The 1,153,433-nt window shown below is 44.2% G+C and overlaps 4 protein-coding genes and 2 long non-coding RNA genes across 17 annotated transcripts; 3 read left to right on the top strand and 3 right to left on the bottom strand.

Annotated features, from left to right (window-relative positions):
* Nucleotides 1-76,436: 76,436 nt before the first annotated feature.
* On the bottom strand, nt 76,437-201,812 carry LOC143766062 (uncharacterized). 6 transcript variants are annotated; one of them, XR_013213511.1, is made up of 4 exons: nt 200,939-201,321; nt 189,461-189,626; nt 107,149-107,235; nt 76,437-76,912 (listed from the first exon to the last, which is right to left on the bottom strand). XR_013213511.1 is itself a non-coding variant. In XM_077253437.1 (4 exons), the coding sequence occupies exons 1-4, from the start codon at nt 200,980-200,982 to the stop codon at nt 76,857-76,859; spliced, it is 345 nt and encodes a 114-aa protein (XP_077109552.1). In that variant the 5' UTR covers nt 200,983-201,321; the 3' UTR covers nt 76,437-76,856. The 6 variants fall into 6 exon arrangements, 2 of the variants coding, with proteins under 2 accessions (XP_077109552.1, XP_077109553.1); XM_077253437.1 differs by having other exon boundaries at nt 189,469-189,626; XM_077253438.1 differs by having other exon boundaries at nt 189,510-189,626.
* Nucleotides 156,782-181,917, top strand: LOC143769250 (uncharacterized). Of its 2 annotated transcripts, none has more exons than XR_013214300.1 (4): nt 156,782-156,836; nt 176,074-176,166; nt 178,716-178,830; nt 181,749-181,917. It is a non-coding gene; the product is annotated as an uncharacterized LOC143769250 (long non-coding RNA). The 2 variants fall into 2 exon arrangements; XR_013214299.1 differs by having other exon boundaries at nt 176,074-176,178.
* An 11,393-nt stretch (nt 201,813-213,205) lies between the features above and the next one.
* LOC143766061 (uncharacterized) lies at nt 213,206-247,295 on the top strand. Its single transcript, XR_013213509.1, has 3 exons — nt 213,206-214,707; nt 239,233-239,317; nt 247,177-247,295. It is a non-coding gene; the product is annotated as an uncharacterized LOC143766061 (long non-coding RNA).
* On the bottom strand, nt 244,498-863,267 carry SLC39A11 (solute carrier family 39 member 11). 6 transcript variants are annotated; one of them, XM_077253431.1, is made up of 10 exons: nt 863,151-863,267; nt 793,884-794,000; nt 777,065-777,103; nt 686,278-686,427; nt 548,665-548,782; nt 416,370-416,537; nt 273,572-273,641; nt 251,154-251,252; nt 247,244-247,402; nt 244,498-245,359 (listed from the first exon to the last, which is right to left on the bottom strand). In XM_077253431.1, the coding sequence occupies exons 2-10, from the start codon at nt 793,989-793,991 to the stop codon at nt 245,281-245,283; spliced, it is 990 nt and encodes a 329-aa protein (XP_077109546.1). In that variant the 5' UTR covers nt 793,992-794,000; nt 863,151-863,267; the 3' UTR covers nt 244,498-245,280. The 6 variants fall into 6 exon arrangements, with proteins under 6 accessions (XP_077109546.1, XP_077109548.1, XP_077109544.1 ...); XM_077253433.1 differs by having other exon boundaries at nt 548,686-548,782; XM_077253429.1 differs by lacking the exon at nt 863,151-863,267 and adding an exon at nt 863,067-863,138.
* On the bottom strand, nt 653,836-654,875 carry LOC143766060 (chromobox protein homolog 5-like). The gene is made up of 2 exons (XM_077253435.1): nt 654,745-654,875; nt 653,836-654,540 (listed from the first exon to the last, which is right to left on the bottom strand). Exons 1-2 carry the CDS (start codon nt 654,844-654,846, stop codon nt 654,307-654,309), a joined length of 336 nt encoding a protein of 111 aa, XP_077109550.1. The 5' UTR covers nt 654,847-654,875; the 3' UTR covers nt 653,836-654,306.
* A 199,130-nt stretch (nt 863,268-1,062,397) lies between the features above and the next one.
* SSTR2 (somatostatin receptor 2) lies at nt 1,062,398-1,091,789 on the top strand. The gene is made up of 2 exons (XM_077253428.1): nt 1,062,398-1,062,706; nt 1,085,687-1,091,789. Exon 2 carries the CDS (start codon nt 1,085,774-1,085,776, stop codon nt 1,086,884-1,086,886), a length of 1,113 nt encoding a protein of 370 aa, XP_077109543.1. The 5' UTR covers nt 1,062,398-1,062,706; nt 1,085,687-1,085,773; the 3' UTR covers nt 1,086,887-1,091,789.
* Nucleotides 1,091,790-1,153,433: the final 61,644 nt, after the last annotated feature.

Below are 1,153,433 nucleotides of genomic sequence, written 5' to 3'. Positions count from 1 at the left end.
CAGGTGGAAATCAGTAGCCTACCTACTAGCGCCTGGGTGTTGTAGTACTTCCCTGCTGAGCACCCCGGGATAGTCCTCACAACTGTCGTGTATGTTTCTGTTCTTTCTCACTCCGTCCCCCAGATGATATGGATAGGACGCACCCGTATGACGGGGTAGGCCTGGAGTTATTTTATAGGGACTCTGGAGACGCCCCTCTCCCACAATTGCCTCCGTTGTCTTCATTAGGTGAAAAAGGTGAGACAGCCAACCTAAAGTTAACTGTCCTGCCGTTGGTTCAAAGTAATGCATAGAGTCTGTTACTTTCTCGGCGTTCCGGCCACCGGCTACGCGCCTCAGTAGAATGTTGCCGATCTCGGGGCACGACTCCTACTGGTTCTATCGCCTTTGGGCTGTGATCTCGTTTCTCACTTCTCCACAATATCCTTCGCTTCATGTCCTTTCTTAAGATGCCGCCGCAATGAGGTGCAGGCATGGCTCCGTAACCATCTGTCCTTTCGCTAGGCCTCTGTCAGGATCCCACCCCTGACAGGGACCCCCCTGAATCTTCCCAAGCAACGCTCTCCTCTCACTAGATGTTACCTGGGCAAAACCCAGTCAGCTTCTCCCTAACTTCCTATCCAACCCCCAGTTTTACCAGAGTGTGAGGAGTGGCCTAATACATAGAACCCTTTGCTCCCCCTGGTGGCCGGAGTGTGAAGTGTAATGTGTGACTGTGATACCTGGTCAGGTGAACTCCTTTAGTGCAATCAGACGTAACATCGCTCCCCTTAGTGGCAGAGCGACATTACTGCAACGACCAGGACTCTGGGGCGCTGCACATACAGAGCTCCAGTGTACCATGCCATTAGTGATCACTGTATTACCTGTACACTGACACTATCTACCGAGCTCCTGTGTATAGTGTCACTGGAGATCACTGTATTACATGTAGACTATACACTATATACAGAGCTCCTGTGAGTAATATAACCAGTGATCCCTGTAGTAACTGTACACTGACACTATATGCAGATCTCCTGTGTATAATATCACTGGTGATCACTGTATTACCTGTACACTGACACTATATACAGAGCTCCTGTGTATAATGTCACTGATGATCACTGTATTACTTGTACACTATATACTGTATACTATATACACAGCTCATGTGTATAATGTAACCATTGGTAATAAAAGTGTTGTTAGTATTGTGCTTTTCATTAACGATCTATATTGTAATATTTGCTCACTATGTCATATGTTGTCTGGTCATAGTGCTGCAATATTTATCTCTGTTTGTGTTATTATTCGGTCACTATGTGCGGGTAATATGTGGTCCAGTCATGGTGTGGCTGTATTTCTCCCTTGTACAGTCTGTAGTATTATTCAGTCACTATGTGGGGGTAATATGTAGTCCAATCATGGTGTGGCTGTATTTCTCCTTTGTATGTGGTATTATTGGTCTTGGACTAGTGGCTTGTGTTGTCTATAGCGGTCAATTGTTCACTTTGATATTAATTAGGAGAAGATTCATTATTTCCATTAGTGATTAAATATTTGGAACAAGATGCACTTACAGGGGTTTTCTGGTGAATCACCTCTCCACTGGATAAGTGATAACTTATTGATTGGTGGGGGTCCGACTGCTGGGACCTGCACCGATCAGCAGAATGTAGAGCTTTTATCCCCATTAGACTGGAGCGGCATTTGCGGCTTGACCGCTAATCCATTGATTCCCTCAGTGGCTGCGAGCGCTGCGCTTGTTTTTTTCTGGAAGCCTCAAAAAGAATGAATGGAGCTGCGGTCAGACATCCCACCTACCGCATCATGGGGATAAAAGTGCCCTGACAAGTATAAAAGTTCCCCATTCGTCTGATCAGTGCTATTTCCAATGGTCGGACCCAAACGATCAATAAGATATCACGGATCCTGTGGAGCCCATGGATCGGTGATAACTTGTCTAACCAAATAAGCCCTTTAATGCAAACTACTATAAGTGTACATCCCAGTTATGGGGCGCATAGTAGATGTGCAGGAGCCGCCTGTGTTTTACAGTTGACACTTCACTATAACTTGGATAATGGCTAACAGGTATTTGCATATAGCGGTAGGGTGGGCCCCTAGTGTCAATTCCCCCTGCGGGCTCCAGACACCCATGTCCAACACTGCAAGTATAATTATTATCCATGGAGGTTTTCATGTATACGTGCTCTTTTCATGATCAACAGTCCACAAATTAAATCAGACATTCATTTTTCATCTGAGTCCAGAAACTGTGGGTCTAGATGCTTTTTTGAAAGGGTTAGTAGTGACATCTCCAACCATTTTAGGGACACGAGTTTTGCATTCGGTTAGATGTGCGTTATGTTCGGGCCATGTTAGTGACTTTGTTAAAAGCCCTAAAAAGTGTGACTCAATAAGGCACATGAAGTCACTTTGTGCTCTCTGACCTCCAGGCCTAGTCTTCGATGGATGGCCATGCTTTTGCTTCCGCCTAAGAAGATGGACAGTGCCAAAAACAGCGGCCAAACAGTGTACAAAGTGACACTGAATCATGGCTTCAACAGGGTTTTGTCAAGATCCCATTTTTTTGAGGGATACAGACAAAATCCTCCACTTAGCCGCAAATGCGTGACCCAACCATAATGTGAACCCGGCCTTAGTCATCGGAGTACAGCTTGCCTTTGTTTTATACCTTGCATTTTCTTCTGTGAGGTTAGCGCTCCCGTTACCAGAAGCATTCTCCGAGATTTGGGGTTATGCCACAGCGCGGAGTCCCCAGCACATGAGGGGGGAGATCTTCACTCCTCTCCTTCCTTCTTTATCTCTAACATCTGTCTCTGGCTTCGCTTCCAGCTCCCTCTGAGCCATTTCCATGACATGAGAGGCTCACGCTGCTATGGGCTTAATGAACAAACAGACCACATTTGTCCTGCAAAATAAGTTGTCAGACAGTTGAGATCAGTGGGGGAAATGGGACAATCTGTAACAGAACAGCAGCGGTTCCTGCCTGGCTGCCCACATTGTGTTTATTTGCAGTGTCACCATGTAACGCTCCATGGACCGATGTGAAATCTAAACATAGAGGACAACACAGACATGGAAATCAGCGCGGTTCACATCAGTAAATTGCAAGCTCTTTAGATCATTTTTTTAACATTCCTTCCACCAATAATCGTAATACAGAAGCAGTTTAGAATCCGTTATTAAATTTTTTGGTACCATTCCATAAAATTGGATCTGCCCTGTGAGCCTATAGATGGGTGCTGGATTACAAATCTGTACCACATCATACCTCCCAAGAACAGAAAGAGGGACAAATAATGTGGCGCGAGCCATCTGGGGCATATTTTGGCCACGCCCCAATCCACGCCCATTTACCATTGTTTTCTACCTTGGCAGGAAGAGATATCAGAAGCAAAATTAAAGCTTAAACACGTTGTGTGAACAACTATCTGAACTCTATGGAGTAGGAGCTGAGACCCTTGTTCAGTGATTGATGTGTACACAGCAATCTGCTAATCGGTTGTGTGGGCCAAGTTATACACAGCTCAGTATTCAGAGCTCTGCTAGATCTGCAGCACAGAAAACTTTGATTCTATTACAACTGCTCCTCCCAATAAACTAAGTGACACATTTCTGGAATCAGGGTCTCTATCCTCATATCATCCTGCTGTCAGATTACATAGCAAAAATCTGCTGACATACTCCCTTTAACAGACCAAGATCATCTTTGCCGATGACTAAGAGAAAGTTTTCCACTGTAACTGGGCTCCTACCGAGCAAAATAAAAAGTGGACGAGTAAAATTATCAAATGAAATACAGATAAAGAGATATCACCATAGCCAACCTGTATGCCAAACACACACGTGTAAATATACACTACAGACCAGAAGATTGGACACATCTTCTCATTTAAAGGGAACCGGTCACCCGTTTTTTCGATATGAGATAAAAATATGGTTCAATAGGGCCTGAGCTCAGCTTTACATCATATTTCCCGATTCCCCACCTTTGCTGCCAAAATACGTTAATAATCTATTCGTTTTCGTATGTCAATCACCCCGGTCCGGTCCGATGGGTGGGGCCTAATCGCCGATTCTCCCCACCTCCGGCTTTGCTCTACGAATCTTCTTTCCTGCTGTTGCGTAGTTTTCTGCACCTGCGCTTTCCAGTGTCCGCGTGTGCGCAGAATGTTTTGCCCAACAGTGGGCAAAGCATTCAACTCATTATTGCACATGCGCTGGTATTTTCCTTGACGTTCTGTGCCCCGAAAGTCTTTCTATGCTTCCGGGGCACAGATCATAGGGTCAAAAGCCGGCACATGCCCAATAATGATTTCATGCTTTGCCCACAGTTGGTCAAAGCATACTGCGCAGGCGCTAGAGGCTAATTGAATGCGCAACCGCAGAAACTGACCAGGATCTGTGGTATTCACAGATCTAGTTGCGTCTGACATGCCAAGGAGCGGGGGGAGAGACAGCGATAAGGCCCCACCCATCGGACCGGACTGGACCGGGGTGATTGACATACAAAAACGGAGAGATTACTAAGATATTTTGGCAGCAAAGGTGGGGAATCGGGATATATGAAAGGTACTGATGTAAAGCTGAGCTCAGGCCCTATTGAACCATATTTTTTTCTCATATAAAAAAACGGGGTGACAGGTTCCCTTTAAAGATTTTTCTGTATTTTCATGACTTTGAAAATTGTATATTCACACTGAAGGCATCAAAACTATGAATTAACACATGTGGAATTATATACTTAACAAAAAAGTGTGAAACAACTGAAATTATGTCTTATATTCTAGGATCTTCAAAGTAGCCACCTTTTGCTTTGATGGCTGCTTTGCACACTCTTGGCATTCTCTTGATGAGTTTCAAGAGGTAGTCACCGGGAATGGTTTTCACTTCACCGGTGTGCCCTGTCAGGTTTAATAAGTGGGATTTCTTGCCTTATAAATTGTGTTGGGACCATCAGTTGTGTTGTGCAGAAGTCTGGTGAATACACAGCTGATAGTCCTATACTGAATAGACTGTTAGAATTTGTATTATGGCAAGAAAAATGAGTGGCCATCATTACTTTAAGAAATGAAGGTCAGTCTGTCCGAAAAATTGGGAAAACTTTGAAAGTGTCCCCAAGTGCAGTTGCAAAAACCATCAAGTGCTACAAAGAAACTGGCTCACATGAGGACCGCCCCAGGAAAGGAAGACCAAGAGTCACCTCTGCTTCTGAGGATAAGTTTATCCAGGTCCCCAGCCTCAGAAATCGCAGGTTAACAGCAGCTCAGATTAGAGACCAGGTCAATGCCACACAGAGTTCTAGCAGCAGACACATCTCTACAACAACTGTTAAGAGGAGACTTTGTGCAGCAGGCCTTCATGGTAAAATAGCTGCTAGGAAACCACTGCTAAGGACAGGCAACAAGCAGAAGAGACTTGTTTGGGCTAAAGAACACAAGGAATGGACATTAGACCAGTGGAAATGTGTGCTTTGGTCTGATGAGTCCAAATTTGAGATCTTTGGTTCCAACCACCGTGTCTTTGTGCAACGCAGAAAAGGTGAACAGATGGACTCTACATGCCTGGTTCCCACCGTGAAGCATGGAGGAGGAGGTGTGATGGTGTGGGGGTGCTTTGCTGGTGACACTGTTGGGGATTTATTCAAAATTGAAGGCATACTGAACCAGCATGGCTACCACAGCATCTTGCAGCGGCATGCTATTCCATCCGGTTCGCGTTTAGCTGGACCATCATTTATTTTTCTACAGGACAATGACCCCAAACACACCTCCAGGCTGTGTAAGGGCTATTTGACCAAGAAGGTGAGTGATGGGGTGCTACGCCAGATGACCTGGCCTCCACAGTTACCAGACCTGAACCCAATCGAGATGGTTTGGGGTGAGCTGGACCGCAGAGTGAAGGCAAAAGGGCCAACAAGTGCTAAGCATCTCTGGGAACTGCTTCAAGATTGTTGGAAGACCATTCCCGGTGACTACTTCTTGAAGCTCATCAAGAGAATGCCAAGAGTCTGCAAAGCAGTCATCAAAGCAAAAGGTGGCTACTTTGAAGAACCTAGAATGTAAGACATCATTTCAGTTGTTTCACACTTATTTGGTAAGTATATACACTCACCGGCCACTTTATTAGGTACACCTGTCCAACTTCTTGTTAACACTTAATTTCTAATCAGCCAATCACATGGCGGCAACTCAGTGCATTTAGGCATGTAGACATGGTCAAGACAATCTCCTGCAGTTCAAACCGAGCATCAGTATGGGGAAGAAAGGTGATTTGAGTGCCTTTGAACGTGGCATGGTTGTTGGTGCCAGAAGGGCTGGTCTGAGTATTTCAGAAACTGCTGATCTACTGGTATTTTCACGCACAACCATCTCTAGGGTTTACAGAGAATGGTCCGAAAAAAAAAAAAAATCCAGTGAGCGGCAGTTCTGTGGGCGGAAATGCCTTGTTGATGCCAGAGGTCAGAGGAGAATGGGCAGACTGGTTCGAGCTGATAGAAAGGCAACAGTGACTCAAATCGCCACCCGTTACAACCAAGGTAGGCCTAAGAGCATCTCTGAACGCACAGTGCGTCGAACTTTGAGGCAGATGGGCTACAGCAGCAGAAGACCACACCGGGTACCACTCCTTTCAGCTAAGAACAGGAAACTGAGGCTACAATTTGTACAAGCTCATCGAAATTGGACAGTAGAAGATTGGAAAAACGTTGCTTGGTCTGATGAGTCTCGATTTCTGCTGCGACATTCGGATGGTAGGGTCAGAATTTGGCGTAAACAACATGAAAGCATGGATCCATCCTGCCTTGTATGGAGCATCTTTGGGATGTGCAGCCGACAAATCTGCGGCAACTGTGTGATGCCATCATGTCAATATGGACCAAAATCTCTGAGGAATGCTTCCAGCACTTTGTTGAATCTATGCCACGAAGAATTGAGGCAGTTCTGAAGGCAAAAGGGGGTCCAACCCGTTACTAGCATGGTGTACCTAATAAAGTGGCCGGTGAGTGTAATTCCACATGTGTTAATTCATAGTTTTGATGCCTTCAGTGTAAATGTACAATTTTCATAGTCATGAAAATACAGAAAAATCTTTAAATGAGAAGATGTGTCCAAACTTTTGGTCTGTACTGTATATATACTTTATATATATTAAACGGACTGAATCAAACATGGGAAAAATCTATTACGGTACTTTCTTTTAGTGTACATTTAAAAATGTATGCATTTTTTTCACCTGGTGTAAATGCTGCAGTTCTGTATCTGGCGATGTTTTTCTCTTGTTCCTGAGCCTCTCCATCCCCGAAATATGGCCTCCTCCTCTCTATAAATAAATCTGCTCCCACACTTTAATGATTAATGCAAAAGATAAATAATTAAATAAATGTTGCACCATTAAAAACTACAGCACTGCAAGTAAAAAATTAGCCCTCGATAGAAAAAATAAAAACGTTACAGGGTTTTTTTCCATCTCATTTGTTTTCCCCCCATTTTTCACATTATATGGTAAAATGATTGGTGTCATTCAAAACTACAAATAAATAAGTCATCATATGGCCATGTAGATGGAAAAATTAAAAATTTTGGCTCTTAGAAGAATGGGAGAAAAAATTAAAGTGCAAAAAAATGAAAATTGACAGTGATTGAATCGGGATAAAGTATAAGGCACTCCAAATATATTATTCATAGTACTTTCCAATTAAAACTTTTTAAAAAATTACATTTTTTTACTTGATGAAAGATAAAAAAACAGTCTTTAATGGCGGTAGCTCATTAAACATAAAAAAGCTAGGACTGTTAAAACCACCAGCTGCACAAAATGTACCAAAACACTCTGTTTTTTTAAGATTAACCATTGGTTTCTTTATTTATTTTTAGATAAATTAATAGTACAAGTGAAAATAAGAAACTTTGTAATATATATTATCAGAAAATTCTGCTTCTTTTTTCTCCTGGACTGATCATTCACTCTCAGTTCATGGGTAAAATCTGTAGTCAGTGATGACACAATTTCCTCTTACTATGATAGGAGATGACAGTTGGTGTTTTTAAAATTCTATGGAGGGGGAGGAGCTAGAGGCCGACACAGACATTCTGCTGCAAGTTCAACAACAACAACAACAGTAACAGTCACCATAGAACCTTATAAGCACCAACTGCCATCTCTTATGTCAGAAATGGGAAAATCTGGATTCACTGAAGACACATTTTGATAATAAAAAATCAGTCCAGGAGGAGAAAGCAGATTTCTCCAATAAGAAATATTATAAAGCTACTAATTTTCATGTGTAATTTACGGACAAATAAAATAAAGCGATGGTTAGTCAAAATAAAAGTCAGGAATCAGGATTAGAGAACAGCACCACTCTTGTCCATGGCTATGCCTGGTACTGCACCATTCAACTCAATGCAACAGACCTGCAATACCAGACACACAAGAGTGGTGCTGTTTCTTCTGCATCACTATTCGACCAGGTTCGCATCTCCTGTATTTTTGGTCCATGAAAAAAACAGACAGCACTCAGACATGTTATTCCATGTGGCAGTGCAGACGAACCATTTATTTTTATTTTATTTTTTAAATTTTTTTTTCTTTACAGATTGATTATGAGTGTGAAAAAAACATAAGTTGCTTCCACGTGTCTGATGAGACTCGTCCATGGGTGTGCAAAATAAACACAAAACCAGATTTTATACAGAGCCGCCATGTAGCATCCAATTTTTACAGATACATTGTGTTTCATTGATAAAGGTATTAGTATTAAGGATAAAGTATTTAGTCTTAAACATTTTTAATAACTGCTGCTGCATAATAACCGGTTGCCCGCGGATTCCATAGAAATTATCTAAAAACTGTCTTGAGTTTTCAGGATGAAACGCTCTTCTGACCGTAGCCTTGAGATGATTGGTTTCTCTGGTTCTTCTCTTTTCCGTCCCCTTTATTATCAGGACTGGATCGTGCTCTATAAATCTCAGCCAGCGAGTATTTGTGTCTTGTCCAAAATCTGCACATAGCCTTATCTCTGCCCTCTCTGTGCCAGCGCTTTTTCTTTTCCGGTGTGAGTCGCTGGCCGGTGCCGCTGGTCGGAGTCGCTGGCCGGTGCCTCCAGTAGCAGAAAGGTTAATGCAAACCATTGTATTGTGTTACATTCAGTCTGGTTTTGCTTAAATTGCTGGGGAAAAAAAACCACAGTGCAGAGAGAGCCAGAAACTGGTTTTAGGAGTTTGCCTCGCTCAGACTATTCCGGCTTTTATATGATATCTCCTAGATCTGATGAGCAGGTCGGAGGCTGAATTACAACACGTCAAGCAGCAGAACAGGAACAGATACCAAGAAGGCTTTAGATAAGAATCGCTCGTCGCTGCCCCCTTCTGCCCCAGATTATTTTCAGATTGGTTTTAGCAGGAAACAATGATCCTATTCTCTTTTAGGCTCGCTGGGGGAAAGTGAGACATTACATGCTAAGGAAGAGCGAGCTCACCTGCTTATCCGTGTCACCGATAGTGGTCCTGGTGAAATCGTTATTATGGGACTGTATAATAGGAAATCCAACACTTCGTAGATTATAGGGCCACATACACGTGGTAGGGCCACTCCTATTATTAGGGCTCCCCTTCCAGTGCACGGGGTCTGTGCTGTAGCTCCATCTGTCTCCAGTTTTACACCATTTATTGCATTCACATCCAGCAGAAAAACTTATGGCTTGCTCTATCGGAGGAGAAAAATGGCATCCAACAGAGCTTGTAAGGCAAGAAGCACACAGAGGCCGCGCGTCCTTGGTTCTGCCATGTGCGTGAGGCATCATGTTGACACACACACACCATTACCTCGGGGTCCTCTCCTATCCTCATCAGGTAAAAGATTACTTGGGCACTGTAAGGTCCTCTTGTTGGAAATGTTGCCCTTCTACAGGCCATGACCATTCTCCGCTACTCTACAACCATCTTCCCCCCTCTCAACGCTCTGATTTTAGTCTCTGCTCGCCAGCCTGATTTCCAGAAAGTTTCATCAGGACCTACAAAATTTGCCCTTCTTCTTCCAGGAGTCCGTTGGATCTCTTAGTTTCTGATGCTGTTTCTTTTTCTTCTCAGATCTTTTTCTCGCAAGGGCTCTCCTTATTTCTCCAGGAGGGCTCTTCTTTTTCAAAAACGATCTCTTCTTTTTCCAAGCTGGACTTTACTTTTTTTTTCTCGATCAAGTCCTCTTCTCTTTACTGGAGCCTTCGGGGAGTTTCAGGAAAGTTGGAGAAAAAAAATGCACTGTTGTGCTACTAATATTTGCATAGATTTTATCCATATATTTTCCATAATTGACCCAATAGCCTGTTGTATTTATTCTCATCTGATGTCTCTTTTACTCTTTTCAAAATATTCAGGAACCATCCACATGATGGGGTTTTTTTTTCACCAAGCTCCACCAAGCTCGTCCTGGTGGTGCAAGAGGAAATCTATCATGGTGCCAAGTCTAAGGCTACTTTCACACTAGCGTTAACTGCAATACGTTGCAAATGCGTCGTTTTGCCGAAAATACGCATCCAGCAAAAGTTCTTGCTGGATACGTTTTTTCGTCATAGACTAACATTAGCGACGCATTTGCGACGCATTGCCAAACGTCGCGTCCGTTTTGCGACGCTTGGGCGTGTGGTAGCGGACCGTCGTGAGAAAAAAACGTTACATGTAACGTTTTTTGCTCACGACGGTCCGCTTTTTCCGACCGCGCATGCGCGGCCGGAACTCCGCCCCCACCTCCCCGCACTTCCCCGCACCTCACAATGGGGCAGCGGATGCGTTGGAAAAATACATCCGCTGCCCCCGTTGTGCGGCGGAGACCACGCTAGCGTCGGGAACATCGGCCCGACGCACAGCGACGGGTCTTTCCCGACGCTAGTGTGAAAGTAGCCTAAGAGATGAGAGACGATCCTGGGCGAAGCTCTCCATGCTGGTCAATACAGGGTGGTCCTGAATGAAGAACTCTCCCTGGTGACACAAATAATTGGGGGTTGTCATAACTGGTCATCTTGTATCTGCCTCATCAGTAATTATATCGAACATCTAAGGTCAGTGGTGAGGATGTGGGCTCAATAACACAAGGGTCACATTTTTTTTATACTTATATAATGGTAAATTAATCCATATAAGGGGCTTTGCCTAAAGTCATATAATATACAGTATATATGGGGAAAAGAATCCTATTGATACCCGATTGACAAGCCCTTATTCCCTAGATCTAGGCAGTCACATTTCTTCAAGCATTGCCTTCCAGTAAGGAGGACTCCCGCATCTTGTTTGCTGTTCTTGCATTTAAAGTTAGGGAACGTTGCTTAGGTTTGTGTCCCTTCATTACCATAGCCAGGTCGGTAAGAGGAGCAGGTCAGCGGGATCTTATACAGGAGAGGGCACATAACGTCAGGTGTGCTGCAAGGGAGCAAGCTCGGTCCGAACAGACGGTCGATTCTGTGCCTGCCAAAAACTGCTGAGCCTCATAGGTGGCCACAATATAGGATTACATGTCTGTTTGGGGTCAGGCTGTGCACTTCCTATCCCTGCAGGTTACATCCTGGTTTTTACAATATCTTTTTTTCTATTTTTACTCCTTTTCTCATTTTGTATTATTATTTTGACGAACAGTATGAATCTCGGTGGTCCGATGGTGGAATATAGCCTTACGCCGAGAGTCCACAAAGCTCAACTGTCAACCCTTGCTAACAAGTCCTGATAGTGTCCCACAAATAAAAGGGTATATCGCCATATAAATCATGTATGTAACTGATACTCGGAACACCATCAAGCTGAATTTCACATGTGAATTCTTACCTAGAACCCTGATGTCTTGACTACTATGTTGTCTCCTCCGACTTGTTTCCAATAAGATGTTGATGTAGCTAGGAAAAGATGGTGTGGCACCCCTACCTACTACTTCCACACACCAAGAACTTCACAAAATTTGACCCCACAAATGTAAATTAACCTACACAGTACTCTACTATACAATGTAAATAGCCCTGCTATACAAAATCTCAGGAAAAAAATTGAGACGTCAAACTAAGCCTCCGATTTAATTCAGACCTTAGCACCCAAAGTATTTGAAGGATTAGACCAGACTCCAAAAATAAATCAGACCAATTCCAATTTGGTAGCCATTATTTTTTTTATTATTTATTTTTAAAATGTAAAATTACACAACCTTCCGAATGGTTTTAATTATGAATTTTACTGCTGTAGAGTTTGTCTAACTCCTATACATAGCTGGCTGTCCTGCTGCTAAGTCCTTTCTGTGTTAGAGATTGCAGCAGGGAGAGGAAGTAGATTGTACACACATACTTGGAGGCATCTATGCTTCTTAGACCTTCAAGGACGGTAGATCACGTAGGCTGTGCAATTTCAATGCATATGGAGAGAAAAGAGCACGCACAGTGCAGTCTGCAAGGACAGAGCATTAATAACAGACTCTGTATCCGGTCAGAGAGTGAGGAATGCACCCACTGCAGACTCTGCAGGGGAGGGGGAAATCACACACTTCTTAGCACCAATGTCTGCCAGGATAAGTTCAGTTTCACATGTCCATGAAACATGGACTGTGTTTGGATTAAAATACTCCACCTAACTAGCTCAGATCAGGAGACGCAGCATCTCAGTATTGCCAGTGTTTCACAGACGAGTGAGATTGGATAAGGAGTAAAAAAATGAAGCTGTGCTGATACATGAGAGCTAGTGAAGGTGGCAGCAAACAAACCTCAAATTCAGCCTATATTACCGGGAGGACACATCCACATTAGAAATGTCTCAACAAGTAGAAAGGGGGTCTGAAAATTCATTAAAAGGGTTTTCCCTTTTCAGAAAATTGTGGTCCCCAAGTGCAGATTGTTTAAAAATTTCCATACTCAATGTTCCCATGCCCAACGGTAAGTCTCCGCTGCTGCTCCTGGTATAGCATCGGAGAGTCTGTGCTGGAACTGGGGAGGGTGACTAAATTATGGTTTGTTTGTATTTATAACACACTGTGCATGGGTATTGGTGTTTTCTAAAAGGGGACAACCCCTTTAACTTTGCAGACTGAAACTCGGTGCAACTTTTTTAACCCTAAGTAAAAAAAAAATCCATTTTATAAGCCAAAAGTGTCTCAAGAATTAGAAAAACATGGCTGATCTTTTCCAACAGCGACACCTATGTCTACAGGTTGAGTGTGGTATTTCAGCTTGGCTATTTGCCTTATATACAGTACCCTGTAAAAGTATTCAGCCCCCTGGAACTTTTCAACCTTTTCCCACATATCATGCTTCAAACATAAAGACACCAAATGTAATTTTTTTGGTGAAGAATCACCAACAAGTGGAACACAATTGTGAAGTTGAACAAAATTTATTGGTTATTTAAAATTTTTGTGGAAATTCAAAAACTGAAAAGTGGGGCGTGCAATATTATTCTGCCCCTTTAACTTAATACTTTGTTGCGCCACTTTTTGCTGCGAGTACAGCTGCAGGTCGCTTGGGGTATGTCTCTATCAGTTTTGTACATCGAGAGACTGAAATTCTTGCCCATTCTTCCTTGGCAAACAGCTCGAGCTCAGTGAGATTTGATGGAGAACGTTTGTGAACAGCAGTTTTCACAGATTCTCGATTGGATTGAGGTCTGGACTCTGACTTGGCCATTCTAACACTTGGATACATTTATTTGTGAACCATTCCATTGTAGATTTTGCTTTATGTTTGGGATCATTGTCTTGTTGGAAGACAAATCTCCATCCCAGTCTCAGGTCTTTTGCAGACTCCAACAGGTTTTCTTTAAGAATGGTCCTGTATTTGGCTCCATCCATCTTCCCATCAATTTTAACCATCTTCCCTGTCCCTGCTGAAGAAAAGCAGGCACAAACCATGATGCAGCCACCACCATGTTTGACAGTGGGGATGGTGTGTTCAGGGTGATGAGCTGTGTTACCTTTACCCCAAACATATCGTTTGGCATTGTTGCCAAAAAGTTCGATTTTGGTTTCAACTGACCAGAGCACCTTCTTCCACATGTTTGGTGTGTCTCCCAGGTGGCTTGTTGCAAACTTTAAACAACACTTTTTATGGATATCTTTGAGAAATGGCTTTCTTTTTGCCACTCTTCCATAAAGGCCAGATTGTGCAGTGTACGACTGATTGTTGTCCTATGGACAGACTGTCCCACCTCAGCTGTAGATCTCTGCAGCTCATCCAGAGTGATCATGGGCCTTATGGCTGCATCTCTGATCAGTCTTCTCCTTGTTTGAGATGAAAGTTTAGAGGGACGGCCGGGTCTTGGTAGATTTGCAGTGGTATGATACTCCATCCATTCAATATGATCGCTTGCAGTGCTCCTTGGGATGTTTAAAGTTTTGGAAATCAGTTTGTATCCAAATCCGGCTTTAAACTTCTCCACAACAGTATCACGGACCTGCCTGTTGTGTTCCTTGGTCTTCATGATGCTCTCTGTGCTTCAACCAGAACCCTGAGACTATCACAGAGCAGGTGCATTTATACGGAGACTTGATTACACACAGGTGGGTTATATTTATCATCATTAGGCATTTAGGACAACATTGGATCATTCAGAGATCCACAATGAGCTTCTGGAGTGAGTTTGCTGCCCTGAAAGTAAAGGGGCCGAATAATATTGCACGCCCCACTTTTCAGTTTTTGAATTTCCACAAAAATTTAAAATAACCAATAAATTTTGTTCAACTTCACAGTTGTGTTCCACTTGTTGTTGTTTCTTCACCAAAAATTTACATTTGGTATCTTTATGTTTGAAGCATGATATGTGGGAAAAGGTTGAAAGGTTCCAGGGGGCCGAATACTTTCGCAAGACACTGTAAGTTGTACTAATTATATACTTTCTGTGCATCTAATAGTAAGCGTCCCTTGAGACAAGAAGTATATAAAAGTCAGATTTCGAGTCACACACCTGAGAGGTGGCACCATGCCCAGCCGCCAGAGGCTGTTCCAAAACCCTTATCAGCCCCTAGTTTCCGCGTATCAATCATCGGTTTGTTTCCATGTATCTCTCATCCGCAGACTTTAGTTCAGAGCTCTCTGGCACAGGGGCCTGGGAGGAATTTGTTCCCTCTGTCTCTCCCTGTTTGTTTATCCGTTGTAATTATACACGGTGCAAAGTGTTCACTTGGGGGATAATGAGTCAAGGCATAATTATCACTCGGGCCCCCGCAGCGCTGCAAACATTTCATGTTTTATTAACACACAATATTCCAACCTGTAGCCCCATGAGGTGGGTTATAAATGTGGATATCGGCTCGAAATAGGATTACTTCTGTAAGGTCAGTAACTATCCTGAATCATCATTTTCATCCCAGCTCTGTGATTTCAGGATTTAAGGCCCATTTATTTGGGCCAATAATCAGAAAATGTCTATAAGAGCACTCGTTCCTGATCATTGATCCGGCCGATCAGCTGGCAAACAAGCAAAACCCTTGTTTATGGTGGCGATCAAATCATCATTGTCAGCACCACATTGCCATGTGTTAACAGAAGATGTGCTGCTGACAAGAATTGTGCTGTATGGGGGACATAATTGTGCTGTATCGGGGGTGACTGAATTGTGCCGATTGCAGGGACAGAATTGTGCCGATTGCAGGGACAGAATTGTGCTATATTGGGGGTACATAATTGTGCTGTATGGGGGATAGAATTGTGCTGTATGGGGGGTGACTGAATTGTGCCGATTGCAGGGATATAATTGTGCTATATTGGGGGTACATAATTGTGCTGTATGGGGGATAGAATTGTGCTGTATAGGGGGACAAAATTGTGCTGATTGCAGGGACAGAATTGAGCTGTATTGGGGGGAAAAAATTGTGCTGTATGAAGGGGACTGAATTACAGTTAGGTCCATATATATTTGGACAGAGACAACATTTTTCTCATTTTGGTTATAGACATTACCACAATTTAATTTTAAACAAAACAATTCAGATGCAGTTGAAGTTCAGACTTTTAGCTTTCATTTGAGGGTATCCATATAAAAATTGGATGAAGAGTTTAGGAGTTTCAGCTCCTTAACCTGTGCCACCCTGTTTTTTAAAGGGACCAAAAGTAATTGGACAATTGACTCCAAGGCTATTTCATGGACAGGTGTGGGTAATCCCTTCATTATGTCATTCTCAACTAAGCAGATAAAAGGCCTGGAGTTGATTTGAGATGTGGTGCTTGCATTTGGAAGGTTTTCCTATGAAGTAAGCATGCGGTCAAAAGTGCTCTCCATGAAGGTGAAACAAGCCATTCTTAAGCTGTGAAAACAGAGAAAAAACCCATCCGAGAAATTGCTACAATATTAGGAGTGGCAAAATGTACAGTTTGGTACATCCTGAGAAGGAAAGAAAGCACTGGTGATCTCATCAATGCAAAAAGACCTGGGCGCCCACGGAAGACAACAGTGGTGGGTGATCGCAGAATAATCTCCATGGTGAAGAGAAACCCCTTCACAACAGCCAACCAAGTGAACAACACTCTCCAGGAGGTCGGCGTATCAATATCCAAATCTATCATAAAGAGAAGACTGCATGAAAGTAAATACAGAGGGTTCACTGCACGGTGCAAGCCACTCATAAGCATCAAGAATAAAAAGGCTAGACTGGACTTTGCTAAAAAACATCTAAAAAAGCCAGCACAGTTCAGGAAGAACATTCTTTGGACAGATGAAACCAAGATCAACCTCTACCAGAATGATGGAAAGAGAAAAGTATGGCGAAGGCTTGGTACAGCTCATGATCCAAAGCATACCACATCATCTGTAAAACACGGCGGAGGCAATGTGATGGCTTGGGCATGCATGGCTGCCAGTGGCACTGGGTCACTAGTGTTTATTGATGATGTGACACGGGACAGAAGCAGCCAAATGAATTCTGAGGTATTCAGAGCCATACTGTGTGCTCAGATCCAGCCAAATGCAGCAAAACTGATTGGTCGTCGTTTCATACTACAGATGGACAATGACCCAAAACATGAAGCCAAAGCAACCCAGGAGTCTATTAAAGCAAAGAAGTGGAATATTCTTGAATGGCCAAGTCAGTCACCTGATCTCAACCCAATTGAGCATGAATTTCACTTGTTAAAGACTAAACTTCAGACAGAAAGGCCCACAAACAAACAGCAACTGAAAACCACCGCAGTGAAGGCCTGGCAGAGCATCAAAAAGGAGGAAACACAGCGTCTGGTGATGTCCATGAGTTCAAGACTTCAGGCAGTCATTGCCAACAAAGGGTTTTCAACCAAGTACAAGAAATGAACATTTTATTTAAAATTATTGAATCTGTCCAATTACTTTTGGTCCCTTTAAAAACAGGGTGGCACATGTTAAGGAGCTGAAACTCCTAAACCCTTCATCCAATTTTAATGTGGATACCCTCAAATGAAAGCTGAAAGTCTGAACTTCAACTGCATCTGAATTGTTTTGTTTAAAATTCATTGTGGTAATGTCTATAACCAAAATGAGAAAAATGTTGTCTCTGTCCAAATATATATGGACCTAACTGTATGCTGTATGTGGGGACAGAATTGTGCTGCATAGGGGGCGACATAATTGTGCTGTATTGGGGGACAGAATTATGCTGTATGTTGGGGACAGAATTGTGCTGTATGTGGGGACAGAATTGTGCTGTATGAAGGGGACTGAATTGTGCTGTATGTGGGGACAGAATTGTACTGTATGGGGGGGACAGAATTGTACTGTATGTGGGGACAGAATTGTACAGTATGGGGGAGACAGAATTGTGCTGTATTGGGGAGACAACAGAATTGTGCTGTATGAAGGGGATTGAATTATGCTGTATGTGGGGACAGAATTGTGCTTTATTGGGGGACAGAATTGTGCTGTATGGGGGAGACAGAATTGTGCTGTATTAGGGGACTGAATTATGCTGTATGTGGGGACAGAATTGTGCGGTATGGGGGGGGCAGAATTGTGCTGTATTAGGGACAGAATTGTGCTGTATGGGGGAGTGAGAATTGTGCTTTATGGGGGAGACAGAATTGTGCTGTATGTGGGGACAGAATTGTGCTGTATGGGTGAACATAATTGTTCTGTATGGGGAGATATTATTGTGCTGCATAGGGTGACCGAATCATGCTGTAGTGAAGGGACAGAATGATCCTATTAACCCCCTTTCTGTCCTCTTACAGTTATGTCATTCACTGTCAATGGCACCATAAACGACTACTGATCAACTTGTATATAGTCAATTGGTCATCATTTATGGGGAGAAATGTAAGCATTTAAATGCCCCTCTAGTCTTCAAACGCTCAGTGGTGGCACAATGGTTTGCACTGTTGCCATTGTACACGACTGGGTAATCCGACGGGGGAACATCATCAGGCCCCTGCTGTAGGGGGAGCCACAGGTAGGATTTCCAGTTTATGGTAGTGACATTAATGCGTAGTATTGCTGCCTGCAATGAATCTGTACGGTTATTTGTACGCTATATTACATACCATCATAATGGGTGGAGCACACCTGCAGAAGGAACAGCACAGTTCCTTCTCAAAAGTTTATGTAGTGATTGTAAAGGAAGTATTTTTATTGAGGTGAGTCATCAAGGTTTGGTTTACGGATAAGTCAAATAGACCATAGCATTGCATGGCGGCAGCTTTTGTGTTTGTTTGTTTTTCTCCTGTTTTACTTTTTTTTTAAACCAACCACTAGCTGGCTTATTTATCACTTTTAGTAGATTTTGTCTTTCTATTATCGTTTTCTGACAATTTATCTTTTGGCTACAAAAAGGTTGAAAGTTGGAGGGAAACGTATCATTCTTCCCCAAACATGATTGTATGGACTTTCAGAATGTGGAATCCCAGTTGTCCTCTCTGAGTAGTTTTAAGTAGTTACAGTTGCTTGTGAAAGTATTCACCCCCTTTGAATTTTTGGTGATTTGCTACCTAACAATCTGGAATTTCATTTTATTTTTAGGTTTTGCATCAGTTCATGTAAAGAACATGCATACAACTGTGAACATTTGTTTTTTATTTTATTATGAAACAAACAAATAGGACAAAATAGCTGAAAACTCCAGTGCTCATAACCATTCATCCCACTTAAGTCAGTACTTTGTAGAGCATCCTTTTGCGGCAATTACAGCTGCAAGTCATTTTAGATAAGTCTATGAGCTTTCTACATCTTGCCACTGGGATTTTTTACCATTTCTCAAGACAAAACTGCTGCAGCTCCTTCAAGTTAGATGGTTTCCTCTGATGAATAACAATCTTCAAGTCTGACCACAAATTCTCAATTGGATTAACGTCTGGACTTTGACTAGGCCACTCCAAAACATATACGTTTCCCCATAAACCATAAATTGTTGCTTTAGCTGTATGTGTTGGGTCATTGTCTTGTTGGAAGGTGAAACTCCATCCCAGTCTCAAATCACTGACAGACTGAAACAGGTTTTTCTCAAGAATATCCCTATATTTTACACCATCTATCCTCCCCTCAACTTGGACCATTTTCCCTGTCCCTGCTGCTGAAAAACATCCCTACTGCATATTGTTGCCACCACTATGTTTCACTGTGAGGATCGTGTTCTTGGGGTGATGAGCTGTGTTTGATTTGCACCAGACATAGCATTTACCTTGGTGTCCACAAAGTTAAATTTTGGCCTCATCTGACCATAACACCTTCCTCCATACATTTCAGGAGTTTCCCACATGTCTTTTGGCAAACTCAAAACAAGTCATATGTGTAAGGGCTTTTTCCGTCCCTCTCTTCCATAAAAGTTACCTCTATGGAGTGTACGGCTTATTGTTGTCATATGGACATGTAACACCCAAGGTAACGGGTTGTTACTGCAGCGCCCCAGAGTCCTGGTCGTTGCAGTATTGTCACTCTGCCACAAGGGGGAGTGATGGTATGTCTGATGGCACTAAAAGAGTTCACCTGACCAGGTATCACAGTCACACACTACACTTCACACTCCGGCCACCAGGGGGAGCAAAAGGTTCTATGTATTAGGCCACTCTTCACACTCTGGTAAAACTGGGAGTCGGATAGGAAGTTAGGGAGAAGCTGACTGGGTTTTGCCCAGGTAACATCTAGTGAGAGAGAGAGTTGCTTGGGAAGACTCAGGGAGGTCCCTGTCAGGGGTGGGATCCTGGCAGTGGCCTAGCACGAGACAGATCGTTACGGAGCTGCGGCGGCATCCTAAGAAAGGACACGAAGCGAAGTATATTGTGGAGAAGTGAGAAACGAGATCACAGCACAAAGGCGATAGAACCAGGAGGAGTCGTGCCCCAAGATCGGCAACATCCTTCTGAGGCGCGTAGCCGGCGGCCGGAACGCCGAGGAAGTAATAGGCTCTACGCATTACTCTGAACTACGGCAGGGCAGTTAACTCTAGGTTGGCTGTCTCACCTTTACACCTAATGAAGACAACGGAGGCAATTGTGGGAGAGGGGCGTTTCTAGGGTCCCTATAAAATAACTCCAGGCCTAACCCGTCATACGGGTGCGTCCTATCCAAACCATCTGAGGGACGGAGAGAAAGAACAGAAACATACACGACAGTTGTGAGGACTATCACGTGGTGCTCAGCAGGGAGGTACTACAACACACAGGCGCTAGTAGGAAGGCTACTGATTTCCACCTGCAAAGGGAACTCTGGATGTGCCTTCGGACCGGCCGGTCTCAGCCAGCCCTGTTAGCAGTGCTCTGGATTGTGGATGCCAAAGCCTTCAGTAAAAAGGTAAAGAGACTGCAACCCTGTGTCCTCGTCATTTACTGCGACCTACACCATTACCATCTACTCATCAATGGAAGCCCTGGGGACATACTTCACCTGTGGGAAGTTACACCATCTAGCTGTCATTCCATCACCCCAGCGGACCCCTAGCAGCGTCGGTCACCCTGACCGAATACCACAGGTGGCGTCACGAACACTTGACAAACTTTCACCTACACCTTTATTTGGGCGCCCCTTGGCAGGGCCACGGACCGGGTCGGGCCACCGTGAAACCCCTAGAACCGAGACGGAGGGACCCGGTACCGAGTTCCCCGCTGTCCTGCGTTTGGGGGCCGCTCCATTACAGTGGCACTGCTTTCCTCACGGGGAGAGTGATGTCATGCTTGGAAGCAAGGAAGGATCTCTTTAACAGGTATTCAGCGCATGCAACACTGTTTTGACTCCAGGCCAGAAGAGGGAGCTCTGATCCAGTTTGTGGGGAGCTTCCCTAGATATTGATATATATATATATATATATATATATATATATATATATATATATATATTCTGTTCTGGGGGAGTAGTTAGGCAGATTGTGAGAGGAGAGAGAAGAGAGAGGAAGCAGAGAGAGAGTTTGAGATTTGTTGGACCAGTTTGTGGTGATCTATTTGGACCATATACTAATCTTTTCTGACTCTTTAAAGGAACATGAAGAACATGTCAAAACTGTTTTAAGACATCTGAAAGAGAACCATCTGTATATTAAGCCGGAGAAATGCGAATTCCATCGTTCTAAGATACAGTTCTTAGGTTATATCATCTCTCCCCAGGGGCTGAACATGGAATCTGGTAAGATTCAGGCTATCCTTGACTGGCCGGTACCCAAGAACGTTAAGGAGGTCCAACGTTTTATTGGTTTTGCTAATTTCTACAGACGCTTCATTCGAAATTTTTCTGATATTGTCCATCCCATTACTTCCTTGACAAAGAAGGAAAAGCCCTTTAAGTGGTCATCACAGGCTCAAGAAGCTTTTGATCGGCTTAAGATCTGTTTCACATCAGCACCGCTATTGATACACCCAGATCCAACATTTTCTTTCATTGTGGAAGTGGACGCTTCTGATAATGCTTTGGGGGCTATTCTCTCCCAAAGAACTGGAGAGAAGGGTCTGCTACATCCTTGTGCTTTCTTTTCCCGTAGACTAACCTCAGCAGAGAAGAATTACGACGTGGGAGACAAGGAATTGCTGGCTATTATTGCGGCTTTCAAAGAATGGAGGCATCATCTGCAAGGAGCTGCACAACAGATCATAGTGCTAACTGACCATCGCAATTTAGAGTTCCTTAGATCCGCTAGATGTCTTTCTCCTCGTCAGGCTCGTTGGAACTTATTTTTAAATCAATTTAACTTTGTTATCTCGTACCGTCCAGGTCCTCATAATGGGAAGGCTAATGCTTTATCCCGAATCCATGCTGCGGATTCTGTACCTGGAGCCCCGTCCAAGACCATTCTATCTGATGCCAATTTCATCGGAGTTATCCACGATCAGGACTTGTGGAAGGAGTGCAGGGAGGCCTATGATGATGTATTTCTGGCCAACCCACCTGTGGATATTAATCTTGTCTTTAAGGGTGGCATGTGGTTCAGAGATCGACGTATCTACGTCCCTGAGGTCGTCCGTGTGCAGATCCTTAAGTTGGTGCATGACTCCAAGTTGGGTGGTCACAGGGGGGTACAGAAGACACAAGAGTTCCTGAGCCGATTCTTCTGGTGGCCAACTTGCCTGAAGGATACCAAGGACTATGTTCTCTCTTGCGAGGTATGTGCTCGTTACAAGACTCCTCATGTGGCACCTACGGGTCTTCTACAACCATTACCTGTTCCGTCCCGCCCTTGGGGCTCTATATCAATGGACTTTATTGTGGAGCTGCCTACATCGGGGGGCATGAATACAATCATGGTGGTAGTTGATCGCCTGACTAAAGCTGCTCATTTTGTTCCGTGCACCGGCCTCCCCTCAGCTAAAGATACAGTGAACTTGGATATACAGAATGTCTTTCGGTTGCATGGGGTTCCGGATGAGATCATCTCTGACCGTGGAGTACAGTTCACTTCAAGATTCTGGAAGGGGTTTTGCTCTGCACTCAATATTAATGTCTGTCTCTCTTCCGCTTACCATCCCCAGACAAATGGTCAGAATGAGCGTACCAACCAGACGCTGGAACAATATCTAAGATGCTATGTCAGCCATCTCCAGGATGATTGGTTGGAGTTGCTGCCGTTAGCCGAATTTTCATATAACAATTCTCAGAGCGCCTCCACTAAATTTACACCTTTCTTTGCCAATCTGGGTTATCATCCGTGTATCTTACCTAGGTCTCCAATTAATTCTCCGGTTCCGGCAGTGGAGGAAAGGCTGACTGCGATGAGGCAAAATCTGGAGGTTCTGAAGGAATCCCTGACCACAGCTCAAGAACGTTATAAGAGATCGGCTGATAGATTCCGTAAACCTGCACCCATGTTCAAGGTACGAGATTCCGTGTGGTTAGCAACTAAGAATCTGAAGCTAAACGTTACTTCACAAAAACTTGGACAGAAATTCATTGGCCCTTTCAAGATCAACGGTATTGTGAGCTCTGTGACCTGCCGGCTGAAGCTGCCCAGGACTATGAAGGTACACCCAGTTTTTCATGTATCTTTACTAAAGCCTGTATCTCCTAATACCTTCCAGGGATGTGTTGTGCCACCTCCGCAGCCTGTGGTGATTGATGGCCAAGAACAATTTGTGGTGGAGGAAATTGTTGATTCCAGGATTCGCAGGAATCGGCTCCAATATCTGATAAGATGGCAGGGATATCCCCATTAGGAAGACTCTTGGGAACCTGTGGAAAACATCAATGCCCAACAGAAGATTTCTCGTTTTCATCAGAGATTCCCTGAGAAACCAGGTCCAGGATCGTCCTGAGGCCGCTTCTAAGGAGGGAGTAATGTCAGGACTCTGAACATTTTTTATTACCTCTTGTGCATTACTGCCCTTTTCCAAGATGGCGTCTTTGGTCTCATGTGCACTGTGTCTTCCTGCTATAAAACTCCACCCCAGCCTTCAGTCTGTGCTAGAGTATTCTGCCTTGCATCCAGCTCCTGACTCTAGTGACTCCCTGGCTATATACCTGCTCCTGTGAACCTGTGTGGTGATCCTGCTACTCTGCTCTGAGTTCCTGCTGCATACACCAGTTTCCAGTAATCCTCCTTCATCTGCTGCTCGTGTTTACTTCCATCTGCATTTGCTGGACATGTAAGCTGTTGCTGCTCTGCAAAGACCTGAGACTTTTACCCAGGCTTCCCTGGTTGAGCTAAGATATTATATGAACTGCCTTATAAGCATATCTATCTGTGTTTGGACTAAAACATGAACTTATTCGTGTCAAGTATCCTCAAGAATAATTGTGCTTCATAGACTTTCTGCGTGATTGCATTTTCCTCTGAAGTTTCCTATAGACTGCTAAGCTGCGTTTAATATTTACACCAAGTGTTGTGGACTTGAGTTTCTCTCTGCACCTGTTTGAATCACCGTGTGATAATATAGACTTTACCACTTATAAAACTGTGTCCTGTAGTTGTCTTGTTCCATGCAAAGAGTCTCCTGAGTTATCCCCTATAATTATTACAAGAAGTAAGGAGCTGGAGGGAAGCTGCGACTGAGCTTCCTCCATGCTGAAGCGCAGAATTCCGGTAGCCGGAAGACCGAGGTTGTGGGGGTAACTCTATGCCCTATGCCAGAAACTGACGGACAGGAGATTGCAGGTCGCCTGTCCACCATTAACATCCAAAGGCACAGTAACAGATAGAGCCTGGAGCCATCCTGAGAGGCCCTGTAAAAAGGCTCAAGTTACCTGCCATGCAGGTAGTGTCCTACCAACAAGGAGGACAGAGAGAACCCTTGTGTGAGGTGCAGCGCCCCAGAGTCCTGGTCGTTGCAGTACTGTGGCTCCGCCACTATGGGGAGCTATGGTGCGTCTGATGGCACTGAAGGAGTTCATCTGATCAGGTATCACAGACACCAATACATTTCACAGCCGGGCCTCCGGGGGGAGCTAAGGGTTCTATTCACTAGGCCACTCCCCACCATAGTGGGTAAACTGGGGGTCAGGCAGGAAGTTAGATCAGAAAGCTGACTGGGTTGGAACCAGGCAACACCTTGTGGCAGAGGGTGTTGTGGGGGAAGATACAGTAGGGTCTCTGTCAGGGGTGGGATCCTGACAGAGGCTTGGCAACTTGAGCGAACGTAACGGGACCGTGCCTGCTCAGGATAGCGGCGGTGCCCAAGGAAGGACGAGAAGCGAGATAGATTGTGCTGAGTGAGAAACGAGATCAAGCAATAGGAGAATACCAGTAGGGGTCGTGCTGTAAGACCGAAGCAACACCCTACTGAGGCGCACTACCGGTGGCCGGAACGCCGAGGGAGTATTACAACATCCAGCTTCAAGCGATACTCTAAACAGCGGCAGGAGTCAGTCTAAGGCGGGCTGTCTAACTTAAATCACCTATGCAGTCTTGGGGGGCAACTTGTGGAGAGGGGCGACTCTAGGGTCCCGGAAGAGCTCCGAGCCTACCCGTCAAACGGGTGCCGTCCCAACCAGAACATCAGGGAGGGACGGAGGATTAGCAGAACATCATCTAATCGAGTTGTGAGGGAACTTAAGAAACAGACACAACAGTTGTGGGGACTTTCCGTAAGCACAGCAGGGAAGGACCGCAACACATAGCGCTAGAAGGAAGGCACAGATTTCCACCTGCTAAGAGAACTCTGGAGGTGTCATTGGACCGGCCGGACTTGCGCAGCCTGGTTATCCAGATTCTGGACTGAGGACCCAGAGATCTTCAGTAAAGAGGTAAAGAGACTGCAACCTGGTGTCCTCATTATTTACTGCACCGCACCACTACCGCTTCACCACCATCATCATCCATCATATCTATCACTGTACGCCCCTCGGCAGGGTCACGGACCGGGCCTAGCCACCGTGACAACCCCAGAGCAGAGACTCGCAGGCCCGGTACCGGGTACCCCTCGGCCCTGCGGCGGTGGGGGCGCTACAGAGGCCTAAGGCAGCAAGGGAATACAACATAGCGCAGAAGGGAAGGCTTCCAACCCTACCTGGCTAGAGGGATTCCTGAGTCGCTTCCAAGCAGGCCGGACCATACCAGTGCCTGTGATCTGGTACCCTGGACTGTGGCTGCCTTACACCAGTAAAGAGGTAAAGAGACTGCAACCTTGTGTCCTCTGTTTTCTTACTACATCGGGAGCCCTGGGAACCCAGGTTCACCTGTGGGAAGCCATGCCATCCCAGCTGCCATAACATCACCCCAGAGGACCCCTTTAAGCAGCGTCGGTCATCCCTGACCGAATACCACAGGTGGCGTCACGAACATTCTTATTCCTAAAAATCACTTTAAAGACCTTTCCTTTAATTTGGACACCCAGGGCCACGGATCTGTTATGATCCGGTGACCTTGGAGCCGCATGAGAGACTTTCTCAGGAGTAGGTGGTACCTGTACTGACCGCAAACCCTAAACTGACACCGCAACTAGAAGTAGCCGTGGGGTGTACCTAACATGTCCTAGACACCTCGACACAGCCCGAGGACTAAATACCCCTATAGGTGGAAATGGGAATTCTATCTTGCCTCAGAGCAGAACCCCAAAGGATAGGCAGCCCCCCACAAATATTGACTGTGAGTATAAGAGGAAAGACACACGCAGGCAGAAAAACAGAATTTAGCAAAAGAGGCACTTCTAGCTAAATAGAAAAGGATAGGACAGAATTCTAAGCGGTCAGTAGTAAAATCCTAAAAATATCCACGGCAGAAAATACAAATATACTACATCTAACTAAAGACATAGCAAGTATATCTGCAACTCCTGAGAATCCAGCATGACTGAAAAATCCAAACAAAGTCTAAGCTGGACAAAAACACAATGAATTGCACTGAATTGCAAAGCACACTGCATGTGTGCACAGAGACAAAAAACCAGACACTTATCTTAGCTGAATTGGCAGCAGAGCATGAGGAACCAGAGAGAGATGCAATCCCTCCAAGAACAATGGACAACTGGCCAGGAGTAATGGATCCTGCACACCTAAATACCTAGTAGAGCTGCAATCAGCAGAAACACCTGCCCTGGATTACAACCCCAAGACAACTGCACTACCACTAACAACCACCGGAGGGAGCCCAAGAGCAGAATTCACAACACGGATCGAGTTGCTGCCACCGTGGACACACTTTTAATGAAGACCGGACATGGTACCGAGTACCCCTAGGCCTTGTGAGGGGCGCTCCAGACAGCTACTCTAGTCTCTGCTTGGGAAATCTGCAGCTGTTGGTCTCTATGCTGTTTCTCTGATTAATGCCATCCTTTCCCCTTGCATGGGGGTTTTAGCAGGCATCTTCTCTTTTGTCACGTTTGTTGTGGTACTATGTTCTTTCCATTTGATGATAATGGATTTGATGGGGATCATCAGAGATTGTGAATTTTTTTATAGCCCAACTGACTTATACTTGTCAACAACTTTGTCCCTGACTTGTTTGGAGATCTCCTTGGTCTTCATGGTTTTGTTTGGTTAGTGGTGGCTCTTACTTAATGGTGTTGCAGTCTCTGTCGCCTTACAGAAAAGGTACAGTGTATATACTGTTGTGAACTCTATTTTTGGGCTCCCTCTAGTGGTCACAAGCGGTACTGTGTAGTGTTGTCTTTCTGCAGGTTGCAGCATCAGCTGGTTCGTTATCCTTGGTTGGTTTCCTATTTTGCCCACCTGGATACTCAGTTCCTTGCCTGCTATCAATGTATTCAGTGCTCTTCAGATTCCTTGTGTCTACCTTGCTCCCAGTCTCTCCAAGACAAGCTAAGTTTTTGTTTGATCATTTTTTGATTATCAGCGTTCATTATGTTTTTAGTCCAGCTCGCTAAAATGTGATTTCCTCGCTTGCTGGTTGCTCTAGGGGACTGAGTTTCTCCCCCCACACCGTTAGTTGGTGTGGGGGTTCTTGAAATCTCAGAGTGGATATGTTGTAAGGGTTTTTACTGACCGCATAGATTCCCTTTTCTATTTTCTGCTATCTAGTATTAGTGGGCCTCATTTGCTGAATCTGCTTTCACCCCTGTGTATGTGCCTTCCTCTTACCTCACCGTTATTGATTGTTGGGGGCTTCTATATCTTTGGGGATTATTTCTCTGGAGGCAAGAGAGGTCTTTCTTTCTCTCTAGGGGTAGTTAGTTCCTCAGGCTGGCTCGAGACGTCTAGGATTTTTAGGCACGTTCACCGGCTACTTCTAGTGTGTTTGGATAGGTTCAGATTTGCGGTCAGTCCAGTTTTCCACCTCCCTAGAGCTTGTCCTATGTTTGTTACTTAGCTGGAGTAATTTGTGATCCTCAACCACTAAGGATCATAACAGTATAGCAGGCCAAAAAGTGTTTAATGCATCGCAGAAGTGGGATAAAAAGAAGACCTGAATACATTTTTTTTTTTTCCCTCCCGCTTTTCCTTTGCTGCAGTCTGTTTAGCTTCTTTCATCCCCTTGAACTCTGGGTGGTTTTGAGCTCAGCTGTAGACATGAATGTTCAGACTCTGACTTCTAGTGTGGATCATCTTACTGCACGGGTGCAAAGTATTCAGGATTTTGTTATTCATAGCCTTATGTCAGAACCAAAGATACCCATTCCTGAGTTGTTTTCTGGAGATAGATCTAGGTTTCTAAATTTTAAGAATAAATGTAAGTTATTTCTATCTCTGAGACCTCGTTCCTCTGGTGATTCCGCTCAGCAAGTTAAAATTGTTATCTCCTTGTTGCGTGGCGACCCTCAAGATTGGGCTTTCTCTCTGGCGCCAGGAGTTCCTGCATTGCTTAATGTAGATGCATTTTTTCTGGCTCTTGGACTGCTTTATGAGGAGCCTAATCTTGAGAATCAGGCAGAAAAAGCGTTGCTGGCTATCTCTCAAGGTCAGGATGAAGAAGAGGTGTATTGTCAAAAATTTCGGAAATGGTCGGTGCTTACTCAATGGAATGAGTGTGCCCTGGCTGCAAATTTCAGAGAAGGTCTTTCTGAGGCCGTTAAGAATGTTATGGTGGGGTTTCCCACCCCTACAAGTCTGAGTGATTCTATGGCGTTAGCCATTGAGGTTGATCGGCATTTGCGGGAGCGCAAATCTGCTCATCCTTTGGCGGTATTTTCTGGACAGAGACCTGAGTCTATGCAATGTGACCGAACTCTGACCAGAATTGAGCGACAAAGTCATAGACGTCAAAATGGGTTGTGCTTTTACTGTGGTGATTCTACTCATGTTATCTCAGCATGCTCTAAACGCTTAAAAAAAATCACTAAACCTGTCACCATTGGTACTATACAGCCTAAATTTATTTTGTCTGTTACTTTGATTTGTTCTTTGTCGTCCTATCCGGTTATGGCTTTTGTGGATTCGGGTGCTGCCCTGAATCTGATGGATTTGTCGTTTGCCAGGCGCTGTGGTTTTGTCCTGGAGCCTTTGGAATTTCCTATTTCTCTGAGGGGAATTGATGCTACGCCATTGGCTGAGAATAAGCCTCAGTATTGGACGCAAATGACCATGTGCATGACTCCCGTACATCAGGAGGTGATTCGCTTTCTTGTTCTGCATAATTTGCATGATGTTATCGTTTTGGGTCTGCCATGGCTGCAAGCTCATAATCCAGTTTTAGATTGGAAAGCTATGTCTGTGTCGAGTTGGGGATTTGGTGTGGCTGTCTTCTCGGTATGTTCCTATGAAGGTCTCCTCTCCTAAATTCAAGCCTCGCTTCATCGGTCCTTATAAGATCTTGGAAATCCTTAACCCGGTGTCTTTTCATTTGGATCTCCCAGCATCGTTTGCCATTCATAATGTGTTCCATAGGTCTTTGTTGCGGAGGTATGTGGTACCTGTGGTTCCTTCTGTTGAGCCTCCTGCTCCGGTGCTGGTCGAGGGCGAATTGGAGTACGTGGTGGAGAAGATTTTGGATTCTCGTATCTCTAGACGGAGGCTGCAGTATTTGGTTAAGTGGAAGGGCTATGGTCAGGAGGATAATTCCTGGGTTGTCGCCTCTGATGTTCATGCGGCCAATTTGGTTCGTGCCTTCCACGCGGCTCATCCTGATCGCCCTGGGGGTCTTGATGAGGGTTCGGTGACCCCTCCTCAAGGGGGGGGGTACTGTTGTGAACTCTATTTTTGGGCTCCCTCTAGTGGTCACAAGCGGTACTGTGTAGTGTTGTCTTTCTGCAGGTTGCAGCATCAGCTGGTTCGTTATCCTTGGTTGGTTTTCTATTTTGCCCACCTGGATACTCAGTTCCTTGCCTGCTATCAATGTATTCAGTGCTCTTCAGATTCCTTGTGTCTACCTTGCTCCCAGTCTCTCCAAGACAAGCTAAGTTTTTGTTTGATCATTTTTTGATTATCAGCGTTCATTATGTTTTTAGTCCAGCTCGCTAAAATGTGATTTCCTCGCTTGCTGGTTGCTCTAGGGGACTGAGTTTCTCCCCCCACACCGTTAGTTGGTGTGGGGGTTCTTGAAATCTCAGAGTGGATATGTTGTAAGGGTTTTTACAGACCGCATAGATTCCCTTTTCTATTTTCTGCTATCTAGTATTAGTGGGCCTCATTTGCTGAATCTGCTTTCACCCCTGTGTATGTGCCTTCCTCACCGTTATTGATTGTTGGGGGCTTCTATATCTTTGGGGATTATTTCTCTGGAGGCAAGAGAGGTCTTTCTTTCTCTCTAAGGGTAGTTAGTTCCTCAGGCTGGCTCGAGACGTCTAGGATTTTTAGGCACGTTCACCGGCTACTTCTAGTGTGTTTGGATAGGTTCAGATTTGCGGTCAGTCCAGTTTGCCTAGAGCTTGTCCTATGTTTGTTACTTAGCTGGAGTAATTTGTGATCCTCAACCACTAAGGATCATAACAATATACTAAAAAACTATGTGACACTTAGATTGCAAACAGGTGGACTTCTTATCACTAGGAATGTGACTTAGGAAGGTAACTGCTTGCACCAGCAATTTTTAGGGGCTTCATCACAAAAGGGGTGAATACATATGCACATGCCAATTTTTAGTTATTTCATTCCATAAATGTAATTTATGCCTATATTTTCTCACTACACTTCACCAATAGACTATTTAGTGCTGATCCATTACACACAAATCGTATTACAAAAATATTTAAACACAGGTTGTAATGTACTCAACCTCCGTGATCAACATCGCACATGATTGTATGAACTTTTCTTATTTGCATAGTGTAGGAGCTGTAGTTTTGCAACTACTGCATAACAACAGCTAGTAGCTCACCACTATACAGGATACAACCGTTTTCGCTATTTGCAACTTTTCATAGTTTGACAGTTGCGTTTTTCTGCAAAATGTGTACAATTGCAGCTCGGAGATCACTACCATCCGTAGTAGCCTGGACTTGTTGGCACAGGATGAGAGCTGTAGTTTTGCAACAGCTGGAATCAGGGCTGTGGAGTTGGAGTAGTGGAGTCGGTGTCATGGAGATTGAGGAGTCGGAGGTTTGGTTTACCGACTTCACAGCCCTGGCTGAAATTAGATTTATGGGGGCCTAGATTGTTAAACTTTGACTTCTGCTGTGATTTTTTTTTTTCTTGTAACTTATGTAAATTTTTATTTATAAAAAAAAAAAAAAAAAGAGATGAATATTCATGTTTTTCCAGCACTAACTCTGCACTTTTTTTTTGCATGTGATTAGTCATTGTCTGGACGGGCTGCAAACAATGCATCACCGGCACAATGAGATTACTTCCAAAATCCGATTAATGACCATATCAATCAAATTAAATCACTTTGTGAAAACTTTTTCATCCTTTTTCTTGCCTCCACAATTAATGCATGCGGGTTGATGCCCTCCATCCCCCCCAGAATGCCACCTCGATACAATCATCATAACACTATATGTACGTGCTGGTGTGAAATGAGCGCAACTGAAATCTATCCCACCGTGCCCCCTCCTCCCGACATTTCTGCATTCCTTGGGAATCTTGTAATTAATTCAGGAGAAAATTAATTACTGTCGGATTATGCAACAATAGGATGCTTTAGAATTGAAGAGGCCCAAGACGCACCAGATCTGAGGACCTCTTATCCTCTTTAAAGCTGCGTTAACCCATTCCGCGCCCTAAATGCTAACGTTAGTAGGTGCTATGGACGTTATGACGGAACTTTAACTAGAAAATGGAGCAACCTGTTATCCTGAGCTCTGCGCATGAATTAGACAGGTGATGTATGGCCAGACACCTAATCTATGATATTGAGAGGGCGTAAGCCTCGATTTATCCTGGCAGCATGGTGCATGTCCCCCCCTGCTTACTCCGCATATCCCCCTAATCGTATGTATGGTTTGTGCCGGATTATCCTTTTCTACATGGCTAAGCCCAATTAGGCGGCACCAAAGAGGCTATAAAACTAAGTGGCAGGATGACGGTCACCATGTCCTACCTTCCAGACCTAGCGACGTGCCGGTCCTGATGAGAGTCCACAAAGTGAACAAAAGTTCCCCAAAAGGGTTAATTGAAATATTTGCAGTGTTTACTCAACACCCCCCCAACACTGTCCTTTTTCCCATGTCTGTCGCTTTCCGACCTATGAATTAGTTGCCATGGTGACTATGTGTACCCCCCCCTTTTCTTCCTCAACCCCAAAGAACTGGAAAAAAAAAGTTCTTGAGGACTCATTTTAGCAGAAATAATTCTCACCCCCTGGAGCCTGGCGTCCAATCAGAGAGCCAGAATGTGATGTCATATCATTCCTCCGTTACCATGTGTGAAGGGTGCATGAAAGCTGGGGGACTTGGAAATGCCCAGTCTACGTGTTGCCGTATTTGGCTGACTGTGCATTACTAAGCAGCAGCGAGAGAAGCGAAAGATGAAGGATGGAGTCTGCTGCAGTGTAGGAATAGCACTTAAAGGGACATTTCACTGGATTTTTTCAATTTAAACTGAGTGTCTCCTCCAATTGCCTCTGTTCCACCGATTCTGGAACAGTTTTTCTTTTTCTTCTGTGCCATTCCATTCCAAAGTTATGCCCCATGGAAATAAAAATGCAGATTTTTCTCTTCAACTAACGTGACCATGTTTTGCTTGGTCAGTGTCACAATATATAAAGAAAACGCCCATAGTTCTGTGGTATATGCCCAATTGCTTAAAGGGAAAATGAGCATCTTTATTTCCTGGGGGCATAACTTTGTATGGAAGCGCACAGAAGAAAAAGAAAAACTGTTCAAGAATCAGTGGAGAAGCGGCTACTGGAGGAAGTTCTTAGATTACATTAAAAGGACTTTGTAAGCATTTTTTTGCTATGGAATATGAGGGCACCATAATGTAGGGATGAAGACCCTGATTCCAGGAATGTGTCATTTACTTGGCTCTTGCTGTTATTTTAATACAATCACAGTTTTCTCTGCTGCAGATCTAGCAGAGCTTGAATGCTGAGCTTTGTATAACCCCGCCCACAAAACTGATTGTCAGCTTTCTGTTAACATACAGTGCACATAGAAAGCAGCCAATCAGTGTTGGAGCATGGTTAGACCAGAAGGCACAAGACACCTTGTCCTCTAGTGATAATCTCCTGCTGATAAAACACAGATTTTACGAAAATAGCAGTATATGTCCCCACAAAATCCCTTTAATGGCACAGCTACACGACTGAATAACTCAGAGGAGAAGCCCAATGCGATGCTCGGACTGGCTGTCGGCTTGACAGCATGTATTCCTATGCAGCTATTATGCTCTGGTCGGGAGTGCCAATGGCCAGTATGAGCACTATGTTGCGATCATTGGCTGTTATACGGCCATATGACCGCCCTAAGGCTTGTGTCCTTGTGTTTAGAATATACTGTACACAATGGGGCAATGTTTCATTAGCGAAATCCTGTAAACTGTTGCCAGAGTAGTGTTCCATATTCATGAGCTGTGTATAACCCCGCCCCACCACTGATTGGCAGCATGTTGTGTACAATGTGCATAGGCAGAAAGCATTCAGAGAACTGGTCCATCTGCAGCAGATCAAAAAGGGATTTGACCAAAATTTGACTAAACAGCCCAGTAGGTGACACATCGTTGGAATCAGGGTCTCTACCACTACATTATGCTGCTCTCAGATGGGATAGCAAAAACCTGATAGATTCCTTTTATTTACATGCTTGGTGTTCAGAAGGTATGGAAATGTGCACATCCATCTACTGAGCTGCGTGTTGGAGGACGCACTTGATCAATTCCTGTCCTGTCTGCCAAGTCAGTGCTTAGTGATCCTAAGAGACTATATTGTCAGATGTCTGAGGGGAAAAGAGACTCATTTTGACCAGAGCCCACCCCCCCACCTCCGGCATCAGAACAGCCAGTGGAAATGGATTTCTGCCTTGCTTGTCATGAAAGTAGCAATGTCTGTGCAATGCATGACAGTGCAAATTTTTCGGAAAGGAAAGTAATAAGGAACTGTGTTGTTAGCTGCCAGAAGGAGAAGGAGACTGATTTTGTCTGGAGCCCACCCCTAAAAGCAGAACAGCCAATGGAAACGATTTGCTCCTCTGCTTGTCAGGAAAGCGGCATACCACATGCAGCAGGGATGTCAGTATAGTTGAAAGGCTTTCTTCTACAGAGCTAAGTAAGAAGTGGCTATATTGTCAGCTACCAAGGGGAGAAGGAGACTGATTCTAATTAAAAAATGAACGTTGTGCAGTGTAGTTTATCCTAATCCTCCTGTTTCAAGCCTCTCGCTACCCTCTGCTGTTCAGTAACATTATAGTATTATTTCAGGTGACAGAATATTGTTTCTGGAGTTTGGATGTAACACTGTGTTATTATTTTTGTCTTTACAGGAATAGAAGAGCTCACTTTCCAACCAAACATGATCTGCAGGTATGTGGGAATTTAATGAGCTCATTGTATAAACATGGTAAGAAGTGAAGGTAACCTCGCTGAAAACACCTGCCAGTGGCAGCTCCGTAACTGTATGTATACATATATGGGTGGATGTTTGGGAAGCAAATAGGCCATCAAGATTAGATTGAAGAGGTCCGACTCCCATCACCCCCCACAATCAGCTGCAATGCAGAAGTACTTTGTGCAGTGGCTGTGGGTGGTACTATATGGAAGAGAGATTGCAGTACCAATCACGGCCACTACACAATGTATGGAGCTGTGCCGCTTCTGGTCAGCTGTGGGTCTGACGCCTAACACCTTCACCGATCAGATGATTGAAGGATAGGGTATCAATATTAAAGAAAATGTGTCAGAAGAAATCAGTTTTTTTCATGTTCCTTATTTTGGTTTTTTTTATTGCAATGTTTTTATTCTCATCAAAATATTTATTACAAAAAAAAAGAATCTTGCAATTCTCACGCTGGCCACTGGGGCTTTTTCTAGACTCTATCTTCATATGGTTTCAGGAAATTTACATGTAGATTAGCAGCAAATTCACACATACATTAACAGCAATGACCAGACAACGACCTGTTTTATATTAAAGTCTTTAATGAGAGTTTGCAAAGGTCATTCTGGAGGGAGCGCAAGGGACAAGGGAGCTGTAATATCGCTTATTGTGATTGGTGGATCCTGTGTTATCAGCTGTGTATAGAGGAGTTGCCTGTCATTGTAATTCTGCCTCTGATGATAATGAGACTGCTGAATACTCTTCCTGAAATTACTGGAAGTATGAGTCTAAAATAATCCCAGTGGCCAGAGTGAAAATTGCAGGATTACAACTTTTGATTTTAATTAGATATCACAATATAACAATAAAAACATTGCGAAATTCATTTTCTGATGACACATTTCTTTTAAAGTCCCTGAAAAACCCTTTAAGGCACCGTATAAATGATAACACATAACAGATTTATCCATATTTTTCTATTTGATTTCTGCAAGATCTCTTTCATTTTTGGAGGTTGCACTATGACAATAAAGGACCCCCAAATAACTGTAATGGGTAGAACAAGCTGCAAATAGGCTGAAAACCATATTATCAGAAAGGTGTAAAGTGTGAACTAGGCCGTATAGAGCGTGTATGGAGCAGTACCCAGGCAGTCAACATTTCTCTATCATGTCAGTGGCTTTAGCACTTGGGCCGGAGAGCGCTCGGGATGAATGGGTGCTGGCCTCGGCCTATTATGCACTCATTCATATTCATCTGATGATTTGGGGAAGGCGAGGACGGAAGCGTATCTCCGAGAAAGAGAGGGCAAGTACAAGATTTCATGCTGAGAACCTGTAGTTCAGAGGAAATTGGAGGAATCGTTTCTTTCTATACAGTGAAAAAAAAAACAATGAGAGGTTTGTGAAGGAAATCCCCCTATAGATGTAATGTGACCACCATGGGGCTCACTGAACCTATATACATGTATACATGTCCTCCCTCCTTATGTACCCGTGTGCCTTGTTTTTTGCTCATTAATTTAATGTATTTGTCTATATTTGTCCCCTTTTTCACATGTAAAGCGCCATGGAATAAATGGCGCTATCAAAATGTATAATAATAATAATAATAAATAATAATACAACCACACGATATGGAGAAAAGTATTGGGTCTCGATGAGTGCTGACTGCTGAGGCGTACAGGGCATAAAATATGCCAACACCCTGCTGACTCCATAACTGCAGAGTCCAAAGGGGTATTCTCATCATATAAAGGATAACTTACCAATTGCAGGGCGTTCAACCTCTGGGACTCCCACCGATCCCAAAAAACAGTGCTCTGAAGAGCCCCGAGCTGTGGTCGATCATGAGCATTGCCTCTTAATTCACTCTTATGGGAGTGCCGAAGGCCAGCCGAGCCCTGCGTTTGGCTAACTCCATTAAGAATGAATGGAGCCGCAGTGCACACGATCAACACCCTTCCCATTCAGATGGGTGGTTTTCGCGATCTGAGAAAGAGATATCCTCAAGTTTGGAAGTTATCCCCTAACATCAGCACAAAAACTGCACTTCTACGTAATTAATAATAAGTCCTTTTGGTTTCTCTTGGAGTCCATGGCCTCTTTTCCCAAATTTGGCACGTAACGAGACAAATGGTAAATTTCTTACGTCATTGCAGTTACTAAAAAAAATAAAAAAAATGGCGTATTGATATTCTCATAGAGGACGAGTAAAAAATTCTCCGAGAAATAGTTTTATGTATCTTGAGCGGCACCTATTTTGACTATTCTGCCTTCCACAGGAAAAATGAGCATTTAGGATGCCCAGGTTGTGAAAACTGAAGATGTGGTTCACGTCTAATAGGAAAGAAAGAGGCCTTTTATTAATGAAATCGTGTTCTTCCTACTTCCCGAATAAAATGCTAAAACTTCAGTAAAACTGACTCGCAGTAGATAAAGGCTAGAGGGCCAAAAAGCTGCAGATTTGACCTAAAAATCTGTCTCGTGCTGCGGAATATTCCAGTACTGAATGCGACCCGTGGTGCAAATGTTAAAATCCGCAACAAATCGTTCATGACAGCGGCATTTAGGAGGTTAGGAAGAGAGTGTTGCCCCATGTCTGTCACGTTGGGACACTTATGGGCGCCACAGAGAAGGGATAATATAATAGTCTGCAATATTGCTTGTACTGTATAGGTGATCAAGCGATCACGGGTTCAAGTTATCCGCCGTAACTAATAAAAAGTGTAAAAATAAATAAAAAATTAAAGAACATTTAAAAAAAAGTGTTTAAATCACCAATTTTCTTGTACGCCAAATAGCGAAATCTAACATACAGTATTTGGTATTGCCACCTGTGTAGCTGTCCAAACAAATAAAATGTAAAAAAATGTTTCACCTATGAAGAAAAAAATCAAAATAGCAGAAATGGAATAAAATGAGACCAAAATGATAGCAATAAAAACTACACCTCACAGCACAAGATACAACCCTGAAAAAAAAAGTTATGGTTCCCAGAATATAGCAAGTAAAGTCATTTAAAAAAAACAAAAAACTGCAATGTGTTGGTGGGTTTTAAACAAAAAAAAAAACCTGTATAAATTTGGCATCGCCCTACTGACCCATTGATGAAATATGTCAAGTCATTATTACTGCAAAGTGGACAATGGAAGAACAACACGGCAAAATTGTAAAATTGTGTGTGTGTGTGGGGGAGTCAAGGAAAGCAGAACTTAAAACAAAAAAAAAATTGTCACATCTCCAAGGGGTTAATAATTTCCAATTTACTGAAAATCTATAGGAAAGCTTAGGAACATGCCCCCTCTCTTTTGGTGAATATTCTGCTCCTTGTATAATAAAAGGATTCCTAATATTTGTAAGGTTCCACTAGATCCACCATATAAATACGGTATGTCTGCTTGCTGTCAGTGAATAGAACCTGTCCCCGGCAATGGAGCTGTACACTATGTACAACCAATCCTATGGAAATCATGGGAGGACTGGCGGTCGGGTCCAGCCCTCCTGCATCGGAGGAGCCTCGAGGCGTTGGGCAATGTGTTTCATTTCATGGCGGCTCGTTCTGCTTCTGATTTCAGATAGGAGCTAATTGTCTGGCGCACCGGCCTCCAGCTTCTGCAAAACTACAACTTCCAGGGTGCACTGAGTAGTAGTTTTGCAAAAGAAGCCCCCTGAGGAAGGTGTGCGACCGAAACGCGCGTCGGGGTAGGCGCACAGACCCGTGGGAGGTTAACACATTGCTCTCTACTAAGAGGTAAGGTCCATTCCAAATGTCCATAGGTGTACAGGTTATGTAGCTTTATTGCCATATTACATGCAGGGCTACGGTTAATTATATTTAGGCATTATGCACCTTTGCCTCTGTTAAAAGATCGGCATTGCTACTTATACAGATTATATGCTATTTTGGTATTTGGTTGTGGTAAGCTTCAGCATCGTTACGGTAGGTTGTTTTTATATATATGCAGGTATTTTCTTTCCTTGGCTCTGTGCGCCTGTGGTGGATCACACGTCGGTGAGGTGTTTGTTACACCATGTGGTATTCCACCTTACCTGTTCTGTATTGTCCTAAAATATAGTTTTAATGATTAATAAAGATTTTTTGATATGTAATACTTTATATGGACTTTGAGGTCGTTTTTTCGGGCCCTTGTGGCTCATGCTTCGTCCTTTTGCAAAATAAGTAGAGGAGGAGGACAGGTTGGTGACCACCATCTTGGAGAGCGAAGGAGTTAACAGGAATGCCTGGAGCACCTTGCTGACGGTATTGCGGAGAATGCCGGATCTGGGCAGAGCTCGGGCAGAAGTGCATCGTTTAGGAATGAATTAGTAATGTAAACATTCTGCCCTCATCCTTCACCGCTGGCTGAATGTCACGTTTCACTTGTTTCTTGGCTTTCCCTCTCTCAGTATCTTCTCCATGGTCTTCCCCTTCAGGCCTCGGCCCGTTCAGACTCCTCTCAGTAGCTTATCTAAACAGCACGGTTTTATTCCGGATAATTATCTTTATCTGATTCCCCATGAGCCGAGATTGTGGGATCCCCGGGGCACGGCATCTATAATGGGTGTAGTAACCCCACCAGGTTCAGCCGTAGTTCACACGCTCTGTATACATGACTGTAAACATTTTGGAGGAGCAGAAAAAGAAATTCTGTAGATCTAGTTGGAGCTATTGAGCTCTAGTAATTTTATAATGAACAAAAAAAGGGGTGCAAAGAGGGACGGGAGGATTTGGGAAGAGTAGGGACTGTTCCCCAGAAGAGAGACACTAGGGAGTAATGTCTTCTGTGGTGGGGCTGGATGGTCACTTCATGTCAGGTGCAGATGTCTAGACATTACTCCTGATCGTAGAAGATAACCATCTAAGTACAGAAGCTGCAGGGCCACGGTTTGCACCAGATCAAACTGGCAGATTACAAAGTAAACATGGGTTGGGGGCAGTGGCGTAACTATGACTAGAGTCCCAAGGGCCTCATTGCAAGATTTTGAACTGGGCCCGCATCTCAATGTTGGTCAGGTGTAAGGGCCCTTGTAGTGCTCTAGATCCTATAAAGACATACGTTTTTACCCTCCATTTAATGGCATCCCCATCCTGGCCCCTTCTTGTAATAACGTGCCCCATCCTGGCTCTTTTCTGTCATATTATCCCCCATCCTAGTATAAAGAGCCACAACCAGCTGTAATAGGCACTGGCAAGAATCCATTATGAATGTACCTTTGTATGATGCAGAAGAGTTCTTGAAGAGTACGGTTGGCTACCTTCTATACCTGAACTTGTTTTCAAGTAAAAAAGAAATTTGTTTCAATCAACTCGTCTGGTTTCCTCATCCTGGGGATTTAGGGATCTGATGCTGTACAGTGCGCGGCAGGCCGGAATGTGAAGGTGTCCACTGTAACAGCGGCATCACACACACCCAAGAACCTCTTATTACTGTACCTTTCCAGGGCGCAGATACTGTAGTACTGGCCCATCGCTATCACCCCGTGCCACGTTACATATGTGTCCGAAAACCATACCCACCTTGATGGCCCAATGGCTGCACAATTTTCCAAAGTTTTGAGGCCAAGTTTTGAGCAGAACACTGTAGCCAGCCTCTGCATGTGGTTTCATCCTTTGGATGGCAAGACCTGAAATGAGCAGTTCATCTACGACATCCATGCCTGCACTAAAGAAAGGGATAAATTGAAAGGGGTTCGATGGCGAATATTGCAATGTCCACGGCCGATACGGTTATTGTGGTGTTACGTCTTGTAGTCTTTTGCCGAATCCTTGTGAATTATCTGAGCTTCCCTTTCTACTTTGAAGGAAACAAATACTTTTTCACAGTACTCTCTATACCATTGTGTTTTCGTCTGAATACATTGGTGAAATGCGTCGCTTCTTGTGAACTTCTGTCTGCCTCTCGCCCTGCTCACTTCCTCCAGGATGATGTTTGTGGTCGGTTCCAGCTTTGTTTGCCAGGGCTTATATGGGTACACAGTGAAACGTTCCGATTCTGCAACCACTTCAAGCACAGAGCGGAGTAACACGTTTACCTGGAGGAATGCTCCCAGTCTCCACCTCCGCTGTCAGAGCCAGCTCCTTGTCGATTCTCCTGTCGTAACATGCAGTTCCACTGAACCAGGAGAAAACCGTATACATATATACTGTTGTTTTAACTGTTAAGATCATGGGTGCAAGAAGATTCAATTTCATGCAGTTCTTGATCTTCACGAGCAATGAACCCATGTAGTGCGGTCATGCACAGTCCTGTGTCCTGGTAACACATTCTCCCTCATGTTTGTACAGATTATTCACAGTCTATCCCTCATCCCATCCAACATTCTTCTGCAAAATCACGGGTCCACTTTCTACTACTTGGCCCTAGCAATTTTTTTAATATCCGTAGACTCCGCCATCTTTTGCTGAGCTTGGAATATTATTTACAAAGAACACCATAAACATGTAAGATATTACATTACTTCTCAGGGATCTCTATACTTCACCCTGTGGTGGGAAGGGGCCTCCGGGATCTGCACCTGCAGCACGGAGAGAGCGCGCTAGGAGTCAAGGAGGATACAACAGTCTATAAACAATGATGTTACTAAGGTATTGGAAGTTTACAACCGCCCTTCTCCCTAAGCAACAAGACAGGAGAATAACACAACAGGTGAGTCAGTGGGCACTCAGACCGTAGACACTGCCCCCCAACCACCATGCCGTAAACATCTGTGAGCCATGCTCTGACTATGCCAATAAAATGCAGGAAGAGAGGATAGAATGTGTGTCAGCCGTGAGAACGCCTGGGACAAAGGGTCAGGCATTACCATCACAGGGGTCTCACACATAGGATTATTTTTCCTATATGTGGATGATGAACCAGTGACTTTTTGGGGGTCTATTGGGCCCAACAGAGAAAACTTTCAATGGCCTCCTAAACGTTGACATTATTGTTGCATTGACAGGTCATAATAATCATGATACATTTTATAGATAATTTATGTGATAGATAAGAAATCTGCAAATCACTTTATTTATTATGTCTTATCTGAGAAAAAATGCTCCAAAGTGCCGGTCACTAGATGCCTCACTTCCCGCTGCCTGTTGTCAAGTGTAATCCGTCTCAAGCAGCAGAGAAGATGGAGCTGGTTTTTGTCCTTCTACAAGTGTGGTGGAACTTCTCACAACTACTACTCAAGTTTCACTACTAAAATGCATCCTGGAAATTGAATTAAAAAAGAAGTCCCAGCACCTACAGTGCTGGTAGAATGCTGCTCACTACTATGACTACTACTCAACTCTACTACTTGAAGTGGGAGAGGGTCTTTGTCTAGGAAGTGACAGTGGGTTTTGGACTTTCTTCTTCTCCTTACCTGCTTGTCTTACAGACAGCACTGAGAAGCAGGATTTCAGTTCAGTGCAGTTTAGCCATTGAAGAATGACAGAATTAATGCATTCTGGGAATTGAATGCAGTAAAGTTCCAGCACTTATAGAGCTGGTAGAATGCTGCTCACTGCTACTACCTCAAGTCTTACTACTTGAAGCGGAAAAACGTCCTTGTCAATCTATAGCAAGTGGGTGTCTTTTTCTCTCTACAGGAAGCAGTGGGTTTTACACTTTCTTCGCCTTACCTGCTTGTCAAACTACATACAGCCAGCATAGAAGCAGGCTTTCAAATCAAAGCAGACTAGGCATTGGAGAATGAAGAAGCAATGCATTTTGATAATTGAATATAGAAAAATTCCCTGACCAAGCGGGACCACCAACTCAAAAAGTTTGGATTGCAGGTTACAGAGCATGAGAATCTGGACAGGTTTAGTACATATTAGGATGATATGTGCAACTCAGTTTCAACTTGTTGGGCATGAGGGAAGCAAGACTTTTTTTTTCTGAAATGACAGTTTTGTCTGAAATGACAGATGGATTGGAAGAATAAACTCTAGTTATCTGTCTAAGAAAATCACGCTGTATGTATCACAGGAACTGGATGGAGGAAACCTTTTTTAAATGGGATGGGGTAAATCATGAAGCCATTGTCTACAGTGGTATGCTGGGGTCTGAAGAAATGCATGTTGTAGAAGAAGCAAGGAGCCTTCCTGAGATCATGCACTGTGGCTGGGGCATTTCTTAGTTCGGCACTACCTGGGTACGGACTGCACACACAGCTGTCAGGGCAGGCGCTCTGTTTAGACAGGCATTATATCTGATGTATGACTGACTGGCATTTGGTGGAAATCCCCAACCTGCAAAACTTTATGTCATCCCTAAAGAATGAAGAGTAAAATCTCTAATGTGAACATCTTCACGGCTAAGAATAGATCCCAGAATCTTGTGCTGCCAAGGCTCTCATTAATCATTTCCTGAGATTCACATATTTCAAATATATTGCAAAATTATTGTAAGATAACCTGAGAATAACGCTCCTAAGGCTTGTACCCCTTGCAGGCTTTATAATGACCGGGTCAAGCCAATCAGGCCTAGGAAATGATCTGGAGATGGTCTATGGGACAAATGCCCCAATGCTTCCAAGCGCTTTCATTGAGCCACTAATACAGAAATCATCTAAGGATATATCCGATAAAATGTAATCCAAAGTAGTATCATTTTGGCCCCAGTGAAGTTGGAATGTATTAAAAAAAAAATGCAGTATACTTTTATTTTTACATTGTCCATTCTATTGGGTGGTTCCTTTTCATAAGCATTCGGCCAGTACTATATGTACTGGAACTTCCTTTACCTAACTTCCCAACATGCATTCCTTCTGTAATTGTCCAACAACAATGCCAGCCCGAAACTAAAAGCCTCTCTGTTATGGTTGTATGAAGTTTAAAATTTGAGGAAAAATTACCAACTCAGCTTTTCCATTCCGAATAACAAGGAAGCATGAGGTCACACCACCGCCCAGCATTTGTAGATGCGCATTGGGAGGGGAAAAGGTTGAAATTCCAAATCCAATTGAACATAAAAGGAGTATAGCAACGAAGACTGACCCTGTTTCCTGCAGAGGGACAAAGACTGACCCTGTTTCCTGTAGAGGGACAAAAACCCTTCTCTGCTTCCTGTACAGGGACAAAGACCCTCCCCCGCTTCCTGTAGAGGGACAAAGGCCCTCCCCCACTTCCTGTAGAGTGACAAAGATCCTCCCCTGCTTCCTGTAGAGAGACAACGTGCCTTCACTGCTTCCTGTAGAGGGACAAAGTTTTACCCCTGCTTCCTGCAGAGGGACAAAGACCCTCCCCCACTTCCTGTAGAGAGGCAAAGACCCTCCCTTGCTTCCTGTAGGGGGGCAAAGTCCCAACCCCTCTTCCTGTATAGGGGCACAGACCCTTCCCCTCTTCAACCCTTCACCCCTTCCTGTAGAGGGACAAAGTCCTCCCCCTGCTTCCTGTAGAGGGATAAGGTCCCACTCCTGCTTCATGTAAAGGGACAAAGTCCCACCCCTGCTCCTTGTAGAAGTACAAAGTCCCGCCCCTGCTTCCTGTGGAGGGACAAAGACCCTTCCTACTTACTGTAGAGGGACAAAGTCCCAACCCTGCTTCCTGTAGAGCTACAAAGTCCCTCCCTTGCTTCCTGTAGAGGGATAAAATGCCACCCCTGCTTCCTGTGAAAGGGACAAAGTCCCAACTCTGATTCCTGTAGATGGAAAAAGTCCCAACCTTGCTTCCTGTAGAAAGACAAAGACCCTCCCTTCATGTAGAGGAACAAAGAGCCTTCACCGCTTCCTGTAGAGGGACAAAGTCCCACCCCTGCTTGCTGCAGAGGGACAAATACCCTCCCTTGCTTCCTGTAGGGGAGCAAAGTCCCAACCCCGCTTCCTGTAAAGGGGCACAAACCCTTCCCCTCTTCCTGTAGAGGGATAAAGACCTCCCCCCTGCTTCCTGTAGAGGGACAAGGTCCCACCCCTGCTTCATGTAAAGGGACAAAGTCCCACCCCTGCTCCTTGTAGAAGTACAAAGTCCCGCCCCTGCTTCCTGTGAAGGGACAAAGACCCTCCCTACTTACTGTAGCGGGACAAAGTCCCAACCCTGCTTCCTGTAGAGCTACAAAGTCCCTCCCCTGCTTCCTGTAGAGGGATAAAATGCCACCCCTGCTTCCTGTGAAAGGGAAAAAGTCCCAACCTTGCTTCCTGTAGAAAGACAAAGACCCTCCCCCGCTTCCTGTAGAGGGACAAGGTCTCACCCCTGATTCCTGTAGAGGGTTAAAAGTACCTCCCCTGCTTCCTATAGAGGGACAAAGACCCTCCTCTGATTCCTGTAGAGAAACAAAGGACCTCCCCTACTTCCTGTAGAGGGAAAAAGGTCCCCCACTTCCTGTAGAGACACGAAGGCTCACCCCTGCTTCCTTTAGAGAGACAAAAGCCCACCCCCAATTCGTGTCTTTGCTGCTAGAGACAACTTACACTTGACAACAGACATTTTTGGGGTAAGACAATATCATTTATCCATGAAGCGATTTGTAGAATATATTTTTTATCTCAATATTTATCACACGAGATCGTTATTTTAAGATAAATCATAGAATGTTAGAATTGGATGCGACTTCAAGGGTCATCGTGTCCAACCCCTGTTCAGTGCAGCACAGGATTCACTAAACTATCTCAGACAGATGTCTGTCTAGCCTATGTTTGAAGACTTCCATTGAAAGAGAACTCCCCACCTCTCGTGGCAGCCTGCTTCACTCATTGATCACCTTCACGGTCAAAAAGTTTTTCTAATATCTAATCTGTATCTTCACCCTTTCAGTTTAATTCCATTGCTTCTTGTGTTTCCATGAGCAAATGACAATAAGGATGATCCTTCTTCATTGTGACATCCCTTCAGACAGGGGCGGACATACTGCCAGTGCAGCTGCTCTGGGGCCCAGAGGTGGACTGGTGCACTTGCAAGCAGGCAAGGACAGCGTCACCAACCAGAGCCCAATCGCCATTGGGGACACAGGTTCGCTATGGGGCCTGTGAGTCAAGGGGGCACGGTGAGAGTGCGGGTGCTGGCACTGGGCCCTCTTCCTGTACTTTAATCTGTTGAAACACTCACCGCTCCCTGTCCCTGCCCAGCTCCGGTCTCTTATATGAGACCCATTATTCTGTATTGAGCATCATATGGGGCCCATTATATTGTATGATGTATTATGAGGCATTGGGGCCCATTATACTGCGTGGAGCATTATATGGGGCCCAGTAAACTGTATGGAGCATTATATGGAACCCATTATTCTGTATGGAGCAATATATGAGGCCCATTATTCTGTATGGAGCAATATATGGGGCTCATTATACTATATGGAGCAATATATTGGGCTTATCCTGTATGGAGCACTATATAGATCTCATTATACTGAATGGAGCAATATACGGGGCTCATTATTCTGTATGGAGGACTACATAGGGTATAGTATACTGTATGGAGCAATATATGGGGCTCATTATACTATATGGAGAAATATATGGGGTACATTATACTGTATGGAGGACTATATAGGAAGAAATTGACTTTTGTAAAATGAACACTGCTGAGGACACTTATACCTATATTTCTCTGTCGTATCTGTGCATGGTATGTGTTAAAGGGGCCCACTGAGACTCTTTCGCCCGGGGCCCACGAAAACCTGGAGCCAGCCCAGTGTGTCTGTCTGTGCATGTGTTTATACATGTGTGTGCATGTGTTTATGAATGTGTGTGTGTATGCATACTGTATGTGTGTGGCGTGTGTGTGTATGTATACATGTGTGTTTATGCATGTGCATGTACACGTGATCAAAATTATTGGTAATAATAAAAACCCACAATGGTTACAGAAATAACTTGAATCTGACAAAAGTAATAATAAATAAAAGATCTATTAAAATGAACAAATGAAAGTCAGACATTGCTTTTCAACCATGCTTCCACAGAATTAAAAAAAAAATAAATAAAACTCATGAAATCGGCCTGGACAGAAATGATGGCCTCTGCAGGATAGCATAGGGGGTGGCAGTAACTTATGTCTCCCTTTTGAGCACTATCTCTATAATCAAGCAGGTCCCCTGATGATTGGCTTGGAGGAAACGCGTCGGGACTGACCACAGGGAGAGTGCAGGGCATGTTTGTGCAGGGGTAGCTGTGGACTGCCCTTGTAAGGGCAGGAGTTTTTGGGGATAGACTACTGTTAGCCCCATAGGGAATGACAGGGTATTGTCAGTTCCCGTTTTTCAAACTCCGGACCGCGGCCTAAACAAGAGGTGTTCCGGGTCTCCTGCTTATTTATCCTGGAGTTGGTGAGAATGTTCCATTTTTTTTACCATGACTCTAACTAATGACACCGTGGTATAGGTGCTATGTTTTTTGCCATTGTGCAATATCTCTCTATTTACATGCAACCAATTCACTGGCCAACAGTGAAAATGTTTCTGAAATGAAAATAGCTGGTTTGTAATAATTTTAGCATCCTAAAAACGAATATGTTACTTAAAAATCATTATTAGCTCTTGTTGCTGAGATACAGGTCATTTAAGATTATTATGCAGGAAAATAGGGAAATTTTGAATTTTCAACAAATGTGTATTGGTAAACCTGATTACAGACCTGTTGAACCAATGTCAGCCATTTTATAAATTGTGTCTGCATAGTTTGTACTAATTGAAGTCTCTTTCTCTTGTTGCAGTAATTTTGTGGAGAGAATTTACACTTTGAAAATGCCTCGTAAATGTGCAAATATTGTTAACAATTTTTGTTACGTGTGTGGTTATGTGACATTTGCCAACCAAAGAAGACCAATTACTCCACTTGTGAAGACTGCTTACCATCATTACTTTGCTTATACGTGGCACTTAAATACGTGGCACTTATACGTGGCACTTAAATACGTGGCACTTATATACGTGGCATTTTGAGACCTATAATTTTTCCACATTTTGGTCCACAGAGTCATGTGAGGTCTTGTTTTTTGCGGGACGAGTTGACGTTTTTATTGGTAACATTTTCGGACACGTGACCATTTTTTATCACTTTTTATTCCGTTTTTTGTGAGGCAGAATAACCAAAAACCAGCTATTCATGAATTTCTTTATACCGTTCTGCGTTTGGTAAAATTGATAAAGCAGTTTTATTCGTCGGGTCAGTACGATTACAGCGATACCTCATTTATATCATTTTTTAATGTTTTGGCGCTTTTATACGATAAAAACTATTTTATAGAAAAAATAATTATTTTGGCATCGCTTTATTCTGAGGACTATAACTTTTTTATTTTTTTGCTGATGATGCTGTATGGTGGCTTGTTTTTTGCGGGACAAGATGACGTTTTCAGCGGTACCATGGTTATTTATATCCATCTTTTTGATCGCGTGTTATTCCACTTTTTGTTCGGCGGTATGGTAATAAAGCGTTGTTTTTTGCCTCGTTTTTTTTTTTTTTTTCTTACGGTGTTTACTGAAGGGGTTAACTAGTGGGACAGTTTTATAGGTTGGGTCGTTACGGACGCGGCGATACTAAATATGTGTACTGTACTGTGCAATTTATACTCTTGTAATGAATTCTTCTCGCTACCTACAGCACATACTTCCATGGCGTGTATCTAAAAAACGAGAGCTAATTAAACAATTCTGTGGGTATATTTGAGTTTCTCGACCCAAAATTAGTAATATTTGCCTATTTTCATCAAAGAAACATAAAAAAAGTTGTTTTTTGTTGGCCTGTGTTATATGTACTATTGCTTCATGACTCATATGTATTTGTTTCTTGTAGCTAATTTCTAAATCATATATTGGTCTGCTTTTCATCTGCAAGCGCCTTTGCGGGCGGTGTTTTTTGAATCCTTTTAGGGGTTTTTCTGTTAGGTCCCTTTGTTGAGACCTTTCCCCATTTGGTTTTATATCACTTTTTTTGGGTGGCGTTTTTTTGAATTGTACTTTTATATTATCTTAGTAAAAGTTACGTTTTAATTCCACTTGCGCTGTATTTAGTTAATTGTTCTAGTGGTTACATCTGTGTGGCTCATCTATATACAGAGTTATTTGCTATTTTTTGTACAGAAATGATGGTACCCTTAACTTAATATTTTGTTGCACAACCTTTTGAGGCAATCACTGCAGTCAAACAATTCCTGTAACTGTCAATGAGAATTCTGCACCCCTCGACAGGTATTTCGGCCCACTCCTCAAGAGCAAACTGGTCCAGTTGTCTTGTTTTTAAAGGTTGCCTTTTCCAAGACAGCATGTTTCAGTTCTTTCCAAAGATGCTCAATAGGATTTAGGCCAGGGCTCATAGAAGGCCACTTCAGAATAGTCCAATGTTTTCCTCTTAGCCATTTTTGGGTGATTTTAGTTGTGTGTTTTGGCTCATTATCCTGTTGCAAGACCCATGACCTGCGACTGAGACCAAGCTTTCTGACACTGGGCAGCACATTTCTCTCTAGAATCTCTTGATAATCTTTAGAGTTCATTGTACCCTGCACAGATTTTAGACACCCTGTGCCAGATGCAGCAAAGCAGGCCCAGAACATAACAGAGCCTCCTCCATGTTTCACAGTAGGGACACTGTTCTTTTCTTGATATGCTTCATTTTTCTGTCTGTGAACATAGAGCTGATGTGCCTTGCCAATAAGTTCTATTTGTGTCCCATCTGTCCATAGGACATTCTCCCAGAAGCATTGTGGCTTGTCAAGATGTAGTTTGGCAAATTCCAGTCTGGCTTTTTATGATTTTTTTTCAACAATGGTGTCCTACTTGGTCGTCTCCCATGAAGTCCACTTTGGCTCAGACAACGACGGATGGTGCCATCTGACACTGATGTTCCTTGAGCTTGAAGATCTGTTTAGAAGTTTTTCTGGGCTCTTTTGTTACCATTCATATTATCCATCTCTTTGATGTGTCATTAATTTTCCTCCTGCGGCCACATCCAGGGAGGTTGACTACAGTCCCATGGATCTTAAATTTCTGAATAATATGTACATCTGTAGTCACAAGAACATAAAGCTGTTTGGAAATGGTCTTATAACTTTTACCTTTAACATGTTTGTCTATAATTTTCTTTCCAATCTCCTGAGACAACTCTTTCCTTCGCTTCCTCTGGTCCATGTTGAGCGTGATACACACCATGTCACCAAACAGCACACTGAGTACCTGTAGCCCTATATGCAGGCCCACTTACTGATTCCAAGATTGTAGACACCTGTGATGCTAGTTAGTGGACACACCTTGATTTAACATGTCCCTTTTGTCACATTATTTTCAGGGGTACCATCATTTCTGTCCAGGCCTATTTCATGAGTTTTTTTTTTTTTTTTAATTCTGTGGAAGCATGGATGAAAAGCAATGTCTGACTTCAATTGTTCGTTTTCATAGATCTTTTATTATTACTTTTGTCAGATTCAAGTTATTTCTGTGACCATTGTGGGTTTATATGTCATTAAATGAGAGTTACCAACAATTTTGACCACGTGTGTATGTATATGTGTGTCTATCTATGTGTATATGAGTGTATGTATGGGTGTGCATGTATGTGTGTGTGTGTTAGTGTGAACATATTTGTTTTGGCTCATGTATGATACTGTAAATGTAAAGAATATGAAAATCAACCAAGCTCTTTAAAGTTTATTCACCAAATAGTAAAAAAATAGAAATATATTTATTTTAAAAGGTGTGCGTAGACCCAAAAAGAACTATTATTATGGTGCCCTGTGAACTCTGTGTACGCAGGGTGGTGATAATGAGGGCACTCTGGCATGTTGCTCAGAGCCCAAGGCTTTGGGGGTTCCATGGCCAGATTGTCCTCATCATAAGCGGCATGCCAGGCAGGGAGGAGGGCCCAGACACATTTCTTGCACAGGGACCCCAAGCTGTCAGTGTCCGCCCCTGCCTTCAGATATTTGTAGACAGCTATTAAGTCTCCTCTTAGCCTTCTTTTTTGGAAGCTAAACATTCCCAGATCCTTTAAATGTTTCTCGTAGGACATACTTTGCAGTCTGCTCACCATCCTGGTAGCTCTCCTCTGAACTGGCTACAGTTTTTCAATGTATTTTTTTTAAATGTGGTGCTCAGAACTGGACACAGTATTCCAGATGAAGCCTGACCAAGGAGGAGTAGAGAGGGGTAATTACTTCACGTGATCAAGACTCTATGCTTCTCTTGATACATCCTAGAACTGTGTTTGTCTGTTTTGCCGCTGCATCACACTGTTGACTCATGTGCAGTCTGCAACCTATTGTCTTTTTCACACGTGCTGTTGCTTAGTTCTGTTCCTCCCATTCTATAGATGTAATTTTCGTTTTTCTGACGCAGATGTAGAATCTTGCATTTCTCCTTGTTAAATACCATTCTACTAGTCGCTGCCCATTCTTCAAGCTTATCTAGATCCTGCTGAATCCTTTCTCTGTCTTCTCTAGTGTTAGCTATCCCACCTAGCTTTGTGCCATCTGCAAATCTGATTAGTTTACCTTCGGTTCCCTTATCTAGATCATTTTTGAAAATGTTGAACAACACTGGGGCCAGAAAAATAAGGTAGCAAGGAAGAAAACATGCGCACGCCCAATATAAGAATTAATAAGTTTTATTGGAGACAATTATCAGCAAACATTCAAAAGTCAACAGGCTGTGCCCACTTTTTTCATTAGCTTTGAGATCAGAATTTAATCATTTATCTCTTTGTAAAGGCAAGATGTAGATTTGGAGCTCTGTTTAATAAAAAAAAAACGACAGACCCTCCATTTGGTTGATAAATTATGGAGCTCCTGGCAGCTGTCCCAATGGTACCTACTCCTGTGTATCTTGACTATATGTGAGCCCCAGGTCTAAGGAATTCATATTATTTATTTGGAGACTTCAGGGATTCATTATCATGTATGCTATATCAATGCAGACTTTGCCTTTATCTCCTCTAGGGCAGTGACACCCATCGATGACCCAATGTTATGGGAGCACACACATCACTTCGGGTATATGGATGACTTGGCTGCTCTCAGTCACTTATTCCAGTGCATTAGTAGCATGCGCTGGATGTTTCCGCAGATTCCCAGCATGCTAGGACTAGCCATTTTTTTTATTTATGTTTTATATCCTTATACGTATGTGTCTTGTAGCTGGCTCCTCTTAATTAATATGACTCTTCACTCTGCAGCCATGGATATTAATTATTACAACGCCATGTGTCAGCTTCAGCCCGGCACGTAGACACTGTCAGGAGAGTGAGAGTGGATCTGGGGCCACGCCTGTGCTGCACACCTTGCCAAAAATGTGATGCGGATAAAGGCATTGGAACGGCAATAGAGAATGTAGAGGAAGTTAGGAATACCTGAGCCCACCACCAGAGATGGAGCGTGGCACAGCTCCAGTATGAGGATCCCAAACATTCTATCATGGCATGCATGAACTTCTAATAGAAAAAAAGAACAGCCCATAAAATAGTATATATATATATATATATATATATATATATATATATATATATATATATATATATATACATACAGTACAGACCAAAAGTTTGGACACACCTTCTCACTTACAGATTTTTCTGTATTTTCATGACTATGAAAATTGTAAATTCACACTGAAGGCATCAAAACTATGAATTAACACATGTGGAATTATATACTTAACAAAAAAGTGTGAAACAACTGAAATTATGTCATATTCTAGGTTCTTCAAAGTAGCCACCATTTGCTTTGATGACTGCTTTGCACACTCTTGGCTTTCTCTTGATGAGCTTCAAGAGGTAGTCACCGGAAATGGTCTTCCAACAATCTTGAAGGAGTTCCCAGAGATGCTTAGCACTTGTTGGCCCTTTTGCCTTCACTCTGCGGTCCAGCTCACCCCAAACCATCTCGATTGAGTTCAGGTCCGGTGACTGTGGAGGCCAGGTCATCTGGCGTAGCACTCCATCACTCTCCTTATTGGTCAAATAGCCCTTACACAGCCAGTGTGTTTGAGGTCATTGTCCTGTTGAAAAATAAATGATGGTCCAACTAAACGCAAACCGGATGGAATAGCATGCCGCTGCAAGATGCTGTGGTAGCCATGCTGGTTCAGTATGCCTTCAATTTTGAATAAATCCCCAACAGTGTCACCAGAAAAGCACCCCCACATCATCACACCTCCTCCATGCTTCACGGTGGGAACCAGGCATGTAGAGTCCATCCGTTCACCTTTTCTGCGTCGCACAAAGACACGGTGGTTGGAACCAAAGATCTCAAATTTGGACTCATCAGACTAAAGCACAGATTTCCACTGGTCTAATGTCCATTCCTTGTGTTCTTTAGCCCAAACAAGTCTCTTCTGCTTGTTGTCTGTCCTTAGCAGTGGTTTCCTAGCAGCTATTTTACCATGAAGGCCTGCTGCACCAAGTCTCCTCTTAACAGTTGTTGTAGAGATGTGTCTGCTGCTAGAACTCTGTGTGGCATTGACCTGGTCTCTAATCTGAGCTGCTGTTATCCTGCGATTTCTGAGGCTGGTGACTCAGATAAACTTATCCTGAGAAGCAGAGGTGACTCTTGGTCTTCCTTTCCTGGGGCGGTCCTCATGTGAGCCAGTTTCTTTGTAGCGCTTGATGGCTTTTGCAACTGCACTTGGGGACACTTTCAAAGTTTTCCCAATTTTTCGGACTGACTGACCTTCATTTCTTAAAGTAATGATGGCCCCTTGTTTTTCTTTACTTAGGTGCTTATTTCTTCCATAATACAAATTCTAACAATCTATTCAGTAGGACTATCAGCTATGTATCCACCAGACTTCTGCTCAACACAACTGATGGTCCCAACCCCATTTATAAGGCAAGAAATCCCACTTATTAAACCTGACAGGGCACACCTGTGAAGTGAAAACCATTTCCGGTGACTACCTCTTGAAGCTCATCAAGAGAATGCCAAGAGTGTGCAAAGCAGTCATCAAAGCAAAAGGTGGCTACTTTAAATAACTTAGAATATAAGACATATTTTCAGTTGTTTCACACTTTTTTGTTAATAATTGTGTATAATTCCACATGTGTTAATTCATAGTTTTGATGCCTTCAGTGTGAATTTACAATTTTCATAGTAATGAAAATACAGAAAAATCTTTAAATGAGAAGGTGTGTCCAAAGTTTTGGTCTGTACTGTATGTATATATATATATATATATATATATATATATATATATATATATAAATATATATATATATATATATATATATATATATATACACTGTTTATATAAATGTAAAAAAAAATTCAGACCTTTTTTACAAAGCTGTTACACAGCATACGTAGTAACTATTCTATGGGGCTGTTCTTTTTTTCTGTTAGAAGTTCATGCATGCCATGATAGAATGTTTGGGATCCTCATACTGGAGCTGTGCCGCGCTCCATCTCTGGTGGTGGGCTCAGGTATTCCTAACTTCCTCTACATTCTCTATTGCCGTATTGTTAAGTGTATAATTCCACATGTGTTAATTCATAGTTTTGATGCCTTCAGTGTGAATTTACAAATTTCATAGTCATGAAAATACAGAAAAATCTTTAAATGAGAAGGTGTGTCCAAACTTTTGGTCTGTACTGTATATATATATACTATAATATACATACAGTGTCACTTATGTATACATCAGATATTGCAGTATTAGACAGAGTATGGCTGCATTATTAAACCAAGCCTTTGGATAAGAAGGGGCCATTGTGCAGCACCAGGATCTTCAGTTATACTTTGTCATCTTCATTTTCCGGACCTTTTATCGACAGCTGACGTTCTTTGTTGTTTTGCTATCTAGCGCTTGATTGGTTAAATTCAATGTTAAAATTGAAATTGCAAATGTCCCTTCTCCAGGAGACCAGAGGAATAATGGCTTTTACATAGATGCCCTATCAAGTCTACTTAAAGGGGCTGTTCACCCTTTTTTTTCCAAGGCATCAAGTGTGTATTCAAGATAATAGAAAACACCTGCTCACCTGACGATCCTCTGATGCCTGGTGAATAGTTACCTGGTCCCCCCACTTGTCTCTTCTCTACCTCATTTAGAGTGGTTGCCTGAAACCGCTGCGTCTACTGATTAGAAGGAAAATGTTTGTTTTTTTGTTATCTTTTAATACACCCTTAGGCCCTTGATAAAGCAAAAAAAAGGGTGAATGACCCCTTTAAACTTGTGGGTCCACTACGGAATTATTCTTTTAGATAAGTTCTTGCTTTTCTAGGAAAGCTACATCCATACATTTCCCTGGGAGCGTGATGTCTCTCTGCCTTCCTGACTGTCCCTTACTGGCGTTGTCTAGAAAACCCTATTGCTGAATTCTTAGTTTATTAGTGGGTTCCCTCATTCAGGACCCTTATCTAGAGTTATGTAAAAAAGTGTTTGCTCCTTCCTGATTTCCTACTCTTTTGCATGTTTGTCACACTTAAATGTTTCAGATCACCAAACAAATGTAAATATTAGACAAAGATAACACAAGTAATCACAAAATGCAGTTTTACATGAAGGTCTTTATTATTAAGGGAAAGAGAAATTCAAACCTACAGGGCACTGTGTGAAAAAGTTTCCCTTGAAACATAAATGAACTGTGATTTATCACATCTTTGGGAAGCTCAGTTCAAATTCCCCATCCACACCCAGACCTGATTACTGCCACACCTGTTCTCAATCAAGAAATCACTTAAATAGGACCTGCCTGACAAAGTGAAGTGGACCAAAAGTTCCTCAAAAGCTAGACATCATGCCATGATCCAAAGATATTCTGGAAAAAATGAGAAACAAATTAGTTGAGATCTATCAGTCTGGAAAATATTATAAAGCCATTTCTAAACCTTTGGGACGTCAGCAAACCACAGTGAGAGCCAATATCCACAAATGGCGAAAACATGGAACAGTGGTGAACCTTCCCAAGAGTGGCCGGCCGACCAAAATTACCCCAAATCGCAGCAACGACTCATTCAAGAGGTCATAATACACAAAAGACCTCACAACAGCATCCGATGAACTGCAGGTCTCACTTGTCTTAGTTAAGGTCAGTGTTCATGACTCCACCATAAGAAAGAGACTGGGCAAAATGCTTAATTGCAGATGCTGCTGCTAAGGGTGGCCTTATTAGGTTTAGGGTACAATCACTTTTTTTATACAGGGCCCTGTAGGTTTGGATTTCTTTTTCCTTTAATAATAATGACCTTAATTTAAAAACTGTATTTTATGTTTACTTGTGTTATCTTTCTCTATTAACACATCCGTGCCACTTTTGCCCCTGTGCTGTATCTGGTAATGCAGCTCAACTTACCTGAATACTGCACAGACACAGCCATTGGAAAAGGTAGTGCTGTATCACAATTTTTTCTAATCCTGGACAGCCCCCTGGTTGTGAAACCTTTCAACCCATAGAGAATTATTTCCGGCGGATAATCCCTTTATAATTCAGCATTGTAGTCTAGTGAATCATTAGTCAGGGTTAAGTTAAGGTTTTCATTAGGTTCCAATATACCGTAGCTCCAAGATTGGTTATTTCTAATGCATCAATGTTAAATCTCCATTTTTATCAAAACAAGGCAGTTAAAAGTTACCAAAATGCATTTTCGACGATTGGTCAGGACCAATGAATGACGATCATGGTGCAGAGCACTAATTAATGGCGTAGCAGGTTGGCAGCTGGGTTCTTCTAGACTGCAGCTGAAAAGAGAAAGCAGTATAAACAGAGGCAATTTAGAGATTAGCGTATGTACCACAGTATGTTGGCTGCGTGCTCCCATCTCCAAGCCTGGCACCGTTGGCGGCCCCTCTCCGGTTTTACATTCCTTCAATAATGATATGTAATTTCGGCACGCAGAGGGGAGGGGAGGACCCTACTTGAATGTCGGAGGGACCGTGGGAAACAAAGAGCTCATCTGTACACAGAAATGCACTAAGCAGAAAGTCATCATGTCTCGGAGATAAATCTGGGGCATTCGTACCTGTGCTAACAGGTCTCCAAAGATGAATGAGCACTGATAATGGGCACCTCTTCCCTGGGCAGATATCAGTCGAAATGAAGTTGGCCAACTTGTTTTATCATAGTTTTTGGTAAATCATAAGTATGAGGCCAGAGAAGATTGTTATATTAGAGGGAGATAGGTAGGATATGCGATCACATCAACGTTGTGACATGTTCGACCACGACACCCAGCCAAGATGCGTTATGAAATTTTTGTAAGCTATACCTTTAGACTGGTACCTAAAACTCAATAATATTAACCATTTGGCCTACATATGAAGAAATTATGAAATTATCTCATGTCTGATCGTTAGAGGTAGATTTATCACATTTTATATAGGTGGTCAATATGAATGAGGGAATCGATTCGCAAGACTCTGGACCATCAGTATTCAGTGGCCACTGGTCAGGAACTCTCTTAACCTCCTTATACCTCGAACCATTAGTATTCACTGATTGCAGGTTGGGAGCCCTGTGAACCTCCTTATACATGCCAGACTCTCAGATACCTCTTCCGATCCTTAGACCCAGCATGAGGTCATCAATGCAATGTTAGACAAACATGACATCACTTATCAAAAGAGGAGCCAGGGATACCAACAAATAGGATGCAGTTCACTGGGCTCCCATCCATTAGCCACTCATCCTCCTCATTGTTCTCCACCTAGTATAACCTTCAAAGGTATGATTGACTTATGTTCGGTGCTGCCATATTATGGCTGTTAGCACCACTAACCAGACAACTATCAAACCTTTATCAAAAGGAGAATGAGAACTTAAACTTGTTGGAAAATGTTTCCATTCTCTGAGATACCATCTTTCTTTCACTCAAAAAAGATGAACGGAAGAGTGGATCAAGTGCAAGGAGCCCCACATAATATTAGAAGAGTCTATACTCCATTCTGCTGTTTTGAATGGAGTACCACTTTTTGGTAGTAAAGTCCATATTTGTACCTAGAGTATTCTTATAGCTGCTGGGAATAGAATGTATACTTCACTCTTAAGATTTTCCTCAAGTCCTACTGTCTTCTACGGACAAAGGTGCTTACTGTAACTTTGTTTTTTTGTTTTTTTTTTACTAAATACTACATTTCTGATACCTCACCCTTAACGTATGTCCAATATAGTAAACATTTATGGGTCTATTCATGAAGTTAATTGAGCCCTCCTAAGTCTTTGTTTTCTAAGGAGGCCTCAATAAGGTGCAGATGGTTCACTCCTAATTTATTCATGAAGTTCTAGACTCGAACACATATCTAGAGATGGGAAATGAGGAGGTGCTGAAAGTACCCTTTATCTTTCCCTCTCTCCCCCCAATAACAAACTTCCTCTACATCCTGGAGAAAAAAAATTGTAAAAAAAAACCCATATCAAAGTATCCGAATGGCATCCTGCATGGAACTATTGGAGCGAAGGGTGAACGTCTGGATCAGGTTCCTTCAGAAACGGACATAAGGGAGATGGGAGAGCCAGCACACGGCATGTCTGCGTCAGCTCTGACAGCTCGCACTGGGGCACGGCGCCTCTGAAGTAGAAGGAAGGAGGGGGTCCCAGGACCTGTAGGGAAATGATTAGGGGGAGGTGAGAAATCTGAGTAAACATAGCTGGTGAAAATGAATAAGGGAGGAAGCAGGAGGAAAATGAAAACCGGACTTCAGGTCCCATGGTAATCCCTGAACATGCTGCAGGATACCACCATACAAAGTGTAAATCTAGCACAGTTGGTCTACTCTGCAACAGCGTCCAGATGAGATAAAGCAAGACGTCTGGGATTACTGGCTCATATGCAAGAGTACTCCAGTTCAGTTCTTCATGCACCATTATATGATGGTGGACCAGCACATCTTGGCTTTACTGCACCATGTGGACCTCTATAAAATTTCTTTATACTCCAACTGAGAACTTCTAAACTTTTTTTTAATGACAGTTCCTCCAAAGTACGAGGAAAATTCCTGCTCATGTAGATGGAGGCCAACCATGGCCGTAATTGGAGATGATGTTCTCCTATCTACTATCTAGATCTTTTGTAGGCTACATTCACACATCATTGTCAACTTTTAAAACTTGTGAGAAATAGACCGTTTTTTTCTTCCGTGTGGCATCCAGCTTTTTTCATCCATTTCTATAAAGTGAAGATTTCCTAAACTTTTATTTATCCATTGACTCTAAAGGCCCCGTCTCACATAGCGAGATCGCTAGCGAGATCGCTGCTGAGTCACAAGTTTTGTGACGCAACAGCGACCTCCATAGCGATCTCGCTATGTGTGACACGTACCAGCGATCAGGCCCCTGCTGCGAGATCGCTGGTCGTGTCAGAATGGCCTGGACCTTTTTTTGGTCGTTGAGGCCCCGCTGACATCGCTGAATCGGTGTGTGTGACACCGATCCAGCGATGTCTTCACTGGTAACCAGGGTAAACATCGGGTTACTAAGCGCAGGGCCGCGCTTAGTAACCCGATGTTTACCCTGGTTACCAAAAAAAACAAACAGTACATACTCGCCTTTCGGTGTCCCTTGCCGTCTGCTTCCTGCTCTCACTGACTCCCGGCCGTACAGTGAGAAGTGAGAGCACAGCAGTGACGTCACCGCTGCGCTCTGCTCTCACTGTACGGCGGCTCAGTCAGAGCAGGAAGCAGACGGCAAGGGACACCGAAAGGCGAGTATGTACTGTTTGTTTTTTTTGGTAACCAGGGTAAACATCGGGTTACTAAGCGCGGCCCTGCGCTTAGTAACCCGATGTTTACCCTGGTTACCCGGGTGCTGCAGGGGGACTTCGGCATCGTTGAAGACAGTTTCAACGATGCCGAAGTCGTTCCCCTGATCGTTGGTCGCTGGGGAGAGCTGTCTGTGTGACAGCTCCCCAGCGACCACACAGCGACTTACCAACGATCACGGCCAGGTCGTATCGCTGGTCGTGATCGTTGGTAAATCGCTTAGTGAGACGGGGCCTTTAATACATCAGGGAAGTCCAGATAGAGAACTGAAGAACCATGTATGTCTTCCATGATACATCCATTGTATATGAAACTTTAGAGACACTAATGGCCAAGTCCGATCCGCAAAATGGGGGTGAATAGAACATGATCCGACTCTCACAAATCGGATGCACAGATCCTTTTTTCCCCCTAAACTAATGTGAGTATGGAACAATGAAACTGAGTCCAAGTGCTGTCCGAGAAAAAAACGGATGTGTCCCAGTAGATAAGTACTGTATGATTTTAACATTTTGATTTAAAGGGGTCGTTCAAAATTAGAAAACATGGCTGTCATAGTCATACATATTCAGTAGTGGCACACCTGATCACTGGTTGTGTCTCCGATCTGCCGCTCCATTTTATAAAGAGGATATATGTGCACTGTCGGGGCGTAATCACCTATCCTGTTTGGCTTTCACAAGACAACCCCTTAAGTTTACAAATATATTCAGAAGAGGGCTGGCTAGGCGATTGAATCAGTCAGACAACCCTTTACGCCCAACACTGGTCACATGCTGTCCTAGGAAACCCTTCTTTGTGTCACGTATAAAACCCAAAGAGGAGTCGCTACAGTCGAGACCAGAGCGGAGGTCCGGGCATCGGTTAAAGAAATAATAGAAAATTGTATAACTTACCATTTAAAGCCTCATTTAAACTAGACAACCCCTTTAATTAAATCTTTAGATTGGAAATGCCACAATAAAGATCTCTTGAAGAACTGCCCTTTAATTTCAAAAGCTAAAATCACAAAGAAAATAAAGGATATGAAAGTTCTCATCGATAAGTGGTCATCATGTTTTGCTGGGGAAGTGGCTACTTCCAAGTGGTCACAGTAAAATCCCTGAAATAGTTATCCTTCCCTGTGTGACTGTGTCTACAGGGATAACAGTCAATCACAGATTAGGACCTCCCACTGGACTCCTAAGCATAAAAAGTAAATAAATAATAATAAAAATGTAAGTTCTAATTAATCTTTTTCCACAAAACTACATATCTGTCTGCTCTATGAAATACTGCCAGCAGATCGGACAGGTTCTCTTTAAATCTTTGGCTATGTAATGGATTAGGAGCTCTGTATTAGAAAAAAAAACAACTGCTATAAAATATACTAAGAAATTACAATCTGTACAGGATTACCAGATTGGGACATTCACTTTTAGCATAAAATCCCAGATCGCTCTTAGATCCCAAAAATCTTTTTCTAAAGGGCCACATGGTGCTTGAAGTTGAACTGGCACCACCATCCAGGGCAGCAACTTAGACAAAGGTCCACATTTTTATTTATTTTTTTAAGTTAGTTTTCGTCCCGTTCTGTGAATTTCTCATTGTCTTACTGTTGTGATTGTCATTTGTGTAAGCACGAATACATGAATACAAATCATCCTCCAAAAAACCCAGTTTTAGGCCAGGCTTGTTTTTTGTGCCTCCTGGATTGGCTGACTCCATCACAAAGTGCACTGCTCCCGTGTAGAATGGAGGAACTGTCCAAACATCGCTCTCCGAATGACAGCCGCCTCTTCTGTATTAGGAGTGGGGAGTCTGTGGGATGTTTCCCCCGCTCACAGCAGGCCCCTCATTGTGAAGCAGGTCAACAGGAAGCGAAAAGATACTTTTCAGCACTTTCTGTAAACTCATCCAAAAATTCTTATCTCCTATAAAGAAGAGCTGAAAGATAAAGGACGACTGATTGTTCCTGTTCATCGGTTATGCTGGTTATGTGCCGAGCAGCCTCTGCAGAGGATCGGAGGTCATTACTGCCGAACTCTATGGAGTACTGTCCCTCTGGAGACTGTATTGTGTGCAATGCATCACTCTTGTCGTGTAGTCCAAAAAATGCTCCCAATGTATAGGCCAAATAAGTCTTGTTAACCGTTTGGTCAGTAAACGTCAGCAGACCGAAGAGTATACTTTACAAAGATACATGCTGCAGAACGCGAATGGACGGATTTGTCTGGAGCTTTTCCTATTTTGTATCTCTGACTGCTCTGAAGGGCAGGGAACAAAGTCTCCATACAGCCCACCATCATCCTGCACCATCACAATAGTAATTGTAGCGCCGCCACCGCCGCAGGGCCGAGGGGTACCCGGTACCGGGCCTCTGAGTCTCTGCTCTGGGGTTGTCACGGTGGCTAGGCCCCGGTCCGTGACCCTGCCGTGGGGCGCACAGTGAATGGGTAGGTAGATGTAGATGGTGGTGACTGTAACGGTGCAGTTGTGGGGTGCAAGTCGCAGTAAATAACGAGGACACCAGGTTGCAGTCTCTTTACCTCTTTACTGAAGATCTCTGGGTCCTCAGTCCGGAATACGGTTCCCCAGGCTGCGCAAGTCCGGCCGGTCCAATGGCACCTCCAGAGTTCTCCTCCAGGTGGAAATCTGTGCCTTCCTACTTGCGCTATGTGTTGCGGTCCTTCCCTGCTGTGCTTACGGAAAGTACCCCACAACTGTTGTGTCTGTTTCTTAAGTTCCCTCACAACTCGATTAGATGATCTTCTGCTAATCCTCCGTCCCTCCCTGATATTCTGGTTGGGACGGCACCCGTTTGACGGGTAGGCTCGGAGCTCTTCCGGGACCCTAGAGTCGCCCCTCTCCACAAGTTGCCCCCCAAGACTGCATAGGTGATTTGAGTTAGACAGCCCGCCTTAGACTGACTGTCCTGCCGCTGTTTAGAGTATTGCTTGAAGCTGGATATTATAATACTCCCTCGGCGTTCCGGCCACCGGTTATGCGCCTCAGTAGGGTGTTGCCTCGGTCTTACAGCACGACTCCTACTGGCATTCTCCTATTGCTATGATCTAGTTTCTCACTCAGCACAATCTATCTCGCTTCTGATCCCTCCTTGGGCACCGCCGCTATCCTGAGCAGGCACGGTCCCGTTACGTTCGTTCAAGTTGCCGAGCCTCTGTCAGGATCCCACCCCTGACAGAGACCCTACTGTATCTTCCCCCACAACACCCTCTGCCACAAGGTGTTGCCTGGTTCCAACCCAGTCAGCTTCTGCCTAACTTCCTGCCTGACCCCCAGTTTACCCACTATGGTGGGGAGTGGCCTAGTGAATAGAACCCTTAGCTCCCCCCGGAGGCCCGGCTGTGAAATGTATTGGTGTCTGTGATACCTGGTCAGATGAACTCCTTCAGTGCCATCAGACGTACCATAGCTCCCCTTAGTGGCGGAGCCACAGTACTGCAACGACCAGGACTCTGGGGCGCTGCATAATACACCATGCGTATGCGGACATCTGTTGGGTGAAAGTTTCTAGGTGGAGATTTAAAAAAAAAAAAAAATCATATTACGTAAAAAACTAACACGCCGATGGCACATGGACTTGAAAAATGGACACACCAATGGCACGCAGATGTAAAAAGTAGAAATGCAGATGGCACACGGAAGTTAAAAAAAGGGACATTCGGATGGCGCATAGATGTCAAAAACGGATCTGCGGATGGATGGCACACAGATATCGAAAACAGATACAAGGATGGAAAGCACACTGACATACAAAATGGCTACACAGATACGTGGCAAATGGATGTAAAGCGTAAACACGGATCGATGGCAAAATGACATAAAAACCGCATAGGGAATGGATGTTACACGGACGTAAAAAACACACATGCAAGTCATACACAGACGTAAAATACTGGCACAAGGATGAAAATTAGTTGAAAATCGTCCGAATAGTCTCGATGAAAGCTGACAAATTTTTGTACACTCGTCTGCAGCCGGGCTTGGCCTTAGATAGTAAGAGGGTTGTATAGATTATGTACCCCACTTTTGGATAATTTGCAGCCTATTGATCTATACCTCCAATACATAATGCACAATGTGATGTGATAAGGGTCTAACTCATGTAACGACGTAAAAGGAGTGAGCAGGGGCTGGTATTTCTAGGAAGCCTCATTGACCCTGTGATGATGCAAAATGTGGCCACCATCACTAAGCTCCTGCCTGGAAGGGGCTTGTGGAGAAGCAGCAGTGACTGTATAATCCCTCTGCATAGATTTTATGACTGATGGAACTGTCGTCGTTGAGGTCGGGCCGTCACCCCGGCGCTCCTGCATACTACACATGGAGTAGGCCGCTCGGTGTATTTTGCTGTTTGTTTTTGCAGAATGGAGGAGGTGGTTCAGATTTTCTGTACAAGTAGAAAGAGATTGAAGTGAACCTTTCTGCGGCGCCCCCTCCCACCTCTTATCTGAGGCACAAGGCGCCAGGTGTGGAGGGACGCACAAAAGCAAGGGTGAAAAATCAGAGAATGGCCAGCCGACAACTAATATTTGACTTTGTAAAAAGTAAACGAACGAAAAGCCTTCCAGGTCTGCGACACACGTGGTTATGAAAGCCTCGCATGGCCATAAAAACGAGCTGCATGGTAACCACACGTCACCGCCAGGCACACAGGGAGAAGCGGCATCATAGGAGCCCTTACAGCCCCCATTATCCAATTATCAAACATAAAAATAGCACAAAAAGTTGAAAAATAATAAAGGGGGTTTTTACCTTTCGAGACAATTTTCTTTGTTTAACTTAAATCTAAAAACTATTATTGCATGTGGGTTTCGGTAAAAGTGTTGCCTTCTCTGGCCTCAGTGTTGCACTGTACAGGGATGGCTGCAGAATGAGCTGATAATCCATTAGTGAGCTCACTATGACTGCTTCTCTGAGCTTCTCTCAGACGATTTATGACCAGAGACCACATCAAAGTTGAATGTGTGGAGAAAATAAATCGCCTATAAAAGCAAAGTGGTGCAAAATTTTTAATAAAACCCAATTGTAAAAAAATGTTTTGCACTAAATATATGCATTTAAGTAAAAAGAAAACAGTCGCCAAAAGTGGACAACTCCTTTATGATGGTCTTTAAATGTAAAGGACCCATAACAGTTATGACTTACCTGGTGATAAGGTATATTGTCCCGTGCAGAGAGGCCCATGAATGGTGCCCAGAGGCCAGTGCCAACAACCTCTCCGTTTGTCTAAAGCACGGCGATGTCTATTCAAAGGGTGGGGAGGTTTAGGGAGGAAGGGGCAATGTGTGTGTCATGCCACCCTGTAGATTGGCTTTATTAAGGTACCTTTTATTTTTAGAGGACTTCATGAAAGTAGCTGTTTGGCGCACCACATCTAGGGACAGAGCCCCTGCCCGAGGCTCTGCTTGCCAGCTCCACCACCTTTTTCCTTGGCTTCACTTGGGCCAGTGCTGTCTCGACTAAAATCTCACCAATATACAATCTCTGTATCAGCACATGTGCACATCTGTCTTGCAACTGGCCATCTCTCTGTTCTAACAAACCATGCTCATAGAAACGCCCCTGGAAGAAGCAGGAGGCGAAACGCGCGTCAGGGTGAGGGGACGCCATCAGCACAAGGAAATACCATCTCCTCACTACTTTATGGATTCAGCGGTTTGTTAGTTCGCCCCCATGTGTGCATTTTTATTGCCTATAATTTCTGTATCTGATAATGTAACTACCGTGTGCATCACTATTGAGGTTGTCCTTTGATAGGTAGATGGGATTATCTGATACCGCTATTTGCATTGCATTGCATATTTATTAAGCCACTGAGCTAATTATTTGGGGGTCTTTCAGCCACTGTTATTATCCGTATTTCTATGAGTATGGTTTGTTAAATTTTTCCCTTGTCTCTTGGTGTCCCCTATGGTATTTTTGCTTTTTTATTCTGTTAATTTTAAACTAATACCAATAAACATGTGGTTTTAATTATAGGATCTCTTTGTTCTTCCCACTGAAATTGTGTGGGATTAGTTGAGTATAGTGTTGTGAAGTGCCCTCCTTACTATATTTAGACATATATAGAGGTCCACTATAGCTGACAACTTGCTGCATCAGCCACGATCACTGTACCATCCAAATCTGTTTAACCCTGCTGTTCTGTTTAGATTTCACATACACTTGTACTGTTCCCGGTCATTTTTGACCGTCCTTATAAAATAATCATTTTTAGCTAATCTAAGTGGTTTTTTTAAACAGTTTTTGCACTATTATATTGCTTGTGAAGATGGTTGTTCAAATACCAGAAAAAAAAATAAATACAAAGCTTGTTTTATATTTTTTTTATATCCAAAAGGGAACATGGTATTTTTTCGATTTTTGTAAAAATTGATTATTTTTGCAGATAAAAAAAAAATCTTGATCTAAATGTTAACTATAAGTAATAATATCAAACATTATGTAGATATACTTTTTTCAAAGGCAAAAAAAAAAAAAAAAAAAGCTTTTTTCTCTATAAAATGGCAAAAAACGTTGTTTTTTATACACTTATACTGTTCCCGGTCATTTTTGACCGGACCTAACAAAGTTGTGATTTGTACCTAATTCAAGTGTTATTTGATTACCTGTTGCATTGTTTTACTGTATGTGAACATGGTTTTCAATAATCAGATGAAAAATTAAATCAAAAACTTTTATTTTTTGAATCAAATAAATTAACATTTATGTACAGTGTAATACTGTACAACCAGCAAACACATGGAAAATCAGAAAATCATGATTTACAATATGAAATGTTGACAACTGAATGGAACTAGATCTATATGAACAGCAGGGTAAATAAAAACCAGTGAAATAAATTGCGCATAGCTATACTGGATGCGAATCCGTCGGCTGTATCGCAACTTGAAAATGTTGGTATGTGTAAATCTGTTCTGACCAAAAGTAGTCAGATACATTGATAAATAGTAGTAGATGCAATATATAGTTCAAAATGAGGTGATAGCACCTTTATTTTTGTCAAAAATTGTCTGGAGAGCTGAATAAAGGCCTATCGGTCATTTTTGACCGAACAGTACAAGTGTAAAAAAAATTGTACCAAATAAAGTAAACAAAAATTAAAAAAAAAAAAAATTCCCACAGAGAGTACCCCCCTAATGACGAAAAGTCAGGGAGCCTCAAGTCTCAGAATCACACGCTGAATTTTTATAACATTATAGAATTTCAAAAACGGTCATTTTTGACCTAACAGAACAGCAGGGTTAACCCCTTAAAAACTGCTGTCAATTGTGACTACATCATTATAAATAGTTAACAGAGTGTGGGGGCTTCCCCTTTATCCCAATTGGTGCCCTCAGATCATGATTGTGTGGTCCTGATGTTTGCAATGGCATTTCACGGCCAAATAGTGGCCTTAGAGTCTGAAGGCTGTTGTAATCTGTTCAGAAGTTAGAGGCATTTAGGTGGTAACAATACACATTTTCATTTCTGTCATGCTACTTTTGTATTAATTCCTGAAAAGCACCTGAATGGTTAATAAACTACCTGACAACAGTTTTCAGTATGTCAGGGGGTGCTGTTTTTAAAATGATATAACTTTTGGGGGTTTCCCAATATCTGGGACCCCTAACGGCACTTCAAACATAGATAGGTCCCTAAAAAAATAAATTTTGTAAATTTCCTTGAAAAAATGAAAAATGACTGCTACATTATTAAACCTCCTAAAATGCAAACAAAATAAAATAACATTTTACAAATGGTGCAGATGTAAAGCCGACATGAGGGAAATGTTATTTATTAATGTTTTGCTGTGTTATGACTACCTGGATTAAAGGGATAATCATTCAAAGTTTGAAAATTGCAAATTTTTTTACATTTTTCTCAAATTTCTGATATTTTTTATAAATAAACACAAAACATAACAACCTAAATTTACCATTATCATAAAGTATAATGTGTCACGAAAAAACAGTCTCAAAATCACTGGGATTTGTTGAAGCGTTCCAGAGTTATTACCACATAAAGTGACACTGGTCAGATTTTAAAAATTTGGCTCCGTCACTAAGGGGTTAAAAAAAAAAAGGGGGGGCAGAAATGGAAGATTTTTTTTCTGCAGACCTATGTCGTGTGAGAAATTAAATCTTGGGTTTAAGAACTTTGGAACCGATCCATCATTTGCGGGGAGAGACGTTTAGGTCACTTTCCTTTTTTTCTTGTGGGGTTAGTTTTTTTAACCCCTTAACGACCGCCGATACGCCTTTTAACGGCGGCCGCTAAGGGTACTTAAACCACAGCGCCGTTAATTGACGGTGCTGTGGAAAAAGTGAATAGCGCCCCCCAGAGTCGGATTTTCTCTGGGGTCTCGGTTGCCGAGGGTAGCCGAGACCCCAGAGAACATGATTCGGGTTTTTTTTACCGACCCCCGAGTTGTGATAGCCGGTAATTAACCGTTTACCGGTGGTCGCAACAAAAACAAACAAACCGCGATTTGCCATTTAATTTCTCTGTCCTCCGATGTGATCGCACATCGGAGGACAGAGAAATGTGGTCCCCGATAGCCCCCCAATACTCACCTACCTCCCCCGGTGCTCCTCGTGGCTCCCGATGGGCGCCGCCATCTTTTTCCGGGGAAATAATGGCGGGCGCATGCGCAGTGCGCCCGCCGCCCGGCACCCGGATGTTCTTTGGGGTCTCGGCTGCCGGGGGTAGCCGAGACTCCAAAGAACATGATCGGGGTCGGTTTTTACCGACCCCTGTTTTGCGATCGCTGGTAATTAACGGTTTACCGGCGACCGCAAAAAAAAAAAAAAAAAAAGCGATGTCATTCTCTGTCCTCTGATGTGATCGCACATCAGAGGACAGAGAAATAGGGGGATTCGGGTCCCTGTTATACTTATCGGTGTCCCTGGGTCCTCCTGCTTCTTCTGCTGGCCGCCGGCTTCTTGCTCCGGTAAGAAAATGGCGGGCGCATGCGCAGTACGCCCGCCATGATCTGCCGGCCGGCAGAAGAAAATTCTTCCTCTTTTTTTATTTTGGTCACTGTGAGATCCTATCACAGTGATCAAAATAAAAAAAATAGTAAATAACCCCCCCCCTTTATCACCCCCTTAGTAAGAAAAAAATAATAAAATAAAAAAAATGTATGAATTTCTATTTTCCAAATAGGGTTAGGGGTAGGGTTAGGGGTAGGGTTAGGGGTAGGGTTAGGATATGTGCACACATAGAATGGTTCTCTGCGGATTTTTCCGCAGCGGATTTGATAAATCCGCAGGACCAAAAAGCTGCATTTTTCCTGCGGATTTATCGCGGATGTACCGCGGTTTTTGTGCGGATTCCACTGCGGTTTTACACCTGCGGTTTTCTATTATGGAGCAGGTGTAAAACCGCTGCGGAATCAGCAGAAAGAATTGACATGCTGCGGAATGTAATCCGCTGCGTTTCCGTGTGTTTTTTTCCGCAGCATGGGCACAGCGTTTTATGTTTCCCATAGGTTTACATTGTACTGTAAACTCATGGAAAACTGCTGCGGACCCACAGCTGCGGAAACGCTGCGGATCCGCAGCAAAATCCGCAACATGTGCACATAGCCTTAGGGTTAGGGTTAGGGCTTGGGTTAGGGTTAGAGCTAGGATTAGGGTTAGAGCTAGGGTTAGGGTTGGGGCTAAAGTTAGGGTTAGGGTTAGGGTTGGGGCTAGGTTTAGGGCTAAAGTTAAGGTTTGGGCTAAAGTTAGGGTTAGGGCTAGGGTTGGGGCTAAAGTTAGGGTTAGAGTTGGGATTAGGATTTGGATTGGCATTAGGGTTACATTTGAGATTAGGGTTAGGTTTGGGATTAGGGTTAAGGCTAGGGTTGGGATTAAGGATAGGGGTGTATTGGGATTAGGGTTAGGTTTTGAGGTTAGGGTTGAGATTAGGATTAGGGGGGTGTTGGGTTTAGGGTTTTGATTAGGGTTATGGTTAGCTTTGGGATTAGGGTTAGGGGTGTTTTGGGGGTTAGGGTTGTGATTAGGATTATGGATCGGGTTGGGATTAGGGTTAGGGGTGTGTTGGGGTTAGGGTTGGAGTTAGAATTGGGGGGTTTCCACTGTTTAGGTACATCAGGGGGTCTCTAAACGCCACAGCCAATTTTGTGCTCAAAAAGTAAAATGGTGCTCCCTACCTTCTGAGCTCTGCCGTGCGCCCAAACAGTGGTTTACCCCCACATATGGGGCATCAGCGTACTCGGGATAAATTGGACAACAACTTTTGGGGTCCAATTTCTCCTGATACCCTTGTGAAAATAAAAACTTGGGGGCTAAAAAATCTTTTTTTGTGGAAAAAAAAAATATTTTTTATTTTCACGACTCTGCATTATAAACTTCTGTGAAGCACTTGGGCATTCAAAGTTCTCACCACACATCTAGATAAGTTCCTTGGGGGGTCTAGTTTCCAAAATGGGGTCACTTCTGGGGGTCTCTACTGTTTAGGTATATCTGGGGCTCTGCAAATGCAACATAACGCCCGCAGACCATTCTATCAAAGTCTGCATTCCAAAACGGCACTCCTTCCCCTCCGAGCTCAGCCATGCGCCCAAACAGTGGTCCCCCCCACACATGGGGAATCAGTGTACTCAGGACAAATTGGACAACAACTTTTGGGGTCCAATTTCTCTTGTTACCCTTGTGAAAATAAAAATTGGGGGGCTAAAAAAATCTTTTTTGTGAAAAAAATATTTTTTTTTGTTTTCACGACTCTGCATTATAAACTTCTGTGAAGCACTTGGGCATTCAAAGTTCTCACAACACATCTAGATAAGTTCCTTGGGGGGTCTAGTTTCCAAAATGAGGTCACTTGTGGGGGGTTTCTACTGTTTAGGTACATCGGGGGCTCTGCAAACGCAACATAATGCCTGCAGACCATTCTATCAAAGTCTGCATTCCAAAACGGCGCTCCTTCCCTTCCAAGCTCTGCCATGCGCCCAAACAGTGGTTTATCCCCCACATATGGGGTATCAGCCTACTCAGCATAAATTGCACAATAAATTTTGGGGTCCAATTTCTCCTGTTACCCTTGTGAAAGTAAAAATTTGGGGGTGAAAAGATCATTTTTGTGGAAAAAATATGATTTTTTTTATTTTCATGGCTCTACATTATAAACTTCTGTGAAGCAGTTGGGGGTTCCTAGTGCTCACCACACATCTAGATAAGCTCTTTGGGGGGGTCTAGTTTCCAAAATGGAGTCACTTGTGGGGGGTTTCTACTGTTTAGGTACATCAGGATCTCTGCAAATGCAACATGACACCTGCAGACCATCCCATCAAAGTCTGCATTCCAAGCGGCACTCCTTCCCTTCCAAGCCCTGATGGGTGCCCAAACAGTGCCCTCCCCCCACATATGGGGTATCAGCGTACTCAGGACAAACTGGTCAACAGATTTTGTGGTCCAATGTCTCCTGTTACCCTTGATAAAATAAAAAATTGCAGGCTAAAAAATCATTTTGAGTGAAAAAAAAGGATTTTTTATTTTCACGCCTCTACGTTATAAACTTCCGTGAAGCACCTGGGGGTTTAAAGTGCTCACCACACATCTAGATAAGTTCCTTAAGGGGTCTAGTTTCCAAAATGGTGTCATTTGTGGGGGGTTTCCACTGTTTAGGCACATCAGGGGCTCTCCAAACGCGACATGGCATCCGATCTCAATTCCAGCCAATTCTACATTGAAAAAGTAAAACGGCACTCCTTCTCTTCCAAGCTCTGCAGTGCGCCCAAACAGTGGTTTACCCCCACATATGGGGTATCGACGTACTCAGGAGAGGTTGCACAACAACATTTGTTGTCTAATTTCTCCTGTTACCCTTGTGAAAATAAAAATTTGGGGGCAAAAAGATAATTTTTGTAGAAAAAATGCGACTTTTTTATTTTCACGGCTCTACGTTATAAACTTCCGGGAAGCACCTGGGGGTTTAAAGTGCTCACCACACATCTAGATAAGTTCCTTAAGGGGTCTAGTTTCCAAAATGGTGTCACTTGTGGGGGGTTTCCACTATTTAGGCACATCAGGGGCTCTCCAAACGCGACATGGCGTCCGATCTCAATTCCAGCCAATTCTACATTGAAAAAGTAAAACGGCACTCCTTCTCTTCCAAGCTCTGCGGTGCTCCCAAACAGTGGTTTACCCCCACATATGGGGTATCGACGTACTCAGGAGAAATTGCACAACAACTTTTGTGGTCTAATTTCTCCTGTTACCCTTGTGAAAATAAGAATTTGTGGGCGAAAATATCATTTTTGTGTAAACAAATGCGATTTTTTATTTTCACGGCTCTACGTTATAAACTTCTGTGAAGCACTTTGGGGCTCAAAGTGCTCACCACACATCTAGTTAAGTTCCTTAAGGGGTCTAGTTTCCAAAATGGTGTCACTTGTGGGGGGTTTCCACTGTTTAGGCACATCAGGGGCTCTCCAAACGTGACATGGCATCCGATCTCAATTCCAGCCAATTCTGCATTGAAAAAGTCAAACGGCGCTCCTTCTCTTCCAAGCTCTGCGGTGCGCCCAAACAGTGGTTTACCCCCACATATGGGGTATCAGCGTATTCAGGAGAAATTGCACAACAAAATGTATGGTTAAATTTCTGTTTTTACACTTGTGAAAATAAAAAAATATGGTTCTGAATTAAAGTGTTTGCAAAAAAAGTTAAATGTTCATTTTTTCCTTCCACATTGTTTGAGTTCCTGTGAAGCACGTAAAGGGTTAATAAACTTCTTGAATGTGGTTTTAAGTACCTTGAGGGGTGCAGTTTTTAGAATGGTGTCACACTTGGTTATTTTCTATCATATAAACCCCTCAAAATGACTTCAAATGTGATGTGGTCCCTAAAAAAAAATGGTGTTGTAAAAATGAGAAATTGCTGGTCAAATTTTAACCCTTATAACTCCCTAACAAAAAAAAATTTTGTTTCCAAAATTGTGCTGATGTCAAGTAGACATGTCGGAAATGTTATTTATTAACTATTTTGTGTGACATATCTCTCTGATTTAAGGGCATAAAAATACAAAATTTGAAAATTGCAAAATTTTAAAAATTTTCACCATATTTCCATTTTTTTCATAAATAATCGCAAGTAATATCGAAGAAATGTTACCACTAGCATGAAGTACAACATGTCACGAAAAAACAATCTCAGAATCAGCAGGATCCGTTAAAGCGTTCCAGAGTTATAACCTCATAAAGTGACAGTGGTCAGAATTGTAAAAATTGGCTCGGTCATTAAGTACCAAATTGGCTCTGTCACTAAGGGGTTAAAGCCGAATTCTTCAAAATGGCACACAAGATCCAAGAATTTGGTGCAAAGTGGTGCCAAGAGTCACAAAAATTGAGCTAAAATGTTAGCATACTTGAAAACATTCCAGACGGGGGGGACTGCAGTGAAATTGTGGCAAATTTTGTGATAAAAAAAAAAGTTTCAATTGATGAATGAAGCAAAAACATCTGGAAATCCCAAACTCCGGGGGAAAAAAAAAACACAGGTAAGAACATATAAAATGGACGTTAAAAAAAGGTCAAATAGAATAATGAGTTGGGGCAAACAAAAAAAAAAAGGAGCAAAACTCACAAAAAAGAGGCACAAAGGCAATGATGAATTGAGGCCGTAGTGTTGATAAATTCTGACCAACACATAATCAAATTAGAAATCTTGGGAATTTTTTACTTCCACATTAAAAAAAAATGACCAACACCTCCTAACAGAATGAAGCAAATGTGAACAGGTGCAAGCTGCTGTTACTGTAACATATACAATCCAAAGAATACATGCGTGTGATCTGATGTCTTCAGACATTGAATATATGAAATGTAAACTGCATTGCTGCCAGATACACTATACGTGTAAAATTGAGGTTCTTGGTGCACAAACTGGCCAATTTGTGTGCGCCCATCAGCCACAACAAGGATTTCAACCTTTGCCATCTGACATGCTTCTCCTGTCCCAAAAGTGTACAAATTTAAAATACCAGGAAGGATCCAACACTACATAAAAACAGGCCAAGGGCTAATTACGACAGGTTTTTATCAGTCAGTGTGCCCACCGGACAACACAGTAAGAATAAGCAGTGTGCCTGCGCCCAGCAACCATTTTTCACATCAACAGTCCAGACAAGTTGCATGTCAATAACTTGCTGATTTTGGGCTGTGTGGACAATCACATGGAGCCAGACTGATTTTAGTACTGCTGTCTGAACAGGGCTTTATACTAATGGGACTACCTTTAATTGTACGCCATAAAAAGAAAGTTGGGGGCTCATCCAAGAAATGTACACCTTGCCATGTCTGGTGGTCACTTATGAATTTGCCAGTTTGGTTACATTTTATATGCATATTGTATATGACAATAATATATTTTCCCAGTGTTCGTGTGGATTTCCTCTGGGTACACCGTTTTCCCCCACACTCCAAAGACATACTGATAGGGAATCTAGATTGTGAGCCCCAATGGGGACAGTGATGATAATGTCTGTGCTGCGGAATATGATAGCGGTATATAAGCAAACATAATAATATATTCAATGTCTGCATAGATCTTGGCGCATATAGTGTCTACTGCGCTCTTTGGTTGGCATATATTACTGCGTCTTGGAGTTGGTTGCAGATATACTCAATAGTTCAGGTAGTTTCTGAGTCAAGAAAAGTCTTGCAGTCATTTTGGCTGTCATGTACGATGCTGAATGAGATGCATGGAGTAACTTCCCAGTAGAGATGTAGCCCAATATTAATCCATCCTTCTATCATAGCCCAACGAGCGACATTTTCTTCATATGCACAATACAAATATTATGGTAGTAAGCAGAAACTGAATCAACATTGACCTATTTGGGTACTTAAGATTTTTAGGATCCTCATAAAAGTCTGAATTTGGGGCACTACAATCCAAGAATAACATTGAAAATGCTCTCTGGAGCCATGTCTTGCATGTACCGCAAGAAATGTTCCATTACCCCTCCCCCTTCATACGCACACCTCCGTTAACCTATCGTCTTCCAAAAGGAACTGTGCCTCAATTATGTAATTTCCGTCACCTTACAGACTGGTAAATTTACACTCAACAAACCTGTATACATGTAACCAATAAGAAACCTTTTCCAGCGTCATTATATTATCACTGATCGGACTGGTCATTAACTGGTCGTGTCCAAACTGATGCAAACATATGCATCTAATACAGGTCTTCCATCTTGTACCTACGTACATATCCTAAAAGATCTTAAAGAGATGGCAAAATTCGAACAATCCTATCTTGGTGGACAAGCCATTGCCGACAGGTAACCATAACTTGTATGATATAATTTGGGGAAGGTGGGGCCGATGCAATAATCGTTATAAGTATTTCATGGAGAATGCAGAATATTGTTCACTCATGTAATAGTGGCCAACAGCAACTTATATATAGGAGAAAGGGCCCATAATGATGAAAAATAAGTCATCCCAATGTCAGGAGGCCACCATGCTTGGGTATACAACTTCCTGATCTTTGAAGAAGAGATCAACCCTTGACTTCTCCATTGACTTCATTTCTCCATTTTTGGGGATTGTGGAACTAACAGAATTTTCATATCACCCATAGGAAGTAAGAATATGGCTACATGATAGTTCATCCTACATTAGCCACTTAACAGTCTCATACTCTTCCAGGATATGTACAGATTTGGTGGCCATATGTAATCCAAAGGTCTTCTGGCACCAGCTCTCTTCTATAACAACAAAGGGATTGAATTTAAGCTTGGACAATGCTTCCCTCCTGCACAGAAGGTTCTCCATATGCTCAACCACTCTTGCCAAAATTGTCATGTTCAGCTAACTTTATTCCAATGTGTGGATGTCCTAAAGGGGCTAATCTTAATTTAATAGATTGTTTTTACAACCACTATTCAATAAGGTCAAACACTTTTGGAATTTAATGCTTATTAAAGTGTATAGCCGTTCTTGGGATAGTAAGAATTTGCTTTTGCTTACAGCTCGTTGCCATGGAGACAGACCACCACTACTGTCTAGATTGTAAGAACTGTGCATAAGATGGAAGAGATTGGGAGGCAACAGCGTGCTCCAGAGATCCCAGCCAGCTACAAAATAGGTGTTACTAGCTGAATATAAAAAAAAAAAACTTGTAAGCATGGCACATGTTCTATGTTCTGTTGTTTAGAAGTGGTGGTCGGTCTCCTAGGCAACGAGCTCTAAATAAAAGTGTTAATATATCAAGAACGGCTAAACATTTTAATAAGCAGTAAATTGCAAAATTGTTTATTTTTTACAACCACTGTCTGACATAATCCATCTATGAAGATGGGAATAACCCAGTTGAAGAAAACAAAATATATTATGCAACATTCATAAATTACAGATAAACTTTGGTCCTCATTTCCAGTTGATGCTTGCAATTTGGAGAGGTTTGCATGCCACATGACTAACTGAACATGTCAGTCGATGGAGGTAGGAGGTCGAAAATTGGAACTCATAGGATACCTGCAAAAAACATACTGGGTTTATAAAATGGTCCGATTCGTGAAAGGGCAGATCCATGCAAAATCTTGGAGCAACTCAAGGCTGGGCTAAAATTTGGCGATTTATGCCCAGCTTCGAGAATGTGAACAGATCTGAGTCGGGATGGTGGCATGGCGTCTGTCGATCGTCAAATTTATGATCAGCGGCGGCATTCACTAAGTCAGAAATTTTACTCCAGCAGGGACAAGAGTAGGATTAGTGGCGAAGTGAAGGCCACTTGTCCTACACTCCCGATTCACTAAGAGGTGTGTGTCGCATGACTCCAGCATGCCCCCTCAACAACACCGGCGTGATCAAGGCTCTACATTCTTGACAGGAGTTTTCTGCAAATTTTTACAGATAGAATATCTCACCTCTTGCTACAGACGTCCACACACAAACTGCCCAGCGCTGGATTATCAGGTGATGTTGACTTTGGTTAGCCATTTAACCATAATCAATGGAGATCATAAAACGCAAAATTTACAGTTCTGAGGAATTATTTAATGAACCTGAGCTGAATGTCTTGTGTGTATACCACTGCTTGACATTACCTGAGGTGAGCTCTATACGGGGTGATACTTCCCTACCAACTAAAATCTCAGCGCATGTATGGTTCGCGGGTGGTTGGGTGCTGACATGATCCATCCTGTGCACTTGGCCAATTGTATTGGATTCCTTTTCTTATTTGCAGAGAAATAAGTGAAAGGTACCAAATATTTTTCCTTTTTTAAAAAATATTTATTTAAAAGTCTCCGCAAATCAAATAAATCAATATATAAGACGGAGAAAATATTTCTAATAGAGGGACTAAGCACCCAAGTTTGGATCCACCACACAGGATAAAAGGACAGCTGGATCCTCTGCAAGTGCTCCTCCCATTTCTTCAAGTCTTTATGGATAGTAAGGATCTCAACTGTTCTTGTAAAATTGGATGTGGTCCTTAATGTACAAGACAATACGGCAACTTTCTTTTCGAGCATGTAATATCCATCCTGTAGTGGCAGAGCTCCATCCATTGTAAACCAAGTGCAATACTCAACCACTAAGTAGATGTTCAACCATCAACTTTACTTGTGTCTTATCCAACATGAGATGTTTCATATCCTCGTATGTCAGGGTCTCCGGTATAATGATCTTCAGTCTTGTGCGCAGATGGATCTGCAGAAACCATACTTGTTATTTGGTCCATAACCTGAGAAGTAACATAGCAAAAAGAGAACGCTGTCATTATTTTTCATATTTTACAGCTCATATTGACATTTCAGGCTAAATTTTGAGTTCAAGAGTGACCTAAGAATCAAAAGCATCCTCAAGCATTTCCATAAATTTGGTTTGCAAATAACTAAATTCAAAATTCAATCTCAGGTAATGCTGAACCCTGTACAAAACAAGTACCCCGGCATAACATACCAAAAGTTTGGACACGTTTTGGAGATGAGTGCATCGCTTTGCTGGTGATTAAATTCATTGCAAATTTTAATACATTTGAAAAATATTTGATTTGTGCAAAAAAAAAAAAAAGGCTACTACTTTACACTTTGCATTGGCCAAAGAAGGCGCACATGATCTTGGGAGTGGCTGAACTTCTCCATCATGCCTTGCAGCGATAACAAAACATGGAATAATGCATGGAATATTGTAGCCCATATAAAAGTCAATGCAAGGAATGCAGCAGCCACACCGTGGTGAATAGAGGACATAACAGCTCATATCTTACCAATAGAGGTAGGGAGAGAAAGCTGTAAAACTCGGAATAAACTGTACAGATAATGTGTGACAGCACAGCAGTATGAACAGTTGCCATTGTCTACACGATGGACCCATTACCTTGAATTAGATTTAGATTTATCAGGTTTCTGTCAATATGGTGGCTATTTTATCCCGCATGTTGGAGGATGGAGTCTCCAATGTAGATGTGAATATTGTATAATCTCATACAATAGGAAAGATTTTACTTGGCAGAAGGAAAAGATTCATCATGCGACCTAACCAAGATACTAAGAAAGAAATGTTGATATCCATTTTAACCTTTTTAAACTAAGTCATCATTGCTTTCTATAGGAGGTTGATACATTTTGGGGTCTGTACTATTTAGGGCCTGTAGGCACTAGTCGGTATGCTTGCCATATGGCGCCTATGTGAGAATTGGTACAAGAATACCTCCATCATATGTCATGCAATTAAATAAAATTGAAAAGTTTTTGTATGCCTTCATTTACAATCCGATGTACATATAGGTGCAGTGTAGGCCCACCTGTATTATGGCAGTACGGCCCAAGACCATGAAGCTTTTCCAGTTTTACTAGAATCATTGACAGATCGATAATGTGCATAAGGGCCATAAGTTTGTTTTGCCCTTCTTTTCTACAATTTCCTTTGTTATAGGCCATTTGACACTACAGATGTCTGCCCTTAGCTGTGAACCCTATGTGTAAAACAATTAATGCCTCCCACACAGTAGATGCCGATGGGTTAATGCATACATATGATATCATGAAGTTTTATTTTTTCTTTTTGTATTTCTTTTTTTTTTTTTTTTTAAAGGGGATTGTAAAGAGTTCCCGCAAAGTGTCTGGATCTTTAAAAACACACAGAGTGGCTGGAATGAAGCCCGCTCATCGTACCAGTGTGTTTGGAAAGACAAGAGGCCGGCCCTCAACCTGACAACTCACACAAAGGAAACGAATCCCGAGTAAACGAGGAAATTAAAAGTGCTTCCTACAGGTTGCCAGGAAACTTGGGCACTTGGCTGAAGATTGTACTTGAAGTGTGTACGGTTATAGGGGCGGGAGATGGCAACCTAGATTCCTTCGTAACAGAAAATGCACTACAGAGCGGAGTTTACTTTTACTTTTTTTAAGAGGATTTTATGTGAGACTCGGTAGTAGTTAGAAGAAGCAAATCTAAAAAACTTAAAAAAAAAAAAATCAAAACTGACGACTCTAAACATGACTTTCAATATGAACATACACAAAAATTCAAAGCAGTTACAAATTAAAGGGCTATGTCTAACTTTGTATCTTAGCATTTATGCACAAGATGGCAAATAACTTCTTGATCGTTGGCAGTCTGATCACTGGGACCCCCACTGGAGACTCCTGTTCTCCACTAATCCATTGTCTACGAGACAGCAGCGTACCAAGCGCTGGTCCCATAGACAACGTAGCGGTGATACACATGCTTGCATCTCGTAAAAAGAGAAGAACTCTAAGTAGTAGTAATACACATTTCGATAACCAAAAAAGTCCCTTAAGTCCAGAAGTGAGCAATAATCACTAGGTCTCCTGATCCATCAGGACTAGTATTTCGCCTGCTGGTCTCAATGAAGGATCCGCTGGAGTAAGGTGCACCACATAATAAGTTTGGCACATGGTTTTATCCAACATGAAGCTGAACAGGTGACTCGGGGCACATTTCTGTTGTACATTTTGTGGCTATATTATGATGGCTACTCCCCTTCGTCATTAAACTTTATAACTTTTTTCAAAAAGTTGGCAGAGCAGGCTGGAGGCGATCTAGAAACACCAAAAGTTGAAAAATGTTTTTCGTAACGGTGATTTCTGGTGAAAACTATTTGAATGGGGGGCATAAGTGCGATGAATAAAAAGGAGATGTCATTCCCACCCATCCCAGGGTAATTGGTAGTAGAGAGAACATGACTTTGGAGTATATCCGCTGAGAAGCTCGGAGTGTGATATCACTGAGTGTCATAGTCCCGAAATGCTGAAAACAAGAACTTGTTTTGCGTTATCCAGAAATTTTATGTTATTATTGTCTTTTTGGCACGAATTTTGGCTTTTTTATTACTTAAAGTTTTTATGTCAGCAAAGAGGGTTCAGTGGTAAAATTAATGACTGACGAAAGAAAGGTTCATAGTGTCTACGTTTCAAGTAATCTTTTTTTTTTCATTCCCGGATAATAACAAACCAGATGACCATCTGAAGATAGGCAAGGCCAGGACATCGGGACCAGTCAAAGCTTGTCAAATCGCTTACAACACTAGACTTTTTGGAAGTGGGGGGCCGTCATGATCTTAATGTTTATCAAAACATGGGTGGGTTACACTCTGTGACTCTAGGAGTGCTCATAATAGACACATAGCTGGGTATTACGTGATGTACTTTGACATAATGCATATGATTCAATTTGATAAATTGAGACACCAGAGACTTTGGATTAATGTGAAACGTCTAAGTTCCTGGCAAATATGCATCTTTCTCCGCCTCAGATATTTTCATTTTTGCCCATCCTGAGTTACCGTTTCCAGTTCTCATGCATCCAGTTGACATCATGGGTTCCCTTAATCGACACTCAGTTGAAGAAGTCTAGTGGACAAGCCTTTAGAGAGTCTGTATTGATCTTCCACGGTGTCGGGACATTGGGTAAAGACAAGGGTGTTTACTTAGGAACCGGTAATGACTAATAAATACATCAGAGCCCCCTCCAGAAACATTATGGAACCATTAATCTCAATAAAAACAGATATGTGAAGGCGGACACTCAAGGCCAATAAGACGCAAACACTTGTGTAGTCACAGAAAGCCAACTGCAGCCATCTGTGTGCTGGATTTTAGCCTTTATTACTCATGGTTATCCATTTCTAGTGGGATGCGCAGAGGTTTTAAAAAGGTTGTCTGGATTAGATAAGCCATATTAAGAGAAGGGGATCTGCTTATTTCCCTGAGCACGTCTTTAGCTTTGGAGGACCTAATACTTGAATACATTACACAGACAGCGTGTTGATTTCAGAGGAGTAAGCCATGTAATACTCAATTTTCCCTGTAGAGGAGCTGTAGTAGAATTAAACCCTTGTTACCAGGTCCATCTACAGATTACAGCTGATTGATGTGGCTCCCAGTAGAACACAATATGATTATCTTATTATGGAAGGCCTCTTCTAACTAAAAAAGAATGTCCTAGGTAGGACTAACTCTAAATACATGGAAAATGAAGACCTAACTATTCTATTGCAGTCTTGCTATTTTCTTTCAACAATTAATTACCTATTGCAGATTTACAAGTTAGATTATTTTAAGAAGGGTTTTATTTAGGGTACACCCTGAATAGTTTGTCATTTTATTAGCAGAGACATTTCATATCTTGCCTTAACATATTGGTATGAGTCCCCGAAATAATGCCCTTGAAGGTTGAATAACGAGGTCATAGAGGAACAATGGTTCAAGCCAATTTGCAGGGATACTAATACCAGGCAGATCTATCAGACCATGGATATGCCACAGAGCAAAGGAAATGTGCTATGTAGTATTCATATGCTTGTATTGGTTTGGCTAATATATCTGGTCTTGGCTCACTAAATGCTTGGCCATTGACTTATAGAGTTCTTCAAATAAGTCACTCTTGCAATAAAAACAATTTTCAGTTAGAATTTTTTTTTTTTTACAATTAGGGCATTGTGAAAAAAGGGTCTATACACAACCAGTCTCCATTAAGGGAGCCTATCAGCCTAAAATAACGTACTGTTTAGATCCGTTTTTTGTTTTCCAAGTATTTTTTTTTTTAATTATTGTTTTTTTTTCATATGATCATTATTTAAAAAAAAATCGTAATCTTGCAATTTTCACTCTGGCCACTTTGTCTATTTTTAGACTGCCATTTCCTTTTCAGCAGTCTCATTATCATCACAGGTATGTGTGCAATGATAGGTAAAACCTCTATATACAGCTGATAACACAGGATCCACCAATCACAATAGGTGATGTCACAGCTCACCTTCCCTTCACAATGAACTCTGCACACGCTCATTAGATGTTTCAATACAAAAGATAGGGTCAGGGTCTGACCATTGTGGCTAATGTACATATGTTTGTCACAGTGTGACTGTGGGATAGCAAATGGGCTCCCCTATGATGTTGCTCAAGCTAGGGTTCCTTAGCTATCCCTGTCCCCAAGATTACCCCTGATGGTGGGGACGCCTGGGACTCATTCCTCACTATGCTCCTGAGTAGCACTAATCTGCTAAGTATATGGGGAGAACATAAAGCAGAAGCACAGTCACATAGCACTTTCACAGGGAAAAGCACTAAGGTACAAAAGTGTAAAACCTGTGAGGCAACAAAGTAACAAAAAGACACCATGGGAAAAGGAAAGGCTTTACCAAATACCCCTCACAACAACTTTGGAATAATCACCCGTTATTCAGGATGTGTCCACCTTTCTAGACCAGGATAGACTAACTATAGCTGGTATTACCTGCCAGCAAAGCCAGCATATGTAGAGGAGAGCAGACATGACTGGTGTGCCCACAGCATGTGACTAAAGGAGATTAACAACCCCCGCCCAGCAACAATTTAACTCTAGCTAACCTGCCTAGGAGCAGCAGCTCTTAGGCAAAGTTCACACATTGAATTTTTGGTGAGTTTTTTACCTCAGTATTTGGAAGCCAAAACCAGGAGTGGATGAAAAATACAGGAGTGGTGCATATGTTTCTATTATACATTTCCTCTGATTGTTCCTCTCCTGGTTTTGGCTTACAGATATTGAGGTAAAAGACTGACCATATACTGCTAGTGTGAACGTGGCCATAGAGTGGACACCCAAGTCACCCTGTGCTGATCATAACTACCACTAGAGTTAGAAGGAAGAGTGTAAGAATCTGTGGATTGCACCGACCCAGACGCTGCCATAACAGTTGGTGATACTGGCAAAAACCTCCTTCTGACAGTGTTATTTCCTGAAAAGACAGGAAGTTAGAGTCTAAAAAGCGCCAGTGGTCAGTGTGAAAATTGCAAGATTATTAATTTTGTTTTTTAATAAAGAAAATATTGGCAACATTTAAAAAAATACATGTAACACGAAATCCTGATCCTTGCACTGAAATCAGATCTAAATCTCAGTGGCAACCAAAAGTAAAATAACAGTATGTGATGTCAATGTGCGGAATGTGCTCTGTGTAACCAGATGTGTCGGCCCGATGTGTGGGAGAGAAGAGGCAGCAGTGACCTTGTACCTCTGGCTTCTCTACTTTGTGTACATGAAAACAGGGTCCTGGCTGGTTTCCTTTCCAGCTGTCTGCCTAATTCTTTATTTCCACAAACACCCTGTAAGTAAGTAATCTGTTAATAGCCGGCCCTGTCTGGGACAGGTGCCGCGAGCTTAGCCCTAGGAGCATCCTGAGTCACTACCCAGGTATGGCTTTTAGCAGTGAGTAATGCTTCTCTCCCGAGAGGGCTGGACCACCTCCGTAGTATTACACACTGCATCTAACCAGCTGATAATTAAAGGGGTTTATTCTCAGAAGTGCCCACCAACCCACGCTCTACCTCTCAGAAGGCCGTGAACTATAAATTACCTAAAATTAGGAGCAATTTTTGAGCTACGTCCTTGGAAATGAGAAGTGTCTTAGTGCAACATCTGTAAAGCGTCCGTTATCGTATCCCCTATTTTATTTCTTAAAAAAGTTGGGTTTGGTACCGTTCTCCCATCTGTAGTTTATGTGGAGCAATTCCAGATTAACACACACACAAAATGCTATTTGGTGTTATGTGGGATGTCTTGGTTCCTAATAGAGGAGAATAATTTTTTCTTTTACGGATTTATGATCAATGATATCTACAATATACGAAGGGAACTCGGAGAACAGAATATAGGAATTCCCATAAAAAGGGCTTTATTCACCAGGAGACTTGTCTATGTTTCTTCTTGTGGAGACAGCAGGCTGGCATATGGAGGACTGTCAATACTTTTTGGGGGATAAATGTATGCAAGTTAGCTCTTTTCCAGAAGAAAGAAAGATGCCTTTCTAGTAACAGCTATTGGGCGCACTTTAGAGATTAAATCGCAAACAAGGTCAATCAGCTGCTCTTAAAGCCAGCAGAATATTGTAATGTATTCATAGAGGCATGGGCTTGCAAGTCCGAGACGTTATCTAGAATAAACTCTGACAACACGAGGCCCTGAAGTTAGAACAAGTCTCCAAATCAGTCAAGTCTGAACATAGCCCGAATCCATGTCAGTAACAGTTCTGTAGAGGTGCCAGAACTTACTAAGTACTAGGGCTCTAGGGGTCAGCAGCTGCAGTACCGGCAGCTACCTACAGCCCAGTCTGTCTCCACCATCAGGAGATTCCTAGTGCAGGCCTGGTCCAGTGGCACAGTGGGTCCACAAATCCACGTGAGCCACCATTGGGTATAACAGTTATCTGTTATCCAGTGTTTTTGGGGTTCAAAATCGACGTTCTCGAGATCGCTAATTTGAACCCAGCAGGAATAACTTGATTTTTTGGGGAATAACCCTTTAACTGATACAAGCACATAAATGTCCTATATAAAAATATGGTCAATGTCTGACACTTTAACAAGTCTTGCTATGTGGCTAAGGGGACAAATCAAACCAGATTCTCCTCTAAAAGAAAGTAAATCTTTCGGGGGGCTTTTGGCCCTCATCACTGCAAAAACAACTCCAACAATAACGCTTCAATATAATACATTTTAAAACAAATGAATTTTATTATTACAGTAAATATAAAAGAAACCACACGGGTTTATAAAAGCATAAATGACAAGACTGGTGGAGAAGAGAAACCAAAATACAGGAAAAAAGGGGTGGGTATGGCTTAAAGTGGCATAGCATATAGTATATATATAAAGCAAAACAAAAGGGGAGTACATACAAACCTTCATGCTATAAAGTGCAAGTGCACACATAGACTACCATGTAATATCTCAGTAAGTAAATATGCATACAAATGCTATTAATATGTAATTCACAAGCTCATTCCATGGAGATGACCACCACCCATGTGGTTTCTTTTATATTTATTGTAATAATAAAATAATTTGTTTTAAAAATTTATTATATTCGAGCGTTATTGTTGGAGTTGTTTATGCATATTTTTCGCTTCTTGTTGGTATATATATATATATATATATATATATATATATATATATATATATATATATATATATATATGAGATTGAGTCCACTTGTTGGTGTTCCTCGTCACTGCAAAGCAAAATTGTTTCACTCGTATTATGTCTTAAGAATTGGAAGAAGTACAGGACAATTCATTGACCCAACGGTCCACAAGCAGGACGAGCCTGGCTAGGTGGTTTCCTATGGTTAGAAGATAGTAAAAGGTTTGTGGCTGGGAACAGATTGTCTAGGGGTGTGGGAGTGATGAGTTTTAGCTCATTATATAATAATAATTTTATAAATACCACTTCCCATGATCTGTCATAATTTCTCACTGTCGGGATGGTTGTGGTTACCTCATTGTTCTTGTAATCTCTCTACAGCCTCATTCTTTTGGCCATTTCCTGACATACAGACAGATTGAACTCACAGTCATTCTTCTTCTGCACTGGAAATGTAAATTGTTACCCTCAGGTCGTAGAAGATACACCCACTCTAGGTGACAAGTGTCTTGTCACTGTCAATACATTGTGCTAGATTTCTCTACATTCACCTGTTTTATACATCTATATATATATATAATTGTCTAAGGGGTACGTCCGTCTTTCTGTCCTCAACTTCCGTAACGGAAATTCCGCATCGCTGATTGGTCTCGCCAGCTGCCTGTCATGGCTGCCGCGACCAATCAGCGACGGGCACAGTCCGATTAGTCCCTCCCTACTCCCCTGCAGTCAGTGCCCGGCGCTCGCATACTCCCCTCCAGTCACCGCTAACACAGGGTTAATGCCAGCGGTAACGGACCGGGTTATGGCACAGGTAACGCACTCCGTTATTGCTGCTATTAACCCTGTGGGTGCCCAACTTTTTACTATTGATGCTGCCTATGCAGCATCAATAGTAAAAAGATGTAATGTTAAAAATAATAAAAAACAAAAAACAGCTATTCTCACCCTCCGTAGTCCGCCGAGGCGCGCGCGGCTCCCGCCATCTTCCGTTCCCAGAGATGCATTACGAAATTACCCAGAAGACTTAGTCATGTGGGTAATTTCGCAATGCATCCTGGGAACAGAAGATAGCGGCTGCCGCGCACGCATCTCCAGAGCTTCGATGGATCCCGGCAGGTGAGTATATAACTATTTTTTATTTTAATTATTTTTTTTTAAATAGGGATATGGTGCCAACACTGCTGTATACTACATGGGCTGTGTTATATACCGCGTGGCTGCTATATACTACCTGGCCAGTGTTAGATACTATGTGGGCTGTGTTTTGTACTGCGTGGGCTGTGCTATATATTACGTGGCCTGTGTTATATACTGCGTGGCTGCTATATACTGCGTCGCCTGTGTTATATACTGCGTGGCTGCTATATACTGTGTGGGCTGTGTTATATAGTACATGGGCTGTGTTATATACTGTTTGGCCTGTGTTATATACTGCGTGGTCTGTATTAACGCATCGGGTATTCTACAATATGTATGTATGTATATAGCAGCCACATAGTACGTGGCCTGTGCTATATACTATGTGGCTGCTATATACTACATGGCTCCTATATACTACGTGGCCTGTGCTATATACTATTTGGCTGCTATATACATACATACATATTCTAGAATACCCGATGCGTTAGAATCGGGCCACCATCTAGTTTTATCATAATTCATAACCCAAGAGTATGCTGCTGTGCAGAAGTGGTTATTGGTAGCTTTAGTATAACAAATGATCCCTGTACTGTCAGACAACCTGAGATTGTTTGATAAATAGGCACATTGCTAATTACTTTATATAAAAATTTTGTGTTTAGCCACCAAAAAATTACTAAAAAGTGGACCCTTTCCATCTCTAGTCGCAGAGACACTAATACGGGGTGCAGGAAGTGGGGACAGGTCTGTCTCCCTACAGGAAGTGAGGGCGAGTCTGTATCTCTACAGGAAGTCAGAGCAGGTCTGTCTTTCTACAGAAAGTCAGGGTGGGTCTGTCTCTACAGGAAGTGATGGCGGGTGTCTCTACAGAAAGTGAGGGCGGGTCTGTCTCTATACAGGAAGTGAGGGCCGGTGTGTCTCTATACAGGAAGTGAGGGCGGCTGTTTCTCTACATAAAATGAGGGCGGGTGTCTCTACAGAAAGTGAGGGCGGGTGTCTCTCTACAGAAAGTGAGGGCGGGTCTGTCTCTCTACAGGAAGTGAGGGCGGATCTGCCTCTCTACAGGAAGTGAGGGCGAGTCTGCCTCTCTACAGGAAGTGAGGGCGAGTCTGCCTCTCTACAGGAGGTGAGGGCGAGTGCCTCTCTACAGGAAGTGAGGGCGAGTCTGCCTCTCTACAGGAAGTGAGGGCGAGTCTGCCTCTCTACAGGAAGTGAGGGCGAGTCTGCCTCTCTACAGGAAGTGAGGGCGAGTCTGCCTCTCTACAGGAAGTGAGGGCGAGTCTGCCTCTCTACAGGAAGTGAGGGCGAGTCTGCCTCTCTACAGGAAGTGAGGGCGAGTGCCTCTCTACAGGAAGTGAGGGTGGGTCTGCCTCTCTACAGGAAGTGAGGGCGGGTCTGTCTCTATACAGGAAGTGAGGGCGGTCTGTCTCTATACAGGAAGTGAGGGCGGCTGTTTCTCTACATAAAATGAGGGCGGGTGTCTCTCTACAGAAAGTGAGGGCGGATCTGTCTCTATACAGGAAGTGAGGGTGGGTCTGCCTCTCTACAGGAAGTGAGGGCGAGTCTGCCTCTCTACAAGAAGTGAGGGCGAGTCTGCCTCTCTACAGGAAGTGAGGGCGAGTCTGCCTCTACAGGAAGTGAGGGCGAGTCTGCCTCTCTACAGGAAGTGAGGGCGAGTCTGCCTCTCTACAGGAAGTGAGGGTGGGTCTGTCTCTATACAGGAAGTGAGGGATGGTCTGTCTCTATACAGGAAGTGAGGGTGGCTGTTTCTCTACAGAAAGTGAGGGCGGGTGTCTCTACAGAAAGTGAGGGCGGGTCTGTCTCTATACAGGAAGTGAGGGTGGGTCTGCCTCTCTACAGGAAGTGAGTGTGGGTCTGTCTCTCTATAGGAAGTGAGGGCCGGTCTGCCTCTCTACAGGAAGTGAGGGTGGGTCTGCCTCTCTACAGGAAGTGAGGGCGGGTCTGCCTCTCTACAGGAAGGGAGGGCGGGTCTTTCTCGCTACATGAAATGATGGTGGGTCTGTCTCTCTACAGGAAAAGAGGACGGTTTGTCTTTTTACAGGAAGTTGGGTTGGGTCTGTCTCTCTAAAGGAAGTGAGGGCTAGTCTGTCTCTCTACAGGAAACGGAGGTGGGTCTCTACAGGAAATGGAGGAGGATCTGTTTCTCTACAGGAAGTGGAGGCGGGTCTGTGTTTGTAGGATATTAGGGTGGATCTATCTCTACAGGAAGGGTGGATGGGTCTTTGTCTCTACAGGAAGTGAGAGCCAGTCTGTCTCTACTAGTAGTTGGGTCAGGTCTGTCTCTCTATAGGAAGTGACAGCAGGTCTGTTTCTCTACAAGAAGTGAGGGTGGGTCTGTTTGTACAGGATGTGAGGGTGGGTCTGTCTCTACAGGAAGTTAGGATGAGTATGTCTCTACAGGAAGTGAGGACGGGTCTGTCTTTACAGGAAGTCAGTACGAGTCTGTCTCTACAGGAAGTGAAGGTGGATCTATCTCTCTACAGAAAGTGAAGGTGGGTCTGTCTCTACAGGAAGTGGAGGTCGGTCTGTCTCTACAGGAAGTGAAGGTGGGTTTGTCTCTACAGGAACTGGAATTAAATCTGTCTCTCTACAGGAAGAGATGGCGGGTGTTTCTCTACAGACTGGGGTGGGTCTGTCTCTCTACAGGAGGTGGGGGTGGGTCTGACTCTCTACAGGAAGTGGGAGTGGGTCTGTCTCTCTAAAGGAAGTGGGGCCGGGTCTGATATCTACAGGAAATGGGGGGCATGTCTGTCTCTCTACAGGAATTGGAGTATGTCTCTACAGAAAGTGGGGGCAGATCTGTTTTCTCTATAGCTAGTGAGGGCAGGTCTGTCTCTACAGTTAGTGAGGGTGGGTCTATCTACAGTTAGTGAGTGGGTATGTCTCTACAAGAAGTGGAGGCTGATCTGTCTCTCTATAGAAAGTGAGGGTGGGTCTATTTGTAGTTAGCGGGGGCGGATCTCTATAGGAAGTGGCTGTGGTCTCTGCCTCTATGAGAAGATGGGACTGGTCTTTGACTTTATTGAAAGTGAGGTGGGCCTTTGTCTATAATGGAAGTGAGGGTGTTTTTTCTCTACATGAAATATGGCTGTTTTCTGTCTCTACAGGATGTGGGGGCGTCTGTCTTTACAGGAAGTCAGTACAAGTCTGTCTCTACAGGAAGTGAGGACGAGTCTGTCTCTACAGGAAGTGAGGACGAGTCTGTCTCTACAGGAAGTGAGGACAAGTCTGTCTCTCTACTGGAAGTGAAGGTGTGGAGGCCTCTACAGGAAGTGAAGGTGGGTCTGTCTACAGGAAGTGAGGGTGGGTCTGTCTCTACAGAAAGTGAGGGTAGGTCTGTCTCTACAGGAAGTGAGGGTAGGTCTGTCTCTACAAGAAGTGGAGGTGGGTCTGTCTCTCTACAGGAACTGGAGTTTAATCTGTCTCTCTACAGGAAGTGATGGCGGGTCTGTTTCTCTACAGAAAGTGGGGACGGGTCTGTCTCTCTACAGGTGGTGTGGGCAGGTCTGACTCAACAGGAAGTGGGGTGGGTCTGTCTCTCTAAAGGAAGTGGGGCCGGGTCAGATATCTACAGGAAATGGGGGTTGTGTCTGTCTCTCTACAGAAAGTGAGGGCAGATTTGTTTTCTCTATAGCTAGTGAGGGCATGTCTGTCTCTACAGTTAGTGAGGGTGGGTCTATCTACAGTTAGTGAGAGCGGGTATGTCTCTACAAGAAGTGGAGGCTGATCTGCCTCTCTATAGAAAGTGAGGGTGGATCTCTATAGGAAGAGGCTGTGGTCTCTGCCTCTATGAGAAGTTGGGATGGGTCTTTGTCTTTATGGAAAGTGAGGTGGGTCTTTGTCTATAATGGAAGTGAGGGTGTTTTTCTCTACATGAAATATTGCTGTTTTTTGTCTCTACAGGATTTGAGGTGTGTCTGTATCTACAGGAAGTGGGGGATGGGTCTGTATCTCTTCAGGAGGTGGAAGGGTGGGTCTTTTTCTCTACAGGAAGGGAGGGGGAATTGTCTACAGGAAGCAGAGGTGTGTCTTTAGCTCTCTACAGGAAATAAGGGAGGGTTTTTGTGTCTACAGGAAGCAGAAATGGGTCTTTAGCGCTCTACAGGAAGTGAGGAAGGGTTTTTATTGCTACAGAAATTGGTAGTGAGTCTTTGCCTTTCTATAAGAAGTGGGGTGAGTTTTTGTTTATTTACAGGAATTGGAAGTAGGTATTTGTCTCTTTGCTCCTGCTATCCTGTTAATCATGTATGCAGATTGACAGAATTGAACTATCAGCTTAGGACATGCAATGGCAGGAGCAATGCATCCTGGGAAGAGAAGACGAAAGTTACCACACCTATTGTGCTGGCAGAATGACAACAAAGATAAATCGGCCACTCAAAAAAAAATTGATGGCATGAGAATCAGGACACTACTTGTGACATATTAGGCTGGGATGTGCAGAAAAAAAACCAGCTTTATCTTGTTGTGGGGGATGATGGCAGAAAGCCCCTGCTTTTCTGCAGCTGTTCTATGAAAGTACAAATTATATGGCCCTCAATAAAATCAATGTACAAGTCTTTCCCCTTATGATTAATAGAGAGGTTCCCAATCCTTTATAAGTCTGTATAGCCCAAAAAGACATGTTATAGTGGCCAAAAGTCATCAAGTTTCTTGCAGTAAGGGCTGAAGAACAAGACAAAAATGTGCAAAGTAATTATTCTGTTCAGGGTGCTTGATCACACACAATGATAATTTATTATTTAAATGTGCTAACAAGCACTGTCCTACTATCCGGGGTGGGGGGGGGGGGAAAGCATAACTCATCACTTCAGCAGTATCGTACACAAAGCTCCTTGTCGCTAACGACAAAAACAAAAACTTTAGGTCTCCAACGAGGCTCATGTCCCAGCCTTTACAGCAGCAGACTGACCTTCTTCCCCTGAAGGCAAAGCCTGCCATGTAATGATGACACTTGTCCTGTGCGCTGGATGGTTGGCTTAAAAAAAGATGATACCTAATGTAACAGCTGGTGTGATGGATGGGACTAGGAAATTGCCCTTAGGGGACAATTTCTGAAAAAGAAAAATAGATTTTAACCCTTACGGGGCTATAGAAAGTAGAGTGGATGTTTATACCTGAGAAATGATAAACCTGTCTCTCTGAGTTGGTCTTTTGTTGTTGTTTTTTTTGTGTGTGAAGGGGTAAATAGATAACAAGGCGATGTTGATATTGATGTTTTTTTTTAGAGTTCAAAAAGCAAGCGGAAGCTGCATTAAGAAAAATTTTTAAGAGGTCAAAAAGCAAGCAGAAACCACTTCAGGAAACTCTTGCTTCGGAACAATTTTGATTGGACACTTGTTTTTTTTAAAACCTCTTTAGAAAAAAAAAGTAAAAAAACCCCTAATTTTTGGACAGCAAACTAGAATTCTCATAAAAATGAATTGGAAGCATTTTCCAAGAGTTTTTAAAGCAGATTTTGAGAAGCATTTTGGAGCGTTAAAAAACTCCTGAAAAAAACTCATGCCATAATGGTATTGTACGTATACACTTTTTTTCCCCAGGAGATTAGGAGCAGAAGCTCTTTGGGTATGTGCACACATTGTGGATTTGGCTGCGGATTCACATCAGTTTTCCATGCGTTGTACAGTACCATGTATATAGTTACATAGTTATTGAGGTTGAAGGAAGACTTTAAGTCCATCTAGTTCAACCCATAGCCTAACCTAACATGCCCTAACATGTTGATCCAGAGGAAGGCAAAAAAAACCCATGTGGCAAGGAGTAACTCCACCATGGGGAAAAAAATTCCTTCCCGACTCCACATACGGCAATCAGACTAGTTCCCTGGATCAACGCCTTATCAAGGAATCTAGTGTATATACCCTGTAATATTATACTTTTCCAGAAAGGTATCCAGTCCCCTCTTAAATTTAAGTAATGAATCACTCATTACAACATCATACGGCAGAGAGTTCCATAGTCTCACTGCTCTTACAGTAAAGAATCCGCGTCTGTTATTATGCTTAAACCTTCTTTCCTCCAGACGTAGAGGATGCCCCCTTGTCCCTGTCTCAGGTCTATGATTAAAAAGATCACCAGAAAGGTCTTTGTACTGTCCCCTCATATATTTATACATTAAAATAAGATCACCCCTTAGTCTTCGTTTTTCCAAACTAAATAGCCCCAAGTGTAATAACCTATCTTGGTATTGCAGACCCCCCAGTCCTCTAATAACCTTGGTCGCTCTTCTCTGCACCCGCTCTAGTTCAGCTATGTCTTTCTGTATGTAAACGTATGGAAAACAAAATCTGCAGTGCACATGCCACGGAAAATACCGCGTGGAAATGCAGCGGTTTATTTTCCGCAGCATGTCAATTCTATGTGCGGATTCCGCAGCTTTTTACACCTGCTCAGAGATCCAAGAAGTATCGTTTCTCCTTGCGGAGAGTGACATGTTAAGCATATCGAGGTGAGGAGACTTAAAGCCACAATGCTCCTCTGGGAAATATGCAAATTGTCTCTTCAGAGAGGAAGTGGACTAGAACTCTAGTGCCACCTATTGGAAGTAGCAATCCTAACAGTCAATGTCGACCCTTTAACGAGAGTTGTCACGTGACTTAGGATAATAACCAAACCAGAATCTCAATTTGCAGACACTGTGTTTCGGGGTACTGCCCCTCGTCAGTGCAAAGTGGAGATCTGGTTTGGCTGAGTGAGAGGCGTCTGACCGGGATCCAAGAAGTATCATCTCTCCTTGCGGAAAGTGACATGTTAAGCATGTCGAGATGAGAAGACTTAAAGCCGCAATGCTCCTCTGGGAGCTACTTCCAATAGATGGCACTAGAGTTCTAGTCCACTTCCTCTCTGAAGAGACAATTTGCATATTTCCCAGAGGAGCATTGCGGCTTTAAGTCTCCTCACCTCGACATGCTTAACATGTCACTCTCCGCAAGGAGAAATGATACTTCTTGGATCCCGGTCAGACGCCTCTCAATCAGCCAAACCAGATCTCCACTTTGCACTGACGAGGGGCAGTACCCCGAAACATAGTGTCTGCAAATTGAGATTCTGGTTTGGCTATTACCCTAAGTCATGTGACAAGGCTCGTTAAAGGGTCGATATTGACTGTTAGGATTGCTACTTCCAATAGGTGGCACTAGAGTTCTAGTCCTCTTCCTCTCTGAAGAGACGATTTATACCTGCTCCATAATTGGAATCTGCAGGTGTAAAAACGCATGTGAAAACCGCACAAAAAACAGCGGTAAATCCGCAGGTAAAAAGCAGGGCGCTTTACCTGCGGATTTTTAAGAATCTGAGCAGAGAAATCTGCACACGAATCCGCAACGTGTGCACATAGCCTTTCTGGTCAGTTTATGCCTCAAAAACGCAGTGTGGACATAGCCTAAGAGTGGATCCAATTTATAAGTCGGGTGGTTTACCGCATACAGAGTGGTCACTCATAGACTCCTAGAGGGGCTTAAATGACTTATATAATACGATTATACATATTTCCTCATGCATATGCCAAGCCAACACAGTAGTGTGAATAGACCTTATTATTTTGTCTTTGCTTCATTATTTTTTACACATTCTTCCTTCTTTTTTGTGTTTTTGGCGCGGATTCCAAGCAGATTTTTTTTTAATGCTTTTTATTATATTATTCTGATTAATATTATTATAGATCTGCTGAAATTCTGCACTTAAAGCCAGAATTACATTTTTTACAAGTATTTTTTAAGCTCACCATAGGAAAAAAAAATAAAAATGCACAAAACCCCGACCCCACAAACTTCCACAGGGTCTTTAACGGCAAAGTGCACATAAGTTTTCATGTAATCGCATCCATTTTGCTTGAACTGGTAAATGCAGGGATCCCGTTTTTCTGGCGTATTCTTATAAGAACCTACTTTTTTTTTAAGCTGCTTTGGTGCCGTTTTTGATGCAGTTTTTCAGTGAGGTTTTAACATGTTTTTAATTCTAACACAGGTGCTCAGCAGTTTAATGTACTTTTTGTTGCAAACCATTATGAAAAACTGCAACAAAAATGTTTTTGTTTTTTTTGCTATTTGTGCACTATAAATGCTTTCTCCCATTCAAATGTATGGAAAGCTTGTTACAGGCCGATTTTAAGCATTTTTTCCTCTTTTGGCAGAGAATTTTATCTTAACACTATGTGTGAACATACCCTAACTTATGCTATTCATTAATATAGTTCAATTAAGTCTGATGCCCCCATCATTATGTTGGTGGCACGGTACCAGCAGATCACAAGATGGCGTTTTCTGTGTTGGTACAATAACAGAGCAGTGTATGAAGGAGGCAGGCTGACTGTTCTTTTCAATAGCTAAGCCAGCCCCCTTCACCACAACTGATACATAGACAGCAATGTTTGGCCTAATTTTCGAATATGAGCAGACAGTCCTCATATGTGCCCACACAGGAACAGGAAATTCTGTCCTGTACTAAGCACAGAAACATAAGTGGAGCTGTCAGGAAGGGAAGTGGAGCTGCCAGGAACGAAAGTGGAGCAGCCAGGAACGGAAGTGGAACTGCCGGGAACAGAAGTGAAGCTGCCGGAAACAGAAGTAGAGCAGCCCAGGAACGGAAGTGGGCTGCCGGGAACGGAAGTGGAGCTGCCGGGAACGAAAGTGGAGCAGCCAGGAACGGAAGTGGAACGGCCGGGAACGGAAGTGGAACTGCCGGGAACAGAAGTGAAGCTGCCGGAAACAGAAGTAGAGCAGCCCAGGAACGGAAGTGGGCTGCCGGGAACGGAAGTGGAGCTGCCGGGATTGGAAGTGGACTGCCGGGAACGGAAGTGGACTGCCGGGAACAGAAGTGGAGCTGCCGGAAACGGAAGTGGAGCTGCCGGGAACGGAAGTGGGGTTGCTGGGAACGGAAGTGGGGCTGCCGGGAACAGAAGTGGAGCTGCCAGGAACGGAAGTGGACTGCCGGGAACGGAAGTGGGCTGCCGGGAACAGAAGTGGAGCTGCCGGAAACGGAAGTGGAGCTGCCGGGAACGGAAGTGGAGCTGCCGGGAACGGAAGTGGAGCTGCTGGGAACGGAAGTTGAGCTGCCGGGAACGGAAGTGGGGCTGCCGGGAACGGAAGTGGGGCTGCTGGGAACGGAAGTGGGCTGCCCGGAAAGGAAGTGGAGCAGCCAGGAACGAAAGTGGAGCAGCCAGGAACGGAAGTGGAACGGCCGGGAACGGAAGTGGAGCGGCCGGGAACGGAAGTGGAGCGGCCGGGAACAGAAGTGGAACTGCCGGGAATGGAAGTGGAGCGGCCGGGAACAGAAGTGAAGATGCTGGGAACAGAAGTGGAGCGGCCGGGAACGGAAGTAGAGCAGCCCAGGAACGGAAGTGGGCTGCCGGGAACGAAAGTTGAGCTGCCGGGAACAGAAGTGAAGATGCCGGGAACAGAAGTGGAGCGGCCGGGAACGGAAGTAGAGCAGCCCAGGAACGGAAGTGGGCTGCCGGGAATGGAATTGGAGCTGCCGGGAACGGAAGTGGAGCTGCCGGGAACAGAGTGGCTACCGGAGATTGGGACACCTGGTGTAACTTAACTACATTAATAAATTATACAGTATAATTTACTCCTTGTAAAGGGATTTTCCTATTTCGGAAAATGGTAGTTTGTTTTAAAAAACAATCTGCGCTTTACTGATCCTCTGTAGGTCCAGCAATGAGTCTCTGCTGCTAATCCCAGTCTTATTATATGTAGCGCTGCAATCAATCAGTGAGTTCAACGACTTTGAGCAGCTCGTGGTGTCAACTCTGATGATGTGACGTCAGCACTGCAGAAAAATAACAGACACATTGCAGCGGTGGAGACTCTGCGCTGAACCCGGGAAGGGCAAGTAAAGCTTTGTTTGCTTTACGCCTATTTATGTATTTTTATGGTCTGAACAGTCCCATATGATACTGCCAAATAGTGTCTAATAAAAATATCATAGTGCCAACAGTTTTAACTGTGCCTTACACTGGCCAGATCTCATTGCCATTCAGTGCAAGAAAAACAGGCCCATGAAGAGGTCCAATAATCATTCACCCCAGCTGCCATGATGCATGTTAGGGCCATGGGGCAAGTGATCTTTCTGCCTATATCATAAGGACGACTATGAAATCTATAAAAAGCCATTCTTCTCTGCTGCAAATAAAACCCTATAATCTGCTGCCGGGCCCATAAAGGTTTAACACACTGACGTAGGTGTTCTATCTGTTTGCTGATTTGTATTTTGCGGGATTACCAGCATAAGTACAGATGTTTCTTCCTCCTTTTGATGGTAAAATGATTTAAATCTCCCACATCTTGAGCACATAACTTTCCCCGGGTGTTTGTTTCTTTTCTTGGTTACATTTATTCTTTTTTTGCGGTCCATACATTACATGATACAGAATGTGGACAAGACCCGGCGTGTTACAACACCGGCAAATAGCAGATCATCATTTAATATCAGACTCCGAGCAAAAGCATTCACCTGTCACAAGGGAAATCTGATTGTCATGGCTCATTTATAAACGGCAGAGAATGGAAATGAAGGCTTAGCTGCCGTGTTCTTAAAATGTACGGATACAACTTATACCCTTAAAGGGAGGGACCTTAAACTTGAAAGTGTGCACTACCCAGTTAAAGGTACACTCAATTGTTCCATGCTACCCCCAAAGAGGACTTATTTCTTACCATAAATATATGTAGAATTGAGAGTCCTCAGTGGTTGATACCTTTTAATGGCTAACTGAAAAGATGGTAACAAATTGCAAGCTTTCGAGACTACACAGGTCTCTTCATCAGGCAAAGACTAAAAGAAATTCTGAAGAATCGCATATTTATACACAACACAGCACTGAACTCTCATTATGGGAGAGTGATAAGTGATAAACAGTTGTGTCCCATAATGACAGTTCTGTGATGTGTTGTGTATAAATATGCGATTCTTCAGAATTTCTTTTAGTCTTTGCCTGATGAAGAGACCTGTGTAGTCTCGAAAGCTTGCAATTTGTTACCATCTTTTCAGTTAGCCATTAAAAGGTATCAACCACTGAGGACTCTCAATTCTAAACATCTTTCTATCTGCTGGCTAACACGGTACCAACATATCTTTCCTTGCCATAAATATTTAATTATTTTTATCCGGTATAAATGCCGCTGTTCTACTGAATCCGGCGTTGTTTTTCTTTTGTTCCTACTACTCTCCATTCCTGAGATATGGCCTCCTCTTTTTTAAATAAAAATGTAGAACTTTTTAGCCAAATGGGTGTGGCCTTTAAGGAGACACCCACTGAGAAGAGCTGATGACCACACCCAGTTTGCTAAACATTACTAGATCTACATACTGGGAGGATGGGGCCATATCTCATGAGCGGAGGTGCAGGAACAAAAGAAAAATAACGCCGGATTCAGGAGAACTGCAGCATTAAAGGGAATCTGTCGTTTGATTTATGGACAGGATGCAACAAAACCCAATTGTGTGATTTTAGCCAGATATGTCTTACTCTTAAATACCGCATAGTTTGAAAAGCCCTCCGGACCTGACTAGTCTGGTGTGGTCCCTGGCTATCTTCTCTCCGCCCCACTCCAGTTGATTTACCTTATGTATATACACAGGCAGTAAGTATCTGAGACAGGTTCCCTTTAACAATGTAAAAAAAGCCATATTTATGCCAAGTGACACGTCCTTTTTAAAGGGATTGTTTTATCTTTTAGCATGTAGCCACCATGATGATCAGATCTTGGCACTCCGTGCAAACAGCAGATTTTGCCAGGGAAGCCTTGTCAGTCCAGACTGAGAAATGTACTATTACAGGTCAGCCATTCAAATATGTGGGAGTCATGTAGATCCACCAGAGTCAGAACCACTCTTACAGGTCTTCTCTCTGGCTCACAGATGGGGATGTCCTTATATAAGATTTACATGCCAAAACAGCAAATGTGCGAATGCTACCAAAACATCTAGGAGGCTTCTGAGCTGCCAAAACATTTTTCAGGGAAGCAATATTTTTAACCCTGATGTGATATGTAAAAAAGGGGTTGTAGCTATGTAAAACTATATTTACTAAACCCCACAATCCCCTTTCTACTTGGAAACTATTTAAAAAAGTTGCCAAGTATGCCTAAAAGATCAGACGAGCAGATATGTCTTCATGAGAGGATACCTTTCATTCCGTGCTCCTTGGCATCTGTCCAGTGGCTGACGTAGGCAGATGGGTAACATCGATTCTACCAGACTGGACAAACGGTATGTTTACATTGCGATTTTGCCACACATCAGTGTCTCTGTTGGAGCTTCTGTCTGAAGCCCTCAAAAACAGGATTTAGGTGGAACCCCCTGATGGATGTTGTATTTACTTTAATGAGGAACACAAGTTACTTTGTGTTTTGTTTGGCTTCCATTTCGGCAGTGTCCACCTTCTTAAGGTGGCCAGTTAGGCATAGTCAACTGTGCTTTTGTGCCTGTCCAAACAAAAGCCAGGTAGATCATAAAATGACTCTGTTTGCCTCTACGTCAATGGGTTTCGTCCATCTCCTGTTTTTTTAGGATTTTGGATGAAAACCCCAAAGGATTCTCTGGCGTGTGGCCCAAAAGCAATGCCCTTGGAGCATGGAGTCTTTGGTGGGTGCCAGTGTTTATTTTCCACTTCAAGAAAGTGGAGCAGCTTTTGCCTCAACGTCTCTATTTGTGCTGGTTATTTTACTGCCCCAAGTCCAATATTACTGTGAAGCAATCTGTTTTAGTGCTTGGGATTTACCGAGTACAAACTAGATTATTTGGCAAGGAGGATTATAGGTTAGACCCTCAACCTTATCAACTTTCAAGTATGTAAGGCCCTGTGCAGACCTGGCGTAATTGTTGCATTAATTAGAAGAGGCTCTGGGTTTGCTTGCAGGTAGGAGTTAGTTCATAGGGTTACTATCCAGTGTCTGCAAATTACTGACCAGGGTTCTGCAAATGGATTTGGTCATCTCTACTGGCCATGGCACTCGGGTGACCAGCTAACAGAGAAACTAGCCAGTATAGGAACGAACGGGGTGACATGGTTGCTGCCAGGCAGCTACTTACTGTCCTTGCGAACAAAACAAAAAAGGAGAATCATGAGCATTACTACAGAGAGTTCCTACATAGGAAGAATTCTGAGCTTGGTCAAGGTTACCTTTTTTTTGTCTGAAAGTACGTTTTAACCACCTTGCAGTTTAACGATAGCATTTAGAAAACCAGTCCTCGCTATTCTATCCGACGTACCAAAAAAAGTGTACCTAAACTTTGATGATTTTTGATATTCTACCAGCTTTCAGAAAAGGAACCAGAGTCTCCATTTGAACATCCTAATAGTTCCCTGAAAATCTTCATTGTTGGCTTGTAGGTTCACTGGACAGAAGACTGAAGCAATAGACGAGGAGAATTACAGAAGGAGCAATAGTGACTACAAGTTTTGCATAAAATACTGGAAAGATAACTCAATTAATCTGTCAAGTCAGAGGCTCAAAAAAGGTTAAATTACATCCAGAGAGGAAACCCATCACAGCTTATTTTTTCCCTTCCATGTTTGACTAGTTGTTTACCATGGGAGGGCAGAAGCTGGACTGTGCCAAAGTCAAGGACTAAGCGTCCCTTTGGCAGCACAGTTACATAAAATGCAAGTAAATGAACCAGAAATTGAAACGGGATCTCATCCTCATCCAAGGGTGCTCTCACCGAGGTCACCACTGCTCTCCTTGCTCCAGGACTCGCTGCTCAGTCTCAGCCCAGACAGCAGGAACAGAATAGTCAGTGGTAATGACGGTGGCTCCAATCGGTTTTAGTTTACATGAATAATGCCTAATACTAAAAGGGAAGCCAAGCTAGCTAATCGACTTACAAAATAAAAAAAAAAACGAACTGCTGAGAAGTCTCAAAGGAGATTAGGCAACGTGGCTGTGCCGGAATAATATGCTTATTTCAGTGTTCAAAAATAAATATATTTGTGTGTACCTAGTAAGCGATCTACACCCTGTAGTGTCCAACACTGCAGGCCCCCCCAAGAGGCTAATCGGACAGTCCTTATTTGTTAGGGTCCCCTGATGATAAATAAACACAGCTGAGACCTCCAGCGATCAACTGGAATCGGCATGAGAGCCCACAGCTGTGTAATTCTTCTGCAGCGCCTTCAGAGGGAGAATGAAGTATTACACAATTCCTTTTGACCATAGCGTTCATGAAATGTGTGAACATGCCAGATCCTTCAGGGAAAAAAAAACTTCATGGTTTATAGATGGTGGGGTGCTAAATGGGGGAAATCCTGTCTTTAAAAATGGACACTAGACAACAAAATAATGGGACATAGCAAAGGGAGAGTTGAGTTTTCCTATTGCCCATGAATGTGGGGAGAGGGGGTTGAGTTGTATAGAAAAATTGTCCATTGTGGTTGTATTCTAGGGTGTAAGTAGAATATATAGGGCCCCTTAGCAAAATGCTATGAAACCAATAAATAAAGGTATATGTGATAGCGCCATGTATCACAGAGTTCACATAAAATTTCTAGAAAGCAGAAACCATTACAAAATATTGTACCGGAGTATGCTCCCTTAACCCCTGTAACCCACAGCAGCTACTATGACTAGTACAGTTATAAATACTAATAATACAATAGTTGGTCCAATTTGATTCGCAGGACTTGGTGCATCGGCCACGTCATTAATCTGTCGTCTCAGCGTGGGAGCCCTGAGAACCTGATGGCATCCGTGTCTTCTGTTTTGAGAATCCTGCAACAATGATATCATGCAAGGCCAGCTAATCAATAAAGAAGCCGTGGATGCTGGGAAGAAATAGGCATTTCTTAGGTTTTTCCATCAAGCGGCCATATTACAGATTTGCCGATGGACTGCGTCCAACTCAAATAGTCTTTCTTGTTGATGTCTAGGTAGCAGTAGTGTTCGCACTCCCATGTATCATTTCTCTGAAGTTTTCTGATTTTATTATTCTTTTTGTCCGTTAAGTGTGCTCTCCTTAGGGGGTTTCCAGGACTACAAAATTTGAAAGGTTAGGCCATCAATATCAGATAGGAAGGGGCCTATTTCTCAGCAACACCTTAGACAAGGCAAAGTTCTGTAGTTTTGGTAGTGGCTTTACCTTGAGTTTACAACTTGAAGCAGTCCAGTCGCATTCTTTTGAATATGGCTGAGCTGCCTGAATGCCAGGCACAACCGCTACTAAAATAGGGATACAGCATTTATTAAGCACCACTGTCCTGTCCCTTTAGCCAGATGACCAGTATGGGCACCCCGTATTGGGTTCTCTAGGATCAGGTATGATGATCTAGGTCACTGTCCCCAAACTGCAATTCTCAAGAGCCAGGAACAGATCATTTGTACAGGATTTCACAAGTTATGGAATTATCACCTCAGCAATAATAAGAAAATCTGGAAAACCATCTGTTGGTGCCACATGAGGACTGAAGATGGGACACACTGGTCTAAAAGGACAGAACATCAATTTAATAACCCACTTAAAAAGTAAATAAACTTTTGGTTATTTTTGTATATGTTTTAGGGCCTTTAGTAAATCCGGTGGTGCACACTATGGAGAAACGGTGGTGCACACTATGAAGAAATGGTGGTGCGCACTACGGAGAAATGGTGGTGCACACTACAGAGAAACGGTGGTGCACACTACAGAGAAACGGTGGTGCACACTACAGAGAAACGGTGGTGCACACTACAGAGAAACGGTGGTGCACACTATGGAGAAACGGTGGTGCACACTATGGAGAAATGGTGGTGCGCACTACGGAGAAACGGTGGTGCACACTATGAAGAAATGGTGGTGCCCACTACAGAGAAACGATGGTGCACACTACGGAGAAACGATGGTGCACACTACGGAGAAACGGTAGTGCACATTACGGAGAAACGGTGGTGCACACTACAGAGAAACGGTGGTGCACATTACGGAGAAACGGTGGTGCACACTACAGAGAAACGATGGTGCACACTACAGAGAAACGGTGGTGCACACTACAGAGAAACGATGGTGCACACTACGGAGAAATGGTGGTGCACATTACGGAGAAACGGTGGTGCACACTATGGAGAAACGGTGGTGCACACTATGAAGAAATGGTGGTCCGCACTACAGAGAAACGGTGGTGCACACTATGAAGAAATGATGGTGCACACTACAGAGAAACGGTGGTGCACACTACAGAGAAACGGTGGTGCACACTATGGAGAAACGGTGGTGCACACTATGGAGAAATGGTGGTGCGCACTACGGAGAAACGGTGGTGCACACTATGAAGAAATGGTGGTGCGCACTACAGAGAAACGATGGTGCACACTACGGAGAAACGGTGGTGCACACTATGGAGAAATGGTGGTGCACACTATGAACAAATGGTGGTGCGCACTACGGAGAAACGGTGGAGCACACTACTAAGAAACGGTGGTGCACATTACGGAGAAACAGTGGTGCACACTATGGAGAAACGGTGGTGCACACTATGAAGAAATGGTGGTGCGCACTACAGAGAAACGGTGGTGCACACTATGAAGAAATGGTGGTGCGCACTACTAAGAAAAGGTGGTGCACACTATGAAGAAATGGTGGTGCGCACTACGGAGAAATGGTGGTGCACACTATGGAGAAATGGTGGTGCACACTATGGAGAAATGGTGGTGCACACTATGGAGAAATGGTGGTGCACACTATGAAGAAATGGTGGTTCGCACTACGGAGAAACGATGGTGCACACTATGAAGAAATGGTGGTACGCACTACGGAGAAACGGTGGTGCACACTACAGAGAAACGGTGGTGCACATTACGGAGAAACGGTGGTGCACACTATGAAGAAATGGTGGTGCGCACTATGAAGAAATGGTGCGCACTACGGAGAAACGGTGGTGCACACTATGAAGAAATGGTGGTGCCCACTACAGAGAAACGGTGGTGCACATTACGGAGAAACGGTGGTGCACACTATGAAGAAATGGTGCGCACTACGGAGAAACGGTTGTGCACACTACAGAGAAACGGTGGTGCACACTATGGAGAAACGGTGGTGCACACTATGAAGAAATGGTGGTGCGCACTACAGAGAAACGATGGTGCACACTACGGAGAAACGGTGGTGCACACTACGGAGAAACGGTGGTGCACACTATGGAGAAATGGTGGTGCACACTATGAAGAAATGGTGGTGCACACTATGAAGAAATTGTGGTGCGCACTACGGAGAAACGGTGGTGCACACTATGAAGAAATGGTTGTGCCCACTACAGAGAAACGGTGGTGCACATTACGGAGAAACGGTGGTGCGCACTATGAAGAAATGGTGCGCACTACGGAGAAACGGTGGTGCACACTACAGAGAAACGGTGGTGCACATTACGGAGAAACGGTGGTGCGCACTATGAAGAAATGGTGCGCACTACGGAGAAACGGTGGTGCACACTATGAAGAAATGGTGGTGCCCACTACAGAGAAACGGTGGTGCACATTACGGAGAAACGGTGGTGCACACTATGAAGAAATGGTGGTGCGCACTATGAAGAAATGGTGCGCACTACGGAGAAACGGTGGTGCACACTACAGAGAAACGGTGGTGCACACTACAGAGAAACGGTGGTGCACACTATGAAGAAATGGTGGTGCACACTACAGAGAAACGATGGTGCACACTACGGAGAAACGGTGGTGCACACTACGGAGAAACGGTGGTGCACACTATGGAGAAATGGTGGTGCACACTATGGAGAAATGGTGGTGCGCACTATGAAGAAATTGTGGTGCGCACTACGGAGAAACAGTGGCGCACACTATGGAGAAACTGTGGTGCACACTATGGAGAAACTGTGGTGCACATGCGCAGTGACATCAGAGATCCGATGATATTGGCTGTGAGGCTGAATGACAGATAGTTATGAACCAATTGGATGTACATACATAGAGAACTGTCATTGGGCAATGTAAGTAGCCAATGATTAGGCAGATGGACAGTGTGCAGAGGTAATTATTTTCTGTCTGTTCTCATTGGCCGGTCAGTAATGTATCCTGCGTCAAGACTCAGTGGTGACACTGTCAGTGTCTGACGCTGAAGAATAGGATTGGCCATTTTTTTCTCCCTAGTAAATACATCGTTAAATAAGAGTATATAGGCACTTGTGTGACTGACTGGCTATGAAAATGATATGAGCACCAATTGATTTATTGCTTTTATTGGATATGCAATAGGGATTATCTTATTGGTTTTCATGGGCCCTATGGCGTCAAAGTGAAGGCTTTAAAAGGTCCATTTCATCACTCAATATAGCCCCAGCCCCCTGAGGAAGCCCATTTAGGCGAAACTTGTTGGGGTGGCTATGTACTTATTTTAGTTAGCACTAGTGAAACCTATGTATATCATAGATTACAAATACTTTGATTATGCAGTATCAACCCATGGACTGCAGCCATGGTATCGATAGGGTAGCAGAGCTTCAGCAATACATTTAGGTAGATCAGCTAAATGTATAGGATCTAAAGATCATACTTTATATAGAAATAACACAGGCTCACTATTGGAATTTTAATCAGACTTTACCTCTTTAATTAAACATAATAAAAGTCATGTTCTAATACATCCCTTAATTAGGGTTTATTTACCTTCTGGGTAATTTGCTAATGTGTGATCTTATAGAAGAGCGGTGCACGTCTTAAAGGTCTTTGCAGCGAAGGTTGGGGTTCTCAGGACCTGGATCATCACTGATTTGCTCATAATTAAAGGCCCTAAAATATATTTTAAAAATATACCCAAAAGTTTACTTACTCTTAATAGAACTATCCAGGTTCAGAGCCAACTTTTTCCCTTCACCGTGCATGATCAGCAGTCCTTGCTATCAGCTATTACTGGAAGAGAGGGGAGCGTCTATATAATGATGACACTTGGTACATCTCTTGGCTCTCACTTATGGATAAAATAGGGTACATGAGAAAGCTGAGTAAAGCTTTCCCTATAAATTAATGGAATATATCTAGAAGTTTAGTGCTTGAGTACAGTAGTCTTGACCTTATGATGTTTGGTTGCTGCTTGTCACCATGGCTGACCTATTTTCTCATGTCTGGTCCCACCTATATCCTACAAACCCTCTGATGGCACTGGTGATGAATACGGCAATAGCGTTGAGTACTACTAGATCCATTCTTCACATTTCTAGCTGTACAACCACCCTTTATCTCACGTTGTCCGGGCTTTTCGGTATGAAACTTGCCTGTCTGGTTCTTCTACCCTTACTTTTTGTGATGGATCTGTCACTGAACCAAGTTTTTTTTTCCCTTCTGACCTTGCTACTGTGCCCAATGTCCCGCCTTCATCTCTGTATTGTGCCTTGATTGAGGGGACGTGTCACTTGACATCACCTTACAGGATCCAACCCAACCTGTAGTGGATCCTATTGTCCCCACACATTTCCCTCCTTGACTACTCGCCTAACCAGTCTGCAATTCTTGATGTACTGATGCATCGGCTTTAAATCCCGGAACTATCGCTGGCAACACTACGTACTCCAAACTACATGAGGGTTATAACAGTGACTTTTAGGCATTAAACAGTGTGACCTCCTGCTCAGCAAGTCAAGGTGGTGACGTAGATTTCATCCTATATATCATATATAGGGGTTGTCCAGTCACATACGATTCTCAAGACAGGTCATCAATATCAGACTGCCAATATTTTAGGATTTTTAGAGTAAATACACTTTTTATTAAATGATTTTATCTAGCATAGAAAGTTATGAAACTTTGCAAATCACTTTATTAGGGTATTTGTCTTCCTTCCCGTAAAAAAATTAAATGTAAGTGGTTCCCAAACGCCTGTTGTTCCCCAGTCTATCTCCCTGTCTTCAGCTGCATTGATATCAGAACGTACTCCCTTGGAGTATAGATGATGGCAGTGATGGGTCAGCTCCAGTCTCCTCCTCTGAGTGTTGTGCTTATCTATTACGACAGCTTATCCCCCAGGGTTAGTGAGACACGGGTGCTGACCCATCACTGCCATCATCTGTACTCCAAATGAGCGCTTTCTGATATTAATACAGCTAAAGGCAGGAAAGCAGACTGAGGAAAAAAACGGGATTTGGAAGCCACTGACATGCTTTTTTTTGTAACTAGATTGAAGAATCACCTAATAAAGTGATTTTCACAGTGTCATAACTTGGTCAAAACTCTAAAAAAATAAGAGTTTAATTACTTTTTAAAATATGTCATCAATTGTGGGGGGGTCAGACACCGTGCAACACCCCCAGTCAGCTGTTTGCAGCTCCAGCTGTAGACAGATGTACACAGTATACAGAACAGCACAGTGTAGTGGCCGTTCTCAGGTACTGCAGCTCAGCTACCATTCACTTCAACAGGATTGCTACACATTGTACAGAGCGGAGCTGTACCGACTCCAGTGTGAGCCAGAAATAGCTGATCAGAAGGGGGTGTCAGACCAATCTGGTATTGATGACCTGTCATTAATATCTAAGTCCTGAACATCCCCTTTAACAATCACACTTGGTCCATACAGGAATGTGCCAATAAATGGGGTCTTTTAAAGCAACATTTTCAGGGTAGTGCTCAAAGACCATGCAGACAAATAAAAAAGGGTTTGTTGGTGCTACCTTCTACCAAACACTTGTGCATTCATCACCCGCACACGTGGGCGAGATCTGTGACTGCTACACAGTGAAGCCCCCAATGGGTGTGCAATATCCTACAGAAGCCCAATCCTCAGTGGAGGTCCAATCTCTCACCCTCGGACCCACCAATAATCTGCCCCCCAAAAATCGATGCATCATTTCAGGCACCGATCTGCCATGGATGTGGTGGGGCTGAGCAGCAGAGCTACCATTCAGTGGGTCCAATCCTTGACTTTTCTGTGTGTAACTCACAGAAATAACGTGATCGGGTTTTTTTCAGCAGCACAAGCAACAATTTCCATAGCATGAGAGCGGAGCGGCGGAAACCACATTCACATGGATAGGGCTCGGATTGTCGCCAGCGAATATCAGTGCAGAGTTTGAGACGAAATCTGCATCAAATCCAACACGCACACGTGCCCAAGCCCTGCTCAGTAAGAATAGAGGTGGCACGTGTCGTGTCGGCTGCCATTTTGGTTGCTTTCCGCACACTCGCTGTGATAATTGAAGACCTGAGTGAGAGGAACATTTGGCCACGAGATGGAAGCGGGCAAAACTTCCATAAACCGAAACAACAACCCTGCACGGAGCGATCCGAGGAGCAGAACAGGCTGTATGTTTCCAGTAATGTCCTCTGAAATAATCCACTTACAATAGGGGAAAGTTTTTTTCTCTCTTTTTTTCCCCCCCTCAATTCGTCTACCAAACGTCAAGCTTACCAAACACTCTTTTTCTTTAGGACAAGGTTTCAAAGGTATCCATTTCATAAGTGGTACTTACATCTGTCAGAGCGGCTCCGTCCGACGCGGCTTAATGACCTCCCATTACGTGGCGTCCATGTGGAGGGAGACGAGGAAACAATGACGGCTGAAATGGAAAGGGATAAACATCAGTTTAATATGTTCCTCTCGTCCTGATCACCTGACCGCGGTATCGGTAGAGATGACTCTCCTTTTAAAGGGGTTGTTCACAGGCCGCTATAATGCGAGAGTAAATAAGGCAATGTAAAACGACCAGCGAGGGAGATTGGGATGCAGCATGGATTAAATAGGTTAATATCACTTATATGTCTTTAATTAGAGGTTTTCCAAAATCGGAAAAACTTTGGTCCCCACCACACTGCAGTTTGATGATAAAAAAAACAACAACAACAAAAAAAAACACGCTTTACTCACCCTCCCCGGGTCCAGAAACGAGTCTCTCCTGCTGTTCCAAATGTCTGCTATTGTCTGCAGAGCTGACATCACTTGGCGCTGCAGCCAATCAGTGAGCTGTGCGGACCATGCTGTCTACAGGCATTGAGATCGGTTATTGGTTGCAGTGATGTTGATGTGACATGAGCGCTGCAGACAATAACAGACATTGCGAGCAGCAGCAGAGGATCAGTGTTGGACCCGGGGAGGGTGAGTAAAGTTCATTTTTGCTTATTTGTTTGTTTTTTAAAACAGTGTATGTCTGAAACTGGAAATGCCCTTTAATGATTAGTTTACACCACATTTCGATATGATTTTCTGCCACGTGTGACCACCATCAGTGGACCTGTGCTGGACGTTCTGCAAGGGAGTCAAAGGAACAGTAAGGGGAGACAATAAAAGTATGTAACAGCGATAGCCGGACACAGGAGTGTTCTTTTTATTTTCCCAATTTAAAAAATCTCATTTTTATTTGTGAAACCACCCCTCTTAAAGCAACATACACAAGACTAGAAGACATCAGGCCCTGCCCAATTCATCATCTGTGTATAAGAAGCCAGCACCTAAATGAATGTAACATCTAATATTATACTAGGCGTTTCCTCAGGTCCACGACCGCACTCAGTCTATATAAATATATGTATGTTATAGTTGTGCCATCTTATCTGGTATTGGAGACTTTCTACCATTATACTCTTGATTCATCATGGTGTAGTCCTTGGAGTAAAAGGAGCAGAACGCGTCACCTCTACGGGGGAGATGATGGACATGAACCCTAGTGGTGTCACCCACATCTACCAGGAGTTTATGACATACCTTGTGAAAGGTCAGAATACCACTTTTTGGAGCAATTCCTAAACGACCCAATTTACCATAAAGTGGGAAACACTGGGATTCTGTGCTTTGAAAATAGAAATGTGTTTTTTCAGTTGGGCCATTGAAACCTATAGGGGGAAAAACAGCACTAAAAATGCACCATTTAACAGCAGCTAAACACACAGTGGGTAGGAGTTTTCATGAGGCACCCACTTTACTTGAATTGTTACCCAAATGCTATTAACCTGTAGTTATAAGGTAAATTGGAAGAAAATAGCGTTTCAATGATGTCCGGCCACCGTACTGAAAGGGCGGCTACTGGGAGAAAATGAGCCTTATTCTGCCTGGGAGCTGCCAGCTACAGTCACCGCTCATCACCACTACACTCTATACTGTGAGCGGCAATTTTATGGAGAGGCACAGGCAATGCTCCATGGGAGAAAATACAAATTAGCTCTCTAATTAGCATACGTTTCTCCCATGGAGCATTGCCTGATAGACTAAATACTCAGCTCATCACTTGGAGTAGAACCAGTCCTTCCCTCTCATTACAAAGCACGTCCCAGAACGTGGTCCTTTACAGGAGAAACGGAAACATGCGGACAAGCCTTTTAATTTTGTCTTCTTTTTGTCTTTGGATGCATAATTGCAGTCCAGTCATCCATGATGATCTCTTACCTTCCCGAGAACTGGGAATTTGTAAACCCAATGTTGTGGTCCTGCCCGGCTCAAATAACGGTGCTTATTGAGACCATTGGTGAAGTAGGAAGGTCTACACCGGCCACACAACCCTTACTACTAATACAGTACTGTCCAAGCAGAACCACGGTCCAACATTACTAGGTGGCACAAAAAAGCACCAGATCCAAGACCATCAAAAATGTAAAGAGCGAAAGCATGAGGTGCAAAGCACCAGAACCAAGACCATCAAGAATGTAAAAAGCAAAAGCTTGAGGTGCCAAGAAGTCAATGGTAATTTATTACAAATTGGGTGGTAGGGTTCATGTTACTATGAACATAGTTGGAGGCCACAGGGTCATCCACTGATCCCTATATGTGGTATAGGACACTCAGCTGCTGGTACGTGTCATTAGGGTTGGATGGAAAACTCCTTAAAGAGAATCTGTCAGTAGGATGAAGCCTCCTAAGCCATCTATTAGGGCACACATATCAAAGGAAGCTAATAAAATGACACCTTGAAAGAAAAAGAAATCCAAAGAAATCCCCCTTTTTCTTAATATGTAAATGAGCTGTTAAGATTATCTCCCTGACAATCTGCCTCCATAAATTATTTTAAATGATAGGGGGTGTTACCAGTGTGAGACATGTAGATCAGGAGAGCAGACTGTCAGTCATTACATGTCTCACACTTGTAACCTCCCCCGTCATTTAAAATATGTATACAGAACAAGGCCTCTTTTTCCTCATACAGCATCAGTCTTGGTCATGCCTGATATTGCAGTATACAAGTAAATGGGAATGAGCTGCAATACTAAACACGGCCCTTAAACTAAGAGCTGTGCTGTTTCAGGGAGAAATCCTCTTTTCTAATCCTAAATACCCTTTTATGTACCACATGCTGCCTTGAGGATTCAATAGGGTGCCATGTTGTATGTGACATTATTCTTGCTCACCACATGTTGGGGCATTAGTTTTAGCACCCCTAAACTGATAAGAACATTTGTTCTCATTTACTTATTTTCAGCTTGTAATGGATCGGCCTTTCTCAGATACAATAGCGCCTGCACGGGATGTGGCAGATCCTTTAATTCTTTTCCTGGAAGGAATGAAAGTGGATTTCTTTCTGAAGTCCCGTCCTGGATGGGTGCGACTTATTTATTCTCCATATCTGCCTAACCTATTCTGTGATATGCAGTCTGGCACCGCTCTTGTCGGATCTATTTGGTCAGTGGTATAGCATGGAATTTGGAAATATTTTTCTGGCTAAATAAACACCTTTATCCAATGTTTTAATCGGCAACTGATTTTTTTTTTTAATGAAAGGAAAGTCACTTCTTAAGAAACTTATGTTGGGAAAGCTGAAAGAGCCTGGGCTTAACTATAAATGCTAAAGGGGGTGACCATGCAGAGAAAAGTCATTTTCATACATAAATCCTATGTTAATACACAGGACGGAGTCCTCTTTTCTGTGTCTCCTCGTACAGAGTGGAGAGTGGTTACACAAGAGCGTCTCTTGCTCTGGAGCACCTCTCCTGTCCTATCCATTGATGTGAATGGACATGGTGTAATACTTCATTTCTCCAGTGGTGAAAAGTGCAGGGAAACTGAGCACATTCTGCCAAATTTTCCAACAGATCACAGCTGATCACTGGTGGTCCTAACAGGGAGACACTCTACAATCCATAAAATGAGCGAATATCTCCGTACCTCCATAATTGTGTACTACGCTGGCTCATATAAACCAGTCCTGGATGGGAAAAGCACTATTGGTACTACTATTGGATGTTTCAGAAGATAAAGACTTTTAGGATAAGGCCACACGGCACAATGTCTTACGACTGTGAAACTAATCATGCGGCCATTGACTGGCCATGGGTTGGTGGAGTTTCAGCCGTGAAGCTACCGTGTGGTCACACTCTTACATGGGCAGATAATCAGCTGAATGAGTATTTATGAAAATTCTCGTTCCCAATCATTGGCCCGTAGCACCATACTACTGATGAGTGAACAAATAAGCAAAACGCTAGATCATATGGTGATTGGATCGATTATGTGGTCCTAAAGTCATCTCTGTCGGTAGCAGCTCTCCCCATGTAAACATTGGTTGTGCTGCTGAAAGTATGCAAACTGTACGGACTCCCTAAGGTTAATACTATCGTTCTTCCAGTTTGCAACGACCGATGTAAAGCGGCTTTAAATGATCGCTGATCACCATGCTTTATCTTCGATAGGGGCAGAAACTACGTTTTAGCTTGTGAACTTAGTCAAGATAGGTGGTGGATGAAACATTTAATTACCCCCACCAATTGCTAGTAATCCTTTTTACAAGGTGGACACCACACGGCACCATGGACACATGGATGGCATTTGGGGAATGCACTTTGGAAGGTTAGTCCTGCTCACTTCCACATTGGGTGGGTGTGGGGCAGGTGAAGTTACATCTACAGATTCCGGCTAGGACACCTCCATGATGCCTGCCTATTGCTCCAACGTCCTGGCTGGTATCCGTGGATGTGACATCACCTGTGTGCTCACCTGTCGATGAGAAAGTAAGAGGAGCAGGACCAAGAGCTAAGTGCTATAGCCACACAAACGGATCCTGAGCATAGAAGGATAGTGATAACTCCACCGATTCACTTTTCCAGTAAATACTAAGTAATGAAGCAGATAGAAAACATGGAGACTTACTGAGCTCCCAGTGTTATACAGAGGCACCTAAAATTGATGCATGGTCCATCACGTGCTGCACTATGGGGGTATTCTCTCTGGAAGGACTTCCATTGGCATGGACCATGTCTTGGAACCCTTTGAGATGTGAAGGAGTCTGGGCAGCAGTTACCAATAGATCCTATCCCGAAAAATGTCCCGTTACTTCATGTAGTTGTTGAGGGGAGAGGGAATTAATACCTCGGAGTCTGGCTCTCATTAGCAGCTCCTCTGATTTACTATTTAACAAATTCCTATTTAATGAACTACCCACTTTCACAATGTGAGACTGCAGCTCTGTGAGCGAAAAACAAGAATCCCCTCTATGGAGACGGGGGAATATTATGTGACACATTGTGGGTTAATTATTCACAAGGAATGAAAATCACACCATGGGGCCATGTAATCAGTCACAGAGACCCCAATGTGTGCAGACTGTAAACATGATGGCAACCAATAAGGTATATAGAAATATAGACCAACCAATAAAGACTGTATACATATACAGGCCGAACAATAAAGACTGTATACACATAATGACCATATAGTATAGTCCGAAATTGGCTCAGGAATAGCATATATAGTAAGTCTCGGTGCCCACAGCCTCATCTGATCTGATAGACTGCTGGTGGTCAAAAAGGTTGTGTTCACCAAGGCTTTTATTTGAAGCGGTCAAAAACCACATGTTTTTTAATCAGGAACCGCTCCTTTTTTTGCCATTTTTGTTTTCCTGAAGTGGTTTTGAAGTGTTCTTTGCAGCCCTTTCATTGGACAGTGCCTAGTCTGGAGAGGTTTTCTTAGGGATCTGCATAAAAAAAAAGTGACACATTTTCTTTATTCCACCCATGTTTTTTCCAAACCTCTTCAGGAGAAAATGAAACATTAAAAACCTAAATGGAACAAAGTAGATTTTTTTTATACAAAGGATATTTTCAAGTAATTTTTGAGGTGGCTTTTGGGAAGGATCTGCTTCAAAAAAAGCTTCTATGAACAAAGGGGGGCGATTTATCAAAGTGTTTTTACTAGAAAACTGGCATAAAACACTTTGAAAAGTCACCAAATTTTTGAACAATGCAAAGTTGCACAACAACTTTGTATCTTTTGAATTTTGGGCAGAGACCTCGGATTCCAGCGATGTGTTACTTACTAGGATGTGTTTTGCTTTTTCAACACATTGAGTGTTTTATCAGCAGGAGATTATTATTACAGGACTAGGTGTCTCGTGCCTCCTGGTCCAGCCACGCCCCAAACACTGATTAGCAGCTTTCTGTCTCTATACATTGTAGAAATCTGCCAATTGGTGGTGTGGGCGGGGTTATACACGGTTCAGCATTCAGAGTTCTGCTAGATCTGCAGAAGAGAAAACTGTGATTCTATCACAACTGCTGCACCCAGTAAACTAAGTGATATATCGCTGGAATCAGGGTCTCTGTCCCTACATCATGCTGCTATCAGATTCCCTTTAAGTGGCTTGGACCTAGTAATAAATTCAGCACATCTTTTCCTGCATGTCTCTGGTGTATGAGAAGCTAGTCTTAATGAATTGGAGGCATACTGTATGCTAATGATTCTGGACCCCATACCACCCACCCTTATGATAAACTCTTATCTGTTTTACCTAATAAAAACTTATGGACTTACTTAGGCTCTGATCAAATGCCCATAAGGTTAGGGCATCCCAGTTGAAGAAGAGTAGATATAGTGGTAAAGAGACGGTGCCAAAGCTGGGGTGCAATGAAGAAATTATTATTTATTTATATAGCAGTATTAATTCCATGGTGCTGTACATGAGAAAGGGATTACATACAGAGTTATAGATATCGTTTACAGTAACCAAATTTACAATGACAGACTGGTACAGAGGGGGGAGGAACCTGTCCTTGTGCCCTTACATTCTACAAAATGCACATTGTGATCTCTCATAAGCAAGCTATACTATGCTATGGTAGTCATGGCCCACCCATCTCATTGCCCACCCATTCCTGACTGCAGGAATATCCCAGCTTTAGTGTTAGCTACGAGGCCCAATAGTTGCTCAGTATGTCGATGTAGGTTATGGGCACTGGTGACTTCCAGATCAAAGGTCTCAATATATTTATTCCCAAGTGGCCAAAACTCTGTTGTTGATATCTTTTAACTTAAGGGTTAATGGGCAGATATTCTCGCCCTTCTAGATTTGCTTCTTGGAAACCTTAGAGCATGTGGGTCTAAAAATGCATTATTTTTAGGTTGTAGAAAAATCTATCAGCTCTTTGACATACAGAATGCACCTGCCATCACTCAAACTTGACAGTGCAAATATATTGTTCCATCGCTTTGCCGAACACTACAGTCCGCTGAGAAAAAGTGTGGATCGCCATTAATAATCATGATCGATGCACCGGCTGACAGAAGACGATGTAGTGCACGCAGCAAAATTCAGGTTTGGTGGAGACTGCTGTCTAAATTTCAGTGCCTGAGTCACAATTATAAAGCAAACAGCCCACGGGTATAAGAAGCAGACATGGGAAAGGAGCGCAGCTTATTTGCTTAAAGATACATTAACACCAAAAATATAAACTGTAAACGTGTTGGAACGGATGTGTTCACATAGCTGGATAACAAAGGAGTGGCAGTGCCTCCGGTAATGCTGCGGCTACGCTGGTGATAAAGCTGGGGTCAACAGCAGGGCTCTCTGGTATGGTCAATAATAAAGAAGGACTCTAATGGCAAAAAGAGGTCAGGAGGACCTCTTTACTGGTGCCTAATCCATGCTATAATCCCAAGCCAAGGCCAAATTCCTTGTAGGACAAATTTGGGACATAACCCTTCCTTCTCTCCGTAGAGTAGTCAGAGCGGAGCCTCCTCCTTTTCATGGACCTCATGATCTACGCCGGATGTGTTGATGGTGCATACTTCGGATTGAAGTCTTGGCACACAGAATCATGATCTGCTGTAGTCTGTCATTGTATGCTTAGAAAATTTGCAGTGTACGTCCATGTCATGACAACTTATGGAGAAGAAAGTTTGGAAGGTTCTTGATTGCAGTGAGCAAAGCGCTCCACCAAATTTTTATTTTCCGTAACCATAACCCCTTTTTTAGTCCATATTTCCACCATAAACCAAAAGAAAAAGAAAAATGGTGCTACGAAATATCTAACAAAACATCATACAAGATTTTGTTAAAAAAAAAAAGGCACCTTGATGAAGCTGAATGAAACGCACGTTGGGGCACAGTTGGCATCTTATACTCTACTACTTGATGTTTATGTTAATCACTAGGGAATGTACTTCAATAGATATGTGGAAATATTAACTGTATACTGTTTATAGCCTTGCGAGGTTTGTTGTTAGCCCTCCATTGAGCTACTCTGTTTTCTCACAAAATCCGTTACATCTGGTAAATTTTATATTTAATAAAGTTGATATATTCGTGAGATATTTTGTAGCACCATTTTTCTTTTTCTTTTGGATTATTGAAGGAACATAGACTAAAAGAAAAGGGGGTATGGTTATGAAAAATAAAAATTTGGTGATGCAATTTGCTCACTGCACTCAAGAACCTTCCAAACTTTCATCCCCATAAGTGATCATACCATGGACATACACAGCAAATGTCTAAGCATACAATGGCAGACTACAGCAGATCATCACACAACCCAAAAAGAGTATTTTAAGACACAAGATCAATCTTATACAGAAAATATTTTATTACACAAATTACAGCAGGTCATCATCCCGTGTGCTGAGACCTCAAGCAGAAATATACACCACCACCACCAACGCAGACCATGAGGTCCATGAAAAGGAGGAGGCTCCTTTCTGATTACTCTACAGAGAGAATGAAGGGTTATCTTGTTATACCTAGGTGCATTTCTCTTATTCAGACAGATACTTTTGGTTATTAGTTATATGAATATTGCTTGGTCCTAATCATGTTCCCGCCATACTAGTTACCCACCCAAAGGATGTGCATTTGGATGCCAGGCTGATATTCTCTATCATCAGACGTAGGCCTGGCAACCAAATGTGCATCCATTGGGTAACTAGTATGGCGGTGATTTGGAGCAACCAATACTCCTATAACCTTCAGGAAAAGCTATTTTCTGGGTTGTTTTGGTCAACTACTGGGAGATTTGGCAACTCTTCCAAGAGTCCAGGGAGATCACCCTTTTTTTTCCTACTAGACATTTTACGAGATATCATACCAAGGATGAAAAGTACTTTTTTGTAAATTAAGCAAACATCCAGAGTGTTCCACATTAGGCCTCCATGACCTTGTACGTGGTGGTCTGGGCCATGTTCCAGACTATGAAATGTAGAGCGGTAGAGAACTTATTACAATGTATGTTCTAGATCATATGATTCTGCCAGGATGGTAGACAAGTGTTAATAAATAGAGTGGTTTGGTTAAATGTCCGCCATAAAGTTGGAGCCCGGTATCGCTCCGTCATGAAGTCGGAGTGCGGTATGGCTATGTTGTGAGACAGAAAGTGTTAAATGTGTTTTGGATTTCTAAAAAAAAAAAAAAGAGAGAAAGCTGGAGGAGGAAGTGATATTAATGAAGCGTTGAATGACAAACAGCGTCCTGGTCTCCCTGTCTCTCCTGTAACCTCAGGTGACAGGTCTGGAATGCTCCTGTGTCATGCTTTTCCACATGTTAACTCATTCAAGGCTAAGCCATGATACATTTCCAACTGTAAATGATTAATAAACCAGAATTCACCAAATTTCCCACCTACTGTGAAAGAGCCAATCTGTAATATGTAGCCTTTAAAAAGGCGTCTTGTCAAAGGCAAGCTGCCTGGGTGACCAGCTGATCGAGCTGGCTCCTGTTCCAGGTACCAAGGCAAAGGACTCATTTAGGCCAGAGAAGCTACAGTCAAGCATATTACCTGTAGATGAGGGGGCCCGCTATGATTTCTGATAAGACCACCCCTCTGACTTCATTTTGTGGTCTAATCAGTGCTGGTTAGTCAGTATAAAATGGACCGACTCCGACTCCTACAATAATAAATTGGGTTCAGGAGTTCAGAGCAGTATGAACTGTATATTTTTTCATAATTTGGGAAAGTTATGAAATGTCCTATAAATGTCAGTTCTATTCCGCATCTAAGGATCTCGGCTTTTAGTTGAAATGAATCTGTTCTGCACTTTATATACATGCTCAGTAGTGAGTCAGGGCTGTGGAGTCGGAGACATGGAGTTGGAATAACTTAGAAGTTGGAGTTGGAGGTTTTGGCTTACTGACTCCACAGTGCTGGTATCTCATATTCAGTCTATATTAGTGGGCAATGATAACACAGACCTAATATCCAACCTATATTCCTAGGAGACACACAGAACTCACATCCAGCCTGTATTACCAGGAGGAGCACTCCCAGGAGAGAAAAATCTGAAACCCGGAAAAGGCTGCAATCCTACATTTAAAGGGATCAGAAAATAAAAGATTGCAGACTGTTACTTCCAATGCAAATAAATGTATAATTCTATTAATTAAATGTACCCACTATAAGTAACAAATCATTCCATGCTCCTCCAATGTCAAGGTGTCCATAGTTTTAAAGATATGAGCAGGTCCCATTAGCCAACCAGAGGAACTTCACCTTTTATAGGAGTCCGGAAAAAACCCCCATAAGATCCAACTTTCTCATTGAACAACCCATGTGGAGCTGACAGGGGAGCAGATGTTATGGTTTTACAAATAACCAATTGGTGGCCTCTAGGTGCAGCCCCCTGACACTGTGTATTACACATTCACTTCAGGCAGTTGTCTTAGACTTGAAACCTTTCAAGATTCCATGTGGAACACTATCTGTCTTGTACAAGGTGGGTGTAATGCTTCAGGTGACACTTAAGCACTATGGGACAGAGTGTGACACAGGGACTCTGGAGTTTTTGCATCTTGGTGCCCTTCTCCACCGTCTCGGACCCTCCACTAGTCAAAACCTGGTGTATGAGTTTTGCCTATTATTCAAATACTCCCTTAAACATAACTTATCACATATTACATTTATGTACATTTGCTATCACAGTGGAATCTTTCCTGGTGAAAAATGTATAAATGAGGTATCTGAATTTTAAGAGAAGGGTGTTGTGCCTTATACACATGCAAACTATGCGTGTAATCCTAGCCATGCATGCTGCAGTACAATGCTCCTTGTTTTTACACAGTGTACTTTTAGTTTCATGGAGAACAATTTGATCACCTTATAGGAACTCTAGCTTTTCTCACAGGTGGTGAATGTACTTATATTCATTCCATCCGTGCTGTAAAGGAAAGTGACTCTACATTGTCTTTCTGGTGGGAGTTAGGATTATGCTCATCAGCAAGCAAAGATGCAGGGTAAAGCACGGAGGAGACACATCGCAGCTTAGAGCTGTCTTTACATGTCTGATAGTTGTCGCCAAACATTTGATGGATGTTTTTTCCTCCTGTCCCCCTTTATTACACATACTCACTTAATCTGACCAATCTATTGGGTATTTTCAGTAAGCATAGGGGGAAAAAACCGCTACCAAACATATCTGGTGGTAGCAGATTTCCTAGGAGGAGTAAAGGACTAAACAGAACTAAAGAATCGGACATATTAAAATCCTTTAGCACCAGAGGATTTGACATATTGAAGCCCAGTAGAATTAAAGGATCAGAATTTTGAAATCCAGTAGAACTAAAGGATCGGTGTTGAAATCCAGTAGAACTAAAGGATCGGAATGTTGAAATCCAGTAGAACTAAAGGATCGGTGTTGAAATCCAGTAAAAGTAATGGAGTGGGCATGTTGAAATCCTGCAAAACTAAAGGATCGGACAAGTTGAAATTCTATAAAACTAGAGGATCAGACATGATAAAATCCAGTAGAACTAAAGGTTCGAACAGGTTGAAATCAAGTAGAACTAAAGGATCGGACAAGTTGAAATCCTGTAAAACTAGAGGGTCCTACATGATGCAATCCAGTAGAAATAAAGGATCAGCCAGGTTAAAATCGAGTAGAACTAAAGGATCGGACAGGTTGAAGCCCAGTAGAACTAAAGGATCGGGCTTGTTGAACTCTAGCAAAACTAAAGGATTGGACATGTTAAAATCCAATAGAAGTAAAAGATCAGACATGTTGAAATCCAGTAAAACTGAAATATTGGACGAGTTGAAATCCAGTAGAACTAATGGATCGGAAATGTTGAAACCAGATGGATGGAGAGTGGAGACACCCCCATAAGGAGGAAGAGTTCTGACTCGGGCAGACTCCAATAGATATTACACTAAGCTGGACTCTCTGTTTATTATTGTACCCTAAAGCAACCACTCGATCTATGCTGAGCAAGAAAACAGCAGGAAAGCATTGCAATCGTGATACTACTGTAATGCAACTGCAAGGCAATTGCACGCAACCTCCACCAGGGGGCACAGGTAAGGGGAAAAAATGTAGCACTCACCGTGTAGCACCACAGTGTAAATCGCGGAGAACCACTAGAAGGCGGCAGAGTAGTCAGACAGGCCGGTCAGCAACAAACAGGAAGACAAAGTACCAGAGGTCACAGCAATGCACGTGGTCAGAGACAAGCCAGAAATCGGAACCAGACGGGAGCGTGCGATCCAAAAAGTGAGACAGTAGACATAGTCGGGGTACGAGCTAAAGCCAGATGGGAAACGTAGTAAGAGACGGAAAGCAGGAGGCAGGGTTCAGAATTCAAGCCGAATCATACACTGTAGGAAACCGCCAAACCCACACAAAGTCAGGGATAGGGAACGGGTCAGGCACAAATATGGGTAGTCAAAGGCACTAGGGTATACGTGTCAGCTGCTCAAGCCAGAGACTGGAACTATCACTGACAAATGCTACCAGAAATGGCACCAATAAATAGCCACCCATGAACCAAAGAGAGGCAGGAAAGGTTATCCCCACCATAACCAGGCCGGGGAAAGAAAAGCAAGAAGTAAACCCCGACCTGGATCATGACAACTACTTTACAGTTGTCTTCTAGCCCCATGCAATGAGCTGGTCTGCGTCATGCTCCTGGGCTTTGGAGTACTCAGAGAGATGGGAGGAAGCTATTCTGCCCTCAATGCAATAATTCAGTGATGTCTTTGCTGTGGATTTGCAAGGATGGATAGCTTAGTGAGGGAACTTGCAAAGGAAAGTTTGAAATACAATCATGTGTTTCCTTTATGTAGCTTTGTAAATTTCTGGTCACAGCTGATACATTCCCAGGTATGTAGTGACCAATAACCATTTCTGCTGCTATTACCCTGCACATACCAGGAGATAATCCTATGACTGGTATAATGGTGTCCTGTGCAGTACCTAGTCCTGTTATAAATGGTTGAACATTAACTTGTAGGGTACCTATGTGTTATAGGTGGCACTAACAATATACATTTTCTTTCCTTCTGGGAGAGAGCTCATTTGCATGTATTTCACACAGAGAAAGCCAATGATATTCCATACTTAGTTGATGTCCTTAAAGGGGTTTTGTGATGTCAGAAACCCCTTCGTCAGTTGCACAGTTTATTTAAACACAAACTGTACCTTACTCACCCACCCCGGGTCCAGCACTGAGTCGCTACCGCAGCTCCCAGTCTCTGTTACTGTCTGCAGCACTGACGTCAGGTTGACAGCACTGTAGCAGTTAAATAAGATGCTGCCTTTGTCTGTACATAGTGAATCAAGTGTATTGGGCCAACTACTGCTCATATAAGTGGGTTGTGGCCCACCAGAGGATTTTCCTTTTCTCCTGTGGGCCAGTCCAAGCCTGAGTACAGGCAATGGAGCAAAGCAAACATGGAACATCAGTTGTCTCAATGCTAAGACACAGGTGTGTTTCCTAATGGGCCTTAAATAGGATAATGGAGACGATATCACTGTGCCATGCCAGGCAACCTGTAAAACCAGTCGCAGAGCACAACAGAGGGCAGCAGAATGAGGTGAAGGAAACACAGGGCTCTGGAGTCGGTAAGCTAAACCTCCAACTCCTCAATTTCCCTGACTCCCGACTCAGACTTTCCAGCACTGCCTCACTACTGAGCATGTACATAAAGTGCAGCACAGATTTATCTCAGCTAAAAGCCGAGATCTCAGAAACAGAACAGACATTTATAGAACATGTCTTAAATTTCCTAAATTCTTATGAAAAAATTTACATCACATACTGCATTATACTACTGTATCCACTTTACTATATATTTTAGGAGTCGAAGTCGGTCCATTTTATACAGTCTCCACAATTTCGACTCCACAACCCTGGGAAACAGAGCCCGTGATACCCAGGACAGGTATGACACCCAATTAATAAATTAAAAGTTATAGCTGTAACCATGTGACCTTCATTATTGGCAAGCAAAGCACCCCAAAACCACAGTGGAGCAAGGTTGTCCAGGCAGGCATATCTTTTATTACTACTCCGTCAGCGAGTATGAAGTCTCCCAATTATTACAGCAAATAGTATGAGTCAAGCTCGTCAGTCTATACCCACCCAATCCACTAGTCTTCATGCCAATTAGACTTTACTGGTCCAACCTTGCTGGGACATGGTCCTGAGAAGTGACTGTCAGATATGTCAGGCAAGTGAACCTAATAGTTGGGCTTACAGGAGAACTAAATGCCATGTAAAGAATAGGAATTACAGAAGAGGGTGAGGAGGGACAAAACCAAGTAGGAAATCTGGGGATTTATAGGTTTAAGTAGGATTTCAGCCACCCCCACAAGCACGGGCTATTAGCCTTAGTAACTTGTGAAGCGTTAACATAATCCACAATTCTTTTCAACTTTCTAAAATCCAGAATTTGAGGGGCTGGAGAGGGTGTTGCTGCTAAAACATAGAAGATAAAGCATAACAATGAATCATATTAATCCCATCGCCAAATTTTGAGGAGGTCGCATCCTGTCATAGCCCGTAGACAACGCATTACATCTCACCTGACAGAGAAGTGGATGCGATACGGTTGTGAGATCCTGACAAAAAGGATATCCCATTATTAAATACCATTTACATACAATGTATCCCGTACATTCAATCCGTTTTGAGGCCCAAACTTTGTTTTGGGTCCAAGGTACAAATGTTACCTCTACAACCAGTATAATTACATCTGTGAACCACCTAAATAGCCACTTGTCTTAATAAGCGTGTACTCATCCGATAGCCAACGCAACTACAAAAATTCTGCAAAATACGTTATTAACAAAAAATGATGTGAAATAACTCCACTAGATGTTCCACTTTATGTGTAACCTACTCTTGTTGTCTACAGACTGTTGACAAGTCTAATCCTTGTTTAGCAACAGAGACGGATTACAGAAAGTGGGTGTGGGTCTGTGTCTCTCCACAGGAAGTGGGGGCAAGCATTGGCCTCTCTACAGGCCATGGGGGCGGATCTTTGTGTCTCTACAGAGAGTGGGGGTGGGTCTGTTTGTCTCTCTACAGGAAGTGGAGACGGGTTTTTGTGTCTACAGGAAGTGGGGGCGGGTCTGTGACTCTACAAGAAGGGGGTGGGTCTGTGCAGGTTTCTACAGGAAGTGGGGGTGGATCTTTGCATCTCTACAGGAAGTGAGGGCAGGTCTCTGCCTACAGGAAGTGAGGGCAGGTCTCTGCCTACAGGAAGTGACGGCAGGTCTCTGCCTACAGGAAGTGAGGGCAGGTCTCTATCTACAGGAAGTGAGGGCAGGTCTCTGGCTACAGGAAGTGAAGGCAGGTCTCTGTCTACAGGAAGTGAGGGCAGGTCTCTGTCTACAGGAAGTGAGGGCCGGTCTCTGTCTACGGGAAGTGAGGGCCGGTCTCTGTCTATGGGAAGTGAGGGCCGGTCTCTGTCTATGGGAAGTGAGGGCCGGTCTCTGTCTATGGGAAGTGAGGGCCGGTCTCTGTCTTTCTTCTCCATTTATCAAATGCATACTCGCTTTTCAGAGAGGTGGGCTTTCATTTCAAGGCAGGGCAGCCATTGGATAACAGCAGATTCAGTACATGCTGGGAGGTGTTGGGAAAAAACTTCCAGCTCCTATAGTACTGGCAGAATATTGATAAAGAGGTATCACCCTCTGGAAAAACAAATGGATGGCAAGTTACACTGCATGAGATTCTGTCTAATTCCTGGACATATGAGACAACATAAACATTTTTCAAAGAACATACATGAATGGGACATATTACACGTAATTGCTTAATTTTTCCAATTGGGTGGTATCATTGACCTCACACAAGGGCAAAAGGATTTTCTGCATCAGAGGCGACATGGGGTGCTACATACTGTATGTATTCAGTGTGAACAGGTAGACCCCTCCCAATACATCACTATTAGCTAGAAGGAAGGTCGATGCAGGACACATCAACCATAAGTGTCAGCCAGCGGTGACAAACTGCAACTCCCACAATCCCTTTTTTAAGGAAATGCTAATCCACACTTCGACCTTGGCATAAGTGGATAGAGATAACATCACTACCATTACATAAGGTCTGTCCGGGTCTCACTATTTGCCAAAGGGATTTCATTAGACAGCAGCACACAAAACACACAAGGCCTGCAGGTCTCCTGGCAGATCTGCCTTCTACCTCTGTTTGTTTCTTGGGTCATCATAGTAACCAGAACTCTCATGTATTTCTAGATTTAGGCTAGAAATGAATATGACTGACACTCCAGAGTGCATCACAGCCAATGGCACAATTCAAGGAATGTCTAACTTCTCATTATACCCTCCTGGCCCAGGGGAGCTTGCATTGCAACTTTCCCCTCTGCAGGTTCACAGATACCAAAGGAGCTACATAGAGTTATATATTAAAATTTTGGCACCATGTAGTCACCACTAGGGGGAGATAGAGAACAGACTGCATACAACGGGGCTGACCCGACTTTAGTCACCACATGCATGCTTAGCCACTGATTTCTAGGCAGCAGAGCAGCAGATGGGACAGTCTACATTTAGTCTGCATGCATTAAAATAATTTTCTGTAATAAAAGGGAAAGAAAAACATGGCCATATTCTTTCAAAAACAGCGCCGTCTTCTTTCAAAAACAGCACAGCCTTCTTCCAAAAACAGCACTGCCTTCTTTGAAAAACAGCGCCCTCTTCTTTGAAAAACAGCACCGTCTTCTTTGAAAAACAGAGCCCAAAAACAGTGCCGTCTACAGATTGTAGCTGGTACTGCAACTTCAATATTACAATGACAATCTGTGGACAGGGGTGGCGCTGCTTATAGAAGTAGCCATTTAAAAAAAAAAAAAAAAAAACTAAAATACCCCTTTAAAACTTAATCACCGCACAATAAAATGTTCTGTTATTTCCAATATATTTTCAATGTGCTTTCAATAGCTTTGCTTTGAAATTAAAGCCAATGAAAGAAAACATTTCATGATTATTTATTTATTATGCTTACTTATACAGTGCCATCATTTTCGGCAGTGCTGTAGAGACCTCATTATCGCTGTCTCTATCAGTATGTCTTCGGGAGGAAATCGGAGGAAACCAGGACTGTGGATGAAGCTAGCCAAACCTCCAACTCCACAGCACTGGTCACTACTGAGCATGTGCATAAAGTGCAGCACAGATTCCTTAGATCAGGAATTGAGCAGACATTTTAGGACATTTCATAACTTTCCCAACTTCAACAATATCAAATCAATAGGGATCGGACACCGATCAGCTGTTATCATCTGCTCCAGCAGCGGACAGAGGTAGAGTGTACAGAACCAGAACAGCACAGCTTCAAACACTGTGTACTGGCCACAGTGTGGCTCCCATTCACTTTAATGGGAGCTGAGCTGCAGTACATGATAATGGCCATTACGAGTGCATATCGCTTTGCTATTTGGCTCTGCTTACGTTTTACAAGCACTTTGCTATACAGCTTGCAAGTGCTGCTGTGAAGCAAGCGGGATCCACCCAACTCCAGTGCCCCTGCACTCAGCTAGTGTTTGATAACGTTCACATTTGCGTTGTTGGGCGCAGCGTCGTCGACTGATACCGTCGCATGCGTCACGCGCCCCTATCTTTAACATGGGGGGCGCATGGACATGCGCCGGTATGCGTTGTCAAGCGTTTTGTGACGCATGTGTCATTTGGGCGCAACAGTCAGGCCGCAGCCGACGCTACATGATGCCGTTTTTTGAGAGTCAAATTTCATGCAAACGTCGGACGCATGCGTCACAAAACACTGCGTCGTGCATGCGTTTTGCGCTGCGCCGCCGACGCTGCGCCCAACAACGCAAATGTGAACGTAGCCTTTCTGTGAATCTGTCCGAAATCACTGGATCCACCCTGCTCCAGTGCTCTTGCGCTCCGCCAGTGCTACCATGAAGCTGTCTGAAATCACTGGCTCCACAGCACTGCCTCAATACTGAGTATGTGCATAAAGTGCAGCACAGATTAATCTCAACTAAAAGCCTAGATCCTTAAATCAGGAATAGAACAGACATTTATAGGATATTTCAAAACTTCCCAAATTATGAGAACATTTACAGCACATCCTGCACTGAACTACTGAACTTAATTCATTATATATTTTAGTAGTCGGTCCATTTTATACCAAATCCACAGCCCTGGCTCCGAAAGCGCTGTGCAGGCAAAGCTATCTCAGCTTTCTCCATCAGAGCACACAGATCGGACCAGCGGTTCAACCGCGTCGCCAGCCTGAACAGTCAATGATCAGGAGCACACTGCCCCCAGGCAAGCAAGAAGCCATAAGGCAGGTGAGCGATGTGCTCCTGAAGACAGAAGATGAGCAGTGTACACTGGAATAGTGAGTCCCTGTAAGGAGCACATCATTGTTAGCTTCAATAAGGCTACGTTCACATTAGCGTTAAGCTAATGTGCGTCGGGTTTGCGTCGGCGACGCAGCGGCGACGCATGCGTCATGCGCCCCCTATACTTAACATGGGGGACGCATGCGTTTTTTTTTGTTGCGTTGTGCAACACATGCGTCTTTTTTGCCGCAAGCGTCGGACCAAGAAAACGCAACAAGTTGCATTTTTCTTGCGTCCGATTTTCGGCAAAAACCGACGCATGCGTCGCAAAACGCAGCGTTTTTGCGTACGTTTTGACGCAATTTTGCGTGCCTTGTGCGTTGCGTCGCCGACGCAACGGCGCACAACGCTAGTGTGAACGTAGCCTAACATTTACTAAGGCTACTTTCACACTAGCGTTAACTGCAATCCGTCACAATGCGTCGTTTTGCAGAAAAACGCATCCTGCAAAAGTGCTTGCAGGATGCGTTTTTTCTCCATTGACTAACATTAGCGACGCATTGCGACGGATTGCCACACGTCGCAACCGTCGTGAGACGGTTGCGCCATGTTGTGGCGGTCCGCCGGGAGCAAAAAATGTTACATGTAACGTTTTTTGCTCCCGACGGTCCGCTTTTTCCGACCGCGCATGCGCGGCCGGAACTCCGCCCCCACCTCCCCGCACTTCCCCGCACCTCACAATGGGGCAGCGGATGCGCTGGAAAAATGCATCCGATGCCCCCGTTGTGCGGCTGAGACAACGCTAGCGTCGGTGACCTCGGCCCGACGCACTGCGACGGGCCGAGCCCGACGCTAGTGTGAAAGTAGCCTAAGGTTGTAAAAAATTGAAACAAAGTATACAAGAAAGTTTCACCAATAGAATAAAAACCCTTTAAGCCAAGCTCAGATTTCCGTTCGGATGTTCCGCTTTATGACTTAATGACTTAGGGAGTTAATGTCTAAAACGGACCTGTTGCCTAACTGATGCAAATCGAAGTACGTTGCTTATCATGGGGTCCTCCTAGGCATCATGCAGAAATTTTCCTTTTGTTCTAAACACTAAGACATAAAAGAATCCGAAAGGACCTCATCATAATCAGTCTCCGCTCCGTCACTTATGCAACGTATCCATTTTGAACATTAATTCTGTTGGCCCGTTCCTAAAATCAAACAAGTGGAATATCCGAACAAATGTGAACATAGCCCGACTATTAAGTTCTGGTGATAATATTAAAAGTGGTTGTCTCCTGTTTTTTTCTTAAATGCATGTATTTTTGGCTACAAAGAATATTTGCAGTTTTATTTAATTAAAAATGTTGCACCATTTTGCTTTTGAAGGTTGTTTATTTCCTGCACATTCAACTTTAATGTGGTCTGAAGTCATAAATCATGTGACAGGAGCTCCGAAAAATGACAGATAAGGGAGTTACAAACTCCTGTCAGAATGAGCTCACTGGTAGATTGTCAGTTAACTCGAAATTAATACTGCAACATAAACGTTATAATAGGCAACATTTTTAATGAAACCTAATTGCAAAAAATATTTTTAGCTTAAAATACATACAACAAATTATCCTAAAAAGATGAACAATACTTTTTACTGGATTTACTCCTCCGCAGAAAAGCTCATATTCCTGGTCACTGCTGAGGATAGGGACCGTTTACAGCAGCTTGTATTCTCAGAATGATTGGCTCAGGGAGGCCGTGGGCCTGGTGACATCTCCCATGTATTGCCTATTGACTCCTGACTAATCTCTTTTATCAGTCCTGCAATTTTGTGTCGGTCTCCCCACGACATTGCACATTACCTGGCATGGTGGAACTCATCTGGTGGTCACACAGAAATAAAACCAAGGCTATTGGCCTGCCTAAAAAGTTAGAAGAGAAATATCTATATCTATGGTCGTGCCTAGAAAAGATTGGCAATGGCCACCACCCGATTGCCCTCGATACTCCGCCTGTTTGCTTTTTCGCATTCTTTTGCCTCTCTAAACTTTTAGCACGTCTGTTATTCTCTCCTCCGTCCTACCTCTCTCCTCTTCTTGCCCATCCCGTCTCTCGCACCACTCTCTGCCCAACCGGTTCTTCCATCGTTCTGTTTCTGAGAGGATTATAGCCATGGCAACTACCAGGTAACAGCGGCAACTAGAAACCCACCAGTGTCCACCCCTAATCCACCCGCTCTGGTCACAGGACGCTTAGTTTTAAAAAGGTAGAATACTTTTTTTTGTAACAACGACAGAAACATCTCTCATGTTGCAGATTATAAAGGGGTAAAAAAAAAAAAAGAAAGCAAAGAGAGGAGACGTGTCATTTAGCAACTTTTCTTCTATCCGGAAATTTGTAAGACAATTTGGTGGAATATTGATCATTCTGGATTATCAGAGAGTAAAAAAAAAAAGTTTAAAAAGGTAAAAAAAAAAAAAAAAAAAGGAAAAAATCTACTTTGTCAGGGTACAGTCAAAATCCCCCAATCCAAGCAAAGAGTCACTCTCCTCAGTCGTCTTCTCTGTGGATCACACAGGTGGCAGCAGTTGCTAAGAGTCCTATGAATCAGACCACAAAAGGGGTTTTAAAAGAGCCGTATTGGACTAGTTTTGGGGGCAGTTTTATATGCACACAGATTGTTTTTTTGGCTGCTGAAGATTTTTCTCCTTGGAAAGACTGCAGTATATATGAGTACTTGAACATACTGTACCTTAACTCCTTCCTGACCGGGTCTATTTTCGTTTTTTGCACTTTTATTGTTTCCTCTCCCAAGAGTCATACTTTTTTTCCGTCTACATAACCGTATTAGGGCTTGTTTTTTTTCTGCAAGATGAGGTGCAGTGTCGAATATCACAATTTGGTTTACCATATAATGTGTAGATAAATGGGGAAAAAATTACAAGTTGGGTGAAATAGTGAAAAAAACACATTTTTAAGGTTTTGTTTTTATGTCTTTTTCTTATAATTTTGTGTGAGGGCTTGTTTTTTACACGGTGAGCTGTAGTATTAGTTGATACCATTTTGGGATATATACAGTGTATATGGATCGCCCCTCAAGGGCCGTGGGGTACTAGGTACCGGGTCCGATGTTCACTGGGGGATGTCACGGTGGCTGACCAGCCCGTGGCCCTGGGACGTCCGTATAAAAGGGAAAGGTCTTTAAAGGGATAAAGTTTATGTTCGTGACGCCACCTGTGGTATTCGGTCAGGGTGACCGACGCTGCTTTATGGGGTCCACTGGGGTGATGTTACGGCAGCTAGATGGTATACCTTCCCACAGGTGAAGTATGTCCCCAGGGCTTCCCGGTGTGTAGATGGTGGATGGTGAGAGGCGCAGTGAAGAACGAGGACACAAGGTTGCAGTCTCTTTACCTTTACTGAAGACTTCAGCATCCACAGTCCAGGGTACCAGACCACAGGGCAGGCAGAGTCCGGCCGGCTTGGAGGCAAGTCCAGAGTTCCTTTGTCCAGGTGGAAATCAGTAGCCTTCCCTTGCGCTGTGGTGGTGTAGTCCCTTACTGCCTATGGCTTCACATAAGGGTCTCACAGATGCAATGGTTCGCTCTCTCTGTCCCCGTATAGGATAGGACAAAACCCGTATGACTGGTGACTTGAGCCTGTTTATAGGATCTCTTAGATAACCCGGCTCCGCGTGGTGTCACCGTGCCTCCTGGGTGTAGGTGCGGACAGGTAACCTGCAATTAGCTGTCCTGCCGTTCTCTGAAATAAGGCGTAGAGGTCCTTACTCCCTCGGTGTTCCGGCTACTGGGATTCTGCGCCTAAGAAGGAGGCAGCCTGTTCGGGGCTGGTCCCCTTCTAGTATCCTCTCCTTTTGCTTCGACTTCTTTCACGCTCGCTGCAATACAATTCTGCCTTTCAATGTCTCTTTCTGGGAGCTGCAGCTCTGAGGGCATGCACAGCTCCGTTAACCTTCTGTCCTCCTCAGTCTACTGTCTGGAACTTTCTCCTAACTTTCCCTACAGACTACCAGTTATATGTATATATATATGGGGAGTGACCTAATAAATAGGAGCAAAAGCTCCCCCTGGTGGCCTGGAGTGTGAATGTGTTGCATGTTTGTGATACCTGGATGCAGTTATCCGTTCTTGCCTCCAAACGTAGCATCGCTTTCCCTGAGAGGAAAGCAATACCACTGCGACGACCAGGACCCTGGGGCGCCGCATATATATACATATATATATTATATATATATTGCTTATTAGATTTTTTTATTGCATTTTTTGGGGGAGGTGCCACAACAAAAAATTTCGATTTTGCAATTTTGATTTTGCTAAGCTATATCGTTTTCTATTTTAATTGGACTTATTTCGGATGGGTCTAATATATATTTTTTTATTTCTTTATTTTTGTATTGGGGGAAAAAAATAATAATAATAATAATTTTTATTTATATAGCGCCAACATATTCCGCAGCGCTTTACAACTTACCCCTTAAAAAAAGGGGTGATTCACTTTTTTTCAGTATTATTGTTGCAAGAAATTAGGGATCTTGAACCCGAGATCGTTTGCACTATATGCAAGTAAGTATTGCAATAGATAGTGAAATTAAAGATCTCCTATAAAGCCCAGCTATAGGCTCTGATCACTGCAGCTAAAGGCAGCTGCCAGCTGTATGTGTATGGTACAGGCTCAGCTTCTGAGCTGCTCTAACAGCACACACTATATTCACTGCGGAAGATGCCTGGAAGGGGTTATTGGGAGCTTGTCAGGTTTTAAACTTAATAAACTGAGGGAAAACACCGATTCCAGTGCTAGGTCACATACTGGACTTACTGCTGCAGTTTTTATAAAAATCACTATTTTATTTCCAGCATCTCAGCTAGTATTCTCAATGCAGAGCTCTACATAGTCCAGCACCTCACCACTGATTGACAGCTTTCTGGCTACACTGTTCACAGTTGCCAATTAGGAGTGATCTTACTGGCAACACTATTAACAGCTGTGACAGAGCACAGAGCACCAGCTTTGCACTCCATCACTTAAAACAGCAGGATGAAGGATACTTTTAGCCTGCGGCCTACTGGGGTCCAGTGCCCCACAGGGGACACCAGTCGGCACGATAATGTCACTGCATTGCGCCACCCACGTTTACTGCAAGCAAGACAGGATAGAAAAGGAGACAGAGACTGAAGCTGGATTGGGCGTGTATAAGATTTCATCTTGGTGAGCTGTGGTGGACCATCATACTATATGGGGGTTGTGTGTGAACCATCATACTGTGGGTGAACTATCATACTATATAAGGGCTGTGGTGGAACATCATACTATATGGAGGGCTTTGAGGACCATCACACTCCATGGGGAGCGAACGGGACCATCATATGGCATGGGGTGAAGATGATACGATATGATGGTTGTGTGTGGACCATCATACTGTGGGGAGACAATCAAAATATATGGGGGCTCTGAGGGGGACCATCATACGACATGGGGGGCGGTGAGGGAACATCATACTATATGGTGGCTGTGTGTGGACCATCATACTAAATAGGGGCTGTGGGAGAACCTCATACTACATGGGGAGCAGCGGGGGACCATCATACTATATGGTGGCTTTGTGTGAATCATCACACTATATGAGGGGACTCATTGTACTATATGGTGGCTTTGTGTGGACCATCATACTGTGGGGACACCATTATACTATATGGGGGCTGTGAGGGGTCCCATCATACTACATGGGGGGACTGTGGGGAGTCCATGATACTATATTGCAATACTATTATTGTTGAATCTTACAAATTATGTTTGTTAATATAGGCAAGTCTTGATTTCCTGCAGGCACGATAATACAAGTAATAGAGGTCCCAATCTGAGAAAGGAGACAGGGCCAGCGTGGGGCTGTGTGCTTTCAAATGCCAGGGCTGAATTTTAGTCCCAGTCCATCCTTGCCCAGACCTCATGAATATTGAGGACTACATCACAGGAACTCAGCATTGAGAGGACTAGCAGAGCAGCTGCAAGAAGCCCAGTTAGTGTCCCACCGCTTGAATTAGGGTCTCTGCCGTTACTTCATGATGCACATATGTGGAGCAGCATAAACCTGCTGACGGATTCATTATAAAATGGACTACGCCTTGGACATATGTTGCCTGGTATGACAGACTCTCGCAGGAGAATGACTCTCAAATTGCTCACAGGAAGTTCTCTCTGCTACGTAATACACTGCCTCTCAGTGCTACACTGGCTGGTTTAGGTCATGTCAGAGTCAGTAACGGGAATAAAAACTGGGGAGTTTCTATAGGGGGTGCAAAGGTGGCAGCTACAGTACATGAAAGAAGATCTGACGATTGGTTGGTGACGGTATGGGTGGGCTGAGTGGTCTCTGCCTATTGTCACGTTTCATATTTGTCAGCTGTTCGCTCAAGGTGTAATGCAAATGCTGAATAGAGGTGGAAAAACACAAAGCCGAGGTCATCGTATCCAGTGCTGAGAACCAGTCCTGCCTCTTTAATTTGTGACTCAGGTCTGTAGGGGGTCAGCTCCCAGCTAAGCCCGGATTACTGGGGGCATTGAATCTTATGTACAGCAGGCCGCAAAATTAGCAGACTGCTCAAGCCGCAGCCCTGATCTGCTGAAATATTTGGCATGTGAATGGCCACAAGGACCCCAGGACCGATAAACACGCAGAGGATTAACTCCAAGAGCAGCCGCACCTAGCACTGCTTGCTCCTACAACACCGCGTGCTGTGCGCTCCACCAGAAACGTGTCCCCAAATATCCCGGGACTAGATTGTAAGCCTGCGAGCCTAGGTACTCGGTTAAAGTGACATAGAACCTTATCTCTTCTTATCTGAAGTGGAGTGCAGATTATTGTTCCCTGTTATCAGCCATTACCAGATACGATGTAAATAAATTTGCTTTATCAGAATTTATGATTCATCCTCTATCTCTGGAGTGCAAGCTCCTAAGAAAAGTAGGCAAGTAGCCTCTTCAGAGAGAAAGAGGACTCCAGTGTCACCTATTGGACACTGCAATCCTAAAAAGTCACTATTGACCCTTTAATGAGCCTTAAGTTTGGATAACAAGCCAAACCAGAAACTTTATTTGCAGACAAGTGTTTTGAGCGGTTTGCCCTTCATCAGGGCAAAGCAGGAGAGCTGACCTGGCTGGGTGAGATGCCTCGGATGGGGGTCTAAAAAGGCTATTTGCATAGGGAACTTCACAGAGGAGCAATGCATGGCCTATAAGTCTCTTAACGCCAGCTTCACACTCTCCATAAGACTAAATGTTCCCCCATAGACACCCGAAAAAGAGCGTTATACATTTTTATGGAGCGCTCGGCCCACTGTAGTGACGTAGTACTTTATTGAGGGGTTTAACTTGTTTTGTAGCTGAAAAAAGTTGCATTTTGTTGCATGGCATTTTTGTGCCAAACAGTTGCAAAGCAGCATGAAAAAAATTCTCCCTAGAGATGAGCTGAAGTATCTGCCAATCTCCATTACTCTTAAACTTTGACACTTAAAAAAAAAAAACATGTATTCTCCTTGACATGTAACATGTGGGGGTATAATGTCCTCTCTACACTTCATTTTTGCTCAGTCTCCATATCAAGTCACAACGATAAACCAAGGTTTAGCCAAGTCTCTGACCTCCGTATCTGGCAGCGATCCTTCTCCTTTACATCCCATTTCCAGTTTTGTATCCTGTTTTTGCATATGTCAGCTATAGGATGTGCGCCAAGGTACAACTTGCATAGACCTGCTCACATCCAGGGGCTGCGCTCACTGGTTGGATGGATGAGTCGGAGACCGTTGTGTGCACTCTATCGTGCGAACTCCAGGTACACACCCCAGTATCCACACTAAAGAATACTGCGGGGGGGTTTATTTGAAAAGGGGATTTGGGAATAGATCGCTCCCTAGATATGACCGTCAACATAAATTGACATTATATATTTCCCGGATCCGCGCATTCCTCGACAACGAAACCACAAAAACACTAGTGCACGCCCTTATCATCTCCCGCCTTGATTACTGCAACCTCATACTCATTGGCCTCCCCTCTAGCACCACCCCAATCCATCCTACACTCTGCTGCCTGACTAATCTACCTGTCTCCCCGCTATTCCCCAGCCTCTCCCCTATGCCAAGCCCTTCACTGGCTTCCGATCATCCAGAGGCTACAGTTCAAAACCCTTACTATGACATACAAAGCCATCCACATCCAGTCTCCTCCATACATCTGCGACATGGTCTCCTGGTACTTACCTACATGCAACCTTTGATCCTCACAAGATCTCCTTCTCTACTCCCCTCTTATCTCTTCTTCCTATCCAAGACTTCTCCCGTGCTTCCCCCATACTCTGGAACTCTCTACCCCAACATATCAGACTCTCAACTACCACAGAAACCTTCAACAAGAACCTGAAGATTTACCTCTTCCGACAAGCCTACAGCCTGCCGTGATCCTCAACCTACTGACCGCCGCACGACCAGCTCTACCCTCTCCTAGTGTATCCTCACCCATCCCTTGCAGACTGTGAGCCCTCGCGGGCAGGGTCCTCCCTCCTTCTGTACCTGTTAGTGCCTTGTTTTTTGCTCATGTTTATTGTATTAGTCTAGCTTTGCCCCCTTTTCACATGTAAAGCAGCATGGAATAAATGGCGCTATAAACATTTTCCATGGTTCCATAAGCCGAAACTGGGAAAGAGGGCTAGGTGAAGTAGGCAGAAAACACTTATTGAAGGAGAGGTGGTTATAAATTACTTTTGCAATCTATCAGACAATGCGGGGGGGTGTCTACCGTGTAGCACAACCAAAAACCATCTGTGCAACTTGCGATTATTCTTCTGATGTGCGATATTTCTGTAAAGAAATGGCTAAATCGCAGACAAGTCTCAGAACTCAATGCAAGCCGTCTATAGTGACCAGCGACAACAAATCCGAAACATTTGTGATTCCGAGCCACAGTCGTGGTAGGTCGCAATCATTAGATTCAATACCACGATCTCAATGTTGCCCTAACCTAAGGGGTGCACATCCTAAACCCGGAAAATCTCAAACACATTACATTTAGTTGCGCCAAGATTTCTGTAAAGCGTCACTTATTATTTAATATTAAGAATAAAAGTACATGCACTGGAGAAGCATGAGTCCAGTGGTAACACAGCAAATTCTGAGCTGGGGACCACTTACATTCAGAAATCAAACCTTGAACTAGTTACATTCAGCAATCAAACCTTGAACTAGTTGTGCAGAGCTCGGCTGCCACCGAAACAGCTACCCATCCTCCAAAATCACCTAAGAACTGTCTACAACGTGTCTTCCCCATGTGAAAGTCCACCCCGCCATGGAGCTAACCTGTTACGATCACTGATACGCCAAATATTGCAATAAATGGGATGAGTTGTGTGCGTCTTCAACATCCCACCCATAATGAAGTCATCAACAACCTAGTCCCTACTCCAGACTTTACTACTAATCTCTTCCTAATCTTCCCAAAATTTCAAGATCTTATCCAGGTGATACAAGACCTTCTCTCCCTAATGTCCATTGAAATCGAACCCTACTTTAACTCACTACTAAACCTACTCTATCCATCCTAGGGTTCCTCTGACCCATTTATGGCTCCTTTGGTTTAGTCTCTCATACCAAATTACTGTGTGTGGCTACTGAGTATGGTATAGTGCCAGGGTAAGAGGCATGTAGAATAGAATTTTACTGATCGATGGGCACCCACTGTACCTCAATCTCCAACATTAGACCCTACAACAGATATATTCAGCCACCAGCTGACCCTGTACTGGAAAGGGAGGACGTGGAAAACGGGGAGCATGTATTGTATTTGGTGTTGAAGTAGGGGCCAGGCTGCAATTGAATGAGCAATTTTCCATCAGACATGTCTCAAACTTAATTTAGACATTAAGGCTGTGAGGCGAGTTTTCTAAGCTCCCCAATCTTGGGTGTTATGAGAGCTTGTTTGCCCTGTGATCCAGCAGATTTCTATTCGTTGCGGCAGATATTTCAGGTACAACAGATCTAGCGATTATTGTGGACAAACTTATGTACCAAAGTAGTAATCAAGAAGGTTTCCATTCACAGACCGCAAACTGAAATCTTAAAAACGAAGACGATCAAAAAGTGGTAAAACTTCTAATTCCTACCATGACCAAGCTTCGAAACGATTCGAACATGATATAATCCCACCAAGTAGTGCACTGCCATCCAAAATAATTTGGTTACATATTTTATGTATCTCTGGCTGATTCCTTCTCCTCCTAAATTTTGTTCTGCCAATTCCCCCTCCATCATCATCAGCCGGCTCTGCTCGTCCATGCACGAGCAACGTCGGGACCTGAAAATTGATGGGAACAGCGAAACAACAAGGAAAAGCTCCAGAGAGGGCAAGCGCTGAAAGTTTAATAGAGGCAGCATTCAACGCCGTGTCAGAGAGCAATATATCGATACGACAGATTAATACCATGGTGGAAGCTAAGGAAATCTATCACAAGCTGCAAATGTGACCTAAGGGGCAGCACAATGAGACTGGACCAGACCTGCCGATACCTCGCTACACACAGGATATTAGACTATAAAGTGTGTGCAGCACAAATCCTTTACCACTGATACGTTTCACATAATCAGATATTCTGGGGACAGCTCTGAAAAGAGTAACTAAATTCAAAATATAGTCAACATCCACTACTGTAATTGTAAAAATATAGTAAATTGTGCCTCTGTTTTTTATATCGTGTTACATTCATTTTTGCTTTTAACTTCTTAGTTGCTTATGCCACAAAGTATAGGAAACTTCTTTTAATCCCCACAAACTTTGCTTTTGCTACCAATATTTTAAAATGTCCTCAATTTTCAAGGCGAAAACGACCAAAATTTTCTATCAATATCAAAACAGTAAAATAATCACAGACTTCAGTATAGTTCCATTTATGACACATCCCAGGGCAGTTTTACCAATTTTCTTACCATCTTTGGTTTTGGGATAGCAAGGACTCCAAAGAGGACAATGAGATTGTGTACATTTTCTGTAAGAGCACCCCCATAGACTGTCAATGTCATCAAATCACAGCCTTCGAGTACCTTCAAGACTTTTTCCCTAAGTTGTCAGAAGAAAAGGTCAAAGCAGATGTAGTCTTCTGTCTAAATTTGAGAAGATCCTGGTGTGAAGATTTCCCACAATGGTCGCTAGTGGAAGGGAATTTGGGACAAATTTGTTGCTGTGGTTCAGGGCAATCACGTGGTAGAAGACAATGTGGAGCTTCTTGAGACCCTGGTGAAGCTCTGTGGCACAGTGGTCTGCAGGATGTCCCAAAATTTAATGTCCATCTGGACATGGGAAAGTTCACAGAGGAGCCGGGCGAGAGCTTCACGAATATATTGGACTTTGCCCATCGCTACATTAGGTGACCACATGGGTACCAATGGGAGATAATTGCAGTTTGGTGAACATCCAGATGCATAATTGCCATTTGTAGATCATTCCTCTCCACCCCAAAAAAATTGTGATCAAAACTTTTTTGTATCCCAAAATTGTGCTAATAAACTAGTCCTCCCACTGCTCCATAGGCAAAAAAGTAAGTAGGTTATGGGGGCAGGAATGCAGCGACACAAGGCAAAATCATTTTTGTAAAAATAAAATGTCTTTTTATTCTGTAAATCTAGTAAAAGATAATTATAGCAACACCACATTTATGTCATATTTCCTTCCCCTTAGAGGATAAAGATGTCATGATATTTATACCACACAGTGAACAACAAAACCTCCAAAACTATAAAAAAAAATAAATCCCTAAATATACTAGACAAACCTGGACATACGGTAATCAATGCGCTGTGGGAGCTGAAGAGTGAGCCTAAAATCAACCTCCATTTCTAAGGATGCTCTGATTAAAACGCCTTTTCTCAACATCTAATTTTGGAGAGCTGTCCCCAAATGTTGTATCTAAGAGGTTTTGGTGACAATCTTGGGGGCTTTACAACCATATTTACATCTATCTATGTATCCATCTCTGTATCTATCCATCCATCTCTGTATCTATCCATCCATCTCGGTATTTATCCCCGTATCTATCGCTGTCTCTGTATCTATCTCTATCTGTATCCCTGTATCTATCTGATATACTGCAGCAGTATTGAGTAGAAATGTATACACATAAGCAGATGCTGAGTCTCTGTGAAGACTATAATAGGGGATAGATTGATGGAGGACTGGCAGCTCAGTGGGAAGATCACTGGTGGTCTCCCGCACAGAGTCTGGACACATAATTCACTTTGAACTATGGGGTATAAGCCTATTCACTTACAGGAAAAGCTGCCCAATGGGGTCAGGACAAGAGGTTATGTTGGGTTCATACTGGGGGATGGGCACAAACGGTGGGAACAGGCCACACTATAGACCCCATCTACCTCTGGGCCTGGACGCTGGTGCCCTCAGGCAGCCTTTAACTCTTTGCCCTGTAGTCTGCAGGGTTGGAATTCGGCTATTTGTGGCTGATGGCGTCCCGCTGTGTCCAGCATTTTGTGTGAGTATATGAGGCAAGCATTGTGCCAGGGGATACATGGTGATATAGGATGAGAGGCCATCACATCATAATATTCTGATGGTAACTCACGTGTAGCATTTAGGACATTACATTTGCATCATTTATTTCTTTAATGGATGATCACTTATTAGGGGACTCCCAAAATAACCAGTACAGGTGCCCATCTAAGCTTCAGCCGGCACCCCTATAAGTTCTGGCCATAATCCGTCCTCGGTATCACTGCCTCACTAATTGTCAGCCACAGTGCTCCAGTAGTAAATGCCAGGTAGGGTGCCCCCAGAAAGACCACAAGTGCCCAATTTACTTGAAATAAGTTGAGCCTCAATACCAGACAGGATCTGTAGGCAGGAGTGGCTCTGTTTCATTGGTTTCAATAGAAGAAATCATCTTTTTTTTTTTTTACATTTTGCACAATTTTTTCCAGTGCCCCTTTCAAATGCCAACCATAGCGCTCGAAAGACTAGTAATTGTGCTCCCAGGCGTGCCATCTAAATTCTCTTATCACTTGCCCAATCTCCATTCTCTATGCCACTGCCATAAGTATAGGAGTGCTATGGTGGTTGTCTCCGCAGTCCCAAAAACTAAGAATGGAATGGAGGGGTTTCCGGGATCGCTGAGGGTCCCAGCAGTCAGTAAAGTGTCCTCTTTCCCGCTGAAAGGGGATAACGCACTATCTTGGGAATAACCCACGGAGTCGAACCTTTACTGAACCAGAAAATAAAGGGGCCACAGCTCTGATTCAGAACATTTTTTCTCTACACAGTGGTCCCAGACGTTGGACCCCCAAGAGACACATCCTCGCTCTCCCCATATGCCCTTAGAAATGCCAGCACAAGAATGGCATTTTCTAAATTTTCTGCTCTACGCCTTCAGCTTTCAGCAAGTCTCATAGTGAGGAACTGAAGAAAGTGGTAAGAGAAGGTGCCGCTCGAAGGCACAGATGCTACTGCACTTCTTCCCTGGATTCACGTGGGGGGTCTATAGGAATACCCCGATAACGGAGGTGGATGTACAGCCTGATCACGGATTTATGACTATTCATAGGTAGGAAAATATCATACACGGGACTCCGATGATTGACCTCCATGATTTTATATTTTTTTTGGTGGGGTGTTAGGGGGCTCTCCATGTCTGCAGTCTTAGCTTAGTGTATCCCAGCGCTCGCCCTGAGCAGACATTTTTAATGAAAAGCAAGTTATATGACTTTTAATTAAATGCGTTTATTAGGAGGGTGAAATATTTGGAAAAGCCGCTTTTTTAGCTCCTTGGAACACATTTTCCAGAACCAGGCGATGCTGTCTGCATCCGCTCGCCTCAGGCTGGTTTTAGTGCACAAATAAATCCGAGGCAGCAAGTGCTGACAGATTATTATGCAGTGTGACAGCAGGGGCGCAGATCGCCTCCTCCTCCTCCCCGCAGCCTCTGTACTAGAAAGATGTGGTGGGGGACATGTAAGTGTCAGCGGTAACGAAGGGGGGGTGGGAGGTTATGATGGCACAAGACAATGATAGACGACTGAAGGATGACTCTGAGCACAAACTGGAAAAACCTGTGTGATATCAGAAATGTGAAGTCACCGCCTCGGTGCATTTCAGAAATCCCCCTTTAAGGTCTCCTAAATAAATCGGGGGCACTGCATTCATAGGAATGAATGGAGGAGCAGAAATCAGCAGGGAGGTGCTAGGGTATGTGCAGACGGGAAGTATTTGGTGCAGAAAGTTCTGCATCTGTTGGCAGGAAAAACTCTGCGTAAAACTGGCGTGTTTTTGATGCGCTTTTTACATGTGTTTTTGGTGCTGATTTTTCCGTATTCATTAGTATAGGTGAAATCTGCAGCAAAAACACTGAAAGAATTAACATTCTGCACCAGATCTGCAATTAAAAATAAGCAAAGTGTGTATCACACTTTAGGATTCTCACTTGGGATCAGGAAACCCTTCAGGTTTTGTGACAAATCTGCAATGTGTGCACAGGCCCAAAGCCTGTGTCCAATTCTCTAATTATGGGGAAAAAAAACCCTAAATCTTCTAGGTAACCGGACTATGTAAAACACAAGAACAATAAAAAAAATTCCCATGCAGCAAAAAAGCAGCAGATTTGCTTGCGGAAAATATGCTGCATTTTACATTGGCAGCATCGTACACGAGATTTTACAAAAAATCATGGTGTGAAAAATATCTGCAGTGTAAATCGATGAGCTGTGGGTTTACGATTTACCGCATGTCAATTTATGCTGCAGGTCCAGTTGCGAGGATCGCCCTTCGCATGGCTTCCTTGTTCTTATTTCACAACTAGATGGAGGCCCGATGCTATTGCATCGGGAGGGCGGTAATGTCACGATGGGGGCAGGCATGTGGCGCTGTTGTTGCCTAATGGCATCCTGTGATAATCTAATGACTTTTGCATCAGGGGACTCATGTGCTTGACGCCTACGCTTATATACATTGTTTTTGTCCCAGTGATGCTGTTGCTCTTCAAGAGTCTCATTTGCCCTTTGTCTTCGACGTTGTGCCTTTGCTGCTTTCCTTTCATTGTCATACTTTTTAGGAGGAGCCATGTTGGCGCTGATATTTGCTTTTTAAAGGGGTTTTCCCATGAACAAAAGTTCATTTAAAAAATTGTCTGTGTCTGACCGTGTACAGAACATACTACAGCTCCTGGGCAGGGGAGGAAGCAAAAGACAATTCTGACATTACAGCAGGAGATCGCAGAGGAAACATTTTGTTAGGCAAAATATTGTTTAAAAACAGTCAGTGAAATATTTTACCTCACAAAATGAATCCACTGTGATTCCCTGCTGTAATGTCAGTATTATCTTTTGCTTCCTCCACTGCCCAGGAGATATGGTATGCTCCGTACACGGTCAGACACAGTCAATTTTTAAAAATGGCAAAACCTCTTTAATGTGACAGACTTCCTCCTTCTGTAGACACGTCGTGCATCTGCCGCCGGGATCAGCTGAATGATTCACTGTACCTGCGCGTAATTCGCCCAGGCGCAGTAAATCAGACCGCCGCTATCTTTGTGCAGAGAGATAGCGGCGGTCACATTAAAACTGCGCTCCTCCTGTACAAAGATGGCGGCAGTCAGTGAATCATTTGGCTGATCTCGGCAGCGGCCTGTTCTGCTGGTGGTACCGCGCAAGAGGCTGCTTGAGTGTGTGTGTGTGGTGCGACGGTGTTCCACTAGTGGTACCGCGCAATAGGTTGGTACCAGCAGCAGTTTCCATATTGAGACACCCATCACTTGGGTGTCCCAATATGGCGGTCGGTGAACTTCCGCCGCTTGGAATTCAGGGATACGGTGACATCTGGACAGAACAGGAAATTAAAACATTACAAGGCAATTATATAAATAGATGCCACTGCCGGTATTACTATCAGACCTCCGCTACCACCGTAAATACATCCAGTGGGGACATAACCTGGGTTTTTTTCCGTTTTTTTGTGCAGAAAAACTACAGTGAAGTACAGTTCAAGAAAAATGGATGAGATTTATGTGATGTTTTTTATATTTTTAAGGTTGCGCAAATATTCCATTTCCAAAGCAGAAACGCAGTAAACACACTTGCAATCCGCACATGAGATAAAGGTAGAAAGATAAAGTTTTATCAAGACAGTTTTATTTTGACCACAAAGAGACAGAAAAAACGTGAAAAAAAACATGCTAAAAACGCATGTAATTTTTTTTTAAAAAGTAAGTAAATTAATTGGTCCAGAAATGCTGCTGAAAAAGTGCAGGATCAAAAGTACAACAAATGCCCATTGTGGAAATGTAGCCTTAATCTTAGGCGTGATCGCTACCATTATACCAATAGCTATACTAAAAGAATATATAAAATATGTAGAGTATTAGTTCTATACAAATGCCATATATTCAATGTATATATATATATATATATATATATATATATATATATATATATATATATATATATATATATATACATATATATATACATACATACACACACACACACGTAAATACACTAGCAAGCATTCATATATATATATTATACATACATACACATATATAAATATACATACATGTTTTTAAGTAGAGAAAAATGTATACATAATTTTTATATATTTTTTGCTCTCTCTATATATATATATGTACACACATATGTACAGTATAATATTTATATATGGTATGTATATATAAGAAAAAATATATTAAAACATTATATTTTTTCATATATATCACACACAAATTTCATAGTAGGGAGTGTCGCTTAATTTAGTTTTGGACTGATACTGTATTTTTTTTATGTATTTTTTATTTTATTTTTTTATAAAACTGGTCCTACCACTGATTTTAAGCTGCTGCATTAGAAAAAAAAGGGTATAGATCCACATGTGAACACGGCCTTATGCTTCCGGTCCCTAATGTGCTTTACAAGATAGAAAATGTAATATATATTTCTATACACAATTTTTTTTTCTTGTAATGGTTGATATACGATAGTGATTCTGTCATGTCCAACCCTTAGATACTCTTCTGGCCAGTTCTCGCAAAGCTTCCTTGATGGTACCCAGCTACCGGGCATTTCATCCGAGTTGCAGAATATAAATATATCTTGAAAATGTTTTTTCATCATTTCAATCTTTAGAATGTTTTTCTTCCTTGTTTTTGATTTGTATATTGATTTTACTATGTAATCCACAGAACATTGTGAGGTGTAGCATAGCCTCGCTCTTTAGGACAGCGCCTCCGCTCACCTCCCACCACACTGACATGGTAGTTGCCCACCAGGCTGACAGTAGCCGCCGCTTATCCAGTTTCTTGTTTATGGAGCGCAGCTGATAATTAAGTGGTATCTTAAAATACCACCCAGGTGTGTCCCACCCCCTCTAAATCCTGCAGCACTCACCACCGCAGCTCAGGCGAGTTTATTTTTCCGAGCGCTGAACACGTACCTCAGCATTACAGTATATTTCCAGCGTGAGATGCCATTCTGCCGGTGATTAAAAGGATTCCCAGGGGGCTACATTTAGACCATACGGAGGACGGTGCAGCCTCTACACATCTGATGTGGCTCCCAGCCGCCTGCCCCAGGTTGGACCCAAAAAATCCCCCCCCTAAATTAATCACAGACCTGTACTTTGTAGGTTTGTTCTAGGACTGATCTTGGTGAAATCTTTCTAAACCGAGACGCTTTCCCTGATCAAATAAAAACATGCTTGTCTTTCCGAGGCTCGCGGGTCATGGAGTACACAGGGGCTCTCTTTACTCATCATGTCTCCGGGGCATCGCGTTCACCGCTATTTTGGACACGGTCTCATTTTTTGGGAAAGACAACTAGCAGTATACAAGCATTCTTTCGCACTTTTCTACAAATTCATGCCCTAAATAAACTAGTAGGATTAAGTAGAAAGCTCCTTTAGTAGGCCAGCGTCTCAATGCCTACCGAACCCTCTTTTCACAAATAATTGCAAGCCCCCAAAATATTTCCCTGATGACAAAATCAAGTCTTGTTTGGAAAGTGTAAAGGGGTCTTCCAACAACAGACTTTTATATAGCATAAAATACAGCTCTGGCAATAATTAAGAGACCACTGCAAAATGTTCAGTTCCTCTGATTTTTCTCTTTATAGGTATATTTTTGAGTACCGTAAATTGTTCTTTTAGTCTATAAACTTCTGACAACATGTCTCCGAATTTCCAAGCAATAAATTTTGTATTTTTTTCTGAAAAAGAAAAATGGTCAAAATTAAAAAACAAACAAACAGTGCTTTCAGACCTCAAATAATGCTAAGAAAACAAGTTTGTAATCATTTAGAAACAACAATACTAATGTATTAACTCAGGAAGAGTTCAGAAATCAATATTTTGTGGAATAACCATGATTGTTAATCACAGCTTTCATGCGTCTTGGCATGCTTTCCACCAGTCTTTCACACTGCTTCTGGAGCAAAAATGTAAGCAGGTCTTCTTTGTTTGATGGCTTGTGACTATCCATCATCCTCTTGATTACATTCCAGAGGTTTTCAATAGGGTTCAGGTCTGGAGATTGGGCTGCCCATGACAGGGTTTTGATGTGATGGTCTCTTAATTTTTGCCAGAGCTGTATATACATCAATTCAGGCTGATGGTTGCCCAGGAAAGTCCGGTGCCCAATCTCAGAACAGAATGTATGGTCATCTCTACTGATCTGCATACAAGTTACCACCATTAATTCAGTCGAAACTAATGGCCCAATGTTGGGGATTGTAGTGTTCTATGTATGGAGTAATTGTAGGGTCATGTGCCGTGATTATAATGACAGGATTTGCCATAAAGGGAGAGAACAGGGGTCTTCTCCTGTTCTTTCTTCGGGAGCGCACTACTCCTCCGCCTCCTGCACTCCTGAATGCCGGGGAGCGGTATGCTCCTGAAGATTACCTGCATGGGCCAGTGGTATAGTTGAGCCGCAGATCTGATCCAGCATTTGAGATGTGTACAGTCCCTTGAGAGCAGCGCTTACAAACTCTACAGTAAAGAAGTAAAGAGCTTGTAAGCGCTGAGGTCCTTGTCTAAGTACCTTTCCTCCTCTGATAAACTGCATGTGGCCAGTAACCTAGGCAATGAGAAGTAAATTAATTGACAATCTCTTCATTCTTGAGAACGGAGAGGATTTTCAATAGGATTTGAATTGCAAAGCTGCTTGTTTTTACCGGCCACTTTGCAATTTTACCCATTTATCCAGATGAGACAACCCCTATAATGCAGTGTCCGCCACATCCAGGTAGGGGTGGACAATCATGTCAGCTTCGCTCCTTCACGGTTAGACACAGCCGAGCATGTCGGGCAACGTAAATTTTCCCCCTGACAGCAGCCAGCTGCCATCTCACCGGGCAAGGGGGATGTGCCCTGGAAACGCCATAAAGTCTAATAATCTGGTGCCAGTCCATTCCTTCCAGGCCACATATATACATATGACATACTGCGTCCGTCCGTCCGTCCTAGCGCTCCATATTGGCCAATTACCAATTGAACAAGCAGCTAATCATCCAGTGCCGCGTCTGCGAGTGAAATTATGGACGCAGGAACTGCCTCCAAAACACACAGTCCAAATAATTCTGCCACATTTTTTCATATTTTTTTTTCCACCGCAGAGGCGTCAGCGAGGCCTTTCCAGCCCAACCGAACGGGGGGCACTTTTCCCTTAGTCCCCCCACCCCTCCTCAGCCTACCTGTGACATGCATGAAAATGAAAGCTGTGGGGGTTAGCCGATATCCCCCGTGAGCGGCCTCACCAGAGCTACTGCACGCAGTAGATAAAGGCCCCTTTGAGAGGTAAGGGGGCAGCGGCCAGCATTGGCTCTCTATTTTGGGACAATGCCACATTCGGAGACGTAAAGACAGAAAAGGATCACCAAATACTGATGTACCGGCACTGTAACCAGGTCACCCTCCACCGGATCGCCCCAAGCACACATACATGTGAAATCTAAGTTCACTATTGGCAAAATATAACCTAACCCATCTCCTACTGTATGTCCCCGAGGGTCTGTCACCGGCCCTTGCCCCTCAGACCACAGCAGGACCCAAAGACCGTCCAGAGCTACAGAGGGGTTAAAAAGGAGACATGGCAGGGGGTTCGAGAGTATTATTTATCCTTCTCTCAAACTCCATCGTATCAGTTTAGTTTTCAGAAGCCGAGCTGAAAGGAAGGCCTGTGTGAGCGGCCATGCTGCAGGCTGCGTGTTTGCTGTCCTGTCACTGCTACTTAGCCAGGACATTAATCTTGGTTAGTCCTGAATCACAAGCTCTGACTCCCGGCTTCACGCTGGGGCTCTGGCCTTCAGCAGGATACAGGGAGCCCTCAATCCCCTCTACTAGCCCCATTACCCTCCTCGCCCCCTGCCCCATGCAAGAAGCCGCTACTGGGACTGGTGGGGTGGGGGAAGGGGGGACAAAAGGGGAGATTATCATCAGTCATTATATCGGGGTCACTGGTAATTATACTGCAAAGGAAACGAAGAATTGAGAGTTGTAAATGTGAGGAATGCAGAAAAAAGTCACTAGAAACTTCCATCTATCCCATATCTATCTATTATATATCCCATATCTATTTATCTATCTCATATCTATCCCATATCTATTGATCCCATATCTATCTATCTATCTATCTATCTATTATCTATATCGCTTATCTATCTATCCCATATCTATCGATCCCATATCTATCTATTATCTATCTATTATTTATCTATCTATCTATCTATCTATCTATCTATCTATCCCATATCTATCTATCTATCTATCTATCCCATATCTATCTATCTATCCCATATCTATCTATCCATCCCATATCTATCTATCTATCTATCCATCCCATATCTATCTATCTATCTATCTATCTATCTATCTATCTATCTATCTATCTATCTATCCCATATCTATCTATCTATCCCATATCTATCTATCTATCTATCTATCCCATATTTATCTATCTATCTATCTATCTATCCCATATCTATCCCATATCTATCCCATATCTATCTATCGATCCCATATCTATCGATCCCATATCTATCTATCGATCCCATATCTATCTATCCCATATCTATCTATCTATCCCATATCTATCTATCTATCTATCCCATATCTATCTATCTATCTATCCCATATCTATCTATCTATCTATCTATCTATCCATCCCATATCTATCTATCTATCTATCTATCTATCTATCTATCTATCTATCCCATATCTATCTACTATCTACACACCTGGTCAAAATTGTTGGTACCCTTAATTTAATGACAGAAAAACCCACAATGGTCACAGAAATAACGAATCTGACAAAAGTAATAATAAAAGATCTATGAAAATGAACAAATGAAAGTCAGACATTGATTTTCAACCATGCTTCCACAGAATTAAAAAAAAAAACAACTCATGAAATAGGCCTGGACAGAAATGATAGTACCCCTGAAACTAATGTGACAAAAGGGACATGTTAAATCACAGAGTGTCCACTAACTAGCATCACAGGTGTCTACAATCTTGGAATCAGTGAGTGGGCCTGTATATAGGGCTACAGATACTGCCTGTGCTGTTTGGTGACATGGTGTGTATCACACTCAACATGGACCAGAGGAAGCGAAGGAAAGAGTTGTCTCAGGAGATTAGAAAGAAAATTATAGACAAACATGTTAAAGGTAAAAGTTATAAGACCATCTCCAAGCAGCTTGATGTTCCTGTGACTACAGTTGCACATATTATTCAGAAATTTAAGATCAATGGGACTGTAGCCAACTTCCCTGGAAGTGGCCGCAGGATGAAAATTTATGGCAAATCAAAGAGACGGATAATACAAATGGTAACAAAAGAGCCCAGAAAAACTTCTAAACAGATTAAAGGTGAATTTTAAGCTAAAGGAACATTAGTGTCAGATCGCACTACCCGTTGTTGTATGAACCAAAGTGGACTTCATGGGAGACGACCAAGGAGGACACCATTGTTGAAAAAAATCATAAAAAAGTCAGACTGGAATTTGCCAAACTACATCTTGCCAAGCCACAAAGCTCCTGGGAGAATGTCCTATGGACAGATGAGACAAAAATGGAACTTTTTAGCAAGGCACATCAGATCTATGTTCACAGATGGAAAAATGAAGCATATCAAGAAAAGAACACTGTCCCTACTGTGAAACATGGAGGAGGCTCTGTTATGTTCTGGGGCTACTTTGCTGCATCTGGCACAGGGTGTCTAGAATCTGTGCAGGGTACAATGAAATTTCAAATCAAGGGATTCTAGAGAGAAATGTGCTGCTCAATGTCAGAAAACTTGGTCTCAGTCGCAGGTCTCACAACAAGATAATGACCCATAACACACAGCTAAAAGCACCCAAGAATGGCTAAGAGGAAAACATTGGACTATTCTGAAGTGGCCTTCTATGAGCCCTGACCTAAATCATATTGAGCATCTTTGGAAAGAGCTGAAACATGCCGTCTGGAAAAGGCAACCTTCAAACATGAGACAACTGGAGCAGTTTGCTCTTGAGGAGTGGGACAAAATACCTGTTGAGAGGTGCAGAAGTCTCATTGACAGTTACAGGAATCATTTGATTGCAGTGATTTCCTCAAAAGGTCAAAATATTAAGTTAAGGGTACCATCATTTCTGACTTCCATTTGTTCATTTTAATGGATATTTGATTTATTATGACTTTTGTCAGATTCAAGTTATTTTTGGGACCATTGTAGGCTTTTCTGTCATTAAACCAGGGGTACCATCAATTTTGACCACATGTGTATCTATTATCTAATTTCTATTGTAGGGGTTGTACTCGCTCAGGTGCGACGGCTGACACTCAGGAGGCACGTTCCATTAAAAGTTCACAGGGTTTATTGCTCCATAAACCACATAGCAACAGGAACAACAGGTAAACAGTCTTACATCAGACAGATGAATCCTCAACGTCCATAGTAGAGCTCCGTTCTCTCAGGTCTGTGGTCACTCAGACTGAGCTATGTCCAGCACGCAGGCTCTCCAGCCTAAATATTGTCTCTGTGTGCTGTTCAGGACGTCTGTCCCCTCGTGGAACCATTCAACACACAGGCCACTCTGCAGTGTCCAGCCAGGACACATGGAAGTGTGTCCACCCTGACACACTCCCACACACTCCCACCATGTGCTACACACACTTCCTTTACATAGGTGTAACCACACCCAGGTACCTGTCACATGGCCAGTCAGGTGAGCGTGACATCACCACAGGTCCTTCAACACAAAACCATCTTATGTGTTCAGACACGCCTCTTTGGGTGGGTTTGTAGGTGACTGGACCCACCCATCTCTCCAATCACCTGGAAGCCTTCCCAATGTAAACAAATCCCTCAGCAGTAGATCTGCTTGAGCAAAACATACCGAGGCTTCCATCACAGGGCCACCCACCTCTGCGATACATACCGCTAATTAATCACATGACCAGTCGCTATGCCACACTATCTATCTATCTATTTATCTATCTATCTATCTATCTATCTATCTATCTATCTATCTATCTATCTATCTATCTATCTATCTATCATCTATCCCATATCTATCTATCTATCTCCTCTATCTTTCCCATATCAATCTGTCTGTCTTTATATCATTGGGGCAATGTGATTCACTTGATGGTTTTCTTCCTATTCCAGCATCACTTGGGGTAATTATTTGTGAGATTAATGACAATAGGTGAGAAATCTGGGGTAATATGTGTCGACAACCTATCATACCTGCCGAGCTTCACATTTCTGGGTTTTATTTGGCAAGTAAAAGGGTGATGGGATAACCTGAACAGAGCACAGCTCAGTATGAAAAGGGGTGGTTTTGGATGCCATGCAGCAAAATTTGTGGTACAATTGTGGCACAAACTACGTGACCTGAACGATGCTCACAATACAAATGCATCATCCAGCATGGAACCTACTAATCTTCTGAGAACTATAAGATCACTTGAAACTTCATTTTCTGACATAATTCCAGATGTACGAATATACTGCAGCCAAACTGAAGAAGCAGAGCTGCAGTGTAAAGAAGGGGCAAATGTCAACTGAATGAATGTGACAAGGTGCAGTTATACATGGAGCTAAGTGACTTCTAACAAGTCTTCATTTGTGCCAAGGAAAAGGTTTCCATGTATGAGGCTTTGTAGTATATGAGGCAGGCATGCAATATGACATTCTGCAGCAGCTAAGGTGTATTATGAGGTTCCGCAGCAGCTGAGGTGTGTATGGTGAGGCTCTGCAGCAGCTGTGTTGCGTATGGTGAGGCTCTGCAGCAGCTGAGGTGTGTATGGCGAGGCTCTGCAGCAGCTGGGGTGTGTATGGCGAGGCTCTGCAGCAGCTGGGGTGTGTATGGTGAGTTTCTGCAGCATCTGAGGTATATTATGAAGTTCCACAGCAGCTGAGGTGTGTATGGTGAGGTTGTGCAGCAGCTGAGGTGTGTATGGTAAGGTTCTGCAGCAGCTGAGGTGAGTATGGTAAGGTTCTGCAGCAGCTGAGGTGTATTAGGAGGTTCTGCAGCAGCTGAGGTGTATTATGAGGTTCTGCAGCAGGTGAGGTATATTATTAGGTTCCGCAGCAGCTGAGGTGTGTATGGTGATGCACTGCAGCAGCTGAGGAGTGTATGGTGAGGTTGTGCAGCAGCTGAGGTGTGTATGGTAAGGTTTGGCAGCAGCTGAGGTGTATTATGAGGTTCTGCAGCAGCTGAGGTGTATTATGAGGTTCTGCACCAGCTGAGGTGTATTACGAGGTTCCACAGCAGCTGAGGTCTGTATGTGAGGTCCTGCAGCAGCTGAGGTGTGTATGGTGATGCACTGCAGCAGCTGAGGTGTGTATGGTGAGGCTCTGCAGCAGCTGGGTTGTGTATGGTGAGTTTCTGCAGCAGCTGCAGTGTGCATGGTGAGGTTCTGCAGCAGATGAAGTGTATTATGAGTTTCTGCAGCAGCTGAGGTGTGCATGCTGAGGTTCTGCAGCAGCTGAGGTGTATTATGAGGTTCTGCAGCAGCTGAGGTGTATTATGAGGTTCTGCAGCAGCTGAGGTGTGCATGGTGAGGTTCTGCAGCAGCTGAGGTATATTATGAGGTTCTGCCGCAGCTGAGGTGTGCATGGTGAGGTTCTGAAGCGGCTGAGGTGTATTACGAGGTTCTTCAGCAGCTGAGGTATATTATGAGGTTATGCAGTGGCTGAGGTGTGTATGGTGAGGTTCTGCAGCAGCTGAGGTGTGTATGGTAAGGTCCTGCAGGCTCTTGATGTCTGTGGGTGGCATACAATACTACACAGGACTTGCCTAAGGGCCCCTTCACACTGTGCAATCAAAGTCTGAACGAGCGTTCGATTTGTGAAGTTTATCCGTCCTCGTTCCGAGGTTGCAAAGTGTGACATGGCGTTACGATTTGCGACGCAGCCCAGCATCGTACGATGTGAAAGAAAGAGCAGAACTTTCTTTCGTCGTAAATGTCTCGCTGTGGCGGTCGAAATCGTAGTATGTGACGGCGGTCATACGAGCTCGTAATGCGACTACGTGGGTTGGGCTTCCGCATACCTGTCTCCTGATTGGGCGTGACGTTTTAGCACGCCCATGCTGGTAATACGTCACGCTCGGAGTCGTAGGACTATGGCGGTGTGAAGGGTAGCGTACGATTGCGACGCGTGACGTTCACATCGCAACTACGTCAGAAAAAGCGTTAACATCGTAGAGTGTGACCGCTGGCTACGAGCTCGTACTGCGATGTCGAATATGACGCAAATGCGTCGTAATCGTAGCAGAATCGACCAGTGTGAAGGGGCCCTAACCTCAGGGCTCTGATGAATGGGTTAACAAGATGAAGTGAGGCCGCTGCTGGTGCAGAGGGTGGGGGAATTAGCAGCTTTTCCTGCACCTGCCGGGTTTATGGCTGGCAGGTGAGCACAGATAAGGGCCTGGTGCCAAGGTCAGGGCAGACTGCGACCCAAGAGGAGGGCGCTGAGGGCCGCAATGGTGCCGACCTGGGAATGGGAATCCACACAACTGCCGCAGGTACAGAGCGCAGCTACCTATGACAACTACGACATGTCGCCTAGAAGGAAAAATGCAGAAATATGCATATCATAGGCTCAGGGTCCAAACAATAAACTTCTCTAAAAGTGACAATAAGTGAATCGATAAAACTTTATCGCTGCACTTCAGTAAGTTCCCTGGTGTTAGTACACTGCTGTAGTGCTGCAGTCGCACCGGTCACGTTGTATACAATAGCTGCCCCGGCCGCCATAGAAAGCCTTTCTGACAGAACTGCTGCCGCCTCTAAAAACAAGCGTGGAGCAACACTGCCACCCAGTGGCCATCTGTGGTGACTGCAGGGGAAAAATTAAACTGCTAGAATTGCGACATCCTGGAAACATGTTGTGTACTCTTTTACACAGTTTTCTTTGGTGTATATAGAGAATAATTTATTACAAACAAATAAACAGTTAACCAGAGGGCGCTGCACTGAAGCCTGAAAATAATTTGCAGCAAATATAAGAATGAAAACCACTCAATTCATCCGGAAAATAAAGAATATCAAGATATTAAAAATATTTGCACAAAAATTTCAGTAAAAAATAAATATAGACATAACACCGTATTAACCTCTAACAGGTAATGACGTAGGTGCAAAGCTATGGTACCTCGATCCTGTAGACTGTATATGGATAATCACCCCTGCGTCCTGGAAGGTCCTTCAGGTGGCGTCCATTCGGTTTCGGTGTCCCACTTAGGCCAAATGCCGAGAGGTAGTGGTATGGTTAAAAAAGGACAATTTGTCCGGGTAATGCCGGGACGGCACCCTAAAACAAATTAGCATCAGTAGGCGCACAAGCCGTGCCCATAGCTGTCCCTTTTGTTTGATGATGGAATTTACTAAACAAAAATAACTTGTTAGTAAGAACAAGGTGTAAGAATACATGGGACACCAAATATATCTAAATCATGCCTAAAATTGCTATAAAGCGTTTTGATATTGAAGCTAATTTACATTGTAGTATCCGTGTCCCCTCATATATTAGTGACTGTATCTTTTGAGTCTGTGATGTAGGACAGCAGTGCGTAATACCGCATCAATGTATTACTAGCACCCTGAGTCAGAACGGTCAAATCTTATTATTAGTGATGGGCGAGCATGCTCGGATGCTTTCTGAGCATGCTCGTGTGCTGAGTGTCTTCGGCATTCTCAAAAAATATGTCCAAGTCCCAGTGGCAGCATGTCTCGCGGCTGTCCGACAGCAGCAACACATACAGAGATTGTGTTGTAATTATGTACTCAACGTCGATTGTGATTTTGTCATAAAGAATAAACACCAGGGTTGCACCTTTTAAAGGCTGCTGTAAAATAGCACTGATTGGAGACAGGTATGATTGCTGCTGTTAGAGGCATAGTTGCCACCTGCCCTGAGCAGAAGGGGCTCAGCTGCTGTGCATACACCTGCCCTGAGCAGAAGGGGCTCAGCTGCTGTGCATACACCTGCCCTGAGCAGAAGGGGCTCAGCTGCTGTGCATACACCTGCCCTGAGCAGAAGGGGATCAGCTCCTGTGCATACACCTGCCCTGAGCAGAAGGGGCTCAGCTCCTGTGCATACACCTGCCCTGAGCAGAAGGGGCTCAGCTCCTGTGCATACACCTGCCCTGAGCAGAATGGGCTCAGCACCTGTGCATACACCTGCCCTGAGCAGAAGGGGCTCAGCTCCTGTGCATACACCTGCCCTGAGCAGAAGGGGCTCAGCTCCTGTGCATACACCTGCCCTGAGCAGAAGGGGCTCAGCTCCTGTGCATACACCTGCCCTGAGCAGAAGGGGCTCAGCTCCTGTGCATACACCTGCCCTGAGCAGAAGGGGATCAGCTCCTGTGCATACACCTGCCCTGAGCAGAAGGGGCTCAGCTCCTGCGCATACACCTGCCCTGAGCAGAAGGGGCTCAGCTCCTGCGCATACACCTGCCCTGAGCAGAAGGGGCTCAGCTCCTGCGCATACACCTGCCCTGAGCAGAAGGGGCTCAGCTCCTGCGCATACACCTGCCCTGAGCAGAAGGGGCTCAGCTCCTGCGCATACACCTGCCCTGAGCAGAAGGGGCTCAGCTCCTGTGCATACACCTGCCCTGAGCAGAAGGGGCTCAGCTCCTGTGCATACACCTGCCCTGAGCAGAAGGGGCTCAGCTCCTGTGCATACACCTGCCCTGAGCAGAAGGGGCTCAGCTCCTGTGCATACACCTGCCCTGAGCAGACGGGGATCAGCTCCTGTGCATACACCTGCCCTGAGCAGAAGGGGCTCAGCTCCTGTGCATACACCTGCCCTGAGCAGAAGGGGCTCAGCTCCTGTGCATACACCTGCATGACATCATAAACACAGTCTTAGCCTTTCTTCACACAAGTTTTTTTATTTAACTAAAGGGAATGTGGCAGAAAAAATCCCCAGCATGCTGCATTAAATGAAACTACAAAAAATAACATCAAATGTTAAAGCTGTAACAAAAAAAGTGTATTATTACTAAATTTGGTTTGTATTATATCACTGCTGAGGGTGGTTTCACACATTGCCTTTGGTGCAAAACACAGTGCAGCATGTCGCAAGGAAAAAAAAACAGCCTATTTCTCAGGCCGATGCAACTCCTCTACCCCGCCAGTCTCCTGATACTGCAACTTTCATAATTCCATCCTAAGCAGAAAAACAAAGTTTCTTCCGCTAGGTAGGAAATATGAAGGCTACAGCGGATCAGTGGTTACATGTCACTGCTTATGTAAGGAGAATGGTGGGGGACACAGTAAGGCTACGTTCACATTTGCGTTGCGTCAGGCGCAGGTTCGGCGACGCATAGCGACGCATACGTCATGCGCCCCTATATTTAACATGGGGGCGCATGGACATGCGTTTGCGTTTTGTGACGCATGCGTCTTTTTTGGCGCATGCGTCGGGGCGCAGAGGACGCAGCAAGTTGCATTTTTTGTGCGTCAAAAATCATGCCAAAAATGGACGCATGCGTCACAAAACAATGCGTTTTGCATGCGTTGTGCGTTGTGTCCCCGATGCAACGCCCAACAAAGCAAATGTGAACATAGCCTAAGCAGCGTGGAGGAGCAGCACCAATCTGGACGTAAGTACAGATATTTTTATTTCCCAATAATGCAGCACCCTGGGGCCCTTTATACGGGTTTATCCAGTAGTGGACACTGCCTTTAAGCTTTTTTTATGTAATTAGTTAATCTGACCAGCAGATGTCCCCACACGTGAACTGAATGGACCTGACTATGCACAGATATGGGGCATTGGGGTTATACATAGATTATAATTCCTTGCATGTGCTGACATTGGCAATCACTGTCATGAAGTTCCCATATCAGTCCCAACAGATGGGAGTCAGCCCCCACAAGACTATCAGATGGGCAATATCTGCCATGGACTTTGCAGCGAATACAGAAAGAAAATCCTATGTTACATACAATATTTGTTGCTCGTTTTGAAGCAGATTTAACCCTCTAATGGAAAATCCGCTGTGAAATAGCATGGCTATTCACAGATTTTTTTCAACATCAGTAAAATCCGCAGAAATGTAGTGTAGAATCCACACTGCAAATCTGAGACAATTCAGCCACTTGGGAACTCAGCTATTTGTGAAACGAAAAATAATGTTTCCCATGTCAGAATCTCCTTGGTAAAAGCCAGGGACAATTATACAGAACTGTCACACAGTTGTACATGTCCTGCAGAGCTGTGATAATAGTGCACTTTACAGATTGTACACTGGAAGGAAGCAGAGAGCCTCTAAACTCCCCCTTTTCCTCATAGTTTGTAAGCTTGTGAGCAGGGCCCTCATTCCTCTTGGTATCTGTTTTGAACTGTGATTTCTGTTATGCTGTAATGTCTATTGTCTGTACAAATCCCATCTAGAATTTGTAAAGCGCTGCGGAATATGTTGGCGCTATATAAATAAAATTATTTTTAAATTATTAATTCTCACAAGTGTCCACTAGGCGGCGACAAAAGACCATGATATAAAATGATAGATTTTCTCAATCACAGCGTTCTGAATTGTCGAGATTTCAGGAAAGAATTTTTGCCTTTTTATTATATTTGACTATTATTGTATTAAATTAAAATGTAAGCAATTTATTTTTGTCATTATGAAAAGCGTGAGATTATAATGCTATCATATATAAGAACGATATGAATGATAACAGCGAGTCTGTGAGGTTGGGGGTTTATAGCTTCGTTTTCTGTTTTTTTTTTCTTCATTTATTCCAATAACAAAAATTTTTAAAAATGCTAGGAGCAGTCTCTCCCCCAACTCTGTATGAAAGATGCAAAGGCAACGCTTGAAATAAAACTTTGCAGTTCTTGAATCAAATGCTCCCCGTACTTAAAGACAACTTGATCTCATGTGACAAAAAATGTGATAAAAAGTTAAATTTGCAAATCACTTAATTTATAAATTATGCGGTCTCATCCCATAAAAATCACTGCAGTGTTGGCCACGACGATTCTCCGCGTGGCATTCCACTGTCGGTTGTCAGGTGTAATCCTTTTCCAGCAGCCGTGACTGATTACAGGAAGTGGGTCCTTGTCGCAATAGGAAGTGGAGGTGGGCCCTTGTCAACAGGGAATAGGAGTGAGTTGTCAACAGGAAGTGAAGGCGGTCATTGTCTCAATAGGAAGTGGGCACAGGGACTTGTCCCAGGAAGTGAAGGCGGTCCTTGTCCCAATAAAAAGTGGGGGAGGGTCCTTGTGACAATAGGAAGTGGAGGCGGGTCCTTGTCTCAATAGGAAGTGAAGGCGGTCTTTGTCTCAATAGGAATTGGGAGCAGGGTCTTGTCTCAATAGGAAGTGGAGGTGGGTCCTTGTCAATAGGGAATAGGAGTGGGTTGTTGTCAATAGGAAGTGAAGGCGGGTCCTTGTCTCAACAAGAAGTGAAGGCAGTCCATGTCTCAATAGGAAGTGGGGCAGGGTCTTGTCTCAATAGGAAGTGGAGGTGGGTCCTTGTCAACAGGAAGTGGGAGAGGGTTCTTGTTTCAAAAGGAAGGAGTGGGTTATTGTCAATAGGAAGTGGAGGCGGGTCACTGTTGCAATAGGAAGTGGAGGCAGGTCCTTGTCTCAATAGGAAGTGGAGGCGGGTCATTGTCTCAATAGGAAGTGGAGGCGGGTCATTGTCTCAATAGGAAGTGGAGGCGGGTCATTGTCTCAACAGGAAGTGGAGGCGGGTCATTGTCTCAACAGGAAGTGGAGGCGGGTCATTGTCTCAACAGGAAGTGGAGGCGGGTCATTGTCTCAACAGGAAGTGGAGGCGGGTCATTGTCTCAACAGGAAGTGGAGGCGGGTCATTGTCTCAACAGGAAGTGGAGGTGGGTCACTGTTGCAATAGGAAGTGGAGGCAGGTCCTTGTCTCAATAAGAAAATGGGGGTGAGTTCTTGTATCAACATGAACTGGGAGGGGCTTTGTCTCAATACAAGTGGGGGCGTGTCCTTGTCAACAGGTATTGGAAGCAGGTCGTTGTCAACAGGTAATGGGAGCGGGTCCTTGTCAACAGGTAGTGGGAGAGGGTCTTTGTCAACAGGTAGTGGGAGCAGATACTTGTCTTGATAGGAAGTGGGAGCCAGGCCTTGTCTGTTTACATTAAGTGGGGGCAAGTCTTATTTCTACAGGATGTGAGGGCAAGTCTGTTTACAGGAAGTGGGGGCGGGTCTTTGTCTCAATAGGAAATGGGGGTGGGTCTGTTTACTACATGATAAAGGGGAAGTACTGTAGTACAGAATCTTACCAATTATGAGAAAGAAGCTAACAGAATTCTGACTAATGCTATACCATAAAATGATACATTCCCAACCACAAAGCTCTACATGATGAGCTCATTAACCCCTTCACAACATGCGTGGTGTATATATGGCAGAAGTCAGAAGTGGGTGCATGGAGCAGGCTCACACAGTGAACCTGCCCCATACCCAGGACCTGTCGCTAACAATCGCAGGTGGAGTGGAGCTCTGTCTGCAATTGTTAACCTGTTAAATGCCACTGTCAATCTCTGACAGCGGCATTTAACATGCAGTGACATGCCCACTCTTCATTACCTCCTTCTATTGGTGCGCCCTTGATGTGATGGTAGGTCGATCGTTTGTCATGACGGCGGGGGGTGGGGGGGGGGGGTGGAGAGGTCAGCTATTGACCCCTGTGCGGTCATTATGGAGAAACCTTGAAAGCCAGTCTGTGCAGTCTGTGGCAGAGTTTCAAAAGAGACTGATTTCTCCTATATGCAGCGATGCTGTGGCATAGCTGTACATGGCAAAAGTGATAGGAAAATTCATCTTCAAGCCACCTAGGGGGGCTAACAAGAACAGTAAAAAGTTTTTAAAAAAATTAAAAATATGAAAAAATACAGAAAACCTAAAAGTTCAAATCACCCCCTTTCCATCCATTGAAAATAAAGAAATTTTAAAAATAAAATAAATACATATATGTGGTATAGCTGGTTTCAGAAAAGTCTGATCGATCAAAATATAAAAACAATTAACCTGATCGGTAAACATCCTAAACAGAAAAAATTCAAGAACGGCAAAATTACCTATTTTTGGTCGCAACAATTCCACAAAAAAAATGCTGGAACAAGCAATCAAAAGGTCACCTGTATCCCAAAATGGTACTGATAAAAACATTGTCTCGCCCCGCAAGAAATAAGCTCTCACACAGCTCCATCGGACGGAAAATAAAAATGTTACGAGTCTCGGAAAATGGCGGCAAGTGCAAAAATTTTATTTTTGCAAACTTCAGATTTTTTTTTCATCACTAAAATAATAAAAAAGCTGGACATGTTTGGTATTGCCGTAATTGTACTGATGAAGGGAATCATACTGGTCAATTTTACCATAAAATGTACACCATAAAAACAATTCCCAACAACAATGTCACAATTGTGTGTTGTTTTGTTTTCACAATTTCACCGCACTTGGAATTTTTTTCCCCGTTTTTGGTAAAATGAATGGTGTCATTCAAAAGTACAGGTCGTCCTGCAAAAAAAAAAAAAACCCTCATATGTTATGTGCACAGAAAAATAAAAAGAGTTATGGCCCTGGGAAGTAGGGGAGAAAACAATGGAAACGAAAATGGTCTGCGTGGTGAAGGGGTTAATTGGGCACAAAACCTAATATTGGCAAAAATGTCATTTGTCAATTCTGACAATACCGTACTTCTAACATCTTCCCAAAATTCACAAGAGTCTGCTGGATCCACCGGAGACATCAACAGTCTCTCACACTGCACCTATGAGCAACTTATCTCAATATTTGCACAGATTTTCCCAACTATATGTTAAATCCCAGATAATCACGGAGTTGGAATTAGCAGACTGTAAGAATAGTTATATACTGCTTATTATGGATGGATGTCACATCATTATACACAACTATAAACCATGAGATTGGTCTACATGAGTCTAAAAATTTCATGATTAAGATCTTACTATTCCATCGCCTCAAATGATTATTCTGTTGGAAGGTCTAAACTGCACTGGGAACAACTACTGTACATGTAAATTAAAAATATTTAATCAGCTCCTTGGTACGGCAATGGGTAACAACATAAACACCACATTATTATGCATATATGGGAAGGAAAGAAGGAAGGCATCGCCTATTATGTGAAAAAATCAATAACACTCCTTGGGATATTCACCTGTCACCAACCATCAACAAGGACAGGACTGAGTTTCTAGATCTAGTTATTCGCTAAACCGTTAAATTATTACAGAGACCAATAAGTTAGCTGTTAGCACCTACTGACTTTAGCTCCTATATTATAGTAACCATTATTAAAAAAAATGAAATGGCTACAAAATATACCGTATAGTCAGTTAAAAAATATTAGAAAAAATTCCACTGATACAATGTCCTAAAAAAAAATCAACAATGCTTACCAAGGTGCAAACACAGTCTTAAAAGTGTAGTGAGCAGAAACTCAACAAAAACTAAAATATTAATTGCGTTACCAGATACAATGACTAGCACAAGTAAAAATTGGCACCTCCTCAAGAGACCCACTTCTCTCATCCATTCTAAATCCCATAAAATCACTTACTGCAGACACCCTACCCCAAAGGTTATTTTGGCTCCAAATTAAAGAAACACTCCTCCTCCCATCAAAATGTATATCCTTTTAATATATTGCAATCATCATATTATATAGCACTGTGTACTTACAATTGCTCATTTTGCTCTTCTACCCTGTTAATTCTTCTCCTTTCCATTAGGTCTATGAGATCACAATTAAAAACTGACTAGATGAATCCTTCTAAGCTCTATGTAGGAACAGGAGGATCATTTTCCCTGTATGAGTCTTTAGTCACTACAAAAGTCTATGACGGGGGAGAAGGGAGCAGCTGAGTCAGGAGTTGAAGAGGGAAATGATTTCTGCAGGGACAAGAGACTTCCAGTTTCTACATAGAGCTGAGAAAAGAGAATAATTATCTGGGTAGAAAGGGAAAATGAGCAATTGTAGGTACACAATAATATGATGACTGCAATATATTAAGAGGATAAACACTCTGATGGGAGGAGAAGGGCTTCTTTAAATGATGGCAAGCTTCAGGTTTATGTTGCAGCACACATTACCAGGTACATATTCCAACTCATCATTATTTAATATGTCATGGCAGTTATGTCATGTACCTATGAGAATGTCCTTGTATGTGGGGCGCACAATAGAAATGCTACACAATTGTATCAAGAAACATCCCTCAAACAGAGGAAAAAAACATAGTGTTCCGAAACAATATGCCACACACCATATGCAAAAAGAGAACAAAACTGAAAGGAAAATGATACCAACTGATTTTGTAGCCGAAAAGACTTGATTCTCAAAAAACAAGAATTATAAACTACGAACACTCTCCCCACAAAGTTTCAACTAAATGGTTAAATTGATCCAATAATCTGAATAATTACACAAAAATCAAATAGTAGACTTACCCACACTTTGAGATGGATCCTTTGGCCAGACTACAGCGATACATTTTAACTCCTTAACGTCCAATGATGGACAGAGTCCGTCATCGGACGCCTTTCACTGTTTGGTGCGGGCACCGGCAACGAGCCCGCACCTTTTCTGGCACATGACAGCTGATCTGACCAGCTGACATGTGCGCGGAACAGACGCAGGGGGAATCACGATTCCCCCTGCTGTTAACATGTTAAATGCTGCTGTCAAATGCTTACAGCGGCATTTAATGTGCACGTGCAGGAAACACGTCATTACCTCCTCCCATCGGCGCCCATGTCACATGACCGCTGGTCGCTGATGGGTTGGCATGACAACCTGGGGTCAGCAGGAGACCCGTGTGGTTGTCATAGCCAGTGGTCGGCGCTCATAGCAAGTGAAGTATTCTTCTGATCATCGCCTGCATGTAGCAGAGCCGATCGGGTTATGGCATCTTCTAGTCTTCCATAGAGACTATTGAAGCATGCCAAAAGTTTAAAAAAAAAATAAAAGTTCAAATCCCCCCTTTTGCCCCATTCAAAATAAAAAAATATATAAAAAACATACACATATTTTGTATCGCCGCATAGAGATTCGACGAATCCAATCGGTAAATGGCATAGCGTGAAAAAAAATTGAAATTGGTTCTCCTCCTACCTCTCTGACAGCTCCTTCACTGTATCCTTTGCCGGCTCCTCTTCCTCTCCTCGTCCCCTTACTATCGGGGTTCCGCAGGGCTCAGTCCTAGGCCCCCTCCTCTTCTCTCTATACACGGCCCCATCAGACAAACAATCAGCAGATTTGGGTTCCAGTATCATCTCTATGCTGATGACACCCAATTATACACTTCTTCCCCTGACATCACCCCTACCCTAATTCAAGATACCAAGGATTGTCTGTCTGCTGTCTCTAACATCATGTCCTCCCTCTATCTGAAACTAAATCTCTCCAAAACGGAACTTCTTGTGTTTCTCCCTTCTACTAACCTCACTCTACTGTTGTGAATTCCATCTGGGCTCCCTCTGGTGGCCTTTAGCGATACTGCGGGTCTGGAGCTGGGCTCAGTTGCCTCATTTCCTGCTATGCTGGTTCCTATTTAACTCCACCTGGACCTTTACTTGTTGCCTGCTGTCGTTGTATTCAGTACTGGTTCTGACCTCTCCTGGATCTCCCTAGTGACCTGTCTCTTTCTGAGAAGCTAAGTCTTGCTAGTTCTTTTTTCTCATTGTTTCCTTGAATATGTTTCTCAGTATATGATGTGTTCAGTCCAGCTTGCTTATATGTGATTTTTCGCTTGCTGGTAAGCTCTGGGGTGCAGAGTGCGCCCCTCACATCGTGAGTCGGTGTGGGGGTTCTTGTACTTTCTGCGTGGATAGTTTTTGATAGTTTTTGTACCGACCGCACAGATCCCTTGCTTTCTTCTGTCTATTTAGTGTTAGCGGGCCTCATTTGCTTAAACCTGTTTTTCATTCCTACGTTTGTATTTTCCCCTTAACTCACCGTTATTATTTCTGGGGTCTGTCTAAACTTTGGGGTTATTTCTCTGAGGCAAGTGAGGCTTGCTTTCTCTCTAGGGGTAGCCAGTTTCTTAAGCTGTGAAGAGGCGTCTAGGTTTTTAGGTAACGCTCCACGGCTGCCTTTAGTGTGTGTGGATAGGTTCAGGATTGCGGTCGGTATAGTTCCCACATTCCCGGAGCTAGTCCTACTATTCAGGTTTACCTATCAGGTCAGTTTGGTGATCCTACCACCGGATCATAACACTCTACCCAACATCGAATAGGGTTCAACCATAACTCCCAAGCAGCATGCCCGCTGTCTTGGGGTCATATTCGACACCGAACTTTCCTTTACTCCCTATATCCGATCACTCACTCGCTCTTGTCACCTGCATCTTAAAAACATCTCCAGAATCCGACCTTTTCTCACCTTTGAAACTGCTAAGACTCTTACTGTCGCTCTTATTCATCCCCGTCTGGACTACTGCAACTCTCTTCTGATCGGTCTCCCTCATACCAAACTTTCTCCTCTTCAATCCATCTTGAATGCGGCAGCCAGGGTCATATTTCTGTACAGCAGCTTCACCGATGCCTCCATCTTGTGCCAGTCATTACACTGGCTACCCATTCGCTACAGGGTCCAGTACAAACTCATCTCTCTCACCCACAAAGCTCTCCACAGTTCTGCACCGCCTGATATCTCCTGTCTCATCTCTGTCTATCGCCCTACACGTGCCCTCCATTCTACAAATGACCTAAGACTAACATCCCCCGTAATCCAAACCTCGCACCTCCGTCTCCAAGACTTCTCTCGTGCTGCGCCAGCTCTCTGGAATGCACTTCCCCAGACGATCAGACTGATACCTAGCCCCGACCTATTCAAGCGAGCTTTAAAAACCCATCTCTTCAAATAAGCCTACCACATCAACTACTCAGTAAACTAACTTTGCCCTGTTCCCTCCTTCCAAATATTATTCTGAATCTGCACCCTACTATTCATCTGTCTCCACACACTCCATGCACATGATAACTGCACTTGATACTTGACTATTGAAACACACGGGCTGATGACCGGATCATGCAGCTTTATATGAAAATCCCTATGTATTATAATTGCCAGACCTGAAATAACAAGCAGTTTTCACCTATTATGTCCCCCCATTTCCTTGTAGATTGTTAACTTGCGAGCAGGGACCTCACTCCTAATGTCACTGTTTAAATTGTCTTAACTTGTATTGAATTTGTCTGTACATGTCCCCACTAATTGTAAAGTGCTGCGGAATATGTTGGGGCTATATAAATAAAAATTATTATTATTATTAATAAACGCCAGAATTACGTTTTTAAAGTGCTGCGGAATATGTTGGCGCTATATAAATAAAAAGTATTATTATTATTATTATTATTAAACGCCAGAATTACGTTTTTTTGGTCACTGCAACATTGCAATAAAATATAGTAACAGGCGGTCAAAAGATCGTCTACACACCAAAATGGCATCAATAAAAACGTCATCTCAGCACACAAAATATAAGCCCTCATCCAGCCTCACATCCCAAAAAATGGCTTTTTTTTTTTTTTTTTTACAAACTTTGGAATTTTTTTTCATCACTTAAATAAAAAAGAACCTAGACATGTTTGGTGTTCGTGAACTCATAATGACCTGGAGAATCATAATGACAGGCCAGTTTTAGTATTTAGTGAACATGGTAAAAAAAAATGTGAAATAAATTGTGGATTTGCACTTTATTTTGCAATTTCATCGCATTTGGAATTTTTTTCCTGTTTTCCAGTACATGATATGGTAAAATCAATGGTGCCATTCAAAAGTACAACTTGTCCCGCAAAAAAAAAACAAGCCCGCACATGGCCTTATTGACGGAAAAATAAAAAAGTTATGGCCGTGGGAAGAAGGGGAACAAAAAATGGAAACGCAAAAATGAAAATACCCCTAGTCCTTAAGGCGTGTATCACTGAGATCTAGTGGTGAAAAATGGGAACTACACTCTAATTATTTAGCAACTCACCCAGATTTTCTGGGACTCTGCGTGTTAATCCAAAAGAGAACTGCATTTATACTACATAATGTGATGTCAGTAAATACTGGAAAAGTAACTAGCAAAACTAAACTATACACAGTAAGCACATATTCACTAAATGTTGAATAATTATACTAACATATCTAACTAAAGATTTGAAATCACTCATGAGGGCCTCAGGACTCTCAGGGCTGGGTTTATCCAGATGGGCCAAATGAAAGGACAGTATCCTTACCCTCAGATGCCAGCACTCACATACTTTCCTCCAGACCATACCCCTTCCAATGTACCAGGTACTGTAAAGAGTAGCGAACCATACGGGAATCAGTGATTTTCACTACCTCAAATTCTAAATTGCCATCAATAAAAACAAGTGGCGGTGGTAAAAGTGATGGTTCCACAGGCACAACAAATTTTTTGAGCAATGACCTCTGGAAAACATTATGGATCTTTAGAGTCAGACAAAAAGCTACAGGGTTGATAATGGCGACCACCTTAGAAGAACTAATAAATCTAGGACCTAATTTCCAAGAAGGAACTTTCAAGAGGTACAAACAGCTTCCCTGAAGGACCACCGGGGAGTCCCCCTGAGCCCTCAATACCTCACCCACAAGTTGAGAACACACTGCGGAGATGACCACCCCTTCTTATAAAATAGGGACGGCATCATCAGTACTCCCACCCCCAGGGAAACTCAGAGACAAAGAATCCGCTTTGACGTTCTTAATCCCAGGATGGTAAGCAACCAAAAAATTAAACCTGGTGAAAAATAAAGACCATCTAGCTTGTCCCGTCTAGCAGATTCAAAGTGCATTACATTTTTGTATCTAGTAACAGCAAAAAATGGGCACTAAAATGTAACATTTAATATATATGATTAAAAGGTTGTCACCTGGTATGCTCCACATGTGAAAAATATAAACAAGACAGTATTTTTTAAAAAAAAAACAGGACAACACTCAAAGAGTGTGAATTCACTCAAAATAGGTTGGACTGGACACTGATTGCAATCACATTCTATTCATTGATATGCAATCGAAACATAACAGATTGCTGAGTAAATGCAGTTATCTCAATGCCAGTCACAACATCATAACGTATTCAATAGAAATTTGCAAGGAGAGAATAAATACAGTCATAAACTGGTTTCACACGTCCTGATGTTTCCAGTACCGGAAAAAACAGTACCAGAAATATCAGTGTCCGTGTGTATAGTACTTGTGGCATACATGTGGCAACCGTGTGCTGCATCAGTACCACATGTACCGACACCTGGGATGCAGCGGTACAGATAGGCTGGTTTCACACTTGCGTTTGGCTGGTCTGCCTATGGCTGCGTACATCCTCCCTTAAACTCCGCCTACTTCCGCATGCGTCCTGTGTCTTTAACATTGGGTACGCAGGGACACGCGTTGTATGCGGATGTGTCCGCATGCAGCGTTTTGATGTGCCCGCCGACCGCACGAGAACGCAACTTTTTGCGGAAGTAGAAGCTTAACGGAGGATGTACAGAGCCATACGCAGACCAGCCAAACGCAAGTGTGAAACCAGCCTTAGCGGGTGCTTTTCTCCTGAGCCGGGTGCTCTGCCAGCAATCAGAACAAGCAGGGGAGACTGTTGAGAGTGATATTCCACTGATAACAGTGAGAGCAGGCAGCGGCTGATGGGAGTATTCATCAGCCGCTGCCTGAGCTATAAATAAGCAAATTTCAAAAACAGCATTGGTTCCCCTGTATTTCTGATAACCAGCCAGGAAAAAATGACAGCTGCGGGCTGCAACTCTCAGCTGTCAGTGTTAGCAATGGTGATTATCAAGAATAGACGGGTCCCCATGTCGTTTTTCTAAATTATTTAAATAATTTAAAAACATGGCATGGGGTCCCTCAATTTTGCCCGTCTCTTCCCATTTGCCCTGTAGCGGTGGCAAGTGGGGCAATATTTCTTTTGTTGATGTCACCTTTGTATTGTATCAAGCACACCGATTAGTAATGGAGAGGCGTCTATAAGACACCTATCCATTACTTATCCTATAGTTGTATGGTAAATAAAGACACAGCAAGAATAAAGTCCTTTATTTGAAATAAAACAAAACATACTTTTCCATTTTTATTTAAAAGAACAAACACAGTTATACTCACCTAATGCCCATTCCATAGAACCCAACATCTCCGGTAATAAAACAATCATAAAAAAACAACAATATCCCTCACCTGTGCAACGTTCTGTCCCATGCCGTAATCCATGTTTGGGGATTAATCATTTTCAACCTGGACAGTGCCAGGATGCGACCGTCCAGGCTGAGAACCACTCATGAATGAGCTGCTGCAAGCGCAGCATCAGTGAGCAGCGGTGACTTCATTGAGGTTACAGAGGGTCACTGAAGCTGCGTTCCCAGATCGAAGATTAGCGATGAACTCACTGAGCTGAATCGCGGTGAAATCAGTGACTTTTTCTCACGGTGCTGACGTTACCGCAGTTCAGCCCGGCTGGGAACACAGCCTCAGTGACCTGCAGTAACCTCAATGATGTCACAGCTGCTCACTCATGCTGCACTCGCAGCAGCTCATTCATGAGTGGTTCTCAGCCTGGACGGTAGCATCTTAGCACCGTCCAGGTTGAAAACTGTTAATCCCCAGATATGGATTACGGCATTTTTGTTTTATTACAGGAGATGAGGGCTTCAGTGTAATAGGTGTTATATTCACCTGTGTTTGTTATTTTTAAATAACATTTGAAAAGTGTGTTTTGTTTTCATTTCAAACAAAAGACTTTAGTCTTGCTGTGTCTATATTTACAATACAACCACATAGGATTAGTAATGGATAGGCGTCTTAAAAACGTCTCTCCATTACTAAGCCATGGGGCTTGATGTCACCAGACAATTCAAAGGTGACATCAATCCCACAAATATTACCCTAATTGTCACGCCTACAGGGCAAGTGGGAAGAGCCGGACAACGCTTTAGAATTGGAGCATCTAATAGATGATCCATAGCCCCTTACCAGCGTGAGAATACCAGCCCCCAGCTGACTGCTTTAGCAAGTCTGGTTGTCTAAAATGGGAGGATCCCACATTGGGTTTATTTATTTAAATAATTAAAAAAAAACACAGTGGGGACACATCTACTCTTGATAACCAGCCTTGCTGAAGCAGAGAGCTGAGGGTTGTAGCCCGCAGCTGTCAGTTTTGGTTGGCTGGTTATTAAAAATACAGGGGAACCCATGCCGGTTTATTTATAGCGCATGCCGCAGCTGAATATTCCCATGAGCCGCCACCCGTTCTTACTGTTATTAGCGGCAGGAGGTGTAGGCAAATGGGAGTAACAGTCCTATCAGCCATCACCTGCTCTAGCTGTTATCAGTTGAATACAACTTTTATCATTCTTCCCTGCTAGCACTGATTGCAGGCAGAGCAGGGGATAATAATGCACGAGGTCTTTAGAACCTGGTACAGGGAAATAGTGCCAACAGTACCGCTGTTTCCCAGGAGTCGGTACGTGCTGGTACGTGTCACACTGATGACACACAGATGTCATGCATGTGCACATGTGTGGGATGTTTTGAGGCCCATGCTGCTGTTAAAAATGGACATGTCAGTGTATTTTGTCCGTGGAAACACACTGAGACGTGCACAGACCCATTAATTTGAATGGGTCTACGTGTGTAAGTGTCTCCGGTACGTGTGAAAACTGTCTCCAAACGTTCTGGACACATTGATGTCTGAAAGAGCCCATAGTCTGTAAACCATGCCCTATGGATAAGTACTCAAGGCCACAACAGACTGTTAAATAATGTCAATGACAATCAAGATAGAGCAAAAAAACAGCAGATGCTATGGTTGTGGCAGCATAAGATCATAAAGCAGCTTTAAGGCTGATTGCTCCATTAATTTTCTGTGATCAGTGATGACTGTGACCGGGTGAATGGCCTCCTCCAAAAAAAATGACGCTATTCCTTAAATGCCAACTTAATGCCCAATAGTTCCCTGTTGCCTACATCATAGTTTCTTTCGGCTGATGACAACTTTTTAGAGAAGGCACATGAATGCCATTTACCAGGCAGCAACCCTTGAGACAATAAAGCCCCGACCCCCCACCTCTGAAGCATCAATCTCGACAATAAATGAAAAATATTGGGTTGGATGAGTTCTGGTACAGTGGGAAAACATCTCTTCAAATAACAAAATGCCTGCCAAGCGCAGTCGGACCACCTCAAGAAGTCTGTACCTTTCCTAATCATGTCAGGAAGGGTTCTGACAATAGACGAGAAGTTTCAAATACATTTCCGATAATAGTTTGCAAACCTCAAAAAGTGTTGCAATGCTTTCAGATTTTCTGGGAGGTTCCATTCCAGGACTGCTCGGAAACCCGCAGCTGACACTAGGAAACCCAAGAACTGAACCTCCTGTGCGGCGAATACACACTTCTCCAATTTAGCATACAGTTTATTATCCTGTAGAACCTGTAACACCAGCCTGACATGTACCTGATGAGACTGGAGATCTGGTGAGTAGATTGAAATATCTCCAAGACATACTACTGCAAATCTACCCACGAGGTGACAGAAGATGTCATTAATGAAACATTGGAGAAAGCATTAGTCAAGCCAAATGGCATGACAAGATTTTCACAATGCCCTTCTGGGGTGTTAAACACCATCTTCCACTCATCCCCCTCCTCAATCCCAATCAGATTATAAGCTCCCCTGAGATCCAACTTGGAGAATCATTTTGCACCAATAATATGATTGAACAAATCAGATAAGAGGTGGGAGTGGATCAGTGGGAGGGGATACGGGTCCCTGATAGTAATCCGATTTATTTCTCGAAAGACTAAATCGGTTTCTAACCAGCATAGAAAGGGTCGTTAACCTCTGCAGCACCAAAGTAAACTAAATCCATTTAATATGAAGCACAAACACATTGGCTAAATGAAAGATCTGCAATTCACAATATGTAGTGACCACCAGATCAGCACATAAAATATACAACTCCTGCTATATACAGTACTATCTACATAGAAGCCCCCATGTTTTTCTGATTTTCCTTTTTACAATTTTAACATCTTTTTCCCTCTACAGGAAGTGGAGGTTCTTTGCCCCTCAACAGGAAGTGGAGGGTCTTTGTCCGTCTACAGGAAGTGGAGGGTCTTTGCCCCTCTACAGGAGGTGGAGGGCCTTTGTCCCTCTACAGGAAGTGGAGGGTCTTTGCCCCTCTACAGGACGTGGAGGGTCTTTGTCCCTCTACAGGACGTGGAGGGTCTTTGTCCCTCTACAGGAACTGCAGGGTCTTTGCCCCTCTACAGGAAGTGGAGGGTCTTTGCCCCTCTACAGGACGTGGAGGGTCTTTGCCCCTCTACAGGAAGTGGAGGGTCTTTGCCCCTCTACAGGAAGTGGAGGGTCTTTGCCCCTCTACAGGAGGTGGAGGGTCTTTGCCCCTCTACAGGAAGTGGAGGGTCTTTGCCCCTCTACAGGAAGTGGAGGGTCTTTGTCCCTCTACAGGACGTGGAGGGTCTTTGTCCCTCTACAGGACGTGGAGGGTCTTTGCCCCTCTACAGGAACTGCAGGGTCTTTGCCCCTCTACAGGAAGTGGAGGGTCTTTGCCCCTCTACAGGAGGTGGAGGGTCTTTGCCCCTCTACAGGAAGTGGAGGGTCTTTGCCCCTCTACAGGAAGTGGAGGGTCTTTGTCCCTCTACAGGACGTGGAGGGTCTTTGTCCCTCTACAGGACGTGGAGGGTCTTTGTCCCTCTACAGGAACTGCAGGGTCTTTGCCCCTCTACAGGAAGTGGAGGGTCTTTGCCCCTCTACAGGAAGTGGAGTGTCTTTGCCCCTCTACAGGAAGTGGAGGGTCTTTGTCCCTCTACAGGAAGTGTGGAGGAGGGTCTGTGTCTCTTTGCTCCCACTCTCCTGTTTTTCAGCCTGCATGTAGATATAATAGAGGTGACTAGAATTGGACAATGGCAAAACAAGTGAAAGGAAGGAGGTCCCTACACTCATGCATGTGTGCAGGCAGACTACAAAATTTGGAGAAGCTGCCCACTTAGAAAAGAGTGGGTGGCAAATTACAGAGCATGAGAATTGGGACAGTTCCTGGACACATTACACTGGTATGTGAACGAAAAAAAAGTTTGATCTTGTTGTTAGGTACAAGGGTAGCAAGATCATACTTTCCTATAGGTTTTGTACATAAGCACACCTTAAGTATAATTTTACATGCAGTACAATAATTTCAAACTTGAGGTGGAAAGTCATTGCTTAGAGGAGCTTTCATATTGCCAGAATGTATAAAACTGGGGAATTGAAACCGATAATTTTCTGCCCATGCTAGTCCATATCCACTATTTGTGCAGGTGAACATGGCCCAAATTGAAATGTAAATATCAGTAGAGTAACACTTATTCAAAAAAACTTTGGTTTGCAGTATATTCATGATTTATCACAAGTTGTAAAAAAAGGGGTTATTAAAAAAAATTAGCAACAAAGGCATAGTGCCCTTGTGGACTCATTACCCTCTCTTTGCTTTGGAGAACTAGGACAGTAATAAATATCCAGCAGAGATGATAATGCTGCAGTCTTACAATTTAAACACTAGAGGGCAGCAAACAGTCTGAAAACTTGAATCATATATCACAGACAGTTCTCAGAAGTGTCCATTAGGGGGAGACAAGAAATCATGATAAACCACTATATTTACTCAACAGCGCATTGTTGATTTCAGGAATGAATCTTTGCTGTTCCGTAACTTATCACAGTCATGTGTAATAGCTTATTATTAGACATTCCCTTTTCTCATCCTGGGAAGCATTGGATTGGAAACTGATCACATACAGTATAAGGCCATGTTCACACTTTGCGGTTTTTACCACGGAACCACCGCGATTTTGATGCTGCGGGTCCGCAGCAGTTTCCATAGCATTTCCATTTACATGTAAACCCTATGGAAACCGCAAACCGCAGTGCACATGCTGCGGGAAAAACCGCGCAGAAACGCAGCGGTTTACAACCCGCAGCATGTCACTTCTTTGTGCAGAATCGCTGCGATTCTGCACCCATAGGAATGCATTGAACCGCTTACTTCCCGCATGGGGCTGTGCCCACGTTGCGGGAAGTAAGCGGCTAATGTGTGGGTGGTACCCGGGGTGGAGGAGAGGAGACTCTCCTCCAGGCCCTGGGAACCATATTTTGGGTAAAAAAAAAGAATAAAAATAAAAAATCATGTTATACTCACCTCTCAGCGCTGCACGCGGCCGGCCGCAGTTGCTGTGCGAACAGGACCTGCGGTGACGTCGCGGTCACATGACCGTGATGTCACGAAGGGTCCTTCTCGCACATCATCTTTGGAACCGGACTGCCGGGTGCAGCGCCGAGGAGATCCGGACATCGGAGGGTGAGTATAACCAATTTTTATTATTTTTAACATTACTATTGATGCTGCATATTGCTGCATATGCAGCATCAATAGTATAGGCGGAAACCCGCAGCGGAAACCGCGGAACAAACCGCGATAAATCTGCAGGGATAACCGCAGCGGTTTTGCCCTGCAGATTTATCAAATCCGCTGCGGGAGAACCTGCAGAGGTCACCCGCAAAGTGTGAACATGGCCTAAGAAAGGTTTCTTTCTTATAGTGACTGGTGGATATCACAAAAGAAAAAAGTACCCGTAGCTATTGTATTACAGCTGGGCTGGGGGGTATAGATCTGTGTAATGGTCATATTGGGAGTTGTAGTGCTCTAGCTATAGAGTATAATAGAATTATGTTAAGGTCATTGCTAGTGATCGAAAGATGTTGGGTTATATAAGTTCACTTTCTGCCTTTTATCCTGCCACAGAAGTTAGCAGGCTCCTCACTTCTTCTCGCCCTACAACCTGCACCTGTGACCCCATTTTCTCACCTCCTCCAGACCTTCTCCCAGGCTGTCACTACCTACCATCCTTTGACCAGAACTATGCTGCTAGCTACAGACGTGTCTCCAAACTCCTGGAGGGTCCTATCCGCTCTCTCTCAGATCACTCTCTTCTTGACCCTTTACAATCCTATTTCCGCTCCTTACACTCTACAAAACTGCCCTCACTAAAGCCTCTAATGATCTAAGGGTATGTGCACACGTCAGGATTTCTTCAGGAATTTTAGCGTTTTTTTGGCGGATTTCCCCGATAAAAACGCTATAATTCTGCACAAAAAACGCTTACATTATGCATTCTATCATTTAGAATGCATTCCGCATTTTTTGTGCAGATGTTGCGTTTTTTTCCGCAAAAAAAGCAATCTGCAAAAAGAATGAACTTGTTCATTCTTTTTGCGGATTTTTTGCAGATTTCCCATGATTTTGGAGTGTCAGGAGAAAAACGCAAAAAATCCGCAAATTTTCCGCAAAAAAACCGCGTCAAAAACACGCAAAAAAGTGCAAAAAACGCATGCGGATTTCTGGCAGAAATTTCCGGATTTTTGTCAGGAAAATTTCTGCAAGAAATCCTGACGTGTGCACATACCCTAACAGCTAAATCTAATGGTCACTACTCCCTGCTGATTCTCCTGGATCTCTCTACGGCATTCAACAATGTGGATCACCAGCTACTCCTCACTATGCTCCGCTCTATCGGCCTCAAGCACACCCTTCTCTCCTGGTTCATCTCCTATCTCTCTGGCTCCTCTTCCTCTTGCGTCAGGGTTTCTCAGGGTTCAGTCCTAGGTCCCCTTCTCTTCCCCTTGCTATCAGGGTTCCTCAGGGTTTAGTCCTATGTCCCCTTCTCTTCCCCTTGCTGTCAGGGTTCATTCCTCGGTCCCTTTCTCTTCCCTTTGCTGTCAGGGTTAAGTCCTAGGTCCCTTTCTCTTCCCCTTGCTGTCAGGGTTCATTCCTAGGTCCCTTTCTCTTCCCCTTGCTATCAGGGTTCCTCAGGGTTCAGTCCTATGTCCCCTTCTCTTCCCCTTGCTGTCGGTGTTCCTCAGGATTCAGTCCTAGGTCCCCTTCTCTTCCCCTTGCTGTCAGGGTTCAGTCCTAGATCCCTTTCTCTTCCCCTTGCTGTCAGGGTTCAGTCCTAGGTCCCTTTCTCTTCCCCTTGCTATCAGGGTTCCTCAGGGTTCAGTCCTATGTCCCCTTCTCTTCCCCTTGCTATCAGGGTTCCTCAGGGTTTAGTCCTATGTCCCCTTCTCTTCCCCTTGCTGTCAGGGTTCAGTCCTAGATCCCTTTCTCTTCCCCTTGCTGTCAGGGTTCAGTCCTAGGTCCCTTTCTCTTCCCCTTGCTATCAGGGTTCCTCAGGGTTCAGTCCTATGTCCCCTTCTCTTCCCCTTGCTGTCAGGGTTCAGTCCTAGATCCTTTTCTCTTCCCCTTGCTGTCAGGGTTCATTCCTAGTTCCCTTTCTCTTCCCCTTGCTATCTGGGTTCCTCAGGGTTCAGTCCTATGTCCCCTTCTCTTCCCCTTGCTGTCAGGGTTTCCAAGGGTTCAGTCCTAGGCCCCTTCTCTTCACCTTGCTGTCAGGGTTCCTCAGGGTTCAGTCCTAGGTCCTCTTCACTTCCCCTTGCAGTCAGGGTTCCTCCGGGTTCAGTTCTAGGTCCCCTTCTCTTCCTCTTTGGGTTCCTCAGGTATCAGTCCTAGTTCCCCTCTTCCCCTTACTGTCGGGGTTCCTAAGGGCTCAGTCCTATGCCCCCTCGTCTTCTCTCTATACACTTCCCCCATTGGACAAACCATCAGTAGATTTGGTTTTCAGTACCATGTCTATGCTGATGACACCCAATTATACACATTGCCTTCTGACATCACCTGCGCAGTACTATAAAATTACCTGCTGTCTCTAAGACCATGTGCTTCCTTTATCTAAAACTGAATATTTCCAAAACTGAACTTCTTGTGTTTCCTCCCTTAATGAACCTACCTATATTTGATATTTCATTTCCATGTGTTGCTCTACCATAATTCCCTGGCAGCACGCTCACTGTCTTGTTAAATCTGACTCAGATCTTTTCACTCCCTGTATCTGATCTCTCGCTCATGTCACCTGCTCCTCAAAAACATCTCCAAAATCTAATCTTTTTTACCATGGAAACCACAAAAAAATAATATTTTTGCTCTGACTCATCTCATCCTTGTCTGCACTACTGCAACTCTCTACTAATCGTTCTCCACTAAACTCTCCCCTCTCTTAACTATCCTAAATACAGCAGCCAGGATCATGTTTCTGTCCTGCTGTTACACCGATGCCTCCACCCTGTGCCAGCTATTGTACTGTTTGCTCATCTGCAACAGAATCCAATAAGCCCTTCAAAGTGCTGCACCTCCCTAAATCTCCTCCCTCATCTGTCTATCACCCTATCCATCTACACAATGCTGCACCATCCTACATTTCCTCCCTCATCTGTCTACCACTTTACCCTCTTCTCCACAGTGCTGCACCTCCCTACATCTCCTCCATCATGTCTACCACCCTATCCATCTACACAATGCTGCATCGCCCTACATCTCCTCCCTCATCTGTCTACCTCTTTATCCCTCTTCCCCACAGTGCTGCACCTCCCTACATCTTCTCCCTCATCTATCACCCTATCCATCTACACAATGCTGCACAGCTCTACATCTCCTCCCTCATCTGTCTACTGCTTTATCCCTCTTCTCCACAGTGCTGCACCTCCCTAAATCTCCTCCCTCATCTATCACCCTATCCATCTACACAATGCTGCACTGCCCTACATCTCCTCCCTCATCTGTCTACCACTTTATCCCTCTTCCCACAGTGCTGCACCTCCCTACATCTCCTCCCTCATCTGTCTACCAAGCTACTCCTCTTCTACACAGTGCTGCACCACCATACATCTCCTTCATCTTTATCTACCACCATACAGTCCTCTCCACAGTGCTGCACCCCGCATCTCTATCTACCACCCTACCAGACCTCTGTTTTGCTGTTGATTTAAGACTAAAATCCTCAATAACTGGAATCTCCCATTCCAGTTTCAAAAACTTTTCTTTGGATATGTTTCCACGGTAAGTATTGGCAGCGCTTTGGACGCAGCTCTGTCCAAAGCGCTGCCGGCTTTTGTATGCGCGATGATTCCACATGTGTTCATTGAACCATGCCAAATCACTGCATCCTACACATAGGACAGTGATATTTATCTTGTGGACACTGAGCGTCTACACAAGATAAATAGACATGCTGCAGTCGATAAAGAAGTGCCGAATGTGCGTATACGCACGGAATCCGGAGGCGTCCCTGTACACATAGTGTAGATGGGATTTCATAAAATCTCATCCACTATGCTGTATCATCTGGCCGCCGCGGATTGGGCGCTGTGGCTGTACGCAGCGTCCAATCCGCAGCAATACTGACCGTGGAAACATACCCTTATGCTGCAATACATATTACACTGCCCCAGACAATCTGATTTTCCGTTCTCTCTTCCTACATTTTTCCTCCTGGCCTCTCACTAAACTCTCCTTTCTCCAATCGATCCTAAATGCAGCAGCCAGGCGCATAATTCTGTCCAGCTGCTACACCGATGCCTCCACCCTGACAGTCTTTGCACTGGTTGCCCATCTGCTATTGAATACAACAAACCTCCAACTCCCGTCTCAAAGATTTCTCTTCTGCTGCATCAATTCTCTAGAACGTACTGTCCCAGACAATCTGATTCTCAGTTCTCCCTTAGTACATTTTTCCTCCTGCTCCTTACTTTAATTAGATTCCCACACCTTTCATGCACTGTTGTGATGACTATATGTTACTCTGTAATGTCTGTCATTGTTTGTACCTATATAAAGTGCAGCGGAATATGTCAGCACTTTAGAAATAAAATTATTCTTCCTATTATTTATCTATAGAGTGTACAAAAAAATATAATATGGACACGCCCAGTGGAAAAATAGTTAGAGGTTCTAGTGTTTTAAGGATAGAGTGTATCTGCATTGTTTTACGGTCATATACAATGTCTGGAGGCATAGAGTTTATTAGAATTATATTATACTCATGTTCATGGTCAGTGAATGCTGGGGGTTGTAGCATAGAGTATAAAATATAATCCTAAATCACATAATACTAAAAAGATATACAGGTATCACTTATGATTTCACAGCTTTCCTCTAGAGGGCAGCAAATGACTTCTGAAAGTTGCTGCACATCCCAATCCCAGCAGTTTTATTTTTTGACACTAGGTGGAGACAAAGGCCGATAACATCTTTAATCTGCAAATTATAAAGCACCATTGGAAAAACCAGATCATTATGTACGAGACGCCATAATTCAGGGTAAATTTACAGGTAGATACAATAAGAAATGTAATTGTTACATATGAGTATATTCAGAAAAATGTATATAAAACACAGCAACTAAGACGTCTGTTGAAGCAAACACTTCATTTTCTCTAAAAGTGTGGAGTGGTGGATAATAAATTCTTATATTAAATCTGTGCTCAATATAATCTGCATTAAAAGCAAAGTAAGATAGAAAACACAGCTACTGATCCTGAGTTACATTCTGTGCTATATTCTCGAGCTGCACTCACAATTCTGCTGGTGCAGTCACTGTGTACATACATTACATTATTTATCCTGTACTGATCCTGAGTTACATCCTGTATTATACTCTAGAGCTGCACTCACTATTCTGCTGGTGCAGTCACTGTGTACATACATTACATTACTTATCCTGTACTGATCCTGAGTTACATCCTGTATTATACCCCAGAGCTGCACTCACTATTCTGCTGGTGCAGTCACTGTGTACATACATTACATTATTTATCCTGTACTGATCCTGAGTTACATCCTGTATTATACTCCAGAGCTACACTCACTATTCTGCTGGTACAGTCACTGTGTACATACCTTACATTACTTATCCTGTACTGATCCTGAGTTACATCCTGTATTATACTCCAGAGCTGCACTCACTATTCTGCTGGTGCAGTCACTGTGTACATATATTACATTACTTATCCTGTACTGATCCCGAGTTACATCCTGTATTATACCCCAGACCTGCACTCACTATTCTGCTGGTGCAGTCACTGTGTACATACATTACATATCCTGTACTGATCCTGAGATACATCCTGTATTATACTCCAGAGCTGCACTCACTATTCTGCTGGTGCAGTCACTGTGTACATACATTACATTACTTATCCTGTACTGATCCTGAGTTACATCCTGTGTTATTCCCCAGAGCTGCACTCACTATTCTGCTGGAGCAGTCACTGCGTACATACATTACTGATCCTGTACTGATCCTGAGTTACATTCTGTATAATGTTCCAGAGCTGCACTCACTATTCTGCTGGTGCAGTCAGTGTGCAAACATTACTTATCCTGTACTGATCCTGAGTTACATACTGTATTATACTCCAGAGCTGCACTCACTACTCTGCTGGTGCAGTCACTCTGTATATACATTACATTACTTATCTTGCACTGATCCTGAGTTACATCCTGTATTACACTGCAGAGCTGCACTCACTATTATGATGGTGCAGTCAATATGCACATACATTACATTATTGATCCAGAACAGATCCTGAGTTACATCCTGTATTATACCCCAGAGCTGCACTCACAATTCTGCTGGTGCAGTCACTGTGTAAAATACATTACATTACTTATCCTGCACTGATCCTGAGTTACATCCTGTATTATACTCCAGAGCTGCACTCACTATTCTGCTGGTGCAGTCACTGTGTTCATACATTACATTACTTATCCTGTACTGACAAAAACCACAGCAAACAACGATCAAAAAAAACCCCAAGAGACTTTGTTGTGTCAATACATGTAAAAATGCTTTTATTTAGAAAAATGATCAGGGTAGGAGACATAGGGAAAAGACAAGGCACATGCCGTTTCACACATGTTTGGAAACGCAGGGGTGCATACTGTACAGCTGGCTTGAAATATACAGAGGGATGAAACCAATCATGATTGAAATATACGTGCACAATACAATCCTCTGAAATGGCAGCGCAGGTAACTATATAAATATATAATAGCCAATTGCGAAATAAATAGTACACAAATTTACCTGAGAAGCACAAGAATCAAGACCGCCGCAGCATGCACCCGCCCCGACGCGCGTTTCGGCGTGATGGCCTTTGTCAAGGGGTGACGTGAGAGGGGAACAGGAAGTGTATAAAAAGCAGCCGACCACCAATGGCAGGTTAATCTCGTGATCATGTGATACATCCGCACCAATAATGACGAGGAAAGGATTTCACCAATGCATACACCGCTCCCGACTGCCCGCGCCTATCACCAATGGTCATGTGATATAGTTGAATCGAATTCCTGCGACACACCGTCCACCAGATGTGACGCATGCACTGCTACGGTGGCCGAAGACACAAGTCGGCGCCGGCGTCATGCGCACGGCGCCGGAGCGCCATGGCAACAGAGACGCCGGAAACCGACAAGCGTGCAGGGGCCTGTAGCACGCATGCGCACAGGTTGGATACGGTGCCATGATGGAGAGCAGGAATTATATGGCAGCAGCGTACATATCCCATAAAACAATACAGTGGGTATGTATAGCGGTGAGAGCCAAGAAACAAAATAACAAATAACATCATAATGATCACGAGAAATGACAATAAGGCGATAGTTAATAATATCTGCTGGATGGAGGGATGTGGTAGAGGACATAACAATTGGGGGCAGAATTTGTACATAATAGATTATTGTTAATGTACTGACCACCCATATAAACAAGAATGTTGTGAATCATAACATCTGATTATATACATATAGAATGGTCAAAATGAATCCATATATAATAATATTCACACACTCTCTACTTTTGCCAACAGAAGATGAATCAAAGTCTGGCTTCTTAGAATCAGAAATGTCGGCTGGAAGAAGAATTCATATGTCCAGTCATCCCCATCATCCGGAAAACCGCCCGTAGGAACCCGGCAAAAGGTGGTAGGTACTCCCTCACCAAGTCTGATCCTGTACTGATCCTGAGTTACATCCTGTATTATACCCCAGAGCTGCACTCACTATTCTGCTGGTGCAGTCACTGTGTACATACATTACATTACTTATCCTGTACTGATCCTGAGTTACATCCTGCATTATACCCGAGAGCTGCACTCACTATTCTGCTGGTGCAGTCACTGTGTACATACATTACATTACTGATCCTGTACTGATCCTGAGTTACATCCTGCATTATACTGCAGAGCTGCACTCACTATTCTGCTGGTGCAGTCAATATGTACATACATTACATTTCTTATCCTGTACTGATCCTGAGTTACTTCCTGTATTATACTGCAGAGCTGCACTCACTATTCTGCTGGTGCAGTCAATATGTACATACATTACATTACTTATCCTGTACTGATCCTGAGTTACATCCTGTATTATACTGCAGAGCTGCACTCACTATTCTGCTGGTGCAGTCAATACGTACATAGGCCTATGAACCCATATACTTCTACAGTCTCTCTGGATGTCAACTTTTTTTTCCTGAATTTCAATGATCAGGAACACAACCTCAAGAATCAAAACTTCACACAAGGACCCATAATATGTCAAAAGTTATATATATTATTTATACATATATATATACATACATACATACATACATACACACACGTTACACATTAATCACAACATATATTTCATATAGTTGCGCTTGCTGCAGAACCCCAAAATATCATGGAAAGATACTGATTACAGCTCTGCAGGGTGGGGGTAGCATTCACCTGGCAGACATCTGGAGTCGTGATCTCCAGGAAAATCAGACAAAAAAAAAAAAAGATTAAGTGTGGATCCCGGCATTTGTGCTGCCAAATTGGGGCAACTTCATGTAGACTGTAGCGGATACTGCTGCTCTGTGGATACCCCCATGTGTATAGATGGGAGAAGCACAGAAGTGAAGGTGGGGACCACCCCACTTCTCTATACATGGCCCATCTGTTGGGCACGGTGGTGGTGCCCTCGCCAGCTGTTATTCTGAGCTCCAGAGTCCAAACTCTCAGCACCCCCCACACATTTGCCAGTTCTGTGCTCCAGGCCGTGATGAGAGGAGACCATTATTTATAACCCAACTATTTCAATCCTACTTTACCCCCCTTCTGCCTCTCCTCTCAAACAAACGTGTTGTGTTAGTAGCCGTCTCCGCAGGACAAAGTGTGCGTTTGTCTCCCCTCTGGGGAGAAATGAAAGAGACTCTGTCTCCTCAGTACCATGCTGGGACCTCAGCTCTTTATACTCCCAGCTCCGCAGGACAAATGCTATCTGAGGAGACATAGAGACCCTCTTCAGAGCAGAAAGGGGGGCTTGTTCTGATGGTCCTTTAATGGTGAGCTAGGAGTGAACATTAGGACAGAGGGTCTGTGTCCTGGCCTTACAATGGGATGAATTATTACAGGCCCAGCCTGGGAAGGGGGGAAGCCGAGCATTCACATTATTAGAGGAGGGGGCTGCACCAAACAATTAGAGAAGCCCTTCTTCTTGCCTCTGGAGTATTTTTTGTGGGATTTCCAAAAGGAAGCTATTCTTTCCAAAAGGAGATCTCAGCAATGAGGAAGAGAAATGGCGGAGCCTGACTGTGGGGAGATGGGGCAACTAGGGGCCAGGGCCATATATGAGCATATTAGAATCCTTCTCTATCCTCTGATATATATAGTCATAGTATCAATAGTTCCGTCCGCCCAATATCTGAAAGAGAAGCCCCCTCGTCATTATATGGCCCATAAGTGCGAGGACGGGGCATGGGATGGTAGCCTCCTTAGGTACCTCTACATTAGCCACATTGATGAGGGGACCATTTGGCTTTATGTAATGCTGCACATAAGTACTCATGCAACTATTTCAGCCCAATATCGGATGGCAATGCACGGACTAGACACAGGTTTTCTGACCCGAGCGTGACAGCCTCATAGAAATATATGAAGTGGTCACACTTGGGTCTGGAGATTCTCCACCAGTCCCTGCCCTAGTGGTCCATGCTCGGACCAAATGGGACAGACGTCTGAATGAGCCCTTATAGAGATCTTGCTGCTTTCCACAGCAATACATCAAATAGGACCAGTCACTTGTCATAAATATGTACATTTTGTACTCTGTAAATGCCGCTGTTCTCCTGAATCCGGTGTTGTTTTTCTTTTGTTCCTGTGCCTCTCTGTTCCTGAGATATGGCCTCCTCTTCTTTGTATATAAATCTAGTCTTGTTTGCCAAGTGGGCAAGGTTTTCTTCTTGAGGACCAAACCCTGTTGACCAGCAAGACTATGTTTACATTTATATATGGGGAACAGAGGGCCATATCTCAGGAACAGAGAGGTGCAGGAACAAGTGAAAAATTACACTGGATTCAGGAGAACAGCCCCATTTACACCAAGTAAAAAATTACACATTTATGGTAAATAACAGGTCATCTTTATATATATTTAATTTCCATGTCGCTTGTGCATGGCAGATGATCAAATATGAAGAGGAGTGCCTAATAAGTATAGACGGTTATTAAGGCTCAGTTCACACCTGCTTTTGACATATGATTGGAAAACGAGCACCAATTGGATTGCTATTATCCTGCAAAGTATGGAACCAGACAGGCCTTAAATATCTTCTAGACCAGTGTTCCCCAACTCCGGTCCTCAAGAGCCACCAACAGGTTATGTTTTCAGGATTTCCTTAGTATTGCCCAGGTAATAATTGCATTACCTGGAAAGGCAAGAATTACATCACCTGGGCAATACTAAGGAAATCCTGAAAACAGGATCTGTTGGTGGCTCTTGAGGACCAGAGTTGGGGAGCACTGTTCTAGACCAATTTTTCTTGTTCCTCAGTTTGTGCAGATTTTAATTATACTTTGTGTTTCATCATTTCTAAGATCTCTGCCTGCTGTCAGTGAACGTGAACCTTCTTCTTTACATCCAGGAGACTGAAGATCCAGCAGATGCAGATTTTTTCCAATGTGGTTTCCAAACCATGTGACATGTCAGAGACTGTAGTAGCTAGCCATGAGAGAGTCAGCCTTATTGAGTATGGACCTGCGGAAATGCATTCTTTAAATCTAGAATTAGAAACCTGGAGGTCAACCTTGGATATGCTGTGGCAAAATAGAATGGGATCTTATAAGCTCACACATGTAGATCTCATTCTTCTTGTGCGCTTTCTCTGTAGACATTTCCCAGTGCTTTCCCTCTATATTTACAGTACACACAATACAGGTCCATTCCCTACCAGTCAATCACAGTTATTTCCAAATTCAACAAATTCTTCATGAGTGAGTAACTGTTACGACACAAGGAAGGAATAGAAGGTAGAAGAGGTGACTCAGGCTGACATGTAAATTGTAAAAGGAGACTCCTGTACTGGAGTAATCCCAGCTGTGACTAACAGGAGGTCAATGTCCCCATCAGCCATAGGAAGAGACATTGAGGGGAGCCCCATAGCCTGGAGTGTCCTTCATTCCTTTTGCAATTTTCAAGGAGTGGTATATAAATATGGCTGATCACTGGAGAGGTGTAATGTAAGGCTTATGGGCCCCAATGCGACCTTGTGCCATTTCTGACACTGGTGTCTTCTTACGAGGCAGACCGACACCAGGACCCAGGTGTAACCAATACCTCTACAACCGATATAGCTAATACATAGGCTAAATGCCAGAAAACATGCAAGGAATGGAACAAAAGTAGCGGTCAATAAAATAACTGAAAATATTGAGGCCACAGCTGGGCTAGAATAATAATGGTAAAGGAGTTGTGCAAAAATGTGCAAATACAAAAAGACCACTACTTAGTTAATGAATGGCAGACCATTCGGTATGAGAGTGAAATAAAGAACCTAGGGTATGGAAATCAAGATATATGATAAAACTATGTGAAAATATATGAAAAAAATATATAATAAAAAATACCCAAAAAAATTTTCTTTGATAAAAAATGTACTAGGGAAAGGTACAATGAATTAAAATGCCTTTATTACATAGTTATATAATTCCATATTATACAGGGCAACAATAGGCAACACAAGTGTGCCTGTAACCGGAGGACAGAATAATAAAATTTACCAGCAAAAATAGCAACAATATTGTAACGGACACAAAGAGGGCTAGGTGTGATATAACAGGAAATACAAAAAATTATTAAAATACATATATGTATATGCTATGTATATAGATGGCAATTTGGATAAAATATACGTATGTATAAAAATGGCCGTAAAAAAAGGGGAGGGGGAATTTGAACACTGAGCAAGCTAAACACAATTATAAAATATATATACACGAGAGCGTGTATAATAAAAACACTACGTGTAAAGTGCGTGCGATGGGTAATAAGGTGCAAATGAGAGTGCAAAATAAGAGTGCAAAATAAAATAAAATAATACAGGCTAGTGTGAACAGGAATATATGTATAATATATAAGGCCAACTAAGTGGTCGAGCATAAATGAGCACACAGAGTGTAAGAGTGGTGAGGAATAAACCCAAAATCACAGAAGTTGCTCAATGTAAAAATTACATACAGGCCACAAAGGATATATTTACCAGTGCCAACGATGTGTCCGGTCCTCCAGGTACAGCGCACCCCGACGCGCGTTTCGGACTGTGTCCTTCGTCAGGGGGTGGTGTACTGGAAGAACCGGGGGTCTATATATACATGTGGAGGGACATACCGCCGATGAGCGAGGTCGACGCTGGAGCGGCGCATGCGTCGCCCGAAGGACCCGGAAGTGCGCGGAGCCCGCGCCCCGCGACCCGGCAGAAAAGCGTTGCCAAGGTAGCGAGGACGCAGGACGCGCAACAAGAGGGACCCGAGCGGCGCATGCGCACGGCGGCGGCCCCGTGTCATCGGAGGAGAATACAACTGTCGATGAGGGAGCCGAAGCAGAGCGACGCATGTGTCATCAGGAGGCCTCAAAGATGCGCGAACCAGGGCCTGGAACTGGCATTACAAGCGCTATCTATAGCGGCGGATTTTGCGCCTGCACCCAGCACAGCCTCCTCAGGAATACAGAGGCTATCTGCCTCTCTCCAATTGGTCCCGGGGTACTCAGCTCAGGCCTATCTGGCCTTGATATTTTACGTGCAATTGTCCAGTTTGATAAAAAGGAGTTTCTGATGAAGGTCTGATGTATGGACCGAAAACGTTTACTCTTTAACTGGATGCACAAATAAAATGGAATAATCATCTTGCAAATATTCTTCTGAGTGCCAAGTTTATTTTGATCATTGGATTTACGGGCTGGAAACCTGACTTGAGCACCACATAGGAACCTTGAGTGCCGTGTACATTTTCCTTGTCATGAGACCATGTCAGAACACATAGCTTCTCGTCATCGTTGGGTAATATAAATGATTCATACATTAAGCCTAGACTGTCAATCTATCACCTATCTACTTTTGCGGAAAGTGTAGCTATCGAAGCCTAGAAAGTTGAACAAATAAAAAGGGGAGATCTTGAGAATGAAGGAGCGACCATTGACCATAGCATATCCCAATGACTGGTATTTATCTCCCTCCCCCAAAAAAAGACAGAGGATCTCAGCGACTGGTGAAGATCTCTACTTGCATAAACCCCACCAATTATAACCCCCAGAGATGTAAGAAGTTGAGGAAAAGATAATTACGCTTTATTCTGGCTTCACTTTTGTAAAGGAAGCCAGACATATTACTTCAAAATCCTCTTAGAAAATCTTTAAGATGAGATTCTTCTCAGACATGTCCTAACCACATCTTGTAGAAAATGCCCAGACCTGTCACAAACTTTGTCCAAAAGTTGTAGCAATTTGTGCAGTGAAGGTCTTGGAGGATTAAATCTACCCATGTACATCTGGAAGCCCCCATCTACCAAAGTAGATCTGGAAGAACACATGTACAAAAGTAGATCTGGAGGAACAAATCTACCAAAACTCATTAAAACTCATTGTGGGAACTTAACCCAAGAGTCCTTTTCCATGGACAGATAATAACTTGCTTGCATCATCGATCACAGCTTGTTTAACCAATTACCAGATGATCACAAGACATTTAACGTATATGCTACAATAATCCTATATCATTTTGCCATTGCTCGTGATATTAAAGATCACATGCGCACTATGTTCCCGATTCATCAAAATTTGTTCTCCAGAATTCTGGATTAAAGGCTTTGAAAAAAAATATCACAAAATGTAAGTGTAACTCGGAGTTGCATCAAAATTGTGACTTTTGGCATTTTCAAGAGTTTCTCCCAGCTCTGACAAAAGGGGTGGAGCTGGGGCGCGGTAGCGGTGGGACACCACAGCTCATCTACTTCATGACGAGATTTGGAATTCCCTAGTCCAAAAAGGCACATGCCACTCGTAAGATGCTTCAAATTCATGAATAGGCAGGCAACTTTTCATGAATCAGGAGAGTTTCACTCCAGCAGGCCTTTCGCATGAACACTGCCGATCTTGATGAATCGGGCTATAGGTGTGACCCCACAAGATGGAACAGAAGTTATGCAAGTGAGGAGAGCACCAGGGCTGGAAACTGGTGAAGACTGCAATCAGGGAGTATATTATTGTACGAAACGTTACCCCTTAGACCCCAGTCCAGAGCCTCTCACCTAGCCAAATCAGTTCTCATGCTTCGTACTGACGAGGGCCAACAGCCCGAAACACCGTGTCTGCAAATTGAGATACTGATTTGGCTTTTATCCTCAGTTCTATTGCACGACTCGTTAAAGGGTTGATTGTGACTTGTAGGATCGCTACTTCCAACAGGTGGCGCTATAGAGTTAAGTCCTCTTTTTCTCAGAAGAGGCAATTTGCATATATTACTGTAATTACTCTACATTGCATGCACATTTATATGGGTTTATGAAAAGTATCTCTATAGACTTACTGATCACTGTGGGTCTGTCCAGTAGGACACTTGCTAATCCACTGAATGGGGCTGAAAAGAACAGAGTACAATAACAAGCACCAATTCACTCACTATGGGACTACTGTACAGAAACTCAAATCCCAGTAAATGCATCCTTATACACAAAATAGAGATAGGGGATAACTTTCAATCTTGGTAAAACCCTTTTCAGTGTAAAACATAAAAGGTGTCTGTCACAGAGTCTCCGCTAAGCCGGAGAAGCTCGTCCTCCCTAATCTACAGTAATGGGCTGATGGTTAGTTGTGTGCACACGCTGCATATTTCCACTTCACTCCATTAGTGACTAATAGGTGGCTTTAGTTAGTATTATCTGTTAATGCCCCCATCCCCTTTGTACAATCTCTTACAGATAAAATTAAGCCTCTGTTCCTACCCTGTCACTTTCATTGACAGATCTGTCAGCTTCAATCTGCCTATTTTGCAGTTGCGAGTGCTTAGGCTATGGGAAGTGATGGAAACCAGCAAATTGAGTATCTGTCCAAGGTCTATAGCATCCGACACATACACGATGAACGCCTACTTGGTCTAGCGTGCATTAATTCCAAACCAAAGACAGGAATAAATGTCCACTTTAAAGAGCTGGTAATTGGCAAATGTGTATTCATAAGAATACTTGTTCCAGATGATAGGCCAGTGTATGGCTGCGTTCATACGTTCAGTTTTTTTCTTTTTTTTAAAGCCAAAAGTGGATTCAAGGGAAGGAGAAATTTCATGCCCTGATTCATCAAAGCAATTTCAACAGAATTCTGGAGTTAAATTGCTTTGAAAAGTCCCAAAAGTTTTGAACCATTCGGAATTGTGCAAAAATTTTGTGACTTTTGGCGTTTCTTCCACCTCCACCAAAATGTACGGAACAGTGGCGTGCTTGGAGGGGGGGACGAGATAGCTCATCTAATTCCAAATCATGACCAGCAATGGTGTTCCTTACTTTCTGGCATGATGCACTCTCAATGGTTTAGCGATTCGCAATGACTCAGGTGTGCCCGACTCCTACACTCCGCCTCATAAAGAACAACGAGAAAATTGCTCATCCTTATGGATCTGGACCTCATTCTGTTCTTAATTTTTCCCATGAGGTTTCTGATTTTCACATAAAAACTGACCACAGAAACCCAGCTTAAACATGCTGCCAACGAACAAGCAAAAGGGACGTTAATCGGGTAATCAGGTGGTTTATATCAGCATGAAACTTATTATTCTTGGCAGCACATTGCCAAGTGTCTGTCCAGGGAAATGGGACAGTAAATGAGTGCCGAGTGTTTTGAAAACATTCATTTGGTGCTCGTTAGCTGGCTAAAATCGGCCAATACAAATGGGCCCTAAGTTCCTACTGGATATCCAATATCACCAATGCCTCTTCCCCGGGCATCTGTGGTGAGGAGGAGACTAGGCGGTCCTCCATACACATGAGATTGGCTGCCATTCCTGGCATGGGTTAGGTCAGCTTTCCTCTTATGTACATAACTGGGAACAACCAGTCCTACTGATACTGGATTAATTTTCCACAAATGTAGTCCGTGTTACATCAAGTTCCTGCTCGACAATGGGTCTTGTGGCCCAAACTAATATCACATTATTGGGCTGGGACTTATGGCCGGAATACGGAAGCAAAAATGTGTTTCTGTAAATTTGTCAACACAATCGACAATATGAGCTCATGACAACTGCTAAGTGATGAGGATTTCCAGTAACTCGTCCACCTCTCCTAGCTCTTGTCAACCTACAAGGACCTCTCACTTTACAGACCTCTGGTTCTAAGCCAACCACTGAAGATCAATATCCAAACATGGAGAGGCCAAATGGACCATTGAGGGCTGGCAATAAAAAAAAGCTTGTGCTGTCCCCGAATAAGAAGTGGAGTCTAGAGTGACTAGCTGGTAATCCTCAGGAGATGGAGACACTTAATGAGAATACTACTCAATATGAGTCCTTAGTGGTAAGCGATATTATTTAAAGTGGTTTTCTACCTGGTATGGACCCAATTAGGGCATCTTGAGCTACAGGCCTGTTTATTTTGAAACCAGGAACTTTCACCTCTAAAGTCATGGTGCTGACTTAAAGTCTTCCTTCAACCTTAAAAACTATGTTACTTGGCTGCTCGATGGCACAGATAGCATGTACTGCACTGCGCAACCTAAATATGCCCATAAACAGATAAAAATCACAAGAAAACCCACTAATATTGGTGAACACTCTAATCAACCATCTATTGTGTATGGTCACCAGGCATCAGGGGAATGTAGGATTGGACATGTTGGATTCAAACATGCATGATCCTTTTTTTTCTCATGGGAGATAAGCTGTCAGGGATGTATGACAGCAAATTATTTACCCTTTACTATTGAAAGTATATGCATGCTCAGACAAGTCGTGTGTGCATGTGTACGGTGCAGTTGGGAAGATTAGCTGCCTGGCTGTGTCTTTATCATTCTACATTATCAGCCATTATAAGGAATCACTGAGAATAATCCCCATAGCCACAGATTTGCAGCTCCAGAGACATTGGTATCCGTCAATGAGACTGATATCAGTGGCACAGGCTTTAGTGCTGGCGAGATGTCCTTGCACGGATATTGATGGCACAGGATTTGGTGCTGGCAAGATGTTTTTGCACTGATTCTAGATGACGCACAGATCTGTCAGGACATCTGGATAGTTGTAATGACACTTTGTGCAGATTCTGTGGTGCCCAAAGCAGAACGCACACAAGGTAATTCTTGAAATGATGTTGAGATAAAGGCAAAGTGATAACAGAGCATTAGTGACCTTTCCTTCTGGAGTAATATGGTTCCTTATCAACAAAGCATCATTGTGCACAAAAGAAAGACTGAATTGTGTTGTCCTAAGGGAAACAGCTGCATATTTCAGTTATCGATAGTAGAATATTGGAACGGACAGGGGTCCGGGAACGGCTTCCTATAGGGACCCAAATATCATGGATACATGGGCTCAGTGGAAATTGAATGCATCATTTGTCCGCAGCGTGCACAGACATCTGTCCCTGGTCTTTGTGCCTTTATTCTTCTTGACATTGGCTCAAAGAGTCATTGTCTAGAGAAAAGTAGAGTCTTAACCCTTGCAGCACCACAATGTGAGAGACTAGACCCAGCGTCACCAGTGATTGTAACCCTGGAGGGGGCACTACGTGGTGGGCAATGTGGTAGAGAAAGCGCAAATCACATGTCCGAATGACCTTGAACAGTGGGGTACTTAATAGGCAAAGTACTTCGGAGTCTGTGAGAAGTTCGGCGATTGCTGCTTTCTCCAGATACTAACTTTTATTCTTGGCTGTGCCCATTTTTCACAACTACCTGGCAGCGTGGTCCGCTCACGTCTATTGGATGACAGATGCATGACAATAGTCGTATTGGCAGCTGTCTATGGAGGGCATTATCATCACCATGTCAAGATCACCTGCATCCTTTTTCAAGATCATGCCCTGTGGCCTGTACAGGAGACTTTTTTGCTGGTACCAATCTCAAGCTGCTACTTATATCATTAACCAAAGCTACAGATCCATGAAACATCCATAGTCACAGAGAACAAGTGTAAAAAAGTATTAGGACTGGGAACCAACCAGTAAGAAGATGTTCAGACACCATTCATCACAATGTACTCAGATACTGCACTTCCACTAAAACAATCCATTAGCACGAGATTCATCAAGACAGACGGGGATTACTTTACCTATTCACCTAATAGTAAAGTACAAATCCACATGTTTAAGCGTCCTAACCGAGTGGGTGGTGGAACGGCATCATACAGCGCAGGTGTCCTCCATGGAGCTCCAGAGAAAGCCAGGTAAGCACTGCCAAGTGACGGCTCGTGGCACACAGCCCGACAGAAAACTGCTCTGAAAGTTACAAATGGCGACATTATGGAGAGTCTAACAAATAGTGATATACACTACATTGGCATGTAAACGTTTGGGCCCCCTGGTGAAAATTACTGTTATTGAGAACAGTTAGGCAAGTTGAAGATCAAATGATCTCTAAAGGGGCTAAAGTTACAGATGATACATTTCCTTTGGTATTTAAGTAAAAAAAAAATATTGTCATTTATAACATTTAAAAAATTTACATAAACTACCATATATACTCGAGTATAAGCCGAGATTTTCAAGATTTTCAGCCCACTTTTTTGGGCTGAAAGTAACCCTCTTGGTTTATACTCGAGTCATACCCAGGGGTCGGCTGGGGAGGGGGAGCGGAGCTATGTAATAATACTCACCTGCTCCTGGCCCGGTCCCTGCACATCTTTTCCCCGGCGTTGGCAGCTTCTTCCTGTAGTGAGTCGTCACATGGTACCGCTCATTACAGTAATGAATATGGACCCCACTGTCATAGGGGTGGAGCCGCATATTCATTACTGTAATGAGCGGTACCATGTGACCGCTCACTACAGGAAGAAGCTGCCGGCGCCAGGGAACAGACGTGCAGGGACCGCGCCAGGAGCAGGTGAGTATAACTAAGTGCGCTATATTCACCTGCTCCCCGTTCCACCGTCAGCGCCGCTGTGTCTTCTGCGTCCTCTGCAGTGACGCTCAGGTCAGAGGACGCGCTGAAACGATTAGTGCACGCCGCCCTCTGCCTGAACATCAGTGCAGAGGATGGGAAGACACAGCAGCGGTCAGCGGTGGAATGCGGAGCAGGTGAATATAGCAAGTGTCGGGGACCTGAGAGGTGAGTATGTGATTTTTTGATTTTTTTTAATCGCAGCAACAGCATATGGGGCACATATCTGTATGGAGCATCTTATGGGGCCATGTGAAGCATTATATGGGACAAATATCTGTATGGGGCCATATGCAGCATTATATGGGGAAAATATCTGTATAGGGCCATGTGCAGCATTATATGGGGAAAATATCTGTATGGATCATCTTATGGGGCCATGTGCAGCATTATATGGGACAAATATCTGTATGGGGCCATGTGCAGCATTATATGGGGCAAATATCTGTATGGAGCATCTCATGGGGCTATGTGCAACATTATATGGAGCAATTATCTGTATGGAGCATCTTATGGGGCTATGTGCAGCATTATATGGGGCAATTATCTGTATGGAGCATCTTATGGGGCCATGTGCAGCATTATATAGGGCAATTATCTGTATGGAGCATCTTATGGGGCCATAATCCACATTTGTGGAGCATTATACGGGGCAAATATGTCTATGGAGCATCTTATGGGGCCATAATCAGAATTTGTGCAGCACTGTATGGGGCAAATGTCTGTATGGAGCATCTTATGGGGTCATAATCAACATTTGTGCAGCATTATATGGGGCATATTTTAATATGGAGCATCTTATGGAGCCCATCATAAACTGTATGGAGCATTATATGGGGCGTATTTTGTATGGAGCATCTTATGGGGCCATCATGAACTGCATGGAGCATTATATGGGGCTCCTGATTCAATATGGATATTCAAAAACACTTAAACTACTGATGTCTCAATTAATTTTACTTTTATTGGTATCATTAAGTTTTCCCAGTTTTTTGTGGCAAAATTAGGGGGGTCGGCTTATACTCGAGTATATACGGTAAAATGGTCGAATGCAAAAGTTTGGGCACCCTGCATGGTTAGTACCTAGTAGCACCCCCCTTTTGAAAGTGTTGAAATTTCATTGAATCCATTTTTCCCTCTACCCGTCAAATGTTCCCTGTGCCATTGGCTGCAATAAAACCTCAAAACACGATCAATCCACCCCCATACTTAGTGGTTGGTGAGATGTTCTTCTGAAATTCGGTGCTCCTTTTTTCTCCACACATATCTTTGATCGTTGAGACCAAAGAGTTCTATTTTAACCTCATCGGTCCACAGGACTCGTTTCCAAGTGCATCAGGTTTGTTTTAATGTTCTTTTGTATACTTCTGAGGCTGTATTTTCAACTGAGGACGCAGGAGATTACTTCTGATGACTCTTCCATAAAGGCCAATTTCTGATTTGCCTCTCTAGCAATTCTACAAGCAGCTCTCACTGAAATTTTGTCTTGGTCTTCCAGACCTTATCTTGGCTTCCACTGTTCCTCTTAAAGAGCACCTGTCAGGTTCCCCAAGAACTACCAGGAGTTGTGTCTGCATATATAAATACCCTGCAGAAGAGTTCAGATCATGCGCAGTGAGTCTCTATGAAACATCAAAATGTACACCTGGTTTCAGAGGTTGAATGCAGTGAGGGAAAGAAGCTGTGAGCATGGGCAAGGTAAGTATAGCGCTAACGATGACACCGATGCTTGCAAGTTATATTATCATGCCCACAGGGGAGTGATAACATGTAAGTGGGTCAACTAGTCTGAGGACACTAACACACCATCGACTAGTCAAAGCCCTCTTACATATAATACACGGACTTTAGAAATACACATAAAACCAGATCTTTAGAAAAAGTTACGGAATAAAGGGACTGTTGAGCAGGGTATTTACATTTACAGACACAACTGCTGGTGGTTCTTAGGACTCGGGAGAGTTGACAGGTTCCCTTTTACTATCATTTCTTAATTCATTTCGAAATGCGGAATGGGCAACTTGAAAACGCTTTGCTATCTTCTTATAGCCTTCTCCCAATTTGTGGACCTCCACCATTTTCAAAGTGCTAGGCAGCTGACTAGAAGAACCCATGACTGCTGTTTTTGGCACAAGGTGAGAGGAGGCTGGATTTTTATACAGCTGGGAAATTTGCATCACCTTGCCTTTCCAAATGATGAAAGTGAACAAACCATAACTGTAACAAGCCAATTAAGGTCTGAATCCTTGGTCAAAGTTATCTAAGCACACAAATCTCCAGGGGTGACCAAACATTTGCATTGGTCATTTTCTTTCTAAAATACAGAGGAAATGTGTCATCTTTAATTTCAGGCCTTTCAGAAATAATTTTATATTTAACTTGCTTGACTTTACACAATAACAGTAATTTTGACCGGGGGCCCAAACTTTTACATGCCACTGTATATACATAGTGCAGTGTAACCAGTGCCAATAACTAGTATATACATATAGTAACACACCTGATCCTATAAATACATAGTAGTACACCTGAACCCATAGATATACACTCACCGGCCACTTTATTAGGTACACCTGTCCAACTTCTTGTTAACACTTAATTTCTAATCAGCCAATCACATGGCGGCAACTCAGTGCATTTAGGCATGTAGACATGGTCAAGACAATCTCCTGCAGTTCAAACCGAGCATCAGTATGGGGAAGAAAGGTGATTTGAGTGCCTTGAACGTGGCATGGTTGTTGGTGCCAGAAGGGCTGGTCTGAGTATTTCAGAAACTGCTGATCTACTGGGATTTTCACGCACAACCATCTCTAGGGTTTACAGAGAATGGTCCGAAAAAGAAAAAAAATCCAGTGAGCGGCAGTTCTGTGGGCGGAAATGCCTTGTTGATGTCAGAGGTCAGATGAGAATGGGCAGACTGGTTCGAGCTGATAGAAAGGCAACAGTGACTCAAATCGCCACCCGTTACAACCAAGGTAGGCCTAAGAGCATCTCTGAACGCACAGTGCGTCGAACTTTGAGGCAGATGGGCTACAGCAGCAGAAGACCACACCGGGTACCACTCCTTTCAGCTAAGAACAGGAAACTGAGGCTACAATTTGTACAAGCTCATCGAAATTGGACAGTAGAAGATTGGAAAAACGTTGCTTGGTCTGATGAGTCTCGATTTCTGCTGCGACATTCGGATGGTAGGGTCAGAATTTGGCGTAAACAACATGAAAGCATGGATCCATCCTGCCTTGTATGGAGCATCTTTGGGATGTGCAGCCAACAAATCTGCGGCAACTGTGTGATGCCATCATGTCAATATGGACCAAAATCTCTGAGGAATGCTTCCAGCACCTTGTTGAATCTATGCCACGAAGAATTGAGGCAGTTCTGAAGGCAAAAGGGGGTCCAACCCGTTACTAGCATGGTGTACCTAATAAAGTGGCCGGTGAGTGTATAGTAGCACACTCTATCCCATAGATACATAGTAGTACACCTCATCCCATACACACACATATATATTTTATATACAGTGGGTACGGAAAGTATTCAGTAGTTCTACTCCTTCATTGGAGTCCAGCTGTGTTTAATTAAACTGATAGGACTTGATTTGGAAAGGCGCACACCTGTCTATATAAGACCTCTCGGCTCACAGTGCATGTCAGACCAAATGAGAATCATGAGGTCAAAGGAACTGGCCAAGGAGCTCAGAGACAATCTAGCCAAAATTACAACAAAATTTCTGCAGTACTCAAGGTTCCTAAGAGCACAGTGACCTCCATAATCCTTAAATGGAAGACGTTTGGGACCACCAAAAGTCTTCCTAGACCTGGCCGTCCAGCCAAACTGAGCAACTGTGGGAGAAGAGCCTTGGTGAGAGAGGTAAAGAACCCCAAGATCACTGTGGCTAAGCTACAGAGATGCAGTAGGGAGATGGGAGAAAGTTCCACAAAGTTAACTATCTGAATACTTATGACCATGTGAGATTTCAGTTTTTCTTCTTTTAATAAATTTGCAAAAATGTCTACATTTCTGTTTCTTTTCATTCAAGAAGGGGTGCAGAGTGTACATTAATGAGAAAAAAAAATGAACTGTATTGAATTTACCAAATGTCTGCAATGAAACAAAAAGTGAAAAATTAAAAGGGGTCTGAATACATTCCGTACTCACTATATATATATATATACACTCACCGGCCACTTTATTAGGTACACCATGCTAGTAACGGGTTGGACCCCCTTTTGCCTTCAGAACTGCCTCAATTCTTCGTGGCATAGATTCAACAAGGTGCTGGAAGCATTCCTCAGAGATTTTGGTCCATATTGACATGATGGCATCACACAGTTGCCGCAGATTTGTCGGCTGCACATCCCAAAGATGCTCCATACAAGGCAGGATGGATCCATGCTTTCATGTTGTTTACGCCAAATTCTGACCCTACCATCCGAATGTCGCAGTAGAAATCGAGACTCATCAGACCAAGCAACGTTTTTCCAATCTTCTACTGTCCAATTTCGATGAGCTTGTACAAATTGTAGCCTCAGTTTCCTGTTCTTAGCTGAAAGGAGTGGTACCCGGTGTGGTCTTCTGCTGCTGTAGCCCATCTGCCTCAAAGTTCGACGCACTGTGCGTTCAGAGATGCTCTTAGGCCTACCTTGGTTGTAATGGGTGGCGATTTGAGTCACTGTTGCCTTTCTATCAGCTCGAACCAGTCTGCCCATTCTCATCTGACCTCTGGCATCAACAAGGCATTTCCGCCCACAGAACTGCCGCTCACTGGATTTTTTTTCTTTTTCGGACCATTCTCTGTAAACCCTAGAGATGGTTGTGCGTGAAAATCCCAGTAGATCAGCAGTTTCTGAAATACTCAGACCAGCCCTTCTGGCACCAACAACCATGCCACGTTCAAAGGCACTCAAATCACCTTTCTTCCCCATACTGATGCTCGGTTTGAACTGCAGGAGATTGTCTTGACCATGTCTACATGCCTAAATGCACTGAGTTGCCGCCATGTGATTGGCTGATTAGAAATTAAGTGTTAACAAGAAGTTGGACAGGTGTACCTAATAAAGTGGCCGGTGAGTGTATATACTAGATGGTTGCCCGATTCTAATGCATCGGGTATTCTAGAATATGTATGTCCACGTAGTATATTGCACAGCCACGTAGTATATTGCCCAGCTACGTAGTAGATTGCCCAGCCACGTAGTATATTGCCCAGCCACGTAGTATATTGCCTAGTGACGTAGTATACAGCAGAGCCACATAGTATATTGCTCAGTGACGTAGTATATTGCCCAGTGACGTAGTATGTTGCCCAGTGACGTAGTATATTGCCCAGTGACGTAGTATACAGCAGCCATGTAGTATATTGCCCAGTGACGTAGTATGTTGCCCAGTGACGTAGTAATTGCCCAGTGACGTAGTATACAGCAGAGCCACATAGTATATTGCCCAGTGACGTAGTATATTGCCCAGTGACATAGTATATTGCCCAGTGACATAGTATATTGCCCAGTGACGTAGTATACAGCAGAGCCACATAGTATATTGCCCAGTGACGTAGTATATTGCCCAGTGACGTAGTATATTGCCCAGTGACGTAGTATATTGCCCAGTGACGTAGTATACAGCACAGAGCCACATAGTATATTGCACAGCCCATGTAGTATATTGCCCAGCTATGTAGTATATTGCCCAGCTATGTAGTATATTGCCCAGCCACGTATGACACAGGTTAAAAAAATAAACATATACTCACCTTCCGCAGGCGCATTGTAGCACTGTCGCCTGTGTGGGGTGCAGGCGGCATCTTCCGGTCCCAGGGTATGATGACGTCGCGGTCACGTGACCGTGTCACGGTCACATGACCGTGACGTCACGGCAGGTCCTTCTGCCAGACCACCCGTGCGACCGGAACGTGCCGGTTGCATCACGAGGAGCGGGAAAGGTGGCGTAGGTGAGTATATAATCATTTTTCATTTTTTTATCATTTTTAACATTAGATGTTTTTACTATTGGCGCTGCATAGGCTGCGTCAATAGTAAAAAACTTGGTCACACAGGGTTAATAGCAGTGGTAACGGAGTGCGTTACCCACAGCACAACGCGGTCCGTTACCGCCAGCAATAACCCTGTGTGAGCGGAGGGGTGTATGCGGGCGCCGGGAAGGGAGTGCGGGGAGTAAAGAGCGGCCATTTTCTTCCGGACTGTGCGCATCGCTGATTGGTCGCGGCAGCCATGACAGGCAGCTGGCGAGACCAATCAGCGAACGAATAACCGTTACAGACAGAAGGACAGACGGAAGTGACCCTTAGACAATTATATAGTAGATATATATATATATATATATATATATATATATATATATATACAGTTATGGCCAAAAGTATTCACACCCCTGCAATTCTGTCAGATAATACTCAGTTTCTTCCTGAAAATGATTGCAAACACAAATTCTTTGGTATTATTATCTTCATTTAATTTGTCTTAAATGAAAAAAACACAAAAAGAATTGTTCTAAAGCAAAATTGGATAGAATTCCACACCAAACATAAAAAAGGTGGTGTGGTTTTCACTTCACAGGTGTGCCCCGTCAGGTTTAATAAGTGGGATTTCTTGCCTTATAAATGGTGTTGGGACCATCAGTTGTGTTGAGCAGAAGTCTGGTGGATACACAGCTGATAGTCCTACTGAATAGACTGTTAGCATTTGTATTATGGCAAGAAAAAAGCAGCTAAGTAAAGAAAAACGAGTGGCCATCATTACTTCATTTCTTAAAGGTCAGTCAGTCTGAAAAATTGGGAAAACTTTGAAAGTGTCCCCAAGTGCAGTTGCAAAAACCATCAAGCGCTACAAAGAAACTGGCTCACATGAGGACCGCCCCAGGAAAGGAAGACAAAGAGTCACCTCTGCTTCTGAGGATAAGTTTATCCGAGTCACCAGCCTCAGAAATCGCAGGTTAACAGCAGCTCAGATTAGAGACCAGGTCAATGCCACACAGAGTTCTAGCAGCAGACGCATCTCTACAAAAACTGTTAAGAGGAGACTTTGTGCAGCAGGCCTTCATGGTAAAACAGCTGCTAGGAAACCACTGCTAAGGACAGGCAACAAGCAGAAGAGACTTGTTTGGGCTGAAGAACACAAGGAATGGACATTAGACCAGTGGAAATCTGCGCTTTGGTCTGATGAGTCCAAATTTGAGATCTTTGGTTCCAACCACCGTGTCTTTGTGCGACGCAGAAAAGGTGATCGGATGGACTCTACATGCCTGGTTCCCACCGTGAAGCATGGAGGAGGAGGTGTGATGGTGCTTTGCTGGTGACACTGTTGGGGATTTATTCAAAATTGAAGGCATACTGAACCAGCATGACTACCACAGCATATTGCAGCGGCATGCTATTCCATCCAGTTCAGACCTGAACCCAATCGAGATGGTTTGGGGTGAGCTGGACCGCAGAGTGAAGGCAAAAGGGCCAACAAGTGCTAAGCATCTCTGGGAACTCCTTCAAGATTGTTGGAAAACCATTTCTGGTGACTACCTCTTGAAGCTCATCAAGAGAATGCCAAGAGTGTGCAAAGCAGTCATCAAAGCAAAAGGTGGCTTCTTTGAAGAACCTAAAATATAAGACATATTTTCAGTTGTTTCACACTTTTTTGTTAAGTATATAATTCCACATGTGTTAATTCATAGTTTTGATGCCTTCAGTGTGAATCTACAATTTTCATAGTCAGAAAAATACAGAAAAATCTTTAAATGAGAAAGTGTGTCCAAACTTTTGGTCTGTACTGTACATACAGTGGGTATGGAAAATATTCATACCCCTTTAAATTTTTCACTCTGTTTCATTGCAGCCATTTGGTAAACTCAGAAAAGTTCATTTTTTCTCATTAATGTTACACTCTGCACCCCATCTTGACTGAAAAAAACAGAAATGTAGTAATTTTTGCAAATTTAATAAAAAAGAAAAACTGAAATGTCACATGGTCATAAGTATTCAGACCCTTTGCACAGACACTCATATTTAAGTCACATGCTGTCCATTTCCTTGTGATCCTCGTTGGGATGGTTCAACTCTTTCATTGGGGCCCAGCTGTGTTTATTTAAACTGATAGGACTTGATTTGGAAAGGCGCACACCTGTCTATATAAGACCTCACAGCTCACAGTGCATGTCAGACCAAATGAGAATCATGAGGTCAAAGGAACTGGCCAAGGAGCTCAGAGACAGAATTGTGGCAAGGCACAGATCTGGCCAAGGTTACAACAGAATTTCTGCAGTACTCAAGATTCCTAGCAGCACAGTGGCCACAATAATCCTTAAATGGAAGAAGTTTAGGACCACCAGAAATCTTCCTAGACCTGGCCGTCCAGGCAAACTGACCAATTGTGGGAGAAGAGCCATGGTGAAAGAGATAAAGAAGAACCCCAAGATCACTGTGGCTGAGCTCCAGACATGCAGTAGGGAGATGGGAGAAAGTTCCACAAAGTCAACTATCACTGCAGCCCTCCACCAGTCACGCATTTATGGCAGAGTGGCCCGACGGAAGCTTCTCAGTGCAAGACATATGAAAGCCTGCATAGAGTTTGCTAAAAACACATGAAAGACTCCCAAACTATAAGAAATAAGTTTCTCTGGTCTGATGAGAAGAAGATAGACCTTTTTGGTGATAATTCTAGGCGGCATGTGTGGAGAAAACCAGGCACTGCTCATCACCTGCCCAATACAATCCCAACAGTGAAACATGGTGGAGGCAGCATCATGCTATGGGGGTGCTTTTCAGCTGCAGGGACAGGACAACTGGTTGTCATTGAAGGAAACATGAATGCGGCCAAGTACAGACATATACTGGATGAAAACCTCTTCCATACGCACAGTCCATACAGAATATACGCAGTCCATATGCACAGTCCATACAGAGTATACGCAGTCCATACACAGTCCATAGAGTATACGCAGTCCATAAACACAGTCCATACAGAGTATATGCAGTCCATACGCACAGTCCATACAGAGTACACGCAGTCCATATGCAATCCATACAGAGTATGCACAGTCCATACAGAGTATACAGTCTATATGCTCAGTCCATACAGAGAATCCACAGTCCATATACACAGTCCATACAGATAATCCACAGTCCATACAGAGTATACAGTCCATATGCTCAGTCCAGAGTATACACAGTCCACACAGAGTATAAACAGTCCATACGCAGAGCCCATAGAGTATACGCAGTCCATAAAGTATACTCAGTCCATACGCACAGTCCATACAGAGTACAGGCAGTCCATACAGTACATGCAGTCCATACGCACAGTCCATAGAGTATACAGTCTATATGCCCAGTCCATACAGAGAATCCACAGTCCATACAGATAATCCAGTCCATAGAGTATACACAGTCCATATAGAGTATATGCAGTGCATACGCAGTCCATACAGAGCACACGCAGTCCATACAGAGTACACACAGTCCATAGAGTACACGCAGTCCATACGCACAGTCGAGTACACGCAGTCCATAAGAGTACATGCAGTCCATAGAGTACATGCAGTCCATAGAGTACACGCAGTCCATACAGAGTACACACAGTCCATACACAGCATATAGTCTATATACACATTCCATACAGAGTACACGCAGTCCATACAGAGTACACGCAGTCCAGAGTACACGCAGTCCATACAGACTACAGTTTATACAGAGCATATACAGTCTATATACACAGTCCATACAGAGTACACGCAGTCCAGAGTACACGCAGTCTATGCACAGTCCATACAGAGTACACGCAGTCCATACGCAGTCCATACAGAGTACACGCAGTCCATAGACACAGTCCATACAGATTACACGCAGTCCATAGACACAGTCCATACAGAGTACACGCAGTGTATACGCAGTCCATAGAGTACACGCAGTCCATAGACACAGTCCATACAGAGTACACGCAGTGTATACGCACAGTCCATACAGAGTACACGCAGTCCATAGACACAGTCCATACAGAGTACACGCAGTCCATAGACACAGTCCATAGACACAGTCCATACAGAATACACGCAGTGTATATGCAAGTCCATACAGAGTACACACAGTCCATACAGAGTACACGCAGTCCATACAGAGTACAACGCAGTCCAGAGTACACGCAGTCCATACAAAGTACACGCAGTCCATACAGAGTACACGCAGTCCATACAGAGTACACGCAGTCCATATGCACAGTCCACAGAGTATACAGTCTATATACAGTCCACAAAGTGACAAGAGTATACAGTCTATATACACAGTCCACATAGAGCGTAGTCTATATACACAGTCCAGAGTGTACACAGTCCATAGAGTATACACAGTCCATAGAGTATACGCAGTCCATAGAGTATACGCAGTCCAAAGAGTATACGCAGTCTATAAACACAGTCCATACAGAGTGTACAGTCTATATACACAGTCCATAGAGTATACACAGTTCATACAGAGTATACACAGTCTATATACAGAGTATATACTGTCTATATACAGAGTATACACAGTCTATATGCACAGACTATGGGCAGCTCCAACATGCATGATACCATAGAGGGGTTATCTAACCAAAATTACCAGTGACCAGGCAGTGCCTCCACCTGCCAGAAGTTCTCATGGTCTTGCTCTCACCTGCCAGTGTCATTGGTCCCATTAGTCCAATAATCCACTTCCATGAGAATAAATCCAGTTATATCCACAAACAGCTCTCCAGTATTCCCCTAGTGAGGCAAAGCTCCTAATATCCCCAGTAGTGACAGCAGAGCAATCCTGTATTTCCATGATCCAGTGCTGAGCCCATAGTATCCATGCAGGGTGAGGAGGATGCGATGCTGTGCAGGGTCCCACAGGCTGAGGTGCGTCCGGCAGCTGGCTGGTCCTCAGCCCCTCTGCTCACAACTGTGCCAGTACTGGAGGTAGGAGCACAATGCACTCCCCTCCTTCCAGGGACTGGCTGCCAACTACCTCCCACAGCACAGGCGCAGAGCTCCAGCTCCTGCACTGTCTGCTGCTGTGGAAAGTGAGTTTCCTCCACTGTCCCTGGGAGGCTTAACCCATTCATTATTGCAAGCTGCTCATGCAGTGAGTCTGCAGCAAAATGCTTACCTGCACATGAGCCACGACAGCCAGAGAGGACAGTGGCTGCACCACAATGTGGCTTTACCTTTGTAGCCACTTTTAATAATGAATTTATTTGTATAAAGTCACTGTACCACTATAGACCCTATAACATAGGGCATTCCAGTTATCAGAGCTGGGAATTCCAGATTTCCCAGCAGGCTGGGTCAGGACAGGGGATGGTTCTGGGCCACTACCACATTACAGCACAAGGTAGATAATGGGGTCTTAGGGTACTGCAAAAAGTCAAAACCAGATTTTTTGCCCCTTGCTTGTCGTATTACCTTGGTGGTCTCAATGCATCCCCCATTCACCTACCTTATTCTGTGACTTTGCAGGGGCACAGAGCGATCTTCAGTCACACAACCTGTGCTGTGGCCAAAGTGACCATCTATCCCAAGTACTCTGCTGAGAGCTCCTAATAAGGGGCTGCAACTATGGAGTGTGGGCATGAGGGTCTTTATACACAGGCGGATTTTGTGCCCGAATCCAGAGACATAGAAGGTCACTCAAAGTTTGTAAAGCTCCAAGAGCGGACACGGACAGAAGACCCTTGCACAATGGACCTTTACAGTCCAATAGCTCATCATGAGGCACAATTCCACTTGCTTTGGAAGTGGTAGTGGCTCCGACTGCACAGGTTGCACCAATATTATGTCCGTCCCTGTATAGCTCCCCTTTAATAAGGCCGATGTTTGGAAGGATGAATACTTTGTTCCCACCATTGTCCATGTAGAAGCAACCACCAATCAACTGATGAAACATGTGGACACTATAATCGCCGCTTGTTGGCTGAACGTTTCTCCGTGTAATCAAGAATCTGCTGCCAGCAATAATGGATCTGTATGTGCGCCAACAGTCATCCAGTCACATATGACCATCACTCCATGTAGAGCTAAGGGAATGGGGGCCCATGGGCAATGAATAAAGGGGTGACACCAATGTGTAGCCATCACTGTATCCTACAGGGCAATTCAGAACCCAGTTCTCGGGATTAGTGGCGTATACAACGATCAGCAGGTTATCAAGAAGGTTAAGTGTCTCTGGAACTATGTGTAGTGTCACACGATCGAGAAAAACGGTCCGATTTCATTGATCAGAGGGGCATCAGTTTTTCTTGAACATAGAGAAAAAAACTAAACATTTCTCCACCTTCTCCTTTTTCAGTCTGTGAAAATTGGACCACACTTGGATGTCAACCAAGTGCTGTCCGATTTTTTTTTCAGACCCATAGACTTGCATTGCTGATTTTGATCCGACACTTTTATCAAAATCAGGCATGACTGCAATTTGCACTTGATCTGAGCAAAAAAAATCAGAAGTGCACAGCCCCATAGGATATCATAGGTGCGAGTTTTATCAGTGAAAACTATGGATAACATTCGTCCAAGAAAATCGATCTTGTGCACAAGCTCTATCTTTCATTAGCAATCTCTATATTCACAGTGAAACAAGTGATGGTAGGTGTGAAGATGTGACATTGAAAGCGACCTCGGAGAAAGCTTTGCCGAGTCACTGTACAGGGTGGGCCATGCATATGGATACACCTAAATAAAATGGGAATGATTGGTGATATCAACTTACTGTTTGTGGCACATTAGTATATGGGAGGGGGAAAACTTTTCAGGATGGTGTTGGCCATGGTGGCCATTTTGGATCCAACTTTATTTTTTCCAATGGGAAGCGGGTCATGTGACACGTCAAACTTATTGAGAATTTCATAAGAAAAATAATGGTGTGTTTGGTTTTAACGTAACTTTTTTCTTTCATGAGTTATTTACAAGTTTCTCTTTGTTTACAGCCATTGACACGTCGCAGAGGTTAACACGTGAGGAGCGGATAGAAATTGTGTTGATGTCTGGTGAACGCAGTACCCGGGTCATTGCAGCAGACTTAAATGCAAGACACCCTACGCAAGAAAACTGTCACCATTCCCATGGTATTTAGGTGTATCCATATAAATGGCCCACCCAAAAAAGTTTGCCTCATCACTGAACATAATGTTCTGTGTAAACTGAGGGTCCTGTTCACATTTTTGTTTTGCCCTTTCTGCGCCGATCTGGGTCATCCTCGTTCAGATGCTGCAGCAGCTGGATTTTGTAAGGGTGCCATTTGTGAGTAGCTAATATCCGCAGAAGGGATGTTCGACTGATGCCAGATCGGAGCTCTGAATTTGCATAATGGGCAAAACAAAAATTGAAACAGGACCCTCAGTTTACACAGAACATGTCAATGCGACATGTCAATGGCTGTAAACAAAGAGAAACTTGTAAATAACTCATGAAAGAATAAAGTTACATTAAAACCAAGCACACCATTGTTTTGTTTTTCTTGTGAAATTCTCAATAAGTTTGATGTGTCACATGACCCTCTTCCCATTGGAAAAAATAAAGCTGGATCCAGAATGGCCAACTTCAAAATGGCTGCCATGGTCACCACCCATCTTGAAAAGTTTTCCCCCTCCCATATACTATTGTGCCACAAACAGGAAGTTGATATCACCAACTATTCCCATTTTATTTAGGTGTATCCATATACATAGCCCACCCTGTAGTTTCACAGGTTTCGACCTTTCATTGTGACACTTAAAAGGGTTATCCACCTTTTGGAGACTTTTTTAACTTAAATGTATGTATTTGGTTGGGAAAAAAAATAATTTTTGCAATTGAGTTTCAATCAAATGTTTTGATTAGTAGAGAATAGGAGACTCTTAGTAATCGGGAAGGGGCAGAAGTGCTCACCTTCAGCTGAGGTCAGCTTTCCTCTGATAGACAAGGTTAGCGCTGAACAGACCAAAGCATTTTCATGAGGCCAGTACATTGTCAAACTGAGGAGAAACGAGGCAATCACAACCAAAGAACTTCTACCTCTGAATTTTGTCGATTGGTGGAGGTCGATCAAAACTTCTGACACGTGAAATGTTTGATGATGCATACTTTATGGTCTCAATTTATCAAGAATGGTCTTTTGCATGCTAGTTTTGCTAAAGGATCCACTCACGAAGATGGGCCAAATTTATTAAGACTTGTTTCTCTTAATGAATTTTATGCATTTTTCGTTGACGTAAGAAATGTGCTCCAGAATAATTGTTGCCTTAGAGTTTTCTGGTCCCATCCTCATCCTACAGTCCATTGATTATTCTGAAAAATATAGGGTCAGCCATATTGATCACTTTCATCTGAACCTCAGTCAAAAACATGGAGATCTTCTGGATCAGTAGGTATATACACCTGTGCTCCTATATAAACTATGGAATGTCACAGTAGATAAACCATGATGTCTACTCTGTTTCTCTAATAGTCAGTGTCTTCATGACCACGGGGTTTATCTAGGATTGTAGAGCTCAGCCTCATTCACTGCAATACCAGACACAGCCTATAGGCAAGAGTGTTGCTGTTTTAGGAAAAAATAGGCAACTTATTTTCTAATCTTACTATTTAAGCTGTTGGATTATGTCTGTGTAGCATGCGTAGGCAGTCTATTGTGTAGTAGAGCCTCATGCAGTCCAGTTCATAGAGTACATGTAGCTACAGACACTAAAATAGTGACCTCAAGTGAAATACTGATTAATGCGTAAGCCACTAAGTGGTTAGGTTCTCAATAACTGTGAAACAATGGCCCTATGGCCATCTGTATCTATTCCAAAGCGGTTGAATTGGTTCTGTGCTATGATGAAAGTCTTCAAGTCCAGGCATTGGTTTGTGTGATTTCTGGTTGACCTTGAATATACCGTACTTTGCTCCAGGCTTAATGGATCTTGAGATAACTGCCATGAAATAAGCAGCTTTGAAAAAAACCAAACATGAATTTGAGAAACTCTGTATAGAGATGTTTATGTTATATAGTGACTAAAGGTAGCCACCCAAAGGATATAATGGTAATTGTAGGCTGTAGAGCATTTTCCTATTGAAAATGTATCATGGGAAATCAAAGTCCATAATGAAATTCGAGCAAAGGTAAGGTTGGACGGCTCTGTAGTGCTTAGCAGTATCCTCGCCCACACATATATGCAGAGTTGGACTGGCCCACTGGAGAGTCCACCAGTGGGCCCTGGTTTTTCATTTAGAATAGCCTATAGTGCAGACCTTGCAGATGCTACAGGGCTCTTGAGTTGGGAGAACCTAGTGTCATCATTTGGATTTCAACGGTATCTGAGCAATCATGTGATAACCGATGAAATCAGCAAGCAGAGCCGAATCCTACCATTGTGTATCTTACGGCTATACCACTTGATACAGTGCTTGATGAAAATTAGCCAAGATTTGAAAAACTCCATTAATGATAATGCATTGGTTTTGTATGGATGAAAGGTGGGCCCTTAGAATCTAGTCCTCTGGAGGACCCAATGTTCCTCAGTTTGATACTGCATATATGTATTCTTTACTTGGCCATACTTTCTCAATTAGCAGAGGTGAGTAAGCCACTGGTGGCGACCAATCCAGCTTGCCGAATCCAATGGAGGACAGTCTGGGCACCTCCCTATATATTATAAGGTTGCCCCAACTCAGCCATGTATATGGGGACCTTTAGAACTGGAGAATTGTCCTGGGTGAAAATTCTGACAAGAGGTAATTTGTGCAAAGCGCAGGAGGATTGTTTGTAGAAGGGGCCTATTGTGTACGTTGCTCCTGAATACCCCCATTGTGTTCCTACAAGGTGCATTCCTCAGAGTTCCTGTTCAGTCCATGTCCGTACATCACCCTCTCCCCTGTGCCTATATAAGTGATGTCATTATCACCGTGAATTCTGTCCATCTTCATATTTGTCTGAACATCCATCATTGTTATAGAGACAGACCCGTGATACTGTAGTAGTTTTAGTTACACAGTACCTGTATAACTCAGTAATACCTGCTCTGCCTCTTTTATGGCTTCCAGGAATCATTGCTGTCCTGTGCCAGGTTGACTCTGGGCACCTTTCTGGCATTCACTTCTTTGCAGTCTGTGATAGTGCCTGGCGTTGACTAATATATTGTTCTTTGACCTTGTAAAGAGACATTGATGCTGCATCGTACAACAACCTCTCATTAAATTCACACCTTTCTAGTCATTCTATTATATTATTTATGGAACCAATATTTAGTTATTTATTTTGCTCACTTACATAGAGCCATACAGACATTATCATCACTGTCCCCATTGGGGCTCACAATCTAAATTCCATATCAGTATTTCTTTGGGGTGTGGAAGAAAACCCGGAGAACCCGCAATAAAACCCATGCAAAACACAGGGAGAACATACAAACTCCCTCCTAGACCAGTAGTCAGCAACCTGCGATACTCCTGAGGCATGTCAGGAGCTTCCTTACTTCCAGGCGGAAGATTTAACATTATGCTTTAGCAACCATGCCAGCAGTACAATACTAGCACGGACACAGACCCAAATCTTCTGTACTGAAGGATGGAGTGACCACAAGATGATGACTTCTGCCATCCCTTCATTCTGTGATCATGGCTACTGGGACCAGGGCACGATATCAAGAGATGTTCCCATGAATGCTGGATAGAGACAGGTATTGGGATGCTGCCACAACCCTGAGCAGTGCTGGATAACAATAATACCATTGTAATGCGAGTTTCCTTGCCATTGACCTTGTTGCCCTTTTCCATTTTAAACACTTAAAGCCATTGAAGCCCATGACCCATCCACTTATATGATGACATTGGAAATAGAAAGAACAGGGAAGAATCCAATTCTTTTTTCTTTATCTTGAATTGCTTTATATTAATTTCTAGAAGTTCGTATTGCCAAACCATCAATCTACAATTGTACCGAGGCTCAAACATTTACACCACTGATTTCTCCTTTTAATATGTCATTATAGCAAGATGATATTACAAATAGATATTCAGGATGTTGAGAATCTCCGACAATGAAGTGTGTAGTATATCGGAACTCATATGTTTGATACACAGAAAAGCACAAGACACAAAAATAAATAACAAAAGAAAAACTTGGCAAGAGAAAAATAAGGTACAATGCCAGGAAGCAATTACTTGGCACCTTTTATGCAGCTTGAAATAAAGTCAGAATAACCTGTCATTTATTAGAAATGAGACTCACTGGTTCTCACATTCTCAGTACTCGCATAACGTTATCCTAGGAATGATGTTTTTGATGTTTAAAAAGACAAGTTTTATTCCTTGTTCACAATGGCAAAGACAAAAGAGTTGTCTGAGGAGACCAGAAATGCTATTCTCACCAAGCACAAGCAGTCTACAATAGTACTATCTCCAAAGCACTTAGCATTTCGGATTCAACAGTGAGAAATTTCATCAAGAAGTTTGCTAGCCAAGGAACAGTCACAACCATTCCAGGATTAGGTGGAATGAGGACAATAGATGAAAGAACATTAGGAGAGTTGGTTCAAATTGTGGCAAAGAAACCGCATACAACTAAAGACCAGTTTGTGTTGGAGTCATATAGTGTGATAATTTCAACCCGTACATTACGCCAAAACAGGGCCCCATTTGTGAAGGCCAATAAGGACTCACTGCTTAAAGGAAGGAATGCAAAAGGGTGACTGAACTTTGCCAAAAGTTACATAGGTAAACTAAAATCTTTCTGGGGAAATGTTCCACAGACAGATGCAACCAAAACCAGAGCTCTTTGGCAATGCATGTACATGACAAAATGAGGCCTATAAAGATCAGGAGGAGACATGGTGGAGGAGCCTATAAAGAAAAGTGTCTCTTACCGATGGGGATACATGGTGGAGGAGTCCATAGAAAAAAGTGCCATCAATTTACAGTGACACATGGTGGAGGATCCTATAAAGAGCAATTTTCCCAACATAGAGTGACACGTAGGGAAAAGTGTCCCTGGTGAAACCTGGAAACATTCACGATCTCGAGATAATTGCAGCACAAGAGACTCCTATCAGACAGGATTGTAGCATCTAGTTTCTGAAGATATTGGCTATTTTTATAATAAATAATCTAGGGTGCCAATAATGTTGACCACAACTGTAGGTATATGTAGCAGATCCCTCTGACCTTTCTTATTATGCTTTACAGAATATTATAATATTCTGCAACAAAGTTGGAAAATTAAACATTTCTCCACCTTATACAACAAAAATGCTGCACATTGGGCAATGACAACACTCAGCAAACCCTGACAGTCAGAAGGAATTGTAGTTTCACAGTAGACGGCGTACCACAGGTGGCGGATTACTTTGTGATCATTGGGGGATCTGAACTCTTCAGTCATTCCTTTCAGCACAGCAGTGCCCGGCTATCCACCATGAAGCTCCATAGAAGTGAACGGGGCTTTCTGCGTTTCCTTGTCAGGATGCCGTTTCATTTTCAGGATTGCTGGGGGTCCCAAAGGTTGTGAATTGATGCAATATGCTACTGAATGGGAATAAGCCTTAAACTGCCATCCAATTTCCATGATTATTTACAGGCGGTAAATACTCGCCGCCGCCTATTCTGGAGATTATGGCTTACTCTTCCAATATACTCTTGGGATATTAGTGCTTTGTGGTGTTGCGGTGACTTTATGAAGTTTGCTGTTCCACTAATTGGTGTCTGGGCGAGCGCCAGGCTATGAGTGTCATGGAGAACAAGTAGTTGGTGGTGCTGCTTGTTAATGCTGTTTTATCAGATACAACGTGCAGATCGTTGCACGCCAGGGATGCGGTTTCTGACTGTGTGCCCAGAGACGATGTGGCGGTGTGATCGAGGCGCTTGTCTGCATGTAGCGGTTGTTAGCGTGACAGGAAACTTATACACCTGTTTCACACACAAGGCAGGGCCCACGCACGCAGGGACTTGTAGGCAGAGAACAATGCTGTGCATTGTTGTAGAAGCACCTGGGCCATCCCCGAGGATCACTCAGCGCTTGTCAGAGTCTCTGAGACACACACACAAAGCCGAGCGCAGAGCCTGGGGCACAGCGTATCATCTCTCCTTAGCACGCAAGGTGTCAGTCAGGGCCCTGCAGCCTGTTTACATGGAACGTCACGCGGGAATGCGTGTCACACACCAAGGAAGCAGACCTGAAATCCTGGATAGCCGACATAGCAGAGCAGGATGGCAGCACTATTCTGCAGATGGCACCATTTTTGTGAGTTTAGATAAGAAAAAGCGACACTTTTCCTTTGCACCAGATTTGCAAAATCTCCCCCTTTTGGTTGTACTTTTTAACCATCTTAAAGGTATTGCTGCTGCCATCATTGAATAAGGCCATTCCTTACAGGTTACAGAAGCTAAAAAAACCATACAGATACTTCACAGCTGAGGGTTTGTTACACTTGTATTTAATCTTGACAATAATTAAGACAAATGTTCACCATCTGCATGTAAGCAAGGTGTAGTGAGACTTTGAAACAGCAGGAAGACCAAAATCCCATTATTTATAGAAAATACATGAACTCCTTGAAGCTAAAAACTGGGAAGCCTTTAGGGCACTGCTTTACACTTTTTGCCTTTTTAATTTTCCATAGGAACTGTTATAAGAAAATGTCCATAACTGACGTACTAGAACAATAAAAATATGGTAAAAATAGATGGATTTGTTAAGACACGCTGATGTGGCCATACTGTAGTGATACGACTTCCTGTGCATACAGGGAAAAGGATGTAGCCATGGCAACCTGAAACAATCTTCCTGCGCTTTCGGCGCCGCCCCCTCAGCGCTGTTTACGCTTCAAAACCGGCACCTGTGCTGTGTACTACTGTGCTGCGCAGACGCAGTAAGCTCTGGCCGTCTGACGTCCCAGCCAGGCTTGCACACTGCGCCTGCGCGGGCATTGCGGCCACCCACCTTTGGAATCCCCGCCCCGCACTGTGCATAATGCATAACACAGTGCGGGGATTCCAAAGGTGGCTGGCCGCAATGCCCGCGCAGGCGCAGTGTGCAAGCCTGGCTGGGACGTCAGACGGCCAGAGCTTACTGCGTCTGCGCAGGACACCAGTACACAGCGCAGGCGCTGGTTTTGAAACAATAACAGCGCTGAGGGGGCGGCGCCGAAAGCGCAGGAAGATTGGAGTGACGGCAGAGGAGCTGGTCAAGCTGGGGAGTGAGGACCCGCCTCCCTGGCTAGAGACAGGAATTGTGGCTAAGTATAAAAACGCTTTATTTGGGGTATACTTGAACCTAAAACTAAAAGAGCCACCTTGTTAGAATGCAGCATTACTGCTGCACAAGGTGGCTCTTTTAGTTTATAACGGCTGGAGGGGGGTGACAGTGGCCCTTTAATGGCTGAGTTGCTGCTGTTCCCACTTCTCAATAATATAATACACAGGTGATTGGGGAAAAATTAGGAGGGAAGAAATGGGCTTATTACACCGGTGGCTCCTACTACAGGACCGCGCTGGTATCAGTGAGCTTTTTAACACCAGCCATTCTGTCACAATAGGCAGATAGCATGAAGTGAGGGCCGCACATTATACATCAGGAGGACAAAAGGCCAGATGTTATACACCAGGGCCAAAAGAACTGAATAGGAAACAGGAATTTACACGTGTCCCAACACTTTTGTCCATGTGAAATAAAGTAGTGATCATGATCTGGACTTCCTGCTGAAATGGCTGATAACAGGCAGCAATAGATGATATACACCTGGAAATGGTTGAGTATTTCAATAACAGTCTAATAGCTTCAGTCTTTGACATTCTCTAGTCAGAGCATACTGGGAGATGTAGTTTTGCAGCAGCTTGAGATCCACTGGTTGTAGAGCACATGTACGTAACCGGGCTGTAGAGTGCTGGCTGTGTACACTGGACGAGGCCCCCAGAGACATAATCACTTGGCTCTGCAGTTGTGGAGAACAATAGGAATGTATAGAAAGTTTAGAGAATGTCAGTTGTAATTGCATAACAAGTCTCTTGGGTCTATAGAAAGTGACAGGTGACATGGAGACAATATCTGGGGATAAGCGCTGCACTTTTCTTAAGTGGCTAAATGGGAGACGTCACAAATAAAGCACGGAATTATCCTTCTGTCCATCACCCTGGCTGTGACTGATGTGTTCTCTGTTGTGTGACAATATTAAGCTAAAGGATCTCTAGATCTACTGAAACCAAGACTTAGTATTTGTGTGTGAGTGTCATAAAACTATAGTGGGTGCAGAAGTTACAAAAGTGCCACAAAACTCCCAATAAAGACTTTGCATCAGGTCCAGGTGCTTCAAATGACACCTCTGTGCGAATGAGAGTGTCTGGCCAGTTTTCTGTAAAATCTTGCAATATAAAGAATACATATCTGAACCAGAAACTCATTCTGAAATCGTGAAATCTACCAACTTTAAGAAATTTGTTGTAAGCTCTAGTACGTGATGTTTCACACTGGGAGCTTTCCAATAGACTCCTGCTCACCTGACAAAGGCCAAAAAGTGTACTTTTTATCATCTTTCGTGCTACTATATAAACCTATCTCCATTTTAGCTTGGGCAGAGTCTTGAGAGATTGTGCTAACACGTAGAGTGGCATCCAGTAAAGAATGAATACCATCTGGTAAATACAGTTGTGCTCAAAAGTTTACATACCCCGGCAGAATTTTTGCTTGAAATCTTGGCCTTTTTTCAGAGAATATGAATGATAACACCAAAACTTTTTCTCCACTCATGGTTAGTGGTTGGGTGAAGCCATTTATTGTCAGTACTGTGTTTTCTCTTTTTAAGACATAATGACAACCCAAAACATCCAAATGACCCTGATCAAAAGTTCACATACCCTGGTGATTTTGGCCTGATAACATGCACAGAAGTTGACACAAATGGGTTTGAATGGCTACTAAAGGTAACAACCTCACCTGTGACCTGTTTGCTTGTAATCAGTGTGTGTGCATATAAAAGCTGAGTGAGTTTCTGGGATCCAGACAGACTCTTGCATCTTTCATCCAGCCACTGACGTTTCTGGATTGTGAGTAATGGGAAAAGCAAAATAATTGTCAATGGATCTATGGGAAAAGTTAGCTGATCTGTATAAAACAGGAAAGGGATACAAAAAGATATCCAAGGAATTGATAATGCCAGTCAGCAGCGGTCAAACTGTGATTAACAGAAAATCAGGGACTCTGTAAAAAAAAAGTATCTCACCTACAATACGCAAAACAGCACAGAGACCAGCCTCAAAACTTCTGGAACAAGGTAATTTGGAGTGATGAGACCAAAATGTAACTTTTTGGCCACAACCATAGACGTTAAATTTGGAGAGAGGTCAACAAGGCCTATGATGAAAGGAACACCATTCCTACTGTAAAGCACGGAGATAGATCGCTGATGTTTTGGGGACGTGTGAGCTACACAGGCAGAGGAAACTTGGTCAAAGTTGAAGGAAACATGAATGCAGCACGTTATCAGCAAATACTGAAGGCAAATTTGCACTCATCAGCCCGGAAGCTGCGCATGGGACGTACTTGGACATTCCAACATGACAACCATCCAAAACACAAGGCCAAGTCAACCTGTCATTGGCTACAGCAGAACAAAGTGAAGGTTCTGGAGTGGCCATCTCAGTCTCCTGACCTCAATATAATTGAGCCACTCTGGGGAAATCTCAAGTGCGCAATTCATTATAGACAGCCCAGGAATTTACAGGAACTGGAGGCTGATCAGGATAATTTGGATGTTTTGGGTTGTTATTATGATTTAAAAAGAGAAAACACAGTAGTCTGAAAATATATGGCTTCACCCAACCACTAACCATGAGTGGAGAAAACGTTTTTGTGCTATCATTCATATTCTCTGAAAAAAAGTCCAAGAAAGCAAAAATTCTCCTGGGGTATGTAAGCTTTTAAGCACAACTGTTTATATACATATTTGTAACACTATTTCCCATAGGATCCCATAGTATGTCTTTAGAGATGCATCCATTGGCGGTATAGACTGGGAAATCCTCCTGTCCTACACCCTGAAAAGACCCTTGTAGCATTGTTTACACTGAGAGTTTTTTTGCCGAGAGCTTGGAGCAAAAACTCTTCAATCAAAACTTGTGGTTTTTGGAGAGTTTCTGTGCTAAAAACACGTCAATGTGAACACACCCTTTCTTTGGTTATGGTAACACGTAGTAACTGCACATCGGAAAAACTCTGACTTGCGTTTGCTTCAGAATCTGCACGAATTAGCATTATTTCCACATGTAAGTGTTCACCATAGTTTTCAAGCAGAATTTGCACAGAAACCACTTTAAAAAATGACATGTTAGTAGCTTGGGAACCTGCCTAGGGGACACTCCTGACAGTATGAACATTAACACAGTTCTCCTACTGTAACAAGGAGGCTCATTTTGTAAGCATTCCTGGCGCACGACTATTTGGGAGCTCTGATTTTGCTGCAAATAAAATAGCCAAGTTGCAGAGACGTCGCGCACAAGTCTCATGTCGAGTGTGACTTGTGCCAAAGTCTGCGGCAAGTTTGTCATGTGTAACTTACAACCAACATCAAAAAATCCGACACATGTGAAAACATTTGTGAGAATGCGACACTATAGGAAATCATTATATCCAATGTTGCAATGTGTCGATACGATTTCAGCTTCACCGTGTAGCTCTTGCTTTTTTCAGATGGATTTTGGAGAGGAAAACAGGAGCAAAAAAAAAAAAAAAACCCTGTAAAAATTGCCATAAGTTTCTCATTTCGATGATCTCAAAATGAGCAGAAAAAAACAAAAGTTTAATAATGGGCAAGCACGGTGGCGCAGTGGATAGCACAGCAGCCTTGCAGTGCTGGAGTCCTGGGTTCAAGCCCCACTAAGGACAACATCTCCAAAGAGTTTGTATGTTCTCCCTGTGTTTGCGTGGGTTTCCTCCGGGTACTCCGGTTTCCTCCCACATTCCAAAGACATACTGATAGGGAATTTAGATTGTGAGCCCCAACAGGGACAGTGACGATAATGTGTGTGCAACCTGTAAAGCGCTGCGGAATATGTTAGAGCTATATAAAAATAAAGATTATTATAATAAAAAAGCTATGGGTTCTGAAATGTATCCTTTTAGCAGAATAAATGGAATAGAATTATTAGAAGCAGCTCGGTTAGCGTCTATCACACAATCTACACGGTAAGCGATGGAGAGACGAGACCAGAGTCGTGTCTTCGGATGATCTGCTTCGCTTTGCACAGCAGGGCTAGTTCCGGCTTGAAGCAATTCAGGTGTACGGACGTGAGCCAACAGTTTTCCCAGACCCGTTCTTTCCTGGATCTTACAAGAATAGCAGCATTGTTCCTGTGCGTGCAGAGCTCCTGCTTGGCTTTTGGGTTCCGCCCTTGCTCACAAACCGCAATTACACCCAGCTGCACCTTGTCCCTTCTGTCTGCCTTGCTCTCTTTTGGCATCAGGTAAATATAGGCATCTGCACGCGATCCCCGGGGAAAGTGAGGGAGGGAAGTCAGGTTTCCACATTACTGTAACATCCTCCCCCTCTGCACACCTCCCTGTACATGTGTTCTCTAAGAGAAAGGGAAAGGCAAAAAAGAAAGAGCATTCCTCTGACCTGACTCAGCACTTGTGTGGAAGCAGAGGGAATATTAACCCAGTCTCCGCTGTGCTTTCCGACTCCATTCCATTGCAGACTTTTGCCCACAGACCCATTTCCGATCGTTGGACTAAGATTTTATTCACATTGCGATTCGGACATTCAGGAAAGTTATCCTGTAGTAGAGGTGCAGCACAAGAGAAGTTTTCAGCCAAAAGTTGTAGAAAAAGATATAGCTCAGTGGTTAGCTTTTGGGCTATGAACAGCCCTATAGTCCTATAACTTATCTATTATTCATTTTACTAACTTATATAGCGCCATTAATGCCACAACTCTTTACAGACATTACTGGCCCTGTCCCCATTGGGGCTCCCAATATAGAGTCCCCATCAATAAGTCTTTGGAGTGTGGGAGAAAACCCACTCGAATCTACAATGCTTACTTCAGGTCTTGTATCTTCCTATTTAAAGGCAACCTTTACAATTAAAGGGCCACTGTCACCCCCCTCCAGCCGTTATAAACTAAAAGAGCCACCTTGTGCAGCAGTAATGCTGCATTCTAACAAGGTGGCTCTTTTAGTTTTTGGTTCAAGTATTCCCAAAATAAAGCGTTTTGAAACTTATCCAAAGTACCTGTCTTTAGCCAGGGAGGCGGGTCCTCACTCCCCAGCTTGAACCGCTACTCTGCCGTCACTCCAATCTTCAGGGGCTTTCGGCGCCGCCCCCTCAGCGCTGTTTACGCTTCAAAACCGGCGCCTGCGCTGTGTACTACTGTGCTGCGCATAATGCATAACACACAGTGCGGGGCTGGGATTCCAAAGGTGGGTGGCCGCACTGCCCGCACAGGCGCAGTCTGCAAGCCTGGCTGGGACGCCAGACGGCCAGAGCTTACTGCGTCTGCGCAGCACAGTAGTACACAGCACAGGTGCCGGTTTTGAAGCGTAAACAGCGCTGAGGGGGGCGGCGCCGAAAGCCCCTGAAGATTGGAGTGACGGCAGAGTAGCGGTTCAAGCTGGGGTGTGAGGACCCGCCTCCCTGGCTAAAGACAGGTATTTTGGATAAGTTTCAAAACGCTTTATTTTGCAAATACTAGAACCAAAATCTAAAAGAGCCACCTTGTTAGAATGCAGCATTACTGCTGCACAAGGTGGCTCTTTTAGTTTATAACGGCTGGAGGGGGTGACAGTGGCCCTTTAAGTTCACACTAGCTGTTTTTGCAGGGTTTTTTAATGCAAATTTTCAGCTACATTTTACAATACCAGCAAAGTTTGAGATTTCAGAAATCTCATGCACACAGCTTGTTTTTTTTTTTTTGTCATCAGGATTTTATGCTTTGCATCTTTTTTTTCCACAATGGAGCATGTCATTTCTTTCACCATTTTTTCAGTGTGTTTCACCCATTGCAATGAATGGATGGTGGAAAAATGCAGGTATCAGGTTTTGCTGCATTTTTGTGCCAAAACATGAGTTATAATAGGACTTTTTTTTAACACTAAACTATCAGCATGCATAAGAGACAAATCTAGCATGCCAAAACCGTAGCAAAAGATCAGATTTTTACTGAGGACAAAAACCATTGAAAAAAGATGCCTAATGTGAATTTACCCTTAAGGTACCTTCACACATAACGATTTCGTTAACGATATCGTTGCAACGTGACGCTTTTTTGTGACGTAGCAACGATCCCGCTAACAATCTCGTTATGTGTGACAGCGACCAACGATCAGGCCCCTGCTGGGAGATCGTTGGTCGTAGGGAATGATCAGGACCTTTATTTGGTCGCTGATCACCCGCTGTCATCGCTGGATCGGCGTGTGTGACGCCGATCCAGCGATGTGTTCACTTGTAACCAGGGTAAATATCGGGTTACTAAGCGCAGGGCCGTGCTTAGTAACCCGATATTTACCCTGGTTACCATTGTAAAAGTAAAAAAAAAACAAAAAACACACTACATACTCACATTCCCATGTCTGTCACGTCCCCCGCCGTCAGCTTCCCACACTGACTGTCAGTGCCGGCCGTAAAGCAGAGCACAGCGGTGACGTCACCGCTGTGCTCTGCTTTACGGCCGGCGCTGACACAGTCAGTGCGAAAAGCTGACGGCGGGGGACGTGACAGACATCGGAATGTGAGTATGTAGTGTGTTTTTTTTTTTTTTTTAACTTTTACAATGGTAACCAGGGTAAATATCGGGTTACTAAGCGCGGCCCTGCACTTAGTAACCCGATGTTTACCCTGGTTACCCGGGTGCTGCAGGGGGACTTCGGCATCGTTGAAGACAGTTTCAACGATGCCGAAGTCGTTCCCCTGATCGTTGGTCGCTGGAGAGAGCTGTCTGTGTGACAGCTCCCCAGCGACCACACAACGACTTACCAACGATCACGGCCAGGTCGTATCGCTGGTCGTGATCATTGGTAAGTCGTTTAGTGTAACGGTACCTTTACTCTAAAATGCTCTGTCTGTTTCAGAGAAAATATAGGTCACTATCTATTGTCCCCAGCCAACGTTTCGAACTGAGTAGTCCGGAACAGCACTTAGTAGTGGGCTTCTCCTCATCCCACCTTGGCTGATTGATGGATATACCACCATTGTGTACATAAAAACCTGTCAATCAAGTGAAGTGGGGCAAGGAGAAGGTGGCTGGGACATGATTGGACTAGTCAGGTCTCTCCCTATAGACCCTGGTTGGCTCTTCGAACTATGTTTAGTCTGAAAGCTGCAGCATTACAGAGCAAGTCCGCCTGGATTGGATTAATGCTCCCTGTGGTTAGGGTAGCATGAATCTAGTGACAGTTCGCATTTGAGATGCGGGCGAGACATGTTAACAAGGGAAAAAGATCTTAATCATTTTGAGACAGATAGTTGGAGTAAAGCATTTAAGATAATATTATTATTATTTATTATTATAGCGCCATTTATTCCATGGCGCTTTGCATGTGAGGAGGGGTATACATAATAAAAACAAGTACAGTAATCTTAATCAATACAAGTCACGACTGGTACAGTAGGAGAGAGGACCCTGCCCTCGAGGGCTCACAATTATTCCTCTACTTCTTGTGCTCTTCTACATGAAGCGTATTTTAAATTATTATCTAGGTGGTACTTCACACCAGTAAAACTGCACAAAGTCTTTCCAACACAATCAAGATTTGCTGTAGGGAATGTGGCCATCATGGCCGTTTACAGATTTGTTTGGGAATGTCCTGTAATTAAGGTCTCTGTGGATTGATATATCTGAGCTCATTTCAAGAATCACCAAACTTAATGTTAATCTTACACCACACTTTGCATTGCTATCTCTTGGTATTCAAGATATTCCTTTCCAATTTCCACATAAAATGTTTCATATTTTATTGGTCACTAAATTACTGATTGCTTCAAGGTGAAAACAGACGGATATTCCCAAAATTTCAGATATTGTAGAGAGAATTTCTACTCAGAGTTTTTTGAATTATCGCTTGCTTTAACCCCTTCATGACCCAGCCTATTTTGACCTTAACCCCTTCACCCCCAAGGGTGGTTTGCACGTTATGGACCAGGCCAATTTTTACAATTCTGACCACTGTCCCTTTATGAGGTTATAACTCTGGAACGCTTCAACGGATCCCGGTGATTCTGACACTGTTTTCTCGTGACATATTGTACTTCATGATAGTGGTAAAATTTCTTTGCTATTACCTGCGTTTATTTGTGAAAAAAAGGGAAATTTGTCGAAAATTTTGAAAATTTTGCAATTTTCCAACTTTGAATTTTTATGCAATTAACCCCTTCATGACCCAGCCTATTTTGGCCTTAATGACCTTGCCATTTTTTGCAATTCTGACCAGTGTCCCTTTATGAGGTAATAACTCAGGAACGCTTCAACGGATCCTTGCGGTTCTGAGATTGTTTTTTCGTGACATATTGGGCTTCATGTTAGTGGTAAATTTAGGTCGATAATTTCTGAGTTTATTTGTGAAAAAAACGGAAATTTGGCGAAAAATTTGAAAATTTAGCAATTTTCACATTTTGAATTTTTATTCTATTAAACCAGAGAGTTATGTGACACAAAATAGTTAATAAATAACATTTCCCACATGTCCACTTTACATCAGCACAATTTTGGAAACAAATTTTTTTTTTGCTAGGAAGTTATAAGGGTTAAAATTTGACCAGTGATTTCTCATTTTTACAACAAAATTTACAAAACCATTTTTTTTAGGGACCACCTCACATTTGAAGTCAGTTTGAGGGTTCTATATGGCTGAAAATACCCAAAAGTGACACCATTCTAAAAACTGCACCCCTCAAGGTGCTCAAAACCACATTCAAGAAGTTTATTAACCCTTCAGGTGTTTCACAGCAGCAGAAGCAACAAGGAGGGGAAAAATGAACATTTAACTTTTTAGTCACAAAAATGATCTTTTCGCAACAATTTTTTTATTTTCCCAAGGGTAAAAGGAGAAACTGGAACACGAATGTTGTTGTCCAATTTGTCCTGAGTACGCTGATACCTCATATGTGGGGGTAAACCACTGTTTGGGCGCACGGCAGGGCTCGGAAGGGAAGGAGCGCCATTTGACTTTTTGAATGAAAAATTGGCTCCAATCTTTAGCGGACACCATGTCGCGTTTGGAGAGCCCCCGTGTGCCTAAACATTGGAGCTCCCCCACAAGTGACCCCAATTTGGAAACTAGACCCCCCAAGGAACTTATCTAGAAGCATAGTGAGCACTTTAAACCCCCAGGTGCTTCACAAATTAATCCGTAAAAATGCAAAAGTACTTTTTTTTCCACACAAATTTTCTTTTAGCCTCACTTTTTTCATTTTCACATGGGCAACAGGATAAAATGGATCCTAAAATTTGTTGGGCAATTTCTCCTGAGTACGCCGATACCTCATATGTGGGGGTAAACCACTGTTTGGGTGCACGGCAAGGCTTGGAAGGGAAGGCGCGCCATTTGACTTTTTGAATGGAAAATTAGCTCCAATCGTTAGTGGACACCATGTTGCGTTCGGAGAGCCCCTGTGTGCCTAAACATTGGAGTTCCCCTACAAGTGACCCCATTTTGGAAACTAGACCCCCCAAGGAACTAATCTAGATGTATAGTGAGCACTTAAAACCCCCAGGTGCCTCACAGAAGTTTATAACGCAGAGCCATGAAAATAAAAAAATATTTTTCTTTCCTCAAAAATGATTTTTAGCCCGGAGTTTTTTTATTTTCCCAAGGATAATAGGAGAAATTGGACCCCAAATGTTGTTGTCCAGTTTGTCCTGAGTACGATGATACCCCATATGTGGGGGTAAACCACTGTTTGGGTGCACGGCAGGGCTCGGAAGGGAAGGCACGCCATTTGGCTTTTTGAATGGAAAATTAGCTTCAATCATTAGCGGACACCATGTCGCGTTTGGAGAGCCCCTGTGTGCCTAAACATTGGAGCTCCCGCACAAGTGACCCCATTTTGGAAACTAGACCTCCCAAGGAACTAATCTAGATGTGTGGTGAGCACTTTGAACCCTCAAGTGCTTCACAGAAGTTTATAACGCAGAGCCATGAAAATAAAAAAATTATTTTTCTTTCCTCAAAAATGATTTTTTAACCCACAATTTTTTATTTTCCCAAGGGTAACAGGAGAAATTGTACCCCAAAAGTTGTTGTGCAGTTTCTCCTGAGTACGCTGATACCCCATATGTGGGGGTAAACCACTGTTTTGGCACACGTCGGGGAGCGGAAGGGAAGTAGTGACGTTTTGAAATGCAGACTTTAATGGAATGCTCTGCGGGTGTCACGTTGCGTTTGCAGAGCCCCTGATGTGCCTAAACAGTAGGAACTCCCCACAATTGACCCCACTTTGGAAACTAGACCCCAAGGGAACTTATCTAGATGTGTGGTGAGCACTTTGAACCCCCAAGTGCTTCACAGAAGTTTATAACGCAGAGCCGTGAAAATAAAAAATGTGTTTTCTTTCCTTAAAAATATTTTTTTAGCCCAGAATTTTTTAATTTTCCCAAGGGTAACAGGAAAAATTTGACCCCAAAAGTTGTTGTCCAGTTTCTCCTGAGTACGCTGATACCCCATATGTGGGGGTAAACCACTGTTTGGGCACATGGCGGGGCTCGGAAGGGAAGTAGTGACGATTTGGAATGCAGACTTTGATGGAATGGTCTGCGGGGATCATGTTACGTTTGCAGAGCCCCTGATGTGCCTAAACAGTAGAAACCCCCCACAAGTGACCCCATTTTGGAAACTAGACCCCCCAAGGAACTTATCTAGATGTGTGGTGAGCACGTTCAACCCCCAAGTGCTTCACAGAAGTTTACAACGCAGAGCCGTGAAAATAAAAAATCATTTTTCTTTCCTCAAAAAAGATGTTTTAGCAAGCAATTGTTTATTTTCACAAGGGTAACAGGAGAAATTGGAACCCAATATTTGTTGCCCAGTTTGTTGTGAGTACGCTGATACCTCATATGTGGGGGTAAACCACTGTTTGGGCGCACGTCAGGGCTCGGAAGGGAAGTAGTGACATTTGAAATGCAGACTTTGATGGAATGGTCTGCGGGCGTCACGTTGCATTTGCAGAGCCCCTGATGTGCCTAAACAGTAGAAACACCCCACAAGTGACCCCATTTTGGAAACTAGACCCCAAAAGGATCTTATCTAGATGTGTGGTGAGCACTTTCAACCCCCAAGTGTTTCACATAAGTTTATAACGTAGAGCCGTGAAAATAAAAAATAATTGTTCTTTCCTCAAAATTATGTTCTAGCAAGTAATTTTTTATTTTTGCAAGGGTAACAGGAGAAATTGGACCCCAATAGTTGTTGCCCAGTTTGTCTTGAGTACGCTGGTATCCCATATGTGGGGGTAAACCACTGTTTGGGCGCACGTCGGGGCTTGGAAGGGAGGGCGCACCATTTGACTTTTTGAACGCAAGATTGGCTGGAATCAATGGTGGCGCCATGTTGCGTTTGGAGACCCCTGATGTGCCTAAACAGTGGGAACCCCTCAATTCTAACTTCAACACTAACCCCAACACACCCCTAACCCTAATCCCAACTGTAGCCATAACCCTAACCACAACCCTAACCCCAACACACCCGTAACCCTAAATCCAACCCTAATCCCAACCCTACCCACAACTGTAACCCCAACACAACCCTAACCCTATCCTTAACCCTAACCACAAGCCTAATCTTAACCCTATTTCCAACCCTAGCCCTAATTCCAACCCTAAGGGTACCGTCTCACAAAACGATTTACCAACGATCACGACCAGCGATACGACCTGGCCGTGATCGTTGGAAAGTCATTGTGTGGTCGCTCGGGAGCTGTCACACAGACCGCTCTCCAGCGACCAACGATGCCAAGGTCCCGGGTAACCAGGGTAAACATCGGGTTACTAAGCGCGGCCCTGCGCTTAGTAACCCGATGTTTACCCTGGTTACAAGTGAACGCATCGCTGGATAGCTGTCACACACAACGATCCAGCGATGACAGCGGGAGATCCAGCGACGAAAGAAAGTTCCAAACGATCTGCTACGACGTACGATTCTCAGCAGGGTCCCTGATCGCTGCTGCGTGTCAGACACAGCGATATCGTATGGATATCGCTGGAACGTCACGGATCGTACCGTCGTAGCGATCAAAGTGCCACTGTGAGACGGTACCCTAACTCTAATTCCAACCCTAACCCTAAGGCTATGTGCCCACTTTGCGGATTCGTGTGAGATTTTTCCGCACCATTTTTGAAAAATCCGCAGGTAAAAGGCACTGCGTTTTACCTACGGATTTACAGCGGATTTCCAGTGTTTTTTTGTGCGGATTTCACCTGCGGATTCCTATTGAGGAACAGGTGTAAAACGCTGCGGAATCAGGTGTAAAACGCTGCGGAATCCGCACAAAATTGACAAGCTGCGGAAAATACACAGCGTTTCCGCACGGTATTTTCCGCACCATGGGCACAGCGGATTTGGTTTTCCATAGGTGTACATGGTACTGTAAACCTGATGGAAAACTGCTACGAATTCGCAGCGGCCAATCCGCGGCCAATCCGCTGCGGATCCGCGGCCGATCCGCTGCGGATCCGCGGCCGATCCGCTGCGGATTCACAGCCAAATCCGCACTGTGTGCACATGCCCTAACCCTACCCCTAACCCTACCCCTAATTCTAACCCTAATTCTAACCCTAGTTCTAACCCTAACCCTAGCAGAAAAAAAAATAAAAAAAAAATATTTTATTTATTTTTATTATTGTCCCTATGGGGGTGATAAAGGGGGGTCATTTACTATTTTTTTTATTTTGATCACTGTGATAGGCTATATCGCAGTGATCAAAATACATCTGAAACAAATCTGCCAGCCGGCAGATTCGGCGGGCGCACTGCGCATGCGCCCGCCATATTGGAAGATGGCGGCGCCCATGGAGAAGCCGGACGGACACCGGGAGGCCCGGTAAGTATGAAGGGGGGGTGATCGGATCACGGGGGGGGGGGGAGACCGGAGCACAGGGAGGGGGCACCGGAGCACGGGGGCAGCGGACAGGAGGACGGAGGAGCGGACAGGACGAATTAGGGGGGTGGCCACGTAACGGAGCACTGGGGGGGCGATCGGTGGGGTGGGGGGGAGGCAGATTAGGTTCTCCAGCCATGGCCGATGATATTGCAGCATCGGCCATGGCTGGATTGTAATATTTCACCGTTTTTTGGGGTGAAATATTACAAATCGCTCTGATTGGCAGTTTCACTTTCAACTGCCAATCAGAGCGATCGTAGCCACGAGGGGGTGAAGCCACCCCCCCTGGGCTGAAGAACCACTCCCCCTGTTCCTGCAGATCGGGTGAAATTGGAGTTAACCCTTTCACCCGATCTGCAGGAGCGCGATCTTTCCATGACGCATACGCTGCGTCACAGGTCGGGAAGGCACCGACTTTCATGACGCAGCGTATGCGTCAAAGGTCGGGAAGGGGTTAAATCAGTGATATGTCACACAAAATACTTAATAAGTAACATTTCCCACATGTCTACTTTACATCAGCACAATTTTGTAACCAAAATTTTTTTTTGTTAGGGAGTTATAAGGGTTAAAATTTGACCAGCAATTTCTCATTTTCACAACACCATTTTTTTTTAGGGACCACATCTCATTTGAAGTCATTTTGAGGGGTCTATATGATAGAAAATACCCAAGTGTGACACCATTCTAAAAACTGCACCCCTCAAGGTGCTCAAAACCACATTCAAGAAGTTTATTAACCCTTTAGGTGTTTCACAGGAAATTTTGGAATGTTTAAATAAAAATGAGCATTTAACTTTTTTTTCACACAAAATTTACTTCAGCTCCAATTTGTTTTATTTTACCAAGGGTAACAGGAGAAAATGGACCCCAAAAGATGTTGTACAATTTGTCCTGAGTACGCTGATACCCCATATGTGGGGGTAAACCACTGTTTGGGCGCATGACAGAGCTCGGAAGCGAAGGAGCGCCATTTTACTTTTCAATGCAAAATTGACTGGAATTGAGATGGGACGCCATGTTGCGTTTGGAGAGCCCCTGATATGCCTAAACATTGAAACCCCCCACAAGTGACACCATTTTGGAAAGTAGACCCCCTAAGGAGCTTATCTAGAGGTGTGGTGAGCACTTTGACTCACCAAGTGCTTCACAGAAGTTTATAATGCAGAACCGTAAAAATAAAAAATCATATTTTTTCACAAAAATGATCTTTTCACCCCCAATTTTTTATTTTCCCAAGGGTAAGAGAAGAAATTGGACCCCAAAAGTTGTTGTACAATTTGTCCTGAGTACGCTGATACCCCATATGTGGGGGTAAACCACTGTTTGGGCGCATGGGAGAGCTCGGAAGGGAAGGAGCGCCGTTTGACTTTTCAATGCAAAATTGACAGGAATTGAGGTGGGACGCCATGTTGCGTTTGGAGAGCCACTAATGTGCCTAAACATTGAAACCCCCCACAAGTGACACCATTTTGGAAAGTAGACCCCCTAAGGAACTTATCTAGATGTGTGGTGAGCACTTTGACCCACCAAGTGCTTCACAGAAGTTTATAATGCAGAGCCATAAAAATAAAACAAACATTTTTTTCCCACAAAAATTATTTTTTAGCCCCCAGTTTTGTATTTTCCCGAGGGTAACAGGAGAAATTGGACCCCAAATGTTGTTGTCCAATTTGTTCTGAGTACGCTGATACCCCATATGTGGGGGGGAACCACCGTTTGGGCACATGGGAGGGCTCGGACGGGAAGGAGCGCCATTTGGAATGCAGACTTAGATGGAATGGTCTGCAGGCGTCACATTGCGTTTGCAGAGGCCCTAATGTTCCTAAACAGTAGAAACCCCCCACAAGTGACACCATTTTGGAAAGTAGACCCCCTAAGGAACTCATCTAGATGTGTTGTGAGAGCTTTGAACCCCCAATTGTTTCACTACAGTTTATAACGCAGAGCCATGCAAATAAAAAATATTTTTTTTCCACAAAAATTATTTTTTAGCCCCCAGTTTTGTATTTTCCCGAGGGTAACAGGAGAAATTGGACCCCAAAAGTTGTTGTCCAATTTGTCCTGAGTACGCTGATACCCCATATGTGGGGGGGAACCACTGTTTGGGCGCATGGGAGGGCTCGGAAGGGATGGAGCGCCATTTTGAATGTAGACTTAGATGGAATGGTCTGCAGGCGTCACATTGCGTTTGCAGAGCCCTAATGTACCTAAACAGTAAAAAAAAAACACAAGTGACACCATTTTGGAAAGTAGACCCCCTAAGCAACTCATATAGAGTTGTGTTGTGAGAGTTTTGAACCCTCAAGTGTTTCACTACAGTTTATAACGCATAGCCGTGAAAATAAAAAAATAAAAATTTCCCCCCAAAATTATTTTTTAGCCCCCAGTTTTGTATTTTCCCAAGGGTAACAGGAGAAATTGGACCCCAAAAGTTGTTCTCCAATGTGTTCCGAGTACGCTGATACCCCATATGTTGGGGTAAACCCCTGTTTGGGTGCACGGGAGAGCTCGGAAGGGAAGGAGCATTGTTTTACTTTTTCAACGCAAAATTGGCTGAAATTGAGATCGGACGCCATGTCGCATTTGGAGAGCCCCTGATGTGCCTAAACAGTGGAAACCTGTTGTGAACTCTGTTTTCAGGCTCCCTCGTGTGGTCACTGGTGGTATGGTGTGACTTTTGCTTTGGGCTCCCCCTGGTGGCTTTGTTTGTTATCCTGCTGGTCTCTGGCTATCAGCTGGTTCGTTATCCTCTGGGAGGTTCCTATTTAGCTCTGTTTTACTTCCACTTGTTGCCGGCTGTCGATGTAATCAGTGCTACTCAGATTCCTTCTGACTACCTTGCTCCCAGTCCATCCAGGACAAGCTAAGTTTTGTTTGCTCATTTTTTGATCAGCAGTGTTTATCATGTTGTCTTGTCCAGCTTGCTAAAATGTGATTCCCTCGCTTGCTGGATGCTCTAGTGGACTGAGTTTCTCCCCACACACCATTAGTTGGTGCGTGGGTTCTTGAAATCTCAGGATGGATATTTTGTAAGGGTTTTTTATTGATCGCATAGACCCCTGCTCTATTTTCTGCTTTCTAGTACTAGTGGGCCTCTTTTGCTGAATCTTATTTCATCCCTACGTATGTGCCTTCTTCTTACTTCACCGTTAATATTTGTTGGGGGCTTCTATATCTTTGGGGATTGTTTCTCTGGAAGCAAGCGAGGTCTCTCTTTCTCTTTAGGGGTAGCTAGTTCCTCAGGCTGGCTCGAGACGTCTAGGAAATTTTTAGGCACGTTCACCGGCTACTTCTAGTTGTGTTGCATAGGTTCAGATTTGCGATCAGTTCAGTTACCATCTCCCTAGAGCTTGTCCTTAGTTTATTCACTTGCTGGTCTATTCGTGATCCTCAGCCACTAAGGATCATAACAGTACAGCCGGCCACCAAAGTGTTAATTGCATGGAAGAAGCAGGAGAAAAGAAGCCTTGAGAATTTTTTTTTTTTTTTTGCCGTGTGTCTAGCTGCTGTGGCTAGCTTCTCTCCTCCTCTTAATCTTGGTGTGGCTCTGAGTTCAGCTGCTGACATGGATGTCCAGAGCTTGGCTTCCAGTCTGGATCATCTTGCTGCTAGGGTTCAAAGTATTCAGGATTTTGTTGTTCACAGTCCTATGTCAGAGCCTAGAATACCTATTCTGGAGTTGTTTTCTGGAGATAGATCTAGGTTCCTGAATTTTAAGAACAATTGTAAATTGTTTCTTTCTTTGAAACCTCGTTCCTCTGGTGATTCCGTTCAGCAAGTTAAGATTATTTCTTTCTTGCGCGGCGACCCTCAAGATTGGGCCTTCGCATTGGCGCCAGGGGATCCTGCATTGCTTAGTGTAGATGCGTTTTTTCTAGCCCTTGGATTGCTCTATGAGGAACCTAATCTTGAGAACCAGGCTGAAAAAACGTTATTGGCCCTCTCGCAGGGGCAAGATGAAGCAGAGGTGTACTGCCAGAAATTTCGGAAATGGTCGGTGCTTACTCAGTGGAATGAGTGTGCCCTGGCTGCAAATTTCAGAGGTGGTCTTTCTGAAGCCATTAAGAATGTCATGGTGGGGTTCCCTACGCCTGCAGGTCTGAATGAGTCAATGACTCTGGCCATTCAGATTGATCGGCGTTTGCGGGAGCGCAAACCTGTGCACCATTTGGCGGTGTCTTCTGAACAGACACCTGAATCTATGCAATGTGACAGAATTCTGACCAGAAGTGAACGGCAAAATTATAGATGGCAAAATGGGTTGTGCTTTTACTGTGGTGACTCAGCTCATGTTATCTTAGCATGCTCTAAGCGCAAAAAAAGGTTGATAAATCTGTCACCATTGGTACTTTACAGCCTAAGTTCATTTTGTCTGTTACCCTGATTTGTTCCCTGTCATCTTACCCGGTTAATGCTTTTGTAGATTCAGGTGCCGCCCTGAGTCTGATGGATTGGTCATTTGCCAGGCGCTGTGGTTTTGATTTGGAGCCTTTAAAATTCCCTATTCCACTAAGGGGAATTGATTCTACACCATTGGCTACGAATAGACCTCAGTACTGGACACAAGTGACCATGTGCATGACTCCTGTTCATCAGGAGGTGATTCGCTTTCTTGTACTGCATAATTTGCATGATGTCGTCGTGTTGGGTCTACCATGGTTGCAGACTCATAATCCAGTCCTGGATTGGAAAGCTATGTCGGTGTCAAGTTGGGGTTGTCAGGGATTTCATGGTGACGCTCCTGTGGTGTCAATTGCTTCGTCCACTCCTTCTGAAGTCCCTACGTTTTTGTCAGACTACCAGGATGTATTTGAGGAGCCCAAACTCAATTCTCTACCTCCTCATAGGGACTGTGATTGTGCTATAAATTTGATTCCTGGTAGTAAGTTTCCTAAGGGACGACTTTTCAATTTATCTGTGCCGGAGCATGCTGCCATGCGGAGTTATATAAAGGAGTCTTTAGAGAAGGGACATATTCGCCCGTCCTCATCCCCTCTTGGTGCAGGATTCTTTTTTGTGGCTAAAAAGGATGGTTCCGAGACCCTGTATTGATTATCGCCTTTTGAATAAAATCACGGTCAAATTTCAGTATCCTTTGCCATTGTTAACTGATTTGTTTGCTCGCATTAGGAGGTCTAGTTGGTTCACCAAAATAGATCTTAGTGGTGCGTATAACCTTGTGCGTATAAAACAGGGTGATGAATGGAAAACTGCATTTAATACGCCTGAAGGCCATTTTGAGTACTTGGTGATGCCTTTTGGACTTTCTAATGCTCCTTCAGTCTTTCAGTCCTTTATGCATGACATCTTCCGTGAATATCTGGATAAGTTTATGATTGTGTATCTGGATGATATTCTGTTTTTTTCGGATGATTGGGAGTCTCATGTTAAGCAGGTCAGGATGGTCTTTCAGGTCCTGCGTGACAATGCTTTATTTGTGAAGGGCTCAAAATGTCTTTTTGGAGTCCAGAAGATTTCTTTTTTGGGTTTCATTTTTTCTCCTTCTACTATTGAGATGGACCCAGTCAAGGTTCAGGCTATTCATGACTGGACGCAGCCTACATCTGTTAAGATTCTTCAGAAGTTCTTGGGTTTTGCTAATTTTTACCGTCGCTTCATAGCTAATTTTTCTGGCGTTGTTAAGCCTTTGACGGATTTGACCAAGAAGGGTTCTGATGTGACTAATTGGTCTTCTGCGGCTGTGGAGGCTTTTCGGGAGCTGAAGCGTCGGTTTTCTTCGGCTCCGGTCTTATGTCAGCCAGATGTCTCACTTCCCTTCCAGGTGGAGGTTGATGCTTCCGAGATTGGAGCGGGGGCTGTTTTGTCGCAGAGAAGCCCCGATGGCTCTGTGATGAAGCCATGTGCTTTCTTTTCAAGAAAGTTTTCGCCTGCCGAGCGGAATTATGATGTCGGTAATCGGGAGCTGTTGGCTATGAAGTGGGCATTTGAGGAGTGGCTCGAGGGAGCTAAACATCGTGTGGTGGTCTTGACTGATCACAAGAATTTGATTTATCTCGAGTCGGCCAAGCGGCTGAATCCCAGACAGGCTCGTTGGTCGTTGTTTTTCTCTCGTTTTGATTTCATGGTCTCGTACCTGCCGGGTTCGAAGAATGTGATGGCTGATGCTCTTTCTAGGAGTTTTGTGCCTGACTCTCCTGGAGATTCAGAGCCGGCTGGTATCCTTAGAGAAGGGGTGATTTTGTCTGCCATCTCCCCAGATTTGCGACGTGTGCTGCAAGAGTTTCAGGCGGATAGACCTGACCGCTGTCCACCAGAGAGACTGTTTGTCCCGGATAGATGGACCAACAGAGTCATCTCCGAGGTTCATTCTTCGGTGTTGGCGGGCCATCCTGGAATATTTGGTACCAGAGACTTGGTGGCCAGGTCTTTTCGGTGGCCTTCCTTGTCGCGGGATGTGCGTTCCTTTGTGCAGTCTTGTGGAATTTGTGCTCGGGCGAAGCCTTGCTGTTCTCGTGCCAGTGGTTTGCTGTTACCTTTGCCTGTCCCGAAGAGGCCTTGGATGCACATTTCCATGGATTTTATTTCAGATCTCCCTGTCTCTCAGAGAATGTCTGTCATCTGGGTGGTGTGTGATCGTTTTTCTAAGATGGTCCATTTGGTGCCCTTGCCTAAGTTGCCTTCCTCCTCCGAGTTGGTTCCACTGTTTTTTCAAAATGTGGTTCGTTTGCACGGGATTCCTGAGAACATTGTTTCTGACAGAGGATCCCAGTTTGTGTCTAGATTTTGGCGGACCTTTTGTGCTAAGTTGGGCATTGAATTGTCTTTTTCGTCGGCCTTCCATCCTCAGACGAATGGCCAAACTGAGCGAACTAATCAGACCTTGGAGACTTATTTAAGATGTTTTGTTTCTGCTGACCAGGACGACTGGGTTACTTTTTTGCCGTTGGCCGAGTTTGCCCTTAATAACCGGGCTAGTTCTGCTACTTTGGTTTCTCCTTTTTTTTGTAATTCGGGGTTTCATCCTCGTTTTTCCTCGGGTCAGGTGGAGCCTTCTAACTGTCCTGGAGTGGATGTTGTGGTGGATAGGTTGCATCAGATTTGGAATCATGTGGTGGACAATTTGAAGTTGTCACAAGAGAAGGCTCAGCTCTTTGCCAACCGCCGTCGCTGTGTGGGTCCCCGACTTCGCGTTGGGGACTTGGTGTGGTTGTCTTCTCGCTTCGTTCCTATGAAGGTCTCCTCTCCTAAGTTCAAGCCTCGGTTTATCGGTCCTTATAAGATTCTGGAAGTCCTTGGCCCTGTGTCATTCCGTCTGGACCTCCCGGCATCATTTGCTATTCATAATGTGTTCCATCGCTCGCTGTTGCGGAGGTATGTGGTACCTGTGGTTCCTCCGGTTGAGCCTCCTGCCCTGTGGAGGTTGAGGGAGAATTGGAATACGTGGTGGAGAAGATCTTGGATTCTCGTGTTTCTAGACGGAGGCTCCAGTATTTGGTCAAGTGGAAGGGCTATGGTCAGGAGGATAATTCTTGGGTTGTCGCCTCTGATGTTCATGCGGCCGATTTGGTTCGTGCCTTCCATGTGGCTCATCCTGATCGCCCTGGGGGTTTTCATGAGGGTTCGGTGACCCCTCCTTAAGGGGGGGGGTACTGTTGTGAACTCTGTTTTCAGGCTCCCTCTTGTGGTCACTGGTGGTATGGTGTGACTTTTGCTTTGGGCTCCCCCTGGTGGCTTTGTTTGTTATCCTGCTGGTCTCTGGCTATCAGCTGGTTCGTTATCCTCTGGGAGGTTCCTATTTAGCTCTGTTTTACTTCCACTTGTTGCCGGCTGTCGATGTAATCAGTGCTACTCAGATTCCTTCTGACTACCTTGCTCCCAGTCCATCCAGGACAAGCTAAGTTTTGTTTGCTCATTTTTTGATCAGCAGTGTTTATCATGTTGTCTTGTCCAGCTTGCTAAAATGTGATTCCCTCGCTTGCTGGATGCTCTAGTGGACTGAGTTTCTCCCCACACACCATTAGTTGGTGCGTGGGTTCTTGAAATCTCAGGATGGATATTTTGTAAGGGTTTTTTATTGATCGCATAGACCCCTGCTCTATTTTCTGCTTTCTAGTACTAGTGGGCCTCTTTTGCTGAATCTTATTTCATCCCTACGTATGTGCCTTCTTCTTACTTCACCGTTAATATTTGTTGGGGGCTTCTATATCTTTGGGGATTGTTTCTCTGGAGGCAAGCGAGGTCTCTCTTTCTCTTTAGGGGTAGCTAGTTCCTCAGGCTGGCTCGAGACGTCTAGGAAATTTTTAGGCACGTTCACCGGCTACTTCTAGTTGTGTTGCATAGGTTCAGATTTGCGATCAGTCCAGTTACCATCTCCCTAGAGCTTGTCCTTAGTTTATTCACTTGCTGGTCTATTCGTGATCCTCAGCCACTAAGGATCATAACAGAAACCCCCCCAATTATAACTGAAACCCTAATCCAAACACACCCCTAACCCTAATCCCAATGGAAACCCTAACCACACCTCTAAGCCAGACACACCCCTAACCCTAATCCCAACCCTATTCCCAACCGTAGATGTAATCCAAACCCTAACCCTAACTTTAGCCCCAACCCTAACCCTAACTTTAGCCCCAACCCTAACTATAGCCTTAACCCTAACCCTAGCCCCAACCCGAACCCTAGCCCCAACCCTAACCCTAGCCCCAACCCTAACCCAAGCCCCAACCCTAGCCCTAACCCTAACCCTAGCCCTAACCCTAATGGTAAAATGGAAATAAATACATTTTTTAAATTTTTTTATTTTTCCCTAACTAAGGGGGTGATGAAGGGAGGTTTGATTTACTTTTATAGCGGGTTTTTTAGCTGATTTTTATGATTGGCAGCCGTCACACACTGAAAGAAGCTTTTTATTGCAAAAAATATTTTTTGTGTTACCACATTTTGAGAGCTATAATTTTTCCATATTTGAGTCCACAGAGTCATGTGAGGTCTTGTTTTTTGCGGAACAAGTTGACGTTTTTATTGGTAACATGCTCGGGCACGGGAGATTTTTTGATCGCTTTTTATTCCGATTTTTGTGAGGCAGAATGACCAAAAACCAGCTATTCATGAATTTATTTTGGGGGAGGCGTTTATACCATTCCGCGTTTGGTAAAATTGATAAAGCAGTTTTATTCTTCGGGTCAGTACGATTACAGCGATACCTCATTTATATAATTTTTTTTATGTTTTGGCGCTTTTATACGATAAAAACTATTTTATAGAAAAAATAATTATTTTGGCATCGCTTTATTCTGAGGACTATAACTTTTTTATTTTTTCGCTGATGATGCTATATGGTGGCTCGTTTTTGCGGGACAAGATGACGTTTTCAGCGGTACCATGGTTATTTATATCCGTCTTTTTGATCACGTGTTATTCTACTTTTTGTTTGGCGGTATGAGAATAAAGCGTTGTTTTTTGCCTCGTTTTTTTTTTTTTTTACGGTGTTCACTGAAGGGGTTAACTAGTGATATAGTTTTATAGGTCGGGTCGTTACGGACGCGGCGATACTAAATATGTGTACTTTTATTGTTTGATTTTTTTAAATTTAGATAAAGGAATGTATTTATGGGAATAATATATATTTTTTTTTCTTTATTTAGGAATTTTTTTTTTTATTTTTTTTACACATGTGGGAATTTTTTTTTTACTTTTTTACTTTGTCACAGGGGGGGACATTACAGATCGTTGATCTGACAGTGTGTACAGCACTCTGTCAGATCACCGATCTCACTTACAGCCGTGCAGGCTGCAGCTTTCATCTGCAGCCTGCACGGCACCCGGAAGTAATCCCTGCAGGACCCGGATGCAGCCCCGCGGCCATTTTGGATCCGGGGCCTGCAGGGATAGGAGGTAGGAGACCCTCGCAGCAATGCGATCACATCGCGTTGCTCCGGGGGTCTCAGGGAAGCCCGCAGGGAGCCCCCTCCCTGCGCGATGCTTCCCTGTACCGCCGGCACACCGCGATCATGTTTGATCGCGGTGTGCCGGGGGTTAATGTGCCGGGGGCGGTCCGTGACCGCTCCTGGCACATAGTGTCGGATGTCAGCTGCGATAGGCAGCTGACACCCGGCCGCGATCGGCCGCGCTCCCCCCGTGAGAGCGGCCGATCGTGCTGGACGTACTATTCCGTCCTTGGGAATTAGGGCCCACCCCACATGGACGGAATAGTACGTCCAATGGCAGAAAGGGGTTAATGAACTGGCCGTTTTTTGCAATTCTGACCAGTGTCCCTTTATGAGGTAATAACTCAGGAACGCTTCAACGGATCCTTGCGGTTCTGAGATTGTTTTTTTGTGACATATTGGGCTTCATGTTAGACAAAAATGGAAATTTGGCTAAAATTTGAAAATTTCGCAATTTTCACATTTTGAATTTTTATTCTGGTAAACGAGAGAGTTAGGCTAGTTTCACATTTGCGTTTAAATCAGCAGCGTCTAAAACGCATCCGCAAGTGGTGGAAAAAACGCATATAAACGCGTACAAACGCGGCGGGGTTTTTTACGCATGCGTTGCACGCGTTTATATGCGTTTTTTCCTGCGTTTCGTTTGCGTTTATGGTGCGCATGATGAGAAATTTCACAAGAGAAAAATCAAGCCGGTAATTCAGCGCGGTGTACAGTAAAATCACACTGACAGGTTAGAATAGAGTAGATATATACACATAGAATAGGTAGGTATATATACATATGAGACACCTATATATGTATATTTATATTTAATGCAGCGCTAGATAGCATAAAAGCCGCTTATTCAATTACCGGCTTCTGCTATCTCCTTCACAAATCCGACAGGATATGAGACATGGTTTACATACAGTAAACCATCTCATATCCCTTCTGTTATTACATATTCCTCTTCAGTAATGTAAGAAGTGTCTGTGTCAAATTTGGGGGCTCCAGCTATTAAATTAAAGGGTTAAATGGCGGAAAAAATTGGCGTGGGCTCCCGCACAATTTTCTCCGCCAGAGTGGTAAAGCCAGTTTCTGGGGGCAGATATTAATAGCCTAGACAGGGTCCATGGTTATTGGCCCCCCATGGCTACAAACAACTGCCCCCAGCCACCCCAGAAAAGGCACATCTGGAAAATGCGCCTATTCTGGCACTTAGCCCCTCTCTTCCCACTCCCGTGTAGCGGTGGGATATGGGGTAATGAAGGGTTAATGTCACCTTGCTATTGGAAGGTGACTTTAAGCCAGATTAATAATGGAGGGGCGTGAATTATGACACCTATCCATTATTAATCCAATAGTACAAAATGGTTAAGAAAACACACACACATTACAAAGTCCTTTAATGAAATAAAGACACAGGTTGTTGTAATATTTTATTATACTGGTAATCCACCTGAAGACCCTCGTTCTGTAACAAAGGAAAAATAAAAAAACAACAATATCTCATACCTTCCCTCGCTCAGGTCAAGTCCCACGAAGTAAATCCATCTGAAGGGGTTAAATCATTTTACAGCCAGAAGCTCTGCTAAAGCAGTGCTCGTGCCTGTAAAACCCCCGGGAATGAATGGATTGGAGGGGAATGACCTGTAGTTACCTTGAGTCGCGGTGAGGCACCCTCTGCTGGATGTCCTCATATGAACTCGAGCCTGGTAAAAGTTCCCACGCTCGAGTTCATATGAGGACATCCAGCAGAGGGCGCATCACCGCGACTCAAGGTAACTACAGGTCATTCCCCTCCAATCCATTCATTCCCTGGGTTTTTACAGGCAGGGGCGGCTGCATTAACAGGCTTCTGCTTGTAAAACTAGTTAACCCTTTCAGATGGATTTACAACGTGGGACAGAACTACGGAAGATAAGGAATATTGTTGTTTGTTTTTTTAAACTTTGTTTCAGGTGACAAAGGGTCTTCAGGTGGATTAAGAGTCTAATAAAATATTACAACAACATGTGTCTTTATTTCATTAAAATACTTTGAAATAATGTGTGTGTGTGTTTTATTAACCATTTCGTACGATTGGATTAATAATGGATAGGTGTCATAATTGACGCCTCTCCATTATTAATCTGGCTTAATGTCACCTTCCAATAGCAAGGTAACATTAACCCTTCATTACCCCATATCCCACCGCTACACGGGAGTGGGAAGAGAGTGGCCAAGTGCCAGAATAGGTGCATCTTCAAGATGTGCCTTTTCTGGGGTGGCTGGGGGCAGATGTTTGTAGCCAGGGGGGCCAATAACCATGGACCCTCTCTAGGCTATTAATATCTGCCCCCAGTCACTGGCTTTACCACTCTGGCGGAGAAAATTGCGCGGGAGCCCACGCCAATTTTTTTCGCCATTTAACCCTTTAATTTAATAGCTAGAGCCCCCAAATTTGACACACAGACACTTCTTACATTACTGAAGAGGAATATGTAATAACAGAAGGGATATGAGATGGTTTACTGTATGTAAACCATGTCTCATATCCTGTCGGGTTTGTGAAGGAGATAGCAGAAGCCGGTAATTGAATTACCGGCTTTTATGCTATCTAGCGCTGCATTAAATATAAATATATATACATAGGTGTCTCACTGACATATATATATGTATATATACCTATTCTATGTGTATATATCTACTCTATTGTAACCTGTCAGTGTGATTTTACTGTACATCACATGCGTTCAAAAAAGCAAATGTGCTTAAAAACGCATGTGTTTACATTGACAGCAATGCGTTTTTTTGTCGCAATCCTTGCGCGATCGAACGCATGCGTTTCCTGGCGGCAAATAGACGCCTCTAGAAATTACTACATGTTGCATTTCCATGCCAAGCCGCAAACGACGAGACGACGCATGCGTCGTCAAACGCGGCAAAACGCGAACAAAAAAAAACGCATGCGTTTTCAATGTTAAATATAGGAAAACATGCGTTTATATGCGGTACAAATGCTGCGGCCACAAACGCAAATGTGAAACCAGCCTTATGTGACACAAAATAGTTAATAAATAACATTACCCACATGTCTACTTTACATCAGCACAATTTTGGAAACAATTTTTTTTTTTTTGTTAGGAAGTTATAAGGGTTACAATTTCACCAGTGATTTCTCATTTTTACAACGAAATTTACAAAACCATTTTTTTTAGGGACCACCTCACATTTTAAGTCAGTTTGAGGGGTCTATATGGCTGAAAATACCCAAAAGTGACACCATTCTAAAAACTGCACCCATCAAGGTACTCAAAACCACATTCAAGAAGTTTATTAACCCTTCAGATGCTTCACAGCAGCAGAAGCAACATGGAAGGAAAAAATTAACATTTAACTTTTTAGTCACAAAAATGATCTTTTAGCAACAATTTTTTTTATTTTCCCAAGGGTAAAAAGAGAAACTGGACCCCAAAAGTTATTGTACAATTTGTCCTGAGTACGCCAATACCCCATATGTGGGGGGGAACCACTGTTTGGGCGCATGACAGGGCTCGGAAGGGAAGGAGCGCCAATTGACTATTTCAACGAAAAATTGGTTCCAATCTTTAGCGGACACCATGTCGCGTTTGTAGAGCCCCTGTGTGCCTAAACATTGGAGCTCCCCCACATGTGACCCCATTTTGGAAACTAGACCCCCCAAGGAACTTACCTAGATGCATAGTGAGCACTTTGAACCCCCAGGTGCTTCACAAATTGATCCGTAAAAATGAAACAGTACTTTTTTTTCACAAAAACATTCTTTTAGCCTCAATTTGTTCATTTCCACATGGGCAACAGGATAAAATGGATCCTAAAATTTATTGGGCAATTTCTCCTGAGTACACCGATACCTCACATGTGGGGGTAAACCACTGTTTGGGCACACGGCAGGGCTCGGAAGGGAAGGAGCGCCATTTGACTTTTTGAATGAAAAATTAGCTCCAATCGTTAGCGGACACCATGTCGCTTTTGGAGAGCCCCTGTGTGCCTAAACATTGGAGCTCCCCCACATGTGACCCCATTTTGGAAACTAGACCTCCCATGGAACTAATCTAGATGTGCGGTGACCACTTTAAACACCAAAGTGCTTCACAGAAGTTTATAACGCAGAGCCGTGAAAATAAAAAATCATTTTTCATTCCTCAAAAATTATTTTTTTAGCCTGCAATTTTTTATTTTCGCAAGGGTAACAGGAGAAATTGGACCCCAATAATTGTTGCCCAGTTTGTCCTGAGTATGTTGGTACCCCATATGTGGGGGTAAACCACTGTTTGGGCGCACGTCAGGGCTCGGAAGGGAGGGAGCACCATTTGACTTTTTGAACGCAAGATTGGCTGGAATCAATGGTGGCGCCATGTTGCGTTTGGAGACCCCTGGTGTGCCTAAACAGTGGAAACCCCTCAATTCTAACTCCAACACACCCCAAACCCTAATCCCAACTCTAGATATAACCCTAATCACATCCCTAACCCCAACACACCCCTAACCACAACCCTAACCTCAACACACCCCTAACCCTAATCCCAACCCTAATCCTAACCCTAATCCCAACCCTAACCACAACCCTAACCCCAACACAACCCTAACCACAAGCCTAATCTTAACCCTATTTCCAACCCTAGCCCTAATTCCAACCCTAACTCTAATTCCAACCCTAACCCTAAGGCTATGTGCCCACATTGCGGATTCGTGAGATTTTTCCCGCACCATTTTTGAAAAATCCGCAGGTAAAAGGCACTGCGTATTACCTGCGGATTTACCGCGGATTTCCAGTGTTTTTTGTGCGGATTTCACCTGCGGATTCCTATTGAGGAACAGGTGTAAAACGGAATCCGCACAAAGAATTGACATGCTGCGGAAAATACAACACAGCGTTTCCGCATGGTATTTTCAGCACCATGGGCACAGCGGATTTGGTTTTCCATAGGTTTACATGGTACTGTAAACCCGATGGAAAACTGCTACGAATCCGCAGCGGCCAATCCGCAGCCAAATCCGTACCATGTGCACATAGCCTAATTCTAACCCTAACTCTAGTTCTAACCCTAATTCTAACCCTAGCCATAACCCTAACCCTAGTGGGGGAATAAAAAAAAAATATTTTCTTTATTTTATTATTGTCCCTACCTATGGGGGTGATAAAGGGGGGGGGGGGTTAATTTACAATTTTGTTATTTTGATCACTGTGATAGGTTTTATCACAGTGATCAATATGTACCTGGAACGAATCTGCCGTCAGGCAGATCCGGCAAGCGCACTGCGCATGCGCCCGCCATTTTGGAAGATGGCGGCACCCATGAAGACAGATGGACACCGGGAGGCTCGGTAAGTATGAGGGAGGGGAGAACGGAGCATGGGGGGATGGGGATCGGAGCACGGGGGGGTGGACAGGAGGACGGGGGGGTGGACAGGAGGACGGAGGGGAGCGGACCACAGTACGGGGCAGAAAGGAGGACTGGGGAGGAGATCGGTGGCGGTGGGGGGGGGCAGATCAGGGTTTCCAGCTATGGCCGATGATATTGCAGCCATGGCTGGATTGTAATATTTCACCACTTTTCATAGGTGAAATATTACAAATTGCTCTGATTGGCTGTTTCACTTTCAACAGCCAATCAGAGCGATCGTAGCCACGGGGGGGCGAAGCCACCCCTCGCCCCCCTGGGCTGAAGTACCACTCCCCCTGTCCCTGCAGATCGGGTGAAATTGGAGTTAGCCCTTTCACCTGATCGGCAAGGGCCGCAATCCCTCAATGATGCCACATAGGCGTCACAGGTCGGATTGGCACCGACTTTCATGACGCCTACGTGGCGTCACAGGTCGGGAAGGGGTTAAGAGAACAGATTTATAATGTATACCAAGAGATGGCACATTTGGAATAACGTTTTTCCTCCTTCCCCTTAGCTTGATACATGTACGTGTATATACTGTATATGTGTATATATGTGTATATATATATATATGTTGATTGTTTGATTAACTTAGAACAGGACAAGACAAGACAAGTTTCATCATCCTCGACAAACTCAACTATTAAAGGACTTCTTCGGAATCTAAGTTTAATATATCGGTAAGACATATGATACCTAATGATACATGCAGTACTTGACTTTCTTAAATTAAATTGGTTATAGAACGCAAATTTACCAGTAGGACCTTAGTAGTTAGTTTCCCCCTTCCTATTCCTTGCCTTTTTCCTTACCCCACCTTATTCCCTCCATTCTGTTAGTATTAATTATATTGTTTTGTATTGTATTATAAAAACTTCATAAAAATTCAGCTGGAAAAAAGGGATGCTAGTTCACTTCAGTGGAGCCATAAAAACATTAATTAGACAGCATTCTTACTCTATAACTAGGTTGTGAGTCTGGGGCTCTTGAGACAGCATTACTATGGATGTCTTTATTGAACTAGTACTCACACCAAGAGATTTCATCAGATAGCTTAACTCGACTGCAGAGGCACGTAAGAAGATTCCAGAAGAAGTTTTATTTTCAAGCTGAACACTTGTATTATGTAAAGGTAGTTGTAGCTGCAACAGTAGCGGCAGCTGCAGTAGGTAAAAAGACAATTCTTAACCAGAAACATATAGAGATGAACCTCAGCCAAAGATGGATGACAAACAAACAATGGCACCAGAGGAAGAGAGGGGTTACTTATGCCAAAGCTGGGCTACAGGGAGAGAGACAGGACAAACTTCTATTAGGCAACAATAAAATGACAATATAACGTATTTTTCGGACTATAAGACACCCTGGACCATAAGACGCACCCCAAATTTTCAGAAGGAAAATGGGGAAAAAATTAATGCGTCAAATGGAGGTCCGTCCTACAGTCCTGAATTCAGCTAACCGGGGGGAATCGGAAGCGCTGGTGGAGCGGAGTCACAGGGGGTGTTTGGTGGTCCGGTGATATGACCCAGACTGGTGTGCAGGTTCGGTAGTGCGGGGGGCTACGGCGACATTTTGTGAAAGCTGGAAGCTCCAACACATCCATTGCTGCAATGCGGTGGTCTCCGGAAAATTCCATCCCAGTTTGGTGATGCAGGGGCCACAGCGACATTTTGTGAAAGCCCGAAGCCCCCGCACTTCTATTGCCTTGATGTTGTGGCCTCCTAGAAAATGGCCGCCGGAGACAGAGCATGCGCAGTTAGAAATCTCGGCAACGAGATCTCAAAGCCGAGATGTCAATCTGCGCATGCGCCGCCTCCAGCGGCCATTTCCAGGAGGCCAGATTGATTCCCCATGCACAGATTGAGCTCTCAGCAACGAGATCTCGGGAGCCGAGATCTCAATCTGCGCATGCGCCACCTCCAGCGGCCATTTTCCAGGAGGCCAGATTGATTCCCCATGCGCAGACTGAGCTCTCGGCAATGAGATCTCGGGAGCTGAGATCTCAATCTGCGCATGCGCCGCCTCCAGCGGCCATTTTCCAGGAGGCCAGATTGATTCCCCATGCGCAGACTGAGCTCTCGGCAACGAGATCTCAGAAGCCGAGATCTCAATCTGCGCACGCGCCACTTCCGGAGGACATTTTCCCGGAGGCCACAGCATCATGTCAACAGAAGTTCGAGGGCTCAGGGCTTTCACAAAATGTCACCAGAGCCCCCCGCACCACGGGAACAATCGCCCGACTCCTGCCACCACGCTAACTGTTAAGTACATTCTGACTATAATACGCACCCCCGCTTTCCCCAAAACATTTTTTGGGGAAAAAGTGCGTCTTAGAGTCTGAAAAATACGGTAATACTGCATGATTCCAAAGTCATTGGACATGACATAGACAGATTTTACACCAATAATAAGTCCTTGTGGATGCTGTATATTGGACCAAGTTCTCTATAAAATTGCCTCCTTACCTTGACAAGCCAGAGCTGGTATGTCACTCTCCATAAGGAGAAACCTTACCCCTTAGACCTCAGTCCAAAGCCTCTCACCTAGCCAAATCAGTTCTCATGCTTCGCACTGACGAGGATCAACAGCCCGAAACACCGTGTCTGCGAATTGAGATACTGATTTGGCTTTTATCCTAAGTCATATTACAAAACTCGTTACAGGGTTTTCTCTGAAGAGGCAGTTTGCAGATTAAATTTCCCATATAAGCATTGCACAGCGAATAAGCCTCATCTTGACAAGCCAGAGCTGGTATGTTAAGGTACCTTCACACTAAACGACTTTGCAGCGATAACGATAGCGATCCGTGACGTTGCAGCGTCCTGGATAGCGATCTCGTTGTGTTTGACACGCAGCAGCGATCAGGATCCTGCTGTGATATCGCTGGTCGTTGCTGAAAGTTCAGAACTTTATTTGGTCGTCAGATCGGCGTGCATCGTCGTGTTTGACAGCAAAAGCAACGATGCCAGCAATGTTTTACAATGGTAACCAGGGTAAATATCGGGTTACTAAGCGCAGGGCCGCGCTTAGTAACCCGATATTTACCCTGGTTACCATTGTAAAAGTAAAAAAAAAAACCACTACATACTCACCCTCTGATGTCTGTCACGTCCCCCGGCGTCCGCGCTGCTGCTCAGAGCTTCCTGCACTGAATGTGTCAGTGCCGGCCGGAAAGCAAAGCACAGCGGTGACGTCACCACTGTGCTCTGTACTGCCGGCGCTTACACAGTGCAGGGAAGCGGACGCCGGGGGACGCGAATGTAAGTATGTAGTGTTTGTTTTTTTACATTTACACTGGTAACCAGGGTAAACAACGGGTTACTAAGCGCGGCCCTGCACTTAGCAACCCGATGTTTACCCTGGTTACCCGGGGACTTCGGCATCGTTGGTCGCTGGAGAGCTGTCTGTGTGACAGCTTTCCAGCGACCAAACAGCGACGCTGCAGCGATCGGCATCGTTGTCGATATCGCTGCAGCGTCGTTTAGTGTGAAGGTACCTTTACTTTCCATCTGGCGAATATAAGAAACTTTTAAATATATCTTATCAGCTATCAAAGTTATTAGACACTTTCCGCCCCATTTCCCAAACTCACCATCCACACTAAATACCTGTTAGAATCCTTCCTGCTTAAGTCAAGATGGACTTCCAGATCAGTGAAGGACCATGTTACAGCTGCCTATTGAAATCTATGGAAAAGGGAGCAGAAAGAGGCACAGAAAAAAGTTTAGCCGAACCTTTTCGGTTAGTGTTTGATCTCACTCCAGAGCTGGATTCACAGTAACACTGCTCAATACTGCTATATAATGTCCTCTATGTTGCTGCTGATTCAAAATATGTGATATACATAGATAGTGAAGCAAGAATCCCTTATATTTCTATGGGTGCAGTGTATGGGAGACATCATTGAGCTCTAGGCTAGCTGCTGAGACAACTGGAAATTAAAAAATAGAGGAAAAAATTGTGAAAAATACAGGATACAAGTCATATACTGTCCAGAAATGGTGTTATGCCTCATAGACACTCACCCCAGCTTATTATAAACAGTAAACTGCACTGACAGGCACGCTTTTAGAACTTTAATTTCTCACTATACAACTTGAATATATTTTCATGCAACCATTGTGTTTAGTGAAGACCTTCCTGATGCTCAGGTAATTGCATCCTTTATTTACCAGGCACAGCTCCATACTGGTAAACTAGTACCAGTATTAGAGTTTAGCAAAGCTATATTGAATGCATGAAGCGGAGCTTTAATACTAGGCACATCCACTAATAAAAAGATGGAGGCCATTGGATTAAAAAATAAAAAAATGGATAACCCCTTTAAGGAAAATCCCTGATTTAAAAATGAACCATCTGTCCTCGTTATGATGAGGACATCAGACGACAGCTTCCCTGACTCCTCTTCTCGAGGAAAATTAGTCTGTGAGTACTTTATTGCATTCGGCAGACCAATGGCTGAGAGAAGAAAGCAGACATCTGAGCTAAATAATAGGGGCTGATAATGGTATAGGAATACAACGTCTTTTAAACTCGGGAAGTGAAAACTTTTTTTAAAGTGGAACCAGCTTTAGGAAACTCAGACGGTTTTAAAATGCTAAAAAAGATGTCAAGCGACTTTCATCTGTATATTTGGACTCTCCGTAGACTTCTTTATTTCAAGCAGAACTTGCCTAAAGAATCATCCGCTTTCTTCTTTAACCATTTTGCATAGTCTGAAGCTGTTAAAAGATGATCAATAGATTGAACATCGTATGGAGCGATATGACATAGAAATCAATCTTTTGAGCTTTTTTTTTCAGGCATATTTCAAAGCAGACACACCTAAAAGACGTCATGTGCACATACCCTAATATAAGGCCTATAATGCTGTCCGTTCGGCTCTGTAGGCCTGCAGCTGAGCCAGTACTCGCGTCTGAGACTGGCCTTAAACATCTGATCTGGGGTAGTTCCCAGTTGTTTCCCCATAGACTGTAGATACAGATAAGGCTACTTTCACACTAGCGTTAACTGCAATCCGTCACAATGCGTCGTTTTGCAGAAAAAACGCATCCTGCAAAAGTGCTTGCAGGATGCGTTTTTTCTCCATTGACTAACATTAGCGACGGATTGCCACACGTTGCAACCGTCATGAGACGGTTGCGCCGTGTTGTGGCGGTCCGCCGGGAGCAAAAAACGTTACATGTAACGTTTTTTGCTCCCGACGGTCCGCTTTTTCCGACCGCACATGCGCGGCCGGAACTCCGCCCCCACCTCCCCGCACTTCCCCGCATCTCACAATGGGGCAGCGGATGCGCTGGAAAAATGCATCCGCTGCCCCCGTTGTGCGGCGGAGACAACGCTAGCGTTGGTGACCTCAGCCCGACGCACTGCGACGGGCCGAGCCCGACGCTAGTGTGAAAGTAGCCTAAATCATGTAGATAATGGCCCTGAAGCTCGTGACGGGTAAGATCACTATGCAGATGTGAGGGCTCTCCTACTTAGTTGTAGAGATCAAGGGTAGGAAGAACAACAGGACATATGTCTGTAACCTTTCACTTTTGTTTAGGAATTCACTTTGTTACTATTGTATCTGATTTAATCAAAGAAACATGCAGATAGATCACCGTGACTGAATGATGGCGGGAAGGATAAAAACTACAATTATGTTATATTCGTCTATACCAGGGGTCTTTACTTACCTTATGAGCCACATTCAGCCCAAGTAAGAAGATCCTTATGATGTTTTGTCTAATGTCTATGTATAAGAGTCTATGGCTTTCTAGCTGAGGTGACACTACAGCTCCCAGCATTTACTGACCACTGTCATTACAGGATTGGGTGATGCACAATGTACAGAACAAACACAATGACGACATAAAACTCTGCAGCTTTTATTTGGTCCCTCACATCACTGGTGTCCGTATATTCCAGGGCCTCCATGTAGTAGAGATGAAACATTCGAGGACAAGTCATACAGTTCTGTTGTTGTACGGCATACTCTTGTTCACACGTAGTAGGCCAAAGCAAATAAATAAAACCGCCACATAACATATAGAAGCCTGGACGTGTGATCATGGAAGAAGACATGGTTTCCTTCTATCTTCCAAGCCTGAAATAGCGGATATCATGGAGGAATGTACAAATCATGGTTCCTCTCTGGCCCAATAATAAAACTTCATGAGCTTGTCAGTGTTCTGGTCCGATGTCGGGACGGTTTTGATCTAACAATAGTCTGGAAATTGCTGCCATTTTGGAGAGTTCTTTTTGGTCACTCAATTTGCATACTTATGATGTCTCTGGTGTGAATTAATCCACCAGGTTGATGCGTACATCTGGTGGTCCATAAATTGGTGGCACATCCTGACATGGCTGCACCTAGTACCGTCCCATTAACTTAGTACAACAGCTCGGTCTGGCGGAATGAACGGACCGCATGGTCTTACACATTTCATCACCTTCTATAAATCATCCCCCAACTAATAATATATTACACCCAAAATATTATATCAATCAACGCAACCCAACATTCATTTCTGCAGAAATCAACTCTGATCTGCGATCGCTCCTCCAATCATCACCGTTCATTTATAAAACTACTATTGTTCACAAAGTGTAAACATGAGGGACATGGCGCCCAGCACCTCCTCTTCTCCTGTCATTAACTCAGGCCGACATCCAAGGACATCATCACTACAAAGCCCAGGATACAGGTCCATGAGGCCAGCTTACCATTACCTCTGCAATAAAAGGAAAGATGCATCAGTTATGGTGTATGATCACAAACATATATGTGTAATGTACAACCTCGGTATCAGAGCATAGGATGCGCTACTGACAACTATATGCAAAGTGTATTGGGACTGAGCATTCACTCTCTTTAAATGTGCGGTGTAAAAAGCTTCTTAAAGGGAATGACCTTATGTAAAAATCAGGTTTCAGAGTCTAAAATCCAGGATCCTCCTCTTTCTGTACAATGACTGATAACACTTCTATATACAGTACATAACATGATCCACCATTGACAATAGATGATGTCACAGCTCACCTCCTCCCCCTCCTGTACAATGACTGATAACACCTCTATACACAGTAGATAATACATGGTCCACCATTCACAATAGGTGATGTCACAGCTCACCTCCTCCCCCCTCTTGTACAATGACAGATAACACCTCTAAATAAAGTAGATAGCACAGGATCTACCATTCACAATAGGTGATGTCACAGCTCACCTCCTCCTGTACAATGACTGATAACACCTCTATATACAGTAGATAACTCAGGGTCCACCATTCACAATAGGTGATGTCACAGCTCACCTCCTCCCCCTCCTGTACAATGACTAATAATACCTCTATATACAGTAGATAACACAGGATCCACCATTCACAATAGGTGATATCACAGCTCACCTCCTCTACAATGACAGATAACACCTCTATATACAGTAGATAACACAGGATCCACCATCCACAGTAGGTGATGTCACAGCTCACCTTCTCCTCATGTACAATGACTGGTAACACCTCTATATACAGTAGATAATACATGATCCATGATTCACAATAGGTGGTGTCACAGCTCACCTCCTCCTCCTCCTGTACGATGACTGATAACACCTCTATATACAGTAGATAACAAAATCCACCATTCACAGTAGGTGGTGTCACAGCACACCTCCCCCCCTTCTGTATAATGACTGATAACACCTCTATATACAGCAGATAATGTATGGTCCACCATTCACAATAGGTGATGTCACAGTTCACCTCCTCCCCCCTCTTGTACAATGACAGATAACACCTCTATATACAGTAGAAAATACAGGATCCACCATTCACAATAGATGATGTCACAGCTCACCTCCTCCTGTACAATGACTGATAACACCTCTATATACAGTAGATAACTCAGGGTCCACCATTCACAATAGGTGATGTCACAGCTCACCTCCTCCCCCTCCTGTACTATGACTGATAACACCTCCATATACAGTAAATAACTCAGGGTCCACCATTCACAATAGGTGGTGTCACAGCTCACCTCCTCCCCCTCCTGTACAATGACTGATAAAACCTCTTTATACAGTGGAATAGACAAGATCTATCATTCACATTAGATGATGTCACAGCTCACCTCCTCCTCCTGTACAATGACTGATAACACTTCTATATAGAATAATGCAGGGTCCATCATACCAGTCACTATCACTGCTAATGTGCATGTGTTCAACAAAGAAGTAGGACTCTGATATTACTCATATATTAGGCCAAGTGAGCAATGTGAGAATTTGCAAGATTTTTCTTTTAGTACAAATATCAAATAAAAAAAAAAAAAAAAAAAAAAAATGTAATATAAAAAAATTACATTTCACAGAAAAACCTGGTGTAAACAATAGGCGATTTTGTGACGTCCCATGTCCTGTAAATAAGCTCTGGTCCATGTTACACTGGTAATTGTTGCTTGTTCTGAACAGAAATAGCCGTTGCCCTGTGTATGATCTGCACCGGCCATTTCGGTAAATATGATGAATAATGATCTCTCTCATTCGCAGGGCGACTGTATAACCCGGACCCTAGGTGTTACCCTGGAAAGTCTCCAGCTGCTTCCTGTATTCTTACCCAGTTTGTGCTTCCGGAATAATGTCATCCATTACCACGTACACCATGGCGCCTGCAGCGAAGGCTAAAGCGTACGGCAACAGTGGTTCCGCCAGGGATATGGCTACAGCTCCTAGTACACCAGCAATGGGCTCAACCATGCCGCTGAGCTGCCCGTACCTGTCAACGAGAGGACATGATCACTTAACATCTTTACTGCTATACTAGACTGTGGTGGCCTGTGGGCAAGCATTATAATAATGTATCCAGGTGACGTGATATACGGAAGCGGAGTTACTAATCCGGTCCTACATTTACACAGCCTACAAATGCGCCAAATTCACAGTGACTGATGCGTGATGACACGTGGTGCATCTTCAGACACTAACTTTACATCAGTTCTTAGTTGGCTTAGGCTACTTTCACACTTCTCCGTCGGTACGGGCCCGTCGCCATGCGTCGGGCTGACGTACCGACGGACGCTGTGAAATAACTGCAAGACGAGGGCAGCGGATGCAGTTTTACAACGCATCCGCTGCCCATTCTGCAGTCCGGGGAGGAGGGGGCAGAGTTTCGGCCGCGACGCACAAAAAAAGTCACATGGAACTTTTTTTGGGCCGACAAACCGCCAAAACACGACGCATCCGTCGCACGACAGATTCGACGTGTGGCAATCCGTAGCAATGCGTCGCTAATGCAAGTCTATGGAGAAAAAACGCATCCTGCGGGCAACTTTGCAGGATGCATTTTTTCTCCAAAACGACGCATTGCTACGTCCGCCAGAAGATGCAAGTGTGAAAGTAGCCTTACTTTGTTCCACTTTTTTTGTGCATTTTGGCCTTTTAACTTACCCTTTTTACTTTTTTGTGACTCATTTGACAAAGACATAGTGTCTAAAACACAACATAAGGAAAGGTTCATATTTTTTTTTGCCCCCAGGTCTAGGCTTGAATAAACAAGTGTGATGCAGTGACCCCTGCTACAGGTAGGGGGCGCTGCATGGTCTTCTCGGGATATGCATGGAGGCCATAGGAACGCATGGCAATTGCAGGCATAACTGTGATGATGAGTTAAAGTCCGGCATTATTGTGAATGGCTGGTATGTGTGTCACAGAGGAAGATACTCTGCACTGTCAGCCTGAGGTAAGGATGTTCTGGGACCTGTAGTCCCACAAGTAACTGTGTTGTGTTTGTATAATTATGAAGGGAGGCTGGCAGGGCAAGTTATGAGATATGGGCGGGTCAAACTAGCCACACACACACACTCCCATCTAGGGGAGTGGCTACAGCTTGATAATATGACCAGGGTGTGGGTCACATGTTCCTGTATGGTCTCTGAGTGTGGACCTGAATGGTCTATGCTGGAAGGTCCTGGAGAGCCTTTGTGTTGGGAGTGCCGTCTCCCTGAATGGCACATGGTGGGGCTTTGGACCTGGTGGCCTGGGGTGTTGGACAAATGTACTGAATAGCTCCTGGAAAGGCCACATGCCTCTGTGTTGGACGGTCCCAGGTGGGATGGACGTCCTGAAGAGCACAGTGTGATCGTGGACCTGGACGGTCTGTGTTGGGGAAGCTACCGTCCTTCGTTGGGTCTGGACTGACTGAGGTGTGCCAGTCAGGCAAGTTGGTGATCCCTGTGAGGCAGCTTTTCCCAGGAGAGAGGACTGACAAGGAGTCAGCATGTGGAGCAGGAGCTCCCGTAAGGTACCTCAATAGACTGTTGGTGCTTATGATGTTCTATGAACTGTGTGGTAACCCACGGCAACTGGTCAGGAGAGGACCAGCGTGTTTAGTTGCCGCAGATTAATGATGCAAGCTAATGATGAAGTAACGGACTATGTGTAAGCCAATGATGTGTAACCTGACTTACGGTGTGGTTTATGCTGTATAAAATAAACCATATGGATTGTTTTTGTGGAGAAAACCGTGCTTGAGTGCTTGAATCCCGTGCCAAGCGAGTATTCCCCAACGTGTTAGTGAGCGCTATCTCACACAAGGAAATCTCAATGGTCCGAGAGTGAGAAGCTGAGACTAATAAATGCAAAATGAATGAACAAATTAGAAATGTGAATCACATCGATATTTGGTGATCACCCTTTGCCTGCATCAATTCTTCTAGGTACTTGTCAGTTGCACACAATTTCTGAAGGAGCTCAGCAGGAGGATGCTCCAAACTTCTTGAGAAGTAATTACAAATCTTCTGTGGATGTCACTTGAACAAATTCTTCTATCTCTTCATGTGATCCCAGACAGACTGGATGATGTAAGATCAGGGCTCTGTGGGGCCAGATGATCACTTCCAGGACTCATTCTTCTTTATGCTGAGGATATTTGTTAATTACATTGGCTGGATGTTTGGGGCCGTTGTCCCACTGCAGAATAAGTTTGGAGCCAATCAGACGCCTCACTGATGGTATTTCATGCTGGATAAGTATCTGGCAGTATTTTGCAGCCTTGAGGACACAATTAATCCTAAAAAAACCCCAATTCCATATGCTCTTCAGTCTTTCAGTGAAGAAACTGCCTTCTCTTACAGCCAAATATTTTACATTTTGACTTCAGTCTTGAGCACCTGCGGCCATATTTCTGCATGCCAGTTTCTGTTTTCCGGTATAGTTGAGTTGCTTGGTCTTGTTTCCATGTTGAAGATATGGGTTTTTGTCTGCAATTCTTCCATGAAGACCATTTGTGGCCAGACTTCACCAAGCTGTATATGGGTCCCGCTGGTTGCTGCCAGTTCTCAGCTGATGGCACTGCTGGACATCTTCAAATTTCGAAGGGAAGTTTACTTGGGTGACCATTGCATTAATCACACTTAACACTGCCCATTTTTTATGGCTGAGAAATACAGGCGGATAGTCACCCATTATGTAATACCATCAGGGGGCATCTGATTTGTCTCCAAATTTATTTTACAGCAGGACAATGACCCCAGTCACCAGTTTTTCATGTATGAACCAATTCCAGGACTTCCCTCAGTGCCTGTGCTGCACTCCAGAAAGTTGTATATTATGACCTGACTCCCTTTTACATTCCCCAAAAGACCATTTGCCGTGCCCCAGCGAAGTATGCAAATTCGACGGTCTGGTCTGATGAGCGTCATCTGTCTCTCCACTCCCCTGCTAAACACTGTCTTCCCGCTGTGATTAATGTGGATGACGCCTAAAACTTAACTGCGCATGCGCCATCATGTCTTTCTGACTCCTACTTACTAAAACCATTTCACCCATGTTGTTTTGTTGACTGCCACCGGAATTAAACTCTATTCCAGCAGCCGAGAACAAAACATGTGAAATATGGTTCCGGTAAGCATGAACTGGAAAGATATGTTGTGCCACATGCGCAGTTAGGTTTTAGGCTCTGCCCTCAGTAGGCAGAGCAAAGTGCGCCTGTGTGAGGTGGTGATGTCCCTGCGCAGGTGCAAGATTTCATTCGGCTATCTGGATGACGCAGGACATGTCATCCACATCAATCACAGCGTGACGACGGCGTTTAGCAGTGGAGAGGAGGGACAGGCAATGCTGCAATGGCTCCCATCGTAACAGAACAAAACTGTGTGCAAGTGATGAATGCAAGGGGCGGTCACCAAATCTTCATGTGATTTCTGTTTTGTTTGCTGATAAAAATAAACTATTAACACTTCTATTTTTTTAATCATTCATAGTTTGAGCATTTTTTTCCACATTTGCCTAAAACTTTTGCACAGTAGTGTTATATTCATTATGAACTAACTTGGTAACAGTCTTCATTTTGCCGGAATAATCTTGTTTACCAAATTGCAAAAAAGAAGCAGGGTTTTAGGAAATTAATGCCCAAAAGTGTAGGTTTTGGGGTGTGTTTTGCCATTGTTTAAGTGTTCTGAATTTGACACTTGACTGTAGATTGCAATAGATCTGATGAAGCAAAAATATAGTGAACAGAGTGAACTTACCAAAATGCCTTCCATGTAGACACTCCTGCCCCTCGGAGCGGAAGGCTGACTGCAAGGCCTTCTGGGAAATTCTGTATCCCTATTCCCACAGCTAAATTCCTAAAAAATAATAATACAATCTAATGATGTACACGACCTGTCACATATACCGTCTGGCACAATCTCATACGCTAGATCACGTCATTATTTGAATTCTCTACATGTAGTGTTAGTGTGATGATCCCTGCAGACAAGGCTTCTCCTCAGGGTGACCCCGATGTGGAGGACGTGCTAACTGACATCACCTCCTCTCGTAGTCTCTCCTTCGCACGTCTCCAGGTGAGTTTCGCTGTATCACGTAAGCCAGGCCTACATTTTGGCATCTGCAGTGTATTTATGGTGTATGGAGACACCTCCCATTACCTGGAGACTGCACCCTATGACACCTGAGATGGGACGTTAGAGATGTAGCGCACTAGATTCCTTCTAAGACAATCTACTAATATCTATCTTGACAGAAGTTGCTAGAAAGGGACATTTGTGCCTTGTCCAAATCCTTGGGTTGTGCTACTGCAAAAACAATTAGTTGGAAAAAAAAAACCTGGGCAATGTAAAATGAAAACGAACAGATGAGGCCATTTGCCGGCCAGCGCTCACCACAGCTGACAGAGTCACTCAGAGTGCAGTGGAAATAACCTCAGGGAACCGCACTTCCACAATGGCCTCCGCCCATCAAAGGGGTTAATTATACGGTCCTGTTACCCAAAGTGCAGCTGATTACAGCTCCGAGTCACAGAGCTTTCACTCCTGGCTTCGTTCACAATGAGCCTGTTCTTCCAGACAGGATCCAGACCACGGAGGAATCTAAATATCCCTCCTTTTCTCTCACATCTGAAATAACATGCGGGTTCCGCTCCGCCATCTTTCTCTCAAAGGCCGGCCCGGCTCCCATCACCTGAACTAACACAACATGCACTGAGTCTCACCCTGCTGCTCCCAGTGCCACCTCCTGCCACAGGAAGCCTGAGGTTGGATACTCTGGGCAAATGGTTACTAAAACATCTGGATTTCCTGGCATATAGGACCGTATTGTTAGTGGAGTGAGTATGAGCGCGGATGAGGGGACGAATATATCTACAGAAGGAGAGCAGGTGTAGAGAGCGGGAGGAGGTCACAAGAATATCTACACATTACGGTACCTGGGAATCAAAGATGTCCACTAAATAATTGCACAAATTTTACTACTTTAAGGCTGTATGCACACGTTCAGGATTTTTCAAGTTTTTTTTCACTATAAAAATGCGATAGAACCGCAAAAAACGCATACATTAAGCATCCTATTATTAGAATGCAATCCGCAATTTTTCTGCACATGTTGCGTTTTTTTCCACGGCGGAATCGCATTCCAGAAAAAAACGCAGCATGTTCATTCTTTGTGCGGAATCGCTGGGATTCCGCACACATAGGAATGCATTGATCTGCTTACTTTCCGCATGTGGCTATGCCCACCATGTGGGAAGTAAGCGGATCATGTGCAGTTGGTACCCAGGGTGGAGGAGAGGAGACTCTCCTCCAGGCCCTGGGAACCTTATAATTGTTAAAAAAAAAGAATTAAAATAAAAAATCGTGATATTCTCACCTTCCGGCATCCCTCGCAGTGTTCCCGCTCCTCACGATGCTTCCGTTCCCAGTGATGCTTTGCGGCAATGACCTGTGATGACGTAGCGGTCTCGCGAGACCGCTACGTCATCTGGGGTAATTGCCGCGAGGCATTACTGGGAACTGGAGCATCGCGAGGAGCGGGAACACTGCGAGGGATGCCGGAAGGTGAGAATATCACGATTTATTATTTTTAAAATTATTTTTAACATATCTTTTTACTTTTGATGCTGCATAGGAAGCATCAATAGTGAAAAGTTGGTCACACTTGTCAAACACTATGTTTGACAAGTGTGACCAACCTGTCAATCAGTTTTCCAAGCGATGCTACAGATCGCTTGGAAAACGCTAACATTCTGCAAGCTAGTTACGCTTGTAAAACGCTACTGTTTAGCGGGAAAACGCATGCCAATTCCGCATGCGTTTTACCTGCGGCACAGTAGCGGAATTGCCCCGGAAATTTTGGACGTGTGCACATACCCTAAAGCTTCGTGTTCATTCCTAATCTGTATCGAACACCAACCATAACCACAGAGTAGAACGCCCATAATCTAAAGTAATGTTCGATGGCTTATCTTCAAATACTCATGTCATTTCCTACTTATGGAATTGGCCAAAATGCTTAGGGTATATGTGCACATGATGTATTTTTCAGGCGGCTTCTGCCTTGAAGCCACCTGAAAAAGCGCTAAAATGCATAAAAAAAGAATTACCATATGCACAACAATATCAAGACATATTCCATCTTTTGTCACTTCTTTTAACTTCTTCAGGACTCAAAAAGCCATGAAGATGCTAAAAAGAAGTGATCGGACCATTTTTTTGGCGGCTTCCGCTTTAAAGCCGTCACTACGTTATATATGGAATTTAAAACAAAACATTGGCAGCAAATTTACCACAAAATGCGTCCAAGGAGATGTCAGAGCAGACACCAACAGCATTTCCCTGAAGCGCCTTCTGCTTGAAAAACAATGTGGGTATACCAGCATCAAAAACTACTGCACATCCCTTAACTCCTTCATGACCCAGGCTATTTTGGCCTTAATGACCTTGCCGTTTTTTGCAATTCTGACCAGTGTCCCTTTATGAGGTAATAACTCAGGAACGCTTCAACAGATCCTAGCAATTCTGAGATTGTTTTTTCGTGACATATTGGGCTTCATGTAAGTGGTAAATTTAGGTCGATAATTTCTGAGTTTATTTGTGAAAAAAATGGAAATTTGGCAAAAATTTTGAAAATTTCGCCATTTTCACATTTTGAATTTTTATTCTGTTAAACCAGAGAGTTATGTGATACAAAATAGGTAATAAATAACGTTTCCCACATGTCTACTTTACATCAGCACAATTTTGGAAACAAATTTTTTTTTTGCTAGGAAGTTATAAGGGTTAAAATTTGACCAGTGATTTCTCATTTTTACAACAAAATTTACAAAACCATTTTTTTTAGGGACCACATCACATTTGAAGTCAGTTTGGGGGTTCTAAATGGCTGAAAATACCCAAAAGTGACACCATTCTAAAAACTGCACCCCTCAAGGTGCTCAAAACCACATTCAAGAGGTTTATTAACCCTTCAGGTGTTTCACAGCAGCAGAAGCAACATGGAAGTAAAAATTAACTTTTTAGTCACAAAAATGATCTTTTAGCGAAATTTTTTTTATTTTCCCAAGGGTAAAAGGAGAAACTGGACCACGAACGTTGTTGTCCAATTTGTCCTGAGTACGCTGATACCTCATATGTGGGGGTAAACCACTGTTTGGGCGCACGGCAGGGCTCGGAAGGGAAGGAGCGCCATTTGACTTTTTCAATGAAAAATTGGCTCCAATCTTTAGCGGACACCATGTCGCGTTTGGAGAGCCCCCGTGTGCCTAAACATTGGAGCTCCCCCACAAGTGACCCCATTTTGGAAACTAGACCCCCCAAGGAACTTATCTAGAAGCATATTGAGCACTTTAAACCCCCAGGTGCTTCACAAATTGATCCGTAAAAATGAAACAGTACTTTTTTTTCACAAAAAAATTATTTTAGCCTCAGTTTTTTCATTTTCACATGGGCAACAGGATAAAATGGATCCTAAAATTTGTTGTTTTCTCCTGAGTACACCGATACTTCACATGTGGGGGTAAACCACTGTTTGGGCACATGGTAAGGCTCGGAAGGGAAGGAGCACCATTTGACTTTTTGAATGGAAAATTAGCTCCAATCGTTAGCGGACACCATGTCGCATTTGGAGAGCCCCTGTGTGCCTAAACATTGGAGCTCCCCTACAAGTGACCCCATTTTGGAAACTAGACCCCCCAAGGAACTTATCTAGATGCATAGTGAGCACTTATAACCCCCAGGTGCTTCACAGAAGTTTATAACGCAGAGCCGTCAAAATAAAAAATAATTTTTCTTTCCTCAAAAATGATTTTTAGCCCAGAATTTTTTATTTTCCCAAGGGTAATAGGAGAAATTGGACCCCAAATGTTGTTGTCCAGTTTGTCCTGAGTACGATGATACCCCATATGTGGGGGTAAACCACTGTTTGGGCGCACCGCAGGGCTCGGAAGGGAAGGCACGCCATTTGGCTTTTTGAATGGAAAATTAGCTCCAATCATTAGCGGACACCATGTCGCGTTTGGAGAGCCCCTGTGTGCCTAAACATTGGAGCTCCCGCACAAGTGACCCCATTTTGGAAACTAGACCCCCCAAGGAACTTATCTAGAAGCATAGTGAGCACTTTGAACCCCCAAGTGCTTCACAGAAGTTTATAACGCAGAGCCATGAAAATAAAAAATAATTTTTCTTTTCTCAAAAATGATTTTTTAAGCCCACAATTTTTTATTTTCCCAAGGGTAACAGGAGAAATTGGACCCCAAAAGTTGTTGTCCAGTTTCTCCTGAGTACGCTGATACCCCATATGTGGGGGTAAACCACTGTTTTGGCACACGTCGGGGTTTGGAAGGGAAGTAGTGACGTTTTGAAATGCAGACTTTGATGGAACGCTCTGCGGGCGTCAGGTTGTGTTTGCAGAGCCCCTGATGTGCCTAAACAGTAGGAACTCCCCACAAGTGACTCCATTTTGGAAACTAGACCCCCAAGGGAACTTATCTAGATGTGTGGTGAGCACTTTGAACCCCCAAGTGCTTCACAGAAGTTTATAACGCAGAGCCGTGAAAATAATAAATGTGTTTCCTTTCCTCAAAAATATTTTTTTAGCCCAGAATTTTTTATTTTTGCAAGGGTAACAGGAGAAATTTGACCCCAAAAGTTGTTGTCCAGTTTCTCCTGAGTACGCTGATACCCCATATGTGGGGGTAAACCACTGTTTGGGCACATGCTGGGGCTCGGAAGGGAAGTAGTGACGTTTTGGAATGCAGACTTTGATGGAATGGTCTGCGGGCATCATGTTACGTTTGCAGAGCCCCTGATATGCCTAAACAGTAGAAACCCCCCACAAGTGACCCCATTTTGGAAACTAGACCCCCCAAGGAACTTATCTAGATGTGTGGTGAGCACGTTCAACCCCCAAGAGCTTCACAGAAGTTTACAACGCAGGGCCGTGAAAACAAAAAATCATTTTGTTTTCCTCAAAAAAGATGTTTTAGCAAGCAATTTTTTATTTTCACAAGGGTAACAGGAGAAATTGGGCCCCAATATTTGTTGCCCAGTTTGTTGTGAGTGTGCTGGTACCCCATATGTAAGGGTAAACCACTGTTTGGGCACAAGTCAGGGCTCGGAAGGGAAGTAGTGACATTTGAAATGCAGACTTTGATGGAATGGTCTGCGGGCATCACGTTGCATTTGCAGAGCCCCTGATGTGCCTAAATAGTAGAAACACCCCACAAGTGACCCCATTTTGGAAACTAGACCCCCGAAGGATCTTATCTAGATGTGTGGTGAGCACTTTCAACCCCCAAGTGCTTCACAGAAGTTAATAACGCAGAGCCGTGAAAATAAAAAAATAATTGTTCTTTCCTCAAAAATGATGTTTTAGCAAGTAATTTTTTATTTTTGCAAGGGTAACAGGAAAAATTGGACCCCAACAGTTGTTGCCCAGTTTGTCCTGAGTACGCTGGTACCCCAAATGTGGGGGTACACCACTGTTTGGGCGCACGTCGGGGCTTGGAAGGGAGGGAGCACCATTTGACTTTTTGAACGCAAGATTGGCTGGAATCAATGGTGGCGCCATGTTGCGTTTGGAGACCCCTGATGTGCCTAATCAGTGGAAACCCCTCAATTCTAACTTCAACACTAACCCCAACACACCCCTAATCCTAATCCCAACTGTAGCCATAACCCTAATCACAACCCTAACCCCAACACACCCCTAACCACAACCCTAACCCCAACACACCCGTAACCCTAATTCCAACCCTAACCCTAACCCTAATCCCAACCCCAACCCTAACCACAACTGTAACCCCAACACACCCCTAACCTTATCCGTAACCCTAACCACAAGCCTAATCTTAACCCTATTTCCAACCCTAGCCCTAATTCCAACCCTAACTCTAATTCCAACCCTAACCCTAAGGCTATGTGCCCACGTTGCGGATTCGTGTGAGATTTTTCCGCATGATTTTTGAAAAATCTGCAGGTAAAAGGCACTGCGTTTTACCTGCGGATTTACAGCAGATTTCCAGTGTTTTTTTTGTGCGGATTTCACCTGCGGATTCCTATTGAGGAACAGGTGTAAAACGCTGCGGAATCCTCACAAAGAATTGACATGCTGCGGAAAATACAACGCAGCGTTTCTGCACGGAATTTTCCGCACCATGGGCACAGCGGATTTGGTTTTCCATAGGTGTACATGGTACTGTAAACCTGATGGAAAACTGCTACAAATTCGCAGCGGCCAATCCGTTGCGGATCCGCGGCCAATCCGCTGCGGATCCGCGGCCAAATCCGCACTGTGTGCACATGCCATAACCCTAACCCTACCCCTAACCCTAACCCTAGTTCTAACCCTAGTTCTAACCCTAACCCTAGTGGAAAAAGAAAAAAAAAATATTTTCTTTATTTTATTATTGTCCCTACCTATGGGGGTGATAAAGGGGGGTTTTTATTTATTATTTTTTAATTTTGATCGCTGTGATAGAACCTACCACAGCGATCAAAATGTACTTTGTAATGAATCTGCCGGCCGGCAGATTCGGCGGGCGCACTGCGCATGCGCCCGCCATTTTGGAAGATGGCGGCGCCCAGGGAGAAGACGGACCGACTTCGGGAGGCTCGGTAAGTATGAGGGGGTGGTGGGGGGGTGGATCGGAGCACAGGGGGGGGGGATCGGAGGTTGGGGGGAGCGGACAGGAGCACGGGGGAGCGGACAGGGGGACGGAGGGGGGTACCGGATAGAACGGAGGACTGGGGAGGAGATCGGGGGCGGTGGGGGGGGCAGAACATGATTTCCAGCCATGGCAGATGCTATTGCAGCATCGGCCATGGCTGGATTGCAAAATTTCACCATTTTCATAGGTGAAATATTGCAATTTGCTCTGATTGGCTGTTGCACTTTCAACAGCCAATCAGAGCGATCGTAGCCACGTGGGGGCAAAGCCACCCCCCCTGGGCTGAAGTACAACTCCCCCTCTCCCTGCAGATCGGGTGAAATAGGAGTTAACCCTTTCACCCGATCTGCAGGGACGCGATCATTCCATGACGCCACATAGGCGTCATGGGTCGGATTGGCACCGACTTTCATGACGCCTACGTGGCGTCAAAGGTCGGGAAGGGGTTAAGGGTATGTTCACACGGCATCTTTTAGCAGAATATTTGGGAGCGAAAAAACACCTGAAAAAATCACTCAAAAAAAGCTTAAAAGACTCTTCCTATTCCCATCTATTGTACGATGAGTTTGCTAGTCACACTGTACAGTGTTTTGAGCACTTTTCTTCCATTTCAGGTTTTAAGAAACACCTGATGGGAGAAAAGAAAGGTAATTTCACTTCTTTGAAGCGTCTTCAGACTAGGTACTGTCCAATCAAAAGGTTGCAAAAAAAAAAAAGCTTCAGGAAAGAAGATCTGTGCAAAAATGCTTGAAAAACTTTTCAAACCCTCTTGTGAAAATGAAAAACTCCTCAAAATATTCCCCAGAGAAAGAGCATTTCCTGAAGTGGTTTCCACTAGAAATATCTTTCTGTGCAGATTGACAATAAGACTGACTCTCTATTATTTTGACTCACTACTCACTGTACCCCTCTCCAATCTATTATGAATGCAGCAGCCAGGTTCATATTTCTGTCCAGCTGCTACACCGATGCCTCCACTGCCAGCCATTGCAATGGTTGTCCATATGCTACCACACAATATGCAGCGGCTTGCAGAAGTATTCATCCTCATTGGCTTTTTACTTATTTTGCTACATTGCAACCTTTGTTTAAATATTTTTGTATTCCGACTTGTGTGTGATGCATCTGCACTATCTTTATATTCAGTCTGTCAGTGAACCTCTGTCCCAGACTGAAAAATCTGTTTCAGTCTGGGACAGAGGTTCCCCTTCCAACAAGACAATGACCCAAAAGCATACTGCTAAAACAACACTCGTATGGCTCTACAAAATACTGACTTTAAGGAGGTGAATAGTTATGCACATTGAAGTTTTCAGGTATTTTGTCCTATTTGTTTGCTTCACAATAAAAAGAAAACCAAATGTTTACAGTTGTACGCTTGTTCTTTACATGAAATGATGCAAACCCTCAAAAAAACACCGTGAAATTCCAGGTTGCGAGGTAGCAAAACACAAAAAATACCAAGGGGGTGAATAATTTTGCAATCCACCGTATAAACCTATTACACACAACCACAAAGATTTCCACAGTGCAGCACTGCCCTATATCTCCTCCCTCATCTCTGTCTACCACCCTACCCTTTCCACAGTGCTGCACCTCACAATATCACCTCCCTCATCTGTCCATCCCCCTACCTGATCTCTCCCTTCTGCTGTTGATATAAACCTCCCACTCTCATATCCAAGACTTTTCTCATGCTGCATTATTTGCCTGACATGGATGGACCCGAGAGTTGTTAACTTGCTTTGATGACTTCTGCCAAAAATATCATTTTACCAACACATTATGCCATTCCTTGGGATGACTGCAGCAGCCCATCACCTATGCCAATTAGAGGTCTCCAACAAGTGGTTCTCCCATCATTGGTGCCATTTGGTACAGGGCTTGTTCAGATGAAAGTATTATACGTATGTGTGCTTTCCGATGGACCAATATTACTCAATATTACACATAGGCAGAGTGTAAATGTGTGAAAAAAATACACAACATGCATTAGTTTCTTCCTTATTTTGGATGAAACTCGCCTATTCAAGTCTATGAGTGCCCAAAAACAAAAAATTAGATCCCATACACAGGGCCGGCGTTAGCACCCGGCGTACCTGGGCAAGTGCCGGGGCCCTGGGGAGACGGGGGGCCCACTCTCGCTGTCTGGGATACAGCGCACACACACTGGTGTAAGGGACCCAGGAGCTGGAGGGGCCCGCGGTCAGAATTTTTACAAACCAGAGCGGTGTGTGTGCGGAGGAAGCAGGAGTCAGCATTGTGACAGACAGCTGGGAGAGGCAGCCAGTGCTGAGCAACAGGAGGGCGGGACTTTCCAGCATCCAATCCCGGCTGAGCGGGCTTAGTGCAGTTCCAGTGTGCTGTGCTCCCGTCCCGTCACACAGTACAGTCAGGAGTGAGTCACGGAGCAGCCCCCCTCCCCCGGTGAGTGTTGTCTGAGCCTGTGTTGTTTAAGTTTATGGACGGTGTCCTGACAGGCTCTAGTCCCTGCAGCCGACCATCATCAGTGAGTTGGCTACTGTGCTCATTGACAGCGTTAATCAGCACAGCAGCTGCCACAGTATGTCCTGAGTCTGACCCGTCTATCATGAAAATAGCAGAGCTGAGTGCACCTTCACCTCCTGCAGAGAAGCATAACCTGCCCCCTGACAGGACACAGCAGCCCCCTCTCAAAATTCCCTGCACTTCTCCAAACTTCAGTCTTCAGAATGGAGCTGTGGTGTCCTGTCAGGGGGCAGCTGTGAGGCACAGAAGCCTTATCCTTCTCTGTTCTCTGGAGGGGGCTCGTCAGGATTTATAGCCACCGAACAGGCTCCTCTTCTAGAGATGTTATGTAACATGACTACACACTGTATAAATATATATATATATAGATAGAGATAAATATAGATAGACATATATATATATATATAGATATATATAGATATATATATAGATAGATACAAACACAGTATATGGTAAAAGTATGCCACAAATTCCACAGTACTATAGAAAAGTAATTGAGGCCGGACTTAGCATGAGAGGCTAATGAGAGAAGATCTGCAGGGGGAATAAAGGGTCTTAGTCCTCGCTCACACAAGCGTATAACACAGCTGAGGACGTGTGGAAAAATCGTCTGTGGAAAAATCTGCAGCACGCTTCGAGTGGCTCTGGAATTCGGATTACACGGACCCATTGAAATCTATGGATGCATGTGAAACTTCAGGCTGCACTCAGCTGTCATCTGAGTGCAGTCTGACATCCACGGCCTCAGACAGTAGAGAAGATGTAGAAATTAAGTGTCCTTGTCTTCTCAATATGCTCCGATTATCTCATGCAAGAGAATCAGATGACACTCAGATGAGAGTTTGATCCGAGTGTCAGTGGCATAATTGAGCCGATTCTCTCACATGAGAGAATCATCACTCGTGGGACCCCGGCCTTACACTTTTTTCAGCTGGACAATTATTTTATATATTTTAATTATTCCTAATATTCCCGAAAACTTTATAATATAAGTATCCTTCTTCCCAAACCCACTGACCTAAGCAGGGCCGCCATCAGGGCATCCTTACTGGATGGGGCCCGATGAGCAAATGGGCCCCCTCTCCTCTGCTCAGCGGGCCCCAGCTAAGGCTATGTGCACACTTTGCGGATTCTGCTGCGGATTTTTCCACAGCAGATTTGCTAAATCCACAGTGCAAAACCGCTGCGGTTTTTCACTGCGGATTTATCGCGGTTTTTAGTGCGGTTTCCTCTGCGGGTTTTCACCTGCAGTTTCCTATTGGAGCAGGTGAAAACCCGCAACGGAATCCGCACAAAGAAGTGACATGCTGCGGAATGTAATCCGCTGCGTTTCCGCGTGTTTTTTTCCGCAGCATGTGCACAGCGGTTTTCATTTCCCATAGGTTTACATTGCACTGTAAACTCATGGGAAACTGCTGCGGACCTGCAGCGGTCAAATCCGCTGCGGATCTGCAGTGGAATCCGCAAAGTGTGCACATAGCCTAAAGGCTTCTGCCACCTCAGCATCTGATCGGGTGTCCTCAGACGCACAGGCAGTTAAAATTTGTTCCTGTGTGGGAGATTGCTACTGCACGGCAACAGTTAACATCTGCCAGCCAATCACAGGCCAGCAGCTGACATCAGGAGGCCCTTAGCCGGCATATGACATCACTGTCATACGCCGGAGCGAAGGTCCGGGCCTCAGATGCATCGAGTGGAGGACACTTGGATTTTTTTTGTAAAGCCGCGCTATGGGGCATATTATACACTATGGGGGTGCATTATACCGCTATGGCGCTGAATTATACTACTATATATAGTAGTGTATATACTTGCAAGAACCTCGCATCACTTCACCCTGCACAGCCGCCCGTTCTTTGGACAGGAGTGTGCAGCTGCATAGAAAAACGGACGATTTGGGTGAGGCAATGCAAGGCTCGCGCATCGCTCTCGCATAATTGGCATATAAGGGGATGACTTATATAAAGCCCCTCTGCTGTGTGGTATTGTAGAATTTACAATAGCTATCACTCATGTAAGAAGTGAAATCTGGCATTGTACTATATCTATATTTTGCTGCTGTATCTGTGCATCATGAATCGTGGTATGTGTTAAAGGGGGGGCCCACTGAGACTCTTTCGCCCGGGGCCCTCAAAAACCTGGAGCCGGCCCTGCCCATACAGATCATCTGATATTTACAGGTACATTGTAATTATTAACATAGAAAACTCTTTGGTCTTGTAAAATTTATTAACTGCTGATGTATAAAAATGGATGCCATATGGATGTAAAAAACGAACAAACGTATGTATGACACACAGAGGTTAATGGTCTGTTTTTTTCTAAATGAAAATCAGATGCTTTTCATAAGTTGGTCCAAAACCAAGCATACAACGAGACAGATGTATAGGGTTAGCAGGTATGTACTTACACCGTTTTCAGGTTAAGAGCAGACAATACACAGAATGGGGTTCTGCAAAGAATGTTATGAGGGACCAGAAAGAAATCACAGCCACAGGGCACAATGACCTCTATTCAGTCCTTCACTGCCCAGCCACATCCTGCAGGACAGGCAGCGGCCGACTCACAAAGTAACATTTTCCATGTGGGATTTCTGGACTGAGAGAATTTACTAATAACGCATTTTATCTCGAGACATAAACACTATAGAGCACACGAGGAAACGCTGCACGGCAGAAAGTGACGCCATCTTCACAGTCTGCTGCCAACCTAATCCTGGACGTTCTATGAAGATCCACAGCCTGAGATGATGCACAATGTGGACTGAATGTGGCCAAAAAAACATCTTGAGCAAAAAGTGAATGTAAAAGGGTAAAGATGACTTATTCCAGAGCTCTAGGGTCAAATGCATCCCACATATCCTGCGGTAAGAAGACCACCATTCTCCGCAGTGCATGTTCTGTTACTGAAGTGACCGCAGTAATAACCACTCCCTGCTTCTAGATTGTAAGCTCACATGGACAAATGTTTTCTCATCTAAGTAACCAAAGGGAATTAGCTGGCCAGTTTCTCATGTGCAGCAGGGGTAAATAAAATGTGTATGGGGGGTCCTAAATGTAAAGCATATGGACAAGGAGATGCTTAAAGAGATTCTCATCGCCAGTCCTCAACTATCCCCAACAGGTTTGGAACGTGTACGTAGCAATTTCAGATTTACTGAGAATTAGTGACATTTTCTGATTTGTGAAGTCCCCTGAAAACATGACGTGCTTGAGGGCCAGAGTGTCACAATGAACATTAAAGCAGATGAGTCTTTCGACAGAGTCCTTACGCTAAGAGCTCATGCACATAGAATCATAGAATGTTAGAGTTGGAATGGACCTCCTGGGTCATCTGGGCCAACTCCCTGCTCAAAGCAGGATTCAGTGATCCCAGACAGATGTCTGTCCAGCCTCTGTTTGAAGACTTCCATTGAAGGAGAACTCACCACCTCTCGTGGCAGCCTGTTCCACTCATTGATCACCCTAACTGTCAAAAAGTTTTTTCTAATATCTAATGTGTCTCCTCAGTTTCATCCTATTGTTTCTAGTATTTCCTTGTGCAAATGAGAATAATGAGAATAAAGATGATCCTTCTACAATGTGACAGCCCTTGAGATATTTGTAGACAGCTATTAAGTCTCCTCTCAATCTTCTCTTTTGCAAGCTAAACATTCCCAAATCCTGTAAACATTGCTCATTGGACATGGTTTGCAGACCGGTCACCATTCTGGTTGCTCTTCTCTGAACTTGCTCCAGTTTGTTGATGTCTTTTTTAAAATGTGGTGCCCAAAACTGGACACAGTATTCCAGATGAGGTCTGACCAAAGAGGAGTAGAGGGGGATAATGACTTCACGTGATCTAGACTGTATGCTTCTGTTAATACATCCTAGAATTGCATTTGCCTGTTTTGCTGCTGCATCACACTGTTGACTCATGTTCAGTTTGTGATCTATTAGTATACCCAACTCTTTTTCACATGTGCTGTTGCTTAGCCCTATTGCTCCCATTCTATATATGCTTTTTTTTCATTTTTATTGCCCAGATGTAGTACTTTGCATTTTTCCCTATTAACTATTCTGTGTCAGTGATTTTTTTCGTATGAGTATTTCTGATCAGATTTTCATCAAAGTGTCATCAAAGCTTCATCAGTTTTTCTCCAATAGGAAAATATAATATGTTTTTCTTTTTTTCTCATCAGTCAGTGAAAAAATGGATGGCTGTTCAAATTTTTGATAAAGCCATAGACTTTCCTTGTCAGATTTGATCCAACAGTTGGATCAACATTGGACATGTCTACACGATTCTGCACGAACCACTTGGTCCATAAAAAATCACGGACATGTGATAGTCTATGGGGCTATTCACAGGTACGCGTGCTATCCAGGAAAACCATAAATAACACTCGTACGAAAAAAGCTCACGTGAGATTGAGCCGTAAAACCATAGTCATCTCAAAAAGCAGCTTTGTAGAGTAGAAAAGTCCATTACTGAATTTTTTTCATGCAGATAAAAACAAACCTCACAATGTCACCATTTGTTAAGGATCCGTAATTTGGGGGTGTAATGAATATAGAGCAGATGTCTACAGGACACCTGTTCCTAAAACTGTGGACTTGCACAAAACCCAATGAGACACCGTCTGCCTTCTATATAAAAGCGCATCCACCCTGACAATGGGACCTGTGTATAGAGCGGCCTATGTGTTAGGTGGAGGATTAACCATTAACAGGAGCACAGCCGGGTTACTGACACTTCTCAGACCTGACATACGTTGTATATGGAGGCACAGGGCTCCTTTTGAAGCTGGTGTTCGGGGACTGGGAGTGGGGATCCGACTCCTTTACCCAGCGATGTCATTCATATACAGACATCGTATGGAAGAGACACCTCTGTGGCCAGGAATGGGTTACATTAATATCCCTTTCCCATTACTGAAGAGTACAAGAATGTGCTGGTAGTCAGATTCCTGCCCCCCTGGTTTGGCACGAAGAGCCTCTGGTGACTGGATTTAAAGCCTTGTCGCCACAAAGACTTCTTTCTTATGGAGCAGAACAGAGGCTTCCAGTGTCCCACCGGACGCTCGCTTTATGTATGAGGCTCATACAACTATGTGACCAAGGACGGCCGCTAGTCATGACGAAGTGATGAAATAGAACAGTCCTGAGCCGTAGCTTCCAGAGCCGGGGTGCACAAACTTTCCTGGTCCACGAACAGCATAGTCGGGCTGTTTCTCTCCCATAATAAAACTTGCACCTGTCCAGACATGATTGTATACTGTCTATATACCATGTATCAAAAGATCCTGACAGCAGGACGCAGTGAGTTGTCTAGACTGGATACAATTGTAGCAAACCCTCAATTGTGAGAAGTGCTAGATTTTCATTGAGCGCACGCCTTTTACTACATTTGGCGGATCTTTCATTGTTGTGTGCCAGAAAGTCTACACTATAATGTAAGCCAACTCCTATTGTAAGTATAGGAACACCTCGCCCCTTTCACTTTTTTTTTTTTTTTAAAAAAAAGGTAAAAAATTAATGACCATTTTCTGGCAAAACTTTGGTGATAAAGTTACAGAATTGCAGAAAGTTATAATCCCAAGTGTACGAGACTTCCCAATACTAATGATCACTGGTGTCTCGCTGTCATCATTTTCCTGTAGTGTGGACATGCTGTGGAGCTCCATCAAGAGTTGGAGATACTCCTAGGCTGGTAATATTACATTTGAGCCACACAATTGTGGCTGTCAGGGCATCTGTCTGAAGCCCTAAAGGACAGGATTAGGACGGAAATCCCAGCACAGACAAATGAGGTGGACGGGAGTCACTTACCGAATGAGATAATTGTACATTTTGATGAATCAGACATGGATGTGACGTCATCAAATATGCTTATGTTGTATTTCTTTATTTTAATCACATCCCACTCCCCCACTTTTAATAATAATTATATATATATATATATATATATATATATATATATATATTTTTTTTTTTATTTATTTTTTTAATATGGAAACAAATGGATAAGCAGCAACAATCCAAGTTAGCAATTCTTCTTCGCTGCTTCTTCTCCCCTGGTCTTAGCTGATCGGCTGCAGCAATGGCGTCACAATTACAATGCAGGTGACCGCTGCCTCTTCTTGGGCTCACTGGTGATGTGGAGGTAGTTGGCACAGGATCACTGAGCCCAGAGATTTGCTGCAGCAGTCGCATGTATTGTAGTTGTGAGAGCACCAGTGAAGCCATGTCAGGAGCAGTGATGGGAGGATAACATTCAGTTTATTTTTCATTTTTTACAGCCTAGGGAATACAGAAATAAAAATGTTGGAAAACCCCTTCATAAGGATTGTCTGGTGAAAACAAGTTATCTCCTATCCATTGGGTAGGTGATAACATGTCGATGGGTGCCCGTCTGCTGGGATCCATACCGATTGGCTGGATGGACCACATTTATCCCTATTGGAATGGAGCAGCCATGTGCATGTGCGACCTGTGCTTCATTCATTCCCTAATGGGCTGCAGGTGCTCTGGGCATTTTCCATCAGCCCCCTAGAGAATGAATGGAGCGGCGGTCGTGCCTCCAACCTGCTGCGCTATTATGTAATGGCGTTAAAAGTTTCCCATTGGGGATAAAAATTCCCTGTTCTGCTGATTGATGCGGTCATCCACCAATCAGCAAGTTGTCACCTATCCAATGAACAAGTCCTTTAAGTCTGAATTCCCTGGTAAAAAAGCTTACATCTGCACATGTAATGAGATAACCTTTTTAATATATTACCCTCCTCCTTACTTTGCCGATTTTCTGTAGATGTTTAAAAAATTCTTCACCCCACCCCCCTACAAAAAAATGTTTCCAGAATAAAGCAAAACATTGGGGTGTGGGGTAGAAGCTAGACCACAGTGCCATCATTTACTCTTCACTTCTAGGACACTACTATACACATACAGGATCTTGCAGTTGTCAGACTGGTGACATGAGGTGCATGGCAAGCAGATGCCAGTCAATATGTAAGATGGAAGCTCTGCCCTTCCATTATTTGACCATCAGAAGGTGTATAAGTGGTCATGGAATATGGAAATGGCCAGGCTGCAGTAACCACACACAACACCTGGTGGCAGCAGAGATACACAAATCCAAGCTCTTCCGTCTCCCGTCCTGCTGTGTGCAGGGAAATGAGCATCTTGGGTACCGCGCGGTGCTGACTGCTGATAAACTGCGTATACTACATACAGATACATTATATATATTTATTATAGATAGATTATATGTATTATAAGTGCGTTTAGTATCATGTATGTATTTTGTTTCTTTTTTATTACAGCATTACATACCATGATTTTATAGGCCCCCAGGTTGCAGTTCAGACTGCACATATAACCTAAAGTCATAAGGTTGTGAATATTAGAGAATAGTCGGTAGGTATTATTACTGTACTTTATAGCTTTATTACACACCGCTGGTCCCACTCCTACAAGGGATAGGGTAAAAATTACCATCTTGAGGCTGCAGATCTGGTCCCAGCAGCACAGGGGTTAAGCTGCACATATGGCTGCAATATGAGACGATTCGGTAACTGGATCCGAGCCCAGCTGTTCCATACATCCCACCTGTTCTGCAGAGGGAACTCCGACATGGGACAACCTGTACAGCCAGCAGCCTACACACTGGGGTAATGGATACCACACTGGGGGATGAGGCGGGGTGCGCACGGAAGGCAGAAGGAGGGTCTGAATGTCTGCTCTATGGTGCCCAGTGACCAGAATACTCGGAGACATCAGAACACTTAGGAAATTGCTACAGCCCCATACATGTTAAGTTTTATACCATAAGCTTCAGGGCTGCAAACTCCCTGGTTATCCAGAATACCCACTGCAGCACTGAGTGAGAAATCATTGTATTGTTTAAGGTCAGGGAAAACAGTATGGGGAATCACGCAGATCCCACCGCTGCCACCAATTTGTCTGGAAAACAACTCCACCACCTCCATTCGTCAGGACAATTACACAATTGACTGACGACTGATGGACGAGTTCGTGGCTGCATCCTCTACTAGACTGGTTATTGGGGAACTCACAGTGAGCGTATGGTAAATACACCTCCAATTCCAACCCATGGAATATAAAGCTCTGGCAAAAATTAAGAGACCACCACATCAAAACCCTGTCATGGCCAGCCCAATCTCCAGACCTGAACCCCATTGTAAACATTGTAATCAAGAGGATGATGGATAGTCACAAGCCATCAAACAAAGAAGAACTTCTTACATTTGTGTGCTAGAAGCAGTGTGAAAGACTGGAGGAAAGTATGCCAAGACACATGAAAGCTGTGATTAAAAACCATGGCTATTCCACAAAATATTGATTTCTGAACTCTTCCCGAGTTAAAACATTACTATTGTTGTTTCTAAATGATTATGAACTTGTTTTCTATGCATTATTTGAGGTCTGCAAGCAATGAATTTTTTTTCAATTTTGACCATTTCTTCTTTTCGGAAAAAAAATACAAAATTTATTGCTTGGAAATTCGGAGACATGTTGTCAGAAGTTTATAGAATAAGTGAACAATTTACATTTTACTCAAAAATATACCTATAAAGAGAAAATCAGACAAACTGAACATTTTGCAGTGGTCTCTTAATTTTTGCCATAGCTGTATACCTGGTACGGTCACTACCAGCTCCACTATAAACAAAAGGGAATTACTAGCTGCCAACACCAATCGTTCACACAAACCGATTGGACATCCGTTACAGGTAGCATATAGCTTCACGGGTGCGGTTTACAGAGCAAGAGGAACGGAGCTATTACATTTTATATATTTAATCCAGGAAAGGTAGGCAGTGTTTATATAAAAATATACAAAGATGATACAAAATGGCAACAAAAGAATACAGTATATACAATTATATAAAATAAAAGGGATAACAAAAGAAAAGTATTAAGCCTGATGTTGATGGAATGGCTCTACTCTTAATGGAAAAAAAATGCTCCGATTAGGAAAATAGAACACTCTCACAGAGAACTGTGTCTTTTAGAAATGAACAATGACAGAAACCTAACCTCTGCGTTTTATTAGATCAAGGTTATGCCCTCATATCTCCCCTTGGTGAGCTCGTATGGGGCTGGTCGTGGGATGTGCTAGGTCTTTTAGCAGATTATGATATCCCCAACTTTCAGAATATCTTCGCTCCTGGAGGTCCCTGTTGGGAGATATCGTTGTCATGATTTTACCATAGTGGTGAAACATGGCATGGATACCATCATCCATTGGACCAATATTAAGTTGGAGGCGTCATTGTAACAATGGCCTTACAGTGAAGTGAGTGAATGAATTATGTTCACCGACGCTGAAAATATACCTCCTCTAAATATCGGATCGATGCAAACCTCAATATTGATGACTGACCACTGGCTACAGAAAGTCTGAGATTAGCTCTTTGAACAAAGGAAGCTCTTGCCTCGGAATTTTTAATTCTCTGCCTCTGAATATATGAATCTGAGCCTTGGTGTCTTGTTCTCAGAGCAGATCTCCTGTTGTAGTTACCTGGTGACTGCAGGAGGTCCTACTTCACTGGAGGTTGAAGTGTGAGATCTCAGTTCCCCAGTTATAATTAGTAGTTATAATTAATCCCATATGTTCAATGTGAGGGTGATATGTTCCCTCTCTAAGAATATCTTTATGGATTTAAAATTTTTCTCTACATCTAACAAGAAACAAGCTTGACCTCCGACTTAAGCTGTTCAGACAATGATTTTTAGGCGCTGCGTATTTTTTCAGCCGCAGGGTAGTTACAACAAATCTCATCAAAGCAATTGGTTCAACGCTGCACTCAGATAGAGCCAGCATATCTGCAGAGAGTTGTCATCACTACAAATAACCAGGGATCTTACCAGCCTCATAATATCAGCCCCCAGGTGTCTGCTTTACCTTTGCTGGTTATCAAAAAATGGCGGAGACCCCACGTTATTTTTTAAAATTAATTATTTAGTTCCCAGCAGAGACTTGGGAGTCAGAGATACTCCCAGGTGTCTTCCCTATGCTTTGCCCATTCAATTTGAGAGCCATTTCCATCCATTTCAGTGATTTTCCTGCCCTCCCAACCCTCTTGTTAGGGTCTTCTGGAAAAATGCTTGAGTTTCCCATTGACTTCCATTACACTTGTTACTCAAGTTCAGCCTGTCCGAATGTCTGAGCTGCTCGAATCGAGTACCAAGCACTTGAGCATATAAGTGCTTGCTCATCACTAATCGGCAGCATTATTCCCATAATTATATCAGAGGTGCTGAGTGACACTCCAAAGAGAAGTAGTGCAGCAAGCAGAGGAGATTGCAGCCCGGAAAATGAGGAATAGAAATCTAGAAACGTATGCTAATTTCCAACGCCTCACATCTACACATCATCACGGGAAGTCATCTATTACCATCCATAGAATTAAACACTATTTTGATAACAAATTCTCTTTAAAGCCAAAAAACTTTCTTTAGGTAAATTATTTAACGGAGTGAATGAAAAATACTGCAGGAGCTTGTGTGCATACATGGATCTAATGTTTACTATCAGAAATGTGTTATTAACCCCTTAATGACCGCCAATAAGCCTTTTAACGGTGGCAGTTAAGGGGCCTTAGGCTTCTTTCACACTTCAGTTTTTTGGCGTCAGTCACTTCCGACATAATGACGGATCGACGGATCCGTCACAATAGGTGAAAAAACGGATCCGTTACTCGGGGGTTGTATATACTTTTTGGAGCATGCGCAATTGAAAAAAATGGAAAAAACGGATTGGGGCGACGGATCCGCCGAAATGACGGTCGCGACGGATCCGTCGCCCATAGGTGGCCATTCTATGAAATGACGGACGCGACGGATCCGTCATTTCAACGCAGACAAAAAACGTTGCAATGACCGTCAATGTCTAGATGACGTCCGCCAAATTTTGACGGATCCGTCGCATGACGGATGGAACGGACGACCATCCGTCACAATCCGTCGCTAATGCAAGTCTATGGGGAAAAAAACGGATCCGTCGAAAAAAAAAACGGATCCGTTTTTTGAGGAAAATGGCGGATTTAGACTGACGCCAAACAACTGAAGTGTGAAAGAGGCCTTACTCCTCAGCGCTATTCACAATAGGTGATGTCACAGCTCACCTCCTCCTCCTGCACAATGACTGATAACACCTCTATGTACAGTAGATAACATAGAATCCACCATTCACAATAGGTTATGTCACAGCTCACCTCCTCCTGTACAATGACTGATAACACCTCTATGGACAGTAGATAACACAGGATCTACCATTTACAATAGGTGATGTCACAGCTCACCTCCTCCTCCTGTACAATAACTGATTACACCTCTATATACAGTATATAACACAGGATCCACCATTCACAATAGGTGATGTCGCAGCTCACCTCCTCCTCCTGTACAATAACTTATTACACCTCTATATACAGTATATAACACAGGATCCACCATTCACAATAGGTGATATCACAGCTCACCTCCTCCTCCTGTACAATGACTGATAACACCTCTATATACAGAAGATAACACGGGATCCACCATTCACAATAGGTGATGTCACAGCTCACCTCCTCCTCCTGTACAATGACTGATAACACCTCTATATACAGTAGATAACATAGAATCCACCATTCACAATAGGTGACAGTCACAGCTCACCTCCTCTTCCTGTGCAATGACAGATAACACCTCTATATACAGTAGATAACACGGGATCCACCATTCACAATAGGTGATGTCACAGCTCACCTCCTCCTCCTGTACAATGACTGATAACACCTCTATATACAGTAGATAACATAGAATCCACCATTCACAATAGGTGACAGTCACAGCTCTCCTCCTCTTCCTGTACAATGACAGATAACACCTCTATATACAGTAGATTACACAGGATCCACCATTCACAATAGGTGATGTCACAGCTCACGTCCTCCTCCTGTACAATGACTGATAACACCTCTATATACAGTAAATAACACAGGATCCACAATTCACAATAGGTGATATCACAGCTCACCTCCTCCTCCTGTACAATAACTGATTACACCTCTATATACAGTATATAACACAGGATCCACCATTCACAATAGGTGATGTCACAGCTCACTTCCTCCTCCTGTACAATAACTGATTACACCTCTATATACAGTATATAACACAGGATCCACCATTCACAATAGGTGATATCACAGCTCCCCTCCTGTACAATGACTGATGACTCCTCTATATACAGTAGATAACACAGGATCCACCATTCACAATAGGTGATGTCACAGCTCACCTCCTCCTCCTGCACAATGACTGATAAAACCTCTATGTACAGTAGATAACATAGAATCCACCATTCACAATAGGTTATGTCACAGCTCACCTCCTCCTGTACAATGACTGATAACACCTCTATGGACAGTAGATAACACAGGATCCACCATTCACAATAGGTGATATCACAGATCACCTCCTCCTGTACAGTGACTGATAACATAGTAGCTAATACAGGACTTCCTGTGTACAAATGACTTTTCAGCAATCTAATTATCATCACAGACAGGATTATGACAGATGACATGTCTATACACAGGAGATAACACTGGATCCACCATTCACAATAAATAATGTCACAAGCAGAATGACTGATAACATAGGATCCAACATTCAGAATAGCTGATGGTCACATTTCAACTGTCCCCCATACCTACACAACGACCTTTGTCTTGATGAAAGCATACTCAGAAAACGCTTCTATACAAACAAATAGGGTCTGCGTCAATCTACTGCTGCTAATGTCCATGTGAAGAACAAGAAATAGGAGTCAGATATTAAACTTAGTGGCCAGTGTGAAAATTGCAAGATTTTTTAAATTGTATACAAGTTGTGTCTGATGTATTTGGTGTGCCTTGGAGAAACCCATCCAGGGAACGGTGGATTGGTCGACCACCTTCACCTGGCACTATATATTGTACATGTTTGCCCACAATGTTACCTTGCGCTCTCGAATGTTGCTGATGCAGTTTTCCCAATAGCACCAAAGCCTACTCCAACTGCCAGGCCCTCTGAAAAGGAGAAGAAAAAAGCAGATTTATATAAAGGAAACAGCTTTTTGTCTCTTAGCACAGCAAACCATGACAATATTTAACATTGCTACGTCTTCATATGTTATGACAGCCCCACAATGAGAGCCTGAGTACATTACTGTAGATACTACCTAGTAAAGGTGTACTTACAATAGATTTGTTATGGCTTTTTTTTGTCAGAATTCTCATTATTGCAGCATAACAATAGAGGCTTTGACAAAAATATTCACTCTTACATATATTCACCCTTTCAGTAGAAAGAGGCGAATAGCACAATGCCAGAGACCCTTGCAGCAGTTGTGAAAAAAAAGGATTGGGCATGTTGAAATCCAACAGCCTGATCCTTCTTTTTCCTGCTGTCAGCAGATTTGGCCGACGTTTATCTAAAGTGCGTGGCCATACATGAGACCTTTGTCTGCAGATGATTGTTGGGATAGCAACTGGTGTTGATCGTCTGTGTTTGAACATTGCAGACATCGGATTGTTAAGAAATTTTCCCAAAATCCCCAACCCCAAAAACAAACTTTCAAAAAAACATGTATGTCTGGATAAAGTAATGTAGCTGTCCCCTAGACATTGTATTAAAAGTGTGCCCAAAATTATCTTAAGAGAGAAGGGAACTCGTCTACTGGACCCTAGCCACTCTTCTCAATCACTACCATGGTCCCTTGCCAGTCTCCTCGCTTCCTCTTCCATAGGGGGACTACTCCAGAAAATCAATGGCAAATAATAGGTGCCTTCTTCCGACCTTCCAGCTCAGATGGAACATCAAGGCTGCAGGCGATCAATGGCTGCTGATTGGTTGCAGTGGTCACATGTCACCTGCCAGGAGAGGAAGCGAGGAGATCAGAACTGGAGTTAAACTAAGCAAAATTTGGGAGGAAACTGCAGACCCATGTAACTTTTTTCCAGCATTTCGATCATGCACAGGAAGCTTTAGAAATTATTTTTAGCAGGGCACAGTCATACATTGTAAGGGGTCAGGGATGAGACACACTGGGGGGCACGGACAGATGTGTCACAACATCAGAACAGTGACATAAAGTGTCTTATAACTGCACAGACTTTCATGGGAATGAGTCACAAGCCATCCCATGAAGCAAAGGTTACACTGACCTTTCCCATGCAATTATCATATGCACATTAAAGGAATTTAATTAGTAAGAAATGGACGCCGGTGGAGTAAATTAGCATTACAAACATCTCAGAGAAGATCACTTGCTTGTCACTCCGTTTCAGTCCCTGGTTTAGTCACAGTGTCAGGTTGACACCAAATGCTTCAGCGTGGCTGATAATGGTCCTCAGCGTTAGAGAAAGACTGGAAACCTGCAGAAGACTGCTAAGTATAGTTCTACCTGTGCAGGAAACAGAAGCCCAACAGTCCTGGCGGGGGAACATATCAGGAGCCAGGACCTCAAGGCTGGGTCCAGGTCTAGATTAGGGCTGTGTATCAGCAGTCACAGCACAATATAGATTAGAAGAACATCAGTAGCAAGGATTACACTGCTTGGTCCACTTCTACAGTAGGGATAAGATAAGGAGTCAGAGAACACTGCTGGGTTCACGTCTAGAGTAGGAGCTTAGGTGAAGAGTCGGGAACAGTACTAGAGTAGGAGCTTAAATGAGGAGTCGTTCACAGTACTACGTACAGATCTATAGTAGAGGCACATCAGTAGCCAGGGTTGCACTGCTGGGTCCACGTCTACAGTAGGTCTCAGATAAGGAGTCGGGCCACACTGCTGAGTCCACGTGTACAGTAGGGCTCAGGTAAGGAGTCAAGCACACTGCTTGGTCCACGTCTAGAGTAGGAGCTTAGGTGAGAAGTCAGATGATTGGCCTCGGGGAGACCAAAACATCCAACACCGCGGAGACACCATCACGTGTTTCTCAACGCAGTGATCCAGAACACTGCCCCCATCCCTTATGGGAAATATGCAAATGCATGTAGGATAGCTGCGGAGACATCATCACGTGTTTCTCGACGCAAGCAGTGAATAGCCAGACCTTTCCCCGGGAAGGAACAACCACGGGAAGGGCAGCATCCAATAAAGGACAACATCCAATACAGGAAAACCACCTATGCCAAGCATGGTATCCATCCACAGACAGCTGTTTCGGGGTGTTTGCCCCTCATCAGTGTGGAGTAGGAATCTGGCTATTAGGAGCAGTGCCTAGTAAAAGGCTGTGAAGGAACAGACGATTGGCCTCGGGGAGACCAAAACATCCAACACCGCGGAGACACCATCACGTGTTTCTCAACACAGTGATCCAGAACACTGCCCCCATCCCTTATGGGAAATATGCAAATGCATGTAGGATAGCTGCGGAGACACCATCACGTGTTTCTCGACGCAAGCAGTGAATAGCCAGACCTTTCCCCGGGAAGGAACAACCACGGGAAGAGCAGCACCCAATAAAGGATGTTTTGGTCTCCCCGAGGCCAATCATCTGTTCCTTCACAGCCTTTTACTAGGCACTGCTCCTAATAGTAAATGTATCAACATTGACATCCTATATGTGCAGGGAAAGAAGACCTAAGTACAGGGCCCAACATTAGAGCCAAGAATATAATATATGGTCCCCCTCACATATATGGACCATATTGGGATAAACTACAATAAACACTAAGCAAACAAAAAAGCACCACAGCAGTTTAAATATCCAAAGTAGCAAAAAGGTATATTTTATTTATAAAAAATAGAGAAACAGGTACATTTGAAAGCATGGGAACACATATAACAACACAGCACTATAGTGCCCAAAGAGAGCTGTGGACGGTATCCATATAGTATATTAAAAAAAGGTAATGGTAGAAGCAAGGATTTAACATGGCGTAATCCCTTATGAAGCCATGCTTGGCTCCCCAGGTACTAGTAATAGGAAATACATAAGGCAATGTAGTGAATACGCTAGGATAGCAACATACCAGGGTATAATGTCCGTCACCACGCCGTCCACTGCGATCCCCGACGCGCGTTTCGGTTAAGAAACCTTCCTCAGGGGGCATGTCTAACAACTAAAAAGTGCTGTCTTATATAGTGTAGATGTATACCGCCAAAGCGGAACCGGAAATCCATCACCATTCACAAAGCACCGCCAACGTAAACCGGAAGTAGTGGGACATCACTACAGCGTCGCCATGGCGACGCCAGAAGGGCGTCGCTGAAGCGTCACAAACTCATCGCCAAAGCGTCACAAAGGCGTCGCTGCCGCGTCACAAAATCATCGCCGAAGCGTCACAATAAAGACCACTACTTCCGGTTTACGTTGGCGGTGCTTTGTGAATGGTGATGGATTTCCGGTTCCGCTTTGGCGGTATACATCTACACTATATAAGACAGCACTTTTTAGTTGTTAGACATGCCCCCTGAGGAAGGTTTCTTAACCGAAACGCGCGTCGGGGATCGCAGTGGACGGCGTGGTGACGGACATTATACCCTGGTATGTTGCTATCCTAGCGTATTCACTACATTGCCTTATGTATTTCCTATTACTAGTACCTGGGGAGCCAAGCATGGCTTCATAAGGGATTACGCCATGTTAAATCCTTGCTTCTACCATTACCTTTTTTTAATATACTATATGGATACCGTCCACAGCTCTCTTTGGGCACTATAGTGCTGTGTTGTTATATGTGTTCCCATGCTTTCAAATGTACCTGTTTCTCTATTTTTTATAAATAAAATATACCTTTTTGCTACTTTGGATATTTAAACTGCTGTGGTGCTTTTTTGTTTGCTTACTGCTCCTAATAGCCAGATTCCTACTCCACACTGATGAGGGGCAAACACCCCGAAACAGCTGTCTGTGGATGGATACCATGCTTGGCATAGGTGGTTTTCCTGTATTGGATGTTTTCCTTTATTGGATGCTGCCCTTCCCGTGGTTGTTCCTTCCCAGGGAAAGGTCTGGCTATTCACTGCTTGCGTCGAGAAACACGTGATGGTGTCTCCGCAGCTATCCTACATGCATTTGCATATTTCCCATAAGGGATGGGGGCAGTGTTCTGGATCACTGCGTTGAGAAACACGTGATGGTGTCTCCGCGGTGTTGGATGTTTTGGTCTCCCCGAGGCCAATCATCTGTTCCTTCACAGCCTTTTACTAGGCACTGCTCCTAATAGCCAGATTCCTACTCCACACTGATGAGGGGCAAACACCCCGAAACAGCTGTCTGTGGATGGATACCATGCTTGGCATAGGTGGTTTTCCTGTATTGGATGTTTTCCTTTATTGGATGCTGCCCTTCCCGTGGTTGTTCCTTCCCGGGGAAAGGTCTGGCTATTCACTGCTTGCGTCGAGAAACACGTGATGGTGTCTCCGCAGCTATCCTACATGCATTTGCATATTTCCCATAAGGGATGGGGGCAGTGTTCTGGATCACTGCGTTGAGAAACACGTGGTGTCTCCGCGGTGTTGGATGTTTTGGTCTCCCCGAGGCCAATCATCTGTTCCTTCACAGCCTTTTACTAGGCACTGCTCCTAATAGCCAGATTCCTACTCCACACTGATGAGGGGCAAACACCCCGAAACAGCTGTCTGTGGATGGACACCATGCTTGGCATAGGTGGTTTTCCTGTATTGGATGTTTTCCTTTATTGGATGCTGCCCTTCCCGTGGTTGTTCCTTCCCGGGGAAAGGTCTGGCTATTCACTGCTTGCGTCGAGAAACACGTGATGGTGTCTCCGCAGCTATCCTACATAGGTGAGAAGTCAGGCACAGTACTAGAGTAGGAGCTTAAATGAGGAGTCTTTCACAATACTAGGTACAGATCTATAGCAGAAGCACATCAGTAGCCAGGGTTGCACTCCTGGGTTAACGTCTACAGTAGGAAACACATTAGAAGCTGAGGACCACTGCTAAGTCAAGGTCTAAGGCAGGTACTTAGATTAAGAAAAGGAGCACACTGCTCGGTCCAGGTCTAGAGTAAAAGCACATATTAGAGCACTGCAGGATGTTAATCAAGTGTAGGGCTAGGTATTAGAAGCTGAGGACCACTTTGGAGTCTGGGTCTAAAGTAGCAATGTATATTAGAAGCCGAGGAGCGCTGCTGGTTCCAGATCTACAGAACGTGTCAACAGAAATAGTGGTTTTACAATAGAGATAGATAGGAAAAAGTTTTTAAATGATTTTTCAGTTATTTTCTGCCTGAAAGAACTCTTCAAAAAACTGATATGAAGATAGCCTTAGAAGCTGAAGGTAGCCTTAGGAGTGAAGAGTAGTGTTGGATATACCGTAGGTTTAGAGTAAAAACATACACTCACCGGCCACTTTATTAGGTACACCTGTCCAACTTCTTGTTAACACTTAATTTCTAATCAGCCAATCACATGGCGGCAACTCAGTGCATTTAGGCATGTAGACATGGTCAAGACAATCTCCTGCAGTTCAAACCGAGCATCAGTATGGGGAAGAAAGGTGATTTGAGTGCCTTTGAACGTGGCATGGTTGTTGGTGCCAGAAGGGCTGGTCTGAGTATTTCAGAAACTGCTGATCTACTGGGATTTTCACGCACAACCATCTCTAGGGTTTACAGAGAATGGTCCGAAAAAGAAAAAAAATCCAGTGAGCGGCAGTTCTGTGGGCGGAAATGCCTTGTTGATGCCAGAGGTCAGAGGAGAATGGGCAGACTGGTTCGAGCTGATAGAAAGGCAACAGTGACTCAAATCGCCACCCGTTACAACCAAGGTAGGCCTAAGAGCATCTCTGAACGCACAGTGCGTCGAACTTTGAGGCAGATGGGCTACAGCAGCAGAAGACCACACCGGGTACCACTCCTTTCAGCTAAGAACAGGAAACTGAGGCTAGAATTTGTACAAGCTCATCGAAATTGGACAGTAGAAGATTGGAAAAACGTTGCTTGGTCTGATGAGTCTTGATTTCTGCTGCGACATTCGGATGGTAGGGTCAGAATTTGGCGTAAACAACATGAAAGCATGGATCTATCCTGCCTTGTATGGAGCATCTTTGGGATGTGCAGCCGACAAATCTGCGGCAACTGTGTGATGCCATCATGTCAATATGGACCAAAATCTCTGAGGAATGCTTCCAGCACCTTGTTGAATCTATGCCACGAAGAATTGAGGCAGTTCTGAAGGCAAAAGGGGGTCCAACCCGTTACTAGCATGGTGTACCTAATAAAGTGGCCGGTGAGTGTATATTAAAAGCAGAGGTGTCACTGCTGAGTCTAGGAAAAAGAGTAGGGCTAAGTATTAGAAGCCTGGGAACACTGATGGCTTCATATCTGGAGTAGTGATAGAGAAATTGAGGAGAACTGAGCCGTATAGATCTACAGAAGTAACATTTTAGAAGCAGAGGAGCTCTATTGGGTCCAAGTAAAGAGTAACTACACATATTAGAAGATGGGGAGAGCTGCTTGGTCTACATCTAGAGTATAAACACATATTCGAAGGTGAGGTAGGCTGATGGAGGCAGGTCTAGCGTAGAAAAGCATATTAGATGAGGAGCACTGCTGGGACGTAGTCGAGAGCATGGACAGAGATCAGAAGCCGAGGAGTGCTGCTAGGTCTAGATCTAGAATAAAAACACATACAGGTGCTTCTTACAAAATTAGAATATCATCAAAAAGTTAATTTATTTCAGTTTATCAGTGCAAAAAGTGTAACTCATATATTATATAGAGTCAATACAAACAGAGTGATCTATTTCAAGTGTTTATTTCTGTTAATGTTGATGATTATGGCTTACAGCCAATGAAAACCCAAAAGCCATTATCTCAGTAAATTAGAATAATTAACTAAAAACACCTGTAAAGGCTTCCTAAGCGTTTAAAAAGATCCCTTAGTCTGTTTCAGTAGCCAATCATGGGGAAGACTGCTGACTTGACTGATGTCCAGAAGGCAAACACTTGAAACAGATCACTCTGTTTGTAATGACTGTATGATTTCTGAGTTTGCATTTTTGTACTGAAGAACTGAAATAAATTGACTTTTAGATGATATTCTAATTTTGTGAGAAGTACCTGTATAAGAAGCTGGGGAGCACTGCTGGGACCTAGTCTAGAGTAGGGACAGAGATTAGACGCCGAGGAGTGTTGCTGGGTCTAGATCTAGAAAGAAAAAACATATTAGAAGCCGAGGAGTGCAGCTGGGTCCAGGTCTAAAGTAGAAACACATATTAGAAGCCAGGGCTCACAGCTATGTAGAGTGAAGGCATACATCAGACCTTGGTTGCAGGTCTCATGGAATTGCCTTATCAGTTCTTCAGCTTTCAACATTATAAAAACTGCTTTGTACAAAAAGAAAAAAAAAGAGCATGAACCGCACCTCCAAAAATCATACGTTGATCTAAAGCCGCTAGGAAAAAATTTATATAACTGAACATGAGGTTTTCAGTTTAACATTCTGATCAGACTGTATGAAGCCCACTGCCACGTCATGGCAAACCTTGTAGTGGGTCCTACCGCCCTAACGGAGCCATGCAGTGACCACCGCTACAGCGGCAATGCACCAGCAGGGCAGACGGCCTGTTGCCCCACAGCACCTATGCTGCAAGACTGAGCCCCCATGACTCCAGACCGCGCCGCCCCACCAGCACAAAGCCACGGCAACAATGGCCGCCACACAGCACCAAAATGAAAGGAGCATTTGGTGTGGGTGCTGTGTGGCGGCCGTTGTTGCTGCAGTTTTGTGCTGGTGGGGCGGCGCGGTCTGAATTCATGGGGGCTCAGTCTTGCAGCATGGGTGCTGTGGGGCACCAGACCGTCTGCCCTGCTGGTGCATTGCCGCTGTGGCGATGGTTGGCGCATGGCTCCGCTCCGTTAGGGCGGTAGTACCGACTACAAGGTTTGCCGTGACGTGGCAGTGGGCTTCATACAGTCTGATCAGAATGTTAAACTAAGAACCTCATGTTCAGTTATATATATTTTTGCCGAGAGGCATTAGATCATTGTATGATTTTTGGAGGTGCTGTCCTTTCTCTTTTTTGAGCACATTCTAGAAACTTCTAACATGAATTTAATGTCCAGTTAAGAGAAAACAACCATCTTAAACATTATATTAAATGCCTCTCATTGCACACTATAGATTTGAAAAGCCCAACTACAGTATATTCCAAAGACTTCTGCATAAGAGCCTCACCACGCTTGTCAGTATTGCCACTACATTGGTATAATGGCATTGTTCCCTCAAATACAGTGCATTAAGGTGTAGCATCTGTGTAATACATGTGTATGGTAAAAACACAGTGATCGTAGCCAATACTACATACCGTATATACTCGAGTATAAGCCGACCCCCCTAATTTTGCCACAAAAAACTGGGAAAACTTAATGACTCAAGTATAAGCCTAGGGTGGGAAATGCAGCAGCTACTGGTAAATGTGAAAAGTAAAAATAGATACCAATAAAAGTAAAATTAATTGAGACATCAGTAGGTTAAGTGTTTTTGAATATTGATATTGAATCAAGAGCCCTGTCAGGACTCTGAACATTTTTTACCTTTTGTGCATTACTACCCTTCTCCAAGATGGCGTCTTTGGTCTCATGTGCACTGTGTCTTCCTGCTATAAAACTCCACCCCAGCCTTCAGTCTGTGCTAGAGTATTCTGCCTTGCTTCCAGCTCTTGACCTCTGATTACTTCCTGGCTATATACCTGCTCCTGTGAACCTGTGTGGTGATCCTGCTACTCTGCTCTGAGTTCCTGCTGCATACACCAGTTTCCAGTAATCCTCCTTCATCTGCTGCTCGTGTTTACTTCCATCTGCATTTGCTGGACATGTAAGCTGTTTCTGCTCTGCAAAAACCTGAGACTATTAACCAGGCCTCCCTGGTTGAGTGAGCTAAGATATGATTTGAACTGCCTTATAAGCTTATCTATCTGTGTTTGGACTAAGACAAGGATTTATTAGTGTCAAGTATCCTCAAGAATAACTGTGCTTCATAGACTTTCTGCTTGATTGCATTTTCCTCTGAAGTTTCCTATAGACTGCTAAGCTGCATTTAATATTTACACCAAGTGTTATGGACTTGAGCTTCTCTCTGCACATGTTTGAATCACCGTGTGATAATATAGACTTTACCACTTATAAAACTGTGTCCTGTAGTTGTCTTGTTCCACGCAAAGAGTCTCCTGAGTTATCCACTATAATTATTACAAGCCCCATATAATGCTCCATAAAGTTTATGATGGGCCACATAAGATGCTACATATTAAAATATGCTCCATATAATCCTGCATAAAGGTTAATAATGGCCCCATAAGATGCTCCAAAGACACATTTGCCCCATATAGTGCTGCACAAACGTTGATTATGGCCCCATAAGATGCTCCATACAGACACTTGCCCCATACAATGCTCCACAAACGTTAATTATGGCCCCATAAGATGCGCCATAAAGATATTTGCCCCATACAGTGCTGCACAAACGTTAATTATGGCCCCATAAGATGCTCCATACAGACACTTGCCCCATTTGCTGTTGCTGCGATAAAAAAAAAAATCACATACTCACCTCTCGTGGCTCAGGCCCCCGGCACTTGCTATATTCACCTTTCCTCGTTTTGGTGCCGCTCCGTGTTCAGCGTCTTCTGCACTGACGTTCAGGCAGAGGGCACGCACTAACCACGTCACCGCGCCCTCTGACCTGAGCATCACTGCAGAAGACGCTGAAGACGGAGCGGCGCCCGGAACGAGGAGCAGGTGAATATCGTACAGCGCTCCCCCACCCCATTATACTCACCTGCTCCTGGCGAAGTCCCTCCAGGTCCCCGGTGTCACAGCTTATTCCTGTATTGAGCGGACACCGTTACCGCTCATTACAGTAATAAATATGCAGCTCCACCCTTATGGGAGGTGGAGCCGCATATTCATTACAGTAATGAGCGGTACCATGTGACCGCTCAGTACAGGAAGAAGCTGCGGCGCCGGGGAACCAGGGACCTGCAGGGACCGCGCCAGGAGCAGGTGAGTATAATTAGACAGCCCCGGCTCCCCCTCCCCTGCCGACCCCTGGGTATGACTCGAGTATAAGCCGAGAGGGGGACTTTCAGCCCCAAAAAATGGGCTGAAAATCACGGCTTATACTCGAGTATATACGGTAAGTTGATTACACCTTTCAGATCCGAGCTGCAAGATTTTCACTTGTCAGAGTGTGTATCTGCTACATGCAACATTTTCTTCCCAGATTGAGAGCTGAGCCCAGAACGCTTCCAGCTTGATAGCCTAACCTTTGGTGGTGAAACTTCTCTTTTAGTCAGCCGTTCACTTCTCCCGACAGGTGACTGTGACATTCATTTTCCCCATTTATGTTAACAGTTTTTGAAAAACTTCCAACAGTGACCTATAAGTCCTGTATTTGTTACCTTCGGCTTTGCTGAAAACGTTCAGAATTGCTTCCTGATATCAGTCATTTCAGACAGGGTAGAAGATGACTGTAGTGTTGTTCGCTGGGATATCAAACAAGACGTCTTAACAAACGAGATAAAAAAGGTTCCACCTCATGATAAATTAACGATATATGACACGTCTCCAAGCAACCTGTGTTATAACGCGGACGATGTGCTCTCCTTTCAGGCAGAAGTCTGCCAGTTCAAAACCAGCATAAACCACATTTATTGGGCAGGCTGAAAGCTGCCTGATATTATATATTAATAATCATATATTATGGAGCAGCCAGAAGTAATTCTTCTATTGCACGATGTTCCTGTCTCACTCCTCTGGTGATAAAACAGAAACCAAGTAAAGGAGGTGACTGTGTGGGAGGGAGCAACACAGCAAAAACACGAGACCTAATTGTGTTAACTGAAGCTGTATTGTCACCCTCCAAAAAATGGAGAAAATACATTTATGTTTACACCTCGCTATCTGGCATTATGTTTACTCCACACCTTCTATCAGGGAGAAGTAAAGGAAAATAGCACGACATGGAGGTGGCAAGAGGGTCCCAAATGTATACTGTGCACATGGATTCTCTTTACTCTTTTCACAAGTTTGCATTTACACCACCTGAATTTTCGGCTTTAAATTCTGGCTGATTGGTAAGTAATTACTATTGGCGATCACTTAGTGGTCTGTCCACACAGGCAGACTGCACTTCAAATAAATAAGATCTCTAAGTGAGCATAGGCTGCCCTTGTTCTTGGCGAAGTGAGTTCGATGCAGCGCAGAGAACGATGATCTTCTATGGAGCACAAAGAATCATTGCACCTGATAAACATTAGTTTCGCTTGTTTAAACAGGGTTACGATCACCTGACAGACTACAAGATTATCGTGAAAAGAGCGCTCCGAGTAAATGGGTCAGAAAGGGGAAGTCTCAAGCTTGGAAGTTATCTTCCATCCAGAGGATAACTTCCTGATCACTGGGGATCCAACAGCTGGGAACCTCAATGATCCTGAGAACCCATGTGAATGGAGCTGTGGACAATCATCTACACTGCTGCTCCATTCATTCCTATGGGAATGCCAAAGAACAGCCAAGCTCAGCACTCAGCTATCTCCAACGGTCCCATTAAGAATGAATGGAGTGGCAGCAGGCTTGAACTGACCCACAGGAAAACTGGTGAATCCCCCTGTGGGCCCCTGGGCAGGACTGTACACAATTGACTATGTGCAGACAAAGGCAGCATCTCATCATTCATTTGACAAAATGCTAAATTTATGAACGAGGGTAATCAAGCTGCACTTCGTCTCCCTGAATCAATGTTACTGATGGGCTCTAGGTAGCTGGCATGGTCACCCACCGCCCCTTTCACACGGGGCTCTTCAAAGAACAAAAGAATTTGGAGACCCTAGTTGGACATGCCAGATCCCCAACTCCTCCAAGAATTATCTGTATGGGACCCCAATACATATTAGACTGTCAGCCAAATCCAACTATATTGGATGATGTTAGTCTAAGGCCGGCGTCACACTGGCGTTTTAAACGGCCGAGTGCAATGCGATAAAAAATCACATTGCACTCGGACCAATGTTAACATATGGGGCAGCTCCCAGCAGCCGACTTTTTGTCGGCCGTTTTCCTCGGTCCGAGACAATCACAGCATGCTGCGATTGTCTCGGACCGAGGAAAACTCTCGGCTCACTCGCACCCATATAAGCCTATGGATGCGAGTGAGACAGCGCACACCACTCGGATATCATCCGAGCGCTGTGCATTATAAGCGGACCCCAGCAATGGAGGAGATGGAGAAATTAATTTCTCCGCCTCCTCCAAAGCTGTGCTCCGATCCTCCCTGTGCGGGAGAATCGGAGCACAGACGCATGACACTCGGCTCCTGCTCTGCTGCGAGCAGGAGCCGAGTGTCATTAGCATATCGCATACGATGCTCTCGCATCGGATGCAATACGCCAGTGTGATGCCGGCCTTATGAGTATGGTGGCCTTTTGGTTTTTATTTTGCATCAATTTCTACTCCATTTGTAAATGGATTTGTATTTTTTTTCTTTAATACTGGGCTTGTACAAAAGGATGGCAACTGGACATGTGAACAGAATAATGTAATGTATATACACAAGAAGCACCACCATGACAGCATAGTCAGTCGATTATGCCCTTTACGTATAGTATCAGTGTGAGCACTATATAAGCTATGTCAGTAGATCAGGTACCCCCTGAATCGCTTCAGTTCAATCTCAATAGATAGCAAGGTGTAGGGGTCTTACACAGAACTTTCACAAATAATGTGGGGCTGAGCATTTTGCATAGTTCGCTGATATAATTAGCTCACCCATCAAACTCAATTAGGTTGATTTCTGCAGATGCTGCAGCTCCGATGAGATGTTATAGATTGAAATCTTGACTAAAGGTGGGAGGTATCTTCTCTAGGAAACACAAAAACACAACAACTGGGGAAACACGAACTTCTCAGAATTCTGGTGACTCTATATCTCGATAACATAAACTGACCACCCGTCCTGACAACGTGATGATCCAATACTGTGTGTTAAAAAGTGGTCCTGGAACATTAGAGATATAGAAGCTTTCACAAGCTTCTATTATTTTACAATAATACTGCTACATAACTTACAGGGATATTACATATCTTTAGAATGGTGTTGTCATGGGTTTCCCACCACAGAGAGGAGCCAGAAGACCGCAGCGTTGGAGTTCTCCTACTCCTGCGCTGAATAGAAGCTCTTCGTCTTCTAATTAAATGGTGTAAATTTCTTTGGGCAGTGCAAGGGTTAATCTGCTCTGTTGAGAGATCTTGGAGCTAAGGCTCTCAGCTGTGCACTGCCAGCCACTCCCATCTCCTCTATAATCTGGGTCCTGACTAACACACATTGTCAGAGCTAGTTTATGCTGCATGGCTGGGAGGATAGGTCTTGGCTATTTGAGTAGTAAGTTGGTGGATTTATCTGTGACAGTTGCTTGGTTTTGTGAGTGTGATAATTCCCTTGCTTCTCCTACTCCTCGATGCATATCTCTGTTATATATGAGTGTATATTTGTATGTTTTATATTTTCTGTTATCCCTGTTTGTACTACCTTGTTAGTCTGGTTGGTGTACTACGGTGCATTATTACTCCCCTCTCCTGTGTGGGGGAAGGGTACAGACTGAGGGCGAATTCAGGAGCTAAGGCAAGGTACGTGGCCCCGTGATCTTCACCTTCGAAGCAACCCGGGGAACAGTGTGAGCTAGAGCGCCCACTAGCCTTAGGGACAGGGAAGGAGCCCCTGGTCCCGGAACACCCGATAACAGAGTCATGACAGATGAGCTGCCAATAGTGGAAGACCACGCGGCATCCTGCAGAAACCACTGAAATCAATTCTGGAAAAGGGAGGCATCAGCTCTCTGCTTCAACATACAGCCTATGCTTCTGAGTCTCAATGCAGCAGGCATAATGGCCTCAAGAGACTGCATCTACTGCGTGGAGCCTCAGGCAACACTCTGCACACAGCAGCAGCACATTAGGTGACCAAAGATAGGAGAGTAGTTTTATGGTTTTCTTCCAATCATACTGTGTGTGGAAGATTGCGAATACCATCGGTCTTTGAGGGGGTGAGGGCGTGGAGAGCTTTGGTGGCTATCATACTGGGTAGTAGGCTCTCCAAGACCCATCATACTATATGCATTTACCGTGAGGCGAGGCTGTGGGGGAATCATTCATGTGGGGAGGAGACTGTGTTGGCATTATTTTGTGGGTGCTGTTGGAGCCATCATACTGTATAGGGGACAGTTGAAGTATCACATTGTGTGTGATAGGAATCATACTGTGGGCTATGGGGTCATCACACTGACTGTGGGCAGGTGTGGTGGGACCATATTGTATGGGATTGTTGGGGCCATCATACTGTATAGGGGGACTATGTGAACATCAAACTGTGTGGGTAGAATCATACTGCATGTGAGGGGGTACTGTGTTGTGAAATTGTGTGGGGGAATTCGCTGTGGGGACATCATACTGTGTATTGGCAGGTGTGAGGAGCTTTTTTTATTCTTCATGTGGGCCTTGAAGGCGGTATCTTAATAGGTGATAACACTAAGGAGCCTCAATAGGGTCACAACTGTGTATGTGCCGAAATACATGTCCCTGTCCATGTATAACGAAAGATGTGTAAGGCTAGTTTCATCATCCACAACAGCAAACACATGCAAAAAAGCATGCTAACGCAGCGTTTTTTATCCGCATCAGCTTACACAAGACGGCAAAAATAAGCAGCTTTTGCATGCGTTTGCGCTTTTTATGCACATGCGTTTGATGTTTCCAGGAGGGCATGTCTCAATGGGCGTGTCTCAAACATTTCCTGGACATGCACAGTCTGAAGTACCTAAGCACATCAAACGCATGCGTACGCAAGGACATGAATACACGTGCGTTCCCATAGACAGTAATGCGTTTTTTAACGCACTCATCTGTATGCGCATGCCTGTGCATATTTGATGGATTTTTTACCGCTCCAAAAATGCAACATGTTGCGTTCGCCACGCCAAGACGCACACTGCGAAAAAACGCATACATACACAAAACAATGCGAACGCATGTCCATGCGTACACCATGTTAAATATATGTACGCATGACGCATGCGGATCAAACGCTGCGCGCACAGACGCAAATATGAAACCAGCCTAATATTAACCAGCAATAATATTCTAGCAGAAACAATTCACTTTCAGGAACCATTTCAAGAGTGCCAACTCTTTTGGCCAAGACTGTATATGTATGTACAGTACATCTGTCTTTGGGTTGCGTGCGCGTGCACGCGTGTGTGTATATATATATATACACAGTCCAGAGACAGATGTCTAAATCTTGTAGGTGAGACATTAGTTATACGCTGTCAGTGTTGGCTTTGTTTATATAGTAGAGAGAGATGCCAGAGGCAATATATATCTATAACATGTGAATGCTTTTGTTTACTTGTATCTGTAAATGATGCTGATGCTGTTCATCAGCTGTGACTACGAGATGACAGATAAAAATGTTCCGCCTAAAATCCAAAAAAGGAACATTGCTATTGAAAAAATTTCATAAACAAAAAAAAACAAATAAAAAACACAACACAATAGTGTGCAAGATAGAAAGAGTCTGAGGTATAACAACCTCTGTGATACACCACATAAGCTGGTGCTATGTAGATAGGAAAAATTATAAAGCTATGACTATATGCATCTCCCTGTAATACAAAGTTTGTGTAGCTCCAATTCGTATTGTCTCCGGAAGAGAGCCCCTATAGATATGCTTTCTTAGGACATAGACATCATAGAGAGGGTCTTGCCTCAACGGAGAGTCATTCTGTAAGACTCGCTATATTCATTTAATACTAAAGCCAAATAAAACATTTTTTTCACCTCTCTGTTGCAGAGATATCAAAGTATTTGGTACCTAGCGATTAAACTTTTGTGAAGTCCAAGTGGGTGTATTAGCCAGTTTTCGCTGTGGGCGTGCACTTCTTCTCCCTGTATGAGTTGCCCAATCATAAGCAATACTGCAGGAAAATAATAAACCCCCCCCCACAGCAGCTCAAGTTTCACAGTGTGTGACATGTAATGATACATCTCTGATCTCCAGATATAACCTCCTGCATCCAAAGAAAAAAGAAAAAAAGCTGCACCACTCCAACTTTCCGTATAGTTAAAAAACCTTTGTCCTTAATTTCTTTCAATGTGGTATGGACAAATGCCGGTACAAGGAGAGAATGCCAGTACAAGGAGAGGACCTCTCCTTGTACCGGCATTTTCTGCAAACGTACTGCCCTCTGTAACCATGTCCATACCACATTGAAAGAAATAAAGGACAAAGGTTTTTTAACTATACGGAAAGTTGGAGTGGTGCGGCTTTTTTTCTTTTTTATTTGGATCTTTGTACATGTGTCTCCAAGCAAGTACACCCAGTACCGTGGATTCACCGGGCAAGGTGACGCTAACTCAGAAATTACCTTCTCCACCAGTGAGTATAAACGGTTTTCTTAGTGCCATTCTGTTTTTTTTTTCTGTTTTTTTTTCACTTTATATAACCTCCTGCATGATCAGTAAGTGCTTGAGATTAGAGCACAGGTGAGGTCCCTGTGCTGGAAGGTGCAGCACAGGTGAGTTTAGCAGTGTCACATTACAAACCCCTTTATGAGCTCTCCTTCTCTAACAACACTGTTGGATCTGCTGTGCCACTCCTCTCCCCTACACTGCCTGTCCAAAGCTATGTCAGTATTCACAATTTTGCTGAAGACAACAAACAGAGGTGTGAATAAACTCTGGACAGGCAGTGTGGAAGGAGGGGCAGTACAATGGAGCTGACAGTGCTATGAAAGGAGGAGGAGAACTGGTAAAAGTTTATCTAAGGGCCCCTTCACACTGTGCAATCAAAGTCTGAACGAGCGTTCGATTTGTGACGTTTATCCGTCCTCGTTCCGAGGTTGCAAAGTGTGACATGGCGTTACGATTTGCGACGCAGCCCAGCATCGTACGATGTGAAAGAAAGAGCAGAACTTTCTTTCGTCGTAAATGTCTCGCTGTGGCGGTCGAAATCGTAGTATGTGACGGCGGTCATACGAGCTCGTAATGCGACTACGTGGGTTGGGCTTCCGCATACCTGTCTCCTGATTGGGCGTGACGTTTTAGCACGCCCATGCTGGTAATACGTCACGCTCGGAGTCGTAGGACTATGGCGGTGTGAAGGGTAGCGTACGATTGCGACGCGTGACGTTCACATCGCAACTACGTCAGAAAAAGCGTTAACATCGTAGAGTGTGACTGCTGGCTACGAGCTCGTACTGCGATGTCGAATATGACGCAAATGCGTCGTAATCGTAGCAGAATCGACCAGTGTGAAGGGGCCCTAAGGCGATACAGCTAATCTCAGTGGTGCTGCCTCTCCCCCTTAACTAACACATGCAAGAGGTTAACCTGGAGATCATAGCTGTATCATTACATCTCACACTTAGAAACCTAAACTTTTGTGCTCTGATGCTGACGATTGGACAACTCATACAGGGGAGAAAAAGAATACCACCCCAGTGAAAACTGTCTAATAAAAGCCGCTTGGACTTAACAAAATGAACACATTAGGTGCCAAATACTTTGATTGGTAATATTACATTAATGACAGGAATGTTAGTCTTTATGGGCTAAATTGGCAATATCTGTCACGATCCTACCAGGGGGTCGGTCAGAGGACGGCACGACACGCACAAAACGGGTTGGAAATTGGGGGAGGAAGGCCCTACCGATAGGAGGTGTCCCATCCATCTTTCCCTAAGCTCCAACCTGAGCCTGTCCTGCACTCCCCTACAGCCCTAGGCGGGTCCTTCTCCTCCCCGCCGCTGTCACGAACCTCGTCCCTCACTGTCACCCCGCACTGCCCTGGCTAGTGCACTGGCGGGCAAGGGCGCTAGCCTCACCACTGCAGATGGTACAACACAGTGGGTGGTGACAAGTCAGAGACAGACAAGGTATAAACACAACACTCAGCTTCCAGACTCCGCTACCAAGCTCCACACTGCAGATGACACAGAAACAGGACTCCAAACTCCAGAAGTAGCTGACACCAGAGAGATGCAACTGCAAGGCTGGTCTCCATAGAGAAACTATCACCAACAGTCAGCTGATGCATCAGGTGACTATTTAAAGGATAGTGGGAGTGGTCACCACCCACATCAGCTGACCTGGCCACCCTGCAATTGCAGCAGGCTTCCAGCAAGGGAAACTGACATTAACCCCTGCTGGTCCTGAAAGGAAAAAAGCTACATTTAAAACATAGTGGAACCAGAGCTGCCATGAATCCAAAAATCCAATATCAATCCAAGATGGAGCTTTAATATTAAGGTTTTATATGCACCATTAATCTCTCTGTGGAATTAGCTACATGGAGGTGTTTAATGTACTGTTCAGATCTCTGACATGAGATCAGTTGTGCTAAGAGACATGGCAATGATTGAGCAGTACATATTGTAGTGCAGCGGGGTTGGTTCATTGTGACAGACAATGACCACAGGATAAGTTCACAGCAAACTTGTTTAATGTCCACACTCACACAGTGTACAGCATACGGTATCCTATGGATCGCAGCCGGGAAACAAAACAGTCCATGAGAGTCCAGTTGCTGAGGGCGATGGCTCCACCATATAATGCTGCGGGGAGCCAGGAGTTTGCTCAGCTGGCTCTGTGTCAACTCACAAAGGATGAGCTTCTGCAGAGCCAACTGCTCCGCAAGTTGCAAACTAACACACCCACCCCTCTGCTGCAGGGGTTTTAACAATCAACTTGTGGCCGTAGGCCACATGGAAAACCCAGCCGGGGGAGGAAATGGACCGCCCCGCTACCTTCATGTAGTCCCGTTTAAAAAATAAAAGCCTATGGCAGGTTTTCCTAAATCTGCCCTGGACAAATAGCTTGTCCAAGACTACACTTGCTTTTATTCTACATTGCAATCACAGCTATACCTGTGACTGCAATGCACTCCCGCGGCCTCAATACGCTTCTGAGAGCATCCTGATGTACACATAGCGACCCTCGCAAATAACACCGGTCGCTGCCTCACAATATGTTGACAATATCTGGTCACAGCAATCATCTCCAATTATCATATCACATAACTCAGGTAGCTGCCACTAGGTAATGTCCATGATAAACAACCCTCCATCAGTCAAGCATTTTGGTAAATCACCTCTTGTATTCTCTATACTTATTAACCGAATGCATTTTATTTTTCATTTCCATTTCATAAAAAATAGGATCTGGTCAGGACGGACGGCTGCCCGAAACATGTCAACTGTCAAATCAAGGACAGGTCAGATAACCTGGGCTGTGGAGTCGGTATAAAATGAACCAACTCCTAAAATATATAATAAATTGGGTACAGTAGTACAGTAAAGGATGTGCTGTAAATAGAATTTGGGAAACGCTAAACGTCACATGTAAACAGCCAGTTGACTATTAGATGATGATCATGTATGTTCTACTGCCAATTAGAAGGGTGTGGAGCCACTTGCAGACATATTGGTTTATTTATTATTTAATGGCCTTCAGCTCGATTTTGAGTCATGGCGAATTGATGGATGGATGTTCTGTAGGTAGAACAGTGCCCTGCCTAGGATCCGAGCTGTAAGGCTACTTTCACACATCAGGTTTTTGCCATCAGGCACAATCCGGTGAGTTTTGAAAAAATCGGATCCGTTTTTTTTCTGCCGGATCCGTTTTTTTCTCATAGAGTTGTATTAGTTGCGGATTGCGCCTGATGGTCAAACATTTCATCCATTTTTTGCCGGATCCGTAAAAAAAATTCTATTCCGGTGTATGGAGAAAACGTTCATAGGAATATTTTTTCTGTCTGGCGAAAAAACGCCCAGCAACGGTTCCAGCGATAATCGGATGAAACTGAGAAATTACAAATCTGGCCTCCGAATCCGTTTTTCCAGGCATTTCCCATTGAAATCATGCACATTTTCCGGTCTCTCTCTGTCAGAACCAATTCTAGGCTGGTGACTAGCAACGCCAGGCATGGCCTGGACCCGCTGATTGGCGCGATCGATGATTACATTGATCGTGCCAATCACAGGGCACAGCCGCCCTGTGACCTGCCGAGGATAGAAAATGTGAGCTCCGATCCCAGGCTGTTGCCCGGCAACGCCAGCGTCACCAGGGCCAGCTCTGATTGGTGCTATCAATGTCCTCATCGATTGCACCAATGACAGGGCAGAGCGGTATGACCGGTCTGTGACCTGTCTGTGACCGCGCTACAGGTCCTCACAGTAGCTGAGGATTTCTGCAGTGCGGTCACGCTACAGGATCTGCTGCTGTGCTGGGCCTTGAAGTGCCACAGAAGCCTGTGACACCACAATCCCTGCTGAAGAAAGAAGAACAAAGAACAGAAGTGTTTTGATCCCTGCCCAATCTCTTCTCATCCACCCCAATCCCCCTCTTCCTCATGCTTCCCATTCCTTATACCACCCTCCATCCTCCTTTGCGCCACCCCCGTGCGCACATCCAGCAGCTAATGAGCTTTGATAAGTGACGCAGTTCACTCATCAGAGCTCGTGCCTGCGGTTATCCACTTTTCTTTTTCACTCCCCTTTTGCGCCACCATCTTGCGCACATCCAGCAGCCACCGATCTTTGATTAGTGATGCAGTTCACTCATCAGAGCTCGTGTCTGCTGTTGTCCACTTTTCTTTTTCACCCCCCCTTTGCGCCACCCCCGTTCGTACATCCAGCAGCCGCCGAGTTTTGATTAGTGATGCAGTTCACTCATCAGAGCTCGTGCCTGCTGTTTCACACTTTTCTTTTCACTGATATTTTTTTCTCCCTGGTTGCTTTTTTCTTTTTGCTTCTTCTTTTCAGACAAATAAGTTTACACCAAGCACTATCTCACACACAAACAGTTAAACAAAGTACTGACACAATCACCACATGCATAAAAAAAAATGTCATCCTGCTCCTCTCAAAACCGCTATTCAGTGGAGGAGGCATATGCTTTCCTTGCCTCTGACACTGATAAGGAGGGAGAGGATCGCACATTTCTTTATTTTTCAGATTCATCCTCCTCATCCTCTTTCTCCTCCTCCTCAGGTGCTGCTAAACCACCACGCAGATGTCCCAGGACAGAAGATGAAGCAGTGCCCCCTACTCCAAAACATGAACCAGCGCACCCCATTACGAACCCCATATGAACCTTGCTCCCCAAAAATTATGAGCCACTGATTCCTGATTTTGTGGCAGAATCATGAATTAAGTTTGACACCACCGGCCTCACAGAACTAAACTTTTTCAGTCTTTTACTCTGAGGATTTTGTTAACCTCATGGTGGGCTAAACTAATTTGCATGCTCATCAATTTTTAGCACAAAACCCTGGTTCATCATTTTCTAATTCATCTCCTGTAGACGCAGTTGAAATGATGCAGTTTTGAGGCCTGGTCCTTCACATGGGGAACCTGAAGAAGCCAGAACTTCAGCAATATTGGAGTGTTGATGTTTTATACAACACTCCAGTGTTCAGAATGGTCATGGCCCAGACATGTTTTGAGGCCATTTACAAATTCCTGCATTATAACGATAATGCACAGTGTCCACCCAAGATGACCCTAACTTTGAACGTCTGTTCAAAGTTTGGCCGGTCATCGAACACTTCAACAAAAAGTTTGCTGCAGTGTACGTGTACCAAAGGGACATCTGCGTGGCTGAGCCCCTAATTCATTTCAAGGGGAGGCTCAAATTTTGTCAGTACCTGCCCAGTAAGAGGGCAAGGTATAAGAGGGCAAGGAATACCTCAGGGTACTGAGTTTATGAAGGGAAGGACACCAGGATTGAACCCCCTGAATGCTCCCCTGTCCTAGGAGTGGGAACATTGTGTGGGATTTGATGCACCCACTGCAGGATAAAGGTTATCACCTCTAAGTGGATAACTTTTATACCAGTATCTTACTCTTCAAAACGCTCTACTGTCCGCAAAAATCAGAGAGGCCTCCCGAAAAAGCTAATTGGGCAGATGCTCAGAAGGGGTGACAGCAGAGCCCAATGTAGCGACCACCTGCTGGTGCTCAACAACAAGAGGGATGTCTTTTTCTTGACCACCATACATGGTGATGGCAGTGACCTCGGCACTGTATGAGGTACCTCTGCACAGATCAGCAAACCAGACTGTGTACTGGGTACAACAAAAACATGGGGCGTTGATCTCTCTGATCAACTCCCCCAGCCGTACAGTGCTTTGAGAAAGGCCAAGGTGTGGTACAAGCTGGCCGTTCACATCGTACAGATGGCAATGCACAATGATTATCTTCTGTCACGATGTGCAGGCCAGACCGATATGTCATACCTTCAGTTCCAGGAGGTAGTGATTGAGGCCTTAATCTTTGGAGATCAGGAAGGAGCGGGCCACAGTACTTCCGGAACTGAAGGTGCTCATATTGTAGCAGGTCAACATTTCCCGGGGGAGGCCCCTCAAAGTGGGAAAAAAGGCAAGTCACAAAAGAGGTGCAGAGTGTGTTACAAAAAGGGAATACGTAAGGAAACCATTTATCAATGCGACACCTGCTCCAAGAAACCTGGCCTGTGTATGAAACAATGCTTCACAGTGTACCGCACTTCCATGCACTACTAAATTCATTTCTGACTTACCCAACTGACGTATGACAACCTGACAAACACTACACAAGTCACGTATGCCACTACATTATAAAATTCACATACCAAGAAAAAGTAGATTAGTTCCAAACAGGGGCATTTGCTGGGCATTGCCACTGTTAGACTACGTTCACATTTGCGTTCGGCGCCGCAGCATGCGTCATGCACCCCTATATTTAACATGGGGGCGCATGGACATGCGTTGCATTTGCGCTTTGTGACGCATGCGTCGCTGTGGTGCATGCGTCAGGGCGCAGAGAACGCAGCAAGTTGCAGTTTTTTCTGCGCCCAAAACCATGCAAAAGTGGACGCATATGTCAATAAATGCTGCGTTGTGCATGCGTTCACATTAGCGTTGTGCGTTGCGTCGCCGATGCTGCGGCGCACAACGCAAATGTGAACATAGCCTTAAGGCACATCTAGATAAGTTCCTTAGGGGGTCTAGTTACCAAAAGGGGGTCTACTATTTAGGAACATCAGGGGCTCTTAAAACGCAACATGACGCCCGCAGACCATTCCATCAAAGTCTGCATTCCAAAACGTCATTACTTCCCTTCCGAGCCCCGACGTGTGCCCAAACAGTAGTTTTCTTCCACATATGGGGTATCAGCGTACTCAGGACAAATTGTACCACAACTTTTGGGATCCAATTTCTCCTGTTACCCATGTGAAAATAAAAAATTTGGGGCTAAAAGATCATTTTTGTGGAAAAAAATGTGATTTTTTTATTTTCATGACTCTACATTATAAACTTTAGTGAAACACTTGGGGATTCAAAGTTCTCACCACACATCTAGATAAGTTCCTTGGGGGGTCTTATTTCCAAAATGGGGTCACGTGTGGGGGGTTTCCACTGTTTAGGCACATCAGGGGCTCTCCAAACGCGACATGGCGTCCGATCTCAATTCCAGCCAATTTTGGTTTGATAAAGTCAAAGGCGTTCCTTCCCTTCCGAGCTCTGGCATGCACCCAAACAGTGGACCCATCCACATGTGGGGTTATCAGCGTACTCAGGACAAATTGACAACTTTTGGGGTCCAATTTCTCCTGTTACCCTTGGGAAAATAAAAAATTGGGGGCAAAAAAAATCATTTTTGTGGAAAAAATATGATTTTTTATTTTCACGGCTCTACATTATAAACTTTAGTGAAACACTTAGGGAGTCTAGTTTCCAAAATGGGGTCACTTGTGGGGGGTTTCCACTGTTTAAGCAAATGTGACATGGCATCCGATCTCAATTCCAGCCAATTTTGCGTTGAAAAAGTCAAACCGCTCATTCTCTTCCGAGCTCTGCCGTCCACCTAAACAGTGGTTTTTCCCCATATCAGAATGTTCAGGAGAAATTGCATTATAAATTTTGGGGTTCATTTTTTCCTGCTACCCTTGAGAAAATAAAAAAAATAGTTTAAAGTTACATTTTAGTAAAAAAAAGTTAAATGTTAACTTTTTCCTTTCACATCTCATTCATTTCTATGAAGCAGCTAAAGTGTTAATGAACTTCTTGAATGTGGTTTGGGTCAGATTGAGGGGTGCAGTTTTTAGAATGGAGGTTACTTTTGGGTATATTCTGCCATATAGACCCCTCAAAGTGACTTCAAACGCGAGGTGGTCCCTAAAAAAAATAGTTTTGTAAATTTTGTTGCAAAAATAAGAAATTGATAGTCAAATTTAACCCTTAAAACTTTCTATTGAAAAAAAATTTTGTTTCCAAAATTGTGCTGATAAGAAGTGGACATGTGGTAAATGTTATATATGAACTATTTTGTGTGACCCAAATTTCTCTGATTTAAGGGCATGAAAATTCAGAGTTTAAAAATTGCAAAATATGCCATATTTTTACCATATATCCATTCTTTACACAAATAAACACAAGTTATATTGAAGAAATTTTACCACTAATGTGAAGTACAATATGTCACGAAAAAACAATGTCAGAATTGCCAAGATCCGTTAATGCGTTTCAGAGCTATTACATCAGAACATGACAGCAGCAAAGCAACACATGAAGGGATGTTTTCCTTAGCATGTCATGTCCAATTTACAGAACAAGTAACCAAAAAGATATATCACTTGATATTCTTTGGTATGGTAGTCTTGGTTGTAAGTATCATATTTACAGAGGGCTTGTATGAGATTAGAAACAAAAATACTAAAATGTTGGGACTGCGTCAAAATCAACAGGGTCCTGTTGTTGACGTAAACCATGCCATGTTTATTTTCCATGTCATAATAAAAAATAAATAATACTGGCGTGTTTAATTCCACTTTGCTCTGCTGACTCGACTTGTTGTTATTAACTTCCCGTTAATAATGATATCACATACATTCATGCGATGCTGCATCCAATCACTAGCCTCAAAGGTCTTGTACTTTACATGCAAGTGTTTGGCTGAAATGGTCACATGAATATATGTTATGTCTCATACTAGCTTACCAAATATTCTTTTACGAATGTGAAGCCCAAAACTAGATCAAATATACAAGATGTGGCCTTACAAGTGATTTGTAGAAGGGTAACAATACATTGGGATTGCAGGATTTTATCTTTTTTTATACATACTAATTTCTTACTTGCTTTTGCAGCTGCTGCTTGACATTGAGAACTGCTGCTCAGCTTACTTGTAACTAGAATACCCAAGTCCTTCCACTGTTAGTCCTGAGTATATTTCCATTGAATATATATGCAGCAATACGATTACAGCAGCCTAGGTTGAAGATCTTTTTCTTCAGTTTTCAGTAAGTTAATGCTCATCCTCAGGGCAGTGTTACTTTCATTGTCCATAATATCAGGTTATAATCGGAGTGAAGAGTTGAGGCTGCGAGAGTGGTGGCAACAGTGAATGAAAGTAAAACCAATCTTGAGAAAGTGTGATTATCCTGAGAGGTACTTACTTACTATTGACTAAACCAAGGTGCACAGAAAAACTGAGTAATTATCACGTACCATTATAAGTTCCAGATAAAGACAACACTTATGCGTTCTACTGTAGAAATGTAACTTGCCCCAAGCACAGACCTAAAATGTGCGTCATTTATAGAAAATTCATACAAAGGGAATGTGCATGATGACAGCAGCAGAAGGGCAAAAGGAAAGTGGTCTCCAATTTCACAAAATGCACAACACTGAAAATCAGGCTTATTTGCATCAGGTCTGATCTTGCGTAGGACAAACTGGAGGAGATGTTTGGTACAGTGATTTGTATACTTATAAAACCAGTAAGAGAAGAACTGATTTATACTGGGTATCAAGTGACAATGGCACCTGTTAGGGTCAGGATATATTAGGTAGCAAGTAAACAGAAAGAATGTGAAGCTAAAGGGGTTGTCTAATGAAAACAATTTATTACTTATCCATAGAATGGGTGATAACTTACTGATTGGTGGGTGTCTCAACGCTGAGACTTCCACCAATTGGCAGAGCGTGGAACTTTTAAACAAATAATTCCCACTGTGACCAGATCCTGTGGTCGACTGTTCCACCGACTAAGGCCGGCGTCACACTCAGCGTATGTAAATACGGTCCGTTTTTTACGGCCGTAATACACAGAAAAGTCCCCAAAATAGTGATCCGTATGTCATCCGTAGGCAGGGTGTGTCAGCGTATTTTGCGCATGGCATCCTCCGTATGTAATCCGTATGGCATTCGTACTGCGATATTTTCTCGCAGGCTTGCAAAACCCACATCTAATGGATTTATGTGCTCAAATGTTCGTTAAAACATATATACAGTATATATATATATATATATATATATGTCATTGAGACACATATATATATATATTCTGTATTTATATTTAATTCAGCGTGATATATGTGAAAAGCCGGTAATTCAATTGCCGGCTTTTCATTTCTACTTCCCAAACCCGACAGGATATGAGACATGGATTACATACAGTAAACCATCTCATATCCCTTTTTTTTTGCATATTTCACAGTACTAATGTTAGTAGTGTGTATGTGCAAAATTTGGGCACTGTAGCTTGTAAAATAAAGGGTTAAATCGCTGAAAAAATTGGCGTGAGCTCCCGCGCAATTTTCTCCGCCAGAGTGGTAAAGCCAGTGACTGAGGGCAGATATTAATAGCCTAGAGAGGGTCCATGGTTATTGGCCCCCCCTGGCTACAAACATCTGCCCCCAGAAACCCCAGAAAAGGCACATCTGGAAGATGCGCCTATTCTGGCACTTGGCCACTCTCTTCCCACTCCCGTGTAGCGGTGGGATATGGGGTAATGAAGGGTTAATGCCACCTTGCTATTGTAAGGTGACATTAAGCCAGATTAATAATGGAGAGGCGTCAATTATGACACCTATCCATTATTAATCCAATAGTACGAAATGGTTAATAAAACACACACACATTAATACAAAGTCCTTTAACCCCTTCACCACCAAGGGTGGTTTGCACGTTAATGACCGGGCCAATTTTTACAATTCTGACCACTGTCCCTTTATGAGGTTATAACTCTGGAACGCTTCAACGGATCTTGGCGATTCTGACATTGTTTTCTCGTGACATATTGTACTTCATGTTAGTGGTAAAATTTCTTCGATATAACTTGCGTTTATTTGTGAAAAAAACGAATATTTGGCGAAAATTTTGAAAATTTCGCAATTTTCCAACTTTGAATTTTTATGCCCTTAAATCACAGACATATGTCACACAAAATACTTAATAAATAACATTTCCCACATGTCTACTTTACATCAGCACAATTTTGGAAACAAAATTTTTTTTTGTGACGGAGTTATAAGGGTTAAAAGTTGACCAGCAATTTCTCATTTTTACAACACCATTTTTTTTTAGGGACCACATCTCATTTGAAGTCATTTTGACGGGTCTATATGATAGAAAATACCCAAGTGTGACACCATTCTAAAAACTGCACCCCTCAAGGTACTCAAAACCACTTTCAAGAAGTTTATTAACCCTTCAGGTGTTTCACAGGAATTTTTGGAATGTTTAAATAAAAATGAACATTTAACTTTTTTTCACACAAAATTTATTTCAGCTCCAATTTGTTTTATTTTACCAAGGGTAACAGGAGAAAATAGACCCCAAAAGTTGTTGTGCAATTTGTCCTGAGTACGCTGATACCCCATATGTGGGGGTAAACCACAGTTTGGGCGCATGGCAGAGCTTGGAAGCAAAGGAGCGCCATTTGACTTTTCAATGCAAAATTGACTGGAATTGAGATGGGACGCCATGTTGCATTTGGAGAGCCCCTGATGTGCCTAAACATTGAAACCCCTAACAAGTGACACCATTTTGGAAAGTAGACCCCCTAAGGAACTTATCTAGATGTGTGGTGAGCACTTTGACCCAACAAGTGCTTTACAGAAGTTTATAATGCAGAGCCGTAAAAATAAAAAAATCATATTTTTTCACAAAAATGATCTTTTCACCCCCAATTTTTTATTTTCCCAAGGGTGAGAGAAGAAATTGGACGCCAAAAATTGTTGTGCAATTTGTCCTGAGTACGCTGATACCCCATATGTGGGTGTAAACCATTGTTTGGGCGCAGGGCAGAGCTCGGAAGGGAAGGAGCGCCATTTGACTTTTCAATGCAAAATTGACTGGAATTGAGATGGGACGCCATGTTGCATTTAGAGAGCCCTTGATGTGCCTAAACATTGAAACCCCTAACAAGTGACACCATTTTGGAAAGTAGACCCCCTAAGGAACTTATCTAGATGTGTGGTGAGCACTTTGACCCAACAAGTGCTTTACAGAAGTTTATAATGCAGAGCCGTAAAAATAAAAAATCATATTTTTTCACAAAAATGATCTTTTCACCCCCAATTTTTTATTTTCCCAAGGGTAAGAGAAGAAATTGGACCCCAAAAATTGTTGTGCAATTTGTCCTGAGTACACTGATACCCCATATGTGGGTGTAAACCATTGTTTGGGCGCAGGGCAGAGCTCAGAAGGGAAGAAGCGCCATTTGACTTTTCAATGCAAAATTGACTGGAATTGAGATGGGACGCCATGTTGCGTTTGGAGAGCCCCTAATGTGCCTAAACATTGAAACCCCCCACGAGTGACACCATTTTGGAAAGTAGACCCCTTAAGGAACTTATCTAGATGTGTGTTGAGCACTTTGACCCAACAAGTGCTTCACAGAAGTTTATAATGCAGAGCCGTAAAAATAAAAATTCATATTTTTTCACAAAAATGATCTTTTCACCCCCATTTTTTTATTTCCCCAAGGGTAAGAGAAGAAATTAGACCACAAAAGTTGTTGTGCAATTTGTCCTGAGTACGACGATACCCTATATGTGGGTGTAAACCATTGTTTGGGCGCATAGCAGAGCTCAGAAGGGAAGAAGCGCCATTTGACTTTTCAATGCAAAATTGACTGGAATTGAGATGGGACGCCATGTTGCGTTTGGAGAGCCCCTAATGTGCCTAAACATTGAAACCCCCCACGAGTGACACCATTTTGGAAAGTAGACCCCTTAAGGAACTTATCTAGATGTGTGTTGAGCACTTTGACCCAACAAGTGCTTCACAGAAGTTTATAATGCAGAGCCGTAAAAATAAAAATTCATATTTTTTCACAAAAATGATCTTTTCACCCCCATTTTTTTATTTCCCCAAGGGTAAGAGAAGAAATTAGACCACAAAAGTTGTTGTGCAATTTGTCCTGAGTACGACGATACCCTATATGTGGGTGTAAACCATTGTTTGGGCGCATAGCAGAGCTCAGAAGGGAAGAAGCGCTATTTTACTTTTCAATGCAAAATTGACTGGAATTAAGATGGGATGCCATGTTGCGTTTGGAGAGCCCCTGATGTGCCTAAACATTAAACCCCCCCACAAGTGACACCATTTTGGAAAGTAGACCCCCTAAGGAACTAATCTAGATGTGTTTTGAGAGCTTTGAACCCCCAAGTGTTTCACTACAGTTTATAACGCAGAGCCGTGAAAATAAAAATTATTTTTTTTTTTCACAAAAATGATTTTTTAGCCCCCAGTTTTGTATTTTCACAAGGGTATCAGGATAAATTGGACCCCAAAAGTTGTTGTCCAATTTGTCTGGAGTACGCTGATACCCCATTTGTGGGGGGGGACCACTGTTTGGGCGCATGACAGAGCTCGGAAGGGAAGGAGCGCCATTTGGAATGCAGACAAATGGATTGGTCTGCAGGCGTCAACATTGTTGCATTTGCAGAGCCCCTGATGTACCCAAACAGTACAAACCCCCCACAAGTGACCCCATATTGGAAACTAGACCCCCCAAGGAACTTATCTAGATGTGTTGTGAGAACTTTGAACCCCCAAGTGTTTCACTACAGTTTATAACGCAGAGCCGTGAAAATAATATTTTTTTTTTTTTCACAAAAATGAAATTTAGCCCCCAGTTTTGTATTTTCACAAGGGTATCAGGATAAATTGGACCCTAAAAGTTGTTGTCCAATTTGTCCTGAGTACGCTGATACCCCCTATGTGGGGGGGAACCACTGTTTGGGCGCATGACAGAGCTCGGAAAAGAAGGAGCGCCATTTGGAATGCAGACTTAAATGGATTGGTCTGCAGGCGTCACGTTGCATTTGCAGAGCCCCTGATGTACCCAAACAGTACAAACCCCCCACAAGTGACCCCATATTGGAAACTAGACCCCCCAAGGAACTTATCTAGATGTGTTGTGAGAACTTTGAACCCCCAAGTGTTTCACTACAGTTTATAACGCAGAGCCGTGAAAATAAAAATTATTATTTTTTTTCACAAAAATGATTTTTTAGCCCCCAGTTTTGTATTTTCACAAGGGTATCAGGATAAATTGGACCCTAAAAGTTGTTGTCCAATTTGTCCTGAGTATGCTGATACCCCCTATGTGGGGGGGAACCACTGTTTGGGCGCATGACAGAGCTCGGAAGGGAAGGAGCGCCATTTGGAATGCAGACTTAAATGGATTGGTCTGCAGGCGTCACGTTGCATTTGCAGAGCCCCTGATGTACCCAAACAGTACAAACCCCCCACAAGTGACCCCATATTGGAAACTAGACCCCCCAAGGAACTTATCTAGATGTGTTGTGAGAACTTTGAACCCCCAAGTGTTTCACTACAGTTTATAACGCAGAGCCGTGAAAATAAAAATTATTATTTTTTTTCACAAAAATGATTTTTTAGCCCCCAGTTTTGTATTTTCACAAGGGTATCAGGATAAATTGGACCCTAAAAGTTGTTGTCCAATTTGTCCTGAGTACGCTGATACCCCCTATGTGGGGGGGAACCACTGTTTGGGCGCATGACAGAGCTCGGAAGGGAAGGAGCGCCATTTGGAATGCAGACTTAAATGGATTGGTCTGCAGGCGTCACGTTGCATTTGCAGAGCCCCTGATGTACCCAAATAGTACAAACCCCCCACAAGTGACCCCATATTGGAAACTAGACCTCCCAAGGAACTTATCTAGATGTGTTTTGAGAACTTTGAACCCCCAAGTGTTTCACTACAGTTTACAACGCAGAGCCGTGAAAATAAAACATTTTTTTTCCCACAAAAATGATTTTTAGCCCCCCAAATTTTTATTTTCCCAAGGATAACAAGAGAACTTGGACCCCAGAAGTTGTTGTTCAATTTGTCCCTAGTACGCTGATACCCCATATGTTGGGGTAAACCCCTTTTTGGACGCACGGGAGAGCTCGGAAGAGAAGGAGCACTGTTTTACTTTTTCAACGCAGAATTGGCTGGAATTGAGATTGGACGCCATGTCGCGTTTGGAGAGCCCCTGATGTGCCTGAACAGTGGAAACTCCCCAATTCTACCTGAAACCCTACCCCTAACCTCACCCGTTTACTGAACATTTTCTGACAGTCATAAGTGCCACGTATATAAGTGCCACGTATTTAAGTGCCACATATTTAAGTGCCACGTATTTAAGTGCCACGTATTTCAGTGCCACGATATTTCAGTGCCACGATAATTCAGTGCCACGTATTTCAGTGCCACGTATTTCAGTGCCACGTATTTCAGGCACTGAAAAATACGTGGCACGTAAATACTTCAGTGCCACGATATTTCAGTGCCACGATATTTCAGTGCCACGTATTTCAGTGCCACGTGTTTCAGGCACTGAAAAATACGTGGCACGTAAATACGTGGCACGTAAATACGTGGCACTTAAATACGTGGCACTTAAATACGTGGCACTTAAATACGTGGCACTTAAATACGTGGCACTTAAATACGTGGCACTTATATACGTGGCACTTATATACGTGGCACTTATATACGTGGCACTTATATACGTGGCCACTGAAATATCGTGGCACTTATATACGTATATACACGTATATTTCAGTGCCACGTATTTCAGTGCCACGTATTTCAGGTTAGGGGTAGGGTTAGGGGTAGGGTTAGGGTTTTTTGTTTTTTTCTTGTTTTCTTGTGTTTTTCTATAAAAACGCATGCGTTTTACCGCGTTTACATGCATTTTTTCACACATGTGGTTTTTTTAAAAAACGCATGCAGATAAAAACGCAAGTGTGAAACCAGACTAAAAGACGCTTTTTATAGCAAAAAAGTTTTTGCGTCTCCACATTTTGAGACCTATAATTTTTCCACATTTTGGTCCACAGAGTCATGTGAGGTCTTGTTTTTTGCGGGACGAGTTGACGTTTTTATTGGTAACATTTTCGGACACGTGACCATTTTTTATCACTTTTTATTCCGATTTTTGTGAGGCAGAATAACCAAAAACCAGCTATTCATGAATTTCTTTTGGGAGAGGCGTTTATACCGTTCTGCGCTTGGTAAAATTGATAAAGCAGTTTTATTCGTCGGGTCAGTACGATTACAGCGATATCTCATTTTTTTATGTTTTGGTGCTTTTATACGATAAAAACTATTTTATAGAAAAAATAATTATTTTGGCATCGCTTTATTCTGAGGACTATAACTTTTTTATTTTTTTGCTGATGATGCTGTATGGCGGCTCGTTTTTTGCGGGACAAGATGACGCTTTCAGCGGTAACATGGTTATTTATATCCGTCTTTTTGATCGCGTGTTATTCCACTTTTTGTTCGGCGGTATGGTAATAAAGCGTTGTTTTTTGCCTCGTTTTTTTTTTTTTTTCTTACGGTGTTTACTGAAGGGGTTAACTAGTGGGCCAGTTTTATAGGTTGGGTCGTTACGGACGCGGCGATACTAAATATGTGTACTTTTATTGTTTTTGTTTGTTTTGTTTAGATAAAGAAATGTATTTATGGGAATAATATTTTTTTATTATTATTATTTATTTAGGAATTTTTTTTTTTTTTTTTTACACATGTGGAAATTTTTTTTTTTACTTTTTTACTTTGTCCCAGGGGGGGACATCACAGATCGCAGATCTGATAGTGTGCACAGCACTCTATCAGATCGGCGATCATACTTTCATCGGAGCAGGCTGCAGCTTTCATCTGCAGCCTGCTCCGACCCGGAAGTGCTCCCTGCAGGACCCGGATACAGCCCCTCGGCCATTTTGGATCCGGGGCCTGCAGGGAGAAGACGTTCGGTACGAGGTGAGTACATCACCTTGTACCGATCGTCTCAGGGAAGCACGCAGGGAGCCCCCTCCCTGCACGATGCTTCCCTGTACCGCCGGTACACCGCGATCATGTTTGATCGCGGTGTGCCGGGGGTTAATGTGCCGGGGGCGGTCCGTGACCGCTCCTGGCACATAGTGCCGGATGTCAGCTGCGATATGCAGCCGACACCCGGCCGCGATCGGCCGCGCTCCCCCCGTGAGCGCGGCCGATCGCGTATGACGTACTATCCCGTCGGCGGTCATGGGGGCCCACCCCACCTCGACGGGATAGTACGTCAAATGTCGGGAAAGGGTTAATGAAATAAAGACACAGGTTTTTGTAATATTTTATTAGACTCTTAATCCACCTGAAGACCATCGTCCTGAAACAAAGTTAAAAAAACAAACAACAATATTCCATACCTTCCGTCGTTATGTCCCACGATGTAAATCCATCTGAAGGGGTTAAATCATTTTACAGCCAGGAGCTGTGCTAAAGCACTCGCTCCTGCCTGTAAAGCCCCGGGTACTGAATGGAAAGCAGTTTGATCTGCAGTTACCTTGAATTGCGGTGAGGCGCCCTCTGCTGGATGTCTTCATATGAACTCGAGAGTGGGAACTTCTCCAAGGCTCCAGTTCATGAGGACATCCAGCAGAGGGCGCATCACCGCAACTCAAGGTAACTACAGATCACCCTGCTTTCCATTCAGTACCCGGGGCTTTAGCACAGCTCCTGGCTGTAAAATGATTTAACCCCTTCAGATGGATTTACTTCGTGGGACGTGACTGTTCATCGGAAGGTATGAGATATTGTTGATTTGTTATTTTTACTTTTTCACAGAACGAGGGTCTTCAGCTGGATTAAGAGAATAATAAAATATTACAACAACCTGTGTCTTTAATTCATTAAAGGACTTTGTAATAATGTGTGTGTTTTATTAACCATTTCGTACTATTGGATTAATAATGGATAGGTGTCATAATTGACGCCTCTCCATTTTTAATCTGGCTTAATGTCACCTTACAATAGCAAGGTGACATTAACCCTTCATTACCCCATATCCCACCGCTACACGGGAGTGGGAAGAGAGTGGCCAAGTGCCAGAATAGGCGCATCTTCCAGATGTGCCTTTTCTGGGGTGGCTGGGGGCAGATGTTTTTAGCCAGGGGGGCCAATAACCATGGACCCTCTCTAGGCTATTAATATCTGCCCTCAGTCACTGGCTTTACCACTCTGGCGGAGAAAATTGCGCGGGAGCCCACGCCAATTTTTTCCGCCATTTAACCCTTTATTTTAGCAGCTACAGCGCCAAAATTTTGCACATACACACTACTAACATTAGTAGTGTGGAATATGCAAAAAAAAGGGATATGAGATGGTTTACTGTATGTAAACCATGTCTCATATCCTGTCGGGTTTGGGAAGGAGAAATGAAAAGCCGGCAATTGAATTACTGGCTTTTCTCTCTAACACCGCTGCGTATTTCTCGCAAGTCACACTGCTGGTCCGTGTGTAATCCGTATTTTTCTCGCCCCCATAGACTTTCATTGGCGATTTTTTTGCGCATTACGGTGACAAACACAGCATGCTGCGATTTTGTACGGCCGTACAAGACCGTATAATACGGATCAGTAAAATACGGCTGATAGGAGCTGGGACATAGGGAATCATTGGGCCGTGTGTTATGCATATTTTACGGGTGTATTTTCTGCGCTCATACGTCCGTAAAACTCGCCAGTGTGACGCCGGCCTAATAGTTCTCAGGGTAAAGAAGCCTGGTCTCCTTTCATCAATAAACTATGGGATGTGGTGGGAAAAGAAGTATGATCGATGTAAGCTCCACTGAACAACTTCCAGGATCTGCTGCCACCATCTTGGTGTCAGATACCACAGGACACTTCGGAGGACTTGTGGAATCCATGCCTTAAAGTGTCAGAGCTATTTTGGAGGTACAAAGGAGATTCATATAATATTAGGCAGCTAGTTACACTGTTATAGCTGATTGGTGTATATATCTTTTTCCCACCCTCCTCTACCTGGACACAATTTGATGAATGAGCAACTGATGATCTGTCGTGGATTACAGCATGAAGAGGTTGAATTTCCCTGTTGGGGAGATCCTTCGGAATCCACAACTTTCTCTTTTATCAAAATATTAACTCTATTTTAGTAGGTGGAAAACATGAAAGACTTTACTTCTATAGAAGTTTTTATAAAACACTCAAAGGGGAAATGAAATATTGGCTTTGTCATCCGTTTAAGCACACTGAGGCTCGAACATGAACTTCTATTACTCTGAACTTCTTTGACTCTTCTTGTTTGTTCTCATTATTCCAGAAAGTTTATGGAGAAATTAAAGCTGAAAGGTTTTGCGGAGAGATAAAAAGAAAAAAATGAGGAGTGTAAATGGCTCTTAGTGTGCCTTAGCTGCCTGTTTACCATCCTGCATCTAGGAGATTTACAGCTATGTTTTTTTTGTGTGCCATCATGCAGATTCGTACTTTAAGTATCACCTTAAAGTTTATGAAGCATCTTAGAGAATCAGGCAGCAGATGTCCAGGGCCATTCATCAACAAACTCAACATTGAGATAATAATTCTTGTATTCTAGAGGGTTCATTCATTTTATACCTGCCACATGCTGAAATACACAACATCTGTCATCACCTAGTCTCCTCTTGGCTCCCGCCGCCTGGGGTTGCAGCCTTTGCTTCTGCATTTTGGCAGGAAATTATAGAACTGGTTTTCTCTCCAGGCACAAGGAGTTTTGAGGTTGTCACTTCCTATAAGTAGCTTGGGTGTAGGATCTGCTGACCAACACTTCTCAGAGAGACTTCCATGGCTCCCTTGAAGGCAAGCACAGCAGTGACAAAAGAAGTGAAGAGACAAATTGATCTTTCTTCTCTTCTATGGAAGAACCTGCCCATAGGGTGGTTAAGGGAGATCATGGTCCTTTACTGTAGAAAGTGAACAAAAAAAGGGAGAATTAATTTAAATGCTAAATGCTATAAAGCAGAGATGCCAAACTCAATGCCCACAGGCCAAATCTGGCTCGCCATGACAATCTATGTTGCCCGCGAGGTAAGGAAACACTTCAACACTGCACAGACCGGCGCTCAGTACGGGGGAAAGTGCAGAGCAGGTCGAAGCAGTGTTGAAGTGTGTGGCTGAGCTCAAAATCTAAGATGGCACCCGCCATCTGTGCTGGCACCATCCCCTCTACTAAGTACTGACTGCCTTCTATGTCCACACAGCTGATGTTTAACAGAATGGGTGGGGCCAAAACAAGGAGCTGATGCGATCTTAGAAACTGAGCAGATACAGACAACGCTTAGTAGAAGGGGCTGCTTTGATACATAAAATGAGAATAATGGGGATAGGGGAAAATATGTGTAAGTGGGTTAAGAGCTGGCTCAGGGATAGGAAACAAAGGGTGGTTATTAATGGAGCACACTCGGACTGGGTCGCGGTTAGCAGTGGGGTACCACAGGGGTCAGTATTGGGCCCTCTTCTTTTTAACATATTTATTAATGACTTTGTAGGGGCATACAGAGCAGAATATCAATATTTGCAGATGACACTAAACTCTGCAGGGTAATCAATACAGAGGAGGACAATTTTATATTACAGGATGATTTATGTAAACTAGAAGCTTGGGCTTATAAATGGCAAATGAGCTTTAATGGGGATAAATGTAAGGTCATGCACTTGGGTAGATGTAATAAGATGTATATGGATCGCCCCCAGAGTAGGGCAATGGGGTACTCGGCACCGGGTCCTTCGGTTCGGGGGATGTCACGGTGGCTGACCCGGTCCGTGGCCCTCAGGGGTGTCCAGTAAAAGAGTTTATATATGGGCAAGGTGCAGTAAAGAACGAGGAGATGGGTTTGCAGTATTTTACCTTGTTTACTGAAGACTTCAGATGGTATCCTCAGCCCGGAGTGCCAGATGACAGGGCAGGCAGAGTCCGGTCGGTCTGAAGGCAATTCCAGAGTCCCCTTGTCCAGGTGGAAATCAGTAGCCTTCCTCTAGCGCCTGTGTGTTGTAGTACCTCCCTGCTGAGCTTCTCGGTAAGGTCCTCATAACTATTGTAGATGGAATGTCTCTTTCTCTCTGTCCCCCAGATGGTATGGATAGGACAAACCCGTATGGCTGGTGGCTTGAGACTTTGGTTAGGGACTCTAGCACGCCCCGGCCTCTGAGCGGTGTCACCGTGCCTCCTAGGTGTACAAGGGCGGACAGGCAACTTGGAATCACCTGCCCTGCCAGTCTCTGAAGCAAGGCGTAGAGCACTTACATCCACGGTGCGCTGGCTACCGGATTCTGCGCCTCAGAGGGAAGCAGCTTGCTCCTGGCTGAACTCCCCCTGATATTCCTCTCCTGTGCTCTGCTTTCCTGCACACTCTCTGCAATATATTCACTTTAGTGTCTTCTTCCAGGAGCTGCAGCCCTTCAGGCTCCAGGACTCCTGTCTCTCCTTCTGTCCTCCTGACAGGAACAGAACCCTGACTTTCTCCAGCCAGGATGTTAAATAGGGGAGTTCACCCTAAACAGGCTTAGAGCTCCCCCTTCTGGTCTGGAGTGTGAACATGTGTGTGATACCTGAATGTGGTTGTCTTTCATTGCCTTCAGACATGACATCACTTCTCCCCCTGAAAGGATAATGACATCACTGTGACGACCAGGACACTGGGGCGCCGCATATAACTATGTGCTTAATTCTAAAACTCTGTGCAAAACCGTCAATGAAAAAGACCTGGGTGTATGGGTGCATGACAAACTCACATTTAGTGGCCAGTGTCAGGCAGCTGCTACAAAGGCAAATAAAATAATGGGATGCATTAAAAGAGGCATAGATGCTCATGAGGAGAACATAATTTTACCTCTATACAAGTCACTAGTTCGACCACACTTAGAATACTGTGCACAGTTCTGATCTCCGGTGTATAAGAAAGACATAGCTGAACTAGAGTGGGTGCAGAGAAGAGCGAACAAGGTTATTAGAGGACTGGGGGTGTCTGCAATACCAAGATAGGTTATTACACTAGGGGCTATTTAGTGTGGAAAAACGAAGGCTAAGGGGTGATCTTATTACAATGTATAAATATATAAGGGGACAGTACAAAGACCTTTCTGATGATCTTTCTAATCATAGACCTGAGACAGGGACAAGGGGGCATCCTCTACGTTTGGAGGAAAGAAGGTTTAAGCATAATAACAGACGCGGATTCTTTACCATAAGAGCAGTGAGACTATGGAACTCTCTGCTGTATGATGTTGTAATGAGTGATTCATTACTTAAATTTAAGAGGGGACTGGATGCCTTTCTTGAAAAGTATAATGTTACAGGTTATATATACTAGATTCCTTGTTAGGACGTTGATCCAGGGAACTAATCACCGTATGTGGAGTCGGGAAGGAATTTTTTTTCCTCAATGTGGAGCTTACTGTTTGCCACATGTTTTTTTTTTTTTTGCCTTCCTCTGGATCAACATGTTAGGGCATGTTTGGTTAGACTATGGGTTGAACTAGATGGACTTACAAGTCTTCCTTCAACCTTAATAACTATGTTACCAGAACAAGGAGCAGGTGCCATCTTTGTGAGTGAACAGTGCCCACTACGAATGCTGTCATCTGCACAAACAATGAACAGAGTGATCGCAGTCAGCCAGCACAACAGGTGAAGGCTGAGAACACAGCCAGCACAAAAAGTGAATGTAGTCAGCCAGCACAAACAGTGAACGCAGTCAGCCAGCACAAACAGTGAAGGCTGAAAATGTAGTCAGCCTGCACAAAGTGAACGTAGTCAGCCAGCACAAAAAAATGAATGCAGTCAGCCAGCACAAAAAATAAATGCAGTCAGCCAGCACAAACAGTGAACGCAGTCAGCCAGCAAAAACCGTGAACGCAGTCAACCAGCACAAAAAGCAAACTGTTGTGAATTTGGATTCTGGGCTCCCCCGGTGGCCGCTTGTGGAATTGGACTTGTCATCCTCTTTCCTGTTTCACCTGGTTCCATCAGTAGTGGGTGTCGCTATTTAAGCTCATTTCTCTGGTGGTTTCTTGCCGGTCAACAATGTTATCTGATGCCTCTCAGTGCTTGTTCCTGCTTCTAGACAACTACTAGATAAGTTGGACTTTTGTCCATGTTTTGTTTTGCCTATTTGTTCCAGTTCACAGCTGAAGTTTTGTTACTGTGTCTGGAAAGCTCTCGTTGATCAGGGATTGCTACTCTGGCGTTATGAGTTAATGCCAGAGTTTAAGGTAATCTCTGGATGGTGTTTTGTTAGTGTTTTTCTGCTGACCATGAAAGTATACTATCTGTCTTCTGCTATCTAGTAAGCGGACCTCAAATTTGCTAAGACTATTTTCCTGCTGCGTTTGTTGTTTCATCTGAACTCACCGTCATTATATGTGGGGGGCTACTGTCTTCTTTGGAATATTTCTCTAGAGGTGAGCCAGGTCTTATATTTCCCTCTGCTAGCTATTTAGGTCTTAGGCCAGAGCTGGGCATCTAGCGATAAATAGGAAATGCTACCTGGCTATTTCTAGTTGCGCGGCAGGCTTAGTTCATGGTCAGTATAGTTCCATCTTCCGAGAGCTTGTCCCTCTATAGGCTTGCTATGATCTCTGCCTGCAGAGATCATGACAGTTTGACCGGCCAATAAAGTGTTAAAGACCCAGGTTGAGAAAGGAGAGTTATAAGAAGTCTGCTGGAATTTTTTTTTTTTTTTTTTTTTTTCCTTCAGTCTGCCTTGCTGCAGTCTTTTTTCTCTCTCTCCTCCTAATCTCTGTATGCTCTGTGTGCACCTGACAATAATGGATCTCCAGAGTGTAACTGTGGGTTTGAATAATCTCATCACGAAAGTACAAAATTTACAAGATTTTGTGGTACATGCTCCGGTATCTGAGCCGAGAATTCCTTTGCCGGAGTTCTTTACAGGGAATAGAGCTAGCTTCCAGAATTTCCGAAATAATTGTAAGCTTTATTTGTCCCTGAAGTCTCGTTCAGCTGGAGACCCTGCTCAGCAGGTTAGGATTGTGATTTCCTTGCTCAGGGGTGACCCTCAAGATTGGGCCTTCTCATTGCCAGCAGGGGATCCTGCGTTACGCGATGTGGATGCGTTTTTTCTGGCCTTGGGCTTGCTTTATGAGGAACCTCATTTGGAACTTCAGGCAGAAAAAACTTTGATGGCACTATCTCAGGGGCAAGACGAAGCTGAAGTTTTCTGCCAAAAATTCCGTAAATGGTCTGTGCTTACTCAGTGGAATGAGTGCGCCCTGGCGGCAACTTTCAGAGAAGGTCTCTCTGATGCCGTTAAGGATGTTATGGTGGGGTTCCCTTTGCCTGCAGGTCTGAATGAGTCCATGACAATGGCTATTCAGATTGATAGGCGTCTGCGGGAGCGCAAACCGGTGCACCATCTGGCGGTGTCTATGGAAAAGACGCCAGAAAGTATGCAGTGTGATAGAATTCTGTCCAGGAGCGAGCGACAGAATTTTAGACGGAAGAATGGATTGTGTTTCTATTGTGGGGATTCTACTCATGTTATATCAGCATGCTCTAGGCGTACAAAGAAGCTTGATAAGTCTGTTTCCATTGGCACCATTCAGTCTAAGTTTATTTTGTCTGTAACCCTGATTTGCTCTTTGTCATCCATTGCCACGGACGCCTATGTTGACTCTGGCGCCGCTCTGAGTCTTATGGATTGGTCCTTTGCCAATCGTTGTGGTTTTGATTTAGAGCCTTTGGAGACTCTTATTCCTCTGAAGGGGATTGACTCCACCCCATTGGCTAATAATAAACCACAATACTGGACACAAGTAACCATGCGTATCAATCCGGATCACCAGGAGATTATTCGTTTCCTGGTGCTGTATAATTTACATGACGATTTGGTACTGGGATTGCCATGGTTGCAGTCTCACAACCCAGTCTTGGACTGGAGAGCAATGTCTGTGTTGAGCTGGGGATGTAAGGGTATTCATGGGGACGTACCTTTGGTTTCTATTTCGTCGTCCATTCCCTCTGAAGTCCCTGAGTTCCTCTCTGATTATCAAGACGTCTTTGACGAACCCAAGCTTGGGTCGTTACCTCCGCACCGTGAGTGCGATTGTGCCATAGATTTGATACCGGGTTGTAAATATCCAAAGGGTCGTTTGTTTAATTTGTCTGTGCCGGAACATGCTGCTATGCGGGAATATATAAAGGAGTCTTTGGAAAAGGGACATATTCGTCCATCTTCTTCTCCCTTGGGAGCTGGGTTTTTCTTTGTCTCAAAAAAAGACGGCTCTTTGAGACCATGTATTGATTATCGGCTTCTGAATAAGATCACTGTTAAGTATCAATACCCATTGCCATTGCTTACTGATTTGTTTGCTCGTATAGAGGGTGCTAAGTGGTTCTCTAAAATTGATCTTCGTGGGGCGTATAATTTGGTGCGGATCAGGCAGGGGGATGAGTGGAAGACCGCATTTAATACGCCCGAGGGCCACTTTGAGTATTTGGTCATGCCTTTTGGTCTTTCTAATGCCCCTTCAGTTTTCCAGTCTTTTATGCATGATATTTTCCGCGATTTTCTGGATAAATTTATGATAATATATCTGGATGATATTCTGATTTTTTCTGATGACTGGGACTCTCATGTCCAGCAGGTCAGGAGAGTTTTTCAGGTTCTGCGGTCTAATTCTTTATGTGTGAAGGGGTCTAAGTGTGTTTTTGGGGTCCAGAAAATTTCCTTTTTGGGGTATATTTTTTCTCCCTCTTCCATTGAGATGGATCCCGTCAAGGTGCAAGCTATTTGTGACTGGACTCAGCCCTCCTCTCTTAAGGGTCTTCAGAGATTTTTGGGCTTTGCCAACTTTTACCGCCGATTTATTGCTGGTTTTTCGGATGTCGTTAAACCACTGACTGATTTGACCAGACAAGGCGCTGATGTTGCTAATTGGTCCTCTCATGCTGTAGAGGCCTTTCAGGAGCTTAAGCGCCGTTTTGCCTCTGCCCCTGTGTTGCGTCAGCCTGATGTGAATCTGCCTTTTCAGGTTGAGGTTGACGCTTCGGAGATCGGAGCTGGGGCAGTGTTGTCGCAGAAAGGTTCCGACTGCTCCGTCATTAGGCCTTGTGCCTTCTTTTCTCGCAAATTTTCGCCCGCAGAGCGGAATTATGATGTTGGGAATCGGGAGCTTTTGGCCATGAAGTGGGCGTTTGAGGAGTGGCGCCATTGGCTCGAGGGGGCTAGGCATCAGGTGGTGGTATTGACTGACCACAAAAATTTGATTTATCTTGAGACTGCCAGACGCCTGAATCCTAGACAGGCGCGCTGGTCTTTATTTTTTTCTCGCTTTAATTTTGTGGTGTCATACCTACCGGGTTCTAAGAATGTTAAGGCAGATGCCCTTTCTAGGAGTTTTGACCCGGACTCTCCTGGTAATTCTGAACCCACAGGTATCCTTAGGGAGGGAGTAATTTTGTCGGCCGTTTCTCCTGATCTGCGGCGGTCCTTGCAAGAGTTTCAGGCGGATAGACCGGATCGTTGTCCGCCTGATAGACTGTTTGTTCCGGATGATTGGACCAGCAGAGTCATCTCTGAGGTACATTCTTCTGCATTGGCAGGTCATCCCGGAATTTTTGGTACCAGGGATTTGGTGGCAAGATCCTTCTGGTGGCCTTCCCTGTCACGAGATGTGCGAGTCTTTGTGCAGTCATGTGACGTTTGTGCTCGGGCCAAGTCTTGTAGTTCTCGGGCTAGCGGACTGCTGTTGCCCTTGCCTATTCCTAAGAGGCCTTGGACACACATCTCGATGGATTTTATTTCAGATCTGCCTGTTTCCCAGAAGATGTCTGTCATCTGGGTGGTCTGTGACCGTTTCTCTAAAATGGTCCATTTGGTTCCTCTGCCCAAGTTGCCTTCTTCTTCTGAGTTGGTTCCTCTGTTTTTTCAGAATGTTGTCCGATTGCACGGTATTCCTGAGAATATTGTTTCTGACAGAGGTACCCAATTTGTGTCTAGATTTTGGCGGGCATTCTGTGCTAGGATGGGCATAGATTTGTCTTTTTCATCTGCTTTTCACCCTCAGACTAATGGCCAGACCGAGCGGACTAATCAGACCCTTGAGACATATCTGAGGTGTTTTGTCTCTGCTGACCAGGATGATTGGGTTGCTTTTTTGCCATTGGCAGAGTTCGCCCTCAATAATCGGGCCGGTTCTTCCACCTTGGTGTCCCCGTTTTTCTGTAATTCGGGGTTTCACCCTCGATTTTCCTCCGGTCAGGTGGAATCCTCGGATTGTCCTGGAGTGGATGCGGTGGTGGAGAGATTGCATCACATCTGGGGGCAGGTTATGGACAATTTGAAGTTGTCCCAGGAGAAGACTCAGCGTTTTGCCAACCGTCATCGTCGTGTTGGTTCTCGGCTTTGTGTTGGAGATTTAGTGTGGTTGTCTTCTCGTTTTGTCCCTATGAGGGTCTCTTCTCCTAAGTTTAAACCTCGGTTCATCGGCCCTTATAGAATATTGGAGATTCTTAATCCTGTTTCTTTCCGTTTGGACCTCCCTGCGTCCTTTTCCATTCATAACGTTTTTCATCGGTCGTTATTGCGCAGGTATGAGGTACCTGTTGTACCTTCAGTTGAGCCTCCTGCTCCGGTGTTGGTTGAGGGTGAGTTGGAGTACGTTGTGGAGAAAATTTTGGACTCTCGTGTTTCCAGACGGAAACTCCAGTATCTGGTCAACTGGAAGGGTTACGGCCAGGAGGATAATTCTTGGGTCAATGCATCTGATGTTCATGCTTCTGATCTTGTTCGTGCCTTCCATAGGGCTCATCCTGGTCGCCCTGGTGGATCTGGTGAGGGTTCGGTGCCCCCTCCTTGAGGGGGGGGTACTGTTGTGAATTTGGATTCTGGGCTCCCCCGGTGGCCGCTTGTGGAATTGGACTTGTCATCCTCTTTCCTGTTTCACCTGGTTCCATCAGTAGTGGGTGTCGCTATTTAAGCTCATTTCTCTGGTGGTTTCTTGCCGGTCAACAATGTTATCTGATGCCTCTCAGTGCTTGTTCCTGCTTCTAGACAACTACTAGATAAGTTGGACTTTTGTCCATGTTTTGTTTTGCCTATTTGTTCCAGTTCACAGCTGAAGTTTTGTTACTGTGTCTGGAAAGCTCTCGTTGATCAGGGATTGCTACTCTGGCGTTATGAGTTAATGCCAGAGTTTAAGGTAATCTCTGGATGGTGTTTTGTTAGTGTTTTTCTGCTGACCATGAAAGTATACTATCTGTCTTCTGCTATCTAGTAAGCGGACCTCAAATTTGCTAAGACTATTTTCCTGCTGCGTTTGTTGTTTCATCTGAACTCACCGTCATTATATGTGGGGGGCTACTGTCTTCTTTGGAATATTTCTCTAGAGGTGAGCCAGGTCTTATATTTCCCTCTGCTAGCTATTTAGGTCTTAGGCCAGAGCTGGGCATCTAGCGATAAATAGGAAATGCTACCTGGCTATTTCTAGTTGCGCGGCAGGCTTAGTTCATGGTCAGTATAGTTCCATCTTCCGAGAGCTTGTCCCTCTATAGGCTTGCTATGATCTCTGCCTGCAGAGATCATGACAGCAAACGCAGTCAGTCAGCACAAACAGTGAACGCAGTCAACCAACACAAAAAGTGAACGCAGTCAGCCAGCACAAACAGTTATCGCAGTCAGCCAGCACAAACAGTGAACGCAGTCAGCCAGCACAAACAGTGAACGCAGTCAGCCAGCACAAACAGTGAACGCAGACAGCCAGCAAAAAAAGTGAACACAGTCAGCCAGCACAAACAGTGAAAGCAGTCAGCCAGCACAAAAAGTGAAAGCACTCTGCCAGCACAGTGAACGCAGTCAGCCAGCTCAAACAGTGAACACAGTCAGCCAGCAAAAACAGTGAATGAAATCAGCCAAAACAGTGAACAGTCAGACAGCACAAACATTGAATGCAGTCAGCCAGCACAAACATTGAACGCAGTCAGCCAGAACAAAAAGTGAATGCAGTCAGCCAGCAGAAACATTGAACGTAGTCAGCCAGAACAAAAAGTTCAAGCAGGCAGCCAGAAAAAAACAAACAAAAAGTAAATGTAGTCAGCCAGCACAAAAAGTGAATGCAGTCAGCAGCGCAAAAAGTGAATGCAGTCAGCGAACAGAGTCAGCACAAACAGTGAATGCAGTAAGAAAGCACAAACAGTGAATGCAGTAAGAAAGCACAAACAGTGAATGCAGTAAGAAAGCACAAAAAGTGAATGTAGTCAGCCAGCACAAAATGTGAATGCAGTAAGCCAGCAAAAAAAGTGAACGCAGTCAGCCAGCACTGTGAACGCAGCTAGCCAGCACAAACAGCGAATGCAGTCAGCCAACACAAACAGCAAACGCAGTCAGCCAGCACAATGGATGCAGTAAGCCAGCACAAAAAGTGAGTGCAGTCAGCCAGTACATTTGTGTGGTTCCATGTTTGAATCATAGCAGACGCAGCCAGTACTTAGCATAGGGACCAGTCAATCATGGACTCTGTGGTATGGCACAGCTCTCTTAGCCCTATTACCCAAGGACATCTCACTTAGTCATACTATCTAGGGACAGCGCTCTTAGCCCTACTACCCAGGTACAGCACTTAGTCCTACTACTCAAAAACAACTGTATTAGCTTTACTACCCAGGAACACAGCTCTTAGCCCCACAATCCAAGGACAGCGATCTTAGTCCTACTACCAAGGGACAGGGCTCTTAGCTCTACAGCCTAAAAACAACTCTCTTAACCCTATTACCAGGAACAGTTCTCTTAGCCATACTACCCAGGGACAGCTCTCTTGGACCTACTACCCATGGACAGGTCTCTTGGCCTTTCTACCTAGGGACAGCTCTCTTAGCCCTACTAGTCAGGGACAGCTCTATTAGCCCTACTACACAGGGACAGATTTCTTAACCCTACTACCTAGGAACAGCTCTCTTAGACCTACTACTCGGGACAGTGCTCTTACCTTTACTACCTATGAACAGCTCTCTTAGCTCTACTACATCTGGATAGTTCTCGCAGCCCTACTACCCAGCGAACACCTCTTATCATGGCTAGTCTGTGCACTGCAGACCATGTTCAAACCATGTTGCATTTTCATCTACATGAGCCCTTACAAGTGGCCCTTTGAAGGCAATCATAATGCTGATGTGGTCTTTGGTGAAAATGAGTCTGACACACCTGCTATAAGGTACAGCAGCAATTTTTACAGTCCTTAAAAGTGCAGACACATCATTTTATGGGTGAGATGAAATATTAACTGTGAATGTAGCAACAATCATTTTCATGTTTATATCACATGGTGCTTTTTTGCCGTCCATGCTGTGATGCAGAATATATGAGGTCCTGTACACTGCTGAGTCCAGAAAAGAAGGCCGATGCAGATCAGTGGTGTAACATATTGTGCTCTTTTACTGGATGACTAGTAATACAGGGTCATGAACAATAATGTTTGCTGATATGCTGATTACACATTGTCCAGGCCAGCTAGTTTATTTACTTTTTAAAAAAAGAAAAACTATACAAATAGATGAAATAATCAAATAATGCGACTTGATCTCATCACCATTCTTCCCCTTATCTGTGAATGCTGGATGCCTCTGTATGGAGAGTCAGATATTCAGCTAAGAGATCCAGACAAAAAAATCCAGAGATTCTCTACAGGACAGCTGCCAAGACATCACGGCTCCAACACGAATACAGATCTGCTCCATTGACCATTGCAAATCAATGCATACATTTGTAGAAAACCAGGATAGGGACCCGGCGGTCTCATGCCTCCATGGAGATGGTCAGAGAAGCCAGGTTGTGATCCTCCATTCAACTGGCCTTGTACCTCAATGGACTGTTATCTTCACAAGCTTGTTGTTAACTCCTCTCTGTGTGCATGCTACAGGTGGTGTAGTCGGCCCTGGAAGCCCTAAAGCAGTGGTGGGGAATCTTTTTTCTGCCAAGAACCATTTGGATATTTATACCATCCTTTGGGGGCCATAAAAACTCCACCCACAAAGTGCATCATGACTGTGACACTGGTTTCAGGATGTAATCTTTCATTGCATGCCTCTCAGTGTTCAGTAGTGAACTCTGTGTGTGTGTGTGCTAACAGAGCAAGAAGAAATTAATGAGCTGGTTGTAATCAAAATACACCTTCCTGCCCAAGAATGCGGTCCCTGAGAATCTGCTCAGGGGTCTGATAAAAGGTCATCGAGGGCCTGAGGTTCCTCACCGCTGCCCTAAAGTAACAGCTGCTCTTATTCTGGCGAGTCAGCACTTATTCTGGCGAGTGAGACTTTGCAATGTGCACCATTTTGGATATTTTGCTGGGACTGCTATATGTTTTATCTGTCTGTTTTGTGGTTCAATAAAGTAGTGCCACACTGATTGTCCATCACCCTGTGTTGTCCAAGTAGCTTTATGCCCATGCTGGAAGGAGAGCGGGAGTTCGGTGGGAAAATCCCTAGTCCATGCGGTTTCCACTAGCCGTCCAGGGCACCCACTGATCCCCCATGTCTCCACAAGTGGAAATCTCAAAATTGAATGCGGTGATGTCATATGATCTGGAAATGTGACATTGCTGTCCCAGAGTATCTCAAGCTTTGCTCCCTTCACCTTGATCCGCTACCCTCTGTTGTGCTCCATGTCAGGTTTTGTAGGTTGTTCGGTGTTGCTCTGTGATGTCATCGCCATGATCTTATTTAAAGCCCATTAGGACACATACCGGTGACTTCGGATTGTGATTCAAGACTCTTGTTTGGTTCTTAGATTCCTGAGCATACCACGTCCTTGCTTCTCACATGCCAATCTTCCAGCTACACCAATGCTCGGGGACCATGTACCAGCCCATGCCTGAGACTTAGTAGGTCCACTTCACAAAGTGAGCCTGACAAGAAACTGGCAAAGCAATAAGTATATCTTAAAACTATTTTTTTAAGCATCACAGAAGGAATTTAAATTTTAGGTGAAAAACTACTTTAATAGGTTACATAAATAGTGTGTAAGAAAAAAAATGAAATTGCTCCGGGTACCATTTTTTATGAGCAACACTTTCCCTTTCCTACATGGAAGTATATGATGCACCGAAAAGCAACCACAATTTCCTTATTGAGAGTTGAGCGCCTTCATTAACTGTTCTGTGGCGAGTATATCAATGGATATCAAGCTTGTGAGATCATACGTCCTAAGATAGTTGGTTGTAGAAGTATTGAGGTATACATTATAGTACGGAAACACTTGTGGTCAAATTCTATTATTCATGATACAATACACTATACAAGAAAAATAGTTAAGAACCAGACAAACTGTCATGACCAAAAAAAATAAGAAGAGCTGCCGTATGTCACTGGGAAACAATGGGCATTATTTACAACTTTTAGAGAGAATTACTCCTCACTTGAGACAAGAATTTATCTTGAAGAGAAGTACAATTATAATGAGGAAAGAGAATGGTTTTAATCAGTCATCTCTCGTAAAGAAAACAACCTTTGTGTGGTAGTGCTGTGCCGCCAATCACGCGGAATTGTATGAAGACAGCGCTCACTGTTCAAGTGTATGCACAGAAGAGAGACTGCACTCGTTAATCCTGATCTGGGGAAGAAAGTAGGAATGCCTGCTGTGTGAGCACAAGAAATAATCTCTTATCTATCTAGCTGCCAATAAAGTTGCAGGAAATATTTTGGAATTGCCCAAACTTCTGTACTGATTACTAAGAAAATATAGTCTGATAGTTACTGAAATGCCAGCATACAAACTAGAAGAAGGTCATCCTCACTTGCCGATTTCAGCAGGACCAGCTGACCATCTGATTGTGTATGAGAGCCTACGGACTCTCACCTGACAGGTGATGTTGGGGGAATTTTAACGCCTGATCCTTTCATTTTCAGGGGAGACCAGCTGCTCCCATATGTGTCTGGCAGATACATTCACCTCTCTTACCATTAAAAACATCTGAAAGCCGAGCCGAGTGTTCATGTGTATGGGGAAGATAGCAGTCAGCCAAACAATTCTTTGGCTGACCATTATCTCACGTATATGGACAGTTTAAAGGATACCTTTCAGTAGATTCATGCTGCCCAAAACCACCGGCATATATGAGATTATTGAACTGAACTTAGGTGTCAAATGGCTGGTCTGGAAATCACAATCCATAAGCGGACTGTTAAACTCTGACGTGAAGCTGACCTTAAAAAGAACCTGTCACTCGATTTATGTTGCCCAAATCTACGGCGTTTAAGAAGAAATCTAGTTAGTTTAAAGAGCCCGACAGGGACCATAGGCAGAGACAAGACTAGTCCAGAGCTGACCACTGCTGGCTTTTCCCAGCTTTGCTCCAGTTTATTGACAGATCTTCATCAATGTTCACTTCTGTCATATGCACCCTGTATTCAAATTTAAATGCCCCAACACACATTTGTCTAATGTTGGCTGAAACAGCCAATATCGACGGGAACAGCTAACGTTCTAATGTGTATGGGGGCACTGGCTGACTGATGTCAGAAGCGATGTTTATCGTGTATGTTCAATTTTAGACTGCTGATCGCAATGTTCTCCAAGAAATAAGACGCCGTCTGATGCATCATTTGGTGACCTTCTCATAGAGCACAAATGAACGCTCGTCCAAGTGGGCGCTCTTATGTATGGTGTCTGCCGAGATGGCTGTTGGCCAAACTATCAGTTGAAGCATCATTCAGTGAATGGCATGTGTATAGCCGGCTTAACACTTGTTCATGTAAGGGTACCGTCACACATTGAAATTTCCATCGCTACGACGTTACGATTCGTGACGTTCTAGCGATATCGTTACGATATCGCTGTGTCTGACACGCTACTGCGATCAGACACCCTGCTGAGAATCGTACGTCGTAGCAGATCGTTTGGAACTTTCTTTCGTCGCTTGATCACCCGCTGACATCGCTGGATCGTTGTGTGTGACAGCGATCCAGCGATGTCTTCGCTTGTAACCAGGGTAAACATCGGGTAACTAAGCGCAGGGCCGCGCTTAGTAACCCGATGTTTACCCTGGTTACAAGCGTAAACGTAAAAAAACAAACCGTACATACTCACCCGTCGGTGTCCTTCAGGTCCCTTGCCGTCTGCTTCCTGCTCTGAGTGCCGGCCGGAAAGTGAGAGCAGAGCGCAGCGGTGCTGCGCTCTGCTCTCACTGTACGGCTGCACTCAGAGCAGGAAGCAGACGGCAAGGGACCTGAAGGACACCGACGGGTGAGTATGTACTGTTTGTTTTTTTACGTTTACGCTTGTAACCAGGGTAAACATCGGGTTACTAAGCGCGGCCCTGCGCTTAGTTACCCGATGTTTACCCTGGTTACCCGGGGACTTCGGCATCGCTCCAGCGCCGTGATTGCAACGTGTGACCGCAGTCTACGACGCTGGAGCGATGATTATACGACGCTGCGACGTCACGAATCGTGCCGTCGCAGCGATGAAAATTTCAATGTGTGACGGTACCCTAAACCTGAACATCTTGGAACACTGGAATGGGGTGTTTCAGTTAATTACAGATAAGACCTGATAACAAGTCAGACACATGTTCTCTCATGAGTCATTATCCATATGGAAGACCTGATGCTTAGATCACAGACCGCTCTATGACAGACTTCAGCACCTGGACAGAAAGCTTTACCGTCTTCCACATTTATATCTGCTCATCTAAGGGTGAAAGTCAGTGATGGAAAATCTGATCATCTATATATATAATTGTCTAAGGGGTACTTCCATCTTTCTGTCGGCAACTTCCATCACGGATATTCATTCGCTGATTGGTCTCGCCAGCTGCCTGTCATGGCTGCCGCGACCAATCAGCGACGGGCACAGTCCGATTAGTCCCTCCCTACTCCCCTGCAGTCAGTGCCCGGCGCCCGCTCCATACTCCCCGCAGTCACGGCTCACACAGGGTTAATGCCAGCCATACTCCGTTACCGCCGCTATTAACCCTGTGTGACCAAGTTTTTACTATTGAGGCTGCCTATGCAGCCTCAATAGTAAAAACATCTAATGTTAAAAATAATTTAAAAAATAACAAATCATTATATACTCACCTTCCGCCGCCTTTCCGACGCTCCGGTGACCGGTCCATTCAAGCGTCAGGTTCCGGTGCTAAGGTTGGTGTGCGACAAGGACCTGCCATGACGTCACGGTCATGTGACCGCGACGTCATCACAGGCCCTGCGCGCCTGCGTGAGAAGGACCTGCCATGACGTCACAGTCATGTGACCGCGATGTCATCGCAGTCGCTGCACGATAATGCGCCATAATGTATGGAGCATCTCATGGGGCATTAATGTGTGGAGCATCTTATTGGGCCATCAACCTTTTATACAGCATTGTATGGGGCAAATGTTTCTATGGAGCATCTTATGGGGCCATTATTAACCCCTTTCTGCCAGCTGATGGAATAGTACGTCAGCTGACAGGTCCCCTGCTTTAAGGTGGGCTCCGGCGGTGAGCCCACCTTAAAGCCGCGACATGTCAGCTGTTTTGTACAGCTGACATGTGCGCGCAATGAGCCCGAGCGGAATCACGATCCGCCCGCGCCCATTAACTAGTTAAATGCCGCCGTCAAGCGCTGACAGCGGCATTTAACTAGCGCTCCCGGCCGCGCGGCCGGAAGTGCTCGCACCGCTGACCCCCGTCACATGATCGGGGGTCAGCGGTGCATTGCCATAACAACCAGAGGTCTCCTTGAGACCTCTATGGTTGTTGATGGCCGATTGCTTTGAGCGCCACCCTGTGGTCGGCGCTCAAGGTACACCTGCCTTTCTGCTACATAGAGGTGATCTGTATTTCACTTCTATGTAGCAGAGCCGATCGTGTAGTGCATGCTTCTAGCCTCCTATGGAGGCTATTGAAGCATGCCAAAATTAAGAAAAAAAAGTGTTTAAAAATATAAAAAAAATAAAACATATATAAAAGTTCAAATCACCCCCCTTTCGCCCCAATCAAAATAAAACAATTAAAAAAAAATTAAACCTACACATATTTGGTATCGCCGCGTTCAGAATCGCCCGATCTATCAATAAAAACAAAGGATTAACCTGACCGCTAAATGGCGTAGCGAGAAAAAAAATCAAAACGCCAAAATTACGTTTTTTTGGTCGCCGCGACATTGCATTAAAATGCAATAACGGACGATCAAAAGAATGTATGTACACCAAAATGGTATCATTAAAAACGCCAGCTCGGCACGCAAAAAATAAGCCCTCACCCGACCCCAGATCATGAAAATTGGAGACGCTACGGGTATCGGAAAATCGCGCAATTTTTTTTTTTTTTTAGCAAACTTTGGAAATTTTTTTCACCACTTAGATAAAAAATAACCTTGACATGTTAGGTGTCTATGAACTCGTAATGACCTGGAGAATCATAATGGCAGGTCAGTTTTAGCATTTGGTGAACCTAGCAAAAAAGCCAAACAAAAAACAAGTGTGAGATTGCACTTTTTTTGCAATTTCATCACACTTGGAATTTTTTTCCCGTTTTTTTGTTACACGGCATGGTAAAACCAATGGTATCGTTCAAAAGTACATCTCGTCCCGCAAAAAATAAGCCCTCACATGGCCATATTGACAGAAAAATAAAAAAGTTATGGCTCTGGGAAGGAGGGGAGCGAAAAACGAAAACGAAAAAAGCTCCGGGGGTGAAGGGGTTAACCTTTGTGCAGCATTATATGGGGCATATTTTAATATGGAGCATTATATGGGGCCCATCATGAACTGTATGGAGCATTATATGGGGCTCCTGATTCAATATGGATATTCAAAAACATTTAACCTACTGATGTCTCTATTAATTTTACTTTTATTGGTATCTGTTTTTATTTTTGAAATTTACCAGTAGCTGCTGCATTTTCCCACCCTAGGCTTATACTCCAGTCAATACATTTTCCCAGTTTTTTGTGGCAAAATTAGGGGTCTCGGCTTATACTCGGGTCGGCTTATACTCGAGTATATACGGGTAAGTCCCATGCTGTCCATTTCCTTATGATCCTCCTTGAGATGGTTCTACTCCTTCACTGGAGTCCAGCTGTTTTTAATTAAACTGATAGGACTTGATTTGGAAAGGCACACACCTGTCTATGTAAGACCTCACAGCTCACAGTGCATGTCAGACCAAAAGAGAATTATGAGGTCAAAGGAAATGGCCAAGGAGCTTAGAGACAGAATTATGGCATTGGCAAGGGACAGATCTGGCCAAGGTTACAACAGAATTTCTGCAGTACTCAAGGTTTCTAAGAGGACAGTGGCCTCCATAATCCTTAAATGGAAAAACTGAGCAATCGTGGGAGAAGAACCTTGGTGAGAGAGGTAAAGAAGAACCTCATGATCACTGTGGCTGAGCTCCAGAGATGCAGTAGGGAGATGAGAAAAAGTTTCACAAAGTCAAATATCACTGCAGCCCTCCACCATTCGGGCCTTTATGGCAGAGTGGCCCGACGGAAGCCTCTCCTCAGTGCAAGACATATGAAAGCCCGCATAGAGTTTGCTAAAAAACACATGAAGGACTCCCAGACTATGAGAAATAAGATTCTCTGGTCTGATGAGATGAAGATAGACCTTTTTGTTGATAATTCTAAGCGATATGTGTGGAGAAAACCAGGAGCTGCTCATCACCTGCCCAATACAATCCCAACAGTGAAACATGGTATGTCATGATATGGGGGTGTTTCTCAGCTGCAGGGACAGGATGAATGGCTGTCATTGAAGGAAACATGAATGCTGCCAAGTACAGAGATATCCTGGATGAAAACCTCTTCCAGAGTGCTCTGGATCTCAGACTTGGCCGAAGGTTCACTTCCAACAAGAGACTGACCCTAAGCGCACAGCTAAAATAGCAAAGGAGTGGCTTCAGAACAACTCTGTGACCATTCTTGACTGGCCCAGCCAGAGCCCTGACCTAAACCCAATTGAGCATCTCTGGAGAGACCTGAAAATGGCTGTCCACCAATGTTCACCATCCAACCTGACGGAACTGGAGAGGATCTGCAAGGAAGAATGGCCGAGGATCCCCAAATCCAGGTGTGAAAAACTTGTTGCATCATTCCCAAGAAGACTCATGGCTCTACTAGCTCAAAAGGGTGGAAAGCTGTATGATGACTAGTGTTGAGCATTCCGATACCGCAAGTATCGGGTATCGGCCGATATTTGCTGTATCGGAATTCCGATACCGAGATCCGATACTTTTGTGGTATCGGGTATCGGTATCGAAACAACATTAATGTAAAAATGTGTAAAAGAGAGAATTAAAATAAAAAATATTGCTATACTCACCTCTCCGACGCAGCCTGCACCTTACCGAGGGAAGCGGCAGCGTTCTTTGTTTAAAATTCGCGCTTTTCTTTCCTTACGTGAAGTCCCGGCTTTGTGATTGGTTGCGTCACAGTCACATGGGCGACGCAACCAATCACAGCAAGCCGTGACGTAATTTCAGGTCCTTAAGGATTTTAAAATTACGTCCCGGCTTTGTGATTGGTTGCGTCGCAGTCACATGGGCGACGCAACCAATCACAAGCCGTGACGTCACGGGAGGCTGGACACGCGCGCATTTTAAAATGCGCGCTTGTCCAGCCTCCCGTGACTGTTGTGAAATTGGATTCTGGGCTCCCCCGGTGGCCACTTGTGGAATTGTACTTGTGTGCATCATCCCCTCTGTTCACCTGCTCCTATCAGGATGTGGGAGTCGCTATATAACCTTGCTCCTCTGTCAGTTTCATGCCGGTCAACAATGTAATCAGAAGCCTTTCTGTGCATGTTCCTGCTACTAGACAACTCCCAGCTAAGTTGGACTTTTGTCCTTGTGTGTTTTTGCATTTTGTTCCTGTTCACAGCTGCTGTTTCGTTACTGTGTCTGGAAAGCTCTTGTGAGCGGAAATTGCCACTCTGGTGTTATGAGTTAATGCTAGAGTCTTAAAGTAATTTCTGGATGGTGTTTTGATAGAGTTTTCTGCTGACCATGAAAGTGCCCTTTCTGTCTTCTTGCTATCTAGAAAGCGGACCTCGATTTTTGCTAAACCTATTTTCATACTACGTTTGTCATTTCATCTAAAATCACCGCCAATATATGTGGGGGCCTCGGTCTGCCTTTTGGGAAAATTTCTCTAGAGGTGAGCCAGGACTGTCTTTTCCTCTGCTAGGATTAGGTAGTTCTCCGGCTGGCGCTGGGCATCTAGGGATAAAAAAACGTAGGCATGCTACCCGGCCACTTCTAGTTGTGCGGCAGGTTTAGTTCATGGTCAGTATAGTTTCCATCTTCCAAGAGCTAGTTCTCATATATGCTGGGCTATGTTCTCTCGCCATTGAGAATCATGACAGTTTGACCGGCCCAAAAAAAAGGGTTAAATTACTGGCTGAGAAAGGAGAGAAAAAAGAAGTCTGCTACAATTTTTTTTTTTTTTTTTTTCCTCTAGTTCTGAGTGTGCTCTTAATTGAATCACTTGCTAGTCTGCCTATACTGCAGCCTTCCTCTCTTTCTCTCCTTCTAATCCTTGAATGGCTCTGTGTTCACCTGTTTCAAATGGATCTTCAGAGTGTAGCTACAGGTTTGAATAATCTCGCCACAAAGGTACAAAATTTGCAAGATTTTGTTGTTCATGCACCTATGTCTGAGCCTAGAATTCCTTTGCCTGAATTCTTCTCGGGGAATAGATCTCACTTTCAAAATTTTAAAAATAATTGCAAATTGTTTTTGTCCCTGAAGTCTCGCTCTGCCGGAGACCCTGCACAGCAGGTCAGGATTGTAATTTCCTTGCTCCGGGGCGACCCTCAGGACTGGGCTTTTGCATTGGCACCAGGGGATCCTGCGTTGCTCAATGTGGATGCGTTTTTTCTGGCCTTGGGGTTGCTTTATGAGGAACCTCATTTAGAGCTTCAGGCGGAAAAGGCCTTGATGTCCTTGTCTCAGGGGCAAGATGAAGCTGAAATATACTGCCAAAAATTCCGCAAATGGTCTGTGCTTGCTCAGTGGAATGAGTGCGCCCTGGCGGCGATTTTCAGAGAAGGTCTCTCTGATGCCATTAAGGATGTTATGGTGGGGTTCCCTGTGCCTGCGAGTCTGAATGAGTCCATGACGATGGCTATTCAGATCGATAGGCGTCTGCGGGAGCGCAAACCTGTGCACCATTTGGCGGTGTCTACTGAGAAAACGCCAGAAAATATGCAATGTGATAGGATTCTGCCCAGAAGCGAGCGGCAGAATTTTAGACGAAAAAATGGGTTGTGCTTCTATTGTGGTGATTCAACTCATGTTATATCAGCATGCTTTAAGCGTACTAAGAAGCCTGACAGGTCTGTTTCAATTAGCACTTTACAGTCTAAGTTTATTCTATCTGTGACCCTGATTTGTTCTTTGTCATCTATTACCGCGGACGCCTATGTCGACTCTGGCGCTGCTTTGAGTCTTATGGATTGGTCCTTTGCCAAACGCTGTGGGTATGATTTGGAGCCATTGGAGGCTCCGATACCTCTGAAAGGGATTGACTCCACCCCATTGGCTAGTAATAAACCACAATACTGGACACAAGTGACTATGCGTGTTAATCCGGATCACCAGGAGGTTATTCGCTTTCTGGTGCTGTATAATCTACATGATGTTTTGGTGCTGGGATTGCCATGGCTGCAATCTCATAACCCAGTCCTCGACTGGAGAGCTATGTCTGTGTTAAGCTGGGGATGTAAAGGAACTCATGGGGACGTACCTTTGGTTTCCATTTCATCATCTATTCCCTCTGAGATTCCTGAATTCTTGTCTGACTTTCGTGACGTTTTTGAAGAACCCAAGGTTGGTTCACTACCTCCGCACCGGGAGTGCGATTGTGCCATAGACTTGATTCCGGGTAGTAAATACCCTAAGGGTCGTTTATTTAATCTGTCTGTGCCTGAACACGCGGCTATGCGAGAATATATAAAGGAGTCCTTGGAAAAGGGACATATTCGTCCTTCGTCATCTCCCTTAGGAGCCGGTTTTTTCTTTGTGTCTAAGAAAGACGGCTCTTTGAGGCCGTGTATTGATTATCGACTTTTGAATAAAATCACGGTTAAATATCAATATCCGTTACCACTGCTTACTGATTTGTTTGCTCGTATAAAGGGGGCCAAGTGGTTCTCTAAGATTGATCTCCGTGGGGCGTATAATTTGGTGCGAATCAAGCAGGGGGATGAGTGGAAAACCGCATTTAATACGCCCGAGGGCCATTTTGAGTATTTGGTGATGCCTTTTGGTCTTTCAAATGCCCCTTCAGTCTTCCAGTCCTTTATGCATGACATTTTCCGCGATTATTTGGATAAATTTATGATTGTGTATCTGGATGATATTCTGATTTTTTCGGATGACTGGGACTCTCATGTCCAGCAGGTCAGGAGGGTTTTTCAGGTTTTGCGGTCTAATTCCTTGTGTGTGAAGGGTTCTAAGTGTGTTTTTGGGGTTCAAAAGATTTCCTTCTTGGGATACATTTTTTCCCCCTCTTCCATCGAGATGGATCCTGTCAAGGTTCAGGCTATTGGTGATTGGACGCAACCCTCTTCTCTTAAGAGTCTTCAGAAATTTTTGGGCTTTGCTAACTTTTATCGTCGATTTATTGCTGGTTTTTCTGATGTTGTAAAACCATTGACTGATTTGACTAAGAAGGGTGCTGATGTTGCTGATTGGTCCCCTGATGCTGTGGAGGCCTTTCGGGAGCTCAAGCGCCGCTTTTCTTCCGCCCCAGTGTTGCGTCAGCCTGATGTTGCTCTTCCTTTTCAGGTTGAGGTCGACGCTTCTGAAATCGGAGCTGGGGCGGTGTTGTCGCAGAGAAGTTCCGACTGCTCCGTGATGAGACCTTGTGCTTTTTTTTCCCGTAAATTTTCGCCCGCCGAGCGGAATTATGATATTGGGAATCGGGAGCTTTTGGCCATGAAGTGGGCTTTTGAGGAGTGGCGTCACTGGCTTGAGGGGGCCAGACATCAGGTGGTGGTATTGACTGACCACAAAAATTTAATTTACCTTGAGTCTGCCAGGCGCCTGAATCCTAGACAGGCGCGCTGGTCGTTGTTTTTCTCTCGGTTTAATTTTGTGGTGTCTTACCTACCGGGTTCTAAGAATGTTAAGGCGGATGCCCTTTCTAGGAGTTTTGAGCCTGACTCCCCTGGTAATTCTGAGCCCACAGGTATCCTTAAAGATGGAGTGATATTGTCTGCCGTTTCTCCAGACCTGCGGCGGGCCTTGCAGGAGTTTCAGGCGGATAGACCTGATCGTTGCCCACCTGGTAGACTGTTTGTTCCTGATGATTGGACCAGTAGAGTCATCTCTGAGGTTCATTCTTCTGCGTTGGCAGGTCATCCTGGAATCTTTGGTACCAGGGATTTGGTGGCAAGGTCCTTCTGGTGGCCTTCCCTGTCACGAGATGTGCGAGGCTTTGTGCAGTCTTGTGACGTTTGTGCTCGGGCCAAGCCTTGTTGTTCTCGGGCTAGTGGATTGTTGTTACCCTTGCCTATCCCGAAGAGGCCTTGGACGCACATCTCGATGGATTTTATTTCGGATCTGCCTGTTTCTCATAAGATGTCTGTCATCTGGGTGGTGTGTGACCGTTTCTCTAAGATGGTCCATCTGGTTCCCTTGCCTAAGTTGCCTTCTTCTTCCGAGTTGGTTCCTCTGTTTTTTCAAAATGTTGTTCGTTTGCATGGTATTCCGGAGAATATCGTTTCTGACAGAGGGACCCAATTCGTGTCTAGATTTTGGCGGGCATTCTGTGCTAGGATGGGCATAGATTTGTCTTTTTCGTCTGCTTTCCATCCTCAGACTAATGGCCAGACCGAGCGGACTAATCAGACCTTGGAGACATATTTGAGGTGTTTTGTGTCTGCGGATCAGGATGATTGGGTTGCTTTTTTGCCTTTGGCGGAGTTCGCCCTCAATAATCGGGCCAGCTCTGCCACCTTGGTGTCCCCGTTTTTCTGTAATTCGGGGTTTCATCCTCGATTTTCCTCCGGTCAAGTGGAATCTTCGGATTGTCCTGGAGTGGATGCTGTGGTGGAGAGGTTGCATCAGATTTGGGGGCAGGTGGTGGACAATTTGAAGTTGTCCCAGGAGAAGACTCAGCTTTTTGCCAACCGCCGTCGTCGTGTTGGTCCTCGGCTTTGTGTTGGGGACTTGGTGTGGTTGTCTTCTCGTTTTGTCCCTATGAGGGTTTCTTCTCCTAAGTTTAAGCCTCGGTTCATCGGCCCGTACAAGATATTGGAGATTCTTAACCCTGTGTCCTTCCGTTTGGACCTCCCTGCATCCTTTTCGATTCATAATGTTTTTCATCGGTCATTGTTGCGCAGGTATGAGGTACCGGCTGTGCCTTCCGTTGAGCCTCCTGCTCCGGTGTTGGTTGAGGGTGAGTTGGAGTACGTTGTGGAAAAGATCTTGGACTCTCGTGTTTCCAGACGGAAACTCCAGTATCTGGTCAAATGGAAGGGATACGGTCAGGAGGATAATTCTTGGGTCACTGCCTCTGATGTTCATGCCTCCGATCTTGTCCGTGCCTTTCATAGGGCTCATCCTGATCGCCCTGGTGGTTCTGGTGAGGGTTCGGTGCCCCCTCCTTGAGGGGGGGGTACTGTTGTGAAATTGGATTCTGGGCTCCCCCGGTGGCCACTTGTGGAATTGTACTTGTGTGCATCATCCCCTCTGTTCACCTGCTCCTATCAGGATGTGGGAGTCGCTATATAACCTTGCTCCTCTGTCAGTTTCATGCCGGTCAACAATGTAATCAGAAGCCTTTCTGTGCATGTTCCTGCTACTAGACAACTCCCAGCTAAGTTGGACTTTTGTCCTTGTGTGTTTTTGCATTTTGTTCCTGTTCACAGCTGCTGTTTCGTTACTGTGTCTGGAAAGCTCTTGTGAGCGGAAATTGCCACTCTGGTGTTATGAGTTAATGCTAGAGTCTTAAAGTAATTTCTGGATGGTGTTTTGATAGAGTTTTCTGCTGACCATGAAAGTGCCCTTTCTGTCTTCTTGCTATCTAGAAAGCGGACCTCGATTTTTGCTAAACCTATTTTCATACTACGTTTGTCATTTCATCTAAAATCACCGCCAATATATGTGGGGGCCTCTGTCTGCCTTTTGGGAAAATTTCTCTAGAGGTGAGCCAGGACTGTCTTTTCCTCTGCTAGGATTAGGTAGTTCTCCGGCTGGCGCTGGGCATCTAGGGATAAAAAAACGTAGGCATGCTACCCGGCCACTTCTAGTTGTGCGGCAGGTTTAGTTCATGGTCAGTATAGTTTCCATCTTCCAAGAGCTAGTTCTCATATATGCTGGGCTATGTTCTCTCGCCATTGAGAATCATGACACGTGACGTCCCGGCTTGTGATTGGTTGCGTCGCGATCAACCAATCACAAGCCGGGAGGCTGGACACGTGCACATTTTAAAATGCGCGCTTGTCCAGCCTCCCGTGACGTCCCGGCTTGTGATTGGTTGCGTCGCGATCAACCAATCACAAGCCGGGAGGCTGGACAAGCGCGCATTTTAAAATGCGCGCGTGTCCAGCCTCCCGGCTTGTGATTGGTTGACCGCGAAGCAACCAATCACAAGCCGGGACGTCACGGGAGGTTGGACAAGCGCGCATTTTAAAATGCGCGCGTGTCCAGCCTCCCGGCTTGTGATTGGTTGACCGCGAAGCAACCAATCACAAGCCGGGACGTCACGGGAGGTTGGACAAGCGCGCATTTTAAAATGCGCGCGTGTCCAGCCTCCCAGCTTGTGATTGGTTGACCGCGACGCAACCAATCACAAAGCCGGGACGTAATTTTAAAATCCTGAAGGACTTGAAATTACGTCACGGCTTGCTGTGATTGGTTGCGTCGCCCATGTGACTGTGACGCAACCAATCACAACGCCGGAACGTAATTTTAAAATCCTGAAGGACCTGAAATTACGTCACGGCTTGCTGTGATTGGTTGCGTCCCGGCCACATGGGCGGCACGCGACCAATCACAAGCCGGGACTTCACGTAAAGGAAAGAAAAGCGCGAATTTTAAACAAAGAACGCTGCCGCTTCCCTCGGTAAGGTGCAGGCTGCGTTGGAGAGGTGAGTATAGCAATATTTTTTATTTTAATTCTTTCTTTTACACATTAATATGGTTCCCAGGGCCTGAAGGAGAGTTTCCTCTCCTTCAGACCCTGGGAACCATCAGGGATACCGTCCGATACATGAGTCCCATTGACTTGTATTGGTATCGGGTATCGGTATCGGATTGGATCCGATACTTTGCCGGTATCGGCCGATACTTTCCGATACCGATACTTTCAAGTATCGGACGGTATCGCTCAACACTAATGATGACATAATTTTGTCAACACTGTATACACAGGAGGTGTTACCGCACCACACACTGCTCACTTCCACTATAATGGATAAACCAGAAAACCAGAGTATAATTTTTTTTTCACATTTATCTGACCTTATTTGCAGTAACTTACACTGATCACAACATAAGGCAGAGGGCCGAAAGTAATGGGAGGAGAGTTGTATGGCTCTCAGATTTTAGTCCATTCTTCAGAGCCTCTTGTAAAGGGGTATTCCCATCTCCAAGATCCTATCCTAACATGTAGTAAGTGTAATAATAATATTAGCAAATAACTCGAATTAGAAATGTAGCATAGTTCTTCTAAATCGATATCATCATATGCAGGTATTAGGTTATCCATGGTTACGACCACTAGCAACTAGCTAACTGTCACTGTGGTCATAACCATGGATACCTAAGGTCCTGCAATGTCTGCACATGAGGAAAGAGACATAGCGAATCAGAAGAACTATGCTACATTTGTAATTGGAGGTATTTGCTAATATTATTATTATTACACCTGCTACATATTGGGATAGGATCTTGGAGATGGGAATACCCATTTAAGTCCGTGTTTCTATATTTCTTAAAACTGCAAATGGCACCTGCCAAGGGAAATAGCCATTCATACTTTACTTGTATCGGTCATTGAAAAAAAATTGAAAAAAACACAATAAAAAATATTGTAGTCGAGCACAGGCCTCCGACTGTCTCATTCCAACTCTACAGAAGAATCAGAAGAGCTTTTTCTCTCTTCAGAACTTGCAAAATAATTCTTTTGAATACGACCACAATGGCTTTCTGCTTCTATCACCTCATCTTCCAGTGCTCACAGTACGAGTCCATTATTCTAAAATCTCTTTTTCCGAGGTCTAGATTTTACTCATACATCCGGCTCATCTAATGTACTGAGAGAAAGCTCTACAGGTGGCAACTAAATTGCCACAAAATGACAAATATCTGCACTTCTCATCTGATTTCTCTTTCATTTTCACCATTTATATGCGGGCACTTGTTGATTCTGGACTAGGAGAGCAGGTAATATGGTGTGCAGGATTAGATGGGCAATTATACTGACACCGCTGATAGTCATCCTCCTCTGTCAGGTTATACATATCCATCTCTGCCCATCCCCAATGGGGGCTGGAATGGCCAATGGGTTGTCACTGTGGTTATTCATTGATATGAGCAAAGATATTAGCTTTTTTTCAGGATGTTAAAACTATAAGGTTCACATTTAGCAAAAATGCTGTGGATACTTTGTCTGTATTTGCGGTAGAAATATTGCAGCAATTTTTCATCAAAGTGGTTGAAAATTTAAAGGAAGCCTGTCAGCACATTTTTATATATGGAAAACATATATGCTAACCACTGAGCCACAGTGCTGCATCATGGGTATTCCGCATTTACACGGCTGCAGTTTGATTAAAAAACAAAATTTCTCAACTTAGCCTCCCAGGGTCCGACACGGAGTCACTTCTCTTGGTGTCTGTTATTGGCTGCCGGGCTAACAATAAGTCGAATGTGCTGCAGCCAGTCACTCAGCTTAGAACCCCTTCCATGAGAAGACTGCACAAACCTCTGAGCTAATTAGGTGTAGCGCTGTCGACATGGCGCCAGATTGCAGATAATAACAAACACCGGACACTCAGCGCTGGACCAGGAGAGGGTTAGCACAGAACAGTTTGTTACTTTTACAACAAAGTGCAGCCAGAGTAGACAGGTTATCTGTAACCAGAAAAACGCTTTAAGGCGTTCAAATAAAAATCCACAAAAAGTAAAATATTCAAGTAAAATCAGAAAAGCATCTTTTTTTTTGCAGAGATGTGATGAGCGAACGTGCTGGGATAAGGGGTTATCCGAGCAAGCTCAGGTACTAACCGAGTGATTTCGATGTGCTTGAGTCCGCGCAGCTGTTTAACAGACGCTACAGATGCCGGGATAGGATTGCCAGACAGTCAATCAGGTGTTGCGGCTGTCCAACAGCCTGGAGACATGCAGCCGCGGGGACTCAAACATATTTTTGGAGCACACCGAAGACACTCGATTAGCACCAGAGCACGCTCCGATAACACCTTATCCTAGCACGTTCACATCACTACTGCAGAAGTGTAGATCAACCAAGAGGCGAGTGATAAAATTCTAGTTGCCTTTTCTCAGGGCCGCCATCAGCATTACTGCCCTTACTGGAGTATGGGGCCCGGTGAGAAGGGGGGCCCGATCGGCGCCCCCTCTTCACCGGGCCCCAGGGGCAGGATTCGGCCGTTCGCTAATAACTAAACGTGCATCCAAGGACACACGTTCAGTTCCAACCTATTGCCGTGCAAACAAATGCTAGCAGCTGACTTCACTATAATGCGCCAGTGTGTCTGTGCCTCAAATGGACCTTGGCTAGGTAAGGAGGACTTTTTTTTACTCAAATACGCAATATGGGGTGACATATAGGACGGCAGGATGGAGACATATGAGGGGACAGGATGGAGATATATGAGAGGGCAGGATGGAGACATATGAGAGGACAGGATGGAGACATATGGGAGACAGAATAAGAGGACATAAATGGGTGCAAGATGGAGAGATGGGGGGCAGGATAGAGACATATGAGGGGGCAGGATGGAGACATATGAGAGGGCAGGATGGAGACATATGGGGGGACAGGATAAGAAGACATATTTGATGGCACGATGGAGACATATGGGGCAGGATAAAAGAACATATATGGGTCAGGAAGAGAGGACATATATGGGGCAGGATCAGAGGACATACATGGGGCAGGATGAAAGAACATATATGGGGCACGATGAGAGGACATACATGGGGCAGGATGAAAGAACATATATGGGGCAGGATGAGAGGACATATATGGGGCAGGATGAGAGGACATATATGGGGCAGGATGAGAGGACATACATGGGGCAGGATGAAAGAACATATATGGGGCAGGATGAAAGAACATATATGGGGCAGGATGAGAGGACATATATGGGGCAGGATGAGAGGACATATATGGGGCAGGAAGAGAGGATTGGAGGACATATATGTGGTCAGGATGAAAGGACATATATGGGGGCAGGATGAGAGGACATATATGGGGCAGGATGAAAGAACATATATGGTGGCAGGATGAGAGGACATATATGGGGCAGGATGAGAGGACATATATGGGGCAGGATGAGAGGACATATATGGGGCAGGAAGAGAGGATTAGAGAACATATATGTGGTCAGGATGAAAGGACATATATGGAGAGGGATGAGAGGACATATATGGGGCAGGATGAGAGGACATATATGGGGGCAGGATGAGAGGACATATATGGGGGCAGGATGAGAGGACATATATGGGGCCGGATGAAAGAACATATATGGTGGCAGGATGAGAGGACATATATGGGGGCAGGATGAGAGGACATACAGGGGAGCAGGATGAGAGGACATATATGGGGCAGGATGAGAGGACATACAGTGGGGCAAAAAAGTATTTAGTCAGTCAGCAATAGTGCAGGTTCCACCACTTAAAAAGATGAGAGGCGTCTGTAATTTACATCATAGGTAGACCTCAACTATGGGAGACAAACTGAGCAAAAAAAATCCAGAAAATCACATTGTCTGTTTTTTTATCATTTTATTTGCATATTATGGTGGAAAATAAGTATTTGGTCAGAAACAAAATTTCATCTCAATACTTTGTAATATATCCTTTGTTGGCAATGACATAGGTCAAACGTTTTCTGTAAGTCTTCACAAGGTTGCCACACACTGTTGTTGGTATGTTGGCCCATTCCTCCATGCAGATCTCCTCTAGAGCAGTGATGTTTTTGGCTTTTCGCTTGGCAACACGGACTTTCAACTCCCTCCAAAGGTTTTCTATAGGGTTGAGATCTGGAGACTGGCTAGGCCACTCCAGGACCTTGAAATGCTTCTTACGAAGCCACTCCTTCGTTGCCCTGGCGGTGTGCTTTGGATCATTGTCATGTTGAAAGACGCAGCCACGTTTCATCTTCAATGCCCTTGCTGATGGAAGGAGGTTTGCACTCAAAATCTCACGATACATGGCCCCATTCATTCTTTCATGTACCCGGATCAGTCGTCCTGGCCCCTTTGCAGAGAAACAGCCCCAAAGCATGATGTTTCCACCACCATGCTTTACAGTAGGTATGGTGTTTGATGGATGCAACTCAGTATTCTTTTTCCTCCAAACACGACAAGTTGTGTTTCTACCAAACAGTTCCAGTTTGGTTTCATCAGACCATAGGACATTCTCCCAAAACTCCTCTGGATCATCCAAATGCTCTCTACCAAACTTCAGACGGGCCCGGACATGTACTGGCTTAAGCAGTGGGACACGTCTGGCACTGCAGGATCTGAGTCCATGGTGGCGTAGTGTGTTACTTATGGTAGGCCTTGTTACATTGGTCCCAGCTCTCTGCAGTTCATTCACTAGGTCCCCCCGCGTGGTTCTGGGATTTTTGCTCACCGTTCTTGTGATCATTCTGACCCCACGGGATGGGATTTTGCGTGGAGCCCCAGATCGAGGGAGATTATCAGTGGTCTTGAATGTCTTCCATTTTCTAATTATTGCTCCCACTGTTGATTTCTTCACTCCAAGCTGGTTGGCTATTGCAGATTCTGTCTTCCCAGCCTGGTGCAGGGCTACAATTTTGTTTCTGGTGTCCTTTGACAGCTCTTTGGTCTTCACCATAGTGGAGTTTGGAGTCAGACTGTTTGAGGGTGTGCACAGGTGTCTTTTTATACTGATAACAAGTTTAAACAGGTGCCATTACTACAGGTAATGAGTGGAGGAAAGAGGAGACTCTTAAAGAAGAAGTTACAGGTCTGTGAGAGCCAGAAATCTTGATTGTTTGTTTCTGACCAAATACTTATTTTCCACCATAAAATGCAAATAAAATGATAAAAAAACAGACAATGTGATTTTCTGGATTTTTTTTTCTCAGTTTGTCTCCCATAGTTGAGGTCTAACTATGATGTAAATTACAGACGCCTCTCATCTTTTTAAGTGGTGGAACTTGCACTATTGCTGACTGACTAAATACTTTTTTGCCCCACTGTATATGGCGTCAGGATGAGAGGACATACGGGGAGCAGGATGAGAGGACATATATGGGGCAGGATGAGAGGACATATATGGGGGCAGGATGAGAGGACATATATGGGGGCAGGATGAGAGGACATATATGGGGCAGGATGAGAGGACATATATGGGGCAGGAAGAGAGGATTAGAGAACATATATGTGGTCAGGATGAAAGGACATATATGGGGGCAGGATGAGAGGACATACGGGGAGCAGGATGAGAGAACATATATGGAGAAGGATGAGAGGACATATATGGGGCAGGATGAGAGGACATATATGGGGCCGGATGAAAGAACATATATGGTGGCAGGATGAGAGGACATATATGGGGGCAGGATGAGAGGACAAACAGGGGAGCAGGATGAGAGGACATATATGGGGCAGGATGAGAGGACATATATGGCGTCAGGATGAGAGGACATACGGGGAGCAGGATGAGAGGACATATATGGGGCAGGATGAGAGGACATATATGGGGGCAGGATGAGAAGACATATATGGGGGCAGGATGAGAGGACATATATGGGGCAGGATGAGAGGACATATATGGGGCAGGATGAGAGGACATATATGGGGCAGGAAGAGAGGATTAGAGGACATATATGTGGTCAGGATGAAAGGACATATATGGGGGCAGGATGAGAGGACATATATGGAGAAGGATGAGAGGACATATATGGGGCAGGATGAGAGGACATATATGGGGGCAGGATGAGAGGACATATATGGGGGCAGGATGAGAGGACATACAGGGGAGCAGGATGAGAGGACATATATGGGGCAGGATGAGAGGACATATATGGCGTCAGGATGAGAGGACATACGGGGAGCAGGATGAGAGGACATATATGGGGCAGGATGAGAGGACATATATGGGGGCAGGATGAGAGGACATATATGGGGGCAGGATGAGAGGACATATATGGGGCAGGATGAGAGGACATATATGGGGCAGGAAGAGAGGATTAGAGAACATATATGTGATCAGGATGAAAGGACATATATGGGGGCAGGATGAGAGGACATACGGGGAGCAGGATGAGAGGACATATATGGAGAAGGATGAGAGGACATATATGGGGCAGGATGAGAGGACATATATGGGGCCGGATGAAAGAACATATATGGTGGCAGGATGAGAGGACATATATGGGGGCAGGATGAGAGGACATAAAGGGGAGCAGGATGAGAGGACATATATGGGGCAGGATGAGAGGACATATATGGCGTCAGGATGAGAGGACATACGGGGAGCAGGATGAGAGGACATATATGGGGCAGGATGAGAGGACATATATGGGGGCAGGATGAGAGGACATATATGGGGGCAGGATGAGAGGACATATATGGGGCAGGATGAGAGGACATATATGGGGCAGGAAGAGAGGATTAGAGGACATATATGTGGTCAGGATGAAAGGACATATATGGGGGCAGGATGAGAGGACATATATGGGGCAGGATGAGAGAACATATATGGGGCAGGATGAGAGGACATATATGGGGCAGGATGAGAGGACATATATGGGGCAGGAAGAGAGGATTAGAGGACATATATGTAGTCAGGATGAAAGGACATATATGGGGGCAGGATGAGAGGACATACGGGGAGCAGGATGAGAGGACATATATGGAGAAGGATGAGAGGACATATATGGGGCAGGATGAGAGGACATATATGGGGGCAGGATGAGAGGACATATATGGGGGCAGGATGAGAGGACATATATGGGGGCAGGATGAGAGGACATTTATGGGGCCGGATGAAAGAACATATATGGTGGCAGGATGAGAGGACATATATGGGGGCAGGATGAGAGGACATACAGGGGAGCAGGATGAGAGGACATATATGGGGCAGGATGAGAGGACATATACGGCGTCAGGATGAGAGGACATATATGGGGCCGGATGAAAGAACATATATGGTGGCAGGATGAGAGGACATATATGGGGGCAGGATGAGAGGACATACAGGGGAGCAGGATGAGAGGACATATATGGGGCAGGATGAGAGGACATATATGGCGTCAGGATGAGAGGACATACGGGGAGCAGGATGAGAGGACATATATGGGGCAGGATGAGAGGACATATATGGGGGCAGGATGAGAGGACATATATGGGGGCAGGATGAGAGGACATATATGGGGCAGGATGAGAGGACATATATGGGGCAGGAAGAGAGGATTAGAGAACATATATGTGGTCAGGATGAAAGGACATATATGGGGGCAGGATGAGAGGACATACGGGGAGCAGGATGAGAGGACATATATGGAGAAGGATGAGAGGACATATATGGGGCAGGATGAGAGGACATATATGGGGCCGGATGAAAGAACATATATGGTGGCAGGATGAGAGGACATATATGGGGGCAGGATGAGAGGACATACAGGGGAGCAGGATGAGAGGACATATATGGGGCAGGATGAGAGGACATATATGGCGTCAGGATGAGAGGACATACGGGGAGCAGGATGAGAGGACATATATGGGGCAGGATGAGAGGACATAAATGGGGGCAGGATGAGAGGACATATATGGGGGCAGGATGAGAGGACATATATGGGGCAGGATGAGAGAACATATATGGGGCAGGAAGAGAGGATTAGAGGACATATATGTGGTCAGGATGAAAGGACATATATGGGGGCAGGATGAGAGGACATATATGGGGCAGGATGAGAGAACATATATGGGGCAGGATGAGAGGACATATATGGGGCAGGATGAGAGGACATATATGGGGCAGGAAGAGAGGATTAGAGGACATATATGTAGTCAGGATGAAAGGACATATATGGGGGCAGGATGAGAGGACATACGGGGAGCAGGATGAGAGGACATATATGGAGAAGGATGAGAGGACATATATGGGGCAGGATGAGAGGACATATATGGGGGCAGGATGAGAGGACATATATGGGGGCAGGATGAGAGGACATTTATGGGGCCGGATGAAAGAACATATATGGTGGCAGGATGAGAGGACATATATGGGGGCAGGATGAGAGGACATACAGGGGAGCAGGATGAGAGGACATATATGGGGCAGGATGAGAGGACATATATGGCGTCAGGATGAGAGGACATACGGGGAGCAGGATGAGAGGACTTATGTGGGGCAGGATGAGAGGACATATATGGGGGCAGGATGAGAGGACATATATGGGGGCAGGATGAGAGGACATATATGGGGGCAGGATGAGAGGACATACAGTTATATGAAAAAGTTTGGGCACCCCTATTAATCTTAGGCTTAATGTTTTATAAAAATAGGTTTTTTTGCAACAGCTATTTCAGTTTCATATATCTAATAACTGTTGGACACAGTAATGTTTCTGCCTTGAAATGAGGTTTATTGTACTAACAGAAAATGTGCAATCTGCATTCAAACAAAATTTGACAGGTGCATAAGTATGGGCACCCTTAGGCTATGTCTCCACGCTCAGGATGGCCGGCGGTATCGCCGCAGCGGCGAAGCCGCTCGGCGCTAAGCCCCGCCCCCTTTCTGGGACGCGATGGTGCCGGATGTGTACAGTACACATCCGGGATCATCGCACCCCTCGCCATAGGGCCCTGTGATATGCCTTGTGGGGACGCTGCGTCCCCGCAAGGTGTACGGACATGCTGCGATCTGAAAAGACGCGCAGCATGTCCGTAGTCGCAGGGCCGCCGCGTGCGGGTTTCCACGCATAGTGGAGACGGGATTTCATCAAATCCCCTCCACTATGCTGGAACATCTGGACGCTGCTTGTTTGACGCTGCAGCTCTGCGCAGCGTCAAACAAGCAGCGTTTCCTGACCGTGGAAACATACCCTTATCATTTTCTTGTTTTAAATACTCCTACCTACTTTTTACTGACTTACTAAAGCACTTTTTTTGGTTTTGTAACCTCATTGAGCTTTGAACTTCATAGCCAGGTGTATGCAATCATGAGAAAAGCTACTTAAAGTGGCCACTTGCAAGTTGTTCTCCTGTTTGAATCTCCTCTGAAGAGTGACATCATGGGCTCCTCAAAACAGCTGTCAAATGAACTGAAAACAAAGATTAGTCAACATAGTTGTTCAGGGGAAGGATACAAAAAGCTGTCTAAGAGATTTAACCTGTCAATTTCCACTGTGAGGAACATAGTAAGGAAATGGAAGAACACAGGTACAGTTCTTGTTAAGGCCAGAAGTGGCAGGCCAAGAAAAACATCAGAAAGGCAGAGAAGAAGAATGGTGAGATCAGTCAAGGACAATCCTCAGACCACCTCCAGAGAGCTGCAGCATCAACTTGCTGCAGATGGTGTCACTGTGCATCGGTCAACTATACAACGCACTTTGCACAAGGAGAAGCTGTATTGGAGAGTGATGCGAAAGAAGCCGTTTCTGCAAGGACGCCACAAACAGAGTCGGCTGAGGTATGCAAAAGCACATTTGGAGAAGCCAATTTCTTTTTGGAAGAAGGTCCTGTGGACTGATGAAACCAAGATTGAGTTGTTTGGTCATATAAAAAGGCGTTATGCATTGCGGCAAAAAAACACAGCATTCCAAAAAAAACACTTGCTACCCACAGTAAAATTTGGTGGAGGTTCCATCATGCTTTGGGGCTGTGTGGCCAATGCCGGCACCGGGAATCTTGTTAAAGTTGAGGGACGCATGGATTCCTCTCAGTATCAGCAGATTCTTGACAATAATGTTCAAGAATCGTGACAAAGTTGAAGTTACGCAGGGGATGGATCTTTCAGCAAGACAATGATCCAAAACACCACTCCAAATCTACTCAGGCATTCATGCAGAGGAACAATTACACTGTTCTAGAATGGCCATCCCAGTCCCCAGACCTGAATATCATTGAGCATCATCTGTGGGATCACTTGAAGAGGGCTGTCCATGCTCGGCGACCATAAAACTTAACTGCACTGGAATTGTTTTGTAAAGAGGAATGGTCAAAAATACCTTCATCCAGGATCCAGGAACTCGTTAAAAGCTACAGGAAGCGACTAGAGGCTGTTATTTTTGCAAAAGGAGGATCTACTAAATATTAATGTCACTTTTCTGGTGAGGTGCCCATACTTATGCACCTGTCAAATTTTGTTTGAATGCAGATTGCACATTTTCTGTTAGTACAATAAACCTCATTTCAAAGCAGAACCATTACTGTGTCCAACAGTTATTAGATATATGAAACTGAAATAGCTGTTGCAAAAAAAACTATTTTTATAAAACATTAAGCTCAAGATTAATAGGGGTGCCCAAACTTTTCCATATAACTGTATATGGCGTCAGGATGAGAGGACATATATGGGGCAGGATGAGAGGACATATATGGGGGCAGGATGAGAGGACATATAAGGGGGCAGGATGAGAGGACATATATGGGGTCAGGATGAGAGGACATATATGGGGTCAGGATGAGAGGACATATATGTGGACAGGATGAGAGGACATATGTGGACAGGATGAGAGGACATATATGTGGTCAGGATGAGAGGACATATATAGGGGAAGGATGAGAGGACATATATGGGGCAGGATGAGAGGATTAGAGGACATATATATGGTCAGGATGAGAGGACATATATGGGGGCAGGATGAGAGGACATATATGGGGCAGGATGAGAGGACATATATGGGGCAGGATGAGAGGACATATATGGGGCAGGATGAGAGGACATATATGGGGCAGGATGAGAGTACATATAAGGGGGCAGGATGAGAGGACATATATGGGGGCAGGATGAGAGGACATATATGGGGTCAGGATGAGAGGACATATATGGGGGCAGGATGAGAGGACATATATGGGGGCAGGATGAGAGGACATATATGGGGTCAGGATGAGAGGACAAACAGGGGAGCAGAATGAGAGGACATATATGGTGCAGGATCAGAGGACATATAGGGGAGCAGGATGAGAGGACATATATGGGGGCAGGATGAGAGGACATATAGGGGAGCAGGATGAGAGGACATATATGGGGCAGGATGAGAGGACATATATGGGGCAGGACGAATGGACATATATGGGGGCAGGATGAGAGGACATATAGGGCAGCAGGATGAGAGGACATATTTGGGGGCAGGATGAGAGGACATATATGGGGGCAGGATGAGAGTACATATATGGGGCAGGATAAGAGTACATATATGTGGGCAGGATGAGAGGACATATATGGGGTCAGGATGAGAGGACATACGGGGAGCAGGATGAGAGGACATATATGGGGCAGGATGAGAGGACATACAGGGGAGCAGGATGAGAGGACATATATGGGGGCAGAATGAGAGGACATACAGGGGGGCAGGATGAGAAGACTTATATGGGGTCAGGATGAGAGGACATACAGGGGAGCAGAATGAGAGGACATATATGGGGCAGGATCAGAGGACATATAGGGGAGCAGGATGAGAGGACATATATGGTGGCAGGATGAGAGGACATATAGGGGAGCAGGATGAGAGGACATATATGGGGCAGGATGAGAGGACATATATGGGGGCAGGATGAATGGACATATATGGGGGCAGGATGAGAGGACATATAGGGGAGCAGGATGAGAGGACATATATGGGGCAGGATGAGAGGACATATTTGGGGGCAGGATGAGAGGACATATATGGGGGCAGGATGAGAGTACATATATGGGGCAGGATGAGAGTACATATATGGGGCAGGATGAGAGGACATACATGGGGGCAGGATGAGAGGACATACGGGGAGCAGGATGAGAGGACATATATGGGGGCAGGAAGAGAGGACATATATGGGGGAAGGATGAGAGGACATATATGGTGCAGGATGAGAGGACATATATGGGGGCAGGATGAGAGGACATATATGGGGGCAGGATAAGAGTACATATATGGGGCAGGATGAGAGGACATACAGGGGAGCAGGATGAGAGGACATACAGGGGAGCAGGATGAGAGGACATATATGGGGGCAGGATGAGAGGACATACAGGGGAGCAGGATGAGAGGACATATATGGGGCAGGGTGAGAGGACATATAGGGGAGCAGGATGAGAGGACATATAGTGGAGGAGGATGAGAGGACATATATGGGGCAGGATCAGAGGACATATAGGGGAGCAGGATGAGAGGACATATATGGTGGCAGGATGAGAGGACATATAGGGGAGCAGGATGAGAGGACATATATGGGGCAGGATGAGAGGACATATATGGGGGCAGGATGAATGGACATATATGGGGGCAGGATGAGAGGACATATTTGGGGGCAGGATGAGAGGACATATATGGGGGCAGGATGAGAGTACATATATGGGGCAGGATGAGAGTACATATATGGGGCAGGATGAGAGGACATATATGGGGGCAGGATGAGAGGACATACGGGGAGCAGGATGAGAGGACATATATGGGGCAGGAAGAGAGGATTAGAGGATATATATATGGTCAGGATGAGAGGACATATGGGGGCAGGATGAGAGGACATATATGGGGCAGGATGAGAGGACACATATGGGGCAGGATGAGAGGACACATATGGGGGCAGGATGACAGGACATATATGCGGGCAGGATGAGAGGACATATATAGGGGCAGGATGACAGGACATATATGGGGGCAGGATGAGAGGACATATATGGGGGCAGGATGACAGGACATATATGGGGGCAGGATGAGAGGACATATATAGGGGCAGGATGAGAGGACATATAGGGAAGCAGGATGAGAGGACATATATGGGGCAGGATGAGAGGACATATTTGGGGGCAGGATGAGAGGACATATATGGGGGCAGGATGAGAGGACATATATGGGGCAGGATGAGAGGACATATATGGGGCAGGATGAGAGGACATATATGGGGGCAGGATGAGAGGACATATATGGGGGCAGGATGAGAGGACATATATGGGGCAGGATGAGAGGACATATATGGGGGCAGGATGAGAGGACATACAGGGGAGCAGGATGAGAGGACATACAGTTAGGTCCATATATATTTGGACAGAGACAAAATTTTTCTAATTTTGGTTATAGACATCACCACAATGAATTTTAAACAAAACAATTCAGATGCAGTTGAAGTTCAGACTTTCAGCTTTCATTTGAGGGTATCCACATTAAAATTGGATGAAGGGTTTAGGAGTTTCAGCTCCTTAACATGTGCCACCCTGTTTTTAGAGGGACCAAAAGTAATTGGACAATTGACTCCAAGGCTATTTCATGGACAGGTGTGGGCAATCCCTTCGTTATGTCATTCTCAATTAAGCAGATAAAAGGCCTGGAGTTTATTTGAGGTGTGGTGCTTGCATTTGGAAGGTTTTGCTGTGAAGTAAACATGCGGTCAAAGGAGCTCTCCATGCAGGTGAAACAAGCCATCCTTAAGCTACGAAAACAGAAAAAACCCATCCGAGAAATTGCTACAATATTAGGAGTGGCAAAATCTACAGTTTGGTATATCCTGAGAAAGAAAGAAAGCACTGGTGAACTCATCAATGCAAAAAGACCTGGGCGCCCACGGAAGACAACAGTGGTGGGTGATCGCAGAGTAATCTCCATGGTGAAGAGAAACCCCTTCACAATAGCCAACCAAGTGAACAACACTCTCCCGGAGGTCGGCATATCAATATCCAAACCTACCATAAAGAGAAGACTGCATGAAAGTAAATACAGAGGGTTCACTGCACGGTGCAAGCCACTCATAAGCATCAAGAATAAAAAGGCTAGACTGGACTTTGCTAAAAAACATCTAAAAAAGCCAGCACAGTTCTGGAAGAACATTCTTTGGACAAATGAAACCAAGATCAACCTCTACCAGAATGATGGAAAGAGAAAAGTATGGCGAAGGCGTGGTACAGCTCATGATCCAAAGCATACCACATCCTCTGTAAAACACGGCGGAGGCAGTGTGATGGCTTGGGCATGCATGGCTGCCAGTGGCACTGGGTCACTAGTGTTTATTGATGATGTGACACAGGACAGAAGCAGCCGAATGAATTCTGAGATATTCAGAGCCATACTGTGTGCTCAGATCCAGCCAAATGCAGCCAAACTGATTGGTCGTCATTTCATTGTACAGATGGAGTATGACCCAAAACATAAAGCCAAAGCAACCCAGGAGTTTATTAAAGCAAAGAAGTGGAATATTCTTGAATGGCCAAGTCAGTCACCTGATCTCAACCCAATTGAGCATGTATTTCACTTGTTAAAGACTAAACTTCAGACAGAAAGGCCCACAAACAAACAGCAACTGAAAACCACCGCAGTGAAGGCCTGGCAGAGCATCAAAAAGGTGGAAACACAGCGTCTGGTGATGTTCATGAGTTCAAGACTTCAGGCAGTCATTGCCAACAAAGGATTTTCAACCAAGTACTAGAAATGAACATTTTATTTAAAATTATTGAATCTGTCCAATTACTTTTGGTCCTTTTAAAAACAGGGTGGCACATGTTAAGGAGCTGAAACTCCCAAACCCTTCATCCAATTTTAATGTGGATACCCTCAAATGAAAGCTGAAAGTCTGAACTACAACTGCATCTGAATTGTTTTGTTTAAAATTCATTGTGGTAATGTCTATAACCAAAATTAGAAAAATGTTGTCTCTGTCCAAATATATATGGACCTAACTGTATATGGGGCAGGATGAGAGGACATATAGGGGAGCAGGATGAGAGGACATATATGGGGGCAGGATGAGAGGACATATAGGGGAGCAGGATGAGAGTACATATATGGGGCAGGATGAAAGAACATATATGGGGCAGGATGAGAGGACATACAGGGGAGCAGGATGAGAGGACATATATGGGGCAGGATGAGAGGACATATAGGGGAGCAGGATGAGAGGACATACATGGGGGCAGGATGAGAGGACATATAGGGGAGCAGGATGAGAGTACATATATGGGGCAGGATGAGAGGACATTCAGGGGAGCAGGATGAGAGGACATATATGGGGCAGGATGAGAGGACATATAGGGGAGCAGGATGAGAGTACATATATGGGGCAGGATGAGAGGACATACAGGGGAGCAGGATGAGAGGACATATATGGGGCAGGGTGAGAGGACATATATGGGGCAGGAAGAGAGGATTAGAGGACATATATGTGGTCAGGATGAGAGGACATATATGGGGGCAGGATGAGAGGACATATATGGGGCAGGATGAGAGGACATATATGGGGCAGGAAGAGAGGACATATATGGGGCAGGAAGAGAGGATTAGAGGACATATATGTGGTCAGGATGAGAGGACATATATGGGGGCAGGATGAGAGGACATATATGGGGCAGGATGAGAGGACATATATGGGGCAGGATGAAAGTACATACAGTGGTTGGACAAAATAATGGAAACACCTAACGTTTTGGCATCATAATCTTCGAACATGTGATAAACATGCAAACTGTGACATATGGTAATGTTTTGTAGTTGATTATTTGTGCTATGTGATATGTGTATGTAAATTAACTGCTTGTTTTGCATAATTCTAAGAATATTGATGAGAACCTGATACCAATGGCAGACCTCTCGGATTTTCAAAGAGGCCAAATTGTTGGTGCTCGTATGGCAGGCGCTAGTGTAACAGAAAGTGCCCGAATGCTTGGCGTGTCAAGAGGTACTGTCTCCAAAGTAATAACTGCGTTTAAAAGAGAAGGAAAAACGTCCGCAGCAAAGCACCGCCGAAAGTCAAAGTTGACTGAGAGAGATCGTCGGACTCTAAAGCGAATTGTGAGAGAGGATCGCAAGACCACGGATCCGAAAATCACTGCTGAGCTCAATGAACACCAACAGAACCCAGTTTCCACGAAAATTGTTCGTCGGGAGCTGTACAAATCTGGATTCCACAGATGAGCTGCAATTAGAAAACCGATGCTCTCAATAACAAATGTTTCCAAGCGTTTAAAGTGGTGTAGAAACCTCCAGAATTGGTCTCTCGAGCAGTGGAAACATGTGATATTCTCAGACGAATCATCGTTTACCCTATTTCCGACCTCCGGCCGAGTGTACGTTTGGAGACAGCCGAAAGAAGCATTCCATCCAGACTGCCTTCTCCCAACCGTAAAACATGGCGGAGGTTCTGTGATGATCTGGGGTGCTATTTCGTGGAGATCCACCAGGCCAATGATATCCCTTCATGGAAGGATTAACAGCCGAGATTATTTAGGCATTTTGGGGCGACCAAGTGCATCCAGTGGTTCAAGCACTGTTCCTGGAGGGGAACGCCATCTTTCAGGATGATAATGCACCAATTCATACAGCTAGAATCGTTAAAGCATGGCACGATGAACATTCTAATGAAGTTGAGCATCTCATCTGGCCCCCACAATCCCCAGACCTCAACATTTTGAGCATTTATGGTCGATTTTAGAGATTCAAGTTAGACGTCAATTTCCGCCGCCATCGTCACTCAAAGAACTGGAGGGTGTTTTAACTGCAGAATGGGCTAAAATTCCTTTGGAAACAATTCACACCTTGTATGAATCCATACCTCGGAGAACTGAGGCTGCAATTGCCGCAAAAGGTGGACATACACCATATTAAACTAACTTTTGTTATTGTTTCCAGGTGTTTCTATTACTTTGTCCAACCCCTGTATATGGGGGCAGGAAGAGAGGACAAACAGGGGAGCAGGATGAGAGGACATATATGGGGGCAGGATGAGAGGACATATATGGGGCAGGATGAGAGGACATATATGGGGCAGGATGAGAGGACATATATGGGGCAGGATGAGAGGACATATAGGGGAGCAGGATGAGAGGACATATATGGGGGCAGGATGAGAGGATATATATGGGGGCAGGATGAGAGGACATATATGGGGGCAGGATGAATGGACATATAGGGGGGCAGGATGAGAGAAAATATATGAGGAAATGATGAGAGGACATATAAGGAGACAGGATGGAGACCAATAATGAGACACATGGGGGCCAGGATGGGGGACGCTATTACAGGAAGGTAACAGGATATAAGACATTATTACTATAGGGGTTAATTAAGGAATATTATTACTGCTGTGATATATTTTATTTTTAAGACTACTGTTTTCAGTGAGGGGAGGTAGGTCCTGTTAGGCTACGTGAACGCGTTGAATATTTGCTTGCAGAAATGTCTACGGCAAAGTCTGCGGCATGCGTTTTTGTACCTGTCAAAAACTGAACTCCTTGTGTTTCCTCCCTCTACTAATGTACCTATGCCCGACATTGCCATTTGCGTGTGTGGTTCCACCATTACTCCCCAGCAACATGCCCGCTGCCTTGGGGGTCATACTTAGATTCCGAGCTTTCATTCACCCCCCACATCCAATCACTGGCTCGCTCTTGTTATCTGCACCTCAAAACCATTTCTAGAATTCGACCTCTTCTTACTTTCGACTCTGCAAAAACTCGAACTGTTTCTTATTCATTCTCGTCTGGACTATTGTGACTCTCTACTAATCGGCCACCCTCTTACCAAACTCTCCCCTCTCCAATCTGTCCTGAATGCTGCAGCCAGGATCATATTCCTCACCAATCGTTATACCGATGCCTCTACCCTGTGCCAGTCATTACACTGGTTACCCATCCACTCCAGAATCCAGTACAAACTTACTACCCTCATCCACGAAGCATTCCATGGCTCAGCACCGCCCTACATCTCCTCCCTGGTCTCAGCCTACCACCCTACCCGTGCCCTCCGTTCTGCTAGTGACCTGAGGTTAGCATCCTCAAAAATTAGAACCTAACACTCCTGTCTCCAAAACTTTTCACGTGCTGCGCTAATTCTCTGGAATGCACTACCCAGGTTAATAAGATTAATGCCCAATCCCCAAAGTTTTAAGTGTGTCCTAAAAATGCATTTGTTCAGACTGGCCTACTGCATAAACGCATTAACCTAACTATCCCTGTGTGGCCCATTCAAAAAAATTAAACCATAGTCAGGTTCCTCGCATCATGTTCTCAGACGCTTTATGCATTTAATAGCCCTCTGTGTCTGTACTGTTACATAATTAGGCTGATAACTGGTTTATGCAGCATTACATGAACACCCGAATGTTACACTATGGCTGGACCAAACAACGAGAGGAATTGTTACCATCCACCTCTCGTGTCTCCTCTTTTTCCTCATAGACTGTAAGCTTGGGAGCAGGGTCCTCATTCCTGTTGGTATCTGTTTTGATCTGTGTTTATTGTTATGCTGTAATGTCTATTGTCTGTACAAGTCCCCTCTATAATGTAAAGTGCTGCGGAATATGTTGGCGCTATATAAATTAAATTTTTAGTATTATTACAGCAATAAAGGCTTTTTTGAGCTAAATAAAGATATTTAAAAAAAAAAAGTTTTGTGATCTAATTTCTTGGTTCAACACCACCTTTTTCATGCTGATGCAGCAGCATCAGGGTAATGGGATTAGGGCTTAGTGTCAGCAGTTGTCAGTGACATCTAGCCCTACCTAGGCTTAAAGGCCCCGTCTCACTAAGCGATTTACCAACGATCACGACCAGCGATATGACCTGGCCGTGATCGTTGGTAAGTCGCTGTGTGGTCGCTGGGGAGCTGTCACACAGACAGCTCTCCCCAGCGACCAACGATCAGGGGAACGACTTCGGCATCGTTGAAACTGTCTTCAACGATGCCGAAGTCCCCCTGCAGCACCCGGGTAACCAGGGTAAACATCGGGTTACTAAGCGCAGGGCCGCGCTTAGTAACCCGATGTTTACCCTGGTTACCAAAAAAAACAAACACTACATACTCGCCTTTCGGTGTCCAGGTCCCTTGCCGTCTGCTTCCTGCTCTGACTGAGCCGCCGTACTGTGAGAGCAGAGCGCAGCGGTGACGTCACTGCTGTGCTCTCACTTCTCACTGTACGGCCGGGAGTCAGTGAGAGCAGGAAGCAGACGGCAAGGGACCTGGACACCGAAAGGCGAGTATGTACTGTTTGTTTTTTTTGGTAACCAGGGTAAACATCGGGTTACTAAGCGCGGCCCTGCGCTTAGTAACCCGATGTTTACCCTGGTTACCAGTGAAGACATCGCTGGATCGGTGTCACACACACCGATTCAGCGATGTCAGCGGGGCCTCAACGACCAAAAAAAGGTCCAGGCCATTCCGACACGACCAGCGATCTCGCAGCAGGGGCCTGATCGCTGGTACGTGTCACACATAGCGAGATCGCTATGGAGGTCGCTGTTGCGTCACAAAACTTGTGACTCAGCAGCGATCTCGCTAGCGATCTCGCTATGTGAGACGGGGCCTTAAGGCCCCGTCTCACATAGCGAGATCGCTAGCGAGATCGCTGCTGAGTCACAAGTTTTGTGACGCAACAGCGACCTCAGTAGCGATCTCGCTATGTTTGACACGTACCAGCGACCCGGCCCCTGCTGTGAGATCGTTGGTCGTGTCGGAATGGCCTGGACCTTTTTTTGGTCGTTGAGGTCTTGCTGACATCGCTGAATCGGTGTGTGTGACACGGATTCAGCGATGTCTTCACTGGTAACCAGGGTAAACATCGGGTTACTAAGTGCAGGGCCGCGCTTAGTAACCCGATGTTTACCCTGGTTACCATCGTAAATGTAAAAAAAAACAGTACATACTCACATTCCGGTGTCCGTCAGGTCCCTTGCCGTCCGCTTCCCGCACTGACTGACTGCCGGCCGTGAAGTGAAAGTACAGCACAGCGGTGACGTCACCGCTCTGCTGTTAGGGCCGGCGCTCAGTCAGTGCAGGAAGCGGACGCCGGGGGACGCGCAGGTGAGCATGTACTGTTTGTTATTTTACATTTTACACTGGTAACCAGGGTAAACATCGGGTTACTAAGCGCGGCCCTGCGCTTAGCAACCCGATGTTTACCCTGGTTACCCGGGGACCTCGGAATCGTTGGTCGCTGGAGAGCGGTCTGTGTGACAGCTCTCCAGCGACCACACAGCGACTAAACAGCGACGCTGCAGCGATCGGCATCGTTGTCTGTATCGCTGTAGCGTCGCTATGTGTGACGGGGCCTTAAGCAATGAAATGGTGTCAGCCCAACACCCTCATTACTAAGACGATAAGAAAACACAAACACACATTGTCACCAGCCTATGTTGGAGCGTTAACGGAACGAACTTGCATAGGCTGTAATCAAACAGCAAATGTTAATTTTAACCCCTTCATGACCCAGCCTATTTTGACCTTAATGACCTGGCCATTTTTTGCAATTCTGACCAGTGTCCCTTTATGAGGTAATAACTCAGGAACGCTTCAACGGATCCTAGCGATTCTGAGATTGTTTTTTCGTGACATATTGGGCTTCATGTTAGTGGTAAATTTAGGTCGATAATTTCTGCGTTTATTTATGAAAAAAAAAATGGAAATTTGGCGAAAATTTTGAAAATTCCTTAATTTTCACATTTTGAATTTTTATTCTGTTAAACCAGAGAGTTATGTGACACAAAATAATTAATAAATAACATTTCCCACATGTCTACTTTACATCAGCACAATTTTGGAAACAAAATTTTTTTTTTGCTAGGAAGTTATAAGGGTTAAAATTTGACCAGTGATTTCTCATTTTTACAACAAAATTTACAAAACCATTTTTTTAAGGGACCACCTCACATTTGAAGTCAGTTTGAGGGTTCTATATGGCTGAAAATACCCAAAAGTGACACCATTCTAAAAACTGCACCCCTCAAGGTGCTCAAAACCACATTCAAGAAGTTTATTAACCCTTCAGGTGTTTCACAGCAGCAGAAGCAACATGGAAGGAAAAAATGAACATTTAACTTTTTAGTCACAAAAATGATCTTTTAGCAACAATTTTTTTATTTTCCCAAGGGTAAAAGGAGAAACTGGACCACGAAAGTTGTTGTCCAATTTGTACTAAGTACGCGGATACCTCATATGTGGGGGTAAACCACTGTTTGGGCACACAGCAGGGCTCGGAAGGGAAGGAGCGCCATTTGACTTTTTGAATGAAAAATTATCTCCATCGTTAGCGGACACCATGTCACGTTTGGAGAGCCCCTGTGTGCCTAAACATTGGAGCTCCCCCACAAGTGACCCCATTTTGGAAACTAGACCCCCCAAGGAACTTATATAGAGGAATAGTGAGCACTTTAAACCCTCAGGTGCTTCACAAATTGATCCGTAAAAATGAAAAAGTACTTTTTTTTCACAAAAAAAATTATTTTAGCCTCAATTTTTTCATTTTCACATGGGCAACAGGATAAAATGGATCCTAAAATTTGTTGGGCAATTTCTCCTGAGTACGCTGATACCTCATATGTGGGGGTAAAGCACTGTTTGGGCGCACGGCAAGGCTCGGAAGGGAAGGCGCGCCATTTGACTTTTTGAATGGAAAATTAGCTCCAATCGTTAGCAGACACCATGTCGCGTTTGGAGAGCCCCTGTGTGCCTAAACATTGGAGCTCCCCCACAAGTGATGCCATTTTGGAAACTAGACCCCCCAAGGAACTTATCTAGATGCATAGTGAGCACTTTAAACCCCCAGGTGCTTCACAGAAGTTTATAACGCAGAGCCATGAAAATAAAAAATAATTTTTCTTTTCTCAAAAATGATTTTTTAGCCCGCAATTTTTTATTTTCCCAAGGCTAACAGGAGAAATTTGACCCCAAAAGTTGTTGTCCAGTTTCTCCTGAGTACGCGGATACCCCATATGTGGGGGTAAACCACTGTTTGGGCACATGTCGGGGCTCGGAAGTGAAGTAGTGACGTTTTGAAATGCAGACTTTGATGGAATTCTCTGCGGGCGTCACGTTGCGTTTGCAAAGCCCCTGATGTGCCTAAACAGTAGAAACCCCCCACAAGTGACCCCATTTTGGAAACTAGATCCCCAAAAGGAACTTATCTAGATGTGTGGTGAGCACTTTGAACCCCCAAGTGCTTCACAGAAGTTTATAACGCAGAGCCGTGAAAATAAAAAAAATCATTTTTCTTCCTTCAAAAATAATTTTTTAGCCCACAATTTTTTATTTTCCCAAGGGTTACAGGAGAAATTGGACCCCAAAAGTTGTTGTCCAGTTTCTCCTGAGTACGCTGGTACCCCATATGTGGGGGTAAACCACTGTTTGGGCACATGTCGGGCTCGGAAGGGAGAGAGCACCATTTGACTTTTTCAACGCAAGATTGGCTAGAATCAATCGTGGCGCCATGTCGCGTTTGGAGACCCCCTGATGTGCCTAAACAGTGGAAACCCCTCAATTCTAACTCCAACACTAACCCCAACACACCCCTAACCCTAATCCCAACCCTAACCCCAACACACCCCTAACCCTAGTCTTAACTCTAATTCCAACCCTAACCCTAAGGCTATGTGCCCACGTTGCGGATTTGTGTGTGGATTTTTCCGCACCGTTTTTGAAAAATCTGCAGGTAAAAAGCACTGCGCTTTACCTGCGGATTTACCACGGATTTCCAGTGTTTTTTGTGTGGATTTCACCTGCAGAATCCTATTATGGAGCAGGTGTAAAACACTGCGGAATCCGCACAAAGAATTGACATGCTGCGGAAAATACAACGCAGCGTTTCCGCGCTGTATTTTCCGCACCATGGGCACAGCGGATTTGGTTTTCCATAGGTTTACGTGGTACTGTAAACGTCATGGAAAACTGCTGCGGATCCGCAGCCAAATCCGCACCGTGTGCACATAGCCTAATTCTAAACCTAATTCCAACCCTAACCCTAATTGTAACCCTAACCCTAATTGCAACCCTAATTCTAACCCTAATCCTAATTCTAACCCTAGCCCTAAGTGCAACCCTAGCCCTAAGTGCAACCCTATCCCTAAGTGCAACCCTAAGTGCAACCCTAAGTGCAACCCTATCCCTAAGTGCAACCCTAAGTGCAACCCTATCCCTAAGTGCAACCCTAAGTGCAACACTAACCCTAAGTGCAACCCTAACCCTAAGTGCAACCCTAACCCTACCCCTAACCCTACCCCTAATGGAAAAACAAAAATAAATATATTTTCTGTATTTTATTATTGTCCCTACCTATGGGGGTGATAAAGGGGGGTGTTTATTTACTATTTTTTTTATTTTGATCGCTGTGATAGAACCTATCACAGCGATCAAAATGTACAGGCAACAAATCTACCGGCCGGCAGATTTGGCGGGCGCACTGCGCATGCGCCCGCCATTTTAAAAGATGGCGGCGCCCATGCAAGACCGAGGACACCGGGACTACGTAAGTATGGCGGGATGCGATCGGACAGCGGGGGGCGGAGCGGAGGACGGGGGAGGGGCGGAGGGGAGAGGAAGGCGCTTGGGACAGGACGGAGGGGTACGGAACACTGACGGCGGCTGCAGATCGCCGCCGTCAGTCGCTGGGGGGGCCAAATCGGGGTCTCCAGCCATGGTCGATGCTATTGCAGCATCAGCCATGGCTGGATTGTAATATTTCACCAATTTTCATTGGTGAAATATTACAGATTGCTCTGATTGGCTGTTGAAAGTGAAACAGCCAATCAGAACGATCGTAGCCATGGGGGGGGGGGGGGGCCAAGCCACCCCCCCTGGGCTGTAGTACCACTCCCCCTGTCCCTGCATGTCGGGTGAAATTGGCGTTAACCCTTTCACCCGGCCTGCAGGGACGCGATCCGACCATGACGCATATGCTGCGTCACAGGTCGGATTGGCACAGGTTTTCATGACGCATACGCTGCGTCAAAGGTCGGGAAAGGGTTAAAGAAAAAAAAATTGTGTGGGCTCCTGCGTAATTTCTATAACCAACAGAGGGAAAGCCGACGGCTGATGTTAACCCCTTCCCGACATGTGACGGAATAGTACGTCACATGTCGGGACCCCTGCTTTGATGTGCGCTCCGGCGGTGAGCGCACATCAAAGTTGCGACATGTCAGCTGTTTTTTACAGCTGACATGTGCGCGCAATAGCGGCGGATGAAATCGCGATCACCCGCCGCTATTAACTAGTTAAATGCCGCTGTCAAACGCAGACAGCGGCATTTAACTACCGCATCCGGCCGTGCGGCCGGATATGAGCGCATCGCCGACCCCCGTCACATGATCGGGGGTCGGCGATGCTCCTCCATTGTAACCATAGAGGTCCTTGAGACCTCTATGGTTACTGATTGCCGGTAGCTGTGAGCGCCCCCCTGTGGTCGGCGCTCACAGCACACCTGCATTTTAGCTACATAACAGCGATCTGATGATCGCTGTTATGTAGCAAAGCCGATCGGGCTGTGCCTGCTTCTAGCCTCCCATGGAGGCTATAGAAGCATGGCAAAAGTAAAAAAAAAAAGTTTTTAAAAATGTGAAAAAAATAAAAAAAACATAAAAGTTTAAATCACCCCCCTTTCGCCCCAATCAAAATAAATCAATAAAAAAAACCCCCAACCTACACATATTTGGTATCGCCGCGTTCAGAATCGCCCGATCTATCAATAAAAAAAAAGCATTAACCTGATCGCTAAATGGCGTAAAGAGAAAAAAATTCGAAACGCCAGATTTACGTTTTTTTGGTCGCCACGACATTGCATTAAAATGCAATAACGGGCGATCAAAAGAACGTATCTACACCAAAATGCTATCATTAAAAACGCCAGCTCGGCACGCAAAAAATAAGCCCTCACCTGACCCCAGATCACGAAAAATGGAGACGCTACGAGTATCGGAAAATGGCGCAATTTTGTTTTGTTTTTTGCAAAGTTTGGAATTTTTTTTCACCACTTAGGTGAAAAATAACCTAGTCATGTTAGGTGTCTATGAACTCGTAGTGACCTGGAGAATCATAATGGCAGGTCAGTTTTAGCATTTAGTGAACCTAGCAAAATAGGCAAGCAAAAAACAAGTGTGGGATTGCACTTTTTTTGCAATTTCACTGCACTTGGAATTTTTTTCCCGTTTTCTAGTACACGACATGCTAAAACCAATGATGTCGTTCAAAAGTACAACTCGTCCCGCAAAAAATAAGCCCTTACATGGCCAAATTGACGGAAAAATAAAAAAGTTATGGCTCTGGGAAGGAGGGGAGCGAAAAACGAAAACGGAAAAAGCTCCGGGGGTGAAGGGGTTAATATTCTGGGAAGCCAATAGCCATAAAGGTTCCCAGGCTATTAATATCAACTCACAGCTGTTTGCTTAGGTTTTACTGGCTAGTTTATAGGGGGACCCAAAAAAATTTGACTTGGGGTCCCCCTATAAATTCTAACCAGCAAAGGCTGAAAGCTGCGGGCTGATATTAATAGCCTAGGAAGGGGCCATGGATATTGTTCCCCTCCCAAATTAAAAACATCAGCTCTCAGCCGCCCCAGAAAAGGAGCATCTATAAGATGTGTCAAATCTGGCGCTTAGCCTCGCTCTTCCCACTTGCCCTGTAACGGTGGCAAGTGGGGTTCATATTTCTGGGGTTGGTGTCACCTTTGTATTGTCAGGTGACATCAAGCCCACGGATTAGTAATGGAGAGGCATCTATAAGACACCTATCCATTAGTAACCCCATAATGATATGGTATAAATACACAGACACCTAGAATAAAGTCCTTTATTTGAAATAATGACACACACTTTAATGAATCTTAATTAAACCATACTGACCGAACGCCTAATGCACCGATGCCAACATCTGCAACAACAAAAAATAATAAACCACAATATTCCTCACCTGTCCGCAGAGAAGATAAGGTCGCACAATGATCCTGATGACTTTGAGAGTAGTCACTGATGTGGTTCACTCAGATAATCACTCCTGCAGTGTATAGCACTGAGCTGCCGTGAGAAAGTTTTATGCAGCGGTGCCGTAAGTGAGCATCGGAGCTGATCAGCTGATGAACTCTGGTGAACTATCTCACGGCAGCTCATTGATACTCTGGGGGAGCGATTACCTCCTGTCAGTGTATCACCAGCGTCCGGGTAGAGCAGTCACATCTTCCAATGTGACTGTTCTACTTGTGAGATTGCCGTGGGACACTCGGGGTTATGTGGACTATGGCGGACAGGTGAGTGTATGTTGGTTTATTATTTTACTTTTTTTTAAATTTATTTATTTTTTTTTAACTGTGATTAAATCACATTACATCCACAGTGATGACAGAGCTTCACATGTCCCCAAATCACATCCACAGTGGTGACAGAGCTTCACATGTCCCCACATCACATTCACAGTGGTGACAGAGCTTCACATGTCCTCAAATTACCCCTGACATACAATTACTGTGAAGAGTCTATAGTGATGTGTATCTACATAGATACCACATACATACACTTCAGCTGCTGCAGAACCTCAGTCTATAGTGGTGGATGCATGGATGGATGAGGAAGGGATGGACGGATGGTTAAGGGAGAGATGGATGGATGATGAAAGGATGGATAGATAGTTGAGGGAGGGATGGATGGATGCACACAGCACATTATACTCACCTATGTAGAAGCCTTTTCCTTCCTGGTTCCTCCAATCAGCTGAGTGATTCCCCTTCAGCCTAGTGCCTTGTCCTGTGAGCTGCATGGGTATGCTGGAGCAAGAGGCAGGAAGGGGAGGTTCTGGCAGAACCTGAGGGCAGTTACCACTAGTCTCTGCCAGACAGGAGAACTCTAGTGGGTGACTGAGCAGCTCTTGCAGAATCAGGAGGCAGCTGCTCACTTCACTAGGTGTGCTATCTAGGACATAATGCAGAATGCAGACAGGAATATATATTACACACTGTCAGCATTCTGCTACCTAGGTACACACACAAATTATACAGAAAGCCTGGACAACCCCTTTAATGTATATTTACTACTGTATATACTCGTGTATACGCCAAGATTTTCAGCACATTTTTTGTGCTGAAAACGCCCCACTCGGATTATACACGAGTCAATTGTCCAGAAACCTGGCGCGGGAGGGGGAGCGGTGGAGCAGTGGCAGGAGCCGGCGGCTGTGGCACAGTGACAGCTGCAGCCATCGGCTAACAGAAGACATCATACTCACCCTCTGTCGCTGCATCTCCATTATCTCGGCGCTGGCAGCTCTCCCTTTCTGGGCTGAGCGGTCACGTGGAACCGCTCATTAAGGTCGCGTCTCCACTCTCATAGGGGTGAAGAGCATATTCATTACCTTAATGAGCGGTACCACGTGACCGCTCAGCAAAGGAGAGGAGAGCTGCCGGCGCTGGGACAACGGAGATGCAGCGATGGCGCGAGGAGGGTAAGTAAGACAGGGAGGGTTAGGAGGGGTTTAATGTGAGCCATGCATACAACGATGGGACGGGGGGGAGCCGAGCCAGTGGGACCGGGGGGGCAAAGCCATGCGGGAGCGGGGGAGCTGAGCCTTGTGGGATCGGGGAGCCGAGCCTTGCGGGACCGGGGGAGCCGAGCGATGTGGGCTGGGGAAGCCGAGCCATGCGGGACCGCGGAAGCCATGCATACCACAGGGGGAGCCACACATACCAGGACAGGACGGGGGGGAGCCACATACCAGGACAGGATGGGGGAGCCACACCTACCAGGACAGGGGGAGCCACGCATAGCAGGACAGGACAAGGGGAGCAACACATAAGGACAGGGGGAGCCACGCATAGGAAGACAGGAATGAGGGGACAATGCATACCCGGCTTATACTCGAGTCAATAAGCTTACCCAGTTTTCCGTGGCAAAAGTAGGTGCCTCGGCTTATATCCGAGTATATACGGTAATAATGGAGTTCAATGAAAGCTTTTATAAATCAGTCTTCAGTAAAATATTCGGCAGCAAAATAATTTACAAAATAGATTTCTGACCTGCAAAAAAATTATAAATAATTTGCACAGACTAGATCATAGCGACGTTTTTTTTTCACCATTCCTGTCCGAGCAATAAATGAACCAAATTCCATATAAATAACTTTCAGTCATTTACAAGCTAAACAATCAGCAGCTTTTCCTGTCAAATACTTGTGCATAAAAGCAATGGGAATTTGCGACCAACAGAAATTAGTCTCCATTTTGTCTGTTACCTTCAATAACAGCAGAGAAGCCCTCTTCATGTACAGAAACGGGCAGTCTAACATTTACTGACGGGGGTAACTAGAGTTTGCGAATATGGATTTTAACCACTTCCCACCGCAGACATTTTTTTTTTGCAAATCATTAATTAAAAGGGGTCCAAAATCACACTGAAACCAATCGGAATCCATTTTTTTTCCAGTACAAGAAATTAAACAAACTTTTTAATGCTGTGACCTAACAGGAAGTGTTAATAGAGGAGCACAGAAGAAAATAACGTACATTCCAGCTGATCAGACCTGAGACTCTCCTAAAGTTTATTCTATTCAGTCAGGTGTATAACAGCACCCAGGAGACTGTGTGAGGTCACTTCCTAAACGTCACCTGTCACTTAGAGTCATTCTTTCTGCCATTAGAGAAATATTTCGGGACCCAGAGACTCTTATGGCTTTTAGATCAGATCATAAGGGACGCTCCATGGAAAACAGATTATGAAAAGTGTTGGGTATTTCCATGTAACAAGGTCTGTGATATCCTGAGCTACAATACGTCCAACTGTTCAAACATTTCCAACAATAGATGTGAGCATGGACTGGGGTGTGAGAATGGAAAAATCCCAGTGTGCCCAAGGAGTGACGTCAGAAACACTTCTCTGTGGATTTGGTCACTTCAGAACTGGATAAAGGTAGTAAGACAGCTTCGGCTGCAGAGCGCTGATAACATGAGACAACTGTGATACTACAAATTGTGTTTTCTAACACACATCAAAAAGCAACCTCATTAAAAATACACATCTTCAAAAAGTACCCAGATATTACAAGCACCTATACATAACTTGATGGCTAATGATGGTTGCATCCTGTATTATACTCCAGAGCTGCACTCACAATTCTACTGGTACAGTCACTGTGTACATACATTACATTACTTATCCTGTACTGATCCTGAGTTACATCCTGTATTATCCTCCAGAGCTGCCCTCACTATTCTGCTGGTACAGTCACTGTGTACATACATTACATTACTTATCCTGTACTGATCCTGAGTTACATCCTGTATTATACCCCAGAGCTGCACTTACTATTCTGCTGGTGCAGTCACTGTGTACATACATTACATTACTTATCCTGTACTGATCCTGAGTTACATCCTGTATTATACCCCAGAGCTGCACTTCCTATTCTGCTGGTGCAGTCACTGTGTACATACATTACATTACTTATCTTGTACTGATCCTGACTTACATCCAGTATTATACTCCAGAGCTGCACTCACTATTCTGCTGGTTGTTATGGACCTGGTGGTTAGGAGCACCCGAAATGACCTGGTGGTTAAAACCGAAAACCTGGGACAAGCTCTGAGGAGGTGGAAACTCTACTGAAAGCAATCCCTAATCCTATCACAAACACTAGAAATAGCCGTGGAGCGTGCCTAACTCTCCCTAGACACCTCTTCACAGCCTAAGAGCTAACTACCCCTAAAGATAGAAATAGCAGCCTACCTTGCCTCAGAGAAATTTACCAAAGTAAAGGTAGCCCCCCACAAATATTGACTGTGAGTTAAGAGGGAAGTAACAAACACAGGAATGAAACAGATTTTAGCAAAGGAGGCCGAATCTTCTCTAGATAGACAGAGGATAGGAAAGGGAACTATGCGGTCAGTATTAAAAAACTACAAAAACCACGCAGAGTGTGCAAAAAGACCTCCACACCGACTCACGGTGTGGAGGTGCAGCTCTGCACCCCCAGAGCTTCCACCTAGCAAGGAAATATCATAATAGCAAGCTGGACTAAAAACATAGCAGGTACTGAGAAATATATTCAAAAACCAATAAACAGCAAATGAACTAGCAGGGACTTAGCTTCTGCTGGAGTAGACAGGTCATCTGAGAAATCCAAGAGAGATCTGAACCAGTACTGAGACATTGACAGCTGGCATGAACTAACGACCTGGGCAGAGTTAAATAGGGAAGCCAGCAGAAGCAATAAGCGAGGGCAGCTGAGAAAGCCAACCTCAAAGATCAGCAGTTCCACTCAAAGTCACCAGAGGGTGTCCAAGGACAGAACTCACCAAAGTACCATTCACGACCACAGGAGGGAGCCCGAGAACGGAATTCACAACAGTACCCCCCCTTGAGGAGCGGTCACCGAACCCTCACCAGAGCCCCCAGGCCGATCAGGACGAGCCAAATGAAAGGCACGAACCAAATCGGCAGCATGGACATCGGAGGCAACAACCCAGGAATTATCCTCCTGACCATAGCCCTTCCATTTAACCAGGTACTGAAGCTTCCGTCTCGAAATACGAGAATCCAAAATGTTCTCCACCACATACTCCAACTCCCCCTCAACCAACACCGGCGCAGGAGGATCAACGGAAGGAACCATAGGCGCCACATATCTCCGCAACAACGACCTATGGAACACATTATGGATGGCAAAAGAAGCTGGAAGGGCCAAACGAAACGACACAGGATTGATAATTTCAGAAATCTTATAAGGACCAATGAAACGAGGCTTGAACTTAGGAGAAGAAACCTTCATAGGAACATAACGAGAAGACAACCAAACCAAATCCCCAACACGAAGTCGGGGACCAACACAGCGACGGCGGTTAGCAAAACGTTGCGCCTTCTCCTGAGACAACGTCAAATTGTCCACCACGTGAGTCCAAATTTGCTGCAACCTGTCCACCACAGAATCCACACCAGGACAGTCAGAAGGCTCAACCTGCCCTGAAGAAAAACGAGGATGAAAACCAGAATTACAAAAAAAAGGCGAAACCAAAGTAGCAGAACTAGCCCGATTATTAAGGGCGAACTCGGCCAATGGCAAGAAGGTCACCCAATCATCCTGTTCAGTAGAAACAAAGCATCTCATGTAGGTTTCCAAGGTCTGATTGGTTCGTTCGGTTTGGCCATTTGTCTGAGGATGGAACGCTGAAGAAAATGACAAATCAATGCCCATCTTAGGACAAAAGGACCGCCAAAACCTAGAAACAAACTGGGAACCTCTGTCCGACACAATGTTCTCCGGAATGCCATGCAAACGAACCACATGCTGAAAAAATAATGGAACCAAATCAGAGGAAGAAGGCAATTTAGGCAAGGGTACCAAATGGACCATCTTAGAAAACCGATCACAAACCACCCAGATGACGGACATCCTTTGAGAGACAGGAAGATCAGAAATAAAATCCATGGAAATATGCGTCCAGGGCCTCTTCGGGACAGGCAAAGGCAAAAGCAACCCACTGGTACGAGAACAGCAAGGCTTGGCCCGAGCACAAGTCCCACAGGACTGCACAAAAGAACGCACATCCCGTGACAAGGAAGGCCACCAAAAGGATCTAGCAACCAAATCTCTGGTACCAAAAATCCCAGGATGACCAGCCAATACTGAACAATGAACTTCAGAAATAACTTTACTAGTCCATCTATCAGGGACAAACAGTTTGTCCACTGGACAGCGGTCAGGTCTATGAGCCTGAAACTCCTGCAGCACCCGCCGCAAATCAGGGGAAATGGCAGACAGAATCACCCCCTCTTTGAGAATACCAGCCAGCTCAGGGACTCCCGGAGAATCAGGTAAAAAACTCCTAGAAAGGGCATTAGCCTTCACATTCTTAGATCCCGGAAGGTATGAGACCACAAAATCGAACCAGGAGAAAAACAGCGACCATCGAGCCTGTCTAGGATTCAACCGCTTGGCAGACTCGAGGTAAGTCAGATTCTTGTGATCAGTCAAGACCACCACGCGGTGTTTGGCTCCCTCAAGCCAATGTCGCCACTCCTCAAATGCCCACTTCATAGCCAACAACTCCCGATTGCCGACATCATAATTACGCTCAGCAGGCGAAAACTTTCTAGAAAAGAAAGCACATGGCTTCATCAAAGAGCCATCCGAACTTCTCTGAGACAAAACAGCCCCTGCCCCAATCTCAGAAGCATCAACCTCGACCTGAAAAGGGAGAAAAAACATCTGGCTGACGCAACACAGGGGCCGAAGTAAAGCGACGTTTAAGCTCCTGAAAAGCCTCAACGGCCGCAGGGGACCAATTCACCACATCAGCGCCTTTCTTCGTCAAATCAGTCAAAGGCTTAACCACACTAGAAAAATTAGCGATGAAGCGACGGTAAAAATTAGCAAAGCCCAGAAACTTCTGAAGACTCTTCACAGATGTAGGTTGAGTCCAATCATAAATGGCCTGAACTTTAACAGGGTCCATCTCGATAGTAGAAGGGGAAAAAATGAAGCCCAAAAAGGAAACCTTCTGAACTCCAAAGAGGCATTTAGACCCCTTCACAAACAACGCATTAGCACGAAGGACCTGGAATACCATCCTGACCTGCCTCACATGAGACTCCCAATCATCCGAAAAGACCAAAATATCATCCAAATATACAATCATGAACCTATCCAGATACTTCCGGAAGATGTCGTGCATAAAGGACTGAAACACAGATGGAGCATTAGAAAGCCCGAATGGCATCACCAGGTACTCAAAATGGCCCTCGGGCGTATTAAATGCTGTTTTCCATTCATCGCCCTGTTTAATACGCACAAGATTATACGCCCCTCGAAGGTCAATCTTGGTAAACCAACTAGCCCCCTTAATCCGAGGAAACAAATCAGACAACAGAGGCAAAGGGTACTGAAATTTGACCGTGATTTTATTGAGAAGGCGGTAATCTATACAGGGTCTCAGAGAGCCATCCTTCTTGGCCACAAAAAAGAACCCTGCTCCCAACGGTGACGAAGACGGGCGAATATGCCCTTTCTCCAAGGACTCCTTTACATAACTCCGCATAGCGGCATGTTCTGGCACAGATAAATTGAACAGTCGACCCTTAGGGAACTTACTACCAGGAATCAAATTAATAGCGCAATCACAGTCCCTATGAGGAGGTAGGGCACTGGACTTGGGCTCATCAAATACATCCTGGTAATCCGACAAAAACTCACGGACTTCAGAAGGAGTGGAAGAAGAAATTGACATCAAAGGAACATCACTATGTATCCCTTGACAACCCCAACTAGACACAGACATTGATTTCCAATCCAGTACTGGATTATGAACCTGTAACCATGGCAAACCCAATACGACAACATCATGCAAATTATGCAACACCAAAAAGCTAATATTTTCCTGATGTGTGGGAGCCATGTACATGGTCAGCTGAGTCCAGTACTGAGGTTTTATCTTGGCCAATGGCGTAGCATCAATCCCCCTTAAGGGAATAGGACTCTGCAAAGGCTCCAAGGAAAAACCACAGCGCCTGGCAAACTCCAACTCCATCAAGTTCAGGGCAGCGCCCGAATCCACAAACGCCATAACAGAGTAGGATGACAATGAGCAAATCAGAGTAGCAGATAAGAGAAATTTAGGCTGCACAGTACTAATGGTGACAGATCTAGCGAACCTGTTAGTGCGCTTAGGACAAACAGAGATAGCATGAGAGGAGTCACCACAGTAAAAACACAGCCCCTTCTGACGTCTATGTTCTTGCCGTTCAGCTCTGGTCAAAGTCCTATCACATTGCATAGGCTCAGGCCACTGCTCAGAAGACACCGCCAAATGGTGCACAACTTTGCGCTCGCACAAACGCCGATCTATCTGAATGGCCAAAGACATTGATTCATTCAGACCAGCAAGCGTGGGGAACCCCACCATAACATCTTTAAGTGCTTCAGAAAGACCCTTTCTGAAAATTGCTGCCAGGGCACACTCATTCCATTGTGTAAGCACAGACCACTTTCTAAACTTCTGGCAATATACTTCTGCTTCATCCTGACAATGACATAGAGTCAGCAAGATCTTTTCTGCCTGATCCACAGAATTTGGTTCGTCATAAAGCAATCCAAGCGCTAGAAAAAATGCATCTACATTAAGCAATGCAGGATTTCCTGGCTCAAGGGAGAATGCCCAGTCTTGCGGGTCGCCACGCAACAAAGAAATAATAATCTTTACTTGCTGAATGGGGTCGCCAGAGGAGCGGGGTTTCAGAGCAAGAAACAGTCTGCAATTATTTTTGAAATTCAAAAATTTAGATCTATCCCCAGAAAACAAATCAGGAATTGGAATTCTAGGCTCCAACATCGGATTCTGAACTACATAATCTTGAATACATTGTACCCTTGCAGTGAGTTGATCCACACAAGAGGACAAACCTTGAATATCCATATCTACACCTGAGTCCTGAACCACCCAGAGGTTAAGGGGAAAAGAAAGACAAAACAAGCTGCAAAGAAAAAAAAATTGACTCAGAACTTCTCTTATCCCTCTTTTGAGATGCATTAACACTTTACGGGCCTGCTGTACTGCTATGGACCTGGTGGTTAGGAGCACCCGAAATGACCTGGTGGTTAAAACCGAAAACCTGGGACAAGCTCTGAGGAGGTGGAAACTCTACTGACCGCAATCCCTAATCCTATCACAAACACTAGAAATAGCCGTGGAGCGTGCCTAACTCTCCCTAGACGCCTCTTCACAGCCTAAGAGCTAACTACCCCTAAAGATAGAAATAGCAGCATACCTTGCCTCAGAGAAATTTACCAAAGTAAAGGTAGCCCCCCACAAATATTGACTGTGAGTTAAGAGGGAAGTAACAAACACAGGAATGAAACAGATTTTAGCAAAGGAGGCCGAATCTTCTCTAGATAGACAGAGGATAGGAAAGGGAACTATGCGGTCAGTATTAAAAAACTACAAAAACCACGCAGAGTGTGCAAAAAGACCTCCACACCGACTCACGGTGTGGAGGTGCAGCTCTGCACCCCCAGAGCTTCCAGCTAGCAAGGAAATATCATAATAGCAAGCTGGACTAAAAACATAGCAGGTACTGAGAAATATATTCAAAAACCAATAAACAGCAAATGAACTAGCAGGGACTTAGCTTCTGCTGGAGTAGACAGGTCATCTGAGAAATCCAAGAGAGATCTGAACCAGTACTGAGACATTGACAGCTGGTATGAACTAACGACCTGGGCAGTTAAATAGGGAAGCCAGCAGAAGCAATAAGTGAGGGCAGCTGAGAAAGCCAACCTCAAAGATCAGCAGTTCCACTCAAAGCCACCAGAGGGTGTCCAAGGACAGAACTCACCAAAGTACCATTCACGACCACAGGAGGGAGCCCGAGAACGGAATTCACAACAGCTGGTGCAGTCATTGTGTACACACATTACATTACTTATCCTGTACTGATCCTGAGTTACATCCTGGATTACACTCCAGAGCTGCACTCACTATTCTGCTGGTGCAGTCATTGTGTACACATATTACATTACTTATCCTGTACTGATCCTGAGTTACATCCTGGATTATACTCCAGAGCTGCACTCACTATTCTGCTGGTGCAGTCACTGTGTACTTACATTACTTACCGTATTTTTCGGACCATAAGACGAACTTTTTTTCTTCCAAATTTGGGAGGAAAGAGTGGATGCTCCTTATGGTCCGGATGTACCATGTGGGAAGGGGGCAGAGCGAGTGGGATCCACTGTGATTCCACTCACAGGAGGCAGAAAAATGTCCCCGCTGACTGGCTGCAGCGCTGGGGAAACCATGTGATCCCGCTGATTAAAGTGCAGTGAATATTCATTAGCCGCTTCCCCGCCCAACTGTCAGCTGAGCAGTGAGCGGGAGCAGCCATTGAATACTCCTTCACTTAAGCAGCTACACACATGGTTTCCTCAGCGCTGGATTCCTGCTGCGGCTGGGGAGATCTATGTCTAGTGGCGGAGGAGGCAGCAGCAGGGGCAGGGGGAGACTAGATCACCGCACACCTGCCTGGCTGTGCTGGATGCTGAGGCATAAGGACCTGTGTGATGTCAGGAAGTGGGCGGGCTGGAGCATCACATGGCAGTACAGAGCCCTCCCTCTTCTGATGTCATCACAGGTCCTTCAGCACCGCAGTCGTACTACAATCTGCTGGCTTCCTGTTATGACCTTTGCTGTGGAGAGGCAACAAGAGAAAGAGCTCTGTGTGTAGTCATGGGATGCTCCATCTTTTTACCTCACCACAGTGTGGCTGGCTGGCTGCCACAATTAAAAGGTTAATCACTACAACACACAATAAAGCACTCTGCCACTCCTGTGGTGAACTATAACTCCCAGCATGCCATAGCATCTGCAGGACATGCTGGGAGTTATAGTTCTCCAATGGGATCTCAAAGCAGCACTCCAGTATTAGTTTTCAGTGCTGGAAAATATAAGCCCTGTGCCCCCATTCTTATACTCACCCGCCAGCGTCTTCATACAGTACTTTACAGACACCACACTGGTCCCACAGCACCATCTTCTACCCGCAGCTTCCAACATAATAATGAACTATTATATATAATAACAACACATATAATAGTATGTAATTTATGTTACTAAATATTTTACCACTTTCTTGCTTCAAATATTTTTTTCCCTATTTTCCACCTCTAAAACCTGGGTGCGTCTTATAGTCCAGTGCGTTTTATAGTCCGAAAAATACGGTATCCTCTACTGATCCTGAGTTACATCCTGTATTATACTCCAGAGCTGCACTCACTATTCTGCTGGTGCAGTCACTGTGTACACACATTACATTACTTATCCTGTACTGATCCTGAGTTACATCCTGTATTTTACTCCAGAGCTGCTCTCTCTATTCTGCTGGTGCAGTCACTGTGTACACGCATTACATTACTTATCCTGTACTGATCCTGAGTTACATCCTATATTATTCTCCAGAGCTGCTCTCTCTATTCTGCTGGTGCAGTCACTGTGTACATACATTACTTATCCTGCACTAATCCTGAGTTACTTCCTGTATTATACCCCAGAGCTGCACTCTGCATACTATTCTGCTGGTGCAGTCACCGTGGACAGTTGATGTGGGGATAAGACTTTAATACATTCCTTCTGGTCCACATGCACAGAAATCCTTATGGGCACATTCCAGTACATAGACAAGCAATACATCACATGTTACCCCATTAGAGTTGTCTAGTTCTCTGTTATTTTAGTTTTATTACATGCTGCCAGTATTGCTGTACATCCCATCCATCTGTAAGGACTTTGTGATCCCTGTATTCTCTGTTACATGTATGACTTCTACAGTGTAGTCAAATGACAATATTTACAGTTTATATATATATATATATATATATATATATATATATATATATATATATATACACTCACTGGCCACTTTATTAGGTACACCTGTTCAACTTCTTGTTAACACTTAATTTCTAATCAGCCAATCACATGGCGGCAACTCAGTGCATTTAGGCATGTAGACATGGTCAAGACAATCTCCTGCAGTTCAAACCGAGCATCAGTATGGGGAAGAAAGGTGATTTGAGTGCCTTTGAACGTGGCATGGTTGTTGGTGCCAGAAGGGCTGGTCTGAGTATTTCAGAAACTGCTGATCTACTGGGATTTTCACGCACAACCATCTCTAGGGTTTACAGAGAATGGTCCGAAAAAGAAAAAAAATCCAGTGAGCGGCAGTTCTGTGGGCGGAAATGCCTTGTTGATGCCAGAGGTCAGAGGAGAATGGGCAGACTGGTTCGAGCTGATAGAAAGGCAACAGTGACTCAAATCGCCACCCGTTACAACCAAGGTAGGCCTAAGAGCATCTCTGAACGCACAGTGCGTCGAACATTGAGGCAGATGGGCTACAGCAGCAGAAGACCACACCGGGTACCACTCCTTTCAGCTAAGAACAGGAAACTGAGGCTACAATTTGTACAAGCTCATCGAAATTGGACAGTAGAAGATTGGAAAAACGTTGCTTGGTCTGATGAGTCTCGATTTCTGCTGCGACATTCGGATGGTAGGGTCAGAATTTGGCGTAAACAACATGAAAGCATGGATCCATCCTGCCTTGTATGGAGCATCTTTGGGATGTGCAGCCGACAAATCTGCGGCAACTGTGTGATGCCATCATGTCAATATGGACCAAAATCTCTGAGGAATGCTTCCAGCACCTTGTTGAATCTATGCCACGAAGAATTGAGGCAGTTCTGAAGGCAAAAGGGGTCCAACCCGTTACTAGCATGGTGTACCTAATAAAGTGGCCGGTGAGTGTATATATATATATATATATATATATATATATATATATATATATATATATATATATATATATATATATATATATTTTATAAAATCCAGCTAGAAATGATGTATTGTGTGACCTAAAGTGAAAAACAAGTAATCTGTTCATTTGTAATTTCTCCAGCAATTATTTAACTCCTCAGCAGGAGCCAGAGTCTGGTGGCAGCGTCACGGCAGCTGTAGAGCCGCAGGTTGGAGCTCCCTGCTATAGTGAATTCATTATGTAAGGACTAAAAAAATACACAAAATGACATGTGATATGAGTTGTATTGAAGTCTTCCTGCAGAATCTATTACAAAAGTGGAAGGAAAACAGGTGTAGAGATCGGACAGAGAGCGGGATGTACAGATCTGAAAAGACAAATCCATTAACCAAAACAAGAGTGATCATTATGGGACGCTTCAAAGAGAACGGGATAACATTGCACGGTTTGTTCCTTAAATGGCCAATGCTGTGGCTTTTTTGATGCATTTCCTCTGAAATCTCAGCAAAATTGCAACATGTTCGTTACAATTTTAAAAAATTGCAGAAAAAATGCAGCATGGGTGCTGACTCCGACAATGAGAGCTTATTTGAAAGATAATATTACAGACAATCTGCAACTAGATGTCTCCAGTCTGTGCAACTTGCTGGACACTGCCTGTTATCAGGTGTCATCTGTCTCAAGGGGAGAGATGCAGAGAGGAAGTGAGGACTGGTCTTCAGAGGGGGCAGGGTTGTGTTCCTGTCTCTTCACTTAACAGTGCTATCTTTGTCTTGGGACATACATCTTAGGGTACCGTCTCACAGTAGCACTTTTGTCGCTACGACGGCACGATTCGTGACGTTCTAGCGATATCGTTACAATATCGCTGTGTCTGACACGCAGCAGCGATCAGGGACCCTGCTGAGAATCGTACGTCGTAGCAGATCGTTTGGAACTTTATTTCGTCGCTGGATCTCCCGCTGTCATCGCTGGATCGGTGTGTGTGACACCGATCCAGCGATGCGTTCGTTTGTAACCAGGGTAAACATCGGGTTACTAAGCGCAGGGCCGCGCTTAGTAATCCGATGTTTACCCTGGTTACCATCGTAAATGTAAAAATAAAAAAAAAACGTACATACTTACATTCCGGTGTCCGTCAGGTCCCTTGCCGTCTGCTTCCCGCACTGACTGACTGCCGGCCGGAAAGTAAAAGCAGAGCACAGCGGTGACGTCACCGCTGTGCTCTGCTTTCACTTTACGGCCGGCAGTCAGTGCGGGAAGCAGACGGCTAGGGACCTGACGGACACCGGAATGTGAGTATGTACGGTTTGGTTTTTTTACATTTACGATGGTAACCAGGGTAAACATCGGGTTACTAAGCGCGGCCCTGCGCTTAGTAACCCGATGTTTACCCTGGTTACCCGGGGACTTCGGCATCGTTGGTCGCTGGAGAGCTGTCTGTGTGACAGCTCCCCAGCGACCACACAACGACTTACCAACGATCTCGGCCAGGTCGTATCGCTGGTCGTGATCGTTGGTAAATAGTTTTGTGTAACGGTACCCTTAAACATCAGGACTAATAGGGGAAGAATTTGCATATTTTTTCTTAACTGTGAGACATGCCAATCAGCCCCGAATCAATAGTGGCTAGTTAGGAAACATTGCATGGCTGTTGTCAGCTATCTATGAAAAGATAAAATTACAATAAAAAATATGAAGGTGATATCGATTGCCTGTGATCGTCAGGAGTGAAGATATCATGAATATTGGGAATCTTATAGTCTTCTGAAACTGAAGCCATATCCCATGACCAGCCCTGTTATGAGACATTAATGGGCGGATGTTTTTGTAACTTAGGTGCTTATAAAAAGACAAGGCAAATTATGATCTGTGCTCAATGCCGGAAGATACATCGCTGTGTAGGCTTGATCCACATCTACGGACATTCTCAATGGGATTGCTTTCATCCGGTAAGCTCTGAAGACATTGCATTGACATTAGGTTTAGTTATTTTCTTTTGTTTATCGCTTTGTTTTATGTAATTATATATGCTTAATTGTGTTGTCCCCTTTGTAAAATATTTTTTGTAAACACTGCATCTTTTTAGATTAAATATAAAATGTAATAGTTCTTTTCCTTTTGTTTTGTAAACCACACTACTGAAAGCCATACACTATCTGTGCGGTGTCCAATCGGCCTATAAACAATTGCTGGTGGCAGAGAGTAGATATTTTGTTATTGTGAAGTTGGTGGTGACCGTACTGGGGTATATACATATATTCTATGCGTTGGAACCGGAGGTGTATATACAGTACCATATAGTGGTGCACATACCTTATGTTGTATATACCATATAGTGGTGTATATACCATATATACACACCATAGCATATCATATCGTTCTCCACTAACTGCCTTAGTAGTGGAAGCAGCCTGCGGCCTCCTCCATTAATTAATTAGTTAATTGTGTAATTGTCCTGACTATAGGGGGCAGCTGAGGGCTGTTCATGACAAAAAGATAACAGTGTGGTGGGTTCAGCGTGACCTTCCTGGCTGTGATCTTTGACAGGTGGTCTACAGTGGTGGTGGTCTACACTCAATATGGCGGCCAGGAAGGTAAAAAAAGACATTACGGAATAATACATAACTTAACACATAAACCAAGAGGAGCGAGGGCCCTGCTCACAAGCTTACAATCTGGGCAAAACAGAGATAGTTAGATAAGTGTGGCGAGGCAATAGGCAAGTGCATACTGAAAAGTGAGATAAAAGGAAGTTCCTGCACCTACAGACCTGGCAGAATGCAGATGAATAAGAACTGCTTACTCATAGAGAGTGAACAACAAGTTTCAGAACAGTTCCTGGACCCCATATGTGCACCAAAAGCAATTTTTACCATGTGAGAATGAGAGCAGCAGGCCAATATTTTTCTATAGGTTTGTGTGAAAGGACAGATACGCTTTAAAAGTAGCTTGGAAGCGGTTATTCCTCCTATATTGCTGGTTCTCCAGAACGCTAATAGATTTCACAAGCTCATTCATGGTGGTAATCACTTTTCTACGGAGGAGAGAGTTTTATTTCATATAGGACAATCTAAAGTCCTTCTCAAGAGACCCCAGGGCAGCAACAGAGATCTCTCTGCATTCATGGCTGAAACTAATCAGTGCATGGTAACAGCTGATGAGACATGGGCAGAAAGATAGCAGGAAGAGAGGGTTAGAGATTCAAAAAGGATGGGAAAAAAACATAAAAAACGAGAGGTGGGGAATAGCTGAGCGCGGAATGAGAGCCACATGAGGATACTGGAGAGTGCAGAAACCGGGAGAATGACAGTCACAGTAATAACCTACCACATGAGACGACAGTTCTAGAACGTGCTGAATCCTAAGAATGTTCCGCAGTTTCAGGAGGGTTCTGTGTTTACAGACAAAACATAGGAGCGATGTGTCGCCATTCATTACCTGAATTACAGCCCAATGCTCAGCACAAGCAACACAGACATGGAAGGCTATAGATAATGCATGCTGTGCACTGCTGGAAGCCAGGGAACAGAATTTACTCATTAGTTTATATCCAGAAACTACATAGATCAAATACTTCTCACAGCTGAGAGTTTGCTGCGGTTGTTATTCAATCTACACAATCCTCTGTGAGCTGAACACATCAGCACCACAAGGTTCTCTATGGATTAGTGCAGGTCTAGTATGGATGAGGAGCGTCATGTATTGTGTGGCTCACAAGCCACATCTGGCTCTCTGCCCGTTTCAGTCCGGCCAGAGGGCTGAGACAACCGAAGGTTTGAAAACAATGGCCCACAGGCAGCACCATAGGCCAATGTTGCAGCTATTTGCATCTTTACGATGCAGATAGCAGTGAATACAATGGTGGAGGAGGGAGTCGTCTGCTCCTTCTTTCAAAATTCAGGGTGTTCACCAAAGAGCAGATGAGATAACATTACTGCACTACGTGGGCTGTGCAATATACTACGTGGACATGCATATTCTAGAATACCCGATGCGTTGGAATCTGGCCACCATCTAGTTACGGTGTATTATATATATACAGTACAGACCAAAAGTTTGGACACACCTTCTCATTTAAAGATTTTTCTGTATTTTCATGACTATGAAAATAGTACATTCACACTGAAGGCATCAAAACTATGAAATAACACATGTGGAATTATATACTTAAAAAAGTGTGAAACAACTGAAATTATGTCTTATATTCTAGTTTCTTCAAAGTAGCCACCTTTTGCTTTGATGACTGCTTTGCACACTCTTGGCATTCACTTGATGAGCTTCAAGAGGTAGTCACCAGGAATGGTCTTCCAACAATCTTGAAGGAGTTCCCAGAGATGCTTAGCACTTGTTGGCCCTTTCGCCTTCACTCTGCGGTCCAGCTCACCCCAAACCATCTCGATTGGGTTCAGGTCTGGTGACTGTGGAGGCCAGGTCATCTGGCGTAGCATCCCATCACTCTCCTTCTTGGTCAAATATCCCTTACACAGCCTGGAGGTGTGTGTTTGGGGTCATTGTCCTGTTGAAAAATAAATGATGGTCCAACTAAACGCAAACCGGATGGAATAACATGCCACTGCAAGATGCTGTATGTTGTGAATTCCGTTCTCGGGCTCACTCCTGTGGTCGTGAATGGTACTTTGGTGAGTTCTGTCCTTGGACACCCTCTGGTTGCTTTGAGTGGAACTGCTGATCTTTGAGGTTGGCTTTCTCAGCTGCCCTCGTTTATTGCTGCTGCTGGCTTCCCTATTTAACTCTGCCCAGGTCGTTAGTCCATGTCAGCTGTCAATGTCTCAGTACTGGTTCAGATCTCTCTTGGAATTCTCAGATGACCTGACTACTCCAGCAGAAGCTAAGTCCTTGCTAGTCATTTGCTGTTCATTGGTTTTTGAATATATTTTTCAGTACATGCTATGTTTCAGTCCAGCCTGCTATTATGATATTTCCTTGCTAGCTGGAAGCTCTGGGGGTGCAGAGCTGCACCTCCACACTGTGAGTCGGTGTGGAGGTCTTTTTGCACACTCTGCGTGGTTTTTGTAGTTTTTTATACTGACCGCATAGTTCCCTTTCTTATCCTCTGTCTTTCTAGAGAAGATTCGGCCTCCTTTGCTAAAATCTGTTTCATTCCTGTGTTTGTTACTTCCCTCTTAACTCACAGTTAATATTTGTGGGGGGCTACCTTTACCTTGGGGAATTTCTCTGAGGCAAGGTAGGCTGCTATTTCTATCTTTAGGGGTAGTTAGCTCTTAGGCTGTGAAGAGGCGTCTAGGGAGAGTTAGGTACGCTCCACGGCCATTTCTAGTGTGTGTGATAGGATTAGGGATTGCGGTCAGTAGAGTTACCACTTCCTCAGAGCATGTCCTAGGTTTTCTGTTTTAACCATCAGGTCACTTCGGGTGCTCCTAACCACCAGGTCATAACAGTACAGCTGGCCCACAAAGTGTTAATGCATCTCAAAAGAGGGATAAGAGAAGTTCTGAGTCAATTTTTTTTTCTTTGCAGCTTGTTTTGTCTTTCTTTTCCCCTTAACCTCTGGGTGGTTCAGGACTCAGGTGTAGATATGGATATTCAAGGTTTGTCCTCTTGTGTGGATCAACTCACTGCTAGGGTACAGAGTATTCAAGATTATGTAGTTCAGAATCCGAAGTTAGAGCCTAGAATTCCAATTCCTGATTTGTTTTCTGGGGATAGATCTAAATTTTTGAATTTCAAAAATAATTGCAGACTGTTTCTTGCTCTGAAACCCCGCTCCTCTGGTGATCCCATTCAGCAAGTAAAGATTGTTATTTCTTTGTTGCGTGGTGACCCGCAAGACTGGGCATTCTCCCTTGAGCCAGGAAATCCTGCATTGCTTAATGTGGATGCATTTTTTCTAGAGCTTGGATTGCTTTATGACGAACCTAATTCTGTGGATCAGGCAGAAAAGCTTGCTGACTCTATGTCAGGGTCAGGATGAGGCAGAAGTATATTGCCAGAAGTTTAGAAAGTGGTCTGTGCTTACTCAATGGATTGAGTGTGCCCTGGCAGCAATTTTCAGAAAGGGTCTTTCTGAAGCCCTTAAGGATGTTATGGTGGGGTTCCCCACGCCTGCTGGTCTGAATGAGTCAATGTCATTGGCCATTTAGATTGATCGGCGTTTGCGCGAGCACAAAGTTGTGCACCATTTGGCGGTGTCCTCTGAGCGGAGGCCTGAGCCTATGCAATGTGACAGGACTTTGACCAGAGCTGAACAGCAAAAACACAGACGTCAGAATGGGCTGTGTTTTTACTGTGGTGACTCCTCTCATGCTATCTCTGATTGTCCTAAGCGCACTAAGAGGTTCGCTAGGTCTGTCACCATTAGTACTTTGCAGCCTAAATTTCTCTTATCTGTTACTCGGATTTGCTCACTGTCGTCCTACTCTGTTATGGCATTTGTGGATTCGGGCGCTGCCCTGAACTTGATGGACTTGGAGTTTGCCAGGCGCTGTGGTTTTTCCTTGGAGCCTTTGCAGAGTCCTATTCCCTTAAGGGGGATTGATGCTACGCCATTGGCCAAGAATAAACCTCAGTACTGGACTCAGCTGACCATGTACATGGCTCCCGAACATCAGGAAAATATTCGCTTTTTGGTGTTGCATAATTTGCATGATGTTGTTGTGTTGGGTTTGCCATGGTTACAGGTTCATAATCCAGTACTGGATTGGAAATCAATGTCTGTGTCTAGTTGGGGTTGTCAAGGGATACATAGTGATGTTCCTTTGACGTCAATTTCTTCTTCCACTCCTTCTGAAGTCCCTGAGTTTTTGTCAGATTACCAGGATGTATTTGATGAGCCCAAGTCCAGTGCCCTACCTCCTCATAGGGACTGTGATTGCGCTATTAATTTGATTCCTGGTAGTAAGTTCCCTAAGGGCTGACTGTTCAATTTATCTGTGCCAGAACATGCCGCTATGCGGAGTTATGTAAAGGAGTCCTTGGAGAAAGGGCATATTCGCCCGTCTTTATCGCCGTTGGGAGCAGGGTTCTTTTTTGTGGCCAAGAAGGATGGCTCTCTGAGACCCTGTATAGATTACCGCCTTCTCAATAAAATCACGGTCAAATTTCAGTACCCTTTGCCTCTGTTGTCTGATTTGTTTGCTCGGATTAAGGGGGCTAGTTGGTTTACCAAGATTGACCTTCAAGGGGCGTATAATCTTGTGCGTATTAAACAGGGCGATGAATGGAAAACAGCATTTAATATGCCCGAGGGCCATTTTGAGTACCTGGTGATGCCATTCGGGCTTGCTAATGCTCCATCTGTGTTTCAGTCCTTTATGCACGACATCTTCCGGAAGTATCTGGATAGGTTCATGATCGTAAATTTGGATGATATTTTGGTCTTTTCAGATGATTGGAAGTCTCATGTAAGGCAGGTCAAGATGGTGTTCCAGGTCCTTCGTGCTAATGCGTTGTTTGTGAAGGGCTCTAAATGCCTCTTTGGAGTTCAGAAGGTTTCCTTTTTGGGCTTCATTTTTTCCCCTTCTACTATCGAGATGGATCCTGTTAAAGTTCAGGCCATTTATGATTGGACTCAACCTACATCTGTGAAGAGTCTTCAGAAGTTCCTGGGCTTTGCTAATTTTTACCGTCGCTTCATCGCTAATTTTTCTAGTGTGGTTAAGCCTTTGACTGATTTGACGAAGAAAGGCGCTGATGTGGTGAATTGGTCCCCTGCGGCTGTTGAGGCCTTTCAGGAGCTTAAACGTCGTTTTAATTCGGCCCCTGTGTTGCGTCAGCCAGATGTTTTGCTCCCTTTTCAGGTCGAGGTTGATGCTTCTGAGATTGGGGCAGGGGCTGTTTTGTCTCAGAGAAGTTATGATGGCTCCTTGATGAAGCCGTGTGCTTTCTTTTCTAGAAAGTTTTCGCCTGCCGAGCGTAATTATGATGTCGGCAATTGGGAGTTCTTGGCTATGAAGTGGGCATTTGAGGAGTGGCGACATTGGCTTGAGGAAGCCAAACATCTCGTGGTGGTCCTGACTGATCACAATAATCTGACTTACCTCGAGTCCGCCAAGCGGTTGAACCCTAGACAGGCTCGATGGTCACTGTTTTTCTCCCGTTTCGATTTTGTGGTCTCATACCTTACGGGATCTAAGAATGTGAAGGCTGATGCCCTTTCTAGGAGTTTTTTGCCTGATTCTCCGGGAGTCCCTGAGCCGGCTGGTATTCTTAAAGAGGGGGTGATTCTGTCTGCCATCTCCCCTGATTTGCGGCGGGTGCTGCAGGAGTTTCAGGCTGATAGACCTGACCACTGCCCAGTGGAGAAACTGTTTGTCCCTGATAGATGGACTAGTAGGGTTATTTCTGAGGTTCTTTGTTCAGTGTTGGCTGGTCATCCGGGGATTTTTGGTACCAGAGATTTGGTTGCCAGGTCCTTTTGGTGGCCATCCTTGTCACGGGATGTGCGTTCTTTTGTGCAGTCCTGTGGGACTTGTGCTCGGGCCAAACCTTGCTGTTCTCGTGCCAGTGGGTTGATTTTGCCTTTGCCTGTCCCAAAGAGGCCCTGGACACATATTTCCATGGATTTTATTTCTGATCTTCCTGTCTCTCAAAGGATGTCTGTCATCTGGGTGGTTTGTGATCGGTTTTCTAAGATGGTCCATTTGGTACCCTTGCCTAAATTGCCTTCCTCCTCTGATTTGATTCCATTATTTTTTCAGCATGTGGTTCGTTTGCATGGCATTCCGGAGAACATTGTGTCGGACAGAGGTTCCCAATTTGTTTCTAGGTTTTGGCGGTCCTTTTGTGCTAAGATGGGCATTGATTTGTCTTTTTCTTCAGCGTTCCATCCTCAGACAAATGGCCAAACCGAACGAACCAATCAGACCTTGGAAACCTATCTGAGATGCTTTGTTTCTGCTGATCAGGATGATTGGGTGACCTTCTTGCCATTGGCCAAGTTCGCCCTTAATAATCGGGCTAGTTCTGCTACTTTGGTTTCGCCTTTTTTTTGTAATTCTGGTTTTCATCCTCGTTTTTCTTCAGGGCAGGTTGAGCCTTCTGACTGTCCTGGTGTGGATTCTGTGGTGGACAGGTTGCAACAAATTTGGACTCACGTGGTGGACAATTTGACGTTGTCTCAGGAGAAGGTGCAACGTTTTGCTAACCGCCGTTGCTGTGTTGGTCCCCGACTTCGCGTTGGGGATTTGGTTTGGTTGTCTTCTCGTTATGTTCCTATGAAGGTTTCTTCTCCTAAGTTCAAGCCTCGTTTCATTGGTCCTTATAAGATTTCTGAAATTATCAATCCTGTGTCGTTTCGTTTGGCCCTTCCAGCTTCTTTTGCCATCCATAATGTGTTCCATAGGTCGTTGTTGCGGAGATATGTGGCGCCTATGGTTCCTTCCGTTGATCCTCCTGCTCCGGTGTTGGTTGAGGGGGAGTTGGAGTATGTGGTGGAGAAGATTTTAGATTCTCGTATTTCGAGACGGAAGCTTCAGTACCTGGTTAAAAGTCAGGTACAGGATCTGAAATCGCGTTTTAGTAAGAGAGGATACCCTAAAGATATTTTGCAGCAGGCCGAATCACGGGCAGCAAATCTCTCCCAACTAGAACTCCTGAAAAAAGGGAGAAATAAAAAAAGAAAAAAAACTAACGGAAACGATAGGGAAAAGAGAGAAGGGATTTTCACCTTTATCTTTAAACATAGTCCACTGGACAAGGAAATCTACTCAGTGATACGAAAAAATTGGCACATTATAAAAAATGATGCAGATTTTAGGAACTTGCCCGATTGCCGCCCACGTTTTGCGTACAAACGCTCGAGAAATATAGGTGACTTAGTGGTAAAGAATAAAATCACAATAGATAATCCAGATTGGATTAAAAAGTCACGTCCACAGGGAAATTTCAAATGTGGGAATTGTAGTATGTGCCACTTGCATTGTACTAATAATCCTCTTAAAATAGGCACGATAACCCATTCCGTAAGAGACTTCATCACATGTAAAACTAAATTTGTCGTGTACGTGATCCTCTGCCCCTGTAATAAATTCTATATAGGGAAAACAATTAGGCCTCTTATGGTCCGCTTCCGAGAGCACTACAATTCAGTGCTCACAGGGAAGGGACGTGTTCGTTTAATTAAACACATCCAAGAAGTTCATGGAGGAGATCCTAATCAGCTAAAATTTGCAGGGTTAGAAATGGTTAAGTTTCCACCCCATGGAGGAGATCACAATAAATTACTCCTCCAGAGTGAAGCTAAATGGATCCTTAAAACTAACGCTCAGGGTCCCTGGGGATTAAACGACAAATTAGATATGGCCATTTTCATTTAAATCCGAAAGAAATAGATAAAAGAATGCAATGTTGTTTTTAATGATATATGTATTTATTCAGCACGTGTTACGTCTCTTACCTGATAAAGGAAATGACGTTGTTGCACAAGCACACATGGACCCGTAGAAGCTCGTAAGAGCGAAACGGCCGTCGTCCGTCTTGTCATCACCGCTCCCTCTCCACTCCTATGCCCTAGCCAACCCCGCATTTGTTTGTAAAGTCTGACCTTTATGGATTAAAGAAACTTTTTCAACAGAAGCATACAAGGGTGAGTGCTGCCTTTCTTTTTCTACTACACCACTGCAGATTGAATGTGTTGTCTTTCATGGCTTAAGCACCGCCCGAGCTCTTGAAGTAAGCATTAACCCCCGGACATCTGTGCTCCATAACTGCAACAGTTAAGCAGGAACATTTGAAGTATATTCAGTGCCAACCAATCCTTTCTTCTCTCATATAACTTTAGGTTAAATGGAAGGGCTATGGTCAGGAGGAAAATTCCTGGGTTGTTGCCTCCGATGTCCATGCTGCCGATTTGGTTCGTGCCTTTCATTTGGCTCGTCCTGATCGGCCTGGGGGCTCTGGTGAGGGTTCGGTGACCCCTCCTCAAGGGGGGGGGTACTGTTGTGAATTCCGTTCTCGGGCTCCCTCCTGTGGTCGTGAATGGTACTTTGGTGAGTTCTGTCCTTGGACACCCTCTGGTGGCTTTGAGTGGAACTGCTGATCTTTGAGGTTGGCTTTCTCAGCTGCCCTCGTTTATTGCTGCTGCTGGCTTCCCTATTTAACTCTGCCCAGGTCGTTAGTCCATGCCAGCTGTCAATGTCTCAGTACTGGTTCAGATCTCTCTTGGAATTCTCAGATGACCTGACTACTCCAGCAGAAGCTAAGTCCTTGCTAGTCATTTGCTGTTCATTGGTTTTTGAATATATTTTTCAGTACATGCTATGTTTCAGTCCAGCCTGCTATTACGATATTTCCTTGCTAGCTGGAAGCTCTGGTGGTGCAGAGCTGCACCTCCACACCGTGAGTCGGTGTGGAGGTCTTTTTGCACACTCTGCGTGGTTTTTGTAGTTTTTTTATACTGACCGCATAGTTCCCTTTCCTATCCTCTGTCTTTCTAGAGAAGATTCGGCCTCCTTTGCTAAAATCTGTTTCATTCCTGTGTTTGTTACTTCCCTCTTAACTCACAGTTAATATTTGTGGGGGGCTACCTTTATTTTGGGGAATTTCTCTGAGGCAAGGTAGGCTGCTATTTCTATCTTTAGGGGTAGTTAGCTCTTAGGCTGTGAAGAGGCGTCTAGGGAGAGTTAGGTACGCTCCACGGCTATTTCTAGTGTGTGTGATAGGATTAGGGATTGCGGTCAGTAGAGTTACCACTTCCTCAGAGCTTGTCCCAGGTTTTCTGTTTTAACCATCAGGTCACTTCGGGTGCTCCTAACCACCAGGTCATAACAGCTGTAGTAGCCATGGTGGTTCAGTATGCCTTCAATTTTGGATAAATCCCCAACAGTGTCACCAGCAAAGCACCCCCACACCATCACACCTCCTCCTCCATGCTTCACGGTGGGAACCGGGCATGTAGAGTCCATCCGTTCACCCTTTCTGCGTCGCACAAAGACACGGTGGTTGGAACCAAAGATCTCAAATTTGGACTCATCAGACCAAAGCACAGATTTCCACTGGTCTAATGTCCATTCCTTGTGTTCTTTAGCCCAAACAAGTCTCTTCTGCTTGTTGCCTGTCCTTAGCAGTGGTTTGCTAGCAGCTATTTTACCATGAAGGTCTGCTGCACAAAGTCTCCTCTTAACAGTTGTTGTAGAGATGTGTCTGCTGCTAGAACTCTGTGTGGCATTGACCTGATCTCTAATCTGAGCTGCTGTTAACCTGCGATTTCTGAGGCTGGTGACTCGGATAAACTTATCCTCAGAAGCAGAGGTGACTCTTGGTCTTCCTTTCCTGGGGCGGTCCTCATGTGAGCCAGTTTCTTTGTAGCGCTTGATGGTTTTTGCCACTGCACTTGGGGACTCTTTCAAAGTTTTCACAATTTTTCGGACTGACTGACCTTCATTTCTTAAAGTAATGATGGCCACTCGTTTTTCTTTACTTAGCTGCTCTTTTCTTGCCATAATACAAATTCTAACAGTCTATTCAGTAGGACTATCAGCTGTGTATCCACCAGACGTCTGCACAACACAACTGATGGTCCCAACCCCCATTAAAGTGAACACTAAAATACCATAACCTAGATATCACTGAATGAAATATTTCAGTTGAAAATTTTAATCATTGCATAGTGGAATGTGTTCAGAACAATAAAACCTAAAAATTATCAATGTAAATCAATGTAAATCAATGCAAATTAGGTCTGGATTTGGAATGATACTCAAAATCAAAGTGGAAAATCAAAATTACAGGCTGATCCAACTTCAGTGGAAATGCCTCATGACAAGGAAAATATGTTCAGTATTGTGTGTGGCCTCCATGAGCCTGTATGACCTCCCTACTGTACAATGCCTGGGCATGGTCCTGATGAGGCGGCGGATGGTCTCCTGAGGGATCTCCTCCCAGACCTGGACTAAAGCATCCGCCCACTCCAGGACAGTCTGTGGTGCAATGTGACGTTGGTGGATGGTTCGAGACATCACTGGCCCTGTAGAGATTATGACTCAATCTAATTTTTGGAGATTCAGATGGAAGCCCCAGACTTAGGCATTAATGGGAGACACAGACTTGATGTAAATCTGGCCTTATATTGCAGATGTGATCCCAGATTTTCAGCCTCAAACGAATTCCCATTCACTGACAGCAAGCTGAATCCTCCTTGCTAGGAAGGCACAGTTACATGGGTAATTATGACCCCGTATATATTGCAATAATCTATTTCTGTGTGTTTATTGTCGGGCGACTATGCATTCTTGCGGATTCCAGTAAGATCCTGGATTACAATGTTATCAATCATTCCGGTACACGCAGAAAGTAAAGTTCAATACATAATTAATGCACTATCCCCCGCCAACACTTCATGAATATATTAACTACTCATTTGGTCTTAGAAGGATTTCTGATCATCCGATGGCTGTCAGAGTTCATTTTGGTTGTCTGATTCTTTCCTTTGCTCTCCTTTTGTGATGAGAAAATCCTAAATTTCCAGTCATGGCAGAACTCCGAATCAATACTCATCAGTGCACTTAATTTGCAGACAGACGGTTCGATAGAAGGCAAAGATCTGATTCTAGAAAGGAGAAAGACCGAGCATTGTGCCAGACAAACACAACTTCACTCCAGGGACCAACCAATGCCAAAAGAAATCTAAAGCGATTACCATATATTCCATGGGTATAATGTACGGAGGGACAGAGATGTGGCCACAGGGTCGATGTCGGGAGTCCGCTCCTCACTGGTTCCTTGTCTCAAGGAGGCAAAAACTAAGAAATCCATTCCCAAAATAGACAGAAATTTGTGAGGACACAGAGCATCAGAGCTATGATAGAAAGGTGTCAGCACACAGAGCATCACAGCTATGATAGAAAGGTGTCAGCACACAAAGCATCGCAGCTATGATAGAAAGGTGTCAGCACACAAAGCATCGCAGCTATGATAGAAAGGTGTCAGGATATGTGGAGCATGGAGCTATGATAGAAAGGTGTCAGGACATGAAGAGCATTGCAGCTAGTATAGAAAGATGTCAGAACACTCATAGCATCGCAGCTATGAAAAAAAAGTGTCAGGACATAGAGAATCGCAGATATAATAGAAAGGTGTCAGAATATGCAGAACATCACAGTGATGATAAAAAGGAATCACGACAAAGAAATGTAGCGATTATAAAAAGTGTCAGGACACACAGCATTGCAGCTATGATAGAGAGGTATCAGGACACGCAGAGCATCACAGCTTTGATAGGTGTCAGGACACAGAACCGCAGCTATGATAGAGAAGTGACAGGGCATGCAGAGCATCGCAGCTATGATAAAAGGTGTCAGGAAAGAGCTTCACAGTTATGATAGAAAGGTGTCAAGACACACAAAGCATCGCAGCTATGATAGAGAGGTGTCAGGAAAGAGCTTCACAGCTATGATAGAAAGGTATATATAACCTAAAAAGCTCACTAGGTTGCAGGTTGGAAAAATCAATATATACACACAAATTCGCAACCAGGTGAGAGGAGGTGTCCAAAATAGTAAATAATTTTATTAAAGTATCAAAATGTACACCAATATAAACATTACATACGGACAAATACGGTGAGAGGAAAAGTGTGCCAAATGACACCAGCAACAGAAGATGTTAAAAGGTGCTGGAAAAAGAACACACCAAAAGCAGGCCTCCTGATATCACAACCACGCTGGAGAATGCCTATAAATTGTTATGGCAGTCTATAGTAAAGCAGTCAAACTTCAACAAAGTAGAAGAAATAAAGAACATAAAAATAACCAATAGACCCTTGAAGTGAATATGTCACAAGAGACTAAAGACCGCATGTAGAGTGAACATGTTGCTACACTCAGTAATAGCAAGGCATGCAGATGTACTACACACTGGCACCACCAAGTTCTGAGGAAAATGTAAGCATGTTAAAGTGTATCAAGAATATTTACCTTGAGACATGGTGGAAACCGTGGATCAGCGTGGTGTGAGCAGGAGGAGGCCTCGACGTACGTTTCGCCCTGGGGGGCTTCGTCAGGAGGCGTGGCTTAATGTGGCAGAGCTGGGGTATAAATATGAGAGGGAGGGGGTATATTGGCCAATCGGCGCACACCCATCATGCCGTGGAGGTCCCCGGCCGGCGGATGCAGCGGCGCACCACGGGACATGGGCGGGAGGACAGACGTCATCTCCGCCCATCCCCGCGGCAACGCCGCAAACACCCGACACGGCCGGGGACACCACAGCGCATGCGTGGGGCGCGCTCAGGCCAAGAGGATGGATAACAGAAACATCGATACCGCAGTGGGAACAATATGAGAGGGAGGGGGTATATTGGCCAAACGGCGCGCACCCATCATGTTGTGGGGGTCCCCGGCCGGCGGATGCAGCGGCGCACCACGGTACATGGGCGGGAGGACTGACGTCATCTCCGCCCATCCCCGCGGCAACGCCGCGAACATCCGACACGGCCGGGGACGCCACAGCGCATGCGTGGGGCGCGCACAGGCCAAAAGGATGGATAGCAGAGACATAAATGCCACAGTGGAAACAACAACTAACGGAGAAGGATGTCAGGTTGGATCAGAAAATAATCAGGCATCTTATTCTCAAAAATAGAGGCCGAACCACCCATAGAAGGGAAAACATAAACCAATTGATATATAAAATGTAAACTAGGGAAAAGCATTAAATAATGATATGCCCAGACACTGACGCAAGAACATAGGGTAAAGTGATATATATAGAGCCTGGGTAAATGAGAATAAACAAATGCCCGATGCTAAAATAAATAGTTGCAGCCATGCGCCATAACACATAAGTGTGCACAACCCATCAAGTTGGTATGTTAGTATCCACGCACACTCCTATGGAGTAAATGACATGTATAATATAATAATAATTATAACGTACATCTGAGTCCAAAGAGTAACCCCAAAAATGAGTTACGGGGCCATAAATGTCCATATAGGCCCATAAAAGGAAGTATGGTACCCCAATAAAGATGGGTATGCCGTGGCAGTCTCGTGAATGATGGAATTCTTTTGATGATCCAATAGGTGCAGTGATCTCCTGTTAGCTGATGTCCACCGCAGAGTCCCACCAGGAAGACGGACACAAACGGAATACAGGTGAGTGTCTAAACAAGGATTAAAGTATAAAGTTAAAAACAAATAAAAAAACAAACACAAAATATAACTTAAAAACAGAAAAATGAAAAAACCCCAACACACAAGATTTAAAAACAACCTGCCTTTAAAGAAAAGACTTGAAGCTGATGGCCTCATTGAGGCCTATCGGTGAGAGTGTGCCCAGATTAACCATCCAACGTGTCTCTTTTTGGAGGAGTTTTTGTTTGACGTTGCCACCGCGAATCCCCGTATAAACATGGTCAATGCCACGAAAGTTTAAGCCTTTGGGGTTACTCTGGTGGACATCAAAAAAATGTCTAGGAATTGACTTGAGTAAAAGAGGCTCAGAACATGTAGCCGAGTTTTTGATATCCCTGATGTGCTCCTGGACACGGACCTTAAAAGCCCGCGTTGTCATGCCAATATAAATACGATCACACGGACATTTAGCGTAGTACACGATGGCCTCTGTATTACAAGTTATATGATGTACAATCTTGTACGTCCTATCTCCAGTGGAGTTAGTAAACTCTTTAGTTCTGGGGATGTACTTGCAGGCAGAGCAGCTGCCACATGGAAAGCAGCCCCACGGAGGGCCTTTGGAGTTGATGCCAAAGGGGTTGCTTTTGGGAGGGACATAATGGCTGTTACAGAGGGCATCGCGTAGCGTGCGAGATCTCCGCCACGTAATTAGTGGATACGGCGTCAATTGTCCAGACAGGTCTTTGTCCGTCAGGAGGACCGACCAGTGTTTTTTAAAAATGTCATTAATTTTGGTCCAATTAGAGTTGAATTGGGTAATAAACCGTGGTGCGGACGCATTATTGGTTGCAGACCTTCTGGATGGACCTGCCAAGAGCGAGGGCCTGTCTGAACATAAAGCCCGCGAATACCCTCTCTGAATATCAGCCTGTTTATAGCCCCTATCCCTAAACCGACTGGCAAGTACGCCTGCCTGTCTGAGAAAAGTGTCATCACTGGAACAGATTCTGCGTGCCCGCAGAAACTGTCCAATGGGTATGGAGCCCTTGAGTTTAGGCGGATGGGAGGAGGAAAAATGTAAAAGAGCGTTGGTGGCAGTGCTCTTGCGGAAAACATCAGTGGCTATTGAGCCATCAGACAGCCTGGAGATAGCCAAATCCAAAAAATCAATGGAAACCTGGCTATACTTCCAAGTTAGTCTAATATTGAATGTGTTGTTATTGAGATGGCCCAAGAAGGTTTCCAGGTGCGACGCGGAGCCCTGCCAGATGAAGAAAATGTCGTCGATATACCGAAGCCACGAGACAACGGAGCTGTGACCGGGTGTGTCAAGGACCACATCCCTCTCCCACAGCCCCAGGAACAAATTAGCATACGAGGGCGCACAGGACGCCCCCATAGCAGTGCCCTGGAGCTGTAGGAAAGGACGGTCCTTGAACACAAAAAAATTATGAGTCAAAATGAACTCCAATAACTCCAAAATAAAATTAATGAGTTCCGGTCCAAGGTTGGTCATATCGAGAAAAAATCTAACAGCCCGCATCCCGTGGCCATGGCATATCGACGTATACAGGGACTCCACGTCGCAGGTCACCATCCACATGTCGTCCTCAAGAGCAAGGCCATCGAGCCTCCTCAACACATCCGTGGTGTCCTTTACAAAAGATGGCAGGGTCTCCACACATTGTTTCAAATAAAAATCAACAAATTGGCAAGAAGGTTCACAAAGACCCCCCATGCCCGAGACGATGGGTCTGCCTGGTGGGCATGTGGGATCCTTGTGAACCTTGGGCAACAAATAAAAAGTTGGCACAACAGGAAACTCGGGAAAAAGAGCATCTCTCATCTTGGGAGTGATAGCTGAACACTCAACACCCTCATCAAGTAGAGATTTTAGTCTCCGTTGGAAACCTGGTAGGGGTATACTGTCCAGCCTTCTATAGTGTTCAGGTCTCAACAACTGGCGAAAAGCCTCCGCCTCATAGAGTGAAACCGGCCAGATCACAACATTGCCGCCCTTGTCCGCCTGCTTGATGACAACATCTTTCATGTTGCTCAACTCCTTAATAGCCTTCCTTAGTGGAGGGGTCAGGTTATCTTGTGTAGGGTCAGTACTCAATTGATCAAACTCTTTCCCCACCAACTTGACAAATATCTCCACCGATGGGCAGGCGGACAAGGGCGGAAAGGTAAGTGATCGCCGATGAAGATGTACAGGAGCAGATGGAGACAGAGTACAGGCATTCTCTGCCTCCAAGAGTACTGACCCTACACAAGATAACCTGACCCCTCCACTAAGGAAGGCTATTAAGGAGTTGAGCAACATGAAAGATGTTGTCATCAAGCAGGCGGACAAGGGCGGCAATGTTGTGATCTGGCCGGTTTCACTCTATGAGGCGGAGGCTTTTCGCCAGTTGTTGAGACCTGAACACTATAGAAGGCTGGACAGTATACCCCTACCAGGTTTCCAACGGAGACTAAAATCTCTACTTGATGAGGGTGTTGAGTGTTCAGCTATCACTCCCAAGATGAGAGATGCTCTTTTTCCCGAGTTTCCTGTTGTGCCAACTTTTTATTTGTTGCCCAAGGTTCACAAGGATCCCACATGCCCACCAGGCAGACCCATCGTCTCGGGCATGGGGGGTCTTTGTGAACCTTCTTGCCAATTTGTTGATTTTTATTTGAAACAATGTGTGGAGACCCTGCCATCTTTTGTAAAGGACACCACGGATGTGTTGAGGAGGCTCGATGGCCTTGCTCTTGAGGACGACATGTGGATGGTGACCTGCGACGTGGAGTCCCTGTATACGTCGATATGCCATGGCCACGGGATGCGGGCTGTTAGATTTTTTCTCGATATGACCAACCTTGGACCGGAACTCATTAATTTTATTTTGGAGTTATTGGAGTTCATTTTGACTCATAATTTTTTTGTGTTCAAGGACCGTCCTTTCCTACAGCTCCAGGGCACTGCTATGGGGGCGTCCTGTGCGCCCTCGTATGCTAATTTGTTCCTGGGGCTGTGGGAGAGGGATGTGGTCCTTGACACACCCGGTCACAGCTCCGTTGTCTCGTGGCTTCGGTATATCGACGACATTTTCTTCATCTGGCAGGGCTCCGCGTCGCACCTGGAAACCTTCTTGGGCCATCTCAATAACAACACATTCAATATTAGACTAACTTGGAAGTATAGCCAGGTTTCCATTGATTTTTTGGATTTGGCTATCTCCAGGCTGTCTGATGGCTCAATAGCCACTGATGTTTTCCGCAAGAGCACTGCCACCAACGCTCTTTTACATTTTTCCTCCTCCCATCCGCCTAAACTCAAGGGCTCCATACCCATTGGACAGTTTCTGCGGGCACGCAGAATCTGTTCCAGTGATGACACTTTTCTCAGACAGGCAGGCGTACTTGCCAGTCGGTTTAGGGATAGGGGCTATAAACAGGCTGATATTCAGAGAGGGTATTCGCGGGCTTTATGTTCAGACAGGCCCTCGCTCTTGGCAGGTCCATCCAGAAGGTCTGCAACCAATAATGCGTCCGCACCACGGTTTATTACCCAATTCAACTCTAATTGGACCAAAATTAATGACATTTTTAAAAAACACTGGTCGGTCCTCCTGACGGACAAAGACCTGTCTGGACAATTGACGCCGTATCCACTAATTACGTGGCGGAGATCTCGCACGCTACGCGATGCCCTCTGTAACAGCCATTATGTCCCTCCCAAAAGCAACCCCTTTGGCATCAACTCCAAAGGCCCTCCGTGGGGCTGCTTTCCATGTGGCAGCTGCTCTGCCTGCAAGTACATCCCCAGAACTAAAGAGTTTACTAACTCCACTGGAGATAGGACGTACAAGATTGTACATCATATAACTTGTAATACAGAGGCCATCGTGTACTACGCTAAATGTCCGTGTGATCGTATTTATATTGGCATGACAACGCGGGCTTTTAAGGTCCGTGTCCAGGAGCACATCAGGGATATCAAAAACTCGGCTACATGTTCTGAGCCTCTTTTACTCAAGTCAATTCCTAGACATTTTTTTGATGTCCACCAGAGTAACCCCAAAGGCTTAAACTTTCGTGGCATTGACCATGTTTATACGGGGATTCGCGGTGGCAACGTCAAACAAAAACTCCTCCAAAAAGAGACACGTTGGATGGTTAATCTGGGCACACTCTCACCGATAGGCCTCAATGAGGCCATCAGCTTCAAGTCTTTTCTTTAAAGGCAGGTTGTTTTTAAATCTTGTGTGTTGGGGTTTTTTCATTTTTCTGTTTTTAAGTTATATTTTGTGTTTGTTTTTTTATTTGTTTTTAACTTTATACTTTAATCCTTGTTTAGACACTCACCTGTATTCCGTTTGTGTCCGTCTTCCTGGTGGGACTCTGCGGTGGACATCAGCTAACAGGAGATCACTGCACCTATTGGATCATCAAAAGAATTCCATCATTCACGAGACTGCCACGGCATACCCATCTTTATTGGGGTACCATACTTCCTTTTATGGGCCTATATGGACATTTATGGCCCCGTAACTCATTTTTGGGGTTACTCTTTGGACTCAGATGTACGTTATAATTATTATTATATTATACATGTCATTTACTCCATAGGAGTGTGCGTGGATACTAACATACCAACTTGATGGGTTGTGCACACTTATGTGTTATGGCGCATGGCTGCAACTATTTATTTTAGCATCGGGCATTTGTTTATTCTCATTTACCCAGGCTCTATATATATCACTTTACCCTATGTTCTTGCGTCAGTGTCTGGGCATATCATTATTTAATGCTTTTCCCTAGTTTACATTTTATATATCAATTGGTTTATGTTTTCCCTTCTATGGGTGGTTCGGCCTCTATTTTTGAGAATAAGATGCCCGATTATTTTCTGATCCAACCTGACATCCTTCTCCGTTAGTTGTTGTTTCCACTGTGGCATTTATGTCTCTGCTATCCATCCTTTTGGCCTGTGCGCGCCCCACGCATGCGCTGTGGCGTCCCCGGCCGTGTCGGATGTTCGCGGCGTTGCCGCGGGGATGGGCGGAGATGACGTCAGTCCTCCCGCCCATGTACCGTGGTGCGCCGCTGCATCCGCCGGCCGGGGACCCCCACAACATGATGGGTGCGCGCCGTTTGGCCAATATACCCCCTCCCTCTCATATTGTTCCCACTGCGGTATCGATGTTTCTGTTATCCATCCTCTTGGCCTGAGCGCGCCCCACGCATGCGCTGTGGTGTCCCCGGCCGTGTCGGGTGTTTGCGGCGTTGCCGCGGGGATGGGCGGAGATGACGTCTGTCCTCCCGCCCATGTCCCGTGGTGCGCCGCTGCATCCGCCGGCCGGGGACCTCCACGGCATGATGGGTGTGCGCCGATTGGCCAATATACCCCCTCCCTCTCATATTTATACCCCAGCTCTGCCACATTAAGCCACGCCTCCTGACGAAGCCCCCCAGGGCGAAACGTACGTCGAGGCCTCCTCCTGCTCACACCACGCTGATCCACGGTTTCCACCATGTCTCAAGGTAAATATTCTTGATACACTTTAACATGCTTACATTTTCCTCAGAACTTGGTGGTGCCAGTGTGTAGTACATCTGCATGCCTTGCTATTACTGAGTGTAGCAACATGTTCACTCTACATGCGGTCTTTAGTCTCTTGTGACATATTCACTTCAAGGGTCTATTGGTTATTTTTATGTTCTTTATTTCTTCTACTTTGTTGAAGTTTGACTGCTTTACTATAGACTGCCATAACAATTTATAGGCATTCTCCAGCGTGGTTGTGATATCAGGAGGCCTGCTTTTGGTGTGTTCTTTTTCCAGCACCTTTTAACATCTTCTGTTGCTGGTGTCATTTGGCACACTTTTCCTCTCACCGTATTTGTCCGTATGTAATGTTTATATTGGTGTACATTTTGATACTTTAATAAAATTATTTACTATTTTGGACACCTCCTCTCACCTGGTTGCGAATTTGTGTGTATATATTGATTTTTCAAACCTGCAACCTAGTGAGCTTTTTAGGTTATATGTTCTGGCTTAGAGGTGTCTCCTCTATTGGCCGAGAGGGTTCTTTTTGGTTTAGGCGTCTTATGATAGAAAGGTGTCAGGACACACAGAGCATCGCAGCTACGACATAAAAATGTCAAGACTCGTAAAGCATCACAGCTATGATAAAAAAGTATCAGGACAGGCAGAGCATTGAAGCTATGATACAAAGGTATCTGGACACAATTGCAGCTATGATAGATAGGTGTCAGGAGTCAGACAGCGTTGCAGCTACAGTGGGGAAAATAAATATTTGATTCACTTCCAATTTTACAAGTTTTCTCACCTACAAAGAATGGAGAGGTCTGTAATTTTTATCGTAGGTACCTTTCAACTGTGAGAGATAGAATCTAAAAAAAAATCCAGAAAATCACACGGTATGATTTTTACATAATTAATTTGCATTTTATTGCATGAACTAAGTATTTGATACAATAGAAAAACAGAAGTTAATATTTGGTACAGAAAGCTTTGTTTGCAATTAAAGAGGTCAGACGTTTCCTGTAGTTCTTGACCAAGTTTTCACACACGGCACAGGAATTTTGCCCATATCTTCCAGTTTTCGGGGATGTTGTGGGCAACATTGAGTTTCAGCTCCCTCCAAAGATTTTCTATCTGGTTCAGGTCTGGAGACTGGCTAGGACACTCCTGGACCTTGACATGCCACGCCTTAGTTGCCTTGACAGTGCGTTTTAGGTCATTGTCATGCTAGAAGATCCAGCCACGACACATCTTCAATGCTCTTAATGAGGGAATGATGTTGTAGGCCAAAATCTCACAATACATGACCCCATCCATCCTTCCTTCAAAATGGTGCAGTTGAGCTGTCCCATTTGAAGAAAAGTACCCTTAAAGTGTAATATTTTCCCCAACATGCTTCACGGTTGGAACGGTGTTCTTGGGGTTGTACACATTATTCTTCTTCCTCCAAGCGGAGTGGATACAAAAAAGTTCTATTTTGTTCTCATCTGACCACATGATCTTCTCCCATGCTTCCTCTGAATCTTCCAGATGGTCACTGGCTAACTTCAAATGGGCATGGACATGTGCTGATGTGAGTAGGGGGACCCTTGTGTGCCCTGCAGGATTTTAATCCATGATGGCTTAGTGTATTACTGAAGATAACGTTTGAGACTGTGGTCCCGGCTCTCTTCAAGTCATTGACCAGGTTCTCTGGTGTAGTTCTGGGCCGATTCCTGACCAGTCTCAGAAACATTCTTACCCCACAATGAGAGATCTTGCATGGAGTCTCAGACCAAGGAAGATTGAATGTCATCTTGTGTAGGAGGGCTTCTTAAAGAAAAACTAACAGGTCTGTGAGAGACAGAATTCTTGCTGGTTGGTAGGTGATCAAATACTAAAAATAACAGACCTGTCCATTCTTTGTAGGTGGGAAAACTTGCAAAATCGGCAGTGTATCAAATACTTAATTTCCCCACTGTATCATTGAAAGGTGTCAGGATATACGGAGCATTGCTCCTTGCTGTGCACGAGTTGTGTAGCTGAAGATCATCAGAGTGCCCTTGCTGACTCCTATCCATCACCGAAAGCTCATACAATGGCCATATGTGCAGAAGAACTGGAGCATGCAGCAATGAAAAAACAAGTCAGACCTCAAAGTCCAAAAAATATCAAACTTTATTAAGAACCAAAGTTACGAAAGACAACAGTGATGGTAACAAATACAAATGCGATTGACACCATAGACCTGAGGCACGTGTTAAAGCCAATTATCCCTACTGCCATATATATAAATCTCCCATGAGAGATCAACTTGTTACGCCCAGTGGCATGTTAACATTGTTCCCATAATGCTAAATCTCTAATATGGCATAATAGTGGAATACTAAAAACTATCTGCTGTCTGATGGTGCCATGTCCCCTACGCGCGTTGCGGCCGCGTGAGCCTTCTTCCGGGGGGCTACAGAGACAGCAGCCAAAATCCCTATGGGGGTGTAAACCCTGTGGGAAATGTATAGCATGCCCCAATATTGATACAGCAACTGACTTTGTGTCTTCTGATGGACGAAAATTTAAAATTACACATACAATAACGTGCACTACTACTGCAGTAGTGTATTATGCGTATTGTACATGCACCAAAATCTATGTAGGATTGACTACAAGAGCCCTGAAGATACGAGTCAGGGAACATGTGAGGGATATCATTGCTGGGAAGGAGGAAGAAAATTTGGATTTACTAAAAAGCGTCCCGAGGCACTTTAAACAGTTTCACGCTAGTGACCCTTCTTGTTTGAAGGTAAAGGGGATAGATTGTATCCCTTTGAATCCACGAGGAGGTAATGTGAGCAGAGTGTTGGCCCAAAAAGAATCCCGTTGGATCTGGGAACTACGAACCCTGAAACCTGATGGTTTGAACGAAACTCTGAGTTTTGCACCTTTTCTTTAATGTTGTTGCTGTTTTAATGTGTGGTTCATTGGATTTTATTGTTTTTAAGTTTATTTTATAACTATTTCTCTTGTATTTTTAGTTTTCGCCATGTTTGTTGTCCCTTTTTTGAATATGGTTGGACGAAAATGGAAGAATCCTGTATAGGATGCTCTTTAAATAATTATATTGCACTTTTTATATAATGGATGTATACATAGTATTTTATGTTTTTCACACATGTTGAGTGGTAATCTGGTTGATTCATTTTTTTTCCTCTGCATAGGAATTTTTTAGTATAATGGTCACCAATATTTGGTAACACTTGTAGCCCTTATTAGGCTATTTTATTTCAGCATGTTGATTGTAAAAGATTATTGCCTTAATAATGCAATTTTAATATGTATTTCTTATGTATAATAATTGTTGCTCTTATAATGCACTTTTTGTATGTGTAGTCTACTAATTTATACCATTATGCATTATTGTACCTGTTTTGCAGCACTTTGTATAGGGATATATAGATATTTGGAGTTTGGGGGATTTCTTCCATGTTCGCCGTTATTATATGATGTTTGGGTTAAAAATTAAATGTTAATGTGATCTGTTTTATCATGGTTGTCTTAGCTCCGTATATGACCTGCTTCTGTGCGCGTGCGCGTCCCCCGCCGCTGGACTGTGCGTTGTCCACTGGCGTCTCTATCGGGTCTTGCGCTCACGTGATTACCTATATGGGCGGTCACGTGGGCATGGGTATCTGATGACGCTGTGGAGGACTCGGGTCTCGTGGCGGCGGTCGGAGCATGCGCTGCAACAAGGAAGCGGCTATATGACGTTGAGCATTCTTTTAATATGATTGGATGAGAGCAGTATTTAAACCAGTTAGTGATCTGATGATGCCACTCCCCCGGAAGAAGGCTCACGAGGCCGAAACGCGCGTAAAGACTCCCCCGGAAGAAGGCTCACGCGGCCGAAACGCGCGTAGGGGACGTGGCACCATCAGACTTGAGGTAATGTAGCAGATAGTTTTTAGTATTCCACTATTATGCCATATTAGAAATTTAGCATTATGGGAACAATGTTAACATGCCACTGGGCGTAACAAGTTGATCTCTCATGGGAGATTTATATATATATGGCAGTAGGGATAATTGGCTTTAACACGTGCCTCGGGTCTATGGTGTCAATCGCATTTGTATTTGTTACCATCACTGTTGTCTTTCGTAACTTTGGTTCTTAATAAAATTTTATATTTTTTTGACTTTGAGGTCTGATTCGTACATATTATTTATAGGTTTATATGTGTTTTTTGTACAGGACCGTTTTTGGTTGTAACATCTCCCAACGGGCACAGGGGTTAATTTTTCTTTTAAACCTGTGTTTTTGTTTGTCTGATTGGTGTAAATTAAAAAACAAGGCCTGGTCATGTTTTCCATAATATGGTCGGCTGAGTCTGTGTATGTTACTTACCTGGAGAAGAGACGGCATTAAGGCCATGTTTACAAGTTTAATATTTGGTCAGTATTTTACATGAGTATTTGTAAGCAAAGTATAAATATTGCAAAGTCATCAAAAATCAAGTGCCATAAAAGAAAACTTTCAAAATAATAATTTTTATTAAACAGGCTTTCAAAATATGAGAGTATCAGTATTTGTAAGCCAAAACCAGGAGTGAATAGAAAATGCAGAAACGGTGCATGTGTTTCTATTCTACTTTTCCTCTGATTGTTCCCCTGCTGATTTTGGCTTACACACACTGATGTAAAATACTAACAAAATACTGAACATGTCCTTAGATACACTAAAGGGAAGAAGACAAGCCAACAGAGCCAGTGTAAAAGGGCGATGTTCTGCTGAGAAATCCTGGGTCCTGGCATCATGTGAATGCAACAAGTACCAACTACCTACACACCAGTCAGGATATCGTCCTTGGCAGTGCCTCTTCCAGCAAGATAACAGTCAGTCAGGAAAGGTCTGAGGAACATGATAATGAAAGGATTGTGATAACATGTCTCCAAATTCCCAGATTTCAATCTGATGGAATATCTCCGATCCGCTGAAAGACACGGCACTTCACATCATACAACACTTAAAGGATCTGCTGCTAATGTCTTGGTGCAAGATACTCCTTCAGAGGTCTTGTGGAGTCCAAGCCTCAATGGGTCAGAGGGTACAAAGGAAACCTACACAATATGGTGGCTTTAATATTGTGGAAAAGCTCTATAAGCAGCACACAAAAAAGGAGCAGTCTGACACATTGGGTAATATTTTAAGGCTGAGTTTCTTTTCCATAACAAAATAGGAATTTATACTGTGTGATTTATAGTGCTATCCATTGTGTGAAGATCCAGTGCTGGCAATGTATGGGTTAGTCGCTGGTAGAAGGTGAGGAGGCGTCTGGCTGTTGATGATCAGCATGGTCTGACTCACAGGTTTTACACATCACGAAGACAACAATTTGTGCAGGGAAATGTTCCTCTAAATGAAATAGAAATTCCCATGCAAAAAAAGGAAGCCCTGAATCTTGCTTTTGGGGTGTTATGTTTCTGCATCTTTCTGCTGAGACCTTGCGTAAAAACAAAAGCAAGCCTGAGGGTACAGGAGAGATCTATAGGTGGCCTCAGGGTGGTGCCGATGCACAGAGGCGCAAATGAACGGCAGACAATTCACACCAGTGGATTATAAAACTCCACTCGACACGACATCTGTGCCGTCTATATTATGCTCGCATTTTGGTTGACAAGGAGTTAATGAGGCAGAGAAAGACTCTATGAAGAGCAGCACACACTGCTTGATATATTAGGCAACATGTCATTACTCACAGGAGCAGCATTAATTACAATGTCAGGGCTCCCACTTATCTTATAATTAAGAGACTGCATTATACATTTAATCCCTCTAATCCCAGAGGTGGCAAGCACGCTCACTGCATGCATGGGTGTGAGGGAGTGTATGCTCACTGCATGAAGGGGGGCGAGGGAGAGTATGCTCACTGCATGCAGGGGGGGGAGGGCGAGGGAGAGTATGCTCACTGCATGCAGGGGGCGAGGGAGAGTATGCTCACTGCATGCAGGGGAGGCGTGGGAGAGTATGCTCACTGCATGCAGGGGGGGCGAGAGAGAGTATGCTCACTGCATGCAGGGGGGCAGGGAGAGTATGCTCACTGCATGCAGGGGGGGCGAGGGAGAGTATGCTCACTGCATGCAGGGGGGGCGAGGGAGAGTATGCTCACTGCATGCAGGGGGCGAGGGAGAGTATGCTCACTGCATGCAGGGGGACGAGGGAGAGTATGCTCACTGCATGCAGGGGGGCGAGGGAGAGTATGCTCACTGCATGAAGGGGGGCGAGGGAGAGTATGCTCACTGCATGAAGGGGGCGAGGGAGAGTATGCTCACTGCATGCAGGGGGGGAGGGCGAGGGAGAGTATGCTCACTGCATGCAGGGGGCGAGGGAGAGTATGCTCACTGCATGCAGGGGAGGCGTGGGAGAGTATGCTCACTGCATGCAGGGGGGGCGAGAGAGAGTATGCTCACTGCATGCAGGGGAGGGCGAGGGAGAGTATGCTCACTGCATGCAGGGGGTCAGGGAGAGTATGCTCACTGCATGCAGGGGGGGCGAGGAAGAGTATGCTCACTGCATGCAGGGGGGGCGAGGGAGAGTATGCTCACTGCATGCAGGGGGCGAGGGAGAGTATGCTCACTGCATGCAGGGGGGACGAGGGAGAGAATGCTCAATGCATGCAGGGGGGCGAGGGAGAGTATGCTCACTGCATGCAGGGGGGCGAGGGAGAGTATGCTCACTGCATGCAGGGGGGGCGAGGGAGAGTATGCTCACTGCATGAAGGGGGGCGAGGGAGAGTATGCTCACTGCATGCAGGGGGGGCGAGGGAGAGTATGCTCACTGCATGCAGGGGGGGCGAGGGAGAGTATGCTCACTTCATGAAAGGGGGGGAGCATGCACATGATGGAAAAGTCTACAGGGAAGGAGGATCTAGAAGGACGTTGCAGGAAATCGAAGTGGGGAGACAAGTTAGGGCATCATGTTAGGTTAGGCTATGGGTTGAACTAGATGGACTTACAGTCTTCCTTCAACCTTAATAACTATGTAACTAAGTTATCTGTAGGATTCTCTACATGCAGCTGGAGGGGCCTGCTGGGAAGACAAACCTCCTGTACTAAGGGCTGTAGCCAAAAGCATAGGAAAGGGGCTCAGAGCGAATTTGATGAGTGACTGGCATAGGATGGGTGCTCAGAGTGAATATGAAGAGTGAATGGCATAAGAAGTGGCTCAGAGCGAATGTGAAGAGTGAATGGGCATAGGAAGGGGGCTCAGAGTGAATGTGAAGAGTGAGTGACATAGGAAGGGGGCTCAGAGCGAATGTGAGGAGTGAGTGACATAGGAAGGGGGCTCAGAGCAAATGTGAAAAATGAATGGACATAGGAAGGGGGCTCAGAGCGAATGTGAAGAGTGAGTGACATAGGAAGGGGGCTCAGAGCGAATGTGAAGAGTGAGTGACATAGGAAGGGGGCTCAGAGCAAATGTGAAAAATGAATGGACATAGGAAGGGGGCTCAGAGTGAATGTCAAGAGTGAATGGCATAGGAAGGGGGCTCAGAGCGAGTGGCATAGGAAGGGGGCTCAGAGCGAGTGGCATAGGAAGGGGGCTCAGAGCGAATGTAAAGAGTGAAAGGCATAGGAATGGGGCTCAGAGCAAGTGGCATAGGAAGGGGGCTCAGAGTGAATGTGAAGAGTGAATGGCATACGAAGGGGGCTCAGAGCAAATGTGAAGAGTGAATGGCATAGGAATGGGGCTCAGACTGAATGTGAAGAGTGAATGAACACAGTTTGTACATAGGGAAGATTTTCCATGTGGATTTGCACGCAGAAAATCCATGCCAGTGCAGTAAATGAGATTTTAAAAATTGCGTCCACGCTTTGCAGAAATGTTTAAAGTGACCTGTGGTGCAAATTTTAAAGATTTTGTACATTTTTTCATTGTTAATTTCATCCTTTGTAATATGTAGGGTTAAACTCGCATGTAACACAAGCTGATTTGGGTGCATTCACTTTGGCAGATTTGCAGAGGAAAATCAGCAGTGAAAACTTTTCTGTTTGCATTTATCATATGTTCACACACAATTTAGATGTGTACTTTAGAGCGCGTTTTGCTCTACAATCCACATGGAGAAAAATAACTTTAAATACTATTTGAAAAAGCTTCCTATTGCTTCCAATAAGAAAGCATACCCATAGTGCACATATTGAGTTTTTATCCACATAAAAAAGCAAAATGTTAATTTTTGATCTGCTTCAGCTTACAAAATTGTGCAGTGTTTCAAAAATACTGTCAAACTATGCACCAAAAAACATGTACTCAGTGGGGTTGATGTTTCAGCAACAAAAATGAAAAAACCTTCCCATAAAATAACTTGGTGCAGGTTGTATTTACACAGGATTTATTTTTCCACCGAAGATTTATCTACACATGATGCAAAATCTGCATGTGATGAGCTAAGTTCAGTCAAATCCGCAACAGAAAAATATCTGGCCCAAGTGGTTATGTTGAAATGTAATGGATTTGAGAAGGGCGAGGTGCAGGATACACAATTTCTCTGCTCATCTGCACGAGCCTTAAAAATGAGACACATTCAGTATAAAAAAATACTGTAAGAAGAGTGGCCCTGATCAGATCTCTCCATAGTCCTCCAGTCACTTCTGATTTGGGATGAAGCGGTCATCAGGGAATAGAGAGCGCGACAAGAGCGTCCCTTGATCCTAAACATGTGAGACACTGGGATGCAAAGAAAGAGCCAGACAATGAGAGTCGGAGGGAGGGAAACCATGCGACAGATACATATTTTACTATTTGCATATAATGTCAGTGTTCACAGTGTTGGTGAGAACACATTAATCACTTCCTGATGACAGCCGCTGCCTACTCTGAATTCGGCTCCTGGAAGAGATGCCCAGAGGTCAGTAATTCGTATCACCATAGCAATGCTGCGCAGAGGCAACACGCAGGAAGGTCTGAAGTCCACACACCATTTATTTCACCCATTACCTTTTGTAAAAAGAAAGCTGCTCTGGATTATTTGAATTAAAGCTGAATTCTGCTTAAGGTGGACAAGAACGCAACAAACACCATAATGGATGCTCCCCTGCAAGACAGATGATAAGAGTCCAGATGGCCATCTGGCCACTGACCTATAGATCTAGCGTAGCCCCTCCGCCCAGCCACTGACATACAGATCCCGCGTAGCCCCTCTGCCTGGCCACTGACATACAGATCCCGCGTAGCCCCTCTGCCTGACTACTAACATACAGATCCAGTGTAGCCCCTCCGCCTGGCCACTGACATACAGATCTGGCATAGCTCCTCCACCTGGCCACTGATATACAGATCCAGCGTAGCCCCTCCGCCTGGCCACTGACATACAGATCCAGCGTAGCCCCTCTGCCTTGCCACTGATATACAGATCCCGCGTAGCCCCTCTGCCTGGCCACTGACATACAGATCCCGCGTAGCCCCTCTGCCTGACCACTAACATACAGATCCAGTGTAGCCCCTCCGCCTGGCCACTGACATACAGATCTGGCATAGCTCCTCCACCTGGCCACTGACATACAGATCCCGTGTAGCCCCTCTGCCTGGCCACTGACATACAGATCTAGCATAGCCCCTGCATCTGGCCACTGACATACAGGTCCAGCGTAGCCCCTCTGCCTGGCCACTGACATACAGATCCAGCATAGCCCCTCCATCTGGCCACTGACATACAGGTCCAGCATAGCCCTTCCGCCTGGCCACTGACATACAGATCTGGCATAGCCCCTCCCCGCCTGGCCACTGACATACAAATCCGGCATAGCTCCTCCGCCTGGCCACTGACACACAGGTCCAGCGTAGCCCCTCCGCCTGGCCACTGACATACAGTTCCGGCGTAGCCCCTCCGCCTGGCCACCGACATACAGATCCGGCATAGCCCCTCCGCCTGGCCACTGACATACAGGTCCAGCGTAGCCCCTCCTCCTGGCCACTGACATACAGGTCCAGCATAGCCCCTTATATAACGTAGACACGCTGATAGTAAAAAAAGTGCCACTAGTTCTCCCAACCCTGCAGTGTGAAGGAGAAGAGAGCAATAGGTTTAAGAGAATTCTTCCCAAGATTTGATGTAAACCCATCAAGTTCCATGCTACTCGTGTATACACGCAGTTAAAACTGCTACTACAAACAGACATATGTATGGTGCGACGTGCGGGTCATTTAAGCCTTTAAACACTGTAGTTAAAAGGGAATTCCCATTTTTTATAAAGTGGCGGCATATCACCATTTGGCATCCCAGATACCAGCTTGCAGAGCCAAATAGCCGAAGCACCACGGAGCGAGGAAAACTAAAGCCAGCGCTGTATTCCTGTTCATTCGCAGGATCGATTCAGAGGTTTCCAAAGAGATCAATTTAGCACAGCACACTCTATTATTTATAACATAATATTTTTTTATAGTCTACCTTCTGTATAATCGGCAGAGTACAGGCTATCAACCATTTAATGACCATCAAAACGCCTTTTTACTATACTGAAAAATTAGCGAATAGCATTCTCTGACAGGTCAAAATCTAGCAGGTGTCAATTGCATGCTATAGTTGACACACTGCAGAAATGGTCACAAGCGGGAGTTGGCACTGATCGCAGCCGTTTAACTCCCTGGATGCTGCTGTCAACAGCGACAGCAGCAGCTAGATGGTTAACAAAGGCAGGGGGCTCCTTCTATAACCCCGTCTGCACCGCAATATCGCGATTGTGTGGTCTCGATGGTTGCCTAGCAGTCCGACGCCAGCTAGTAGCCTTGGGGTCTGCCAGATATAGTGGTCTGTATGGATACTAGCAAAATTTTAGCGGAAAAAATGTATCATTTTTCATTTTACTCATTCCACTTTGCAACTCTGAAGCATCTGAAGGGTTAGCAAAGTTCCTGACAGCAGTTTTGAATTCTTTGAGGGGTGCTGTTTTTAAAATGGTATCAATTTTAGGGGTCATCCAATATATAGTCCTCTTAAAGGGAATCTGTCTGCTGCATGATGTATTGGCAAAGACCCTGGTTCCAGTGATGTGTCAATAAATTGCTGTTTCAATAAAATAAGTGTTATACAGCCAATCAGTGGTGGGGGTGGTGTTATACACAGCTCAGCATTTAGAGCTCTGCTAGATTTCCAGCAGAGAAAAGTGTTATTCTATCTAAACTGCTGTACCCAGTAAATGAAATAACATAGCGCTGAAAATCAGGGTCCCAGCCTCTACACTATGCTGCTGTCAGATTACATATCAACAGATTCCTTTTAAAGTCCATTAAAAACTGAATAGATCTCTTAAAAATAAAGAGTTTTGTAAATTTCCTTGAAAAAAAATGAATACCGTAATTGCTGCTGAACTTTTAAACCTTATAACACACTGCAAAGATTAAAGGGCATTTGAAAAATGATTGTGAAGTAAAGTAGAAATACGATAAAAGTTATACTACACAAAAAAGTTACTAATTAAAACATCTGATGTAAGGGTATAGACATTCAAAGTTTGAAAGTTGCTAATTGTTCAAAATTTTCATCAAATGTCTGTTACACAAAATATATTGATCTAAATTTACCACTAGAATAAAGTGCAATGTGTCAAAAAAAACGATCTCAGGATCACTGAAAAATGTAGAAACATTCCAGAGCTATTAGGCTGCCGTCACACTAGCGAGTTTTACGGACGTAAGAGCGCATAAAATACGTCCGTAAAACACGCCTAACAAACGGCCCAATTATTCCAAATGGGTCAGGTCCTATCAGCCGTATATAACGCATCCGTAATATACGCCTTTCTATGGCCGTACAAAATCGCAGCATGCTGCGTTTGTCAGCGTATTGCGCAAAAAATACGCCAATGAAAGTCTATGGGGGCGAGAAAAATACGGATTCCACACGGAACAGCAGTGTGACTTGCGAGAAATACGCAGCGGTGTTAGTGAAAAGCCAGTAATTCAATTGCCGGCTTTTCATTTCTCCTTCCCCAACCCGACAGGATATGAGACATGGTTTACATACAGTAAACCATCTCATATCCCCCTTTTCTTTTGCATATTCCACACTACTAATGTTAGTAGTGTGTATGTGCAAAATTTGGGCGCTGTAGCTTGTAAAATAAAGGGATAAATCGCGGAAAAAATTGGCGTGGGCTCCCGCGCAATTTTCTCCGCCAGAGTGGTAAAGCCAGTGACTGAGGGCAGATATTAATAGCCAGGAGAGGGTCCATGGTTATTGGCCCCCCCTGGCTACAAACATCTGCCCCCAGACACCCCAGAAAAGGCACATCTGGAAGATGCGCCTATTCTGGCACTTGGCCACTCTCTTCCCACTCCCGTGTAGCGGTGGGATATGGGGTAATGAAGGATTAATGTCACCTTGCTATTGTAAGGTGACATTAAGCCAGATTAATAATGGAGAGGCGTCAATTATGTCACCTATCCATTATTAATCCAATTGTATGAAAGGATTAAAAAACACAAACACACGTTATTAAAAAGTATTTTAATGAAATAAACAAACAGGTTGTTTTAGTATTTTATTGCTCTCTCAATCCATCCGGAAGACCCTCGCTTGGCAAAATAATAAACCAACAATATACATACCTTCTGATGAACTGTCAGGTCCCACGAAGTAAATCCATCTGAAGGGGTTAAATCATTTTACAGCCAGGAGCTGCGCTAAAGCACTCGCACGTGGCTGTAAAAACCCCGGGTGCTGAAAGGAAAGCTGGGTGATCTGTACTTACATTGAGTCGCGGTGAGGCGCCCTCTGGTGGATGTTCTCATGAACTGCAGCCTTGGAAAAATTTCCACGCTCGAGTTCATATGAGTTCATCCACCAGAGGGCGCCTCACCGCGACTCAATGTAAGTACAGATCACCCAGCTTTCCTTTCAGCACCCGGGGTTTTTACAGCCACGAGCGAGTGCTTTAGCGCAGCTCCTGGCTGTAAAATGATTTAACCCCTTCAGATGGATTTACTTCGTGGGACCCGACAGTTCATCCGAAGGTATGTACACTCACCGGCCACTTTATTAGGTACACCATGCTAGTAACGGGTTGGACCCCCTTTTGCCTTCAGAACTGCCTCAATTCTTCGTGGCATAGATTCAACAAGGTGCTGGAAGCATTCCTCAGAGATTTTGGTCCATATTGACATGATTGCATCACACAGTTGCCGCAGATTTGTCGGCTGCACATCCCAAAGATGCTCCATACAAGGCAGGATGGATCCATGCTTTCATGTTGTTTACGCCAAATTCTGACCCTACCATCCGAATGTCGCAGCAGAAATCGAGACTCATCAGACCAAGCAACGTTTTTCCAATCTTCTACTGTCCAATTTCGATGAGCTTGTACAAATTGTAGCCTCAGTTTCCTGTTCTTAGCTGAAAGGAGTGGTACCCGGTGTGGTCTTCTGCTGCTGTAGCCCATCTGCCTCAAAGTTCGACGCACTGTGCGTTCAGAGATGCTCTTAGGCCTACCTTGGTTGTAACGGGTGGCGATTTGAGTCACTGTTGCCTTTCTATCAGCTCGAACCAGTCTGCCCATTCTCCTCTGACCTCTGGCATCAACAAGGCATTTCCGCCCACAGAACTGCCGCTCACTGGATTTTTTTTCTTTTTCGGACCATTCTCTGTAAACCCTAGAGATGGTTGTGCGTGAAAATCCCAGTAGATCAGCAGTTTCTGAAATACTCAGACCAGCCCTTCTGGCACCAACAACCATGCCACGTTCAAGGCACTCAAATCACCTTTCTTCCCCATACTGATGCTCGGTTTGAACTGCAGGAGATTGTCTTGACCATGTCTACATGCCTAAATGCACTGAGTTGCCGCCATGTGATTGGCTGATTAGAAATTAAGTGTTAACAAGAAGTTGGACAGGTGTACCTAATAAAGTGGCCGGTGAGTGTATATTGTTGGTTTAATATTTTGCCAAGCGAGGGTCTTCCGGATGGATTGAGAGAGCAATAAAATACTAAAACAACCTGTTTGTTTATTTCATTAAAATACTTTTTAATAATGTGTGTGTGTTTTTTAACCCTTTCATACAATTGGATTAATAATGGATAGGTGTCATAATTGACGCCTCTCCATTATTAATCTGGCTTAATGTCACCTTACAATAGCAAGGTGACATTAACCCTTCATTACCCCATATCCCACCGCTACACGGGAGTGGGAAGAGAGTGGCTAAGTGCCAGAATAGGCGCATCTTCCAGATGTGCCTTTTCTGGGGTGGCTGGGGGCAGATGTTTGTAGCCAGGGGGGGCCAATAACCATGGACCCTCTCTAGGCTATTAATATCTGCCCTCAGTCACTGGCTTTACCACTCTGGCGGAGAAAATTGCGCCCACGCCAATTTTTTCCGCGATTTAACCCTTTATTTTAGCAGCTACAGCACCCAAATTTTGCACATACACACTACTAACATTACAAAGACCGGAGAATAACACACGGAGTTTCAGTCCCATTTTTAGAAGATAAAAAATAGAGTTTTTATTTTTAAAAAAAGTACAGAGCAATTAATATACACTAATAACTAGAGACAATGAGGAGACCTTCAGAGAACACTGAAAAATAACAGCAGGGAAAACCTCAATAACACAGACAGTATTAATCCAAAAAATGCTAATAGTGCATGTTTCAGATAAAAGAGCCTATTACATTATATAAATAGCTTAGCGGAATATGCCAGGTCCACAACAGGGTACCCTTTAGCCCAGTCGGCGTGCATAACATCCCACATAGTTAAATTAGCTCTTACCCATAGGAGTCCGGTATCAGGGAAATCACCGCCGCAGCCCCAATGCACGTTTCGCGTTGGCTTCGTCAGGGGGCAGTGAGGTGCTTTTTATCGGGCTAGATTATATAGTGCCGATGAGTCCGGATCATGTGCGCCTAATTGCGGCGCATGTAACGCGTCAGCCGCGCCAGGACTTGCATCATGTTCAGCGCCAAAGAAGGCGCCGCGGTTCACAGCCGCGTCCTAACATTAGTAGTGTGGAATATGCAAAAAAAAAAAGGGGATATGAGATGGTTTACTGTATGTAAACCATGTCTCATATCATGTCGGGTTTGTGAAGGAGAAATGAAAAGCCGGCAATTGATTTACCGGCTTTTCACATATATCGCGCTGAATTAAATATAAATACAGAATATATATATATGTGTCTCAATGACATATATATATATATATATATATATATATATATATATATATATATATATATATATATATATATATATACTGTATATATGTTTTACCGAACATTTGAGCACATAAATCCATTAGATGTCGGTTTTGCAAGCCTGCGAGAAAATATCGCAGTACGGATGCCATACGGATTACATACGGAGGATGCCATGCGCAAAATACGCTGACACACCCAGCCTACGGATGACATACGGACCACTATTTATGGGAACATTTCTCCGTATTACGGCCGTAAAAAACGGACCGTGTTGTCTTACGCTGAGTGTGACGCCGGCCTTAAAGTAAATGGACACATGTCACTAAGGAGAACTAAACACTTGCTGCTTGTGATTTTTTCTTGATCTTGGGACCCTTCTAAGAAAAAGATGAAGTTTATCTTCTTTTTATTCTTGGATTCTGAACTTTTAGTTATTTTGTACACCTAAGACTTTTGAGTAAAGGTTCAGTGACCATGACATTTCTCTACACCTGACCACATACCACTCCCTGTCTGTTTACTGTCTCTAATTTCTAGCAGCCATAGACAAAACAGGAAGACAAGAAATCACACACCTTCCCCAGCTGCTAAATGTTCACAATGCCAATTGCTAATTTAATGAACAACTAGACCAGGGAAAAAAAACAAAGATCATTGCTACTTAGTGATGTATTGTTCAGAGACGCACCCGGATGGCTGAAGCAGCTGCTCACTATTTCCAGTCTCAGAGATTAACAGAAAAGCTCCAGCTTAGTTTTCCACTTTTGGACAATCCTTACTTGTTAGGATAGTCCTTTGACAATAAGCTGGTTAGAAAAGTATCCTCCATGCTGGGCCCCCTAGTGATAGGCTGTGATTGAGAGGGGAAATGTCCTGGCAGTAAGAGTTCAATTTCCCTGCAGTGACACCACTGGAGAAATGAAGTATTACATGATATTTGTCAAAATCCATGGGTTGACTGTATAATGTAGAACAAGACCGGTCCTCCTGAACAAGAGAGTCGCTTTGTTACAACTTTGTACTTTGGTCAAAAGGTGAGGATCCTGAACAAGAGGACCCCCACAATTAACTCAGGACCCCTTAACACTCCATGATGTAACATTACATAACAGAGCATCAGGGACTTTGGAGCAGGCTGAAAAGAAGCAGAGCTCTCCACATGGGCAGATGTCGGCTAAATTACATAAACGGCATCTGCCTCTAACAGTGCACCTGCCAATTGCTGCTCTTAACCTCTTAAATGCTGCTGCCAATCACTGGCATTTGTCGTGATCCAGCCCAGATGTTAGTTCAAGCACCCATTGGCCCCTCCGCAACACGATAGCAGGGAGTCGATGGGCTGGTAGGAAAGCCTGGGGCCATCTGAATGCCCTAGTGCCTATGTTGAGATCTTTTCTATGATGATCAGCCTGTGGCTGGATGTCATAGAAAACTCGGATTTACAGGTTAATTCTGACAAAGCATTTTACAGATCAGCTTTTGGGATTTGTGCCGTACCCATGACTGACCCACCACCCACTTATCCCAAAGTTATCAGATATTCATATGGATTGAAGAAAACACAAATGAACCAAAAAATCTAATAAGTCAGATACATTACGTATAAAAATAAAAATCACAGAAATGCCTTTTTAGGTAAAACTAGGTGTGCATGTCACATTCATTATATATCATTACGAAGTCTGCCTTAAAATCATAGGAGAAGAGAATCCCAGCCGTGTGCTTCATATATGTCATCATCTATGCATTAAAGTATACGGGAGTCACAATCTCCGATTTCTCAGGACTAACTGCAGACAGGGATCACGAGCTTTCCAAGGCAAACCAATTACGTGGGATTTATGGGTTATAGATCGGTCTGCAGCTATTAAAAAGCATAGACTGACGCCAAATGATATCACAATGTATTAAGGATTTATTATAATGGAGGGTATATTGTAATCACATATCTGCATACATTACTGGGTGAAGTTATAAATTACACATCATTTATACTGTACTCTATGCAAATGTAAGCGTGTGAGCAGGAATGAGAGATGAGAACAGATGATGCCATCATGTGTCACCTCCATGTAAAGATTGACTTCATGAAGGACTGAGATAAAGCGCCAGTCAAAAAGTTTGGTCTAATAATATACGGTCTTCTTGATTAACACTGTAGAGTAAGTGGTTCCCAATTGCTCCCAATGTTTGGGGGTGGGGGGACAAAGAAGGAATCCAAAATATAGCCATATAAGCCACTGAATCAATTTTTAATTCTCCGGCGGTCATACCATAAGAAAATGGTCATATTCCTAAGTCCCGCCATACCCATTAAATGGCTGTCACACAAATAAGGGTCTGGCTGATTGTTTGGCCGGCAGCTCACGTCTCCTCTACCAGACATCTCAGGCAGAAGCTTAGCTTTTAAAGAAAAGAAGGATTGGCAGTCTGTGACTGGTCAAGCCTGACCCTGATCTTCCTATCATCAATTGTTGGGAAGCCCCCATAACCACTGAACAGTTGGCTAAACAAGGCGATATCGGCATATCTAATGTGCATAGGGGCATTAAAGGGAATCTCTCAGTGGGATCAACCCTCCTAAGCCGTCTATATGGGTATGCAGGTCATAGAAAGATGAATAAAATGATACCCTGATATTTGTGATCAAATGTCTTATTCCAGAGAAATCCATGCCTTTTTTAATATGTAAATGAGAATCTGCCTCCAGAGCTTATCTTTGTGATGAGTATGTTTAGATGTAATTTCTAAGTTTTTAGGCTTCATAGCAGAAATGTTAAAGGGAACCTGTCACCCCCAAAATCGATGATGAGGTAAGCTCACCGTCATCAGGGGCTTATCTACAGCATTCTGTAATGCTGTAGATAAGCCCCCGATGTTACCTGAAAGAGGAGAAAAAGAGGTTAGATTATACTCACCCAGGGGTGGTCCTGCTGCGGTCCGGTCCGATGGGTGTCTCAGGTCCACTCCGGCGCCTCCTATCTTCATTCCATGACGTCCTCTTCTGGTCTTCACCCCGCGGCTCCGGCGCCTCTCTGACCTTTCCGGCGCCTTGCCGTAGTTCATTTGCCACAGAACACCAGGATTGGCAAATTCACCACTGGCGCCTTGTGCTCTTCACAGATGAAAGCATGTTCACACTGAGCACATGTGACAGACATGACAGTCTGGAGATGCCGTGGAGAGCGATCTGCTGCCTGCAACATCCTTCAGTATGTCCAGTATCGCAGTGGGTCAGTAATGGCGTGGGGTGGCATTTCTTTGGAGGGCCGCACAGCCCTCCATGTGCTCGCCAGAGGTAGCCTGACTGCCATTAAGTACTGAGAAGAGATCCTCAGACCCATTGTGAGACCATATGCTGGTGCGGTTGGCCCTGGGTTCCGCCTAATGCAGGACAATGCCAGACCTCATGTGGCTGGAGTGTGTCAGCAGTTCCTGCAATATGAAGGCATTGAAGCTATGGACTGGCCCGCCCGTTCCCCAGACCTGAATCCAATTGAACACATCTGGTACACCATGTCTCGCACCATCCACCATCCACCACAGACTGTCCAGGAGTTGGTGGATGCTTTAGTCCAGTCTGGGAGGAGATCCCTCAGGAGATCATCGGGAGCATGCCTAGGCATTGTAGGGAGGTCATACAGGCACATGGAGGCAACACACACACAACTGAACATTATTCTGTCTTGAGGCATTTTCACTGAAGTTAAATCAGCCTGTAATTTGATTTTCCACTTTGATTTTGAGTATCATTCCAAATCTAGACCTCCATGGGATATTTATTTTGATTTACATTGATCATTTTTATATTTTATTGTTCTCAACACATTCCACTATGTAATGAATAAAGATTTACAACTGGAATATTTCATTCAGTGATATCTTGGATATGGTATTTTAGTGTTCCCTTTATTTTTTTGAGCAGTGTATTTCCAAAGAAACAGTTTTTCAATACATTAATTCTATTCACATATAGATGCACTTGTTCTTTATTTATCTTCCTTTATTCAGAGGTTGGGCCATCACTGAGCTTATTATAGGAAATATCCTTAAGGGAAAGGGAATGTCAAAGCATGAAATCGCAAAATGACATCTTCCGGGTCATATGATAAGTGTAGGATCCATTTCATCCAGGCAAAAGATATTCTGAGCTACTTACCTCCAGCTTAATCTACAGTATATGGCAATCTGCTGGTGGTTTATAAATAAAAACAACAATAACCCAGGAGCTACAGATGAGAGATCAGAAAGAGGAGCTGGGATAAAAGGCGGCCAAGAAAAACAAGGGGTTTTCTTTTCCAAGCGGTGTCTGCATGACAAGTGCACAATACACTGCTGCTGACTGCCAGGCTTCTGCCAGCCAAACAAGCCTTTTAAACAGGCAAATTGGAGCTGGATGGGTATTCCTGGGTCTGGCGCAGATTGGGTTGTGTGCCTTATGTATGAACTGCTCTAATAAGGAGCTTGGTGTTTACTCTGTGCACAATCAAAGCCGTGGAGCCTAAAGACAGACGGGAGCAGCTGCTGACAAGAAGAAGGACGCGGCAGCAGGATGTGGCCAATCTACCTGAGGGGATCCGCAGCCCCAACTATGATTTACTGCACCGATATAAACATCTGCAGAAAAACAGCTGCCTGGTTATGTGCCGCTGATCTGTGCAACACCATTGCTCACATAAGCCGAGCTCATAGAGATTACTTCTCACAGCATGAAGAGAGAGCTGGAGATGGATGGATACCAGAGGCATACCACCCATAACGGCAAACCTCGTGGCCACTATAAGGCCCGTGAGCAGAAGGGGCTTGGTGCCAAGAAGCACCACCCTCTGCCCCTTTCCCATTTCAATGATCTATATACTTGGGAGGCAGATACAGTTGAATACAGGGAGTTATTGGCTCATTGTTCTATCATTCTCCCTATCTATCCGAGCTCTCAGTCTCAGCGCAGCAGGCGCCATGCTGCTGTTACATCCCGCCTACTCGGGAAGCCTCAATCTTTTATATTTTAATGAAAAGGTACTGTTGTTAGGGAACTTTGTAGTCCATTATACTGTGTTAGGGAACGGTGTGGTCCATCATACTGTGTTAGGGAACTGTGTGGTCCATCATACTGTGTTAGGGAACTGTGCAATCCATCATACTGTGTTAGGGAACTGTGTGGTCCGCCATACTGTGTTAGGGAACCGTGCGGTCCATCATACTGTGTTAGGGAACCGTGTGGTCCGTCATACTGTGTTAGGGAACCATGCGGTCCATCATACTGTGTTCGGGAACTGTGTGGTCCATCATACTGTGTTCGGGAACTGTGTGGTCCATCATACTGTGTTAGGGAACTGTTTGGTCCATCATACTGTGTTAGGGAACTGTGTGGTCCATCACACTGTTGTTAGGGAACTGTGTGGTCCATCATACTGTGTTAGGGAACGGTGTGGCCCATCATACTGTGTTAGGGAACTGTTTGGTCCATCATACTGTGTTAGGGAACTGTGTGGTCCATCATACTGTGCTAGGGAACTGTAAGGTCCGTCATACTGTATAGAGAGCTGTGGGGGCCATCATACTGTACAAGGGTGGTGGGGGCACTCATACTGTAGGAGGGAACTGAGAGGTCCATCATACTGTATGATGCGCTCTGGGACTATTATACTGTGTAGAGGGCTGTTAGGCCTTTATATTGTTTGAGGGAAATGGGGAGTCATTACAATGCATATGGTGCTGTGGGGTCCATAATACTGTATTGGTGGCTATGTGGTCTATTATACTGTGAACAGGTACTGTGGAGTCCATCTTACCGTGTATAGAGTGCAATGGGGTCCATCATACTACGTTATAGGGTGCTCTGGGGGCCATCATATTGTATGGATGGGATAAGGGGTCCATCATACTGTGTGGGGTGGTGCTGTATAGGCAACATAATGTGTGTGTGTGTATGTGTGGGTGAGGGATTGTGGGTGCATTATATTAGTGCAGGTTGCTGTGGGGTGATCATATTGAGCGTGTGGGAGATAATTATGTGAGGGGATTCACTGTGAGGCATACTTTTTGTGGGGACATTTTTGAGGTCATGATCCTCTATAGGGGCTATGAAAGGGGGTTCCATAGTGGGTGATAGAGTTGCAATCAAAATGATTGAAACCCATCCTCTACTGGCGCAACAGCCATGTCTATCAAGCCCTTCAGATGCCACAGGGGAGCAGAGTCGCACGCTAATGCCAGCCCCACATCCTTGAAACTTCACAATAGAACTGTGAGGCTCATATATTATCAGTCCTTTCTTTATTGTAACAGGGTGGCAGATCTATTTTTCAACCTTCTTGCAACAATGAGACAATCAAAGCTGATGTATATTCAGTCATGAATGTAACACACATTAATAGCTCTGCAGATATAACAACAGCTGGACTTTAGAACTGTAATGTTTGGCTGGAAGAAAATCTCTAACATAAGTATGCAGTCTGTCCCAGATCCCAGATCATACTGAGAGTAAATACTATTGGTAATGTATATCTACAGAAATAATCTCTTACCTGGAATGTTGTGAATTGTAATTGCGAGGATCAGCAGCATAATCCGTCTCCAGCTGCTGCCCACTTCTTTGTGTGGTGAATCCCGAGTGCCCAGTGCAGACGGATCTTCGGCTAGGGGAGAATGAGCCCCTCTCTTTCTCTGGTAGACATCTCCATTCTCTATTTTATCTACAGGAGACATAAACATGAACCATCAGAAAATTCAGACATGATGAATACAAAGAACTGGAAATACTCTGAATAATTTTGCTATGGGGGTCTTATCGATTGGCTACAGCTGTCAGGCGCCAACCAGGCTGGAAGAGAAGAATTGGAGATCATGGGGGACATGGGCAATGGGACGAAGGAACGCTGTGGGGTCGATAGGTATTTTCTCCTATTATATTACCCCACTGACTGTAAAGTCAAAGAAAGGGGCAGAAAACTTTTCAACATTACTAAAATCCATCCATTTACTGTCTATAGCATGCATATTACCGTTTAATTCACACAGAACACTTTAGCCCCCTATTCTCAGGATCACTGGAGATCTCAGCAGCCGGACCCCTTCCAATCATAAATTTATCAAGTATCCCATGGATAGGTGATACATTTTTGATATATGGGACAACCCCTAAGGCTATAGGGCCACATGACCGTTTTTCTCTCATCCGAGAAAATGGTAATCACATTCTGATTCTAATGAGAGTTTGAGCAGACTGGGATCCAATATTTTTGGATGACAAGAATAAAAAATAAAAAAATGCTAATTTTCCACATTCTGTCAGTCTGTGAAAATAGGACCGCACTGGGATGTCCAATCTTTTTCTACAGATCCATAGACATGAATGACCGAGTGTGACAATCGGATGCAACTAGTGCATGCTGTGATTTTTTTCCTAAGGCTGACTGACATAGACTAACACGGGGACAAGTGTTACCCGTCAAAACGATGGATAGCACTTGTCTGATTTTTACGGTCGTGTGCACGAGCTCTTAAAGTTAGAATTTTGACCTAAAAACTCTTCAGATCAAATGAACCCTCCAGATATTTTAGCACATCCACCATTTATGGCAAGCGATAAGCAATATCCCTGCTCGGACTAAGCCACATATATAACAATTTGCAGATGTCTATATTACTGCATAGGGTGGCTGTGGGGGCCATCACACTGTATGGGGGCTGTGCGGGCCTTAATACTGTTGGAGGGAACTGTAGGGGCCATCATACTGTATGGGGGCTGTGTGGGCCCAATTACTGTTGGAAGGAACTGTAGGGGCCATCATACTGTATGGGGGCTGTGCGGGCTTTAATACTGTTGGAGGGAACTGTAGGGGCCATCATACTGTATGGGGGCTGTGCGGGCTTTAATAATGTTGAAGGGAACTGTGGGGGCCATCATACTGTATGGGGGCTGTGTGGGCTTTAATACTGTTGGAGGGAACTGTAGGGGCCATCATACTGTATGGGGGCTGTGTGGGCCCTATTACTGTTGGAGGGAACTGTGGGGGCCATCATACTGTATGGGGGCTGTGTGGGCCCTATTACTGTTGGAGGGAACTGTGGGGGCCATCATACTGTATGGGGGCTGTGTGGGTCCTATTACTGCTGGAGGGAACTGTGGGGTACATCATACTGTATAAGGGGTTCTGGGACCATTATACATTGTGAGGGGCCTTTATATTGTTTGAGGGAAAAGGGGCGTGGGGGTCATTATACTGGTTTCATGAGGGTCAGCCACTCAGGTACTGTATAAACCCAGCTCCTGACCTGGAGACTCCAGGTCATACTGTTCAATACGTTCAGGCACATTGTGCATTCCTCTCTCAGCTGAAGACTAGACAGGGAAGTGAGCTCAAGCAGCACTGTAATGCTGATGCCGGTGACAGGCACTAGACAGCTGTGTTTTCCCACTATCGGGGCTTGTGAAGTTGAAACAGACAGTGTTTTGATCCGGTGCCAATTAGCCTACCATCCGGGTGACTCATGGGGGTAATGTGATAATGCTTCACTTTTCAGCTTCCAATAGAGATGGGAAATATGCAAGTAACCTGCAGCCTACAAGCTGGGGAAGATCGGAGAAGAGATCAGTCTTTATTGCGCTATTTTTGCCGAGTCTTCCATGAATTTAGAGTAGATTTAACAAGGAAAGCAAGACAAAGCATTCATTACACCGCTTCTCAGATTCCTCAGCACTAGATGTCACTTTGATGGTCACCTCCACTGGCCACAATCAAGTAGAAATAATACAATTGCTGCTAGAATCATTAGCAGGTGGAGCTTTTTATGTACTGGAGCATCAAAAGGGCTGAAAATCATCCAATTTGTATCCTCCTTGTACTAATATAGATTTTATAGTGTTTTCAGACTTGATAGCGGCTATAAAAGCCTGGCAGCTATTCCAAAATCACACATCACCCATTATCGTAATGTGCCCTCCTGCTGCTGATTCATCATATATAACGTAAAGTAAAAGAAGCAATCAGTAAGTTGAAGACTAACGTCTTGGTATTTTCCTTGTAAGCCATTAACTAAGTATAGTGTTTTCATTAGCGGTGGCCTCTTTAATACTGGTGCAGGAAACTTTGGCTCTTATTCCTTTTATGAGGTCACTTTTCTTTTTAGTCTTTACATTCTTTTTGCACCAAATTCTTCTTGCTGGTTGATTAATTTTGTACATAAATCCAGATTCAGATTTATCATTATCTATGCACCTTTTTTTCCTGTAGTAAAATTGTTTAAGATAAAAACTGGGCATGGGTTTTATTATCCACATGTTTGAACCCAATTCATCATTTGCGACTTTTTGAAATGTGGCAAAACTTTTGTGCAACTGTACTCCTGTACCTTACTGGAGTCCAAAATCTGTCTTATTTTATTTTGGTCTTACTGAAGACTGACATGCAACATTTTAAAGGATCAGGTGACTTTTACCTTTTTGTGTCCTTTTAGAGTAAAAGACAAGAAAAAAGAGAAAATTTTATTTTACAAAAAAATGTATCAACCCTTGGGCACAATTTTGAAGAGTTTGATTCAAAAAAAGCAAAAATATTCTACAAGATAAAAAATAAATCACTTTTGCGCCTTTTTAGAGCAAAAAGTTGCATGCTCTTCTAAAATGTTGTTTGTCTTCATCTGCACAAAAATAAAATTAGAGGACAGAACGCCTGTTTGCTGCATTCAGTCATGAACATTTCTGAAAAAAGACTAATCAATTTTCAGTGGATGTTGGTTGAAATGGGCTAACAAGTCAACAAGGCTGGCCCAATAGATGACCATCAAGTGGATCCAGGTCCTAATGGACAAAGTGAACTGAGTGAAGTGAAGTTTATACTGCAACCAGGGTGTAGGACCAGGCCAATGGGCTTTCATAGATCAGAAGCTCTCTGGTGGCGACACCATAATAGGCGGAGGCTGGCTGGAGATGACGTGGCACTGGCAACGCCATGAAGCTGCATTCATGAGGAAATGACATACTGATCCTACTACTGGGATTAAGGTGTGGGGTGGCATTATGTACAATAGCTGGACTTCTCAAATCTTCATTCCAGGTTTGGTGGTGGAGTCAGTGGTGCAGCCATTTTTCCAAAGTGTTCAAGTAGCAGTTTTTCAACATGCAAACGCCAGGAACCTTGAGTACGGCAGAAATTCTTTTGTAACCTTTGCCAGATCTGTGCCTTGCCACAAATCTGTCTCTGAGCTCCTTGGCCAGTTCCTTTGACCTCATGATTCTCATTTGGTCTGACATGCACTGTGAGCTGTGAGGTCTTATATAGACAGGTGTGTGCCTTTCCAAATTAAGTCCTATCAGTTTAATTAAACACAGCTGGACTCTAATGAAGGAGGATCACAAGGAAATGGACAGCATGTGACTTAAATATGAGTGTCTGAGCAAAGGGTCTGAATACTTATGACCATGTGATATTTCAGTTTTTCTTTTTTAATAAATTTGCAAAAATTTCTACATTTCTGTTTTTTTTTTTTTCAGTCAAGATGGGGTGCAGAGTGTACATTAATGAGAAACAAATGAACTTTTTTGAATTTACCAAATGGCTGCAATGAAACAAAGAGTGAAAAATTTAAAGGGGTCTGAATACTTTCCGCACCCACTGTATGTTACTTGTACTGCTGCGTGCACTGTGAGCAGCCTGTGTGGCCTAAATGTGCCACCATGGGCTGCAGCATCTCCAGACTTACTTCACATCAAGCACATTAGGGCCGTCAGTGGTCTGCAACTGGTCAGGGAGCTGCCATCAGCGGATCTTGATGATTTGCCCAAGTGCAGTCAGTGGGGCAGAACCTTCCTCAGTCAACTATTAATAACCTCATTGATAGCAGGTGAAGCTGTAAGTGAGGGATTTCTGCACGTGGCGCTCATACTCCATACTGAATAAATCTAAAAATTTTGAAAATGTTGTTTTCACATTTTCAGATCACGGTCTATCCATCCTCTTGGTGTTGCAATTTTAATGATGAGGAGTGTACTTAGGCCAGGTTTGAAATAATCATTCACAAATAAGAGAAGTTCCGTTCGCAAGTCCACTCTGCACATGGGTTCAGGAGACGCTGGCAATTACATGCAATATTCGCCTTCATAAAACAGACTAGAGAGGTGCATGCTGCGAGTTTTAGATCCATATGGAAAACCACACGTATGCACTAGCACAAGGACTGGTCAGCGTGCAGTCTGCAGCATCATTATACCCTGCTAGTGCTTCAGGTTCATGGTGCATTCTGGGAGCCATACTCATTTGTTTCCTTTCAGATGGATGGGACTTTGTGACTTGTTAATGGCGTGTGGCAACTTTTTCTATGATTTCAATTACATTGATCGTTCGCTCTCAGCCATGGATTTCTTACATTACACATGACAGCGATTTAATGAGATGCTTGCCCTGCAAACTGCTGAACACAGGGAAAATGTCAAGCAAGTAGCGTCCCGGGGGTGGCCAAAATATAGAAGACAGTCAGATAATGTCAAACTATAAAATGACGAAGGACAGGGGTGACTTCAATGCTCAGAGCAGCACTGGAAATAGTTTGCATCATAGGCAGATACAATGGAAAATGTGTTCTTGCAACCGCCACAATGTAGCGTTTTTGCAGGTGGTAGACACAATAATAATAAGTTGGCGCCAGTTTGGCGCTTTTCACATCAGCAACATGCCAATTTATGCAGAAGATTTTCACTTTGGATTTCAGTCTTTGTAATGCTGCAAATTTACAGTAGTTCTGCATTAACGTAAGAAACTAAACTGGCTGCAGATTTGCTGACAGTGGACATGTAAACTATGGCTATGTTCATGAGCTCAGAATTTGCTGCAGATTTCACACAGCAGATATGTTAGTATAGAAATTATATGCTATTTGCCCTGTTTAGTCGGCCATCTCCGCTGTATTGCAGCAGCCGAGCTTTGCATATAGCGTAGGGGCCATACTATGGTAAATTTACTGTAACACATGAAGACTTTATTCAGCAGTGTTGTGGGCAAGGTTGGACCAGGAGGCACAAGACACCTAGTCCTGCAGTGATAAAACACTGATTTTATTAAACAGCAACACACAGCCTAATAAGTGACACATCGCTGGAATCAGGGTCTCAGACTCTACACCATACTGCTCTCAGATTACCCAGCAAAAACCTGCTGACTGATTCCCTTTAAATATGCCTTGTTGGTTGGATTCCTTTGACCAACTAGGAATTGTATTCGCTCAAATTAGCTTTCTTTATTTCTCTTTATTACTAGTACAGTTATCCTGTGACTCTTGAGATGACGCACTACAGATTGATCAAGCAATATATACCCATTTTTGCGGATTCTCACACTCAAGTCCCATGATACCTGAAATCCATACAGAACTATCCCTCTCGGCTATAAGAATCGCATTGAGCTCGGTCACCAAAAGGTGTCTATAATTAATTCTCACGTTAGTAGAAGAATCTGCACTGTCTAAAACTGCATTATCAGCAGGGATTATGCAGACGGGTCATCTTCTAAGACAGAAAAGACCATGACGTTAACCACCAGTACAAGTTCATCAAGGCAAGCCTAGCACTAAGGCCATGTGCAAACGTTCAGTATTTTTTGCGTTTTTTTGCTATAAAAACGCGAAAAAAACGCTAACATATGCCTCCTATTATTTACAGTGTATTCCGCATTTTGTGTGCAAATGTTGCATTTTTTTTGCGCGAAAAAATCGCATCGTGGAAAAAAAGGCAACATGTTCATTAAAAATGTGGAATTGTGGGGATTCCGCACACCTAGGAGTGCATTGATCTGCTTACTTCCCGCACAGGGCTGTGCACACCATGCGGGAAGTAAGCAGATTATGTGCGGTTGGTACCCAGGGTGGACGAGAGGAAACTCTCCTCCACGGACTGGGCACCATATAATTGGTCAAAAAAAAAGAATTAAAATAAAAAATAGTCATATACTCACCTTCGATGGCCTCCGGAGTGTTCCCGCCTCTCACCGCTGCATGTTGCCGCTTCGGTTCCTAAAGATGGTGTGGTTTAGGACCTGCGATGACGTCGCTGTCTTGTGATTGGTCGCGAGACCGCTCATGTGACCGCCCACGTGACCGCGACGTCATCGAAGGTCCTGAACCACACCATCTATAGGAACGGACGCCGCTGAGGAGATCAGCTGTCTGCAGGTGAGTATAACCATTTTTTTATTTTTTTTATTATTTTTAAACATTCTATCTTTTACTATTGATGCTGCATAAGCAGCATCTATAGTAAAAAGTTGGTCACTCTTGTCAAACACTATGTTTGACAAGTGTGACCAACCTGTCAGTCAGTTTTCCAAGCGATGCTACAGATCGCTTGAAAAACTTTAGCATTCTGCAAGCTAATTACGCTTGCAAAATGCTAAAAAAAAAACGGGAAAAAAACGCAAAAAAAAATGCGGATTTCTTGCAGAAAATTTCCGTTTTTCTTCAGGAAATTTCTGCAAGAAATCCTGACGTGTGCACATACCCTTAGCGTCAGCACGACTGAGTCAGAGCAAATCCCCACCCAACTGCACTTTCAGACCTGTATGTTCAGTGAAAAGAGTCAAAGAGTGACACTGAAAAGCATAAAGTGGTTATAGCAACTGGAGATATTTAGGGGATAAGCATTAAAAGGAAGCAGCACACTTTCATATATGGAATTAATGGTGACGCACTTGTCACCCAGTAAAAATGATACCTTTTTTGTAGAGATCCCATGTGCCAGTTCTGAGATATCTAGCTTAGAAGGCATATGCAAATCACGCTGGGGGAGTGTCAGACTACTTTTTCTCAGTGCACTTGCAGCCTGATTTGCATATTTTTTCTGTTTGTTTTAAACATCTTTTTATTAAGGTTAATACAATTAACAATTCAAAAGCGTTAATAAAGAGATAACAAAAATAGAATTGGGAGTCATCTGTTAATTAATACAATAACATAAAATTGTGGGGCCACTTTATAATGGAAACAGAAAGAACAGTATTCGTTTGTAGTGCAGTCGGTGGCCAGCAGGGTATAACAAAACAGAGACTAGCATATTTTTTCTACTATAGATTTGTCATGACTAGTACATCAGATCTCTACAAAAAAGGTGTCATTTTTATTGGGGGATAAGCATCTATACAACTATACCACTACTTCCATATGTAAAATCATGATGACAGGGTCCTTTAACCTTTATTAGAGGGAGGTAACTTTATAACAAGGGAGGTTATGCTCAGCGCATGTGTCTGAGCCTTTCAATGGAGTTATACCTCCAATGTATGACGCTATATAAGCATCTAGTGGTATCAGTCGCCCATACTGTCCCTGTATCAAATCCCACCAAGGACAACATCTGCAAGAAGTTTGTATGTTCTCTCCTTCTTTGCGTGGGTTTCCTCCGGGTACTCCGGTTTCCTCCCACACTGCAAAGACATACTGATAGTGAATTTAGATTGTGAGCCCCATCGGGGACAGCGATGATAATGTGTGCAAACTGTAAAGCGCTGCGGAATATGTTAGCGCTATATAAAAATAAAAAGAGAAAAAAAAAGAGAGAAGAGAAGATGACAAAAAGGAATGCTGACACTTACTGGCCCGACAGGGACTAAAAGACACTCTTTTGGCCTCCATTGCATGAATGACAACCAAGGGGTACATTTACAGACCCTTTCCTAACACATATGCCAAAAGTAAGGCTTAAAACTATTTTTAGTATCTCTCTTTTTTTGGTAGTCTTTAACCTCATTCCTACAATTTTACTCCGGAGGAGACGAGCGAGAGACAGGATAAACGATGTCCTAGTACATTCATTTACCAACTCAAGGACATGGAGGGAGATGATAAATTACCACTTTACAGTCAGGGGCCTCAGAGTCTCAGAGATCTCAGTTTGAAGAGGAAACGGCAAAAGGAGCAAAAGCTTAAGTCAGCCAAGGTAGCGAAGACTAATCTCAGATGCCGATTGTGCTTATTCTGTTCCTGACAACTTAGAATTATAAGTACAATATAGGCATATAATATTGTCAGCCTCATTGTGTGTTTCAGGACAGTGTCTGTACTGCACCGCAGAATATGCAAGCCAAAAAATTATTTAAATGCAGAACAAGCAACACTGTGAAACCAGAACACATGAACTGCGCGCATAGTGAACAAGCCCGTAGAGACATGTTCACACCACCAAGAGACTTGAAAACAGAAAAAAGCACAGTAAAGCCAAAAACACTATGTTGCAAAAAAAATCACAGTAGACAGCAAATGCTGGTAAAAAGATGGAAAAAACAGGGTATTTGGTTGATACGTTTTTTGCAAAAAATGTATAATAAGCCGCTCTACCAAATGTCAAGGTATACATATATACATGTGTTCTGGTTTCACATAATTGTTTTCTTGTGTCCACAAGACTGGGGAGGCCTCCACCCCTCTTTTTTTGAGCTGTGCGCACAGGAGCCGTTCTGTCCAGCGTGTCCACATGGACATTCCTTTTCTTAATCCTGCTCATACAGGTATTGTACATATGACCAGGTTTTAAATACATCAGATAGGGATTACATACATTAGCTAGGACTGCTCTGATATGGGTATACCTTGACGTTTGGTAGAGCGGCTTAATATATATTTTTTGCAAAAAACTTATCAACCAAATACCCTGTTTTTTCCATCTTTTTACCAGCATTTGCTGTCTACTGTGATTTTTTTTTTTTGCAACAGAGTGTTTTTTGGTTTTACTGTGCTTTTTTGTGTTTTCAGAACAAGCATCACGTCACAAGTTTCCTCCCTGCCCGGCTGTGCCGCTGATTGCAAGTCGCCATATAGTGCAATGCACTAGTACCAAATGTCAGCTTAGAAATCTTGGTTATAAGGGATATTCAGGACAACAGAAAATGATGGCACAACTCACTATGTGCTGGCTAAGTAAAAATTAAATCAGTAAGTGGCACACAAGGGTCCTAGGATAATTAAAGGGAAAGATGAGTGGCGCCAAGAGTATCGACTTATTCCCTTTATTTAAAGGACTGTGGTCTTAACGTAAGGACAGCACATAGTAATTAGTAGGAGTTTGTCACGTTGAATGATCTCTTGCTAAGAGGGCAGTAAAAGTATGTGAGCAGCAATATTAACCGATCAATGAATTGTCCTAAAGACAGATTATATTCTAACAAAGGAGATGTTACCGAATGTGGATGATGGATAGGACACTGGTGGTGGATGCTATTGGATGTAGGGGAGGGATTCATTTGGAGAAAAAAAAAAAGAAGAAAAGACTCTACTATATATTTACCTTGAGATTTTAATTTCACCATCACCTTTTAGAGCTAATAACCTGCAGATATAGGGCCATTCTGATACGGCTCCTTGAGAGGTCTGGCACATCTGATGCGCGGGATGAATGAGAATTTTTAGTTTTCTTTTAAAGGTGAACTTGACTCATTTGGATGTAGCCCTTTTACACTAAGATTTCAGAAGAGTCAGTTGTTCTTTAGAGTCATATGAATGGACACACCAGTCTAAGCAAAAAATCTCTGCTCTCCTGGATGCTTTCCTCAGGGAGTGAACCGGCAAACTGTACTAAACGTGACAAATTGCTCACATGAATCTTACATAATGTGGCGCCTTCACTTTCTAAAAGATTGCTGCCACAGTAAATCCACCTCCTCCTTGAGCTGTCGGTGGGGATTACTTGTAATTTGTGTAAATGATTAAAGCCAAAATTTGATCTGTTTTAATGGGATCTGAACAAGTGGAGAGAAAGCTACAAAAATGTGCTCTTGTACAAACAGATGCAAAAAGATGTAAATATAGTAAAGTCTAATTTTGGATATCAGGCGGTCAAATGGTTAAAAAAAAGTCAGCTGCACAGAGGTGTATTGAGCTGTATAATGAAAGCCCATTACTAAGATATTACAGCACTTAACTCTGCAAGGAGCCTTTCATCAAGATGTGAAACCAGGTCAATGACAGAAGAAGCAAACGACAGTAAATTTGCATCAATCCAGAATCCACAGGACTCTATTGTTTCTGGATTATCAAACATTGAGGATTAAAGGTTGGGAAATTTAAGGGGAATATCCACCAGATATCGAAATCGGTACAAGGCACTCCACAATGAATTTTGGTTTTGTGGTCTCTCTTCAGGACGTAGGAGTGGGCATATCTGCCTCTCATTTCATGCTCTCCTGCCTGCATCTCATGCTCTCCTGTCCGACAAAATGCACACAAGCATAACAGAGAGGCAGAACTTCAGGACAGGCAAGCCATTGGTCAGTGGCAGACGCTGTGCATATTGGGAAGTAAGGAAATAAAGTTCCAGCACTTACAGTGCTGGCAGGATGCTACCGATGAGGAACTACCCACTCAATAAGAGTGACTGGCAAGTTACACAAAATGAAAAATCAGGAACATTCCTAAAGAGAAATGGAGGTCAATATCGCAATGTGAATATATAGTCTCTCAGACATCACTGTCTGTAATCCTTGACTTTATATTTATACCTTTTAATTTGGGAAGATTTCTACAGACTATTAATGTGCACCACCATGTCTGTGCAGGGGCCTCATTAATCTTTTACTTTTGTTTAAAAAGACATACTCGGCATAATGATCCACTCAGCTAATGAATAAAGTGCATTGTCAGTAAATTGTTGTATCCTCAAGTACAATAGTCTATAATGATCATATCTCTGCATGATAAAAAAAAACTGAAAATGTGTATAGAATATACTGAGCTGCATAATGAAGGCTCACTGCAAATAAAATATTGCTGCACTATTATCTTAGGTGCATTTGGCCTCCCTACTTTATATTAATCCAAGTCTCTACCAAGCCATCAACATTTCACAACCAACATTAATGACTGTAGGACAATGGCTTTACTCTGTTCTCAAAGATCTCATGCACGGGGCTGTATTACAGAATCATTAAAGAGTATCCACCGCCTAGAATGAGCCTATGCTATAACTCCATGGACATAATGCCTTCCATATAAAACTCCCTACGGCAGCTGGAGGTCTCCATTCTTATTATTATTACTTCCCTAGACCCACTATGGCAAGTGTGGGAATATAGCTCAGCAGGGATCTTTGCTTTGGCCCAAGCAGGTGGCTATGGAGTCACAACGGACAATAGCAGGTTAGCGAGTTCCAGACAGGTATGTGTCAGGTGTATTTATTGTACACATTTGCCGTACAATGTTACACATGCCAAACATGAAATAAAATATCTAAGGCCGTCTGGCCACTAACTAACATTAAGATTCTAACTACAAAATAAACCTACACAACAACAAAGAAGTTCGTGCAGCCTTACTGTGTCAGTTTCCCAGACCAGCAGATGAGTGAGTGAGATCCCAGCAGTTCCTGATTATATCAGCTGAAGCAGTCAGGAGTCAAAAGCTGGATTGCATGTGTGGAAGGGAAGCACCAGTCCTTTCAGGCTGATCACTAAAGAAACCAGGAGCGGATTACAGTGAAATAAACAGCTTCACAATCAATACCGTGATACATATGAAATGAAACGGGGAGAAACATATCTGATTTCTAGTATTTCTCCCCTTGGCACCTCACATACCCCCTCTTCCTCTGTTCGAGCCCGTAGGTTCGGACACAACGAGCTGCCAAGCAATGTGTCCTAGACAACGTATCTGCATTACCGTGCGCTGCGCCTGCCCTGTGCTCAACGGAAAAGTTAAAAGCTTGTAATGCCAAGAACCAGCGTGTCACCCTCGCATTGCCCTCTTTTGCGCGAGACATTCATGTTAGGGGTGAATGGTCCGTTACTAGCCTAAACTGGCAACCTAGTAAATAAGAGCGTAAGGTGTATAGGGCCCATTTCACAGCCAGGGCTTCCCGTTCAACCACGCTATAATTCTTTTCTGCCCTAGTAAGCTTTCTGCTTAGATAGACCACTGGGTGCTCCTCACCATTCACTTCCTGTGACAACACTGCACCGAGGCCGACACCAGAGGCGTCCGTTTGGACAATAAACTCCCGTTTAAAGTCAGGGGCAACCAACACTGGTTGGTCACAGAGGACCGTTTTCAAATACTGAAAGGCCTTCTCTGCTTCTGCGTTCCACTTTATTGTGATAGATTCGAGCCCTTGGTAAGATCTGTAAGAGGGGCTGCGATGGTGGCAAAATGTTTGATGAACCGCCTATAATAACCAACGATCCCCAAAAAGGCTTCGACTTCCTTTTTGGTGACCGGTCGTGGCCAATTCTGAATAGCGTCCACCTTATTGGTCTGTGGCTTTACGACTCCTCGCCCTATGCTATATCCCAGATAGCGAGCTTCTTCCAATCCCAAAGTACATTTCTTAGGATTGGCAGTTAACCCAGCAGTTTTTATCGAGTCCAAGACGGCTTGTACTTTTGACAAATGTGTGTCCCAGTCATCACTAAAGACAATGATATCGTCCAAGTATGCGGACGCATACTGGACGTGGGGTTTTAGTTTCAATATGTTTATTTGAAATTTTCAACATAACATAATATAACATAGATAATCCTCCATGCAGAAAAATAAGCAAATTATTGGTAAGTACATTTGTTAAATGGAGGCAACAATTAGTCTTGGGGGGAGTCAGACATAAAGACATATTAGGTACAAGACAAACACAGACTGAGGGTAATAACAACAGGGCATAGGGACGTGGGGTTTTAGGACAATATCCATTAGACGTTGGAAGGTGGCTGCAGCACCATGCAACCCAAATGGCATATCACGGTACTGGAACAGTCCCTGGGGCGTTACAAAGGCCGTTTTCTCTTTGGCTGAATCCGTGAGGGGAATCTGCCAATAACCTTTTGTTAAGTCGATAGTGGATATGTACCTGGCCGAACCCAGTCTCTCTATAAGTTCATCAACTCTCGGCATCGGGTAGGCATCAAATTTCGATACCTCATTTAATTTCTGAAAATCATTACAAAATCGAATAGTCCCATTGGGTTTGGGCACCAGCAGGATTGGGCTAGCCCAACCACTCCGGGACTCATCAATGACTCCAAGTTCTAACATTTTCTCAACTTCCTGGGCAATGGCTTGTCTCCGAGCCTCCGGAATTCGATATGGTTTTAGTCGTACCCGGGCCTGTGGATCAGTAACGATATCATGTTTAATTGAGTACGGCCAGGAAGCTCTGAAAAAACCTCTGCATTTTTCTGTATAAATTCCTTGGTCTCTAATTTTTGACTTTCGGATAGTGTCTCTGCAATACCCACCTCTGGCAGTGCTACCTGGGGGTCATTTATCATAGATGGTGATGTCCTTCGAGGTCCATCATTAAGGGTGGCTTCTGTCATTAGACTCTCCCTGTCCCGCCAGGCCTTAAGCAAGTTTATGTGGTAGATTTGTTCGGTTTTCCTCTTGTCTGGTTGATATATCTTATAATTCACTTCACCTATTCTTTCCAACACCTCGTATGGGCCCTGCCACTTTGCAAGAATTTTTTTTCTACAGTAGGTACCAATACTAACACCCTGTCTCCGGGTTGAAAGACTCGTGTTTTAGCCGCTCGGTTGTATACCGTGCTTTGGGCCTGTTGCGCACGTTCTAAACATTCTTTAACTATTGGCATGACTGCCTCAATTCTATCTTGCATAAGCATTACGTGTTCAATTACACTACGATAAGGAGTCACCTCTTGTTCCCAAGTCTCTTTAGCAATATCTAACAGGCCTCTAAGACATCGCCCGTAAACTAACTCAAAAGGTGAAAAGCCTGTGGAGGATTGGGGTACTTCACGTATAGCGAACAGGAGATATGGTATGAGAGCATCCCAATCCCTCCCGTCCTTATCTACCTCCCTTTTCAACATTCCCTTCAGGGTTTTATTAAATCGCTCCACCAATCCGTCAGTCTGAGGGTGATATACTGAAGTACACAAGTGGGAGATTTTTAGTAGTTTACATAAGTCCTTAAGTATTCGAGACATAAAGGGGGTTCCCTGATCCGTTAGTATTTCATTCGGAATGCCGGTGCGAGAAAACATATTAACAAGCTCCTTTGAAATTGCTTTCGCATTGGCATTCCGCAGAGGTACTGCTTCAGGGTAACAAGTGGCATAATCTAGTACAACCAAAATGTACTGATGACCCCTGGCAGATTTAACTAATGGACCAACTATATCCATTGCTATCCTCTTGAAGGGCACCTCTATTATCGGTAAGGGCACAAGGGGGCTTCTAAAATGTGACATAGGTGTGGTCAATTGACATGTAGGGCAGGACTGACAATACCGGGTCACGTCCCCCCCTAGACCCGGCCAAAAGAAACGTTGTAGAATACGGTGTTTTGTTTTTTCTCCGGCCAGGTGTCCCCCCAAGGGATGTTTATGTGCTAGTTCCAAAACTACCTGGCGAAAGGACTTGGGCACCACTAGTTGCTCTACCACCAGCCCTCGCACTTTGTCTATGTGATACAACATACCCTGTTGCACCGCTACATGTGGGAACTCATTTTGAGCCCCTGGGTACAATGGTCTTCCCTCAGAGACCTTTACATTTTCCCATGCCCTTGCCAAAGTAGGATCCTGGTGCTGAGCGGTCCCGAACTTACCACGGGCCACCTCAAGACCTGGCATTTCTATAGCCTCCTCTAGTTCACTTGTGTCGCCTGCATATACAGCCAGAGGTGAGTCTACAGATTCTGGAGTTTCCTCTGAGATGGACCCCCCCCCCCCCCCATCTTGCTGCAATGGCTCAGGGGTTAGCCCCACGGCACACTCCTCAACTGGAGTGTTCATGCCATTTTTAAGGCTCCACAAGTCCCAAAATAAGGGAAAGTCTCTCCCCAATATTATGTCATGTCCCATAGACTTTAGGACTGCCACTTGATGTCTTTTGGTTCCTACTGGCGTGGCAAGGGTGACCCAGGCAGTGGGGTAGTTTTTTATATCGCCATGGATGCAACTAATGCCCAGGGTTAAGTTCGTTAGGGCTCTAGGGTCCACCAAACTGGCATGTACCAGAGTTACTTGACTGCCGGAATCCAAGACGGCATTCACACTATGGCCTTCGACCTCGAGGCAACACACGTGTCGTTCATTTCCTGTGAGGATCTCTGCAACACAGACTGACTGTACATATAACGAAAGCGTCTCATAGCGTTACACTCCATTGGTGTTATGATCCGGTGACCTTGGAGCCGCATGAGAGACTTTCTCAGGAGTAGGTGGTACCTGTACTGACCGCAAACCCTAAACTAACACCGCAACTAGAAGTAGCCGTAGGATGTACCTAACACACTAGACACCTCGACACAGCCGGAGGACTAAATACCCCTATAGATGGAAATGGGAATTCTATCTTGCCTCAAAGCAGAACCCCAGAGGATAGGCAGCCCCCCACAAATATTGACTGTGAGTATAAGAGGAAAAACACACGCAGGCAGAAAAACAGGATTTAGCAAAAGAGGCACTTCTAGCTAAACAGAAAAGGATAGGACAGAATTCTAAGCGGTCAGTATTAAAATCCTAAAAATATCCACAGCAGATAATACAAATAAACTACATCTAACTAAAGACATAGAAGGTATATCTGCATCTCCTGAGAATCCAGCATGACTGAAAAATCCAAACAAAGTCTAAGCTGGACAAAAACACAATGAATTGCACTGAATTGCAAAGCACACTGCATGTGTGCACAGAGACAAAAAACAGACACTTATCTTAGCTGAATTGCAGCAGGGCATGAGGAGCCAGAGAGAGATGCAATCCCTCCAAGTACAACGGACAACTGGCATGGACTCATGGATCCTGCACACCTAAATACCTAATAGAGCTGCAATCAGCAGACACACCTGCGAGGATTACAACCCCAAGACACTGCACTACCACCAACAACCACCGGAGGGAGCCCAAGAGCAGAATTCACAACAATTGGCTCTGTAGTCATTGGGCAGTTAGCTGCTACATGGCCAAGCCCGCGACATCGCCAACATTGTATAGGTCCTTGCTTCCTCGCTGGAGAAACCTGATAGGGTCTGCTGATTTGCTGTGAGACCGTACTGCCTCCATAGTCCTTTGTGGGTCTGCTACCCTTTATTGCAACGTTCTCTTCTTTTGAAGATGACGTAGGTTTTGCAGTATTTTCTGGCGATTTCTTGGTAGCCCAGCGAGGTGATAACGTCCCGTGGAGTAGGCTCTCGGAAGCATTGTAGCGTTCGACCACAATCACCAACTGGTCGGCTGTAGATGGGTCACCTTGTCCAACCCACCTCTGTATCTTAGGGGGTAAGGACCGCAGGTACTTGTCTAGAACAACACGTTCCACCATCTCCAGATGTCAAAATCTCTGGTTGCAGCCATTTTTTTACTAGATGGATAAGATCATGCATTTGTGAGCGGGCTGGCTGATGTTCCACAAAAGTCCATAAATGTACCCTCTGTGCTCGTACATATGTGTTTACTCCCAGCCTTGCCAGGATTTCACCTTTTAATTTGTTATAGTCCATAGCATCCACTCCACTTAGATCGTAATAGGCCTTTTGTGGATCTCCACTCAGAAATGGAGCAACCACTTCAGCCCATCCGTCCACCGGTAAATGCTCACGTTCTGCAATACGTTCAAATACGGTGAGATATGCTTCTACATCATCGTCAGCAGTCATTTTAAGCAGGGTTTTTTGTACGGCTTTCTGTGCACTAGCAACACTTTGTGCATGATCCCTCTCATCTCGGGGCTTCCGAATCAAAGCCTGCTTTATTGCATTCAACTGCTCTTGCTGAATCTGGTTTTGCTGGTCCAGGGCTTGCTGGAAGTAAGTATTAGTCTGCTATTGTTGAACATTTGCCTGCAGTAACTGTTTCACTAGTTCCTCCATATTACTGGACTCTTGGCTCTTCAAAAGCACAGGAGCTTTCAGCCAGGACATACACAGAGCACTTTCTCTGCAGTCACAGTCCAATAGCCACAAGTGCCCGCATTCGAAACACCATTTGTGGGAATATAGCTCAGCAGGGATCTTTGCTTTGGCCCAAGCAGGTGGCTATGGAGTCACAACGGACAATAGCAGGCTAGCGAGTTCCAGACGGTATGTGTCAGGTGTATTTATTGTACACATTTGCCGTACAATGTTACACATGCCAAACATGAAATAAAATATCTAAGGCCGTCTGGCCACTAACTAACATTAAGATTCTAACTACAAAATAAACCTACACAACAACAAAGAAGTTCGTGCAGCCTTACTGTGTCAGCTTCCCAGACCAGCAGATGAGTGAGTGAGATCCCAGCAGTTCCTGATTATATCAGCTGAAGCAGTCAGGAGTCAAAAGCTGCATTGCATGTGTGGAAGGGAAGCACCAGTCCTTTCAGGCTGATCACTAAAGAAACCAGGAGCGGATTACAGTGAAATAAACAGCTTCACAATCAATAACGTGATACATATGAAATGAAACGGGGAGAAACATATCCGTTTTCTAGTATTTCTCCCCTTGGCACCTCACACAAGGAACGTAAAGAATCTCATACTTTAGTAAGGTCTTGCCCTTTAAAATGATTTAGGATTTACATTAACCGATCTGCAGCACTACACTAAGAACTAAGCGTTGATCAATTTATTTACCGACTGGCTACCATTGTTCTCGTGAGTACAAATCCTGTTTATACAACACTGTGCTGCTGGGAAAGATTATTTTTTCATATAGCTTAAAAATCATTTCATCCAACGAATGAGTGTTTTGCTCGTTCATTTGGTGATCAACAGCCTGTTTACAACGCAAGATTATCGTTAAACAAGTGTTAAGCCTCCTTACCTTGACAAGCCAGAGCTGGTATGTTACTCTCCACAAGGAGAAACCTTACCCCTTAGACCTAAGAATTCACTAATTCACAATAATCTTTCAGTGTAAATGCACCCATTGCATATGTCAGGATCATCTGCTCAGTGACTGATTGTTATGCTACCCTATGGAAACTCGGTCATGCTGAGTTGTCAGTGTTTTGATTGACAGCTCGACTGTCCAATCTTGAGACGGGCGCTCTGAGCTGTCGATGCTTTGATTGACAGCTCAGCTGTCCAATCTGGGACTGGGAGGTGCAGGACTTTCTCCAGGTGTTCTCTGTTCTGGAGATTGCCCAAGCTATTAAACTGAGCAGTTTGTCTCTAATCCCTGCCAGATGTAGTTTGTGCTTCCTGGTGACTGTTTGCCTGGTTCTGTTGTTCTGAGTTCTGATCGTCTGCTGCCTGACCCTTGGACAGTATTCTGAGTATCCCTTTGTCTTGTCCTTTTGCTTTGATCAGCTATCTCCTGGTATTTTGACCCCAGACCGTGACCTGACTTACGCCTTTGTCTTTTCCCTTGGTTTTCTACGTGCTTGGAACGTTTGACTTCTCTGACTTACGGTCTGTCCGTGAGTAGTAACTACCATCACAGCGTAGTTCAAAACCATCAGTGGTCCTTCAAAATATCTCACACCCTACAAAAGATCAGCAACTTGTTTCCAATGTCCGTAAATGAATCAATACCATGCATCAAGCCCTAAATCCAGGACTTGAGAATACTTTAGGCCTCGTCCAGACAGCTGTTGTTCTTCCAACTGATCCGCAAAAACAGAAAACAACTAGTCGGAGTCGTGTATCAAAATCACCCACAAATGTCTACGGCTGTGTGAAAGAGTGCAATCTGTGTGGTGTCAATTATTACCATTATAATGAAGAAGCTTACTTGTTTCATATGAGAAAATTATGGATGAAAGTCTGATAGTAAAAACTGACAATAATTGATGAAAATCTGATCCAAAACACTGATCACGGACATCTAAATGAGTTCTTAGACAAAGGTGCTTAATATTTGTTGCCAAAGATAAAAACCTTTAAGATTAAGAGAAATGTTTAAAAAAAATTCCATTACAGGGCCACTAGAAAAGCTAAAATGGGACCCTGGGTTATCTTATGGCTTGATTTCTACACTGTTATCTTCTACCACTATCTTATTCTTCTCCTCTCAAAACGTTAAAAATTCTGCTGACGCCTTGCAGGTTGATGAACGCCTCAACTCCAGTTGGTCCCACAGAAACCAATTTCACACCTAGGTGGCTTCATTCCCCACTGAGACTAATAAATATTTAAGTATCTGCAATTACAGTGACAGCTTAACCAAGCTAAGTGGAATAATCACTTCCGGATTTCGGCAACCATTACATTTTTATAGCTGGAAAAGCCTGCAATCACCTTTAGCATAGAAGAATATTAGCGCATAGACTACAAAACTAGAGAGATAGCCCAAGTCTAGTATGAAACGCAAAATGCACTCAAACTGTAATGATAAAACATCATTATGGACACAGAGCATGCTACTTGAAAACACCAAAACGCACAATTGACAATGGACTAAACTTGGAGAAAACATACAATAACGATGAAGATATTACTCTTGTTTAGATTTAATGTTAATTATTGGTATAAATGGAAACTGTAATGGCAGACAGATAGGATGTCCTCTAAACTTCCCAAACAAAGTTATAGCAAAGTTTTTTGTGACACTTTACAAATGTGTAAACGATGTGCAGTCACATGTTTGTTACGCCATATCTTGCCCCCTTTTTTTCCTAACTTGATGTGACAATGCAGGATAGGACAATACTGTCATGTCGGACGCTGTTCAGACCAGGTCGTTCGACAGACAGCGGTAATTCCGCTTTTGACCACTATTTGCTCATTGGCGTCGGCTAGGTTTTGTCCAGCTGTTCCAGGGTTAATTTTCCTGATCCTCGGATTGGAAGCTGGGCCATGCCCATGGCCTTTAAATAGTTCTCCGGATCATTGGGCGTCGCCGATTATAGCTTCTGTCTTGCGTTGTTATCTCGGTCTGGAGTGGAGAGCTGGTTGTTGGAGAATCGTTGCTGGTGGTGTATTTTCCTTTGTCTTATTTACTCCTTCCTATATTTGTGTTTATTTTGCCCTGCACATTTATAGTGTATTCCTGAGTGACTGCGGCGTGGTGTATATTTTCCTTTATCCTTGTCTGTGCTAACTGTGGGTATTGGTGTATTACATTCACTGGGTGGAGGGCGCAGGTTTTCAGCTTAGGGTTGTAACAGGAGGCAGGGTGAGGTTCGAGGCCTGGACATGCACACCATCAGTGTAAACTTCAGGTAGAGGGCCAGTCAGCATTTCCCTAGTCTGAGGGAAATTGCAGGGGCCCGGGTTATTAGCTCTCACCCACCTAGTCTCCCCGTGACAAATACACAAGATTGTATTGTGGACTGTAACCATACAGATTCATCGATCTGCAGAAGAGCGGAGTACAGTAGTATATTTAATTAAAAAATATTTTCAAAGTTTTCATCTATTACTTATTCCTTACAGTCCTACTTTTGCTTAATTGGCAGACATGCTTTAGGCTATGGCTTCACCTCAAATTTGAATGAGTGATTTATCGCTTGAGATAATCCATTGTACAACTACTACTAAATGTTTTAGGTATACCATTAGATCGAAAGTTAGGTTACGTCGCTTTTGCCTGTGCACCTAAATGGCAGGCAAATTGTTCATCTACCAGGAGCTACCTGTGAAAATGAAGGAAGTGCCAAATCAAAAGTGAGTGATGAAATCCCATTAAGGGGCACAAACAAAGATTTCAATGCTACTTAAGTATGCAAATTGTCTCTTCAGAAAAAACTCTACCTCCACCTACTGGAAGAAGCCATCCTAAAAGTCAATATTGACTCTCTAACGAGTCGTGCAATATGACTTAGGATAAAAGCCAAACCAAAATCTCAATTTGCAGACACAGTGTTTCGGGGTGTTGCCCCTCATCAGTGCAAAGTATAACATCTGATTTTGCTAGGTGAGAGGCTCTGGACTGGGGTCTAAGGGGTAATGTCTCTCTTTGTGGAAAGTGACAAGCCAAACCTGGCATGTCAGATCGAGTGCATAATGGGTGCAAACTGCAAACGCAGCATTTAACTTCCAACATAAGATCCAACAGAGCTGGATTTTTTGTGACGACAATGTGGCTCACTATGTAAGCTCATAGAAACCAAAACGAAATCACAAACTTCCTGTTGCACAACCAGTGTCATTGTGTAGCCCTACCCCTACCTCCGTCAACTATGCTCAGTGTCAGGATTACAACACCCAGATGGTATTCCACCAATGACGATGGCAAGATTCATTCCGAGCAGAAGTGAAAAGCAAATTATTAATTGGCATTACCTTTTTTGGGGGGGACAAGGAAAACATTTAGGCATCTTCCACAAAGACAATTTAGGTTGGAGATGATAGCGTAATTCTGGCTCGGTCTTCCATGTGACAGACACAAAATTGATTTAACACCATGGGGCTACGATGTAGCTTGTTGTGAGCTGGATGCAGCACAGCAGAGCACTGACTGAGCACAGGAGCCATCTGCTCTTTGCCGAGACGTCTCAAAGCCTTAAGTATGGGCAAAGTGAAATGTAGAATGAGATATTTATGTAACCCGTCTATTCTCCACTCGATTTGCTCCATTTCCTTACAACAACGAAGTGCTTTTAGAATCAAGCATCTGCAGAGATCTATCCATGGAAACTGCATGCGTGATTACTGAAAGCCCAACTTATGCGCATCACCAAATTCACTGCTTACAGAGATTTCTCTCCTACTGTGATGTGCTGGCCTCCTACAAGTGGTCCAGACAAAACACAACTCTATAAATATGTTTGGATGTTACTGCGGTGATGGCGGCAGCGTTAATAAACCAGGGCATTGATCTTTTAAGTGACACTATAGGGCAATAATATTGTAAGCACAATATAAACACTTCATCTCATGAATTAATAGATTGCGTCTATGAGGTCAACAGGGTAAAAAACGGTGGAAATCTTCAGTGGAGCGTTCATGTGGCTCTCGACACGTCTTGAGTTGGAACTATTATGATCTATGTTTGGGAACAAGACATAGAAGAAAACACTGAAGAATACCTGCTTCATTGTACTGAGGTTACGGAGGAAAGCGTTGCCGTCACCAACACAAAACAATACATAGTAAATGATCTTAGCCCTTCTTAGATGACCCTACGGGACAGCATTCATCAGCTGTTAGGCTGATATCTACCCAGGTCCTTCAGGATTAGAAAAACATGTCTGCTCTCTTCCAGAAACAGCGCAACATGTGGCCCTAGTTGCGGATGATATTGCATGGTGGAAAAGTGTCAACTTTTCCGCTAGGAAATTATACTTGCCATTACCTTTGCCTTAATTTCTCGTTAAAGTCAAAGTGAGAAACTTGGGGCCAACTGACTCTGCTACTCGGGGTAGTTGAGACCCTGTAAAAGGTGATCAGGGCCAGTTTTTCAATGAATAACTGCAATCACATTAAAAAAAATTGTGATTTGCTATTAAAATAATTTCTCCCTCTTCTCATATGATATAACATATCAGAAGAGAGAAAAACGATATCCTCAAACCACCACTGGTATCTCCGCCATATCACGGCCCTCCTGTGTCATTCCCGAGCCTTCTGCTTCTTGTTCATGAAGAAAAATGGAAGGCGCATGCGCAGTGCACCTGCTGAGATCTGCCTGCTGGCAACAGCAGGGATCTTTCTTATTGGATGACGATATGATGACGTATTCAATAAGACAACCTACCGTAATGTTCTCAAATTCTGTGTAGTACTTGTGGGTTAAAACTAGTGCTCACAATACCCGTGGATAAAATCGGTGAGGGGTTGGTTTAGTTTCCAAAATGTGGTCAGTTGTGTGGGGTTTCTGCAGTTTGGGCACCTTAGGGGCCTGTGCAAATACAACATAGGGCCCGCAATCTATTTCAGCCAATTTGTGTTACAAAATTCAAATATTGTTTTTCCGTTCCCAGCCCTGACGTTTGTCCAAACAAAACTTTTTGATAACGCATGGGGTATCGCTGTGCTAGAAAGAAAGTGGGTAACAAACGCTGGGGTCCACTTTTTGGTGTTGTATCTTGCAAAAGTGAAAAAAAGCAATATTTTAGAAGTAAGATTTATTTTTTTATTTATTTTTTTCATTTTATCTTGCATTAATTCCTGTGTAGCACGTGAAGGGTTAAAACATTTCCTGACAACAGTTTTGAAGAATTTGAGGAGTTCGGTTTTTAAAATGGTATCACTTTTAGGGAGCTTCCAATATATAGGCCCCTCAAGGTGCATTGAAATCTGAATAGCTCCCTAAAGAAACAGGTTTTGTAAATTTGTTGAAAAAATTAGAAATTGCTGCTAAACTTTTAGCCCCTCTAACAGCCTAACAAAATAAAATGATGTTTGAAAAATGATGCAGATGTGAAGTAGACATGTGGGAAACGTTCTTTATTATTTTGTATAACATGACTAACTAGTTTAAGGATATGAAGATTGAAAGTTTGAAAATTGTGATGTGTTTTGTTTAAAATTTTTTGCCAAAACTGCAATATTTACACAAATAAACGGAAGACATATCGAACAAGTTTTGCCACTATCATGAAGTACAATATGCCACAAATAAACAATTTTAGAATCACTGGGAACCATTGAAGCGTTCCAGTTATTACCGCATAAATTGACACTGGTCATTAAGGTCAAAATTAGCTCCGTCACTAAAGGGTTAAATAATGTGACATTAGAAAACTAACTATTGTTTAATTCAAGTTTTTAAGTTTGATTTTTATTCCCACTATCTATATACAAAAAAGCAACAAGAAAACCCCAGAAATCTTACAATTTTCACAATGTCCACTAGACCTTATTCTAAGGTCATACTTCCTGTTCTGTACAAACAATTGTTCTGCATTCTCATTGTCTGCAGGGACAGGTGATACCTCTATGTACATATGTGGCCACTAATAGTAAACGGGTCAACTTTTCCACTAAGAAATGAGACTTGTCGTTAACCTTGTCGTAAAAATGAAGGCAAGAAACTCGAGGCCAACTGACCCTTCTTTTTCCAGTCCCTGTGGTAACAAGGTGTCACAAGAAACATTTAGACAGGCAATGGACCGTTAAAAGACCTGTTCTATTAGAAAATTACCTATTGTTTAAATCAAGATTATAAGTTCGATTTTTTCACAATCTATAAAAAAAAAAAACACACACAAAAAAAATGTTCATACTTGCAACTAGATCTTACAATTTTCACACTGGCCATTAGATCTAAGCCTGTACTTCCTGTTCTATACAAAAATAATTCTGCAGACTCATTATCATCAGAGACAGGCAATACCTCTGCATTATTATATTGACGGGCTGGACCATACAATATAACCACTTTTTACATTTTACCTGTTACACTTCACCTCCTCCCATCCCTTTACAATGTTCATTGCCCAGATCACAGCATGTATACTGGTATTAATATGATAAAACTGTAGAAAAAAATACATAAAATATGATTTATGCAATGCCACTGCCGGCATCCTTGCACAGCTCCCCTTCTCCCCCAATGCAGGGATGCCGACATACCGTCATGGCTGCATTGTTACCCCTCACCCCCTGTATCCCTCGGTGTGCTCCCTGCTTCCTGGTATAGTTCACAACGGTGTGCCTAGTGCACGTGCTGCCCTGTTCTTAAAGGGCCAGCGTGCACACCTGCAAGATGGTCTCCAGACAATAGCTGGGAGGCATCTTATTTAAAAGGCACCCTCCCCAATAGGGAGGTCCCAAAGCAATGAGTCTCAATAGTGTTGTAGTGGGGCAACTATTTGTTGGGTCCCCTGGTCCTTTTGTGGACAGTGTACTTAACCCACAGTCCCTGGTACTAGTGTGGCCAGTACCTGAATCAGCATTATAGAGACCCTTGTGTCTGAACGTGTGCCTTTCCGAGTATTCTGTGTATCTGGTCTGTCCTATCAGTCTCCGAATCAGCCCTGTCTGAGACTCCATGTCAGTAAATGTTCTACCCATGGATCATGAACCTAGTCCATGTTCATGTCAGCCACCGTTCTGCAGAGAATCCAGAACCTAATAATCTGAACTGAGGCAGAGTCCTTTCTATGTCTGCTTACCTGACCCCTAGGGTCCGCAGCTGCAGTACCAGGGACTGCCTAGGAGTAGTACCTGGTAGCTACCTGCAGCTTAAGTCTGACTCCACCATCAGGAGCTCCAGTAAACACCAGGTAGCTGCTTAGCTACGCCCCTCCTAGGCAAGCTCAGCCCTGTGGCACAGTGGGTCCACAAACCATGTGTACTACCTGTGTGCGTAATATTTTACAAATTGTTAAATTTCACATTCCATTTTAGGTGGGTATATATCAGATAGATGTCAGCTGAATCTTCTTTAGACTTACAGCTATCTCCCCAACCAACCCCACCCCACACATATGGACGCTCAACTTGACCAAGTGTACATGTGTTCTCAATAAAAAAATGAAGTAAGCTACTGCCAGATATTTCTGCTGCCAGATATCTGTGACGGTGGCTTACTCACCTTGGTGAAAAAAGGATTGAGAATTAAAACTCAACACTCTCGATCCTTTATTCCAACATCACCAATCCGGAAAGAGTCTGGTAGGTCCCATGAAAATTTAGGTTGGGAGGGCTGACATTATTCTGATATCTTATGGCCAGTTTTAGCCAGCCTGATGCCCGCCCTGGGAAAAATATCTGGAATATTTACTCACCTACCCGCTGGCTCTATTTTTTATGTTTTGCCAGCTGACCAATGGCACAATATGACCCAGTAAAACATATCGAGGATGCGAGAGCTTTGTGAGCCGCAGAACATAATGTACAATTTTCTGAGAACAGAGTCGCCCCTTGCTACCGGTGAAGATGAATGACCTCATTTTGTCTAACACAGATTAAAACTCTGCTCTGACATCAAAGAAAATTTATTGCAGAATTAAGTAACGGGGATACTTTAAATGTGAAGATAAAGAAAAATGCTGGACAAAAGAGATGTTTAATAGTATTCACATTAACCCTGCAAGTTTCTGATACAGCCCACTGTGATAATACACCCTTTGATCCTGATGCTGTACAACTTTTTACTCTATTCTTTTTAACTTTTATAGGGCACATGTAATTGATTGCATTGGGACCGGTAGCAAATATCCCTGGGCTATCAGCTGTTATCACTGAGATCATGTTTACTCCTTCATGGACATATTGCTGCCATGTTTATATTGTGTAATTTTTGAGATCGAGCGTTTCTAAAATTGCATGTCAAACCAAATAGCAGACCTATGTAAAAGTGCCTTAACATGGTTCTCAAGCGTTGCTCACGTCTGCATCAGGTGCCGATGATGTTGCATCTACAGACACATACAAAAACACAATACTTACAATATACAGCTCTGGAAAAAATTAAGAGACACTGCAAAATGTTCAGTTTGTCTGATTTTTCTCTTTATAGGAATATTTTTGAGTAAAATGTAAATTGTTCTTTTATTCTATAAACTTCTGACAACATGTCTCCGAATTTCCAAGCAATAAATTTTGTATTTTTTTTCTGACAGAAAAATGGTCAAAATAAAAAAAAAACAAAAAAAAAAAACAGTGCTTTTAGACATTAAATAATGTAAAGAAAACAAGTTCATAATCATTTAGAAACAACAATACTAGTGTTTTAACTCAGGAAGAGTTCAGAAATCAGTATTTTGTGGAATAACCATGATTGTTAATCACAGCTTTCATGCGTCTTGGCATGCTTTCCACCAGTCTCACACTGCTCCTGGCGCAAAAATGTAAGCAGTTCTTCTTTGATTGATGGCTTGTGACTATCCATGATCCTCTTGATTACATTCCAGAGGTTTTCAATGGGGTTCAGATCTGGAGATTGGGCTGCCCATGACAGGATTTTGAAGTAGTGGTCTCAATTTTTGTAAGAGCTGTGTATGAGTAGATATGAAAAAAAAAAACATCAACAACCTAAAAAAAAAATGTATAACCATGTACATTTCACCTAAAGCTTGTTCAAGGAGCTTTAGGCGAAACGTATCTCGGAGTAAGGGCTCCTCCTTTTGGTAGGTTTAGCTATGCTTATAATTTTCACTATTTCCTTTTGGGTATATTTGTACCATAGGGTTTTTTTCTTTCATGAATACGTAGGTCTTTCATCATTACCTTTTTTGAGTTTGTTTTACACTATATACATTTCCTGGTCATACCCCCTTTTTTCAATTATTGTTATTCTATATATTATATTTACGATAAGATCCTATGCTTTTGTCCTGCTTCATAGAGTGGCCTCACATCTGATGTTATTCTTATGTCTTGTGCAGCTCCCCTTTGGTTTTATAATTGTTATACTATTTGATATTTATATGTCCATTCAATAAAAAAAATACATTTGTATCTATACATGAGTGTTTATAAGCTATTTTTTAGGTTGCTGATCTGCACTCAGTTGTCAGGATGTGTGCAAGTATTGTCCTATTTATTAGAACGGGACACGTACTCTACCTGCCCATCACTCATGCGTCCTGGCAGTGGCAGATGTGTAAAAACACAACAACGCTGGTAAGTCACCTACAGGTTCAGAAATGAATGGTTCAAAAGATCGTTCATAAACAGTGATGGGCGAACTCGTGGATGTTCACTTCCGGCGGGTTCCGTCAATCATTACAAAAAAACAGAACAGTACCCGAAATCGAACCCAAACCCAGACTCCATTCAAATGCCAAACATTAATCTGCGTGACAGTGCAGCAAACACAGGCCTTGATCGGTGGTATTATTGTTACCTTCAATCAGAGAGCAGCAGTTACCATGATGTCAGATGACAGCATGTGAAACAGCAGCTGTGACCAGTAGTAAAAAGGTGACAGCCGATCACAGGCATCAGCTGATGAGAGAGTACTACTCTCATCATTGTACGCCTACTGTCGCTGGTAGCAGCGAGAGCAAGCCTATGATGATGACAGCATTAATCAGCCGGTGCCTGTGATATAAATAAATGTAAACAAAATGACATGGGGTCTCTTCTATTTTTGATAACCAGCAGAAGGCAAAACCGACAGTTGGGGACTGCAGCCCCCAGCTGTCAGCTTTATTGTGGCTGATTATCAAGAATAAAGGGGTCCCACGTTGTATTTTTAAATATTTAAAAAAATCTTTAAAAAAAATGGTGTGGCCCCCCCATTTTTGACAACCAGACAAGCTAAAGCAGACAGCTGGGGGTTGGTATTCTCATACTAGTAAGGAGCCATGGATATCGCCCTCCCCCCAGCCTAAAAATAGCAGCCCTCATAGCTAGATTATAAAAAAGACACAGCCAGAATAAAGTCCTTTTTATTGAAATAAAGACACCGACATCTTTATTTGAAGTAAAAATAAAAAGCAAAGTTATACTCACCTTTGCGTCTAATACTCTCAAACCTATGTGACACGCCCACCAAGTCTGTGGGGTACTCGGAACCAGGTCAGACAGTTCTTTGGGAATGTCACGTGGCCTTGGGGAATATGTATATGGGATTTAGCGTGATGCCACCTGTTGTGTTTGGCAACGGATAGTCAATGCTGCTAAAGGAGACCGCTGGGGCTGATGGTGACGCAGCTGGGATGGTTCTGCTCCCCACAGGTAGAGCGGGGCCTCAGGGCTACCGGTCCGGTTTATGTCTGGCTTCGTGTACCTTGTGGTGCAGGACTCAGGGTGCAAGAGATCACTGAATCACACAAGGGCTGTAGTTTTCTTTTTCTTTACTTGATGTGTGATAGTACAGACCGGGGTACTGGTAGCAGATCGTAATAGAGAGCCGGGCAGCCTGGAAGCAATTTTGGATACACCTGGCCAGGTAGGTACGGAGCCCTTCCTTCTGGGCTGTCCGCCTTTTTTTCCTGCTGCCTCACCGCATGTCCTTCTGCAGCTGTCACTCTCTGTTTTTAAAAACCGTTGCCCGCATAGCAGGCAGCTCGAGCCTATCACAGGTGCCGCTCCTTTGTGTCGGCTCCAGGCTCTGGTATGCTGTCGTGCCGCCGGGTATTAGATCGAGCCAGGAGACCCTGCAGTCCCCTGCCCTCTGGATTTAGCTGCCGGGACTTCCGTCCCCAAACAATCACGGACTCTGGTATCCAGTTCCTAGCGCTCAGCTCTGGGGCAAGTTTAATCACAGCTCCACTCCCGAGGTTCTGCTCTACTTCTCTCCTACTGACACCTGGTAAGGGGACCACTCCTTGCTTACAGGCATGACATTACTCCCTGTAAGGGAGGCAATGCCATTGTGTCAACCAGATTCCTGCCATATTTGTCCATTGTTAAAAACGGAAAATAATAAACCATCATATTCCTCACCTGTCCGACATGAAGATATGTCGATGCCCATGTCCCCTGTGAATCATAAAAAATAATAAACCACCATATTCCTCATCTGTCCAACGATAATCCATATCTGTCCCACGAAAATCCGGATGATTTGGATAGTGGTCACATCAGTGATGCAACCTCTATCCACGTCAACCACCTCACACAGGAGCGTGATCACGCTACTGCAGTGTGTAGCGGTGAAGTGAGAAAGGTCACCGGAATACATAGCTGATGAACTCTGGTCACCTCACTTACGGCACAGCTCGCTGCTTGAGAAAGTTCTCACGAGCGCTGACGTCAGTGAGGTGACTGGGGTAGCTAACTTACCGCTGGTCAGAGCCGCCGATGTCTCTCGCGCTATCACACAGATGACAGTGTGGGAAACAGCCGATGTTTGGGGTGCCAAACCCGAACAGTAACCTGGACTTCCTGGAGAAGTTCGTGTTTGGGGTCGGGGCACGGACACTAGGTGTTCGGTACGGACCTTAAACCTTACTGTTCGGGTTTGCGCACCACTTCATAAATACTACGTTGAGTGCAAACATTTCCAACTATCAAACAATGAACAATAATTTGCTCCCTTTTCGTTTATTGCATTTTTCTTACTTGATGAAATACAAATCATTGTTTGTCATCTGCACATCCCATTATGTAAGCAGGGGTATTGTCTGTCTCTTGCATTGGAAACTGAGAAAGAGGAGGAAAGCGAGCAATCTTATTTCTGCAAGTAAACGAACACTGATTGATTTCTTGTATCGTTGAGTGGGGTTCATAATGGCCAATTTATCTGCCTGTGTAAAAGGAGCCTAACCAAATAAAAAAAAAATGGATGTTATAATACAGTGTTCCCTTACAGATGGCTTGGGAGCAATGACCTCACAATGTATATCATCTACAGTATGCCACAATGACCCACTACGACAGTAGTGATGGGAGCTAAACAAGGCGTACACTGAGAAGAGACTCATGTTTCTGGCATAGTGTAAAGGGCCAATAAAACCAGATAACTGAATTGTACAGGAGCATAAATGCAGCGTTGTGCTTGGCGAGTAGTACGGTATATGCAAGGGAGGAAAAACTTTATTATAATATATAATAAGCCAACTATATTGGATATAAAAAAAAGTCAACACACCTGTTAAAATACCAGGTTTTTGTCTTGCAAAAAAAATCAATCTTGCCAGGAAGAGCAATTTTATAACTTTTTTGATTTTTAATGTCACCCATAATTTGTACAATTCAGTTGAAAAATAAACTGAAATCTCTTCGGGTAGAAAAGTAAAAATAAAGAATTAAAATAATGTGGATGCATAAATATGCACACTCAAACAAATTTTTTGTTGAAGTCTCCTTTGAATTATGACAACATTCAGCCTTTTGTGGTCAGAGTCTATCATCATACCTAGGATTGGCAATGTTTGTCCACTCTGCAGTAGTTCCAAATGTGTACAGTGCCCTCTTCAGGTCACCCACAAGGCTTCACTTGGATTCGGGTCAGGGTTCTGGCTAAGTGACTCCAAAACTTTGACTTTCTGCTGACTAAGCCAATCTTTTGTTGATTTGAGACAGTTTAGAAATCCCTCCACCACCCTGACTAAAGCCCCAGATCCAGCTGCTGAAAAATAGCTCAAAACATAATGCTGCCTCCACCATGCCTCACTGTGGGTATGATGTTATTTTGGTGATGCGTAGTGTTGGTTTGGGGCCAAATATACATTTTGGAATTATGGCCAAAAAGTTCAACCTTCGTCTCATCATAAGATGTTTACCACATGCTTTTGGCAGACTTTATGTACGTTTTGGCAAAATATAGCTGGGCTTGGGTGTTTTTCTTTGTAAGAAAAGGCTTTCTGTTTTGCCACTCTACCTTACAGGCCAGACGAATGAAGAATACAGGATGTTGTTGTTACATGCAGTACACAAGTACTTGCCAGAAATTTTTGCAGCTTCTTTATTGTCGCTGTAGCCTTTCAGACCAGTTTTCTTCTTGGCCTTTCATCCATTTCTGAGGGACGTCCAGTTCTAGGTAATATCATTGTTGTGTCAAATTTTAGCCACTTCTTGATGTCTTCATAATGTTCCATGGTATATCTGATGACTTGGACATTTTTTTATACCCTTCTCCTTGTAGATAACTTTCAACAGTGAGATCCATTTTATGGGTTGTAAGCTGTTTATGGACCAGGACTTTTGCAGTAAAAGGCAGCTAAGAAAATGTCAGGGTAATATTCATAGAACAGTTAAACTTCATATGGTGTTATTCAGAATTACTGTAAATTATCGCGGCTGTGTACTGACCACTATGTAACATGAGGATAAATTTGATTGGCTAATTCTGAAAACAACCTTATCCTTAGGGTATTTGCCCTTATGCAACCATAACCATTTTCTCTCTCACAATTATTTCAGTTTATTTTTCAAAGGATCTGTACAGATTTTTTACATGACAAAATCTGTAATTTTAACAGACTTTTTGTATCCGTTCTATGTTGATAACATTTTAAAGGTAGTGAGCCTAATTGCTCCAGACTTACCTGGGGCATCATATGGCAGCTTATCTCTATACCAGCTACAGTTATGCCCATTGACAACTTATTTTCTTTCATTCTGTACCAAATCTGGGAGTTTCTCAGTGTGGCATTATCCCATCATAGCAGCTCGCAACCTTGCTTCACTAAATGATGTAGCATGCATATTTCTCCTGGTGTGACCAAAGATTTCAAGCTATCAGAGACAGCGATCTGGTAACCACAATGTCAAGAAATTGGATGAGAATATAAAAAGACATTTGTAATCTGCAGGACTGCATGCACATTGATGAAGGAAGAGGAGAAATGGGGGGTTGGGACGACCGCTCTAGTGGATCATACATTTATTTATTTATACATTTACATATATTGATGCATCCACATAGGCCATTTACCACAAAATTAAGTCCTAGAAATGCTGATTTCTTGATAATCATCCAAGGTAAACCGGCAGCCATTCACCTGATGAATGAGCTAAAAGCTTGTTCGTTGGGTGTAATAACTTAAAACCTTGCTTAAAAATCATCATTCTCAGTAGCACATTGTCCTGGGTAAATATGTGCTGCAAAGATCATTAACTGTCACCGATCGTTAAACATGTAGTTGATCTGTGGTGGTTTAACAAATGCCATTGGCTAGTGGAGACCCACCCTAACTTTCTTCTAGAGTGAGCCCTTTAAGGAACTGCTATTTGAACTATCTGAAATATCTTATGCCAACTGCAACTAAAATAACCAGGTTTTACAAAATGCTTATAAAATACACTAAGAATATCACGTAGGGCAAATAAAAGTGATCAATATACAAAAAACAAAGTTGTGACAATCTGACCTTTCCCGGCGCCTGCGTACTGCAGTACTTTGCTCTGCCCTCAACAGGGCAGATTAGTACGCCTGCGCCGGAGCACGATGCCGGGGAGTGATGAAGCAACAGGAGGGCGGCCATCATAAGAAGATGGGAGGCGCCGGACCCGGACCTGCAACACCCATCGGACCGGACCGCCCCAGGGCGAGTATAATAAAACTTATTTTTCTTCACTTGCAGGTCGGAGCGGGGGCTTATCTACAGCATTATAGAATGCTGTAGATAAGCCCTGAAAGGCAGGGGCCGTATCTTATAGCGGCCAAACCTGGTCACAGGATCACTTTAACCCCTTTATGACCCAGCCTATTTTGACCTTAATGACCTGGCCGTTTTTTGCAATTCTGACCAGTGTCCCTTTATGAGGTAATAACTCAGGAACGCTTCAACGGATCCTAGCGGTTCTGAGATAGTTTTTTCATGACATATTGGGCTTCATGATAGTGATATATTTAGGTCGATAATTTTTGCGTTTGTTTGTGAAAAAAATGAAAATTTGGCTACAATTTAGAAAATTTCGTAATTTTCAAATTTTGAATTTTTGTTCTGTTAAACAAGAGAGTTATGTGACACAAAATAGTCAATAAATAACATTTCCCACATGTCTACTTTACATCAGCACAATTTTGGAAACAAACTTTTTTTTGCTAGGAAGTTATAAGGGTTAAAATTTGACCAGCGATTTATAATTTTTACAACGAAATTTACAAAACCATTTTTTTTAGGGACCACCTCACATTTGAAGTCAGTTTGAGGGGTCTATATGGCTGAAAATACCCAAAATTGACACCATTCTAAAAACTGCACCCCTCAAGGTGCTCAAAACCACATTCAAGAAGTTTATTAACCCTTCAGATGCTTCACAGCAGCTGAAGCAACATGGAAGGAAAAAATGAACATTTAACTCTTTAGTCACAAAAATGATCTTTTAGCAACATTTTTTTTATTTTCCCAACGGTAAAAAGAGAAACTGGACCCCAAAAGTTATTGTACAAATTGTCCTGAGTACGCTGATACCCCATATGTGGGGGGGGACCACTGTTTGGGCGCACGACAGGGGTCGGAAGGGAAGGAGCGCCATTTGACTTTTTGAATGAAAAATTGGCTCCTAACTTTAGCGGACACCATGTCGCGATTGGAGAGCCCCTGTGTGCCTAAACATTGGAGCTCCCCCACAAGTGACCCTATTTTGGAAACTAGACCTCCCAAAGAGCTTATCTAGAAGCATAGTGAGCACTTTGAACCTCCAGGTGCTTCACAAATTTATCCGTAAAAATGAAAAAGTACTTTTTTTCACAAAAAATTTATTTTATCCTCAATTTTTTCATTTTCTCATGGGCAACAGGATAACATGGATCCTAAAATGTGTTGGGCAATTACTCCTGAGTACACCGATACCTGATATGTGGTAACAAACCACTGTTTGTGCACACGGCAAGGCTCGGAAGGGAAGGAGCGCCATTTGACTTTTGAATGAAAAATTAGCTCCAAACGTTAGCGGACACCATGTCACGTTTGGAGAGCCCCTGTGTGCCTAAACATTGGTGCTCCCCCACATGTGACCCCATTTTGGAAACTAGACCTCCAATGGAACTAATCTAGATGTGCGGTGACCACATTAAACTCCCAAGTGCTTCACAGAAGTTTATAACGCAGAGCTGTGAAAATAAAAAATCATTTTTCTTTCCTCAAAAATAATTTTTTAGCTCGCAATTTTTTATTTTCACAAGAGTAACAGGAGAAATTGGACCCCAAAAGTTGTTGTCCAGTTTGTCCCGAGTACACTGATACCCCATATCAGTAAACCACTGTTTGGGCACACGTCGGTGCTCAGAAGGGAAGTAGTGACTTTTGAAATGCAGACTTTGATGGAATGGTCTGCAGGCGTCACGTTGCGTTTGCAGAGCCCCTGATGTGCCTAAACAGTAGAAACCCCCCACAAGTGACCTCATTTTGGAAACTAGACCCCCCAAAGAACTTATCTAGATATGTGGTGAGCACTTTGAACCCCCAAGTGCTTCACAGAAGTTTACAACGCAGAGCCTTGAAAATAAAAAATCATTTTTCTTTCCTCAAAAATGATGTTGTAGCAAGCAATTTTTTTATTTTCACTAGGGTAAAGGGAGAAATTGGACCCCAATAGTTGTTGCCCAGTTTGTCCTGAGTACACGGATACCCCATATGTGGGGATAAACCACTGTTTGGGCACATGTCGGGGCTCGGAAGGGAAGTAGTGACTTTTGAAATGCAGACTTTGATGGAATGGTCTGCGGGCGTCACGTTGCATTTGCAGAGCCCCTGATGTGCCTAAACAGTAGAAACCCCCCACAAATGACCCCATTTTGGAAACTAGACCCCCGAAGGAACTTATCTAGATGTGTGGTGAGCACTTTGAACACCCAAGTGCTTCACAGAAGTTTACAACGCAGAGCCGTGAAAATAAAAAATAAATTTTCATTCCTCAAAAATTATGTTTTAGCAAGCAATTTTTAATTTTCGCAAGGGTAACAGGAGAAATTGGACCCCAATAATTGTTGCCCAGTTTGTCCTGAGTATGCTGGTACCCCATATGTGGGGGCAAACCACTGTTTGGGCGCACATCGGGGCTCGGAAGAGAGGGAGCACCATTTGACTTTTTGAACGCAATTGGCAAATTGGCTGGAATCAATGGTGGCACCATGTTGCGTTTGGAGACCCCTGATGTGCCTAAAAAGTGGAAACCCCTCAATTCTAACTCCAACACTAACTCCAACACACCCCTAACCCTAATCCCAACTCTAGCCATAACCATAATCACAACCCTAACCCCAACACACCCCTAACCACAACCCTAACCTCAAGACACCCATAACCCTAATCCCAACCCTAACCCTAATCCTAACCCTAATCCCAACCCTAACCACAACCCTAACCTCAACACACCCCTATCCCTAACCACAAGCCTAATCTTAACCCTATTTCCAACCCTAGCCCTAATTCCAACCCTAACTCTAATTCCAACCCTAACCCTAAGGCTATGTGCCCACGTTGAGGATTCGTGTGAGATTTTTCCGCAGCATTTTTGAAAAATCTGCAGGTAAAAGGCACTGCGTTTTACCTGCGGATTTACAGCAGATTTCCAGTGGTTTTTTGTGCGGATTTCACCTGCGGATTTCTATTGAAGAACAGGTGTAAAACGCTGCAGAATCTGCACAAAGAATTGACATGCTGCGAAAATACAACACAGCGTTTCCGCGCGGTATTTTCCGCATCAAGGGCACAGCGGATTTGATTTTCCATAGGTTTACGTGGTACTGTAAACCTGATGGAAAACTGCTACAAATTCGCAGAGGACAATCCGCTGCGGATCCGCAGCCAAATCCGCACCATGTGCACATAGCCTAATTCTAACCCTAACCCTAATTTTAACCCTAGCCCTAACCCTAGCGGAGAAAAAAAAAATATTTTCTTTATTTTATTATTGTCCCTACCTATGGGGGTGATAAAGGGGAGGGTTCATTTACAATTTTTTTTATTTTGATCACTGTGATAAAACCTATCACAGTGATCAAAATGTACCTGAAACGAATCTGCAGGCCGGCAGATTCGGCGGGCGCACTGCGCATGCGCCCGCCATTTTGGAAGATGGCGGCGCCCATGGAGAAGACGGACGGACACCGGGAGGCTCGGTAAGTATGAGAGGGTGGGATCGGAGCACGGGGGGAAAGGACAGGAGGCCGGGGGAGCGGACAGGAGGACGGAGGGGAGTACGGGACAGAACGGAGGACTGGGGAGGAGATCGGTGGCGGTGGCGGGGGGCACATCAGGGTTTCCAGCCATGGCCGATGATATTGCAGCATCGGCCATGGCTGGATTGTAATATTTCACCACTTTTCATAGGTGACATATTACAAATCGCTCTGATTGGCTGTTGAAAGTGAAACGGCCAATCAGAGCGATCGTAGCCACAGGGGGCGAAGCCACCCCCCCTGGGCTGAAGTACCACTCCCCCTGTCGGTCGGGTGAAAATGGAGTTAACCCTTTCACCCGACCTGCAGGGACGCGATCATTCTGTGACACAGCATATGCGTCACAGGTCGGATTGGCACCGACTTTCATGACGCATACGCTGTGTCACAGGTCGGGAAGGGGTTAAACAATTTTACAGAAAATATATAAACACATATTTATAAAATTTATAACATAGTTACAACATCTATTTTCTCACGAAACTCCAGAAAAAAAAAAAGATCTCCCATATAAGGCCTCTTTCACACTTCAGTCTTTTGGCGTCAGTCTGAAACCGCCATTTTCCTCAAATAGCGGATACGCCATTTTTTTTGGGCGGATCCGCTATTTTCCCATAGACTTGCATTAGCGACGGATTGTGGCGGATGGTCGTCCGTTCCATCCGCCATGTGACGGATCCGTCGAGATTTGGCGGACGTCATCTAGACATTGACGGACATTATAATGTTTTTTGTCTGCGCCGAAATGGCGGTTCGCGACGGATCCGTGACGTCCGCCATTCCATAGAATGTCCGCCTATGGGCGACGGATCTGTCACGACCATCATTTCGGCGGATCCGTCGCCCCAATCCGCTTTTTCAATTGCGCATGCTCCAAAAAGTAGATACTTTTCCCAGACAACCCCCAAGTAACTGATCCGTCAAAAAAACGGATCCGTTAGAACCGTTTTCTCAACAATTGTGATGGATCCGTCACTATGTCGGAGCAGACTGACGCCAAACAACTGAAGTGTGAAAGAAGCCTAAGGCTTCTTTCACACTTCAGTTGTTTGGCGTCAGTCACTTCCGACATAGTGACGGATCGACGGATCCATCACAATTGTTGAGAAAACGGTTCCAACGGATCCGCTTTTTTGACGGATCCGTTACTTGGGGGTTGTCTGGGAAAAGTATCTACTTTTTGGAGCATGTGCAATTGAAAAAGCGGATTGGGGCGACAGATCCGCCGAAATGACGGTCGCGACGGATCCGTCGCCCATAGGCGGCCATTCTATGGAATGACGGACGCGACGGATCCGCCGCGAACCGTCATTTCGGCGTTGACAAAAAACGTTTCAATGTCCGTCTATGTCTAGACAACGTCCGCCAAATTTCGACGGATCCGTCGCATGACGGATGGAACGGACGACCATCCGTCACAATCCGTCGCCAATGCAAGTCTATGGAAAAATAACGGATCTGCCAAAAAAAAATGACAGATCCGTTATTTCAGGAAACTGGCGGTTTTAGACTGACGCCAAACAACTGAAGTGTGAAAGAGGCCTTACCGGTTGAGTATTTTATTCTCACTGACTGAATTAGGGACTCTGTCATTACTAAACCACCAATAGTAAGAAGAGAAAAATATGCAAAAAATGGGATCACCAGTACACTATTAGTAAACAAAGTATTCAGTTTATTTATTGAGAACAGCACACAAAGCACATTTAAAAACTCTTAAAAAGCCTCCACCACATGAGTAGAGGTGGCGGGTCCACAATACGACTTTATACAGACATTTTATTGCACAAGAATACACTGACAGGCCACAAAAGGTAAATATTGTACATTGACCATAATAAAAATCATTCCTAGGTCAAAAAATAATGAACAAAATAGTCCTAAACATGGATATATTTGAGATATAAGCCACATATGCGTAGGCACACCACACTGGTAAGAAATCTGATTATACAACCCAATGGGCACCCCAGTACAAAACACACAGGGCAATATACAATTCAAGGAGGGTACCAAGAAAGCGCAAATGGCAGGCTAATGTCAAGCTACTGCCCAATGACACAGATCTAATCGTGCTATAGCACCAAAAATCCCAAAACTTCTAATAATAAGCTTGACAACAAAAAAAGCCCCAGCTGCAAATGAAGCAGGGTGTCGCACCACCATACCACCATTCTTACCCAGCCTAACACATAAGTGGCCCCCAACGTCCTAGATCCCTAGTCTGCTGGGCATAGTGTATCCTATTGGCCCTGTCAGAGTCCTGGACCAACGCGTGTCGACGCACTCAGCGTCTTCCTCAGGGTCAGAGCATGCCCTAATGTCACAATGTAAGGAAGCTCTGTGGCTTTGGGTTGCGCCCGTGTTCTCTTCATTAAAGGAGAATTAATTATTAAAAAAAGAATAAACAAAAAATCCATTTAACCAGTTTCATTAATCTGTTCCTTTGATCTTGTTCTGTCTCCTACATAAAGAAATCTCCTATATGCCAGGTTCATTCTTGTGGATCCTACAAGATTTTTACAAGACAGGCTGTGACGACATTGCATTTAATATGAATTATTCAGACATATTATTTCAGTAGGCCCAGGGACATGAGCTAGTGTTCATGTGGGAATGACTGTTGTCCCTTATTGTCACTAAATTATTGTTCACTGGTGACATTTGTTGACTGGCTGCTGATTAGCTATTGTATCTGTCCTTGTATTGCAGTCCTAGTATTGTTCTACTATCTTTGGGAAACAAAGGCACAATGTTTGAATGTTGGTTAATATGTTGATGATTCATTGGTGCTCTGCAATATGAAGGACAATCTATGCATGTTGTTTGACCACTCCAGCAGTGAATGTTGGACTCCTTCCACATGCATCCAAGCCTGTGGAGGAATGACTGAATGAAAAGTTGTGACCTATAAAAAGGTGTGTTCTGAGAGAGTCTACATTACAGAAGCCATGGCATCATGGCTCCAACTGAAGAAATACAGAGCTGCTTCACTGACCATGACTGAACCCTCAGAGACATTTATAGTATCCAAGTTGGGACAATAAAGTCACCTGGCCTCGTACATCAATGGACGGTCATCTTCCTAAGCTTGTCGTTACCTCCTCACTGCGGGGGCCCACTTCAAGCGGGGAGCCACTGGTGGGGGTATTCGGCCCTAGAAACAGCTCTAATCCTGGTGAGTGAGCGGAGGGTGAGACTGTAATGTGCACCATCTTGGGCATTTGCTGGGACTGTTCTGTATGTTATTGTGTGTTAGGCTACTTTCACATTAGCGTCGTTCGACGCATGTTGCAATGCGTCGTTATGTAGAAAAAACGCATCCTGCAAAGTTGCCCGCAGGATGCGTTTTTTCTCCATAGACTTTCATTAGCGACGCATTGCGACGGAGTGCCACACGTCGCAACCGTCGCGCGACGGTTGCGCCGTGTTTTGGCGGACCGTCGGCACAAAAAAACGTTACATGTAACTTTTTTTGCGCGGCGTGTCTGCCATTTTCGACCGCGCATGCGCGGCCGAAACTCCGCCCCCTCTTCCCCGGACATTACAATGGGGCAGTGGAAGCGTTGTAAAACTGCTTCCACTGCCCACGTCGGGCATTACTTTTACAACGCGCGTCGGGCCGACGCATAGCGACGGCCCCGTGCCGACGCTAATGTGAAAGTAGCCTTAGTGTGCCAATAATTTATTGCAGCACCGTTTTACCCTCACCCTGTGCTGTCTGAATAGTGTCCTGCCCACGGGGAGATAGAGCGGGCGTTCAGTGGTATAAGCCCTGGTCCATGCAGTCTTTCTAAAGACAGCGGGGTCAGCAGATGAGAGCACCCACTGACCCTGTATCTCTACACAGGCACATGCAGTAAATCTTGTAACCTGTTTAACTGTATTACTCATTTCTACTTTTAGCAGTGTATTCTTTAGGCCATCTCACAAGTGGCAAATATACTGCAATGAATCGTGTGGTCAGCTTAGGCCATAACTGTGTAGATATACAATGTACCCGTGCTGTTAGGAGCCTTTGTACGAGGCTCAGCTTTAATCACTTATTCCTTCCCTTAGTATGTTACTTTCTTACATAGCCTCTCTTCCTAGTTTAATTACTGCAGACTTCAGTTAATTAATTATTGCTTTATCGCAGCTCCAGCATTCCAGAAAAAAAACAAAATTGTTTGCAACAGAAATTGCCGAGCCTGTTTTGCTGAAGATCTACTAATTAGCTGCATAGCAAGAACATAACTGTGGGGGACAGATATATGGGGTGGACCTTGGCAATCACACCACTCCCTCAACACCCTGCAATGCTAATACGAGAAAAACAAATATTAACACTGTGCAGAATTTCACATTGACTGATTTTTCGTGTCAAGCACAAGTTGGAAATGTGGCATCAGGCGCAGGCACATAGAGAGGGTTCTGAGAGGTGGACAGCTCAAGTACACTAAATACAACATTTTAGGTGTTAGATGAATGCCAAAAAAAAATGAGAAAATCAGATTTGCTTTATTTGCATGGCTCATGCAATGTATTATTGCAGGTAAAATATAGTGACCTTCCAGGAATGGATAGTGATTTCTGCCTCCGCGCATGTGTTTAGCTCACCAAGGATTTAAAGCGGTTTTCTGGGTCTTTAATAGTGATAGCCTATCCTTAGGATAGGTCATCAATGTCTGATTGGTGGGGGTGTGACACCCGGCACCCCTGCTGATCAGCTGTTCCCAATGTGGGCTGGAACTGCTCAGCTGGGAAGCTACATAAGCTCCCTCAAAGGAATAGTGGCCATTGAAGTGTTCTGCACATCCACCCCTCTATTGATTTGAATAAGGGGGGATCTATAGTACCCGGTCGTGGCCACTATACAGTTGACGTAGCTGTCCATGCAGCTACATAACGGAGCCATTGCTGCAGCTGACGACACCGGGAACAGCTGATCGGCGGGGATGCCAGGTGTTGCATCCCCACCAATCAGACATTAGTAACCTATCCAAAAAATAGACAATCAATGTTAAATTCCTGAACAACGCCTCTAAGTGGGATCTGTAGTTTAAAAAAACTTAAATCAATAGCACAGGCTACAGGAATATAGGAAACTTAGTAAAATATCCTATGAAAAAATGTTTCTTTCACCACTTATGATCTATTTCTTCCTTTTCCCCCTGTATATGATAGAAAAAAATAACCAGCACATTCAGTCTTGTTCAAACAAAATATACTGCCAGCACAGTGAGGAGTCAAGTTACACCTCCTATTATACTCTATGGAATGGGGAGGAGTGAAGAGCAGACAGGAAACAAGCAGACGGTGACACAGAGAGATCATGATATACTTTCTAACAAGACTTCACCTCCTCCTGGAGCTGGATTCACATCTACACAGCTCAGGACTGCTGTATCCATACTGCTGCTGCTTCAGTGTGCAAACTAACGAATGGAAGGCAGGAATCCCTCCTTGTGTGTATTGTTTAGGGGAGACATCATAGCAGCTACACTCTTTTCCACTACTCAGACAATCCCTTTCAAATTGCCATATTTCCCCGTATCAAATAAAAACTGCCTATACTCACCTCGGCCTCTGGCATCGGCACTGGGACGAATGTGACATTGTTATACCATATGAATGAGCCCTGCAGCCAATCAGTGGCTGCTCCACTCACTTCTTTCGGACAAAATTGATACCTGGAAGAAGTGAGAGCTGCTGCTGCTCTCCGAATTCCTCCGAATGTCAGCTAGGTCCAAAGGAAGTGAGGATGAAGCAGCTCGTGATGGGCTTCAGATGGCATAACAACATCAGGAGAATCCCAGGAGACCCGGCGCCGACATAGCTGGAACAGTACCGGCACCAGAGGTGAGTATAGGCAGTTTTTATTATATATGAGAGAATAAGCATAATTGATTGATAGTTCAAGCCGGCAGCATTCTGGCATTGCTAGCTGGAAATGTGTGGTACATCAGATCCTGAAGTTGGGCTATAGAAAAGTGACTGGGATTAAAAGCTAAGTGCACTTCAGTGATCCAGGCCAATTACAAGCCCACAAAGAGCTTGGAAGCACTGCTCGTGTTCAGCTAGTCCCTTTGGCAATAAGCTGTAAACAATATATAACAATAGGGCTAGTGGGAGAACGGAGCCTTATTTTAATAAAAAGTGATTTGCAAAGTTGCTTGTTTTTTACGAGCACTTTGCAACCATAACCATGTTAGAGGATGGGAATAATCTTTTAAGTGTTACAATATCTCTGAGCTGTAAGTACTATTCTGTTCAAGACCTCAGCTTCGTTATGTGAGCAAGAAGGTTGAAATTCACTGACAGCCAGCAGAAACCTTGCAATTTATAATGAATTGGATGATTTACTTTGATGGATCTAGATAAAATTTTTCGTCCGATGACTCTTCAGAAAAAGTCATTTAAGTGAATCTGCATGCAGACGGTGTAACATGGTTTACTGTCCGGACTGGGAAGTAATCAGTGGGTAATGTCTGATGTTTGTCCTCTTTACCTCGATCATAAGTGATGTACCGTATACCAATTCTTCACGCTGCAGTGATGTGCACTTACAATGATTGGTAATACTTATATTATTGAGGACATTAACAATTTAGCAATAACGCTTCGCTGGGCAATTTGCAAACTTACACAGAGTATGGATCCAGTGTGAGATATAGGGTCAGAATAAGGTTACCCGTCTCATTAACTACATTATGTCTGAGGTTTACGACAAGGAGGAAGAGGTTTTATTTATGAAATAAATATCAACGAAACCAACAAAAACGGTTCAGTGTATATGTAATAAGAGGGAAAAGTACAGATATGCTTCCTTCTTAGACAGAAAGGGGTCATATCCCCAGAAATGAAAGGCAATGGCGCTGCACACAGAAAACAATGGAAATGTACTATTACAACCCAAGTGAGTGCCAGAGGGAAATGTACAGGAGGCAAATATTATTGTTTTTACAAAGTTACTTGCAGGAACAAGAGTAATAATACAAAGCAGGTATTAAAAAACCAAATTCCCTGCTGCTCCTCTCCTCATTATCATATGTCAATAGAGGACAATCCAGAAGGAACTGCACTTTTCCTGCATATACTAATCTAACATTTCCAGGTAAGGCATCTTTCACACTTCTGTCTTTCTTTTTCCGTCACAATGCGTCGTTTTGTGAAAAAAACGGATCCAGCAAATGTTTCTGCTGGATCCGTTTTTTTCTCATAGACTTGTATTAGTGACCGATTGTGACGGATGGCAATCTGTTTCATCCGTCGTGCGCAGGATCCGTCGTAAAATCACTGTCCGTCGGGAAGAGACAACGCACAGAGGAACGTTTTTTTCTGCACGTCGGAAAATCCCTCAGCAATGGATCCTGCGCTGCCCGTCGTAGGCTATAATGGAAGCCTATGGATGCAGGATCCGTCGCTAACTGTGAAAAGCAGGAATCCAGCGATGGATGCTGTCTTTTAAAACTGAGCATGCGCGGAAGAATTTCCCGTCAGGGAAATTCTCTCTCGCTCTCTTTTTTACTATTGATGCTGCCTATGCAGCATTAACAGTAAAAAGATATAATGTTAAAAATAAGAAAAATAAAAAATCATGATATTCTTACACTGTGTTCCAAATTATTATGCAAATTGGATTTAAGTGTCATAAAGATTTAATTGTTTTGTTTTTCAAATAAACTCGTGGATGGTATTGTGTCTCAAGGCTCAATGGATCACTGAAATCAATCTTAAACACATGTGATAATTGGTTTTCCAGGTGATTCTAATTAAAGGAAAACTACTTAAAAATGATGTTCCACATTATTAAGCAGGTCACAGTTTTCAAGTAACATGGGAAAGAAAAAGGATCTCTCTGCTGCTGAAAAGCATCAAATAGTGCAATGCCTTGGTGAAGGGATGAAAACATTAGAAATTTTCCAAAAACATAAGCGTGATCATCGTACGGTTAAGAGATTTGTGGCTGTATCTGAGCACAAATGTGTTTGTGCTGATAAAGGCATAATGAGGAAGATTTCCGCCAGGCAAGTTCATCGGATTAAGAGAGCAGCTGCTAAAAAGCCATTACAAAGCAGCAAACAGATATTTGAAGCCGCTGGTGCCTCTGGAGTCCCTCGAACCTCAAGGTGTAGGCTCCTTCAAAGGCTTGCTGTGGTGCATAAACCTACTATTCGGCCACCCTTAAACAGTGCTCACAAGCAGAAATGATTGTATTGGGCCCACACATACATGAAGACTAATTTCCAAACAGTCTTGTTTACTGATAAGTGTTGAGCAACCCTGGATGGTCCAGATGGATGGAGTAGTGGATGGTTGGTGGATGGCCACCATGTCCCAACAAGGCTGCAACGTCAGCGAGGAGGTGGAGGAGTCATGTTTTGGGCCAGAATCATGGGAAACAGCTGACAAGGCCCTTTAAGGTTCCTGAAGGTGTGAAAATGACCTCTGCAAAGTATATAGAGTTTCTGACTGACAACTTTCTTCTATGGTCTGAAAAGCAGAAACGTGCCTTCAGGAGCAAAATCATCTTCATGCTGACAATGCCCCATCTCATGCTGCAAAGAATACCTCTGAGTCATTGGCTGCTATGGGCATAAAAGGAGATAAACTTATGGTGTGGCCACCATCTTCCCCTGACCTCAACCCTATAGAGAACCTTTGGAGTATCAGCAAGCAAAAGATCTATGAGGGTGGGAGGCAGTTCACATCCAAACAGCAGCTCTGGGAGGCTATTCCAACTTCATGCAAAGAAATACAAGCAGAAACTCTCCAAAAACTCACACGTTTAATGGATGCAAGAATTGTGAAGGTGACATCAAAGAAGGGTCCTATGTTAACATGTAACTTGGCCTGTTGGGATGTTTTGGCGTTAAATAGCTTTTTTGTTCAGTGAATGTGACCTCCTAATGCTGCAAATTCCACAAATGAGCATTTTCAGTTCTTTAAAACATATCAAATGTTTAGAAATTCTACTGTGCATAATAATTTGGAACAGTGCATTTTGAGTTTTTATTCATTTTGGAAATTATACTGTTATCATTGGGAGGTTTCTTCAATAAAATTCGATGTCTAATCTAACGGGTGATTACTTTTATTAGACTGACTGTCATTTGCACCGACCATTTAGGAACATCTGATAAAAATGTAATTTGCATAATAATTTGGAACATAGTGTACCTTCCGGCGTCCCCCGTAGCCTTCCCGATGCTCGCAATGTTCCCGGCAGCTCCCGATCCCAGTACATCATCACAGGTCATTGTCTTGCAAAGCATTACTGGGAACGGGAGCTGCCAGGAACATCGCGAGCATCGGGAAGGCTACGGGGACGCCGGAATGTAAGAATATCACAATTTTTTTTTAAATTATTTTTAACATGGGTTGTGTTGTGTATGCGTTTTCGCAGCGGAAAAAAACGGCGAAGACGCATACACAACATGTGCACATAGCCTCGACGGATCCGTCAAAAAAACGGACCCAGTGCATCCGTTTTTTACAATCAGCACAGGATCCGTCTTTTCAACATTTTGACGGATTGTGACTGATTGTAAAAAACGAAATGTGAAAGAGGCCTAATGTCCAAATTATCATGCTGTAGCTCGTCATTCACTCTTTTTCCTCTACTTTGGTATTGTACCATCACTATAGATGCTAGAACTTCTCTTCCCAGGACACATTGCTCCTGGTATTGTCAAATGGCTTGCCTGTCGTGAACTGAAAGCAAGCCTCTCTGTTATGCTGATGTATGCCATATGGCAGGAGAGCAAAAGTAGAGAGTGAAAGACCTACTCTCATTTTCTGTAAAGAGAGAAAGACCCACCCACACTTCCTATAAAACTACAAAAACCTGCCCACACTTCCTGTTGAGAGGCAAAGGCCTGACCACACTTATTGTAAAGAAAGAGTCCCGTCTTCACTTCCTGTAAAGTTCCTATAAAGCTACAAAGACCCTCCCCACACACTTCCTGTAAAACTAAAAAGACCTTCCAACACTTCCTGTAAAGAGAATAAGAACTGCCCATACTTCATGCTAAATTACAAAGACCCAGCCCCACACTACCTGCAAAAAGACAAAACCCTTCTACACTTCCTTGAAAGCTACAAACACTTGCCCACAGTTCCTGTACAGAGACAATGCCCACTCATCCTGAAAAGACAAAAAGACCTGTCCACACTTCCTGTAAAGAGAAAAAGACCTGTCCTCACTTCCTGTACAGAAACAATTACCTGCCCATGTGTCCTGAAAAGACAAAAAAAGACCTGCTTACACTTCTTGTAAAGAGAAAAAGACCTGCCCTCATTTCCTGTAAATAGAAAGACCTGCCCACACTTCCTGTGAAGATACAATGACCCACCCAAATTTCCTTATAAGGCTACAAAGACTCACCCACACTTCCTGTGACCATAAAAAGACCCACCACCACTTCCTGTAAATATAGATAACCTGCTAACAGTTCCCATAAGTCTTGGTGCTATGGATTGTTTAAAACTTGTCAACAGCCACTGGACAGAATTTTTGGGTAAGGCAACAATTTATAAATGAGGTGATTTAACTATGGCCTATTTATTACAAGAGACTAAGCTACCTTAAAGTACAGGGACGATTTAAAGGAACACTCCATCTCATCCATCCACCTCTTAATACAATGGCAGAACAGCAATTCTATGTGGCTACACCATATACCTAATATGAATGACTGGGGAGCAACTATAAGCAGTTCCAGGGCACCTGCAAAACATATGGCAAAACTATGTTAGGCTTTATCTTTACCCTAGCAATAACAAAACCCAGCACTCAACTTTGTTGTGAGAGGAAAACGGATAATTTATTGTATCCCAATGCAAAAACGTTTCAGTCACACATAAGACCTTCGTCAGTAACTGAAAAGTATATATATCAAAACAGTACATAAATTCAAGATAACACAAAATCATAAATAATAAACAAAGTATATACACAACATAAACATGTACAGCCGTACATGTGCATGGCAAAAAAGAGCTTTCTTAGGTGCGTGTATGGTAACAGAGAGTTACAGATCTACAGTGGCACAGTGAGTGAGAAGAGGGGTATAGATAAATACATACCAAGAACTGGGATGAAGATAAATGCTAGTGGCTATATGTGCTGCCTAGGATGAAAGTAAAGACATGGCAAGACCGGTTACATCCGGGGGTGTGACAACGTGAAACAGGTAGAAAGCATGTTACTTTTGCCTACCAATGATTTCCTGAGTGCAGCGTGAATGAGAGTCTCCTGATGCAGCCTAAAGGAGATAGGGCAGTCATATAAGTACCATAAAAAGTACCATAATGAGTGTGTGGGGCCAAAATGGTGCAATGTCCCTAATGGTTTACCTTGTAGATGGCTGATTCCGCGGTGTCCACCGCTGTATGAGTGAGGAATCTGGAAGGATGGGGCTTTAAAAGGAAATCATTGGTAGGCAAAAGTAACATGCTTTCTACCTGTTTCACGTTGTCACACCCCCGGATGTAACCGGTCTTGCCATGTCTTTACTTTCATCCTAGGCAGCACATATAGCCACTAGCATTTATCTTCATCCCAGTTCTTGGTATGTATTTATCTATACCCCTCTTCTCACTCACTGTGCCACTGTAGATCTGTAACTCTCGGTTACCATACACGCACCTAAGAAAGCTCTTTTTTGCCATGCACATGTACGGCTGTACATGTTTATGTTGTGTATATACTTTATTTATTATTTATGATTTTGTGTTATCTTGAATTTATGTACTGTTTTGATATATATACTTTTCAGTTACTGACGAAGGTCTTATGTGTGACTGAAACGTTTTTGCATTGGGATACAATAAATTATCTGTTTTCCTCTCACAACAAAGTTGAGTGCTGGGTTTTGTTATTGCTTGGTCTGAAGGTTTGGGAACCTACCCTTGCACCACTTTAGGTTGTGCACACGTTGATTCATCATTATCTTTACCCTAGAACCCATGTAGGTTAAGTATTAGGCTATGCTTCCTATAAGATGTATTGTGTAATACCCAGCGGTGCTGGAAGTATTGTGCAGAGAGCTTTAATTTAATACCAGCAGCTCACCGTAGTTTATGCTGCACAGTCCTTACAGGAATGAGATTGCTAGGTTTCCCCAATACAACTAAAAACACCAAAAAACAAACCCTAAAAACAAAACCGTCGACTAATCTTTTATTTATTGGGTGAAAACAACAACTTCTGAGTTTTCTGTGCACATTTCAACATTGTACTAAAAAGAGTAAGAAGTGAAAGGTGATAATCCCTTGCCGGCAGAGCAGTAAGAACCAATTATAGAAGGACTTGGGCACAAAAACTAGAGTTTCTTTTTGCAGTTCTTCATTACTAGCTCTTTATATTTCCCGAATAAATCCTTTTTTCTCCCCACACCTCTTTTCCAAAGCAGTATCTAAATTATTTAAAATGTCAACTTGCAACATTGGTTCACAGCTGGATCTGTATGATTTCTGTATGTAACCTAGTATCTGGTTGTTCTGGATAGACAAGCATCTCAAGACTCCTCCTGACTATTCGACCAGTATGGAGATGCCAATCCCTGCTTGGAAATCATCCTGCACTAAGTTACAAGCAATGTGTCCCTTGACCCCATTTAGCTCAATCCCCACTTCCCTCACCTGTACTGAAAAAATATATGTATTCTCATGAAAGACGGTTGAGCCCGCCAATCTCGATAAGGCCGGCTGACCATTTAATGTGTATGAGTGCTTCCAAATTCTCCCTGACATATCAAATAGATCAAAGATGACTGGCACTCACTTTTCAAAAAATCTAAGCAGAGTGAGTGCTCGTCAAATTTGATCTTTATGTTCACGGGACGCCATTCCATCATGAATGCACCATGAGGTTTGTTCGAGTGACGACAGGATACAATTTCTGACAGATGATCAAAGTAAAGAAAGATTAGGAAATTTGGATCTCAGAAGGTACAAGGCGGCGCCAGAGGTCTCTGTCCCGGTTTCCAACCGATGAGCTAAGCGTTAATGTGCATGTTAGAAATGGGAGAAATAGCTATTGGGCAAACAAGTGGGGGCACAATGGTAGGAACTTATAGACTACTACAGAAAAAAAAGAGTTTTAACTTGAGTAGATTTTCCATAATCTTTATTTTCTGAAGTTATATGAAAGTTATCATATACTCAATTAAGTTCCTTAGAACGTTGCACCCCATCCTCAGAATTTTGATGCCTCCAGATTTCCCTGGTTATCTCAGAACACCGGACTTAGCCAATCTATTATCCAACATCTACATCCTCCATCTGTCTACAGGCGTCAAACCATTTGACAAAGTGATTTGTAAACGGACAGCTGATATTCCTGAAGTCTACGGAGGACTGGGCAGATGTGGTGGAGCATTTTATAATCTTAGTGATTATAACAAAAGTTTATCACACACCAGATGGATAAAAAACATTAGGTCTCACTAATAATAATATGGGATTTCACTGCCAGGCTGAGCACTTTCCTACAGACAGCGTGGTACTGATATAGAGATTCACCTTTTTGTTTCTAAATATTTAAGTTATATTTTCTTATGTTCTTCCTGCTTTTGATATTTTGAGCTCAAGAAAAAGTGATCATGGGAAGAAAGTTTATAGATACCACTTAAATTATTCAATGGCTTACATTTAAATTCACATGCCCTTTACTAACAAATTCTCAGTATAACAAATATAACAAAGTGTATGAGATATCAAACCTCCGTGCACTCTATAGTGCCCATGCTCATGTGAATGAGATCTGAGCTGCAATACCCCAGAATGGCCAGTACAGGGTGTATGGAGGTGCTCTTCTGGCTCTGCTTCCATCACCCGCCGCACCAGATATAAACTGGGCAGTGCTGGCGCCAGTTGTCGGAGCCCCAAGGATCTGATATTGATGAGTAACTAAACTTTAGGTTTTTTTTTTTAGAATTTTATCCTGCATCGAAAGTTATGAAACTTTGCAAATAATTTTATTAGCGGAATTATCTTCAATCCTATAAGAATATTGCATGTCAGTGGCTCCCAAATCCACACTTTTCCCCAGTCTGCATTGATATAAGTACGTACTCATTTGGAGTACACATGATGACAGTGATGGGTCGGCTCCTGTCTCCTCCTCTGAGCGTTGTGTAGCTAATACTAGAGTTAGAAAAAAGAAAGACAAAAAGCAGCACAAAAAAGACTGTTGTTTGCGAAAGCCTCCCAGGCAGGTACCAAACCTTGAAAATAGATCCCAAAAAATTGAAGGAATAACATCAGCAGATAAAGATTCACGTGCAGTTTAATGGCCCATGTGAAACGTTTCAGTCTACGATGTTTCTTGGACCAAAACATCGCACGTAGGCCGTTAGACTGCATGTGAATCTTTATCCACTAGTGTGCTGCCTTCAATGTTTTGGGATCTAGTGCCAGAGTTAGTGAGACAAAGGAGCTGACCCATCACTGCCATCATCTGTACTCCAAATGAGTGCGTACTGATATCAATGCAGACTGAGGAAAAGCCGGGGTTTGGAAGCCACTTAAATGCAATTATTGTACAGGAATGAAGACAAATCCTCTAAAAATATATATTTCAAAAGTTTTAAATCTTTCAATGGTGGACTAAATTCTATTAGAAATATAGAAGACTGGTTAGTCCAGAAAACTCCTTTAAGTTGGAGAACGCCTTTAGCCTTTTAAAACATATACACTTCTCGTTGCTTACCTACACATACATGCAAACACAGGTATACCCAAAGATGGCGTAACGACAAGTAACAACTGACAAAAATCCGCTCTGCTACAGCAGTACTTCACATCCTATATATCGAAAGCGATCGCTTACAAATTTGCAGAAATGAGATTCCCCGGCAGAAGAAAAAACATGGCCATATGCTTTAATGTCATAATGAATAAAACATAGATAAAGCTGGGTAAATGACAACTCAAAAGAAGTAAACAAATTTAGAAAATCTGCATAAATATGTATGAAAGAAGAAGGGAAAATGTACATCTCTGGAAAACTGAGCTGCTAATCCATCATGTCGTAATATCCAGTAGGAGGATGACTGTACCCATTGTATGTTCGCACAGCCACCAGTAACGCTCCCAGCACACGGGTATCACACGTTCTATGTGTAGATCCTCGCTTCTGGGCAACGCTCCACATACGTGTAGGCTGCTGGCACCGGCGCAGTCTAATATCACCTGACATGTAGAGCTGGGAACTTGCCAGTCTTTCTACTGACGCCCACACACCAGACCGTGCCAGTTCTGCCAGGTGTTAATGGCAGCAGTAAAAGATCAACTCGAAAAAATGTCCCACATGGGAGGAAGAAGATTTTACAACCATGTGTCGCTGCTGATCTGCTTCATATTTAGATCGTAGAATGGGCAAATAAAATTACTACTAATTGTTCGAGGAAACGGATACACTTTCTAAATCAATTTCTCATAGTTTTTAAGATTTCTGTTTGCTGTTGTGAAATGGAAGTTGTCATTGTTTGCTTCCACATGGTACACGAGAGGTACAAAGGGTGGATTTATGGATGAACAGAAAGTAGATAGTATATACATATATTTATTAAAGGGAATCTGTCACCCCATTTTTGGCCTATAAGCTGCGGCCACCGGCAGCAGGGGCTTATCTATAGCATTCTGTAATGCTGTAGATAAGCCCCGATGTATCCTGAAAGATGAGAAAAACAAGTTAGATTATACTCACCCAGGGGCGGTCCCGGTGCGGTCCTGTCCGATGGGCGTCACGTTCCGGGGCCTCCCATCTTCTTACGATGACGTCCTCTTCTTTGCTTCCTGTCGCGGCTCCGGCGCAGGCGTACTGATTTGCCCTGTTGAGGGCAGAGTAAAGTACTGCAGTGCGCAGGAGCCGGGCCTCTCTGACCTTTCCAGGCGCCTGCGCACTGCAATACTTTGCTCTGCCCTCAACAGGGCAAATCAGTACGTTTGCGCCGGAGCTGCGGCAGGAATCAAAGAAGAGGACGTCATCGCATGAAGACGGGAGGCCCCGGACCGCGACGCCCATCGGACTTGAACCGGACCGGGACTGCCCCTGGGTGAGTATAATCTAACTCGTTTTTCTTATCTTTCAGGATACACCGGGGGGGGGGGTCCGCAGCTTATAGGCCAAAAATGGGGTGGCAGATTCACTTTAAGTAGGCAGCATATAGCTATAGTAACATTTTGCTACATTATTTTATGACAGACATTGGCACAGAGCAAGAAGAGAAGTCAGACAATTTGTTCTTAACTCAACAGATAATGATAAGTAGACAGTCTCCAAATCACTTTATTCATAAGTGATGTTATCTTACGCTAAAAATGATAGCTCCAAAGTGCCAACTAGGTGACTGCCTTCTGTGAAACTAGTATTACACTTGTCAACAATGAAAAGAAAATGTGTGGATCAGTGGTAAAGCAATGGGATGATGAGGACAAAAAAAAACTCACTTGATCGAGTTGTGCAGACAGGCACAAGTCTGGAAAGTGTGAAGAGTGATCACCGGTGTGAGGGCTGCTGCTTTAGGCCCTGATTCCAAAATACGCATTTAGAGGAACAAAGGAAAAGCTGTCACAGAAGAAGTATAGTGTATTCCAGGCAATGCCACTAAATGTCGGTGAGTGATGGTGAATGGAAATATGTTTATCAGGACAATGCAGAGATAGATCAACTACAAAGCGCGTTATCTTAATAAATATACAATCACCAACATTCATTGGCAGCAGCTAGGATACACCATACTTCCCTCCTTCGACAGGCAGGGGACTAGTGATGGGTCGCTTGTGACAGATTCGGCACAAAGAGCTTCAGTGAATGAGCCGCTTGCAATCTCTGAATAGCTCTCACTAGGGGCAAAATGACCCTACAAAATTCTCTGTTACAGGCTCACTATAGGTGTGTGGGGTTTTGGCTGCATTGGACTATGTTGATTTTACCATAAATGGTTACCTGCGGGTGAACACATTAAATAGGGATCCGTTTGGGATTCAAAAGAGCCGTCTTTTTTGGAGGGAATGGAGCTAAAGGACCCACCTCACTAAAAAGATCAGCATAACTAGGAAAATAGACACAGAAACAGATTACAGGAATTGGGATGCGTCTCTGCTTCTCTATAGGAAGTGGGGTCGGGTATTTATCTCTCTACAGGAAGTGGGGTTGGGTATTTATATCTCTACAGGAAGTGGGGGAGGGTATTTGTATCTCTACAGGAAGTGGGTGATGGTATTTGTATCTCTACAGGAAGTGGGTGATGGTATTTGTATCTCTACAGGAAGTGGGGGCGGACATTTGCACCTCTACAAGTAGGGGTGGGTATTTCTATCTCTACAGGAAGTGGAGGAGGGTATTTGTATCTCTTCAGGAAGAGTGAGTATTTCTATCTCTACAGGAAGTAATGGTGGGTATTTCTATCTCTACAGGAAGTAGGGGTGGGTATTTCTATCTCTACAGGAAGTAGGGGTGGGTATTTATATCTCTACAGTGAGTAAGGGTATGTATTTCTATCTCTACAGGAAGTAAGGGTGGGTATTTCTATTTCTACAAGAAGTAAGGGTGGGTATTTCTATCTCTACAGGAAGTGGAGGAGGGTATTTCTATCTCTACAGGAAGTAGGGGTGGGTATTTCTATCTCTACATGAAGTAGGGGTGGGTATTTCTATCTCTACAGGAAGTAAGGGTGGGTATTTCTATCTCTACAGTGAGTAAGGGTATGTATTTCTATCTCTACAGGAAGTAAGGGTGGGTATTTCTATTTCTACAGGAAGTAAGGGTGGTTATTTCTATCTATACAGGAAGTAGGAGCATGTATTTCTAACGCTACAGGAAGTAAGGGTGGGTTTCTATCTCTACAGGAAGTAAGGGTGGGTATTTCTATCGCTACAGGAAGTAAGGGTGGGTATTTCTATCGCTACAGGGAGTAAGGGTGGGTATTTCTATCTCTACAGGAAGTAAGGGTGGGTATTTCTATCTCTACAGGAAGTAGGGGTGGGTATTTCTATCTCTACAGGAAGTAGGGGTGGGTATTTATATCTCTACAGTGAGTAAGGGTATGTATTTCTATCTCTACAGGAAGTAAGGGTGGGTATTTCCATTTCTACAGGAAGTAAGGGTGGGTATTTCTATCTCTACAGGAAGTGGAGGAGGGTATTTCTATCTCTACAGGAAGTAGGGGTGGGTATTTCTATCTCTACAGGAAGTAGGGGTGGGTATTTCTATCTCTACAGGAAGTAGGGGTGGGTATTTATATCTCTACAGTGAGTAAGGGTATGTATTTCTATCTCTACAGGAAGTAAGGGTGGGTATTTCTATTTCTACAGGAAGTAAGGGTGGTTATTTCTATCTATACAGGAAGTAGGAGCATGTATTTCTATCGCTACAGGAAGTAAGGGTGGGTTTCTATCTCTACAGGAAGTAAGGGTGGGTATTTCTATCGCTACAGGAAGTAAGGGTGGGTATTTCTATCGCTACAGGGAGTAAGGGTGGGTATTTCTATCTCTACAGGAAGTAAGGGTGGGTATTTCTATATCTACAGGAAGTAAGGGTGGGTATTTCTATCGCTACAGGAAGTAAGGGTGGGTATTTCTATCTCTACAGGAAGTAAGGGTGGGTATTTCTATCGCTACAGGAAGTAAGGGTGGGTATTTCTATTTTTACAGGAAGTAAGGGTGGGTATTTCTATCTCTACAGGAAGTAGGGTTGGGTATTTCTATTTTTACAGGAAGTAAGGGTGGGTATTTCTATCTCTACAGGAAGTAAGGGTGGGTAATTCTATCTCTACAGGAAGTAAGGGTGGGTATTTCTATCTCTACAGGAAGTAAGGGTGGGTATTTCTATCTCTACAGGAAGTAAAGGTGGGTATTTGTATCTCTACAAGAAGTGGGGGTGTTGTGGATTCTGTTTGTGGGCTCCCTCTGGTGGTTGCTGCTGGTACTGGGTGACTTTGGTGGGTTGCGGCCTTTGGTTTCCACCTGTCCATCAGAGGCTGGGTGTTTCCTATTTTACCTGGCCTTTCTGTCATTCCCTTGCCGGCTATCAATGTATTCAGATGTGCTCTGTTTGGTTCCTGCCTACCTGCTCCCAGATCTTTCAGGATAAGATAAGTGCTGATTTTCAGTTGTTTGTTTTTTTGTCCAGCTTGCTTATTATGTCTCTATGCTAGCTGGTAGCTCTAGTGGACTGAGGTTCTCCCCATGTGCCATGAGTTGGCACATGGGTTCTTGTAATCTCAGGATGGTTTTTTTGATTAGGGTTTTTTGCTGACCGCTCAGTCCCCTTTTGTATCTTTCTGCTTTCTAGTTTACAGCGGGCCTCAATTTGCTAAAGCTATATATATCATCTCTATGTGTGTGCCTTCCTCTCATTTCACCGTCAATACATGTGAGGGGGCAACTATATCTTTTGGGGTTCATTCCTCTGGAGGCAAGTGAGGTCTTATTTTCTCTGCAGTACTAGTTAGCTCTTAGGCTGGTGCGTGGCGTCTAGAACCAACGTAGGCACGCTCCCTGGCTATCTCTAGTTGCGTTTGTCAGGCGTAGGGCAGCGGTCAGCCCAGGTTCCATCACCCTAGAGCTCGTCCGTTATTTATTTGTACTTTGCTTGTCCTGTGCTATCCCTAGCCATTGGGGATTCATGACAGTATAGCCGGCCCACAAAGTGTTAATATTTTGGGCTGAAGCAGGAGAAATAGAAGTGTTTAAGGGAAATTTTTTTTTTTTATTTTTTTTTTTCCTTTCAGAGTTTTGCTGCCTAGCCCTTAATTGCTGTCTAGCTGCTTCTTACCTCCTCTTAACCCTTGAATGGCTCTGATCTTAGCTGTTTAACATGGATGTCCAGAGTTTGGCTTCCAGCCTGAGTAATCTCGCGGCAAAAGTTCAAAACATACAGGATTTTGTTGTTCACACTCCCATGTCTGAACCTAGAATTCCTATTCCAGAGTTCTTTTCTGGAGATAGATCTACCTTCCTGAATTTCAGGAACAATTGTAAATTGTTTCTTTCTTTAAAATCTCGCTCCTCTGGAGACCCTGCTCAACAGGTCAAGATTGTAATATCTTTCCTGCGGGGCGACCCTCAGAATTGGGCATTTGCATTGGCACCAGGGGATCCTGCATTGCTCAGTGTGGATGCGTTTTTGTCTGACTATAGGGATGTTTTTGAGGAGCCTAAGCTCAATTCGCTCCCTCCTCATAGAGAGTGTGACTGTGCTATAGAATTGATTCCTGGCAGTAAGTTCCCTAAGGGTCGTTTATTTAATCTGTCACTGCCAGAACATACTGCTATGCGGAATTATATTAAGGAGTCCTTGGAAAAGGGACATATTCGTCCATCTTCGTCCCCTCTGGGAGCAGGTTTTTTTTTCGTGGCAAAAAAAGATGGTTCCCTGAGGCCTTGTATAGATTATCGCCTTCTGAATAAGATTACAGTCAAATATCAGTATCCATTGCCATTATTAACTGATTTGTTTGCTCGCATTAAGGGGGCTAGGTGGTTCACTAAGATAGATCTTCGCGGTGCGTATAATCTGGTGCGGATAAAACAGGGTGATGAGTGGAAAACCGCATTTAATACGCCTGAGGGCCATTTTGAGTATTTGGTAATGCCTTTTGGACTCTCCAATGCTCCGTCAGTCTTTCAGTCCTTTATGCACAATATTTTCCGTGAATATCTGGATAAGTTTATGATTGTGTATTTGGATGATATTTTGGTGTTTTCTGATGACTGGGAGTCTCATGTTCTACAGGTCAGGAAGGTGTTTCAGGTTCTGCGGGCCAATTCTCTGTTTGTGAAGGGCTCAAAGTGTCTCTTCGGAGTTCAGAAGATTTCTTTTTTGGGGTACATTTTTTCTCCTTCTACTATTGAGATGGATCCAGTTAAGGTTCAGGCTATTTGTGACTGGACACAACCTACATCTGTTAAGAGCCTTCAGAAGTTCTTGGGGTTTGCTAATTTTTATCGTCGGTTCATTGCTAATTTTCCCAGTATTGTTAAACCTTTGACTGATTTGACTAAAAAGGGTGCTGATGTTGCTGATTGGTCTCCTGCGGCTGTGGAGGCCTTTCAGGAACTTAAGCGCCGGTTTTCTTCTGCTCCTGTGTTGTGTCAACCAGATGTTTCACTTCCTTTTCAGGTTGAGGTTGATGCTTCCGAGATTGGAGCGGGGGCGGTTTTGTCACAGAGAAGTTCTAATGGCTCGGTGATGAAGCCATGTGCATTCTTCTCTAGAAAATTCTCGCCCGCCGAGCGCAATTATGATGTGGGTAATCGGGAGCTTTTGGCCATGAAGTGGGCATTTGAGGAGTGGCGTCATTGGCTTGAGGGTGCTAAACATCGTGTGGTGGTCTTGACTGATCACAAGAATCTCATTTACCTTGAGTCTGCCAGGCGTTTGAATCCTAGACAGGCTCGTTGGTCGTTGTTTTTTTCTCGTTTCAATTTCGTGGTTTCATACCTGCCAGGTTCAAAGAATGTGAAGGCAGATGCTCTTTCCAGGAGTTTTGTGCCTGACTCTCCTGGAGACTCTGGGCCTACTGGTATCCTTAGGGATGGGGTAATATTGTCCGCCGTATCCCCAGACTTGCGACGTGCATTGCAGGAGTTTCAGGTGGATAAACCGGATCGTTGTCCACCAGAAAGACTGTTTGTCCCGGATGATTGGACCAGTAGAGTCATCTCCGAGGTCCATTCTTCTGTGTTGGCTGGTCATCCTGGAATATTTGGTACTAGAGACTTGGTGGCCAGGTCTTTTTGGTGGCCTTCCTTGTCTAGGGATGTGCGTACCTTTGTGCAGTCTTGTGAAGTGTGTGCTCGAGCTAAGCCTTGCTGTTCTCGGGCCAGTGGGTTGTTGTTATCCTTGCCCATCCCGAAGAGGCCTTGGACGCACATTTCCATGGATTTTATTTCTGATCTCCCGGTTTCACAGAAAATGTCCGTTATCTGGGTTGTGTGTGACCGCTTTTCTAAGATGGTTCATTTGGTGCCCTTGCCTAAGTTGCCCTCCTTCTCTGAGTTGGTCCCTTTATTTTTTCAGAACGTGGTTCGTTTGCATGGGATTCCGGAGAATATCGTTTCTGACAGGGGATCCCAGTTTGTGTCTAGATTTTGGCGGACGTTTTGTGCCAAGATGGGCATTGATTTGTCTTTTTCGTCTGCATTCCATCCTCAGACGAATGGCCAGACGGAGCGAACTAATCAGACCTTGGAAACTTATTTGAGGTGTTTTGTTTCTGCTTATCAAGATGACTGGGTTGCTTTTTTGCCACTGGCCGAATTTGCTCTTAATAATCGGGCTAGTTCTGCCACGTTGGTCTCTCCTTTTTTTTGTAATTCGGGGTTTCATCCTCGTTTTTCCTCTGGTCAGGTGGAGTCTTCGGATTGTCCTGGAGTGGACGTGGTGGTGGACAGGCTACATCAGATTTGGAATCAGGTGGTGGACAATTTGAAGTTATCTCAGGAGAAGACTCAGCAGTTTGCTAATCGCCGTCGCCGCGTGGGTCCCCGACTTCTTGTTGGGGATTTGGTGTGGTTGTCTTCTCGTTTTGTCCCTATGAAGGTCTCTTCTCCTAAGTTCAAGCCTCGGATCATCGGTCCTTATAGGATCTCGGAGATTCTTAACCCTGTATCTTTTCGTTTGGATCTCCCAGCATCGTTTGCTATTCATAATGTGTTCCATCGGTCGTTGTTGCGGAGGTATGAGGTGCCCGTTGTTCCTTCGGTTGAGCCTCCTGCTCCGGTGCTGGTGGAGGGAGAATTGGAGTATGTTGTTGAGAAGATCTTGGATTCTCGTGTTTCCAGACGCAAACTCCAGTATTTTGTTAAGTGGAAGGGTTATGGTCAGGAGGATAATTCCTGGGTGGTCGCCTCCGATGTTCATGCGACTGATTTGGTCCGCGCCTTCCATAGAGCTCACCCTGATCGCCCTGGGGGTTCTCGTGAGGGTTCGGTGACCCCTCCTCAAGGGGGGGGTACTGTTGTGGATTCTGTTTGTGGGCTCCCTCTGGTGGTTGCTGCTGGTACTGGGTGACTTTGGTGGGTTGCGGCCTTTGGTTTCCACCTGTCCATCAGAGGCTGGGTGTTTCCTATTTTACCTGGCCTTTCTGTCATTCCCTTGCCGGCTATCAATGTATTCAGATGTGCTCTGTTTGGTTCCTGCCTACCTGCTCCCAGATCTTTCAGGATAAGATAAGTGCTGATTTTCAGTTGTTTGGTTTTTTGTCCAGCTTGCTTATTATGTCTCTATGCTAGCTGGTAGCTCTAGTGGACTGAGGTTCTCCCCATGTGCCATGAGTTGGCACATGGGTTCTTGTAATCTCAGGATGGTTTTTTTGATTAGGGTTTTTTGCTGACCGCTCAGTCCCCTTTTGTATCTTTCTGCTTTCTAGTTTACAGCGGGCCTCAATTTGCTAAAGCTATATATATCATCTCTATGTGTGTGCCTTCCTCTCATTTCACCGTCAATACATGTGAGGGGGCAACTATATCTTTTGGGGTTCATTCCTCTGGAGGCAAGTGAGGTCTTATTTTCTCTGCAGTACTAGTTAGCTCTTAGGCTGGTGCGTGGCGTCTAGAACCAACGTAGGCACGCTCCCTGGCTATCTCTAGTTGCGTTTGTCAGGCGTAGGGCAGCGGTCAGCCCAGGTTCCATCACCCTAGAGCTCGTCCGTTATTTATTTGTACTTTGCTTGTCCTGTGCTATCCCTAGCCATTGGGGATTCATGACATGGGGGCAAGTATTTCTATCTCTACAGGAAGTGGGGGAGGGTATTTGTATCTCTTCAGGAAGTGGGGGTGGGTATTTCTATCGCTACAAGGTGGGGGAGGGTATTTGTATCTCTACAGGAAGTGGGGGAGGGTATTTCTATCTCTACAGGAAGTAAGGGTGGGTATTTCTATCTCTACAGGAAGTAGGAGCATGTATTTCTATCGCTACAGGAAGTAAGGGTGGGTTTCTATCTCTACAGGAAGTAAGGGTGGGTATTTCTATCGCTACAGGAAGTAAGGGTGGGTATTTCTATCGCTACAGGGAGTAAGGGTGGGTATTTCTATCTCTACAGGAAGTAAGGGTGGGTATTTCTATCTCTACAGGAAGTAAGGGTGGGTATTTCTATCGCTACAGGAAGTAAGGGTGGGTATTTCTATCTCTACAGGAAGTAAGGGTGGGTATTTCTATAGCTACAGGAAGTAAGGGTGGGTATTTCTATCTCTACAGGAAGTAGGGGTGGGTATTTCTATTTTTACAGGAAGTAAGGGTGGGTATTTCTATCTCTACAGGAAGTAGGGGTGGGTATTTCTATCTCTACAGGAAGTAAGGGTGGGTATTTCTATCTCTACAGGAAGTAGGGGTGGGTATTTGTATCTCTACAGGAAGTGGGGGAGGGTATTTCTATCTCTACAGGAAGTAAGGGTGGGTATTTCTATCTCTACAGGTAGTAGGAGCATGCATTTCTATCGCTACAGGAAGTAAGGGTGGGTTTCTATCTCTACAGGAAGTAAGGGTGGGTATTTCTATCGCTACAGGAAGTAAGGGTGGGTATTTCTATCGCTACAGGGAGTAAGGGTGGGTATTTCTATCTCTACAGGAAGTAAGGGTGGGTATTTCTATCTCTACAGGAAGTAAGGGTGGGTATTTCTATCACTACAGGAAGTAAGGGTGGGTATTTCTATCTCTACAGGAAGTAACGGTGGGTATTTCTATCTCTACAGGAAGTAAGGGTGGGTATTTCTATCTCTATAGGAAGTAAGGGTGGGTATTTCTATCGCTACAGGAAGTAAGGGTGGGTATTTCTATCTCTACAGGAAGTAAGGGTGGGTATTTCTATCGCTACAGGAAGTAAGGGTGGGTATTTCTATCTCTACAGGAAGTAAGGGTGGGTATTTCTATCTCTACAGGAAGTAAGGGTGGGTATTTCTATCTCTACAGGAAGTAAGGGTGGGTATTTCTATCGCTACAGGAAGTAAGGGTGGGTATTTCTATCTCTACAGGAAGTAAGGGTGGGTATTTCTATAGCTACAGGAAGTAAGGGTGGGTATTTCTATCGCTACAGGAAGTAAGGGTGGGTATTTCTATCTCTACAGGAAGTAGGGGTGGGTATTTCTATTTTTACAGGAAGTAAGGGTGGGTATTTCTATCTCTACAGGAAGTAAGGGTGGGTATTTCTATCTCTACAGGAAGTAGGGGTGGGTATTTGTATCTCTACAGGAAGTGGGGGAGGGTATTTCTATCTCTACAGGAAGTAAGGGTGGGTATTTCTACCTCTACAGGAAGTAAGGGTGGGTATTTGTATCTCTACAAGAAGTGGGGGCAAGTATTTCTATCTCTACAGGAAGTGGGGGAGGGTATTTGTATCTCTTCAGGAAGTGGGGGTGGGTATTTCTATCACTACAAGGTGGGGGAGGGTATTTGTATCTCTACAGGAAGTGGGGGAGGGTATTTGTATCTCTACAGGAAGTGGGGGAGGGTATTTGCATCTCTACAGGAAGTGGGGGAGGGTATTTGCATCTCTACAGGAAGTGGGGGAGGGTATTTGTATCTCTACAGGAAGTAGGGGAGGGTATTTGAATCTCTACAGGAAGTGGGAGCGGGTCTTTTTCTCTCTGCTCCTGTTTTCCTTTATGTCAAGCTGCATGGAGGCATAATAGACAGATGGGTTTTACATTCAGACCACACAGGTCATTGGACAATAGTAGATGCAATGCATGCTGGGAAGAGAGGGAAAGGAAGTCCGTCCCAGCTCTTATAGTGCTGTCAGACACCAATTAGAAAACCTAGCAATAACTAGTATCTGCCAGCACTTACAATACTGATAACTCCAGTAGAGCTGGCAAAATGGTAAAGAACAGAAACCACTTCTTAAAAAAAAAAGAAGAGGATTGCAGGGTTCAGAGCAAGAGAATAAGAACAGTTTATGGACATATTAGGCTGGTAAGTGAAGCAAAAGCAACTTTAACTTGTTGTGAAGGATAAGAGGGTGTGAAAGAATAGATCTGTTTTAACCTCACTGTACACATCAGGTTTTTTTGCAGGTTGTCAATGATACTGTATACAATGGGTATAATCCATGGTCTGCACATTATAAGAGAACATAAATCAGCTCCAAATCTACTAATGTGTTACTAGTAGTGGTGAGCGAGTGTACTCGTTGCTCGGGTGATCTCCCGAGTATTTGTAACTGCTTGGAGATTAAGTTTTCATCGCCTCAGCAGCATGATTTGCGGCTACTAGACAGCTTGATTACATGTGGGGATTCCCTAGCAACCAGGCAACCCCCACATGTACTCAGCCTGGCTAATAGCTGTAAATCATTCAGCTGTGACAATGAAAACTAAATCTCCGAACACTAACAAATACTCAGAGGTCACCCGAGCAGCGAGTATAATCACTCATCACTAGCTACTAGCTAAAAACACACAGCCAACCTCTCCTCCCTATGTCTTACTCACAAAGGTCCAGGCACCTCCTATATGATTCACTGGAGATATTCTCCTATGCTTTTGTAGCAAAAATGTGGAAGGCAATGGTGTCCCCACTGCATGACTGCGGTAAGGAGGGGCTGGAGTTGAGACTGGCTTGTATAGATTTTGCACGGAGCGACACCTCCCTTGTGTAAAATATCCCTTTTAAAGTTCTCTTCACTGTGGTTGTGCAGTTGCAAAACATGGCATGGGCTATATTTTCTACTGAAAAGTGGGGGCCCCGTGTGTGTCAGTATAATGCTCACACGACTAATTTCTCCAAAATAAAAAAAAAAAGGTCTGATAATGCTGACGAGAGTGGCATCAGTTTTTCTCATACGTGGAAAGAAGAAAAAAAAAGTCTCTCCATTCTGTCAGTCCGTGAAATCATCCGAGTGCGGTGCAATGTTTTTTAAGGACCCATGGTCTTACATTACTGATTTTGATCTGACACTAGGTTCAAAATTGAACATGTGTCTGATTTTTTTCAGCGGACCTCATGGTCCGAGGCATGTGCACAGCCCCATAGAATATCATGGGGACGAGTGCTATCCAGAAATACCACGGCTAGCACGTCTGAGAAAATCAGTCGTGTGAACGAGCCCTTAAGCTCTGTTCACTTTATATTTTGTTGTTTTTTTTTTAAAAAACATGGTTCCATTTTGTATTCATTTCTGTAACGGATCCATTTTATGAGGTGAACGCCGGTGCCATAATGGACGACCTTCTGCTACAATCTCTTTCCCATACAGTTCATTTAAAAAAAAAAAAACTGATCTGGTTGCTATCTTTTTTTTTTCTTTACCTGAAAAAAAAGTTGTGCAGATTATGTCTTTTTTTGTGGCTAAAAATCAGATAGCAAAAGGAAAGGAAGCAAACAGGAGACATTTTATGACACTTCTGCTCCCATTCACATGAATGGGTCCTGGACTGGAATGTTTTATTTCCATTTTTATAATTCCAAAAAGGCTCCACAACAGAAGTAAGTCCAGGACGTGTAAACAGTGTCCGAGACCGCGGCACTTCATGCATTTCTCCAGAATGAGTGGGAGATGATGTGAGCCCATGCTGCTACAAAGAAGCACTGCCTTCCCGAGATTTGCTCAGGGCCCCAGATTACTCATTAGCCCTCTCTGTCTGCGAGACTGAGTTTATGCGATGACTTGAAAGCTGTGCATTAGGTATGGGCTTATATACGCACATGGAGACGCATCGCCCGGACGTGCATCCCTGGGAGACAGGCTCGTCTGTGTGCAATGATAAGGACAGTAATCTGGGCCGGATTTCAGAGACAATTTTAATTATTCTCAGCCACTGAGATAAACAAACACTTAAAAACACAGCCGATACCTCGCAAAGTGCACAATACTAAAGGAACTGTCCACTTTAATATACCTTTTCCATATAATTAAAACAATTCTCATTTATTAGACAGGGCCCCTGTTCAGGATCCCCATCTTTTGGGCAGAGCAGAGAGTGTTTTTTTCCACCTGTCCTGTCCTACATTACACAGACATCCCACTTTGCCATTTTCATACTAGCCACTTAACCCAATATTAGACTTCTACCTCTATTAACACCAATGGACTGACCTAGACCCTTATTTATTTATACAGACTTATCTGAGAATGCTCTAATCTACACAAAGGTCACTGAGAAGGTTGGTGAAGGAGGTGAGCTGTGACATCGCCTGTTGTGAATGCTGGATTCTGTATTATAGTTGTAATCTCTCATAGTAATCTTGTCTGTGATGATAATAAGACTGCTTAGAAGTCATTTGTATAACTCAGGCTATCCTTCATTTTACATGGAGGAGGAAGAGGTACATTGTGTTATTATCTTTTTGAATGGTGAATCTTGTGTTATTTAACATACATGGAGGTGTTATCAGTCATTGTAATAATGTCTGTGATGATAGTGAAACTGCTGAAACTTCATCTGTACAGAACAGTATGTTATCTTTCTTATTACATGACTAGTTGAGCTGTGACATCACCTATTGTGAATGGTGGATCCTGTGTTATCTACTGTATATAGAGGTGTTGCCAGTCATTGTACAGGAGGGGGGGGGGGGGTGAGCTGTGACATCACCTATTGTGAATGGTGGTATAATAATTATAGGGGATAACTCAGGAGACTCTTTGCGTGGAACAAGACAACTACAGGACACAGTTTTATAAGTGGTAAAGTCTATAATATCACACGGTGATTCAAACAGGTGCAGAGAGAACTCAAGTCCACAACACTTGGTGTAAATATTAACCCCTTAACGACCGCCGATACGCCTTTTAACGGCGGCCGCTAAGGGTACTTAAACCAAGTGAATAGCGCCCCCCAGAGTCGGATTTTCTCTGGGGTCTCGGTTGCCGAGGGTAGCCGAGAAACCAGAGAACATGATTCGGGGGGTTTTTACCGACCCCCGAGTTGCGATCGCCGGTAATTAACCACTTACCGGCGGTCACAACAAAAAAAAAAAACGCGATTTGCCATTTAATTTCTCTGTCCTCCGATGTGATCGCACATCGGAGGACAGAGAAATAGGGTCCCCGATGGCCCCCGATAGCCCCCCAATACTCACCTATCTCCCCCGGTGCTCCTCGTGTCTCCCGATGGGCGCAGCCATCTTTTTTCCGGGAAAAAATGGCGGGCGCATGCGCACATGTGATCGCACATCAGAGGACAGAGAAATAGGGGGATTCGGGGACCCTATCATACTCACCTGGTGTCCCCGGGTCCTCCTGCGTCTCCTCTTGCTTGACGAGTTGGGGCTAAAATTAGGGTTAGGGTTAGGGCTAGGGTTAGGGCTAGGATTAGGGTTAGGGTTGGGGCTAAATTTAGGGTTAGGGTTAGGCTACTTTCACACTAGCGTTTTTTGGCTTCCATCGCAATGCGTCGTTGGAGAAAAAACGCATCCTGCAAAAGTGCTTGCAGGATGCGTTTTTTCTTCATTGACTTGCATTAGCGACACATTGCGACGGATTGCCACACGTTGCATCCGTCGTGCAACGGATGCGTCGTGCTTTGGCGGACCGTCGGCACAAAAAACGCTACATGTAACTTTTTTTGTGCGACGCGTCCGCCATTTCTGACCGCGCATGCGCGGCCGGAACTCCGCCCCCGCCTCCCCGCACCTCACAATGGGGCAGCGGATGCGTTGAAAAAACAGCATCCTCTGCACCCGTTGTGCGGCGCTTACAACGCTAGCGTCGGTACGTCGGCCCGACACACTGCAATGGGCCGAGTACGACGCTAGTGTGAAAGTAGCCTTAGAGTTAGGGTTGGGGCTAAAGTTAGGGCTAGGGTTAGGGTTAAATTTAGGGTTAGGATTGGGGCTAAAGTTAGGGTTAGGGCTAGGGTTGGGGCTAAAATTAGGGTTAGGGTTGGGGCTAAAGTAAGGGATAGAGTTGGGATTAGGGTTAGGGTTTGGCTTAGGGTTACGGTTGGGATTAGGGTTACGTTTGGGATTAGGGTTGGGATTAGGGTTAGGGTTGGGATTAGGGTTAAGGTTGGGGTTGGGATTAGGGTTAGGGGTGTATTGGGATTAGGGTTAGGTTTGAGGTTAGGGTTGAGATTAGGGTTAGGGGTGTGTTGGATTTAGGGTTTTGATTGGGGTTATGGTTAGAGTTGAGATTAGGGCTGTTTTGGGGTTAGGGTTGTGATTATCGTTAGGGTTGTGATTAGGATTATGGATCGGGTTGAGATTAGGGTTAGGGGTGTGTTGGAGTTAGGGTTGGAGTTAGAATTGGGGGGTTTCCACTGTTTAGGTACATCAGGGGGTCTCCAAACACGACAGACAATTTTGCGCTAAAAAAGTCAAATGGTGCTCCCTCCCTTCTGAGCTCTGCCATGCGCCCAAACAGTGGTTTACCCCCACATATGGGGCATCAGCGTACTCGGGATAAATTGGACAACAACTTTTGGGGTCCAATTTCTCCTGTTACCCTTGTGAAAATAAAAACTTGGGGGCTAAAAATCTTTTTTGTGGGAAAAAAAATATTTTTTTATTTTCACTACTCTGCATTATAAACTTCTGTGAAGCACTTGAGCATTCAAAGTTCTCACCACATCTATATATATAATTGTCTAAGGGTTTTTCCGTCTGTCTGTCTGTCTTTCTGTCTGTCTGTCTGTCTGTCTGTCCTGGAAATCCCGCGTCTCTGATTGGTCGAGGCCGCCAGGCCTCGACCAATCAGAGACGGGCACAGCACGGCGACGATGATGTCATAAAGGTTGCCTTGACCAATCAGTGACGGGCACAGTCTGCCGTGAATTCGCCTCGACCAATCAGCGACGGGCACAGTATCGACGTAGATGTCATAATGGTTGCCATGGCGACGATGATGTCATAAAGGTTGCCTCGACCAATCAGCGACGGGCACAGTCTGCCGTGAATTCTGGAATCATCATTGTCCATATACTACGGGGACATGCATATTCTAGAATACCCGATGCATTAGAATCGGGCCACAGTCTAGTATCTAGATAAGTTCCTTACGGGGTCTAGTTTCCAAAATTTGGTCACTTGTGGGGGGTTTCTACTGTTTAGGTACATCAGGGGCTCTGCAAACGCAACATAGCACACACAGACAATTCTATCAAAGCCTGCATTCCAAAATGGCGCTCCTTCCCTTCCGAGCTCTGTCGTGCGCCCAAACAGTGGTTTACCCCCACATATTGGGTACCAGCATACTCAGGACAAATTGGACAACAACTTTTGGGGTCCAATTTCTCTTGTTACTCTTGTGAAAATAAAAATTTGGGGGCTAAAAAATCTTTTTTGTGGGAAACAAATATATTTTTTATTTTCACTACTCTGCATTATAAACTTCTGTGAAGCACTTGGGCATTCAAAGTTCTCACCACATATCTAGATAAGTTCCTTGGGGGGTCTATTTTCCAAAATGGGGTCACTTGTTGGGGGTTTCTACTGTTTAGGTACATTAGGGGTCTGCAAACGCAACATAACGCCAGCAGACAATTCTATCAAAGTCTGCATTCCAAAATGGCGCTCCTTCCCTTCCGAGCTCAGCCATGCGCCCAAACAGTGGTTTACCCCCACATATGGGGTACCAGCATACTCAGGACAAATTGCACAACAACTTTTGGGGTCCAATTTCTCTTGTTACACTTGTGAAAATAAAAACTTGGGGGCTAAAAAATCTTTTTTGTTAAAAAAAAATATTTTTTATTTTCACGACTCTGCATTATAAACGTCTGTGATGCACTTGGGCATTCAAAGTTCTCACTACACATCTAGATAAGTTCCATGGGGGGTCTAGTTTCCAAAATGGGGTCACTTTGGGGGGGTTTCTACTGTTTAGGCACATCAGGGGCTCTCCAAACATGACATGGCGTCCGATGTCAATTCCAGTCAATTTTGCATTGAAAAGTCAAATGGCGCTCCTTTGCTTCCGAGCTCAGCCATGCGACCAAACAGTGGTTTACCACCACATATGGGGTGTCGGCGTACTCAGGACAAATTGTACAACAACTTCTGGGGTCCATTTTCTCCTGTTACCCTTGGTAAAATAAAAATTTGGAGGCAAAAAGATCATTTTTGTAGAAAAAATGCGATTTTTTTATTTTCACGGCTCTACGTTATAAACTTCTGTGAAGCACCTGGGGGTTTAAAGTGCTCACCACACATCTAGATAAGTTCCTTAAGGGGTCTAGTTTCCAAAATGGTGTCATTTGTGGGGGGTTTCCACTGTTTAGGCACATCAGGGGCTCTCTAAACGTGACATGGCGTCCGATCTCAATTCCAGCCAATTCTACATTGAAAAAGTAAAACGACACTCCTTCTCTTCCAAGCTCTGCGGTGCGCCCAAACAGTGGTTTACCCCCACATATGGGGTATCGACGTACTCAGGAGAAATTGCACAACAACTTTTGTGGTCTAATTTCTCCTGTTACCCTTGTGAAAATAAGAATTTGTGGGCGAAAAAATCATTTTTGTGAAAACAAATGCGATTTTTTATTTTCACGGCTCTACGTTATAAACTTCTGTGAAGCACTTGGGGGTTCAAAGTGCTCACCACACATCTAGATAAGTTCCTTAAGGGGTCTAGTTTCCAAAATGGTGTCACTTGTGGGGGGTTTCCACTGTTTAGGCACATTAGGGGCTCTCCAAACGCGACATGGCGTCTCAATTCCAGCCAATTCTGCATTGAAACAGTCAAACGGCACTCCTTCACTTCCAAGCTCTGCGGTGCGCCCAAACAGTGGTTTACCTCCACATATGGGGTATCGGCGTACTCAGGAGAAATTGCACAACAAAATTTGTGGTTAAATTTCTGTTTTTACACTTGTGAAAATTAAAAAAAATGGTTCTGAAGTAAAATGTTTGCAAAAAAAAGTTAAATGTTCATTTTTTTCTTCCACATTGTATCAGTTCCTGTGAAGTACGTAAAGGGTTAATAAACTTCTTGAATGTGGTTTTGAGCAGCTTGAAGGGTGCAGTTTTTAGAATGGTGTCACACTTGGTTATTTTCTATCATACAGACCCCTCATAATGACTTCAAAGGTGATGTGGTCCCTAAAAAAAACATGGTGTTGTAAAAATGAGAAATTGCTGGTCAACTTTTAACCCTTATAACTCCCTAACAAAAAAAAATGTTGTTTCCAAAATTGTGCTGATGTAAAGTGGACATGTGGGAAATGTTATTTATTAACTATTTTTCGTGACATATCTCTCGGATTTAAGGGCATAAAAATACAAAGTTGGAAAATTGCAAAATTTTAAAAATTTTCGCCATATTTCCGTTTTTTTCATAAATAATCGCAAGTAATATCGAATAAATGTTACCACTAACTTGAAGTACAATATGTCACAAAAAAAACAGTCTCAGAATCAGCGGGATCCGATAAAGCGTTCCAGAGTTATAACCTCATAAAGTGACAGTGGTCAGAATTGTAAAAATTGGCTCGGTCATTAAGTACCAAAATTGGCTCTGTCAAAGGGGTTAAATGCAGCTAGCAGTCTATAGGAGACTTCAGAGGAAAATGCAATCAAGCAGAAAGTCTATGAAGTACAGTTATTCTTGAGGATACTTGACACGAATAAATCCTTGTCTTAGTCCAAACACAGATAGATAACCTTATAAGGCAGTTCATATCATATCTTAGCACAACCAGGGAGGCCTGTTTAACAGGGTGGATAAAAATCAATGTTTTTTTTTAAAAAATCAAAAAAATCGGATTTTTTTGATTTAAATCGGATTTTTTTGATTTAAATCGGATTTTTTTCAATAAACTGCTTTTTGAGGAAAATATTTTACCATCCAAAGGTTCTTTCATCATGAGATAAAGCTGAGTTGTTTAACTCAGTAGAATAAAGGCTGTATATGTGTAACATTCACAATGCCATGCTCTTCCAGAGGTTTCTGTAGGATGCTGACTATCCAACAAGTTTGGGCATGTCAACTGAATGGAAAAAGAAACTAAACCAAAAGTGAAACCAAGCTAGAAGTGTGGAATTAAAGGGGCAGTATGAACAAAATGTGGAGGCTATTAATAGTTTATACAATTAAGACATGCTGCTTTTAAACACCTACCTATTGCCATATAGTAAAACAAAAAAGATTTTTACTTACTTTGGGGTCCCCCCCTCACCCTGGCGTTAGATCGTTGCCCCTAGTTTCGTCCGTGTAACTATGGGCGCACATGCGCACTGCTCTCACTTCTCATTTTAATCGTGATTTATATTAAAAAAAACCTTTTGATTTAAATCAGTGATTTAAATCATGATTAAAATCATGATTTAAATCGATCCGATTTAAATAGAAAAAAATCTTTTGATTTAAATTGTGATTTAAATCATGATTTAAATCGGCATGATTTAAATCAATCCACCCTGCTGTTTAATAGTCTCAAGTTTTTGCAAAGCAGCAACAGCTTACATGTCCAGCAAATGCAGATAAAGTAAATACGAGCAGCAGATGAAGGAAGATTACTGGAACTGGTGTATGCAGCAGGAACTCAGAGCAGAGTAGAAGGATAACCCCACAGGTTCACAGGAGCAGGTATATAGCCAGGGAGTAATCAGAGGTCAGGAGCTGGATGCAAAGCAGAATACTCTAGCACAGACTGAAGGCCGGGGTGGAGTTTTATAGCAGGAAGACACAGTGCACATGAGACCAAGCACGCCATCTTGGAAAAGGGCAGTAATGCACAAAAGGTAAAAAATGTTTAGAGTCCTGACAGGTGAACCCTGTGTTATCTGCTGTATATAGAGGTATTGTCAGTCATTGTACAGGAGGAGGAGGTGAGCTGTGATATCACCTATTGTGAATGGTGGATCCGGTGTTATCTGCTGTATATAGGGGTATTACCAGTCATTGTACATGGAGGAGGAGAGCTGTGACATCACCTATTGTGAATGGTGGATCCTGTGTTATCTACTGTATATATATATGAGTTATCAGTAACTGTACATGAGGAGGTGAGCTGTGATAGCACGTATTGTGAATTGTGGATCCTGTGTTATCTACTGTATATAGAGGTGTTATCAGTCATTGTACAGGAGCAGGAGGTGAGCTGTGACATCACCTATTGTCAATGGAGATTTCTTTGTAATCTTTTTTATATAGCAACATTATTAATCATTGTACAGGAGGAGGAGGAAGCTAGCTGTGATATCCTCAATATTAGTGGATTCTGTATCATGTACATAGAGGAATTATCAGTCATTAGAATCCTATCTGTGATAATAATGAGACAGATGGAAAGTCCTCTGTCCAGAATAGGAAGTGTGAGTTTAGTATAAGACCTAATGGCCAGTGTGAAAATGGCAATTATAATGTTCTTTAATCTAGATAGTGATCTAAAAAAAATCAATTAAAAGAAATATACACAAAAACCTGATACAAACAAAAAGTTCATTTTCTAAGATACACCTTCCTAAAAGTGATTGTGAAAAGCAGAGTATTCCTTTAAGAATAAGGAGAGATAAATATAAGGGAGAACAACATTAGTAAAGGGTCAATGGTACTAAACAGAAGCTGTTACATGAATAAAGAAAAAGTATCTCCAGGAAATGCAGGGATCAATTCCTCCAGTAATAACCAAGGTAAATTACTGAGCAAATATAGACACCAAATAGTCATCTTCAGGAAGGGATGAAAGAGTTCATGAAACACATTTATAAGGGTACCGTCACACATTGAAATTTTCATCGCTGCGACGGCACGATTCGTGACGTCGCAGCGTCGTATAATCATCGCTCCAGCGTCGTAGACAGCGGTCACACGTTGCAATCACGGCGCTGGAGCGATGCCGAAGTCCCCGGGTAACCAGGGTAAACATCGGGTAACTAAGCGCAGGGCCGCGCTTAGTAACCCGATGTTTACCCTGGTTACCAGCGTAAATGTAAAAAAACAAACAGTACATACTCACCCGTCGGTGTCCTTCAGGTCCCTTGCCGTCTGCTAGCACCGCTGCGCTCTGCTCTCACTTTCCGGCCGGCACTCAGAGCAGGAAGCAGACGGCAAGGGACCTGAAGGACACCGACGGGTGAGCATGTACGGTTTGTTTTTTTACGTTTACGCTTGTAACCAGGGTAAACATCGGGTTACTAAGCGCGGCCCTGCGCTTAGTTACCCGATGTTTACCCTGGTTACAAGCGAAGACATCGCTGGATCGCTGTCACACACAACGATCCAGCGATGTCAGCGGGTGATCAAGCGACGAAAGAAAGTTCCAAACGATCTGCTACGACGTACGATTCTCAGCAGGGTGTCTGATCGCTGCTGCGTGTCAGACACAGCGATATCGTAACGATATCGCTAGAACGTCACGAATCGTAACGTCGTAGCGATGGAAATTTCAATGTGTGACAGTACCCTAAGTATCAGCAGGAGAACAGGGAAGGGGAAAGCGATAAATCAGCTGGGACTTGAAAGTTTGGAATAGTCAAAGGGTGTAACAATTTTGGCCAAATTGTATTCACGTGCTGCAGTATTCTGCATGGAGCAATGAGAATTTGATGAAAGTCCAAATAAAAGTTGCTACAACTAAAAAATGTAATGTAAGAAAAAAAACAAAACAGCTAATATCCACATTAATGACTCTTAGTAGCAACATTTTTTATCTTCAACAGACTGAAAATCGTAGCGTAGAATTATAAAATATAATTATGGCAACTAATTACTGCTGGGACCCTCAGCGATCAGCTGTGTGATCTGTGGGGAAAACAGAAAAATCACGCAAAAGCCATGCCAAGAACGTTTGTTTCAGGGTTACCTTTCGGTGTAAACAGGCATTGGACCGCTATGCACGGACTGGTCGTGGCTCTCTCACCCTGAGCGGGACAGCCTCAGAGAAACACATGAAGCTGTCCTTTCTCAAGTCAGGAGACCCGTGGCCAGTCCATGCAATAGGGGTCCGATCTTGGACTGATCTTGCATCTGAATGAGCCTTTAGTGTTCAATTTCCCTTCAGTGCCACCACAGGGGAGGTCAAGTATTGCGTGATACCCATTTAAATCAATCAGCAGTCTTTAATGCAGGACAAGTAGGGTCCTCCAGAGAAGAAATGTTCTGTGTAACCATTCTCAATCATTCGTCTATGGGACGACTGACATAAATAGCTGTGCACTGTACATGGCTTTCGCATTCATATGTTGTGTTGCAGATGTCTTCCCCTCTAGATGCATTGGCTCTGTTGTTGCACAGGGTGCCATACAGGGGCACCATACGGCAAAACAAGTACCTCTAGCTCTGGAATACAGAACCACAGTAAGGGCGCAGTCAGACTAAATCGGATCGAGATCAGAACGCAATGCACGGACTGGCCGGCGGCTCTCCCGACCCGAGTGTGACAGCTGCATAGGACTGCATGAAGCGGGAGAGCCGCCAGCCAGTCTGCTCTGCGTTCTGATCTCGGTCCGATATATACGGCTGTCTGACTGCGCCCTAACCCCTGTACAAGCTCCGTGCACACAACATGGCCATGTGAAGAGAATTCGCATATCAATGAAACAAGAATTACGGACTAGATATCCTTGAAGATATGTAGCCTGCAGTTCCTCATGTTCCTAGGAGAATCCTTACTGACAGGTACCCTCTCCTAAGTCTATCACAGGGTAATTAAGCTTTATATCAATAACTGGAAAACAGACTGCAGAGCAGAAACAGCCGAGCATCAGGAGACTAAAGATCGATGAATGTTTTCCCAACCGCCACAAGAGTTCCCAGTAATATTTAAGAGGCTTTTGTCGTCTGATAGAGTTGCAAATCTCCTGCTTTGTTTTGTTTATAGCCCCGGTCCCATCAGTAACATCATAAAACCCCAGTCGGGAATACATTTACATAATATGTAATTACAAAAAGCGAGCGCATCAACATCTGCATCTGCCTGAAACTCATTACCAATCACATGCGGCTGACGAGAGGGAGCGTGGACCATGGCGAGCAAAAGAGCGAGCTAACGGGTTGTGCGGGATACCCAGGGAGAACCACGGGGCGCTCCGCTCTACAGATGCTAAGAGGACCATATAGTCCGCCCAGCCGCACTTCACAAGCCCATTGTCCTCACTAACATCAAAACTGTTGTTTTTTTTTCTTTTAGCATCCTAACTAAGAGAGCAATTAACCTTCGCAAAGATTAGCATGTAGAATCTGCAAATGCATCCACAATCAGGAGGAAAATGCAAAGTGTACTCTTGGACAGGACTTAAAGTATTATGCAGAGTATTTCGCTAAGATCTCTGCTTCTCTGCATTATTGGGGCACCAAGTACCCCCACATAGAAGATAAATTAGGATCCAGCATTACAATCCTACAGTGCAAAAAGCAGGAATGGTCACAACAAACTATTGAGCTCAATAGTAAAGGAAATACATGAAATATATCTTGTCAGAGAAATATGCTTCTTTCTCCACTCATGAGTCCCTTCTACTTCCCCATCAGCAAAACTCATCATTCACACTAAAATCGGTTAAAATCTGTCTCGCCTGAGACCAGAAAACCTGCCAGCTCACTGAGAGATCAGATTACATCACCCAATTTAAAGGTACCTTCACACGAAGCGACGCTGCAGCGATAGCGACAACGATGCCGATCGCTGCAGCGTCGCTGTTTGATCGCTGGGGAGCTGTCACACAGACCGCTCTCCAGCGACCAACGATGCCGAGGTCCCCGGGTAACCAGGGTAAACATCGGGTTGCTAAGCGCAGGGCCGCGCTTAGTAACCCGATGTTTACCCTGGTTACCAGCGTGAAAGTAAAAAAAACAAACAGTACATGCTCACCTGCGCGTCCCCCAGCGTCTGCTTCCTGACACTGACTGAGCTCCGGCCCTAACAGCAGAGCGGTGACGTCACCGCTGTGCTTTCACTTTCACTTTAGGGCCGGCGCTCAGTAAGTGTCAGGAAGCAGACGCTGGGGGACGCGCAGGTGAGTATGTACTGTTTGTTTTTTTTACTTTTACGCTGGTAACCAGGGTAAACATCGGGTTACTAAGCGCGGCCCTGCGCTTGGTAACCCGATGTTTACCCTGGTTACCAGTGTAAAACATCGCTGGTATCGTTGCTTTTGCTTTCAAACACAACGATACACGGCGATCGGACGACCAAATAAAGTTCTGGACTTTATTCAGCGACCAGCGACATCACAGCAGGATTCTGATCGCTGCTGCGTGTCAAACTAAACGATATCGCTAGCGAGGACGCTGCAACGTCACGGATCGCTAGCGATATCGTTACAAAGTCGTTTCGTGTGAAGGTACCTTAAGTCTATGGAGAAGAGAAGGGAAAAGCAAAAAGAACATGCTGTTGTTTCCTTGTCAGTGCTTTATCTCACTTCATCTTAACTGCAGCACAATGAGCTCTGTCAGTCGTGGACATATCAATGGTGCATCCAGTGCAGCCGCAAAGGGGCCCAACAGGTGAATGGGCCACAACTACCTCCAAAGCAGGTGGAATTGTGCATTATGATGGGCTACTGGACTACAAAGGGGCCATAAACTGTTCCTGCACAGTGGCCTTCTTCTGTCTGTGTTTGCCTGGGTCCTCCATGCTGCTTCTGTTATTGAACATGTGCAACATAGACATGGAGAAGTTATCATCTCTCATGTCTGTGTGCAAGGTGTATAGGAGACATCATAGAAGCTAGTCTCCCCCCACTAGCCAAGACACAACTGACAGCTTAGGCTGGTTTCACACTTGCGTTTATGTCTGCAGCGTTTTTTGCACAAAAAACGCATGCGTTTTTTTTCCTATATTTAACATTGAAAACGCATGCGTTTTTTTGCACATGCGTTTGGTCGCGTTTTCAAACGCATGCGTTTTTTTTCTGCATGCGTTCATTTTCAAAAATGCTACCTGCAGTATTTTCTTGCGCGTTTTTTTGCCGCGAAAAAACGCATGCGTTTTTTCGCGGCAAAAAAATGCATTGCTGTCTATGTAAATGCATGCGTTTTTAAGCACATGCGTTTGTTTGCGCTAAAAACGCATGCGTTTTTATAGAAAAAAAACAGAAAACACACTGAAAAGCCACCCACCACCATCAAGGTGATAAAGGGATCCAAACCCTAACCCTAACTCTACCCCTAACCTCACCCCTAACCGTTTAATGAACATTTTCTGACAGTCATATTTTCACGTATTTAAGTGCCACGTATCACGTATTTCAGTGCCACGTATGCCACGTGCCACGTATTTAAGTGCCACGTGGCACATATTTAAGTGCCACGTGCCACGTATTTAAGTGCCACGTGCCACGTATTTAAGTGCCACATGCCACGTATTTAAGTGCCACGTGCCACGTATTTAAGTGCCACGTATTTAAGTACCACGTATTTCAGTTGCACGTATTTCAGTGCCACGTATTTCAGTCACGTTTAGGGTTAGGGGTAGGGTTAGGGTTTTCTTGTTTTTTCTTGTGTTTTCTTGTGTTTTCTTGTGTTTTTCTATAAAAACGCATGCGTCTAAAAAACGCATGCGTTTTACCGCGTTTACATGCGTTTTTCACACATGCGTTTTTTTTAAAAAACGCATGCAGATAAAAACGCAAGTGTGAAACCAGCCTTAGAGATAGAGCTTGCAGAGGGGAAAACTGGTGGGAAAAGAGAGGACTCGAGTCATACAATGGCCATAAATAGTGTTATTCCTCATGTACACAATCATGACAGCCTATTCTGCAAAGTCACCTGGAACAACAAGAAGGTTTGAAGTTTCTGAAGTCAGATCAGAGGATTTTCAGAATCCTGAGGGACTCAGTAATAAACTAATAAAAAGAGGCCCATCTGGAAGGAGATTGTTTCAAGTAAGAAGATATTATAAAGAAGCTTAAGTTAGGTGCAGAAGAATATGTAATCTCTCATCTGAGAGAATAGGCCCAATTATGCAAATCACTCTGATAAGAGGGTGATCCGATTTTCTCAGATGAGGAGAACATGGAGAAAAAAAGTCTCCATCTTTTCCATTCCATCAGTCAGTGGAAATCGGACTGAAATCTGATGTCATCCGAGTGCAGTCCAATGTTTTCCACGGACTCATTCCCTTATAAGGCCGAGTGCGTGTGATCTGAATACCAAATCAAACTCAGGTACTTTTTCCTTGGAATGGCTCGGTCCGAGGAAAGCATCTGACGTGCACAGCCCCATAGGGTATCATGGGTACGATGTTTTGGTGAATCGCACTTGGACCGAAAATGCGGCCATGTGCACGAGCCCTCATAGTGAAATGCTGGCAGCGTGGTATGTGCCATAATACAGTTAATTCAGATGTGGAAAATTATCATAAACCAATCCATCACATTGTACTGTAGAAACAAAGGTTTATTTAGTTGTCTCCTAGCTGATGCTGGTGAAAAATGCAGCATATGTGGCTTTTTTTCCAAGGCCATGAAATCACAGCTGTGATACCAGAAGCATGAAGCAGACTGAACTGTGACCCGGGATCCGATCTCTGCGGAAATGCGACCTCTTTTTTTGCTCTGCTCCCATCTTTAATTAACTTCTACATATTTGTTATGCTAATTGCTCTTTGATTAGCGGTTTGACACTGGCAATTTGATGCTAAATTGATGGAAATGAATAGCTGAATATGTGAACCCTGTTGGAAACATCTCATTTGCACGATCCGAGTGAGTCAGAAGCAAGCTGCCATATAATGGAGAGCGAGCATGAAACTGTCGGACACTTCACATTGCCGGACACATTTTAATAAAAAGACTATCCTTTGGAGATGTGTTGAAATGTTGAGATCTGCTCTACACATACAGTTATGTCCATATATATTTGGAAAGAGACAACATTTTTCTCATTTTGGTTATAGACATTACCACAATGAATTTTAAACGAAACAATTCAGATGCGATTGAAGTTCAGACTTTCAGCTTTCATTTGAGGGTATCCACATTAAAATTGGATGAAGGGTTTAGGAATTTCAGCTCCTTAACATGTGCCACCCTGTTTTTAAAGGGACCAAAAGTAATTGGACAGATTAAATAATTGTAAATAAAATGTTCATTTTTAGTACTTGGTTGAAAACCCTTTGTTGGCAATGACTGCCTGAAGTCTTGAACTCATGGCCATCCCCAGACGCTGTGTTTCCTCCTTTTGATGCTCTGCCAGGCCTTCACTGCGGTGGTTTTCAGTTGCTGTTTGTTTGTGGGCCTTTCTGTCTGAAGTTTAGTCTTTAACAAGTGAAATACATGCTCAATTGGGTTGAGATCAGGTGACTGACTTGACCATTCAAGAATATTCCACTTCTTTGCTTTAATTAACTCCTGGGTTGCTTTGGCTTTATGTTTTGGGTCATTGTCCATCTGTAGTATGAAACGACGACCAATCAGTTTGGCTGCATTTGGCTGGATCTGAGCACACAGTATGGCTCTGAATACCTCAGAATTCATTCGGCTGCTTCTGTCCTGTGTCACATCATCAATAAACACTAGTGACCCAGTGCCACTGGCAGCCATGCATGCCCAAGCCATCACACTGCCTCCGCCGTGTTTTACAGATGATGTGGTATGCTTTGGATCATGAGCTGTACCACGCCTTCGCCATACTTTTCTCTTTCCATCATTCTGGTAGAGGTTGATCTTGGTTTCATCTGTCCAAAGAATGTTCTTCCAGAACTGTGCTGGCTTTTTTAGATGTTTTTTAGCAAAGTCCAGTCTAGCCTTTTTATTATTGATGCTTATGAGGGGCTTGCACCGTGCAGTGAACCCTCTGTATTTACTTTCATGCAGTCTTCTCTTTATGGTAGATTTGGATATTGATCCGCCGACCTCCTGGAGAGTGTTGTTCACTTGGTTGGCTTTTGTGAAGGGGTTTCTCTTCACCATGGAGATTATTCTGCGATCATCCACCACTGTTGTCTTACGTGGGCGCCCAGGTCTTTTTGCATTGATGAGTTCACCAGTGCTTTCTTTCCTTCTCAGGATGTACCAAACTGTAGATTTTGCCACTCCTAATATTGTAGCAATTTCTCGGATGTTTTTTTTCTGTTTTCGCAGCTTAAGGATGGCTTGTTTCACCTGCATGGAGAGCTCCTTTGACCGCATGTTTACTTCACAGCAAAACCTTCCAAATGCAAGCACCACATCTCAAATCAACTCCAGGCCTTTTATCTGCTTAATTGAGAATGACATAACGAAGGGATTGCCCACACCTGTCCATGAAATAGCATTGGAGTCAATTGTCCAATTACTTTTGATCCCTTTAAAAACAGGGTGGCACATGTTAAGGAGCTGAAACTCCTAAATCCTTCATCCAATTTTAATGTGGATAACCTCAAATTAAAGCTGAAAGTCTGAACTTCAACTGCATCTGAATTGTTTTGTTTAAAATTCATTGTGGTAATGTCTATAACCAAAGTTAGAAAAATGTTGTCTCTTTCCAAATATATATGGACTTAACTGAATCTGAGGGGAAATTGCGACACTCAACGTGCAAAACTAAAGGCAGGAGGGCAGCGAAAGGTACAACAAGTCACAAAAGGCTGCGGAAAAATTGCAGCACATAGCTATGTGCACACAAGAGTCTTTTTGAAGCAAAAACTGAGCAGAAAATGGCTGTGTGCACATGGAGACTTTTTTCCTGAGATTTTGGAATGGAAACTCCAAGTTTTTGAGGGGTTTGCATTTTTGAGAAAAATTTGGAGAGTTTCCATTCAGTTTTTGTTCCAGTAACTCGGAAATTCCTTTTGCACATCAAAGAGATATTCTTCCTCCAAAACATGCTCTTTCCGCTCCGTTTTTGCTCCAAAAAGGTCTTGAAAATCTCTATGTGCACACTACCCATAAATTGACATGGGGACCAAATTTAAAAATCATCAGAATCTTATTCTTTCTACTGGATTTATTGCAGATTTTCTACACTTAAGTCAATAGAGGAGGCAAAAAAACGCAACATATTCCAATGGTTGAAAATTTTGCTGTGTTACCCAAAAATCTTTTGCAAAAGTCGACAATATCATAAATAACTGGCCCCATATAATTATTTGCGGTGAAGGAGGTGGGGGTTGTTAAGTCATTTTTATATCATATAGACGATTTAAAAAGAACTGAAAAAATGGCGTAAAATGTTGTGAAAGTAATAATGAATGTGGCGCAAAAGTCATATTGTCTAAAATCCAAACTTTTATTTTATTTATTTTTGTTTAAAAAAGGTGCAATAAGAAAAATGAATTGGGGCCACAACTAAAAGCAAATCATTATACTCACCTCGCCTGGTGCATACTTGGCTCCTTTTCTTTCCTACCAAGGAAGTGTCAGAGGAAGCACGTATATGTCTTTTTTGTACACACTGCTGTTTTCACCAGGGAAATCCGCAAACTTTGCAATATTTGGCGATGCAGATTGTTGCCCAAGCTCCTATAACCCAGGTGCAGTGACAATCCTAGGGCTGAATTCTGGTGCAATCACATGACGGGTAATGACGGAGTGGGATATGGGTAAGTAATGAAACGCAATTGGAAAAATCTTAGTTTTGCAGTAGTATATTACAAGTCGGAAGAAATTAGGGGCCAACCCCTTCAAGGAGTTCACAGACGCCAAAGCACATGATAGCTTCTTAAATCTACTCTACAGAAGTCTCCAAATTTATGCCAAAAATTCTGGTCCATGAACTGAATAAGGTTCTCCATGACTAATCCTTTAACCTTGTCCAAAATATCCATGAATAAGTCAGATAAACACGACATCATCCTTTATTCAGATTGTATCAAGGACACAACAGAGGGTAAAGCGCAATGAGGTTTTCCTTGTATTCCCTAAAGCGTCCAGTTTTAATTGAAAATTGTAACAACAGGAACATTACTCACTAATTAAATTCTGGCAATACAAAATGAAGATGAGGAGAGTGACATGAATCAGTAATACTCGTGACTCGGCTACTTGCAGTGTGTTGTGTCGTGTTTTACATCTGTCAGTCTGGAATAAAGCTGCAGAAAACATTCTGAAGGTGACACTTGCTAAGTGTACAGAGAGGCCCAAAAGAAGCACACTGCCCAAACCTATTGGAGCTGGTACATAAAAATGACTGTATCATTATCAATGTGTGTACATACATTACTGATCCTGAGTTACTTCCTGTATTATACTCCAGAGCTGCACTCACTATTCTGCTGGCGCAGTCACTGTTTACATACATTACAATACTGATCCTGTACTGATCCTGAGTTACATCCTGTATTATACCCCAGAGCAGCACTCACTATTCTGCTGGTGCAGTCACTGTGTACGCACATTACATTACTTATCCTGTACTGATCCCGAGTTACCTCCTGTATTATTCTCCAGAGCTGCACTCACTATTCTGCTGGTGCAGTCACTGTATACATACATTACATTACTTATCCTGTACTGATCCTGAGTTACATCCTGTATTATACTCCAGAGCTGCACTCACTATTCTGCTGGTGCAGTCACTGTGCACATACATTACATTACGTCTCCTGTACTGATCCTGAGTTACATCCTGTATTATACCCCAGAGCTGCACTCACTATTCTGCTGGCGCAGTCACTGTTTACATACATTACAATACTGATCCTGTACTGATCCTGAGTTACATCCTGTATTATACCCCAGAGCAGCACTCACTATTCTGCTGGTGCAGTCACTGTGTACGCACATTACATTACTTATCCTGTACTGATCCCGAGTTACCTCCTGTATTATTCTCCAGAGCTGCACTCACTATTCTGCTGGTGCAGTCACTGTATACATACATTACATTACTTATCCTGTACTGATGCTGAGTTACCTCCTGTATTATACTCCAGAGCTGCACTCACTATTCTGCTGGTGCAGTCACTGTGTACATACATTACATTACGTCTCCTGTACTGATCCTGAGTTACATCCTGTATTATACCCCAGAGCTGCACTCACTATTCTGCTGGCGCAGTCACTGTTTACATACATTACAATACTGATCCTGTACTGATCCTGAGTTACATCCTGTATTATACCCCAGAGCAGCACTCACTATTCTGCTGGTGCAGTCACTGTGTACGCACATTACATTACTTATCCTGTACTGATCCCGAGTTACCTCCTGTATTATTCTCCAGAGCTGCACTCACTATTCTGCTGGTGCAGTCACTGTATACATACATTACATTACTTATCCTGTACTGATCCTGAGTTACATCCTGTAGATCTTTTATTATAAAAATGAAAAACATAAGAACAATAATAGCAGAAAACATAACAAAAATATTAGCCAGAAAATAATCAGTATACTGAACACTGGTCCAGCCGCTCATTCTCTCCTCTCACACATATTATACAGTATATACAGAATAACTACTTTGACCTTCAGGTCCGGTCACCAAACAAAATAATAATAACAAATAAAATAAACAATGGAAAACAAAGACTATATACATGAACTTTTTTTTTTTTTTAAGTTTTAAATAAAATAACTACAAATTAAACAAATATATACAATACTACAAGCTATCCTCCATTCCCAACCCCCCGCACTGACCTGAGAGCTGGTCCTGCGTCTCATGCCTCAGTCCATGTCCAACGTCCATAGGCCAGATCAGGCAGTGCCAGTTTTTCCCCCAAACAACCCAGTGTCCCATAGTCCCACAAGATAATCCCACCTCCCCCCTTTTCCCACCACCCAACCTAACACCTACACCCAATTCTATATCCCTATATACAATATATACACTATATACAGCAGCACACACCACAATAATTACAAAACACGAAGCCCAAGTTCGGCGCCTGCAGCCCTACATCACTGTATAATGATCAAACAAAACAAAAATCTACAGTGTCAGCAGCAGCCCACCACCAGGAAAGGAGATGACCAGACTAGGGCACACTAAAAGAAAAGCCCCTCCAGAGGAGCGCGGCCCTCCGTGCGCCCAGTCTCCCATACTCCAGAGAGCGCACCTTCACCAGGTCACCGAGTATGGTCCTAAACACATCGTCCACTGGGAGGATTTTTCGTTGCGTCGATACTAAGCACCGTGCGTTCCACGTGTGATACCTAACCACTGCGCTAACTAGAAATAAGGTGCAGCGGTCCCGACCACCCAGGTCTCCGAATGCTCCATAGGCCCATTCCGCATAGGAGAGACTGGCCAGCCGAGACCAGCCAATGAAGGCGCCCACCCTGTTGTACACCTCTGTGTTGAAGGGACAATGAAGCAGGAAGTGGTCCATGCTTTCCAGCAAGGTACCACAATGCTCCCGAGGACAATTCCTGTCCTCAGAGCTCCTACACTTCAGATTGTCCCTCACACACAGTTTCCCATGGAAGCAGCGCCAAGCCAAGTCCCAAAACTTCGAGGGGATCCTGATAGAATTCAAAAGATGCAAACCCACCCCAAGATCCCGACTTGGGCAGTCCCTGAGTGCCAGAGGCCTCTGGAAATGGGTCAACAGAACCCTACTGTCAAGTAGTTTCCTTGGCAGAGTCCTGATCTCCCACATTCCCAGACCCCACCGACGAATTACCTTCAGAACCAAGGTAGCGTAAGCCGGAAGATGTCCATGCGGTGTGCGAAGATCCTTCACTTGCCCTCCTGTCTCCCATTCCTGGAAGAAAGGCTGAAACCATCCCCTACAGGAGAATACCCACGGAGGAGCCCTCTCTTTCCAGAGGTTTGCGATATTGATCTTAATGAAGGTATCCACAAGGAATACCACAGGGTTGACCATACCCAACCCTCCTAGTCTCCTCGTACGGTAAGTAACCTCCCTCTTGACCAGGTTCAGTCTATTCCCCCATAACAGTTGGAAGAACAAACTGTAGACCCGAGTCCAGAGAGATTCCGGCAAGATGCACACACTGCCCAGATAAATCAGTAAAGGGAGCAGGTAAGTTTTGCGCAGGTTTACCCTTTCCCTTAGGGTCAAAGACCAACCCTTCCATTGGTTCACCTTCTGAGTGGCGATCTCTAGCCTGCTGTCCCAATTTTGTTTGGGGTAATCCCCCTGGCCAAATTCGATGCCAAGGACTTTTGCAGAGACTTTGGGTCCTGGAAGGGTGTCCGGGAGCTCAAAACCAGGATCTCCTCCTCCCAGCCAGAGACTCTCACACTTATCCCGGTTGATCTTGGACCCGGATGCCTCCGAGTAGCGATCTACCTCTGACATCAGCCACCCTGCCTCCTCGTGAGAGGAAGCAAACACAGTGACATCATCGGCATACGCCACCACCCTCAGAGTGGCTTCCGGTGCTGCCTGATCCATCCCGATCCCGGCCAACGGTCCACGCTCCACCCTCCTAAGAAGAGGGTCAATCGCAAACACGTACAGCAGCGGGCTCAAGGGACAACCCTGGCGAACACCGGACCCAACCTCAAAAGAGCTACCAATCCAACCATTCACAAGCGGGAAACTCTCTGCCCCACTGTACAAGGTCTTAAGCCAATCAACAAACCCCCCCGGCAGGCCATATCTCAGAAGGACGGACCAGAGGTACTCGTGATTAACCCGATCAAACGCTTTTGCCTGGTCCAGTGACAGCATGTACCCCTTCCAGTGACCAGCCCTACCCTGCTCCACTGCCTCTCGGACACAGAGTACAGCACTAAATGTGCTGCGGCCTGGAACAGAGCAATGCTGGGCCCCCGAAAGGAGTCGGGGTGCAAATTTCACCAGCCGATTAAACAGCACCTTTGCCAGAACCTTCCTGTCTGCATTGAGAAGCGCTATGGGACGCCAATTCTCAATGCAAGACGGGTCCTTACCCTTTGACAAGATGATCAGAGCAGACCTCCTCATTGACTTCGGCAGAGTGCCCGAGGAAAGACACTCATTGAATACCTCAGTCAAGAGGGGAACCAAAACGTCCTTAAAGGTCTTATAGAATTCAGATGTTAAGCCATCTGGACCAGGCGATTTTTTGGGAGCAAGCCCTTCAATCGCCAACTGAACTTCCTCTTCCCTGATCATTTCTGTCAAAACGTCAAGAGAGGGGTCTACCCCTGGTTCGGGGACAGCTTCTGCCAGGAAAGCCGACATCTCATCCCAATCAAGATCCCTCTTCCCCAAGAGGTGCGAGTAGAAGGATCTGACAACCTCCAGGATCCCTGATCTGGATCGCCTCAGGGACCCCGTAGTGTCGACCAGTCCTGTAACCACTTTACTATTCACTGACATCTTGCAGTTTCTGTAAGGGTCGGGCGAGCGGTACTTCCCGTAATCCCTCTCAAAAACCAAAGATGCGTGTCTATCGTACTGACACCTCATAAGCAAAGATTTCACTCTGGAGATCTCCTCGCGGCTACCTCCAGTTGAGACAAGATGCTCGAGTTTCCTCCTCAGACCCTGATACAGGCGGTACCTGCTCAGACTCCTGAGGCTCGAGAGCTGGCGGAAGAATCTCGCCACCCTTTCCTTGAACATCTCCCACCACTCTGACCTACTACTACAAAGATCCAGTAAGGGTACCTGGCTCTGAAGAAAATCCTCAAAGGACTGTCTTATCTCTGCTTCTTCCAAGAGAGACGAATTGAGCCTCCAAAAGCCTCTTCCCACCCGGAGGGTCTCTGTAACATTCAGAGAAAACAAAATTAAACAGTGGTCGGAGAACTCCACCTCAACAACAGACACTGCTGAAGAGACAGCTTCCTCCTTTAAATAAAACCTATCTATTCTGGACCTACAGTTACCTCTATGATAGGTGAACCCCTCGTGGCCTGGGGTGTGCCGAATGTGGACATCCACCAGGCGAGCCTCACTAGCTATACTATTAAGGGCGACGCTATCATAAGTCAGCTTGTCTCTGGAACCTCCTCTATCTCGGGGCCTCGTGACAGCATTGAAATCCCCTCCAAAGACAACCTGCCGACTTGTAAAAAGGTAGGGCTTGATCCTCATAAAGAGACACTTCCGGTCCCACTTAGATTGGGGACCATAGATGTTAATGAGCCGGAGCTCTTGTCCCTTCATGAGGACATCTAAGATCAGGTACCTCCCCATTTCTAACTCAATAACCCGTCGGCATTCCACTGGTGCGGTAAAAAGGACCGCCACTCCGCTATACGGCTCGGCCGCAAGAGACCAATAGGAGGGCCCGAGTCTCCACTCCCTCTTAGCTTTAAACACGTCTGCCATGTTTGGCAGCCTGGTCTCTTGCAAAAAGAAAATGTCAGCTTCAACCCGGCTGAGAAAATCAAAGGCCGCAAATCTAGCTGTATTTGACTTTATGCTGGCGACATTAATGGACGCCAGCGTCAACGGAGTGGGTTCCGCCATCATTGGTGATTGAGTTAGATGGCTTTCTTTTTCCCACTCCCCTTATCCTCTGCCTCAGAGGAGGAATCCTTCCCCCTCTTTAATGACATGGAGGTATCCATTTCCACGCGTTTTTTATTTTTTTCGTCCTCGTCTCCGGACTCTGGGCCAGTCCCTCCCTCCAAGGATCTTACGTTCCCAGAAGGAGGAGACTCGGCACCCCCTGTGAGCCCCGCCGAAGCCAGAACCTCACCCTCAGCTTCCTCCTCAGAGGAAGAGATGTTTTCAAGGGCTTGGAACCGGTTAGAAAGACCAACCAGAGGGGAGTCGGTTTTTCCTTCCTTAGGTACCTTGGTCAGAGTGAGAGAAGATTTTTTATCTCCCTTCTTTCTCTTCTTTTTGGTGCCGAGCTTACGCTTGTCCTCTAGCCACTGCCTATTATCCTCATCCATACTTTCATAATGGGAGGACTCTGAGGCAGTGGCACTCTCCTCCCTGTGGATCTTCCTGACCTCCTCATCCAACTCATCATCCCTTGGGGCCTCAGCAGCAAGACTGGCATCCAGGACAGGGGCCGCCCCAGTAGCCCGAGGCTCGCCCAGCTCCCTATCCTGTCTGCGCTTGTCTAGACGCCTTAGCTGGGCAGGCGTCTTTTTATTGCTTTTCTTCCTTGGCCCCTCAGCTCCCTCACCCTTGCTAGTCCCTTCCCCAGCAGAATCAGCCTCACGGCTTTCTCCCACCGGGGTCACGACTGCGTTAGCGAAGGAGCGAGGACAACGGCTGAATGGGTGACCTAACTCACCACACAGGTGGCACCTAATCTCCACACAAGATGCAGCAAGATGGCCGACATCCCCACACAATGCACACTTCTGCACAGTGCAGTTTGCGCTGAAGTGTGTGGGGTCGCCGCACTTGTGACAGAGCTTCGGTTGCCCCTGGTAGAAGACCAGGATACGATCCCTACCCAGGAAGGCAGATGATGGTATGTGGGCAACCGTACCACCTGAACGCTTAAGTTTTACCATAAACGTCCAGGCCCCTGACCAGATACCAAACTCGTCACGGTTTTTCTTTGGCATCTCCACTACCTCTCCATACCGGCCAAGCCACGTCATGATGTCATAACAAGAAAGCGACTCGTTACATGTCATCACGGTCACTTTCTTGACTTGATTTTGGCGAGACACCGCCTGAACGGCAAAGTCTCGCCAGCCGGGCTCATTTTTTGCCAACTCATAGTTCGACCAGAAAAGTTCAAGCCCCTCCGGACGAACAAAGCTGACATCAAACTCAGGTGTGGAATAGGGATGTATCAAGGCGTAGATGTCAATCGCCTTGAAGCCCATCCTCAGCAGGAGCTCCACAACCTTCGACCTTGGAGGACACGCATCACTGCCCCTCCACCGAAGACGGACCACATTCCTACGCACACTACCCGGCCCGGCTGTTGGGAGGGACCACACTGTATCCCCCCCTCTTTGCTCTCGGAAGGCCCCGAGGCCATGCCTCTCTATCCAGAAGGATAGATCAACCTCTCGACCCTCTACCATTAGTGATCTCTCTCCCTTCTTTAGAGCCTCCAGGAGACGCCGTTGCAACATGCCGTCCCCAGAGCCCAGAGACGAGGAGGACGCCCTATTTCCCCCGGAGGTGACAGCGGCATAACTCCTGACAGGTGCTGCCACCACCGGTGGGGCAACCGGACCAGTGACCACATCCACACCAACAGTATCACCATTACCCACCTCCATAACCTCCTCACCCTCAACCAAACCAGCAACCACACCACTAGACAAAGAGTTTTCCTCATCCATACCCACCACCACATTCACTCCTGCTGGACCAGTGACAACAGGGGGTGACATTTTGGCCTCCGCATCATCAGGCACAAGGGGCTGAGTCTCCTCCACAGAACTGGAGGTGACCTCACCCCTGGTTTTATGTGTGCCCTCCGCATCATCAGTTGATATTTTCCGCTGCTTCATGGTTGCTACCAGGCGCCGCTGATCTTTCGCTGCTGTGAGGCACCGCTGATCCTTAGCATCAGGATCTTGTTGACCAGCGGCGCCAACACAGAACAGGACTTTGGTGGGAGGACCGGAACGCCCAGCCCCGGTAACCCCCTCACACTGCCGCCGCTTCTCAACTAAGTGATCAGCGGCAACAGCATTCAGGGGCACCGAGGCTACCGGATCTGCCCCTGACACCGGGCTGCTCCCCCCTCCCACTGGGGAGCGCACCACAGTATCGTGGCCTGATTTTTCACCCGCCGCCGGGCCGCCCTCACTGTCCAGCCTCTCGGCTGATGCACCTGCTGCTACGTCCCTGCTACTACAAGCAGAAACGGAGCTCTGCGCCTCACTACCGTGCTTTGTAATCTCCCCGCGCCTTTGCACCTGATCCACAGCAGAACCCGGGCTGGGCTGGGCAACGGGGCTTATACAGCGAGCTGACCCTGCAGCCGACTCAGGGGGTACAGGGAGGGGGGCATATACATAGCTTACCGCTTCCTGCAGCTTAGGTTTGATCTTCTTCACCTTTTTTTTCCGGCCCCCAGGTGCCTCCTCTGGCAAATCATCACCAAGATGGAAGTTCTGAAGGCACACTGGGGACTCCAGGAGCTTGATCTCTGCCATTAGTGCCCCTCCCTGGCCGATGTCACTGTCCTCCCCAGAGCCAGCAGAACTGCGACGAGATGTCATTGTCGCCTGTCCAGCAGGGAGCTCGCTGCACGTGGCCTGTGAGTGACTAAGCAGGCTGCCAGGTGGGGCTTTCTGCTGGTCATCCTCCTTCTTATCATCATCATCATCATCATCATCCACCTGGCTCCCAGGCTACAGCCCTATCTGCCTTTGCTCTCTGTTATCAGCCATTTCTCTAAATCGGTCTTCATTTTGCAATTTTTCTTTAAATGGTCCACTTTTTTCTTGGATAAAGGCTTTTCTTACCTCCAGGTCATTAATTTCCAGCTTCAGCCTCTTTACCTCAGCCTGGAATTGCGTCTTCCTGGGTCTGGAGGCGCCTGCAGCTTTTGCGCTTGTGCAGCGCAGCTCCTCCCGGAGCCTTTTCAATCTCTTGCTTGCTTCTTCATACTCACGAAGGTGGCTCATGACCCGGGAGGCATAGGTGGACACAGACTCCCGGGGTCTCTGCAGCGCCCAACCCTCCTCAGTGAGGTCGGCCTCACCTCCGTGAGCACTCAGCTTTCCTCCGGAAGGGCCGTCATCCTGCACGCTAGCAAGCTTCTCCTCCATGGAAGCCTTGCGGCTTCTCTGGGTCTCTGCAGACCTGGGGGGAGTAGGAGCCACATTGCTGCGACTCCTGGTGGAGCGTCTCACCCCCGAATCTTCTGATGTGCAGGCTGGTTGCTGGTTCTTTCTGCCCCCCGCCAGCCTGGTCCGGGAAGCAGAAGCCTGGGACTTGGCCCCCCCATTCATCCCAGGAAACCCACTCACTCCCTGGGTAAGAGAGAGAGCAGGTCCCCGGGCGGAGAGGTGGTGGTTCTCAGGAGCCCAGGAGCACACAGCAGGTTCAGCAGCGACCGCACCCACAATCAGCACAGTGAGCAGCAGCTGAGCAGAGCTGCACCCACTATCCTGCTGGAGCAGTCACTGTGTACATACATTACATTACTTATCCTGTACTGATCCTCAGTTACATCCTGTATTATACCCCAGAGCTGCACTCACTATTCTGCTGGCGCAGTCACTGTTTACATACATTACATTACTGATCCTGTACTGATCCTGAGTTACACCCTGTTTTATACCCCAGAGCTGCACTCACAATTCTGCTGGTGGAGTCACTGTGTACATACATTACATTACTTATCCTGTACTGATCCTGAGTTACATCCTGTATTATACCCCTGAGCTGCACTCACAATTCTGCTGGTGGAGTCACTGTGTACATACATTACATTACTTATCCTGTACTGATCCGGAGTTACATCCTGTATTATACCCCGGAGCTGCACTCTCTATTCTGCTGGTGCAGTCACTGTGTACATACATTACATTACTTATCCTGTACTGATCCTGAGTTACATCCTGTATTATACCCCAGAGCTGCACTCACTATTCTCCTGGTGTAGTCACTGTGCACATACTTCATGTACAATAGTTATGCGCATTATTCACAAAATTAGCAAAAAAAATGTTAAAGAGAAATCCTGAGTCATAACTTATAACCTTGTAAACATTGCACTAATTTCTGCTTGATGTTTTTCAGACGTTATTAATATCAGACTGATCACAGGATGCTCCTGTTCTCCTATGTGTCTGCATGGCAGACTAATTGCAGTCTCTTCACAGGACGCTCTGCAAAAGACGTTATTTAGTAACTAAACCTCGTACATTGGTCACAAGATTCTAAATGGAGTGTGCAGGACAGAAGGTTTTGTGGATACATTACTACTGATACTCCGTGGCGTAACTTGGCTCTTGTGGGCCCCAATACAAAAGCTCCAATGGGGCCTTTAATTATTGCAAGTCTTTAATAGTAATGGTATTTTCATATGGGCCAATGGCCCCAGATGCGATTGCAACCCTTGCACCTATTATGGTTAGGCCCCTGCTGAAACAGGACTACTACATGGCAGCAACCACTGCTACCCCTTACAGGGAACCTCAGGCCCGAAAGCAATCTCCGGCCTTCTTTCCGGCCCCCGGCTAGATTCCTGGGGACCACATTGTTTAGGCCAGCAGCTGTGTTTTGATGCCCACCGGCCTTTTAATTTCTTCTTGCTCTGTGAGCACCCACAAGCAGCGTTCACGACTGAAGCATTACATCTTGATACCAGTGCCAGTGTAAAGACTTACTTTGTGGGCGGAGTTAGCGTACAATTTGTACGGCCCCCGAGGGATCGTTTAAAGACACAAATGGCCCTTGGCAAGAAAGAAGGTTCCTCACCCCTGCTTTACAGGAACATTATTACTTGAAAGTGTCTACCTGAAATCACGGCATCCTAGCACGTCGTCTGTGTAGCTGTGAGAGCAAGTGATAGCCTAAATGATGAGAGATGCTACTTAACTTACCAGGAAGAATAGAAGAGGGCACATGGTATTTTCACATCCCTAATACATGCCTATTATCAACATTCAGACTGTGGAGTGTAATTTGTGAGATTGCATCTAGTGGTCTCCTATGTCCCTGTGAGAGCAATACATGTGGCAGAGCATGGTGGTATAGGGCTACCTGCCCTGTCCATGCTGCGGTCCTCGGTGTGTCTGCAGAACACAGGTGGAATATTATGTGACTAGAGGGGCAGAAGGGCGGCCACAATTCACATACAACACATCATTTCAAAAGAAATCAATTTCAGGCACGCATCTGTGCTTACGCTGGCACACAATAACTGTGGGAGCCTCAGATCTTGCACAGGAGCTAAACATGGAAACATTCATTGCTAAGCAGTGGATTTCAGCACCACGGTCAGCGAGGACTCAATGTTACCAGGCAGCAGATACAGTAATACAAATACTGTACACAAGATTGTAGCAACCGTACAAAATGCTACAAAGTGTCCCCAATGCTTCATTATAATGTAGAGGTTACCCTTAGAAAGCCAGCTGAAAATTGAAGCAGGAACCTAAAGCTCCCACTATTCAATTCTAGCAACCAACGTCTGAGAGGCTGAGCAATGTGACCTGCATTCAGCTGAAAAGGACATGTAGGAGAAGGACAGTCAGCTGCTGTCTTTCACTCAGCACCCAAACTGTTCTCAGTGATGCTAGTTGGCTGTGGTACGTCGATAGAAAAGTTGCTATTCACAATGCTCCTCCCAAGTGTTCTTTTCAGCTGGATGGCATACTAATGCTGGACCAGAGGTGCCCCAATGTCTCGTAACAACTATTCAACTGGAAAAGGCACCCATCAAGGTAAATTAAGCCGCTACCGTGTCACCGCAGCACAATACTGTTTGAGATTGCTTTTCTAAGCAGTTTCTTTATTTTTAATATTTGAAATGTGTCAAAGAACTAACAGGCAGGTCGTTACTAAGTATCTGCCTGCTGTGCCCAATGTCGATATCTGCCAGCACAGAGCTTCTTCAGGCAATTCAGCGGCTTCCACTGACGCCACGTCAGCAGAGCAGCAGCTTCTCTTCTGCTCTGCCCTGTTGAAGTCATGCTGATTAATAGCTGTCTCCCCAATCCTTAACTGCGAGGCGTCCCGTCGGCATAGGAGCCTGGAAGAGAATGAGTTCCTCTGCTAACATTGAAAAGCTGAACTGCCTGGCGCTGCGTGGAACACACAGGTAGTTGGTAACTAGTTGTCTGTTACTTTTTATGCTTATAGTAACGAGAAAAATCCTGGACAACCTCTTCAAATCTATGTTTAGTAGTTATATTATCTGGAGACAAGAAGTTTGAACTCTGCATGTGCCGTATACAAATTACCAGAAAAGAATCATGAGATGGCACCAAACCTCGATCATGCTGCATGGTCCATAAATGTGTCCTGTTTGTACTGACTTACTTCTCACATGGTTACTTACAAGCCAGCAGCATCATTACTTGGGAGAGGTGTATTATTCTCGACTACTTCAGAGAGTGCCAGAAGTAATGATGTATACTGGTCTGTGGGGCAGCGATCATGCACTGGCCATCATGGTTCTGTAAATGAGCATCACCATCTCCATTATTGGTCATTTCTACTTGATGTCCATCTAAGACCCATGTCATACATACAGTATGCCATCACACAGGTCTAGTGATATATGTATCTACAGCAGGAAGGGCCATTTCAGGGTTCAGCATCGCCATAAATAACATGAAATTTTTCATTGTGGACCCCCAGCACTGATTCATTTCCCATGTGAAGTGAGGAGCAATGTTGCCCCTAGTGAAACCTGCTTCCCAGCCAAGGTACTATCTGATCCCACTTTTCTCTGCATCCCAGATGTCAGCCCCGGCACGATGACACATCGGACCATGGACCACAAGACTTTATTATTCTCCTCCTAATAAAAAACGTGATTCATTACAAAGCTCGAAATAATAATAAAAAATGACTTATTGCCGCTCCCAGGCACAAGCTTATGTGTGGGAAATGCCAGGCTGGAGTGATGATAAAAGATCCTTCTGACCTTCTGCAAGTAACAGTCGCTACCTTTCTGATAGGCTTCATACCTCCCATAATCAGAAATGAATCATTCCACGCCAATTACCTGGATGAAAGGCGAGATCGACAGCTCCTGAACTCAGATCGTTCCCGCAATACAAACATGTCTAAACACACTGAAAAGCTTAGCGCTCAAAGAATTACAAATAGCTGAAGCTCAATAGCTACAGCCTTGGGTTAAACTAATGGAACAAAGGGAGAGAAAAAAAGCTGTATGATGTTACAGGTAGAACGTTCGTTAACTGCTTCATACCCCCCGGCGCATGCACAAAACACGTCAGTATATAGTATAGGATATCTTCATGTGCCTGAGCGGAGCGGACGGATCTCCACATCTAATGCTAACCACTTGTAAGAGCTACCGTCTCATTAGCTCTGATAATGGCAGGCGACACTTCATTGATTACCCAGTCTCCCAAAGAAGACTTTCCGTATTTCTTGGGAAAAACAGGCAATGTAAGAAAAATAATAGCGCAGTTTTAGAAAGATCAGTTCTGTGCTCCCCCAGGACTCTGCAATGACTGGTGACACTAGCGGAGCTGCACCACAGACTGGGGGTCTCAGGTTGACTGAATGATATGTCATGACTCATTAGAGGCTTATTCTGTGATCTTGGATCTATCCCCTTATCACGTATCCACAGGACTGGTCATAAGTGTCTGACTGCTGGGACCCACAGGGGCCGGTCTCCCCTAGAGAGAGAACTGATGCTCTATTTATGAGCTATGTGACTGACAGCTAGCCCAGCACTGCATTGACCTTCTCTGTCATTCCTCCAGTGTGAACGCCAAGCGCTGCTCCATTAAAATGGGAACTCAGGGCCCCGTTCTTATGATCCGGGGAAGAACCAGTGATGGGATTCCACTTATCACCTATCATTCTGTTAAGTTTTATTTTAGAATTTCGGAACAACCATCATTAAAGGGTTATTTCCATTCCACGATATATACCACCAGTGTGTGCTCATGGAGGTCTTACCTGATACTGAATGGGCATCAGCTCTAATTTATTTCCCCCTTTCCCTATACAGTGATGCCCCGGTCACCCCGACTGTGCAGCCAGCCTCTGGTTAGAGTTCCCTGCACAGGAGGCGGCTGAAGCTCTGCTGTACAATAAATCTACCCTGTGGCCTAATCATTCTCATCGTCAGTGGTGGGGTCCAAGAGGTCAAATTCATACTAATCACAAAATTATGTCCATATCCTAGCAATATGTCACCACTTTACAAAATACAAATAATCCTTTAGGAACTCCGCTCGTCTTGTTCAATTGGCTGCAGAGGATGCAATAACTGGATAGAAAGATTTTAAATGGAATCTGACAGCAGGATTTCACACCCTAAACTATTTTTATGCACATGTAGCTCTCTCAAAGACAGATCCAGCAATACCTTAACATGGAAAGTCCATTACTCCATTAATGAAAAATCAGCATTCAAATGTATATGCAAAAAAGGCTGAAGAGCTATGGTAGATCTGAAGCTTCTGTCACTCCAGGTTTATTCCCTGCCCAACGCAATCTTCTCCTGTTTGACTGACAGTCTCTATGCTGTGTAACTTCAAAGGAGTTAATCAGGAGGCGGCGGCGCTGGGCAGTGAACAGAGCTGGAGTGAGAGAAGCTTCAGATATACCATAGTGCTTCAGCCTCATTCAAACACTGATTTCTCAGTAATGCAGGAATGGATTGGCCATCTCAAGGTTTTGCTGGACTTGGACTTGTCTTTGAAAGAGCTACAAGTGCATATAAATAGTTTGGTGGGTGAAATCCTGCTGACAGATTCCTTGTAAGCTACAAACAGAAATGAACATCACTAAACTCTAATTAACTTGGCTAAGTGTTTTAAAAGTGAATTTTGAAAGCCATGTAATGAGTGGATTAAAAAAAATGGTTAAAGTATAATTTTTTTACATAACTTTGCTCACTTTACTGCATAGAAACAGAGCACGTGAAAGCGCCCTAGAGGCTAGCTTTAAGCGACTGCATTTGCTCAGAAGCTCCCCCTCGTTATATATGCCTGAGATAGACACAATAGCATGTACCACCACTGATTTCTATGCAAACCTGCAGACCCAGAAAAAGGTGACCTGTGGGCTACCTACATAGAGAGTGAAACATCCCATTCCAGCGCCGGTCATCCTGTGTCATATACCATGCATTTTCTTGCAGACAGTAGTGCCTTGTTGATGGGTGAAGCAGTAGTGTGAAAAGGAATAATGAAGACGTATGAATAGACAGAAGGAGATAAATCACAATAAATCAACAGAAATCACAATATTCTCATTCTACACAATCAGTTCTTCCACAGAGCATGAAGGAAACACATTCACTTCTGTCCAATCTCGCTGCCAAGGTCACTCACACGCGTGCATTCCTGCTGTGGGTATGTATGCAGATATTACTATGTGTTGGAGGAACAAAGCTGATGAATTATGCTCTCGCTCATGTGCTAGTAATGGTTTATTTGCAAGATTATTTTGTTTTTATGCTATTTTTTTAAGGTAGTGGCCTGGAGGTAATTCTCTGCATCATCGGCATTGATAAATAACATACAAGTAAGTTATAAGGGGTGAAGAGCGGCAAGTTCAGTTAACATCAGGTTGTTTTTAGGACTAATATTAGAGGAAGCCTGTCAAAAAAAATGGTCTTACATGCAGCATTAGTGCTAATCTGCAGGCAATTACTGTATAAAACACCCATCACTGTCTAACTGGACATTTAGCTGCAGGGAGAAGATGAAGTAACATTCTCCCTGCAGCTGCTTGATTCCAGTCAAGAGTGCGGTGCCAGGGGGCCGTCAGCAGTTACATAGTTACATAGTTATAGTTATTAAGGTTGAAGGAAGACTTTAAGTCCATCTAGTTCAACCCATAGCCTAGCATGCCCTAACATGTTGATCCAGGGGAAGGCAAAAAAAAAACCATGTGGTAAGAGTAAGCTCCATCATGGGGAAAAAAATTCCTTCCCGACCCCACATACGGCAATCAGACTAGTTCCCTGGATCGAGTTAGCGCTCTGTAAACAGTAAACGTGCTGCAATCACCCTCCTTGAATGGTGGATCCTGTGTTATCTACTGTATATTGAGGTTATCTGTCTTTGTACAGGAGGGAGAAGAGAGGTGAGTTGTGACATAACTTATTGTTAATTTTGGGTGCTGTGTTTTCTACAGTATTTAGAGGTGTTTTCACTTCTTATTTAGGAGGGGGAGGAGATGAAATGTAATATAATTTACTGTGAATTGTGGATCCTCTGTTATGGACTGTATATAGAGGTTTACTTTTCATTGTCCTTTCTGTGATGATAATGAGACTATTGAAAAGTCATCTGTACAGAAAAGGAAATTTGAGGCTAATATGCCTTGTAGCCAGTGTAGAAATTGCTAGATTTTAATGTTTTATGTACAGAAGATATTAAATTAACAGATTGCCCCATTTGAATATTTTTAACCCTCGCCTGATACATTAAGAAACTATTTATGGTTATAGCCACGTTTGCAGAGGATAAATTGCATTTAAACTAGAGCAACAATAGAGCTATCCTACTGGAAAATGTGACAATGACAGCAATTATGGGCAATCAACATTTTTTAATTGCTGATATCATAGCATCATTATATTTCCTAATGAACTGTGCTAACAAATGTAAAACAAGCAAAAAAATAGTAAAAAAAAAAAAGTAAACATTGCAAAAGCCGGCTCAAAAACTAGATGTTGCCACTGATTTTTTTTTATTTCTAATTCAACATATTTACCATAATAGGGGTTGACTTTTCTCAAAGTATTTTATTAATTTATTTTATTTGTCATATGAAGAATGCTCAACAGTGGCGTAACTACAAAGTTATGGGCCCCGGTGCGAACTTCCAAATGGGGCCCCCCCCTACCCCCCCCCCTACCCCACCCCCTACCCCCCCCCACCTTCCCCCGCCCCCACAACCCCCCCACCTTCCCCCGCCCCGCTTCCCCTAGATACGCCTCGGACTGTTGCAGGAATCTCCTGCACTGCAACATGGTGTTGGGTGCCAGCACAGCCCACTCATTTGTTCAGATTGGCCTACCGCCTCAACGCATTAACCTAATTATCCCTGTGTGGCCTATTAATAAAAAACAACAACATAATCACGTTCCTCCATCATGTTCTCATACACTTTATGCAGTTAATAGCCCTCTGTGTCTGTACTGTTACATACTTAGGCAGTTAACTGGTTCATGCAGCTTTACATGAACACCCGAGCCTTACACTATGGCTGGTCCAAATAACTAAAGCAATTGTTACCATCCACCTCTCGTGTCTCCCCTTTTCCTCATAGTTTGTAAGCTTGCGAGCAGGGCCCCCATTCCTCCTGGTATCTGTTTTGAACTGTGATTTCTGTTATGCTGTAATGTCTGTTGTCTGTATAAGTCCCCTCTATAAGTTGTAAAGCGCTGCGGAATATGTTGGCGCTATATAAATAAAATTATTATTATTATTATTATTATATCCAGCACAGCCCGCACAGTGGTATATACAACAGAGCCTGCACAGTGGTATATCCAGCACAGACCGCACAGTGGTATATCCAGCACAGACCGCACAGTGGTATATCCAGCACAGACCGCACAGTGGTATATCCAGCACAGACCGCACAGTGGTATATCCAGCACAGCCCGCACAGTGGTATATACAGCACAGCCCGCACAGTGTTATATACAGCAGAGCCCGCACAGTGGTATATACAGCACAGCCCGCACAGTGGTATATACAGCACAGCCCGCACAGTGGTATATAGAGCACAGCCCGCACAGTGTTATATACAGCAGAGCCCGCACAGTGGTATATACAGCACAGCCCGCACAGTGTTATATACAGCAGAGCCCGCACAGTGGTATATACAGCAGAGCCCGCACAGTGGTATATACAGCAGAGCCCGCACAGTGGTATATACAGCAGAGCCCGCACAGTGGTATATACAGCAGAGCCCGCACAGGGATATATACAGCAGAGCCCGCACAGGGATATATACAGCAGAGTCCCCACAGGGGTATATACAGCAGAGCCCGCACAGGGATATATAGAGCACAGCCCACATCTCATCTCATCCCCCCCCCCCCCCCCCCCGATAATGGCCCCACAGTCCGGTTAAAAAGAAAAAAAAAAAAAAAACTCTCCTCACCTTTCCTTTTGCCCGCGCTGCTCCTGGCGGCTGCAGTCTGCCCAGGACACTGCAGGTGCGCGATGATATGACGTCATCGCGCACCCGCAGTGTACTGTCAGAGGCAGAGCGGGGAATGATGGGAGAGGAAGCGTCAGGTGACGCTCTCTCCTCCCATCATTGCATTGAACTATACCGGTGTCATAGACGCCGGTATAGTTAAATGCGGCGGCGGCGGCGGCACTGGGGGGGGTTCCGGGGGAGGAACAGTGCAGCGGCCCACTACTGGCATCGGCTCTTCTGGCATTTGCCAGAAGTGCCCGATGGCCAGCCTGGCCCTGCTCAGACCTGCCGGCCCGGGGCCCCTGACCTGCGGGGCCCGGTCGCAATGGCGACCGCTGCGACCGCGGTAGTTACGCCCCTGATGCTCAACAATGATATATACATTTCCATTTTTTTTCTGAGGCTGCTTTATACAGTCTGTTCATGTCAAAAGCTGCCATGGGAGAACCAGCTTGATTCCTGCCCATTACTTTTCTATGCCAAGTACTACTGCACTATTTTTTTAATACAAGGTTTGAATAGGCAAAATTTTGAAAAGGTGTTTCCAGGAGGCTCTCTTCAGCCCAATCCTGAATGGAGGGGAGGTGTATATGATCGACCTTCATTCCATTAATTGTCAAAAGGACTTCCGTAATAAAAGGAGCGCTGGATTTGGCTTTCTCTGGCATTCCCATAAACAATGAATGGAGCGATGGTCGAACATGCGCACCTGTGTTCCGGACAGGACAGAGCTTCAGATTGACGGGGGTTCCAGAGCCCTGATCTCGGGATCATTGGAACAAGTGAATCGTAATCCATAGGATAGGAGATAGCTTGTTGTTTTTTTGAGGGGATGTAACCTTCTAAGGATCCAAGATACAGTACCCGCACTCCTGCATTACATAGAGAACACGACAACTGTATATTCAATGCTTTGGTCTCAAGGGGATGGAAAAATATATAGGAGAATAGCTGTAATCATGCCATGATTATGACATACCTGGCCCTATGAGCCACCAGGACTAGGATGGCTGATGAATTACACTGAAAATGGAGCAAACAGACCAAAATCATAAGCCAAGGCTAAGTATAACTTTTCTTTATTTTGCACTGAATGTGTCTGTAAATCATTGGCAGTGCATCACTTGTTAATTATGGTAACACATATGGTTTTAGTTTATGCACAGTCCTACGTAAAGCCAATGATAATAGCGGTGCCGAATGTGAGAATCAGCTACGCTTAATCGTATTTAGCAGTCTTCCATTTAGTGTAATCGTTGGTGCGTCTCCTTTAAAAGTTATTCATGGCCGCTCTCGTGTTCCCAGGCAAAAAATTCAGCCTGGCTTTATCAGAGAGTGAAGAGTACTCGGAGCAGTCTATCACAGATTAGTAACTGGCAGCATTGGATGAATTCACCTGATGGAAATTAAATACTCTGGTGCCACTATAAGGAATGATATAGCTGATCAGTATCTGCCTAGATACAGTCAGCTGCACGTCCATTCTCGGCCCCTTTCCAGACTTTCAAGACTATTTATTCATCAGGCTTTTATATTCCGGATTAAAGTACGGATTTCTGATAAAAATGTAGACAGACGCATCTGAGACTAAACGTGTACAAGGCATTAAAAAACTTACTAACATTGCAGAATCAAAGTTATTCTCTATTTATAGGGAATGACTAACTGATTGTTGGGGGTCCAATCACTGGGACCCTCAGAGACCCAGAGTATGGGGCTCCAAACACGGGTATGTAGACAGAGGCGGGGAGTCATGACTCAGTGAAATTGAGGTGTTGCAGGTTTGGTTTACCGACTCCACAGCCCAATTTGCAGAGCCCCATCTTAAATGTAGTGAAGATGCACATGATCAACCTCCGCTCCCATCCATTGAAGATGGCAATGTCAGAACTTCCGAGTCACCTCCACTTCTTGGGAACTAGGCTATCAAGAGCCCCATCTTTTCGGTTCCAGAACCGCATTCTTAGGATCCTAATGATAGAGGATAACTTTTCCCTCTGGTAACTACACTTTAAAGGGGTTGTCGCTAGGGATGAGCGGACATGTGGATAGACTATAAACATAAAGATGAATGACCTCGGGAGATCAAAACATCCAACACTGCGGAGACACTATCACGTGTTTCTCAACGCAGTGATCCAGAACACTGCCCCCATCCCTGATGGGAAATATGCAAATGCATGTAGAAAAGCCGCGGAGACACCATCACATGTTTCTCAACGCAAGCAATGAATAGCCAGGTCTTTCACCGGGAAGGAACAACCACGGCAAGGGCAGCATCCAATAAAGGAAAACCACCTATGCCAAAACATGGTATCCATCCACAGACAGCTGTTTCGGGGTATTACCCACAGCTGTCTTTTAGGCCAATATCCACAGGTTTGGGGAAAGATGGGAGGAGGCCATCTCTCATTGTTAGAGTGTTCAATCAACCTGCATATTTTGTCCTTCAATGTTTGCAGAACAACAAGCACATGGACTGATACAATAGGTTTGTCACCAGACATTCGCCAAATTACCAAACATCGATTGTTCAATTAACCTGCGCCTTTATCGCTCAAGGATAGCTGAACAATAAGCTGCCGTGACTGATACAATAGGTCATCATCAAACATTCAATAAAGCAACAAACATCAATTCAACCTATAACAAGAGTGAAACCTTCAGGCTCAAATGAACAATAACTTATGTCCCTTGGCCTACTGAATAATACATCTGGTATAATTTAAAAAAACGTGGTATCGTCAAATTCCTCCCCCTTCTTAATTAGCCAGATGTGATAGGCTTCCGATCATTCTTCACTTGTCAAGGACAGTCCATCGGCATTTCTTTCAGCACAGACACAAATGTAAGAGGCTTCACCTTCATGAGAACGAAGCTTTGTATCATTCAGTTTCTTCAAAGCATATTTCATGTTTTCCTTGCGATAAACTTCACAATCCCCATTACATCCTTGCGTACATTTGCATAACAGACATCGCCAGCTTCTCTCATATGATCTTTAAGATCCTGTCAACTGCCCGATAGGGGAAGCACTGAGATGAGGACTCTGTATTCAGTTCGCCGGGAGGGGGTCCGTTGCATCTGGGGGGTCCTCCATACCCTCCCACTGGTCCCTGGATTGACCTGGAAACTTCACACGTAATTGACGGAAATCTAACTCTGCGTCTTAACACGGCGTCCTCCGCATCCTGGGATCATTTGCTTGCGATATTTCAGTACACCTGCACCTGAGGAGCAGCTCAAGACCATCTGTGGTCCCTAAAATTGTCTCAAACCTTACAAAAGGTTACCAACCCTATCCTTACATCATAACCAAGCAGTGTAAATGCGCCTAACGATCATGTGCTTTACACCTCAGAAAGTTTTAGTTTATCAGTATGTTGTCCTAAATGGATGGTATGAGAGTTAAAAAGGAAATTGGTTTTTTTTTCCCAACAGATACAGCGCCTCTTTTGTTCATTGGTTGCATCTGGTATTGCAGCTGAGGCCCATTCCCTTAGGATTAAGCTGCAATACCTGAAACTCTAAAGAAAAAAAATTTTCAAATTCAATTTCTGGGAGGAAAAAGTGAGAACAAGTCTCCAATTTTATAGCTTTTCTTCACTTTGTAGAAAAAATAAGTAATAAAAAGTAAAAAAGATTTAAACGTTTTTTAAAAAAAATACATTATAAATAGGGTATGTTACATATCACCATAGTTAATGCTTATCTATCTCAGAGCTTTTTTAAGGTGAACACAAATTTGCAAAAAATATCTTAAGTAAACTGTAGTAACGGACCTGAGTGATATATTTTCTTAGGGTGACATAAGGCAGCAGCTAATTTATCCTCATCTCATTATAAAAAAAAAAGATCCTTCCTGAATTCATAAATGGCAATTAGATTAGAGTCTGAGCAAACCATCAATAGTAATACTGATAACTAGAGATGGGATTTCTACCAAGAGAATGTACTTTATTTTAAAGGGATATTCCCTTCTTTAAGAGGCTATCGCAATATGTAGTAGGTGTAATAATAATCATATTAGCAAATGCCTCCGATTAGAAATCTAGTATTGTTCTTCTGATTCGCTATGTCGCTTACACCATGTGCAGGCATTGCAGTAGCTTAGATATCCATGGTTACTACCAATAATAACTAACTGTCACTATATGAGTTGTCATAACTATGGATACCTAAGCTACTGCAATGCCCTGCACATGGGGTGAGCGACATAGGTAATCAGAAGAACTATACTACATTTCTAATTGGAGATACTTGATAATATTATTATTACACCTACTACATACAGTGGAGGAAATTAGTATTTGATAGACTGCCAATTTTGCAAGTTTTCCCACTTAAAGAGAAAAAGGAGAGGTCTGTAATTTTTATTGTAGGTACACTTCAACTGTGAGAGACAAAATACGGTGCAGACATCCTGTCACCATTACAGAAAAGCACCAACAAAGTATAACGTTTCCCCCACCATGCTTCATGGTTGGGACAGTGATCTTGGGTTCGTACTCATCCGTCTTCCTCTAAACAAGGAGAATGGAGTTGATACCAAAAAATTCTATGTTGGTCTCATCTGACCACATGACCTTCTCCCATGCCTTCTCTGGATCATCCAAATGGTCACTGGCGAACTTCAAACAGGCCTGGACCTGTGCTGGCGTGAGCAGGGGGACCTTGTGTGCCCTGCAGGATTTTAATCCATGACAGAATACTGTGATACTAATGGTAATGTTTGAGACTGTTATCCCAGTGAATATACAAAAAAAAGGGGGTCCAATAAATGGAAAATTTAAAATAATTTTATTAATCACAATATTAAAAACAGGAGGAAATTAACAACAACGACATCAAAATACCATAGCACAAGGAGGTAATATAATGCATTCATGATTGGGAAAGCTGACCAAAAAACATAATTATAAATGACCCCTTATAAAATGATCTTTATAAAGTGCAAAAAGTTAATAGACAGAAAAAAATCTAAGTCTAAAAATAAAGTGCATAAAAAATATAAAGAAGGGATTATCGATAAATCCCAATGGTCAGGGATCCGTGGCTCCTATAGCTCCAACGTACGTTTTGCCAGCGAGTCACTGTACTGGGATTGGATCTTGGAGATGGGTATATCCATTTAACACTTTTTAAAGGATCTTTTTTTCATTATTACTGTGTCTCACTTAATGAGGCATTAACATGCTCTCGGCCGGTAATGCACAATGAGATTATGCTGCAGTACTGGATTTCTGGCCGTGCCAAATAGAAGCTGCTGTTTTAGTTCTCAAAAATATTTTCTCCTGTACTTGCCACCTTGTAGAAAAATGTAAGAGTCAGTAATATTCTCTTTTTTTAAGCTTAAAAGCTTGAGATGTGCTCCCAGAAAAAAAAAAATCTCAGAGGACTACTCAGCTCGGTGTCTGTTGCTTGTAATCCTAGGGGTGACAGTATGTGTAGAGTAAGACGGTGTGCTGCCTGCTGTGTCAGTGCTACCTGCTGTGTCAGTGCTGCAGCAGGATGAAAAGACTGGGAAACAGAAGAGCGCAATAGGGTCTTATATGATGATAACAGAATAAAGGAATAAGGAATCCACTCAACTGGTAAGGTTGCACTGAGGCACATAATATCATCTGCGGCAAGAACACTGGTTGCAAATAGACCAAGAGCGATATGGAACGGGGTGGAGGTGTGATTCAATGCGCTGCTGATGAAAAAGTTTAATGTACAGGTTTACAATGTCAATGCGTTTCGAGGCTAAACGCAACCTCTTCATCAGGACGAAAACCTAACAAAGTCTGTCAGAAAGAAGTTGCCTTTTGAGCGCTATTAAAAAAAACGCCAAAAAGGCAATGTCAAACTTCTAACAGTGAAACGGGACAACCATAGGATAAAACACTTAATTGTAAATTCTATTCTATACCTACAAACTACAAGTTTTTTTTATTGAAATCAGAGATAAAAAGAAAGCTAAAAAGAATCAATAACACTTAAGACTGGTCCGGTGTGTAAGAAGGAACACCAAGTCAGAATGTCTGAGAATGATACCAATAAAGGATGGAACTTGAGCAGACCAGCACTTGTAGGTTGTAAGCTCTGAGGAATAAAGCTATGAGCTGCTGCAAAGGTAATTCTCGGACAAAAAAAAAGAGTTTGATGTGCATGAAAAGTGAATATATATACAATATTTATAAAACTTATAAATAGAAATGAGAATATCATGCAGAACAATTAAGATGTCATAGAGGGCCATAGGAATGAACGATAAGGACACAGGATATGGATCACATCTCATGATATGAATAAAATTACTTGCTAATGAGACTTTTGAGCGCTGGAGGTCATCAGTTAACCCCTTAGTGACAGAGCCAATTTGGTACTTAATGGCCAAGCCAATTTTTACTACTCTGACCACTGTCACTTTATGAGGATATAGCTCTGAAAAGCTTCAATGGATCCTGATGATTCTGAGACTGTTTTTTCGTGACATATTGTACTTCTTGTTAGTGGTAACATTTCTTTGATAGGACTTGCATTTATTTATGAAAATTTTGCAATTTTCAAACTTTTAATTTATGTGCTTTTAAATCAGAGCGTGGTGTCACACAAAATAGTTAATAAATAACATTTCTCACATGTCTACTTTACATCAGCACAACATATTTCTTTATGGTTAGGAAGTTAAAATGTTTGAAATTTGACCAGCGATTTTTGATTTTTACAACAAAATTTACAAAACCATTTTTTTAGGGACCACCTCACATTTGAAAGGAGTATGAGGGGTTCAATATAACACAAAATACCATAAGCGACACCATTCTAAAAACTGCACCCTCTCAAGGTGCGCAAAACCAAATTCAGGAAGTTTATTAACCCTTCAGGTGCTCCACGAGAACTAAAGCAATGTGGAAGGAAAAATGAACATTTTACTTTTTTCACCAAAAAATTTACTTTGGAACCAAACTTTTTTTTATTTTGCAAGGGTATCAGGAGAACATGGATCACGAGTGCGCCGATACCCCGTATGTGGGGAAAAGCCACAGTTTGGGCGCATGGCAGGGCTCTGAAGGGAGGGAGCACCGTTTGACTTTTTGAACGCAAAATTGGCTGGAATAAATGAATAAATCCCCTGATGTATCTTAACAGTGGAAACCCCCCAATTCTAACTCCAACCCTGACACAGCCCTAATCCCAACCCTAACACACCCCTAACCCTAGCCCCAAGCCTAACCCAATCCTAATCCTAGCTCTAAGCCCAACCCTAACCATAACCCCAACCTTAATCCTAGCCCAACCCTAGCCCCAACCTTAACCCCAACCCTAGCTCTAACCCCAACCCTAGCTCTAACCCCAACTTTAGCCCCAATCCTAACGGAAAAATCGAAATAAACACTTTTTTATTCTATTATTTTTAACTATCTAAAGGGGTGATAAAGGGGGGTTTGATTTATTATTAATTTTATTTTTATCACTGTGATAGGGTCTATCACAGTGATCAAAATGAACCAATAGGAGAAATCTCCTATTGTTGCCGGGTGCCGGCCAGCAGATCTTAGCGTGCGCACTACGCATGCGCCCGCCATTTTCTTCCTGGAAGATGCCAAGGGCCGGGGGACAGGACCGGGGGATGCAGGAGGTGCCAGGGGGGCTCGGGGAACCCCATTTCTCTCTCCTCTAATGTGCTAGATCATATCAGAGGAGAGAGAAATAAATAGGAAATCTGACTTTTTTTTCGGTCGTTTTTTTTGTGAATAACGGTGATCTTAACACTGGGGTCGATAAAAACTGACCCGAATCATGTTTTCCGGGGTCTCAGCTACCCCCACTAGCCAAGACCTCTGGAGATTTTCCAACGCTGGGGGGCGCTATAACCTTATTTCTCAGTGCCATTAAAAAGCGGCACTGTGTCTTAAGGACCCTTAACTGGCGCCGTTAAAAGGCATATCGGCGGTCCTTAAGGGGTTAAAAAACTTCCACAAACGGGTGAAACTTGAACTTTAACATTGGCATGTGCCCGGTTTGACATTTAAAGAAAAAAAAAAAAAAAAGACCGCTCATAATGCAACGTCTTCCTGAAAGACATTGTTAGGTTTTCGTCCTGATGAAGATGTTGTATTTAGCCTCAAAATGGCACTGTAAACCTGTACATTAAACTTTCTCAAGTTTTAATCTGCATTGAGTCTTCATCAGCAGCACACTGAATGACACCTCCACCCCGTTCCATAGTGCTGCTGCAGAGCAGCGGGATCACAGGTAGGATATCCTGTCACCAGAACAGAGGACTGGAGCTTGCAGCTTAAAAGCGCTATTTGTTGTGAACTGTGTTTCTGGGCTCCCTCTGGTGGTCACTAACGGTATTGTGTTAGGTATGTCTTGTTGCAGGCCTGAGCTCCAGCTGTGTCGTTAAGCAGCGGGTGTTTCCTATTTGAGTCTCCTCTGGACTCAGTCTCTTGCCTGGCATCGTTGTATCCAGACCTATTTGGTCTCCTCCGGATTCCTTTCAGTCTGCCTCATGCAAGAAAAGCTAAGTCTGTTTTGTACAATTTGGATCGTTTGCATTATTCAGTGTTTTTGTCCAGCTTGCTTTACATTTGATTTTTGACTCGCTGGAAGCTCTAGGGGGCTGATATTCTCCCTCCACACCGTCAGTCGATGTGGGGGTTCTTGAATGTTCAGCGTGGATGTTTTGTAGGGTTTTCTGCTAACCGCATAGTCCACTATTTATTTTCTGCTATCTAGACTATTGGGCCTCACTTTGCTGAATCTAGTTCATCTCTACGTTTGTGTTTTCCTCTTGCCTCACCGTTATTATTTGTTGGGGGCTTTCTATATCTTTGGGGTTCAATTTCTCTGGAGGCAAGCGAGGTCTTATTTTTTCCCTCTAGGGGTAGTCAGTTCTCCGGCTGGCTCGAGACGTCTAGAACCAACGTAGGCACGTTCACCGGCTACTTTTAGTTGTTTGTGTCAGGATCAGGTATGCGGTAAGCCCAGTTTCCACCTCCCTAGAGCAGTATTTATATTTTTGCTATCTTGCCGGAATATCAGAGATCCTCTGCCATTGGGATCATAACAGAATGCCAGGCCAAAAGAAAATGTTTAATGCATTGCAGAAGCGGGATTAAAAAGAAGTTCTGAGTTTTTTTTTTGTTTTTTTTTGCTGCAGTTTGCCTAGCTTCTTCCATCCCCTTTTTCTCTGAGTGGCTGAAACTCTGCTGCAGATATGAATGTCCAGACTTTGACTTCTAGTGTGGATCAGCTTGCTGCTAGGGTGCAAAGCATTCAGGATTTTGTTATCCATAGCCCTATGTCTGAACCAAAAATACCTATTCCTGAGCCGTTTTTTGGAGATAGATCTAAATTCCTGAATTTTAGGAATAATTGTAAATTGTTTCTGTTTCTGAAACCTCGTTCCTCTGGTGATTCCGCTCAGCAAGTTAAGATTGTTATTTCCTTCTTGCGCGGCGACCCTCAGGATTGGGCCTTCTCTCTGGCGCCAGGAGATCCTGCATTGGTGAATGTTGATGTGTTTTTTTCTGGCACTTGGTTTGCTTTATGAGGAGCCTAATCTTGAAAATCAGGCTGAAAAAATGTTGCTGGTTATCTCTCAGGGTCAGGACGAAGCTGAGGTATATTGCCAAAAATTTCGGAAATGGTCCGTGCTTACTCAATGGAATGAGTGTGCACTGGCCGCAAATTTCAGAAATGGTCTTTCTGAAGCCATTAAAGATGTGATGGTGGGGTTTCCTATCCCTAGAGGTCTAAATGATTCAATGGCTCTAGCCATTCAAATTGATCGACGTTTGCGGGAGAGCAAATCTGATAATCCTTTGGCGGTGCTGTCTGAACGGTCACCTGATTCTATGCAATGTGACAGAATTCTGACCAGAGCCGAGCGACAAAATCATAGACGTCAAAATGGGTTGTGTTTCTACTGTGGTGATTCAACACATGTTATCTCAGCATGCTCTAAACGTTTAAAGAAAAAAGTTAATCCTGTCGCCATTGGTACTTTTCAGCCTAAGTTTATTTTGTCTGTGACTTTAATTTGTTCATTATCTTCTTACTCAGTTATGGCTTTTGTGGATTCTGGTGCTGCTTTAAGTCTGATGGATTTGTCGTTTGCCAAGCGCTGCGGTTTTGTCCTGGAGCCTTTGGAAAATCCTATTCCTCTTAAGGGAATTGATTCTACGCCATTGGCAGAGAATAAACCTCAGTATTGAACACAGGTGACCATGTGCATGACTCCTGTACATCAGGAGGTGATTCGTTTTTTGGTACTGCATAAAATGCATGATGTTGTCGTTTTGGGTCTGCCATGGTTACAGGCCCATAATCCAGTTTTAGATTGGAAAGCTATGACTGTGTCTAGTTGGGGGTGTCAGGGGATTCATGGCGATTCTCCATTGGTGTCTATTGCTTCTTCTACTCCTTCTGAGATCCCTGAGTTTTTGTCAGACTTTCAGGATGTATTTAATGAGGCCAGGTCCAGTGCCCTTCCTCCTCACAGGGACTGTGATTGTGCTATAGATTTGATTCCTGGTAGTAAGTTTCCTAAGGGACGACTCTTTAATTTATCTGTGCCAGAGCATGCCGCGATGCGGAGTTATATAAAGGAGTCTTTGGAGAAGGGACATATTCGCCCATCCTCGTCCCCTCTTGGTGCAGGATTCTTTTTTGTGGGCAAGAAAGACGGGTCTCTGAGACCTTGTATTGATTATCGTCTTCTGAATAAGATCACTGTTAAATTTCAGTATCCTTTGCCATTGTTGTCTGATTTGTTTGCTCGGATTAAGGGATCCAGTTGGTTCACCAAGATAGATCTTCGTGGTGCGTATAACCTTGTGCGTATAAAGCAGGGAGATGAATGGAAAACGGCATTTAATACGCCTGAGGGTCATTTTGAGTACCTGGTGATGCCTTTCGGATTATCTAATGCTCCTTCTGTGTTTCAGTCCTTCATGCATGACATCTTCCGGAAATATCTGGATAAATTTATGATTATTTATCTGGATGATATTTTGTTTTTTTCTGATGATTGGGAGTCCCATGTGAACCAGGTCAGGATGGTGTTTCAGGTTTTGCGGGAGAATGCTCTATTTGTGAAGGGCTCAAAATGTATCTTTGGGGTACAGAAGGTTTCTTTTTTGGGTTTTATTTTTTCCCCTTCTACTGTGGAGATGGACCCAGTTAAGGTCCGTGCCATTCATGACTGGACTCAGCCCACGTCTGTTAAGAGCCTGCAGAAGTTCTTGGGCTTTGCTAATTTTTACCGTCGTTTTATCGCTAATTTCTCCAGCGTGGTTAAACCTTTGACGGATATGACCAAGAAGGGTTCTGATGTTGCGAATTGGTCTCCTGCGGCCGTGGAGGCCTTTCGGGAGCTGAAGCGTCGGTTTACTTCAGCGCCAGTCTTGTGCCAGCCGGATGTCTCTCTTCCCTTCCAGGTTGAAGTTGATGCTTCTGAAATTGGTGCAGGGGCTGTTTTGTCGCAAAAAAGTTCTGATGGCTCCGTGATGAAGCCATGCGCCTTCTTTTCAAGGAAATTTTCGCCTGCTGAGCGGAACTACGATGTTGGTAATCGGGAGTTGTTGTCCATGAAGTGGGCATTTGAGGAGTGGCGACATTGGCTCGAGGGAGCTAGACATCGTGTGGTGGTCTTGACTGATCATAAAAATCTGATTTACCTCGAGTCTGCCAAGCGCCTGAATCCTAGACAGGCCCGTTGGTCGTTGTTTTTCTCCCGTTTTGACTTTGTGGTCTCGTACCTGCCTGGTTCGAAGAACGTGAAGGCTGATGCACTTTCTAGGAGTTTTGTGCCTGATTCTCCAGGAGTCTCTGAGCCGGCTGGTATTCTCAGAGAGGGAGTAATTTTGTCTGCCATTTCCCCAGATTTGCGACGAGGGCTGCAAAAATTTCAGGCTGATAGGCCTGATCGTTGTCCACCAGAGAGATTATTTGTCCCTGATGGATGGACCAACAGAGTTATTTCTGAGGTTCATTCTTCGGTGTTGGCGGGACATCCTGGGATTTTCGGTACCAGAGATTTGGTGGCCAGGTCCTTTTGGTGGCCTTCCTTGTCGCGGGATGTGCGTTCTTTTGTGCAGTCCTGTGGGATTTGTGCTCGGGCTAAGCCTTGCTGTTCTCGTGCCAGCGGGTTGCTTTTGTCCTTGCCTATCCCGAAGAGGCCTTGGACGCACATTTCCATGGATTTCATTTCGGATCTTCCGGTGTCTCGGAAGATGTCTGTCATCTGGGTGGTGTGCGATCGTTTTTCTAAAATGGTCCATTTGGTGCCCTTGCCTAAGTTCCCTTCCTCCTCTGATTTGGTTCCTTTGTTCTTTCAGAATGTGGTTCGTTTGCATGGCATCCCTGAGAATATTGTATCTGACAGAGGATCCCAGTTTGTGTCCAGATTCTGGCGATCCTTTTGTGCTAAGATGGGTATTGATTTGTCTTTTTCGTCGGCTTTTCATCCTCAGACTAATGGCCAGACCGAGCGAACTAATCAGACGTTAGAGACTTATTTGAGATGTTTTGTTTCTGCTGATCAGGACGACTGGGTTACCTTTTTGCCACTGGCCGAGTTTTCCCTTAATAATCGGGCTAGTTCTGCCACCTTGGTTTCACCCTTTTTCTGCAACTCTGGTTTTCATCCTCGTTTCTCCTCGGGTCAGGTTGAACCTTCTGACTGTCCTGGGGTTGATTCTGTGGTGGATAGGTTGCAGCGGATTTGGAACCATGTGGTGGACAATTTAAATTGTCACAAGACAAGGCCCAGCGGTTTGCCAACCGCCGCCGCGGTGTGGGTCCCCGACTTCGTGTTGGGGATTTGGTTTGGTTGTCTTCTCGGCATGTTCCTTTGAAAGTCTCCTCTCCTAAGTTCAAGCCTCGCTTTATCGGTCCTTATAAGATTTTGGAAATCCTTAACCCGGTGTCTTTTCGCTTGGACCTTCCAGCGTCTTTTGCTATTCATAATGTGTTCCATAGGTCCTTGTTGCGGCGGTACGTGGTGCCTATGGTTCCTGCTGTTGAGCCTCCTGCCCCGGTTTTGGTTGAGGGCGAGTTGGAGTACGTGGTGGAGAAGATTCTGGATTCTCGTATCTGTAGATGGAAACTCCAGTATTTAGTTAAGTGGAAAGGCTATGGTCAGGAGGATAATTCCTGGGTTGTCGCCTCTGATGTTCATGCGGCTGATTTGGTTCATGCCTTTCACGCTGCTCATCCTGATCGCCCTGGGGGTCTTGGTGAGGGTTCGGTGACCCCTCCTCAAGGGGGGGGTACTGTTGTGAACTGTGTTTCTGGGCTCCCTCTGGTGGTCACTAACGGTATTGTGTTAGGTATGTCTTGTTGCAGGCCTGAGCTCCAGCTGTGTCGTTAAGCAGCGGGTGTTTCCTATTTGAGTCTCCTCTGGACTCAGTCTCTTGCCTGGCATCGTTGTATCCAGACCTATTTGGTCTCCTCCGGATTCCTTTCAGTCTGCCTCATGCAGGAAAAGCTAAGTCTGTTTTGTACAATTTGGATCGTTTGCATTATTCAGTGTTTTTGTCCAGCTTGCTTTACATTTGATTTTTGACTCGCTGGAAGCTCTAGGGGGCTGATATTCTCCCTCCACACCGTCAGTCGATGTGGGGGTTCTTGAATGTTCAGCGTGGATGTTTTGTAGGGTTTTCTGCTAACCGCATAGTCCACTATTTATTTTCTGCTATCTAGACTATTGGGCCTCACTTTGCTGAATCTAGTTCATCTCTACGTTTGTGTTTTCCTCTTGCCTCACCGTTATTATTTGTTGGGGGCTTTCTATATCTTTGGGGTTCAATTTCTCTGGAGGCAAGCGAGGTCTTATTTTTTCCCTCTAGGGGTAGTCAGTTCTCCGGCTGGCTCGAGACGTCTAGAACCAACGTAGGCACGTTCACCGGCTACTTTTAGTTGTTTGTGTCAGGATCAGGTATGCGGTTAGCCCAGTTTCCACCTCCCTAGAGCAGTATTTATATTTTTGCTATCTTGCCGGAATATCAGAGATCCTCTGCCATTGGGATCATAACAGCTATTCTCAAGTTCTTTCATTGGTAAAATTGAAGAAAGCTGGAAAAAACAAGCAACATCTCAAATTAATTCTTACTAAAAATTCTCCCCATTCTGAAGAATAGAGGGATTGTTCAATTTTATCGCTTACAGCATGTTGCTTAACTTACCTAGTTGAGTTCCCCTACACTTTTTTGATGATGAAGAGTAAGAGCTGTCTGTATTTGCAGCATCAGAGGGCACAATATGGGCCAGAGGTACAACCATGCCTCCTGCCAATCAATCAAGTGCACACCGCCTGTTCTGGTAAGCAGGAAACCAGGAGGCTCGGGAGTACACTGCTCCTGAAAATAGATGACGCAACCCCAGTATGGAATTGTTCACTTAGGATAATCCCATTTTAGTTACAAGAGAAACACCGATAATAGGTTGATCTTGCAGGTCATTCGCTGCTCGGCATCCTGGCGACCAGCTGTAATCTGTGGTGAAAATTAGCATCAAGATTTTTCTTCCCACAGGAAAGACAAGGTATTATAGTCAATTGAACTCAATGAACTGTCCATGTAATGCACAGCTCTGCCATGGACTCCAGAGTGATAGTTTCCCTTGGTAATCGCACATTAACAGGATGTGGGATCATGCATAGTAATAGGCAACCATGTAAAAGAGTCAAGTGGGCAACTGCAAAGCTGCACGCACCTAGGGGGCTGTCAGTCTCATAGAGTGGGTGCTTTGAGCGGAGACCCCTTCTAGACATTCATATGAATGGAGCTTATCTTGATGAGATAACATTATTTAAAAGGGATGTCCACTATAGATACAGTTGTGCTCAAAAGTTTACATACCCCGGCAGAATTTTTGCTTTCTTGGCCTTTTTTCAGAGAATATGAATGATAACACCAAAACTTTTTCTCCCCTCATGGTTAGTGGTTGGGTGAAGCCATTTATTGTCAAATTACTGTGTTTTTTTCCTTTTAAATCATAATGACAACCCAAAACATCCAAATGACCCTGATCAAAAGTTCACAGTGGTGATTTGGCTCAATGCTGTGTGTGTGGAAGCTCCACGTATCCACTGAGCGTTGGCGTGCCAGGTGTCACCATTCTGACATTGATGCCTATCCCTAGGACAGGTCATTAATATCTTAATCATGGACAACTCCTTTAAGTACCTACTTACATAAAAAAATGCTTTTCAGAATACAGAGGGTAAATATTACAGTACGGAATCTTTTAAAAGTCATTGTCTGACTTTGCTCCTTCCTGAGAACAACATTCTTGTAAAGAACAAAGCCGAAGCCTTGAGAAGAGAATATTTGTAGTTTAATCAGGGAATATGAAGGCTACAGGTAACTGCTCAACTGTGGCATTTTCATCAAGTCATGTCTGAAGACTTTCAGCACGAGCAGAGGGAATAGATCAGCAAGATGCAATAGATGGTCTTAACATCCATGAACCCTGAATGTATGGCTCTTGTTTCTGCAGAAGCCAACTGAACCGTTGAGAGTTTGCTGAATAATGTGTGTCTGTACGTGTGTGCTGGAATGTATGCTTTTATTTATTAACGCATTGTTTATATAACTATATCATATTACTCTGCGCAGACATTATCATCACTGTCCCCATTTGGGCTCACAATCTAGATTCCCTATCAGTATGTCTTTGAGACCTTGAAAAAGGTCTGCATCCAGGACCGAAACGTCACCACATGCTCCAATAAAGAGCACCTGATAATTGCTATATAGAGTGCCGTTTCAACTTATTTTGACTATAGATAGATAGATAGATATGGGATAGATAGATAGATAGATAGATAGATAGATAGATAGATAGATATGGGATAGATAGATAGATAGATAGATAGATAGATAGATAGATATGAGATAGATAGATAGATAGATAGATAGATAGATAGATAGATAGATATGGGATAGATAGATAGATAGATAGATAGATAGATAGATAGATAGATAGATATGGGGTAGATAGATAGATAGATAGATAGATAGATAGATAGATAGATAGATAGATAGATAGTTATGGTAGATAGATAGATAGATATGGGATAGATAGATAGATAGATAGATAGATAGATAGATAGATAGATAGATAGATAGATAGATAGATAGATAGATAGATAGATTGGAGTGAAGCATTCCTGGGCTGTAACAGCAGAGACATTAATAAATAAATGTAATTTATTTACCTAACAAGCAATTCAATTATTTGTTTTAAATTACCAAAATCTTATGTTTTTCCTGAATTAATTTGTTTGTGCTATATTGGTGATATCACGCTCATACGTGACAATACACATCCAGTAAAAATTGAGAATGAGGAAGGGATTTACAGAGACTCTTTCTCGTGTTATCACCCTTCTTACTGTGAGTCCCCAGTGACTCTGAGAATATACGATTTTCTTCAAGTTATCACTGCTCTTATAATCAAAGCCTACGGCTTCAAAGCCTACGGCTTTCTCACTAAACACAGCTTGTATCCATCAGGCATAAGGAGAGGGGAGTCAGGGACCTAGGGGAAATACAGGAACTTTTCTTCATGTTATCACCCCTCTTACTGAGTGAACATATTCTAATTCTGAGGGATAACCAAAAAAAGAAACCTACTCAGTGCACTTCAAAGACAAACGGTAAATCAACATAAGTGTATGTTCACATGTAGCGTTTTTTGCTGTGGAATTTTTTTTTGCACCAAAAATGAGAATGTGTGTTTTTGCATGCATTATTTTCTATTCATTAGAATGGGTGAAAAATGTTGAAAGAATTGACGTGTTGCAAATTTTAAAAAAAATGTCCGGCAGCTCAAAATACACAAAAAACACAGCCTGTGAATGAAATTTTGGAAATCTAAATTTACTTTGCAGACACAGTAAAACACAGCGTTTTCACTGCGCAAACGAAAAGAGAGGAAAATGCTGCAAAATTATGAATATACCCTAAAACTGAGATTCATACTGCAACCTGTTACTCGCCATCTGCTGCCAAACTACAACTCCTCTCATTCCATGAACAGGCTGAAGAAACTGATGATGGCATCTTTCCTTCCCCACAAACATGAATGCCAGGTTTGGCTGGTAATGAAATGAGTAGGGAATAAGCTGCTGCCGAGACATTTGACAGCAGTTTATCTCCATGTAGAACAAAGGACCGGGCATGTGAAATCCAACGTGAGCAATCCTGCTTTTCCTTGATATCTGTTATTGTTAAATCAATTTTAAACAATAGATGGTTTGTGGATTGTTTGGAAATCAGGGAATTCATCTGCAATTAATTGTATGTGCATTAACGCTTTAACCCCTTCCCAGTAGGGCGCTTTGCCGCTTTTTGCGCTTTCGTTTTTTCTTCCCCTTCTCCCAAGAGCTATAACTTTTCTATTGTTTCATCCACGTAGATGTGTGAGGGGTTGTCATTTGCAGGACGAGTTGTACTTTTGAATGATATCATTCTTTTTATCATGTGGTTCACTGGAAAGCAGGAAAAAAGACCAAGTACGTTGAAATAGAGAAATAAACGCAGTAATGCAATTTTGGGGGTTTTATTCTTTACCATGTTCACTATGCAGTAAAATACACCTAGTAATATGGTTCTCCAAGCCAGTACGTTTACCAAACATGCATCTTTTTAGAATATACATATATATACAGTTGTGCTCAAAAGGTTACATACCTGGCAGAATTTTTGCTTTCTTGGCCTTTTTCAGAGAATATGAATGACTAGATGGAGGCCCGATGCTATCACATCGGGAGGGCGGTAATGTCACGATGGGGGCAGGCTTTGCAGCGTTGAGAATCTCTCCCCCCCATGTGCTCACCCACCTTTCCACTCTCTCTTTCCCCATGTGCTGACTACTCCAGTCTGTGCTCTCTTCTTTGACCCGTCTACCCCATGTGCTATCCCCCTTGTCTGCTGTCTCTCCTTCCTGTGCTGTGTTCTCTCCTCATGAGCTGTCCTGTTTGAGCTGTCTCCCCCCAGTCCTCTGTCTCTCTCACCCCTGTGCGCTTTCAGACCGCTGCCATCTTTGTGCAGACAGATAGCGGCAGTCACATTAAAACTGCACATGTGCTCCTCCTGATCAAAGATGGCAGCGGTTAGTGATTAATTCGGCTGATCCCGGCGGAGTCATGTTCGCGACGGTGTTCCACTGGTGGTACCATGCAAGAGGCTGCATACGGTGTGTGTGTGTGTGTGTGTGGTGCGACGGTGTTCCACTCTGGTGGTACCGCGCAAGAGGCTGGTACCACCAGCAGTTTCCATATTGAGACACCCATCACTTGGGTGTCCCAATATGGAGGTCGGTGAACTTCCGCCACTTGGAATTCTGGGATCCGGACACATCTGGATGGAACAGGATGTGAAGACATTACAAGGTAAGTATATATTAAAGGGCCACTGTCACCCCCTCCAGCCGTTATAAACTAAAAGAGCCACCTTGTGCAGCAGTAATGCTGCATTCTAACAAGGTGGCTCTTTTAGTTTTAGGTGCATGTATTACCAAAATAAAGGGTTTTATATTTTTGCCAAAATACCTTTCTTTAGCCAGGGAGGCAGGACCTCACCCCCCTGCTTGTAACGCCACATTGACGTCACTCAAATATTCAGGGGTGCCAGGCACCGCCCCCTCAGCGCTGTTTACCCATGAAATCCGGCGCCTGCGCTGTGTATCGCTGTTTGGTGCAGGCGCAGAGAGCTCTGGCCGTCTGACGTCACAGCCAGGCTTGCAGACTGCGCCTGTGCGGCCGCCCTGCTTGTGAATCCCAGCCCCGTACTCTGCATAATGCATAACACACTGCGGGATTACCAAGGTGGGTGGCCGCACTCGCCGCACAGGCGCAGTCTGCAAGCCTGGCTGTGACGTCAGACGGCCAGAGCTCTCTGCGCCTGCACCAAACAGCGATACACAGCGCAGGCGCCGGATTTCATGGGTAAACAGCGCTGAGGGGGCGGTGCCTGGCACCCCTGAATATTTGAGTGATGTCAATGTGGCGTTACAAGCAGGGGGGTGAGGACCTGCCTCGCTGGCTAAAGAAAGGTACCGTATATACTCGAGTATAAGCCGACCCGAGTATAAGCCGACCCCCTTAATTTTGCCACAAAAAACTGGGAAAACTTATTGACTCGAGTATAAGCCTAGGGTGAAAAATGCAGCAGCTACCGGTGAATTTCAAAAATAAAAATAGATGCTCCATACCGTTCATTATGGCCCCATAGCTGTGCCATATAGTGCTCTGCACCGTTCATAATTGCCCCATAGCTGTGCCATATAGTGCTCTGCACCGTTCATAATTGCCCCATAGCTGTGCCATATAGTGCTCTGCACCATTATTGTCCCATAGCTGTGCCATATAGTGCTCTGCACCATTCATTATTGCCCCATAGCTGTGCCATATAGTGCTCTGCACCGTTCATTATTGCCCCATAGCTGTGCCATATAGTGCTCTGCACCATTATTGCCCCATAGCTGTGCCATATAGTGCTCTGCACCATTATTGTCCCATAGCTGTGCCATATAGTGCTCTGCACCATTATTGTCCCATAGCTGTGCCATATAGTGCTCTGCACCATTATTGCCCCATAGCTGAGCCATATAGTGCTCTGCACCATTATTGTCCCATAGCTGTGCCATATAGTGCTCTGCACCATTATTGTCCCATAGCTGTGCCATATAGTGCTCTGCACCATTATTGCCCCATAGCTGTGCCATACAGTGCTCTGCACCGTCCATTATTGCCCCATAGCTGTGCCATATAGTGCTCTGCACCATTCATTATTGCCCCATAGCTGTGCCATATAGTGCTCTGCACCATTCATTATTGCCCCATAGCTGTGCCATACAGTGCTCTGCACCGTCCATTATTGCCCCATAGCTGTGCCATATAGTGCTCTGCACCATTATTGTCCCATAGCTGTGCCATATAGTGCTCTGCACCATTATTGCCCCATAGCTGTGCCATACAGTGCTCTGCACCGTCCATTATTGCCCCATAGCTGTGCCATATAGTGCTCTGCACCATTCATTATTGCCCCATAGCTGTGCCATATAGTGCTCTGCACCATTCATTATTGCCCCATAGCTGTGCCATACAGTGCTCTGCACCGTCCATTATTGCCCCATAGCTGTGCCATATAGTGCTCTGCACCATTATTGCCCCATAGCTGTGCCATATAGTGCTCTGCACCGTCCATTATTGCCCCATAGCTGTGCCACACAGTGCTCTGCACCATTATTGCCCCATAGCTGTGCCATATAGTGCTCTGCACCATTATTGCCCCATAGCTGTGCCATATAGTGCTCTGCACCATTATTGCCCCATAGCTGTGCCATATAGTGCTCTGCACCGTCCATTATTGCCCCATAGCTGTGCCATATAGTGCTCTGCACCGTCCATTATTGCCCCATAGCTGTTGCTGCTGCTGCAATAAAAATAATAAAACACATACTCACCTGTCTTGCTTGCAGCTCCTCGGCGCCATCTTCCCGGCGTCTCTCCGCTCTGACTGATCAGGCAGAGGGCGGCGCGCACACTATATGCGTCATCGCGCCCTCTGACCTGAACAGTCAGTGCAGAGAGACGCCGGGAAGATGGAGACAACGCCCGGCGTGTGGAACGAGGACAGGTGAATATGCGATACTTACCTGCTCCCGGCGTCCCGCTCCTTCCCCCTGCCTGTCTTCGGTGCCGCAGCCTCTTCCTCTGTCAGCGGTCACCGGCACCGCTGATTAGAGAAATGAATTATGCGGCTCCGCCCCTATGGGAGGTGGGACGTGGGACGGGCAGGGGGAGCGTCAGGATCGCCTGGACTAGGTAAGTATGCCTCAGCACCCTCTCCCCCTCACCCGCCGACCGTGACTCGAGTATAAGCCGAGGGGGCACTTTCAGCCCAAAAATTTGGGCTGAAAATCTCGGCTTATACTCGAGTATATACGGTATTTTGGCGAAAATATAAAACCCTTTATTTTGGTAATACATGCACCTAAAACTAAAAGAGCCACCTTGTTAGAATGCAGCATTACTGCTGCACAAGGTGGCTCTTTTAGTTTATAACGGCTGGAGGGGGTGACAGTGGCCCTTTAACCCCTTCACCCCCGGAGCTTTTTCCGTTTTTCCGTTTTCGTTCCCCTCCTTCCCAGAGCCATAACTTTTTAATTTTTCCGTCAATTTGGCCATGTGAGGGCTTATTTTTTGCGGGACGAGTTGTACTTTTGAACGACATCATTGGTTTTAGCATGCCGTGTACTAGAAAACGGGAAAAAAATTCCAAGTGCAGTGAAATTGCAAAAAAAATGCAACCCCACACTTGTTTTTTGCTTGCCTATTTTGCTAGGTTCACTAAATGCTAAAACTGACCTGCCATTATGATTCTCCAGGTCACTACGAGTTCATAGACACCTAACATGACTAGGTTATTTTTCACCTAAGTGGTGAAAAAAAATTCCAAACTTTGCAAAAAACAAAACAAAACAAAATTGCGCCATTTTACGATACTCGTAGCGTCTCCATTTTTCGTGATCTGGGGTCAGGTGAGGGCTTATTTTTTGCGTGCCGAGCTGGCGTTTTTAATGATAGCATTTTGGTGCAGATACGTTCTTTTGATCGCCCGTTATTGCATTTTAATGCAATGTCGTGGCGACCAAAAAAACGTAAATCTGGCGTTTCGAATTTTTTTCTCATTACGCCATTTAGCAATCAGGTTAATTGCTTTTTTTTTATTGATAGATCGGGCGATTCTGAACGCGGCAATACCAAATATGTGTAGGTTGGTTTTTTTTTTAATTGATTTATTTTGATTGGGGCGAAAGGGGGGTGATTTAAACTTTTATATTTTTTTTATTTTTTTCACATTTTTAAAAACTTTTTTTTTTTACTTTTGCCATGCTTCTATAGCCTCCATGGGAGGCTAGAAGCAGGCACAGCCCGATCGGCTCTGCTATGCAGCAGCGATCATAAGATCGCTGTTACACAGCAGAAATGCAGGTGTGCTGTGAGCGCCGACCACAGGGGGGCGCTCACAGCCACCGGCAATCAGTAACCATAGAGGTCTCAAGGACCTCTATGGTTACAATGGAGGAGCATCGCCGACCCCCGATCATGTGACGGGGGTCGGCGATGCGCTCATATCCGGCCGCACGGCCGGATGCGGTAGTTAAATGCCGCTGTCTGCGTTTGACAGCGGCATTTAACTAGTTAATAGGCGCGTGCAGATCGCGATTCTGCTCGCGCCTATTGCGGGCACATGTCAGCTGTTCAAAACAGCTGACATGTCCCGGCTTTGATGTGCGCTCACCGCCGGAGCGCACATCAAAGCGGGGGTCCCGACATGTGACGTACTATTCCGTCACATGTCGGGAAGGGGTTAAGATAGCACTAACACTTTTTCTCCACTCATGGTTAGTGGCTGGGTGAAGCCATTTATTGTCAAACTACTGTGTTTTCTCTTTTTAAATCATAATGACAACCCAAAATATCCAAATGTCCCTGATCAAAAGTTCACATACCCCATTTTTAAATACCGTATATTGCCCCCCTCTAACATCAATGACAGCTTGAAGTCTTTTGTGGTGGTTGTGGATAAGGTTCTTTATTTTCTCAGATGGTAAAGCTGCCCACTCTTCTTGGCAAAAAGCCTCCAGTTCCTGTAAATTTCTGGGCTGTCTAGCATGTGTCAACTTCTGTGGATGTTATCAGGCCAAAATCACCAGGGTTCGTGAACTTTTGATCAGGGTCATTTGGATGTTTTGGGTTATCATTATGAGTTAAAAAGAGAAACCACAGTAGTTTAACAATAAATGGCTTCACCCAACCACTAACCATGAGTGGAGAAAAAGTTGTGGTGTTATCATTCATATTCTCTGAAAAAAGGCCAAGAAAGCAAAAATTATGCCGGGGTATGTAAACTTTTGAGCACAACGTAAATCCCTTTCCTTTCATGAGAAGTTTCCTCGGTACAAGTTCCTGACATGTAAAAGTGAATGCTTTTCTAGGTCCATGTTATCACTGTACCTCTCTCCCAATCCCCTGATGTGTATGGGGGTTTTGATCATATCCCTCATTGCACTTGTAAGATATAAAGCCCTACAATCTCAAAGGGAATCTATCACTGAGGAATGATTAAAGATTAATCTGTTCTGACACATCCCGTATGCTGCGCTGGGAGCTTTTCAACCTCCTTAGGAAGCGTCTGTGCATACAAATAAACACAGGTTTTGTTTATGCAGTCATTGGTTTTATTTCTCCTGACTTGTGAAAGCTTTGTTTTATCGTATGACAATATATTTTACATTCTCAATTTTCCCTCAAGCTTCCGTGGCACAGAAACACTAGAGGACAATATTACAATATACGTTGCATATTTCGAAACAGTGGGAGAAAGTTTCCGAACGGTTGTAATAAATGTAGACAGATCAGTGGAGACAGGACAAAAAGGACCAAGGACCTCAGTGCTCTCTAATATTATAATTGTATCCATGCTAAAAAATCACAATGCAGAGACTGAATGTTGAAGTCTGTAATCTAACAGCGTAATATTGGTGGTGTTTCTGCAGGCAAAGCTAGGAGGGGATCCAAAAGAAAAGTATAAAAGGAGAACTTAGGCTGAAGTTTTGCAGAGCCACCTGCTCTGCAAGGTTGCAAACCAAGACTGACACACCCAACAATTTTCTGCTGGGTTTTTACAAGGAACCTGTAGCCATAGGTCACTTGCTAGTCCTGGCTGGGAGGAAGTGGACCACCTCACTACCATCCTGTAGTCCGCTCCAAAAATAAAAGCCCATGGCAGGTTTTCTTAAATCTACCTTCGGCAAATAGCTCGCCCAAGATCAACATTTACTTTTATTCTGCACTGCAATCACAGCTATGCCTGTGACTGCAATGCACTCCCGCAGCCTCAATACGCTTCTGTGCGCATCCTGGGGGACACATAGTGACCCTCGCATATAGCACTGGTCACTGGATCTCCCCTGCAAGAATGCTGTATCTGCAAGGAAAACCATGTATGCAAGGAGTGCTGTGTCTGCAAGGAAAACCATGTCTGCAGGGACGGCGGTTTTTGCAGGGAGGGCAATGTCTGCAGGGAGTGCAGTGTCTGCAGGGAGTGCTGTGTCTGCAGGGAGTGCTGTGTCTGCAGAGAGTGCTGTGTCTGCAGAGAGTGCTGTGTCTGCAGAGAGTGCTGTGTCTGCAGAGAGTGCTGTGCCTGCATGCAGTGCTGTGTCTGCGGGGAGTGCTGTATCTGCGGGGAGTGCTGTGCCTGCGGGGAGTGCTGTGTCTGCGGGGAGTGCTGTGTCTGCGGGGAGTGCTGTGTCTGTAGGGAGTGCGGTGTCAGCGGGGAGTGCTGTGTCAGCGGGGAGTGCTGTGTCAGCGGGGAGTGCTGTGTCTGCGGGGAGTGCTGTGTCTGCAGGGAGAGCTGTGCCTGCATGCAGTGCTGTGTCTGCAGGGAATGCTATGTCTGCAGGGAGTGCTGTATCTGCGGGGAGTGATGTGCCTGCGGGGAGTGCTGTGCCTGCGGGAAGTGCTGTGTCTGCGGGGAGTGCTGTGTCTGTAGGGAGTGCTGTGTCAGCGGGGAGTGCTGTGCCAGCGGGGAGTGCTGTGTCTATGGGGAGTGCTGTGTCTGCGGGGAGTGCTGTGTCTGCAGGGAGAGCTGTGCCTGCATGCAGTGGTGTCTGCAGGGAATTCTATGTCTGCAGGGAGTGCTGTGTCTGCAGGGAGTGCTGTGTCTGCAGGGAGTGCTGTGTCTGCGGGGAGTGCTGTGTCTGCGGGGAGTGCTGTGTCCGCGGGGAGTGCTGTGTCCGCGGGGAGTGCTGTGTCCGTGGGGAATGCTGTGTCCGCGGGGAGTGCTGTGTCCGCGGGGAGTGCTGTGTCTGCGGGGAGTGCTGTGCTTGCGGGAAGTGCTGTGTCTGCGGGGAGTGCTGTGTCAGCGGGGAGTGCTGTGTCAGCGGGGAGTGCCGTGTCTGCGGGGAGTGCCGTGTCTGCGGGGAGTGCTGTGTCAGCGGGGAGTGCTGTGTCTGCGGGGAGTGCTGTGTCTGCGGGGAGTGCTGTGTCTGCGGGGAGTGCTGTGTCAGCGGGGAGTGCTGTGTCTGCAGGGAATGATGTGTCTGCAGGGAGTGCTGCCTGCAGAAGCATGCACAGGAGTAGTGTGAGCTACGCTGAATGGAGCACCACCCACCAATAGCAAATCATGCCATCCCACAACATTCTAAAACCCAGATCTCAGGGAGATTTTGAGGTGACGTCAAAGGAAGTCTGGGGATTCTCAGCCAGGTCACCAGAGGCACAGCTCAAGTTACAAAAAAAAATTGAGAAAGCAAAGTATTTAGTAAAAGTGCTTATCTATGGCATTTAGTTCACATGAAAAACATTGTAAAGGTGTGGCCAAACCCTTTAAAGCCACAATCCTCATCAAGCAAACTCGCATAAGCAGAAGAAAGTGTATAGCATGTACTCAAAATGTATTTTTCCACACCTTGTATTTGTGAACCCATTTTCTTGCAAGGAATAGATATTTTTCCTGACTGACAAGTATTTATCACATTTTACCCTTTAGACAAAGCTGTCAGGCTTTCCACCAAACATTGCTGCTATCATGTATGAAAGAATGTGATCTTTTACAACTTTGGACATGTGTGCATCTTTTGGCCATATTCCACATTATACAATGCAGGTGGCCGTTTATATATTGTAGACTATTCTACTTATATCTTACTAAAAATAGAGCATTTTTTGGGAAGTATGTGAACTTGGTCAGCTTATGTTTGGAGGTCTGACATTAAATGGCTCATGTACTGTCAGACAATCTAATGTGATAGAGAATGGGATAAAGACACAATCTGGAAACCACTTTTTTGCAGGTCTGCTGTTTTACAACCCCAAAATTCTGTCAACTAATAGTCTACCTTCTGTCTCACTGTCTGTCCCCGAGTGTAATGCGTCTCTAGAGGCAGAGATGCCGAGATGGATTACTGGAAGTAGTGGTGGGTCTTTGTCCTTCTACAGGGAGAGGGGACCAGTCTTCATCTCTCTGCTCCTGCTCCCCACAGACATAACAGAGAGGCGACCTTTGAGTTTTGGGCCAGCAAGCCACTGAACAATGGCAGAAGCAATGCATGCTGTGAAGTAAAATGATGTCCTGCACCTATAATGGTGGCAGAGTGCTGATGAAAAAAAAAACAACCTCGCAAATGTAGAAAGTAGTTGGAAGATTGAGACTTAACACAGACCCTCGGCATACTAAACTGGTATAAGCACCAAACTCCGTTTTATCTTGTTATGGGGCATGAGGGTAGCAAGACTGTGCCTATTTACAGGTTTTATGCAAGTGCATTCAGTGCGGCAGGCAAACCTTACTGATAGCAGCCGAGGCTGTAAATGCGGAAAGTTCTGTGCGTGGCGCTCATACTCCAAACTGAATAAATCGAGATATCTTGAAAATGTTGTTTCCATTTTTTCAACATTTGACTTTAACATGTCGATCCAAGCTGTAATTTTCCAGTAACTTGTTACAATTTCAATATTGAGGAGCATATCTTTAAATCTTTGCATTATTTTTTTGGTAGACATACATTTTATGGTATTTATTAGTGGAGACCATTTTTTGTTATGATAAATTGTTTATTACGTTTATTGGAATTTGACTTCAACAAAAGACTCCAAAGACATACTGATAGGGAATTTAGATTGTGGGCCACAATAGGGGACAGTGATGAGGAGGTAAGTAAAGAGTTGGGGAAAATAATGAGTGAAATAAATAATATAAATTCTGGATGTCCTTAGTAATTCGCCATTGCACTTGCTTCAAATAATGTTAAATTGTAGCTTTGTTGACAGCTTTGTGTGCCTGGTGTCTACAAGATTTGACTGATGAGGTCCAAAGACAGAATTGATCAGACCGGAGGTTGCACCGCAGACCATTTATGTGTCTACGGTACATAAAGGTAAGTGTATAACTAATGTGGCACTAAACTTTAGGAAGGGACTTGTTATAGATCTGTGCCCTTCAACTATTTTGGACAATAAGTTCATTAGAAAGTCACATCTTTAAAGGTTAAAGAAAAATTAGTAAGGACATGAAAATTATTTCTAAGGCACAGGATGCCGGATATATTTGTTTTCAAGTCTTTAGCAAGAGCCAAAACTTGTAGACCACTTATCACCAACGTCCCGGTTCATCAATGATGGATTTCAGCTCAGTTGGCAGCCTTTTAAGTTCTCGGTAAGATGGACATGCTCCCACTGCCAGGTCTCTGATTCAGTGCTCTCGAGTGCAATGTTTCATAGCCAACGTTGCTCCGCTTATTGATCAAGGTACTTTGTGAGCCACAGGAATGATTACTTCCTACCATCCTACATATCTTCTTCTGGCAGGACGTTTAAAATGTCATTCCCACTTTTAAAATGAAAAATGATGCAGGGGCAAAGAAAGTAAACAAAAAAATCAATTTCTTCACAAAATACGAAACTACACCAAAACAGTTTACTCTTTCCAGAGTCCACGGGAGTGTGCTTACATTTCCAGCATCCTTTATTTAGACTGTGACTTTAGGTGAAGCAGGAAGACCGGCTCGTTGTCCGATTTTCATCAAGTGGTCGCTCAATTTCTTTCAGCTGCAGGTTTGCAGTAAAGTCATACAGACTCTGTTGCGTGGCATATTTTTTATACCAGCAAATTATCAGTAATGTAAAAGCTTTCAACCAAGAATATATATATATTTTTAAATAATAAACACAAAGTAAAATTGTAAAAGCTGAAACCGGTGTGTCAGTAATCCAGCCAGGGCTTTAGTACTTGTTGTAGCCTCATCCCTAATTACTGAGACCCCCTACACAAGGGGCTAAAATGTGTAGAATGACCACTAGAGTAACTAACTGATAAACAGATTTTCTAAAAGATAGGCTGACCATAGACATTGCTTTTCTCTGCAGACGAGATTGGACAAATGCAGTTTGGGCAACAGCCATCTTCTCAACAACAAGCATGAGTATGTCCTGAATGGGGATTGCTTTCCTCCCATGGAAAAAAAATAATTAGATGCTGAACTCTAAAAGGTGTCAGGCGTTAAACATCAAAATGACTCGGTGCTGAAATTCAACAGGAATAAATTATAAATTCAGAAGGATCAGTGTTGAAATTTAAACCCATAAGGAGATACAATTCAAAGGTTCAGGAGCTGGAATTCAAGATGATAGGCAAAGAAATTAAAATCAATTGGGTACTGAAATTTAACGGTAATGGGCACTGAAATTCAAAATGATCGGCACTGAAATTCAAAAGGATTGATAATTAAAGTTTCAAGGGACAGGCGGTTGACGTTCAAAACGATCAAGCACTGAAAGTCAAAATTTCAAGGTGCTGGAATTCAAAATGATCGATCACTAAAATTTGAAATGATAGGAAGTTGAAATTGAAAATGATCACGAGCTGAAATTCAACAGCAATGGGTGAAAGTTCAAAGGATAAGGTGCTGAATTTCAAAATTATTGATCATTGAAATTCCAAAAAGTAGGACGCTAAAGTTCAAAACTACCAAGAACTAAAATTCAAAATGATAGTGTGCTGAAAGTGAACAGCAATGGCTGCTGACATTCAAAGGTTCAGGCGCTGAAATGCCAAAGGATCGATCACTGAATTTCCAAAGGATAGGAAGTTGAAGTTCAAAACAATCGGGTGCTGAAAATCAAAACGATCAGGCACCGAGATTCAAAGGTTCAGGTGATGAAATGGAAAAGGATCACGCACTAAAGGAACCGTCATTGAAATTCAAACTTCCCGATCCTTATCTCTCTTGACAGCTGTTATCGAAGGAAAGATGGGAGGCCCCAATACATTAAAAAATCATGTATTCTAAACAGAATGAGTGAGCTTAGTTGATTTAACTGAATGTGCATGGCTAGCCTTATAAGCTGCTTACCCACAATGACAATCCAGGGCTATTTCCCTTGACTCCTCCCCTATACACATGCATGCTCGGTGGCATGAATGCTCAGTAGGAAATATGCTGCTACATATCTCGGATTACTTTTTCCTCCCCCAAGTTGGTAAGCCGTCACGCACATAAAATTAGCAAAACTGGTAGGTTTGACAGACTTTGCTCTTACGTGTATGGACAGTTTTACTCCAAACTACTGAGGGAATGTGACCACGATCATGAATTGCTGCGGTTTTGATGCTGTATATTAATGCTTAAAAACGCTGTGGCCAGATGTAACGTAATAGTGGCTTGAGATTTTAGAATTCCCATGTCCACTATGCATGTATGTGAACCTGAGGATCACCTGTGGAGCGGGCTTACGAGCCACTTTCCCTAGTCTTCACAACAGAAATTTCAATAAAATGTATTAAATGTGGTAAATCTGCATGGTTCAGTGATCACATGCTGATTTACCTGTGTGATTGGGACACAGCATCCAAAGCGCTGCTTCTTCCTGATCGTGGGAACATACCTAAATGGGTCTGTGATGGTGTGATATGCTGTGTGGGTATCATTTTGTGTATATTTCTATTTTACGTATTTTCATGGTGTTGAGTTGTTATTTGCCATCTGATATTCTCCCCACATTCCTGTACTGATATCTCTCCACAGGGTCAGTGAATAATGTTGTTTGCTAATATGCTAATGACATGTTGACCTAGCTTGTTAAAACAATGAGCCCCTGCGACCCACTCCCCTATCCTGTGAATGGGGAGGTGAGACACAGATCAGTCTTGTTTGGAACTATGAAGTGAACACAGCACATCAGAGAGAAGGGGAAGCGTATGGACCATATTTTATCCTCTGTGCTGGATTGTTGGGCTTTTATCCTGTTACTGAACTGCATTCGTGTTCTGGACTATTTTTTATCATTTGTGTGGTGGATCGTATATCTGGACCTTTCGTGTTTTTGCCTAAATAAAGATTCTTGGATCTTTTCACTCATCTCTCGCTCTGTTGATTGTGTGATACCGGAGTAGGACCCTGTGACAGGGTCGTTAGCAACCGAAGCAAGACAAAGAGACGACTCCCTGCTAGGAATGATGGCAGCCAGCTTCTCAGTGAAACGCACTGAAGTGAATGGCTCTCACTGTTCGTAAAATTACGGTGTTTAGTGGACGAAACCTCACCCATCCAAATTATACAGTTTCAGCCGCAGTAACTTCATCTTAAATACGTGTTTACCGCAGGTGAACAAATATGTAATAGGGATCCAAAATAGCAGGCTCTTTTTGGTAAGCGGTTCCAAGTGACCCAAATCACCAAAAAAGAGCCAGTCTGCCCATCATCAGTCCAAATTATTTAAATTATAGCCCATTTATTCCATGGCGCTTTACATGTCAGGAGGGGTATACATAATAAAAACAATTACAATATTCTTAAACAACACAAGTCACAACTGGTACAGGAGGAGAGAGGACCCTGCCCGCGAGGGCTCACAATCTAGGGTCTAAGGGATAATGTACCTCCTTGTGGAGAGTGACGTGGCTGACATGCCAGTGTAAGGAGACTTAATAGTCCATCCAATGCTCCTCTTGGAAATTAAATATTCAAATTTCCTCTTCAGAGAGGAAGAGGATTTGAACTGTAGTGCCTTCTATTGGAAGTAGGAATCCTAAAGGCAATATCAACCCTATAATGAACCTTGTCAACTGACTTAGGATTAAAGCCAAACCAGAATCTCAACTTGCAGACACATGTTTAGAGGTGTTTCCCAATCCTCAGTGCTAAGCATGAGATCTGAATGGACTACATGAGAGGCCTTATACCAAGACTATACATGTCATGTGAATTGTGTCTTACTCAAGAACAAGGTGTTTATACGGTGGAAATACTGGATCCCAGTAGCAATAGGCTGAATAAGAGTTATTAAACAATGTAAAACCCTAAAATGTAAAGGTTTACCCAACGTCCATCAACCAGGTAAACATAGGACAAATTTACCAGGTACATTATTATATGCCCACTTAACAGAGCCACGGGATCAAAAGGTTACCAATAACATATCTGTTGTGAATTCTGTTCTCGAACTCCCTCCTGTGGTCATGAATGGTACTTCGGCGAGTTCTGTCCATGGACTCCCTCTGGGGGCTGTGAGTGGAGCTGCTGGTTCTGAGGTTCCTTCTCCAGCTGGCCTCATTTAGTTCTAGGCTGGCTGCTCTATTTAACTCCACTCAGATCGTTACTTGATGCCAGCTGTCAATGTTCTAGTACTGGTTCAGTTCTCTCTTGGATCTTGCAGATGACCTGTCTACTCCAGCAAAAGCTAAGTCCCTGCTAGTTAAATTGTTTATCTCTGTTTTCTGTCCAGCTTGCTATCATGATTTTGCCAAGCTAGCTGGAAGTTCTGGGATGCAGAGTGGCACCTCCGCACCGTGAGTCGGTGCGGGGGTCTCTTTTGCACACTCTGCGTGGTTTTTATAGTTTTTTGTGCTGACCGCAAAGTTGCCTTTTCTATCCTCAGTCTGTTTAGTTAAGTCTGGCCTCCTTTGCTGAAACCTATTTCATTCCTGTGTTTGTGACTTCCATCTTAACTCACAGTTAATATTTGTGGGGGGCTGCCTGTTTTCTTTGGGGAATTTCTCTGAGGCAAGGTAGGCTTTATTTTCTATCTTTAGGGGTAGTTAGCTCTTAGGCTGTGAAGAGGCGTCTAGGCAGAGTCAGGTACGCTCCACGGCTATTTCTAGTTGTTGTGATAGGATTAGGGGTTGCGGTCAGCAGAGCTCCCACTTCCCAGAGCTGGTCCTGTATTACTAGTTTGCTCATCAGGTCATTCCTAGTGCTCCTAACCACCAGGTCACCATAACACATATCCCTGTTTCAGGAAGAGGTACACAAAACATTTAAGGTGTTGTACAGGCTTGGGGCTCAAGTCTGCAGTCACTCTATGTGAATGCAGACTTGTGAATCCTCACATCGCGCATAGTGTGCGTTGTCAGTATTCTCCCAGTACCAGGAGCAGGCGGTCATGTGACTGCAGGTATGCAATATGTATATTTCTGGCCACACTGCAACTAGATGTGCTACGTCTCATGCATGTCTAGTTGGCATGTGACCGCTAGTATTCAAATCGCATACAAGCAGTCAAGCGTCCACCTGTTCACGACGCTAGCAAATCCTGATATAGTGCAGCGCGCGCACTGTGAGGATTCACAAGGTTGCAGTCACATAGACTGACTACAGACTTCTACTACCACCATGGATAGCTCCCTTATAGTGGGGTTCTCATTTTATATTCCCACTTCTGTTGACTATATTACCATGTACAGGTCCAAATAGGACCATTAAAATATTTATATTCAAGCACTATGCCTCTTAGAAGTAATCACTGAGACAGATCATTCAGCTTTGGCTCCTTTTGACCTTTCCTCATCTTGCCTTACAACCATTGCAGGCCAGTAAATCTGACCATGACCCTAATGAACTAACATCTTGTTCAGCTCTGCTGCCAAGCTAACAGGACAATCAATCACACAGAAGAATTGATAATTTCCAAGATAAGAACAAGCTCAGGGCAGGAGAAAGAAGGTAAAACATACGACCCTAGGACACCAGCACATACAGTAGTGTATTAGGTAGAGAACAAATGAAAGATTCAGAGTCATTGTCAAAGCTGGAAAAAATAAAGGTCTTATAGTGTAAAAAGAGAAATCACTCGGAAGGCGAGACATAAGGTGCAGGTATTTCCAGGCTCTATGGTCTTCATTAATATTGAACTACAAGGTAATCCATGTAATGCTTTATACTTTAAAAGGAGGAATGTAGGAGCTCAGCTGCAGTACAAGACAATACCTGTGTGCAGTTGTGGCGCTGTTTCAGGAGGATAGATGTTGTGGGAGACAGTGTCATATTTTGTACCATATATATATCTCCTATATAGCCTTTTTTTTGCAGACAATACAGTGAGGAAATCCTGCCATTGCCTTCATAAGACAGGAATAAAGGTGTTGCTTCCCATTAAAGTAACAATGATCAAAAATGTACTCATATGCTGTACTGTCAACCAATTGTGTCCTGATGTTATGTGTTATACCAGCCCCCCCAAAAAGCTGCATTTAATCATTACACAGGATACCAAGTGTCACGCCACATTCAGGAGACGAATAATTGACAGCACCCCAACTATCATGCTTGGTATATGACAACATAGGATGCTTGCCTGTGTGAGAGACAACTCTACCTATCCGGATGGTCAGATCCCGGTCTTCCTCCTTCTCCTTGACAGGTTTGGAATCATTATTCAAAGTTGTAAAAGAGAAGGCATCATCACTCAAACCCTATAAAACAGAAAAAATGTATAATCATTAGGAAATGAAAGTCTATATCAACGGGATACAAGAAACAATGTAGAATCTGAGTGTTAAAATTCAGTCAATTCTACAGCTGTAGTGCAAATTGCAGTGTTTTAGATGTAATCGCTCTCACAATATTATATGCCAAGAACAATACTGGTCAGTTTACTATCTGTTGTAGATTTACTACTGTTATAGTGGTATTATACTACAATAACACTATTTGATGCTTTTAAATAAAGTATCTGCAAAATGTTGAAATACTAAGTTACATTATGTATTGTACTCCAGAGCTGCACTCACTATTCTGCTGGTGCAGTCACTGTGTACATACATTACATTACTTATCCTGTACTGATCCGGAGTTACATCCTGTATTATACTCCAGAGCTGCACTCACTATTCTGCTGGTGCAGTCACTGTGTACATACATTCAATTACTTATCCTGTACTGATCCTGAGTTACATCCTATATTATACTCCAGAGCTGCACTCACTATTCTGCTGGTGCAGTCACTGTGTACATACATTACATTACTTATCCTGTATTGATCCTGAGTTATATCCTGTATTATGACCCAGAGCTGCACTCACTATTCTGGTGAAGTTACTGTGTACATACATTACATTACTTATCCTGTACTGATCCTGAGTTACCTCCTGTATTATACTCCAGAGCTGCATTCACTATTCTGCTGGTGCAGTCACTGCGTACATACATTACATTACTTATCCTGTACTGATCCTGAGTTACCTCCTGTATTATACCCCAGAGCTGCACTCACTATTCTGCTGGTGCAGTCACTGTGTACATACATTACATTACTTATCCTGTACTGATCCTGAGTTATATGCTGTATTATACTCCAGAGCTGCACTGACTATTCTGCTGGTGGAGTCACTGTGCACATACATTACATTACTTATCCTGTACTGATCCTGAGCTATATCCTGTATTATACTCCAGAGCTGCACTCACTATTCTGCTGGTGCAGTCACTGTGTACATTACATTACTTATCCTGTACTGACCCTGAGTTACATCCTGTATTATACTCCAGAGCTGCAGTCACTAGTCTGCTAGTGCAGTCACTGTGTACATACATTACATTACTTATCCTGTACTGATCCTGAGTTACATCCTGCATTATACTCCAGAGCTGCACTCACTATTCTGCTGGTGCAGTCACTGTGTACATACATTACATTACTTATCCTGTACTGATCCTGAGTTACATCCTGTATTATACTCCAGAGCTGCACTCACTATTCTGCTGGTGCAGTCACTGTGTACATACATTACATTACTTATCCTGTACTGATCCTGAGTTACATCCTGTATTATACTCAGAGCTGCTCTCACTATTCTGCTGGTGCAGTCACTGTGTACATACATTACATTACTTATCCTGTACTGATCCTGAGTTACCGCCTGTATTATACCCCAGAGCTGTACTCACTATTCTGCTGGTGCAGTCACTGTGTACATATATTACATTACTTATCCTGTATTGATCCTGAGTTACATCTTGTATTATGCCCCAGAGCTGCGCTCACTATTCTGCTGGTGCAGTCAATGTGTACATACATTACATTACTTATCCTGTACAGATTCTAACTTCCTGTTTATACTCCAGAGCTGCACTCACAATTCTGCTGGTGGATTCACTGTGTACATTAGTGAGGTCCTGACATCTGGGAGCCAGTTATTGTTTACATCGGCATGGTGGCTCTTCCACATAAGTGGCAAGTAAGCTCAGGCTCCCATCGATCAAACACATATGGCCAATCCTAGGAAGAGACCATCAGTGCTATAGATCCTGGAGGAAGCTTGATAAGACCAAGTGTTGATTTTCCTTTTTGAACAATGTTTTGGAATAATTATAACGATTCTCGGAAACCCTTATTGAGCTCCGCAGGCACGATATAATGCGGGTACTACTGTCACATTCAGAGTCTGTTAGTGAGCATAGCAAAAATACATTAACCGGCAAGAGTTTTCCCCTATCACAAGAGGTTCGGCGTCTCTTCCGATTAACCACAGTCCTGCGTTATCTCCAACTCTCCCTTTCCAGTCCTAACTGCATACAAATCAAGTGTTAAACTGCAGAATACATAAAGTATGCGTACAAGACGTTTATACGCCGCGTTAATTTGTATCGAATCCTTATGTAGCCGAGCCTGTTGACAGATCTCATTTACTGGCATGACTCTTGATGCTGAGAAAATTGCAAGGACGAAAACATAAAATTTCCATGCAGACGAAGAAGAGAGATGTAGAGACGGTGAGAGTCTCATCAACTCCGAACATGGATGTTTTCTTGGGAAGAAGCCAATGCGGAAACATCGCTACTACTGTATTCCCCAACAAATCATCTCGGCAGTCGGGAGGTTACACGATGCAATGAAATCCGGCGTGAAAGCAAAGCCCACAATCGGCTAATGAAATAAAGCACGGAAGACATATTGAAAGTGCAGCATTTTTTTCCCTCCTTAACAGAAAAAAACTCATAAAAAAGAGAGGGACATTTCTACAAAACACAAAGATAAGGCATTCTGTCTTTTTCATATTATCAGTTCGGCGCTCAATCTGATGCTCTTTATTGAAGTACAACTGCATTCACACAAAATAATCATCATCTGGTCGAAAAAGCAATCCAGAGCAGCACCGCTATGACATTCTGGAAAGTCAGAATTGCCAAGTGTCTTTCAGAATGTAGCTCCGATCATCAGATGTAATGTGAAGATCCGAGGCACTGATGTAAAATCTGCGACCTTCTCCCCCCCAACATGCGCCATTTATAATACTGGTGTCGTCCTTTTTGGAAAAAGATGTCATGGCCTAGGTATGACGCTTGCATGTCCTGTGTCTCTAGTTAATGCATAAAATTCAAGTACTGATGAGCAATGCACCGATGAGCTGGTTAAGGGTGGAGATGTGGATTTTCAGCTTTGAAAACTAAGTTTTAGGAGTTATTTGACCACTGGGGAAGAAGGACTTCAAAAATTAATTCAGTGAAAGGATCTGGTATGCACTTATGTAAATGTAGACATGTATGGCGTCACCTGGTGTTCAAAGTGTATCGCAAAGTGCACATCCACCTAATGAGCAAAGTGCTGGCAAGATCCAAGATCAATCTGCATTTACATAGTTACATAGTTATTAAGGTTGAAGGAAGACTGTAAGTCCATCTAGTTCAACCCATAGCCTAACCTAACATGCCCTAACATGTTGATCCAGGGGAAGGCAAAAAAACCCCATGTGGCAAAGAGTAACTCCACCATGGGGAAAAAAATTCCTTCCCGACTCCACATACGGCAATCAGACTAGTTCCCTGGATCAACGCCTTATCAAGGAATCTAGTGTATATACCCTGTAACATTATACTTTTCCAGAAAGGTATCCAGTCCCCTCTTAAATTTAATTAATGAATCACTCATTACAACATCATACGGCAGAGAGTTCCATAGTCTCACTGCTCTTACAGTAAAGAATCCGCGTCTGTTATTATGCTTAAACCTTCTTTCCTCCAGACGTAGCGGATGCCCCCTTGTCCCTGTCTCAGGTCTATGATTAAAAAGATCATCAGAAAGGTCTTTGTACTGTCCCCTCATATATTTATACATTAAAATAAGATCACCCCTTAGTCTTCGTTTTTCCAAACTAAATAGCCCCAAGTGTAATAACCTATCTTGGTATTGCAGACCCCCCAGTCCTCTAATAACTTTGGTCGCTCTTCTCTGCACCCGCTCCAGTTCAGCTATGTCTTTCTTATACACCGGAGACCAGAACTGTGCACAGTATTCTAAGTGTGGTCGAACTAGTGACTTGTATAGAGGTAAAATTATGTTCTCCTCATGAGCATCTATGCCTCTTTTAATACATCCCATTATTTTATTTGCCTTTGTAGCAGCTGCCTGACACTGGCCACTGAATATGAGTTTGTCATCCACCCATACACCCAGGTCTTTTTCATTGACGGTTTTGCCCAGAGTTTTAGAATTAAGCACATAGTTATACATCTTATTACTTCTACCCAAGTGCATGACCTTACATTTATCCCCATTAAAGCTCATTTGCCATTTATCAGCCCAAGCTTCTAGTTTACATAAATCATCCTGTAATATAAAATTGTCCTCCCCTGTATTGATTACCCTGCAGAGTTTAGTGTCATCTGCAAATATTGAAATTCTACTCTGAATGCCCCCTACAAGGTCATTAATAAATATGTTAAAAAGAAGAGGGCCCAATACTGACCCCTGTGGTACCCCACTGCTAACCGTGACCCAGTCCGAGTGTGCTCCATTAATAACCACCCTTTGTTTCCTATCCCTGAGCCAGCTCTCAACCCACTTACACATATTTTCCCTTATCCCCATTACTCTCATTTTATGTAACAACCTTTTGTGTGGCACCGTATCAAAAGCTTTGGAAAAGTCCATATATACTATGTCCACTGGGTTCCCTTGGTCCAGTCCTGAACTTACCTCTTCATAGAAGCTGATCAAATTAGTCTGACATGAACGGTCCCTAGTAAACCCGTGCTGATACTGGGTCATGAGGTTATTCCTCTTCAGATACTCCAGCATAGCATCCCTTAGAATGCCCTCCAGGATTTTACCCACAGTAGAGGTTAAACTTACTGGCCTATAATTACCGAGTTCAGTTTTTGCCCCTTTTTTGAATATTGGCACCACATTTGCTATACGCCAGTCCTGTGGTATAGACCCTGTTATTATGGAGTCTTTAAAGATTAAAAATAATGGTCTATCAATGACTGTACTTAGTTCCTGCAGTACTCGGGGGTGTATCCCATCCGGGCCCGGAGATTTGTCAATTTTAGTTATTTTTAGACGCCGCTGTACTTCCTGCTGGGTTAAGCAGGTGACATTTAATGGGGAATTTTTATCACTAGTCATTTTGTCTGCCATGGGATTTTCTTTTGTAAATACTGATGAAAAAAAGTCATTTAGCATATTGGCTTTTTCCTCATCCTCATCCACCATTTCACCCAGACTATTTTTAAGGGGGCCAACACTGTCATTTTTTAGTTTCTTACTATTTATATAGTTAAAGAATATTTTGGGATTATTTTTACTCTCTCTGGCAATGAGTCTCTCTGTCTCAATCTTTGCTGCCTTGATTTGCTTTTTACAGAATGTATTTAATTTCCTGTATTTATTTAATGCCTCCTCACTACCTACTTCCTTTAATTCTCTAAATGCTTTCTTTTTGTCCCTTATTGCGCCCCTTACAGCTCTATTTAGCCATATTGGTTTCCTCCTATTTCTAGTATGTTTATTCCCATACGGTATATACTGTGCACAGGTCCTATCCAGGATGCTAATAAATGTCTCCCATTTTCTTTGTGTATTTTTGTGTCTCAGGATATCGTCCCAGTTAATTGCACCAAGATCCTCTCTCATCCGTTGGAAATTTGCCCTCCTGAAGTTTAGTGTCCTTGTCACCCCCCTACTACCCATCTTATTAAAGGTTAAATGAAAACTTATTATTTTGTGATCACTATTCCCCAAGTGACCCCCAACCCTTATATTTGATATGCGGTCTGGCCTGTTGGTTAATATTAGGTCTAGCAGTGCCCCCCTCCTTGTTGGGTCCTGAACCAGTTGTGAAAGGTAATTGTCTCTCATAGTTGCCAAAAACCGATTACCTTTGCTGGAACTGCAGGTTTCTGTTCCCCAATCTATTTCAGGGTAGTTGAAGTCCCCCATAATAATGACTTCTCCTTGAGTCGCAGCTTCATCTATTTGCTTTACGAGGATATTCTCCATTGCTTCCATTATTTTTGGAGATTTATAACAAATCCCTATCAGTAATTTATTATTTTTTCCCCCTCCCCTTATCTCCACCCACAGGGACTCTACATTTTCATTAAATTCACCTATATTATCACGCAGGATGGGTTTTAAGGAAGATTTTACATATAGACACACCCCTCCCCCTCGCTTATCTGTACGGTCATTTCTGAACAGGCTATAGCCCTGCAAGTTAACAGCCCAGTCATGGCTCTCATCCAGCCACGTCTCAGATATCCCCACCATGTCATAATTATGTTCCAACAACATTAGTTCTAATTCATCCATTTTGTTGGCGAGGCTTCTGGCATTAGTATACATGCACTTGATGTTACTCTCTGTACCTCTATTCTTTCTTAAATTAAATTAGACAACAAGACCTGATCGCCTCCTAAGGCTCGGTGATTATATGAGCCTAGACGGTGCCAATTTTATCTGTGATTTCTATTGGGTGTCATTGTGAGTCATTCTGCTCATTTATACAGGACATTCATTGATGTAATCACTTGTCATAATTTGCATTCTGGACCCATTTTTTTCACAGCTCTGTGATACAATCTTTGGTCCTTTTGCCCATCTTTCCTTTTTGTCCCCCTTAGTTAGTAATGCCACTAGAACTGGGTGTCTGATGTCATAATCCATCTGAGGGTTTAGAAATGTTAGTTAGACATCTACAGATTTCTTGACTTTTTGTTCATCAAAACATTTTTTTAAAGTCCTCTGACACATTTCAGCAGAGTGATTCTTCACATCTTCTCCTTACACTTTTCACAATATTTTATATCCTCCTGCGATTTGTATGAGCAGAACATTTCTTTACATCCTCTTCTGAGTCAATTCATCAGATTGATTCTTCACATCTTCCCCTTACACCTTTCAACAGAAGAATTCATCACATTTTCCTCTGATTCCCATTATCTGAATGATTCTTTACATCTTCCTCTGAGCCAATCAGAATGATTCTACACATCTTCCTTTGAACCCCCTTTTTGTTGGCGAGTTATTTACATCCAAAGGATCCCCTTTATCTGAATATTTTTCCATTGCTCATACCAGTCTCTGCATACGTTTGCCACCTAAACATAACAAAACCCTATGAGGTTCTCAGTTTTAAACACTAATGACCATGCTTTGCTTTAAGGCGCTCAATTCTTCTACTGAATGACTCACAATGAAACTGATCACTTGATTTTGTCACACTGTGCGATGAAGTAAAACTCCCACCATGTCCTGACGGCTGTATTCTGGGACTTGCAGATTCACAAAAGCTCGATAGTCACAGGCTGGAGTCCAATCGTCTAATGTGTATACATCTTCAAGTTCGGATACTAAATCCAGGCCAATCTCTTCTCATTCTGCGTACATCCAGCTCGTTCCAGCAGAGATCTTATTCCTGTTCCGCCTTGTCACTTTTGCGAGTTCGTCTCTGACTAACGAGTATAATTATCCTGATTGTATTTCTGATTCTACACATCAATTCAAGAAATAGCACTATGTAAATTGTGAAAGAATCTGTCACTGCAGGCATAAACTTTATGTCAAAGCCTGTCTGCATTTAGGAAGGAAGCTTTATACCAAGCTCATATGTTCAGACATGAGACGAGGGGAAAGAGAGTTCAGAGCAAACACTTCAAATATACAGAAAACGGGTCAAAAACTGCTTCACTCGTTAAGGGGACATCAACTATTCAAAAACTTGCAAGTGTTGAGCAGCAAAGAGTTAAAATAGCTCCAAGTAAGGGCTATAGCTCTATGTAAAGCCAAAGATTGCATATGGCAATATATTCCCATGCCATATCACAAAGTCAGCCACGCTACGTCAGAAAAAAAAATAATCTCCACTGCATTTAACGCAGCAATAAAAGTCATTTACTAGGCGTGAAGGAGTAATGTGTTGAAATGTGGTTACTTTAACAGCCGCTCCACCACATCCCAAAACCGTGCAGGCGCACAAAAATAAGATCCTGCTGTCAAACCTAATGCGTTCAGACCACTGGTTGTAACGAAATTCCTCCTCTGGCCACTAAAGGAGGTTGGAGAATTCCCTCAGCACTAAGCACAATCTCCTCCAAAACCACAGGCTCCTGTAAGCATTAACCTTTTTCACTTTGGCGCATTTGCTAATGCAATGTGGTAACGAACAGCAGTAGTGATTGTGGGGAGAGCATCTTACACGTCAGTCTTTTTACTATACATCCGTAGCTTTTAGCATTCTCCGATATGGTGGGAGAACAGAGGTGGGCTTTTAAGTTGCACACGGGAGCAGACTGCAACCATCTAATGGCAATCGCCAGCACGGTACAAAAACACGGGCCGATCTGTCTCATCTGCAGTGCCCCCCCCCCTCTACTGATAGATAATGAAGCAAATTGCCATATTTCCTCCGGGTTGTCCAGTTTCTTCCCACACTCCAAAGTCATACTGATAGGGAATTTTAGACTGTGAGCCCCATTGGAGATAGCGATGATAATGTCTGTAAAGCGCTGCGGAATATGTTAGTGCTATATAAAAACAAAGAGTATTATTATAAGGACTAATGAAAAGGTGAGAGAAAGACATAATGGTGATGATCTCTATCACTGGAATTACTAACAAACCCATGCTCACAGTGACATGGTGGTGTACAAGGGCATATTGTGCCTGTTTGGACTGTATGACAGGGCACACCGTGGCTGTTGCTGTAGAGGATGGCTCACTGTGGCGGTCATAATGTAGAATAGGACACCATGGCTTGCACTGTATAAAAAGGCACACCATGGCTGGTGCTCTATAAAAGGGCACACTCTCGCTGACCCTCTATAGAAGGGCACACCATGGCTAGTGGTCTATAGAAAGGTACACCGTGGCTGGTGCTCTATAGAAAGGTACACTATGGCTCGTGCTCTACAGAATGGTACACCGTGGCTGGTGCTCTACAGAATGGTACACCATGGCTGGTGCTCTATAGAATGGTACACTATGGCTGGTGCTCTATAAAATATTACACTATGGCTTGTGCTCTGCTCTACAGAATGGTACACCGTGGTTGGTGCTCTATAGAAAGGTACATTATGGCTAGTGCTCTACAGAATGGTACACCGTGGCTGGTGCTCTATAGAAAGGTACACTATGGCTCGTGCTCTACAGAATGGTACACCGTGGCTGGTGCTCTACAGAATGGTACACCATGGCTGGTGCTCTATAGAATGGTTCACTATGGCTGGTGCTCTATAGAATGGTACACTATGGCTGGTGCTCTATAAAATATTACACTATGGCTTGTGCTCTGCTCTACAGAATGGTACACCGTGGCTGGTGCTCTATAGAAAGGTACATTATGGCTAGTGCTCTACAGAATGGTACACCATGGCTGGTGCTCTATAGAAAGGTACACTATGGCTAGTGCTCTACAGAATGGTACACCGTGGCTGGTGCTCTACAGAATGGTACACCGTGGCTGGTGCTCTACAGAATGGTACACCGTGGCTCGTGCTCTACAGAAAGGTACACCGTGGCTGGTGCTCTACAGAATGGTACACAGTGGCTGGTGCTCTATAGAATGGTACACCGTGGCTGGTGCTCTATAAAATATTACACTATGGCTTGTGCTCTGCTCTACAGAATGGAACACCGTGGCTGGTGCTCTATAGAAAGGTACACTATAGCTAGTGCTCTACAGAATGGAACACCGTGGCTGGTGCTCTATAGAAAGGTACACTATGACTAGTGCTCTACAGAATGGTACACCGTGGCTGGTGCTCTACAGAAAGGTACACCGTGGCTGGTGCTCTACAGAATGGTACACCGTGGCTGGTGCTCTACAGAAAGGTACACCGTGACTGGTGCTCTACAGAATGGTACACCGTGGCTGGTGCTCTACTGAATGGTACACCGTGGCTGGTGCTCTACAGAATGGTACACCGTGGCTGGTGCTCTACAGAATGGTACACCGTGACTCGTGCTCTACAGAAAGGTACACCGTGGCTCGTGCTCTACAGAAAGGTACACCGTGGCTCGTGCTCTACAGAAAGGTACACCGTGGCTGGTGCTCTATAGAAAGGTACACTATGGCAAGTGCTCTACAGAATGGTACACCGTGGCTGGTGCTCTACAGAATGGTGCACTGTGGCTGGTGCTCTACAGAATGGTACACTATGGCTTGTACTCTGCTCTACAGAATGGAACACCGTGGCTGGTGCTCTATAGAAAGGTCCAATAAGGCTGGTGCTCTGCTCTACAGAAGAGAACACCATGGCTGGTGCTCTGCAAAATGGTACACCGTGGCTGGTGATCTATAGAATGGTTTAGTGTGGCTGGTTTTCTATAGAATGGTACACCATGGCTGATGCTCTATAGATTTTAACACCAAGGCTGGCGCTTTATAAAAGGGCACACTATGACTGGTGCTCTGTAAAAGGCACACCATGGCTGGACAATATAGAAAGGCACTCTGGTTAGCGTTGTATAGAAGTACATACCGTGCCTCGACAGTATAAAGGTGCACACTGTGGCTGTTACTGTATAAAATGCATATCATGGCGGGTGTTGTATAGAAGAACATACTATGGTTAGCACTTTGTAATAGGGAATGCTGTGGCTGGCATGGTTTAGTAGGGCACACAGTGGTTGGCACTTTATAGAAAAGCACACCTCAGCTGACACTATAGGAGGGCATAAAATGACTTGCACTGTACAGCAGCGCACACTGTAGCTGTCGCTTTATAAAAGGGCTCACTGTGGCTGGCATCATAGAGGCACAAAATATAGCAGGCACTGTATGGAAGGCCACACTACGGCTGGCACTGTAAAAAAATAAGGATAAAAGGTGACTGGTACTATATAGCATGGAACAATGTGCTTGACAATGTGTAGACGGGCACACTGCAGATGACATTGAGAATGACTCTATATGAAAAGCACGCCATTCCTGTAACTGTATAACAAACTGTGCCTGGCACTAAATGGAAGGACATGCCATGCCAGCACCAAATAAAAGGGTACACTGGGCTGCGCCTGGCACAACATAGAAGAATGTATTATGGCTTTCACAGGATAGAAGGGCACACTCTCCCTGGCACTGAATAGACAGGCAAACTATGTTTGACAGTGCAGTAGTTGACACGCAAGATGGCCATGACTATGAAGAGACAATTGACATATTTCCCTGAGGAGTATTGTGGCTTAAAAGTCTCCTCCCCTCTGCATGTAATGCTTGACATGTCGCTCTCCGCAAAGAGAAACCCCTTGTTACCCCTTGGATCCCGGTCAGACGTCTCTCACCCAAACCAACCAAATCTCACACCTTGCACTGACGAAAGGCAATACCCCGAAACACAAAATGTCTGCAAATTGAGTTGATTTGGCTATTATCCTAAATTATGTGACAAGAGTCGATATCATTAGAGAGTCGATATTGACTGTTAGGATTACTACTTCCTATAGGTAGCACTATGGTTCTAGTCCTCTTTCTCTCTGAAGAGACAATTTGAGAAACTACTGTGCAAACCTTTTAGACAGGTGAGGAAAAATTGCATCAATATTTGGTGACTGCCCTTTGCCTTCAAAAGCGCATCAATTCTTCAGGCTCCATTTGCACAATGATAAGGATTTTGTAGAGTTATACTCAGGTGTATGAGCAACCAATTATACCAAACAGGTGATAATGCACAACACCAATGATATACCCAATAGTGGTTCACCATATATAGAATATATACCTACAAAGAAAGGCACCACACAAATATTCAATCTTAAAACAATTTTTATTTAGATAATTTAGAGGACTAAAAAATAGTCATAAAAAGCCTATAATAGGCAGCAGATAAAATACACTTGATACAGGAACAAAGGGGAAGACACCTGGTGAAACATCATAACCATATATAAACACATGTGTGCGATGTAAGGTTACATTGTATGGAGTTTGCACATACACTCCAGGGTATATAATAAATAATTGATATAATAAGCCAATCACAAATAGTAAATTACCAGTAAGTTATAGTGTTTTAGTAAGGTATGTGGTCAGGTACATGAGGCTAATATGCCATATAGGACCACATAAATACAAGTGTTTCAAAAAGAGCTTATATACACATATGATTCAGTTTAAACATCAATACATATTTACCCAACAATAGAGCAATGACCAGGCGTCCACCACACCCGACGCGCGTTTCGCAAGAAGAAGCAGATTTTATCTGCTGCCTATTATAGGCTTTTTATGACTATTTTTTAGTCCTCTAAATTATCTAAATAAAAATTGTTTTAAGATTGAATATTTGTGTGGTGCCTTTCTTTGTAGGTATATATACAAACAGGTGATAATGATCAACATTTTAATACACTATGTTCCACATTATTATGCAAATTACATTTTTGTCAGATTTTCCTAAATGGTTGGTGCAAATGACAGTCAGTCTAATAAAAGTCATCACCCGTTAGAGTATACATCGAATTTTATTGAAGAAACCTCCCAATGATAACAGTATAATGTCCAAAATGAATGAAAACTCAAAATGCACTGTTCCAAATTATTAGGCACAGTACAATTTCTAAACATTTGATCTGTTTTAAAGAACTGAAAATGCTCATTTGTGGAATTTGCAGCATTAGGTCACATTCACTGAACAAAAAAGCTATTTAACGCCATAACATCCTAACAGGCCAAGTTACATGTTAACATAGGACCCCTTCTTTGATATCACCTTCACAATTCTTGCATCCATTGAACTTGTGAGTTTTTGGAGAGTTTCTGCTTGTATTTCTTTGCATGAAGTCAGAATAGCCTCCCAGAGCTGCTGTTTGGATGTGAACTGCCTCCGACCCTCATAGATCTTTTGCTTGATGATCCTCTAAAGGTTCTCTATAGGGTTGAGGTCAGGGGAAGATGGTGGCCACACCATGAGTTTATCTCCTTCTATGCCCATAGCAGCCAATGAGGTATTCTTTGCAGCATGAGATGGTGCATTGTCAGCATGAAGATGATTTTGCTCCTGAAGGCACATTTCTGCATTTTATACCATGGAGGAAAGTTGTCAGTCAGAAACTCTATATACTTTGCAGAGGTCATTTTCACACCTTCAGGAACCTTAAAGGGCCCCGCCAGCTGTTTCTCCATGATTCTGGCCCAAAACATGACTCCTCCACCTCCTTGCTGTTGTTGCAGCCTTGTTGGGACATGGTGGCCATCCACCAACCATCCACTACTCCATCCATCTGGACCATCCAGGGTTGCTCCATACTCATCAGTAAACAAGACTGTTTGGAAATTAGTCTTCATGTATGTGTGGGCCCAATACAACCATTTCTGCTTGTGAACACTGTTTAAGGGTGGCCGAATAGTAGGTTTATGCACCACAGCAAGCCTTTGAAGGAGACTACACCTTGAGGTTCGAGGGACTCCAAAGGCACCAGCAGCTTCAAATATCTGTTTGCTGGTTTGTAATGGCTTTTTAGCAGCTGCTCTCTTAATCCGATGAACTTGACTGGCAGAAATCTTCCTCATTCTGCCTTTATCAGCACAAACACATTTGTGCTCAGATACAGCCACAAATCTCTTAACAGTACGATGATCACGCTTAAGTTTTCGGGAAATTTCTAATGTTTTCATCCCTTCACCAAGGCATTGCACTATTTGATGCTTTTCAGCAGCAGAGAGATCCTTTATCTTTCCCATGTTACTTGAAAACTGTGACCTGCTTAATAATGTGGAACATCATTTTTAAGTAGTTTTCCTTTAATTAGAATCACCTGGAAAACCAATTATCACATGTGTTTAAGATTGATTTCAGTGATCCATTGAGCCCTGAGACAATACCATCCACGAGTTTATTTGAAAAACAAAACAATTAAATCTTTATGACACTTAAATCCAATTTGCATAATAATTTGGAACATGGTGTACACTAGACATCTGAATACAGAGGTGCACCCACAAACAATATATATGTAGGCTCAAATCCGTCATAAACTGAAACAGACACAGCTGTGTAGGATGCTTAACCCTGGGTGAAGAATAGCCAAACTCTACTACAAAGTGAGGCTGTAGAAGTCAGTTTCCTGTAAGGCTGTGTGCACACGTTGCGTTTTTTTCACTTTTGCTATAAAAACGCATAAAAAACGCATGCAGATTTCTTGCAGAAAATTTCCGGTTTTCTTCACGAATTTTCTGCAAGAAATCCTGATGTGTGCACATACCCTTACAGGTCATACACCATGGCAAGACTGAGCACAGAAACTAGACACAAGGTAGTTAAACTGCAAAGATTTCACAGCAGACCGGGGTTTCTTTATGTGCTGATCAAGCTGTTTTGAAGAAGCACCAATAAATGACCATTGCTGAGGGCCACAGATTATGTGGTAGGCCAAGGAATATACTGCAGCAGATGAAAGACACATTATGCTTACTTCCAAATTAAATTGTAAGATATCCAGGGATGTTATCGGCTCAGAACAAGCAGCAACCAGAAGGACTCAACTATACTTTTCTACTGTTCGGAGAAGTCTGGCCAGAAGTGGTCTTCATGGAAAAATTGCACCCAAAAAACCTACTTTCGACATGGAAACAAGGCCAAGAAAATCAACAGTGCAAGAAAAACATAGGAACTGGGATGGAGAAAAATAGCAGCAGGTGCTCTGGACTGCTGGGTCATAAGGTGAAATATTTGGATGTACCAAAAGGCAGTTCGATCTCTGAAGGGCTGGAGAGCAGCACAATAATGGAAGTTTGCAGGAACAATGAAGAATGTTGGAAGGTCCTGGTAAATATGGGACCACATTTCAGCAAGTAGAGTTAAGGATTTGCTTGGGATTAATGGTGTCCTCAATGCTGATAATACAGGTAGATACCTAGCATTTGATTGGCTCCAAATTTATTCTGCAGCAGGACAATGAACCCGAAACATACAGTCAATGTCATTAAGAGCTATCTTCAGTGTAAAGAACACAGAGAACAGATCATATGGCCCCAACAGAGCCCTGATCTCAACATCATCCAGTCTGGATAGATTTACAAGAAGGATTTGCACAAGCAAGATCTTTAGTTAGTTCTCCATGTTTAAGTATCCTAGAAGAATTGATGGTGGTTAGAAGGCAAAGGGCGGTCACCAAATATTGATGTGATTTAGATTTATTTTTCGTTCATTCACTTTGCCCTTTATTAATTGATAAAAAATAAACTATTAACACTTGTATTTTTTAAAGAATTCTTACTTTGCAACTTTTTTTTTCACACCTGCGGAAAACTTTTCCAAAGAACTGTGGACTACAGTGGGACTAAAAATAAGTAATCATTGCCATCATAACCTGATGAAGAGGGTGTATAAAAATCTGTACATTGTAATGTAAGTCTGTGCACTCACAAACAAGGGTCTCACAAAGAAGACTTAGAAAGCATAAACAGATTTAGAAATCCTTTAACATCAATTTTCTTTACAGTGGCCATTGTGACACCTAGTCCTTGCTGGCTAAGTGTTTCTATTATCTGTGCCGCCAAAACGTGCAAGGCTCCTGATAAATTGGATTTCCATCTCCTGCTTTGCTCCTAATAATTCCTGACTGCTGCTATTCATATTAATTGTCAGAGTTTACCGGACAGGACTGAACTTTAACCTTATTCTCCGCAGTCTACTGGATGTGACAGTCAATGTGGCTTGCACTGGGGAGTGAAGAAGGGGACGCAGCTGTATGCTGTGGACCAAAGACCTCTCCTGAGTCCTTTCACACTACAAAATGGAAAGAAAAGGCTCCCTACAAAGATATTTAGTAGTATTACACAAAGCAAGTCCACGGACGATGTGGAGAGCCTGCAGATGTGACCTTTCTATGAAAGCTAATGTGACAGGCAGGCTCTGGAACGAGCATTGTACGGAGGATCTTCTGCTGGAAATGCCAAGGACCTTTCTCTGCTTTGCATCTATAGTCTCCCGGCCATAGGTAAAGCTATTTTTTCTTACACCGTGCAAGCTTTAAGTCTTCGTTCTTTCAACAAGCAGAGATCTGGAGAATTACTATGCCTACCATTATATACTAGTGGAAACCCTGCCTCCATTCCCCTTTCCTAAATTCATCAGAAAGTATTTTTAAGGCTAAGTTCACACTAGGCATTTTTGCGGCTTTTTTTTGTTCTGCAGCAAAACCTGAGTGCTTGGCAGTAAAAAAAAAAAAGCTGTGGGAAAAACGCAAGTTTTGCTGTGGTTTTGGTGCGTTTTTTCATGCGCTTTTTTTTTTCAATTCAATGGGTGAAAAACGCTGAAAGAAATGACATGTTCTATGTCCAATAAACCATGCACAAAATACTGATGACAAAAAAACAAACAAACTGTGTGCTAGAGATTTCTGAAATCTCATAGACATGTTTTCAGGCTTGTCCTGAAAAACGCAGCTAAAAATTAGCATAAAACTTTTTAAAAAAAAAAACGCAGCAAAAACAGCCAATGTGAACTCAGCCTAAAAAGTTCTGGTACTTTTGTTTAAAAAAAAATATTCAACGTATTTACAAAGAAATTTTTCAAAGAGGATCTATCCCCACATTTCACAGTTAAGACTGCATGAATTATAAAACTGATGTCTTAGACTTGAGCTATTTCTACAATCCATGTCACAATGGCTATTTAATCATTTTTGAAAGTTTATATTCCTAGCTTGATTGACAGCTCCTCGAAACCTCTTCTTGTGGCTGCTGTTAAACCTCTGTCCACCTAGCCTGATTGATAGCGCCTCAGTGTCCTCCTGGCTGCTGCTCACTCTCCTCCAGCATAGCCTGTTTGATGGCTCCTCTATGTCTCTCCATTCTGCTGCTACTGAATTTCTGTCCACTTAGACCAGTTGTCAGCTCCTCAATAGCCCACCTTCCTGCTACCAGTCAATCTACTCATCTAGCCAGACTGACAGCTGCTCAGTGTACTTGTCCCTGCTACTGATGAATCTCCACCCACGTGGTCCGATTGACAGCTCGTCAGTGTCCTACTTGCTGCTCATGAATTTCTGCCTACCTAGCCTGACTGATGGGTCCTCGGTCTCTCCTCTTTGCTGCTGCTTTATTTTTGCCCACTTAGGCTACTTTCACATTTCCGTCTTTTGGAGACCGTCACAATGCGTCATTCTGTGGAAAAAACGCATTCTGCAAAGTTGCCCGCAGGATGCGTTTTTTCACATTCCATTTCACACATTCCATACGTCGTGCACTGGATGCGTCGGTATTTGGTGGGCCGTCGTATCGAAAAAACGTTCAAGGGAATGTGTTTTCGTACATTGTGTCCTGCATTTTTTACTGCGCATGCCCGGCCGGAACTCCACCCCCTCCTCCCTGGGACCTTACAATGGGCAGCGGACGCGTTGAAACACTGCGTCCGCTGCTCACAACAATCACAAATTCACAAACTTCCGTCGGTACGTCGCGCCGGCGCTTGGCGGCGGCCGAGTACCGACGGAAATGTGAAAGAAGCCTAAGTCTTGTTGATAGCTTCCATGTCTCTCCTCTCTGCTGTTGCTGAATCTCTGCCCACCACCTAGCCAGAATGACAGCTCCTCAGTGGCCTTCTCCCTGATACTGCTGAATATACAGCCACCAAGCCTGTTTGACAGATTTTCAGTGCCCAGTCTCCCTGCTACATGTAAATCTCTGCCTACCTAGTCCGATTGACAGCTCTTCAATGTCCCTCCCTTTCTGCTACTGCTGAATCTTCACCTCCTCTGTGAACCTCCTCTCTGCTACTGAATCTTCGCCTGTCTAGCCTGGTTGGCAGCTCCTCAGTGTCCTCCTCCCTGCTGCTGAATGTCCTCCCACCCAGGCTGATTGACGGCATCTCTCTGTTCCTCCTACGCTCTACTGCGGCTGAATCTCTGCCCACCTAGCCTAGTTATAATCATTTTTATTGCTATAGCACCAACATATTCTGCAGCACTCTAGAATTCAGAGAATACTTGTACAAGTTACACATAATTCAACAGATACCAAGAGAAGTGAGGGACCAGCTTGCAAGCTTACAATCTATTAGGAAACAGGAGAAAAGGTAAATGGTAAAAAGGGCTTGTATTGTATAGTCCAGCCATCAATGTCATAAAAAGGGTATTCACATAACGCTGCATGGACCGGTCACAAGCCTGGATGTGTACAGTACAGGTACAGAGGGCTAGTAAGTGCATGGAAGCTGCGTAAACAGATTCTACGAGAGACCACATTTGGAGGAAAATGTTTTAAGGGCAAAACGGGAATAGTTAGATAAGTAAGGCGAGGTGATAGGCCAGTCTAAAGAAATGTGTTTTTAGTGCACGCTTAAACTGTAAGTATTGGTTATTAATAGAATTGTCCTGGGTAGTGAATGAACTGGGGCAGCACAAGAGAAGTCTTGGATATGGGAATGGGAGGTCTGGATTATTGAGGATGTTAGTCTTAGGTCATTAGTGGAACATAGGGCACAGGTAGACAGAGATGAGGGAGGAGATTTATGGAGCAGAACTGTGGAGCGCTTTGTGGGTGAGAGTGATAAGTTTATATTGGACTCTGTAGCGGATGGGCAACGTGCGTTTTGGCACAACTGCCTACGTCATGGGGGTCAAAGGCGGTTGAGCCATAACATGCGTTGGGGTGGATGCCACCCGCATGAGGAAACCTTATAGGTATGTTTAACCATACTTTCGGCGTTCTTAGTCCCTGTGGTGGCACTGACCAAAAATAATCAACACGGCTACACTTGGAACTTATATGCCATGGTATGCATGACCCCCTGCTGATGATCATGTGCCACATATTGACATTTAAATAGGGCATAGTGCATAGCCTCTTCACTTGAGTTCGTAGACCATCAGTTCTGCAATACTATTGTAAACCCTACCTGCACCTGCATTTGTACTTTTTGGCACCCGATTTGGCCACACATTTTGGCCTTTAATACTTGATAATGACATCAGCTTAGGAGGATGCTACATGCTTGCCATTTTTTCTACACTGATTATATATATTTTTTGTTCTCAACTGAATTTGTATATAACCAATCTTTCCTCTGGACACCAGTCTGCTTGTGTCTGAGTGTGCGCCCCTTGTTTTTATTACTGTTTTTATACATTACCCTGCATTGTTCTTTTTTTCATCTGAATTGTTAATAAAATGTAAAAATTTTTCACAAACTTTTTGTATTGGACTTTATGGTTGGATTTGTTCCTTTTTTCCCTACTCAACACAGGGTATTATCCCGTTAGCCCAAATAAGCTAACTAATTTTTGGAAAATGTTAAGCCTAATTTCTATCTGTGTATGTCTAAATACAGATTTGAAACTTCCAGAAAGCCATATTCCCATGCAATTAAATGTATTACATAGAAAATCCACTTAATAAAGCATATAACTCTCAAAACACCTACAATACAAAATGTTCAGATATTAAAAGTAAACTTTCTGTATTCACAACACTTTCTGTACTGTTTTATGTGGGGGAAAAAAGACTTGGTCTCGAACTGTCAGGGTTTAGTATTAAACATTTATGTATCTCCTCCACGAATGTTGATGGATTGTCAATTGCTACAGCAAGAAAGTACAAATATAATAACCAGAGAAAAGAAGCATACCCATATCTTATTTTCTATTGGCCTAATATGAAAGCATCAAACACAAATAGCATTTTTGAAGCTTCCATTCTTTTCAAGGAGCTCAACACCAACAATACTGTTACCTAGACAGCTAAATCCCCAAACCACTGACCTCTTTGAAGTGTTCTGTCTTTTTTTTTTTCAAATAGATTTTTAGAATAGCCATGTGCGTGTTCATGAAGATAACACTATTTCTGACCATTTTACCACCATTTTTTTCATTGGCAAGCTCTATCTCTAAATTTCAGTTCCCTCAGAGCTAGTGGGTAGAAACTAGCTTATCACATGAAGTAGTACTGAGCCGTGGGTCTGTGAATCCAGAATATTCCCTTGAAATAGCCTGCTTTTGCTTGCTTTTCATTGTCCAAAGTGCCCTTTACTAATTCTCCCCCAGCCGTCTCCATCAAGTATAATATAATTTGTAACGTGATGCCTCACTGTGCCACCAGTCCATCTTGCTTTTACCAAGACAGATTTGAATAAAAGAATCATAGAATGGTAGAGTTGGAAGGGACCTCCAGAGTCAGTGTCCAACTCCCTGCTCAATGCAGGATTCACTAAACCATCTCAGACAGATGTCTGTCCAGCGTCTGTTTGAAGACTTCCATTGAAGGAGAACTCACCACCTCCCGTGGCAGCCTATTGATCACCCTCACTGTCAAAAAGTTTTTTTCACACTCACTGAGCGTTTTTTTTGCAATGTGGATAATAAGCTCATGAGATGAGAGGAGGGGATGAAGTGGCTCCTAAGAGGAGGAAGAAGCATATTTCTCTGATAAGATATATTACAGTATTTCTTAAATTACCCCATATTACTGATTTTTCCTAATTTTTTAATATAAATCATTGTGACCATTTAAGATATTCCTGGGTCAAATTTCTTAATCTTGACTTTTTGCAGAATGTAAACTTAAGACTAGATATTTTGGGAGTCTTAAAATTCGATAAATTTGTAACAGTGGCCCATACTGGAAGAAAAAGTCTTTAAAGGGGACCTGTCATGTTACAAATTGTATATAATGTTCAGGAAAGATGTTACAGAGCAGGAGAAGCTGATCAGTTTGACATACAGTACAATTGTGTAGAAAAAGGTTTCAGTGAACCTTGGATTTTATTCATTGAAATCTCTGGTGTTTCAATGCATCTGGACAGTTCTATTCAGTGATTGACAGCCTTTCCTACAGATAGCTGCAAAACAGTGAATAGGTCACCCACTTGACTAATTGGTGTATTTTTCACCAAATTCTAGGAGCGAACACATTAGTAATACATTCTCTACTGTTGCTTCTTCAGCTTTGCTGAAGGGACTTAGTAAACCATTAGACACCAAATTCAAGGTAAGTAATCTACACTGTGGGGGAAAAAAATGTTGTTGTTGCCTGAAAATCAATCAGTAGAGACAACGAGGCAAATTTACTAATCCTGTCTAATTTTTAGACTGCGGATTAACATGTTTAACATAAGGAATGCCTTTATTTCCTGCATTTTTCACCAGTTTACCCTTCTTTGTGTAATTTTCAGCGGTCTCTGAGCTAGTGGGTGAAGACTAACTGCTATGATATCAGACACAACACAGCACACAAAAACATCAGGGTTTCCTGTTCTGTCTCTATGCAGCATTTGTTCATAAACAGCATGGAGGACATTAAACGGCAGTACTAAGATGTGTAGCTGAGAATCCAGCTTTGGGTAAAATCTAGAAAACAGCAGCACTGTGTGTAGCAAACATTTATTAAAACTGGCATAATTTTAGACAAATATTTAGTATACTCACTTCAGCACTGCCCCTCCATATTTATTACATATCGCACTTGAATAAATATAGTGCAAATTACGTCGGCATAACGTTATAAGCACGGTAGTATACTTCCCATTGTTAGAAAAATACCAGGAAACCACAAACTGTGACTTTTTATGAATGTGGAAAAGTAAAGTTGCAACAAATATACAGTTAGGTCCATATATATTTGGACAGAGATGACATTTTTCTAATTTTGGTTATAGACATTTCCACAATGAATTTTAAACAAAACAATTCAGATGCAGTTGAAGTTCAGACTTTCAGCTTTCATTTGAGGGTATCCACATTAAAATTGGATGAAGAGTTTAGGAGTTTCAGCTCCTTAACATGTGCCACCCTGTTTTTAAAGGGACCAAAAGTAATTGGACAATTGACTCCAAGGCTATTTCATGGACAGGTGTGGGCAATCCCTTCATTACGTCATTCTCAAATAAGCAGATAAAAGGCCTAGAGTTGATTTGAGATGTGGTGCTTGCATTTGGAAGGTTTTGCTGTGAAGTAAACATTCGGTCAAAGGAGCTCTCCATGCAGGTGAAACAAGCCATCCTTAAGCTGCGAAAACAGAAAAAACCCATCCGAGAAATTGCTACAATATTAGGAGTGGCAAAATCAACAGTTTGGTACATCCTGAGAAAGAAAGCAAGCACTGGTGAACTCATCAATGCAAAAAGACCTGAGCGCCCACGGAAGACAACAGTGGGGGATGATCGCAGAATAATCTCCATGGCGAAGAGAAACCCCTTCACAACAGCCAACCAAGTGAACAACACTCTCCAGGAGGTCGGCGTATCAATATCCAAATCTACCATAAAGAGAAAACTGCATGAAAGTAAATACAGAGGCTTCACTGCACGGTGCAAGCCACTAATAAGCATCAAGAATAAAACGGCTAGACTGAACATTCTTTGGACAGATGAAACCAAGGTCAACCTCTACCAGAATGATGGAAAGAGAAAAGTATGGCGAAGGCGTGGTACAGCTCATGATCCAAAGGATACCACATCATCTGTAAAACACGGCGGAGGCAGTGTGATGGCTTGGGCATGCATGGCTGCCAGTGGCACTGGGTCACTAGTGTTCATTGATGATATGACACAGGACAGAAGCAGCCGAATGAATTCTGAGGTATTCAGAGCCATACTGTGTGCTCAGATCCAGCCAAATGCAGCCAAACTGATTGGTCGTCATTTCATACTACAGATGGACAATGACCCAAAACATAAAGCCAAAGCAACCCAGGAGTTTATTAAAGCAAAGAAGTGGAATATTCTTGAATGGCCAAGTCAGTCACCTGATCTCAACCCAATTGAGCATGTATTTCACTTGTTAAAGACTAAACTTCAGACAGAAAGGCCCACAAACAAACAGCAACTGAAAACCACCGCAGTGAAGGCCTGGCAGAGCATCAAAAAGGAGGAAACACAGCGTCTGGTGATGTTCATGAGTTCAAGACTTCAGGCAGTCATTGCCAACAAAGGGTTTTCAACCAAGTACTAGGAATGAACATTTTATTTAAAATTATTTAATCTGTCCAATTACTTTTGGTCCCTTTAACCCCTTAAGCCCCGAGGGTGGTTTGCACGTTAATGACCAGGCCAATTTTTACAATTCTGACCACTGTCCCTTTATGAGGTTATAACTCTGGAACGCTTCAACGGATCTTGGCGATTCTGACATTGTTTTCTCGTGACATATTGTACTTCATGTTAGTGGTAAAATTTGTTCGATATAACTTGCGTTTATTTGTGAAAAAAACGAATATTTGGCGAAAATTTGGAAAATTTCGCAATTTTCCAACTTTGAATTTTTATGCCCTTAAATCACAGACATATGTCACACAAAATACTTAATAAATAACATTTTCCACATGTCTACTTTACATCAGCACAATTTTGGAACCAAAATTTTTTTTTGTGACGGAGTTATAAGGGTTAAAAGTTGACCAGCAATTTCTCATTTTTACAACACCATTTTTTTTTAGGGACCACATCTCATTTGAAGTCATTTTGACGGGTCTATATGATAGAAAATACCCAAGTGTGACACCATTCTAAAAACTGCACCCCTCAAGGTACTCAAAACCACTTTCAAGAAGTTTATTAACCCTTCAGGTGTTTCACAGGAATTTTTGGAATGTTTAAATAAAAATGAACATTTAACTTTTTTTCACACAAAATTTATTTCAGCTCCAATTTGTTTTATTTTACCAAGGGTAACAGGAGAAAATAGACCCCAAAAGTTGTTGTACAATTTGTCCTGAGTACGCTGATACCCCATATGTGGGGGTAAACCACAGTTTGGGCGCATGGCAGAGCTTGGAAGCAAAGGAGCGCCATTTGACTTTTCAATGCAAAATTGACTGGAATTGAGATGGGACGCCATGTTGCATTTGGAGAGCCCCTGATGTGCCTAAACATTGAAACCCCTAACAAGTGACACCATTTTGGAAAGTAGACCCCCTAAGGAACTTATCTAGATGTGTGGTGAGCACTTTGACCCAACAAGTGCTTTACAGAAGTTTATAATGCAAAGCCGTAAAAATAAAAAATCATATTTTTTCACAAAAATGATCTTTTCACCCCCAATTTTTTATTTTCCCAAGGGTGAGAGAAGAAATTGGACCCCAAAAATTGTTGTGCAATTTGTCCTGAGTACGCTGATACCCCATATGTGGGTGTAAACCATTGTTTGGGCGCAGGGCAGAGCTCGGAAGGGAAGGAGCGCCATTTGACTTTTCAATGCAAAATTGACTGGAATTGAGATGGGACGCCATGTTGCATTTAGAGAGCCCTTGATGTGCCTAAACATTGAAACCCCTAACAAGTGACACCATTTTGGAAAGTAGACCCCCTAAGGAACTTATCTAGATGTGTGGTGAGCATTTTGACCCAACAAGTGCTTTACAGAAGTTTATAATGCAGAGCCGTAAAAATAAAAAATCATATTTTTTCACAAAAATGATCTTTTCACCCCCAATTTTTTATTTTCCCAAGGGTAAGAGAAGAAATTGGACCCCAAAAATTGTTGTGCAATTTGTCCTGAGTACACTGATACCCCATATGTGGGTGTAAACCATTGTTTGGGCGCAGGGCAGAGCTCAGAAGGGAAGGAGCGCCATTTGACTTTTCAATGCAAAATTGACTGGAATTGAGATGGGACGCCATGTTGCGTTTGGAGAGCCCCTAATGTGCCTAAACATTGAAACCCCCCACGAGTGACACCATTTTGGAAAGTAGACCCCTTAAGGAACTTATCTAGATGTGTGTTGAGCACTTTGACCCAACAAGTGCTTCACAGAAGTTTATAATGCAGAGCCGTAAAAATAAAAAATCATATTTTTTCACAAAAATGATCTTTTCACCCCCATTTTTTTATTTCCCCAAGGGTAAGAGAAGAAATTAGACCACAAAAGTTGTTGTGCAATTTGTCCTGAGTACGACGATACCCCATATGTGGGTGTAAACCATTGTTTGGGTGCATAGCAGAGCTCAGAAGGGAAGAAGCGCTATTTTACTTTTCAATGCAAAATTGACTGGAATTAAGATGGGATGCCATGTTGCGTTTGGAGAGCCCCTGATGTGCCTAAACATTAAACCCCCCCACAAGTGACACCATTTTGGAAAGTAGACCCCCTAAGGAACTTATCTAGATGTGTTTTGAGAGCTTTGAACCCCCAAGTGTTTCACTACAGTTTATAACGCAGAGCCGTGAAAATAAAAATATTTTTTTTTTTCACAAAAATGATTTTTTAGCCCCCAAGTTTTGTATTTTCACAAGGGTATCAGGATAAATTGGACCATAAAAGTTGTTGTCCAATTTGTCCTGAGTACGCTGATACCCCCTATGTGGGGGGGAACCACTGTTTGGGCGCATGACAGAGCTCGGAAGTGAAGGAGCGCCATTTGGAATGCAGACTTAAATGGATTGGTCTGCAGGCGTCACGTTGCATTTGCAGAGCCCCTGATGTACCCAAACAGTACAAACCCCCCACAAGTGACCCCATATTGGAAACTAGACCCCCCAAGGAACTTATCTAGATGTGTTGTGAGAACTTTGAACCCCCAAGTGTTTCACTACAGTTTATAACGCAGAGCCGTGAAAATATTATTTTTTTTTTTTTTTCACAAAAATGAAATTTAGCCCCCAGTTTTGTATTTTCACAAGGGTATCAGGATAAATTGGACCCTAAAAGTTGTTGTCCAATTTGTCCTGAGTACGCTGATACCCCCTATGTGGGGGGGAACCACTGTTTGGGCGCATGACAGAGCTCGGAAGGGAAGGAGCGCCATTTGGAATGCAGACTTAAATGGATTGGTCTGCAGGCGTCACGTTGCATTTGCAGAGCCCCTGATGTACCCAAACAGTACAAACCCCCCACAAGTGACCCCATATTGGAAACTAGACCTCCCAAGGAACTTATCTAGATGTGTTGTGAGAACTTTGAACCCCCAAGTGTTTCACTACAGTTTACAACGCAGAGCCGTGAAAATAAAACATATTTTTTTTCCCACAAAAATGATTTTTAGCCCCCCAAATTTTTATTTTCCCAAGGATAACAAGAGAACTTGGACCCCAGAAGTTGTTGTTCAATTTGTCCCTAGTACGCTGATACCCCATATGTTGGGGTAAACCCCTTTTTGGACGCACGGGAGAGCTCGGAAGGGAAGGAGCACTGTTTTACTTTTTCAACGCAGAATTGGCTGGAATTGAGATTGGACGCCATGTCGCGTTTGGAGAGCCCCTGATGTGCCTGAACAGTGGAAGCTCCCCAATTCTACCTGAAACCCTACCCCTAACCTCACCCCTAACCGTTTACTGAACATTTTCTGACAGTCATAAGTGCCACGTATATAAGTGCCACGTATTTAAGAGCCACGTATTTCAGTGCCACGTATTTCAGTGCCACGTATTTCAGTGCCACGTATTTCAGTGCCACGATATTTCAGTGCCACGTATTTCAGTGCCACGTATTTCAGTGCCACGTATTTCAGGCACTGAAAAATACGTGGCACGTAAATACTTCAGTGCCACGATATTTCAGTGCCACGATATTTCAGTGCCACGAATTTCAGTGCCACGAATTTCAGTGCCACGTATTTCAGTGCCACGTATTTCAGGCACTGAAAAATACGTGGCACGTAAATACGTGGCACTGAAATACGTGGCACTGAAATACGTGGCACGTAAATACGTGGCACTGAAATACGTGGCACTGGAATACGTGGCACTGAAATACGTGGCACTGAAATACGTGGCACTGAAATACGTGGCACTTAAATACATGGCACTGAAATACGTGGCACTGAAATACGTGGCACTGAAATACGTGGCACTGAAATACGTGGCACTGAAATATGTGATACGTGGCACTTAAATACGTGGCACTGAAACACGTGGCACTGAAATACGTGGCACTGAAATACGTGGCACTGAAATACGTGGCACTGAAATACGTGGCACTGAAATACGTGGCACTTAAATACGTGGCACTTATATACGTGGCCACTGAAATATCGTGGCACTTATATACGTATATACGTATATAAACGTATATTTCAGTGCCACGTATTTCAGTGCCACGTATTTCAGGTTAGGGGTAGGGTTAGGGGTAGGGTTAGGGTTTTTTGTTTTTTTCTTGTTTTCTTGTGTTTTTCTATAAAAACGCATGCGTTTTACCGCGTTTACATGCATTTTTTCACACATGCGGTTTTTTTAAAAAACGCATGCAGATAAAAACTCAAGTGTGAAACCAGACTAAAAGACGCTTTTTATAGCAAAAAAGTTTTTGCGTCTCCACATTTTGAGACCTATAATTTTTCCACATTTTGGTCCACAGAGTCATGTGAGGTCTTGTTTTTTGCGGGACGAGTTGACGTTTTTATTGGTAACATTTTCGGACACGTGACAGTTTTTGATCGCTTTTTATTCCGATTTTTGTGAGGCAGAAAGACCAAAAACCAGCTATTCATGAATTTCTTTTGGGGGAGGCGTTTATACCGTTCCGCGTTTGGTAAAATTGATAAAGCAGTTTTATTCTTCGGGTCAGTACGATTACAGCGATACCTCATTTATATCATTTTTTTATGTTTTGACGCTTTTATACGATAAAAACTATTTTATAGAAAAAAAAATTATTTTGGCATCGCTTTATTCTGAGGACTATAACTTTTTAATTTTTTTGCTGATGATATCGTATGGCGGCTCGTTTTTTGCGGGACAATATGACGTTTTCAGTGGTACCATGGTTATTTATATCCGTCTTTTTGATCGCGTGTTATTCCACTTTTTGTTCGGCGGTATGGTAATAAAGCGTTGTTTTTTGCCTCGTTTTTTTTTTTTTTTTTCTTACGGTGTTTACTGAAGGGGTTAACTAGTGGGCCAGTTTTATAGGTTGGGTCGTTACGGACGCGGCGATACTAAATATGTGTACTTTTATTGTTTTTGTTTGTTTTTTTTAGATAAAGAAATGTATTTATGGGAATAATATTTTTTTTATTATTATTATTTATTTAGGAATTTTTTTTATTTTTTTTTACACATGTGGAAATTTTTTTTTTTACTTTTTTACTTTGTCCCAGGGGGGGACATCACAGATCGCAGATCTGATAGTGTGCACAGCACTCTATTAGATCTGCGATCATCCTTTCATCGGAGCAGGCTGCAGCTTTCATCTGCAGCCTGCTCCGACCCGGAAGTGCTCCCTGCAGGACCCGGATACAGCCCCTCGGCCATTTTGGATCCGGGGCCTGCAGGGAGAAGACGTTCGGTACGAGGTAAGTACATCACCTTGTACCGATCGTCTCAGGGAAGCCCGCAGGGAGCCCCCTCCCTGCGCGATGCTTCCCTGTACCGCCGGTACACCGCGATCATGTTTGATCGCGGTGTGCCGGGGGTTAATGTGCCGGGGGCGGTCCGTGACCGCTCCTGGCACATAGTGCCGGATGTCAGCTGCGATATGCAGCCGACACCCGGCCGCGATCGGCCGCGCTCCCCCCGTGAGCGCGGCCGATCGCGTATGACGTACTATCCCGTCACCGGGAATTAAGGCCCACCCCACCTCGACGGGATAGTACGTCATACGGGCTTAAGGGGTTAAAAACAGGGATGCACATATTAAGGAGTCGAAACTCCTAAACCCTTCATCCAATTTTAATGTGGATACCCTCAAATGAAAGCTGAAAGTCTGAACTTCAACTACATCTGAATTGTTTTGTTTAAAATTCATTGTGGTAATGTTTATAACCAAAATTAGAAAAATGTTGTCTGTGTCCAAATATATATGGACCTAACTGTATTTGTTTACAGCTTTAAGATCGCTATGATATCACTAAATGTTACATTTTTGTTGGAACTTTTATATAGAGGTGCATTGATAAATATGCTTAACTTCATGCCAGAAGGTTAACTACTTCCCATTTTCTTGAATTAAAATTAAATAATACATTGATAAATGTGGTTGATGCATGTAGAACAAAGAAATGTCACAAACTGTGCAAAACTATGGAAGCAAACAAAATGCTAATCATCCTCCCCCTTTCTTCTCCATAGACTTCAATAGGCAGCAATAATCTGATCCACCAGTGAGCCGTCAGTTCATCTTGTTTTGATCAAGATGGAATTCAGAGTGAATGATGAGTTCAGCAAGGAGGAGGAGAAGAGATGGTTTATAAGTGGAGAAGAAAAAGCATATTTCACTCACGACATACTGTGGCTTGGTCAAGCATTCCCCCCTTTGGCTTTTTAAATATTTTGTTACAATACAACCTGTGTTTAAACATTTTTGTAATCTGATTTGTGTGTGATGCATCAGCACTAAATAGTCTAAGCTGGTGAGGTGAGAAAAATAAAGTAATAAATAAAATGTAAGGGATCAAATAACAAAAACTGGCATGTGCATATGTATTCACCCCTTTTGCTACGAAGCCCCTAAAAATTTCTGGTGCAAACAATTACCTTCACTAGTCACATGCTTAGTGAAAGTACTACTGAGAATGTACATAAAGTGCAGCACAGATTTATCTCAAAAGCCTAGATCCTTAGATCAGGAACAGAACAGACATTTATAGGACATTTTATAACTTTCCCAAATTCCTATGAAAACATTTACAGCACATCCTCCATTGTACCACTGTACCCAATTTATTATATATTTTAGGAGTCGGAATCAGTGTCCATATTGGTGGATCGGTAGAAAATGGACACCACAGGGACTCAGACTCCATGACTCAGACTCTCATAAATTTGAACAATCATGGAACAAAAATGGGTCTGTACCTTTTTGATTTACATTAAACCTGATACAGTTGGAACTTTGTTACATTGCTAGGCCTCATTCACATGTATGTTGTTCTCGTATGAGTCATATAAATGGTTTTCATAGTCTATGGTGCTATTCAAGAGGGATCGCTGAGTCATGCATGATTTTCATCCAAGTGTTGGATCAAAATCGGGAATGCAAGTGTGCGGATCAAGTAAAAAAATTGGGAGTGCACTCGGATAACTCAGAGTGCAGTCTGATTTTTACAGACTGACAGAAAAGAGACAGTCGAGAAACTTTTTTTTTCATACTTTCCATGTACAAGAAAAACTGATGACCACTGGGACCAAGCTCTGATTGAAAAAAAAAAAATCTGTCCATTTTTCTTGTATGTGGTAACTACTGACATGTGAATGAGGCCTTATTCCTGGTGCTCCTCTTGAGCTCAAGAATCATAACCTTGTAGTAACCTATGAGGATTGGAGAGATTTGTAGCAAACTTCACAAAAAAGGTTCCCACATTGAAAGCAATCGGAGATCTTGAAATTGTTGACAAAATTAAACAAATTAGATTTAGAAAGTTGTCCCATAGTTTTTAATTGTACAGTGAATAAATGTTTTAGAGGTTCTCACTAGTGATGAGCAAACATCTTGGGATTCCTCCTTGGTAAGGTCTCATCTTGAATACTGGGTCCAGTTCTGAGCACCACATTTTAAAAAAGTCATTGAAAAACTTCAGAGAAGAGCTACCAGGATGGTGAGCGAACTGCAAAGTATGTGCTACCAGATACGGTTAAAGGATCTGGGAACATTTAGCTTGTAAAAAAGCTTGTAAAAAAAGGCTAAGAGGAGACGTAATAACTTTCTATAAATATCTGAAGTGATGTCACTGTCACAACTCTGTTGTCTCGTGTCCCGGGACCAGGGGCTCCTTCCTTGTCCCTACTGCTATGGGGCGCCCTAGCTCGCCCTGCTCCAGTTTACTTCTAATGGTGAAGAAGCCGAAGCCACGTACCTTGACTTAGCTCCTGAATCCGCCCTCAGTCTGTACTCTTACCCCATCCAGGAAAGAGGGGAGTAGAAGTGTTCCGTAATATACCAGCCAGACTTAACATTAACAAGGTAATACAAAAATACCAAACATACAAATGTACACACACATATAACAGAGGAATGCACCAGGGAGTGGAAGATGGAGTTAAAGGAAAGTCCAAGAAATGGAATTAGCATACACTTTGGGCAGCATGGTGGCTCAGTGGTTAGCACTGCAGCCTTGCAGCGCTGGGGTCCTGGGTTCAAATCCCACCAAGGACAACATCTGCAAGGAGTTTGTATGTGCTCCCTCTGTTTATGTGGGTTTTCTCTGGATTCTCCAATTTCCTCCCACATTTCAAAGACATACTGATCGAGAATTTAGATTGTGAGCCCCAATGGGGACAGTGTTCATAATGTATGTAAAGCGCTGTAGAATTAATGGCGCTATATCAGTGATTAAAAAAATAAAATAAATACACTCAAAACCAAGCAACAATCACAGATAAATCCACCAACTGCCTACTCAAATAACTACCAACAACAACCTCCAAGCCATGCAGCAAAAGCTATCTCTGACAATGTGTTTTAGCCAGGACCCAGCTGATATAGGAGATGGCAGTAGCTATCAGTCCACAGCTGAGAGCCTTAGCTCCAAGATCGCTCAAGAGAGATTAACCTCCTTCTGGCTCCTCTCTGTTGTGGTAAACATGTGACAGTCACAGTGTAGAGGGATCATCCTTATTGTCATTTGCTCATGGAAACAGGAGAAGCAATGGGATGAAATTGAAAGGGAGAAGATACAGATTAGATATTCGAAAAAAAACTTTTTGACAGTGAGGGTGATCAATGAGTGGAACAGGCTGCCGAGAAGTGGCGAGTTCTCCTCCAATGGAATCTACAAACAGAGGCTGGACACACATCTGTCTGAGATGGTTTAGTAAATCCTGCATTGAGCAGGGGGTTAGACACAATGACCCTGAAGGTAACATCCAACTCTAACATTCTATGATGCTAACAGAGTGTATTCGTCATGCTCGAAAAATAGACAATCCCTGCATGAGTCGTGGCTGTCGCGAGGCATGCAGTGGTGAGGACTTGACCATATTTTTCAAGCACGCCGAAGGCTAACACTTGGTTAGCGGGCATGTTCGCTCATCACTAGTTCTCACATTTTAATCATCCCCTTTCATATTAGATTTTTACAGGAAGAAAGCACTTGATTTGATTATTCTGACCTTTTGCTCTAAAGGTTTAATATATTTTCCAACCGGACCGCAAAGCAGCACAGTGTTTACACCTGGAATGTATTCATCTCTGTCTGGGTCTGCACCATTACTTGCCTCATCACTATCAATTATTCATTATTATATCCCTTCAATCGCTACCGATGATCACCTTTCCAGCAGCCAAGCGGTTAAGACCTTAAACAAAGAGACAACCCATCAAAAACAATTTCCAAAGAGCAATCAACTTCTTTTTTTTTTAAGCAACTACTAGAAGTTATTTTGCTGAAAATGCCAGGAGCAAGTTTGCATTACTAAACGGAGTGATTAATTTGTTGGCCTTTTTAATATCAGTAAATACAAAAATATGGCAGAGTGGGCGACCCTCTATCACCGTGATTACACGCTGATTATGAGCAGTACATCACTGTCATCCTGCGGCTGGAACCCAAGCTCGTTAGTAATGAGCACTGGCCGGGAGATGCACGAGGCGCGTTCTCCAACACCGATCAATGGTGCAAGGCAATACCTTGCTGGTGGAGCGAGCGAGAGAACAGAGATGTAAATGCACATCAGTAACCGCTATATACCACATTATATATGACACCCTCAATAAAGGGAAAAGTTTTACATTGGAAATTAATGGTATATTCCATTTAGAAAACATTATCACCATTCCATAGGATGCTGGTGGGGGTCTGACTGCTGAATTTGACAATTTTGCTTCAATGCATCGTTGCCTTCCATTTTGAGTATGCAGAATACAAACAAATTGTTAATTCTAATCCTTTAGTAATACAATTCTCTACATGTACTAATGTATACGTTGTACATTCCAATATATTTCTATATACTAATGTTTGCCTACCCGTCTCCATTGTTAAGATCAATGCTTGGTGACATTGAAAAGAAAGATGCTTCAGGTTTAAGGGGCATCTGTCAGAAAGATCAATTATCTAAAGCCGTCAATATGGGCATGCAGGTCATAGAAGGCTGAATAAAATGATACGTTGATACCTGCCATCCGATGTCTTATTCCAGAGAAATCCACTTTTTTTAAATATGTAAATGAGCTATTAAGATCTATGGGCTGGACATAAATCTGCCTCCAGAGTTTATTTTGAATGATTGGGAGAGCAGACTGCCAGTCTTTACAGGTCTCTCACCTGGTAATGTCTCCTTTCATTTAAAATAAGCTGTGGAGGCAGATTCTTAGGGAGACCTATGTCCGGCCCAGAGATCTTAACAGCTCATTTACATAATAAGAAAGATGTGGATTTCTCTGGAATAAGATATTGGATAGCAGAGATCAGCTTCCTATGACCTACATGCCTATATAGATGGCTATGGAGGGTTGATCCTACTGACAGATTCCCTTTAAAGGATGAATATTAGTAATGAAACAGGTGATTGGTTCATAAATGTATAGGTCTGGCACATGAGATGTAGACTAGTAATGTGGGTTTAGACTTTTTAGACTTTGTGGGGATTTTTTATAGCACCTCCTTTTCAACTGTAAATACTCCATGACCAATAACTGCATTGCAAACCACGCTTTCTTTGTAGCCTGGCACCTATTTATAAGTGCACTTTTTTTTTAGATATATATTTTTCTAGTCATGGCAAAGCATTTTAGTATATGGTAACAGTTTGGCCACAGGTACACAGAAAGTCTGTGCTTGGTTTCAACACACTCCCTTCCAAGACAGATTTTCACCTGTTTACAAAATGGACTGTATTTTTTTTTCTCATCCAATGACAGTGGACAGAAATCTTCAATGATGAGAAATTGGAAGACATTGCAGAAATGTTCCATGTGGAAAGAATGAGCATTACTGGCATGAAGCCCCCTCTAAATTTGTATTATAAGGGGCCTTTATAATAATATTAGCTGGTTAGCTTTTGAAAAGATGACCTTGTTATTTGTAGAGATGGTGGACAAGATGAAGCTGCAAGACAGAGGTGTCATGTCAAGCCACATCTTACGGAGCACCACACAAGTGGAGGAAAGCTGCTCAGTGCGTAATATTGCGCGTAGCAGACAATCAGATAAGATCTTCATAAACACTATCCATCACAGGATTTGGGGTCCATGCACATCTATATTTAAGTGAACCAAAAATCTCTCTTCTATTCCAAGAAAAGGCTCCAAAAACGAGAAAAGCCTTGACTTGTTTATGGAGATGACAAACATGGAGCTCCAGTCTGGGGTTGGAGGGATTAACTCCCTTGGAAGCTGCCTTGGCCTTTCGCACGTAATGTTTTATTACAGCCCAGCTACTTGTCACTTTATGTTATTACTGAGACACATACATTTACATACTTTCACAGACCAGAGACAATGATAAGGGGTGCACGCTGTGTACAGCAACTGATGCCGAGATTGTCCTGCCTCGTCGTCCACCATTCCCACTCATGTGGTAGCATAGTCACACTCCTTTACAACCTCAGCCACTACAGGGGTAGAGTACCATTCGTATTGATAATCTGCATTTCAGGAAAGCAATACGGCTCAGTCCATTAGAACTCTTCAAACCAAAAAAATAAAAACAGCTGACTGATATCTTTGGTATAAACAGAATGGGAACACCATAAATCTACATATACCAGGGGTGGTGAGCAGACTAATATTACAAAGTTAACATTACATTATTGTTTCAGGTTCTACGGGGTTTTAGATATTCCAAAGATGAATCAATATGAGAGCTGAAAAGAAAAAAAATAAGGGGGTTCATAAACTATTCACAAAAAATTCGATGAAACACCAGAGTCACTGTGGTTGCAACATAGCAAGCATATTTGTGACCTCCTTCATGCATAATGCCAGCAAGACTTCCTAAAAGCCCCCAAAGCACATTAAATGAAAGTCTGATGAACCCATTGATTCTGGTTGGACCGACTGGCCATCTTATGTGTATGGGGACCTCCTGACTATTTCCTGACAAATATATGGGGTGAAGATGATGAGACATTAGACATTTCAATGTTGGATCCTTTTATTTTAGGGAAAGAGAAGTCGTTGGTAGAGAAGTCTGGCAGTGGCTTTCTCCTCTGTCTCCAGTGAAGTCACAAGAACTTTCGCCTGGCAGCTATCCCGCGTGTATGACCAGCATAAGGGCTTTATTAGACTTTTTGTCTTCCACCATTGACAAAACTCATAGTGTTTGAGTTGATTTATGTTCAGTAAAGTGCAGCGGATTTCACACTGTGCAGTGATGAGGCAGTGACCCAGCAAAGTTCAAAGCAAAACGTGTTTTAATGTCCAACTCACAGAAATACACAGCACACAATATCCTCCGGATTGCAGCCGGGACACATATCCTCTGGATTGCAGCCGGTAAACATGCCACTCCACCTCCGAGACGTGTTGCCGTGGGCAACTGCACCGCCGGGTACACTGTGGATGCCAGGCCTTTCAGCTCCACTTGCTTGTGTTGTCTCACACAGGTGGAGCTCTGAAGAGCCTTTTGCTCTGCATACTTGCAAAACCAAACTGACACACCCAACCCTCTGCTTCATGGGTTTTTACAAGGAACCTGTGGCCGTAGGCCACATGGAACCCATGGCCGGGGAGGAATCAGACCGCCCCACTACCATCCTGTAGTCTGTTTAAAAAATAAAAGCCCAGAGCAGGTTTTCTTAAATCTGCCTTAGACAAATAGCTTGCCCACAGCCAACACTCACTTTTATTTTGCATTGCAATCACAGCTATGCCTGTGACTGCAATGTACTCCCACGGACTCAATATGCCTCCATGCGCATCCTGGGGGGGACACATAGCGGCCCTCGCATGTGACACCGGTCACTGCCTCACATCAGGTACTAAAGGAGATGTGCACTTAAAATATTATATATATATCTACAATATATTATTATACATTATATAAAGTCATACAACTTACAAATGTACTTGCATTATCCAAGATATTACAGCACGGTCTCAGTCCTGAAAGCTCCGCATCTATTCCTGACTGACGGTCCTATTTTGAACTGGCATAGTTACTAAGACAATCAGACAGACCCTTTATACTCACACAAATTATGAGTGCTAAAACAGGATATGATCTTCTGAGTCAGCACAGAGTTGCCGAACAAGCAGCTTCCAGCTTTGTTGCTGCCCTTTTGACTGTAGGTACATCTATAATGTCTGGCAATATGGAAGTTACTAACTATTGTGACCCACTGGGCCCCGGGTGGGTACATGAACTCTTGGATGCTGGTTCAACTGGAAGGATGGGAACCGAGAACGTGGCACACTCAGGAATCCTGGGAGCAGCAGAACGGTTGAATTGAAAGTCAGCAGGGATAGAAGGTTAAGCACGGCGTGCACAGAAGACGGGGAAAACCAAACTAAAGTCTTGAATCTCAATCCTAAGACACAGGTATGACAGGTATGTGTCCTAATGAACCTTAATAGGATCATAGAGATGACTTCACTGTGCCACGCTGGGCAGGCAGCAAAACCTGACATGGAGCACAACAGAGGGCAGCGGACCGAAACCAAACAAAGCCTATCTGACCCATCACTTGCATCCTATAAATACATTTAGGTATTTCCTGCAAGCCTGTTCATCATCTAGCGCTATTAGCAGAAATAGTTGCCAATTGGCTACTCTGAAATATCTGAGTGTCTTCTTTTGGACTCGGTTTTTGGTCACACTTTATTCAATGCGTTATAGTTGTGGGCAGTATGGTAGCTCACCGTTTAGTGCTGTTGCTTTGCAGTGATGATGCCCTGGGTTCAAATCCCACCAAGGACAACATCGGTAAGGATTTTGCATGTTCTCCAAGTGTTTGCGTGGGTTTCCCACCTCTGGTTTCCTCTCAAACTCTAAAGATATACTGATAAGGAATTCAGATTGTGAGTAGCAATGGGGACAGTGATGATAAAGCGCTGTGGAATAACACACAAATCAAGTATGGAAAAAATCGAGCCAGACATGTCACAAGAAGAAAGGATTACCAAGGTATGACTTGCCTCCATAGGAAACATCATACGAAGAAAGCAATCACTGGAGAAGGACAACATGGTAGGAAAAATATAAGGAACAAGGCGAAGAGGAAGACCAACAACCTGATGGCTAGATGTTAACAAGATAATGGCAGAGAAGGAGGTTTGCACACGATAGATCTTCCTACAGACTGTTCGTCCATCAAGTCGCCATAGCTTGAGATCAAGCTGAAGGACGCAAAATAAATAAAAAGATATATAAACAAAAGCATAATAATAATAATAAAAGTATCAGTGTGGATAAGAGCTGTGTTTACATGCACATTTTAATCACTCCCAATGCTATCATTACACAATGATGTTGCTAAAAATACATTTTCCATAGAAATATTGCATGGCTTTTGTGTACCCTTGTTCTTTCGGGATCACTTCCGTTTTGCTAATAGACAAGAGCAGCAAGACCTGAGATAATTATTTATTCATCGCAAAGTAAAATATGGCTCTCCAATTGTGAATATCGCATTAGCCAGGGACCCAAGGAAGTCAATTCATGCAATAAGTTGATACAATAACCATTGGCGAGAAGCAATCCCTTCAGCAGCAAGGGGAATGGCTACAAATAAAACCTATTTCTTCATGATATGTGTTGGGCAATACTATCAGCGATACAGAGATCATTGCATTGTTTACACGACTTGCTGGAAGCAAACAGACGGCACTTATGAAATTCCACAGTCTTTAACTGGGCTGTAATTGTGATCTATGTCTGTCGTGTCCCAGCGTGACTCATCTCCTCGCAGTGTGGGAGAAGCACAGCACAAATATGCCATCTGAGAGACCTTGAGGTTCTCTACAGCCGGGCATTACCAGAGCACAACAATCCCCGAATGTGAAACAGTCAGGTGCCCGTCTCATACAATTCTCCATTACATTATTTAGTGAGACAAATATACGCATTAAATATTGATATGCACATAAGACTGCAACATCGGCAATGTGAGCTCTCATTCAGGTTAATTCCTGTCAGTAAATATTACAAACAAATGTATTAAAACTATGCTTTAAAAGGGAAAATCAGTGAAAAAAGTTGAATACAGCTTGAAGAAATTTTCTGATGAAATACATATAGATATCCCACCATGGAGGACCTCTCCCTTAAAGGGAGTGTCAGCATGCTCATTTTATTGCTATGCAACCTAAAAGCAGCATGATGTAGGGGCAGAGACTCTGATTCCAGCGATGTATCACTTACTAGGCTAGGTTTCAATACAATCAGTATTTTATCATCAGGAGATTATCACTTCAGGATTAAGTGTCCAGTGCCTCCTGGCCCAATCACACCCACTCAGACCACCCCTGATTGTCAGCTATCTGCCAATCTGTGGTGTGGGTGTGATTATGTGATTATACAGAGCTCAGCATTCAGAGCTCAGCTAGATCTGCAGCAGAGAAAACTGTGATTCTATCAAAACTTCTGCACCCAGTAAACTAAGTGACAAATTGCTGGGAATCAGGCTTTCTGCCCCTTCTTCGTGCTGTTGTCAGACTACAAAGCAAAAACCTGCCAACACATTCCCTTTAACTAGAGTGCAGAAACACAAAAAAGTGTATTTTGCTCGGATTCATCTGGTCCATTTAAAATGGCTGGGCTAAAGGAGCAGATATGTCACACATTATTTTCAGCTGGGTCCAGGGGCTCAGAGTGCCTTCACCAGAATATGTTAAGGGGCTAAAGTGCACCATGACCCTTTGGCACCTATGGACTTTTCTCTGCTTTCTGCGTACTGCAGGGTCTCGTTTTGGACATCAGCGCTAACGCTGCCAGACAGATTCCCATGCTTCTAAAATGACTCTTACAACTGGAAATGCCTGCCAGGCTTTCTTCAGAGCTAGTTCAGATGTGCATATATTCGGTCGGTGTGAACAATGAACCTATGTAACTCAATAGACAAAATTCACATGAGTGATTTTCCTCAAAAATATTGCAGAATGCGTCATGGTCCCTTTAGCTGCACAGAGAATGACAGCTTTAATTTCAGGGAGAGTGAAGTCAGCAGATATTGTGACGTATCATCATATGATCCCCGGGAGAGCCAGAGTCGACACCGCTGGAACGGCGCTGGTTATTATTTTATAAGGGGTAAACCTATGGATTGAGAATGGGGTGTCCGAGTAGAGGACATCTCCATTAACATGTTGCTCCCTCTCCCTGTAAGGAGTCCAGAGGGCGGCCAACATCTCCTCCAGAGTCATGCAACCCTGGAATTACAGACCAGCTGCAGTGTGCAGTGAAGAACGGTGCGTGGCATCGGCATCATCTGCACACGCATTGAAGCATGTCCGAATTTCACGACTCTGCGGAACACCGGAATATCCTCTTGACTCCTTACAAAAAATGCCTTTGCCCATAAAAGAAAAAAAAAGTAATATTTCTGGAACAGATATCTCTAGAAATCTATTACTGTGCCATATAACAGTAAGGCGGTGATTTAGAGATGGTGTATTTAATGAGAGTGTGTTGTTAACCTTAGATAGATTTGTAACTAAATAGAGGTGTACAATTTGCCAACCCCACAAAAAAAGAGAAGTTATTTTTAAGAGAGTGAATCTTTAATAAAGATTATGTCTCCACATCAGGCTTTACTTATACAAAAGGTGGAGGATTTCATAAAGTGGATTTGTCTGAATGGAAAGCCTATATTTAGTTGTCTGTTCCCTTAAAATGGCAAGTTGCCCTACTATGGCATGCCCCCTACGCAGAATCTCAGGTTTCTCAGATACCTGGCGTGCATCTTGTCACAATAACAAATGCGTAGAGGAGGATTTAATAAAGACCATGACAGGACACACTGTGCTTTATAAAGACACTGACATGGGGGCTCAAGGCTGTCAGCACCAGGATGCTCTCGGGGGGATTAAAAGATGAACTAGAGGATATCAGTGTTTCCATCAGGGACAGCACATCCTTTCCAGGTAAGGAGCTACAGCAAGACATGCTTTAATGTGAGGGCCTATATGGAGAGCCATCTGTGACAAGTAGCCCAATACAGCATTATCTTTACTATTTGTGCCAACATATTTTGCAGCATAGTGCGCTCGTTGTCGCCCTATGTTATTCTATGGGGCTGTGCACATCTCCAATTTATCCCTCAGACTGAGTCTGTCCAAAAAAAAAAAATTACAACATGCAAGATTTGCCTCTGAGAATAGGATGGCACCGAGAGAAAATGGCTGTGTGACCTTAGCCTTAAAAAGTATAGCCAATGCCAAGAGCTTTTCTTGCATTGTTGACCTTCCGTAACAGCAAACAATTCTTCATCGTTGGCCGCTTTTCGTGACAAGTGTGAAATCAAAATGGACAAAGGTCAGGGCCCACAGTCTTAATGAACACAATACTTGCTTGTGGAAAACTGAAGGTATCCATTAGAAAATGTCACCTGGTTGTTCCAAGTGTTTGTTTCTAGTAATGCTGCTCCAAAAACGTCATTCAGACCTTTTTTTCGCATGTGTTCTATCTGTGACTTTCATGGATCGCAAGCGAATGTATTGAAGTCTATTGTGCTATTCACATGTTCGTTTTTTGTTTTGTTTTTTTGCAGACCTTGTGTCCGCAAGAAAAAACAGAGAGTTACGTCTGCCTTTAATTGGTGTCATGGATCAAAATTACCCATACATGTTAAATGGGTACCTGGAAAATCACAGGCAGCACACGGATGGAAAGTGCAAAGTTTTTTTTTTCTATACATGAAGAAACACTGATGGTAGAATCATAAACTGACAAAGAATGATGAAAATTGGATCAAAAACATTGTTGAAACTCAAACGGTATTCTTTTTTTGCTTATGTGAAAAATCTCGGATGTCTGAATGAAGCCTTAAAGCAAACCTGTCAGCAGGATTTTGCTAAGTAAACTTTAGACACTGTCATGTTGGCGCTGTTATACTGATTAAAGTGATACCTGGGGTAAAGAAATCCGTCTTGTGGTCTTTGTGTAATCAGTGTGAGAAGTTTTTCGTTAATAAGATGCCCATGTTCCCAGGGCCGCCCCTAAACACAGTCTGTATCTATCATGAGGAACATACTTGTGCTTCAGGGTGGCCTGTGGGCAGGTCTCTTCTTGGTTTCTCTGGCTTAGAGTAGGAAGACTCTGCCCACAGTCCTGCCCGGGAGCACGGGCATCTCATTAACTGAAAACGTCTAACACTGATTACACAGGAACCACAAGATGGATTCCTTCACCCCAGGTATCACTTTAATCAGTTTAACAGTGGCAACCTGACAGTGTGTGTAGTTTACTTAGTGAAAACCTGTTGATTGGCCTTAAAGCAAACCTATTTCACCAGTTTTACCCCATGTGTGTAGCATATTACTGAAACAAGTTGCGGCCTGACTGTCGGTCTAAAGGTACCTTCACACGAAACTACGCTGCAGCGATAGCGACAACTATGCCGATCGCTGCAGCGTCGCTGTTTGATCGCTGGAGAGCTGTCACACAGACCGCTCTCCAGCGACCAACGATGCCGAGGTCCCCGGGTAACCAGGGTAAACATCGGGTTGCTAAGCGCAGGGCCGCGCTTAGTAACCCGATGTTTACCCTGGTTACCAGCGTAAAATGTAAAAAAAACAAACAGCACATACTTACATTCGCGTCCCCCGGCGTCCGCTTCCTGCACTGACTGACTGACTGAGCGCCGGCAGTAGCAGGGCACAGCGGTGACGTCACCGCTGTGCTGTGCTTTCACTTTCACTTTGCGGCGCTCAGTCAGTGTGGGAAGCAGATGGCGGGGGATGCGAATGTAAGTATGTACTGTTTGTTTTTTTTACATTTTACACTGGTAACCAGGGTAAACATCGGGTTACTAAGCGCGGCCCTGCGCTTAGTAACCCGATGTTTACCCTGGTTACCAGTGTAAAATATCGCTGGTATCGTTGCTTTTGCTGTCAAACACAACGATACACGGCGATCGGACGACCAAATAAAGTTCTGAACTTTATTCAACGACCAGCGACATCACAGCAGGATCCTGATCGCTGCTGCGTGTCAAACTAAACGATATCGCTAGTCAGGACGCTGCAACGTCACGGATCGCTAGCGATATCGTTACAAAGTCGTTTCGTGTGAAGGTACCTTAAGGACCTGAATTTGACGGTAACTATGACTATTGAAAGGATAAATCAATCATTGCGTTACACCCCATAGGCAACCAGGGTGTAATGAGCAGGAAGGAGCCAGTTCCAAGAACAGCAAACAATAGGTATTCTAGGTATGATTTTGTCAGATTGTTGACAGATTGAGCATTAAGGTGTCTCTACGCCACAGTCAGACTGGAGTGCTAATGGCCCAGAGGTAACAGTGTGCCTCCTAGTCACAAATTTCTCTCTGCTTCTAAATAATCATACACTGGGTAGCTGGTTAAGCTATTGATGAGATGCTGCTTCAGTCTGTACATTGTGAATAAGTGTATTGTGCAAACTACCGTACTACTTACATAGGAGAAAGGGCCTAATCCTGCACAAGAGCCCATTGTTCCTTTGTGGACCGGTCCGAGCCTGCCCTACACCCTAGATATCGGTCACCAGATTGCAAATTCAATCAGTCTACAGCTATGAGTACTGTACACCATGTTCCAAATTATTATGCAAATTACAATTTTCTCCGATTTTCCTAAATGGTCGGTGCAAATGACATTCAGTCTAATAAGTCATCACCCGTTAGAGTATGCATCAAATTTTATTGAAGAAACCCCCTCAATGATAACAGTATAATCTCCAAAATGAATGAAAACTCAAAATGCACTGTTCCAAATTATTAGGCACAGTAGAATTTCTAAGCATTTGATATGTTTTAAAGAACTGAAAATGCTCATTTGTGGAATTTGCAGCATTAGGAGGTCACATTCACTGAACAAAAAAGCTATTTAACTCCAAAACATCCTAACAGGCCAAGTTACATGTTAACATAGGACCCCTTCTTTGATATCACCATCACAATTCTTGCATCCATTGAACTTGTGAGTTTTTGGAGAGTTTCGGCTTGTATTTCTTTGCATGAAGTCAGAATAGTCTCCCAGAGCTGCTGTTTTGATGTGAACTGCCTCCCACCCTCATAGATCTTTTGCTTGATGATCAGGGGAAGATGGTGGCCGCACCATGAGTTTATCTCCTTTCATGCCCATAGCAGCCAATGACTTTGCAGCATGAGATGGTGCATTGTCATGCATGAAGATGATTTTGCTCCTGAAGGCACGTTTCTGTTTTTTTATACCATGGAAGAAAGTTGTCAGAAACTCGATATATTTTGCAGGAGTCATTTTCACACCTTCAGGAACCTTAAAGGGCCCTACCAGCTGTTTCCCCATGATGCCGGCCCAAAACATGACTCCTCCACCTCCTTGCTGACGTCGCAGCCTTGTTGGGACATGGTGGCCATCCACCAACCATCCACTACTCCATCCATCTGGACCATCCAGGGTTGCTCGACACTCATCAGTAAACAAGACTGTTTGAAAATTAGTCTTCCTGTATGTCTGGGCCCGCTGCAACCGTTTCTGCTTGTGAGCACTGTTTAGGGGTGGCCGTATAGTAGGTTTATGCACCACAGCAAGCCTTTGAAGGATCCTACACCTTGAGGTTCGAGGGACTCCAGAGGCACCAGCAGCTTCAAATAACTGTTTGCTGCTTTGTAATGGTATTTTGGCAGCTGCTCTCTTAATCCAATGAATTTGTCTGGCAGAAACCTTCCTCATTCTGCCTTTATCTGCATGAACTCTGTCTGTGCTCTGCTTCAGTCACAAATCTCTTCACAGTATGATGATCACTTTTAAGTTTTCGTGAAATATCTAATTTTTTCATACCTTGTCCAAGGCATTGCACTATTTAACGCTTTTCAGCAGCAGAGAGATCATTTTTATTTCCCATATTGCTTGAAACCTGTGGCCTGCTTAATATTGTGGAATATCATTTTTAAGTAGTTTTCCTTTAATTAGAATCACCTGGAATACTAACTATCACGTGTTTAAGATGATTTCAGTGATCCATTGAGCCCTGAGAATCAATACCATTCACAAGTTTATTTGAAAAACAAAACAATTAAATCTTTATGACACTTAAATCCAATTTGCATAATAATTTGGAACATGGTGTATATAATGTTTGCTTTGTTTGCCCAGCATGTGTAAACAGGATGCAATAACCCTATGGTTTCTATAATTTTGCATGTTCTAAAACAGAAACAAGATTGTCAATTCTTCACTGAACAGCTCATTGACAATAAAACATGCGCAGCTCAGCACTAAACACCCACACAATGGGCCCACGGTGCAAATTCATTAAAAAAAAAAGCAAGCAGTAAATCGGCAACCACACACGAGAGGTAACAAATCACTTCGAAAGGTTGCACATAGATGCTGGGTGGTGGTGGTGAGAGGCGAATTAATGGAAATTGGAATAAGTGCATTTACAGCAGGGTTAGGTTAATAAGCCCAAAGTTGCAGCCGGTTTATTACATTGCCAAGAAAGCCTATACATGACTGTTCAACACCAGGAAAATAAAAAATGACATCTGTCATCAGTTCTCAGTCACTGTAATATATCTTAACTGATCACAGGAAGGAAATTAACCAACTAAGGAAGCTTTTGAAACGGTGAGTAACTGGTCACAACATACGGTATATGGACCTATAAGAGTGCAATGGTGGACCAGGTACAAGGTAAATCCACTGAAATGCAGAACTATAAAAAGGGAAAAAGAGAACATGGGATGGATTTTCAACAGAAGTCTCATAAGCACGCTCTCTCTTCTTGTCCTTTCTACTGGAATCAAAGACATGATCAGACCTCCCAAAACAAAGCTGGAGAAAGGAGTCAAAAGCCTTATGGCAAAATTCATAAAGCTGCTATTTGTTGAATGTGTATCATTTAGGATAACACCTCCTGTAGTTTCGATCGATGGAACTGTAGGAGTCTTTATAAAAAAAATAACAAAAAGACTCAATGTATTCAGGAGCTCAGAACCATTGTAAATAATCTGCACTCCAAGTAGACGTGGCCACAAAACTAATAAAGTACTATTTTTAGGAAAAAAATACAATTTTGGGGGGTACAATTTTTCCTTTTCAAGGTCAATTTTTGTATTGTCCTATTTGAAGAAAAACATCCAGAGAAAGTGAAAATTATGGACGTAAAGAACTTTGCAATGAAGGGGGGGGTCAGGAGAGGAAGATAAGAATTGTTCTGATTAAAGGGATCAGAGGAGGATGTGAAGAATACTTCTGATGAACAAGAGTCAAGAAAACTGCAGTCGAATACAATGGTGGTGCCCAGCTATCGTGAACGAATACACAATTCGCTGTTCCTTAGCATGGATGGGCTAAACATAAGACAATCTGTTCCAAGACAATTCCTGGAGAAAGAAAGAAAAGACTCCAGCGAGCAAAAGAGAGCACAAATTGTATTACTGTGCAGTAGAGTAGGGGTCCCAAACCTGTGGCTCACGGGTCCATTATGTGTGGCTCGCTCTGTCTGCCAGCTTGGTGCACTAGCACCAGATCTAGCAAAAGAAGAAAAGGCCTCCAAATGGTGTCTTTTGCGTGCAGACCCACATAGAAGAGCAGATCTTTACCAAGGATGGGTGGAAAGTGGGTGATAGAATGAAACTGCCAGTTAGTGGATTGCTTGACGTTGGATGCAACAGTGTGTTGGGAGTTCTTGATGTGAGAATGCAAAATGGGGGTAAAGTGGGGACCCTTGGATGTAATTACACTGCCTATAAGGGATGAAGGCATGAGATTTTGGTGTGCTTTCTGTGGGGATGCTTTGGTTGTCAGTACACAGATAATGGGGAGGTACATGGTGCATCACTTCTGGGGGAGAAGGTCTTCTGGACGTGGCTCACAACTATCTTTCAAAGCTGAATGTGACTTTGAAGGAAGGAAAAGTTAGATGGGGATGTTTGCAGTAAAGGAACTTTGCCTGGTCAGATGAATTCAGATTTTGGTTGCACCATACTTGGGGGAAGGGTAACAGGTGGCAGAATTTGGTACAAAAAGCATGTAAACCCTTCCTATCAGGCATGTTTGGGAATGATAAGAATATTTTCTTGGGTCCTGTGATGCCCGTGGCTGGACATTTGGACAGTAGGGTTCACACAGTATTTATACCGACAAAGTTCATAATTTCATGGTAAAAAGAAGATGCTCCATGCCAGTAGGTCATACACGCTAGGATTGGGACCAGGAGTTTTCCTTGCTTCTGTGTTCATCACAGTCCTCAGATCTGAATTCAAGAGCATATCTGGAATGAGTTAAACTGGGTTGTACAAAGCACTTCACTACCTGCATCTAATTATCCTGTCATCATGGGCCAATATTCCTGAAGGATATTTTCAACACCTACTGAAGTCCATTGCATCAAAACTAACAGTGATTCTGAAGGCCAAAAGAGGTCCAATGTGCTACTAGGGGCTTAAATAAAATGGCCATTTGCCGCACATTTAAAGGGAATCTGTCACCACTTTTTTGGCATATCGTGTAAAAATATCATTCAATTTAGTGTCAGTTGTGTATTATAACAGTACTTTTTATACCCCTTGACTCCCCACCAATGATACATAAATACCGTTTTTATTCCTCCTGCAGTGTATGTAAATATGCTCGGTCCGGTACGATGAGCGGGGCTTATTGTCCGTCTCCCCCTCTCCTGGCTTGCTCTACGCATTCCTTCCGGGTAATTCCTGTGTTTGTGTGGAGTTACTGTGCGTGTGCATTTAAATATCCTCTCGCGCATGCGCAATATGCTTTGCCCAACTGTGGGCAAAGCCGAAAAACAGTATTGCGCATGCGCCGGCATACGCGATTGCGTTCTATGGCCCGGAAGTATATGGCCATTTGAATGCGCTCACGCGGTCACTGTATGCTATCTGTGATATTCACAGTAATGAATACGTACAGCAAGACGAGGAGTAAGGGTGGAGACGGACAATAAGCACCGCCCATCGGACCGAGCATATTTATATACACCGCGGGAGGAATAAAAACGGTATTTATGTACATTGGTGGAGAGTCAAGGGGTATAAAAAGTACTTGCATAATGCAGAGCTGACACCAAATTGAATGATATTTTTACATGATATGCCAAAAAAGTGGTGACAGATTACCTTTAGTAAGGACAGATAAAAGAGCATGACTGCTAGATTAGTGTATAGAGGGCTTGTTGGTTATCAGTAACCATGGGGGAACATAGGTTTGCATGAAACTAAATTACAAGGAATTTTCCTTTAAGACTTGAAAATTTGGGGACAATGAAGAATTTTGGTTGCTTTTTTTTTGTTTGTTCCTTCATACAGGTAATAGTATTTTAGATTAATTTATATAATTTTAGCCAAAAATACAGTACATGCAGTTAAGTAAAAAGAAAATGTCCAAAAAGTTAACCATATCCTTTAACCCTTTTCCCTGCCAAGGAAGTATGAGACCAAAATTGTTACTGTAGAAATGACCCATTGGCTGCCAGTCTGTCGACCAATCAGTGAGATCTGCGGGTCTGAGCATGGGTGTTCTGTCTATATGGGCATTGCTGCTCAGAGCTCACTAACAGATACCGTGCTGTTGAGTTGATGTCAGCCAAAGCCATACACCAGAAGCAGTTGCGAGACTCGCTGGTGGACCACAGGAAGGTGAGTATAGTGTGGTTTGTTGCTTTAGCATAACCTGCAAGAGGGGATTAATAATTTTCGAATGGGAACAAGCCCTTTAAAAAAAACACAGGGTTGATAGAAGTAAGTTTCATAAGCCAACAACAGAATTGTTCTACTTTTCCTAAAAATGGCGTATACATGCAGTCAAATGTGGTGCAGGCTCCTTTCTCGAGATAGATGCTGGGAACTGCATTGATTGGGCATATCCTGTGGACATGTCAGAAATGTCCGAGATGGGAAGCAATGGTCACTCAGATTTGTTTGTTTCTTTCAATGCCAAGATGCTGCCATCTATCATTCCCCCCATCCACTGTTGGAGCTGGAAGGGTTACTGAGCTACGATGAAGAGCGACCTGTAGTCTGAGCAGGATGAGTATGCCACTAGAGGAGAACAGTACACAAATGCCATCAGGAAATTAAAACACAAAGATTCAATTGATTCTCCTTTCCTTTTATTATTGAACTAAGTCTTCTCGCTGGGAAATGTGACCTTCTGAAAATGCTCATTTCCCTCACTCGCCTGTTGTTTATATAATTCAATTTTTACTCAATATCCCACAATGTACATGTAGGGTTATGAGTATTAGCAGACTTTTCCGGCTTCTACTGGGTAAATGTAAAAGCAGCAGACTATTGCTACTGTCACCGGTTTACCGTGACAGAGAGGGGCCAAAAGACGACAGTATCTGATTCCATGTACTCCTGCACTGATTAGAAGCACGTCTCCATCATATTAAACGGAGCAGGTTTCTGTTAGCAGTGCAGGGGTTAAACCAGAGGTGTATATAGGTTTTTTTGGCACTGGGGCAAGAATTCAGTTTGGCACCTCCCCCCTCCAAGTACATATGCGATTTTCACATTTAGTCATGTGCCCATGAGCTACTCTCCCTAATGCTCTCAATGCTCAGTGAAAAACTGAGAGAAGCAGGAAGAGAAGCTCGTTGTCTCGTGACCGTAAGTATGAAAGTCGCATATGAGTGAAGTGGTCATGTGATAACTGCTGGAACCTGCAAGCAGAGCTGAATCCTGACAGTGAGGATATTACACGCTGTTATGATTGGCTGCAGGGCTTCATTTTATAATTAAAGGGCTTGTCCAGGATTGAGATGAAAGTCTACAGTCAATATAGGTGGCTGCAGGCTTCTGAATTCTCACAGAGCATGCACTGCATACTTTTAGGATTCTCCCTTGCCAGTGGCAAGAGTGGACATTCATGTCAGCACCAGTATGCGATTTGCATAATTCTGGCACATTCCAAGTAAATGTGTCAGGCCTTGCTCAATTCATTTTCATCGAGTGAGTCCACGCATGTCTAGTGAGCAAGTGACCAGTTATATGCAAATCACCAGCATCAAAGACTCCTGACAGCGTGCAGTGTGCACTGTGAGAATTCAGAAGTCTGCAGTCACATAGAATGACTGCAGATTCATCACAAACTTGGATATCCCCTTTAATGCTACTGATAGAGGACATTATATGCCCTCCACACTGCCCCCTACATGCACTTCCAACACTGGGCCCAATCTTCACACTGTCCTCTCACACTGTGTCCCTCCATAGGACCCAGGCTCTATACTGTGCTCCGTCACTACACGACCCTCCTACTTGGCATACTGTCCCCTCCTGGCTGTGACATTACACTGTCCTCTAATGCTGCCCCCACACACTACTTAACCTCTATTCTGTGCCCACTCGCACTTTTCTCTCCCTATGCTGCCTCCTCATACTATTATCCTAACACGTTTCCTCCTCCCTGCTCATACTGTCTACTCACATTTAACCCCTCATTCTCGATACTGCCTCCTAAGACATTCCCATGGCTCCCCATACTGTGTCTGTACACATCCCATCACCCTCGCTCACCACACTGTGTCCGCAAATATTTTTCCCTCACTACTCATACTGTGTCCACACCGACACCCCCTCTCACTCACCATACTGTGTCTATATATATTCCCCCTTTGTTCCTCATACTGCATTTGCACCAATCCCCCCTACTCACTATACTGTGTCTGCACCCATCCCTCCCTCATATATTCCTTCTCGCTTCTCATACTGTATCTGCACCATTTTCCCACTCACCATACTGTGTTATTAACTTATGTTAATAAATAAAATTTCCTACATGTATACTTTACATCAGCACAATTTTTTAAACAATAATTTTTTTTTTGTTAAGAAGTTATAAGGGTTAGAGTTTGACCAACGATTTCTCATTTTTACAACCAAATTTGCAAAACCCCTTTTTTCTAGGGACCACCTCACATTTGAAGTGACTTTGAAGGGCATATATGACAGAAAATACCCCAAAGTACGCCATTCTAAAAACTACACCCCTCAAGGTACTTAAAACTGCATTCAAGAAGTTTATTAACCCTTCAGACGCTTCACAAGAATTTTTGGAATGTGGAAGGAAAATATAAACATTTACTTTTCTTTCACAAAATTTTCCTTTAGACCTATTTTGTTTTTACTTTTGCAAGGGTAAAAGGAAAAATTGCTCCATAAAATTTGTTGTGCAAATTCTCCTGATTGCACAGATACCCAATATGTGGAGGAAAACAACTGTTTCGGTGCACGACAGGGCTTGGAAGGGAAGGAGCGCCATTTGACTTTCTGAATGTAAAATTTATTGGAATAATTAGCAGATGTCGTGTTTGGAGAGCCGCTGATGTGCCTAAACAGTGGAAACCCCCAACATGTGACACCATTTTGGTAACTAGACCCCTTAAAGAACTTATCTAGATGTATATTGAGCACCTTTTTCACAGAAGTTTATAACATAGAGCTGTGAAAATAAAATAAAAAAATCACATTTCCCTGATACATCTTTTTAAGCTCCAAATTTTGCATTTTCACAAGGGTAACAGGAGAAAATGGACACCAAAGTTTGTTGTGCAATTTCTACTGAGTTTACCGATACTCCATATGTGGTCCAAAACTACTTTTGAGGCACAGTGCAAAGCTAGGAAGGGAAGTAGCGACATATTACAGTGCAGATTTTGCTGCACTGGTTTGAGGGTGCCATGTCACATTGGCAGAGCCACTGAGGTGCCAGAAACGCAGAACCTCCCCATAACTGACCCCATTTTAAAAACAAAATCTCTCAATAAATTGATCTAGGGGTGCAGTGATTATATTGACACTACAGGTGTGTCACGGAATTTTATACCATTGGGCAGTGAAGAAAAAATAATTTACATTTTTACCAACAAAATTGTGTTAGCCCCAAATTTTACATTTTCATACTGGGAAAATGGTAAAAATGGCACCAAAATTTGTCCCACAATTTCTGCTCATTGTAGAAATACGCCATATGTGACTGTAGAGTACTTCTTAGCCATATGAAAAGACTCGGGAGGGACTATTTGCCTTCTGGAGAGCAAATTTTCCTAGAATAGTTTGCAAACTCCATATACAGAGCCCCTAAGTGCTAGAAAAGCAGAATCCCCCCTCAAGTGACCCCATTTTGGAAATTATACCCCTTTGGGAATTAATCTACAGATATAGTGACGATTTTGACTCCATCGGTGTTTTCTAGAAACAAGCATCAGTGGATGTTGCTGACTGAAAATTGTAAACTGCCGTTGTAGTGACCAGCACATTATGCCCAGCTCATGCTTCTGGAGACATGCACCTGTAAATTAGGCGGCTTCTACAGAAATGCCAAACGTGGGTTTTAAATGTTCTTTAGGCACACTGGAGCTCAGAAGGGAGGAAAGCATTTGGATTTGGAAGTGGAGAATTTGCTGAATTTCTTTTGGGGGGCGAGGAGCCATTTAGCTTTTCCAGAGCCTTTTTACTACCAGTAATGTGGAAGCCCCCTATATTTGCATTAACAGATGACAGATCTGAGTGGGGATTTGCTTTATTTTGTGGATTGAGTTGAAGCTTTTATTGGGAACATTATACATAACATTTATCCAGCACTCTACGCTGAGCACTTACTTTGGGGTTTCCATCTAAATCTCTGAGTGACGTGACAGTAGAAACCCCCTCTGATTCCATTCCCTATAATGAGGCATCAGAGTTACTCTGGATTCCGTCTGGCCTCTGTTCAGCGGTGTACTTCTTTTCAGAAGTGCATAAAACTGTGGCCGATGGCACTTTTATGCAATCCTAAAAAGACGGACAACACCGGATCACAGGTCCTATGGCGTCCACAGTGCCTCCATCTGCCTCATTATAGGTAATCTTCCGTCAGGGGTTCCGTCTGAATCACGTACAGTACAGACCAAAAGTTTGGACACACCTTCTCATTTAAAGATTTTTCAGTATTTTCATGATTATGAAAAATGTACGTTCACACTGAAAGCATCAAAACTAAGAATTAACACTTGTGGAATTATATACTTAACAAAAAAGTGTGAAACAACCAATCGTGGGCATTGCTGCGGGGTGTCACTTCTCACACAGAGCTGACACCTGCATCCGATTGTCGCTCAGCGTGAAGCCGCGCGATCGCGTGCGGCCATTCATATACTGCCGTGTCCGTGAACGCAGCTCCCGCAGAGCAGTACATGTACGGCGCATATCGGCAAGGGGTTAATATTCTGTCTTTAGTTCCACAGGAGCACTTACCACCGATGTTGTTCTTGTGCTGACAAGTGACGTCAGCAGTGTGATCACATGACCTGATCACGCTGCTGACGTCATTCTGACCTGGCGGTCAAAGATTCAATTGTACTTGCGTTTTTCAGACGTGAGTACAATTCATCACTGAGAGTCGGCGCGCTACACGTTCTGTGAGCCGGCTGTCAGCTTGACTACCGACTAAGAGAATGGCCGTCTCCCAGTCTGTGAGTAAAAATGTAGCTTCGGCCCAACGGCGCTACTCCACCTGCCAACCCCCATTCCCCCAGATACGCCTCTGGGTTAAATTGTTCAGCTTAGAGTCTTTGAATCCGTACTGATTGGATGATGTCAGCTGTTCAAAATACTCGCCTCTGGCAATCTGGTTTGCTGGTGTTAAGTCTTGTACTGTCTGGTGTGGAGTGGAGCAGTCGGTTGATGGTAGAGGCGTTTAAAGTAATGTTCTGTGACAGTTGTTTGGAGTTAATGGCTCATTTGTCTGTGAATGCATATTTGTATGAGTGGTATTTTTCTTTTATCTTTGTACGTCCTTCCTTGTTTGTCTGATTTGTGTATGTACATATACTATTACTACCAAATTCCCAGTGTGGGGAAGAGGGATAGACAGAGGGCTGATTCACTAAGTTACGTGGCCCCGGCGTCTTCACCATTGGAAGTAATCAGGGGAGAAGGAATACCTATGGCGCCTCTTGCAATAGGGACAGGGAAGGAGCAACTGGCCTCGGGTAATCTGACAGAGTTGTGACAGCTACCATTCCATTCTCTTTTAATGTTCCTATGTTGTTCCTATTGGAATGTATGAAGATATTAACAACTAGATGCTATAATTTCCCTTGCTAAAGTCTGGCACTGTCAGCACTGATCTGAGAGAGTAAAATGTAATTTATTTGAAAAAATTGGGATAAGGATATCAGAGAAACAGGTCAAGAAAAGATGCCCCAGAATTGTATTTAAGAGAAATACAGGAATTTACTAAACTATACATATCAGCATAACTGATAAGTCTTCTTTAAAAAAACATTTTATAGGTTTGATACATAGTCCACATAAAGCTGGAATAGATTGAAATACAACAGCATTTTCCACAAATTCTGAGTTTCAAACTGTAAATGTATTCCCCAGAGTTGCACTTATAATTCTACAAACTTCAGAGCTGAAATCTGACAGGACTGCATACTGATTTAGTAGTTTACATTCTAAGAGAATTCTAAAAATCAACTTACACATTTGATTAAGTCCTTCATGACCTTGCGATTTTCCATTTTTGCGCTTTCATTTTCTCCTTTGCTTCTTCCCAGTGCAACAATTGTTTTTTTCAGTCATTATGGCAGTATGAAGGCTCGATTTTTGCGGGATGAGCTGAACTCTTTAATGACACCATTGATTTGACGCATATACACACGTGGTCAAAATTGTTGGTACCCCTAGTTTAATGACAGAGAAACCCATAATGGTCACAGAAATAACTTGAATCTGACAAAAGTAATGATAAATAAAAAAAATCTATGAAAATGAACAAATGAACTTCAGACATTGCTTTTCAACCATGTTTCCACAGAATTTTTTGAAAAATAAAACTAATGAAATAGGTCTGGACAGAAATGATGGTACCCTTAACTTAATATTTTGTTGCACAACCTCTTGAGGCAATCACTGCAATCAAATGATTCCTGTAACTGTCAATGAGAATTCTGTACCCCTCAACAGGTATTTTGGCCCACTCCTCAAGGGCAAACTGTTCCAGTTGTCTCTTGGTTGAACGTTGCCTTTTCCTGTCGGCATGTTCCAGCTCTTTCCAAAGATGCTCAATAAGATTGAGGTCAGGGCTCATAGGAGGTCACTTCAGAATAGTCCAATGTTTTCCTCTTAGCCATTATTGGGTATTTTTAGCTGTGTGTTTTGGGTCATTATCCTGTTGCGAGACCCATGACCTGTGACTGAGACCAAGCTTTCTGACACTGGGCAGCACATTTCTCTCTAGAATCCTTTGATAGTCTTGAGATTTCATTGTACTCTGCACAGATTCTAGACACCCTGTGCCAGATGCAGCAAAGCAGCCCCAGAAAACAACAGAGCCTCCTCCATGTTTCACAGTAGGGACAGTGTTCTTTTCTTGATATGCTTCATTTTTCCATCTGTGAACATAGAGCTGATGTGCCTTGACAAAAAGATCCATTTTTCTCTCATCTGTCCATATGACATTCTCCCAGAAGCTTTGTTTGGCAAATTCCAGTCTGGTTTTTTTATGATTTTTTTTCAACAATGGTGTCCTCCTTGGTCGCCTCCCATGAAGTCCACTTTGGCTCATACAACGACGGATGGTGCAATGTGACACTGATGTTCCTTGCGCTTGAAGTTCACCTTTAATCTGTTTAGGGCTCTTTTGTTACCATTCGTATTATCCGTTTCTTTGATTTGTCATCAATTTTCCTCCTGCGGCCACATCCAGGGAGGTTGGCTACAGTCCCATGGATCTTAAATTTCTAAATAATATGTGCAACTGTAGTCACAGGAACATAAAGCTGCTTGGAGATGGTCTTATAACTTTTACCCTTAACATGTTGTTTGTCTATAATTTTCTTTCTAATCTCCTGAGACAACTCTTTCCTTCACTTCCTCTGGTCCATGTTGAGTGTGATACACACCATGTCACCAAACAGCACAGTGAGTATCCATAGCCCTATATACAGGCTCACTCACTGATTCCAAGATTGTAGACACCTGTGATGCTAGGTAGTGGACACACCTTGATTTAACATGTCTCTTTTGTCACATTATTTTCAGGGGTACCATCATTTCTATCCAGGCCTATTTCATGAGTTTTATTTTTATTTTATTTTTTAAATTCTGTGGAAGCATGGTTGAAAAGCAAGGTCTGACATTCATTTGTTCATTTTCAAAGATTTAGATTTTTTTTATCTATTATTACTTTTGTCAGATTCAGATTATTTCTGTGACCATTGTGTATTTTTTCTGTCATTAAACGAGGGGTACCAACAATTTTGACCACGTGTGTAGAGTATTGAGAATGGGTAAGAAATTCCAAGTGCGGTGAAATTGGGTTTTTTTACATCATGTTAACCAACTGCGAAAATATACTTGCCATTATGATTCTCCAAGTCATTACAAGTTTGCAGAAACCTAACATGTATAGGTTCTTTGTTTATTAAAGTGGTGAAAAAAAATCAGAAATTTGTGGGAAAAAATAACATCACTTATGCATCCATTTTCCAAGCTCCATTTTTCACCATCTGGGGCTGGATGTGGGCTTATTTTTTTGGCGCCAAACTGAAGTTTTTATTAATATGATTGTGGGGTACATACGATGTTTTGATCGCCTCTTATTGTATTTTATTGCAATGTTGCGGTGACCAAAATAAAACCCGTAATTTGGGCGGTTTTCTTTTTTTTTCTCCTCATTACGACGTGTACTGATCAGATCAATTTACTTTATATTTTGCTAGATCGGACATTTCTGAGTGCAGCGATACCAAATACGTGAGTTTATTTTTTTTGTAATTGTTTTATTTTGAATGGGGCAAAAGAAGAGGGAATTTGAACTTGTTTTTTTTTATTATTTTAACCCCTTAACGACCGCCAATACGCCTTTTAACGGTGGCAGTTAAGGGTACTTAAACAACAACTGTGGAAAAAGTGAATAGCGCCCCCCAGAGTCGGATTTTCTCTGAGGTCTCGGTTGCCGGGGGTAGCCGAGACCCCAGAGAACATGATTCGGGGGGGTTTTACCAACCCCCGAGTTGCGATCGCCGGTAATTAACCGTTTACCGGCGGTCGCAACAACAACAACAAAAACGCGATTGCCATTTAATTTCTCTGTCCTCCGATGTGATCGCACATCGGAGGACAGAGAAATGGGGTCCCCGATCACCCCCCGATACTCACCTATCTCCCCCGGTGCTCCTCGTGGCTCCTGATGGGCGTCGCCATCTTTTTCCGGGAAAAAAATGGCGGGCGTATGCGCAGTGCGCCCGCCGCCCGGCACCCGGAAGATCTTTGGGGTCTCAACTGCTGGGGTTAGCCGAGACCCCAAAGAACATGATCGGGGTCGGTTTTTACCGACCCCTGTTTTGCGATCGCCGGTAATTAACTGTTTACCGGCGACCGCAAAAAAAAAAAAAGGGATGTCATTCTCTGTCCTCTGATGTGATCGCACATCAGAGGACAGAGAAATAGGGGGATTCGGGGACCATGTTATACTTACCGGTGTCCCTGGGTCCTGCTTCTTCTGCTGGCCGCCGGCTTCTTGCTCCAGTAAGAAAACGGTGGGCGCATGCACAGTGCGCCCGCCATGATCTGCCGGCAGAGGAAGATTCTTCCACTTGTTTCATTTTGGTCACTGTGAGATCCTATCACAGTGATCAAAATAAAAAAAAATAGTAAATAACCCCCCCCCCTTTATCACCCCCTAAGTAAAGAAAAAAAAAATAAAATAAAAAAATGTATGAATTTCTATTTTCCAATTAGGGTTAGGGGTAGGGTTAGGATATGTGCACACGTAGAATGGTTCTCTGCGGATTTTTCCGCAGCGGATTTGATAAATCCGCAGGGCCAAAACGCTGCGTTTTTCCTGCGGATTTATCGCGGATGTACCGCGTTTTTTGTGCGGATTCCCCTGCGGTTTTACACTATGGAAGAGGTGTAAAACCGCTGCGGAATCCGCAGAAAGAATTGACATGCTGCGGAATGTAAACAGCTGCGTTTCCACGTGGTTTTTTCCGCAGCATGGGCACAACGTTTTATGTTTCCCATAGGTTTACATTGTACTGTAAACTCATGGGAAACTGCTGCGGACCCGCAGCTGCGGAAATGCTGCGGATCCGCAGCAAAATCCGCAACGTGTGCACATAGCCTTAGGGTTAGGGCTAGGGTTAGGGCTTGGGTTGGGGTTAGCGCTAGGATTAGGGTTAGAGCTAGGGTTAGGGCTAGGGTTAGGGCTAAAGTTAGGGTTAGGGTTGGGGCTAGGTTTAGGGCTAAAGTTAGGGTTTGGGCTAAACTTAGGGTTATGGCTAGGGTTGGGGCTAAAGTTAGGGTTAGAGTTGGGATTAGTGTTTGGATTAGGGTTGGCATTAGAGTTACATTTGGGATTAGGTTTGGGATTAGGGTTAAGGTTAGGGTTGGGATTAGGGATAGGGGTGCATTGGGATTAGGGTTAGGTTTTGAGGTTAGGGTTGAGATTAGGATTAGGGGTGTGTTGGATTTAGGGTTTTGATTAGGGTTAGCTTTGGGATTAGGGTTAGGGGTGTTTTGGGGGTTAGGGTTGTGATTAGGATTATGGATCGGGTTGGGATTAGGGTTAGGGGTGTGTTGGGGTTAGGGTTGGAGTTAGAATTGGGGGGTTTCCACTGTTTAGGTACTTCAGGGGGTCTCTAAACGCCACAGCCAATTTTGCGCTTAAAAAGTCAAATGGTGCTCCCTGCCTTCTGAGCTCTGCCGTGCGCCCAAACAGTCGTTTACCCCCACATATGGGGCATCAGCGTACTCGGGATAAATTGGACAACAACTTTTGGGGTCCAATTTCTCCTGTTACCCTAGTGAAAATAAAAACTTGGGGGCTAAAAAAATCTTTTTCGTGAAAAAAAAAATATTTTTTATTTTCATGACTCTGCATTATAAACTTCTGTGAAGCACTTGGGCATTCAAAGTTCTCACCACACATCTAGATAAGTTCCTTGGGGGGTCTAGTTTCCAAAATGGGGTCACTTGTGGGGGGTTTCTACTGGTTAGGTACATCAGGAGCTCTGCAAATGCAACATGACACCCGCAGACCATCCCATCAAAGTCTGCATTCCAAGCGGCGCTCCTTCCCTTCCGAGCCCTGATGGGTGCCCAAACAGTGCCCCCCCCCCACATATGGGGTATCAGCGTACTCAGGACAAACTGGTCAACAGATTTTGGGGTCCAATGTCCCCTGTTACCCTTGAGAAAATAAAAAATTGCAGGCTAAAAAATCATTTTTGAGGGAAAAAAAAGGATTTTTTATTTTCACGGCTCTACGTTATAAATTGCTGTGAAGCACTTGGGGGTTTAAAGTGCCCACCATACATCTAGACACGTTCCTTAAGGGGTCTAGTTTCCAAAATGGAGTCACTTGTGGGGGGTTTCTACTGTTTAGGCACATCAGGGGCTTTCCAAACGCAACATGGTGTCCGATATATATATATATATATATATATATATATATATATATATATATATATTTTAACCTTTTCCTGACTTCAATAGTCCGCTTAGGAGACTTGAAGTTGCGATGAGCTCATCACCTGTGCTACACATACCAGGGCTTCATAACTGCTATGTATAGTAAAAATCACAATCTCCTATGAACGCCGAACACGGGTGTTTCTTCTCCTCACCCCATTGCTCTAGTTAACAGGCTTCTCCATATACATACACTTAGGAAGATAACTGGAAATTTACTAAGATTGGCATTTCATTCACCCGTCCTGTACCCACAGATCTCTGGAGTGTGGACTGTGCCAAACTTATTAGGAGGTGCCTTCTAATAAACGTATTGCATCGTATGGGCTATCCATCAGCCAGTACTGTAAATCTATGCCAGCTATAGAGAACGCCAGTTTTTCGGCATTTCAGATAGTATATCTGTTGCGAGGTGATAAAAAAAAAATAGCAAAATGCGTGTGGTTTAAGGGTATGTGCCCATGATCAGTAATTTCTGGGGGTTTGACGCTGCATATTTATGCAGTGTCAAACCTGCAGCGGGCAGCTGTGACAGCATAGTGAATGGGATTTCAAGAAATGTTCACCCCCTGAGACTGACATGCAGCCCGTTTCTTTCCAGACCGCAGCATGCCAATTTCTCTTGCGGAGATGTGAAAAACAAACACATCTGAATGAGATCTGACATCCGTTCTATATATTTCTTCTACTTCGGAGTGGCACTCTTCACCCTTTTAGTTGATAGAACTGTCCTCATCACTGGGGAGGAGGTATAAAGAATGAATAAAGTATCCAAATAATATCACTATATTTCGCTACATAAATAACATGCATAGAATAGATCTATGCCTATAACACAATCTCCCAAAGCTTTTGCCCCCTGCCCTGGTTACTGTTCCCAGTCACATGGGATACTGCTGTGCCAATATAATGACAGCTTTGGTAGCTTTTTGCTGTCTTTTCCTGCCCTTGTTTGCTCAGCTGAAACATTGCGAAAACATCTTTCTGCCTACACTGCGGACTCTGAATGCATCTGAATCTACATCTACTTGAAACAGAGCGGGCGAGATGAGGAACGTGGTGAAAAAGCAAGGTAGACTTGAATGGTTTACAAGCACATATCTGAGCTTTAATGACCCACTCATACTTAATAAAGAAACTGTACGGAGTGAGCGGGACGGCATCTGATTCACGGGAGCTATATAGCATATAAAGCTCTCATTGTTTCATTGTAGATTTTTTTTCCGGGAGTTCTTTTGCTAAACAGTAAATGTATTTCATAAGGATTAATGTGTTCAAAGCATGAAGCATGGAGGATTACAATGTAGCTAGCTTGAGCTGCTCCAGATGAGTAACGCATATAAAATCAATAGCCAGATAAAATAGTTATACATCACTGAGGGTTAGTTTGGATACGGTAATTTAATTTTGCAAATATACAGTACCAGTCAAAAGTTTGGACACACCTGAGCATGCAATGGTGTTCCTTATTTTTATTGGAATGTGCGCATTTCAGATTCAACTGAAGGCAAAACTCAAAGGAACATATGTAAACAAGGCACAAAGAAATATACAGGTATGTGAAATATATGTGTTACATCATAGATTCCTAAAGTACCCCCTATTTTCTGACACTTACCAGAGCTGTGGAGTCAGTAAGCCAAACATCACACTCCCCAATTTCCCTAACTTTCGACTCCAACTCTGACTCAACAACTGACTCCACAGCACTGCTCACTACTGAGCATGTATATAAAGTGGAGCACAGATTTATCTCAACTAAAGGCCGAGATCCTTAGATGAGGAACAGCCATTTATAGGACATTTCATAACTTTCCCAAATTCATATGAAAACATTTACAGCACATCCTGCATTGTACAACTGTACCCAATTTACTATATATTTTAGGAGTTGGAGTCGGTCCATTTTATACTAACTCCACCAAAATGGACACCAACTCCACAGCCCTGCGCTTTACATTTCATATATCTCCAGCAGCTTTTTTAGGTGTAACCAGGAATGGTTTCCACCAGTCATGAAAACATCTCCAGAGGGGCTGAGCACTTGCTGTTGCTTTCCCTTAGCTCTATGTCCAAATCATCTCAATTGTGTCGAGGTTGGGTGATTGTGGATGCTATGACATCTGACGCAACCTCAATCTCTTAATTTCTTGGTCACATAGCCCTCACATAGCCTGGAGGGGTGTGTTGGGCCGGCTGCAACACAAATCATTGACCGGTGAAGTGCAAACCACAGGGTAGGACTGGCCCAGGCACTGACACCTGCTGGCATACAGGGCTGACAGCTGCCTAGAATCCCCAGCCAGTGGCATGTCGCTAATAATGGCACACCACAAAGCTGCTTTGGGTCCCCTGAGTAAGGGGGGCCAGCCCGGCACCAGCAGAGCAGCAGATGACAGGAGGCAGGAGCTGGCTTCTTTAGCTAAAGTCTGTGACCACTGCTAAAGAGAAATGAATATTCACTGCTCCCCATGCCCATGGGCGTGGAGCAGTAAATATTCATTTCACTTTAATAGTGGTCAGTGTTAGCCGCAGCCGCCAGGTCCTGCAGCAGCTAACTGCTATCAGGGTTGGCAGACAAGGGCACCCACTCCATTAGAGGCCCCTGACAGTGGCGTGCTGCTAATAGCGACATACCACGCAGCCACTATTGGGCCCGAGAGTCATAGATGCCGATACAGTTGAAAGAAATAATGGAGGAGAGCGTGTCAGATGATGCTCCCTCCCCCACCATTCCCCTCTGCCTGACACAGCGGGTGTGTGATTACGTCACTTAATCGCGCCATTGTGTGCGCCGGGCAGATGGCAGTGAAACTGCTAATACCGCTGCAGAGCCGGGATCAGCGGGGGAGAGAGTAGGATAGGTGAGTATTGTGTGTTTTGTTTTTTTACGTAAATATAAGTGAGTCGGTACTGGTGGCCATAATAATGTGGGGCTGGAATATATTCTATGGTGGGGCCTACATTATATTCTATGTGGGGCTGCATGATACCATATGAGGGGGGGCTGCATTATACACTATGAGAGGGCTACATTATGCTATTTGAGGGGGGTTGCATTATACCCTATGTGGGGGTGCATTATACACTATGAGGGGGTTGCATCATACCCTATGAAAGGACTGCATTATACTCTGAGGGGTCTACATTATATTTTATGGGGGACAGCACTATAACCTATGGGGCTACATGATATTCTATGGGGGATAGCACTATACCCTATGGAGGGATACATTGTATTCTATGGGGGCTGCATTATATTCTATGATGTGCAAATTGCCTCTGCTGAAAAAAAGAGGACTTAACTCTATAGCGCCACCTATTGGAAGTAGCGATCCTGCAAGTCACAATCAACCCTTTAACGAGTCGTGCAATATGACTTAGGATAAAAGCCAAATCAGTATCTCAATTCGCAGACACGGTGTTTCGGGCTGTTGGCCCTCGTCAGTGCGAAGCATGAGAACTGATTTGGCTAGGTGAGAGGCTCTGGAGTGGGGTCTAAGGGGTAACGTTTCTCCTTATGGAGAGTGACATACCAGCTGGCTTGTCAAGGTAAGGAGGCTTATTCGCCGTGCAATGCTCCTCTGGGAATTTAAATATGCAAATTGCCTCTGCTGAAAAAAAGAGGACTTAACTCTATAGCGCCACCTATTGGAAGTAGCGATCCTACAAGTCACAATCAACCCTTTAACGAGTCGTGCTGTTGGCCCTCGTCAGTGCGAAGCATGAGAACTGATTTGGATGAGATTTTATTTGGATTTTAAAATGACAGGCAAGAAAAGGGAATAAGGGCGGGATAGGACGGTGGGGGGGGGGGGGGGTAGGGGAGGAGGGGGGGAAGAAAAAGGGGTAATAAGGGGGAGGGGAAGGAAGGGAGGGGCATAGGGATAAATAGCAATGCAACAATATAGCAACAGTGATATACACTTATAGGGTACATAATGTCCAGGTCATAAGGTTTAAACAAAACAACTGCGAACCAACGCATAGACAAATAAACAAACGAGAGATTGCAAGCCAATTAAGGCCAATCATATGTGAGCAAATATTTAACAAGGATTGAACCGTTAGATAGTACACGGAATATACAATTAAATGGTATTGCACATAGAATTTGGTGGTGAGGGAATTAAGTAATGGGGACGGAAAGGCCTTGTCCCATTTGTTCCATTTTTTGTAAAATCTTGCAAACTGATTGCTAATCAAAGCAAATTTCAGTTCATGTGATCTGTGTTGCTGGACTAGGTATAGGATAGCCTCTGGGTTTGGGAGTATTTTGTTTTTCCAGTGGAAAGTGATGAGATTTTTTGCTACAAGACAAAGATGAATAAAAATGGGTTGGAGTGCCAAGCCAAGTATTCTATGAGGGAGCTAATAATTTACTATATGAGGGGCTGCATTAAATTCTATGGGGGTTGCTTTATACTATATAAGGGGGCTGCATTATATCCTATAAGGGGGCTGCATTATATCCTATGAGGGGGCTGCATTAGACAGTGGGGGGAAAAAAAGTATTTAGTCAGCTACCAATTATGCAAGTTCTCCCACTTAAAATGATGAGAGAGACTGTTTGGAGTGTGACTGTTTGAGGTTGTGGACAGGTGTCTTTTACACTGATAAGTTCAAACAGGTGCCATTACTACAGGTAATGAGTGAAGGACAAATGACCCTCTTAAAGAGCACGTTACAGGACTGTGAGAGCCAGAAATCTTGCTTGTTTTTAGGTGACCAAATACTTATTTTCCACCATAATTTGCAAAATAAATCTTGCCAAGTCAGACAAGGTGATTTTCTGGATTTGTTTCCTCATTTTGACTCTCATAGTTGTGGTCTACCTATCATGTCAATTACAGGCCTCTCTCATCTTTAAAAGTGGGAGAACTTGCACAATTGGTGGTTGACTAAATACTATTTTCCCCCACTGTATTCTATGAGGGAGCTGCATTATATCCTATGATGGGGCTGCATTATACTATATGAGAGGGCTACATTATATTCTATGGGGGGTTGCATTATACCCTATGAGGGGGCTGCATTATATTCTATGGGGGGGCGACTTTATACTATATTAGTGGGGCTGCATTATATTCTATGTGGGGGCTGCATTATATTCTAAGGGGACTGCACTATACCATGAGTGGTCCACAATATACCCTATGAGTGGATGCATTATACCGTAAAAGGGGTTGCATTATACCCTATGGGGGGCAGCATTATACCATATAAGGGGGCTGCATTATACCCTATGAGGGGACTGCATTATACTGAGGGGGCTACATTATATTCTATGGAGGACAGCACTAAACCCTATGAGGGGGCTACATTATATTCTATGGGGGAAAGCACTATATCATATGGGGGTCTGCATTATATTCTATGGGGTGGCTGCATTATACCCTATGAGGGGGCTGCATTATGTTCTATGAGGGAGCTGCATTTAAGGGTACTGTCACACAGTGCAATTTTGATCGCTACGACGGTACGATTCGTGACGTTCTAGCGATATCGTTACGATATCGCAGTGTCTGACACGCAGCAGCGATCAGGGACCCTGCTGAGAATCGTACGTCGTAGCAGATCGTTTGGAACTTTCTTTCGTCGCTTGATCACCCGCTGACATCGCTGGATCGTTGTGTGTGACAGCGATCCAGCGATGTGTTCGCTTGTAACCAGGGTAAACATCGGGTAACTAAGCGCAGGGCCGCGCTTAGTAACCCGATGTTTACCCTGGTTACCAGCGTAAACATAAAAAAAAACAAACAGTACATACTTACATTCCGGTGTCTGTCCTCCGGCGTCTCAGCTTCTCTGCACTGTGAGCGCCGGCCGGCCGGAAAGCGAGCACAGCGGTGACGTCTGACGTCACCGCTCTGCATTCTGGCCGCTGTGCTTACACAGTGCAGAGAAGCTGAGACGCCGGGGGACAGACACCGGAATGTAAGTATGTACTGTTTGTTTTTTTTACGTTCACGCTGGTAACCAGGGTAAACATCGGGTTACTAAGCGCGGCCCTGCGCTTAGTAACCCGATGTTTACCCTGGTTACCCGGGGACTTCGGCATCGCTCCAGCGCCGTGATTGCAACGTGTGACCGCAGTCTACGACGCTGGAGCGATAATCATACGATCGCTGCGACGTCACGGATCGTGCCGTCGTAGCGATCAAAATTGCACTGTGTGACAGTACCCTTACTATATGAGGGGCTGCATTATACTCTATGGGGGCTGCATTATATTTAATGAGGGGGCTGCATTATATTTAATGAGGGGGCTGCATTATACCCTATGAGGGGGCTGCATTATACCTTATGAGAAAGTTGCATTATATTCTATGGGGGCTGCATTATACTCTGAGGAGGCTACATTATATTCTATGGGGGGTTGCATTATACTCTATGAGGGGGGTACATTATATTCAATGGAAGGGCTGATTTATACTATATTAGGGGGCTGCATTATAACATGAGGGGCTGCATTATATTCTATGGGGGGTTGCATTATACCCTATGAGGGGGCTGCATTATACTCTATGGGGGGAGGGCTGAATTATACTCTATGAGGGGGCTACATTATATTTTATGTGGTGTTTGTGTCAGTATTTTATTCAGCTGTGTGTGTGAGAGAGTGCTTGGTGTAAACTTTCTTTTTTTTCCTTTTAAAAGAAAAGGATAAAAGAAAAACAGCAGCAACCAGGGAGAAAAAAAGTCAGTGAAAAAAAAAGTGTAAAACAGCGAGCACGAGTGCTGATAGGTGAATTGCATCATTAATCAACTTTTTTGGGGGGCATCCACGCCCGGGTTTGGAACCTCCCTGCCTTTGGTAAGCACTTTGTTACTCTCTGGCCGATATACTGATAGAGTGATCTTAGAATCCTGTCTGGCTTTTTTTGCTTACCTTCTATGTGCAATATATTACTGCACTTGCACCTTATTTAATGCGATTTTTGCACAGAGTGGGCAGGGGTAATCAGCAGGGTTCCTTCTTTTCTGTTTAAATTTCCTGCAGATACTTGTTTTTTTATGTAATGGATTTAGTATGTTGATTTTTTGAAGTACAAATAAATTTACTATTTTATACCTAATGACTCCTATTTTCTCCGTGTGATATATATATATTTTGGAGTTGGTTTGTTCCTTTTGTTTTCAAATGGGATATTTTTAGGCCCTATTGTAATGATTACAATATGCTATTGAGGTTTTTGTTTCTATTAATCAACGCTCGGCGGCTGCTGGATATGTGCACGGAGGTGGTGCAAAGGGGGGGAGAAAAAATAGTAAGTCAAAAAAGTGTAAAGTGGTAAGAACGAGTGCTGATCGGTGAACTCTGTCACTAATCAATGCTCGGCGGCTGCTGGATGTGCATGGAGGTGGTGTAAAGGGGGGAGAAAAAATAGTAAGTGAAAAAAAGTGTAAAGCAGCGAGCACGAGTGCTGATAAGTAAATTGAATCACTAATAAATGCATGGCGGCTGCTGGATGTGCATACGGAGGTGGCACAAAGGGGGAAGAAAGAATAGTAAGTGAAAAAAGTGTAAAATGGAGCACGAGTGCTGATCAGTGAACTGTGTCACTAATCAACGAACGGCGGCTGCTGGATGTGCCCACGGAGCTGGTGCAAAGGGGATGTAGGGGAGTAAATAGAGGGGGAATTGGATTGGGGTGGATGAGGAGAGATCAGGCAGGGATCATGGATAAAAAAAAACTTACAGTTGTCTTCTCTCTTCCTTCTGTGTTCTTCAGGAGCAACGACTGTGGTGTCACAGGCTTCTGTGGCACAACGCCCAGCATGGCCCACGATCAGACAGTGTGACCGCAGAAAGGGGGGGGGGGGAAGGTGATTGGGGTGGATGAGGAGAGATCAGGTAGGGATCGTCTTAAAGATGTCTTCTTTTTTCTCTAGCAGCAGGAGCAGCGAGCGATTATGGTGGTACCACAAGGCCCAGCACAGCACAGATCGGACAGCGTGACTGCCCTGTGCAAATCCTCAGCTAGTATGAGGACATGCAGGGCGGTTTCAGACAGGTCACAGACAAGTCACAGAGCGGTCAAACCGCAACTGTCCCCTGTGATTGGTGCGATTGATATAATCCTTGATCGCACCAATGAGAGTGGGTTCAGGTGAAGTCTGGCATTGCCTGGCACCAGCCTGTGATCGGTGCGCTTAGAGAATAGATCAGATTGCCTCTGCCACTTTTCAGGGGATGGTCAACACACTGCTCATGGAACTTGAAAGGTACATGGCCGCGTACCTGGACGTCTTCAGTCCCACGTGGGAGGATCACCTAGAGCATCTGGCGCGGGTGCTCGGGTGGATCCGCTGAGCAGGCTTTACCATTCAGCCAGAAAAGTGCCAGCTGAGCATGAGTGAGGTCCACTACCTTGGACACTGAGTAGGCGGTGGGCTCTGAAGCAGGAGCTCGGGAAGGTGGATGCCATCGCACACCAGCCCACCCCCAGGACCAAGAAACAGGTGATGTCCTTCCTCGGCAATGCATGGTACTAAAGAAGATTCGTCCCCCAATATAGCAGACTGGTTAAGCCCCTGACGATCCTCACCACAAAGAAGTTGCACTCCACAGTTGATAGGACAAACGACTATGAGATGGCCTTCCAGCGCTAAAGACAGCCCTTTCCAGCTTCCTGGTACTACAAGCAGTCGACTTCACATAGCCGTTTGCAGTACAGACCGATGAAACTGATTTTGGTCTCGGTGCTGTGCTCAGCCAGGTTGACTCTACAGGCCAGGAACACCACATCTTGGACATTAGTCGAAAGCTCCTGCCGAGGGAGGTGACCTACTTCACGATGGAAAAGTAATGCTTGGCAATTGTGTGGGCCCTGCAGCCATACTTGTATGAACACCAATACAACGTAGAAACGGGACACAACCCCCTCAGCTGGTTACACATCATATCCGGAATGAATGGGATGCTGGAATGAATGTTTTACGTTGGAGCCATGCAGTTCAGTAGCACCACCTCGAAATTTGCCACAAGAAGGGTCGTGATCATGGTAACCCAATGGGTTATCCCTATGAGGGGGGTTGTGGATGGGCACAAGGGAGAACAACGGAAAGTGGTGCCCCTAGCGCCCTTTAAAGGTTAAAATCCTTCTTTAACATGTGTAGCTGTAACAGCACACCTAACTCAGGAGGTGGTCCTGCAACACCAGCTTCTAAGTGAAATCTAACACCACCACCACCACCATAGAAAATATCCAGGCTCATACAGGATGACCTCCTGTAGAGCCCAAGCTGTGTGACTGCTTCATTCAAACTTCCTACAGTCAGATGGGAATTCCAGAAAGATATTTAAGATGAATATGGAGTTATCGTACGTCCTAGCCACATACCGGTTATATTATCGAGATCTATGGAATGGGCCAAACGCCTTCTAGGGTCTTGATCATTTCTAGCACCCCATAGTATGCAGACCGATTAGTAGAAGACAGGTAGTGAAGCAGTGTAGCAGTGTTTGGTCTTCAAGCGTAACGGGTGCCTGGCAGGATCAGATAGCACCAGAATAGCTGTCCTATGACCTTCCATAGGAAAGTTGTGATATGTGTCATATTATTTTCAGCTGTCTTGTCTCTGGACTGGTCATGCGGGAGTTAATCCCCTCTGCCTCATTATGAAGCTGGCTGAGCTATTTCAGTCCTCTGCAGCCTGTGGGCCAGTGTCAGCTATAGTTCAAGCGTCCCGGCTGGAGCCCCTGACCTGTATTCCTATTAGTGATCCTTGTTCCTCTGACTACCTGCACCCGTGTATGACTCGATCTGATTTCTGGACTTCGCCCCTTGTTTTTCCACCTTTGATACCACGCTCCCCGACTGGCTTTGACTCTGGCTTGTACTCCGACTTCTTCTTACGTCTCACGTTTTGGTTACTACGTTCCCAGAAGGCTCTGCCTTCTTGTTTGTCCCCGACTATTCCTCTGACTCCCCCTGTGTACTGTGCTGACCTCTCTGTGTATGACCTTGGCTTACCTGACTTCTCTTTCATTACCTGTGGCACCTGTGTTGTTGTTCAGTGTAGCTACGCTGTGTGTACAACCTCTCTTCCCTCACCAGAACCCCCTGGTGGAGGTTGCACTATAATGCACTGCAGCAGCACATTACATTATGCAGGTTTTTTGTGAGATTTGGAGGAAAAGGGTATGACCAACCAAAGGGATAAAGGCTTGTGAAAGGCCATGTGCTCTCGCTCTCTGTCATGCTCGCTGTTCACTTCTAAAGTGAACAGGGACTTCTTTGAGTAATGTGTTGGGAGGAACTGGAACCAGCTGGCAGCCCCTGCTCCCAATGCGGCCCAGCACATATGGTAAAATATCAAACCGGTAATTGACATGATTCATCTGCTTATATCTTTTGTACTAAATTAAATTTTTAAAATCTGATGCCAAAAAGCAAAAGAAAAGCAGAGGCTAAGAAGATGGAGTCTGAAAATTGTTGAGATCACACAACATGTAGTTTCACTCACTTAATAGAAATGTCCATTGCTAGCAAAAAAAATAAATAAAAAACACAAAACAAAAGCACCTCCACTTAAAAACAGGGCTACTTTTTTAACCTTTGAAAGACACACCCAAAGTCACCTCTTAGGTAATATTAACCCCTTCATGACCTTGGGATTTTTCGTTTTTCCGTGTTCGTTTTTCACTCCCCTCCTTCCCAGAGCCATAACTTTTTTATTTTTCCGTCAATTTGGCCATGTGAGGGCTTATTTTTTGCGGGACGAGTTGCACTTTTGAACGACATCATTGGCTTTACCATGTCGTGTACTAGAAAACGGGAAAAAAATTCCAAGTGCGGTGAATTTGCAAAAAAAGTGCAATCCCACACTTGTTTTTTGCTTGGCTTTTTTGCTAGGTTCACTAAATGCTAAAACTGACCCACCACTATGATTCTCCAGGTCACTACGAGTTCATAGACACCTAACATGACTAGGTTATTTTTTACCTAAGTGGTGAAAAAAAATTCCACTTTGCTAAAAAGAAAAAAAAAAAATGGCGCCATTTTCCGATACTTGTAGCGTCTCCATTTTTCATGATCTGGGGTCAGGTGAGGGCTTATTTTTTGCGTGCCGAGCTGGCGTTTTTAATGATTCCAATTCGGTGCAGATACGTTCTTTTGATCGCTCGTTATTGCATTTTAATGCAATGTCGCGGCGACCAAAAAAAGGTAATTCTGGTGTTTCGATTTTTTTTCTCGGTACGCCGTTTAGCGATCAGGTTAATGCTTTTTTTTATTGATAGAGCGGGCAATTCTGAACGTGGCGATACCAAATATGTGTAGGTTTGATTTTTTTTTATTGATTTATTTTGATTGCGGCGAAAGGGGGGTGATTTAAACTTTTATATTTTTTTATTTTTTTCACATTTTTTTTAACTTTTTTTTTTTTTACTTTTGCCATGCTTCAATAGCCTCCATGGGAGGCTAGAAGCAGGCACAGCACGATCGCCTCTGCTACATAGCAGCGATCTGCTGTTCGCTATGTAGCAGAAAATCAGGTGTGCTGTGAGCGCCGACCACAGGGTGGCGCTCACAGCTGCCGGGGATCAGTAACCATAGAGGTCTCAAGGACCTCTATGGTTACAATGGAGAAGCATCGCCGACCTCTGATCATGTGATGGGGTTCGGCGATGCGCTCAAATCCGGCCGCCCGGCCGGATGCGGTAGTTAAATGCCTCTGTCTGCGCTTGACAGCGGCATTTAACTAGTTAATAGCGGCGGGTGAATCGCGATTTCACCCGCCGCTATTGCGGGCACATGTCAGCTGTTCAAAACAGCTGGCATGTCCCGGCTTTGATGCAGGCTCACCGCGGAGCCCTGCATCAAAGCAGGGGAGCTGACCTCAGATGTTCTATCCCGTCCGAGTTCAGTAAGGGGTTAAAGGAGTACTCTGGGATCAGAATCATGATGGCTTAGGCCGGTTTCATATTTGCGGTTGTGTCTGCAGCGTTTCAGACGCATACATCAGCATGCATCTTGATTTAATATCTTTTACATTGTGGACGCAGGTTCATGCATTTGCATGCGTTCGCCTGCGTTTGTTTTGCGTGTGCGGAGGGTCGCAGCTAACGCACCATGCTGCAATTTTTGAGGCGGCAAATTTCCATAAAATATGCACAGGCATGCACATGCACAAGAGTGTGTTAAAAAAACGCATTACTGTCTATGGGAACGCATGCGTATTCATGCGTTCGATGCGCTTGCGTACTTTGGACTGCACATGTGCAGAAACTGATTTAGACACGCCCATTGAGACACGCCCTCCTGGAAATATTGAACGCATACGTATAAAAAGCGCAAACGCATGCAAAATCACAGCATTTTTTTTGCCATCATGCGTAAGCTGATACGGATAAAAAACGCTGCGTTAGCATGCATGGACATGCGTTTTTGCATGCGGTTGCGGACAGGACGCTGCGGACTCAACCGCAAATGTGAAACTAGACTTATCCTTACATGGAAACAAAAACAAATGTGGCTTTGTTATGTATATAGTGCAGTGTATTATACTTGTCTGTCACTGTTAAGCTGGAGTCGCACGGTCAGTATTTTACATCAGTATTTGTAATCTAAAACCGCGAGAGGAACAATCAGAGGAAAAATATAATAGAAACATTTGAACCACTTTTGTACTTTTCATCCACTGCTGGTTTTGGCTTCCAAATACTGATGTAAAATACTGACCAAATACTGAACGTGTGAATGTTGCCTTGAGGTGCATTCAGACATCCGTACAAATCAGTCTGAGATTCGACCGCAATATTTCTATGAAGCGGTCATGTTCGGGTAGAGAGACCAACGCGCCCCAATACTGAAAGTCAATTCTTTAGAACAAATGGCAGGATCTAATAGGCTTCTGTAGTTGGCAGATACAGAGGCGATTATTAGGCTGCTATGGCGAACCATTGTCTCTTAATGATCATACTGCAGGAGGAGACAGAGCAATGAGGTGACAGAAAGAGCGATCTTCCGTTGCCAAACCCCCTAGATGCCGGGGTTGCTATTTTGATCTTGGCCATTCATTGCAATAGTAGCACAGTTTTATCTAACAGCTCCTGTACCTGTTCCAAATCCTCCACTGATATACAGCTCTGGCAAACATTAAGAGACCACCAGATCAAAACCCTTTCATGGGCAGCCCAATCTCCAGACCTGAACCCCATTGGAAACCCCTGGAATGTAATCAAGAGGATGATGGATAGTCACAAGCCATCAAACAAAGAAGAACTGCTTACATTTGTGTGCCAGGATCAGTGTGAAAGACTGGTGGAAAGCATGCCAAGACGTATGAAAGCTGTGATTAAAAATCATGGTTATTCCACATAATATTGATTTCTGAAGTTAAAACATTAGTATTGTTGTGTCTAAATTATTATTAACTTGTTTTCTTTGCATTATTTGAGCACTGTTTTTTTTTTTTGTAATTTTGACCACTTCTTGTCAGAAAAAAAATAAAAAAATGTATTGCTTGGAAATTCAGAGCCATGTTGTCAGTAGTTTATAGAATAAATGAACAATTTACATTTTACTCAAAAATATACTCTTTAGAGAGAAAAATCAGACAAACTGAACATTTTGCAGTGGTCTCTTAATTTTTGCCAGAGCTGTATATAGATGCAGTAAATAACACTTGACTTATTTTTCAATACTTATGCTCTTTGCCATGGCATCTGGATATCAGCATCTGGGCCAAATCCTGACAGATGATTGCCCATTCTTGACTAATCAGTGCTTGGAGTTTATCAAAATTTATGTGTTAATGTTTGTCCTCCCGCATTTTGAGGATTCTCAACGGGATTGAGATCTGGGAAGTTTCTCGACCATAAAAGTTCCATGTTTTGTTCACCAAGCGATTAAGTTATCACTTTTGCCTTGTGACATGGTCTCCATCATGCTGGATAAAGCATCGTTCATCGCCAAATTGCTCTTGGAAGGTTGAGAGAAGTTGCACTTTGAGGATGGTTCGATCCCATTCTTTATTCATGGCAGTGTTATTGGGCAAAATGGTGAGTGAGCCTCCTCCATGGATGAAAACCCCCCACACGTGAATGGTCTCTGGACCTTTGCTCGTGGCAGACACAAGACTCTTGGCAGCGTTCATCTTTTCTTCTCTGGGCAATAATTCATCCAGATGTCCCAACAGTCTGAAATGGGCTTCATCAGAGAAAAACTTCACATACTTCAATCCAGTGTTGGACTGGGGTGCCAAGGGCCCACCAGTAACCAATTCCGGGGCCCCATTTTTCACCCACATACAAATGTGACATTATCCTCAATCACAGATGTGTAGTACAATGAACTGGGTAGATTGTTAAATGAATAAGATGCAGCCTTTATCTGTACATAATGATTCAAGTATATTGCTCAAATAAAATGGTGGTGGCCTCTCCTGTACAGGGGCCCACCGGAGGATTCTCCTGGGCCAGTCCAAGCCTGCCTCAATCCTATTAATATGCTGTGACCAATCCTCAAAAAAGGCTGTAAAAATAACACAGAAATTGTGATAAACTCTACGCACTGATTAGACAAGAATTGGACTGTACATGGGTTGAAAAGGAGAAATTGGGTTTAATGGAATAATCAATGATCTGTGTTTCCATTACAAGGTGGTTTAGCACCCAAATGGTTTTTCCACCTTCCGAGAACAGAGGTAGTTAAATAGGCTAAAATGACAAGGTATAGTCCGGAGAAATTTTTGCACACGGGATTATCCAAGACTGCAAGACAAGTGACGGATTGACACAGCGGTAAACACAGTGTTCTCCCTCCGCTGAGCAGCTCAGTGCATAATTGGGTGCTGAAGATGACAGCAATGTTGGAGAAATCTGATGTCTTCAGCAAGAGACCAATAGAAAAAAAATGTGAAAACTCACGACTCTGCCAGATGTAAATCAGCCATGCGCAAGCAAATTGAATTAGCCAGGCCATGAAGGACCCCGGCGGTTTCTCAAGGTGTGCTGCAGTTTATTTCAGCCTCTCTCCTTCCCAGGAGACATAATTAAATCCTCCTACTGCATTCGTTTTGGCTGTTACGGGCACAGCATCGTGCAGCCATCTATGCCACACTACAGTAAGGGCACGGGCAAAATATTGAGGCTGTGAAATAGAAACTTGTGGTGAGTGCACTGTGCGTGTAAGAAGCCGAGCTCGTAATCTAGCTGCAGGAGTGAAATATACAGGCACAGACAGATTTATAAATAGGTTCAATGTCTACACCAGACCCGCTGCTAATAAGAGGTGCAAGGTCAACTCCATATACAGCAGTAAACAAGCTTCTAATCTGCAGAAAACAAGTTCACACTGTGAAAATGAAATATATTGCCTTTAGCCAAATTAGTATTTGCTCCAATAGACCATCTATTGGGCTACAGAGTGGGGAATTAAAGAAGCACTCCAGCAACAACAAAAAACTTTTACGATCACTGTATATTTCATATGATTGCCTCACACCCTGCCCTTCTTTTTTATATACTGTACTCTATTCCTACATCTGATCAGACAACATCTCCAATTTCAGATTTCACTCTGCTTCCTCACTTGTGCTCTGCTATCACTTCGGTGATGCATCAGTACCATCTCTTTCCGTATTCTACTACGCAAGCTAATGTAAGTAGATGATACGGTAAGTATAAAGTCTGGAGGAAAATGGTCATCTTCTTTACTATAACTGTGTGACTGCTGCCTGCTGGAGTCAAATCATCATCAGTACGGTAAATTAGTGGGTTAATCTTAATAGTGGTGATTTAAGGAAAAAAAAAACATATTCCAATCTCGGACCTACACCACTATTCCACACTGAGCACCCTGGCAGCAACAACTTTAAGTGAGTCACAAGAAAGCTGCAGCCAATCCACTACTGATTGGCTGCAGCCTTCCAGTGACTCCCCTTGAAAGATTTAGCTGCCAGGGTGCACAATGTGGAAGAGTTGGGTAGGTCCGAGAGGTGAATGTTTCGCTTACTTACACTGCCGTGAACTCATTAACTGGTATTGTAGTGGAGAACCCCTCTAAGGATTGGCATATGAGACACCACTCCTGACATATTCCCCCCTTTTGTAGAGTTGGTGCAAATTAATTTGCAGGACCTGGTCCATTAGCCACAACCTCGTACCTGACAGCATCCATGGCTCCTCTTCTGACGAGATGTGGCACCAGGATGGCTAAACAAAAGAGGAATGCAGATGCCGTCAGGTAAAAGGCGGTTCTCAGACCGCAGAGTACTGACATGGCCGAAGGACTGAGTCCTGCAATTTTTAATTACTTTTTATTAGATTCAACTTTACCCCTTAGAGCCCGTGCAGATGACCGTATTAATTGGATGAGTGCTATCAATAGTTCTTGTTAATTTATGGGGCCGTGCAAATGTCCAATTTTGCCCTTAGACAGAGTTTTAAGAGGGAAAAAAAAATTGCAGTATGCACGATTTGCCTCTGAGAATCGGATGGTACTTGCCCATTCATGCCTATAGATGCATAAAAAAAATTTGGACTGAACTTTAATGACAGTTTGGTTTGATTTTCACGGACTGACAGAATTTTAGAAGGTAGATAAGCTTTTTTTTTCCTCTCCACCTTTGTGAAAATGGAATTTCACTTTTCTGTTCAGTTTGTGATAAGCGTAATCAGACCGATTTTCTCGGATGAAGAAAAAACAGTAGTCAGCGCCTGTCCTTAGTCAGTTGCCACAATCATTAATCTTAAGACTTAGTTTAAAAAACATGCTTTCCACAACGCTGTGAAACTTTTCTATAGCAAAAAAAAATAATAATTTTCAAAAGAATATTCCAATTTCATAGTTTAATTAAAGGTTATGTCACAATATCCAGTTATGTCTAATATTCTTTACATATCAAATCCTCTTCTGCTAGTAGTCATAGAAGGATAATTTTCTAGGATGATAATCTGTCTGATCATGTGAAAAACTATGATAACTGTACTTTAAAGGGTATCAAGTAAATGGGAACAAGCAGATGTAGTGCTTAGGTGTTTATGGCAGGTCCATATTTGAAGTTAGCTGGATCCAAACCCAATGACTTTGTGCGAATAGAAGTCTTCGGAGGGAAGTGAAAAATGTAATAAAAGCAAAACTTTAAGTAACTGACTGACAGAAAAGATCACATGGAAAAAATGAGAACAAACCAAAACATGAATGGCGCCTACAAAATAACTTCTTATAAGTGTGTGTCAAGTGCCATGAACATAGATACCATTGGGAAAACACCAGAGGAGAAACTAACTTTCCTCTCTAATGGGGTTTATTTAGGTAACACACTGTTATAAACGCCAGAAGACCAAGCAGAACAGGAACAACCTAAGTGGATGACACAAACACGGAGACTCATAAAAGAGAGTTCTTCAGACTCGTACAGATGCCAATGTGACCATTTTCAAGAAATAACCGTACCAAGTATGTAGCAGTAATTTTATAAGATTGCAAATGCAGAGGTTTTTGCTTTAAAACATGGATGTCCAAGTAATTAAACTGGTTGTTTTTTTCTGGAAGTCCTTTAAACACTGCCACTCTTGTCCAGCGTCAGTCTGTGTATCCTATGTAATGCAACTTCATACTGCATGACCTCAGTGTATTCTATATGATTCGACTTCAGCTGGACTACCCTGCCTCCTGCCTGTGATAGTTAGCTCACTGGCAGTTCTTACATGCAGGAGGCAGGGGAGACAGGCAAAAGCCTCAAATAATACACGGAGATTATACAGTTTAAATCAGTATCGCATAAGAAAAACATTTTTGCAACCACTCATTTTAAGAACTCACCTATAAGCCTGAACTCTTATACACAGAAAAAAATATATTTTTTCAGCTGCATGGAGGATACATAGAGAAGTGTAGAACGTGGAGCTGAACGGGGCAGTCTAAGAGTATTCTCATGAGGTGTAATTACAATGGATTTTTCTGCAACAAAACAGTGCTGTTTTTTTCTTGCATACAATAAACGCATTTTTTGTGTGTTAATAATGCATTATTCCATGCGTTTTTGCTCCTAGAATACTGCTGATGATTTACCATTAATGGTACAGAAAAAGTGCTGAAGTAAAAAATAATCATGTGACTTTTTAAAAAGGGGAACTTACATGAATACATCACCCGAACTAACATCAGTACATTAAAACATAATTAATACCAAGTGTTGAGTATTTGAGAAGGATTTGGAGTGTTTCTGCTTTAAAAACTCAGTGTGAACATATCCAAACTTAGCAGTAACTCAACCAAATCCTCTTCAATATTTGAATTAGCACCAAAACCACCATCAGTATGAATATAGGGGCCAGAACCACCATCAGTAAATAAATGCAGTGACAAAACCACTATCAGACCATGAATGGAGCAACAAAAACACCGTAAGTACATGATTGCAGCGCCAGTATCAAGTCAGTTCATGAGTACAGTGTCAGAAACACCATCAGTACATGATTGCAGTGCCAGAACAGAATCAGTACATGAATAGATCACTAAGGCTAGTTTCACATTTGCGTTTAAATCCGCAGCGTTTAAAACGCATCAGCAAGTGGTGGAAAAAACGCATGTAAACGCGTACAAACACGGCGTTTTTTTGACGCATGCGGTTAAAAAAACGCCGCGTTTACATGCGTTTTTTCCTGCGTTTGCGTTTTTGGTGCGCATGATGAGAAATTTCACAAGAGAAAAATCTAGATAACCAGACAACGCCAATGGGACTACAGAGGGCGTGTATTATGGAATCTCTATATATAGACCCTAGGGCTACTGAAATGTTAACAGTTTGCTACTGTATCCTTTGTCATGATGGATCTTCGCATGGAGAGCTTTTATTTCAACCTGGATTTCAGCTTCAAACTGTTTCTTGCCTGTGCTTTTGCTTGGGAGCAAGACAGAAATCGCCAAAGATGGAGAAGGAGACAAATTAGGCGTTTTTGGAGGCACCCCATTATCGAACTACGTGAGAGCCGTGGAGCCTACCACACGCTCTATGCCGAGCTTAATGCCAACCCGGAGAAATTCCAGGAATACACCCGGATGTCGCAAGACTCGTTCTGGGATTTGCTTTCTCGTGTCCACGGAGCCATACGGCGACAGGACACCCAGCTCCGTAGAGCGATTCCACCCGAGGAACGTCTGCTGGTTACATTAAGGTACGTTCAAAATCTACACCAATGACAGTCCAAATTTAGTGTTTTCTGACATGTATTTTTGGGGTATTTTCCTTTCTTTCTTTAGCGTAACCACAAAATAAAAAGAATAGATTGTAATGTTTTTTGTGTTTGTTTTTCTTCCAGATTTCTGGCCACCGGAGAGAGTTTATCATCCCTCCACTTCCAATACCGGCTTGGAATATCCACCCTGTCCGGAATAGTTGTGGACACCTGTCGGGCTTTGTGGAATGTACTCCGGGATGAGTTTATACCCCTACCCACCGTCGACATGTGGCTAGAAATTGCGGAGAAATTCTGGAGTGTGTGTGATTTCCCCAACTGTTTAAGAGCGGTGGATGGAAAGCACATTCGCATTATCAAACCAGCCAGAACAGGATCGGAGTACTTCAATTACAAAAAATATTTTTCTGTTGTGCTCATGGCAATAGCTGATGCGAACTGTCGCTTCATCGCCGTGGACATTGGAGCTTTTGGACGTGGCAAAGATTCCCAGACTTTCAAGAACTCGGATATGGGCCGCCGTGTGTATGGCAACAATTTCAATTTTCCCCCGCCACAACCTCTCCCCAACACTCAAGGACCACCAATGCCATTTGTTATGGTTGGGGATGAGGCCTTTCAGATGTGTGAAAACCTACTGAAGCCCTATTCCAGTCGGGACTTGAACCACACTAGAAGGATCTTTAACTACAGACTGACCAGGGCCCGAAGAACTGTAGAGTGTACCTTTGGCATTCTGGTCGCAAAATGGCGCATTCTTGCATCAGCCATAAATCTAAAAGTGGAAACAGTCGACGAGGTGGTCAAAGCCTGTGTGGTTCTGCACAATTATATAACGGTTAAGGAGCAACCCAACATTGAACTGGATGAACCAGTTGCACACCCACTGCCCAATTTCCAGCATCACACGCTGCGGTCAACTGCAGCCGTTGGTCACATGCGGGACCAGTTTGCTGCCTTTTTTGATTCAGATATTGGACGTGTGCCATGGCAGGACAATGTTGTGTAAATGTCCTGTTGTAATTATATCTGTACCAGTCATTTTCTACAATGATAATAATATTTCTCATTAATAAACTTTACTTTTGGTTGTGTTGACCATGTCTCCTATCTTTTTCCTCTCCAAACCAAGACTGTCCTAAAACTGGCAGTATTTGATCTGTATTTAATATCAGTTTTTGTAATCCAAAACCAGGAGTGGGTGATAAAAGCAGAGGTGCTAGTTATTATGTTAATATCATAATTTACCTCTAATTGTTCCACTCCTTGTTTTGGCTTACAAATACTGATATAAAACACTGGCCACATACTGCTAGTAATGGCAGCCATGTTGCTTTATTGGTAAGCTTGTTGACGTCATTGCGTCATGATTCTCTTCTCCTGTTTCCATTGGACACAAACTGAAGAGACAATCACTGTCACACTATCTATACTCATCAAGTCAGGTGTCAGAAATAATGAATTCATGATAAACATATACAGGCTCATGAATTCACTATTTCTGACACCTGTGAAGGTGAGCATAGATATGTAGTGTGTGACCACCATTGTAACTCAAGTTGTAATAGATTATGTATAAAGAAGAGAAAATGGTGGTTATACAAGGCAGTTCTCTACTCAACAGGTCAGGTGTCATAACTAATGAGTTTTTTGACACCTGACCTGTTCAGTAGAGGTCTGCACTGTATTGCCACCATTTTCTCTTCAGACTGCCACACTAGGCACAGACAAAAAGAGATTATGGAGATACATGTAATATTTTGGGCCACCTCATATCTGTATACTAAAGACACACAAAGCTGCAGTCTTTTTATTTTTTACTAGTGGAGATATGATGTGGCCCAAAAAATAAGTGTGTGGCGAAGTTTCTTGGCGCACGGTGTGTGTTGCCGGCGGCAGAAGACACAATAAACCAAACATAATTGTGGCAAATCAAACTTTTTTTTATTTTGTTAACAACTCAAAAAATTATTCTTTACTGCGCCGGCTTGGGGTAGAGTGATGTAAACGGGGGGAGTGAAGAACTGAGGCCTGGCTAACCGTGGACGACGCAGAGGTGGCAGGAGAAGGGGCAATGAAACTAGAAGGGTCTGGAAGTTCGGGGATGGGGCTTGACACATGAGAGGCTTGAGACGCACTGGAAGGGTGAGACAAACCTGACATTACAGACACATTGGGAGGTGAAGGGGGAGGAATGTTAAGAGTCCTCTGGGTTTTCTTTTCTGTGTTTTTTTTTTGGCTTGCCTGGTTGTGGGAGGTCTTGGTGGGCTCATATGGCGTGGCGTGGTGGCGGGTGACCTGTCAGGATCCGGCTGCACTGTGTCAGAGTCCCTAGTGCTCGTAGATCGTGCAGCCATGCCAGAGTCCACAGTGCTCGTAGATCGTACAGCCATGCCAGAGTCCATAGTGCTCGTAGAGCGTGCAGCCATGCCAGAGTCCATAGTGCTCGATCGTGCAGCCATGCCAGAGTCCATAGTGCTCGTAGAGCGTGCAGCCATGCCAGAGTCCATAGTGCTCGTAGAGCGTGCAGCCATGCCAGAGTCCATAGTGCTCGTAGAGCGTGCAGCCATGCCAGAGTCCATAGTGCTCGTAGTGCGTGCAGCCATGCCAGAGTCCATAGTGCTTGTAGAGCGTGCAGCCATGCCAGAGTCCATAGCGCTTGTAGAGCGGAAAGCCATGCCAGGGTACTGCTGCATCGTGGAGATGGCGGTACGGAAGACCATGCTAGGGTCCTGCTGCATCGTGGTGGTGGCAGTACGGAAGGCCATGCCAGGGTCCTGCTGCATCGTGGTGGTGGAGGTACGGAAGGCCATGCCAGGGTCCTGCTGCATCGTGGTGGTGGTGGTACGGAAGGCCATGCCAGGGTCCTGCTGCATCGTGGAGGTGGCGGTACGGAAGGCCATGCCAGGGTCCTGCTGCATCGTGGTGTCAGTGGAGGAGGTCCAAGCAGGAGCAGCGGATGTCATGGTGGTGGCGGTGGGATGTCCAACTGCACTCGGCATGGTGGTGGTGCTGTAGTGGTGTCCGGCTGTGGAAGGAATTGAGGTGGCCGTGCAGTGGGATGCAGCAGAGGTCGACATTGTGGTCAAGCGTGACAGTGAAGGCACAGGTGGATATGCCCCCACTGTCTGCTGGAAATACCGACTCTGCTGCATAGCCTGCACGTAAGCAGCATTGCAGGCCTGCATGACACTCAGCTGGAGATCAGGAGTAAGGTATTCCGACATGCCCTGCTCAATTTGGTTAAAAAAATGATGTGCTGGCCTCTGGAGGTCGGCTTTAACTTGATCAAGGCTTTTGCTGACCTCCTGGATACGTGCATTCAAGGGGCTATGTGAAACATCCATTCGGTCACCCAAAGCCTTGATTGCTTCGTGAAAAACTGAGCTCAAGTGCAAAAACTCGGGCATTAGTGACCTGTCCAAAGCCCTCTGCCGCTGCCGGGAGGAGCCCAAAAAAAAGGGGCAGTGGAAGAGGACTGCGAAAGGGGAAGACCTGATGGACCAGCTCCCTGGTCTCCAGTTAGTGTGGAAGGCCCACATGCTGCTGCGCTGCTGGATGGCTGGGACGGGTCCGTGGCTGTCGGAAGAAGGACCGCTCCAGAACCTGGGCCAACAGTAGTGCTGTATGTGCTGTGAAAAAAGGAAAAAGAAAATTACTATCAAAAATATAACAGACGCAAAATCCTGTGGAATGTAAAAATACAGATTATGGCAATACAATACAACCTAATGCACGTGATAAATACTTACGTTCTCTGGGCAAGGACCGGTCTTAAAAATGACAGAACGCGATGGTATTTGTAGCGTCTGATCCTTGCTTCTGAACCACTGGGAACACGGCTCTCTTGACGCAGGTCCTTGTTGAAGCGGTCCTTCATCGAACGCCAACGTGTTTTGACTTTGGATACTGTTAAAAAAAAAAATGGTGGTCAGAAAAAGTACTTTTGGCCGTGCTCACACAACTGTGTGTGATGAGAGAAACTCCAGAAAGTTTCTTTCATCACACACAGTCGAGTGAGCACGGCCAAGGTCTCTGCTGCTTCACACTGCAGTGCAATACTTACCAAATGCAGCTCGGACCCGTGTCGGGGCGTTGTTCCAGCCATCCCACATCGCTCGGGCCACCTCATTCCATAACCGCCGGATCGTCACGTTGTTTGAGTGCAGTGGATCCCGGGTGTCCCACAACGGAACTCTCTCCTGGACCAGGGGGATGAGGAGGTCATTCTCGATAAGATCATCCTCCCGTTGTGAAACCTAAAAATTAAAGAAAGTCATTACAGTTTGCTCAATTAACAGAAGGAAAAGAAAGAAAAAAGATGCTGAGAAATGGCATGAATAGTAAAGTCAACATACAAAAGGATTCCACAAGAAAAAAGTAAAGAAATAAGAATACAAAGAAAGGAAGATTCAAGAATATTACACTGAGGACAGTCAGCCTTGTATATGTACCCGCTGCCGTCTTGCCACCGGACCTTGACTCCGCTGCTCCTGCCCTGTCTCAGCCGCAGTAGAAGAGCTCTAAAAAAAGAAAAATTTAAATTGTCACGTGTCGATGTGACAGTGAATACTTACCAATCTGACGAGGCAAGTACTCACCTCACTGACATGCTCCACTTCTGACTGTCCTGGACGAAACTCCTCACCAGATGAAGAATCCGAAAAAGACATTCTGATGCATGTAGAAAGAAAGAAATTGCAGAAATTAGGACATGTAGAGACAGAAAATAGAAAATAAAGGCATTGGCTAGGATATACTCACATTGTTCTGAGGCTTGTTTGCTCCAAGGCGCTGTGGTCCGTCTGCTCAGCTTGGCTGTCTGCCGTGGGCCATCTGCTCTGCTTGGCTGTCCACTGTGGTCCGTCTGCTCTGCTTGGCTGTCCGCTGTGGTCCGTCTGCTCTGCTTGGCTGTCTGGTGAGAAGTGACCTGCAACTGTCCACACGCTCCCTTTTATCACCTTGATGGTGGGGGGTGGCTTATCAGTGTCTAGACATGTTTTTCTCAATTGAAACGCATGCCTTCAAAAACGCAACCAAACGCATGTGCTAAAAAACACATGCGTTTACATAGACAGCAATGCGTTATTTGGTCGCAATCCTTGCGCAATCGACCGCATGCGCTTCCTGGCAGCAAATAGACGCATCTAGAAATTACTACATGTTGCATTTCCGCGCCAAGCCACAAACGATGAGACGACGCATGCGTCGTCAAACGCGGCAAAACGCGAACAAAAAAAAACGCATGCGTCTTTAATGTTAAATATAGGAAAACATGACGCATGCGTTTATAAGCGGTACAAACGCTGCGGCAACAAACGCAAATGTGAAACCAGCCTAAGACCACCGTCAGTAGCTGAATACATCACTACAACCACTGACAGTACAGGAATACATCAAACTTCGTACCATGATCAATTGCAGTTTGAGGTCAGTCCCATATACACTTGGATCACGTGAATCTCTAACTCCCAGTAGATCCTTAACAATAGTAAGGAGATACTGAGAGTTATTGTTTCTAGTCATCAAACTGCTAACCATACACAAACCACAAAACTGATGAGGCGCAGTCAGCATCCAATATAAACATTTACATCCAGGTACCTTATAGAAGACATCTTCTCTGATTGAAATTGTTCCTATCTTGTTTGTCTCCAACCCTTTTGTCATAGTACAGACACTATGGTGAGATTGCATTCCCAGAGCTCATCTCTGCAAACTTCCTTCTTCTCTGTCTTCAGCAGCACTTCCTGACATGGTACCCTTAAAAATAAATGTGTCACTATATTGACCCATAAATAAAAATATATCCCATGCTGTGCCCCAGAATAAATAATTGCCCCTCACTGTGCTACTTGCACAAAATATCCCTACACACATTATGCTCTTCTCCATAATGTCTCCCCACACACTGTCCCTTTCCAAAATATCTCACACACTGTCCCTTTGCATTCTGTACCACTTTCTCAATTTCCCCCCAAATGCCCCATAAGGTGCCCTCATAGTAACACTAATATCACCCCTCACTACACCTCCAATAGGTCATTTAATCTTTGGCTCCTCCATGGAGTGCTTACTGATACTCCATGTCAGCAAAAATGTTCTGACTTTTCAAAGCAATTTACGCTAGAATTGAGGAGTAATAACTTTAATAAATGGAGGCCATAAGGTATATGGCCAAGATAGAAAAATAAATTTTTAATGCCGGCATAATGCATTGTGTCCACTACCCTTCTGACAGCTACTTTTTTAGTGATCAAGATAATCAGTGAGGACAGTTTTGAAGTAGATCATATCATCATTGGATTTGTTGGATTCAGGTATTACTACCCAATGAATCCTATATAGAAAAGAAATACCAACAATTCTAAAAATATGATCTATCCAGTAAATACTGCACGACAAACATATACCCAAAGAAAGTATCTACTGACAACTCAATAAATAATTTTAATCAAATTCATTTTATTTGTATTAAAAGGACATAGCACAACAATTATCATTATTTTATTAGAATTTTAACCGTTAAAATAACTGAATATATATTATTTTTAAAAAATATAAAAAAAATATATATATATAAATATACAGCCTGTATGTGGGGGGCTGTGGTACACAAAAATGGACTGGCAACAAAAAATGACAATAGACCAAATAAAGTGCTAATGCGATTACAATCAGGGTTATTTAAATATTAGAAGCACAGTCATAAACCGGCCATAATGTGCAAATATAATAACATATGCAGAAGAATTGGAGACAAAATTGACATATAAATAATACAAATGCAAGCGTCTAATTGATATACTATTGGAAAAATTAAATAAATATATAAATATATGTGAGAGATATACAAATATAATAAAAAATATATAATAATTAATAATCCAAGTGAATATTTAACAAATGTAAAATGAATATATCTATATAATATATTAAAACAAGCAAAAATAAATATCTATATATGTGTATATATATTTATAAATAATTGGTGAAATTAGTGAATCAACACAAAATTTGCAAAATCATATGTGAGAAAGCTAAAAAACAATCACTCTGAATGAATACATCAAGCAAATAACTGTGAGTATAAATAATAAAAAAAAAAATATATATATATATATATATATATATATATATATTGAAACATATATATGTGCAAAAATGTGAATTGATATAATGTGAATCAATTAAATTATAATCAATTGTATATCTATATTATTGCCATAATATGCATTTAACCCTCCAAATTCTAAAGTGCAGTAATAGTGTCATTAGTTATTATAACGCATTTCTTCAAGTTATGCACATGGTATGCAAAGGCATACACAGATGGAAGCCGGACCTTACCAAAAGGACAAGTGCACCGCAGCCCCCACACACACCACTCCAACGCGCGTTTCGCACCTGATAAAATGTATTTGAAAGAATTACTATATAAAAGGACAAAATCTTGGTGGAACAAAAACTCACTCGAACAATATATACAACGGAATTTGATACCCCGTGGTCTTCGAATTCAGGTATTTCTAGCATTTTCACTAGATGATGAAGTACTGCTGAAAAAATGGGAGGATGCGTGTAACCTATGTTCACGCACCTTCATGGAAATATTAATTGAGATAGATAAAAGGACTGTGGAAAAATTGGAAGGAGATATTAAAATCACTCAGGAGAAAATTCAGAAGAATCTCTCTGCTGAACAATTATTGAATTTTGATAATGATCTTAATGCATCTTTTACTAAATGGGAATCAGAAATCCAGAAATTGAAGGTGACTAAATTTCAGAGAGACATACATGACTATCAGAATGGTAGGATCTATAAATGGCGTGGTAAACCAACTATGAAGAGATCCGTATCTACTACTTCGTTGTCAAGTATTGGCTCATCAGGTGCAATGAACACTTCAATTGGAGATTCGTCAGAGACATTCAATGGATATAATACAAGATTTATGGGTGTGAAAAGGAAAAATCATCGAGAACAGGACTCCATTAATGAGGGTACCCTGAAGGTAATAAATTTATCTGATATACAATTAACACCTGCCCATATTTCTGTACTATCCATATTTGGTCTATTGTCATTTTTTGTTGCCAGTCCATTTTTGTGTACCACAGCCCCCCACATACAGGCTATATATTTATATATATATATATTTTTTATATTTTTAAAAAATAATATATATTCAGTTATTTTAACGGTTAAAATTCTAATAAAATAATGATAATTGTTGTGCTATGTCCTTTTAATACAAATAAAATGAATTTGATTAAAATTATTTATTGAGTTGTCAGTAGATACTTTCTTTGGGTATATATTACTACCCAATGAACAGGATTACAGAAAGCAAAAAAAAAAAGAGAGGTAGCAATGTGCTCCTGCGCTGAACTCCAGGATATAAGGTGTACATTAGGGATTTGCTCATACATAAATCTCCTAAACTGATGATAAAAGAGACCCTTTGCTGAATAGTAAAACACATTTGATGAACAGGCGTCTGTGGAGATTTAAATTTCTTATTACGATCTCATCTGCATTTTCCAACTCTATGATCTTTGATGTGGAAAGTGCTGCAAAACATCAAGTAATTGTTGTCATTTCTGGTGCTAATCCAGCTTATGAGGGAGTAGAAAAGTTAGTAATCCTATACACGGCCCTAAAATAATGGCAGCGATGTAGGCGGATAACACAGATGAATAAGCAGCGTGGTACAGTGTAGTACGGCACAATCAGCGGCTTGGTGTGATTATTGACGAGCTGCTCGGCTTTATTACCTGCGCACGTTTCCACTTGTAAGTGTCCGTGCCGAGGTGTCACACGGAGGTTGAGAAGCTAATCATAAGAGGAATTTCTAAGTGTGTTTATTTTTATGTTGATGCTACTTTTAGATGTTTTCTATGGGTTATACGATTGCAGAGGGGTAGGCACTGTGCAGAGCTCAATTCCTTCACTTTCGTAAACCGAGACACTGAAAGAGGTTGTCAAATTATGTCCATCTCATTCCTTTCTGCTAATTAGGTTTTCATATTGTTACTTAATGGAAGGCTTTTGTTATGTAATCATTGGAATCAAGGTCTCTGTCCCTACATCATGCTGGTGTCAGATCACGAAAACCTGCAGACAGATTCCCGTAAAGGGGTATGACAGTACCGGATTGGTGATAACTTCAACATAGGCGGAGTTCTGACCGTTGAGACCCCCAATGAATGCCAGAGAGGGGTAATCCTTCAACGGAGCACCTGAGTAGCTCCACTTATTCCCTATGGGGGTAGAATTGATTGAGGACAAGTTCTTCATACCAGAATACTCCCTTTGGGCCAGCATCAGACGGGGAGGAGACTTTGGCATGACATCTCCTTTGTATTTCAATGGCATATTTACATTCTTGATCTCAGTACAGGAAGAGGTCAGACCCTCGGCTATCACCAAGTTATCAAATTTAGATAGGAATAACTTCTTATGCTTCAGAAGTTTATATATATATATATATATATATATATATATATATATACAGTATATATATACAGTATATATATACAGTATATATATATACAGTATATATATATATATATATATATATATATATATATATAACTATGAATTAACAGGCGCTTGGGTTATTGTATGACGAACCTAATACAGTGGATCATGCTGAGAAGACCTTGTTGGCCCTGTCTCAGGGTCAAGAAGCAGCAGAATCATATTGCCAGAAGTTTAGAAAATGGTCTGTACTGACTAAATGGAATGAGGATGCCTTGGCGGCAATCTTCAGAAAGGGTCTTTCTGAATCCGTTAAAGATGTTATGGTGGGGTTCCCCACGCTTGCTGGTCTGAGTGATTCCATGTCTCTGGCCATTCAGATTGATCGGCGCTTGCGCGAGCGCAGAGTTGTGCACACTATGGCATTGTCTTCTGAGCGGAGTCCTAAGCCTATGCAGTGTGATAGGATTGTGTCTAGAGCTGAACGACAAGGATTCAGACTACAGAATAGGTTGTGTTTTTTCTGCGGCGATTCTGCTCATATTATTTCTGATTGCCCTAAGCGTACCAAGAGAATCGCTAGTTCTGTTACCATCAGTACTGTACAACCTAAATTTCTGTTATCTGTGACCCTGATCTGCTCATTATCGTCATTTTCTGTCATGGCATTTGTGGATTCAGGCGCCGCTCTAAACTTAATGGACTTAGAATTTGCCAGACGTTGTGGTTTCCCCTTGCAGTCTTTGCAGAACCCTATTCCTTTGAGGGGCATTGATGCTACACCGTTGGCTAAAAATAAACCTCAGTTTTGGACACAGCTGACTATGTGCATGGCGCCAGCCCATCAGGAAGATTGTCGTTTTCTGGTGTTGCATAATTTGCATGATGCTATTGTGCTGGGTTTCCCATGGTTACAGGTGCATAATCCGGTATTAGATTGGAAATCTATGTCTGTGACTAGTTGGGGTTGTCAGGGGGTTCATGGTGACGTTCCTTTGATGTCAATTGCCTCCTCCCCCTCTTCTGAAATTCCTGAGTTTTTGTCAGATTTCCAGGATGTATTCAATGAGCCCAAGTCCAGTTCCCTTCCACTGCATAGGGACTGTGATTGTGCTATTGACTTGATTCCAGGCTGTAAGTTCCCTAAGGGCCGACTTTTCAACCTGTCTGTGCCAGAACATACCGCCATGCGGAGCTATGTTAAGGAGTCCTTGGAGAAGGGGCATATTCGGCCATCTTCTTCACCATTGGGAGCAGGTTCTATGAATTAACACATGTGGAATTATATACTTAAAAAAGTGTGAAACAACTGATATTATGTCTTATATTCTAGGTTCTTCAAAGTAGCCACCTTTTGCTTTGATGATTGCTTTGCACACTCTTGGCATTCTCTTGATGAGCTTCAAGAGGTAGTCACCGGGAATGGTTTTTACTTCACAGGTGTGCCCTGTCAGGTTTAATAAGTGGGTTTTCTTGCCTTAAAAATGGGGTTGGGACCAGGGCCGTATTTGCCACTAGGCACTTGAGGGCACCAGGATGCGGGGGGCGCATTTGAACAAGGTTTTTATTGTTTTAATAAAGTCAGGGGTCAAGCGCCCGCCCCCCCCTCCCTTTCTGAAGACTTCATACTCATGCTCCTCCAGCGGTGTCTGCTGCAACTCCGTCTCAGCGCCGGCAGCTCGTCGTGTCCTCAGCGATCACGTGGTACCGCTCATTAAGGTGATGAATATGGACCGCTCATACAGGAAGGAAGACGCTGCAGAGATGCCGGGAAGTTCTGCGACTTGCAGTGAGGAGAAAGGTGAGTATGACAGGGGAAGAGGATGGGGGAGCCTTGCACACAGGGTGGGAGGATAGGGGAGCCGTGCACACAGGATGGGAGGATGGAGGAGCCGTGCACACATGGTGGGAGCTGGAGGATGGGGGAGCCCTGCACACAGGGTGGGAGGATGGGGGAGCGGTACACACAGTGTGGGAGGATGGGGGAGCAGTGCACACAGGGTGGGAGGATGGGGGAGCTGTGCACACAGGGTGGGAGGATGGGGGAGCCGTGCACACAGGGTGGGAGGATAGGGGAGCCGAGCCATGCATACAGGGTGGGGGAGCCATGCATACAGGGTGGGAGGATGGGGGAGCCATGCACACAGACGAGCCATGCATACAGGGTGGGGGAGCCATGCATACAGGATGGGAGGATGGGGGTGCCATGCATACAGGATGGGAGGATGGAGGAGCCATGCATAAAGGGTGGGAGGATGGGGGAGCCATGCATACAGGATGGGAGAATGGGGGAGCCATGCGTACAGGGTGGGAGGATGGGGGAGCCAAGCCATGCATACATGGTGGGAGGATGGGGGAGCCATGCACACAGGGTGGGAGGATAGGGGAGCTGAGCCATGCATACAAGGTGGGGGAGCCATGCATACAGGATGGGAGGATGGGGGAGCCATGCATACAGGATGGGAGGATGGGGGAGCCATGCATACAGGATGGGAGGATGGAGGAGCCATGCATACAGGGTGGAAGGATGGGGGAGCCATGCATACAGGATGGGAGAATGGGGGAGCCATGCATACAGGGTGGGAGGATGGGAGAGCCGAGCCATGCATACAGGATGGGAGGATGGGGAGCCATGCATACAGGATAGGAGGATGGAGGAGCCGAGCCATGCATACAAGATGGTAGGATGGGGAGCAATGCATACAGGGTGGGAGGATGGAGGAGCCATGCATACAGGGTGGGAGGATGGGGGAGCCATGCATACAGGATGGGGAACCATGCATACAGGGTGAGAGGATGGGGGAGCCATGCATACATGGTGGGAGGATGGGGAGCCGAGCCATGCATACAAGATGGGAGGATGGGGGAGCCGAGCCATGCATACAAGATGGGAGGATGGGGGAGCCGAGCCATGCATACAAGATGGGAGGATGGGGAAGCCGAGCCATGCATACAAGAAGGGAGGATGTGGGAGCCGAGCCATGCATACAAGATGGGAGGATGGGGGAGCCTAGCCATACATAAAAGATGGGGGAGCCAAGCCATGCAAACAGGATGGGAGGATGGGGGACATGTATGAGGAAACAGTACTGGGGAATGGGGGGCATGTATGAGGAAACAATATGGGGGATGGGTGCAGACAGTATGGGGAGCGAACGAGGGAATGTGTGTGGACACAGTATGAGTAGCGATGTGAAAAATGGATGTGGACAGAGTACGGGGAAGTGAGGGTGATGGGATGTGTGAAGACAAAGTATGGGGAGTCAGGTGAGCAGGCAGTATAGAAAGTGAGGGGGTAAATATATGAGGAGACAGGATGGTGAACAGGGGGATGTGAGAGGAGACAGTATGAGGAGGGAGGGGAATAGTGTGAGACAGTATGGGGGCAGAAAAGTGAGTGGGCACAGAATAGAAACTGAGTAGTGGGGGCGTAGCATGGAGGGACAGTGTAAGGGCACAGCCAGGAGGGGACAGTATACCAAGGAGGGGGAGTGTGATGAGAGAGTACAGTATAAATACTGGGCCCTATAGGGGGACACAGTATGAGAGGACAATGTGAAGAGTGGGGCCGGTATGGAAAGGAGAGGTCAGTGTGAAGAGCATGTACCATAAGAGGGACAGTGTGGGGGTCATATTTTGTGCAGACAATTGTTGTGAATTCTGCTCTTGGGCTCCCTCCGGTGGTTGTAAGTGGTAGCGCTGCTGTCTCTGAATCACAGCATTTATCAGGTGTTTTTGCAATTGTGACTGGGCTATTTAGACTTGCTTCACCCTTTAGTCAGTGCCAGTTGTCCATTGTTCCTGGAGGATTCACATCTCTGCCTGGTCTCTCCTGCTTTGCAGTTCTTTTCATCAAAGATAAGTTCTGGCCTTGATTTTTTGCTGTCCACATGCTGTGGCCTTATTGTTCAGTTCTTTTCCATGTTTTTTGTCTTGTCCAGCTTGGTCTGTATAAGGATTTGTTTAGCCAAGCTGGTATCTCTGGAGATGCAGATGTACCCTCCATATCTTTAGCTGTGGAGTTTTTGTATTTTCTGTGGTGGATATTTTCTAGTGTTTTAATACTGACCGCATAGTACTCTGTCCTATCCTTTCTATTTAGCTAGAAGTGGCCTCCTTTGCTAAATTCTGATTTCAGTCTGTGTATGTTTTTTCCCTCTCCTCTCACAGTCAATATTTGTGGGGGGCTGCCTATCCTTTGGGAATTTTCTCTGAGGCAAGATAGTTTTCCCTTTTCTATCTCTAGGGGTAATTAGTCCTCCGGCTGTGTCGAGATGTCCAGGGAGTGCTAGGTACATTCCACGGCTACTTCTAGTTGCGGTGTTAAGTTCAGGGTCTGCGGTCAGTACAGGTACCACCTTCTCCAGAGTACGTCTCATGCTGCTCTTAGGCCACCAGATCATAACAGTACAACTGGCCAACAATGAGTTAACCGCATCTCAGAAGAAGGAAAGGAAAGTGCGGAGCCATTTTTTTTCTGTACTCTGTTGTGTTTTTTTTTTTTTTCTTCCCTCTTTACCTCTGGGTGGCTCAGGAGTTCGGCGCTGGTATGGATGTTCAGGGATTGGCTTCCCGTGTGGATCAACTTGCTGCTAGAGTACAGGGTATTTCTGATTATATCGTTCAGACTCCGGTTTTAGAGCCTAGAATTCCAGCTCCTGATTTGTTTTTTGGAGATAGGTCCAAATTTCTGAGCTTTAAAAATAACTGTAAACTGTTTTTTGCTCTGAAACCCCGTTCCTCTGGTGATCCCATCCAGCAGGTTAAAATTGTTATATCTCTGCTGCGTGGTGACCCCCAGGATTGGGCATTTGCCCTGGAACCTGGGAATCCGGCGTTGCTTAATGTAGACACCTTTTTTCAGGCGCTTGGGTTATTGTATGACGAACCTAATACAGTGGATCATGCTGAGAAGACCTTGTTGGCCCTGTCTCAGGGTCAAGAAGCAGCAGAATCATATTGCCAGAAGTTTAGAAAATGGTCTGTACTGACTAAATGGAATGAGGATGCCTTGGCGGCAATCTTCAGAAAGGGTCTTTCTGAATCCGTTAAAGATGTTATGGTGGGGTTCCCCACGCTTGCTGGTCTGAGTGATTCCATGTCTCTGGCCATTCAGATTGATCGGCGCTTGCGCGAGCGCAGAGTTGTGCACACTATGGCATTGTCTTCCGAGCGGAGTCCTAAGCCTATGCAGTGTGATAGGATTGTGTCTAGAGCTGAACGACAAGGATTCAGACGTCAGAATAGGTTGTGTTTTTTCTGCGGCGATTCTGCTCATGTTATTTCTGATTGCCCTAAGCGTACCAAGAGAATCGCTAGTTCTGTTACCATCAGTACTGTACATCCTAAATTTCTGTTATCTGTGACCCTGATCTGCTCATTATCGTCATTTTCTGTCATGGCATTTGTGGATTCAGGCGCCGCTCTAAACTTAATGGACTTAGAATTTGCCAGACGTTGTGGTTTCCCCTTGCAGCCTTTGCAGAGTCCTATTCCTTTGAGGGGCATTGATGCTACACCGTTGGCTAAAAATAAACCTCAGTTTTGGACACAGCTGACTATGTGCATGGCGCCAGCCCATCAGGAAGATTGTCGTTTTCTGGTGTTGCATAATTTGCATGATGCTATTGTGCTGGGTTTCCCATGGTTACAGGTGCATAATCCGGTATTAGATTGGAAATCTATGTCTGTGACTAGTTGGGGTTGTCAGGGGGTTCATGGTGACGTTCCTTTGATGTCAATTGCCTCCTCCCCCTCTTCTGAAATTCCTGAGTTTTTGTCAGATTTCCAGGATGTATTCAATGAGCCCAAGTCCAGTTCCCTTCCACCGCATAGGGACTGTGATTGTGCTATTGACTTGATTCCAGGCTGTAAGGTCCCTAAGGGCCGACTTTTCAACCTGTCTGTGCCAGAACATACCGCCATGCGGAGCTACGTTAAGGAGTCCTTGGAGAAGGGGCATATTCGGCCATGTTCTTCACCATTGGGAGCAGGTTTTTTTTTTTGTTGCCAAAAAAGATGGCTCCTTGAGACCCTGTATTGATTATCGCCTCTTGAATAAGATCACGGTCAAATTCCAATACCCTTTGCCTTTGCTTTCTGATCTGTTTGCTAGTATTAAGGGGGCTAGTTGGTTTACTAAGATTGACCTTCGAGGGGCATATAATCTTGTTCGTATTAAGCAGGGTGACGAATGGAAAACTGCGTTTAATACGCCTGAAGGCCATTTTGAATACCTTGTGATGCCATTCGGACTCTCTAATGCTCCATCTGTGTTTCAGTCCTTCATGCATGATATATTTCGGAATTATCTTGATAAATTCATGATTGTATATTTGGATGATATTTTGATTTTTTCAGATGATTGGGAGTCTCATGTGAAACAAGTCAGGATGGTATTTCAGATCCTTCGTGATAATGCCTTGTTTGTGAAGGGGTCTAAGTGCCTCTTTGGAGTACAGAAGATTTCTTTTTTGGGCTTCACTTTTTCTCCCTCATCTATAGAAATGGATCCGGTTAAGGTTCAGGCCATTCATGATTGGATCCAGCCCACATCCGTGAAGAGCCTTCAGAAATTTTTGGGCTTTGCTAATTTTTATCGCCGTTTCATTGCCAACTTCTCCAGTGTGGTTAAAGCCCTGACCGATTTGACGAAGAAAGGCGCTGATGTGACGAATTGGTCCTCTGCGGCTGTTTCTGCCTTTCAGGAGCTTAAACGCCGATTTACTTCTGCCCCTGTGTTGCGTCAACCGGATGTTTCTCTTTCTTTTCAGGTTGAGGTTGACGCTTCTGAGATTGGGGCAGGGGCCGTTTTGTCTCAGAGGAATTCTGATGGTTCCTTGATGAAACCGTGTGCCTTCTTTTCTCGAAAGTTTTCGCCTGCGGAACGCAATTATGATGTCGGCAATCGCGAGTTGTTGGCTATGAAGTGGGCATTTGAGGAGTGGCGACATTGGCTTGAGGGGGCCAAGCACCGGATTGTGGTCTTTACCGATCATAAGAATCTGATTTATCTCGAGTCTGCCAAACGGCTGAATCCTAGACAGTCCCGATGGTCCCTGTTTTTCTCCTGTTTTGATTTTCTGGTCTCGTATCTTCCGGGTTCTAAGAATGTTAAGGCAGATGCCCTCTCTAGGAGCTGTTTGCCTGATTCTCCTGGGGTCCTTGAGCCGGTCGGTATTCTGAAGGAAGGGGTGATTCTTTCTGCCATCTCCCCTGATTTACGACGGGTTCTTCAGGAATTTCAGACTGATAAACCTGACCGCTGTCCAGTGGGGAAATTGTTTGTTCCTGACAGATGGACAAGTAAAGTGATTTCGGAGGTTCATTGTTCTGTGTTGGCTGGTCATCCTGGGATTTTTGGTACCAGAGATTTGGTTGGTAGGTCCTTTTGGTGGCCTTCTTTGTCACGGGATGTGCGTTATTTTGTGCAGTCCTGTGGGACTTGTGCGCGGGCCAAGCCTTGCTGTTCCCGCGCTAGTGGGTTGCTTTTGCCTTTGCCGGTCCCTGAGAGGCCTTGGACGCATATTTCTATGGATTTTATTTTGGATCTTCCGGTTTTCCAGAAGATGTCAGTTATCTGGGTGGTTTGTGACCGGTTTTCTAAGATGGTTTATTTGGTACCTTTGCCTAAGTTGCCTTCCTCTTCTGATTTGGTTCCGTTGTTTTTTCAGCATGTGGTTCGTTTGCATGGCATTCCGGAGAATATTGTGTCCGATAGAGGTTCCCAGTTTGTTTCTAGGTTTTGGCGGGCCTTTTGTGCTAGGCTGGGCATTGATTTGTCTTTTTCTTCCGCATTTCATCCTCAGACAAATGGCCAAACCGAGCGAACTAATCAGACTTTGAAAACTTATTTGAGATGCTTTGTGTCTGCTGATCAGGATGATTGGGTGGCTTTCTTGCCATTGGCCGAGTTTGCCCTTAATAATCGGGCTAGTTCTGCTACCTTGGTTTCACCCTTCTTTTGTAACTCTGGTTTTCATCCTCGTTTTTCTTCGGGGCATGTTGAGCCTTCTGATTGTCCTGGGGTGACTCTGTGGTTGACAGGTTGCAGCAAATTTGGGCTCATGTTGTTGACAATTTGGTGTTGTCTCAGGAGGGGGCTCAGCGTTTTGCTAATCGTCGTCGGTGTGATGGTTCCCGGCTTCGGGTTGGGGATTTGGTCTGGTTGTCTTCCCGTCATGTCCCTATGAAGGTTTCTTCCCCTAAGTTTAAGCCTCGGTTTATTGGTCCTTATAGGATTTCTGAGATTATCAATCCAGTGTCTTTTCGTTTGGCCCTTCCGGCCTCTTTTTCCATCCATAATGTTTTTCATAGATCTTTGTTGCGGAAATATGTGGTGCCCGTTGTTCACTCTGTTTAACCTCCTGCCCCGTTGTTAATTGATGGGGAGTTGGAGTATGTGGTTGAGAAGATTTTGGATTCTCGTTTTTCGAGGCAGAAGCTTCAGTATCTTGTCAAATGGAAGGGTTATGGCCAGGAGGATAATTCTTGGGTTGTTGCCTCCGATGTTCATGCTGATGATTTGGTTTGTGCCTTTCATTTGGCTCGTCCGGATCGGCCTGGGGGCTCTGGTGAGGGTTCGGTGACCACTCCTCAAGGGGGGGTACTGTTGTGAATTCTGCTCTTGGGCTCCCTCCGGTGGTTGTAAGTGGTAGCGCTGCTGTCTCTGAATCACAGCATTTATCAGGTGTGTTCACTTTTTGCAATTTTGACTGGGCTATTTAGTCTTGCTTCACCCTTTAGTCAGTGCCAGTTGTCCATTGTTCCTGGAGGATTCACATCTCTGCCTGGTCTCTCCTGCTTTGCAGTTCTTTTCATCAAAGATAAGTTCTGGCCTTGATTTTTTGCTGTCCACATGCTGTGGCCTTATTGTTCAGTTCTTTTCCATGTTTTTTGTCTTGTCCAGCTTGGTCTGTAGGTCTGTATAAGGATTTGTTTAGCCAAGCTGGTATCTCTGGAGATGCAGATGTACCCTCCATATCTTTAGTTAGCTGTGGAGTTTTTGTATTTTCTGTGGTGGATATTTTCTAGTGTTTTGATACTGACCGCATAGTACTCTGTCCTATCCTTTCTATTTGGCTAGAAGTGGCCTCCTTTGCTAAATTCTGATTTCAGTCTGTGTATGTTTTTTCCCTCTCCTCTCACAGTCAATATTTGAGGGGGGCTGCCTATCCTTTTGGAATTTTCTCTGAGGCAAGATAGTTTTCCCTTTTCTATCTCTAGGGGTAATTAGTCCTCCGGCTGTGTCGAGATGTCTAGGGAGCGCTAGGTACATTCCACGGCTACTTCTAGTTGTGGTGTTAAGTTCAGGGTCTGCGGTCAGTACAGGTACCACTTTCTCCAGAGTACGTCTCATGCTGCTCTTAGGCCACCAGATCATAACAGACAATATAGTGAGGGGCAATTTTTTTATTCAGGAGCATTATAATGACACTTGTATCTTTAAGGGCGTCATGTGGAGATTTTCTGCAAAAGAGCGGAGAAGATGTAAGTCTGCAGAGACGGCTGTGGATGAGAAAACTCATCATGGGATCTGGACAAAATGAAGAAGAGAAGAACGGCTCCAGAGGCGACTTCATCTATCAGGTACCTGGATATAAATGTTATTTGTGATACTAACTAACTCTCATGTTTTTATTTATGTTAGGAGCATTAAAGGGGATGTCCAGGTTTGTGATGAGCCTGCAGTCATTCTTTGCGACTGCAGACTTCTGACTTCTCACAGTGCGCACTGCACGCTGTCAGGATTCTCTCGTGCCGGCGATTTACATACATGCGGTCACATGCTGACTTGACATATGTGGCCTCCGTCAGTGAAAATGAACTGAGCGAAGTCGAGCACGTCTAGTCGGAATGTGGTCAGAAGTATACAAATCGCATACTTGTGCTGACATGACTGTCCACCGGCAAGGGAGAATCCTAAAAGTGTGCAGTGCATGCGTTGTGAGAATTCAAAAGCCTCTGATGTCAGGATTCACCTCTGCAGGTTCCAGCAGTAGTCACATGGACACTTCACTCATATGCGATTTTCATACTTGTGGTCCTGTGACAACGAGCTTCTCTTCTGCTTCTCTGTTTTTCACTGAACATTGAAAGCATTAGGGAGAGGAGCTCGTCGGTACATGACTAAGTGTGCAAATCACATATGTCCTGTGGGGGGGAGGGCATCAAAATGAATTCTTGCCCCTGGTGCCAGAAACCCTAGATACACCTCTGCCGGCATGCCACTGCGAGCGGTGATTATCGGGTCCGGTGGATGGATGTCTGTGCAAAGGCAGTGAGGCAGGGACTGAGGGTGTGCACAGAGAGAATGGAGACCCGGGGACTGCCCGTCCCTGTCTACGCCGTAGCCTGGAGCCTCATTATCATAGGAATATGTCAGTTAATAAATTGTTTTCCTAAAGCTTTATAGTGTAGTTTTAGGTCAGAGAGGGATGGTTAGGGATGAGCTAGGAAGGCACAGGGAGAGGTAGTGATGGCTACTTGCGGACATGTGCGGCACTTGCGGTTTTGCACTTGCAGTGATACAAAAAACACTGCTAGCAGTGTTTTTTTCCATTCCTGCAGTACCGCATTTGCCGGATCGCGGAAAAAGCGCAAGTGCCGCACATGTCCACAAGTCCCATAGGGAATGAATGAGGCCGAACGCAGTGTTGCCTTAAGTGATCCGTTACACGGCAGATGCGGAAAAACTGCCAGATCTGCTGCAAAAGGCGTCTTTCACATCAGCGATTTATGGCAAAGTCACTGCCGATAGTGTCATACTCACAAAAGGGGGAGGCAGCACTAAAGTGCCTAGGGCAGCAGAAACTCTAAATACGACCCTAGTTGGGACCATCAGTTGTGTTGTGCAGAAGTCTGGTGGATACACAGCTGATAGTCCTACTGAATAGACTGTTAGAATTTGTATTATGGCAAGAAAAAAGCAGTTAAGTAAAGAAAAACGAGTGGCCATCATTACTTTAAGAAAAGAAGGTCAGTAAGTCTGAAAAATTGGGAAAACTTTGAAAGTGTCCCCAAGTGCAGTGGCCAAAACCATCAAGTGATACAGAGAAACTGGCTCACATGAGGACCGCCCCAGGAAAGGAAGACAAAGAGTCACCTCTGCTTCTGAGGATAAGTTTATCCGAGTCACCAGCCTCAGAAATCGCAGGTTAACAGCAGCTCAGATTAGAGATCAGGTCAGTGCTACAGAGTTCTAACAGCAGACACAACTCTACAACAACTGTTAAGAGGAGACTTTGTGCAGCAGGCCTTCATGGTAAAATAGCTGCTAGCAAACCACTGCTAAGGAGAGGCAACAAGCAGAAGACACTTGTTTGGGCTAAAGAACACAAGGAATGGACATTAGACCAGTGGAAATCTGTGCTTTGGTCAGATGAGTCCAAATTTGAGATCTTTGGTTCTACATACCGTGTCTTTGTGCGACGCAGAAAAGGTGAACGGATGGACTCTACATGCCTGGTTCCCACCGTGAAGCATGGAGGAGGAGGTGTGATGGTGTGGGGGTGCTTTGCTGTTGGGGATTTATTCAAAATTGAAGGCATACTGAACCAGCATGGCTACCACTGCATCTTGCAGCGGCATGCAATTCCATCCTGTTTGCGTTTCGTTGGACCATCATTATTTTTTTTCAACAGGACAATGACCCCAAACACACCTCCAGGCTGTGTAAGGGCTATTTGACCAAGCAGGAGAGTGATGGGGTGCTACGCCAGATGACCTGGCCTCCACAGTCACCAGACCTGAACCCAATCGAGATGGTTTGGGGTGAGCTGGACCGCAGAGTGAAGGAAAAAGGGCCAACAAGTGCTAAGCATCCCTGGGAACTCCTTCAAGATTGTTGGAAGACCATTCCTGGTGACTACCTCTTGAAGCTCATCAAGAGAATGCCAAGAGTGTGCAAAGCAGTCATCCTATTCTCTGCTCCTATTCTCTGCGTTAGCTGACATCAAACAGGGACCTGCTACCATAATGCACATACCCCAATGCAAACCATTTTTTGTAGTACTGCCAACATTTGTGAACACTCTTGGGTGGAGTTCACAAATTACATTTTTTTCTAAGGTGGTCATTCCCTATTATTTATTTATCTAGGTATATTTTGAGGAAATGGGAAGATTAAGAAAGGAAACAACTATGCAGTATGGGACATAGGCAAAAAAAAGGCTAGGGCCACGTCGCGACATGTGTTGTGTGACACCAATTTTCCAAAAATCCACAAGACAAAAACATTCATGTAACCTGTCTGCGACTTGACTACTTTAGATTTCTGAATTTGCTAAGTTACAGAAAAGTCTTATGTTGCGTGCGTCTTGCATTGAAGCCTATGGCAAGTGTGTTGCATGTGACTTGCAACCAGAAAGTCTGACGTCTGCCCCTACATCATGCTACTAACAGATTACATAGCACGTACCTAGTGACAGATTCCCTTTAAAGTGCATTTGTCAATAAGATCTACCCTCCTTAGCAGTCTATATGGGCATGTAGGTCACAGGAAGTTGAATAAAGTGATACCTTGATATCTGTGATCCGATGTCTTATTACAGAGAAATCCACGTTTTTCTGAATGAGTTCTCAATATCTGTTCCGGACATACCGTATTTTCTGGTGTATAAGACGACTGGGCGTATAAGACGACCCCCAACTTTTCCATATAAAATATGGAATTTGAGATATGCCCGCTGTATAAGACGGGGATCATCTTATACGCCCAGTCATCTTATACGGCGTGTGGTTCCCAGGGTCTGAAGGAGAGGAGACTCTCCTTCAGGCCCTGGGATCCATATTCATGTTTAAAATAAAGAATAAGAATAAAAAATATGTATATACTCACCCCTCCGAGAAGCCTGGCTGTCACTGCTGCAAGCGTCTGCCTCCGTTCCTAAGAATTGCAGAGCATGAAGGACCCTCGATGACGTCGCAGTCCTGTGATTGGTCCGTGACCGCTCATGTGACCGGTCACCTGACCGTGACGTCATCGAAGGTCCTTCACGCTCTGCAATTCTTAGGAACGGAGGCAGACGCTTGCAGCGGTGACAGCCAGGCTTCTCGGAGGGGTGAGTATATACATATTTTTTATTTTTATTCTTTATTTTTTACATGAATATGGATCCCAGGGCCTGAAGGAGAGTTTCCTCTCCTTCAGACCCTGGGAACATCCAGGATCGCTCCCTGCACATGCCGTACCTGGCAAATAAGACGACCCCCGACTTTTGGGACAATTTTTAGGGGTTAAAAAGTCATCTTATACGCCGGAAAAAACGATCTCCCTGAGATTATTTTAAATAAAAGGGGATGTTACCAGTGTGAGACATATAGATCAGGAGAGCAGACTGTCAGTTATTACATGTCTCACACTGGTAATGTCCATTTTCATTTAAAATAATCTCTGGAGGCAAATTCTCACCGAGATATGTGCCCCGCCCATAGATCTTAACAGCTAGTTTACATGTAAAAAAAACGTGGACTTCTCTGGAATAATATGTTGACTCTCAGGTATCAAGGTATTAGTTTATTAAGTTTTGTATAAACTGCATGCCCATATAGACGTCTTAGAAGGATCGATTCTACTCACAGGCAGCCTTTAAGGCCTCACTATGAAGAGTTACCTTTATAAGACCTTGCCGTGCTGTAGTTCCACAGTGGCACACCGCGATTTACAGAAGCAATGTCTAACATTTCCTCGAAGACCTTGAAAACGTGATGATTAAACCTAAACGTTAATTCCGTGAAGAGTCACATAGAGAGCTAGCATTCACTCTATAAAACTACTGGCTTCTTTCCCTCCACAATGAAAAGGAATGAGAACAGCGCAGTGCAAATATCTCCTTCGCAGTCTAATTAGCCATTTACATCTAAATAAGCCAAGGAAGGTGCCACTTAATGAGACTGCCCTCCCGAAGGGAGCTTATATAACTTAGCATAAAAAATGTTTTATTGGGGCAAATGTCTTCATCTACAGTAGGACGGAGGCGGCAGCAAAACGGCTAATTAACAAATCTTTCCCGTAGGGACGTAGATGACAAAAATTGTCAGCCCTCTCCTTCTAAAAACCGAGCAGGACTACTGGCGTCTAGATGTAAACATGAGATTAAATAGTCTCTTTCCGCAACAAAACGCTATTCCCGCCTGAATTGAAGAGATCTGCAAACAGACACATCTAATTCTGTGTAAGGAGGATTAGTCCAAGGGGTGCACGGACCGCAATAGGCAAGACACGCTTCCCCATAGAATTCCTAGGCTTAGGAACTCATGATTACCCCTTTTCTTTTTGTTTTAAATACAAGTGCTTAGAGAAAGAAAAAAAAAAAAGATCTCGGAACCAAAAATATCTACAAAACTGTCACGAGGATATCTTGGCCTCTACGAGAAGAGCACTTAAAGGGCATTTCCAATAAATCCTAATATTAACAAAAAGGGTGCAGTAACCAATGCCAAAGCAAAAGCTAAGAAAGAATATGACTCCCGTCACACCACAACATGAAATACCTTCTTTGCTCTTGTACATAGGAGGAACCTTCTATGTTGCTCTCTGTTGTTCCCCTTACACAGCTGCCAAAAGAAGAGAAAAATGCACTAAAAAAAACCCCAAAAATCCACAGTTCTACATTTTCTTTGAATGTAAACCCACTGAAAAAGCACGTAATCTGCACATAAAGTTTTAACCAAATAGCAGGAATTATCAAAAACAAATCAGCTTTACTTAAAACACATTATACCAGAAAAAGACAAAAAACATCAAAAATGCGCTAAAAATGCATGTAAAGAAACTGCACTCAAAAACGTAATAATTTTTATTTAAATAACCTAATTTACTTAATAGATGCAGAAATGGTGCAGAAAATCGGCACCACATTTTAAAAAAAGACATCAACAAACTGGAGCAAGTTCGGAAGAGCGACCAGAACAGCGACTGGTCAGCAAACCATGTCCTATGAGGAACGGTTACAGGATTTGGGAATGTTTAGCTTGTAAAGGAGAAGACTGAGAGGAAACTTAACAGCTGTCTACAAATATCTCAAGGGCTGTCACATTGTAGAAGGATCATCTTTATTCTCATTTTCACAAGGAAAGACTAGAAGTAATGGGATGAAACTGAATGGGAGGAGACACAGATTAGATATTTTTGACAGTCAGGGTGATCAATGAGTGGAACAGGCTGCCACGAGAGGTGGTGAGTTCTCCTTCAATAGAAGTCTTTAAAGAGAGGCTGGACAAACATCTGTCTGGGATGATTTAGTGAATCCTGCTCTGAGCAGGGGGTTGGACCAGATGACCCAGGAGGTCCCTTCCAACTCTAACATTCTATGATTCTATGAAAAAAATGTACCAAAAAGCTCATTGTGGGAACGTAGCCTAACCAAGAAAGGTCTGTCCCTTAGGGTCATCTGACCACTAATGTGATTGGCACTGTGATGAAGTAAGGCTGCCCCTTTCTCATGGGCTGCCTGTTTTCATGAGCAGCAAGTTCGACAAGGGCCTAAATAACTTTTTTGGATACTAAATACTGTAGATGAAAAGTTAATCCAGAGACATATTTACTGACAGTGAAACATTTTTCCCCTAAAATGGGACAATTTGCTTCCACCTCCTTTTGATTTAAGTTTGACCCTCCAAAATCACCGTTGTGTATGCATTGTTGCGCAGCACAAGTGCAGTAGAAAAGCGCACCCACCTCCGGAAGGGAAAGGTACTGGGCAGAAGCAAGGAGACCACAATTTCCTGTCCGGCACCAGATGTCAGAGGCAAAGTAGGCCATAGATTAACAGACAAAGTGAAGCGCCAGCAAGTAATTTGTATAAAAAATTATCAAGATTCAGGCAATGGAAGACAAAAAATATAAAGGTACCAATGAAATAAACATGAGCATATATATGATTTAGGGGCGGGGGAGTAATGTCGTAGAGTAAAAGGTTGCCAACCCATTTGTGAGAATTTTTTTTTTGCTTCTTGAGAAACCTTTTAATTATTTTGCCAAGTCTATTGTTTTGCGTAACCCGCTGGGATATCCGACAGGGCAATAATATGCGCTGTAATATGTTTCACTCACACAAATTATTTTATTGTATGGAATAAAGGAGCAGCTATAAGGCTTTTTTTGTTATCGAGAAGGAAATAATTGAGACATCAATCACCCAACATCAACAGAAGTGAAAGGAGTAATTATTATATTACTGAAGAGATGGACTCAAATTCTTGAAAGACGTTCAGATTCTTAACTCTCCACAAGATTACGAAACATAAAAAAAAAAATCAATGTCTAAAGCTCGTCCTATGTTTTATTTTTTTTCCTCTAAGTGCTGCACTTAATGCTGACCGATTTTTTTTTTTTTTTACTGCTCCCCTTCCTAAGTCAATGCCATTACTCAAAGCAAAGTTGGTTTTGTCACTCTCCGATCAACTGAAGACCAATTTCACAGGCCACTTTCGGGCTCATCCGAGTGCTGATCGACCATATGCCAGATGATAGGAGCTTGTTCACAGGCGGATGATGACTCATGGGATAAGAACAATCATTAAAATAATGGTTCTGCCCCCATACAGCATCATGTTCTCGGCAGCACTTCTGTTTGTATCAGGTGATGTGCTGCTGACTACAGTGACTTTTATGCCATCATAAACTATCTGAAGAAGCGTTTGCTTGTTTGTTGGGTGATTACAAACATGTTTACATTGGGACGAATCTCATCCGAGATCAGTTCTCCGGATGCCGTCTAATGTCAGACACAGTGGCCAGATGATGAGATGATGTGACTCAGGCAGGTTGGCACCCTAATAAAGATGACCATGACCATGACATCAAGGAAGAAAAACTGCCAGTCAAAAATGGCATCTAAGAAGAACCAGGAATGCTAGTAGAAAGGACTAGGTAGGTCCGAGACTGAGAAAGAAGACCAGACAGACCTGTACCAAACAAAAGAAGCCAAGAAAACTAGAATGGCAAGATAGACTGAGACCAAGTGGAAGAAACTTTAAGTTTGCCACTGAGGACAGACAACCTGGTAATCAAGTAAAGCAGCTATTGATGGCATCCACAAATTAATTAACCTAGCTGATAGGATGCACTGATAGTCATTGTGTTATTATAAGATAAAGGGGTTGTTCAGAAAAACAAGTTATCACATAGCCACAGGATAGATGATAACTTGTGATTGTTAGTGGTTCAATGGCTGGGAACCATAGCAATCTGCAGATTGGGGAACTTTTTTGTGCCAGATACAAAATGGCACTTAAAGTCAGACACCCATTCACCACTCCACTCTCTATTGGGGTGCCAGAGATAGCAGCCACATAGGAAATGAATGAGTGAAGAAGTGGACGAGCATGTGCAAAGTCGCTCCATTCTATCGGCGATTCCCCAAGCTGCTGGCCGATCAACAAATTATCAACTATCCTTTGGACTTGCAGGTCGGATTAGTCAGAGTAGGACAATCTCTTACAGTTACAGAGCAACTTATTGTTTGTAAAGAGGGAAGCCAAGACCAATGCTCATGACGTCAATGGACAGGGGCACCAAAATGAGAAAAACCCTTAAAACAAAGTACTCAAAAGAGGTTAAAAAACCCTATGAAAGAAAGTTTCTCGACCCAAACACAAGACTAATAAGAGTACTGATTGGTTATTGGGTGGTTTTGCATGTTTATAGCGGCTATCTTCTTTTCTCCCACATTCCAAGGACATTTTGTTGGTTTCCATGGTTACTTTCACATTTCAATGCAGAGACTGGAGCAGGAGAAAGTATTGGGCATCGCTACCGAGAGACTGAGATTTTTCTCAGGCTAAGCGTTTTTGCACATCTAAACAGACAGATGAAGCCTAAATATTTCCACGCTTGGCCTGAAGGTCCCACAGTCTGAAAGTATACTTTTCCCTTGGGGTTCTCCCGGCAACAAGATCGAGAACTGGTATCACGTACTTCATATGTTTATCTGTTACCAACCCAAAAAATACAAGAGTAGAATTTAAATTTTATTTATAAATCGCTAAATTACGTTGGGAAGCAACAAAAATGAAAGGACTGTATTGTAATAATTATAGGGGATAATTCAGGAGACTCTTTGCGTGGAACAAGACAACAGGACACAGTTTTATAAGTGGTAAAGTTTATATTATCACACGGTGATTCAAACAGGTGCAGAGAGAAACTCAAGTCCACAACACTTGGTGCAAATAATAAACGCAGCTTAGCAGTCAATAGGAAACTTCAGAGGTAGATGCAAACAAAGTCTATGAAGCACAGTTATTCTTGAAGAAACTTGACACGAATAGATCCTTGACTTAGTCCAGGCACAGATAGATATGCTATAAGGCAGTTCAAATCATATCTTAGCTCAACCAGGGAGGCCTGGTTAATAGTCTCAGGTTTTGCAGAGCAGCAAACAGCTTACATGTCCAGCAATGCAGATGGAAGTAACACGAGCAGCAGATGAAGGAGAATTACTGAACACTTGTGTATGCAGCAGGAACTCAAAGCAGAGTAGCAGGATCACCACACAGGTTCACAGGAGCAGGTGCAGGTGCAAGGCCAGGGAGTAATCAGGAGCTGGATGAAAAGCAGAATAATCTAGCACAGACTGAAGGCTGCGGTGGAGTTTTATAGCAGGAAGACAAGAGCACAAGAGACCAAAGACGCCATGTTGGAAAAGGGCAGTAATGCACAAAAGGTAAAAAATGTTCAGAGTCCTGACATTACTCCCTCCTTAGAAGCGGCCTCAGGACGATCCTGGACCTGGTTTCTCAGGGAATCTCTGATGAAAACGAGAAATCTTCTGTTGAGCATTGATGTTTTCCACAGGTTCCCAAGAGTCTTCCTCAGGGGGATATCCCTGCCATCTTATCAGATATTGGAGCCGATTCCTGCGAATCCTGGAATCAATAATTTCCTCCACCACAAATTGTTCTTGCCCATCAATCAACACAGGCTGTGGAGGTGGCACAACACGTCCCTGGAAGGTATTAGGAGATACAGGCTTTAGTAAAGATACATGAAAAACTGGGTGTACCTTCATTGTCCTAGGTAGCTTCAGCCGGCAGGCCACAGAGCTCACAATACCGTTGATCTTGAAAGGGCCAATGAATTTCTGTCCAAGTTTTTGTGAAGGAACGTTTAATTTCAGATTCTTCGTTGCTAACCACACGGAATCTCCTACCTTGAACATGGGTGCAGGTTTACGGAATCTATCAGCCGATCTCTTATAACGTTCTTGAGCCGTGGTCAGGGATTCCTTCAGAACCTCCAGATTTTGTCTCATCGCAGTCAGCCTTTCCTCCACTGCTGGAACCGGAGAATTAATTGGAGACCTAGGTAAAATACACGGATGATAACCCAGATTGGCAAAGAAAGGTGTAAATTTATTGGAGGCGCTCTGAGAATTATTATATGAAAATTCGGCTAACGGCAGCAACTCCAACCAATCATCCTGGAGATGGCTGACATAGCATCTTAGATATTGTTCCAATGTCTGGTTGGTACGCTCAGTCTGACCATTTGTCTGGGGATGGTAAGCAGAAGAGAGACAGACATTAATATTGAGTGCAGAGCAAAACCCCTTCCAGAATCTTGAAGTGAACTGTACTCCACGGACAGAGATGATCTCATCCGGCACCCCATGCAACCGAAAGACATTCTGTGTAACCAAGTTCACTGTATCTTTAGCAGAGGGGAGGCCGGTGCACGGAACAAAATGAGCAGCTTTAGTCAAGCGATCAACTACCACCATGATTGTATTCATGCCCCCCGATGTAGGCAGCTCCACAATAAAGTCCATTGATATAGACCCCCAAGGGCGGGATAGAACAGGTAATGGTTGTAGAAGACCCGTAGGTGCCACATGAGGAGTCTTGTAACGGGCACATACCTTGCAAGAGGGAACATAGTCCTTGGTATCCTTCAGGCAAGTTGGCCACCAGAAGAATCGGCTCAGGAACTCTTGTGTCTTCTGTACCCCCCGTGACCAGCCAACCTGGAGTCATGTACCAACTTGAGGATCTGCAGACGGATGACCTCCGGGACGTAGATACGTCGATCTCTGAACCACATGCCACCCTTAAAGACAAGATTAATATCCACAGGTGGGTTGGCCAGAAATACATCACCTTCATAGGCCTCCCTGCACTCCTTCCACAAGTCCTGATCGTGGATAACTCCGATGAAATTGGCATCAGATAGAATGGTCTTGGACGGGGCTCCAGGTATGGTATCCGCAGCATGGTTTCGGGATAAAGCATCAGCCTTCCCATTACGAGAACCTGGACGGTACGAGATAACAAAGTTAAATTGATTTAAGAATAAGTTCCAACGAGCCTGACAAGGAGAAAGACATCTAGCGGATCTAAGGAACTCTAGATTGCGATGGTCAGTTAGCACTATGATCTGTTGTGCAGCTCCTTGCAGATGATGCCTCCATTCTTTGAAAGCCGCAATAGGCAGCAATTCCTTGTCTCCCACGTCGTAATTCTTCTCTGCTGAGGTTAGTCTACGGGAAAAGAAAGCACAAGGATGTAGCAGACCCTTCTCTCCAGTTCTTTGGGAGAGAATAGCCCCCAAAGCATTATCAGAAGCGTCCACCTCCACAATGAAAGAAAGTGTTGGATCAGGGTGTATCAACAGCGATGCTGATGTGAAACAGATCTTCAGCCAAACAAAAGCTTCTTGAGCCTCTGATGACCACTTAAAGGGCTTTTCCTTCTTTGTCAAGGAAGTAATGGGAGGGACAATATCAGAAAAATTTCGAATGAAGCGTCTGTAGAAATTTGCAAAACCAATAAAACGTTGGACCTCCTTAACGTTCTTGGGTGCCGGCCAGTCAAGAATAGCCTGAATCGATACCAGATTCCACGTTCAGCCCCTGGGGAGAGATGATATAACCCAAGAACTGTATCTCAGAACGATGGAACTCGCATTTCTCCGGCTTGATATACAGTTGGTTCTCTTTCAGATGTCTTAAAACAGTTTTGACATGTTCTTCATGTTCCTGTAGAGAGTCAGAAAAGATTAGTATATCGTCCAAATAGATCACCACAAACTGGTCCAACAAATCTCTGAAGATGTCATTAACAAGGTGTTGAAATGCTGCAGGGGCGTTACAAAGCCCGAAGGGCATCACAAGAGATTCAAAGTGTCCATACCGGCATCTGAATGCTATCTTCCACTCATCCCCTGGACGAATAAGCACCAAATTTTAAGCCCCACGAAGATCCAGCTTAGAGAACACCTTAGCATGGCGGACTCTTTCCAGTAATTCGGGAATCAGAGGCAAAGGGTAACGGTTTCGTACGGTTACCTTATTGAGTTCCCGATAGTCAACAGAGGGTCTCAGGGTCCCATCCTTCTTCTTTACAAAAAAAATGGGTGCCCCTGCTGGTGAGGAAGGAGGACGTATGAAGCCTTTGGCCAGATTTTCATCAATATACTCCTTTAAGGCTTGAAGCTCAGGTGCCGCCAAAGGGTATACGTGACCAAAAGGAATATCTGCCCCAGGAAGCAACTTAATGGAACAGTCATAATGCCTGTGTGGAGGAAGCTGATCTGCATTCTTCTTGTCACAGAGGTCAGAGAACTCTTTATATGCTGGAGGTAAAGAAAATACCTGTACATGTGGTTCCGTAGCCGTGGACTCAGGGACAGCTTCTGTTAACGCTGAGTTGCTCCTTGTTGGAAAGATAATCTCCTTTGTCTCCCAGTTGATAATCGGGTTCTGAGAACGCAACCAAGGAATGCCTAAAATCACAGGAAAATGAGCAGAAGAAATTAGCAAGAAAGAAAGTTGCTCCTGTTGATTAGGGCTCCAACAAAATTTCAAGGGGTACGGTCTCCTGATCCACAGGCCCAGAGATTAAAGGTGACCCATCCAATGTTTCCATGGTAATTGGAGAGGCTCTTTGCTGAATTTTAATACCATGTTCCTTGGCAAATGCGATATCCATGAAATTGCCACCTGCACCAGAGTCAATCATAGCAGAACTGGAAATCCACTGTCCTGAACACAGGATCTTAATAGGGAGAGAACAGTGAGAGTTCTTTTCCTTCAGCTCCTTGTGGGGTGAAGTCATAGAAAGTGAATGAAATACAGCGTTTAAAGGCAGGCTACATTCAGAGATGTCAGATTCATCATCACAGTTGTCATACTCCCCTATTGCTGCTAGCACCTTGTTAGGCCGTCTAGGACACTTAGGACAATTGATCAAGAAGTGGTCAGACTGGCTGCAGTAGAAACATAGACTTTCACGAAGGCGATGCTCCCGGCGCTCATTGATCTTGCGTCTCTGAACGGAATCAATTTGCATGGGCACCTCCTCCACTTCCCGAGTTGTTTTACCTGCAGGCTCTTTGGAAGGAAGAGAAAAGTTAGAAATACGGTTATATGCAGCAAATTTCTCCTGCCTACGCTCAGTAAGGAGAATGTCTATGCGCACACAATGCTGTATAAATGTCTCTAGTTCTTGTGGTGACTCCGAGCGAGCTAGTTCATCTTTTATAATACTAGACAGACCCATTTTAAAAATAGGCAATTGTGCATAACTGTCCCAATTGGTATCTACAGCTAATCTCCTGAATTAAGTGGCATACTCAATAACAGAACGTTTAGCCTGGCGTAAAGACAACAAAGCAGATTCAGCGGTTGCACGGCGATTAGGGTCATCAAACATTAATGCCATAGCGGCCAAGAAATCATCAAAGTCATTTAACCGTGGGTCACGAGAATCAATCATCGGATTCGCCCAGGCGAGCGCTCGTGAGGTCAGTAGCATTATTACACACAATATTTTGGATCTATCAGTAGGAAAACGGTCAGCATGCACATCAAAATATAGCATACATTGATTCACAAAGCCACGAAATTTGTCGCGATCACCATTAAATCTGAATGGGGGCAACTTAGGTGGGCTAGCTGGTGGCGGTTGCCCAGAGGGTAAAGTCACTTGTGCAGCTATTTGCGTGCTTATGTCCTGAAAAGCCCGTCCATACTGAGACTCTATGCCAGCAAGTTTGTTTTCCTGGGCTGCCATGCGATTGCTTAAGTCCTGCAAAGTTTGTCCAAATACTTGTTGATTGTGTTCAAAGCTTCCAAATTTCTTTTGCAGACCTTCCACATCTTTCTGCAGTGATCTAATTATGGAAAACACCTGCTCTAATCTGCTCTCTGCAGTCATTGTTCCAGCAGTCTCCTTTTTTTTTTATGGCTAGATTATCCTGTAATAATTATAGGGGATAATTCAGGAGACTCTTTGCGTGGAACAAGACAACAGGACACAGTTTTATAAGTGGTAAAGTTAATATTATCACACGGTGATTCAAGCAGGTGCAGAGACAAACTCAAGTCCACAACACTTGGTGCAAATAATAAATGCAGCTTAGCAGTCAATAGGAAACTTCAGAGGTAGATGCAAACAAACAGAAAGTCTATGAAGCACAGTTATTCTTGAGGAAACTTGACACGAATAGATCCTTGACTTAGTCCAGGCACAGATAGATATGCTATAAGGCAGTTCAAATCATATCTTAGCTCAACCAGGGAGGCCTGGTTAATAGTCTCAGGTTTTGCAGAGCAGCAAACAGCTTACATGTCCAGCAAATGCAGATGGAAGTAACATGAGCAGCAGATGAAGGAGGATTACTGAACACTGGTGTATGCAGCAGGAACTCAGAGCAGAGTAGCAGGATCACCACACAGGTTCACAGGAGCAGGTGCAGGTGCAAGGCCAGGGAGTAATCAGGAGCTGGATGCAAAGCAGAATAATCTAGCACAGACTGAAGGCTGGGGTGGAGTTTTATAGCAGGAAGACAAGTGCACTTGAGACCAAAGACGCCATGTTGGAAAAGGGCAGTAATGCACAAAAGGTAAAAAATGTCCTGACATGTATGAAAAGAAGTGCCCCTTCAGTCCTTTAAGTGGTGTAAAAATCCATCCACCTTTCCTCCACTGACTGAACCTCCATACTTTGTACCCCATTATCAGCCCAATGATGAGCTTCACCAAATAAATCTTTCCAAATCAGACAAGGTGATTTTCTGGATTTGTTTTCTCATTGTGACTCTCATCGTTGTGGTCTACCTATGATGATGCCTCTCTCATCTTTTTAAGTGGGAGAACTTGCATAATTGGTGGCTGACTAAATACTTTTTTCCCCACTTAACAATGATCACCAATACTGGATAAACCGGCTCTCGTGTACGAATGCTTGTCCATGCTTACCCCTTTCTCTAGCACCCCAAATATTGTGAATAAGCCCCCCAGCACACCTCCAAGCCTACCTAATGTCTTGTCTGTAGTAGGTCTGGGTCCTCTCTCATTAGCTTATCCTCTGACTTTGGAAGAAATGGGGAACTGGTCAAGTGAAGTGAATAATAGTGATTGAGTATTGTGACAATGGCGGAGGTGGGATGCACTAGGGCCGCAAGTGAGCAGTCAGTTCTTGAAATTAAAGAGTTTATCCAATCTATCCATTGGTTAAGTAATCAACATTATATTCAGGGGCTGACTGGCCCAGGTGGCAAAGAGGCAAATGCCCCCCCAGGCCGCTCCACCAGCAGCTGTTCAGGGCCAGCTGCCTGGTGGTGGCTACAGCCACACAGCAAATTGTGCGCAGCCGCATCACAGTTAGCACACACGTCTGCACTGGGGCCAGGAGCTATGCTTGGCTGTCACCTTGACGGCTGCGCAGCTACTGCTCCCTTCATGTTCTCTATACTTCCAGGTTAGGTGTTGGGCATGCGCGATGGCGTCCTCACGCACACGCCGACATGACCCGGATGTTAGAAGCAGAGAGGCACTGCAGGGGAGCGACTGGTGAGGTAAGTATGAAGAACTTTTTTGCTTTCTTTATAAAATAAATTTTATGGTGGGTAACTGCAAGTTATGAAGTGGGGGGGTGTAAGGAGGTTGCACATGATGGAATTTGTGGGTTAAAGGAGACTGCACATGATGGAGTGAGGGGGTAAAGTGGGGCTGCACATGATGAAGGTTGATTGGGGCTGTACATGATGGAGTGGGGCTGCACATGATGAAGGGGGAGTGGGGCTGCACATGATAGTTTAGTGGATAAAGGAGACTGCACATGATGAAGTGGGGAGAGTGGGGCTGTACATGATGGTATGGGGCAGCACATGATGATGTGGGGGTAAGGGGGATTGTGCATGATGAAGGGGGAGTGGGGCTGCACATGAAGTGGGGGGTAAGGGGGACTGCACATGATTAAGTGGGGGTAAGGCTACTGCACATGATGAATTGGGGGTTAAAGGGGACTGCACATGATGAAGTGGGGGGTAAAGTGATCTGCACATGAAGTGGGGGGTAATGGGGACTGCACATGATAAAGTGTAGTGTAAGATGGACTGCACATGAAGTGGGGGGTAAGGGTGACTGCACATGATGAAGTGGGGGTAAGGGGACTGCACATGATGAAGTGGGGGGTAAGGGGACTGCATATGATGAAGTGGGAGAAGGGGACTGCAGGACTGCACATGATGAAGTGTGTCTGATGTGGGACTGCTCATAATGAAATGGAAGGGGGATAGGGGGCTGCAAATGATGAAGGGTCACTGCAGATGAAGTGAGGGGGTGATAGGGGACTGCAATGAATGAAGTAAGGGGACTTCAAATTAAAGTGGGGGGACTGCAAAATGATAAATTCAGTGTGAGGGACAGGGGACAGCAATTTAATTGAAGGTGGGGAGAGCAAATGATGTATTGAAGAGGGGGTGGGGAGAGCAAATGATGATCTAGTGGAAGAACAAATAATGAATTTTAAGGGTGGGGAAGTAAATGATGTATTGAATGTGGGGTAGAGCAGTTGATAATGAATAGAGGGTGAGAGAGAAAGACATGAAAATGAATTGGGGTGGGAGGGGCATGTAACTATAATGAATCGGGGTTAGGGTTAGAGTGGTAGGTACATAGTGGGGGGCATTGAGGATGAAGTGACTGGTAATGAATTGGGGGAAAGAGTACAGGTGCTAATTAATTTATATATTAAATGGGGAAAGTGGCTATTTATAGTTAGTGGGTGCACAGTGGTGGATTATAATTTATATTTGGAATGGTCGGTTAATAATAATAATTATGATAATTTTATTTCTATAGTGCCAACACTTTACATTTTAGAGGGGACTTGTACAGACAATGGACATTAAGCATAACAATAAACACATAGATCAACAGATACCAAAAGGAATGAGGGCCCTGCTCGCAAGCTTACAATTTATGAGGTTGCATAATAACCAATTATATATTGTTTGTGTTTGTGGGTGCGCCTCTGTATTCAGATGCCTAGTGTATACCATGTTCCAAATTATTATGCAAATTGGATTTAAGTGTAATAAAGATTTAATTGTTTTGTTTTTCAAATAAACTCATGGATGGTATTGTGTCTCAGGGCTCAGTGGATCACTGAAATCAATCTTAAACACATGTGATCATTAGTTTTCCAGGTGATTCTAATTAAAGAAAAACTACTTAAAAATGATGTTCCACATTATAAAGCAGACCACAGGTTTCAAGCAATATGGGAAATAAAAAGGATCTCTCTGCTGCTGAAAAGCATTAAATAGTGCAATGCCTTGGTCAAAGTATGAAAACATTAGATATTTAACGAAAACTTAAGAGTGATCATCATACTGTGAAGAGATTTGTGACTGAAACAGAGCACAGACAGAGTTCATGCAGATAAAGGCATAATGAGGAAGGTTTCTGCCAGACAAATTCATTGGATAAAGAGAGCAGCTGCCAAAATACCATTACAAAGCAGCAAACAGCTATTTGAAGCTGCTGGTGCCTCTGGAGTCCCTCGAACCTCAAGGTGTAGGATCCTTCAAAGGCTTGCTGTGGTGCATAACCCTACTATTCGGCCACCCCTAAACAGTGTTCACAAGCAGAAACAGTTGCAGTGGGCCCAGACACACATGAAGACTGATTTCCAAACAGTCTTGTTTACTGATGAGTGTCGAGCAACCCTGGGTGGTCCAGATGGATGAAGTAATGGATGGTTGGTGGATGGCCACCATGTCCCAACAAGGCTGCAACGTCAGCAAGGAGATGGAGGAGTAATGTTTTGGGCTGGAATCATGGGGAACCAGCTGGTAGGGCCCTTTAAGGTACCTGAAGGTGTGAAAAGGACCTCGGCAAAGTATATAGAGTTTCTGACTGACAACTTTCTTCCATGGTATAAAAATCAGAATTGTGCCTTCAGGAGCAAAATCATCTTCATGCTGACAATGCACCATCTCATGCTGCAAAGAATTCCTCTGAGTAATTGGCTGCTATGGGCATAAAGGGAGATAAACTCATGGTGTGGCCACCATCTTCCCCTGACCTCAACCCTATAGAGAACCTTTGGAGTATCATCAAGCAAAAGATCTATGAGGGTGGGAGGCCGATCACATCAAAACAGCAGCTCAAGGAGGCGATTCTGACTTCATGCAAAGAAATACAAGCAGAAACTCTCCAAAAACTCAACTCAAAAGTTCAATGGATGCAAGAATTGTGAAGGTGATAACAAAGAAGAGTTCCTATGGTAACATGTAACTTGGCCTGTTAGGATGTTTTGGAGTTAAATAGCTTTTTTGTTCAGTGAATGTGACCTCCTAATGCTGCAAATTCCACAAATGAGAATTTTCAGTTCTTTACAACATATCAAATGTTTAGAAATTCTACTGTGCATAATAATTTGGAACAGTGCATTGTGAGTTTTTATTCATTTTGGAGATTATACTGTTATCATTGGGAGGTTTCTCCAATAAAATTCGATGTATACTCTAACGGGTGATGACTTTTATTAGACTGACTGTCATTTGCACCGACCATTTAGGAAAATCCAAGAAAAATATAATTTGCATAATAATTTGGAACATGGTGTAGAAGAAAGGGAAAAAGTGGGGAATGTGGTCTGGAAGCTGTGCTCTAGGTAACTGTGTTATTTTATGCAGAGACGAGCCCTGGCTGGAAGAAGTGATGGCAGTCTGTGCTGGATTAAAATGAAAAGCAAAGATGAAGGACTTCAGCTAGAGACATCACTAGTGAGTCAGTGTATTACCTGTACACTGACACTATACACTGTATACTATATACAAAGCTCCTGTGTATAATGTCACTGGCAGTAATGATCACTGAATTACCTGTACACTGACACCTTATACAGATCTCCTGTGTATAATGTCACCAGTGATCACTGTAGTATCTTTACACTGACCGTAAATACAGAGTTCCTGTATACAATGGCACTTAGTGTTGTACTTTTTTAAAATTAATGATCAGTATTGTAGTATACTAGTAGTAAAAGTTGTACACTCCCTGACAGAAGTAATGTCGCTTATCCATGTTATGTAAATAAAAGCTTATAACCTGATGTTAAATTCATCCATTGGTTGTATAAATTATTCTTTTGAAAGCTGAAACCTTCCAAAATGTGGTTTAGGTTAAGAAAATAAATTGACATTAATGCAGAAATATTGATCAGTTAATGGACACAGAATGGTCAGATTTTAGCAAGACAAAAGTTTGTCGCCTGGTCATATAATGCACCCAATCCTAGTTTACATCCTCACCTCTGCTCAGTAAATGATTGGTTATTTAGTGTGTGTGTATAAAAAGAAACCCAGCACCCCAGACCTTCATTTGAACTGCAACTTGAGCTCTTGACAACATGCCAAAAATCCACCCTGCGACCAAAGCCTGGATTATCAAGAGGCTGAAGACCAGATCCACTGCAGAGGTGGCGGGCACCTTTAATGTGTCTCAGCGTCAAGTACAAAGAATTAAAAAAAAGATTTGAAGAGACTGGAGATGTGTTTGACTAGCCAAGGTACGGCAGACCCCGCAAGACAACTGCTCAGGAGGAATGTTTGTTGGTTAGAAAATCCAAAGCAAGCTCCTCTTCCACTGCAGCAGAGCTCCAACAGGCCTGGTCACCTCAAGTCCCTGTGTCAACTAGTAAAAGTTAAATTCACCGCACGTGACACGCCGATCATTAGCAAGGCGCGGGAGCGCCGCTTGTCATAACACACTGCAGGTCCACACTACTGGACAGGATCTTCCATAGGTGGACATTTAGATTACAATAGAGCTTATATTGCACCGCTGGGACTTTCCGCCTTCTCTGTATATCACTATCTTAGCTGGAACAAGCGATTACGTGACAAAGGCTCTGGTTGAGCCGAAACGTTGTATATAAAAAATCACAGATGCTGTAATATTCTGTTACGCTCCCAGTTTATGTATAGTAAATTTATACCAGACTTTGCATAAGAAACCTAGAGAGAGTGCAGTGAATTTAACTTGTACTGTTATTCTGGGCCATTGGTCCGTTACACCAGCACCTCGCCATATTAAGGCTGAGTGCACACCTAAACCTTTACCTGTGTCAACTAGAACAGTTTGTAGGATTCTGTCTCAAAATGGCCTCCATGGTCGAATCAGTGCCCAAAAGCCAGCACTAAACAAAAGGCAAATAAAAAACCGTGTGGCATTTGCAAACTCCCACAGCCTGCTAAACAGATGGACACTCGAAAAGTGGCAGAAGGTGGATTTCTCTTCAGTAGAATTACACCACAGCTGCCTCAAACACTGCAGGAGACTTACTGGAGCCAGTATGGATCTAAAATACACCCAGAAGACAGTTAAATTTGGTGGTGGAAAGATCATGGTCTGGGGTTACATTCAGTATGGGGGTGTGCGAAACATTTGCAAGGTGGAAGGCAATATCAGTAGCCTAAAATATCAAGAAGTATTAGCTACCGCTTATATTCCAAATCATAAAAGAGGTCAAATTCTGCAGTAGGATGGTGCTCCATCTCATACATCCATCTCTACAACAAAGTTCCTCCAGGCAAAAAAGATCAAGGTGCTCAAGGACTGGCCAGCCCAGTCACCAGACATGGACATCATTGAGCATGTTTGGGGTAGGATGAAAGAGGAAGCTTGGAAGACAAAACCAAAGAATCTAGATGAGCACCACAACTTCATTCACCAATGTTATGCAACATATATTTGTATTTTAAGTTAATTATTTGTCTGTGGGCAACAAAAATGTTGTCTTGCCAAAATCTGACCATTCTGTGTCCATTAACTGATCAATATTTCTGCTTTGATAACAATTTATTTTCTTAACCTAAATCACATTTTGGAGGGTTCCAGCTTTCAAAAGAATAACTTATACAACCAATGGATAAATTTAACATCAGGTTATAAGCTTTTATTTACATAACATGGATAAGCGACATAACTTCTGTCAGGGAGTGTATGGTGGCATCATTGGTCTTTGTATAGAATGTAGTTTCATGTAGAGGTAATGGTGATATTATAATATTATGTATTCTCTGTGTAGTGGTGATAGTACTAGGCACTGTGTAGCTGTATTGTTGTGTGTATGTTTGTAAGTAAGCTCCGTTATGGCACCATATCTAAGCAGTAAGCTTGGTTCTGGTACTCTATCAATGTAGTAATCTAGATTATGGTACTGTATGTATGTCGTAATCTCAGTTCTGCTCCAGTTTCTATGTAGCAGACTTGGTTCCATGTAGTAGACTTATTAAGCTCGGTTCTGCTCCCTTATCTCTGTAGTAAGCTCGGTTCTGCTCCCATATCTCTGCAGTAAGCTCGGTTCTGCTCCCATATCTCTGTAGTAAGCTTGGTTCTGCTCCCATATCTCTGTAGTAAGCTCGGTTCTGCTCCCTTATCTCTGTAGTATGCTAGGTTCTGCTCCCATATCTCTGTAGTAAGTTTGGTTCTGCTCCCATATCTCTGTAGTAACGTCGATTCTGTTCCCATATCTCTGCAGTAAGCTCGGTTCTGCTCCCATTTCTCTGCACTAAGCTCGGTTCTGCGCCCATATCTCTGTAGTAAGCTTGGTTCTGCTCCCATATCTTTGCAGTAAGCTCGGTTCTGCGTCCATATCTCTGTAGTAAGCTCGGTTCTGTTCCCATACCTCTGTAGTAAGCTCGTTTCTGCTTCCTTATCTCTGTAGTAAGCTCGTTTCTGCTCCCATATCTCTGTAGTAAGCTCGGTTCTGTTCCCCTATCTCTGTAGTAAGCTTGGTTCTGCTTCCTTATCTCTGTAGTAAGCTCGTTTCTGCTGCCATATCTCTGTAGTAAGCCCCGTTCTGCTCCCATATCTCTGCAGTAAGCTTGGTTCTGCTCCCATATCCTTGCTGTTAGCTCGGTTCTGCTCCCATATCTCTGTAGTAAGCTCGGTTCGGCTCCCATATCTCTGAATCTAGTAAGTTTGGTTCTGCTCCCATATCTCTATAATAAGCTCTGTTCTGCTCCCATATCTCTGTAGTAAGCTCTGTTCTGCTCACATATCTCTATAGTAAGCTCCGTTCTGTTCCCATATCTCTGGAGTAAGCTCGATTCTGCTCCCATATCTATGCAGCAAGCTCCGTTCAGTTTCCATAACTGTGTACCAGCCTGTTTTTAAAGCCTGTTATCTCTGCTACTTTAATGAAGTGGCCAGATATAAGCAGGGAAAAGGAGGGCCACCGCAACTCGAGGGCCACTGCCTTGTGATTGCCCCCCAGGCTGAAAATTGCCAGCCAGCTCCTGATTATATTGGTGGCAGTCTGACACCCGGCAAAACAATGATCAGCTAATATAATCTCTGGCTGGCAGCTAAATGTAAACTCATTCAATTGAGCTGCATTTCATAGCTGCACTTAATGTGTAGCACCCACTGCTGGGTACTGTAGATCAGCTCGTATTCAATAGAATAGAAGCTGCGCAATGTGCAGCTTCATATTATACGTAACGCCCACTGCTGGGTAATGCAGAACAGTTCCTATTCAAGACAACAGGAGCTGTGCAATCTGCAGCTTTATCCAGTATGTAGCACCCACTGCCAGGTATTACATATCACCTCCAATTCTGTTGAATACAGACTGCAAAGAGCAAGGGTGCATCAAAACTTGACTATAGAGCCTCAAAACTTGACTATATAGCAAGGTTTGATCAAGGTTTGATGTACTGCCGAAAAAAAGTCTCATCAGTGGTTTTCCCACCTCACAACTTGTTGGACTTGAACGATTTGCTGCTAACGTCCTGGTGCCAGACATAGAAAGACAACATCAGGGGCCTCGTGGAGTCCATGTCTCAATAGGTCAGCGCCAGGGGTGAACACACCATTGTTGCAACCTGTGCAGCAGCACAGGAGAATAACAGCTAAGGGGGTCTACCTCCAACCAGGTTCTGTCACAGACATGTAAATGGGTTTGTTATGATGAATTATTAGGCAGCAAAGGGCCCATATGCTGTTCTTGTAAAAGGTGCCCTCTTCTGTATGTGTCAGAACCTGGTCAGAGAAGTTCATCAATACCTTGTGGTGCTGCAGCTGTGACTGGAGATATGGTTGCCCTGCATGGATCTCTCCATTTACTTTTCCATCCATTTCTGATATTTCAGTAGTAAACTACTGCGTCATACACAAATGCTGGCACACACATTCAAGGCTTCCCAAAATCAACAACCACTTGAAAAGTGTAGTATTCCAGTAACAGACTGGGGGCTGCCATCTCTGGTACACAGACAATAGAAGACATATTGTGTTTGCAGCATGACCTCAGTGAGGGATGTACCATTCAATTTCACTTGCATATGAGAAATTGAACCTATTTCTCTTATTTATGAGCATCCACCGCTGCTTATCACAAATCTGTGATGTTGTCACATTACTCAGCTCTATCTCGACAGAGAGAACATCCAAATAAATTACAAAGCTACAAACAAATGAAGTTACAGTATGGGAAGAAACAAACAAAAAAGAAGCACCTATGTGACTAGATGCTAAGTAGAGCCCCACAATGTCAACGGCAAGAATATTTGACACCATTAAGTTTCAAGTTACTCAGGGGCTTCCATGAAACAAAGGTGATCTTTCTTAGGCAAAGCTGTCAATGTTAAGAAAAAAAAAGGTAAGTCAACGGTGTTTCATATTCTTCACCCTTGGGTTCTGGAGGGGTACTGGTTCCAGCTGGTGTAAAGTCTTTGTGGTAATGCTTCCTAGGAAAAAGTTAGCAAAACCAGCATCCATGTCAAGAGCGCTGTCAAAGACATCTTAACCAAGTATCCAGTATCCTTCTCCGCACTGACAAGGAGCAAAGATAACAGATGGTGTCTCCTATTTGGCCTCTACTGCTAGTCATGTTTAAATGTTCTTTATGGCCTCATTCAGATACAATATTTTTGCGTATGTGAAAAACACTGATGTCTAAACGAGGCCTAATGGGTAGAATGTTGACTTGGTGGGTAAATACCTACTATGGGCACTAGAGAGACAGTCCTTTTCTTTGTGAATGCATGCTGGCTAGTGATGAGTGAATATATTCGTTACTCGAGATTTCTCGAGCATGCTGGGGGGTCCTCCGAGTATTTTTTAGTGCTCGGAGATTTCGTTTTCCTTGCCGCAGCTGAATGATTTACATCTGTTAGCCAGCATAAGTACATGTGGGGATTCCCTAGCAACCAGGCAACCCCCACATGTACTTATGCTGGCTAACAGATGTAAATCATTCAGCTGCGGCAAGGAAAACTAAATCTCCAAGCACTAAACAATACTCGGGGGACCCCCCAGCATGCTCGAGAAATCTTGAGTAATGAGTATTTTCGCTCATCACTAACGCTGGCATCAAGTAAGTACCAGATGGAAAAATTTGACTAAGATTAGATCATGCAGCAGATGCATAACCTGCAAAGAGATGTAGACTTAAAACAGTAGGGGTCCACACATTTTTAATTAAGAGCTTCTGATAAAATATCATATTTTAAATTTTAGATGCATTGAAACCATGAAAAAAGAAATTACGGAAGATTGAGAAGGTGGACAATAAGATGCCCTTAATGAAGGGTTATGCTCTTCTATTCTAGGCCCATTTTTGACACAATATGGATGCAGTGTAGTGTTGATATTACGGATCTAACATCCATGGGTTCCAACTTAGGTAGAGTAAAATCTGTAGCCCATGCTTTAGTGGACATGCGCTACACACAAAACTGCATGACCAGGAATCCACCTTGCACCTCAAACTATGTAAATGGTTTTGACCCATGCAGGTGCCTTTCTTAAGCCTGGTGAACCAGATTTATAAGAATGAGCTACTGAATAATAAACTGTTTGCTTGCTGAAACACTGAACAAATTTAAAGGAAGACTTCCATGTACACACCTGTGTTCACATTTTCAGCAAAGAATATTGGACCTACAATCCGTCTTCGTATAGCCATGCACAAAATGTTGATTTTTGGGTCATTAAGAGGACGTTGGTGCAGCTCATAACATTATTTGTGCTCCAGCACCTCCTGTCTTGAGAAATAATACAACCCATAACACTGGGTTCCAACCAAATTTAAATCCACGCTCAGTACTCCTTCTGAGTTCTTAAGACTCAATTGTCAAAAAATAGTTTCAGATGGGCGTGAAAAGCAGCATTAGGGCAAATAGGAGTTTTCAATATGAAATCCGGACTTTCGTCCCACCAGTATCTATCTTTTTTGTCAGATACAACTGTGAAGTAGACTATACCACTGTGTCTGCCAGCCTAAAATGTAACCGCGCTTTATTGCACATGGTATGTTGCAAGAGGTCAAAAAGGCCAGTTACTACTTGAGACCTTTTTTTTAGACCAGCTCATGCATCAGAACAACAGAATCCAAGTCTTACACGTGGTGAGCGAATGGAGAGGATGGGGCAGGAGTATTTAAGACGGAATATCAAAATCGTCAGGGAGGGTTTGGACCTTTTCACATTTTGGTCTTCTAAAATGGATGAGTGGCTTGAGCTTGCGTCACATGCCTTGGAGGTTTTATTGTGCCTGGCAGCCAGCGTTCTTTCAGAACGTGTCTTCAGTGCTGATGGTGGTATCCTGAAGGATAAGCGCAGCCGGCTGTCCCCTAAAAGTGTAGACCGCCTAACTTTCATCAAGATGAACAAGTGATGGATCTCAAAGGACTTTTGCATCCAAATCGCAGACTGTACAGACTAGGTGATATTGCATTTTTTAATATGCTGCATTAATGTCACATAACTGCAATCTGTGATATATTTAGCCTCTGTTGCCTGCTGCGGCTACTGATGTTAACACACATTTGAGGAAAGGTGAACAGTCATGATTGGTCTACATCTTCAGGCTTGGCTCTAGTGGAAAACGTGTTGGTCCCAATTATACTATTTCTACTCTTGTGAATTTGAAGCCACTTCTGTGCTGTCAAGCCCTGATTTTTTAAAATTTGAAAACTCCTGGTTGGGTGTCCATCTGCTGCATTGGGCAAAGTGGAAGACATATCAGTCTCTATTATACTATTTCTACTGTGGTGGTATTAATGCCAGTTTAGTGGTGTCTGCCAATAATTTTTGGAAATGTGAACAATCCTGGTTGGGTGTCCATCTGCTGGGTTGGGTATAGTGGAAGACCTGTAGGTCCCTATTATACCATTTCTACTGTGGTGAAATTGATGCCACTTTGGTAGTGTCTGCCAATAATTTTTGGAAATGTGAATACTCCTAGTTCGGTGTCCATCTGTTGGATTGGGCATAGTGGAAGACCTGTGGGTCCCTATTATACTGTTTCTACTCTTGTGAAATTGAAGCCACGTCAGTGCTGTCAAGCCCTCATTTCTTTAAATTTGAAAACTCCTGGTTGGGTGTCCATCTGCTGGGTTGGGTGTAATGGAAGACCTGTCGTTCACTATTATATTATTTCTACTCTTGTGAAATTGAAGCCACTTCTGTGCTGTCAAGCCCTCATTTTTTAAATTTGAAAATTCCTGATTGGGTGTCCATCTACTGCATTGGGTAAAGTGGAAGACATATCAGTCCCTATTATACTATTTCCACTGTGGTGATATTAATGCCAGTTTAGTGGTGTCTGCCAATAATTTTTGGAAATGTGAACACTCCTGTTTGGGTGTCCATCTGCTGGGTTGGGTGTAGTGGAAAACCTGTCGGTCCCTATTATACTATTTATACTGTGGTGAAATTGATGACACTTTAGTGGTGTCTGCCAATAATTTTTGGAAATGTGAACAATCCTGGTTGGGTGTTCATCTTCTGGGTTGGGTGAAATGGAAGACCTGTAGGTCCCTATTATACTAGGTCTACTGTGGTGAAATTGATGCCACTTTAGTAGTGTCTGCCAATCATTTTTTTAAATGTGAAAACTCCTGGTTGGGTGTCCATCTGTTGGATTGGGCATAGTGGAAGACCTGTCGGACCCCATTATACTATTTCTACTTTCGTGAAATTGATGCCACTTCTGTGGTGTCAGGCCCTCATTTTTTAAATGTGAAAACTCCTGGTTGGGTGTCCATCTGCTGGATTGGGTGTATTGGAAGACTTGTCGGTCCCTATTATACTATTTATACTGTGGTGAAATTGATGCCACTTTGGCAGTATATGTCAATTATTTTTGCAACTGTGAACAATCCTGGTTGGGTGTCCATCTGCTGAATTGGGCGTAGTGGAAGACCGGTCAGTTTTAATTATACTATTTCTACTCTCGTGAAATTGGTGCCACTTTGATGATGTCTGCCATTCATTTTTGAAAATGTGTAGACTCCTGGTTGGATTTCCTTCATGTGTGTTGGCTGAAGGAGGAGGCCTCCAAGACCGTCATGCCTTCACTTCACTGGAGTCATCTACCCGTGTTACTACTATCCTTGGAGTTTTATGACAATGGTAGTCTACAAAACTGATATTTATGACACCTGAGTGTGGCTCAGCATGAAAGCAGGTTGAGCTGTTGTATGTGGTGTCAAGGTTCTCAACACAGCAGGTCTACACCGATCCCTCACCCACCTCATATTACTTTGACCTTCAACTGAAAGCTGTAAATGCTGGCCCAGACCACAATACCTCATGGATGGCTGATTGTTGCAATGCCATGTTACAATTTGAACTGTGGGTGAATTGAGGCCACTTTTCTGGTGTCTGACCCTCAATTGATGTGTTTTGGCAGCTTTTGGGGCCATAAGAAGGTGTTGTGCATGTATTTGTTTTTTCCACCCATTGACTTGATTTGGCTATGTTCGGCGAATATTGCAAATTCGGCGGTCGTAATCCGAACCGAACATTGAAATATTCACTCATCTATATTAATGACAAAGCAACAGAACATCTTTCAACAGTAGAAACATGCAAAATGAAGATGTGTTCTGTAAGTGTGCAGAAGAGGTGACTGCAGGCAGTCCTACTGCATTACCTCAAAAGAGAAGAGCAGCTTTAGATGATATGGGTAATTATTGCAGAATAAAATGGGATCACAAAATGTTGGAAGGGACCTCCAGGGTCATCATGTCCAACCCCCTGCTCAACGCAGGATTCACCAAATCATCTCAAACAGATGTCTGTCCTCTGCTGTCCAGCCTTTGTTTTTATAGACTTCCAGAAATCACCACTTCTCTTGGAAGCCTGTTCCACTCATTGATCATCCTCACTGTCAAAAAGTTTTTTCTAATATCTAATCTGTATCTTCTCCCTTTCAATTTCATTGCTTCTCGTATTTCCATGTGCAAATGAGAATAAAGATTATCACGTTACACAGTGACATCCCTTCATATATTCGCAGACAGCTATTAAGTCTCCTCTTAGCCTTCTTTTTTGCAAGTTAGCCTTCTTTTTTGCAAGTTAAACATTCCCAGATCCTTTAGCCGTCCCTAGCAGGACATACTTTGCAATCCACTCACCATCCTGGTAGCTCTTCTCTGAACTTGCTCCAGTTTTCAATGTCATTTTTAAAATGTGGTGCTATTCCTCCCATTCTGTAGATGTAATTTTAATTTTTCTTGCCCAGATGTAGTAATAATATTAATAATATTGGAGATATAATTCCATGTCAATTATTATTATTATTATTTATTTACGGTATATAGCAAAATTAACTCCATGGTGCTGTACATGAGAAGGGGTTACATACAAAGTTATAGATATCGTTTACAGTAAACAAATTTACGATGACAGACTGGTACAGAGGGGAGAGGACCCTGTCCTTGCAGATTTACATTCTAGGGGATAATGGGGAAGAGGCAGAAGGTCGGGGTGCAACACCTCTGGTGGTGGTGAGGCGGCATCTCAGGTGGTGGCGAGACGGTAGAATGGTTATTGCAGGCTGTAAAATTTCCTGAAGAGATGGGTTTTCAGGTTGCGTCTGAAGGATCAGAGGGTGGTGGATAATCGGACGTGTTGAGGCGTGGAATTCCAGAGGATGGGGGATATTAGGAAGAAATCTTGGAGGCGGTTGTGTGAGGAACAAATAAGTGTGGAGGACAGTAGAAGGTCTTGGGAGGATCGAAGATTACGTGAAGGAAGATATTGGGAGGTTAATTCAGAGATATAGGGAGGCGACAGGTTGTGGATGACTTTGTAGGTCAGTGTTAGTAGTTTGATCTGGATTCGTTGGGGAATTAGGAGCCAATGGAGGGATTTGCAGAGGGGAGAAACAGGGGAGTAGAACGGAGAGAGGTGGATTAGTTGGGCAGCAGAGTTGAGGACAGACTGGAGTGGTGCAAGAGAATTAGCAGGGAGGCCACAGAGGAGTGTGTTGCAGTAATCAAGGCGGGAGATGATGAGGACATGCACAAGAGTTTTAGTAGATTGAGGGCTGAGGAAGGGATGGATTCTGGAAATATTTTTGAGTTGGAGGCAACAGGAGGTGGCAAGAGTTTGACGTGCGGTTTGACAAACAGGGCAGAGTTGAGAGCTACTCCGAGGCAGCGGATTTCAGGTGCAGGAGAGAGTGTGATGCCGTTTACCATAACAGATAGGTCGGGTAGGGGAGATACACAAGATGGAGGAAAGATGATGAGTTTGGTTTTGTCTACATTGAGTATCAGGAAGCGAGAGGTGAAGAAGGAGGATATGGCTGATAGATATGCCAGGATTCTGGACAGCAGAGAGGTGACATCTGGGCCGGAGAGGTAGATCTGAGTGTCAACCGCTTACACCGCTTACAGGTGGGACTGGAAGCCATGGGACTTTGAGTTGTCCTAGGCCAAGGGTATAGAATGAAAAGAGTAGGGGCCCCAGGACAGAGCCTTGAGGGACTCCAACTGAGAGAGGGCGGGATGAGGAGGTAGTTTGGGAGTGGGAAACGCTAAACATGCGGTCGGAAAGGTATGAGGCAATCCAGGACAGGGCAAGGTCTTTGATGCCAAGGGAAGAAAGAATCTGTAGCAGTAGGCAGTGGTGGATTGTGTCGAAGGCAGAGGACAGGTCGAGAAGGAGGAGGATGGAGAACTGTCTGTTAGCTTTGGCTGCGAGTAAGTCATTGGTAATTTTGGTGAGGGCAGTTTCGGTGGAGTGGTGGGGGCGGAAGCAAGATTGGAGGTTGTCAAGGAGAGAGTTGGATGAGAGGTGGGAGGAAAGTTGAGCATGGACATGCTGCTCAAGGAGTTTGGAAACAAACGGGAGCAGTGATATGGGGCGATAGCTGGACATAGCAGTTGGGTCAAGGTTAGGTTTTTTGAGGATGGGTGTGATGGTGGCATGCTTGAAGGCAGAGGGGAAGGTACCAGAAGATAGCGATAGGTTGCAGAGATGGGTTAGGGCTGGAATGAGTGTGTTAGTGATGTTAGGGAAGGGATGGGGTCAAGTGCACAGATGGTGTGGTGTGATTTGAAAAGGAGGTGAGTAAGCTCTCCTTCAGTGATGTTGGAGAGGGAGGTTACTAAGGAAGTGCAGAGGTCTGGCATATGGAGTGGCTGGGGTGGTGGAACAGTAAAGGTTTGCCTTGTTTGGTCGATCTTATTTTTGAAATAGGTGGCAAAATCCTCAGCAGAGATTAGGGGAGTTGGAGGAGACAGTGGTGGGCGGAGGAGAGAGTTGAATGTGCTGAACAGTTGTTTTGGGTTGTAGGATAATGAAGATACAAGGTTTGTGAAATAGGTCTGTTTAGCAGAGGTGAGGGCTAATTTGAAGGCAAGTGTAGCTTGTTTGAAAGAGGTGAATTTGTCTGGCAGGCGTGTTTTCTTCCAACACCGCTCCGCGATCCTGGATGCTTGTCGAAGTTTTTTGGTGAGATTGTTGTGCCAGGGTTGCCTATTGATTTGTCACACTTTGCCATGCATGAAAGGGGCAACTGAGTCAATGGCTGATGTGAGGGTAGCGTTATAGAAAGCGGTGGCACTATCCGTGTCATGGAGTGAAGATATGCAGGACAGAGGTAGAAGAGAGTCTGAGAGTCTGTGAATGTCTAGGTGCGCGAGGATGTGCTAGTGGCTGGACATAGGGGGCGGGTGAGGAGGACAAGGATGAGAAGGTGAGTAGATGGTGGTCAGATTATTTGTATCCTATTTGGCATGTGATTATAAAAACCCCTTTAGTGTGCAGTTGTAACAGAACACCAAGCAGCAGCAGGGGTCAAGAGTCAAAAGGCTGTGAGTGACAGAACCCACATCTTGACCAGCTCAGAGCAGAACAAAAGGCTTGATGCCATGTTGAGGCCATGTGGCTTTGTTAAGTCAGCTATGATTCCATAAGGAGTTATGGAGATACTATACATCCTAGTCATACACTGTGTACATTTCTGAGATCTCTGGATCGGACTGAAAACCTTACAGGGTCTCGATCCATTCTAGCACCTAGGGGTATGGAGATACATATAACAGCTACTAGTAGCCAGGTAGTAAAGCTATATTTGATCTTATCGTGTAGCAGGAGCCAGCCTGGATCTGATGGAGCCAGAACAGCCACCCTAGCATTTTCAGGAAAGGAGTTATGATCTTTCATAGGTTTTGGCGATTTAGCTTCAAACCTCCAGGGGACCATCCTGTGGGTGGAAAAGGGTGTGACCAACTAAGGGATTAAATTCTATTGCAGAGCTTGGCCTAGCTTTTTCACAGGGGAGGTCGCAATGAGATACAGTATTGTGGGGAGAAGTCAAGGAGCAGAGGGAACCACATATGCCTCTTATGTGGCAGCCCCTCCCCCCCAGCAAAGCCTTTCATCTACTGGTAATTGACCAATATATTCTCCTTATATCTCTTGTACTATACCCTGCATTTGCATATCTGACCATTATAAATGTATAACCATTGTACATGTAGTGTATTGTCTAGTGTGCCCTTAAGGCGATTAAATATATAATTTAACCATGGGCTGTTCTTTTATCTCGGTCCACAAATCCACTTGTCTGCTTGTCGGTTTAATTTTCCATGCTACCGGGGCGGGTTTCTGGCTCAATATAATACTGTTAACAACCAGGCTTATATCGAAAGAGAAACTGGTGTCAGTTCTACCAGGTTGATAAGGTTCTCTTCACTGGGGCTAGTGAAAGGGGCCGCTCAGCCTGTTCTGGGCGAGTGTGGTCCACATCAGTGATTGTGTGGGCCACCTCCTCTCACTCCCTGTGCCTTCCTGGGCCCTTGTGTACAGTGGGTGTCTGTGTAAAACTGTGCCAAGCTGACCCTTTTTTTCCCCTGAAGAAGCCACAACTTTTGTGGCGATACACATGAGGTGCCCACCTGCTCCTATCTTTCTCAGCCCACATGGCTCCTCATTGGACACATCCTCTCCCTTATCGCTGGGTTTGAGTTCTGGTCCTCCTTTTCATGCCATTCTGTGGACACAGGCCCTGTCTTTTGTATGCTCTTCTTAGGGTCTTAGAATTGTATGGACTCTTGAAGCTTTGTTCATGATTTTCTATGTGCCATTACCCAGTGGCTTGGTTTATTTTTCATGCTACTGGGTTTATTTGCATATACAGTACAGACGAAAAGTTTGGACACACCTTCTCATTTAAAGATTTTTTTTTGTATTTTCATGACTATGAAAATTGTAAATTCACACTGAAGGCATCAAAACTATGAATTAACACATGTGGAATTATATATTTAACAAAAAAGTGTGAAACAACTGAAAATATGTCTTATATTCTAGGTTCTTCAAAGTAGCCACCTTTTGCTTTGATGACTGCTGTGCACACTCTTGGCATTCTCTTGATGAGCTTCAAGAGGTAGTCACCAGAAATGGTCTTCCAACAATCTTGAAGGAGTCCCCAGAGATGCTTAGCACTTGTTGGCCCTTTTGCCTTCACTCTGCGGTCCAGCTCACCCCAAACCATCTTGACTGGGTTCAGGTCCAGCTTATGTGTACACATGTGTAGTGTTCACATATATACATGTCCTTTTTCTAACTTGTCCAAACATATGTGTTTATAGCATTGAGTCAGAGACACTAGTTCAGGCTTTGTCATTGCTTATACCATACAACATGACTATAGAGCAGATAACATCTTGTTTTAAATGCTTTTAATCACTGTTGTGTCCTATGTGCAATCAGTGTTTGATATTGAAATAAAAACACATTTTATTCAGCTTGGATGTTCCCAATTCTATGGGCATTATTTTCTCTTTTTTTGCTATGTTCCTATATTTGCCAATGGAGAACCCCTTTTAGCTTCATATAGCGATTCCCTCCATACCCTTCCTTTTTGTAAGCTGACTTTACGTATCCACAGGGAGTGTGGAATGGTATGTTGGTGCAAGTGAGGAAACCATACCATGTGATCTCGTTGATGTGATAGTAACGGCAGGAGGGGTGGCGAGGTGCGGGTTGATCACATGTGGTGGCACTTTAAGAACACATGTACACTCTGCGTATGTGTATGGTGGTCGAAAGGAATAGCCAACGTTCTGTTGTATGGGCAGATTTAGGCTATGTGCCCACGTTGCGGATTCGTGTGCGGATTTTTCCTCACCGTTTTTGAAAAATCCGCAGGTAAAACACACTGCGTTTTACCTGCTGATTTACTGCGTTTCTTTGTACGGATTTCACCTGCGCTTTTACACCTGCGGATTCCTATTGAGGAGCAGGTGTAAAACGCTGAGAAATCCGCACAAAGAATTGACATGCTGCGGAAAATTGACGCAGCATTTCCGCGTGGTATTTTCCGCACCATGGGCACAGCGGATTTGGTTTTCCATAGGTTTACATGGTACTGTAAACCACATGGAAAACTGCTGCGACTCCGCAGCGGATTCGCAGCCAAAGGCTACGTTCACATTTGCGTTGTTGGGCGCAGCGTCGGCGACGCGACGCAACCAACAACGCATGTACACAATGCAGCGTTTTGCGACGCATGCGTTGTCATAAGATCCTACAGATCGGGACTTTCGGCGCAGGGAAAATGCTACAAGTAGCGTCCCATGCGCCCTGGCCTGTGCGTCTATATGACGCATGCGTCGTAAAACGCAGTACAACGCATACCGGCGCATGTCCATGCGCCCCCCATGTTAAAGATTGGGGCGCATGACGCATGCGTCGACGACGCTGCGCCCAACAAAGCAAATGTGAACGTAGCCATATCCGCAACGTGTGCACATAGCCTTAGTGTTATTCTTCACTATATTATCTAATAGAAGTGGGATCAAATTCAAATCTACTTTCTTTATCATCAGTGACTACTCCACCTTTGCCCTATTTTTTTATACTGCAACTTTGCAAATTCAGAATGATTTGCTAAAATAGAATGATTAAATATTAAAAGCAGCAGGACTTCTGTTTTAATGATGGAAATGTGTCTAAATAAAGCTCAGTTGGGATGTAGAGATCAGCTGCACTGAATAGAACTGCCTACAGGACTCCTAAGCCCAGAAAGAGAATCTTTTCGGTTCAGCTCCTCGCGCTAAATAAGAGCCTGTCTGCCGAAAAGGACAGTGTGTTCAAACATTACAGGTTTCCTTTAAGAGGACCACATGGCCCCTCGATTGCTGCCAATTGAGATAGTGTTCCCAATAAAAACCACACATCATCTGTCATTCTCCAACCCGCACCCCTTCCAAATGTCCCTGCAATCTTTCACCAGCTCTCGCCACATGATGGATCACTTTATAACGGTGGCAGCTCCACTCCTGTCAATTAGTAAGACACAGCACTTAACCCTTAATTGAACAACTGACTGCCAAAGGTCTGAGTTACAAATGAGAGTGAAAAGACGGCAAAGGCGCAAGGCTCAGGGGAAGGAGGAAAAACAAACACAGAAGTTCCAAAGCTGCCTGATGTCCTCACCCGTCTCTAAAAGAAGTGAGTGACGGCGCCGTTCCTACATTGATCCTCCAGCTAAAGAGACGGATAGCAAGTTTCACTCAAGGCAGGGAAACAATGATGGCTGGTTAACACAATTTCTTCGGTAACTTTTGCATTATGCCACACTGATCTGGTGGGACAACACTGTAATAAAGAGCAATAAAGTAACATATTCAACATATCAGAGATTTTTTTTTTTTTTTTTTTAGCAAAATGTTAGTAAAATTTTGTAAATTCTCATCCACATCTTTGCTGCTCCATTACTCCATTTGGGAAATCTGGATGGAAAATCAGCAGAACATACAGGTGCTTCCCGCTAAATTAGAATATCATAACAAAGTTATTTATTTCAGTTCTTCTATACAAAAAGTGAAACTTATATATTATATAGAGTCATTACAAACAGAGTGATCTATTTCATGTGTTTATCTCTGTTTATGTTGATGATTATGGCTTACAGCCAATGAAGTCATTATCTCAGTAAATTAGAATACCGTATACACTTGTGTATAAGCCGAGTATTTCAGCACTTTTTTTGTGCTGAAAACGCCCCCCTCGGCTTATACACGAGTCACGGTACAGAAAGCCGACAGGGGAGGGGGGTGGCGGAGCAGCGGGTGCCAGGAGCCGGTGCACACATCATACTCACCTACCTTTGCGCCCTGGGTGCTGGCACTGCATCTCATTCCAGCTGACGGCGACTGCCTGCAGCTCTTCCTGTGCTCAGCAGTCACGTGGTACCGCTAATTAAGGTGATGAATATAGACGCACCTCCAGTCCCATAGGGGTGGAGCGCATATTCATCACCTTAATGAGCAGTACAACATGACCGCTGAGCACAAGAAGAGCTGCAGGCAGGCACCGGCGGCCAGAACGAGATGCAGTGCCAGCACTCAGGGCACGCAGATAGGTGAGTTTTTTTTTGTGTTTTTTTTCAATAGGAAACATGCACCCAGGGATAGGGAAAAAGGAAGCAAGCATACAGGGATAGAACTGGGAGGCATGCATACAGGGACGGAATGGGGGAGGCATGCATACAATGACAGGGACAGGGGAGGCATGCAGACAGGGATGGGGAGGCATTCACACCAGGACAGGGAAGGGGGAGCCATGCATAGCAGGACAGGGATGAGAGGACAATGCATACTCGGCTTATACTCAAGTCAATAAGCTTACCCTGTTTTCCGTGGCAAAAGTAGGTGCCTCGGCTTGATTTTAAAAATCCGATATGTTGGCCTTCTGAAATGTATGTTCAGTATATGCACTCAATACTTGGTTGGGGCTAATTTTACTTGGTTGGGGTTGATTTAGCATCAATTACTGCATCAATGCGGCATGGCATGGAGACGATCAACATGTGGCACTGCTGAGGTGTTATGGAAGCCCAGGTTGCTTTGATAGCAGCCTTCAGCTCGTCTGCATTGTTAGGTCTCATCTTGCTCTTGACAGTACCCTGTAGATTCTCTATGGGGTTAAGGTTAGGCGAGTTTGCTGGCCAATCAAGCACAGTGATACTGTTGTTTGTAAATCAGGTATTGGTACTTTTGGCAGTGCGGACTGGTGCCATGTCCTACTGGAAAATAAAATTTCCATCTCCAAAAAGCCTGTTGGCAGAGGGAAGCATGAAGTGCTCTAAAATTTACTGGTAGACGGCTGTGCTGACTTTCGTCTTGATAAAACACAGTGGACCTACACCAGCAGATCACAAAAAACAAAGAGACAGCGCCACAATGGATGGTGAAAAAATAGGAGCTTACATTTGTTCTGCCTCCTGTAGCGACGTTTCGGTCAGCAGACCTTGACCAAGACCAAAAGGTCTTATCAAGGTCTGCTGACCGAAACGTCGCTACAGGAGGCAGAATAAATGTAAGCTCCTATTTTTTCACCATCCATTGTGGCGCTGTCTCTTTGTTTTTTGTGGTCTTGATACTGTCCGGGATGGGCTCCCTGGTTTTGGACGTGCGCCCTTGTGTCCGCTGAGACCTTCAATCTATATATAAAAGGATGCGGTTTTGACTTTCTTTTGTTTCTACACCAGCAGATGACATGGCTCCCCAAACCATCACTGATTGTGGAAACTTCACACTAGACCTCAAGCAGCTTGGATTGTGGCCTCTCCACTCTTCCTCCAGACTCTGGGACCTTGATTTCCAAATGAAATGCAAAATGTACTTTCATCTGAAAACAACTCCTTGGACCACTGAGCAACAGTCCAGTTCTTTTTCTCCTTGGCCCAGGTAAGACGCATCTGGCGTTGTCTATTGGTCATGAGTGGCTTGACACAAGGAATACGATACTTGTAGCCAATGTCCTGGATACGTCTGTGTGTGGTGGCTCTTGAAGCAATGACTCCAGCAGCAGTCCACTCCTTGTGAATACCCACCAAATTTTTGAATGGCCTTTTCTTAACGATTCTTTCAAGGCTGCGGTTATCCCAGCTGCTTGTGCACCTTTTTCTACCACACTTTTTCCTTCCACTCAACTTTCCATTAATATGCTTGGATGACTGCCTTCTGGACATCTGTAAAGTCAGCAGTCTTCCCCATGATTGTGGAGCTGCTGAAACAGACTATGGGACCATTTTAAACGCTTAGGAAGCCTTTGCAGGTGTTTTTTGTCAATTATTCAAATTTACTGAGATAATTACTTTTGGGTTTTCATTGGCTGTAAGCCATAATCATCAAAATTACCAGAAATAAACACTTGAAATAGATCACTCTGTTTGTAATGACTATATGAGTTTCACTTTTTGTATTGAAGAACTGAAATAAATTAACTTTTGATGACATTCTAATTTTGTGAGAGGCACTTGCACAATCAGTGGGAACACACGGGCTCACTCATACTGCACGACCGACTGCTATCTGATGTTTTAGTTTTTAGTCTATGGATGTGTGTGAAACATCGAACTGCACTTGGATATCATCCAACTGCTGTCCAATGTACGTGCACAAGGACAATGGAGAAGTTGGGAGAAATTAATTTCTCCATCTTCTCCGTACCTGAGCAGCGATTCTTTCATGCGAGAGAATGAGATCACACTGACATGACACTCGGATCAAACTTTGACCAGGTTTGAGCCGAGTGTCATTAGCATAATCGGCCCTATTCTCTCGCATAAGAGAATATACACCTGTGTGTCCCCGGCCTTAAAGGGACTTTGTCACCACAGAATGACTGTTCAGTGCAAATACAGGCACTCGGTGCATCCTAGGCGTGGCCAAACATTTATGTGCACCTTCCCATCTGCTTGTTTTCTTTTTCATCTACACCCCAGCCACTGTTCTTTGATTGAGAGTCCTGGCTTCATAGAGCTAGAAAAGGGCAGATATAGTTGGAACAACAAGGTGGTGGGAAAGTGCACTTAAATATTTGGCCACGTCACTGTGTATCGAGCGCCTGTACTTGATTTGAACATTCTGTGCAGACAGACTCCCTTTAATCAAGTGTGGGACACACCAGATGTCTTCCATCCAAGCATAAGACAGTAAGGAGTAGGAGAGAGGGGGAGGATCCTGCTGCAACAAGTAGTCTTATAGCCATGCACAGGGCAGTAAGGAGTAGGAGAGAGGGGGAGGTTGCTGTTTCAAACATTTGTCATACAGCCAGGTACACAACAGAATTAAGGAAGAGATAGGGGAGAGAATCCTGCAGCAACCAGACATCTTGCAGCCAGATATAGGACAGTAAGGAAGAGAGACATAGGAGGATCCTGCGGCAACCAGTTGTCATACAGCAGTAAGTTGTAAGAAAGTAAGAAGGAGGCGAGAGGGGGAGGATCCTGCTGCAACTAGTTATCTTACAGCAAGGAATACAACAGTAAGGAGGAGCAGAGAGGATCCTGCAGCAATAACACATCTTACAGCCAGATAATGGACACTAAGGAAGAGAAACATGGGAGGATCCTGCAGCAACCAGTTGTCATACAGCCATGAATACAACAGTAGGGAGGAAAAGAGAGGGGCAGGATCCTACTGCAACTAGTTGTCTTACAGCCAGGCATAAGACAGAAAGAATTACGGTACAGTAAGGTATTATACGGTATGGCAGCTGAATATCTGTTGGTATTGGCAATCGCTTGGGTATTTATCCCAGTTGCAGCCTGAAGGGTGCGCACTGTTCCAGTCCGACCGCATATGGACTTCACTCATTTCCGGCGATAGTGACTTTGCTGACACGCACTGCGCTCGTATCTGAGCGCCTGGGTGTTTGCGGTCCACGTTCCGGTGATGAGTCACTTCCGGTACGCGGCGGAAGTAGACAGTGCGCCGCATATCTTCATGGCAGCAAACACGTGATTGCTCCACAGCGGTTAATTGGTGGATGGTATATATATATATATATATATATATATATATATATATATATATATATATATATATATATATATATATATATATATATATATATATATATATATATATATAAGTCCGGCGTCCCTCTACCCCGACACGCCCCCTGAGGAAGTGTGGACGAAACGTGCGTCGGTGTGTAGGAACGAGTTCACGGACATCATACACTATGTAAGCTATTTTCAATATACAGACAGGAGCTTTGGCTAATTGGTGCCTTTATGTATATGGGATATTTACCTACTGATTGCATATGGTTACATAGCATTGGATATTTTGTTGTTAAACAACCCAGCACTATGGCACTTTAATTAGATTTCCTGGCAAAGAATTGGTGCGTTGCCTTTTGCTAAAAGCTTAAATTGTAGTGTGTTTATTGCTTATGATTAAAAACGAGTGTTTTATTTGATAGTCCGTATTATTTGTGTTCCTCACATTGGAGGTAATTTTCTGTTTTTAAAATTGTCAGTGTTTTATTATGTGATTATTAATAAGACAGTAAGGAGACGAAAATGGGGAGGATCCTGCTGCAAGAAGTTGTCATACAGCTAGTCATACAACAGTAAGGAGTAGGAAAAAGGGGAAAGATCCTCCTGCAGCCAGTTGTCCTACAGCCATACAGTCAGTAAGGAGGAGGAGAGAGGGGAGGATCATGCTGCAACCAGTTATCTTACAGCCAGGCAAAGGACTGTAAGGAGGAGGAGAGAGGGGAGAGGATCCTGCTGCAACTAGACATCTTAAAGGCAGACATAGGACAGAAGGAGGAGAACTGTGAAAGGTTCCTGCTGCAAGCAACTGTCTTACAGCCAGACACTGGGACAGTAAGGCTATGTGCACACTTTGCGGATTCCACTGCGGAATTTTCCGCAGCGGAATTCCAAAATCCGCAGTGAAAACCTGTTGCGGTTTTTACTGCGGATTTATCGCGGTTTTTACTGCGGTTTCTTCTGCGGATTTTCATCTGCAGTTTCCTATTGGAGCAGGTGAAAATCCGCAGAAAAGAAGTGACATGCTGCGGAATGTAATCCGCGTGGTTTTTTCCGCAGCATGTGCACAGCGTTTTTTGTTTCCCATAGGTTTACATTGTACTGTAAACTCATGGGAAACTGCTGCGGATCAGCAGCAAAATCCGCAAAGTGTGCACATAGCCTCAGGAAGAAGACAGAGGGGCGATGGGAGATGATCCTGCTGCTAACAGTTGTCTTTCAGACAGGTACAGGACAGTAAGAAGGACAGAGGGGGGAGGTTAATGGTTGATATTTCAAAATACAAGGAGAATAGGGTAATCTGGATTCATCCAGCAGCATCACAGGTTTATGTAGCAGACACTGGATATACACAGGAAGAGTCTGCTGAGCACATCTGTGAACACAGAGCTCGCAGCAATGTGAAGTGTTAATCGATGCTTCAGGGTCTTAGAACTTGTCATTCAGCATTAGTGCAGGCCATTCTTGGATAAAGACCCTGCTACCTCTCTACCCTGGTTACAGAGCAACATACCTTGTTGCGACCCCTTTACCGTTTCACGTGCCCATTCTGCCCTCATCAAGTGTCAACAGCATGCATGAGGGTCGCAGTCCATAATTACCAGCCCTCACTGCCTGGTAACGACAAGATAATGGTCTATGAGGCAGCCTGGAGTTTGACCTTTTGTGTGACGCGGGTGTGATTAATTGCTCCATCACCCCATTAATAGCACATAATAATTGTAACAGCAGCCATGCCCTCTCTTGAGCACCTGCCTGGCATTGTGCTGTCTTAAGACCTGTAGGTATTCATTTCTGCATGGCTTGCTATTGCTAAAATGGTTGCCAGCGAGTTATCTTGAGTGCTGCAGCTTGGTGCCAGGCAGGAAACAATTTAGAAGATGCTTTAATAATACACAGCGGGATGGGAAAAGATGGTAAAAATAACCTGTCATCTCGTTAAACAAAGCATTCTTTATCTGTAGCAAAATTTGATGTTGTCACCATTAATAATAGCAATAGTAATAAGCATCAATACGTATACAGATGACGGATTGCGAATATAATCACGTCCTACACTGAAGCGCTGCATTATTATTACATTCCATGAAAAACTTAAGTTAAAGGGATCATATTCTCCCTTCTCAGCCAATAAACATGGTCACATCCAAATTTTCACTGATTGACCGCAGTGATGTTAAAAGGATCCATTGGGGTGACGGTATTTTGGATTACAAGAATAGTGACGACCCTTAAGCAAACGGCCGGCTTCTACTATTTACAGCATTGTGTACTCTGCATCATACAAAGGTTAAGATTAAGGTAACATGTGAGAAGAAAACCCTTTCAGTGATAAGTGGTACTCACCAGAGCCGGCAGAAGCTTATCGGCAAAATATACAAAGCCGGCACCGAAAGAAAAGCCAACAGCAGCTGGAAGGAAAGCAAAGCTCCCATACTGGCTGGACATCTCTATTGCAGGGGCCAGGAGGGACCAGTAGGAAGCAGCCAGCATAACCTGTGAGACAGAAAATACAGGGATAAGACCAAAGAGAAGGCAATTCTGGTCAAAGAATAGCTGCTGCCATTTATATAAACCATGCTAGAAAGAAGGAGCATAAGCGAGCAGAAACGCGTCACATTTTTGTTTTTAGGTCTTACTTAATCTGTGTGAAATAATTAATATAGTCATTACGGAATTTTATTGGAAGGATATTTAATGACTTCTCTTCATTACTGCACACAGACCGTGTGGCCCGGGCACCTGGTGGCATGACCTCATGGCCCAGGATGCTCACAGATGGTATAACGTTCAAAGGGTTCTAAGAATCGCTTTGCTCTACTCTAACCACCACCCCTTCCTAGCTGATGACAGAAATGGTATTATCAGAGTTTTGGGGGGATTGTTCCCAACATCAGGAGCATCAGTTGTTCTGACTGAGCCAGATGAAAAAACGCAGCATGTAGTATTTCTCTTGGAATAATATTATCAGAACAGACAACATAACGTTACATAGGTTGAAAAAAGACCACGGTTCATCAAGCTTAACCTTTCTCCACCAATTGTACATTTCATCACTCGTCTAGCTATAACCCGCAATGTTATGTGTATTGAGGGAATCGTCCGGCCCTTTTCTTAAATCTGTCATAGTGTCTGCCATTACTACCTCTTGTGGTCGGCATTCCACAGTCTGACTGCTCTAACTGTAAAGAACCCTTTCCTATTTAGCTGCCGGAATCTCCTTTCTTCCACCCGTAAATGAGTGCCCCCTGGTCCTTGGAAGGAATAAATCACGTGCCAGTCCTTTGTACTGACAACACATATATTTATACATGTAAATGAGATCCTCTCTGAGGCGTCTTTTTTCTAAGCTAAACAAGCCCAACTTTTCCAACCTCTCCTCATATGAGAGGCCTTCCATCCCTTCTAGTTGCCCATCTTTGATCTGAATCTAACTTCTGAAAATCCATTTTAACATGTGGAGCCCAAAACTGGATCCCATATTCTAGATGTGGCCTCACCAGTGATTTATAAAGGGGTAACAATATGCTGGGATCATGAGATTTTATCTCCCTTTTTATACATCCTAAAATCTTGTTTGCTTTTGTGGCTGCTGCTTGACATGGAGTACTGCTGCTCAGCTTACTTGTAACCAGAATACCCAAGTCGTTCTCCTGTTCTGTGGTCCTGAGTATTGTCCAATTTAATGTATATGAAGCAATAGGATTACTCCGTCCTAGACCCATTCCTTTACATTTGCCAAGTGTTTGCACATTCGGTCATCTTATTCAGATTGTTTTGTAATATTGTAATGTCAAATACAGATTTTAATATCCTACATAGTTTGGTGTTGTTAACAAAGGCTGACACTTTACTCTCAATCCCATCCACAAGGTCATTAATAGATTAAAAAGAATCGGTCCTAGCACAGATTCCTGTGGTCCCCACTGCTGACTATATACTATTTATAGAATATAACAACTACACACTCCAAATACATGGAATATAAAACTATAAACACGGAGCCCCCCAAGGAAGCTCACGCGAAACACGCGTTGGGGCTGCAGGCTAGGTGTCGCACAGGGGTAATCATGGGTAAGAGTGGTCGATATGGTTATGTCTTTGGCACTGTTTGTATACTAACACAGCACCTATATTTTGGTACAATGCAGGTTCTATGGATGCACAGTATACTTTATACTAATTGATTAACTGTCTTCCTTTTAGTATTGCACCAATGATTTGTATTAGGAAGCACTTTTAGATTTATAAAATACTAACAAAATTAAAAAAATAAAATTTAGATTTTTAGGAGCAATACAATAACAAAGCAGTTACAGTACATGACAAGAATCTGCATAACTATGATATGCTAAATAGTTGCAAGTCAAATTTATCTATGAGATATCCAAGATGATTGTCTATAAAATGATGGTAGCCTCACGTTCGAAGCAGAAGTGGATGGTGAGATATAAAGCCTGAAAGTCAAAAGTTCAAAACATCGTTACCCTTTTGCTCCTCACTGTATATTCACTTGTACTATTAATTTCTTCAAAGTTGTTGACCATTTTACCGTAAAAAGTAAAAACCCCTTCAAATCTTGCTTCTCATCTGCACATACAATTCGCGTGATTTGGCTCCACTTCAAGCCCACATTTCGACATTTGTGATTATTATGAGGGAAAGTTACATTATTTCAGCAGGAGGTTGAAAGCAAAATTTTGTACAACATAAAACAGACTCCCACTGCTGTTGTCCGTAGTATGCAGAGCATTCAGAAAGAACTTTTTTTTTTTGCTTTTACAAGATGATATTTATGCGGCGGCAGGTTTCCACAATACACTTATATCTCTTGCTGGGCAAAATATTCATCACAGCCGAGTAACTTGATTTACAGCATAGAAAATCAGCCATTAGCCCACACTGCTACCTTCACAGCTCCGGCTGTATGCGCTGAATCCTATAGCCTAGTGAAAGGGAAAACGTCTGACATTAATCAGCACTTTACTATTATGGATTCCATGCATTTTTATTTTTATTTCATTTTTATACTCTCAGAAATGTGGATTATTTATAAAAGGGGTGATTTAGAATGTGCCCTTTACAATGTTACCAAACTGTGGCTCTACTCAATTCAGTATCTGGTAACCCCTCAACTGCAGGTATGGGGACATTATACAATTCTCTAAAATATATTTGAGGTATGAGAAAGTAAGAAAGATTGAGAGGAGCAATTCATTTTTCAACATGATGCACACAGATTTGAAAATTGGCAGAACTTCAATGTGAGAACCATTCTTCTTAATGCAATCATTGGAGAGAATGGAAAAATTGTGCTGATACATTTGCAATATTACCTTCGGTGATTTTATTGCAGATTTGCTGACACTGATTATGTATGCATCAAAGCACTTTATCATAGAGGCAGTTGAAATCGTCCCTACTGCCGGGATGCTACTCGCTGCAGTAAGGGAGCCCACAGCAGAACGGCGGAGAACTCACCGGGTAGCAAGCAGGACCTGAACCATGTAACAGAGGGAGTGGCCAGGGGTGGAGCCAGGCGTCAGGGTGCAAAGGAGGCGAACAGCACTGGAGAGTAATCAAACGTGCCGAGGTCAATAACCAGGGGACAAGCGAGGTACTGGAGGGTGAGAGAGAAGGATAGTCAGGTGGAAGCCGAAGGTCAGAAAGCCAAGTGGATCTAACATACCAGATCAAGCACAGAGAGCAAACAAGTAACACAGTATGCACAAGCACACCAGAGGGTCAGGCACACAGACAAAACGAAAGTATAACTGACAGAGAATCCTAGTCCAGCACGGGTATAAATATCCCTCCCAGATCCAAAAGGAGGCCACAACAATTAACCCTGAGAGGACAGGGCATTAACCCTGTCCAAACCATGACAGTAGGGGCAGAGACCACAATTCCAATGATATATCACTTACTGGTTGGTGCATTTTTTACAAAATCCCTGATTTCTCATCTGTTTATATAGCAGTCAGGGGCTGACTGGCCCAGGTGGCAAAGAGGCAAATGCCCCCTGGGCTGCTCCCCCAGCAGCTGTTCAGGGCTGGCTGCCTGGTGGTGGCTACAGCCACACATCAAATTGTGCGCAGCCATGTCTGCTGTACTGTGACGCGGTTGGCAGCAGACACAGCCGCATCACAGTTAGCACACACGTCTGCACTGGGGCCAGGAGCTATGCTTGGCTGTCACCTTGACGGCTGCGCAGCTACTGCTCCCTTCATGTTCTCTATACTTCCAGGTTAGGTGTTGGGCATGCGCGATGGCGTCCTCACGCACAGGCCGACATGACCCGGATGCTAGAAGCAGAGAGGCACTGCAGGGGAGCGACTGGTGAGGTAAGTATGAAGAACTTTTTTGTTTTCTTTATAAAATAAATTTTATGGTGTGTAACTGCAAGTTATGAAGTGGGGGGTGTAAGGAGGCTACACATGATGGAATTTGGGGGTTAAAGGAGACTGCACATGATGGAGAGAGGGGGTAAGTGGGGCTGCACATGATGAAGGTTGAGTGGGGCTGCACATGATGGAGTGGGGCTGCACACGATGAAGGGGGAGTGGGGCTGCACATGATAGTTTAGTGGATAAAGGAGACTGCACATGATGAAGTGGGGAGAGTGGGGCTGTACATGATGGAATGGGGCAGCGCATGATGATGTGGGGGTAAGGGGGATTGCGCATGATGAAGGGGGAGTGGGGCTGCACATGAAGTGGGGGGTAAGGGGGATTGCACATAATGAATTGGGGGTTAAAGGGGACTGCACATGATGAAGTGGGGGGTAAGGTGATCTGCACATGAAGTGGTGGGTAATGGGGACTGCACATGATAAAGTGGAGTGTAAGATTGACTGCACATGAAGTGGGGGGTAAGGGTGACTGCACATGATGAAGTGGGGGGTAAGGGGACTGCACATGATGAAGTGGGGGGGTAAGGGAACTGCACATGATAACGTAGGAGAAGGGGACTGCAGGACTGCACATGATGAAGTGTGTCTGATGTGGGACTGCTCATAATGAAATGGAAGGGGGATAGGGGGCTGCAAATGATGAAGGGGCACTGCAGATGAAGTGAGGGGGTGATAGGGGACTGCAATGAATGAAGTAAGGGGACTTCAAATTAAAGTGGGGGGACTGCAAAATGATAAATTCAGTGTGAGGGACAGGGGACAGCAATTTAATTGAAGGTGGGGGTGGGGAGAGCAAATGATCAATTGAAGAGGGGGTGGAGAGAGCAAATGATGATCTAGGGGAAGAACAAATTATGAATTTTAAGGGTGGGGGAGTAAATGATGTATTGAATGTGGGGTACAGCAGTTGATAATGAATAGAGGGTGAGAGAAAGACATGACAATGAATTGGGGTGGGAGGGGCATGTAACTATAATGAATCGGGGTTAGGGTTGGAGTGGTAGGTACATATTGGGGGGCGTTGAGGATGAAGTGACTGGTAATGAATTGGGGGAAAGGGTACAGGTGCTAATTAATTTATATATTAAATGGGGAAAGTGGCTATTTATAGTTAGTGGGTGCACAGTGGTGGATTATAATTTATATTTGGAATTGTCGGTTAATAATAATAATTATGATAATTTTATTTCTATAGTGCCAACACTTTACATTTTAGAGGGGACTTGTACAGACAATGGACATTAAGCATAACAATAAACACATAGATCAACAGATACCAAAAGGAATGAGGGCCCTGCTCGCAAGCTTACAATCTATGAGGTTGCATAATAACCAATTATATATTGTTTGTGGGTGCACCTCTGTATTCAGATGTCTAGTGTACACCATGTTCCAAATTATTATGCAAATTGGATTTAAGTGTCATAAAGATTTAATTGTTTTGTTTTTCAAATAAACTCGTGGATGGTATTGTGTCTCAGGGCTCAATGGATCACTGAAATCAATCTTAAACACATGTGATCATTAGTTTTCCAGGTGATTCTAATTAAAGAAAAACTACTTAAAAATGATGTTCCACATTATAAAGCAGACCACAGGTTTCAAGCAATATGGGAAATAAAAAGGATCTCTCTGCTGCTGAAAAGCATTAAATAGTGCAATGCCTTGGTCAAAGTATGAAAACATTAGATATTTCACGAAAACTTAAGAGTGATCATCATACTGTGAAGAGATTTGTGACTGAAACAGAGCACAGACAGAGTTCATGCAGACAAAGGCATAATGAGGAAGGTTTCTGCCAAATTCATTGGATAAAGAGAGCAGCTGCCAAAATACCATTACAAAGCAGCAAACAGTTATTTGAAGCTGCTGGTGCCTCTGGAGTCCCTCAAACCTCAAGGTGTAGGATCCTTCAAAGGCTTGCTGTGGTGCATAAACCTACTATTCGGCCACCCCTAAACAGTGTTCACAAGCAGAAACGGTTGCAGTGGGCCCAGACACACATGAAGACTGATTTCCAAACAGTCTTGTTTACTGATGAGTGTCGAGCAACCCTGGGTGGTCCAGATGGATGGAGTAGTGGATGGTTGGTGGATGGCCACCATGTCCCAACAAGGCTGCAACGTCAGCAAGGAGATGGAGGAGTAATGTTTTGGGCTGGAATCATGGGGAAACAGCTGGAAGTGCCCTTTAAGGTTCCTGAAGGTGTGAAAACTACCTCGGCAAAGTGAATAGAGTTTCTGACTGACAACTTTCTTCCATGGTATAAAAATCAGAATTGTGCCTTCAGGAGCAAAATCATCTTCATGCATGTCAATGCACCATCTCATGCTGCAAAGAATATCTCTGAGTCATTGGCTGCTATGGGCATAAAAGGAGATAATCTCATGGTGTGGCCACCATCTTCCCCTGACCTCAACCCTATACAGAACCTTTGGAGTATCATCAAGCAAAATATCTATGAGGGTGGGAGGCAGTTCACATCAAAACAGCAGCTCTGGGAGGCGATTCTGACTTCATGCAAAGAAATACAAGCAGAAACTCTCCAAATACTCACAAGTTCAATGGAGGCGAGAATTATGAAGGTGATAACAAAGAAGGGTTCCTATGGTAACATGTGACTTGGCCTGTTAGGATGTTTTGGAGTTAAATAGCTTTTTTGTTCAGTGAATGTGACCTCCTAATGCTGCAAATTCCACAAATGAGCATTTTCAGTACTTTAAAACAGATCAAATGTTTAGAAATTCTACTGTGCCTAATAATTTGGAACAGTGCATTTTGAGTTTTTATTCATTTTGGAGGTTATACTGTTATCATTGGGAGGTTTCTCTAATAAAACTCGATGTATACTCTAACGGGTGATGACTTTTATTAGACTGACTGTCATTTGCACCAACCATTTAGGAAAATCCGAGAAAAATATAATTTGCATAATAATTTGGAACATGGTGTAGAAGAAAGGGAAAAAGTGGGGAATGTGGTCTGGAAGCCGTGCTCTAGGTAACTGTGTTATTTTATGCAGAGACGAGTCCTGGCTGGAAGAAGTGATGGCAGTCTGTGCTGGATGAAAATGAAAAGCAAAGATGAAGGACTTCAGCTAGAGACATCACTAGTGAGTCAGTGTATTACCTGTACACTGACACAATACACTGTATACTATATACAAAGCTCCTGTGTATAATGTCACTGGTGATCACTGTATTACCTGTACACTGACACCTTATACAGATCTCCTGTGTATAATGTCACCAGTGATCACTGTAGTATCTTTACACTGACCGTAAATACAGAGTTCCTGTATACAATGGCACTTAGTGTTGTGCTTTTTTAAAATTAATGATCAGTATTGTAGTATACTAGTAGTAAAAGTTGTACACTCCCTGACAGAAGTAATGTCGCTTATCCATGTTTTGTAAATAAAAGCTTATAACCTGATGTTAAATTCATCCATTGGTTGTATAAATTATTCTTTTGAAAGCTGAAACCTTTCAAAATGTGGTTTAGGTTAAGAAAATAAATTGACATTAATGCAGAAATATTGATCAGTTAATGGACACAGAATGGTCAGATTTTAGCAAGACAAAAGTTTTGTCGCCTGGTCATATAATGCACCGAATCGTAGTTTACATCCTCACCTGTGCTCAGTAAATGATCGGTTATTTAGTGTGTGTGTATAAAAAGAAACCCAGCACCCCAGACCTTCATTTGAACTGCAACTTGAGCTCTTGACAACATGCCAAAAATCCACCCTGCGACCAAAGCCTGGATTATCAAGAGGCTGAAGACCAGATCCACTGCAGAGGTGGCGGGCACCTTTAATGTGTCTCAGCGTCAAGTACAAAGAATTTAAAAAAAGATTTGAAGAGACTGGAGATGTGTTTGACTAGCCCATGTCCGGCAGACCCCGCAAGACAACTGCTCAGGAGGAATGTTTGTTGGTTAGAAAATCCAAAGCAAGCCCCTCTTCCACAGCAGCAGAGCTCCAACAGGTCTGGTCACCTCAAGTCCCTGTGTCAACTAGTAAAAGTTAAATTCACCGCACGTGACACGCCGATCGTTAGCAAGGCGCGGGAGCGCCGCTTGTCATAACAGACACTGCAGGTCCACACTACTGGACATGATCTTCCATAGGCGGACATTTAGATTACAATAGAGCTTATATTGCACCGCTGGGACTTTCCGCCTTCTCTGTATATCACTATCTTAGCTGGAACAAGCGATTACGTGACAAAGGCTCTGGTTGAGCCGAAAAGTTGTATATAAAAAATCACAGATGCTGTAATATTCTGTTACGCTCCCAGTTTATGTATAATAAATTTATACCAGACATTGCATAAGAAACCTAGAGAGAGTGCAGTGAATTTAACTTTTACTGTTATTCTGGGCCATTGGTCCGTTACACCAGCACCTCGCCATATTAAGGCTGAGTGCACACCTAAACCTTTACCTGTGTCAACTAGAACAGTTTGTAGGTTTCTGTCTCAAAATGGCCTCCATGGTCGAATCAGTGCCCAGAAGCCAGCACTAAACAAAAGGCAAATAAAAAACCGTGTGGCATTTGCAAACTCCCACAGCCTGCTAAATAGATGGACACTGGAAAAGTGGCAGAAGATGGATTTCTCTTCAGTAGAATTACACCACAGCTGCCACAAACACTGCAGGAGACTTACTGGAGCCAGTATGGATCTAAAATACACCCAGAAGACAGTTAAATTTGGTGGTTGAAAGATCATGGTCTGGGGGTTACATTCAGTATGGGGGTGTGCGAAACATTTGCAAGGTGGAAGGCAATATCAATAGCCTAAAATATCAAGAAGTATTAGCTACCTCTTATATTCCAAATCATAAAAGAGGTCAAATTCTGCAGCAGAATGGTGCTCCATCTCATACATCCATCTCTACAACAAAGTTCCTCCAGGCAAAAAAGATCAAGGTGCTCAAGGACTGGCCAGCCCAGTCACCAGACATGAACATCATTGAGCATGTTTGGGGAAGGATGAAAGAGGAAGCTTGTAAGACAAAACCAAAGAATCTAGATGAGCACCACAACTTCATTCACCAATGTTATGCAACATATATTTGTATTTTAAGTTATTTGTCTGTGGGCAACAAAAATTTTGTCTTGACAAAATCTGACCATTCTGTGTCCATTAACTGATTAATATTTCTGCTTTGATAACAATTTATTTTCTTAACCTAAATCACATTTTGGAGGGTTCCAGCTTTCAAAAGAATAACTTATACAACCAATGGATAAATTTAACTTCAGGTTATAAGCTTTTATTTACATAACATGGATAAGCGACATAACTTCTGTCAGGGAGTGTATGGTGGCATCATTGGTCTTTGTATAGAATGTAGTTTCATGTAGAGGTAATGGTGATATTATAATATTATGTATTCTCTGTGTAGTGGTGATAGTACTAGGCACTGTGTAGCTGTATTGTTGTGTGTATGTTTGTAAATAAGCTCCGTTATGGCACCATATCTAAGCAGTAAGCTTGTTTCTGGTACTCTATCAATGTAGTAATCTAGATTATGGTACTGAATGTATGTCGTAATCTCAGTTCTGCTCCAGTTTCTATGCAGCAGACTTGGTTCCATGTAGTAGACTTATTAAGCTCGGTTCTGTTCCCTTATCTCTGTAGTAAGCTCGGTTCTGCTCCCATATCTCTGTAGTAAGCTCGGTTCTGCTCCCATATCTCTGTAGTAAGCTCGGTTCTGCTCCCATATCTCTGTAGTAAGCTCGGTTCTGCTCTCATATCTCTGTAGTAAGCTCGGTTCTGCTCCCATATCTCTGTAGTAAGCTCGGTTCTGCTCCCATATCTCTGCAGTAAGCTCGGTTCTGCTCTCATTTCTCTGCACTAAGCTCGGTTCTGCTCCCATATCTCTGTAGTAAGCTTGGTTCTGCTCCCATATCTCTGCAGTAAGCTCGGTTCTGCTCCCATATCTCTGTAGTAAGCTCGGTTCTGCTCCCATATCTCTGTAGTAAGCTCGGTTCTGCTCCCATATCTCTGTAGTAAGCTCGGTTCTGCTCCCATATCTCTGTAGTAAGCTTGGTTCTGCTCCCATATCTTTGCAGTATGCTCGGTTCTGCGTCCATATCTCTGTAGTAAGCTCGGTTCTGTTCCCATATCTCTGTAGTAAGCTCGTTTCTGCTTCCTTATCTCTGTAGTAAGCTCATTTCTGCTCCCATATCTCTGTAGTAAGCTTGGTTCTGTTCCCCTATCTCTGTAGTAACCTTGGTTCTGCTCCCTTATCTCTGTGGTAAGCTCATTTCTGCTGCCATATCTCTGTAGTAAGCCCCGTTCTGCTCCCATATCTCTGCAGTAAGCTTGGTTCTGCTCCCATATCCTTGCTGTTAGCTCGGTTCTGCTCACATATCTTTGCAGTAAGCTCGGTTCGGCTCCCATATCTCTGAATCTAGTAAGTTCGGTTCTGCTCCCATATCTCTATAATAAGCTCTGTTCTGCTCCCATATCTCTGTAGCAAGCTCTGTTCTTCTCACATATCTCTGTAGTAAGCTCCGTTCTGTTCCCATATCTCTGGAGTAAGCTCGATTCTGCTCCCATATCTATGCAGCAAGCTCTGTTCAGTTCCCATATCTGTGTACCAGCCTGTTTTTAAAGCCTGTTATCTCTGCTACTTTAATGCAGTGGCCAGATATAAGCAGGAAAAAGGAGGGCCACCGCAACTCGAGGGCCACTGCCTTGTGATTGCCCCCCAGGCTGAAAATTGCCAGCCAGCCCGATAGCAGTGCTATGAACACCGAGCACTGTGTAACCTCGCCCACACCCGTGATTGAAAGCTGAGTGAGTGAGTTGAAACTACAGCAAGCTGATGAGCAAATGACATCCCAGGAATCAAGTGCTTTGTCCCAACACTATGCTACTCTCACATGAAAGAGCAAAAACCTGCTGACAGATTCCCTTTCAAAAGGGGCTGTACAGTGAAAACAAGTTGTCACCAGTACACAGTAAAGGTGACAACTTATTGATCGGGGGGGGGGGTCTGATCGCCGGGACCTGCACTCATCAGCAGAACGGAGCGCTTTTAGAATGGAGCAACAGTGTCACACCCCCAGGAAGAAGCAAACGAGGCGACATGCCATCGGGGCACCAGGACACAACCATACCTGGCCTTCTGAAACAGCCCCACGGAGATAACTAACCTTATATACTCAGGTAAAACTTTCCATGCATGTATCTACTATATAATTGTCTAAGGGTCACTTCCGTCTGTCTGTCCTTCTGTCTGTCACGGATGTCTGTCATTGAATCCAAGTCGCTGATTGGTCTCGCCAGCTGCCTGTCATGGCTGCCGCGACCAATCAGCGACGGCCACAGTCTGATTAGTCCCTTCCTGCTCCCCGGCAGTCAGTGCCCGCTGCCCGCTCCATACTGCCCGCAGTCAGTGCCCGCTCCATACTCCCCTCCAGTCACCGCTCACACAGGGTTAATGCCAGCGGTAACGGACCGCGTTATGCCGCGGGTAACTCACTCCATTACTGCCGCTATTAACCCTGTGTGACCAAGTTTTTACTATCGATGCTGCCTATGCAGCATGAATAGTAAAAAGATCTAATGTTAAAAATAAAAAATCATTATATACTCACCTTCCGCCGCCTTTCCCGCTCCTCGCGACGCTCCGGTAACCGCTCCATGCAAGCGGCAGGTTCCGGTGCCAAGGATGGTATGCGAGAAGGACCTGCCATGACGTCACGGTCATGTGACCGCAACGTCATCACAGGTCCTGCGCTCATACCAACCCTAGGACCGGAAGCTGCCGCGTGCACCGCACACAGGGCCAGGACTTCAACGGGCCTTCGGAACGTGAGTATATGTTTATTTGTTATTTTAAGTCTATATACTACGTGGCTCTGTGCTGTATACTCCGTCGCTGTGCCATATACTACGTGGCTGGGCAATATACTACGTGACTGGTCAATAGACTACGTGGGCTGCGCAATATACTACGTGGCTGGGCAATATACTACATGACTGGGCAATATACTACGTGGCTGGGCAATATACTACGTGACTGGGCAATATACTACGTGACTGGGCAATATACTACGTGGACATGCATATTCTAGAATACCCGATGCGTTAGAATCAGACCACCATCTAGTATACTATATAGGGTAATATACTAACTAGTGGTGGCGTTTAATGGAAATAGGGGAAGATCTTTATTGTATAGGTAGAAAAACGTTATGCAATTGCGAAGTACTATTATTCATACATACATAGATTTATGCTTAGTCTGATTTAGGAAGTAATATCAATACATTCAGATGTGTGATGTCTCCCAGAGGTATTCCTTGTTCTATGTAATTAAAAACAAAATAACTTTTATATTTCTCAATACATTTGTAAAGCTTTTACTATATCATAGCTCTCTTTTCATTTGTCTGGGATATGGTTTATCACAGATTGAATTGGTTTACAAGTGCACGTGCTCGACCGATGCTGCATTCATTCCCTATGGCCCTGCTGAGCGCTGCACTTGACTTTTTTTGGCAGCCCATACAGAATTAATGGAGTAGAGATCATGCATTAGAATGGTTGTTCCATTTTATAGTGGGGGTAAAGTGTACCGTGGGTGATAAAAAGTCCCTGTTCTGCCAATCGGTGCAGGTCCCAGCGATCAAACCCCACCGAGTAAGTTATCAGCTAAATGCATGGATACATGATAACTTGCTTTTACTGGACAACCCCAGTGAACATTTCTGTTGGCCATGCAGTCAATAAATGGAGAGACGGTGGGCATGCACAGCTCCCAGTTCACACGAAAATGTCCTCAATGCAGTCGTGCAGTAAGAAGGAACAAAGGAGACCCCCTGAAAATGAAGACAAGTGGGCGAACACAGCAATTACACAAATATCACCTGTCTTGTTGATAAATGTACACCATGGCATAACTCCTGAAAAGGGAAGAATCTCCAGCAAAAATAAATAAATTTCTCTACTTTCTCGATGTTCTGTGGCTACAAATTGAATAATATAGCTTCTATCCGCCCTCTTGACTATAGACATTAAAAAAGTATAGTCAGAGGACATCGGGTAGAAGTAGAAGACTGAGGTCTACAGAGGTCAATAAGGCACAGTTGAGCCAGTAGGCTGTGCTTTGTGCGGCAGCACGTAAGTCACAGGCGATGTATAAACTTCAGGTCAATCCAGTAAAAGAGCAAAAATAATAGTTGTCCATCATACAAAACCTGTTAAAGGGGTAGTCCATTTTCATATGAAATTGGGGCAAATGATGGAAATAAAATAAGCATTCATTACCTGATAAAACCCTGTAGGCTGCAGCGCCCATTCACCATTGCTGCAAACGGTTTACTGTCTACAGGAATGCAGAACTGCAGAAATGATGTCCCATCTACAAACCATGACCATTGGAGCCAATCGCTGCCCTTAAACATCTCCTGCCATTTAGCTTAGCCTCACAGTTCAGGACATTGGTTGCAGTGGGCACGTGTTGTAGATGGAGCCTTAGCACTGAAGTTCTCTTTAAGACTGGTGCGGAAAAAGCAAAGAAGGTTTTTCTTTGTTACTTCACAGCCTTCGCATAATTTTGCATGAAAACAAGACACCCTCTTTTAGAAATCTTATTTTTTCGCATTCTCTACTTCTTTGAGACTATATGCAGCCAATAGGAACAACATGATTAATTTGCACACTGTATTTTGGCTCAGCATGCCATCTGCTCAGCGTACAACATGTATAGCATGGGTGGTGAGACACAATGTGAGGAACACTAGAAATATTGCATAAAATCAATACAGAACACAATCTTATTTACTAAAAAAATTCCAGTGGAGAATCTCAGCCCTGGTGACACAACGGATCACAAGACTGGAAAGTCCTGTGCTTTCCTTAAACACGAGGGAAATAGATAGATGAACAGAGGATGCTCATGCTCTAAGAGTATGTACACATGCAGCATTGTTGCAACTTTTTTTTTGGTGCATTTTATTTTCAGAGGGAAAAAAAGCTGCATTTTACAGCACTAGCAAAAGCAGTAAGATTTCAGCTTTTTATGACTGGATTTGAGAACTGCCAGGTTTTCGAAATTTGCAACATGTCAATTCTGAGTTTTTTTTAAGCATAGAAAGTAATGAGAAACGCAGCAAAAATCCAGTTAATTTGTGCTGAGCTTTTGAATTTTTTTTGTGAGTAAAACAAACTTTACTAACATGTAGATTAGACAAATCACACGTCTACAGTCTGAATATTCACATATCTACTGCCAGAAAAATGCAGCAAAATATTAAAACATAGCGATTTGCTGCAAAGAGTAAAACTTTTGGCAGCAAAAAAAACCTCCACAGGTGAACATACCCTTAGGCAGATACAGAAGCATTTGCGGTTTCCAGATCCACCACCTCTTTCTCATGAACAGTGGGACCTTTATCACCTTGGGTAAAGTATACGACTTTACACTAACGCATGACTTAATAGGGTTATCCAGGACTAGAGAAACATGGTTGGCCTAAACAACTACCTGCAGACAAGGGTGGTGTTATGTATGGAAAATGGAAGTCATGTTTTTCTAATCCTGGACTTTCAGGAATGATTGAGTCATATAGTGGCAGCTATTGCTACCTTTTTAATAGGATTTTGTAGTCGAGGAAGGTCAGCCTCTGCTCATTCGTAATATCGATGGTCAGGCTGCTCATCTCCTCTCATGTGTCTCGCATTGACGTCTTCAAAAGCTTTCGGACAATACGAGTTCTGTTTTCCATCAATGGTTGCTCAGTTCTGAACTGAAGTAAATAACCTCTGCCTATTCTACATTGTTAATACCCCGACATGAAAACAGAATTCATTGTATATTCTTACATAAAGGTACACGATGTCCTGATCCCACAGTAAGTGGAAATGCCAAGATAAGTGAGCAATAACCGCACAGGACTGGGATTATAGAACTTCATTAGGTATGAAGGGAAGAAACAAGACCCATGTGCTACCAAAAAAAAACCTATTCACCCCTGGTGCAGTCACTGTGTACATACATTACATTACTGATCCTGTACAGATCCTGAGTTACATCCTGTATTATACTCCAGAGCTGCACTCACTATTCTGCTGGTGCAGTCACTGTGTACATACATTCAGTGGCGTAGGAAGGGGGGTGCGGGGGGGGCGGGCCGCCCCGGGCGGCACAATGCGGGGGGGCGGCACAATGCGGGGGTGAGTCAGTGGCGTATCTAGGGGGGGAGCAGCCGGCAGGGGGGCGCAGTCGGGCCGCCTAAAGCGGCGGTCCGCAGTGTCTCCCCCGGCGGCTGCATTCTGTCACCCCCCGCGCTGGGAGTCAGCTGTTCTCTGTGCCGACTGTCAAGCTGACAGCCGGCACAGAGAAGCTGCGGCGCGCCGGCTCCCAGTGTTCAATTGTACTCGTATCTGTGATGCGAGTACAATTGAAACTCTGACTGCCGGGTCAGAGCGATGCCAGCAGCGTGATCAGGTCATGTGATCACGCTGCTGACGTCACTCACCTGCGCGGCAGAGCAGGAGATGCAGAGCGGTGGTAAGTGCTCCAGTGGAGCTGAAGACACCGAAGGTGCAGGGGGGAAATTTACTGTGTGGGGAAGGGGGAAAATATTGTGGGGGGGATTTACTGTGAGTGGAGGCTGGAGCTGAAGACACCGAAGGTGCAGGGGGGGATTTACTGTGAGTGGGGATGGGGGAAAATATTGTGGGGGGGATTTAATGTGAGTGGGGATGGGGGGGGATTTCATGTGAGTGGGGATAGTGGGATATATTATTGGATTGGGGATATTTAATATGAGTGGGGATGGGGGGGTTTATTGTGGGGGGAGATTTAATGTGAGTGGAGATGGGGTATTGTGTGTGGGGGGAGATTTGTCATGGGGATGGGGGGATTTAATGTGTGGGGGAGATCTGAGGACACAAAATGAAGAGCAAAGGGGGAGATGGGGGGCATATATGAGGAAACAGTATGGGGGATGGGTGCAGACAGCTTGGGGTCAAACAGGGGAATGTATGCGGACACAGTATGAGTAGCGATGTGAAAAACGTATGTGGACAGAGTACGGGGAGTGAGGGTGTTGGGATGTGCGCATGCGTAGCATGGGGGACAGTGTAAGGGCACAGCCAGGAGGGGACAGTATACAAAGGAGGGGGAGTGTGATGAGAGAGTACAGTATAAATACTGGGCCCTATAGGGGGGACACAGTGTGAGAGGTCAGTGTGAAGAGGGGTCCGGTATAGAAAGGGGAGGTCAGTGTGAAGAGCAAGTACCATAAGACAGACAGTGTGGGGGTCATATTTTATGCAGACAATATAGTGCGGGGAAATTTTTTATTCAGGAGCATTATAATGACACTTGTATCTTTAAGGGCATCGTGGAGACTTTCTGCAAAAGAATGGAGAAGATGGAAGTCTGCAGAGACGGCTGTGGATGAGAAAACTCATCATGGGATCTGGACAAGATGAAGAAAAGAAGAACGGCTCCAGAGGCGACGTCATCTATAAGGTACCTGGATGTAAATGTTATTTGTGATACTGACTAACTCTCATGTTTTTATTTATGTTAGGAGCATTAAAGGGGATGTCCAGGTTTGTGAGGAGTCTGCATTCATTCTTTGTGACTGCAGACTTCTGACTTCTCACAGTGCACCCTGCACACTGTCAGGATTCTCTGGTGCTGGCGATTTACATACATGCGGTCACGTGCTGACTAGACATGTGTGGCCTCACTCTATGAAAATGAACTGAGCGAGGCCAGGCATGTCTAGTCGGAATGTGGTCGGAAGTATACAAATCGCATGCTTGTGCTGACATGACTGTCCACCGGCCAGGGAGAATCCTAAAAGTGTGCAATGCATTAGTTGTGAGAATTCAGAAGCTGCGATGTCAGGATTCAGCTCTGCAGGTTTCAGTCGTCGACACATGGACACGTCACTCATATGCGATTTTCATACTCATGGTCCTGTAACAACGAGCTTCTCTTCTGCTTCTCTCAGTTTTTCACTGAACATTGGGAGCTTAAGGGAGAGGAGCTCGTCGGTACATGACTAAGTGTGAAAATCGCATACGTTCTGGGGGGGGGGGGGGGGGCGCCAAACTCGGGAACAGCCCCGGGCGGCAAAAGCTCTAGCTACGCCCCTGCATACATTACATTAATTATCCTGTACAGATCCTGAGTTACATCCTGTATTATACTCCAGAGCTGCACTCACTATTCTGCTGGTGCAGTCACTGTGTACATACATTACATTACTTATCCTGTACTGATCCTGAGTTACATCCTGTATTATACTCCAGAGCTGCACTCACTATTCTGCTGGTGCAGTCACTGTGTACATACATTACATTACTTATCCTGTACTGATCCTGAGTTACCTCCTGTTTTATACTCCAGAGCTGCACTCACTATTCTGCTGGTGCAGTCACTGTGTACATACATTACATTACTTATCCTGTACTGATCCGGAGTTAAATCCTGTATTATACTCCAGAGCTGCATTCACTATTCTGCTGGTGCAGTCACTGTGCACATACATTACTTATCCTGTACTGATCCTGAGTTACATCCTGTATTATACTCCAGAGCTGCACTCACTATTCTGCTGGTGCAGTCACTGTGCACATACATTACTTATCCTGTACTGATCCTGAGTTACATCCTGTATTATACTCCAGAGCTGCACTCACTATTCTGCTGGTGCAGTCAGGGACGCCGCTACCATGAGGCGACTTGATCTCTTTGCTTCAGGCGGCAGAAGAGAGGGGGCGGCAGATTCTGTAACTGGATTTGCGCTGCTAGGTTTTTTTTTTGTTTTTTTTTAAACTCCGGGGTCAAGTGCCCGCCCCCCCTCCTCCTCCCTCCCCGCCCCCCTTCCTCCCTCCTGCCCCCCTCCCTGAAGACGTAATACTCAGCTTCCTCCAGCGGTGGCTGCAACTGTGTCTCTGTCTCGTCTCAGCGCCGGCAGTGCGTCCTGTCTTCAGCGGTCACATGGTACCGTCATTAAGGTCATGAATATGCGCATATTAATCACCTTAATGAGCGCTACCATGTGACCGCTGAAGACAGGAAGGAAAACGCTGCAGAGATGCCGGGAAGTTCTGCGCCGCCCGTTGAGAGGTGAGTATGACAGGGAAAAAGTATGGGGGAGCCACGCACGCAGGGGAGAGGGATGGGGGAGCCATGAACACAGGGGAGAAGGATGGGGAGCCATGAACGCAGGGGAGAAGGATGGGGAGCCATGAACGCAGGGGAGAAGGATGGGGAGCCATGAACGCAGGGGAGAAGGATGGGGAGCCATGAATGCAGGGGAGAAGAATGGGGGAGCCATGAACGCAGGGGAGAAGGATGGGGGAGCCATGAACGCAGGGGAGAAGGATGGGGGAGCCATGAACGCAGGGGAGAAGGATGGGGAGCCATGAACGCAGGGGAGAAGAATGGGGGAGCCATGAACGCAGGGGAGAAGGATGGGGGAGCCATGAACGCAGGGGAGAAGGATGGGGGAGCCATGAACGCAGGGGAGAAGGATGGGGGAGCCATGAACGCAGGGGAGAAGGATGGGGGAGCCATGAACGCAGTGGAGAAGGATGGGGGAGCCATGAACGCAGGGGAGAAGGATGGGGGAGCCATGAATGCAGGGGAGAAGGATGGGGAGCCAAGAACGCAGGGGAGAAGGATGGGGAGCCATGAACGCAGGGGAGAAGAATGGGGGGGAATGAACGCAGGGGAGAAGGATGGGGAGCCATGCACGCAGGGGAGAAGGATGGGGGAGCCATGAACGCAGGGGAGAAGGATGGGGGAGCCACGCACGCAGGGGAGGATGGGGGAGCCACGCACGCAGGGGAGGATGGGGGAGCCACGAACGCAAGGTGGGAGGATGGGGGAGCCACGCACACAGGGTGGGAGGATGGGGGAGCCACACACACAGGGTGGGAGGATGGAGTATAAATATGGAGTATAAATACTAAGCCCTATAGGGGGGGCACGTCTAGTCGGAATGTGGTCAGAAGAATACAAATCACATGCTTGTGCTGACATGACCGTCCTCCGGCCAGGGAGAATCCTAAAAGTGTGCCGTGCATGGGTTGTGAGAATTCAGAAGCTGCGATGTCAGGATTCAGCTCTGCAGGTTCCAGCAGTCGTCACATGGACACTTCACTCATATGTGACTTTCATATTTATGGTCCTGTGACAACGAGCTTCTCTTCCCGCTTCTCTCAGTTTTTCATTGAACATTGAGAGCATTAGAGAGAGGAACTCGTGGGCACATGACTGAGTGTGCAAATCGCATATGTCCTTGGTGGAGGGGGGGGAGGGGGGGCCAAAATGAATTCTTGCCCCTGGTGCCAGAAACCCTAGATACACCTCTGCTGGTATGCTACTGTGAGCGGCAATTACCGGGTTCGGTGGAGGGATGTGTGTGCACAGGCAGTGAGGCAGGGACTGAGGGTGTGTGTGTGTGGGGGGGGGGGGGGGCGCGCTATTTTTCCTTTCGCCTCAGGCAGCAGAGAGGCTAGGTTCACCCCTGGGTGCAGTCACTGTGTACATACATTACATTACTTATCCTGTACAGATCCTGAGTTACATCCTGTATTATACTCCAGAGCTGCACTCACTATTCTGCTGGTGCAGTCACTGTGTACATACATTACATTACTTACCCTGTACTGATCCTGAGTTACATCCTGTATTATACTCCAGAGCAGCACTCACTATTCTGCTGGTGCAGTCACTGTATACATACTTTACATTACTGGTCCAGTACTGATCCTGAGTTACATCCTGTATTATACTCCAGAGCTGTACTCACTATTCTGCTGGTGCAGTCACTGTGTACATACATTACATTACTTACACTGTGTACATACATTACATTACTTACCCTGTACTGATCCTGAGTTACATCCTGTATTATACTCCAGAGCAGCACTCACTATTCTGCTGGTGCAGTCACTGTATACATACTTTACATTACTGGTCCAGTACTGATCCTGAGTTACATCCTGCATCATACTCCAGAGCTGCACTCACTATTCTGCTGGTGCAGTCACTGTGTACATACATTACATTACTTATCCTGTACTGATCCTGAGTTACATCCTGTATTATACCCCCAGAGCTGCACTCACTATTCTGCTGATGCAGTCACTGTGTACATACATTACATTACTTATCCTGTACTGATCCTGAGTTACATCCTGTATTATACTCCAGAGCTGCACTCACTATTCTGCTGGTGCAGTCACTGTGCACATACATTACTTATCCTGTACTGATCCTGAGTTACATCCTGTATTATACTCCAGAGCTGCACTCACTAATCTGCTGTTGAAGTCACTGTGCACATACATTACATTACTTATCCTGTACTGATTCCAATTTATCTGTTATTTTGCTAGATTATTCAGCTTGCAGGATGCTAAATATGGATGGTACATTTTCACATTATCATATGCCAATAACCGGCCTTGCAGCTGAGGAGAAGGAGGTAATAAAATATGCAAAGCAGCAGGAGGCAAAGTAGATTATTGTTGTTACAGAAAATTGCCCAGATTTTACGATGAAGCTATTAATTTGATGTTCTTGTATACATATATATACACATACACAGGTGCTTCTCACAAAATTAGAATATCATCAAAAAGTGAATTTATTTCAGTTCTTCAATACAAAAAGTGAAACTTGTATATTATATAGGGTCATTACAAACAGAGTGATCTATTTCAAGCGTTTATTTCTGTTAATGTTGATGACTATGGCTTGCAGCCAATGAAAACTCAAAACTTATTATCAGTAAATTAAAATAATTAACAAAAAAGACCTGCAAAGGTTTTCTATGTGTTTAAAAAGGTCCCTTAGGGCTCATTGACATGTCAGTATTTCTCCATCAGTATTTCATCAGTATTTGTATGCCAAAACCAGGGATGTCTTCAAAACACAGAACAGGTGTCAGTCTTTCAATTGTAGTTTTTCTCTTTAAGTCCCGCTCTTGGCTTAGGAATACAAACACTGATGCAAAATACTGACCTGTGAATGAGGCCTTAGTCTGTTTCAGCAACTCCACAATATTGGGGAAGACTACTGACTTGACAGATGTCCAGAAGACAGTCACTGACACACTCCACAAGGAGGATAAGCCACAAAAGGTCATTGCTAAAGAAGCTGGCTGCTCACAGAAGGCTGTATCCAAGCATATTAATGGAAAGTTGAGTGGAAGGAAAAAGTGTGGTAGAAAAAGGTGCACAAGCAACTGGGATAACCGCAGCCTTGAAAGGATTGTTAAGAAAAGGTCATTCAAAAATTTCAGGGTGATTCACAAGGAGTGGACTGCTGCTGGGGTCATTGCTCCAAGAGCCAGCACACACACACGCATCCAGGACATGGGCTACAAGTAACGTATTCCTTGTCTCAAGCCACTCATGACCAACAGACAAGCATCTCACCTGGGCCAAGGAGAAAAAGAACTGGACTGTTGCTCAGTGGTCCAAGGTGTTGTTTTCAGATGAAAGTAAATTTTGCATTTCAGTTGGAAATCAAGGTCCCAGAGTCTGGAGGAAGAGTGGAGAGGTGTTATGATCCTTAGTGGCTGAGGATCACGAATAGACCAGCAAGTGAATAAACTAAGGACAAGCTCTAGGGAGATGGTAACTGGACTGATCGCAAATCTGAACCTATCCAACACAACTAGAGGTAGCCGGTGAACGTGCCTAAAAAATTCCTAGACGTCTCGAGCCAGCCTGAGGAACTAGCTACCCCTAAAGAGAAAGAAAGACCTCGCTTGCCTCCAGAGAAATAATCCCCAAAGATATAGAAGCCCCCAACAAATATTAACGGTGAAGTAAGAAGAAGGCACATACGTAGGGATGAAATCAGATTCAGCAAAAGAGGCCCACTAGTACTAGAAAGCAGAAAATAGAGCAGGGGTCTATGCGATCAATAAAAAACCCTTACAAAATATCCATCCTGAGATTTCAAGAACCCACGCACCAACTAATGGTGTGTGGGGAGAAACTCAGTCCACTAGAGCATCCAGCAAGCGAGGGAATCACATTTTAGCAAGCTGGACAAGAAAACATGATAAACACTGCTGATCAAAAAATGAGCAAAGAAAACTTAGCTTGTCCTGGATGGACTAGGAGCAAGGTAGTCAGAAGGAATCTGAGTAGCACTGATTACATCGACAGCCGGCAACAAGTGGAAGTAAAACAGAGCTATATAGGAACCTCCCAGAGGATAACGAACCAGCTGATAGCCAGAGACCAGCAGGATAACAGACAAAGCCACCAGGGGGAGCCCAAAGCAAAAGTCACACCATACCACCAGTGACCACAAGAGGGAGCCTGAAAACAGAGTTCACAACAGAGAGGCCACAATCCAAGCTGCTTGAGGTCTAGTGTAAGGGTTCCACAATCAGTGATGGTTTGGGGAGCCATGTCATTTGCTGGTGTAGGTCCACTGTGTTTTATCAAGACCAAAGTCAGAGTAGCCGTCTACCAGGAAATTTTAGAGCACTTCATGCTTCCCTCTGCCGACAAGCTTTTTGGAGATGGAAATTCTCCAGCAAGACTTGGTATCTGTCCACACTGCATCCACGTCGCATTGATGCAGTAATTGATGCAAGAGGAGCCCCGACCAAGTATTGAGTCCATTTACTGAACATGCATTTCAGTAGGCCAACATTTTGGATTTTAAAATCATTTTTTCAAGCTGGTGTTATGATGAAGTATTCTAATTTCCTGAGATAATGACTTTTGGGTTTTTATTGGCTGTAAGCCATAATCACCAACATTAACAGCAATAAACACTTGAAATAGATCACTCTGTAATGACTCTATATAATATATGAGTTTCACTTTTTGTATTGAAGAACTGAAATAAATTAACTTTTTGATGATATTCTAAATTTGTGAGAAGCACCTGTATATACCGTATTTTGCTGATTATAAGACGCACCCAAAATTTTGAGGAGAAAAATTTAATAAAATGGTGGTACTACTTATAATCCATGCATCTTATTGCTTACCTGGGGTGGTGGCTGCAGTGAAGCGGGGTCCCAGGGTTGCTGCTGGAGAAGGCAAGAGTGGAGCATTGCTGCCGGCCACAGGCTGGGATGAGGGGGTGTTCGGATGTGCGGGGGCTCTGCCAACATTTTGTGAAAGCCCAGAGCCCCCGCAGTTAATGGTTTCCTATGCGGTGGACTCCTGGAAAATGGCTGCCAGGGGAGGCACATTCGCAGATGGGAGATCTCGGCACCAAGATCTCGGGAGATGAGATCTCAGCGCTGAGATGAGGTGTTCATATGAGAAGGAGTGTTGGAGGAGTTATCAGTGACTGTTGCTTGGTTTGTACGCGTGGTAATTCTTTATCCTTCTCTGTTTTGGTTTATTCCCCTACCTTCACACCCCGATGCATTCCTCTGTCATATGTGAGTGAATATTTGGTATGCCTGGAGTTTTCTGTTAAGCCTTGTTTGTGTAGCTTTGTTTGTCAGGTTGGTGTGCGGCAGTGCACAATAGCGCCCCTCTTGACTGAGTGTGGAAAGAGAACAGACTGAGGGCTAACTCAGGAGATAAGGCAAGGGTGGAGGCCCCGGCATCTTTACCTTCAGAAGTATCCCGGGGAATAGGGTGAGCTAGGGCATCCCCTAGTGGTTGGGTCAGGGAAGGAGCCCCTAGTCCCGGGTCACCCGACAACTGTGTTGTGACATTTATACACATACACACACCTTATTTGAAGCTTTTTTTTTCAGTTTTGCATACTGAGAAATGAGAAAAATATCTGTATATTGTAACTAGGGCTCCAAATCTGGTAGCGAGACACTTGTATTGTGGCTTCAGATGTGTATCGACTCCACAGTTCAGCCAAATGCAAATAGTTGGAAAGGTCACCATGCATCAGCCAAAGTGCTCACTCCCTCTTTACTTCTAGGCTAATGCATGGGTACACAAAGAATTGTGCAGGAAAAGGTGTTGGGGGGGGGGGGGTGTCCTGGTAAGGCATGAGGTCTACCAAAGAGATTATTTTAATCTAATTTTATTTATCATTTACAATGGAGAGAAGGAAAACGAGAAAAGGGATAGTGTGTCCCAGAGGTGATTACAATTAATTTCGTAGGCCAATTGGTGTGGGAAAACAGCTAGTCTATACATTATTAAACGCTGTAAGCACGTCTTATTAAAATTAATTACATTAAAATATATCATCAGAAAGGCTGATCTGTCCTGCTCCAGCTTACAGGGAAAAAAAAGTAAAAAAAAACAAGATATCCTTATACTGTCAGTGCACTGTATGAAAGTTATAAAAGGAAAGCAAAATAAATAGCAAATCAAAAACACAGTAAACCTGCTGTCATGGGTATACCATGACAGAGAGGGGCCAGAAGACCGCAGTGTCTGATTCTACGTACGTACTATTAGAAGCACTTTTCCTTCATATTAAACAGTGAAGGTTTCTGTTAGCAGTGCAGGGGTTAAACTGTTCAGCTTAGAGTCTCTGAATCCTTCCAGCTTGGATGATCTCCGCTTTTCAGTATTGGCCACTCCCCTCTCATATATATACTCACCTCTGGAAATCTGGAATGCCAGGGCTAGTCTTGTACGGCCTGGTGCAAAATTCAAGTGTCGGCTGCTGTTCTGTGACTGCTGCTTAGGTGTTTTGACTGTGTGCAAATCATAATCCTCTCCTAATTGGATTTCATTCCTTTTCTTCTCTCTCTCTGTTGTCTGCGAGTGTATATTCGTATGTTTGGTTTTTCATTTATACCTGTACGTCCTCCCTTGTTAGTCTGGTTTGTGAATATACATACACTATTACTCCCCACTTCCCTGGGTGTGGGAGGGGGACGGATACAGGGCTGTTTCAGGAGCTAAGGCATGGTATGTGGCCCCGGTGTCTTCACCATCAGAAGTAATCCGGGGAGTAGAGATAGCTAGGGCAACCCTAGCGTTAGGGACAGGGAAGGAGCTCCTAGCTCTGGGCATTCCAACAACAAACTTGTGACATTAACACTGGCACACACTATTTTTTTTCCATTATGGATCCTATTACTGCTCTAGCTGGGCAACTGCAGCAGTTCAGCCTGGAGTTGGCAGATCTTTGCTCTGTTGTTACACAGCACTCAAGCATGGTTGGTCTGGGGACAGCTAATCCCAGACAGCCTCAGGTGGAGCCCAAGATTACTTTGTCTGGCAGGTTCTCTGGGTGCTAAGACAAGTTTTTGTGTTAAGGGAGGTCTGTACGCTATACTTTAAGTTATATCCTCACTCCTTTTGATCTGAGGATCAATGGGTGGGGATCGTAATTTCACTGCTTCAAGGTGACCCTCAAACATGGGCATTTTCCTTTCCGGGCAACTCTCGGTCACACAGGACGGATGAGGAATTTTCTCAGGAGGTGAGTCACATGTACAGTTGAAACCAGAAGTTTACATACACTATATAAAAAGACACATATGCATGTTTTTCTCATTATCTAAAATGAAATCAGAATAAATCTTTCCCATTTTAGGTCAAATGGGGTTACCATAATTATTAATATTTGCCAAATGCCAGAATAATGAGACAAAATGTATTAAGGCAATTTTATTACTTACTGCAAAGACAAAAGTTTACATACATTTTATTAGTATTTGGTACCATTGCCCTTAAACTGAATGACTTCGGTCAAACGTTTGGAATATCTTTTCACAAGCTTCTCACAGTAGTTGGTTAGGCTTCGAAGCTTCTCCCTTTTTTCTCCAAATGTAACGATGGTCATTATGCCCCAAAAGTTCCATTTTAGTTTCATCAGACCACAGGACATATCTCCAAAAATTAAGGTCGTTGTTGCTGTGTCCGTTTGCAAATGTAATAATGGCTTCTTCCTGGCAGAGTGAAATTCAGCCCATGTTGATATGAAGATACAGTACTCGTTTCACTGTGGATATTGACACAATCTTACCAGCATCCGGAATCATCTACACGAGGAGTTTTGCTTTGGTCCTTGGGTTGATATGCACATGTCAGACCAAAGCACATTCATCTCTGGGACGCAGAACCCGTCTCCTTCCTGAGCAGTATGAAGGCTGGACATTCCCATCTTGTTTGTACTTGCATATAACGGTTTGTACAGATGAACGAGGCACCTTCAGGTATCTTAAAATTGTACCCAAGGATGAGCCACACTTGTGCAAGTCCACAATTCTCTTCCTGATATCTTGGCTGATTTCTTTAGACTTTCCCATGATGCTACACAAAGAAGCAGTGTGTTTCAGGTGTGAATTAAAATACATCTACATGTATGTCTCTAATTAACTCAGATGTTCCAGAAAAAAAAAACGATCACAAGCTTCCAAACACATGACATCATCATATGGGCAGTCCAGAATTGTTTAAAGGCATAGTAATCTTAGTGTATGTAAACTGACTTTGCAGTAAGTAATAAAAATGCCTTAAAACATTCAATCTCTCTCATTATGTTGGCATTTGCCAAATATTATGGTAATCCTAATTGACCTAAAATGGGAAAGCTTTATGCTGATTTCATGTCAGATATTGAGAAAAACATTCATGTGTCTTTTTATACAGTGTATGTAAACTTCTGGTTTCAACTGTACAATGAGCCTGACTACGTCTCCTGTCATGGTTCTCAACACACAGAGAACATAGTTGAGCATACAAAAAGGACTAGCTCTTGGAAGATGGGAACTCGAGCTGACCGTGAGCTAAACCTATCACAACAACTGAAAGTGGCCGGGTAGCGTGCCTACGTTTTATCCCTAGACGCCCAGCGCCAGCCGGAGAACTGACTGACCCTAGCAGAGGAAAATACAGACCTGGCTCACCTCTAGAGAAATTTTCCCCAAAAGGCGGACAGTAGCCCCCACAAATATTGTCGGTGATATTAGAGGAAATTGACATACGAAGTATGAAAATAGGTTTAGCAAAATTGAGGTCCGCTTACTAGATAGAAGGAAGACAGAAAAGGGGACTTCACGGCCAGCTGAAAACCCTATTCAAAATTCCATCCTGAAATTACTTTAGAACTCTAATATCAACTCATGACACCAGAGTGGCAATTTCAGTTCACAAGAGCTTCCAGTCTCAGAAATATTCAAACACAGAGAACTGGAACAAAAATGCAAACAAACTTAGGACAAAAATCCAACTTAGCTGAAAGTAGTCTAGGAGCAGGAACATGCAACAGAAATGCTTCTGGTAACATTGTTGGCCGGCATAGAAATGACTGAGGAGCAAGGCTAAATAGAAACTCCCACATCCTGATGGAAACAGGTGAACAGAGGAGATGACAAACCCACGTTCAGTACCACCAGTGACCACCGGGGGAGCCCAGAAACCAAATTCACAACAGTACCCCCCCCTCAAGGAGGGGGCACCGAACCCTCACCAGAACCACCAGGGCGATCAGGATGAGCCCTATGAAAGGCACGGACCAAATCGGAGGCATGAACATCAGAGGCTGTCACCCAAGAATTATCCTCCTGACCGTAGCCCTTCCACTTGACCAGATACTGAAGTCTCCGTCTGGAAACACGGGAGTCCAAGATCTTCTCCACAACGTACTCCAACTCACCCTCAACCAACACCGGAGCAGGAGGCTCAACGGAAGGCACAACAGGTACCTCATACCTGCGCAACAATGACCGATGGAAGACATTATGAATAGAAAAAGATGCAGGGAGGTCCAAACGAAAGGACACAGGGTTAAGAATCTCCAATATCTTGTACGGGCCGATGAACCGAGGCTTAAACTTAGGAGAAGAAACCTTCATAGGGACAAACCGAGAAGATAACCACACCAAATCCCCAACACAAAGACGAGGACAAACACGACGACGGCGGTTGGCAAAATGCTGAGTCTTCTCCTGGGACAACTTCAAATTGTCCACCACCTGCCCCCAAATCTGATGCAACCTCTCCACCACAGCATCCACTCCAGGACAATCCGAAGGCTCCACCTGACCGGAAGAGAAACGAGGATGAAACCCCGAATTACAGAAGAAAGGAGAAACCAAAGTGGCAGAACTAGCCCGATTATTGAGGGCAAACTCCGCCAAGGGCAAGAAGGCAACCCAATCATCCTGATCCGCAGAGACAAAACACCTCAAATAAGTCTCCAAGGTCTGATTAGTTCGCTCGGTCTGGCCATTAGTCTGAGGATGGAAAGCAGACGAAAAAGACAAATCAATGCCCATCCTAGCACAGAACGCTCGCCAAAATCTAGACACGAATTGGGTCCCCCTGTCAGAAACGATATTCTCCGGAATACCATGCAAGCGAACCACATTTTGAAAAAACAGAGGAACCAACTCGGATGAGGAAGGCAACTTAGGCAAGGGAACCAAATGGACCATCTGTCATGATCTCCATGGCCAGAGAACTAGCATAAGCCTCAATAGGAACAAGCTCTTGGAAGATGTAACTATACTGACCATGAACTAAACCTACCGCATCATCTAGAAGTAGCCAGGTAGCATGTCCTACTTTTTATCCCTATATGCCCAGCGCCGGCCGGAGAACTAAATAATGCTAGCAGAGGGAAATATAAGACCTGACTCACCTCTAGAGAAATGCCCAAAAAGGAGACAGAGGCCCCCCACATATATTGGCGGTGATATGAGATGAAACAACAAACGCAGCAGGAAAATAGTTTTAGCAAATTTGAGGTCCGCTTTCTAGATAGCAGAAGACAGAAAGCATACTTTCATGGTCAGTAGAAAACCCTAACAAAACACATCCAGAAATTACTTTAGGACTCTGGCATTAACTCATAATACCAGAGTGGCAATTCCTGATCAACAAGAGCTTTCCAGACACAGTAACGAAACTGCAGCTGTGAACTGGAACCAAAATACAAAAACAAAACATGGACGAATGTCCAACTTATCTAGTAGATGTCTGGGAGCAGGAACAAGCACAGAGAGGCTTCTGATAACATTGTTGACCGGCAAGCATCTAACAGAGAAGCCAGGTTATATAGCGACACCCAGATCTAATCAGAACAGGTGAACAGGGAAGATGATGTCACAAGTTCAATTCCACCAGTAGCCACCGGGGGAGCCCAGAATCCAAATTCACAACAGTACCCCCCCCTCAAGGAGGGGGCACCGAACCCTCACCAGAACCACCAGGGCGATCAGGATGGGCCCTATGAAAGGCACGAACCAGATCAGAGGCATGAACATCAGATGCAGTGACCCAAGAATTATCCTCCTGGCCGTATCCCTTCCACTTGACCAGATACTGGAGTCTCCGTCTGGAAACACGGGAGTCTAGGATTTTTTCCACAACGTACTCCAACTCACCCTCAACCAACACCGGAGCAGGAGGCTCAACGGAAGGCACAACCGGTGCCTCATACCTGCGCAATAACGACCGATGAAAAACGTTATGAATAGAAAAGGATGCAGGGAGGTCCAAACGGAAGGAAACAGGGTTAAGAATCTCCAATATTTTATACGGACCGATGAACCGAGGCTTAAACTTAGGAGATGAGACCCTCATAGGGACAAAACGAGAAGACAACCACACCAAATCTCCAACACAAAGCCGAGGACCAACACGACGGTGACGGTTGGCAAAAAGCTGAGTCTTCTCCTGGGACAACTTTAAATTGTCCATCACCTGCCCCCAGATATGATGCAATCTCTCCACCACCGCATCCACTCCAGGACAATCCGAGGATTCCATCTGACCGGAGGAAAATCGAGGGTGGAACCCCGAATTACAGAAAAACGGGGACACCAAAGTGGCAGAGCTGGCCCGATTATTGAGGGCGAACTCCGCCAATGGCAAAAAAGCAACCCAATCATCCTGGTCAGCAGACACAAAACACCTCAGATATGTCTCCAGGGTCTGATTAGTCCGCTCGGTCTGGCCATTAGTCTGAGGGTGAAAAACAGACGAAAAAGACAAATCTATGCCCATCCTAGCACAGAATGCCCGCCAAAATCTAGACACAAATTGGGTTCCTCTGTCAGAAACGATATTCTCAGGAATACCATGCAAACGAACAACATTTTGAAAAAACAGGGGCACCAACTCGGAAGAAGAAGGCAATTTGGGCAGGGGAACCAAATGGACCATCTTAGAAAAACGGTCACACACCACCCAGATGACAGACATCTTCTGAGAAACAGGCAGATCTGAAATAAAATCCATCGAGATGTGTGTCCAAGGCCTCTTAGGAATAGGCAAGGGCAACAATAATCCACTAGCCCGAGAACAACAAGGCTTGGCCCGAGCACAAACGTCACAAGACTGCACAAAGCCTCGCACATCTCGTGACAGGGAAGGCCACCAGAAGGATCTTGCCACCAAATCCCTGGTACCAAAAATTCCAGGATGACCTGCCAATGCAGAAGAATGTACCTCAGAGATGACTCTACTGGTCCAATCATCAGGAACAAACAACCTATCAGGCGGACAACGATCCGGTCTATCCGCCTGAAACTCCTGCAAGGCCCGCCGCAGGTCTGGAGAAACGGCTGACAAGATAACTCCCTCCTTAAGAATACCTGTGGGGTCAGAGTTGCCGGGTGAATCAGGCTCAAAACTCCTAGAAAGGGCATCCGCCTTAACATTCTTAGAACCCGGTAGGTACGATACCACAAAATTAAACCGAGAGAAAAATAATGACCAGCGCGCCTGTCTAGGATTCAGGCGCCTGGCGGTCTCAAGATAGATCAAATTTTTGTGGTCAGTCAATACCACCACCTGATGTCTGGCCCCCTCGAGCCAATGGCGCCACTCCTCAAACGCCCACTTCATGGCCAAAAGCTCCCGATTCCCAACATCATAATTCCGCTCAGCGGGCGAAAATTTACGGGAAAAGAAGGCACAAGGCCTCATCACGGCGCAGTCAGAACTTTTCTGCGACAACACTGCCCCAGCCCCGATCTCAGAAGCGTCGACCTCAACCTGAAAAGGAAGAGTCACATCAGGCTGACGCAACACAGGGGCAGAAGAAAAACGGCGCTTAAGCTCCTGAAAGGCCTCCACAGCATCAGGGGACCAATTAGCAACATCAGCACCCTGTCTAGTCAAATCGGTCAATGGCTTAACGACATCCGAAAAACCAGAAATAAATCGACGATAAAAGTTGGCAAAGCCCAAAAATTTCTGAAGACTTTTAAGAGAAGAGGGCTGCGTCCAATCACAAATAGCTTGAACCTTGACAGGATCCATCTCAATGGAAGAGGGAGAAAAAATATATCCCAAAAAGGAAATTCTCTGAACCCCAAAAACGCACTTAGAACCCTTGACACACAGAGAATTAGACCGCAAAACCTGAAAAACCCTCTTAACTTGCCGGACATGAGAGTCCCAATCATCCGAAAAAATCAGAATATCATCCAGATACACTATCATAAATTTATCCAAAAAATCGCGGAAAATATCATGCATAAAGGACTGGAAGACTGAAGGGGCATTAGAAAGACCAAAAGGCATCACCAAATACTCAAAGTGGCCCTCGGGCGTATTAAATGCGGTTTTCCACTCATCCCCCTGCCTGATCCGCACCAAATTATACGCCCCACGGAGATCAATCTTAGAGAACCACTTGGCCCCCTTTATGCGAGCAAACAAATCAGTCAGCAACGGCAATGGGTATTGATATTTAACCGTGATTTTATTCAAAAGCCGATAATCAATACATGGTCTCAAAGAGCCGTCTTTTTTTGACACAAAGAAAAAACCGGCTCCTAAGGGAGATGACGATGGACGAATATGTCCCTTTTCCAAGGACTCCTTTATATATTCTCGCATAGCAGTATGTTCAGGCACAGACAGATTAAATAAACGACCCTTTGGGTATTTACTACCCGGAATTAAATCTATAGCACAATCGCACTCACGGTGCGGAGGTAGTGAACCCAGCTTGGGTTCTTCAAAGACGTCACGATAATCAGACAGGAACTCAGGGATTTCAGAGGGAATAGATGATGAAATGGACACCAAAGGTACGTCCCCATGAGTCCCCTTACATCCCCAGCTCAACACAGACATAGCTCTCCAGTCAAGGACTGGGTTGTGAGACTGCAGCCATGGCAATCCCAGCACCAAATCATCATGTAGATTATACAGCACCAGAAAACGAATAGTCTCCTGGTGATCCGGATTAATACACATAGTCACTTGTGTCCAGTATTGTGGTTTATTATTAGCCAATGGGGTGGAGTCAATCCCCTTCAGAGGAATAAGAGTCTCCAAAGGCTCTAAATCATACCCACAACGATTGGCAAAGGACCAATCCATAAGACTCAAAGCGGCGCCAGAGTCGATATAGGCGTCCGTAGTAATAGATGACAAAGAGCAAATCAGGGTCACAGACAAAATAAATTTAGACTGTAAAGTGCCAATGGGAACGGATTTATCAAGCTTTTTAGTACGCTTAAAGCATGCTGATATAACATGAGTAGAATCCCCACAATAGAAACACAACCCATTTTTCCGTCTAAAATTCTGCCGCTCGCTTCTGGACAGAATTCTATCACACTGCATGTTTTCTGGCGTCTTCTCAGTGGACACCGCCAGATGGTGCACTGGTTTGCGCTCCCGCAGACGCCTATCGATCTGAATGGCCATTGTCATGGACTCATTCAGACTTGCAGGCACAGGGAACCCCACCATAACATCCTTAATGGCATCAGAAAGACCCTCTCTGAAAGTAGCCGCCAAGGCACACTCATTCCACTGAGTAAGCACAGACCATTTACGGAATTTTTGGCAGTAAATTTCAGCTTCATCTTGCCCCTGCGATAGGGACATCAAAGTTTTTTCTGCCTGAAGTTCCAAATGAGGTTCCTCATACAGCAAGCCCAAGGCCAGAAAAAACGCATCCACATTGCGCAACGCAGGATCCCCTGGTGCCAATGCAAAAGCCCAATCTTGAGGGTCGCCGCGGAGCAAGGAAATCACAATCCCAACCTGCTGTGCAGGGTCTCCAGCAGAACGAGATTTCAGGGACAAAAATAACTTACAATTATTTCTAAAATTCTGAAAGCTAGATCTATTCCCTGAGAAGAATTCCGGCAAAGGAATTCTCGGCTCTGATACCGGAGCATGAACAACAAAATCCTGCAAACTTTGCACTTTCGTGGCGAGATTATTCAAACCTGCAGTTACACTCTGTAGATCCATTATAGACAGGTGAACATAGAGCCATTCAAAGATTAGAAGGAGAGAGAAAAAAAAGAAAGACTGCAGCATAGACAGACTGGCAAGTGATCCAATCAAGAGCACACTAACTACTAGAGAAAAAAAAAAAAAAAAAAAAATTTTCAGCAGACTTCTTATTTCTCTCCTTTCTCAGCCAAGGATTTTAACCCTTTAGTGGGCCGGTCAAACTGTCATGATCTCCATGGCCAGAGAACTAGCATAAGCCTCAATAGGAACAAGCTCTTGGAAGATGTAACTATACTGACCATGAACTAAACCTACCGCATCATCTAGAAGTAGCCAGGTAGCATGTCCTACTTTTTATCCCTATATGCCCAGCGCCGGCCGGAGAACTAAATAATGCTAGCAGAGGGAAATATAAGACCTGACTCACCTCTAGAGAAATGCCCAAAAAGGAGACAGAGGCCCCCCACATATATTGGCGGTGATATGAGATGAAACAACAAACGCAGCAGGAAAATAGTTTTAGCAAATTTGAGGTCCGCTTTCTAGATAGCAGAAGACAGAAAGCATACTTTCATGGTCAGTAGAAAACCCTAACAAAACACATCCAGAAATTACTTTAGGACTCTGGCATTAACTCATAATACCAGAGTGGCAATTCCTGATCAACAAGAGCTTTCCAGACACAGTAACGAAACTGCAGCTGTGAACTGGAACCAAAATACAAAAACAAAACATGGACGAATGTCCAACTTATCTAGTAGATGTCTGGGAGCAGGAACAAGCACAGAGAGGCTTCTGATAACATTGTTGACCGGCAAGCATCTAACAGAGAAGCCAGGTTATATAGCGACACCCAGATCTAATCAGAACAGGTGAACAGGGAAGATGATGTCACAAGTTCAATTCCACCAGTAGCCACCGGGGGAGCCCAGAATCCAAATTCACAACAACCATCTTAGAGAAACGGTCACACACCACCCAGATGACAGACATCTTCTGAGAAACAGGGAGATCAGAAATAAAATCCATCGAGATGTGAGTCCAAGGCCTCTTCGGAATAGGCAAGGGCAACAACAATCCACTAGCCCGAGAACAACAAGGCTTGGCCCGAGCACAAACATCACAAGACTGCACAAAACCTCGCACATCTCGTGACAGGGAAGGCCACCAGAAGGACCTAGCCACCAACTCCCTGGTACCAAAGATTCCAGGATGCCCTGCCAACGCAGAAGAATGGACCTCCGAGATGACTCTACTGGTCCAATCATCAGGAACAAACATTCTACCAGGCGGGCAACGATCAGGTCTATCCGCCTGAAACTCCTGCAAGGCCCGTCGCAGGTCTGGGGAAACAGCAGATAAAATCACTCCCTCCTTAAGGATACCCGTAGGTTCAGAACTACCAGGAGAATCAGGCTCAAAACTCCTAGAAAGGGCACCCGCCTTCACATTTTTAGAACCTGGTAGGTATGAAACCACAAAATTAAACCGAGAGAAAAATAACGACCAGCGCGCCTGTCTAGGATTCAGGCGCCTGGCAGACTCAAGATAAATCAAATTCTTGTGGTCGGTCAATACCACCACCTGATGTCTAGCCCCCTCAAGCCAATGACGCCATTCCTCAAAAGCCCACTTCATAGCTAAGAGTTCACGATTACCAATATCATAATTTCGCTCCGCGGGCGAAAATTTACGAGAAAAGAACGCGCAAGGTCTCATCACGGAGCAGTCGGAACTTTTCTGCGACAAAACCGCCCCAGCTCCAATTTCTGAAGCGTCGACCTCAACCTGAAAAGGAAGAGTAACATCAGGCTGAAGCAATACAGGGGCGGAAGAAAAGCGGCGCTTAAGCTCCCGAAAGGCCTCCACAGCAGCAGGGGACCAATCAGCAACATCAGCACCCTTCTTAGTCAAATCAGTCAGTGGTTTAGCAACATCAGAAAACCCAGTTATAAATCGACCGTAGAAATTAGCAAAGCCCAAGAATTTCTGAAGGCTCTTAAGAGAAGAGGGTTGCGTCCAATCGCAAATAGCCTGAACCTTGACAGGATCCATCTCAATGGAAGAGGGGGAAAAAATATACCCCAAAAAAGAAATCTTTTGAACCCCAAAAATGCACTTAGAACCCTTTACACACAAGGAATTAGAGCGCAAAACCTGAAAAACCTTCCTGACCTGCTGGACATGAGAGTCCCAGTCATCCGAAAAAATCAAAATATCATCCAAATACACAATCATAAATTTATCCAAATATTCACGGAAAATGTCATGCATAAAGGACTGAAAGACTGAAGGGGCATTTGAAAGACCAAAAGGCATTACTAAATACTCAAAATGACCCTCAGGCGTATTAAATGCGGTTTTCCACTCGTCCCCCTGCTTAATTCGCACTAAATTATACGCCCCACGAAGATCAATCTTAGAGAACCACTTGGCCCCCTTTATGCGAGCAAACAAATCAGTAAGCAATGGCAAAGGGTACTGATATTTAATCGTGATTTTATTCAAAAGCCGATAATCAATACACGGCCTCAAAGAGCCATCCTTTTTAGATACAAAGAAAAAGCCGGCTCCTAAAGGAGATGACGAAGGACGAATATGTCCCTTTTCCAAGGACTCCTTAATATATTCACGCATAGCAGCATGTTCAGGCACAGACAGATTAAATAAACGACCTTTTGGAAACTTACTGCCCGGAATCAGATCTATTGTACAATCGCAATCTCTGTGCGGAGGCAGTGAACCAAGTTTAGGTTCCTCAAAACGTCACGATAATCAGATAAGAATTCCGGAATCTCAGAGGGAACAGATGACGAAATGGCAACCAAAGGTACGTCCCCATGAGTCCCCTGACATCCCCAGCTTAACACAGACATTGCTTTCCAGTCGAGGACTGGGTTATGAGATTGCAGCCATGGCAATCCAAGCACCAAAACATCATGTAGATTATACAATACAAGAAAGCGAATAATCTCCTGGTGATCCGGATTAATACGCATAGTCACTTGTGTCCAGTATTGTGGTTTATTACTAGCCAATGGCGTGGAGTCAATACCCTTCAGAGGTATAGGAACTTCCAAAGGCTCTAAATCATAACCACAGCATTTGGCAAAGGACCAATCCATAAGACTCAAAGCGGCGCCAGAGTCGACATAAGCGTCCGCGGTAATTGACGATAAAGAGCAAATCAGGGTCACAGATAGAATAAACTTAGACTGTAAAGTGCTGATTGAAACAGACTTATCAACCTTCTTTGTACGTTTAGAGCATGCTGATATAACATGAGTTGCATCACCACAATAGAAGCATAACCCATTTTTTCGCCTAAAGTTCTGCCGTTCGCTTCTAGACAGAATTCTATCACATTGCATATTCTCTGGCGCCTTCTCAGTAGACACCGCCAAATGGTGCACAGGTTTGCGCTCCCGCAAACGCCGATCAATCTGAATAGCCATTGTCATAGACTCATTCAGACCTGCAGGCACAGGGAACCCCACCATAACATCCTTAATGGCATCAGAGAGACCCTCTCTGAAAATCGCCGCCAGGGCGCACTCATTCCACTGAGTAAGCACAGACCACTTACGAAATTTTTGGCAGTATATTTCCGCCTCATCTGTACCCTGGGACAGGGCCATCAAGGCTTTTTCAGCCTGAATCTCTAAATGGGGTTCCTCATAAAGCAACCCCAAAGCTAGAAAAAACGCATCCACATTGAGCAACGCAGGATCCCCTGGTGCCAAAGCAAATGCCCAATCCTGAGGGTCGCCCCGGAGTAAGGAAATTACAATCCTGACCTGCTGTGCAGGATCTCCAGCGGAGCGAGATCTCAGAGACAAAAACAATTTACAATTATGTTTGAAATTCTGAAAGCGAGATCTATCCCCGGAGAAAAATTCAGGTAAAGGGATTCTAGGTTCAGATATTGGAGCATGAATAACAAAATCCTGTAAACTTTGAACCTTATTAGCGAGATTACTCAAACCAGTAGCTAAACTCTGAGGATCCATTTTAATCAGGTGAGATCAGAGCCATTCAAGGATTAGAAGGAGAGAGAGACGAAGGCTGCAGTATAAGCAGAGAAGCAAACTCAGGGGAAAAAAAAAAAATTCTCTGCAGACTTCTAATTCTCTCCTTTCTTCAGCCAATTATTTTAACCCTTGGCCGGCCAAACTGTCATGGTTCTCAACACACAGAGAACATAGTTGAGCATACAAAAAGGACTAGCTCTTGGAAGATGGGAACTCGAGCTGACCGTGAGCTAAACCTATCACAACAACTGAAAGTGGCCGGGTAGCGTGCCTACGTTTTATCCCTAGATGCCCAGCGCCAGCCGGAGAACTGACTGACCCTAGCAGAGGAAAATACAGACCTGGCTCACCTCTAGAGAAATTTTCCCCAAAAGGCGGACAGTAGCCCCCACAAATATTGTCGGTGATATTAGAGGAAATTGACATACGAAGTATGAAAATAGGTTTAGCAAAATTGAGGTCCGCTTACTAGATAGAAGGAAGACAGAAAAGGGGACTTCACGGCCAGCTGAAAACCCTATTCAAAATTCCATCCTGAAATTACTTTAGAACTCTAATATCAACTCATGACACCAGAGTGGCAATTTCAGTTCACAAGAGCTTCCAGTCTCAGAAATATTCAAACACAGAGAACTGGAACAAAAATGCAAACAAACTTAGGACAAAAATCCAACTTAGCTGAAAGTAGTCTAGGAGCAGGAACATGCAACAGAAATGCTTCTGGTAACATTGTTGGCCGGCATAGAAATGACTGAGGAGCAAGGCTAAATAGAAACTCCCACATCCTGATGGAAACAGGTGAACAGAGGAGATGACAAACCCACGTTCAGTACCACCAGTGACCACCGGGGGAGCCCAGAAACCAAATTCACAACAGTCTCCCTGGCCGTGTCTATGTTACATCAGCTTCGACAAAGAGACCGACTGGTGGAGATGTATTGCTCCAAGTTTCAGAGGTGCTCCACAGATACTAAGTGGAATGACCCCGCACTCCATAGCCACAGCTGACGCACCACGTTAGAATTTGGGGGGGGGGTCAAATTTCCGCCGTCATACGCATGCGGACGCTTGCGGAAGGAGTGCGTCAAAACAACGCATTACTGTACAGTCTATGGGAACGCATAGGAACGCAAGTACATGCGTTCTCTTGCGTTTGCACAAGGGTCTATATACAGAAATCCCATGAGCCACGCTTATTGGGACAGCTAAATTGATGCCTTTTTTCCAAAAGCAACTTGCAGAACCGTGAGAAATCCAAAATGTTATGACTATGGTGGCAATATACATTTGAAAATAGTTAACTTGAAATGGGCGATTTCAACCAAACTGGAAATGAAAAATTATTTTCCTTTCCAAATGCATATACCTGGTGTTAAACGGACCCCTACCAGTCGGGATCACGCTCACGAGGACCCTCTCTGAGCAATCGTATGGCACCGCTATGTGCATCATATTGTTTTCAGGAATTAATGTTTTTAACAGCGAACATGTTCATAATAAGGCATGTCACAGAGTAAGCACTAATAATTTCCTCCAAATGTACCCTTAAAACTGATCCCCAAGACATACTAGATACTTGGCATAGGTGCAAGAAATATTGGCTTTTAGGAAAAAATTTATTGTTCTCAAGGGGTTCCCTAAAAGTGGATTTCTTTATCAGATGTTCCTCTAAGACTAAAAACCAACATAATGGGTTATGTTTCTCCAATTATTGGGAATGAAGATCTGGCACAGGAGAACACAATGTGCCGCCATGAGCTCCGCGTTTTATAAAATAAATTGTGTGGGAGACGGCATCTGTCTAGGAGGGTGCCAGCTCTGCAGACAGCCGAGGGTTAGAGAATGATCACAGTGGATTATATTTCTGTTCAGCCATTAATTTGGCTTGTTAAATGCTGATTAATAATTGCTTCTGGCGTCTTGATATAATATTTTTGTTCCATGATCAAACCACCGTCCGTTATCTTCATTAGTCTTCCCTTCTGTTCCTACAGGGAACAAGGCAAGATGATAATACGCCATGAAGACGATCTTATATAACAACACTCAATACTGGACACGGCTCGTATCCGCAGGCCAGGGCCATGATAAGCGCATCGGAAAGCTCATATATAGGACAACGGGAGAATCACTGCTAAACAAAAAAAAAAAAGTTTTTCCAAAACAGTATTAGTACAACACTTGATTGATCATCTCCAATAAATTATCGTGATGACATGCATGCCAGTAGGACTTTCCAAAGCAAGTTCAATCAAACAATCCGCCTCTGTCTGACCTCATGGATCATAGGACATTCACACTGGCTATAATAATGTACCGTATTTTAAGTTCAGGTTGCCCCTGGTGTACAAATCTGGATAGGGGTCAATTACTTTGCTACTTGCAATCCCTTGCCCCAAATACACACAGAATCTACCATCGCTATATTCATGTGGGTCAAAATAGTCTTTGATTTTCCTGTCTCACGATTTCAGTCTTGTTTTCCTCACACCTGCACTTTTAGGGCTGCCTGTTTTTATTAATGAATTGTAGGGTATTTCGCTTCACGGCGGCTTCTGTACAATTATAGTTGTTTGGAAACATACAAGGCATTTCTATCTCCGCATATTTCTATCATTGATTTCATTTCAATTTTAACCAGTACCACGGATCGCTGTGTAATGGAGGTGACGCTGCTTCAACTATCCTTTATTACATGTTATATTGGGTACATAAATCTTATTCCTTCTGTCGATTCACCCGTCATGCAATCACCACTACCAGAGAACGATTTCTTTTATGTTTTGTCCCCTTGTGGCCTCCGTAGTAGTGCTGTCATTTAGTAACTAACGATCCGGTCGGCGGCACCCATCTCCAGGGTACAGGGAGATTGGGCCCCATCTGGCCACAGACATTACCCTGTTCCCTGCAATCTTACTTCCCCTGTCCGTGCTCCCGCGATGTTCCCTCAGGCTGCGGTGTCTTCACCTCTTCCTCTCTTCCGGGTTGCGGGGGAGCGAGCATAGAGCGTGCGCCACTGTCAAATTATTTAAAGGGCCAGTGCTCCTTTTCCTGTACTCACCTCTCAGCCAATCGATGAGAGGCCTGTGTATACTTAAGGCCCTCACTTCCTTTGGGAGGTGCCTGGGCAACTTTGTGCAGTGTTCTAAGTTGCAGTTCTCAGGTCCAAGACTAGCGCCTGCTTGTTCAGTCTTGTCTTTCCTTGAACGAATACCCAGTGTTTTCCCCTAGTGCCGTGTCCTATCTACCTCCCATCTATCCTCAGTTCCACTGTTCCTCTTGGGTATGATCCTCTGGTCTTTGAACTGTTGCACTTGAGCCTCCTTGGCTGTGCCGGGTCAATCCCTGTTAAGGGGTTCGTTTGCCGGTGCTCCCTCGGGGGAATTCGGTGTTTCAGTCCAGGGGGTTCTCCTTAGTGGGTTCTCCTGTTTAAGTGCCTCAATAAAGCCTTGCAATTCATCTGACGTCCTTCTCCGGCTGGTTCCTAGGGTTCAGCTTCCACAGTGTCCTCTGTGGTCTAGTGGGTTCACTCATCTCGCTCCACCTGTCTTGGCATGACAGTAACGAACTATATCCACACCAAATCTTGATAAAAACTTTGCTTTTTAAGAGAAATGTTATTTACTTTCATTGGTTTTATATTTTGTAACTTTTTATTAAAATTTGAGTGTAATTTTTACAGATAATAGAATTGGAAGGATCACATCCGAATAGAAAAAGATCATTTTATTATTTACATATTATTTTTGCTTTATTATGTTTTTTTTTATGTTACATTGCATGACAATTGTAAAATGTATGTTCTCGCTACAGCCTTTAAAGGGAACCTGTCAGCAGTTTTGGCCGCTATAAGATGCGAACACAGCCTTTCAGGGCTTATCTACAGCATTCTATAATGATATAGATAAGCCACCGGTCCAACCTGCAAGTGAAGAAAAATACATCTTATTGTACTCAACCGGGGGAAGGGAGCGGTCCAGTCCAATGGGTGTCGCAGGTCCGGGTCTGGCACCTCCCATCTTCTTGCGATGCCACCCTCCTGCTTCATCGCTCCCCGGCATCACGCTCCTGCGCAGGCGTACTTATCTGCTCTGTTGAGGGCAGAGTAAAGTACTGCAGTGAGCAGGCACCGGGAAAGGTCAGAGAGGCCCTGCACCTGCGCACTGCAGTACTTTGCTCGGCCATTAACAGAGCAGATATGTACGCCTGCGCAGGAGCGTGAAGCCGGGGAGCGATGAGAAGCAGGAGGGCAGCATCGCAAGAAGATGGGAGGTGCTGGACCCGGACCTGCAACACCCATCGGACCAGTGCAGAGAATATTTAATTCTCTTTAGCAGCAGGCACAGGATATAGCCACAGCCTCCTGTGACCCGCTGCTTCCCCTCCCCCACCATCTTCAGTGATAATGACTCATGTATAAGCCGAGGGGGGCGTTTTCAGCACAAAAAAAATGTGCTGAAAAACTCGGCTTAGGCTGCTTTCACACTAGCGTCGTGCACTGTTTTGGAGAAAAAACGCATCCTGCAAAAGTGCTTGCAGGATGCGTTTTTTCTCCATAGACTTTTATTAACGACACAGTGCGACGCATTGCCACACGTCGCAACCGTCGTGCGACGGTTGCGTCGGACCGTCGCCACCAAAAAACGTTGCTTGTAACGTTTTTTGGTGCGTCGTTCCAGTCTTTCCCGACCGCGCATGCGCGGCCGGAACTCCGCCCCCGCCTCCCCGCACCTCACAATGGGGCAGCAGATGCTTTGTGCGGCGCTTCCACAGCTAGCGTCGGTGCGCCGCAACGTCGCATAGTGACGTGCAGCGCACGACGCTAGTGTGAAAGTAGCCTTATACACAAGTACAGTTGTGTTCAAAAGTTTACATACCCCAGCAGAATTTTTGCTGTCTCTGCCTTTTTTTCAGACAATATGAATGATAACACCAAAACTTTTTTTCCACGCATGGTTAGTGGCTGTTTGAAGCCATTTATTGTCAAACTAGTGTTTTTTTCTTTTTAAATCATAACGATAACCCAAAACAGCTAAATGACCTTGATCAAAAGTTCACAAACCCCATTTCTTAATACCCTGTATTGCCCCTTATAACATCAATGACAGCTTGAAGACTTTCATGGAAGTTGTGCATGAGGTTCTTTTTTTTTTTCAGATGGTAAAGCTGCCCACTCTTCTTGGCAAAAAGCCTCCCGTTCCTGTAAATCCCTGGGATGTCTAGCATGAACTGCATGCTTGAGATCTCCCCATATTGGCTCAATGATATTGAGGTCAGGAGACTAAGGTGGCCACTCCAGAACGTTCACTTTGTTCTACTGTAGGCAATGACAGGTCAACTTGGCCTTGTGTTTTGAATCGTTGTCATGTTGGAACGTCCAAGTACGTCCCATGCGCAGCTTCCGGGCTGATAAGTGCAAATTTGCCTCCAGTATTTTCTGATAACGTGCTGCATTCATCTTTCCTCCAACTTTGACCAAGTTTCCTGTGCCTTTGTAGCTCACACATCCCCAAAAGATCACCAATCCTTCTCTGTGCTTTACAGTAGGAATGGTGTTCCTTTCATCATAGGTCTTGTTGACCTCTCTCCAAATGTAACATTTATGGTTGTGGACAAAAAGTTCAGATTTGGTCTCATCACTCCAAATTACCTTGTTCCAGAAGTTTTGAGGCTTGTTTCTGTGCTGTTTTACATATTGTAGGCAAGATACTTTGTGGCATTTGCACAGTAATGGCTTTCTTCTGGTGACCCGGCCATGCAGCCCATTTTTCTTCAAGTGCCTCCTTATTGTACATCTTGAAACAGCCGCACTGCTAGTTTCAGAGAGTCCTGTATTTCAGCTGATGTAATTTATGGGTTTTCCTTTGCATCCCGATCAATTTTCCTGGCAGTCGTGGACGACATTTTTGTTGGTCTACCTTACAATGGTTTTGATTTTACAGAGCCCCTGATTTTCCATTTGTTATTCACAGTTTGAACGCTGATGACTGGCATTATCAATATCTTGGATATCTTTTCGTATCCCTTTCCTGTTTTATACAGTTCAACTAACTTTTCCCGTAGTTCATTTGACAATTCTTTTGCTTTCCCCATGACTCACAATCCAGAAACGTCAGTGGCTGGATGAAAGATGCAAGAGTCTGTCTAGATCCCAGAAACTAACTTGGCTTTTATGCACACAAACTGATTACAAGCAAACAGGTCACAGGTGAGGTTGTTACCTTTAGTAGCCATTCAAACCGATTTGTGTCAACTTCTGTGCATGTTATCAGGTCAAAATCACCAGGGTATGTTAACTTTTGATTAGGGTTATTTGGATATTTTGGGTTGTAGTTATGATTTAAAAAGAGAAAACAGTAGTTTCACAATAAATGGCTTCACCCAACCACTAACCATGAGTGGAGAAAAAGTTTTGGTGTTATCATTCATATTCTCTGAAAAAAGGCCAAGAAAGTAAAAATTCTGCCGGGTATGTAAACTTTTGAGCACAACTGTATATACGGTACTTCCGCTTCATGCTTTTGCGGCGCCCCAGTGTCCTGGTCGTCGCAGTGATGTCATTATCCTTTCAGGGGAGAAGTGATGTCATGTCTGAAGGCAATGAAAGACAACCACATTCAGGTATTACATGCATGCAACATGTTCACACTCCAGACCAGAAGGGGGAGCTCTAAGCCTGTTTAGGGTGAGCTCCCCTATTTACTGTTGTGAATTAGACTTTTTGGCTCCCTCTTGTGGTTACTAGTGATATGACTCTGGGATTGTCTTTCCTCAGTTTGGCACCCACCTGGGTCGATAGTCCAGGGGTGTCGCTATATAACCTTCCTGGATCCTTAGTCCAGTGCCTGGCATCGTTGTAATCAGATCCTTTCTGTTTGCTCCTGTCTGCTGGTCCTGGTTCGTGCAAAATTAAGCTAAGTCCTGCTTCTTTGTTTTTTGGTTATTTGCTTTGCTCTTTTTTTTGTCCAGCTTGTACTAAATGTGATTCCTGACTTTGCTGGAAGCTCTAGGGGGCTGGTGTTCTTCCCCCGGGCCGTTAGACGGTTCGGGGGTTCTTGAATATCCAACGTGGATATTTTGATAGGGTTTTTGCTGACCATATAAGTCATCTTACTATATTCTGCTATTAGCTAGTGGGCCTCTCTTTGCTAAATACCTAGCTCATTCTTACGTTTGTCTTTTCCTCTTACCTCACCGTTATTATTTGTTGGGGGCTTGTATCCAACTTTTGGGGGTCTTTTCTCTGGAGGCAAGAAAGGTCTTTCTTTTCCCTTCTAGGGTTAGTTAGTTCTCCGGCTGGCGCGAGACGTCTAGAACCAACGTAGGCACGTTCCCCGGCTGCTGCTATTTGTGGTGCTAGGATTAGATATATGGTCAGCTCAGTTACCACTGCCCTATGAGCTGGTTTTTTGTGTTTGCAGACTTAGTAATTATTTCTGAGACCCTCTGCCATTGGGGTCATAACAGTATGCCAGGCCAACATTGAATGTTTAAAGCATTGCAGAAGTGGGATAATAAGAAAGGAAATTCTGAGTTTTTTTTTTTTTTTTTTTCCTCTCTTCCTCCCCTTTACCTCTGAGTGGCTTGTGCTTGCTGCAGACATGAATGTCCAGACCTTGATTACAAGTGTAGACCAGCTTGCTGCTCGTGTGCAGGGCATACAAGATTTTGTTACCAGTAGTCCAATGTCTGAACCTAAAATACCTATTCCTGAACTGTTTTCTGGAGACCGATTTAAGTTTAGGAATTTCAGGAATAATTGTAAATTGTTTCTATCTCTGAGACCCCGTTCATCTGGAGATTCAGCTCAGCAAGTTAAAATTGTTATCTCTTTTTTACGGGGCGACCCTCAGGATTGGGCTTTTTCGCTAGCGCCAGGAGATCCGGTATTGGCAAATATTGATGCGTTTTTTCTGGCGCTCGGATTGCTTTACGAGGAACCCAATCTTGAAGTTCAGGCAGAAAAAGCCTTGCTGGCTATTTCTCAGGGCCAGGATGAAGCTGAAGTGTATTGCCAAAAATTTCGGAAATGGTCCGTGCTTACTCAGTGGAATGACTGTGCTCTGGCCGCAAATTTCAGAAATGGCCTTTCTGAAGCCATTAAGAATGTGATGGTGGGTTTCCCCATTCCTACAAGTCTGAATGATTCCATGGCGCTGGCTATTCAAATTGACCGGCGCTTGCGGGAGCGCAAAACGGCTAATCCTCTGGTGGTGTTGTCTGAAAAAACACCTGATTTAATGCAATGTGATAGAATTCAGACTAGAAATGAGCGGAAAAATCATAGACGTCAGAATGGGTTGTGTTTTTACTGTGGTGATTCTACACATGTTATATCAGCATGCTCTAAACGCCTAACAAGGGTTGTTAGTCCTGTCGCCATTGGTAATTTGCAACCTAAATTTATTTTGTCTGTGACTTTAATATGCTCATTGTCTTCTTACCCTGTTATGGCGTTTGTGGATTCAGGTGCTGCCCTGAGTCTTATGGATCTGTCATTTGCCAAGCGCTGTGGTTTTGTTCTTGAACCGTTGGTAAATCCTATTCCTCTTAGAGGTATTGATGCTACGCCATTGGCGGAAAATAAACCGCAGTTTTGGACGCAGGTAACCATGTGCATGACTCCTGAACATCGGGAGGTGATTCGTTTTCTTGTTCTGCATAAAATGCATGATTTGGTCGTTTTGGGTCTGCCATGGTTACAGACCCACAATCCAGTCTTGGATTGGAAGGCAATGTCTGTGTCAAGTTGGGGCTGTCAGGGAATTCATGCTGATTCCCCGCCGGTGTCTATTGCTTCCTCTACTCCTTCAGAAGTTCCTGAGTATTTGTCTGATTATCAGGATGTATTCAGCGAGTCCAGGTCCAGTGCTCTGCCTCCTCATAGGGACTGTGACTGCGCCATAGATTTGATTCCAGGTAGTAAATTTCCTAAGGGAAGACTATTTAATCTGTCTGTACCTGAGCATGTCGCAATGCGTTCGTATATCAAGGAGTCTCTGGAGAAGGGGCATATCCGTCCATCCTCTTCCCCTCTTGGTGCGGAATTCTTTTTTGTGGCCAAGAAGGACGGATCTTTGAGACCTTGTATTGACTATTGGCTTCTGAATAAAATCACTGTTAAATTTCAGTATCCTTTGCCTCTGTTGTCGGACTTGTTTGCCATTCACAACGTGTTCCATAGGTCTTTGTTGCGGCGGTACGTTGTACCTGTGGTTCCTTCTGTTGAGCCTCCTGCTCCGGTGTTGGTTGAGGGCGAGTTGGAGTACGTGGTGGAGAAGATCTTGGATTCTCGTCTCTCCAGACGGAGGCTTCAGTATCTGGTCAAGTGGAAGGGCTATGGTCAGGAGGATAATTCCTGGGTGGTTGCTTCTGATGTGCATGCGGCCGATTTAGTTCGTGCCTTTCACGCTGCTCATCCTGATCGCCCTGGTGGTCTTGGTGAGGGTTCGGTGACCCCTCCTTAAGGGGGGGGGGGTACTGTTGTGAATTAGACTTTTTGGCTCCCTCTTGTGGTTACTAGTGATATGACTCTGGGATTGTCTTTCCTCAGTTTGGCACCCACCTGGGTCGTTAGTCCAGGGGTGTCGCTATATAACCTTCCTGGATCCTTAGTCCAGTGCCTGGCATCGTTGTAATCAGATCCTTTCTGTTTGCTCCTGTCTGCTGGTCCTGGTTCGTGCAAAATTAAACTAAGTCCTGCTTCTTTGTTTTTTGGTTATTTGCTTTGCTCTTTTTTTTGTCCAGCTTGTACTAAATGTGATTCCTGACTTTGCTGGAAGCTCTAGGGGGCTGGTGTTCTCCCCCCGGGCCGTTAGACGGTTCGGGGGTTCTTGAATATCCAGCGTGGATATTTTGATAGGGTTTTTGCTGACCATATAAGTCATCTTACTATATTCTGCTATTAGCTAGTGGGCCTCTCTTTGCTAAATACCTAGCTCATTCTTACGTTTGTCTTTTCCTCTTACCTCACCGTTATTATTTGTTGGGGGCTTGTATCCAACTTTTGGGGGTCTTTTCTCTGGAGGCAAGAAAGGTCTTTCTTTTCCCTTCTAGGGTTAGTTAGTTCTCCGGCTGGCGCGAGACGTCTAGAACCAACGTAGGCACGTTCCCCGGCTGCTGCTATTTGTGGTGCTAGGATTAGATATATGGTCAGCTCAGTTACCACTGCCCTATGAGCTGGTTTTTTGTGTTTGCAGACTTAGTAATTATTTCTGAGACCCTCTGCCATTGGGGTCATAACAATTTACATCCTGATCTGGAGGGAAAGGAGTTCAGTTCCTGTCAGGCAGACAGAAGAAGTGGGGCTCTGCTGGCCTGAAGTGCTGCAACTCCTGGAAAAAGACACAAAAAGGTGAACATACTGCAGAGAGTGTGCAGAAAAGCAGAGCACAGGAGAGGAATATCAGAGGGAGATCAGCCAGGAACAAGCTGCTCCTTTCTGAGGCGCAGAAGCCGGTAGCCAGGAACACCGAGGGAGCAACTGTCTCTAAGCCTTGCTCCAGAGACCGGCAGGACAGTCAATTCCAAGTTGGCTGCCCGACCTTATTACCTAAGAAGACACGGTGGCAAATTGTGGGGGTCGGGGCGTCTCTAGGGTCCCTACAAACAAGCCCCAGGCTATCCCAGTCATACGGGTTGTCCTATCCATACCATCTGGGGGACAGAGAGGAAGAAATAACAACATCTAGAACATCTACAAGAGTTGTAAGGACCTTACCGAGAAGCTCAGCAGGGAGGTACTACAACACACAGGCGCTAGTAGGAAGGCTACTGATTTCCACCTGGAGAAGGGGACTCTGGAATTGCCTTCAGACCGACCGGACTCTGCCTGCCATGTCATCTGGCGCTCCGGGCTGAGGATACCATCTGAAGTCTTCAGTAAACAAGGTAAAAGACTGCAAACCTGTCTCCTCATTCTTTATTGCACCTTGCCCATATATAAACTCTTTTACTGGACACTCCTGAGGGCCACGGACCGGGTCAGCCACCGTGACATCCCCCGAACCGCAGGACCCGGTACAGAGTACACCATTGCCCTACACTGGGGGCGATCCACTTTCACCTCCAGACCCAGTGATCATGTGATCGCTGTGTATAGTTACGGAACAGGAACTGCTGATTCAGCTCTGCTATACAGGCAGAAGGCTGAATTTCCATTTCCCCTGTAACTTTGGTTAATATATCAGCCCCAGTTACAGGGGAAATCAGCCATAAAAATAATGTACCCATTACTATCACAGAATTCCACTATAGAATCATAGAATATTAAATTGGAAGGGACCTCAAGGGTGATTGTGTCCAACCCCCTGCTCAATGCAGGATTCAATAAACCATCTCAGACAGATGTCTGACAAGACACTCTTTTAAGACTTCCATTGAAGGAGAACTCACCACCTCTCGTGGCAGCCTGTTCCACTCATTGATCACCCTCTCACTGTCAAAAAGTTTTTTCTAATATCTAATCTGTATCTTCTCCCTTTCAATTTCATCCCATTGCTTCTCGTGTTTCCATGTGCAAATGATAATAAAGATTATCTCTCTACACTGTGACATGCCTTCAGATATTTGTAGACAGCTATTAAGTCTCCTCTTAGCCTTCTTTTTTTGCAAGCTAAACATTCCCAGATCTTTTAACTGTTCCTCGTAGGACATATTTTGCAGTCCGCTCACCATCCTGGTAGCTCTTCTCTGAACTTGCTCCAATTTTTCAATGTATTTTTTTTTTTTAATGTGGTGCTCAGAACTGGACACAGTATTCCAGATGAGGCCTGACCAAGGAGGAGTAGAGGGGCTTCTCTTAATATATCCTAGAACTGCTTTTCTGCTGCTGTATCACACTGTTGACTAATGTACAGTCTGTGATCTATTAGTATACCCAAGTCTTTTTCACAGGTGCTGTTAGTTCTATTCCTCCCATTCTACAGATGTAATTTTCATTTTTCTTGCCCAGATGTAGAATCTTGCATTCCTCCCTGTTAAATACCATTCTATTAGTCGCTGCCCATTGTTCAAGCTTATCTATACCCTTCTGAATCCTTTTTCTGTCTTCTGCTGTGTTAGCTATCTCTCCTAGCTTTGCATCATTTTCAAATTTGATTAGTTTACCTTCAGTTCCCTTATCTAGATCATTTATAAAAATGTTGAACAACACTGAGGCCAGGACAGAGCCTTGTGGTACCCCACTTGAAACACTCTACCAATTGGATGTGCAACCATTTATTACCACTCTTTTAGTACGATCACTGAGTCAGTTATGAATCCACCTAACCGTAGCCTTGTCAGTTCCATACTTGGTCATTTTTTCAATAAGGATAGTATGAGATACTTTATCAAATGCTTTGCTGAAGTCGAGATATACTATATCTACCGCATCTCCCTGATCCACCCAGGCAGTGATTCCACCATAGAATGAAAATAGATTAGTCTGGCATGACTTGTTTGCTACAAACCCACGCTAGCTCTGGATAATTATTGTATTCTTATCCAAGTACTTATATACATGCTGTCTTTTAAGATCTTATGAAGGGGACACAGTGTTTGAAATAAATGAAAAAAAATAAAAACATAGCAATAATAAAGGATAAATAACACCTAACATACACAAATAAATAAAGAGATACTACAGTTTGCATTTATTTTCTAGCCCCCTACCCAATCAAAACAATATGTCTAATATATAGGAAGAACTTAGAGGGAAAAGGGAATTTGCTATTCAAAATCTATTTAGCTTAATGTTTTTCCTATTTTTCTTTATTTAAAAATGAAGTCTTATGCATTGGCAAAAATAAAAAAGGGAAAAATTATTTGAATATCTAAATGAGGAAAAGTGTTTATGTGTTAAAGAAAAACTTTTTAGAGCCGTTAAAAGTGCATGTACTGTATGATAAAACCCCAAATGTGAATAGTCAGGAGCAAGGAAAAATGTCCTGGCCCTGAGCTGGTTAATGCACCTAACAAATGTGTTATTAATGGAGCCAAAATGGGTTGTACATATTTTGACAATAAACAAGATGTTATGGTCAAACAAATGGAGCACCTTCAATTGCCCCGAGCATTCGCCACCAAGGAGCTGGATCAATACATTGATTTTTACCTCACATCTCTATTTAGTACTTACAAGCCGGAACACATTCTATATAGGTCACTCCAGCATTGCAAGAACTTTTCAGTATTGTAAAAAAAAAAAAATAAAAAAAAAAAATTAAGTAAAAGGTATTTAGCATTAATGCATTCACTTTTTTGTTACGCCTGTGTAGAAATCGACAAAGCTTCTAAGATTTCTTATTTCTATTCTAGTTAAAGTTACTCGGTGCTCCACACATAAATCATTCTGCAGCCAGAGGGGCCCTGTGCTGATTGTTACCGCGTCTAAAGGCTCTGTCTTAGCAAGAATTGCTTTTAATGGAGAACTTTGGTGACTCTTAAGCTGGCAAGGTTTTAATGGGAGCTGGTGGAGCGGCAGAAGAAAGCTAAGATGAATTTTATGCAAGGTACTGGAGGGGGACATTTTACTCCAGAGGTGGAAATGTAACTTCATCTATATGATGAAGACCCTGTGGCGTGCCACCATCCTGCACCACCAATCCGAGAGTAAGGCTACTTTCACACTAGCGTCGTGCACTGCACGTCGCTATGCGTCGTTTTGTAGAAAAAACGCATCCTGCAAAAGTGCTTGCAGGATGCGTTTTTTCTCCATTGACTTGCATTAGCGACGCATTGCCACACGTCGCAACCGTCGTGCAACGGTTGCGTCGTACCGTCGCCACCAAAAAACATTGCTTGTAACGTTTTTTGGTGCGTTGTGCCCATCTTTTCAGACCGCGCATGCGCGGCCGGAACTCCGCCCCCGCCTCCCCGCACCTCATAATGGGGCAGCGGATGCGTTGAAAAACAGCATCCGCTGCCCCCGTTGTGCGGCACATTCACTGCTAGTGTCGGTACGTCACAACAACGCAATTCGTCATGCGTCGCTAGTGTGAAAGTAGCCTAAGGGAGGCTAAAACTGGTTTATTCTGAGTCACACTTTCTTTTGTTTGTTTCCAGCCTCTTGCTTTGGAGCTCGACCACCACTGCTAGACAGCAGAACATGTATGGGGCTTACAAGCTCTTTTCTATTGAGCTTGTAAGCACTGTGTTGAAGCTGGCGAGGCTCACTGGAGTTCTCGGTTACCTCCTAATCCTGCACAGATTCAACACTGTGCTTTAATGCTAGAAAGCTAGACAGCAGTGGTGGTCAGTGTCCACTGCAACAAGCATCTCAAGAGCAGGTGCAAGTTTTAATAAGCAGTAAAATGCAAAAGTGCTTGTTTTTTTTATAGGTGCAATATGACAATACCCATTTATGAAGATGGGACTAACAGCTAAAAAGACTAAATTTATGACTAGAAGAATCTTAAAGGGAAACTTGATCGGCAGCGTGTATCAGACACTGGCTGTATTACTAACCATGTATGTTGGACTTTGAAACGCTGCGGCTTTTCAGAAAAAAAAACATACTATAAAAGTCATCCATGGTCCAAGCCACAAGGATCTGACAGGGGGGGTCCACGGCAGCTTCTCCCTGCCTGATGCCATACTTAGCGGAGATCATACAGTCAGTGTCTGATACATACAGCCCTTACTTTCTCGGTCTCCTCCGCAGCTGTGCTGTGCAAGGGGTTGGCATACATCATCTGCTTCTCAATGTAGATGCAGGAAGGGTTTTGGTAGAAGATCACCTGCTGATTTTATTATGGACAGCATACAACCTTAGCAGGATTCAGTTAAATAAACAAAGCCTTTCTGGAGTAACGGTAAAACAAACCAAAGATGCAGTCCAAAATAAACCTTTCCCTACAGGATTCAGCCACAGATAGCACACAACGTCTTCACCTCCTCCAAGAGCCACGTGGGAGTTCCTCCTCTCCCAAGACACAACACACACTGACTGTCTAGGCAAGCTATTTAAGCCAGACCACGTGATGATCACCTGACGTGACATCATCCCAGGTCCTGTCAGTACACAAGCTGGTGTTGGCTCTGCAAGTGGAGATATGGTGAGCACCCTCCCACCCGCTCTTTGGCAGCCCACATGTGCAACTTTAATTTAACCCTCACAACACAGTGTGCTGGAGGAAAAATATACTGGTCTCACATCACTGACACCAATATGCTCAGTGACACATATCTCCCCTCATACACTGTTGCCAGTTAGCCTGTAACAGCTGGCATCTATTCATGTGAGAGGAACAGAGCACTGACACCTGGATCACGCTTGCCGCACAGCTGGAGCCGAGTGTCATTAGCATATTGCATCCAATGCTCTCGCAACAGATGCCATATACTCAATGCACGATTCACTAAATCAACCCATACGCTTGTGTGACTCCCGCCTAAAGTTGGCCAAACATGCCCATAATTTAATATCACGGCCTACTGACATGATCTTCGGGGGGGGGGGCAGGGGAGGCGAAGGATTTAGCTTGCTGGATATCCGAAGGCCGATACTTTAATTCTCTCTAAAGATAAGCCATCGCCTTTAGGCCATGTGCACACGTTCATTATTTTTCGCGTTTTTTCGCTATAAAAACGTGATAAAAACGCGGAAAAAACGCTAACATATGCCTCCCATTATTTTCAGTGTATTCCGCATTTTTTGTGCAAATGTAGCCTTTTTTTCCGCGAAAAAATCGCATAGCGGAAAAAAAAGCAACATGTTCATTAACCCCTTCATGACCCAGCCTATTTTGGCCTTAATGACCTTGCCATTTTTTGCAATTCTGACCAGTGTCCCTTTATGAGGTAATAACTCAGGAACGCTTCAACGGATCCTTGCGGTTCTGAGATTGTTTTTTCGTGACATATTGGGCTTCATGTTAGTGGTAAATTTAGGTCGATAATTTCTGAGTTTATTTGTGAAAAAAACGGAAATTTGGCGAAAATTTTGCAATTTTCACATTTTGAATTTTTATTCTGTTAAACCAGAGAGTTATGTGACACAAAATAGTTAATAAATAACATTTCCCACATGTCTACTTTACATCAGCACAATTTTGGAAAGAAATTTTTTTTTTGCTAGGAAGTTATAAGGGTTAAAATTTGACCAGTGATTTCTCATTTTTACAACAAAATTTACAAAACCATTTTTTTTAGGGACCACCTCACATTTGAAGTCAGTTTGAGGGTTCTATATGGCTGAAAATACCCAAAAGTGACACCATTCTAAAAACTGCACCCCTCAAGGTGCTCAAAACCACATTCAAGAAGTTTATTAACCCTTCAGGTGTTTCACAGCAGCAGAAGCAACAAGGAGGGGAAAAATTAACATTTTTAGTCACAAAAATGATCTTTTCGCAACAATTTTTTTATTTTCCCAAGGGTAAAAGGAGAAACTGGACCACGAATGTTGTTGTCCAATTTGTCCTGAGTACGCTGATACCTCATATGTGGGGGTAAACCACTGTTTGGGCGCACGGCAGGGCTCGGAAGGGAAGGAGCGCCATTTGACTTTTTGAATGAAAAATTGGCTCCAATCTTTAGCTGACACCATGTCGCGTTTGGAGAGCCCCCGTGTGCCTAAACATTGGAGCTCCCCCACAAGTGACCCCATTTTGGAAACTAGACCCCCCACCCAAGGAACTTATCTAGAAGCATAGTGAGCACTTTAAACCCCCAGGTGCTTCACAATTTAATCAGTAAAAATGAAAAAGTACTTTTTTTTTCACACAAATTTTCTTTTAGCCTCAAATTTTTCATTTTCACATGGGCAACAGGATAAAATGGATCCTAAAATTTGTTGGGCAATTTCTCCTGAGTACGCCAATACCTCATATGAGGGGGTAAACTACTGTTTGGGCACATGGTAAGGCTCGGAAGGGAAGGAGCGCCATTTGACTTTTTGAATGAAAAATTATCTCCATCGTTAGCGGACACCATGTCAGGTTTGGAGAGCCCCTGTGTGCCTAAACATTGGAGCTCCCCCACAAGTGACCCCATTTTGGAAACTAGACCCCCCAAGGAACTTATCTAGATGCATAGTGAGCACTTTAAACCCTCAGGTGCTTCACAAATTGATCCGTAAAAATGAAAAAGTACTTTTTTTTCACACAAAATTTCTTTTAGCCTCAATTTTTTCATTTTCACATGGGCAACAGGATAAAATGGATCCTAAAATTTGTTGGGCAATTTCTCCTGAGTACGCCGATACCTCATATGTGGGGGTAAACCACTGTTTGGGTGCACGGCGAGGCTTGGAAGGGAAGGCGCGCCATTTGACTTTTTGAATGGAAAATTAGCTCCAATCGTTAGTGGACACCATGTTGCGTTCGGAGAGCCCCTGTGTGCCTAAACATTGGAGCTCCCCTACAAGTGACCCCATTTTGGAAACTAGACCCCCCAAGGAACTAATCTAGATGTATAGTGAGCACTTAAAACCCCCAGGTGCTTCACAGAAGTTTATAACGCAGAGCCATGAAAATAAAAAAATATTTTTCTTTCCTCAAAAATGATTTTTAGCCCGGAGTTTTTTATTTTCCCAAGGATAATAGGAGAAATTGGACCCCAAATGTTGTTGTCCAGTTTGTCCTGAGTACGATGATACCCCATATGTGGGGGTAAACCACTGTTTGGGCGCACGGCAGGGCTCGGAAGGGAAGGCACGCCATTTGGCTTTTTGAATGGAAAATTAGCTTCAATCATTAGCTGACACCATGTCGCGTTTGGAGAGCCCCTGTGTGCCTAAACATTGGAGCTCCCGCACAAGTGACCCCATTTTGGAAACTAGACCTCCCAAGGAACTAATCTAGATGTGTGGTGAGCACTTTGAACCCTCAAGTGCTTCACAGAAGTTTATAACGCAGAGCCATGAAAATAAAAAAAATATTTTTCTTTCCTCAAAAATGATTTTTTAACCCACAATTTTTTATTTTCCCAAGGGTAACAGGAGAAATTGGACCCCAAAAGTTGTTGTGCAGTTTCTCCTGAGTACGCTGATACCCCATATGTGGGGGTAAACCACTGTTTTGGCACACGTCGGGGAGCGGAAGGGAAGTAGTGACGTTTTGAAATGCAGACTTTAATGGAATGCTCTGCGGGCGTCACGTTGCGTTTGCAGAGCCCCTGATGTGCCTAAACAGTAGGAACTCCCCACAATTGACCCCACTTTGGAAACTAGACCCCCAAGGGAACTTATCTAGATGTGTGGTGAGCACTTTGAACCCCCAAGTGCTTCACAGAAGTTTATAACGCAGAGCCGTGAAAATAAAAAATGTGTTTTCTTTCCTCAAAAATATTTTTTTAGCCCAGAATTTTTTAATTTTCCCAAGGGTAAGAGGAAAAATTTGACCCCAAAAGTTGTTGTCCAGTTTCTCCTGAGTACGCTGATACCCCATATGTGGGGGTAAACCACTGTTTGGGCACATGGCGGGGCTCGGAAGGGAAGTAGTGACGATTTGGAATGCAGACTTTGATGGAATGGTCTGCGGGAATCATGTTACGTTTGCAGAGCCCCTGATGTGCCTAAACAGTAGAAACCCCCCACAAGTGACCCCATTTTGGAAACTAGACCCCCCAAGGAACTTATCTAGGTGTGGTGAGCACGTTCAACCCCCAAGTGCTTCACAGAAGTTTACAACGCAGAGCCGTGAAAATAAAAAATAATTTTTCTTTCCTCAAAAAAGATGTTTTAGCAAGCAATTGTTTATTTTCACAAGGGTAACAGGAGAAATTGGACCCCAATATTTGTTGCCCAGTTTGTTGTGAGTGTGCTGGTACCCCATATGTGGGGGTAAACCACTGTTTCGGCGCACGTCAGGGCTCGGAAAGGAAGTAGTGACATTTGAAATGCAGACTTTGATGGAATGGTCTGCGGGCGTCACGTTGCATTTTCAGAGCCACTGATCTGCCTAAACAGTAGAAACAACCCACAAGTGACCCCATTTTGGAAACTAGACCCCAAAAGGATCTTATCTAGATGTGTGGTGAGCACTTTCAACCCCCAAGTGTTTCACATAAGTTTATAACGTAGAGCCGTGAAAATAAAAAATAATTGTTCTTTCCTCAAAATTATGTTTTAGCAAGTAATTTTTATTTTTGCAAGGGTAACAGGAGAAATTGGACCCCAATAGTTGTTGCCCAGTTTGTCCTGAGTACGCTGGTATCCCATATGTGGGGGTAAACCACTGTTTGGGCGCAAGTCGGGGCTTGGAAGGGAGGGCGCACCATTTGACTTTTTGAACGCAAGATTGGCTGGAATCAATGGTGGCGCCATGTTGCGTTTGGAGACCCCTGATGTGCCTAAACAGTGGAAACCCCTCAAATCTAACTTCAACACTAACCCCAACACACCCCTAACCCTAATCCCAACTGTAGCCATAACCCTAATCACAACCCTAACCCCAACACACCCCTAACCACAACCCTAACCCCAACACACCCGTAACCCTAAATCCAACCCTAATCCTAACCCTAATCCCAACCCTACCCACAACTGTAACCCCAACACAACCCTAACCCTATCCTTAACCCTAACCACAAGCCTAATCTTAACCCTATTTCCAACCCTAGCCCTAATTCCAACCCTAAGGGTACCGTCTCACATAACGATTTACCAACGATCACGACCAGCGATACGACCTGGCCGTGATCGTTGGAAAGTCATTGTGTGGTCGCTGGGGAGCTGTCACACAGACCGCTCTCCAGCGACCAACGATGCCAAGGTCCCGGGTAACCAGGGTAAACATCGGGTTACTAAGCGCAGGGCCGCGCTTAGTAACCCGATGTTTACCGTGGTTACCAGCGTAAAAGTAAAAAAAAAAAAACGTACATACTCACATTTCGGTGTCCTTCAGGTCCCTTGCCGTCTGCTTCCCGCTCTGACTGAGTGCCGCCGTACAGTGAGAGCAGAGCGCAGCGGTGACGTCACTGCTGTGCTCTCACTTTCCGGCCGGCAGACAGTCAGAGCGGGAAGCAGACGGCAAGGGACCTGAAGGACACCGAAATGTGAGTATGTATGTTTTTTTTTTTTTACTTTTACGCTGGTAACCACGGTAAACATCGGGTTACTAAGCGCGGCCCTGCGCTTAGTAACCCGATGTTTACCCTGGTTACAAGTGAACGCATCGCTGGATAGCTGTCACACACAACGATCCAGCGATGACAGCGGGAGATCCAGCGATGAAAGAAAGTTCCAAACGATCTGCTACGACGTACGATTCTCAGCAGGGTCCCTGATCGCTGCTGCGTGTCAGACACAGCGATATCGTATGGATATCGCTGGAACGTCACGGATCGTACCGTCATAGCGATCAAAGTGCCACTGTGACACGGTACCCTAACTCTAATTCCAACCCTAACCCTAAGGCTATGTGCCCACTTTGCGGATTCGTGTGAGATTTTTCCGCACCATTTTTGAAAAATCCGCAGGTAAAAGGCACTGCGTTTTACCTACGGATTTACAGCGGATTTCCAGTGCTTTTTTGTGCGGATTTCACCTGTGGATTCCTATTGAGGAACAGGTGTAAAACGCTGCGGAATCCGCACAAAATTGACATGCTGCGGAAAATACACAGCGTTTCCGCACGGTATTTTCCGCACCATGGGCACAGCGGATTTGGTTTTCCATAGGTGTACATGGTACTGTAAACCTGAAGGAAAACTGCTACGAGTTCGCAGCGGCCAATCCGCTGCGGATCCGCGGCCAATCCGCTGCGGATTCGCAGCCAAATCCGCACTGTGTGCACATGCCCTAACCCTACCCCTAACCCTAACCCTACCCCTAATTCTAATCCTAATTCTAACCCTAGTTCTAACCCTAACCCTAGCAGAAAAAAAATATATATATATTTTATTTATTTTTATTATTGTCCCTATGGGGGTGATAAAGGGGGTCATTTACTATTTTTTTTATTTTGATCACTGTGATAGGCTATATCGCAGTGATCAAAATACATCTGAAACGAATCTGCCAGCTGGCAGATTCGGCGGGCGCAGTGCGCATGCGCCCGCCATATTGGAAGATGGCGGCGCCCATGGAGAAGCCGGACGGACACCGGGAGGCCCGGTAAGTATGTAGGGGGGTGATCGGATCACGGGGGGGGGGGGGACCGGAGCACAGGGAGGGGGCACCGGAGCACGGGGGGAGCGGACAGGATGACGGAGGAGCGGACAGGACGACTTAGGGGGGCGGACCACGTAACGGAGCACTGGGGGGGTGATCGGTGGGGTGGGGTGGGGGCAGATTAGGTTTTCCAGCCATGGCCGATGATATTGCAGCATCGGCCATGGTTGGATTGTAATATTTCACCGTTTTTTGGGGTGAAATATTACAAATCGCTCTGATTGGCAGTTTCACTTTCAACAGCCAATCAGAGCGATCGTAGCCACGAGGGGGTGAAGCCACCCCCCCTGGGCTGAAGCACCACTCCCCCTGTTCCTGCAGATCAGGTGAAATTGGAGTTAACCCTTTCACCCGATCTGCAGGAGCGCGATCCCTCCATGACGCATACGCTGCGTCACAGGTCGGATTGGCACCGACTTTCATGACGCAGCGTATGCGTCAAAGGTCGGGAAGGGGTTAAAATGCGGAATTGCAGGGGATTCCGCACACCTAGGAATGCATTGATCTGCTTACTTCCACACATGCGGGAAGTAAGCAGATTATGTGCGGTTGGTACCCAGGGTGGAGGAGAGGAGACTCTCCTCCACGGACTGGGCACCATATAATTGGTCAAAAAAAAGAATTAAAATAAAAAATAGTCCTATACTCACCTTCGATGTCTTCCCGCCTCTCAGCTGCATGCTGCCGCTTCGGTTTCTATAGCTGGTGTGCGGTGAAGGACCTGCTTTGACGTCACGGTCTTGTGATTGGTCGAGACCGGTCATGTGACCGCTCACGTGACCGCGACGTCATGGAAGGTCCTGAACCACACCGGCATTTATAGGAACGGACGCCTGCAGGTGAGTATAACCATTTATTTTTTTTTTTTTTGTTATTTTTAAACATTCTATCTTTTACTATAGGTGCTGCATAGGCAGCATCTATAGTAAAAAGATGGTCACACTTGTCAAACGCTATGTTTGACAAGTGTGACCAACCTGTCAGTCAGTTTTCCAAGCGATGCTACAGATCGCTTGGAAAACTTTAGCATTCTGCAAGCTAATTACGCTTGCAGAATGCTAAAAAAAAAGCGAAAAAAAAGAAAAAAAAACGCAAAAAAAAAAATGCGGATTTCTTGCAGAAAATTTCCGGTTTTCTTCAGGAAATTTCTGCAAGAAATCCGGACGTGTGCACATACCCTTAGAGTCAAATTAATATTTATTACCTGTCTGGACATTTTTGGCTGCACAATCTTATGTAAGCTTAAATTTCTAGTACACATGAGACTAATGGCCCAACCAAACTATAACAGATGGGTTTGGAGAACAGTCTAATGTATATGGGGACCCTGAATAGATGATTGTTGGAAGAGATAAGGATCCCGCATGTCTGATCTTGGACAACTGAACCTTTAGTTCTCAAAGAGATAAGACGATAGAGATGTCTGACAACAGTTCTCTCATATGAGCTGCCGCATTACCAATCTAATGTGTATGGGGGGAACTTAATGCAATGTGTGATCCATCCTCTCTAATCAGTGTCACGCTACTGCTTAGGGTACTGTCACACAGTGCAATTTTGATCGCTACGACGGCACGATCCGTGACGTCGCAGCGTCGTATGATTATCGCTCCAGCGTCGTAGACTGCGGTCACACGTTGCAACCACGGCGCTGGAGCGATGCCGAAGTCCCCGGGTAACCAGGGTAAACATCGGGTTACTAAGCGCAGGGCCGCGCTTAGTAACCCGATGTTTACCCTGGTTACCAGCGTAAACGTAAAAAAAACAAACAGTACATACTTACATTCCGGTGTCTGTCCCCCGGCGTTCTGCTTCTCTCCACTGTGTAAGCGCCATAGCCGGAAAGCAGAGCGATGACGTCAGACGTCACCGCTGTGCTCGCTTTCCGGCCGGCAGGCGCTCACAGTGCAGAGAAGCTGACAGACACCGGAATGTAAGTATGTACTGTTTGTTTTTTTTACGTTTACGCTGGTAACCAGGGTAAACATCGGGTTACTAAGCGCGGCCCTGCGCTTAGTTACCCGATGTTTACCCTGGTTACAAGCGAACACATCGCTGGATCGGTGTCACACACAACGATCCAGCGATGTCAGCGGGTGATCAAGCGACGAAAGAAAGTTCCAAACGATCTGCTACGACGTACGATTCTCAGCAGGGTCCCTGATCGCTGCTGCGTGTCAGACACTGCGATATCGTAACGATATCGCTAGAACGTCACGAATCGTACCGTCGTAGCGATCAAAATTGCACTGTGTGACAGTACCCTTAGAGAGAAGCAAATTCCTTTGTCTATTTTGCAATCAGATTTGCGCTTGATGAGATTTAGGCTAAGTGCACACGTTGCAGAATTGCCGCGGAAATTTCCGCGGCAATTCTGCAGCTCCTGCCGTGGGAATATCGCATGCAGAATTGGCATGCATATTCCCGCAGAAAACTAGCGTTTTGCAACCATAATTAGCTTGCAGAATGCTAGAGTTTTCCAAGCGATCTGTAGCATCGCTTGGAAAACTGATTGACAGGTTGGTCACACTTACCAAACATAGTGTTTGACAAGTGTGACCAACTTTTTACTATTGATGCTGCCTATGCAGCATCAATAGTAAAAGATATAATGTTAAAAATAATAAAAAAATATTAAAAAAATGGTTACACTCACCTTCCGCAAACAGCCGATCTCCTCAGCGGCTTCCGTTCCTATAGATGGTGTGTGCAGGACCTTCGATGACGTTGCGGTCACGTGACCGTGACGTCATCGCGGTCATGTGACCGCGACGTCATCGCAGGTCCTTCACACACACCATCTATAGGAACGGAAGCGGCCACGTGCAGCACTGAGAGGCGGGAAGGCTTCGGGACCATCAGAGGGTGAGTATATGAAGATTTTTTATTTTAATTCTTTTTTTTTTACAATTATATGGTGCCCAGTCCGTGGAGCAGAGTCTCCTCTCCTCCATCCTGGGTACCAACCGCACATGATCTGCTTACTTCCCGCATGGTGGGCATAGCCCCCTGCGGGAAGTAAGCAGATCAATGCATTCATAGGTGTGCGGAATCCCCGCGATTCCGCAAATTTAATGAACATGCTGCGTTTTTTTCTGGAATGCGATTCCGCTCAGGAAAAAAATGCAGCATGTGCACAAAAAATGCGGATTGCATTCTATTAAATAGGATGCTTAATGTGAGCGTTTTTTTCGGGGTTTTATAGCGTTTCTATAGCGAAAAGCCTAGAAAAAAACGCGAGAAATCTGCTACGTGTGCACATAGCCTTAAAAAAGAAATACGAAGCAATTATACTCACTCATTTTATCACTGGCAATTTGCCTCTCCATAACTTCACCATGCTTCGTGCACAATTTATTATTTCAGTGTCTTCTGCATTAATCCTAGTAACCCAAGATCAATAAATCCTGAAGTGCTAAAGAACTTGTATTATTGGCCTGTAGCTGAAATATTAGCACAGCCTCCTGGTTCCCCGTGCTCATCCATCATTTACATCTAAACCAGAAGACCCAGAGGAAAGGTGCACTTGTGAGGCCAAAAGTCATGTGATGCATGGATGATCCTTAACTGTTAAACTGCAAGAAAACTGAACAGGCTGTCAAAAATATCAGATTAGGAACCTGTTGCAAAAATTCCACAAAATCACACCATCCTCTCCAGTACTCTCTGCTAGTCCTTGCTTACTTTGTTGCACCTACTAAAATGAACCTGTCAGGAGGATTTTGATCAGTAAACTGCAGACACTGTCAGGTTGGCGATGTTGGGCTATGTGCGCATGTTGAGTATTTGCTTGCAGAAATTTCTGCAAGGTTTCTGCATCTCTTGGCAGGAAAAACACTGCGGAAAAAACGCGTGTTTTTGCAACATTTTGGTCCGTTTTTGAATGCATTTTTGCATGCATTTTTGTACAGCAATCAATGCATTTATGAGCTAAATAAGGATATTTTTAAAAAAAGTTTTGCGATGTAATTGCTTGGTTCAACACCACATTTTTCATGCTGATGCAGTAGTAGAGCTTGGTGTCAGCAGCTGTCATTGATATCTAGCTGTAGGCTTAGTAATGAAAAGGTGTCAGCCCGACACCCTCATTACTAAGCCGATAAGTAAACACAAACACACACACATTGTCACCAGTCTATGTAGGAGCGTTAACAGAACAAAGGTACATATGCTGTAACCAGACAGCAACTGTTAATTTTAAAAAAAAATTTAAAACCTTGCGTGGGCTCCCACATAATTTTAATAACCAGCAGAGGGAAAGCCAATGGCTGAGGGCTGATGTTAATATTCTGGGAAGGAGCCAAAAGCCATAAAGGTTCTCAGGCTATTAATATCAGCTCACAGCTGCTTGCTTAGCCTTTACTGGCTAGTTTACAGGAAGACCCCAGAAAAAAAATTGACATAGGGTTCCCCTATAAAATCTAACCAGCAAAGGCTAGGCAGACAGCTGTGGGTTGATATTAATAGCCTAGGAAGGGGCCATGGATATTGACCCTTCCCAGACTAGACTAAAAACATCAGCTCTCAGTCACCCCAGAAAAGGCACATCTATAAGATGAGCCAATTCTGGCACTTAGCCTTGCTCTTCCCACTTGCCCTGTAGCGGTGGCAAGTGGAGTTCATATTTGTGGGGTTGATGTCACCTTTGTATTGTCAGGTGAGATCAAGCCCAAAGGTTAGTAATGGAGAGGCGTCTATAAAACACCTATCCATTAGTAACCCCATAGTGATATTGTACAAAAACACAGACACCGAGAATAAAGTCCTTTATTTGAAATAATGCAAAAAAAGACAAACAAGGAGTGCACATAAGAAGGACCGGTAATGAATAGGAATTAGGCAAACAGAGGACAGCCAAGGGGCCATTAACCTCCTGGGATTATGCCCCCCTGCATAACCCCGGTGAAAAGACAGACATGAGAGAAATGATTCCCCATGTGCAGCGGCTGTTCCTGTTGTGGAACCAGAGGAACACCACGTGACCACTGACAGACGTTGCTGGATCCACGCTGGAAGCACGTGACCGCAGGTTCTAGAGTCACGTAACCGCAGGTCCTTTAGATGACAGGGAAAGACTTGCTGTGCCCGGAGCTGTTCCTGCCGCATACCCTCAACAGAGAGATATGAAGTAGGAAGAAAAGATATTGCGGTCTTGAGAACCGCTGAAGCAAAATGGGACATGACAATTTAAAAAATAGCACAGACCTTTATTAAAACATCCCACAACGCGTTTCAGTAGAGGCATGCTATCTTCATCAGGTGGTATAACAACAAAGTGAAGAAATTACATATTTATAGGAAAGTGCACCAATGAGGGACAGCGACCAATTAAACCCATGAGGCACTTAATAAAACACCAGAGGGAGTTAAAAATAATACAGCAATATCTTACATAATAAAAAAACCCTGTATATATACAGTTTCCACCCATTCGTTCTTCATTTGTTTGTTGTACATTTCCTGTTTTGGAGACATTGCTTTAAGTTTCCGGTCTTGATGCTTTGATGTCTTCCTTGGTCTACCAGTATGTTTGCATTTAACAACCTTCCCATGTTGTTTGTATTTGGTCCAGATTTTAGACACAGCTGACTGTGAACAACCAACATATTTTGCAACATTGCATGATGATTTACCCTCTTTTAAGAGTTTGATAATACTCTCCTTTGTTTCAATTGACATCTCTCGTGTTGGAGCCATGATTCATGTCAGTCCACTTGGTGCAACAGCTCTCCAAGGTGTGATCACTCCTTTTTAGATGCAGACTAACGAGCAGATCTAATTTGATGCAGGTGTTATTTTGGGGTATGAAAATTTACAGGGTGATTCCATAATTTTTTCCTCAGAATTGAGTGATTCCATAATTTTTTCCCTATGCTTGGTTTAAAAAAGTAACCATTACTGACTACCACATTTTTTGCTCTTGAATCTTGATTTCTTTTACTGTTTCTTAAAGCCAGAAAGTTGGCATTTGAAATTACTTTAGTTTTCTGCCATGTCTGTGATCTTTTTTTTCCTACAAAATTTAACAACTGAATGAACATCCTTCAAGGCTGGTGATTCCATAATTTTTGTCAGGAGTTGTATAACAAAGGTCGACTGACAATCAAAATGGCAATTAATAGCATAAGTAGTGCCCGTTGTGTTCGATGAAAAAGTTTTTACCCCAATTAAAATGGTAAAACAACAAACATTTAGGGGTTTTGCAAGAAAAACAACCTAGATTAAAAACAACATTCATCCCCAGCGAATGAGGTTTCAATGTAGTGCTACTTGGTGCTACCAAACTGCGCAAATTACGATTCCTTCTGTAAATAACCTTAGGTTTATTGGGGAGATGCTTAGAAAGAACAGGGTCTCCTTTTAATATAAACCAATATTTACTTAGTAGACTCGGGATAGAGACGTGAGACTGGTTATATGTAGTCACCAGACTCCATTTAGCAAGCTCAGAGGTGACCTTTGCATTAGTCACATTTGACTCGATTTTATTAATATAATTAAAAGAATAAATAAAAAATTTATTTCTGATGCTTTCTCTAAAATGAAATCTTTTTCGCAAGAGGACTGTATTAATAAAATCGAGTCAAATGTGACTAATACAAAGGTCACCTCTGAGCTTGCTAAATGGAGTCTGGTGACTACATATAACCAGTCTCATGTGTCTATCCAGAGTCTACTTAATAAATATTGGTTTATATTAAAAGGAGACCCTGTTCTCTCTAAGCATCTCCCCAATAAACCTAAGGTTATTTACAGAAGGAATTGTAATTTGCGTAATTTGGTAGCACCAAGTAACACTACATTGAAACTTCACTCGTTGGGGGTGAATGTTGTTTTTAATCCGGGTCGTTTTCCTTGCAAAACGCCTAAATGTTTATGTTGTTTTACCATTTTAAATGAGGTAAAAACTTTTGCATCGAACACAATGGGCACTACTTCTCCTATTAATTGCCATGTTGATTGTCAGTCGACCTTTGTTATATATCTTTTACAATGCACTTGTGGCCTGCAGTATGTAGGCCGGACTATTCATACTATGCATGCCCGGCTTAAAAAGTACCGTCATAATATACGTAATGGGTATCAGTTGCATAGTGTATCTAAGCATTTTAGTGTTGCACATCAGAAAGAGCCTAACTTTTTGAATCTCAGTATCATTGACCAGGTCGCTGACAATGTTCCAGATCGCTTGGGAGTTCATTAATAAAGAAAGTTACTGGATTTTCAAATGGGCTACTTTGGCTCCTGAAGGACTTAATTTAACAACAGATAATGTTGTCAGTCAGTAATGTAATTTTATATAATTTTTTTGTCATTTTTTATTATATATATATATATATATATATATATATATATATATATATATATATATACACACACACACACACACACACACACACACACACACACACACACACACACAGTTTTTATTTTACTTTTATTTATCATCATTTCAGATATTGTATTATTTTTAACTTCCTCTGGTGTTTTAATAAGTGCCTCATGGGTTTAATTGGTCGCTGTCCCTCATTGGTGTACTTTTTATTATTATTTATTTATATAGCACCATTAATTCCATGGCGCTGTACATGAGTAGGTTACATCAAAATACAAATATCACTTACAGTAAACAAAACTAACAATGACAGACTGATACAGAGGGAAGAGGACCCTGCCCTTGCGGGCTTACATTCTACTTTCCTATAAATATGTCATTTCCTCCCTATGTTGTTATACCACCTGATGATGATAGCGTGCCGCTATTAAAAAGCGTTGTGGAGTGTTTTAATAAACGTCTGTGATTTTTTATTTTTAATTGCCTTGTCCTATTTTGCCTCAGCGCTTCTTAAGACCGTGATATCTTTTCTTCCTTTTTATTTGAAATAATGACAGTCTCCTTTAATAATCTTAATGAAACAATACTCACCTAACGCCTAATCCACCGAAGCCAAAGTCTCCTGCGGCAAAAATAAAATAATAAACCACAATATTTCTCACCTGTCTGCCGAGAAGCTAATCCATAATGTCGCACGACGATCCTGATCACTTTGAGAGCAGTCACATCAGTGATGTGACTGTTCTCAAAGACAGCCGGCGATACATTGACAGGACGTAATCGCTCCCACAGTGTTTCACAGTGTTTCACTGAGCTGCCGTGAGAGTTCACCGGAGTTCATCAGCTGATCAGCTCCGATGCTCTCACTTACAGCACTGCTGCGTGGGAAAGTTGAACTCTCACAGCAACTCAGTGATACATTGCAGGAGCAATTACCTCCTGTCAGTGTATCGCCGGCGGATGGGTAGAGAGGTCACATCTCCTGATGTGACTGTTCTACACGCGAGATCGCCGTGGGATACTCGGATTACCTGGACTACGGAGAAAGGTGAGTATATGTTGGTTTATTATTTTACATCAATTCTAGGAGACGAGGGCATCGGGGATTGGGCATTAAGGTGAGTATAATTTTTTTATTATTATTATTTGAAAAATTTATGTAATTTAACTTTTTCTTTATTTTTTTTTTTAACTGTGAGCACAGGCGCCGGGAAATGATACTACATCTCCCATCAACGGCACCTGCTGTCACGGTTATCAGTGACAGCAGACATAGACCGATGGGAGCAGTAGTCTTATCGGCCCATGCCTGCAGGTCACAGTCACAGCTGCGGGGTCACACTGACTTCTGACATGATCCCGCAACGCTGTGACCGACAGTAACGGCGGTAGCGTTACCGCAGGTGACAGTCACAGCTGCAAGGTCATGCTGACATCTGCCAGCATGACCCGGGAGAGCTCTGACCGACGGTCTTATCGGCGGTTGCGTTACCGCCGATAAGAACCACCGCGCCGGTGTTTCCCACATTGTCTCACAGATGACAGCATGGGAAACATCATAGCAAGCCGGTAAAACGTAAAACAAAAACTCAGCAAATCCGCAAATATTTTTTATACCTGCGTTTTTGCTGCGGATTTGACTGACTCAATTGAAGCCAATGGGTGCAGAAACGCAAAAGGAACTGACATGCTGCAAAAAAAATGCACTGTAAATACGCACAAAAATTTACTGATCATGTGCACAGCACTTCAGGACTGCCATTGAATTACCTTGCATGAGGATTTTTGGCCCACTTCCGAGCGGAATAAAATGCATTAAAAACGCACTGTGCGCACAAAGCCTTATACTGATACCTGGGATGATGAAATCCATCTTGTGGTGGTTGTTTAATCTGTATTTGCATTTATCAGTTAATGAGATCCGAGGTGGCCTGTGTGGTGGTCTTTATGTGGTGCTCTGCTTATATATGCATCTGTATGGCTTATGTCAGGTCATTGATCCCTCATTGGCCTGCCTCCTATTTTACATAATGCATATACTATTGTGAGGTTAGAGAAAAAAAATTACATTAAGAAAAATGGCGACGCCGGTGGCGCCTGCGCAGTAGCATGTATCGCATTATGGATATATATATTTTTTTAAAATAGCATAATCAAAATGGCGCCAGCGGCGCAGTAGCATTTATTGCGTTCCGATAGATTTTCCTGCACAAGCGAGGCTGCCATTTTGCTGTAGCCATATTTTTTTTTCCAGCAAAATGGCGGTGGCGGAGCCGTTCGTCAGGTGAACTGATTTTAAGCAGGATTAAAAATCAACGTTCCCAGCAGTGCATCGTCCTGTCTAAACAGGACTTGTGCTACTGAGAGCAATGGCAGCCATGCGCACCAAGTGCTGTATTACAGGCCATCCAGTGTAAAAAGACTGTTAAACAACAGATGATGGATAAATATATACAGATCGATGGTCATTTAGTACCGGTCAGTCCGTCTTAGCGATCAGACGTTATCTATCCTATGGATAAGTGATAAATGCTTATCTTAGGATTCACACTTTGTTGCACTGCTTTACCATGCAGGCATATGCATAAATCTGCCATAGACGGCCATTTTTTATGAGAAGTGCAGTTGATATTTTTCAATACAGTATGAGCTAAAGGCTCACAACATACTATGGCCAAACAAATAAGAAAACCCCTCTAGAAGTAAAAGCAAAAATGTGTAGCCATGGAGACGTGTGCATTGAAGCTGTGGACGAAAAATTAGCATTTTTTGTTTCAATGCGACAAATTATAATAAAAATATATATTTTAATGTATAATTTTTAAAGCTAAAGATTTTTTTTATTATTATTACTGTATTTTTATTATTCAAGACATCCAGGTGTATGGAGCGGGCTAATGCAGCATGCCCGTCCTATACCCAGCAGGTGATGGCTGAGAAACTGAGAAAAAAATAAAATAATTAAAAGCTCAAATTATATCCCTTTGCCCCCATTGCAAATAAAGAGATTAAAAAAATACACATGTGCTATCTCCGAGATCAGAAACATCTAATCCATTAAAATATAAAAACAATTAATCCGATCGGTAAACACCATAAACAGAAAAAACTAAAGAACGCCAAAATGTAATTTTTTTGATCGTTGCAATTCCAAAGACTGTAACATCTAACCCAAAATGGTATTACTAAAAACGTCGTCTCGCCCAGCAAAAAAACAAGCCATCATACAGCTCCATCGGCTGAAAAATTAAAATGTTACAGGTCTCAGAAAATGGCGACACAGCTCAAAAAATGTTTTTTTTTCTTTAGCAAACTCCTGATTTTTTTTGTCACCACTAAAACAATGTAGGATATTGGACATATAGGATATTGTTGTAATCATTTTTTAATCACAAAATGTACAAAATTCCTAAATAATGTGAGAATTTCCCTTTTTTCACAATTTCACTGCACTTGTATTGGAAAACAGTCAAAAAAATCAATTACGAGATAAAATGAATGGGGTCATTCAATAGTACAACTCATCCAACCAAAAAGAAGCCCTCACACATCTATGACCTCAGGGATGAGGTGTGCGCGTGTGGATCAGTTTTCTGCACTTGTGAAGCCTCCATCTTATATTATCAGGTCCTGTCTGTATCCTGCAGTGACCCGACGTGTTAACCTTGTATAAATATTGCCTTTATGTACTGATGCCATTTCCCTTCCAGGAAATGGTCTCATTGCTTCATTGGTTTAGGCTATGTTCACATGACAACTTTTTCCTGATGAATTTGAAGATGGTCGGCTCCAAAAACAGCCTGAAAAAAGAGCTCAAAATAATAAACATTAATTGCTTTATAAAAATGACTTTGCTCTTCATTTGTTGTTTTTTTGTGCAGCTTTTCAGGTTTCCAAAAATGGCAAGCGGTTACAAGAGGCAACATGACCATTCTTCAGGCGTTTTCTGCACTGAAAACACTTTATACTTTATAATACAAGTCAATGGGAAAGCTTACAAGACGTACGATGTCCTTCTGAGAATTTTGTCAATGTTTTTCAGTGGTTTCTTCATTGTTGAATGGCATGTTAAAAAAAAAAGTCTATAAAAAAGCAATAAAAGAGATGGCCTAAATACAATCAAAATAACTCGCCAGAGGTCAAAATTGTTGATACAGCTCTGAGAAAACGCTAAGTAAGATACTACAGGGAATAAAAAAAACATTGGTGTTTCTGAAACAGATTTCACAGGAAAACCTTGTGGTTTTTCCAGCCTGAAGAAGACATCATGTGAACAGACCCTCGTTGCTCGCTCATTTATTCCAGCATGGTTATCTAACTACTGATATCATTATGAAGGCTGCTCTTATGTTGCTTTACTATTGAGTTCAATATAGAACTGTATACGATTCTCTCCTAAGCTCCCTCTGGTGGTGACTATCAGCTACAATTTAATAATTTAAAAGTGAATCTGTCTCTGTCTGTCACGCTGATATGTCTGTATCTGGTTTTCAGCGTTACAATGCATGTCTTTGCTTTAACCCTTTGCTCCTTTCCCCCTAATTGAGCTGGGATACTGTTGGCTGTTACCTGTATGGAGCCTACTTAGTTCCCTGCTCTGCTGCGTAGCCGTACATGGGTAGTTAGATCTTTGCTCTGCTGCATGACCATCCGCATGTGCGGTCCCTGGTTGCCGCTGTGGAAGCTGTCCGCGGGTTGTGAGGTCATTTGCAGCTGGTGCATGACTTTCCACATGTCTGGGCGTGCAGCCGCTGCCAGGTGCCCTAAGCCACAGTTCCTGCACTGATTGTGCTATAATGGTTTCTGATTGTGCTAAGGGCGTGCATGGCCACCCCTCCCCTGCTTTTATTAGGGTTAGGCCGGCGTCACACTAGCGAGTTTTACGGACGTATGAGCGCAGAAAATACATCCGTAAAATACGCATAACACACGGCCCAATGATTCTCTATGTCCCAGCTCCTATCGGCCGTATTTTACGGATCCGTATTATACGGTCTTCTACGGCTGTAGAAAATCGCAACATGCTGCGTTTGTCACCGTATTATGCAAAAAAATCACCAATAAAAGTCTATGGGGGCGAGAAAAATGTGGATTACACACGGACCAGCAGTGTGACTTGCGAGAAATACGCAGCGGTGTTCTATAGAAAACCCGGTAATTCAATTGCCGGCTTTTCATTTCTCCTTCACAATCCCGACAGGATATGAGACATGGTTTACATACAGTAAACCATCTCATATCCCTTTTTTTTTTGCATATTCCACACTACTAATGTTAGTAGTGTGTATGTGCAAAATTTGGCCGCTGTAGCTGCTCAAATAAAGGGTTAAATCGCGGAAAAAAATGTTGTGGGCTCCTGTTATGGACCTGGTGGTTAGGTGCACCAGGAATGACCTGATAGTTAAACACGGAATCAGGACGAGCTCTGGGGAAATGGGAACTCTGCTGACCGCAAACCCTACTCCTATCAACACAACTAGAAACAGCCGTGGAGTGTGCCTGACTCTGCCTAGACGCCTCTTCACAGCCTAAGAGCTAACTACCCCTAAAGAAAGGAAACAAAGCCTTACTTGCCTCAGAGAAATTTCCCTAAAGGTAAAAGCAGCCCCCCCACAAGTATTGACTGTGAGATAAGAGGAAATCACAAACACAGGATGAAATAGGTTTTAGCAAAGAGAGGCCAGTCTAACTAAACAGATTGAGGATAGAAAAGGGATCTTTGCGGTCAACACAAAAAGCTACAAATACCACGCAGAGTGTGCAAAAAATACCCTCGCACCGACTCACGATGCGGTGGTGCCCCTCTGCACCCCCAGAGCTTCCAGCTAGCCAGGTAGTTTCATGATAGCAAGCTGGACTAGAACTTAGAGAGAAAAACCATATGTAACAAATGAACAAGCAGGAACTTAGCTTGTGCTGGAGTAGACAGGTCTCCAGAAAGATCCAGGAGAGATCTGAACCAGTACTAGAACATTGACAGCTGGCATGGAGTAACGATCTGAGTGGAGTTAAATAGAGAATCAGCCTGGCCCCAAACGAGGGCAGCTGGAGAAGGAATCTCAGAACCAGCAGCTCCAATCACAGCCACCAGAGGGAGTCCACGGACAGAACTCACCGAAGTACCATTCACGACCACAGGAGGGAGCCCGAGAACGGAATTCACAACAGTACCCCCCCCCCTTGAGGAGGGGTCACCGAGCCCTCACCAGAGCCCCCAGGCCGATCAGGACGAGCCAAATGAAAGGCACGAACTAAATCGGCAGCATGGACATCAGAGGCAACAACCCAGGAATTAACCTCCTGACCATAGCCCTTCCATTTGACCAAGTACTGAAGTTTTCGTCTCGAAATACGAGAATCCAAAATCTTCTCCACCACATACTTCAACTCCCCCTCGACCAACACCGGAGCAGGAGGATCAACGGAGGGAACCATAGGCGCCACATATCTCTGCAGCAACGACCTATGGAACACATTATGGATGGCAAAAGAAGCAGGAAGGGCCAAACGAAATGATACAGGATTAAGAATTTCAGAAATCTTATAAGGACCAATGAAACGAGGCTTAAACTTAGGAGAAGAAACCTTCATAGGAACATAACGAGATAACCAAACCAAATCCCCAACACGAAGTCGGGGACCAACACGGCGACGGCGGTTAGCGAAACGTTGAGCCTTCTCTTGGGACAAGGTCAAATTGTCCATCACATGAGTCCAAATTTGTTGCAACCTGTCCACCACAGAATCCACACCAGGACAGTCTGAAGTCTCAACCTGCCCTGAAGAAAAACGAGGATGAAAACCAAAATTACAAAAAAAAAAAGGCGAAACCAAAGTAGCCGAACTGGCCCGATTATTAAGGGCGAACTCAGCTAATGGCAAGAAGGTCACCCAATCATCCTGATCCGCAGAAACAAAGCATCTCAGATAAGTTTCCAAAGTCTGATTGGTTCGTTCGGTTTGGCCATTTGTCTGAGGATGGAAAGCCGAAGAAAAAGACAAATCAATGCCCATCTTAGCACAAAAGGACCGCCAAAACCTTGAACAAACTGGGAACCTCTGTCAGACGCGATGTTCTCCGGAATGCCATGCAAACGAACCACATGTTGGAAAAATAATGGAACCAAATCAGAAGAAGAAGGCAATATAGGCAAGGGTACCAAATGGACCATTTTAGAGAAGCGATCGCAAACCACCCAGATGATCGATATCCTTTGAGAAACAGGAAGATCTGAAATAAAATCCATGGAAACATGCATCCAAGGCCTTTTCGGGACAGGCAAGGGCAAAAGTAACCCACTGGCACGAGAACAGCAGGGCTTAGCCCGAGCACAAGTCCCACAAGACTGCACAAAAGAACGCACATCCCGCGACAAGGAAGGCCACCAAAAGGACCTAGCCACCAAATCTCTGGTACCAAAAATCCCAGGATGACCAGCCAACACCGAACAATGAACCTCAGAGATAACTCTATTAGTCCATCTATCAGGGACAAACAGTTTCTCCGCTGGACAACGGTCAGGTCTATCAGCCTGGAACTCCTGCAGCACCCGCCGCAAATCAGGGGAGTTGGCAGACAGAACTACCCCCTCTCTGAGAATACCAGCCGGCTCAGGAACCCCAGGAGAATCAGGCACAAAACTCCTTGAAAGGGCATCAGCCTTCACATTCTTAGAACCCGGAAGGTACGAAACCACAAAATTGAAACGGGAGAAAATCAGCGACCAACGAGCCTGTCTAGGATTCAACCGCTTGGCAGACTCGAGATAAGTCAGATTCTTGTGCTCTGTCAAGACCACCACGCGATGCTTGGCTCCTTCAAGCCAATGTCGCCACTCCTCGAATGCCCACTTCATAGCCAACAACTCCCGATTGCCAACATCATAATTACGCTCAGCAGGCGAAAACTTTCTCGAAAAGAAAGCGCATGGCTTCATTACAGAGCAATCAGAACTTCTCTGAGACAAAACAGCCCCTGCTCCAATTTCAGAAGCATCAACCTCGACCTGAAAAGGGAGCGAAACATCTGGCTGACACAACACAGGAGCCGAAGAGAAACGACGTTTCAACTCCTGAAAAGCCTCAACGGCCGCAGAGGACCAATTCACCACATCAGCATCCTTCTTGGTCAAATCAGTCAATGGTTTAACAACACTAGAAAAATTAGCGATGAAGCGACGGTAAAAATTGGCAAAGCCCAGAAATTTCTGAAGGCAATTCACAGATGTAGGCCGAGTCCAATCATAAATAGCTTGGACTTTAACAGGATCCATCTCGATAGTAGAAGGGGAAAAAATGAAGCCCAAAAAGGAAACCTTCTGAACTCCAAAGAGACACTTAGATCCCTTTACAAACAAGGAATTAGCACGAAGGACCTGGAACACCATTCTGACCTGCTTCACATGGGACTCCCAATCATCCGAAAAGACCAAAATATCATCCAAATATACGATCATGAATCTATCCAGATACTTTTGGAAGATGTCATGCATAAAGGACTGAAACACAGAGGGAGCATTAGAAAGGCCGAATGGCATCACCAGGTACTCAAAATGGCCCTCGGGCGTATTAAATGCTGTTTTCCATTCATCGCCCTGTTTAATACGCACGAGATTATACGCCCCTCGAAGGTCTATCTTGGTGAACCAACTAGCCCCCTAAATCCGAGCAAATAAATCAGACAGTAGAGGCAAAGGGTACTGAAATTTGACCGTGATTTTATTAAGAAGGCGGTAATCTATACAAGGTCTCAGAGAACCGTCCTTCTTGGCCACAAAAAAGAACCCTGCTCCCAATGGTGACGACGACGGGCGAATATGCCCTTTCTCCAAGGACTCCTTTATATAACTCCGCATAGCGGCGTGTTCTGGCACAGACAAATTGAAAAGTCGTCCCTTAGGGAACTTACTACCAGGAATCAAATTAATAGCACAATCACAATCCCTATGAGGAGGTAGGGTACTAGACTTGGGCTCATCAAATACATCCCGGTAATCCGACAAAAACTCAGGGACTTCAGAAGGAGTGGAGGAAGAAATTGACAATAATGAAACATCCCCATGTACCCCTTGACACCCCCAACTGGACACCGACATTGATTTCCAATCCAATACTGGATTATGGACCTGCAGCCATGGCAAACCCAAAACGACCACATCATGCAGATTATGCAACACCAAAAAGCGAATATCCTCCTGATGCGCAGGAGCCATGCACATAGTCAACTGGGTCCAGTACTGAGGCTTATTCTTGGCCAAAGGCGTAGCATCAATTCCCCTCAAAGGAATGGGATGCTGCAAGGGCTCCAAGAAAAAACCACAGCGCCTGGCAAACTCCAAGTCCATCAAATTCAGGGCAGCGCCTGAATCCACAAATGCCATAACAGAATAGGATGACAAAGAGCAAATCAGAGTAACGGACAGAAGAAATTTAGGCTGTACAGTACCAATGATGACGGACCTAGCGAACCGCTTAGTGCGCTTAGGACAATCAGAGATAGCATGAGTGGAGTCACCACAGTAAAAACACAGCCCCTTCTGACGTCTATGTTCTTGCCGTTCAGCTCTGGTCAAAGTCCTATCACATTGCATAGGCTCAGGCCTCTGCTCAGAGGATACCGCCAAATGGTGCACAGTTTTGCGCTCACGCAAGCGCCGATCGATCTGTATGGCCAAGGACATTGATTCATTCAGACCAGCAGGCGTGGGGAACCCCACCATAACATCCTTAAGGGCTTCAGAAAGACCCTTTCTGAAAATCGCTGCCAGGGCACACTCATTCCACTGAGTAAGCACAGAGCACTTTCTGAACTTCTGGCAATATACCTCCGCTTCATCCTGACCCTTACACAAAGCCAGCAAAATTTTCTCTGCCTGATCCACAGAATTCGGTTCATCATAAAGCAAACCCAGCGCCAGAAAAAACGCATCTACATTACGCAATGCAGGATCTCCTGGCGCCAGGGTGAATGCCCAGTCTTGAGGGTCGCCACGCAACAAAGAAATAATGATTCTTACTTGCTGAATAGGGTCACCAGAAGAGCGGGGTTTCAGAGCAAGAAACAGTTTACAATTGTTTTTGAAATTCTGAAATTTAGATGTATCCGCAGAAAACAAATCAGGAATTGGAATTCTAGGCTCCAACATAGGATTCTGAACTACATAATCTTGAATGTTTTGTACCCTTGCAGCGAGTTGATCTACACTAGAGGACAAACCTTGAATGTCCATATCCACACCTAAGTTCTGAACCACCCAGAGTTTAAGGGGAAAAGAAAGGCAAAACACACTGCAGAGAAAAAAAAATGGTCTCAGAACTTCTCTTTTCCCTCTATTGAGATGCATTAACACTTTGTGGGCCAGCTGTACTGTTATGGACCTGGTGGTTAGGTGCACCAGGAATGACCTGATAGTTAAACACGGAATCAGGACGAGCTCTGGGGAAATGGGAACTCTGCTGACCGCAAACCCTACTCCTATCAACACAACTAGAAACAGCCGTGGAGCGTGCCTGACTCTGCCTAGACGCCTCTTCACAGCCTAAGAGCTAACTACCCCTAAAGAAAGGAAACAAAGCCTTACTTGCCTCAGAGAAATTTCCCCAAAGGTAAAAGCAGCCCCCCCACAAGTATTGACTGTGAGATAAGAGGAAATCACAAACACAGGATGAAATAGGTTTTAGCAAAGAGAGGCCAGTCTAACTAAACAGATTGAGGATAGAAAAGGGATCTTTGCGGTCAACACAAAAAGCTACAAAAACCACTCAGAGTGTGCAAAAAATACCCCCGCTCCGACTCACGATGCGGTGGTGCCCCTCTGCACCCCCAGAGCTTCCAGCTAGCCAGGTAGTTTCATGATAGCAAGCTGGACTAGAACTTAGCAAGAAAAACCATATGTAACAAATGAACAAGCAGGAACTTAGCTTGTGCTGGAGTAGACAGGTCCTCAGAAAGATCCAGGAGAGATCTGAACCAGTACTAGAACATTGACAGCTGGCATGGAGTAACGATCTGAGTGGAGTTAAATAGAGAATCAGCCTAGCCCCAAATGAGGGCAGCTGGAGAAGGAATCTCAGAACCAGCAGCTCCACTCACAGCCACCAGAGGGAGTCCACGGACAGAACTCACCGAAGTACCATTCACGACCACAGGAGGGAGCCCGAGAACGGAATTCACAACAGGCTCCCGTGCAATTTTCTCCGCCAGAGTGGTAAAGCCAGTGACTGAGGGCAGATATTAATAGCCTAGAGAGGGTAAAATCCCCGGGAATGAATGGATTGCAGGGGAATGACCTGTAACCTTGAGTTGCGGTGAGGCCCCCTTGTCTGGATGTCCTCATATGAACTCGAGCGTGGGAACTTTTCCAAGGCTCCAGTTCATGAGGACATCCAGCAGAGGGCGCATCACCGCAACTCAGGGTAACTACAGGTCATTCCCCGGGGGTTTTACAGGCACCAGCACTGCTTTAGCAGAGCTCCTGGCTGTAAAATGATTTAACCCCTTCAGATGGATTTACTTCGTGGGACTTGATCTGAGCTGCGGAAGGTATGAGATGTTGTTTTTTTATTTTTCCTTTGTTACAGAATGAGGGTCTTCAGGTGGATTACCAGTATAATAAAATATTACAACACCCTGTGTCTTTATTTGATTAAAATACTTTTAAATAATGTGTGTGTGTGTGTTTTATTAACCATTTCGTACTATTGGATTAATAATGGATAGGTGTCATAATTGACGCCTCTCCATTATTAATCTGGCTTAATGTCACCTTACAATAGCAAGGTGACATTAACCCTTCATTACCCCATATCCCACCGCTACACGGGAGTGGGAAGAGAGTGGCCAAGTGCCAGAATAGGCGCATCTTCCAGATGTGCCTTTTCTGGGGTGGTTGGGGGCAGATGTTTGTAGCCAGGGGGGGCCAATAACCATAGACCCTCTCTAGGCTATTAATATCTGTCCTCAGTCACTGGCTTTACCATTCTGGCAGAGAAAATTGCGCGGGAGCCCACGCCAATTTTTTCCGCCATTTAACCCTTTATTTTACAAGCTACAGCGGCCAAATTTTGCACATACACACTACTAACATTAGTAGTGTGGAATATACAAAAAAAAGGGATATGAGATGGTTTACTGTATGTAAACCATGTCTCATATCCTGTCGGGTTTGGGAAGGAGAAATGAAAAGCCGGCAATTGAATTACCGGCTTTTCTATAGAACACAGCTGCGTATTTCTCGCAAGTCACACCGTCTTTTCACATATCTCGCGCTGAATTAAATATAAATACAGTATATATATATATATACATATGTGTCTCAATGATGTATATATATATATATATATATATATATATATATATATATATATATATATATATATACATATACTGTATATATGTTTTAACGAACATTTGAGCACATAAATCCATTAGATGTCGGTTTTGCAAGCCTGCGAGAAAATATCGCAGTACGGATGCCATACGGATTACATACGGAGGATGCCATGCGCAAAATACGCTGACACACCCTGCCTACGGATGACATACGGATCACTATTTTTGGAACATTTCTGCGTATTACGGCCGTAAAATACGGACCGTATTTTCATACGCTGAGTGTTACGCCGGCCTTAGTGTGTACTTGAAATGCTGTTCCCAGCCAATTGCTGAGGGACAGCTCCTATATATAGTTCCCCGGCCCTATGGGCGGGGCCTGAGCTACTCACAAAGCTCCTGAACTTTGCTATGTGTGTTTTGTGTTCCTGCACCTCTGCTGTCTATGTTTTGGTACCAAAGTCCTTGCCTTGATTCCTGTTATGTCCTGCTCTGGTGCCTGTCAAGGAGGCGGTATATCCAGGCCTGAATCCTTGATCCTGTACCTGACCCTGTCTGAACTGTCTGCTGTGTTATGTTCCTGGAATCCCTCTGCGTCTGGAGCCTCGCACTCAGTGACTTTGAGTCTCTTGTAACCGGTGTTTCTGCTGAGCATTTACTACTCTGTGCTCTGGCTACCATGCGGTGCTAGCTCCTGGCGGGCCCAGCAATCCTGCGGTTCTAGCACCATCCCGCTTGAGTTCCTTCCTAGGTCCGATGCCCAGAGTCTGACGACCGCAGTCTGGAACCTGATGACCGCTGCCTGGAGCTTGGAGCCTGATGACTGGTGGTGCTTGTAGGTTGTGTCAGATGTCCGGAACCGAACGACTCCTGTCCGATGTCTGCTGGTGACCCTGTATCCTGATGTCCTGTCTGTACCCTGATGTCCTGCTTGCGTCCTGATGACCTCGTGTACCCTGATGTCCTGCCTGTGTCCTGATGTCCCGCCTATGTGTGCCTCAGTGGTCCGTTGGTGCCTTGGGGTCCACTGGGTGGTACCCTTCTAGGAGGTGTATAATCGGGAGCCGGGCATAGTCATGTTTGGTTTATGTACTGTGACTTTACTTTAGTAAATTTTACTTTCTCTATACCTGACGTTTTGCTGTGTAATCAAGTCCTACGTGTTTCTTTCCTTGTCCACATGCTCAGCTGCCACAGAACCCCGATCTCTGCCCTCCCCTAGTTCAGGTAGGCCCAGGTCACCCTCCGCGGTATAAAGGGTCTGTATTGCGTCTCCGGGGAACGCGAGCCCCACGCCGTTGTGGTCGGTCGCCGTGGGGGCGCCTATGGGCTGGGCCACATTAGCGGCTGCAGCTTATCGTGACACTGTCAGCAAGATTTTGCTAATCTGGTGTAGAAGGTTTGTTGAGTTTCTGCGATATCCATATAGACATACAGGATAATAGATGTTTGGCAGCATCTATAAAGGGCACACTGTAGCTGCACTTACGGATTTCACTGCCTTTTATGACTCCTAGTCAGCTACAAACAGAATATTAAGGTGCTTGTTGTGGACCAGGAGTTATAGGAGAGCATAAAATATATTCCCACTTATTATTGGTTTTGAAACCTAAGGTGAGAGTTTATGATGAAATGATTTTTATTCAACCAGTAACGTAGGAAAAGGTTGTTTCATAAAGCAATTACAATCAAATAATAGGCAGTAATTATCAAAAGGTTAATCCCGTGAATCATTTTAATATCACAAGTTGAAATGCTTTTAAATTAATTTACAATGTTTCTAGTATAAACTCTTTCTTGGGATTGATGCTAATCTATGCAGAATCCGTCTCCTTCGCCCTCTGGCCACCAATAACAAAGTCCCACCTTGCTCCCCCTACAGAAGGGAGCATTTCAGCTGTACTGTTGAGGCTCTGCTCCTTCCCTGACAAGCAGGCCAGAAACCTAGTTCTACTGGCTGCTCTGCAGAGTACTGACTCATTGGGAGGGTGACTGAGCATGTGTGTCCACCAGCACATTAGGTGTACGTGCACATAGCTATACGTTGTGAACACTAGGTGGCACCATAATACAAATGTACGGGTGAAAACTCTACACTGGATTGTGTTATTTTGCAGCAAATATTCATCCTTTTTATGATCTCTACATATATTTTGGGGAATCACTTACTTTCAGACGGTAGCGTTCACACAGGTAGACAATGCGGTCAGGTCCAAAAACAGCTTAAGTTTATTATATCCATAAGATGCCATGTAAAGGTCAAAGAAAACAGCCTGTTCTGGGCGCAAAAGGTGTAACAGAACCAAAACAGACAATAAACAGTTCATATATAGCACAAGACAACCTGGCTACTATACATAGGCTGTACCACACCCAAGGGTCCAGATATGGGTGACACAGCCCCGCCCATCTCTTTCTGACTGCACCTAAAAACTGAACCCTTTCTATGCCCTATTAACCCTCTCGTCACTACTTGTGCAGGAGTCTTCTTTTTCGGTCTTTACATCAGAGTCTAAGCACCTCGGCGACAATCAGAAGTGATGGCCTGTCACTTGGATAAAGGAACACTTTCGGATATTGGAAGTCCAATTGCAAAACCAGAGTCCACTTCACAGCAACGTTCCGATTACCTGCTGCGCAGGACGTGTCAATCATGTATAACTGAATGTTGTAGCTTCCTGCACAGTCAATGGACTGGAATGAGTGCACATGTAAAAAGTCAAGGAGACCTTGGATTCTTACATTCTTGATATCAGTAGGAACAATTGATGAGTGAATATACTGGTTACTCAAGATTTCCCAAGCATGCTTGGGTGTCCTCCTATTTTTTAGCGCTCGGAGATTTAGGCCATGTGCACACGTTCAGTATTTTTCGCGTTTTTTCCCTATAAAAACGTGATAAAAACGCAAAAAAAACGCAAAAAAAAAGCTTACATATGCCTCCCATTATTTTCAATGGATTCCGCATTTCTTGTGCAAATGTTGCATTTTTTTCCGCGAAAAAATCGCATCACGGAAAAAAAAGCAACATGTTCATTAAATTTGAGGAATTGCGGGGATTCCGCACACCTAGGAAAGCATTGATCTGCTTACTTTCCGCATGTGGCTGTGCCCACCATGCGGGAAGTAAGCAGATCATGTGCGGTTGGTACCCAGGGTGGAGGAGAGGAGACTCTCCTCCACGGACTGGGCACCATATAATTGGTAAAAAAAAAAAAAAGAATTAAAATAAAAAATAGTGATATACTCACCTTCGATGGCCCCCGGAGTCTTCCCGCCTCTCAGCGGTGCATGCTGCCGCTTCCGTTCCTATAGATGGTGTGTGTGAAGGACCTGCGATGACGTCGCGTGTTATGATCCGGTGACCTTGGAGCCGCATGAGACTTTCTCAGGAGAAGGTGGAACCTGTACTGACCGCAAACCCTAAACTGACACCGCAACTAGAAGTAGCCGTGGGGTGTACCTAACACATCCTAGACACCTCGACACAGCCGGAGGACTAAATACCCCTATAGATGGAAATGGGAATTCTATCTTGCCTCAGAGCAGAACCCAAAGGATAGGCAGCCCCCCACAAATATTGACTGTGGGTATAAGAGGAAAGACAAACGCAGGCAGAAATCAGGATTTAGCAAAAGAGGCCATGCTAGCTAAATAGGAAAGGATAGGACAGAATACTAAGCGGTCAGTATTAAAACCCTAAAAATATCCACAGCAGATAATACAAAAATTCCACCAACTAACTAAAGTCATGGAATGTATCTCTGCATCTCCTGAGAATCCAACTGGACTGAAAATATCCAAACACAGTCTAAGCTGGACAAGAAAAACCAATGAATAGCACTGAATTGTAAAGCACACCGCATGTGTGCAGCAGAAACAAAACCAGACACTTATCTTGGCTGATTTGGCAGCAGGGCAGGAGGAACCAGACAGAGATGTATAACCTCCAAGAACAATGGACAACTGGCAAGGGCTAATGAATCCTGCACACCTAAATACCCCAGTCAGAGCTGCAATCAGCAGGAACACCTGCCCAGGATTGCAACCCAGGGACAACTGCATTACCACCAGCAACCACCGGGGGGAACCCAAGAGCAGAATTCACAACAGTACCCCCCCCCTTGAGGGGTCACCGAACCCTGACCGCGACGTCATCGAAGGTCCTGCACACACACACCATCTATAGGAACGGAAGCCGCTGAGGAGATCGGCTATCTGCAGGTGAGTATAACCATTTTTTTTATTTTTGTTTATTATTTTTAAACATTCTATCTTTTACTATTGATGCTGCATAGGCTGCATCTATAGTAAAAAGTTGGTCACACTTGTCAAACACTATGTTTGACAAGTGTAACCAACCTGTCAATCAGTTTTCCAAGCGATGCTACAGATCGCTTGGAAAACTTTAGCATTCTGCAAGCTAATTACGCTTGCAAAATGCTAAAAAAAAAAACGCGAAAAAAACGGGGGAAAAACGTAAAAAAAAAAAAAAAAAATGCGGATTTCTTGCAGAAAATTTCCGGTTTTCTTCAGGAAATTTCTGCAAGAAATCCTGACGTGTGCACATACCCTTAGTTTTCATCGCCTCAGCTGAATGTTTTACATCTGTTAGCCAGCATAACTACATGTGGGGATTCCCTAGCAACCAGGCAACCCCCACATGTACTTATGCTGGCTAACAGATGTAAATCATTCAGCTGCAGCAAGAAAAACTAAATCTCCGAGCACTAAAAAGTACTCGGAGGACCCCCGAACATGCTCGAGAAATCTCAAGTAACGAGTATACTTGCTCATCACTAGTAGAAACCAAAAAGTTAAGGCCTCCTTTTATCATAAAATTGTGTCACATCCTAGCCATTACAAAATGTTCGACACTCACTTCTATGGGAGTTCCAAAATTAGATAAGTAAAATTTCCATGAAAGTCAATTTAGAGAACCACATATGCTCGGCCACCTCCCCACTGGCAGCAAGCAAGAGATGGGGGTTCAGATATCTGCATTCTTGGAACAAAAGTGAGTCGTAAGGTGGGATTGACATCTTTCAGACACATATGGCTTAACCACAAATATCTGAGAAGGGAAGAACCCTTTAAAATATATAGGGTCCATTTATGTTAGAATTGATCCTTTGGAATGGATGCTGATGGTCCACTAGCCAGGTCAGTATTCCATGGTGGCCAGTTGGGAGCCCAGCAAACTACATCCTACCGGCCACATCCAAAGTTCTTCTCGATTGGCTGACCTGTTGTGGCGTAGTATTTGCATCACGTCACAATAACTACATTGAGGTAATCTAGCTAATCAAGAGAAGCTGGGGATGCCGGAAGATAGGAGGTTCGAAGAGTTGTGACATGGATCCTAAAATTCAATTCACTCATGTCTAATCGCATCATTACAACTTTGCAAGCCATGACAGAATCATAAACAAAAGAATGTTGGCGACCAAATAAGGCACATACCCAAAATGTTTAGCCTATATCTCTGCAAATTAATTTTTCTTCCAGATGCCGCATGCCCGTTTTTCAATGTAACCTTACAGCTTGACCAAAACTGAGCAAAAAGGAATAGAAAGGTCAGCTTCTGATTGAATTATCCAACCTTGGGTCAAAGCCACATGATACCAGCTGTACTGTTCTCCACTTTTTGGCATAAATAACAATGAACCGACACAGTAATTATTTGTGTATTGACTGATTAATACAATGCTATTGTCCCTTATGTTTTGTGGGAATAAAAATGAGACTGATGATGATGCTGATATCACTTACTGTACCACGTACCAATGAAAAAAAGAATTTCCTTTGGCATCGTGCTATCAAATTTAAAAGTGTAATTGATCTGATCTATTTTTCTTTTCCGCTAAGCCTCTGAAACGATTTCCAACAAATTAATTTTACAGATGGAGCTCCAAGCTGCTGCAGTACGGTACCTAAATAATATATCACACTTTGTGCCAATTTATTGAAAAAGAAAAAAAAAGGTTAAAGCCAATTTGAAGATCTTGTGAACAGTATAAAGTGATTATAATCACAATGTAGAGCTTTAGATCTGTTTAATTATGTAAGCTGGAGATTCGTAAAATAAGACATAGCACTCTAATTACACAGGGATTACTGCTCGCCTGATGGGATACTATTACTTTAAATCAATCCTGATTGGAATAGTATCACAACAGGAGAGTTTTACTTTGCTGTAATAAAGTCTAAAACAATACTGGCCAACTCACCTGAAACACATTGGAGTCTTAAGGAATAAGTGGAGACTTCCTGGAGTCTCGGAAGAACCAGCAAATTACCTGCGTGAAGTCTCTCGACAATTCAGCTATACCAGGAGGGTTTTCTTTTATCATTTAGAGAGATAAAAAAAATCGGTTTTGAGTGGTGGGATATGGGTGTGGTAGGGAGTGGATTCAGAAAAGTTGCAAAATTAGCCAGGCCATTTGGAGGCTTGCTGTCATGAGATGTCAAATTTGGTTTTCACCAAGGACCTCCACAACAAAAGTTTGGACTGGACAAAAACCTTGGTCGAGGTCCTCAGAATAATGACCGATAGGTAGCAGGATGTGACTCAGACAGCAGCCGTGGGATAGAAAAAGGAGAAAACAAATCCAGAGGGTGTAACTGATGCAGCGAAAGAGGTCCAGACAAGAGGTTAAATTTGAGGGTGACAAATCCAAGGGGCAGGATGAAAAAAATAAAGTCCAGAAGCATGGAGACTACAGGTAATGGAGAGAGGCATGTAACAATGTTATAGGGAACAGGTCCTTTCTTCTATGAGCTGAAAAAGCTAAGAAAAGGCTTGGTTTATTGTAGCAGCATAAACCAAGCGGGGAAAGTAAAGACAGCCCTCTGGGCAAAGCCGCAAAAGAAACAAAAAACCTAGCGGGATCAGCCCGCTCACAGGCAGCAATGTCTACGGTTCAGATTGAGAACAACTTCCTGGAGTGCTCTCTACAGGAACCACAGAAAGCTCTGGCAGTCAGCCATTTAAGCCTAGACCTTGTGACCCCTCCATCATGTGACTGATCACATGATCCTGACATCACACAGGTTCTGTAAGGACACTGCAGGTGGAGATACGTGGACCTCCTCCCACCTGCTCTATGGAGGTCCACTAAAACCAGCCCATCATACAAGTTTATATAAACCGTCCCAACACGCTGTGTGCTGGAGGAAGCTATTCTGGTTTTACCTCATTGATGCCATCATGCGCAGTGACACGTATCTCCCCTCCATCACTTCACCAGTGACTCTGTCACAATGTTCTTTCTTTAGTAGCGTGTAGGGTATTCTTTAGCATCGATAACAGCTTTGCATCTCCTTGGCATTGCTTCAACAAGACTTCTCAGGTTCTCTGTGGTTATAACATGGTACCAGGAACTGATAAGAGCTGCAATCAATGCCTGTTTGTTGCTCGGTCACTTACTAGAAACCAATCGCTTTAATCTTGACCACAGATTTTCGATAGGGTTCAGATCAGGACTGTTTCCTGGCCATGAAAGCACAGAAATTTGCTTTCAAACCGTTTTAGGCATTGCCTTGCAGTGTGACATGGTGCTCCATCCTGTTGAAAAATAATTTCGGTCTGTTCCTTCCCAAAGTCACGAACTGATGGGATGAGCTTTGGTTCAAGGACATAATGAATATATTTCGATGCATTTACAGTTCCCTCAAGGACCTGTATTCTCCCAATTCCATGCCAGGACATACAGCCCCATATCATAACACTCTCAGGATGTTTCATTGTAGCTGTCATACACTCTGGAACACAGTCTTCCTTTGGCCTTCTCCGAACATAATGCACTCCGTCACTACCAAAACTTGATATTCTCGTTTCATCACTCCAGATTACTTTCTTCCAATCTTCAGTTGTCCAGCTAAGATGTTCTTTGGCCCAGGAAATTCTCTTACTTCTCTAAGAATTAGGAATGGCTTTTTCCTTGGTGTTCGTGCTTTCAGACCGGCATCAAGTAATCAGTGGCGTACTTGATGTCTTAAGTAGCGGCACACTTGACCGCTGGCAGCAGCAGGAAGCCGGTTCCTGACAATGCGCGCTACAGAAGAGCAATGAATACTCTCTGCTCTTTGCGCGCACAGTCCCAGTGAGTATTCCGGCAGCTGTGCTCTGCTTGTGAGCAGCACATGACGTCCCTGCCATGCGCTGCTTACAAGCATAAAGCAGTTGCTGGCACCGGAGCAGGACGCTGCGAGGGAGCGCCTGGTAGGTAAGTGTAATGGTTTGGGTTTTTTAAATGATTTCTGATGGGGCCATGTATACCAGGATGGGGATGGGAGCCAATTATAAGGATGGGGCCATGCATACCAGGACCGGGGTTGGGGGAAAATCATACCAGAATAGGGATGGGGCCCTGCATGCCAGGATAGGGATGGGGCCATGCATACCAGGATAGGGATGAGGGGGCCATGCATAGCAGGATAGGGATGAGGAGCCATGCATACTAGGACGAGATGGGAGGCCCTGCACACCAGGATGGGGATGGGGCCATGCATACCAGGATAGGGATGAGGAGCCATGCATACTAAGACGAGATGGGAGGCCCTGCATACCAGGATGGGGATGGGGCCATGCATACCAGGATAGGAATGAGGAGCCATGCATACTAGGACGAGATGGGGGGCCCTGCATACCAGGATGGGGCCCTGCACACCAGGATAGGGATGAGGGATCCATGCATATAAGTATAGGGATGAGGGGGCCATGCATACCAGGATAGGGATGAGGGGGTCATGCATACAAAAATAGGGATGAGGGGGCCATGCATACCAGGGCAGGGATGAGGGGGCCGTGTATACCAGGGTAGGGATGAGGGGGCCATGTGTATCAAGATGGGGATGAGGGGACCATATATACCAGGATAGGGGATATTAAGTGCAGAATTGATATTTTTTGCTTCAATTTTTTTCCTAATTTACTCCTCTAAAACCTAGGTGTGTCATATGGTCCGCTGCGTCTTATAGTCCGAAAAATACGGTATTAGTGCTACTTGGCCTCCCCACACTACCCCTCAGCAGTTCTGGATAACCTGCTGCGTGGTTGCAAAAAAAATATGAACAACACCTGAAAGTGAACTGAATGTGTGCAAATAAAGAAGACATTTGAGTGAAAATAGAATTTTGAGACCTATTTTTATAATAATAATATTAATTTAAAAAAAAAAATAAAAAAAAATTCAGCTGCCAGGCCCCCACTGTTGCTGGTATCGCCAACCAATCATCTGGCTCATTCTTCTAGCGGGGGCATCATGTGACTGATAGCTGCTGCCAATCAGCAGCTGGGAGATGAGGAGCAGTGGAAGTTCGGTAGGTGAGAATGTACTTTAAAAAAAAAAAAAAAAAAATCAGTAATGGACAATCCCCTTTAAAAGGCGGAGGGCCAATCTATGGCTAAAACAACCCTCATGATAGATCCCTTCTCCATCTGCGCAAACACTCCACGTTGGTGGTACTGGTATGTATCTCACAGGAGACGGTCATCAAACATATAGATAAGTGACCAAATCAATACAAAAAGGTCTCGCCTACAGGATTAAGAGATGGAAGAAACGTATAGATTTCCAATTGTAAATACATTTATGGATACCACGTAAATATACAGCAGTCATGGATAAACTTAGGACCAAGGCAAATATCTGAAAATTAAGAATTAGTCCTTAAAAGGGACTTATGCTTGTTTATTGCCATACCAGACCTGAATGATGGTGAAAACCAGGTGCTCAAATCCCACTGTGTGAATGGAGCAGAAGTGAGCCTGTGCAACCACTGCTCATTTACTCTCAATATTGGTGGGGGTCCAACCTCCCCCAAGACCTCTGCAGACCTCTGACCTCTTACAAACGCAGCAAAAGGATCAACCATTTGGGTGGCTGTTCCTGGCTCTACAGGTCAGGTAAATAGGACTGAGTTGTAGTACTAGGCACTGTCACTCATATTTTGGTCCTAAAGATAATGTTGAATAATCAATGTTGAAATGAGTTTTTCCAAGGTATTTCATCAAAGGCTTTGTTTAGCCCCACTGGGACACGTTACCAATCAGCACATATTGTACTTCTACACACTAGTGAATTGGATGCGTGTAGGATACTTGCAAGCAGGGATGTGGAGTTGGTAAAGCAAACCAATGACTCAGACTCCTCAATTTCCCTGACTTCTGACTCCACAGCACTGATTACTACTGAGCATGTACATAAAGTATAGCACAGATTCATCTCAACTAAAAGCCGAGATTCTTACATCAGGAATAGAACAGACATTTATAGGACATTCCATAACTTTCCCAAATTATTCTGCAAACATTACATCACATACTCATTGTACTACTGTACCCAATTTATAATATATTTTAGGAGTTGATGCCAGTCCATTTTATATAGACTCCGACTTCACTGCCCTGCCTGCAAGCAGGTACACACATACGGAAATGTACAGAAAGCCCAATACTTATGTTGAGGCATCAATGTATGATCAGTTGCAGCCCCAACCCCAGAGGCTTAATCGATTTTACCTAGTAAATATTTGAGTTCTCATTTGCACAAATGTCAAATTAGTAGGTTTTAATTCACAAAAAATAGTGGTGTAAAAGCATGAAACAAAAGATGACAGTTCATTGCAAAAACCATCAGCAGGAATGAATACGGTATGTAAATTTTAAAAGGTCACCGCCACCGCATCGGAGCAAAGTGACCAAATGACAGCAAAGTAACTGACTGGGATGCAAAGTGACTTTGTGACAATGATGAGACTAAATGCGTTCGACTAGCACTTTTATAATGGCACAACAATTAAGGCTCGATTTTCTTACAAGTTGATGCTTACAAGTTGGTGATTTATTCCTTTCGCATTAGCAACCAAAAATGTCAGGTTCAGATGGGAAGTCTAGAAGCTTAATAGTTCGTTAGACAAAAAAGAAAGAAAAAAAAGATCAATGCTGCTCTCAAATGACAATGCAAGAGGAAAATAAAATGCTGTCATACCTTTACTTTTCCCTGCTCTAAATCAAACATAATAAACGAGAACTTTTTTTTCTTTTTTTAAATAGTAAGTATTCTGATAAACTAAACATGTGTGGATTACTCCAGTGAGACCAACAATGGCCGACTTTCCTTCTGAGATGACTGCAGCCAGTCACTAGCTTCAGGGAGGAAGTCTTGAGGAGGCGGAGGACACATGGGGGAGTCGGACACGCCGTCGTAATCAGCTCCAATCTTTATTAATTACCAGTCTTTGGTGAGGATGTGCAGAGCTACACCGATGATCGGTTTCGGGGGGAGATTTAGGTAGTCGGGAACGTCATACTGCAGAGCAAACCAGTGACCAAGAAATGGTGAAAGATTTACCAAGCAAGTACTGGTTCTTTCATTATTTAACACAATTCTTCCCCTTGGATCAGGTCAGAAAACCCCTTTAGATACAAAGTAGATTCAATATATAAAAAAAAGGCTTTGCCTCTGCGGCATTGGAGAAGTGCAGAGGGACTCCAGCAATCCGGACAGCTTCATAACAGTGCTGACAAAATCTATTGCAAAGAGCATGTAAGCGCAGTTGTGGTCCATGTCCAGAAGAACAGCTACCTCTGCTAGACTGCAGAAGTGGACTGTAACCTAGGCAACGAGCAGTACAAAATAGAATTAAAAATCTGTCCATTCTTGAGAACAACAAGTTCTCAACAAACGTTTTTCAATTTTAACCAATTGTCATTTTAGAAAAAAAAACAATCAATGTAATCCTTCCCTTGTAAACAAAAAGGGGAAGAATAACTAACCAAACAAAATTAAAACTTCAGTGGAGGCAGGCATATAAACCAGGTTGTCTACTTGTCCTAAGCGGTTAAAATTGCAAAAAGCAACTTTTCACTTCTCAAGAATGGAAGGGATTTAAAATTTTTATAGTTTACCGCATGTTGCCTATGGTCACCTATAAAGTCTAGCAAAAAGGTGTCCAGGTTCCTAGGAGAAAAGGAGTGCCCACTTGGCAATCAATAGGCCACACAGCTAGTAAGATTTGCTCTAAATCTGGCCAGATCACTGGATCCAGTCAGCTTAATTGGACATATACTCCTCTGATGCTGCAGAAACTCAGCCTGAAGAATCGGAGAGCGCACATTTCAGAGCAAGTATGCTACTGTCAATCTTAACCATCGCTCCTGAAGAAAAAAAGATTAGATAACGACTTTAATGCCATCTATCCTACACTTATAGATTGCAAAAAGCTAGGAAAGGCAAAAAGTGTATCTTCCCTGTACATAAATGAGAGGAATAAAAGAAAGACAAAAATCAATTGACTCGTAAAAGAAAAATATTGTGACAGTGCCCCATATTGCCATTCAGACAAACGCAACTGACTAGAGTTGATCGATTTGCTTCCAAATTCAGTATAAAAAGGACTTTATGTTCTTCATTTGGGAATTCACGATGGGCAGCAAAGATCTGTAATCAAAAGAATTTGCGAAATCTGAGAGAAAGGATGCCACAGAGTATCTCGATCTCTTACGTCCCCCGTTCACAGAACCTCAGCGATGTATCATGCCCTCCTATTCTCCAGTAACGGCAGCTCAACGACAGCAGAGATTATGTAAAATGACAGAACAATGGTTACCCGTGTGTGCTAAATGGGGCGCCGGCGGTGAAATCCAGAATACAAAAGGATGGACTGTTCTGTTACATGTCCGAGACAGAGAGAAGCCCAAGGCTTCATAAAGTAATGATTTTCTTTCTTTATTGTGGGTGGGGGGGAGTGGGGGAGATACAAGAAAAAGAGCATGCGAGGACAGATATGAAATCACTCACCCCTGCCGCAAAGCCCAAACTTCCATCTAGGATACGTCTCTATGGGAAAAACACAAAAATTATGTCAGTAAAGTGAATGGACAAACAGACAATAAAACATGAGATTTGCTCTTAGGATGCTCGGTTGCCAGATGGGTGATGGAACCAGAAAAGCTCATGGTGAAGGAGAAGCCACTTTTAGGACCACTGATGGCGGTTTACCATTAGTGGCTTAGATTCTGCGTACGGGAACAAAGACAATATAACACAAGATTGGCACTTAGGATGCTCTGTTGCCAGATGAGTGATGGAACCAGAGAAGCTGCTGGTGAAGGAGCAGCTAACTTTTAGGACCACTGATGGCGGTTTACCAATAGTAGCTTAGCTTCTGCCCAGGCGCCAGCGAGTCACTAGTACTTTCACTCCCAGTGATTTTATTAAACTGGGGCATTACAAATGACATTCTTAATCTGCAGGGAGGGAGGGAGGAAGTTGGGAGTGCACCATTTCTGCGCTCCGGAGATCACAGGGAGCGGAGGTACCTGGGACTCACCAGCACCTCTGCAGAAGTTACATGAAGCCAATGCCCACAGACGGCCGGAACACTGAAGAGGAGCTGCAGCAGTCGGAATTGCTCAGGCGCGGGATTTCCGACCGCACACCTGACCTCATAGGAAAAAGACAGGACAATGAAGTGAGGAGACAGCGTTATCTTGCATGCAGTGTACCCCCATAGCCTGGAAGAACTCATTTACACGAAGTGATAAAAGATGAGACATACAGCTATGACCTTTTTTCAGCAATGTATAACCTGTGTGCTCATATTAATGGGTTAGATCGCCGCCCATATTACCTTTAAATGTGCATGAAAGATGCGCATCTCAGTACGTCCCCTTCATGGCAAGCAGAGATGGCATGCGTGCCAGGCTCTCTCAATCCTTTTTTAAGGGAGCTCTGAAAATAACTTTGTAAGCGTACTAGAGAGGACACGTGCCTAACACAATAGCAGCCAGACATGATATAGATACTGATGCAGATGTTATCTCCTGGATGAGGATTTCATCATAAAGAGCAGCCCTAGACTTGGTTTACAATGCATCATGGCAGACATTAAACCAATGCCGATCAGCTACTGTCAAGCAAACAGCATTTCCAAGCAAAAAGAATGATTGTTAATAGGTTATCCTGTGAGCATTGATCTATTTTTCAAAATGATGTCTTTGCTTACAAAGGACGATACGTTACAGAGAACAATGACTTTTATGTCAGCTTAAAAATCATCCTTCATGGAGGTAGTAGCAGGCGTCGTTAAGATCCGCAAATGATCAAACTGTCAAGCACCCAGCTCCAATCTGTGGCACGTGAGATGGGCATAAAGGCCAGATTGCAAGCAAATTGTTTTTAAGACATATGAAGCCACAAAATCACATGAAAAGTTGTTAGATGATTGTGCAATTCCCATTCTTCATCGACGTGACAGTTATTGCCACTTGTGAGAGGGACAGAATCCAGTTGAAGTGAAAGGCCTTGGTTTGGCACTCCGGCAGATTGCTACGGGAGTATGCCAATATGTCAGCACTGTTCAAAGTTGCGCATGTCAGTAATTGGGAGAACAATGACTACGGTAACTGGAATGACAGCAAAAGGTGCACGGAGGAGAACCTCTGCAGGATTGGATCGTCAAATTAGAACAATGGTGTGTAGTGAGCTACTCTGCACTGCAAGTGAAATTGTATATCACATACCGGGCCTACGGCATCAAACAGTCTACACAAGCCATCAGAAGGCCCTCGCATGACATTAGGCTACGAGCCAGACATCCAGCTACTGCTGCATTCACCTCATGCCACCGCTCTCAAAGGTTGTCATGGTGCAGAGGAGAGCAAAAATGGAGGATGGAATGGAGGTCTGTCCTGTTCAGCAAGTAGTCATGCTTTTGTTTTGAATGCAATGATAGCCGGATATTGGTATGGAGACCATATAGGTAACTCCATGAAGAGGCCTCCATGAGGGAACATCACCATCACAGCGGTCCTACTTCCGGGATTATGGTGCTTGGTGGCATGATGTGCAGTAGCTGGAACCTTCTAATCTTCATTCCGGGTCATTAACAGTTCAATGATACATTGATTTGGGGGTGGAACCAGTGGTGCGGACATTTCTCCAGTGTCTCAGGAGTCGTTTCTACAGGACAACACAGGGCGGCATGTTACTAGTGCTGTGAGCAGCCTGTGTGGCCTAATACTGCTTCCATTGCCTGCAGCGTCTCTGAACTTGTCTCCCATTGAGCACATCTGGGACATCAATAATCGCCAATTGCGGGAACTGCCAGAATTCACGGGGCAGAACTTTCTTCAGACAACCATAAATAACATTCACTGCAAGCGCAGAGATTTCTGAACATGATGCTCATACTCCAGACTAAATAAACCCAGATGTTTTAAAAATGTTTTTTTTTTTTCACCATTTGCAGATCAGTAATACGTCTATCCATCCTGTGATTTCCATAATTTAACGACATATCCTTCATGGTGCTGAAATTTCAATGTTAGTTAGTGTAGTAGCAACAAAAGCACTAAAACCACATTCAGCTAACCATACAATCAAATTGACGGCGGGTGATATAGGAATGTTATGGTTAATCAATAGTCCAAAAACAAACATGTAAAGTCGCTTATATCGTCTAGAAAATACAAATAAACAGCATCATCCTCCAGTCTCAAAATAACAGAACAGTATTTTACAATTGCTGCTAACCATTAAGCCGACATCCTAAGCTGCAAACTCAGCGTTGGGATTTAGTTTGAACATAGTAAAGGATTGGCCAAATCTGAATATTGCTACAATTGTAAAATATCCAACTAAATCCTGGATTCATTGCAAATCTAATCCCCCATTCTCTGTGCTTCAGCCTAAATCTGGAAGGCTCGATGTAGAAATATCAGTCTGCTAAACCATTAGCTTCATGGGGGTTACTGGAACTGTCCCGTCACACTCCAGCTCATAAACTGGGGTGTCACATAGAGCATTAGTCACCGGCGTCAGAAGGATTATTGTTCTGTCAGTAACTCTCTGCTCGGCCTTGTCACTTTCTATCAGAACAACGTGGACTTCAGATCTCAGGAGACAAGCGGCATCTTCTGAAGTAGGCTCGCGGACAAGTCATCCTCTCAGTGATACCCCCTTATCTGTGGGTGTTTTTGGTGGAAATGGAATTTACAAAATCCAGTTGGTGATGGAAAAATTAAACTACAGCTGGTCAAAGCACCGAATATCGAAAGTAAAGCAAAGAATACCATAAGTAATATGAGTCTATCAGCGTCACAGAAGAAAAATGAATAAGTCATTCATATCAAATGTCTCAGAAAAGTCGCTAATCGTTTAAGGAATCTTCAATGTTGGAAAATAGTTGAAATACGATCAGATCTATCTCAAAGTATTGAACTAACAATAAAGAAACAATGTACAGCAACAAAATGATGCAGATTTTCTGCGGTTTTTACCCCTGCGGATTTCTATTATTGAAGGGGTCAGAAACGCTGCAGTTCCGCACAAAATAAGTAGCATGCTACTTCTTTTGTTCCGCAGCGGTTTTCATGCAGATTTTTCCGCACCATTAACACAGCTTTTTTTTTTCCAATTGGTTTACATTGTACTGTAAATCACTGTGCGGAACTGCAGCGTTTCTGCGCAGAAAAATCCGCTGCGTATCCGCACAAATTCCGCATCGTGAGCACACAGCCTAAAGTGCTTTGCAGGTCTGAAATATGCCAGATTCTTGAGACTTGGTTGGTCCTTTTTCTGTTTTTGTTTAACACAGGACAATGATTCCTGTTCTTTTATTTCACCAGTTTTGTCTCTGAACGTAGTATACGATAGCACAAAACTAAAGTCATTTCAAATGGCAACTTTCTGGCTTTAAGAAACACTAAAAGAAATCAAGAACAAAAAATGTGGCAGTCAGTAATGGTTACTTTTTTTAACCAATCATAGGGGAAAAATTATGGAGTCACTCAATTCTGAGGAATAAATTATGGAATCATGAAAAACAAACAAAAAAACACTCCAAAACATCACTAGTATTTTGTTGCACCACCTCTGGCTTTTATAACAGCTTGCAGTCTCATGGACTTATTGAGTGTCACACAGTACTCTTCATCAATCTGGCTCCAACTTTCTCTGATTGCTGTTGCCAGATCAGCTTTGCAGGTTGGAGCCTTGTCAGGGACCATTTTCTTCAACTTCCACCAAAGATTTTCAATTGGATTGATAAGAAAAGTGTCCAAAATATCAACATAAACTTGTGCATTTATTGAAGATGTAATGACAGCCATCTCCCCAGTGCCTTTACCTGACATGCAGCCCCATATCCTCAATGACTGTGGAAATTTGCATGTTCTCTTCAGGCAGTCGTCTTTATAAATCTCATTGGAACAGCACCAAACAAAAGTTCCAGCATCATCACCTTGCCGAAAGCAGATTCTGATTCATCACTGAATAGGACTTTCATCCAGTCATCAATTGCTTTTCCTTAGCTCATTGTAACCTTTTTTCTGCTTAGGTGTTAATGATGGCTTTCGTTTAGCTTTTCTGTATGTAAATCCCGTTTCCTTTAGGTGGTTTCTTAGAGTTCGGTCACCGACGTTGACTCCAGTTTCCACCCATTCGTTCCTCATTTGTTTTGTTGTGCATTTCCTGTTTTGGAGACATATTACTTTAAGTTTCCGGTCTTGACGCTTTGATGTCTTCCTTGGTCTACCAGTATGTTTGCCTTTAACAGCCTTCTCATGTTGTTTGTATTTGATCCAGATTTTAGACACAGCTGACTGTGAACAACCAACATCTTTTGCAACATTGCGTGATGATTTACCCTCTTTTAACTTAAGAGTTTGATAATACTCTCCTTTGTTTTAATTGACATCTCTCGTGTTGGAGCCATTGACATCTCTTGTGTTGAAGTCATGATTCATGTCAGTCCACTTGGTGCAACAGCTCTCCAAGGTGTGATCACTCCTTTTTAGATGCAGACTAACGAGCAGATCTAATTTGATGCAGGTGTTAATTTTGGGAATGAAAATTTACAGGGCGATTCCATAATTTTTTCCCTCATAATTGAGTGACTCCATAGCTTTTCCCCTATGCTTGGTTTAAAAAATTAACCATTACTGACTACCACATTTTTTTATCTAGATTTCTTTTAGTGTTTATTAAAGCCAGAAAGTTGCCATTTGAAATTACTTTAGTTTTGTGCCATGTCTGTGATCTGCTTTTTTTCTACAAAATTAAACAGCTGAATGAACATCCTCTCCGAGGCCGGTGATTACATAATTTTTCCCAGGGGTTGTATAACATTGTCAGTGATAGAAGGAAGCTGGCTTTGCTACTGAAAGAAGCAGTTATCAGAACACTTTGGTCACGTGCCCACACAGGAAACATTGTCCAGGGACGAACATCGACAGGATGAAGACCTTCCGGGACCTCGGATCAAAACTAAAGATCAAGGGGCACATTTCAGGCCATAAATGGGTTGTCTGACATTGCTCACTTTTGGCAGGTAGAACAGTTCAGGTCCATGATGCATACTGATCTTGCATGCATTCCGGCAGATATGTACAGAGGCAATATCATTAGTGCAGGTCACATCCCGATGCAGAAGTATATTAAGTATATTCGTAAATGACATAAACCCCATACTTCTGAAACTCACGTATTCTACAGTAGTCTACATATCTACAGTGTAGACCTTTTGGAAAAAGAATCTACTTTTCTGGTGGACTGGGACCGTTACTGTGAATGATATTGGTGGTATGCAGTTTAGATTGAACCTGTCATGTCCAGAAACGCGAATTACCTGTAGATATATGGTTAAAGTCTAGCTGCCTTACTGGAACAGCGGCTACAGGGAGAAAATTACCTTCTATCCTCCCTGCAATCGTTCACTTCTAATCACCGGGGAGGTGCACAGAGCAGTTAGTGTCACTGTGAGCGTGACAGCCTGCTCTGTAGACAAACGGTGCAGAGTAAGCTGTCAATCAACGTGTCAGGGAGTGATTACAGCTACAATGCTGCGATTTATTTTTTTGTGGCTTTTTTTCTGCTAACTAGTTGCTGCATGTTTTTTATTCAGAGTAAAAATAAATGTGTATTCAGTTGTGGCTGTAAGTTTATATAACAAAAAAAAAAAAATCTGGTTTTTATTCCACACTTTTGTTGCATTTTATGGGTACTTGCCAGTGTGACGATTTTTCCTTATGTTTCTCTAAAAGGGAGAAAAAAATGTTTGTATGAAAACAAAGAAAAATAAAAACAACAAAAAAGCCTGGTCTTTTTTTAGAACAAAGAACTATGTCAAATAAGCCTGTGGGGGTTCTGATGATCAGAGACCTTCCCTCTGTAAACCACTTAGATGTCACAGTACGCATTACCGTGGCATCTAAAGGGGCAACTGTCCTGGGTCAGGATCTGGATCCTGCAGTCACCAGATAGTACATACGGTACATTTTGTGGGAAATACCATCTGCTTAACATCTACAAGTATGTCATAGGTCTCAGTACACACGTCACACAGGCCGACAGAGACAGCCAAGCGGAAGTGGGGTAAGTATTTATCGCTCACAGGTTTGTAAGGAGACACTAGACACCGCCCCTCGCTCCTCTATTTTGAGAATCACATTGCTGTAATTTTGCATGAATCACTCTGACCCCTAGGCAAAAATGGATGCTAAGACTGACTATCCACAGAGGATGTAAAATTCAATATGCAGCAAAACATGTCATAGCATAAGAAGAAAGCCAGTGATGATGCAAATAACTTTCTCGGATCGTGAACTGCAGCAGTCATGCACAAGGTCAGTAGCTCAGTGCAGGAGCAATGAACTAACTCAGAAGCAGGGAACGAAACAAGGAAAAATGCAGATGGTCTGCTATCCTTCAGCTTTCACCCACAAGCTAAAAGGTTTCCTCAAATGCATTTATCCATTTTTTAAATTATTAGAATTTTCCAAATTTGTGTTATTTTTGTTTTACTAGTTCTTTATACATGAAAAAATGGTGTACTGGTCCGAAAGATAATATAAATACAAACTTTATTAGAATATAAATACACAAAAGGTCAAAAGTGACAGTAAAGGGTTAAAATCGACTACACAGCAGATGGGGAGCAGAAGAAGCTGAAAATGGAGCTGCGCCCGGAACGGGGAGCAGGTGAATATTGAAAGTGCCGGGGGCCTGAGTATGTGATTTTTTTTTTTTAATCGCAGCAACAGCAAATGGGGCAAGTGTCTGTATGGAGCATCTTATGGGGCCATAACGTTTGTGCAGCGCTATATGAGGCAAGTGTCTGTATGGGGCCATAACGTTTGTGCAGCACTATATGGGGCAAGTGTCTGTATGGGGCCATAATGTTTGTGCAGCACTATATGGGGCAAGTGTCTGTATGAGGCCATAATCAACGTTTGTGCAGCATTATATGGGGCAAATGTCTCTATGGAGCATCTTATGGGGCCATAACGTTTGTGCAGCATTATATGGGGCAAATATCTTTATGGAGCATCTTATGAGGCCATAATTAACGTTTGTGCAGCACTATATGGGGCAAATGTGTCTATGGAGCATCTTATGGGGCCATTATTAACCTTTATGCAGGATTATATGGGGCATATTTTAATATGGAGCATCTTATGGGGCCATCATAAACTTTATGGAGCATTATATGGGGCTCCTGATTCAATATGGATATTCAAAAACACTTAACCTACTGATGTCTAAATTAATTTTACTTTTATTGGTATCTATTTTTACTTTTGACATTTACCGGTAGCTGCTGCATTTCCCACCCTATGCTTATACTCGAGTCATTAAGTTTTACAGCGTACTGTAGAATCACAGAGTGACACAACAACATAGGACATAATAGATAGATGTAATGATGTCAGTCACACATATAATTAGTACAGTGCATGTGCAGCTTCCTATACATGTAATTAATTAATATTTGTCTGAAAATAAAATGTTGTGGGCTCCTGCGTAATTTTCATAACCAGCAGAGGGAAAGTGGACAGCTGGGGGAAGATGTTTATAGTCTGGGAAGGGGGTAATACCCATGGAGCTTCCCAGGCTATTAATATCAGCTCACAGCTACATACTTAGTCTTTCCTGGCTATTAAAATGAGGTTATCAATAAGGAGGAAAAAAGGAACAAAAAATAGTCATAAAGATTAATAGGACAAAGGTTGAAAGTATAAAATTAAATTTTTATTGAGACAAAACATAAAAGATGGGCAAGTAATGGCACTTACAACACACAGGAAGTACCTGCAACCACAAGTGAGACCACAAACATAAGGAATGGTAATTCCATGAGAGAGATAAATAAAGCAGTAGGCTAAAAAGTACAAACTCAATAATAACAAACTTTATATAGATACATAATCAAAAAATACTTGTGGAGACATTCACAATTAGGTCCATCATAAAAATAAATCCTAGTGCTTGTGTGAAAAAACAGGACATGGTATCTAAAATACAGAAAATATATATTATGTGTTTATGAAGACAATAAGATCGATGTAAAAAATAGGGGTGACTGGTAAATAGGAAAAAACCACTGAATAAAAATGTGCCTGTACACACAAGAACGTAATCGTAATGGTAATTCAAACAATCAGTACTGGGATACAGATGGTATATGGCAAAGGAGAAGTTGTATATTACAGCCTGTGCAAATATAAATCCACAGTGGGTGTAATGTGTTTTTATTTAATTAAATCATAATGCACTGTGCCAATGTGTAGAAAAACAGGCTGTCCAGGTACAGACAACCTGATGAAGGATTTATTCCGAAAAGCAAGTCAGGGCGCTTTCCTGCATCCACTCATCTGACCGCACAAGTAACCCTTTAATTTAGCCATGCTACGCTATTTATAAATTTGTGCCCGTCACCGTACATATCTTTTTCTTATGCCACACATACTGGGAGAGGTTGTCTGTACCTGGACTGCCTGTTTTTCTATACCTTGGCAAAGTGCATTATGATTACACAGCAGTGGAGCAGTAAGGGAGGTCACCAGGGCTCATCAGCTGATGAACTCTGGTGAACTTTTTCACCCCAGCTCAGTGCACACACTGCATGAGTGATTACATGCTCCTGTCACTGTGTCGCTGATTGCCGGGTAGAGCAGTCACATAAGCTGGTATGACTGCTCTACAAGTGATCAGAATCGTTGCGGGACATTATGGATTACAGTGGATAGATAAGGGATATGGTGGTTTATTATTTTTTACCTTTTACAGGTGGCATGGGCATCGGGGATTAGGCGTTAAGGTGAGTATATGGTGTTTTTTTATTTTTTTACAGGAGAAAAAGGGCTTCAGGGATGAGTTGTAAGGTGAGTATACTATATTTTTTATATTTTTTATGTCAATATTTATTTAATTTAACATTTTATTTTTACTTTGAGCACCAATGTCGGCTGATGACTACGCCCATCGGCCGCTGTCTTCTCCCACTGTAATCAGTGACAGAGCGTCGGTTGATTGGAGAAGTAGTCTCATCAGCCGAACACCTGTGACCTGCGGTAAGCTTTTTTTTTTTTTACCACGGGTCACAGTCACACCTGCGGGGTCACGCTGAAATCGTGACTCCACAGTGCTCTTGCCACCAATCTGTAGTCGCCGCGCTAGCATATCTTGCACTGTCACACAGATGAAACACCATAGGAACTCCGTAAAATGCAAGAAGCAAATCAGCAAACATTTGACTGACTCTATTGAAGTCAATGGGTGAAAAACACGGCAAAAAGAAGTGACATGCTGCGGATTTAAAAGCAACACAAATCAGGAAAGGAAAAATTACCTGCACTTCAGGTTCCTCATTGACTTTGTTGGCATAAGGATTCCCTAGCGTTTTTGGGCAAATTCTGTGTGGAGAAACTGCACCAAAAAGCACCGTGTCACACACTCTTAGAGTAGTAAAGAAAGATTAATTTACATTGGCATTGGATAATCCAGAATGCATGAAAATCTGGAAAAAATATGCAACGTCACATTTACTAAAATATTTTTGCATTCTTAAAATATGCAGTGAGACAGGCTCAGTATAGATGAATAAGTGTATAAAGAAATATAATTGCTCGTTCCCAATCATCAGCAAGTGTAAACATACTGGCGATCAGCCAAAGAACAAGCAAAATGTTAATTCACCAGGTAATCAGATCATTTATTGCGGCACATTGCCATGTGTACAGAGGAGATGTGCGGCTGATAACATCATGCTGTACGCGGAGAAAGCAATCATATAAATGGTTGCTCTGTTCCCACTAGTTTTCGGCCGACTGTGTAATCAGGCGAGTACACGAGCGCCAACTGACTTGTAGATAGTTGATCAGCGCTCGTTACATGTCGGACCCCCACTGATCTGCTATTAATGACCACTCTTGCAAATAGGTCATTAATACTGTGTACCCAAGCAACCATTTTATGTAAATATTGCAGACCTAATGTTATCAGGGATGTCCAGGTTTAGAAAAACATGGCAGCTTTCTCTCATATTTAGTGTGCATGGATTGCGTCTGGTGCTGCAGCTCAGCTCCTGCGCAGGTTGATCTGCAGTACCACACATAGCCTGGGAAATGGGGAAAGAAGAAACAATGTATTTTCTAATACTGGACATCCCCTTTGATTTTTAGGGCTTTTCATGTGGTCAAAAAAAGCCCAGAATGGACTCCATTTTTCCACCAGCTGACGTACACGTACTGTAAAGACTATGGAGACTGGCCAAAATATTGTAGTACAGAGTTTCATTTACAGCGACTGTTTTAAGCACTTCACATGCCGCCCTAAAACACCGGCAGTCAGCAATAGGGACATGTAATACAGATGCAAAGCTGATGACATCCATATTATATGATCTGTTTATACAGACAGAATGCAGATTTATATGGTGATCCATGCACAACAGAAAAAAAGCAAAAGTTCCAGGTACCGTAGCACGGAGGACAAGACGTCCTTACTGTATTAGGAAATTAGAATGTTTGAAAGTATGAACATCATCGTATGGGGTTTTCAGCATACATTTTACTTCTCCACTCTATACACATACAGTATATACTATATGGAGAAAGGTTACAGAACATGTGCCTTACTCATTGCATTCACATTTTACATCCAGTCCCATTGCTCTTGGTGTATAACAGAACGACTGGTGGGGCAGAACTTCCTGATACCACCGTGGTACTGTAATAGGGGCCACTGGAGTAACAAGTTCGTTCATCACATTTCATCCCTCTTAAATCTTCCCCATCAACCGTGAGTGAGATTATTGAGAAGTGGAAGGAACCACAGCAACTCAGCCATGAAATGGAGACCCCATAACTTTACAGAGGAGGGGGCCGAGTGCTCAGGAGCAGAGTACAGAAAAGTCACCAACGATCTGCTGACTCCATAACTACACAGTACTGACCTCATCTTGTGTAACATGAGCACAAACACTGCGCCCCGGCCGGAAGCTTCATGTCCGAGCAGCTGCATGCAGCCTTCCATCACCAAGCACAATGCTGAGCGCCAGATGGAGTGGTGTAAAGTCGCTACCACTGGAGGATATGTGTTCTGTGCAGTGACGAATCACACTTCTATCTCTGGCATCTGATAGATGAGTCTGGCTTTGGTGAATACCAAGATAGCGTCACCTGCCTGTCTGCTACAGCTGTAAGGCTTGGTGGAGGATGGACAACACTATGGTTTTGGTCTTGGCCTCTTAGTTCCAGTAGAAGGGAAATCTTAATGTCTCAGCATACAAGACATTTTGTACAATTTTATTTTCAAGTTTGTGGGGACAGTTTGTGAAAGGTCCTTTTCTGATCCCCATGACTGTACCCACTGCACAGGATTAATACATAATGGTTGGGAGAGTATGTGGTGGAAGAACAAGACCGGCCACACAGAGCCCAGATCTCAACCCATCATCCTACGCCTGAACTAGACCAGATATTGTGAGCACAGCCTCTCCCCAACATCAGTGTCTGACCTCACAAATGCTCCTCTGGAGGAAGTGGGCAAAAATTCTCACAGATGCCTCCAAAATCTTATACAACATCTTCCCAGAAGAGTGTGATCCGTTATATCTGCAGAAGGGCCAAACTCCATATTAATGTCTATGGATGTAGAATGGAAGGTCAGAAAAGCTCCTCTGTAACCTGTCCCAATACTGTAAAAGCTTAGTTTTATTAAGTTCTTCACCATCTGCCACCAATTGTCCACAGACATGTGGCGCAGATGATCTCTACCACATGTGCCAAGACATTACATAGAGTAACAGTTTGTTTGTAAATATTTTATACTTAATTTCCTTTGGATCTCTACTCTGACAAATAATGAGCCATAGATTCCTTTCTAGGACTTTCCAATAATCCTAAATAGCTGACTATCTGGCAACTAGTATGCCCCACCAGTATCTAAGGCTGGTTTCACACTTGCGTTTTGATCTGCAGCGTTTTCGGCAACGCATGCGTTTTTTGACGCGTGCGTTCATTTGCAGAAATGCAACATGTAGTAATTTCTAGCGGCGTTTTTTTGCCGCAAAAAAACGCATGCATTTATTCGCGGCAAAAAAATGCATTGCTGTCTATGTAAACGCATGCGTTTTTAAGCACATGCGTTTGCTTGCGTTAAAAACGCATGCGTTTTTACCGAAAAACACAAGAAAACACAAGAAAAATCAAGATAACCCTAACCCTAAACACAAGAAAAACAAGAAAACCCTAACCCTAACCGTAAATACAAGAAAAAACAAGTAAACCCTAACCCTAGGGTTACTAGGGATCCTAACCCTAAACCTAACCCTAAGGTTAGGATCCCTAGTAACCCTAGGGATCCTAACCCTAACCCTAGGGATCCTAACCCTAACCCTTAGGGTTAGGATCCTAACCCTTAGGGTTAGGATCCCTAGGGTTAGGGTTAGGATCCCAAGGGTTATGGTTAGGGTTTGGATCCCTAGGGTTAGGGTTTGGATCCCTAGGGTTAGGGTTTGGATCCCTAGGGTTAGGGGTAGGGTTTGGATCCCTTTATCACCTTGATGGTGGGGGGTGGCTTAACAGTGACCTGGTGACCAGGACATTCTAATAAAAAGCTACCCCTAACCCTAACCCTAGGGATCCTAACCCTATCCCTAACCCTAGCTAATTCTATTAATAGTGTGTTTTCTAGTTGATTTTGATGATTGGCAGCTGTCACACACTTCTCAGCATGCGTTTCAAAAACGCAAACGCAGGAAAAAACGCATGTAAACGCGGGAAAACGCTGCGTTTTCCCGCTTTTTTGGGGGGGCGCAAAAACGCATGCATCTAAATAACGCAGCATTTGCATGCGTTTACATGCGTTTTTTCACCACATGCGTTTTTTAAAAAAACGCTGCAGATCAAAACGCAAGTGTGAAACCAGCCTAAATCTTACTGTATTAGTTACTGGCATCTCCACCATCTGAGTGTAAGAAGCCCCATAAACGCTGCTGCTAACAGTAAGATAAGCAGAAAAGAGGCATCCAACATAATAAGAAGAGGCACAAGAGAAAAGCTTCAAGCATAAATCAGTATTTATAGATGTGGGAAGAAATGTTCGGGTTTGCAGGATTTACATGCCAGCTGCACCGAGCACAGAAATGGCGACTTTATAAATAGAAGATAACAATACTAATCTAACTCTGGCGACGGTAGGTAGCCAATCAATGAGATTACGATGCCGGAAAATGAAGACTGGCAACAAAGGTAAAAAGCTGGAAGCGGCCGTTCATCTGGGAATGGAGTGAGGATAATCTGGTTACTGGCGGTTATGCATGTTGACTTTGACTCCTAAAAATCAATAAAACTATACAAATAATATCCCACTTGAAAATCACACATAAATTAACCTCTTAGTGTCCAGGCATTATTTTTCCTCTCGCCTCTTTTCAGCAGCCATCTTTTTTTTTTTTCCATTTGTTGACTGGTGTGGCAGTACAAGGCATTGTTTTATGCAAGACCAGATGTAATACTTTTTATAGTTAGTAATTTATGTAAATTTATGCAAATATACATATAAAATAGGGAAAAAATATATATTTGTTTTACTTTTCACATTTCACACCAAGTAACAAATTAAATTCTCCAGGTCAAGTGGATTTCTAATATGTTTAATGTATGTAATAAACTGTATTTAATGGGAAAAAATAATAATTTTTCAGTATTTTTGTTTTTTACAATTTTTTCTATCTTTTGCAAATTTGTTATTCACGTTGTTATTTTTTACATAGTTTGTCTCTCAAAAGATCTCTGGGGGAACTTATTTTATGGTTCATTTTCTACCACTGTAACTGGGGTATCCATAGAAGTCCCAGTTATAGGGGAAAACAGCCTCTTACTTTGCCGGACTCCAGTAGCAAAGCAGATTTGGATCTCTTGGGACCGTGTAGGTCTACTATGCTTGCAGAGACCCAGAAATCTTGTGTTGCCAGGTCCTACAAAAGCATCAGCAATACCAATTCTTCTGTTTGCTGCACAGCAGCACTCATTGAGGGTGACTGGGAAGACAGAAGCAATGCAACTGTCTTTTCCACAGGGTCTCTGGCTGGGACCGACAGCTACCACCTGACCTGCTTCTGCTGGACTGCAATAGTTTTAACCCCATGTAGTAAGATTACAGTCATGAGGTGTTACAGGCTATTTACTTCATGCAAAATTGCAGCTGCCCAGCATCTTGCAGATTTGTAAATTGCTGTAAAAAAAAATAAAAAATTATATAATATTATATATAAATATGTACACTTATCGCGCCTGTTGGCTGCCATAACGCCCCCACCTCTTCTTGCCCCCTGCAGTTCTGGGTCTCCCATCATCTTCATGCAGAGTAACCCTCAGATGTTATGACCTGCGTCTCCCAAGGCCTAGGAAGCACCTCGTGTACTGCGCATCATTATTATGTCTGAGGCCACTGGAAGCTCAGGGGCAGAGTTAAGAAAACTGAAGAGCTGACAAAGACATGCAAAGAGCATGATGCGCTGAAGAACCATACAGGACGCGCCGGCAGTGGAACAAGTGATCAACAAGGTTTTCTTTTTTTTCATCTTATGTTTATTATGCTCTCTGGAGTCTGTAAAGACCCCAGAGCAGTACAAGGAACTTTAGATGCAAATCGGATTTCCTTGCCAAATTACAGTCAACTACTGAATTTGCTCATCATTATCAGGCACAAAAACAAAGTTTGTCATATGAATTACTGCCTGACATCAGCGTGCACTGCAGACGCTTTCTCAGTCCCATAGAGAGAGCATAAAGGGGCCGCACACGTGCAGCAGCGCTCTATTCAAACACATGACACAGGACCCCATCTCTCATGATAACAGGAACCACAAGTAATCAAGACACCTATTCTGTTATATGTCTTTATTAGTGATGAGCGAATATACTCGTTACTCGAGATTTCTTATGCTGGCTAACAGATGTAAATCATTCAGCTGCGGCAATGAAAACTAAATCTCCGAGTACTTACATATACTCGGGAAGACCCCCGAGCGTGCTCGAGAAATCTCGAGTAACGAGTATATTCGCTCATCACTTGTCTTTATTCTACTAATTAGTTCCACAGCACTTCACAGATATCATAATCACTGTCCCCATTGGGGCTCATAATATAAATTCCCTATCGGTAAGTCTTTGGGAGGAAACTGGGGAACCCGGAAAATACCCAAGCAAACACACAACAACATACAATCTCCTTGCAGATGTTGTCCTTGGTCCGTTTTGAACCCAGGACCCTAGCGCTGCAAGGCTACCATGCTGCCCTAAATCCGATCTATGCGCTGTTCCCTCTGTTACTCCGCCTGTAAATCTATAAATACAATGACAAGTGTATGCTGTCATTCTCCTTGTCAATATAGAGTGACCCTACACACTGTCAAGGCTGATTTAAGCAGCTCCTAAAAGGCACATAACAGCAGTCATTCCTTCCCCCTAATGCAGCCAACATCTGCATCTAACAGCAGAGATAGGAGATAGCTCGAAAACGCTGCTGTCTAACCACTTAGGACATGTTCACATATCCTGTAATCATCAGCTACCATGGATCCAGCAGCAACCAAGTAGCAAAAAAGTTATGGAGTCACAACTTTTTTGGTTCTTTAAAAAAAAAAAAAAACGGACAAAGAAGTTGAGTTCGCACAACTTTTTTGACAACGGATTGCTACTGGATCTGTTCTGACAGATGATTACTGGAAATGTGAACATAGCCTTAAAGGGGTATTTCCATCTCCAAGATCCTCTCCCAATATGCAGTAGGTATAATAATATTAGTAAGTACCTCCAATTGTTGTAGTAATTCTGTTTATGCCATGTGCAGGGCATTACAGTAGCTTAGGTATCAATTTTTACGGCTATCAACTGTCATTATATAAGTGATCATAACTATAGTATGGATACCTAAGCTACTACTGCCCTGCACATAGGATGAGCGAAATAGCAAATCAGAAGAACTATACTCCAGACTGCTGCATGTCAATTTCTAATTTCACTTGTACAATGTATTGGATGTGGTGAATTCTCACGGTTCAATGAACACGTGCAGATTCACCTGCGTTCAATAGCCAGCAGCGCTTTGGATGCAGCGGACATGTGCTGCGTCCAAAGCGCTGCCAATTCCTGATCGTGTGCACATACCCTAAACCTAAAACTTGTCCCACAAAAAAACAAGCCCTTGTTCATTTATGTTACCAGAAAAATAAAAAAAATGATGGCTCTTGAAAAAAAGGAAGAAAAAAAACAAACAAAAAAAAATTGGCTGTGACATTAAAAGGTTAAAACCAACACCTATCACTCACCTGTCCTGTGGCGAACACAAAAACCAAAGCAGAACCAGCTGCTGTCAGTCCCCACGTGAACAACGTTCCCAAAAGAGACTGTATTACAGGACTGTATCCTTCAATCATTTTCAGACCCTTAAAAAAAGGTAGAAATGTAGTTTTAATTAATTACATCAATCGTCACATCAAGCACATAACGGGAGATGAGCGTAGTAAACCTGACAATTTAGTAGAGCCTTAATGGCGGCTGTACTGGTTGTCATTAATATAGTACTAATAAAGTAACTAGCAATCAGTGAACGTGCTTATTAGTAAGGCTACTTTCACACTTACGTTGTTTTGTATCCGTCACATTGCGTCGTTTTGGGAAAAAAACGCAGCCTGCAAATTTGCCCGCAGGATGCGTTTTTTCCCATAGACTTGTATTGCCGACGGATCGCCACGTATGGCCACACGCTGCATCCGTTGTGCACTGGTTGCGTCGGATTTTGGCGGCCCGTCGTCTGGAAAAAACGTTCAAGGGATGCGTCGCATCCTGTTTTTCCGTCTGCGCATGCCCGTCAGGAAATCTCACTCTCTGTCTCTTTCCTGCCCGGGACCTACTGATAGAAATGTGAAAGTAGCCTAAGGTGTTATCTGAGGATGCTCGGGTGCTAGCCGAGTTCAGGGACATTATAGTGACCAATAGAGCTTTGTAGGGTTAATGCTCCTGCCTTTACTCCATTCAGACCTGATGAGGATTGTCTCCTTTGAGGCACCAGATGATGTGGGTCTACTTGGTCGCCAAATGAACTGCAACATTTGATGAGAGATTTCCATTTTTTTGTAAGCTGTATCAGCTGTCCATTGGACATTTCCTCATGCACTTCATATACATTTTGTATATGTATACTATATATGACCGTTGTCGCTTTCAGGTATCCATGGTGAAGTACTGATCAATACCTCTTTTTAAGACCTACAGCTCTGGCAAAAATTAGGAGACCACCACATCAATACCTGTCATGGGCAGCCCAATCTCCGGACCTGAACCCCATTGAAAACCTCTGGAATGTAATCAACAGGATGATGGATAGTCACAAGCCATCAAACAAAGAAGAACTGCTTACATACTTGTGCCAGGAGCAGTGTGAAAGACTGGTGGAAAGCATGCCAAGACACATGAAAGCTGTGATTAAAAATCATGGTTATTCCACATAATATTGATTTCTGAACTCTTCCTGAGTTAAAACATTAGTATTGTTGCTTCTAAGTGATTATTAACTTGTTTTCTTTGCATTATTTGAGGTATGAAAGCACTGGGGTTTTTTTTTTTTTTTTAAATCTTGACCATTTTTCTTTGTCAGAAAAAAAATGCAAAAAATGTATTGCTTGGAAATTCGGAGCCATGTTGTCAGAAGTTTATACAATAAAAGAACAATTGACATTTTACTCAAAAATATACCTATAAAGAGAAAAATCAGACAAATTGAACATTTTGCAGTGGTCTCTAAATTTTTGCCCGAGCTGTATATGTGATCACGGTCGTTTTTCTCTTTTATTCATTGTATTTATTAATATATTAACAGTTAGGTTTTATCTATTCTCACCAAGCTACCACTGATTTTGTGAGATTGGGAAATATTCTATCACCTTGTCATCTTGTGATAATTTCAGTGTACTTGTAGCTCACGGACTAAATAACAGCATGCAATGTAAATCATTGACTTCTAAGGCTATGTGCACACGTTCAGGATTTCTTGCAGAAATTTCCTGAGCAAAACCGGACATTTTCCGCATGCGTTTTTTGCGCGTTTTTTTTCTGGAGATTTCCCAATGCAATGATATAGTGGGAAATCTGCAACAAATCCGCAAAATTAATGAACATGCTACGTTTTTTTACCGCAATGCGTTTTTTCGCGGAAAAAAAAAGCATCATGTGCACAAAAATTGCGGAATGCATCCTAAATGATGGGATGCATAATGTATGCGTTTTTTAGCGAAAAAAGCGCAAAAATCTGCAACGTGTGCACACAGCCTAAAGCCAGCAGGATATTGTCATGTATCAAAAGAGGAATAAACTTGCAGGACAGAGATGTAAAACTAGCAATTTACAAAATGTTGATGCAACCTCATCTGGAATATGCAGTTCAGTTCTGGGCACTGGTTCATAGACAAGACACCCTGTGATTAGAAAAGGTGTAAAGAAGAGCCACAAGACTGGTAAGGGGCATGGAGGATCTTAGTTATCAGGAAAGAATAAAAAAAATAAAGTTAAATGTATTTAGTCTTGAGAAGAGAAGTCTAAAGGGAGAACATGATTAACTTGTACAATTACATAAATAGCCCATACAAAGAGTATGGACCAATGCTAAAACCATCTCTGGAGAAAGAAAGATTCAATTTACAGAGGAGACAAGGCTTATTTACCATAAGAAATATTACTGAGGGATTTTTTTTTAGAAGAAAATAAATGCATATATAAATGTGTAAAGTCTTTTCTGAATGAATATTCCAGTAGATCGACAATTGGGATTAGGAGGGAAAGATTAGCTCTTCTGGGGCGGACCCGATCATGCACTTACCCTTTCCCATCACTCAGTTGAACTTAAAGGGAACCTGTCAGCAGTTTTGGTCGATAGAAGCTATGGCCACCGCCTTTCAGGGCTTATCTACAGCTTTCTATAATGCTGTAGATAAGCCCCCGATCAGACCTGAAACATAAGAAAAATAAGTTTTATTATACTCACCTGGGGGGTGGCCCGGTCTGATGGGTGTCACAGGTCCGGGTCCGGCTCCTCCCATCTTCTTGCAATGCCGCCCTCCTGTTGCTTCATGGCTCCCCGCCATCGCGCCCCTGCGCAGGCATAATTCTCTGCCTTGCTGAGGGTAAAGTACTGCAGTGCCCAGGTGCTGGGCCTCGCTGACCTTTCCCGGCACCTGCGCACTGCAGTACTTTACTCTGCCCTCAACAGGGCAGATAAGTACACCTGCGCCGGGGCGTGATGCCGGGGAGCCATAAAGCAACAGGAGGGCGGCATCGCAAGAAGATGGGAGGAGCCGGACCCGGACCTGTGACACCCTTCGCACCGGACCGCACTGGACCCTAAACCCCCCGTGTGAGTATAATAAAACTTATTTTTCTTATCTTGCAGGTCAGATCGGGGGCTTATCTACAGCATTATAGAATGCTGTAGATAAGCCCTGAAAGGTGGTGGCCGTATCTTCTATCAACCAAAACTGCTGACAGGTTCCCTTTAATAGACACTCATCTTTTTTCAACCGTACTAACTATGTAACTATGACAATTATAGGACACATAAGCTTTATTATAACATTTTTATCCCTTACTGCAAAAATAGAGCATGTTACAGAACCCATACGAAATTCGGACTGTGTCACTCCTCATAGAGAGCTAAGACATCCTAGGTACCTTATGTCACAAAAGCTAGGAACCAGGTCCCAATTGTGTGTCATCATGTCACCGTTATGTCCCCTCGGCCTATATCACAGTCTCCAGCTAACAAACCATCCCCAGCTTTGGTGTCTGCAAGGAGCATCCCAAACCACTTCACATGAACCCCCGGTTATTTATTACCGAGTCTTCATATGGGGTCTGCACAACATAAAGAGAACTGGAATTTCCGTGACTTTCGGAAGAAATTTCAGACATTTTAACTGATGGTGTACTTAGATACACGGAAAAAACCTTCACTTATTTTTAAACACAGCCTCGGAGATGAATGGAGCCAGATTAATAAGAGATAGTGAGGGAGCTAGGGAGCTATTGCCGAACGCAGAATTTACTGAGTATTTCCCATCTGTAATATTGCCAAATGGAAAAAAGAAAACAGTGCAAAAGAGAATTTTGAGGCATCGGAGAAAAACTTTGCAGGAAGATTTCTCAGACTGCTCATTAATGTGCCGATTTAACTTTTATGAATTTGGGCTTTAGTGTTTAGGTGGTAATAAAAGAAAAATTTTCCCCTGGATGATCACTACGTGGGATCCAGCTTTGTGCAAACTGTAATGCCAAATTTAAGACGGCTGTAACATTGCCTCAACTTGGTGTCTGTATTACATGTGCAGCACCCAGGTGAAGAGTGATTCTACCACTCCACCTGTACCCTAAAATGAGGGCATAACTAATGTTCTTACAATGCCTTGTGAAAAACAATTTTCATATTCCGTAATCTGAATTAATAGAGGATGTCCCCTGTTTATGATCATTTATTGTCCAAGAGTAGAGTTGAGCGAATTTGAGAAGGTCAGGGCTTATTCGGCCAGCTATAAGCACTTACCGAATAAGCTGCAGTGGGAACCCGGATACATAGAGCGCACCGGCTGATCGGCGCCGCAGCTCCATGTAGCACGGCTGTGTGACAGTCACAGCACATGCATGGATAAGCCTGTGTGTTGGGCTCTCAATGCATGTGCTGTGACTGTGACACAGCCGCTACACATGCAGCTGCGGCACCGATCATCTGATCATCCGGCGTGCTTCATGTATCTGGGTTCCCTCTGCAGCTTATTCGGTAAGCGTTACAGCTTGCCGAATAAGCGGCGACCCGAACAAATTCGCTAAACTCTAGTGAAGAGTTACAAAGAGCATCTCTTGTTCTGGATTAGCTGCTGTATCCAGTCTTATACAGATAACTCATTGATCTGGACTCATTGTCTTTCTACTGCGGTGGTACTGCTGGGAATTTGAAGACTTCTTAAGGTACCGTCACATTAAGCGACGCTGCAGCGATATAGACAACGATGCCGATCGCTGCAGCGTCGCTGTTTCGTCGTTGTGTGGTCGCTGGAGAGCTGTCACACAAACAGCTCTCCAGCGACCAACGATGCCGAAGTCCCCGGGTAACCAGGGTAAACATCGGGTTACTAAGCGCAGGGCCGCGCTTAGTAACCCGATGTTTACCCTGGTTACCAGTGTAAATGTAAAAAAAAAACAAACACTACATACTTACATTCCGGTGTCTGTCGCGTCCCCCGGCGTCCACTTCCCTGCACTGTGTAAGCGCCGGCCCTAAAGCAGAGCGGTGACGTCACCGCTGTGCTCTGCTTTACGGCCGGCCGGCGCTGACACAGTGCAGGGAAGCGGACGCCGGGGGACGCGACAGACATCAGAAGGTGAGTATGTAGTGTTTGGTTTTTTTTACATTTACAATGGTAACCAGGGTAAATATCGGGTTACTAAGCGCAGCCCTGCGCTTAGTAACCCGATGTTTACCCTGGTTACCAGTGAAGACCTCGCTGGATCGGTGTCACACACACCGATCCAGTGATGTCAGCGGGTGATCCAGCGACGAAATAAGGTGCTGGCCTTCTAGCTCCGACCAACGATATCACAGCAGGATCCTGATCGCTGCTGCGTGTCAAATACAACGATATCGCTATCCAGGACGCTGCAACGTCACGGATCGCTAGCGATATCGTTGTTAAGTTGTTCAGTGTGAAGGTACCTTTGGTCTTATGTGTACACTGAGTTTTTCAAGGAGTTTCTTGTAACAGAAACTGAGAATAAACTCTCCAAATCCTCCTCTAAATCTCAAAACTCTACAAAAACTTTGGAGTTTATGTTTAGTGGCTAGGAGCACACAACGTCTTTTTCAGGCGGTTCCGCTGCGGAAACCTCTTGAAAAGCCTATATAAAAAGAAAAAAAAAAATTAACATAAGCAATTCTATATAAAAATAACTTTGCTGTACACATGTTCAGGCTTTTGAATGACTTAACAGCTCTAAGTTTCGAAAATCACAAAGCAGTTAAAAAAAAATTAGCGGATCATTCTTCTGGAGTTTGCTGCTCAGAACTTTACAAGGCAAGCCAAAAAGTTTTGTTTAAAAAGTGCTAGCCGCTTCTTGATATTCAATGGAGAGAAAAACGAGCAGGAAATGAAAGTAAAAAAGACTTCACAAAAAACATTGGAAAACATTGGACGTCCTGTGGAAATAGCCACTCTGTACTTCGAAAACTCAGCAAAAAAACTCTATGTACACGTAGCCTTTGGGTATGTGCATAAAGGTTTTTGAGGAGTCTTTTGTAGCAGGTCAAAAACACTTGAAATACTTTTCCCATCCATTTCTATTGTAAAACCACTTTGCTGGTCATTTGTTCCATGTTTTGAACGCCTTTCTTCCACCTTAGGCTTTGAAAATGTGAAAAGAAAGTGCATGTCATGTCTTTGAATTGTCTCATGATGGAAACGCTCCAAACTAGGCACTGTCCAATCAAAAGGCTGTGGAAAAAAATAAAAACCCACACGCTTCAAGAAAAAAAAAATTGCGTATAATATGGCCTTATAAGTAGGCACTGTCTGTAGCCTAAAACCCTTCTAAAATGGAGCTGGGAGAACACCTGCCAACTATCCTGAAATGTCTAATACTCCTGTGACAACTGGTAAGATTTCGTAAAAGTAAGAAAATCTCCAGGTGCCACATCGGGAAGATTTTTTTGTGTGTAAGGCTACGTTCACATTTGCGGTCAGCGCCGCAGCGTCGGGCGCCGCAGCGTCGCTGCATGCGCCATGCGCCCCTATATTTAACATGGGGGCGCATGGACATGCGTCGCACTTGCGTTTTGCGCCGCATGCGTCACTGCGGCGCCCGCGTCCGGGCGCAGAGGACGCAGCAAGTTGCATTTTTGCTGCGTCCAAAATCAATGAAAAAAAGGACGCATGCGGCGCAAAACGCAGCGTTGTGCATGCGTTTTGCTGCGTTTTTGTTTGCGTTGTGCGTTGCGGCGCCGACACTGCGGCGCACAACGCAAATGTGAACGTAGCCTAATGCCAGTTCATGGGATGGCAGGTGGCCTATGACAATGAGTTTGGAAATACATGCAGCTCTCGAGGATCTCTCGAACAGGCAGCACTAAAACTCATGTATGTTTTTGTACATGTTTAATGGGCAGAACCTGTAGTTAAATTATTGCTATGTGATAATTTGCATTACTTCCCTAAACATAATAGGCCATAACTGATCTTTATGTATTGTCTATCTGAGCAAAAAGCAACCTTTCCTCCCCCCTCCGCATGTGATGTAAAACTTGTGGAGAGCCACAGGTTGCACACCACTTTTCTATATTACGCTACATACAGTTTTGGGACCACCTTACCAAGTGATGGGTTATTAGATACATAGCAGGTCATCATTGTGTACAGGGCACATTTCTTCCTGACATAACTTAACCCTATCCATCTCTGGCTTATCGGAAAGTATTTCCCACCCACATATCTATCTGCAGCCTCCAAATGTAAACACTTGCACAATGGACGGAGCAGGATCCGGACTCGCGTACACGGAAGAGGAGGCTGCGCTGCAATCAGACCTGTTGCCAATACACAAATCCTTAATCTGGAGAAATGTGTAACTCAACAGCGATAAAACAACAACTGTTCCTCAGCGTGTGACAGCTCTACTGAGAAATTGCACTGCAAAGAAAATAAGGCTAGTGACTGATGCCTAGTAATGATTGAAAGCTTTACTGGTAGCAATGGAGATGAAATCCTGCAAACAGTGGGGGAAAAATGCCTCAGGATTATAAGAGGATATAGACGCGCGCAGGGAGATTAAGACCTTCAATTACACAATCGGGTGACATTTATTTTTCAAGTGCAATGTAAAACTAAGTTGCATGTGATGGTTACGATGTAGAAAATCGACTTGCCCCTTCACTGATATCAGACTATGGCCAAATTCTGAGATCAGTCTGAATATTGACATATATGAGGCAGTCAACTTTGGGTCAAGAGACCCACGGACCATCTGTTCATTGTCTTCTGTGCTCAAACTGATGTCTGAATTTGACCAAATACTGGTACAACGTGAAACCCAGTTCCAACAATCAGGCAAGAATCTGACTGTATTTGAGGTAAGAATCTTTTTGGGATGGACAGCAGAGCTCTGGTTCACACTTTAGAAGTGCAAGAAAATGATCTATTTAGCGAGATTGCACAATAGCTGAAGACAGCTTTTAGGAAAGCATAGCTGCATTGCTTGTTGATTTGGATCCCTCGTTTTAATAGAGCTGCGATATTCTCTACTCAGTAAGTGATGGCATTAATGGGGGTTTATTTCTGTGATACTGAGAATTAAGGGGTTGCAATGTTGTAACCATTTTCCAGTTTTTCCCTATAAAGTAGCACCCAAATTCATTTACATGAATCAGTTGAGCAGTTGATAGTCAGGGAAAACCCATAAAGAGAGAAATCCCCTTCCTTTTCAGGATCGGCGTGGTTCTGCAAGCAGCGTCATGCATGGCAGAAAAAAACATGCTGTCCTCTCCTCATACATTTCTGCAATTACTGTGTAGAGATATAGCAGAGTCATGTATCAATACTAACATTTCATGATCTCATCTCATAGTCGTCAGTGTAGAAGGAGGGTAAGAAGTGAGAGCATTGTGAGATTAGATCTGGAAGTGTTTGTGATGATACACAAGTCTGCAGCTACAATATAGAGATACATACAGTAGCTGCAAAGTTATGCATAATTACAAACACTTCCAGTTCTCATCTCACAGGCTGACACTCCACACTGACTGCCATGCTTTGAAATCTGGAAGTGTTTGTAATGATACATAATTCAGCTCTGCTGTACTCTCTCTATACAGTAGCTGCAGAAATATTTATCATTTCAAACACTTCCAGATAGATCTCATCACATAATGCTATCAGCTGATATTCTGCCCACACTGACTGCAGGGAGATTAAATCTGGAAGTGTTTGTAATGATACATAACTTAGCGCTGCTGTATCTCTACATAGTAGCTGCAAAGATCAGTAAATAGAGTAGGGCTTGTTCTTTTCTCCCCTGCATGATGCTGCCAGCTTAAGACAGGTCAACCTCAAGCAGTAGAAGAATTACAGATCCCCAGAGACAAATCTCTGGTAATACCCAGTTGAACTACAGCATAAATTATAACCTAAACTTTAGAAACTAGTATCTCCGCAAAGCAGAAGGAGAAATTAAACATTAAAACTATGTTTTATTCAGGTCTGCAGCCACTATTTTATAATGTAGCTAGTTTAACATGCTAAAACTAGTAAAATGTGTTCTTTAAAAAGGAGCAATCCAGTAACTAACTACAAGTCATCAACTAGTAAATTCTATCAATCTGTACTGGACTGGCAGAGATAGCCAAGGACAACACACAAACGCAAGAAGAAAGGCATGTCTTTTTTAAAAGAAAAGTATACAGCAGCAGATCCCAAAAAGCCTAGCATTGCTTCTGAACTTATCAAATATCCTTTGATTTCTGGAGGCTCATAAGCAGAAGAAGCAAGTTGGATCATGCCTAGAAATTAGCTTATGAATTATTAATACTGTTTTGGGTGAAAGAAGGCTGTTTTGGACCTCTATTTTAGCTGTTTTTCATCTGCTCTAATAGAAGTTTTATGCTTTTGGATAGATGGTTTGATCACGGATATTTGCATACCATGAAGGAGTATTAACCCCTTCATGACCCAGCCTATTTTGGCCTTAATGACCTTGCCGTTTTTTGCAATTCTGACCAGTGTCCCTTTATGAGGTAATAACTCAGGAACGCTTCAACGGATCCTTGCGGTTCTGAGATTGTTTTTTCGTGACATATTGGGCTTCATGTTAGTGGTAAATTTAGGTCGATAATTTCTGCGTTTATTTGTGAAAAAAAACGGAATTTGGCGAAAAATTTGAAAATTTTGCAATTTTCACATTTTGAATTTTTATTCTGTTAAACCAGAGAGTTATGTGACACAAAATAGTTAATAAATAACATTTCCCACATGTCTACTTTACATCAGCACAATTTTGGAAACAAATTTTTTTTTTGCTAAGAAGTTATAAGGGTTAAAATTTGACCAGTGATTTCTCATTTTTACAACAAAATTTACAAAACCATTTTTTTTAGGGACCACCTCACATTTGAAGTCAGTTTGAGGGTTCTATATGGCTGAAAATACCCAAAAGTGACACCATTCTAAAAACTGCACCCCTCAAGGTGCTCAAAACCACATTCAAGAAGTTTATTAACCCTTCAGGTGTTTCACAGCAGCAGAAGCAACATGGAGGGGAAAAATTAACATTTAACTTTTTAGTCACAAAAATGATCTTTTCGCAACACTTTTTTTTTTTTCCCAAGGGTAAAACGAGAAACTGGACCACGAATGTTGTTGTCCAATTTGTCCTGAGTACGCTGATACCTCATATGTGGGGGTAAACCACTGTTTGGGCGCACGGCAGGGCTCGGAAGGGAAGGAGCGCCATTTGACTTTTTGAATGAAAAATTGGCTCCAATCTTTAGCGGACACCATGTCGCGTTTGGAGAGCCCCCGTGTGCCTAAACATTGGAGCTCCGCCACAAGTGACCCCATTTTGGAAACTACACCCCCCAAGGAACTTATCTAGAAGCATAGTGAGCACTTTAAACCCCCAGGTGCTTCACAAATTAATCCGTAAAAATTAAAAAGTACTTTTTTTTCACACAAAATTTCTTTTAGCCTCAATTTTTTCATTTTCACATGGGCAACAGGATAAAATGGATCCTAAAATTTGTTGGGCAATTTCTCCTGAGTACGCCAATACCTCATATGTGGGGGTAAACTACTGTTTCGGCACATAATAAGGCTCGGAAGGGAAGGAGCGCCATTTGACTTTTTGAATGAAAAATTATCTCCATCGTTAGCGGACACCATGTCAGGTTTGGAGAGCCCCTGTGTGCCTAAACATTGGAACTCCCCCACAAGTGACCCCATTTTGGAAACTAGACCCCCCCAAGGAACTTATCTAGATGCATAGTGAGCACTTTAAACCCTCAGGTGCTTCACAAATTGATCTGTAAAAATGAAAAAGTACTTTTTTTTTCACACAAAATTTCTTTTAGCCTCAATTTTTTCATTTTCACATGGGCAACAGGATAAAATGGATCCTAAAATTTGTTGGGCAATTTCTCCTGAGTACGCCGATACCTCATATGTGGGGGTAAACCACTGTTTGGGTGCACGGCAAGGCTCGGAAGGGAAGGCGCGCCATTTGACTTTTTGAATGGAAAATTAGCTCCAATCGTTAGTGGACACCATGTCGCGTTTGGAGAGCCCCTGTGTGCCTAAACATTGGATCTCCCCTACAAGTGACCCCATTTTGGAAACTAGACCCCCCAATGAACTAATCTAGATGCATAGTGAGCACTTAAAACCCCCAGGTGCTTCACAGAAGTTTATAACGCAGAGCCATGAAAATAAAAAATTATTTTTCTTTCCTCAAAAATGATTTTTAGCCCGGAGTTTTTTATTTTCCCAAGGATAATAGGAGAAATTGGACCCCAAATGTTGTTGTCCAGTTTGTCCTGAGTACGATGATACCCCATATGTGGGGGTAAACCACTGTTTGGGCGCACGGCAGGGCTCGGACGGGAAGGCACGCCATTTGGCTTTTTGAATGGAAAATTAGCTTCAATCATTAGCGGACACCATGTCGCGTTTGGAGAGCCCCTGTGTGCCTAAACATTGGAGCTCCCGCACAAGTGACCCCATTTTGGAAACTAGACCTCCCAAGGAACTAATCTAGATGTGTTGAGCACTTTGAACCCCCAAGTGCTTCACAGAAGTTTATAACGCAGAGCCATGAAAATAAAAAAATATTTTTCTTTCCTCAAAAATGATTTTTTAACCCACAATTTTTTATTTTCCCAAGGGTAACAGGAGAAATTGGACCCCAAAAGTTGTTGTGCAGTTTCTCCTGAGTACGCTGATACCCCATATGTGGGGGTAAACCACTGTTTTGGCACACGTTGGGGATCGGAAGGGAAGTAGTGACGTTTTGAAATGCAGACTTTAATGGAATGCTCTGCGGGCGTCACGTTGCGTTTGCAGAGCCCCTGATGTGCCTAAACAGTAGGAACTCCCCACAAGTGACCCCACTTTGGAAACTAGACCCCCAAGGGAACTTATCTAGATGTGTGGTGAGCACTTTGAACCCCCAAGTGCTTCACAGAAGTTCATAACGCAGAGCCGTGAAAATAATAAATGTGTTTTCTTTCCTCAAAAATATTTTTTTAGCCCAGAATTTTTTAATTTTCCCAAGGGTAACAGGAAAAATTTGACCCCAAAAGTTGTTGTCCAGTTTCTCCTGAGTACGCTGATACCCCATATGTGGGGGTAAACCACTGTTTGGGCACATGCCGGGGCTCGGAAGGGAAGTAGTGACGATTTGGAATGCAGACTTTGATGGAATGGTCTGCGGGAATCATGTTACGTTTGCAAAGCCCCTGATGTGCCTAAACAGTAGAAACCCCCCACAAGTGACCCCATTTTGGAAACTAGACCCCCCAAGGAACTTATCTAGATGTGTGGTGAGCACGTTCAACCCCCAAGTGCTTCACAGAAGTTTACAACGCAGAGCCGTGAAAATAAAAAATCATTTTTCTTTCCTCAAAAAAGATGTTTTAGCAAGCAATTGTTTATTTTCACAAGGGTAACAGGAGAAATTGGACCCCAATATTTGTTGCCCAGTTTGTTGTGAGTACGCTGATACCTCATATGTGGGGGTAAACCACTGTTTGGGCGCACGTCAGGGCTCGGAAGGGAAGTAGTGACATTTGAAATGCAGACTTTGATGGAATGGTCTTCGGGCATCACATTGCATTTGCAGAGCCCCTGATGTGCCTAAACAGTAGAAACACCCCATAAGTGACCCCATTTTGGAAACTAGACCCCCCAAAGAACTTATCTAGATGTGTGGTGAGCACGTTCAACCCCCAAGTGCTTCACAGAAGTTTATAACGTAGAGCCGTGAAAATTAAAAATCATTTTTCTGTCCTCAAAAAAGATGTTTTAGCAAGCAATTTTTTTTTCACAAGGGTAGCAGGAGAAATTGGACCCCAATATTTGTTGCCCAGTTTGTTGTGAGTATGCTGGTACCCCATATGTGGGGGTAAACCACTGTTTGGGCGCACGTCAGGGCTTGGAAGGGAAGTAGTGACATTTGAAATGCAGACTTTGATGGAATGGTCTGCGGGCGTCACGTTGCATTTGCAGAGCCCCTGATGTGCCTAAACAGTAGAAACACCCCACAAGTGACCCCATTTTGGAAACTAGACCCCAAAAGGATCTTAGCTAGATGTGTGGTGAGCACTTTCAACCCCCAACTGCTTCACATAAGTTTATAACGTAGAGCCGTGAAAATAAAAAATAATTGTTCTTTCCTCAAAAATTATGTTTTAGCAAGTAATTTTTTATTTTTGCAAGGGTAACAGGAGAAATTGGACCCCAATAGTTGTTGCCCAGTTTGTCCTGAGTACGCTGGTATCCCATATGTGGGGGTAAACCACTGTTTGGGTGCACGTCGGGGCTTGGAAGGGAGGGCGCACCATTTGACTTTTTGAACGCAAGATTGGCTGGAATCAATGGTGGCGCCATGTTGCGTTTGGAGACCCCTGATGTGCCTAAACAGTGGAAACCCCTCAATTCTAACTTCAACTCTAACCCCAACACACCCCTAACCCTAATCCCAACTGTAGCCATAACCCTAATCACAACCCTAACCCCAACCACAACCCTAACCCCAACACACCCGTAACCCTAAATCCAACCCTAACCCTAATCCTAACCCTAATCCCAACCCTACCCACAACTGTAACCCCAACACAACCCTAACCCTATCCTTAACCCTAACCACAAGCCTAATCTTAACCCTATTTCCAACCCTAGCCCTAATTCCAACCCTAAGGGTACCGTCTCACATAACGATTTACCAACGATCACGACCAGCGATACGACCTGGCCGTGATCGTTGGAAAGTCGTTGTGTGGTCGCTGGGGAGCTGTCACACAGACCGCTCTCCAGCGACCAACGATGCCAAGGTCCCGGGTAACCAGGGTAAACATCGGGTTACTAAGCGCAGGGCCGCGCTTAGTAACCCGATGTTTACCGTGGTTACCAGTGTAAAAGTAAAAAAAAAAAAAAAAACGTACATACTTACATTTCGGTGTCCTTCAGGTCCCTTGCCGTCTGCTTCCCGCTCTGACTGAGTGCCGCCGTACAGTGAGAGCAGAGCGCAGCGGTGACGTCACTGCTGTGCTGTGCTCTCACTTTCCGGCCGGCAGACAGTCAGAGCGGGAAGCAGACGGCAAGGGACCTGAAGGACACCGAAATGTGAGTATGTACGTTTTGTTTTTTTTTACTTTTACGCTGGTAACCACGGTAAACATCGGGTTACTAAGCGCGGCCCTGCGCTTAGTAACCCGATGTTTACCCTGGTTACAAGCGAACGCATCGCTGGATCGCTGTCACAACGATCCAGCGATGACAGCGGGAGATCCAGCGACGAAAGAAAGTTCCAAACGATCTGCTACGACATACGATTCTCAGCAGGGTCCCTGATCGCTGCTGCGTGTCAGACACAGCGATATCGTATGGATATCGCTGGAACGTCACGGATCGTACCGTCGTAGCGATCAAAGTGCCACTGTGAGACGGTACCCTAACTCTAATTCCAACCCTAACCCTAAGGCTATGTGCCCACTTTGCGGATTCGTGTGAGATTTTTCCGCACCATTTTTGAAAAATCCGCAGGTAAAAGGCACTGCGTTTTACCTACGGATTTACAGCGGATTTCCAGTGTTTTTTTGTGCGGATTTCACCTGCGGATTCCTATTGAGGAACAGGTGTAAAACGCTGCGGAATCCGCACAAAATTGACATGCTGCGGAAAATACAACAGCGTTTCCGCACGGTATTTTCCGCACCATGGGCACAGCGGATTTGGTTTTCCATAGGTGTACATGGTACTGTAAACCTGATGGAAAACTGCTACGAATTCACAGCGGCCAATCCGCTGCGGATCCGCGGCCAATCCGCTGCGGATCCGCGGCCAATCCGCTGCGGATCCGCGGCCAATCCGCTGCGGATCCGCGGCAATCCGCTGCGGATTCGCAGCCAAATCCGCACTGTGTGCACATGCCCTAACCCTACCCCTAACCCTAACCCTACCCCTAATTCTAACCCTAATTCTAACCCTAGTTCTAACCCTAACCCTAGTAGAAAAAAAATATATATATATTTTATTTATTTTTATTATTGTCCCTATGGGGGTGATAAAGGGGGGTCATTTACTATTTTTTTTATTTTGATCACTGTGATAGGCTATATCGCAGTAATCAAAATACATCTGAAACGAATCTGCCAGCCGGCAGATTCGGCGGGCGCAGTGCGCATGCACCCGCCATTTTGGAAGATGGCGGCGCCCATGGAGAAGCCGGACGGACACCGGGAGGCCCGGTAAGTATGAAAGGGGGGTGATCGGATCACGGGGGGGGGGGGGGGGGGGGACCGGAGCACGGGGGGAGCGGACAGGAGGACGGAGGAGCAGACAGGACGACTTAGGGGGGCGGACCAATTAGGTTTTCCAGCCATGGCCGATGATATTGCAGCATCGGCCATGGCTGGATTGTAATATTTCACTGTTTTTTTGGGTGAAATATTACAAATCGCTCTGATTGGCTGTTGAAAGTGAAACTGCCAATCAGAGCGATCGTAGCCACGAGGGGGTGCAGCCACCCCCCCTGGGCTGAAGCACCACTCCCCCTGTTCCTGGAGATCGGGTGAAATTGGAGTTAACCCTTTCACCCGATCTGCAGGAGCGCGATCCCTCCATGACGCATACGCTGCGTCACAGGTCGGATTGGCACCGACTTTCATGACGCAGCGTATGCGTCAAAGGTCGGGAAGGGGTTAATGTCTCTACCCCATGACCCATAGGCATGTATTAAATATGGCATCTAAGGCTACATGCAGCGCTATATATTTGATAAAAAAAAAATGCCTTTAGCATTGATACCATATAACGCATTTCTGCTATTTTTTTTGCTGTCACTTATTGAACAATAGCGATCTTGCTGGAGAGTCTTAAAGAGAAACTCGAGTGCCTCCATTAAAAAAAAAGTGCAAACCTAGAAGAAGGTTTTAATGACTTTCCAAATATTGTCTATAATTAGTGATTTCCTGTTGATATTTCTAACTTTAGGCCATGGAAATAATTGCTCTATTATAACAGCTCCATTCCATATAATGAGATACATTTGATTTAAACAATTACATTCTTGTCAAAAAGACAACAGAACGAGTATAAACATTAAGAGAAGCCGGCGAAGGAACTTGTCATTTTCTGCATCGAGCACCGGCTGCATAAAACTGGGTTGTGGAGAGAAAAACAGCCTCTCTCTGTGGCTTTACACACTAGCAAATATTGAACTGGAAAGTTGTGTTAATCTGCAAACGGTAGAATAGCCTCATCATTTAGCGGGAAGACAGATGCTATTAAAATTCCTAATGCTACGGCTTCCTTCACAGTAAAAAGGATCTAAAATATATGCAAAAGAAAAAAAACAAAAACATATAGCACAAAAAAGAAAAATAAAGCTGCCATAAATAAGCTAAAATGGAGCTGAAAACAGATTAGAAGAGACATGAACGCTCGTACGTAAAGCTATACTTTTTGTTTTGGACAGCCATAATGATTTCCAACCGGCATATTAGGCTATGTGCACACGTGGCGGATTTTGATGCGTTTCCGCAGCATTTTTGGACGCGCAGAATTGCATCAAATCTGCAGTGCAGTGCACCACCACCGTTTTATTTTCCGCAGCATGTCAATTCTTTTTGCGGATCTGCAGCGTTTCTGCACCCATTGACTACCATTGTGTCAGGCAAATCCGCAGCAAAACCGCAGGTGTAAAAAAGATCTGCTGTTTTGCTGCAGAATTGTGTGCGAGAAACGCTGCAGATCGGGAGGAGGAAGAGTGTGTGGGCGGAGACTGTGTGTGGGCGGAGACTGTGTGTGTGGGAAGATGTGTGGGTGTATGCGTGTGTGTTCGGGGGTGTCTGCAGCGCTGTGTGTGGGCCTGTATGTAGGCAGGCATCGTCCGATGGGACTATTAGTCCCATCCGGCTATGCCTGCTACAGTGACAGCATAGTCCCATCATCTGGCTACTGTGTTCAAGTGTTAAAAAAAAACACATACATACATATACAGTACATACTGACAATACAGCTTATCCCCGACGCCCTCAATCAGACCCTATCAGTAAACCCGCAGCGTTTACGGACAATGGAAACATACCCTAAGCGTACTGCTAATAACCGCAGACCACGCGGAACTATGGGGCCCGTGAGTCAGGTGGGCCTGGTGCCAACGCTCCCCTCTGCATCGCGCATTTACCGTAATCGGCATTACATTCTGTGGAGGCCACATTGTATTATATGGAGGAATATTTGTGCATTGTACTGTATGAAGCACTATGGGGTGTGTATTATACTGTTTGGAGTCCTATTTGGTGTATTATACTATGGGATATGTATTACAGTATTCGGAGCACTAACGGGTGTGCATTATACTGTAAGGAGCACTATGGGGTGTGTATTATACTGTATGGATCACTATGGGGTGTGTATTAACCCAATAGTGACCACCAATACGTCTTTTTACTGACTTGCATTATAAGAGACTAGCATCCCGACGAGTGACAATCCTGTAGCTATCAGCTGTACACGATAGCTGACAACTTGTTGCATCAGCCACGATTAGTGTTGGTACCAACTATGGTTCTTTAACCCCTTAAATGCTTCTGTCAATAATTAGTACAGCATCTACTATAGATGGTTAACAGAGTGTGGGGGCTCCCTCTTTAACTCCATTGGCACCCTGAGATCTTGATTGTGTGGTCCTAGTGTTTAGTGTCCTTAGAGTCTGCTTGTTATAGTGACCTGTTCAGAAGTTATCAACATTTTGATTGTAAAAATACATTTCTTCATTAATGTTATGTCAGTTTGCATTAATTCCTGAAAAGCACCTGAAGGGTTAATAAACTACCTGAATGCAATTTTGAATACGGTAAGTTGAGGGGCGCTGTTTTTAAAATCGTATCAGCATGAGGGGTTTCCAATATATAGGACCCCCAAAGTCACCAAAGTCACTTCAAAACGTATTAGGTCCCTAAAAAAATAAGTTTTGTAAATTTCCATGAAAAATTACTGCTACATTTTGAAACCTTCTAAAAAGCAAACAAAATAAAACAACATTTTACAAATGGTGCCGATGTAAAGCAGACATGATGGAAATGTTCTTTATTAATGTTTTTGTTTGGTATGACTATCTGGATTAAAAGGGATAATCACTCAAAGTTTGAAAATTGCAAATTTGATATTTTTGTAAAATTTCTGATATTTTTATAAATAAAAGCAGAAAATATCTACATAAATTTGCCATTATCATAAAGTACAAAGTGTTAGGAGAAAACAATCTTAAAATCAATGGGATATGTTGAAGCATTCCAGAGATATTACCACAAAGTGACACTGGTCACATTTCAAAAATGTTGCCCAGTCACTAAGGAGTTATAATATACTAGATGGTGGCCCGATTCTAATGCATCGGGTATTCTAGAATATGTATGTAGTTTATTTATGAATATTTCAGAATAATGCAATGAATACACAGGATTCGGCCGGCCGGGCGCGTCCAATTAGCGAAGCAGCCAGACTGCGCCTGTGTTATGATCCCAATGGCAGAGGATCTCTGATATTCCGGCAAGATAGCAAAAATATAAATACTGCTTTAGGGAGGTGGAAACTGGGCTAACCGCATACCTGATCCTGACACAAACAACTAAAAGTAGCCGGTGAACGTGCCTACGTTGGTTCTAGACGTCTCGAGCCAGCCGGAGAACTGACTACCCCTAAAGGGAAAAAATAAGACCTCGCTTGCCTCCAGAGAAATTGAACCCCAAAGATATCGAAAGCCCCCAACAAATAATAACGGTGAGGCAAGAGGAAAACACAAACGTAGAGATGAACTAGATTCAGTAAAGTGAGGCCCAATAGTCTATATAGCAGAAAATAGATAGTGGACTATGCGGTTAGCAGAAAACCCTACAAAACATCCACGCTGAACATTCAAGAACCCCCACATCGACTGACGGTGTGGAGGGAGAATATCAGCCCCCTAGAGCTTCCAGCGAGTCAAAAATCAAATGTAAAGCAAGCTGGACAAAAACACTAAATAATGCAAACGATCCAAATTGTACAAAACAGACTAAGCTTTTCTTGCATGAGGCAGACTGAAAGGAATCCGGAGGAGACCAAATAGGTCTGGATACAACGATGCCAGGCAAGAGACTGAGTCCAGAGGAGACTCAAATAGGAAACACCCGCTGCTTAACGACACAGCTGGAGCTCAGGCCTGCAACAAGACATACCTAACACAATACCGTTAGTGACCACCAGAGGGAGCCCAGAAACACAGTTCACAACAGTACCCCCCCTTGAGGAGGGGTCACCGAACCCTCACCAAGACCCCCAGGGCGATCAGGATGAGCAGCGTGAAAGGCATGAACCAAATCAGCCGCATGAACATCAGAGGCGACAACCCAGGAATTATCCTCCTGACCATAGCCTTTCCACTTAACTAAATACTGGAGTTTACGTCTAGAGATACGAGAATCCAGAATCTTCTCCACCACGTACTCCAACTCGCCCTCAACCAAAACCGGGGCAGGAGGCTCAACAGCAGGAACCATAGGCACCACGTACCGCCGCAACAAGGACCTATGGAACACATTATGAATAGCAAAAGACGCTGGAAGGTCCAAGCGAAAAGACACCGGGTTAAGGATTTCCAAAATCTTATAAGGACCGATAAAGCGAGGCTTGAACTTAGGGGAGGAGACTTTCAAAGGAACATGCCGAGAAGACAACCAAACCAAATCCCCAACACGAAGTCGGGGACCCACACCGCGGCGGCGGTTGGCAAACCGCTGGGCCTTGTCTTGTGACAATTTCAAATTGTCCACCACATGGTTCCAAATCTGCTGCAACCTATCCACCACAGAATCAACCCCAGGACAGTCAGAAGGTTCAACCTGACCCGAGGAGAAACGAGGATGAAAACCAGAGTTGCAGAAAAAGGGTGAAACCAAGGTGGCAGAACTAGCCCGATTATTAAGGGAAAACTCGGCCAGTGGCAAAAAGGTAACCCAGTCGTCCTGATCAGCAGAAACAAAACATCTCAAATAAGTCTCTAACGTCTGATTACTTCACTCGGTCTGGCCATTAGTCTGAGGATGAAAAGCCGACGAAAAAGACAAATCAATACCCATCTTAGCACAAAAGGATCGCCAGAATCTGGACACAAACTGGGATCCTCTGTCAGATACAATATTCTCAGGGATGCCATGCAAACGAACAACATTCTGAAAGAACAAAGGAACCAAATCAGAGGAGGAAGGCAACTTAGGCAAGGGCACCAAATGGACCATTTTAGAAAAACGATCGCACACCACCCAGATGACAGACATCTTCCGAGACACCGGAAGATCCGAAATGAAATCCATGGAAATGTGCGTCCAAGGCCTCTTCGGGATAGGCAAGGGCAAAAGCAACCCGCTGGCACGAGAACAGCAAGGCTTAGCCTGAGCACAAATCCCACAGGACTGCACAAAAGAACGCACATCCCGCGACAAGGAAGGCCACCAAAAGGACCTGGCCACCAAATCTCTGGTACCGAAAATCCCAGGATGTCCCGCCAACACCGAAGAATGAACCTCAGAAATAACTCTGTTGGTCCATCCATCAGGGACAAACAATCTCTCTGGTGGACAACGATCAGGCCTATCAGCCTGAAATTTTTGCAGCCCTCGTCGCAAATCTGGGGAAATGGCAGACAAAATTACTCCCTTTCTGAGAATACCAGCCGGCTCAGAGACTCCCGGAGAATCAGGCACAAAACTCCTAGAAAGTGCATCAGCCTTCACGTTCTTCGAACCAGGCAGGTACGAGACCACAAAGTCAAAACGGGAGAAAAACAACGACCAACGGGCCTGTCTAGGATTCAGGCGCTTGGCAGACTCGAGGTAAATCAGATTTTTATGATCAGTCAAGACCACCACACGATGTCTAGCTCCCTCGAGCCAATGTCGCCACTCCTCAAATGCCCACTTCATGGCCAACAACTCCCGATTACCAACATCGTAGTTCCGCTCAGCAGGCGAAAATTTCCTTGAAAAGAAGGCGCATGGCTTCATCACGGAGCCATCAGAACTTTTTTGCGACAAAACAGCCCCTGCACCAATTTCAGAAGCATCAACTTCAACCTGGAAGGGAAGAGAGACATCCGGCTGGCACAAGACTGGCGCTGAAGTAAACCGACGCTTCAGCTCCCGAAAGGCCTCCACGGCCGCAGGAGACCAATTCGCAACATCAGAACCCTTCTTGGTCATATCCGTCAAAGGTTTAACCACGCTGGAGAAATTAGCGACAAAACGACGGTAAAAATTAGCAAAGCCCAAGAACTTCTGCAGGCTCTTAACAGACGTGGGCTGAGTCCAGTCATGAATGGCACGGACCTTAACTGGGTCCATCTCCACAGTAGAAGGGGAAAAAATAAAACCCAAAAAAGAAACCTTCTGTACCCCAAAGATACATTTTGAGCCCTTCACAAATAGAGCATTCTCCCGCAAAACCTGAAACACAAAACAAAATCCTCTAAACTGCATGCTCGCAAATGCCAGAAGCCTGACAAACAAGATGGAAGAACTAGAAGCAGAAATATCTACAGGTAACTTTGACATAGTGGGAATAACCGAGACATGGTTAGATGAAAGCTATGACTGGGCAGTTAACTTACAGGGTTACAGTCTGTTTAGAAAGGATCGTAAAAATCGGAGAGGAGGAGGGGTTTGTCTCTATGTAAAGTCTTGTCTAAAGTCCACTTTAAGGGAGGATATTAGCGAAGGAAATGAGGATGTCGAGTCCATATGGGTCGAAATTCATGGAGGGAAAAATGGTAACAAAATTCTCATTGGGGTCTGTTACAAACCCCCAAATATAACAGAAATCATGGAAAGTCTACTTCTAAAGCAGATAGATGAAGCTGCAACCCATAATGAGGTCCTGGTTATGGGGGACTTTAACTACCCGGATATTAACTGGGAAACAGAAACCTGTGAAACCCATAAAGGTAACAGGTTTCTGCTAATAACCAAGAAAAATTATCTTTCACAATTGGTGCAGAATCCAACCAGAGGAGCAGCACTTTTAGACCTAATACTATCTAATAGACCTGACAGAATAACAAATCTGCAGGTGGTCGGGCATCTAGGAAATAGCGACCACAATATTGTACAGTTTCACCTGTCTTTCACTAGGGGGACTTTGTCAGGGAGTCACAAAAACACTGAACTTTAGGAAGGCAAAGTTTGACCAGCTTAGAGATGCCCTTAATCTGGTAGACTGGGACAATATCCTCAGAAATAAGAATACAGATAATAAATGGAAAATGTTTAAGAACATCCTAAATAGGCACTGTAAGCGGTTTATACCTTGTGGGAATAAAAGGACTAGAAATAGGAAAAACCCAATGTGGCTAAACAAAGAAGTAAGACAGGCAATTAACAGTAAAAAGAAAGCATTTGCACTACTAAAGCAGGATGGCACCATTGAAGCTCTAAAAAACTATAGGGAGAAAAATACTTTATCTAAAAAACTAATTAAAGCTGCCAAAAAGCAAACAGAGAAGCACATTGCTAAGGAGAGTAAAACTAATCCCAAACTGTTCTTCAACTATATCAATAGTAAAAGAATAAAAACTGAAAATGTAGGCCCCTTAAAAAATAGTGAGGAAAGAATGGTTGTAGATGACGAGGAAAAGGCTAACATATTAAACACCTTCTTCTCCACGGTATTCACGGTGGAAAATGAAATGCTAGGTGAAATCCCAAGAAACAATGAAAACCCTATATTAAGGGTCACCAATCTAACCCAAGAAGAGGTGCGAAACCGGCTAAATAAGATTAAAATAGATAAATCTCCGGGTCCGGATGGCATACACCCACGAGTACTAAGAGAACTAAGTAATGTAATAGATAAACCATTATTTCTTATTTTTAGGGACTCTATAGCGACGGGGTCTGTTCCGCAGGACTGGCGCATAGCAAATGTGGTGCCAATATTCAAAAAGGGCTCTAAAAGTGAACCTGGAAATTATAGGCCAGTAAGTCTAACCTCTACTGTTGGTAAAATATTTGAAGGGTTTCTGAGGGATGTTATTCTGGATTATCTCAATGAGAATAACTGTTTAACTCCATATCAGCATGGGTTTATGAGAAATCGCTCATGTCAAACCAATCTAATCAGTTTTTATGAAGAGGTAAGCTATAGGCTGGACCACGGTGAGTCATTGGACGTGGTATATCTCAATTTTTCCAAAGCGTTTGATACCGTGCCGCACAAGAGGTTGGTACACAAAATGAGAATGCTTGGTCTGGGGGAAAATATGTGTAAATGGGTTAGTAACTGGCTTAGTGATAGAAAGCAGAGGGTGGTTATAAATGGTATAGTCTCTAACTGGGTCACTGTGACCAGTGGGGTACCGCAGGGGTCGGTATTGGGACCTGTTCTCTTCAACATATTCATTAATGATCTGGTAGAAGGTTTACACAGTAAAATATTGATATTTGCAGATGATACAAAACTATGTAAAGCAGTTAATACAAGAGAAGATAGTATTCTGCTACAGATGGATCTGGATAAGTTGGAAACTTGGGCTGAAAGGTGGCAGATGAGGTTTAACAATGATAAATGTAAGGTTATACACATGGGAAGAAGGAATCAATATCACCATTACACACTGAACGGGAAACCACTGGGTAAATCTGACAGGGAGAAGGACTTGGGGATCCTAGTTAATGATAAACTTACCTGGAGCAGCCAGTGCCAGGCAGCAGCTGCCAAGGCAAACAGGATCATGGGGTGCATTAAAAGAGGTCTGGATACACATGATGAGAGCATTATACTGCCGCTGTACAAATCCCTAGTTAGACCGCACATGGAGTACTGTGTCCAGTTTTGGGCACCGGTGCTCAGGAAGGATATAATGGAACTAGAGAGAGTACAAAGGAGGGCAACAAAGTTAATAAAGGGGATGGGAGAACTACAATACCCAGATAGATTAGCGAAATTAGGATTATTTAGTCTAGAAAAAAGACGACTGAGGGGCGATCTAATAACCATGTATAAGTATATAAGGGGACAATACAAATATCTCGCTGAGGATCTGTTTATACCAAGGAAGGTGACGGGCACAAGGGGGCATTCTTTGCGTCTGGAGGAGAGAAGGTTTTTCCACCAACATAGAAGAGGATTCTTTACTGTTAGGGCAGTGAGAATCTGGAATTGCTTGCCTGAGGAGGTGGTGATGGCGAACTCAGTCGAGGGGTTCAAGAGAGGCCTGGATGTCTTCCTGGAGCAGAACAATATTGTATCATACAATTATTAGGTTCTGTAGAAGGATGTAGATCTGGGGATTTATTATGATGGAATATAGGAATATAGGCTGAACTGGATGGACAAATGTCTTTTTTCGGCCTTACTAACTATGTTACTATGTTACCATCCTGACCTGGTTCACATGGGACTCCCAATCATCAGAAAAAAACAAAATATCATCCAGATAAATAATCATAAATTTATCCAGATATTTCCGGAAGATGTCATGCATGAAGGACTGAAACACAGAAGGAGCATTAGATAATCCGAAAAGCATCACCAGGTACTCAAAATGACCCTCAGGCGTATTAAATGCCGTTTTCCATTCATCTCCCTGCTTTATGCGCACAAGGTTATACGCACCACGAAGATCTATCTTGGTGAACCAACTGGATCCCTTAATCCGAGCAAACAAATCAGACAACAATGGCAAAGGATACTGAAATTTAACAGTGATCTTATTCAGAAGACGATAATCAATACAAGGTCTCAGAGACCCGTCTTTCTTGCCCACAAAAAAGAATCCTGCACCAAGAGGGCACGAGGATGGGCGAATATGTCCCTTCTCCAAAGACTCCTTTATATAACTCCGCATCGCGGCATGCTCCGGCACAGATAAATTAAAGAGTCGTCCCTTAGGAAACTTACTACCAGGAATCAAATCTATAGCACAATCACAGTCCCTATGAGGAGGAAGGGCACTGGACCTGGCCTCATTAAATACATCCTGAAAGTCTGACAAAAACTCAGGGATCTCAGAAAGAGTAGAAGAAGCAATAGACACCAATGGAGAATCGCCATGAATCCCCTGACACCCCCAACTAGACACAGTCATAGTTTTCCAATCTAAAACTGGATTATGGGCCTGTAACCATGGCAGACCCAAAACGACAACATCATGCATTTTATGCAGTACCAAAAAACGAATCACCTCCTGATGTACAGGAGTCATGCACATGGTCACCTGCGTCCAATACTGAGGTTTATTCTCTGCCAATTGCGTAGAATCAATTCCTCTAAGAGGAATAGGATTTTCCAAAGGCTCCAGGACAAAACCGCAGCGCTTGGCAAACGACAAATCCATCAGACTTAAAGCAGCACCAGAATCCACAAAAGCCATAACTGAGTAAGAAGATAATGAACAAATTAAAGTCACAGACAAAATAAACTTAGGCTGAAAAGTACCAATGGCGACAGGATTAACTTTTTTCTTTAAACGTTTAGAGCATGCTGAGATAACATGTGTTGAATCACCACAGTAGAAACACAACCCATTTTGACGTCTATGATTTTGTCGCTCGGCTCTGGTCAGAATTCTGTCACATTGCATAGAATCAGGTGACCGTTCAGACAGCACCGCCAAAGGATTATCAGATTTGCGCTCCCGCAAACATCGATCAATTTGAATGGCTAGAGCCATTGAATCATTTAGACCTTTAGGGATAGGAAACCCCACCATCACATCTTTAATGGCTTCAGAAAGACCATTTCTGAAATTTGCGGCCAGTGCAGAGTATTCCATTGAGTAAGCACGGACCATTTCCGAAATTTTTGGCAATATACCTCAGCATCGTCCTGACCCTGAGAGATAACCAGCAACATTTTTTCAGCTTGATTTTCAAGATTAGGCTCCTCATAAAGCAAACCAAGTGCCAGAAAAAACGCATCAACATTCACCAATGCAGGATCTCCTGGCGCCAGAGAGAAGGCCCAATCCTGAGGGTCGCCGCGCAAGAAGGAAATAACAATCTTAACTTGCTGAGCGGAATCACCAGAGGAACGAGGTTTCAAAGACAGAAACAATTTACAATTATTCCTAAAATTCAGGAATTTAGATCTATCTCCAAAAATGGCTCAGGAATAGGTATTTTTGGTTCAGACATAGGGCTATGGATAACAAAATCCTGAATGCTTTGCACCCTAGCAGCAAGCTGATCCACACTAGAAGTCAGAGTCTGGACATTCATATCTGCAGCAGAGTTTCAGCCACTCAGAGAAAAAGGGGATGGAAGAAGCTAGGCAAACTGCAGCAAAAAAAAAAAAAAAACAACAAAAAAAAACAAAAAAACTCAGAACTTCTTTTTAATCCCGCTTCTGCGATGCATTAAACATTTTCTTTTGGCCTGGCATTCTGTTATGATCCCAATGGCAGAGGATCTCTGATATTCCGGCAAGATAGCAAAAATATAAATACTGCTCTAGGGAGGTGGAAACTGGGCTAACCGCATACCTGATCCTGACACAAACAACTAAAAGTAGCCGGTGAACGTGCCTACGTTGGTTCTAGACGTCTCGAGCCAGCCGGAGAACTGACTACCCCTAAAGGGAAAAAATAAGACCTCGCTTGCCTCCAGAGAAATTGAACCCCAAAGATATAGAAAGCCCCCAACAAATAATAACGGTGAGGCAAGAGGAAAACACAAACGTAGAGATGAACTAGATTCAGCAAAGTGAGGCCCAATAGTCTAGATAGCAGAAAATAGATAGTGGACTATGCGGTTAGCAGAAAACCCTACAAAACATCCACGCTGAACATTCAAGAACCCCCACATCGACTGACGGTGTGGAGGGAGAATATCAGCCCCCTAGAGCTTCCAGCGAGTCAAAAATCAAATGTAAAGCAAGCTGGACAAAAACACTAAATAATGCAAACAATCCAAATTGTACAAAACAGACTAAGCTTTTCTTGCATGAGGCAGACTGAAAGGAATCCAGAGGAGACCAAATAGGTCTGGATACAACGATGCCAGGCAAGAGACTGAGTCCAGAGGAGACTCAAATAGGAAACACCCGCTGCTTAACGACACAGCTGGAGCTCAGGCCTGCAACAAGACATACCTAACACAATACCGTTAGTGACCACCAGAGGGAGCCCAGAAACACAGTTCACAACAGCCTGTCGCTGATTGTTCGCAGCCGGCCACGTAGTATATAGCACAGCTACGTAGTATATAGCACAGCCACGTAGTATATAGCACAGCCCACATAGTATGTAGCACAGTCCACATAGTATGTAGCACAGTCCACATAGTATGTAGCACAGTCCACATAGTATATAGCACAGCCCACATAGTATATAGCACAGCCCACGCAGTGTATAACACAGCCCATGGAGTATTACACAGCCCACGTAGTATATAGCACAGCTACGTAGTATATAGCACAGCCACGTAGTATATAGCACAGTCCACATAGTATATAGCACAGTCCACATAGTATATAGCACAGTCCACATAGTATATAGCACAGTCCACATAGTATATAGCACAGTCCACATAGTATATAGCACAGCCCACATAGTATATAGCACAGTCCACATAGTATATAGCACAGCCCACATAGTATATAGTACAGCCCACATAGTATATAGCACAGCCCACATAGTATATAGCACAGCCCACATAGTATATAGCACAGCCCACATAGTATATTGCACAGCCCACGCAGTATATAACACAGCCCATGGAGTATTACACAGCCCACATAGTATATAGCACAGGCCACGCAGTATATAACAGCCACGTAGCATATAGCACAGCCAGTGGCGTAACTACAAAGTTATGGGCCCCGGTGCGAACTTCCAAATGGGGCCCCCTCCCCTGCAGCCCTGCCATACAATTCAATGTAACCCCCATAGAATACAATGCAGCCCCCCTCATAGTATAATGCAGCCCCTCCATACAGGGGCAGTGAGAAAGACACGAGCAAATGGTGACGAGGGGGCAGGGGAGAGGGTACAAGGGGGTTAGGGGAGACAGGCACAAGGGTAACATAGGGGGGCTAGGGAGCAAGGAAGACAGGCACAAGGGGACACATGGGGGCTAGGAGGCAGGGGAGAAGGTTACAAGGGGACTAGTGGGCAAGGGAGACTGACACAAGGGGACAAGGGAAACTGACACAAGGGGAATAGTGGGCAAGGGAGCCTTACACAAGGGACACACGGGTACAAGTAGGCAAGGGAGACTGACACAAGGGGCACACGGGGACTAGTGGACAAGGGAGACTGGCACAAGGGGACACAGGGACTAGTGGGCAAGGGAGACTGACAAGGGGACACACGGGGACTAGTGGGCAAGGGAGACTGATACAAGGGGACTAGTGGGCAATGGAGACTGACACAAGGGGACACACGGGGACAAGGGACAAGCACAAGGGGACAACAAGGGAGACAGGCACAAGGGGACACACAGGGACTAGTGGGCAAGAGAGACTGACAGAAGGGGACACACTGGGACAAGGGATACAAGCACAAGGGGACACACAGGGACAAGTGGGAAAGGGAGACACACACAGCGACTAGTGGGTAAGGGAGACTGACACAAGCACAAGGGGACAAAGGAGACAGGCACATGGGGACACACAGGGACTAATGGGCAAGGGAGACTGGCACACGGGGACAAGGGATACAAGCATAAGGGGACAAGGGAGACAGGTTCAAGGGGACACACGGGCCCCAGAGCTGCTTGCAGCGGCGACAGCTGCGACCGTGGTAGTTACGCCCCTGTCTCAACACACACACTACAGATATCTCACACACAAACAAACTACAGATATCACACACAAACTACAGATATCACACACACACACACTACAGATATCACACACACATACTACAGATATCACACACACACTACAGATATCACACACATTACAGATATCACACACACACACTACAGATACACACACACACACTACAGATATCACACACACACTACAGATATCACACACATACTACAGATATCACACACATACTACAGATATCACACACACACTACAGATATCACACACACATACTACAGATATCACACACACTACAGATATCACACACACACACATTACAGATATCACACACACTACAGATATCACACACACATACTACAGATATCACACACACACTACAGATATCACACACACACACTACAGATATCACACACACACTACAGATATCACACACACACTACAGATATCACACACACACTACAGATATCACACACACACACAACAGATATCACACACACTACAGATATCACACACACACACTACAGATATCACACACACACACAACAGATATCACACACACTACAGATATCACACACAGCCACACAACAGATATCACACACAGCCACACAACAGATATCACACACAGCCACACAACAGATATCACACACACACTACAGATATCACACACACACTACAGATATCACACACACACACTACAGATATCACACACTACAGATATCACACACACACACACATACAGATATCACACACACACTACAGATATCACACACACACACTACAGATATCACACACACATTACAGATATAAGACACACATACTACAGATATCACACACACTACAGATATCACACACACATACTACAGATATCACACACACACACATTACAGATATCACACACACACACATTACAGATATCACACACACTACAGATATCACACACACATACTACAGATATCACACACACACACTACAGATATAACACACACATACTACAGATATCACACACACACACACATTACAGATATCACACACACACTACAGATATCACACACACATACTACAGATATCACACACACATACTACAGATATCACACACACACACACTACAGATATCACACACACTACAGATATCACACACACTACAGATATCACACACACTACAGATATCACACACACTACAGATATCACACACACTACAGATATCACACACACACTACAGATATCACACACACACACACACTACAGATATCACACACACACTACAGATATCACACACACTACAGATATCACACACACTACAGATATCACACACACACACACTACAGATATCACACACACACACACACTACAGATATCACACACACTACAGATATCACACACACACACACTACAGATATCACACACACACACACACTACAGATATCACACACACACTACAGATATCACACACACACTACAGATATCACACACACTACAGATATCACACACACTACAGATATCACACACACACACACTACAGATATCACACACACACACACACTACAGATATCACACACACACTACAGATATCACACACACACACACTACAGATATCACACACACACTACAGATATCACACACACTACAGATATCACACACACATACTACAGATATCACACACACACACACATACTACAGATATCACACACACACACTACAGATATCACACATACACACTGTCATATGTACTTTTGCCCTGTCCTGTATTTGAATAATATGCCATTTGATGTTTTTAACTGTTCTCTGGTTTCTATTAGCTGTAATTTACGTATTTTCTTGTGCTGGGAGTTCACCTGTAACAATATGTCTCCTTCCCCAATACTTGCAGCCCTAAAGGTACCGTCACACTCAGCTGCGGCGATATAGACAATGAGCCGACCAAAACTAGATCGCTGGAGCGTCGCTGTTTAGGTCGCTGTAGAGACATCAAACACAGCAACTCCAGAACGATGCAGGAGCGATCCAGTGATATAACGGCGACTCACTTCTCGTTCTCACTGGTTGTTAGCTCCATTACATCCATTGTTAGCGTCGTTGCTTTTGATGTCAAACATGACGATACACGCCGACCTGGTGAGGAAATAAAGTTCTGGACTTCTAGCTCCGACCAGCGATGGCACAGCGGGATCCAGATCGCCGCTGCGTGTCAAACACAACGAGATCGCTATCCAGGACGCTGCATAACATCTTTCTCTTTGCAAAGTCGCTGAGTGTGACGGTACCTTAAGCTATAATGTAATTAAGCTTTGTCAACACCACTAGTGAAATAATAGCCATTCTTCCTCACAGCAGGTGGCTAGTCAAATATACATACTGGATAGACTAAGCGGAGCCGACCAGTCTAGAATCTTCTGGTGGACCCAACCATTGAATAGAAGGTGTGACCCCTACCCCCCTTTATGGGCGGATCCCAGGAGCTCAGACATTCTATTCTTATTTTTGAGATCTGAGTTGACCCTTGAAGGAGAAGGAGTGGGGATTCTTAGCTGAGGCAAGACCCCACGTCCATCTGTGACTGCGGAAGCGAACGGGGCGAGACTTGAGCTGAGGACATATCTCGTCGTTCGTGGGATTGTTTTGGGATTTTGGACTCATGTGGACTATTGCTTTGTTAGCTGGCCCAAGGATTATCGGGAGGTGCCCCCGAACCTGTTCCGTTGGACTAATTGTGGACTCTGTAGATCTACCTGCATGTGTTGTTCCAGCGTTCTTGATAATAAATCTGTGGAATCATCCCTTGGCCTGTTGTCCCTTCTTGCTCTGCCGAACACCCCACCACACACACACACACACTACAGATATCACACACACACATATTACAGATATCACACACACACTACAGATATATCACACACACACACACACTACAGATATCACACACACACTACAGATATCACACACACACACACTACAGATATCACACACACACACTACAGATATCACACACACACACACACACACACACACACACACACTACAGATATCACACACACACTACAGATATCACACACACACACACACACACACTAGATATCACACACACACACACACTACAGATATCACACACACACGCACTACAGATATCAGACACACACACCAGATACCAGCTCGTATACACAACTCACAATCTCCTCTCTGGTACAGGGGTGGCTGATGTAAACCGGCTGCAGCTCCTCAGCTTCTCCTGACTAAAGCGGCTCTGTCCCGCACCTCCCCTCTGCTCTCGCCTTCTGTACCGGGGCCGCAGAGTGCAGAGCAGGAGAAGCTGTCTCACCGTGATGACTGGAGCTGCTTCCTGTCTCTCACGTGCCACGGCTGCCCCCTCCCCCTAGATACGCCTCGGACTGTTGCCATGCAGGAGGAATCTCCTGCACTGCAACATGGTGTTGGGTGCCTCTGACCTGCCGGGCCCCTGACCTGCCGGGCCCGGTCGCACTGGCGACCGCTGCGACCGCGGTAGTTACACCCCTGAGCACAGCCACGTAGTATATAGCACAGCCCACGTAGTATATTGCACAGCTATGTAGTATATTGCAGAGCCACGTAGTATATAGCACAGGCCACGCAGTATATAACACAGCCCACGGAGTATATAACACAGCCCATGTAGTATATACCACAGCTTACGTAGTATATAGCACAGCCCACGCAGTATATAACACAGGCCATGTAGTATATAACACAGCCACGAAGTATATAACACAGCCACGCAGTATATTGCACAGCCACGTAGGATATAGCACAGCCCACGTAGCATATAGCACAGCGAGGTAGTATATAACACAGCGAGGTAGTATGTAACACAGCCCACACAGTATATAACACAGCCCACTCAGTATGTAACACAGCCCACGCAGTATATAACACAGCCCACGTAGTATATAACACAGCCCACGTAGTATATAGAAATGTGGACACCTTATCCCTGTTAAAAAGAGAATTAAAAAATGAGTTATATACTCACCTTCCAGCGGCCCCCGGATCCAGCACAGGCCTTTAGCGATGTTCCCAGTAATGCCTTGAGGCAATAGCCCGTGATGATGTAGCGGTCTCGGGAGACCACTACGTCATCACGGCTCGTTGCCGCATTGCATTCTTGGGACCGGAGCGTCGCGAGGAGCGGGAAAGGCTGCCGCGGATGACGGAAGGTGAGAATATAATGATTTTTTTATTATTATTATTTTTAACATTATATATGTTTTTACTATTGATGCTGCATAGGCAGCATCAATAGTAAAACATTGGTCACACTTACAGTGTTAATGCTACGGGTAACGGACTGCGTTACACCGCGTTATGGGATTTTTGTGACAGATAAAAAGACGGAAGTGGACCTTAGACAATTATATAGATAGATGGAGCACTATAGGGTGTATTATACTATGTATGTATATAGGTGTATTATACTATATGGAGGACTATGGGGCCCATTATACTATATGGAGGACTGAGGGGCATTATACAATATGGAGGACTATGAGGTGCATTATACTATATGGAGGACTATGAGGTGCATTATACTATATGGAGGACTATGAGGTACATTATACTATATCGAGGACTATGAGGTGCCTTATACTATATCGAGGACTATGAGGTACATTATACTATATCGAGGACTATGAGGTGCCTTATACTATATGGAAGACTATGGGGTGCATTATACTATATGGATGACTATGGGAAGCATTATACTATATGGATGACTATGGGGTGCATTATACTATGTGGAGGACTATGGGGTGCATTATACATAAACAAGCAATATAATGCCTATTAGAGTGATTGGATTGTTTTTGCCGAAACAGAAATAATTGTTCTAAGCAAAACATAGGCCGGTGAAAACTGCAGATATGCTGCTGATAAACATGATACTGTATGGGGACAGATTGATCTACTAGTGAATGTTCTCTGATAAATCATTATTCCTCAGTCGGTATAAAGAGGCAGGCAAACAAGCGCCAAACGACTTCAATATTGTCAATCATGCTCGTTTAACAGCCTAAACTCAGTGCATGTAAAAGCAACCGAAATGTTTGTGTGATGGTGCAATATGTGAGCATTTGGGGCTCCACTTTAAACTTTTATCCAGGGTTCCATTTTGCTTAAAACAGTCCCAGACTGAGCCAATCAGCATTTTTTGCAGTTTTAGTAGCAGGTACATCAAACTGTGAAGTATTTTCATACCTCTGTCTTTGTAATAGGCACTTTTGCTATAGATAGAACAGATGCTGTTTACAGCAGTTGAGAGACTTGCTTTACTGCCATAGGAAGCAATGGTCTGTAAAAGAGTAATGAACATCTATGGGAATCTATTGAGCATGTGCTGTGACCTGTGAAGAGGTTATTGAGCAGGAAGGTGGTTTCTTGTGTACAGCATCTATTGTGAATCCTGTGTTGCCTACAGAAAGGTCTTAGGGTAGGTGCACACGGTCAGTAAACGCTGCGGGTTGGACGCTGTGTACTAATTTATTGATTAAAATTAACTTTGTTTGTGGGGAAAACCCCTTTAAAAGGGAACCGGTCATGTACGTTATTAATCTGCATCTTTAGCATTAATCTGCAGGATAATAGCATTCTATTGCCATGAAAGCTGGCGGAAATAAACTTTATTCCTCCCAGCAGCCACCAGCTTTAAGTCATAAAGACGTGGCTGATGTGGCTTCAGTCAGCGCTCAGTACATAGTGTGCAGGGGCTGTAACCACCTCCAACAATGACTGACAGCAGGCTCAGCAGTACATCACTGCTTCATTTCCTCCCAGTAGCTGGGCCTTCAGTGTGGCTACTGCACAGCTTCAGAACACAATCAATCTGCAGATTAACCCCATATCTGGAAGTTAATAGGGTTTTATGACATGACAGGTTCACTTTGAATTAAGTTTCTATCTTGGCTGCACTGCTTTTTTTATAAAAAATAAAACTTGCTAATCAGTAGGAAGATGAAGGCGCTAAATGCAGGGCAATCCTGGAGGAAAACCTGTTAGGCCTCTTTCACACTTCAGTCTTTTGGCGTCAGTCTGAAACCGCCATTTTCCTCAAATAGCGGATCCGCCATTTTTTTTTGGCGGATCCACTATTTTCCCATAGACATACATTAGCGACGGATTGTGGCGCATGGTCGTCCGTTCCATCCGCCATGCGACGGATCTGTCGAAATTTGGCGGACGTTGTCTAGACATTGACGGCCATTGTAACATTTTTTGTCTGCACCTAATTGACGGTTCGCGACAGATCCGTCGCGACCGCCATTTCATAGAATGGGTACCCATGGGCGACGGATCCGTCGCGAACCGTCATTTGGCGGGTCTGTCGCCACAATCCGCTTTTTTCAATTGAGCATGCTCCAAAAAGTAGATACTTTGCCCAGACAACCCCAAAACTATATAATTAGGACAGGTGGGCCTCATTCCTCAATGTGCCATCAAGAGAGAACAAAGTGCCAGCCAGCAAGACAGACAGACCCTGCCAGCAAGACAGACCCTGCCAGCAAGACAGACCCTGCCAGCAAGACAGACCCTGCCAGCAGCCAGCAAGACAGACCCTGCCAGCAAGACAGACTCTGCCAGCAGCCAGCAAGACAGATCCTGCCAGCAGCCAGCAAGACCCTGCCAGAGACTGCCATGTGAGTACTGCCGTCAAGCATGAGTTGTGTGTGTGTGTGTGTGTGTGCCCACCTTGCATGTTTTTATTTTTCATACTGTGCTGGTATTTTGAATGGCTGTGCTGTGACGTGTGTGGTGTGTGTATAAATGCCGTGTGATGTGTGTGTGCCCGACCGCCCGCCGTGCATGTTTTTATTTTTCATACTGTGCTGGTATTTTGAATGGCTGTGCTATGTGTTTGGTGTGTGTATAAATGCCGTGTGATGTGTGTGTCCTGCATTTTTGTTATTTTTCATACATTAACATACTGTACTGGTATTTAAAATAAAGAGCAGTGTAGCTCCTACTTTCCCCCCAAAAAAAAAATTTGTAATAAAAATTCCACAAAACTGTCCGTAGTATGATTTCAAGATAAATTTAAAACTGGGTCTACATTCAATAAAGGTGTTTGAGGTTCTATATACAAATGCGGAATGCAAACCTTTGGTATAGAAAATGTTATCTGGTTTTAGAAAATAGTAACTGTAGGGTAACCATAATTAACATTTTTGGGTATTGGTATTTTAACTTTGAATGAGGGAAATTTTTTATAAGGTTGAAACTGTGCCTGGAGGAGGGGGTGGGGTAGGTTTACCAACATGCGCATGGCGCATATCAAGTTTGAAGTAGTTTTGGTGTTGCTTTCAAGGAATTTTTGGGGGAAACAGGAGGTGGAGGGTTTTGCAGCTTGCGCATCAAGCATATCAAGTTTGAAGGTAACAGTTAACACCATTTTTTTTTTTTTGGGTGTAATAATTTTTTTGGGGGGAATCAAAATGTATGTTGGCATACCAATACATAATCATTCTAATTAAAACTGTGTTTAAATTGGAAGATTCTTAGAGGGACCAAGCAAGGAACCCAAGAGAAACGCAGCAAGGACCCAAGACAGACGCAGCCAGGCCCCCCAAGTTTGGAAAACAGATGTAAGTATAAAGTCCCAAAAGCTGTATCTATCCTTTTGTATAGTAGCTTAGAACTCTCTTTATACTTGCAGATTCTTAGGGACCCAAGAGAAACGCAGCAAGGACCCAAGACAGATGCTGGAAAACAGGACCATAATGTCTTCTTCTGGGAGCCCCCCTCACATCGTCAGCCACCTGAGGTGATTTTTTTTTTTCTTCATAAATTTTTTTGGGTACATCTCTGGTAACATATGTTTTTGAACCCTATATGTATTTATTGTTTTCACAGGAAGCTGAAGCAGAGGGGCTTCCAGAAGGAGACGGGCAGGGTGGAGAAATGCAAGGAGCGGGAGCGCATAGTGTAAAGGTACCTTCACACTAAGCGACTTTGCAGCGAGAACGACGACGATCCGTGACGTTGCAGCGTCCTGGATAGCGATCTCGTTGTGTTTGACACGCAGCAGCGATCTGGATCCCGCTGTGATATCGCTGGTCGGAGCTAGAAGTCCAAAACTTTATTTCGTCGCTTGATCACCCGCTGTCATCGCTGTATCGGCGTGTGTGACGCCGATACAGCGATGTGTTCACTTGTAACCAGGGTAAACATCTGGTTACTAAGTGCAGGGCCGTGCTTAGTAACCCAATATTTACCCTGGTTACCATTGTAAAAGTAAAAAAAAAAACACTACATACTCACCTTCTGATGTCTGTCACGTCCCCCGGCGTCCACAGGGTTACGCGCTTCTGCCGAGAACTTCCTGAACTGAATGTGTCAGCGCCGGCAGTAAAGCAGAGCACAGCGGTGACGTCACCGCTGTGCTCTGTTACTGCCGGCGCTGACACATTCAGTGCAGGAAGCTCTGAGCAGCAGCGCGTAACCCTGTGGACGCCGGGGGACGTGACAGACATCAGAAGGTGAGTATGTAGTGTTTTTTTTACTTTTTACAATGGTAACCAGGGTAAATATCGGGTTACTAAGCGCGGCCCTGCGCTTAGTAACCCGATATTTACCCTGGTTACCCGGGTGCTGCAGGAGGACTTCGGCATCGTTGAGGACAGTTTCAACGATGCCGAAGTCGTTCCCCTGATCGTTGGTCGCTGGAGAGAGCTGTCTATGTGACAGCTCCCCAGCGACCTAAACAGCGACGCTGCAGCGATCGGCTTGTTGTCTATATCGCTGCAGCGTCGCTGAGTGTGACGGTACCTTAAGTTTTACAGAGACAGATCCTCACATAAAACACACTACACCCAACACAAACATTCAGCACAGCACACACACAGTACATATGCCTCCATCCAAGCACATAATTTATTTATTTAATTTTTTTTTTTTTATTAGTCTTCACAATCCGGGGCTCGACCTAGAGTTCCTCAAAGCACCTCCCATAGTCGTTGGAATGCTAATCGCGGCGGTCGCCGAACATTAAGTTCCTGTTTGGTTTGGTGTTTAGTAAACTGTAAAATTCATGTGGTATAATCTTTCCCTTTATAATTTCTTTTTTTTGTTAAGGCTTCACAGCGTGCTCCCGAACAGGCCGAGGAAGAGGAGGGGATAGATGTTGACACCCTCATCCAAGAGGTTCAAAATCGGGAGCCGCTGTAGAACATGGCGGACCGCCGCCATGCTGACCAGTTCGTCACCCGACGGCTATGGGAGGAAGTGTGCAGTGCTGTTCTGGAGAACTGGGAGGAACTCGACGCTGGGGCCCAGGATCTAGCACGTAATTATTCACACTTCATTACCTTATGTTAGCATGATTTAATGTGTTGTATAGTAACCAATTTTTGCTTTATCTTTCCAGGTAACAGGGTTATCGTGCGGTGGCGGTCACTCAGGGATCGCTTCAAGAGGGAGTTTAACAAGGAGAAGCAGGCCCCGAGTGGATCTAGAGGATGCAGGAGCAGGTATAAATATGCCAGAGCCCTGTCGTTCCTCCGGTCAACGCTGCTGAGCAGAAGGTAAATATTCAACACCACATGTTTTCAGTCAAACTGTTAAAATGTGTAACCTTCAATTTTTTTTGGCAGCAAGGGCAATTGTAATATCAAGATACTAAATTTTTTTTTTCTTCTTTAGCAGCACTGTCTGCAGCACTCGGGAGCCTGCATCAGAGTTGCACCCCTCTGGAGCGATCTCTCAGGAGTCCGCCACCAGGGACCACGTCGACCCCTCTGTATCTGTACCTTCCCTTTTGTGTGATCCCTCGGCCCCATCCACCAGCGCTGGAGCAGCAGGGCGGACTTCGTCACTTGAAGCTGCAGGTGATGAGTTAGAGTTCCCTTTACCCCACCCCTCTGACACTGCCGCAACATCTAGACCACCTTTGGGGTCAGGACGGCAGCGCCAGAGAGGTCAGGAAAGGAGCTATGCGCCTGAGTTTTTGCATCTGAATGCAGCCTTCCAGAATGCCATCAAGCTTTTGGGTGAGCAAACATCTGCTGTGTACAATATGCTTAACAAAAGCATACTTGAACTCAGCAGTCATCTTGATAGGATGCATTCAGATGCAAACCAGTCACCAAGACACTGTTTTTTTCAGTCGGTCCTCAGGCACATGGAAAATCTAACTCCTGACCTGCAGATGCATGTGATGCAAGGCTGCCACACTGCTCTAGCGCAGGCGATGTCCCAAGCCCCTCTACCTACCCTTCATGTTTCAACACCTTTCCCCTCTCAAGTCGCCATCTATCCTCCCGTCCATCCTCCTCCCGTCCATCCTACTTCTACTCCTTCGCCATTCCTTCCTTCCCCCCTCAGTATTTCCCAGTACCTACCTTCCCCTTTCCATTCTTCCCCTTTAACTTCACCATTCCCAATCCCACCAACACCTTCACCATACCTCCCACAGACCACATCTGTACCCCAACTCCCTGCCCAACCTCATGTTTTCACCACCCATTCCACTTCTGTTTCTCCCCGTGATGTCCTGTCCCCCGCTATCGACGTGGTCCGCCCTGTCAGCCCCTCCACTACTATCTCCACCCCAAATTATGAGAACCTGTAAACTTGTAAATAAATTAAACTTTTTTTTGGTGTTTAAAAACTATTTTATTGTCTTTCCTTTTTTTTTTTTTTTAAACTGTATAAAAACCACCAAGGTTATGGTAAAAGTAACAGTAGAAAATGTGTAAAGGGGTACCGGTTCAAAACATACAATACTGCGAGGTTAAAGTCCAAAGGTTTTGTAACAAAACAAAAAACATGGTATATTTACAAGTGTGAAAAAAATAATTTTTTACACCATTTCGTACTGCCAGTCAACTGATCCTTGAGGAGACATGAAGTAGTCTGCAAAATTGTCCCGCATTCTGGAGACTGCTACTGGACTGCGAAAACTTGTGTTGTGGTAATCCCGCAAGGTGGTTTCTGACACATTATCCTCCAGGGAAACATGTTCTTTGGATAATACAAAATTGTGAAGTACCACACAAGCCTTCACCACATTATCAACAGTGTCAGTCTGCAGTTTAATTGCAGTTAGTAGGATTCTCCATTTAGCAGTTAATATGCCAAAGGCACATTCCACAACTCTTTGCGCTCTGGTTAAGCGATAATTAAAAATTTTCTTCCTCTGGGTCAGTCCACTACTTCCATAGGGTTTTATCAAGTGTGGTGAAAGCTGGAAGGCACCATCTCCAACGCACACAAATGGTAATGGTGGACCGGTGATTCCAGGGAGAGGTCTAGGTGGTGGAAAGTCAAATGTCTCTCCATACAAACGACGCCCCATTGGTGAAGTTTTAAAAATCTGGGAGTCATTTGCGCGTCCATACGCACCGATATCCACAGCGATAAATTTACAGTGTGCGTCGGCTATGGCCATCAATACAATTGAGAAGTACTTTTTGTAGTTGTAAAATTCTGATCCAGAGCCAGAAGGTTTGACAATCCTTATATGCTTCCCATCGACTGCTCCAACACAATTTGGGAATTGGCATATTTGTTCAAAATTGTGGGCAATCTCCAGCCACCTCTCCTGTGATGTCTCTGGAATGTATTCCGCTTGTAAGCACTCCCACAATGCCCGGCAGGTCTCTCTGATGATCCCTGAGATTGTGGATATCCCAAGCCTGTACTGGAAATGTAGGGATGAAAACGATTCTCCAGTTGCAAGGAATCTGTTAACAAAAGGAAAAGAAAATAACTAATAATAACTTCAAAAAACAACATTACAGTTATAAGTCTGATGAATGAGAATCATTAAAAAAAAGAATAACTTACCGAATAGTCACCATCAGACGATCTGCTGGTGATATGGAGAAGCGCATCTGGGCGTCTCGTCTCCGTATTGATTCTTCCACATGGCCCAACAAAATTTCAAAATTTTCCGCTTTCATTCGCACATAGCTGAAAAAATTTTCAGGATTTTCCCTCAGTTCAATGTAAAGTGTGGAATAAACACCACGGGTCATGCGTTGGGCTGTGATGGGATGGATCCACAGCCTTCTCTTCCGCCGCTGCCGCAGGATACGCAGTCTTTCTTCCTCCTTGTCTCGAACGATGACTGCCAACCGATTAGCCTCAAAAGTGAAATCCACACATATCTTCACAATATTCGCCAGCACCCCTTCCATCTTTGCCACTTTCTCTACAACCTTACAAAGATCTGGTGTAAATACACTGTATATATAGTTTTCCAGTAGTTTCCAGTAGCCAATCACATTGAGATCCTCCTTTTTTAAAAACGGATCCGTCAAAAAACGGTTACAACGGATGTAAAAACGGTTGCAACGGTCCTAACGGACCTGTTTTTTTGACGTATCAGTGTAACTGATCCGTCAAAAAAACGGATCCGTTAGAACCGTTTTCTAAACAATTTTGACGGATCCGTCAATCCGTCACGATGTCGGAACTAACTGACGCCAAACAACTGAAGTGTGAAAGAAGCCTAAGAGGCTACAAAATAACTGAAACTAGGGTGTAGGATCACCTTCCAGCAGGACAATGACCCTAAACAGTGTCCCAGAACTACAATGGAGGATTTAGATCAAACCTTATTCATGTGTCTGAACGGACAAGTCACAGTCTTTATAGAGACAGAAAAGGGCTGTGAAGGATGGAAAAATAAGTCACTGATAAGGGCACAGAAATGTTTAGACAGGTCAAGGGTGCACCAAGCGCCTGTGCTTGGTTTGAACAGTTAATCTGTGCTGACAGTTTCCCTTTAGAGTCACCAGACAAAACACAGTACTTTTAAGTGGGGTCTCACAAAGGCAACCCATGTAAAAACACCCCTTTATGAATTATAGATATCATGGAGCAGAGTCTCAGAAGTTCCACATGCCCAAAATACACTTCCAGTATTATATGTTATTTTTGGGGGTGCTATTACTGTGCTACATAACATGCACTTGCTTTGGAGGTAGCCGAGAGCCGGATTTCTACTCAGTCGTGCCAAGGCAACGTTGGCCGTAGTGACATTGTGCCCAACGCATTTACATTGTAATTTTTTTCTGTATGAGGAAAAGTTTTGGGAAGACTTTTTTTCCCTATTCTTTTAAGTGAGAAACTAAATAATTGGAAAAGGAAAATTAATGCCACATGATGAAAGCGAGTAAAAGTGACATTAATGCAAAGCACATCACTCCTGGTTATGAAAGAATTGTAATTAAGCAGCGGTTAATAAATCCAACAGCAGAAGTCACAATGGCAGTAAGGCACAAAAGCTCGTAAGAGCCTTAATTACAGTGCCGCTGCTTCCAGATTAGGAGCGCGGAGGCCACCCATGGCCGTCCCCTATATGCTGAACCCTCCATATCCCTAATCACAATATGGGACTCCGTTTCTACAGCGCTCGGTCCTTTGTAGCGTACCTCATCACCACCAGATTGGTTTCATGTGAACAGCAATTTTCTGCCACTCCAATGTTTCTAAAACTGTAATTCTCTAAACTTGAACAAATAGCAAAGCTTTTAGCACGAGCTACACTTTTATAAGCCCTCTGGCTTATTTGGTATAATGTGCCAACATTCGCAACAGAAATCGAAATTGAGGTCTGGGTTAAATCCATGACTATTCACTGCCTGCTGTGGAAAGGGGGTGAGAACAAAGCTGATGGTAATCATGGTGGAGCTGCTGTGACTAGTAGGGGGTTGTGCCTATTGAGGAAGCAAGGTACCAGATGAATCCATGACAATTACCGCCTTCCGGGTAAAGGGAGCTGACTAACCTGTTGTTAATTTCTAGTACATGGAGAATGCTGTCACTACTGGGGGCTGCGGTGACTACTATAAAGAGTAGGGAACTGCACCTACTCTGAAATGAGGGCCATTTTAGAGAATATACTAATAAAATCTACAATTATGACTTGGAGGAAATTATATAACATTTCGTACAACAACCAAATTAGTTACCCATTAGAAAAACTTTATTTATATTCATAAATATATATATATATACCCTTTCAAACTTCCCTACAGATAAATGGAGAAAGAATGGTATAACATTATTATTTACCGGACCTAAAAAAGATTCAAACATAAATGTTTTATCCTTGAATCTATAGTACAACCTTCCAAAAGAGGAAATATGTAACTTTTTAGAATTAAGGAAATATATTAGGGGGAAATTCTCTTTCCCCATATCTCTTCCAAGAGTTATCATATCTCTTCTGGAAAATCTCTTAATAAATACTATTTCGAACACTAAAAACCAGCATACACTCTTTAACCCTTAGGCTACTTTCACACTTGCGTCGGTACGGGTTCGGCGCTAAGCGTCGGGCCGACGTACCGACGCACGTTGTGAAATTTGTGCACGACGTGGGCAGCGGATGCAGTTTTTCAACGCATCCGCTGCCCATTCTGAAGTCCGGGGAGGAGGGGGTGGAGTTCTGGCCACGCATGCGCGGTAGAAAATGTCGGACGCGACGTACGAAAAAACATTCCCTTGAACGTTTTTTCGTGACAACGGTCCGCCAAAACACGACGGATCCGTTGCACGACGGACGTGACGTGTGGCCATCCGTCGCTGATACAAGTCTATGGGAAAAAAACGCATCCTGCAGGCACATTTGCAGGATCCGTTTTTTTCCCCAAAACGACGGATTGCGAAGGATGCCAAACGACACAAGTGTGAAAGAAGCCTTAACGACCGCTAATACGCCTTTTAACGGCGGTAGTTAAGGGTACTTAAATTACTTAATAGTACTTAATTAACGGCGCTGTGGAAAAAGTGTTTAGCACCTCCCAGAGTCGGATTTCCTCTAGGGCAGTGTTCCCCAACTCCGGTCCTCAAGAGCCACCAACAGGTCATGTTTTCAGGATTTCCTTAGTATTGCTTAGGCGACTGAATGCTTGCCTGTCCAGGTGATGCAATTATCACCTGTGCAATACTAAGGAAATCCTGAAAACATGACCTGTTGGTGGCTCTTGAGGACCGGAGTTGGGGAACACTGCTCTAGAGTCTCGGCTGCCGGGGGTAGCCGAGAACCCAGAGAACATGATTCGGGTGGGTTTTTACCAACCCACAGGTTGCGGTCGCCGTTATTAACCTTATACCGGTGACCACAAAAAAAAAAAGCACGATTTGCCATTTAATTTCTCTGTCCCCTGTCGTGATCACACATCAGAGGACAGAGAAATAGGCCCCCGATCCCCCCCCCGATACTTATCAGTGTCTCCTGGTGTCCCTGGGTCCTCCTACTTCCCCCCACAGCCGCTAGCGTCTTTTTCCGGTAAGAAAATGGCGGGCGCATGCACAGTGCGCCCGCCGAGATCTGCCGGCCGGCACCCGGCAACAATAGGAATATTTCTCCTATTGGTTCATTTTGGTCACTGTGATAGACCCTACCACAGTGATCAAAATAAAAAAATAGTAAATAACCCCTCCCACTTTATCACCCCCCTCAGTTAGGAGTTGAGCTAAAATTAGGGTTAGGGCTAAAATTAGGGTTAGGGTTGGGATTTGGTGTTATGTTGGGGTTAGGGTTATGATTAGAGTTATGGTTAGGGATGGGATTAGGGGTGTGTAGTGGTTAGGGTTGGAGTTAGAATTGGGGGATTTCCACTGTTTAGGTACATCAGGGGGTCTCCAAACGCGACATGGCGCCACCATTGATTTCAGCCAATTTTGCGTTCAACAAGTCAAATGGTGCTCCCTTCCTTCTGAGATCAGAACACCACCTCATATAGGGAATCAGCGCACTCAACACAAATTGGACAACTTCTGGCGTCCAATTTCTACTGATGTCCTTGGGAAAATAAAAAATTGGGGGCTAAAAAAATCATTTTTGAGGAAAAAAAAAGAGATTTTTATTTTCATAATGCATTATGCACAGTGCGGGGCTGGGATTCCAAAGGTGGGTGGCCGCACTGCCCACACAGGCGCAGTCTGCAAGCCTGGCTGGGACGTCAGACGGCCACAGCTTACTGCGCCTGCGCAGCACAGTAGTACACAGCGCAGGCGCCGGTTTTGAAGCGTAAACAGTGCTGAGGGGGCAGCTCTGAAAGCCCCTGAAAATTGGAGTGACGGCAGAGTAGCGGTTCAAGCTGGGGAGTGAGGACCCGCCTCCCTAGCTAAAGACAAGTATTTTGGATAAGTTTCAAAACGCTTTATTTTGGGAATACTTGAACCAAAAACTAAAAGAGCCACCTTGTTAGAATGCAGCATTACTGCTGCACAAGGTGGCTCTTTTAGTTTATAACGGCTGGAGGGGGGTGACAGTGGCCCTTTAAATGTGAGATGGTCCCTAAAAGAATGGTTTTGTTCTAAAAATGAGAAATCGCTGGTCAACTTTTAACGCTTATAACTTCCTAACAAAAAAAAAAAAAATTGTTTCCAAAATTGTGCTGATGTAAAGTAGACATGTGGGAAATGTTATTTATTAACTATTTTGTGTGACATATCTCTCTGATTTAAGGGCATAAAAATTCAAAGTTTGAAAATTGCAAAATTTTAAACATTTTTGCCATATTTCCGTTTTTTTCATAAATAAACGGAAGTAATATCTATGAAATTTTACCACTAATATGAAGTAGAATATGTCACGAAAAAACAATCTCAGAATCAGCGGGATCTGTTAAAGCGTTCCAGAGTTATAACCTCATAAAGTGACAATGGTCAGAATTGTAAAAATTGGCTTGGTCATTAAGCTGCAAATTGGCTCCGTCACTAAGGGGTTAAAAGTGACGTAACTATTGAAAAATGAAAACACATAGTTAAGTGGGAAGAAGATATGAATATATGTTTTTCGCCTGAGTTATGGAAAGAAGCAATTGAAAGAACATAAAAATCAAATGTAAAGGCTGTTATTCATGAGAATTATTTTAAAATCTTATCTCGTTGGTTCTATACACCTGTCAGATTAAAGCAGATTTTTGAGGACGGATCGGACTTATGCTGGAAGAACTGTGCTCAAAAAGCTAACATATTACATATTTTCTGGTCATGTCCTAAAATAATCGACCTGTGGAAAGAAGTAGATAATTTATTGCGCAATATTAACCCCTTCATGACCTTGGGATTTTCCTTTTTTCCGTGTTCGTTTTTGCTCCCCTTCTTCCCAGAGCCATAACTTTTTTATTTTCCCGTCAATATGGCCATGTGAGGGCTTATTTTTTGCGAAACAAGTTGTACTTTTACTAGGTTCACTAAATGCTAAAACTGACCTACCATTATGATTCTCCAGGTCATTATGAGTTCAAAGACACCAAACATGTCTAGGTTCTCTTTTATCTAAGTGGTGAAAAAAAATTCCAAACTTTGCTAAAAAAAACACAAAAACAAATTGCGCCATTTTCCGATACCCGTAGTGTCTCCATTTTTCATGATCTAGGGTAGGGTGAGAACTTATTTTTTGCGTGCTGAGCTGGCGTTTTTAATGATAGCATTTTGTTGAAGATACGTTCTTTTGATCGCCCGTTATTGCATTTTAATGCAATGTTGCAGCGACGAAAAAAACGTAATTCTGGCATTTCAAATTTTTTTCTCGCTACGCCGATCAGGTTAATCCTTTTTTTTTATTGATAGATCGGGCAATTCTGAACGCGGCGATACCAAATATGTGTAGGTTTGATTTTTTTTATTGATTTATTTTGAATGGGGCGAAAGGGGGGTGATTTAAACTTTTATATTTTTTTCTTCACATTTTTTTAAACTTTTTTTTTTTACTTTTGCCATGATTCAATAGCCTCTATGGGAGGCTAGAAGCTGGCACAACGCGATCGGCTCTGCTACATAGCAGCGATCATCTGATCGCTGCTATGCAGCAGAAATGCATATGTGCTATGAGCGCAGACCACAAGGGGGCGCTCACAGCAGGCCTGCATCAGTAACCATAGAGGTCTCAGGGACCTCTATGGTTACCGTTCTGACGCATCGCTGACCCCCGATCATGTGACAGGGGTCGGCAATGCGCTCATTTCCGGCCGCCCGGCCGGAAGCGCTGGTTAAATGCCGCTGTCAGCGTTTGACAGCGGCATTTAACTAGTTAATTGTGGCGGGTGAATCACAATTTCACCCGCCACTATTGCGGGCACATGTCAGCTATTCAAAACAGCTGACACCGCCGGAGCCCTGCATCAAAGCGCGGTATCTGACCTCGGACGTACTATCCCGTCCGAGGTCAGAAAGAGGTTAACAACTCTGTAGTTGAATTGTCTCCGAAACTCAGAGGGCCACATCCGGCCCTCTGGTTGTCACAGTCCGGCTCGCGAACCAAGACAGCCGTGGGGCTGAAAACCTGAGGTCCGCAGTCATCGCGTCAACTGTGTACCACTGGAAAGCAGGGCGCCTGGAAACGGGACCGAGGTATGTTTTTTTTCTCATGTGTATGAACATGGGGATTCTATGGGGTGAACATGGGGATTCTATGTGGGTGACATGCTGCACACGGGGAGGCTATGGGGGTGTCATGCTGCACACGGGGAGGCTATGGGGGTGTCATGCTGCACACAGGGAGGCTATGAGGGTGTCATGCTGCATACGGGGAGGCTATGGGGGTATCATGCTGCACATGATGAGGCTCTGGGTAAGCTGTATACTGTCATGCAATATATGGGGAGGCTGTGTGAGGCCTCATTCAGTATGTGGAGAGACTGTGGGGCTCATGCTGTATATGTATATAAGGCTGTGTGGGGCTCATGCTGTACATGGGGAGGCTGTGTGGGGCTCATGCTGTACATGGGGAGGCTGTGTGGGGCTCATGCTGTACATGGGGAGGCTGTGTGGGGCTCATGCTGTACATGGGGAGGCTGTGTGGGGCTCATGCTGTACATGGGGAGGCTGTGTGGGGCTCATGCTGTACATGGGGAGGCTGTGTGGGGCTCATGCTGTACATGGGGAGGCTGTGTGGGGCTCATGCTGTACATGGGGAGGCTGTGTGGGGCTCATGCTGTACATGGGGAGGCTGTGTGGGGCTCATGCTGTACATGGGGAGGCTGTGTGGGGCTCATGCTGTACATGGGGAGGCTGTGTGGGGCTCATGCTGTACATGGGGAGGCTGTGTGGGGCTCATGCCGTATAAAGGGAGGCTGTGTGGGGCTCATGCCGTATATAGGGAGGCTGTGTGGGGCTCATGCCGTATATAGGGAGGCTGTGTGGGGCTCATAGCGTATATAGGGAGGCTGTGTGGGGCTCATGCCATATATAGGGAGGCTGTGTGGGGCTCATGCCGTATATAGGGAGGCTGCGTGGGGCTCATGCCGTATATAGGGAGGCTGTGTGGGGCTCATGCCGTATATAAGGGGCTGTGTGGGGTTCATGCTGTATAAAGGGAGGCTGTGCGGGGATCATGCCGTTTAAAGGGAGGCTGTGCGGGGATCATGCCGTATAAAGGGAGGCTGTGCGGGGATCATGCCATATATAGGGAGGCTGTGTGGGGCTCATGCCGTATATAGGGAGGCTGTGTGGGGCTCATAGCGTATATAGGGAGGCTGTGTGGGGCTCATGCCGTATATAGGGAGGCTGTGTGGGGCTCATGCCGTATATAGGGAGGCTGTGTGGGGCTCATGCTGTACATGGGGAGGCTGTGTGGGGTTCATGCTGTATAAAGGGAGGCCTTGTGGGCTCATGCCATATAAAGGGAGGCTGTGGGGCTCATGCCGTATATAGGGAGGCTGTGGGGGGCTGATGCCGTATATAGGGAGGCTGTGTGGGGCTCATAGCGCATATAGGGAGGCTGTGTGGGGCTCATGCCATATATATGGAGGCTGTGTGGGGCTCATAGCATATATAGGGAGGCTGTGTGGGGCTCATGCAATATATAGGGAGGCTGTGTGGGGCTCATGCCATATATAGGGAGGCTGTGTGGGGCTCATAGCGTATATAGGGAGGCTGTGTGGGGCTCATAGCGTATATAGGGAGGCTGCGTGGGGCTCATAGCGTATATAGGGAGGCTGTGTGGGGCTCATGCAATATATAGGGAGGCTGTGTGAGGCTCATGCTGTATATAAGGGGCTGTAGGGGCGTTCAACGATATATAGGGGGTGTCAGCATACTTAATTATGCTCGAGATTAAGTGATACAATTAATATTAATAAATTAATATTGAGTAGAGTTAATTTCAAGCTATTAGTTCGGTCCTCCACCACAACAGTCATTGTCTCTCATGTGGCCCCTCGGGAAAATTAATTTGCCACCCCTGCCACAACTGGTTTTGTTCTCGCTCGATTCCAATCAACTTCCCCCCAAAATTAAATATCTCCAATTCATCTATTTGCTGTAACAAAAATACTTATAGCATCTAAGTGGAAATCAATAGATGTCCCCTCCATTTCAGAAATAATGAAAAGAATGTCTACCCATAATTCTTTTGAACATTTTAACGCTCTAAGAAACAATTCTTTAAAAAAATACTGTTCCACATGGTCATCTTGGAACCTATTTCTTTCCTCAAGTCGGAATGCCCCCTTTTAGGTTAAAAGCTTTATTATTTGCCAAGAAATACAGGTACAATTATATATTTAACAAAAACAAATTGAAAATTGTTTTGTTATAAATATTGTTTCAATAAGGATGATCTTTTCCCCTGTCCCTACTCTCCACATTTATCTGATCCAACCATCTACTATGCCCGTTTCTTTCATTACCCTTACCCTCTACCTTTTCTAGCTTTTTCATCCACATTCTTTTCCTCTTGCATTAACCCTTTTTTTCTCTGTTGATTCTTCTTTGAATATATCTTCTTACTTGTTTAATAGAACAAGTTTTCGATCACTCCGTTTTGTTTTATTACTCACCCTATTGACTATAACTATAATCCCCTTCCCAGAAATTGTTAAAAAATCCCCCCAAATAAAAAGAATATTGATAAAACTGTAGTTCTCTAAACTTTAACAAATGGCAAAGCTTTCAGCACGAGCTACACTTTTATAAGCCCTTTGGCTTATTTGATATTATGTGCCAACATTTGCAACAGAAATCGAAATTGGGGTGGAGCCGCATATTCATCACTGTAATGAGCGGTACCACGTGACCGCTCACACAGGATAAGCTGCCGGCGCTGAGAGGAAGCATTGCAGGAGCTGAGTGAGTATTTTAATGCAAGCGGGCGGGCGCAAAGGGGGTGGGAGGCGGGAGGTGACCAGGAACTTTATTTTAAACACACAAAAAATAAAAAAACCTTGATTTTTCATTCCTTCTCTCCAGCGAACGCTGTTTGGGAGAAGGAATGAATGCCGGCTTCAGCACCACACGCAGGGGGGACAGCGCTTAAGTCTAGCGCTGTCTCCTGCACGGTCCGTGTGGTCCTCAGTCGACACACGGCTGCCGCACGTGTGCCACGTGAGCACATGGACACGGATAACTCCGGTACCGATTTTTCCGGTACCGGAATTATCTGGACGTGTGAGACTGGCCTTAAGTAAATTACTGTCACAGCCTCCTTGGAGAAAGTAGGTGTAACACCAAGTTCACACATCTGTCTTTCACAATCTAATTACCAGCTGCAATGCATGATAGTCTGCAACCCATGATAGTCTGCAACTCAAACTCAGCTTCATATTTGCCTATGTTGCTGCTGAGTTTGAGTCAGAACATAAGCCGCCCAAACCCTGACTTAAAGGGAGCCTGTCACCTGAATTTGGCGGGACCTTTTTTCGGTCCGATGGGCGGTGTTTTCGGGTGTTTTATTCACCCCTTCCTTTCCCGCTGGCTGCACGCTGGCCGCAATATTAGCTTGAAGTTGATTCGCTGTCTTCCGTAGAACACGCCTGCGCAAGGCAATCTTGCCTTGCGCATATGCAGTTTGCTTTGCCCAACTGTGGGCAAAGCCGAAAAGCATTAGTGCACATGCGCCGGCGCACTATGTCCCGGAACACAGCGAAATACCTCCGGGACATAGTGCGCTGGCGCATGCACACTAATGCTTTTCGGCTTTGCCCGCAGTTGGGCAAAGCATACTGCGTGTGCACAAGGCAAGATTGTCTTGTGCAGGCGTGTTCTACGGAGGGAAACACAAATCCCAGATATTTTGTATACCTCAATAGAATATAACAAAACACAATTTCCCTTATATGCATGGGGAAATGAAGGTACGCACACTAGAACTAAAATTGAAAAACTTTATTAGATACAATATACCAATAAAACACCAAACAGAAATAGACAAATAGGAAACCTATAAGAACAAGCGACTACTATACCAACACAATATGCATCTTACAACATTGTATATGGAAGCACCAACCAACATATGTTGTGTACTGAAACAATCAGTCTTATGACCATACAAATTTGATGCCAATATCCTTTATATAGAGTGCAATGGTCTGGATTATATGAGACCAAGTTAATGCAATAGCCTATAAAATGGCTTACTTCAAAATCATGTATGACTGTAATTGTGAAGCTATATACATATAGGCTTAGTTATAACTGAGCAAGATGCTACACTCAACAATAGCAGTTATATCAGATAGATGTTCATAAAGTGCAAACGTGCTAAAGGCCCCTGGAAACAAGGTGACTTATGGGCCACAGTATGGAATCCTCCTATATATCTGGCATCCTATCTTTAAATATGTATGAAACAAATGGAAGGCTATATCCACTGTGAACACTCTCAATATTTTAGAGTTTTAACTTACATGAAAGATGCAAAGTGTTGTATGTCTGTGTCGCCACCCCGACAGCGCCGTTTCGCCAGTTCAGGCTTCTTCCTTATGGGGGCACGTGTGTTGTGTGTGGAAAAGAGCGCCCATTATATATGGTAGCTAATTCAATTCAAACATGAGGGTAAGTGCCGTACAACGCCGCGTCCCGGATGTTGAGAGGCGCATGTGCCGGTTTACGGCCGCTCGTGCACAAAGTGTGGCTCTCCAGCTCACGCCCCCGGCGTGCAAGCATGGAACGCTCGCGTCACCTTGTGGGCGGGGCTGGAATCCACCGTGCGGCCGAGCCCAGGGCATGCGCACTAATCCAAGATCGCAACCTAAACAGGTGAGTATCGCTGCAGAAGTACAGCGCGGCTAGTGGGAGGCGTGGCTAAAACCAGCAAGTACGAAAAATTAAGCCATGTATATCAAAAGGTTACTTGCACTGCTTATTATGAACACTAATGGCGGTTACTGAATGCCGGAAAACTTTTATTGTTTTTTACATGAAGGCAAGTATTAATTGTACTAAGATAAATCAAATCCAATTTGAAATCCTACAGCTATAAAGCCTATAATGTACCTATTTATCTATACCTTCAATCTATGGGGGCAAATATCTCCACAAAATTACCGGACAACTAGTAAAGAATATAATAATAGCCAACCATGCAGACGGTGAAATGCATATCGAAAAAATTGAATTAAATAAATAAGCAAATAGTGTCAGATACACTTTCAAATTTGCTGGCAATGATATCTAATCTAGATCAACAATCTCTATAATACTGACACTATAAGTAACAATTACATTAGCTATCGAAAGTATGAATTTAACACTAAACATCTGAACTATATAATATATAATAATTATTATACTACCATATATAAAGAGACGAGATAGTCTATATACAATTATTAATACAAATACAGCATGAATGTGGATAACCAATAATATATATCTCTACACTACCCCACCACCAAACAGCCATTATTTTCCTCACTAGGAACTTATAATAAATATAGATATACATATATACATAGTGATGGGTAGATTTTGATTGAATGTATTCGACCCGATTCTGTGAGTTCATGATCCCTCACTGTCATCCAGATCCCATGCTGTAGATAAATGGATACCAAATATGAAAACAACCTAAAATAGAAGTAAAACAATTAAAACCCAAACACACTAAATGCTGCACAGGAATGAAAACCCAGAAACCAGATATATAACGACCACAAACATGCAAAATACCAATATTACTACTTATTCTCTTCCCCAAATAGATCTAAATAAGAACAAATGTATTATTTACAAATATAATATAATATAAACGCGGGGTTATCTTCTATATTGTTATTAATAGGGCGATAGACACAATCCAGGGCTATATTAAAATAGATACCCCAATACAAAAATGGGAAACAGGACCCCAACTAAACCAAACCAAAAAAAACCCCAAAGCTACAAAATAAAAAATAAAAAATAAGTCAGTATCGAAAAGTAGAATCAAGACATTTTCATAATCATAAAAATGAACTAAACCCCATTGTCTCATTGAGTCCTTGAGGGGCAAGGGTCCCAAGCTGGTAAATCCACCTACTCTCTTTACGTGCTAGGATTTTACCTAAATTACCACCTCTATCATTGAGGATAACCTGGTCGATCGCTTGTATTTTGAGGCCAATCGGATTAGAGTTGTGAAAAAGTCTAAAGTGTTTAGGTAACGTTTTCAACTGCTGGATGTCTTCTGCATTAGCTGATTTCTCAATGTCAAGGACATGTTCCCTTGTACGTATCTTGAGTTCACGCGTGGTGAGCCCAATGTATATCTTTTTGCAAGGGCATTGCGCATGGTATACCACACCCTTCGAGCAGCAAGTAAGATACTCACGTATGGAATATGTCCTTGACCCATCATGGTTGACAAAGGAGGTACTTTGAATATGGTTTCTGCAAGCTTTACACCTCCTGCATGGATAAAATCCCTTTCTTGTTGCTAGATGCATACTACCAGTTGTTTTCATCTCCGAATAATTGCTGTGGACCAGGATGTCCTTCAGATTCCGTGCTCTTCTAGGCGTCATAGCTGGGTATTTAGGAAGAGTCTTTTTGAGAACAGGATCGCTAAGCAAGATGTTCCAATGCTTCCGGAAAATTGCTGTCAATTCCGGCCATTGTTTATTAAAGTTTGTTATAAACCTCACCTGACTATCATTGTTTTTATCGCGAGGTATCCCACTACCATATAGTAGTTCTTCTCTAGGAGTGTCACATGCTCTTTTATATCCCTTTTTGATTTGTTACATAGTTAGTTAGAAATTTTTCAAGACGAGCAATTAAGAGAGATGGACATGGTACAAGGATGGAGTCGGTATATAGACGACGTCCTGTTTGTTTGGGAGGGCAACATCGATCAATTAACATCACTGATGGATAAGTTAAATAAAAATAATTAGAATATCAAATTAACCTATAAATGGGGGAGATCATTAGATTTTTTGGATCTCCAAATGACAGTAGCTCCCAATGGCAGGATTGTCACTAATATATTTAGAAAACCAACCGCCACAAACACTCTGCTCCATGTGTCATCGGCCCATTATAAACCTACTATCGACGGAATCCCAATTGGCCAATTCTTAAGGGTCAAAAAAATTTGTGCTACAGATTGCAATTTTCAAACACAAGCAACTGAATTAGCACAGCGTTTTCAAGATCGCGGGTATAGTAAAAGACAAATCAAAAAGACATCAGCTAATGCAGAAGACATCCAGCAGTTGAAAACGTTACCTAAACACTTTAGGCTTTTTCACAACTCTAATCCGATTGGCCTCAAAATACAAGCGATCGACCAGGTTATCCTCAATGATAGAGGTGGTAATTTAGGTAAAATCCTAGCACGTAAAGAGAGTAGGTGGATTTACCAGCTTGGGACCCTTGCCCCTCAAGGACTCAATGAGACAATGGGGTTTAGTTCATTTTTATGATTATGAAAATGTCTTGATTCTACTTTTCGATACTGACTTATTTTTTATTTTTTATTTTGTAGCTTTGGGGTTTTTTTTGGTTTGGTTTAGTTGGGGTCCTGTTTCCCATTTTTGTATTGGGGTATCTATTTTAATATAGCCCTGGATTGTGTCTATCGCCCTATTAATAACAATATAGAAGATAACCCCGCGTTTATATTATATTATATTTGTAAATAATACATTTGTTCTTATTTAGATCTATTTGGGGAAGAGAATAAGTAGTAATATTGGTATTTTGCATGTTTGTGGTCGTTATATATCTGGTTTCTGGGTTTTCATTCCTGTGCAGCATTTAGTGTGTTTGGGTTTTAATTGTTTTACTTCTATTTTAGGTTGTTTTCATATTTGGTATCCATTTATCTACAGCATGGGATCTGGATGACAGTGAGGGATCATGAACTCACAGAATCGGGTCGAATACATTCAATCAAAATCTACCCATCACTATGTATATATGTATATCTATATTTATTATAAGTTCCTAGTGAGGAAAATAATGGCTGTTTGGTGGTGGGGTAGTGTAGAGATATATATTATTGGTTATCCACATTCATGCTGTATTTGTATTAATAATTGTATATAGACTATCTCGTCTCTTTATATATGGTAGTATAATAATTATTATATATTATATAGTTCAGATGTTTAGTGTTAAATTCATACTTTCGATAGCTAATGTAATTGTTACTTATAGTGTCAGTATTATAGAGATTGTTGATCTAGATTAGATATCATTGCCAGCAAATTTGAAAGTGTATCTGACACTATTTGCTTATTTATTTAATTCAGTTTTTTCGATATGCATTTCACCGTCTGCATGGTTGGCTATTATTATATTCTTTACTAGTTGTCCGGTAATTTTGTGGAGATATTTGCCCCCATAGATTGAAGGTATAGATAAATAGGTACATTATAGGCTTTATAGCTGTAGGATTTCAAATTGGATTTGATATATCTTAGTACAATTAATACTTGCCTTCATGTAAAAAACAATAAAAGTTTTCCGGCATTCAGTAACCGCCATTAGTGTTCATAATAAGCAGTGCAAGTAACCTTTTGATATACATGGCTTAATTTTTCGTACTTGCTGGTTTTAGCCACGCCTCCCACTAGCCGCGCTGTACTTCTGCAGCGATACTCACCTGTTTAGGTTGCGATCTTGGATTAGTGCGCATGCCCTGGGCTCGGCCGCACGGTGGATTCCAGCCCCGCCCACAAGGTGACGCGAGCGTTCCACGCTTGCACGCCGGGGGTGTGAGCTGGAGAGCCACGCTTTGTGCACGAGCGGCCGTAAACCGGCACATGCGCCTCTCAACATCCGGGACGCGGCGTTGTACGGCACTTACCCTCATGTTTGAATTGAATTAGCTACCATATATAATGGGCGCTCTTTTCCACACACAACACACGTGCCCCCATAAGGAAGAAGCCTGAACTGGCGAAACGGCGCTGTCGGGGTGGCGACACAGACATACAACACTTTGCATCTTTCATGTAAGTTAAAACTCTAAAATATTGAGAGTGTTCACAGTGGATATAGCCTTCCATTTGTTTCATACATATTTAAAGATGGGATGCCAGATATATAGGAGGATTCCATACTGTGGCCCATAAGTCACCTTGTTTCCAGGGGCCTTTAGCACGTTTGCACTTTATGAACATCTATCTGATATAACTGCTATTGTTGAGTGTAGCATCTTGCTCAGTTATAACTAAGCCTATATGTATATAGCTTCACAATTACAGTCATACATGATTTTGAAGTAAGCCATTTTATAGGCTATTGCATTAACTTGGTCTCATATATTCCAGACCATTGCACTCTATATAAAGGATATTGGCATCAAATTTGTATGGTCATAAGACTGATTGTTTCAGTACACAACATATGATGGTTGGTGTTTCCATATACAATGTTGTAAGATGCATATTGTGTTGGTATAGTAGTCACTTGTTTTTATAGGTTTCCTATTTGTCTATTTCTGTTTGGTGTTTTATTGGTATATTGTATCTAATAAAGTTTTTCAATTTTAGTTCTAGTGTGCATACCTTCATTTCCCCATGCATGTAAGGGAAATTGTGTTTTGTTGTGTTCTACGGAGGACAGCGAATCAACTTCAAGCCAATATTGCGGCCAGCGTGCAACCAACGGGAAAGGAAGGGGTGAATAAAACACCCGAAAACACCACCCATCGGACCGAAAAAAGGTCCCGCCAAATTCAGGTGACAGGTTCGCTTTAAGAAACACAGACTTGTGAAGCTGGCCTAAAAACAAGCTGTGACAATTGGGGGCGTGATGGCATGCTGTGGGTTGAGAGTGAAACTTAGGCTACTTTCACACTAGTCCGTCGGTACGGGCCGTCGCAAACCGTCGGCCAACGGACAGTGTGTTAATTATGCACAACGGGGGTAGCGGATGCAGTTTTTCAACGCATCCGCTACCCCATTGTAATGTCCGGGGAGGAGGGGGCGGAGTTCCAGCCGCGCATGCGCGGTCGGAAATGGCGGACACGACGCAAAAAAAAGTTACATGTAACTTTTTTTGTGCCGACGGTCCGCCAAAACAAGACGCAACCGTCGCACGACGGTTGCGACGTGTGGCACTCCGTCGCAATGCGCCGCTATGTATAAGTCTATGGAGAAAAAACGCATCCTGCGGGCAACTTTGCAGGATGCGTTTTTTCTACATAACGACGCATTGCGGCGTGCGGCGTACGACGCTAGTGTGAAATTAGCCTTAGGTTAACTACTAGTGCAGGGAGACTGCTGTGACTACTAGGCAGAGTTGATAAATAACTACTACTGCCTAAGGAGAGACTGCTTATTCATGACTATTAGGCCGGCGTCACACTAGGCGTATGAAAATACGGTCCGTCGTTTTTTACGGCCGTAATACGCAGTAATTGTCCCAAAACACTGTTCCGTATTCAATGCGAGGATGCGATTTGTACACACAAATTTATCCGCTTGTCATCCGTATGGCGATTTTTTTCTCGCAGGCTTGCAAAATGGACATATCATGGATCCATCGGCTAAAATATTCTTAAAAACATATATACAGTATATATATATATATATATATATATATATATATATATATATATTTAATTCAGAGCTAGATAGAAGAAAAGCCGGTAATTCAATTGCCGGCTTTTGCTATCTCCTTCACAAACCCGACAGGATGGTTTACTGGTTTACATACAATATAATATATTCACAATTGGTTGCTCACAAAGTACTAAACACATCCCTCCCAAACAAAGGGTAAAGTACCAGCTAACAATATATCCCTCACACACAGTGTGACCAAAAGAATAAAGTGATCTCCACTATGGTACTTGATGTAAAATAACAATTTTATTAAAGGTCAAATATAAAACATGTAAAAATACATTTCACTACATGTCAAGAGAGGTGCAAAAATCCACAAAAAGAGGGACTATACTGCCATAGGCAAACTGAGAATCCAAGATGAGCACTAGCACATACAGTCATGATAAACCATCTACAGAACCAGCCTAGGCCAATATAAATGTCCCCATTGTTAAGAGCTATAAATAACCATGCAATAGTGCATATTGAGATAATAAAATCTCCCACGTGGGTATAGCCAATTTGCAATTAAGCTCTGAACAATGGGCAGAGGGACGCCGGGGTACTCATCCACGACGCACAGCAAGGTATTTTGTTCATATTACCCTATCTGCACCATATAGTATTAGTCGCCATTGTTCAGAGCTTAATTGCAAATTGGCTATACCCATGTGGGAGATTTTATTATCTCAATATGCACTATTGCATGGTTATTTATAGCTCTTAACAATGGGGACATTTATATTGGGGACTGTATGTGCTAGTGCTCATCTTGAATTCTGAGTTTGCCTAGTGCTCATCTTGGATTCTCAGTTTGCCTATGGCAGTATAGTCCCTCTTTTTGTGGATTTTTGCACCTCTCTTGACATGTAGTGAAATGTATTTTTAAATGTTTTATATTTGACCTTTAATAAAATTGTTATTTTACATCAAGTACCATAGTGGAGATCACTTTATTCTTTTGGTCACACTGTGTGTGATGGTTTACATACAGTAAACCATCTCATATCCCTTCTTTTATTACATATTCCTCATTACTAATGTAAGAAGTGTCTGTGTCAAATTTGGGGGCTCTAGCTATTAAAGGGTTAAATCCCGGAAAAAATTGGCATGGGCTCCCGCGCAATTTTCTCCGCCAGAGTGGGAAAGCCAGTGACTGGGGGCAGATATTAATAGCCTAGAGAGGGACCATGGTTATAGGACTCATATAGAACTCATATGAACTCGAGCGTGGGAAAATATTCTGAAAAGTTCCCAGGCTCGAGTTCATGAGTTCATCCAGCAGAGGGCGCATCACTGCGACTCGAGGTAACTACAGTACATTCCCCTGCATTCCATTCATTCACCAAGTTTTACAGTCAGGAGCACAGCTGCATTAGCAGAGCTCCTGGGTGTAAAATGATTTAACCCCTTCAAATGGATTTACAGCGTGGGACAAGACTGAACGACGGAAGATATGGAATATTGTTGTTTGTTTTTTTTTTACTTTATTTCAGGTGACAAGGGTCCTCAGGTGGATTAAGACTATAATAATGAAATAAAGACACATGGTGTTTTAATATTTTAAAATACTTTTTAATAATGTGTGTGTTTTATTAACCTTTTCATACTATTGGATTAATAATGGATAGGTGTCATAATTGACGCCTCTCCATTATTAACCTGGCTTAATGTCACCTTACAATAGGAAGGTGACATTAACCTTTCATTACCCCATATCCCACAGCTACACGGGAGTGGGAAGAGAGAGGCTAAGTGCCAGAATAGGCGCATCTTCCAGATGTGCCTTTTCTGGGGTGGCTGGGGGCAGATGTTTTTAGCAAGGGGGGGTCCTATAACCATGGTCCCTCTCTAGGCTATTAATATCTGCCCTCAGTCACTGGCTTTCCCACTCTGGCGGAGAAAATTGCACGGGAGCCCACGCCATTTTTTTCCGGGATTTAACCCTTTAATTTAATAGCTAGAGCCCCCAAATTTGACACAAAGACACGTCTTACATTAGTAAAGAGGAATATGTAATACAAGAAGGGATATGAGATGGTTTACTGTATGTAAACCATGTCTCATATCCTGTCGGGTTTGTGAAGGAGATAGCAAAAGTCGGCAATTGAATTACCGGCTTTTCTGCTATCTAGTGCTGAAATATATATATATATATATATATATATATATATATATATATATATATATATATATATATATATATATATATATATATACATACACATATATATATACACATATATATATATATATACATATATATATATATATACACATATATATATATACATATATATATATATATATATATATATATATATATATATATATATATATATATATATATATATATATACACACCAAAACAGGGAAAAAAAGGCAGCACTCCAATTCTTTTAAAGATGAAAAAACTTGTCACGTTTATTCAGACCCACATCTCTATACGACGTTTTCGGCTCACACTGAGCCTTTCTCAAGGCTTGAGAAAGGCTCAGTGTGAGCCGAAACGTCGTATAGAGATGTGGGTCTGAATAAACGTCACAAGTTTTTTCATCTTTAAAAGAATTGGAGTGCTGCCTTTTTTTCCCTGTTTTGGCATATTATTTGGGTGGATGAGTGGACCGTCTTACCTAGGAGGCCTGCCACCCATTGGTGAGCATTGTGCTGTTCCAATTTTTCTATCTATCTATCTATCTATATATATATATATATATATATTCTTTGTGTACACATTTATTCTACCTATTCTATTCTGTCAGTGTGATTTTACTGTACACTGGCGGTGAATTGCTGGCTTTTCTTTAGAACATTGGTGCGTATTTCTCGCAAGTCACACGCATGGTCCGTGTGTAATCCATAATTTTCTCGCCACCATAGACTTTCATTGGCGTATTTTTTGTGCAATACGCTGACAAACGCAGCATGCTGCGATTTTCTACGGCCGGAACATACCGTATATTACGGATGCGTAATATACGGCAGATAGGAGCTGGGCCATAGAGAATCATTGGGCCGTGTGCAATGCGTATTTTCTGGACGTATTTTCTGCGCTCATACATCCGTAAGACTCGCTAGTGTGACGCCAGCCTCACAATTACTAATGGAGAAAGTTGTCACTACTGTGGGACTGCTATACCTAATGAGCTAATGGAGGCCTGCTGCAAATGCAGAGGAAGTGGGCAGAGCTTAATCAATGACTTATTACTGCCAGCTGAGGAAGGGCCGGGTGAGAGCAAATTTGTTTTTCAGCATGGAAGAACTGCTGTGACTACTGAGAGGAGTGGGTGCCTGCTGTACTTACTGAGGAAACAGGAGGCTTGACTATTACTACCAGTATGGAAAATGGAGCAGTTAACAATTGCAGACAAAACAGAGTGAAAACATATTCTCCATTTTTTTTTGTAGTGGCACGGTGTAATAATGCTGCGCTTCTCTCTGCCGTTCACGGGCAAATTTGCCTTTACTATTTGGAAGAGAAGTGGGGGGTACGTTATTTACTTTAAGAGGGAAGCACTAATTACATTGGAATAGTTTATGGTTACATCAATTTAATAGATGGCAAAAGGCAACTGATGTTTACAGTGAAGGCAGATCCGTTGAGCTCAGTAATTGGCTGCAGCGCTGGAAAGGTGACATCAGCACTGCAGACAATATCAGACATCTGGAGCAGCGGCACAGACTCCGCACTAGGCCCAGTAGAAACTTTTTTTTTTTTTGCTCCTAAAACAAAACCTGGGGACAGGGATTTTCTGAAAAAAAGAAAACCACTGGTAAGGATGAATTATATGCAACCAGAAACACATGAGGGTGGTTGGAAGCATTGGGATTTCTGGTTGCATATAAATCATCCTTACTGAAGAGGTCTCCGATGTTAGTGCAGGACAACGGTTAATGCTACGACAAATAATTATGATATTTGTGGTCCATCAGTAACACATTAAACCACTGATCACTAATTTCCCCTGCAGAGAAGAATGTAAATAGGCACGGCGCAAAAAGCAATAACGTGCAGAGTGCAATAGACACACTCGGGGTATGTTTCCACGGTCAGGATTGGCTCAATATTTGCTCAGGATCTGACGCAGGTGAAATCTACATCTGAGGTCACTGGCAGGCCACCTGCGTTTTTTATGCATTTTTTCATTGCATGCGTTTTTTTTGTCACTTGAAATAAAGCTAATTGAAAGTTGGCTTCTGGGAAGGAAAAAAGTGATTTCCTGTTTGCAGATAGGGTATGTGCACACAGTCAGTAAACGCTGCGGGTTGGATGCTGCGTACATCTTCAGCATCCAAGCTGCAACGTCCTGATGTTACAGCATAGTGGATGGGATTTCATGAAATCCCATCGCCACTATGAATTCAAAGGCACAGGCGGCAGACCTGTGTAACCAGACATGTGGTGCGTCTTTCCAGACCGCAGCATGTCTATTTACGATGCGGAGACTCTCAGTCCCGGCAGCGTAATTTTCCCATAGACTATCATTAGATGCAGTAAAACTGCATCTAATCATTAGTCACATGAGTAATAACTGCTGGAAAGCAGCTTACTATGCATGTGTACTAATTTACATATGTTGACACAGCCAAAATAAAGTCTTTTAATGAAATAAAACACCACACAGTTTCCCATCTTTATTGTATTCCTAATTCCTGGATGCCCTTGATCTCCTGTAATAAACAAAATAAACCAACACAAATACTCCTTGTTCCGACGTAGTCCTTAATAACGACGACGAGTCCAGCTCTGCTACATCTGGATGCCCGACATCCAGATACAGCAGAGCTTGTAGATGACCGCCGGAGATCTCCGGCAGTCACCTGCACTGCAGTTCTCACGATTAGCTGACCATGAGACACAGCCTAGGGACCGGAGATAACCCTGACGGTCACGTGCATGGCAGTTCTCGCTGTCAGCTCAGTCACTGCGAAAACTGCAGTGAATGCAAACTTCCGGCGGTGTCAAGGTAAGACATTATTTAAATTAGTACACATGTGTAGTAAGCTGCGTTTCCGCAGCTATTACGCATGTGACTAATAATTAGATGCGGTTTTACCGCATCTAATGATAGTGTATGGGAAATTTACGCTGCGAGGACGGAGCGTCTCTGCATCATAATTAGACATGCTGCGGTCTATAAAGACACGCCGCATGTCCGGTTTCTCGGGTCTGCCGCCTGCGTCTCTGAACGCATAGTGGAGATGGGATTTCATGAAATCCCATCCACTATGTTGTAACATCTGGACGCTGTGGGACTGACGCTGTGGCTGTACGCAGCATCAAACCCGCAGAGTTTAGGCTACTTTCACACTAGCGTCGTTTTGAATACGTCGCAATGCGTCATTTAGGAGAAAAAACGCATCCTGCAAAGTTGTCTGCAGGATGCGTTTTTCCCCCATAGACTTACATTAGCGACGCATTGCAACGTATGGCCACACGTCGCATCCGTCGTGCGATGGTTGCGTCGTGTTTTGGCGGACCGTCGGCACAAAAAAAGTTACATGTAACTTTTTTTGCGCGTCGTTTCCGCCATTTTCGACCGAGCATGCGCGGCCGAAACTCCGCCCCCTCCTCCCCGGACATTACAATGGGGCAGCGGAAGCGTCGTAAGACTGCTTCCGCTGCCCACGTCGGGCATTAGGCTAGGGTCACATTGCGTTATGTGACCGCGTTTAACGGACTACGCTACACCGCGGCATAACGCGGTGTTAACGTAGTCTGTTAACGCCGCCATAGCCTGTAATGGTGAACGCATCGCTAGCGCCCGCCCACATTGGGTGTGCGCTAGCGATGTGCCGTCATTTGAGTGATCTGCGCTAGCGGGATCGGCTAGCGCGATCCCTTTTGGGACATTGCGTTAGCGCAGTCCGTAGCGCTATGCGCTAAAAGGACTGCCTTAACGCAATGTGACCCTAGCCTTTCTTTCACAATGCGCGTCGGCACGTCGGGCCGACGCATAGCAACGGCCCCGTGCCGACGCTAGTGTGAAAGAAGCCTTATTAAACTTGGAAACATACCCTTAGGCCAAGCATCATGTTTACTATATTCCATGTACTTAACACCTTAGTGACCAGGTCAAATTTTTTTTAATCTGACCAGTGTTACTTTATGTGGTAATAACTCTGGAATGGTTCAACAAATCCCAGTGATTCTGAGATTGTTTTTTTTCATGGCAGATTATGATTTATGATAATGGTAAATTTAGGTAAATGTTTTGTGTTTATTTATAAAAAAAATCTGAAATTTGACCAAAATTTGACAAAAATTAGCAATTTTCAAACTTTGAATGATTATCCCTTTAATTCAGATAGTCACACCACAGAAAAACATTAATAAATAACATTTCCCTCATGTATTCTGACAAGGTGGCTCTTTTAGTTCTGGGTGCTGTAACTAGAGAAATAATCCGTTTTTTAATTTGTCAGAAATATCTGGCCTTCAGTCAAGGAGGCCGGCGTTTCCCCCCTGCTGCAGACGCCACACAGCCATCACTCACGTCTTCTTGGCGCCGGGCGCCGCCTCCTCCTCACCGCTGTTTTGAAAATAGTCGGCGCCTGCGCTCTTTTCCCCTGCCTGGTGCAGGCGCAGTGAGCGCTGCCCATCTTTCCTCATATGCAGCCCAGCTGACTGCGCCTGCGCGGCCGCCCTGCTTGTGATTCCCATAAATCATAAGTCACTGCGGGGCTGGGAATCACAGGCAGGGCGGCTGCGCAGGCGCAGTCAGCTGGGCTGCATATGAGGAAAGACGGGCAGCGCTCACTGCGCCTGCACCAGGCAGGGGAAAAGAGTGCAGGCGCCGGATATTTTCAAAACAGCGGTGAGGAGGAGGTGGCGCCCGGCGCCAAGAAGATGTGAGTGACGGCTGTGTGGCGTCTGCAGCAGGGGGAAAACGCCGGCCTCCTTGACTGAAGACCAGGTATTTCTGACAAATTAAAAAACGGATTATTTCTCTTGTTACAGCACCCAGAACTAAAAGAGCCACCTTGTCAGAATGCAGCATTACTGCTGCACAAGGTGGCTCTTTTAGTTTGAAACGACTGGGGGGGTGACAGGTTCCCTTTAAGATTACTAAAGGAGTCTGTGTCATTATTTCAAATAAAGGACTTTATTCTGGCTGTGTCTTTATTTACCATATAACTATAGGATTAGTAATAGATAGGTGTCTCATAGACGCTTCTCCATTACTAGCCCGTGGGCTTGATATCACTGGACAATACAAAGGTGACATCAACCCCACTTGCCACCGATACAGGGCGAGTGGGAAGGGCGAGGCTAAGATGAGCCTTTTCTGGGGCGGATGATAGCTGATGTTTTTAGCCTGGGGGGGGTCAATATCCATGGCCCCTTCCTAGGCTATTAATATCAGCCCTCAGCTGTCTGCATAGCCTTTCCTGGCTATTAATTATAGAGGTATCCTACGTCATTTCTTTGGGGGGATCCCCCATTTTAATAGCAAGAACAGGCTAAGTATACAGCTGTGAGCTGATATTAATAGCCTGGGAAGCTCCATGGGTATTACCCCCTTCCCAGGCTATAAACATCAGCCCCCAGCCGTCGGCTTTCCCTCTGTTGGTTATTAGAATTACGCAGGAGACCACGTAATTTTTTTTTTTTCCATTTTCTTTCTTTAAAATTAACAGTTGCTGTCTGGTTACACAGATTTGTGTGTGGTTGTGTGCGCGTCAGTGTGTGAGTGTCAGCGTGTGAGCGTGATACAGCGAGCAGCACAAAAAGAATCCTTGCTGCCTGCCATCCTCGGTGACCGTCTACTTGTCAGTATAACTTGTCACCAACAAAATGGCTCTGCACTGTGTTCCTAAATGTTATCCTCTCTTATACCCTTAGCAAACATCCAGAAGGTGAGGAGAGGAGTGACATCACAAATCTGTGAGCAGATTCAGCCCATATTTACTACAGTGCAGTAATGTGAGCTAGTTGTACACTAGGCTTTTGTCAAATTTTCAGTAGCTGCTCCCCCTAGTGTTTAAAAGTGGAAATACAAACTTTTTAAAATTATTTTTCATATTTTACTAAATTATAAACTAGTGATAATATTTTTTAAGAAAATGTTAAGATTAATTCTTTATATCTTTTCAATTGCTGAAATTTTTTTTTTTATGGCACATTCCCTTTAAAGGGTTAAAGACTTATTCCCAAAATAGCAAGTTATCTATCCCCGTTAACAGGTTAGGACCCCCAGCAATCTTAAGTACAGTTCTTTGAAGGAGCTGGTCTTGAAATGAGCGGGGGTGCCCACACTCTGATTCTGCTTCACTCATTTTTCATGAGACTGCTTGAAAAATACAAGGTACAGAACTCTGTTATTTCTGGCAGTCCCATAACTAATGACTGGAGATGTCAAGCATGTTCACCTCTGTAATTTATCACAATTGCTGTGATTCTGTTCGTCCACTTGCTTTTTAAAGGGAACCTGTCACCACGTTTTTGGAAGATGGGATAAAAATAGCGTTAAATAGGGGCAGAGGTGGGCATTACATTAGTGTGTTTGTTATGCGTTTATTACCCACCTAAGTTGCCGAAATACCTTTGCAAAGTCTCCGTTTTCGCCTGTCAATCAGGCTGGTCTGGTCAAAAGGGCGTCTTGTCTTCCCCCAGATTTTGCGTAGTTTTCCGTTGGTGGCGTAGTGGTGTGCGCATGCCCAAGGTCCCGAATCCTCTGCCAGGGGATTTAAAAAAGCGCGCTGTTCGTGATTTCATTGGTGATCGGTGGGCGCGGCCATCTTCCTTTGGCCGCGCGTGCGCAGAAGCGGCGCTCTGCTGGCCGCGGCTTCAGGAAAATGGCTGCGGGATGCCGCGCGTGCGCAGATGGATATCGCGGCGGCCATTTTCCTGAAGCCGCGGCCAGCAGAGCGCCGCTTCTGCGCACGCGCGGCCAAAGGAAGATGGCCGCGCCCACCGATCACCAAGGAAATAACGAACAGCGCGCTCTTTTAAATCCCCTGGCAGAGGATTCGGGACCTTGGGCATGCGCACACCACTACGCCACCAACGGAAAACTACGCAAAATCTGGGGGAAGACAACGCCCTTTTGACCAGACCAGCCTGATTGACAGGCGAAAACGGAGACTTTGCAAAGGTATTTCGGCAACTTAGGTGGGTAATAAACGCATAACAAACACACTAATGTAACGCCCACCTCTGCCCCTATTTAACGCTATTTTTATCCCATCTTCCAAAAACGTGGTGACAGGTTCCCTTTAAGGATAGACCACAGATTCTCAATGGACCTAAAATGTCAATGTTTTGTTCAATGAGCCACTTAGTTGTCACTTTTGCCCTGTGACATGCTTTCCATCATGCTGAATAAAGTATTGTTCATCATCAAATTACGCTTGGGTCGATGGGAGACTGTTTTTTTGAGGATGATTAGATTACATTCTTTAGGGTACTGTCACACAGTGCAATTTTGATCGCTACGACGGCACGATCCGTGACGTCGCAGCGTCGTATGATTATCGCTCCAGCGTCGTAGACTGCGGTCACACGTTGCAATCACGGCGCTGGAGCGATGCCGAAGTACCCGGGTAACCAGGGTAAACATCGGGTTACTAAGCGCAGGGCCGCGCTTAGTAACCCGATGTTTACCCTGGTTACCAGCGTAAACGTAAAAAAACCAAACAGTACATACTTACATTCCGGTGTCTGTCCCCCGGCGTTCTGCTTCTCTCCACTGTGTAAGCACCATAGCCGGAAAGCAGAGCGATGACGTCACCGCGCCACCGCTGTGCTCGCTTTCCGGCCGGCAGGCGCTCACAGTGCAGAGAAGCTGAGACGCGGAGGACAGACACCGGAATGTGAGTATGTACTGTTTGTTTTTTTTACGTTTACGCTGGTAACCAGGGTAAACATCGGGTTACTAAGCGCGGCCCTGCGCTTAGTTACCCGATGTTTACCCTGGTTACAAGCGAACACATCGCTGGATCGCTGTCACACACAACGATCCAGCGATGTCAGCGGGTGATCAAGCGACGAGAAAGTTCCAAACGATCTGCTACGATGTACGATTCTCAGCAGGGTCCCTGATCGCTGCTGCGTGTCAGACACTGCGATATCGTAACGATATCGCTAGAACGTCACGAATCGTACCGTCGTAGCGATCAAAATTGCACTGTGTGACAGTACCCTTACTCGTGGCCATGTTGTTATGCAAAATTGTGTGTGAGCCCCCTCCATGGATGGAAAGACCCCACAATCTGAAGCGCAATTCCTATAATTCCTACAAAGTTATTTTTTTCTGATAAAGCTCCCTGCGCAGCTGCGGTGCTGGAGAGCTGATCAGCCGGCGCACTCCATGTATCCGGGTTCCCTCTGCAGCTTATTCGGCAAGCGCTATAACTTGCCGAATAAGCAGGGTCCCAATCAAATTCGCTCAGCTCTATTTTTGAGGAGTTTGGAACAGATCAGCTCCAAAAAAAACTGTAGGTGAACATAGCCTATGGGTACGTGCAGAGTCTTTTTCAGGCTGATTTTGATCTGAAAACCAGCCTGAAAATGCTCAAAATAAAAGAAGTTCACAAGACTAAACTAACTCATTTCTATGGGAAGACGACTCGCTAAGCTTTTGATAATCTTTAAGCCTGTGCAGGTATCCAACGACGCCATGCGGTTAAAAGAAATGAAGATTCTTCAGGCATTTTATGCTCTGAAGACGTGGCATACGTTATAATAGAAGTCAATGGGAAAACTCAAGACTTTTTTTATAAGCATTTTTGCTTGAAAAACCAATAGTGATTTTGTCAAATTTTGTAGAAAGGGGGCTCAAGACACAACAACCAAAAAAAAGTATTTTAGGAAAAAAAAAAAAACACCTGTGTTGTGTTTCCTGAAGCATCTTCCTCTTGAAAACTCCGAATAAGACGTTGTGTGCATATTTCCACTTAGACAGGCAGGTTCAGGCCATTAATCGCCTGTTGATCAGCGATGGGAAGATGTACCACAGATAATGAAATCGTTGCACCCGACAAACATAAAAATCATTGCACCTGACAATCAAGTGTTTTGCTTGATCATCGGGTGTTTGTTGGCCGATAATTGGGACTGTCACCGATTATTGACTCGTCTAAAAGGACCGCAACGCTTTGTTCATAACTCACTGGAGACTGTCACAAAACGCTTCATATATTTGACAAGAAAAACCCATATAAAACTAGCAGAAAGATTTGAAGGTGTCTTTTCCAATAAACCCATCTGGCTCCCTTCATGAGGAGTCTGCAGCTTGCCGATGGCGTCCATCATGTCAGATTCCTCACGGTCCCATTTTTTGGGGTAATCTGAACATACGCACGCTTGTAATGAAGCCCAGTGGGAAAAAAACGGTGTGGTCACTACTAACCGCGCCATTCCATGGCAACTACAGCATTTCTATTAACTTTCTGAGGTAAAAATTTGGCACAAAGCAGCCAAGACGGCTGATAATCACGTTCCCACATCCCAGAGCTCAGGACTATCAGGATATAACATATCATGACATAAATGTGCAGTATACAATGCCTCACGTGTAAACAGAGGCTCAGAATGCCCCACACTGGACAACAGGACGATAGACAGCTCTAACAATGACGGTTTTCATTCACAAATATCATTAACCACCGGCTTAAAAGAAATACAGCAAAGCTACGTTACTATCAAGCTCACACTAAAATGCGACGAGTAAAATGTCGCAGTCATGATACTATTTTGGACTTTATCCCGACCCGTAGCCCAAAGACCCACACGCACCTGTCCAGCTTCAACCCAGCGCCGCTATTTAGAACTTCCTGCTTTCTCTGTCCACGTGTCTGAGAAACACCCTTCAAGCAACACGATTGGTGGAATCCTCTGATTCCCCGCCTCTGGGATAAACATTACTGGATATGCCCGTTGTCAATCTTGTTAATCCTTTGTTTCACGGATTCGCCAAAAACAACACATATTGGGCGGGTGAAAATGTAAAGATTGCAAAAATTCGAGCGGGCGGGCGCAAATGCTAATCTCAATGGTAATGAAATGTGCATCTCCCTTTAATGGATTTTGAGGAATTAATTAATGCACATTTAATTAAGTTTCATTAATTTCTTAATGGAACTGTTAAGTCCATTCCTGGAAGAACAGTAGTACAATGGATGTACAGGAACAAGTTGCGTAGGGGGATTCGATTATGCAGAGCAACATCTTTTTTTTTTTCAAGTTTTTCTATCACTGCCTTTCAACATTAATAACTTAGAATTTTTTTTCCCATCATCTTTTTTTCACAAATTGTATTTTATTGTTTAATATATAATCAAATAACTATAATTAACTTTTTGATGGCTGGATAATTTATTTTCATGTTTTTTTTCACCACTATTGTTTCAAGTGTCAAAACTTTTTAATTTTTCCACATGAGAGCTTGTTTTGGGGTTTCTTTATGGGACCAGATGTAATTTTGAATGAAACTATTAATTTTACCATATAACGTACTGAAAACCTGGAAAAAGGGGGGTGAAAATGGAAAAAAAAAAAAAAAAATTCCGGCATTGTTATTTGGGGGGTTTTGTTTTTACTGTGATCATTGTGAAAAAAATAATGTCCTTGTAACATGATTATCAAGGTCACTATGGTTAAAGAGATTTCAAACTTTTATGTTTTTATTATTATTATTATTATTATTATTATTATTATTATTATTATAATCAGTGACAAAATTTCAGAAATTTGTAAAAAATAAATTTAAAATAAATTGTGCAACTTTTTTTTTATTTCCGTCCATGGAGCTTTGTGAGGGCTTATGGGGTTTTTTTTGCCTCCCGAGCTGATGGTTTTTATTGAGGCCATTTGGGGTACGTATGACATTTTTTATTATTTATTTCTAGGGGGGAGAGTGCGGCAACTAAAAAGTGTCAATTTTTTTGGCAAAAGTGGCAAATTGTTACCTAGGAGACCGACTACCTCTTCTGTCAAAAACTTTTAAGCACTGTGCTGAAGCTGACCCAGGATTAGGATATAAGCGATCCTGGCCAGCTTCAAAACAGTACTTACTGGATTAACACCAAAGAGCTAGTAAACACTGTTCTGCTGTCTAGCAGTGGTGGCCGGTCCCCAAGGCGACAAGCTGTAAACAAAAGGAATAGTGTTACTATCTCAAGAACAGCTGAAAATGGTAATAATACGATGCAGAAGTGCTTGTTTTTACCAGCACTATTTGACAATATCCATGACAAACCCATCTGTAGTCAGCACTGTTTCACTCAGTTCTCACCCCTTGTAGGTGGCCCTAGAGAGAAAGTTGTCTTCCTCCTAGAGGAAAGCTAATTTGCATACTTTTTTCCCCAGGGTACTTTGCCTGTAAGACTCCTTCACTACTACATCTCCACAGGAAGAGTCGTTACCTTTTAAGAGCTGGAAGAAAGCATCCATGTTCTTCAGATCCTGGACAACCTTTATCTCTATGTCTACTTATCAGTGGATCTACTAATCTTGGTGATGGTCAGGACCCAGAGGGTTACAAAGCCACCTGTGCAGTGTTGAAGGGGCAAAGTTCTCAAACGGCCCAAGTCATTGTGATAAGAGAAGTTTCCTGGTCAAAAGAACGGACTTCATGGCAACGAGTGTGATGATGAATTGTCCTACTAACAAGGTGGTCGTTTTTATGGCTAAACTTTCATCCAAAAATTAGATCTTTGCAGAAAAGTACATTATACATTAGACTAGTGTCGGCTGAACCCACCAATATCGACAGGTTTAGCCAATGGTCTAATGTGTATTGGAGCACCAGCCACCAATGGTCGAGGAGATGTCAATCATGCAGGCTTGATTTTAGGCAGGCCAATAACGTTGGACTCCCTGGGAAAAGCCGCCAGTCGACTTGACAGTCAGAGGCTTTCTCATAGAAAACATTGAAGTGCTCGTTCGAGCGAGTGCTCCTATAAATGGGAGAGTCGCTGAGATGGCCATCAGCTGAATGATCAGGCGAATCATCCTTGCCCCTACAAACCAAGCATTCAGAAATTTGCCTTTGAAATAAATACAATGGGGGAAATAAGTATTTGATCCCTTGCTGATTTTGTAAGTTTGCCACTGACAAAAACACGAACAGTCTATAATTTTAATGGTAGGCAAATTTTAACATTGAGAGATAGAACATCAAAAAATCCAGAAAATGACATTGTATAAATTATATAAATTTATTTGCATTTTAGATTGAGAAATTAGTATTTGTTCCCCTACCAACCATTAAGGGTTCTGACTCCTACAGACCAGTTAGACGCTCCTAATCAACTCATTACCTGCATTAAAGACAGCTGTCTTACATAGTCAACTTTCCACAGGCTCAATTAATCAGTCAGACTCTAACCTCTACAACATGGACAAGACCAAAGAGCTTTATAAGGATGCCAGGGACAAGAACATAGACCTGCACAAAGCTGGAATGGGCTACAAAACCATAAGTAAGACGCAGGATGAAAAGGAGACAACTGTTTGTGCAATCATAAGAAAATGGAAGAAATACAAAATAACTGTCAATCGACATCGATCTGGGGCACCATGCAAAATTTCACCTCGTGGGTATCCTTGATCATGAGGAAGGTGAGAGATCAGCCTTATACTACACGGGGGGAAATTGTTAATGATTTAAAGGCAGCTGGAACCACAGTCACCAAGAAAACTATTACTAACACGTTACACCGTAAAGGTTTAAAATCCTACAATGCCCGCAAGGTCCCCCTGCTCAAGAAGGCACATGTGCAGGCCTGTCTGAAGTTTGCCAATGAACACCTGGATGATTTTGTGAGTGATTGGGAGAAGGTGCTGTGGTAAGATGAGACAAAAATTGAGGTCTTTGGCATAAAATCACCGTGTTTGGAGGAAGAGAAATTCTGCCTATGACCCAAAGAACACCATCCCCACTGTCAAGCATGGAGGTGGAAACATTATATTTTGGGGGTGTTTCTCTGCTAAGGACTACACAGCATCAATGGGAGAATGGATGTAGCCATATACCGTCAAATCCTGAGTCACAACCTCCTTCCCTTCACCAGGACAGGCTCTGGTGAGGGTTCGGTGACCCCTCCTCAAGGGGGGGGTACTGTTGTGAATTCCGTTCTCGAACTCCCTCCTGTGGTCATGAATGGTACTTCGGTGAGTTCTGTCCGTGGACTCCCTCTGGTGGCTGTGAGTGGAGCTGCTGGTTCTGAGATTCCGTCCCCACCTGCCCTCGTTTAGGGCTAGGCTGGATTCGCTATTTAACTCCACTCAGATCATTACTCCATGCCAGCTGTCAATGTTCTAGTACTGGTTCAGATCTCTCCTGGATCTTTCTGAGGACCTGACTACTCCAGCAAAAGCTAAGTTCCGGCTTGTTCATTTGTTCTTATGGTTTTTCTTGCTAAGTTCTAGTCCAGCTGGCTTTCATGAAACTGCCTGGCTAGCTGGAAGCTCTGGGGGTGCAGAGTGGCACCACCGCACCGTGAGTCGGTGCGGGGGTATTTTTTGCACACTCTGCGTGGTTTTTGTAGTTTGTTGTGTTGACCGCAAAGATCCCTTTTCTATCCTCAATCTGTTTACTTAGACTGGCCGCTCTTTGCTAAAGCCTATTTCATCCTGTGTTTGTGATTTCCTCTTAACTCACAGTCAATACTTGTGGGGGGCTGCTTTTACCTTTGGGGAAATTTCTCTGAGGCAAGTGAGGCTTTGTTTCCTTTCTTTAGGGCTAGTTAGCTCTTAGGCTGTGAAGAGGCGTCTAGGCAGAGTCAGGCACGCTCCACGGCTATTTCTAGTTGTGTCGATAGGAGTAGGGTTTGCGGTCAGCAGAGTTCCCATTTCCCCAGAGCTTGTCCCGATTCCGTGTTTAACTATCAGGTCATTCCTGGTGCACCTAACCACCAGGTCCATAACAGTACAGCTGGCCCACAAAGTGTTAATGCATCTCAGAGGGAAAAGAGAAGTTCTGAGACCATTTTTTTTTTTCTCTGCAGTGTGTTTTGCCTTTCTTTTCCCCTTAAACTCTGGGTGGTTCAGAACTCAGGTGTGGATATGGACATTCAAGGTCTGTCCTCTAGTGTAGATCAACTCGCTGCAAGGGTACAAAACATTCAAGATTATGTTGTTCAGAATCCTATGTTGGAGCCTAGAATTCCAATTCCTGATTTGTTTTCTGGGGATAGATCTAAATTTCTGAGTTTCAAAAACAATTGTAAACTGTTTCTTATTCTGAAACCCCGCTCTTCTGGTGACCCTATTCAGCAAGTGAGAATCATTATTTCTTTGTTGCGTGGCGACCCTCAAGACTGGGCATTCGCCCTGGCGCCAGGAGATCCTGCATTGCGTAATGTAGATGCGTTTTTTCTGGCGCTGGGATTGCTTTATGATGAACCGAATTCTGTGAATCAGGCAGAGAAAATTTTGCTGGCTTTGTGTCAGGGTCAGGATGAAGCGGAGGTATATTGCCAGAAGTTCAGAAAGTGGTCTGTGCTTACTCAGTGGAATGAGTGTGCCCTGGCAGCAATTTTCAGAAAGGGTCTTTCTGAAGCCCTTAAGGATGTTATGGTGGGGTTCCCCACGCCTGCTGGTCTGAATGAATCAATGTCCTTGGCCATACAGATCGATCGGCGCTTACGTGAGCGCAAAACTGTGCACCATTTGGCGGTATCTTCTGAGCAGAGGCCTGAGCCTATGCAATGTGATAGGACTTTGACCAGAGCTGAACGGCAAGAACATAGACGTCAGAATGGGCTGTGTTTTTACTGTGGTGACTCCACTCATGCTATCTCTGATTGTCCTAAGCGCACTAAGCGGTTCGCTTAGCAGGTCTGTCACCATTGGTACTGTACAGCCTAAATTTCTTTTGTCCGTTACTCTGATTTGCTCTTTGTCATCCTATTCTGTTATGGCATTTGTGGATTCAGGCGCTGCCCTGAATTTGATGGACTTAGAGTTTGCCAGGCGCTGTGGTTTTTTCTTGGAGCCCTTGCAGCATCCCATTCCTTTGAGGGGAATTGATGCTACGCCTTTGGCCAAGAATAAGCCTCAGTACTGGACCCAGTTGACCATGTGCATGGCTCCTGCGCATCAGGAGGATATTCGCTTTTTGGTGTTGCATAATCTGCATGATGTGGTCGTGTTGGGTTTGCCATGGCTGCAGGTCCATAATCCCGTATTGGATTGGAAATCAATGTCGGTGTCCAGTTGGGGCTGTCAAGGGGTACATGGGGATGTTTCATTGTTGTCAATTTCTTCCTCCACTCCTTCTGAAGTCCCTGACTTTTTGTCAGATTACCGGGATGTATTTGATGAGCCCAAGTCTAGTACCCTACCTCCTCATAGAGATTGTGATTGTGCTATTAATTTGATTCCTGGTAGCAAGTTCCCTAAGGGACGACTTTTCAATTTGTCTGTGCCAGAACACGCCGCTATGAGGAGTTATATAAAGGAGTCCTTGGAGAAAGGGCATATCCGCCCGTCGTTGTCACCATTGGGAGCAGGGTTCTTTTTTGTGGCCAAGAAGGATGGTTCTCTGAGACCTTGTATAGATTAGCGCCTTCTTAATAAAATCACGGTCAAATTTCAGTACCCTTTGCCTCTATTGTCTGATTTATTTGCTCGGATTAAGGGGGCTAGTTGGTTCACCAAGATAGACCTTCGAGGGGCGTATAATCTCGTGCGTATTAAACAGGGCGATGAATGGAAAACAGCATTTAATACGCCCGAGGGCCATTTTGAGTACCTGGTGATGCCATTCGGCCTTTCTAATGCTCCCTCTGTGTTTCAGTCCTTTATGCATGACATCTTCCGAAAGTATCTGGATAGATTCATGATCGTATATTTGGATGATATTTTGGTCTTTTCGGATGATTGGGAGTCCCATGTGAAGCAGGTCAGAATGGTGTTCCAGGTCCTTCGTGCTAATTCCTTGTTTGTGAAGGGATCTAAGTGTCTCTTTGGAGATCAGAAGGTTTCCTTTTTGGGTTTCATTTTTTCCCCTTCTACTATCGAGATGGATCCTGTTAAAGTCCAAGCTATTTATGATTGGACTCGGCCTACATCTGTGAAGAGCCTTCAGAAATTTCTGGGCTTTGCCAATTTTTACCGTCGCTTCATCGCTAATTTTTCTAGTGTTGTTAAACCGTTGACTGATTTGACCAAGAAGGGTGCTGATGTGGTGAATTGGTCCTCTGCGGCCGTTGAGGCTTTTCAGGAGTTGAAACGTCTTTTCTCTTCGGCTCCTGTGTTGTGTCAGCCAGATGTTTCGCTCCCTTTTCAGGTCGAGGTTGATGCTTCTGAAATTGGAGCAGGGGCTGTTTTGTCTCAGAGAAGTTCTGATTGCTCTGTAATGAAGCCGTGCGCTTTCTTTTCAAGAAAGTTTTCGCCTGCTGAGCGTAATTATGATGTTGGCAATCGGGAGTTGTTGGCTATGAAGTGGGCATTCGAGGAGTGGCGACATTGGCTTGAAGGAGCCAAGCATCGCGTGGTGGTCTTGACAGATCACAAGAATATGACTTATCTCGAGTCTGCCAAGCGGTTGAATCCTAGACAGGCTCGTTGGTCGCTGTTTTTCTCCCGTTTCAATTTTGTGGATTCGTACCTTCCGGGTTCTAAGAATGTGAAGGCTGATGCCCTTTCAAGGAGTTTTGTGCCTGATTCTCCTGGGGTTCCTGAGCCAGCTGGTATTCTCAGAGAGGGGGTAGTTCTGTCTGCCATCTCCCCTGATTTGCGGCGGGTGCTGCAGGAGTTCCAGGCTGATAGACCTGACCGTTGTCCAGCGGAGAAACTGTTTGTCCCTGATAGATGGACTAATAGAGTTATCTCTGAGGTTCATTGTTCGGTGTTGGCTGGTCATCCTGGGATTTTTGGTACCAGAGATTTGGTGGCTAGGTCCTTTTGGTGGCCTTCTTTGTCGCGGGATGTGCGTTCTTTTGTGCAGTCTTGTGGGACTTGTGCTCGGGCTAAGCCCTGCTGTTCTCATGCCAGTGGGTTACTTTTGCCGTTGCCGGTCCCGAAAAGGCCCTGGACGCATGTTTCCATGGATTTTATTTCAGATCTTCCTGTTTCTCAAAGGATGTCGGTCATCTGGGTGGTTTGTGATCGCTTCTCTAAAATGGTCCATTTGGTACCCTTGCCTAAATTGCCTTCTTCCTCTGATTTGGTTCCATTATTTTTCCAACATGTGGTTCGTTTGCATGGCATTCCGGAGAACATCGTGTCTGACAGAGGTTCCCAGTTTGTTTCAAGGTTTTGGCATTCCTTTTGTGCTAAGATGGGCATTGATTTGTCTTTTTCTTCGGCTTTCCATCCTCAGACAAATGGCCAAACCGAACGAACCAATCAGACTTTGGAAACCTATCTGAGATGCTTTGTTTCTGCGGATCAGGATGATTGGGTGACTTTCTTGCCATTGGCTGAGTTTGCCCTTAATAATCGGGCCAGTTCGGCTACTTTGGTTTCGCCTTTTTTTTGTAATTCTGGTTTTCATCCTCGTTTTTCTTCAGGGCAGGTTGAGCCTTCGGACTGTCCTGGTGTGGATTCTGTGGTGGACAGGTTGCAGTAAATTTGGACTCATGTGGTGGACAATTTGACCTTGTCCCAAGAGAAGGCTCAACGTTTCGCTAACCGCCGTCGCCGTGTTGGTCCCCGACTTCGTGTTGGGGATTTGGTTTGGTTATCATCTCGTTATGTTCCTATGAAGGTTTCTTCTCCTAAGTTTAAGCCTCGTTTCATTGGTCCTTATAAGATTTCTAAAATTCTTAATCCTGTATCATTTCGTTTGGCCCTTCCTGCTTCTTTTGCCATCCATAATGTGTTCCAAAGGTCGTTGCTGCAGAGATATGTGGCGCCTATGGTTCCCTCCGTTGATCCTCCTGCTCCTGTGTTGGTCGAGGGGGAGTTGGAGTATGTGGTGGAGAAGATTTTGGATTCTCGTATTTCGAGACGAAAACTTCAGTACTTGGTCAAATGGAAGGGCTATGGTCAGGAGGATAATTCCTGGGTTGTTGCCTCTGATGTCCATGCTGCCGATTTAGTTCGTGCCTTTCATTTGGCTCGTCCTGATCGGCCGGGGGGCTCTGGTGAGGGTTCGGTGACCCCTCCTCAAGGGGGGGTACTGTTGTGAATTCCGTTCTCGAACTCCCTCCTGTGGTCATGAATGGTACTTCGGTGAGTTCTGTCCGTGGACTCCCTCTGGTGGCTGTGAGTGGAGCTGCTGGTTCTGAGATTCCTTCCCCACCTGCCCTCGTTTAGGGCTAGGCTGGATTCGCTATTTAACTCCACTCAGATCATTACTCCATGCCAGCTGTCAGTGTTCTAGTACTGGTTCAGATCTCTCCTGGATCTTTCTGAGGACCTGACTACTCCAGCAAAAGCTAAGTTCCGGCTTGTTCATTTGTTCTTATGTTTTTTCTTGCTAAGTTCTAGTCCAGCTGGCTTTCATGAAACTGCCTGGCTAGGTGGAAGCTCTGGGGGTGCAGAGTGGCACCACCGCACCGTGAGTCGGTGCGGGGGTATTTTTTGCACACTCTGCGTGGTTTTTGTAGTTTGTTGTGTTGACCGCAAAGATCCCTTTTCTATCCTCAATCTGTTTAGTTAGACTGGCCTCTCTTTGCTAAAGCCTATTTCATCCTGTGTTTGTGATTTTCTCTTAACTCACAGTCAATACTTGTGGGGGGCTGCTTTTACCTTTGGGGAAATTTCTCTGAGGCAAGTGAGGCTTTGTTTCCTTTCTTTAGGGGTAGTTAGCTCTTAGGCTGTGAAGAGGCGTCTAGGCAGAGTCAGGCACGCTCCACGGCTATTTCTAGTTGTGTCGATAGGAGTAGGGTTTGCGGTCAGCAGAGTTCCCATTTCCCCAGAGCTCGTCCCGATTCCGTGTTTAACTATCAGGTCATTCCTGGTGCACCTAACCACCAGGTCCATAACAGCTAGGTCTTCAAGCAAGACAAAACATACAACCAAAGCAACAAAGGAGTGGCTCAAAAAGAAGCACATTAAGGTCATGGAGTGGCCTAGCCAGTCTCCAGACCTTAATCCCATAGAAAACTTATGGAGGGAGTTGAAGCTCTGAGTTGCCAAGCGACAGCCTCAAAATCTTAATGATTTAGAGATGATCTGCACAGAGGAGTGGACCAAAATTCCTCCTGACTTGTGCGCAAACCTCATCATCAACTACAAAAAACGTCTGACTGCTGTGCTTGCCAACAAGGGTTTTGCCACCAAGTATTAAGTCTTGTTTGCCAGAGGGATCAAATACTTATTTCTCACTGCAAAATGCAAATACATTTATATAATTTGTACAATGTGATTTTCTGGATTTTATTTTTGATATTCTATCTCTCAATGTTAAAATTTAACTTATTTAACTTATGTTAACTTATTTCCCCCATTGTATGAGGTTTCACCAGGAAAAACAGAAGACTATTTATCATATGTAGAAAACGGAAACTTTATCACAGCAATTAAAAAGATATTAACAACTTGTGCAGAGTGTGATGTGCCATTATCAGGAGCGGATGTGAGACACAATGGCAGCCTATGCTACCCTGAATTATCTATTATGGATCGTTCGGGGCCATCTGGAGAGTGGTCTAGAATGGCTATTTAGTGGTAAGTATTTACCAATCAGTGGTCACTTAATGGCGAAAACTAGGGTGGTGTAAATGTACCCTTAGAAGCCCATAGTTGGTTGTTTAATAGCCTGTTCAGAGCGGTAGACCGCACTTCCATGCATGCAGAACATATCAGACTGTATTTACTCTTCTAGCAATTCTGTGATTAACTTCATCCTTGCTGAAAAATACTGGATTGCATGTACATTTCTGTATTCCACTGATCTTAGCTGAATTCTTGCTCAAACTCTCTCCACATCTCTGTGCTCCACGTCCCAGTTTCTCAGACCCACTTGACGCCATCGCTGCTCATCCTCAGACCAAGGCCACAGGGAAACATTGCATTAATTAATGCTATAAAATCTCCTTCTTAGGGAAAAGATGAGAGAGGGGACAGGCAGAGATTAATTGGGCCTGCAGGACTTCTTGCCCTGTTAGGGTCAGGATTGGGTTAGTTTCAAAATGCTTTCCTTCTTAATGGAATAAGAAAATCACAAGATAAAAAAGAACAATAGATGAAACATAACTGATGCTGCTGAAGGAAAAATTTGTAAAAAAAGACCAGGGTGGGTAGAAGCTTAGAATACAGTATAAGGGATTCACATTTTTAAAGATCAGCATTTTCCTATTAATTAATCAGCTGACTTACAATATACACCAATAGAGAATGTCATGTAGAGTTCATAGCTATCTCAACACAAGATTCAGAACTATATCTAAAAACTTCTAGAAGTAAAACTACGTAAAGAATTTCCAGTAGCAGAGAGTAACTTAGGGAGCGGAAACCAGTCCTTTCCCAGGGACAGGGATGGTGTCACAACTTGAGGGGAGGTAGGCTAGTGGGAAATCTCAGACTAAAAGTAACATTTGGCTGTCACTAAGCCCAAATCCCACTGCCTGAGACGGAAAACTGGATATGACCTGCTAGATGATAGTCTTATATCATGGAGTTTAGACTTAAAGGAAACCTGTCACCCCCCCCCCCCCCCTGGCGTTTTTAACTAAAAGAGCCACCTTGTGCAGCACTAATACTGCATTCTGTCAAGGCGGCTCTTCTTTTTCTGCTCCCTTCCAACGCAGCAATATAAATTTTTATAATTTTCGTGCCATACCTTTAGTCTGTCCGGGGGGCACGTCTTTTCCTCCGGAACCCAACCGCCTCCCAGCCATCAGTCAGCCCCTCCGTGCGCCAGGCGCTGCCTCCTCTGTCTTCAGACCATATACACAAACGGAGTTCAAGTCCAATTTAGTATATAAAAATGTAATAAATTTTATTAATCAACAATAATCATAAAAACTTAAGTCAAATATCACATATCTACTTTTACATGTTCAGCATGGGAAAACAGCAACGGTACCAGACCTGTATGATAGCCTACTCACTGCCATTAATTACAATAAAGTGCTCAGTGCTATAATACATTCTAATGGGAAAGGAAAAAGAGCCCCAAGAACCAGACTATTAGTAACTGTTTCACATCATATATAATGTAGTGTAAGTCTTAGCGCTCATCCTTACCCATATAGCAGGCAGCAGGCGATCACACAGTACAGCCCCAACGTGCGTTTCGCGTTGGCTTTGTCAGGGGGCGGTACTGTGGTGTGTACAGGGTGTGTATGGTTAGATGAACGAACATATGAGCAGAAGTATATCCATGATGGGATTTTGTTATGCTCCTCTGTCTTCAGTAACGTACCCGGCGCCTGCGCTGTGCTTTTCTTTTTCAGGCATGCGCCGTTTGCGCTGCCCTTCGACTCACATCACCTGATGGAATTCATCTGGCGACTGCGTGTACCCGAGGCCCCAGATCCCGCCCCGCAGTGTGAATAAATCAGAACACACTACGGGGTGGGATCTCGGGCCTCGGGTACACGCAGTCGCCAGATGAATTCCATCAGGTGATGTGAGTCGAAGGGCAGCGCAAACGGCGCATGCCTGAAAAAGAAAAGCACAGCGCAGGCGCCGGGTACGTTACTGAAGACAGGAGGCGGCGCACGGAGGGGCTGACTGATGGCTGGGAGGCGGTTGTGTTTGGGGGAAAAGATGTGCCCCCCAGACAGACTAAAGGTGTGGTGCAAAAATATTAAAATTTATATTGCTGCGTTGGAAGGAAGCAAAAAAAGAAGAGCCACCTTCACAGAATGCAGTATTAGTGCTGCACAAGGTGGCTCTTTTAGTTAAAAATGCCAGGGGGTGACAGGTTCCCTTTAATTACTTCAAAAATTACCTCTTGTTCATGGCCTCCTTTTTGCTCATCACCAGCTCTTCATCCCAGTGTAACATCATGTGACCTTGATAGGTCCTCCCCTGAGCATCCTGAAACTGCTCCCCTGAGCATCTTGCTTGCTCTATCTGTGACAGAATCTACAGGACTAGAGGATACAAAGAGATTAATTTTGAAAGTACAACACCCTTTCTTCGTCTGGCAATTCCCTGGTGACAACCTACTAACTTTCATTTATGCCACTGCTGTGAGTATAACATGGAGGAAGAAGAAAGATTTTGACTGCCTGACCTCAAACCCAAATTTTTTAGTTCTTCTAAATGACCATTCTTTAGGTTACCACACAAAAGTTGGAATTGCAGTACAATTCAAGAAAGAATAAAACTTTTCCAATATTGCATGAAGCTATAAGCTACAACCTAAGGCTGCTTTCACACATCAGTTTTTTGCCATCAGGCACAGTCCGTCAAATGTTAAAAAAACCGCATCCGTCGCAGATTGTGAAAAACTAATGCAACAGATCCGTTTTTTCGACAGATCCGACTAGCTGATCCAGTTAATTGGATCAAAAAAAATTGGAGCATGCTGAGTTAAAAAAAGGAATCCGTTGCCGGATTCCATCATTTGACAGCTCCGGCGCCATAGGGTTCAATTGCAGCAAACGACGGACAGCGACGGATCCATTGCTGTCCAGTCTTCGAATCTGATTATTGGTGCCTCCTGTCCTAGATTATTTGCGTCTGTGGCTGCACCTTTGCTGGTTTGGTGCCAGTTTTGCTGGGTTTCTCTGCAATTGCGCATAACAAGGTGCGTGTGAAATCTTTTAAATGCCAGCGTGCCCTTATTGTTTTTGACTTAGAAGAAAGTGCTTCAGGAAAACCCAGATGGGTTAAAAGTGTATTTTGAGATGCATATGCAGCGCCCCAGAGTCCTGGTCGTTGCAGTACTGTGGCTCCGCCGCTAAGGGGGGCTATGGTACGTCTGATGGCACTGAAGGAGTTAATCTGACCAGGTATCACAGACACCAATACATTTCACAGTCTGGCCTCCAGGTGGAGCTAAGGGTTCTATGTATTAGGCCACTCCTCACAATCTGGTAAAACTGGGGGTTAGGCAGGAAGTTAGATGAGAAAGCTGACTGGGAATCGAACAGGCAACACCCTGTGGGCAGGGGGTGTTGCGGGGAGAGACTCAGAGGGGTCCCTGTCAGGGGTGGGATCCTGACAGAGGCCTAGCAACCAGAGAGAACGTTACGGGACCGCGCCTGCACGATATAGCGGCGGTACCCCAAGAAAGGACAAGAAGCGAGGTTTATTGTGCTGAGTGAGAAACGAGATCAACGCAACAAGGAGAATACCAGTAGGAGTCGTGCTGTAAGACGAGGCAACATCCTACTGAGGCGCATAACCGGTGGCCGGAACGCCGAGGAAGTATAGAGCTCCAGGCCAAACTTCAAACCTACGGCAGGACAGTCAGTTATAGGCTGGCTGTCTCACCCAATTGACCTAGGAAGACACAGGGGGGTAACAACAGGAGTGGGGCGACGCTAGAGTCCCGGAAGAGCTCCGAGCCTCCCCGTCATACGGGTGCGTCCTAACCATAAGATCTGGGGGACGTGGAAGAACATCAGAATCGAGTTGTGAGGGAACACGAGAAACAGACACAACAATTGTGGGGACTATCCCGTGAGCACAGCAGGGGAGGACCACAACACACAAGTGCTAGAAGGTAGGCACAAATTTCCACCTGCAAAGGGAACTCTGGAGGTGCCATCGGACCGACCGGACTTGCGCAGCCTGGTTAACCGTATTCCGGACTGAGGACCCTGAAGCCTTCAGTAAAGAGGTAAAGAAACTGCAACCTGGTGTCCTCGTTATTTACCGCGACCGGCACTTCACCACACCATAACGACATCCCATACCACCACCTTCATTGTACGCCCCTCACCAGGGTCACGGACCGGGTCTAGCCACTGTGACAATCCCAGAGCAGAGACTCAGAGGCCCGGTACCGGGTACCCCTCGGCCCTGCGGCAGTGGGGGGCGCTACACATACTTGGTGACTTTTTCTATTTTCTATATATAAAAAAAGTGGCAGTTTCCTAGCAGAAAACGCAGAAGAATAGACAGGTCGCTTCTTTTTGCTGGAACAATATGCACAGCAAATCGTTTTATTATTATCATTATACATTTTTTATGGTGCCATTTATTCCATGGCGCTTTACATGTGAAAAGGGGGCAAATATAGACAAGTACAGTAAACATGAGTAAAAAACAAGGCACTAACAGGTACAGAAGGAGGGAGGACCCTGCCCGCGAGGGCTCACAGTCTGCAGGGGATGGGTGAGGATACACTAGGAGAGGGTAGAGCTGGTTGTGCGGCGGTTCAGTAGACTGAGGATCACTGCAGGCTGTAGGCTTGTTGGAAGAGGTAGGTCTTCAGATTCCTTTTGAAGGTTTCCGTGGTAGGTGAAAGTCTGGTGTGTTGGGGTAGAGAGTTCCAGAGTATGGGAGAAGCACGGGAGAAGTCTTGGATGCGGTTGTGGGAAGCGATAAGAGAGGAGTAGAGGAGGAGATCTTGTGAGGATCGGAGGTTGCGTGCAGGAAAGTATCGGGAGACCATGTCACAGATGTATGGAGGAGACAGGTTGTGGATGGCTTTGAGTTTTGACATTCATGTTCATTCTTTAGAACTTTTTTTTAGTGCTTGTTCTGATGAGCTCCAGGCAGAACCCACCTTTTTCATCCTTTAGCATTTTGTTTGCAGATTTTTAATTGGACAATGCTTAGTTTGTAGCATTTTCCGACAAGACCGCGTCAAAGAAGTGACCTTCACTTACTTTTCTCCCACCGGGCATTTTTTAAAGCGTAAAGTCATTTTTTCCATATAAATGAATAGGACAATTCTTTAAAGCATTTTGTGAGTCTTCTCTGATAATTTTAGGAGCAGGTAAAAAAAAATGCAAGGCAATTGCGCAGTGTAAATGCAGCGCCCCAGAGTCCTGGTTGTTGCAGTACTGTGGCTCCGCCGCTAAGGGGGGCTATGGTACGTCTGATGGCACTGAAGGAGTTAATCTGACCAGGTATCACAGACACCAATACATTTCACAGTCTGGCCTCCAGGGGGAGCTAAGGGTTCTATTTAGTAGGCCACTCCTCACAATCTGGTAAAACTGGGGGTTAGGCAGGAAGTTAGAGAGAAAGCTGACTGGGTTGGAACCAGGCAACACCTTGTGGCAGAGGGTGTTGTAGGGGAAGATTCAGAGGGGTCCCTGTCAGGGGTGGGATCCTGACAGAGGCCTAGCAACCAGAGAGAACGTTACGGGACCGCGCCTGCACGATATAGCGGCGGTACCCCAAGAAAGGACAAGAAGCGAGGTTTATTGTGCTGAGTGAGAAACGAGATCAACGCAACAAGGAGAATACCAGTAGGAGTCGTGCTGTAAGACGAGGCAACATCCTACTGAGGCGCATAACCGGTGGCCGGAACGCCGAGGAAGTATAGAGCTCCAAGCCAAACTTCAAACCTACGGCAGGACATTCAGTTATAGACGGGCTGTCTCACCCAATTGACCTAGGAAGACACAGGGGGGTAACAACAGGAGTGGGGCGACGCTAGAGTCCCGGAAGAGCTCCGAGCCTCCCCGTCATACGGGTGCGTCCTAACCATAAGATCTGGGGGACGTGGAAGAACATCAGAATCGAGTTGTGAGGGAACACGAGAAACAGACACAACAGTTGTGAGGACTATCCCGTGGTGCTTAGCAGGGAAGGACTACAACACACAAGCGCTAGAAGGTAGGCACAGATTTCCACCTGCAAAGGGAGCTCTGGATGTGCCATCGGACCGGCCAGGCTTGCGCAGCCCGGTTAACCATATTCCGGATTGAGGATCCTGAAGCCTTCAGTAAAGAGGTAAAGAGACTGCAACCTGGTGTCCTCGTTATTTACTGCAACCTGCACCGCACCACTACAACATCACCACCATCTCGCACACCTATCATTGTACGCCCCTCAGCAGGGTCACGGACCGGGTCTAGCCACCGTGACAACCCCAGAACAGAGACTCAGAGACCCGGTACCGGGTACCCCTCGGCCCTGCGGCAGTGGGGGCGCTGCATAAACATACTCTTAGGGGAGCATTCGCTTGGGTAGTAAGGAATTTTCTATTATTTCTACATATCTGGACAATTATTATAATAAGATTTTAAAACTCTGCACTGCTCATTTCTTAGACTGTAGCCCACCAGTATAGCAGAAGGACACTCCGTGTAGCTACAAAAGTGCCCACAATATTATAATATCAGTTTTCTGCCATGGAATATGCTGTAAACACTTGAGACTAACCATAAATACATACAAATAGCTACTTAAATGGTGCTTGTATCAGAAAAGCCAATTACACTAATAGGCTGCTTTGAAAGCAAAGCAATTGGACCTGCCGAGAGCAAGTCAACCTTTAACTTAATTCAAGTGCATCCCAAGAGATATCGAAAAAGCAGCCCCTGAGCGGATGTTGTGCCTCCTCCTTCATTACTGGTTGATATATTATGTATCATCTGTAACTGCCCCCTACAGACCATGATGGATGGGGATCAGGGAAGAGAAACAGCACCGTTAGCTTCTGCCAAGAAAGGGGAACCGGTCAGATCTCCTGAAATATCTGGTTTAGTAAATGCTGTTATCCCCCTTATATAACTATTCTGGAGCGTCTGCGTTGTGCGATTCCTCTGTTATTCCTCCTAAAAATGTACGAACACGTTGATAATTGGCCATTATTTGTTATTCCTCCACAGTCTGACGCTACCAGAGAGCGCTCCTATGTTCATATAGTAATTCAAAGCGTTTTTGCAGATTTGTTTTCCTTAACCCTTTTCGATTGGACGGTGTACATTTTTGGCCATTTTCCATCAGGAGACACTTAAAAAAAGTGGTATGCACTTACTTTTCTCCCATCATGCATTTTACAAAACCTGAAGCATAAGAAAAAACACTGAAGAGATTGAACATATGACCAGTAAATCGTTTTTACAGTAGAAATTAATGGGATACGTTTTTAAGTGTTTTGCCTGTTTGTTTTTTGTTAGTGATTTTTTTCAACAGTTTTTGGAGGACACCCTCTCCAAAATATTCCTCGAAAACCTCTGTGTGCATATACCCTAATGGGGATAATAGAGAAGGTCCACAGTATCCGGGATAGGAAGAATCATTATAGGACTTGTATCCAGGTACAGATTTCTTAGTTTTTAGGGTTTCAAAAATGATGCAAGGAGATATGGTCCTGGTGTAAACGTGCCCAAAGGCAAAGTTACGTGTGCCTCAAGGTGAAAGTTTTGCACTGACAGGGAAGAGGTTAACTCCTACTATAAAACAACTTAATGTGCACAGTCTCTACAACAAAGAGAGCAGCGCATGCGCAGAAGACTAATGAACATAAATGCTTCATTAGCACAACACTAAAAATCATAAACAGAGAGAAAAATTCTAATTGGTTTCCATAGAAATTTGCATATGTGTTACGAGCGTTAATGCTGTGCATCGGCCTTAGAAAGGCTGGGGGAATAAAAGCAAAAATACAAAATGAGTTTATGACTAATAGATGGCAAACAGTAGCGTAGCTACTGGGGGGGCAGAGGGGGCCATCGCCCCGGGCCCTGTCACATGAAGGGGCCCACTGGGAGCCAGGGACACTACTGTGAGGAGGCAGAACACCACATAGGAGCAGCAGAGCAGTATAATGTCTGCTCCCGTCTGACAAGCTGCACGCTGGCTACTAGCACAGTGGCCGGCTGCAGTCTCCCCCCTGCAGTGAATGGTTTCGCCCGTCTGACCTGATCATGAAGCTTTTTCCTGGCTGCAGTTTTCTTCACTCTGTGCACGCTGGGATTGGCTCAGGCACGCTGGGTCCTAGTGCCCACCTGCATTTCACTGACACTTCCTGGTCCTGCCTGCAGTGCAAACGTTATCAGTAAGTGGGGATGGGACTTATTAGGTTTATTAACTTCAGGTATGTCACGGTGAGACCGTTGGGGTATTGTGGGGGCTGAAAGTGAGTGAGGGGGGATGGGGTACTGGGGGGTGAATGTGAGACCATAGGGATATTGTGGGGGAGGGGAGACAGGGTACTGGGGGGTGAATGTGAGACCATTTGGGTGTTGTGAGGGCAGAAGGTGGGTGAGGTGGGACAGGGCACTGAGGGGTGGATGTGAGATGATGGGGGTATTGGGGCTGAAGTGGGGGAGGGGGGACAGATCACTGGGGGCTGAATATTATAATGTTTAGTTATGATATTATATGTACTCCATCACATAATATTTGCTGTCTGGGGAGGCTGGAGATGGGGGGCAGGGGGCTTTTGATACGTACCACCTGGGTCTTTTATGAGTATTAGTATAAGGAGCCGCATACAGTAACCAAGAGCTGCATCACATTTACAGCACCACTCCAGCATTATTTGTTATTTAATTTCTGGAGCAGTGCTGAAAATCCATGTCCCCTGCCCCCTGTCTGATACTCGCCTTCTGGCGTTTTCATCTGTTTTAGGGTATGTGCACACGTATTGTGGAGGACTGCGGATTTTTCCACAGCAGATTTGATAAATCCGCAGGGCAAAACCGCTGCGGTTTTTCCTGCGGATTTATCGCGGTTTCTATTGCGGATTGCGCTGTGGGTTTACACTTGCAGTTTTCTATTGGAGCAGGTGTAAACATAAATAGACATATGTAGCTTCTGGCTTCTGGCCTGTCAGAAGCTGCGCTCACAAGTTTGAGCAGCGGCACTGCAGCAGTGCCACAACATAGGGAATACGCTGGAGGATGAGTAAATGACCAGGGTATCCAAATCATGACAGGGAGCTGTGAGTCCATCATACTGTGTATAAGGCTACGTTCACATTTGCGTTGTGCGCCGCAGCGTCGGCGATGCAACGCACAACGCAAACAAAAACGCAACAAAACGCACGCTAAAACGCTGCGTTTTGCGACGCATGCGTCCTTTTTGGCCGAAAGTTGGACGCAAAAAAAATGCAACTTGCTGCGTTTGCTGCGCCCAACGCTTGCGGCCAAAAAAACGCATGCGTCGCAAAACGCAGCACAACGCATGTCCATGCGCCCCCATGTTAAATATAGGGGCGCATGACGCATGCGGCGACGCTGCGGCGCCCGACGCTGCGGCACCGAACGCTAATGTGAACGTAGACTTAGGGAGCTGCGGGCCCATCATACTGTGTATAAGGGAGCTGCGGGCCCATCATACTGTGTATAAGGGAGCTGCGGGCCCATCATACTGTGTATAAGGGAGCTGCGGGCCCATCATACTGTGTATAAGGGAGATGCGGGCCAATCATACTGTGTATAAGGGAGCTGCGGGCCCATCATACTGTGTATAAGGGAGCTGCGGGCCCATCATACTGTGGATAAGGGAGCTGCGGGCCCATCATACTGTGTATAAGGGAGCTGCGGGCCCATCATACTGTGTATAAGGGAGCTGCGGGCCCATCATACTGTGTATAAGGGAGCTGCGGGCCATCATACTGTGTATACGGGAGCTGCGGGCCCATCATACTGTGTATAAGGGAGCTGCGGGCCCATCATACTGTGTATAAGGGAGCTGTGGCCCATCATACTGTGTATAAGGGAGCTGCGGGCCCATCATACTGTGTATAAGGGAGCTGCGGGCCCATCATACTGTGTATAAGGGAGCTGCGGGCCCATCATACTGTGTATAAGGGAGCTGCGGGCCCATCATACTGTGTATAAGGGAGCTGCGGGCCCATCATACTGTGTATAAGGGAGCTGCGGGCCCATCATACTGTGTATAAGGGAGCTGCGGGCCCATCATACTGTGTATAAGGGAGCTGCGGGCCCATCATACTGTGTATAAGGGAGCTGTGGCCCATCATACTGTGTATACGGGAGCTGCGGGCCCATCATACTGTGTATAAGGGAGCTGCGGGCCCATCATACTGTGTATAAGGGAGCTGTGGCCCATCATACTGTGTATAAGGGAGCTGCGGGCCCATCATACTGTGTATAAGGGAGCTGCGGGCCCATCATACTGTGTATAAAGGAGCTGCGGGCCCATCATACTGTGTATAAGGGAGCTGCGGGCCCATCATACTGTGTATAAGGGAGCTGTGGCCCATCATACTGTGTATACGGGAGCTGTGGCCCATCATACTGTGTATAAGGGAGCTGCGGGCCCATCATACTGTGTATAAAGGAGCTGCGGGCCATCATACTGTGTATAAGGGAGCTGCGGGCCCATCATACTGTGTATAAGGGAGCTGCGGGCCCATCATACTGTGTATAAGGGAGCTGCAAGCCCATCATACTGTGTATAAGGGAGCTGCGGGCCCATCATACTGTGTATAAGGGAGCTGCGGGCCCATCATACTGTGTATAAGGGAGCTGCGGGCCCATCATACTGTGTATAAGGGAGCTGCGGGCCCATCATACTGTGTATAAGGGAGCTGTGGCCCATCATACTGTGTATACGGGAGCTGCAGGCCCATCATACTGTGTATAAGGGAGCTGTGGGCCCATCATACTGTGTATAAAGGAGCTGCGGGCCCATCATACTGTGTATAAAGGAGCTGCGGGCCCATCATACTGTGTATAAGGGAGCTGCGGGCCCATCATACTGTGTATAAGGGAGCTGCGGGTCCATCATACTGTGTATAGGGAACTGTGAAGGCATATTGTGCATATGGGAGCTGTTGGCCCATTACACTGTATATAGGGGAGCTCTGGGGGGCATTATACTTTCTATAGTGGAGTTCTGTCAGCATTATACTGTGTATAGGGGAGCATTGGGCTCATACTATCTATAGGGGAGCAGTGGGATCATACTGTGTAGAGGGGAGCAGTGGGAACATCATACTGTGTATAGGGGAGCTGTGGGGGCCTTAGACTGTGTATAGGGAAGCTTTAAGCTCACGATACTGTGTATAATGGAGCAGTACATGGGGACAGTATGGGTCATACTCTGAGGTTCCCCTATATTCACAATAAGAGTACGCAACCGTAGCTGTAATCAGGGTTAGCTGGTTAGGGGCCCACTCAGATGTTTCGCCCCCCCTAAGTTGAAACCCTAGCTACGCCTCTGATGGCAAATCATTGGAACTGGAAAAGCTTTGTCTTATGCTTATTTTAAAGCAAATTGTTATGGACAATGCTTTATTGCTTTTGATGTGCAACATATGTCATAGGGACTGGATGGGGAGAAGTGATTTAATGAATATGGACAAGCACAAAAAATATGTGCAGATGGATAGTGAACTGAGATATTCTACAGTCAATCCATCCACTCTGCAGGAGTATGAAGTTAAAAGCGACCTGTTATTTGCTGAAATAAATTGAGTTAAATCTCTTTTTAAAATCCCTGAGCTCCCCTGATTCTGCCACTCTTTTCCGTTTTGTGCTGAGTCGTTCCTTTGCAGAGATATTAGCATTCGCTTCTTCTGGAGCGCACTATGTGAAATCTCGGCATGTAGTACAACTGGGTGTTTCTTCGGAGTTTTGTTCCTCCCAGTTGCTGCCAATCATGGCTCAGCATTTGATCTAGACTTTAACCCCTCCTACCCAATAACAGCAGAATCTGATACTGATAGACTGCTAGATCAAATGCTGAGCCGTGATTGGCAGCAACTGGGAGGAAGGGGTGAGATTTCACATTGTGCGCTCCAGAAGAAACAAATGTGAATATCTCTGCAATAGAGAAACGCAGCACAAAACAGAGAAGAGCGGCAGAAGAAGGGGAGCTCAGGGATTTTTACAATGTATTAGACTGAATTTTTTGTGCAAGTCCCAGGCTTTCTTAGTACAAAAAAATGTACCTAGAAATAGTGCCACTCTTCTCTATGGCTAAAATACCAGACATGAAAGATATACTTTGATCTGTTTAGAAAAATAAAGATTTCAGACTTTGCCCTCAGCGCGAGATCACTGATATATTTACTTATAACTCATTCTGCAATTTGTTATGCACTGTAACACACAGAGGTTGTAGAAGGTATACAGGGTGAAATATTAAATGAGTCCTCATTACTTAAGAATGCCTTACAGACAAAATTACAAGAATTAGGTAAATAGAACACAAACGACGATGTCTAAATCTTTTAACTCAATAATCAGCAGATGTGTTTGAGTCTTAAATATTCCCAGAATTGGAAAGGAACCACCTTTCAGAGTGGACCCCCAGCGATCCTGAAATAAGGTTTTCTGGAACTGCAGATCTCTTTCTTGTATGGAACAGAGGTGCACCTGCTTCTCCTCCTCTCTTTTCATTGTCTTTGGGATTGTTGGAGATAGTAGAATGCTATGTTCCACTGTTTCCAGCAGTTGCAAAGACAATTAATAGAGTGGGGGTGGAGCAAACGCACCTTCGCTCCATTCAAAAAAGGGGATTTACAGTTCTCATGGCTCCAGAACCCCTATTCTCAGAATCTCCAGGGTCTCCTGTAAAGGGGATAACTTCAATGCCAAGAATAACAATTTAAGGCAGTCCCCGAACATGTGCACCTCTTCTCCATTCAAGATGGAGCTCTGTAGAGCCCCATTCTCGAGGCTCCAAACCATCATTCTCAGGAGCACTGAAAATGACAGCAGTCAGACTTCTCGATAACTTGCAATTCTGGTTTAAGAGGCTGCAACTTAACCCCTTCATGACCTTTGGATTTTCCGTTTTTCCGTGGTCGTTTTTCACTCCCCTCCTTCCCAGAGCCATAACTTTTTTATTTTTCCGTCAATATGGCATGTGAGGGCATATTTTTTGCGGGATGAGTTGTACTTTTGAACGACATCATTGGTTTTACATTGATGTGTACTAGAAAACGGGAAAAAAATTCCAAGTGCGGTGAAATTGCAAAAAAAGTTCAGTCCCACACTTGTTTTTTGTTTGGCTTTTTTGCTAGGTTCGCTAAATGCTAAAACTGACCTGCCATTATGATTCTCCAGATCATTACGAGTTCATAGACACCTAACATGACTAGGTTCTTTTTTATCTAAGTGGTGAAAAGAAAATCCAAACTTTGTTAAAAAGAAAAAAAACAACTGCGCCATTTTCCGATACCCGTAACGTCTCAATTTTTCATGATCTGGGGTCGGTTGATGGCTTATTTTTTTGCGTGCCGAGCTGGCATTTTTAATCATACCATTTCGGTGCAGATAAGTTCTTTTGATCGCCCGTTATTGCATTTTAATGCAATGTCGTGGCGACCAAAAAAACGTAATTCTGGCGTTTCGAATTTTTTTCTCACTACGCTGTTTAGCGATCAGGTTAATGTTTTATTTAATTGATAGATCGGGCGATTCTGAACTCGGCGATACCAAATATGTGTAGGTTTGATTTTTTTTTTATTGATTTATTTTGAATGGGGCGAAAGGGGGGTTATTTAAACTTTTATATTTTTTTATTTTTTTTCACTTTTTTTTACTTTTTTTTTTACTTTTGCCATGCTTCAATAGCCTCCATAGGAGGCTAGAAGCTGGCACAACGCGATCGGCTCTGCTACATAGCAGCAATCATCAGATCACTGCTATGCAGCAGAAATGCAGGTGTGCTATGAGAGCCGACCACAGGGTGGCGCTCACAGCTACCGGCAATCAGTAACCATAGAGGTTTCAAGGACCTCTATGGTTACCCTTCTGATGCATCGCTGACCCCCGATCATGTGGCGATGCACTCATTTCCGTCCGCCCGGCTGGAAGCGCCGGTTAAATGCCGCTGTCTGCGTTTGACAGCGGCATTTAACTAGTTAATAGCGGCGGGTGAATCGCGATTTCACCCGAAGCTACTGCGGGCACATGTCAGCTGTTCAAAACAGCTGACATGTCCCAGGCTTTGATGCGGACTCACCGCCGGAGCCTGCATCAAAGCGGGGCTTCTGACCTCGGACGTACTATCCCATCCGAGGTCAGAAAGGGGTTAAAGGATGAGTATCCCCAGAGTGGCATTAGCGCCTGCCAAAATGGTCACTGAGGAAAGGGGGTCAGGCAATGACAGGAAGCGCAAATCAGCGGAAACGTGGCACGCCTTGAAGCAGAACCCAAATGCCGCCGGTCAAGACCCGAAGACCAGACCTGCTCTAGGCAAGCTCCATAACCCAGAATATACCAGTCAAGATCTAAAGGCCAGACCTGCGCCAGTCAAGAGACGAGGCTCAGCTCTCATTCTGCCCGGTACGGAAGATATCCTCCGTCAGTCAAGCACCGAAGATCCATGATGAGACTCTGCTCAAGGGTGAACTCCTGTGGTGGTGAATGGGAGGACATTCGGCCTAGCGGGAAGATTCAAAGACCTCCTCTAAGGCCTGTGTTAAAGGAAGAAGCAGTACAATGACTCTCGTAGTACTGAAATCATTACCCCTGTATAAGAATATATATGCGGTAATAAGAGACTATCATAATAGTTAGAGGGAACCTGAGGATTCATTGTGTATGTATCCTGTATATTGTATTTTTCATGCTGTAATTAATTTTCTTGGTATTATTCATTGTCACAAAGGAATTTTCGAATGGACAATCAAGGCTCAAAATCAAGAAAAAAACAAAACAAAAAACCTTGTACTTAGCAGATACCAGATAAAACTGTTTTTTATTATTGTTCACTTAAAATGCTGAACACACTCACCATACAGACAACCGTGCTTGGCTAAAGTATACCCCTCACACTGTAAATGTTCTAAATTTTTCCTGCCTGTGCAGCGGAGGTTGGCACCCTAAGTCTATTCGAGATAGGCACCCCCGCTCGACGGCGGCTGACCCTCTTACTCCTGTTCAGCCCCTAGTTATAAAGTGATACAGTTAAACTCCAATCATAGCATGACAGGAAACAATGAAAGGGACAGTGATCGCCTTTGAAAGTTAATCATCCATGGCAATCATTAGACAGTGTGAGGTGGGGGTTGGCACCCTACTGTACAGCGGAAATGGCGCCCCCACTCCTCGGCGGCTCACCCTGACACTGCGCAATCATGTTATGATATACGATAGAAAGATGCCAGTTAAGCCGAATAGGGTACTCATCGTTTATGATGTTTTGAGGACAGACTCCTCATGCCTCAAAGCGTTTCACCGATCTGGATCATCAGGAGGCCTGGATAGACAGATGCTGCATGGTGGCCACCCATGTTGCTGCTGTTTATAGATTATAGCAATGGGCCCTGCACCAATCGGGAGAGATCTCCTTAACCACTAGAGGTTAATGATGAGGAGTCTGTCCTCAAAACATCATAAACGATGAGTACCCTATTCGGCTTAACTGGCATCTTTCTATCGTATATCATAACATGATTGCGCAGTGTTCATCTAGACTGCGTTCATCTTTGATGTAGCAGATGAAATCTACCTTGCATCTATAACTGTGGTTGTAAATTGGTTATATGCCCACTAAGTTACATACAGTCTATCTATAGGGCCACTGTCAGGGTGAGCCGCCGAGGAGTGGGGGCGCCATTTCCGCTGTACAGTAGGGTGCCAACCCCCACAGGTAGGTAGGCTGCCAGAGCAGGGAACAGTTATAGAGAGGTACTCTATGTGTGCTATGCACTTTTTTGCACTTTAATCAAGTTTGTTATTCACTCTACCTCACACTGTCTAATGATTGCCATGGATGATTAACTTTCAAAGGCGATCACTGTCCCTTTCATTGTTTCCTGTCGTGCTATGATTGGAGTTTAACTGTATCACTTTATTACTAGGGGCTGAACAGGAGTAAGAGGGTCAGCCGCCGTCTAGCGGGGGTGCCTATCTCGAATAGTCTTAGGGTGCCAACCTCCGCTGCACAGGCAGGGAAAATTTAGAACATTTACAGTGTGAGGGGTATACTTTAGCCAAGCACGGTTGTCTGTATGGTGAGTGTGTTCAGCATTTTAAGTGAACAATAATAAAAAATAGTTTTGTCTGGTATCTGCTAAGTACAAGGTTTTTTGTTTTGTTTTTTCCTTATTATTCATTGTCAAAAATTTCCCACCACCCTTGAGAAATAAGCAGTTTAAGTGGTTATTTCCACATTGCCCCTGTCTGCTCGTTGCATCTGGGCCCCTGCTCACACGGGGAATAACTCTTTAAAAACCATGTAATTTTTTCATCTTCACATTCGACAAGCTATAACCCTTTTATTCTGGTGTCAATGTAGTCAGATGAGTGATTCTTTTTATTTGCTTGTTTGTTTTTTTATCAGAATGAGTTGTATTTTTTATTGACACCATGTAGAGGCACAGATAATTTATTCATTAGCTTTTTATTAATTTTTTCTCATCTCATTTCATCGCAAGATCCATAACTATATTTTATTTTTATTTAGTTTTAATTGATTTTACAATAATTTATTATCTGTTGACACAGTTGTATGAGGGTTTTTTTTTTTTCTTTGGAACTGTTTAATTATTTTATTGGTACTATCGTATTTTGATACATTTTGCACATTTGTCAAGAGGGAATATTTACAGTGGGGGAAAAAGTATTTAGTCAGCCACCAATTGTGCAAGTTCTCCCTCTTAAAAAGATGAGAGAGGCCTGTAATTGACATCATAGGTAGACCACAACTATGAGAGTCAAAATGAGAAAACAAATCCAGAAAATCACCTTGTCTGATTTGGCAAGATCTATTTTGCAAATTATGGTGGAAAATAAGTATTTGGTCACTGCAGGCAACACACACAGCGTACTTAGCTCCACCGGGAGCTACTTGGGAGTTCCACCTCTCCCAGCACACCACTCCCACTGACTTTCATGGCCAGGTATTTAACACCCGATGTGATGATCACATGACCTTGACATCACACAGGTTCTGTCAGGACTCTGCAGGTGGAGATACGGTGGACCCCCTCTCACCCGCTCTATGGAGTTCCACTAAAACCAGCTCATAACATAACTTAACCCTCTTTCCACATAGTGTTCTGGAGAAAACTATTCTTGTTTTACATCACTGATGCTAATATGCGGAGTGACACTTATCTCCCTTCATACATTGTGCCAGTGACCCTGTCACAGCACACGTGGTAAAACTTGTTGGTACCCCTCGTTTAATGACAGAAAAACTCTGTGGAAGCATGGTTGAAAAGCAATGTCTGACTTTCATTTCTTCATTTTCATAGATCTTTTATTTATTTATTACTTTTGTCAGATTAAAGTTATTTCTGTGACCATTGTGGGTTTTTCTGTCATTAAATGAGGGGTACCAACAATTTTGACCGCATGTGTATATATACCAGCATTAAAGACAGCTGTCTTACATAGTCACCTTTATAAAAGACTCCTGTCCACAGACTCAATTAATCAGTCAGGCTCTAACCTCTACAAAATGGGCAAGATCAAAGAGCTTTATAAGGATGTCAAGGACAAGATCATAGACCTGAAAAAAGCTGGAATGGGCTACAAAACCATAAGTAAGATGATGGATGAGAAGGAGACAACTGTTGGTGCAATAGTAAGAAAATGGAAGAAATACAAATGACTGTCAATCGACATCGATCTGGGGCACCATGCAAAATCTCACCTCATGGGGTATCCTTGATCATGAGGAAGGTGAAAGATCAGCCTAAATCTACATGGGGGAACTTGTTAATGATCTCAAGACAGCTGGGACCACAGTCACCAAGAAAACCAATGGTAACACATTACGCCGTAAAGGCTTAAAATCCTGCAGTGCCCGCAAGGTCCCCTTGCTCAAGAAGGCACATGTGCAGGTGAAGTTTGCCATTGAACACTTGGATGATTCTGTGAGTTATTGGGAGAAGGTGCTGTGGCCATATGAGACAAAAATTTAGCTCTTTGGCATTAACTCAACTCACCTTGTTTGGAGGAAGAGAAAGGCTACCTATGACCCAAAGAACACCATCCCCACTGTAAAGTATGGAGGTGGAAACATTGACTTTTGGGATGTTTCTCTGCTAAGGGCACAGGACTACTTCACGGCATCAATGGCAGAATGGATGGAGCCATGTACCATAAAATCCTGAATGACAACCTCCTTCCCTCCACACCTCCTTCCCGCCACCAGGGCGCATCATATCTGGGTCTTCCAGCAAGACAATGACCCAAAACATAGCCACACAAAGGAGTGGCTCCAGTAGAGTAGCTACCGTGTGGGGGGGCAGAGGGGACCGTGCTCTGAAGGGGCCCCTCGGATCTACGCTACTGTAATTGTATTGGCGTGCACAGCGCGCCGATACAGTTACATTCTGTGACAGAGCAGGGAGAATCGATCGCCCTGCTCTGCCACCTGGCCACAATGGGGTCCCTGAGCAGGAGGTTGGACCCCCGCCCATAATCGCAAGATCAACTGTATCGGCTAAATGCAATATTACTTTCTAGGGGACAAAATGTGGGCACTGTATTCTAGGGCACTTGCACCCAGTTTTACTATATTATAGAGAGTTGCTTTAGAATTTAGAGGGCACAGAGAACCACACAGCAGGTGCAGTAATAGGGACACATACGGTAGCAGGGGCTCAGCATTGCGGTATCAGCAGGGTGATGAATTTGTGTGGGATGTGAATAGTCCCATTGGGGACAGTGCTGAAAATGTGAGAAGTCAGATGTGTCTTTAATGTATTCTCTGCAGCCGAGTCTTGGCTGGAAGAAGTTGTCATGTTGGTCTGGGCCAGATAGAAAAGACACGAAAAGTGAACAACTCCATCAGAAAGAACGTCAGCGGTACGTCATTATCTGTAACTGTGCTATGATCTCTTATATGTTCTGTAGGACTAGTATCTACCACTGACCATATGGCGGCAATATCAATATTAGCCTTTATATAGAGATTATGTTCAGCAACAGTGCAGTCATCTGTTGAGGTTCTCCTCCACTATTTGGGTGCCCAAAGAGAAGTTTCACCACCCCCCGAACCAAAACCCTAGCTACGCCTCTGAGTGGCTCAAAAAGAAGCACATTAAGGTCATGGAGTGGCCGAGCCAGTCTCCAGACCTTAATCCCATAGAAAACCTATTGAGGGAGAAGAAGCTCCAAGTTGCCAAGCGACAGCCTCAAAAGCTTATGTTTTAGAGATGATCTGCAAAGAGGAGTGGACCAAAACTCCTCCTGATGTGCACAAACCTCATCATCAACTACAACAAAGTCTGACTGCTGTGCTTGCCAACAAGGGTTTTTCCACCACATATTAAGTCTTGTTTGCCAGAGGGATCAAATACTTATTTCTCACTGAAAAATGTAAATAAATTTATATAATGTCATTTTCTGGATTTTATTTTTGATATTCTATTTCTCAATGTTAAAATTAACCTACCCTTAAAATTATAGACTGTTCATGTCTTTGTCAGTGGGCAAACTTAGAAAATCAGCAAGGGATCAAATACTTATTTCCACCACTATACAGGTCAGGGCCGGCGTCAGCATCCACCCGGCGCACGTGGCAAGAGCCGGGGCCCTAGCGAGTTGGGGGGCCCATTTTGACAAGTGTGACCAACTTTTTACTATTGATGCTGCCTATGCAGCATCAATAGTAAAAAGATATAATGTTAAAAATAATTTTAAAAATCGTGATATTCTCACCTTCCGGCGGTCCCCGCAGCCTTCCCGATCCTCACGATGCTCCGGGCAACTCCCATTCCCAGTGATGCCTTGCGAGTTGCGACAATGACCACAGATGACGTAGCATCACGCAAGACCACTACGTCATCACAGGTCATTGTTGCAAGGCATCACTGGGAACGGGAGCTGACGGGAGCTTCGTTAAGGCCTGGACTGGATCCAGGGGCCACCAGAAGGTGAAGATATAACTATATAACTATTTTTTATTTTAATTACAGGGATATGGTGCCCAGTCCCTGCGGGCTGTGTTATATACTACGTGGCTGTGTTATATACTATGTGGCTGTGCTATATGCTACGTGGATGTGCTATATACTACGTGGCTGTGCTATATACTATATGGCTGTGCTATATATTACGTGGGTGTGTTATATGCTACGTGGCTGTGCTATATACTATGTGGCTGTGCTATATACTACGTGACTATGCTATATACTACGTGGGCTGTGATATATACTACGTGGCTGTGCTATATACTACATAGCTGTGCTGTTGTGAAATTGGATTTTGGGCTCCCCCGGTGGCCACTGGTGGAATTGAACTGGTGTGCATCTTCCCCTCTGTTCACCTGTTTCCATCAGGATGTGGGAGTCGCTATTTAACCTTGCTCCTCTGTCACTTCCATGCCGGTCAACATTGTAATCAGAAGCCTTTCTGTGCATGTTCCTGCTGCTAGACAACTCCCAGCTAAGTTGGACTTTAGTCCTCGTTTGTTTTTGCATTTTGTTCCAGTTCACAGCTGTAGTTTCGTTTCTGTGTCTGGAAAGCTCTTGTGATCTGAAATTGCCACTCTGATGTTATGAGTTAATACTAGAGTCTTAAAGTAATTTCAGGATGGTATTTTGATAGGGTTTTCAGCTGACCATGAAAGTGCCCTTTCTGTCTTCCTGCTATCTAGTAAGCGGACCTCAATTTTGCTAAACCTATTTTCATACTACGTTTGTCATTTCATCTCAAATCACCGCCAATATATGTGGGGGCCTCTGTCTGCCTATCGGGGAAATTTCTCTAGAGGTGAGCCAGGACTATATTTTCCTCTGCCAGGATTAGTTAGTCCTCCGGCCGGCGCTGGGCGTCTAGGGATAAAAAACGTAGGCTACGCTACCCGGCTACTGTTAGTTGTGCGGCAGGTTTAGTTCATGGTCAGTTTAGTTTCCATCCTTCCAAGAGCTAGTACTTATGTTTGCTGGGCTATGTTCTCTTGCCATTGAGAACCATAACACTGTGCTATATACTACGTGGCTGTGCTATATGCTACCCATTTTGCACTTTTACAAATGTTCTACGTTAATACTTTCTAATGTTTACTTTAAAAAGTTTTCCATTAAAAATTGTCACATTCAATGTATACAGTTTTTTCTTTGCAGCAAGTTCAGTTAACAATAAAATGCCTACTGGTAACTGAGGAAGAGGGTGTAGGTCACAAAAATTGGTATATATATTGACTTATATAAAGCCTCTCTGCTGTATGGTATTGTAGAATTTACAATAGCTATCACCCATATTAGAAGTGAAATCTGGCATTGTACTATACCTATATTTATCTGCTGCATCATAAATCGTGGTATGTGTTAAAGGGGTGGGCCCACTGAGACTCTTTCGCCTGGGGCCCCCAAAAACCTGGAGCCGGCCCTGGTACAGGTGCTTCTCCTAAAATTAGAATATCATCAAAAAGTATACTTATTTCAGTTCTTAAACACAAAAAGTAAAAATCTCATATTATATAGAGTCATTACAAACAGAGTGATCTATTTCAAGTGTTTAATTCTATTAATGTTGATGATTATGGCTTACAGCCAATGAAAATTCAAAAGTAATTATCTCAATAAATTACAATACTTCATAACACCAGCTTGAAAAATTATTTTAAAATCAGAAATGTTGGCCTACTGAAATATATGTTCAGTAAATGCACTCAATACTTGGTCAGGGCTCCTTTTGCATCAATTACTGCATCAATGCGGCGTGGCATGGAGGTGATCAGCCTGTGGCACTGCTGAGGTGTTATGGAAGCCCAGGTTGCTTTGATAGCAGCCTTCAGCTCATCTACATTGTTGAGTCTGGTGTCTCTCATCTTCCTCTTGACAATACCCCATAGATTCCCTATGGGGTTAAGGTCAAGTGAGCTTGCAGGCCAATCAAGCCCAGTGATACTGTTGTTTTTAAACCAGGTTTTGGTACTTTTGTCAGTGTGGACAGGTGCCAAGTCCTGCTGGAGAATGAAATTTCCATCTACAAAAAGCTTGTCGAGAGAGGGAGGCATGAAGTGCTCTAAAATTCCCAGGTAGATAGCTGCGCTGACTTTAGTTTTGCTAAAACACAGTAGACCTATACCAGCAGATGACATGGCTCCCCAAACCATCACTGATTGTGGAAATTTCACACTAGACCTCAAGCAGCTTGGATTGTGGCCTCTCCACTCTTCCTCAAGACTCTGCGACTTTGATTTCTAAATGAAATGCAAAATTAACTTTCATCTAAAATCAACACCTTAGACCACTGAGAAACAGTCCAGTTATTTTTCTCCTTGGCCCAGGTAAGACGCTTCTGGTAATGTCTATTGGTCATGAGTGGATTGACACATGTCCTGGATACGTCTGTGTGTGGTGACTCTTGAAGCAATCCACTTGCAGCAGTCCACTCCTTGTGAATCTCCCCCAAATTTTTGAATGACCTTTTCTTAACAATCCATTCAACGCTGCGGTTATTCCGGTTGCTTGTGCACCTTTTTCTACCACACTTTTTCCTTCCATTTAACTTTCAATTAATATGCTTGGATACAGCACTCTGTGAACAGCCAGCTTCTTTAGCAATGACCTTTTGTGGTTTACCCTCCTTGTGAAGTGTGTCAATGACTGCCTTCTGGACATCTGTCAAGTTAGCAGTCCTCCCCATGATTGTGGAGCCTACTGAAACAGGATAAGGGATTTTTTTTAAATGCTTAGGAAGCCTTTGCAAGTGTTTTTTGTTATTTATTCTAATTTACTAAGATAATGTTGTGAATTAGACTTTTTGGCTCCTTCTTGTGGTCACTAGTGATATGACTCTGGGATTGTCTTTCTTCAGTTTGGCACTCACCTGGGTCGTTAGTCCAGGGGTGTCGCTATATAAACTTCCTGGATCTTTAGTCCAGTGCCTGGCATCGTTGTAATCAGATCCTTCTGTTGCTCCTGTCTGCTGGTCCTGGTTCTTGCAAAATTAAGCTAAGTCTTGCTTCTTTGTTTTTTGGGTTATTTGCTTTGCTTCTATTTTTGTCCAGCTTGTACTAAATGTGAGTTCTGACCTTGCTGGAAGCTCTAGGGGGCTGGTGTTCTCCCCCCGGCCGTTAGTCGGTTCGGGGGTTATTGAATATCCAGCGTGGATATTTTAATAGGGTTTTTGCTGACCATATAAGTCATCTTACTATATTCTGCTATTAGCTAGTGGGCCTCTCTTTGCTAAATACCTAGCTCATTCTTATGTTTGTCTTTTCCTCTTACCTCACCGTTATTATTTGTTGGGGGCTTGTATCCAACTTTTGGGGTCTTTTCTCTGGAGGCAAGAAAGGTCTTTCTTTTCCCTTCTAGGGTTAGTTAGTTCTCCGGCTGGCGCGAGACGACTAGAACCAACGTAGGCACGTTCCCCGGCTACTGCTATTTGTGGTGCTAGGATTAGATATATGGTCAGCCCAGTTACCACTGCCCTATGAGCTGGTTTTTTTGTGTTTGCAGACTTGGTATTTATTCCTGAGACCCTCTGCCATTGGGGTCATAACAGATAATGACTTTTGGGTTTTCATTGGCTGTAAGTCATAATCATCAACATAAACAGAAATAAACACCTGATATAAATCACTCTGTTTGTAATGACTCTGCATGTTACAAATTATTATGCAAATTATATTTTTCTTGGATTTTCCAAAATGGTCGTTGCAAATGACAGTCAGTCTAATAAAAGTCATCACCCGTTAGAGTATACATCGAATTTTATTGAAGAAACCTCCCAATGATAACAGTATAATCTCCAAAATGAATAAAAACTCAAAATGCACTGTTCCAAATTATTAGGCACAGTAGAATTTCTAAACATTTGATATGTTTTAAAGAACTGAAAATGTTCATTTGTGGAATTTGCAGCATTAGGAGGTCACATTCACTGAACAAAAAGCTATTTAACTCCAAAACATCCTAACAGGCCAAGTTACATGCTAACATAGGACCCCTTCTTTAATATCACCTACACAATTCTTGCATCCGTTGAATTGTGAGTTTTGGAGAGTTTCTGCTTGTATTTCTTTGCATGAAGTCTGAATAGCCTTCCAGAGCTGCTGTTTTGATGTGAACTGCCCCCACCCTCATAGATCTTTTGCTTGATGATACTCCAAAGGTTCTCTATAGGGTTGAGGTCAGGGGAAGATGGTGGCCACACCATGAGTTTATCTCCTTGTATGCCCATAGCAGCCAATGACTCAGAGGTATTCTTTGCAGCAAGAGATGGTGCATTGTCATGTCTGAAGATGATTTTGCTCCTGAAGGCACGTTTCTGTTTTTTTATACCATGGAAGAAAGTTGTCAGTCAGAAACTCTATATACTTTGCAGAGGTCATTTTCACACCTTCAGGAACCATAAAGGGCCCTACCAGCTATTTCCCTATGATTCCGGCTCAAAACATGACTCCTCTACCTCCTTGCTGACGTCCCATCCGCCAACCATCCACTACTCCATCCATCTGGACCATCCAGGGTTGCTCGACACTCATCAGTAAACAAGACTGTTTGAAAATTAGTCTTCATGTATGTCTGGGCCCACTAAAACCGTTTCTGCTTGCGAACACTGTTTAGGGGTGGCCGAATAGTAGGTTTATGCACTACAGCAAGACTTTGAAGGATCCTACACCTTGAGGTTCGAGGGACTCCAGAGGCACCAGCAGCTTCAAATATCTCTTTGCTGGTTTGTAATGGCTTTTTAGCAGCTGCTCTCTTAATCCGATGAACTTGCCTGGCAGAAACCTTTCTCATTATGCCTTTATCAGCACAAACACGTCTGTGCTCAGATTCAGCCACATATCTCTCAGCAGAACGATGATCACGCTTACGTTTTCGGGAAATATCTAATGTTTTCATCCCTTGACCAAGTCATTGCACTATTTGATGCTTTTTCTTTCCCATGTTACTTGAAAACTGTGGCCTGCTTAATAATGTGGAACATCATTTTAGGTAGTTTTCCTTTAATTAGAATCACATGGAAAACCAATTATCACATGTATACTATACAAAAAAAGGTTGCACTCTATCGTGCCAAAACACGTCACATATGAAATACATGAAATATGAATAGTAAAATGGCTTTTTGAACATTAGGAAAACATTTTTTGAGACACTTAGCACAGAATTTGGCCAAATAGTGTGAGCCCATCAACCATCGTCAAGGTGGTCTCATTAAACTGATGGGTACCTGACCTCCCTGTCCAAATGTGAACACTTACCGAAGGCTAATGTCTGTATGCTTGGGTGAATATGGACACCTCTCTCAGCAAAGCCTACATATGGATTGGCCGGAACCAAGTGTGATTAGATGTAATTAAAAACCACATGGTGATGGGAGGAGTGCTCAGTCAGTAAGCTAACATAGAAATGTTCATAATTATCACATGTGTTTAAGATTGATTTCAGTGATCCATTGAGCCCTGAGACACAATACCATCCATGAGTTTATTTGAAAAAAACATTAAAATCATTATGACACTTAAATCCAATTTGCATAATAATTTGGAACACGGTATATATAATATATGAGTTTGACTTTTTGTATTGAAGAACTGAAAAAAATTAACTTTTTGATGATATTCTATCTTTGTGAGAAGCATCCATATATATAAAAAAACTTTTCCTTCTCACCCCCCAATGGGGTGGTCTTTTTTGTGTTTTCTCATTCTCGGTCCTCTACCAGAGGCCTGGGAGTTTGAGGGTTCTGTGCAGGATCTTAGTTGTTCCCATCATTGCGCTTTTCTGGACAGAGAGTTCAGATGTTGCTCCTGGGATCTGTTGTAGCCATTTTCCAAAAGTGTTGGCACCCTTGAAATTGTTCCTGAAAATGAGGTATTTCTCCCAGACAATTATTGCAATTACACGTTTTGTTATACACACGTTTATTTCCTTTGTGTATATTGGAACACCACAAAAAACAGAGAAATAAAGGCAAATTGGACATACAGTGGGTATGGAAAGTATTCATACATTTTTCACTCTTTGTTTCATTGCAGCCATTTGGTAAATTAAAAAAAAGTTCATTTTTTTCTTATTAATATACACTCTGCACCCCGTCTTGACTGAAAAAAACAGAAATGTATTACCGCATATACTCGAGTATAAGCCGAGATTTTCAGCCCAAAAAAATGGGCTGAAAGTGCCCCTCTCGGCTTATACTCGAATCATGGTCGGCGGGGGGGGGGGGTGAGCGGGTGAGGGGGAGCGACGACGGTCACATACTCACCTGCTCCTGGGGCTCCTGACATGGTCCCTGCGTGTCCCATGGTCTCCAGCGCCGGCACCTTCTTCCTCTGTTCAGCGGTCATGTGGTACTGCTCATTAAAGCAATGAATATGGACTCCACTCCCATAGGGGTGGAGCCGCATATTCATTCCTGTAATGAGTGGTACCATTGACCGCTGACAGAGGAAGAAGCTGCCGCGCCCGGAGACCATCTGTCCGGGAGAAGCAGGGACCACGCTGAGAGCAGGTGGGTATTTCATATTCACCTGTCCCTCGTTCCAGCGTTGGCGCCGCTCAGTTGTCCGCGCGTCCTCTGTAGTGACTGTTCAGGTCAGAGGGCGCGATGACATATTAGTGTGCGCGCCGCCCTCTGCCTGAACAGTCAGTGCAGAGAGACGGGATGCTGAGGAGCAGCGACGAGAGGTGACTATGTCATTATTTTTTTTATTGCAGAAGCATTATATGTGGCACATTGTTATATGGAGCGTCTATGGGGCCATAATGAACTGCATGGAGCATTATATGGGGCATATTTGTATATGGAGCATCTTATGGGGCCATAATGAACTGTATGGATCATTATATGTGGTACATTGTTATATGGAGCATCTATGGGGCCATAATGAACTGTATGGAGCATCTTATGGGGCCATAATGAACTGTATGGAGCATTATATGTGGCACATTGTTATATGGAGCATCTATGGGGCCATAATGAACTGCATGGAGCATTATATGGGGCATGTTTGTATATGGAGCATCTTATGGGACCATAATGACCTGCATGGAGCATTATATGTGGCACATTGTTATATGGAGTGTCTATGGGGCCATAATGAACTGTATGGAGCATTATATGGGGCATATTTGTATATGGAGCATCTTATGGGACCATAATGACCTGCATGGAGCATTATATAGGGCACATTGCTATATGGAGCATCTATGGGGCCATAATGAACTGTATGGAGCATTATATGTGGCACATTGTTATATGGAGCATCTATGGGGCCATAATGAACTGCATGGAGCATTACATGTGGCACATTTGTATATGGAGCATCTTATGGGGCCATCATGAACTGTATGGAGCATCTTATGGGGCTATAATCAACGTTTCTGCAGCATTATATTGGGCAAATGTGTCTATGGAGCATCTTATGGGACCATTATTAACCTTTATGCAGCATTATATGGGGCATATTTTAATATGGAGCATCTTATGGGCCCATCATGAACTGTATGGAGCATTATATGGGGCTCCTGATTCAATATGGATATTCAAAAACACTTAACCTACTGATGTCTCAATTAATTTGTCTTTTATTGGTATCTATTTTTATTTTTGAAATTTACCAGTTGCTGCTGCATTTCCCACCCTAGGCTTATACTCGAGTCATTAAGTTTTCCCAGGTTTTTGTGGCAAAATTAGGGGGTCGGCTTATACTCGGGTCGGCTTATACTCGAGTATATATGGTAATTTTTGCAAATTTATTAAAAAAGAAAAACTTAAATATTACATGGTCACAAGTATTCAGATCCTGTGCTCAGTATTGAGTAGAAGCACCTTTTGAGCTAGTACAGTAATGAGTGTCCTTGGGAATGATGCAACAAGTTTTTCACACCTGGATTTGGGGATCCTCTGCCATTCTTCCTTGCAGATCCTCTCCTTTTCCTCAACCTTTCATATGTCTTGCACTGAAGTGAGGCTTCTGTCAGGCCACTCTGCCATAAAGGCCCCATTGGTGGAGGGCTGCAGTGATAGTTGACTTTGTGGAACTTTCTCTCATCTCCCTACTGCATCTCTGGAGCTCAGCCACAGTGATCTTGGGTTTCTACTTTACCTCTCTCACCAAGGCTCTTCTTCCACGATTGCTCAGTTTGGCTGGACGGCCAGGTCTAGGAAGGCTTCTGGTGGTCCCAAACTTCTTCCATTCTTCCATTTAAGGATTATGGAGGCCACTGTGCTCTTTGGAACCTTGAGTACTGCAGAAATTCTTTTGTAACCTTGGCCAGATCTGTGCCTTCCCACAATTCTGTCTCTGAGCTCCGTGGCCAGTTCCTTTGATCTCATGATTCTCATTTGGTCTGACCTGCACTGTGAACTGTGAGGTCTTGCATAAACAGGTGTGTGCCTTTCCAAATCAAGTCCTATCAGTTTATTTAAACATAGCTGGACTCCAATGAAGGAGTAGAACTATCTCAAGGAGGATCACAAGGAAATGGACAGCATGTGACTTAAATATGAGTGTCTGAGCAAAGGGTCTGAACACTTATGACCATGGGATATTTCATTTCTGTTTTTTCCTCAGTCAAGATGGGGTGCAGAGTGTACATTGATGAGGAAAAAATGAACTTTTTTTAATTTACCAAATGGCTGCAATGAAACAAAGAGTTAAAAATGTAAAGAGGTCTGAATACTTTCCGTAAACACTGTATTTTCACACAAAACAAATACCACATGAGCTATAAACAGCCTTAAGGTCAAACAAAGTATATGTAGGAATCCAAAAAATAACCTTTAATATTTTTACTCCGGATAACAAAGATAAAAAATATACAAAAAAGGTTGCACTCTATCGTGCCAAAGCTCATATGTAGGCTGTGCTGAACAGAGGTTTTCACATTCACCCAGGCATACAGACATTGGCCTTTGGTAAGTGTTCACATTTGGACAGGGAGGTCAGGGACCCATCAGTTTATGAGACCACCTTGACGTCGGTTGATGGGCACACACTATTTGATTATATCAAATTCTGTGCTAAGCGTCTCTTAAATAATTTTCTAATGTTCAAAAGCCATTTTGCTATTCAAATTTCAAGTATTCCATATTAGACATGCTTTGGCACGATAGAGTGCAACCTTTTTTGTATATTTATGTATGGAGGTAGCTGCTCCTGGTATGCACCTATTCACACTAGTTAGGATGTGCGAGTCTTTTTTCTGTCATTTCAAAGATAAAAAATATAATATTTATTTATATACCTCTAAAAACCATGAAACAACCACAAACAGTTGTACACAAGGATAACACACAACCGTGCACTCTAAAGCATCCCTCTATCTGATAATCCTATATCAATTACTACCTGTCAGTGGAGGTTGGCACCCTACACATTGATACGAGAATGGCGCCCCCACTCAACGTCGGCTTAACCCTATGGCTCCTCAAATCAGCCCTATTTTTGGTGTCTCATATAAGCCAGCATCTATACATGACAGGAAATTGTATAGGAAGAAAATTTAGACCTTATTAAAAGGCTCAATTTTAAAAGGGTGCAATACACGGACAAAGACAATAGTGCAAAACAAAAAAGTGCATGTGAAAAACTTAAAGTGACATTACTCTTGCTGTCCCTCGCTGATATTCAGCTGCCTAACTGTGGGGGTTGGCACCCTACTTGTCAGCGGATATGGCGCCCCCACTCAGCGACGGCTGACCCTAAAGTGACCCTACTCATAATTAGATGTCAATTTTATTGGATCACACCAATATCACAATTCTCCTATAAGACCATGTGAAAAGGCAGCGATGATCTGTTCTGATAGTCAGACCAAAATTACATGCAAATGCAGAGCATGACAGCAAAGAGTGAAGTACATGATACTTATCAAATGATGTTGAATGAATACGCCTCAACGCGTTTCACCTCATCGGATCATCAGGAGGCCATGATATGTAGATGCTGCATGGAATCAAGGTTCATCCACTTATATACATATACCAATAACGATGTGGGCGGTACTACAGGTGAACTGCAGAGCCAGAACTTGGACCGCCATTTAATTGTGGTTCAAATGCATAGCCAGGATATGCATGACAGTAGAGAACAAAGGACACGCAAGCACTCAGCAATCATGACGCTCATTACTCTAGTGCCACGATGCCGCAGGCATGAATGGTATACAGACACGCATTTCCTACCTCGCACGCCTAGCCATCCCGGAAAAGATGTCGGCGTGTGTGTCAGTTGGACCACACGCTAGTGCGCATGTCAGCGTGCTACAATTCGCATGCTGCACCACCGCTGTATATGTCAGTCAAGTACTTTACTGCGCATGACCAAGTGGAAGGCGGGCCCAAGTTGGCGTCACGATTAAGGTGCTCATGCCCACCGCACATCACTGCGCATGTCAGCAACCCCCTGCTCACAAATACTGTCAGCCGCTTATATGCCGCTGTCAGCGTGCGTGTCAGCTGGACCGCACGCTGATGCGCATGTCAGCGCGCCATCATTTGCACGCCATATCAGTGCTGTGTATGCCAGTCAGGTCCTTTTCTGCACATGACTGAGTACAAGGCGGGCCAAAATGGCGTCACAAGCGAGGCGCTCACATCCACCGCGCATCACTGCACATGTCAGCAACCCTCTACTCCATATATACCTACCGCCTCACCTAGCTCTGCGCAAAGCGTGTTACAGCAACGATCACTGACACACCCCTATAGGAATGTTCCTGTCCCCCAATGTCACATAGTTTGGCCATATGCAAAACCCCCAGCACAGTGCCACTGAAAAGACATGCCGCTCGACAATGCGTACATGCAGCCGGACACCTGAGTGATAAGTTTGCTTTAACCCTTTAAACAAAGACAATTAAATGTACATCCATCCAAATGTATTAATGGCACAGATGGCAGTACAGAGCACAGTCAATATGGACCGTGGATAATACAAATGGCAAAAAAAGGGGGATTATGATGGAAATATTATATTTTCACACAAAACCCCAAAAATGGGCAGAACAAAATTGTTTGCATCCTCAACTTAATATTTGGTTGCACAACCTTTGGAATAAATATCTGCAATCAACAAGCTTCTTGCTTCTTACACCTCTCAACTGGAATTTTGGACCACACTTCTTTTGCAAACTGCTCCAGGTCTCTCATATTTGAAAGGTGTCTTCTCCCAACAGCAGTTTAAGATCTCTCCAGAGGTGATCAATGTGATTTAGATTAAGACTCATTGCTGGCTACATCAGAACTCTCCAGCGCTTTGTTTCCATCCATTTCTGGGGGCTTCTTGAAGTATGTTAGGGATCATTGTCCTGCTGAAAGACCCAAGATCTAGATCACCAACCCAGCTTTCTGGCACTGGGCACTACATTGTGACCCAAAATCCTTTGGTAATCTTCAGATTTCATGATGCCTTACACACAGTTAAGGCACCCATTGCCAGAGGCAACAAAACCGCCCCATAACATCTTTGACCCCACACCATATTTGACTGTAGGTACTGCATTCTTTTTTTGTAGGCCTCATTCAATTTTTTGGTAAACATCAGAATGATGTGCTTTACCAAAAAGCTCTATCTTGGTCTCATCTGTCCACAACGTTTTCCCAGGATTTCTTGACTGACAAACATTTTTAAAACTGCAATCTAGCTTTTTAGTGTCTGTGTTAGCAGTGGGTTCACCTGGGTCTCCTGCCATAGCGTATAATTTCATTCTAATATCGAAGAAAATTTCGCACTGACACTGATACACCTGTAGCCTGTTGGATAGCTTGAATTTCTTTGTAACTTGATTGGGGCTGCTTATCCACCATACGGACTATCCTGCGTTGCAACCTTTCATCAACTTTTCTCTGCAGTCCACATACAGGGAAATTAGATACAGTGCCATGGTTTGTAAATTTCTTGATTATGTTGACACCATGGACAAAGGAACATCAAGATCTCTGGAGATGGACTTGAAAACCAAGAATTGCTGAACAATATCGCAATCTCAAGGTTACAAGTCCTCAGACAATTCTCTTCTCCACTTTCTTTTCTCCATTCTTAGTGTGGCACGCACAGATACACAATGCAAAGATTGAGACTTCTCCCCTTTTTAACTGGTTTCAGGTGTGAAATTCATATTGTCCACACCTGTTCCTTGCCACAGGTAAGTTTGAATGAACATCAAATGTTCTAAACAAAGTTGTTTACCCACAATTTTGTCCTGCCCATTATTTGGGTTTTGTGTGAAATTATGTCCAATTTGTCTTTTTTTCTGTTTTTTTTTTGTTTTGTTGATCAAAAACACACAAAGGAAATAAACATATGTATAACAAAACATTTGCAATTGTGATAATTTTCTGGGAGAAATACTTCATTTTCTGGAACAATTTCAAGAGTGCCTACACTTTTGGCCATTACTGTATATAAATTCAAATCTATAAAATGTTAAAAATTTGCGCTGGTAAACCCTATATGTATATTTCAACTAAATGAACAATTGTCAGAAAAGGACGTGTATAGAAGTATAACCAACAAATCAAGAGATATATAAGGTGAATGTCACTACCTCCCACAATGCGTATGTTCTGAAAGTCAATCGTTTTTAGTGCACAGAATCCATTCATAAACTCTGTCTGGACAAAGGGCTAGATATTACAGCCTGTTGCTGTGAACGCTAGAGACTCCTGCTATATTAGCAGTGTCAGAGATAACATAAAATCAGTTCATAGTCAATACCTTGGGAAGTAGGGATGAATAATCTGCCAGTTTTCGGAGGTTTTCAGGAGCAGTGGATGGCACGAGCAAAGTCTTCAAAGAATGTAATCCCGGAGGGCTGCCCCGGCCGGTGGCAGCTACTCCGTGTGTCAAACTCCAGCAGGGGGCGGAGATGCAAGGTCTGAGGCCGCCGCCGCGTGGTGCGCGCGGTGTGAGTAGTGCGTCTAGGACCTGCGTGACGTAATGGATCAGGTGACCGCCCCACGTGACTAGAGACTTCAGTACGGATCGCGGTAAGGACCAAAAAAGCCAACGCGTTTCGAAAACAACTGTTTTCTTCCTCAGGGCTGGTCCTTGCCCAGCTTCAGGGTCCTTTTATAGCATCCGCGATCCAGCTTGTTAATAGAAACCGAACAACTCAACTCCACAGTTAAGTCCTCTAGGGGTCAGTGTATCTAATAGAAAAATCCACTTGCTTTCAGTCCTAGACATAGATTTTATATAATTACCCCCTCTCCAATGTGGATGTACAATTTCAATACCAGAAATTTCCATTGTTTGAACCATTCCTCCGTGTACTTCAATGAAATGTTTGGAGAGTGGGTGACCTGTGAATTTTTTCTTAATGTTGCATATGTGCTCATTGATTCTGACGTTCAGGGACCTTTTTGTACGCCCCACATACAGTTTCTTGCATGGACACTTGATGGTATAGATGACTCATGTTGTTGAACAAGTGATGAAGTCCTTTATCTTAAAGTTCAAATCCCCTTTGTCTATGCTAGTAATTTTATGTGTATTAGTTTGCTTACACATACTGCACCTTCAACATGGAAAAAAACCTTTTAGTGAATTATGGAAAAAGGAATTATTGACAGGGAGGGATTTATTCTGAATTGTAGGCGCAACCATGTTTCCCAAGTTCAAAGCTTTCTTATATATGAACCTGGGACCAGTAGATATTTTATCTCCAATAATCTTATCATCTTTTAACAAATGCCAGTGTTTAGTCACTATTTTACGTAACAGATGTGAATTGGTGTTATATTGAGTGATTATGGGGATAAATTCATTATTTGCCTTCTGTTTTCCAGTAAAATTAATCAGATCCTGACGTGGTTTTGTCAGGACATTGTCTTTAGACATACCCAATGTATCCTGCTTATACCCTTTTTGCAAGAATTTTTTTGTCATTATTTCGGCCTCCATGTTAAAATCTTCAATTCTAGAACAATTACGATAAATCCGCATGAATTGGCTTTTGGGAATATTAAGCAACCATGTCGGAAGGTGACAACTATCTAGTGGGATAAGGCTGTTCGTGTCCGTAGGTTTATAAAAAGTCCGGGTCTGGATGGCACCATTATCGATAAAAATGTGCAAATCTAGAAAATTGATGACATTCGTATTAATATTAGAGGTGAATTTTAAAAAGAACTCATTTTTATTTAAATTACTTAAAAAACTGTTAAGAGTGTTTGGTCCATCGGACCAAATAAAAACAATGTCATCAATGAAACGTTGCCAGAGGACCAGGTCCGCCCTGAGTCGCCCCTCAAGGTAGATGGTAGTCTCTTCCCACCTACCCACATAGAGGTTAACATAACTAGGCGTGAACCTGGTCCCCATGGCAGTACCCCACTGCTGGGAGTAGTAGTCCTTATCGTATACAAAATAGTTGTGGGTTAAAATGAATTGCATAGAATCGTATAAAAACTCAATCTGTTCACTAGGGGCCGTAGAGAACTTACTCAAGAAGTATTTAGCAGCATTGCACCCTTTGTTATGATCTATAGTTGTATATAGTGAGGTAATATCCAACGTGCCAAGTATATAATGGTCTTGCCATTGAATATTCTGTAGAAGTTTTAAAATATGCACACTATCTTTCAGGTAGGCTGGTAACGATGGTACAATTTTCTGCAGGTGGCAGTCCACATATTTTGACAGGTTGGCAGTTAGACATTCAATACCAGATATAATTGGTCTACCTGGCGGGTTAGTCTGATTTTTGTGCACTTTTGGTAGATAATAAAAGACAGCCAGTCTTGGTGCGGGATTATTAATAAAATCATATTCATGTTTGTTTAAAAGCCCCATATTGAACCCATTGTTAGTTAGGTCTTTCATATCTCTGATATACTCCTCAGTAGGATCCTTACTAAGTTTTTTGTATGTTACTGGATCATTGAGGAGGCGCATAGCTTCTTTATGATATGATTCCTGATCTAATATAACAATCCCCCCTCCTTTGTCAGCCGGACGTATTACTAATTCTAATTGTTATATTAGATCAGGGGCAGCCCTCCGGGATTACATTCTTTGAAGACTTTGCTCGTGCCATCCACTGCTCCTGAAAACCTCCGGAAACTGGCAGATTATTCATCCCTACTTCCCAAGGTATTGACTATGAACTGATTTTATGTTATCTCTGACACTGCTAATATAGCAGGAGACTCTAGCGTTCACAGCAACAGGCTGTAATATCTAGCCCTTTGTCCAGACAGAGTTTATGAATGGATTCTGTGCACTAAAAACTATTGACTTTCAGAACATAGACATTGTGGGAGGTAGTGACATTCACCTTATATATCTCTTGAGGGTTTGTTGGTTATACTTCTATACATGTCCTTTTCTGACAATTGTTCATTTAGTCAGGGGTGGGATTCAAATTTTTAACAACAGGTCCTCTAAGTCGCGGCGGCCAGAATTTTGGCCACGCCCATTTTCAATAACCCCGCCCATACTAATAAGCCACGCCCAGTGGCACGATTCATATTTTTGGAAGCAGTTTGTCTCCCTCAAATACAAGGAACAAATACCAAAACATCATGACCAGACCACATATTACCACCACATAGTGACTGAATACTATAGTACTGATCAATAATAAAAACCCCCCCACAATACTATCACCATAAGTGCCATTATACACAGGAGATCTGTACTTAGTATGCAGTGTCTGTAATCCAGTGATCACCAGTGACATTATACACAGGAGCTCTGTATATAGTGTATGGGTAATACAGTGATCACCAGTGACATTATACACAGGACCTCTGTATATAGTATACAGTGTATAGTGTCAGTGTATAGGTAACACACTGACTCACCAGTGACGTCTCTAGGTGAAGTCCTTCATCTTTCATCCCGCACAGACCGCCATCACTTCATCCAGCCAGGACTCGTCTCTGCAGGAAATAACACAGTTATCTCGAGTTCCACTTGCAGAACACATTACTTAATTTTCCCAATTTTTACATTACACCACACGAAGAAGGCGACATAGTGTCACTGTACACAGTAATAGGACCGCCCCTCCATTTAAAACAGTGTACTCAAAAAATAAAATAAATACATCACTGCAGTAATAATATCCCTTAATTAGCCCCCTATGGTAATAATATTCGCCATCCTAGCCCCTGTGTGTCTCATTCCTGGCGTCAGCCATATGTTCTCCCATCCTGCCCTAATGAGTATCAATCCTGCCCCATATGATCTTCCCATCCTGCCCCATCTGTCTCCATCGTATCCATCCTGCCCCATGATCCTGCCCCATCTGTCTCCAATCCTGCCTCCAGTGTCTCCAGTCATGCCGCCATGTCTGTCATCCTGCCCCCTGTGTCTACAATCATGCCCCGTTTCTCCATTCTGCCCCTGTGTCCAGCAATCTGCCCCTGTGTCCAGCTTTCTACCCCCGTGTCCAGCTTTCTACCCCCCAGTGTCCAGCTTTCTGCCCCCCAGTGTCCAGCTTTCTGCCCCCCAGTGTCCAGCTTTCTGCCCCCCAGTGTCCAGCTTTCTGCCCCCCAGTGTCCAGCTTTCTGCCCCCCAGTGTCCAGCTTTCTGCCCCCCAGTGTCCAGCTTTCTGCCCCCTGTGTCCAGGTTTCTGCCCCAGTGTCCAGCTTTCTGCCCCGTGTCCAGCTTTCTGCCCCAGCGTCCAGCTTTCTACCCCCGTGTCCAGCTTTCTGCCCCCCAGTGTCCAGCTTTCTGCCCCCCAGTGTCCAGCTTTCTGCCCCCCAGTGTCCAGCTTTCTGCCCCCCAGTGTCCAGCTTTCTGCCCCCCCTGTGTCCAGCTTTCTGCCCCAGTGTCCAGCTTTCTGCCCCAGTGTCCAGCTTTCTGCCCCCGTGTCCAGCTTTCTGCCCCAGCGTCCAGCTTTCAGCCCCAGCGTCCAGCGTTCTGCCCCAGCGTCCATCGTTCTGCCCCAGCGTCCAGCTTTCTGACCCCAGTGTCCAGCTTTCTGCCCCTGTGTCCAGCTTTCTGCCCCCCTGTGTCCAGCTTTCTGCCCCAGTGTCCAGCTTTCTGCCCCCGTGTCCAGCTTTCTGCCCCAGCATCCAGCTTTCTACCCCCGTGTCCAGCTTTCTGCCCCCCAGTGTCCAGCTTTCTGCCCCCCAGTGTCCAGCTTTCTGCCCCCCAGTGTCCAGCTTTCTGCCCCCCAGTGTCCAGCTTTCTGCCCCCCAGTGTCCAGCTTTCTGCCCCCCAGCTTTCAGCCCCAGCGTCCATCGTTCTGCCCCAGCGTCCAGCTTTCTGCCCCAGCGTCCAGCTTTCTGCCCCAGCGTCCAGCTTTCTGACCCCAGCGTCCAGCTTTCTGCCCCTGTGTCCAGCTTTCTGCCCCCCTGTGTCCAGCTTTCTGCCCCAGTGTCCAGCTTTCTGCCCCCGTGTCCAGCTTTCTGCCCCAGCGTCCAGCTTTCAGCCCCAGCGTCCAGCGTTCTGCCCCAGCGTCCATCGTTCTGCCCCAGCGTCCAGCTTTCTGACCCCCTGTGTCCAGCTTTCTGACCCCCTGTTTCCAGCTTTCTGCCCCCCTGTGTCCAGCTTTCTGCCCTGGGCCCCCCCGATCGCCGCTCTCAATAAAAAAAAAAAAAACAGTTCTGCTTACCTGACCGCGATCCTGCTCTCTCTGGTTATCGGTGGGGGCGGCCATCTTCCTGAGGCCGCGCGTGCGCAGGTGGAGTGCTCTGCTGACCGGGGCTTCAGGAAAATGGCCGCGGGATGCCGCGCATGCGCAGATGGAGATCGCGGCGGCCATTTTTCTAAAGCCGAGATGCGAACAGGTAAATTCTGCGCCGCCGGCGACACGCCCCCCGTATTGTGCCGCCCCCCGCATTGTGCCGCCCGGGGCGGCCCGCCCCCCCCGCCCCCCCTTCCTACGCCACTGCCAGCGTTCCGGTAATTGAAAATGGTTACCACTGGCAGTGGTAACCATTTTCAATTACCGGAACGCTGGCAGATAGAAATTTTAGTAAACGGCTGCCCCGTACCGGGTCGTACCGGCTGAATCCCACCCCTGCATTTAGTTGAAATATACATATAGGGTTTACCAGCGCAAATTTTTAACATTTTATTTATTTAGTACCTTTTACAATCTTGTGGTGATTGTTCTAATTCGCTGCAGGTTATTGTATACCCTGTACCACCAGCGCCGCTTTCATTTTTTATATAAATTCAAATCTGCCAAATTTTTTAAACCATTTAGTTTATGTGACCTTATTATTGAGCGATCTTAATTTTACTTGTCATTATAATTGCAGGGGGACCATATATTTTTTTTTAGATAAATTGAACCAATTATTTTTAAGAAAAAGAGTTTATAGGTTTATATTGGTGCCCTACAATAGTATTGGTCATCAGCATCAATAAGATTTTTGCTGTAATGAGCCATCACTTAAAGGGAATCTGTCACTCCATTTTTTGCCTATAAGCTAAGGCCACCGCCATCAGGGGCTTATCTATAGCATTCTGTAATGCTGTAGATAAGCCCCCGACGTAACCTGAAAGAGAAGAGAAACAAGTTAGATTATACTCACCCAGGGGTGGCCCCGGTGCGGTTTGGGTCCAATGGGTGTCGCTGTCCGGGTCCGGCGCCTCCCATCTTCATACGATGACATCCTCTTCTTTGCTTCCTGTCGCACCTTCTGCGCAGGCGTACTTTGTCTGCCCTGTTGAGGGCAGAGCAAAGTACTGCAGTGCGCGTGTGCCGGGAAAGGTCAGAGAGGCCCAGCGCCTGCACACTGCAGTACTTTGCTCTGCCCTCAACAGGACAAAGTACGCCTGCACAGAAGGTGCGACAGGAAGCAAAGAAGAGGACGTAATTCTATGAAGATAGGAGGTGCCGGACCGTGATGCTCATGTGGCGCCCCTAGGGGTATTTGCCACAAAAATAGTTATTGACACCAAATACAAATATTAAAATAGCAAGACTGCACTACCATCTCCAGCCAGAAGGGGGAGCTCCAGAGACTCCCCTTGATCTATTCTGGTCTGAGAAAAGGACTGGCAGTTGGGTTGAGGAGCTGAAAGTGAGAGGTCGTATAACTGAACTCCTAATAGCCCTATGACGGATTATAGGCCCGTGATACCGATAGTAGGAAAAGAGGAATAGAGAAAAAGGACATTGTGAGAACCGGGTAGCAATAACCTCTACCCAGAATAGGCGCAGAGACAGATACTGGATCCGTGGCTATATTTATTATATATAATACAGCAACCGGAAGGACGTGAGGTGATAACAGCTTCACCAGGGTAAGACGCAGCAACAGACACAGAGTTCAGCGGTACTCCCAGAGGGGGTAAGCCGACAAAAAGGACTCAGGTTGTCCGTCAAACCAGAGCACAGAAGAGACAGATTGGGTCGGCAGCCAGTTCACAAACAGCAGCAGGGCCATACAGAAACTGCGCATAATAAGAGGTAGAAATCCTGACAGGGTCAAAGTAATTCAGAGTTCTTAAACAGACTCCGGTGACAGTATTGGTTGCAAATCCCTTTTTGTTGAAGTAAACTGGTTAAACGTTTCAGCGCCTCAGTCTTTCATTTGGACAATAGCCATCGATCCAGGATCGGGGTCATCACAGCTGAGAGGACCTGCTGCTGATCAAGTAAGTGTCTGTTCCTTCATGATATCCCTTACATTGTGCATCGCCTGAGGCCACAGCACTGAGTCAAGCCACTAGTGACATCCCCCTCAATAGACGGACCTCATTGATCTGGTGTTGGGTACCTCGGTCTCCCGGGCGTCACACTCATCTGACCGGACCGAACCGGGACCGCCCCTGGGTGAGTATAATGTAACTTGTTTTTCTTATCTTTCAGGTTACATCGGGCGCTTATCTACAGCATTACAGGATGCTGTAGATAAGCCACTGATGGCGGTGGGCTTAACTTACAGGCGAAAATTGGGGTGACAGATTCCCTTTAAGGAATGAAGAAAAGCAGGACATTGGGCTGACCTACAGTAAATCTGGCTGTTGGAACTGAGACTAACTGGAATAAAGCAGCTTGCAGTGCATTGAAAGACATGCAACACAGAAGAAAAACAGTAAAAGAAGCTAATTACCACAGTTGGAAAAATATTTGATATAACATAATCCATACATTGTGCTAAAAGAAAGTTTAAAAAAAAGCATGCAAAAGTTTATATAGCTCCTAAAGATCAACGATTTTGACTTCACCGGTACCCCACAGCTATTGTTTTAATGCATGCAGAACGGACCACCTGGTTTCTACTTTCTGGCACTCGCCAGAAATTGTTGATTAGCTGATCAGGAATGACTCACTTCGGCCATTACTTCAGAATTAGAGACCATCTGGGACTGTGAAGGTGTCAGAACGGGAGCTGCAGTGTATTAAAGAGGGTGGGTATTACTTCTTTAAGCTTTAAAAATATTATATCCTCAGATTTGTCCAACAGTCTGATCCCAAAGCTGGACTAACCAGAAATCGGTTATGAGCTGCAGGACAAATAAGGCAAAGAGTTTTAAATTCCCCTACAGCGCCACCACAGGAAGAAGGAGGCATTACATGTTGTAAATAAAATTAATAGGTTGTCAGTATAATGGACCAATATGTCAGGTCCCCCCAAATGAAAGACATTCTTTGGTGCTGCTCTAGGCAAGGACTACATCTTCTATCATCACAGAGTGATCTAATAGGTATTGAAAATTATTTTGTTTCTAAATGCGACAACCTCTTTTGCTTTTGATAAAATACCTTAAAACACTATTGATAAAATGCTGTGTTTTTCAGCAGCAAACAATAACTCTCCCACACCTGTCTTGTCCACCTTGGCAGCTCTTTCTGAACATTTCCTTACAAGGTCTAGGATCAGCAGCACAAAGAATGACATGATATTGACACATTGTGCAGCGGTGCTGGGATTGTTCGTGCTTGCTGGTTCTATTATTTCAGTATTTTTTTTTTTTTTTGTTCGGCGGTGAAATAAACGATATTGTGAAAATATAGTTCTATCAGTCCAAGTGGCAGCGTGACCCATCTACTTCTGTGTTACAAACACTTCTTTCTAGCAGAGGAAACAATGCAAAGGAATGTATTTCTCTAAGGCTACTTTCACACTAGCGTTTTTTTGCAATCCGTCGCAATGCGTCGTTTTGCCGAAAAAACGCATCCTGCAAAAGTGCTTGCAGGTATGCGTTTTTTTCCCCATAGACTAACATTAAGCGATGCATTGCGACGGATTGCCACACGTCGCATCCGTCGTGCTACGGATGCGTTGTGCTTTGGCGGACTGTCGGCACCAAAAAACGCTACATGTAACGTTTTTTGCTGCCGACGGTCCACTTTTTCCGACCGCGCATGCGCGGCCGTAACTCCACCCCCACCTCCCCGCACCTCACAATGGGGCGGCGGATGCGCTGGAAAAATGCATCCGCTGCCCCCGTTGTGCGGCGTATACAACGCTAGCGTCGGTAACCTCGGCCCGTCGAAGTCCGTCGGGCCGAGCCCGACGCTAGTGTGAAAGAAGCCTGTTATGATCCTTAGTGGTTGAGGATCACGAATTACTCCAGCTAAGTAACAAACATAGGACAAGCTCTAGGGAGGTGGCAAACTGGACTGACCGCAAATCTGAACCTATCCAAACACACTAGAAGTAGCCGGTGAACGTGCCTAAAAAATCCTAGACGTCTCGAGCCAGCCTGAGGAACTAACTACCCCTAGAGAGAAAGAAAGACCTCTCTTGCCTCCAGAGAAATAATCCCCAAAGATATAGAAGCCCCCAACAAATAATAACGGTGAGGTAAGAGGAAGGCACATACACAGGGGTGAAAACAGATTCAGCAAATGAGGCCCACTAATACTAGATAGCAGAAAATAGTAAGGGGTCTGTGCGGTCAGTAAAAAACCCTAACAAAATATCCACACTGAGATTTCAAGAACCCCCGCACCAACTAACGGTGTGGGGGGAGAAACTCAGTCCCCTAGAGCAACCAGCAAGCGAGGAGATCACATCTTAGCAAGCTGGACAAGAAACATGATGAATGCTGATAATCAAAAAATGAACAAACAAAAACTTAGCTTGTCTTGGAGAGGCTGGGAGCAAGGTAATCACAAGGAATCTGAAGAGCACTGAATACATTGATAGCAGGCAAGGAACTGAGTATCCAGGTGAGTTAATTAGGAAACGAACCAAGGATAACGAACTAGCTGATGCAGCCAACCTGCAGAAGACAACACTACACAGTACCGCTTGTGACCACTAGAGGGAGCCTAAAAATAGAGTTCTCAACAGTACCCCCCCTTGAGGAGGGGTCACCGAACCCTCATCAAGACCCCCAGGGCGATCAGGATGAGCCGCGTGGAAGGCACGAACCAAATCGGCCGCATGAACATCAGAGGCGACAACCCAGGAATTATCCTCCTTACCATAGCCCTTCCACTTCACCAAATACTGAAGCCTCCGTCTAGAGATACGAGAATCCAAAATCTTCTCCACCACGTACTCCAATTCACCCTCGACCAGCACCGGAGCAGGAGGCTCAACAGAAGGAACCACAGGTACCACATACCTCCGCAACAAAGACCTATGGAACACATTATGAATGGCAAATGATGCTGGGAGATCCAAACGAAAAGACACCGGGTTAAGGATTTCCAAGATCTTATAAGGACTGATGAAGCGAGGCTTGAATTTAGGAGAGGAGACCTTCATAGGAACATACCGAGAAGACAGCCACACCAAATCCCCAACACGAAGTCGGGGACCCACACCACGGCGGCGGTTGGCAAAGCACTGAGCCTTCTCCTGTGACAACCTCAAATTGTCCACCACATGGTTCCAAATCTGCTGCAACCTATCCACCACAGAATCCACCCCAGGACAGTCAGAAGACTCAACCTGACCCGAGGAAAAACGAGGATGGAAACCAGAATTGCAGAAAAAAGGCGAAACCAAAGTAGCAGAACTAGCCCGATTATTAAGGGCAAACTCGGCCAATGGCAAAAAAGTCACCCAATCATCCTGATCAGCAGAAACAAAACATCTCAAATAAGTTTCCAACGTCTGATTAGTTCGCTCGGTTTGGCCATTAGTCTGAGGATGGAAGGCCGACGAAAAAGATAAATCAATGCCCATCTTAGCACAAAAAGTCCGCCAAAACCTGGACACAAACTGGGATCCTCTATCAGACACAATATTTTCAGGAATGCCGTGCAAGCGAACCACATTCTGAAAAAATAGAGGAACCAAATCGGAGGAGGAAGGCAACTTAGGCAAGGGCACCAAATGGACCATCTTGGAAAAACGATCACACACCACCCAGATGACAGACATTTTCTGAGATACTGGAAGATCCGAAATAAAATCCATGGAAATGTGCGTCCAAGGCCTTTTCGGGACAGGCAAAGGCAAAAGTAAACCGCTGGCATGAGAACAGCAAGGCTTAGCCCGAGCACAAATCCCACAAGACTGCACAAAGGAACGCACATCCCGCGACAAGGAAGGCCACCAGAAGGACCTAGCCACCAAATCTCTGGTACCAAAAATCCCAGGATGACCCGCCAACACCGAAGAATGAACCTCGGAAATAACTCTGCTGGTCCATCTATGCGGGACAAACAGTCTCTCTGGTGGACAACGGTCAGGTCTATCCGCCTGAAATTTCTGCAGCACTCGTCGCAAATCTGGGGAAATGGCAGACAAAATCACCCCTTCTGTAAGAATACCAGCCGGCTCTGAATCTCCAGGAGAGTCAGGCACAAAACTCCTAGAAAGAGCATCAGCCTTCACATTCTTCGAACCAGGCAGGTACGAAACCACGAAATCAAAACGAGAGAAAAACAACGACCAACGAGCCTGTCTGGGATTCAGCCGTTTGGCCGACTCGAGATAAATCAAATTCTTGTGATCAGTCAAGACCACCACACGATGTTTAGCTCCCTCGAGCCAATGTCGCCACTCCTCAAATGCCCACTTCATAGCCAACAGCTCCCGATTACCGACATAATTCCGCTCGGCAGGCGAAAACTTTCTTGAAAAGAAAGCACATGGCTTCATCACAGAGCCATCGGAGCTTCTCTGTGACAAAACAGCCCCTGCTCCAATCTCAGAAGCATCAACCTCGACCTGGAAGGGGAGAGAGACATCTGGTTGACATAAGACTGGAGCTGAAGAAAACCGGTGCTTCAGTTCCCGAAAGGCCTCCACGGCCGCAGGAGACCAATTAGTCACATCAGAACCCTTCTTGGTCAAATCCGTCAAAGGTTTAACCACGCTAGAAAAATTAGCGATGAAACGACGGTAAAAATTAGCAAAACCCAAGAACTTCTGAAGACTCTTAACAGACGTAGGCTGAGTCCAGTCATGAATAGCCTGGACCTTGACTGGGTCCATCTCCACAGTAGAAGGAGAAAAAATGAAACCCAAAAAGGAGACCTTCTGTACTCTGAAGAGGCATTTTGAGCCCTTGACAAATAAAGCATTAGCACGCAGGACCTGAAAGACCATCCTGACCTGCTTAACATGAGACTCCCAATCATCCGAAAAAACCAGAATATCATCCAGATACACAATCATAAACTTATCCAGATATTCACGGAAGATGTCGTGCATAAAGGACTGAAAGACTGAAGGAGCATTAGAAAGTCCAAAAGGCATCACCAAGTACTCAAAATGGCCTTCGGGCGTATTAAATGCTGTTTTCCATTCATCTCCCTGCTTAATGCGCACAAGGTTATACGCACCACGGAGATCTATCTTAGTGAACCAACTGGCCCCCTTAATCCGAGCAAACAAATCAGACAATAGTGGCAAAGGATACTGAAATTTGACTGTAATTTTATTCAGAAGACGATAATCTATACAAGGTCTCAAAGAACCGTCCTTCTTGGCCACAAAAAAAAATCCTGCACCAAGAGGGGAAGAGGATGGGCGAATATGTCCCTTCTCCAAAGACTCCTTTATATAACTCCCCATCGCGGCATGCTCTGGTATAGACAAATTAAAAAGTCGTCCCTTAGGGAATTTACTACCAGGATTTAAATTTATAGCACAGTCACAATCCCTATGAGGGGGCAGGGCACTGGACCTGGGCTCATCAAATACATCCTGGTAGTCAGACAAAAACTCAGGGACCTCAGAAGGAGTGAAAGAAGCAATAGACACCAACGGAGTATCGCCATGAATTCCCTGACAACCCCAACTTGACACAGACATAGCTTTCCAATCTAAAACTGGATTATGAGCCTGCAGCCATGGCAGACCCAAAACAACAACATCATGCAAATTATGCAGAACGAGAAAGCGAATCACCTCCTGATGTACGGCAGTCATGCACATGGTCATTTGCGTCCAATACTGAGGCTTATTCTCAGCCAATGGCGTAGCATCAATTCCCCTCAGAGGAATAGGAAATTCCAAAGGCTCCAGGACAAAACCACAGCGCTTGGCAAACGACAAATCCATCAGATTCAGGGCAGCACCCGAATCCACAAAAGCCATAACCGGGTAGGACGACAAAGAACAAATCAAAGTAACAGACAAAATAAATTTAGGCTGTATCGTACCAATGGTGACAGGTTTAGCGATTTTTTTTAAACGTTTAGAGCATGCTGAGATAACATGAGTAGAATCACCACAGTAAAAGCACAACCCATTTTGACGTCTATGACTTTGTCACATTGCATAGACTCAGGTCTCTGTTCAGAAAATACCGCCAAAGGATGAACAGATTTGCGCTCCCGCAAACGCCGATCAACCTGAATGGCTAAAGCCATAGAATCACTCAGACTTGTAGGGGTGGGAAACCCCACCATAACATTCTTAACGGCCTCAGAAAGACCTTCTCTGAAATTTGCAGCCAGGGCACACTCATTCCATTGAGTAAGCACCGACCATTTCCGAAATTTTTGACAATACACCTCTGCTTCATCCAGACCTTGAGAGATAGCCAGCAACGCTTTTTCTGCCTGATTCTCAAGATTAGGCTCCTCATAAAGCAGTCCAAGAGCCAGAAAAAATGCATCTACATTAAGCAATGCAGGATCTCCTGGCGCCAGAGAGAAGGCCCAATCTTGAGGGTCGCCGCGCAACAAGGAGATAACAATTTTAACTTGCTGAGCGGAATCACCAGAGGAACGAGGTCTCAGAGACAGAAATAACTTACAATTATTCTTAAAATTCTGAAACCTAGATCTATCTCCAGAAAACAACTCAGGAATGGGTATCTTTGGTTCTGACATAGGGCTATGAATAACAAAATCCTGAATACTTTGCACCCGTGCAGTAAGATGATCCACACTAGAAGTCAGAGTCTGAATATTCATGTCTGCAGCTGAGCTCAAAACCACCCAGAGTTCAAGGGGATGAAAGAAACTAAACAGACTGCAGCAAAGGAAAAGCGGGAGGAAAAAAAAAACAAAAAAAAATGTACTCAGGTCTTCTTTTTATCCCACTTCTGCGATGCATTAAACACTTTTTTGGCCTGCTATACTGTTATGATCCTTAGTGGTTGAGGATCACGAATTACTCCAGCTAAGTAACAAACATAGGACAAGCTCTAGGGAGGTGGCAAACTGGACTGACCGCAAATCTGAACCTATCCAAACACACTAGAAGTAGCCGGTGAACGTGCCTAAAAATCCTAGACGTCTCGAGCCAGCCTGAGGAACTAACTACCCCTAGAGAGAAAGAAAGACCTCTCTTGCCTCCAGAGAAATAATCCCCAAAGATATAGAAGCCCCCAACAAATAATAACGGTGAGGTAAGAGGAAGGCACATACACAGGGGTGAAAACAGATTCAGCAAATGAGGCCCACTAATACTAGATAGAAGAAAATAGTAAGGGGTCTGTGCGGTCAGTAAAAAACCCTAACAAAATATCCACACTGAGATTTCAAGAACCCCCGCACCAACTAACGGTGGGGGGGAGAAACTCAGTCCCCTAGAGCAACCAGCAAGCGAGGAGATCACATCTTAGCAAGCTGGACAAGAAACATGATGAATGTTGATAATCAAAAAATGAACGGACAAAAACTTAGCTTGTCTTGGAGAGGCTGGGAGCAAGGTAGTCACAAGGAATCTGAAGAGCACTGAATACATTGATAGCAGGCAAGGAACTGAGTATCCAGGTGAGTTAAATAGGAAACGAACCAAGGATAACGAACCAGCTGATGCAGCCAACCTGCAGAAGACAACACTACACAGTACCGCTTGTGACCACTAGAGGGAGCCTAAAAATAGAGTTCACAACAGAAGCCTGACAGAAACTAAAACCCATCCTGCGTGATAATATAGGTGAATTTAATGAAAATGTAGAGTCCCTGTGGGTGGAGATAAGGGGAGGGGGAAAAAATAATAAATTACTGATAGGGGTTTGTTATAAATCTCCAAAAATAATGGAAGCAATGGAGAATATCCTCGTAAAGCAAATAGATGAAGCTACGACTCAAGAAGAAGTCATTATTATGGGGGACTTCAACTACCCTGAAATAGATTGGGGAACAGAAACCTGCAGTTCCAGCAAAGGTAATCGGTTTTTGACAACTATGAGAGACAATTACCTTTCACAACTGGTTCAGAACCCAACAAGGAGGGGGGCACTGCTAGACCTAATATTAACCAACAGGCCAGACCGCATATCAAATATAAGGGTTGGGGGTCACTTGGGGAATAGTGATCACAAAATAATAAGTTTTTATGTATCCTTTAATAAGATGTGTAGTAGAGGGGTTACACGGACACTAAACTTCAGGAAGGCAAATTTCCAACGGATGAGAGATGATCTTGGTGCAATTAACTGGGACGATATCCTGAGACATAAAAATACACAAAGAAAATGGGAGACGTTTATTAGCATCCTGGATAGGACCTGTGCACAGTATATACCGTATGGGAATAAACATACTAGAAATAGGAGGAAACCAATATGGCTAAATAGAGCTGTAAGGGGCGCAATAAGGGACAAAATGAAAGCATTTAGAGAATTAAAGGAAGTAGGTAGTGATGAGGCATTAAATAAATACAGAAAATTAAATAAATTCTGTAAAAAGCAAATCAAGGCAGCAAAGATTGAGACAGAGAGACTCATTGCCAGAGAAAAAATAATCCCAAAATATTCTTTAACTACATAAATAGTAAAAAACTAAAAAATGATAGTGTTGGCCCCCTTAAAAATAGTCTGGGTGAAATGGTGGATGAGGATGAAGAAAAAGCCAATATGCTAAATGACTTTTTTTCATCAGTATTTACAAAAGAAAATCCCATGGCAGACAATATGATCAGTGATAACAAAAATTCCCCATTAAGTGTCACCTGCTTAACCCAGCAGGAAGTACGGCGGCGTCTAAAAATCACAAAAATTGACAAATCTCCGGGCCCGGATGGGATACACCCCCGAGTGCTGCAGGAATTAAGTTCAGTCATTGATAGACCATTATTTTTAATCTTAAAAGAGTCCATAATAACAGGATCTGTACCACAGGACTGGCGTATAGCAAATGTGGTGCCAATATTCAAAAAGGGGACAAAAACTGAACTCGGTAATTATAGGCCAGTAAGCTTAACCTCTACTGTGGGTAAAATCCTGGAGGGCATTCTAAGGGATGCTATACTGGAGTATCTGAAGAGGAATAACCTCATGACCCAGTATCAGCACTAGGGACCGTTCATGTCAGACTAATTTGATCAGCTTCTATGAAGAGGTAAGTTCCGGACTGGACCAAGGGAACCCAGTGGATGTAGTGTATATGGACTTTTCAAAAGCTTTTGATACGGTGCCACACAAAAGGTTGTTACATAAAATGAGAATAATGGGGATAGGGGAAAATATGTGTAAGTGGATTGAGAGCTGGCTCAGGGATAGGAAAGGGTGGTTATTAATGGAGCACACTCGGACTGGGTCGCGGTTAGCAGTGGGGTACCACAGGGGTCAGTATTGGGCCCTCTTCTTTTTAACATATTTATTAATGACCTTGTAGGGGGCATTCAGAGTAGAATTTCAATATTTGCAGATGACACTAAACTCTGCAGGGTAATCAATACAGGGGAGGACAATTTTATATTACAGGATGATTTATGTAAACTAGAAGCTTGGGCTGATAAATGGCAAATGAGCTTTAATGGGGATAAATGTAAGGTCATGCACTTGGGTAGAAGTAATAAGATGTATAACTATGTGCTTAATTCTAAAACTCTGTGCAAAACCGTCAATGAAAAAGACCTGGGTGTATGGGTGGATGACAAACTCATATTCAGTGGCCAGTGTCAGGCAGCTGCTACAAAGGCAAATAAAATAATGGGATGCATTAAAAGAGGCATAGATGCTCATGAGGAGAACATAATTTTACCTCTATACAAGTCATTAGTTCGACCACACTTAGAATTCTGTGTACAGTTCTGGTCTCCGGTGTATAAGAAAGACCTAGCTGAATTAGAGCGGGTGCAGAGAAGAGCGACCAAGGTTATTAGAGGACTTGGGGGTCTGCAATACCAAGATAGGTTATTACACTTGGGGCTTTTAAGTTTGGAAAAACGAAGACTAAGGGGTGATCTTATTTTAATGTATAAATATATGAGGGGACAGTACAAAGACCTTTCTGATGATCTTTTTAATCATAGACCTGAGACAGGGACAAGGGGGCATCCTCTACGTCTGGAGGAAAGAAGGTTTAAGCATAATAGCAGACGCGGATTCTTTACTGTAAGAGCAGTGAGACTATGGAACTCTCTGCCGTATGATGTTGTAATGAGTGATTCATTACTTAAATTTAAGAGGGGACTGGATACCTTTCTGGAAAAGTATAATGTTACAGGGTATACACTCACCGGCCACTTTATTAGGTACACCTGTCCAACTTCTTGTTAACACTTAATTTCTAATCAGCCAATCACATGGCGGCAACTCAGTGCATTTAGGCATGTAGACATGGTCAATACAATCTCCTGCAGTTCAAACCGAGCATCAGTATGGGGAAGAAAGGTGATTTGAGTGCCTTTGAACGTGGCATGGTTGTTGGTGCCAGAAGGGCTGGTCTGAGTATTTCAGAAACTGCTGATCTACTGGGATTTTCACGCACAACCATCTCTAGGGTTTACAGAGAATGGTCCGAAAAAGAAAAAAAATCCAGTGAACGGCAGTTCTGTGGGCGGAAATGCCTTGTTGATGCCAGAGGTCAGAGGAGAATGGGCAGACTGGTTCGAGCTGATAGAAAGGCAACAGTGACTCAAATTGCCACCCGTTACAACCAAGGTAGGCCTAAGAGCATCTCTGAACGCACAGTGCGTCGAACTTTGAGGCAGATGGGCTACAGCAGCAGAAGACCACACCGGGTACCACTCCTTTCAGCTAAGAACAGGAAACTGAGGCTACAATTTGTACAAGCTCATCAAAATTGGACAGTAGAAGATTGGAAAAACGTTGCTTGGTCTGATGAGTCTCGATTTCTGCTGCGACATTCGGATGGTAGGGTCAGAATTTGGCGTAAACAACATGAAAGCATGGATCCATCCTGCCTTGTATGGAGCATCTTTGGGATGTGCAGCCGACAAATCTGCGGCAACTGTGTGATGCCATCATGTCAATATGGACCAAAATCTCTGAGGAATGCTTCCAGCACCTTGTTGAATCTATGCCACGAAGAATTGAGGCAGTTCTGAAGGCAAAAGGGGGTCCAACCCGTTACTAGCATGGTGTACCTAATAAAGTGGCCGGTGAGTGTATACACTAGCTTCCTTGATAGGGCGTTGATCCAGGGAACTAGTCTGATTGCCGTATGTGGAGTCGGGAAGGAATTTTTTTCCCCAATGTGGAGCTTACTCTTTGCCACATGGGTTTTTTTTTGCCTTCCTCTGGATCAACATGTTAGGGCATGTTAGGTTAGTCTATGGGTTGAACTAGATGGACTTAGTCTTCCTTCAACCTTAATAACTATGTAACTATCTCTGAAAATACCTGCATTTTCTGCTAGTTCACAATTAAAGTGACAGTCCCTCTAAATTAAATCACCTTTGGGCTACGTTCCCACGATGAGCTTTTGTTGAGTTTTTGATATTGCAGATTTTCTGCACCAATTCTGCACCCATTAAGTACAATAGATTTTTTGTGTTTTTGGAAAATAGTGTAAAAAAATCACCAAAAACTCACCTTGGCAATGTAGCCTCAACGTGATCATTCTGTGCCTAAGGGCAGAGACAGACTGCCATATTTCTCATGCGAGAATCGTATTGCACTGCACAGACTGGCCTGGCACCTCTCCTGACCTGAGCAAGACAGCGTGATGGATTACTATGCAGCTGCCAAGCTCAGGTCAGGAGAGCCGACAGCCAGTACAAGGATTACGATGCGATTATCGCACGAGAAATACGGCAGTCTGTCTCTGCCCTAAGGGTGAATCTTTTTGCTGAGATTTTAGAGAAGAAACTGAGTAGAAACTCAAAGGGCCCAATTCATTTTTCCATTTATGCCTGCTTTTTGTCAAGTGTTTAGTATTTTGCACCTTTGTTTGCTCCAGATTCATCTTTCCATTTGCATCTTCTTCAAAATCAATTTTGTTTGTTTTTTCCTATTTTCGGCATTGTATGCTTACTTTAGGGTTTCCAGATGTTTTTCCCTGATTCATCATTTTTGACATTTTAAAACGTTGCAAATTTTGCCTCAAATGTATTCCAGTCTCCCACTGGAGTAGTTTTTATGTTCTGACATTTTGCCAACATGTGATATTTTGTGCTAAAAAGTCATAAAAATGGTTAAAAACAGAAAAAAATACCCTTTTTTACCTTGCTCAAAATGAATGAACTGTGTGTGCCATTTTGATGCATTTGGCATAAAAAACATCAGCAAATACCACAAAGAAAAGTGACTTAACCCCTACTCCCAAATGATAAAGTTTTCATTTTTTGAGGAAGATTTGGAGAGTTTCTGCTTAGTGGCTATGTGCACATGGCGTCCTTTAGACGCTGACGCAGTCGCCGAGTTTTTCTAGGCAAAGATGAAGGCTTCTTTCTTGAAGCAGCTCCACTGTTTTTTGTGCCATCGTTTTTCCTTATATCTTCATTAAGAGAGTGGGTGGAAGCCTCCTGAAGAATGAACATGATGAATCTTTTAACTACTCCATGGTTTACAAACCCTGACGCTATTAGAAGAAGTAACAAAATGCTGAACATGTCCATAGCAGTTGCGTTTTGACATTACTGTGCGTTATGGCCATTTTTTATGCAGTTTTGCGGCTCTATTTCAGGTGTACTCAGGGGAGAATTTGCCTGAAAAAGACATTCTGAGAACATAGCCAGTATTTTCTCAACTGGGACAAGATCTATAGCATAAAGGTAAGATATTCCCATGAATGCCAAAAAATCTGGATTCCAGAGCTAGGACCTGCATCTATTGCGAGAATGGGGCTACAGTGCACAATGTCAGGGAAGACGAGGTGGCCGTGCATAACAAGCTCTCTCAAATTATTTGCATGAGACCTCCAAATATTGCTGAGCATTCACACTCGGCAATGTCAGAGCATCCACAAAAATCATTGGAGAAAGCAGTGCTTGCATGGCCAGCTCTCTATTCATGACTGTCTTAGACCAGGGGTAGGGAATCTTTTTTCTACCAAGGGCCATTTGGATATTTATACCATCCTTCGGGGGCCGTACAAACTCCACCCACAAAGTGCATCCTGACTCTGGCACTGGTGTCAGGACGTAATCTTTCATTGCATGCCCTTCAGTGTTCAGCAGTGAACACTGCACGGGTGTGCTAACAGAGCAAGAAGAAATTAATGAGCTGGTTGTAATAAAATACACCTCCCTGCACAGGAATGTGGTCCCTGAGAGAATCTGCTCGAGAGCCTGATAAAAGGTCATCGAGGGCTGTACATGGCCCTGGGGCCTGAGGTTCCCCACCCGTTAGACAGTCCTAAATAAATCAGTGCCCTTTATGACCTCCTGTGTCCTTTTAGGGATTATGGATTGAGATTGTCTTCAAATGATAAAATTACTACAGACAGATTTTTGATTGTCCAGATTTGATTATCCAAACTCTGTCCTTTTTGACAGTTTAACAGTTTACTGACGATATTTTGCACACCTGTGGTTTCAGGTGAGTTTTCATAATTAGCAGATGGTTATATACATGAAGAGTGACACTAGTTTTGGCCAGTATGTGCCTGTATTCTGCAGTTTACACCATTCTGCAGCCTCTGTCTCACAGGCATGAGAGATTCCTGCTCTCCTGTAGTTAGGCAGCAGTAGTGAGCAGTGTAGCTGAGAATCTAACTCTAGAAAAGAAACACATCTTCTCTTTACTTTTCTCTCACTACATTCTCCTTCTCTCCATAAACTTCAATAGTGCACTGTAATCTGATCTCTCAGTGAGCTGGCAGCCCATCTTGTTGAATGATTAGTTCAGGGTGGAGGAGTAGAAATGGAGAAAGAAGCTGATTTTTCTGATAAGATATCATAAAAAGTTTCCTCTATTTTTTTGTACTATTTATTTGTTAGTTGAAATGGCAGCAGCCATTAAAAAGTATTGCCTGGCCTTGAGGTACAAGTTTTTGCCGCTTCCTCCTGCCTAGCTGCAGCAGCTGCGATCATTGCAGTCGGTCGCTCACAACATTGGGCCTCTCGCGGTCATCCTTCCTCCAGACTGGAGGCCATCCTTACAGCCACCACATCTGGCCCTCGGGGCCCTTGCTCCATCACAGAGGTGACTCGGTCCAACAATTGAAGATGACCCTTAAAAGCAATGGATCCGACGTTAACACACACCTTATCTCTGGTGCTGGTCTCCAGAATAAGTCCATAACCCTTCGTGGGGTTAAGGTACCTAATGACACCGCTGGTTACTCGGTCAGACGTGGCTGGGGTGCTTCAACTCCTGGCACAGTATAGCGTTCTCGCTGCTTCTTTTCTTTGATTACTCCCCAGATCCACCGGACCTCCTCAGGAAAGTGCACCCTGGGCTCCTCCATGTATGCGTGGAGAGAGTCAGTGGGAGTCGGTGATGATGGCTGGGCTGAGGGAGCAGGTAGAAGTAGGCACGGCTGCCTGGTTGGATGCAGGTTCCTTATTCACCGCTGCTGCGCCCAGTGATGATCTTTGTCTGCGGCCACGTGAGCCGGTAACCATAGTCGCGATGACCCCTCTCAGGACAGCTTCAAAGGTCTTCCGGGTCTGGTTCCACCAGTCCGATGACATCCTCATCCTCAACAGTCTCTGTCAGGACTCTGGATTCCCTGTTTTCATTTGTGGTACTTTTCGCCCTTTTCCAAGATGGCGTCTGCTGCCTCGCTTCTGCTCATGTGATCCGCCTTCCCTGTCTTTATAACCCTGGTTCACATCCAACTCCTTGCTTGTGTATTCTGCTAGAATTCCTGGCTTGTGCTACAAGAGACTTTCCTCTTCAGATACTGCCTCCTCAGCAAACCTGCTCAGCTCTCAGTGGTGTCTGTGCTGCAAGCTGTTTTTGCCTGTGTCTATCTGCAATCTTCTCCTGCCTGCTAGGACACGTAAGCTCTGCCTGCTACAGTTAATCTAGTTTGGTATCCGCTGCCAGTTTGACTGTTTCTGGACTCGGAGCTTTGCACTGCTTCTGGACTCTTTTCTAGTGACTGCCAAACCTAGTACGAACTGTGTCTTATTATCTGCTTCACCACAGAGGGTGCTACGCCCATAAGACTTTGCCCGCAGCAGAGCTGCAAATGAACTACTCCTAAGGGCCCCTTCACACTGTGCAATCAAAGTCTGAACGAGCGTTCGATTTGTGACGTTTATCCGTCCTCGTTCCGAGGTTGCAAAGTGTGACATGGCGTTACGATTTGCGACGCAGCCCAGCATCGTACGATGTGAAAGAAAGAGCAGAACTTTCTTTCGTCGTAAATGTCTCGCTGTGGCGGTCGAAATCGTAGTATGTGACGGCGGTCATACGAGCTCGTAATGCGACTACGTGGGTTGGGCTTCCGCATACCTGTCTCCTGATTGGGCGTGACGTTTTAGCACGCCCATGCTGGTAATACGTCACGCTCGGAGTCGTAGGACTATGGCGGTGTGAAGGGTAGCGTACGATTGCGACGCGTGACGTTCACATCGCAACTACGTCAGAAAAAGCGTTAACATCGTAGAGTGTGACCGCTGGCTACGAGCTCGTACTGCGATGTCGAATATGACGCAAATGCGTCGTAATCGTAGCAGAATCGACCAGTGTGAAGGGGCCCTAAGAAGGACCTTGTTTGCTATTTACTTGAACTGTTGTGCACATGCTGCATTCACATTTGTGCATATAAATGCTGACTCTGCCTGCAGCAGAGCTGCTAAGGCACTTCTCCTGATATCATCTTGTTTGCTGTGTTTGAACTTGCTCACGCCTTGCACCTGTGTTCATTTGAATAATACAGACTTTACACTGCACTTTGGTTCAGTTGCCTTATTTGTCTTAAGCCAAGAGATTCCTGAGTGTACCACTATAATTGTTACAGGAAACACAAGCCAAATAGGGAATCTGCTGAGACAATGGCTACGGACCCTAAATTGGAACAATTGTTCTCTATGATGAGATCTCTGCAAAAGGAGATGGGCACTCTGCAGAGTAAGGTGAGAGGCTTGGAACATAATCAGCAGGTGTTTGGACAGACTCTGCAGGATTTGAGTACTTGCATGGACGCCCAGGAAAATAAATTTCAGAGCATGGAGTCTCAGTATGGACAGGCCTTTCAGGACTTAGGTGCTCACATGGCCACCCAGGCGGTCTCACCCCCAGGGCAACCGCAGGCAGCCAGTCCTCCTAAGCTGCCACCATTTCGATACAATGGCAATCGTGACAAATTTCGTGGCTTTGTAAATGTATGTTGTATTTTGATGTGCACGCCGACCGCTTTCCCACTGATCGTTCTAGGGTGTTGTGTATAATTATGTTATTGACATCACGAGCACTCGCCTGGGCGTCTAAATGTTTTGGAAGACTTTTTAGCTGCTTAATGTTCGATGATCCTAACCGTCGTGCCTCTGCTGAGACCGCCTTACTGTCTTTACGCCAGGGGTAAATGTTCAGTAATTGAATATGCCACTGATTTTAGAACGTTAGCAGTTGATACTAATTGGGATTGATATGCACAGTTGCCTATTTTCAGGAGAGGTCTGTCTAGTGTTATAAAGGATGAGCTAGCTCGTTCTGAGTCACCACAATTACTAGAAACATTTATCCAACATTGTGTACGCATTGATATTCGCCTTACTGAGCGGAGACAGGAGAAAATGGCAGTATTTAATCGCATGTCTAACTATTCCCTTTCTCCCAAGGAACCTGCTGGTAAAGGGAGTCTGAGGTGGTGCCTATGCAAATTGACTCAGTGCAGAAGCGTGAGAGTAATGAACGCCTGGAACACCGCTTCCGTGAGAGTCTATGCTTCTATTGCGGCCAATCTGACCTCTTCCTGATCAATTGTCCCAAGCGGCCTAACAAGGTGTTAGCATCAGTAGGGAATTATGATAACTGTGATGCTGAGTCAGATGTCTCTGAATTTAGTCTACCAGTGAATGCTGTTTTCCATGCACTCTCAATGACTACTTCTTCTACTGCAATTCCAATAAAGGAGACAGCGCCACCACGGTCAGTGAAAAGTAACTTACATCTTTAATCTGCCCTCTGCGGCGACGTTTCGGTATAACAACGTGCTTGATAAAGGTTGTTATACCGAAACGTCGCCGCAGAGGGCAGATTAAAGATGTAAGTTACTTTTCACTGACCGTGGTGGCGCTGTCTCCTTTATTGGAATTGGATTGGACTATTTAGCTGGGTTGACCCCCTGGCACTGACGTGCGCTGCACATTAGCCTATGGAAGGTTTAGGGGTAGAGGGTGCGGTTTAACAATATTTTTTTGTTCTTATACTTCTTCTACTGAGCAGAAGGAGAGGAATTCTCACTGATCACTTCCTATAAAAGTTTTATGCTCTGGACAGTGGATCTCTACTGCAGCCATGATTGACTGGTGCAGGGGGTAATTTCATGGACATTGCTTTTGCCAAGAAACATGGTATAGATATTCTGCATAGAGCTTCCCCAATTGCCATGGAGACAGTGGATGGGTCACCTTTAATCTCTGGGCCTGTCGATCAGGAGACCGTGCCTCTTACCATTGTATTGGAGCCAGATCATCAGGAGCAGCTCTCCTTATTAATTTCTTCTCCTCATTTTCCTGTGATTCTAGGCATTCCCTGGCTGCGTTCTCAGAATCCAACAATCAACTGGGAGACCAGAGAGATTACATTCCATCAAGGAGTGATTCAACATTAACGGAAACTCTACCAAAGTCCCTTGATTCGGAACCTCCAGAACCGGTATTCATATGTGATAAGAAGAAGGCAGATCAGCTTCCACCACATAGGTCTTATGATTGTGCAGCACCCGAGTCCTGGTCGTTGCAGTACTGACGCTCCGCCACTAAGGGGAGTGATGGTACGTCTGATGGCACTAAAGGAGTTCACCTGACCAGGTATCACAGTCACACATTACACTTCACACTCCGGCCACCAGGGGGAGCAAAGGGTTCTATGTATTAGGCCACTCCTCACACTCTGGTAAAACTGGGGGTTGGATAGGAAGTTAGAGAGAAGCTGACTGGGTTTTGCCCGGGTAACATCTAGTGAGAGAAGAGCGTTGTTTGGGAAGATCCAGGGGGGTCCCTGTCAGGGGTGGGATCCTGACAGAGGCCTAGCGAAAAGACAGATCGTTACGGAGCCGCGCCTGCACTTCATTGCGGCGGCATCTTAAGAAATGACACGAAGCGAAGTATATTGTGGAGAAGTGAGAAACGAGATCACAGCACAAAGGCGATAGAACCAGTAGGAGTCGTGCCCCGAGATCGGCAACATTCTACTGAGGCGCGTAGCCGGTTGCCGGAACGCCGAGGAAGTATTGGGCTCTACGCATTACTTCAAACCAACGGCAGGGCAGTTAATTTTAGGTTGGCTGCCTCACCTTAATCACCTAATGAAGACAACGGAGGCAATTGTGGGAGAGGGGCGTCTCTAGGGTCCCTATAAAATAACTCTAGGCCTACCCCATCATACGGGTGTGTCCTATCCATATCATCTGGGGGACGGAGAGAAAGAACAGAAACATACACAACAGTTGTGAGGACTATCCCGTGGTGCTCAGCAGGGAAGTACTACAACACCCAGGCGCTAGTAGGTAGGCACTGATTTCCACCTGCAAAGGGAACTCTGGATGTGCCTTCGGACCGGCCGGTCTCAGCCAGCCCTGTTAACAGTGCTCTGGATTGCGGATGCCGAAGCCTTCAGTAAAGAGGTAAAGAGACTGCAACCCTGTGTCCTCGTTATTTACTGCAACCTACACCTACACCTTTTATTGGGCGCAACTTAGCAGGACCACGGACCGGGTCGGGCCACTGTGACATCCTCAGAACCGAGAGAGACCCGGATCCGAGTACCCCGCTGTCCTGCGTCTGGGGGCTGCTCCAATTGTCCTATTAAACTGCTTCCAGGGGCAGCCATTCCTTTCAGCAATGTATATCCATTAGCGGCTCCTGAACTCCAAGCTTTGAAGGAGTATATAGATGAGAATTTGGCCAAGGGCTTTATACGTCCTTCTTCCTCACCAGCAGGGGGCGTCTATTTTTTTGTGAAGAAGGATGGGACTCTGAGACTCTGTATCGACTATCGGGAACTCAACAAGGTGACCATCCGGAATAGATATGCTTTGCCTTTGATTCCAGAACTATTGGAAAGAATCCGTCATGCCAAGGTATTTTCTAAATTGGATCTTCGCGGGGCATACAATCTGGTACGTATCCGTCCTGGTGATGAATGGAAGACTGCTTTCAGATGTCGGTATGGACACTTTTAATACTTGGTGATGCCTTTTAGGCTGTGCAATTGGAGCGCCCCCACTGCCGCAGGGCCGAGGGGTACCCGGTACCGGGCCTCAGAGTCTCTGTTCTGGGTGGGGTTGTCACGGTGGCTAGGCCCGGTCCGTGGCCCTGCCTGTCAGGGGGACGTCCGGTGAAAGAGTGGTGAATGGTGGTGTAGTTGTGAAGTGCCGGTCGCGGTAAATAACGAGGACACCAGGTTGCAGTCTCTTTACCTCTTTACTGAAGGTCTCTGGGTCCTCAGTCCGGAATACTTTTCACCAGGCTGCGCAAGTCCGGCCGGTCCGATGGCACCTCCAGAGTTCTCCTTGCAGGTGGAAATCTGTGCCTTCCTGCTAGCGCTATGTGTTGTGGTCCTCCCCTGCTGTGCTTACGGGATAGTCCCCACAACTGTTGTGTCTGTTTCTCGTGTTCCCTCACAACAACTCGATTAGATGATGTTCTGCTAATCCTCCGTCCCTCCCGGTGTTATGGTTGGGACGCACCCGTATGACGGGTAGGCTCGGAGCTCTTCCGGGACCCTAGAGTCGCCCCTCTCCACAGGTTGCCCCCCAAGTCTGCATAGGTGATTTAGGTGAGACAGCCCGCCTGTGACTGACTGTCCTGCCATTGGTTTGAAGTATTGCTTGGAGCTAGATATATGAATACTTCCTCGGCGTTCCGGCCGCCGGTTGTGCACCTCAGTAGGATGTTGCCTCGGTCTTACAGCACGACTCCTACTGGTATTCTCCTTCTTGCTTTGATCTCGTTTCTCACTCAGCACAATATATCTCGCTTCTGATCCTTTCTTAGGGCACCGCCGCTATGCTGAGCAGGCACGGTCCCGTGACGTTCTTTCTTGTTGCCAGGCCTCTGTCAGGGTCCCAAACCTGACAGGGACCCTACCGAATCTTCCCCACAACACCCCCTGCCACAAGGTGTTGCCTGGTTCCAACCCAGTCAGCTTTCTGAACTAACTTCCTGCCTGACCCCCAGTTTACCCACACGGTGAGGAGTGGCCTAATAAATAGCACCCTTAGCTCCCCCTGGAGGCCCGACTGTGAAATGTATTGGTGTATGTGATACCTGGTCAGTTGAACTCCTTCAGTGCCAACAGACGTACCATAGCCCCCCTTAGCGGCGGAGCCACAGTACTGCAACGACCAGGACTCTGGGGCGCTGCACTATGCCCCTGCAACCTTTCAACATCTTGCCAATGATATCTTTAGAAATTTACTGGACCAGTTTGTCGTAATCTATCTGGACGACATCCTAATTTTTTCTGATTCTCTACAGGAACATCAAGAACACGGCAAGGTGGTTTTGAGACGTTTGCAAGAAAACTATATATCAAGCCAGAGAAGTGTGATTTCCATCATTCTGAAATAGAATTCTTGGGGTATGTCATCTCTCCTCAAGGGATAAACAGGGAATCTGGTAAGATTCAAGCAATCCTTGATTGGCCGGCACCCAAAAATGTTAAAGAAGTTCAACACTTTATCGGCTTTGCAAATTTGTATAGACGTTTTATCCGAAATTTTTCAGAGATTGTCCGTCCCATCACTTCTCTAAGAAGGAGAAATCCTTTAAGTGGTCTTCACAGGCTCAGGAAGCCTTTGATTGGCTTAAATCATGTTTCACTTCAGCTCTGCTCTTGATTCATCCGGATCCAGCAATTCCTTTCATCGTGGAGGTGGACACTTCTGATTGGACGTTGGGGGCCATTCTCTCTCAAAGAACTGGAGAGAAGGCCCTGTTACATCCTTGTGCTTTCTTTTCCCGTAGGCTTACCCCTGCAGAGAGGAACTACGACGTAGGAGATAAGGAACTTCTAGCGATTATTGCAGCCTTTAAGGAATGGAGGCACCATCTGCAAGGGGCCGCACAACAGATCATAGTTATGACCGATCATCGCAATTTAGATTTCCTCGGATCTGCTAAATGTCTATCTCCACATCAGGCTCGGTGGAATTTATTTTTAAACCAATTTAATTTTGTGATTTCGTACCATCCAGGTTAACGTAATGGGAAGGCTGATGCTTTGTCCCGAATCCATTTTGCGGATTCCGTACCTGGAGCCCCACCCAAGACCATTTTATCAGATGCCAACTTCATCGGAGTAATCCATGATCCGGACCTGTGGATGGAGATCAAGGAGGCCTATGATGGTGATGTATATCTTGATAACCCGCCTGTGGATCTCAATCTTGTCCTTAAGGGAGGCTTGTGGTTCCGTGATCGGCGTATCTACATACCTGAGGCCGTTTGTTTGCAGAGTCTCAAGTTGGTACATGATTCCAAGTTGGCTGGTCATAGGGGGGTACAGAAGACACAAGAATTCTTGAGCCGATTCTTCTGGTGGCCAACTTGCCTGAAGAACACTAAGGACTATGTTCTTTCGTGCGAGGTATGTGCTCGTTATAAGACTCCTCGTGCTTCTCCTACGGGTCTACTTCAACCACTACCAGTTCCATCTCGCCCATGGGGTTCAATTTCTATGGACTTCATTGTGGATCTTCCTACTTCTAGTGGTATGAATACAATCCTAGTGGTGGTTGATCGTCTGACTAAGGCTGCTCATTTTGTTCCTTGTGCCAGCCTCCCCATGGCGAAAGAGACTGTGAACTTAGTGATTCAGAATATTTTTCGGCTGCATGGGGTCCCAGATGAAGTCATCTCTGACCATGGAATACAATTCACATCAAGATTCTGGAAGGGGTTTTGTGCTGCACTTAAAATTAATGTTCATCTTTCTTCTACATATCATCCTCGGACGAATGGTCTGACCAAGTGAACCAATCAGACTTTGGAGCAATATCTGCGATGCTACATCTGCCATCTTCAGGATGATTGGTTAGAGCTACTTCCTTTAGCAGAATTCTCCTACAACAATTCTCAGAGTGCTTCCACTACGTTAACTCTTTTCTTCGCTAATCTAGGTTATCATCCAAGCATCTTTCCTAAATCTCTGATTGATGTTCCAGTTCCGGCAGTGGAGGAGAGGTTGACTACTATGAGGGAGAATCTAGAAGTCCTTAAGGAATCTTTAACCTCAGCCCAGGAACGTTACAAGAAATCGGTTGATAGATTCCGGAAGTCAGCACCCATGTTTAAGGTAGGAGACTCAGTGTGGTTATCCACTAAGAATCTAAGACTGAACGTTCTCTCACAGAAACTGGGACAGAAGTTCATCAGTCCTTTCAAGATCAGCAGTATCATGAGCTCTGTGGCCTGCCGTCTAAAGCTGCCAAGGACTATGAAGGTACATCCAGTATTTCATGTCTCTCTATTGAAACCTGTCTCTCCTAATAAATTTCAGGGACGCAGTGTGCCCCCTCCACAACCCGTACTGGTAGACGGGCAGGAACAATTCTTGGTGGAAGAGATAATTGATTCCAGGATCCGCAGGAATCGACTTCAGTATCTAATAAGATGGCAGGGGTATCCACCTGAGGAGGACTCCTGGGAACCCGTGGCTAACATCTGTGCCCCACAGAAGATTGCTCAGTTTCATCAAAGACACCCAGAGAAACCAGGTCCAGGATCGTCCTGAGGCCACTGTTAAGTCTCTCACAGTCTCTCAGGATGCAGGGGATGAGTACTCAGGTAACACCACAAGCAACGGTTCTGTTCCAATGACAAAACTTTACTGCAAACAACACAATGCTTCCTGCTCTGTCCCTGCAACTTCAGAAGGCTGTACGACCTCAACGGCTCCCATCCAGCCCGCACTCCTTCTGGAGATGTTCCCACAATATCAGGACCCATCCACACTGCCCAACAGTCCATGGCAGCTTTTATCCCCCCTGCCAGGGTGCCCTCTGTTCCTGGCTGTGGAGAGCGTCTTGCCCTGGGCAAGCCTGCCCAGGCATTGCTCTAGGAGCAGGAAGTGTGTTTTCCATAAGCCTGCTGTACAGCCTCTCTGCTAAACTCCTCCCAGCAAATTAACTCATTGTGTCCCTGAGCTAGACATATACAAAGGCAGTCACATTACACATTAATACACAACAGTATAAAACATTGTTGAGCCATTAGGGTGCCGCAGGGGACACATGTGCTTGGTATATAGGAGAGAGGAGGCAATTGAGCATCCCCGTCACCTCCTTACATAAGCACTGTGCGTATTCACAAGTCTGCAATCACATAGAGGGACTGCAGACTTTTACCCCAATGATGGGCAACCTCTGTCAAGTGTAGCCGGCCATGGCAAGGCATGTGCACAACTAATGGCCACAAGCTTGACGTGAAAAGAGCAAACTGCAGATTAGTACCAACAATGATGATTTCTAATCCTGCACCCCCGCTGCTGCCCCTTTATGTTTTGACATCAAGCAAAAGAGAGAACCACTATATATATATATATATATATATATATATATATATATATATATATAGCTCTGGTAAAAATTAAGAGACCACTGCACAGTTTTATAAAAATCAGCTTCTCTACATGTCTGAGAGCCATTCCATTCCAGTGTCGGTTGAATTCCAACCAGAGTACACCTCACTTAATGTGCTTCTGATTAGGTGATCTCCTGAACCAAATCATATTTAATGAAGGAAACTGTAAAAAACCCTGCTGTGGTGTTCACAATCCTCTTGCAATAGGACAAGCTTGATGGCAAAACAAGTGCTAGTAATATCCCAAAAGTAATAGGAATGAAAAAATAACTTTTAACCATGCCAAAGGAGTTGAAAAGAAAAGTCTTGAGTGAGGAAAAGAAGGGCTCAATTCTGGCTTTACTAGCAGAGGGATACAGTGAGCGTCATGTTGCCTCCATCCTTAAAATTTTTAAGACAGCAGTCCATTACAACAAGATCAAGCAGCAGACATTAGGGACAACAAAGCTACAGACTGGAAGAGGGCGAAAATGACTCTTCACTGACCGGGATGACCGTCATCTCATTCGAATGCCACTCAGCAACCGCAGGATGACATCAAGTGACCTACAAAAGGAATGGCAAATGGCAGCTGGGGTGAAGTGCATGGCAAGAACAGTTCGTAACAGGCTCCTAGAGGCAGGGCTCACGTCATGTAAAAGCAGAAAAAAAGCCTTTTATCAATGAGAAGCAAAGGAGAGCCAGGCTGAAGTTTGTCAAAGACCATTACGATTGGACCATAGAGGACTGGAGTAAGGTAATCTTCTCTCATCGTGTCTAATTTTCAGCTTCACCCAACACCCGGTCATCTAATGGTTAGACGGAGACCTGGAGAGGCATACAAGCCACAGTGTCTTGTACCTTCTGTGAAATTTGGTGGAGGATCGGTGATGATCTGGGGATGCTTCAGCAAGACTGGAATTGGGCAGGTTAATCTTTGCGAAGGACGTATAAATCAAGCCGCATACAAGGTTATCCTGGAAAAACAGTTGATTCCTTCTGCTCAGGCAATGTTACCCAACTCTGAGGACTGGTTTCTCCAGCAGGACAATGCGCCATGCCACACACCTAGGTCAATCAAGGTGTGGATGAAGGACCACCACATCAAGTCCCTGTCATGGCCAGCTCAGTCTCCAGACCTGAACCCCATTGAAAACCTCGGGAATGTAATCAAGAGGAAGATGGATAGTCACAAGCCATTAAACAAAGAACTGCTTATATTTTTGTACCAGGAGTGGCATAATGTCACCCAGAAGCAGTGTGAAAGACTGGTGGAAACCATGCCAAGACACATGAAAACTGTGAACAAAAATCATGGTTATTCCACAAAATATTGATTTCTGAACTCTTCCCGAGTTAAAACATTAGTATTGTTGTTTCTAAATGATTATGAACTTGTTTTCTTAGCATTACTTGAGGTCTGCAAGCACTGCATTTTTTGGTTCTTTTGACCATTTCTTATTTTCTGAAAATAAATACGAAAATTAGAGCTTGGAAATTCGAAGAAATGTTGTCAGTAGTTTATAGAAGAAAAGGGCAATTTACATTTTACTCAAAAACATACCTATAAAGAGAAAAATCAGCGAAATACTTCCGGGACATAGCACGCCGGCGCATGCGCAGTAACGCTTTTCGGCTTTGCCCGCAGTTGGGCAAAGCATACTGCGTGTGCGCAAAGCAAGATTGCATTGCGCACGTGTGAACTATGGAGGACACCTACTCAAATTCACAAAAATATTGCGGACAGCGGGGAAGGATGGGGTGGAGAAAAGAAGATGAAACACCGCCCATCGGACCGGACACAGGACATTTACATAGCCCGCCAATTTGAGGTGACAGATTCCCTTTAAAAAGTGACCAACGTTCTGTATTTAATTTACCAGATAAATCCACTTCTTTCTCTTCCTGGACTGATCTTTCATTGTCAAAATTCTCAATTCATGGGTAAAATGTGTCATCAGTCAGTAGAAATAAATCCTAGAACTACAGGTGATGATTAGATGCACCTGAATAGCTTTAACTAGGGGTAATGAACTACCAAATGCTTGAAGTTGTTAAAGGGAATCTGTCCCATTACTGAAATAGGAGATGACAGTTGGTGCCCATAAAGTTCTATGAAGAACATGCAGATGAATGTCTTGTATCTTCCTCTCTTCGTAGAATCTTATAAGCACCAACTGTCAGCTCCCATCTCAGTAGTCGGAAGCTCTATCTTTACTAAATACAAATTTTACCTGTGAATTGAGAGTGAATGATCAGTCCAGGAGGAGAAAAAAGCAGATTTCTCTGATAAGATACATTACAAAGTTACTATTGATTTATGAAATAAAAAGTATAGGACGGTTACTCTTTAACATCCAGAGGTGTTATTAAAACCGTCTTGTAGGTGAGACTTTAGTAAATCCTGATTCTTCAGTGACATGTGCTGCGTCTCTTACCACCATTTAATCACTACATGAAAGATTAAGAAGGACTGTCTGCACCTTGTACAATAGTTTATTCTTCCTGACCGTCACTACAGGAAGATTATTTCCAGAATGCACCACCTTTTCATTATAGAGATCCATCTTGAGATTCCCCAGCGAGCCGCTGATCATGTGTTAGTCTTACAATAGCCACATTATCATTTATCTGCCGTCCTTCATTCCTGCGGCCACATACACTAATCATGCTAAATATATCACTGGAATTCTATTAATTTATGAATCCCTGTCACATTATTAGGGCCGGATTACTTTCTATATGGAGCCAATAAATATTCCTGCACACTACATAAAGGGGTCTTCACATCTCGCATATTCATAGCACATGCACAGTTCTGCTGTACCTTGAGGAACGTGCTAAGCAATTTTCAGATCTCCCAAAGAAATTAATGGGGACAGCTGCGCATGCATGGCAGAGCAATGGAGCCCCATTCTCAAGACTGATGTGGGCCCAATTCATTTATGCCCTGTTAGTATGTCAAAATAACGTCATGCACGGAGGTCATGTAGTCCAACAGGTGGGCCTGCATCTCAAGTAGGTGAGTGAGTTCCTGATGGAGCTCTGTTAGCTGGGTCGCGTTGGTGGGCTTGACAGCCTCAATGCCACGAATCCCAGACCAGATGGACAACCCGTACAGACGGTATAGAAGAGACTGTGGAATACTGGCTCTGTCAGTGGAGAGAATCCCAGATGCTCCGTGTGATCCTGGAAAGGCTGATCCAGCCGGTAGTGGTATCTGGATGGTTCTGTGAGGAGAGGCTTGGTCAGCCTGGAGAGGAAACCGGAGTGTCCAGAAGGATCCAGGATAGGAAACTGCCAGCAGAGGATTCTGTGGAGACAAAGGTTTTAGTATAATGCAAAGCAACAGTCTTCAAATCGCAGAGCACAGCAGAGTGTGGCCTAAGCAGGAGGCAATGATCCTACAGAATGAACACGTTGCCCAGTCACCTCCCTCAAGGGGAGGATGCCCTTTATGCAAATAGCATCACTGCACAGACAGCCCTAATAGAGAACAGGTGCCCTGCTGCTTTAAGTATGTGCAGGAAGTGGGGCGCACCTCCTAAGAGAATTTCCAGGAGACCTGCCAAGGGAATGCAGGTTCCTAGCAGAGAACGGAGCCGCCGATTATCTGGAGCCACAGACAGGGTGAGTGAGGTGCATAGCGCCGTGTGAGGAGTGCTGGTCTCCCTGTCCATGAGAGACCGGACCTGTGGCTGAGGGCACGACAGTGAGTTAGTGTTCTGTGTCAGCCCAGAGGCAAATTTAGTACATTTACAGTGGGTCCGGAAAGTATTCAGACCCCTTTATGGAGCGCCCCCACGTTAAGGGCAATGGGGTACTCGGTACCGGGTCTGTCTCTCGGTTCTGGGGATGTCACCGTGGCCCGACCCAGTCCGTGGCCCTTCTGAGGGACGTCCAATTAAAGGTGAAGTTTGTCTGGTGTTCATGACTAGTGTTGAGCGATACCGTCCGATACTTGAAAGTATCGGTATCGGAAAGTATCGGCCGATATCGGCAAAGTATCGGATCTAATCCGATACCCGATACCAATACAAGTCAATGGGACTCAAGTATCGGACGGTATCCCTGATGGTTCCCAGGGTCTGAAGGAGAGGAAACTCTCCTTCAGGCCCTGGGATCCATATTAATGTGTAAAAGAAAGAATTAAAATAAAAAATATTGCTATACTCACCTCTCCGACGCAGCCTGGACCTCACCGAGGGAACCGGCAGCGTTCTTTGCTTAAAATGCGCGCGTTTACTTCCTTCCGTGACGTCACGGCTTGTGATTGGTCGTGTGCCGCCCATGTGGCCGCGACGCGACCAATCACAGCAAGCCATGACGTAATTTTCAGGTCCTCAATGCCTAATTCTAGGCATTCAGGATTTTAAAATTACGTTCCGGCTTGTGATTGGTCGCGTCGCGGTCACATGGGCGACGTGACCAATCACAAGCCGTGACATCACTTGAGGCAGGAGACGCGCGCATTTTAAAATTACGTCACGGCTTGTGATTGGTTGCGTGCTGCCCATGTGACCGCGACGCGACCAATCACAGCAAGCCGTGACGTAATTTTCAGGTCCTGAATGCAGAATTAGGCATTCAGGACCTGAAATTACGTCACGGCTTGCTGTGATTGGTCGCGTCACGGCCACATGGGCGGCACGCGACCAATCACAAGCCGTGACGTCACGGAAGGAAGTAAACGCGCGCATTTTAAGCAAAGAACGCTGCCGGTTCCCTCGGTGAGGTCCAGGCTGCGTCGGAGAGGTGAGTATAGCAATATTTTTTATTTTAATTCTTTCTTTTACACATTAATGTTGTTTCGATACCGATACCCGATACCACAAAAGTATCGGATCTCGGTATCGGAATTCCGATACCCGCAAGTGCTGCGCCCCTCCACCGCCGCAGGGCCGAGGGGTACCCGGTACCGGGCCTCTGAGTCTCTGCTTCTGGGGTTGTCACGGCGGCTAGGCCCCGGTCCGTGACCCTGCCGTGGGGCGCACAGTAGAATGCAAGGTGTGGGTGTTGGTAGTGATGATAGCGATGTAGCGGTGCAGTTGTGGGGTGCAGGTCGCAGTAAATAACAAGGACACCAGGTTGCAGTCTCTTTACCTCTTTACTGGAGATCTCTGAGTCCTCAGTCCAGAACACGGTTCACCAGGCTACGCAAGTCCAGCCGGTCCAATGGCACCTCCAGAGTCCTCCTCTCAGGTGGAAATCTGTGCCTTCCTTCTAGCGCTATGTGTTGTAGTCCTTCCCTGCTGTGCTCACGGAAAGTGACCCCACAACGGTTGTGTCTGTTTCTTAAGTTCCCTCACAACTCGATTTGATGTTCCTCTGTAATCCACCCCTCCCTGTATTCAGGTTGGAATGGCACCCGTTTGTCAGGTAGGCCTGGAGTTCTTCCGGGACCCTAGAGACGCCCCTCTCCCGCAATTGCCCCCCAAGACTTCATAGGTGATATGTGGTAGACAGCCCGCCTGAGACCGACTGTCCTGCCGCTGTTTGGAGTATGGCTTGAAGCTGTATTCTAATCCACTCCCTCGGCGTTCCGGCCACCGGTATTGCGCCTCAGCAGGGTGCTGCCTCTTTCAACAAAACCCCTGCTGGTATTCTCCTTCTGCTTGATCTCGTTTCTCACTCAGCACAATCTGCCTCGCTTCTAGTCCTTTCTTGGGCACCGCCGCTAAGCTGAGCAGGCACGGTCCCGTTACGTTCTCTCAATGCCAAGCCTCTGCCAGGATCCCACCCCTGGCAGAGACCCTACAGTCTCTCCCTTCACAACACCCTCTGCCACAGGGTGTTGCTCTGTTCAATCCCGTCAGCGTTCTCACTAACTTCCTGCCTGACCCCCAGTTTATCCACTATGGTGGGGAGTGGCCTAATGAATAGCACCCTTAGCTCCCCCCGGAGGCCCTGCTGTGAAACATATTGGTGTCTGTGATACCTGATTGGAGGAACTCCTTCAGTGCCATCGAACGTACCATGGCTCCCCTTAGTGGCAGAGCCACAGTACTGCAACGACCAGGACTCTGGGGCGCTGCACAAGTATCGGCCGATACCCGATACTTGCGGTATCGGAATGCTCAACACTATTCGTGACGCCACCTGTGGTATTCGGTCAGGGTGACCGACGCTGCTTAGGGGTTCCGCTGGGGTGATGGAATGGCAGCTAGATGGTATACCTTCCCACAGGTGAAGTATGTCCCCAGGGCTTCCCTGATGTGTAGGTGGTGATGGTGAATGTTGTAAGGCGCAATGAATAACGAGGACACAAGGTTGCAGTCTCTTTACCTTTTACTGAAGACTTCAGCGTCCACAGTCCAGAGTACTGTTAACAGGGCAGGCAGAGTCCGGCCGGTCCGAAGGCATATCCAGAGTTCTCTTAACCAGGTGGAAATCAGTAGCCTTCCTACTAGCGCCTGTGTGTTGTAGTACCTCCCTGCTGAGCACCACGGGATAGTCCTCACAACTTTCGTAGATGTTTCTGATGTTCTCTCTCTCTCTGTCCCCCAGATGGTATGGATAGGACAACCCATATGACTTGGATAGCCTGGGGCTTGTTTGTAGGGACCCTAGAGACGCCCCGACCCCCACAATTTGCCATCGTGTCTTCTTAGGTATTAAGGTCGGGCAGCCAACTTGGAATTGACTGTCCTGTCGGTCTCTGAAGTAATGCGTAGAGTCAATTACTCCCTTGGTGTTCCGGCCACCGGCTACGCGCCTCAGAAGGAGGCTGCCGATCTTGGGGCAGAACTCCTCCCGGTATTATCTCCTTGTGCTGTGACTTCGTTTCTCACTCTCCACAATACACTTCACTTTGTGTCCTTTCTTAGGATGCTGCCGCACGTGGGGCAGGCGCAGCTCTGTAGCTATCTATCTCGTGCTAGGCCTCTGTCAGGATCCCACCCCTGACAGGGACCCTCTGTCTGCAGCTCAGATGTTCCTTCTTCTCCCCCTGTCTGCCTGACAGGTCCTCTCTGGGTCAAACCCAGGTAGCTTCTCACTCACTTCCTATCCAACCCACCAGTTTTACCCATGTGTGAGGAGTGCCCTAATAGATAGAAGCAAGGCTCCCCCTGGTGGACTGGAGTGTGAAGTGTGGTATGTGACTTGTGATACCTGGCAAGGTGAACTCCTTTAGTACCATCAGATGTCATATCACTCCCCCTGGTGGAAGAGCGACATTACTGCAACAACCAGGACTCTGGGGCGCTGCACTCCCCCCCCCCCCCCCCTGTTAAATCCAGTACTCCGGGACTGGGAAAAAAAGAACAACAATACATGTTAGCAAAAGACATACAAAATTTTTGGAATGCTGTAAACAAGTTAATTTAACAGCGCTTCCCTTTATGGGAGGTGAGGACACTTGAACATTACAAACAAGAACATATTTACATTGTGCAAAAGGCAGATTGAAAACAGTTACTATCTATCTATAGAACCAATTACCCATACAGGTATTCTATCTACTAAGTGCTATCTCAACAATAAATTAACATTTTCTTTCTCTAAAGGCCCCGTCACACATAGCGAGATCGCTAGCGAGATCGCTGCTGAGTCACAAGTTTTGTGACGCAACAGCGACCTCAGTAGCGATCTCGCTATGTGTGACACGTACCAGCGATCAGGCCCCTGCTGCGAGATCGCTGGTCGTGTCGGAATGGCCTGGACCTTTTTTTGGTCGTTGAGGTCCCGCTGACATCGCTGAATCAGTGTGTGTGACACCGATCCAGCGATGTCTTCACTGGTAACCAGGGTAAACATCGGGTTACTAAGCGCAGGGCCGCGCTTAGTAACCCGATGTTTACCCTGGTTACCAGCGTAAATGTAAAAAAAAAAAAACAGTACATACTCACCATCTGATGTCCGTCAGGTCCCTTGCCGTCTGCTTCCTGCTCTGACTGAGTGCCGCCGTACAGTGAGAGCACAGCACAGCAGTGACGTCACCGCTGCGCTCTGCTCTCACTGTACGGCGGCACTCAGTCAGAGCGGGAAGCAGACGGCGGGGGACCTGACGGACATCAGATGGTGAGTATGTACTGTTTGTTTTTTTTGGTAACCAGGGTAAACATCGGGTTACTAAGCGCGGCCCTGCGCTTAGTAACCCGATGTTTACCCTGGTTACCCGGGTGCTGCAGGGGGACTTCGGCATCGTTGAAGACAGTTTCAACGATGCTGAAGTTGTTCCCCTGATCATTGGTCGCTGGAGAGAGCTGTCTGTGTGACAGCTCCCCAGCGACCACACAACGACTTATGTTGTGAATTTGGATTCTGGGCTCCCCCGGTGGCCGCTTGTGGAATTGGACTTGTCATCCTCTTTCCTGTTTCACCTGGTTCCATCAGTAGTGGGTGTCGCTATTTAAGCTCATTTCTCTGGTGGTTTCTTGCCGGTCAACAATGTTATCTGATGCCTCTCAGTGCTTGTTCCTGCTTCTGACAACTACTAGATAAGTTGGACTGTTGTCCATGTTTCGTTTGCCTATTTGTTCCAGTTCACAGCTGAAGTTTTGTTACTGTGTCTGGAAAGCTCTCGTTGATCAGGGATTGCTACTCTGGTGTTATGAGTTAATGCCAGAGTTTAAGGTAATCTCTGGATGGTGTTTTGTTAGTGTTTTTCTGCTGACCATGAAAGTATACTATCTGTCTTCTGCTATCTAGTAAGCGGACCTCAAATTTGCTAAGACTATTTTCCTGCTGCGTTTGTTGTTTCATCTGAACTCACCGTCATTATATGTGGGGGGCTACTGTCTGCTTTTGAAATATTTCTCTAGAGGTGAGCCAGGTCTTATATTTCCCTCTGCTAGCTATTTAGGTCTTAGGCCAGAGCTGGGCATCTAGCAATAAATAGGAAATGCTACCTGGCTATTTCTAGTTGCGCGGCAGGCTTAGTTCATGGTCAGTATAGTTCCATCTTCCGAGAGCTTGTCCCTCTATAGGCTTGCTATGATCTCTGCTTGCAGAGATCATGACAGTTTGACCGGCCCATAAAGTGTTAAAGACCCAGGTTGAGAAAGGAGAGTTATAAGAAGTCTGCTGGTATTTTTTTTTTTTTTTTTTTCCCTCCAGTTTGCCTTGCTGCAGTCTTTTTTCTCTCTCTCCTCCTCATCTCTGTATGGCTCTGTGTGCACCTGACAATAATGGATCTTCAGAGTGTAACTGCGGGTTTGAATAATCTCATCACGAAAGTACAAAATTTACAAGATTTTGTGGTACATGCTCCAGTATCTGAGCCGAGAATTCCTTTGCCGGAGTTCTTCACAGGGAATAGAGCTAGCTTCCAGAATTTCCGAAATAATTGTAAGCTTTATTTGTCCCTGAAGTCTCGTTCAGCTGGAGACCCTGCTCAGCAGATTAGGATTGTGATTTCCTTGCTCAGGGGTGACCCTCAAGATTGGGCCTTCTCATTGCCAGCAGGGGATCCTGCGTTGCGCGATGTGGATGCGTTTTTTCTGGCCTTGGGCTTGCTTTATGAGGAACCTCATTTGGAACTTCAGGCAGAAAAAACTTTGATGGCACTATCTCAGGGGCAAGACGAAGCTGAGGTTTACTGCCAAAAATTCCGTAAATGGTCTGTGCTTACTCAGTGGAATGAGTGCGCCTTGGCGGCAACTTTCAGAGAAGGTCTCTCTGATGCCGTTAAGGATGTTATGGTGGGGTTCCCTGTGCCTGCAGGTCTGAATGAGTCCATGACAATGGCTATTCAGATTGATAGGCGTCTGCGGGAGCGCAAACCGGTGCACCATCTGGCGGTGTCTATGGAAAAGACGCCAGAAAGTATGCAGTGTGATAGAATTCTGTCCAGGAGCGAGCGACAGAATTTTAGACGGAAGAATGGATTGTGCTTCTATTGTGGGGATTCTACTCATGTTATATCAGCATGCTCTAGGCGTACAAAGAAGCTTGATAAGTCTGTTTCCATTGGCACCATTCAGTCTAAATTTATTTTGTCTGTAACCCTGATTTGCTCTTTGTCATCCATTGCCACTGACGCCTATGTTGACTCTGGCGCCGCTCTGAGTCTTATGGATTGGTCCTTTGCCAATCGTTGTGGTTTTGATTTAGAGCCTTTGGAGACTCTTATTCCTCTGAAGGGGATTGACTCCACCCCATTGGCTAATAATAAACCACAATACTGGACACAAGTAACCATGCGTATCAATCCGGATCACCAGGAGATTATTCGTTTCCTGGTGCTGTATAATTTACATGACGATTTGGTACTGGGATTGCCATGGTTGCAGTCTCACAATCCAGTCTTGGACTGGAGAGCAATGTCTGTGTTGAGCTGGGGATGTAAGGGTATTCATGGGGACTTACCTTTGGTTTCTATTTCGTCGTCCATTCCCTCTGAAGTCCCTGAGTTCCTCTCAGATTATCAAGACGTCTTTGACGAACCCAAGCTTGGGTCGTTACCTCCGCACCGTGAGTGCGATTGTGCCATAGATTTGATACCGGGTTGCATCTGATGTTCATGCTTCTGATCTTGTTCGTGCCTTCCATAGGGCTCATCCTGGTCGCCCTGGTGGATCTGGTGAGGGTTCGGTGCCCCCTCCTTGAGGGGGGGGTACTGTTGTGAATTTGGATTCTGGGCTCCCCCGGTGGCCGCTTGTGGAATTGGACTTGTCATCCTCTTTCCTGTTTCACCTGGTTCCATCAGTAGTGGGTGTCGCTATTTAAGCTCATTTCTCTGGTGGTTTCTTGCCGGTCAACAATGTTATCTGATGCCTCTCAGTGCTTGTTCCTGCTTCTGACAACTACTAGATAAGTTGGACTGTTGTCCATGTTTCGTTTGCCTATTTGTTCCAGTTCACAGCTGAAGTTTTGTTACTGTGTCTGGAAAGCTCTCGTTGATCAGGGATTGCTACTCTGGTGTTATGAGTTAATGCCAGAGTTTAAGGTAATCTCTGGATGGTGTTTTGTTAGTGTTTTTCTGCTGACCATGAAAGTATACTATCTGTCTTCTGCTATCTAGTAAGCGGACCTCAAATTTGCTAAGACTATTTTCCTGCTGCGTTTGTTGTTTCATCTGAACTCACCGTCATTATATGTGGGGGGCTACTGTCTGCTTTTGAAATATTTCTCTAGAGGTGAGCCAGGTCTTATATTTCCCTCTGCTAGCTATTTAGGTCTTAGGCCAGAGCTGGGCATCTAGCAATAAATAGGAAATGCTACCTGGCTATTTCTAGTTGCGCGGCAGGCTTAGTTCATGGTCAGTATAGTTCCATCTTCCGAGAGCTTGTCCCTCTATAGGCTTGCTATGATCTCTGCTTGCAGAGATCATGACAGACTTACCAACGATCACGGCCAGGTCGTATCGCTGGTCGTGATCGTTGGTAAATCGCTATGTGTGACGGGGCCTTAAGTGCAAAGTCTATCAACCATCTATCTATGGCTCTCTAGAGGACTCACTAACCCCTACGGGTTCACTTTATTGAAATTCAGAACAAGTTTCACCTCCACTACAGGCTAGACTGTATCTTTCTTTCAACTTTCTTTTGTCCTCCATTTTATTTAAAGTACATAATTAAACATTTTCAAACATTTCTTATCACTAGTACCATCAGACGTAATATCACTCCCCCTGGTGGAAGAGCGACATTACTGCAACGACCAGGACTCTGGGGCGCTGCATTTACATTTTTCACTCTTTGTTTCATTGCAGCCATTTGGTAAATTCAAAAAAGTTCATTTTTTTTCTCATTAATGTACACTCTGCACCCCATCTTGACTGAAAAAAAATAGAAATGTAGAAATGTTTGCAAATTTATTAAAAAAGTAAAACTGAAATATCACATGGTCATAAGTATTCAAACCCTTTGCTCAGACATTCATATTTAAGTCACATGCTGTCCATTTCCTTTTGATCCTCCTTGAGATGGTTCGACTCTTTCCTTGGGCCAGCTGTGTTTATTTAAACTGATAGGACTTGATTTGGAAAGGTACACACCTGTCTATATAAGACCTCACAGCTCACAGTGCATGTCAGACCAAATGAGAATCATGAGGTCAAAGGAACTGGCCAAGGAGCTCAGATGATCTGAACATCGCCTCTATGTAGCAGAGCCGATCGGGTTATGGCAGTTTCTAGTCTCCTATGAAGACTATTGAAGCATGCCAAAAGTAAAAATAATGTTTTTAAAAAATATTTAAAAAAATTACAAGCAATAAAAGTTCAAATCACCCCCCTTTCGCCGCATTCAAAATAGAACAATAAAAATAAAATCAAACATACACGTATTTGGTATCGCTGCGTTCAGAATCACCCGATATATAAATAAAAAAAGGATTAACCTGATCGCTAAACAGCGTAGTGAGAAAAAAGTCAAAACGCCAAAATGACGTTTTTTTGGTCACTATGACATTGCATTAAAATGCAATAAAGGGCGATGAAAAGATTGTATCTGCACCAAAATGGTATAATTAAAAACGTCAGCTCGGCCTGCAAAAAATAAGCCTTCACCCAACCCGAGATCACGAAAAATAGAGACGCTACAGGTATCAGAAAATGGCGCAATTTTTTAAAAACAATAGTAACATAGTTAGCAAGGCTGAAAAAAGACATTTGTCCATCCAGTTCAGCCTATATTCCGTCAGAATAAATCCCAGATCTATGTCATTCTAAAGAACCTAATGACTGTAAGATACAATATTGTTACGCTCCATGAAGACATCCAGACCTCTCTTAAACCCCTCGACTTAGTTCGCCATCACCACCTCCTCATGCAAGGAATTCCAGATTCTCACTGCCCTAACAGTAAAGAATCCTCTTCTATGTTGGTGGAAAAACCTTCTCTCCTCCAGACGCAGAGAATGCTCCCTTGTGACCGTCACCTTCCTTGGTATAAACAGATCCTCGGAGAGATATTTGTATTGTCCCCTTATATACTTATACATGGTTATTAGATCGCCCCTCAGTCGTCTTTTTTCTACACTAAATAATTCTAATTTTGCTATTCTCTCTGGTTATTGTAGTTCCTCCATCCCCTTTATTAATTTTGTTGCCCTCCTTTGTACTCGCTCTAGTTCAATTATATCCTTCCTGAGCACCGTTGCCCAAAACTGTACACAGTACTCCATGTACGGTCTAACCAGAGATTTGTACAGAGGCAGTATAATGCTCTCATCTTGTGTATCCAGACCCCTTTTAATACACCTTATGATCTTGTTTGCCTTGGCAGCCGCTGCCTGGCACTGGCTGCTCCAAGTAAGTTTATCATTAACTAGGATCCCCAAGTCCTTCTCCATGTTAGATTTACCCAGTGGTTTCCCGTTCAGTGTGTAATGGTGATATTGACTCCTTCTTCCCATGTGTATAAAGTTACATTTATCATTGTTAAACCGCATCTGCCATCTTTCGGCCCAAGTTTCCAACTTATCCAGATCCATCTGTAGCAGAAAACTATCTTCTCTTGTATTGACTGCTTTACATAGTTTTGTATCATCTGCAAATATTGATATTTTACTGTGTAAACCTTCTACCAGATCATTAATAAATATGTTGAAGAGAATAGGTCCCAACACCGACCCCTGCGGTACCTCACTCATAACAAAGTTTGGAATTTTTTTTCACCACTTCGATAAAAAAGAACCTAGACATGTTTGGCGTCTATGAACTCGTAATGACCTGGAGAATCATAATGTCAGCTCAGTTTTAGCATTTAGTAAACCTAGTAAAAAAGCAAAACAAAAAACAAGTGTGGGATTGCACTTGTTTTGCAATTTCACCTCACTTGGAATTTTTTTTCCCATTTTCTAGTACAAGACATGGTAAAACCAATGGTGTCATCCAAAAGTACAACAAAAAAACAAGCCCTCACATGGCCATATTGACAGGTAAATAAAAAAAGTTATGGCTCTGGGAAGAAGGGGAGCGAAAAATGAAAAAAAAAAAAAAACCCAAAATGCAAAACCGAAAAAAGCTCCGGGCTTAAGGGGTTAAAATTTCAAAACTATTTTTTTTCTACTTATTACTTCAGAATTTATCATCTGCTATGAACGCTGGCCACTGGGCCTAGTCTTCTCACCCACAAACTATACAGAAAAGGTTGCATAGAAAACATACATTTCCATTTTAAAAAACAGCAATTTGCACGTGTGCTGCTTTAGTTTGTGTGCCAGGGCTGATTTTTAGTCCCAGTCCAGCCCTGAGTAGATCCTGTGCTCCTCTATTGCTGCAGGGACAAAGCTAGTTTTGCCAGAAGCTTCAGAGAGCGTATAGTTTGGACCAACATCACCTCCAGCCTCAGGAGAGCACCACTTTTGGCACGCAGAAGTGGAGCGCCCCCACTGCCGCAGGGCCGAGGGGTACCCGGTACCGGGCCTCTCTGTCTCAGTTCTGGGGTTGTCACGGTGGCTAGACCCGGCCCGTGACCCTGCTGAGGGGCGTCCAATGTTGTGGTGTGTGTCATGATTCTCAATGGCGAGAGAACATAGCCCAGCATATATGAGAACTAGCTCTTGGAAGATGGAAACTATACTGACCATGAACTAAACCTGCCGCACAACTAGAAGTGGCCGGGTAGCATGCCTACGTTTTTTATCCCTAGATGCCCAGCGCCAGCCGGAGAACTACCTAATCCTAGCAGAGGAAAAGACAGTCTTGGCTCACCTCTAGAGAAATTTCCCCAAAAGGCAGACAGAGGCCCCCACATATATTGGCGGTGATTTTAGATGAAATGACAAACGTAGTATGAAAATAGGTTTAGCAAAATCGAGGTCCGCTTACTAGATAGCAGGAAGACAGAAAGGGCACTTTCATGGTCAGCAGAAAACCCTATCAAAACACCATCCAGAAATTACTTTAAGACTCTAGCATTAACTCATAACACCAGAGTGGCAATTTCCGATCACAAGAGCTTTCCAGACACAGTAACGAAACAGCAGCTGTGAACAGGAACAAAATGCAAAAACACACAAGGACAAAAGTCCAACTTAGCTGGGAGTTGTCTGGTAGCAGGAACATGCACAGAAAGGCTTCTGATTACATTGTTGACCGGCATGAAACTGACAGAGGAGCAAGGTTATATAGCGACTCCCACATCCTGATAGGAGCAGGTGAACAGAGGGGATGATGCACACAAGTTAATTCCACAAGTGGCCACCGGGGGAGCCCAGAATCCAATTTCACAACAGTACCCCCCCCCTCAAGGAGGGGGCACCGAACCCTCACCAGAACCACCAGGGCGATCAGGATGAGCCCTATGAAAGGCACGGACAAGATCGGAGGCATGAACATCAGAGGCAGTGACCCAAGAATTATCCTCCTGACCGTATCCCTTCCATTTGACCAGATACTGGAGTTTCCGTCTGGAAACACGAGAGTCTAAGATCTTTTCCACAACGTACTCCAACTCACCCTCAACCAACACCGGAGCAGGAGGCTCAACGGAAGGCACAACCGGTACCTCATACCTGCGCAACAATGACCGATGAAAAACATTATGAATCGAAAAGGATGCAGGGAGGTCCAAACGGAAGGACACAGGGTTAAGAATCTCCAATATCTTGTACGGGCCGATGAACCGAGGCTTAAACTTAGGAGAAGAAACCCTCATAGGGACAAAACGAGAAGACAACCACACCAAGTCCCCAACACAAAGCCGAGGACCAACACGACGACGGCGGTTGGCAAAAAGCTGAGTCTTCTCCTGGGACAACTTCAAATTGTCCACCACCTGCCCCCAAATCTGATGCAACCTCTCCACCACAGCATCCACTCCAGGACAATCCGAAGATTCCACTTGACCGGAGGAAAATCGAGGATGAAACCCCGAATTACAGAAAAACGGGGACACCAAGGTGGCAGAGCTGGCCCGATTATTGAGGGCGAACTCCGCCAAAGGCAAAAAAGCAACCCAATCATCCTGATCCGCAGACACAAAACACCTCAAATATGTCTCCAAGGTCTGATTAGTCCGCTCGGTCTGGCCATTAGTCTGAGGATGGAAAGCAGACGAAAAAGACAAATCTATGCCCATCCTAGCACAGAATGCCCGCCAAAATCTAGACACGAATTGGGTCCCTCTGTCAGAAACGATATTCTCCGGAATACCATGCAAACGAACAACATTTTGAAAAAACAGAGGAACCAACTCGGAAGAAGAAGGCAACTTAGGCAAGGGAACCAGATGGACCATCTTAGAGAAACGGTCACACACCACCCAGATGACAGACATCTTCTGAGAAACAGGCAGATCCGAAATAAAATCCATCGAGATGTGCGTCCAAGGCCTCTTCGGGATAGGCAAGGGTAACAACAATCCACTAGCCCGAGAACAACAAGGCTTGGCCCGAGCACAAACGTCACAAGACTGCACAAAGCCTCGCACATCTCGTGACAGGGAAGGCCACCAGAAGGACCTTGCCACCAAATCCCTGGTACCAAAGATTCCAGGATGACCTGCCAACGCAGAAGAATGAACCTCAGAGATGACTCTAATGGTCCAATCATCAGGAACAAACAGTCTACCAGGTGGGCAACGATCAGGTCTATCCGCCTGAAACTCCTGCAAGGCCCGCCGCAGGTCTGGAGAAACGGCAGACAATATCACTCCATCTTTAAGGATACCTGTGGGCTCAGAATTACCAGGGGAGTCAGGCTCAAAACTCCTAGAAAGGGCATCCGCCTTAACATTCTTAGAACCCGGTAGGTACGACACCACAAAATTAAACCGAGAGAAAAACAACGACCAGCGCGCCTGTCTAGGATTCAGGCGCCTGGCAGACTCAAGGTAAATTAAATTTTTGTGGTCAGTCAATACCACCACCTGATGTCTGGCCCCCTCAAGCCAGTGACGCCACTCCTCAAAAGCCCACTTCATGGCCAAAAGCTCCCGATTCCCAATATCATAATTCCGCTCGGCGGGCGAAAATTTACGGGAAAAAAAAGCACAAGGTCTCATCACGGAGCAGTCGGAACTTCTCTGCGACAACACCGCCCCAGCTCCGATTTCAGAAGCGTCGACCTCAACCTGAAAAGGAAGAGCAACATCAGGCTGACGCAACACTGGGGCGGAAGAAAAGCGGCGCTTGAGCTCCCGAAAGGCCTCCACAGCATCAGGGGACCAATCAGCAACATCAGCACCCTTCTTAGTCAAATCAGTCAATGGTTTTACAACATCAGAAAAACCAGCAATAAATCGACGATAAAAGTTAGCAAAGCTCAAAAATTTCTGAAGACTCTTAAGAGAAGAGGGTTGCGTCCAATCACCAATAGCCTGAACCTTGACAGGATCCATCTCGATGGAAGAGGGGGAAAAAATGTATCCCAAGAAGGAAATCTTTTGAACCCCAAAAACACACTTAGAACCCTTCACACACAAGGAATTAGACCGCAAAACCTGAAAAACCCTCCTGACCTGCTGGACATGAGAGTCCCAGTCATCCGAAAAAATCAGAATATCATCCAGATACACAATCATAAATTTATCCAAATAATCGCGGAAAATGTCATGCATAAAGGACTGGAAGACTGAAGGGGCATTTGAAAGACCAAAAGGCATCACCAAATACTCAAAATGGCCCTCGGGCGTATTAAATGCGGTTTTCCACTCATCCCCCTGCTTGATTCGCACCAAATTATACGCCCCACGGAGATCAATCTTAGAGAACCACTTGGCCCCCTTTATACGAGCAAACAAATCAGTAAGCAGTGGTAACGGATATTGATATTTAACCGTGATTTTATTCAAAAGTCGATAATCAATACACGGCCTCAAAGAGCCGTCTTTCTTAGACACAAAGAAAAAACCGGCTCCTAAGGGAGATGACGAAGGACGAATATGTCCCTTTTCCAAGGACTCCTTTATATATTCTCGCATAGCAGCGTGTTCAGGCACAGACAGATTAAATAAACGACCCTTAGGGTATTTACTACCCGGGATCAAGTCTATGGCACAATCGCACTCCCGGTGCGGAGGTAGTGAACCAACCTTGGGTTCTTCAAAAACGTCACGAAAGTCAGACAAGAATTCAGGAATCTCAGAGGGAATAGATGATGAAATGGAAACCAAAGGTACGTCCCCATGAGTTCCTTTACATCCCCAGCTTAACACAGACATAGCTCTCCAGTCGAGGACTGGGTTATGAGATTGCAGCCATGGCAATCCCAGCACCAAAACATCATGCAGATTATACAGCACCAGAAAGCGAATAACCTCCTGGTGATCCGGATTAACACGCATAGTCACTTGTGTCCAGTATTGTGGTTTATTACTAGCCAATGGGGTGGAGTCAATCCCTTTCAGAGGTATCGGAGTCTCCAATGGCTCCAAATCATACCCACAGCGTTTGGCAAAGGACCAATCCATAAGACTCAAAGCAGCGCCAGAGTCGACATAGGCGTCCGCGGTAATAGATGACAAAGAACAAATCAGGGTCACAGATAGAATAAACTTAGACTGTAAAGTGCTAATTGAAACAGACTTGTCAGGCTTCTTAGTACGCTTAAAGCATGCTGATATAACATGAGTAGAATCACCACAATAGAAGCACAACCCATTTTTACGTCTAAAATTCTGCCGCTCGCTTCTGGACAGAATTCTATCACATTGCATATTTTCTGGCGTTTTCTCAGTAGACACCGCCAAATGGTGCACAGGTTTGCGCTCCCGCAGACGCCTATCGATCTGAATAGCCATCGTCATGGACTCATTCAGACCCGCAGGCACAGGGAACCCCACCATAACATCCTTAATGGCATCAGAGAGACCTTCTCTGAAAATCGCCGCCAGGGCGCACTCATTCCACTGAGTAAGCACAGACCATTTGCGGAATTTTTGGCAGTATATTTCAGCTTCATCTTGCCCCTGAGACAAGGACATCAAGGCCTTTTCCGCCTGAAGCTCTAAATGAGGTTCCTCATAAAGCAACCCCAAGGCCAGAAAAAACGCATCCACATTGAGCAACGCAGGATCCCCTGGTGCCAATTCAAAAGCCCAGTCTTGAGGGTCGCCCCGGAGCAAGGAAATTACAATCCTGACCTGCTGTGCAGGGTCTCCGGCAGAGCGAGACTTCAGGGACAAAAACAATTTGCAATTATTTTTAAAATTTTGAAAGTGAGATCTATTCCCCGAGAAGAATTCAGGCAAAGGAATTCTAGGCTCAGACATAGGTGCATGAACAACAAAATCTTGCAAATTTTGTACCTTTGTGGCGAGATTATTCAAACCTGTAGCTACACTCTGAAGATCCATTTGAAACAGGTGAACACAGAGCCATTCAAGGATTAGAAGGAGAAAGATGGAGGAAGGCTGCAGTATAGGCAGACTAGCAAGTGATTCAATTAAGAGCACACTCAGAACTAGAGGGAAAAAAAAAAAAAAAAAATTGTAGCAGACTTCTTTTTTCTCTCCTTTCTCAGCCAGTAATTTAACCCTTTTTTGGGCCGGTCAAACTGTCAACATGTATAGCCAATGACATAGCGGCCTCATAGGACAAATGGGTTTCATATACCGCCAAGGTATCTTTCAACCTTTCAGCGAGACCCTGAAGAAATTGGTTTCTCAGAGCCAGGCCTGTCATGATTCTCAATTGCGAGAGAACATAGCCCAGCATATATGAGAACTAGCTCTTGGAAGATGGAAACTATACTGACCATGAACTAAACCTGCCGCACAACTAGAAGTGGCCAGGTAGCATGCCTACGTTTTTTATCCCTAGATGCCCAGCGCCAGCCGGAGAACTACCTAATCCTAGCAGAGGAAAAGACAGTCCTGGCTCACCTCTAGAGAAATTTCCCCAAAAGGCAGACAGAGGCCCCCACATATATTGGCGGTGATTTTAGATGAAATGACAAACGTAGTATGAAAATAGGTTTAGCAAAATCGAGGTCCGCTTACTAGATAGCAGGAAGACAGAAAGGGCACTTTCATGATCAGCAGAAAACCCTATCAAAACACCATCCAGAAATTACTTTAAGACTCTAGCATTAACTCATAACACCAGAGTGGCAATTTCCGATCACAAGAGCTTTCCAGACACAGTAACGAAACAGCAGCTGTGAACAGGAACAAAATGCAAAAACACACAAGGACAAAAGTCCAACTTAGCTGGGAGTTGTCTGGTAGCAGGAACATGCACAGAAAGGCTTCTGATTACATTGTTGACCGGCATGAAACTGACAGAGGAGCAAGGTTATATAGCGACTCCCACATCCTGATAGGAGCAGGTGAACAGAGGGGATGATGCACACAAGTTAATTCCACAAGTGGCCACCGGGGGAGCCCAGAATCCAATTTCACAACAGGTGTGGTGCCGGTCGCAGTAAATAACAAGGACACCAGGTTGCAGTCTCTTTACCTCTTTACTGAAGGCTTCAGGATCCTCAGTCCGGAATACGGTTAACCGGGCTGCGTGAGTCTGGCCGGTCCAATGGCACCTCCAGAGTTCCCTTTGCAGGTGGAAATCTGTGCCTACCTTCTAGCGCTTGTGTGTTGTAGTCCTTCCCTGCTGTGCTTACGGGATAGTCCTCACAACTGTTGTGTCTGTTTCTGAAGTTCCCTCACAACTCGATTATGATGTTCTGTTTCGTCCCCCAGATGATATGGCTAGGACGCACCCGTATGACGGGTAGTCTCGGAGGTCTTCCGGGACCCTAGAGTCGCCCCTCTCCAGATGTTGCCCCCTGTGTCTGCTTAGGTGAATTTTGGGTGAGACAGCCCGCCTAGAACTGACTGTCCTGCCGTAGGTTTGAAGTAAGTCCTGGAGCTCAATACTTCCTCTGCGTTCCGGCCACCGGCTACGCGCCTCAGTAGGATGTTGCCTCGTCTTACAGCACGACTCCTACTGGTGTTTCTCCTTGTTGCGTTGATCTCGTTTCTCACTCAGCACAATAAACCTCGCTTCTTGTCCTTTCTTGGGGTACCGCCGCAATGACGTGCAGGCACGGTCCTGTAACGTTCTTTCGGTTCGCTAGGCCTCTGTCAGGATCCCACCCCTGACAGGGACCCCCCTGAATCTTCCCCTGCAACACCCTCTGCCACAGGATGTTGCCTGGTTCCAACCCAGTCAGCTTCTGACTAACTTCCTATCTAACCCCCAGTTTTACCAGATTGTGAGGAGTGGCCTAATACATAGCACCCTTAGCTCCCCCTGGAGGCCAGACTGTGAAGTGTATTGGTGTCTGTGATACCTGGTCAGGTGAACTCCTTCAGTGCCATCAGACGTACCATAGCCCCCCTTAGCGGCGGAGCATCAGTACTGCAACAACCAGGACTCTGGGGCGCTGCACTCCCCCCCGGTTAAATCCAGTACTCCTGGACTGGGAGGAAAACAACAATACATGTCAGCAAAAAGACATACAATTTTGAAATGCAATAACAAGTAAACTTTAACAAAGCTTCCCTTTATGGGAGGTGAGGACACTTGAACGTTACAAACATGGTTAAATATTTTTTAAATAACATACTATAAATAACTTCTCTTACCCAACCGGGTATTCTACTTAGTGCAATTTCTGAACAATAATTTACCGTTGCCTTTAAGGACGTACACGCTGAATCCACTAAAGACCTTCTTATAAAACACTATAAGGCTAATCAACTTTTCTTCATTTTCCACCTTTACATCTGCAGGACCGCCTGTCTATCTGCCCCAGGCCTACTGCCTCTCGCTCTGTTGCAGGACCGCCCCATCTCTCATCCGGGCCTACTGCCTTTCTGCTACTATACACAGTATAGAACTTATCATCCTTCTCTCAGTTCAAGACTGCCGAGCCATCTCTGTATGGCTCCTAGGAGGACTCACCAACTAACCCCATACGGGTTATAGCAGCAAAGGAACGCAAGAGATAAGCAGTTAACTATATACAAATTTTGTCGAGCGTTAGGGCTTCATAGTATGTTACAAGACATCAGCCAATAGTGGACATCTCCTGACCGTACAGGCTTCGGCCCCTGGGCCCCGGCTGATGTGGTGTCAGTGTCAGTGGTTGGTCTCTCGGGTGCAATCAGGTCACCCGGTGTCTGGATTCGAAGGCTAACCTTAGCTGCAAGCTCAGTAGCCGCAACAAGGCGTACGGTGGCGATAGTAGCAAGATCTGTCAAGTCTGGTTCAATCATGGTCGAGGCAACAGTTGACACCCCCTCAGGCCCACATCGTTGGACGTTCCGAGCGCACCATCCTTGTGCACTCCGGTGGAGGGTGTAGGTCACCTGATCCCCCCTTTGCAATAGTGGGTCACCATATCAGTTGCGGAAAGGAGTCTTCACGTTGCAACTGGTAACGAAGACGTCAGTCGGTAGTCCCGGTTCCTGTATGGAGCCCCAACCCCGCTTTGGGTGAAAGGCCAGCACAGTTCCCCGCTTTACCACGTCTTTCCTGCCGTGCGCAGGCTTTGGGTGTTGTACTTTCGGCGCATCAGTTTGTTCTGTCTCTTTTCGGTTTTTCCAATGTAGGATCAGGCATTGTTTATATTGTTCCCAAGTGAGAACAGCAAGGGTGAGGCCCTCCTCCCGAGCTCCATCTGGCCCGATCCAGGGGGTGTCCCACTGGAGGATCACCCCTTCTGAGCTCACGTCTATGGGTTCTCCCATCTTGGTCGGTAGTGGAGGTACCAGCCTCCCCATCGTGTCGGGGGTGAGGATCACCCGCTCCACCGAGAAGAAACGGTTATTGTTGGGGTGAGGAGCGGTCGTGGGAGCGGGATCGGTCAGGAGAGCAGGATCGGTCAGGGGAGCAGAATCGGCCGGGGGAGTAGGGGCGCCTTCCATACCTGCGCCTGATGTGATTCCACCGATGTCGATCCGTTCCGCTGACAAGGGCACTGGAATCGGCTGCAGCCCGGACCGCGGCTCCTCCAAGGTGGTCTCTCGATGTGGCTCCACTCTCCATGGCTCTGCACCTGCTGGCTCCGTGGTCGGGATAGGTAGGCTCGGCTCCTCCGCCGGCGGCTCCAAGGAGTTCAGATCCTTCAGCTGCGGTGGATGCGGGTCCGCCTCTGGTGGGTGAGGGCAAGCCGGGATCACTTTGCCATCTCTCGGGCACCTGCTGATCATCTTCGCTGTCTTGAGATCGGCAGCCGTGCATGCACCTGACTCCGCCATTTCTCCGAGGTCGAGCTCCCTCTTCACCTCGTTCCCGCCGTTGCAAATCAGGGGGCAGTTCTCCTCTGCTGCTGGGCAGGTCGTCATCTTGCAGCAGAAGTCGGAGGGGGCGGTCGCTGCTTTTGGCGCCGCTTTGGTAGTCTCCTCCCATGACATGTCCTTCTTCTTCCTCTGCGCTCCCTGTGGCGCTGTAATGGCGGCGGTTCTTGGCGGGAACTTTTGGTGGCAAGTGGCGATGCACAGTCTTTGCAATAAGTCACAGTCCAAGTATAATAAATCACAGTTCCAAGGCACACATGACCTGATTCTTCAGGCTTAAGTAGATCCTGTTTGTGACGCCAAGTTGGAGCGCCCCCACTGCCGCAGGGCCGAGGGGTACCCGGTACCGGGCCTCTCTGTCTCAGTTCTGGGGTTGTCACGGTGGCTAGACCCGGCCCGTGACCCTGCTGAGGGGCGTCCAATGAAGGTGGAGAGTGATGCTGTTGTGGTGTGGTGCCGGTCGCAGTAAATAACAAGGACACCAGGTTGCAGTCTCTTTACCTCTTTACTGAAGGCTTCAGGATCCTCAGTCCGGAATACGGTTAACTGGGCTGCGTGAGTCCGGCCGGTCCGATGGCACCTCCAGAGTTCCCTTTGCAGGTGGAAATCTGTGCCTACCTTCTAGCGCTTGTGTGTTGTAGTCCTTCCCTGCTGTGCTTACGGGATAGTCCTCACAACTGTTGTGTCTGTTTCTGAAGTTCCCTCACAACTCGATTATGATGTTCTGTTTCGTCCCCCAGATGATATGGCTAGGACGCACCCGTATGACGGGTAGGCTCGGAGGTCTTCCGGGACCCTAGAGTCGCCCCTCTCCAGATGTTGCCCCCTGTGTCTGCTTAGGTGAATTTTGGGTGAGACAGCCTGCCTAGAACTGACTGTCCTGCCATAGGTTTGAAGTAAGGCCTGGAGCTCGATACTTCCTCGGCGTTCCGGCCACCGGCTACGCGCCTCAGTAGGATGTTGCCTCGTCTTACAGCACGACTCCTACTGGTGTTTCTCCTTCTTGCGTTGATCTCGTTTCTCACTCAGCACAATAAACCTCGCTTCTTGTCCTTTCTTGGGGTACCGCCGCAATGACGTGCAGGCACGGTCCCGTAACGTTCTTTCGGTTCGCTAGGCCTCTGTCAGGATCCCACCCCTGACAGGGACCCCCCTGAATCTTCCCCTGCAACACCCTCTGCCACAGGATGTTGCCTGGTTCCAACCCAGTCAGCTTCTGACTAACTTCCTATCTAACCCCCAGTTTTACCAGATTGTGAGGAGTGGCCTAATACATAGCACCCTTAGCTCCCCCTGGAGGCCAAACTGTGAAGTGTATTGGTGTCTGTGATACCTGGTCAGGTGAACTCCTTCAGTGCCATCAGACGTACCATAGCCCCCCTTAGCGGCGGAGCATCAGTACTGCAACGACCAGGACTCTGGGGCGCTGCAGAAGGCCGAGAGGCTGGGGAGCAGTGCTTTTCGTAAACTTGCTGTGTTTATAATGGAAGGGCAGGATAGGTTGTTGTCCCCAATCGGTGAAAAGCCCAAGACATCAAGAACTTGGCCATCAAACTAAGAAGGACTAATGAACCAAAACAGTAGAAATTCAATAAAGCTTGCTCAGTCATTATGTATAAATCTATATTGATTAGAATAATAACCGCCAAATACATATGCAAAATAAAAGAACATCCGTACAGTATGTCAGCACTAATAATTACTGTACTGCTGTAATGTTCATGTCTGCAAAATTATTTATTGGAAAGAAACAGACGAATTGTGTTGTGTTGCTCATATGCACCCTGCTAGGCAGAAAAACAGAATTGGTATCTAATCGAAATACAAATATTTCAAAAGAATATTAAAATCAGTAAACAGGACACATCTGAATGATTTACAGACAGAGACCCTGAGAAATTGTGTACCGTTGTAAAAATGGAACTTAAATATATGCAACCGTTTTATAACAAGTTTCAAAAACAAGAAGACGTAAAAATATTTTGCTTCAATATAGTAGACCAGGGAGGGTAATTAATTTTCCCGAGGGGCCACATGAGAGACTGTGATTGTTGTCGAGATCCGAACCAATAAGTTAAAATTAATTCTGCTTAATATTAATATTATCATATTAATTATAATTTTTCATATTACTTGCATCACTTAATATTGAGCAGAATTAAGTATACTGACACCCAATATATTCATTATGAGCCAACACAGCGCCCTCATATAAAGCAAGATCCCCTTCACAGTCCCCCAATATACTGTACATTATGAGTCCCCATTTAGTCCCCAATATACATCATGAGCTCCCACATTGCCCCTATATACAGTATGAGCCCCACATAGTCTTGCTATAAACAGTATGAGCCAGCACATACCCCCTATATACAGTATTAGCCCCCACAAAGCCTCCCTATATACACTATGAGATCCAAGCAGCCTCCTATATACAATATGAACACCCATATAGCCCCCTGTATACAGTATGAGCCAATACATAGCCCACCTATATACGGTATGAGCCCCTACATAGCCCACCTATATACAGTATGAGCCCCCATAAAGCCACCTATATATAGTAACTAAAGACAAAAAGGTAGACAGACAAGGTGAATTACCTTAGCTTGAGTAGACTCAGTGAGGTAACACCAAACGTCCTCAACAGCTCCAGAGAGGAAATTAGCCGACTGCTATAGCTCCAAGCCTTCACATGGGAACAATGTGAATATTGTAAGGAGGAAGACCGGACCGCAGTTACCTGTTCTGTGTCGGGTTCGGAACTGTCGGGGCTGTCTCCTCTGTTGTCCGGGGGAAAGCATAAGGGACCAGACAATCCTTTGCACCCAGAAGTAGGGGTGCTAAGCTGCAGCTGACACAGCGAGCGTGGAAGCAGTCAGTCTTGGTGGGAACAGGCAATGTGCGGCAGGTAGAAAAGCAGGGTCGGACTGGGGTGTCTGGGGCCCACCAGGGGAATGGACTCTAGGGGCCCACCCTACAGCTATATGCAAATATCTGTCATTATAGCGGAGCATCAGCAGTAAAACACCGGTGGCTGCTGCACATCTACTGTGCGCCCCAATAACTGGGATGTATAATTACTGTAGTTTACATTAATGGGGTTCTTTGGTTAAACAAATTATCACTGATCCATGGGCTCCACAGGATAGGTGATCACTTAGGTCCGACCATTAGAAACTGCACCGATCGGAAGAATGGGGAAGCTTTATCTCTGACAGGACACTTTTATCCCTATTTTAAAATGCAGCGGCAGGTGAGATGTCTGACCGCAGCTCCATTCATTCTCTTTGGGGCTTCCAGAAAAAAACAAGTGAAGCCACTAAAGGAATGAATGGATCAGTGATCTAGTCGGACATGCCACTCCAGTCTAATGGGGATAAAAAGTTCCACATTTTGCTGAATGGGTCCAAGCAGTCAGACCCCACCACCAGTCAATACGTTATCACTTATCCTGTGGAGAGGTGATTACTTTTTTCCACAGGAAACCCCCTGTAAGTGCATCTCCGCCGCTGTGTACAAAGCATTAAAACTCTAATGGAAATAAAGAATCTTCTCCTAATTAATATCAGAGAGAACAAATGACCGCCATACAAAACACAATCCACTATACCAAGACCAATATTACCACATACAGGAAGAAATACCACCACACCATGACCAGACCACATAGTGACCGAATAATACTACATATAAGGGACAAAAACTGCCACACCATGACCAGATCACATATTACCACCACATAGTGACCGAATAATATGACATATTAGGGCAACACGGTTCAGATGTTAGCACTGCAGCCTTGCAGCTCTGGGGTCCTGGGTTCAAATCCCACCAAGGACAACATCTGCAAGGAGTTTGTATGTTCTCCCCGTGTTTGCATGAGTTTCCTCCAGGTACTCTGGTTTCCTCCCACATTTATAAAGACATACTGCTAGGGAATCTAGATTGTGAGCCCCATCGGGGACAGTGGCAATAATGTCTGTAAAGCACTGTGAAATTAATAGCGCTATATAAATGAGTAAAAATAAATATTACCAGCATATAGGGACCAAATGATACCACATACAAGGAGAAATACTGCAACACCGTGATCAGGCCACAAATTACCAACACATAGTGCCCGAAAACTACAATATTGATTATGAATACAAACCACAATACTAACAACACTGTTATTACCACCAGTGGCATTATACACAGTACCTCTGTATATAGTGTCAGTGCTCAGGTAATACAGTGATCACCAGTGACATTATACACAGGAGCTCTGTATATAGTGTATAGTGTACAGGTAATACAGTGATCACCAGTGGCATTATACACAGGAGCTCTGCATATAGTGTCAGTGTACAGGTAATACAGTGATCACCAGTGACATTATACACAGGAGCTCTGTATATGGTGTATAGTGTACAGGTAATACAGGGATCACCAGTGACGTACACAGGAGCTCTGTATACAGTGTCAGTGTACAGGTAATACAGTGATCACCAATGACATACACAGGAGCTCTGTATATAGTGTATAGTGTACAGGTAATACAGTGATCACCAGTGACATTATACACAGGAGCTCTGTGTATAGTGTATAGTGTACAGGTAATACAGTGATCACCAGTGACATTATGCACAGGAGCTCTGTATATGGTGTATAGTGACAGGTAATACAGGGATCACCGGTGACATTATACACAGGAGCTCTGTATATAGTGTCAGTGTATAGGTAATTCAGGGATCACCAGTAACATTATACACAAGAGCTCTGTATATAGTGTCAGTGTACACATAATACAATGATCACCAGTGACATTATACAAAGGAGCTCTGTACAGTATATAGTGTAAGTGTACAAGCAACACACTGACTCACCGGTGACATCTGTAGTTGAAGTCTTTTTTCTTCATCCTGTGCAGACTGCCATTACTTCTTCCAGCAAAGACTCGTCTCTTCACATTCCCCACTATTTTCCTCGACTTCTATACTATGTCAGATGAAGAAAAAAAAACATAGTGCCACCCTGCACTGCAGCAGGACCCCTTTTGTTCTCCCCATGGAAGACAGTAAGCTCAAAAGTAAATTACAGCAGTAATAATGTCCCCTGATTGGCCCCTACAGTAATTATGTCCCCACTTGCCACCATAAACCAATAATGTATGTTCCTCATCCTGACCTCAATCAAGTAATTATATCACCCCTTTATTTAATAAGGTGCCAGATCCTTGGCCCCTTTATTTAATGTCTTCATCTTGGACCCCAATGTCCACCTTAATAAGATCCCTATCCTGCGCTCCTTCCAGTAATAATGTCCTCATCCTGGGCCCCTTTATTTAATGTACCCTTCCTGGGCCCCTATGTCCACTACCTTGCCCAATCACAGAGGGGGAGGGGATTCTTTTCACCTTCTTGTGCTTCCTGGCATCCTCTTGTGGCTTCATATTTGGCGTGGTCGTTACAATAGCTGCTGACTGCAGCTGTGATAGGGCGCTCTGCTCTGTAACAGGCCGCGCGGTGATGTAACATAGCAGTAACACTGAAAGGCCACCGTCCTATCAAAGGCTGCAGGAGTCATTTACCAAAACTGCTATGTGACTTCAACACATGGCCTGTCACAGAGCAGAGGGTCCTGTCACAGCTGCAGCCGGCATTCATCTTGATGTGCGTTGTCGCCAGGGTTGGCTCCAGGTTTTCATGGGCCTCGGGCGAAAGAGTATCAGTGGGCCCCTTTAACACATGCCACGATTCCTGATGCACAGATAAAAAACAGATATAGTACAATATATAGGCACCACACAGTGCGCCATACAGTATTATGGTCAACACATAGATCTCCATACAGTATTATGGGCACTTTATAGTCCTCCATACAGTATTATAGGCAACCACATAGTGCTTCATACAGTATTACGGGCACCTCATAGGCCTCCATACAGTATTATGGGCAACCACATAGTCCTCCATACAGTATTATTGGCCCCATATAATGCTCCTCCATACAGTATTATTGGCCCCATATAATGCTCCTCCATACAGTATTATGGCACCTCATAGTCCTCCATACAGTATTATGGTCAACCACATAGTCCGCCATACAGTATTATTGGCCCCATATAATGCTCCTCCATACAGTATTATTGGCCCCATATAATGCTCCTCCATACAGTATTATTGGCCCCATATAATGCTCCTCCATACAGTATTATTGGCCCCATATAATGCTCCTCCATACAGTATTACGGGCACCTCATAGTCCTCCATACAGTATTATGGCCAACCACATAGTCCGCCATACAGTATTATTGGTCCCATATAATGCTCCTCCATACAGTATTATTGGCCCCATATAATGCTCCTCCATACAGTATTATTGGCCACAGACACTGCACCTGCCACCTGGATCGAGGAGAGGTGAGTATTAGAAGGGGCGCCCGATGCCAGCGCTGGCACCGGACTCCGCCGACTCACGTCTTCATACTCTGTGTCCCATCCCCGTTCGGCCAGGGCCCCTAGCGCTTAACTGGGGTCGCCGGGTGGTGTCGCCGGCCCGCGTCCCTTTTTTTCCCTTCCTCCTCCTCCTCCACTCTGGGGTGGGGCCCAGTGTCCCGGTGGGCCAGTCCGACCCTGGAGAAAAGAGAGTCCGCTTACCTCCGCCACCATTAGCGGAGACAGGAGAGAGAGACATGCAGTGTGTCCGGTGGTGACTAGAAAATGAGGTGATATATGCTGTGAGCCCGAGAGTACAGCGCACGCACCACCTAAGAGAGACTGGGTGCGGGACAGACGTTTGCGCCCGGACTTGCCAATATACATTTGCCGGGCTGCGTTGGACCCGGATAGTGCTGTGGCCAGCCCAGTCTCGGCTACATCAATTAATGGACTAGGGGCTCAGGGGAAGGAACCGCAGACCAATCATTGCCACCAAAAGACTGGTCATCATTTCTCACAGGACCTCATAAGACCAGCATTGTGCCAGCCGTTTTTGGCGCCATTGTCTGTTCAGCAACACCCATGGCCTGAGAAACGACTGACAGGATATGTTAACTTAACCCCTTAACGACCTTTGACGCATACGCTGCGTCATGAAAGTCGGTGCCAAAACGACCTATGACGCAGCGTATGCGTCATGGAATGATCGCGTCCCTGCAGATCGGGTGAAGGGGTTAACTCCTATTTTACCCGATCTGCAGGGAGAGGGGGAGTGGTGCTTCAGCCCAGGGGGGGTGGCTTCACCCCCCCGTGGCTACGATCGCTCTGATTGGCTGTTGAAAGTGAAACTGCCAATCAGAGCGATTTGTAATATTTCACCTAAAAAACTGGTGAAATATTACAATCCAGCCATGGCCGATGCTGCAATAACATCGGCCATGGCTGGAAATACTAAAGTGCCCCCCCCCACACCCACCGATCGCCCCCCCAGTGCTCCGTTAGTCCTCCGGTCCCCTCCGTCCGCCTGCCGGCTCCCCCGTCCTGCTGTCCGCTCCCTCCTTGCTCAGATCCCCCCCCCCTGTGCTCCGATCCCCCCCCCTGTGCTCCGATCCACCCCCCCACCACCCCTTCATACTTACCGATCCTCCCGGTGTCCGGCCGTCTCCTCCCTGGGCGCCGCCATCTTGGAAAATGGCGGGCGCATGCTCAGTGCGCCCGCCGAATCTGCCAGTCGGCAGATTCCTTACAGGTACATTTTGATCGCTGTGGTAGGTTCTATCACAGCGATCAAAATAAAAAAAATAATAAATAAACCCCCCCCCCCTTTATCACCCCCATAGGGACAATAATAAAATAAAGAATTTTTTTTTTTTTTTTTCCACTAGGGTTAGGGTTAGAACTAGGGTTAGAACTAGGGGTAGGGTTAGGGGTAGGGTTAGGGTTACGGGTAGGGTTAGGGGTAGGGTTATGGCATGTGCACACAGAGCGGATCGGCAGCGGATCCGCAGCGGATCCGCAGCGGATTGGCCGCGGATCCGCAGCGGATTGGCAGCGGATCCGCAGCGGATTGGCCGCGGATCCGCAGCGGATTGGCAGCGGATTGGCCGCGGATCCGCAGCGGATTGGCCGCTGCGAATTCGAAGCAGTTTTCCATCAGGTTTACAGTACCATGTACACCTAAGGAAAACCAAATCCGCTGTGCCCATGGTGCGGAAAATTCCGTGCAGAAACGCTGCGTTGTATTTTCCGCAGCATGTCAATTCTTTGTGCGGATTCCGCAGCGTTTTACACCTGTTCCTCAATAGGAATCCGCAGGTGAAATCCGCACAAAAAAACACTGGAAATCTGCTGTAAATCCGCAGGTAAAACGCAGTGCCTTTTACCTGCAGATTTTTCAAAAATCGTGCGGAAAAATCTCACACGAATCCGCAACGTGGGCACATAGCCTTAGGGTTAGGGTTGGAATTAGAGTTAGGGTTGGAATTAGGGCTAGGGTTTGAAATAGGGTTAAGATTAGGCTTGTGGTTAGGGTTACGGATAGGGTTAGGGGTGTGTTGGGGTTACAGTTGTGGTTAGGGTTGGGATTAGGGTTACGGTTGGGATTAGGGTTAGGATTAGGGTTGGAATTAGGGTTACGGGTGTGTTGCGGTTAGGGTTGTGGTTAGGGGTGTGTTGGGGTTAGGGTTGTGATTAGGGTTATGGCTACAGTTGGGATTAGGATTAGGGGTGTGTTGGGGTTAGTGTTGAAGTTAGAATTGAGGGGTTTCCACTGTTTAGGCACATCAGGGGTCTCCAAACGCAACATGGCGCCACCATTGATTCCAGCCAATCTTGCGTTCAAAAAGTCAAATGGTGCTCCCGCCCTTCCAAGCCCCGACGTGCGCCCAAACAGTGGTTTACCCCCACATTTGGGGTACCAGCGTACTCAGGACAAACTGGGCAACAACTGTTGGGGTCCAATTTCTCCTGTTACCCTTGCAAAAATAAAAAATTACTTGCTAAAACATAATTTTTGAGGAAAGAACAATTATTTTTTATTTTCACGGCTCTGCGTTATAAACTTCTGTGAAGCACTTGGGGGTTGAAAGTGCTCACCACACATCTAGATAAGTTCCTTCGGGGGTCTAGTTTCCAAAATGGGGTCACTTGTGGGGTGTTTCTACTGTTTAGGCACATCAGGGGCTCTGCAAATGCAATGTGACGCCCGCAGACCATTCCATCAAAGTCTGCATTTCAAATGTCACTACTTCCCTTCCGAGCCCTGACGTGCGCCCAAACAGTGGTTTACCCCCACATATGGGGTATCAGCGTACTCACAACAAACTGGGCAACAAATATTGGGGTCCAAATTCTCCTGTTACCCTTGTGAAAATAAAAAATTGCTTGCTAAAACATCTTTTTTGAGGAAAGAAAAATGATTTTTTATTTTCACGGCTCTGCGTTGTAAACTTCTGTGAAGCACTTGGGGGTTGAACGTGCTCACCACACATCTAGATAAGTTCCTTCGGGGGTCTAGTTTCCAAAATGGGGTCACTTGTGGGGAGTTCCTACTGTTTAGGCACATCAGGGGCCAGTGGCGTAACTACAAAGTTATGGGCCCCGGTGCGAACTTCCAAATGGGGCCCCCCCCTACCCCCCCCTACCCCCCCCCACCTTCCCCCGCCCCCTACCCCACCCCCTACCCCCCCACCTTCCCCCGCCCCCACAACCCCCCCACCTTCCCCCGCCCCGCTTCCCCTAGATACGCCTCGGACTGTTGCAGGAATCTCCTGCACTGCAACATGGTGTTGGGTGCCAGCACAGCCCACACAGTGGTATATCCAGCACAGCCCGCACAGTGGTATATCCAGCACAGACCGCACAGTGGTATATCCAGCACAGACCGCACAGTGGTATATCCAGCACAGACCGCACAGTGGTATATCCAGCACAGACCGCACAGTGGTATATCCAGCACAGCCCTCACAGTGGTATATCCAGCACAGCCCGCACAGGGGTATATACAGCACAGCCCGCACAGGGTTATATACAGCACAGCCAGCACAGGGGGTATATAGAGCACAGCCCTCACAGTGGTATATCCAGCACAGACCGCACAGTGGTATATCCAGCACAGACCGCACAGTGGTATATCCAGCACAGACCGCACAGTGGTATATCCAGCACAGCCCTCACAGTGGTATATCCAGCACAGACCGCACAGTGGTATATCCAGCACAGACCGCACAGTGGTATATCCAGCACAGCCCGCACAGTGGTATATACAGCACAGCCCGCACAGGGGTATATACAGCACAGCCCGCACAGGGGTATATACAGCACAGCCCGCACAGGGGTATATACAGCACAGCCAGCACAGGGGGTATATACAGCACAGCCCTCACAGTGGTATATCCAGCACAGCCCGCACAGTGGTATATACAGCAGAGCCCGCACAGTGGTATATACAGCACAGCCCGCACAGTGGTATATCCAGCACAGGCCGCACAGTGGTATATACAGCACAGCCCGCACAGTGGTATATACAGCACAGCCCGCACAGTGGTATATACAGCAGAGCCCGCACAGTGGTATATACAGCACAGCCCGCACAGTGGTATATACAGCACAGCCCGCACAGTGGTATATACAGCACAGCCCGCACAGTGGTATATACAGCACAGCCCGCACAGTGGTATATACAGCACAGCCCGCACAGTGGTATATACAGCACAGCCCGCACAGTGGTATATACAGCACAGCCCGCACAGTGGTATATACAGCAGAGCCCGCACAGTGGTATATACAGCACAGCCCGCACAGTGGTATATAGAGCACAGCCCGCAGTGGTATATAGAGCACAGCCCGCACAGTGGTATATAGAGCACAGCCCGCACAGTGGTATATAGAGCACAGCCCGCACAGTGGTATATACAGCAGAGCCCGCACAGTGGTATATACAGCAGAGCCCGCACAGTGGTATATACAGCAGAGCCCGCACAGGGATATATACAGCAGAGCCCGCACAGGGATATATACAGCAGAGTCCCCACAGGGGTATATACAGCAGAGCCCGCACAGGGATATATAGAGCACAGCCCACATCTCATCCCCCCCCCCCCCCCGATAATGGCCCCACAGTCCGGTTAAAAAGAAAAAAAAAAAAAAAACTCTCCTCACCTTTCCTTTTGCCCGCGCTGCTCCTGGCGGCTGCAGTCTGCCCAGGACACTGCAGGTGCGCGATGATATGACGTCATCGCGCACCCGCAGTGTACTGTCAGAGGCAGAGCGGGGAATGATGGGAGAGGAAGCGTCAGGTGACGCTCTCTCCTCCCATCATTGCATTGAACTATACCGGTGTCATAGACGCCGGTATAGTTAAATGCGGCGGCGGCGGCGGCGGCGGCACTGGGGGGGGGGTTCCGGGGGAGGAACAGTGCAGCGGCCCACTACTGGCATCGGCTCTTCTGGCATTTGCCAGAAGTGCCCGATGGCCAGCCTGGCCCTGCTCAGACCTGCCGGCCCGGGGCCCCTGACCTGCGGGGCCCGGTCGCAATGGCGACCGCTGCGACCGCGGTAGTTACGCCCCTGTCAGGGGCTCTGCAAACGCAACATGATGCCCGCAGAGCATTCCATCAAAGTCTGCATTTCAAAACGTCACTACTTCCCTTCCGAACCCCGACGTGTGCCAAAACAGTGGTTTACCCCCACATATGGGGTATCAGCGTACTCAGGAGAAACTGGACAACAACTTTTGGGGTCCAATTTCTCCTGTTACTCTTGCAAAAATAAAAAAATTCTGGGCTAAAAAAATATTTTTGAGGAAAGGAAACACATTTTTTATTTTCACGGCTCTGCGTTATAAACTTCTGTGAAGCACTTGGGGGTTCAAAGTGCTCACCACACATCTAGATTAGTTCCTTGGGAGGTCTAGTTTCCAAAATGGGGTCACTTGTGCGGGAGCTCCAATGTTTAGGCACACAGGGGCTCTCCAAACGCGACATGGTGTCCGCTAATGATTGGAGCTAATTTTCCATTCAAAAAGCCAAATGGCGTGCCTTCCCTTCCGAGCCCTGCCGTGCGCCCAAACAGTGGTTTACCCCCACATATGGGGTATCATCGTACTCAGGACAAACTGGACAACAACATTTGGGATCCAATTTCTCCTATTACCCTTGGGAAAATAAAAAATTCTGGGCTAAAAATCATTTTTGAGGAAAGAAAAATTATTTTTTTATTTTCACGGCTCTGCGTTATAAACTTCTGTGAAGCACCTGGAGGTTATAAGTGCTCACTATGCATCTAGATAAGTTCCTTGGGGGGTCTAGTTTCCAAAATGGGGTCACTTGTAGGGGAGCTCCAATGTTTAGGCACACAGGGGCTCTCCAAACGCGACATGGTGTCCGCTAACGATTGGAGCTAATTTTCCATTCAAAAAGTCAAATGGCACGCCTCCCTTTCCGAGCCTTGCCGTGCACCCAAACAGTGGTTTACCCCCACATATGAGGTATCGGCATACTCAGGAGAAATTGCCCAACAAATTTTAGGATCCATTTTATCCTGTTGCCCATGTGAAAATGAAAGAATTGAGGCTAAAAGAAATTTTGTGTGAAAAAAAAGTACTTTTTCATTTTTGCGGATCAATTTGTGAAGCACCTGGGGGTTTAAAGTGCTCACTATGCCTCTAGATGAGTTCCTTGGGGGGTCTAGTTTCCAAAATGGGGTCACTTGTGGAGGAGCTCCAATGTTTAGGCACACAGGGGCTTTCCAAACGCGACATGGTGTCCGCTAACGATGGAGATAATTTTTCATTCAAAAAGTCAAATGGCGCTCCTTCCCTTCCGAGCCTTACCATGTGCCCAAACAGTGGTTTACCCCCACATGTGAGGTATTGGTGTACTCAGGAGAAATTGCCCAACAAAATTTAGGATCCATTTTATCCTGTTGCCCATGTGAAAATGAAAAAATTGAGGCTAAAATAATTTTTTTGTGAAAAAAAAGTACTTTTTCATTTTTACGGATCAATTTGTGAAGCACCTGGGGGTTTAAAGTGCTCACTATGCTTCTAGATAACTTCCTTGGGGGGTCTAGTTTCCAAAATGGGGTCACTTGTGGGGGAGCTCCAATGTTTAGGCACACGGGGGCTCTCCAAACGTGACATGGTGTGGGCTAAAGATTGGAGCCAATTTTTCATTCAAAAAGTCAAATGGCGCTCCTTCCCTTCCGAGCCCTGCCGTGCGCCCAAACAGTGGTTTACCCCCACATATGAGGTATCAGCGTACTCAGGACAAATTGGACAACAACGTCCGTGGTCCAGTTTCTCCTTTTACCGCTGGGAAAATAAAAAAATTGTTGCTAAAAGATCATTTTTGTGACTAAAAAGTTAAATGTTCATTTTTTACTTCCATGTTGCTTCTGCTGCTGTGAAACACCTGAAGGGTTAATAAACTTCTTGAATGTGGTTTTGAGCACCTTGAGGGGTGCAGTTTTTAGAATGGTGTCACTTTTGGGTATTTTCAGCCATATAGAACCCTCAAAATGACTTCAAATGTGAGGTGGTCCCTAAAAAAAATGGTTTTGTAAATTTTGTTGTAAAAATGAGAAATCACTGGTCAAATTTTAACCCTTATAACTTCCTAGCAAAAAAAAAAAATGTTTCCAAAATTGTGCTGATGTAAAGTAGACATGTGGGAAACGTTATTTATTAACTATTTTGTGTCACATAACTCTCTGGTTTAACAGAATAAAAATTCAAAATGTGAAAATTGCGAAATTTTCAAATTTTTTGCCAAATTTCCGTTTTTTTCACAAATAAACTCAGAAATTATCGACCTAAATTTACCACTAACATGAAGCCCAATATGTCACGAAAAAACAATCTCAGAATCGCTAGGATCCGTTGAAGCGTTCCTGAGTTATTACCTCATAAAGGGACACTGGTCAGAATTTCAAAAAACGGCAAGGTCATTAAGGCCAAAATAGGCTGGGTCATGAAGGGGTTAAACAAACTACCTTTACTGAATCCACTGTTTTTCAGCACTGCATATCCTTTTGCCATTGAACCGTTCATTCTTCCATTTAACTGTTTATTTTCCCGTATAACTGTTTGCCTCCCTGCGTGAAGTATCCCCCTGTTAAAGTAAAGTTGTTAACTCTTGCTCTGCCTTCTGTCTGTCACTACATCCCACAGCCTGCTCACACTATCACCGGTCACTCTCTGCAGCAGACTGTGGACATATAAACCCCCCAGGTCCAGGTGTATCAACTAGAGCCGGAGGGAGGTTGCTGCTGGGTCCGAGAGTCAGAAGGATTAAGGTGTTGTCTGTAATGCCAAATGTGCAGACCTTCTGCAGCCAGATGCAGAGCGACTGTCTGCATCGTCTGACACACCCGTGTCAGTCCATCTCCTTACACATCTATCTATCTATCTATCCCATATCGATGAGTGGTTAGTGTCAGTATAGTGTAAGAAAGAGAATTTAAGAACAAAATAAAAAAATCCTGTGTAGCTCATGTAGACTTCATGAGATGATAGAACGTTTATTTCTGTGAATTTCCTATTAATCAGGTCTTTGTCATTTAAATCTCAGGCTTAGGTCCCTGTGATTAAATATTCCCTTTTCCACATTTGTTTTCGATGCTGTCAATTCTAAATTGTGAGGGCGTGCAATGTGGAATCATTGATTTCCTCTATGTGGGGACTGATGTTTTCACATTGTGCCCATAAGACAGGTTCCCAAATTCTCTCTTTTTCTCTCCTTTTCTTGTAACCATATGAAGTGGCAGATTGGTAAATTCCCTCCACCTCAATTGTTATCAAATTCTTTCTTGCAGATAAATATTAATCTAAGATGAAAATCCTTATGAATTTTTAAGCCTGTCTCCTTGTAGTCTTCTTCTAAGTCTAATTTTTCTTTATCCAATCTGTATCAAAAATTTGAAAAGGTAAATTTGACATTTGATTGCATAAACAGTGCTGTGAGTCCTCAAAAAATAAGCCAATTCCAGGGGTAAAAATATCGTATCCGGTCCTGAGTTCATTGGCACAACAGGTGATGGGTTTTTAGATACAATTTCAGAAACTGTAGTCTAAAAATGCTCTAAAGTGAGTGATTCTGCCTGGTTTGAGGGCTTCCCCGATTGTTGATAAGTGTAGATTTAGCAGATATATCCTGGCCCTAATGCCTGAGGAGTCCAAAAACCCCTGTGTCACATAAAAATACAGAATTGATTCCCGGGTTCTTTTTGTGTGAAAGGTTATCTTTAATTTTTGTTTCAATCTTTTCTTTTGTCTCCATCTCTACAGGTTCTCACATTCAGAACATGATGTAAGAGAGGAGGAAACACTAACAGTGATCCCAGGCTGTGCTTCCTCCAGTGTGTAACGTTTCTCTGCGTGAACACCTAAATAGGAAGAAAAAAAAAAAAATTCAATTAATCTTTTGTGAACTACATGGTTTTTATAAACATAATGGGCTCAGAAATATTCCGAAAAATTATTTCTTTTACATTAATAAAAGTTCTTATAAAAGAAAAATTCATGTCTTTTGCAAAAAGGCCATTAAAAAAACCTTAAAAACTACAAAGTGAAAGAATTCATACCACTAAGTGGCGTAAATTACAAACTTTGCACAATGCACCAGTCATATTATTGGTATGTGTTCACTTTTATTTTCACTATATTTTTGTGTTCATTACCAATGAAACCATTTGTACCAATAGGTAAAAAAAGCAGCTTGGCTTCTGCTGCCCAGAATCTTGGCTATAAAATCAAACACTAATGTTTAGACATTTATTTAACTTCATAGGAGAAGTGAAGGTAGTAATGTAGGTCAAAAGTTTAATCAACTCTGCCGAAACATCTGCGTCAAACCTGGAAAAAGGAGACCTTCAGAAAACGTTTCATAAAGGTATGCCAAGCCTTACCAAGGCCTCTTGGAAAGCAGAACTCTGTCATCAAATGGAACTCCACATAAAATAATCAGAAGTAGCAGAGCTGGCTTTGTCACAGTATCTAATGCAGAGCTGGCACAGTGATATAACAGAGGTGAGTTTGCCACAGAGTCCATTGCACAGTTGCACAGCAATGTAGCAGTGTTACCAAGTGACGTAGGGTTTGTAACAGAGTCCAAGGCAAAGCTGGATTTGCTAGAGAGTCTCATTCAAAGCCAGAAATTAGTCCGGGGTACATGCATGGATGCCAACTACCTGAATACCAAAGTGATGTCCAGCCACCTAAGCTGGCCTATAAGACTTAGGAGGGTGACATCAGAAGTGTGCTGCTATTGCAACCCAATGCACCATGGAACAGAGAGAGCAAGAGTGAGAAGGATGCAATGTACTGCACTGGATCCAGGAGAGACGAGCAACACATTTTTATAAAAATAGTGTCTTCTTATGTGGCAGAGGTGCAGTTGGGCCCCTCAGGCACCAGTACTCAGGAGTGCCTGCTGCTTTTATGACCCCCAATGTCTATTTCCTTGTAGTTGGCTCTACATGTTAACTACATAGTTAATTACATGACTTTCTCCAATTCTTTCTATTTTCTATGAGGACCTGTAGGTCCAAATAATAAAGAATTATATATATATTATATTTTTATTTTATGTTTCATGCCTTAATTCCTGGCATACAATTGCCTAGTGTATTTTTAGACTGTAAGTGAAAGCACTAAATAAAAATGTGTAAAATCCTAGAACACAAATGTCAGCTTGGTAAAGCGCGTTCTGCTTTCATTCGCTTCTACGTGTCTGCGTGAAACATTGCAATTTATAGTCTTGTGTGATAGATCTATTTTAGTGGAGCATCACGGATTGGGGGAGATTGCAGGACAGAAGCAGGTGAGACCTGTGCATTATGTATGGAGTTGCTTGGTAACACACTCTCTTATTACAAGGAACAGGAACGCACTCTTTTGCCGGGTTTACTCATCCGAGGACAATGAACTGTTACAATATAGACAAAGGTTTTCAGATTTTTTACTTACAGCTTTCTGAGGACTGAAGGTCTGTCAGATTCCTACAAGATCATATGTGTTGTGTGACCGATGGAATTTTGCAATCATTGCTAGAACATAGTATTGAATCCCTTCGATGGGAGATAAGAAATAAAAATCATAGAAGTGCTTGTGCGAGGATTAAGCATTAAGTATTAGTCTACAGTGTTTCAGACTTACAGTGGCATGTAAAACCAAAGAAAAAACAATATGTGCATATACCCTAATGAAAAAATAAGCATGTGCATTAAATAGTTAACATAGGGTACTTAGTAAACACTGTTTTTGATCAAAAAAAGCATAAAGCTGTCCCATCGTGGCAAGGTGTACCCAATTGGGACAGTAACTACACTCTCTAATGTTAAAACCTACCTAGTGTGAATAGTGGCCGAGAGTCACAGGGTCCCCAACCGGACACCCAGCTTTGGAGGAACTATATATGAACTGCCAGCTCAGTGAAAAGGGGACCACAAACTATTTGTACTGATGAAAAACAGAAAACTGAGCTGGAGTATGACTTGAAAACATGCTCAGTTTTCTGTTTTTTCTTACAGAGGCATGTAAAAGTTTGGGGACCCCCTTGTCAAAATTACTGTTATTGTGAACAGTTAAAGGGAACCTGTCAGCACTACAGGCATTAACAGGTCTGCACCATTGCACTGATTAAAATTATACCTTGGTTGATTAAATCTGTCTTGTGGTTGTTGTTTAATCTGTATTTTAAGTTTTCGGTTAATGAGATTCTGGTGCTTCGGGGCGGCCCGAGCACCAAAACAAGACCCACCCATAGGCCTCCCCAGAGCACGAGAATCTCATTAACTGGAAACTTCAACTACAGATTAAACAATAACCACAAGATGGATTTCATCAACCAAGGTATTATTTTAATCAGTATAAAGGCGAAAAAACCTTACAAAGCCTGTAGTTTACTTAGCAAAATCCTGATGACCGTTTCGCTTTAAGTAAGTTGATGATGAAATGATTGCTGAAAGATCAAAGATGACTCATTTCCTGTGTACGTTAAGCAAAAAAAAATAGCTATTTTTTTACATTTCAATTACAAAAAGTAAAATGGGCTGATGCAAAATTTAGGCAACCTTGGAGATTTCTGTACTCAGACAACTTTGAACAAGGTTTCAGACGTTAATTAGCCTGTTAGGGTTATGGGTTGTTCACTATCATCATTAAGAAAGGCCAGGTGTTGCAAATTTCCCAGCTTTATAGATATCCGGCCTCCCCTAACCTTGTGCCCCCCCAAAAAACAGTCATGGATTCTTCTAAGTAGCTGCCTAGCACTCTCACAATAAAAATGGTGGAAGCCCACAAAGCAGGAGATATAAGAAGATAGCAAAGCATTTTCAAGTTGCCTTTTCCTTAGTTCAAAATGTAGTTTAGAAACAAGAGGGAACAGGAACAGTGGAGTTCAAGATAAGGTCTGGAAGACGAAGCAAAATTTCAGTGAGAGCTGCTCGTAGGATTGGCAAATCATAATCTCCACTTGACTGCAAAAGACAGTCAGAAAGATTTAGCAGACTCTCGAGTTGTGGTATATTGTTCTACTGTTCAGAGACACCTGGACAAATATGGCCTTCATGGAAGAGTCATCAGAAAAAACCTTCAATGTCAGACATATGCAAAATAGCATCCAAACAAGCCTTATGCATTTTGGAAACAAGTTCTGTGGACTGATGAGGTTAAAATAGAACTCGACCACACTGCTCAAATTTATGTGTGGAGAAAAAAGGGCACATAATTTTAGGAAAAGAACATCTCGCCAACCATTAAGCAAGGGGTGGATCAATCATGCTTTGGGGTTGCGTTGCAGCCAATGGCATAGGGAACACGGCTAGAGACACAGAATAGATTCAAAGAAATATCAACAAATTCTTCATGCAAACATAACACCATCTGTAAAAAAGCTGAAGTTTAAAAGAGGATGGCTTCTACAAATAGATAATGATCATAAACACACATCTAAATCCAAAATAGACATCCCCAAAAGGCATAAGCTGAAGGTTTTACAGAAACCCTCACAGTCCCCTGATCTGAGCATCTTTGAAAATCTGTGGCTAGACCTAAAAATAGCAGTGCATGCAAGATGACCCAGGAATTGGAAGACTTCTCAAAGGAACAATGGATGAAAATCCCTCAAACAAGAACTGAAAGACTCTTGGCTGGCTACAAAAAGTGTTTACACGGTGTGATACTTGCAAAAGGGGGTGCTACTAGGTACTAACCATGCAGGGTGCCCAAATGTTTGCATTGGTCCATTTACATTTTTGTAATTTTTAAATTGTAAAAAATTACAATATTTTTTGTGTGCTTAAAATACAAAATAAAGGAAATGTGTCATCTTTAACTTTAGGCCTTTTAGCGATCATTTCATCTTCAACTTGCTTAGGCTTCTTTCACACTTCAGTTGTTTGGCGTCAGTTTAAAACCGCCATTTTCGTCAAATAGCGGATCCGCCATTTTTGGGGGGCGGATCCGTTATTTTCCCATAGACATACATTAGCGACGGATTGTGGCGGATGGTCGTCCGTTCCATCCGCCATGCGACGGATCCGTCGAGATTTGGCGGATGTCATCTAGACATTGACGGACATTATAACGGATCCGTCGCGTCCGCCATTCCATAGAATGGCCGCCTATGGGGGACGGATCCGTCGCGTCCGTCATTTCGGCGGATACATTGCCCCAATCCGCTTTTTCAATTGCGCATGCTCCAAAAAGTAGATACTTTTCCCGTCAAAAAAACGGATCCGTTAGAACCGTTTTCTCAACAATTGTGACGGATCCGTCGATCCGTCACTATGTCGGACGTGACTGACGCCAAACAACTGAAGTGTGAAAGAAGCCTTAACTGTTCACAATAACAGTAATTTTGACCAGGGTTGCCCAAACTTTTACATGTCACTATATCTTATGGGGTAACACTGTGGACCAATGGAATTTTGTGCTCATAAAAAAAAGGATGTCCACTAGTTAGATGGTCATCCATATCAGATCTGTAGTAATCCGACAATCAGGACCCCCTAATCAAATAGTACTAACAGCAAACTACAGATTTGGGACAGCACAGCTCCATGTACTATACAGTGGCCGTTCCTCAGTACTGCAGCATTCCCTTCAACAAGAACTGAGTTGCAGTACCCAGCAGTAGAGCTGTGATGTTCTGGCTCTGTAAACGTTTTACATCTGGCTGCTGCCAAAGCTGATGACCTGTAGTGGTGCTAGATGTCAGACCATCACTGAACTGATAACAATGATGATAATGATATCCTAAGAATAGTTCAATAGTTGAAGTAGTGGACTTCACCTTTAAGAATATAAAGTCCACCCCCGAATGTTATGTAGTGCTCAAAAATGCACTTCTCAACATTAAAATTAACCACCTAGAAGGAAAAGTGGTGTAATTATTGAAATCACAGGACTGATAGACATTTTACTGATCTGCAAATGTTTTGAAAATTTTGTTTCCATTTTTTCATCATCTCGATTTATTCAGTATTAGTGCTGTGTGTAGAAATACATGCTATGGTGAGGGCACTTGGGCACGCAAATCATCAAGATCTGCTGCTGGCAGCTTCTTTTGCAATAGCCGACCAACGATGTCGAAGAGGTGCTCGATAGGAGACAAGTCTGGAGATGCTGCAGGCCATGGTAGCACACTTCAGTAATGCTGAACTGTTAGGGTGCCTGGAATGAAGATTAGAGTGGTCCAACTCTCATACATTTGCCATTCTGGCATCCAGGCTGGTTCTCTGTGGCAGTCAGTCTTTACTTTTGCACCTTGTATGGGTCAGCATCCTGGGCACACGTTGTTGCATGAGGACTTGTAATTATAAGTCATGATGGGCGTTGCGAATGTTATGATGTTGCGGGGCCTAGTAAGAACCAGAAACATCCAGGATGCCAGTACGAGGACGCTTGGCACAGAAGTAATGACCAACCTCCATGGTGGACCAAACTGGATGCCGGATCAGAGCAGCAGCAATTGAGTTGATCATCTCAAGTCTGTAGCAGATGGCAATTAGTTGAAAGACTGGAAAAAGGTAGAAGCAGTTCAACAGAAAAGATGAGCCCTGCGGCGGCATTCAGGATGCAGCCCTGGACATTTCTTTAAAAGGGTTGTTTGCGACTTTAACAGTGATGGCCTAACCATAAGAATAGGTCTTCAATGTTGGAATGGTGGGGGTGTGACACCCAGCGCTCCTCCTGATCAGCTGTTCCTGGTGTGGGCGGTGGCCAGAATTGCTCAATTACGGAGCTACTCAGCACACCTCCATTGACCTTATAGTGGTCACAGCCGGGTACTGCACATCCGCCACCTATTCAAATCAATATGGAGTGGATGTGCAGTACATGGCCACGGCTATTATTCCGTCAACGGAGCTGTGCAACTCCGTAGCTGAGCAATTCTGGATGCCACAAATACCTTGAACAGCTGGGGTATCGGGTGTCACATCCCCACCGATCAGACATTGATGACCATCAATGTTAAAGTCCCAGACAACCCCTTTAACATTGCTAACAGTCAAGAAGTGGATAAATTGATACTGTAGCCTGAAATGAAACGCGGTTCTTCTGAACTCAGTTATGGCTGCAGATGCCGTCTCTGGATAAATAGCGCACAGAATAATTCCTTTCATTTTCCTCTCCCATGTGTTTAACATTTTACCACCCAGCAGTCTCAAAAGCAGCAACTCTTGTTTATTCAAGTTCCTAAAGGCCAGTAATCCTTGTTTTCAGGTTACCACACTGCTTCATAATGAGGAGGAACTGACATGTGATTAATATGCAGAATACATATTACCCATGCATATGATTTCCAGAAGCTCAGGAACCATCTCCGCTCCCACACTTGTTTTCTTTCTTCTATATCAGGAATAGGCTAGTGCACTTGAATTGCATGACCCTAGGGTAATCTCATAAGCATATCAGAGCCCAATGTTAGTAAGAAATATTGCATATTGCCAAGAATTCAATCACTTTATTCTTTGAATTACCATCTTAAAGCTCAATTATAGAGCCTTCACTCAAAACTTAGAGAGAACCCGTCACCTCTCCTAACATGTCTATTTTTCTTAATACTTACCATATATTCTCCATTGGAGAGCTTTTCCTTAGAATTTTGCATTGTGCTGTCCCTCTGTTACTTCTCCTGGAAACATACGAGCAAGTTATCAAATAGGTGTTACCTTTCCCCTTATCATAGGGTGTGTACTAATTGGTAAGGGACCAAGTGTGTAGTAACTCCTTATTAATAAAGGTAGTTTTTATTTTTGTAACTATCCACAAAAAAAGAAATATTTTTGTTTCATTTTACACATGGGACTAAGGCTGCGTTCACACGTTCAGTATTTGGTGAGTTTTTTACCTCGGTATCTGTAAGCCAAAACCAGGAGTGGGTGATAAATACAGAAGTGGTGATGTGTTTCTGTTATACTTTTCCTCTGATTGTTCCTCTCCTGGTTTTGGCTTGCAAATACTGAGGATAAAAACTCACCAGATACTGATAGTGTGAACGTGGCCTAACACTGAATGCAGCAGCCAATTATCATATTCCTCGCCAACCGTTACACTGATACCTCTACCGTTTGCCAGTTGTTACACTGGTTATCCATCCACTCTAGAATTCAATGTAAACTTATCACTCTCACCCACAAAGCGCTCCACGGTTCAGCACCACCCTACATCTCCTCCCTCATCTCAGTCTACCACCATACCCATGCCCTCCGTTCTTCTAATGACCTAAGATTAACATCCTCAATAATCCGAAACTCCCACTTCAAGACGTCTTGTGAGCTGCTCTAATTCTTTGGAATGCACTACCCAGGATAATTCAATTAATCCCCAATACCCACAGTTTTTAGCATGCTCTAAAAACACATTTCTTTATACTGGCCTATCGCCTCAACAACATACTTATCTAACTATCCCTGTTTTGGCCAAACAAAATTTTCCTCTAAACCAGAACCATCGTATCGTCTGTTCTCACACCCTTCATGCCGTTAATAGCCGTCTGTATTTGTACTTTTACTAGTGTTGAGCGATACCGTCCGATACTTGAAAGTATCGGTATCGGAAAGTATCGGCCGATACCGGCAAAGTATCGGATCTAATCCGATACCGATACCCGATACCAATACAAGTCAATGGGACACCAAGTATCGGACGGTATCCTGTATGGTTCCCAGGGTCTGAAGGAGAGGAAACTCTCCTTCAGGCCCTGGGATCCATATCAATGTGTAAAAGAAAGAATTAAAATAAAAAATATGGATATACTCACCCTCTGACGCGCCCTGGACTTTACCGCCGTAAGCGGGAGCCGTTGTACCTAAGAATGCGCGCTTGAAGGGCCTTAGATGACGTCACGGCGCTCTGATTGGTGCGTAGCGGTCGCGTGACCGCTACGCGACCAATCACAAAGCCGTGACGTCACCTAAGGTCTTTCAAGCGCTTGAAATACCTTAGAAGACGTCCGCAGCTTCTGATTGGTCGCGTAGCGGTCGCGTGACCGCTACGCGACCAATCACAAAGCCGTGACGTCACCTAAGGTCTTTCAAGCGCTTGAAAGACCTTAGGTGACGTCACGGCTTTGTGATTGGTCACGTAGCGGTCACGCGACCGCTACGGACCAATCAGAGTGCTGTGACGTCATCTAAGGCCCTTCAAGCGCGCATTCTTAGGTACAACGGCTCCCGGTTACGGCGGTAAAGTCCAGGGGCCGCCGGAGAGGTGAGTATATCCCTATTTTTAATTTTAATTCTTTCTTTTACACATTGATATTAATCCCGATACCGATTCCCGATACCACAAAAGTATCGGATCTCGGTATCGGAATTCCGATACCGCAAGTATCGGCCGATACCCGATACTTGCGGTATCGGAATGCTCAACACTAACTTTTACACATACTGGTTGGTTTCCGGTTCATACAGCATTACATGAACACCCTATTTATTACATGGATAGCTGCACTCTACAATGATATTTCCAGCGTTTAGCAACTTATTTGTCAGTTTTGCTGTATAGACTGAGACATTAAAAGTAGAGGCATCTCATTATCTTTAGTTATAGATGACAAATCTATTGTTCGGCTTGAAGAATAGGTAAGGTAGTGATAGACTCTTTACAGCTCCCCAAAACTGTAATCTAGAGGTACCGTTACACTAAACGACTTACCAACGATCACGACCAGCGATACGACCTGGCCGTGATCGTTGGTAAGTCGTTGTGTGGTCGCTGGGGAGCTGTCACACAGACAGCTCTCTCCAGCGACCAACGATCAGGGGAACGACTTCGGCATCGTTGAAACTGTCTTCAACGATGCCGAAGTCCCCCTGCAGCACCCGGGTAACCAGGGTAAACATCGGGTTACTAAGTGCAGGGCCGCGCTTAGTAACCCGATATTTACCCTGGTTACCATTGTAAAAGTAAAAAAAAAAAAACAGTACATACTCACATTCTGATGTCTGTCACGTCCCCCGGCATCCACAAGTTTACGCGCTGGTGCTCAGAGCTTCCTGCACTGAATGTGTCAGTGCCGGCCGTAAAGCAGAGCACAGTGGTGACGTCACTGCTGTGCTCTGCTTTACGGCCGGCGCTGACACAGTCAGTGCAGGAAGCTCTGAGCAGCAGCGCGTAACCCTGTGGACGCCGGGGGACGTGACAGACATCAGAATGTGAGTATGTACTGTTTTTTTTTTTTACTTTTACAATGGTAACCAGGGTAAATATCAGGTTACTAAGCACGGCCCTGCGCTTAGTAACCCGATATTTACCCTGGTTACAAGTGAACACATCGCTGGATCGGCGTCACACACGCCGATCCAGCGATGACAGCGGGTGATCAGCGACGAAATAAAGTTCTGGACTTCTAGCTCCGACCAGCGATATCACAGCGGGATCCAGATCGCTGCTGTGTGTCAAACACAACGAGATCGCTATCCAGGACGCTGCAACGTCACGGATCGTCGTCGTTCTCGCTGCAAAGTCGCTTAGTGTGAAGGTACCTTAAGACATTTTGAAGTCTTCTCTTCGTGAGAGGAAAGAAAACTTACGCAAGTGCCACTTATTAGAGGTAGATTGTCTGTTATGGACTGACCTGGTTTGGAATACTGATTTGCAACCACTAGGGGCAGTACTGGCAGGTAGTGTAGTCAGGGATAGCCAAGGAGTCCGTACACAGGAAAAGCAATGTAGTTTGAAGGAATAAGCAGGGATCGTAGTCGGGAAAACCAGAGGTCGTTACCAGGAATCAGCAATGTCGTTTGAAGGAATAAGCAGGAATCATAGTCAGAAAAGTCAGAGGTTGATTTCAGGAGCAGCAATATCGTATAAAGAAGCAGCAGGTGAAAGGAAGCTTGACTAGAGGCTGGTAGCTCAATAATCACGCAAGGTAAAGAGTGCAAGGCCAGGTTTAAATAGGGTGTTAAATCAGGATGGAGACAATCAGAAACTCAGGGTGGTGACCAACAGGAAACTCAGGGTGGAGACATCAGCAACAACATAGGTACAAGTATTTGGGTTGACACAGAACTGTCCAGCGAGCTGAATAGCTCAGAGGGAAAAGCTGCCATCTAGTGCACAGGTGCTGCTGGGTTCAAATCCTGACATTGTAATACTTGTTTTCTGCAAATTATTTGTCATCTTTGCAGTATAGACCAGCACACTAAGGCCGGCGTTACACTGGCGAGTTTTACGGACGTATGAGCACAGAAAATACATCCGTAAAATACGCATAACACACGGCACAATGATTCCCTATGTCCCAGCTCCTATCAGCCGTATTTTACTGATCCGTATTATACGGTCCTCTACGGCCGTACAAAATCGCAGCATGCTGCATTTGTCAGCGTATTGCGCAAATAAATCGCCAATGAAAGTCTATGGGGGCGAGAAAAATACGGATTCCACACAGACCAGCAGTGTTGCTTGCGAGAAATACACAGCGGTGTTATTGAAAAGCCGGTAATTCAATTGCCGGCTTTTCATTTCTCCTGCCTAAATCTGACATGATATGAGACATGGTTTACATACAGTAAACCATCTCATATCCCCTTTTTTTTGCATATTCCACACTATAATGTTAGTAGTGTGTATGCGCAAAATTTGTGCGCTGTAGCTGCTAAAATAAAGGGTTAAATTGCGGAAAAAATTGGCGTGGGCTCCCGCGCAATTTTCTCCGCCAGAGTGGTAAAGCCAGTGACTGAGGGCAGATATTAATAGCCAGGAGAGGGTCCATGGTTATTGGCCCCCCCGTGGCTAAAAACATCTGCCCCCAGCCACCCCAGAAAAGGCACATCTGGAAGATGCGCCTATTCTGGCACTTGGCCACTCTCTTCCCACTCCCGTGTAGCGGTGGGATATGGGGTAATGAAGGGTTAATGCCACCTTGCTATTGTAAGGTGACATTAAGCCAGATTAATAATGGAGAGGCGTCAATTATGACACCTATCCATTATTAATCCAGTTGTCTGAAAGGGTTAAAAAACACACACACACGTTATTAAAAAGTATTTTAATGAAATAAACAAACAGGTTGTTTTAGTATTTTATTGCTCTCTCAATCCATCCGGAACACCCTCGCTTGGCAAAATAATAAACCCACAATATACATACCCTCTGATGAACTATCAGGTCCCACAAGGTAATCCATCTGAAGGGGTTAATTATTTTACAGGCATGAGCTGCGCTAAATCACTCGCTCGTGTCTGTAATCCCCGGGTGATGAAATGAAAGCAGGGTGATCTGTACTTACATTGAGTTGCGGTGAGGCGCCCTCTGGTGGATTTAATATCTGCCCTCAGTCACTGGCTTTACCAATCTGGCGGAGAAAATTGGGCAGGAGCCCACGCCAATTTTTTCCGCGATTTAACCCTTTATTTTACAAGCTACAGCTCCCAAATTTTGCACATACACACTACTAACATTAGTAGTGTGGAATATGCAACAAAAAAGGGGGATATGAGATGGTTTACTGTATGTAAACAATGTCTCATATCCTGTCGGCTTTGGGAAGGAGAAATGAAAAGCCGGCAATTGAATTACCGGCTTTTAACATATATCGCGCTGAATTAAATATAAATACAGAATATATATATATGTGTCTCAATGACATATATATATACTGTATATATACTGTATATATGTTTTCCCGAACATTTGAGCACATAAATCCATTAGATGTCGGTTTTGCAAGCCTGCGAGAAAATATCGCAGTACGGATGCCATAGGGATTACATACGGAGGATGCCATGCGCAAAATACGCTGACACACCCTGCCTATGGATCACTATTTTGGGAACATTTCTCCGTATTACGGCCGTATTACGGCCGTAAAAAACGGACCTTATTGTCTTACGCTGAGTGTGACGCCGGCCTAAGACAGTCATATCATCATGTTTTTTGTTATGTGACTATCGGCCCAAAAAAATAAATAAATCTTGAAATACTTTAGTTTTTACACTAGCTAATAGAGAAAACTTCATAGTGTGATATTTTCAGTTTTCTGTAACTGATTTGTCAGCTTTGCTGTATAGACTAAGACATTAATAGCAGAGTCATCTTATTTTCATTAGTAGGAGATGACAAATCTATAGTACGGCTTGAAGACTAGGTTAGGTAGTGATAGGCTCTCTGAAACTCCCTAAAACTGTAATCTATGACATTTTGATGTCATATCTCTTTGTTAAAGAAAAGAAGACTCACACAAGTGCCACTTGTTGGGGTAACAACCTGTAAGTCAATGACTGCCCTTACAAAAAAGCTTACAACATAACCGGGTCGATATATAGCCTTAAAAAAAAGCACTAATGCAAAAAAGTACAGTACTCCGCAAAAAAAGTAAGCAAGGATGGCCAGTGTATCACATGTATTCTCTCAAAGGAGAAGGGCTCCCAACAAACTTTTCCCAATCCCTTCAGAACAGGCAACCCATCACTGAAGCACAAGGATAGCCCTCCTTACTCCAACATTGCACATGAGCAACCACAGTAGTTTTGAACAACTCAGTCTAGGTCTGTCCTGTATACGGGAAGGGAAAAGGTCTGCCGAAATTGGGAGTGAGCAACCTCATGACCAAAAACACAAATGAAAACTTCAGAAAGGACTTCTCCAAAGGGCATTGCATTCCAAACAGTCCTTGTGATTTGACTATTCTGGGCAAATAAAGGTGTGTGCTTGCAAAACATGAAAAAGTAGAGTGCAGTCTGTGCAATATGCCAAGCTCAGTGGGATCTCCACTCCGATTAAATTTCGGCACCACATGGTCACCAATACTGGGGCACTTCTACATCTCGGGCTTTTAAGTGACTCAGCCCATGGCTTAGGTCCTGAGGCTTTGGGTCAGCCTGTATAAAAACACAACACATTGCTTCTTTGTACAGGGCTCACTCTCATCTGCGAATAAAGTATCTCTCCGATGTAGCTCCTGAACAGTCAGATGAGTGTCATGTGCGTACAGTGTAATTTTTCTCAACTAGCATCCATATGACATCTGTATGACATGGGTTCACAATCCGTATGCAATACTTTTTTAACATCATCTTTTACATACTGTAATTCTCTATCTAATTTAAAGCTTGTTATTTAACTAATAAAGCAATAGTATATACAGATATAGATAGATGGATAGATAGATAGATAGATAGATAGATAGATAGATAGATAGATAGATAGATAGATAGGTACAGTGAGAGAGAGATAGATAGCCATCATATTTAATAAGCTCTGTTGAGCTTGTCCGGCAGCTTTTTGGCAATAAATGTAAAAAAAATGCTGTGGGATCCCCCTATTTTTAACCCCTTTCCGACATCGGGTGTAATAGTACTCCGGTGTCGGACTCCCTCCCTTTGATGTGGCCTCCGGCGGCGAGCCCACATCTTTCCAGGGACATGTCAGCTGTTTTGAACAGCTGACATGTGCCCGCAATAGCTGCGGGTGGAATCGCGACTACCCTCGGCTATTAACCATTTAAATGCCGCTGTCAAACTCTGACAGTGGCATTTGAATCGCGCTTTTGGCAACCGCGTCTGAAATACGCACATCGGTGACCCGTCACGTGATTGCGGGTCATCGGTGTGCTGGCATGACAACTAGTGTTGAGCATTCCGATACTGCAAGTATCGGGTATCGGCCGATACTTGCTGTATCGGAATTTCCGATACCGAGATCCGATACTTTTGTGGTATCGGGTATCGGGTATCGCAACAACATTAATGTAATAATGTGTAAAAAAGAGAATTAAAATAAAAAATATCGCTATACTCACCTGTCCGACGCAGCCGGGACCTCAGCGAGGGAACCGGCAGCGTTGTTTGTTTAAATTTCGCGCTTTTACTTGGTTACGTGAAGTCCCGGCTTGTGATTGGTCAGGGCGGCCATGTTGCCGGGACGCGGACCAATCACAGCAAGCCGTGACGAAATTACGTCACGGCTTGCTGTGATTGGTCCGCGTCCCGGCAACATGGCCGCCATTAACCAATCACAAGCCGTGACGTCACGGGAGGCTGGACATGCGCGTATTTTGAAAAGCGCGCGTGTCCAGCCTCCAGTGACGTCCCGGCAACATGGCCGCCATTAACCAATCACAAGCCGGGACGTCACGGGAGGCTGGACATGCGCGTATTTTGAAAAGCGCGCGTGTCCAGCCTCCAGTGACGTCCCGGCAACATGGCCGCCATTAACCAATCACAAGCCGGGACGTCACGGGAGGCTGGACATGCGCGTATTTTGAAAAGCGCGCGTGTCCAGCCTCCAGTGACGTCCCGGCAACATGGCCGCCATTAACCAATCACAAGCCGGGACGTCACGGGAGGCTGGACATGCGCGTATTTTGAAAAGCGCGCGTGTCCAGCCTCCCGTGACGTCACGGCTTGTGATTGGTTAATGGCGGCCATGTTGCCGGGACGCGGACCAATCACAGCAAGCCGTGACGTAATTTCGTCACGGCTTGCTGTGATTGGTCCGCGTCCCGGCAACATGGCGCCGTGACCAATCATAAGCCGGGACGTCACTGGAGGCTGGACACGCGCGCTTTTCAAAATACGCGCATGTCCAGCCTCCCGTGACGTCACGGCTTGTGATTGGTTAATGGCGGCCATGTTGCCGGGACGCGGACCAATCACAGCAAGCCGTGACGTAATTTCGTCACGGCTTGCTGTGATTGGTCCGCGTCCCGGCAACATGGCCGCCCTGACCAATCACAAGCCGGGACCTCACGTAACCAAGTAAAAGCGCGAATTTTAAACAAACAACGCTGCCGGTTCCCTCGCTGAGGTCCCGGCTGCGTCGGACAGGTGAGTATAGCAATATTTTTTATTTTAATTCTTTCTTTTACACATTAATATGGTTCCCAGGGCCTGAAGGAGAGTTTCCTCTCCTTCAGACCCTGGGAACCATCAGGGATACCGTCCGATACCTGAGTCCCATTGACTTGTATTGGTATCGGGTATCGGTATCGGATTGGATCCGATACTTTGCCGGTATCGGCCGATACTTTCCGATACCGATACTTTCAAGTATCGGACGGTATCGCTCAACACTAATGACAACCTGAGGTCTCCTCGTGCAATAACGGACGATCAAAAGATCGTATCTGCACCAAAATTGTATAATTAAAAATGTCAGCTTGGCATGCAAAAAATAAGCCCTTAACCAACCTGAGATCACGAAAAATGGAGCCTCTACGGGTATCGGAAAATGGCGCAATTTTTTTATTTATTTTTTTAACAAAGTTTGAAACATTTTTCACCACTTAGATAAAAAAGAACCTATATGTGTTTGGTGTCTATGAACTTGCAATGACCTGGAGATTCATAATGGCAGGTCAGTTTTAGCATTCATTGAACCTAGTAAAAAAGCCAAACAAAAATCAAGTGTGGGATTGCACTTTTTTTTGCAATTTCACTGCACTTAGAATTTTTTTCCCATTTTCTAGTACACGACAGGGTAAAATCAATGATGTCGTTCAAAAGTACAACTCCTCCTGCAAAAAACAAGCCCTCATGTTGACGGAAAAATAAAAAGTTATGGCTTTGGGAAGCCGGTGAGCGAAAAACGAAAATGCAAAACTAAAAAAAGCTTTGGGGGTTAAGGGTTTAATAACCAGCTAAGGGAAATCAGACAGCTGTGAGCTGGTCTTATTAGTTTGGGAAGGGGACAATATCCATGGACCTTCCCAGTCTATTAATATCAGCTTGCAGCTGTGTGCTTAGTCTTTACATGGTTTTAAAAAGGGAAGAGGCCCTTCCAATTTTTAATAACCAGTAAAGGCTAAGCAGACAGCTGCGGGCTGATATTAATAGGATGGGGAAGTCCATTGATATTGGCCCCTTTCCAGCCAAAGACCAGCCTTCAGCCACCCCAGAAGTGGCGCATCCACTAGATGTGCCTATTCTAGTGCTTAGCCTCGACTCTTCCTGACTGCCCTGGGGCAGTGGCAATCAAGGTAATGGTTTTGAGGTTGATGTCAACTGCCTAATGTCCGCTTACATCAAACACAGGGGTTCGTAATGGAGACACATGCCACACCCCCCATTACTAACCCCATAGTCAAAATAAAGAAACACGCTTGCACAAAGGTCCTTTTTTTGTTTAAAAAAAAAAAAAAACACTCGCCGACAAAGTCCTTTTTACCCAGTTATTTGAAAAAAATACACTGGGTCCGCCGTAATCCAAATGGCGGCCCCACGATAATCCCCATCTTCAATGTCTCTGAACTGCGGTACTCTTATGACGTCACCGCTCGTCACAACAGCCACGTTCTCACGGAGCGCAGCATGAGAAGTAGTAGTGGCCTCAGATCCACTCTATGGAGCTTCATTATTTGAACGGTGTGAATGACGAGGGAGACTCCATTTTGGATTTATTTATTCAGGCCCAATATATTATCCAGAGATGTCCATCTGCTCCCGCAACTGTGGCCCCCACCCATGGGATAAGTACACAAATTCCCAAAAAGAACAGGAGCATGAAATATGGCCAGAGAATTAGAGGTCACGTCTTAATTAAGGCGACAAGGAACAGAGCTGGGACCCCCTGCTGTCTTTTGTGCAAGGCAGACAACATCAATCAGCTATCAATGGAAGGCGTAGACAATTGGGCACAGACACGTAGAAATTAATTATAAGAGTACCATGCATCTCAGGGCTAAGTCCAATATACCACCAGAATCCTTGGAGCCCTTCGCACACACTCCTGTGTCTCATCATTCTCTAGCTCTGCCAGATACTGAGCTATCGAGACTCTCCAGAACCACTTAGTCGACCCAAGTTTGAATTCTCCATATTGGTCCAGCCTCAATGAACCCATTGAGACATTGGTCCTCCCATTTGGACCTCCCACTAGGAACTTAATACCCATCCTAGATATTGGGAAATATTTCAGCTAGGAGGTCAAGGGAGGAGAATCCAGTCCAACCCAGAGGGGCGGTGGCAAATATGGGAGGGGGCGCGCTAAGTGTTAAACGCTAGCTACACACCATTAGCCAGTGTCATTGTTCTGCCATGGAAGACGCGTCACGTCATGCGTGGAGACGGACCAGAAACTAAGAAAGTACCTGTGGAATCAAGCGCTTCCCTGGGCCCACGTTATAAGAAATGGTAACGTGACACATACAGCTAACTGCAATCCCAGATTGTTAACGTGCGGTGACTTGCGCAGTTCATCTTAAGGAACACTGGATATGGCGTGTTTAATGTCCCCATGTGTGGATATGTAATCTGCTATGGGTAAGTTAGATTTACTGCACAGCTGCACTGATAAAGTAATCATAACTAATTAAGTAATTAAGATGGATCAAGTCATATTTTATATGTATACACAGCACTTTAAAGCACCAGTACTTTTGAAAGATGAATGATAGGTAGAACTATTGCACTATATATGGAATTATGTACCGTTATGTGATTTTGTGCATTTTTTATGGAAATTGGTATTAATTGATAAGTGTGAATTGCAACTATATATACTCACCTGTAACACTAACACACTGCTTGAGAAAGGCTCAAAACGTCGCCACGCCATGTTGGTCTGAATAAACCCATCTGTTTATCTGAAATCACTGGAGTCCTGCCTTCCCTTTTACTTCATATCTATCTGTCTGTCTGTCTGTCTATCTATCGATCTATCTATATATATAATCGTCTAAGAGGCACTTCCGTCTGTTTGTCTGTCTGTCTGTCTGTCTGTCACGGAAATCCCAAGTCGCTGATCAGCGATGGGCACAGTCCGGCCACGAAATGGCCGCTCCCTACTCCCCTGCAGTCAGTTCCCCCTAAATACTCTCCCCAGTCAGCGCCCGCCGCACACATAGCGTTTTAGCAGTCCTTTAAACCGACTGCGTTACACCGCGGCATAATGCGGTGTAACGCAGTCTGTTAACGCTGCTATTAACACTGTGTGACAAACTTTTTACTATTGATGCTGCCTATGCAGCATCAATAGTAAAAAGATATAATGTTAAAAATAATTAAAAAAAAATAAAAAATGGTGCTATTCTCACCCTCCGGCGTCCACCGCGACCAATCAGCGATATTGGCACAGGATTTAAACACCGCTTCAGTGATTGGCCGCGCACGGCTGGCCGCGACCAATCAGCGATATTGGCACGGTATTTAAACACCGCTTCGGTCATTGGTTGTGCCTGACCGGCTGGGACCAATCAGAGACAGGCGTAGTCCAGCCGCGAATTGGCGCCAGATTTGAACCACGCTTTGCTGATCGGCCAGCCGGGCGCCACCAATCAGCGATATTGGCACGGAATTTAACCTCCACTCACAGGGCAACGTATACATACATACATATTCTAGAATACCCAATGCGTTAGAATCGGGCCACCATCTAGTCTATCCCATATCTATCTATCTATCTATCTATCTATTTATCTATCTATCCCATATCTATCTATCTGTCTATCTATCTGTGAGGCAGTGAGGGGGATCATATGCAAGAGTCGATATACAGTATATCCCCCAGGATGCGGACGGAGTCCTATTAGACCCGCTGGAGCGCCTTGTGGTCACAGCAGGACGCCTGTGAGTCACAAGGCAAGGTAGAAGTAAGTGTGGACCTGGTCAAGCTATTTGACCAAGGCAATGTTCAGGAAAACCCAGTAAGGGCTTTTATTTTTGAAGCAGACTACATGATGGCAGTGGGGCGGTCTGCTTCCTCCAAGCCGGGTCTTACAAATGGCCCATGGCCACAAATTCCAGTTAAAAACCCTGCAGTATAGGGTTTGGGTGTGTCAGTGTTTGTTTGCAAGTAGCAGAGCAGGTGGCTCTGCAGCGTCCGGCCTGTGTGAGCTAATACAGAGCCAAGAGCAGTGAACGCCTGGCACCCCGCAGCGTGATGTGGTGGTGCAGTCACCCTTGGCAACCAGTCACATGTACGGACTGTTGTGACGCCCCGGCTGCGATCTGAAAGGATACCGTGTGCTGTGCAATGTGTGAGTTGTTTGCTGCACTACACTATCTATCTATCTATCTATCTATCTATTGTAACATTTCACCCATTACGGGTCTCGGGGAGACACTCTCTTGGCTGCGGTAGTCAAGCATTCACGCACGGTTTTCCACTTAAAGCAGTCTGTTTGGTTTATTCTCTCCATAAACCATAGAAAGATGAACAAATGATAAACAATCTTACATCAGACAGATGAATCCTCAACGTCCATAGTAGAGCTCCGCTCTCTCTCAGACCTGTAGGCACACAGGCTGTGTCATGTCCAGCACGCAGGCTCTCCAGCCTAAATATTGTCTCTGTGTGCTGTTCAGGACGTCTGTCCCCACTTGGAACCATCCAACACACAGGCCACTCTGCAGTGTCCAGCCAGGACACATGGAAGTGTGTCCACCCTGACAGACTCCCAAACACTCCCCATGTGCTACACACACCTCCTTTACATAGGTGTAACCACACTCAGGTACCTGTCACATGGCTAGTCAGGTGAGCGTGACATCACCACAGGTCCTTAAACACAAAACCATCTTAGGTGTTCAGACACGCCTCTTTGGGTGGGTTTGTAGGTGACTGGACCCACCCATCTCTCCAATCACCTGGAAGCCTTCCCAATGTAAACAAATCCCTCAGTAGTAGATCTGCTTGAGAAAAAAAACATACCCAGGCTTCCATCACAGGGCCACCCACCTCTGCGATACGTACCGCCCATTAATCACATGACCAGTCGCTATGCCACACTATCTATCTATCTATCTATCTATCTATCTATCTATCTATCTATCTATCTATCTATCTATCTATCCCATATATATCTATTTATCTATCTATCTCATATCTATCTATCCCATATCTATCTATCTATCTATCTATCTATCTATCTATCTATCCAGGACCGTATTTAGAGTTTCTGCTGCCCTAGGCACTTTTAGCGCTGCCTCCCCCTTTGGTGAGAACGACACTATCGGCAGTGACTTTGGCAAGAATCGCTGATGTGAAATTCGCCTTTTGCAGCAGATCCGGCAGTTTTTCTGCATCTGCTGCGTAACGGATCACTTACGACAACACTGCGTTCGGCCTCATTCATTCCCTATGGGATTTGCGGCACTTGCCATGATCTGGCAAATGCGGTACCATACCTCCCAACTTTTGAAGAAGGGAAGGAGGTATAAAGTTTGCGGCGCACTACGTGCGCCGCGGCAAATTTTAGGCCACGCCTCTGACCACACCCATTTCACAACTAGTCACACCCATATCCACGTCCCAAACACAGCCATTTAGCACTGCTGATCACACTGTTTTATATACAATAATTATAAACGAAAAAATATGGCCACAGTGCTCCATACTGTATAATGGCCACACATGATGCTCCATACTGTATAATGGCCACACATGATGCTCAATACTGTATAACGGCCACCACACATGATGCTCCATACTGTATAATGGCCACACACAGTTCTCCATACTGTATAATGGCCACACATGATGCTCAATACTGTATAATGGCCACACATGATGCTCCATACTGTATAATGACCGCACATGATGCTCTATATTGTATAATGGCCACACATGATGCTCCATACTGTATAACGGCCACACATGATGCTCCATACTGTATAATGGCCACACATGATGCTCCATACTGTATAATGGCCACACATGATGCTCAATACTGTATAATGACCGCACATGATGCTCCATATTGTATAATAGCCGCACATGATGCTCCATATTGTATAATGGCCACACATGATGCTCCATAGTGAATAATGGCCACACATGATGCTCCATACTGTATAATGGCCACACATGATGCTCCATACTGTATAATGGCCACACATGATGCTCCATACTGTATAATGACCGTACATGATGCTCCATATTGTATAATGGCCGCACATGATGCTCCATATTGTATAATGGCCACACATGATGCTCCATAGTGAATAATGGCCACACATGATGCTCCATACTGTATAATGGCCACACATGATGCTCCATACTGTATAATGACCACACATGATGCTCCATACTGTATAATGACCGCACATGATGCTCCATAATGTATAATGACCGCACATGATGCTCCATATTGTATAATGGCCACACATGATGCTCCATACTGTATAACGGCCACACATGATGCTCCATACTGTATAATGGCCACACATGATGCTCCATACTGTATAATGGCCACACATGATGCTCAATACTGTATAATGGCCACATATGATGCTCCATGCATACTGTATAATGGCCCACCCCCCTCCCATCATGTATGCATGGCTCATCTCCCCCTCCCTGTATGCATAGGTGGCTCATCTCCCCCTCCCTGTATGCATGGGTGGCTCAGGCACAGGCTCATCTCCCACCCCCCACCCCCTGTATGCGTGGCTCATCTCCCCTTCCCTGTATCTGCGTGAGCGGCTCGGGCACTGGTTTGTCTCCCCCCCAGGCCCCGCCGTATGCGTGGCTCATCCCCCCCCCCGGCCTGGCTGTATGCGTGGCTCATCTCCCCCCTGGGCCTGGCTGTATGCCTGGCTCCTCTCCCCCCCCTGGGCCTGGCTGTATGCGTGGCTCATCTCCCCCCCTGGGCCTGGCTGTATGCGTGGCTCATCTCCCGACTCCCCCCTGGGCCTGGCTGTATGCGTGGCTCATCTATCCCCCCCTGGGCCTGGCTGTATCATATGCGTGGCTCATCTATCCCCCTGGCCCAGGGGGGATAGATGAGCCACGCATACAGCCAGGCCCAGGGTGGGAGATGAGCCACGCATACAGCCAGGACCGGGGGGGAGATGAGCCACGCATACAGCCAGGCCCAGGGGGGGAGATGAGCCACGCATACAGCCAGGCCCTGGGGTGGAGATGAGCCACGCATACAGCCAGGCCCAGGGGGGGAGATGAGCCACGCATACAGCCAGGCCCAGGGGGGGAGATGAGCCACGCATACAGCCAGGCCCTGGGGGGGAGATGAGCCACGCATACAGCCAGGCCCAGGGGGGGAGATGAGCCACGCATACAGCCAGGCCCAGGGGGGGAGATGAGCCACGCATACAGCCAGGACCAGGGGGGGAGATGAGCCACGCATACAGCCAGGCCCAGGGGGGAGATGAGCCACGCATACAGCCAGGCCCAGGGTGGGAGATGAGCCACGCATACAGCCAGGCCCAGGGGGGAGATGAGCCACGCATACAGCCAGGCCCAGGGGGGGGGGGGAGTAGGGAGATGAGCCACGCATACAGCCAGGCCCAGGGGGGGGAGATGAGCCACGCATACAGCCAGGCCCAGGGGGATAGATGAGCCACGCATACAGATACAGCCAGGCCCAGGGGCCCTGGGCCTGGCTGTATGCGTGGCTCAACGGCTCCCCGACGCGACGCTCCCATCCTGTATAATACGGCTCGGCTCCCCGTCCACCATGGTCCTCCTTCATCCTCCCCGGCTCCCCCCGTCCTCCCTGGCTGTCATCATTCATACACTCACCGTCACCTCACACACCGCGCAGAAGAACGAAATCCGGCTCCAGCTCTGTCCCTGCGCAGCACAATACGGCTCCAGCTCTGTCCCTGCGCAGCACGGTGCACCGTTCCCTGTCCTGTGTGAGCGGCGCCGCGGTCAGGTGGTACCGCTCATTTAAGGTGATGATGAATATGCATGATGCATATTCATCATCTTAATGAGGCGGCACCATGTGACCGCTCACACAGGGCGAGTTGCAGTCGTGCAGCCGCTGAGAGCAGACCAGCCGGCACCGCTGGAGCAGGTGAGGTGAGTATAGTGACAGTCAGACAGGAGGCATCAGTGGCGGCGCCGGGAGGGGGGGCGGGGTTTTAGGTCGCTGTCTACTCTTAAGGTGACCACCACGGCCGGACCGCACTTTATAATTTAAAAAAAAAAAAAAGAAAAAAAAACCTGCTCAGGTGCCGCCCCCTGCATTGTCCCCGCCCTAGGCACGTGCCCTCGAGTGCCTAGTGGGAAATACGGCCCTGGTGGTGGTGATGTGCAGCCGACAAATCTGCGGCAACTGTGTGATGCCATCATGTCAATATGGACCAAAATCTCTGAGGAATGCTTCCAGCACCTTGTTGAATCTATGCCACGAAGAATTGAGGCAGTTCTGAAGGCAAAAGGGGGTCCAACCCGTTACTAGCATGGTGTACCTAATAAAGTGGCCAGTGAGTGTATATAGACCAGTACTGAATGGAAGACTGTTACTAACCTCTAACTTGCCATGTATATATATACTGTATATATACGTTATATCATTTATCATAACACCACATGGAGTTGTATTACATTTGATCCTGTGGTGTTTAAGTTATATCATTTATGTAGACATTTACCATTGTGGGCATGTTGCTGGCACTTTGTTGTACACTAGCAAACTTAGAAACCCCACTTTAATGGTGTTTTCAAGTGTTACATTATTACTAGGATGTGCCATCGATTGCTGATTGATTGGGAAACTAGGTGTCAAGACACACAAGGGAAATGTCACGAGCCCCAAGGGTCGGTCCAGCGGACAGCACAACGAACAGCAACAGCGGGGAGGGAAAAAGGGGGAGGAAGGCCCTCAATAGGGAACGAGGGATGGGGCATCTCCTAACTCAGCCTGTGTCTATCCCTGAGCTCCCCTAACGCCCTATGTGGATCCTTCCCCCCACTGCCATCATTTGCCTCTGCAGCGCCCCAGAGTTCTGGTCGTTGCAGTACTGTGGCTTCGCCGCTAAGGGGAGCCATGGTACGTTCGATGGCACCGAAGGAGTTCCTCCAATCAGGTATCACAGACACCAATATGTTTCACAGCTGGGCCTCCGGGGGGAGCTAAGGGTGCTATTCATTAGGCCACTCCCCACCATAGTGGGTAAACTGGGGGTCAGGCAGGAAGTTAGGAGAGAACGCTGACGGGATTGAACAGAGCAACACCCTGTGGCAGGGGGTGTTGTGAAGGGAGAGACTGTAGGGTCTCTGCCAGGGGTGGGATCCTGGCAGAGGCTTGGCATTGAAAGAACGTAACGGGTCCGCGCAGGCTCCTGGAAGCGGCGGGACTCAAGGAAAGGACTAGAAGCGAGACAGATTGTGCTGAGTGAGAAACGAGATCAAGCAGAAGGAGAATACCAGCAGGGGTTGTGCTGAAAGAGGCAGCACCCTGCTGAGGCGCAATACCGGTGGCCGGAACGCCGAGGGAGTGGATTAGAATACAGCTTCAAGCCATACTCCAAACAGCGGCAGGACAGTCGGTCTCAGGCGGGCTGTCTACCACATATCACCTATGAAGTCTTGGGGGGCAATTGCGGGAGAGGGGCGACTCTAGGGTCCCGGAAGAACTCCAGGCCTACCTGACAAACGGGTGCCATTCCAACCTGAATACAGGGAAGGGGTGGATTACAGAGGAACATCAAATCGAGTTGTGAGGGAACTTAAGAAACAGACACAACCGTTGTGGGGTTACTTTCCGTAAGCACAGCAGGGAAGGACTACAACACATAGCGCTAGAAGGAAGGCACAGATTTCCACCTGAGAGGAGAACTCTGGAGGTGCCATTGGACCGGCCGGACTTGCGTAGCCTGGTGAACCGTGTTCCGGACTGAGGACTCAGAGATCTCCAGTAAAGAGGTAAAGAGACTGCAACCTGGTGTCCTCGTTATTTACCGCGACTTACACCCCACAACTGCACCGCTCCACCGCTATCATTACTACCACCTATTACACCGGACGTCCCCCACTGACGGACAGGGCCACGGACCGGGTCTAGCCACCGTGACAACCCCGAGACTGAGAACTAGAGGCCCGGCTCCGGGTATCCCCTCGGCCCTGCGGCGGTGTGGGGGCGCTCCAAACTTGGCGTCACGAACAGGATCTACTTAAGCCTGAAGAATCAGGTCATGTGTGCCTAGAGACTGTGATTTACTGTGCTTGGACTGTACTTTATTGTAAGACTGTGCTGCGCCATTAGCCGCCAAAAGTTCCCGCCAAAAGGCGCCGCCATTGCTACACCCAAGGGGAAGGAGGGCGTGTTATGGGCGGAGACTCCCAGTGTGGCGCGAGAAATGGCTACCGCCCCTTGCACTTCTGGCTGCAGAGGAATGACCTGCCCCAAAGCAGAAGAGAAACACCCCTTGATATGCAACGGCGAGAAGCGGGTGACGGAGAAGCCCGACCTCGGAGAAATGGCGGAGCTAGGTGCATGCACTGCCACCGACTATCAGGCAGCGATGATGAACGGCGAGTGCCTGAGCGAGGAAGAAGCAGTTCCGGCCTGCCTTTCTTCACCGGAGATGGACCGGAAGCCTGCGGATCCGACAGCGGAGTTACATCCACCAATCCCGACCTCGAAGTTAGAGGAGGAGGAACCACAGCCAGCGGAGCCGAATCCGAGCATCCCATTGGAGGAGCCCCGGTCCGGGCTGCAGCAGACTCCAGCGTCCTCGTTAACGGACCAGAGCGACACCGATGGAACCACATTAGGCGCAGGTATGGCCGACGTCCCTGCTCCCCTCCGCGAGCCCGCTTCCATGACCCACCTCTATCGCAGTAGGGAGCGACTTATCACGGCAGGGCTAATGGTGTTATCCCCCGATGACCTGGGGAGGATGGTGCCACCGCTGTCGACTGGAGTGGGGGAGCCTGTAGATGTGAGCTTAGATGGAGTAGTTCTTCGGTGGGACACCCCCTGGTTTAGAGCAGATGGATCCCGGGAGAACGGGTCCACTCTTGCGGTGCTTACATGGGAACAATATAGACAGTGCTTGATTATGCAGTGGAAAGGACGGAAAGGAGCTGAGTCGATGGGCTCATCGAAAGTACAACAACCCCCCCCGGCATGGGATGACAGAGACGTGACAAGGCGGGGCACTGTGTTGGCCTACCATGCAAGAAGAGGGTGGGGCCTCATACACGAGCCAGGATTGGATACTGACGTTTTTGTTGCGCATTGTAACGTGAGGGCTCCCTGCTGTGGCCGAAGTGGAGAACCATTGCAAAAGGGGGATTCGGTGACCTACAGCCGCCACCAGAACCCGCTCGGGTGGTATGCACGGAATGTTCGGCGGTGTATGTCTGGAGCCGCGACCCTTACCGCCTCGGACCTGGTCCCAGGAGCACCCGATCTTGTCACCATCGCAACGGTGCGCCTGGTTGCGGCCACCGAGTTGGCCAGTCGAGTTCATCTTCACGTTCGAACCGCGGACGCTGGCACCACGGTGGCTGGGGGGCAGGAGCCCGAGCCGCCTGAAAAAGAATAAACCTCGATACCATGAAAATGTAAATAGTTACTGTTTGTCTTTTATTCCTTTAAGTTGCTGCTAAACCCGCCCAGGGTTAATGGATCCCTCTGTTGACCCGGGATCCTCTTTGTTTGTTTTCCTTTTCTGAAGTTGTTGCACAAAAGTTATACAAACTGCAGAAATCATGGACTGTGCATGATTCGAACTTCCCTTGTAAATAGTTTGCACCTTCTTAAAGGTGCACCCTACTGGTTTTAGCCAAAGACACTTTGCGAAGATATTTGCCCTATTTGTTTGAGCCAAAGACACTTTGTGAAGATACCTTTCCTACCGGTTCTAGTTAAAGACACTTTGCGAAGATACCATGCCGGAACCTTTGCATGGGCCGGTAGGCTGAGAAGACGAGCTACCTTAGAAAGACTTGGTCCCCTCTTAAAGGGGATGTGAGAAACTGAACTTGAGAGAGATACTGTTGCAGAACAGTAATGCCATAATGATGCCTTGAAAAGAAATGTAACTGTTTTACATGCTAAGTTATATGTGTTGAATTTGTTGAAATGTCTAAATAATGTTTTGCAGAAAGAAAAGATGCAGAGAGCCCGTAGGGGTAGAGATAGAGGTCTGCATAGTTGAAAGTAAGCGAAGTAATAATGAAGGTGAGGATAGAAGGTAAACCCCGCGTCCCCATTGAAAGTTACTTTGTTACTAAGGACAGAGAGTGAACCCGTAGGGGTTAGAGAGTGAGTCCTTAAAGGAGCCGAGTAGAGCTGGCTCAGAGTTCTTTAAATGAAAGGAATGTTATGTCTATACCATGTATAGTAGAGAAAGGCAGTAGGCCCTGGATGAACAGGGCGGTCCTGTAAAAGAAAGGAGAGGCAGTAGGTCTGGTGCCATAGGGACAGGCGGTCCTGCAGGTTCAAAGTAGGAGAATGTGAAGTTACCTTACCCTGTAATGTGATTATAGGAAGGCCTTTGGTAAACTAAGAGTGTATGTTTCTTAAAGGCAATGTTAATTTATTGTTCCAGAATTTGCACTAAGTAGAATACCCGGTTGGGTAACAGGAGTTATGCATAGCCTGTAATTTATAATGTTGACCATGTTTGTAACGTTAAAAGTGTCCTCACCTCCCATAAAGGGAAGCCTGTTCAAGTATACTTATTGTTTTGCACTCAACAAAATTGTATGTCTGTTTACTAATCTGTATTGTTGTTTTTCTTCCCAGTCCCGGAGTACTGTGTTTAACCAGGGGGGAGTGCAGCGCCCCAGAGTTCTGGTCGTTGCAGTACTGTGGCTTCGCCGCTAAGGGGAGCCATGGTACGTTCGATGGCACCGAAGGAGTTCCTCCAATCAGGTATCACAGACACCAATATGTTTCACAGCTGGGCCTCCGGGGGGAGCTAAGGGTGCTATTCATTAGGCCACTCCCCACCATAGTGGGTAAACTGGGGGTCAGGCAGGAAGTTAGGAGAGAACGCTGACGGGATTGAACGGAGCAACACCCTGTGGCAGGGGGTGTTGTGAAGGGAGAGACTGTAGGGTCTCTGCCAGGGGTGGGATCCTGGCAGAGGCTTGGCATTGAAAGAACGTAACGGGTCCGCGCAGGCTCCTGGAAGCGGCGGGACTCAAGGAAAGGACTAGAAGCGAGACAGATTGTGCTGAGTGAGAAACGAGATCAAGCAGAAGGAGAATACCAGCAGGGGTTGTGCTGAAAGAGGCAGCACCCTGCTGAGGCGCAATACCGGTGGCCGGAACGCCGAGGGAGTGGATTAGAATACAGCTTCAAGCCATACTCCAAACAGCGGCAGGACAGTCGGTCTCAGGCGGGCTGTCTACCACATATCACCTATGAAGTCTTGGGGGGCAATTGCGGGAGAGGGGCGACTCTAGGGTCCCGGAAGAACTCCAGGCCTACCTGACAAACGGGTGCCATTCCAACCTGAATACAGGGAAGGGGTGGATTACAGAGGAACATCAAATCGAGTTGTGAGGGAACTTAAGAAACAGACACAACCGTTGTGGGGTTACTTTCCGTAAGCACAGCAGGGAAGGACTACAACACATAGCGCTAGAAGGAAGGCACAGATTTCCACCTGAGAGGAGAACTCTGGAGGTGCCATTGGACCGGCCGGACTTGCGTAGCCTGGTGAACCGTGTTCCGGACTGAGGACTCAGAGATCTCCAGTAAAGAGGTAAAGAGACTGCAACCTGGTGTCCTCGTTATTTACCGCGACTTACACCCCACAACTGCACCGCTCCACTGCTATCATTACTACCACCTATTACACCGGACGTCCCCCACTGACGGACAGGGCCACGGACCGGGTCTAGCCACCGTGACAACCCCGAGACTGAGAACTAGAGGCCCGGCTCCGGGTATCCCCTCGGCCCTGCGGCGGTGTGGGGGCGCTCCACCTCGTCCCCAGCTGTCACTATACCCTGGCTAGTGCACTGCCCGGCAAGGACGCTAGCCTCACCACTGCAGATGGTGTAAACACAGGGGTAGTGACAAGCATGATACAGACAAAGACAGTGAATAAGGTAACTTAGCTTTCAAGCTCCTGCTGCAGGCTCCACAGAGCAGAGGATTCGGAACTTGGACCTCAAGCAGCTGATACACGCTGACACCAGAGAGCTCCCACGTCCTCAGCTGGTCTCCAGGGAAAAACTCTATCACCAACAGTCAGCTGATGCATTATGTGGCTATTTAAAGGATTGTGGGAGTGATCACCACCCACATCAGCTGACCAGCAACCTGCCAGCAAGGAAACTTAACCCTTGCTAGCACGAAAGCAAAAACAATGTTTAAATTAAAGCAGAGCCAGAGCTGTCATGAATCCAAAAATGAATCGTGACACCAGGTGATTAATGTATTGTTCATTTAAAGGGCTTGTTCATACTTAGATATTAATGACTCTTAATTAGAATAGGTAGTGAATGGTTTTGTACTGTGAAAAAAAGTTATTATTTATCAACAGGATGGGTGATAACTTACCGATCGATGTATGTCTCACAAATCGAGGAACTTTTATCCCAGACAGGAATCTTTTATCCCCATTACAAAATGAAGCAGCAGGCCGGACACCTGATCTTCGCTCCATTCATTTTCTATAGGGCAGCTGGAAAAAGCAGAGTGCAGCGCTCAGCAGTCCCATGTGGACTGAAATGAGCACAGGTCACACAAATGCACTGCTGCTTTATTTTAAGGGGGATAAAAGTTCCCGATTCTGGTCTGGTCTGAGCACTCAGACTCCCACCGTTCTATAAGTTAACACCTGTGGATAAGAGATAACTTACTTTCACCGGACAATCAACCCCTTTAATATCAGATTAGTGGGAGTGACATGCTGTAGGTCCTATGGAGGCTGTAAGTACACAATGTACGGAGTCTCGGAGCTCCGTAAACTGTACAGCGGCCATTCTCAGCAACTGCAGCTGATTAATTTCGGAATCTTGGCGGATTTTCTACATGCTCTGATGTTTTTGCAGAAGCAATTTGGTGTCTTGCAAGTTTTTTTTGTGATTTACCTACCCACGCATCAAGGTGATTTTTGACTGTGACCCCATTTGACTCTTAGATTCCAACAATTGATGGCGATTCAGTGTATAATAATTTTTGTTGATCTCTGAATATGAGCCCATCCATAGCCCCCTACAAGCTAATTTCCTTCTGTTTTATCTGCCCTGGTCCTGACAATGATGCTATTACTAATTCATGGACTGATTAGCACACAGCTGAGCCCGGGTAAGTCTGTGATCTATGAGAGGCTGAAAAAACGCCACGTAAATTACACAGTCAGCCAAGACGTAAGATGAAGGAAATGTTCACAGATTGCCACGTTGAGTTTCTGGAGAAAGCTCAAAGGGCCATGAGTCTAAATCGTGACTTACAAATTATTCATACACTGCCTACCAGTCGCCACTCAAAATACTGCTTTTATAAGTCGGTATAGACATATACTGATACTTGACTAACTTTTTCCTAATCATTGTGTAGATCAAGATCTGTAGGCTGCACTAGAAAATGATGAACATCTAAAAAAAATGTATAAATTAAGGTCAAAAGCCCCCATACACATTGGACTAACACCGATATTGATGGGTTCCGCTGATAGTCTAACGTGTATGGTATCCTCAGTATAGATGATTATCGGAGGAGATAAGGATCTGGCATGTACAATTCGGGCTGACGATCATTTTGTTCTTCCAAAGATAAGTAGACATCTAAAATTTCCAGTGGTGGCTCTCTCATAGTGAATACTAGAGCACTCAGATAAGTGAGCGCTCCTGTGCATGGGAAAGACGGCCAAGATAGTCGCCAGCAGAACAGTTTGGCTGAAGCCTCATTTGACCGATAGCCATTTAAGGTGTATGGTGGGCTTAAGTGGTATTGTTTCTCCTTGAAGAGGTCACCGAGTTGTTGCAGGGAGACTTTGTAGGGAAACTTATAGTCCAGGTAATGCACCTTGGAAAAATTTAAACAATTTAGATCTCCTTGAACAAAATGAAAGATCTCAAGCGTAACCCTATAAGTCAACATCGACCCTTTAATGAGCATTGCCACATGACATAGCATAAATATCCAGGCAAGTATCATTATTGTTCGACATGATATTGGGTGGCTATTTCCAATAGCTGCCCCAGGAAGACATTTTTCTGTCTTCGAGAAGTGCAAATTTTCAGAGAAATAATTAAAAAACTGTACAGACTATCAAAACCATGGATACCAAAGCAGACCTCCTAGATTTTGGCCAAGTGATCTTAGGGGAAATATTAGGAGTTATTACAAGATTTTGATAGCCAAATTAAACATGCATAGCTGTCAGGGTTGCTGTCCCTCTTCTGCAGTGTTCTCTATGGATATCTGAGAGCATTTGTTTGAGGGAAGATCTTATAAAAATGTCCTAATGTTAGGAACATCTTACTAATATTAACACGACCAACAAGTCAACAGTAAGGAGGTGAAATAGGTTGCTAAATATCCAGAATTTAAGGATGGAAGCTATTACAAGACAGAACAGTGCTGAGCCAAAAACCCCAATGAAGAAGCATCTCATCATTTGACTCACCACTGACCCATTCATATGAGGTGACCCTAAATCCATAGTCATTGCAACAATGACAAACAGAGATTTGTAAGATTGTTCATGTCACATCACTCATGGACATCATGCTATGTAAAGGAAAATTGCCTGGCAATCTTAAGGACCCATACACATTAAACTATCGTCAGTTGATCCCACCAATGTTGACAGGGGTTGGCCATCAATATGGAGGCCCTCAATAAATGATGTTTTGCTGTTGCTTCCTGCGCAATCTTGATGCGATTTCCTTGAACAGTGCCATATAGTAGACTTCCATAAAAATGAAAACCTAAAAAATACAGCAATTTCCTCTATTTGTAAATGCCCTGGATACAAATCGTTTTCCAAGGCCTGAATTATCCTGACCTGTGGACACAACCTGCTGCTCCACTCCATTCCTACAAGAACACGAATCACAGGCTAAGTGTGTAATCCTCCAGCACAATGGAAAATTGAGACAGTCAGCGATCAGTGAAGAGCAGTTCGCCTGCTAAAAATCCCTAGTGTCAGATATGATTTAACATCTGCTGTTCAAGGGGATTATCTCTTCAAGCGAACACAGTGCAGAAAGGACTTAGCCATTTCTCTGCCCAATATCACTTTCCTAATGCTACTGATTTAAATACAAATATGGCAACACATTTTAGTAAAGTGATCCTAGTTGCAATTAAGGGATATGTCTACTATTGAGCATCAAATGGTAGTTTATCTATTCTAAGATGGCCGCCGGACAAGTTCTTGAGGGGAGATATATGTCATCGCAGATATTAGCTGCGGTGATGTGAGTTGGAGGGAGTGCCAGGGCCGTAGTCATGGCTGAGGATAACTGTTTACACGTGCCCTTGTCTCCCGCCACAGGAATACAATGTCCCTTAGTCAGCATACCTGTCTCTCTGATTTTCGCAACCTCAGGGTCACCCCTGGTCTGTTGCGGGCTCACTCCCGACGATTGCGCACAAATAGAGACAGAGTCCTGTTCAACTTTAAATAAATAACTTTACTTGAATCCATCCTCAGCACGTCCAGATAAGTTACAGCATTGACATGGGAATTCACACAGTATGCATCCTTCACTTTCCCTGTGCTTCTCCTACCGCCTTCTGGTATGCTCCCGGGTCGTACCGTCTTGTATGGTACTGCAGTGTACTCCCTGTCTTGCTCAACTACCTTCAGGAGTTACCTAGTCCGTTTCGCACCAGACATAAGGGCATCTGCCCACATAGTAAGCCGCCAATTCTTGGAGTGACCTGCATTTCTGTTCTGCAGTGACTTCTGCTGTCACTTCTGCTGTCTCTTCTGCTGTCACTTCTGCTACCACTTCTGCTGTCACTTCTGCTCCTGGACGACTGGGCTAGCACTTGAACATTGCATGGCCCACTGCATAGCTAGGGGCTTCCAGGCCCAGCTGACCTGCCAGGGCTCCCTGGCATGGCTGCCTTGCCTGGGTTCCCTGGTCCAACTGCCTTGCCTGGGCTCCCTGGCTCGACTGCACTGCCAGGGCTCCCTGGATAGACTGGCTTCCTAACAGGAAATCTTCCTGGCTTAGCCACAGCTGGCCCCTCCTATGTTAACTATTTATTATACTAAGCTCCTGTCTTTAAGTTCCTATAATGCCCCCCTCTAGTTGGATAACTTGAGTACTGCACTCTCCCTATCTACACAACATATATACATAGCAGCATTAGGTAAATAACATTATATACATAGCAGCACTAGACATTCAAACATACATAATTATCAACATTGGACCTAGAGAAGGGTGGGGGATTATTACAGTCTTTGCAACCCCTTACATGAGCTCGGAAGCATGCTGCAGCACATATAGTGCTGAGAGAGTTATCAGGCTAGTCCAGGCTCGAGTTTTATGAGCAGTCATAAGAGATGGGTGGGAATGACTGCTCACATATCCCAACCCTAGGGGCTTGGTTTGTCAGATAAAATGGAGGCCGAGTGTCTCATTCAGTGTCTGAAGCCAGAGATGTGTGGATCTCCTGTGTGTTGGTCTGTGCTACGGCCTAAAGAACCGGACACTATCCTGAGTGGGCGGACCCGCTATATGTTGTATGGACTTTCTACTTTATGTTTTCACTTGTGCTGGAAAAGGCTGTGTTTTTGTTTATGAGCAGTTTATGAAGTTTAAATAAACTTGCCTGGACATTGCAGCAATACCGCTTCCTGTGCCTACCTCACCCGCATGAGTACAAACCTCTATACTATAGATAAAATTAATATAAAAATGTGATATCTTAAACGATAAGTCTGCAGTTACTCTGTGTGACTGCATACTTATGAGTCCCCCCCCAGCGCACGCACAGTGCTCTGCAGGGATTCACTGGTTTCTGACCCGGGACCTGAGGGTGTGTATCTGTTACGACATGTGCACTGTGGGCATTCATAAGTCTGTAGTCACACAAAATGACTACTGACTTATCGATTTGGACTGGACAACCCCTTTAAGGATACAGAAACTCTAAGCTAGTTATTTCATGATACCATGTGAGATCTTGTACAGGGTAACCCAATAAGGAACTTGGGTGGAAACATCAGGAACTCAGGTTGGAGATATCCCGAACAGCACAGGTGCTAGTATCTGATTTAGCAAGGAAATGTCCAGCAAGGTGAATATCTCAGTGGGAAGAGCTGCCGCCTGGTGCACAAGAGCTGCTGGGTTCAAATCTTGACAGTAATTTCCTCTTTCCAGGATAACCTCTGGACATCTCAGGCGCTGTTGTCTCTGGTGAAAGGCTCTTGTAAACCTGGGTGCATGGATGTTGCCCTCTGGCTTCTGGTTCATAACCACTCCATTGCAAAAAAATATTGCAATTTTCCTCTAAATCGTCTAGGATCCAGAACGTACTCTTCTTCACCATGGACTTCTTCTGGTTGAGGAGGTGTCTGAGTTCTTCCTGGAAATGGGGTTTCACTGAATGGTTTGAGCAAAGATACATGAAATACAGGATGTATTTTCAGGCTGCTAGTAAGTTTATAAACAGAAAGCAGCTGCGTTAATTTGTGCAGAAATGTTAAAAGGTCCTATGAATTTTTAACCCAATTTTGAAGACAGTATGTTCATTTTCAGATTTTTTTGTAGAAAGCCAAACCTTGTCACCAACCCGAAGGGTAGGAGGGGTTTTGCGATGTTTATCCGCTGTCTCTATGTAATCATCTTGGGCCTTTTGTAACATCTCAATCAGTTCTTCCTGAGCTTTCTGCAACTTTCTAAGTCTCTCAGTAACAGCAAGAACCGAAGTATTCAATGGAAGATTAGGAATAAATACCGGATGGAAGCCATAGTTAGCAAAAAATGGGCTTTGAGATGTAGAACTGTGCGTGGAGTTAGTTATAAGAAAATTCTACTGTTGGCAAACAGTCCACTCATTCATTCTGTAGGTAAAAAATACAACAGTGTAGGTATTGTTCAAGAGTTTGGTTACTTCGTTCAGTCAGGCCATTGGTTGGATTGTTGGTGGAAGGCAGTAGAAAAATTGACAGTAACTCCTAAAGCTGGACAGAAGTTTTTCCAGAATTTTCATGTAAACTGAACACCTCTATCAGAAATTACATTGTCAAGAATTCCATGCAGCCTAAATATCAGTAAATTGGAATAATTAACAGAAACATCTGCAAAGGCTTCCTAAGCTTTTAAAAAGGTCCCTTAGTCTGTTACAGTAGGCTTCACAATCATGGGGAAGACTGCTAACTTTACAGATGTCCAGAAGGCATTAATTTACATACTCCACAAGAAACAGTAGAAATGGATCACTCTGTTTGTAATGACTATATTATATATGAGTTTCATATATAGAATTAACTTAGGAATTAAGGGGAGTGGGTAGCAATTTTTAATGGTAATATTATTTATTTCCCTGTAATCAATACATGGCCGCAGGGTTGAGTTCTTCTTTACTACAAAAAAACAAGGGTGCTCCAGCTGGCGAAGAAGAAGGTTGAATGAAGCCTTTCTCTAAATTTTCATCTAGGTATTCCTTTAGTACTTTCAATTTCAGTTCAGAAAGATGATAAATTCACCCAAACGGAATGGAGGCTCCAGAAGCAATTCAATGGGACAGTCATAAGAACGATGAGGAGACAGTTGATTGACTTTCTTCTTACTGCAGACCTCACTGAACTGCTGGCACTGAGGTGGTAGTTTATCATAATTCTGATAAGAAATCTCGGATACCTGAATTTGCTTGTAAACAGATAAATTAGCATGGCAATTGTTCGTACAGTACTCAGAGGGAAAGGTAATGGGCCTTGATGCCCAGTTGATAGATGGGCCATGGATTGAAAACCAGGGAATTCCTAGAATAACTGTAAATTTTGGAGAGGATATAAGATGGAAACTAACAGCTTCATGATGATTTGGTTTAATACAGATTTCAATTGTCTCGTGAGTAACAGGTCCAGAAAGTAAAGGTGATCCATCCACGGTTTCCATATTGATTTGAATGGATTTAGTCCTACTTGCAATGTTATTATCAAGCGTAAATTTTAAGTCCATACAATTTCCTTCTGCTCCAGAATCTAACATGGCAGAGCATTGCATTCTTTGGCTCCCAATTATGACCTGTATAGGAACGATAAAATGAGACGATGGTGATTTCTCTTTGCCTTTATCCTGTATTACAGATGAAATGGTCTGCAAAACCGTATCTGACTATTCAAAAAGGTCTAAATCGCTTTCAGTTTTGGCATTTGTGAAAGCTAAGGTAATATTATTAGGACAGTTGATGGCAAAATGTCCAATGCACCCACAATAGAGGCATACATTTTCTGTACGTCGCCTCTTCTTCTCTACTGCACAGTGAGGTTTAGGAATTACATCAATTTGCATAGACTCAGGATCACTTTCCATGTCCTGTTGGTATTTTAAAGGGACACTGTCACCTGAATTTGGAGGGAACAATCTTTAGCCATAGGAGCGGGTGTTGTGAACTCTGTTCTCGAGCTCCCTCCTGTGGTCAGGAATGGTATTTCTGTGAGTTCTGTCCGTGGGTTCCCTCTGGTGGCTGAAAGTGGAGCTGCTGGTCTGGAGGTGGCTTCCTCAGCTGCATCGTTTAAGACTGGGCTGGTTCCTCTATTTAACTCTGCTCAGATCATTACCTGATGCCAGTTGTCAATGTATCTGTACTGGTTCAGATCTCACTTGGATCTCCTGATGACCTGTCTACTTCAGCAGAAGCTAAGTCCCTGTTAAGCTCATTTGTTGTTCATTTGTGTGCTGAATATATTTCTGAGTACCTGCTAAGTTTTGTCCAGCTGGCTATCATGATATTGTCTCGCTAGCTGGAAACTCTGGGTTGCAGAGTGGCACCTACCGCGCCGTGAGTCGGCGCGGGGGGTTTCTTGCTCACTCTGCGTGGCTTTTTGTAGTTTTTTGTGCTGACCGCAAAGACCCCTTTATCTATCTTCTGTCTATTTAGTAAGTCGGGCCTCCTTTGCTGAAACCTGTCTCATTCCTGTGTTTGTGCCTTCCTCTTAACTCACAGTCAATATATGTGGGGGGCTGCTCTTTTCCTTTGGGGAATTTCTCTGAGGCAAGAGGACGCTATATTTCTCTTTAGGAGTAGTTACCTCTCAGGCTGTGAAGAGTCGTCTAGGCAGAGTCAGGTACGATCCACGGCTAATTCTAGTGTGTGTGATAATAGATTAGGGCTGCGGTCAGCAGAGCTCCCACTTCCCAGAGCTCGCTCTATTTTGCAGTTTTGACTATCAGGTCATTCCCGGTGCTCCTAACCACCAGGTCCAGCCATAACAGGCGGAGTTTTCGGGTGTTTGATTCACCCTTTCCTTACCCGCTGGCTGCATGCTGGCTGCAATATGGGATTGAAGTTCATTCTCTGTCCTCCGTAGTACATGCCTGCACAAGGGGGATAAACCACTGTTTGGGCGAATTGCAGAGTTCAGAAGGTAAGGAGCGCCGTTTGACTTTTCAATGCAAAATTGACAGGAATTGAGATGGGACGCCATGTTACGTTTGGAGAGCCACTGATGTGCCTAAACATTGAAACCCCCCAAAAGTGACACCATTTTGGAAATTAGACCCCCTCAGGAACTTATCTAGATGTGTGGTGAGCACTTTGACCCACTAAGTGCTTCACAGAAGTTTATAATGCAGAGCCGTAAAAATAAAAAATCATATTTTTTCACAAAAATGATATTTCGCCCCCAATTTTTTATTTTCCCAAGGGTAAGAGAAGAAATTGGACCCCAAAAGTTCTTGTGCAATTTGCCCTGAGTATGCTGATACCCCATATTTGGGGGTAAACCACTGTTTGGGCACATGGCAGAGCTCGGAAGGGAAGGAGCGCGGTTTGACTTTTCAATACAGAATTGGCTGGAATTGAGATCAGACGCCATGTCGCGTTTGGAGAGCCCCTGATGTGCCTAAACAGTGGAAACCCCCAATTCTAACTGAAACCCTAACCCTAGCCCCAACCCTAACCCTAGCCCCAACCCTAGCCCTAACCCTAACCCTTGCCCTAACCCTAACCCTATCCCTAATCCTAACCCTTGCCCTAACGGGAAAATGGAAATAAATACATTTTTTTAATTTTATTATTTTTCCCTAACTAAGGGGGTCATGAAGGGGGGGTTTTATTTACTTTTATAGTGGGTATTTTAGCAGATTTTTATGATTGGCAGCCGTCACAGACTAAAAGACGCTTTTTATTGCAAAAAATAGTTTTTGCGTCTCCACATTTTGAGAGCTATAATTTTTCCATATTTTGGTCCCGAGTCATGTGAGGTCTTGTTTTTTGCAGGACGAGTTGACGTTTTTATTGGTAACATTTTTGGGCATGTGACATTTTTTGATCGCTTTTTACTCTGATTTTTGTGAGGCAGAATGACCAAAAACCAGCTATTCATTAATTTCTTTTTTTTGGGGGGAGGGCGTTTATACCGTTCCACATTTGGTAAAATTGATAAATCAGTTTTATTCTTCGGGTCAATACGATTACAGCGATACCTCATTTATATCATTTTTTATGTTTTGGCGCTTTTATACGATAAAACTATTTTATAGTAAAAATTATTATTTTTGCATCGCTTTATTCAGAGGACTATAACTTTTTTAGTTTTTTGCTGATGATGCTGTATGGTGGCTCGTTTTTGCGGGACAAGATGACGTTTTCAGCGGTACCATGGTTATTTATATCCGTCTTTTTGATTGCGTTTTATTCCACTTTTTGCTCGGCAGTATGATAATAAAGCGTTGTTTTTTGCCTCGTTTTTTTTTTTTTTTACCACGTTCACTGAAGGGGTTAACTAGCGGTACAGTTTTATAAGTGGGGCATTACGGACGCGGCGATACTAAATATGTGTACTTGTATTGTTTTTTTTTTATTATTTAGATAAAGAAATGTATTTATGGGAACAATATATATTTTTTTCTTTATTTAGGATTTTTTTTTTTTTTTGTTACACATGTGAATTTTTTTTTTTTTACTTTATAACATTGCCCCGGGGGGGTTGTTTCATGTTATAGGGTCAGATCGCTAATCTGACACATTGCAGAGCACTGTGTCAGATCAGCGATCTGACATGCAGGGCTGCAGGTGCTGGTAAGCCACCTCCCTGCAGGACCCGGATGTAGCCCCGCGGCCATTTTGGATCCGGGGCCTGCAGGGAGGAGACGCTCGGTACAAGGTGAGCACATCGCCTTGTACCGAGGGTCTCAGGGAAGCACGCAGGGAGCCCCCTCCCTGCACGATGCTTCCCTGTACCGCCAGAACGCTGCGATCATGTTTGATCGCAGTGTTCCGGGAGTTAATGTGCCAGGGGTGGTCCATGACCGCTCCTAGCACATAGTGCCGGATGTCAGCTGCAATAGTCAGCTGACACCCGGCCGCGCTCCCCCCGTGAGCGCGGGCGATCGCATATGACGTACTATCCCGTCACTGGGAATTAAGTCCCAGGTCACCTCGACGGGATAGTACGTCATATGGGATTAAGGGGTTAATAAGCTTTTATAATCCTCGTCGAAATTGATTCCTCTGAGCAGCTAAATTCCATTTGGTGTCTGCCACCCAGCGGTGGAATTTGGAGGTATATTCAGCTACAGCTCGCCGTCCATAGGTTATGCAACTTGGTTTCAGCTGCAGCACAACCATTCGGGTCATGAAACACTTGATCCATAGCTGTGATGAAGGAAACTATGTCGTTAAGGAGGTCGAAATTCTTTTCCACATAAGGTGAGGCCCATGCAAGAGCCTCATCAGTCAGGAAATTAATGATGAAAAAAACCTTTTTCCTATCATTGGTAAATGGAGAAGGTTGCATTTGAAAATAAATACGACATTCATTAAGGAATCCACGATAATGATAACAATCCCCACTGAATTTTGCTGGCAGCGGCAAGTGTGTGTTTGATTTCGACCTTGAGTTGCACAAATCCAGAAGTTTCCTCTGTATTTCAATCATTTCCTTTTGCTGACCCAACACCTGTGTTTGCAACTTAGAAATTTTTTCTTGGTTTGTGGCACCAAAATTCTGAAGTTCAGCAAGTTTTTGCATCAGTTGCGCTGCAACAGACTGATATTGCGACCACTAGGGGCACCACCGACAGGTAGCGTCATCAGGATATAGCCAGAGGTCAGTACACGGAGAAGCAGTATAGTGGAGAGGAAAAGCAGGAAACATTGTCAGGACATAGCCAGAGATTGGAACATGGAGCAAAGGTAGGATCTTGAGGATAAGCAGCAGGTGGGAAGAAGCTAGACTGAAGGCAGGGAGCTCAATAATCTTGCAATGAAGGAAGTGCAGTGCCAAGTTTAATTAGGGTGTTCAATCAGGCGATCACAAGGTGAGCCAATCAGAAACTTGTGGTGGAGACATCAGGAACTCAGGTTGGAGACATGTGGAACAACAAGGGTACTAGTATCTGATTTAGCAAGGAACTGTTCAGGGAGATGAAAAGCTCAGAGGGAAGAGCTGCCAGATGGTGCACAAGAGCTGCTGGGTTCGAATCCTGACACCTAAGTGACATACTCCACAGCTGCACTCACTATTTTGCTGGTGGAGTAACTGTATACGTACATTACTTATCCTGTACTGATCCTGAGTTATATCCTGTAGATCTTTTATTATAAAAATGAAAAACATAACAATAATAATAACAGAAACAAAACAGAAATATCAGCCAGAAAATAACCAGTATTATGAACACTGGTCCAGCCGCTCATTCTCTCCTCTCACACATACTATATATACAGAACAATAACTAACATTAAGTACTTACACCTTCTGGTCTGGTCACCAAACTAAATAATAACAAATAAACAATAGCAAACAAAAACAATAGCAAACAAAAACTATATACATAAAAAAAATTTTTTTTATTTATTTTGTTTAATTTTTTTTTTATTTTTTTTATTTTAAATAAAATAACCACAAACTATACACATATATACAATATTAGGGTAACCACTACCCCACACTCAAGCCCACCATTCCCAACCCCCGCACTGACCTGAGAGCTGGTCCTACGTCTCATGCCTCAGTCCATGTCCAACGTCCATAAGCCAGATCAGGCAGTGCCTGTTTTACCCCCAAACACCCCAGTGTCCAATAGTCCCACAGGATAAACCCACCTCCCCCCTTTTCCCACCACCCAACCTAACACCTACACTCAAATCTACGTCCCTATAAAAAATATATACAGCAGCACACACTATAATAACCACATCACAAAGCCCAAGTTCAGCACCTGCAGCCCTACATCACTGTATAATGATCAACAAAACAAAAATATACAGTGGCCGCAGCAGCCCACCACCAGGAAATTAGATGACCAGACTAGGGCACACTAATAGAAAAGCCCCTCCAGAGGAGAGCGGCCCTACGTGAGTCCAGTCTCTCATACTTTAGAGAGCGCACCTTCACCAGGTCACTAAGTATGGTCCTAAACACATTGTCCACTGGGAGGATTTTCCATTGCGTCGATACTAAGCACCGTGCATTCCACGTGTGATACCTAACCACTGCGCTAACTAGAAATAAGGTGCAGCGGTCCCGACCACCAAGATCCCTGAATGCTCCATAGACCCATTCCGCATAGGAGAGACCAGCCAGCCGAGACCAGCCAATGGAGGCACCCACCCTGTTGTACATCTCTGTGTTGAAGGGACAACGAAGCAAGAAGTGGTCTATGCTTTCCAGCAAGGTACCGCAATGCTCCCGAGGACAGTTCCTGTCCTCAGAGCTCCGACACTTCAGATTGTCCCTCACACACCATTTTCCATGGAAGCAGCGCCAAGCCAAGTCCCAAAACTTGGAGGGGATCCTGATAGAATTTAAAAGATGCAAACCCACCCCAAGATCCCAACTTGGGCAATCCCTGAGCGCCAGAGACCTCTGGAAATGGGTTAACAGAACCCTATTGTCAAGGAGTTTCCTTAGCAGAATCCTGATCTCCCACATTCCCAGATCCCACCTTTAGAACCAAAGTAGCGGAAGATGTCCATGCGGTGTGTGAAGATCCTTCACTTGCCCTCCTGTCTCCCATACCTAGAAGAAAGGCTGAAACCATCCCCTACAGGAGAATACTCACAGAGGAGCCCTCTCTTTCCAGAGTTTTGCAATATTGATCTTAATCATGGTATCCACAAGGAATACCGCAGGGTTGACCATACCCAACCCTCCTAGTCTCTTCGTACAGGTAAGTAACATCCCTCTTGACAAGGTTCAGTCTATTCCACCATAACAGTTAGAAGAACAAACTGTAGACCCGAGTCCAGAGAGGCTCCGGCAAGATGCACACACTGCCCAGATAAATCATTAAAGGGAGCAGGAAAGTTTTGATCAGGATCTCCGCCTCCCAACCAGAGACTCTCACACTTATCCCAGTTGATCTTGGACCCGGATGCCTCCAAGTAGCAATCTACCTCTGACAACAGCCACCCTGCCTCCTTGTGAGAGGAAACAAAAACAGCTACATCATCGGCATATGCCACAACCCTCAGAGTGGCTTCCAGTGTTGCCCAGTCCATCCCGGCCAACAGTCCACGCTCCACCCTCCTAAGAAGTGGGTCATTCTCAAACACATACAGCAGCAGGCTCAAGGGACAACCCTGGCGAACACCAGACCCAACCTCAAAAGAGCTGCCAATCCAACAGTTCACAAGCAGGAAACTCTGCCCCACTGTGCAAGGGCTTAAGCCAGTCAACAACCCCCCCAGCAGGCCATATCTCAGAAGGACACGCCAGAGATACTCATGATTAACCTGATCAAACACTTTTGCCTGGTCCAGTGACAGCATGTACCCCTTCCAGTGACCAGCCCTACCCTGCTCAACTGCCTCTCAGATACAAAGCACAGCACTAAATGTGCTGCGGCCTGGAACAGAGAACCTTCCTGTCTGCATTGAGAAGCGCTATGGAACGCCAATTCTCAATGCAAGATGGGTCCTTACCCTTTGACAAGATGATCAAGGCAGACTTCCTCATTGACTTTGGCAGAGTGCCCGAGGAAAGACACTCATTGAATACTTCAGTCAAGAGGGGAACCAAAGCGTCCTTAAAGGTCTTATAGAATTCAGATGTTAAGCCATCTGGAACAGGCAGTTTTTGGGGGGCAAACCCTTCAATCGCCAACTTAAATTCCTCTTCCCTGGTCATTTTTGTCAAAACATCAAGAGAGAGGTCTACCCCTGGTTCGGGGATGGCTTCAGCCAGGAAAGCCGACATCTCATCCCAATCAAGATCCCTCTTCCCCAAGAGGTGTGAGTAGAAAGATCTGACAACCTCCAGGATCCCTGATCTGGATCACCTCAGGGACCCTGTAGTGTCGACCAGTCCTGTAAGGGTTGGGCGAGCGGTACTTCCTGTTATCCCTCTCAAAAACCAAAGATGCATGTCTATCGTACTGACACCTCATAAGCAAAGATTTCACTCAGGAGATCTCCTCACGTCTACCTCCAGTTGAGATAAGATGCTTGAGTTTCCTCCTCAGACCTTGATACAGGCGGTACCTGTTATGACTGCTGAGGCTCAAGAGCTGGCGGAAGAATCTTGCCACCCTTTCCTTAAACATCTCCCACCACTCTGACTTACCACTACAAAGATCCAGAAAGGGTACCTGGCTCTGAAGAAAATCCTCAAAGGACTGTCTTATCTCCGCTTCTTCCAAGAGAGACAAATTGAGCCTCCAAAAGCCTCTTCCCATCCGGAGGGTCTCTGCAACATTCAGAGAAAACAAAATTAAACAGTGGTCAGAGAACTCCACCTCAACAACAGACACTGCTGAAGAAACAGCTTCCTCCTTTAAATAAAACCTATCTATCCGGGACCTACAGTTACCTATATGATAGGTGAACCCCTTATGTCCTGATGTGTGCCGAATGCGGACATCCACCAGGCGAGCCTCGCTAGCTATACTATTAAAGGTGATGCTATCATAAGTCAGCTTGTCTCTGGAACCTCTTCTATCTCCAGCTGAGAAAATCAAAGGCCGCAAATCTAGCTGTATTTGACTTTATGCTGGCAACATTAATGGACGCCAGCGTCAATGGAGTGGGTACCGCCATCATTGGTGATTGAGTTAGATGGCTTTCTTCTTCCCAATCCCCTTATCCTCTTCCTCAGAGGAGGAATCCTTCCCCTTCTTTAATGACATAGAGGTATCCATTCCCACATGTCTTTTCTTTTTATTGTTCTCGTCTCTGGACTCTGGGCCAGTCCCTCCCTCCAAGGACCTTACATTCCCAGAAGATGGAGACTCGGCACCCCCTGTAAGCTCTGCCAAAGCCGGAACCTCACCCTCAGCTTCCTCCTCAGAGGAAGAGATGTTCTCAAGGGCTTGAAACCAGTTAGAAAGACCAACCAGAGGGGGAGTCAGTTTTTCCTTCCTTAGGTACCTTGGTCAGAGCGGGAGATGTTTTATCTCCCTTCTTTCTCTTCTTTTTGGTGCCGAGCTTATGCTTATCCTCTAGCCACTGCCTATTATCCTCATCCATACTTTCATAATGGGAGGATTTGGAGGCAGTGGCGCTTTCCTCCCTGTCGATCCTCCTGACCTCCTCGTCAATCCTCCTGACCTCCTCGTCAATCCTCCTGACCTCCTCATCCAACTCATCATCCCTCGCGGCCTCAGCAGCAGGACTGGCATCCAGGACAGGGGCCGCCCCAGTAGCGCAGGGTTTGCCCAGCTCCCTATCCTGTCTGCACTTGTCTAGACGCCTCAGCTGGGCAGGTGTCTTTTTATTGCTTTTCCTCCTTGGCCCCCCAGCTCCTTCACCACAGCTATTCCCTTCCGCACCAGAATCTGCCATGCGGCATTCTCCCAACGGGATCATGACAGCATTAGTGAAGGAGTGAGGACAATGGCTGAATGGGTGACCTAACTCACCACACAGGTGGCACCTAATCTCCACACAAGATGTGGCAAGATGGACAATATCCCTACACAATGCACATTTATGCACAGTGCAGTTTGCACTGAAGTGTGTGGGGTCACCACACCTGTGACAGTTGCCGCTGGTAGAAGACCAGGATACAATGCCTACCGAGGAAGGCAGATGATGGAATGTGGGCAACCATACAACCTGAACGCTTAAGTTTTACCATAAACGTCCAGGCACCTGACCAGATGCCAAACTCGTCATGGTTTTTCATTGGCATCTCTACCACCTCTCCATATCAACCAAGCCACATCATGATGTCATAAGAAGAAAGCGACTTGTTACAAGTCACTTTCTTGACTTGGTTTTGGTGAGACACCGCCTGAATGAAAGTCTTGCCAGCCGGGCTCATTTTTTGCCAACTCATAATTTGACCAGAAGAGCTCAAGCTCCTCTGGCCGAACAAAGCTGACATCAAACTCAGGCGTGGAATAGGGATGTATCAAGACATAGATGTCAATCGCCTTGAGGCCCATCTTCAGCAGGAGCTCCACAACTTCTGCCACAACATCACTGCCCCTCCACCGAAGACGGACCACATTCCTACGCACACTACCCGGCCCGGCTGTTGGGAGGGACCACAATGTATCCCCCCATTTTGCTCTTGGAAGACCCCGAGGTCATGCCTCTCTATCCAGAAGGATAGATCAACCTGTCAACTCTCTACCATTAGTGATCTCTCCCCCTTCTTTAGAGGCTCCAGGACACACCGCTGCAACATTATGTCCCCAGAACCCGGAGACGAGGAGGATGCTCTATTTCCCCTGGAGGTGACAGCGGCATAACTACTGATGGGTGCTGCCACCACCAGGGGGGGCAACCTGATCAGTGACCACATCAACACCAACAGTATTACTATTACCCACCTCCATAAACCCCTCACCCTCCAACCAAGCCAGCAACCACACCACTAGAGTAAGAATTTTCCTCATCCATACCCCCCACCACATTCACTCCTGCTGGACCAGTGACAACAGGGGGTGACGTTTTGACCTCCGCATCATCAGGCACAAGGGGCTCAGTCTCCTGCACAGAACTGGATCATCATCATCATCCACCTGGCTCTCAAGCTGCAGCCCCTTCTGCCTTTGCTTTGCTCTGTTATCAGCCATTTCTCTAAATCTGTCCTCATTCATTAGTTTTTCCTTGAAAGGACTAGAGTTGAGCGACTTTTACTTTTTTAGGATCGAGTCGGGTTTCGCGAAACCCAACTTTGTCAAAAGTCGGGTCGGGTGAAATCGGCCGATTATTGCGTAAAGTCGGGGGCCGACTGAAACACGAAACCCAATGCAAGTCAATGGGGAATCAAAGTCGGCAGAGAGTGGAGGACAGGAAAACACCTACAGTGCCCATTTTAATGCCAAAAACATCAATTCTTATTACTGAAGCTTGTCAATCTTAATTTACTTTATAATAATAGTTAGGCATTGAAAACTTGGGGTCATTTGGCTAAAGTTGTGGGGGGGTAGGGCTGGCTCAAGTTTTTCATGGGCCCAGGAAACGCGGAATACGTCACAGAGGTGGAGCAAGGACAGGTAAGTATTTCAACTTTGGAAGTGCTGTGATCCTGAGCAAGCAGTGGGGGCCCATTCATTGGCATTGGCACTGGCACAGGGCCCCTCATAGTACGGCGGTGTGTTTGACGGCGGGTGGCGCCTCCCACCAGGAGAGACACTTTTGTGTACTATGAGGGGCCCTGTGCCAGTGACATCGCCAACGAGTATGCCCCCCCACCTGATGAAGGAACCTGCACTTTCATCTGCACCTTCCTCTTTGTCCCCGTGTAAGGTGGTATAGTATGCGGGAAGGGGAACCTGACTTTCAGCAGGGTCAGATTCTGGCTGTGTAGAGTGCAAGGGGAATGTAGTGGTCTGGGTCAATGTACCAGCAGACTCATCTAGCAGTGGCTGGGCAATGGGCAGGATGAGGAGGAAACACAGATATAGGCCCAAATAATAAAGTGGGCTAAATGCAGTTCAAATGTGTTAACAGGACTAAACTGGCGGCATTGCTTTGTTCAGGGGAGGACAACTGTAATGAGAGGCTGACACAGTGAGTAGGCCCAAATAAGCAAGTAGGCTAAAAGCAGTTCAAAATTGGTAACAGGACTAAACTGGTGGCGTTGCTTTGTTCAGGGGAGGACAACTGTAATGAGAGGCTGACACAGTGAGTAGGCCCAAATAAGCAAGTAGGCTAAAAGCAGTTAAAAATTGGTAACGGGACTAAACTGGCGGCGTTGCTTTGTTCAGCGGAGGACAATTGTAAGGCGTGGCTGACACAGTTAGTAGGCCCAAATAAGCAAGTAGGTTAAATGCAATTCAAAATTGGTAACAGGACTAAACTGGCGGCGTTGCTTTGTTCAGCGGAGGACAATTGTAGGAGTGGCTGAAACAGTGAGTAGGCCCAAATAAGTAAGTAGGCTAAATGCAATTCAAAATTGATAACAGGACTAAACTGGCGGCGTTGCTTTGGTAAGCGGAGGACAATTGTAGGAGTGGCTGACACAGGGAGTAGGCCCAAATAAGTAAGTAGGCTAAATGCAATTAAAAATTGGTAGCAGGACTAAACTGGCGGCGTTGCTTTGTTAAGCGGAGGACAATTGTAAGGAGTGGCTGACACAGTTAGTAGGCCCAAATAAGCAAGTAGGCTAAATGCAATTCAAAATTGGTAACAGGACTAACCAGGCGGCATTGCTTTGTTCAGCGGAGGACAACTGTAAAGAGAGGCAGACACAGTGAGTAGGCCCAAATAAGTAAGTAGGCTAAAAGCAGTTCAAAATTGGTAACAGGACTAAACTGGTGGCATTGCTTTGTTGAGCGGAGGACAATTGTAAGGAGTGGCTGACACAGTGAGTAGGCCCTAATAATAAAGTAGGCTAAATGTCTGGCAAAAAAATTTTCAGAAATAACCAGGTGGCATAGCTAGGTACAGGGGTGGGCTCCTCTGCTAAGTAGCAGACAGTGGTAGTAGGCACAAAGTATTAACTGGTCTAAATGGAGGCCTGGGCCCCTGTATATTTAAACTATCATCTATCATTTCAACAAATTTGTATTGGAAGTGCCATTGAAAGATTTAACAGCACCGACTACACAGTGGTGGAGCAGGGAGAGGTAAGTATTGCAAGTGGTAGAGCACTGTTCGAGCTGGGGGGAACACTCTCTTGTGGGCTGCGGTACTGGCACAGGGTCCCTCATATTACGACAGTGTGTCTGACGTTGATTGTGCACCACCACCGTCAGAGACACTTCATAGTACTATGAGGGACCCAGTGCCAGTGCCGTCGCCCAAGAGTGGGCACACCCACCTGTCCAGGCAAACGGCACTCGCACGGGTGCTTGCGCCAGGTGGTGACCACGGCCCTGTGGGGGGAGTCAGCCCATTTAGGGAGGTATAAAAATGGCCTATGGTGGACATTCAGCAGCTGCAAATGGATGAATTGGAGAAGTCAGAGGAGGCCAAAAGCAAGACATATTTCAGGCAAGCTACGTGTCATCAGGGGAAGGTGGGGCCAAATAATTAGAAATCCATGATTGGTTCATTTTAATGAAGGTTAGATCATCAACATTTCGGGTAGCTAGACGTGTCCTTTTTTCAGTCAGTATTGAACCAGCTGCACTGAATACTCTTTCTGATAGCACACTAGCAGCAGGGCATGCAAGCTCCTGTAATGCATATTCTGCCAATTCAGGTCAGGTGTCTATTTTAGATGCCCAGTAATCAAAGGGAAATGACCTGTGAGGGAGAACATCGATAAGGGCGGAAAAGTAGTTTGTAACCATACTGGAAAAATGCTGTCTCCTGTCACTTTGAATCAATGCAGCAGTACCTGTCGTGTCGTTGCGAAATCACTCCACAACCTGGTCATAAAACTCCTCTGTCCAACGCCACTTCGGATTGGTGCACCTCTAACACTTCTGCTATGTTGCCCACTACGGCTCGTGTGAGAGCCATCACCGCCGCTGTGTGCTGGGAATGCCTGAACCAAACGGTCTAAAAGAGTTGCTTGTTTGGTAGCCAATATTTGCTCAAGGTTCTCATGTGGCATGATATTTTTTAATTTTCCTTTATATCGTGGATCCAGGAGGCAGGCCAACCAGTAATCGTCATCAGTCATCATTTTGATATTGCGGGGGTCCCTTTTTAGGATACGCAAGGCATATTCAGCCATGTGGGCCAATGTTCCAGGTGTCAATTCACTGCTTGTGCTGGGTTGAGGAGCACTTTCTTGCAAATCAACATCACTTGAGTGCAGCGCCCCAGAGTCCTGGTCGTTGCAGTAATGTCGCTCTCCCACCAGAGGGAGTGATGTTATGTCTGATGGCACTAAAGGAGTTCACCTGACCAGGTATCACAGTCACACACTACACTTCACACTCCGGCCACCAGGGGGAGCAAAAGGTTCTTTCTATTAGGCCACTCCTCACACTCGGGTAAAACTGGTGAGTTGGAAGGGAAGTTAGGCAGAACGCTACTGGGTTTGACCCAGGGAAGACCTGTCAGGCAGACAGGGGGAGAAGGAGGAATATCTGAGCTGCAGACAGAGGTCCCTGTCAGGGGTGGGATCCTGGCAGAGACGGAGACCAAGCGAGAGATAGAACGTTACGGAGCTGCGCCTGCACCTCATTGCGGCAGCATCTTAAGAAAGGACACGAATCGAAGTATATTGTGGAGAGTGAGCAACGAGATCACAGCACAAGGAGATAACACTGGGAGGAGGGTCTGCCCCGAGATCGGCGGCCTCCTTCTAAGGCGCGTAGCCGGTGGCCAGAACACCGAGGGAGTAATTGGCTCTACGCATTACTTTGAACTACGGCAGGACAGTTAATTCCAAGTTGGCTGCCCAACCTTAATACCTAATGAAGACAACGGAGGCAAATTGTGGGAGAGGGGCGTCTCTAGGGTCCCTATAAAATAGCTCCAGGCCTACCCCGTCATACGGGTCGTCTTATCCATACCATCTGGGGGACGGAGAGAGAATATCAGAAACATACATGACAGTTGTGAGGACTATCCCGTGGTGCTCAGCAGGGAAGTACTACAACACACAGGCGCTAGTAGGAAGGCTACTGATTTCCACCTGCAAAGGGAACTCTGGATGTGCCTTCGGACCGGCCGGTCTCAGCCAGCCCTGTTAGCAGTGCTCTGGATTGTGGACGCTGAAGTCTACAGTAAAAGGTAAAGAGACTGCAACCTTGTGTCCTCATTATTTACTGCGACTTACACCATCATCATCTATCTTACTGGGAAGCCCTGGGGACATACTTCACCTGTGGGAAGGTATACCTCTAGCTGCCATAACATCACCCCAGCAGACCCCTAAGCAGCGTCGGTCATCCTGACCGAATACCATAGGTGGCGTCACGAACACCGTACAAACGACAAACCACACCTTTAATTGGGCGCCCCTTAGCAGGGCCACGGACCGGGTCGGGCCACCGTGACATCCCCAGAACAGAGACAGAGGGACCCGGTACCGAGTACCCCAATGCCCTGTGCCTGGGGGCGATCCATGTGTCCCGCAATAACCCTGTACCTGACCTTGTAACGCCACCAGATTCTATTGCCCCCTGAGAAGCATCCTCCTCCCATAAATATTCATCCTCATCATCCTCCTCCTCCTCCTCTTTGTCCGCCACCTCGTCCAGGAGAGTTCCCTGAGCTGACAATGGCTGACTGTCATCAAAGCTTCCCTCCTCTTCGGCTGCAGATGCCTGCTCCTTAATGTGCGTCAAACTTTGCATCAGCAGACGCATTAGTGGGATGCTCATGCTTATGATGGCGTCGTCTGCACTTACCAGCCATGTGCATTCCTCAAAACACTGAAGGACTTGACAGAGGTCTTGTAGCTTCGACCACTGCATACCAGACAACTCCATGTCTGCCATCCAAGTGCCTGCCCGTGTATGTGTATCCTCCCACAAATAAATTACAGCACGCCTCTGTTCGCACAGCCTCTGAAGCATGTGCAGTGTGGAGTTCCACCTTGTTGCAACGTCGATTATTAGGCGGTGCTGGGGAAGATTCTGCGATCGCTGATGGTTCAGCATACGCCTGGAGTGCACGGGCGACCGGCGGATGTGCGAGCAAAGTCTTCGCACATTCAGGAGCAGGGCTGGTAACCCCGGATAATTTTTCAGGAAGCACTGCACCACCAGGTTAGGTGGTGTCCTAACCGGTGGGCTTACAGTGAGGGAAGTGCAGAGCCCCAGAATCCTGGTCGTTGCAGTACTGACGCTCCGCCACTAAGGGGAGTGATGGTACGTCTGATGGCACTAAAGGAGTTCACCTGACCAGGTATCACAGTCACACATTACACTTCACACTCCGGCCACCAGGGAGAGCAAAGGGTTCTATGTATTAGGCCACTCCTCACACTCTGGTAAAACTGGGGGCTGGATAGGAAGTGAGAGAGAAGCTGACTGGGTTTTGCCCAGGTAACATCTAGTGAGAGAAGAGCATTGCTTGGGAAGATCCAGGGGGGTCCCTGTCAGGGGTGGGATCCTGACAGAGGCCTAGCAAAAGGACAGATCGTTACGGAGCCGCGCCTGCACTTCATTGCAGCGGCATCTTAAGAAAGGACACGAAGCGAAGTATATTGTGGAGAAGTGAGAAACGAGATCACAGCACAAAGGCGATAGAACCAGTAGGAGTCGTGCCCCGAGATCAGCAACATCCTACTGAGGCGCGTAGCCGGTGGCCGGAACGCCGAGGAAGTATTGGGCTCTACGCATTACTTCAAACCAATGGCAGGGCAGTTAATTTTAGGTTGGCTGCCTCACCTAAATCACCTAATGAAGACAACGGAGGCAATTGTGGGAGAGGGGCGTCTCTAGGGTCCCTATAAAATAACTCCAGGCCTACCCCGTCATACGGGTGCGTCCTATCCATATCATCTGGGGGACGGAGAGAAAGAATAGAAACATACACGACAGTTGTGAGGACTATCCCGTGGTGCTCAGCAGGGGAGTACTACAACACCCAGGCGCTAGTAGGTAGGCACTGATTTCCACCTGCAAAGGGAACTCTGGATGTGCCTTCGGACTGGCCGGTCTCAGCCAGCCCTGTTAACAGTGCTCTGGATTGTGGATGCCGAAGCCTTCAGTAAAGAGGTAAAGAGACTGCAATCCTGTGTCCTCGTTATTTACAGCGACCTACACCACCACCTACACCTTTTATTGGGTGCCCCTTAGCAGGACCACGGACCGGGTCGGGCCACCGTGACATCCTCAGAACCGAGAGAGACCTGGATTCGAGTACCCCGCTGTCCTGCGTCTGGGGGCTGCTCCAGAAGCAATGTAGCATTCTGACTCATTCTGACTGAATGACTACCTTCATTCTGAGCAGGTGTACCAACGGTACGGGACGTTTGGTAGCTAGTCCAGGCTTGCAAGTGCATGCTGGTTAAATGTCTAAGCATGCACGTTGTATTTAAATTTTGGAGATTCTTCCCTCTGCTAAAGGTCTTTGAGCATTTCTTACAGATAACTTTGCACTGATCATTCGGATCTTGGTTAAAAAATTGCCACACTCCACTCTTCCTACTATGGAATACCTTTTCAGGCATTGCACGCTGTGCTACTTTCACCGGATGGCCACGCTGTCCTAAAACTGTTTTTGACAAACGTTTTTGGCCAGATACAGGCCTGCCAGATGAAAGCTGTTGCGATGTAGATGGCTGCTGCGGATCATCCTCATCCGCTTCTGAGCTACTGGCAGCGGCACCCTCTTCCCCCAATGGCTGCCAATCTGGGTCAACAACTGGGTCACCTATCTGGAAGATATATGAAAAAACACAAGGACTGTAGTACAATTTCAATCTCCCTACAATGATCTGAGGACAAGTATGGCAGCAATAAAAAGGATTGCTGCACACAAAAGTGTGGACAAATAAACAAGATAACTGTGCAGAAAGGAGCAACAGGATTTTTGCTTTTAAAAAAGCAGTTGGTTTGCACAGCAGCGGTGCAAACAGCAATGCAGCTATCAGGGAGCCTTATAAGGCAGCCTAATAAGCTACAGAGCTGGTGCACAAAGATATAGCCTCCACTGTCCCTGCAAAAAAAGGTGGTGTTGGACAGTGGAAATCGCTACAGCACAAGCGGTTTGGGGGTTAATCTTCCCTCCCTAACTATATCCCTTCTTCTGACGAAGCTGCAGCAACCTCTCCCTATGCTAAGATCGGCAGAAGTAAGATGGTGGTCGGCGTGCACGCCCCTTTATAGCCCCTGTGACGCCGCAGAAAGCAAGCCAATCAGTGTCATGCCCTTCTCTAAGATGGTGGGGACCGAGACCTATGTCATCACGCTGCCCACATTCTGCGTCCTCCTTCATTGGCTGAGAAATGGCGCTGAACGCGTCATATGAAACGCGACTTTGGCACGAAGATCGACGACCTCATGGCCGATCCCATACTAGGATCGGGTCGGGTTTCATGAAACCCGACTTTGCCGAAAGTCGGCGATTTTTGAATTTGTCCAATCTGTTTCGCTCAACCCTAGAAAGGACCACTCTTCTCTCTTATGAAGGCTTTCCTGACTTCCAGCTCATTAACTTCATGTTTAAGGCTCTTTTCCTCCACCTGTAGTTGGGTCTTCCTTGGCATGGAGGAACCTGCAGATTTGGTGCTTGTGCAACGCAGCTCCTCCAGGAGCCTCCTGATGGTCTTGTTCGTGTCTTCATACTCACGGAGCTGGCTCATGACCTAGGAGCCATAAGTGGACACAGACTCCCGGGGTCTCTGCAGCCTCCAACCTTCCTCAGTGAGGTCAGCCTCACCTCCGTGAGCACTCAGCTTTCCTCCGGAAGGACCATCATCATGCATGCTAGCAGTCTTCTCCATGTTGGAAGCCTTGCGGTTTCTTTGGGTCTCTGCAGTCCTGAGGGGAGTAGGAGCCACATTGCTGCGACTCCTGGTGGAGCATCTCACCCCTCAGTCCACTGATGTGCAGCCCGGTTGCTGGTTTCTTCTGCCCCCTGCCGGCCTGGTCCGGGAAACAGAAGCCTGGGACTTGACTCCTTCACTCATCCCAGGAAACCCACTCCCTCCCTGGGTAGGAGAGAGCAGGTCACCGGGTGGAGAGCTGGTGGTTCTCTGGAGCTCAGGAGCAGACAGCAGGATCACTGGCGACCACACCCACAATTACCACAATGAGCAACAGCTGAACTGAGCTGCACTCACTATTCTGCTGGTGCAGTCACTGTGTAAATACATTACATTACTTATCCTGTACTGATCATCCTGAGTTACACCCTGTATTATACCCCAGAGCTGCACTCACTATTCTGCTGGTGCAGTTACTGTGTACATACATTACATTATTATCCTGTACTGATCCTGAGTTACATCCTGTATTATACCCCAGAGCTCCACTCACTAATCTGCTGGTGCAGTCACTGTGCACACATGTAAGCAGGCTGCGACGCAAGCAAGGCAGAGAAAGGGTTAACAATTTAATTTAACAGTGAGAATACTCCTCGAAGGAAGATGAACAGTTAAATGGCAAATGATAGGGCAAATAAATGACAACAACGTGATAACAGTCCACCCAATAACCTTTTCCTGTTCGTGGCTTCCTTGGCCACGGATGATCCGATGAGGCTTCACTTTCAGACCATGTTTCTGCAGACGACTCAACACTTGCTCCAGCCGTCGGAGATGCTCTTCAAAAGTGGCGGCATAGATGATGATGTCATCCAGATAAATGAGGGTAGCTTCGAAGTTCAGGTCTCCTAAACATCGCTCCAGGTTCCAGGGGCATTAGTAAGGTCGAAGGGCATCCGGTTGAACTCAAACATCCCCATGGGCAGTATGAATTCCATCTTTGGCCGGTCATGGTCAGCCATGGGCATCTGTCAATATCCACTGGCCAGATCTAGGGATGAGAAGTATTTCGCTTTTCCCAGGGTGGTCAGTGACTCCTCGATTCTTGGTAGGGGGTACGAGTCTCGCACGGTAAATGCATTCAATCACCTATAATCGACACAAAAGCGCAAGGTTATGTCTTTCGTTCAAACTAGGATGATGGGGGCTGCCCACAGGCTTTGTTTGTCCCAGATAACTCCAGAGCATGTGGTCCAACATCTCATTTACTTATTGGTTCATCTGAGGTGGGATCTGCCGATATCTCTCACAGATTGGTGCAGCACCTCCTTTAGGTATCTCATGGGTTATGGTTGTGGTACACACGAAGTCATCGTCATGATCGGCGAATACGTCCTAGTAACGCTCCAGCACAGCTTCCACCTGATGCAACTGTTGTGGTGAGAGCCCCATTAGTTTAGCCCGCATCTGCTCCAGGATTTGACACCCTTCCTTTACGCTTCCAGACAACTGTTTCTGGGGGAACGGTAATGGCTACGGTCCAAGGGTCTCCCGCTTTCACTGCTAGCTGAATGGCGCCACTTCACTCTTGTGTAAGATGATCCTCCCCCAGGTTGGCACACCACACCACTACATTGCCATCATGAACAATAGCCAATGTTTGAGCAATGAGGAGTCCCTGGGGGTATTTGTTTCAGTACTGTTGGCTCTATCTGGACTTCCACTCCCTCGAAGGGGTGTACAAGCTCATATGGGCAGCATAAGCACTGTCTGTCCAGGAGGCAGAACTAGTTTAGCACCATCTGGGATCACCACTCATCCCAAAACTTTTCCTTCACTTGACGTCTCTTGGGCTTGAGCAGCCCGTATCAGTTGTTGAAACACCTTTCTCAGGGGGTTGTGAGGACTCTATTGGTCTAGAAGAGTGTCTGTGACTTGCTGATCAGAAGAGTCCCAAGTTATTTTAGGACATTCATCCCCAACGTCACAGCGGGGCCATTACTGGAGTCTCCAGCGGTCAACACAACTCCATTCTGACCCATATCTTTGCCACACATGGTAATCTGCATTCAGACCACCCCTTCGACCGGGATGGGCAATTGATTGGCTAGTTAACTTAATCACCGGGCCCCGTTGCTTCAGAAAAATGGTGTCGGAAATAGGTTTCTGGCATGGTGGTCACCTGGGAACTGGTATCAACTAGACAGCGGGTGGCTCGACCATCAATTTCGGCCCACACAAGGGGGCTCAAGGAAATCAAACTTGCGGGACTACCTTCTCTCCTCCTTGGCTGCTCAGGCTCTGGGCATCGTCTCCCGACTGTGGAGCCCACTAATTTAATGGCTGCCAGGTGAGAGGCCTCTCCCGCTTGGCGCACCCTCGGGCATAGTGTCCATAGTGTGGAGACACATCTGAAACAGATTGGCTATCTATCTGCCTGAGATTGTCCCATCTCCTGGCGAGGTACAGGAGGCAAGCGGAAGTCAGGGCTAGTGCTTTCTCTGGGTGGTTTCGGAGTCACAGGAGGGGCTTTCCTGAGGTCTGAACACTCTTCTTGCATTTCTTGTATCTCCTTCCGGATCTCTCTGACCCATCCTGGTTCATCTATGTGCAAAGCGGGCACCTCCCCACTCTGGACCTTCCCCACCGAGGCTGCCATCCCTTGCTCCTGCTCCCACACACGCTTCTGCCCCAATCTCTAAGAAAGACATGCGCGGGTTAGCTCGCAAGCGCCCTCGCAGGGCTTAATTAAGCAGCGTACTTCTGATACCGGCTACAAGTCGTTCTCTCAGAATCACATCAGGGGGCCCCACAACCACATCATCCCGATTGGCGATGGCCGCGGGAATCCACTGCAAGGCGTTCATACACTGAGTCACAGACTCTCTCATTCTGAATTCTGAATGCGGCTAAACAAGCGCATGCACAATTCTCCAACATCCGTGGGGTCCCCATGCAGTTCCTCCAAAATTTGTAACACCTTAGTAAAAGTGTCCCGCTCATGCGGGGCCAAAACATAACAGAACATCTAGCTTCTCCGTTCAGGGCCATCACAGCAATCGCTGCCTGCATAGCGGGTGTCATAGGGTGCATCCGCAACATTCCCTTAACCCATTTGGTCCAGTTCCATAGCAGTGAGTTGCTCCCTGTAAACAGTGACAACAACGTGATAACAGTCCACCCAATAAACTTATCGTGATTGTGGCTTCCTTGGCCACGGATGATCCGATGAGGGATGTAGTTCCAGCGGCAGCGAATGCAATGTCCTCAGGAGAAATTCCACAGCTCACGGTATATCTTCTGACGGCAACAGGCGGTCTCCAGTTTTACCTGTTGAGCCAAGAGTCCATAAACTTGTGCAGCCAAAGTCAAAAGAGTTGCATACAGTCTATTGTCAAGAGAGAACTGCGGTGTGCTGTCCTGCAAAGAGGGCTACAACGAACAGTCCTGAACACGGCCCTCGTTCCTATGCCACGCGCAGCAGTCAGCTTAATGGAGCACACGGCTCTTCCTCTTCTATCGGTCCCAGTGACGTAGTTGTGTGTAGCCGCCCGTGGTACATTGCCATGCTGCCGCACGCTGAGTGGAGCACGCTGTGCACACACCTGCTTTGCCCCCGTCGTCTGGAAACTGCCCGTTGCTACACGCTTTTTTGTTCGCCATGCTTCGGGGTGAAAAGGTCTGTCCGGTTCCCTATTCTTTCCCCCGGACAACCTGACACACAGCCTCGATAGTTCCGGACCCCGCACAGTACAGGTGCCCGCCGCCCGGTCTTCCTCCTTACACATACATTACATTACTTATCCTGTACTGATCCTGAGTTACATCATGTGATACTCCAGAGCTGCACTCACTATTCTGCTGCTGCAGTCACTGTGTACATACATTACATTACTTATCCTGTACTGATACTGAGTTACCTCCTGTATTATACTCCAGAGCTGCACTCACTGTTCTGCTGGTGCAGTCACTGTGTACATACATTACATTACTTATCCTGTACTGATCCTGAGTTACATCATGTTATACTCCAGAGCTGCACTCACTATTCTTCAATCATGATGTTAGCCCCTTCCTCTCCAGCAGGTGACACTGCCAGTGGGGCAGCTACCCAGAATTTGAATTAGAGAACAAAAGGCCCCAGTGCAGCTACATGTATGGCGGGCCCAGTGCTGTACAATGAAGGGTTATTGTGCAAAACACATGTGTATCCTACTTTCCTCTTTGTAATTGGCATGGAAGCGCTCATGGTTGGTGCCTATCTCGAGATGCATGTAAAAGCCATGGAGGGCAATTGCGTTTATGTTTTTCTTTTTTTATGTACTTTTATCCTTTTCCAGCCTTCTCTCATTATAGACTCTTTGTAAGCACTGAAGTATGTTTATAATATAAAGAACACATATGCGTGCTCCCTCTAACAATTATTTGTGCATTTGCAATGGCATTTCACTACTGCACTCACTGTAATTTTGTAAAACCTTTTATCCGGCTAATTATTTGTTTCTGAGATATTTGTTGAGTAGCACTATATAAAACTACTGTATCCTGCATAATGGATACACTGACGGAACAGATGATCTATAGGTCTGCGCTTATATCAAAATACAAAATTTATTAATAAAATTACAACAAGAAAACAAAGGTAGTGAGGGATTGATCACAAGGGAATATAACACAAAATGGTGCAAAAAATAGGCCGCGCAGGGACCAAGGCTGCAATTAACAAGATATTAATAGTTCACAAAGTATGGGCTATATTATACTCAAGGAATGCCCCAAATATTATATCCAAAGTATAAATATGGTTATAAAACTTATAAACATCAAATATGGGGTATAGCCGTAATATATAGCAACATCAATTTGCCCACACCGGCCACAGGATGTCCTTTAATCACCTTCCAACAAAGTGCCATCGACCCGTGCATAAGAAGCAACATACGGTACAGAGATACAATTTTACCGGTAATGGCAGGGCAAAACGGGTGCAGCCAGGTCCGTGCGCGTCCGCCCCAACGCGCGTTTTGGACCTTCCTTCTTCGGGGGGCCTGCATAATACTACTGTATATTCATGTAGACAAGAAACTTGTTCCATATGTACTTGTACGCTTGCATGAGAGGTATCTTGAGATTTACACAAATAGTACAGCTAATATTCATATCTATAATAATAATAATCTTTATTTTTATATAGCGCTAACATATTCCACAGCGCTTTACAGTTTGCACATATTATCATCACTGTCCCCGATGGAGCTCACAATCTAAATCCCCTATCAGTATGTCTTTGGAATGTGGGAGGAAACCGGAGTGCCCAGAGGAAACCCATGCAAACACAGAGAGAACATACAAACTCTTTGCAGATGTTGTCCTTGGTGGGGTTTGAACCCAGGACTCCAGCGCTGCAATGCTAACCACTGTGCCACCGTGCCGAAATAGAAATAGGTATCAGTAAAAAGGACAATCTATAACAGATATTATTATCAATATGTTGAAGCAAATGCTGCATGAGAGCTTAAAGACAATAAAAAGTCACTTTTATAGTGACAGCAGCATTTTCGCACCATTTTAGTTTTATATTTTTGTGTTTAGTGAGGAGTATTATAGTAGTTATATTCTTGTACATAGAGGGAAGTATTATAGTAGTTATATTCTTGTACATAGGAGGCAGTATTATAGTAGTTATATTCTTGTATGTAGGGGGATATATTAAAGTAGTTATATTCGTGTACAAAGGGGCATTATTATAGAAGTTATATTCTTGTACATAGGGGCAGTATTATAGTAGTTATATTCTTGTACATAGGGGCAGTATTATAGTAGTTATATTCTTGTACATAGGGGCAGTATTATAGTAGTTATATTCTTGTACATAGGAGCAGTATTATAGTAGTTATATACTTGTACATAGGGGCAGTATTATAGTAGTTATATTCTTGTACATAGGAGCAGTATTATAGTGGTTATATTCTTGTACATAGGAGCAGTATTATAATAGTTATATTCTTGTACATAGGGGCAGTATTGTAGTAGTTATATTCTTGTACATAGGTGTTATGACCCCAATGGCAGAGGGTCTCAGAAATAGTTTCTAAGTCTGCAAACACAAAAACCAGCTCATAGGGCAGTGGGAACTGATCTGACCATATATCTAATCCTAGCACCACAAATAACAGCAGCCGGGGAACGTGCCTACGTTGATTCTAGACGTCTCGCGCCAGCCGGAGAACTAACTAACCCTAGAAGGGAAAAGAAAGACCTTTCTTGCCTCCAGAGAAAAGACCCCAAAAGTTGGATACAAGCCCCCAACAAATAATAACGGTGAGGTAAGAGGAAAAGACAAACGTAAGGATGAGCTAGGTATTTAGCAAAGAGAGGCCCACTAGCTAATAGCAGAATATAGTAAGATAACTTATATGGTCAGAAAAAACCCTATCAAAAATATCCACGCTGGATATTCAAGAACCCCCGAACCGTCTAACGGCCCGGGGGGAGAACACCAGCCCCCTAGAGCTTCCAGCAAGGTCAGGAATCACATTTAGTACAAGCTGGACAAAAATGAGAGCAAGCAAATAACCCAAAAAACAAAGAAGCAGGACTTAGCTTAATTTTGCACGAACCAGGACCAGCAGATAGGAGCAAACAAAAAGGATCTGATTACAATGATGCCAGGCACTGGACTAAGGATCCAGGAGGTTTATATAGCAACACCCCTGGACTAACGACCCAGGTGAGTGCAAACTGAGGAAAGAAAATCCCAGAGTCATATCACTAATAACCACCAGAGGGAGCCAAGAAGTCTAATTCACAACAGTACCCCCCCCTTAAGGAGGTGTCACCGAACCCTCACCAAGACCACCAGGGCGATCAGGATGAGCAGCGTGAAAGGCACGAACTAAATCGGCCGCATGCACATCAGAGGCAACCACCCAGGAATTATCCTCCTGACCATAGCCCTTCCACTTGACCAGATACTGAAGCCTCCGTCTGGAGAGACGAGAATCCAAGATCTTCTCCACCACGTACTCCAACTCGCCCCCAACCAACACCGGAGCAGGAGGCTCAACAGAAGGAAACACAGGTACAACGTACCGCCGCAACAAGGACCTATGGAACACGTTGTGAATGGCAAACGACACCGGAAGATCCAAGCGAAAGGACACAGGATTAAGGATTTCCAATATCTTGTAAGGACCGATGAAGCGAGGCTTAAATTTAGGAGAGGAGACCTTCATAGGAACAAATCGAGAAGACAGCCATACCAAATCCCCAAGACGAAGTCGGGGACCCACACCGCGGCGGCGGTTGGCAAAACGCTGAGCCTTCTCCTGTGACAACTTTAAGTTGTCCACCACATGATTCCAGATCTGCTGCAACCTATCCACCACAGAATCTACCCCAGGACAGTCAGAAGGCTCCACATGTCCCGAGGAAAAACGAGGATGGAAACCAGAGTTGCAGAAAAATGGCGAAACCAAAGTAGCGGAACTAGCCTGGTTATTAAGGGCAAACTCAGCCAACGGCAAGAAGGTCACCCAATCATCCTGATCTGCCGAAACAAAACACCTCAAATAAGCCTCCAGAGTCTGATTAGTTCGCTCCGTTTGTCCATTAGTCTGAGGATGAAAGGCAGACGAAAACGAGAACTCAATGCCCATCCTAGCACAAAAGGATCGCCAGAACCTGGAAACAAACTGGGATCCTCTGTCAGACACAATATTCTCAGGAATGCCGTGTAAACGAACCACATTCTGAAAGAACACAGGAACCAGATCGGAAGAGGAGGGCAGCTTAGGCAAAGGCACCAAATGGACCATTTTGGAAAAGCGATCACATACCACCCAGATGACAGACATGCCCTGAGACATCGGGAGATCAGAAATGAAATCCATGGAAATGTGTGTCCAAGGCCTCTTCGGGACAGGCAAGGGCAAGAGCAACCCGCTGGCACGAGAACAGCAAGGCTTAGCTCGAGCACAAGTCCCACAGGACTGCACAAATGACCGCACATCCCGTGACAAGGAAGGCCACCAAAAGGACCTAGCCACCAGATCTCTGGTGCCAAAAATTCCCGGATGACCTGCCAACACCGAGGAATGAACCTTGGAAATGACTCTGCTGGTCCACCTATCAGGAACAAACAGTCTGTCAGGTGGACAAGAGTCAGGTCTACTAGCCTGAAATCTCTGCAACACGCGTCTCAAATCGGGAGAAATGGCTGACAAGATAACTCCCTCTTTAAGAATACCAACTGGTTCTGCGACTCCAGGAGAGTCAGGCACAAAGCTCCTTGAAAGAGCATCAGCCTTCACATTCTTTGAACCTGGTAAATACGAGACCACAAATTCAAAACGGGAGAAAAATAATGACCAGCGGGCCTGTCTAGGATTCAGGCGTTTAGCAGACTCGAGATACATCAGATTTTTGTGATCAGTCAAGACCACCACACAATGCTTAGCACCCTCGAGCCAATGACGCCACTCCTCAAATGCCCACTTCATGGCCAGCAACTCCCGATTGCCGACATCATAATTCCGCTCAGCAGGCGAAAACTTCCTGGAGAAGAAAGCACATGGTCTCATTACCGAGCAACCAGGGCCTCTCTGTGACAAAACGGCCCCTGCCCCAATCTCAGAAGCATCCACTTCGACCTGAAAGGGAAGTGAGACATCAGGCTGGCACAAAACAGGCGCCGAAGTAAACCGGCGCTTCAACTCTTGGAACGCCTCCACGGCTGCAGGAGCCCAGTTAGCAACATCAGAACCTTTCTTGGTCATATCCGTCAAAGGTTTAACAACGCTAGAAAAATTAGCGATAAAACGACGGTAGAAGTTAGCAAAACCCAAGAACTTCTGAAGACTCTTAACTGACGTGGGTTGAGTCCAATCATGAATAGCTCGGACCTTGACTGGGTCCATCTCCGCAGCAGAAGGGGAAAAAATAAACCCCAAAAAGGGAACCTTCTGTACTCCAAAGAGACACTTTGAGCCCTTAACAAACAAAGCATTCTCACGCAAAACCTGAAACACCATCCTGACCTGCTCCACATGTGAGTCCCAATCTTCAGAGAAAACCAGAATATCATCCAGATAAACAATCATAAATTTATCCAGATACTTCCGGAAAATATCATGCATAAAGGACTGAAACACTGAGGGCGCATTAGAGAGCCCAAAAGGCATCACCAAGTACTCAAAATGACCTTCGGGCGTATTAAATGCAGTCTTCCATTCATCTCCTTGCTTAATGCGCACAAGGTTGTACGCACCACGAAGATCTATCTTGGTGAACCACTTGGCACCTTTAATCCGGGCAAACAAGTCCGACAACAGAGGCAAAGGATACTGAAATTTAACAGTGATTTTATTCAGAAGCCGATAGTCAATACAAGGTCTCAAAGATCCGTCCTTCTTGGCCACAAAAAAGAATCCCGCACCTAGAGGATGGACGGATATGCCCCTTCTCCAGAGACTCCTTGATATACGAACGCATTGCAGCATGCTCAGGTACAGACAGATTAAATAATCTTCCCTTAGGAAATTTACTACCTGGAATCAAATCTATGGCGCAGTCACAGTCCCTATGAGGAGGCAGAGCACTGGATCTGGACTCGCTGAATACATCCTGATAATCAGACAAATACTCAGGAACTTCCGAAGGAGTAGAGGAAGCAATAGACACCGGCGGGGAATCAGCATGAATTCCCTGACAGCCCCAACTTGACACAGACATTGCCTTCCAATCCAAGACTGGATTGTGGGTCTGTAACCATGGCAGACCCAAAACGACCAAATCATGCATTTTATGCAGAACAAGAAAACGAATCACCTCCCGATGTTCAGGAGTCATGCACATGGTTATCTGCGTCCAAAACTGCGGTTTATTTTCCGCCAATGGCGTAGCATCAATACCTCTAAGAGGAATAGGATTTACCAACGGTTCAAGAACAAAACCACAGCGCTTGGCAAATGACAGATCCATAAGACTCAGGGCAGCACCTGAATCCACAAACGCCATAACAGGGTAAGAAGACAATGAGCAAATTAAAGTCACAGACAAAATAAATTTAGGTTGCAAATTACCAATGGCGACAGGACTGACAACCCTTGTTAGGCGTTTAGAGCATGCTGATATAACATGTGTAGAATCACCACAGTAAAAACATAACCCATTCTGACGTCTATGATTTTTCCGCTCATTTCTAGTCTGAATTCTATCACATTGCATTAAATCAGATGTTTGTTCAGACAACACCACCAGAGGATTAGCAGTTTTGCGCTCCCGCAAACGCCGGTCAATTTGAATAGCCATCGCCATAGAATCATTCAGACTTGTAGGAATGGGGAAACCCACCCTCACATTCTTAATGGCTTCAGAAAGGCCATTTCTGAAATTTGCGGCCAGAGCACACTCATTCCGCTGAGTAAGCACGGACCATTTCCGAAATTTTTGGCAATACACTTCAGCTTCATCCTGGCCCTGAGAAATAGCCAGCAAGGCTTTTTCTGCCTGAACTTCAAGATTGGGTTCCTCGTAAAGCAATCCGAGCGCCAGAAAAAACGCATCAATATTTGCCAATGCCGGATCTCCTGGCGCTAGCGAAAAAGCCCAATCCTGAGGGTCGCCCCGTAAAAAAGAGATAACAATTTTCACTTGCTGAGCTGGATCTCCAGATGAACGGGGTCTCAGAGAAAGAAACAATTTACAATTGTTCCTGAAATTCCTAAACCTAAATCGGTCTCCAGAAAACAGTTCAGGAATAGGTATTTTAGGTTCAGACATTGGACTACTGGTAACAAAATCTTGTATGCCCTGCACACGAGCAGCAAGCTGGTCTACACTTGTAATCAAGGTCTGGACATTCATGTCTGTAGCAAGCACAAGCCACTCAAAGGTAAAGGGGAGGAAGAGAGGAAAAAAAAAAAAAACTCAGAATTTCCTTTCTTATTATCCCACTTCTGCAATGCAATAAACATTCAATGTTGGCCTGGCATACTGTTATGACCCCAATGGCAGAGGGTCTCAGAAATAGTTTCTAAGTCTGCAAACACAAAAACCAGCTCATAGGGCAGTGGGAACTGATCTGACCATATATCTAATCCTAGCACCACAAATAACAGCAGCCGGGGAACGTGCCTACGTTGATTCTAGACGTCTCGCGCCAGCCGGACTAACCCTAGAAGGGAAAAGAAAGACCTTTCTTGCCTCCAGAGAAAAGACCCCAAAAGTTGGATACAAGCCCCCAACAAATAATAACGGTGAGGTAAGAGGAAAAGACAAACGTAAGGATGAGCTAGGTATTTAGCAAAGAGAGGCCCACTAGCTAATAGCAGAATATAGTAAGATAACTTATATGGTCAGAAAAACCCTATCAAAAATATCCACGCTGGATATTCAAGAACCCCCGAACCGTCTAACGGCCCGGGGGGAGAACACCAGCCCCCTAGAGCTTCCAGCAAGGTCAGGAATCACATTTAGTACAAGCTGGACAAAAATGAGAGCAAGCAAATAACCCAAAAAACAAAGAAGCAGGACTTAGCTTAATTTTGCACGAACCAGGACCAGCAGATAGGAGCAAACAAAAAGGATCTGATTACAACGATGCCAGGCACTGGACTAAGGATCCAGGAGGTTTATATAGCAACACCCCTGGACTAACGACCCAGGTGGGTGCAAACTGAGGAAAGAAAATCCCAGAGTCATATCACTAATAACCACCAGAGGGAGCCAAGAAGTCTAATTCACAACACATAGGGTGATGTATTATAGTAGTTATATTCGTGTACATAAGGGCAGTATTATATGTAGTTATATTCTTGTACATAGAGGGAAGTATTATAGTAGTTATATTCTTGTACATAGGAGCAATATTATAGTAGTTATATTCTTGTGTATAGGGGGATGTATTATAGTAGTTATATTCGCGTACATAGGGGCAGTATTATAGTAGTTATATTCTTGTACATAGGGGGATGTATTATAGTAGTTATATTCGTGTACATAGGAGCAGTATTATAGTAGTTATATTCTTGTACATAGGGGCAGTATTATAGTAGTTATATTCTTGTACATAGGAGCAGTATTATAGTAGTTGTATATGCAGCACCCCAGGGTCCTGGTCGTTGCAGTACTGTTGCTCCACCACTAAGGGGAGTGATGGTACGTCTGATGGCACTTAAGGAGTTCACCTGACCAGGTATCACAGTCACACTTTACACTTCACATTCTGGACACCAGTGGGAGCAAAGGGTTCTATGATTAGGCCACTCCTCACAATCTGGTAAAACTGGGGACTGGATAGGAAGTTAGTCAGAAGCTGACTGGGTTGGAACCAGGCAACATCCTGTGGCAGAGGGTGTTGCGGGGGAAGATTCAGGGGGGTCTCTGTCAGGGGTGGGATCCTGACAGTGGCCTAGCGAACAGAACAGAATGTTACAGAGCCGCGCCTGCACTCGAATGCGGTGGCATCCTAAGAAAGGAAAAGAAGCGAGGTTTATGGTGGAGAAGTGAGAAACGAGATTGCAGCAAAAAGGAGATAAAGCCAGTAGGAGTCGTGCCATAAGATGAAGGCAACATCCTACTGAGGCGCGTAGCCGGTGGCCGGAACGCCGAGGAAGTATTAGGCTCCAAGCAATACTTCAAACAGCGGCAGGACAGTTAATTTTAGGTTTGCTGTCTCACCTAAATCACCTAAGAAGACATAGGGGGCAATTGTGGGAGAGGGGCGACGCTAGGGTCCCGGAAGAACTCCAGGCCTACCCGTCATACGGGTGCGTCCTATCCATATCATCTGGGGGACGTAGAAGAACATCAGAATAGATACGAGTTGTGAGAAAGAAGAACATCAGAAACAGACACAACAGTTGTGAGGACTATCCCGTGGTGCTCAGCAGGGAGGTACTACAACACACAGGCGCTAAAAGGTAGGCACTGATTTCCACCTGCAAAGGGAACTCTGGAGGTGCCATCGGACCGGCCGGTCTCAGCCAGCCCTGTTAGCAGTACTCTGGATTGAGGACCCTGAAGCCTTCAGTAAAGAGGTAAAGAGACTGCAACCCTGTGTCCTCGTTATTCATCGTGACCTGCACCACGCACCATCATCACACCTTTCATTGGACGCCCCTTAGCAGGGTCACGGACCGGGTCTAGCCACCGTGACAACCCCAGAACTGAGCCAGAGAGGCCCTTTACCGAGTACCCTGCGGCCCTGCGTCTGGGGGCACTCCATATACTTGTACATGGGGCAGTATTATAGTAGTTATATTCTTGTACATAGGAGCAGTATTATAGTGGTTATATTCTTGTACATAGGAGCAGTACTATAATTGTTATCTTTTTGTTCATAGGGGGCAGTATTATAGTAGCTTTTCTTGTACATAGGGGCAGTATTATAGTAGTTATTTTCTTGTACATAGAGGCTGTATTATAGTAGTTATTCATGTACATAGGGACAGTATTATAGTAGTTATATTCTTTTACATGAGGCTGTATTATAGTAGTTATATTCTTGCACATAGGGGCAGTATGATGGTAGTTATATTCTTGTACTTACTGACAATATTATAATAGTTACTGTATATTCTTGTACATAACAGGTGGTAGTATAGTAGTTATATTCTTTTACATTAATTTAATTATTACATTTTTGTACATAACAGTATTGGCTTGTACTGGGGTAATTCATTTTCTTGGAGCCTAAAAAGTGCACTAAGTAGTTGTCACTTCTAGAAATTCCAATCCTATTATACTAATGAGCGTTATATAGTATGATTAGTTTTTTTGGTAGGGAAGAGAAAGAGTGAGCTTGTAAAGCGACAACCATATTTCTGGATTGGAAATGCGCTTCAAGCAGTTGTCACTTTCATTCTCCTAGATCAGGATAAAGACACTGAAATATGTGCTCTGTTATAGAATTGTTGATGGTGACTTTTTGTTATATAAAAAAAGCCATTTTCCAAACCTTTTATAATTGTTGACCACCTCTTTTAACTATTATGGGTTTTTTTATAAACTAGAGCCCAGACACATCCAATTTTGTGCATTTGTAATGATTAGTAGATAATACATGTCCCTTTTACAGCAGCTGCCTGGAACTAGTTACTACAATTCACTTTACTTTCTCCTAATATCTCTTGAGTCAATTATTATATCAGTTTCACCCACTTAAAATGTAATTAGGACATTTGTTATCACATTCTAAGTACTAAACCACACTGAATTTCATTTGCAGTTTCTTGTACTATCCTTCCAATTTCTCTAAATCCCTCTGTAGAAAAATAATATCCTCCGGGTAATTAAACTACATAGTTTAGCCTCTTCATCTGTAGATATGGAAATGTGAGTTCAAAAGGTATTCATCAGGACATTAATAAATACATAAAAAGGATATGGAAGCAATAGGGATTAAGAGGCTCTGTGAGAGAGGGGCCGAGGTACACTCACCACCTCCTGCTCCAGCATCCTGGCCGCGCCTGTCCCGTGACCTTTGGATTCCTCCGACAATACAGCTGAGCACTCCAGCTCCCGGCACGGCCTCTATTTCTGGCCCAGGCTCCTTCGGGGCAGTTAATAATAATAATAATCTTTATAATTGCCGTTTCCTGCTCGCCGGCCTCCAACTCTCGATGATGTTGTTCGTAGTCCCGAGAAAGAGGTTCCGGCTCTGGCTCCTTTACAGGTACAAGGGAACCCCATGGGCAAGTACTCATCCACCACCATTCCACCCAGTCTTCTTGGTTGGACCTTCTCCTTTGTTTGTCGCCATCTCCATTTAATGCGGCCTATGCCGCAGCACCGTGTGCATGAGTGGTCCATCGCCACAGGTGCCGTGTCTCGAAATGGCACCACGCTGCTGCACACGGGGTTTTCTTCTGGACCCAACCTGTTCCAAGGTGGGGTCACTTCTGGCCGCTCCACCCATTTCTCTGCAATCTGTTGTAAGGGGTGAGGCCTTCTTCTTCTCAAACGCGCACACCATGGGCAGACCGGGCTATGCCGCCAGCCGGATTTTCACGCCATCTCTGTGTCAGGACGCCCATGAAGGGTGGGATCAAAGTTGTTGTTCTCCATTTTGGCGCCATTTTCCGCCATCTTCAGAGTCGCCATTTGCCACAGTTAAAGTGTCAGTCACATCCATGTTATTAGTTACATCCAGAGTATCTTCCTCTTTCTCTATCACATCAACAGCATTCCCACATTGCTAGGCTGCAGGATCCTGCACTGCGCCAAGTGTGAGAGAGGCCAGGGCCGTAGTCATGGCTGAGAGTATTTGTTTATGCACGCCCTGGTCTCCCGCCACATGAAAATAATGTCCCTTTGTCAGCATACCTGTCTCTCCATTCCCTGAGCCATCAGAGTCACCTTTGGTTTGTTGCAGGCTCACTCCCGACGATTGCACACAAATAGAGACAGAGTCCAGTTCCAACTTTAAGTGAGTAACTTTACTGGTTTCCTTCCTCAGCCCATCCAAATCAATTGTAGCATCGACATAGGGTTCCACACAGTTTACATCCTTCACTTTCCCTCATGTGTTGTGAAATTGGATTTTGGGCTCCCCCGGTGGCCACTGGTGGAATTGAACTGGTGTGCATCATCCCCTCTGTTCACCTGTTTCCATCAGGATGTGGGAGTCGCTATTTAACCTTGCTCCTCTGTCACTTCCATGCCGGTCAACATTGTAATCAGAAGCCTTTCTGTGCATGTTCCTGCTGCTAGACAACTCCCAGCTAAGTTGGACTTTAGTCCTCGTTTGTTTTTGCATTTTGTTCCAGTTCACTGCTGTAGTTTCGTTTCTGTGTCTGGAAAGCTCTTGTGATCTGAAATTGCCACTCTGATGTTATGAGTTAATACTAGAGTCTTAAAGTAATTTCAGGATGGTATTTTGATAGGGTTTTCAGCTGACCATGAAAGTGCCCTTTCTGTCTTCCTGCTATCTAGTAAGCGGACCTCAATTTTGCTAAACCTATTTTCATACTACGTTTGTCATTTCATCTAAAATCACCGCCAATATATGTGGGGGCCTCTGTCTGCCTATCGGGGAAACTTCTCTAGAGGTGAGCCAGGACTATATTTTCCTCTGCCAGGATTAGTTAGTCCTCCGGCCGGCGCTGGGCGTCTAGGGATAAAAAACGTAGGCAACGCTACCCGGCTACTGTTAGTTGTGCGGCAGGTTTAGTTCATGGTCAGTTTAGTTTCCATCCTTCCAAGAGCTAGTACTTATGTTTGCTGGGCTATGTTCTCTTGCCATTGAGAACCATAACAGTTTGACCAGCCAAAAAAGGGTTAAATTAATTGACAGAGAAAGGAGAGAAAAGAGAAGTCTGCTGAAGATTTTTTTTTTTTTTTTCCCCTTCCCTTCAGTTCTGAGTGTGCTTGTAATTGAATCTCTTGCAAGTCTGCCTATATTGCAGCCTTTCTCTCTCTCTCTCTCTCCTTCTAATCCTGGAATGGCTCTGTGTTCACCTGTTTAAAATGGATATTCAGAGTTTAGCTGCAGGTTTGAATAATCTCACCACGAAAGTTCAAAATTTACAAGATTTTGTTGTTCATGTTCCTATATCTGAACCTAGAATTCCTTTGCCTGAATTTTTCTCGGGGAATAGATCTTGCTTTCAAAATTTCAAAAATAATTGCAAGTTGTTTTTGTCCCTGAAATCTCGCTCTGCTGGAGATCCTGCTCAGCAGGTCAGGATTGTGATTTCCTTGCTCCGGGGCGACCCTCAGGATTGGGCTTTTGCATTGGCTCCAGGGGATCCTGCGTTGCTCAATGTGGATGCGTTTTTTCTGGCCTTGGGGTTGCTTTATGAGGAACCTCAGTTAGAGCTTCAGGCGGAAAAGGCCTTGATGTCCCTATCTCAGGGGCAAGACGAAGCTGAAATATACTGCCAGAAATTCCGTAAATGGGCTGTGCTTACTCAGTGGAATGAGTGCGCCCTGGCGGCGAATTTCAGAGAGGGTCTCTCTGATGCCATTAAGGATGTTATGGTGGGGTTCCCTGTGCCTGCGGGTCTGAATGAGTCCATGACAATGGCTATCCAGATCGATAGGCGTCTGCGGGAGCGCAAACCTGTGCACCATTTGGCGGTGTCTACTGAGAAGACGCCAGAGAATATGCAATGTGATAGAATTCTGTCCAGAAGTGAACGGCAGAATTTAAGACGAAAAAATGGGTTGTGCTTCTATTGCGGTGATTCAACTCATGTTATATCAGCATGCTCTAAGCGTACTAAGAAGCTTGATAAGTCTGTTTCAATTGGCACTTTACAGTCTAAGTTTATTCTATCTGTGACCCTGATTTGTTCTTTATCATCTATTACCGCGGTTGCCTATGTCGACTCTGGCGCCGCTTTGAGTCTTATGGATTGGTCCTTTGCCAAACGCTGTGGGTATGATTTGGAGCCTCTTGAAACTCCTATACCCCTGAAGGGGATTGACTCCACCCCATTGGATAGTAATAAACCACAATACTGGACACAAGTAACTATGCGGATTAATCCGGATCATCAGGAGATTATTCGCTTTCTTGTGCTGTATAACCTACATGATGTGTTGGTGCTTGGATTGCCATGGCTGCAATCTCATAACCCAGTCCTTGACTGGAAAGCTATGTCTGTGTTAAGCTGGGGATGTAAGGGGAAGCATGGGGACGTACCTGTGGTTTCCATTTCATCATCTATTCCCTCTGAGATTCCTGAATTCTTGACTGAATATCGTGACGTTTTTGAAGAACCTAAGCTTGGTTCATTACCTCCGCACCGGGAGTGCGATTGTGCCATAGATTTGATTCCGGGTAGTAAATACCCTAAGGGTCGTTTATTTAATCTATCTGTGCCTGAACATGCTGCTATGCGAGAATATATAAAGGAGTCCTTGGAAAAGGGACATATTCGTCCTTCGTCATCTCCCTTAGGAGCCGGTTTTTTCTTTGTGGCTAAGAAAGATGGCTCTTTGAGACCGTGTATTGATTATCGGCTTTTGAATAAAATCACGGTTAAATATCAATATCCGTTGCCACTGCTGACTGATTTGTTTGCTCGCATAAAGGGGGCCAAGTGGTTCTCTAAGATAGATCTCCGTGGGGCGTATAATTTGGTGCGAATTAAGCAGGGGGATGAGTGGAAGACCGCATTTAATACGCCCGAGGGCCACTTTGAGTATTTGGTGATGCCTTTTGGTCTTTCAAATGCCCCTTCAGTCTTTCAGTCCTTTATGCATGACATTTTCCGTGATTATTTGGGTAAATTTATGATTGTGTATCTGGATGATATTTTGATTTTTTCGGATGACTGGGACTCTCATGTCCAGCAGGTCAGGAGGGTTTTTCAGGATTTGCGGTCTAATTCCTTGTGTGTGAAGGGTTCTAAGTGCGTTTTTGGGGTTCAAAAGATTTCCTTTTTGGGATATATTTTTTCCCCCTCTTCCATCGAGATGGATCCTGTCAAGGTTCAGGCTATTTGTGATTGGACGCAACCCTCTTCTCTTAAGAGTCTTCAGAAATTTTTGGGCTTTGCTAACTTTTATCGTCGATTTATTGCTGGTTTTTCTGATGTTGTTAAACCATTGACTGATTTGACTAAGAAGGGTGCTGATGTTGCTGATTGGTCCCCTGCTGCTGTGGAGGCCTTTCGGGAGCTTAAGCGCCGCTTTTCTTCCGCCCCTGTGTTGCGTCAGCCTGATGTTGCTCTTCCTTTTCAGGTTGAGGTCGACGCTTCTGAAATCGGAGCTGGGGCAGTTTTGTCGCAGAGAAGTTCCGATTGTTCCGTGATGAGACCTTGTGCCTTTTTCTCGCGTAAATTTTCGCCCGCCGAGCGGAATTATGATGTTGGGAATCGGGAGCTTTTGGCCATGAAGTGGGCTTTTGAGGAGTGGCGTCATTGGCTTGAGGGGGCTAGACATCAGGTGGTGGTATTGACTGACCACAAAAATCTAATTTATCTTGAGTCCGCCAGACGCCTGAATCCTAGACAGGCGCGCTGGTCGTTGTTTTTCTCTCGGTTTAATTTTGTGGTGTCCTACCTGCCGGGTTCTAAGAATGTTAAGGCGGATGCCCTTTCTAGGAGTTTTGAGCCTGACTCCCCTGGTAACTCTGAACCTACAGGTATCCTTAAGGATGGAGTGATATTGTCTGCCGTTTCTCCAGACCTGCGGCGGGCCTTGCAGGAGTTTCAGGCGGATAGACCTGATCGTTGCCCACCTGGTAGACTGTTTGTTCCTGATGATTGGACCAGTAAAGTCATTTCTGAGGTTCATTCTTCTGCGTTGACAGGTCATCCTGGAATCTTTGGTACCAGGGATTTGGTGACAAGGTCCTTCTGGTGGCCTTCCCTGTCTCGAGATGTGCGAGGCTTTGTGCAGTCTTGTGACGTTTGTGCTCGGGCCAAGCCTTGTTGTTCTCGGGCTAGTGGATTGTTGTTGCCCTTGCCTATCCCGAAGAGGCCCTGGACGCACATCTCGATGGATTTTATTTCGGATCTTCCTGTTTCTCAGAAGATGTCTGTCATCTGGGTGGTGTGTGACCGTTTCTCTAAGATGGTCCATTTGGTTCCCCTGCCTAAGTTGCCTTCTTCTTCCGAGTTGGTTCCTCTGTTTTTTCAAAATGTGGTCCGTTTGCATGGTATTCCGGAGAATATCGTTTCTGACAGAGGAACCCAATTCGTGTCTAGATTTTGGCGAGCATTCTGTGCTAGGATGGGCATAGATTTGTCTTTCTCGTCTGCTTTCCATCCTCAGACTAATGGCCAGACCGAGCGGACGAATCAGACCTTGGAGACATATTTGAGGTGTTTTGTGTCTGCAGATCAGGATGATTGGGTTGCTTTTTTGCCTTTAGCGGAGTTTGCCCTCAATAATCGGGCCAGCTCTGCCACCTTGGTGTCTCCTTTTTTCTGTAATTCGGGGTTTCATCCTCGATTTTCTTCTGGTCAGGTGGAATCTTCGGATTGTCCTGGAGTGGATGCTGTGGTGGAGAGGTTGCATCAGATTTGGGGGCAGGTAGTGGACAATTTGAAGTTGTCCCAGGAGAAGACTCAGCTTTTTGCCAACCGCCGGCGTCGGGTTGGTCCTCGGCTTTGTGTTGGGGACTTGGTGTGGTTGTCTTCTCGTTTTGTCCCTATGAGGGTTTCTTCTCCTAAGTTTAAGCCTCGGTTCATCGGCCCGTACAAGATATTGGAGATTCTTAACCCTGTGTCCTTCCGTTTGGACCTCCCTGCATCTTTTTCTATTCATAATGTTTTTCATCGGTCATTGTTGCGCAGGTATGAGGTACCGGTTGTGCCTTCCGTTGAGCCTCCTGCTCCGGTGTTGGTTGAGGGCGAGTTGGAGTACGTTGTGGAAAAAATCTTGGACTCCCGTGTTTCCAGACGGAAACTCCAGTATCTGGTCAAATGGAAGGGATACGGTCAGGAGGATAATTCTTGGGTGACTGCCTCTGATGTTCATGCCTCCGATCTGGTCCGTGCCTTTCATAGGGCTCATCCTGATCGCCCTGGTGGTTCTGGTGAGGGTTCGGTGCCCCCTCCTTGAGGGGGGGGTACTGTTGTGAAATTGGATTTTGGGCTCCCCCGGTGGCCACTGGTGGAATTGAACTGGTGTGCATCATCCCCTCTGTTCACCTGTTTCCATCAGGATGTGGGAGTCGCTATTTAACCTTGCTCCTCTGTCACTTCCATGCCAGTCAACATTGTAATCAGAAGCCTTTCTGTGCATGTTCCTGCTGCTAGACAACTCCCAGCTAAGTTGGACTTTAGTCCTCGTTTGTTTTTGCATTTTGTTCCAGTTCACTGCTGTAGTTTCGTTTCTGTGTCTGGAAAGCTCTTGTGATCTGAAATTGCCACTCTGATGTTATGAGTTAATACTAGAGTCTTAAAGTAATTTCAGGATGGTATTTTGATAGGGTTTTCAGCTGACCATGAAAGTGCCCTTTCTGTCTTCCTGCTATCTAGTAAGCGGACCTCAATTTTGCTAAACCTATTTTCATACTACGTTTGTCATTTCATCTAAAATCACCGCCAATATATGTGGGGGCCTCTGTCTGCCTATCGGGGAAACTTCTCTAGAGGTGAGCCAGGACTATATTTTCCTCTGCCAGGATTAGTTAGTCCTCCGGCCGGCGCTGGGCGTCTAGGGATAAAAAACGTAGGCAACGCTACCCGGCTACTGTTAGTTGTGCGGCAGGTTTAGTTCATGGTCAGTTTAGTTTCCATCCTTCCAAGAGCTAGTACTTATGTTTGCTGGGCTATGTTCTCTTGCCATTGAGAACCATAACGCTCATGTCCTTCAGCACGTTCCCAGGTCATGCCATCTTGTCCGGTACTGCAGCGTCCTCCCTGTCCAGCTTCACTACTTTTAGGAGTTCCCCTCTCCATTTCACACCGGACATAAGGGCATCTGCCCATGTAGTAAGCTGCCACATGATAGAGCCACCTGCGTTCCTGTGCGGCTGCAATTTCTGGCCTACTGGCCTTGGACGGCTGGGCTTCTAGCTTTAACATTACAGTGCTGACCGCCCTGTCCAGACTCCAAGGCCCTACTCCTAAAATGACGGATGCTCACCATCTTACCCGAAGTTAGCTCCTCCTATGTTAACTATTTACAGGGTTAAACTAGTTGATCCTAATGTGCCACCTCTAGTGGACCAACTTAGGTACTACACTTTCCCTAACATTCTATATACATATAGCAGCATACAGGGCAATATGAACATATCCAGACAAATAAGGTATACATGACAATATTTCCAGATCAATAAAGTAATCACTTAGCCGGGACGTGTTTAGGGTACAGGGCAGTCTCTGTGACCCCCTACAGCTACGTAGCAGCCAGGAACAGCTAATCAAATGTCCTTGATTAATTGTTCATCAGAAAGTCTGATCACCTCTATAAAAGCCAGAAATGTAACCACTTTGCTGATCTGGATCATTAAGACATGAGTTACGCAATGCCATTGAGGAAAGACATCAGGAATGATGCTAGAATAGTGCAGCGCCCCAGAGTCCTGGTCGTTGCAGTACTGTGGCTCCGCCGCTAAGGGGGGCTATGGTACGTCTGATGGCACTGAAGGAGTTCATCTGACCAGGTATCACATACACCAATACATTTCACAGTCGGGCCTCCAGGGGGAGCTAAGGGTGCTATTTATTAGGCCACTCCTCACCACTGTGGGTAAACTGGGGGTCAGGCAGGAAGTGAGTTGAGAAAGCTGACTGGGTTGGACCAGACAACACCTGGTGGCAGAGGGTGTTGTGGGGGAAGATTCGGTAGGGTCCCTGTCAGGTTTGGGACCCTGACAGAGGCCTGGCTACAAGAAGGAACGTCACGGGACCGTGCCTGCTCAGCATAGCGGCGGTGCCCTAAGAAAGGAACAGAAGCGAGATATATTGTGCTGAGTGAGAAACGAGATCAAAGCAAGAAGGAGAATACCAGTAGGAGTCGTGCTGTAAGACCGAGGCAACATCCTACTGAGGCGCACAACTGTTGTGAATTTGCTTTTTGCTCCCTCTAGTGGTTACTAGTTTTTTGACTCTGGTTTTTCTGTCATTCCTTTTATCCGCACCTGGGTCGTTAGTTAGGGGTGTTGCTATATAAGCTCCCTGGACCTTCAGTTCAATGCCTGGCAACGTAGTTATCAGAGCTAGTCTGCTGTGCTCTTGTCTACTGATCCTGGTTCCAGTTATATCAGCTAAGTCTGCCTTTTGCTTTTTGCTATTTGTTTTGGTTTTGTATTTTTGTCCAGCTTGTTCCAAATCTATATCCTGACCTTTGCTGGAAGCTCTAGGGGGCTGGTGTTCTCCCCCCGGACCGTTAGACGGTTCGGGGGTTCTTGAATTTCCAGTGTGGATTTTGATAGGGTTTTTGTTGACCATATAAGTTACCTTTCTTTATTCTGCTATCAGTAAGCGGGCCTCTCTGTGCTAAACCTGGTTCATTTCTGTGTTTGTCATTTCCTCTTACCTCACCGTCATTATTTGTGGGGGGCTTCTATCCAGCTTTGGGGTCCCCTTCTCTGGAGGCAAGAAAGGTCTTTGTTTTCCTCTACTAGGGGTAGCTAGATTCTCCGGCTGGCGCGTGTCATCTAGAATCAACGTAGGAATGATCCCCGGCTACTTCTAGTGTTGGCGTTAGGAGTAGATATATGGTCAACCCAGTTACCACTGCCCTATGAGCTGGATTTTTGTATTCTGCAGACTTCCACGTTCCTCTGAGACCCTCGCCATTGGGGTCATAACAGTTTGCCAGGCCAGTATTAAATGTTTAATGCATTGCAGAAGAGGGATTATAAGAAAGAAGATTCTGAGTTTTTTTTTTCTCCTTCCCCTTTACCTCAGAGTGGCTATGCTTGCTGCAGACATGAATGTCCAGACCTTGATTACAAGTGTGGACCAGCTGGCTACTCGTGTGCAGGGCATACAAGACTATGTTATCAGAAATCCTAGGTCAGAACCTAAAATACCGATTCCTGAACTGTTTTCCGGAGACAGGTTTAAGTTTAGGAATTTCGTGAATAATTGTAAATTGTTTTTGTCCCTGAGACCCTGTTCATCAGGAGATTCTGCTCAGCAAGTAAAAATTGTTATTTCGTTCTTACGGGGCGACCCTCAGGATTGGGCTTTTTCGCTGGCGCCAGGAGATCCGGCATTGGCTGATCTTGATGCGTTTTTTCTGGCGCTCGGTTTACTTTATGAGGAACCCAATCTTGAGATTCAGGCAGAAAAGGCCTTGCTGTCTATGTCTCAGGGGCAGGACGAGGCTGAAGTGTATTGCCAAAAATTTCGGAGATGGTCCGTGCTGACACATTGGAACGAGTGTGCACTGGCCGCTAATTTTAGAAATGGCCTTTCTGAAGCCATTAAGAATGTTATGGTGGGTTTTCCCATTCCCACAGGTCTGAATGATACTATGGCACTGGCTATTCAAATTGACCGGCGGTTGCGGGAGCGCAAAACCGCAAATTCCCTCATGGTGTTGTCTGAACAGACACCTAATTCGGTGCAATGTGATAGAAAAACCGCAAATTCCCTCATGGTGTTGTCTGAACAGACACCTGATTTAATGCAATGTGATAGAATCCTGACTAGAAATGAGCGGAAAATTCATAGACGCCGGAATGGCTTGTGCTACTACTGTGGTGATTCTACACATGTTATCTCAGCATGCTCTAAACGTATAGCTAAGGTTGTTAGTCCTGTCACCGTTGGTAATTTGCAACCTAAATTTATTCTGTCTGTAACTTTGATTTGCTCACTGTCATCTTATCCTGTCATGGCGTTTGTAGATTCAGGTGCTGCCCTGAGTCTCATGGATCTCTCATTTGCTAAGCGCTGTGGATTTACTCTTGAACCATTAGAAAATCCTATTCCTCTTAGGGGTATTGATGCTACACCATTGGCAGCAAATAAACCGCAGTATTGGACTCAGGTTACCATGTGCATGACTCCTGAACACCGCGAGGTGATACGTTTCCTGGTTTTACATAAAATGCATGATTTGGTCGTTTTAGGGCTGCCATGGTTACAGACCCATAATCCAGTCCTGGACTGGAAGGCTATGTCAGTCTCAAGTTGGGGCTGTCGTGGTATTCATGAGGATTCCCTGCCTGTGTCTATTGCTTCTTCTACGCCTTCGGAAGTTCCGGAGTATTTGTCTGATTATCAGGATGTCTTCAGTGAGTCTGAGTCCAGTGCACTGCCTCCTCATAGGGACTGTGACTGTGCTATAGATTTGATCCCAGGCAGTAAATTTCCTAAGGGAAGACTGTTTAATCTGTCGGTACCTGAACATACCGCTATGCGTTCATATATCAAGGAGTCTCTGGAAAAAGGACATATTCGTCCGTCTTCTTCCCCTCTTGGTGCGGGATTCTTTTTTGTGGCAAAAAAGGACGGATCTTTGAGACCTTGTATTGATTATCGGCTTTTAAATAAGATCACTGTCAAATTTCAGTATCCTTTACCGCTGTTGTCTGACTTGTTTGCCCGGATTAAGGGTGCCAAGTGGTTCACCAAGATAGACCTTCGTGGTGCGTACAACCTTGTGCGCATTAAGCAAGGTGATGAATGGAAAACCGCATTCAATACGCCCGAAGGTCATTTTGAGTACTTGGTGATGCCTTTTGGGCTCTCCAATGCGCCTTCAGTTTTTCAGTCCTTTATGCATGACATTTTCCGGAAGTATCTGGATAAATTTTTGATTGTTTATCTGGATGATATTTTGGTTTTTTCTGATAATTGGGATTCGCATGTGGAGCAGGTCAGGTTGGTCTTTAAAATTTTGCGTGAAAATTCTTTGTTTGTCAAGGGCTCAAAGTGTCTCTTTGGTGTACAGAAGGTTCCCTTTTTGGGGTTCATTTTTTCCCCTTCTGCTGTGGAGATGGACCCAGTCAAGGTCCGAGCTATTCTTGATTGGACTCAGCCCTCGTCAGTTAAGAGTCTTCAGAAGTTCTTGGGCTTCGCTAACTTCTACCGTCGTTTTATCGCTAATTTTTCTAGCATTGTGAAACCTTTGACGGATATGACCAAGAAGGGCTCCGATGTAGCTAACTGGGCTCCTGCTGCCGTGGAGGCTTTCCAGGAGTTGAAACGCCGGTTTACTTCGGCGCCTGTTTTGTGCCAGCCTGACGTCTCACTTCCCTTTCAGGTTGAGGTGGATGCTTCGGAGATTGGGGCAGGGGCCGTTTTGTCGCAGAGAGGCCCTGGTTGCTCTGTTATGAAGCCTTGTGCCTTTTTCTCTAGGAAATTTTCGCCTGCCGAGCGAAATTATGATGTGGGCAATCGGGAGTTGTTGGCCATGAAATGGGCATTTGAGGAGTGGCGTCATTGGCTCGAGGGTGCTAAGCATCGTGTGGTGGTCTTGACTGATCACAAAAATCTGATGTATCTCGAGTCTGCTAAACGCCTTAATCCGAGACAGGCCCGCTGGTCATTGTTTTTCTCCCGCTTTGATTTTGTTGTCTCGTATTTACCAGGTTCAAAGAATGTGAAGGCCGATGCTCTTTCTAGGAGCTTTGTGCCTGATGCTCCTGGAGTCGCTGATCCTGTTGGTATTCTTAAAGATGGAGTTATCTTGTCAGCTATTTCTCCGGATCTGCGACGTGTGTTGCAGAGATTTCAGGCTGATAGGCCTGAGTCTTGTCCACCTGACAGACTGTTTGTCCCGGATAAGTGGACCAGCAGAGTCATTTCCGAGGTTCATTCCTCGGTGTTGGCAGGTCACCCGGGAATTTTTGGCACCAGAGATCTGGTGGCCAGGTCCTTTTGGTGGCCTTCCTTGTCAAGGGATGTGCGGTCATTTGTGCAGTCCTGTGGGACTTGTGCTCGAGCTAAGCCTTGCTGTTCTCGTGCCAGCGGTTTGCTCTTGCCCTTGCCTGTCCCGAAGAGACCTTGGACACATATCTCCATGGATTTCATTTCTGATCTTCCGCTATCTCAGGGCATGTCCGTTATCTGGGTGATATGTGATCGCTTCTCCAAGATGGTCCATTTGGTTCCTTTGCCTAAGCTGCCTTCCTCTTCCGATCTGGTTCCTGTGTTTTTCCAGAACGTGGTTCGTTTGCACGGCATCCCTGAGAATATTGTGTCAGACAGAGGATCCCAGTTCGTTTCCAGGTTCTGGCGATCCTTTTGTAGTAGGATGGGCATTGATTTGTCGTTTTCGTCTGCTTTCCATCCTCAGACTAATGGACAGACGGAGCGAACCAATCAGACTTTGGAGGCTTATTTGAGGTGTTTTGTCTCTGCTGATCAGGACGATTGGGTGACATTCTTGCCGTTGGCTGAGTTTGCCCTTAATAATCGGGCTAGTTCCGCCACCTTGGTTTCGCCTTTTTTCTGCAACTCTGGTTTCCATCCTCGCTTTTCTTCGGGTCATGTGGAGCCTTCTGACTGTCCTGGGGTGGATTCTGTGGTGGATAGGTTGCAGCAGATCTGGAATCATGTGGTGGACAACTTGAAGTTGTCACAGGAGAAGGCTCAGCGCTTTGCCAACCGCCGCCGCGGTGTGGGTCCCCGACTACGCGTTGGGGATTTGGTGTGGCTTTCTTCCCGCTTTGTTCCTATGAAGGTCTCCTCTCCCAAATTTAAACCTCGTTTTATTGGGCCTTACAAGATATTGGAAATCCTTAATCCTGTATCTTTTCGTCTGGATCTTCCTGTGTCGTTTGCTATTCACAATGTATTTCATAGGTCCTTGTTGCGGCGGTACATTGTGCCTGTAGTTCCTTCTGCTGAGCCTCCTGCTCCGGTGTTGGTTGAGGGCGAGTTGGAGTACGTGGTGGAGAAGATCTTGGATTCTCGCCTCTCCAGGCGGAGGCTTCAGTACCTGGTCAAGTGGAAGGGCTATGGTCAGGAGGATAATTCCTGGGTGGTCGCCTCTGATGTTCATGCGGCCGATTTAGTTCGTGCCTTTCATGCCGCTCATCCTGATCGCCCTGGTGGTCGTGGTGAGGGTTCGGTGACCCCTCACTAAGGGGGGGGTACTGTTGTGAATTTGCTTTTTGCTCCCTCTAGTGGTTACTAGTTTTTTGACTCTGGTTTTTCTGTCATTCCTTTTATCCGCACCTGGGTCGTTAGTTAGGGGTGTTGCTATATAAGCTCCCTGGACCTTCAGTTCAATGCCTGGCAACGTAGTTATCAGAGCTAGTCTGCTGTGCTCTTGTCTACTGATCCTGGTTCCAGTTATATCAGCTAAGTCTGCCTTTTGCTTTTTGCTATTTGTTTTGGTTTTGTATTTTTGTCCAGCTTGTTCCAAATCTATATCCTGACCTTTGCTGGAAGCTCTAGGGGGCTGGTGTTCTCCCCCCGGACCGTTAGACGGTTCGGGGGTTCTTGAATTTCCAGTGTGGATTTTGATAGGGTTTTTGTTGACCATATAAGTTACCTTTCTTTATTCTGCTATCAGTAAGCGGGCCTCTCTGTGCTAAACCTGGTTCATTTCTGTGTTTGTCATTTCCTCTTACCTCACCGTCATTATTTGTGGGGGGCTTCTATCCAGCTTTGGGGTCCCCTTCTCTGGAGGCAAGAAAGGTCTTTGTTTTCCTCTACTAGGGGTAGCTAGATTCTCCGGCTGGCGCGTGTCATCTAGAATCAACGTAGGAATGATCCCCGGCTACTTCTAGTGTTGGCGTTAGGAGTAGATATATGGTCAACCCAGTTACCACTGCCCTATGAGCTGGATTTTTGTATTCTGCAGACTTCCACGTTCCTCTGAGACCCTCGCCATTGGGGTCATAACACACAACCGGCGGCCGGAACGCCGAGGAAGTATTACTATATTCAGCTTCAGGCAATACTTCAAACCATCGGCAGGACAGTCAGTCATAGGCAGGCTGTCTCACCTAAATCACCTATGCAGTCTTGGGGGGCAACTTGTGGAGAGGGGCGACTCTAGGGTCCCGGAAGAGCTCCGAGCCTACCCGTCATACGGGTGCCGTCCTAACCGTAACATCAGGGAGGGACGGAAGATTAGCAGAACATCATCTAATTGAGTTGTGAGGGAACTTAAGAAACAGACACAACAGTTGTGGGGACTTTCCGTAAGCACAGCAGGGAAGGACCACAACACATAGCGCTAGCAGGTAGGCACAGATTTCCACCTGCAAAGAGAACTCTGGAGGTGCCATTGGACCAGCCGGACTTGCGCAGCCTGGTGAACCGTATTCCGGACTGAGGACCCAGAGACCTTCAGTAAAGAGGTAAAGAGACTGCAACCTGGTGTCCTCGTTATTTACTGCACCGCACCACCACCATCCACAACCATCATTTGCTGCGCGCCCCTGAGCAGGGTCACGGACCGGGCCTAGCCGCCGTGACAACCCCAGAGCAGAGACTTAGAGGCCCGGTACCGGGTACCCCTCGGCCCTGCGGCAGTGGGGGCGCTGCAATAGCAACTGCTGCTGCCGATCAATCTGGGTAGAGCTATAAGTCCATTTTCAAACAATTTTGAGTCCATCATTTTAAAGTGAAGATTTCTCTCAAGTGGAAAACATTTAAGAAAGCTGACAAACTTTTCAGGAATGGACATCCTAGCAAATTCCCCCCAAGGTCAGACCGATCAATCCTCAGAAAAATTGCAGAAAACACCCAGGAGCTGCCACTCAAACTCTAAAGGCCTCAGTTAGCATTTTAAAGTTTTAAGAAGGAGAACCTGAGTCATGACTATATAGAAATTATAAAGATTTTATCATTACATCAAAAATGCCAATGATCAACATTTACATAATAAAAATTACTATGGGTACAAAGGTTTTGATCCATAGATGAGATGAAAGAACAGTGGCTGAAGGCCAGGTCAGGATTATATAATAAGAAGAAGTATGCAAGCTACCCCTAAATTTTAACAACCCACACAAAAGACGTCAGCATCATTTAGCGTTCTTATGTCAAATTGTTTTGTTTGTTACTCTATATCAAACTATGGCAGAAGAGCAATCTAGCAAGGACGCTATCACGCAAGGTCTATTCTGAAATCCTTGGTATATATTTGGTGCACGCCAAACATGTGATACAATAGTAGTGAATAAAAGGTTAATTACCCATTAGGTGAATGATCCTTCCTGGACTGCGCCCAAGAACCCCAACGTGCGTTTCATGTTAAAGGGTTGTTCGCTTTCAGGAAAGTCAACCCCAAATTGTGTAAAATGCAAGCTCAACAGGTAAATCAATCAGCACCATCTTTAATTTTTGTAAGTACATCTTACTGAGTAATAATACAGTTTAGATTGAATGTCTTCAGTGTTTGCAAATATCTTGGCTCCTATGGAGTGCTGCTGTATTTTTTTTCTATATAATGCAGCTATCACAGCTTCCACCTGTTCACAATTAGCAGGTGCTGGTCAGGATTTTTCTCTATAGATAGATAGATATGAGGATAGATATATCAATAGATACATAGATATATGATAGATAGATAGATAGATAGATAGATAGATAGATAGATAGATAGATAGATAGATAGATAGATAGATAGATAGATAGATAGATAGATAATCAGGTAAATGGGAAAAGTGTTAAAGGTTCTAGAAAAAATATTGACCAAACTTAAAATACTATCCATGTTTCCTTTGTAGCAGAGTACAGTTTTCTGTTCTCTGTTATTTGCCAGTTGTGGCTGATTGTAGGGTTTACCATTTAGGTTTTGCCATCTCCCTGCAGGTTATATCTGATTGTTGGGGGTTACAGCAGGAGGACACCCTGTTATCTGTGTATTTGTGACATTGACCACCATTCTATAATACTGGATTTTGGATCTGCCCATTAGAGCTGTACAGTTTATAATACAAGTCTGGAGAAATGAAATGTTCACTTGTTGCCGACATTTCCTTATCAGATCAAAGAATAGGGATGTCAGGATCAAAGAGTGTTAAATGTGCGTCCTTCATTCAGCAACTTCCGCTTGGTGCACTGGTCCATCAGACTTCAGTAAAAATGCCCTGCGGGGTGAGACTTCTGCCAACCAGAGACCCTGCCCCTTCCCCTATAATTACTTGCCAATGTTTCCATGACCTCATTCAGACCTGTCCTCACTTAGCTGTATACAGATAAATTATCAACTAATCCTACAATGCTCTGTGATGCTGTGAGCATTATGATGAGCAACTACCTACATCTCCTGATGAAGATGTAACAAAGTGGCACGGGGTGGTAGTCGTGGGCGAGTTCACTAAACAACAGTCAGTGAGCACCCCGGCCCCTTGCACACAAACAGACAAGTGAAGTCCCAGTCCTGCGGTACAGTCATTTACCTCCATCACATGTTTAGAGTATGTGCACACGTTGTGGATTTGGCTGCGGATCCGCAGCAGTTTTCCACGCAGTGTACAGTACATGTAAACCTATGGAAAACCAAATCCATAGTGCACATGCTGCGGAAAATTCCATGCGGAAATGCTGCGGTTTATTTTCCGCGGCATGTCAATTCTTTGTGCGGATTCCGCAGTGTTTTACACCTATTCCATAATAGGAATCCGCAGGTGTTAAAATGCAGGTGAAATCCGTTCAAAATCTGCATAAAATCTGCAGTGAATCCATAGGTTAAATGCAGGGCGTTTTACCTGTGGATTCTGCAGAATCCACGCGGAAAAATACGCAATGGAATCCTCAATGTGTGCACATACCTTAATCTAGCTGCTAGGGATAAGCACTCAGGAAGACACCACAGGCCACAGTTCTGTTCCAATAGGAAAACTATAACGATACAATGCTTCCTGCTCTTTCCCTGTGGTTTCAATAGACTGTACGACAGCACAGTCTCAAAAGCTCCCATCCAGGCTGGGAACCACAACAGTCCTTCTGGGGTCGGTCCCACAACAACAGGGCCCGTGCACACTGCCCGACAGTCTGTGGCAGCCGATGTCCCCCCAGACCAGGGCACCCTCTGGTCCTAGCTGGGTAGAGCTTCCTGCCCTGAGCAAGCCTGCCCGGGCTCTGCTGCAGAAACAGGAAATTCCTTCACTTTCAGCCTATTGGACTTGCCCCCTTTTGTTAACTCCTTCTATCCCTGAACTAATTATGTACAGCACATTACACATAAAACATTGCACATAAAACATTACACATAAAACGAGGGAACCATTAGGGTGCCGCATGGGCTCAGTGTGTAAGAGGAGGCAACTGATGTTCCCCGCCACCTCCTTACAAAGACGGTGAAATGCGCGTAGGGGCGGCAGGCTGGGATCCTATTACTAGTTGAAATTCAGTATGTTCTTAACTGGTTATATGCACTTTGTTACACCCAATGTTCTGAACTTGATGCACTTTACTTCACACAGCCGCATGTATACAGCTATGTGCTGTCACTCCCTCACATGAGGGTATTGCCGTACATATTAAGTTATAGCTCTAAATAGCATCTCCTGGGTGGCTAAATATATATATAAAAAAATTCTAGATATTTTTTCTTTTTTCTCTTTCTGGGTGCATACACTTATGGAGCTTTTAATCTCCTCTTGATATTCATATACATACTGTTGATTTTACAATTTTAATATGGATCCCTAATTATTTCCTGCTTTGGCAGTGTTATTCTGTTTGTATATTTTAATGATGTGTTCAATTTTGTCTAATAATTTTCTCCTTCAAACTTTGCTTTCGTCAAAGAATGCTCCCTTTGCAGCAATAACAGCATTGCAGACCTTTGGCATTCTAGCAGTTAATTTGCTGAGGTAATATGGAGAAATGTCACCCCATGCTTCCAGGAACCCCTCCCACAAGTTGGTTTGGCTTGATGGGCACTTTTTGCATACAGTCAAGCCGCTCCCACAACAGCTCAATGGGGTTGAGATCTGGTGACTGCGCTGGCCACTCCATTACAGATAGAATATCAGCTGCCTGCTTCTTCCCTAAATAGTTCTTGCATAATTTGGAGGTGTGCTTTGGGTCATTGTCCTGTTGTAGGATGAAATTGGCTCCTATCAAGCGCTGTCCACAGAGTATGGCATGGCATTGCAAAATGGAGTGATAGCCTTCCTTATTCAAAATCCCTTTTACCTTATACAAATCTCCCACTTTACCAGCACCAAAGCAACCCCAGACCATCACATTAGCTCCACTATGCTTGACACATGGCGTCAGGCACTCTTCCAGCATCTTTTCAGTTGTTCAGCGTCTCACAAAGGTTCTTCTGTGTGATGAAAACACCTCAAACTTGTATTCGTCTGTCCATAACACTTTTTTCCAATCTTCCTCTGTCCAATGTCTGTGTTCTTTTGCCCATATTAATCTTTTCCTTTTATTAGCCAGTTTCAGATATGGCTTTTTCTTTGCCACTCTGCCCTGAAGGCCAGCATCCCGGAGTCGCCTCTTCACTGTAGACGTTGACACTGGCTTTTTGCGTGTACTATTTAATGAAGCTGCCAGTTGAGGACATGTGAGGCATCGATTTCTCAAACTCCAGACTCTAATGTACTTGTCTTGTTGCTCAGCTGTGCAGCGGGGCCTCCCACTTCTCTTTCTACTCTGGTTAGAGCCTGTTTGTGCTCTCCTCTGAAGGGAGTAGTACACACCGTTGTAGGAAGTCTTCAGTTTCTGGCAACTTCTCGCATGGAATAGCCTTCATTTCTAAGAACAAGAATAGACTGTCGAGTTGCACATGAAAGTTCTTTTTTTCTGGCCATTTTGAGGGTTTAATGGAACCAACAAATGTAATGCTTCAGATTCTCAACTAGCTCAAAGGAAGGTCAGGTTTATAGATTCTCTAATCAGCCAAACTGTTTTCAGCTGTGTTAACATACTTGCACAAGGGTATTCTAACTATCCATTAGCCTTCTTACACAGTTAGCAAACACAAAATACCATAAGAACACTGGAGTGATTGTTGTTGGAAATGGGCCTCTATACACCTCTATACACCTATGACTAGCGGAAGAGACTCATGAAGCGCTAATGGTGTCCGAGTTGGGGGGTTGCAAAATAAGTGCCTTGTGTCGGGAGCAGGAAACTCACGCTCTGCCACTGCTGTAAGTTATCACCTATCTGAAAAACAACTTTTAATCTTGTAGGAAAATAGATGCAAATTGGTACAGGAAAAATTATAAGCTTCCATAGATTGTAAGAAGATGTATAGATGTAGCAGAGCTTAATTTGTCTTTTCACTGTTTAGATTTGCCAGAATTCAGGTAGGTTGATGTGCCAGTTTATGATCATGATAACGCTGTTATATTACAACATATTGTATAAAACTGTCAGCACGGTGGCTCAGTATTTAACACTGTATGGTGGTTCAGTGGTTAGCACTGTATGGTGGCTCAGTGGTTAGCACTGTATGGTGGCTCAGTGGTTAGCACTGTTGCTTTGCAGAACTGAGGTCCTGGGTTCAAATCCCACCAAGGACAACATCTGCAAGGAGTTTGTATCTTCTCCCTGTGTTTGGTGTTTTTCCTCTGGGTTCTCCGGTTTCCTCCCAAACACCAAAAGCATATTGTGAGCCCCAATAGGGACAGTGATGAATGATAATGTCTGTAAAGCGCTGTGGAATTAATGGCACTATATAAGTGAGTAAAATAGATAATTGTAGAAAATGACAACCATCTATAGGTTAGACACGACCTTACACTTAATCGATACAGCTAGGGTGAGGTCATATGTGGCCAATTTGTCCATGCATGTGAATTGGGTCGTTTCTGCAGGATGTGCGCAGATTTCTGCAAGCCCCGTGTAGAGGAATGAGAAGATGGCATACATTTCTGCTACTAATACACAATGATTGACTGCTGTCAGTGGTGACGCAGAACTGGGGGGGTTCGGTGTTCGCGGAGAGACAGACTGCTGTCTCCATCTTCCTGGCTTGCCATAGACTTGAGTGCTATTGTATGGCTTGAGCTCCATCTGTGTGTGAACAGGAGGAATTCTGCGAGTCCTCCTCTAACTCCTGGATACAACCTCAGATGTAGAGGGAGCTTCAGACCGAGCGCACACGCACTGGGAGAGCTGTGACCAGCTGGAGGGAAGTCACTGTACAAAAAGAGAGCTCCTCTCCCATCAGATCCCTTAAATGCATTGGAGGATTCCTTGCCAGATCCCGAAACCTTCTGCAAGGATCTACCGCAGGTGGAAAACTTCAGGATAATGGACTAAAACAAAGCCAATTCCCTTGGGCTTCTTGAACCCTTAGATGACCCTATAGAGGTAAGTGACCTACTGACTGTTCACTTGCTGCAAATTACCCTATATATCTGTAATGTCCATATTACAATACGATATATATATATATATATATATATATATATATATATATATACCGTGTGTGTATGTATATTGTATATATATGTAGATATATATATATGTGTGTATATATATATACCGCAGCACTCTGTGTGAACTAAGATGTGTGCCAACATTGAATATATGAACAATTTTAATAGACCATACTTGTGTAATATATATATATATATATATATATATATATATATATATATATATATATATATATATTCAGCTACAATTGTAGCTCTTAGACTTTCCCACACCATGGGCATTGATGCAGTCTGGTGCCCTAGCCCTGTGTCTGTCTGAATACCCTGACTACAGCGGAGTGACTAGTTGGCATCACCCTTCATCCATGGCACCTAGCACCCAGTAGGTGCTACTACTTTCCTGGCTCTATGGGTCTGTGAGTTTTTTCCACAATCTGTTTGCTTAAATTATAACTTCTACTAATCTTATCAGTGGCTTTTATGACGAGGAGCTGTTCTGCCACTTGTAGAAATGAGACTAGTTGGCACACAATGGATTGGTCATTTCAGCATTTAGCTTTAGGATGCAATGAGTAACATATCAGTGAGACACAATATTAACAAATCCCCTCTTCTGACTGCTCCAACAATCCCCCCAAGGATGGCACTGGGTAGTCTATCATGATACCTAGTAGCAGAGATTTTGGATACTTTGTTGCAGAGAGCCGACAATGTGATTGCAACAAGTGTTTGCCGACTGTCATCATAAGGGAATGTAATTTGTCCTCTACCAGTCTCATCAGCTGGCATCTCACCATAAGTCCCAGCAAGGCTTGGAGAAAAAGTGTATCGGTCATTTCAAGTATTCCAAAAAATATTAATAAAAAATTGGACAGAAACTTAAGAGTAGGTGAAAAGCTGGAATGACATCACATATCCCTTGTCAGGTAACAAGCTAGATAGTTGGAAATTTCCTTTAATTACACCCCAAATATTGGGGACAGAAAGGACAAAAATATAGGAATTTGCTGGACATTAAAATCAGTAGAAACTTCATTTCCTTACATGACTCAAAATGTTCATTCTGTAGTGTTAAGAAGTAAAAGAACCCAAAAACTCTTATACCTTAGGGTAATGTTTCTCAACGAGAGCCCTCAACAACCAACAACAGACCATGAAATAGGATCTGTTGGTGGCTTTTGAGGACTGAAGTTGGGGAACATTGCCTTTGGGAGTCACTACTTTGCCAGGGCACAAAAAAAAATCAAACCGAGTGTGAAGATCCTGGCAAACAACTCCCCATATCTCAGCTTCTTGGACATGCATCATAAACAAACAGAATAGGTTTTCAGCAGAGTTAGGGTATGTGCACACGTTCAGGTTTTTTCACGTTTTTTTTGCAATAAAAAACGCTATAAAAACCCATTAAAAACGCATACATTATGCATCCTATCATTTAGAATGCATTCTGCATGTTTTGTGCACCTGATGCGTCTTTTTCCGCGAAAAAAACGCATCGCGGTAAAAAAAGCAGCATGTTCATTAATTTTGCGGATTTTCTGCGTTTTTCCCGCTATTCTATGCATTTGGGAAAAACACACAAAAAACGCGTCAAAAGCGCATGAAAAACGCGAAAAAAATGCATGCGGATTTCTGGCAGAAATGTCCGGTTTTTGTCAGGAAAATTTCTGCAAGAAATCCTGACGTGTGCACATACCCTTAGAAGCCCACACACATTAGCTTGAGGATTAGCCGACGACCAAATGAGCATTTGGCCAACATATATTGAAGGTGTAAGACAGTAAAGGGTCAACGACAGGAAAAGAAAATGCCAAACTGGGTAAAGTGTGAAGGGTTAAGCTCTACCCTCCTCAGATCTACGTATCACCTAAGACTACTAAACACAGGTGTAGGAACAGAAGAAGCGTTCTGTCCTATGATGTGTCCCATTATAGTGTCCAGGGAAAGATGAGCTGATGAGTCTGGTCAGACTGGTGTCCTGCTCTTCATCCAATGACATGATCCAGACCTATGCAGGTATGATACGGACCTAAGAGATAAAAGGGTCTGGTAAATAATCCCCCTTGTCCAGGCCAGGTCTTTAGCCATGGTACTATAATAGCTTGCTTATTGTTATTACCATCTTCTCTTCTGGTCAGTTCAAAGTCTTGATGGCCATGACTTCTCCAGAATGTCCTATCTATCCCACTACTTGGGTCTTCTTCAGTCTTCTTGAAGACGTACTCATGGTAATTCTTGCAAACATCCCCCTCTTCCTCCTTACTTGAGTTGGGTCTTGCCATAATAGGTCCCCAATAAAATCAAAATCAGTCCTTGTCCTTTCGAGGAGAAGGTTGAGTTTAACTTGGTCAAGTTTCCAACCATAAAAAAACACCATTGGAGGAAAACCTCCACTAAACTCAAAAAAAACACCAGAACACAGGCATGCTTACCTGTTCAAGGCCTCCAACAATTGCACTACCCAGGGTGCACCAGGCCCAAGTAAACTTGGGCCTGGTGCACCCTGGGTAGTGCAATTGTTGGAGGCCTTGAACAGGTAAGCATGCCTGTGTTCTGGTGTTTTTTTTCAAGTTTCCAACCATCCCTTCTCCTTTCCTTCCATAGTCTTGCTCTAGTTTATGACTACACAACCCAAAAAATGAATCCATCTCTGATAAAGAGGATGCCTGAAGTTTGTCACCCCCACCAATCGTATAACTGTTATATAAAATGTCTAACTAAAACCTTACACAATTAATACAATTACTTAATATATGGATGTGTTATTTGGTCACTGTATTGTGGTATTATTTCACCGCTATATGGTGGCATTTACTTAGCAAGTTTGTGACCAGCACCAAACTTAATTATAATGGTACAGTGATATTATTCTGACATTTTACATCACCGTTATTATATTAGTTTATATATGTGGCTATTATTTGGTCACTGTATGGTGGTTATATATGGTGCTATGATTTTGTCAGTGTACGGTGATACTATTTGAACACTATAAGGCGGTATTTACTTATAAAGCTTGTGGACAATGATGTTAAAATTAATTGCATAGTGAGATTATTTAGACATATCGTATAACAGGTCAATTTATATATGGGCTATTTGGTATCTGTATCGTTTAGGACGATATGACGGTATTAAGCTTGTGAACATCAGTCTTGATATTAATTGTATAATGCTTTAATTTGACATTTTATATCACTGCCATTACATTAGTTTATATATATATATATATATATATATATATATATATATATATATATATATACCTGGATGTCCAAATATAACACCCAGAAAGGATTAAAGTCATAATTTAGCCAGAACATGCAAGCTCAACTAAGCAGGCAGTAGTAATAGAGAATATCATTACCAGTAGTGCACAGGACCAGGAACCCACCACACCCGACGTGCGATTAGCTTGTGGAAAGCTTCGTCCAGGGGGGATGGGCAGCTGGTGAGTGGACTATTTAACTAGTCATTGGCCAATGACTGAGAGGCAAACTGCCTCTCCTAATTATTTACCGGTGTGAACAGTCCGACACAGAGTACTTCCTGGTTGTGCGGAGAAAAGCTGGCAGGTGACCACATCTTTAATTTGGTTACCATATGTTGGTATTATTTGAGCACTATGTGGTGCTGTATATTATTTTTGCAGTGTATAATGATGCCAGTACTGTAGAGCTTTATTTAGGAAATGTTATTTGGCCAACATTTGGCACTTGTAATTGGGAACCTTACTGCACGTTGCAGAAAATTGGGCACTATGTGGTAGTTTTTTTGGACATTGTCTAAACATATGTCATATGTAGGGAAATGGTAAGGGAAAACAATGTACATGTAGAGCTGACAATGAGAGATGCCAAGGTACCACAGGTGGGCTCTACTGTAGCTAATGCTTCTGTATTAATGGTTGTACATAAATAATGGCGCAAACTATCTACACAAAGACCATGGGTTTCCAGCTTAATATTTTCTGCTTGATACATATGTTAGACAAGTGCCAGTACAGTGCAGACTAGTGGCAGGAGATCCATCCATACCACAATCAGGATTTATTGAAGTGTTTGAAATGTTTCCTATTAGAGCGAGAGAGTGAGACAAAATCAATAGTCTTTTCAGCCGGCTGGAAACAACTGCTTTCTGCGTCTGCCAGACCTCTGTAGTGAGAGAGACGAATCAGGGCTGGGTTATTATAACGTGGCAAAATGGACTAATATCGGTATCCAGATAATGTACAGACGAGCGTGAGAATTGTGAAACTAATGCATTTCTCCCCTGCTTATGCGGTACAATGTCATTATTACCGTCATGAAGGTTACATGCAGCTCAGGGACTGGAGGAATTAAAGCGGCGTGTTATATGGAGTTATGTAAGGACAGTCAGAGAGATATTAGTGCAGATACGCTACTAAAAAGATTGTAAAAAATATAGATATCTTATATGGTGGCTGCAGTTTACAGTCTAGACACCTCAGTAGGGCATGGCTGATGGAAACCAATGCCAATGGTGTGTAGTAACTTAAGTAGGCGGAAGCCTTTACTGCATATCTATATGATTAGATTTATCTTTTGATGGCAGCTTATCATAAGGCAAATAGGTCACACAATTGCACCTGGTTAGATACCTTCTTAAAGGGGTTGAAAGTTTTGGATATTCCCTTTTTATTGGAGGGGTGCAAGCTAGTTAGCAATTGAATTCAAACATGGATCCCCACGTGAGGATGGGGCAGAGTTGATACGACAGGGTTAAACTGGAACTGGATTATACTCAACTTGAGATACGTCATCAGATTGATTACAGTTTCTCAATGTAGGCTTAAAATTTTTGGTTACACACTAGATGTTGGCAAGGAGCTTGGTGGTTACACTATAAAGGTTATACAACACTTGGTGGTTACACATTACTACTGAGACACTGACCTTGGTGGTTACACAAAGTATAATATGCTTGGAGGTTACAATGAGGCACCAATCTCACACTTGGTGCAGACACCTAGTTTGGTGGTAACAGAACAATAATAATACACTTGGTGGTCACACCTTACTACTGAAGCACTGAGCTTGGTGGTTACACAACAATTATACAATGCTTGGAGGTTTCACTTGGTGGAGGCACCTAGCTTGATGGTAACACAACAAAGATTATGCAATTCTTGCTGGTTACATCTTAAAATTGAGGCACAAAGCTTGGTAGTTATACAGTGATTATATAATTTTTCGTCATTACAATTTGTGGAGGCACAAAGCTTGGTGGTTAAATAACAATTATACATTATACACTTCAATACTGAGGTACTTAGCTTGGTGGTTACACAGCAACAATTATACAACGCTTGGTGTTTACACCTTAAAAATGAGGCACTGAGCATGGTGGTTATGCAACAACAATTATACAATGCTGGAAGGTTACACTTGGTGTAGGCACCTAGCTTGGTGGTAACACAACAATGATTTTTTAACACTTGGTGGTTAAATCTTAATACCGAGGCACAGAGCTTGGTAGTTATACAACAATGATTATATAATGCTTCATCATTACAGGTGGTGGAGGCACAAAGCTTGACGGTTACACCTTAATAATGAGGCACCAAGCTTGATGGTTACATAACAATTATACAATGGTTGGTGGTTACACTTCAATACTGAGGCACTGAGCTAGGTGGTGTGGTAGACCAGCTCACTCAGCGGTATACGGAGGTAGAAACAGGAACACTGTCTCTTTAAATCTTCCATTGGTTTATTATACAGGCAGCATAAACCAACTTGAAGTGAATATAAGCACAGTCCTTTGAGCAAAACAGGAGCAATAAGACAAAATGGTAAAGTCTCTACATCTGCAGGGATCTGTGCGCTCCGGAGAACGTAGCATCTCCACATTCAGTTTTCACTCCTCAGGACACAAAACGCTGGAGTTACTCTTTCCAGCCCTACGGGAACATGGACTGCCTCTGGAGGCTGACAATTTAAGCCCCAGACCATACACAGGGGTGGAGATAAGGTGGACAACCTCCCCCCCTCTATGGTTGTCCACAAAAACCCAGCCCTTCAACAAAATTACTAATTAACACCTCACAACACTTAATGTGCTGGAGGAACAGTTCTGGGTTTTAAATCACTGACGCCATTAGCCTCAGCGAAACACATCTCCCCTCCAGCACCTTGCCAGTGATTTTGTCACAGTGGTTATACAATAATTATATAATTATTGGTTGTTATACTTGGTGTAGGCACCTAGCTTCGTGGTAACACAACACTGATTATACAATCCTTGTTGGTTATACCTTGATACTGAGGTACTGAGCTTCGTGGTCCCACACAAGAACTATAAAAAGCTTGGAGGTTATACTTCAATAGTGAGGCACCAAACTTGGTGGTTATGTAGGGGACAGGGATCTGGTGAGCTGTGCAGACGGGTGGAACCATTGTTGCCGGGAGTCGGGGTTCCGGGTGACGGATTTGAGGGGCGCATGGGAAGCCAGGCTCATGTGACAGGAGGCAGAGTGACGCAGGGAGAAGAGAGGATAAAAAGCAAAATGCGCGAAAACAGGGGCAGAGAAGCGCGGGAAATCTCTGAGGAGAGAAAACTGCAGCGCAGTTGTTGTGTGTGTGCAGGCCGCAGGGAGACTTGCTGGAAGCAGGGGGAAAACGTGCAACAGACACTGCGGGCAATTACCAGAGCCCCCAAAAAGAGGCGCATTCGTCGTCAGCGACCCCCCAGGCAGAGGGGTAGTGCTGATCAGCTCAAGGACAGTATTACCGCGCTCTCCGGGAGCATCAACCCACAGAGTGCTCCGGACCCTCCTGGGTTTTTCTTAGCTGTGACTGATACTGATAATTCTGCTAATTCTCCTCAAAAAGACTCCTCTCTGGACGTGGAAACTGTTACCCCGGATCAACGTCCGCCTGCGGGAGGTAGCGCAGCACCGCAAAAGACATTCTGGACTCGAATCTACACCTGGGCTCGACGTCGGAGGACACCGCCTTCCCTCACCACTAGGACTACGTCGCTGACGGAGCCTCATCACCGGGACTACATCGCTGAAACAGCACTGATAAGTGAACGTTGTTGACTTTACCTTAGTAGGGGAGGTACTAGTGAGGCGCTGCCGCGTTCTTCGGGTATAGTTCAGGCCTCCTATATAATAGTTAGGATTTACTGTGATATTGTAGACTTGTACTCAAGTTCCCTGCGTGGAAAACTGTTGTTATCTTTTTTTGGTTGGAAGTTAAAAGAAAAGTTAAAAACGCTGTTTGCTTTCTGGCTCCCATTTGTCCCTGCATCCTTCTCTACCTGCGGTCTCTACATTTGGCGTAGTCGGCAGGATGCAGGATCCAAAGAGGGAGCCAGAAGATACGGAGGATGGGGCTGGGCCGAGAGCGTCTCTCTCATTGGGGGCCATGTTGAATAATCTGCCCAAGTTTAATGGGAGCAACATGTTGTTGTGGAGTTGGACTGAAAGGATGCGGGGGCTGCTGAGAATGCATCCTATGACCCCGGCCCTGGAAGCAGAGGTGGCCATTATGGCCTTAGACGGAGAGGCCCGAGATTCAGTGATGTTGAGACCCCCCACAGAGCGGAATACTTTTACCGGGGTGTTAAATGTGTTAGAGGGGACGCACGGGGATCCCACCGACGTGGGAGAGCTGCGGGCCCGGTTGTTTGGACGGCGACAAAAAGAGGGCGAGACTGTCACTCAGTACATGAATGCTCTGCAAGAGCTAAACATTGCAATCGTGCGGAAAGATGGTATGGGGATGGGACATGTTGACGTGACCCTGCGCGACCAACTGGTGACGGGACTGCGAGATGAGTTGACCAAACAGGCTCTACGTGAATGAGTGCGGGTCGACCCGCGCCTGACTTTCTCCGACATAGGCAATGAGGCCCGCACCCGGGAGCAAGAGAGGGGGGTGACGGTCCTGACAGGAGAGACTCGGGTTATCCAGACCGCTGCCGCAGGAGGGGGTGAGCCGTCGTGGGTTCAGGAGATGCGGCAGGAGCTCAAACAAATCAGAGACGAACTGGCTGAAGTTAAAAAGAATGCGCGAAGCCCAAGGGAGCTACCCCGGGGGCAAGGGTCTGGGAGTCCAGCTCGTGGCGCTCGTCCAGGATATTATCCGGTCCCCAGTGCTTGCTATGGTTGCGGGGAGGCCGGACATTTCGCACGGGAGTGCCCCCGGAGAGGGAGGGCCTCGTCCCGTCAGGCGTTAAACTAGAGGGCTCCGAGCTAAGGGGACGACGCTCGGAGCCAGAGTCCCCGCGGATGGGTGGTGGAAGTCCCGGAAATTTGGTTGCCAGCTGCCCCCTGGTTTGGGCAGAGTTTGAAGGGCGGGCTGTCCGTTGTCTGGTGGACACCGGGTCCCAAGTCACGACTATGCCCGAGGCTTATTTTAGAAAACACTTTCCTTTGACAGTCAGACCCCAATGGGGTCCCGTAATTCGGTTACAGGCCGCCAATCAGCTGCCCATCCCAGTGGAAGGGGTCACCTGGATGCAAATATCTTTATGTGGGAAGGACCTGGGCCGCCGGGGGGTTGTGTTAACTCGGGGAGATCCCAGCCCACAACATACCGTGACCTTGGGGATGAACGTATTGAAGGATTTTGGCAGTTTTCTGTTAGGGGAGACTACACAAGAGACACTCAATCAGTGGGGGACCAGTACACCTCAGGGCTCCGTGTTCAGACAGTTAGTGAGAGAAGTCCGGGTACAAGAGACCTGTCAAGAGGGAGACATACTAGGGAGAGTAATTACTTCCCCGACAGCAAAGGTGACGTTCCCCCCAGGACAGACTGTTATATCCCTGCCCATACGAGCTCGCATCCCTCTAGAAGGAGTACAAGTACAGATTGAGCCCACCTTTACATCCCCTTTGCCCACAGGACTGCTGGTGGCCCGATCCCTGGCTACTGTTAAAAATGGGGCCGTACCAGTGCGATGTGTGAATGTGGACGAACACGATGTCGTGCTACGGGTCCGAAGTGAGATGGCCAAAGTGTTACGACCTTTAGAAGTGATGCCCCCTCCAGATACTTTGCAGTTAACGGTGGATTCCCCTGATCCCTGGATGGTCAGTGTCCGGTCTACGCAGGATCCTGAGCCAATAGCGTTTCGAAAGGGTCAAACTATTCTGGAGCACATGCGGACAGAATTATCGGGCCTGGATCCATCACAGATCTCACAAGTGCAGCGACTCCTTGGACATTATGCTAAAGTGTTCGCACAACATGAAGATGATTTTGGCTGTACCACGGCCATCGAACATGGAATTCCGACCGGAGATACAGTGCCCATCAGGGAGCGGTACAGACAGATTCCCCCGCAGATGTACCAGGAAGTAAAGACGTTGTTAGGCCAGATGCTACAAAAGGGGGTGATCCGCGAGAGTCAGAGCCCGTGGGCTGCCCCGATCGTGCTGGTGCGGAAAAAGGACGGCACGCTCCGGTTCTGTGTGGACTACCGTAAGCTAAATGCATGCACCGTCCGAGACTCTTATCCACTTCCCCGTATCGAGGAGTCTCTCTCCGTGCTGGGTCGGGCCAAATATTTTTCCACCTTAGACCTAGCCAGCGGATACTGGCAGGTCCCGATGACAGAAGCAGATTGTCCTAAGACAGCGTTTATCCTTCCCATGGGACTATTCGAGTTCAATCGAATGCCGTTTGGGCTGGCCAACGCTCCAGGCACCTTCCAACGATTAATGGAGCGGTGTCTGGGGGATTTGAACTTCGAGGCCACTCTCATTTATCTGGATGACATCATCATCTATGCTCCAACATTCGAGGAACATCTGTGCCGACTGGAGCAGGTACTAGACCGGTTACTGAAATACGGGCTTAAGGTGAAGCCCCAGAAGTGTCGCTTGTTCCGGGAACAGATCGAGTACCTGGGGCATGTGGTGTCCGCCGAAGGAGTCCGGCCATCACAGGAGAAGATTGCCGCAATCCAGGAGTGGCCCACACCGGAGACCGCCAAGGATGTACGGGCGTTCTTGGGCCTCGCTGGGTACTACCGGCGCTTCGTGAAGAACTTTGCTCGCCGTTCTCACAATCTACAAGTCCTGCTGAAAGGAAGCTCCCCCAAGGAACGGGGAAAGAAGATACAATGGCAGGAGCCACAAGAAGCAGCGTTCCGGGACTTGAAGACAGCTCTCATGGAGCCGCCGGTGTTGGCTTATGCGGACTTTTCGCAACCGTTCATCCTACACACCGACGGCAGCTCTCAGGGATTGGGGGCTGTGTTGTCTCAGGTTCAGGATGGGCGGGAGAGAGTGATCGCCTATGCGAGTCGGTCTCTTCATGACTCTGAGTTGAACCCGGACAATTACAGTTCTTTCAAGGTGGAGCTGCTGGCCGTGGTGTGGGCTATGACGGAGCGGTTCGCTGAGTACCTGGCCAGTTCCGAGGTGCTGATACGCACGGATAACAACCCATTGGCACATCTGGAAAATGCGAAATTGGGTGCCCTGGAACAGCGCTGGGTAGCCCGGATGGCCAAGTACAGATACCGTATCCTCTACAAGCGAGGAGCGGAGAATGTTCATGCTGACGCATTATCTCGTCTGCGGAAGAACCCCCCAAGAACTAACCGAGATGAGGAGCTGGAGGGAGAAGAAATCCCCTACGCCATCGGGGGCGCTGCTCGGACGGCTGTGAGCCGGGAGCAGACCGGGAACGGAACGGCTACAGGACTGTTGGTTCAGAGTCGGGACGAATGGATACGGCTGCAACAGGAAGACCAGGAACTAGCTCCATTGCGACAGTGGGTAACGAATGGTCTATTGCCCGTGAGAACCCCTGGACAAACTCTTCCGTCAGACCTGAACCTTCTTCTGCGGCAATGGGAGCGCCTAACTCTTCAGGACAGGCTCTTATGCCACTTAACCTTGGCTCAGGCAGATTCCGAGCCGACCTGGCAGATGGTCTTACCAGGGCCCGTGGTGGCCGCAGTTGCTAAAGAAGCTCATGAGTCCGGGGCACACTTCGGAGTGAAGAGGACGTTTAAGTGGCTGCAAACTCGGTTCTATCATCCTCGGCTGCTTGCGGAAGTACAAACTGCCTGTAGACAATGTCGACAATGTGAGCTAACCAAGTCACCGGAGGAAAGGGCGCCTGTGCAGAGCATCACGACGTCTGCCCCTTTTGAAGTATTAATGATAGACTACATTACCATTGGAGCAGCGCATCAAGGCTATGAACACTGCCTCGTTATGGTAGATCATTTTTCAAAATTCGCGGTAGTCACCCCTACCCGTGATCAGACAGCTGAGTCGGCGGCGAGCGCTATCTGTAAGAACTTTATTCAAGTTTACGGCTGTCCGAGGCGAATACATTCGGATCAAGGCGCCTGTTTCTTGGGCAAAGTCATGGAAGAGCTGCATCGCCTCTACGGCATTGATAAGTCACGCACCACACCGTATCACCCCCAGGGAAATGGGGCTTGTGAGCGGTTTAACCGGACTTTGCTTCAAATGCTGCGTGCGCTAGAACAAGATCAGAAGGCCCGCTGGCCGGAGTATGTGTCTGACCTAGTATGGGTCTACAACAATAGAGTTCATCAAGTCACAGGACGCACCCCGTATGAAGTGGTCTTTGGGCGCCCAGGAAAAGGCATGACAGATCTGGAACTGTCTTCGGAGGAAGAAGGCCCCCGAACAGGGATGGCTTCGTGGGTGCGTGATCATCGGCATCGGCTGCAGACCTTACACCGACTGGTACACACTCGAATTCGGGAAGTGGAGCATCGGAGCACCCCTACAGCAAAAACCCCCAGAGTTCCGGCCAGGTGATCGAGTACTCGTTCGAGAGCAAAGGCCGCAAAACAAGTTAGACCATCGTTGGGAAAAAACACCCTATCGGGTGCTTCGCCGTATAGAACCGCATGGACCTGTATATGAAGTGCAGTCTGAGGCCCCCGGAAGTACAGGTACTCGCATTCTTCATCGCAACATGCTCCGGTTGTGTCGCTCTGTTGACTCGGACACCCCGGAATCCGCAATCAGGGAAGAGCCACCTACGACTGAGTCCCCCAACAACCATTGGTGGGATGAAGAAGATGATGAAGAAGAAGAACGGCGTCAAAATGCTCCCCCTATCTCGACTACTACACTACCCTTGACCAGTCACCCTTCCGCTGACTACATTCCCCCGACACCCCCTACACAAGGACCCGAGCCACGACGTTCTGAACGTTCTACTGCAGGTAGACCCCCAACTCGCTACAGTCCTGACTTACACACTAGACAGACCCAAGTGTGGAACAACCCGTCAGGTGGGCGACCTGTCAGTGCGAAGGCCTCGCCCAGGGACTGGCGAGCATACAGGGTGGGGGAATGTAGGGGACAGGGATCTGGTGAGCTGTGCAGACGGGTGGAACCATTGTTGCCGGGAGTCGGGGTTCCGGGTGACGGATTTGAGGGGCGCATGGGAAGCCAGGCTCATGTGACAGGAGGCAGAGTGACGCAGGGAGAAGAGAGGATAAAAAGCAAAACGCGCGAAAACAGGGGCAGAGAAGCGCGGGAAATCTCTGAGGAGAGAAAACTGCAGCGCAGTTGTTGTGTGTGTGCAGGCCGCAGGGAGACTTGCTGGAAGCAGGGGGAAAACGTGCAACAGACACTGCGGGCAATTACCAGAGCCCCCAAAAAGAGGCGCATTCGTCGTCAGCGACCCCCCAGGCAGAGGGGTAGTGCTGATCAGCTCAAGGACAGTATTACCGCGCTCTCCGGGAGCATCAACCCACAGAGTGCTCCGGACCCTCCTGGGTTTTTCTTAGCTGTGACTGATACTGATAATTCTGCTAATTCTCCTCAAAAAGACTCCTCTCTGGACGTGGAAACTGTTACCCCGGATCAACGTCCGCCTGCGGGAGGTAGCGCAGCACCGCAAAAGACATTCTGGACTCGAATCTACACCTGGGCTCGACGTCGGAGGACACCGCCTTCCCTCACCACTAGGACTACGTCGCTGACGGAGCCTCATCACCGGGACTACATCGCTGAAACAGCACTGATAAGTGAACGTTGTTGACTTTACCTTAGTAGGGGAGGTACTAGTGAGGCGCTGCCGCGTTCTTCGGGTATAGTTCAGGCCTCCTATATAATAGTTAGGATTTACTGTGATATTGTAGACTTGTACTCAAGTTCCCTGCGTGGAAAACTGTTGTTATCTTTTTTTGGTTGGAAGTTAAAAGAAAAGTTAAAAACGCTGTTTGCTTTCTGGCTCCCATTTGTCCCTGCATCCTTCTCTACCTGCGGTCTCTACATTTGGCGTAGTCGGCAGGATGCAGGATCCAAAGAGGGAGCCAGAAGATACGGAGGATGGGGCTGGGCCGAGAGCGTCTCTCTCATTGGGGGCCATGTTGAATAATCTGCCCAAGTTTAATGGGAGCAACATGTTGTTGTGGAGTTGGACTGAAAGGATGCGGGGGCTGCTGAGAATGCATCCTATGACCCCGGCCCTGGAAGCAGAGGTGGCCATTATGGCCTTAGACGGAGAGGCCCGAGATTCAGTGATGTTGAGACCCCCCACAGAGCGGAATACTTTTACCGGGGTGTTAAATGTGTTAGAGGGGACGCACGGGGATCCCACCGACGTGGGAGAGCTGCGGGCCCGGTTGTTTGGACGGCGACAAAAAGAGGGCGAGACTGTCACTCAGTACATGAATGCTCTGCAAGAGCTAAACATTGCAATCGTGCGGAAAGATGGTATGGGGATGGGACATGTTGACGTGACCCTGCGCGACCAACTGGTGACGGGACTGCGAGATGAGTTGACCAAACAGGCTCTACGTGAATGAGTGCGGGTCGACCCGCGCCTGACTTTCTCCGACATAGGCAATGAGGCCCGCACCCGGGAGCAAGAGAGGGGGGTGACGGTCCTGACAGGAGAGACTCGGGTTATCCAGACCGCTGCCGCAGGAGGGGGTGAGCCGTCGTGGGTTCAGGAGATGCGGCAGGAGCTCAAACAAATCAGAGACGAACTGGCTGAAGTTAAAAAGAATGCGCGAAGCCCAAGGGAGCTACCCCGGGGGCAAGGGTCTGGGAGTCCAGCTCGTGGCGCTCGTCCAGGATATTATCCGGTCCCCAGTGCTTGCTATGGTTGCGGGGAGGCCGGACATTTCGCACGGGAGTGCCCCCGGAGAGGGAGGGCCTCGTCCCGTCAGGCGTTAAACTAGAGGGCTCCGAGCTAAGGGGACGACGCTCGGAGCCAGAGTCCCCGCGGATGGGTGGTGGAAGTCCCGGAAATTTGGTTGCCAGCTGCCCCCTGGTTTGGGCAGAGTTTGAAGGGCAGGCTGTCCGTTGTCTGGTGGACACCGGGTCCCAAGTCACGACTATGCCCGAGGCTTATTTTAGAAAACACTTTCCTTTGACAGTCAGACCCCAATGGGGTCCCGTAATTCGGTTACAGGCCGCCAATCAGCTGCCCATCCCAGTGGAAGGGGTCACCTGGATGCAAATATCTTTATGTGGGAAGGACCTGGGCCGCCGGGGGGTTGTGTTAACTCGGGGAGATCCCAGCCCACAACATACCGTGACCTTGGGGATGAACGTATTGAAGGATTTTGGCAGTTTCCTGTTAGGGGAGACTACACAAGAGACACTCAATCAGTGGGGGACCAGTACACCTCAGGGCTCCGTGTTCAGACAGTTAGTGAGAGAAGTCCAGGTACAAGAGACCTGTCAAGAGGGAGACATACTAGGGAGAGTAATTACTTCCCCGACAGCAAAGGTGACGTTCCCCCCAGGACAGACTGTTATATCCCTGCCCATACGAGCTCGCATCCCTCTAGAAGGAGTACAAGTACAGATTGAGCCCACCTTTACATCCCCTTTGCCCACAGGACTGCTGGTGGCCCGATCCCTGGCTACTGTTAAAAATGGGGCCGTACCAGTGCGATGTGTGAATGTGGACGAACACGATGTCGTGCTACGGGTCCGAAGTGAGATGGCCAAAGTGTTACGACCTTTAGAAGTGATGCCCCCTCCAGATACTTTGCAGTTAACGGTGGATTCCCCTGATCCCTGGATGGTCAGTGTCCGGTCTACGCAGGATCCTGAGCCAATAGCGTTTCGAAAGGGTCAAACTATTCTGGAGCACATGCGGACAGAATTATCGGGCCTGGATCCATCACAGATCTCACAAGTGCAGCGACTCCTTGGACATTATGCTAAAGTGTTCGCACAACATGAAGATGATTTTGGCTGTACCACGGCCATCGAACATGGAATTCCGACCGGAGATACAGTGCCCATCAGGGAGCGGTACAGACAGATTCCCCCGCAGATGTACCAGGAAGTAAAGACGTTGTTAGGCCAGATGCTACAAAAGGGGGTGATCCGCGAGAGTCAGAGCCCGTGGGCTGCCCCGATCGTGCTGGTGCGGAAAAAGGACGGCACGCTCCGGTTCTGTGTGGACTACCGTAAGCTAAATGCATGCACCGTCCGAGACTCTTATCCACTTCCCCGTATCGAGGAGTCTCTCTCCGTGCTGGGTCGGGCCAAATATTTTTCCACCTTAGACCTAGCCAGCGGATACTGGCAGGTCCCGATGACAGAAGCAGATTGTCCTAAGACAGCGTTTATCCTTCCCATGGGACTATTCGAGTTCAATCGAATGCCGTTTGGGCTGGCCAACGCTCCAGGCACCTTCCAACGATTAATGGAGCGGTGTCTGGGGGATTTGAACTTCGAGGCCACTCTCATTTATCTGGATGACATCATCATCTATGCTCCAACATTCGAGGAACATCTGTGCCGACTGGAGCAGGTACTAGACCGGTTACTGAAATACGGGCTTAAGGTGAAGCCCCAGAAGTGTCGCTTGTTCCGGGAACAGATCGAGTACCTGGGGCATGTGGTGTCCGCCGAAGGAGTCCGGCCATCACAGGAGAAGATTGCCGCAATCCAGGAGTGGCCCACACCGGAGACCGCCAAGGATGTACGGGCGTTCTTGGGCCTCGCTGGGTACTACCGGCGCTTCGTGAAGAACTTTGCTCGCCGTTCTCACAATCTACAAGTCCTGCTGAAAGGAAGCTCCCCCAAGGAACGGGGAAAGAAGATACAATGGCAGGAGCCACAAGAAGCAGCGTTCCGGGACTTGAAGACAGCTCTCATGGAGCCGCCGGTGTTGGCTTATGCGGACTTTTCGCAACCGTTCATCCTACACACCGACGGCAGCTCTCAGGGATTGGGGGCTGTGTTGTCTCAGGTTCAGGATGGGCGGGAGAGAGTGATCGCCTATGCGAGTCGGTCTCTTCATGACTCTGAGTTGAACCCGGACAATTACAGTTCTTTCAAGGTGGAGCTGCTGGCCGTGGTGTGGGCTATGACGGAGCGGTTCGCTGAGTACCTGGCCGGTTCCGAGGTGCTGATACGCACGGATAACAACCCATTGGCACATCTGGAAAATGCGAAATTGGGTGCCCTGGAACAGCGCTGGGTAGCCCGGATGGCCAAGTACAGATACCGTATCCTCTACAAGCGAGGAGCGGAGAATGTTCATGCTGACGCATTATCTCGTCTGCGGAAGAACCCCCCAAGAACTAACCGAGATGAGGAGCTGGAGGGAGAAGAAATCCCCTACGCCATCGGGGGCGCTGCTCGGACGGCTGTGAGCCGGGAGCAGACCGGGAACGGAACGGCTACAGGACTGTTGGTTCAGAGTCGGGACGAATGGATACGGCTGCAACAGGAAGACCAGGAACTAGCTCCATTGCGACAGTGGGTAACGAATGGTCTATTGCCCGTGAGAACCCCTGGACAAACTCTTCCGTCAGACCTGAACCTTCTTCTGCGGCAATGGGAGCGCCTAACTCTTCAGGACAGGCTCTTATGCCACTTAACCTTGGCTCAGGCAGATTCCGAGCCGACCTGGCAGATGGTCTTACCAGGGCCCGTGGTGGCCGCAGTTGCTAAAGAAGCTCATGAGTCCGGGGCACACTTCGGAGTGAAGAGGACGTTTAAGTGGCTGCAAACTCGGTTCTATCATCCTCGGCTGCTTGCGGAAGTACAAACTGCCTGTAGACAATGTCGACAATGTGAGCTAACCAAGTCACCGGAGGAAAGGGCGCCTGTGCAGAGCATCACGACGTCTGCCCCTTTTGAAGTATTAATGATAGACTACATTACCATTGGAGCAGCGCATCAAGGCTATGAACACTGCCTCGTTATGGTAGATCATTTTTCAAAATTCGCGGTAGTCACCCCTACCCGTGATCAGACAGCTGAGTCGGCGGCGAGCGCTATCTGTAAGAACTTTATTCAAGTTTACGGCTGTCCGAGGCGAATACATTCGGATCAAGGCGCCTGTTTCTTGGGCAAAGTCATGGAAGAGCTGCATCGCCTCTACGGCATTGATAAGTCACGCACCACACCGTATCACCCCCAGGGAAATGGGGCTTGTGAGCGGTTTAACCGGACTTTGCTTCAAATGCTGCGTGCGCTAGAACAAGATCAGAAGGCCCGCTGGCCGGAGTATGTGTCTGACCTAGTATGGGTCTACAACAATAGAGTTCATCAAGTCACAGGACGCACCCCGTATGAAGTGGTCTTTGGGCGCCCAGGAAAAGGCATGACAGATCTGGAACTGTCTTCGGAGGAAGAAGGCCCCCGAACAGGGATGGCTTCGTGGGTGCGTGATCATCGGCATCGGCTGCAGACCTTACACCGACTGGTACACACTCGAATTCGGGAAGTGGAGCATCGGAGCACCCCTACAGCAAAAACCCCCAGAGTTCCGGCCAGGTGATCGAGTACTCGTTCGAGAGCAAAGGCCGCAAAACAAGTTAGACCATCGTTGGGAAAAAACACCCTATCGGGTGCTTCGCCGTATAGAACCGCATGGACCTGTATATGAAGTGCAGTCTGAGGCCCCCGGAAGTACAGGTACTCGCATTCTTCATCGCAACATGCTCCGGTTGTGTCGCTCTGTTGACTCGGACACCCCGGAATCCGCAATCAGGGAAGAGCCACCTACGACTGAGTCCCCCAACAACCATTGGTGGGATGAAGAAGATGATGAAGAAGAAGAACGGCGTCAAAATGCTCCCCCTATCTCGACTACTACACTACCCTTGACCAGTCACCCTTCCGCTGACTACATTCCCCCGACACCCCCTACACAAGGACCCGAGCCACGACGTTCTGAACGTTCTACTGCAGGTAGACCCCCAACTCGCTACAGTCCTGACTTACACACTAGACAGACCCAAGTGTGGAACAACCCGTCAGGTGGGCGACCTGTCAGTGCGAAGGCCTCGCCCAGGGACTGGCGAGCATACAGGGTGGGGGAATGTAGGGGACAGGGATCTGGTGAGCTGTGCAGACGGGTGGAACCATTGTTGCCGGGAGTCGGGGTTCCGGGTGACGGATTTGAGGGGCGCATGGGAAGCCAGGCTCATGTGACAGGAGGCAGAGTGACGCAGGGAGAAGAGAGGATAAAAAGCAAAACGCGCGAAAACAGGGGCAGAGAAGCGCGGGAAATCTCTGAGGAGAGAAAACTGCAGCGCAGTTGTTGTGTGTGTGCAGGCCGCAGGGAGACTTGCTGGAAGCAGGGGGAAAACGTGCAACAGACACTGCGGGCAATTACCAGAGCCCCCAAAAAGAGGCACATTCGTCGTCAGCGACCCCCCAGGCAGAGGGGTAGTGCTGATCAGCTCAAGGACAGTATTACCGCGCTCTCCGGGAGCATCAACCCACAGAGTGCTCCAGACCCTCCTGGGTTTTTCTTAGCTGTGACTGATACTGATAATTCTGCTAATTCTCCTCAAAAAGACTCCTCTCTGGACGTGGAAACTGTTACCCCGGATCAACGTCCGACTGCGGGAGGTAGCGCAGCACCGCAAAAGACATTCTGGACTCGAATCTACACCTGGGCTCGACGTCGGAGGACACCGCCTTCCCTCACCACTAGGACTACGTCGCTGACGGAGCCTCATCACCGGGACTACATCGCTGAAACAGCACTGATAAGTGAACGTTGTTGACTTTACCTTAGTAGGGGAGGTACTAGTGAGGCGCTGCCGCGTTCTTCGGGTATAGTTCAGGCCTCCTATATAATAGTTAGGATTTACTGTGATATTGTAGACTTGTACTCAAGTTCCCTGCGTGGAAAACTGTTGTTATCTTTTTTTGGTTGGAAGTTAAAAGAAAAGTTAAAAACGCTGTTTGCTTTCTGGCTCCCATTTGTCCCTGCATCCTTCTCTACCTGCGGTCTCTACAGTTACACAACATGGTGACTGTCTTTGACAGGTGCAAAGTAGATATTGGCACTGAGCTTGGCGATTACACTATACTGTGGCATTGAATTTAGCAGTTATACTTTTATACTGAGGCACAAAGCTTGTCAGTTACACAGTAATATTTGGCACTGAACTTGATGGTAACAACGATGTGACACTGAGTGGCATTATGCTTAGTGATTATGATAAACACCAAAAACAATCTTCCTGGGAAAGCAGGAGTTTAGGGTAATTAACATAATACATCTTACAGTTTATAACAATCAGAAGAGTCCACATTTTATTTTTCAAAAGTGAGGCAGTCTGCAATTTCACTGATAGATGCAGGTGACAGCAGAACTTGATGATGCAAACCACAGCAGATTGGTGGTCATTAAGGAGTAATCTGTATCTATATGCTTCCTCCAAGGCCACTTCTTTCTGGGGTTCTTCCCCCAGCAGGCCCACCTAATTTGGCACTCTAGACTCAGTCTCATTGCAAGGTTCTGACTCTCTGCTTCTCGGCCAGGCCTGACTTCATCGTTAGGAACTCTCAGTTGTAACTCCCATTGGGTGGTCTGATTTGGTGCACAGTCGCTGCTTTTTTATAAAAGAAAGTCCAGCTGCTCCTAGAACAGAGCCTGTAGGGGTACATGGGCCTTTATATCCTTAGATGTGAGCTGTGAACTCAACAGGTATTTGTACCCAGCGCTCACAACACAGGTTAAAAGCACACTGCTTGCATAAAGCATCCTAATATTTTATGTTCCCTGCAATAAAAAGGTTACATAGCACATAAATAATACACAGCGGGCTTGCCTAGCTAAATTTCCAGTTCCAAGAATGTTTCATTTTCCCTCAATTTGCTAACCCAATATGGGAGCTAACCCAACATCTGAGCTCATCAGAAAATATCCCAATGCTGAGACCGCCAGTGATCAGCTTTAAGCCATGAGGACATTTTACAAAGAATTTAGTTCCAAAGCAGCAACACCACTGGTGAATTTAAGCATTACTTGGTGATCATTGAAGTAAATTACCTGGTCGAGTAATGCTTTGACTTGCCAGGTTCTGACACATTTTTTGGTGGTGCCCTCACATTTAAAACAGTCAGGAACCATAATTCTTTTCTGTATACGATAACAACTACACTGGAGCTATCAGACTATTGGATTGCAATGTCTACGTGTATCAGATAAGTACAGAGGCTGCCAAAGCTCAAACAAGTCACTGAAATCCTGTAAAGGGCACCACCACTGTTAATACGCATGTTTATGAACATAGCAGTGCCTAGTGTCTTCTACATTTGCATTCATAGCTAATATTAAACTGGTTGTCTCATGATAACAACCGCTGTGCATGGTCTATTAGTTCTCAAGGGGGCACCACTTTTCATTGTTCACACCACCAGCCAGAATAGTGAGTCTTACAGGCCAGGCAATGCTTCTTCTTGATTTGCAAATTAGCTCTCCTATAGAAAAAATGAAATGGCCTATCAAGGCTCTGTGATGGGTCAAACAATGACTTATTAGGGTACCGTCTCACAGTGGCACTTTTGTCGCTACGACGGTACGATCCGTGACGTTCCAGCGATATCCATACGATATCGCTGTGTCTGACACGCATTAGCGATCAGGGACCCCGCTGAGAATCGTACGTCGTAGCAGATCGTTTGGAACTTTATTTCGTCGCTGGATCTCCCGCTGTCATCGCTGGATCGGTGTGTGTGACACCGATCCAGCGATGCGTTCGCTTGTAACCAGGGTAAACATCGGATTACTAGGGCCGCGCTTAGTAACCCGATGTTTACCCTGGTTACCATCGTAAATGTAAAAAAAAAAAACAGTACATACATTCCAGTGTCTGTCAGGTCCCTCGCCGTCTGCTTCCCGCACTGACTGACTGCCGGCCGTAAGGCACAGCACAGCGGTGACGTCCCCGCTGTGCTCTGCTTTCACTTTACATCCGGCAGTCAGTCAGTGCAGGAAGCAGACGGCGAGGGACCTGACAGACACCGGAATGTATGTACTGTTTTTTTTTTTTACATTTACGATGGTAACCAGGGTAAACATCGGGTTACTAAGCGCGGCCCTGCGCTTAGTAACCCGATGTTTACCCTGGTTACCCGGGGACTTCAGCATCGTTGGTCGCTGGAGAGCTGTCTGTGTGACAGCTCTCCAGCGACCACACAACGACTTACCAACGATCACGGCCAGGTCGTATCGCTGGTCGTGATCTTTGGTAAATCGTTTTGTGTAACGGTACCCTTAGATGGTAGCTGCCTACTGTATAGGCAGCACTAGAAAGGCAGTTATCTTCCTTCTGGAGGACAGCTAAATTGCATATTTTTTTTCATAGAGAGCCTGGCATACAACACTTCGTATGACAGCTGATGGTTTCCACAAGGAGAAACAGAACCCCTCAAAGTTATTGCTCTCTCATCCAGGTCTCATTCTGCCAACCAGCACCTAGGCTTTGGTTTGGAAAAACTCCCTAATGAAGACTCAAGATTCCTTAACAGTGGGGGGATGCTTGGTTCTCCTTAAAGAGACATTCAGCCGAACTTGTCAATATTGGCATCATTAGTCATTGCAATTTTACCAGGGATAAATGCCAAGTCAGAAACTCATCTAAAAACAGCCTGTTTGGAGGGGCAAATATTCTGATACAATCTGTCTTTAGACGAGCTTCTGGCTTAAGCTTTTATCCTTGGTCAAGTTGCAAGACTTGTTAAATGTTCAGACATTGACTTGTAAGATAGCCACCTCTCCTAGTCGATACTTGTGAGAAACTTTTATTCTGTGAGAAAGCTAATTTTCAGGCTCTTTAACAGATCGGACATCGGTTGACAAGGTAACTACAATATTGGTTGCATTAAAGACTCAGTTTTCTTCCTTTTGAAGAAAGCTTATTTCCATGTTTACTGTCTTAGAGCATCTTGAAGGAGAAGTCATGATTGACAGGCACTTATTGAAATCTTCTTCTGCTCTGTCATTTTGAGGCACAGCATGTGATGCTAAAATCTATGGCTGGCTATAGTTTCCCAGAGTGATTGCCGGAGGTTAGAGAAACAAGATCAATGGTGATCTTTTCATGACACAACTACTTTGAAGGATTTTGTTGGCTACTACAAAGCAGTTAATTGAAGATAATTATATTTATTCTAGAGATGAGTCCATCACTTAACTCAACCACGGACCACGATCCAGGTCATCACTCTCTGGCCATGGACACGAGCTGCGCAAATTTCCTGAGTGTCTATGTTCTCCAATTCAGTGCTTGATTAGCCGGCTTCGTGTAACATCATCTGTGCGGATGATTTCTCGCCAGCCCAGCTAATCAAACTATAAGCCAAGCCTGGGATTCCGTTGGGTAAGGAAATTCACACATCTCCTCTCCACAGTCAGAGAGCACTGACCTGAACCATGGAGCGGGGTTGCAGAAAAGCGATCTGCTCATCTTTAATTTATTCCCTTAGAACTAAGCTATAACATCACATGTTTGACAGTTGGAGGAACAGAAATTAATACATTTTATGGATATGAACAGAGCAAAATTCTGGTATACATGTAAGTTCAAGATCAATAATGTACAGTCATAGAAACATGGGCTTTTGTGTAGTTAATAGATTTGTCAATTCGTTGCTACTTACAGTTGCTAGCTTTTAATGATTTTTTTGCTTTTATGTGTTTTGTTTTAGTACTCACCAGACTACAAAGAACGGAAGAATCTGCCATGAGAATGGAATAGACAGACATTATTTGCTGTGAAACGACAAAACAAGAAAATGGAGCAGGATTACTCAGATTTACCAAACATCACGGAGTTGTACTTTTCTCCCGTTTCGCAGGGGTACATTATGGAGACCACAAGCAATGCATCCACAAATGAAACATCACAATACTTTGACATGACAAGCAATGCCATCCTTACCTTCATTTACTTTGTGGTGTGCATTGTAGGGCTTTGTGGAAATACACTGGTCATTTATGTCATACTCCGATATGCCAAGATGAAGACCATCACCAATATCTACATCCTAAACTTAGCTATAGCTGATGAACTCTTTATGCTCGGCTTGCCCTTTTTGGCCATGCAGGTGGCTTTGGTTCATTGGCCCTTTGGCAAAGTTATTTGCAGAATTGTCATGACAGTGGATGGCATTAACCAATTCACCAGCATCTTCTGTCTTACAGTCATGAGTATAGACCGGTACCTTGCAGTGGTTCACCCAATCAAGTCAGCAAAATGGAGGAGACCAAGGACTGCTAAGATGGTTAATTTTGCAGTATGGACCATCTCTCTTTTAGTTATTATGCCCATAATGAATTATGCTGGGGTACAATCTAACCATGAAAGAGGCAGCTGCACCATTATTTGGCCAGATAATTCTGGCACCTGGTACACTGGTTTTATAATTTATGCCTTCATCCTAGGATTTCTCATTCCACTCAGTGTTATCTGCCTTTGCTATTTGTTCATCATTATCAAAGTGAAGTCCTCTGGGATAAGAGTTGGCTCCTCCAAAAGAAAGCGATCAGAAAAGAAAGTGACGAGGATGGTTTCTATAGTGGTAGCCGTTTTCATATTTTGCTGGCTTCCATTCTACATCTTTAACGTCTCCTCGGTATCTCTTTTAATAGTGCCAACTCCAGGCCTAAAAGCAATGTGGGACTTTGTCGTGGTTCTCAGTTATGCCAACAGTTGTGCCAATCCCATACTTTATGCCTTTCTATCTGACAACTTTAAAAAGAGTTTTCAGAATGTCCTTTGCTTATCCAAGGTAAGTGGCATGGATGAAGCAGACAGAAGTGATAGCAAACAAGACAAGTCCAGGTTAAATGAAACAACTGAAACGCAACGCACATTGCTTAACGGTGATCTTCAAACCAGCATCTAGGGATATGTGAAAGTATAAAATAAAGCTGTACATATGAGCAAACTCACCTAAAAAATCTATAGGTTATGAGGTTAAGTGTAGGAACCAGCTTATGGATGAAAGTTCTTTGAAGGCTCCTTAGTTTACAAGTTTATTTAGTGCTTGAAGAATTTGTAGATGTTTGCACTCAGTACAGTTCCAGAGTCATGGCCTTTCTCCAAACACTTCACTGCCAGATCTTGTGTGTAGTGTCCAAAGTTACTAAATAACTTATAGTACATAATGAATGTACTGTAGGGTACAGAGGAACAATTATTTTTTTCTGTGTGGTGATATAGACCACACAATTTTTTCTGTGTGGTGATATAGACTTTAGTTGGTGAACCCAAACTTAAAAATATTTCACTTGAAATTTTTGGCTAAGACCTTACTCAACAGCAGAATATATATCCTGGAGGTGAAGACCTAGAAGATCCACATCTACATCAATAGTGGTGGATTAAGGTTGCATTTTCATTTTAAATTACCCAATTGCCAATATTTTACAAGACTACAGGTCACCATACCATCTTATGGGATTCATTAACTTTTTGAAAAATTGAAGACCTTGTACACAGTGGAAAGTATCTCAAGAAAGTGAAGACCTACATCTATGTCAATATTGCTGGGTTATGGCAGCAGTTTCATTTTCAGTATAAACTACCCAAATGACAAAATTTTACAAGACTACAGGTCAACAGACCACCATATGGGATTCCCTAAGCTTGTTTTCAAGCCCAGTAGTGAAATGTATCTTGAGGAGGTAAAACCTACATCAACGTCAATGTTTCTGGGTTATGGTCACACTTACAATAACAACAGCCCCATTCCCAATGTTTTGTGAGACTATAGATCACCATGTCGTCATATGGGATTCACTAAACTTTTTGTGAAATTGAAGATCTTGCTCAACAGCTGAAAGTATCTCAAGGAAATGAAGACAATATTGCTAAGTTATGGCTGCATTTTCAGTAATCAGCTGCCCGATTGCCAACATTTTACAAAACTACAGTTATGCAGACCAACTTAAGGATCTTCCTAATTGCTTTGAAAAATTGAAATATCCAGCTAAAGATTTTGCTCACCAGAGAAAAATATCTTAGCAAATTCAATGTTGCTGTGTCATGGTCCCATTTTCAGTAAAAACTGCCCCACTGCCAACATTTTGCAAGACTACAGGTCATCATACCATCATATAGTATTTACTAAATTTTTGAAAAATCGTATTAAGCACTTTCATAAAGCGTACTGCATAATTCTGGTACAAGATTCTACATTGACTGTCTATTACGTTTTTTTTTATCAAAGAGGTGAGGCACCAGCCTAAAGTGTTGTGTCGGGTTATCTCAGATATGTTTGCCTAGCTCTTAGTATACTGTATATATCTATATAAAACATACTCATACACACAAAACACAATTTATTTAATGGCTTCTTTTCATTTCTAGCAATAACCCGAAGATTAGAGGTTTTATTTCCCTTCTTGCGGTAAGTGCACTTTATATTCTCAAAGTAACACACTGCACTTTACATTCGGGCACAATGGCTTTGCCCTTCTTCTGGAGTAAAGCACTAAGTGGAAAAAGTTGACTTTTTGGACTAAATCTGGCATAATAAATGGAAAAATGTCATCAAACAAGAGAGACAATAATGTAAAAAAAATGGAATCTCTTACATTTTCCAAAGTGTTTATCAAGACCAGGGTGGAACAATTAACCCACCATAGTACAGTACTTGGACATATCTTCATACACCAGGTGGTCTACCCTGACCCTACTAAAAAGTCTTGGTACCAAACAGGCTGCTATTTGCAACAGAATTGGAGCTGCTGATAGTTCTACCCACATAAGGATCGGCACTTAACCAGGTTGGGCATATCAGTACTGCTGGTCCCTAATTCAAAGACGAAACCCAAGACTGGTATTAATCTCTGCAGGGTAAAGTGAAATTGTGCCTATATATATAAATAGTACTAATAAAGAATCTAGTATTTCTACAGTTTTGCCAACTTCGTTACTGATACTGGCACCTTTAGAGGAACCAAATGAACCTGATTTCATTTTATTTATTGACTTCAGCTAATACACAGATCTCTGGGTAAAGCATGTCCAGGTTCACATTTACAAATCCTGGCGTTAAACTTTATGCTATTTGGTAAAAATAATCTAATTCTACTTTTTTGGTATTTTATACAAATGTGTCCACACTTATCTTTCCAAATTTCAATAGGGGATCTGTGACATGGTAAAAAAAAACATCAAGTAGCATCACAACCCAGATCACACGTAGATATGTATTGTATAAACATCTCCCAACAGAGTATCACAAAATCATGTTATTTTTTTAAAGCCAGAAATCTTGTGCCACCAATCTCGATACATGTCAAACCAAGAGGAAAGGAAAAGATGGACACATCTATACATCCAACCTATAGGGTGTTGTTGCCCATAAACAATGTGGACCCAAGGAACACCCATGTCTCCTGTGAGGTCAGTAGAAAGACTCTATCACTACACTTCAGAATACAGTTGTGCTCAAAAGTTTACATACCCCGACAGAATTTTTGCTCTCTTGGCCTTTTTTCAGAGAATATAAATGACAACACCAAAACTTTTTCTCCACTCATGGTTAGTGGTTGGGTGAAGCCATTTATTGTCAAACTACTGTGTTTTCTCTTTTTAAATCATAATCATAATGACAACCCAAAACATCTAAATGACCCTGATCAAAAGTTCATATACCCCATTTCTTAATACCATGTATTGCCCCCTCTAACATCAATGACAGCTTGAAGTTTTTTGTGGTGGTTGTGGATGAGGTTCTTTATTTTCACAGATGTTAAAGCTGCCCTCTTTTCTTGGCAAAAAGCCTCCAGTTCCTGTAAATTCCTGGGTTGTCTAGCATGAACTGCAATCTCGAAATCTCCTCAGAGTGGCCCAATGATACTGAGGTCAGGAGACTGAGATGGCCACTCCAGAATGTTCACTTTGTTCTGCTATATCCAATGACAGGTCGACTTGGCCTTGTGTTTTAGATCGTTGTCATGTTGGAGTATGTCCCATGCGCAGCTTCCGGGCAGATGAGTGCAAATTTGCCTCCAGTATTTGCTGACAACGTGCTGCATTCATCTTTCCTTCAACTTTGACCAAGTTTCCTGTGCCTTTGCAGCTCACACATCCCCAAAACATTAGCAATCCACCTCTGTGCTTTACAGTAGGAATGGTGTTCCTTTCATCATAGGACTTGTTGTCCTCTCTCCAAATGTAATGTTTATGGTTGTGGCCAAAAAGTTCAATTTTGGTCTCATCACTCCAAATTACCTTGTTCCAAAAGTTTTGAGGCCTTTCTCTGTGCTGTTTTGCATATTGTAGGAGAGATACTTTGTGGCATTTGCACAATAATGGCTTTCTTCTGGCGACTCAACCATGCAGCCCATTTTTCTTTAAGAGCCTCCTTATTGTACATCTTGAAACAGCCACACCGCTAGTTTTCAGAGAGTCCTGTATTTCAGCTGATGTTATTTGTGGGTTTTTCTTTGCATCCCGAACAATTTTCCTGGCAGTTATGGACAACATTTTTGTTGGTCTACCTGACCGTGGTTTTGTTTCTACAGAGCTTCTGATTTTCCATTTGTTAATCACAGTTTGAATGCTGCTGACTGGCATTATCAATTCCTTGGATATCTTTTTGTATCCCTTTCCTGTTTTTTCTACAGTTCAACTACCTTTTCCCGTAGATCCATTGACAATTCTTTTGCTTTCCCCATGACTCACAATCCAGAAATGTCAGTGGCTGGATGAAAGATGCAAGAGTCTGTCTGGATCCCAGAACCTCACTCAGCTTTTATGCACACACACTGATTACAAGCAAACAGGTCACAGGTGAGGATGTTACCTTTAATAGCCATTCAAACCCATTTTTGTTAACTTCTGTGCATGTTAACAGGCCAAAATCACCAGGGTATGTGAACTTTGACCAGGGTCATTTGGATGTTTTGTGTTGTCATTATGATTTAAAAAGAGAAAACACAGTAGTTTGACAGTAAATGGCTTCACCCAACCAATAAGTGGAGAAAAAGTTTTGGTGTTATCATTCATATTCTCTGAAAAAAGGCCAAGAAAGCAAAAATTCTGCCAGGGTATGTAACCTTTTGAGCACAACTGTAGGCTCTGTAAACCTGTGCTGGACTCCTAGGCTCCAGTTCATCAAAGCGTTTTTGCCAGAAATCTGTAGTCGAACACTATGAGAAACAAACTTTTTGTGTAACCTTGTGTTGAGCAAAAATTTGCAACTTTTGGTGTTTTCACGACAGTTTTGCCTAGCTCTGCCAAAGCAGAACAGAGGTAGGGCAAAACAGAGGCGGAATTGAGACATGACCACATGGCTCATCTAATACATGAAGAGCTGTAGCTTTCCTTACACCAGAAATTTTACTCCAGTGATTGACCTGAGTAAGTTTTGTGGTGAGGCGCATGCCACTTTTCAGATAGGTCTGATTCATTAAAACATGTCTTCATGAATCTGGAATCTCAATTTCAGACTCTAGTACGCCCCCTCATCAAGACTGGCATGAACAATTGATGAATTGGTGTCATCAGGCACCATAGTGTTCGCAATGGAAATAGGGCAACAACTCCTCTCCAGGAAAGAATTCTGATATTTTCTCTTGGATTCCCCTCTCCTCTATGTAATTTTTGGGGGTAAATCACAGCCTACTATAGATATACTTTAACAGAAATGTGTGATACAACGTTCCAGATGTTCTCTATTTGTCATATTTAAATTTTGTAATATATTTTCAGAAAGTGCTTAAATTATAAAATTGCTTGTGGCAACATTAAAAAAAAAAATGTTGTATTCTTCTTTTTGGCTGTTTTACTTTGGAATTGACGATCTTTTAAACAGTGACTGTCATTTTAAATTTTGTTTTTCCATAAATCAATAGTACACATGAAATAAGAGCATTTGTAATATAACTTAATAGAGAAATTTGCTTATTTCTCCTCTTGGATTGATCCTTCATTCTCAAAATTCTCAATTCACATGTAAAATTTGTCTTCAGTGTATACAGATTTTCTGATTACTGAGATAGTAGATGACAGTTGGTGCTCATAAAGTTCTATGAAGAACTGTAACTATTGTTTCAGAACTTGCAGCAATATAGGGTTAACAGCAAAAGAAAGGATGTCAGCACTTCAAGATTAAAAAAAGACAGTTATTTATCTCATAAAGTGCAATGTTTTGGCTCATAAACATTGATCCTTTCTTAAGCAACAACATGGTGTGCTGACAAGGTTTAGGCTTGGGCTACATGGCAACTTTGGCCGTGACACCTATCATGTGACCAGAGCTCGATAGGTGTCACTTCTACATCGCTGCGCAAGTGACAGGGGCCTCAGTGCAACTTCAGGGGTACGGTGACAAGCAAGTCACAAAAAATCTGACATCGTTAGATGGTTGGAGAACCTGTCGTATGTATAATAGTAAGTGCCATAAAATCATGTCCCGAACACACCTGATAAAGTACAGACAATGCGGTCAACTCCGTTAGCTCATTCTGCAGTCAGCAATAGACAGTGTAATACAGGGGCTATAGAAGGCAAGTGGTGCAAGATTTTTAATAAAGCCCAGTTGCAAAACTTATTTTTAGCCACAAATGCATGCATATAAAGAAGTTGTCCATTACTTGTACTTTGATTACCTATCCTGATCAGACACTCGACACCCCCACCGATTAGCTGTTATTGGTGTTGGTGGCAGCCGCCAGCCAGAAGTACTCACTTGCAGAGCTGCTCCATCTTCTGGTAGTGGCCAAAACTTCGTACTGCACATCCACCTCCTATTCATATCATTTGGAGGCGGATGTAAAGTGTCCTGCTGTGGCCACTATCTGTAGACGGCCATCTCTGCAAGTGAGTACATCCGGTCGACAGCCACCAACATCGATTACACCTGATCGGCAGGTGAGGCGGTGTGTCGGATCCCAGCCATTAAGCCATTGATGACCTATAATAAGGATAGGTCATCAATGTAAAAGTAGTGGACAACCTCTTTAAGTAGGAAACAAAATATTCCCAAAGGGGACAACCTTTTAATTGACATAATTAAATAAGTTGTCCAACACCTAAATTAATTTATTAACTATTTAATGTAAAATAAAAATTAAACACTTTTCAATTCAAATTTCCCCACACTTCCCCCTCTACTCTAGCTTCCTATCCTCTCTGTGTTTTCTGCTTACAAACGACAAGTCTGCGAGCATGAACTGGGGATTCTTAAGCGAGACACCATCAGCTGCTGTCCCCACCCTGAAAAGGATCGTTATCAGGGATGACCCTTTTAGGGGCTGGGCTAGTCTCTGCAATACCGACCATTTGTCAGTTGTCACTTTACTGAGGTATGTTCAGCATTTTGTCCCTGCTCACTGCTGTGTCATTTTCATTATGCACTGACAGTGAGTTCCCTCAGCTCTAAAGGGACGTGACAAACCAGCAAAAGAGCGCTCTCTTGCCCCCTTATCACTGACAGTGCACTTCCTCACCGGCTATGGGTAGAAGTGACAATCAAGCTCATCACTTTTTACTACTGGAGATACCATGGGTGCTGAGGTAAGAAGAGGCTGCTCACTTTGTTGTCCACCCAGTCTATTTGATCTAATACTGCAAATTTGAGAGAAGTGCTGAGGTAAGAAGAGGCTGCTCACACTGCTGTCCACCCTGTCTATCTGATATAATACTGGAGATACCAGAAGAGCTGCCTTGTTTTTCTGAATAACACTATACAGATGCTATGCTTCTCACAAAATTAGAATATCATCAAAAAATTAACTTATTTCAGTTCTTCAATACAAAAAGTGAAACACATATATTATATAGAGTCATTACAAGCAGAGTGATCTATTTCAAATTTTTATTTCTGTTAATGTTGATGATTATGGCTTACAGACAATGAAAACCCAAAAGTCATTATCTCAGTAAATTAGAATAGTTAACAAAAAAAAAACCTGCAAAGGCTTCCTAAGCATTTAAAAAGGTCCCTTAGTCTGTTCCAGTAGGCTACACAATCATGGGGAAGACTGCTGACTTGACAGATGTCCAGAAGGCAGTCATTGACACATTCCACAAGGAGGGTAAGCCACAAAAGGTCATTGCTAAAGACGCTGGCTGTTCACAGAGTTATAATTCTATAGTGATTACCTCTGTAGACAAAACAATTGTGATTTGATAATTAAATATATTTATATATATATATATATATATATATATATATATATATATATATATATATATAAAATGACATTTCCTTGGTTACTTTTTCTGTTCGTGGAGAACTCCTTTAAATTGCCCATAGTGAGAGCAATATGTTACACTCCACCAATCTGATATTGATTACCTATCCTATAAAATTAGTGAAACTACAGAAGTACAAACTCAACTCTGCCATGTGTGTATTAACATTATACAGCAGTGTCCTGACATAAATAGGTGGAATTTCTCCCTTCATGTTGTAAAGTGCGTTAATAAAGCTGTCATGATGTCCACATGGGAGCATAAACCCAATCTCCACATCAAACACCTGCTCTACTCCGCCTGACCAGTCCGACTCCCAATCGTGCTTTATAAGGAGTGAGGCAAATATTGACACAGCCCTTTACTTTGCGTTTTGAAGCCAAGCATAAAATCAAATACTGGAAGGTGCAATAAGAGATAAGAAAAAGCAGGAAAGGCACATGATACTCTGTAAAATACAAAAATTGGATTGTAGCTCTATCACAAATACTGATAACACCGTCGATAATAGTAATGCATTGCTCTTCGGGTTCTTTTTCTGCTGCATTTTATGTTTTAATCAAGCTTTCTGTTTTGGCGATGCAGAGGAGACAAAAATTGTCACCCTAAGGGTACTGTCACACAGTGGCACTTTGATCGCTCCGACGGCACGATCCGTGACGTTGCAGCATCGCTTGATTATCGCTCCAGCGTCGTAGACTGCGGTCACACTTTGCAATGCACCGGCGCTGGAGCGATAATTTCATGACGTAGTTGCGATGTAGAAGTCATACGGGACATTGGGAATATCGTGCACACCTTTGTTACACGCTGCGATCATGCCGCCACAGCGGGACACTTGACGACGAAATAAAGTTTCAAATTATCTGCTACGACGTACGATTCTCAGCGGGGTCCCTGATCGCAGTAGCATGTCAGACACAGCGATATCGTAACTATATCGCTGGAACGTCACGGATCGTGCCGTTGTAGCGACCAAAGTGCCACTGTGTGACAGTACCCTTAAAGTAGAGTCTTAATTTTGAAACTTCTGGACCCTACAACTCCGTCTGCCAAGTACCATTTGTAATGTTGATGTCTTTTAATATGTTAGAGGGGCTCATGGGACCTTTTATGCAGCATGGACCAGTTAAGACTGCTATCTCTCTACCCCCATAGCTACCCCTGCACCAAACACTTTTCAGGATGCATAGGAAAAATTGCCGATTTTGGTTGAACGTAGTATATCAAAAATAAATCCTTCAAATTGCCCCTTCTATAATAAAGATACTTTCCGTCTAAAGAGGGAATCCCTTTTCAGATGATTGATGAATGTCTTCACCTCCATCTCCCTTCTTCTCCATAATTGCAATTTCCCGCTGGAGAAACCACAAGATAAATGCTTGTTTAATGGAAGCAATATATGAAGCCAAATAAAATCAATAACTATTGATTCATTGTAATGAATGCCAATGATCCTTCCTGATAGATGGCCGAGATTTCTGCTCTTTTTGCTGACCCTGGTATAAGCAGTGACTAAATGTTCTCTATGCGGTTTCTTGAAAAGAATAATTTATTGCCTAAAATATTTGGGATCCATTTGCATATGTGGATAAACTGTCACGTACCTCTCTACCAGGGTAAATTAATCATCCGCACCTCGTACTAATCAAGATGTCCTTCTTTGTACCCTCTTCTGCTCTCTTTTTAAGGACTGGAGCTTAAAACTGAGCTACAACCTCATGGTGCATTTGCACTATAGTAGTCCATTATTAAGGTGGACTATATTTTTTTTCTCTTGAAGCCATGCTTTTCTTAATGAATTATAATACAGTGGGGAATAAAAGTATTTAGTCAGCCACCAGTTGTGCAAGTTCTCCCACTTAAAAAGATGAAAGAGGCCTGTAAATGACATCATAGGTAGACCACAACTATGAGAGTCAAAATGAGAAAACAAATCCAGAAAATCACCTTGTCTGATTTGGCAAGATTTATTTTGCAAATTATGGTGGAAAATAAGTATTTGGTCATTAACAAAAGTTCATCTCAATATTTGTTATATATTTTGTTGGCAATGACAGAGGTCAAATGTCTTCTGTAAGTCTTCACAAGGTTGGCACACACTGTTGGTGGTATGTTGGCCCATTCCTCCATGCAGATCTCCTCTAGAGCAGTGATGTTTTGGGCCTGTCGCTGGACAACACAGACTTTCAACTCCCTCCAAAGGTTTTCTATGGGGTTGAGATCTGGAGACTGGCTAGGCCACTCCAGGACCTTCATATGCTTCTTACGAAGCCACTCCTTCGTTGCCCTGGCTGTGTGCTTGGGATCATTATCATGCTGAAACACCCATCCACGTTTCATCTTGAATGCCCTTGCTGATGGAAGGAGGTTTGCACTCAAAATCTCACGATACATGGCCCCATTCATTCTTTCATGTACACGGATCAGTCGTCCTGGTCCCTTTGCAGAGAAACAGCCCCAAAGCATGGTGTTGCCACCCCCATGCTTCACAGTAGGTATGGTGTTCTTTGGATGCAACTCAGCATTCTGTCTCCTCCAAACACGACGAGTTTTGTTTCCAGCAAACAGTTCTACTTTGGTTTCATCAGACCATATGACATTCTCCCAATACTCTTCTTTATAATCCAAATGCTCTCTTGCAAACTTCAGATGGGCCCAGACATGTACTGGCTTAAGCAGTGGGACACGTCTGGCACTGTAGGATCTGAGTCTCTGGCGGCATAGTGTATTACTGATGGTAGCCTTTGTTACGGTGGTCCCAGCTCTATGCAGGTCATTTACTAGGTCCCCCATGTGGTTCTGGGATTTTTGCTCACCGTTATTGTGATCATTTTGACCCCATGGGGTGAGCTCTTGTGTGGAGCCCCAGATCGAGGGAGATTATCAGTGGTCTTGTATGTCTTCCATTTTCTTATTATTCCTTCCACAGTTGATTTCATCACACAAAGCTGCTTGCCTATTGCAGATTCAGTCTACCCAGCCTGGTGCAGGGCTACATTTGTTTCTGGTGTCTTTTGACAACTCTTTGGTCTTCACCATAGTGGAATTTGGAGTATGACTGTTTGAGGTTGTGGACAGGTGTCTTTTATACTGATAACAAGTTCACACAGGTGCCATTACAGCAGGTAATGAGTGGAGGACAGAGGAGCCTCTTAAAGAAGAAGTTACAGAAATCTTGCATATTTTTAGGTGACCTGTACGATGCTAGCAGGAACGCGGGATGCAGTGACGGATGGAAAGCAAAGCAAGGGTTAATGGAGGGATTAAATTTAACAGCGTTACTCCATGCAGGGAGGTAAAGGGTTAGACAGCATAAAGGGAAAAGGATGTCGGGAGACAAAAGGTTATACAGGGGGGACAAACAGTACATTAAGTCAGAGGATATACTTGAGGTGAAGAACAACGGTTGAAAATAATGGCAGTTCATTAACACTTGCGTCAGGAAGTCCTTAAACTGCAGCTCCTGCTGCGAACTCAATAATGCCGGCAACGGCTGGCGCGATATCCTTTCCAGGAAAACACTGTGGCCCGTTAGTCCGTCTTCTGGCGACAGTGATCGGTGTACCTTCTACTTCCCCTTGTCCATATACAGATGTGGCTACTAAAGGCACGGGCCACAGACCTGTACAAGCCCAACATGGCTCCGGAAAACTGTCTTAACTGATGTAGTAAGGTCACAAGGGTCAGAAAACTATATTTTGTCCACGTCAGAGTGCAGCTGTCGGTCTTATATGTGGTCTTACTTGAGCGGTCACTTCGTGTACGGCACCTGATATTCTTTGGCTGTCACTGGACACACACCGCTCGTCCTGCTCTCCCTGGTCCCCGCAGTTGGCGGCGGTTGACGCTGGTCTGTTTAGCGCTGATGCTCTTGGCCAGAGCACTACTCTCTGTGACTACTGTAAGCCCCCGACTCTGCTCCACACAGCTTGGCTCCACAAGGTTCTGTTCTTCATGGCTTGGCTCCACAAGGCTCTGTTCTGCACGGCTCTCTCTGCTGGTAACGGGGGCTGCTTCAATATGGCCCATCGCCAAGTCAATCCTCTCAGGTGGGGGATGCAGAGCACTGCGTGCTGCTTCCTGCGCTGCCCTCTGCACTGCTCTGTGCCGGTGCCAGACTCACTCTTTTGGCGCGCTTTTCCCTTTCATCTCTCAGCTGCTGCGCACACTTTCCCGGCTCTGCTGGGTCAGCAGGAAGGTACTGTATGTCTCTCTCTTCCTTCCCTCCTGCAGCAGGGGAAGGTCCATCTCCCTCAGGCACATCCCCCAAAGGAACAGAGGATGCAGCCCTTTCAGTTCTGGACCCAGCATGTAGGTACCTGGGGTCTGGTCTATCTCCCTACAGACCAAATACTTATTTTACACCATAATTTGCAAAATAAATCTTGCCAATCAGACAAGGTGATTTTCTGGATTTGCTTTTTCATTTTGACTCTCATAGTTTTCCCTACTGTGTACTGGTGGCTTTCAGTGCAGCAGACTGACATTGAGTGTTCAAATTTAGATTATTACAAAGAATTGCACTTGAAACTTTTCTCACCACCTGAAGGAATGGCCAGGGTGTACTTACAATAGAAGCTGACCATGCAGTGATATGGGGCTCCTGGAGGATTGGGTCCCAGTCTTAGGCTAGTTTCACATTTGCATTTAAAAACGCAGAGTTTAAAACGCAAATGCAGGTGGTGAAAAAAACGCATGTAAACGCGTGCAAACGCTGCGTTTTTTAGACGCATGCGTTTTCTCATGCGGTAAAAAACGCGTTTTGACGCGTTTACATGCGTTTTTTTCCTGCATTTGCGTTTTTGAAACGCATGCTGAGAAGTGTGTGACAGCTGCCAATCATCAAAATCATCTAGAAAACCCACTATAAATAGAAATAGCTAGGGTTGGGGTTAGGGTTAGGGGTAGGGTTAGGGTTACGGTTAGGATCCCTAGGGTTAGGGTTAGGGGTAGGGTTAGGGTTAGGATCCCTAGGGTTAGGGTTAGGGTTAGGATCCCTAGGGTTAGGGTTAGGGTTAGGGTTTGGATCCCTTTATCATCTTGATGGTGGGGGGTGGCTTATCAGTGTGTATTCTTGTTTTTTTCTATTGAAATGCATGCATTTAAAATGCAACCAAACGCAAGTGCTTAAAAACGAATACATTTACATAGGCAGCAATACGTTTTTTTGCGGGAAAAAAACGCATGCGTTTTTTTGCGGCAAAAAAAGCCTCTAGAAATTACTACATGTTGCATTTCTGCAACAAAACGCGAGCATAGAAACGACGCATACAAAAAAAACGCATGCGTTTTTAATGTTAAATATAGGAAAAAAAAGCATGCTTTTTTTGCGCTAAAACGCAGCGGCAAAAAACGCAAATGTGAAACCAGCCTTAGTCTATCCTATTGCCACAGCCTGTGCAGGCATTATGGTTAATTATGTACTGTATTGCTAGTCAGCATGGGCTGAGAAATTGGCCAAAATGTCATAGAAAAGTCCTTTTATCCTGGATGGCAAAATCTGGTTCCATAATAAGATGTATGTTTTTATCCTTGCTCTGAGACCCCCATTCTTCTATGTGTGCCTATGACCACAAAGGACGTAGTACATTGTATGATACTAGACCAGGTAGATGCGCACTGCAGATTATTGGGCTATTACGTCTCTCTGACATCTGCTTTCTGCAAAGACATGGTTTATTACAGTAGTGAGACTTAACAAGCCGCGTGTCGCCATATCTGTTTAATGTGATGTTAACCAGGAAAAGGGGAGGGGGGAGGCGTACCTAAAAAAAACCAGAGAGATGGCAATTACAAAAAATGCTAATTATTTCTCGTTTATGGTGGATTTCTGCACAGGTCTTGCATAACAAAACTAGGCCCCGTTTCCATGGGTACCACAGCAATCGCATGGTTCTCTATATGGTAAGAATAATCTTGATATATGGGTAACCCCCTCCATAGGAGCAAAGCAGATAAGCAGAGATAGGCAGGCGATGCTGAAGGGTGTGGATAATCTTAAAGTAATTCAGGTATAGCTCAGTGCTGTCGTATTTTGATGGAAAACTCACCTACACACTTAGTTATCGAAAGCCATTTTCTATTAGAAGAATATGAGGACATTCAATCTCTCATCTTCTTTGCAATGTACTTTGTCTGCCTAAAGGTCCGTGTACATGGCACTACTACATGCCGAGTTCCTACGGTGATACTAGGACCGAATTATAGAGCTATAGGCATTTTGTGTACTACTCTATTGAAAATACCATGTGTGCCTCTGTATAAAGCTATAAACACGTGCAGGTACCATATGCGCCTACTGCGGGCCACGGGTGTTGGTTCGGTGCAACATGGATCGGTAATATGGCAGAATAAATAAGAATGCCCATCTTGGTATACCAAAACTCGTTCAGGTAAAACTCTACCTGCTAATTCTCTAGAGCAACCTCTTTTTCTGCAATGATTTATGATCCCTTCCAATACGCTATTTTGGAGATACAGTATTTATGCCAATGTAGCCATTGTGTCAACTTGTCCTTGTCATAGAGCACAGAAATTGAAAAGCTGGCAGCACTTAAAAGGCCTTCCATGAACAAGTTTTATACTAGCCACTCCATCTAGCAGGTCCCAGGAGAACCTTCATACAGGAGGTATCTGGATTTCCGCATGGGACCACTGGGTTGAGTCCACAAAATGCCTGTCAGCCATTGATGAGGCTATTAGAGAATAGTCAGAAAGCTGGGTTAGTACCAAGAAGTCAGAATAGGAAAAAGTCATCAGACAGTAGAATAATCAAAATAAGAGTCACTAAGAGGAATCAAACTACCTTAGAAGAAGCAGAGAAACAGGAGTAACCATGGTAGATAAACTATCGTGGCTGATTAACTTGAATGTGCGAAACGATTTGCTCCAACTCTAGAAAACATACCTGGATTATAGTCAAGTAAGGGCCCCAAATAATTAATTGGCTGACAACTATCTCCAAAAAGTATAACCAAAAAACTAATATATACAAATATCTTTATTGAATCAAATAATATAGGACTAAAAACGACACAACACCCAAACCCCTCTTAGTGGGAGTGGGTCAATATAAGACTGGCCCGATAATACAAGGGCAATATATGGGAGCACAGCATTAGATTATAGGTTCTACGTGTCCCTAAAGTGCTCCCTGCCTGTCTGCGGAGGTTGGCACCCTCTTGGACGCAATGTGGCGCCCCCGCTCCTCGACGGCTAGCCCTAAAGAGCCCTATGTATCCCTCAAGTGATATGGAGATACCATACTCTGTAAATATCCTAAAAACACCACACCATAGGGCCCAAAAATTATATTATAAACAAATCGATGCCAGATAGAAATTCACCAAAATGTACAACTGAGGGAGTTTTAGTTTAACCTCAGAGTTTTTAGCTTGTGTGCTGGACCTCCTCTAATGACTAAAACGCCCTCAAAAATCCCTATTCAAGACCCCCCTGCCTACCAGCGGAGGTTGGCACCCTCTTGATCGCAAAGTGGCGCCCCCGCTTCTCGGCGGCTGTCCCTTCTTAACCCTAGCCGAGTCCCTGTAGTTATAAGGATACTCTGAATGGGTGGTGCCTATGGGGCTACAGTAGTGAACCCCAAAGATAGGGGGATATATGCTAATCAAACTACCATTAGAGCCCAAGCCAGGGCTTTATAACGATATTAACAGCCATATAGGCTTAGTTACGGCACTATCACCAACACAGCAGGGAAGATATGATGGTCCCACTCCCCAAAAGTACAGAGATGCAGGTGCGTGCTTGAATAGGTATCAAATCCAAAAGCAAATATTAACTTATGCTACATATATAGTATACTTTTGTACAATTAAATACCCCATCCCTAAATCCACAGAGGTATAGGTATATTGCAATTGGCATTCCAGCCTAAACAGATAACAGATACCAAATCGTGTGTTCAGATATTACTACATATATAGTGCAGCCAAGTGCAGCTTGGAACCACCTTTATAAGTACATGATTGGTGAATAACCAACAAACAGTTTAAAATCACTGATACACTTATCTGTGCTCAGTAGTTGCCTCTACGCGTTTCCCCCCCATGATATTTGGCCTCAGGAGGCAAAATGGGAAAAAGACATTCCGTGTGCTTCAATCACATCAGAGATACGTGCTGTGCCTGATTGCAGGTGCCAAGGTGACAACTATCTCCCTTGTACAGAGGAACACTCAACCAAGTGCTCTTGTGTTTTCTAATAGAGAGCTCCTGCCAGGAGAATAAAAATACTGACCTTTGGAAATCTAGTAGGTCGGAAATTTCTCTCCTCCGACATAATCTGTTTGGGGAGAGTCAGGAAGTCCACATATACACTAAATGGTTGGCTGATCCCAGCAATATTTTTGGGTGTAACAAACTTTTGTCTAATGTATACGGGTGCTTTTACTCTATGCTTGACTTAACCATTCCCCAAAGAAAAACCTCATACTTTCGTGCTTTGAGCTGTATGGAGATGGGCATACTGCCCACATTCCCCCTTGGAGACATGTGTATTGTTATAATGCATTTGAATGTATAATGTGTATTGTGACGTGCGTTATTGGTGACAGTGATGCGTTCTGCCAGACAGTAGGAGTTAATAGTTGGGACTCGCCCAGAGTGGGTGGGGATAAAGTGAAGGGACAGATACAGTTTCCTGTGAGGACTTCAGATATGGCTAAGCATACAGTGAAAACAGACTCAAAGTTTGACTAGTCAGCAGAGTTGCATGACGTGGGTGACCCTGACATGAGTGAAGACCGAGAAAGTATAGTAGATAGCGAGATTCTGTGTAGAGATGAAGAAAAGCAACAGAAAGACAGATTGATGCACTGGAGACGGGTCCTGGGACAGGATGGCTAGCAGTATGGTCCCTAGTTTATAACTCAGAGGTAATGGGCCAGGAGGAACAGGAAAATGTGAGACAAAGAAAGTGGGTGGTAGTTTCAAGGCGTCAGCAAGCAGAGGAGCTAAGTGATGGCTATAGCGGCAAACTAACTCCACTAAGGGGAAAAGGATGCCGAACTGCGGGTTGAGGAAATTGGGAGAACAGAAACAAGTAAGCCTGGAAGAGATAGCGAGACAGTGTGTGAAGATGCTCCATGTTGTAAAGGAAATGTTCGTGAAGTTTTGCACCAGCTATGTATTGTACAATATTCCCACTAATTTACTGTTCAGTAAAAAAAAAAACTGTACTGTTGACTGGTGGTCTAATTCATTTAATTTTTCACCATCTGGCACTGGCCAGCCGAAGTCACCAGCATCATGTGTCCTGCAAGGGTGTAGCGCCCCCGTAATCAAGGTCTACACACCCAGCCAGGAATCCCATGTTCATGTAGCATGTTTGGTGTGTGAAAAACGAGTACCTCACCAAGTGCCATTTTACTGAGCTCCTGTTAAATCTAGTATTATTTTTCCCCCAGAAGGCATATACCGATTTTTGGTATTTCTTAGTTTATCAGTTGGCAGGGGCACAGCTGTAGGGTATGGAGAAGTAACATTTACACCCTGGATCTGATCCATAAGATGACCTAAAAGACCCTCTTTTGCATGAGAAAACACCAGTTTGTCAAAAGTCCTTGAGAAAGTTGGGGACCTGTTGCAGTTTTTGCACTGGGGAGCATCTGTAAATGGCGTAAGGGGTCTGTAATGCACCAAAATATATAATTAGCAACATCCTTTTATAAGGGCTGGCTTCTGTTAAACAGATCACCTAAGATTACTGAGATCTTCGGCTCAAGGTGAAGTTGATTAGATAAATTCCCTTAAAAAATATTCTTTATTAAATACCCATATTGAACACACAAGTACAAAGATTACAAAATTATATTAAATCCATTTAATCAAGAATGAGAAACAAATTAAGAAGATGGTCACAGTACCTGTGTAGGTCCTATATGGGGGATCTCACCTCATTCATGATCCCTGCCTGAGCCACGGAGGTTGGCACCCTAGAGTCACGACAGTGGCGCCTCCATTTGACGTTGGCTCTCCCTAGTAATCCCTTGCCTGTCTAATACTAGAGGATGGAATTGTGTGAATCAATGCAAAATACCAATAAAAAAATCACACAGTGTAGGTCTCAAAATTGAGACCTAATTAACCAGCTCTTAACATTTTACGGCTGATAATATAAATAGAAAATCTACCATACTAAAATTACAAGTCATGTTATACAAAAAAGACCATCTCTTAAACAAGCAATTCAAGAGGAAGTCCACTAAAGATATCAAAACTGGTGCAGTATAAAAAAAGAAGTCATGTCAATATACCAACTTGGCTAATATAGATTTTACTCAAACAGTCCTTAAATCATACAAATGTAACAAGGTGGCACGGGGTGGTAGTCATGGGCGAGTCTACTAAGTCACAGTTAGTGAACACCCCGGCCCCTTGCATATGAAACGACAGGTGAAGCCCAGTCCTGTGGTACTGTCAGTTACCTTCAGCTCACAGTCACTCAGGATGCAGGGGATGAGTACTCAGGAAACACCACAACCCACAGTTCTGTTCCAACAGGAAAACTTTACTGCAAACAACACAATGCTTCCTGCTCTGTCCCTGCAACTTCAAGAGGCTGTATGACCTCAATGGTTCCAATCCAGGTTTGGGAACCCACACTGCTTCTGGAGACATTCCCACGATGCTAGTGCAGCGCCCCAGAGTCCTGGTCGTTGCAGTACTGTGGCTCCGCTGCTAAGGGGGGCTATGGTACGTCTGATGGCACTGAAGGAGTTCATCTGACCAGGTATCACATACACCAATACATTTCACAGTCGGGCCTCCAGGGGGAGCTAAGGGTACTATTCATTAGGCCACTCCTCACAGACTGGTAAAACTGGGGGTCAGACAGGAAGTTAGGGAGAACGCTGACTGGGTTGGAACCAGGCAACACCTTGTGGCAGAGGGTGTTGCAGGGGAAGATTCAGTAGGGTCCCTGTCAGGGGTGGGATCCTGACAGAGGCCTGGCAAACAGAGAGAAAGCTACGGGACCGCGCCTGCACTTCATAGCGGCGGTGCCCTAAGAAAGGACAAGAAGCGAGATTTATTGTGCTGAGTGAGAAACGAGATCAAAGCAAGAAGGAGAATACCAGTAGGAGTCGTGCTGTAAGATCGAGGCAACATCCTACTGAGGCGTAAACAACCGGCGGCCGGAACGCCGAGGAGGTACAGAGCTCTAAGCCATACTTCGAACCAACGGCAGGACAGTCAGTCACAGGCGGGCTGTCTCACTTAAATCACCTACGCAGACATAGGGGGCAACCTGTGGAGAGGGGCGACTCTAGGGTCCCGGAAGAGCTCCGAGCCTACCCGTCATACGGGTGCGTCCCAACCATAACACCTGGGAGGGACGGGAGATTAGCAGAAGATCATCTAATCGAGTTGTGAGGGAACACGAGAAACAGACACAACAGTTGTGGGAACTATCCCGTAAGCTCAGCAGGGGAGGACCACAACACATAGCGCTAGAAGGAAGGCACAGATTTCCACCTGCAAAGGAAACTCTGGAGGTGCCATCGGACCGGCCGGACTTGCGCAGCCTGGTTAACCGTATTCCGGATTGAGGACTTTAAGACCTTCAGTAAAGAGGTAAAGAGACTGCAACCTGGTGTCCTCGTTATTGACTGCGACCGGCACTACACTACCCCCATCATCCACATCTATTACTGTACGCCCCTCAGCAGGGTCACAGACTGGGTCTAGCCACCGTGACAACCCCAGAGCAGAGACTCAGAGGCCCGGTACCGGGTACCCCTCGGCCCTGCGGCAGTGGGGGCGCTACAACTTGGCGTCACGAACAGGATCTACTTAAGCCTGAAGAATCAGGTCATGTGTGTCTTGGAACTGTGATTTATTATACTTGGACTGTGATTTATTGCAAAGACTGTGTATCGCCACTTGCCGCCAGAAGTTCCCGCCAAAACTGCCGCCATTACAGCGCTAAGAGGAGCGCAGGAGAAGAAGAAGGGCGTGGAGTGGGCGTGAACAAGCTGAAGAGCGCGAAAGACAATGGCCGCCCAGTCTAAATATTTCGGCCCCTGGAGGACGTGTCCGTCAGCAGCCGAGATCCGCCTACTGATCCTCAATTGTGGGCAGAGACAGAGAAAACGAAACCGCCCACGAAGGAGAGAGCGGGAAAAGGACCAGGAAGAAGAACTCAGCGACATGGAGGACGCCATGGCCAGCCACCCGGAGCAGGAGCGTGGGGTAGGAGCAGAGGACTCCCTCAGCTACCCGGAGGGGCACCGCAACCAGGCCTCCACCGCTGATATTGACTTCCTGCAGGCCGGAGTGGATGAGCTCGGCGACCAACTCCTGCAGACGCAGCTGAGGACTGAGGCCGGGTGGAAGAAGACCATCATCGGGAGCCTCACCAGACATCTGTCGGCAGCCTCATCTGGTCCGGAGCAGGAAAGAAGTTCCAGCGCTCCGAAGCCAGAAAGCAAGGCCCTACCGGAAAGCGAGGTGCTGCAAACTGAGATGACAACGCCGCAGCGCCAGGCCCTGCAGCTAGCGTTCCAGACCCCAGCGGAGACGAAGCAGATCGGCACCGGAGGGACCGCATCTGAAGCAGGTATGAAGGACGACCCTGCCCTGATGACTGACACCACTCCCGCGACTGCTAGTGCCACAGCTGCTGACTCCGTTCCAGTGACTGATCTTGCAGCAGCCGCTACCTCTGCTGCAGCAAATGCCCATACTCAAGCTGTGCAGACCTCCATCGCTGCACATGATTTCACCGTACTTGAAAGACGGATTAACGGCGTTTGTCCAGCACTGGGTGTGACCCTGGACCTCACTTTTCCCAGGCCAAGAGAGGTTAAGTGCCAGGTGCAGCCCTGGAAGCCGTCTAACTAAACCTCGGAAACCTGAACATGTAAATAGTTAACTGTTTGTCCTTTTGCTGCTACAACCCGTTTAGGGTTACTCTTAAAGGGATCCCTTTGTTGACCCGGGATCCCTATTGTTTCTTATTTTTGTTTGTTTTCTACATTTGCACAAGTTATCAAAGAACTGCTGAATCATGAACAATGCATGATACAAACTCCTTGTATATAGTTTGCACCTTCTTAAAGGTGCTCTCTACTGGTTTTACATAAAGACGGACTCTTTGCGAAGATACGGTTCTTGGAACCTGTAATGGAGTCCTTGCTGCATATGGACTTGCAGCTTGAAAAGTTGCACTACCTCATAGAGACTTGGTCCCCTCTTAAAGGGGATGTTCGCATCCTGCACTTATGAACAGTGTTGCCTTAAGATGGTTGAATGGCAATAATGTCCTGAAGAGAAAGTATTGATGACGTTCATATGTGAAAGTTAAATGTAACCAATTAGTTGATTGTAAGAAATGTTCAATAATGTTAATAGAAGAATGAGGACAGGAAGTGAACCCGTAGGGGTTAGTGGTGAGTCCTCTTAGGAGCCATATAGAGATGGCTCAATGATCTCAAACTGAAAGAAAAACATGTTCTATAGTGTGTATAGTAGTGGAAGGACAGTAGGCTCGGGCAGAATGGGGCGGTCCTGTAAAAGAAAGGAGAGGCAGCAGGCCTGGAGCAGTTAGGACAGGCGGTCCTGCAGACGTAAAATAGGAGAATGTAGCACAGTTGCTTAAGCCTTATAATGTGTTATAAGAAGGTCTTTAGTGGATTCAGAGTGTACATCCTTAAAGGCAATGTTAAATTAGTGTTCAAAATTTTGCACTTAGTAGAATACCCGGTTGGGTAAGAAAAGTTATTTATAGTAAGTTATTTAAAAGTATTTTACCATGTTTGTAACGTTCAAGTGTCCTCACCTCCCATAAAGGGAAGCTCTGTTCAAATATGCTTATTGTTATTGCACTCACAAAAATTGTATGTCTTTTTGCTGACATGTATTGTTGTTTTCTTCCCAGTCCAGGAGTACTGGATTTAACCGGGGGGGAGTGCAGCGCCCCAGAGTCCTGGTCGTTGCAGTACTGTGGCTCCGCCGCTAAGGGGGGCTATGGTACGTCTGATGGCACTGAAGGAGTTCATCTGACCAGGTATCACATACACCAATACATTTCACAATCGGGCCTCCAGGGGGAGCTAAGGGTACTATTCATTAGGCCACTCCTCACAGACTGGTAAAACTGGGGGTCAGGCAGGAAGTTAGGGAGAACGCTGACTGGGTTGGAACCAGGCAACACCTTGTGGCAGAGGGTGTTGCAGGGGAAGATTCGGTAGGGTCCCTGTCAGGGGTGGGATCCTGACAGAGGCCTGGCAAACAGAGAGAAAGCTACGGGACCGCGCCTGCACTTCATAGCGGCGGTGCCCTAAGAAAGGACAAGAAGCGAGATTTATTGTGCTGAGTGAGAAACGAGATCAAAGCAAGAAGGAGAATACCAGTAGGAGTCGTGCTGTAAGATCGAGGCAACATCCTACTGAGGCGTAAACAACCGGCGGCCGGAACGCCGAGGAGGTACAGAGCTCTAAGCCATACTTCGAACCAACGGCAGGACAGTCAGTCACAGGCGGGCTGTCTCACTTAAATCACCTACGCAGACATAGGGGGCAACCTGTGGAGAGGGGCGACTCTAGGGTCCCGGAAGAGCTCCGAGCCTACCCGTCATACGGGTGCGTCCCAACCATAACACCTGGGAGGGATGGGAGATTAGCAGAAGATCATCTAATCGAGTTGTGAGGGAACACGAGAAACAGACACAACAGTTGTGGGGACTATCCCGTAAGCTCAGCAGGGGAGGACCACAACACATAGCGCTAGAAGGAAGGCACAGATTTCCACCTGCAAAGGAAACTCTGGAGGTGTCATCGGACCGGCCGGACTTGCGCAGCCTGGTTAACCGTATTCCGGATCGAGGACTTTGAGACCTTCAGTAAAGAGGTAAAGAGACTGCAACCTGGTTTCCTCGTTATTGACTGCGACCGGCACTACACTACCCCCATCATCCACATCTATTACTGTACACCCCTCAGCAGGGTCACGGACCGGGTCTAGCCACCGTGACAACCCCAGAGCAGAGACTCAGAGGCCCGGTACCGGGTACCCCTCGGCCCTGCGGCAGTGGGGGCGCTACACTAGGGCCCGTCCACACTGCATGACAGTCCATAGCAGCTTTTATCCTCTCAACTGGGGTGCCCTCTGTTCTTGGCTGTGGAGGGTGTCTTGCCCTGGGCAAGCCTGTCCAGGCACTGCTCTCGGAGCAGGAAGTCCTTTTCTTGTAAGCCTGCTGTACAGCCTCTCCTCCTAACAAGTTAACTCATTCTATCACTGAGCTAGATATATACAAAGACAGTCACATTACACATTAATACATTACACATCAGTCTAAAACATTAGTGAGCCATTAGGGTGCCGCATGTGACACATGTGCTTGGTATATAGGAGAGAGGAGGCAATTGAGGATCCCCGCCACCTCCTTACACAAACACTGCGCAATAGAAGGTTGGTCACATTAATCATAATTTGCAAGTGGAATCTTACCCTAGAGAAAGCCCCTACCTAGCATCAGAGGTTGACACCCTAAGGTCACGATGGTGGCACCCCAGATCCTTGACAGCTAACCCTAGTACTCCCTTAGCTGTCTAATAACAGGGTAAACTTAGTTATAATATAAACATTGATAAAGTACTAGGATTAATAATCATGCAAAACAAGGACCATCTCTTCAAGTAAAATGAGGACCTCCCCTACAGATACTGTGCCTTGCGAAAGTATTCGGCCCCCTGGAACTTTTCAACCTTTTCCCACATATCATGCTTCAAACATAAAGACACCAAATGTAAATTTTTGGTGAAGAATCAACAACAAGTGGAACACAGTTGTGAAGATGAATGAAATTTATTGGTTATTTTAAATTTTTGAGGAAATTCAAAAACTGAAAAGTGGGGCGTGCAATATTATTCGGCCCCTTTAACTTAATACTTTGTTGCGCCACCTTTTGCTGCGATTACAGCTAGATGCAAGTCGCTTGGGCTATGTCTCTATCAGTTTTGTACATCGAGAGACTGAAATTCTTGCCCATTCTTCCTTGGCAAACAGCTCGAGCTTAGTGAGGTTTGATGGAGATCGTTTGTGAACAGCAGTTTTCAGCTCTTTCCACAGAGTCTCGATTGGATTGAGGTCTGGACTTTGACTTTGCCATTCTAACACCTGCATACGTTTATTTGTGAACCATTCCATTGTAGATTTTGCTTTGTTTGGGGCCATTGTCCTGTTGGAAGACAAATCTCCTCCCAGTCTCAGGTCTTTTGCAGACTCCAACAGGTTTTCTTCAAGAATGGTCCTGTATTTGGCTTCATCCATCTTCCCATCAATTTTAACCATCTTCCCTGTCCCTGCTGAAGAAAAGCAGGCACAAACCATGATGCTGCCACCACCATGATTGACAGTGGGGATGGTGTGTTCAGGGTGATGAGCTGTGTTGCCTTTACGCCAAACATATCGTTTGGCATTGTTGCCAAAAAGTTCAATTTTGGTTTCATCTGACCAGAGCACCTTCTTCCACATGTTTGGGGTGTCTCCCAGGTGGCTTGTTGCAAACTTTAAACGACACCTTTTATGGATATCTTTGAGAAATGGCTTTCTCCTTGCCACTCTTCCATAAAGGCCAGATTTGTGCAGTGTACGACTGATTGTTGTCCTATGGACAGACTGTCCCACCTCAGCTGTACATCTCTGCAGTTCATGCAGAGTGATCATGGACCTCTTGGCTGTATCTCTGATCAGTCTTCTCCTTGTTTGAGATTAAAGTTTAGAGGGATGGCCAGGTCTTGGTAGATTTGCAGTGCTATGATACTCCTTCCATTTCAATATGATCGCTTGCACAGTGCTTCTTGGGATGTTTCAAGTTTTGGAAATCATGTTGTATCCAAATCCGGCTTTAAACTTCTCCACAACAGTATCACGGACCTGCCTGTTGTGTTCCTTGGTCTTCATGATGCTCTCTGTGCTTCAAACAGAACCCTGAGACTATCACAGAGCAGGTGCATTTATACGTAGACTTCATTACACACAGGTGGATTATATTTATCATCATTTGGCAATTTAGGACAACATTGGATCATTCAGAGATCCACAATGAACTTCTGGAGTGAGTTTGCTGCACTAAATGTAAAGGGGCCGAATAATATTGCACGCCCCACTTTTCAGTTTTTGAATTTCCACAAAAATTTAAAATAACCAATAAATTTTGTTCAACTTCACAATTGTGTTCCACTTTTTGTTGATTCTTCACCAAAAATTTCCATTTGGTATCTTTATGTTTGAAGCATGATATGTAGGAAAAGGTTGAAAAGTTTCAGGGGGCCGAATACTTTCACAAGGCACTGTATATAACAGCACATAATGGTATTATACTCAGAAGCATAGATGTCCTGCAAATAAAACAGACACACCAATGTGGACTTTAAATAGTCCATAATTCATACACTGGTAGTGGCATGTGTGAAGGGTTAACTTACCTTATCTTACCTTACCTTATGCCATGCCTCTTCTCTTTCCCCACTTGTGGTGCCGGGTTCATAAGGAGGCAATGCTGAAGGAACTCATCTGTGAAGTACTGTAATGAAGTCCTGCTAAAGATGTGCTCGGTTTTTGCGCTGGGAGGTATCTGTAAATTGAGTAAGGGGTCTGCAACGCCCCAAAATATATAATTAGCTACATCCTTTGATAATGCTGGCTTCTGTTAAACAGATCACCTCAGATTACTCAGATCTTCAGCTCAAAGTCAAGTTGACACTGACTTGAAGGCAAAGAAGCGGCAATGAGTCATGAACTCAAAACACTCTGCATGTTATTCATATACCGTATATATATATTTTCATTTACAGGGAGAATTTTTTTAAGAGGTCCTTAATTTATTTTGTCATAGTGTGTATAAAAAATAATTTTCAACCTTTGAAACCTTTGCTCTAATTTACATTTAGTAAGTGGCCAGTTAATGGTAAGGGGTAGGTGAATGTCGGCATTCGGCTGTCATTGTGAAGTACCTGGACAGGAGGAAAAATAATTTTTCACAGTGAAAACTGTTTGGCGGTAATTGAATTGATTTCTATGTGCATGTTTTGAAAAGCTTTTCTTTTACGTTTATTTGGCTCCGAGTCGCAACCCTCGGTTAGTTGCTGCATATATTGAGAAGAAGGTATTATCTTGACGGCCGATGCTTACCTCTGTGCCATTCTGATAAGAGGCTATTACTGTCTATCAGTTGAAAGTATTGAAAAAGTAGACCTGCCACCTAAATGCTAATTTTGCCATATTTGGGGGGAATTGCAACATTAATTGTGGCAGATAGAGAAGTGATTACATCACCCAACAAAGTGGAAAAAAACCTCTAAGGTACAGTGGGTACGGAAAGTATTCAGAACCCTTTACATTTTTCACTCTTTGCTTCATTGCAGCCATTTGGTAAATTCAAAAAAAGTTCAAAAAAGTTCTTTTTTTTTCTCATGAATGTAAACTATGCACCCCATCTTGACTGCAATAAAAACAGAAATGTAGAAATTTTTGCCAATTTATTAAAAAAGAAAAACTGAAAAAACAAACAGAAATATCTATTTTCCCAAAAATAGCACCACTGCTATCCAATCTAAGGCAACTTTCTGATATTACAACATGGTAGAAATTGGAAACAAAAAAGCACAATTAGGGTCTTATCTGAGAATAAAAATATGCAAATTAAGGTTATGATAATCTGATAAAGTTGTGTGACACACAACCATGAATACCCATGAAAACAGCTGCTGCAGAACCAGAGAAATAAAGGCAACAAATGTGGTTAATCCGCGCTGTTGGTAGGCAATGAAGGTGCAAATGGAAATATAAAAAAGGATTTTTTATTTCAGGTCTTTCAAAGTAATTCCAGATTTCTTCCTCAGGACACAAACTGTATATCCATTTGGATCTTCATTGCCTAAAAGTAGCACAGATAAAGCACAATTGTCTCCCGTATTTCTGATATTACAACATGGCAGCAAATGAGGGTGTCCTCACGTTATCTCTAGACATGTAAAAGAATGTTCACATTTTTTCTGCCACAAATGTGCTACGCAGTGTCATAGCTTGAAGCTCCAATGCAAAATCTCCAATAGATAGTCCTAATCGATTTACAGGATCTGGACCAATATCTAAGTTAGTAATCTGTGGCCACTGGACTGTAGCCCTGAAAACTACCTCTTAGGCCCTTTTCACACATCAATTAATTGCCATCAGTCGAATTTTGAAAAAAACGGATCCGGCGGCATCAGTCTCATAGTTTTTTTCTCATAGACTTGTATTAGTGACGGATTGCGACAGATGGCCTCACATTTCAACCATCGTTTGCCGGATCCGTCGAAAATTGTTTTTCCGGCGGCCGGAGACGACGGACATAGTAACTTTTTTGTCCACGTCGAAAAAACGGACAGCGACGGATCCGTCGCCGTCCTTTGTTTGCTAAAATGGAAGCCTTTGGAGCCGGATGTCAAATGACAGAATCCGGCGACAGATTCTGTTTTTTTTTAACTGAGCATGCTCCGCTTTATTCCGGACCCAATTAGCCAGCCCCCTAGTCAGATCCTCAAAAAAGCGAATCCGTCGCATCAGTCTTTCACAATCTGTGACGGATCCGTCGAGCCAATGGATTGTGACTGACGGCAAAAAACTGATGTGGGAAAGGGACCTTACCTGAGGGCATCCGCGGCTCTTCTTTTGATTAACTGATCTAGTGCGATGTCACATATTTGTCAAGCCGCAACAATGATATTGTCCCAGGAAGGCTAATCAAAAGAAGAGCCACCGATGATATCAAGTAAGAAATGGTTCTCAGGACTGTCCTGGGGCCACAAATGCTTGACCTGCAATTCGATTAGCACCAACTCTAGACTTTCTTCCATAGTATTGATCTTCTCATATGAGCCACAAGGACCTCTTGGGTGCTCCTAAGCTCCAGTGGCTAGGTGCAACTACAAGAGGTGCACCCACTATAGCTACATCCCTGGTGCTGAGGGTGAGCAAATGTAGGAGTGGTGGAGCTGATGGTCTGCTCCCTGACAACTTAAAGGGTTAAATGTATTTGATGTTCATGTATGTTATAAAAGGGTTAACTGTAATGGCCGGCCCAGGTTGGAATGATGAGTTGAGAGTTAGTGTCAAGGACATGAAGTGATAGGGCCAGTGGGTGGTGAGCAGTGACAAGTAACAGGCATACATCGAGGGCTGCTAGAGGCAGCATGAACCCAGAACCTCGAGGCAGTGGATTGACGGATAACCCTTCTGCAGGAGTCCTCTTGCCAGCCTGGGAACCTTGAGGTAAACGTCAGAGCCCAGGGGCACACTCCTTCTGCGAAGCTGCAGGAGATATTGGACACAAACTCTAAGAGGCAGATTGAGATGGAATCCAGATATACTTCTAAAAATGGAGAGGCTCACCTAAAACTAGATAGTAAAAGGGATGTTCTACCTATACCAAGAACCAGGGCTGAAGTTGTGTCTGGTACCTGTGTGAAAGATGACAACACGTTGGGCCTTATCCTCTACACCTGCCTGTAAATACTGCCAATCACCAAGTAAAAGTTTGGTTGTTTTCATGAACATCGTGTCTTGTGGATTGATTACTGCCCTGGTTCCAGAAGAGAAATTCCTTGAACCAGAAGAGGCCGGTGGCCTTGAAGTAAGTGTGATGCACCCCACACACAGCAATACACCAGGACTGGGACACATGAAGGACACTGAAGGACAGCTTGCTCATCTTCTCTCCAAATCACACCTCACCACTTGTGCGCTTGACCCCATCCCATCCCACCGCCTCCCCAACCTCACAACTACACTAATCCCATCCCTAACCCATCTCATCAATCTATCACTAACTTCTGGTACCTTCCCCTCTGCTTTCAAACATGCCACAATCACACCTATCCTCAAAAAGCCTTCCCTTGACTATGTCCAGCTACCGCCCCATATCTTTTGCTTCCAAACTACTTGAGCAGCACGTCCACGCTGAACTTTCCTCTTACCTTGCATCAAACTCTCTTCAACAGCCTACAATCTGGCTTCCGTGCCCACCATTCCACTGAGACTGCCCTGACCAAACTTAGGAATGACTTACTTACAGCCAAAGCTAACAGACAATTCTCTATACTCCTCCTTGTAGACCTGTCCTCTGCCTTTGACACAGTTGACCACTGCCTCCTACTACAGATCCTCTCTTCCTTTGGTGTCAAAGACCTCACCGTATCCTGAATCTCCTCATACCTCACCAACTGCACATTTAGCGTTTCCCACTCCCATACTACCTCTTCATCTCGCCCCCTCTCTGTTAGTGTCCCTCAAGGCTCTGTCCTAGGACCTCTTCTCTTTTCAATCTATACCCTTGGCCTGGGACAACTCATAAAGTCCTATGGCTTCCAGTACCATCTATATGCCAATGACACTCAGTTCTACATCTCTGTCCCAGATGTCACCTCTCTGCTCTCCAGAATCCCAGACTGTCTATCAGCCATATCCTCCTTCTTCTCCTCTCGCGTCCTCAAACTCAATGTGGACAAAACCGAACTAATTATCTTTCCTACATCTCGCACACCTTCCCTACCTGATCTATCTATCACAATAAATGAATTCACACTTTCCCCTGTTCTGGTAATCCGCTGCCTCAGAGTAACTCTTGACTCTGCCCTGTCCTTTAAACCACACATCCAAGCTCTCGCCACCTCCTGTCGCCTCCAGCTCAAAAATATATTCAGAATTCGTCCTTTCCTCAACCCTCACTCTACCAAAATGCATGAGCATGCCCTAATCATCTCTCGCCTCGACAACTGAAACATCCTCCTTTGTGGCCTACCCTCTCACACTCTCGCACCCCTCCAGTCCGTCCTTAATTCTGCTGCCCGACTAATTCATCTCTCTCCTCGCTACACTCCTGCTTCCCCTCTTTGCAAATCCCTTCACTGGCTCACAATTTCCCAGCGTATCCAGGTTAAACTACTAACACTGACCTACAAAGCCATCCATAACCTTTCTCCTCCGTATATTTCCATAATAATCTCTCAATATCTTCTCTCACGTAATCTCCAGTGCTCCCAAGACCTCCTTCTCTCCTCCACGCTTATTCGCTCCTCACCCAATCGCCTCCAAGACTTCTCCCGAATATCCCCCATCATCTGGAATTCTGTGCCCCAACACGTCCGGTTATCCACTACATATGGATCCTTCAAACGGAACCTGAAAACCCATTTCTTCAAAGAAGCTTACAACCTGTAATGACCACATGACCACCTCAACACCATTGGAGCTACCGCAACCCCCGACCTACTGTCTCCTTCCCCACAATCCTGTAGAATGTACAGTAAGCCCTCAAGGGCAGGGTCATCTCCCCTCTGTATCAGTCTGTAATTGATAGTTTATTTATTGTAAGTGATATTTGGATTTTGATGTAACCCCCTCTCATGTACAGCACCATGGAATTAATGGTGCTATATAAATCAATAATAATAATAATAACATGTTGCCTGTAGGATGCCAAAGCGAGTGGGAACAGAAGCTCACCCACGACTTCCTTGCTTGGGCATCTTACAAAGGGAATCTGCAATTAGGACTTGGGTTGGCGTTTATCCTAGGATTTTTTGAGTGGAATCTTCAGAAGTGTAAAAGCTCAATATTTCTGGAGCAGAATTACACTCACATTTTTTTCAGTGTGTGTGAGCAGAGTTGCAGAAACCTTGTACACATGCATGGAATGCAGAATGCAGCCTTGCCAATGAATCAGTGCTGAAATTTGCATGCAGTTTTCAAAGTGTGAACATATCTAAGGCTACTTTCACACTAGCGTCGTACGACGCACGTCGCAATGCGACGTTGCGACGTACCGACGCATACTGTGCAAGTGCAGCACAACGGGGGCAGCGGATGCAGTTTTTCAACGCAACCGCTGCCCCATTGTGAGGTGCGGGGAGGCGGGGGCGGAGTTCCGGCCGCGCATACGCGGTCGGAAAAGACGGTCTCCACGCACCAAAAAACGTTACATGCAACGTTTTTTGGTGGCGATGGACCAACGCAACACGACGCAACCGTCGCACGATGGTTGCGACGTGTGGCAATGCGTCGCACTGCGTCGCTAATGCAAGTCTATGGAGAAAAAACGCATCCTGCAAGCACTTTTGCAGGATGCGTTTTTTCTACAAAACGACGCATAGCGATGTGCAGTACACGACGCTAGTGTAAAAGTAGCCTTAACAACCTTATGTGGAGGAAAAGCTCCAGGACAAAATTTAACTGCTTCACCAAGGGGGATTTTCCTTTTTTAAAGGTTTAATTTTTTGCTCTCCTTCTTCATCAAAGAGTCGTAACTTTTGTATTTTTCCATCTCAAAGCCGTATGAGGCTTTGTTTTTTGTTGCATGAGTTGTACTTTTAAATGACACCATTCATTCTACCACATAGTGTATTGGAAAATTGGCCAAAAAAATAATGTGCGTTGAATTTGCAAAAAAAAGTGCAATTCCACAATTGTTTTTTTTTTCAGTTTGTTATGTTCACAATATGGTAAAACTGACTTGGCAATATGATTCTCCAGGTCAGTACGATTACACAAACACAAAACATGTGTAGGTTTTTTTATTAAAGCGGAGACAAAAAAAAAATCGTTAATTTTTTTAAAAACATTTTGCTTTTGTCGCTATTTTCCAAGACCTGCAGCAGTTTCATATTTTGGGATCTGTGGCTTCGGGATTTTTTTGTGTCCTAAACTGACATTTTTAACTATACCATTTTGGGGTAGATACAATGTTTTGATTGCCTATTATTGAATTTTATTGCATTGATGCATTGGCCAAAAAACATAATTCTGTCATTTTATTTTTTTTTCTCGTTATGTCGTTTGCTGATCAGATTAATGTACTTCATATTTTGATAGATTGGATTTTCACAAACACAGCGATACCAAATATGTGTATTTGTTTTTTTAATTTTTTAAATTTTAAATGGGGCAAAAGGGGGTGATTTGAGCTTGTGCTTTTTTTTTAAAAAAAAAAACAACTTTTTTAAAACTTTTTGCTGTATTTAATAGTACCCTTAAGGGACGTGAAGCTGCGATAGTCTGATTGCTTGTGCTATATCATCACACAAAAATTTACAGGACAGTTCAAGTTTATCAGGTTGTAACACACGGTATTGGGCACAAAACTTATCATTTCTTGTTTCCTTAATACAGTACGTTCTCAGCATTACTATTCATTCCTCCTGGACGATCCCTATGATTACTGGCTCTCTCAGCTCCAGGGATTTCCTATCCAGTTCCGCAGTGCACCCGGGATCCATTAACTTAACATGGTTCCACGTGGAACTTCCTCTGTATGCCAGAGGATAATGCACTTTTCGTAGTACCTCTATCAAGCTTTGAGCTCCGGACAATGCTTGAATGTCCGCAAGGGATTCCAGTAAGGTTTACCACTGCCCCGAACAATAGATTCTTGCCCACTGCAACATGAACTTCAACTTGGTTAACAAAATTCTCTATCACCTTTCTATCCAGAAGCAGACCCTTTTACTGGAGCTTTTCCCTCCCACAATGGGCTAGTCCCGAACTTCATCTATGTTTTATCTTATGATTATCACTTGACTACTTATACTAAGCATATCACACTTACAATACCCATCCTAACTCTTAATGTATATCTAATCCTATGTAGTCTTATGCTGCACACTGTGTATATTACTATATACAGTAAGGCTATGTGCATACGTTGCGGATTTTGTTGCTGATCTGCAGCGTTTTTTCCACGCAGATTTGCACCAAATCCGCAAAGGGAGCTCAGGCAATGTTAATTAATGGGAATCCAGAATTGTTGTGCACATGCTGGGGAAAATTCTGCACTGATTCGCAGTGTTTCATTTTCCGCAGCATGTCAATTCTCTTTGTGGATATGCAGAGTTTCTGATTTACATTGAGTCAGTCAAATCCACAGCTAAACCACAGGTGTAAAAAGATCTGCGGATTTGTGTGCCACAAATGCTGCGGAAAGGAAGGAGGAAGAATTTGTGGGCGGAGAATATGTGTGTGGGTGGAGACTATTGTGAGTGGAGAATATGTGCGAGTCTGTCTGTGTCTGTCTGCGGGTGTCTGTGTCTGTCTGTGGGTGTGTGCGGGTGTCTGTGTCTGTCTGTGGGTGGGTGTCTGTCTGTGGGTGTCTACGAGTGTGTGTGTGGGTGTCTGTAGTCAGGCATCGTCTGATGGGAATACTACTCTCATCTGACTATGTCTGGTGTCACATATAACAGTGACAGCATGAGCCAATGATGGGACAGTAGTAGTCCCATCATCCGGCAACTGTGTTCAATTGTAAAAGAAAAAAAAAACATTCATACTCACCAAACACCTAATTCCCCAACGCCCTCGATCTCCTTCAATAAAAAGAAAATAATAAATCACCATATACTTACCTTTCTGCCATAGTCCATTTAATAACAAGTGTCCCACAGTGATCTCAAGTGTAAAATAGTCACATCAGGAGATGTGACCGCACTACCCAGCCTCCGGAGATACAGTGACAGGAGCTAATCGCTCTTGCAGTGTATCACTGCGCCGCCATCAGAAATCACCAGAGTTTGTGATGTCACTTGCGGCACCGCTGCATGAGAAAATTTGTGCCGTAAGTGCCATAAGTGAGAGCACGAACTCTGGTGAACTCTCAGTGTATCACCGGAGGCCGTATAGCAGTCACATCTCCCAAATTATGTTTTTTGTGCTTTGTTTTTACATGTACGGTACATTCTGTGGAAAAAGTTACTCTGAATCATGATTCTCTAGGGCATTAAGATTACAGCAATACCAAACTGGTATGGATTTTTTTTTTATTTAAGTGAAGAAAATAAATTCAGAAATTTAAAAATATATATATATATATTGGGGGCTTTGTGTCACCATATTTTGAGGCATGTGAAATTTCACCAATTCAGCTGGGTTGTGGCTTGTTTTTTTGCATAACGAGTTGACAGTTTTATTTATACCATTTTTGGCAATATACATATTTTTGATCTTTTTATTGCATTTTCTTATTGAGGGGCAGTGACTAAAAAATAGATTTTTTTGTTACATTTATTGATCAGGTTACTTAATTCTAAATTTTGATAGACTGGACATTTATGAATGTGTTGATACTAAATATGCTTATTTATTTTATTTTTTTGATTTGAACACATTTTTTTTTTATTTGCAAAAACTTTGTGTTGTTTTTTTTTTAGTTCCCACAGGGGACTGAAACCTGAGTTTGTCAGATCACTTACAGTTGTGTAAAAAAGTGTTTGCCCCCTTCTTGATTTCCTATTCTTTTGCATGTTTGTCACGCTTAAAGGTTTCAGATCACAAAACAAATGTAAATATTAGGCAAAGATAACACAAGTAACACAAAATTCAGTTTTTAAACGAAGGTCTTTATTATTAAGGGAAAAAAAATCCAAACCTACAGGGCCCTGTGTGAAAAAGTGATTGCCCCTAAACCTAATAACTGGTTGGGCCACCCATAGCAGTAACAACTGCAATCAAGCATTGACGATAACTGGCAATGAGTCTTTTACAATGCTCTCGCCACTCATCTTTGCAAAATTGGTGTAATTCAGCTACATTGGAGGGTTTCCGAGCATGAACCATCTTTTTAAGGTCATGCCACAGTGTCTTAATCGGATTAAGGTCAGGACTTAGACTAGGCCACTCCAAAGTCTTAATTTTGCTCTTCTTAAGCCATTCAGATGTGGACTTGCTGGTGTGTTTTGGATCATTGTCTTGATGCATAAACCAAGTGCACTTCAGCTTGAAGTCATGTACAGATGGCTGAACAATCTCCTTTAGGATTTTTTGGTAGAAAGCGAAATTCATGGTTCCATTTACCACAGCAAGTCTTCCAGGTCTTGAAGCAGCAAATCAACCCCAGACTATCACACTACAACCACAATATTTTACTGTTGGTAAAACTTTTGTGAAATGCTGTTTTACGTCTACGCCAGATGTAATGGGACATACACCTTCCAGAAAGTTTAACTTTTGTCTTGTCAGTCCACAGAGTATTCACCCAAAAGTCTGGGGGATCATCAAGATGTTTTCTGGCAAAACTGAGACAAGCCTTTATGTTCTTATTGCTCAGCAGTGGTTTTCGTCTTGGAACTCTGCCATACAAGCCATTTTTGCTCAGTCTCTTTCTTATGGTAGAACCATGAACACTGACGTTAACTGAGGGAAGTGATGCCTGCAGATCTTTGAATATTGTTGTGGGATCTTTTGTAACCTCATGGATGAGTCGTCGCTGCGCTCTGGGGGTAATTTTGGTAACCTGGCCACTCCTGGGAAGGTTCACCTCTGTTCCATGTTTTTGCCATTTTTGGATAAAGGATCTCACTGTGGTTCGCTGGAGTCCCAAAGCTATAGAAATGGCTTCTTAACCTTTTCCAGACTGATAGATCTCAATTACTAAAGGTACCTTCACATTAAGCGACGCTGCAGCGATACAGACAACGATGCCGATCGCTGCAGCGTCGCTGTGTGGTCGCTGGAGAGCTGTCACACAGACAGCTCTCCAGCGACCAACGATGCCGAGGTCCCCGGGTAACCAGGGTAAACATCGGGTTGCTAAGCGCAGGGCCGCGCTTAGTAACCCGATGTTTACCCTGGTTACCAGTGTAAAATGTAAAAAAACAAACACTACATACTCACCTTCGCGTCCCCCGGCGTCCGCTTCCTGCACTGACTGAGCGCCGGCCCTAACAGCAGAGCGGTGACGTCACCGCTGTGCTGTGCTTTCAGTCAGTGCAGGAAGCGGACGGCGAGGGACGTGACGGACATCAGAGGGTGAGTATGTACAGTTTTTTTTTTTTACTTTTACGATGGTAACCAGGGTAAATATCGGGTTACTAAGCGCGGCCCTGCGCTTAGTAACCCGATATTTACCCTGGTTACCGTTGTAAAACATCGCTGGTATCGTTGCTTTTGGTGTCAAACACGACGATACACGCCGGTCTGACGACCAAATAAAGTTCTGGACTTTCCTAAACGACCAGCGATATCACAGCAGGATCCTGATCGCTGCTGCGTGTCAAACACAACGATATCGCTAGCCAGGACGCTGCAACGTCACGGATCGCTAGCGATATCGTTTAGTGTGAAGGTACCTTTAGTTTGTCATTTGTTCCAGAATTTCTTTGGATCACGGCATGATGTCTAGCTTTTGAGGACTATTGGTCTGCTTTACCTTGTCAGGCAGGTCCTATTTAAGTGATTTATTGATTGAGAAAAGGTGTGTTAGTAATCAGGGATGGATGTGGCTAGGGAATTTGAACTCAGCTTCTCAAAGATGTGATAAACCACAGTAATTTTTCACACAGGGCCCTGTAGGTTTGGAGTTATTTTTCCTTTAATAATAAAATCCTTAATTTAACTCTTTATTGACAGAGTCAATTTTGTACTTAATGACCAAGTCAATTTTTACAATTCTGACCACTGTTACTTTATGAGGTTATAACTCTGGAATGCCTCAACGGATCCCACTTATTCTGAGATTGTTTTTTGTGACGTATTGTTCTTCATGTTAGTGGTAAACTTTCTTCAATATGACTTGTGTTTATTTAGGAAAAAAATGGAAATTTGGCAAAAATTTAGAAACTTTGGAAATCAGTACAATTTTGGAAACATAATTTTTTTTTGCTAGGGCGTTATAAGGGTTAAAAGTTGACCATAATTTTTTTTTGTAAACAAATTTACAAAACCATTTTTTTAGGGACCACCTCACATTTGAAGTGAGTTTTGGGGGGGTCAATATAACAGAAAATACCCAAAAGTTACACCATTTTAAAAACTGCACCCCTCAAGGTGCGCAAACCCACATTCAAGAAGTTTATTAACCCTTCGGGTACTTCAGGAGAGATAAAGCAATGTGGAAGGAAAAAAATTACATTTTACTTTTTTCACAAAAAAAATTACTTTGGAACCAAACTTTTTTATTTTCACAAGGGCATCAGGAAAAAATGGACCACAAAACTTGTGCAATTTCTTCTGAGTATGCCGATACCCTGTATGTGGGGGAAAGCCACTGTTTTGGCGCATGACAGAGCTCAAAAGGGAGGGAGCACCGCTTGATTTTTTGAACGCAAAATTGGCTGGAATCAATGGCGCGTTTGGACCTGATGCACCTTAACAGTGGAAACCCCCCAATTCTAACTCCAACCCTAACACAGCCCCAACCCTAACCCCAACACACCATTAACCCTAATCTCAACCTTAACCATCACCCTAACCACGACCCTAACCCCAACACAACCCTAACCCCAACGCAACCCTAATCCGAACCCTGGTCCCAACCCTAACCCAACCCTAGCCCAACCATAACCCTAGCTTAAACCCTAGTTCCAACCCTAACCCTAGCTCTAACCCCAACCCTCACCCTAGCCCCAACCCTATCCCTAGCCCAACCCTAACCCTAGCTCTAACCCTAATACCAGCCCTAACCCTAGCCCAACCATAACCCTAGCTCTAACCCCAACCCTAACCCTAATGGAAAAAAATACATTTTTTTAATTGTATTATTTTTACCTAACTAAGATGGTGATAAAGGGGGTTGATTTACTATTTTTTTTATTTTGATCACTGTGATAGGGTCTATCACAGTGATCAAAATCAACCAATAGGAAAAATCACCTATTGTTGCGGGGTGCTGGCCGGCAGATCTCAGTGGGCACACTTTGAATGCACCCGTCATTTTCTTCCTGCAAGATGCTGAGAGCTGGTGGACAGAGCTGGTGGGATGCTGGAGGTAGCGGCGGGTATTGGGGGACCCCATTTCTCTATCCTCTGGTATGCTAGATCATATCAGAAGAGAGAGAAATAAATGGGAAATCAGACTTTTTTTCGGTCGCCGTTCTTCGGGGAATAACGGCGATCGCAACACTGGGGTTGGTAAAAACCGACCCACATCATGTTCTTGGGGATCTCAGCTACCCCCTTGGAGACTGGAATACTCCTTTAACCTCAGCATGTATGTGAGCTACAGAGGATCACAAGATAATGGAGAGTAGAGCCTTCAACAAGCCCCAGGCTGCCAACACTCTAATGTGTATTGGGGTGCTGGCCAACTAATAAAATAATCAGGGAAGATATAGATTGGGTATGTCTGATTTCAGCCTGCAGATCAAACTGCTCTCCTGGAGGTAGAGAACATAGAAGTACTCTTCCAAATGCTTATGGAAACCTAAAGTCAGCCACTTTCTCTGTCATGACTCATGCATAAACAGAGAAGAGAACTGGCTTGGCTATTGAAAAATAATCCTGTACCCAATAGCAAGCGAATACTGATTACGGAGGTAGAGATAAGAGGGTTCCAACTACAGTAGAGTTAGTGTGAATCGATCAAGGACCAAGTCCATCAGCCACGTCAGTAATCTGCGGCCATCAGTTGGGAACCCTGAGAATGGAGCATCCATGGCTCTTCTTTTGATTAGCCAGCTTGGCTCAACATCACATGCGCATCATGCCGCAATGAAGACATCTTGCCAGGCCGGCTAATCAAAAGAAGAGCCACAGATGCTTGGAGGAAGGAGGTGGGTTCCAAGACTACCGTCCAGTGAATTACAGATTAGTGATGTGGCCGATGGACCGGGTCTTACAAGTCGATTCGCAACCAACAAGGGCAATAGTCTACGTGGCCCTAGAAGAGAGCAGGGGTATTGGGAGGTAGCGCAATGACTCATTTTTAGGTTCTTAGGATAATATGATCCAGATATGGAGACATGGACCACCATTCCTGCAAATCTATGGAGACCTCGAGAACCTCCTAAAGTGTTAAAGCTTTTATGTTAAAGTTTTACAAGCTGCTTCTGCATCTCCCCATGTTCATTTCTGTTTCCCCTGAGGAGGTTGTAAATATCTTTAAATTCTTGCCTTCATTATTAGAAGAGTAGCAGCACAACCCGTCTCCATGGAAACGACGTTGTGATTTAGTCATTCATAGGAGGGGGTTGTCGAGGATTACAGTTTTTCTACGTTTCAATTGTAAAAGATTCCTTGCGAATATAGGGTGAAAATCAGATGTTTGCAAAGTCAGAAGTAGGGAAGGGGCACCTCCATATTAAAGGAATATTGACTCCATGAATTATCTAAATGCATACATTCTGGGCAAGTGGGTTTTACTGAAAAGTAAGTGTTTTGGCTTTTACAGTTTCTTTGTAGATTTCTGGCTGTAGAATGAGTTAACTGAAAATCCATCTGTGAGCTTCTTCTTACAATTCTTTAACCTGTCTGTTTCTGAATTCCTCTGTGGTCATTTGTGACCAAAGACCACATTTAGAAATACGCTGAACTTTAAGGTAGTCATCAATCAACTGAGAGGAGCTCAGGTTCCTCCATCACTGATGATCCTATCAGTTTTATATAATCTTATTGTTGGGGACCCTTTAAAGAATAAGGGATTGGCCAAAGTGTTATTTTTTACTATTTTTTATTTTTATGTCCATATGTTAGAGGAAATAGATTTTGCTAATAAAAACAAAGTGTTAATTTATTTTTCTATGATGTAGTCAACTTCCTAGTAACCAGAAACTTCCTGTGGATATTCCTAAATCATCTAAATTAAAATCAATATGCACATATCAGATTTCTCCTTGTAGTGTTTTCATGAGAGATTAAAATTGTGAAAAACTTTTTTAAAAAATTTTGATTAACTTGAAAGTTACCAAAATTAAAAGAAAAACATTTTAAATTTGTATCATTTCATATGTGACTATCCAATCCACAGAAAAGTAATCGGGTGTCACTTCAGCTTTGGTGTGTAGACTGGGACAAGATGATCAGAGTCGTCTTAAGGCCCCGTCTCACACAGCGACGCTGCAGCGATACAGACAACGATGCTGATCGCTGCAGCGTCGCTGTGTGGTCGCTGGGGAGCTGTCACACAGACAGCTCTCTCCAGCGACCAACGATCAGGGGAACGACTTCGACATCGTTGAAACTGTCTTCAACGATGCCGAAGTCCCCCTGCAGCACCCGGGTAACCAGGGTAAACATCGGGTTACTAAGTGCAGGGCAGCGCTTAGTAACCCGATGTTTACCCTGGTTACCAAAAAAAAAAAACACTACATACTCACCATCTGTTGCCCGTCAGGTCCCTTGGCGTCTGCTTCCCGCTCTGACTGAGCCGCCGTACAGTGAGAGCAGAGCGCAGCGGTGACGTCACTGCTGTGCTCTCACTTTACGGCGGCAGTCAGAGCAGGAAGCAGACGCCAAGGGACCTGACGGGCAACAGATGGTGAGTATGTAGTGTTTGTTTTTTTTGGTAACCAGGGTAAACATCGGGTTACTAAGCGCGGCCATGCGCTTAGTAACCCGATGTTTACCCTGGTTACCAGTGAAGACATCGCTGGATCGGTGTCACACACACTGATTCAGCGATGTCAGCGGGACCTCAACGACCAAAAAAAGGTCCAGGCCATTCCGACACGACCAGCGATCTCGCAGCAGGGGTCTGATCGCTGGTACGTGTCACACATAGCGAGATCGCTACTGAGGTCGCTGTTGCGTCACAAAACTTGTGACTCAGCAGCGATCTCGCTAGCGATCTCGCTATGTGAGACGGGGCCTTAATCCTCATTGGGGGAAGATGTAATGACAGATGGCAGATTTATTTTATTGTTGGAAGGCTTGATAAGGCAGACTTTGTCACACCATGTATACTGATAATGCTCTGCATGTAGCCCCCCCCCCCCCCCCCCCACACACACACACACACACACACAAACACCCACCACAACTACATAATCTTTGGGGACTGTACAAACACTAATCATTCAGAATTGTAGCTGCCACAAAACACATAAATTCTGGATCACTGCCAATACAGAGAATACAGGGACAAAGTGTATGCCTCCAAAATGGTCACCCCCAGGAAAGTAAATAGAAAGAAAAATAGTAATAATCATTTTCCTTCTACTGCCTTACATCTAATGAATTAAACTAAAATTAAAAGCCAGAGACATTTCCTTTAATTATATTAATCAAGTAATTAAATTAAAAACCTGAGGGAAATGAAAACTATAATTAGTCTAAACTGTTTAACAATCATTAGATCACACAAATCCTGTAAAGAACAGCAGCAATAACTCATAAATAGTCAGGTCCTGTAAGGAAGTTGTTAAAGGGGTTTGTCAGGTACATACTGAATAATGCCCTTTATAAAGATTTATCTTTATCCCTAATCACTTTTGTAATTTGCTTTATTTTAAAATTCCTTACCGTTTTCCCTATATAGCTAATCATTATCATCTCTTTTTTACTTAACTTCCTGTGACGTTTAGCTTAAGGGGAGTCTCAAACAGGGCGCCACAGTAGGATGACCCAGCAGTCACTTCCCCGGAGCTTCAATCACCACTCCTGAAACAGGATGTCCCAAATCAATTGGGGTGATGATGGAGGCAAGAAGAAGTGACCGCAGCTTTTTTAATCTCCACTATATTTCTTCTGTCCCCACATCTTCAGTCTAAGTATCTTTTGTTCCTGCCACAAAATTGGTTAGTGCTCCAACGGAACTTGTCACCTAAAAAAATGCTATTAACCTGCAGATATTGGGTTAATCTGCAGGTTAATAGCATTATGATCCAGCCCAGAGCTGGCACTTAGACCCCCGCTGCTGGGAGGAAATGAACTTTATTCCACCTGGCAGCATTTGGGTTCCAGTCGCAGAAGAGGTGTCGGCACGGGTTCAGATACCGCTCAGTCTGTAACCGGCTCTGACTGACAGCCTAATGCTGCGTAAGCTGCCAGTCAGTGCTGGGGGCGTGGTTACAGCAAAGGTGCGGCAATGACTGGCAACAGAAGCTGAAGCATAGGGAGCGAGCACATATAAGGATGTGATATTTCTTGTCAATGAAGAACCTTCAATCCAAATTTATTTTACAAGAAGCCAATCGGGGACAATGAGAGCCAAGTACAGCGGTGTGTAGCTCAGCTTCAATCCATGGACTCTATGCGAAGTGCTACTTATCATACTCGACCCATCTGTAAAGCGACGTTAGGCGGTAGCCGTGGGCAAGGCAATCGTCTCCACTCCAGCACCCCGGCACAATGAAAGTGTTCGTCCTGGCTGTCTTTGTGAACTTGTGCTGTGAAGACCTTACACCCATGCACACTGCATGTAACCATTGTTGCAGGTTTGTCAGGGCCAGAAGTTGCACAGTTCAATGAGGGAGACCACCATTCAAAAATAAAGTCTTTACTGAAGGGTAATTTGGTAAGGGTTATATACAAGAGATAGCGGGTACAAAGTCTTACGGACCTTTCCTTTACAACATACTGCATTTTCCACACAGTATCCTTCCACTGTAATCTAGGGCAGCACGGTGGCTCAGTGGTTAGCACTGCAGCCTTGCAGCGCTGGAGTCCTGGGTTCAAATCCCACCAAGGACAACATCTGCAAGGAGTTTGTATGTTCTCCCTGTGTTTGCGTGGGTTTCCTCCGGGCACTCTGGTTTCCTCCCACATTCCAAAAGACATACTGATAGGGAATTTAGATTGTGAGCCCCATCGGGGACAGCAATGATAATGTGTGCAATAATATGCTGCAGAATATGTTGGCGCTATATAAATAAAGAGATTATTAATCTACTCCTGGACTTTTTAGGCACACTGTTTCTCCCTACTTCATCACAACCCAGCATTAACACTATAACACTACAGTCCTGATCAGCAAGTCTCCTTACTTGCTCTACAGTTCTGCACCCTTTTTTTTCTACTACTGGTGCCCTAGAACACTTTCACTTGGGACCCCACCAGTCCTGTAAGCTCAGTCCTGTTTAGGACCATTAAGTGCTGCGTTACAAGCTTGAAGGTTCTTGACCCGGCGTCCTCTCCTAGGAACCTTCTCCAAAAGGCCAGTCTGTCTAATCACTTTTCTTCAGAATCACACTATCCCACACTTAATGAATCACCCATTAAGTGATTAATGAATCACATTAATGAATCACACTTAATGGATCACCCATTAAGCAGCTCTGCTCACTTTGCACTCTAAACTTGAAATCACTAACTACCAGGAAGCAGTCACTTGCCCTAACAATAATCCTGCCCACTATGGGCTAGTCCAAAACATTAACTCTGTCTTACTAATGTCACTATCTATGCTAAGATCAACTATCTACATCCCTGTACTAGCTATCCTATACCTTACACTAACACATCCTACATTTGACATTACTTATATTGCTTATAACACTACTATACACTATTCATTACCATATCACAGTACATTACAATTCACACTACACAATATATGCAAAAGATGCATAACACAATACACACAACCAGCGTCAGACTGGAGCACCTTGGGCCCACCAGAGAAAATCATTCTTGGGGCCCACTATGTAGCTACATAGAAATAAATACAAGACCACCAATTGTGTGGTAAAACACGATAATATCAGAATATAATATAAGGTAGTACACGTCTTAATTATGTAGCAGGAGTTGGTATAGCCCCCTCTTAGAATATAAAGTAGCCCCCTCATAGAATATAATGTAGCCCCCTCATAAAATATAAAGTAGTCCCCTAATAGAATATAATGTAGCCTCCCTCATGGAATATAATGCAGCCCCCTCATAGAATATAATGTAGCCCCCTCATAGAATATAATGCAGCCCCCCTCATAGAATATAATACAGCCCCCCTCATAGGGTATAATGCAGCCCACCACAAAATATAATGCAACCCCCTCATAAGGTATAACGCAGCCCCCCCATAGAATATAATGTAGCCCCCTCATAGGGTATAATGCAGGCCTCCTCATATAGTATAGTGCAGTCCCTCCACAGAATATAATGTAACCCCCTCAGAGTATAATGCAACCCCCTCATAAGGTATAATGCAGCCCCCATAGAATATACTGTAGCCCGCTCCCCTCATATAGTATAATGTAGCTCCCAGAATATAATGTAGCCCCCTGAGAGAATAATGCAGCCCCCACACAGAATATAATGCAGCCGCCCCCATACAAAATATAATGTAGCTCTCTCATAAAGGTATAACGCAGCTCCCTCATATAGTATAATGCAGCCCCCCTCATATAGTATAATGTAGCCCCCTCATAGGGTATAATGTAGCCCCTCATCATAGGGTATAATGCAGCCCCCACCTCCATCATTGTTCTCCCCCTCCATCCCCATCATTGCCCTCATCAAAACCTCCATCATTGCCTTGTCACCCACCACCCCTATCATTGCCTTTTCCACCACCTCCATCATTGCTTTCTGCCCCACTACCCCATCATTGCCCATTCCACCGCCTTCATCATTGCCTCCTTCCCCACCAACACCATCATCATTGTCCTTTCCACCACTACCATCATTGTCCTGTCTACCACAACCATCATTGCCTTCTCCCCACCACCCCATCATTGCCCTTTCCACCACCTCTATCTTTGGTTTCTCCCCCACTACTCCCATCATTGCCCTCTCCATCCCCTCCATCATTGCCTCCCCCACCACCATCATTGTCCTTTCCACTACAACCATCATTGTCTTCCCCCACCACTCCATCATTGCCCATTCCACCACCTCCACCATTGCCTCCTCCCTACCACCCCATCATCCTTTCCACCACCACCAACATTGCCTTCTCCCCCACCACCCCATCACTTGACTCTCCATCACCCACGTCATTGCCCTTTCCAATACACACACAGCACAACTCTCACACACAGCACTGCACCACTCTCACATACACATACACACAGCACCACACCACTCACGCATGCACAAGACAGACACACAGCACCACTCACCTCTCCGCACGTTTCCCGCAGCCGCAGCACATCCCGGCTGCTAGAATGTAGCTAGAATGTAGCTAGAATGTATGGGCTCCTTCCAGGTCCTGACTACAGCCCATACATTCTAGCTGTCTTCCAGAAATGACATCATACCTGGAAACAGCCCATACATTCTAGCGTCTACACTGCAGGCAGTGTTAGCCTCAGCCTGCGGCTAACACTGCCCGCTATTAAAGTAAAATGAATATTCACTCCTCTCCATGCCCATGGGGGCATGGGGAAGCATGAAAATTCATTTTACTTTAGCAGCAGGGACAGGCTCCTGTCTCCAACTGCTGCTCTGCCGGCACCGGACAGGCCCCCCTGACTCACGGGCCCCATAGCAGCTGGGTGTGCCGCTATTAGCAACACGCCACTGGCTGGAGGCTCCTGGAGCAGTGGGGGCTCTAGACAGATGCCGGCCCTGTATGCCAGAAGGTGTAAGTGGCTGGGCCCACCGGAGAAGGAAGGAACATGACAGCATGATCCACCTTCCTTACACAACGTACTACCATTTTCATTTTTTTATATCATTCACCGAGGTAATTGCAGGTATTATACTTTTGTCCAATGTAGCTGTATAAAACATCTGTCCGAGTCCTACTCTAATATTAACCATTAGGTTGCCGCTCTACAGTAATAAACCATATTCCAGCCTCATTTATCTATGGTAAAATCTTAATACCTTTCATATTGAGGCAAGGACAGGAGATCAATCGTCGAATGCACGAACAATAATTCAATTTGAGCCCAGAACAGGCGGAGGTCTTTATTCCACATTAGCATTACATGCTCATATGATCGATTCATGTCCCGAGTCTCCTAACCTACTTTTCTCTTCCATGAATGGAAGAGAAAATCCTCAGGTTTCCATGCAATGCTCAGTGACTGCTATTGATCTATGATGACTATGTCACATAACCGGGCAGTTAGCTCGGCAGGAATCACAATGGCAGAGCCTAAGCCTAATTCGAAATAAGTCCCATTTTCCTATAGGTCCCCAAGGGACAGAAGCCCTGAAATATTTTGAGAACGTGTTCACCTTTAAATTTCTCACAATACAAATTAAGTACATTATCATGTCATACCAAAACCCCAATTCACATCACAACTATTGTATAGACACATATATCAAAAACATTTCCCGGCAGATTATCGAAAAATTATGCCTTTAGCGATATCTCCCATACATCTAAGGATAAGTAAAGATAAAGAAGGGCACTTCTTTTTTTGCTAGACCACCAGGGAATGTAGAGTTTGTCCACCCCTGGGGGCCATTTTTTACTTACTTAAATGCATATATTCAGGGCTAAAATCATTTTTGCAATTTGGTGTTGTGACAGATCGCACAGGGGAGGAGTGTGTTGCCTTCGCTCACCTCCGGGGATCATGGCGCCACCACTTGCCCCAGGTCAATCAGGGAACTGCACCGAGGGCAAATAGTCGTTGGAAAGGCTTCCCTTATAGGTACGAGTTATTGAGGCGCTCCCAGTGAGGGGGATATATATCACCAGTCCAGGCTGGGGATATATATAAACCTAATGGCTGTCATTGTCAGGGCTCCTCCCTAACTCAGTATGGTATGCTGCCACCAGTTCCTTGTTCGAAATAAGCCCAGTCCGACAACAGGCTTATATCGAGTCAGAAACCGACCGGGGTAGCGTATAATAACCAACTAAGCGTGCAGACATGGGGATTTGTGAATCGAGATAAAAGAGCAGCCCAAGATTAATTGTATATTTAATAGCCAAAAGGCGCACTAGAAAGATACAGGTATATATACAAGAACAAATATACAAGTAGTAGTAGTTTAGAGTGTAGTACAAGGGTAGGGATACAGATAGATTGCATTGCATGGCAAATACCATGTTATGTAGCATGTGACCACAGGAAGGCGCTGATGGGTCACAGGTCCAAATCATTGTTGTGAGATTCTCTGGCCACCTCAGCTAACGGACCTCCTGCCAGTAGAAAGACTGAGTCCAAAATGAGGAGCTGCCCCTGGGTTGTGCAGTCTCTTTCCTCCCATATCTGAGAGTATGGTTTTCTCTCCAGAATTGTGGATGTCCATAACTTTCCACCCGAGGGTGTAACTAAGACGGCAGCAGCGCCATTGGGTTCTGCTGGGTTTTATCTGTGCAGGGAGACCAAATATGCCTACCGTATGTAATTCCTGGTAGCTATGCTTTATAACTCAATAATGCAGAGTTCGACAGGTGGCTACAGGATGTCTGTGTGTGGGGGAAGGAATGCCAATTCCGATTATGTACTCAGCTAGGCTCAGAGATATTGCATTCTTTTATTATAGGTCATTTTCTAGATTCAATATCTCAGAGCCTTGTGCTGGTTTAGCTGGGATCTGTGGTGCCACAATGGCAGCCTGATTCAAACAAAGGAAGCCAGTTGGCTGGTAGCTGCACAAAAGTTTACACCCCTGTGATAATTGCGGACCTTGGTGCAGGCCAACACAGGGCCTATGCCTTTTGGCCCCCCTGGAGAGAGCTTAAAAAGCCTATTTGCTCTAGCTAATTAACGAAAAACATTGCCCTGCTCTGTCCAAGGAAGTGCCTTCATTGAATAATGAGATCCCATTATAAGGGGTATTTGACTTGCTTTTTGGCCTGGGGGAAATGCCAAGGGTGGGGGCTGGTTTGTAGTGAGTATCTTTGGGCCACTGCATCTGACAGGGAATTCCTTCAGATATCAAAATGATATTAATTAGATACCATTTTCCCATATCTCACAGGTGTCATTACAAATTTTGCACCAATTTGCTTTTACCAGCATGGTTGCCCTTTGATGTGGTCTGAAGTCATACAACAGCTAAGAGGAGCTGACAATAAAGACAGATAAGACTTAAAAACTCTCCCATCAAAATGGCAGAATCAGTTCACTGACAGATTCTCAGTTAAATCATTCCGCAGGCAGGATTAGATACCAAATTTTTGCCGCAATGCTCCTCTGGGAAATATGCAAATTGACTCTTCAGAGAGGAAGAGGACAAGAACGCTAGTGCCACCTATTGGAAGTAGCAATCCTAACAGTCAATGTTGACCCTTTAACGAGCCTTGTCACATGACTTAGGATAATAACCAAACCAGAATCTCAATTTGCAGACACTGTGTTTCGGGGTACTGCCCCTCGTCAGTGCAAAGTGGAGCTCTGGTTTGGTTGATTGAGAGGCGTCTGACCTGGATCCGAGAAGTATCGTTTCTCCTTGCGGAGAGTGACATGATAAGCAGATTTTTTTTCCTGACTGAATAGGAAAATTGCAGCATTTCACTTCTTTCAGCATTTTTGCTGTGTTTTTTCACCCACAGAACGCAAAATATAAGTGCAAAAATGCACCAAAATGTTGGCATCAGTTTTTGCTGCGTTTTTTAGTGAAAAAAAAGCAGGTACAAAGGGATGGAAACCTATTTATTTTTGTGATTTTCCCAAGTTTAAACCATAATGTCTATGTCTCCTCCCCTGAGAATTACAGTTAGGATTAGTACAGTTTAATTAAATTAGTGATGTGTGCTGCAGTAAATTAAGCCTGAGTAATTAAATGGCAGACCTATGTGTAAAGTTACAGTTGCCTGACCAATGTTTGAAATTGAACAATGCCTGACCAACTCAATGGTCCTGACCAATATATAAAAAAAGTAAACAATGCCCGACCTACAAAATGCACTGCCAATGTCTTAGGTAAACTACTCCCGACCAATTAATAATAATCTTTATTTATATAGCGCCAACATATTCCGCAGCGCTTTACAGTTAAACAGTTTCAAACACAACAGTCATAAGTAACAGTGTTAACAATAATATAATGATTAAAGCAAAATAACAAAACCCTGCTCGTGAGAGCTTACAATCTACAATGAGGTGGGGGAGACACATAGTACAGGTGTGTATTTACAATGATGTATTTACAAGAGCATTCCAGAGGATTGGCGCAGCACGGGAGAAGTCTTGGAGTCAGGAGTGGGAGGTACGGATTAGTGCAGAGGTTAGTCGAAAGTCATTTGCAGAGCGCAGCTGTCGGTTAGGCCGATAGACAGAAATGAGGGAAGATATGTAAGGGGGTGCAGCACTGTGGAGAGCTTTGTGGGTGAGAACAAGTACTTTGAATTGGATCCTACAATGAATGGGCAGCCAGTGTAACGACTGGTGAAGAGCGGACGCGTCCGAGTAACGATTAGCCAGATGGATGACCTTGGCCGCTGTTGTTACATTTGCAATTGTGCATTATTTCGTGAACTCATATGAATTTTTTTGATCAGAATAGTCATCATTTTTTCAGACATAAAAATCTTTTTCCACTAAATGATTTGATCAAATTGTCCTTTTTTCCAAAAATGTTTTATGCTAGTCACATACGTCTTGCATTCGTTGCCTAACACCTTGCATTGTTCATGCTTGTATGGTGGAAGCAAAGCTGAACTTTGGGATCCTGAAAATGCAGCAATAAAACTAGCAAGAAAAGCAACAAAAAGTCAGCAAAACTTGCTTCTTGTTTGTCAGCAGCAAGAAAACAACGTGTGAAAATAGCCTAAGTATTACCTTGAAGTGTTGCGCTCACCAGATGAGGTAGATCCTTTAACCCCCTTTCCGAAGTTGGGAGTAATAGTGTGCCCACGTCAGAATCCCCATTTGGTGTGGGCTCTGGCGCTGAGCCCGCACCTTTCTGAGCACATGACAGCTGATCTATACAGCTGACATGTGCCTGCAACAGTCATGAGTGGAATCGCGATCCACCCACGGCTGTTAAATAGTTAAATGCTGCTGTCAATCTCTGACAACGGCAGTTAACTTGCGTTTACCGGAAACGCATCATTATTCCCGCCCATTGGTTTATCTCATCACATGATTGTGGGTCACCGATGGGTCACATGACAACCAGAGGTCTGCAGCAGACCTCTATGGTTGTCATTGCCAGATTGCTATGATCACCGCCCTGTGGTTGGCGCTCATAGCAAGTGAACATTTCTACTACACACAGGCGATCTGATTATCGCCTGTGTGTAGCAGAAGCGATCGAAGTACTGCAGCTTCTAGTCTCCCATGTAGACTATTGAAGCACGCAAAAAGTAAAAAAAAGTTCTTAAACATATTTAAAAAAATAAAAAAAATATAAAAAGTTCAAATCACCCTTTTGCCCCATTAAAAAAAAAATTAAATATACACATATTCGATATTGCCATGTTCAAAATCGCCTAATCTATCAATATAAAAAAATTAACCTGAACGCTAAATGGCGTAGCAAGAAAAAAAAATTCAAAACACCAGAATTATGTTTTTTTTGGTCGCCGCTACATTGCAATAAAATGAAATAGGTGATCAAAAGATTGTATCTGCGCCAAAATGGTATCAATAAAAACATCAGCTGGGCACGCAAAAAATAAGTCCTCACCCAGCATAAGGTCATGAAAAATGGAAACGCTACAGGTCTAGGAAATTTGGGATTTTTTTTCACTACTTAAATAAAAAAGAACCTAGACATGTTTGGTGTCTGTGAACTCGTAATGACCTGGAGAATCATAATGGCAGGTTAGTTTTAGCATTTACTGAACATGGTTAAAAAAAAACAACAACTTTGGAATTGCACTTTTTTTCAAATTCCACCGGACTTGGATTTTTTTTCTCATTTTCCAGTATATGATATGTTAAAAGCAATGGTGTTGTTCAAAAGCACAACTTGTCCTGCAAAAAACAAACCCTCACACGGACATATTGAGCGAAAAAAAAAAGTTATGGCTCTGTGTAGAAGGGGAGCAAAACACAGAAATTCAACAACTGAAATACCCCTGGTTGTTATGAGGTTTAGCTACAGGTCTGTGCGCAGGGACCCTGAGTGTAGATGCAGCAAGCATACAGGCATTTGTAAAGCGAAGACTTGGCACACTCAGGGATGTCAGGAGCAGCAGAAATGTAAGCAAGTTCGAGCACAGTCTGCATGGACGTTGGAGCACACCAAGCATAGATGTCTAGAGTCTCAATCCCAAGACACAGGAGTGTGTCTTAATGGGCCGTACATAGGTCCAGGGAGATGATGTCATTCATTGATCCACACTGGGCAACTTGCAAAATCTGATGTGGAATACAACAGGGGGCAACGAACCCCTGGGAAGGAAGCGGAGCCAGGGATTCCCGGAATATAAAGCTTTCCAACACTGCCAACAGCTGGTCATGCTTGGTCCTGCAGCAACATAATTTTCCCTTGTGATACCCGTAAATAGACAGATGAAATGATAAGTTACTTTGTTTTTTACTCCCCACTACAGGGAAACAGAAAACTAACTGTACCGTAACTAAGCCACAGAACTCATCATCTTCTTGTCCTTGCAGAGGGCAATATCCGATCCCTACAATGTCCCCATATTCCAGAAATTAAAAACATTTGTGGATGCTTAAACAAGGGGGCACATCACTTTCCTACCATATAAAGCTCGCGGCGTACTGCAGCCCAATAAACTATAAATCTGTGTCATAAACTGGTTAATAAACTCGTACACAGCCAAAACCAGGAGACTTCACAGTTGCATATTAAAAGTGGCTCAGGTATCCCAGCCATGCACGTCCCCCACAGGGCAGAGCAGAATAAATATTTAGAGGGATAGTCCAGGAGCACAGATGGGGACAAGCATCAGAACAAACGACAAAATGGTTAAAATGCTCAGTGTAAAACACAAAGACAAAGACAAATCGAAAAATGAGGGCGTAAAATGCCATAATAATAAATGCACAGGAATTCATAAGAGGCTGATTACAAGTGTGCTGGAGATGAAAATTCTGCCTGATATATTAGAAAATGTCATTTAATCCTCAGTGGAAAAACAAAAAAAATTGTACTTTTCATACTCACAGATTTGAAACGTAGAGATTTCTTCTTTTTACTTTTCACTTTTTTCAGTTACATTTGTTATGATTATGCAATTTTTTTGTATTTTTCTTTTTTTATTGTGCAGACTACCTCTCACCTGACTACATTTTAGTCAAATTTTGAGTCACTTTGTTAATATATTACATTATCTTGACATGAGTTATTCCCCAAATTGTACTCAGAGCTGCAATCACAACCCTACAAGTACTGGGAAGTATCATAAGGGACTGTACAGTAATCTAAGAAAACAAAATGCCCTTCTAGAATCATAGAATCATAGAATGGTAGAGTTGGAAGGGACTACCTGGGTCATCTGGTCCAACCCCCTGTTCAAAGAAGGATTTACTAAATCATCCCAGACAGATGTCTGTCCAGCCTCTGTTTGAAGACTTCCATGGAAGGAGAACTCACCACCTCTCGTGGCAGCCTGTTCCACTCTGATCACCCTGTCAAAAAGTTTTTTCTAATATCTAATCTGTGTCTCCTCCCATTTAGTTTCATCCCATTGCTTCTAGTCTTTCCTTGTGCAAATGAGAATAAAGATGATCCTTCTACAATGTGACAGCCCTTGAGATATTTGTAGACAGCAATTAATTTCCTCTCAGTCTTCTTTTATGCAAGCTAAACATTCCCAAATCCTGTAATGTTCCTCATAGGACATGGTTTGCTGACCGGTCAACATTCTGGTAGCTCTTCTCTGAACTTGCTCCAGTTTGTTGATGTCTTTTTAAAATTTGGTGCCCAAAACTGGACACAGTATTCCAGATGAGGTCTGACCAAAGAGGAGTAGAGGGGGATAATGACTTCACGTGATCGAGACTGTATGCTTCTGTTAATACATCCCAGAATTGCATTTGCCTTTTTTGCTGCTGCATCACACTGTTGACTCATGTTCAGTTTATGATCTATTAGTATACTCAAGTATTTTTCACATGTGCTGTTGCTTAGCCCTATTCCTCCCATTCTGTATATGATTTTCTCATTTTTATTGCCCAGATGTAGTACTTTGCATTTTTCCGTTAAAAATCAGTTGTTGCCCACTGCTCCAGTTTACTTATATATTTTTTTAATCATCTCTCTCTTCTCTAGTATTAGCTATCCCTCCTAGCTTTGTGTCATCAGCAAATTTAATCAGCGTACCCTCATTTCCTTCATCTAAATCATTGATAAAGATGTTGAACAATGCAGGGTCCGGGACAGAGCCCTGTGGTATCCCACTTGAGACATTCTTCAAACTGGATGTGCGGCCCTGTGGTATCCCACTTGAGACATTCTTCAAACTGGATGTGCAGCCATTTACGGCCACTCTTTGGGTCCGATCACTAAGCCAGTTATGAATCCACCTAACAATTGCCTTGTCCATTCCATAGTAATTTTTTCAATAAGGATGATGTGAGATACTTTGTCAAATGCTTTGCTGAAGTCAAGATATTCTATATCTGCAGCATTTCCCTGATCCACCTAGTCAGTGATTCTGTCATAGAAGGAAATTATGTTAGTCTGACATGACTTATTAGTTACAAACCCATGCTGACTCTGGTTAATCACTTCATTCTTATCCAGGTACTTACATATATGTTGTTTAATTTGTTCAAAAATCTTTCCTGGTATAGAAGTCAGACTCACCGGCCTATAGTTCCCTGGGTCCACCTTCTTCCCCTTTTTGAAGATAAGAAAAACATTTGCTCTTCTCCAGTCTTCTGGGACTTCTGCTGTTCTCCAAGAATTTTATTTTCAAAGATCATGGAGAGTGGTTCAAAAATTTCTTCTGCTATCTCCTTCAGTACTCTGGGGTGTAATTCATCTGGACCTGGAGACTTGAATTCATTTATGTTAGCTAAGTTTTTCCTCACTATCTTTCTGTTTATAGATATCCTGGTTTCCTCTATTCCTTTAATGGGACAGTGAAGATCAGTTGATGTTACATTTCCTTTCTGAGAGAAAACAGATGCAAAATAGGAATTTAAAAGTTCAGTCTTCTCAACATCCTTTCTTACCATTTCATCATTTTCATCCTGTAAAAATCCTATAGCATCTTTGACTTTTCTTTTACTTTTGACATATCCCCCAAATCTTTTTTATTGCTTTTGACATCTCTTGCAAGCCTTAATTAATTATCAGCTTTAGCTAATCTGATTCGTGCCCTGCAGGTTCTGCAGACAGCATTATATTCTTCTTTAGATATGCATCCCTCTTTCCATTTGATCAACATTTCTTCCTTCCTTTTTAGCATGTGTTTACGTTTTGTGTTCGTCCATCCAGGTTTCCTTAAATGCTTCCTATTCTTCCCTCTTTTTGGAATTGTTAAGCCATCAACATACTTCTTGGCAGATTTATAATAAACACCTGAATAGTGAGTGCCGCTCTGGAGTATAATACAGGAGGTAACCCAGGATCAGTACAAGGTAAGTAATGTAATGTGTGTACACAGTTACTGCACCAGCAGAATAGTGAGTGCAGCTCTGGGGTATAATACAGGATGTAACTCAGGATCAGTACAGGATAAGTAATGTAATGTATGTACATAGTGACTGCGCCAGCAGAATAGTGAGTGCAGCACTGGGTTATAATACAGGATGTAACTCAGGATCGGTACAGGATAAGTAATGTAATGTATGTGCACAGTGACTGCACCAGAAGAACAATGAGTTCAGCTCTGGAGTATAATTAGTACTTAAATTAGTAATCTGATTATAAATTGAACCAACTTTATGTAGATTAATTATACAGTGTAAGTGAAAATCAATTCTACTGTAAGTTATAAGAACATTTCTCCATATATACTACAAACTTATAATGTATATTACAATGTTATAAAAACATGTCCTATCTTATGGAAAAAGTCCACAAACTAAAAAAAATTTAACTGTTCAGTGTCGTTTTAAATCCTGTATATGTGAGCGTATATGGGGACTTACCCTTCAGCGCCAGCTGTTTCTTTCATGTCTCTAATACTTGACACCCAGAATATACGCTCCACCTTTTAATTCCACCTTAGCAGAGACTCGATAAGGACATTTTCACTAAATCTTCCTTTCACATGGTTTCTTCAAAGAGAAGTTCTTGCAGTGTGTAAGACGGAGGAGAAGAGCATCCTAGGAGGAAGGATTTCAATGCCATTCTATTCTCTCTCATCTACTCTCCCTTTATGCCAGTTTTACTACTGTTAGAGATGCCAACGATGGCAAATATCCAAGGATGCGAAGAGAAAGGGGATAAAACAAGAGGTGGTGACTAAGCTAATATAGTTTAAGATGTTACATGTATATAGGGCTAATGGGGTTGTCTCCTTGCCCTATAGATCTTATGGATGTCACGTAGAAGGTGGTCACCTATAGTAACAAGCCAGGGAAGTGACCCCACTGGTGTGACCCCACTGTGCAGAAATAACTGCATCTAAGGCTAGTTTCACATTAGCGTTTAAATCCGCAGCGTTTAAAACGCATCCGCAAGTGGTGGAAAAAACGCATATAAACGCATACAAACGCGGCGTTTTTTAGACGCATGCGGTATCGCATGCGGTGAAAAAAAGCCGCGTTTATATGCGTTTTTTCTGCGTTTGCGTTTTTGGTGCGCATGATGAGAAATTTCACAAGAGAAAAATCAAAATAACCAGACACCGGCAATGGGACTACAGAGGGCGTGTGTTATGGAATTTCTATATATAGACCCTAGGGCTACTGAAATCTTAACAGTTTGCTACTGTATCCTGAGTCATGATGGATCTTCACATGGAGAGCTTTTATTTCAACCTGGATTTAAGCATCAAGCTGTTTCTTGCCTGTGCTTTTGCTTGGGAGCAAGACAGAAATCGCGAAAGATGAAGAAGGAGACAACGTAGGCGTTTTTGGAGGCACCCCATTATCGAACTACGTGAGAGCCGTGGAGCCTATCACACGCTGTATGGCGAGCTTAATGCCAACCCGGAGAAATTCCAGGAATACACACGAATGTCGCAAGACTCGTTCCGGGATTTGCTTGCTCGTGTCCAAGGAGCCATATGGAGACAGGACACCCAGCTCCGTAGAGCGATTCCACCGGAGGAACGTCTGCTGGTTACATTAAGGTACGTTCCAAATCTAAACCAATGACAGTCCAAATTTTGTGTTTTCTGACATGTATGTTTTGGGTATTTTCCTTTCTTTCTTTAGCGTAACCCAGGGCCGGTTTAAGGCAAAGTGGGGCCCTAGGCAAAAGTTTAAAATGGGGCCCCAAATGCTAACATATTGCACCAACAGAAACATTTTGGTTGTAGCTACATGCGCTGATTTCAGGCCACTAAACGAGCGTGATCAACAATATTGAAGTCATTCGCCACTTGTTTCCAGCCTCTTTACACTGGCTGGGGACAGAATGATCACTAGTAAATCAATCTGTCCCCATACAGTATCATCTTAGCAGAATATCTGCAGTTTTAACTGGGCGATGTGCTGATGAGAACAATGATGTTTGTTCCGGCATATACTGTACATACATACACCATACATACACACAGATACACATACCGTACATACATACACAGACATACACCTTACATGCATACACACATACAGTTATATACACATATAGTATACACATACCGTACATACATATACCATACATACACACAAATACACATACATACACCCGTACGTACACACAGATACACATACAAATACAGTATATGCAAACACATACATATATCATACATACAAACAGATACACATACATATACCATCATACATACACATACCGTACATACACACATGCATATACCGTACATTCACACAAATGCCGTACACACATATACCGTACATACACACAGATACACACACATATACCGTACATACACAGATACAGTTATATACAATACATATAGTACACACATACCGTACATACATATAAAATACACCCAAATGCACATACCGTACATACATACATATACCGTAATGCATACACACACATATACCGAACATACAGATACACATACACGTACCGTACATACACACATACAGTATATACACATACCGTACACACATATACATACACATATACTGTATGTACATGCACATAAACATACATATATACCATATATCCATACAAATTATTGCACATACACAGATACACACATACTGTACATGCATACACACAGCCATACAACTATACCATACATACACACATATACTGTACATACACAGATACACACACAGATAGAAACATACACATAGATACACACAGATGCACACATACATATACAAGCATATACATACATACATACTAATCTTGTATAGGTGATCAGATGAGCCCTGCAGGTCAGTTCAGCTGGAGAAGGCTGCAGACCCCACTGTGGGGGATGGGGCACAGAGCAGGCAGCACTGATATCGGCCCCCTGCTGCTGCCGTGCTGTCCCCTGCAGTGAGCTCCTCCCCATCTCTTCTCTGTGAGGAGACGCTGCAGCCTGCTCTGAACAGAACAGTGGAGGGAGCAGAAGAAGTCCTGCTCTTCCTCCACTGCTGTCTCTATGTGCTGTGCCCTGGGGCCCCTGACTGTAGGTGAGCACTCACCATTGGGACGCTCCATGCAGGAGGACAGACGGCAGCCAGTGAGCGCTTTCCTCAGTCTGGTCACTGTGAGGTAAGGAAAGCGTTCATTGGCCAGCATCTCTCCCTGCATGACACGCCCCCTTTTTGATCTCCTGCACTTCGCGCCCCGCTCTCTCCCCGGCACTCGGTGTTCCGTGATTACAGGAGGGAGTGAGAGGGGCCCGACCCTGCATGATACCGGGCCTGCCTGCAGGGGCCCCCCTCCACCTCTGGGCCCCAGAGCAGTGCCATCAACAGTATGTCTGCCCCTGGCTGGGGGCCCCTAGGGCAGCGGGGGCCCCAGGCAGCTGCCTAGTCTGCCTGCCCCTAACGCCGGCCCTGGCGTAACCACACCATAAATAGAATAGATTGTAATGTTTCTTGGGTTTGTTTTACAGATGTCTGGCAACCGGAAAGAGTTTATCATCCCTCCACTTCCAATACCGGCTTGGAATATCCACCCTGTCCGGAATAGTTGCGGACACCTGTCGGGCTTTGTGGAATGTACTCCGGGATGAGTTTATACCCCTACCCACCGTCGACATGTGGCTTGAAATTGCGGAAAAATTCTGGAGTGTTTGTAATTTCCCCAACTGTTTAGGAGCGGTGGATGGAAAGCACATCCGCATTATCAAACCTGCAAGAACAGGATTGGAGTATTTCAACTATAAAAAATATTTTTCTGTTGTGCTCATGGCAATAGCTGATGCGAACTGTTGGTTCATTGCCGTGGACATTGGAGCTTTTGGCCTTGGCAACGATTCCCAGACTTTCAAGAACTCAGATATGGGCCGCTGTGTGTATGGCAAAAATTTCAATTTTTCCCCGCCACAACCTCTCCCCAACACTCAAGGTCCACCGATGCCATTTGTTAAGGTTGGGGATGAGGCCTTTCAGATGTGTGGAAACCTACTGAAGCCCTATTCCAGTCGGGACTTGAACCACACTAGAAGGATCTTTAACTACAGACTGACCAGGGCCCGAAGAACAGTAGAGTGTACCTTTGGGATTCTGGTCGTTAAATGGCGCATTCTTGCATCAGCCATAAATCTAAAAGTGGAAACAGTCGACGAGGTGGTCAAAGCCTGTGTGGTTCTGCATAATTATATAATGGTTAAGGAGCAACGCAACATTGAACTGGATGAACCAGTTGCACACCCACTGCCCGATTTCCAGCATCACCCGCTGCGGTCAACTTCAGCAGTTGGTCTCATGCGGGACCAATTTGCTGCCTTTTTTGATTTAGATATTGGACGTGTGTCATGGCAGGACAATGTTGTGTAAATGTCCTGTTGTAATTCGATCTGTACCAGTAATTTTCTACAATGATAATAATATTTCTCATTAATAAACTTTACTTTTGGTTGTGTTGACCGTGTCTCCTATGTTTTTCCTCTCCAAACCAAGGCTGTCCTAAAACTGGCAGTATTTGATCTGTATTTAATATCAGTTTTTGTAATCCAAAACCAGGAGTGGGTGATAAAAGCAGAGGTGCTAGTTATTATGTTAATATCATAATTTACCTCTAATTGTTCCACTCCTTGTTTTGGCTTACAAATACTGATATAAAACACTGGCCACATACTGCTAGTGTTATGGCAGCCATGTTGCTTTATTGGTAAATTTGTTGACGTCATTGCGTCCTGATTCTGTTCTGCTGTATCCATTGGACACAAACTGAAGAGACAATCACTGTCACACTATCTATACTCATCAAGTCAGGTGTCAGAAATAATGAATTCATGATGCACATATTACAGCCTCATGAATTCACTATTTCTGACACCTGTGCAGGTGAGCATAGATATGCAGTGTGTGACCACCATTGTCCCCTCAATTTGTGTGTAATAGATTATGTATAAAGAAGAGAAAATGGTGGTTATACAAGGCAGCTCTCTACTCACCAGGTCAGGTGTCATAACTAATGAGTTTTTTGACACCTGACCTGTTCAGTAGAGGTCTGCACTGTATTTCCACCATTTTCTCTTCAGACTGCCACACTAGGCACAGACAAAAAGAGATTATGGAGATACATGTAATATTTTTTGGCCCACCTCATGTCTGTATACTAAAGACACACAAAGCCTTTTTTTTTTCTTTTTTTTTTAACTACTGGAGATATGATGTGGGCCAAAAAGTAAGTATGTGGCGAAGTTTCTTGGCACACGGTGTGTGTTGCCGGCGGCGGAAGACACAATAAACCAAACATAACTGTGGCAAATCACATTTTTTTTATTTTTTAACAACCCAAAAAATTATTTACTGCGCCGGCTTGGGGTAGAGTGATGTAAACGGGGGGTGTTAAGCACTGAGGCCTGGCTAACCGTGGACGACGCAGAGGTGGCAGGAGAAGGGGCAATGAAACTAGAAGGGTCTGGAAGTTCGGGGATGGGGCTTGACACATGAGAGGCTTGAGATGCACTGGAAGGGTGAGACAAACCTGACATTACAGACACATTAGGAGGTGAAGGGGGAGGAATGCTAAGAGTCCTGGTTTTTTTTTTTTGTGTTTTTTTGGTTTGCCAGGTTGTGGGAGGTCTTGGTGGGCTCATATGGCGTGGTGGTGGGTGACCTGTCAGGGTCCGGCTGCACTGTGTAAGAGTCCATAGTGCTCGTAGATCGTGCAGCCATGGCAGAGTCCATAGTGCTCGTAGATCGTGCAGCCATGCCAGAGTCCATAGTGCTCGTAGAGCATGCAGCCATGCCAGAGTCCAAAGTGCTCGTAGAGCGTGCAGCCATGCCAGAGTCCATAGTGCTCGTAGAGCGTGCAGCCATGCCAGAGTCCATAGCGCTTGTAGAGCGGAAGGCCATGCCAGGGTCCTGCTGCATCATGGTGGTGGCGGTACGAAAGGCCATGCCAGGGTCCTGCTGCATCGTGGTGTCAGTGGAGGAGGTCCAAACAGGAGCAGCGGATGTCATGGTGGTGGTGGTGGGATGTCCAACTGCACTCGGCATGGTGGTGGTGCTGTAGTGGTGTCCGGCTGTGGAAGGAATTGAGGTGGCCGTGCAGTGGGATGCAGCAGAGGTCGGCATTGAGGTCAATCATGACAGTGAAGGCACAGGTGGATATGCCGCCACTGTCTGCTGGAAGTACCAACTCTGCTGCATAGCCTGCACGTAAGCAGCATTGCAGGCCTGCATGACACTCAGCTGGAGATCAGGAGTAAGGTGTTCCGACATGCCCTGCTCAATTTGGTGAAAAAAATGATGTGCTGGCCTCTGGAGGTCGGCTTTAACTTGATCAAGGCTTTTGTTGACCTCCTGGATACATGCATTCAAGAGGCTATGTGAAACATCCATTCGGTCACCCAAAGCCTTGATTGCTTCGTGTAAAACCGAGCTCAAGTGCAAAAACTCAGGCATGAGTGACCTGTCCGAAGCCCTCTGCCGCTGCCGGGAGGAGCCCAAAAAAAAAGGGGCAGTGGAAGAGGACTGCGAAAGGGGAAGACCGGATGGACCAGCTTCCTGGTCTCCAGTTAGTGTGGAAGGCCCACTTGCTGCTGCGCTGCTGGATGGCTGGGACGGATCCATGGCTGTCGGATGAAGGACCGATCCAGAACTTGGGCCAACAGTAGTGCTGTATGTGCTGTGAAAAAAGGAAAAAGAAAATTAATACCAAATATTAACCAGATGCAAAGTCCTGTGGAATATAAAAATACAGATTATGGCAATACAATACAACCTAATGCACGTGATACTTACGTTCTCTGGGCAAGGACCGGTCTTAAAAATGCCAGAACTCGATGGTATTTGTATCGTCTGATCCTTGCTCCTGAACCACTGGGAACACGGCTCTCTTGACGCAGGTCCTTGTTGAAGCGGTCCTTCATCGAACGCCAACATGTTTTGACTTTGGCTACTGTTAAAAAACAAATTGTGGTCAGAAAAAGGACCTTTGGCTGTGCTCACACAACTGTGTGTGATGAGAGAAACTCCTGAGAGTTTCTTTCATCACACACAGTCGAGTGAGCACGGCCAAGGTCTCTGCTGCTTCACACTGCAGTACAATACTTACCAAATGCATTTCAGACCCGTGTCGGGGCGTTGTCCCAGCCATCCCACATCGCTTGGGCCACCTCATTCCATAAGCGCCGGATCGTGACGTTGTTTGAGTGCAGTGGATCCCGGGTGTCCCACAACGGGACTCGCTCCTGGACCAGGGAGATGAGGAGGTCATTCTCAATTAGATCATCCTCCCGTTGTGAAACCTAAAAATTAAATAAAGTAATTACAGTTTGCTCAATTAACATAAGGACAATAAAGAAAAAAAAAGCTGAGAAATGGCATGAATAGGAAAGTCAACATACAAAAGGATTCCAGAAGAAAAAAAGTAAAGAAATACGAATGGGAAGAAAGGAAGATTCAAGAATATTACACTGAGGATACAGTAAACAGTCAGCCTTGTATACGTACCCACTGCCGTCTTTCCACCGGACCTTGACTCCGCTGCTCCTGCTCTGTCTCTGCCACAGTTGAAGAAGAGCTCTAAAAAAAAGAAAAAAATCAAATTGTCACATGTGTCGATGTGACAGTGAATACTTACCATAGAACAAAAGGGAGGGCTGACAGCACTCACTCAAGGGAGCGCCCGTTCCATGTCCAGGGAACCATCCTGGATACTCAACAGTCCAAAAATCGATGAACAGCGCTCCAACCAGGTGTAATGGTATCAAAAAGAGTATTTATTTTGCCATAAAACAGCAACGTTTCGACCAGAGACATGCTTGAAAAAGACCAGTCTCTGGTCGAAACGTTGCTGTTTTATGGCAAAATAAATACTCTTTTTGATACCATTACACCTGGTTGGAGCGCTGTTCATCGATTTTTGGACTAGTGAATACTTACCAATCTGACGAGGCAAGTACTCACCTCACTGACATGCTCTACTTCTGACGGCCCAGGACGAAACTCTTCACCAGAAGAATCCGAAGACGACATTCTGATGCATGTAGAAAGAAATGCAAGAAATTAGGACACGTAGAGACAGAAAATAGAAAATGAAGGCATTGGATAGGATATACTCACATTGTTCAGTGTCTTGTTTTCCTCCAAGGATGTAGCCTGCGTCTCGTCTGCTTCAGTGTCTGGTGAGAAGTGACCTGCAACTGTCCACACCCTCCCTTTATCACCTTGATGGTGGGGGGTGGCTTATCAGTGTCTAGACATGTTTTTCTCTATTGAAACGCATGCGTTCACGAACACAACCAAACGCATGTGCTTGTAAACGCATGCGTTTATATAGACAGCAATGCGGTTTTTTGTCGCAAACCTTGCGCAATCGACCGCATGCGTTTCCAGGCGGCAAATAGACGCCTCTAAAAATTACTACATGTTGCATTTCCGCGCCAAGCCGCAAACGATTAAACGACGCATGCATCGTCAAACGCGGCAAAACGCGAACAAACAAAAACGCATGCGTCGCTAATGTTAAATATAGGAATACACAACGCATGCGGATATATGCGGTACAAACGCTGCGGACACAACCGCAAATGTGAAACCAGCCTTAACATTTCTGGTAATTATTGATTATTCCTGCACATCATCTTGGAGGAATTGTATCCCATTCCTCCCTACAAAACAGCTTCACCTCTGTTGTCTTGGTGGGTTCTTTCCCATGAAGTGCTCACGTCAGGTCCTTCCACTACATGCCTATGGTATTAATTTCAGGACTTTGACTTGGCCATTCCATAACATTAACTTTATTCTTCTGTGACCATTCTTTCCTAGAAGGACTTTTGGGCTTTGAATCGTCTTCTTGCTGCATGAGCCACATTCTCTTGGACAGATGTCCTGACATTTTCCTCTAAAATTTACTAATAAAATTAAAAATGTATTGTTCCATCAATGATGGCAGCTGTTCTGGCCCAGATGCCACAAAACAGACCCAAACCATGATACTACCACCAACGCGTTTCACAGATATGAAATTGTTGTGCTATAATGCTTCTCATTTATGCAACAAAGCTCTATTTTGGTCTCATATGTCCACAATACATTGATCCAATAGCCTTCTGGCTTGTCCAGGTGATCTATAGGAAACTCGAGATAGGCAGCAATGTTCTTTTTGAGGAACAGTGGCTTTTTCCTTACAACCCTGCCATGCACACCATTGTTGTCCAGTGTACTCCTGATGGTGGACTCCTGAACATAAACATTAGCTAATGTGAGAGAGGCCTTTAGTTGCTTAGAGGCTACCTTGGGTTCTTTTGTGATCACATAGATTATTATGCACCTTGCTCTTGAAGTGATCTTTGTTGGTCGACCACTACTGGGGAAGGAAATAATGATCTTGAGTTTCCTTCATTTGCACACAGTGTTCTGACTGCAGATTAGTGGAGTTCAAACTGTTTAGTGATGGTTTTGTAATTTGCACCTTGAAGAACATCAACTCTTCTCCTGAGAACCTTTAGAGATTGTTCATGCCATGATACACTACTACAAACAACTATTTTGAAGATTAGACTTTGAAAGATCCATGTTTTTTTTTAAATAAATCAGCTCTCCCACCCACACCTGATTGTTACCCCATTGATTGAAAACACCAGACTCTAATTTCACCTAGATATGATCTTCTAATCCTAAAGGTTCACATACTTTTGTTACTTACAGACTTGATATTAGATCATTTTCCTCAATTAAAAAAAATGTCAAAGTCCAATATTTTGGACTCAGTTATTTGATTTAGGTCTTTTTTATTTACTTTTAGAACTTGTGTGAAAATCTGTTGTAACTTTTGATACATTTTATGAAGAAATATGAAAAATTCATAATTCGCAAACTTGGAGACACCCCTAGATGTATTACATTTTTTGGCAATGTTATTCCTCAAACCTGATCAGAAAGTGGGAGGGATTTAGGAAACCCATACCAAAATTGGGACCTTTTTGGGGGTGTCTTTAGTGGACAATTTGCTGGACATTGATAAGTATGCGATTCATTTGAGTACATGCTATTTAATGCAACATTTTCCCTGTAACAGCTATTACAGAAATGGCATCCCAAGGCAAAATATTCTGTTCTATCAGGGGTTTCAAAGGCTGTACAACTTGCATTTAAAGGGGTTGTCTAATAAGGATTGGAAAATGGCTGATTCCTTACATAAACATCGTAACACCTGTCGGCATGTTGTCTCGGGTATTGCAACTCCATTTACTGGAAGCAAACGTGATTGAGCTGCAAAATCACACAAATCCTGATGAAGGGTATGACTGTATTTTTGCAAAATATGAGACATGATTATTATTGAAAAGTGCCATAAATTAATTAGAGACATTGTACATTCCTAGGAGCTGTCTATTCCAAGTGTGTCCCATTTTGACGTATGCTATAGGGCAGTATATGCGCGGCCACACTAGCAACCCCATTGACAAGGTGGTGGCAGTTAAGCATTGTATCCATACTAACCAAACTGTTAGACATACACACGTGGTCAAAATTGTTGGTACCCCTCATTTAATGACAGAAAAACCCACAATGGTCACAGAAATAACTTGAATGTGACAAAAGTAATAATAAATAAAAGATCTATGAAAATGAACAAATGAAAGTCAGACATTGCTTTTCAATCATGCATCCACAGAATTAAAAAAATAAAATAAAACTCATGAAATAAGCCTGGACAGAAATGATGGTACCCTTAACTTAACATGACAAAAAATAAACCAAGGTGTGTCCACTAACTAGCGTCACAGGTGTCTACAATCTTGGAATCAGTGTGTGGGCCTGTATATAGGGCTATAGATACTCACTGTGGTGTTTGGTGACATGGTGTGTATAACACTCAACATGGACCAGAGGAAGTGAAGGATAGAGTTGTCTCAGGAGATTAGATAGAAGATTCGAGAAAACACGTTAAAAGTAAAAGAACATCTCCAAGCAGCTTCATGTTCCTGTGACTACAGTTGCACATATTATTCAGAAATTTAAGATTCATGGGACTGTAGCCAACCTAAAAAACTCACTGACACAAAAAGGACTAAAATCCTCAAAATGTATACAAAAATCACTGAAAAGAAGGCAGAGGTGCTTACCAGCCCAGGCCTCAAAGGAAATGCATCAGGGTGCAGCAGACCCAACTAATTAAGGCAGAAACACAGGTGCAATACCAGTGCACAAAAAATTCCAATCTGCATATAGCATTATTCACAAACGAGTGATGCAGAGCATCTGGCTATTACCAACGCCCATACTTTTAGATCAGGCAGGCTGCCCAGTGCCTCCCAAATGTATCCTGTGTGAACAGAGGCTACACATACAGAGCCAAATGGGCCCAACTGCACCCTGAAAAATAGATAAAGTGCACAAAAACATATCAAAATATGTAAGGTATTGGTTAATAGTATGGCCACAATACTTAAGCTGGCAACCCACGTCACGGGTCCTTACATTTGCCAGTCCTAACACTAGACTATTTTTCAGGGTGCAGTTGGGCCCAAATGGCTCTGCATTTGAAGCCTCTGTTCACACAGAATTTTTTGTGCACTGGTATTGCACCTGTCTTTCTGCCTTGATTAGTTGGGTCCGCTGCACCCTGATAGTGCATTTGCTTTGAGGCCTGGGCAGGTAAGTATCTCTGCCTTCTTTTTAGTGATGACTGTAGCCAACCTCCCTGGACATGGCCGCAGGAGGAAAATTGATGACAAATCAAAGAGAAGAATAATACAAATGGTAACAAAAGAGACCAGAAAAACTTCTAAACAGATTAAAGGTGAACTTCAAGCTCAAGGAACATCAGAGTCAGATCGCACTATCCGTCACTGTCTGAGCCAAAGTGGACTTCCTTGGAGACAACCAAGGAGGACACCATTGTTGAAAAAAAAATCATAAAAAAGCCAGACTGGAATTTGCCAAACTACGTGTTGACAAGCCACAAAGCTTCCGGGAGAATGTCCTATGGGCAGATGAGACAAAAATTGAACTTTTTGGCAAGGCACATCAGCTCTATGTTCACAGTCGGAAAAATGAAGCATATCAAGTAAAGAACACTGTCCCTACTGTGAAACATGGAGAAGGCTCTGTTATGTTCTGGGGCTACTTTTCTGCATCTGACACAGGGTGTCTAGAATCTGTGCAGGGTACAATGAAATCTCAAGACTATCAAGGGATTCTAGAGAGAAATGTGCTGCCCAGTGTCAGAAAGCTTGGTCTCACTCGCAGGTAATGGGTCTTGCAACAGGAACACACAGCTTAAAAACACCCAAGAATGGCTAAGAGGAAAACATTGGACTATTCTGAAGTGGCCTTCTATGAGCCCTGACCTAAATCCTATTGAGTAAGCATCTTTGGAAAGAGCTGAAACATGCTGTCTGGAAAAGGCAACCTTCAAACACAAGACAACTGGAGCAGTGTGCTCTTGAGGAGTGGGCCGAATTACCTGTCGAGAGGTGCAGAAGTCTCATTGACAGTTACAGGAATTGTTTGATTGCAGTGATTGCCTCAAAAGGTTGTGCAACAACATATTAAGTTGAGGGTACCATCATTTCTGTCCAAGCCTATTTCATGAGTTTTTGTTTTTTTATTCTGTGGAAGTGTGGTTGAAAAGCAATGCCTGACTTTCATTTGTTCATTTTCATAGATTGCTTATTTATTATTACTTTTGTCAGATTCAAGTTATTTCTGTGACCATTCTGGGTTTTTCTGTCATTAAACAAGTTGTGCCAACAATTTTGACCACATGATTAACAAAGTCGTATAAGTAGTGTGCAGATATAAAAAGAAAAGTGGTTTGTTAACAGTAATGAGTATAATAGTATTGGTATGTCCCAGTCCCTTGTTCCCCAAGAACTGAATGAGGAGGACCCACCCAGGTTTGGAGGGAATGAATCGGAGCTGGTAATCTATGGTACATTTGGAGGAAGAAATGAGAAGTTTTTCTCCCTCTCTACAGATTTCCTTATTTAATCTCTCAGCAATGTGAGTTTATGAGGAGACGATTCAAAGTAACAAAGAGCAGCGCTCACCCTTAAACATAACGGGTGATCGTAAAAAGTTAAATTCATTTTATTGCTAGGTCTTCTGA

This window comes from Ranitomeya variabilis, chromosome 4, assembly GCF_051348905.1.
Source record: "Ranitomeya variabilis isolate aRanVar5 chromosome 4, aRanVar5.hap1, whole genome shotgun sequence".
Classification (NCBI taxonomy): domain Eukaryota; kingdom Metazoa; phylum Chordata; class Amphibia; order Anura; family Dendrobatidae; genus Ranitomeya; species Ranitomeya variabilis.
This window is presented reverse-complemented; position numbering and strand designations above follow the sequence as displayed.

Excerpts from the sequence above, each read along its gene's own strand:
- LOC143766062 (XM_077253437.1), bottom strand. The coding sequence starts at position 200,982 with ATGGAAGTGGATTATTGGACTAATGGGACCAATGACACTGGCAG. Across the intron at positions 107,236-189,468 it reads GATTTGTACTTTACTATTAG|CCGTCATTGTTTCCTCGTCT; the intron begins GTGAATAGGTAA and ends TTTCCATTTCAG. Across the intron at positions 76,913-107,148 it reads ACGGAGCCGCTCTGACAGAT|GTTATGGACCAAATAACAAG; the intron begins GTAAGTACCACT and ends GTTACTTCTCAG.
- LOC143766060 (XM_077253435.1), bottom strand. The coding sequence starts at position 654,846 with ATGAGACAAAATCTGGAGGTTCTGAAGGAATCCCTGACCACGGCTCAA. Across the intron at positions 654,541-654,744 it reads AACCTGCACCCATGTTCAAG|GGACGTGTTGTGCCACCTCC; the intron begins GTAGGAGATTCC and ends AATACCTTCCAG.
- SLC39A11 (XM_077253429.1), bottom strand. The coding sequence starts at position 863,099 with ATGACTGCGACATTTTACTCGTCGCATTTTAGT. Across the intron at positions 777,104-793,883 it reads TTGTGTTCGCCACAGGACAG|AGACGTATCCTAGATGGAAG; the intron begins GTGAGTGATAGG and ends TTTTTCCCATAG. Across the intron at positions 686,428-777,064 it reads GTTTGGGCTTTGCGGCAGGG|GTTATGCTGGCTGCTTCCTA; the intron begins GTGAGTGATTTC and ends TCTGTCTCACAG.
- SSTR2 (XM_077253428.1), top strand. The coding sequence starts at position 1,085,774 with ATGGAGCAGGATTACTCAGATTTACCAAACATCACGGAGTTGTACTTT.